General features: G+C 49.8%; 2 protein-coding genes and 1 long non-coding RNA gene across 9 annotated transcripts; 1 reads left to right on the top strand and 2 right to left on the bottom strand.

The window, feature by feature from the left end:
* Positions 1 to 46993: 46993 nt before the first annotated feature.
* On the bottom strand, positions 46994 to 252066 carry LOC140429126 (probable ATP-dependent RNA helicase DDX60). The gene is made up of 37 exons (XM_072515726.1): positions 251409 to 252066; positions 217082 to 217151; positions 209539 to 209728; positions 205953 to 206306; positions 200509 to 200625; positions 195762 to 195926; positions 183256 to 183408; positions 181338 to 181479; positions 174652 to 174807; positions 173776 to 173881; positions 173568 to 173695; positions 162323 to 162501; positions 144365 to 144620; positions 141988 to 142166; positions 138635 to 138793; positions 137106 to 137255; positions 135573 to 135692; positions 133208 to 133303; positions 130020 to 130135; positions 120888 to 121030; positions 118742 to 118851; positions 113156 to 113260; positions 111872 to 112000; positions 107491 to 107618; positions 99076 to 99234; positions 80601 to 80739; positions 75349 to 75501; positions 73020 to 73124; positions 71050 to 71250; positions 69091 to 69195; positions 67036 to 67177; positions 62983 to 63104; positions 57259 to 57406; positions 53911 to 54059; positions 51744 to 51895; positions 49275 to 49337; positions 46994 to 47922 (listed from the first exon to the last, which is right to left on the bottom strand). The coding sequence occupies exons 1-37, from the start codon at positions 251668 to 251670 to the stop codon at positions 47817 to 47819; spliced, it is 5457 nt and encodes a 1818-aa protein (XP_072371827.1). The 5' UTR covers positions 251671 to 252066; the 3' UTR covers positions 46994 to 47816.
* A 6697-nt stretch (positions 252067 to 258763) lies between these two features.
* On the bottom strand, positions 258764 to 273288 carry LOC140429129 (uncharacterized). The gene is made up of 2 exons (XR_011948988.1): positions 273175 to 273288; positions 258764 to 259037 (listed from the first exon to the last, which is right to left on the bottom strand). It is a non-coding gene; the product is annotated as an uncharacterized lncRNA (long non-coding RNA).
* Positions 273189 to 887896, top strand: palld (palladin, cytoskeletal associated protein). 7 transcript variants are annotated; one of them, XM_072515728.1, is made up of 21 exons: positions 273189 to 273321; positions 313462 to 314508; positions 559495 to 559670; positions 579152 to 579218; positions 588165 to 588294; positions 591439 to 591501; positions 598238 to 598379; positions 599516 to 599539; positions 603119 to 603241; positions 609161 to 609467; positions 828516 to 829187; positions 829882 to 830020; positions 833697 to 833798; positions 840147 to 840365; positions 842335 to 842484; positions 847049 to 847143; positions 855671 to 855803; positions 870445 to 870652; positions 873086 to 873251; positions 882527 to 882660; positions 884421 to 887896. In XM_072515728.1, exons 2-21 carry the CDS (start codon positions 313463 to 313465, stop codon positions 884591 to 884593), a joined length of 4269 nt encoding a protein of 1422 aa, XP_072371829.1. In that variant the 5' UTR covers positions 273189 to 273321; position 313462; the 3' UTR covers positions 884594 to 887896. The 7 variants fall into 7 exon arrangements, with proteins under 7 accessions (XP_072371829.1, XP_072371828.1, XP_072371832.1 ...); XM_072515727.1 differs by lacking the exon at positions 273189 to 273321 and adding an exon at positions 285295 to 285460; XM_072515731.1 differs by lacking the exons at positions 273189 to 273321; positions 313462 to 314508 and adding an exon at positions 488764 to 488996.
* Positions 887897 to 945667: the final 57771 nt, after the last annotated feature.

The following is a 945667-nucleotide window of genomic DNA, read 5'->3' on the forward strand; positions in this document are numbered from 1 at the left end:
TTTCCACAAGCCCCTCCCCCCCCCCACCACCCCAATGATGGAAAAGTCTATTGTGAGCTCATCAACTCAGAAGTTGACACACTGGGAACGGGTTTAGTTGATTCAGGCCGGGACATTTGGAAGAAGGCTCCACCCTAGGGAGATGGGGTTAGAATGGTTAGGTGGTTATTTTTTGACCGGCGCAGACGCGAAGGGCTTTTTCTGTGCTGTGTGACTCTACGCCGGCCAATGTATGAGTATATGAACGTACGAATTAGGAGCAGAGGTGGGCCAACCGGCCCCTGGAGCCTCCTCCACCATTCAATAAGATCACGGCTGAACTGATTGGCCAACAGCAGCTCCAGGATTGACCGGTGACCAATCCGCGAGGAGGAAGAGTTGCAGAGCCTGGACTCAGAGGTAACTCTGATAATTTAGACAGGCCTGGTCACTGGTAAGTTGCAAAACATAGTTTTCTCAGAACCTGTCCCACATGCACTCTATTAGCCTGTCCTCCAGGCTACCTTCACTAATTCGATTTGCCCAATCGATATCAAGATTAAAGTCACCCAATATTTTTGCAGTACTTTTCATGTCACTCCCATTATTTCTTGAGGCCCACTCTGTCCTAATGCACAGATGCTTCTGTGGGGGGGGGGGGGGGGGGGGGAGCTGTACACTCTGCCCACAAGTGACTTCTTTGCTTTATTATTTCTTATCTCCACCAAAACTAATTCCGCTTCTTGATTTTCTGAACCAGGATCATTTCTCACGACTGCATTTACCTCATCTTTTATTAACAGAGCTCCAACACCTCCTTTTCCTTTCCTCCAGTCCTGAAATGTCAAACGCCCTTAAATATCCATGTCCAAGCTTTGGTCACCTTGTAACCATGTCTCTGCAATAGCTGTGGTACAATCTATTTGTGCTTTAATTTCATTCACCATGTTGCAAATGCTCCGTGCATTTGAAGAGCCTTGAACTCTGTCTTTTTACCACTATTACACTCTGTCCTTTCCTGCATCCCTCTGGTTATCATTTACCCTGTGCTATTGTCCTTTCTCTTTAACCTTTCAACTCTCCCTTCAGGTGAACCCTCCCCTCCACTCTGTACAGCGGTAGTCATTCGATTCACCCGCACACGGTCCAGGTGAAGGCCATCCCCAATGGTACGGCTCCCTCTTTTCCCAGTCCTGGAACGGGTGCTCCACAAATCCAAACCCATTGCTCCCACACCAGTTTTTAGGCCACACATTCGACTGTCTGCTCAGCGCGAGCGAGTCTCTGAATTAAACTAGCAAAAATCTCAGAATGCGCCCACCGAGAGTTTCTGAACTCAACGACGGACAGTCTCCGAACCTGCGTAACGAGAATCACTACCCTTCCAAAGTGCTTCAACGGCTGTGAAGCGCTTTGCAATGTCTTGAAAGACGCTATATAAATGCAGACGCTGTCTTGTCACGTTGCGATGATTTGACTGCAAATGAATATAATCCCACACTTTTCTTTTCACAATTGCAACAATACTGAAGGAACTAGTCATGGATTTCACTGAAGACAGTTCTGCAAAGCCCCATCATTCCACACTTGTGCTGCTGTCAGTCTGGTGAAAATTAGCAGAAACTAAAATTAGGCCATCTTTAAGGAGAATCTTTAAAATTGGAAATTGATTCAAGTTCCATTTCTCCCGTGTGAGCACGCATGCACACGCATGCACACACACAATCAAACACACACATAAACACACAATCACAATCATAAACAGACATTGCTCATCCAGGTGCGTTTTAAAGGATGTGAGGCAACCCGCCGCTACCCCCCTCGCAGGCAGCGCATTCCAGGCTGTTACAGCCCTCTGGGTAAAAAAGATTTTCCTCAAATCCCCCCTAAACCTCCGGCCCTTCACCGTGAACTTGTGTCCCCTTGTAACTGACCCTTCAGCTAAGGGGAACAGCTCCTTATCCATCCTCTCGTCGCCCCTCATAATCTTGTAGGCCTCCAGCAGTTCGCCCCTCAGTCTTCTCTGCTCCAGCGAAAACAACCCAAGCCCATCCAACCTCATAACCTAAATGTTCCATCCCAGGCAACATCCTGGTGAAGCGCCTCTGCACCCCCTCCAGTGCAATCACGTCCTTCCTACAATGGGCCGACCAGAATTGCACACAGTACTCCAGCTGTGGCCTCACCAAAGTTGTTTACAACTCCCAACATGACCTCCCTGCTTTGTAATCTATGCCCCAATTGATAAAGGCAAATATCCCATTTGTCTTTTTCACCACCCTATTAACCTGCCCTTCTGCCTTCAGAGATCTATGGACAAACACACCGCGGGTTTTTTGTTCCTTGGAACCTCCCAGTGTGGTGCCTTTCATTGAATACTTCCTTGTCACATTACTCCTTCCAAAGTGTTTCATCTCACACTTTTCAGGGTTAAATTCTATCTGCCACTTTACGGCCCAGTGGACCATCCCGTCTACATCTTCCTGTAACCCAAGACACTCAACCTCACTGTTAACCACCCAGCCATTCTTTGTGTTGTCCGCAAACTTACTGTTCCTACCCCACAAATAGTCATCCATGTCATTTATATAAATGACAAATATAAGGGACCCAGCACAGATCCCTGTGGTACGCCACTGGACACTGGCTTCCAGTCACTAAAGCAGCCGTCTGTCATTATCCTAAGCCAATTTTGAATCCACCTTATCAAGTTCCCCTGTATCCGTGTGCATTTGCCTTCTTTAGAAGTCTCCCGTGTGGGACATTGCCATGCACACACATAAACACACAATCACACACATAAACACACAATCACACAGTAAACACACGTAACCTCACACACCACAAACATAAACACACATAAACGCAGACACATAAATACACATAAAAACATATAAACACACACGTCTCCCGGCGAATACGGGCCAGCCTGGAGTCGTCAGCTGGCAGATTTGCCGATGTGAAGGCCACCTGCGCTTCGACTTGACAGACGAACCCCTCCGAATCTGGCGGTGTGCTCACTGCTCTAGATAGGGCATCCGCAATGATAAGGTCCTTTCCCGGGGTGAAGACCAATTGGAAGTCATACCTCCTGAGTTTAAGTAGGATGCGCTGGAGGCGAGGGGTCAACTCGTTCAGGTCCTTATGTATGATGCTGACAAGGGGGCGATGGTCAGTCTCAACGGTAAACTGGGGGAGACCATACACGTAGTCATGGAACTTGTCTATTCCGGTTAGCAAATCCAGGCACTCCTTTTCGATCTGCGCATAGCGCTGTTCTGTGGGGGTCATGGCCCGCGAGGCATAGGCGACCGGCGCCCATGACGCAGCGTCATCCCGCTGTAGGAGTACCGCCCCAATGCCGGACTGGCTGGCATCAGTCAAAATTTTAGTGTCACGAGACGTGTCGGAAAACTCCAATCCCGGGGCTGTGGTGAGCTTAATTTTGAGCTCCTCCCATTCCTTCTGGTGTGTGGGCAGCCACTGGAACTCCGTAGTCTTCTTCACTAGGTGTCGCAGAGCCGTCGTGTGGGAGGCAAGGTTGGGAATGAACTTCCCCAGGAAGTTGACCATGCTTAGGAAGCATAGCACTGCTTTCTTGTCTGCCGGCTGCGGCATGGCTGCAATGGCGCTCACCTTATCTGCATCCGGACGGACCCCTGACCGGGATATGTGGTCCCTCAGAAATTTCAGCTCGGTTTGGCCGAAAGAAAACTTGGCTCAAACCGGATGCCACCCCGGTCATTCACGCACCTCGCAGGGTCCCAGCGCCACTCAAAGACTGCCTCAAGCAGCAGCTGCAGGATCTACAGGACCAAGGTCTGCTATCCCGGGTCATGGAGCCCACGCCATGGGTCAGCTCCATGGTGTGTGTTAAGAAGTCCTCCGGCGAGCTCCGGATCTGCATTGATCCAAAAGACCTCAACAACAACATAATGAGGGAACACTACCCCACACCCAAACTGGAAGAGATCACGAGCGAAATGGCCCGGGCTAAAATCTTCACAAAACTGGATGCCTGGAAGGGTTTTTGGCAGATCCAACTGGATCAGTCCAGCCGAAAGCTGTGCACCTTCAACACCCCTTTCGGCAGGTTCTGCTATAACAGAATGCCATTTGGCATCATCTCGGCATCCGAGGTCTTTCGGATCATGGGACAGATGATGAAGGGCATCGAAGGGGTGCGCGTCTACGTTGACGACGTCATCATCTGGTCCACCTCACCACAGGAGCACATCAATCGTCTCCAGCGCGTCTTTGCGCGCATACGGGAAAACGGCCCGCGCCTCACCTTCCGCAAACACCAGGGAGTTGTAGACATGGATGGCGTGTTGACCTGCCGTGGAGAGGAGGATGGCGATCTTTCTGGTGTCCGAAGCGCTCTCCTTTTCGTTGGCTTCCAGGAAGAGCTGGAAACGCTGTTTGAACAGCTTCCAATTGACGCCGAGGTTTCCAGCGACTTGTAGCGGCTGCGGCGTGCTGACGGTATCCATGGCGCAGGATGGCAGATTCCTGAAGATTCGTAGGTAGGTCCCACAGTTACCGGGTTCCAATCCTGGTACTATGATGTGTTGGGTACTCTGCTACACAGACGAACCAACACGGTTGCGAGTGGTACAACTCAGTTTTATTACTAACAGTTATTTACAGTGGTAAACTGGGTACTGAGGTTTGATCATAACCCTAGAATCTGTGGACCTATTCCTAATACTATATTGGAGTGGCACTCAGCACATGGTGGATGTCTGAGTGGCTTGCTGTGAGCTCTGTGCCCTGAGCTGTCTCCTGCTGGAATGCACGGGAAGTGTCGTGTTCCCTGTTTTGTAGTGTGTATGCTCTTGCCTGTGATTGGCTGTGGTGTTGTGTGTGTTGATTGGTCTGTTGACCTGTCCATCAGTATGTATGTCTGTTTGCACCATGATGTTTACCTGAATATCATGACAATTCCCACTGGCAGGATCTACCGGTCCTGCCAACAATGGCCGCCTGCTGTGCGTCCCCCAGAGGTGGAGGGTGTGAACGATGGGAAATCCCGTTGACAGCAGTGGGACTGGAAGATCCTGCCACTGACCAATGGTGGTATGATTAAATCGATGCGACCATCAATTCACTCGAGACGGGAGTAGAAGTAAACTGTGGCTTTAATCAACAGTGCCTGCCTGTGACTGATCCAATACTGAGAACCACCTACAGGTCGACTGCTCTTTATACCTCCCTTCAAGGGGAGGAGCCATGGGCGGAGCCCATATAGGCCCCAACATGTTCCCCTATGGATAATGCCATACAATGGCCCATAGGAGGAGCCCACAAGAGCAACAGCATAGCACAGATACAAATACAAGGGCAAAGCATGGTACAGATACAATGGCGGATTATTGGCATAATACATTCACTACATTCACCCCCTGTTAAAAAAATGAAGTCTGGCGGAGGTGACGGGTTCATAAATTCAGACGGTCCGGCGCACGGATTGTGCGCTGTGATCGCTGAAGCTCTGGCGTTGTTGCTGGCCCGGGTGTTGAGCTTGTCCGTGCTGGCATCGGGAGTAAGGGCGCCGGTGCGGGTACAGACGTGGACTCCGGGAGCGTCTCTTCTGGAGCTTCATTCCTGTGGATCGGTGAAGGGGGAATGACGGGCGGGAGGGAGCGCGGGAGCCATATAGGGGCGGGGGCACTGGTTATGGTAGGTTGGGCTGGATATGGTGGGGGGGGGGGGTGCGGTGGTGGTGGAATCGGCGGTCGCCAAGTCCCGGAGGGAGACCGTATCCTGTCGGCCATCGGGGTGTTCGATATAAGCGTACTGGGGGTTGGAGTGTAGGAGCTGGACCTTCTCTACCAGAGGATCGGTCTTATGGCTCCTGACGTGTTTTCTGAGCAGGACAGGCCCCGGTGTCTTCAGCCAGGACGGAAGCGAGGCCCCTGAGGTGGATCTCCTAGAGAAAACAAATAGGCGGTCATGAGGGGTCTCGTTTGTGGCCGTGCAAAGTAGGACCTGATAGAGTGGAGCGCACCGGGGAGGAGCTCCTGCTATGCGGTGAATGTATTATGCCAATAATCCACCATTGTATTTGTATCTGTGCTGTTGCCCTTGTATTTGTATATGTGCTGTGCTGTCGCCCTTGTGGGCCCCTCCTATGGGCCACTGTATGGCATTATCCATAGGGGAACATGTTGGGGCCTATATGGGCTCCGCCCATGGCTCCTCCCCTTGAAGGGAGGTATAAAGAGCGGTCAACCTGTAGGTGGTTCTCAGTGTTGGATCAGTCACAGGCAGGCACTGTTCTGAGTTGATTGAAGCCACAGTTTACTTCTACTCCCGTCTCGAGCGAATCGATGGTCGCATCAATTTAATCAACTTAAACGCAACTATGGAATCGGCCCTCAAACCTGACCGACTGGAACTCGATCCGCAGGCCGCGGAAGCGAAATAAATTTTTTCGCACTGGCTCCGCTGTTTCAAGGCCTATCTCGCAGCCTCCTCCACGCCTTCCGTCACCGACGAACAGAAGCTGAGCCTCCTCCACGCACGGGTGAGCCATCGAATCTCTGTTCAACTCGACGAGGCATCCTCCTACGCAGACGCCCTCGCGATGCTCAAACGCCTCTATGTACGGCCCGTGGACGAGGTCTACGCGCGACACATCCTCACCACTCACCGCCAGCGCCCCGGGGAATCGCTAGAAGACTACCTACGCGACCTCAAACCCCTCGCACGCAGCTGCAACTACCATGCCGTTACGGCCACTCAGCATATGGAACTCGCCGTCCGAGATGTCTACGTGGCGGGAGTCCGGTCCAACTACGTGAAACAGCGCCTACTCGAAAAGGGGGCCCTGGACCTGGATCAGATGGTAAAGTTAGCCTCCTCTCTGGAAGTAGCGTTCCAGAGCCTTAACGTGTTGTCGGCTGACCACACGACCCCCCTTGTGGACCGCCGACCAAAGACTACCCCAGGCCTGTGCCGCGCGGCCACCCGCCCAACATGGGGGGCTACCCTGCTATTTCTGCGGCCAGTCCCAACACCCCCGGCAGCACTGCCCGGCCCGTAACGCGAACTGCAGCAGCTGCGGGAGAAACATTTCACAAAAGTTTGCCTGGCCAGGTCCAAGAACTCTAACTCACAGGCCCGATCTTCGGACTCACAGGCCCGCAGACCCCGCAGTGTGGCAGCGTGTCTGCCGACTCTGCCCCCTGTAGACGCGTCATCAGCCTTGTGCTATCCGTGGGGGCAGCCATCTTCCAGCCCACACAGCACGTGTGACTCACGGGGGCCGCCATCTTGGCCATCCTCCCCCACGCGGGCGGCCATGTGCGATCCGTGGGGGCCGCCATCTTGGCCGCCATCTACTACGCCACTCGACGCATACGATCAACAAGGGCAGCCATCGCGGAACCGCCCCAGCACCTCCGACCACGCCGGCTACCCGCAACTCAGCGCGGTCACCCTGGACCAGTCGCGACCCAAGCACCTCCGGAGTTCCATGGTGACCGTCCGGGTTAACGGGCACGAGGCGCCTTGCCTTTTCGACTCTGGGATCACAGAGAGCTTCATTCACCCAGACATGGGAAGACGCTGCTCGCTCCCAATTTTCCCGGCGCACCAAACCATCTCCCTCGCCTCTGGGTCGCACTCGGTGCAAATCCGAGGGTGCACTACCGCAACCCTAGCAATACAGGGCGCTGAGTACGCCAATTTTAAATTATATGTACTCCCAGACCTCTGCGCTCCTCTCCTATTGGGACTAAATTTCCAATGCAACCTCAGGAGCCTAACTCTGAAGTTCGGGAGGCCCCTACCCCCACTCACCATATGCAGCCCTGCGACCCTAAAAGTCGACCCTCCCCCACTCTTTGCAAATCTCACTGCGGACTGCAAACCAGTCGCTACCAGAAGCAGGTGGTATAGCATACAGGACAGGACTTTTATCAGGTCCGAGATCCAGCGACTCTTGCGGGAGGGAGTCATCGAGGCCAGCAATAGCCCCTGGAGAGCTCAGGTGGTGGTCGTCAAGACCAGTGAAAAGAACCGGATGGTTGTAGATTACAGCCAAACCATAAACCGGTACACGCAACTCGATGCATACCCCCTTCCCCGGATTGCAGACGTGGTAAATCAGATCTCGCACTACCAGGTGTTCTCCACGGTGGATCTGAAGTCTGCATACCACCAGCTCCCAATCCGCCCGGAGGATCGCCACTACACGGCTTTTGAGGCAGACGGCCGCCTTTTCCACTTCCTCTGGGTCCTCTTTGATGTCACGAAAGGGTTTTGGTGTTCCAACAAGCAATGGACCAAATGGTGGACCAGTACGGACTGCGGGCCACATTCCCGTACTTAGACAATGTCACCATCTGCGGACCACGACACCAACCCCTAAACCTCACGTACAACAAGGAGAAATGTGTTTTCCGCACAACCAGACTAACCATCCTCGGCTACGTCGTGGAAAACAGGGTTCTAGGACCCGACCCTGACCGTATGCGCCCCCTCCTGCAACTCCCCTTCCCCCACTGCCCCAAGGCCCTGAAGAGGTGCCTCGGGTTCTTTTTATATTATGCCCAGTGGGCCCCCAACTATTCGGACAAAGCCGCCCACTAATCAAGGCCACCATCTTCCCACTGACGACTGAGGCCCGCCAGGCCTTCAGCTGCATTAAGGTGGACATCGCCAAAGCCGCGATGCACGCGGTGGATGAGTCCGTCCCCTTCCAGGTGGAGAGCGACGCATCAGAGGTCGCTCTCGCCGCTACCCTCAATCAAGCAGGCAGACCGGTAGTGTTTTTTCCGCGCACCCTCACCACCTCCAAAATTTGGCACTCCTCAGTCGAAAAAGAGGCCCAAGCCATCGTGGAAGCCGGACGGCACTGGAGGCACTACCCGCTGGTAGGAGGTTTACTCTCATCACCGACCAACGATCGGTATGTTGCTAACTTTTGGTTGGTTCTTAATTTGGCTCAGACACAGCAGTAAATGTTGCTCGTTGTGTCTTGACTTAATTTGCTCTGTTTTATAACCTTTGCTCTAGAGTCGCCAGGTATCTTTATGATACCACCACGAGGTTCAAGTTCAAGTGCTGATCAATAACTCAATACACCAGTTAGTAAGTTTCAAATCAAAACACATTTATTATACACAGTCAATCACTACTCATGTATAAAACTCTACTTACTAGACGATCTCTAACACTAAGAGGCCAATACTTAGCTTTGGAACTGGCCCACCAGGTCAGGGGAACAAATGGCTTTTCATTCAGGTTCTGAGTCTGCAGGTTTCAAAGCTGGTATAGACTGGTAGCTAGGAGCGCCCATCTTATAGCGTGCGTTGATTGGAGACTTACTTGGTTGATGCAGCTACTAGGCAGGTCACGTTCAAGGATTGTTCCGAGCTGCTGAGAGACCCTGCCAAGAAGGATGAATTGAACTTGGGGACTCTATTTTATAGTCCCCAGGGGCTTTGCGCCCTTTTTTGTGGACCCCGTACCTGGTTCCAAGTGATTGGACTAAGTTCTGATCACTTGGATCGATTTCTCCAATACTGGAGCTGTTCCCTGATCGCTGGACGGTTCCTAAGTGTCCGTTGGCCTTCCTTTGTCTTGGCTCCTGCTGGCGCCGAGGAGTCTGGCTTGGCCTTGTTTATTTTAACTGTTTCCAATTGTTCCCGGGGATCGCTCATTAATATGTAGATGGTTGTTAGTTTCAGTGCTGTCTGGGTACCTGCAAGTTCTGATACACATTTTCTCATGCGGATAGTCTGCACGATGCTGCAGAATATCGCCGATGCTAAAAGGGATTCAATTACGTATGAAAGAGAGTACCACGTTATAAACCTATCACACCATGATGGTGTGTTGTTACTTGTCACTGGGCTCTGGGTGCTATGGGGAAGTGAATCATTGACGGCCGGGGTGGTTGGGGTCAGGGGGTTCGCGTTCGCGCGTAACCGAATACAAATTATAATGATAACAAAAAACACGTATGATGTCTTCATTGTTCTCTTCTTTCTTCTCTTCTCTTCCTTTTCATCTCCTCTCTCTTCCTGGAGCTTCTGGAATTCTGTGGATGAAGCATAGTTTCTGTTACTATCTTGTTTAATATCTTTTACATTAGCATGTCTGTCTTTTAGTGCCAATTTCCCTTTATAATTGGTCACCATGTGTGACCCCCTCATTTTTTTTAAAAACCTAATATTTAGACTAGACATCTAAGAGAATACTGCCGTACTGCGAGCTGTCTCGCAGCCTGTGTGATTTACCATCCCAGTGTTTGAGGATGTAAATAGCATAGGGAAGCAACCTAGGGGTTGCCAAAACCAAGCAAAAGAATTTTGAACGTAACGAGCCAAAATGGGCCGCGGTGGGTAAGATTTGGATGGAATCCCCGGGTAGGACGGCGATCAATGCTGTATGTGCTCCACCCGAGCGCAGCTGACCAGAGGGGGGTCTTCAGGCAGGGCGGGGACCAATGCCGTTTCTCCACTGCCCGAGCAACCAACAAGAACGGGCAAGAATGTGGTCGTCGTGGGGGGCTGCCTCTCGAATTAGGAGAGCAACTATGAGTCGGGTTCTGTCGACAGACTAGTTCCTCTGAACTATTGTCTGGGACAAACTTGTACCTTTAATAATTTTCTGGGGACAAACTAGTTCCTCTAACAGCCATTGGGCGTCAAAGGGGGTGGTGACGTGGGGCCGTGAAAAACTTTCCGAGTTTACACACAACACTGAATGATAACACTAATCGAACAAACATTCAACAAACGTGCAGGTTCCATCAGAAAGGACACCGTTTCTCCCAAGCGGTTCCTTTTAAACCATCATCTGGACACCTCAATTATCAGTTGCGAACAGGGTCGCAAAGGGGTTCTCGTTTTGGGAGTCAGGCTCAATGTCATCATCTTCTCCCGGATGCCATATTCTTGAATGGAGGAGGGTTGCTAAAGCTGCATGGTGTGACTTAGGGTCCATCTCGTCGTTTCGGACGAGCCTGTACGAATTGTCACGGTGCCAAATAGTTGTGTCTAATTCTGTGGAGATGGAGTTGGGGTCGTCATCGTAGGGCGGTGGTCTTTGGTGAGGTTTGTCAGGGAATGTGATGAGGAAGGGATCACTCGAATCGTGTTCAGATTCACTGGGTGTGGGGCCTGTTGCATGGGGATAATAGGGAGGTGTGCTGTGGCTATTGTCTGAGTCACAGTCGCTGTCGCTGCTGCTGCTGTCTGTGGGCGTTCCGGGGCGGAAACTAGAGTTCGGGGGTGGAGTCGAGGTTGAGTCCGTGGATGGGGTGGACGTGTTGGGGGAGGGTAGGGATACGTTGGCTGTGGGTGGGGTGTGGTCTGCTGCATCGAGCGTGACGTGGTGTGTGTGGTTAGACTGCAAGCCATATGCCTTGAGCTGGTTAATATGAAACCACGCGGTCTTCCCGTGGGGTACTTAATCTTATAAACGGAGGGGCTTACTTTGTCCGCAATGGAGTACGGACCCGAATACTTAGGTGACAGGAATGTGCTGGGGTTGTAAATGGAGAGCATGACCTGCTGTCCTACATCAAACTCAGTCGCATGCACAGTCTTGTCGAAACAGGCCTTGCTCTGTTTCTTCCTGGTGCCTAATTTTACTGCGGCTGCTAGCTGAGCCGTTTTTACATTCTCAACTAATTGTTTCACTGCGCTCTCATGTGTGAGGGCCGTCACTTCGGGGCTGGTCAAGTCAAGTCCTAATAAAAATTCTGTGCCTTTCATGGGGCGTCCGGTCATGAGAGTGTGTGGGGTGTATCCTGTGGATATCGAAACAGTGTTACGCAAAAACATCAGTGCAAAAGAGAGGACTGAATCTCAAGTGGTGCTGTTTTGTTGGACCATTTTCCTGAGGGTTGCTTTTAGGGTCCGATTCATTCGCTCCACGATACCACTTGACTGCGGGTGGTATGCGATGTGGAATTTTTGGGTAATGCCAAATATCGTGAGGACGTTCTTCATGACACGTCCCGTAAAATGTGAACCTTGGTCGGACTCAATGCTGTGGGGGAGTCCCCATCTCGTAAAGATGTGGTGGGTTAAAATCTCAGCGGTAGTCTTTGCCGTGTTTGTTTTGGATGGGAATGCTTCTACCCATTTCGTAAACGTGTCTATAACAACTAACACATACTTGTGACCATTCCTGGAAGGGGGCAATGGTCCTATAAAATCAATCTGGGGGTTAGTCCAGGGGCCATTAACGGAGCGGGTGTGGCTAAGCTGAGCTTTCTTCGCATATCTGTCCGGATTGTTTTGGGCACAGATAAGGCAATTTTCCACATAGTGCGTGACGTCTTCCTTTACATTCGGCCACCAACAGAGCTGCCTGAGGTGGGCTGTAGTGGGGTCAATTCCCTGATGCCCATGACTATCATGGAACAAATAAATAAGCTGATTCCTGTCCTGTTCAGGAACCACATAAAGGGTGTCTTTTAGGACCACACCGTCATGTGTGGTCAGTGCATTTTTAAACCTATCGTATGGGGCTGGAAATTTTCCTTTTAAAATCTCGTGGGGGGTGCCTGGGTACTGAAGGTTGTCGGCTAGGAAAGTGTGGTTCTTGGTCCTTTTAACAGTGATGTACCGTCCCTGCAAAAGAAGGGTCCATCTGGCTGCTCTGATCTGGCTTACTGTACCGTCCTTAAGTGGTCCGTCGAGTAAAAGTTGGGTGGGGGTGTGTTCCATGAGGATTGTGATGGGGTTCAGTCCGGTGATATATGAAAAGTATTGAACTGCGCAGAAAACTGCGAGCAGGTGCCTTTCACAGGCCGAAAATCCCTGCTCCACAGCATCTAAACCTGTGGAGGCGTAAGCCACGGGTCTTAACTGTTCGTGCCATTCCTGGAGGAGCACGGCCGAAAGGGTACGATCTGTGCTAGCTATCTCTATAGCGTAGGGGGAAAGCGGGTCTGGAACCTATAGTGCGGGGGCTACAATGAGTGCGCGCTTTGAAGCATCCACAGCATCCGTGTGCCATGGAAGCCATTCCCAAGGGGCTCCTTTCTTTAGGAGGTTTGAGAGGGGTGCTGCCTTGCTGGCGAAACCGTCAATGTGGTTTCGGCAGTAGCCAACCAGTCCTAAAAACGACTGGAGGGTGGAAACATTCTGGGGAAGGGGCAGTTTGGCAATCGAGTCAATTCTTTTATGCTCGATCTCGCGTTTACCATTCTCACCTGTGTCGGGGGCTAGGTGGACGTCGGAGGGGTTGGCGCCGCTCCAGCCGGCGCCGAAGGGACGGTGCGAGTTCGCGCATGCGCCAAAGGGCCGGCGTGATCTCGTGCATGCACGGAACCGCCGGTGTGACTCTGCACATGCACAGACCGGCCGGCGTATTTTGGCGCACCCCCAAAAGGGGGTTCTCTTCTCCGCAATGGCCATGGCGGAGTCCTACAGGGGCCAGCACGGAAGGAAGAAGTGCCCCCAGGGAACAGGCCCCACCCCGGGGTCGGACACCCCGCGCCCCCCGAGGACCACCCCCGCTGCCTTACCTGCCAGGTTCCGCCGGTGTCAGAGGTGAATGATTCACGCCGGCGGCACTGGCCAAAAAGGGACGGTCGCTCGGCCCATCGGGGCCCGGAGAATTACAAGCGGGGGGGTCGGAGAATCCCGCCAATAAACACATACACAAACACATACGCAAACACACACATAAACACACACATAAACACACAAATAAACACATACACAAACACATACGCAAACACACACATAAACACACATACAAACACACACACAAACACACATACAAACACACATACAAACACACACATAAACACACATACAAACACACATACAAACACACATACAAACGCACATACAAACACACACACAAACACACATACAAACAAGCATACAAACACGCATACAAACACACATAAACACACATACAAACACACATACAAACACACATACAAACACACACACAAACACCCACACAGACACACATACAAACCCACATACAAACACACATACAAACACACATACAAACACACATACAAACACACATACAAACACACACACATAAACACACATACAAACACACACACATAGAACACATAAACACACATACAAACACACACATACAAACACACATACAAACACACACACAAACACACATACAAACACACACAAACGCACATACAAACACACATACAAACACACACAAACACACATATAAACACACATACAAACACACATACAAACACACACACAAACACACATACAAACACACACACAAACACACATACAAACACACATACAAACACACACAGAAACACACATACAAACACACACAAACACACATACAAACACACATACAAACACACACACAAACACACACACATACAAACACACACATAAACACACATACAAACACACATACAAACACACATACAAACACACATACAACCACACCCATAACACACATACAACCACACACATAAACACACATACAAACACACATACAAACGCACATACAGACACATACAAACACACATACAAACATACACATAAACACACATACAAACAGACACATAAACACACATACAAACACACATGCAAACACAAATACAAACACACACACAAACAAACACACATACAAACACACACACAAACACACACAAACACACATACAAACACACATACAAACACACACACAAACACACAAACACACATGCAAACACACATACAAACACACATACAAACACACATACAAACACACACACAAACACACATACAAACACACACATAAACACACATACAAACACACACAAACACACATATAAACACACATACAAACACACATACAAACACACACATAAACACACATACAAACACACATACAAACACACACACAAACACACATACAAACACACATACAAACACACACACAAACACACATACAAACACACATACAAACACACATACAAACACACATACAAACACACACACAAACACACACACACACACACACACATAAACACACGTACAAACACACATAAAACACACATGCAAACACACATACAACCACACCCATAAACACACATACAACCACACACATAAACACACATATAAACGCACATACAGACACATACAAACACACATACAAACATACACATAAACACACATACAAACACACACATAAACACACATACAAACACACATGCAAACACACATACAAACACACACACAAACAAACACACATACAAACACACATACAAACACACACACAAACACACATACAAACACACATACAAACACACACACAAAAACACAAACACACATGCAAACACACATACAAACACACATACAAACACACACATAAACCATAAACACACATACAAATACAGACATAAACACACATATAAACACACATACAAACACACACATAACCACATACACATGGACATACACATACACATAAACACATAAACACACACACACAAACACACAGACATGCACATAAATACAAGCAAAATAAAAGCAAAATACTGCGGATGCTGTAAATCTGAAATAAAAACAGAAAATGCTGGAAAATCCCAGCAGGTCTGGCAGTGTCTGTGGGGAGAGAAACAGAGGTAACGGTTCAAGACTGGGACTGTACTCGTTGGAATTTAGAAGGATAAGGGGGGGATCTTATAGAAACATATAAAATTATGAAGGGAATAGATAGGATAGATGCGGGCAGGTTGTTTCCACTGGCAGGTGAAAGCAGAACTAGGGGGCATAGCCTCAAAATAAGGGGAAGTAGATTTAGGACTGAGTTAAGTCAGAACTTCTTCACCCAAAGGGTTGTGAATCTATGGAATTCCTTGCCCAGTGAAGCAGTAGAGGCTCCTTCATTAAATGTTTTTCAGATAAAGATAGATAGTTTTTTGAAGAATAAAGGGATTAAGGGTTATGGTGTTCGGGCGGGAAAATGGAGCTGAGTCCACAAAAGATCAGCCATGATCTCACTGAATGGCGGAGCAGGCTCGAGGGGCCAGATGGCCTACTCCTGCTCCCAGTTCTTATGTTTATATGTTCTTAAGTCCGTGTAACCGTTCTTCAGAGCTCAGATCAACACACACACATGCACACAAATGCACAGACACACATACAAACACACACACACCTACATGTAAAATCACACACACAAACATAAGCCCACACCCATGCACAGACATGTACACACAAGCACAAAAACAGACACAGTCACACTTACACAGATCGCGATGGGTTAATGGGCAATGAGACTTTGTTGAGCGTCACATTTACTCCATCACAGATTGGACATAGATTATACAGCAGTGAAGGACATGGTTTATATGCCGCTCATCAACATAAACTACAAAGAAAACAGTGAGCCTTTTGATGTTCACCCTGTCAGCATCTTGCTTAAACTTGTTCATCAATGGGTTTCCACCTTTAATGTTCTGCATGACACAGATTCATTTAATTTAATTAAACATGCAGTCCTGTTTGCGTAATTAGGAAGATAATTAGATGTATGATAAGGCAAAAACGACTAAGGCCTGGGTTTCTCCTTCTCATACTCAATCCACCCTGCTGCAATGGAGGCTATTCGCCCCATCATACCCTGTACTGGCTCTTTGGTAAAGCTATGCAATTAGTGGCACTCGCCCTGGCTTCTTTCCCCATAGCCGCGCAATATTTTCCCCTTTAATTACTTGTCCAGTCCCCGTTTGAAAGTTACAATTGAACCTACTTCTCCTGCCCTTTCAGGCAGTGTATTCCAGACCATCCTGATTTGCTGCGTTAAGGAAAGTATTTCCTCTTGTTTGCTGACCATCTCCTGAAATCTCCGCCGGCTGATTGCTCCCGCGCATGCATCGCCCGGCAAAGTCCTTTCACGCCAGCTGGCGTGGCGCCAAAGGCCTTTCTCGCCAGCCGGCTGGGCGGAAATCACTCCGCCGCGGGCCTAGCCCCTCAGGGTGAGCGCTTGGCCCCTAAATGTGCGGAGAATTCCGCACCTTTGGGGCGGCCCGACGCCGGAGTGGTTCCCGTCACTCCATTACGCCGGATTCCCCCGCCCCGCCGGGTAGGGGGGATTCCCGGCCTTTAATTTTACTGTAACTGTGTAAAGAGGGGCTCCACGATTTTTGGACAAAGACAGCAAAAGTGACAGCAGTCAGCAATGGTTGACAAATACTATTAGGGCCATTGTTACTGGATAGACACAGTGCACAATCTGAAACGGATCGGACCTCATGTGGTTCCTCATTGTCACGACTATAAATTCAACTGCAAGTTCCCTCCAGTAATGGATGCTGTAATTGTGTCTGAGAGAAACTTTAAATAATGCAATTATACCGTTCCAACACGGTAATCAATCAAAATGTAAGAATGAGGCAACATCTATTGTGAAGTGTGAGGATCTGGAATGATATTATTTGTCATCTTCGTGGGCAAACATCTGGGTGCTTTCTTACAAGTTTTGAATAACACAGTAAACAAAGGGGAATTATATTTCTGATATTAAAAGGGGGCGATCAGAACAAAATATTCTTTCGCACAGAAGAGTGTTGAAGAAGGCATAAGCATTTACCTGCATCTTATTAAAACATGTAGGGTGCTGGGAGGACTTGACAAGGTGGATGCTGAATGGATGTTTCCCTTTGAGAAGGAACCTAGAACGAGGGGGACATAGTTTAAAACGAGGGGCAGCATGGTAGCCTAGTGGTTAGCACAATTGCTTCGCAGCTCCTGGGTCCCAGGTTCGATTCCCGGCTTGGGTCACTGTCTGTCCGGAGTCTGCACGTTCTCCCCATGTGTGCGTGGGTTTCCTCCAGGTGCTCCGGTTTCTTCCCCCAGTCCAAAGATGTGCAGGTTAGGTGGATTGGCCAGGATAAATTGCCCTTAGTGTCCAAAATTGCCCTCAGTGTTGGGTGGGCTAATGGGTTATGGGGATAGGGTGGGGGTGTGGGCTTGGGTAGGGTGCTCTTTCCAAGAGCTGGTGCAGACTCGATGGGCTGAATGGCCTCCTGCTGCACTGTAAATTCTATGATTCAATGAAAAATAAGGGGGTCACCCATTTAAGATGAGGGAGGTTCTGATGGTGCTGTGGTTAGCGTCCCTGCCTCTGAGCAAGAAGTCCTGGGTTCAAGACCCACTTGATGGCCAAAGGAAGGTGTGTTCGTAACATTCATGGAAACATACATAGAAAATAGAAGCAGGAGGAGGCCATTCAGGCCCTTTGGGCCTGCTCTACCATTCATTGCAATCATGGCTGATCATCAAATTCAGTACCCTGATCCTACCTTTGGGCAGCATGGTAGCAGAAGTAGATAGCACTGTGGCTTCACAGCGCCAGGGTCCCAGGTTCGATTCCCCACTGGGACACTGTCTGTGCGGGGTCTGCACGTTCTCCCCGTGTGTGCATGGGTTTCCTCCGGGTGCTCCGGTTTCCTCCCCAGTCCAAAGACGTGCAGGTTAGGTGGATTAGCCATGATAAATTGCCCGTAGTGTCCAAAATGGTTAGGAGGAGTTATTGGGTTACAGGGATAGGGTGAAAGTGAGGGTTTAATGTGGGTCGGTGCAGACTCGATGGGCCGAATGGCCTCCTTCTGCACTGTATGTTCTATGTTCCATGTACCTTCCCCCCCATATCCCTTGATCCCATCAGCCCCAAGAGCTATATCTAATTCCTTCTTGAAATTACGCAACGTTTTGGCCTCAACTATTTTCTGTGGTCGTGAATTCCACAGTCACCACTCTCTGGGTGAAGAAATTTCTCCTCACCTCAGTCCTAAAAGGTTTACCCCTTATCCTCAAACGATTGACCCCTGGTTCTGGACTCCCCCATCATTGGGAACCCTCTTTCTGAATCTACACTGTCTAATCCTGTTAGAATTTTGTAAGTTTCTGTGATACCCCCTCTCACTCTTCTAAACTCCTGATGCAGTATCAATTACGACGAGACGAGAGTAGAGAGTAATCGAGGCTTTATTAAGCAGAGATGTGTTGCCTCCTGCAGCTGCTACCGAAATGGCAGCAGCTCGGTGAGCACACACATTTATACTCCGCCTACTGGGCGGAGCCAGCAGGCAGGGATCTACCCCCGTACCTGTAGTACAGGAGCCTTACCGTATTACCTCTAATACAAGTATCATACAAACAGTGGTGACTACCACAACTCCGCTAAATATAATCCTAACCGATTTAGTCTTTCCTCATATGACAGTCCCGCCATCCCAGGAATCAGCCTGGTAAACCTTCGCGTCATTCCCTCCATAGCAAGAACATCTTTCCTCAGATAAGGACACCAAAACAGCACACAACTCAAACAGGTTGATTACCAACATGCAACATCCTTGCAGCACCCAGCAATGGCTGGCGATAAGCGTGCGAGAGACTGGTCAGCCACGCGGCCCTCAAACCGTAAGCCCCTGGCGACAGACTGGCGAACAATTCTAGGAAAGACTTTGCTGGGCAAACAGATCAGAGACTGCCTTGTGCACCACTAGACGAGGGAAGAGGTACAAACAAACATTTAAGATGGAGACGAGGAGAATATTCCTCTCCCAGGAACTTGTGAATCTTTGGAATTCTCTTCCCCAGGGAGCAGGGAGGCAGGGTCAATGAAATAGTTTAAGGCAGAGGTGTATAACGACTTGACTGACAAGGGAATTAAATATCATCGGGGTAGGCAGGAAAGTGGAGTTAAGGTCACAATCAGATCGCCCACGATCTTATTAAATGGAGGAGCAGGCTTGAGGGTCCTAATGACTTATTCCAGCTCCTAGTTTGTACGTTCGTATGTTGGTGTTTATGTAGCCTCATAATATCCCAAAGTGCTTTACAGAAGAATAAAGAACATTACAGCAGCCCCTTCGACCCATCAAGCCAGCGCTGATCCAGATTCCTTATTTAGACCTATTACTTATTGCCCATACGATCTGTCCCCCTCCATTCCCCACCCAATCAGGCATCTATCAAGATACATCTTAAACGTTGTATCGTTCCTGCCTTCACCACCTCCACAGGCAACACGTTCCAGGCACCCACTCCCCTCTGCGTGAAAACCTTTCCCCGCACAGCTCCCCTAAACTTTACCCCTCTCACATTGAACCTGTGCCCTCTTGTAATTGAGTCTACCACCCTGGGAAAAAGCTGCTGACTATTCACTATGTCTAAACCTCTCGTAATTTTGTAGATGTCAATCAGGCCTCCCCCTCAGCCTCCGTCTTTCCAACGAAAACAATCCAAGTTTATTCAACCTCTCCTCATAGCTAACACCCTTCAGACCAGGCAACATACTGGTGAACTTTCTTTGCGCTCTCTCCAAAGCATCCATGGCCTTCTGGCAGTGTGATGCCCAGACTGCACGCAATATTCCAAATGCAGCCTAACTGAAGTTTTATACAACCGTAACGTGACCTGCCAACTCTTGTACTCAATGCCCCAGCTGATGAAGGTAACCATGCCGTTTGTTTTCTTGACTACCTTATCCACCTGCATTGCCATTTTCTTATGGAATACTTTTGAACTGCAATCACTGTTGTAATGTAGGAAACACAAGAGCCAATTTGTGCACAGCAAGCTCCCACAAACAGCATTGTGATGAATGACAAGGTAATCTGCTCTGTAGTGATGTAGCTCGAGGTATAAACGGCCAGGAGATTGTGCAGAACACTCTCGCTCTTATTTGGAATGGTTCAAGCGATCGTTTAGTCATGCAGAGCCTCCATTTCACATCTCTCCTGACAGACAGGACCTCTGACACCGCAGCACTACCACAGTACTGTATTGAGGTGTCAGCTTGGATTGTGGTCTGAAGTAACAGCCTCCACGCTCAGATTGCTACCGTTGACTGACGGCTGCCACTGGGCTACCTAACAGATCACGGCGGGGGGGGGGGGGGGGGCGCGGTGGCACAGTGGCTAGCACTGCTGACTCACGGCGCCAGGGGCCCGGGTTCAATCCCAGGCTTGGGTGACTGTCTGTGTGGAGTTTGTACATTCTCCCGTGTCTGCATGAGTTCCCTCTGGATGCTCCGGTTTCCTCCCACAGTCCAAAGACGTGCATGTCAGGACTGGCCATGCTAAATTGTCCCTTAGTGTCCAGGGATGTGCAGCTCAGGTTATGGGGGTTGGGCTGGTTGGGTAGGGGAGTGGGCCTTAGGTAAGGTGCTCTTTAAGAGGGCTGGTGCAGATCTGAAGGGCTGAATGGCCTCCATCTGCACTGTAGGGATTCTAAATCAAATAAATGTGAAGTATCCCTATGTGTGGAGCCAGAAGAAATGGGTGCGGTACTAAATGAATACTACCATCAGTATTCATCAAAGAGAAGGAATTGGGGGATGTTGAGTCTGGAGAAGGGTGTGTAGATAGCCTGGGTCACATTGAGATCCAAAAAGACGAGGTGTTGGGCGTCTTGAAAAATATTAAGGTAGAAAAATCCCCAGGGCCTGATGGGATCTACCCCAGAATACTGAAGGATGCTAGAGAGGAAATTGCTGAGGCCTTGACAGAAATCTTTGGATCCTCACTGTCTTCAGATAATGTCCCGGAGGACTGGAGAATAGCCAATGTTGTTCCTTTGTTTAAGAAGGGTAGCAAGGATAATCCAGGGAACTACAGGCTGGTGAGCCTTACGTCAGTGGTAGGGAAATTACTGGAGAGAATTCTTCAAGTGGGCAGTGGATGTTGTCTATATGGACTTCAGTATGGCCTTTGACAAGATTTCTCACGGCAGACTGGTACAAAACGAGATGTCACACGGGATCAGGGGTGAGCTGGCAAGATGGATACAGAACTGGATAGGTCATAGAAGGCAGAGAGTAGCAATGGAAGGATGCTTTTCTAATTGGAGGGCTGTGACTAGTGGCGTTCCGCAGGGATCAGTGCTGGGACCTTTGCTGTTCGTAGTATATATCAATGATTTGGAGGAAAATGTAACCGGTCTGATTAGTAAGTTTGCAGACGACACAAAGGTTGGTGGAATTGCGGATAGCGATGAGGACTGTCAGAGGATACAGCAGGATTTAGATTGTTTGGAGACTTGGGCGGAGAGATGGCAGATGGAGTTTAATCCGGACAAATGTGAGGTAATGCATTTTGGAAGGTCTAATGCAGGTAGGGAATATACAGTGAATGGTAGAACCCTCAAGAGTATTGACAATCAGAGAGATCTAGGTGTACAGGTCCACAGGTCACTGAAAGGGGCAACACAGGTGGAGAAGGTAGTCAAGAAGGCATCCGGCATGCTTGCCTTCATTGGCCGGGGCATTTAGTATAAAAATTGGCAAGTCATGTTGCAGCTGTACAGAACCTTAGTTCGGCCACACTTGGAGTATAGTGTTCAATTCTGGTCGCCACACTACCAGAAGGATGTGGAGGCTTTAGAGAGGGTGCAGAAGAGATTTACCAGGATGTTGCCTGGTATGGAGGTCATTAGCTATGAGGAGAGGTTGAATAAATTTGGTTTGTTCTCTCTGAAACGACGGAGGTTGAGAGGCGACCTGACAGAGGTCTACAAAATTATGAGGGGCATAGAAAGACTGGATAGTCAGAGGCTTTTTCCCAGGGTAGAGGGGTCAATTACTAGGGGGCATAGGTTTAAGGTGAGAGGTGCAAGGTATAGAGGAGATGTACGAGACAAGTTTTTTACACAGAGGGTAGTGGGTGCCTGGAACTCGATACCGAGGAGGTGGTGGAAGCAGGGACGATAGTGACATTTAAGGGGCATCTTGACAAATACATGAATAGGATGGAAATAGAGGGATACGGACCCCGGAAGTGCAGAAGATTTTAGTTTAGAATTGCAGCATGGTCGGCTCAGGCTAGGAGGGCCGAAGGGCTTGTTCCTGTGCTGTACTTTCCTTTGTTGTTGTTCTTATTACACTAACGACCAATTTGAGATTATCAGTTGGACTCACAGAGTGGCCCACTGATGCCCGCTTGAAGCTAAATACATTCACAGACAGGGCCCTGTCTTTAGCAAACAAGCCGAAAGTTGTAACCTATGACAGGCCGAACCTCCTTGCAGCTCTCCTGGCAATGTGGTGCCATGACCTAGATGTCCAGTCCAGGTGTTAACCATTTCTTGGTTTCCTGGATCACGACACCCCAGCAAATGTACGACCCGCGGACGAAATCATTCTCGTCGGGGGGTTTTCAGAAAACACTTCTCTCTTCACAGGTCTTAGGGTGAGGAATAGAAGCATGATGGACATCCCTTCTCAGTACGTTCTACCGGTCTGGGATGGTAACTGGCCGAAAACCATCGCTATTGGTATGACTCTCTCCGAGTCATCGGATCCAGCAGAGGGCAGTAGAGCTGAGCTGCTGATTGGCTGTTGAGGGGGAAATTTGCAAACGTCCGTTGTGCTCACCCTAACTTGAAGATGTACCTGAGCAAGAGACCCTAGCTGTTCAAGTGAAGACAAGCATCCAGCAGAGGGCAGTAGAGCGGAGCTGCTGATTGGCTGTTGTGGGGGAAATTTGCATACATCCATTGTGCTCACCCTAACGTGAAGGTGGTTTGTGGAGGAACTGATGTCAAGTGACACTTAAACCCAAAACACTTCTTCAGTGTTTCCCTTCCTACCCCCTCCTCTAACCAAAAAAAACAACCGCTGTAAAGTTCAAGAGGAAGGCTCCAGGGCAGGTAGAAGTAGAAAGAAGTTGAACCGTGATGTCACAGCCTGCAGGTAAGGGATTGGCTGGTGACTGGTAAGTAGTTTTTCTTTTATTTTCCCTCAGGTGTTATTGTGCGGGGCGCAGTGGTTGCTGGGTGAGTGCTTGCTGAGAAGGAGAGTGAATAACAGGTTAGCTCTTTCTTTCTTTTTCATTTTTTTATCTAGAGTGGATGGCAGGGAAGGTAGTGCAATGTTCCTCCTGCAGAATGTTTGAGGTGAGGGACGCCGTCAGTGTCCCTGCTGATTTCATCTGTGGGAAGTGCACCCATCTCCAGCTCCTCAGAAACTGCGTTAGGGAACTGGAGCTGGAGCTGGATGAACTTCGGATCATTCGGGAGACAGAGGTGGTCATAGGTAGAAGCTTCAGGGATGTAGTTACTCCGAAGAATAAAGATAGATGGGTGATGGTGAGAGGGGCTGGGAGGAAGCAGTCAGTACAGGGATCCCCTGTGGTCGTTCCCCTTAGTAACAAGTATATCGCTTTGGATACTGTTGGAGGGGGGCTTACCAGGGGTAAGCCATGGAGTACAGGTCTCTGGCACAGAGTCTGTCCCTGTTGCTCAGAAGAGAAGTGGGGAGAGGAGTAGAGCATTAGCCATTGGAGACTCCATAGTTAGGGGATAGATAGGAGATTCTGTGGGAATGAGAGAGACTGGAGGTTGGTGTGTTGCCTCCCAGGTGCCAGGGTGCGTGATGTCTCGGATCGTGTTTTCGGGATCCTTAAGGGGGAGGGGGAGCATCCCCCAGTCATGGTCCACATAGGTACCAACAACATAGGTAGGAAAATGGATAGTGATGTAAGGCAGGAATTCAGGGAGCTAGGGTGGAAACTTAGATCTAGGACAAACAGAGTTATTATCTCTGGGTTGTTACCCGTGCCACGTGATAGCAAGATGAGGAATAGGTAGAGAGAGAAGTTGAACACGTGGCTACAGAGATGGTGCAGGAGGGAGGGTTTAATATTTCTGGATAATTGGGGCTCATTCTGGGGTCAGTGGGATGTCTACAAACGGGATGGTCTACACCTGGACCAGAGGGGTACCAATATCTTGGGGGAGGGTTTAAACTAGTTTAGCAGGGGCTTGGGAACCTGAATTGTAGCTCCAGTATACAGGAGGTTGAGAGTACTGAGGTCATGAGTAAGGTTTCAAAGTTGCAGGAGTGTACTGGCAGGCAGGAAGGTGATTTAAAGTGTGTCTACTTCAATGCCAGGAGCATCCGGAATAAGGTGGTTGAACTTGCGGCATGGGTTGGTACCTGGGACTTCGATGTTGTGGCCATTTTGGAGACATGGATAGAGCAGGGACAGGAATGGTTGTTGCAGGTGCCGGGGTTTAGATATTTCAGTAAGTTCAGGGAAGGTGATAAAAGAGGAGGAGGGGTGGCATTGTTAGTCAAGGACAGTATTACGATGGCAGAAAGGACGTTTGATGAGGACTCGTCTGCTGAGGTAGTATAGAAACAGGAAAGGAGAGGTCACCCCGTTAGGGGTTTTCTATAGGCCTCCGAAAAGTTCCAGAGATGTAGAGGAAAGGATTGCAAAGATGATTTTGGATAGGAGCGAAAGCAATAGGGTAGTTATTATGGGGGACTTTAACTTTGCAAATATTGACTGGAAACGCTATAGTTCGAGTACTTTAGATGGGTCCGGTTTTGTCCAATGTGTGCAGGAGTGTTTCCTGACACAGTATGTAGATAGGCCAATGAGAGGTGAGGCCATATTGGATTTGGTACTGGGTAATGAACCAGGACAGGTGTTAGATTTGGAGGTAGGTGAGCACTTTGGTGATAGTGACCACAATTCGATTACGTTTACTTTAGTGATGGAAAGGGATAGGTATATACCGCAGGGCAAGAGTTTTATCTGGGGGAAAGGCAATTATGATGCGAAGAGGCAAGACTTAGGATGCATCGGATGGAGAGGAAAACTGCAGGGGATGGGCACAATGGAAATGTGGAGTTTGTTCAAGGAACAGCTACTGCGTGTCCTTGATAAGTATGTACCTGTCAGGCAGGGAGGAAGTGGTCGAGCAAGGGAACTTCGGTTTACTAAAGCAGTCGAAACACTTGTCAAGAGGAAGAAGGAGGCTTATGTAAAGATGAGACATGAAGGTTCAGTTAGGGCGCTCAAGAGTTACAAGTTAGCTAGGAAGGACCTAAAGAGACAGCTGAGAAGAGCCAGGAGGGGACATGAGAAGTCTTTGGCAGGTAGGATCAAGGATAACCCTAAAGCTTTCTATAGATATGTCTGGAAGAAACGAATGACTAGGGTAAGAGTAGGGTCAGTCAAGGACAATAGTGGGAAGTTGTGCTTGGAGTCTGAGGAGATAGGAGAGGTGCTAAATGAATATTTTTCGTCAGTATTCACAGAGGAAAAAGACAATGTTGTCGAGGAGAATACTGAGATTCAGGCTACTAGACTAGAAGGGCTTGAGGTTCATAAGGAGGAGGTGTTAGTAATTCTGGAAAGTGTGGAAACAGATAAGTCCCCTGGGCCGGATGTGATTTATCCTAGGATTCTCTGGGAAGCTAGGGAGGAGATTGCTGAGCCTTTGGCTTTGATCTTTAAGTCATTTTTGTCTATAGGAATAGTGCCAGAAGACTGGAGGATAGCAAATGTTGTCCCCTTGTTCAAGAAGGGGAGTAGAGACAACCCCAGTAACTATAGACCAGTAAGCCTTACTTCTGTTGTGGGCAAAATCTTGGAAAGGTTTATGAGATAGGATGTATAATCATCTGGAAAGGAATAATTTGATTTGAGATAGTCAACATGGTTTTGTGAAGGGTAGGTCATGCCTCACAAATCTTATTGAGTTCTTTGAGAAGGTGACCAAACAGGTGGATGAGGGTAAAGCAGTTGATGTGGTGTATATGGATTTCAGTAAAGCGTTTGATAAGGTTCCCCACGGTAGGCTACTGCAGAAAATATGGAGGCATGGGATTCATGGTGATTTAGCAGTTTGGATCAGAAATTGGCTAGCTGGAAGCAGACAAAGGGTGGTGCTTGATGGGAAATGTTCAGACTGGAGTCCAGTTACTAGTGGTGTACCACAAGGATCTGTTTTGGGGCCACTGCTGTTTGTCATTTTTATAAATGACCTGGAGGAGGGCGTAGAAGGGTGGGTGAGTAAATTTGCAGATGACACTAAAGTCGGTGGAGTTGTGGACAGTGCGGAAGGATGTTACAAGTTACAGAGGGACATAGATAAGCTGCAGCATTGGGCTGAGAGGTAGCAAATGGAGTTTAATGCAGAAAAGTATGAGGTGATTCATTTTGGAAGGAATAACTGGAAAACAAAGTACTGGGCTAATGATAAGATTCTTGGCAGTGTGGATGAGCAGAGAGATCTCGGTGTCCATGTATATAGATCCCTGAAAGTTGCCACTCAGGTTGAGAGGATTGTTAGGTGTGTTAGCTTTTATTGGTAGAGGGATTGAGTTTCGGAGCCATGAGGTCATGTTGCAGCTGTACAAAACTCTGGTGCGGCCACATTTGGAGTATTGCGTGCAATTCTGGTCGCCGCATTATAGGAAGGATGTGGAAGCATTGGAAAGGGTGCAGAGGAGATTTACCAGAATGTTGCCTGGTATGGAGGGAAGATCTTATGAGGAAAGGCTGAGGGACTTGAGACTGTTTTCGTTAGAGAGAAGAAGGTTAAGAGGTGACTTAATTGAGGCATACAAGGTGATCAGAGGATTAGATAGGGTGGACAGTGAGAGCCTTTTTCCTCAGATGGTGATGTCTAGCACGAGGGGACATAGCTTTAAATTGAGGGGAGATAGATATAAGACAGATGTCAGAGGTAGGTTCTTTACTCAGAGAGTAGTAAGGGCGTGGAATGCCCTGCCTGCAACAGTAGTGGACTCGCCAACACTAAGGGCATTCAAATGGTCATTGGATAGACATATGGACGATAAGGGAATAGTGTAGATGGGCTTTAGAGTGGTTTCACAGGTCGGCGCAACATCGAGGGCCGAAGGGCCTGTACTGCGCTGTAATGTTCTATGTTCTATGAGTACCGAGAATGCCTTTTTCAACAAAACAAAAACCTGGTGGGGTAAGGGGGTGGGCAATTGGTGCTTGGTATAATCTCCACGACAACGCCACGGCCAATCAGAGTCCATTTTCCATCCAATCAGCACCTTTTTCTCATTCAGCAGAAATTGTTGCTCCCGTCGCGATTTTGGTAGTCGTGCGAATCGCGAGTCTGCATGTTTCTCCCCGTGTCTGCGTGGGGTTTCCTCCAGGCGCTCCGGTTTCCTACCGCAGTCCAACAAACACGTGCAGGTTAGGCGGATTGGCCATAAACAATGTGCGGGGTAACGAGGACAGGGCCGGGGGTCTGGGCCTAGGTGGAGAGCCCTTTCGGAGGGTCGGTGCCGACCCAATGGGCCGAATGGCCTCCTTCCGCACTGGCCGGATCCCATGGTGGCCCTGATGGGTGCAAGACGGAAAACTTTGACAACATGTCTTGTTTTTCAGCAATGCCTGTTCTACCAAGAGACCATTTTCAAAAGAATTCTTGGCGTGGAATCATTAGTTGTTGCAGATATTGTAACATTATATCATTTCAATGATAAAAGACCGGTTAACATTACTGTACAATTAGAAGGTGAAGTTATTTTATGGTGGGCGGTTGGAGAATGAAACCTGTCCATATTCAGGATAATTAACTCCGTGTATGACGTACTAAAGTGGAACACAATTGAGTCATTTTTGTGCCAGGTGTTTTTTTAAACATTGTGGGTCAAAATAATCTAATTCATCAGCTTTCTCTAGTTAACCCAATAGCTTTTTGCTATTCTAGAATTGTACTGTCTTATCTGAAAGACCTCTGCTGCTCCAAGGAAAACAACCACAACCTTTCCAGTCTTTTCCCACAACTAAAATTCTCAAATCCTGGCAAAGCTCTGGGTGCCCTCCGAAGTGCAATTGCACCCTTCTTGCAATGTGAGGAAAAGATGCACCAAGGCTGCTTCGGCAGCACCTTCCAAACCCGCTACTACCCAGAAGGACAAGGGGCAGCATAAACCTGGGAGCCCCACCACCTGGAGGTTCCCCTCCAAGTCACTCACCACCCTGACTTGGAAATATATCGCCGTTCCTTCAGTGTGGCAGGGTCAAAATCCTGGAACCCCCTCCCTAACAGCACAGTGGGTGTACCTACACCACATAGACTGCAGCGGTTCAAGAAGGCAGCTCACCACCACCTTCTCAAGGGCAATTAGCCAGCGAAGCCCACCTCCCCATAAGAATGAATTTTAAAAAAGAACTGCACACAGCACTCTAGCTGTGCCCTAACTTGTGTTTTATACAGTTCCAGCATGAACTCCAATTGTACAGAACTCCATCAGTGTAATGCAAGCTGACCTGTAGTGCGACTTGAACATCCGACCTTCTGAATCAGAGGAGCCAGTGTTACTAAACAGCCGTGGCCGGCATTTACCGCGGGTAGCAAGGTTTCAAGTGCTTCTTCAGCCATGTCACCGGATCAGGAACCAATTCCCAACTATTTTCCTTTGTTCGTTAATTCACACTCCACTTTTCTTTCTGCTTTCAGTCAGATGGCAGGTAGAAAGAAAGACAAGGGAGAAAGGAATCGAAGGATGCACTGAGAGCTGTATTGGGTGAGAGGGGAGGGGGACGGTGGAGGTGGTGGGGGGGGGTGGGGGGAGCTCATGGGGAGCATAAGTACAGGCAGTGAACATGGTTCATGACCATGCTGTAGACGGGTGTGGCATGCCCTATTTTCTTTTTCCAATTGAAGACTGAAGACTGAAATCTGAGCCTCAGAACTCTGGGATATTCCCCATGGCAACGCTTCAACCAATCTGCATGAATTATTCAATGGTTCTTCCATTCGTAAAAATCTTGAATTCGAGAAAATTATGGCACAGACAGAGGCCATTCTGCCCATCATGTTCCTGACTGAAAAGATGCTTCACAGCCGATTCTCATTCCCCAGCTCTTGGCTCACCGCCTTATAGGTTGTGGCACTTTATCCAAGCGTTTCTTTGATAAAGGTGATGGGGGTTTTGCCTGCATTCCAGCTTTCAGGCAGAGATCCCTCTGGGCAAAAACGTTTCTCCTCAACTCTCCTCTAATCCTTTACCAATTACTTTAAATCTACGCCCTCCAGTCATTGACCTCTCCGCTGATGAAAGTAACTCCTTCCTATCACTCAATCTAGAGCATAATTTCATCCACCTCAATTAAATCTCCCCTTTGTTCCAAGGAAATCAATGCCAACCGATCCAAGCTCTTCTCATGGCAAATATTCCCCAGTGCTGGGAGGGTGCCCATAAATCTCCCCTGTGCCCTCTCCGGTGAAGTCACTTCAAAGAGGTGGATAACGAGGCAGTAGGTGCATTGGAGTTAATTTTCTAAACTTGGCTAGGTTCTGGAATGGTGGTTTCAGACTGGAAAACAAATGTAATCCCTCTATTCAAGAAGAGAGAGAGGTACAGAAACAGGAGACTATGGCTGAGTTGGCTTGACATCTATCATGGGGAATGTGTCAGAGTCAATCATTAAAGAGGTTATAGTTGGGCATTTAGACAAGCTCAAGGTCATTAGGAAGATTCAACATGGTTTTGTGAAAGTGAGATCATGGGCGGGATTCTCCGACGCCCCCGCCAGGTCGGAGAATCGCCGGGAGGCGGCGTGAATCCCGCCCCCGCCGGCTGCCAAATTCTCCGGCGCCAGGGTTTTGGCGCGGGCGGGAATCGCGCGGCGCCGGTCGGGGGCCGTTGGAAGTGCCCCCCCCCCCCCAGCCCGCGATGGGTGTGTGGGGGGATCTGGCCCCGGGAGTTGTCCCCACGGTGGCCTGGCCCGCGATCGGGGCCGACCGATCCACGGGCGGGCCTGTGCCGTGGGGGCACTCTTTCCCTCCGCACCGGCCGCTGTCAACCTCTGCCATGGCCGGGGCGGAAAAGAACCCCCCCCTGCGCATGCGCTGGGATGACGCCAGCACACGCTGGCGCCCCTCGTGCATGCGCCAACTCGCGCCGGCCGGCGGAGGCCCTTCGGCGTCAGACTAGCCCCGGAGGATTCCGCAACTTCGGGGCGGCCCGATGCCGGAGTGGTTCACGCCACTCTTCAGTGCCAGAGTGGCCCACCCCGCCGGTCCCCGGAGAATCCCGCCCCATGTTTTACCAATTTATTGGAATTCTTTGAAGGAGTTACATGTGCTGTGGATAAAGGGGAACCGGTGGATGTACTATTCTTGGACTTCCAGAAGGCATTTGATAAAGTGTTACGTCAAAAGCTGTTGTGGAAAATAAAAGCTCAAGGTGTAGAGGGTAACATATTAACATAGATAGATGTTCAGGACCTGAGGGTATTGTGTTATTTCACTGAATGAGTAATCCAGAGACCCAGGGTATTGCTCTGGGGACCTGGGTGTGAATCCCACCATGGCAGATGGTGAAATTTGAATACAGTAAAAATCTGGAATAAAAAATCTAATGGTGACCAATAATTGTTGATTGTTGTAAAAAATTATTTGGTTCACTTATGCCCTTTAGGGAAGGAAATCTGTCATCCTGCCCTACTCTGGTCTACATGTGACACTGTGCAGTGACAATATCGCTACACCCTGCCGCCCCCCCCGCCCCCCCTTCTTTCATTAGGACGTTGCGGGTGGATATAGACAGGATGAGTGAGTGGGGAAAAAACCTGGCAGATGGATTACAATGTGTGAAAATGTGAAGTTGTTCACTTTGGCAGGCAGAATACAAAGCTGCGTGTTAACTGAATGGAGAATGGTTGCTGAATTCCGAGGTGCAGAGAGATCGAGGTGTTCTCACGCATGAATCACAGAAGGTTAGTGTTGTCGACGGAGGCAAAGACTCCACGAGAGGCCAGGCTGACAGGGGGCAACTCATTTTACTCCACAATAATCACTGTTTTCCCCTCTCCCCTCTGCCCTCTCCCCTCCCCCCTCTTCGCAGGGTCTCCTTCCCCGAATTGCTTCCAGGTCGGGGTTTATTGTCTGTGGGGAGCTCCTCCAATTCGGAGCAGTGCTCCGAAAGCTAGTGATTCAAAACAAACCTGTTGAACAGAATCCCTACACTGCAGAAGGAGGCCATTCAGCCCATCAAGTCTGCACCGGCCCTCCAAAGGAGCGCCCTAACCTCGGCCCATTTCCCTTCCCCTTCACCGCAACCCCTCCTAACCTGCACATCTTTGGACACTAAGGGGCAACTTTAGCAATTTTAGCGTGGCCAATCCACCTGACATGCCCATGTAAGGACTGTGTGAGGAAACCGGAGCACCCGGAGGAAACCCCCACGCAGACAGGGGGAGAACGTGCAAACTCCACGCACACAGTCACCCGAGGCCGGAATTGAACCCGGGTCCCTGGCGCTGTGAGCCAGCAGTGCCAACCACTGTGCCACCGCGCCACCCATTGATAAATCCCCGTGGTTTCAAGCTCTCTCCACCACTATCAACCACGCGGACTTTTTTTGTAGCAAGAGCAAACTTTTGGACGACGCCTCCTACATTTAAATCTCACTCACTAATATAAACAATGAACAACAAAAGGCGGGGGTGACAACCCAGCCCTGCGGAAATCCACTGGAAACATTTTCCTGGTCATATAAACATAAAGAGCAAGCTGCCTTTTCCATCCGCCAAGTGTTAAATAATTTCAGAGCTAATAGTACAGAACAGTTTCAATATTTCATGGCTCCGTGGAGACCGAGTAAGACCAATAAGCTTCACTCTTTATACCCTTGATCGCACAAACTCCTCCGCACTTAAGCCTCGTAAATGCTCGATTAGTTCACAAGGACGATCATCCAGAATCGCTGCTCTGTGTGTTGGAGTGGCCGATGCAAACTTGCTGCCAGTCGCTTTTGAAGTGCAGCTTCCATTTTGAGGGAAAAGGCTGCTGTGACCACAAATTAAATTCTCCCTTATCCCATCAAAGGCCTCTTAACTTACAGGAGGCGCCCGGGGGAATTGGCTCAACTTCCAGCGGGGGAAAGCTTGATGCCGACATTGATCATGAGCCGAACGGCTTTTCCACTTTGGACAATAGATTAAGCTCCAATCTCCAGATCGTCTCCCGCATTACTAATGGCCGAGTTGCTTTTGGCTAAAGGAGATCAGAGGCCTCTCCGTGGAATCATTGTTTTAAGATGTGTGATGCACGATCAATTGCACAGAGACGAGAGTTGAATACAACTGAGGCTTTATTACTCTAAGATGTGCAGCACGGTAGCATGGTGGTTAGCACAATTGCTTCACAGCTCCAGGGTCCCAGGTTCGATTCCTGGCTTTGTTCACTGTCTGTGCGGAGTCTGCACGTTCTCCCCGTGTGTGCGTGGGTTTCCTCCGGGTGCTCCGGTTTCCTCCCACAGTCCAAAGATGTGCAGGTTAGGCGGATTGGCCATGATAAATTGCCCTTAGTGTTCAAAATTACCCTTAGTGTTGGGTGGGGTTACTGGGTTATGGAGATGTGGGCTTGGGTCGGGTGCTCTTTCAAAGAGCCGGTGCAGACTCGATGGGCCGAATGGCCTCCTTCTGCACTGTAAATTCTATGAAAAATGCGTGGCCTCCTACAGCAGCTGGCGAAATGGCTGCTGTATGGGGAGCACACATATTTATACTCCGCCTGCTGGGCGGAGTCAGCAGGCAGGGACTACCCCTGTACCTGTAGTACAGGGCCTTACCACACATCTCCTAATATATACAACAGTGGTGATTACCACAATGTGTAATTTGCTTTCCCATTCGCAGCTGAGGAAGTGAGCAGCCATTTGGTGGAGCAGAAATATTCAACACCACGGTTTCGAATCGTAAAGCTTCCCCCCTACGTTCCAACAGTGACAAAACCACTAGAGAGACACCTGCGGCTGCAAGGAAATCCCGGGCCTAGATTTTAAGGCCCCTCCCAGCTTAAGGGATATCACAGTCCTGCCAAACCAGTTTAATCGGCCTGCTGCATCCGCCGGGGGGGGGGGGGGGGTGACAGGCCGTGGTGGAGGGGCTGTAAAATTCTGGCTCTGAAGCTGTGACAGGCGCTATAGAAATGCAAAAGCAGAATACTGCGGACGCTGGAACTCCGAAATCAAAACAGAAAAAAGTTGGAAATACTCGGCAGGTTGAGGCAGCGTCCGTGGAGAACGGAGTAGAGGTAACGGCCTGGATTTCTGTTCCAGGTAGTGGAAGTTCGGCCATTTTTTGGCTCCCTGTACCTGTCTCAGGGGAAAAAAAGTGCCTGGATGCTGGTGGGGAGGTATCGCGTCTGCTGCCCCCGGACCCGAATCGGAGGGCGCCACATGGACTGGCAAGTCCAAGGTGGGCTGTTTTAAAGGCCCGCCTCAGCTCTCTTGGACTTTCTCGCAGTTCTCTTCGTCTACGTTAAGCCCTCTGGCCTTCACCGCTCACAGCCCCCTCACCCTAAGCCATTCCTCAGGCCCTAGTCATGCCAATCAATGTCCACCCTCCACTCCCAATTGACCCTCACACCCTAAAAGCCAAGTCATGACTGCCGCCCACCTCATTATTTTTATAGCCATCATGCAACTCACATCAACTCATGTACCCCACCTACCATCCTTTGTCTTTATTCCCTCTGAACCAGCTCATCCAATATCCACAGGAGATGGGCCTCAGGAGCCATATTGAGGTTAAATAAAGTAAAGTTCTAAATATCTATTACAGACTTCACAATATAAAATGCTCCCACATTAATGAAAGCCAATTCAATACAATCAAATCCCCTCAAATAGTTAACCCCTTAGTTAGAAGAAACTAACATTTTTATTCATAACCCAATACAAAAGACAGCTAATCCTTTAATAATCTCTTTGAGATGCCTTCTTTGTGATAATAACAGGTTGTTGAAAGCAGCCAAACCTTTTTTTAAAAATAAATTTAGTAGAAAGCCTTATTGTCCCTGCTGTTTTGGGGTAGATCCGGGCAGGGGCTTGTCTGACATTCCACAAAGGAATGCAGATTCTCACACGGACTTTTAGACGATTCCAGAAGCATAGACAGCTTAAAATGTCCAAATGTCAGGTGAAATAATAACAACCGCTTATTGTCACAAGCAGGCTTCAGTGAAGTTACTGTGAAAAGCCCCGAGTCGCCTGGTCGGGGAGGCCGGAACGGGAATTGAACCCGCGCTGTTGCCTTGTTCTGCATTACAAGCCAGCTGTTTCGCCCACTGTGCTAAACCAACCCATGGTAGTATGGCAGCCATATTAAGGTGGTGTCTTTGTTGTGACAATAGAAACCGCCTTTTAAAAAATAGTTTCTGCATGTGAGTCCAATAGATGAAATTGAAATTTATATTTGACAACAAATCATCTCTGTAACAGATCTGAAATATTAATTCTGTCCATTGGCACTACCTGAAGTATTTCCAGTATTTTCTGTTTTTATTTCCGATTTCCAGCATTTGCAGGATTTTGTTTTCATGCTGAAATAACAAGTTCATCATGTGTTGCTTGATGAACAAGCCGTGCTGTGGATCGATGATGAGAAAAGCTTTGATGGTCTTCAAGCTTGTGACCTTTTCAGTTGTCTATTAGGTGATTTATTTATCCTCAGTTTGTAACTCTGATGCCAGCACAGTATCCTTAAATATTACACAATGTTAACAGGGGCTGGATTAGCTCACTGGGCTAAATCGCTGGCTTTTAAAGCAGACCAAGGCAGCAGCATGGTTCAATTCCCGTACCAGCCTCCCTGAACAAGTGCCGGAATGTGGCGACTAGGGGCTTTTGACAGTAACTTCATTGAAGCCTACTTGTGACAATAATCGATTTTCATTTCATTTCATTTCAGGGGTGCAGCTTAGTGCCCTGAATATCAGGTGACTGATGGCAGCCATCTAAGCCAGTTGGAGCAATGTTGTTACCTTTCACGGCACAGAAGAGTTTCCTCAACTTTATAGGGTCAAAGAATGGGTCCAGGACAGAAAGAGGCCATTTGGCCTCGGTACCCTTGCTGGTTATACCTGTAAGAGCTACTCAGCTATGGTCCCACTCCCCTTTCCTTTCCCAGAAGACCCGTGTTTTTTTTTTCTTTGGATAATTATCCAATTCCCTATTTAAAGGCATAATTGAATCTGCCTCCACCACACTCTGGGGCAGTGAATTCCAATCTGAGCCACTCACTGATTAAAAACCACTTTCCTCATGATGTCCCTGGTTCTTTTAGAACATAGAACATAGAACAATACAGCGCAGTACAGGCCCTTCGGCCCACGATGTTGCACCGAAACAAAAGCCATCTAACCTACACTATGCCATTATCATCCATATGTTTATCCAATAAACTTTTAAATGCCCTCAATGTTGGCGAGTTCACTACTGTAGCAGGTAGGGCATTCCACGGCCTCACTACTCCTTTGCAAATTATTTTATGTTAGTGCTCTATGGCCTTCTTCCGACAGGAAGGTGTTCTCCCTATCTACTCTGTCTGGAAAGTTCAACATTTTTGAATGCCCCTGTCAAATCTTATCATGCCATTTTGCAAATGTACTCTACTTAAAGCCCTCGCAAGGACGGTTGGAGATTTAACATCAAACCCTTCACTTGAGATTGTTAGACAACTGGCATCTAAGTCGTACTTCACAGTGGAGCCAGAGTGAACAGAAGACTGTAGCAAAATAGGAGCAGGAGTAGGCCATTCAGCCCCTCAAGCCGGCTCTGCCACTCAGTAAGAGCCAATGGCTGATCTGATTAGGGCGTTAACTCCACTTTCCTGGGCGGCATGCGGCGCAGTGGTTAGCACTGGGACTGTGGCGCTGAGGACCCGGGTCCGAATCCCGGCCCTGGGTCACTGCCCGTGTGGAGTTTGCACATTCTCCCCGTGTCTGCGTGGGTTTCACCCCCACAACCCAAAGATGTGCAGGTTAGGTGGATTGGCCACGCTAAATTGCCCCTTAATTGGAAATAAAAATAATAATTGGGTACTGTAAATTTATTTTTAAAAATTAAAATTGAAAAAAACTCCACTTTTCTGCCTCTCCTGTACATCTCTTCACTCCCCTGTCGATCAAGAGACACTGAAACGTGAGTCAGATGTTTACTTTGAATAACGCAGCTCAGAAGGAGGCCATTCGGCCCATTGCATCTGTGCCAGCTCAATGAAAGAGCTATCCAATTAGCCCCAGTCCCTGGACATTCCCTGTGGCCTTGCATTTCTTCCTTTTAAGAATGGATCGACGTGAGGACGATTTCTGCTCTTTGAGTAAACCTTCCAGTTTCAGCAATGAACCCAAGGATTAACCCCGGAACGTCCTCAAAATGAGGGCTAAACCCACTGACAGCTGGATGTCAGTGTTGCCAAGCCTCTGCATCCACTCTCTGTAAAGAGGAGCAGTGTCAACATGGAGCAGAGATTCATCCATCTGTTTCCCTGGAGGAACATAGGAAGTGATAGCCGATCCAGCTTACCTTCTACCATCTTGATATTCACAGGGTACAATGATTAGCAAACTATTGACTAACGACGGTGGCCAATTAGTCCTGAACATGAGGGCCTAAATTTTAACCTAAAATAAAAGGAGGATCGGTTGGGAGGGTTCAAGTCTGTTTACTCACTTAAACCCGCTTCCAACTTGCACGTTTGTAACTTACCTAAGGCTGGATGTTAGGCACGCGGCCAGGCAATACAGGTTTGGAGCTTTAGCCATGAAGCTGTGAGCCTCATTGTCTTTGCAAATGTTCAACTGGATGTAAGAGCACCTTACTTGGGTCCACTCCCCCACACTATCCCCGTGACCCCACCTAATCGGCGCATCTTTGGACTGTGGGAAGAAACCGGGGGAAACCCAGCCTGACTCGGGGAGGATGTGCAAACTCCACACAGACAGTGCCCCGAAGCCAGAATTGAACTCGGGTTCCTGGTGCTCTGAGGCAGCAGTGCTAACCACTGTGCCACCGTGCTGCCTCCTAACAGCACTGAGGGAGTGCTGCACCATTGAAAGTGCCATATTTCAGATGAGACATTAAACCAAGCTCCCACCTGCCCGCTATGATGGATGCAAAAGAGCCCGTAGCATTATATTGAAGAATAGCATGGGGAGTTATCCTTGGTACCCGTGCCAATATTTCCCCCTCAATCAACATCAAAGGGATGATCTTCTCATTACATTGCTAACCACATCCAGAAATGCTGTTGGAATGTAGATGTTAGTCTGTGATTCTGACAGCACTGAAGCAGAAACAGATCAGATTGAAGGGGAGAGAGAAGAGTGGGAAGGATCGATTTGAATGGAGTCAGAGAAATGGGAGGAATGTCAATGGGGGAAGGTGGGGAGGAGGGGGTGATCATGGGGTGTGGGCAGGTGTTAATCCGGGCGGGGAAACAAGGAGGTTGAGTAGGGGGGTGGGGCATGTGGACTGATTAGAGAGGAGGGGGGTACATCATTAGTGAGTTATGAATATTGCTCTGGGAGTGGGGGATGGGGGAGTGATTGCCTGGGCAGCAGATGCCAGGATGCGGAAGGTGGGTGGCATGGGGGTGTTCGGCGGCCTAACAATGGGGAGGGAGGGAGGAGAGTCGGAATTGGAGGGGTTCAGGGAAATCACGGTTTGCCGGTAGTGATGAATGGAGAATTTGCAATGAAATGAGATGTCTCAAGGAGAAGGTAAGGGTGGTGGGGTACAATCACAGAGCCTTCTGAGGTAGGCCTCTGGATCCAGGGAGGAGGTGTGAAGGCCTTTACCTCATGAATCCGTAAGGCTGTCACCTGGTAAACCTCCTCTCGGAAACATGGCGGGAATCCCCGTCGGCCCACGCCTTAATCGGGAAATGCGATTGGGCGGAGAATCGGTTCCAATGCCGAAATCGCGGCAGGCGCCGATTTCACGCCAAATCGCAATTCTCCATCGCCACTCCAGCGGCGCCAATGCATTCCAGAACGCACACACGGTAAACACCACATCATTGGCGGGCCCGACCAGGTATGCTCCGGGGCTTCCGCGATTCTCCGCCCACGATGGGCTGGATTCCCGCCGGCGAGGTCACTTGTGCTTTTACAAATCGTGAAACTGTCGCCGTTGCTGATGAGGGAGAGAGAGAGAGGAGGTCGGACAAGGAGATTGTCGGCTGCCGGGCTGGACACTGGCCCGGCTGGCTGGGGTGTGGGGGGCCCTGCCAGGGCCTGGGGTGGGGAGGGGGGGGGGGGGGGGGCGCGGGTGACTGGGTAATGGGCCTGGTGGCCGGGGTGACCCCCCCCCCCCGCGGGACTGGGGCGGTGTCCGGACATGAACCGCCATTGCCACAGCCGGCAAGGTGATGGTCGCCCTGAACCTATGCGCCATGGGGTCCTTTCAGGCGCCGAGTCGGGACCTGTCTGGGATCTCACACAGCTCGGTGCCGTCATGGAGGCCCGAGAAGCCCAGGTGGCTCAATACATCCACTTCAATACGGACCGAGTCTAGCAGGGTTCCCGGTCAGCGGGGTCCGTCGCCATCGACTGGATGCCCTAGGTCCAGGGGGTGATTGACGGGATGCATGTCACCCTACGAGCACCTGCAGATTTCAGGCTGATCTTCACAAACCGAAAGGAGTTCCACTCGATCAATGGGCAGCTGATATGTGACCATCAGCTGCGCATCATAGACAGGTATGGGACGCACTGTCCCCCCCCCCCCCCCATTCTCTGGTTAGCCCGCACCAGCCCACCCCTTACACCCATCCGACAGAGTACTGAGGCATGTTGTAACAGTGTGAGCAGGTGTTTAATGTGACAACGTATATACAGATTTGTGCCCTAGCCCCTATAACTACACCCGTGCCAACTTAACTGCTGTTAACTAACTTCCTGGCCTTGTGGGCACAAACGCAACATCAAAAGGATCCCCAGATGGTACAGCAGGAGTGGAGGCAGCCTGTTGTGATTCCCATCCTACGATCTGGGTCCCTGTTGGCGGGCATATTCTGAGGCGACCGGGGTCTGGATGAGCCCGGCTGCTGCTCGGGTGTCCCAGGTGGCGTGATGCCACCTTGTTCCACCCGCTGCCTATCAGATGCCCCAGGGACAGGAGAGGGGGAGCCGAGTCTGAGGTTCTGTGGTGTTGCGCCACCTCCCTTGCTGGAGTCTAGGCACGGGCCCCAGCACCTCCTCCTCCCTCGGGGTATTCTATGGCACCTGGGCTACTCCATGGGATGGAGGTGCGGGGAGAGCTAGCCCCTGAGACTTCCTCGCCATCTGGCGCCACCAGCCCTGGCGACCTGCCCTGATCTCGACCAGGGTCTGCATGCTCACGGCCATGGAGCACAGGGAGTCAATGGATGGGACGCAGGTTTGTGTGATGGACTGAGCGGTGTTCACGTCTCTCTATAGTTTCTTACGGTCTTGGGCCGAGCAGTTGCCATACCAGGCTGTGATGCAGCCAGATTGGATGCTGTATATGGTACATCTGTGAATATTGGTAAGAGTCAATGTGGATGTGCTGAATTTCCTTAGTTTTCCGAGAATGTATAGGCGCTGTTGTGCTTTCTTGATCGTAGCACCCACGTGGGTGGACCAGGACAGATTGCTGCCCACTCCGCTGCTGCAGCTTCCTCCTCCTCGAGTAGCGCCAGCTCATATAGCCGCAGGGCATTCCCCAGGGCTATGGCGACCAGCAGGGAGGCCACCATCGCTGGTTGAATTCCAATTCCATTGTCTGCAGGTGGTGATAAGCCGGCATGTTAGCACAGTGCGTACCCCCGTACCCAACCAGGTCCAACGGGCTACAAGGTGGCCCTGGTTGGCACTGCGTGCTCCGCCCCTCATGAACCCCCCACACCCCCATTCCCACTCCCCTGACACCATGGGTACTCCGATTCTGGGACCTGTCCCTAACGTCAGGGGTACCGTCACCCCGGCCACATGGCCCGTTCCCCGGTCACCCCCCTTCCCCAGCCCTGGCAAGGTCCTCCCACCCCACCCTAGCCAGTGTCCGACCCGGTCAGGAATTCGGCCCATCGGAGGCGGAGAATCACGGAGGCCCCGGAGAATACCGGGTCGGGCCCGCTAACGACATGTAAATGGTGTTTACTGTACATGCGCTCCGGACCACATTGACGTCGCTGTCGAGGTGCCAGAGAATTGATATTTGGCGTCAAATCAGAACACTGGGCGAAATTCTCCGAAATCGGCGCGATGTCCACCGACTGGCGCCAAAAACGGCGCAAATCAGTCCCGCATCGCGCTGCCCCAAAGGTGAGGAATCCTCCGCATCTTGAGCGGCCGAGCCCTAACCTTCAGGGGCTAGGCCCGCGCCAGACTGATTTCCGCCCCGCCAACAGGCGGGAAAGGCCTTTGGTGCCCCGCCAGCACCAAATGACATTGCCGGGCGGCGCATGCGCGGGAGCATCAGCGGCCGCGCACGGCATCCCCGCGCATGCGCAGTCGAGGGGGTCTCTTCCGCCTTCGCCATGGTGGAGACCATGGCGAAGGCGGAAGGAAAAGAGTGCCCCCACGGCACAGGCCCGCCCGCGGATCGGTGGGCCCCAATGGCGGGCCAGCCCACCGTGGGGGCATCCCTGGGGGCAGATCGCCCCGCGCCCCCCCCCCCCCCCAGGACCCCGGAGCCCACCCGCGCCGCCTTGTCCCGCCGGTAAGAGAGGTGGTTTAATCCACGCCGGCGGGACAGGCATTCCAGCAACGGGACTTCGGCCCATCCGGGCCGGAGGTCCGCCCGCCAACCGGCGCGGCGAGATTCCCGCCCCCGCCGAATCTCCGGTGCCGGAGAATTCGCCAACCAGCGGGGGCGGGATTCACGCCAGTCCCCGCCGAGTCTCCGACCCAGCAGGGGGTCGAAGAATCCCGCCCCCAATCTCCACCCAATCACGTTTCACGATTTTGTCGTTGGAAATCGGAGAATCCTGCCCTTAGGCTCAGGAATGGACAATGCCGCTGCCTGTCTCAAATCACTTGTATACTGCGTCCTAAAGTGTTATTTTCTGGCAGAAGTCTGTGCAATTTACATTCGAAAGGATCAATAATAACTGCATTGAGGTCTCCCGTGGGCGCATGTTTCACTGACTGACCACTCGCTCACGGGAATACTCTTCCTGCAGATTGATATTGGATTCAGGCCCTCCGTCAATCACAGGCTATGTGTTTCCTGTGGAGATGTTCCAGGTGTTAACCACCCGTCATTTGATAAAATGAACAGCACGATTCATTGTAAGCGAGCAGTTCTGAAGGGTTTCCGGATGGTGTGTGATCAATGGCAACACCGCCCCCTACTGTTGGAACTGAATTAACAACCGGTCTCTCAGTCAGGAGGGGGAAGAGCTATTTATTCACAGTTATTTTGCTTTGCTTTGTGAGGTGGACACCAATGATCATTTCATTATCTGAAATACTGAGCACAGCAAGTCCCTGTTTAACATTGTCCTGCTTTATGTCGTTTTGTTGTAAACTCGTTTTGCAGTGTGAGCCAATCTGCGTCATTTTGGACGTCACCGCCCCTCTCCTAAACCCACCCTCTCAGTGCTGACACTTCGGGATTCTGACTTCTGGTGCTTCCTGACTCATTCTCCGTCCGACCCTTCCTCTTGCTAAACTTCTTTAAAATTGATTTACGTAAGTGGGCGTCGCTGGTTAGGCCGGCATTTGCTGCCCGTCCCTAGTTGCCCTTCAGAAGTTGGTGGTGAGCTGCAGCCCCTGAGGCCTAGACACACCGACTGTGCTGTTAGGGAGGGAGTTCCAGGATGTTGCCCCAGCGACAGTGAAGGAGCGGCGATATATTTCCAAGTCAGGGTGGTGAGTGACCTGGAGGGGAACCTCCAGGTGGTGGTGTGCCCAGGTATCTGCTGCCTTCCTAGATAGTAGCGGTTGTGAGTTTGATGGTGCTGTCGAATGAGCCTTGGTGAGTTACTGCAGTGCATCTTGTAGATGGTGCACACACTACTGTGCTTCGTGGTGGAGGGAGTGAATTTTTGTGAAAGGGGTGCCAATCAAGCGGGGATGCTTTGTCCTAGATGGTGTCGAGCTTCTTGAGTGTTGTTGGAGCTGCACTCACCCAAGAAAGTGGAGAGTATTCCTATGCCTTGTAGATGGTGGACAGGCTTTTTTGTGGGGGGGGGGGGGGGGGGTCAGGAGGTGAGTTACTTGCCGCAGGATTCCTAGCCTCTCTGACCTGCTCTGGTAGCCACAGTATTAATATGGCTAGTCCAGTTCAGTTTCTGGTCAATAGTAACCCCCAGGATGTTGATGGTGGGGAATTCCGTGATGGTAATGCCGTTGAATGTCAAGGGGCTCCCGTTTCCCGTTTCTCTCCTGTTCAGCCCATCCCTCTCCCGAACCCTCACAGTGAGCGTGGACCGTGGAGATCAGCAGCGTGAGGACGAGGGGAGCAGCTTCAACTTGATCCACTCGTAGGGTCGGCAGCGAGACGGTGGGTCACGGAACGGGAAAGGCCGCGAAGCGGATGGTCAGCTCATGGCCTGGTAGCCAGGATGGACTGAGAGCAGAATGTGTGGGAGGTTTGAGCAGCAGGTTCAGTAGTGAACAGGAGGTAATTACAAAGTTAGCATATTCCTTTCATATTTTTAATTTATTTTATTTTAAGAGTTACTTAATTTATCGATATCGGAATTTCGCAAAGTTCCTCAGCCTCCAGGCGTTTTTTTTTTAAAGATACAGGCCACGATTTAACAAAAACATTTCAGAGTCCGGTTTCGGGAGTGTTTAGTGGGATGCTTCTCGACACCTTCAGCGCTGAGGAAATCTCTGCTATTCAACAGCACTTTGCTGGGGTTTTGGGGCCTCAGCAAGGAACGCCCCGTCGAGGTCTCACTTCAGCATATTCCTGCGCTGACGACCTCAGCTCTCCAATGACGGAAGACTACGCGCGGATCAGGGCACCATTTTGAACTGCAGACCCCCCCCCCCCCCCATCTTTCAACCTTCCGCAGTGACCTCACCGCAGCCTTTGCCACCTCAACCAACTCACTCTTGTGGGTTTCTCGAGCCCACCACTCCCTTTATGGCTGAGGCACCTCGTACGGGTCCAACCCCTGGTACGGGCAACCTGGCATCTGGGCACCGTGACACTGCCACTGACAGCCTGGCAGTGTCACCCGGGAGCCCAGGCAGCACCATGGTGGCAATGCCATGGGGCCTGGGTGTCTGCGGGAGTACCAGGGTGCCACCCTGCCCTGTCCCCGACCACACAGGAGTCTCTAATGGCCTCCCTAGGTGCCGTTACGACTGATCCTCGTTTGTGGAAACCAGCGGTAAGCGAGTTATCCCAGACTCGGCCGTTATATCCCGGGTGGCGGGAGATTCCGGCAAACGCATAATTAAATGAGCCTAATAGTTCATTTGCATATGCTGATCCGGGTTATGCCCAGTGAGGGTGAGACTTGATCCAGATCGCGACGTCTCGTGAGGTTCAGTCGAAAATTTGGTTTGATCGAAGGTTTGGGCGCAAATCTCGCGAGATCAATGGCCTCGTACCAACACCAGGTCGGGCGCGACGCGGCTGGTAAGTTGCTCCCATAGTTTCTCATTTTTAATTTTCAGTCTGGATTTCTAATAATTAAACTGAAATCCTTTAAGACAATGCCCATCCTCCTTCCTCCCTCCTCCTTACCCTCAGTGGCAGAGCCTTCAACTCTCTAATCAACCCTTCCGACTTGCCATCTACTCCCCGCGCCTTCACGTTCTCCGAAAAGCCTGTAACCACGCCGACACTTACCGATAATGCTGGTGTATTTCCAGATTTTGAAAAGCAAATTGAAATTTGCAATCTGCTGTTTAGGGATTTGTATCTGAGCTAAAAATCTTCACTGCCATTGGTCCAAGGGCCAGGGAGAGAAATCATGGATCCCGGTGCTTCTCCTGTTCCCGCTTGTAATTCCCTCAGCCTCTGAACGCTCCCTCACCATGATAATTCCAATCAAATCTGCCTCATATGCACTTCAAAGAGCGGTAATTTAATTTTCAATGCAGAATTCTGCACAATACTTTATTCTCAGCAAAGACCTTGGGCGGGGTTCTCCGCACCCCGACGCAGAAATCGCTTCCGGCGCTGGGGCGGAGAATCTATTTCCACGCATGGAATCAGGACCGGCGCCGGTTCCCCGCTTCACCGGCCCCCGAAAAGCGGCGCACTCGCCGCGTATCCCCTACCTGTGGGCATTGCGGCCCGACCCGCTATTCTTCGCACCGACGGCGTATTTCTAATGCGGTCCTCCATTCGGGATACTCGCACGGCGGCTGCAGCAGGGGGCGGGGGGGGGGGCATCATACGGGACCGGGCTATTTCTGGGCGGGCGGTCCGGGTCGGGTGCGTGGCCGATCAGGGGCACTATGTAGGAAGACCAGCTCCGCGGTCTGAGTCCGCCATGGAGCACGACGCGTCCGCTGGAGGCTGCCGCCGTGCGTGCCTGACCCGGCAGTGCGGGGGTTCGTATCTGCAGCAAAAGCTACTAGATTCACGACGGGTCACTGCTAGCCCCCTGCGGGGCTAGGAATATGTGGTCTTTTGATGCCAGTTTCACTGCCGTGAAAGGCCACAGTTTTTATGAGGGCGTGGGGACATAGTCCCCAAAACGGCGAATCCAGCCCCTAATTTCCCCAAAACTCAGGCAGTTATTCTGATCAAATTCTGAAATGCTGTCTTTCACCCTATTTATCTCTCTCAGGCCTTGACCAAGTCGAAATCCCTCACTAACAGCACTGTGGGTGTACCTACACTTCAAGCACAGCAGCGGTTCAACATGGCACTTTCTTAAAGCCAATTCGGGATGAGCAATGTTGGTCCAACCAGTGACACCCTCCAGCCTGTGCCACCCTTCACCCTGTGTCATCGTTCAACATGAGGATACTCTTCACCCTCTGCCAATCTTCACTCTGTGACACCCTTCAACTTTTGCACACTCTTCACTCTGTATCACTCCTCATCCTGTACAACTCTTCATTCTGTGCCACCCTTCACTCTCTGCCACTCTTCTCCCTGTGTCACTCTTCAATCTGTACCACCTTTCACCCAGTGCCACCCTTCGCCCTGTACCCTGTGTCACTCTTCACACTTTGCCACTCTTCACCCTGCCCACACTCTTCATTCTCTGCCACTCTTTACTCTCTGCCACTCTTTACTCTCTCCCACTTTTCACTCTCTGCCACTCTTCACTCTCTGCACTCTGTGCATTCTTCACCCTGTGTCACCCTTGACCTTGTGCAACTCTTCACCCTGTGCCATCCTTCACCCTGTGCAACTCTTAATCCTGTGCCACTCTTCACTGAGTGCCACACTTCAAACTGTGTCACTCTTCACTCTCTGCAATTCTTCACCCTGTGTCACTCAGTGTCACTCTTCACCCTCTACCTCTCTTCGCCCTGTGCCAAACTTCACTTGACATCTCTACAACGGAGCTGAGTCCGCATCAACAGGAAGACATTGATATTTTTATATAACCACACTCTTCCCTTGGAGCGAATGAAGTGAAATAGTGAAAAGATTTACAGGGGCTATTTAACTGTCCGACAGACCGTGACAGGAACACTTCCTCCCTAGCTGTAATAATCGGTCACTATTGGTGTTTGCCCCGATATTTTGGGAGCATTTTAGCGTTACTTGAAATTGACGCATTGCGGGGAAGGGATTACAAACCAGAGACAACTTTATGCTGGCTGTCAGCCCCAAACTAAATGCGGGTGTTCCTGTTTTTCTTGTTAGGACTCCCTGGGCCTGGGATTTGACATCAGCACCTTCTGTCATAGAGGCAGCAATAGTGCTGCGATACGAAAGGTGGATTCCCTGGAAAACAGAAAAAGGAATTTCGCCCCTCATAGGCACCAATACTTGATCTAGGTCGACTGCATGTGTTGGTTCAACGTACTGGAGAATCTTCAGTGGTTATGTCACTGCCTTAATAATCTAGAGGCCCAGGCTAATGTTCTGGAGATTACAGTCAGAATCCCACCACAGCAGCTGGAGGAATTCCAGTTAATTTAATAAAACAAGGGATATAAAGCTAGTCTCCGAAATGGTGACCATGACAGCTACCATTGATTGTCATGAAAACCCATCTGGTTCACTAAAGTCCTTCAGGGAAGGAAGTCTGCCGTCCTTACCTGGTCTGGCCGACATGTGGCTCCAGTCCCACAGCAATGTGATTGGCTCTTAACATCCCTTTGAAATGGCCCAGCAAGCCACTCAGCTCAAGGGCAATTAGGGATGGGCAACAAATGCTGGCCCCGCCCAGCGACGCCCACATCCCATGTAAAGGAAAATGACATTCTAAATGGTGCAGTGACTTTGAAAAATGTGTCTCCACACCTCATTCCCGACTTCTGTCTATAGCGTTGCTCAGGAACGGAAGTCAGAAAAGTTGTCCTGATGAAATTCCGAGTACAACCGTAAACAAATTATTATTCACTTCAGAAAGAAAGTGATTAAACTTGTGCTTTATTTAAATGATCTGATGAAAGCTCTTCAGCAGGATGAAAAGTTTGGATGAAGTAGACATTTCCACTTGCAAGCGAGACCGGAACTTTAATTTGTTTCGCAGCGTCACGCACGCCTTTTGTCCCTCTGGGGGAACATAGGACAAAGATAGAGGGGACTAGCCCTGCTATCAATTTGTTGAGCCGGATGATGGACACTCCAGCCGTGGCCAACGTGTCCTCGATCGCAGCTTGAATCCAGAACCGCTGGCTGAGAAGCAGAGCTGCTGAAAAAAGTATCAAATGGACTGTTTCCATTCTTCAATATTTCCACAAGATTTATTGATATGAAAGCTGAACACTATATCTGAATGCAGGTTTTTTTCATGCGGATCCTCCTTCCCAGAATGATGGTACAATCATCCCAGGAGTCTCCCTTGATTTATACCCCAGCGCTAACAGGTTAATTGGTAAAGTATACAAACAGAGCGAAAGGGGTTTAATAGTGGCTACATTACTGGAGTAGCAATCCAAAGATTAATGGTCTGGAGACTTGAGTTCAAATCCTACCACGACGACTAACTTAAATTACATAAATCTGGAATTAAAATACTGGTCTCAGTAACACGTCAAGCACACATTAGAAATATTCCTGAGAGGACCAATGTTCAATTTTTATGCGTCGTAAATGTATCAATAAAAGAAATTCACAGCGTCTTATCGCTTCTCATCAGAACATCACAAAGAGCTTGGCAAGCATTATCCTTCAGCGCAGTGGAGGAGTTTGGCAGGAAAATGCTGTCCCCCGAACTTCTTATATCAGTGACCTTAGTTACAAACCCCCTGGAACTTCTTCTGGTAGCTTTCTTTCAGTTGCTGAAACGCTAACACAACGGGGTCATCTTCATTTTCGCAGAGGAGTGTGAGAGAGTTGCTGCCAAAACAGAACAGAACAGGACAGGACAGTGAGTATTACGCAGTGATCTCCAACTCAGCTCACCTCTAGGCCTGGGGATCCAGTGGAGGGTTTTATGAACATCATCGATTGGAACAGGATTGAGGGCGGCACGGTAGCATAGTGGTTAGCACTGTTGCTTCACAGTTCCAGGGTCCTAGGTTCGATTCCCGGCTTGGGTCACTGTCTGTGTGGAGTCTGCACGTTCTCCCCGTGTCTGCGTGGGTTTCCTCCGGGTGCTCCGGTTTCCTCCCACATGTCCCGAAAGACGTGCTGTTAGGTGATTTGGACATTCTGAATTCTCCCTCCGTGTACCCGAACAGGCGCCGGAATGTGGCGACTAGGGGATTTTCACAGTAACCTCATTGCAGTGTTAATGTAAGCCTACTTGTGACAATAAAGATTATTATTATGAGTAGGCCACGGGGCCACTCGAGGCTACCTTTTCTTTCATGGCATGTGGGCATCGCCAGCCAGGCCAGCAATTTTGCTTGCGAAGGTGATGGCATCTTTATGAACTGCTGCAGTCCATATGGTGCATGCAGCTCGGGAGGGAGTTCCAAGATTTTGACACAACGGCAGTGAAGGAACGGCGATACATTTCCAAGTCAGGACTGTGTGCGGGTTGGAGGGGAACTTACTGGTGGTGGCACTCCCATGTATATACCACCCTCGTCCTTCTAGATGCTACCGGTGTATGTCAGTGGTGGAGGGAATTAATGTTTAAGATCACGGATTGAGCGCCAATCAAGAGGGCTGCTTTGTCCTGGATGATGTTGAGCTTCTTGAGTGTTGTTGGAGCTGCACTCATCCAGGCAAGAGGGGAGTATTCCATTACACTCCTGACTTGTGCCTTGTAGGTGGTGGACAGGCTCTCGGGAGTGAGGTGGTGAGTTACTTTCCGCAGAAAACTAGCCACTGACTAGCTCTTGTAGCCAGAGGGTTTGATACAATTATGGCTGATTTGCGACCTGAACATTTTACTGCTCCCTCCCCATATTCCTTGATTCCCTTCAGTTCGAAAAATCTATCTACCTCAGTCTTGACTATACTCAAAGAGCATTCAATAAATGGAACCAAGGGCAGTAAATGGAGTGCAGATACAATTCAACCATGATCTAATTGAATGGGAGAAAAGGCTTGATGGACTAAATGGCTTCCTCCTCTTCTATGTTTCGATGTTTTACAGTCTTGCAGCTACCCAAGATACTATGTAAGATTTGGTAAATCATCCAGTGAATAAAATTAATTAAAATAAAATAACATATATTGAAATAAAATTATATTGAACAATAGAATCTCCCTTGATTGAAGGGCAAAAGCAGTTTTACCTGATTGCAGCAATTACTAACATGAAATCTTTGACCAGGTGGAAGGCATCTCCTCTGTGTAACCTAATAAATGAAAGGGGGAATCAAATTCAGCGCTCATGAACAAAAGATGATGCAACTTATATTTGTATAGCGCTTGTGAGGTCGTCGGAGTGATGATCAAACAAACTATTACACCAAGCTGCAGGCAGTGATGTTAGGTTCCATGGCCAAAGGTTTGGAGAAAGAGGTAGGTTTTAAGGAGTGTCTTAGAGGAGGAGAGTGAGAGAGAGAGCCGGGGATGTGTTGGGAGGGAACTCCACAGCTTGAGACCCAGGCAACTGAAGGCCTGGCTACCAATCGTGGAGCGACCAAGGTCGGGGGGTGTGCAAGGTGTGAAAATGAGCTGTGTAGATGTTTCACAGGGTTCTGGGGTTGGTGAGGATTGGAGAGAGAGAGAGGGAGGTAGGGAACATGGAAGGATTTTATAATAAAGGTGAGGGGCTGAATTCTCCGCTTCGAGACGGCAGAAGCACGAATTGTGATTCGGTCGAGAAGCGTTCGCAAGTGAAAATTCGAGGTTTGCGACCCGCGTCAATTCCAACCCCATGCTCAGGTCCCTTGTCGGTTACAATATCGATGTTTGCGCCCCACGCCAGTGGATCCATGTAAAACCATTATTCACTTGGATTTTAATAGCATTAACGGCTTGTACACTTTCATGTTTCACCCTTCCGGAAAGCTCCACGCTCTTAGGAAGTCTCACGGCACGAATTAGTGCAAGTGTTGACAATCCGGGCCTGGGTGGCATGCCTGCGGAGGGGCAGCGGGAGACTAAAAAACACTGAAAATCCCTCAAATTGCCGGGCTTGCTGGGGGATAGCTGCCAGGGCCGGGGGCAGCAGTGGGAGCGCCATGGTGCCAAGTCCGTGGACTCTGGGTGTCCCCCTCGGGATCGGGGTGGCCTGGCTCAGATCACCATTGCTGCAGTATGTGTTTTAAATGCACCCCTTTGGTGCTACTTAGAAGCCACGGGGGCGGGGGGGGGGGGGGTGGTAGCGCTGGCTGCCTGTGCCACCACATCGCAGGCGGTGTTCAGGAGGGCAGACTAGAGTCTGTGGCCCACCCTGGGGAAGAGAGTGTCCCTCTGCTCCTCACTGACATGGAGCTGTGGGACCACCTCGGACTCCCGGACCCGGGGCGGGGGGGGGGGGGGGGGGGGGGCAGGTCTTCCGATGAGCCATTGTGGTGGCTGCAGTGAGTGTGTGGTAAGTGGAGCGCTTAAAAACAACTCGAGCTGCCAGGCTCTTTGGTGCTAACTCCAGCCCCAGTGGTTAGAACACCCGCTGGGCCGGGAATTGCTCCGAATTCGTGCCAGCAGGGTTCTGGCCCGTCTTCATGTCCTGGCTCGCTTACTGAGCAGCACGCCCAATGTTAATATGATTGGCACGCTTTTCAATCCCAGCGGAAACACTGAGGGGTGATTTGTCCACTTGGGAGACTGTGGGCTGGATTCTCTGATTTTGAGGCTATGTCCGGAGGAAGTGTCTGGGGCGTCATTCTCCGCCGGCGGGATTCTCCGTTTTGCCGGCGCCCGGGGGTTTCCCGACGGCGTGGGGCTGCCCCACAATGGGAAACCCCATTGACCGGCCGGTGTTACGGAGACTCCCGCCGGCCGGTCGGGGCAGAAATGTGGCGGGGCGGGTAGGAGAATTTCGCCCCACGTTTTACAATGAAAAAGTCGGCGGCGCCCCCGCACCGATGCTCTGCCCGGTGGGGAGCTAGCAGCTGCTCCGGGTAAAACCCCCGGTGTTCCCGACATAAACGGCCGGAGAATTGCCAGATCCGCGGCCGTGCATGCCCTAGACGCCCCCAGCCCTCGCCGAAGCACCCCCCTGCCAGCAGCACGGCTCCTGCCCAACTGTTGCGACGCTGGACACAGTCCGCAGCCGCCACGCCTGGTTTACAAAAACTCAGACCACACGCGGCCCGCGCGGTCGGGAACTCAGCCCATCGGGGTCGGAGCATCGGGGGAGGGCCCCAAAGCGACATGCTGACGCCGTCGCATCTGAAAAACAGCACTGGCCCCGATTGGGTCGCAAACGAGGATTCTCCGCCCGATCGCCAAATACGATTTTAGCGTCGGGGAGGGGAGAACCCCGCCCTTAGTCTCCAAAATGGAGAATTGCGGCAGAGAATTTCACATTCATGGCATTGCCAGATTGGGAGCCAGTGTGGATGAAGGAGCGCGTGGTGCCCGAGGACGGGGACATGGTGCGAGTGGAGAGCGGGGTGCAGAGTTCTGGGTGGCTCAGGTTTGCGGAATGTGGGATGCTCCAGAGTGCACCGGCAAAGTCGAGTCTGGAGTTAAGAAAAGCATGGATTACGGATTTGATAAGGACGTAAACTGAGACCTGGATGGAGAGAGAAATGGGCAGTCTGCAGCAATTAAGCGATTAATAAATGCACGATTAGACACTCATTCCTCACCCGTTATCGGTGTGCAAAGCACCTAAACAGCCATGCTTGTAGAAGTCAAGTGCATAGGCATTAATAGGCATCTCCCTGCCTTGTTTGTCGTAATACTTCAAGTGCAGGACAGGGATGTTGTTTGTGTGAATTCCAAGTGTGCGGAAAACAATCTGAAAGGGGAAAAAAGCACATCCACATTGTTATTGTACAAGTGCAGTTCCTGTGGTAACCACCGTACGTGGGAGGCCTGGAGTGTACAGGCAGTCCCTCTGTGGGTTCTTTCTCCCGGGATACCCATTTACCACTGCTGACATCCAGAGAGGGAAAGCGATGAGAGGGGAGGGGAATGGAATTTAGAGTGGATCAGAGGGAATTGAAGAGGAGGAGTGTGGTGATATGCCTGAGCAGTTTGTATCTAATTGTCTATCAATGTATAAGGTTGCCAATGCAACCTCCAACCAGCTGGTGGCGATAGAGATCTACCCAAGTGACTCCAGATATCCGGCAGTTGGCAGTAGGTCGTACAGGAGCATAGTCGCACTAGAAGTAGCTCCAGGAGAATTCATTGAATTCATTTATTCGTTACTGTTTGTATCACAATTCGTTAGTTATCTTTCCAAGTGCTCATCTTGTTAATAAATCATCTTTCTAATCAAAGAACTAGATTTTCTGTGTGCATCTGTACTACGGGAATAACACAGAACATAACACTCCCCTCATGACAGGTGAGGTGAGTGGAACCAAAGGGAGTGAAGGGATTGGAAGGGGTGAGGACAGAGCTGGAAAATTGCGGCTATGAGGAGAGATTGGATAGGCTCGGTTTGTTTTCCTCAGAACAGGGGAAGCTAAGGGGTGGCCAAATTGAGATGCACAAAATTATCTGTGGCTTAGAGAGGGTGAGAATGGAAGGAGAGGGGGAGGGGAGAGGTGAGGGAAGAAGGAGAGGGGGAGGGGGAAAGGGGTAGAGGGGGTGAAATATCAATTCACACTAATGTTCTGCTAATTTTCAATGACGTGCCTTTTGAAGTGTAGTCACTGTTACAATGTGGGAAACATGACAGCCAATCCGCACACAGCAGGATCCCATAAGGACCGAATGAGCTGCCTTGCTGGCGGTAGTGTTTGAAATAATTCCAGGAGGATCATTCCGAGCAGGTAGACTGTCCTCGGATCAATAGCTCACAGACTCCTCAATTATGCAGCCTTTGAACATAAGGACTTAAGAACTAGGAGCAGGAGTAGGCCATCTGGCCCCTCGAGCCTGCTCCGCCATTCAATGATATCATGGCTGATCTTTTGTGGACTCAACTCCACTTTCCGGCCTGAACACCATAACCCTTAATCCCTTTATTCTTCAAAAAACTATCTATCTTTATCTTAAAAACATTTAATGAAGGAGCCTCTACTGCTTCACTGGGCAAGGAATTCCATAGCTTCACAACCCTTTGGGTGAAGAAGTTCCTCCTAAGCTCAGTCCTAAATCTACTTCCCCTTATTTTGAGGCTATGCCCCCTAGTTCTGCTTTCACCCGCCAGTGGAAACAACCTGCCCACATCTATCCTATCTATTCCCTTCATAATTTTATATGTTTCTATAAGATGTCCCCGCATCCTTCTAAATTCCACGAGTACAGTCCCAGCCTACTCAATCTCTCCTGGTAATCCAACCCCCTCAACTCTGGGATCAACCTAGTGAATCTCCTCTGCACACCCTCCAGTGCCAGTACGTCCTTTCTCGGGTAAGGTGACCAAAACTGAACACAACACTCCAGGTGTGGCCTCACTAACACCTTATACAATTGCAGCATAACCTCCCTAGTCTTAAATTCCATCCCTCTAGCAATGAAGGACACAACTCCATTTGCCTTCTTAATCACCTGTTGCACGTGTGAACCAACTTTGTGCGACCTTGAAGCCACAACTTTCTGACTCAGGCAAGATGCTGAATACTAAAATAAGATGACATCTGATTAAGCTTTCGGATGTCATAGATGCACCTTTGACTCTTGTCCAAGCTATTGGCCGAGACTTTCCATTGGAGATACGCCACCTCACAGAATCTCGCTGTACAGAAGAGGTTGGGGGTGTGGGCTGCACCAGCTCATTGGAATGGTTGGCCAATCTAATCTCTGGTGTCTTTCACTGCCCCCTGGTGACGTTAGTATTAGGTGAGGAAAGGAACTTACTGGATCCACAACGCCCATTTTAAATAGGTCCAAATCAGTGTGTCCAGATAAGCAGGCAAATGGTGATACCGCTGTTGTCGGACTCTTCAAGGACTTGGCCAGCTCCGAGGCGAAGTCAATGGCTTCAGGTAACTGGAGACCCTTAAACGCTGGACAAAAAAACATGGATACCATTGTCAGATATTCACCATCAATTGTCATCAAATGCACAAGCAGATTACTCAACCAGCCAGGGGCAACCCAGACGTTCCTTCTATTCCCTGCGTGCAGAGCACGGAAGGACACCATTCAGCCCATCATCTCTGTGCTGGTTCTTTGAAAGATATCTCCAATTACTCCCCGTTCCCCCTGTTCTCTCCAATAAGCCTGTAATTTTGCACCTTCAAGTGTTTATCCACTTCTCTTTTGAATGCTGCAATTGAAACCCCATCCTCCACTTGTCAGGCAGAGAATTTCAGATCGCAACAACGCACTGGGCGGAACCTCGCCAGAATTTGGCAAAAGTGTCCGGCTCACACGGGAAGCTGGCGTCGAACCCTCCAGTGGAACTGACCAGTTTTCGCACAGTATCTTGTGCATCTTTGCCAAAGGTTAAATCAGTGGGCGCGGTTGGTTTCGGCCGTCACTCTGCCCGGGCGGGGTCCCTTTGAGGTGGGAACCGGCTCCAGATTAGGTTGCCGCCTTTAAAGGGCGCCCCAACCCACAGAACGAAAGTCTTGGGGGCTCTCCCCCCCCCCCACATTCATTGCCGGCACCATCCCCCTGAGTGACCACTCCCCACTGCCGTTCCCCATGCAGCTCCCAACACTGCCTCTTGTCACAGGTTGACAGTGCCAGTCTGGAAGTGCTAACCTGTGCCAGTACCCATGTCCCTTGACCGACCTCCCCCTCAAGGGCTATATTGACCTCTGGGCCCCTGGAAGGATCCCGTTGACAGCCTCACACCTGTCCCAACCTGTTATAAACCTTGCATGGTCACAGTTTTGGTCTCCTTACATGAGAAAGGATGTACTGGCACTGGAGGGGGTGCAGAGGAGATTCACTGGGCTGTTTCCGCAGTTGAGAGGTTTGGCTTATGAGGAGAGACTGAGTCGACTGGGGCTATACTCATTGGAATTTAGAAAAATGAGGGGGGATCTTACAGAAACATATAAAATTATGAATGGAATCTATAAAGTAGAAGTAGGGAGGGTGTCCACTGGTGGGTGAAACTAGAATTAGGGGGCATACCTCAAAATAAGGGGGAGCAGATTTAGGACTGAGTTGAGGAGGGACTTGTTCAGCCAAAGGGTCGTGAATCTGTGGAATTCCCTGCCCAGTGAAGCAGTTGAGGCTAGCTCATTGAATATTTTTAAGGCAAAGGTAGATAGATTTTTGAACAGTAAAGGAATTAAGGGTTACGGTGAGCGGGCGGGAAAGTGGAGCTGAGTCCACAAAAAGATCAGCCATGGTCTTATTGAATGGCGGAGCAGGCTCGAGGGGCCAGATGGCCGACTCCTGCTTCTATGGGCGTCACGGGTAGCACAGTGGGCAGCACTGTTCCTACACAGTGCCTGGGACCCGGGTTCAAATCCCGGCTAGGGTCACTGTCTGTGAGGAGTCTGCACGTTCTCCCCGTGTCTGCGCGGGTTTCCTCCGGCCGCTCCGGTTTCCTCCCACAAGTCCCAAAAGACGTGCTTGTTAGGTGAATTGGACATTCTTAATTCTCCCTCTGTGTACCCGAACAGGCGCCGGAGAGTGGCGACTAGGGGATGGAATACAGCTGACCGGTTTTGTCTTTCCAGGGATTGACAGGCCGTGAGCCAGCAGGTGTATTGCCCAAGTGAGTGTTAAAGCAATTATTTTTTTTCACTGAGATGGACACATTTTTAATCAGTAAGGAAATCAAGGGGATTCGGTGGGAAAGTGGAATTGAGGATATCAGATCAGTCATGATCTCATTGAATGGTGGAGCAGGCTCGATGGGCTGAGTGGCCACTTTTGCTCCTACATCATATGTTAAGATGGCTTTATGGTGTCAACTCCTGCTTCCATTTCTTAAAAAGCCATTTCTTTTTATTCACACAAGGGATGTGGGTGTTACTGGCGAGGCCAGCAAACATTTCTCATTCCCAATTGCCATTGTAAATAATGAGCTGCTTTCTCCAATAATGGCAGTCCCTGAGGTTTTAGCACATCATTGTGGTGTTAGGGAGGGAATTCCAGGATTCGGGCCCAGCAACAGTGAAGGAGCGGCGATATATTTCCAAGTCAAGGTGGTGAGTGACTTGGAGGGGAACCCCCAGGTGGTGATGTTCCCATGTGTCTGCTGCCCTTGTCCTTTTAGATGGCAGTGGTCATGGGTTTGGAAGGTGCTGTCAAAGGAACCTTGGTGAGTTCCTGCAGTGCATCTTGTAGATGGTACACACGGCTGCCACTGTGCGTCGGTGGTGGAGGGTTTGAATGTTTGTGGAAGGAGGAGCAATCAAGCGGGCTGCTTTGTCCTGGATGGCGTTGAGCTTCTTGAGTGTTGTTGGAGCTGCACTCATCCAGGCAAGTGGGCAGTATTCCATAACACTCCTGACTTGTGCCTTGTAGATGGTGGACAGGCTTTAGCGAGTGAGCTGGTGAGTTACTTTCCGCAGAATACCAGCCACTCACCAGCTCTTGTGGCCAAAGGATTGGATACGATTATGGTTGTCCTTTCACCCAAACTCCACTTTCCTGCTCCCTCCCCATATTCCTTGATTCCCTTAATTTCCAAAAATCTATCTACATCAGCCTTGACTAAACTCAAATAGTTTTCAATATGTGGAGTGACGGGAAATAAATGGAGTTTGTGCCTTGTTGGTGGTGGACAGGCTTTGGGGAGTCAGGAGGTGAGTTACACTCTCTAAAAGTACCTCAGACCTGCTCTTGTAGCCACATGTGGCTAGTGCAGTTCAGTTTCTGGTCAATGGTAGCCCCCAGGATGTTGATGGTGGGGGATTCAGTGATGATAATGCCATTGACTGTCAAGGCGCAATGGTTAGATTCTCCCCTATTGGAGATGGTCATTGTCTGGCACTTGTGTGGCACGAATGTAACTTGCCGCTTGTCAGCCCAAGCCTGGATATTGTCCAGGTCTTGCTGCATTTGGACACAGGCTGCTTCTACCAACTGATCTGGTGCTCAACACTCCTGAAACGTAGCACAGAAATAGCAATGAGATATCAGTGAAGTCAGATGGCTAACTAGTGAATGAATCAAACACGGATCTCAATATTCACGGCCCCAGCTTAAAAGATCAGTTTGAACTGCTTCTGACCCTGAACTCGACAGAGTGGGGATGAATATCAAGCTGGTTTGTCAATGCACAGAAGCTCTTACATGTGCCCGAGAGAGGAAGCTCATATTCTTCTTCCAGATTGGCCTGACTGGAGATGGAGAGAAAGAAGTTCCCAAAGATCTGGAGCGCGGTCCTGTTGTATTCCTGAACGGAGGCTGCAAACTCATCGGGGAGATCATCGAGAAATACCTAAAAAGAAAATCCAATGGTCAGATGCCGAGTGTGAGTGGAATCTAAGAAAGTCGTCCATTTATCCCGTGTCGAAACAATGGGGTTTAAGGTGCGTCAGTGAGCTAAACCAAGATCTTCACACTCCAGAAACTGCCAGCAACAAAGAAGGTCTAAAATAAGTCACTGTGCAAGGGGAATTTGGAAGCAAAAACAGGAAGGCAGATTACTACCTCAATGGTTGTAAATTGGGAGAGGGGAGTGTGCAATGGGATCTGGGTGTCCTTGTGCACGAGTCATTGAAGGTAAGCATGCAGGTGCAGCAGGCGGTAAAGAAGGCTAATGGTATGTTGGCCTTCATTGCGAGAGGTTTTGAGTATAGAAGCAGGGATGTGTTGCTGCAATTATACAGGGCCTTGGTGACACCACACGTGGAGTATTTTGTGCAGGTTTGGTCTCCTTCTCTGAGGAAGGATGTTCTTGCTCTCGAGGGAGTGCAGCGAAGGTTTACCGGACTGATTCCAGGGATGGTGGGACTGTCGTATGAGGAGAGATTGACTAGGTTGGGATTGTTCTCGCTGGAATTCAGAAGAATGAGGGGGGATCTCATAGAGACTTACAAAATTCTAACGGGACTAGACAGGATAGATACAGGGAAGATGTTACCAATGATGGGTGTGTCTAGAACCAGGGGTCACAGTCTGAGGATTCAGGGTAGACCATTTCGGACAGAGATAAGGAGACATTTCTTCACACAAAGAGTGGTGAGCCTGTGGAATTCATTACCACAGGAAGTAGTTGATGCTAAAACATTGAATATATTCAAGAGGCGGCTGGATTTAGCACTTGGAGAGAATGGGATCAAAGGCTATGGGGAGAAAGCAGGATTAGGCTATTGAGTTGGATGATCAGCCATGATCGTGATGAATGGCGGAGCAGGCTCGAAGGGCTACAAGGTCTCCTCCTCCTCCTATCTTCTATATATCTATGTATCTATGAATGTTAAGGACCCCCTGTCTGTTTTAATGACACCTTGATAGAGGAATTTAATCAAAAGGAACTTTAATTGTCATTGCATCCACGTTGGAAAACACCGATGAAATTTAGAGTACTCAATTCATTCTTTCCAATTAAAGGGCAATTTGCGTGGCCAATCCATCTACCTTGCACATCTTTGGGTTGTGGGGGTGAAACGCACACAGATACGGGGAGAATGTGCAAACACCACACGGACAGTGACCCAGGGCGGGGATTCGAACCTGGGACCTCGGCGCCGTAAGGCAGCAGTGCTAACCACTGCGCCACCATGCCGCCCTCGATTACAGTTTCAAAGAGATTGTCTCCCATAAAAAAACACAGCTTTTATTCTTATTCATTCTCAAGGTGTGGATATGACTGGCAAGGGCAACATTTGTTACTTAAATGGAGAATGACAAAGGAATTCTGAGGTACAGAAGGGTCTAGGTGAGCTTTTAACAATGAAACCAGTTCCTCACTGATTAAGTGAAGAGTTCTGGCTGGCTTCATTGTTCAAATAGCTTTACATATGGTCAAGAACATACTGAGCTGTGAAATGCTGGGATGTTGGGGCGTGTTCCTCGTCTCCCCGGGCGAGTTCGCCGTCTCCCCGGGCGCGTGTTCCTCGGCAGCGGACCGCCGCTGACAGCGGGATTCTCCCTTCCTGCAGCCAGCCAATGGGATTTCCCATTGCGGCCACCCCACACCACCAAGAAACCCACGGGCTGCCAGCGGAACGGAGAATCCTTTCTCTGGCTGGGGGGTATCGAGAGCAAAGGGCTCACAGTCTCAGGATACGGGATAGGCCATTTAGGACTGAGATGAGGAGAAACCGCTTGACTCAGAGGGTGGCGAACCTGTGGAATTCTCCACCACAGAAAGCTGTGGAGGCCAAATCACTGAATATGTTTGAGAAGGAAATGGATAGATATCTAGAGTCTAAAGGTGTCAAGGGTATGGGAAGAGCGCTGGAGTGTGGGTATTGAATGGTGGAGCAGGTGCGAAGGGCAGAATGGTCTCCTCCTGATCCTACTTCCGATGCTTCCATAACCAACCTCAGGAGTGGAAAAGAGAGGAATTTATTCAGCCATCCGGACTCAGTCATAATATAGGGTCGGGAGAACAGATACGATTCTCTGCAGCTGGGAGCATGAGTCCCGAAGGCTGTTGTCTGCCCAGTGCCACCGTGCCATCAATATGTCTTAGGTTCTGCTGTTGAAATAATTGACCCCTGTCCTGAGACCTTACCATTGTATTCCAGATTCCCCAGCCCAGGGCAGACAATCTCTCAGTATCTACCCTGTCAAGCCCCTTCATAATCTTGAACGTTTCAATGAGACCACCATTCATTTGGCACGGTGGCGCAGTGTTTAGCACTGCTGCCTCGCAGTGCCAGGGACCCAGGTTCGATTCCGGCCTTGGGTGACTGTCCGTGTGGAGTCTGCACGTTCTCCCCGTGTGTGCGTGGGTTTCCTCCGGGTGCTCCGGTTTCCTCCCACAGTCCAAAGATGCGCAGGTTAGGTGGATTGGCCACACTGAATTGCCCTTAAGTGCCCAGCGATGGGCCGGGTAGGTGACAGAGTTACGGGAAGAGGGCAGGGTGGGTGATGGAGTGGGCCTCTGTAGAGTTCTCTTTCGGAGGGTCCATGCAGACTGGATGGGCCAATTGGATTCTATGATTCTTCCAAACGCCGGAGAAAATAGACCCAATTTAATCAGTGTATCAGAGGACAATATGCTGAACAGTCACCATCCCACTCCAATGAAATGAACATAAGAACATCAGAACTAGGAGCAGGAGTGGGCCATCTTCCTCGAGCCTGCTCCGCCGTTCAATAAGATCATGGCTGATCTTTGGTGGACTCAGCTCCACTTTCCCGCCCGAACACCATAACCCTTAATCCCTTTATTCTTCAAAAACGATCTATATTTATCTTGAAAACATTTAATGAAGGAGCCTCTACTGCTTCACTGGGCAAAGAATTCCATAGATTCACAACCCTTTGGGTGAAGAAGTTCCTCCTAAGCTCAGTCCTAAATCTACTTCCCCTTATTTTGAGGATATGCCCCCTTGTTCTGCTTTCACCTGCCAGTGGAAACAACCTGCCCGCATCGATCCTATCTATTCCTTTCTGTGGTGAATGTATTCACCTAAATATGAACTGTCTGTATGGTGCTGTGACCTATGACCTGGAAATGATAATACGGTCTACTTCCAGGTACTGTGCTGGAACCCCGGTGGGCTCCGCCTCTGGCTCCGCCCTCACCGGGGGATATATAGACCGGTCACCTGTGGGTGGCACTCATTTGTACAACAGATACTGGCAGGCGTGTTCCTGGATAATAAAGCCTTGTATTCACTCGTTCTCACGGTCTCACAGTGAATTGACGGTATAACACCTTCATAATTTTATATGTTTCTGTAAGTACCCCCCGCATCCTTCTAAGATCCAACAAATACAGTCCCAGTCTACTCAACCTCTCCTCGTAATCCAACCCCCTCAGTTCTGGGATTAACCTAGTAAATCTCCTCTGCACGCCCTCCAGCGCCAGTACATCCTTCCTCAGGTAAGACCAAAACTGAACACAATACTCCAGGTGTGGCCTCACTAACACCTTATACAGTTGCAGTCTTAAACTCCATCCCTCTAGCAATGAAGGGCAAAACTCCATTTGCCTTCTTAATCACCTGTTGCACCTGTAAACCAACTTTCTGAGACTCATGCACTAGGACACCCAGGTCCCTCTGCACAGCAGCATGTTTTAATATTTTATCATTTAAATAATAATCCCTTTTGCAGTTATTCCTACCAAAATGGATAACCTCACATTTGTCAACAGTGTATTCCATCTGCCAGACCCTAGCCCATTCATTTAACCTATCCAAATCCCTCTGCAGACTTCCGGTATCCTCTGCACTTTTTGCTTTACCACTCATCTTAGTGTCGTTTGCAAACTTGGACACATTGCACTTGGGCCCCAACTCCAAATCATCTATGTAAATTGTGAACAATTGTGTGCCCAACACTGATCCCTGAGGGACACCACTAGTTACAGGTTGCCAACCAGAGAAACACCCATTTATCCCCACTCTTTGCTTTCTATTATTTAACCAATCCTCTATCCATGCTACGACTTTCCCCTTAATGCCATGCATCTTTATCTTATGCAGCAACCTTTTGTGTGGCACCTTGTCAAAAGGTTTCTGGAAATCCAGATATACCACATCCATTGGCTCTCCATTATCTACCACACTGATAATGTCCTCAAAAAATTCCACTAAATTAGTTAGGCACAACCTGGACTTTATGAACCCCTGCTGCGTCTGTCCAATGGGACAATTTCCATCCAGATGCCTCACTATTTCTTCCTTGATGAAAGATTCCAGCATCTTCCCTACTACCGAAGTTAAGCGAACTGGCCTATAATTACCCGCTTTCTGCCTACCTCCTTTTGTAAACAGTGGTGTCACGTTTGCTACTTTCCAATCCGCCAGGACTACCCCAGAGTCAGTGAATTTTGTCCAGTGAAAATGAAATGCGGAGACCAAAACTGCACACTGCATTCCAGATGTGGTCTTACCAAAGTCCCATACAACTGTCGCAAGACTTCTTTATTCTTTTATTCCAATTCCTTTGCAGTAAATACCAGCATGCCATTTCCTTCCTGACTGCTGCCGTGCCGATATGCAAACTTCCTGTGTTCTTCTCTGAGCACAAGTCTCTCTGGAGGCCAGCATTTACAAGTCCCACGCCTTCGAAAAAACATTCTGCTCTTCTGTCATTACTATTGAAATGAATATCTTCACATTGCACCCCATTTTAATTTTTCTTTTTTTCTTTAAAAAAAAAATTTTAGAGTCCTCAATTAAATATTTTTTCAATTAACGGGCAATTTAGCATAGCCAATACATCTAACCTGCACACCTTTGGGTTATGGGGGTGAAACCCACGCAGACGTGGGGAGAATGTTCAAACTCCACACAGACAGTGAGCCAGGGCCAGAATCGAACCCGGGCCCTCAGTGCCGTAGGCAGCAGTGTTAACCATTGTGCCACCGTGCAGCCATATCCCCCATTTTACTCCGTCTGCCGTCTCATTGCCCATTCCCTTCGCCTGTGCATGTCTCTTTGTAACCTCTTGAGCCAAGATGGGTGAGTGAAGTTCAGGGGCAGATCAGCCATAACCTTACTGAATGGTCACAGTGAGAAGTCTTGCACCAGGTTAAAGTCCAACAGATTTGTTTGGAGTCACGAGCTTTCGGAGTGCAGCTCCTTCCTCAGGTGAGTGGACATGGCATCTCCATATCATTACTGAATGGTGGAACAGATTGGAGAGTGTGGAATGACCTCCTACTGTTGCTATGTTCCCCCTCAGCCCACGTGACACTGGGCCATCAGCAAGTTGCCAAGCGGGGGCCAGGAACCCTCCGGTTTGAAGATTCCCAGGCTCCCTGATACAGTGACCTATGGCGCGCACAACCAGGTCTTGGCTTAATTTCTGACCCATCTCTGGAGGTATTAGCTTGCGGGAATGACAGGTGCATGGACATGTGGCCACATTATCTCTTCCGTCACTCACCTTGGACTGTTCGAATGTGAGCTCCTCTTCGTTCAGGCATGGTGGGAGGTAGTTCCTTCCAAAAAGGTTTGCCAGAATAAGAACCAATTTCTCCATCACTTCTTCTGAGAACACCTTTGAAGCTGTGGAAAAGATTAAGCACCAAACTGATGAAAGTGCAGGTCACGGGCTGACATCCCTCAATATAGAATCATAGATTTTACTGTGCAGAAGGAGGTCATTCGGCCCATCGAGTCTGCATATAGCGGGGCTGGTTTAGCACAGGGTTAAATCGCAGGCTTTTAAAGCAGACCAAGGCAGGCCAGCAGCACAGTTCAATTCCCGTTCCAGCCTCCCTGAACAGGCGCCGGAATGTGGCAACTAGGGGCTTCTCACAGAAACTTCATTTGAAGCCTACTTGTGACAATGAGCGATTTTCATTTTTCATTTCACCGGCTCTCGGAAAGAGCACCCTACCCAAGCCCACACCTGCACCCTATCCCCACAGCCCAGTAACCCCACCCAACACTAAGGGCAATTTTGGACACTAAGGGCAATTTAGCATGGCCAATCCACCTAACCTACACAACTTTGGACTGTGGGAGGAAACCGGAGCACCCGGAGGAAACCCACGCACACACGGGGAGGACGTGCAGACTCCGCACAGACAGTGACCCAAGTCGGGAATCGAACCGGGGACCCTGGAGCTGTGAAGCAATTGTGCTGACCACAATGCTACCGTCCTGCACTGATGATATCACATGACATCATCAGTGAGAATGGTGTTAAAAACCTCTCCCTACCTATAACTCAAACTGAAGAAATGCCAGGAACATCTTGAACCTATTCTGAGTAGCTCCGGTGAATTTATGTCAATCCAGTTTCTAATCCATAAATCCTTTGTGGCATGGGAGTGTCCCTTTAAGAAAGGTTTTTAGCTTATCACATGGCTTCAGATAATGTCATTGTGTGGGTGGAGCTGGGCTGTGGCTCTGAGAGCTGTTTTTGGTTTTGCTTTCACATTTGGCTGCTGTGGGCTCAGACAGAGAACAGAAGTGTTTTGGCCTGTCTCTCTCTAGTTTCATTTTAAATATTTGTTCCAATAAGGGCAGCACGGTAGCATGGTGGTTAGCACAATTGCTTCACAGCTCCAGGGTCCCAGGTTCGATTCCCGGCTTGGGTCACTGTCTGTGGGTTTCCTCCGGGTGCTCCGGTTTCCTCCCACAGTCCAAAGATGTGCAGGTTAGGTGGATTGGCCATGATAAATTGTCCTTCGTGTCCAAAATTGCCCTTAATGTTGGGTGGGGTTACTGGGTTATGGGGATAGGGTGGAGGTGTGGGCTTGGGTAGGGTGCCCTTTCAAAGAGCCAGTGCAGACTCGATGGGCCGAATGGCCTCCTTCTGCACTGTAAGTTCTATGATCTATAAAATCACCTTGGTGGGGGCTTTTAAGATATAGTTTCCTTTCCGGAAGGGTTTAAACCTGCTGGTGAGACAGGGTCAGAATCTCAGGAAGAGCCAGTCTTATTCAAGTGAGAATGCAGAGTGCTGGGCCATGCCCTTGAAAAGGGGTTTTTGGTTTATGGGATTTTGTTTTTGAATTGGAACAGTTAAGGGGGAATTCATTAAGTGTTATACATAAATTACTGTAGCTGTGGGGTGTCTTTATGTTTGTAACTGATCAAAATTCTTGCTGTGTTTACATAAATGTTAACTAAGTTCTTAGAATAAAGCTTATTTTGATTAACGCATTTAGCAAGACTGTTGAATCACACCTCAAGTGAAGGCTCTTATGCTCATCCGAGCAAAATTCAACAAAAAGTTATCGATCAGATGAACTCCATAATACACTTTGGAGTTTTTAAACCCTAGCCCATAACAATATTGTTGAATTTGGCTTGAATTAGCTCAAGAGCCTTCACTTGAAGCATGAGATTCAACAGAGCAGGTTCAAAAGGCTCCTAATCCATATCTTTGCATGTATTAGGCAGGGATCACATCTTTTTTTAATAATCTTTATTAGTGTCACAAGGAGGCTTACATTAACACTGCAGTGAAGTGACTGTGAAAATCCCCCAGTCGCCTCATTCCGGTGCCTGCTCGGATACACGGAGGGAGAATTCAGAGTGTCCAATTCACCTAACAGCACGTCTTTCGGGACTTGTGGGAGGAAACCGGAGCACCCGGAGGAAACCCACGCAGCCACGGGGAGAACATGCAGACTCCACACAGACAGTGACCCAGCGGGGAATCGAACCTGGGACCCTGGCGCAGTGAAGCAACAGTGCTAACCACCGTGCTAGTGTGCCGCCCACCTGATAGGGGCTTTGTACATGAATGGAGAATGCATGGTCTGTGTGAGCTCCTGCTCTTGGTTTGATTGCCTGGGGGAAGTTGGGGTTCAGAAATAAAATTGACCAAAATATTTTATTTCTGTTTTTTTGCCTTTCACCCAGCAGATTACACGGCTGGTCAGTCTGGACACTCTGACCATCTGTGACTGTGGAGCCGATTCGATGCGCCAAAAGTTTGATCTTTTCCTGCGAGTCATCACTGCTTGTGCACGTGCAGCACTGTGCTACACAGCTGTCTTCCCATAACAAGCAATCTTTCTTTCTGCTATGTGGAGTCTTGCTTGACTCTTGGGGCTCTTGCCTTGTTTGGGAACACCACCTCCCGCAGGTTCCCCTCCAAGTCACTCGCCAACCGAGCTTGGGAATGTATCGCTGTTTCTTCACTGTCGCTGGGTCAAAATGCTGGGACTCCCTCGCTGACAGCACGGTGGGTGTACCTACACCACGTGGCCTGCAGAGGCTCAAGAGGCAACTCACCACCACCTTCTCAAGGGCAACTAGGGATGGGCAATAAATTCTGGGCCTAACCAGCGACGTCAACATCCCGTAAATGAATTTTTATAAACTCAATTAGTGGCGAACGTGTCTCAGACTCAGCCAGTTGTGAGTTTGAGCTTTGCTCTGCCTCAACAGGTATTACGATCCCGGACCAGGCCATAACAGTGGCTAGGATACTAGACAGAAGCCCCAATATTTATATTTTAATTTTGTACAACTGTGAGGGAAGGTTACCTCGCTTCAGGAGTGACTTCACGGGATATGGTATATTAAAACAAATTTTATTACTAACACAGTATTAAAATATCTTTAATGTCGCGCAAGAAAATTACCCCTTAAACAATGCTAATCAATACAGGGACACAATAACCCTTAACTGCTATCTTTACTTCCACTCAAACAACAGAACCATCTCAGATCACAATCCACTTTTAAATACAGTTAGCACCAGGAATACTTGCCATCTAGAGATGTCTTGAAATTCCACTTTGAACAAGAGAGATCTTTTGACTGTTTTAAAGAAAGAGTCCTGACCCTTTGAGAACAATGTAGAATCTCCAGCTGGCATCTTCAGGAACTACCTTCATAGCTTGACTTCCAGCTCCGCACTTAAAACTCTGAGCTGCTTGGAAAGAAACTGCTAGTCTGTCTGCAGACATATCTTTAACTGAACTGCATCAAAATTGGATGCTTGCCTTCTGTTCACATCTCAATCTATACCCTAAACTGAACCCTCAACATCTGACTGCTTCAGCCCCTGGTTCCTCCCATTAACTGCATCATCTTACTAAGCTAAATGTCTTTAATTAACTACTCCACAGGGAACCCTCTTAATATAAACAACAATCCATTAGCCCAACCTTTTACGGTGCTTTAATTGCACCTCCGGCTCCCAAAACCCCTAGCTGTCTTGCATACCAAGATTTATAAAAACACCACTGCAGCAGTCATTAATCCAGGTTTACCGTTTCTCCGTTCAGATATCCTAGGCATGCCGTAAACACTTTCTTTCCTTCCCGCCATGGCGGGGGTGGGGCTGTCACAGAGACACAGAAGGAGGCCATTCGGCCCATCAGGATTGATGGAAGCCTCGTTTCGACGGTACATCCAGGACTTCCACTGATGTGCCAGCAAAGTAGTGGGGGGCTGATTGCGAGTGCTCCCTGCCCTACCCCACCCACCCCTGGGGAACTTTCTCACCTGACAAAAGTTTTACACTCACGTGCTTTGGGCGGCTGACAGATTTTGTGCAGCAGTCCATCGACCAAGAACTGGATGAAAACAAAGTTGGCTGGCTCGTGATGATGGATGTGGATCACCAGGCCTGCGAATCCCTGTGGCTGGCCCTCTTGATCCAGATAGCCCTAAAGTGATCAATCATTGCCGTCAAATATCCAGTTTCTTTCCCTTTTTACAAACCAACTTTGGCACAAATCAGAAAATTTGCTTGAGATGTATGTTTCGACAGGACATCCCAGAACATTTGTATTTTTAAAGTGTTGCCACTGTTGTAAGGCAGTAGCCAATTTGCGCACAGCGAGATCCCACAAACAAGATACAAACATACAAAGAAACGAATTGGGAATGGCAGCAGGCCACTTGGCCCGTCGAGCCTGCTCCGCCATTCAATGGGATCAAGACTGATCTGATTGTGGCCTCAACTCCACATTCCCGCTGATCCCCGATAACCGGGGGGGGGGGGGGCGAACCCCCACCCTGCACCACAGTCCGGCACCCATACCGGCCGACATGGCCGGGTGCCCTCCGGGTTGGGGGGAGGGGGTAAGGTTACGGGTGTGTGGGACGGGGCCTGGTGCCAGGGGCACAGTGCTGCCTACTCACCCTGGCCGCCCTGAGTCGGCTGTGCAGTTTCTTCCGGCAGTGCTGGCCGGTCAGGACGGTGTTACCCACGGCCTCTGCCACCTGCGCCCAGGCACGATTGATTGTGTTCGCAACGACCATCAAACACCTATTGAGTTTAATCCCATTTTCCAGCACTTGTCCCCTAGTCGTGTCAGCTATTTCAAGTGCCCATCTAAATACTTCTTAAATGTTGTGAGGGTCTCTGCCTCCACCTCCCATTCAGGCAGCGAGTTCCAGACTCCCACCACCCTCTGGGTGAACAGGTTTTTCCCTCACATCCCCTCTAAACCTCCTGCCCCTTACCTTAAATCTGTTCCCCTGGTCATTGACCCTTCCGCTAAAGGGAAACGTTTCTTCCTATCTACCCTGTCTAAGCTCCTGATAATTTTGTACACCTCAATCAGGTGCACAGTGGTTAGCACTGTTACTTCACTGTCTGTGCGGAGTCTGCACTTTCTCCCCGTGTCTGCGTGGGTTTCCTCCGGGTGCCCCGGTTTCCTCCCACAAGTCCAAAGATGTGCCGGTTAGCTAGATTGGCCATGCTAAATTGCCCTTAGTGTCCAAAAGGTTCGGTGGGGTTACTGGGTTGCGGAGATAGGGTGGAGGTGTGGGCTAGAGGAGGGTGCTCTTTCCAAGGGCCGATGCAGACTTGATGGGCTGAATGGCCTCCTTCTACACTGTCAATTCTATGATCTCTGACCACCCCCCCCCCCCCCCCCCCCCCACAGCCTTCTCTGCTCCAAGGAAAACAACCCCAGCCTAACCAGCCTCTCTTCATAGCTGAAACACTCCAGCCCAGGCAACATCCTGGTGAGTCTCCTCTTCCTTCCTATAGTGTGGCGACCAGCACTGCACACAGTGCTCTAGCTGTGACCTAACCAGTGTTTTATACAGCACCACCATAACCTCCCTGCTCTTACATTCTAGGCCTTGATTAATAAAGGCAAGTATCCCATATGCCTCCCATGTGGGAGAGCAGCCTGTAGACCCCTGGGACTGTGGTGACATTTCCTTCAATATGTCGATTTACAGCTGGGAATTCCTTGGAGCCGATCCCTCTCCCTGCACTGTAACCTCGCAGGAAACTAAGTAAATGGGGCTGGTTTAGCACACTGGGCTAAATTGCTGGCTTTTAAAGCAGACCAAGGCAGGCCAGCAGCACGGTTCAATTCTCGTATCAGCCTCCCCGAACAGGCGCCGGAATGTGGCGACTAGGGGCTTTTCACAGTAACTTCATTGAAGCCTACTTGTGACAATAAGCGATTTTCATTTCATTTTCAAATGAGATTTCCAATTTGCTTCCAACTCTGTAAACCCGGAGGAAATTCCTGACTAATTATTTCAAGCCGGAAGGTTCCGAAGCCCGGGGAATTTTGACGGCACAATTGATTTAATGAACGGTTCATCTGCTCACCTGGCGTAGCAGAAACTGCAGCGAGAACAGGAAGTAGAGTTTGACAATGTTCTGCTTTTTGGGTTGGTTGAAGGTCATTAAGGAGTGCTGTAGGACTGACAATGCCTGTTGTAAAGAGTATTAAACATTAATACGGTGAGGTAAACACAACATCCGTGAAGAAGCCTTCAGGTTACTGGTTCACCGCCCGAATGGACTTTTCCCATTCATCATCCCAGCTGCTTGGTTGCCCCCTCCTCTTGTTTTCCCTCTTTTCTCCCTTACCCTCTCCTCAGACCACCCGCCTCCCCGCTCTCTCCCCTCCCCTGTCCTCTGTCCACCCACCTCCTCCCTCTCTCCCCTACGCTCTCCTCAGTCTACCCAGCTCCCCCCTCTCTACCTGTGGTGAACGTATTATGGTAACCATTCACCACTGTATTGCATTGTACTATGTTGTGCCCTTGTGGGCTCCACCTATGGACCAGTGTACTGTATTACACCGCTTGTATCATGTTGGTGCCCCTGGCTCCGCCCCCTTGAGGGGAGGTATATAGAGCAGCTGCCCTGTAGGCAGAGCAGTCACAGGGAGGCACTGTTCTAGTTGATTAAAGCCACTGTTCACTTCAACTCTCTTGTCTCGCGTGAATTGATGGTCGCATCTCTACCCTCCCTGTCCTCTGTCCACCCACCTCCTCGTTCTCTCCCCTCCACTTTCCTCTGTCCACCCATCCTCTCCCCCTCTCCCCTCCCTCATCCTCCGTCCACCAGCTTCCTCCCTCTCTCCCCTCTTGCCTCACCCCCCTTCGTCACTCATTTGTTCTTGGAGCTCCGCTCACCTCCAGACAATAACTCCCAGCTAGCATTCCCTCCCTGGTCCTCACCAATATTAATTTTGGAAAATCATTTGTCCAAACGGAAGAATGATATGTATAAATATTGAGAGAGGGCAAAAGACAGACAGCGAGAGATAGAGAGAGAGAGAGACAGTGCGAGAGGGGTTAAAAGAGAGAGAAAGAAAAGGGAGAAAGTGAGAGGCAGAATGAGAGAGGGAATGAAAGACAGAGAGTGAAGGAGAGTGAGTGGTAAAGAGAGACAGAGAGAGAGAAAGAGAGGTGGAGAGAGAGAGACAGAATGAGTCAGAGAGAGAGCAGGGGACAGAAAGAGCGAGAAAGAGAAAAAAAACAATAAAACGGGCAAAATAAGAATAGTAGTCCGTTCATCTTCTGAGCCTGTTCCACCACTCAATTATTTCATGGTTGACCTATACCATCTCCATCTACCTGCCTTGGTCCTTTCCATCCGTGCCCAACAAAAATCATTCAATTTCACTGTTGTAATCACATAGAAATGGCCAAACAGCTTTTTCTTCCAACCAATCCCGTTTTAGTCTTTATCCTCCACCTGAGCTGTAATCCTAAAGCCATCCTGACCCCAGGCCACCTTCACACTCATTCTCTCATCAACAACAGAATTTGCACTTAGAGAGATCCTTAACATAGGGAATCAGAAAGTGCTTCACAGGGATGCAATGCAATCAAGTTTGGCACAGGGGCCACAATGAAGCATTAGGTTTGAAGGAATATCTCAGAGGAGGAGAGAAAGATGGAGAGGTTTAGGGAGGGGATTCCAGAGCTTAGGGCCAAGGCAACTAAATGCAGAGCTGCATGTGATGGAGCAGTTGAAACGGGGAGCACTGGAATTTGGAAGAAAGCAGAGATCACGGGTGTTGGGCTGGAGGAAGGGGGAGCCGGGGGTGGGGGTGGGGGTGGGGGGGTGGGGGGGGGGGGTGGGGGGGGGGGGATATGAGGCCAGGGAGGGATTCTAAAACAAGGGTGGGAAATATAAAATTGAGGTGTTGCTTAATGGGAGCCAGTGTCGCTGAGTGAGCGCTGGGGTGATAGAGGAATGCGATGTGGGGACAGCAACGCAGAAAAGGAACAAGGAGGAGAAATTGATAGAGTGACAAAAATGTCAAAGTACCTTGGCCTTGGCATCGGCCTTGTCGTCTGCTCTAGCTGCTAGCAGCATGAGGCGGAGAACCAAGGTTATACTCAAGGGGAACTGGCCCTTCAGTTGAGGGACGTTGGCTTTGATCAGTCTCTGTATCTTTGGCAAAGGCACGTTCAGGAAAATCACCTTGCCGATATTATCCATACCCCGACGGCCAGCTCTCCCAGACATCTGTAAAGTGAAGGGAGACAGTGACATGTGAATCTCCGGTCAGCAGTTCGATATAAAAGGGTTGCGACGTCTGGTTGCAATGTACATTTTTGCACGAGTAGAGGGACTGTTTCTCCTGACTGTGGGGAGCGGAGGGATCCAGACGAGGGGGTGACAGTCTCAGGGTCAGAGGTCACCCATTTAGGACGGGGATGAGGAGAAATCTCTTCACTCACTGGGTTGTGACTCTTTGGAATTCCCATCCCAGAAGCGTTGGGTGCTGAGTCGTTGACTGTATTTAAGACAGATGTTTGGACTCTGAGGGAATCAAGCGATATGGAGCTAGTGCAGGCAAGTGTAGGTGAGGCAGGAGATAAGTCACGATCGTATTGGACCGTTGAGGATGGTCATCTCCCGCTCCTATTTCTTATGTTTCTGTTTTCACAGGCCTGCAATTTCCTGCCCTGCCTAATATTGGCAGAAATGTCTTTCTTCTGAAGTTAACGACAGTGAAACAATGGAAGCTTGACCCTTTCTAATCACAAGGCCCAATTTTTAAAGGGAGGCGTGATTCTAGGGGGCTCAATGCATGGGAGCCCTGAAGTGGGTGGAGAAAATGAAAAATGAAATGAAAATTGCTTATTGTCACAAGTAGGCTTCAAATGAAGTTCCTGTGAAAAGCCCCTAGTCGCCACATTCCGGCACCTGTTTGGGGAGGCTGGTACAGGAATTGAACCGTGCTGCTGGCCTGCCTTGGTCTGCTTTCAAAGCCCAATTTAGCCCAGTGTGCTAAACCCTCTGAGCAGTCTGACGGGAATCGGACGTGGAACCACCCCCCCCCCCACCCCCCACCAACCCCACCCCCCCTGCCCAACCCCGCCGCCGACACCATCCCAATCTCAACAGCTGTGGATCATGGCCATGACATTCGTCAGAGTTTAGTCTGAACCTGAACAGATGCGCCTCCTACTGGCCTGCCAGGAGACTGCAGGATTGGGTCTCAGACATTCGGTTAAGGGGGCGTCAGGTTGGAGGCAGCGGTGTCAGGGCCGAAAAGTGATCAAGAGATTTGGGAGTTGGGGGCGCCGAGGGTACGGGAGGTCCAACATGATTTGTTAAAGCCAGAGAACTCCTGCCACATGCTTTTGCTACATGCCGAATTCATCCCAGAGGCTTCTTTCCGGTTGTATCACAGCTTGATATGGAGCCTGCTCTGCCCAAGACCGCAGGAAACTACAAAAAGGTCGTGAATGTAGCCCAGTCCATCACGCAAACCAGCCTCCCATCCTTTGACTCTGTCTACAATTCCCGCTGCCTCGGAAAGGCAGCCAGCATAATTAAGGACCCCCGCACACCCCGGACATACTCTCTTCCACCTTCTTCCGTCAGGAAAAAGATACAAAAGTTTGAGGTTACGTACCAACCAACTCAAGAACAGCTTCTTCCCTACTGCCATCAGGCTTTTGAATGGACCTACCTGGTATTAAGTTGATCTCTTCTCTACACCCTAGTTATGACGGTAACATTACTTTCTGCAGTCTCTCCTACCTTCCCCATGTACGGTATGCGTTGTCTGTATAGCGTGCAAGAAACAATACTTTTCACTGTCTACTAATACATGTGACAGTAATAAATCAAATCAAATCATATTTTCACCCCGGGCCTTGGTGAGGCCTCATATTGGGCTTGAGCCCCAGAGCACAGGGCCCCAGAGGCCTGTTTGCTAAACAGATTGTATGATCTTGCCATGAACTAACTATCATTACGTGATAACATTCTGCTCCTTCTACCTGTCTGTAACTGAGAGAATCCAAGTGCACTGAATCGTGAAGAAAGACAGCAGTCTTGCATGGCATGTTGATTCCCAAAGCAAGGGTAGATGTAGCACTAACAACCTGAATAGAAAAAGAGAGAGGCTTAGCGATTTACACTGAGAACTATCTCCGACTGTGTCCTTGTGCCTGGGTATTTCCACTTCTCGAGTGATATCATTTCACACGATAAAAGGGTTCAAAAGGCATTATTTGCTTTCGTAGGAAATAATTATACAAAGATCACCATCATTACTAATAATAATGCACAGACAATTATAGCCATTACTAAAATAACTACCCACATACTCAGGCCATTATGCACAATACAAGATACTAGTGAATCTACCACTAAACCACTTTCAATCTTAAAGAGCTGGGTGTAGGAGCTCTGTTGAGTTCTGAACAATCTATTCTAGCCATCACCATTTTATACCTTTGTGTATGCTGCCTTCATGAGTATTTGACCTGTTTCAAGGTATTACCTCATCCAATTAGCTCAACTTCGATTTTCACAATGTCTCCCCAAGCTGCTACTCTGACTGAATGGCCAATCACATTGTTCAACTGGAGACAGTTGCAAGAGCACAAGGCTAACATCAATTGCCTTTGACTCCCTTGTCAAGCAATAATCTATCTACCACGGCCTTAAAAATATTCAATGGCCTAACCTTCACATCTCTCTGGGAGCTTTCAGACAAAGCCAGCATGGATTTATGAAAGGAAAATCCTGCTTGACAAATCTACAAGAATTCTTTGAAGAAGTAACTAGTAGAGTTGACCAGGGAGAACCGGTGGATGTGGTTCATTTAGACTTTCAGAAGGCGTTCAACAAGGTCTCACATAGCAGATTAATATGTAAAGTTAAAGTGTATGGGATTGCGGGTAGTGTCTTGAGATTGATAGAAAGCTGGTTAGCAGACAGAAAGCAAAAAGTTGGAATAAAGATTGGCAGGCAGTGACTAGTGGGGTAACGCAAGGATCTGTGCTAGGACCCCAACTGCTCACATTATCTATTAATGATTTGGATGAGGGAACTAAATGTATTATCTCCAAATTTGCAGGTGATACAAAGTTGGGTGGGAGGGTGAGTTGCGAGGAGGATGCAGAGATGCTTCAGTGTGATTTGGACAGGCTGAGTGAGTGGGCACCTGCATGGCAGATGCAGTATAATGTGGATGAATGTGAGGTTATCCGCTTCGGTAGAAAAAATAGGAAGGCAGATTATTAATTGAATGGGTGTAAATTGAGAGAGATGGATACTCAGCGAGACCTTGGTGTCCTCGTGCGTCAGTCGCTGAAAGTAAGCACGCAGGTACAGCAGGCAGTAGAGGAGGCAAATGGTCTGTTGGCCTTCATAGTGAGAGGATTTGAGAATAGGGATAGGGATAGATTTACTGCAATTGGATAGGGCATTGGTTAGGCCACACCAGCGAAGGTTCACCAGGCTGATTCCTGGGATGGCAGGACTGTCATATGAGGAGAGACTAAGTGGTTAGGATTATATTCATTGGAGTTCAGAAGAGTGAGAGGGGATTTCATAGAAACTTATAACATTCTAACAGGATTAGACAGGGTAGATTCAGAAAGAATATTCCCGATAGTGGGGGGAGTCCAGAACTAGGGGTCATAGTTTGAGGATATGGGGTAAACCTTTTAGGACTGAGGTGAGGAGAAATCTCTTCACCCAGAGAGTGGTGAATCTGTGGAACTCACTACCACAAAAAGTAGTTGAGGTCAAAACGTTGTGTAATTTCAAGAAGGAGTCAGATATAGCTCTTGGGGCTAAAGGGATCAAGGGATATAGGGGCGGGGGATCAGGATCCACCCTGTCAAGCCTTCTCATGATCTTATGTTACAATCGAATCGTCCCTCAATCTTCTAAACTATCTATGCTAAATATACAAGATTGATAGGCATGGAAAAATGTCGTGGTGGTGGTACCATCAGTACTAAACTGTTCTTCCCTCCACTCCCCTCCATCTTCTCCAGCTCCCATCCCAATCTCCGCAACTGCCTCCCTTTCCCATCCCAAAAAGACACTGGCCAAAAACTCTCCTTCCACCCAGTCAAGTGATCAAAACCAATCCTGGAGATCACCTGGACAGAGACATTTATCCTTCTGCACCTCGGTTCTGGTAAGGGAGCAGTTCAGCTCCCTCTTGAAGGGAGACATACGTTCCCCTCCCACTCCGTACTCTGACACCATTTAAGCTCATATCCTCTGGCTTGTCACCAATCTGTCAATTTATTAATAGACAGGCCCTCAAAGCAACCTCAAACATTGCAACATAAAATGATTACTGACCTTGACAAACCCACGTCTGAATAGCATTTCCACAGCTTGTCTTATTCGGCTGTTCATGGACCCATGATGGCAGCCAATGCCCAGGCGTAGCATTGACCGAAAATGGTTAGAATGGTGTACTCTGTTCATGCGGAAGAAAATCTTGTCCATGAACTGCAGGAGCAAAAAGTGGAAACTGTTGAGCTGTCTAATTAAACCCTGTTCTTCAATTCATTATTTGTTCTCTCGTTGACCGTTTGCTCCGCTGTGTTCAGCTACCATTGGTAATTAGGCAGTGTGTACTTACGTGTCAGGTGTTGTAATATGCCTTTAAGGGATTGCAGCATGGCATCACCAGCAAGGAAATGTGTCATGTGATCCAGCTTTACCATAAGAAATAGGAACAGGAGAAGGCAGTTCGGTCCCTCGAGCCTGCTCCGCTATTCAATAAGATCATGGTGGCCCGACTTTCCTCACATCCACTTTCCTGCCCTTTCTCCGCAACCCTTGATTCCCTTACTGATCAAGGATCTATCTATCTCAGCCTTAAATATAACACAGTTTCACTTTTGCCTTCACACACGCATACCTCCAAAGGAAGACTTGTGGCTCAGTGGCTTGCATCCCTACCTGCCAGCCAGGAGCTGTGGGTTCAAGTCCTGCTTCAGGATTCGATGGCGAGGAAAGTTGTGTTCATAATGTGAACAAACAGGTTAGTAATCTTCCTGTAAACACTTCCAAAATAGCTGATGACAGGTGCTATGAGTGGGAGAGTTTCCTAGTCAGCCATATTGCAGAAAGCAACGACAAATCATTGCAGTACTTGGCTCATCCTAGATCAACCCAATGGGTGCACATGGTAATTAAAGCTCTCTTAGGTCCTGGTATGAGGAGGAGGGTGTTGGAAAGATAAGTACACAAGTAGCTTCTGCAGCTCTGGTGACTTGCAGATTTATATCCACTTTCATGTGTGCCGAGCCTAAATAAATGAATCCACAACGGGCTCGCCCAGTGCCTTGTGAGTGACTGGTGCCTTCATGCCATTATAAAAACATGACATGGTGCCCAGCATTGCTCCCCTTCTAAATGGCATAGCGCTCAGCCTGTCAGCAAGACACAGTATAGGTGGGACATGGGGAACAGTCTTAGATTGTATTACAGGGCGTGAGACAACCCTTAACATTCTGGTCAGTCATGATGTGCAGATGCTGGCGTTGGACTGGGGTGGGCACAGTAAGAAGTCTGGCAACACCAGGTTAAAGTCAAACAGGTTTGTTTCAAATCGCTAGCTTTCGGAGCGCAGCTCCTTCCTCAGGTGTTGAGTTGATGATTGCATTCACTCCCCTGGAAGTATTCTCGAAAGGTATGCTGGACAAGCCAACAACATATACACCATCGAAGAGCCACGTAAGGATGGATGTATGAAGTGATCCTCATAATTCGGCAAAGCTTGCAAGTCCTAAGTGCAACCCAATTGTTGACTAGAACACCCAAACCTAGCAAGAAATGTGGGAGGTGTGGCCTTCTACACACACCAAGGAGATGCCGTTCATCAATTCTGCAAAGCATGTGGTAAGAACGACCATCCAGGGAATACAGAGAAAATGACACTCTGAAGCTCTCCAAGGAGAGGGTGCCAGCATTGACATTGATGGCGAGGAGGATTCCGCTATCAATTGTTCAGAATGGCAACACCTTGTCTATCAAGCTGGATCACGCTTTATGCCACAAAGGCTTCATGTTGAGGCAGGGAAGAAAAGAAAAGGAAGCAAATCCGGTATTTCGCATCCCACTATCTTCTGGGATGTCCTGCTGCGTGTGCCCAAAGATCTCTGGGTCGAGAATCAGCCTGTTCAGTCACATGAAGACCCACAGCAAAAACCCATCATCCTAAATAGACATCATCCTCAAATTGAAGGTCAGACAATGACAATGAATTTGCTCTCTTTCTACATTCTTCCTCTTTTCTTCCTATGTTCTATGTTCTATATATGTTCTATGTAACACTCAATTGTTTAAGGAGATATGGCAAGTTAAGTGTCTAATAGGCACTTAATTCAGTGGGCCTTCCAAAGGTTATGTCAAGGGATGGGTCAACAGAGATGCAGTGGCAGGCATTTAAGGATAGAGAATTCCATTGGTTCACCACTCTCTGGGTGAAGACATTTCTCCTCAGTTCAATCCTAAATAGATAAACCCGGATCCTTGGACAGTTATCCCTGGTTCTGGACTCCCCCGCCATTAGGAATATCCTTCCTGCATCTAACCTGTCCAGTCCTGTTAGAATTTTAGAGGTTTCAGTGAGATGCCACCTACACCCGCCTCCTCCCATTCTTCGAAACTCCAGGCAGTATAATCTTAACCAATTCAATCTCAAATGAGACATGAATGGGTCATTTCTGGTTGGCAAGATGTAACAAGTTGTTTAAGGAACAAAGAACAATACAGCACAGGAACAGGCCTTTCGGCCCTCCAAGCCTGCACCGGCCACAATGTTTGGCACAGCGATCGGTGCTATGGCCACAGCTGTTTACAATTTATATTGATGACTTGGATCAAAGGGTTGAAGGGATGGTCGCTAAATTTTCAGATGGTACAGAGACAACAGGAAAGTAAGTTGTGGAGAAGACACAAGGAGGCTACTGAAAGATATAAGCAAAATACTGCGGATGCTGGATACTGGAACAGAACAGGGGATGCTGGGAAAACCCAGCAGGTCTGGCAACTTCTGTAGAAGAGAGAACCAGAGTTAACGTTTCGAATCCGTCCGACTCTTCATCAGAACTGAAGAGAGGGAGAATGTGTTGGATAATAAACTAATATAGGTAGATTGGGTGAGTGGGAATAGATCTGGAAAATGGAGTATAAATGTAAGGAAATGTGAAATTGTCCATTTTGGCAGGAAGAATAAAACAGGCGAGGTGCATATCCACTGGAGTACAGAGGAGTAAGAGGCAAGGTGGTTGAAATGTGTAAGATCCTGAGGGGTCTCGACAGGATCAATGCGAAGAGGATGTTTCCTTGTGTGGGAGAAGCTAGGATTAGGAGTTGCTATTTAAAAATAAGGGGTTACTCATTCAAAATGGAGATGACGGCAAATTCTTTCCCTCAGAGGGTCTTGAGTCTCTGGAACTCGCTTCCTGAAAAGGCAGGATTTTTGAATATTTTTAAACCAGAGCGCGATAGATTCTGGATTAATAGGGAGGTGGGGTGAAAGGTTATCGGGGCTACGGAGCATACCAGGTGACAATCAGATCAGCGACAATCTTATCCAATGGCGGAGGCAGGCTCGAGGAGCAGAGTGGCCTGCTCCTCATTCATATGCAAGAAGAGATGAGCACTATTGCCAGCCCTGTAGCCAGCGCGGGGGGTGGGGGGGGGCTTGTCACCTGGGACTCAAGTGAGTGGCTTATTGTTCACTAATATCTTTTTGGGAAGGAAACTTGGTGAATGATGACACAGTGGCAATGACATTCAACTGACATCATTGGCAGTTGGTGCAATTTCGTGTGGGCAGCACGGTAGCATTGGGGATAGCACAATTGCTTCACAGCTCCAGGGTCCCAGGTTCGATTCCAGCTTGGGCCACTGTCTGTGCGGAGTCTGCACATCCTCCCCGTGTGTGCGTGGGTTTCCTCCGGGTGCTCCGGTTTCCTCCCACAGTCCAAAGATATGCAGGTTAGGTGGGTTGGCCATGATAAATTGCCCTTAGTGTCCAAAATTGCCCTTAGTGTTGGGTGGGGTTACTGGGTTATGGGGATAGGGTAGAGGTGTTGACCTTGGGTAGGGTGCTCTTTCCAAGAGCCGGTGCAGACTCGATGGGCCGAATGGCCTCCTTCTGCACTGTAAATTCTATGATAATCTATGACAATAAATATGGAATATAAAGCTAGTCTCAGGAATGGTGGCAATGAAAACTATCGTCAGTTGCTGTAAAAACCTAGTAATATCCTTTCGAGAAGGAAATCTGCCATCCTTATCTGGTCTGGCCTGCATGCGACTCCAGACTCACAGCAATGATGTTGACTCTTCACTGGCCTCTAAAAAGTTATAGCAAGCCACTCAGTTTAAGGGCAATTAGGGATGGATCACAAATCCTGGCCTTGCCAGCAAAACCCACATCCCAATGGAAGAAGGGAAACCCCAGCGCAGCAAAAGGTAGTTGGTTCATTACTGCGCTCTGAAATCGCTCAGAAAGTTATGCTAAGGCCACCACCTTTCTTTACAGACGCACCATAGAAGGCATCCTATCGGGCTGCATCACAGCCTGGTTTGGCAACTGCTCGGCCCAGGACCGCAAGAAACTTCAGAGAGTCGTGAACACGGCCCAGTCCATCCCGCGAACCTGCCTCCCGTCCATTGACTCGGTCCAAACCTCCCGCTGCCTTGGGAAAGCGGGCAGCATAATCTAAGACCCCTCTCACCCGGCTTAATCACTCTTCCAACTTCTTCCATTGGGCAGGAGATACAAAAGTCTGAGAACACGGACGGCCAGACTCAAAAACAGCTTCTTCCCCGCTGTTACCAGACTCCTGAATGACCCTCTTATGGACTGAACTGATCTCCCCACACATCTTCTCTACTGAGCAGTACAACACTCTGTATGCTTCCCCCGATGTCTCTGTCTGTGTATTTACGCTGTGTATTTATCATATGGCCTATGTTATTTCATGTATGGGTGGCACGGTAGCACAGTGGTAGCGCCAGGGACCCGGGTTTGATTCCCGGCTTGGGTCACTGTGCGGAGTCTGCACGTTCTCCCCGTGTCTGCGTGGGTTTCCTCCGGGTGCTCCGTTTGCTCCCACAAGCCCCGAAAGACGTGCTGTTAGGTGAATCGGACATTCTGAATTCTCCCTCTGTGTACCCGAACAGACACCGGAGTGTGGCGACTAGGGGCTTTTCACAGTAACTTCATCGCAGTGTTAATGTAAGCCTACCGGTGACAGAAATAAAGATTATAATAAAGATTATTGATGTTTTTTCATGCCTGGACTGTACGCAGAACAATACTTTGCACTGTACCTCGGTACACGTGACAATAAATCTGAATCCAAAATTCAAATCTTTCGCGAGGCGGATTGCAGGCCTTTCCAACGATAATGACAACCAACGGATGAATAACAAAAAGGATGCAATGCCTGACTTTCCATTCAGATGCCTTGTTGCTTTCTCTACTATCAGCTTGCTCTTCCAGCGAGTTATGGAAGGCTGGCGGAAGGGGTATAATGCCGTACATTGTGAGATAACCCGATCGTGCAAGAACCGCCCTTTACCTCTTTATCTGCTGCTGAAATCGATGCAAAAGTGCAGTCTGACGGGGTCTCATGAAATCTTTGGTATTCCTGGTAAAACGTGTCATATCGGGCCTGGAATTGCATTAGTTTTTCTTCTTGCTTTTTGGTTGGGTTCGTCCTTTCAAAATTGAAATTAACAAAGAACGCAATGAGCAAATATCAATGATATTGACGGTGAGATATCTGCATACCACTGCCACACAGAGATGCCCACGCTTCAATGTGACATTAAACTAGGGCCCATCGACCCACTTTAGTGTCCATTAAAATGATCCTGTGACACTATTTTGAAGACCAATAGAGCAATTCCCCCCAATATCAGGAGCTGGTACAGCACAGGGCTAAACAGCTGGCTTTGAAAGCAGACCACGGCAGGCCAGCAGCACGGTTCGATTCCCGTACCAGCCTCCCCGAACAGGCGCCGGAATGTGGCGACTAGGGGCTTTTCACAGAAACTTCATTTGAAGCCTACTTGTGACAATAAGCGATTTTCATTTCATTTCAATATCTTGTCCACTGTTTGAACTTGTGCATGGTGAGATTAGAAAATTCAAGTTCATTTAACATTTCATCCAAAAGACAGCACATCTGAGAGTGTGGCACTCCCTCAGTACTGAACACCCTCAGTACCGCACACCCTCAGTACCGCACTCCCTCAGTACCACACTCCCTCAGTACTGCACACCCTCAGTACCGCACACCTTCAGTACCATACTCCCTCAGTACCGCACTCATTCAGTGCCGCACACCCTCAGTGCCGCACTCCCTCAGTACCGCACTCACTCAGTGCCGCACACCCTCAGTACCACACTCCCTCAGTGCCGCACTCCCTCAGTACCGCACTGCCTCAGTACCGCACTCCCTCAGTACCGCACTACCTCAGTGCCGCACTCCCTCAGTACCGCACACCCTCAGTACCGCACTCCCTCAGTGCCGCACTCCCTCAATACCGCACTCACTCAGTGCCGCACACCCTCAGTGCCGCACTCCCTCAGTACCGCACTCCATAAGTACCGCACTCCCTCAGTACCGCAGTCCCTCAGTGCCGCACTCCCTCAGTGCCACACTCCCTCAGTACCGCACTCCCTCAGTACCGCACACCCTCAGTACCGCAGGCCCTCAGTACCGCACTCCCTCAGTACCGGACTCCCTCAGTACCGCACACCCTCAGTACCACACTCCCTCAGTACGCAGTCCCTCAGTGCCGCACTCCCTCAGTACCACACTCCCTCAGTACCGCACACCCTCAGTACTGCACTCCCTCAGTGCCGCACTCCCTCAGTACCGCACTCCCTCAGTACCGCACTCCCTCAGTACCGCACACCTCAGTACCGCACTCCCTCAGTACCGCACACCCTCAGGACTGCACTCCCTCAGTGCCGCACTCCCTCAGTACCGCACTCCCTCAGTACCGCACACCCTCAGTACCATACACCCTCAGTACCGAAGTCCCTCACTGCTGCACTCACTCAGTACCACACTCCCTCAGTACCGCACTCCCTCAGAACCACACTCCCTCAGTACCACACTCCCTCAGTACCGAAGTCCCTCACTGCTGCACTCCCTCAGTCCCACACTCCCTCAGTACCACACTCCCTCAGTACCACACTCCCTCAGTACCACACTCCCTCAGTACCGAAGTCCCTCACTGCTGCACTCCTTCAGTACCGCACTCCCTCAGTACCGCACACCCTCAGTAACGCACTCCCTCAGTACCGCACACCCTCAGTGCCGCACTCCCTCAGTACCACACTCCCTCAGTACCGCACTCCCTCAGTACCGCACACCCCCAGTACCACACTCCCTCAGTACCGCACACCCTCAGTGCCGCACTCCCTCAGTTTAACACTCCCTCAGTACCGCACACCCCCAGTACCACACTCCCTCAGTACCGCACACCCCCAGTACCACACTCCCTCAGTACCGCACACCCTCAGTACCGCACTCCCTCAGTACCACACTCCCTCAGTACCACACTCCCTCAGTACCGAAGTCCCACACTGCTGCACTCCCTCAGTACCACACTCCCTCAGTACCGCACTCCCTCAGTACCGCACTCCCTCAGTACCGCACACCCTCAGTGCCACACTCCCTCAGTGCCGGACTCCCTCAGTACCGCACACCCTCAGTACCATACTCCCTCAGTTCCGAAGTACCTAACTCCTGCACTCCCTCAGTGCCGGACTCCCTCAGTGCCGCACACCCTCAGTACCGCACACCCTCAGTACCGCAGTCTCTCAGTACCACACTCCCTCAGTACCGCACACCCTCAGTGCCACACTCCCTCAGTGCCGGACTCCCTCAGTGCCGGACTCCCTCAGTACCACACTCTCTCAGTGCCACACTCCGTCAGTGCCGCACACCCTCAGTACTGCACTCCCTCAGTACCACACTCCCTGAGTGCCACACAACCTCAGTACCGCACACCCTCAGTGCCGCACTCCCTCAGTACCGCACTCCCTCAGTACCGCACTCCCTCAGTATCACATTCCCTCAGTACCGCACACCCTCAGGACCACACTCCCTCAGTACAGCACTTCCTCAGTGCCGCACTCCCTCAGTACCGCACACCCTCAGTACCGCACACCCTCAGTACCGCACTCCCTCAGTACCACACTCCCTCAGTAGCACAATCCCTCAGTGCCGCACTCCCTCGGTACCGCACTCCTTCAGTACCACACTCCCTCAGTACCACACTCCCTCAGTGCCGCACTCCCTCAGTACCACACTCCCTCAGTACCATACTCCCTCAGTACCGCACACCCTCAGTACCGCACACCCTCAGTACCGCAGTCGCTCAGTGCCGCACTCCCTCAGTACCGCACTCCCTCAGGACCGCACTCCCTCAGTACCGCACTCCCTCAGTACCGCACACCCTCAGTACCATACTCCCTCAGTACCGAAGTCCCTCACTGCTGCACTCCCTCAGTACCGCACACCCTCAGTACCACACTCCCTCAGTACCGCACACCCTCAGTAAAGCGCACCCTCAGTACTGCACACCCTCAGTACCGCACACCCTCAGTACCGCACTCCCTCAGTACCGCACTCCCTCAGTGCCGCACTCCCTCAGTACCGCACTCCCTCAGTACCGCACACCCTCAGTACCGCACTCACTCAGTACTGCACACCCTCAGTACCACACTCCCTCAGTGCCTTACTCCCACAGTGCCGCACTCCCACAGTGCCGCACTCCCTCAGTACCGCAATCCCACAGTGCCGCACTCCCACAGTGCCGCACTCCCACAGTACCGCACTCCCACAGTACCGCACTCACACAGTGCCGCACTCACACAGTGCCGCACTCCCTCAGTACCGCACTCCCACAGGGCCGCACTCACACAGTGCCGCACTCCCTCAGTCCCACACTCCCTCAGTGCCGCACACCCTCAGTACCGCACTCCCTCAGTACCGCAGACCCTCAGTGCCGCACTCCCTCAGTACCGCACACCCTCAGTACCGCACACCCTCAGTACCGTACTCACTCAGTACCGCACACCCTCAGTGCCGCACTCCCTCAGTACCGCAGTCCCTCAGTACCGCACTCCCTCAGTACCGCACACCCTCAGTACCGCACTCCCTCAGTACCGCACTCCCTCAGTACCGCACACCCTCAGTACCATACTCCCTCAGTACCGAAGTCCCTCACTGCTGCACTCCCTCAGTACCGCACACACTCAGTACCACACTCCCTCAGTACCGCACACCCTCAGTAAAGCGCACCCTCAGTACTGCACACCCTCAGTACCGCACACCCTCAGTACCGCACTCCCTCAGTACCGCACACCCTCAGTACCGCACTCCCTCAGTGCCGCACTACCTCAGTGCCGCACTCCCTCAGTACCGCACTCACTCAGTACTGCACACCCTCAGTTCCGCACTCCCTCAGTACCGCACACCCTCAGTACCGCACACCCTCAGTACCGCACTCCCTCAGTTCCGCACTCCCACATGCCGTACTCCCACAGTGCCGCACTCCCACAGTGCCGCACTCCCACAGTGCTGCACTCCCACAGTGCCGTACTCCCACAGTGCCGCACTCCCACAGTACCGCACTCCCTCATTACCACACTCCCACAGTGCCGCACTCCCACAGTGTCGCAGTCCCACAGTGCCGCACTCCCTCAGTACTGCACTCCCACAGTGCCGCACACCCTCAGTACCGCACACCCTCAGTACCGCACTCCCTCAGTTCCGCACTCCCACAGTGCCGTACTCCCACAGTGCCGCACTCCCACAGTGCCGCACTCCCTCAGTACTGCACTCCCACAGTGCCGCACTCCCACAGTGCCGCACTCCCACAGTGCTGCACTCCCACAGTACCGCACTCCCTCAGTACCGGACTCCCTCAGTACCACACTCCCTCAGTTCCGCACTACTTCAGTGCCGCACTCCCTCAGTACCACACTCCCTGAGTACGCAGTCCCTCAGTGCCGCACTCCCTCAGTACCGCACACCCTCAGTACCACACTCCCTCAGTACCGCACACCCTCAGTACCACACTCCCTCAGTTCCGCACTACTTCAGTGCCGCACTCCCTCAGTACCGCACTCCCTCAGTATCACATTCCCTCAGTACCGCACACCCTCAGGACCACACTCCCTCAGTACAGCACTTCCTCAGTGCCGCACTCCCTCAGTACCGCACACCCTCAGTACCGCACACCCTCAGTACCGCACTCCCTCAGTACCACACTCCCTCAGTAGCACAATCCCTCAGTGCCGCACTCCCTCGGTACCGCACTCCTTCAGTACCACACTCCCTCAGTACCACACTCCCTCAGTGCCGCACTCCCTCAGTACCACACTCCCTCAGTACCATACTCCCTCAGTACCGCACACCCTCAGTACCGCACACCCTCAGTACCGCAGTCGCTCAGTGCCGCACTCCCTCAGTACCGCACACCCTCAGGACCGCACTCCCTCAGTACCGCACTCCCTCAGTACCGCACACCCTCAGTACCATACTCCCTCAGTACCGAAGTCCCTCACTGCTGCACTCCCTCAGTACCGCACACCCTCAGTACCACACTCCCTCAGTACCGCACACCCTCAGTAAAGCGCACCCTCAGTACTGCACACCCTCAGTACCGCACACCCTCAGTACCGCACTCCCTCAGTACCGCACTCCCTCAGTGCCGCACTCCCTCAGTACCGCACTCCCTCAGTACCGCACACCCTCAGTACCGCACTCACTCAGTACTGCACACCCTCAGTACCACACTCCCTCAGTGCCTTACTCCCACAGTGCCGCACTCCCACAGTGCCGCACTCCCTCAGTACCGCAATCCCACAGTGCCGCACTCCCACAGTACCGCACTCCCACAGTACCGCAATCACACAGTGCCGCACTCACACAGTGCCGCACTCCCTCAGTACCGCACTCCCACAGGGCCGCACTCACACAGTGCCGCACTCCCTCAGTCCCACACTCCCTCAGTGCCGCACACCCTCAGTACCGCACTCCCTCAGTACCGCAGACCCTCAGTGCCGCACTCCCTCAGTACCGCACACCCTCAGTACCGCACACCCTCAGTACCGTACTCACTCAGTACCGCACACCCTCAGTGCCGCACTCCCTCAGTACCGCAGTCCCTCAGTACCGCACTCCCTCAGTACCGCACACCCTCAGTACCGCACTCCCTCAGTACCGCACTCCCTCAGTACCGCACACCCTCAGTACCATACTCCCTCAGTACCGAAGTCCCTCACTGCTGCACTCCCTCAGTACCGCACACACTCAGTACCACACTCCCTCAGTACCGCACACCCTCAGTAAAGCGCACCCTCAGTACTGCACACCCTCAGTACCGCACACCCTCAGTACCGCACTCCCTCAGTACCGCACACCCTCAGTACCGCACTCCCTCAGTGCCGCACTACCTCAGTGCCGCACTCCCTCAGTACCGCACTCACTCAGTACTGCACACCCTCAGTTCCGCACTCCCTCAGTACCGCACACCCTCAGTACCGCACACCCTCAGTACCGCACTCCCTCAGTTCCGCACTCCCACATGCCGTACTCCCACAGTGCCGCACTCCCACAGTGCCGCACTCCCACAGTGCTGCACTCCCACAGTGCCGTACTCCCACAGTGCCGCACTCCCACAGTACCGCACTCCCTCATTACCACACTCCCACAGTGCCGCACTCCCACGGTGTCGCAGTCCCACAGTGCCGCACTCCCTCAGTACTGCACTCCCACAGTGCCGCACACCCTCAGTACCGCACACCCTCAGTACCGCACTCCCTCAGTTCCGCACTCCCACAGTGCCGCACTCCCACAGTGCCGCACTCCCACAGTGCCGCACTCCCTCAGTACTGCACTCCCACAGTGCCGCACTCCCACAGTGCCGCACTCCCACAGTGCTGCACTCCCACAGTACCGCACTCCCTCAGTACCGGACTCCCTCAGTACCACACTCCCTCAGTTCCGCACTACTTCAGTGCCGCACTCCCTCAGTACCACACTCCCTGAGTACGCAGTCCCTCAGTGCCGCACTCCCTCAGTACCGCACACCCTCAGTACCACACTCCCTCAGTACCGCACACCCTCAGTACCACACTCCCTCAGTTCCGCACTACTTCAGTGCCGCACTCCCTCAGTACCGCACTCCCTCACTACCGCACACCCTCAGTACCGCACTCCCTCAGTGCCGCACACCCTCAGTACCGCACTCACTCAGTACTGCACACCCCCAGTACCACACTCCCTCAGTGCCGAACTCCCTCAGTACTGCACTCCCTCAGTACCGCACACCCTCAGTACCATACTCCCTCAGTACCGAAGTCCCTCACTGCTGCACTCCCTCAGTACCACAGTCCCTCAGTACCACACTCCCTCAGTACCGAAGTCCCTCACTGCTGCACTCCCTCAGTACCGCACTCCCTCAGTACCGAACACCCCCAGTTCCGCACTCCCTCAGTACCGCACACCCTCAGTGCCACACTCCCTCAGTGCCGGACTCCCTCAGTACCGTACACCCTCAGTGCCACACTCCCTCAGTGCCGGACTCCCTCATTAGCGCACACCCTCAGTACCATACTCCCTCAGTACCGAAGTCCCTCACTGCTGCACTCCCTCAGTACCACACTCCCTCAGTACCGCACTCCCTCAGTGCCGTACACCCTTAGTACCGTACTCCCTCAGTACAACACTCCCTCAGTACCGCACTCCCTCAGTACCACACTCCCTCAGTACCGCACTCCCTCAGTACCGCACTCCCTCAGTACCACACTCCCTCAGTGCCGGACTCCCTCAGTGCCGCACACCCTCAGTGCCGCACACCCTCAGTGCCGCACTCTCTCAGTACCACACTCCCTCAGTGCCGCACACCCTCAGTACTGCACTCCCTCAGTACCACACTCCCTGAGTGCCACACACCCTCAGTACCGCACACCCTTAGTGCCGCACTCCCTCAGTACCGCACTCACTCAGTGCCGCACACCCTCAGTGCCGCACTCCCTCAGTACCGCACTCCCTCAGTATCACACTCCCTCAGTACCGCACACCCTCAGTACCGCACACCCTCAGTACCGCACTCCCTCAGTACCGCACACCCTCATTACCGCACTCCCTCAGTGCCGCACTCCCTCAGTACCGCACTCCCTCAGTGCCGCACTCCCTCAGTACCGCACACCCTCAGTACCGCACTCCCCCAGTACCGCACTCACTCAGTGCCGCACTCCCTCAGTACCGCACTCACTCAGTGCCGCACACCCTCAGTGCCGCACTCCCTCAGTACCGCACTCCCTCAGTACCGCAGTCCCTCAGTACCGCACACCCTCAGTGCCACACTCCCTCAGTGCCGGACTCCCTCAGTACCGCACACCCTCAGTACCATACTCCCTCAGTACCGAAGTACCTAACTGCTGCACTCCCTCAGTGCCGGACTCCCTCCGTGCCGCACACCCTCAGTACCGCACACCCACAGTACCGCAGTCTCTCAGTACCACACTCCCTCAGTACCGCACACCCTCAGTACCGCACTCCCTCAGTACCGCACTCCCTCAGTACCGCACTCCCTCAGTGCCACACTCCCTCAGTGCCGGACTCCCTCAGTGCCGGACTCCTTCAGTACCACACTCTCTCAGTGCCACACTCCCTCAGTGCCGCACACCCTCAGTACTGCACTCCCTCAGTACCACACTCCCTGAGTGCCACACAACCTCAGTACCGCACACCCTCAGTGCCGCACTCCCTCAGTACCGCACTGACTCAGTGCCGCACACCCTCAGTGCCGCACTCCCTCACTACCGCACTCCCTCAGTACCGCACTCCCTCAGTATCACACTCCTTCAGTACCGCACACCCTCAGGACCACACTCCCTCAGTACCGCACTTCCTCAGTGCCGCACTCCCTCAGTACCGCACACCCTCAGTACCGCACACCCTCAGTACCGCACTCCCTCAGTACCACTCTCCCTCAGTACCACACTCCCTCAGTGCCGCAATCCCTCAGTACCGCACACCCTCAGTACCACACTCCCTCAGTGCCGCACTCCCTCAGTACCACACTCCCTCAGTACCACACTCCCTCAGTACCGCACACCCTCAGTACCGCACACCCTCAGTACCGCAGTCCCTCAGTGCCGCACTCCCTCAGTACCGCACACCCTCAGGACCGCACTCCCTCAGTACCGCACTCCCTCAGTACCGCACTCCCTCAGTACCGCACACCCTCAGTACCATACTCCCTCAGTACCGAAGTCCCTCACTGCTGCACTCCCTCAGTACCGCACACCCTCAGAACCACACTCCCTCAGTACCGCACACCCTCAGTAAAGTGCACCCTCAGTACTGCACACCCTCAGTACCGCACACCCTCAGTACCGCACTCCCTCAGTGCCGCACTCCCTCAGTACCGCACTCCCTCAGTACCGCACACCCTCAGTACCGCACTCACTCAGTACTGCACACCCTCAGTACCACATTCCCTCAGTACCGCACACCCTCAGTACCGCACTCCCTCAGTACTGCACTCCCTCAGTACCGCGCTCCCACAGTGCCTTACTCCCACAGTGCCGCACTCCCACAGTGCCGCACTCCCTCAGTACCGCACTCCCACAGTGCCGCACTCCCACAGTGCCGCACTCCCACAGTGCCGCACTCCCACAGTACCGCACTCCCACAGTACCGCACTCACACAGTGCCGCACTCCCTCAGTACCACACTCCCTCAGTACCGCACTCCCACAGGGCCGCACTCCCACAGTGCCGCACTCCATCAGTACCACACTCCCTCAGTGCCGCACACCCTCAGTACCGCACTCCCTCAGTACCGCAGTCCCTCAGTGCCGCACTCCCTCAGTACCGCACACCCTCAGTACCGCACGCCCTCAGTACCGCACTCCCTCAATACCGGACTTCCACTGTACCGCACACCCTCAGTACCGTACTCACTCAGTACTGCACACCCTCAGTGCCGCACTCCCTCAGTACCGCACACCCTCAGTACCGCACTCCCTCAGTACCGCACACCCTCAGTGCCGCACTCCCTCAGTACCGCAGTCCCTCAGTACCGCACTCCCTCAGTACCGCACACCCTCAGTACCGCACTCCCTCAGTACCGCACTCCCTCAGTACCGCACACCCTCAGTAACATACTCCCTCAGTACCGAAGTCCCTCACTGCTGCACTCCCTCAGTACCGCACACACTCAGTACCACACACCCTCAGTACCGCACACCCTCAGTAAAGCACACCCTCAGTACTGCACACCCTCAGTACCGCACACCCTCAGTACCGCACTCCCTCAGTACCGCCCTCCCTCAGTACCGCACTCCAACAGTGCCGCACTCCCACAGTGCCTCACTCCCACAGTGCCGCACTCCCTCAGTACCGCACTCCCACAGTGCCGCACTCCCACAGTGCCTCACTCCCACAGTGCCGCACTCCCACAGTACCGCACTCCCTCAATACCGGACTCCCACTGTACCGCACACCCTCAGTACCGTACTCACTCAGTACCGCACACCCTCAGTGCCACACTCCCTCAGTACCGCATACCCTCAGTACCGCACTCCCTCAGTACAGCACACCCTCAGTGCCGCACTCCCTCAGTACCGCAGTCCCTCAGTACCGCACTCCCCCAGTACCGCACACCCTCAGTACCGCACTCACTCAGTACCGCACTCCCTCAGTACCGCACGCCGTCAGTACCGCACTCCCTCAATACCGGACTCCCACTGTACCGCACACCCTCAGTACCGTACTCACTCAGTACCGCACACCCTCAGTGCCACACTCCCTCAGTACCGCATACCCTCAGTACCGCACTCCCTCAGTACCGCACACCCTCAGTGCCGCACTCCCTCAGTACCGCAGTCCTTCAGTACCGCACTCCCTCAGTACCGCACACCCTCAGTACCGCACTCCCTCAGTACGGCACTCCCTCAGTACCGCACTCCCTCAGTACCGCACTCCCTCAGTACCGAAGTCCCTCACTGCTGCACTCCCTCAGTACCGCACACGCTCAGTACCACACTCCCTCAGTACCGCACACCCTCAGTAAAGCACACCCTCAGTACTGCACACCCTCAGTACCGCACACCCTCAGTTCCGCACTCCCTCAGTACCGCACTCCCTCAGTTCCGCACTCCCACAGTGCCGTACTCCCACAGTGCCGCACTCCCACAGTGCCGCACTCCCTCAGTACTGCACTCCCACAGTGCCGCACACCCACAGTGCCGCACTGCCACAGTGCCGCAATCCAACAGTGCCGCACTCCCACAGTGCCGCACTCCCACAGTGCCGCACTCACACAGTGCCGCACTCCCTCAGTACCGCACTCCCACAGTGCCGCACTCCCACAGTGCCGCACTCACACAGTGCCGCACTCCCTCAGTACCACACTCCCTCTGTACCGCACTCCCTCAGTACTGCACTCCCTCAGTACCACACTCCCACAGTGCCGCACACCCTCAGTACCACACTCCCTCAGTGCCGCACACCCTCAGTGCCGCACTCCCTCAGTGCCACACTCCTTCAGTGCCGGACTCCCTCAGTACCGTACACCCTCAGTGCCACACTCCCTCAGTGCCGGACTCCCTCATTACCGCATACCCTCAGTACCATACTCCCTCAGTACCGAAGTCCCTCACTGCTGCACGCCCTCAGTACCACACTCCCTCAGTACCGCACTCCCTCAGTGCCGTACACCCTGAGTACCGCACTCCCTCAGTACCACACTCCCTCAGTACCGCACTCCCTCAGTACCACACTCCCTCAGTACCGCACTCCCTCAGTACCGCACTCCCTCAGTACCACACTCCCTCAGTGCCGGACTCCCTCAGTGCCGCACACCCTCAGTACCGCACACCCTCAGTGCCGCACTCTCTCAGTACCACACTCCCTCAGTGCCGCACACCCTCAGTACTGCACTCCCTCAGTACCACATTCCCTGTGTGCCACACACCCTCAGTACCGCACACCCTTAGTGCCGCACCCCCTCAGTACCGCACTCACTCAGTGCCGCACACCCTCAGTGCCGCACTCCCTCAGTACCGCACTCCCTCAGTATCACACTCCCTCAGTACCGCACACCCTCAGTACCGCACACCCTCAGTACCGCACTCCCTCAGTACCGCACACCCTCATTACCGCACTCCCTCAGTGTCGCACTCCCTCAGTACCGCACTCCCTCAGTGCCGCACTCCCTCAGTACCGCACACCCTCAGTACCGCACTCCCTCAGTACCGCACTCACTCAGTGCCGCACTCCCTCAGTACCGCACATACTCAGTGCCGCACACCCTCAGTGCCGCACTCCCTCAGTACCGCACTCCCTCAGTACCGCACTCCCTCAGTACCGCACACCCTCAGTGCCACACTCCCTCAGTGCCGGACTCCCTCAGTACCGCACACCCTCAGTACCATACTCCCTCAGTACCGAAGTACCTAACTGCTGCCCTCCCTCAGTGCCGGACTCCCTCCGTGCCGCACACCCTCAGTACCGCACACCCTCAGTACCGCACTCTCTCAGTACCACACTCCCTCAATACCGCACACCCTCAGTACCGCAGTCTCTCAGTACCACACTCCCTCATTACCGCACACCCTCAGTACCGCACTCCCTCAGTACCGCACTCCCTCAGTACCGCACTCCCTCAGTGCCGGACTCCCTCAGTACCGCCAGCCTCAGTACCATACTCCCTCAGTACCGAAGTACCTAACTGCTGCACTCCCTCAGTGCCAGACTCCCTCCGTGCCGCACACCCTCAGTACCGCACACCCTCAGTACCGCAGTCTCTCAGTACCACACTCCCTCAATACCGCACACCCTCAGTACCGCAGTCTCTCAGTACCACACTCCCTGAGTGCCACACAACTTCAGTACCACACACCCTCAGTGCCGCACTCCCTCAGTACCGCACTCACTCAGTGCCGCACACCCTCAGTGCCGCAATCCCTCAGTACCGCACTCCCTCAGTACCGCACTCCCTCAGTATCACACTCCCTCAGTACCGCACACCCTCAGGACCACACTCCCTCAGTACCGCACTACCTCAGTGCCGCACTCCCTCAGTACCGCACACCCTCAGTACCGCACACCCTCAGTACTGCACTCCCTCAGTACCACACTCCCTGTGTGCCACACACCCTCAGTACCGCACACCCTTAGTGCCGCACTCCCTCAGTACCGCACTCACTCAGTGCCGCACACCCTCAGTGCCGCACTCCCTCAGTACCGCACTCCCTCAGTATCACACTCCCTCAGTACCGCACACCCTCAGTACCGCACACCCTCAGTACCGCACTCCCTCAGTACCACACACCCTCATTACCGCACTCCCTCAATGCCGCACTCCCTCAGTACCGCACTCCCTCAGTGCCGCACTCCCTCAGTACCGCACACCCTCAGTACCGCACTCCCTCAGTACCGCACTCACTCAGTGCCGCACTCCCTCAGTACCGCACATACTCAGTGCCGCACACCCTCAGTGCCGCACTCCCTCAGTACCGCACTCCCTCAGTACCGCACTCCCTCAGTACCGCACACCCTCAGTGCCACACTCCCTCAGTGCCGGACTCCCTCAGTACCGCACACCCTCAGTACCATACTCCCTCAGTACCGAAGTACCTAACTGCTGCCCTCCCTCAGTGCCGGACTCCCTCCGTGCCGCACACCCTCAGTACCGCACACCCTCAGTACCGCACTCTCTCAGTACCACACTCCCTCAATACCGCACACCCTCAGTACCGCAGTCTCTCAGTACCACACTCCCTCAGTTCCGCACACCCTCAGTACCGCACTCCCTCAGTACCGCACTCCCTCAGTACCGCACTCCCTCAGTGCCGGACTCCCTCAGTACCGCCACCCTCAGTACCATACTCCCTCAGTACCGAAGTACCTAACTGCTGCACTCCCTCAGTGCCAGACTCCCTCCGTGCCGCACACCCTCAGTGCCGCACACCCTCAGTGCCGCACTCCCTCAGTACCGCACACCCTCAGTACCATACTCCCTCAGTACCGAAGTACCTAACTGCTGCCCTCCCTCAGTGCCGGACTCCCTCCGTGCCGCACACCCTCAGTACCGCACACCCTCAGTACCGCACTCTCTCAGTACCACACTCCATCAATACCGCACACCCTCAGTACCGCAGTCTCTCAGTACCACACTCCCTCAGTACCGCACACCCTCAGTACCGCACTCCCTCAGTACCGCACTCCCTCAGTACCGCACTCCCTCAGTGCCGGACTCCCTCAGTACCGCCACCCTCAGTACCATACTCCCTCAGTACCGAAGTACCTAACTGCTGCACTCCCTCAGTGCCAGACTCCCTCCGTGCCGCACACCCTCAGTACCGCACACCCTCAGTACCGCAGTCTCTCAGTACCACACTCCCTCAATACCGCACACCCTCAGTACCGCAGTCTCTCAGTACCACACTCCCTGAGTGCCACACAACTTCAGTACCGCACACCCTCAGTGCCGCACTCCCTCAGTACCGCACTCACTCAGTGCCGCACACCCTCAGTACCGCACTCCCTCAGTACCGCACTCCCTCAGTACCGCACTCCCTCAGTATCGCACTCCCTCAGTACCGCACACCCTCAGGACCACACTCCCTCAGTACCGCACTTCCTCAGTGCCGCACTCCCTCAGTACCGCACACCCTCAGTACCGCACACCCTCAGTACCGCACTCCCTCAGTACCACACTCCCTCAGTACCACACTCCCTCAGTGCCGCAATCCCTCAGTACTGCACACCCTCAGTACCACACACCCTCAGTGCCGCACTCCCTCAGTACCACACTCCCTCAGTACCACACTCCCTCAGTACCGCACACCCTCAGTACCGCACACCCTCAGTACCGCAGTCCCTCAGTGCCGCACTCCCTCAGTACCGCACACCCTCAGGACCGCACTCCCTCAGTACCACACTCCCTCAGTACTGCACTCCCTCAGTACCGCACACCCTCAGTACCATACTCCCTCAGTACCGAAGTCCCTCACTGCTGCACTCCCTCAGTACCGCACACCCTCAGTACCACACTCCCTCAGTACCGCACACCCTCAGTAAAGTGCACCCTCAGTACTGCACACCCTCAGTACCGCACTCCCTCAGGACCGCACACCCTCAGTACCGCACTCCCTCAGTACCGCACACCCTCAGTACCGCACTCCCTCAGTACCGCACTCCCTCAGTACCGCACACCCTCAGTACCGCACACCCTCAATACCATACTCCCTCAGTACCGAAGTCCCTCACTGCTGCACTCCCTCAGTACCACACTTCCTCAGTACCGCACTCCCTCAGTACCACACTCCCTCAGTACCGCACTCCCTCAGTACCGCACACCCTCAGTAAAGCGCACCCTCAGTACTGCACACCCTCAGTACCGCACACCCTCAGTACCGCACTCCCTCAGTACCGCACACCCTCAGTACCGCACTCCCTCAGTACCGCACACCCTCAGTTCCGCACACCCTCAGTACCGCACTACCTCAGTGCCGCACACCCTCAGTACTGTACTCACTCAGTACCGCACACCCTCAGTACCACACTCCCTCAGTACCGCACACCCTCAGTACCACAGTCCCACAGTGCCGCAATCCCACAGTGCCGCACACCCTCAGTTCCTCACTCCCTCAGTACCGCACTCCCTCAGTTTCGCACTCCCACAGTGCCGCACTCCCACAGTGCCGCACTCCCACAGTGCCGCACTCCCACAGTGCCGCACTCCCACAGTCCCGCACTCCCTCAGTACCACACTCCCACAGTGCCACACTCACACAGTGCCGCACTCCCTCAGTACCACACTCCCTCAGTGCCGCACTCCCACAGTACCACACTCCCTCAGTGCCGCACTCCCACAGTGCCGCACTCCCACAGTACCGCACTCCCTCAGTGCCGCACTCCCTTAGTGCCGCACTCCCTCAGTACCGCACTCCCTTAGTGCCGCACTCCCTCAGTACCACACTCCCTCAGTGCCGCACTCCCTTAGTGCCGCACTCCCTCAGTACCACACTCCCTCAGTGCCGCACTCCCACAGTACCGCACTCCTTCAGTGCCGCACTCCCACAGTGCCGCACTCCCACAGAACCGCACTCCCTCAGTGCCGCACTCCCTCAGTGCCGCACTCCCTCAGTACAGCACTCCCTCAGTGCCGCACTCCCACAGTGCCGCACTCCCACAGTACCGCACTCCCTCAGTGCCGCACTCCCTCAGTGCCGCACTCCCACAGTACCGCACTCCCTCAGTGCCGCACTCCCACAGTACCGCACTCCCTCAGTACCACACTCCCACAGTGCCGCACTCACACAGTGCCGCACTCCCTCAGTACCACACTCCCTCAGTGCCGCACTCCCACAGTACCACACTCCCTCAGTGCCGCACTCCCACAGTGCCGCACTCCCACAGTACCGCACTCCCTCAGTGCCGCACTCCCACAGCACCACACTCCCTCAATGCCGCACTCCCACAATGCCGCACTCCCTCAGTACCGCACTCCCTCAGTACCGCACTCCCTCAGTACCGCACTCCTTCAGTGCCGCACTGCCACAGTGCCGCACTCCCTCAGTACCGCACTCCCTCAGTACCGCACTCCCTCAGTGCCGCACTCCCTCAGTGCCGCACTACCTCAGTACCGCACTCCCTCAGTACCGCACTCCCTCAGTGCCGCACTCCCTCAGTACCGCACTCCCTCAGTATCGCACTCCCTCAGTACCGCACTCCCTCAGTGCCGCACTCCCTCAGTGCCGCACTCCCTCAGTACCACACTCCCTCAGTACCGCACTCCCTCAGTATCGCACTCCCTCAGTGTCCATCAGTTGGTAGAGACATGGGGAGTCACACGGAAATCAAGAGTTAGGGGAGAAGAAATTTGACTGAAGATACCATTTGTGGGGTGAGAGATTGGACGTTCTTTTAATAAAAAGGATTGTGGGTTGTGGATCCAGAACACGCACACACACACGCACACACACTGTCAGGCCCCGGGGCATGGCATTGAGCTGTTGGCCCAGACACTCCGCCTGCAACAACACCTCAAAGGCAATGACTCCCCGAGGAAGATATAAATGGGTTTCTTCCTGCCTTAGCTGAGTTAAGGCATCTGTAACAAAGGCCTCCCCTCATTGGTCTGCATCTGTCAGCCCCAATTGACAAGCTGCATCTTAAACCAGTGAGGAATGGCCCTATGTTAGGTGGTCGTGCAGGGGGTCGGTGGCAGGTCACAGATGACTCACCAAGGTACAGGAGTCTGATCAGGTGACCCGCTGTGGGGTTTTGCCATAGGCACTGCATTAGTGCGGAGTGAGCTGGGTGACTTGCCGAGATCATCTGATGGGCCGATCACCTGGAGGGCGCCCCGTGTACGTGGGGGTCACCAAGCAACCGTCACCGTGAGTACGCATTCACTTAGTGACTAAATAAAGTTTCTCCACCTGAAGTGGGTATTGCATCCAAGACTGGTTTGTGTCGTTGATACCCAAAGTTCAGTTCGTGGCGAGACTCCCCCTTCAAGAATCTTAACCCAGAGGGACGTTAGAATGCTGACTTTTGTGACTAGAGGTAAGTGGCTTGCATCGGTTGAGGTCGACTTTGAGGCGAGTGCGCACTGCCTTGGCCTTCTTGGGAAATCGTTCACAACACGATGCATGTGTGTTGGTGATAGTACCAGTTGTGCGAAGGCTGGGAGTGGGGGAAATGATAAATGGTTTGGAAGGGTGGATCAGAGGCTGGACCCAGCAGGTGCTGGTCTCGCACGGTGGGCTAAACAGCTGGCTTGTAATGCAGAACAAGACAGCAGCGCGGGTTCAATTCCCATACCAGCCTCCCCGAACAGGTGCCAGAAAGTGGCGACTAGGGCCTTTTCACAATAACTTCATTGAAGCCTACTTGTGACTATAAGTGATCATTATTATTATCATTATTATTATGCCCAGGTGCCCTTTAAATATGGCACCTAGTCTTTCGACCCATGAGGCAACAGTGGAGAGGGTGACTTCCTGCCTGCCTCCTATCATGAGATTTGCCATGCTCCGCAGGGACGCAGCAGTCATGCGCTGACTCGCGCAAGATTACGGGTGGTCAGCTGTTCCCCCGCTTCCAGCGGAAAACATTCTGACTTCCTTCCCCGCCACTGAGCTACTGAAATTAGGCGAGAGCAGGAGGTTCTGCCCCATGCCTCTGGATTGGGGCTTGAACCCATACCCTTCTGTTTTTGAGGCACTGAGTCATAAGAACATAACATAAGAACTAGGAGCAGGAGTAGGCCATCTGGCCCCTCAAGCCTGCTCCGCTATTCAATGAGATCCTGGCTGATCTTTTGTGGACACAGCTCCACTTTCCGGCCCGAACACCATAACCCTTAATCCCTTTATTCATCAAAAAACTATCTATCTTTATCTTAAAAACATTTAATGAAGGAGCCTCAGCAGCTTCACTGGGCAGGGAATTCCATAGATTCACAACCCTTTGGGTGAAGAGGTTCCTCCTAATCTCAGTCCTAAATCTACTTTCCCTTATTTTGAGGCTATGCCCCCTAGTTCTGCTTTCACCCGCCAGTGGAAACAATCTGCCCGCATCTATCCTATCTATTCCCTTCATAATTTTATTTGTTTCTATAAGATTGCCCCGCATCCTTCTAAATTCCAACGAGTACAGTCCCAGTCTACTCAACCTCTCCTCGTAATCCAATCCCTTCAGCTCTGGGATTAACTAGTGAATCTCCTCTGCACACCCTCCAGTGCCAGTACGTCCTTTCTCAGGTAAGGAGACCAAAACTGAACACAATACTCCAGGTGTGGCCTCACTAACACCTTATATAGTTGCATTGCTTACATTTACCACACCAACATCCTTAAACTGCAACCTAACCAGGCATAATTCCACTCTATTATTCTTTTATCCTAATCTTTTATGGGATGTGGACATCCTGGCAAGGGAGCATTCGAGAAGGGGGAACCCCGCATGGATTGAAACGGAAATTATAACAAAATGCTGACCAAGTTTCTTCTTTTTTCAGGTATTTGGATAGTTTTCGGAGCTTGTTTTCTATCCGGATCTTTTGTTTTTCGGAGTCTGGCAATTTTGTCCTCTTCGATTTTCTCAGAAGATGTTGCACCAGACCAGTAGCAAAGGTTTCAACCATCGATATGTCAAACCTGAAACAGTGATGAAGGTAAATTAGCATTGAAATCGCGAGCGAATTGTGTCAGTGAAGGTGAGGAATAACTGAGCCGAAGAAGGGATCCATTTCCACTTGCAATGAAATAAAACACTCACATTTATATAACGTCTTTGCAGCTTCAGAATGTCCCAAAGTTGTTTTTTAAACCAATGAACCACTTTTAAAGTGTATTTACTTTTCTAATGCAGAAAATACATTGTGGTAATGTCCCTTTAATGGATAGCAGCACATATCACCAGAAGGGAAGTGTGTCATGCGATCCAGTTTTTCGCTTTTTCTTTTGAGCAGAGCACACACACACACACACAACTCTGCTACTACTGTCTTCAAGCTTTTGGCCTCGATATACCTCTCTGTCCTCATGAGCTTCGTCTTAATAAATGACTCAGATTCCACTGCACTGTGGGGCAGCGAGTTCCACAAATTCACCGCCCTCAGCGAGAAGTAGTGCCTCCTCGTCTCACTTTTAAATCTACCGCCTTTCAACCTCCATATGTGATCTCTTGTTTTAGATTGCCATATGGTCTAAATTTACTTTATCAATCCCTTTTAGTATTTTATATACCTTGATCAGATCCCCTCTTCCAGCGAGTCTGAGCCCACACTGTTTAATCTCTCCTCATATGCCAACCCCTTCATCCCCAGAATCAATCTGGTGAACCTCCTCTGGACTGTTATTGAACATAGAACATAGAACATACAGTGCAGAAAGAGGCCATTCGGCCCATCGAGTCTGCACTGACCCACTTAAGCCCTCACCTCCACCCTATCCCCGTAACCCAATAACCCCTCCTGACGTTTTTGGTCACTAAGGGCAATTTATCATGGCCAATCCACCTAACCTGCACATCTTTGGACTGTGGGAGGAAACCGGAGCACCCGGAGGAAAGCCACGCAGACACGGGGAGAACGTGCAAACTCCGCACAGACAGTGACCCAAGCCGGGAATCGAACCCGGGACCCTGGCGCTGTGAAGCCACAGTGTTATCCACTTGTGCTACCATGCTGCCCTATTACTGCCCTTACTATCCAGCCCTTACTGCTCCCCCCCCACCCCCCAACAACAGTCTAAATCTCATCCGACTTCCAGTTCATCTCTGGCGAAGGGTCATCCAGAATCGAGACGTTAGTCTGTTCTCTCTCCACAGATGCCAAGAGGCCTGCTGAGATTTTCCAGTGTTTGCTGGCTTTGTTACAGTTTCAGTCTGTTCCTAAGCACAGGAGGACAGCTAATACCCATCACCAGAACCTAATTTAAACAACTAATATACAATTAACAGGGCGTCAAAAGCTCGAGGATAATATAATTCTCACATTGCCACTAATGAACCCAGTGAGCCATTGTCCTGGCTAATATTTATCCTTCAGGTAAGAAACTGTTTACCTGGTCATTATTGAATTGATGTTTCTGGGATCCTGCTGTGCATCAATTGGTTGTTGCGTTTCTGACACTAGAGCGGTGACGGCACTTCAAAATCATAGATTCAATTTACAGTGCAGAAGGAGGCCATTTGGCCCATCGAGTTTGCACCGGCCCTTGCAAAGAGCACCCTACCCAAGGCCACACTATCCCCGTAACCCAGTAACCCCACCCAACCTTTCTGGACACTAAGGGGCAATTTAGCATGGCCAATCCACCCAACCTGTACATCTTTGGACTGTGGGAGGAAACCGGAGCACCCGGAGGAAACCCGCGCACACACGGGGAGAACGTGCAGACTCCGCACGGACAGTGACCCAAGCCGGGAATCGAACCTGGGACCCTGGAGCTGTGAAGCAACTGTGCTAATCACTGTGCTCCCGTGCTGCCCCGATATTGCACGCCTTTAATGTACTACAATAGCCCAAGAGGGTTTGCAAGAATATAGGTGAGACAAAAATTGGCAATGAGAAATAGAAAATGACATTAATGAGCTAGATTTTACAGCCAAAGCAGCTATACTCGATATTTGATTTGAAGAAAGCTTCCCACAGACATCATGTGATCTCTTATGTCATAGAGTATCCTTTCCCTGGCAACAATTTCAATCAGGCTCAAAGGTCAAGGAGATCGCCATGCATACAGGGGAAGCAGCCAATCACATGCAAGATTTCTCACAGACAGAAAAGCAGTGATCCTCATTCTCTTTAAGTTCAAATCCCACTACAGCAGCTGCAAAATTTAAATTTAGGTAATTAATAAATCTTGAATTTAACGCCAGCTGGAAGTACGATCAGGACATTCAGCGATGACACGAGAATTGATGGTGCGGTAAATAGCAAGGAGGAAAGCCTTAGATTACAGGACGATATAGACGGGCTGGTCAGATGGGTAGAACGGTGACAAATAGAATTTAACCCTGAAAAGTGCGAGGTGATGCATTTTGGGAGCACTAACAAGGCAAGGGAATATACAATGTGCGGTAGGATGCTAGGAGGTACAGAGGCCCAGGGAGATCTTGGTGTGTGTGTCCATAGATCACTGAAGGCAGTAGGACAGGTAGATAAGGTGGTGAAGAAGGCAGATGGGAACCTTGCCTTTATTTGCCGAAGCATAGAATATAGGAACAGGGAGGTTATGGTGGAGCTGTATAAAACACAGGTTATGCCACACTATAAGAAGGAAGTGATTGCACTGGAGAGGGTGCAGAGGAAATTCACCAGGATGTTGCCTGGGCTGGAGGGTTTCAGCTATGAAGAGAGGCTGGTTAGGGTGGGATTGTTTTCCATGGAGCACAGAAGGCTGAGGGGGGTCCTGATTTAGGTGTATAAAATTATGAGGGACATAGATAGGGTAGCTAGGAAGAAACTTTTCCCCTTAGTTGAGGGGTCAACAACCAGGGGGCATAGATTTAAGGTCAGGGTCAGGGGATTTGAGGAAAAACCTTTTCACCCAGAGGGGGGTGGGAATCTGGAACTCGCTGCCTGAAAGGCTGGTAGAGGCGGGAACCCTCACAACTTTTAAGAAGCATTTACCTGAGCGCTTGAAATGCTACAACATACAAGGCTACGGATCAAGTGCAAGAAAATGGGATTAAAATAGTTAGGTGCTTGATGGCCGGCAGAGACGCGATGGGCCGAAAGGCTTCTTTTTGTGCTGTTGAACTCTATGACCATGAAACCATCACTCGATTGTTGTAAAAACCCATCTGGTTCACTAATGTCCTTTAGGGAAGGGGATCTGCCCTCCTTACCGGGTCTGGCCGAGATGTGACTCCAGACACACAGCAATGTCCACTGAAATGACGTAGCAAGCTACTCAGCAGTCAAGAAGGTGGCTCCTGACGGCATTCGGGATAGGCATTCGGGATAGGCATTCGGGATGGGCATTCCAGATGGGCATTCGGAATGGGCATTTGGGATGGGCATTGGGGATAGGCATTCGGGATGGGCATTCGGGATAGGCAGTCGGGATGGGCATTCGGAATGGGCATTAGGGATGGGCATTAGGAATGGGCATTCGGGATGGGCGTTCGGGATGGGTGTTCGGGATGGGCATTCGGGATGGGCATTCGGGATGGGCGTTCGGGATAGGTGTTCAGGATGGGTGTTCGGGATAGGCAGTCGGGATGGGCATTCGGAATGGGCATTCGGAATGGGCATTAGGAATGGGCATTCGGGATGGGCATTCGGGATGGGTGTTCGGGATGGGCATTCGGGATGGGCATTCGGGATAGGTGTTCAGGATGGGTGTTCGGGATAGGCAGTCGAGGTGGGCATTCGGAATGGGCATTAGGGATGGGCATTCGGAATGGGAATTAGGGATAGGCGTTCAGGATGGGTGTTCGGGATAGGCAGGCGGGATGGGCATTAGGGATGGGTGTTCGGGATGGGCATTCGGGATGGGCATTCGGGATGGGCATTCGGAATGGGCATTCAGGTTGGGCGTTTGGAATGGGCATTCGGAATGGGCATTCGGGATGGGCATTTGGAATGGGCATTCAGGTTGGGCGTTCGGAATGGGCATCCGGCATGGGCATTCGGAATGGGCATGCGGAATGGGCATTCAGGTTGGACGTTTGGAATGGGCATTCGGGATGGGCATTCGTGATAGGCAGTCAGGATGGGCATTCAGAATGGACATTTGGGATGGGCGTTCGGAATGGGCATTCCGGTTGGGCTTTTGGATGGGCATTCGGAATGGGCATTCCGGTTGGGCGTTTAAAATGGGCATTCGGAATGGGCATTCGGAATGGGCATTCGGAATGGGCATTCGGGATAGGCAGTCGGGATAGGCAGTCGGGATAGGCAGTCGGGATGGCGTTCGGAATGGACATTCAGGATGGGCATTTGCTGCTGATTTTGCCAGTAAGACCCACATCGTGTGAATTAATTAATAAAACATACATAGGTTAATAAAATGCCAGTGGACAGGTAGAAAAAGTAGTCAAAAAGGCTAAAGAAGTATGTTGGCCTTTATCATAAGGGGACTGGAAAGCAAAATGAAGGAAATTATGCTTCATTTGATCCTTGATCAGATCCCATTCAAAATAATGGCCCGAATTCTCTGGCCATTCACATCGGCAGGATGCTGTGGACCGTCCGCACGGCACTCCCGCACATGATTTTCCGGGCAGCGTGGGGCGGCTTCATTGGGAAATCACATTGACAGTGGCGGAAATGGAGAACACCGCCAACAGTGGCATTCGCCTCCCGCCACTGAGGTATACATGGCTGGGAGGCCAGAGAATCCCGTCCAATGTGTCCAGTTCTCTGGAAGAATACCTTAACCTTAGAGGGCAAAGTTTCACCAGAGCGATACTGTGGTTTAACATGCCAAGCTATGAGCTAAGGTTATGTCATTTTGGCTGCTTCTCGCCTGAGTATTGATGATTGGGAGGTCGTCAACATGAGGCATTTAATCGTGATATAATACTGATATATAAGTATTCAGTAATATTGATAAAGATGGCAGAATAGGTTTGAAGGGCTAAATGGCCCTCTCCTTCTCTTAATCTTTATGTGCTGCTTCTGCTGTAGTTACTGTGGAAAAGTGGGAGAACACCCATGGAAATTCATCCCACCCGCTGTAATGACTAAGCAACTCTTTCAAAGAACAAAGAACAAAGAAAAGTACAGCACAGGAACAGACCCTTCGGCCCTCCAAGCCTGTGCCGACCATGATGTCCGAACTAAAACAAACCTCCCAAAAAAACTTCTGCCCTTTCTCGGTCCATATGCTTCCATTTCCTCACCGCCCAGGTATCCATCCAGGTGCCTCTCAAATGTTGCTAATGCGCCTGCCTCCACCACGACCCCCGACAGCGCATTCCAGGAACCCTCCACTCCTCAGGGGGGGGTACGATAGCACAATGGTTAGCACAGTTGCACCACAGCTCCAGGGTCCCAGGTTCGATTCCCGGCTTGGGTCACTGTCTGTGCGGAGTCTGCACGTTCTCCCCGTGTGTGCGTGGGTTTCCTCCAGGTGCTCTGGTTTCCTCCCACAGTCCAAAGATGTGCAGGTTAGGTAGATTGGCCATGCTAAAATTGCCCTTAGTGTCCAAAAAGGTTGGATGGGGTTACTGAGTTATGGGGATAGGGTGGGGGGGTGGGCTTAGGTAGGGTGCTCTTTGCAAGGGCCGGTGCAGACTTGATGGGCCGAATGGCCTCTTTCTGCACTGTAAATTCTATGACGCCCTGCGTGAAAACCCTACCCTACACAGCTCCCCGAACTTTCCTAAGTGTTTTAATTTTCCTAAGGGTTCGGCCATTTTCAGTATTAATTCATACCTAGATTTGATCCTCCACAATGCATCACCTCGCATCTGTCCGGAATAAACTCCATCTGACATTTCTGTGCCCAAGGCTCCAATCTATCTATACCCTGTTGTATCCTCTGACAATCCTTAGCATTATCAGCAACTCCGCCAATCTTCGTGTCGTCTGCAAACTTACGAATCAGACCACCCACATTTTCCTCCAGATCATTTATATATACTACAAACAACAGACGTCCCAGCACTGATCCCTGCGGATCATCACTAGCTACAGATCTCGAGTCTGAAAAATACCCTTCCACTGCTACTCTCTGTCTTCTATAACCAAGCCAGTTCTGCATCTGTCTCGCCAGCCCACCACGAATCCCATGAGATTTGAGTTTTTGTACCAGTCTGCCACGTGGGACCTTAACGCCTTACTAAAGTCCATATAAACTACTCTGTAGTATATACTTTTGTAGTAGACATAAATGACATGGAGGAAAATGTAGCTGGTCCGATTAATAAGTTTGCGGATGACACCAAGGTTGATGGAGTGGCAGACAGTGTTGAGGATTGTCAGAGGATACAGCAGGACATAGATAGGTTGGAGACTTGGGCAGAGAAATGGCAAATGGAGTTTAATCCCGACAAATGTGAGGTAATGCATTTTGGTAGATCTAACATAGAGGAGAAATGTACCGTAAATGGCAAAACTCTTAGGAATATCGAAAGTCAGAGAGATCTGGGCGTGCAGATCCAGAGATCTTTGAAAGTGGCAACACAAGTGGACAAGGTAGTCAAGAAAGCATACGGCATGCTTGCCTTCATTGGATGGGACATTGAGTATAAAAACTGGTAAGTCATGCTACAGTTGTATAGATTCTTGGTATTCTTGGTATGGCCGCACTTGGAATATTCTGGTCGCCACACTACCAGAGGATGTGGAAGCTTTGGAGAGGGTGCAGAGGAGGTTTACCAGGATGTTGCCTGGTCTGGAGGGTGTTAGCTATGTGGAGAGGCTGAATAGACTCGAACTGTTTTCATTAGAACGACGGAGATTGAGGGGTGACCTGATAGACGTCTACAAGATTATGAGGGGCATTAAGAGTGGATGGGCAGGCACTCTTTCCCAGGGTGGAGGGGGTCAGTCACCAGGGGGCAGAGGTTTAAGGTCCGTGTGGCAAAGTTTAGAGGAGATGTGCGAGGCAGGTTTTTTACACAGAGGGTGGTGAGTCCCTGGAACGTGTTGCCAGGGGCGGTTGTGGAAGCAGATATTTTAACGGTGTTCAAAAGGCATCTTGACAAATACATGGATAAGATGGATATAGAGGGATACGGCACAAGAAAGTGCTGAAAGGTTTGGCCAAGGGTGATAGCATGACCGGTACAGGCTTGGAGGGCTGAAGGGCCTGTCCTGTGCTGTATTGTTTTTTGTTCTCTTTGTTCTTTGTACATCCACAGCCCTTCCCTCATCAATTTCCTTTGTCACCCCTTCAAAAAACACAAACTTTTGTGGCATATTATACTAAACCTTGAAATATTTTTGTGTGGGCTTTTACATTGTAATTATTCTGACTGAACGGATAATATAATAAGAATAATAATCTTTATTGGTGTCACAAGTAGGCTTACATTAACACTGCAATGAAGTTACTGTGAAAAGCCCCTAGTCGCCACACTCCGCCACCTGTCCGGGTACACTGAGGGAGAATTCAGAATGTCCAATTCACCTATAATTTTGCATTGTATATCTTGGAACTCCTTCCCCGACAGCATTTATTGCCCAGTCTTAACTGCCCTTCGAGAAGGCGGTGGTGTTATGGGCCAGGGTTTAGAGAACCCCAAAGTGTATCATGGAGTTCACCTGACCCACAACTTTTAATAGATTGTGGTATGGGGAGCACACGGCCCACTCTACAGGTGTGGTACAGCAGAAATGGAAAAGCATTTTTTAAAGCAAAACAATGTTTATTCTATGAACTCAAGTTAACCTTTTTAAAACATACAGTGAACATCTCAGCAACCATTAATTCAAATACAACCCCCAAAGAATACAACACTAAGTAATCCTTTAAGCTTTCCTTTTAACATCCATAAGACTTAAACCACCTTTCACCAGAAGCACAACAGGTTAATGTGTTATTAGTTTTAAATCACCAGGATCGATTTACAGTCTTTAGATTACAGAGAGAGATTCATACACCTTCTGGCTCTGACTGCAGCTATCCAGCTCTGAAAATGAAACTAAAACACACCCTGCAGCAAACAGCTTAAAACGAAAGTAAAAAGCTGACAGACAGCCCAGCTCCACCCACTCTCTGACATCACTGCAGTAATAAACACCCATTTCTTAAAGGTGCTCTCACATGATAGTGGTGAGCTGCTTTCTTGTACTGCGGCAGCTCACGTAGTGTAGGTACACCCACAGTGCTCTCGGGGAGGGAGTTGCAAGATGTACAATGCAAAATTACACTTGTGCGTTTTTAAACAGATTTGTCATCTCGTGACAGCCCCAATTCCATCTCCCCCAGTGATGGCCCATCGATACTCACGCAAAAAATAAAGCAGGTAACAAATTCATGTTTTGAAGAGTTTCAACAAGAAGAGGGAAGTTTGTCTTCTTTTCTTGCCCAAATGTCCCTTCAGTTTCCGGGTCCAACGAAAGCAGCACGTCCTCAACCTGAGAAAAACCAACGTTAACCTTACGTCACTAATGGTAACATGGCTCATTCAGCTATTCTGAAAGGTTGGGTCTTGTCTTTGCTGGAGTAGTGGAGATCTGAAGTGCCAAGGTCCATCTACCTTCCACCATTTCAGCAGTCACATGTTACAATCCCCCCAGAGGTTTCATCAGATAGAATCATACTATAGCTACAGCAGAGAATGAGGCCATGCCTGTGCTGGCTCTCTGTAAGAGCAACTCAGCTGGTCTCATTGCCCAGTCCTTTCACTGTAGCCCTGCAATTTTTTTTTCTCTTCAGATAATTAGCCAATTCCGTCTTGAAGGCTTTGATTGAATCTGCCCCTATGACCAATCACTGGCACAATATAGGGATATGGTATATTAAATGAAACTTAATTATTAACACAGTATTAAACTATCTTTGACAGCGCAGAAATACAGCTTAAATTACCAGTTAAACAATGTCCAACAATAAAATGAAACACTTTAACTCTTAACTGCGACCTTCTTTATCTGCAATCAAGCAAAACCCATCACAGGTCAAAACACACTTTTAAATAAAACTAGTAAATTCAGGATTACTTGCCAGCCTCTGAATAAAGAATTCCTTTTGAAAGACTGCTTGGGGAGAGAGGGGGAGAGTGTGTGTGTGAGAGAGAGAGAGAGAGAGAGAGAGACTGTCAGGAAACAGCCTGCAGATTCTTGCCCAAGTCAGACTACTGCTCAACCTGGCAGCCTTTTGCAGAAGCTGGTGTTCAGCTCACAATTTCCAGGGAACTCCCTCCAAATTGACAGTTTCAGCCCTGCTACAGATTTCTACAGACCTAGCTCCTCCCAATAATTACATCACTTTCATCCCACTCAAATTCCATGACCTCATTACGTAAGTATAAACACAATGGACTGGATTCTCTGGCCGCCGACGCCGAAATCGCTTTTGGCGACTGGCCAGAGAATCAACATTGTTGCTGAAATCGAGGGCAGCACCGCTTTTGCGATGCTCCGCCCCCTCCAATATCGTATCCCCCCCGGTATCGACAGACTCAGAACGTTATCTGAGGCCCACTCCCCGATACTCCGCCCCCGACCGGCCGTGTTCCCGACAGCGTCGGTCGTGTGTGGTATTTTTTGTCGGGAACCCGGTGTGGCGGCTGCGGACTGAGTCCATGCGCTGCCACAGTCGGGGGCGAGCCGATGCACGGGCATGAGGGACTTTGGTAGGGGCTGGGGGCACTGTTGGGGGGCGGTCTGGGGGTCGCGAGCCTGGCCGAATGAGGGGCACTATTTGGCAGGCCAGGTCCGCGCGTGGCCAGCGTCATTTGCACGCCGCAGCCACTGCAGTCCGGTGCCGTGCGCATGCGTGGCCACGGACCCAGCCATCCTCTGGCCGTATCGGCAGCTAGAGCCGGGTGCTTTACCCTGCCTGTCTGCTAGCCCCCCCACCAAACGGAGGATCGGTGGCCGTTCTGCGTCAATTCCTCAGTCATAAAATGCCACTGTTGCCATGCCAGCGTCAGGATATAGCCTGACAATCGGAGTGTCCAGCCCACTGTCTCTAATTATCTACTCTGCAGAAATCATAAAGAAAACACATTAGGCTTTTCTTTGTAACCATAGGCGTGACCTTAAATAACGATGATCTCACTTTTATGACATCTTCATTGCACCTTCTGCAGCCACAGTGTCTGTCTTTCTTTTAAACTACGATTTATTTTTAGATATTACTCCAGCAGATATAAACACACCCTAACTCAGGCTTTTAAAACCATCACTGCACCAGATCCATATAATACAATGTATGTACCAATTTCTTACATTTATCTGAATTGAAGAGACTAAAACCAGGACTCATAAATAGAAGGTTGTCTTCTTTCTCTTCCTGCACCAAATGATGCACTAAGGCAGAGTTTTGTCTGTTTCCTTAGCTAGTTATTCCTGGAAGAGGTCACTCGGGGCCGTTAGGACAGGGGCTTATAGCTTGAGGGGTGTCACTCCACAGCAAGCCTGGCTGACCAGTAGTCTCTCCCACTCTTACCACCAGCCATTGGCGTGTTCTGGAAGGATTTTGCAGGTTGACATACAACTTGTCTTCGCCACGTTATGAACTCACCTCCCTTGACCATCAAGTCCTGGGTGAGACTTGTACCCGGAGTTTCTATCTCAGAGGCAGGACTGCTACCACTGCGCCACACGACCGCCCCATAAATATAAGGTAGGCACGAAGAAATTCAGTATGGCACTCCGGAGAAACTAGAGAGTGTAATTCAGTACTGCTGTTATGGGCCAGGGTTTAGAGAACCCCAAAGTGTATCATGGAGTTCACCTAACCCACAACTTTTAATAGATTGTGGTATGGGGAGCACATGGCCCACTCTACAGGTGTGGTAGAGCAGAAATGGAAAAGTATTTTTGAAAGCAAAACAATGTTTATTCTATGAACTCAAGTTAACCTTTTTAAAACATACAGTGAACATCTTAGCAACCATCAATTCAAATATAACATTCAAAGAATACAACATTAAGTAATCCTTTAAACTTTCCTTATAACATCCATAAGACTTAAAACTCCTTTTACCAGAAGCCCATCAGGTTAAAGTCACTACGGTTATTGGTTTGAAATCACCAGGATCGATTTACAGTCTTCAGATTACAGAGAGAGACTCTAATACACCTTTCCTGCTGTGACTGCAGCTATCTAGCTCTGAAAACTAAACTAAAATGCACCCTGCAGCAAACAGCCTAAAACAAAAGTAAAAAGCTGACAGACAGCCCAGCTCCACCCACTCTCTGACATCACTGCAGTAATAAACACCCATTTCTTAAAGGTACTCTCACTACAGATATTTATATACACACCCATTTATAAACACCCATTTCTTAAAGGTACTCTCACATAACACTGCAAGGAGCAGCTGAGGTGAATAGTATAGATGCACAAAAGGAGAAGTTAGATGAACACGTGAGGGGGGAAACATGGTACATTGAAGGTTCACTAGGTGGGTTCCTGGAATGAGAGGCTGAATAATTTAGGTTGGTATTCTCTGGAATTTAGTAGAATGGGAGGTGATCACATTGATACCTACAAGATGCTGAAGGTGCTTGACAGTGAACGGTCATCTCCCCCAAGTCATAGAATCTAAAACACCGGGCACCAAGCATAGCATCGAGGTAAGGGGCGATCATTTAGTGCTGTGATGAAGAGATGTGACTTTACTCAGAGACTTGTGAATCTTTGGAATTCTCCACCCCAGAGTGTAATGGATGCCCCATCACTGAATACATTTCAGGCTGGGGTGGGAGATTTATTGGGCTGGATTCTCCTTTTCTGAGGCTAGGTGCTGACACCAACGGAGGACCCGTAGTGGTTCACGACGAGACAATCGGTGTGAACCCCTCACCAATTCCGGTAACAGTGAGAGGCGCGCCACGTGAAACACCCGCAGAATGCGCGGGGAACGGCCGGAAAATCGCCGGGTCCCGGGCCCCGCATACACAGGGCTGACAAGCTGCAGCCGCACAGTCCTACACCCCCACCGGTTGCGGCAGAAAACACGGCGTCGGCCATGCTGGACCACGTACCCCCCACTCCGACCCCACAGCCCACTCTCTGGCCAGCCCCCCCACCATTCCTACCAGACCTAGTAGAAGCTCCCTGGGCAGCGGCATGGATCTCGGCCAGGTGTGGCGGCGCTGGACACTGTCCGCACGTCAGGCTCACGACCGCTGGGACCTCGCGTGGCCCGTGCCATCGGGAACTCGGCCCAGTGGAGGCGGAGCATCGCAGATGGGCTGGCTGATGACGCGCCAATGGTATTGTGACTGCACAGGGCGCGCATCCCGATGACGCCGATTTGGAGGGAGCACAGCCTTACGAACCAGCGTCAAACCGGCGCCTGACCCGAATCCGGCGCCGGCCGCCATTCTCCGCCCAATCGGCGTTCTCGATTTCGGCATCGAGCTACGGAGAATTCTGCCCTTGGTCTCTCAGGGTGATTTGGGAGCAGGCAATGAAAATGAAGTTCGAACCCAAGATCCGACACTATCATATTGGAAGGCGGAGCAGCCTTGATGGGCTGAATGGTGTTCTCTTTCTCCTATTTTTATTGTTCTCGTGAATTGAAAGGAATGCTGGTAAGGGTTCAATGAAGGGTGGTGTGAGGAGACGTGTGTGGAGCACAAACACAGTCATGGACCAGCTCTGCTTTACTTTGATGGAACCCTGTGTGTTTTTGCAGTGAGGACACACTCACCTTGTTCTTCCACCCTGCTTTAACCCATCCAACAAGTTCTTTCTTCAGCTCAGCTTCATATTCTCTCACATCGCGCTTCCTGATGATGACTTTATTTTTGAAGCACTTGTATTCCTCAGGCTCCAGTTCCTGCGAGAACACCGAACCAGAAGCGACAGGTGAGAGAATATTTATCGCGAAGAACAGCTTTACCATTAAATAATGAGCAGAAAGAGGCCTTGGCAATCATGTCAGTAATAAGATCTTGCTGGCATATAGAATTGATAATAATTAATTATACTGTAATAATTTGGGGCAAGGAACATCAGATCTGAACTCACCTCGAATCTTGGCATTGAACATGGTTTTAATAAATAAAGGACACAAACTCTCCAACCAGAGCTTAGCCTTAAACGTAGCACGGTAGCATTGTGGATCGCACAATTGCTTCACAGCTCCAGAGTCCCAGGTTCGATTACGGCTTGGGTCACTGTCTGTGCGGAGTCTGCACGCTCTCCCCGTGTCTGCGTGGGTTTCCTCCGGGTGCTCCGGTTTCCTCCCACAGTCCAAGGATGTGCAGGTTAGGTGGATTGGCCATGATATATTCCCCTTAGTGTCCAAAATTGCCCTTAGTGGTGGGTGGGGTTACTGGGTTATGGGGGTAGGGGTGAGGTGTTGACCTTGGGTAGGGTGCTCGTTCCAAGAGCCGGTTCAAACTCGATGGGCCAAATGGCCTCCTTCTGCACTATAAATTCTATGATCTATGAAAATCAGTATTTCTAAGGAACCAGGATCATTTTTTTCAATTCATTCTTGGGCTGTGGGTTTGATAAAGGTTTGGGGAGTTCAAAGCACAGTGGTTAGCAGCTTCACAGCGCCAGGGTCCCAGGTTCGATTCCCGGCTTGGGTCACTGGCTGTGTGGAGTCCGCGCGTTCTCGCCGTGTCTGCGTGGGTTTCCTCCGGGTGCTCTGGTTTCCTCCCACAAGCCCCGAAAGTCAGGCGGTTAGGTAATTTCGACAATCTGAATTCTCCCTCTGTGTACCTGAACAGGCGCCGGAATGTGGCGACTCGGGGCTTTTCACAGTAACTTCATTGAAGCCTACTTGTGACAATAAGCGAGTATTATTATTATTTGTGACAATAAAGATTATTCTTATTATTATTAATGTAGGAACTCGGGAACATTTCCACACACAGCAAGCCCCCACGAGCAACAATGTGACCAGATCACCTGCTATGATCCTTCAATTTGCTAGGCTTTTTATGTTTTCGACATTTCTTCTGCATTGCGTAGTTTTCCGTACCTTTGCTCTGGACCATTGGGGGAACACATATTCCATCGTGTCATACAGTCTGAGGCATTCAGGTGGCGAAAGAGCAAGGTCTGAAGGGATCCCATATTCCTCAATCTGAAAGATAAAGATACATTTGGTTTAGAATCAGACATGGCAGAATGAATAATGTCCTTCAGTGACATCACAGACCCCATTGAGTAAAGAACTGCAAAATTCGCAAATCCTTCACTGACACTAATGTCTGGAAAGATTACAATTCACGTTATTTGTTTAAACAACCCAGCGTTTATATCGTAGTGGTGATCTGCTTAAGGGTAAATCCCTTGCTAATTTCTCTACATTTTGCAGTCTCGTCAGCTGTTCATATAAATGTCCCGTTTTCAACCTCAATGAGAAATTAGCAATATTGGATGAAGGACACATGGAGTAGTTTCCCGTGGTCTTCCTCATGACTGTTTTCAAGGAAACACAAAACCTCTTCTCAAAGGATCCCTTGCCTCCACTTTTTTTTGATAAGAAGTGAAGCCAGGTGGATCACATGGCATCGACCTCAGCATAACAGTGGCAAATCACAAGTCTTCTAGACTCTGCAATGTCCTTGCTAACATCTTTGTGTTTGTAGCAAAATTGACTGCTCAGTCAACTACTCAAACAACAGTCTTACATTGACTCTTACTCATCCAGTCACACCTGCCAATCAATATCCCAGATACCACCATCACCATTCCTGGGTATGTCCTGCCCCATGGGCAGTTGCCCCCTTTGGCCCACCGCGACGTCCACCATATTTTATTTTATTATATTATTATTATTTTTTATAAAAAATTTAATTTAGTTGTTAGCCAGATCTTGGTAGAAAGATAGCGGAATGGCAGGGAAGGGAGTGCAATGTTCCTCCTGCAGGATGTTTGAGGTGAGGGATGCAGTTAGTGTCCCTGCTGATTTTACCTGCAGGAAGTGCTGCCATCTCCAGCTCCTCCAAGACCGAGTTAGGGAACTGGAGCTGGAGTTGGAAGAACTTCGGATCATTCGGGAGGCAGAGGGGGTCATAAATAGCAGCTTCAGGGAATTAGTTACACCAAAGATTGGAGATAGGTGGGTAACTGTAAGAGGGACTGGGAAAAAGCAGTCAGTGCAGGGATCCCCTGCGGTCGTTCCCCTGAGAAACAAGTATACCGCTTTGGATACTTGTGGGGGGGACGACTTACCAGGGGTAAGCCATGGGGTACGGGCCTCTGGCACGGAGTCTGTCCCTGTTGCTCAGAAGGGAAGGGGGGAGAGGAGCAGAGCATTAGTAATTGGGGACTCTATAGTCAGGGGCACAGATAGGAGATTTTGTGGGAGCGTGAGAGACTCACGTTTGGTATGTTGCCTCCCAGGTGCAAGGGTACGTGATGTCTCGGATCGTGTTTTCCGGGTCCTTAGGGGGGAGGGGGAGCAGCCCCAAGTCGTGGTCCACATTGGCACTAACGACATAGGTAAGAAAGGGGACAAGGATGTCAGGCAGGCTTTCAGGGAGCTAGGATGGAAGCTCAGAACTAGAACAAACAGAGTTGTTATCTCTGGGTTGTTGCCCGTGCCACGTGATAGTGAGATGAGGAATAGGGAGAGAGAGCATTTAAACACGTGGCTACAGGGATGGTGCAGGCGGGAGGGATTCAGATTTCTGGATAACTGGGGCTCTTTCTGGGGAAGGTGGGACCTCTACAGACAGGATGGTCTACATCTGAACCTGAGGGGCACAAATATCCTGGGGGGGAGATTTGTTAGTGCTCTTTGGGGGGGTTTAAACTAATGCAGCAGGGGCATGGGAACCTGGATTGTAGTTTTAGGGTAAGGGAGAATGAGAGTATAGAGGTCAGGAGCACAGATTTGACGTCGCAGGAGGGAGCCAGTGTTCAGGTAGTTGGTTTGAAGTGTGTCTACTTCAATGCCAGGAGTATACGAAACAAGGTAGGGGAACTGGCAGCATGGGTTGGTACCTGGGACTTCGATGTTGTGGCCATTTCGGAGACATGGATAGAGCAGGGACAGGAATGGATGTTGCAGGTTCCGGGGTTTAGGTGTTTTGGTAAGCTCAGAGAAGGAGGCAAAAGAGGGGGAGGTGTGGCGCTGCTAGTCAAGAGCAGTATTACGGTGGCGGAGAGGATGCTTGATGGGGACTCATCTTCCGAGGTAGTATGGGCTGAAGTTAGAAACAGGAAAGGAGAGGTCAACCTGTTGGGAGTTTTTTATAGGCCTCCTAATAGTTCTAGGGATGTAGAGGAAAGGATGGCGAAGATGATTCTGGATAAGAGCGAAAGTAACAGGGTAGTTATTATGGGAGACTTTAACTTTCCAAATATTGACTGGAAAAGATATAGTTCGAGTACAATAGATCGGTCGTTTTTTGTACAGCGTGTGCAGGAGGGTTTCCTGAAACAATATGTTGACAGGCCAACAAGAGGCGAGGCCACGTTGGATTTGGTTTTGGGTAATGAACCAGGCCAGGTGTTGGATTTGGAGGTAGGAGAGCACTTTGGGGACAGTGACCACAATTCGATGACGTTTACGTTAATGATGGAAAGGGATAAGTATACACCGCAGGGCAAGAGTTATAGCTGGGGGAAGGGCAATTATGATGCCATTAGACGTGACTTGGGGGGGATAAGGTAGAGAAGTAGGCTGCAAGTGTTGGGCACACTGGATAAGTGGGGCTTGTTCAAGGATCAGCTACTGCGAGTTCTTGATAAGTATGTACCGGTCAGGCAGGGAGGAAGGCGTCGAGCGAGGGAACCGTGGTTTATCAAGGAAGTGGAATCTCTTGTTAAGAGGAAGAAAGAGGCCTATGTGAAGATGAGGTGTGAAGTTTCAGTTGGGGCGATGGATAGTTACAAGGTAGCGAGGAAGGATCTAAAGAGAGAGCTAAGACGAGCAAGGAGGGGACATGAGAAGTATTTGGCAGGAAGGATCAAGGAAAACCCAAAAGCTTTCTATAGGTATGTCAGGAATAAGCAAATGACTAGGGCAAGAGTAGGACCAGTCAAGGACAGGGATGGGAAATTGTGTGTGGAGTCTGAAGAGATAGGCGAGATACTAAATGAATATTTTTCGTCAGTATTCACTCAGGAAAAAGATAATGTTGTGGAGGAGAATGCTGAGCCCCAGGCTAATAGAATAGATGGCATTGAGGTACGTAGGGAAGAGGTGTTGGCAATTCTGGACAGGCTGAAAATAGATAAGTCCCCGGGAGCTGATGGGATTTATCCTAGGATTCTCTGGGAGGCCAGGGAAGAGATTGCTGGACCTTTGGCTTTGATTTTTATGTCATCATTGGCTACAGGAATAGTGCCAGAGGACTGGAGGACAGCAAATGTGGTCCCTTTGTTCAAAAAGGGGAGCAGAGACAACCCCGGCAACAATAGACCGGTGAGCCTCACGTCTGTAGTGGGTAAAGTCTTGGAGGGGATTATAAGAGACAAGATTTATAATCATCTAGATAGGAATAATATGATCAGGGATAGTCAGCATGGCTTTGTGAAGGGTAGGCCATGCCTCACAAACCTTATTGAGTTCTTTGAGAAGGTGACTGAACAGGTAGATGAGGGTAGAGCAGTTGATGTGGTGTATATGGATTTCAGCAAAGCGTTTGATAAGGTTCCCCACGGTAGGCTATTGCAGAAAATACGGAGGCTGGGGATTGAGGGTGATTTAGAGATGTGGATCAGAAATTGGCTAGCTGAAAGAAGACAGAGGGTGGTGGTTGATGGGAAATGTTCAGAATGGAGTACAGTCACAAGTGGAGTACCACAAGGATCTGTTCTGGGGCCGTTGCTGTTTGTCATTTTTATCAATGACGTAGAGGAAGGCGCAGAAGGGTGGGTGAGTAAATTTGCAGACGATACTAAAGTCGGTGGTGTTGTCAATAGTGTGGAAGGATGTAGCAGGTTACAGAGGGATATAGATAAGCTGCAGAGCTGGGCTGAGCGGTGGCAAATGGAGTTTAATGTAGAGAAGTGTGAGGTGATTCACTTTGGAAGGAATAACAGGAATGTGGAATATTTGGCTAATGGTAAAGTTCTTGAAAGTGTGGATGAGCAGAGGGATCTAAGTGTCCATGTACATAGATCCCTGAAAGTTGCCACCCAGGTTGATAGTGTTGTGAAGAAGGCCTATGGAGTGTTGGCCTTTATTGGTAGAGGGATTGAGTTCCGGAGTCGGGAGGTCATGTTGCAGCTGTACAGAACTTTGGTACGGCCGCATTTGGAGTATTGCGTACAGTTCTGGTCACCGCATTATAGGAAGGACGTGGAGGCTTTGGAGCGGGTGCAGAGGAGATTTACCAGGATGTTGCCTGGTATGGCGGGAAAATCTTATGAGGAAAGGCTGATGGACTTGAGGTTGTTTTCGTTGGAGAGAAGAAGGTTAAGAGGAGACTTAATAGAGGCATACAAAATGATCAGGGGGTTGGATAGGGTGGACAGTGAGAGCCTTCTCTCGCGGATGGAAATGGCTGGCACGAGGGGACATAACTTTAAACTGAGGGGTAATAGATATAGGACAGAGGTCAGAGGTAGGTTCTTTACGCAAAGAGTAGTGAGGCCGTGGAATGCCCTACCTGCTACAGTAGTGAACTCGCCAACATTGAGGGCATTTAAAAGTTTATTGGATAAACATATGGATGATAATGGCATAGTGTAGGTTAGATGGCTTTTGTTTCGGTGCAACATCGTGGGCCGAAGGGCCTGTACTGCGCTGTATTGTTCTATGTTCTATGTTCTATGACAGGACCACACCGCTAGACACCACAAACGATCCGCACCCACGTGGTTCCCGGCCCTGGGAACAGCAGATTCACGGAGGGCTGGAGCACAGGGTTCCGGACCCATTAACTGAATGCAAATGGGTCATTTGCACTCATTTACATGCCCCCACTGGCGTGCGGTTGTGGACCTCGATTCCAGGGGGCCGGAGCATCGCGCTCAGATCGGCGCCCACCCATGCCCGGTGCCGATCCCAATTTCTCAATTCTCTCCAACATCGTCGGCCCCCATACCAGCATCGACTGACGGAGAATCCAGCCCATTGTATTTATTTCCTCCCCTCTTTTGCCCCTTGATTATTTACTATTTTTGGAATACCATTAGTGTCTTCCACCATGAAGACTGACGCAAAGTATCTATTTAACGTCTCTGCCTTTTCCTGGTTCCCCATTATTATTGCCCCAGTCTCATTCTTTCAGGGGCTTATGTTCACTTTGGGCTCTCTTCTATATTTAAATAAACTCTTCCTGTCCATGTTATGGTTACTTGCTAGTTTACCCTCAGTTTATCGTCTCCCTCTTCATTATTTTTGGTCACCTTTTGTTAGTTTATAAAATGTGGTCCTTGGTCCTGCCGACCACGAACGCAGGGTTGCACCTCCGGCCTTGTAGCGCGGGACCCCACTCAATACTAAATTCGGCGCCAGATATTTTATTTCCAATCTCCTTTCAGCCACAATTAAAATATTCAAACTGCATCAGTGGGTTGGATATTCCCATTCCACTGAGATTCTTAGTTCGGGCCTTGCATTACCAGTATAGTGTTATAACTTTACCGATAAGTTAGAACTTACATGGTTCACAGTTAACGCAGAACAGGGATGGTAGGGAACAAACTTGTATTCATTATCTTCAAAGTCGCACACAAATTTTTCAAGGTCATTGTATCGTTCCTTGTAGATCACTGCAAAAAGAAAAATAGGTAAAGAGACGCTGGCAAAACCCCGAATTCAGACAATAATACCTCTACTCGGTGTGTGTGTTGTTTTATTAGAGTGGACGTGGAGAGGGTGTTTCCACTAGCAGGAGAAACTAGAACCCGAGGGCACAGCCTCAGACTGAAGGGACGATCCTTTAAAACAGAGATGAGGAGGAATTTCTTCAGCCAGAGGGTGGTGAATCTGTGGAACGCCTTGCCGCAGAAGGCTGTGGAGGCCCAATCACTAAGTGTCTTTAAGACCGAGATAGATAGGCTATTGATTAATAAGGGGATCAGGGGTTATGGCGAGAAGGTAGGAGAATGGGGATGAGAAAATATCAGCCATGATTGAATGGCGGAGAAGACTTGAATATGTCGAAGGACGATCCATAGAAACACAGAACCTTCGAATCCCTACAGTGCATAAGGAGGCCATTTGGCCCATTGAGTCTGCACTGACCCTCTGAAAGAGCATTCTACCTAGGCTCACTCCCCCGCTCTATCCCCATAACCCCACCTAACCTGCACATGTTTGGGCTACGGGAGGAAACCCATGCAGACACGAGGAAAAATGTGCAAATTCAATGCCACACAGACAGTCACCCAAAGCTGGAATCGAACCCGGGCCCCTCGTGCTTCGAGGCAACAGTGCTAACCACTGTGCCACCATGCCACCCATCAGATAGATTGTGAAAATCCTTTAAGCACAATACAAAGCACAATGTTCTCCCATTGCCTTGGCCAACATTCCTCCCTTAGCTGACACCACGAAAGAGAGATTAACTGACAACTCATCCAATTACTGCTTCTAAACTGGCTACGTGGCATTTCAAAATGACTAACTGTATGTCAAAGATAGGACGGAGTGCCAGATCAATGTAAGTCTTCTTATTTCTATTAATCAGAATTTACAGTGCAGAAGGAGGCAATTCAGCCCATCGAGTCTGCACTGGCCCTTGGAAAGAGCACCCGACTTAAGCCCCACCCGATCCCCTTTATCGCCGTAACCCAGTAACCCCACCTAACCTTTTTGGACACTAATGGCAATTTAGCACGGCCAATCCACTTAACCTACACATCTTTGGACTGTGGGAGGAAACCCGCGCACACACGGGGAGGACGTGCAAACGAGTCAGAGAAAGAGACTATTCCATTTCAAGACATTTTGGGATTTTTGCAGTTAGGAAGACTTTTTATTATTCTTTCTTGGGATGTAGATGTTGGCGGCTCGGCCAGCATTTATTGCCCCTTCTTAATTGCTCTTGAGAAGGTGGTGGGGAGCTACACTCTTGAGATATGGCCACAGTGCTGGAAATAAACAGGTGGGAAATATACAGCACAGGTAGTAACCCAAGACACTCAACCTCACTGTTAACCATCCGACTAATCTTTGTGTCATCCGCAAACTTACTGATCCTTCCCCCAACACAATCATCTATGTTGTTTATATGAATGACAAACAATAGGGGACTCAGCACAGATCCCTGTGGTACGCCACTGGACAATTGCTTCCAGTCACTAAAGTTGTTGTCTGTCTTCACTCTGTCTCCTACAGCCAAACCAATTTTGAATCCACCTTATCAAATGACCCTGTCTCCCACGTGGGACCTTGTCAGAGGCTTTGCTGAAATCCATGTAAACTACATCAACTGCACTACCCTCATCTACCCACTTGAATACATGCTCAAAGATTGCAATCAAATTTGTTAGGCATGACCTCTGACAAAGCCATGCTGACTATTCTTGATCAAACCTTACCTCTCCAAGTGGAGGTAGATTCTATCCTTCAGAATTTCCTCCAATTGTTTCCCTGCCACTGACATGAGACACACAGGGTCTGTAGTTCCCTGACTTGTCTCTACACCTTTCTTAAATAGTGGGACCATATTCGCTGTTCTCCAGTCCTCTGGCATCTCCCCCGTGGCCAGAGATTAAATTAAAAATTTGGGTCAGAGCCCAAATAGATGCTGGAAATTGTTGTGATGTAATACGATGCATGATCTCGTTATGGGTGTCAGTACCTAGTCTCACTTTGAAGGTCTGGCTTCCTTTGCCAGCCTCAGTCTGTTGCCTTCTTTTGCTTTTTGGTTTCATTTTTGTTGAAGAAAGCTCCTCTGAACTGTTCTCCACTCTTTCCCAGTAGCTCTTCACCAATTGTAGCCATCTGTCAACAACATAACACGGTTAGAGGTCTTAATTAAAAAGTTCACTCAATTGTTCTCTCTCCGCAGAATAAGGAGCACAGGGTCAGGCCGTTTGGTATGTCGGTATTTATGCTCCACATGAACCGTTCCCCCACCTGATGTCATCCAACCCTATCAGCATAACACTTCCCCCGATGGGTGTTTGTTGGGTCTGTCCTTCACCAGTTCACTACACCTCCTCCTTGTGGTAGCAAGTTCCACATTTGAACCACACTCTGATAAACAAGTCGCTCTTACATTCTCTGTGGGATTTGTGAGTGACTACTATGCAATGGAAGACCCTAGTTTAGGACTCTGCTACAAGTGGTAAAGACTTCTCTGCATCCACCCCATCAAAGTCCTCGGTGTGAATGCATATACCTCTATTAAGACACTCCTCTGCTTTCTCGTTTCTGCAGAAAAGAGCCTGCTCAGTCTTTCTTGGTAGTTCTAACGTTTAGTTCTGGCATCATTCTGGTGAGCCTTTTAGAATAATGAATAGAATGATAGAATGGCTGCAGCGTAGGCGCAGGCCATTCGGTCCATCGCGTCTATGCTGCCTCTCTGCAAGAGCAATACAGTTAGTCCAACTCTCCCTGCCTTTTCCCCACAGTCCTGCATTTTTTCCTTTTCCCTTATGAAAGTCTCAATTTACTCTGCCTCCGCCACATTCTTACACAGCGAATCCCGCATCTGAGCCACTCGCTGTACATAAGAACATAAGAACTAGGAGCAGGAGCAGGCCATCTGGCCCCTCGAGCCTGCTCCGCCATTCAATGAGATCATGGCTGATCTTTTGTGGACTCAGCTCCACTTTCCCGCCCGAACACCATAACCCTTAATCCCTTTATTCTTCAAAAAATTATCTATCTTTATCTTAAAAACATTTACTGAAGGAGCCTCAACTGCTTCACTGGGCAAGGAATTCCATAGATTCACAACCCTTTGGGTGAAGAAGTTCCTCCTAAACTCAATCCTAAATCTACTTCCCCTTATTTTGAGGCAATGCCCCCTAGTTCTGCTTTCACCTGCCAGTGGAAACAACCTGCCCTCATCTATCCTATCTATTCCCTTCATAATGTTATATGTTTCTATAAGATCCCACCCGCATCCTTCTAAATTACAACGCATACAGTACCAGTCTACTCAACCTCTCCTCATAATCCAACCCCTTCAGCTCTGGGATTAACCTAGTGAATCTCCTCTGCACACCCTCCAGCGCCAGTACGTCCTTTCTCAGGAAAGGAGATCAAAACTGAACACAATATTCCAGGTGTGGCCTCCCTAACAGCTTATTCAGTTGCAGCATAACCTCCCTAGTCTGAAACTCCATCTCTCTAGCAATGAAGGACAAAACTCCATTTGCCTTCTTAATCAGCTGTTGCACCTGTAAACCAACTTTTTGCGACTCATGCACTAGCACACCCAGGTCTCTCTGCACAGCAGCATGTTTTAATATTTTATCATTTAAATAATAATCCCTTTTGCTGTTATTCCTACCTCACATTTGTCAACATTGTATTCCATCTGCCAGACCTTAGCCCATTCACTTAAACTATCCAAATCCCTCTACAGACGTCCAGTATCCTCTGCACTTTTTGCTTTACCACTCATCTTAGTGTCGTCTGCAAACTTGGACACATTGCCCTTGGTCCCCAACTCCAAATCATCTATGTAAATTGTGAACAATTGTGGGCCCAACACTGATCCCAGAGGGACACCACTAGCTACTGATTGCCAACCAGAGAAACACCCATTAAACCTCATTCTTTGCTTTCTATTAATTAACCTATCCTCTATCCATGCTACTACTTTCCCCTTAATGCCACTCATCTTTATCATATACAGTAACCTTTTGTGTGGCATCTTGTTAAAAGCTTTCTGGAAATCCAGATATACCACATCAATTGGCTCCTTGTGGTCTACCACAGTGGTAATGTCCTCAAAAAATTCCATTCAATTAGTTAGGCATGACCTGCCTTTTATGAACCCATGCTTCATCTGTCTGTCCGATGGGACAATTTCCAGCCAGATGCCTCGCTATTTGCTCCTTGATGATAGATTCCACCATCATCCCTACTACCGAAGTTATGCTAACTGGCCTATAATTACCCGCTTTCTGCCTACCTCCCTTTTTAAACAGTGGTGTCATGTTTGCTAATTTCCAATCCGCCGGGACCACCCCAGAGTCTAGTGAATTTTGGTAAATTATCATAAGTGCATTTGCAATTTCCCTAGCCATCTCTTTTAGCACTCTGGAATGCATTCCATCAGGTCCAGGAGACTTGTCTACCATTAGCCCCATTAGCTTGCCCATTACTACCTCCTTTGTGACAACAATCTTCTCAAGGTCCTCACCTGTCATAGCCTCATTTCCATCAGTCACTGGCATGTTATTTGTGTCTTCCACTGTGAAGACCGACCCAAAAAACCTGTTCAGTTCCTCAGCCATTTCCTCATCTCCCATTATTAAATCTCCCTTCTTACCCTCTAAAGGACCAATATTTACCTTCGACACTCTTTTTTTTGTTTTATATATTTGTAGAAACTTTTACTATCTGTTTTTATATTCTGAGCAAGTTTACTCTCATAATCTATTTTACTCTTCTTTGTAGCTTTTTTAGTAGCTTTCTGTTGCCCCCTAAAGATTTCCCAATCCTCTAGTCTCCCACTAAAATTTGCCACTTTGTATGCTTTTTCCTTCAATTTGACACTCTCCCTTATTTCCTTAGATATCCATGGTCGATTTTCCCTCTTTCTACCGTCCTTCCTTTTTGTTGGTATAAATCTTTGCTGAGCACTGTGAAAAATCGCTCGGAAGGTTCTCCACTGTTCCTCAACTGTTTCACCATAAAACCTTTGCTCCCAGTCTACCTTAGCTAGCTCTTCTCTCATCCCATTGTAATCGCCTTTGTTTAAGCACAAAACAGTAGTGTTTGATTTTACCTTCTCAACCTCCACCTGTAATTTAAATTCCACCATTGGCATTGAACAAACAAAGAACAAAGAAATGTACAGCACAGGAACAGGCCCTTCGGCCCTCCAAGCCCGTGCCGACCATGCTGCCCGACTAAACTACAATCTTGCTGCCTTCAGCGCTGAGGACCCGGGCTCGAATCCCGGTCCTGGGTCACTCTCCATGTGGAGTTTGCACATTCTCCCCGTGTCTGCGTGGGTTTCGCCCCACAACCCAAAAGATGTGCAGGATAGGGGGATTGGCCATGCTAAATTGCCCCTTAATTGGAAAAAAAAATAATTGGGTGCTCTAAATTTATTTTTAAAATTAAAAATTAAAAAATTCCACCGCATTGTGACCGCTCCTTTCGAGAGGATCCCTAACTCTGAGATCTTTAATCAATCCTGTCTTATTACACAGGACCAGATCTAGCATCGCTTGTTCCCTCGTAGGTTCCATTACATACTGTTCTTGGAAACTATCGCGGATACATTCTATGAACTTCTCCTCAAGGCTGCCTTGGCCGACCTGGCTAAAGCAATCGACGTGTAGATTAAAATCCCCCATGATAACTGCTGTACCATTTCTACATGCATCAGTTATTTCTTTGTTTACTGCCTGCCCCACCATAATGTTACTATTTGGTGGCCTGGAGACTACTCCTACCAATGACTTTTTTGCCTTACTGTTCCTGATTTCCACCCAAATGGATTCAACCTTATCCCCCATGGCACCGATGTCATCCTTAAATAACAGAAAGAAGTCTTACGACACCAGGTTAAATTCCAACAGGTTTGTTTCAAATCATTAGCTTTCGGATCACTGCTCCTTCCTCAGGTGCATGAAGAGGTATGGTCCAGAAACATATATATAGACAAAGTCAAAGATGCGAGATGATACTTTGAATGTGAGCATTTGCAGGTGATTAAGGCTTTACAGATCCAGAGATGGGGTAATCCCAGGTTAAAGAGGTGTGAATTGACTCAAACCAGGACAGTTGGTAGGATTTCGCAAGCCCAGGCAAGTTCCGCGCACATGAGTAAGGCCTCAACCGGGACCTTGGATGTCGCATTACATTCACCTCCCACCATCTGGCCTGGGCTTGCAAAATCCTACCAACTGTCCTGGCTTGAGACAATTCACACCGCTATAACCTGGGGTTACCCCATCTCTGGATCTCTAAAGACTTAATTACCTGAAAATGCTCGCATTCAAAGCATTGTCTGGCATCTTTGAATCTGTCTACATAAATGTTTCTGGAACCTACCTCTCCATTCATCTGAGGAAGGAGCAGTGCTCTGAAAGCTAGTGATTTGAAACAAACCTGTTGAATTTTAACCTGGTGTCGGAAGACCTCTTACTGTGCTCACCCCAGTCCAACGCCGGCATCTCTATTTGGTGGCGTATAGGCTACTCCTATCAGTGACTTTTTTGCCTTACTAGTCCTGATTTCCACCCAAATGGCTTCAAACGTATCCTCCATAGCACCCTCACTACTGCCCGGATGTCATCCTTAAATAACAGAGCTACACCACCTTCCTTACCATCCACTCTGTCCTTCCGAATAGTTTGATGCCCTTGGTTATTTAACTCCCAGTCGTGACCATCCTTTCACCATGTTTCAGTAATGGCCACTAAATCATAGTCATTCACGATGAATTGCGCCATCAACTCATTTACCTTATTCCGAATACTACGAGCATTCAGGTAAAGTACACTTATGTTGGCTTTTTTACCTCTGTTTTGAAACTTAACACCTCGATCAGTAACCTTTCCTAAGTTATATTTCCTTTTAACTTTTCTCCTAATTTTCCTTGTCGTTGAATGGATATCTTCATGTAACAACCTGCTGCTTCGCTTTCCATTTATGTTTTTACTTCCTGTTTTATTCCTTTAGTATTACTGGGCCTATTCACTGAGCTCTCCTCAGTCACTGTACCCTGTACTGTGGACCATTTTGATTTTTGACTCTGGCTTCTCTGCCTTACACTTTCCCCTTTACTGCCTTTTGTTTCTGTCCCCGTTTTACATCCCTTCAACTTTCTGCATCTGTTCCCATCCCCCTGCCACATTAGCTTAAACCCTCCCCAACAGTTCTAGCAAACACCGCCCCTAGGACATCAGTTCCAGTCCTGCCCAAGTGCAAACCGTCCTGTTTGTACTGATCACACCTCCATCAGAACCGGTTCCAATGCCCCAGGAATTTGAATCCCTCCCTCTTGCACCATCTCTCGAGCCACGCATTCAGTCTATCTATCCTGCCATTCCTCCTCTGAGTAGCTCGTGGCACTGGTAGCAATCCTGAGGTGACTACCTTTGAGGTCCTACTTTTTAGTTTAACTCCTAACCCCCTGAATTCAGCTTGTAGGACCTCATCCCATTTTTTACCTTTATCGTTGGTGCCTTTATGTACAGCTGGCTGTTCATCCTCACCCCCCAGAATGTCCTGCAGCCGCTCTGACACATCGTTGACCTTCACCAGGGAGGCAACATCCCATCCTGGAGGCTCGATTGCGTCGCAGAATCGCCTGATTATTCCCCTTACGATTGAGTCCCCTATCACTATAGCCCTGCCATTTTTCTTCCTGCCCAGCTGCGCAGCAGAGCCAGCCACGGTGCAAAGAAACTGGTTGCTGCTGCTTTTCCCTGGTGAGCCATCTCCCTCAACAGTATCCAAAGCGGTATATCTGTTTTGCAGGGAGATGACTGCAGGGGACACCTGCACTGCCTTCCTACTCTTGCTCTGTCTTTTGGTCACCCATTTTCTATCTCCCTCAGTAACTTTCACTGCGCTGAGACCAACTCAGCGAACGTGCTATCCACGACCTCCTCAGCATCGCAGATGCTCCAAAGTGAGTCCATCCGCAGCTCCAGAGCCGTCAAGCGGTCCAACAGGAGCTGCAACTGGACACACTTCTTGCACGTGAAGGAGCCAGGGTCAGTGGACGTGTCGCTGTGCTCCCACGTCGCACACGAGGAGCGTGACACGGGGCTGGGATCTCCTGCCATGTCTTAAACCTTAGGTTAAGTTATACAACTACAATGCCAAAAAACAGAAGAACCTGCCATTGCATCTTTTGCCAATTATTGTAGATTCATGAGGAGGGATTCCGGCCAGTTGGCGCTTCCGCGATTCTTCACGGACCCGCGAGTCCCGCGCACGAGGTCGACGTGGCGCCAGTCGGGGGCCCCTGAAATAGGTCCCCGCGGCGATTCTCCATGGTCAACCGGCCGAACTCCCGCTGGCGTGGTTCACGTGTGGTACCACCCGGCGGGAGCTCGGACCCGCGGCAGCGGTGGCGGTCCTGATGGGGGGGCGGGGAGTATCTGACTCTGGTGGTGGGCCTCAGCGGTTGAAAGGCCCGCGATCGGCGGGCACCAATCGGTAGGCCATTGCAATCTGGGAGGGAGCTACCTTCCTCTGCGCGGGCTCGCTGTGTGGCTTCGCCATGTCGGCGGCGCCCGCGCCGAGGTGCGCCACCATGCACATGCCCGGACCCGCTTGTGGCCACCGTGCGTGTGCGCGGCCGTGCGGTCTGGCTAGCAGTTCCCCGCCAGCAGCCAGAGCTGCGGGGCGCATGCTGGGGCTCTGCTAGCCCCCTGGATAACGGAGAAGCACCCTGGATCTTCGAGAAAGAATCCAGAGTGATTCTCACCCATTTTCCAGCAGGAATGGGCATTTAGTCCCCAGAAGGAAGAATCCCATCCCCGGTCTCTGGTTCTCTATCTTTGCACCAACAGGAACAGCTTGTTTTTTAATTATTTCACAAGATGTGGGCTCCGCTGGATAGAAAAGCATCTATTGCCGAACACCAATTGTCTTTGGGTTGATGGCCGTCCTGAACCTCTGCAGTCCCTGTGGTGTAGGTGCACCCACTGTGCTTTCAGGATTTTGACGCAGCGCCAGTGAAGGAACAGCGATCCATTTCCCAGTCAGGATGGGGTGTGATTGGGAGGGGAATTTCCAGCGGGTGGGGTTTCCAGGTGTCTGCTGTTCTTGCTCTTTCTAGGTGGTAGAGGCCACCGATTTTGAAGGTGTCGAAGTAGGCCCGACGAGTTTCTGCAGTGCAACTTGTAGGTGGTACACACAGCTGTCACTGTGCATCAATGGTGGAGGGAGTGAATGTTTGTGGATGGGGTGCCAATCGAGTGGGCTGCTTTGTCCTGGGTGGTGTCGAGATTCCTCGAGCTGCACTCATCCAGGCAAGTGGAGGGTTGATGCGCGATCAATTACATTCAAGGCGAAGTGATTTCATAACTGAAGGCTATATCTACTTGAACCTTTTCCCCAGCAGCTTCGATACAGAAAGTGAAGGCTGCTGGGACGGCACCGTCCCGTATATCCCGCCTTCAGGGCGGAGCTATGTCATACAGCCAATGGTAGACTCCTGGGTCTAACCAATGGTCATCAGTCTCTCAGGTACCGCAATACCTGGTACTACCACAAGGGTATTTCATCAAATTCCTGACTTTAGGGAGTCAGGAGATGAGTTACTGGCTGCAGGATTTCTAGCCTTTGACCTGCTCTGGTAGCCACAGAGAGCACGATTTAACTAAATGGGAACATGGTCCCATAGCGAGGGTGTTTAGATTCGTGTTTCCCGGCACTCACAGAGCCAAGAAACAATGTTATCTAACGTCGCTCAGGGCAAATAGGGGCCTTCAGCGGGGAATGTGCGGATACAATCGCACACAGCCCTGTTTTCTGCATTGAGGATTTCCGCTCTTTGGAATTCCTAGATATTGCGAGACATTGGGCTGGATTCGCTGGCCCCGACGCCAAAATCGCGTTCGGCGCATGTCCGGAGAATCCAATTTCCCGACAAAATTGGCGACGCTTTTGGGGAGCCCCCTCCAGGTATCGACGACCTCGGGCCATTGCCTGAGGCCCGCCCCCCCCGATGCTCCGCCCCCGACTAGCTGAGTTCCCGATGGCCCAGGACACGTGTGGTTGCGTCCGGGACTATTTCGTGGGCCGGGTCCGCGAGCGGCCTCCACCATGAAGCACAGCGCGACCACAGACCCGGCAATTCTCCAGGCCGTATCGGCAGCTCGGGCCGGGTGCTCTCCGCTGCCTCCCTGCTAGCCCCTGGCAAAATGGGGAATCGGTGGCCATTTTGTGCCAGTTTTCCTGGCGTAAAAGACCACGGTTCCCACGGCGGCGTGCAGACATAGCCCCAAAATTGGAGAATCCAGCCTATGTTGTCCTGATCTCTGACCCGATCCCTGACAACCCCCCAAGCTCCAACTCACTACGGCAGAGTCCCCGGGCCCCCCCACCCGCTGCGCTTCCCCCAACACCCGCACAGGGTCCCAGGATCGAATCCCACCATGGCAGGTGTTCAAATTTGAATTTCATAATAATCTGGAATTAAAAGTCTAACGATGACCATGAAACCATTGCCGATTGTCGGAAAAATCCATCTGGTTCACAAATGTCCTTTAGGGAAGGAAATCTGCTGCCCTTAGATGGTCTGGCCTACATATAACTCCAGAGCCACAGCAATGGGGTTGATTCTCAAATGCCCTCTCCCACCCCCACTGAAATGGCCGAGCAAGCCACTCAGTTCAAGGGCAATTCGGATGGGTGAGCGATGCCCACATCCCAAGAACGAATAAAAAAGATCATAATTACGATGAAGTAGGGATTTCTTTCCACTGGCAGCAGCAAAATATTGCAACTTGTGTTAGTCCCATCAGAGTCATAGAGTGATTCAGCAATTATTGTGCCAGTGCTCGATGTTTGCAAGAACTGTCCAAAGAATCCCACTTATGATAGCCCAGCAAATGTATCTTTTTTCCAATTCCCTTTTGAAAGTTTTGAACCGTTTGCCGCCGCCCATCCTGGATTCTAGACCATAACAACTCTGCCTTTCTTTTTGACTGCTGAACAAAATGCCCTCCTGATTAAATGAGACCCGAATCTATATCGAGTAGAAATTAAATATGACACGAAATGGCATGCTTAGCTATTGGAGAGAATAGAGATGTGAAACGAGTTAATGCCGAATTACTGGGTCAGGTCTTCTGGGTTGCTGATAGTTGCAGACAAGGCCAGGAAAGGGCACCGGATTAACGCCAAGAGATGTTCCCAGACTTCTGCACCAATTTCTCCACCCAAGCAATGAACCTGTAACACAAAGACAACACGTTCACACTTTCACATCACACTGCCCTCTGAGTCAATGATGAGGAGGGAAACAAATGATTAAAGGACATTTTGGGTCATGGTATTGACGGATGCCGAACCAAATTTGGTTTTAGTTATTGGATAGCTCTTTCAGAGAGCCAGAACCAGCAAGAGGGGCTGGTGGCCTGGTTCTGCGATGTTTGGATAGAATAAGACTCCGCCAATCTACCCAGGGTTACTTGAAGTGCGCACAGTGGGAGGAGGCTCTTGTGAATCCTGAACACCAGCACAGGGCTGAATGGCCTGTCGCACATTCTGTGTGGTTCCAGCAGTTGTGGCTTCCAGAGTGCAGGGCTAAAAGATTACACGTCGGATTCCTATTGACACAGAGAGTTGCAAAGATGCGGGAATCATTTCCAGGATCAGTGGCCGAGGCAGAAAAGGATGAAGATTTGATTGGAGAGGTTGAACGAAGACGAGTGAGGGCAGCATGGTGGCGCAGTGGGTTAGCCCTGCAGCCTCACGGCGCCGAGGTCCCAGGTTCGATCCCGGCTCTGGGTGACTGTCCGTGTGGAGTTTGCACATTCTCCCCGTGTTTGCGTGGGTTTCGCCCCCACAAACCAAAGATGTGCAGGGTAGGTGGATTGGCCACGCTACATTGCCCCTTAATTGGAAAAAATTAATTGGGTACTCTAAACTTATTTTTAAAAAACAAAGATGAGTGTTTGAAGGCATTTGGGAACATAGGAACAGGAGTAGGCCATTCAGCCCCACGAGCCTGTCCCGCCATTTAATGAGATTGCGGCTGATCTGTGGCCTAACTACCTGCACCCATGGAGGATAGACATCAGAACAGACTGGGAGGACTAACTGACCTGTTTCCATATCATAACGTCTATGTACAGATGTCCCACATATTCCAGCGGGGTTTCAGCTGTGTGGTTATCAGGGGCGATGGGGGGGGGGCAAACTCGAGTGTGCTTCACCCGATGCCAGGGTTATGTAGCTACATTGTGTACCTTGTGTTGCCCTATTATGTATTTTCTTTTATTCCCTTTTCTTCCCATGTACTTAATGATCTGTTGAGCTGCTCGCAGAAAAATACTTTTCGCTGTACCTCGGTACACGTGACAATAAACGAAAATCCAAAATCCAAAATCAAGTGACTTTGAGCCCAATTAGTCCAACGAGCAGGGCTGAGACGTGTTATTAAAGTGCAGATTAGGAATCCTCTACAAAAACTATCATCACACAAATAAGTCAGGCAAGAACTGGAGTGACACCAGAACCAGCTGCTACATTGGTCAGGAAAGATTTAACAAACTGGTATTCTTTTCTCCAGAGAGGGGTGAACAATAGAATTTACCATGATGATAATAGGGTTTGATAGGATAGACCTGGAGAAGGTGTTTCCATTGTGGGGGAGATCGGAACAAGGAGGTATCGCTGTAAGCCTGTCACTCATAAATCTCAGAGGGACTTCAGGAAAAACCTCCTGATCCAGAGAGTGCCTGGAATGTGGAATTCCTGACCACAGGGAATAGTTGAGGTCAAATACATCGATTAATTTCGTGGGAGGCTGAATAAACCCATAAGAGGAAAAGGAATAGAAGGATACGCTGATGAGGTAAGATGGAGGGGAGTGGAAGGAAGCTCCTGTGGAGTATAAATGCCACCATGGACCACTTGGGATGAATAGTTTGTCCTGTGCTCTAAATACTTTGCAACTATCTCTAGCTTCAAGTGATCCACACAGCAGTGATTATTCTTCAACTTGTTGGACAATTTACATTGGGATTTGTCATGTGAGAGCACCTTTAAGAAATGGATGTTTAAGCAATGTACCTTTAAGAAGTGGAGCTGATCATATTACTGAAGTGATGTCAGAGGATGGGGGGAGCTGAGCTCTACTTCTGCTTTTTAGTTTCAGTTTGAGAAAAGCTTGGGTGTGTCTGTGTTTTTCAGTGAGCTGCATCTGAAGTTTAAACAAAGAGCTGTACTGTTGACCTCTGCCATCCAAGGACTATCTATGGATCATGTCTGCGTGTTCCCACTGGGCTGCATGAAGAAAACAAAGAGGCTGTAGCTGAAGTAACCAAAAGCAGCAGCACGGTTGAACCCTTTCTCACGATATATATTGAATGTAACCTAATGTGCTCCTTTGAAGGTTGGTTAAGTCTTTTGGATGTTAAAAGGACAGCTGAAACGATTACTTAGTGTTTGGGGGTTATCTTTGAATTAATGGGTGTTAAGATATTCTATGGTTGTTTTAAGAAGGTTAATTTGAGTTGATACAAGAAACATTGTTTTGTTTTAAAAAACACTTATCCATTTATGCTGTATCACACCTGTAGAGTGCGCCGTGTGCTCCCCACACCACAATCTATTAAAAGTTGTGGGTCAGTTGAACGCCATGCTACACTTTGGAGTTCTCTAAATTCTGACCCATAACAGATTCTACCAAAGGGCACCACGTCCCACTGTGGCTACTGGAAGCGGGTGGGAAGAGGATCTGGCTGCGGCCAGAAGCTGCCCTTGGGATCTAAGCCCAATTGAGCATCAGGGTGGCCCGCACCTCCCAGAGCTGCCGGCCTAATCACAGGTTGTGCTTCATTAACCACTGGAAGAGGAGGCCACGGTGGAGCCTGCGGGGAGAAGGTAATGGCATCTCCACATTGAGGCACGCTGGAAGGCCGGGTAAGTTCTATAATTTACTGTGCCGACATCAAGGCTCGCAGAATCGGAAGGGTGAACCCCTCTGTGCCCCAGCACTGCCGAGGGCCTCGCCGTCTGCCGGTAACACTGGTGTGGAGGGAAGGAGGGAAGGAGAGGAGGCCTTTCCATATCAAACTAGTGGAGTAGCCATAAAGGTGTGCACCCGCCTATCCCCCACCCCTCACTCCCTTCCCTTCACAAACATGCTGGGGGGGGGGGGGGTCACCATGGTTTCTTGTTGGTCTCGCCATTTTGTGTTGGGTACCGATAAAATGCCAAGAAAATGCTGGTGGGGGGACAGAACGCAGCATTTAATTAGCCTCCCACCTCAGAAAAGTCCAGCCCTCAGTTTCTTACCTCGTCGAAAATCACATATTGAATCTTGTTGGCCCAATCCTGTAGGTGAGGAGACAGTAGGAGAATTTCTAAACACTGTGGGACCGTGACAAGGACCTGGAGATACAGGATGTACTGTCATCACAAGCAGAATTCACCAGTGTACACCCTCCATAAACCTATGTCCATTCAAGCTATGCGGCCCATATTCCATCATGGACTAAGTCTCATTCTCCATCACTCCATGCCCACCGACCTAATGTGGCTCCCGGTCCTTGGAAACCCCCATTTTCAAATTCTAACAGTCATGGAGTTGAGACCACAATCGGATCAACCATGATCAGAGCAGGTTCAAAGGCCCAGTAGTCTACTCCTGCCCCTACTTGTGTTTTGATGCTCAAGACCCTTTATAGCCTCGCACCCCTCCCTCCCAAATCTCTGTAATCTCCTCCAATCTGACAAACCTTGAAAGATTCTGTGCTGATGTGTCTGACCACAGCTCTGTATATAGTTAGCCATGTGACCTCCAACCAGCTGGTGGCGATAGAGATCTATCATGTGACTCGAGATACCTGCCAGTTGGTAGTAAGTCCTTCAAGAGGATAGTCGCACTAAGATTAGCTCCAGGATAATTCACTGAAATCATTTCGTAGCCATCATCTGTATCACAGTGTGATGAATGGTTACTACACCTTTAATGTAATGATCCCTTTAAGACCGGGTTTGGAACCCTGGGGGACTCCGCCTCCGGCTCCACCCCCCAGGGAGCCATATATAAGGTAATGTCCAGTGGGCAGTGTGCAGTGAGCACACCTCTCGGTAGCTGACTGGTTCTCTGCTAATTAAAGCCTTTGTATTACCAACCATCTCTCTCGAGTTGTAATTGAGGGTATCTCACATAGTTTGTTAGTTATATTTCCACACGTTTGTTAATAAATCATTCTTCTAATTAAAGAATGGCTGGGACCATGTGTCCCCCGCGCCGTCGTGAACTCGGCACATCGGGGGCGGAGCATCGGGGGACGGCCTTCAGGTGACATGTTGAGGCTGCCCCAATGGCGTGCGGCGCGATGACGCCGTTTTGGAGGGGGTGGAGCTTGCAAACAGGCGCCGCCCCCGATTTAGTCGTATAAAGGGACTCTCCGCCCGACCTCCGATTACGAAATCGGCCTCTAATGAAATGAAAAATGAAAATGAAATGAAGTGAAAATCGCTTATTGTCACAAGTAGGCTTCAAATGAAGTTTCTGTGAAAAGCCCCTAGTCGCCACATTCCGGCGCCTGTTCGGGGAGGCTGGTACGAGAATTGAACCGTGCTGCTGGCCTGCCTTGGTCTGCTTTAAAAGCCAGCGATTTAGCCCAGTGTGCTAAACCAGAGTTTAAATAAATAAGAGTATTTATACAGCACCTTCGATACATTAAAATGTTGTGAGCAGCACGGTTCAATTCCCGTACCAGCCTCCCCGGACAGCGCCGACTAGGGGCTTTTCACAGGAACTTCATTTGAAGCCTACTTGTGACAATAAGCGATTTTCATTTCATTATTATTGATGCCCGATCAATTACACAAAGACGAGAGTCGGATGTAATCGAGGCTTTATTACACTGAGATGTGTGGCCTCCTACAGCAGCTGACGAAATGGCTGCTGTACTGGGAGCACACATATTTATACTCCACCTACTGGGCGGAGCCAGCAGACAGGGATCTACCCCCGTACCTGTAGTACAGGGGCCTTACCGTAAAGCACCGATATCAACATCCTATATATACAATATATACATCAGTGGTGACTACCACAATTATTGTTGATGATTTGTTATTAATACTGCACTTATTAAGGAGGCCATTTGGCAATCCCGAGACCCAGAGCTTCCAGGTTGCTGTATAAACCCAATGTAAAGTCACCCCTGTCTAATCTGGGTCTGTTTGCGACTATATTCCCATAAGACAAACCCAAAACACCATCAGAATTTTTTTTTTTTTTTGTTCATGTGGGCATCGCTGGCCGTGCCAGCATTTATTACCCATCCCTAATTGCCCTTGAGGGGGCAGTTAAGTGTCAGCCACATTGCTGTGGATCTGGTGTCACGTGTAGGCCAGACCGGGTAAGGCCGGCAGATTTCCTTCCCTAAAGGGCCAGATGGGTTTTTACAACAATCGACAAAGGTTTCATGGCCATCACTGGACTTCTCATTCCAGATTTTTATTGAATTCAAATGTCACCATCTGCAGTGGGGCGGATTCGAACCAGGGTCCCCAGAGCATTACTCTGGGTCTCTGGTTAACTAGTCCAGTGAAAATACCACTATGCCACCACCTTTTGCCTTCTTGGCTTGTGTAAGCATCTTACTGACTATTAGATTATGTAATAGCACCAGGATTATACCTGACAATTATGCACGTTGTGCCTGTAGTCTCTTGTGAAGCATCCACACACCACCATTCCTTCGGGTAAGGACTTGGTAAACCTTCCATAGACGGTTGCCACCACCTGATTGACGAGGGCCTAATAGAAGGAGCAGATGATAAAAATGTATTTAAGGCTCGAGGTTCGGCTGAGTGCAACTTAACACAACTAGTAAGCCACCCTCTTTCAATCCTGCCTAGTCACAGCAGAGAGAGGGATTGATACACACATACACACTTCCTGTCCATTTCATATTGTATCGCATCTATTGAAATTAAATGAGAGGTTGGTTGCTATGTGGAATTCTCTGCTGAAAACCATTGTTGAAGCTAAATCCTGAAATGCTCTTTAAAGAATATCAGATGGCCTCTTGAAAAATACAATAGAGACGATGAATGATCAGAGGGAGGCTGGAACAAGATGAGGTGGGTCATGTGGACAAAGACTGCCAGATCTTGGTGACCCAAATGACATCTTCCTTTACGCAAACATCAGATTCAACTTCCCAACAAATCAGCACCTTTTTCGCCTGTAGTGTAAATTATTGCGATTATTTGAAATTTGATGTTCTTGCATTTGTCCTGATGAATGTAAGTTCCAAGAATATGGGAATCTTTATCCACAATTTAAAGCACAAACTGGTTAGTTTCTGAGAGCTGTCTGGCCCCTAAGGTGAAAAAGAGGGAGGGGGCGATTCTGTTTTTCATTGCTGTACCTCAATCAATCATTATCTGATAATCATCATCATACTGCTGTTTGTGGGAGCTTGCTGCGCTCAAATTGACTACTGCATTTCCTACATTACAACAGTGACTACACTTCTAAATGTACATCATTGGCTGTAAAGGGCTTTGAATCATCCGATAGTCATGAATGACATTTCATGACTGTCAGTCTTTTTTTCATTGTAGCTGAACCATGGGCGGGATTCTCCGATCATGGGGCTAAGTGTTGACAGCGTCGTTTTATGGGTCATCTGGCCCCTAGGATCAGGGATCCTGCACCGCACAGGGGGCCAGCACGGCACTGAAGAACCTCACGCTGCTCCAGCAGCCGATACCGGCGTCGGCACGGCCGCCGCGAGTCCGCGCATGCGCGTGGGTTGCCGTCTCCGCGCCGGCCCCGATGCAACATGGCGGAGACCTATAGGGGCCCGGCGCGGAGGAATATAGGCCCCCACCGGGATAAGCCCGCCCGCCGATCGGTCGGCCCCGATCGCGGGCCAGGCCACCGTGGCAGCCCGCCAAGAGTCGGATCCCCCCTTCCCCCAACCAGGCCGCCCCCCGCAGCATGAACGCCGAGATCCCGACGGGTCGGACCACACGAGAACGACGCCGGTGGGACGCGGCCGAATCGCGCGGGGAGAATCGCCGGGGGACCGTGTTGAGAATCAGCGGACCGGCATCGGAGCAGCGTCGCATGATTCGCCCCCCCCTCGGCGATTCTCCGACCCGACGCGGGGTCGGAGAATCCCGCCCCATGTTTCTGAGCTAACCAAATGTTGTTCCTTACCTTGGTGGGCGAAACATACACCACCACGCCAGTATCGCTGCTCCTCAACACCTTCTCCATACAGTAGTATGATGCGTAGGTCTTCCCTGATGAGGTTGGAGCCACAATCACTGCAGATTCATTGTTATCCACTGCATCTAACAGCTCTCTCTGAAATCCGATCGTAAAGATGTCTCAGACTTATTGCAACACTCTGACATAAAACAGTCTTTACAGCTTCCAGGTTGGTTGTCAAAAGTAGAGAAGCAGGTTACTTTTTAATACATGTTTCATTTCCATTGTGTCAAATTATTATGGGCAAGAGTGCAGAGAGTCATTATTTAGTGGACTAGGGGGAAGTACAGAGTCTGATTTTGAACAGTTCGACCAAATCTCCAATTAACCTTCTCGACCCGAAGAGGAACAATCCCGATTTCTCTGATATCTCCACATAATTCCAAACATTCTAGCAAATCTATTCTGCACCTGTTCCAAGGTCTGGACATCATTCTTAAAATGTGGTGCCCAGAATTGGACTCTCTTCTCCAGCCGTGACCAAGGCAGCGTTTTATGAAGGTTTCACACTATTTCTGATGAAAAATCATTCAGCTGTCTCAAAATCCTGGAACTCCCTCCCTAACAGCACTGTGGGTGTACCTACACCACATGGACTGCAGCAGTTCAAGAAGGCAGCTGACCACCACCTTCTCGTTGGCAATTAGGGATTGTCAATGAACGTTGGCCTGGCTAGAAACCTCCACACCCTACAAATGAATATATCGAGGAAAGATAGTTTAAAAGGCTGGTGTTTCGAAAGATCAACTGACGCTCACCAACCTCCAAGGTTTTTGTGTCGCTCCAGTTCTGTTCTCTTGAGCATCAGCCAATTTTAATCGCCCACGCCATTGATGGATGGACTTTCCGTCTCCTGGATCCTAAGCTCTGGAACTTCCTTCCTGTACCTCCCTCCACCTCTCAAACTCCTTAAGATGCTCTTCAACAGGCAGCACGGTGGCACAGTGAGCAGCACTGCTGCCTCATGACGCCAAGGTCCCAGGTTCGATCCCGGCTCTGGGTCACTGTCCGTGTGGAGTTTGAACATTCTCCCCGTGTTTGCGTGGGTTTCACCCCCACAACCCAAAGATGTGCAGGGTAGCTGCATTGACCACGCTAAATTGCCCCTTAATTGGAAAAAAATTAAACTTTTTTTTTAAAGATGCTCCTCAAAATCCACCTCATTGACCAAGTTTTTAATCACCTGGCTAAATATCGCCTTATGCAGCTTGGTGCCAAACTATGGGTCTCAGATTCAAACTCATGAAACACGAAAACAGGCCTTTTTCTTCAACAAAGCGTGCCGATTCTCAGAGTAAGCCGCTTAGCAAGGTAGCGAAGGCAAACATCTCAGGCTATCAAGCAGTTGGGTGGGCCAGCATCCATTTTGTTAACTCACCTCTGGTAGGGTTGATATCCTGTTCAGCTCCCTGTGCTGTGCGATGACAAGGAATTCTTACCCCCTCCCCCAAAATGGTCAAAATGAAATAAGCTACCTGCCAAGTATCCGGTATGAAATGTTGAACCCTCGGATCCGGATCTTTCCTTTCCTCCCGGAATAGGTAAGGGCCCATATATTGCAGCTGGAACCGAGATGCTCCCAAACCGACCGGAAACTTTGGAGCTCTCGCGAGTACTTTTTTTATTCTTTGTCCCTGTGGTGGAAAATTGTGAGGCAGGAGTGAATGTAAATCTAGAAAAGTTCCAGTTTCTTTCATTCTTTCATGAGCTGTGGGCCTGCATTTGCTGCCCCTCCCTAATTGCCCCTTGAACGGGGACCTTGCTGGGCCATTTCAGAGGGCAGCTAAGAGTCAACCACATCGCTGTGTGTCTGGAGTCACGTGTTGGTCGGATCAGGACCAATCCCGCGCCGGGTCGGAGAATCGGCGGGGGGGGGGGTGGGGGGGGGGGGTCACGGGAATCCCGCCATGCCGCCCCGACGGCAGACCGCTGATTCTCCGGTCACTGGAGAATCGCCGCCAATCGTGCCCGGGCGGTCGCCGTGGCGCAGGTCGGGGGCCGTTGAAAGCGCCCCCCCCCCCCCGGCGATTCTCCACGCTCGACGGGCCGAGCGCCTGCGGAGTTCCGCCTGGTCCCGCCAGCGTGGCTTACATATGGTCCCACCCGGCGGGGCCTCGGTGTTCTGGCTGCGGGGGGCAGGGGGATCCGACTCCGGGGGGGGGGGGGGGCCTCCACGGTGGCCAGGCCCGCGATCTGGGGCTACCGACCGGCGGGCGCACTCATTCCGGGGGAGGGGGGGCTATGTTTACTCCGCGCTGGGACCCTGCAGGGCTCCGCCATGTTGTGCGGGCGCTGGCGCGGAGATGGCCGGCGCGCGCATGCGCGGACCCACTCCGACCGTGCGGGGCTGACTTTCGGCGCCGGAGCAGCGCACAGCACTCCGGCGCCATTCTAGCCCCTGAAGAACAGGAGAATTACTGGGCCTGGAGGCCCGTTGATGCCGGTGTCGCTCACGCCGGTTTTGACGCCGGCGTCAACACATATAGGAGAATCCCGGCCCAGGTAAGAACGCCGGCTTTCCCGCCTCAAAGGGCATTCGTGAACCAAATGGCAATCCGGAAGTTTCATGGTCATCATTACTTTTTAAAATTGCAGGGAGGTATTGGTATCATGATAATGTCACATTGCTGAAAGGAGAGACATATTGCTGAAGCTTTTCATCTAGGACTCATCAGGACAAACACAAGAATGCTAAATTTCAAACCACTGCAAGAATTTATACTGCAGGAGATTGATTGGCAAGTTGGCTCTGATTGGCTGTGCCGTTGCCGTGGAGAAATCAACGGGGAACTATAAGCTCTATGGGCTCCCAAGTAATTCACAACAGGCTTGAACATATTCTTTTTGTTTGCAGACAACATTTGTGTGAATGTATGTTGCTTCCAGCAAGTGTAAATGAGCCACAAATGAGCTTCACTGCTTATCTTAAATTAATAGTTAGTGTAGCTCCACTGCCTGTGGTAAAATTGTTGAGTCAACCTCACTGCTGGCAAACATGGCTCAGGACCTGCGTTCTGCGACAACATCGCCACCCGCGTTAAAATTCCGGCCTATTTTCCTGGAACATTAGTCCAGGCCTCTGGGACATGACCACTGTTTTCACATACCCAGACTTTAAAGAGCAGACACAGAGAAAGTGTTTCCATCTATGGGGAAGAGCAAAACTAGAAGTTATATATAAGAGAAGGTCACTAAGAAATCGAACGCAGATTCAGAAGAAACTCCTTTACCCAAACAAGGGTTAGAATGTGGAACTCGCTACTACAGGGGATAGTTAAGGGGCGCGATTCTCCGAAATGGAGCTTAAGTGTTCGCGCCATCGTGAACGCCGTCGCGTTTCACGACGGCGCGAAACGTGCGTGGGGACAACCGATTCTGGCCCCCACAGGGGGCCAGCACGCTACTGGAGTGGTTCACGTCGCTCCAGCCTCCCTTCCCGGCGCCAAATGGGCACCGCGCCAACCCGCGCATGCTTGGGGGACTTCTTCAGCGCGCTGACCCCGACGCAATATGGCGTGGGGGTTCAGGAGCCAGTTGCACAACAAAGTAGGCCCGGGGGGCGAGAGGCCACTGATTGGTGGGCCCCGATCGCGGGCCGAACCCCATCGGAGGCCCCCCCCCCCCCGATGAAGGAGCGCTTTTCCCCGCCCCATAGGCCGTCCCCTGACCCTACGCGCAGAGTTCCCGCCGGTTGCGAACAGGGGTGAACGGCGCTGGCGGGACTCTGCTGTTTCCGCGTGGCCGCTCAGCCCATCCGGGCCGGAGAATCGGTGGCCCGGCCGCGGACAGCACCCCGCAACCGTCGCCACGCCAAACGCGCCGGCGCAAACGGCACCGCTTCTCCGAACGCTGGCGTCGGGGCGGCGTGGCGCGGTTGCGGCGATTCTCCGGCCCAGCGCGGGGCTGGGAGAATCACGCCCAAGGTGAATCAAGAGATCATTCTGACTCAATCGGTCACCATATAGAACATTGGTGAAGGCTGGTGCGTAGATTGAGGACAAGGTTTACGAGGAGGTCAGAAATGTTGGAAGATTTTGCATAGCTTGAAGTTAGAGACATCCTCCGAGTGTAACCCTCCCAGCAAGATAGTGCTGGGATTAAACATTATCCATCCAGGAAGATAAAAAAGAAGCAACGCATTGGAAGTTGAGAGTAACTGTGAACTGTTTATGATAATAACAAATTTAGTGGAAGGTGTGATGTGTGATAAGTGAGAAGGAACTGTCTGCTTCGATAGTTTGCAGTATGAGTTATCGACAAAAGCAAATAGTGTTTGGTCAATACAATTTTGGGGTAATTTGTTACAGTAAAAGTATTAAACATTTTGACACTTTGTTCTTTCAGCTGTTAACTGGAAGTTAAAATTTTTCTTTAAACATTAATGGTCTCTACGCAGATCGTGACATCTGGAATGCGGAGCGGGATTCTCTGTCCCGCCACACCCATTTTCTGGTGCGGCACGCACCCGCCGACAGCAGGATCCTCCATCCTGGTATCCAGCCAATTGGGTTTCCCATTGTGGGCACCTTGACACCATTGGGAAATCCGTGGACGTGAGTGCGCTGCCATCGAAACGGAGGATCCCACCGATGGAGAATCCAGCGTGTGATGTTTGACAGGTTGGGGAAAACAGATTCAGTCAGCAGTAACTGCTCAAAAAGGAATTGGATAAATACTTGAAGGAGCCAAAGTTTGCAGTGCTCGGGGAGGGGGAACACGACTAATCGGACAGCTCTTTCAAAGAGCCAGCAGTGATGGATTGAATGGTTTCCTCCTGTGCTCTTTCACTCTACAATTCCAATCCAAGTTTAAGGTACCTGGGTTTTACCTGTTTTGCATCTATCATCCCCAACACGGTGTCTTTTAGGTTGAGGAATCCCAGATAGTTGAGGTATCGCGCCAATTTCTTTAGCATTGTAGGACTCAGCTGATCCTCATGTTTATCCAGAACATTGTGAATTCTTTGCATCAAAAACACTGCGAAGTTCATCTCTGGCGAGTGTCCCTCTGCTCAGATAATTGGAAGAAGAAATGCAGAGCGTCAACTTAATATGCAGTCTCTCACAGAATGCCTAAAGTGCACAAGGAGGCCATTTGGCCCTCCGAGTATGCACTAACCCTCTGGAAAAGAACTCCACCCAAGCCCACCTTACCACCCTATCCCAATAACCCCTTAACCTAACCTATACATCCCTGGACACCAAGGGACAATTTATCATGGCCAATCCACCTAACCTGCACAGCTTTGGACTGTGGGAGGAAACCGGAGCACCCGGAGGAAACCCACCCAGACACGGGGGAGAAAGTGCAAACTCCACACAACCCAAGGCCGGAATTGAACCCGGGTCCCTGACGCCGTGAGGCAGCAGTGCTAACCACTATGCCACCATGAGGGAGGGGTAGCGATGGCATAATAATATTGTCACTACACTAGTAATCCGGAGATGCTGGGGAATGCGCTGGGGATCGGGTTTGAATCCCACCATGGCAGATGGTGACATTTGAAATTTAAATGCCCATGACGCCATTGTCAATTGTTGTTAAAAACCCATCTGGCTTACTAATGTCCGTTTAGGGAAGGAAATAGAAACATAACAAATAGGATCAGGAGTAGGCCATCTGGCCCTTCGAGCCTGCTCCGTCCTTCAACATGATTATGGTTGATCCTCTATCTCAACACCACACTCCTGAGGTCTCCCCATACTCCTTGGCACCTTCAGAGTTTAGTAATCTATCTAATTCCTTAGAACATAGAACATTACAGCGCAGTACAGGCCCTTCGGCCCTCGATGTTGTGCCGACCTGTGAAACCACTCTAAAGCCCATCTACACTATTCCCTTATCATCCATATGTCTATCCAACGACCATTTGAATGCCCTCAATGTTGGCGAGTCCACAACTGTTGCAGGCAGGGCATTCCATGCCCTTACTATTCTCTGAGTAAGGAACCTAGCTCTGACATTTGTCCTATTTCTATCTCCCCCTCAATTTAAAGCTATGTCCCCTCATGCTAGCCATCACCATCCGAGGAAAAAGGCTCTCATTGTCCACCCTATCCAATCCTCTGATCATCTTGTATGCCTCAATTAAGTCACTTCTTAACCTTCTTCTCTCTAACGAAAACAGCCTCAAGTCCCTCAGCCTTTCCTCATAAGATCTTCCCTCCATACCAGGCAACATTCTGGTAAATCTCCTCTGCACCCTTTCCAATGCTTCCACATCCTTCCTATAATGCGGCGACCAGAACTGCACGCAATACTCCAAATGCGGCCGCACCAGAGTTTTGTACAGCTGCAACATGACCTCATGGCTCCGAAACTCAATCCCTCTACCAATAAAAGCTAACACACCGTACGCCTTCTTAACAACCCTCTCAACCTGGGTGGCAACTTTCAGGGATCTATGTACATGGACACCAAGATCTCTCTGCTCATCCACACTGCCAAGAATGTTACCATCAGCCCAGCACTCTGTCTTCCTGTTACTCCTTCCAAAATGAATCACCTCACACTTTTCTGCATTAAACTCCATTTGCCACCTTAAACATATTCAGTGATTTGGCCTCCACAGCTTTCTGTGGTGGAGAATTCCATCGGTTCACCACCCTCTGAGTGAAGACGTTTCTTCTCGTCTCAACCCTAAATGGCCTACCCTGTATCCTGAGACGGTGACTCCTTGTTCTAGACCACCCCCCCCACCCCCAGCCAGAGGAAACAACATCTCAGCCAGTCTGTCCAGCGTAGACATTTCCTAAAGGTCCTCTCACTACAGACATTTATATACACACCCATTTATAAACACCCATTTCTTAAAGGTCCTCTCACATGACACAAGGTTTGTTTTCATTGCTTAGTTTGTCCTATCTGCATAAACACTCATTTTGCTCTGATTAATTTGCATTCGGAACTCCCTTGTCTTCACCCTGTCCACCCCCTTTGCTTCACCATCGGCTGTCGTGCCTTCGGATTCCCCCTTTACCTCCTTTCCATCTTCAAAACGTTCCTCATAGCCCCCTTCTTTACCGAGCTTCAGACCCGCTGCTCTAACATCTGCTCGGTGAGGCGCAGTTTTAACACCACTGCTGTGGTCATTCCAGTACATGAGAGGGGTTACATAAATGTAAGTTGTTGTTGTATTGCCAGATCTGACTTGGGGGGGGCGGAGGTAAAAGCTATAAAATCCAGAGTGGCTGCACCATTTCTACCTTTGGGTTGGCAGTGTTCACCCCAGGCTTTACAGCAATATTCAATCCCTTCCAGCTCAGCGGTAACTTTCACAACGTCACTTTTACAATGCTGCAGAAACGTCTCCAGACATTTTGTTCCTTTGTCAAAGTCCTGGCTGATTTCTTTCTGAATTGATTCCTTCTGTGTGTGCCATGCTTCCCAGGCCTTCTTCTCCACTTCCGCCTCCTTCCTCTTCACCTGTGCTTCAATGATGAGCTCTGCACTCTTCTTCTTCTGAATTTGAGAGAGTTCGAGAGAGTTAGATAAACTCTAAGCTTGGGCAAACCCTAACTCAAGGCTAATGTTTAATATATGTTCAGCACGGTGGATCAGGCGCAAAATAAGTGAGCAGCAAGCATGGGTTTGCGTGTGTGTGTGTGAATGAATGGAAGTGTGCATGTGGGTGTCTGAGTGAGTGTGAGTGTGTGTCTGTGTGTGGGTGAGTGTGTGTGTATGTGTCTGTATGTGAGCGAGATTAAGTGTGTCTGTGTGTGCGTGAGCCAGAGTAAGGTTGTGTGTCTGTGTGTAAGTGAGTGTGTGTAAATGTGTGTCTGTGTGTGAGTGAGAGGGCACATAAATGTGTCTACATGAGAGTGAGTGCGTGTGTGCATGTGTGTGAGTGAGAGTGAGTGTGTGTGGCTGTATGTGAGCGAGATTAAGTGTGTCTGTGTGTGCGTGAGCCAGAGTAAGGTTGTGTGTCTGTGTGTAAGTGAGAGTGAGTGTGTGTGAGCCAGTGTGTTTGTGTGTCTATGTGTGAGTGAGAGTGCACATAATTGTAAATGTGTGTCTGTGTGTGAGTGAGAGGGCACGTAAATGTGTCTACGGGAGTGAGAGTGAGTCCGTGTGGTCTGTGTGTAAGTGAGAGTGAGCGTGTGTGAGCCAGTGCATTTGTGTGTCTGTGTGTGAATGAGAGTGCACTTAAGTGTAAATGTGTGTGAGTGAGAGGGCACGTAAATGTGTCTACGTGAGTGAGAGTGAGTGCATGTGTGTCTGTGTGTGAGTGAGAGTGAGTGTGTGTGAGCCAGTGAGTTGTGTGTCTGTGTGTGAGTGAGAGTGCACATAAGTGTGCCCGGGTGAGTGTGGGTGAGTGTGTGTGTGAGCCAGTGAGTTGTGTGTCGGTGTGTGTGAGTGAGTGTGAGTGTATTTAAACGTGTGTCTGTGAGTGAGCAAGTGTGCCTGTGTGAGTGAGATTGAGTCTGTGTTTGTGTGTGTCTGTGTGCGACAGTGAGATTGTGTGAGTGGTTCTGTGTGTGAATGCGTGTGTATGTGAGTGAGTGTGAGTATGTGTGTGTTGTGCGAATAGATGTTACTTTTAAAAATATCTTTCGGGAATATTGAGTTATTCTGTGAAGGAGGCAGTTTGTGTGTGCATGAGGGGCTGGTTTAGCTCACTGGGCTAAATCGCTGGCTTTTAAAGCAGACCAAGGCAGGCCAGCAGCACGGTTCAATTCCCGTACCAGCCTCCCCGAACAGGCGCCGGAATGTGGCGACTAGAGGCTTTTCACAGTAACTTCATTGAAGCCTACTCGTGACAATAAGCCATTTTCATTTCATGTGAGTGTATGTGTGTGCATGTGGCTGTGTAAATGATTCAATTAAGCTGGGAAAAGGTTACTAAGGGAAGATTGTTTGGGAGGTTTAAGTTATGAAAGAGTAAAGGTGTAATGAAACTTTCCTGGCAGAGCGTTGTGTAAGTAAATACCGTAAAATTTCAATGGGGTGTAAGGAATGTTTCCAACTTGTAAAGGTTTCATAAGTAACCAAAGAAAGGTTACTAAATTTTATTCGACCTGAAAGTAAAGCACAAAAGATGTTTCTAGTTTGGAAAGTTGAGTTCAAAGAAGTGTGGAGGACAATAATATTGTAGATGAAAAGGTAAACAAATATTTAAAGAGAGATGTTAAGTTGATTTGGTGTTGGCTGTGTGAAGGAGATTGCCCAGACACAGCTCTGGGCTGGGAGAAGATCAATTTAAATCAGTCATCCAGTTAAACCAGAAAAGGCTGGGGCATCAAAAAACAGTCTTATTCTGATGTTTTGGATTTCCACAGCAGAGTAAGGGGGGGAGGGGGGGGGGGGGGGGGTCGAGAGGTGATGTGGCATACTTCTATTAAAGCTACAGCAGTTTTCCCTTGGACAATATTACTTGATTTTTATGGTTAAACATATGTAAGGGTACTACTGCCTATGAGTCTGATCAGGTAGGGAGTCTTTTGGGGGAATATTTTGGAAGACTAATTTTAACTGTGTAACTGTAATCTTGTGTGTTAAAGTTTTATGTTCTTCTTGTTAATAAACCTTGGGCTGGATTCTGCGCCGGCGGGATACTCGGTTAGGCCTGCAGCCCGGGGGTTTCCCGACGGCGTCGGGTTGCCCCACAATGGGAAACCCCATTGACTAGCCAGTGTGACAGAGCATCCCGTTGAAACAGATATGCGGTGCGGCAGGGCAGAGAATCCAGCCCCTTGTATTTTGCTTAGCGCTGCATTCCATGGCAAGGTTTGCTTTATGGCACATTGTCCACCGTAATATCCAGGCATTATATATACAAGGCTCCAACATCACTGTCCCAGCACAGAAGAAACAACATGGTACTCCTGAAGAATGAATATGGACTTCCAGGAACACCTTGGAGCTTGAAAGTGGACCTCGTCGATGACACTGAAGATGGAAGATCCACATGAAAGATGGTCCCCCAACTGACTGTGGTGGTGTTCCAGGGTCCAGGGGCGAACTCAAGGGGCAGCTGCAGGCATTGTGCGGGAGCTGAGAGTCAGAGCGGACATTTAAAAAGAGCGGGAGCTGAGAGTCAGAGCGGACATTTAAAAAGAGCGGGAGCTGAGAGTCAGAGCGGAGATTTATAAAGAGAGGGAGCTGAGAGTCAGAGCGGACATTTAAAAAGAGCGGGAGCGAGAGTCAGTGCGGAGATTTAAAAAGAGTGGGAGCTGAGAGTCAGAGCGGAGATTTATAAAGAGCGGGAGCTGAGAGTCAGAGCGGAGATTTAAAACGAGCGAGAGCTGAGAGTCAGAGCGGAGAGCGGAGATTTATAAAGAGCGGGTGCTGAGAGTCAGAGCGGAGATTTTAAAAGAGCGGGAGCTGAGAGTCGGAGCAGAGATTTAAAAAGAGCGAGAGCTGAGAGTCAGAGTGGAGATTTAAAAAGAGTGGGAGCTGAGAGTCAGAGCGGAGATTTAAAAAGAGCGGGAGCTGAGAGTCGGAGCGGAGATTTATAAAGAGCGGGAGCTGGGTGTTAAAGCGGAGATTTAATGAGAGCGGGAGCTGAGAGTCAGAGCGGAGATTTAAAAAGCGCAGGAGCTGAGAGTCAGAGCGGTGATTTAAAAAGAGCGGGAGCTGAGAGTCAGAGTGGAGATTTAAAAAGAGTGGGAGCTGTGGGTCAGAGCGGAGATTTAAAAAGAGCGGGAGCTGAGAGTCAGAGCGGAGATTTTAAAAGAGCGGGAGCTGAGAGTCAGAGCGGAGATTTAGAAAGAGCGGGAGCTGAGAGTCAGAGCGGAGATTTAAAAAGAGCGGGAGCTGAGAGTCAGAGCGGAGATTTAAAAAGAGCGGGAGGTGAGGGTCAGAGCGGAGATTTATAAAGAGTGAGAGCTGAGAGTCAGAGCGGAGATTTATAAAGAGCAGGAGCTGCGAGTCGGAGCGGAGATTCAAAAAGAGCGGGAACTGAGTGTCAGAACGGAGATTAAAAAAGAGTGGAAGCTGAGAGTCAGGGCGGAGATTTAAACAGAGCGGGAGCTGAGTGACAGAACGGAGATTAAAAAAGAGCAGGAGCTGAGTGTCAAAGCGGAGATTTATAAAGAGCGGGAGCTGAGAGTCAGAGCGGACATTTAAAAAGAGCGGGAGCTGAGAGTCAGTGCGGAGATTTTAAAAGAGCGGGAGCTGAGAGTCAGAGCGGAGATTTATAAAGAGAGGGAGCTGAGAGTCAGAGCGGAGATTTAAAAAGAGCGGGAGCTGAGAGTCAGAGCGGACATTTAAAAATAGCGGGAGCTGAGAGTCAGAGCGGAGATTTATAAAGAGCGGGAGCTGAGAGTTAAAGCGGAGATTTAAAAAGAGCGGGAGCTGAGAGTCAGAGCGGAGATTTAAAAAGCGCAGGAGCTGAGAGTCAGAGCGGTGATTTAAAAAGAGCGTGAGCTGAGAGTCAGAGTGGAAATTTAAAAAGAGTGGGAGCTGTGGGTCAGAGCGGAGATTTAAAAAGAGCGGGAGCTGAGAGTCAGAGCGGAGATTTTAAAAGAGCGGGAGCTGAGAGTCAGAGCGGAGATTTAAAAAGAGCGGGAGCTGAGAGTCAGAGCGGAGATTTATAAAGAGAGGGAGCTGAGAGTCAGAGCGGAGATTTAAAAAGAGTGGGAGCTGTGGGTCAGAGCGGTGATTTAAAAAGAGAGGGAGCTGAGAGTCAGGGCGGAGATTTAAAAAGAGCGGGAGATGAGAGTCAGAGTGGAGATTTAAAAAGAGCGGGAGCTGAGAGTCAGAGCGGACATTGAAAAAGAGCGGGAGCTGAGAGTCAGAGCGGACATTTAAAAAGAGCGGGAGCTGAGAGTCAGAGCGGAGATTTATAAAGAGAGGGAGCTGAGTGTCAGAGCGGAGATGTAAAAAGAGCAGGAGCTGAGAGTCAGAGCGGACATTTAAAAAGAGCAGGAGCTGAGAGACAGAGCGGAGATTTAAAACGAGCGGGAGCTGAGAGTCAGACGGAGAGCGGAGATTTATAAAGAGCGGGTGCTGAGAGTCAGAGCGGAGATTTTAAAAGAGCGGGAGCTGAGAGTCAGAGCAGAGATTTAAAAAGAGCGAGAGCTGAGAGTCAGAGTGGAGATTTAAAAAGAGTGCGAGCTGAGAGTCAGAGTGGAGATTTAAAAAGAGCGGGAGCTGAGAGTCGGAGCGGAGATTTATAAAGAGCGGGAGCTGGGAGTTAAAGCGGAGATTTAAAAAGAGAGGGAGCTGAGAGTCAGAGCGGAGATTTAAAAAGCACAGGATCTGAGAGTCAGAGCGGTGATTTAAAAAGAGCGGGAGCTGAGAGTCAGAGAGGAGATTTAAAAAGAGTGGGAGCTGTGGGTCAGAGCGGAGATTTAAAAAGAGCGGGAGCTGAGAGTCAGAGCGGAGATTTTAAAAGAGCGGGAACTGAGAGTTAGAGCGGAGATTTAAAAAGAGCGGGAGCTGAGAGTCAGAGCGGAGATTTAAAAAGAGCGGGAGCTGAGGGTCAGAGCGGAGATTTATAAAGAGTGAGAGCTGAGAGTCAGAGCGGAGATTTATAAAGAGCAGGAGCTGCGAGTCGGAGCGGAGATTCAAAAAGAGCGGGAATTGAGTGTGAGAACGGAGATTAAAAAAGAGTGGAAGCTGAGAGTCAGGGCGGAGATTTAAACAGAGCGGGAGCTGAGTGTCAGAGCGGAGATTTATAAAGAGAGGGAGCTGAGAGTCAGAGCGGAGATTTATAAAGAGAGGGAGCTGAGAGTCAGAGCGGACATTTAAAAAGAGAGGGAGCTGAGAGTCAGAGCGGAGATTTATAAAGAGAGGGAGCTGAGAGTCAGAGCAGACATTTAAAAAGAGCGGGAGCTGAGAGTCAGTGCGGAGATTTAAAAAGAGTGGGAGCTGAGAGTCAGAGCGGAGATTTATAAAGAGAGGGAGCTGAGAGTCAGAGCGGACATTTAAAAAGAGCGGGAGCTGAGAGTCAGAGTGGACATTTAAAAAGAGCGGGAGCTGAGAGTCAGAGCGGAGATTTATAAAGAGAGGGAGCTGAGAGTCAGAGCGGACATTTAAAAAGAGCGGGAGCTGAGAGTCAGTGCGGAGATTTAAAAAGAGTGGGAGCTGAGTGTCAGAGCGCAGATTTAAAAAGAGCAGGAGCTGAGAGTCAGAGCGGACATTTAAAAAGAGCAGGAGCTGAGAGTCAGAGCGGAGATTTAAAATGAGCGGGAGCTGAGAGTCAGAGCGGAGAGCGGAGATTTATAAAGAGCGGGTGCTGAGAGTCAGAGCGGAGATTTTAAAAGAGCGGGAGCTGAGAGTCAGAGCGGAGATTTTAAAAGAGCGGGAGCTGAGAGTCAGAGCGGAGATTTAAAAAGAACGGGAGCTGAGAGTCAGAGTGGAGATTTAAAAAGAGTGGGAGCTGTGGGTCAGAGCGGAGATTTAAAAAGAGCGGGAGCTGAGAGTCAGAGCGGAGATTTTAAAAGAGCGGGAGCTGAGAGTCAGAGCGGAGATTTAAAAAGAGCGGGAGCTGAGAGTCAGAGCGGAGATTTATAAAGAGAGGGAGCTGAGAGTCAGAGCGGAGATTTAAAAAGAGTGGGAGCTGAGAGTCAGAGTGGGGATTTATAAAGAGCAGGAGCTGCGTTTCGGAGCGGAGATTTATAAAGAGCGGGAACTGAGTGTCAGAACGGAGATTAAAAAAGAGTGGAAGCTGAGAGTCAGGGCGGAGATTTAAACAGAGCGGGAGCTGAGTGTCAGAACGGAGATTAAAAAAGAGCGGGAGCTGAGTGTCAAAGCGGAGATTTATAAAGAGCGGGAGCTGAGAGTTAGGGCGGAGATTTAAACAGAACGGGACCTGAGAGTCAGAGCGGACATTTATAAAGAGTGGGAGCTGAGAGTCAGAGCGGAGATTTAAAAAGAGCGGGAGCTGAGAGTCAGAGTGGAGATTTAAAAAGAGCGGGAGCTGAGTGTCAGAACGGAGATTAAAAAAGAGCGGGAGCTGAGTGTCAAAGCGGAGATTTATAAAGAGCGGGAGCTGAGTGTCAGAGCGGAGATTTAAACAGAGCGGGAGCTGAGAGTCAGAGCGGAGATTTAAAAAGAGCGGGAGCTGAGATTCAGAGCGGAGATTTAGAAAGAGCGAGAGCTGAGAGTCAGAGTGGAGATTTAAAAAGAGTGGGAGCTGTGGGTCAGAGCGGAGATTTAAAAAGAGCGGGAGCTGAGAGTCAGAGCGGAGATTTAAAAAGAGCGGGAGCTGAGAGTCAGAGCGGAGATTTAAAAAGAGCGGGACCTGAGAGTCAGAGCGGACATTTATAAAGAGTGGGAGCTGAGAGTCAGAGCGGAGATTTAAAAAGAGCGGGAGCTGAGAGTCAGAGTGGAGATTTAAAAAGAGCGGGAGCTGAGAGTCGGAGCGGAGATTTAAAAAGAGCGGGAGCTGAGAGTCAGAGCGGAGATTTATCAAGAGCAGAAGCTACGAGTCGGAGTGGAGATTTAAAAAGAGCGGGAACTGAGTGTCAGAACAGAGATTAAAAAAGAGTGGAAGCTGAGAGTCAGGGCGGAGATTTAAACAGAGCGGGAGCTGAGTGTCAGAACGGAGATTAAAAAAGAGCTGAGTGTCAAAGCGGAGATTTATAAAGAGCGGGAGCTGAGAGTCAGGGTGGAGATTTATAAAGAGCAGGAGCTGCGTGTCGGAGCGAAGATTTATAAAGAGCGGGAACTGAGTGTCAGAACGGAGATTGAAAAAGAGTGGAAGCTGAGTGTCAAAGCGGAGATTTATAAAGAGCGGGAGCTGAGAGTCAGGGCGGAGATTTAAACAGAGCGGGAGCTGAGTGTCAGAACAGAGATTAAAAAAGAGCGGGACATGAGTGTCAAAGCGGAGATTTATAAAGAGCGGGAGCTGAGTGTCAGAGCGGAGATTTAAACAGAGCGGGAGCTGAGAGTCGGAGCGGAGATTTATAAAGAGCGGGAGCTGGGAGTTAAAGCGGAGATTTAAAAAGAGCGGGAGCTGAGAGTCAGAACGGAGATTTAAAAAGCGCAGGAGCTGAGAGTCAGAGCGGTGATTTAAAAAGAGCGGGAGCTGAGAGTCAGAGTGGAGATTTAAAAAGAGTGGGAGCTGTGGGTCAGAGCGTAGATTTAAAAAGAGCGGGAGCTGAGAGTCAGAGCGGAGATTTTAAAAGAGTGGGAGCTGAGAGTCAGCAGAGATTTAAAAAGAGCGGGAGCTGAGAGTCAGAGCGGAGATTTAAAAAGAGCGGGAGCTGAGAGTCAGAGTGGAGATTTAAAAAGAGTGGGAGCTGTGGGTCAGAGCGGAGATTTAAAAAGAGCGGGAGCTGAGAGTCAGTGCGGAGATTATAAAAGAGCGGGAGCTGAGTGTCAGAGCGGAGATTTTAAAAGAGCGGGAGCTGAGAGTCAGAGCGGATATTTAAAAAGAGCGGGAGCTGAGAGTCAGAGTGGAGATTTAAAAAGAGCGGGAGCTGAGAGTCAGAGTGGAGATTTAAAAAGAGTGGGAGCTGTGGGTCAGAGCGCAGATTTAAAAAGAGCGGGAGCTGAGAGTCAGAGCGGAGATTTAAAAAGAGCGGGAGCTGAGAGTTAGAGCGGAGATTTAAAAAGAGCGGTAGCTGAGAGTCAGAGCGGAAATTTATAAAGAGTGGGAGCTGAGAGTCAGAGCGGAGATTTAAAAAGAGCGGGAGCTGAGAGTCAGAGCGGAGATTTAAAAAGAGTGGGAGCTGAGAGTCAGAGTGGAGATTTATAAAGAGCAGAAGCTGCGAGTCGGAGTGGAGATTTAAAAAGAGCGGGAACTGAGTGTCAGAACGGAGATTAAAAAAGAGTGGAAGCTGAGAGTCAGGGCGGAGATTTAAACAGAGCGGGAGCTGAGTGTCAGAACGGAGATTAAAAAAGAGCGGGAGCTGAGTGTCAAAGCGGGGATTTATAAAGAGCGGGAGCTGAGAGTCAGGGTGGAGATTTATAAAGAGCAGGAGCTGCGTGTCGGAGCGGAGATTTATAAAGAGCGGGAACTGAGTTTCAGAACGGAGATTGAAAAAGAGTGGAAGCTGAGAGTCAGGGCGGAGATTTAAACAGAGCGGGAGCTGAGTGTCAGAACGGAGATTAAAAAAGAGCGGGAGCTGAGTGTCAAAGCGGAGATTTATAAAGAGCGGGAGCTGAGAGTCAGGGCGGAGATTTAAACAGAGCGGGAGCTGAGTGTCAGAACAGAGATTAAGAAACAGCGGGACATGAGTGTCAAAGCGGAGATTTATAAAGAGCGGGAGCTGAGTGTCAGAGCGGAGATTTAAACAGAGCGGGAGCTGAGAGTCGGAGCGGAGATTTGTAAAGAGCGGGAGCTGGGAGTTAAAGCGGAGATTTAAAAAGAGCGGGAGCTGAGAGTCAGAGTGGAGATTTAAAAAGAGTGGGAGCTGTGGGTCAGAGCGGAGATTTAAAAAGAGCGGGAGCTGAGAGTCAGAGCGGAGATTTTAAAAGAGCGGGAGCTGAGAGTCAGCGGAGATTTAAAAAGAGCGGGAGCTGAGAGTCAGAGCGGAGATTTTAAAAGAGCGGGAGCTGAGAGTCAGAGCGGAGATTTAAAAAGAGCGGGAGCTGAGAGTCAGAGTGGAGATTTTAAAAGAGCGGGAGCTGAGAGTCAGAGCGGAGATTTAAAAAGAACGGGAGCTGAGAGTCAGAGTGGAGATTTAAAAAGAGTGGGAGCTGTGGGTCAGAGCGGAGATTTAAAAAGAGCGGGAGCTGAGAGTCAGAGCGGAGATTTTAAAAGAGCGGGAGCTGAGAGTCAGAGCGGAGATTTAAAAAGAGCGGGAGCTGAGAGTCAGAGCGGAGATTTATAAAGAGAGGGAGCTGAGAGTCAGAGCGGAGATTTAAAAAGAGTGGGAGCTGAGAGTCAGAGTGGGGATTTATAAAGAGCAGGAGCTGCGTTTCGGAGCGGAGATTTATAAAGAGCGGGAACTGAGTGTCAGAACGGAGATTAAAAAAGAGTGGAAGCTGAGAGTCAGGGCGGAGATTTAAACAGAGCGGGAGCTGAGTGTCAGAACGGAGATTAAAAAAGAGCGGGAGCTGAGTGTCAAAGCGGAGATTTATAAAGAGCGGGAGCTGAGAGTTAGGGCGGAGATTTAAACAGAACGGGACCTGAGAGTCAGAGCGGACATTTATAAAGAGTGGGAGCTGAGAGTCAGAGCGGAGATTTAAAAAGAGCGGGAGCTGAGAGTCAGAGTGGAGATTTAAAAAGAGCGGGAGCTGAGTGTCAGAACGGAGATTAAAAAAGAGCGGGAGCTGAGTGTCAAAGCGGAGATTTATAAAGAGCGGGAGCTGAGTGTCAGAGCGGAGATTTAAACAGAGCGGGAGCTGAGAGTCAGAGCGGAGATTTAAAAAGAGCGGGAGCTGAGATTCAGAGCGGAGATTTAGAAAGAGCGAGAGCTGAGAGTCAGAGTGGAGATTTAAAAAGAGTGGGAGCTGTGGGTCAGAGCGGAGATTTAAAAAGAGCGGGAGCTGAGAGTCAGAGCGGAGATTTAAAAAGAGCGGGAGCTGAGAGTCAGAGCGGAGATTTAAAAAGAGCGGGACCTGAGAGTCAGAGCGGACATTTATAAAGAGTGGGAGCTGAGAGTCAGAGCGGAGATTTAAAAAGAGCGGGAGCTGAGAGTCAGAGTGGAGATTTAAAAAGAGCGGGAGCTGAGAGTCGGAGCGGAGATTTAAAAAGAGCGGGAGCTGAGAGTCAGAGCGGAGATTTATCAAGAGCAGAAGCTACGAGTCGGAGTGGAGATTTAAAAAGAGCGGGAACTGAGTGTCAGAACAGAGATTAAAAAAGAGTGGAAGCTGAGAGTCAGGGCGGAGATTTAAACAGAGCGGGAGCTGAGTGTCAGAACGGAGATTAAAAAAGAGCTGAGTGTCAAAGCGGAGATTTATAAAGAGCGGGAGCTGAGAGTCAGGGTGGAGATTTATAAAGAGCAGGAGCTGCGTGTCGGAGCGAAGATTTATAAAGAGCGGGAACTGAGTGTCAGAACGGAGATTGAAAAAGAGTGGAAGCTGAGTGTCAAAGCGGAGATTTATAAAGAGCGGGAGCTGAGAGTCAGGGCGGAGATTTAAACAGAGCGGGAGCTGAGTGTCAGAACAGAGATTAAAAAAGAGCGGGACATGAGTGTCAAAGCGGAGATTTATAAAGAGCGGGAGCTGAGTGTCAGAGCGGAGATTTAAACAGAGCGGGAGCTGAGAGTCGGAGCGGAGATTTATAAAGAGCGGGAGCTGGGAGTTAAAGCGGAGATTTAAAAAGAGCGGGAGCTGAGAGTCAGAACGGAGATTTAAAAAGCGCAGGAGCTGAGAGTCAGAGTGGAGATTTAAAAAGAGTGGGAGCTGTGGGTCAGAGCGTAGATTTAAAAAGAGCGGGAGCTGAGAGTCAGAGCGGAGATTTTAAAAGAGTGGGAGCTGAGAGTCAGCAGAGATTTAAAAAGAGCGGGAGCTGAGAGTCAGAGCGGAGATTTAAAAAGAGCGGGAGCTGAGAGTCAGAGTGGAGATTTAAAAAGAGTGGGAGCTGTGGGTCAGAGCGGAGATTTAAAAAGAGCGGGAGCTGAGAGTCAGTGCGGAGATTATAAAAGAGCGGGAGCTGAAAGTCAGAGCGGAGATTTTAAAAGAGCGGGAGCTGAGAGTCAGAGCGGATATTTAAAAAGAGCGGGAGCTGAGAGTCAGAGTGGAGATTTAAAAAGAGCGGGAGCTGAGAGTCAGAGTGGAGATTTAAAAAGAGTGGGAGCTGTGGGTCAGAGCGCAGATTTAAAAAGAGCGGGAGCTGAGAGTCAGAGCGGAGATTTAAAAAGAGCGGGAGCTGAGAGTTAGAGCGGAGATTTAAAAAGAGCGGTAGCTGAGAGTCAGAGCGGAAATTTATAAAGAGTGGGAGCTGAGAGTCAGAGCGGAGATTTAAAAAGAGCGGGAGCTGAGAGTCAGAGCGGAGATTTAAAAAGAGTGGGAGCTGAGAGTCAGAGTGGAGATTTATAAAGAGCAGAAGCTGCGAGTCGGAGTGGAGATTTAAAAAGAGCGGGAACTGAGTGTCAGAACGGAGATTAAAAAAGAGTGGAAGCTGAGAGTCAGGGCGGAGATTTAAACAGAGCGGGAGCTGAGTGTCAGAACGGAGATTAAAAAAGAGCGGGAGCTGAGTGTCAAAGCGGGGATTTATAAAGAGCGGGAGCTGAGAGTCAGGGTGGAGATTTATAAAGAGCAGGAGCTGCGTGTCGGAGCGGAGATTTATAAAGAGCGGGAACTGAGTGTCAGAACGGAGATTGAAAAAGAGTGGAAGCTGAGAGTCAGGGCGGAGATTTAAACAGAGCGGGAGCTGAGTGTCAGAACGGAGATTAAAAAAGAGCGGGAGCTGAGTGTCAAAGCGGAGATTTATAAAGAGCGGGAGCTGAGAGTCAGGGCGGAGATTTAAACAGAGCGGGAGCTGAGTGTCAGAACAGAGATTAAGAAACAGCGGGACATGAGTGTCAAAGCGGAGATTTATAAAGAGCGGGAGCTGAGTGTCAGAGCGGAGATTTAAACAGAGCGGGAGCTGAGAGTCGGAGCGGAGATTTGTAAAGAGCGGGAGCTGGGAGTTAAAGCGGAGATTTAAAAAGAGCGGGAGCTGAGAGTCAGAGTGGAGATTTAAAAAGAGTGGGAGCTGTGGGTCAGAGCGGAGATTTAAAAAGAGCGGGAGCTGAGAGTCAGAGCGGAGATTTTAAAAGAGCGGGAGCTGAGAGTCAGCGGAGATTTAAAAAGAGCGGGAGCTGAGAGTCAGAGCGGAGATTTAAAAAGAGCGGGAGCTGAGAGTCAGAGTGGAGATTTAAAAAGAGTGGGAGCTGTGGGTCAGAGCGGAGATTTAAAAAGAGCGGGAGCTGAGAGTCAGTGCGGAGATTATAAAAGAGCGGGAGCTGAGAGTCAGAGCGGAGATTTATAAAGAGCAGGAGCTGCGTGTCGGAGCGGAGATTTATAAAGAGCGGGAACTGAGTGTCAGAACGGAGATTGAAAAAGAGTGGAAGCTGAGAGTCAGGGCGGAGATTTATAAAGAGCGGGAGCTGAGTGTCAGAGCGGTGATTTAAAAAGAGCGGGAGCTGAGAGTCAGAGTGGAGATTTAAAAAGAGTGGGAGCTGTGGGTCAGAGCGGAGATTTAAAAAGAGCGGGAGCTGAGAGTCAGAGCGGAGATTTTAAAAGAGCGGGAGCTGAGAGTCAGCGGAGATTTAAAAAGAGCGGGAGCTGAGAGTCAGAGCGGAGATTTAAAAAGAGCGGGAGCTGAGAGTCAGAGTGGAGATTTAAAAAGAGTGGGAGCTGTGGGTCAGAGCGGAGATTTAAAAAGAGCGGGAGCTGAGAGTCAGTGCGGAGATTATAAAAGAGCGGGAGCTGAGAGTCAGAGCGGAGATTTAAAAAGAGCGGGAGCTGAGAGTCAGAGCGGAGATTTAGAAAGAGCGAGAGCTGAGAGTCAGAGTGGAGATTTAAAAAGAGTGGGAGCTGTGGGTCAGAGCGGAGATTTAAAAAGAGCGGGAGCTGAGAGTCAGAGCGGAGATTTTAAAAGAGCGGGAGCTGAGAGTCAGAGCGGAGATTTAAAAAGAGCGGGAGCTGAGAGTCAGAGCGGACATTTATAAAGAGTGGGAGCTGAGAGTCAGAGCGGAGATTTAAAAAGAGCGGGAGCTGAGAGTCAGAGTGGAGATTTAAAAAGAGCAGGAGCTGAGAATCGGTGCGGAGATTTAAAAAGAGCGGCAGCTGAGAGTCAGAGCGGAGATTTAGAAAGAGCGGGAGCTGAGGGTCAGAGCGGAGATTTATAAAGAGTGAGAGCTGAGAGTCAGAGCGGAGATTTAAAAAGAGCGGGAGCTGAGAGTCAGAGCGGAGATTTAAAAAGAGCGGGAGCTGAGAGTCAGAGCGGAAATTTATAAAGAGTGGGAGCTGAGAGTCAGAGCGGACATTTAAAAAGAGCGGGAGCTGAGAGTCAGAGCGGAGATTTAAAAAGAGCGGGAGCTGAGGGTCAGAGCGGAGATTTATAAAGAGTGAGAGCTGAGAGTCAGAGCGGAGATTTAAAAAGAGTGGGAGCTGAGCGTCAGAGTGGAGATTTATAAAGAGCAGGAGCTGCGAGTCGGAGCGGAGATTTAAAAAGAGCGGGAACTGAGTGTCAGAACGGAGATTAAAAAAGAGTGGAAGCTGAGAGTCAGGGCGGAGATTTAAACAGAGCGGGAACTGAGTGTCAGAATGGAGATTAAAAAAGAGCGGGAGCTGAGTGTCAAAGCGGAGATTTATAAAAGAGTGGGAGCTGAGAGTCAGGGCGGAGATTTAAACAGAGCGGGAGCTGAGTGTCAGAACGGAGATTAAAAAAGAGAGGGAGCTGAGTGTCAAAGCGGAGATTTATAAAGAGCGGGAGCTGAGTGTCAGAGCGCAGATTTAAACAGAGCGGGAGCTGAGAGTCAGAGCGGAGATTTAAAAAGAGCGGGAGCTGAGAGTCAGAGCGGAGATTTAGAAAGAGCGAGAGCTGAGAGTCAGAGTGGAGATTTAAAAAGAGTGGGAGCTGTGGGTCAGAGCGGAGAATTAAAAAGAGCGGGAGCTGAGAGTCAGAGCGGAGATTTAAAAAGAGCGGGAGCTGAGAGTCAGAGCGGAGATTTAAAAAGAGCGGGACCTGAGAGTCAGAGCGGACATTTATAAAGAGTGGGAGCTGAGAGTCAGAGCGGAGATTTAAAAAGAGCGGGAGCTGAGAGTCAGAGTGGAGATTTAAAAAGAGCGGGAGCCGAGAGTCAGAGCGGAGATTTTTAAAAGAGCGGGAGCTGAGAGTCAGAGCGGAGATTTAGAAAGAGCGGGAGCTGAGGGTCAGAGCGGAGATTTATAAAGAGTGAGAGCTGAGAGTCAGAGCGGAGATTTAAAAAGAGCGGGAGCTGAGAGTCAGAGCGGAGATTTAAAAAGAGCGGGAGCTGAGAGTCAGAGCGGAAATTTATAAAGAGTGGGAGCTGAGAGTCAGAGCGGAGATTTAAAAAGAGCGGGAGCTGAGGGTCAGAGCGGAGATTTATCAAGAGTGAGAGCTGAGAGTCAGAGCGGAGATTTAAAAAGAGTGGGAGCTGAGAGTCAGAGTGGAGATTTATAAAGAGCAGAAGCTGCGAGTCGGAGTGGAGATTTAAAAAGAGCGGGAACTGAGTGTCAGAACGGAGATTAAAAAAGAGTGGAAGCTGAGAGTCAGGGCGGAGATTTAAACAGAGCGGGAGCTGAGTGTCAGAACGGAGATTAAAAAAGAGCGGGAGCTGAGTGTCAAAGCGGAGATTTATAAAGAGCGGGAGCTGAGAGTCAGGGCGGAGATTTAAACAGAGCGGGAGCAGAGTGTCAGAACGGAGATTAAAAAAGAGCGGGAGCTGAGTGTCAAAGCGGAGATTTATAAAGAGCGGGAGCTGAGTGTCAGAGCGGAGATTTAAACAGAGCGGGAGCTGAGAGTCAGAGTGGAGATTTAAACAGAGCGGGAGCTGAGAGTCAGAGCGGAGATTTAAACAAAGCGGGAGCTGAGAGTCAGAGCGGAGATTTAAACAGAGCGGGAGCTGAGAGTCAGAGCGGAGATTTAAAAAGAGCGAGAGCTGAGAGTCAGAGTGGAGATTTAAAAAGAGTGGGAGCTGTGGGTCAGAGCGGAGATTTAAAAAGAGCGGGAGCTGAGAGTCAGAGCCGAGATTTAAAAAGAGCGGGAGCTGAGAGTCAGAGCGGAGATTTTAAAAGAGCGGGACCTGAGAGTCAGAGCGGACATTTATAATGAGTGGGAGCTGAGAGTCAGAGCGGAGATTTATAAAGAGCGGGAGCTGAGAGTCGGAGCGGAGATTTAGAAAGAGCGAGAGCTGAGAGTCAGAGTGGAGGTTTAAAAAGAGTGGGAGCTGAGAGTCGGAGCGGAGATTTAAAAAGAGCGGGAGCTGACAGTCAGAGTGGAGATTTATAAAGAGCGGGAGCTGAGAGTCGGAGCGGAGATTTAAAAAGAGCGGGAGCTGAGTGTCAGAACGGAGATTAAAAAAGAGTGGAAGCTGAGAGTCAGGGCGGAGATTTAAACAGAGCGGGAGCTGAGAGTCAGAGCGGAGATTTAAAAAGAGCGGGAGCTGAGAGTCAGAGCGGAAATTTATAAAGAGTGGGAGCTGAGAGTCAGAGCGGAGATTTAAAAAGAGCGGGAGCTGAGGGTCAGAGCGGAGATTTATCAAGAGTGAGAGCTGAGAGTCAGAGCGGAGATTTAAAAAGAGTGGGAGCTGAGAGTCAGAGTGGAGATTTATAAAGAGCAGAAGCTGCGAGTCGGAGTGGAGATTTAAAAAGAGCGGGAACTGAGTGTCAGAACGGAGATTAAAAAAGAGTGGAAGCTGAGAGTCAGGGCGGAGATTTAAACAGAGCGGGAGCTGAGTGTCAGAACGGAGATTAAAAAAGAGCGGGAGCTGAGTGTCAAAGCGGAGATTTATAAAGAGCGGGAGCTGAGAGTCAGGGCGGAGATTTAAACAGAGCGGGAGCAGAGTGTCAGAACGGAGATTAAAAAAGAGCGGGAGCTGAGTGTCAAAGCGGAGATTTATAAAGAGCGGGAGCTGAGTGTCAGAGCGGAGATTTAAACAGAGCGGGAGCTGAGAGTCAGAGTGGAGATTTAAACAGAGCGGGAGCTGAGAGTCAGAGCGGAGATTTAAACAAAGCGGGAGCTGAGAGTCAGAGCGGAGATTTAAACAGAGCGGGAGCTGAGAGTCAGAGCGGAGATTTAAAAAGAGCGAGAGCTGAGAGTCAGAGTGGAGATTTAAAAAGAGTGGGAGCTGTGGGTCAGAGCGGAGATTTAAAAAGAGCGGGAGCTGAGAGTCAGAGCCGAGATTTAAAAAGAGCGGGAGCTGAGAGTCAGAGCGGAGATTTTAAAAGAGCGGGACCTGAGAGTCAGAGCGGACATTTATAATGAGTGGGAGCTGAGAGTCAGAGCGGAGATTTATAAAGAGCGGGAGCTGAGAGTCGGAGCGGAGATTTAGAAAGAGCGAGAGCTGAGAGTCAGAGTGGAGGTTTAAAAAGAGTGGGAGCTGAGAGTCGGAGCGGAGATTTAAAAAGAGCGGGAGCTGACAGTCAGAGTGGAGATTTATAAAGAGCGGGAGCTGAGAGTCGGAGCGGAGATTTAAAAAGAGCGGGAGCTGAGTGTCAGAACGGAGATTAAAAAAGAGTGGAAGCTGAGAGTCAGGGCGGAGATTTAAACAGAGCGGGAGCTGAGTGTCAGAACGGAGATTAAAAAAGAGCGTGAGCTGAGTGTCAAAGCGGAGATTTATAAAGAGCGGGAGCTGAGAGTCAGGGCGGAGATTTAAACAGAGCGGGAGCTGAGTGTCAGAACGGAGATTAAAAAAGAGCGGGAGCTGAGTGTCAAAGCGGAGATTTATAAAGAGCGGGAGCTGAGTGTCAGAGCGGAGATTTAAACAGAGCGGGAGCTGAGAGTCAGAGCGGAGATTTAAAAAGAGCGGGAGCTGAGAGTGTATGACGTACCCCTGGGTGTATGACGTACCCCTGGGTGTATGACGTCCCCCGGGTGTATGACTTACCCCTGGGTGTATGACTTACCCCCGGGTGTATGACGTACCCCTGGGTGTATGACGTACCCCTGGGTGTATGACGTCCCCCGGGTGTATGACTTACCCCTGGGTGTTTGATGTACCCCTGGGTGTATGACGTACCCCTGGGTGTATGACGTCCCCCGGGTGTATGACTTACCCCTGGGTGTATGACGTACCTCTGGGTGTATGACGTCCCCCGGGTGTATGACGTACCCCTGGGTGTATGACGTCCCCCGGGTGTATGACGTACCCCGGGTGTGTGACGTACCCCCGGTTGTGTGACGTACCCCCGGTTGTGTGACGTACCCCCGGTTGTGTGACGTACCCCCGGTTGTGTGACGTACCCCCGGGTGTGTGACGTACCCCCGGGTGTGTGACGTCCCCCCGGGTGTGTGACGTCCCCCCGGGTGTGTGACGTCCCCCCGGGTGTGTGACGTCCCCCCTGGGTGTATGACGTCCCCCCTGGGTGTATGACGTCCCCCCTGGGTGTATGACGTCCCCCCTGGGTGTATGTCGTCCCCCCTGGGTGTATGACGTCCCCCCTGGGTGTATGACGTCCCCCCTGGGTGTATGACGTCCCCCCCTGGGTGTATGACGTCCCCCCTGGGTGTATGACGTCCCCCCTGGGTGTATGACGTCCCCCCTGGGTGTATGACGTCCCCCCTGGGTGTATGACGTCCCCCCTGGGTGTATGACGTCCCCCTGGGTGTATGACGTCCCCCTGGGTGTATGACGCCCCCCGGGTGTATGACTTACCACTGCTTTCTTGCTGTTGCCACATTTGGTATCTGGTTGCTGCTTTGGTTGGCACTTGGTAACCTCACTCTGATTGACAATTGTCACTGCTGCCTTTTCATCCAAGGATTCTGCATAAAGTCTCTCAAACACAACATACTTTTGCTGCTGGCGTAACATTTTCTTCCTTTCCCATGGATCTTTGAAAAATATCAAAGCAGATAACAAGTGATTGAATTAAAAAGTGAGTCAATCGAAATACATTTCTTGATTTCTCAATTAGCAGAGTGCAGCAGACACACATCCAGGCTGGTTTAGCACACTGGGCTAAATCGCTGGCTTATAAAGCAAACCAAGGCAGGCCAGCAGCACGGTTCAATTCCCGTACCAGCCTCCCCGAACAGGCGCCGGAATGTGGCAACTAGGGGCTTTTCACAGTAACTTCATTTGAAGCCTACTTGTGACAATAAGCGATTTTCATTTCATTCATTTCGTTTCACATGTTTATTTGCTGAACGTGCATATGTTGATTAATGTCAGGGACACTCACTGTGGGAATCTTGCACCTTTGGGCACCATAGCTCAAACCACCTGAGAACACTGTGTGGTGGTCACCATGTTATAAAAAGGATTTAGATGCAATAGAGAGGATGCAGAGACTACCAGGGGTGATACCACAAATGTGCAGCTGCACACAGCAGGAAAGGACTGACAGGCGGAATCTGCCCTTCTTCACAGGAGAAGGCCAAGGGCTGGCCAAGTGGAGGTATTGACAATTCTGAAAGGTTTTGACAGAGTGGATGACGAGAGAATGTTTCCTCTTGTGGGGAACATAGAACATACAGTGCAGAAGGAGGCCATTCGGCCCATCGAGTCTGCACAGACGCACTTAAGCCCTCACTTCCACCCGATCCCCGTAACCCCTCCTAACCTTTTTGGTCACTAAGGGCAATTTATCCTGGCCAATCCACCCAACCTGCACGCCTCTGGACTGTGGGAGGAAACCGGAGCCCCCGGAGGAAACCCACGCAGACACGGGGAGAGCGTGCAGACTCCGCACAGACAGTGACCCAGCAGGGAATCGAACCTGGAACCCTGGCGCTGTGAAGCCACAGTGCTATCCAGTTTAGCAACCACAGAAGGTTTTGGAGGCCAAGTCACTCAATACATTTATGTGAGAAATAGATAGATTTCCAGACTCTTTACGGTGTCAGGGGTGTGGGGAGAGAACAGGAGTATGGTTTTGAGTTAAAGGGTCAGCCATGATCGTACTGAATGGCGGAGCAGGCCCAAAAGGCTGAATGGCCTACTCTGTCACTACTTTCTATTTGTCGATGGGTGCGATCGTACAGCCTCGCCGCGCACGATTTGGTGACACGGCGAGGTCTGCACGTTCTCTCCGTGTGCTCCAGTTTCCTCTGTCATGTGAGGGTACCTTTAAGCCATGGATGTGTAAGCAGTGTACCTTTAAGAAAACAGTGATGTCAGAGAGTGGGTGGGGCTGAGCTCAGGTCAGCCATTTTGAGGTTTCAGTTTGGTTTTGCAACTGAATTTTTGCCATTTCCAATGAGTCAGACTGTATCTCAGGCAACTTTAAATGCTTAACCACCGCCATAATTACCTCATCTTTTCGCATTCTGTCAGGTAATGTTAACTGCAATGTTCTTGCCAAATCTAACAGTCTGCTTTTCGTTTCTGTCCGTAAGGTACTGTGTGTGACATTCTCCACCCCCAAAAACATCTGAGCCTCTGAAAGAGCCATTGTTCACAACACTCTCCCCACTTAAACTAAAATACCATACCGGAAAAGCAACAATCCTTCACTATCTTTAGGTTCACAAAAGCCAATCCAATAGATAGAATTTTATCCCCGAAAAGCAGACTATTAGATTTGGCAAAAACATTGTAGTTAACATTACCTGACAAAATGCGGTAATTATGGCGGTGGTTAAGCATTTAAAGTTGCCTGAGATACAGTCTGACTCATTGGAAATGGCAAAAATTCAGATGCAAAACCAAACTGAAACCTCAAAATGGCTGACCTGAGCTCAGCCCCACCCACTCTCTGACATCACTGTTTTCTTAAAGGTACACTGCTTATACATCCATGTCTTAAAGGTACCCTCACATGACACCTGCCACAAGTCCCAAAAGACGTGCTGTTAGGTGAATTGAACATTCTGAATTCTCCCTCTGTGTACCCAAACAGGCGCCGGAGTGTGGCGACTAGGGGCTTTTCACAGAAACTTCATTGCTGTGTTAATGTAAGCCTACTTGTGACACTAATAAACATTATTATTCTAAACCTTGTGAGAGGCCTCTCGTGATATTTACGATGCTCAGGAGCCTTTGAGATTTCATTAGATCTCGCGAGACATCGCAATCTGGATTTCATCCTCAATTGGCAGAATCCAGATTGCATAGTTACGTGAGCAGTTAGCCTCACTGAAGAAAGTTCACGCCGGAGTCTGCCATGGTCCAGGATCAACTGCCCGCACCCGGGAGACCTCGCCGTGGTGTGGCTTAGCACTGGTCCACACAAACGTGAGCCAGGCATATCGGCACCTGGGCAGGTCTCCTGGGAGATTGGAGGCCCGCAGGTGGTCGGACTCTGGACAGGATGGTAGCCTGATGCCAACTGGGCACCCTGGCACTGCCAGCATGGGACCCTTGCAAAGCCACGTGGCACCCAATGGGTCTCCTCCGCCATTCGATCATGGCTTTAGTGTTTCTCATGCCCATTCTCCTGCCTTCTCCCCGTAACACCTGATCCCCTTATTAATCAAGAACCTATCTACCTCTGTCTTAAAGACACTGAGCCATTTGGCCTCCACAGCCTTCTGCGGCAAAGAGTTCCACAGATTCACCACCCTCTGGCTGAAGAAATTCCTCCTCATCTCTGTTTTAAAGGTTCATCCCTTCAATCTGAGGCTGTGCCCTCGGGTTCTAGTTTCTCCTGCTAATGGAAACATCTTCTCCACCTCCACTCTATCCAGGCCTTTCAGTATTCTATAAGTTTCAATAAGATCCACAAGCTCTTCATTCCAGGGATCATTCTTGTGAATCTCCTCTGGACCCTTTCCATGGCCGGCACATCCTTCCTTAGCTATGGGGCCCAAAACTGCTCACAATGCTCCAAATGGGGTCTGACCAGAGCCTTATACAGCCTCAGAAGTACATCCCTGGTCTTATATTTTAGCCCTCTTGACATGAATGCTAACATTGCATTTGCCTTCTTAACTGCTGACTGAACCTGCACGTTAATCTTAAGAGAATCACAAACCAAGACTCCTATGTCCCTTTGTCCTTCAGACTTTCAAAATCTTGTCCCATTTAGAAAATAGTCTTTAACTCTATTGTTCCTACCAATGTGCATAATCTCACACTCTTCCACATGATATTCCGTCTGCCACTTCTTTGCCCACTCTTCCAGCCTGTCCAAATCTTTCTGCAGCCACCCTGCTTCTTCGATACTACCTGTTCCTTCTTCGTGAAACATTGTGGTCATAGCACAGACCCCTGAGGTACACCACTAGTCACCATCAAGAAAAAGACCCCTTTATCCCACTGTCTGCCTTCTGCCAGTCAGTCAATCTCTGGGGAAGATCTTCTGAGGAAAGGCTGAGGGACTTGAGACTGTTTTCGTTAGAGAGAAGAAGGTTAAGAGGTGACTTAATTGAGGCATACAAGATGATCAGAGGATTGGATAGGGTGGACAGTGAGAGCCTTTTTCCTCGGATGGTGATGTCTAGTACGAGGGGACATACCTTTAAATTGAGGGGAGATAGATATAAGACAGACGTCAGAGGTAGGTTCTTTACTCAGAGAGTAGTAAGGGCGTGGAATGCCCTGCCTGCAACAGTAGTGGACTCGCCAACACTAAGGACATTCAAATGGTCATTGGATAGACATATGGACGATAAGGGAATAGTGTAGATGGGCTTTCGAGTGGTTTCACAGGTCGGCGCAACATCGAGGGCCGAAGGGCCTGTACTGCGCTGTAATGTTCTATGTTCTATACCAGTACCTTGCCCCAAACACCATGGGCTCTTACCTTATTGAGCAGCCTCCTGTACAGCACCTTGTCAAAAGTCTCCTCGAAATCCAAATAGATCACGCCCACTGGCTTTCCTTTGCCTAACTTCCTCGTTACCACCTCAAGGAATGCCAGCAGATTTGTCAGGCATGACCTCCCCTTGATGAAGCCGTGCTGACTCAGCACTAATCTACAATGAAATTCCAAGTATTCCGCAATCTCATCCTTTTTTTTAAATAAATATATTTTATTAAAGTTTTTCGATCAAACAAAAATTTCCCATTTTACAACTTTGTAATAATATATACATTGATCGTTTTTTAAATAAATAATATGCTGACTAACGCAACTGCCAACAACAAAATAAGAAACAACAAAAATAGTAACTAAAATAGTAACTTCGGAACATCTAATATAAATAACTAATATAAAAGCCCTGAGGACCCAAATGAGCCCTCCCCCCCCCCCCCCTCCCCCGCCCCCCCCCCCCCCCCTCCCCCCTGGGCTGCTGCTGCTACCTTTCCTATTTTCCCTTATCGCTCTGCGAGATAGTCGAGGAACGGTTGCCACCGCCTGGTGAACCCTTGAACCTCTTAGTGCGTATTTTATCCGCTCCAATTTTATGAACCCTGCCATGTCATTGATCCAGGCCTCCACACCCGGGGGCTTAGCTTCTTTCCACATAAGTAGAATCCTTCGCCGGGCTACTAAGGACGCAAAGGCCAAAACATCGGCCTCTCTCGCCTCCTGCACTCCCGGCTCATCTGCAACCCCAAATATAGCCAACCCCCAGCCTGGTTCGACCCGGACCCCCACCACCTTTGAAATCACTTTTGCCACACCCACCCAGAACCCATGCAATACCGGACATGACCAAAACATGTGGGTGTGGTTCGCCGGGCTTCCCGCGCATCTCCCGCACCTATCCTCAACCCCAAAAAATCTGCTCAGCCTTGCTCCAGTCATATGCGCCCTGTGTAGAACCTTGAATTGTATCAGGCTGAGCCTGGCACACGAGGACGAAGAGTTTACCCTACTTAGGGCATCTGCCCACAGCCCCTCCTCAATCTCTTCCCCCAGCTCCTCCTCCCATTTTCCCTTCAGCTCCTCTACCATCGTCTCCCCCTCGTCTCTCATTTCCCTATATATATCTGACCCTACCATCACCCACCCATGCCCCCAAAATCACTCTGTCCTGGATCTCTTGTGCCGGGAAATTCCCTCACCTGTTGCCTCTCAAATGCCCTCACTTGCATATAGCGAAATGCATTCCCAGGTGGCAACCCATATTTTTCTGCCAGTGCTCCCAGACTCGCGAAGGTCCCGTCTAAGAACAAGTCCTTCAATTTCGCAATTCCTACTCGCTGCCAAGATTTAAATCCCCCATCTATCCTTCCCGGGACGAACCTATGGTTGTTCCTTATCGGGGACCACACTGAGGCACCTGTCACTCCCTTATGTCATCTCCACTGCCCCCAAATTTTCAGAGTTGCCACCACCACTGGGTTTGTGGTGTATTTTTTCGGGGAGAACGGTAACGGCGCCGTCGCCAGTGCTTTCAGACTAGTTCCCCTACAGGACGCCATCTCCAATCTTTTCCACGCCGCTTCTTCCCCTTCCCTCATCCACTTACATATCATTGATACGTTGGCGGCCCAATAATAATCACTTCGACTCGGCAGTGCCAGTCCCCCTCTGTCCCTACTGCGCTGCAGGAACCCGCTCTTTACTCTTGGGGTCTTTCCAGCCCACACAAAGCTCATAATACTCTTGTCCACCTACTTAAAAAAGGTCTTTGTAATCAGTACAGGGAGGCACTGGAACACAAAAAGAAACCTCGGAAGGACCACCATTTTAACCGCCTGCACCCTGCCCGCCAATGACAGGGGCGCCATGTCCCACCTCCTAAAGTCCTCTTCCATCTGCTCTACCAGTCGTGCCAAGTTAAGCTTATGCAAGGTTCCCCAGTTCCTGGCCACCTGGATCCCTAAATACCGGAAATCCCTTGTTACCCTCCTCAACGGTAAATTGTCTATTCCCCTGCCCTGTTCCCCAGGGTGCATCACAAACAGTTCACTCTTCCCCATATTCAATTTATATCCTGAAAATTCTCCAAAACTCCCTGAGTGTCTGCATTATCTCAGGCATCCCCTCCACTGGGTCCGCGACATACAACAACAAATCATCCGCGTATAATGACACCCGATGCTCTTCTCCTCCTCTAAGTACCCCCCTCCACTTCCTAGAGCCCCTCAGTGCTATGGCCAGTGGCTCAATTGCCAACGCAAACAGTAACGGGGACAGGGGACATCCCTGTCTTGTACCCCTATATAGTCGGAAGTGGTCAGAACGTTGCCTATTTGTAATCACACTTGCCACCGGGGCCCTGTACGGGAGCTGAACCTATCTAATGAACCCCTCTCCAAATCCAAATCTCCTCAGTACTTCCCACAGGTAGTCCCACTCCACTCTATCAAATGCTTTCTCTGCATCCATCGCCACCACTATCTCCGCCTCCCCCTCCGGTGGGGGCATCATCATCACCCCCAGCAGCCTCCATATATTAGCATTCAATTGCCTCCCTTTAACAAACCCCGTTTGATCATCATGCACCACCCCAGGGACACAGTCCTCTATCCTCGTCGCCATCACCTTGGCCAAAAGCTTGGCATCTACGTTCAAGAGGGAAAGAGGCCTGTATGACCCATACTGCAGCGGGTCCTTGTCTCTTTTCAGGATCAGCGATATCGTCACCTCCGACATCGTCGGGGGTAGTGTCCCCCTTTCCCTAGCCTCATTAAAGGTTCTCATCAGAAGTGGGGCCAGCAGGTCCACGTATTTCCTATAGAACTCCACCGGGAACCCATCCAGTCCCGGGGCCTTCCCTGCCTGCATGTTCCCAATTCCTTTTACCACCTCCTCCAACTCAATCTGCGCTCCCAGTCCTGTCATCTCCTGTTCCTCAACCTTCGGGAACTCCAGCTGGTCTAGGAAACGCATCATTCCCTCTTTCCCTTCCGGGGGTTGAGCCTTATATAGCCTCTCGTAAAATACCTTAAACACCCCGTTCACCCTCTCCGCTCCCCGTTCCATCTTTCCCTCCTCGTCTCTAACCCCTCCGATCTCTCTCGCCGCCCCCCTCTTCCTAAGTTGTTGGGCCAGCAGCCGGCTCGCCTTCGCTCCATATTCATACTGCGCTCCCTGTGCCTTCCTCCATTGTGCCTCCGCCTTACCCATAGTCAACAAGTCAAAGTCCGTGTGCAATCTCCGTCTTTCCCTGTATAGCCCTTCATCTGGAGCCTCCGCATATTGCCTATCCACCCTCAAAATCTCCCTCAACAATCTCTCCCTTTCTTTACCCTCTTGTTTCCCCTTATGGGCCCTTATGGAGATCAGCTCCCCTCTAACCACCGCCTTCAGCGCCTCCCAGACCACTCCCACCTGGACCTCTCCGTCATCATTAATCTCTAGGTACCTTTCAATACATCCCCTCACCCTTACACATACCCCCTCGTCCGCCAACAGTTCCATATCTAATCTCCAGAGTGGGCGCTGTTCCTTTTCCTCTCCTACTTCCAGATCTACCCAATGTGGGGCATGATCTGAAATGACTATAGCCGAATACTACGTTCCTGCCACCTTCGGGATCAGCGCCCTTCCCACGGCAAAGAAGTCGATCCGGGAGTACACTTTGTGGACATGGGAGAAGAAGGAAAACTCTTTACTCCTTGGCCTAGTAAATCTCCAGGGATCCACTCCTCCCATCTGCTCCATAAAGCCCTTAAGCACCTTGGCCGCTGCCGGCCTCCTCCCGGTCCTAGATCTGGACCGGTCCAGCCTTGGGTCCAGCACCGTATTGAAGTACCCCCCCCCCCATTACCAACTTTCCCACCTCCAGGTCCGGGATGCACCCCAACATACGCTTCATAAAGTTCACGTCATCCCAGTTCGGGGCATATGCATTCACCAGCACCACCGCTTCACCTTGCAATCTGCCACTCACCATCACGTATCTACCCCCACTATCCGCCACTATGGTCTTCGCCTCAAACGATACCCGTTTCCCCACCAGTATTGCCACCCCTCTATTTTTCGCATCCAAGCCCGAGTGGAATACCTGTCCCACCCATCCTTTTCTTAATCTGACCTGATCCGCCAGTTTCAGGTGCGTCTCCTGAAGCATAACCACGTCTGCCTTTAGCTTCTTTAGGTGCGCAAGTACCCTTGCCCTCTTAATCGGCCCATTCAACCCTCTCACGTTCCACGTGATCAACCGGGTTGGGGGGCTCCCCTTTTTTAGACCAGCTCCTCACCCGGTTCCCACGCACCCGCTTATCCCCCCGACGGCGCCCTCCCATCCCGACCATCCTATCCCGTAACAGCTCCCCCTTCCCCTGCGCAGCAGCAACCCAGTTACCCCCCACCCCCCCCCACCCCCACCCCGCTAGATCCCTCTCTAGCTTAGTTGCTACCCCATATTGCTTCCGGAAGTCAGCAAACTCTGGCTGACCTCGGCTTCCCCCGTTTATCCTTAGCCTCCCATTATGTGAGACCCCCTCCTTCCTGCGCCCCCTTTTCCCGCCACAATTTCCATAGCGCGGGAACAAACCCCGCGCTTCCCTCTCGGCCCCACCCCTGATGGCGCAGCTCCCTCTCTCCTTCCCCCTCCCTTCCCCACCGGCGCCCACATTTCTTTGTGTTCCCCACCTTCGAGGGGAAAGAAAATTTTCCCCCCTCTGATTCACAGTCCCTTACCACCACCTCACTACTTCATTTCAAACACTCTTTCTCCAATCTAGTCCAACTTCTCCTCTTCAATAAATGTCCACGCCTCTTCTGCCGTCTCGAAGTAGTGGTGTTTACCCTGGTGTGTAACCCACAGTCTTGCCGGCTGCAACATTCCGAACTTCACTTTCCTCTTGTGGAGCACCGCCTTGGCCCGATTAAAACTCGCCCTCCTTCTCGCCACCTCCGCACTCCAATCCTGATACACGCGGATCACCGCGTTCTCCCACCTGCTGCTCCGTGTCTTTTTCGCCCATCTCAGGACCATCTCCCTGTCCTTGTAGCGGTGGAACCTCACCACTATTGCTCGAGGTATTTCTCCTGCCTTTGGTCTTCTCACGAGGACTCGATACGCTCCCTCCACTTCCAGGGGGCCCGTCGGGGCCTTAGCTCCCATTAAGGTATGAAGCATCGTGCTCACATACGCCCCAACGTCGGCTCCCTCTGCCCCTTCGGGAATACCCAAGATTCTTAAGTTCTTCCTCCTCGAGCTATTTTCCAGGGCTTCCAGTCTCTCCATACACCTCTTATGTAGCGCCTCGTGCGTCTCCGTCTTCACCACCTAGCCCTGTATCTCGTCCTCATTCTCGGCAGCTTTTGCCTTCACTCCACGGAGCTCCATCTCTTGGGTCTTCTGCGCCCCCTTTAACCCCTCAATCGCCTGCAGCATCGGTGCTGGCACCTCCTTCTTGAGCTCCTCCACACATCGCCGGAGGAACTCCTGCTGTTCCAGGCCCCATACCAACTGGCCTCCCTCCACCGCCATCTTGCTTCTCCCTTCCCTTCTCTGTCGCTGCTCCAGAGGATCCTCCGCAATCTGGCCACTATTATCTCTTCTGTCCATTCACATCCGGGGGGACTCCCTTCTATGTCGCCTCACAGTGGGTTAAGCCTTCGAAAATTGCCGTTGGGGCTCCCAATAAGAGCCCAAAAGTCTGTTAAAACGAGAGGTGCCGAAACGTGTGACTTAGCTGGTCATCGCCGCACCCGGAAGTCCCCTCGCAATCTCATCCTTAATAATAGACTCTAAAATCTTCCCGATGACCGAAGTCAGGAAAACCGGCCTATAATTTCCCGTCTTCTGACTCCCTCCCTTCTTAAACAGGGGTGTTACATCTGCCACTTTCCAGTCTTCTGGGACCCTTCCTGCCTCCAGTGATTCCTGAAAGATCACCACCAATGCCTCCACAATCTCCTCAGCTATCTCTTTTAGAACCCTGGGGTGTAGTCCATCCGGTCCAGGTGATTTGTCCACCTTCAGACCTTTCAGTTTCCCCAGAACCTTCTCCTTAATAATGATAATAATCTTGATTGTCACAAGTAGGCTTACATTAACACTGCAATGAAGTTACTGTGAAAAGCCCCTAGTCGCCACACTCCGGCGCCAGTTCGGGTACATTGAGGGAGAATTCAGAATGTCCAATTCACCTAACAAGAACACCTTTCGGGAATTGTGGGAGGAAACCGGAGCACCCGGAGGAAACCCACGCAGACACGGGGAGAACGTGCAGACTCCACACAGACAGTGACCTCAGCCGGGAATCGAACCCGGAACCCTGCCGCTGTGAAGCAACAGTGCTAACCACTGTGCTACCATGCCGACCCTTAGTGATGGTCATTATGCTCACCACAGCCCCCTGACCTTCTTGAAGTTCTGGTATCCCACTGGTGTCCTCCACTGTGAAGACTGATGCAAAGTATCTATTCAGTTCCTCTGCCTTTGTTCCCCATTACTACTCCTCCAGCCTCATTTTCCAATGACTGGTTGGGCTGAATGACTTTCCTCGGTATTGTGAAGCCTAATTAATTGTATTCCCTCCATGTGGAGTCACTGTGGGCAGTTCTGGGCACCACACGTTGGGAAGGATATTTTGGCCTTGGAGGGAGTGCAACGTAGGTTTACAAAAATGATACCTGGAGTGCAGGGGTTAAATTACGAGGAAAGATTATACAAATTGGACTTGTTTTCTCTTGAATTTAGAAGGGTAAGGAGTGATCTATTCGAAGTATTCAATATATTAACAGGGAAAGACAGGGTAGATAAAGATAAACTATTTCCACTGGTTGGAGATTCTAAAACTAGGGGGCATAGTCTAAAAATTAGAGCCAGACCAGTCAGGAGAGATGTTCAGAAGAACTTCTTCACTCAAAGGGTGGTAGAGGTTTGGAACTCTCTCCCACAAACAGCAGTCGAAACTGGAACAGTTGTTAAATTCAAATCTGAGATAGATCTTTGTTAAGGAAAGGTATTAAGAGATACAGACCAAAGGTATATGGAGTTAGGCCAGAGATCAACCATGATCTCATTGAATGGTGGGATAGGCTCGAGGGGCTGAATGGCCGACTCCTGTTCCTATGTCCCCGTGAACTGTATTAAATGTATAGTTTCCTATATATTATACAAATGCCTACAGAAACATATAGAATTTAAGTAGTCTCTTTTACCTTTTGGAATTATTCTCATTTCCTTCACTCGCGCATCCTGGGTTTCTACAAGAGGTCTTCTGGAATGCCAGTGGAAGGCCTCATCAAACACTTTCAGCTTGCATAGTGATTCAAGTGCAGGGTCCTCCCTGAGCACAAAGAAACAAGATTGGTTACTTAGGGTCAAAAGACGAGGTACAATGTCATCAGCTTGTGGTGTTTTCTATACCTGTCAAGATGTTGCAATTGTCCGAGAAAATCCCCAACAAACTCTTCAGCTAAGGCCGACGTCATTGGTATCAAGCCAATGGTTGGAGTTTTCTGCACAGTTGTACCTGTATGAAAGAAATCCAGAGTTGGAGCTCAGTTTTGTGACCTGGTCCCCATAATCCAGAGTTCTAAGCTTTAAAGTCATTCTGATCTCAGTGTACCCCAATCTATCAATGCCAACTGGGATGTGGGGCTCCATGGGTTATAGCCTAAATGTGTCTCTTACCAGGGTTTCAATAGTCTGTATCCCCTTGTTTCGAACAAATCGCAATCTCTGCCATAGGAGCAGGAGCAGGCCTTCTTCTTTCTTTTTTTAAAAAAATAATCTTTATTGCCACAAGTAGGCTATCATTAACACTGCAATGAAGTTACTGTGAAAAACCCCTAGTCGCCACATTCTGGCACCTGTTCGGGTACACAGAGGGGGAGTTCAGAATGTACAGTTCACCTAACAAGCACGTCTTTGGGGGCTTGTGCGAGGAAACCGGAGCACCCGGAGGAAACCCACGCAGACACGGGGAGAACGTGTAGACTCCGCACGGACAGTGACCCAAGCCGGGAATCGAACCTGGGACGCTGGCGCTGTGATGCAACAGTGCTAACCACTGTGCTACCGTGCCGCCCCTAATACAGGACCAGTTACTGGGTAAATTGTCATTCGTTTCATCTACCTTAACCTTCTTCAAACATGCATTCAAAACTCTATGAGATTATTTCTGAATGGGGTGGGGGGGAAGCGGCGGCAGGGGGGGGGGGGGGGGGGGGGGGGTGCTCTCTTCACGTGAAAGTAAGCAAAAATTGAAAGTAAGAAATGCTGCAGTTTTTTTCACTGTACCTGACTCTGCTTTGTTGGCTGGTGGTACAACTATTCCTGAGGTACAGGTCACAGGGAAAGTAGGTCCCACATCAAGTTCAGGAGAAAGCTTTGCGACTGTTTCCCAGATGTGTCTGTATTCACCTCCGATCTTGCTGCCTAACTTGTGCTCCGATTCTGTCAAAGAAATGTACACGTTCTTGGCATCATCAGAATTGTGCTGTGGCCCCACCTCTGTTCGCCCCACTTCAATTATCCAGTCTCCTGATCGTCTGCCAGACATTTTCTTCCAGGATTGGAAAACTCACTTCATGGAATGGCCCATTACACTGACCTCGTAAACCAACACCCCTGGCAGAGAAATATTATAGCTGCCTTTCACCTCCCCGGGACCCGTCCCAAAGCACTTTTCACAGCCCACGGGCGGGATTCTCCGACTCCGCGCCGGGTCGGAAAATCGCCGGTGGGCCGCGCGAATCGCGCCGCGCTGCCCCGACGCCGACACGCGATTCTCCGCAGAGCGGAGAATCGGCGCCATTGGTGCCGGCGTAGTTGGCATGGCGCCGGTCGCGGTCCGCTCTATGCGGCTGGCCCGCCGTGCAGTCCCAGCCTACTCAACCTCTCCTCGTAATCCAACCCCCTCAACTCTGGGATTAACCGAGTGAATCTCCTCTGCGGCCGTAAGAAAAGAGCCGAGTCCCGCCGGCGCCGTTCTAACCTGCTCTGGGTAAGGGTCTGGTGGCAGCCTTTGGGGGGGAAGGGGGGGGGTGGGGTCAGGACTCGGGGTGGCCTCCGAAGTGGCCTGGCCCGCGATCGGGACCCACCGATCGGCGGGCCGGCCTCTGTGGCTGGCGGCCTCCTTTCCTACGCGCCGGCCCTTGTAGTCCTGCGCCATGTTGTGTCGGGGCCGGCGCGTTGAAAGAGGCCACTGCGCATGTCCTCGTTGGCCCCGGCACAACTGCGCATGCGCGGATCCCGTGGCGCACAGTTCATAAGAACATAAGAACTAGGAGCAGGAGTAGGCCATCTGGCCCCTCGAGCCTGCTCCGCCATTCAATGAGATTATGGCTGATCTTTTGTGGACTCAGCTCCACTTTCCGGCCCGAACATCAGAACCCTTAATCCCTTTATTCTTCAAAAAACTATCTATCTTTATCTTAAAAACATTTAATGAAGGAGCCTCTACTGCTTCACTGGGCAAGGAATACCATAGATTCACAACCCTTTGGGTGAAGAAGTTCCTCCTAAGATCAGTCCTAAATCTACTTCCCCTTATTTTGAGGCTATGCCCCCTAGTTCTGCTTTCACCCGCCAGTGGAAACAACCTGCCCGCATCTATCCTATCTATTCCATTCATAATTTTATATGTTTCCATAAGATCCCCCCGCATCCTTCTAAATTCCAACGAGTACAGTCCCAGTCTACTCAACCCCCCTCTTAATCCAACCCCCTCAACTCTGGGATTAACTGAGTGAATCTCCTCTGCACACCCTCCAGCGCCAGTACGTCCTTTCTTAGGTAAGGAGACCAAAACTGAACACAATACTCCAGGTGTGGCCTCACTAACACCTTATACAATTGCAGCATAACCTCCCTCGTCTTAAACTCCACCCCTCTAGCAATGGAGGACAAAACTCCATTTGCCTTCTTAATCACCTGTTGCACTTGTAAACCAACTTTTTGCGACTCATGCACTAGCACACCCAGGTCTCTCTGCACAGCAGCATGTTTTAACATTTTATCATTTAAATAATAATCCCTTTTGCTGTATTCCTACCAAAATGGATAACCTCACATTTGTCAACATTGTATTCCATCTGCCAGACCCTGGCCCATTCACTTAACCTATCCAAATCCCTCTGCAGACTTCCGGTATCCTCTGCACTTTTTGCTTTACCACTCATCTTTGTGTCGTCTGCAAACTTGGACACATTGCACTTGGTCCCCAACTCCAAATCATCTATGTAAATTGTGAACAATTGTGGGCCCAACACTGATCCCTGAGGGACACCGCTAGCTACTGATTGCCAACCAGAGAAACACCCATTAATCCCCACTCTTTGCTTTCTATTAATTAACCAATCCTCTATCCATGCTACTACTTTACCCTTAATGCCATGCATCTTTATCTTATACAACAACCTTTTGTGTGGCACCTTGTCAAAAGCTTTCTGGAAATCCAGATATACCACATCCATTGGCTCCCCCTTATCTACCACACTGATAATGTCCTCAAATAATTCCTCTAAATTAGTTAGGCACGACCTGCCCTTTATGAATCCATGCCTTGTCTGCCCAATGGGACAATTTCTATCCAGATACCGCGCTATTTCTTCCTTGATGATAGATTCCAACATCTTCCCTACTACCGAAGTTAAGCTCACTGGCCTATGATTACCCGCTTTCTGCCTGCCTCCTTTTTTAAACAGTGGTGTCACGTTTGCTAATTTCCAATCCGCCGGGACCACCCCAGAGTCTAGTGAATTTTGGTAAATTATCACTAGTGCAGTTGCAATTTCCCTAGCCATCTCTTTTAGCACTCTGGGATGCATCCCATCAGGGCCAGGAGACTTGTCTACCTTTAGTCCCATTAGCGGCACCAGCATGGTGCTGGAGCGGTTCGCGCTGGGATCTGGAGCTGGAGCTGCGCGAACCGCTCCAGCGCCGTGCTGGCCCCCTGTAGGGGACAGAATTAGTCATGGGAGCGGCCCGTTCACACCGTTGTAAAACTCGACGGCGTTTACGACAGCGTGGACATTCTGCCGCAGGATGGGAGAATCCGAAATTTTTGTCGCGTAGTCACTGATATAATGAAGGGGGCGTATCAGCCAAGCTGTGCACAGCAAGCTCCCAGACAATGTGATAATAGAACATAGAACATTGAACATACAGTGCAGAAGGAGGCCGTTCGGCCCATTGAGTCTGCACCGACCCACTTAGGCCGTCACTTCCACCCTATCCCCGTAACCCAATAACCCCTCCTGACCTTTTCTTGGTCACTAAGGGCAATTTATCATGGCCAATCCACCTAACCTGCACGTCTTTGGACTGTGGGAGGAAACCGGAGCACCCGGAGGAAACCCACGCAGACAAGGGGAGAACGTGCAGACTCCGCACAGACAGGGACCCTGACGCTGTGAAGCCACAGTGTTAACCACTTGTGACCAGATACCTTTGGGTTCTTTAGGTGTTGGTTGAGAGATGAGGCTCTTGAGTAGAGATTTAAACCCACAACCTTCTGATTCAGACACGGGGGGCGGGATTCTCCCCTACCCGGCGGGGCGGGGGGTCCCGGCGGGATGGAGTGGCGGGAACCACTCCGACGTCGGGCCCCCCCAAAGGTACGGAAGTCTCCGCACCTTTAGGGGCCAAGCCCTCAGCTTGAGGGGCTAGGCCCGCGCCGGAGTGGTTTGCGCTCCACCGGCTGGTAGGAAAGGCCTTTGGCGCCACGCCAGCCAGGGCTGAAAGGTCTTCGCCGGGCGACACATGCGCGGGAGCGTCAGCGGCTGCTGACGTCATCCCCTCGCATGCGCAGGGGAGGGGTTCTCTTCCGCCTCTGCAATAGTAAAGACCATGGCGAAGGTGGAAGAAAAAGTATGTCCCCATGGCACAGGCTCGCCCACGGATCGGTGGGCCCCGATCGCGGGCCAACCCACCGTGGGGGGGCACCCCCCCCCCCCCCCCTGGGGCCAGATCGCACCCCCCCCCCCCACCCAGGACCCCGGAGCCTGCCCGCGCCGCCTTGTCCCGCCGTTCAAAAGGTGGTTTAATCCACGCTGGCGGGACAGGCATTCCAGCAGCGGGACTTCGGCCCATCGCGGGCCGGAGAATCAGCGCGGGTGGGCCCGCCGACCGGCGCGGGGTGATTCCTGCCCCCGCGAATGGCGCGGCGCGATTCCCGCCCCTGCCGAATCTCTGGTGGCGGAGACTTCGGGACACAGCGGGGGTGGGATTCACACCGGCCCCCGGCGATTCTCCGACCCGGCGTGGGGTCGGAGAATCCCGCCCATGATTTCCAATATCCACTATGGAAGGCCCCTTCATTTTGGATAGATAATGAAAAGGAGGTGGGTATCTGGAAACTCACTGCCTGAAAGGGTGGCAGATACGCAAACATGGTTAGCACTGCTGCCTCAGGGCGGCGAGGACCTGGGTTCGATCCCGGCCCCGGGTCACTGTCCATGTGGAGTTTGCTCATTCTCCCCGTGCCTGCGTGGGCCTCACCCCCACAACCCAAAGATGTGCATGCTGGGTAGATTGGCCACACTACATTGCCTCTTAACTTAAAAAAAAGAACAAGAACATTCACATCACTTTAAGAAGCATTTAGATGAGCACTTGAAACTCCATGGCATACAAGGCTTCGGACCAAGTGGATTGCATTGGATTAGTTTACTGTCACGTGTGCCAAGATACAGTGAAAAGTATTTGTTCTGTGTTCAGCTCAAACAGATCATTCCGTACATGATAGGACAAACATAAAATACATAATAGAAATACATAAACACAGGAGTGAATCGGGTGAATCATACAGGAGTGCAGTACTACACAGTAGAGATCAGATCAGTTCATGAGAGGGTTGTTTAGGAGTCTGGGGGGGAAGAAGCTGTTTTTGAGTCTGTTCGTGTGTGTTCTCAGACTTTTGTATCTCCTGCCCGATGGAGGAAGTTGGAAGAGAGAATAACCCGGGTGGGAGGGGGTCTTCGATTATGCCGCCATGCTTTCCCCAGGCAGCGGGAGATGCTGGAAAACGGGATTAGAGTAGACAAGTTCTTGATGGCCAGCTCAGACACGATGGGTTAAGGGCCTCTTTCTGTGCTGTAATGTTCAATGACTCAATGCTTTTGAGGCCCAGAGAGGTTTTCTGGTAAGCAACGGAATATAGCAGAGAGGGTACAGCGGGTGTGGAGGGTATACCTGCACAACAGTGATGTGATGCCACCAGAATCCCTGGACCTCATTTCAATTCCCCCTTCTCCTGTGTCTAAGGTTTGTATAAAATTGTTTTTCTTTGATCAGCTCACTCAGTTGGAATATCATTTTCTCCCCCTTCATTCTTTCATGGCGGGGCCAGCATTCGTTGCCCATCTCTAATTGCCCTTGAACTGAGTGGCTGGCTCGGCCATTTCAGAGGGCACAGTGCTGACCATCTTTGAAGAGGTGGTTGCTTCGTGAGGAAGAGCATGGTGAACTTTGCCTCGGGCTACAGAGAAGACGCAGAAGAAGGAGACAGGACAGTAAATCGAGGCACGAGCTCAGCTTCAGGAGGGGAAATATTAATCTCCCATTTTCTACAGCAAGACCGGAGAATCCGTGAATAGTCGGAGAATCCCGCTGCCGTGAACAGCCGGAGAATCCCGCCCAAGATATTCAAATCGCGTTTGCCTCTCCATCTCTGCCTTTTATCTCTCCGCTGTGCTAAACCATAAGGCCTTCAGTCTCACTGAACATAGTGGCTTCGGAAAATGTCCAGAGGACAGCGAGCAGAATGAATCAGATAGGTTTCCAGAGCTGGGTCTCCTTGCTTTTGAGCGGCAGGGGCACGATCTTAAGGGGGGAGGGGATTCTCTGGCCTCCCAGCTGCGTGTTTCTCGACAGCGGGAGGCGGCGCCCCGTTCGTTGGCAGCCCGATTCTCTGTTCGCGCCGGGAATTCCCATTGAAACCATCCCAAGCTGCCGGATGAGCTGTGGGCGGGGTTGCACGGCTGGCGGTACCAGAGAATTTCAACCCCCCCCCCCAAACCAGCGGACAGCCAGAGAATTCCGACCTTGGCCCAACAAAATGATGAAAAAGGTGGATTGTAAAACCAAGGATAGATATTTCTCATTTAACAGATTGGGAAAAGACCAGGGAATGCAAGCTAAATGACTTAAAAGCGGGAATAGAGAAGGGGGGCGATCCTCCGAGCCCCGCGCCGGGCCGGAGAACCGCCGCAACCGCGCCACGATGCCCCGACGCCGGCGCGCGATTCTCCGAGGCGCGGAGAATCGCCGCCATTTGTGCCTTTGCGTTTGACGCGCCGCCGGCCGCGGGCAGCTGGAATCAACGCGGCCGCCGATTCTCCGGCCCAGACGGGCGGAGCAGCCAGGCGGATACGACAGATTCCCGCCGGCGCCGTTCACCGCCGGTCGTTGCTGGCGGGAAGGGCCTGTGGGGCGGGGAAACGCAATCCTTCACCGGGGGGGGGGGGGGCCTCAGATGGGGTCTGGCCCGCGATCGGGGCCCACCGATTGGTAGGCCGGCCTCTCCCCCCTGCTCCTACTTTCCTGCGCGGCCGGCCCCTGAACACCGACGCCATGTTGAGTCAGGGCTGCCGCGCGGACATGTCCCCCGCCCATGCGCGGGGGGGCCCGGCGCCCATTTGGCGCTGGGAAGGGAGGCTGGAGTGGCGTGAACCGCTCCAGTGCCATGCTGGCCCCCTGTGTGGGCCAGAATCGGTCGTCCCCGTGCCCGTTTCGTGCCGTCGTGAAACGCGACGGCGCGAACACTTGGGCTCCATTTGGGAGAATCGCCCCCTAGATGTTGGGTAGTTTGTCTGCTCCCCTCGGAGCAGGGAGCTTCAGCAATGAGGCATCTCTTTTCATTTCAGACTTCCAGCATCTGCGGCACCAACAGAACAAAGGTACACCATGATAAACCTGTCGTTCGCTTCGACCCGACTGTGTGTCCCTGTTGTCTCCCGTACGGGTTCTACACCGAGATTTACCTGCGCAGCCGGGCACTTCGGTGCACACCTTCGCTACGGTTCTCAGCAGATGGCCGTCACTCAGGTCAGTCAGGTACGTCAGGTCAACTTTCCAGACAGTGACAGCCAGATGCCTCAGAAGGAAATATTCCGTCATTCTTCTCTGAAAAGAAAAAAAAATGTGATTTGCTATTAATTGCTGGGATCTGGAATGCATTGCCTGGGAGAGCGTTGGGTCAGGATTCATTCGTAAAATTGCAAAGGAAATTCAATTAATACTTGGATTAGAAATACATTCAGGGGTATGGGCAAAGAGCGAGAGAATGTGGTTAGTGGGAATAATCAAACAGCTCTGAAAGGGCGGAATCTTGTCCCCTTCAAACATGTCACGGGCCGGGATAATTTGAAGTTCACAACATCATACTTCCAGCAACGTGCCCTCCGAATTGTCAACTCCTAATTGGCTGAACACCAATGAGTTCCTCAGGCTACAGGCCCAATCAGAGAGAGCCTGCCGCCTTGGAAGGGCAGGGACCCCACTGGCAGTGGCGGGCGCTGCCATGGCAAAAAGAGGACCCTAGAGGGCGCCGTCATCTTGAGCCACGCTCCAAAGAGGTTTGAATATTTTTTAAATAAGCTCTGGCCACAGGTGCCAGGCCATGCCCCCCCCCCCCCCCCCCCCCCCACCCCCCGGGAAGCACCCCACCGCACGATGGCTGCCACTGGTGGCTGACCCCGCTGATCAATGCTGCTCCAATGAGGGGTACCAATGAGGGGGTAGAGGCATAAGGGGGGGGGACCTGGTGGCCTCCTCTTCCAGCTCCCAAGGGGAGCCACCGCAAGCCACCTCCAGGCACTTTCTGGGCTTGGTCCTCAGTGGGGTGATCCTTGTGGGTGGTTGTGAGTGGGTTACGACTAGTGACTGTGGGATGAGTCCCTTAAGTGGTCACTATTCGGCCAATTAATGGCTCAATTTAAAGCTACATGTTCTTCCCACCTCCAAGCTCACCATAAGATTCTACCCAACGCATGGGAACACCACCTCCTGCCCAGGTTGCACTGCCATGCTGGCAATTGGGGAGGTCAGCAGATTGGGACATCATTTAAAAATGGTGCCCCAGTCTCTCCCTGCACTGACGAGTAAAGCCCCTCGGTGTGGCTGTTGTGTTGGGCGCTCTGGATCCGTGGAACACATACAGGTCACCAACACTTGAAATAGTGCAACACTATTTTATTGAATCATGAACTGTTTCACATACTCTGACTGTGGGTTAACACGATACTAGCTTTAACTAAAGACCTTTGCCTTGTCCTAACCAGTCGATGCACTCAGCACATGATGAATGTCTGTGTTGCAGGCTGTGAGCTCTGTCCTCATAGCTAGCTGCAGCTCGAGTGAGCAGGAACTCTGATGCCCCCTGTCTTTATAGTGCGTGTGCTCTAACTGGTGATTGGCTGCGGTGTTGTGTGTGTTGATTGGTCCCACTGTGTGTCCATCAGTGTGTGTCTGCACCATGATGTACTGGTGTATATTATGACAGTGGCCTCAGCGGGAGTTTCCCATTGAGGCCCGAAAAACCCCCAGAGTGCTGTTAGGTTGCAGGGTCGATCCCGGTGCTACAAGTGCCAGGAATTACCCCTCTAATCCCACCCAGAACGGACTGACCATTCCTTCACTGTCACTGGATCAAAGCCCTGGAAACCTCCTCTCTAACACTGCTCCCTAACTCACCTCCTCCAGGACAATTGGGGGTGGACAACAATGCCTGCATTACCAACAATGTCCATATCCTGTAAAAAAGCAACACATTTTAAAAAGCGGGCAAAATTATTAGAGTTCAGAGCCAGGGTGTGTGGAGCATGAACATTGGCGTGGAGCAGTTGGGCTGTTGCGAATTCTGTAAAATCCTCTCCGTTGAATACTGGTGTCAGTACTCACCAGAACCAAGAAATTCTGAGCTGGGCCTGTCCATTGAGTGTCGCTTTTGAGTGCTCTCTGGGACAAAGGTAAGTGACGTAGAAGGGCCACATGGAGACAATATATCCTGCAGATGTCTGCTGCCTCTTGAATAGCCAATCGGTCAGGTCCATCCTGTTTTCAACACAAAAGCAAAACCAAAAGTTTTGAGTTAAATATAAACCTCGCCCTTTGAAGGAAATGGATTCAATGTAAATATATTTCTCAATCCACAGTAAACAATGAAAAGCACATTGTAATGCCCTGGTTCCCAAGTGTCGCATTTAGGGGATGCCCCTACGATGCATTGGGAATCCCTCCAAGACGTTCCCACGCAAGGGTTTATCCGGCAAATTGCTCTGGATAATTATGCTGGACTGCCTATCATCTAACAGAAGCAATTTAAATTGTTATCTTTGGATGGTTCTGCCAGTTTTACCCTGAGTGTTAGAGGGAAAAAAAGCACTTCTAATTCCAAATCGACTATTGAAAAAACCCAGGCTCAGCCTCGTACGGGTCACACGTGACCCCCCCCCCCCCCCCCAACCTAGGGCATCCACCACACCACCCCCAGATCTGACTCGACCTTCCTCCTGAACCAATCTCCCCCAGCCCGTAAGCAGGGTGTGTTTCTTAGTTACTCCAGGCTGATGCAGCCTATCCTGTCTCACCCTACCTGAGTGAGGAAGGTTGGGCGAGACAGGGGCTTTGGAATCCCAGCGACGAGATGGCTGTCGCGAGTGGCAATTCACCGGAGATTGCCGCTCTGAGGAAGTTACGGATCAATATCCCCTCACTCAGCTGACTCGCCGGAGGGGAGCAGCCTCAAGGGTAGCAATGAGTTGAGTAACACGTTAATGGGACAATTTCGTACCTTAGCAATACTTGGCTGTAATGAGGAAGTCTGGTTTTGCGTGCTAGACACAACTACAAAAACTCTGCAACCACTAGTTTGAAATTTGGCCACCTGTCTGTGACATTATCATAAATGTTAGAACTGCAAGGGTTAATGAAATGTCTAAATCAACCAAGAGAGGGAGCTAGATTTGCACGTATATAAGACATAGATGCTAAGCCTTATGGGTGAGAGGTTGAGGAAAAAGCTAGAGAACAGTTTGAAGAAAAGATAGCATGAGTGAGAGCAGGGGCGGGATTCTCCGAACCCCCGCCGGGTCGGAGATTCGCCGAGGGGGGCGGCGTGAATCCCGCCCCCGCCGGCTGCCGAATTCTCCGGCGCCGGCGATTTGGTGGGGGCGTGTATCGCGCCGCGCCGGTCGGCAGGCTCCCCCCCGGTGATTCTCCAGGCAGCGATGGGCCGAAGTCCCACCCGTTCTGTGCAGGTCCCGCCGGCGTAAATTGGAGTTGGTCCTTTAACGGCGGGACCTGGCGGCGCGGGCGGGCTCCGGGGTCCTGGGGCGATCTGGCCCCGGGGAGTGCCCTACGGTTGCCTGGCCCGCAATCATGGCCCACCGATCCGCGGGCAGGCCTGTGCCCTGGGGGCACTCTATTCCTACGCGCCGGCTGTGTAAGCCTCCGCGATGGCCGGCGCAAAGGTGAACCCTGCCCTGCACATGCGCGGGGATGACGCAGCAGCCGCTGACGCTCTCACGCATGCGCGGACCCGCGTCGGCCGGCGGAATCCCTTCGGCCCCAGCTAGCACGGCGCCAAAGGCCTTCCACGCCGGCCGGCAGGGCGCAAACCACTCCTGCGCCGGCCTAGCCCCTGAAGGTGCGGAGGATTCCGCACCTTTGGGGCGGCCCACTGCGCCGATTCTGCCCGCCCCGCCGATTCCCGGAGAATCCCGCTCTAGATCATAGTTAATGTAATCGTGTAGAGATTATTAGTAGATGAGTGTCGATTATATATTTATGATCAACTGTGTATTATCTCGGAGTAAGTGTCAAATCCAAATTAGTAGTGTTAGTAAGTTTATAGATTTGTTCAATTTAAAGTTATTTGTGGTCTTTGTGAACACAACACCAACCATCCTAAAACACAAAGAACCCCACACTGCCCACACATGGCGGTTCTGAGTAAGGTCACATGGTGCAGCTCATTTGACCCTGCAGCGAGGTCAAATGGGAGAAACTCTGAAATAAGAGGCAAAATACCGCAGGCGCTGAAAATCTGAAACGAAATCAGAAAATGCTGGATAAACTCAGCAGGTCCAGCAGCATCTGCAGAGAGGTCGAGTTAATCTTTCGAGTCCAGTCGGACTCTTCTACAGAGCAAAAAATCTAGTATCTGTGGGAGAGTCGCTGGCTGGGAGTGATTGAATTCAATGGAGATCTTATCGAGCCAGTATGGTGCAGCAGGAGGCCAATCAGCCCATCGAATTCCTGCCGACCCCATTTTAGAAGCGACTGCATTCATTAAATTTTGGATGTGGGGACCATTGGAAAGGTCAACACCCATTTCCCAACACTGGTCACCCTTGAGAAGGGTAAGTGGCGGTAGAACCTCTTCTTCGGAACAGAGGAATCGCTTGGTGAAACAAGGCCATGGTCCATTTAGTTCACATTTAACAATCCCATGAAGGTGAGGAAAGTAACATAGTGGTCACGTCACTGGACTATTATCCAAAGTCCTGGGTTGGGTGTCCTTTGTGTTGTTTATTTCAGGATAGTTGGCGTAGTGTTCACAAAGACCACAAAATAGCTTTAACTTAAACAAAGCTATGATTTTATTTACACTACTAAACCGGGATTCTACACGTCGTCCTTAAGAATACACAACTGATCTATAACATCTAACTACACTGACCTACTGCTAATCTCACTATTGGTATAAACTATAATCTAACATTTGTTGCATTATCTGCTCTTCTGACCTTCACTAGCTATCTCCTGCATACACTCCTCCCCTAAGGTCTAGCATCACTGCCTTATATAGTTGTAACGGTAGCTCCCTCTAGTGGCTACTCTCGATACTACATTAACCCTTGCAATGCTGATAGTTATGATAATACCACACTGGGGGAATATCCTGTGACCATAAGTTCAAACCCCACCATGGCAGCTTGTGGAATTTCAATTCAGTTAATTAATAAGTCTGAAATGAAATGCCAGTCTCGTTAATGATGATCATGAAACTAACGGGTGGTGCCACAAAAAAAATCAACTGGTTCGCCAATGCCTTTCTGGGAAGGCAATCGGCCATCCTTACCTGGTCTGGCCTACTCGTGACTCGAGACGCACAGTCAAATACTGTGGCCGGGACTTCCCAGCCCCGCCCGTGATGGGAGTCGGAGCAGGCGGGACTGAAATATTTGGAGATCAGCCAAAGGTTCATTGACGGTGGGTCTGGAATATCCAACCCTGGGAATGGGACGACACACCACCACATTCCCAAGGCCAATCCAGGGATGGGCGATAAATGCTGGCATTGCCAGCAATATTCGCATTCCAAGAATCTATTTTTCAAATCCTGTATGGTAATGAAAGTGGGATTGTTGTCGGATCATAGGGCAGGATTCTCCGGAACGCCAGCTGTGTCTTTCTTGCCGACGCTCCGTTCGTTGACGGAGGGATCCTCTCTTCCCGTTTGTCAATGAGATTTCCCATTGAAGCCACCCCACGCCACCTGGAAAACCGCAGGTGGGGGTGCGCTTCCGGCGGGAAAAGAGAATCCCGACTACCGGAGAATTCCTGCCATGACGACCGATTTCCTATCCATTCGGCGACAGTCGAAGACATTCGGCGTTGGTATCAAAAAGCAACTCTCCACACAAAGCAGAGTGGAATTCTAGAACTTTCTCCCCGCCGCCAACCCCCCTTCAAAAAAACGCCACGGGCCAAAAGGGGGTCTCTGATGGGGGTTGTAATGGGGTTATCTGGCGGGGGGATCTGATGGGGGATCTCTGGTGGGGAGATCTGAAAGGGGGGGGGCTAATGGAGGGTCTCTGGTGGTGAGGTCTAAGGGGGTTCTGGTAGGGGTCATTTGGGGGGTCACTGATACGGGGGTCTCTGAAGGGGAGTGGGTGGGGGGGGGTCATGTCAGGTCACCCTCAGGCGTGTGTGCTGTGGGGTGGGATGACTCATCAATTCCTGTGGTGGGGGATTTTGTCCTCACTTGTCAGGGGAAGGGGGGCGCAGGATTCACATTGTCGGCAGAGGGGGGGGGGGGGGCAGTCACCTGAACTCGCTCTCAGGCTGCCTGCTCATAATGACGGCTCAACAGCAGCATTCAGAACAAAAACCCTTGCCCTGCCCCCCCCAGGCATAAATGTGGGCAAGGGAATCGGTCCTTGGTGCCACTCCCAGCAGCAGCATAGATCAGAGGTGAATCATCTTGAACAGGAGAACATTGTCTCTCAATCGGAGAATCCAGCCCTGGATTACATAGAACAAAGAACAAAGAAATGTACAGCACAGGAACAGGCCCTTCGGCCCTCCAAGCCCGTGCCGACCATACTGCCCGACTAAACTACAATCTTCTACCCTTCCTGGGTCCGTATCCTTCTATTCCCATCCTATTCATATATTTGTCAAGATGCCCCTTAAATGTCCCTATCGTCCCTGCTTCCACTACCTCCTCCGGTAGCGAGTTCCAGGTACCCACTACCCTCTGCGTAAAAAACTTGCCTCGTACATCTACTCTAAACCTTGCCCCTCTCACCTTAAACCTATGCCCCCTAGTAATTGACCCCTCTACCCTGGGGAAAAGCCTCTGACTATCCACTCTGTCTATGCCCCTCATAATTTTGTATACCTCTATCAGGTCGCCCCTCAACCTCCTTCGTTCCAGTGAGAACAAACCGAGTTTATTCAACCGCTCCTCATAGCTTATGCCCTCCATACCAGGCAACATTCTGGTAAATCTCTTCTGCACCCTCTCTAAAGCCTCCACATCCTTCTGGTAGTGTGGCGACCAGAATTGAACACTATACTCCAAGTGTGGCCTAACTAAGGTTCTATACAGCTGCAACATGACTTGCCAATTCTTATACTCAATGCCCCAGCCAATGAAGGCCAGCATGCCGTATGCCTTCTTGACTACCTTCTCCACCTGTGTTGCCGCTTTCAATGACCTGTGGACCTGTACTCCTAGATCTCTTTGACTTTCAATACTCTTGAGGGTTCTACCATTTACTGTATATTCCCTACCTGCATTAGACCTTCCAAAATGCATTACCTCACATTTGTCCGGATTAAACTCCATCTGCCATCTCTCCGCCCAAGTCTCCAGACAATCTAAATCCTGCTGTATCCTCAGACAGTCCTCATCGCTATCCGCAATTCCACCAACCTTTGTGTCGTCTGCAAACTTACTAATCAGACCAGTTACATTTTCCTCCAAATCATTTATATATACTACAAAGAGGAAAGGTCCCAGCACTGATCCCTGTGGAACACCACTGGTCACAGCCCTCCAATTAGAAAAGCATCCCTCCATTGCTACCCTCTGCCTTCTATGGCCTAGCCAGTTCTGTATCCACCTTGCCAGTTCACCCCTGATCCCGTGTGACTTCACCTTTTGTACTAGTCTACCATGAGGGACCTTGTCAAAGGCCTTACTGAAGTCCATATAGACAACATCTACTGCCCTACCTGCATCAATCATCTTAGTGGCCTCCTCGAAAAACTCTATCAAGTTAGTGAGACACGACCTCCCCTTCACAAAACCGTGCTGCCTCTCACTAATACGTCCATTTGCTTCCAAATGGGAGTAGATCGTGTCTCTAAGAATTCTCTCCAGTAATTTCCCTACCACTGACGTAAGGCTCACCGGCCTGTAGTTCCCGGGATTATCCTTGCTACCCTTCTTAAACAGAGGAACAACATTGGCTATTCTCCAGTCCTCCGGGACATCCCCTGAAGACAGCGAGGATCCAAAGATTTCTGTCAAGGCCTCAGCAATTTCCTCTCCAGCCTCCTTCAGTATTCTGGGGTAGATCTCATCAGGCCCTGGGGACTTATCTACCTTAATATTTTTTAAGACACCCAACACCTCGTCTTTTTGGATCACAATGTGACCCAGGCTATCTACACCCCCTTCTCCAGACTCAACATCTACCAATTCCTTCTCTTTGGTGAATACTGATGCAAAGTATTCATTTAGTACCTCGCCCATTTCCTCTGGCTCCACACATAGATTCCCTTGCCTATCCTTCAGTGGGCCAACCCTTTCCCTGGCTACCCTCTTGCTTTTTATGTACGTGTAAAAAGCCTTGGGATTTTCCTTAACCCTATTTGATAATGACTTTTCGTGACCCCTTCTAGCCCTCCTGACTCCTTGCTTAAGTTCCTTCCTACTTTCCTTATATGCCACACAGGCTTCGTCTGTTCCCAGCCTTTTAGCCCTGACAAATGCCTCCTTTTTCTTTTTGACGAGGCCTACAATATCACTCGTCATCCAAGGTTCCCGAAAATTGCCGTATTTATCTTTCTTCCTCACAGGAACATGCCGGTCCTGTATTCCTTTCAACTGACACTTGAAAGCCTCCCACATGTCAGATGTTGATTTGCCCTCAAACATCCGCCCCCAATCTATGTTCTTCAGTTCCCGCCTAATATTGTTATAATTAGCCTTCCCCCAATTTAGCACATTCATCCTCGGACCACTCTTATCCTTGTCCACCAGTACTTTAAAACTTACTGAATTGTGGTCACTGTTACCGAAATGCTCCCCTACTGAAACATCTACCACCTGGCCGGGCTCATTCCCCAATACCAGGTCCAGTACCGCCCCTTCCCTAGTTGGACTGTTTACATATTGTTTTAAGAAGCCCTCCTGGATGCTCCTTACAAACTCCGCCCCGTCTAAGCCCCTGGCACTAAGTGAGTCCCAGTCAATATTGGGGAAGTTGAAGTCTCCCATCACCACAACCCTGTTGTTTTTACTCTTTTCCAAAATCTGTCTACCTATCTGCTCCTCTATCTCCCGCTGGCTGTTGGGAGGCCTGTAGTATACCCCCAACATTGTGACTGCACCCTTCTTATTCCTGATCTCTACCCATACAGCCTCACTGCCCTCTGAGGTGTCCTCTCGCAGTATAGCTGTGATATTCTCCCGAACAAGTAGCGCAACTCCACCTCCCCTTTTACATCCCCCTCTATCCCGCCTGAAACATCTAAATCCTGGAACGTTTAGCTGCCAATCCTGCCCTTCCCTCAACCAGGTCTCTGTAATGGCAACAACATCATAGTTCCAAGTAGTAATCCAAGCTCTAAGTTCATCTGCCTTACCCGTAATGCTCCTTGCATTAAAACATATGCACTTCAGGCCACCAGACCCGCTGTGTTCAGCAACTTCTCCCCGTCTGCTCTGCCTCAGAGCCACACTGTCCCTATTCCCTAGTTCACCCTCAATGCTCTCACCTTCTGACCTATTGCTCCCGTGCCCACCCCCCTGCCATACTAGTTTAAACGCTCCCGTGTGACACTAGCAAACCTCGCGGCCAGGATATTTATGCCTCTCCGGTTTAGATGCAACCCGTCCTTCTTATACAGGTCACACCTGCCCCGGAAGAGCTCCCAGTGGTCCAGATAATGGAAACCCTCCCTCCTACACCAGCTGTTTATCCACGTGTTTATCTGCTCTATCTTCCTATTTCTAGCCTCACTGGCACGTGGCACAGGGAGTAATCCCGAGATTACAACCCTCGAGGTCCTGTCTTTTAACTTTCTGCCTAGCTCCCTGAACTCCTGCTGCAGGACCTCATGCCCCTTCCTGCCTATGTCGTTAGTACCAATATGTACAACGATCTCTGCCTGTTTGCCCTCCCCCTTGAGGATTCCCTCTACCCGTTCGGAGACATCCTGGACCCTGGCACCAGGGAGGCAACATACCATCCTGGAGTCTCTTTCATGTCCACAGAAGCGCCTATCTGTGCCCCTGACTATAGAGTCCCCTATTACTATTACTCTTCTGCGCTTTGACCCTCCCTTCTGAACATCAGAGCCAGCCGTGGTGCCACTGCTCTGGCTGCTGCTGTTTTCCCCTGATAGGCTATCCCCCCGACAGTATCCAAAGGGGTATATCTGTTCGAGAGGGGGACAACCACAGGGGATTCCTGCACTGACTGCCTGCCCTTTCTGGTGGTCACCCATTTCTCTGCCTGCACCTTGGGTGTGACCACATTTACATACGATCTATGACGCTTTCCGCCACCTGCATGCTCCTAAGTGCATCCAATTGCTGCTCCAACCGAACCATGCGGTCTGTGAGGAGCTCCAGTTGGGTGCACTTTCTGCAGATGAAGCCATCTGGGACACTGGAAGCCTCCCGGACCTGCCACATCTCACAGTCAGAGCACAGCACCCCTCTAACTGACATTGCGTCAATTAATTAAAATTTGTCTTTTTTTTTTTTAAATACTTTTTTTTTTTAATTTCAAAGTTACTGTCAACTATCTGTTTCCTAGCACTAGATTTCTAATAGAAATGCGATAGCTAACTATAATACTCTCCGATCTCTGGCTTAGATATCCTCTAAATTATAATTAAGTTATTATGTTTAATTAGTTCCCAAATACTCAAATTTTTTTTAAATTTAGGTTAGAATCCCAACCAGCCACTCTGGCCACAGCTTTTCTGTGATGTCACTTTAGTTTCCCCCGACACACACAATTTGAAAAAAGGTATAAAAGTAAAAATCACTTACTTACCTTCTTAGTGTCTGAGATGTTCTCAGGTTCTCTCGCTGACAGAGACTGCTCCTCCACCTCCGATCCTTGACCTGCACAATGCTAATAATATAATAATATAATATGGCACTTACCTTACACCAATGGGTCTTATTATTAGGTTAGAGGAGGAGGGCGGGTGGGAGACACTACACTACACGATTAATGAGGTGGGAGGGGGCCTTGCTCGGTTGGTTGGGGAAGTGAGCAGTAAGCTCAGGACAGGGTCAGCGGGTGTGGCAGGTCTGCTGGGATAATGGGCTGAATAACAGGAATATGGAGCAGGGGTGAATAAATAAAATCGAATTGTGGACCAACCGTGATGTCATTAAACAGTGGAACAGGCTCGAGGGTCTGAATGGACTAATCCTTTTCCTGCTTTCCGACATTCCTGATTGGAATCATGCTTAAGAGGGTGGGAAAATAAGACATTCCGTTACGACCCCTCCGGCCTTTGTTCTGGGTCTCGCTGCAGCTTCAGCCCGTGCTCGGTTCCCATTCCAAATTGTGAGTGTTTTGGATAGTATCATTCACGCTTCCGCTGGTTTCCTGCGTTGGCTTCCTTCACGCGATGAACTCAGAAAACGAGGAAAAGAAAACTTACGTTTAGCGTAGGATTTGGAGTTTCCGCCTGACCTGAGCTTAATCGGGACAGAATCAAACAAAGGCATGTTGACTTGTGTGGAAATTTAAATGTAAGCAATTTTCACCCATAACCACATTTGTGCCTGGGTTTCCACGAGCATGCTGGTTGAAAATTCCATTGCGGTTCTGGAGGGGAGTGGCGGGAACAGTATCTAAGGTGGTGAAAGCCCGGGTCAGGCCAAGCTGGGGGCTAGCACTATTTGGAGTAGTGGACAAGCCGGGAGTGCAGGAGGCGAAAGAGGCCGGAATTCTGGCCTTTGCATCCCTAGTAGCCCGGCGAAGGATCTTGCTAATGTGGAAGGAGGCGAAGCCCCCCAGCGTGGAGGCCTGGATAAATGATATGGCTGGGTTAATCAAGTTGGAAAGGATAAAGTTTGCTTTGAGAGGGTCTGCGCAGGGGTTCTACAGGCGGTGGCAACCGTTCCTAGACCATCTCGCGGAGCGTTAGAGGAAGGTCGGACAGCAGCAACAGCAACCCGGGGGGGGGGGGGGGGGCGACAGCGGTTGAGGGGGGGGGGAGGGGAGGGGGAGGGGGGGGAAGGGGGGGTTTTCTGGGGGGCATTTGAGCAAGAAAACACATGGTAGGATCCGGAAACTGACATGCACGGGGAGAATCCACTGTACAAAGTTTTGTATCTTATTGACTTGCCATGTTCATGTCTTGCCACGCGAGTTCTTTTTTCTTTTTTTCGTTACGGGGGGGGGTTTGTTTGTAAGGTAGAAAATATTGTTATTGAAAAATTCTTAATAAAAACATATTTAAAGAAAAAAGAAGAAACTTCCATTGCTCTATCCCCCAACCGGCTTGCAATGTGCCAATATGTTGACTGAGTCCATTCAGTGGCGGGGTGGTGTGGGGGTGAGGGGGGGAAGGTGTTTCATGTGCGTACATGTTGCCTTCTGGTTCTGAGATGCTGCCAATGATCACACTTTAGGAAGATAACAAAGAACAAAGAAAAGTACAGCACAGGAACAGGCCCTTCAGCCCTCCAAGCCCGTGCCGACCATGCTGCCCGTCTAAACTAAAATCTTCCGGGGTCCGTATCCCTCTATTCCCATCCTATTCATGTATTTGTCAAGATGCCCCTTAAATGTCACTATCGTCTCTGCTTCCACCACCTCCTCCGGCAGCACGATCCAGGCACCCACTACCCTCTGTGTAAAAAACTTGCCTCGTACATCTCCTCTAAACCTTGCCTCTTGCACCTTAAACCTATACCCCCTAGTAATTGATCTCTCTACCCTGGGGAAAAGCCTCTGACTATCCACTCTGTCTATGCCCCTCATAATTTTGTAGACCTCTATCAGGTAGCCCCTCAACCTCCGTCGTTCCAGTGAGAAGAAACCGAGTTTATTCAACCGCTCCTTATAGCTAATGTCCTCCATACCAGGCAAGATCTGAGCTCTTTCTGCTTAATATTGTTATGCTGCCTTGTACAAATGGAAGGTCCAGACTGACTTGGTCCTGCTGGACGTCACATGAGTCTCGAGTGTAGCCGTGAAATGTGGCCCCCTGGAACACTTACACGACACACATAATTCCTAGCCTGAACAGTTCCTTGCTATTTACAGATATTTACAGGCAATACTTGCATTGTGCCCAACGTCCAGAAGGCAGAGAGTGGGGATAAAGGGGTCTTTTACAGGATGGCAGTCGGTGACTAGTGGTGTGCCTCAGGGATCTGTGCTGGGAACACAACTTTTTACAATATACATTAATGATCTGGAAGAAGGTACTGAAGGCACTGTTGCTAAGTTTGCAGATGATACAAATATCTGTAGAGGGACAGGTAATATTGAGGAAGCAAGGGGGCTGCAGAAGGATTTGGACAAGCTAGGAGAATGGGCAGTGAAGTGGCAAATGAAATACAATGTGGAAAAGTGTGAGGTTATGCACTTTGGAAGGAGGAATTTAGGCATAGACTATTTTCTAAATGGGAACATGCTTAGGAAATCAGAAGTACAAAGGGACTTAGGAGTCCTTGTTCACGATTTTCTTAAGGTTAATGTGCAGGTTCAGTCGGCAGTTAAGAAGGCAAATGCAATGTTAGCATTCATGTCAAGAGGGCTAGAATACAAGACCAGGGATGTACTTTTGAGGCTGTATGAGGCTCTGGTCAGACCCCATTTGGAGTATTGTGAGCAGTTTTGGGCCCCATATCTAAGGGAGGATGTGCTGGCCTTGGAAAGGGTCCAGAGGAGGTTCACAAGAATGATCCCTGGAATGAAGAGCTTGTCGTATGAGGAACGATTGAGGACTCTGGGTCTGTACTCGTTGGGAGTTTAGAAGGATGGGAGAGGATCTTATTGAAACTTACAGGATACTGCATAGCCTGGATAGAGGGGCCGTGGAGAGGATGTTTCCACTTGTGGGAAAAACTAGAACCAGAGGACACCACCTCAGACTAAAGGGACGATCCTTTAAAACAGAGATGAGGAGGAGTTTCTTCAGCCAGAGGGTGGTGAATATGTGGAATTCTTTGCCGCAGAAGGCTGTGGAGGCCAGTCACTGAGTGTCTTTAAGACAGAGATAGATATGTTCTTGATTAATAAGGGGATCGGGGTTATGGGGAGAAGGCAGGAGGATGGGAATGAGAAAAATATCAGCCATGATTGAATGGCGGAGCAGACTCGATGGGCCGAGTGGCCTAATTCTGCTCCTATGTCTTATGGTCTTATGGTCCCGGGTGCACAGGCACCTGAGGTCACATGATTCCAGTGTTCGCCACCTGATCAGCAGGCAATTGATTCCATTGACCAGAGTCTTTCACTACTGCTGCTACAAGGATTGCTTTAAATTCAGTCAATTGATCTGCCCTGGGTATACGACTTGTGACCAGCGGGCAAACAAAGGTTCTGTCTGCTATGTTTGTTCATGGAAGAGCGCAATGATCAGCAATCAATTGAAGCCAATTAAAAATGTAAAAGGTGAGCATTAAAACTAATAATCGGTTTGCCCTGTTGAAAGCATTGAAAAATGGCTAATTTCTGGGAGATTCTATTCCAGTCACAACCGTTGCCTGATTCTGCTGACACATGGTAGATTTGACATCCCCGTGTACGCTGATACATTAACATGGCAGCTTCAGCGTGCCTTGCCAATACAGCCGGTACGTCCAGCGTTCCTAGACTCAGTTTGCTGAATGAGATCCCAAGTGGGACCTCCACACCTGGGGCACACATCCCTTAGCCAGGGGGAGGGAAAGGGAAAGTTACCTCTTTGTTTTCTGTCTTTTCTCCTCTTTCAGCTGCAGTTTGCGCCATTGTCATCTCGTAGGCGTAAACGTTCAGAGCCGCAGAGCAGGTCACAACGCACACAATGCTGCTGACGTCTGATCCCTTGGGCCACAAATCCTTCAGTTTTGAGTAGCTGCGGTTAATCTGAAAGAATTAGAGCACCGCTGTCTGTGTAAGAGAGAACGGTCTATTGCTTAATTAATAGATCAGCGAATGTGGCCGCAGGGAAACAGAGCAGACACCTCGTTAAGCCCGCTTTTTACAACACGAGCTGCCCAGTCCACAGCCATTTATATTCCGGGTTTTTGGGCAATAATCTAGAAACAAAGGGCTGGATTCTACCGGATTGTGGGATTGTCCTGCGAGGGAAGATTGCGGAGGCTGAGCCTGTGTGGTGAACGTATTATGGGAACCATTCACCACTGTACTACATTGTATCACGCTGTTGCCCGTGTGGGCTCCACCTATGGACCATTGTACTGTACTACACTGATTGTATCATGTTGGTGCCCTTATGGGCTCCACCCCCTTGAGGGGAGGTATAAAGAGCAGCTGCCCTGTAGGCATCTCTCATTGCCGAGCAGTCACAGGCAGGCACTGTTCTAGTTGATTAAAGCCACTGTTCACGTCGATGCTCTGTCTCGTGTGAACTGATGGTCGCATCAGTCTGTATTCCCTAGAAAGGGTTAGAAGAATGAGAGGTGATCTCGCTGAAGGGTAGAACACTCTTCCAGGGCTCGATTGGGTAGAGATGCAGAAAGAATATTTACCTTGGCTGCACACAGCGTCAGAATGAGGGGCAGTCCATTGAGATCTGAGATGAGGAGGAATTTCTTCACTCAGCGAATCTTTGGAATTCTCAGCCCCGGAGGGCTGTGGAAGCACAGTCATTGAGCATGTTCAAAGCAAAGAGGGCTTGATTTCTAGATAATAAAGATATCACGGGAGATGGGGATGATGTGGAAAGATGGCATTGAGGTAGAAGGTTAGCCATGATCTAGTTGAATGGGAGAGCAGGCTCGAGGGGCAGAAAGGCCTACTCCTTCTCCTATTTCCCACATTCCCATATTCTTTCTATAAATCACAAAGAAAAATCATCTGCTCATTCTTGATTGCTGTTTGTGGGATCTTGCTGTGTGCAAATTAGTTGCCACATTTCCTCATTACAGCAGTGACCACGCATCAAAAAGGCGTTTCATAGACTCATAGAATTCCTCCAGTGCAGAAGGAGGCCATTCGGCCCTTTGAGTCTGCACCGACCGTCTGAAGGAGCACCCTACCTAAGCTCACTTCCCCGCCCCATCCCCGTAACCTAACTTGTACATTCCTGGACACTAAGGGCAGTTTAGCATGGCCAATCCACCGAACCTGCACATCTTTAGGCCGTGGGAGGAAACCGGAGCACCCGGAGGAAACCCACACAGACATGGGGAGAGAGTGCAAACTCCACACAGACGCAGTCACTCGAGTCCGGAATCGAACCGGGGTCCCTGGCGCTGTGAAGCAGCAGTGCTAACCAACGTGCCGCCCGATGAAGCAGCAGTGTTAGCCACTGTTTCATTGTCCCCAAATCATTTTGGGGAAGCATGCCACACGAAATGAGGCCACTCAGCCCCTTGTGTCTGTGCTTGCTCTTTGAAGAGCTTCCCAATTAGTCCCAACTGCTTGCTCAATTCCACACGGCCCTGCTAATTTTAACCCTGTTGGAATGTTTGTCCAATTCACTTGTGAAAGTAACTTTTGGATTTGCCCCTGATAGAAATCTACTTTATTATAGGAAATAAAGGTTTAAGGGAAGAAATGATTTAGTGACAATTTACTATTAAAAATCATATATTAAGCCATGACAGCAGAAAATGCTGAGAGCATGGGAAAGATCTGATAAGGAAATCAGTTCTCAAACTGACTATCCACGTTGCAGAATAGACCCATTGTCATCATTACTGGGCAAACATCCCAGGTCTGGAGAATATGGTGGGAAACAGGTGGTCCAATCACACCAAATTATAGAAACATAGGGAAGTTTTCCCATGCCATATTATCTCTTAAAACGTGATAGACAGACATTTCAGTCAATTAGATGAAGAATCATTATTTTAACCCAATCACAGTCAGAAAGGGGACAGAGCCTAAAAAAGATTATGATTTCTTTAAGAGACTGGGAGAAAACTTTTGCGCTCTCTCTGAATTCATCTTTAACCTAACCTTTGAAACCTATTTCTACTTTGTTTTGCAAACAGCTATTTATTTTTGTTTCGTTTTTGTATTGTGCATTTTGATCTGAAGAAATTACCTCAAACTGAATTGTATCTTGAATTCAACTTAACCATCTGTATTTGTGTTGGACAAACAACTTTTTAGATTCTGTATTTGTATAAAATTTGACTTGATCAATAGACTTTGAAACTGACATAAATAAAGATATACTTGACTTCACCCAAGAAGCTCAGTCTCATAAGAACTAGGAGCAGGAGTAGGCCATCTGGCCCCTCGAGCCTGCTCCGCCATTCAATGAGATCATGGCTGATCTTTTGTGGACTCAGCTCCACTTTCCGGCCCGAACACCATCACCCTTAATCTCTCTATTCTTCAAAAAACTATCTATCGTTATCTTAAAAACATTTAATGAAGGAGCCTCAACTGCTTCACTGGGCAAGGAATTACATAGATTCACAACCCTTTGGGTGAAGAAGTTCCTCCTAAATTCAGTCCTCAGTCTCGAGTTCTGTAAGATTGATATATAGTGCGGCGACACATAAATATATTAACAAAATACAGACCCATCAGCCCTCCTGCCTGCCTCTCAGGTAGCGTATCCCAGACTGCAGCAACCCAATGCTTAAAAATATTCTAAGCTCTGGTACTTTTTTGTCTGTTGTCTTCAATCTGCGTCCTCTGGATACTCTTGTCAATGACACAACAAACGGAGAAGGTGGGTTCACCAGTATGACTGTGAGGATCATTTCCCTCTGGGAGGTCCAGGTCATCTTTTCCATAGTATTCCATTGAATTCTTTTTGCAATTAATTTTACAGCGGATTTCAAATGCAATCATTTCATTGATAGATGTCAATATTCTTCATCCTCTTGAAACCTTGATTAGCATTCCGCTTAACTTCTCAGCTCCAGTGAACACATCCCCAACCTTCTCAAGTCGCTGTCTACAAGTGATGTAACCAGCCTGGCAGGTAAAGGGAAACCAGTAGTTGAAGCATAGTTAGATTTGAACGTTTGTGGATGGGGTGCCAATCAAGTGGGGCTGCTCTGTCCTAGATGGCGTTGAGCTTCTTGAGTGTCGTTGGAGCTGCACTCATCCAGGCAAGTGGGGAGTATTCCATTACTGCCCTGACTTGTGCATTGTGGACAGGCATGGGGGTGTGAGTTGGGGGTGGTGGCGAGGGTCAGGATGTGAGTTACTCAGCACAGGATTTCTAGCTTTTGGGCCGTTCTTGTAGCTACGGTCTGGTCCAGTTTAGTTTCCAGTCCATGGTAACCACCAGGATGTTGATTCAGTGATGATAATCCCATTGAATGTCAAGGGGCAATGCGGAGAAATTCATTCATTCCATCGGGACCAGGCTGCTTAGATGGCAAACTGATTCGTGCCCGGCATGAATCTGGGGTTTGATTCTCCGATTGGCGACGACGAAATCTCGTTCGGCGATCGACCGGAGAATCCCCATTTACGTCGGGATTACCGGCAGAACAATCGCCAAAACGGCATTATCGGGGAGTACACCGCCGTAGTTGGGGGGAGCCGTTCCGCTGGCAGGGAGGGCTTCGGCGGGGACTGGGGGGACTAGTGCTCTGGGGTGGCGAGGCTGGTTACAGGGGGGCAGGCCGGGGCCCCGCACGGCCGGCGCATGCTGCTCGGCACGACCGCCGCCTTGCGCATGCGCAGCTACGGACCCAACCATTCTCTGGGTGTATCCGCAGGTTAAGCCGGGGGCTTTACGCAACGCGGCTGCTAGCCCCCCCCCCCACCAGACGGAGCATCGGCATGGGGGCGGCGCTGACCATCTGGCCAGAAGACCAGACAGATCCTGCAGATATAGCCGCAGAATCGGAGAATCCAGCCCCTCGACTTGGGCTTTTTCCGCTATTTAGCCAGCGCGCCCAGTGTAAAAAGGAGGCCATTCGGCCCATTTAGTCTGCACTGACCCTTTGAATGAGGACCCTACCCATGTCCACAACGTCCTACCCCATAACCATGTAACCTAACCTGCACATCCCTGGACACTGAGGGGCAATTTAGCATGGCCAATCCACCTAACCTGCACATCTTTGGACTGTGGGAGGAAACCCACACAGATACGGGGAGAACCTGCAGACTCCGCATAGACAATGACCCAAGGCCCACTGTGAGACAGCAGTGCTAACCACTGAGTCACCGTGCCGCTCTTTGGGGTCCTGAGCTCAGGCGGTTTTGCGCAGTACCTCTTCTGGCCACTGCAGTGATGTTGCTGGAGGGACTGGAGACCTACCAGTCAATTAGCTCTCCGAAGCGAGATTTCCTCCTGAATGAGGGGTGGATATCCCGCCCCATGCCAATCAATGCTTGTTGGAGCGTAAAATGGCAGCGGGGCAGAGTTGGTGGGAATGTGCTCCCTGCCATTCCTCAGGGGCCAAGCCAACCGAAGAATCCAGGCACATGCAAACAATATTTATAAAGAGATCTAATTTTCCGGTTTCATTGACTTCCACAGCCGACTAGAACGTGATCTTACCTCACTTTGCATTCTCTTCACCAGTTCTTCCTTGTGTCCTGTATAAAACACGTGATCGTAAATCTTGGGTGCCAGGTTCACCAGATGTTCGTGGATGCATTTTAAATCTGCTTTATTCTTCATTGTTTGGGAGGAAAGCAGAAAATTCAGAGATGGTTATGAGATGGAAAAAAAAAACACTTTCATTCACTCTAAGAAAATTTAGTCAATGGAGTGACTGACAAGTTGACGGCGGAGGAGGAAGAGCTCAGTTAGCCCTTTGAGCCTGTTCCACCATCCGGTTAAGTCATGATTAATCCATATTTTAACTCAAACTCCCTGCCTTGGTTCTGTAGCCCTTGACCTGAACAGAAAATATTGAGTCACCCTGGCCAACATTTATTGCACATTTATCAGCATCAGCGAGGGATTTGTTAAAACCCACGTTCAGGTCACACAACCAAATAACCATGTACCTCAGCCAAAACCTAGAACATAGAACATAGAACGTTACAGCACAGAACAGGCCCTTCGGCCCTCGATGTTGTGCTGAACATTGTCCGAAACCAAGATCAAGCTACCCCACTCCCTGTCATTTTGGTGTGCTCCACGTGCCCATCCAATAACCGCTTGAAAGTTCCTAAAGTGTCCGACTCCACTATCACAGCAGGCAGTCCATTCCACACCCTAACCACTCTCTGTGTAAAGAACCTACCTCGGACATCCCTCCTATATCTCCCATCCCGAACCTTATAGTTATGCCCCCCTTGTAACAGCTACATCCACCCGATGAAATCGTCTCTAACCGTCCACTCTATCTATCCCCCTCATCATCTTATAAACCTCTATTAAGTTGCCTCTCATCCTCCTCCGCTCCAAGGAGAAAAGTCCTAGCTCCCTCAACCTTTCCTCATAAGACCTATCCTCCAAACCAGGCAGCACCTTGGTAAATCTCCTTTGCACCCTTTCCAATGCTTCCACATCCTTCCTATAGTGAGGTGACCAGAACTGCATACAATGCTCCAAATGTGGTCTCACCAGTGTCATGTATAGTTGTAGCATAACCCTGCGGCTCTTAAACTCAAGCCCCCTGTTAATAAACGCTTTGTTTCATCCCAACCAATCTGACAGCCCCGGTGCCATTTTACACTCTAACAAGCATTGATTGACATGAGGCGGAATTTCCACCCCTCATTCGGGAGGAAATCTCGCTTCGGAGAGCTAATTGACCGGTAGGTCTCCAGTCCCTCCGGCAACAGCACTGCGGTAGCCAGAAGAGGTGCTGCACAAGACCCTCTGAGCTCAGTTCCCGGGATACGGAGATAAAGGTCATTGTCAGGGGTCTGGGCAGGGAGGCTTGTGAGGGTGATGATCGGGTGCTCTTGGGTTAGGTGCAGTTTGCTCAATACCATCGCATCAGTTTGTAGTTGCGACCCTCAGGCGAGCCCCAGAAAGTTTGATGGGGGGGGAGGGGGTGGAAGGAGGGGCATGGAAAAAGAGAATGAAATTGGGGATGTGTTGGTGGAGGTGAGGATGTGAGTGATTGTGGGGTGGGGGAGGGGGGTGAGACGTGATCTTGTGCTGCAGCAGCAACCCTCAGCCGTCCTCTTCCTGATTCCATAGCAAACCTCTTTGCTGGTGCTCGTTTGCATGGCTGCCTACCCACTGAGACAGCCTAGCTACACAGGCATTAGTCCCCCCTCCACAACTTCTCCAAGGGGCTTAGTGCCAATTTTCAAAACTTGAGTTCAATTTTTAAGAAGCTGGAAGTTAAAAGATGATGTCCTGAAAAAAGATAATTGCCGTGAAGATGTGCGATCATCATAAAACCCAACTGGATTTTTAATCAGTATGGGAATCAAGGATTATAGCACTGATTCCTTCCTTTACCAGTAAAGCTACATCACCTTCTTTACCTCTCTGTCTATCCTCCCAAAATGCTGCGTACTCTTGTATATTCAATTCCCAGACTTGGTCTCCTTGTAACCATGTCTCAGTAATCGCCACCAAATCATACCCCCTTGTCTCTATTTGCACTGTTAGATCATTAATTTTGTACCGAATTCTTTGTGAATTCAGACACAAAGACTTTAAGTTTCTTCTATTATCAAATTTTCCTCCCCTTGTCTGATTCCTTGGTGCAATATGACGTCCACACGTTCTGCCCCTTCCTTTTATTTTCTGGTAACAATGCACCTCATCATTAACCTGCACCCCTACCTTCTCCTTTAACTTTCCATTACAAGTGAGCCCTCCCCTGCCCCACCACTTAATTTAATCAGTATTGATTAAAGATGGCACGACAGTACTGGAGAGAGAGGATGTTTCAGAAGTGTCAAGGACAGAATCTCTCTGGCTAGAAATAAGGAATGAAAAAGAGGCAGTAACACTGATCGGTGTAGTGAAACTAATGGGAGGGATGTAGAGAAACAAATTTGCAAGTTAATTAATTAATCAATTTGGGTGAAGCCAACTTTGATGGGATGAGACTGCACCTGAATTGAGTGAGTTGGTATCAAAAGTTGGCAGAAATGATGGCGGCTGAACAACGGGTCACCTTCAAAGAGATAGCATTGCCGGCAATGTCATAGAAACATAGAAAATAGGAGCAGAAGGAGGTCCTTCGGCCCTTCGAGCCTGCTTCACCATTCATTATGATCATGGCTGATCATCCAACTAAATAGCCGAAACCCATCTTCCCCCATATCCTTTGATCCACTTAGCCCCAAGTGCGATATCTAACTGCTTCTTGAAAACATACAATGTTTTTGGCCTCAACTCTTCCTGTGGTAACAAATTCCACAGGCTCGCCACTCTCGGGGAGCAGAAATTTCCACTCATCTCTGTCCCAAATGGTCGATCCCGTATCCTCAGACTGTGGCCCCAAGGTTGACCAGGGCAATGCTGTTGATGCAGTGTACATGGATGTTCAGAAGGCATTTAATACAGTGCCACACAACAGACTGGTGAACAGAATTCTCACTCATGGAATTAAAGGGAAAGTAGGCACTTTGAAAAGTTGTCTGAGGGACTGGAAACAGAGGGTAGCACTGGAGGTTTGTCCTGGAGTTTGCCGGGGTCAGTGTTGGGTCCCTGCTCTTTCTGATATATATTTCTGACCTAGACTGTGGTGTTTAGGACATGGGGCGGGAATCTCCGACCCCCTGCCGGGTCGGAGAATTGCCGGGGGGCGGTGTGAATCCCGCTCCCGCCGGCCGCCGAATTCTCCGGCGTCGGAAATTCAGCGGGGGCGGGAATCGCACCACGCCGGTCGGCGGCCCCCCCCCCCCCCCCCCGGCGATTCTCCGGCCCGCGATGGGCCGATGTCCCGCTGCTGCCATGCCAGTCCCGCCGGCGTGAATCAAACCACCTACCTTACCGACGGGACTGGCGGCGCGGGCAGGCTCCGGGGTCCTGGGGGGGGCGCGGTGCGATCTGGCCCCGTGGGGTGCCCCCACGGTGGCCTGGCCTGCGATCAGGGCCCACCGATCCGTGGGGGGCCTGTGCTGTGGGGGCACTCTTTCCCCTCCGCCTCGGCCATAGCCTCCGCGATGGCCGATGCAGAAGTGACCCCCCCCCCCCCTGCGCATGCGCGGGGATGACGTCAGCAGCCGCTGACGCTCCCGCACATGCGCGAACTTCCGATGGCCGGCGGAGACCCTTCGGCCCCGGCTGGTGTGGTGCCAAAGGCCTTTCCCGCCGGCCGGCGCCGCGCCAACCACTCCGGCGCGGGCCTAGCCCCTCAAGGTGAGGACTTGGCCCCTAAAGGTGCGGAGAAATCCGCACCTTTGGGGCGGCCCGACGCCGGAGTGGTTCCCGCCACTCCAACCCGCCGGGACCCCCCGCCCCGCAAGGTAGGGGAGAATCCCGGCCATGGTTTCACATTTACAGATGATATGAAGATTGGAAATGTTGTCAGCTATGATAAGGATAGTTGAACTTCAAAGTGACATAGGCATGTTGGTGGATTGGGCAGACAAGTGGCAGATGAAGTTCAATGCAGGGAAGTGAGAGGTGATTAATTTTGGCAGGACGAATCTGGAGAGACAGAATAAAATAAAGGGAGAACTTTAAAGGAGGTGCAGGAGCCTCGGTGTACATGTACATAAGTTAATGAAGATGGCAGGGGGCATTCAGAGAGCAATTAATAAAACATATAGTATCTCAGGATTTATTAATAGGGCACTGGGTACAAGAGTAAGCAGGTCATATTGAACTTGTATTAGACACTAGTGAGGTCTCACGTGGAGTATTGTGTCCAATTCTGGGTGCTGTATTTGAGGAAGGATGTGAAGACATTGGAGAGAGTATGGAGGAGATTCACAAGAATGATTCCAGGGATAAACAACTGTAGCTGTGAGGATAGACTGGAGAGGTTGGGTCTTGGAGGAAAGAAGGCTGAGAGGAGACTTGACAGAGGTGTTCAAGATCCTGAGGGGTATGGACAGGGGAAATTGTGAGAATGTGCTCCCTCTCAGGAGAGCATCAAGAATTGAAGGTAGAGGTTTAATATAGTTGGGAAAAAGAGTCAAAGTGATATGAGGAGAACTATTTTCACCCAGAGGGTGGTTGGAGTCTAGAACAAACATCCTGAGAAGGTGGTGGAGGAAGGTTCAATCAAGGTAGTCAAAAGGGAACTGGATTGCTATCTGAAAGGAGAGAATGTGCAAGGTTACAGGGACAAGGCAGGGAAGTGGGATTAGGTAGAATACTCTTTCAGAGTGTCAGTGCAGTCTTGATGGGCTGAATGGCCTCCTTCTGCACTGTAAAGATTCTGTGAGTGCTTCACGGAAGCATTTTCCGACAAAATGCGTCACCAAGCCACATGAAGCGATATTAAGGTCAGATGGTCCACTGTTTCGTCAAAGAGGTGGGTTTTAGCAAGTGTCTTAAAGGAGGAAAGAGGGAGATAGGGAGGGAGGGAGGACATTTCAGAGCTTTGGAGGCAACTGAAGACTCAGCCAACGAAAGTTGAGCAATTAACATCAGGGATGGACAATAATAATAATTGCTTATTGTGACAAGTGAGCTTCAATGAAGTCACTGTGAAAAGTCCCTAGTCGCCACATTCTGACGCCTGTTCGGGGAGGCCGGCACGGGAATTGAACCCGCGCTGCTGGCCTCGTTCTGCATTACAAGCCAGCTGTTTAGCCCACGATGCTAAACCAGCCCCCGATGAGGCCGGAATTAGATGAGTTTACGGAGATTACGGAAATAGGGCAGGGAGAGGGTGGGGGTGTGGGGGACAAGGCCTTGGAGGGATTTGAATACCAGGATTTGAGTTTTAAAAGTGAGCTAAATAACATACTGATCAACAGATATTAGATAGCTCAACAAAAGATAAAGTTATGACAAATAGGCAGACAAACAGATGGATATCAGATTTGACTAGTTATTTATCCAAGAACTCTACCATGACTGACAGAAAGAAAGATAAAAATATTTTTGCAGCAATTCTCTTTTACCTTCTGAAATGTTGAAACAATGGAAGGCTTGCTGCAGGTGTGATACCCATATACTCGGAGAATATCCTGGGTCATTCCGGATGCCAGGACAACGTTTATTCTGTGTCCCAGTGTGTGAAGCATCAAGATGTGGAATATTCCGGTGGCACGATGCCTTCTACGTGTGGGAAAAGCTTTGTCGGAGATCACTAGAAAATAGGGGTGGTTCTCATCTAAGAAGTCCTTCCATTTTGGATCAAAGCAGTTGGAGAACTCTGTGTGGACTGGGACCTTTGTGTTGTGCTGAAGGTGGACAATCAGTGCGGTCCGCATTGAGAGGTGAAGGCAACTTTGGTTCCATATGCATTCAGCGTCCTGTGAAGAAAACATGGACAAATCAAGATTAAATTAAGAGAATGTTAGTTCGCAGGTTGTCCGTGAGACCCCTATCATCCACCATTCCACAGAGGACTTCCCTCTTCAGGGGCTGGTTTAGCACAGGGCTAAATCGCCGGCTCCGAAAGTAGACCAAAGCAGGCCAGCAGCACGGTTCAATTCCCGTACCAGCCTCCCCGAACAGGCGCCGGAATGTGGCGACTAGGGGCTTTTCACAGTAACTTCACTTGAAGCCTACTTGTGACAATAAGCGATTTTCATTTCATTTTCATTTCAATTCTGAAGGAAATTGGTGGATTATAGAGACTTGAGTATTGCTGGGGGGAAAAAAGAGACATGCTGTCAAAGATTTCCGTCTCATACTCAACAGGACACACGCAAGAATGCCAAATTTCAAAGGGAGCAACAATCTATACTGCATGAGAAAAGGGTGCTGATTGGTTGGTGGGTCAGCTCTGATTGGTCAAGATGTTTGCATAGAGATTGCTCGAGGGAATTATAGTCCAGCCCCACTTTGCTTAATTCATGAAAGGTGAAAGGGCAGCACGGTAGCACAGTGGTTAGCACAGTTGCTTCACAGCTCCAGGGTCCCAGGTTCGATTCCTGGCTCAGGTCACTGTCTGTGCGGAGTCTGCACGTTATCCCCGTGTCTGCGTGAGTTTCCCCCAGGTGCTCTGGTTTCCTCCCACAGCCCAAAGACATACAGGTTAGGTGGATTGGCCATGCTAAATTGCCCTTAGTGCCCAAAAAGGTTACTGGGTTACGGGGATAGGTTGGAAGTGTGGGCTTAAGTGGGTCGGTGCAGACTCGATGGGCTAAATGGGCTGCCCACTTAACCAGCCCCTGAAGAGGGAAGTCCTAAGTGGAATGGTGGATGATAGGGGTCGGTGCAGACTCGATGGGCTGCACTGTAAATTCTATGATTCTATGCCTGGACATGTTCCTTTTGCCTGCAGAGGACAGGTTCCTGCATATGGCTATATGTAGTTTAAAGCAATTATTGGTGAACCACATTGCAAGCTCGTACTCTTAAATTGGTTGTTGGTGTCATTTCTAGCACACTGGGCATTGTTATAATGGAGACATATAAGGTGTGATATATCGAGAGGATATAAAAGGATCAAAAGAACCACGCTTTTATTTTGACAACTCAAACAGCACATAGTTGCGTTAAATCTCAGGAAGATAATTGGAATGAGGAGAACTGAGATCTATAGAACCATTAGAAACTGGAGAAGGTAATTCAGACCCTCTGACTTGCTTCATCAATCATATCGATCATGACTCCATTTACCCATCTTTCTTCCGTATCCTTTGATCTGCTTCTACAATAATTATTTATCAATCTCAGTATTGGAAGGTCCCTCTGCCCCTCAGCATTCACAGCCTTTTTGAACGAGATAGTTCCAAATTACCACTGCCATTTGTGTGAAAAGGTGCCCCCTGATTTCCCTCCGAAATGTCCCAGCTCTAATTTTAAGACTGTGCCTTCGTGTTCATGATTCCCCTACTAGAGGTAATAGTTTCTCTCTATCAACTCTATCACATCTTTTTAACATGCTAAACACCTCAATCAGGTCAGCCCCTCATTCTCCTAAACTCAAAAGAGTAAAAGCCATGATGATGCAACGTGTCTTCGAAACTGTCTCAGCCTAAGTGAAGCCAGGATAAGATCTGGAACGCACTCCCTGATCGTGTGGTGGGAGCCAGTTCATTCAAGGCATTTACGGGGGAATCAGATGGACATCTGAAAAAGTAGAATGTGCAGGGTTATGAGGAGAAGGTGGGGGGAAGGCACGAGGTGCATGGCTCAGTCAGAGAGCCGGCGCAGACATGATGGGCCGAATGGCCTCCTTCAGTGCTGCAACAGCTAAGAACAAAGAACAAGACCAAAGAACAACAAAGTACAACAAAAAAAAGAACAAAGAACAAATAACAAAGAACAAGGAACAATAAAGGACAAAGAACAAGGAACAACAAAGAACAAGAGCAAGAAGGACAAAGAAGAACAAAAAACAGGAGCAACTAAGAACTAAGATCAACAAAGAACAAAAACAAAGAACAAAGGACAAAGAAGAACAAAAAAGAACAAAGGCCAAAGAACAACTGAGAACAAAGAAGAGCAAAGAACAAAGAACAATAAAGCACAGGATCAGACCCTTCGGCGCTCCAAGCCTATACCAGTCATGATACCACCCTTGGCCAAAACCCTCAGCACTTCCTAGTGCCATATTCCTCTATACCCATCCTATCCATGTATTTGTTGAGATTGCTTTTGAACGCCATTTGAACGTTGTGTCATTCTGTGCTGCCCTTCAAAGACAAATACATTCTTCTGAGGTGAGGTGGCTGAAACCTTTATAAGCTGCAATTTTGAAGAAAGTTTGCAGGGCCATCAGGAGAGAGCAAGCAATGTGGGTCTAATTGGCCAGTTCTATCAAAAGCTGGCACAGGCATGATAGACAGAATGGCCTTCTGTTTTATGTGACTATCATTCTGTGCTTCGAAGTGCATTTTCTTCACATGGTTCTCCAAGCTTTCCCCATCCTTATATGTACCCTTCAGGTACCATGTTCTAATAATCAGAATAATAATAATCTTTATTATTGTCACAAGTAGGCTTACATTAACACTGCAATGAAGTTACTGTGAAAATCCCCTAGTCGCCACATTCCGGCACCTGTTCGGGTACACTGAGGGAGAATTCAGAATGTCCAATTCACCTAACAAGCACGTCTTTCGGGACTTGTGGGAGGAAACCGGAGCACCCGGAGGAAACCCACGCAGACATGGGGAGAACGTGCAGACTCCGCACAGACAGTGACCCAAGCTAGGAAGCGAACCCGGGACCCTGTCGCTGTGAAGCAACAGTATTAACCACTGTGCTATCACGCCGCCCTGTAAAGAGGGCTTTGGTGACCATCGAATGGTCCATAATCATCCTCGGAAAAGTGCTGCAATACAGTTGAGTAGGAAGCTCTCCCTGTCCCACCTGCCACCAGGATTGGAATAATTCCAGGTTGATATTCAACCTGTTTAAGCTACAATATGAACACACCTTCCTAGTTACCAAGTCTGGGAGCGGGACTTAAAACCAGAACTTCTGGCCGAGAGATAGGATATCACCACTGCACCACCAACCGCTCTGCTTTTTGTACCTATATATGTTTATACAACTATTAAAGTGATGGAAGGTGAGGTTCATCCTTACCGTAAAGAATGCAATGACGTACTTTGCCTTTTTTTGCGTCAAGTCGAACAAAAAACTCTCCACCAGATAAAAAAAGTGGAGCTGCTGCCCGGGGTCGAGGGACGCCTCGTGAATGTACGTCATCATTAAAGAGTCACCGTCAATAACAAAGAACTCAGATTCCACAAAGTCACGGAGTAAGCTCACCTTCCTGTTCACCAGAAAGAAAGCGGATCGTTAAACCGATTGAGTCAGTTCAAAACATGGAGGGAAAACGATCTGCACCACCCCCGTCTATAAACACCCGTAGCCCATCCTCACATTGCCCCAGCCATAGAAACACAGCACCATACACGTCAGAAGGAGGCCATTTGGCCCGTTAAGCCTATGATGACTCTTTCCAGGAGCGACGCACGCTCCCCATGTTCCACGCTATTGCATTCCTTCACCAGGACACATTCCGCATCGACTCGCTGTGGAGGAAAATATTTATTTTTTCAGATCTTCAGCATGTGTTCAGAAGAAGGACAAACCTGTGGCTGAGCATTACCTGGGTCTCTGGATTACTAGTCCAGTGAGAACACCACTGCAGCGGCCCATTAGTTCTAGATTCTCCCACAGGAAGAAACCTCATCTCCACAACCACCCTGTCAAGACCCCAAAGCATCTTATATGCTTTTATCAAGTCACCTCTTACTCTTCTAAACTCCGGTAGATACATGCCTAGCCTGTCTAACCTTTCTTCACAAAACAACCCTCCCATTCCAGGTATTCTAGTAAACCTTCTCTGAACTCCATCTAACGCATTTACATCTTTCCTTAAATAAGGAGACCAATATTGTACACTCTACTCCAGATGTGGCATCACCAATGTCCTGTACAACTGAAACCTCCCGACGTTTTTAATCACTTCCCCTCGCAATAAATGATAACATCCTATTAGCTTTCCGAATTATTGCTATAATTGTACACTAGCTTTCCAATGTATACTAGCTTTCCAATGTATACTAGCTTTCCAATGTATACTAGCTTTCCAATGTATACTCGCCTCCCAATGCCAGAGGGTTTGGCGACCCTCCAGTTGTATCTGGGAGTCCGCTCCAAGTGTTGATGGTTATGAGTGTAAGGCAAAGTTTCCTAATGTCGGTCGCAATTTAAGTTTGTTTTCTATTTTCAATCTAAAACCCTTTGATCAAAAGTGTAGTTTGAACAAATTTTCCAGATTTACTCGTTGCATCAGGTTACAGTTTAATATATTGCTGCGAGACCACCTCGCGAGCATTCTCCTCTACACCGGAAAAGCCAAGGTCCTCAAGGTTTTCCTTACAACTTAAACACCAGGAAGTTGAGGATCCAGCTCCGTGGCTTTCCTCTGCTCCGCCTCCAAGGCAGAGCATTTCCGTCGTTGGTGACCAGAGGTGGACTCAGTGTTTACTGCGCGATCTTGTGCAGTGTGACGTCTTCTGGATTGTGTTCCACTGTGACTTAGTATTCTTCGGCATTCCAATGGCATCACTGATTGTGGGTCTTCCTGGGTTCCACAGGTTGAGCGCAGAGTCTGCTAAGGTGGCTAAGTATTTCATAACTGTAGCAGCAGCGGTATCATTCCTGGTGTTGCTCCTTTTTTCATTCACTGCCCTTGATTTTTTCCTTTGCATGTCTTAAACTTCATCATCATTATTCAGTCAAGTTAGGTATTTTCTTCATCTTAAACATAGAAACAAAGAGAATAAGAGCAGGAGTAGGCCACCTGGTTCTTGCTGCCTGCTCCGCCATTCAATATGGTCATGGCCGATCCTCTATCTCAACACCACACTCCCGCGCTCTCCCCGTAATCCTTGACACCTTTAGAATCTACAAATCGTGTGCCAGGCTCAGCCTGATACAATTTAAGGTGGTCCACAGAGCGCACTTGACGGGGGCGAGGTTGAGTAGGTTTTTTGGGGTAGAGGACAGATGTGGAAGGTGCTCAGGGAGCCCGGCGAACCATGTCCATATGTTTTGGTCATGCCCGGCACTGGAGGGGTTCTGGAGAGGAGTGGCGGGAGCAATATCTCAGGTGGTGAAAGTCCGGGTCAAGCCAAGCTGGGGGCTAGCTATATTTGGAGTAGTGGACGAACCGGGAGTGCAGGGGGCGAAAGAGGCCGGCATTCTGGCCTTTGCGTCCCTAGTAGCCCGGCGAAGGATCTTGCTAATGTGGAAGAAGACGAAGCCCACCAGCCTGGAGGCCTGGATAAATGATATGGCTGGGTTCATAAAGTTGGAGAGGATTGAGTTCGCCTTGAGAGGGTCTGCGCAGGGGTTCTACAGGCGGTGGCAACCGTTCCTAGACTATCTCGCGGAGCGTTAGAGGAAGGTCGGTCAGCAGCAGCAGCAACCTTGGGGAGGGGGGGGAGGGGCGGAGGGGAAAGGGGGGACTGCCTGGAAGGGTGGATGAGCAAGAGATAACATGAAGGGTTGGGGAAACTGGCACGTACCGGTGAGGGCCAGTGTACAAAGCTGTGTAAATATATCATTTTGCCATGTATATATCTTGCTCTGCGCGATTTCTCGGTTTTTTTTGTTACGAGGGGGGGGGGGGTTATTGTTTGTAAGGGAGAAAAATTGTGTTAAAAAACTTTAATAAATATATTTTCTTTTAAAAGAATCTACAAATCTATTTCCTTATTTTTGTGAGGGCCACGAAGAATCCAGCATGAGTTTTAAGGATACAAAGAAATAACATTTATTTACAATAACATATATATACAACAGCAGCAGCAACCTCGCTTGCTGCTTACTCCTTCCTGCTGGTTCCAAACTGGCCAGCTTTATTTAACAGGGAGTCTGCTAATGATTTCTTCGCCCCCCTCATTGGGGAAGCTCATACTCCCGCAGGATTGTGGGATTGTCATTAGTCCCCAGCCAATGGTCAGCAGGCAGGTTATAACACTTCTTAAATATATTCAGTGATTTGGTTCTTGTACAACAATCATGCCATCCCGGGAATCAGTCTGGTGAACATTACCTGCACTCCCTTTATGGCAAATTTATCTTTTCTTCCCAACACCTCACCCTCTTCTCATGGCACCTTCTCATCCAAGCGTAGAAGGTCTAACAATCTCTTCCTTTCTCACCATCTCAGGCCCTAAACACTCTTCACAAGTGAGGCAGCGCTTCACGTGCACCTCCTTCAATCTAGTCTATTGCATTTGATGCTCCCAGTGCGGTCTACTATACATTGGAGAGCCTAAACGCAGACTGGGTGATTGCTTTGCAGAACACCTTGATCCGTCCGCAAGCAGGACCCAGACCTTCCTATCGCCATTTCAACTCAACGTCCTACTCTCACGTCCACATGTCCGCCCTTGGCCTGTTGCAATGTTCCAGTGAAGCCCAGTGCAAACTGGACGAACAGCATCTCATCTCCCAATTAGGCACATCACAGTCTTCTGGACTAAACACTGATCTCAACAACTTCAGACTGTGAACTCTCTCTCCTCCACCTTCACCCTATTTTTATTTCTATCAATTTATTTTAGTTCCTTCCATTGATCTGTTTTTCCAATGTTCCCCCCCTCCCCCTACTCTACTTGGGCCAATTGTTCCTAGTTGCCCTTTGACACACTGCTCAACTTTGTTCTGCCGTTCACACATTCTAATCTCTTTATGTGCCACTATCAGCTCCCTTTTCAGTCTTAATCACCTCCATTTACATTCCTTTTATCTTGCCCTCGACATCGTTGTCCATCTCCACATTACACTGGCTCCCTATCCAGCCCCACCACTCCACCCCCCACCCCCACTGCAGTATAAACCTTACCCCTTTTCCAGTTCACTCCAGCTTTGACAGAGTCACCCAGACTCAAAACGTCAGCTCCCTTCTCTCTCCACAGATGCTGTCAGACCTGCTGAGATTGTCCAGCGTTTTCTATTTTTGTTTCCGATTCCAGCATCCGCATTAATTTGCTTCTATCTTTTCTCAGGTCAGGAGAACACATCTGCACACAGTGCTCCATGTATGGTTTCACCAGGGCCCTGTACAGCTGCAGTAAGACATCCTTGCTCCTGCACTCAAATCCTCTTGCAATGAAGGCCAACGTAGCATTTTCCTTCCTAACTGATTGCTGTCCATGCAGGCTTGCTTTCCATGACTGGTGTACCAGGACACGCAGGTCACTTTGCATGTCAACGTTTCTCAAACTATCACCATTTATATATCACCTTGCCTTTGTTTCTCTGTCCGTAGGTGATGACTTCATATTTATCCACGTTATACTGCATCAGCCACGTACTTGTTCACTCTCTCAACTTGTCTAAATCATCTTGAAACATCTTAACATCCTCCTCACCTTTCCACCAAATCTCATGTCATCATAAAACTTGGAAATATTACTTTTGGTTCCCTCATCCAAACCATTGACTCATATTGTGAATAGCTGGGGCCCAACAATTGATCCCCTGCAGGACCCCAATAGTCACTGCCTGCCACTTCAAAAATGGCCCATTTATTACTGCTTTCTGTTTCCTGTATGCTCAGCAATCCATGTCAATATATTGCTGCCACTACCATGCTCTTTCATTTTGCACACTAACTTCTTATGAGGGACTTAACAAATTTTGAAAATCCAAATACCCCACATCGACTTGTTCACCCTCATCTAATCTACTGGTTACATCTTCAAAAAATTCCAGTAGTTTTGTCCAACAGGATTTTCCTTTCATATATCCAAGTTGGCTTTGTCTTATCCCGTTGATATTTTCTAAGTGTCCTGTTATCACATCCTTTACAATAAACTCCAGCATTTTCCCTACTCCTGAAGCTAGGCTAACCGGTCTGTAATTCCATGTTTGCTCCCACCCTTCTTTTTCAAATACCAGGGTTCCATTTGCCACCATCCAATCTGCCGGGAGTGTCCCAGAATCTGCAGAATTTTGGAAGAGGACAACCATCATTTCCATTGTTACCCTGACGACCTGTACCCTGGGATGTAAATTATGGGTTAATTCAGTCCCATTAATATCTCCGGCAATCATTTGTCGTAATACTAATTTCCCTCAATTCCTGCTTCTCACGTGACCCTGATTCCTCAGCATTTGTAGGAAGTCATTTGTGTTTTCCTCTGTGAAGGCGGAACTAAAGTAGTTAGAACAAAGAACAAAGAAAAGTACAGCACAGGAACATGCCCTTCGGCCCTCCAAGCCTGTGCCGACCATGTTACCCATCTAAACTAAAATCTTCTACTCTTCCTGGGTCCGTATCCCAGTTGTTTCATTGTTCTGTCTTCCCCTGTTCCCCTCTTTAATTTATCCTGTTTTGGACTGTAAGGGGCCTACATTTGTCTTCACTAATCTTGTTCTTTTTATATCCGTCGTCATTAATCCTCACACTGCCATTATCGCACTCCAACCTTGTGGCACATCGAAAATCACTAGTTTTAGTGTGACTACCATTTCGTAGTTTAAATTAATCTACTTTTAACCATTTTCCGCTGAAATTAATGATAAACCAGTGATATTGAAAGCCAGCCAGATGAGTTAAATACGCAGCCTTAATTGTGAGACAATAAAGAATAAGTGATTCATTAATAGGTAAGTTAGAAAAGCTGGAAATGTAATTTAAAAGGTTTACACCTTTTTATAATTATAAACATATAGCACTTGAATATTAATGCAGACTTTTATCTGGTTTAGCTCAGTGGGCTAGATAGCTGGTATGTGATGCAGAACATGGCCAACAGCACGGGTTCAATTCCCGTACCAGCTGACCTGAACAGGTGCTGGAATGTGGTGACGAGGGGCTTTTCACAGTAACTTCATACTTGTGACAATAAAAAAAAGTTATTATTATTCTTGATTAATCAGGGGATCAGGGGTTATGGGGAGAAGGCAGGAGAATAGGGATGAGAAAATATCAGCCATGATTGAATGGCGGAGCAGATTCGATGGGCCGAGTGGCCTAATTCTGCTCGTATGTTTTATGGCCTTATGGTCTAAAGTGCTAAGCGAATTGCATGTATCTCAGGCCACGGAATGAGGAGATCATTTTAAACTTGGCATGGAGGACTGAGTAGGCCTTTGACTAAGAGACCTAGCCGACCTCAAGATAAGAGACATAGCTTTAGAAAAAGAATCTTCATAATTTTGGGACAAGATCTAAAATTAGCTAAAAACCATTATTATTTCATTATTGGCAAGTTAAAGACCAATTGGCTATTTTTCCAACAATTGTCGAAGTGGGCTTTCAAATTGTAAGGTTAAGAAAGAGGTCTGAAGAAGACATTTAGGGTGCAAGCAGGCAGGCAAAGGCAGTGAGACAGAGAAAGGCAGAAAGAGATGCTCATAGAGATACGAACAGATGTAAAGAGAAACATGTGGGGAGCGAGGGGGAGAGAGAGATGTTTATGGAGCAGCGTTGAGAACTGTTTCCGATGTTTTTCGAAGTTGTCAATTTAGGACTTGCTCTGAGAACGGTGGTGAGAAATCTATTCAATTGCTAAAGTTAAACTTTCTCCTCTTACTGTTAATTACTGCTAATTGCTGTGTATCGTTGCTGTTTTTAATCTTTTGGATATGTTGTGTGGGATTCTCCGTTTCCCAACGGCGATGTCGCAATCGGCCGGTAAATCCACCCCAACGCCCAAATTGGGGCCGCCGCCGGTTTGATACCAGTCGGCCATGCTCCGCCACCTCAGAAGTGGCGTAATCACGTTACGCGCCGCACACTGTTGCAACGGCGTTTGCGCATCATCGGCAGGCCCTCCCATGATGCTCCGCCCCCAATGGGCCGAGTTCCTGAGCGCGCGGGCAACGTGTGGTTTGAGCGATCGGAAACCTGGCCTGGTGGCTGTGGACTGTGTCCAGCATCGCCACATTCGGCCGTGATCTGTGCCGCTGCCCGGGAGGGCTTCCGCGAGAACTGGGGTGTCTGGTGGGGGGTGGCCAGGGGTGGTCCTGTAGGGTCACGGATGGCGGGTCGGGTCCGCGCACGGCCGATGCCATGTTGTATGGTCCGACCGCTACAGGTCGTCGCCATGCACATGTGCGGCCAAGGACCCGGCCACTCTCCGGCCGTTTTCAGCGCGGAAGCCGGGAATTTCACCCGGCACCCCTGCTAGCCCCTCACTGGTCCCGGAGTCGGTGAGGGATCACCGCCAATTTGCAGGTCGTAAAACGGCCGCAAATTCTCCGTTTGAGCCGTCACTTAGCCGCTGAAGCGGAGAATCTAGCCCCTTATATTTTAACGGTTAATATACTTTGCGAATTCAATGAAAGTGTTCTTTCTTGTCATATGGTTAAGTCTCGAACACCATTTAGGCTTTACAATTGGGGAAGTTATTGCAAACAGCGAACCCCATAAATCTTAGTTCATACAAATAAATACAACATATAAACCCCACACTGCCATCAACACACACTCCAACCACACACTGCCATTAACAAGCAAAAGCACACACTTTCCAATCTTACCCTGCTCTGGAGTGCTATTGGTCCTCAGGACTCCCACTGCTGTGAAATCAACTTGCTTAACTGATCTTTAAGAAAGAATTGTGCGATCCAATTGGTTTAAATGATGTATACTTACTGGCTATGTGCACAGATGGAAGTCAAATACCACGACCACCAATACAAACTCCTCTGATGTTTTCTTGATCCTGCAAAACAATGTTAGAACAATGATACTTCTGTCTTCTGCACAATAGCGATGAGAAATAAGAGCCAACATTACTTCACAAATAAACACATAGAAAACTACACAATTTCCCCAGGTTGAAGTTTCCTGATCGCCTTTTCTGCATGTCCCTGATCGAAACAAATATGACACTGAGTCAGATGTGGAGGTATTAGAACAGATGTCTCAAATCTTTTTTTTTTAATAAACAATTTTAATGAGGTATTTTTGGCATTGCAAACAACAACAATATAAAAACAATGTACAAAGAACAAGAAACATAGTGCAATCACCGACTCCCATCCCGCCAAGACCCGCCTAATTGATCCCCTATTCTACACTATCCTAACCCTAGTGACCCTCTCAAGGCGAACTTAATCTTCTCGAGGCCGAGAAAGCTCGCCATGTCAGTCAGCCAGGTCTCCGACTTTGGGGGCTTTGAGTCCCTCCAAGCTAATAATATCCGTCTCCGGGATACCAGGGAAGCAAAGGCCAGAACATCTGCCTCTTTCTCCTCCTGGATTCCCGGGACTTCCGACACCCCAAAAATCGCCACCTGAAATGAAATGAAAATGAAAATCTCTTATTGTCACAAGTAGGCTTCGAATGAAGTTACTGTGAAAAGCCCCTAGTCGCCACATTCCGGCGCCTGTTCGGGGAGGCTGATACGGGAATTGAACCCGTGCTGCTGGCCTGCCCTGGTCTGCTTTAAAAGCCAGCTATTTAGCCCTGTGCTAAACAGCCCCTGGACTCATTGCCACCCTTGTTTTCAATTCTCTGGACATGACGTCCACAAACCCCGGCCAATATCCCCGAAGTTTTGGACACGTCCAGAACATGTGGACATGGTTCGCTGGTCCTCCCGCACATTTTGCACACCTGTCCTCCACCCCAAAGAATCTACGCATCCGGGCCACTGTCATGTGAGCCCTGTGGACCACCTTGAATTGGATCAAGCTGAGCCTGGCGCATGTAGCGGTTGAGTTGACTCTGCTCATCATGTCCGCCCATAAGCCGTCCTCCACCTCCCCCAAGCTCCTCCTCCCACTTACGTTTCAGCTCCTTCTCCTCCGCCCCCATTAGTTCTTTGTACATGTCCGAGACCCTCCCCTCTCCCACCCATCCCCGAGACACTACCCTACCCTGGATCCCCCTAGTGGCAGGAGTGGGAAGGATGATACCTGCCTGCGCTAAAAGTCCCGCACCTGTAAATATCTAAATTTGTTCCCCCTTGCCAGCCCAAACATCCCCTCCAGCGCCCTCATGCTAGGGAAACTCCCCTTGAAGAACAGGTCCCCCATCCTCTCAATTCCCACCCTTCACCATACTCGAAACACCCCCATCCAAGTTCCCCGGGGCAAACCGGTGATTGTCACATATTGGGGACCAAACCGATGCTCCCACTGCTCCAACGTACCTCATTGATGCGACCACCAATTCACACGAAACCAGGAGTAGAAGTAAACTGTGGCTTTAATCAACTAGAAGAGTGCATGCCTGCAACTGGTCTGCTAGTGAGAGCCGCCTACAGGGCTCTTTATACCTCCCCTCAAGGGGTGGAGCCAGGGGCGGAGCCCACAAGGCACCAATATGATACATTACAGGTATTACCTTACAATGGTCCATAGGTGGAGCCCACATGGGCAATAGCGTGATACAGATATGCACATGGTGAATGGTTACTGCAAAACATTCACCACATTAACCCCCTGTTAAAAAATAAAGTCCGGCGGGGGAAGGGTTCATACGTTCAGCCTGTCCGGCGCACGGATCATGCGTTGTGATCGCCGAAGCTCTGGGATCGCAGCTGGCCCGGGTGTCGAACCCATCCATGCTGGCGTGGGTAGTGAAGTCGCCGGTGCGGGCACAGACGTGGACTCTGGGAGCGTGTCTTCTGGGGCTTCATTCCTGTGGGGCGGTGAAGGGGGACTGGAGGGCGGGAGGGGGTGCGGGTGCCATATAGGGGCAGGGGCATTGGTCAGCGTAGGTCGGGCGGGGTAAGTTGGGGTGGCGGGGGTAGTGGAACCCATGGGTGCCAGGTCCCAGAGGGAGACCGTATCCTGTCGGCCATTGGAGTGTTCAATGTATGCATACTGGGAGTTGGTGTGAAGGAGCTGGACCCTCTCGACCAGGGGGTAGGACTTACGGCTCCTGACGTGTTTGCCGAGCAGGACGGGCTTCAGCCAGGACGGAAGCGAGGCCCCGGAAGTGGATTTCCTGGGGAAAACAAATAGGCGGTCATGAGGGGTCTCATTTGTGGCCCAAAAGGACCTAATAGAGTGGAGCGCATCGGGGAGGACCTCCTGCCAGTGAGAAACTGGGAGATTCCCAGACCGTAGGGCCAGGAGGACGGCCTTCCAGACCGTCGCGTTCTCCCTCTCCACCTGCCCGTATCCCCTGGGGTTATAACTGGTAGTCCTGCTTGAGGCGATGCCCTTACCGAGCAGGTACTGACGCAGTTCGTCGCTCATGAACGACGAGCCCCAGTCACTGTGAACATAAGTGGGGAAACCAAACAGGGTGAAGACACTATGTAGGGCTTTAATGACGGTGGCTGCGGTCATGTCGGGACAGGGGATTGCAAAGGGGAAGCGGAAGAACTCGTCGATGATGTTGAGGAAATATGTGTTGCGGTTGGTGGAGGGGAGGGGCCATTTGAAATCGATACTGAGGTGCTCAAAGGGCCGGGATGCCTTTACCAGGTGGGCTTTATCCGGTCGATAGAAGTGCAGCTTACACTCTGCACAGAATGTGCAGTCCCTGGTCATGGCTCTGACCTCCTCAGTGGAGTAGGGCAGGTTGCGGGCCTTGATGTCGTGGAGAAGCCGGGTGACCCCCGGGCGGCAGAGGTCAACGTGGATAGCACGTAGTCGGTCATCTTGCGTGCTGGCGCATGTGCCGCGGGACAGGGCATCTGGGGGCTCATTGAGCTTCCCAGGACGATATACTATATTGTAATTATAGGTGGAGAGTTCGATCCTCCACCTAAAGATCTTATCATTCTTGACGTTGCCCCGCAGCGTATTATTGAACATGAAGGCTACCGATCGTTGGTCAGTGACGAGGGTAAACCTCCTACCACCGAGGTAGTGCCTCCAGTGCCGCACGGCTTCCACAATGGCTTGGGCTTCCTTTTCAACCGAGGAGTGTCGAATTTGGGAGGTGATGAGAGTTCGTGAAAAAAATGCTCCTGGCCTGACTGCCTGATTGAGGGTAGCGGCGTGGGCGACCTCTAATGCATTTTTTTCCACCTGGAAGGGGGCGGACTCGTCCACCACACGCATTGCCGCTTTGGCGATATCCGCCTTGATGCAGCTGAAGGCCTGGCGAGCCTCAGCCGCCAGTGGGAAGATGGTGGCCTTGATTAGTGGGCGGGCTTTATCCGCATAGTTGGGGACGAATAAGAAAAGAACCCGAGGCATCTTTTCAGGGCCTTGAGGCAGTGGGGAAGAGGGAGTTGCAGGAGGGGGTGCATACCATCAGGGTCGGTTCCTAGAACCCCGTTTTCCACGACATAGCCGAGGATGTCTAGTCTGGTTGTGTGGCAAACACATTTCTCTTTGTTGTAAGTGAGGTTAAGGGTTCGGGCGGTTTGGAGAAATCTCTGGAGGTTGGCATCATGGTCCTGCTGATCATGGCCGCAGATGGTGACATTGTCCAAGTACGGAAATGTGGCCCGCAGCCCGTACTGGTCCACCATTCAGTCCATCGTTCTTTGGAAGACTGAGACCCCGTTCGTGACGCCAAAGGGGACTCGGAGGAAGTGGAAGAGGCGGCCGTCTGCCTCAAAAGCCGTGTAGTGGAGGTCCCCCAGGCGGATTGGGAGCTGGTGGTACGCAGACTTCAGATCCACCGTGGAGAACACCCGGTAGTGCGCGATCTGATTAACCATGTCTACGATCCGAGAAAGGGGGTACGCATCGAGGTGCGTATACCCGTTTATGGTTTGGCTGTAATCTACAACCATCTGGTTCTTTTCCCCGGTCCTGAAGACCACCACCTGGGCTCTCCAGGGGCTATTGCTGGCCCCGATGGTTCCCTCCCGCAAGAGTCGCTGGACCTCGGACCTGATAAAAGTCCTGTCCTGGATGCTGTACCGCCTGCTTCTGGTGGCGACTGGTTTGCAGTCGGCGGTGAGATTTGCGAAGAGCAGGGGAGGGTCGACCTTTATGATCGTGAGGCCACATACGGTGAGTGGGGGTAGGGGCCCCCCGAACTTCAGTGTTAGGCTCCTTGGGTTACACTGGAAATCCAGTCCCAAAAGAAGAGGAGCGCAGAGGTCGGGGAGCACATATAATTTAAAGTTGGCTTACTCGGTGCCCTGTATTGCGAGGGTTGCGGTACTGCACCCCCGGACCTGCACCGGGTGCGACCCGGAAGCGAGGGAGATAGTTTGATGTGCCGGGAAGATTGGGAGCGAGCAGCGTCTTACCATGTCTGGATGAATGAAGCTCTCCGTGCTCCCGAAGTCGAAGAGGCAGGGTGTTTCGATGAGGAGATGCCACGCGTATACCTCATTCACTGGCCTTACGTAGAGGCGCTGTCGCATCGCGAGGGCGTCTGCGTAAGTGGAGGCTTCCTCGGGTTGTACAGAGATTCGATGGCTCACCCGGGCATGGAGGAGGCTCAGCTTCTGATCGTCGGTGACGGAAGGCGAGGAGGAGGCGGCGAGGTAGACCTTGAAACAGTGGAGCCAGTGGAAAAAAAATCCCTTTCGCCTCTGCGGCCTGCGGATCGAGTTCCAGTCGGTCAGGTTTGAGGGCTGATTCCATAATGGGGTAATAGTTGATTAAATTGATGCGACCATCAATTCACACGAAACCAGGAGTAGAAGTAAACTGTGGCTTTAATCAACTAGAAGAGTGCCTGCCTGCAACTGATCTGTTAGTGGGAGCCGCCTACAGGGCGACTGCTCTTTATACCTCCCCTCAAGGGGTGGAGCCAGGGGCGGAGCCCACAAGGCACAACATGATACATTACAGGTAATACCTTAGAATGGTGTGGTAGTATGTATTAGGGGTCATGTGGGACTGGAAGCCCTAATGTCATTGGCTGACAGATCCTGGGTCCTGGTTGGCCGTTGACCTCTAGCTCCGCCCTGAAGGCGGAGTATAAGAAGCCGGAGTTCTCCCCCGCAGGCCATTCTACTATCGAGCTGCGGGGGAACAGACACGCTTAATAAAGCCTCATCGACTTCACTCTATTCGTCTCACGGAGTCTTTGTGCGCTACAATTTATTAAGCGTGCCTAAAAAGGACTATGGAGCTCAGGATCATCCCGGAATGCCTGAGGATCAGCCCCCACGCAGTGAACGCGGCAGCAGCCTTCAAGCACTGGCAGACTTGTTTCGAGGCCTACCTCAGAACGGCCACCGGCCGGGTCACAGAAGACCAAAAACTACAGGTACTGCACTCGAGGTTAAGCACGGAGATTTTCTCCCTCATCGAAGACGCGGAGGATTTCCAGACGGCGTTCGCAGCACTGAAAAGTCTCTATGTCCGCCCAGTTAACCAAATCTACGCTCGCTACCAGCTCGCGACGAGACGGCAAGGTCCCGGAGAATCGATGGACGAATTCTACGCCGCGCTGCTGATTTTGGGACGAGCCTGCAGCTGCCCTTCGGTGAACGCAAATGAACACACGGACATGTTAATGCGCGATGCTTTTGTTGCAGGTATGAATTCCTCCCAAATCCGCCAAAGATTTCGAGAAAGAGAGTCGCTAGGACTCTCAGAGGCACTGGCCCTAGCAGCCTCCCTAGACGTGGCCACGCGTAATACCCGCGCCTACGGCCCCGACCGTGCGGCAGCCCATTGGGCTCCATACGCACCCGCCGCGACAAACCCACCCCCCCCCCCGGACACCCCACAGGCTTGCGCGGTCCAAACGCCAAGTCGCACCAGGGGCGCCCGCTGCTATTTCTGCGGCCAGGCGAAACAACCCCGGCAGCGCTGCCCGGCCTGCGCAGCAATCTGCAAAAGCTGCGGGAAAAAGGGCCATTTCGCGGTTGTGTGCCGGTCCCGCGAGGTCGCCGCTGTCCCGGGAGAACAGGGAGCCCTGCAAGCCGTTTACGCTCCCCAACCCCCCCCAGCGCCCCATGTACCACCCGCAGGCGCAGCCGCTCTGGGTCCCGACCACCGCGGTCCCGGGAGAACAGGGAGCCCTGCACACCGCTTACGCTCCCCAACCCCCCCCGTCCCCCCCGTCCCCATGTATGACCCGCCGGCGCTTCCAATTTGGGTCCCGACCACCGCTGTCCACAGAGATGAGGGAGCCCCGCGCGGTCCTAATGCTCCCCAACCCCCCCAGCGCCCCATGTGCAACCCGCAGACGCCGCTATTTTGGGTCCCGGCCACCACGAGGGGAGGAAGGGTGCCGCCATCTTGGACCACCCCAGACCTGTACGACGCGTGGGGGTGGCCATTTTGTCCACCCCCGCCGCCATCTTGCGACCCCCCCCAGCCATGTGCGATGTATGGGGGCAGCCATTTTGTTCATCCCCGACGCCATCTTGGACGGCAACAACGGACCCCAGTGTCGACGGCTCCACGGGGTTCGAGGAAGACGCTCCACTACTACAACCACGTCTCGCTTCAATTACGCTCGATCAAGCTCGGCCCCGGACACTCCAGACGACGACGACAACGGTGCTAATAAACGGCCACGAGACACCATGCCTAGTCGACTCCGGGAGCACGGAGAGCTTTATCCACCCCGACACGGTAAGACGCTGTTCCTTGACCACCTATCCAAGCGCACAAAAGATTTCCCTAGCTGCAGGATCCCACTCCGTACAGATCCAAGGTTTCTGCATAGTTATCCTAGCGGTGCAGGGGAGGGAGTTCAAAAACTACAAACTACACGTCCTTCCCCAACTCTGCGCCCCCACATTACTGGGATTAGATTTCCAGTGCAATCTACAGAGCCTTACGTTCAAATTCGGCGGCCCAATACCCCCACTCACTATCTGCGGCCTCGCAACCCTCAAGGTGCAACCCCCGTCCTTGTTTGCGAACCTCACCCCGGATTGCAAACCCGTCGCCACTAGGAGCAGACGGTACAGCCCCCAGGACCGGACCTTCATTCGGTCCGAAGTCCAGCGGCTACTAAAGGAAGGCATAATCCAGGCCAGCAATAGTCCCTGGAGGGCGCAGGTGGTAGTAGTGAAGACAGGGGAGAAACAAAGGATGGTCATTGACTATAGCCAGACCATCAACAGGTACACACAACTAGACGCGTACCCTCTCCCCCGCATATCCGACATGGTCAATCGGATTGCCCAATATAAAGTCTTCTCCACCGTGGACCTCCAGTCCGCCTACCATCAGCTCCCCATCCGCCCAAGTGACCGCAAGTACACAGCCTTCGAGGCAGACGGGCGATTATACCATTTCCTAAGGGTCCCATTTGGCGTCACAAACGGGGTCTCAGTCTTCCAACGGGAGATGGACCGAATGGTTGATCAACATGGGTTGCGGGCCACGTTCCCGTATCTCGACAATGTAACCATCTGCGGCCACGACCAGCAGGACCACGACGCCAACCTCCAAAATTTCCTCCACACCGCCAAAGCCTTGAACCTCACGTACAACGAGGACAAGTGCGTTTTTAGCACCAACCGGCAAGCCATTCTGGGCTACGTAGTGCGCAATGGGATAATAGGCCCCGACCCCGAACGTATGAGCGCCCTCATGGAATTTCCCCTCCCGCACTGCTCAAAAGCCCTGAAACGCTGCCTGGGGTTTTTTTCATACTACGCCCAGTGGGTCCCCCAGTACGCAGACAGGGCCCGCCCCCTAATACAGACCACGACCTTCCCTCTGTCGACAGAGGCTTGCCAGGCCTTCAGCCGCATCAAAGCGGATATCGCAAAGGCCACGATGCGCGCCATCGACGAGTCCCTCCCCTTCCAGGTCGAGAGCGACGCCTCCGACGTAGCTCTAGTGGCCACCCTTAACCAAGCGGGCAGACCCGTGGCCTTTTTCTCTCGAACCCTCCACGCTTCAGAAATCCGCCTCTCCTCAGTGGAAAAGGAAGCCCAAGCCATAGTGGAAGCTGTGCGACATTGGAGGCATTACCTGGCCGGCAGGAGATTCACTATCCTCACCGACCAACGGTCGGTAGCCTTCATGTTCGATAATGCACTGCGGGGCAAAATCAAAAACGACAAGATCTTAAGGTGGAGGATCGAGCTCTCCACCTTCAACTACGAGATCTTGTATAGTCCCGGAAAGCTGAACGAGCCGTCCAATGCCCTATCCCGCGGCACATGTGCCAACGCACAAATTAACCGCCTCCAAACCCTCCACGAGGATCTCTGCCACCCGGGGGTCACTCGGTTTTTCCACTTTATCAAGTCCCGCAATCTCCCATACTCTTTAGAGGAGGTCCATACAGTCACAAGGGACTGCCACATCTGCGCGGAATGCAAACCGCATTTTTTCAGGCCGGATGGTGCGCACCTGATTAAGGCTTCCCGCCCCTTTGAACGCCTTAGTCTGGATTTCAAAGGGCCCCTCCCCTCCACCGACCGCAACACATACTTCCTTAATGTGGTGGACGAATACTCCTGCTTCCCATTCGCCATTCCCTGCTCTGACATGACCGCGGCCACAGTCATTAAAGCCCTGAACACCATCTTCACACTGTTCGGTTGCCCCGCATACGTCCACAGCGACAGGGGGTCCTCTTTCATGAGTGACGAGCTGCGCCAGTTCCTGCTCAGCAAGGGCATAGCCTCAAGCAGGACGACCAGCTACAACCCCCGGGGGAACGGGCAAGTTGAGAGGGAGAACGGCACGGTCTGGAAGACCGTCCCACTGGCCCTACGGTCCAGGGACCTCCCAGTTTCACGGTGGCAGGAGGTCCTCCCGGACGCTCTCCACTCCATCCGGTCGCTATTATGTACGAGCACTAATCAAACGCCACATGAGCGTCTCCTTGCCTTCCCTAGGAGGCCCTCCTCTGGAACGTCGCTGCCGACCTGGCTGGCGGCCCCAGGACCCATCTTGCTCCGAAAGCATGTGCGGGCACACAAGGCGGACCCGTTGGTCGAAAGGGTTCACCTCCTCTACGCGAACCCGCAGTATGCTTACGTGGAGTACCCCGACGGCCAACAGGACACGGTCTCCCTGCGGGATCTGGCGCCCGCCGGCAACACACACACACCCCCGACACCATTCACCCAACCCCCCCCTTCCTGCCACCACCGCACCCCGCGACCGCCCCCTTCCCAGGAGGATCGGTTCCCCTCCCCTCAGGCCCGACCAAGAATAAAGCCCAAGCTGAAACCGTAAGGCTCCTGGAGACGACAACACCGGTACAAGCACCACCACCACCACCGGGGCCGAGGCGATCAACACGGACGACCAGACCGCCCGACCGACTCGTGGCGTCGATCTAAATCAATATATGGACTTTTCACAAGAACATTTTGCTTTTCTCCCGATACCTTCTGTAAATAGTTGAAACAGGACAAAATTGTACATACTGTATTGCCATATGAATGTTTTCCTCCCAGGACCAGCCCTGTAAACCCTTACCACCATGCGAAGCATCACCCCGCCGGGTTCATTTTTGACAAGGGGTGAATGTGGTAGTATGTATTAGGGGTCATGTGGGACTGGAAGCCCTAATGTCATTGGCTGACAGATCCCGGGTCCTGGTTGGCCGTTGACCTCTAGCTCCACCCTGAAGATGGAGTATAAGAAGCCGGAGTCCTCCCCCGCAGGCCATTCTACTATCGAGCTGCGGGAGAACAGACACGCTTAATAAAGCCTCATCGACTTCACTCTATTCGTCTCACGGAGTCTTTGTGCGCTACAAATGGTCCATAGGTGGAGCCCACATGGGCAACAGCGTGATACAGTTATATACATGGTGAATGGTTACTGCAAAACGTTCACCGCACTCCTCCACTGACCCCAGATCCTCAAGGCCACCACCACCACGGGGCTGGTGGAGTACCTCGCCGGCGGGAACGGCAGAGGTGCCGTTTTCAACGCCCCCAGACTGGTGCCCCTACATGAAGCTGTTTCCATCCGCTCCCAAACCGACCCCGCCCCCACCACCCACTGCCTTATCATAGCTATTGTGAAAGTGTACAAACTCAGCAATAGCATGATGGGAAAAATAGCCAACTTATGTAACCAAGTGTAAGACAGCTGTGTCAGCTAGTGCCAAGATCAGACCCTGACAAACTAGACAAAGCTAAGAATCCACATAATTGTATCATACAAGGCCAGAAGAGGGAAGATAGTGCCTGACCTTATTAAAACCTGATAACAAAGCCACAATCTAGGAATGTCCTAATAACACAACTTCCTCATGACCTAGGTCCATCTGCGTCAAGGCATCATGAGGGCAGAGGTGAAAAACAAAATAGGACCACGTCTTATTTCCTCTAAAAACAAACTACTGCAAATAAGCCGAGTCAGGGTCTTTCCATGACAACATGTTTGATCAGAAGTTATGACTGTATTGACATTTTTGAACAAGGTCTGTTTTTGTAAAATGATACAGCTTGTGTATAAATATTGAACGTTTTCTCCATGTCTTTGCGAGCTTGAGAAAGAATGAGCAGGTTTACCTTAACAGCTCTCTCTCTCTCTAACCTGTAGCCATCTGCATGCAGACTTTGGTCAATAAAGACAAAGTTATTTATTTCGAAACAGAGTTGTAAAGTTGTTTTCTTCACAGTCTTGAAGTAGGAAAGATTTTAAAAGACGACACTATGTTAGCCGCCCAGTAATAATTACTGAACTTCGGTAGGGCAAGCCCCCCTCCCCCGATTCCACTCTAGCATCACCTACTTCACTCGCGGGGACTTACCCGACCACACAAAGACCAGGATGATTTTGTTAAGCCTCTTAAAAAAGGATCGCGGGATGAAAATTGGGAGACACTGAAATACAAATAAAAATCTCGGTAGGACCGTCATTTTGACCGTCTGCACTCTCCCAGCCTCCTACAGCGGGAGCGCATCCCATCTCCGAAACTCACCCTTCACCTGTTCAACCAACCGGGACAAGTTCAACTTGTGTAACCGGCCCCAGTCGCGCGCCACTTGTATCCCTAAGTACCTGAAACTGTTCCCTACTAGCCTAAACGGCAGCTCCCTCAACCGACCCTCCTGACCCCTCGCCTGGACTACAAACATCTCACTCTTTATCATATTCAGTTTAGACCCTGAAAACTGGCCAAATTCCCCCAAAATCGCCATAATTTCACCCAGCCCTGCCCCTGGGTCTGATACGTATAAGAGCAGGTCGTCCACGTACAGCGAGACCCTATGTTCCACCCCCTTGGCTTGGCGTCCACATTAAGCAGGGAGATCGGCCTTTAAGACCAACATAGCTCCGGGTTCTTGTCCCGCTTCAGTATCAATGAAATAGTGGCCTGTGACATCGTTGGGGGCAGCACCCCTCTATCCCTTGTCTCATTGAAAACCTTGACCAGCAACGACCCTAAAGTCCCTGAGAACTTCTTACAGAATTCCACCAAATACCCGTCCGGCCCTGGACCTTTACCCGACTGCATTGCCTTCAAGCCCTCAACTATTTCTTCGGCCCTAATCGGTGCCCCCAGCCCATCTACCAGCTCCCTACTCAGTCTTGGGAAGGTCAGTCCGTCCAAAAAGCGTCTCATCCCCTCAGGCCCGTGGGGGGTTCCGAGCGATAGAGTCCGCTGTAAAAGTCCCTGAACACCCTGTTTAGCCCAGCCGAGTCCGCTACCAAGTTCCCATCCCCATCAACCACCCTCTCTATCTCCCTGCCCACCTCCCTCTTCCTAAGCTGCTGTGCCAGCATTCTGCTGGCCTTCTCCCCATGTTCGTAAAACGCCCCACTCGCCTTCCTAAGCTGCTCCACTGCCTTACCTGTGGACAGCACCCCGAACTCCGCCTGCAGCCTCTGATGTTCCCTTAAGAGCTCCACCCCCGGGATCACCGCATACCTCCTGTCTATCTGTAAGATCTCCCTAACCAGTCGGTCCGTTTCTGCCCTATCCGTCCTGTCCCTATGAGCCCGGATCGAAATCAGCTCCCCTCTCACCACTGCCTTCAGCGCCTCCCAGACCACCGCTGCTGAGACTTCCCCCGTGCCATTAACCTGCAGGTAGTTCTGCATGCACTTCCTCACCTTCTCGCACACCGCCTCGTCCGCCAACAAGCCCACGTCCAACCTCCATTGCGGGCGCTGGAAGTTCTCCTCACTAACCTGCAGTTCCACACAGTGTGGGGCATGATCCAAAATAGTGATGGCCGAATACCCCGTGTCCACCACCCCCGCCAGTATATCCCTGCTCAAAAAGTCAATCCTGGAATAAACCTTGTGAACCTGCGAATAGAAAGAAAACTCCTTCCCCGTCGGCTGCTTAACCCTCCATGGGTCGACCCCCCCCCCCCATCTGCTCCATGAACCCTATCAGTACCTTTGCCATTGCTGGCACCCTCCCCGTTTTCGAACACGACCGGTCCAGGCCAGGGTCGATGACCGTATTAAAATGCCCTCCCATAACCAACTTGTGCGAGTCCAGGTCAGGTATCTTCCCCAGCAACCTCTTTATAAATTGAAAATGAAAAATGAAAATTGCTTATTGTCACAAATAGGCTTCAAATGAAGTTACTGTGAAAAGCCCCTAGTCGCCACATTCCGGCGCTGTACGGTACGGGAATTGAACCGTGCTGCTGGCCTGCCTTGGTCTGCTTTCAAAGCCGGTGATTTAGCCCTGTGCCCTTCATTAGCCCTTCCACATTCCATATCGTCCCAGTTTGCCGCGTACAAGTAAAAAAGACCACCTTCCTCCCTCCAGCTTACTGCTAACCATGACATAACGACCCCACCTCTGTCCGAGATTATACTGCCACCTGAAATTGCACCCGCTTGTTGATCAAAATCGCCACCCCTCTAGTCTTGGTGTCCAGCCCCGAATGAAAGACTTGACTGACCCAACCCTTCCTTAGCCTGACTTGATCCGCCACTTTCAGGTGTGTCTCCTGTAACATCACCAAGTCCGCCTTCAGAGTCCTCAGATGCGCAAACACACGTGCCTTCTTGACCGGCCCATTCAACCCTCTAACATTCCAGGTGATCAGCCTAGTTAGGGGGCACCGTGCTCCCCCCCTCCGCTGATCAGCCATCCCCTTTCCTGGGCCTGCCTCCAGCCCATGCGCCGCGCCTCCATCGGCCCGCCTCTTGGCAGCCCCCACCCCCGACCTCCCCTCTGTCCTGAAACCTAAGTCCCTCCCTCATCAGAAGATTAACTCCCCCTCTCCCCCCCCCCCCCCCCCTCCACAACACCACTTTGTAACCTAACCCCTGCCATATATTAATCATATGCACATCCCCACTGTGCTTCCGTAGACTAGCTCACCCAGCTAACCTGGTGGCCCTCGCCTCCGGCGCCAAGAAGTCTCCCACCTATTGTTCCCCACTCTCCTCCCCCCCGCCCATCGAAACCACTTCCCTGAGTGCTGAATTTGGTGCATTTGAGTGCTATAGTGAGAGTTTGGTGACCGAGGGAGTTAGGTGAGGAGGGAGTAAGGTGCTCCTTTAATTTTGTTTCCTACATTTCCGCAAAGAGTGAGAAGAGAGCCAGGAGTTTACAGAGAGTGCAGCTGACTGGGAGCAGAGTCGGAGGGTGGAGATCCAGTTGGTCCACAGGGCAGCTATATTCTGTAAGGTAAGAGGGGATGGAGGCTAGGCCAGTTACATGCTCCTCCTGTAGGATGTGGGTGGTGAGGGATACCACCGGCGTCCCCGCTGACTATACCTGCAGGAAGTGCACCCAACTCCAGCTCCTCAAAGACCGTGTTAGGGAACTGGAGCTGAAGCTGGATGAACTTCGGATCATCCGGGAGGCAGAGGGGGTGATAAAGAAGAGTTACAGGGAGGTAACCACACCCAAGGTACAGGACAAGAATAGCTGGGTTACAGTCAGGGGAAAAAAAAACAGGCAGACAGTGCAGGGATCCCTCGTGGCCGTTCCCCTTCAAAACAAGTATACCGTTTTGGATGCTGTTGGCGGGGGTGACCTACCGGGGGAAGGCCCTAGCGGCCAGGTCTCTGGCACTGAGCCTGGCTCTGGGGCTCAGAAGGGAAGGGGGGAGAATAGAAAAGCAATAGTTATAGGAGATTCAATGGTTAGGGGAATAGATAGGAGATATTGTGGTCGCGAGCGAGACTCCCGGAAGGTATGTTGCCTCCCGGGTGCCAGGGCCAGGGATGTCTCGGATCGTGACTTCAGGATCCTTAAGGGGGAGGGGGAGCAGCCAGAAGTCATGGTGCATATTGGTACCAACGACGTAGGTAGGAAAAGGGGTGTGGAGGTAATAAACGAGTTTAGGGAGTTAGGCTGGAAGTTAAAAGCCAGGACAGACAGAGTTGTCATCTCTGGTTTGTTGCCGGTGCCTCGTGATAGCGAGGCTAGGAATAGGGAGAGAGTGCAGCTGAACACGTGGCTGCAGGAATGGTGTAGGAGGGAGGGCTTCAGGTATTTGGATAATTGGAGCGCATTCTGGGGAAGGTGGGACCTGTACAAGCAGGACGGGTTGCATCTGAACCAGAGGGGCACCAATATCCTGGGAGGGAGGTTTTCTAGTACTCTTCGGGAGGGTTTAAACTAATTTGGCAGGGGAATGGGAACCGGATTTGTAGTCCAGCAACTAAGGTAGCCGGTATTCAGGACGCCAAAGTGGGTAATGAGGCAGTGGGGAAGGGAACACTGCCATGTTTAATCAGCCATGATTGAATGGTGTAGTGGACTCGATGGGCCGAATGGCCTTACTTCCACTCCTATGTCTTATGGTCTTAAAGGAGAGTACTTGCAGGCACGGAGATGGGTTGAAGTGTGTATACTTCAACGCAAGAAGCATCAGGAATAAGGTGGGTGAACTTAAGGCATGGATCGGTACTTGGGACTACGATGTGGTGACCATCACGGAAACGTGGATAGAAGAGGGGCAGAAATGGTTGTTGGAGGTCTGTAGAAGCCAGGTATTTCAAATACAACTAGTATAGGTAAAAGATAGCTGTTTTTAGTACTCATTTTTAAAAATGAGAATTTCAGCACACATAAATTCAGGACTTCAATATGATACATGAAACAGCATAAAATTCCATTATAAGATTATAGCAGCACAGTTGCAAGACAATTTGACACTGCTTGTGCTAATTGTCAAGGCCAAGGACTGAGATCCATGGCAACTAGGTGGCAAGAGTCCAATGCAGTTTGTAAGAGCATTGAATCATATATATATTCTCGATATGAAGTCTCAATTGTTACATTAGCCAAGCCAGCTAAAAGATTAGCAAAATATCACATTCCATAACATGTAGACATGAAACAATTAAAAAGCTGATGTTGCACATTGAAGATGGACGGCTTGCCATCAAATCAAATGTGTTTGAGTCTAACCCAAACCAATTAGGATTATATTGGGGTGTAATTAGATGACTTAAGACAGATATGAAAGTGTATAACTAAAAGGTTTCCGCCCACCATTTTAGTATTTAGTACAGGGGGTGTGTTGAGGAGATGTCTTTGTGTTGTCTTTCTGTTAGTTTAGTCAGTTTTGTCCTTTATAGTCTCCATTTTTGAGATGTCTTTTGGGGGTTCTGTCAGTCTACCAGTCTGTGTCAGTGATGTTAGTCCACTTTTGACTTTGAGTTTGAGTTTAGCTGAAGATTAGCTTTCTCTCTCTCTTCATGTTCCATTGCCAGGCTTTGACCTTTTAAAAGTTACTTTCGAGCTGTCTGCCTAAGCAAAGAAAGATAATGTCTGTAATTCTCTGAAAGCTTCGAATTGTCTACGAATTGCCTTTTAAATGACTTTCAAATTGTAATCAAGCGACTACAAATAAAACAATTCTTTTTGGCACCTGAGAAGTTTATACTGCAAATTTCTGCTGAGTTCCAGTATTCGCAAAGTGCTACTGATAACCGGATAGCAGAGATGATATAAATTCCTTCAACTATACACAGTCGAATAATACAAGGAATCGAACAACTTGGCAAAGTCCAGAAATAGTACAAATCTTACAACGTGTCGTATTGCGCCAGGACTTGATTCATCAACTAAGCTTCCCCCAAACTTGGCGTAGTTCGACAGGTTAAGATCCCATAAATTAAAGATTCCTATAAGGTCCCTGGTTATAGATGTTTCAATAAGATTAGGGAGGGTGGTAAAAGAGGTGGGGGGTTGGCATTGTTAATTAGAGATAGTATAACAGCTACAGAAAGGCAGTTCGAGGAGTATCAGCCTACTGAGGTAGTATGGGTTGAAGTCAGAAATAGGAAAGGAGCAGTCACCTTGTTCGGAGTTTTCTATAGGCCCCCCAATAGTTGCAGAGATGTGGAGGAACAGATTGGAAAACAGATTTTGGAAAGGTGCAGAAGTCACAGGGTAGTAGTCATGGGTGACTTTAACTTCCCAAACATTGAGTGGAAACTCTTTAGATCAAATAGTTTGGATGGGGTGGTGTTTGTGCAGTGTGTCCAGGAAGCTTTTCTAACACAGTATGTAGATTGTCCGACCAGAGGAGGGGTAATATTGGATTTAGTACTTGGTAATGAACCAGGACAAGTGATAGATTTGTTAGTGGGGGAGCATTTTGGAGATAGTGACCACAATTCTGTGACTTTCACTTTAGTAATGGAGAGGGATAGGTGCGTGCAACAGGGCAAGGTTTACAATAGGGGAAAGGGTAAATACGATGTTGTCAGACAAGAATTGAAGTGCATAAGTTGGGAACATAGGCTGTCAGGGAAGGACACAAGTGAAATGAGGAACTTGTTCAAGGAACAGGTACTACTTGTCCTTGATATGTATGTTCCTGTCAGGCAGGGAAGAGATGGTCGAGTGAGGGAACCATGGTTGACAAGAGAGGTTGAATGTCTTGTTAAGAGGAAAAAGGAGACTTATGTAAGGCTGAGGAAGCAAGGTTCAGACAGGGCGTTGGAGGGATACAAGATAGCCAGGAGGGAACTGAAGAAAGGGATTAGGAGAGCTAAGAAAGGGCATGAACAATATTTGGCGGGTAGGATCAAGGAAAACCCCAAGGCCTTTTACACATATGTGAGAAATATGAGAATGACTAGAGCGAGGGTAGGTCCGATCAAGGACAGTAGCGGGAGATTGTGTATTGAGTCTGAAAAGATAGGAGAGGTCTTGAACGAGTACTTTTCTTCTGTATTTACAAATGAGAGGGGCCATATTGTTGGAGAGGACAGTGTGAAACAGACTGGTAAGCTCGAGGAAATACTTGTTAGAAAGGAAGATGTGTTGGGCATTTTGAAAAACTTCAGGATAGACAAGTCCCCCGGACCTGACGGGATATATCCAAGGATTCTATGGGAAGCAAGAGATGAAATTGTACAGCCGTTGGCAATTATCTTTTCGTCCTCACCGTCAACAGGGGTGGTACCAGGGGATTGGAGAGTGGCGAATGTCGTGCCCCTGTTCAAAAAAGGGAATAGGGATAACCCTGGGAATTACAGGCCAGTTAGTCTTACTTCGGTGGTAGGCAAAGTCATGGAAAGGGTACTGAGGGATAGGATTTCTGAGCATCTGGAAAGACACTGCTTGATTAGGGATAGTCAGCACGGATTTGTGAGGGGTAGGTCTTGCCTTACAAGTCTTATTGAATTCTTTGAGGAGGTGACCAAGCATGTGGATGAAGGTAAAGCAATGGATGTAGTGTACATGGATTTTAGTAAGGCATTTGATAAGGTTCCCCATGGTAGGCTTCTGCAGAAAGTAAGGAGGCATGGGATAGTGGGAAACTTGGTCAGTTGGATAACAAACTGGCTAACCGATAGAAGTCAGAGAGTGGTGGTGGATGGCAAATATTCAGCCTGGATCCCAGTTACCTGTGGCATACCACAGGGATCAGTTCTGGGTCCTCTGCTGTTTGTGATTTTCATTAATGACTTGGATGAGGGAGTTGAAGGGTGGGTCAGCAAATTTGCAGACGATACGAAGATTGGTGGAGTTGTAGATAGTGAGGAGGGCTGTTGTCGGCTGCAAAAAGACATAGATAGGATGCAGAGCTGGGCTGAGAAGTGGCAGATGGAGTTTAACCCTGAAAAGTGTGAGGTTGTCCATTTTGGAAGGACAAATATGAATGCGGAACACAGGGTTAACGGTAGAATTCTTGGCAATGTGGAGGAACAGAGAGATCTTGGGGTCTATGTTCATACATCTTTGAAAGTTGCCACTCAAGTGGCTAGAGCTGTGATGAAGGCCTATGGTGTGCGAGCGTTCATTAACAGAGGGATTAAATTCAAGAGCCGTGAGGTGATTATGCAGCTGTACAAAACCTTGGTAAGGCCACATTTGGAGTACTGTGTACAGTTCTGGTCGCCTCATTTTAGGAAGGATGTGGAAGCTTTGGAAAAGGTGCAAAGGAGATTTACCAGGATGTTGCCTGGAATGGAAAGTAGGTCTTACGAGGAAAGGTTGAGGGTGCTAGGCCTTTTCTCATTAGAACGGAGAAGGATGAGGGGCGACTTGATAGAGGTTTATAAGATGATCAGGGGAATAGATAGAGTAGACAGTCAGAAACGTTTTCCCCGGGTGGAACAAACCATTACAAGGGGACATAAATTTAAGGTGAATGGTGGAAGATATAGGGGGGATGTCAGAGGTAGGTTATTTACCCAGAGAGTAGTGGGGGCATGGAATGCACTGCCTGTAGAAGTAGTTGAGTCTGAAACATTAGGGACCTTCAAGCAGCTATTGGATAGGTATATGGATTACGGTAAAATGATATAGTGTAGATTTATTTGTTCTTAAGGGCAGCACAGTAGCATTGTGGGTAGCACAATTGCTTTACAGCTCCAGGGTCCCAGGTTCGATTCCGGCTTGGGTCACTGTCTGTGCGGAGTCTGCACATCCTCCCCGTGTCTGCGTGGGTTTCCTCCGGGTGCTCCGGTTTCCTCCCACAGTCCAAAGATGTGCCGGTTAGGTGGATTGGCCATGATAAATTGCCCTTAGTGTCCAAAATTGCCCTTAGTGTTGGGTGGCGGTGTTGACTTTGGGTAGGGTGCTCTTTCCAAGAGCCGGTGCAGACTCAATGGGCCGAATGGCCTCCTTCTGCACTGTAAATTCAATGATAACCTTTGATTAATCTAGGACAAATGTTCGGCACAACATCGTGGGCCGAAGGGCCTGTTCTGTGCTGTATTTTTCTATGTTCTATGTTCTAAACCGACCTCAAACAATCGGCCAATTGCCATAAGAGACAACCCAAAACGAAAAACCCACAATGAACCCCCCCAATAGTGCAAATCAAAGTAATAAAAAGTAAAAAGCCCCCACCAGACACCCCCACCAAAACACCGAAAATCCATAGAAACCGAATAACTTTTACTTCCCCCATCTCCACCTGAACTCAAAAGCAGAAGAGAAACGACAATCAAAACGTGCAAACATCGCTCAAAAAAGTTACAACTTAAAACAAAACGTTCTCAGTTCAGCACCAGCCCTTTCTTCTTGGCAAAGTCCATCGCGTCTTCGGGCGACTCAGAATAATGGTGCTGGTCCTCGTGCGTAACCCAAAGGCGCGCCAGGTATAGCAGCCCAAATTTCACCTTCTTCTTTAACAGGATCGCCTTAACTTGATTGAAGCCGGCCCTCCTTCTGGCCATCTCCACGCTCAGATCCTGATAAACACGCAAAATGCTATTGTCCCATTTGCAGCTCCACGTATGCTTGGTCCACTGGAGAACACACTCCTTGTCCAAAAACCTGTGGAACCGGACCACCATCGCCTTTGGGAGATCCCCGGCGGCGGCTTCCTCGCCATCTCTCTGTATGCCCTGTCCACCTCCAACGGCTGGGGAAAAGTCCCCTCCCCCAGAAGCTTCTGAAACATACTCGCCACAAACGCACCAGCATCAGCCCTCTCAGCCCCCTCCGAGCAAAACCATCAGTGCGGTTTAGTGAGGGCATTAATGTGTTTAGGGTCGAGGCAACAGCAGGTCATGCGAGCAGAATTGGGGATGTCCAAGAAGGCAGAGCTGGAAGAAAACAGCTGTGCGATTGTCGGGCTGGAGGAGATTACATAGATAGGGAGGAGCAAGACCATAGAAAGATTTGAGAAGAAGGAGGAGAATTTTAGAATTGAGGCATTGTTTAACCAAAAACCAATATTCACGATGGATATCAATGATTCGAATGAGGGAACCAGATGTAATATTTCCAAGTTTGCTGACAATATAAAACTAGGTGACAACGTGAGGATGGCCTACAACTGATTCTAGACACAAAGTAATGTATTTGACTCTTAAGTGCGCTCTTAATTGGGCGAGCAAGCCACTCAGTTCAAGAGCAATTAGGAACGAGCAACAAATGCTGGCCCGGCCCAGCGACACTCACACACAGAGAACATAGACCATACAGTGCAGAAGAAGGCCATTCAGCCCATCGAGTCTGCACTGACCCACTTAAGCCCTCACTTCCACCCTATCCCCGTAACCCAATAACCCCTCCTAACCTTTTTGGTCACTAAGGGCAATTTAGCATGGCTAATCCACCTAACCCGCACATCTCTGGACTGTGGGAGGAAACCGGAGCACCCGGAGGAAACCCACGCAGGCACGGGGAGAGCGTGCAGACTCCGCACAGACAGTGCAGACAGACAGGGATATTGTTTTTAAAAGGTGCAATTTAACACCGAGAAATTTGTGAAGTAATATTGTAGGAAGAATGAGGAGAGTCAATATAAAATAAATGTTGCTTTTTTTATTGAGAGAATAAAGTACAAAAGCAAGGAAGCAATGTTAAACCTTTATAAATGGTCCGTCTGGCCTTATTTGGAGTATCCAATTTCGGGCATCACGCTGGAGGAAAAATATCACAGCCATGAAGAGAATTCAGAGGAGATTGTCTCGCATGGTATCAGAGACACTTGTATGGTCAAACTACAGAAGGGGGGGTGTTCACCTGACCTGAGTGACCACCAGGACTCAGAGTGAGGAATCGTCTCAGGGGGAGGAGTGCACCTGGGCGGGGGTATTTTATAGCGAACTGCAAACACGCAGCTGCTCTTGTCGATCACTGTAAATAAATCCCTTTATGTTCACTACTGACGTCTCTGAAAGTGCATCATTACAATCTCATAACGGACAATTCCAGAGAAGGCACAACACAGAAAATTACTATTTTAATCAATAGGTTCAGGCTTAAGCTCTACATTAGCAGGGCGGCAGGGTGGTGCAGTGGTTAGCACTGCTGCCTCACGGCGCCGAGGACCCGGGTTCCGATCCTGACTCTGGATCACTGTCCGTGTGGAGTTTGCACATTCTCCCCGTGTCTGCGTGGGTTTCATCCCCACAACCCAAAGATGTGCAGGGGAGGTGGATTGGCCACGTTAAATTTCCCCTTAATTGGAACAAAATAATTGGGCAATCTGACTTGTAGACAGTCAGAGGAGAAAGACCAGAATAATGCCTATAATTTTGTGAAAAACGTCTCAGAGGTCATGCTGAGGACAAGATTAGGATCTGTGAACAAATAGGAATTGGTAATATTCAACGAGGTGCTGATATGGTGGGGGGTAAAGGTTCTGTGCGATCGTGTTGGTTTCTGCTGCCACATTCACCTAAAATTGAACAAAGCAGTACCAAAGGGCAATCGAGGAGTTTGAAGTGCGAATTCAATCCAACGCAGATTGATTTTTCATAAGATATTGCTCGAGTTTTAAAAATGTCCGCACGCTCTCATGGAATTAACCTCAGCCCCAAGATGAACTGATCAGATTTCCACTCAATTATGTCATTTGTAGGCTTCGCGGAGACTCTGAAATGTACACAATTCTTTATCCACAGGTTGATGAAGAGGCACATTTTATAAGCTTTCAAATAGCTGTTTTTAAACTTGTTAAGAATCTGACGATTATACACCAATACAGACCATAAGACCATAAGACACAGGAGCGGAAGTAAGGCCATTCGGCCCATCGAGTCCACTCCACCTTTCAATCATAGCTGATTTCAACTCCATTTACCCGCTCTCTCTCCATAGCCCTTAATTCCTCGAGAAATCAAGAATTTATCAACTTCTGTCTTAAAGACACTCAACGTCCCGGCCTCCACCGCCCTCTGTGGCAATGAATTCCACAGACCCACCACTCTCTGGCTGAAGAAATTTCTCCTCATCTCTGTTCTAAAGTGACTCCCTTTTATTCTAAGGTTGTGCCCCCGGGTCCTAGTCTCCCCTTCTAATGGAAACAACTTCCCTACGTCCACCCTATCTAAGCCATTCATTATCTTGTAAGTTTCTGTTAGATCTCCCCTCAACCTCCTAAACTCCAATGAATATAATCCCAGGATCCTCAGACGTTCATCGTATGTTAGGCCTACCATTCCTGGGATCATCCGTGTGAATTTCCGCTGGATCCGCTCCAGTGCCAGTATGTCCTTCCTGAGGTGTGGGGCCCAAAATTGCTCACAGTATTCTAAATGGGGCCTAACTAGTGCTTTATAAAGCTTCAGAAGTACAATTAGCAGTTAAATGTTATTATTTTGTGGGGCGTGGGCCTCGCTGGCTAGGCCGACATTTATTGCCCATCCTTACTTGCCCTTGAGAAGGTGGTGGTGATGAGCCGCCTTGTTGAATCTATGCAGTCCCTGTGGTGTACGTACACCCACAGTGCTGTTAGGGAGGGAGTTCCAGGATTTTGACCCAGCGACAGCAAAGGAACGGTGATATCTTTCCAAGTCAGGATGGTGAGTGACTTGAAGGTGAACTTGCAGGTGGTGGTTTTCTCATGTGTTTGCTGCCCTTGTTCTTCAAGATGGTAGAGGTTGTGGGTGTAGAAGGTGCTGTCGAAGAAGGTTTGACAAATTACTGCAGTGCAACTTGTTGATGGTACACACTGCTGCCGCTGTGTTTTTCTAATTCATTTACGGGATGTGGGCGTCGTTGGTTAGGCCAGCATTTATTGCCCATCCCTAGTTGCCCTTCAGAAGGTGGCGGTGAGCTGCCTTCTTGAACCGCTGCAGTCCTTGAGATGTTGGTACACCCACTGTGCTGTTAGGGAGGGAGTTCCAGGATGTTGCCTCAGCGACAGTGAAGGAACGCCGATATATTTCCAAATCAGGGTGGTGAGTGACTTGGAGTGAATGATTTTGGGTGGGGTACCAAACAAGTGTGGCTGCTTTTTTTCCTGGCTGGTGTTGAACTTCGTGAGCGTCATTGGAGCTGCATTCATCCAGGCAGCATTCAATCAGGCTCCTGACTTTTGCCCTGTAGGTGGTGGAAAGACTTTGGGGAGTCAAGAGGTGAGTTACTTATTGCAGGATTCCTAGTCTCTAACCTGCTCTTGTAGCCACAAGAATTCTGTTTCTGCATAGTTTTATTTTAATGTTACTTGTAATGTTCTCTATGTTCACGGATGGCGATGTTTTCATTGGATTGGATTGGATTGGATTGGATTTGTTTATTGTCACGTGTACCGAGGTACAGTGAAAAGTATTTTTCTGCGAGCAGCTCAACAGATCATTAAGTACATGAGAAGAAAAGGGAATAAAAGAAAACACATAATAGGGCAACACAACATATACAATGTAACTACATAAGCACTGGCATCGGATGAAGCATACAGGGTGTAGTGTTAATGAGGTCAGTCCATAAGAGGGTCATTTAGGAGTCTGGTGACAGTGGGGAAGAAGCTGTTTTTGAGTCTGTTCGAGCGTGTTCTCAGACTTCTGTATCTCCTGCCCGATGGAAGAAGTTGGAAGAGTGAGTAAGCCGGGTGGGAGGGATCTTTGATTATACTGCCCGCTTTCCCGAGGCAGCGGGAGGTGTAGATGGAGTCAATGGATGGGAGGCAGGTTCGTGTGATGGACTGGGCGGTGTTCACGACTCTCTGAAGTTTCTTGCGGTCCTGGGCCGAGCGGTTACCATACCAGGCTGTGATGCAGCCAGATAGGATGCTTTCTATGGTGCATCTGTAAAAGTTGGTAAGAGTCAATGTGGACATGCCGAATTTCCTTAGTTTCCTGAGGAAGTATAGGCGCTGTTGTGTTTTCTTGGTGGTAGCGTCGACGTGGGTGGACCAGGACAAATTTTTGGCGATGTGCACCCCTAGGAATTTGAAACTGCTAACCATCTCCACCTCGGCCCCGTTGATGCTGACAGGGGTGTGTACAGTACTTTGCTCCCTGAAGTCAATGACCAGCTCTTTAGTTTTGCTGGCATTGAGGGAGAGATTGTTGTTGCTACACCACTCCACTAGATTCTCTATCTCCCTCCTGTATTCGGACTCGTCGTTATTCGAGATCCGGCCCACTTTGGTCGTATCGTCAGCAAACTTGTAGATGGAGTTGGAACCAAGTTTTGCCACGCAGTCGTGTGTGTACAGGGAGTAGAGTAGGGGGCTAAGTACGCAGCCTTGCGGGACGCCGGTGTTGAGGACTATTGTGGAGGAGGTGTTGTTGTTCATTCTTACTGATTGTGGTCTGTTGGTCAGAAAATCGAGGATCCAGTTGCAGAGTGGGGAGCCAAGTCCTAGGTTTTGGAGCTTCGATATGAGCTTGGCTGGGATTATGGTGTTGAAGGTGGAGCTGTAGTCAATAAATAGGAGTCTAATGTAGGAGTCCTTGTTTTCGCGATGCTCTAGGGATGAGTGTAGGGCCAGGGAAATGGTGTCTGATGTGGACCGGTTGCAGCGGTATGCGAATTGCAGTGGATCAAGGCGTTCTGGGAGTATGGAGGTGATGCGCTTCATGATCAACTTCTCGAAGCACTTCATTATGACTGAAGTCAGGACCACTGGTCGGTAGTCATTGAGGCACGTTGCCTGGCTCTTCTTTGGTACCGGTATGATGGTGGTCTTCTTGAAGCAGGTGGGGACCTTGGAGTGGATTAGGGACAGGTTAAAGATGTCCGTGAACACCTCTGCCAGCTGGTCCGCGCAGGCTCTGAGTGCACGACCAGGGATCCCGTCTGGACCCGTTGCCTTCCGAGGGTTCACTTTCAGGAAGGCCAATCTGACTTCGGAAGCTGTGATGGTGGGTATGGGTGTGTTATGGGCTGCTGGGGCACTCGACAGCGGATTGTTGGTTACCTGCTCGAACTGCGCACAGAATGCATTGAGTTCATCGGGGAGGGGTGCGCTGCTGCCAGAGATACTGTTCGGCTTCGCTTTGTAGCCCGTTATGTTGTTTAGTCCTTGCCACAACCGCCGAGAGTCTGTCTGTGACTCTAGCTTGGTTTGATATTCTCTCTTGGCATCTCGGATGGCTTTGCGGAGGTCGTACCTGGATTTCTTGTATAGGTCAGGGTCGTCTGCTTTGAACGCCTCAGATCTCATGGTTGAATCAATTAGAGAACTTTGTTAAAGAACAAAATTATTTATTAACTAACTAAACACTATGAAGGTTTCTACGATATGAACGATAAGTACAGTTGGATACTATGGCTAAATACAAATAAGTATGATTAACTGGTATTAATTACTATTGACTCAGCAGCTACTCGCTATGCGACTGGATTCTACGCCTGCTATCCACGTCCTGTTGCACACCTCGTGTGTTCCAGTAACGTCCTCCTGTCGTCACGCCATCTAGTGGTTGGATGCTAGAATCTCAGTCTATGTATATGGCACTTATCTTGACTTCCAGCTCGGTTCGTAAATTACACACAAATGATATTCTACATATCATTACATTACTTTGCTATTTAAAATCAGGTTATTCACAGGTAATGGATGGGGCACTGATTAAAATGCTTTTATCATACGCCCATTATAATCTGTATTGGATAAACTGCATCAAGTTCCCATTACAAAAGGAATGTTTTCCACTGTCACATTCCTGACTAATATCGTGGCAGATTTTAGGTTCAGCATTGAGCAAGGACTTTTGAGTGACAACCCAAGGAAAATAATGGGAATGATGGATTGCTCTGTGGGAGTTGACACGGACTCAATGGCCTCTTTCTGTGCCATACTCGATTACTTCATAAGCAATGATAATGATGCACAGTCATTCCAAAGAGCAATACATCATTTCCAATATGGAATCATGGGTTTACGACCACAAAGAAAATATAATCAGAATGTATTGAGCTGTTCTCATCCTGTTAACAAAGCGTTAGCGACACTATCGATGGTTATAGACCCAGATGCTCAGAGGGACATAGATTCCTCCTTTCAACCAGCGAATGAAGATTAGAAATCTGTGCTTTCGGACTTCTGGTGATGGGGATGTGCTGAGAAGCCTGGGCAGCACGGTAGCACAGTGGTTAGCACAATTGCTTCACAGCTCCAGGGTCCCAGGTTCGATTCCGGCTTGGGTCACTGTCTGTGCGGAGTCTGCACGTTCTCCCCGTGTGTGCGTGGGTTTCCTCCGGGTGCTCCGGTTTCCTCCCACAGTCCAAAGATGTGCAGGTTAGGTGGATTGGCCATGATAAATCGCCCTTAGCGTCCAAAATTGCCCTTAGTGTTGGGTGGGGTTACTGGGTTATGGGGATAGGGTGGATGTGTTGACCTTGGGTAGGGTGCTCTTTCCAAGAGCCGGTGCAGACTTGATGGGCCAAATGGCCTCCTTCTGCACTGTAAATTCTATGAAATGCCTATCAGGTGGCTCTCCTCCCACGAACTCGAAATGGGCTCTTCCACCCGAAATAGCCCGCTAATACGAAGGATTAAACATCCCCACACCTCAACCATCAGCAGCGCGAAGGCAGACATCAGCAACAGGGGGATGACTAGGGGAAGAAACAGAGGGAAGGAAGCGGGGGGGATGGCTACAGGGAGGTGTAGGGGGGAGGAAGACGAGCGGGGGAGAAAATACCAGAAGGGGAACACAGGAAGAAAGAGAGCAAAGGCTCCAGGCTGGCTGCAACAGGCCACATGTGGCGACTTGGAACAAGATGGCACCCATGCAGCCACTTTGGAAGGTCCCTGAACGAAGGGAAACCCCGGAGCGCAGGGGGTCACCCACATGGTGTACACACAGTTGGCGGCCGTGTTGGGTGGCCCCTGGACAAAGGGAAACCCCGGAGCGCAGTGACCTGACCTCATGGGGGGGAACGGTGACCGCAGCCATTTTGGACGCCCCCCTAACAAAGGGAAACCCCGGAATACAGGGGTGCATCCACCAGGTAAATATGGTTGGAGGGGGGGAGGGGGGGGGGGGAGCAAAAAAACCTCGTCAGGATAGTCTTCTGGATCGTCAGGGTACTTAATGGCCCAGTGAAAAGTTTGAAAGCTGACATAGTCTTCCTTCAAGATTCGTACCTGAGATAGAAGGACCGAGTGGGTAAGGAAGGGCTGGGTGGGACAGACCTATCAATCCTGTTACGGGATGAGGGCCAGGGGAAGAGCCATACTGCTAAATAAGAGGACGGTGTTTACTGCGACAAGGACGGTTACGGACCCAGGGGGTCCTGAAGGCCGCCTGGGAGAACGCTTACCCGGAGGTCAGAGGCTGAATGCCCTTGACTGCTGAAGTGTTCCCCGACTGGAAGGGAACACTCCTGCCTGGTGATTGGCGCGCGATGTCCGTTCATTCGTTGGTGGCCTTCAGGACGTGCGACAACGCAGAATCGCCGAGCAGACGAGACCATGCAGACGCTGCGACAACGAATGAACGGATATCGCGCGACAATCACCGGGCAGGAATGGTCCCTTCCAGACGGGGAACACGTCAGCAGTCAAGGGCATTCAGCCTCTGACCTCCGGGTAAGCGTTCTCCCAGGCGGCCTTCAGGACGCGCGACAACGCAGAATCGCCGAGCAGAAACTTATAGCCAAGTTCCGCACACATGAGTGCGGCCTCAACCGGGACCTGGGATTCATGTCGCATTACATTCATCCCCCACCATCTGGCCTGCGAAATTCTACCAACTGTCCTGGCTTGACACAATTCACACCTCTTTAACCTGGGGTTACCCCATCTCTGGATCTGTAAAGATTTAATCACCTGCTAATGCTCGTATTCCAAGCATTGTTTGGCATCTTTGAATCTGTCAATATGTATGTTTCAGGAATATACCTCTTCATTCACCTAAGGAAGGAGCAGTGCTCCAAAAGCTAGTGATATCGAAACAAACCTGTTGGACTTTAACCTGGTGTTGTCAGTCTTCTTACCTGACAGAAAGGTAGTGAATTCCTGGAGTGGGTCAGAGACAATTTTCTACAGCAATAATAATAATCATTATTATTGTCACAAGTAGGTTTACATTAAGACTGCAATGAAGTTACTGTGAAAAGCCCCTAGTCGCCACATTCCGGTGCCTGTTCGGGTACACAGAGGGAGAATTCAGAATGTCCAATTCACCTAACAAGCACGTCTTTCGGGACTTGTGGGAAGAAATCAGAGCACCCGGAGGAAACCCACGCAGACACAGGGAGAATGTGCAGACTCCACACAGACAGTGACCCAAGCTGGGAATCAAACCCAGGTCCCTGGCGCTGTGAAGCCACTGTGTCACCTGAGGACAAACAATATTGGATTTAGTAATGAGTGATGAGTCAGATTTAATTAGTAACCTAATTGAGAATGAACATTTATTAAATAGCGATCATAACATGCTCGAGTTCAATGTAATGTTTGAATATTGGAATTTTAGATTTAGGTAAGGCCGACTTGAATGAGCTGAGACAGAGACTATCCACAGTAAACTGGGAAAATCTGCTGATGGGTAAAACAACGGAAGAACAGTGGAAGATGTTGAAAGAAACATTTAGCACAACATAGAACCAGGCTGAGAGGGAAAAGCAACACTGCACAGAAAATACAGCCATGGACAACTAAAGAGATAAGGGACATCATAAAACTAAAAGGGCTGACAAAAATGCAAAACACAGCACAGATCCTACTGAAAGATACAAAGACCAGCAAAGGGTTACAAAGCAGCTTATAAGAGCTACTAAAAAGAATGATGAAAGGAAACATCAACCTCAATAAGAGGTTTTATCATTATATAAGGGGGAAGTGGATGGTCAGGAGCAATGTTGGCCCGCTAAAGACTAAAAGTGGGTATTTTTCAGTGACTATGAGGAAATGGTAGACATGCTGAACAATTACTTTGTCACAGTAGTTAGAGTAGTAAAAGAGGATAGTTTGCCGGAGGTCCCAAGAACACTAATAGTAGATTGGGGACAGGGACTAAATAAAATTAACGTAAGTAAAACATCGATAATGAGGAACTAAACAGTGACAAGCTCCCAGGGCCTGACTGTTTCCATCCAAAGGTGTTAAAGGAAGTCGGGGGAGGCCATTGTAGATGCCCTAACTATAATGTTCCAGAGTTCCCTAGATTCAGGAATCGTCCCTCTGAATTGGAAAATTGCTCATGTCACTCTGCTTTTTAAGAAAGGTGAAAGAGTTGTTGCTGTTTTTACCTGCTATAAATATGGCAACCAATCAGGTTGTCCTTTTTTCTTTGGATCTCAATATTATATTGCTCAGAGTCGCCAGGTATCAAATGATACCACCACAAGGTTCAACCAGATATCGATCAAAGAGCCAAACACCAGTTAGCCAGTTCAAGATCAAGGGCACTTTATTTACACACAATTAATCATGCAACATAGGCACTACTAGTTAAACTACACCTATCAACTATGACAACCTGTACTTAACTTCAGGCACCCGGCTTAGGTCAGAGGAACAGTGGCCTTTGTTCGGATCTGGATCTATCGGGCCTGGAGAAGTAACTACTGCTCAGCTGGGCTCACCCGTCTGGTAGCAGGCGTTGAACTTGAACTTGCTTCTGGTGGTGCTGCGACTGGAAGTAGACGTTGCCGGAACGCAGGGTCCAAGAGAGATCAAAAACATGGTGGTTTCTCTCTTTATCCTTGGGCAGTTTTGCCCTCTTTTGGGCGGTCCTTCGGTTTGGACCCCATTAATTGGGTAATTCTTGATCACTGGATTTGATTTGAGTCAATAAAGGGGCGGGTGGCTCAATGGCCGGGCATGTCCAAAGGGGTCATTGACCCTGTTGTTGATGCTTCCTGGGTACAGGGAGTGGTGCCGAAATGTCTGGGATTGTATTGGTTGCTCAAGTATCAGTCCTTTGTCTTACGGAGATGGGCCATCAAAATGCTAATCGGTTGGGGGTTTCGATGCTGTCTGTGTTCTTCGCTCACAAATATACATTCAGCTCTGAGCCTCCCTGAACCTTGCATTGTCCATTTTTCCCATTATGCTTTGCGACCGTCCATGTTTCTTATTATAAGTGGCCATCCCAGATGGCTACAGAGTAAAAACAGGGAATTACAGGTGAGTTAGCCTAACACCTGTGGTGTCTATTATCAGGGATAGGGTGACTGAACACCTCAAACATTTTTAGTTAATCACGCAGAGCCAGCATGGATTCATGACGGATAGTTAATGCCTGACAAACCTCATTGAATTTTTTGAAGAGGTGACTAATGTAATGGACAGGAGAATGTCTATAGATGCTGTTTATATGGACTTCCAGAAGGCATTTGATAAAGTCCCGCTTGGGAGGTTAACAAGGTAGAAATGCACGGAATTGAGGGCAAATTACTGACATGGCTGGGTAATTGGTTGAGAGGCAGGCGACAGAAACTAATGATAACAGGGAGGTACCCTGCTGGGTCACTGTCTGTGCGGAGTCTGCACGTTGTCCCCGAGTCTGCGTGGGTTTCCTCCAGGTGCGGTTTCCTCCCACAGTCCAAAGACGTTGGGTTAGATGGATTGGCCATGCTAAATTGCCCTTAGTGTCCAAAAAGGTTCGGAGGGGTTATTGGGTTTTGGGGATAGGGTGGAAGTGAGGACTAAGTGGGTTGGTGCAGACTCGATGGGCTGAATGGCCTCCTTCTGCACTGAATGTTCTATGTCTTCTCAAATTGACAGGGTATGACTAGTGGTGTCCCACAGGGATTTGTGTTAGGGTCTCAATTCATTAACGACATGGATGATGGCATAGAAAGTCACAGATCCTAATTTGCTGATGACACAAAGTTGGGTGGCATCGTAGGTAGTGCAGGGGCAGCATAAAGTTACAAATTACAGAGGGATATTGATAGACTAGGTGAATGGGCAAAATGATGGCAGATGGATTTCAATGTCAGCAAATGCGAGGTTATCCATTTTGGACCAAAAAAGGATAGAGCAGAGTACTTTCCAAATGGAAAGAGGGTAGGTGTAGTGACTGTCCAAAGAGACTTGGAGGCTCAGGTGCTTATATTTGTAAAACGTCACAAACAAGTTCTGAAAGTAATCAAGAAGGCTAATGGAATTCTGGCCTTTGCATCCAGAGGGCTGGAGTGTAAGGATGCAGACGTTATATGCTGCAGTTTTACAAAACCCTGGTTAGACCCCACTCAGAGTCACTGTGAGCAGATCTGGGCACCACACCATAGGAAGGATATTTTGGATATTTTGGCCTTGCAGGGAATGCAATATAGGTTTACCTGGATGATACCTGGACTTCAGGGGTTAAGTTATAAAGGGTGATTATACAAATTAGACCTGTTTTCTCTGGAATTGAGAAGGCTAAGGGGTGATCTGATCAAAGTCTTCAAGATATTAACAGGGAAAGACAGGATAGATCCAGATAAACTATTTCCACTGGTTGGGGATTCTAAAACTAGGGGGCATAGTCTAGAAATTAGTGCCAGGTTGTTCAGGAGAGATGTTAGGAAGAACTTCTTCACTCAAAGGGTGGTAGATGTTTGGAACTCACTCCCACAAACAGCAGCCGTAGCTAGAACAGTTGTTAATTTTATACCTGAGGTAGAGATTTTTGTTAACCAAAGATGTTAAGGGATATGGGCTAAAGGTATATGGAGTTAGGCCACAGGTCAGCCATGATCTCATTGAATAGCAGAGAAGGTTAGAGGGGCTGAATGGTCTACTCCTATGTTCCTAAGAGGACATGACTGCAGCTGTAAAAGAAAAACCTCCGGTGCTGAATCTATTATAGAATCATAGAGTGGTTCCACCACAGGAGGGCGCCACGTGGCCCCTGAACATATTTGCTTTCTGCGTGACCAGATCAACCGCTGCAGCTCCCCTGCCTTTCCACCCGAGTGCTGCACATTACTGTTCTCTTCCGATTACCATCCTATTATTTGGCAGCCTCAATTGAATTACAGGCAGTGCACTCTAGATGCTCAGTAAGAAGTCTTACAACACCAGGTTAAAGTCCAACAGGTTTGTTTCGATATCACTAGCTTTCGGAGCGCTGCTCCTTCCTCAGGTGAATCTCTAGATGCTGACCACTCGCTGTGTGGCAATGTTTCCCCCCTGGGGGTTTCAGCAGCACCTTCCAAACCTGTGGGGCCAGATTCTCCGATTCTGAGGCTGAGTGCGGAGGAGCTGTGGCGTTTTAGGCGGAAAAAAACTGATCCTGCGACCGATGAGGGGCCAGCAGCCGGGCCACGTAAAACCCCCCGGCCTCCACGGAGTAAACAGCCGGAGAATGGCCGGGTCTGCGGCCGTGCATGCGCACGGCGGCGACCTGCAGCGGCCGCGGCGTAAAACATGGCGCCGGCCGCGGACCAGCCCTGCCTGATAGTGGCCCCCCCCCCCCCCCCGGCCACCCCTCGTCTGCACCGCGATGACGCCGTTTTGGAGGGGGGGGGGAGCATACAAAACCTGCGTCAAACAGGTGCCGCCCCCGATTTCAGCGTCAAAAGTTCCCAGGTTCGATTCCCGGCTGGGTCACTGTCTGTGCTGTAGCCATCTGGGTTGGCCACTTCCCGACTTTAAAATGGAGATCCGCTAAGGATGCAGGGAAATTCAGTCAAACGCAGGAAAAACAAGCAGGTGCAAAGTTTCCTGGAATCAGAACTTGCAGGAACCCAGACAGCACTGAAACTAACAACCATCTACATATTGATGAGCGAACCCCGGGAACAATTGGAAACAGTTAAGATAAACAAGGCCAAGCCAGACTCCTCGGCGCCAGCAGGAGCCAAGACAAAGGAAGGCCAACGGACACTTAGGGACAGCCCAGCGATCAGGGAACCGCTCCAGTATTGGAGAAATCGATCCAAGTGATCAGAACTTAGTCCAATCACTTGGAACCAGGTACGGGGTCCACCCAAAAGGGCGCAAAGCCCCTGGGGACTATAAAATAGAGTCCCCAAGTTCAATTCGTCCTTTTTGGCAGGGTCTCTCAGCAGCTCGGAACAACCCTTGACCGTGACCTGCCTAGTAGCTGCACCAACCAAGTAAGTCTCCAATCAACGCACGCTACGAGATAGGCACTCCTAGCTACCAGTCCATACCAGCTTTTGAATCCTGCAGACTCAGAATCGAACGAAAGGCCATTTGTTCCCCTGACCTGGTGGGCCAGTTCCAAAGCTAAGTATTGGCCTCTTAGTGTTAGAGATCGTCTAGTAAGTAGAGTTTTATACATGAGTAGTGATTGACTGTGTATAATAAATGTGTTTTGATTTGAAACTTACTAACTGGTGTATTGAGTTATTGATCAGCACTTGAACTTGAACCTCGTGGTGGTATCATAAAGATACCTGGCGACTCTAGAGCAAAGGTTATAAAACAGAGCAAATTAAGTAAAGACACAACGAGCAACAGTGCGGAGTCTGCACGTTCTCCCCGTGTCTGCGTGGGTTTACTCTGGGTGCTCAGGTTTCCTCCCAGTCCAAAGATGTGCAGGCTAGGTGGATTGGCCATGCTAAATTGCCCTTAGTGTCCACAAAATGTTAAGTTGGGGTTACTGGGTTAGGGGGAGAGGGTAGATACGTGGGCTTCAGTAGGATGCTCTTTGTAAGGGCCGGTGCAGACTCGATGGGCCGAATGGCCTCCTTCTGCACTGTAAATTCTATGAAAAGGGATTCTCCGCCCGATCACCGATTACGAAGTCAGCATTGGGGAACGGAGAATGCAGCCGGTGTTCTCTACAGTAAGGAGAACGGCAGCAGGTACAAGAGAAGGCCAACATCTAAAAGTTCCCTCCCAAGTCACTCACCGTCCTGACTTGGAAATATGTGGCTGTTCCTTCAGTCTGGCCAAAGATTTGGTCACCTGACCTAACATCTCATTCAGCAGAGATATCAAACTTTGTTTTAAAATGCTCCTGTGAAACATTTGGGACATTCCACCATATAAATATCTGGTTGTTATTGAGATAACTCTAGCCCCTCCAGGATATACTTTGGACTTTGCAATGCGCTCACTCCCATCCCTCACAACAGGCCTTAAGACTGAGGAGGAGCCAGCATTACCCATCGCCTGCGTGTTTGCTCCGGGACATTCTACGAGGAGCAGCTTTACTTGCCAATCAACACTTACCACCGTTCTCTGCAGAAATACTCTTGCTCATTCCTGAACCCTCAGCTCCAGCCTCCGAGGTTGAGGACTCGGGTAACAGTTCATCCAGCCTCAACTTCCCCATGGTGTCGCTCAGCCGATCGATGTAATTCAACTTCCTTTCCATCATGGCTTCCTCGTCCAGACTCTCTGCGTCCCCCTCATCCAGAGTGCCTGACTCTTCCTCACCCGAGTCAGTTTCAACGTCCTCGTCCAGATAGTCCGAGAGGATTCCTTCCGCCATACTGCTCCTGCCTGCCTGGTCCTTACTCCTGGATTCAGCTGCGTGCCGGCAGGGTGGGTGTTTGCCCAGATTTTGGATGCTTCAGCTGACCCTCAGTTCCCGCTCTGTCCGAACATTCACTTGGCCCAGGACTGATCCTGTCCGAGGCTCAGTTAGGTTGCCCAGTCTGACTGCTCCACATTCTGTTCATTCCAAACCGGACCTGCTTGCCCCGGTGCTGCCAGAGACACTTAGCAATCACACCAGCCTCGACTCCCTGCTTTGGTGAATCTACCCAACCCTGGGCATCCGAGATTACTGTGGATCAGTGAAGTTTGTGCAAGATATTATGCTGGCTCTTATTTATACTCCGGGAAACACTGCTTCTCAGCTCTTGCACAATGTGTGACTCATTCAGTTTCGTTTCACTTTGCCAGCTAGCACATGTCAGGAAGCAGAAACTAAACAGACAGGGATCTTTCAATTAAATAACGAAATCAACACATCATTTTCCTCTTGTTGGAACGATCAGCAGACTGATTATCAAGCTGCTGAACGCCTTTATGATCACTCCACCCATGGCCAACAAACGCTGAAGTGAGGCTTGAACCGGGAACTTGATAGCTGAGTTGGTAGATCTTCTATTCCACCCAGATTGTGAATCATTGAGTGACTTGTTTCTCACTGAAACTGTGACGTGCTTCTCCAGCTGTGACAATAATGCAAAGTAATAATAAAAATAATCTTTATTATTGTCACAAGCAGACTGACATTAACACTGCAAATCAGGAAGTGAATGTAAAAATGAGCTTTTTTGTTTATTTTTTCACTAGATTTGGGCGTCGATTGCCCTGGAACTGAGTGGCTTGCTAGGCCATTTCGCAGGCCATTTTCAGGCTGGCACAGCGGTTAGCACTGCTGTCTCACAGCTCCAGGGTCCCAGGTTCAATTCCCGTCGTGGGTGACTGTCTGTGCGGCATCTGCACGTTCTCCCCGTGTCTGCGTGGAGTTTCCTCCGGGTGCTCCGGTTTCCCCCCACAGTCCAAAGGTGTGCAGGTTAGGTGGGTTAGCCATGATAAATTGCCCTCAGTGACCAAAAAGGTTAGATGGGGTTACGGGGATAGGGTGGAGGTGTGGGGCTTATGTAGGGTGCTCTTTCCAAGGGCCGGTACAGACCCTGTGGGCTGATTGGCCTCCGTCTGTACTGTAAATTCTATGATTAAGAGTTCACCACAATAATGTGGGTCTGGGGTCACATGTAGGCCAGACCAGGTAAGGGTGGCAGATTTTCTCCCCTGAATCAGGGTTCTTCAAAGTGTGGGTTGTGAGCAGGTGTCGGGAGAGCTGCGGAGCAATCGATCGTGGAGAAATCGGTCGCAGCATCCCTGAGGTGGTCCCGATCGCGGAAGAAATGCCCTACGGCTGCTACCGGCACTTTTATTGACAATGCCGGCCACTGCCATCTTTTAAATAAGCAGTACAGTCTTCCGACCATTAGCGGCAGCAGTGAGCAGATCACCGTACCCTGCATGTACACCTGACATCAAGCGCTCTGTACATGCGTGCTTTTAGCGCCAAATCACGGAGGAAAGCTTTTTCCATTTCCGCTGCTAGAAAGCGAGGCAAGAGGACTGTAAAGATGGATCGTTTTCTTCCAAGAGACATGGAGAGGCACAAGTACGCAGTGTATCTACTGGACAGGGTCTCACAACAGAATCTGCTGGAGAGAGCTTCTCAGGAGAGTCCAGGCCAGGACAGCACAGTGCTAGCGTCAGCTCTACACAGAGCTCCAGGGCCTCTGTTAACAGTCTACAAAGAAGAAACTTAACTTGGGAACAAAGCAGTGTGACGATGATTTCTTGAGGTATAGTTTTGTCAATTGTGCCAATGCAAATAAGGATGCAAAGCTCATGTGTGTTATATGCAGGGAAGCATAGAATAATAGAATCCCTACAGTGCAGAAGGAGGCCGCCCAGCCCATCAAGTCTGCACCAATCCTCTGAAAGAGCACCCTAGGCCCACTCCCCCACCCTATCCCCGTAACCCCATCTAGGGGCAATTTCGCATAGCCAATCCACCTAACCTGCACATCTTTGGATTCTGGGAGGAAACCGGAGCACCCGGAGGAAACCCAGGCAGACACACGGAGTAAGTGCAGACTCCACACAGACAGTCACCCAAGGGTGGAATTGAATCGGGATCCCTGATGCTGTGATGCAGCAGTGCTAACCACTGTGCCACCTTGTCGCCCTCTCATGGCAGCATCGAGAAGTGCCCAGTTTCAAAATAAGGTTGGCGGGGGGAGTTGCAGGGGTGGATCTTGCCAGCGGCACGCACAGGAGACACATGTGATCATGTGGCGGGGAAGGTTATCAACAGTGAATCCCGCCATCGGTGTGGGTGGGTTATAAAAGAGCCTCCAGGGCAAACAAGAAGGCCCTACATTATGGGCAAAACCTTTGTGCCCAACTCCATTTCCATAAGTCTTTTGAAAGCAAAAATGTGGCACAAGTCTTTTTTTTTCAAATTTAAACTTCACTTGCAAATAATTTGCATTAATTTGCAGGGGCTGGTTTAGCACAGTGGGCTAAACAGCTGGCTTGCAAAGCAGAACAAGGCCAGCAGCGCGGGTTCAATTACTGGCCTTCCCGAACAGGCGCCGGAATGTGGCGACTGGGGCTTTTCACAGTAACTTCGCTGAAGCCTACTTGTGACAATAAGCGATTATTATTATTACTTAGGCGTCACTGTTATTTGTTGAACCTTAGTCAGAGGATCGGCATGCCTTATGGTTGACATACATTGATGGTTACAGGAAGCTTGAGGCATTTCCTTTATTGTGGAAGAAGTCTTGTACTTTTTTTTTTGTTCACTCCTTATTGAATGCTCATGTTCGTATCCAGTGTGTACTCGCCTCTCTGTGGGACAGGCTTGACTCTTCTATGCGTCATAAAGAGAGTTATCAGAGGGATTCTGGTAAGGATTCTGCCAGCCATCAAGATTAGGTGAACCCACACGTACATAGCACCGACACTGCCCTTTAGGCCCCTGGTTTTCTCACCTCGGCTAACCGTTCCCATCGACACCACCCCCCCTCCCCCCCCCCCACCCCCACCACGCCCAGAATGCCAGCCTCTCCCATTCCTCCATGCCCACCACGAATCCCGAACACTAAGCACACCTTCACTAACTCACTCAGAAAGCAATAGAAGAGAATGTTGACAGGGTGATGGAAGGAAGCTCCTGTGAGGTCAAATGCCAACCACACCATGGATAAATGGTCTGGGCCTTAATCTGTGCAGTATGTTCATTTCTACTTCTAAAGAACTTTGTGGGCAGCACGGTAGCACAAGTGGATGGCACTGTGGCTTCTCAGCGCCAGGGTCCTAGGTTCGATTCCCCGCTGGGTCACTGTCTGTGCGGCATCTGCACGTTCTCCCCGTGTCTGCGTGGAGTTTCCTCCGGGTGCTCCGGTTTCCCCCCACAGTCCAAAGGTGAGCAGGTTAGGTGGGTTAGCCATGATAAATTGCCTCAGTGACCAAAAAGGTTAGATGGGGTTACGGGGATAGGGTGGAGGTGTGGGGCTTAGGTAGGGTGCTCTTTCCAAGAGCCGGTACAGACCCTGTGGGCTGAATGGCCTCCGTCTGTACTGTAAATTCTATGATTAAGAGTCCACCACAATAATGTGGGTCTGGGGTCACATGTAGGCCAGACCAGGTAAGGGTGGCAGATTTCCTCCCCTGAATCAGGGTTCTTCAAAGTGTGGGTTGTGAGCAGGTGTCGGGAGAGCTGCGGAGCAATCGATCGTGGAGAAATCGGTCGCAGCATCCCTGAGGTGGTCCCGATCGCGGAAGAAATGCCCTACGGCTGCTACCGGCACTTTTATTGACAATGCCGGCCACTGCCATCTTTTAAATAAGCAGTACAGTCTTCCGACCATTAGCGGCAGCAGTGAGCAGATCACCGTACCCTGCATGTACACCTGACATCAAGCGCTCTGTACATGCGTGCTTTTAGCGCCAAATCACGGAGGAAAGCTTTTTCCATTTCCGCTGCTAGAAAGCGAGGCAAGAGGACTGTAAAGATGGATCGTTTTCTTCCAAGAGACATGGAGAGGCACAAGTACGCAGTGTATCTACTGGACAGGGTCTCACAACAGAATCTGCTGGAGAGAGCTTCTCAGGAGAGTCCAGGCCAGGACAGCACAGTGCTAGCGTCAGCTCTACACAGAGCTCCAGGGCCTCTGTTAACAGTCTACAAAGAAGAAACTTAACTTGGGAACAAAGCAGTGTGACGATGATTTCTTGAGGTATAGTTTTGTCAATTGTGCCAATGCAAATAAGGATGCAAAGCTCATGTGTGTTATATGCAGGGAAGCATAGAATAATAGAATCCCTACAGTGCAGAAGGAGGCCGCCCAGCCCATCAAGTCTGCACCAATCCTCTGAAAGAGCACCCTAGGCCCACTCCCCCACCCTATCCCCGTAACCCCATCTAGGGGCAATTTTGCATAGCCAATCCACCTAACCTGCACATCTTTGGATTCTGGGAGGAAACCGGAGCACCCGGAGGAAACCCAGGCAGACACACGGAGTGAGTGCAGACTCCACACAGACAGTCACCCAAGGGTGGAATTGAATCGGGATCCCTGATGCTGTGATGCAGCAGTGCTAACCACTGTGCCACCTTGTCGCCCTCTCATGGCAGCATCGAGAAGTGCCCAGTTTCAAAATAAGGTTGGCGGGGGGAGTTGCAGGGGTGGATCTTGTCAGCGGCACGCACAGGAGACACATGTGATCATGTGGCGGGGAAGGTTATCAACAGTGAATCCCGCCATCGGTGTGGGTGGGTTATAAAAGAGCCTCCAGGGCAAACAAGGAGGCCCTACATTATGGGCAAAACCTTTGTGCCCAACTCCATTTCCATAAGTCTTTTGAAAGCAAAAATGTGGCACAAGTCTTTTTTTTTTCAAATTTAAACTTCACTTGCAAATAATTTGCATTAATTTGCAGGGGCTGGTTTAGCACAGTGGGCTAAACAGCTGGCTTGCAAAGCAGAACAAGGCCAGCAGCACGGGTTCAATCACTGGCCTTCCCGAACAGGCGCCGGAATGTGGCGACTGGGGCTTTTCACAGTAACTTCGTTGAAGCCTACTTGTGACAATAAGCGATTATTATTATTACTTAGGCGTCACTGTTATTTGTTGAACCTTAGTCAGAGGATCGGCATGCCTTATGGTTGACATACATTGATGGTTACAGGAAGCTTGAGGCATTTCCTTTATTGTGGAAGAAGTCTTGTACTTTTTTCTTTGTTCACTCCTTATTGAATGCTCATGTTCGTATCCAGTGTGTACTTGCCTCTCTGTGGGACAGGCTTGACTCTTCTATGCGTCATAAAGAGAGTTATCAGAGGGATTCTGGTAAGGATTCTGCCAGCCATCAAGATGAGGTGAACCCACACGTACACAGCACCGACACTGCCCTTTAGGCCCCTGGTTTTCTCACCTCGGCTAACCGTTCCCATCGACACCACCCCCCCTCCCCCCACCCCCCCCCCACCCCCACCACGCCCAGAATGCCAGCCACCCCCATTCCTCCATGCCCACCACGAATCCCGAACACCAAGCACACCTTCACTAACTCACTCTGAAAGCAATCGAAGAGAATGTTGACAGGGTGATGGAAGGAAGCTCCTGTGAGGTCAAATGCCAACCACACCATGGATAAATGGTCTGGGCCTTAATCTGTGCAGTATGTTCATTTCTACTTCTAAAGAACTTTGTGGGCAGCACGGTAGCACAAGTGGATGGCACTGTGGCTTCTCAGCGCCAGGGTCCTAGGTTTGATTCCCCGCTGGGTCACTGTCTGTGCGGCATCTGCACGTTCTCCCCGTGTGTGCGTGGGTTTCCTCCGGGTGCTCCGGTTTCCTCCCACAGCCCAAAGATGTTCAGGTTAGGTGGATTGGCCGTGATAAATTGCCCATTGTGACCATAAAAGGTTAGGAGGGGTTATTGGGTTACTGGGATTGGGTAGAAGTGAGGGCTTAAGTGGGTCGGTGCAGACTCGATGGGCTGAATGGCCTCCTTCTGCACTGTATATTCAGTGTTCTTGTTCTGTGTAAAGTTTTCAGAGAATCCAAACTAATTGCAGGCTTCGCTAAGGGCATCAAAATATATTTAATTCAGATCTTTAACGGATACGGGGAAAGGTTATGCAAACTGTTTGCCTATGCATCATTTAAATTGTAATTAATCACTTTTAATTATGTAACTGTGTTTTTATTTCTTTCCTATTAATGAATGGAAGCTCGTTGCCGTGGAGTCCTGCAGGCCGAGTTTCTCTCACAGTGGTACGAAGATGGAGCTACGGGGAAGAGGTTTTGCCAGAAGACACCGCTGAGCCTCATATTGAAGCTTCGTAAAAATGGGCGACATGGTGGCGCATTGGTTAGCACTGCTGCCTCAAATACACACACAGACGTATCAGGGCTGTCCCCCCCCCCCACCCCGAGGTGGTGGTTTGCAACAGACACTTTTACTTCAGAAGCTGAACCGAACTATGGCCACTCAGGAATGTGTTAATGGCCTTCTTCCTGCCCCAAGACTCTGTGACCACCCCCATGTTCGTAGTCTTACAACATCAGGTTAAAGTCCAACAGGTTTGTTTCAAATCACCAGCTTCCGGCGCGCTGCTCCTTCCTCAGGTGAATTCCTCAGGTGTTGGACTTTAACCTGGTGTTAGGAGACTTCTTACTGTGCTCACCCCAGTCCAACGCCGGCATCTCCACGTCATGACCCCCATTGTTGGCGTGCGCCTGCAGAGGTGGCCCTGGATGGCCAGGGTGAAGTTAATTCTTTTTGTCCAGAAATATACATTCTTCATAAAATACCTGAAGGAACATTACAAACATTTCAAAGTAGCCATCACACAATGTGCAATGATATTCAGGTTCTCCGCACACGTCATGTTGCGCTCTAAGGCACTTCAATACAGTCAAAGAAACATTACAGACGTTTCAAAATGGTCGTTACCAATGGTGCAAAGATATTTAAGTTGTCTACAAACCTCAAGTTGCAGTCTGGAGTTCAGCCAAACAATTGTAACACATGTAAAACATTCAGATTGGATTTGTTTATTGTCACGTGTACCGAGGTACAGTGAAAAGCATTGTTCTGCGTACAGTTCAGAAAGATCACTCCGTACATGAAAAGAAAATACATAATAGGGCAAACATAAAATAGTCAATGTAAATACATAGACACAGTCATCGGCTAAAGCAGACAGGAGTGTAGTACTACTCAGCAGAGAAGATGTGTGAAGAGATCAGTGTTGGAGGAGTCCTGTTGGGTCGGGTCACCTGACCCAGTCTTCTGAGGATCTTCAAACCTGCAGGAGAACATAAAAGAGAGAGGTTAGTGATAGTGTTAGTGTTAGAATTAAGTTTGAAGAGATTAGTACGGTTATAGGAGATGTTCGGAAGAGGATCTGTGTGAGAGAGCTCACAGAAAGTCAGCACGCTCCGCCGCCATCATGCTTATCAGATCAACAGCCCGAGGGGTTCTATACAATTCCCCTCCCCGCAGTTCGCTATGGCTTAAGGCTGAAAAATCTTAAGACAGCGACTTTCCCCCATTACGCCTCTGTGGAGGCTGACCCAAGCGTTAGTGCAGCCCTCAGCACATAGTCCTGGGCGTTCGGATGTGGCAGTCTGCAACACTCGGTCTGGAACAGCTCTTTGCACTGGACAACCAACAAGTTTCGGGCAAACCAAAGAGGTCTTTCACTGAGCTGACAATCCTCCAGCTCTTTGCCTCCGTGGGCGTCCCTGGGAGTCCCTTGCAGTACGTTGACCTCTGTCACGGGGCTGCTCGGGGTGAACCTGGACAAAAAAACCATCTAATCTCTCTCCACACCTTCTTTGCAAAGGCTCATTCGAAAAGGAGGTGGACAGCGGTCACTTCCTCAACGCAGTCAGCTCGAGGGCAATGTGCAGATGGGGTGAGACTCTGGGCATGCAGGAAGGATTTGACAGGGAGGGTCTTTCTCACCTGCTAGGTCTTGGTGTGTGTTTGAAAGTTCAGGGGATGAGGCATTCTGCCAAAATGACCTCGGCAGTCTGCCCAGGGAAACATACGACAGGATCCACCATCTCCTTTCCCTAAAAGGCCTCTAGGACGTTACGTGCCGACCACTGCCCGATGGACTTGTGGTCGAAGGTGTTTCTCTGCATAGGTTCGTCCACGAGGGACAGGTGGTACCACACGGTTCAACTACTTGGAGTGTTCTGTGACAGTGTGGCCAAACCCACCCTTCACAACACCGGGGACAGGTACAACCTCAACACAGTGTGTCACTTTGTGTTTACGCATACGCACAGTTTGATACAGCCACACACAAAGGTGGCCATCAGGGGCAGGGCGATATTGGGCACGTTTTGTCCCTCTTTATCGAAAGGGACATCACGTCCCTGTGAACGTGGTCCATTTTTGACCTCGAGATGAAACAGAAAGCAGCTCAGGTGATCGCCACCATGCAGGGGTGGGGAACGGGCGATGTGCGTGCCACGCGCAGTTTTGCCGAGAGTGCCCGACACCTGATGACCACGTTCTTAGTTGCCGTGGTGAGGGATCGTCGCTCCCACAAACTCAGTTTTTGGTTCATTGCACCTACTCGCTCCTTCCAGGTTCTAACACCCACCTTGGTCTCTCCGAACTATAAAGCCAGCACCTTCAGGCCGTCTGACTTGACGGTGAAGGGGACAAGGGATCGGTCGGCCCAGTTCTCGAAGAACATAGCCTCGCTCTTGCCACGATTTACCTTGGCACCTGAGTCATGTTCGGACTGGCCGCAGATATTGATCAGCCAAGGTGAGGTTAATACTCCAAGCGGATGATCCAATTTAAGGTATTGCCTATATGCCAAGGCCCAGGGTCAGGAAGGTCGATAAATACAAAACCATTACGGAGACATGGTTCGAACAGGGACAGGAATGGTTGTTGGAAGTTCCGGGGTATAGATGTTTCAGTAAGAGTCGGGAAGGTGGTAAAAGAGGTGGAGGAGTAGCATTGTTAATCAAGGATAGTTCAACGGATGCAGAAAGGCAGTTCGAAGGGGATCTGCCTACTGAGGAAATATGGGTCGAAGTTAGAAATAGGAAAGGAGCGGTCACGTTGTTAGGAGTTTTCTACAGGCCCCCAAATAGTAATAGCGATGTGGAGGGAGAAATTGCAAAACAGATTATGGATAGATGTGGAGGTCTCAGGGTAGTTGTCATGGGTGACTTTAACTTTCCAAATATTGATTGGAACCTCTATAGGTCGAACAGTTTGGATGGGGCAGTTTTTGTACACTATGTGCAGGAGGGTTTCCTGACACAATATGTGGATAGGCCGACAAGAGGGGGGGGCCACATTGGATTTAGTACTGGGTAATGAGCCGGGCTAAGTGTTAGATTTGTTTGTGGGAGAGCACTTTGGAGATAGTGACCACAATTCGGTGCCTTTCACTCTTGCAACGGAGAGGGATAGGGCCATACGGCAGGGCAAGGTTTATAATTGGGGGAGAGGTAATTATGATGTGATTAGGCAAGAATTAGGGAGCATAAGAATGGAACAGAAACTGTCAGGGAAAGGCACAAATGAAAAGTGGAGCTTGTTCAAGGAACAAATACTGCGTGTCCTTGATAGGTATGTCCCTGTCAGGAAGGGAGGAAATGGCCGTGTGAGGGAACCATGGTTCACAAAAGAGGTTGAATGTCTTGTCAAGAGGAAAAAGGAAGAGTATGTAAGGATGAGAAAACAAGGTTCAGTTGGGTCACTTGAGGGTTACAAGGTAGCAAGGAATGAGCTGAAAAAAGGGCTTAGGAGAGCTAGGAGGGGGCATGAGAAGTCCTTGGCGGGTCAGATCAAGGAAAACCTCAAGGATTTTTACTCTTATGTGAGAAATAAAAGAATGACCAGGGTGAGGGTAGGGCCAGTCAAGGACAGTAGTGGGAGCTTGTGCATGGAGTCAGAAGAAATAGGAGAGGCGTTGAATGAATACTTTTCTTCAGTGTTCACAAAGGAGAGGGGCCATGTTTTTGAGGATGAAAGTGTGATACAGGTGGGTAGGCTGGAGGAGGTAGATGTTCTGAGGAAGGATGTATTAGCAATTTTGAAAAACCTGAGGGTCGACAAGTCCCCTGGGCCAGATGGGATATATCCAATGATTCTTTGGGAGGCAAGGGATGAGATTGCAGAGTCTTTGGCTTTGATCTTTGGGTCCTCACTGTCCACGGGATAATGCCAGAGGACTGGAGAGTGGTGAATGTTGTTCCTCTGTTCAAGAAAGGGAATAGGAATGACCCTGGTAATTATAGGCCACATACTCTTATTTTGGTGGTTGGTAAGTTAATGGAAAATGTCCTGAAGAATAGGATTTATGACCATTTGGAAAGATGCAGCTTAATCCGGGATAGTCAACATGGATTTGTGAAGGGTAAGTCTTGCCTCACAAATTTGATTGAATTCTTTGAGGAGGTAATTAAATGTGTAGATGAAGGTAGAGCAGTTGATGTCGTATACATGGATTTTAGTAAGCCGTTTGATAAGGTTCCCCATGGTCGGCTCATGAAGAAAGTAAGGAGGTGTGGGAGAGAGGGAAATCTGGCCAATTGGATAAGTAACTGGCATTCAACTAGAAGACAGAGGGTGATGGTAGATGGAAAATTTTCAGACTGGAGACCAGTTACCAGCGGTGTACCACAGGGATCAGTGCTGGGTCCTCTGCTATTTGTGATTTTTATAAATGACTTGGAGGGGGGGGCTGAAGGGTGGGTCAGTAAATTTGCTGATGACACCAAGATTGGTGGAGTAGTGGATGAGGTGGAGGTCTGTTGTAGGCTGCAAAGAGACATTGATAGGATGTAGAGCTGGGCCGAAAAATGGCAGATGGAGTTTAACCCTGATAAATGCGAGGTGATTCATTTTGGTAGAAAAAATTTGAATGCAGATTACAGGGTCAACAGCAGGGTTCTGAGGAATGTGGAGGAACAGAGAGATCTTGGGGTTCATGTCCACAGATCTCTGAAGGTTGCCACTCAAGTGGATAGAGCCATGAAGAAGGCTTATAGTGTGTTAGCGTTTATTAACAGGGGGCTTGTGTTTAAGAGCCGCGATGCTGCAACTATACATGACCCTGGTGAGACCACATTTGGAGTAGTGTGTGCAGTTCTGGTCACCTCACTATAGGAAGGATGTGGAAGCATTGGAAACGGTGCAAAGGAGATTTACCAGGATGCTGCCTGGTTTGCAGGATAGGTCTTATGAGGAAAGGTTGAGGGAGCTAGGGCTTTTCTCTTTGGAGCAGAGGAGAATGAGAGGCGACTTAATAGAGGTTTATAAGATAATGAGGGGGATAGATAGAGTGGATATTCAGAAATTATTTCCTCGGGTGGATGTAGCTGTTACAGGGGGGCATAACTATAAGGTTCAGGGTGGGGGATATAGGAGCGATGTCCGAGGTAGGTTCTTTACTCAGAGAGTGGTTCGGGTGTGGAATGGACTGCCTGCTATGATAGTGGAGTCGGACACTTTAGGAACTTTCAAGCGGTTATTGGATAGGCACATGGAGCACACCAGAATGACAGGAAGTGGGATAGCTTGGGGCGATTCTCCACTCCCGCGACTAAGTGCCCACGCCATCGTGAACGCCGTCGAGGATCACGACGGCACGAAACGGACCTGATCTCGACCGATTCAGGCCCCGACAATGGGCTAGGATCGGGGCCGCGAGAAACTCGGGGGGGCGTGTCGCTAAAGCAGCGTCGTCAGCATGCACCGGGCATTGGTGCCGCATAAAAGCGGCGCCGCGTCATCCGACGCCTAACTGGCGTCACCCGCGCATGCACGGTTGCCGTTCTCCCCGAGGCCGCCCCGCAAGAAGATGTCGGATGGATCTTGCGGGGTGCGGAGGAAAGGAGGTCCTCCTTCAGAGAGGCCGGTCCACCGATCGGTGGCCACCAATCACGGGCCAGACCCCTTTTGCGTCCCCGGTGAAAGAACCCCCCTCGCCCCCCCACAGGCCCCCCCCCCCCCCCCCCAGCGTTCCCATGCTGTTCCCGCCGGAAGCGACCAGGCGTGAATGGCGCCGGCGGGAAGCCGTCGTTTTGGGCAGGCCACTCGGCCCATACAGGCCTGAGAATAGCGGGGGTGGCGGAGAATCGCCATTTTGTGTGTCTCGGGCGATTCACCGGACTGTGCCGCGTAGAACTAGATAGTGGCGATCTCGCCGCTTGGGTGCATCGCGGGAGGGCGTCGGACCGGCGTCGCGTGAAAAAATGGTGCCCCAGGCGATTCTCCCGAACGGCGCGGCATCGGAGAATCGCGCGCCTTGATCTTGGTTTCGGACAATGCTCGACACAACATCGAGGGCCGAAGGGCCTATTCTTTGCTGTACTGTTCTATGTTCTATGTTTAAAGCCCTGAAGGGCATGGTTACTGCGGTCGGTAGGGTGACCTGGTCAGCCATTCTGAAGTTGTGGTGGGACATCTATCGAAGGACTGACCAGCCGAGACCCTAACTCATGGGATTCGGAAGCAACCGGTATCATTGCGAGTAGGTACTATCGAATTAATAAAAGTGTTTCACATTTTGTGAAACGCAATCCACAATGTTGAGTTCTAAGAAGACAATTTCCTGTACGTCAAGCTGAAGTTTGCAGTTAGAACCACTAGATGGTGATGTGGCTCAAATATTTGTCACCATAGAATCCCAGCAGTACAGAATGAGGCCATTTGGCCCATCGAGTCTGCACCGACCCGCTGAAAGAGCATCCTACCCGGGCCCACGCCTCTGCCCTATCTCTGTAACCCCAACTAACGTGCACATTTTTGGACTGTGGGAGGAAACCGGGACACCCACGGTAGCACAGCGGTTAGCACAGTGGCTTCACAGCGCCAGGGTCCCAGGTTCGATCTCCCACTGGGTCACTGTCTGAGCGGAGTCTGCACGTTCTCCCCGTGTCTGCGTGGGTTTCCTCCGGGTGCTCCGGTTTCCTCCCACAGTCCAAAGACATGCGGGTTAGGTGGATTGGCCATGATAATTGCCCTCAGTGACCAAAAAGGTTAGAAGGGGTTATTGGGTTACGGGGATAGGGTGGAAGTGAGGGCTTAAGTGGGTCGGTGCAGACTCGATGGGCCGAATGGCCTCCTTCAGCACTGTATGTTCTATGTTCTACGAAACCCACGCAGACACAGGAAGAACGTGCAAACTCCACACAGACAGTGACCTGAGGCCGGAATCGAACCTGGGACCCTGCCGATGCTAACCGCCGTGCCGCCCTAGTAACGTGTAAATCATTGCGGGCTCTCCCAGTGATGACTGTGCCAGTATTTGCCAATCCGGGGTAAAGTCAACTTTTGCTCAGATTGGCCCAAAATGCACGTGACTGCCACCCGCTCGGCTGTATAATGAAGTAATTGGAACTCCAAAATCCAGCACGCAATTCAGGAAAAACGTCCTTACACAGAAAAATAGGGGCAGGAGCAGGCCGCTCGGCCCTTCACGCATGCTCCGCCACTCATTGAGATCACGGATGATCATCCAACTCAGTAACCTGACCCCATTGCCCCCAATATCCTTTGATCCCTTTAGCCCCAAGAGCTACCCAGTGAGTGGGTGAAAATGTTGAAATCGCTACCACAAGGAGGCAACCGGCACAGACGCAATTAAGAGGAAGCTCATTAAGAGAAGGGTACCGATTAGCTGAGTGGGCTAGACAGCGAGCACGTGGATTTAGTTGATGGCAACAGTGCAGGGGTCTGCCCTCTCGCCCGACCGACTGGGGAAAAGAATTGCAGCACCTTGCGGTGGTTCAGCAAGTAACCCCTGTGGTGATATGCATCACTGTAAATACACAAGGGGTTAATGTAGATACACTAGAACTAAATAAACACTAGAGGGAGCACCAGAGACATCATGACATGCAGACATTCAACCAATAGGTCAGTAAGGTAGGACACGACCAATGAGCAGTCAAGACACACCCAGAGGTGACACTACCACAAGGGGGCTACCCATATAAAAGGACAGGGCACACATGCTCTTCCTCTTTCCATAGGCGACACTCAAAGAGACAGGGGCAGATCAGGAAGCATCACACCCACCGCATGGATTGGAGCAGACTGGTTAGTTAGACTGAGTTACAATAGCAAGATTAGCAGGAGAGTCGAACTCAAGTCGGAGAATTGTAAACTATTCAATAAATGTGTTTCAACCTATCTCCAAGTCTGAACCTTCCTTTGTCAGAGTGCACATCAAGGAAGCAGCTTATGCTACATGAAGAAGCCTAACATAACAGCCCCCTTCAAGTAAAGGCGAAAGGAACAGGCGGCTATGCTCATGGAGTACAATGCAGCGCTGGGTGAAGTGAAATGACATGTAAACGCATCACAACATTCACACGGGCCTGCTGTAAATATAGAACACGCCAGTAAAGTTTGCAGTTAACAATCACTTTGTTCAAGCGAGCCTGTTGAAATGTCAGTGAATCTTTAATGGTTCTCAACCCAGCATGATGCTATGCAACCGGGTTTACAATGACTCACAGCAGTTTCATGAGCGAGCCTTCAATAGTTAATAATTGGGTAATTCAAACATTGGATTGCTGCCTCTGTGAGATGCCTACCTTTTCTTTGACACTGGGTTTGTGTTACGTTGAAGGTGAGGAACTGTAATGACAAGAATGGTACACTTTAATTCTGGCATTTTGAGGAGAAATGAGGAGAAACCTCTGCACTCAGATGGTAATAATAATAATCTTTATTATTGTCACAAGTAGGCTTACATTAATTCTGCAATGAAGTTACTGTGAAAATCCTCGAGTCGCCACATTCCGGCGCCTGTTCGGGTACACAGAGGGAGAATTCAGATTGGAACATAGAACAGTACAGCACAGAACAGGCCCTTCAGCCCTCGATGTTGTGCCGAGATTTGTCGGAAACCAAGAGCAAGCTATCCCACTCCCTGTTATTCTGGTGTGCTCCATGTGCCTATCCAATAACCGCTTGAAAGTTCCTAAAATGTCCGACTCCACTGTCACAGCAGGCAGTCCATTCCACACCCTAACCACTCTCTGAGTAAAGAACCTACCTCGGACATCCCTCCGATATCTCCCCCCCTGAATCTTATAGTTATGCCCCCTTGTCCAATTCACCTAACAAGCACGTCTTTCGAGACTTGTGGGAGGAAACCGGAGCGCCCGGAGGAAACCCACGCAGACGCGGGGAGAACGTGCAGACTCCGCACAGACAGTGACCCAAGCCGGGAATCAGACCCGGGTCCCTGTGAAGCAACAATGCTAACCCCGTGCCGCCCATGGTGAACCCTGTGAAATTCTCGACCACAGAAAGCCGTGCAGGCCAAGTCCCTGAATATATTTAGGAAGGAAATCGACAGATTTCTCGAGTCTAAAGGCGATAAGGGGTAGGGAGAGAGCACGGGACATGGCCTCGAGAGAGAGGGTCAGCCATGATCATACTGAATGGCGAAGCAGGCTCGAGGGGCCGAATGGCCTACTCCTGTTCCTATCTTTTATGTTTCTGTGCGACTGCTCCAGCAGAAGAGCGGGGATGGCCCTTGGGCTGGAGCGAGAGAGGTTGTGATGGACCGAGGCAGATGGCCAAGTCTTGCTGCCCATTGTCCTGCACAGGACCAGAGGAACTAAAGTCTATGTAACGAGAAAGGCAAATCACGCACTGTGCTTCATTTCTGAAGGAATACAACTGAAAAGCAGACAGCTTAGAAGGAGCTTGATATGAATGTTGGTTAGACCACACCTAGAGGTCTAGTGAAGAGCTCTGGTCTGCATATTGCAACATGGAGGCAATGGAGAAGGTGCAAAACAAGATTCAGAAGGAGGATGCCGTAAATGGGCAGCAACAACTGCCGGAAAGGCTAAACAGGCTGAGGTCCTTTTGACTGGAGAAAAGCTAAAGGGATGACCCTTTCGAGGTTTGAGAGATTAGGAAGGATTTTGACAGGGTTGACGCGGAGAGGGTGTTCCAAGTTGTGAGGGAGACACAAAGTAAAGAGCACAAATACATCACTCATCAATCAGGTGGGGAATTCACTCCTACCAGGAGTGTTGAGGTGAATAGCATCGACATACTTCGGTGGAAGTGGGAATAACACAGGAGGAAGAAAGGAATGGAAGGATAGGCCAATAGGGTGAGAGGAAGAGTGGGAGGAGACTCACAAATTTGAGCATGGATCCGTTGGGCCGAATGGCCTGTGTCTGTGTTGTACATTCTATGTAACCTTCTGTAACTTGACACATAGTAACATAGAATATAGAACATAGAAAAATGCAGCACAGAACAGGCCCTTCGGCCCACGATGTGGTGCCGAACTTATGTCCTCGATTAAGAACAAATTAATCTACACCCCATTTTCCTACCGTAATCCATGTACCTATCCAATAGCCGCTTGAAGGTCCCCAATGTTTCTGACTCAACTACTTCCACAGGCAGTGCATTCCATGCCCCCACTACTCTCTGGGTAAAGAACCTACCTCTGACATCCCCCCTATATCTTCCACCATTCACCTTAAATTTATGTCCCCTTGTAACATAGAAAATAGGAGCAGGAGGAAGCCATTCGGCCCTTCAATGATGTACCGCCATTCATTATGATCATGGCTGATCATCCAACTCAGAAATCTGTTCCCACTTTCCCCCCCATATCCTTTGATCCCCTTTGTCCCAGGTGCTATATCTAACTGCTTCTTGAAAACATACAATGTTTTGTCCTCAACTGCTTCCTGTTGTAGCGAATTTCACAAGCTCACCACTCTCTGGGAGAAGAGATTTCTCCTCATCTCAGTCCTAAATGGTTTAACGCCCATCCTTAGACCGTGGCCCCTGGTTCTGGACTGACTTGCCATTGGAAACATCCTTCTCCTATCTACCCTGTCCAATCCTGTTCGAATTTTATAGGTTTCGTTGAGATTCCCCTTCATTCTTCTGAGCGCAAGTAAATATAATCCTCACCGACTCAATCTCTTCTCATACGTCAGCCTCGCCATCCCAGGAATCAGTCTGGTAAATCTTCGCTGCACTCTGCACAACATCATTCTTCAGATAAGAAGACCAAAATGACATATAATATTCCAGGTGTGGTCTTTGGCTCCCGGGAGTTGTGTTCGACAGAACAGGGTCAGTCTCCTACACAGTTATAGTCCATGGGAAAGTCTAACGAAAACATGTGGACCACCTCAAGAGGTGGGAACCCGCTCTACATGATGCCCGACCAGAAACGTCAATGCCTCCACCATGCCACAAACCGCCCCTCAGCCCAGAGGACCCAAGTGGCCACGGCCCATCGACCGGATCAGCAGGAGGAAGGTGGCTCCGGCTCCGATATGGGCACAGAAGCAGACGGACAATGTTGTGTCCAGGGCCACGATTCCGGTGATAGCCCTCCGGAGGACGGCCAGAAAAATGCGGTCAGCAAACCGTAATACAGCGCCTGACCCAAAACCGCCACAGGCAGAAGCTCAGCCTCGGGCGAAGTGGCGCAGGAGGCCCCCGCTGATGGCGGCACAGGGGGGACATTCGGACTTTGGGAGGGGGAGGGGTTTCGTAACCCACCTGAAGCCCACGGGGAAACCATTATTTTTTTTTAAACTAGAGTACCCAATTTTTTTTTTCTAATTAAGGGGCAATTTAGCGTGGCCAATCCACCTAACCTGCACATTTTTAGGTTGCGGGGGTGAGACCCTTGTCCCAATGGGGCTCCGGCTGCCTCGCACTCAGTGACCCACTCTGACCTTCACTGCTCCTCCGGCTGCATCGCCTGGGCCCCTCAATGCTGCTCCTGTTGCCTCCCGTGGGAAAAGCACCACCGCTGCAGCTAGGCCAAGATTTACTGCCCATCCCGAGTTGTCCTTCAGAAGGTGGTGGTGAGCTGCCATATTGAACCCGCTGCAGCCTATAAGGTGTAGACACACCCACTGTGCTGTTAGAGAGGGAGTTCCAGGATGTTGCCTCAACGACAGTGAAGGAACGGCGATATATTTCCAAGTCAGGGTGGTGAGTGACTTGGAGGGGAACCTCCAGGTGGTGGGGCTCCCAGATATCTGCTGCTCATGTCCTTCTAGATGGTGGTGGTCGTGGGTTTGGAAGGTGTTGTATAAGGAACCTTGGTGAGTTCCTGCCGTGCATCTTGTAGATGGTACACACGGCTGCTACTGTGCGTCGGTGGTGGAGGGTGTGGACCTTTTTGGACAGGGTACCAATCAAGCGGGGCCGCTTTGTCCTGGATGGTGTCGAGCTTCTTGAGTTTTCTTGGAGCTACACTCATCCAGACAAATGGTGAGTATTCCATCGCACTCTTAACTTGTGCCTTCTAGATGGTGGAAAGGTTTTGGGGAGTCAGGAGGTGAGTTACTCGCCGCAGGATTCCTGTCCTTTGACCTTCTCTTATAGCCACAGTCTTAACAGAGTTAGTCAAGCTTTGACGTTTGTTTCAGGGATGAGAACACCTTGGGCCACAGCTGATGAGACAGACAGGAGGTCCTGTGGTGGAACAGGGCATGGATCCACCTGACCACTAAACCTTTTGGACAGGGAGGAAACCGGGGCGCCCAGAGGAAACCCACGCACACACAGGGAGAAAGCGCACACTCCACACAATGGTTACCCAAGGCCGGATTCTCCCTGGTGCTGAGAGGCAGCAGTGCTAATCACTGTGCCACCGTACCGCCCCGCACTTTATGCATTGATATGTGGTGCGGGCGGGGGTTTATAGATAAAAATTGGGGGGGATTTCAATTCTGCCGATGGATGTGCGGAGGGCGGGAATGGTATGTCGACGAGGGGGGGAGGCGGGGGTGTACCCAATACCCCTGTAATGGGGGCAGCGTCTGTCAGGCAGCCACGCTGATCAGGGTGCCATCTTAAAGATTGTACCCTGATCTCCTTGGGGGCGGTACCAGCTCTCTGAGGCCCTGCCTCACCAGAGTGATGGCATAAACCCGCCCATTCGGCTTGTTTTGCCCAAGAGGCTCAAGATTTTGCGAGAGAATTGGTCTGGTGCGACTGGAGAGTCACATGCTGGTTTTCTGCCTGGGCCTGGCTCTTGGCCAAATTCTGGGACAATTCCACCCTTATCCTCAACGGAATGCCAGCTTCATCTAAGCGACTATCTGCACAACTTTACTCTTGGTGTTACTTGGGATTAACTCTGGATTAAAGATTTACATATGTGTGTGGCAATGTAAGGGCCGTGCGCGGCAATGCAAGGCCCGTGCGCGGCAATGCAAGGCCCGTGCGCAGCAATGCAAGGGCTGTCTTTATTGAGGTCATGAGAACATTCTGCCCAAAAGACTCCGGATGAGGAAACCCTGGAGTGTAATGGCTACATTATGCGCACACCCCAGTCAGGAGGTCACCTTTTGGCCAGTGAGGTGAGAGATTTGGGGGTGGCTGCTCTCATGCCCCACGTGGATGTGGTTTTCTTGTATTGGTTCATGGGAGGTGGGCGTCGCAGGCTGTGCCAGCATTTATGGACCATCCCTAATTGCCCTTAATAATAATAATCTTTATTAGTGTCACAAGTAGGCTTACATTAACAGTTACAAGGAGCAGTTAAGAGTCACATGTAGGCCAGACCAGGTAAGGACGGCAGATTTCCTTCACTAAAGGACATTAGTGAACCAGATGGGTTTTTACAACAATCGACCATGGTTTCATGGTCACGTTAGACTTTTTTAATTCGTTTTTTTTAATTGACTTCACATTTGATCATCTGCAGTGGCAGGATTTGAACCAGGGTCCTCTGGGTCTCTGCTTTACTAGTCCAGTGACAATACCACTATGCCACCCAATTGGGACAGAAGGGAAGAGAAGAAGTGAGATTTGTGCTTTTTCATGGAATGTGTGCATCACTGGAAAGCCCAACGTTTGCTCCCCTGCCTAATTGCCATTGAAATGAGTGGCTTGCAAGGCAACTTCGGAGGCCATTGTGTCAACCACATTGCTGGCAGTCAGGAGCCACATGTAGGCCAGGCCAAGTGAGGACAGAAGATTTATTTTTTTTCCCCTGAAGGGGCATTCTAGAATACCTACAGTGCAGGAGGAGGCTGTTCGATCCATCAAGTCTGCACAGACCCTCCGAAAGAGCACCCTACCCAGGCCCACTTCCCCCACCCCGATCCCCGGAACCAAACCTTGGAGACTAAGTGGCAATTTAGCACGGCCAATCTACCTAACCCGCGCATCTTTGGATTGTGGGAGGAAACCGGAGGAAACCCACACAGACACGGGGAGAAGGTGCAAACTCCACACAGTCACTTGAAGTCAGAATCAAACCCAGGTCCCTGGTGCTGTGAGGCAGCAGTGCTAACCACTGTGCCACCATGCTGCCCTCAGTGAACCAAATTATAACAATAATGGTAGTTGCCGTCACTGAGAGATTTATTCTTTGAATTTAAATTTCACCAGCCGCTGGGGTGGGATTGGAACCCTTGTCACCAGAGCACTAGCCTGGGCCTCTAGATTTGAAATCCAGTGGCATTATCACTGTGCTCATTATTGCCCCTTTGAGCGTTTGGTAGAGAAGGGATGGCAGAGACGATAAGGTTCATCAGGTTGGGTTTAATTTGGAAAACACGGATCATTACTGTAAATGTCAAGGAGGATTCTGCAAAAATTACACAAGCTTCAATGAGGACAAAATGGGAAAATAAACACCAGGGGCGGGATTCTCCGTCGCCGACGCCGAAACCGCGTTCGCCGATCGGCCGGGGAATCAAGGTTCGCTCCGGAATCGGGGGCGACGCCGCTTTCGCGATGCTCTGCCCCTTCCAAAGACGTTGCCTGAAGTCCTCCCCCCCGATGCTCCGCCCCCGATCGGCCGAATTCCCGACGGTGAGGGTCTCTCGTGGTATTACTTGTCGGGAACTCGACAAGTAATACCATGGAGCCCGCCGCCATGCGCAGCCACACACCCGGCAATTCTCCAACCGTATCGGCAGCTAAAGCCTGGTGCCCTACGCTGCCGGCATGCTAGCGCCCAGCTACATGGAGGATCGGTGGCCCGTTTTGCGCCAAATCTTCGGTCGTAAAACGCCACCGTTCCCAGGCTGGCGTCAGGGCATAGCCTGAAAATCGGGGAATCCAGCCCCAGATCTCAGACTTGGATTAATCCTTCAGCCTATTGTATCATTCTACCCTCGAGCTTTGACTGATGAGTGCCTCCTTAATAATTGAAGACGCGAAAAAGCCCTTAATGCCAGTTTTAAACCATCCGAGTGACTTAGGCATCGCCTCCCCCCCCCCCCCCCCCCCCCCAACACCTGTCGCCTGCTCAGCGGCAATGAGCCACAGCTTTTAATAGCAGCTATGTTCGATGGGACAATGCTCCTAAAATAGAATCCATGAGATGATATCCCCGGAACTCTTGCTGAGTAACCTTTCCACCACCCCGGCCAGCAACAGAGCTGGTTTTTAATCCCTCCTCTGTTTCGGCAGCTGAACACACTTACTCGGTGCCCCAAGGAGTGTGGTTTGCGTCTCTTGGAGCCGTCTCCCCACGCCGACGCTGTTTGCGACCGGTCCTTTGGGGAAGTGGCACACAGCTGCCCTCGTCCTTCCCGGGGAACCCGTTCAGCTCCAGGGAAAAATTACAGAAGGTAGTGAGTTAATTTTACACCGCCGTGCCCGACTCCTGCACTGGAGTTGGAATTATTTTTAAGTGTCTTCTCTGAAGCATGACAAGGAACAGGGGCTTTGACGCTGCTTTGCTGTCGATGTGCATGGTGCTTGTGGCTACGAGCGACGCGTTTTCAGTAGTTTTGGCAGCTGTGAAAGGACTTCCAAGTATTAATTCCAGGTTTGGCAGGAATTCTGGGCTGCAATCAAATATCTTTCCTGTGTCCAATTCGACTGCAGTTCACTGCTTCTTGTTCTGATCTGTGTTTTCCATTTGAGAAATCATAGAATAACCATAAAATCAAAGAATCCCTACAGTGCAGAAGGAGGCCATTCTGCCCATCGATTCTGCACCGGCCCCTGGAAAGAGCACCCTACCCAGGCCCAGTCCCCCATCCCATCCCCGTAACCCCACCTAACCTTTTGGACACTAAGGGCAATTTATCATAGCCAACCTACCTAATCTGCTCATCTTTGGACTGTGGGAAGAAACCGGAGCACCCGGAGGAAACCCACGCAGATGCAGGGAGAACGTGCAGACTCCGCACAGACAGTGACCCAAGGCCAGGATCGAACTCAGTTCCCTGACGCCGTGGGGTAGCTGTGACAACCATTGTGTCACCGTGCCCTCATTCCAGTATTTTCACCGCATCCAGTAAATCCCCCGGCACAGTAGCACAGTGGTTCGCACTAATGCTTCACAGCTCCAGGGTCTCAGGTTTGTTTCCCGGCTTGGGTCACTGTCTGTGCGGAGTCTGCACGTTCTCCCCCTGTCTCCGGGTGCTCCGGTTTCCTCCCACAAGTCCCGAAAGACATGCTGTTAGGTGAATTGGACATTCTGAATTCTCCCTCAGTGTACCCGAACAGGCGCCGGAGTGTGGCGACTAGGGGCTTTTCACAGTAACTTCATTGCAGTGTCAATGTAAGCCTACTTGTGACAATAATAAGGATTATTATTAAATCCCTCGGTCTGCTGACCCGAATTTTCCAGCTGGTTAAAGTCGATTAGAAGTTCTAAACTCTTGCGTTGGATTAGGTTTTGACATTCAACCTGCCCAAAATGCGGTAAGAATCGGATATAGAACATAGAACATAGAAAAATACAGCACAGAACAGGCCCTTCGGCCCACGATGTTGTGCCGAACCTTTGTCCTAGATTAATCAAAGGTTATCATTGAATTTACAGTGCAGAAGGAGGCCATTTGGCCCATTGAGTCTGCACTGGCTCTTGAAAAGAGCATCCTACACAAGGTCAACACCTCCACCCAACACTAAGGGCAATTTTGGACACTAAGGGCAATTTATCATGGCCAATCCACCTAACCTGCACATCTTTGGACTGTGGGAGGAAACCGGAGCGCCCGGAGGAAACCCACGCAGACACGGGGAGGATGTGCAGACTCCGCACAGACAGTGACCCAAGCCGGAATCGAACCTGGGACCCTGGAGCTGTGAAGCAATTGTGCTATCCACAATGCTATCGTGCTGCCCTTAAGAACAAATAAATCCACACTATATCATTTTATCGTAATCCATGTACCTATCCAATAGCTGCTTGTAGGTCCCTAATGTTTCCGATTCAACTACTTCCACAGGCAGTGCATTCCATGCCCCCACTACTCTCTGGGTAAAGAACCTACCTCTGACATCCCCCCTATATCTTCCACCATTCACCTTAAATTTATGTCCCCTTGTAATGGTTTGTTCCACCTGGGGAAGAAGTCTCTGACTGTCTACTCTATCTATTCCCCTGATCATCTTATAAACCTCTATCAAGTCACCCCTCATCCTTCTCCGTTCTAATGAGAAAAGGCCTAGCACCCTCAACCTTTCCTCGTAAGACCTACTCTCCATTTGCACCTTTTCCAAAGCTTCCACATCCTTCCTAAAATGAGGTGATCAGTACACAGTACTCCAAATGTGGCCTTACCAAAGTTTTGTACAGCTGCATCATCACCTCACGACTCTTGAATTCAATCCCTCTGTTAATGAACGCTAGCACACCATTTGCCTTCTTCACAGCTCTATCCACTTGAGTGGCAACTTTCAAAGATGTATGAACATAGACCCCAAGATCTCTCTGCTCCTCCACATTGCCAAGAATTCTACCGTTAACCCTGTATTCCGCATTCATATTTGTCCTTCCAAAATAGACAACCTCACACTTTTCAGGGTTAAACTCCATCTGCCACTTCTCAGCCCAGCTCTGCATCCTATCTATGTCTCTTTGCAGCCGACAACAGCCCTCCTCACTATCCACAACTCCACCAATCTTCGTATTGTCTGCAAATTTACTGACCCACCCTTCAACTCCCTCATCCAAGTCATTAATGAAAATCACAAACAGCAGAGGACCCAGAACTGATCCCTGCGGTACACCACTGGTAACTGGGATCCAGGCTGAATATTTGCCATCCACCACCACTCTCTGACTTCTATCGGTTAGCCAGTTCGTTATCCAACTGGCCAAATTTCCCACTATCCCATGCCTCCTTACTTTCTGCAGAAGCCTACCATAGGGTACCTTATCAAATGCCTTACTAAAATCCATGTACACTACATCCACTGCTTTACCTTCATCCACATGCTTGGTCACCTCCTCAAAGAATTCAATAAGACTTGTAAGGCAAGACCTACCCCTCACAAATCCGTGCTGACTATCCCTAATCAAGCAGTGTCTTTCCAGATGCTCAGAAATCCTATCCTTCAGTACCCTTTCCATGACTTTGCCTACCACCGAAGTAAGACTAACTGGCCTGTAATTCCCAGGGTTATCCCTATTCCCTTTTTTGAACAGGGGCACGACATTCGGCACTCTCCAATCCCCTAGTACCACCCCTGTTGACAGTGAGGACGAAAAGATCATTGCCAACGGCTCTGCAATTTAATCTCTTGCTTCCCATAGAATCCTTGGATATATCCCGTCAGGCCCGGGGGACTTGTCTATCCTCAAGTTTTTCAAAATGCCCAACGCATCTTCCTTCCCAACAAGTATTTCCTCGAGCTTACCAGTCTGTTTCACACTGTCCTCTCCAACAATATGGCCCCTCTCATTTGTAAATACAGAAGAAAAGTACTCGTTCAAGACCTCTCCTATCTCTTCAGGCTCAATACACAATCTCCCGCTGCTGTCCTTGATCGGACCTACCCTCACTCTAGTCATTCCCATATTTCTCACATATACTAACATTTAAAATATAGTTAGCACCTTGGTAGCTTCAGAAGGTTATCTGAACCTGGCTTATATTCCCCTGTGTATAGAAAATTGTAGGGCTAAGTGAATTAAAGTGATGAGATGAGAGATTTGATAAAGTAGCTCCTGAGAAAGTATTTGTTCTGATGAATGGACCAAGATCTAAGGAATCCACCATGTTGTATTTGTCACTTAGCCGTCCAGAATTTGATTATTGTTGAAAAGTAGGACATGCTGTTTAAGTTTTCTGTCTTACACTCATCAGGACAAATGCAAGAATTGCCAATTTCAAAAGATCAAGCAATTTATACTATAGGAGAAATGGCCGATGATTGGTTGGTAAGTCCACTCTGATTGGATTAGGCGTTGCCATGGAGAAGACACAAATAGGCTCCCCAAGCTCCCAGGTAATTAAAATTTGTCCAGCGATCTGGCTTCCCCAGACTCTAAGCCCATCTCTTTAGCCAATTAGAGATATTCAGTTTAGAAATTCCCATTCGCTGATATCTTCACCTCTGACGTCAATGTTATTCCTGAGTTGATGTGTCTGAATGTCCACATAAACCATGCAGAAATAGACCTTCATCAGTCTCTCTTTCCCCCCTCCGTTTACCATTTGTGCTCATTCAGCCAACACTGTCACTGGGAAATGTGTTCTTTACTCTCCCCCTAAATCAGCTCCAAGAAAGCCTTGATTTTAAAATTGGCGTCCTTGTTTTCAAATCCTTCCATGACCTGCCGCTTCCCGATCCCCTCCAGCCCCACAAACCTCCCGTGATCTCTATGTTCCTCCATTGCTCGCCTCTTGAATCTCAATTTTAATAGTTCCACTCTTGGCTGCCAGTTACTTCAGCCCCATGCTATGAACATCCAGTGGTATTCAGCATTTCGGAGGGATAGACGCAAAGGAAAAGGCGGCGGGCGGGTTTGCATTGCTGGTTACAGACACAATTATGGGTCACTATCTGTGTGGAGTTTGCACATTCTCCCCGTGTCTGCGTGGGTTTCACCCCCCCCAACCCAAAAGATGTGCGGGTTAGGTGGATTGGCCACACTAAATTGCCCCTCAATTGGAAAAAAATAATTGGGTACTCGACATTTTTTTTAAAAAATAAATAAAATAAAAAGGAAATTAGCACAACAGTGAGGAAGGATAGCAGCTCCGACAATGTGGAATCCGTATGGGGAGAGCTGAGATGCACCAATGGGCAAAAACATTAGTGGAGGTTACATATAGATCCCCAAACTGTAGTGGTGATTTGGGGGATGGCATTAAACAGAAAACAGATGCAAGCGATAAAGAAACACCTGTAATTATGGGTGATTTTAATCTGCATATAGATTGGACAAATCAAATTAGTAGCAATACTAATTCCTTGAGTGTGTACAGGATGGGTTCCATGACTGATACATTGAGGAACCAACGAGTGAACAAGGCAAGCTAGGCTGGCTATTGGGCGATGAGAAAGGAATAATTGGCAATCTAGTTGTGCGAGGCCCCTGAGGGATAAGTGACCAGAATATGATAGAATTCACCATCAAAGCGAAGAGATTAGGGTCCTGAATTTAAATAAGGAAAACTACGATGGTATGAGACGCGCATTGGCTATGATGGATTGGGGAATGTTACTTGAAAGGATGACGGTGGATTGGCAATGGCAAACATTCAAAGAGAGCGCATGTGTGAACTGCAACAGTTGTCCATTCGTGTCTGGTGTCACACCATCATCGTTTTCCTTATTTAAATTCAGAACCCTAATCGCAGAGTCAACCAGAGCAACAGTGCTCACCACTGTGCTACCGTGCTGCCATTAAGGGGCTAGCACTGGCACGACATGGAATACGACCGATTCCAATGAAAAACCGTGTCTGTTTCGCCGGATTCGGGATTGGGTCTCGAGAGGTTGACAAGCTACAGCCGCAGAGACACACTGCACTCCCCACACACGCTCATCCCAGCCAACAAGATGGCAGCAAGGAAGAGCAGCTCCCCGATTCACTGATGCTGAAGTGGAGACGCCGTGGAGGAGAGGCGGGTCTCCCTGTACCTGGGGTGGAAAGGAGGCGGCCAGCTGCCGCCGTTTGCCGTGCCTGGAAGCAGGTGGCAGAGGTCGTCAGTGCCATCGGCAACAACGCGGGGAGCGGCCAGCAGTGTTGAAAAAGGCTGCACGACCTCCTCCGGGTGACCAGGGTGAGTCGGCAACTACTCACGGACTCCTAGCACCAACCCCCGTCCGACACACCCTTAACCTTACCCAGAGCAGACTCGATGGGCCGAGTGGCCTAATTCTGCCCCTATGTCTCATGATCTACCCCCTCCCCCCCCACCCAGAGGGCGGCCGACCCCAACCTGCACCACATGCCAGCACCCATGCCGGCTGCCATGGCCGGGTGCCCTGGCCACTGAAGACATCAGCTGCCCACCCCCGGGCTGCATGCGTCAGATTGTCTGCCGCTGTGCGCTTTGTGTTTCCTCTCCCTCCCCCCCAACCCCCCACCCCGCCAGGAAAAGTCCGCACACAATCGCCGAGAGAGGGAGGAGACTGGAGGGGCAACGCCAGACCTGCTGCCCCTCACCGCAGTGGAATAGAGGGCACTGGATGTGGTTGGTGGGCCCGAAGAAAGGGCAGTCCACCGGGGCGGAGGTGGGCTTCGGCCGAGGAAGTGAGACCCCGCTGAGTTGCGGTTTTCCATGGCACATGTGTCAAGCCCCCACCCGCAGAGGGAGGTGGCACAGTCACTGTCTGATGTGGGAGGTGGCCCATACAGGCTGCTCCATTGCTGCGAGCATGCAGACCCTCGTCGAGACAAGGGCAATCATCCAGGACTGGCAGCGCCAGGTGACAGGGTGTTAGCTCTGCTCGCACCCCCATCCCATGGAGTAGCCCGGGGGCCATCGGGCACCCCCAGGGAGGAGGAGGACCAATGCCGGCGACTCCCGCAGGGGAGGTGCCAGCACACCGCAGCACCTCGGACCCCTCCCTCCTCTCCCTGGCGCATCAAATGGGCAGCAGACAGAACAGGGCGGCACCACGCCACCTGGACACCTGAGCAGCAGCCGGGCCCATCCAGGCCCGGTGACCCCAGACGACGCCCACCACGGGGGCCCAGGTCACAGGTTGGGAAACACAGAAGGCCGCTTCCATTCCTGATGTACCATCTGGGATCCACCTCGAAATAGCGTTAGGGCCCGTATGGCCAGAAAGATAGTTACCGATTAGGATGGCACAGGTGTGATATATAACAGCGATAGGGGCCAGGGCACAAACCATTGAATGTGCCAGGACGAAGGCATCATGCATACTGCCCGGGTACCGGCGCAGATGTGCATGTTGTGCATCTCATGGTCACACACCAGCTGCACGTTCATCGAGTGGTACCCCTTTCGGTTTGTGAAGACCGGCCTGTCATCTGCCGGTACTCGTAGGGGACACGCATCCCATCAATCACCGCTGGGACCCGGCGCATCTCAGCAATGGCAGTGAACCCTGCTGCCCGGACATCCTGGTGGGCTCGGTCTACATTAAAATGGATGTATTGCGCTGACCGGACGTGAAGGGCCAATGTGCGCCGAGCTCTGTTAGATCCCGGACAGGTCCCCACTCGATGCCTGGAAGAACTCCATGGTGTAGAAGTTATGTTGCACTGTCTCCCTGCTCAGTCGAAGTCTTCAACATCATGCCCGGTCTGGCAGGTCCTCGAATGACAGGCGCTGCCGGTACCCATGAGGCCTCACGCGGTGCCTCCTTGGCACCTCCTCGGCCTGTTGGGCAGCCGGCTCTCCAACTTGGGTGGCTGTCATCTGCCCCTCTGTTGTCCGCTCCACTGTTGCAGCTTCCTCCTCGAGCAGCGCCCGCGCGTACAGCTGCAGTGCATCCCCCAGGGCTGTGGCGACTCGGAGGGAGGCCACCATTGCTGGTTGTATTCCAATATCCATTGTCTACAGGGGGTGAAAGGCTGACATGTTAGCACGGTGCGTACCCCTGAACCCAACCAGGTCCAATGGGCTACATGGTGGCACCGGCTGGTACTGCGGACCCTGCCCTGCACGTCCCTCTCCACCACCCCCAGTCCTCCTCCATCTCCACACCCCTGGTCTCGTCGGTACCCGGCACCGTGGGGTCCTCTGGCCCCGGGCATGACCCTGCTGCTAGGGTACTGTCGGCTGGCACTGCCCATGTCAGCAGTACACTCTGCAGATCCCGTCCAGCCCACCCTTGCTGCCCTTGGGTGCTGCCCTGTCGGCAGGTGGCGGCCGGTTTGCCAGGAGGGGGTGGTTGTATGGTGGAGGGTTGGAGCTGGGGTGGGGGTTGGAATGTGGGGGTGGTGGGGTGTAGAGTGGGGGCTGCGCACCCATACGGCCGATGTCACTCTGTAGAATCACAGGCCATGGAGGGCACTCAGCAAGATGGCTGCCTTGCAGGCCGCGGCAACGGTGCTCCATGCCGGGACACCCTGGTCCCTTGCGTGGCCGTCCCGGCTCCACGGCCCGTCCCCAGGTTCCACACCCCTCCAGCTCTGGCAGAGCTCCCTGCCCCCCTACACCGCCCACCAGCCTGGCCACTGTCAAGACCAGCAGTCCACGGTTGCGCCTCTCCGTGTCCCACCTCCTCTCTCTCCCTCAACAGCCACGGCACCCGTTTCCCAAATTTTATAACCGCAAGTGAACCTCACCGTGGGGAATACCCCCCGGAGGAGGCGGAACAGCGCGGAGACCCTGGATCACACTGCATCAGGTCCGCTGATGATATGCGAACGGCATTTACTGTACGTGCGGAGTGGAGCACAGTGGTTAGCACTGTTGCTTCACAGCACCAGGGTCCAGGTGGGATTCCCGGCTCGGGTCACTGTCTGTGTGGAGTCTGCACGTTCTCCCCGTGTCTGCGTGGGTTTCCTCCGGGTGCTCCGGGTTCCTGCCACATCTCCCGAAAGACGTGCTTGTTAGGTGAATTGGACATTCTGAATTCTCCCTCCGTGTACCCGGACAGGCGCCGGAGTGTGGCGACGAGGGGCTTTTCACAGTAACTTCATTGCAGTGTTAATGGCAGCCTACTTGTGACAATAAAGATTATTGAAAAGAATTTGGCGTGAACCCGGCACCCGCCACAATTTCAGCGTCAAGTCTGATTCTCCACCTCATCGTGTTTCCCGATTTCGGCTTTGGCCGAATCCCGCCCATTATCTTTTCAAGGATGAGCTGGATAGCACAGGGGCTGTTTAGCACAGGGCTAAATCGCTGGCTTTGAAAGCAGACCAAGGCAGGTCAGCAGCACGATTCAATTCCCGTTACAGCCTCCCCGAACAGGTGCCGGAATGCGGCAACTAGGGGCTTTTCACAGTAACTTCATTGAAGCCTACTTGTGACAATGAGCGATTTTCATTTCATTTCATTTTCATATAGTACTTGGGCAAAAGGGATCAAAGGATATGGGGGGAAAGTGGGAACAGGTTACTAAATTGGATGATCAGCCACGATGATATTGAATATTGGAGCAGGTCAAAGGGTCGAATGGCCTTCTCCTCCTCCTATTTTCTATGTATAGAATTCCCTCCCTAAATCTCTTGGCATCTGGACCTCACTTTCTTCCCTCAAGAAACTTTGTAAAACCTACCTGTCTGGACATCTGTCCTGATATCCCTTTGTGTGACTCAAGGCCTCCTTTTTGTCTGGTGTGTTCTTTTTTTTAAATTTAGAGGACCCGATTTTCTTTCCCCCAATTAAGGGGCAATTTAGCGTGGCCATTCCACCTACCCTGCACCTCTTTTTGGGTTTGGGGGGGTGGGGGGGGGGGGGGGGGTGAGAACCACACAGACACGGGGAGAATGTGCAAACTCCACACGGACAGTGATCCGGGGCCGGGATCGAATCCGGGTCCCCCGCACCGTGAGGCAGCAGCGCTAATACTGCATCACCGTGTCGCCCTGCCTGGCACATTCTTGAGATGTTTTTCATGGGCGGCACAGTGGCTAGCACTGCCGCCTCATAGTGCCAGGGACACGGGTTCAATTCCAGCCTTGGGTGAATGTCTGTGTGGAATTTGCACGTTCTCCCCGTGTGTGCGTGGGCTTCCTCCGGGTGCTCCGGTTTCCTCCCACAGTCCAAAGATGTGCAGGTTAGGCGGATTGGCCATGGTAAAATTGACCCTCGGTGTCCAACGATTAGGTGGGGTTACTGGAATAGGGCGGGGGCGTGGGCCTGTGTGGGGTGCCCCTTTGGAGGTTCGGTGCAGACTCAGTGGGCCGAATGGCCTCCTTCTGCACAGTAGGGATTCTATGATTCTCTGATAGAAGGAAAACAAAATAGAAACTCAAGCTAAACCTAGTATCAGCAGAGTCTCAAGGTACTGCTGTGAATAGACTAGATGAGATGCCCTTAAACCTCTAGTCTGTGTTCACTAATAGGGAAGGTCTGTCTACATGTGACTCCAGATCCACAGCAGTGGCCTCTGTCCGCACTGTAGGGATTCAACTCTTAACTGCCCTCTGAAACGACCTAGAAAACCACTCAGTTCAAGGGCAATTAGGGATGGGCAACAAATGCTGTCCGTGCCAGTGACACTCACATCTCTCTTTTTTTTTATTCGTTCACGGGACATGGGCATCGCAGGCTGTGCCAGCATTTATTGCCCATCTCTAATTGCCCATTGTGGTAGGCTATATTGGGGGTATTGCGGTACCTAGGTGGGATGTACCTTACACTGTAGTATGAGTGGTGGAACCTGCCTGCTGGTTCCGCCCAGCAGGCGGAGCATAAGAGCCTGTGTTTCACCCACAGCAGTCATTCTGTACCGGAGCTGCTGGGGTTACTACTTGTTCATTAAAGCCTTCAATTGGACTACAATCTCGCTTCAGTAGAGATTGATCGTGCATCACCCATTGCTGTGGGTCTGGAGTCGCATGTGGGTCAGACCAAGGAAGGACGACAGATTTCCTTCCCTAAAGGACATTAGTGAACCCAGATGGGTTTTTACGACCATCGGCAACGGTTTCATGGTCATCATCACGGGGCAGCACGGTAGCATTGTGGATAGCACAATTGCTTCACAGCTCCAGGGTCCCAGGTTCGATTCCGGCTTGGGTCACTGTCTGTGCGGAGTCTGCATGTCCTCCCCGTGTGTGCGTGGGTTTCCTCCGGGTGCTCCGGTTTCCTCCCACAGTCCAAAGATGTGCAGGTTAGGTGGATTGGCCATGATGGATTGGCCATGATGGATTGGCCATGATGGATTGCCATTGGTCTCCAAAATTGCCCTTAGTGTTGGGTGGGGTTACTGGGTTATGGGGATAGGGTGGAGGTGTTGACCTTGGGTAGGGTGCTCTTTCCAAGAGCCGTTGCTGACTCGATGGGCCGAATGGCCTCCTTCTGCACTGTAAATTCTATGATAATCAGATTTTTACGGAATTCAAATTTCACCATCTGCAGTGGGGGGGATTTGAACCTGGGCCTCTGGGTTACTAGTCCAGTGACAATACCACTACGCCACCGCCTCCCCTCATGAAAGAATAAAGGAAAGGAGCCTGACCTCTCCCTGCTCAAGGCCACTGAAGCACTTGTATGCTCAGTCAGGAAGCACAATTGGATGTTTTTGACATCCGCCCTTGTTGCCATTCTCAGGCTGCTCATGGTTGACGCCCTGGTGTGTACGCACGCGAGCTAACACATATTGATGACAGCTTCATACAATTATCGAATCACACAGCACAGAGCGATGCCATTCGGTCCAGCACTCCCATGCTGGCTCATTGGCCAACATATCTGATTCGTCCCAGTACCCCATGCTGGAGACCTATAAGTGTTTCCAATTTTATGTCCATTTTCCTCATCTCCGTCTGACAGGTAAGTTCAACCTGGTTCACGACCTTGCTGCCAGTGAAACCAGTTTGTCCTTATTGGCTCTATCGAAACCTGCAATTTTGAATGCTTCTATCAAACCTCCCCTGACCTTTGTCATGATATGCAGACATGCAGATAATGATATACAGACAGGCACAGACAGGCAGCTAATGAACACAGAGAACAGGACATGACCAATGAGCAGGCAGGACACTCAGGGGTGGGATCTCACTATAAAAGACACGAGGCACTCACACTCCGCCTCGTTCCACTGATGAACATCTACAGAGTGAGTCGGGGTGTATGTACAGTATCACACCTCCAGCACGTGGCTAAGATCTAGTCTGGTCCAGTCAGACAGAGTAACCACATTTAGGTTAGCAGAGAGTCAAACTCATAGAGAACTGTGCTAACTGTGCTCCTGGTTCAATAAATCAGACTGAACTAACTTCAAGGTCTGGAGTATCTTTTGGTCAAAGCTGCATCAAGTTGCAGCCTGTGTTATCCCAGAATACATAACACATCAACCTTCTCTCCCTTCAGGAGTAGAGCAACCCCAGCTCCTCTCTCCCATTTCTCCACATGACTGAAGACACCCAGCCCTGTTTTCACAGGCCTGCACCTGGGATTGCTTCGCACATCACCCATCCCTCTGGTTCTCCTGCCGTCCCTTTTCAACTACGCCGCCCTGTAATTTCCTACCCTTTTCCACCCCAGTTTCTCCTTTGGAAAAGTCCCTGCGGTTTGGCCAGGGCCTCGAACCTCTGAGCTCCCTCCTTGTGAGCTGCTTGCTGCAGCCCACGCACGGCCTGTGTGAGATCTCCTGATGCAGGCATTCCAGTGAAACCCGATCACAGTCGCCAAATATAGATGACTTCAGAAAGGGGCTCCACAAGCCAGAGACAGATGATAGCTGTGGCAGGCCAGGACTGGGAGCTGACTGCTATCGGTTCGGAAGCTCAGTTAGTCACCCAGGCAGCAATCGAGAGTCGGGGAGAGAACCACTCCGTGCCCCGATTTCACCCGATTTCGACCAATCCTGTTCTTTACTGGCTTTGGCATTTTGTCACTCATTATTCTGGAGCGACAGGGAGAGGTAATGTCTTTTTAAATCTGACTCATCTTCGATGTGTTTTACTTCAGAGTCTTATGTCTGTGTAAGCAGCCATGCAGAGCTCTGTGACTAAAGGTAACTGGTAGCTGCTCGGTTCTGGGATATGGGAGCGAACCCCGTCCTCAAAGGTTAACTGTGGCGGAAATGCATGACAAGGGTGCTTAAAAATAAACTTGATTCAAGGGGTAAGCGACCAAAGCGAACGTTTTGACCCCTCTGGTTAACCTCTCTGACACTTACTTTCCATTTTCTCTATTTCAAGCAGAAACTTTGGAATTAATGCCCAACATGACAGCAACGGGGCGGCACGGTGGCATAGTGGTTAGCACTGCTGCCTCAGCGCCAGGGACCCGGGGTCGATTCCGGCCTCGGGTGGCTGTCTGTGTGGAGTTTGCGCTTTCTCCCCGTGTCTGCGTGGGTTTCCTCCGGGTGCTCCGGTTTCCTCCCACAGTCCAAAGATGTACAGGTTAGGTGGATTGGCCACGCTAATTTGGCCTTCTGTGTCCAGGGATCTGTAGGTTAGGTTGAGGGGTTATTGGGATAGGGCAGGGAGGGGTGGAGCGGTGGCACAGTGGTCAGCACTGCTGCCTCGCGGCGCCGAGGACCCGGGTTCGATCCCGGCCCCGGGGGGGGTGGTCACTGTCCATGTGGAGTTTGCACATTCTCCCCGTCTCTGCGTGGGCTTTGCCCCCACAACCCAAAGATGTGCAGGGTAGGTGGATTGGCCGCGCTAAATTGCCCCTTAATTGGAAAAAAAAATATTGGATTCTCTAAATTAATTTTTTTAAATGGTTAGGCAGGGAAGTGGACTTGGGTGGGGTGTTCTTTCAGAGGGTAATGGCAGACTAGATGGGCCAAATCGCCTCCTTCTGTACTGTAGGGATTCTATGATACTATGAACAGCAGGCTCAAGAGTATGTTTAAGCAAATCAGGTAAACACTTGAAAATGAAAAACTTTACAGGGCTACAGGATAGTAATAGAGGACCGCGACCAATTGGATGGCTCCCTCGGAGAGCTGGCAGAGCCAGGATGGGCCGAACGGTCTCTTGTGTTCACTGATTCACTATTATTTCACCATCGTTCTTCCTGATTGTGGAGTGAAATTGTGACTCCGCTGGCTCTGAGAGGGCGGTGGGCGACTGACCCGTGATAATCCCGCAAGATCCCAGAATCCTGATATCCCAGCTTGAGCGGAAACAATGGGAAATCAGGGGCCAGCAGGAAAAGCAGCCCCCACCAGCCTTGCCACACTGCTCAGGTTAGAATGGGTGGGAGGGGGAAGTGGGGGACCCATGTCCAGTTCCGGGCGCTGTACCTTGGAAGAGCCGTGAAGGCGTCAGCGAGAGCGTGGGAAAGATTCACCAGAACGGGTCCAAGGATTTTCCAGTCGGCGATGCCAAAATCACGTTCAGCGACTGGCTGGAGAATCCAACTTCCCGATGCGCCACCCCCTCCAAAGTGGCGTTCTTGGGAGAGTACGCCGAGCGCCGTGTCCACGGCCTCAGGTCATTGCCTGATACCCGCCCCTCTGATGCTCAGCCCCCAACCGGCAGAGTTCCCGACGACGTGGGTCTCTCGTGGTCTCACCCGTCAGGAACCCAGCGTGGCGGCTGCGGGTTCAGTCCAGCGCCGCCACAGTTGGGGCAGGGCCGATCCGCGGGTAGGGGGCTGGTTTAGCACAGTGGGCTAAACAGCTGGCCTACTAATGCAGAACAATGCCAGCAGCGCGGGTTCAATTCCCGTGCCGGCCTCCCAGAACAGGTGCCGGAATGTGGCGACTAGGGGCTTTTCACAGTAACTTCATTGAAGCCTACTTGTGACAATAAGCGATTATTATTATTCGGGGCTGGGGGCACTGTGGTGGGGCGGTCCGGAGCGCGTGAGCCGGCTGAAGGTGGGGGTACTATTTTGCGGGTCGGGTCCGCGAGCGGCCTCCGCCATGAAGCACGGCACGGCCGCTGCAGGCTGCCGCCACGCGCATGCGCGGCCACGGACCATGCAATTCTCCAGGCCGTATTGGCAGCTCGGGCCGGGTGCTCTACGCTGCCTTCCTGCTAACCCCCAGCAAAACGGGGAGTCGTGGCCGTTTTGCGGCAGTTTCTCTGACGTAAAACACCACCGTTCCCACTCCGGCCTGGGGACATAGTCTCCAAATCGGTGAATCCAGCCCCAGGATCGGTGGATAGATTGAAGAAGCTCGCATTGTTTTCCTTGGCAGAGGAAGGTTGAGAGGGGGTTTCTTATCGAGGTATTCAGAGTCATGAGAGATCGGGGTAGAGTAGCGAGGGGAGAAAGAGTTCCCCTTAGTGGAAGGACCGAGTACGAGAGGACACAGCTTTGTGGTCATTGACAAATGAAGCAGTGGTAGCTCGGGGAGGAACTGGTTCCCACAGTGAGTGACGTGAAGAACGCTGCCTGAGAGGGTGCTAGAGGCAGGGTCGATCGAGGCATTGGGTTATTATCTGGAAAGGAAGAATATGTGGCGCTGAGGGGAGATGGTGGAAGAACAGCACGAGGTACATTGCTCATTCAGAGGGCCAGCACAGGCACGATGGGCTGACTGGTCTCGTCCTGTGCAGTAACAATTCTGTGCTTCCCACATTTACTGCTATTTGGTAACTCGTCCACCCCCCCCCCCCACCCCACCCCCCCACCCCACCAAACCCCACCCCCGCCAGCTCCCATCCACCCAATCCCCCTGTCAGCTGCAAAGTAAAAGCACCCAGACATCAAGTGAGGACAAGATTCTACTCAGTGGTGAAGGCCCCTGCAGCCTAATAGCCCACTGACCCAAAATTGGTTAAAGTGACAGAGGGCGGCAAGCACTTCTGGTTCAGCAAGCTTATCAAAGAGGGAAGCGGAATTAGCTTCAGTGACCATGGGTTGGGAAGGAGGAAAATTGACTCCGTTTTCTGTTCCTGACTGATCGCCAATGGTCCCCTCTGAAATTGAAGCATTTGGATGGTCACGGAGGCTAGGAGTAGGACACATCGGAGTTGGAAAGGAGGGAAACCCAAGAGTTTGAGCTTAGGCAGTTGAAACCAATGACAGCGCGGAGAGAGGGAGCGATGTGCAAGAGGAATGGAGAGTTGGAGGTATGAGTGGGAGATGGTAAGGGGACTGAAAGAATTGACAGAGATGGGAAGAAAGGCAAAAGAACTGGAGCCAATGTAGCTCAATGCATTTGAAGCTGATGGGTGAACAGGCTCTTAATTTGAGATGATTACTGCTATAACCTTGCATGGGACTTATCCAGCTCGGGATGATTGTTCCGTGGTGCTGTCTGGGCTGTGAGTTAACCAGCACGAGTATAACAGCTACTGTGGCTGCTGGCAGGAAGGAGTGAGGACCCTGAGATGTGTAACTGGGTCCGTGTAGTTCCTTTACTTCATTTACGGGATGTGGGCGTCGCTGGTTAGGTCAGCGTTTATTGCCCATCCATACTTGCCCTTCAGAAGGTGGTGGTAAGTTGCCTTTTTTGAACCGCTGCAGTCCTTCAGGTATAGGTACACCCACTGTGCTGTTAGGGAGGGAGTTCCAGGATGTTGCCCCAGCGACAGTGAAGGAGCGACGATATATTTCCAAGTCCGGGTGGTGAGTGACTTGGAGGGGAATCTCCAGGTGGTGGGGTTCCCAGGTATCTGCTGCTCTTGTTCTTCTACATGGTAGTGGTCTTGGGTTTGGGAGGTGTTGTCTAAGGAGCCTTGGTGAGTTACTGCAGTGCATCTTGTAGGTGGTGCACACGGCTGCCACTGTTCGTCTGTGGTGGAGGGTTTGAATGTTTGTGGAAGGAGGAGCAATCAAGAGGGCTGCTTTATCCTGGATGGTGTCGAGCTTCTTAAGTGTTGTTGGAGCTGCACTTATCCAGGCAAGTGGAGAGTATTCCATCACACTCCTGACTTGTGCCTTGAAGATGGTTGACAGACTTTGGGGGGGGTCAGGAGGTGAGTTACTCGCAACAGGATTCCACGTCTTTGACCTGCCCTGGTAGCCACAGTATTAATATGGCTAGTCCAGTTCAGTTTCTGATCAATGGTAACCCCCAAGATGTTTATTGTGGGGGATTCAGCGATGGTAATGCCATTGAATGTCAAGGGGCGATAGTTAGATCCTCTCCTGTAGGAGATGGTCATTGCCTGGCACTTGTGTGGCACAAATGTAACTTGCCACTTGTCAGCCCAAGCCTGGATATTGTCCAGGTCTTGCTGCATTTGGACTGCTTCATTATCTGAGGAGTCGTGAATGGTGCTGAACATTGTGCAGTCATCCGCAAACATCCTCACTTCTGACCTTATGATGGAAGGCAGGTCAAATATTGCTGTTCTGCTGAGCTGGATAAATGTCTTTTTATGAACCCTTCGGACACTCTTTGCCGTTTACACCATTGGCGACAAGGATGAATTGGAGCTGTCAGCTGCTTTACCCGAAATTATTTTTAAGAGCTTGATTGAGGTACGGACTTCTCGTTGCTGGGAGACCCTCTTTGGGAACCTATATTGAACGGGCAAGTGAGCGCCGGGCCTGTGGAGCGCCTTTGCTGGGAGGGTTCCGGGGTCCGATGTATCCGGCAGTACCAGGGGCAATGTCATCAGGGCGACTTCTAGTGCTGGTCGCACAACATCTTCGACCGTTTCTATTCGTGGCCCTTTCTGCGATGCCAGCTTGCTGTGACAGAATGGCTTACTGGGGAGTCCTGATTCGAGTTGGCCACCATCCTTTTGGAATGTTGTTGGGGTTTGCGAGCGCCGCCCGGATTTTGAAAGATCGTTCCGCGATGGTTGGGACTGCGAGATGGACGGTATTTTACACGAGTACAGATGTTGCCACATGGTTGCACGATTTGTGCTGCAGACACTGTTGGGGTGTGTGGACCCTGAGTTTGTGTGATGTGCCTGATTGAATTCTGGGGCAAAAGCTCCCTGGGCTTTCAGTGGGCATGGTAAATTCCCCGTTTTGTTTGTACGCTGATACTGTGGCGAGCATTTGTTTGGGTATGTGGGGCGTAGTGTTGGGCGTTGTCTGATGATCCCACCCCCCCCCCCCCCCCCCCCCCCCACCCAGTTCCTTTGTGGCTGAAAGTTACACAGTGCTGGTAAGGCCTTGGGTCGATGGGTCAGACCCAATGATGCGCGCCCTCCCCAGGTTCGGCTGTAAGCAGCTCCGCCCTTTGTGTGGTTGGTGGGGGTGTTGGACCGAACGCAATGTTCAGCGGGATGAACACTGGTCCATCCAGTTCCCCCCATTTTGTGGCGCCTTGTTGGGCCCGAACGGTGTTTTTTTTGGTGTTGATGGGCCGTTGTGTTTCTGTTGTACTGGTTTGTTGTCCTCTTCGTTCTCCTCCTGTTTTTTCTTTGTACTCTCCTCCATGATTGCTTCTGAGCGTGTTTTCGGGGGGGGTGGGGAAGGGTGTTATAACCCTTCCTGGGGACTCATCCAGCTAGGGATGATTGTTCCCTGGTACAGATCGGGTTGTGAGTTAACCAGCACGAGTATAACAGGTCAGCTGCTGTAGCAGCCCTAGTTCCTCGTTGCCGTTTACTTGAATGGCCCCCACCCCCTCCCAGATGTGTCAGCTCAGCCTTCGTTTGAAGAAGAGTATTTGAGAACCGGGGTCGCAAACCAGAGAGGAAGGCCCTGTTTTACTGGGCAGCAGTGACCCCCATGGTCCTGGATGCTTCAGAGATTCGGTCGTCCAACAGCACGATCCTCCCTCAACATTGCGGCGCTAATCAGCTCCATTGGACAGGACCCAACGCTCATATACCTGACGTCAGACTCCCAAAACAACTCCTCTACCGGGAACTCGGTCATGGCAGCAGCCTTCCAGGAGGACAATGGAAGCACTTTCGGGACGTCCGCAAAACATTTGTGAAGATAAAACATCTGCGCCGACTCACGGGAGACGCTAGCTTGTGACTGAGCAAAATGGAGAACGTTCATTTGGGAAAGCAGGGAACACATCGAGAGACCATATCAGGAAGATGCAGTGGCACAGTTGGGGGGGGAGGGAGGAATAGAACCTCTAAATGCCTCATTTAACTAACACTACCCCAAACCACATGTGCCACACATTAAACAAAGGTCAGCCACCTCAGAACCCAACCAACTGGCGTGGAAGTAACTCATCTGTCAAAGAAGAAGAGATAGAAAATGGACAGTAGAGCATTGGGCGAGCTTAAGTTTTGGGAATGGGGATAAGAATTGAGAGACCAACCAGATGATCAAAGGAATAGTCAAGCTTGGGAGGTAATAGAGGCACAAATAACTGTTTCTGCAGCAAATAGACCAAAGGAAAGTCGGAGGTGGAAGCAAGTGGCCTTTGTGATGGAGACGACTTGAGGTTGTATCCAAAAAGGGTGGATGGGATTACTGGGTTACGCAATAGGGTGGAGACGTGGGTTTAACAAAGGTGCTCTTTCCAAGGGTCAGTGTTGACTTGATGGGCCAAATGGCCTCATTCTTCACTGCAGGGGTTCTATGATTCTATGATCTTGGGATTCAACAGGGCTCCAAGGGTTATCCAGATTGGATATTGAGCGTTGCTGAATCACAGTCTGGAAAGAGTTGTAATGGATACAGGCCTCTTGTTCATTGGCAAGAAGCTCAAGGTGATAACCTCTCATACAGTCAGGTTATTTCCTCGGTTTATGTGTTCCTACTGTATGTAATCATGAATATAACCATCCGGTGACCTTGCCAAGTGTGCACGTTAATGCTGACTGACAGTGTGAAGGCTGTCCTATTTTCCATTCGCGAGTAGCTCACCAATGTAAAAGAAAATCCAAAGTTCATACTGGCTGACCAGCTAATACCCTCTCACACCCGATGCCCTACACATGGAGGGGGCTGACTTTGGGTTCGAAGTTGATCTCAATATTCTAAGCATCACATGGTCCCAATCCAACTCCTAACTAAGAGCTCTTGCCAAGCCTGCAATGGAATATGAGAAGGCAAGCTCTTAGCCATTGTTGAAAGATGTACTTAACATCCCATCTCTTCTTCCAGCCTGCTTGTTCCTGCACTGCGCAGTATGAGCAATTTTGAATATCACCTTCTCGTTCTTCGTGGATAGTGTAATGATGCACGTTGCGGTTTTCTTTCGAAACACAACAGGGGTATTTATTAATCAGAAAAACTGTACAGAGGCCAGCAGCCCCCTGTCTGTCCAGGAGACTCACACCGGCTGCTCCAGTCCCCACATGTATTCTGCCTAAGAGAGGACTCCACCCCCTGGGGTGATCACCCACTCTCATCCTAATTGCGCCCCCAAGCCAGATGACCCTGTTTCCCTTAAAGGGACACTCACCACTGACTGCAGGAGCATCTCTCTGATCATCAAGTGATCCATACATTGGGTACGGCAGGAATTATGGGCTGGATTCATGGCGGGCTCAGCCCGCGGACCAGGCCCACGCAAAGGTGCTCTTCCCCCCCCCCCTTCGGCTGGCTCGCGCACCCCGGACCACCACCCCCCCTCCCCCCACAGTGCCCCCACCCCCGAATAATGCCCCTGGACTGTGTCCGTAGCCGCCACGCTGAGTTCCCGACGGGTGAGACCGCACGTGTCCCATGCCGTTGGGAGGTGGGCCGGTCGGGGACGGAACATCACGGGGCAGGCGTCAGGCCTGAGGCCGTGAATACAGTGTGCGGCGGGCGTACTGCTAGAGTACGGCGCTTTTCTGGGGGCGAAGCATCGCGAAAATGGCACTGCCCCCGATTCTGCCATCATCTCCGATTCTCCGCCCCGTCGCCAAACGCGATTTCACCGTCGGGGATTGGAAAATCCAGCCCCTGGTCTCAGAGACAAAAATTCCATGGATCAAACTTGCTCCACTACCATAGTTTCACATTATGGCACCGTGTCATATTATGTATTTAATATGGTTTTTTTATTGTTGCGGTGGTGAAGGCTCATTGATGAGGTCTTGAGGCTTGTGTATAGAACATAGAACATAGAACAGTACAGTACAGAACAGGCCCTTCGGCCCTCGATGTTGTGCGGAGCATTGTCCGAAACCAAGATCAAGCTATCCCACTCCCTGTCATTCTGGTGTGCTCCATGTGCCTATCCAACAACCGCTTGAAAGTTCCTAAAGTGTCCGACTCCACTATCACAGCAGGCAGTCCATTCCACACCCTAACCACTCTCTGAGTAAAGAACCTACCTCGGACATCCCTCCGATATCTCCCACCCTGAATCTTATAGCTTTGCCCCCTTGTAACAGCTACATCCACCCGAGGAAATAGTCTCTGAACCTCCACTCTATCCCCCTCATTATCTTATAAACGTCTGTTAAGTTGCCTCTCATCCTCCTCTGCTCCAAAGAGAAAAGCCCTAGCTCCCTCAACCTTTCCTCATAAGGCTTATCCTGCAAACCAGGCAGCATCCTGGTAAATCTCCTTTGCACCCTTTCCAATGCTTCCACATCCTTCCTATAATGAGGTGACCAGAACTGCACACATTACTCCAAATGTGGTCTCACCAGGGTCATATATAGTTGCAGCATAACCCCGCAGCTCTTAAACTCAAGCCCCCTGTTAATAAAAGCTAACACACTATAAGCCTTCTTCACGGTTATATCCACTTGAGTGGCAACCTTCAGAGATCTGTGGACATGAACCCCAAGATCTCTCTGTTCCTCCACATTCCTCAGAACCCTGCCGTTGACCCTGTAATCCACATTCAAATTTTTCCTACCAAAATGAATCACCTCGCACTTATCAGGGTTAAACTCCATCTGCCATTTTTCGGCCCAGCTCTGCATCCTATCAATGGCTCTTTGCAGCCTACAACAGCCCTCCACCTCATCCACTACTCCACCAATCTTGGTGTCATCAGCAAATTTACTGACCCACCCTTCTGCCCCGTCCTCCAAGTCATTGATAAAAATCACAAATAGCAGAGGACCCAGCACTGATCCCTGTAGTACACCGCTGGTAACTGGTCTCCAGTCTGAACATTTTCCATCCACCACCACCCTCTGTCTTCTATGTGATAGCCAGTTACTTATCCAATTGGCCAAATTTCCCTCTATCCCACACCTCTTTACTTTCTTCATGAGCCGACCATGGGGAACCTTATCAAACGCCTTACTAAAATCTATGTATACGACATCAACTGCTCTACCTTCATCTACACACTTAGTTACCTCCTCAAAGAATGCAATCAAATTTGTGAGGCAAGACCTATCCTTCACAAATCCGTGTTGACTATCCCGGATTAAGCTGCATCTTTCCAAATGGTCATAAATCCTATCCTTCAGGACCTTTTCCATTATCTTCCCGACCATTGAAGTAAGGCTAACTGGCCTATAATTACCAGGGTCATTCCTATTCCCTTTCTTGAACAGAGGAACAACATTCACCACTCTCCAGTCCTCTGGCATTATCCCCGTGGACAGTGAGGACCCAAAGATCAAAGCCAAAGGCTCTGCAATCTCATCCCTTGCCTCCCAAAGAATCCTTGGGTATATCCCATCTGGCCCAGGGGACTTGTCGACCCTCAGGTTTTTCAAAATTGCTAATACATCCTTCCTCAGAACATTTACTTCCTCACCCTACCCGCCTGAATCACACTCTTATCCTCAAAAACATGGCCCCTCTCCTTGGTGAACACTAAAGAAAAGTATTCATTCAACGCCTCTCCTATTTCTTCTGACTCCATGCACAAGTTCCCACTACTGTCCTTGACCGGCCCTAACCTCACCCTGGTCATTCTTTTATTTCTCACATGAGAGTAAAAAGCCTTGGGATTTTCCTTGATCCGACCCGCCAAGGACTTCTCATGCCCCCTCCTAGCTCTCCTAAGCCCTTTTTTCAGCTCATTCCTTGTTCCCTTGTAACCCTCAAGCGATCCTACTGAACCTTGTTTTCTCATCCTTACATACTCTTCCTTTTTCCTCAGGTTGGTCAGGTACAGGTTGGTCAGAACGGGCCTTTGGATTGAAGAACAGAATTTAAACCTTTAACGCAGATCGTTTTTCAGAAAATACATTTGACTGAGGGCATCTAGGGATGGGCAATAAGTTCTGGCTTTGCCAGTGATACACACATCACATGAAAGAATAAAAAAAATACAAGGCCTAACTAGAAATCTGTGAGCATCAAAACAGTGGTGAGACGCTCTGAAAACAGGAGGCGAATGACAGTGCTGGCTTTTTGTACTAAATTCAAAGTGAATCCCATTGCACTGAATTTGTCCAATAACTATTTAAACATAAACATTTTTGTAGGCAGGCGTTAAGTATGTACTTCCGAATATGGTCTTGCATGGAGCGCGTCCATCCCGGCTTGCTGGTCCTGGAAGCCCCGGTTTTGGAGCTGGGTTGGCGGCTGCGGACACTGTGGAGCATCCGTGAGGCGGAGAGTACTGTGGATAGCACGTTCAGAGAGGTGGTCACACCGCAGTCTCAGGCTCCGCAGGCAGGAAGGGAATGGGTGACCACCAGGCAGAGCAAGAGGGCTAGGCGGGCCGTGCAGGAATCTCCTGTGGCCATTCCCCTGCCAAACAGATGTACCGCTTTGGATACTGTTGAGGGGAATGGCCTCTCAGGGGAAAGCAGCAGCAGCCAAATTTGTTGCATCGTGATTGGCTATGCTGCAGAGGGGAGGAGTAAAAAGTGCAGGAATGTAATGGTTATAGGGGATTCTATTGTAAGGGGAATAGAGAGGTGTTTCTCCGGCAGCAAACAAGACTTCAGATGGTATGTTGCCTCCCCTGTACAAGGATATCTCGGCTACAGGACATTCTAGAAGGGGAGAGTAAACACCCAGCGGCCGTGGTACACAACAGTGCTAACGTCATAGATTTAAAAAAGGTATGATGTCCTAAAAGCCAAATATTTTTTTTAAATAATTCATTTTTTTCCAATTAAGGGGCAACTTAGCGTGACCAACCCAATCCACCTACATTGCACAGTTTTGGGTTGTGGGGGTGAAACCCACGCAAACACGTGGAGAATGTGCAAACTCCACACGGACAGTGGCCCAGCTAAAAGCCAAATACAGGGAGTTCGGAAGTAAGTTGAAAAGTAGGACCTCAAAGGTAATGATCTCAAGATTACTACCAGTGCCACGTGCTAATCAGAGTACAAATAGCAGGATGTATCGGACAAATACGTGGCTGGAAAGATGGTGCAAAGGGGAAGGTTTCAGATTCCTGGGACATTGGGACTGGTTCTGGGGGAGGCGGGAGTAGTAAAAACCCAATGGTTACACTCGGGCAGGACCAGGACTGATGTCTTAAGGGCAGGTTTTCGGGAGCGGGAGAGAGAGTGAGAGAGCCGGGGAGCAGCTTGGGAACAGGTAAGTGATATAAACTTACCTCGAGGTTCCAGCGGTCTTCATTCCCGGGAGAGGGAGAGAGTGAGAGAGTCGGGGATATTCTGGTATTCTGAGTGATCCGACTGGGCGGGGGGGGGGGTGTGGGGGGGGAACCTGAAAAGTGACATCACAGGAAAGCTGTGACCTGATTAGCTGGTAGGGAATCTGCACTAAATTTAAAAATTAAACATTGTTAAACTAATTAAACATAATTAATTAATTGCTTAATCATAATTTAGAGGGGTATCTAAGCCAGAGATCGGAGAGTACTGTATTTGGCATTTACATTTATAGTTGAAATCTAGTGCTAGGAAACATATAGTTAAGAGTAACTTTTTTAAAAAATTATTTTTAAATTTAATTTACTAATTAATAAACGCAATGTCAATTAGAGGGGTGCAGCGCTCTGACTGTGAGATGTGGCAGGTCCGGGAGGCGTCCAGCGTCCCGGATCGCTTCATCTGCAGAAAGTGCACCCAACTGGAGCTCCTCACAGACCGCATGGTTCGGTTGGAGCAGCAGTTGGATGCACTTAGGAGCATGCAGGTGGCGGAAAGTGTCATAGATAGCAGTTATATAAATGTGGTCACACCCAAGGTGCAGGCAGAGAGATGGGTAACCACCAGAAGGGACAGGCAGTCAGTGCAGGAATCCTCTGTGGTTGTCCCCCTCTCGATCAGGTATACCCCTTTGGATACGGTTGGGGGGGGATAGCCTATCAGATGAAAACAGCAGCAGCCAGAACAGTGGCACCACGGCTGGCTCTGATGTTCAGCAGGGAGGGTCAAAGTGCAGAAGAGCAATAGTCATAGGGGACTCTATAGTCAGGGGCACAAATAGGCGCTTCTGTGGACATGAAAGAGACTCCAGGATGGTATGTTGCCTCCCTTGTGCCAGGGTCCAGGATGTCTCAGAACGGGTAGCGGGCATCCTGAAGGGGGAGGGCAAACAGGCAGGTCTTTGTACATATTGGTACTAACGACATAGGCAGGAAGGGGCATGCGGTCCTGCAGCAGGAGTTCAGGGAGCTGGGCAGAAAATTAAAAGATAGGACCTCAAGGGTTGTAATCTCGGGATTACTCCCTGTGCCACGTGCCAGTGAGGCTAGAAATAGGAAGATAGAACAGTTAAACACGTGGTTAAACAGCTGGTTTAGGAGGGAGAGTTTCAGATATCTGGACCACTAGGAGCTCATCCCGGGGCAGGTGTGACCTGTATAAGAAAGACGGGTTGCATCTAAACTGGAGAGGCATAAATATCCTGGCCGTGAGGTTTGCTGATGTCACACAGGAGGGTTTAAACTAGTATGGAAGGGGGCTGGGTGCGGAGCAATAGGTCAGAAGGTGAAAAACTTGAGGGAGAACTAGGAAATAGGGCCACTATGGCTCTGAGGAAGAGCAGACAGGGAGATGTTGCTGAAAACAGCAGGACTGGTGGCCTGAAGTGCATATGTTTTAATGCAATAAGTATAACAGGTAAGGCAGATGAACTTAGAGCTTGGATTAGTACTTGGAACTATGATGTTGTTGCCATTACAGAGACCTGGTTGAGGGAAGGACAGGATTGGCAGCTAAACATTCCAGGATTTAGATGATTCAGGTGGGATAGAGCAGGATGTAAAAGGGGTGGCGGAGTTGCACTACTGGTTAGGGAGAATATCACAGCTGTACTGTGGGAGGACACCTCAGAGGGCAGCGAGGCTACATGGGCAGAGATCAGGAATAAGAAGGGTGCAGTCACAATGTTGGGGGTTTACTACAGGCCTCCCAACAGCCAGCGGGAGATAGAGGAGCAGATCAATAGGCAGATTTTGGAAAGGAGTAAAAGCAACAGGGTTGTTGTGATGGGAGACTTTAACCTCCCCAATAAGTGGGACTCACTTAGTGCTAGAGGCTTGGACGGGGCAGAGTTTGTAAGGAGCATCCAGGAGGGCTTCTTAAAACAATATGTAGATAGTCCAACTAGGGAAGGGGCTGTACTGGACCTGGTTTTGAGGGATGAGCCCGGCCAGGTGATTAAAGTTTCAGTAGGGGAGCATTTCGGGGACAGTGACCACAATTCAGTAAGTTTTAAAGTGCTGGTGGACAAGGATAAGAGTGGTCCTAGGGTGAATGTGCTAAATTGGGGGAAGGCTAATTGTAAAAATATTAGGCGGGAACTGAAGAACATAGATTGGGGGCGGATGTTTGAGGGTAAATCAACATCTGACATGTGGGAGGCTTTCAAATGTCAGTTGAAAGGAATTCAGGGCCACCATGTTCCTGTGAGGAAGAAACATAAATATGACAAATTTCGAGATCCTTGGATAACGAGAGATATTGTAGGCCTCGTCAAAAAGAAAAAGGAGGCATTTGTCAGGGCTAGAAGGCTGGGAACAGACGAAGCCTGTGTGGAATATAAGGAAAGTAGGAAGGAACTTAAGCAAGGAGTCAGGAGGGCTAAAAGGGGTCACGAAAAGTCATTGGCAAATAGGTTTAAGGAAAATCCCAAGGCGTTTTACAAGAACATAAAAAGCAAGAGGGTAACCAGGGAAAGTGTTGGCCCACTGAAGGACAGGGGAGGGAATCTATGTGTGGAGCCAGAGGAAATGGGTGAGGTACTAAATAAATACTTTGCATCAGTATTCACCAAAGTGAAGGAATTGGTGGATGTTGAGTCTGGAGAAGGGTGTGTAGATAGCCTTGGTCACATTGAGATCCAAAAAGACGAGGTGTTGGACGTCTTGAAAAATATTAATGTGGATAAGTCCCCAGGGCCTGATGGAATCTACCCCAGAATACTGAAGGAGGTAAGAGAGGAAATTGTTGAGGCCTTGACAGAAATCTTTGGATCCTCACTATCTTCAGGTAATGTCCTGGAGGACTGGACAACAATGTTGTTCCTTTGTTTAATAATGGTAGCAAGGATGATCCAGGGAACTTACAGACCGCTGAGCCTTACGTCAGTGGTAGGGACATAACTGGAGAGAATTCTTCTCCCATTGAATGGAGTAGAATAGATCAACTCCCATTTGGAAGCAAGTGGTCGTATTAGCGAGAGGCAGCACGGTTTTGTGAAAGGGTTGTCGTGGCTCACTAACTTGATAGAGTTTTTCGAGGAGGTCACAAAGATGATTGATGCAGGTAGGGCAGTGGATGTTGTCTATGTGGACTTCAGTAAGGCCTTTGACAAGGTCCCTCATAGCAGACTGGTACAAATGGTGAAGTCACACGGGATCAGAGGTGAGCTGGCAAGATGGTTACAGAACTGGCTAGGTCATAGAAGGCAGAGAGTAGCAATGGAAGGGTGTTTTTCTGATTGGAGGGCTGTGCCTAGTGGTATTCCGCAACAACTTTGCTGTTTGTAATATATATAAATGATTTGGAGGAAAATGTAACTGGTCTGATTAGTAAGTTTGCAGACGACACAAAGGTTGGTGGAATTGCGGATAACGATGAGGACTGGCAGAGGATACAGCAGGAATTAGATCGTTTGGAGACTTGGGCGGAGAGATGGCAGATGGAATTTAATCCGGACAAATGTGAGGTAATGCATTTTGGAAGGTCTAATATAGGTAGGGAATATACAGTGAATGGTAGAACCCTCAAGAGTATTGACAGTCAGAGAGATCTAGGTGTACAGGTCCACAGGTCATTGAAAGGGGCATCACAGGTGGAGAAGGTAGTCAAGAAGGCATCCGGCATGCTTGCCTTCATTGGCCGTGGCCTTCTTGACTACCTTCTCTACTGTAGGGATTCTATGATTCTATGAATAACGTTGGAAAGGTTAGTTATGACAACAAATTCAGAGTTTAGGAATAGTTTCCTGGAGCAATATCTCATGGAGCCAATGAGGGACCAGGCTACCTTGGATCTGATAATGGGTAATGAGACAGGTTTGACAAACGACCTCAGAGTAAAGGATCCTCTCGGAAGCAGTGATCATAACCTGATGGATTTCAGCATTCAGTTTGAGAGTGAGAAATGTGGGTCAGAAAAATTTTATTTAACTTAAATAAAGGGAATTACAATGAAATGAGGGTAGAGTTAGCTATAGTGGACTGGACGGATAGATTAGCAGGAAATACTGTGAACAAGCAGCGGCAGACAGTTAAGGAAGTCATTCGTGACTCTCAGCAAAAATATATCCCAGTAAGGAGGAAAGATTCTCAGAGAGAGATCAACCAACCATTGCTAACCAAGGATTGATTAATAAGGAGATCAGCGGCTATGCAGAGAAAGCAGGAGAATGGGGATGAGAAAACTATCAGCCATGATTGAATGGCGGAGCAAACCCGATGGGCCGAGTGGCCTAATTCTGCTCCTGTGTCTTATGGTCTTATGGAAGCTAAGGAGAGTATTAAGCTAAAAGAAAAAAGCATATAAGAAGGCAAAATCAGTGATAGACCTGAAGACTGGGATAAATTCAGAATCCAGAAAAGGAGGATTAAAAAGTTAATAAAGGGAGAGAAAATAAATTACGAGGGCGAGGAATATAAAAAATAACAATAAGAACCTCTTTAAATAAATGAAAAGTTAGAGAGCGGTCAAAGGGAAAATAGGCCACATCGAAGATGAATCATGGGAGACAGTTATGGGGAAAGGGCAGGAAAGTGGATTCTGAGGAATGTTGGATTGGCCATGATCCTATTAAATGGCAGAGCAAGTTCGAAGGGCCAAACAGCCTACTATGTTCCTATTCCTTATGGTCTTCCCGAATTCAGTCCTAGACTGTTCTCTGACCAGGTGACTACATACTTCACTCTGTGGGTGGTGCCACTCGCCAGTCCCACGTTGACCATTGTTCTGCCTTACATTACAATGCACGCAGGTACGTATGATCACGATACAACAAAGTCTTATGACGTGACAGTTCTTTCACAATCTTGGTCTGTTTCAGGTACTTAGGTCATGCAATAACGTTTCTTCCCTTTCCAGCATTTCAAATTCAGTATCTTTTTCATCGATTACTTTATCATATTGATTTAGATATTTTTCCAATCACAGTGATTCAGTAATCCTGGGCGGGATTCTCTGCCCCCGGGCCAGCTCGGAGAATCATCGAGGGGGGGGGGGAGGGCGGGCGTGATTCACGCGACACTGCTCCGACGGCGGAGAATCGGCACCGTTGGTGCCGGCGCAGCGCCGGTCAAGCGACCCCCCCACTGCCCCACCCCCGCCGATTCTCCACACGCGTTCGACCGAGTGGCCGCCGGTATAGACCGAGTCCCGCCGGCGCCGTTCACATGTGGTCCTACCCAGTGGGACCTCGGCGTTCATCCTGTGGCAGGCGGCCTGGTGGGAGGATCCGACTCCGAGGGGGGGGCCTCCACTGTGGCCTGGCCCGCGATCTGGGCCCACCTATCGGCGGGCCGGCCTCTCCTGGTGGTGGCCTGTTTTACTCCGTGCCGAGCCCCTGTAGCTGTCCGACATGTTGCGTTGCAGCCGGCGCGGAGAAGGAAACAAGCACCCATGTGCGTTACGACCGGCGCGAACGTGCGTTTGCGCACTTGTGTCCTTCTCCGCGCCGGCCCCGACACAACAAGGTGGACAGCGCCGGCTGTAGTGCGCATGCGCAGACCCGCGGCGTCCGTTTGATGCTGGTGTCGGTCCAGTGTCGTGCTGGCCCCCTGTAGGGCGGAGGATCGCTGATCCTGGGGGCCTGTTGACGTTGTCGTAAAACGCGACGGCGTTTGCGACGGCATCAACACTTAGCATCAGGATCAGAAAATCCCTCCCCCTATTCTGGTACACAATGGGTTTAGCACTGGGCTAAATAGCTGGCTTTTAAAGCAGACCAATGGAGGCTGGCAGCGCGGGTTCAATTCCCGGACCCACCTACCCGAACAGGCGTCGAAATGTGGCAAAGGGGCTTTTCATAGTAACTTCATTTGAAGCCTCCTTGTGACACTAAGCAATTTTCAATTTCAATAATTTCAGTTTCCTTCGCTATCTGAATTGCTGATTCTGTCGTCAATTTTAATGTTTTTACCTCTTCAGTTAATTTATCATTGCCAACCTTCCCTTCTTCAATCTCTTATTACCCCGATTCAATTCTTCACTGGAATTGTTCTTATTTTCAACTTGCTTTTTCATGGACTTTAGCTTATTCTACCTTGTCTCACTAATTTCTGCTTCTTCTTGACTTCATTTTGTACATTTTTGCAACATTTGTTTTCCAAGTTTGCTGTCAGGCATTTCATCTTGTTATTTTGATGTCTTCTCCAGAGCTTTAATTTTTTTTGCCGATTCCTCTTTACGTTCAATAGTTCCCAGTTTCTTTTGAAGTCTTTAATTTCTGCGTTTCTTCTGAGGGGAACCCATCATGTTCTTACTGGACAGACACATTTCACAAGTGGAACCTACATTTCTACTTGTCTTAACTTCAGCTGAACCCTTCTTGTCTTCGCTGTTGGTCAGGGTTTGAAGTGTTGACATCTTTCCATTCTGCAATTTTCTCATTGCCCTTCATTTGGTCATTTATTGTCTTTCGTTGACCTTCTTCTAGCATCTTTGGTTACCCTCCTTCTAGGGTCCTTCGTTACCCTCCTTCTGGGATCTTTCTTTGCTCTCTATTCTGGGGTCTTTCAGTGTCCTCCTTCTAGGGTCTGCCGTTGCCTCTTCCCTGGGGTCTTCCGTTGACTCTTCCTCGGACGTCTTTGTTACTTATGGAACATTTTGTTGAGAGCTTCCTTAATTTTCCTGTCCATTGCCACTCATTTCTCCTTGTAGTTTCTGCTTTAAGTGCATTGTCGATTGAAATGCCTTACCGCTTTAAGACTGTCAGCTTTTCTTTAAACTGTTAGCAGCTGCTGGTTCTTCCCCTCTGCTTTTCCCGTGCTTTTGAAGTTTTGGCGTGAAGCTGCTGCTCCTCTTTCTTTAACTTATAAAACTTCTTTTTACGACTGGGCGGCTGTCTCAGCGATCTCTGCAGGCTTGTTTTTCTCCTGGCCGTTTGGAGAGCCCAATTGTAGTTTGGAGCGTTACAAGAGAAGCTCAACACCATCCAGGGTAAAGCAGCCCATTTGATTTCCACCCCTTCCATCACCCGCTCCCTCCACGGCTGACACAGTGGCGGCCTTGTGTACCATCTACAAGATGCACTGCAGTAACCGGCCAAGGCTCCTTAGACAGCACCTTCCAAAACCACAACCATTAGCACCTAGAAGGACAAGGACAGAAAACACACAGGAACACCACCACCTAGATGTTCCCCTCCGAGCATCATCCTGACGTAGAACAATATCACTGTGCCTTCATTGTCATTGGATCAAAGTCTTGAAATTTTCTTGCTGTGTTCTGCATCATTTGGGAAGATTCTTCATATTGCTTCTGTTCCTTCATTGGGTCAATATCCTGCAATTGACTGTCTAGTACCACACAGTTGCAAAGCTGGTGCAGAAGAGGCCTATGCCATCTGCTGAGGCCAAGTCGGAATAAATGTGCCATTGCAAATATTGCCAGTACCTTGAAATTCCAAACTTTTGAATTTGTTTGAAATTCCAAAATTCATAAAGCGCTGAAATCTGCAATTTGTTTTGAGCGCCGGAATTGTAAAAAAAATAACATGGTGTTCACCCAAGATCCGCTGGCTATGCGCCATTTCAAAACCGATGGGCCGAACGGCCTTTTCTGCACTGCATTACCTTCTGTGATTGTGTGAGATAGTAGATGGCAATGTCAATCGACGTTGGAGGCCCGGGGCGAGGTCTGGGACTACAGGCTTCTATAATGGCCGTTGACAAGTGCACAACACACTACTGGAGAAAAAAGACAAGTGCATGGTGTATATGTGAAACATATTTTTAGCGCAAGAAATGTCATAAGATATTTAGCTGGGAGGCTTTGGGAATGTGTTCCTGCAGAGGCTGGTTTAGCACACTGGGCTAAATCGCTGGCTTTTAAAGCAGACCAAGCGGGCCAGCAGCATGGTTCAATCCCCATACCAGCCACTCCGAACAGGTGCCAGAATGTGTCGACTAGGGGCTTTTCACAGTAACTTCATTGAAGCCTACTCATGACAAAAAGCGATTTTCATTTCATTTCATTTTCCTCCACTCTCTCTGGCGGAAAGTTCAGCAGGTGGTAGATAGAGCATTTAAGTACTGAATTGTTTGCTGTTTTATTTATTCATAAACAAGTTCATTAGGAGAGATGATTCAACACACAGGAGACATGTCAACACGCCAGGGGCTCTTTCCATATTTTCAACCATCACATTGTTCACAGGGATGCCTCGACTTGTTTGCACTACGTGGAGCAATATGGCCCCAAGCCATCTAAGTGTGCGATTCCTCTCAATTTAATTTTAGAGACTTTCATTTGGAGTATTGTGTGCAATTCTGGTCGCCGCATTAGAGGAAGGATGTGGAAGCATTGGAAAGGGTACAGAGGAGATTTACCAGAATGTTGCCTGGTATGGAGGGAAGATCTTAAGAGGAAAGGCTGAGGGACTTGAGGCTGTTTTCGTTAGAGCGAAGAAGGTTAAGAGGTGACTTAATTGAGGCATACAAGATGATCAGAGGATTGGATAGGATGGACAGTGAGAGCCTTTTTCCTCAGATGGTGATGTCTAGCACGAGGGGACATAGCTTTAAATTGAGGGGAGATAGATATAGTACAGATGTCAGAGGTAGGTTCTTTACTCAGAGAGTAGTAAGGGCGTGGAATGCCCTGCCTGCAACAGTAGTGGACTCGCCAACACTAAGGGCATTCAAATGGTCATTGGGTAGACATATGGACGATAAGGGAATAGTGTAGATGGGCTTTAGAGTGGTTTCACAGGTCGGTGCAACATCGAGGGCCGAAGGGCCTGTACTGCGCTGTAATGTTATATGTTCCTCTCAGTCATTTTTAATCATAGTGACAAATATTCTCTTGCAACAGCTTTGTTGCAATTTTTATTTCTTTATTATTTCATGGGTTGTGGGCATTATTGGGAGGACCAACCGTTTGTTGCCCATCCCTAATTGTCCTTGAACGGAGTGTCTCGCTCGGCCATTTCAGTGGGCAGTTAGGAGTGAACCATGTTGCTGTGGGGTCTGGAGTCATGTGGAGACCAGACCGGGCAAGGATGGCAGATTTCCTTCCCTAAAGGGCATTAATGAGCAAGGATGTTTTTTTTTAATGAAAACCCACAATGGTTCTGTGGTCACCGTTAGACTAGCTTTTCAATTCCAGCTTTTGTTAATTGCATCGAAATTGCACCAGCTGACATGGTGGGATTTTAACCCATCTCCCAGTTCATTAGCCTGGGCCTCTGGAATTACTAGCCCAGTGGCACTGCCACGATGCTACCATTTCCCTAAAATTCCGACAATGAAAGGAAGAGTCATCCTAATCCGACCACCTCCATTCCCTTAAAACACCACAACCAAATCGGATTGATGGATATCGGTTGGATAATTTCATAGAATTTACAGTGCAGAAGGAGGCCATTCGGCCCATCGGGTCTGCGCCGGCTCTTGGAAAGAGCACCCTACCCAAGGTCAACACCTCCACCCTATCCCCATAACCCAGTAACCCCACCCAACATTAAGGGCAATTTTGGACACTAAGGGCAATTTAGCATGGCCAATCCACCTAACCTGCACATCTTTGGACTGTGGGAGGAAACCGGAGCACCCGGAGGAAACCCACGCACACACGGGGAGGAGGTGCAGACTCCGCACAGACAGTGACCCAAGCCGGAATCGAACCTGGGACCCTGGAGCTGTGAAGCAATTGTGCTATCCACAATGCTACCGTGCTGCCCACTAAGGGAGGTGGAATCGTAGATCAATCATAATCTAATCAAATTATTGGAATTCTTTGATGCAGTAAAGACACAAAGCCTTTAAGCTTATCTTTTTAACATTACTTGTCTTACTCCCGATATTTTTCCCTGTGCCCCTGTTTGAACCTGGTCCTTGGTTTCTCTTCCTATCACTTTTCTTATTCCCCTTTCTGTCTTTTGTTTTTGTCCTTGTGTCCTCCTCCTCTGACTCCTTGCATAGGTACCCACACCCCTGCCATTTTAGGTTAAATTCTCTCCCAACCATTCAGTCCCGGTCCTGCCCAGGTGTCACACATCCAGTTTGTACAGGTCCCACCTCCCCCAGAACCGGTCCCAATGTCCCAGGAATCTGAAACTCTCCCCCACACACCATCTTTTCAGCCATGTATTTATCCGATAGATCCTACTATTTCTACTCTGACCCGCACATAATAATAATAATCGCTTACTGTCACAAGTATGCTTCAATGAAGTTACTGTGAAAAGCCCCAAGTCGCCACATTCCGGCGCCTGTTCGGGGAGGCCAGTACGGGAATTGAACCCATGCTGCTGGCCTTGTTCTGCATCACAAGCCAGCTGTTTAGCCATTGTGTATAGTGATCCTGAGATCACTACCTTAGAGATCCAACTTCTCAACTTTCTTCCTATCTCTATATTCCACGTCAAGGACCACATCCCTTTTTTTAACCTATGTCGTTGGTACCGATGTGTATCACGACCACTGTCTGTTCACCCTCCACCTCCAGAATGCCCTGTAACCGCTCTGAGATATCCTTGACCCTAGCACCAGGGAGGCAACATACCATCCTGGAGTCTCGTTTGCGGCCAGAGAAACGCATATCTGTTCCCCTTATAATTGAATCCCCTGTAACTGTTGCATTCCCACACTTTTTACTCCTCCCCTCTGCAGCAGAACCAACCGTGTTACGGTTTGGCTGTTATGGCTTCCCCCGAGAGGTTATTCCCCTCAACAGTATCTAAAACGGTATATCTGTTTGGCAGGGTGAGGTACCCTCAATAATGATGCTTAGAGATTAAACTGTAAAGAAGGCTTTATTAGGCTAATAACTATGCTACAGATTTGGACGAGAGCTGACTGCTATACAGACCATGAGGCAGGCCTTTATGTATGGCTCCCAGATGGGCGGAGCCAGAGGCGGAGTCCCCAGTGTTCCAAGTCTGGTCTTAAAGGGGACATCACCTTACATGATGATAAGGCAGTAACCGTTCATCACATTCACCCCCTGTTTAAAAAGGAGTCCGGCGGGGGTGAAGTGCCATCATAGGTCCATCCGTCTCGGCGGCCGGATCGTCCTCCTCGATCTCCTCAGTTCGGGCGGTGGTGCGGCGGGCACGGACGTCCCGGTTGAGGGCACATCCGGGAGCACAGCGGTCGGAGCTTCGGTCCGGGTCGGGGCAGAGGAACTAGGCAGGGCCGGGGGTAGTGGAGCCGGGGCAGAGGAACTAGGCATGGCCGGGGGTAGCGGAGCCGGCGCCGGCGGGGTGTGTAAAGGGGGGGCGCAAGGGGGGGGCGCACGGTAGGAGCTCACCAACGGGTGGTAGGGCCGGAAGGGGGTGTGTTGTAGGGGGCGACGGGTCCTGCAGGGGAGCGGCGCGGGAAGGGGCGTCGGTGTTGGAGGATCCAGCGGGCGCCAGATCCCGGAGGGAAACCGTATCTTGCCTGCCGTCGGAGTACTCCACGTAGGCGTAACTATGGTTGGCGTGGAGCAGTCGGACCTTTTCAACTAGGGGGTCCGTTTTATGGCTCCTCGCGTGCCTCCGGAGAAAAACAGGTCCCGGAGCCGTCAGCCAAGGTGGAAGCAAGACCCCGGAGGTAGACTTCATGGGGAAGCGAAAAAATCGCTCATGAGGGGTCTCATTTGTGGCCGTGCAGAGGAGTGACCTAATGGAGTGTAGGGCATCGGGTAGGACCTCCTGCCAGCGGGTGGTTGGGAGATTTCTCGACCGCAGGGCCAGAAGGACAGCCTTCCACACGGTCGCGTTCTCCCTCTCCACCTGCCCGTTTCCCCGTGGGTTATAGCTGGTCGTTCTGCTCGAGGCGATGCCTTTGCTGAGCAGATACTGACGCAGTTCATCGCTCATGAACGATGTACCCCGGTCGCTGTGGATATAAGCAGGGAAACCGAACAGGGTGAAGATGCTGTGCAGTGCCTTAATCACCGTGGCTGAGGTCATGTCGGTGCAGGGAATGGCGAATGGGAAACGGGAGAACTCATCGATCACGGTGAGGAAATAGACATAACGGTTGGTGGACGGGAGGGGCCCCTTGAAGTCCACGCTCAGTCGCTCAAAGGGGCCCGAGGCCTTCACGAGCCGAACCTTGTCTGGCCGATAGAAGTGCGGTTTGCACTCCGCACAGACCTGGCAGGCCCTGGCCATGGCCTTGACCTCCTTGGTTGAGTAAGGTAGGTTGCGGGACTTGATGAAATGGACGAGCCGGGTAACCCCCGGGTGGCAGAGGTCATTGTGGATGGCTTGCAGGCGGTCCTCCTGCGCGTTGGCGCATGTGCCGCGGGACAGGGCATCTGGGGGCTCGTTGAGCTCCCCTGGACGATACTTGATATCGTACGGGTAGGTGGAGAGTTCGATCCTCCACCTCAAAATTTTATCGTTCTTTATTTTGCCCCATTGCGTGTTATCGAACATATAGGCGACCGACCGTTGGTCGGTGACGAGGGTAAACCTCCTACCGGCTAGGTAGTGTCTCCAGCGCCGCACAGCCTCCACAATGGCTTGTGCCTCCTTTTCGACTGCAGAGTGTCGAATCTCGGAGGCGGTGAGGGTTCGGGAGAAGAACGCTACTGGTCTGCCTCCTTGATTGAGGGTAGCAGCCAGGGCAATGTCTGATGCATCGCTCTCTACCTGGAAAGGGATGGTTTCGTCCACCGCGTGCATGGCGGCCTTGATGGTGTCGGCCTTGATGCGGTTGAAGGCCAATTGGGCCTCAGCCGAGAGGGGAAAAGTGGTGGTCTTTAGGAGTGGGCGGGCTTTGTCCGCATACTTGGGGACCCACTGGGCGTAATAGGAGAAAAGCCCCAAGCACCGTTTGAGGGCCTTGAGGCTGCGGGGGAGAGGGAGTTCCTTAAGGGGGCGCATGCGGTCGGGGTCGGGACCTAGGACCCTGTCTTCCACGACATAGCCGAGGATGGCCAGCTGGGTGGTGTGGAAAGCGCATTTGCCCTCGTTATAGGTCAGGTTAAGGGCTCGGGCGGTCTGGAGGAACTTTTTGAGGTTAGCGTCATGGTCCTGCTGATCATGGCCGCAGATGGTGACATTGTCCAAGTACGGGTATGTAGCCCGCAAACCGTACTGGTCCACCATTTGGTCCATCGCCCTTTGAAAGACGGAGACCCCATTTGTGACACCAAAGGGGACCCTGAGGAAGTGGAAGAGCCGGCCGGCTGCTTCAAAGGCAGTATAGGGGCGGTCTTTTGGTCGGATGGGGAGCTGGTGGTAGGCAGATTTGAGGTCGACCATGGAAAAGACTCGGTATTGGGCGATCCGATTTACCATTTCCGCGATGCAAGGAAGGGGGTACGCATCAAGCTACGTGAATCGGTTTATGGTCTGGCTATAATCCACGACCATCCGTTTCTTCTCCCCGGACCGGACTACCACCACTTGCGCTCTCCAAGGGCTGTTGCTAGCCTCGATGACCCCCTCGCCCAGTAAACGCTGGACCTCTGACTTGATAAAAGCCATATCTTGGGCACTGTAGCGCCGGCTCCTGGTGGCGACGGGCTTACAGTCAGGAGTGAGGTTAGCGAATAGCGAGGGGGGTGCGACTTTCAGTGTCGCAAGGCAGCACACCGTAAGGGGGGGCAAGGGTCCGCCGAACTTCAGTGTCAGGCTTCGGTGGCTGCACTGGAAATCCAGTCCGAGCAGCAGGGGGGCACAGAGGTGAGGGAGGATATAAAATTTGAAACGGGTGTATTTGGCACCCTGGATCGAGAGATCCGCAATACAGTACCCCATGATTTGTACCGAGTGGGACCCAGATGCGAGGGCTATGGTTTGGGATGTGGGATGGGTGCGTAGGGAGCAGCGCCTTACCGTTTCAGGGTGGATAAAGCTCTCCGTGCTCCCGGAGTCGAAGAGGCATGCAGTGTCGTGCCCGTTGACCTGGACCTGCATCATGGAATCCTGCAGGTGTTTTGGCCGAGTTTGATCGAGGGTGATCGCACCCAGTCGCGGGTAGTCGGAGTCGTAAAATGGCCGCTGCCGTTGGTCGCACGTGTCGGGTCGAGAAGATGGCCGCTCCCATGATTCGCACGAGGCTGATGACGCGTCAGAAGAGGACGTGTCGGGTCGGTGCGCAGCAGCATTGCGAGGCCTGCGGGCCTGGGAGCCCGATTTTCGGGCCGGCTGTTCTTTGTTTTTCTGGCCCCTGGGTCTGGCCAGGCAGACCCTCGCAAAGTGCCCTTTCTTCCCGCAGTCGCTGCAGATCGCGGAGCGGGCTGGGCAGCGTGGGCGTGGGTGCTGGCCCTGCCCGCAGAAGTAGCAAGGTGTGCCCCCATGGTGAGCGGGTCGCCGCGTGGCGCAGGCCTGTAATACGGGCGAGTCTGAGGAAGTCCGGGGGGGGCTGGCAGAGTCTGCGGGGTACGTACCCAAGTTGTGTCGGGCCACCTCCAGCGAGGAGGCGAGCGTTAGCGTCTCCTGGAGGTCTTTTGCCCCGTTTTCGAGCAGTCGCTGCCGGATGTAGGCCGAGCGGATGCCGGACACGAAAGAATCTCTGATGTGCAGGTTCATATGGACGTCCCCTGTCACATCCTGATGGTCACAGTCCCTGGCCAGCGCGGTGAGTTTCTCAACAAACTCGTCGAGCGATTCCCCCGAGCGCTGCCGGCAGGTAGAGAGCAGATGCCGGTTTGACAAACCGCTTGCGGAGCAACTCAATCGCTTCCTCATAACTCGTCGCCTTTTCGAGTGTGGCGGAGATTCTGTGACTCACCCGGGCGTGGAGTAGACGCAGCTTGCGTGGCCCCAGAATGGGAGTCTCTGCGGAGTCCAGGTAGGCCTCGAAGCACCGCAGCCAGTATTTAAAAATTTCCTTTGCCTCCGGCGTTCGTGCTTCCAGATTGAGCTTCTCTGGTTTTAGGCCTGCGTCCATCCTGAATCTAGTTTAGCCTAATAAATTGAGGTACCCTCAATAATGATGCTTAGAGATTAAACTGTAAAGAAGGCTTTATTAGGCTAATAACTATGCTACAGATTTGGACGAGAGCTGACTGCTATACAGACCATGAGGCAGGCCTTTATGTATGGCTCCCAGATGGGCGGAGCCAGAGGTGGAGTCCCCAGTGTTCCAAGCCTGGTCTTAAAGGGGACATCACCTTACATGATGATAAGGCAGTAACCGTTCATCACACAGGGCAATGGCCACATGAGATTCCTGCAGTGCCTGCCTAAATCTCTTGCTCTGCCTGGTGGTCACCCATTCCCTTCCTGCCTGTGGAGTCTGAGCCTACTGTGTGACCACCTCTCTATACGTGCAATCCATGACACTCTCCGCCCTTGCTGATGTTCCACAGTGTCCCCACCCACTGTTCCAGCTCTGAAACTTCAGTGTAGCTGAAGAGCTGTTTTGTAAGCAAAAGCAGGAAGGCAGATTCCTACCTGAATGGTTGTAAATTGGGAGAGGGGAGTGTGCAGCGGGACCTGGGTGTCCTTGTGCACCAGTCGCTGAAGGTAAGCATGCAGGTGCAGCAGGCGGTAAAGAAGGCTAATGGTATGTTGACCTTCATTGCGAGAGGTTTCGAGTATAGAAGCAGGGATGTGTTGCTGCAATTATATAGGGCCTTGGTGAGGCCACCCTTGGAGTATTGTGTGCAGTTTTGGTCTCCTTCTCTGAGGAAGGATGTTCGTGCTCTCGAGGGAGTGCAGCAAAGGTTTACCAGACTGATTCCAGGGATGGCGGGACTGTCATATGAGAAGAGATTGACTAGGTTGGGATTGTTCTCGCTGGAGTTCAGAAGAATGAGGGGGGATCTCATAGAGATTTATAACATTCTAACAAGACTAGACAGGGTAGATGCAGGGAAGATGTTACCAATGATGGGTGTGTCCAGAAACAGGGGTCACAGTCTGAGGATTCAGGGTAAACCATTTCGGACAGAGATGAGGAGACATTTCTTCACGCAAAGAGTGGTGAGCCTGTGGAATTCATTGCCACAGGAAGTAGTTGATGCTAAAACTTTGAATATATTCAAGGGGCGGCTGGATTTAGCACTTGGGGAGAATGGGATCAAAGGCTCTGGGGAGAAAGCAGGATTAGGCTATTGAGTTGGATGATCAGCCATGATCGTGATAAATGGCAAAGCAGGCTTGAAGGGCCAAAAGGCCTCCTCCTGCTCCTATCTTCAGTGTATCTATATATCAATTGAACTCATCTCATGCACACGTGTTAGTTCCGGGCACTGGAAATGTTCCTGGCCTCCCACAGGGAGCAAGAGGCGCAAACCACGATTTTGAGTTCTCCTGCCACGACTTACCCCTTAAAATTAAACCTTCGGAAGCTGCTTGATATTTGATCAAATCCAATTCTCCGTGACCCTTCTGTCCTTGTCACTACATATTTCAGGAAACATAACAACAGTTAGAGGTTAATTGAACCCAGCATTTTAATTCCTGGATTCGCCTCACTGAGTCTAAAAAACAAAATGCAGTCAGTGTTTAAAAAAAGTCTCCAGATGATAGTTGTTTGTAGCCAAAACTCTGATTGCATAAACTTTTTCCTCTAATAGAAGATTGGAGCTTAGACATAATTTCTTGTTAAGGTTGTGGTGTCTTTTAAGCATAATCTATGTCAAGCCAAGGAATATTCAAAGGAAATGGTTGTTTTTGATTTTTCTTTTAATTATTACTCTTTTAATCTTCACTTGTCAGCATGCAAGAAGGGTCCCATGAGCATGGAATGCCCCTCTCTCAGATGTTGAAGGAAGCCTATTCAGCCGGGACAGTGGATGGTTACTGCGACAGCATGATGTCTGAGGCATCCTCGCACGACTTGTACTTTGACTCTCTGTCTGACCTCCAGGAGGATAGGATGGATGGCAGCCCTTCATTCGAGCTCTCTGCATTCCTCAGCCAAGAGGAGATGTGCAAGAGCCTCGATCTTGCCCGGGTGGCCATTGCCGAAAGTTCGTCGGAAGAGACGGAGCCCGAGCCCGAGTCAGAGCTGGGGGATATCTCCCAATGTTTTCACCATCGCCCCTTGGCTGTCACGCTGGAGGACCCATCTGTGGCTGGGACCCAAGCTGCTCATCGCTTGGACATCCCAGCAGTGTCCACCAGCCAGAACACTGAATCGGGCAGCTCTGCCATTGCGACCGACAGCAGCCCTGCCCGTCTGGTGGCCAGCCCCGAGCTCAGGACCAGCCAGCCAAGCCTTCCAAGCACAGGCCCGTCCTCTGAAGAGCTTGACGTGCAGGCACCGACCAACTCCAACGATGCAAATCCTGCCCACAACTCCAAAAGAAAGGAGAACCCTTATTGCCAGAGGGAGAGCTCGGCGAAGAATGAAATTTGTACCAAAACTGTGTCGTTCATCGAGGAGCTGTCATCTATATTCAGGACAGCCAGGCCAAGGAACTATGGCCAACTGAAGAATAAGACTAATGAAGAAGAGGGTTCATCGACCGACAGTGGATATCTCTCTCCAAAGAACCACATTAAAGTTAACACCACTTCATCTGGGAAAAGTAAGCCACTGGAATCCAAATTGACAGCAGTAGCTGACTTGGAACCGAGCACTGAGGCTGAGCAGGGCCAGGGAAGAGAGCCACTCTGTGACGCTGCATCAAAGACAAGGCAGCAAGTCCTCACCGGCTCGGCTCCCCGGTTTATTCAAAAGCTAAAAAGTCAAGAGGTCGCAGAAGGAAGCACTGTTCGACTCGAGTGCAGGGTGTTGGGGGATCCATCGCCCCTGGTCAGGTAAGAGTGAGTCAGTCGTTGCTCTGAGCAACATTGTGCGCAGGGACTATTGGGCTTGCTGGAAATGACGTTAACGAAGCACCATCATTATTAATGAGCAAGTTGGGCAGCCAATTCAGCAGATGAAGTGAATTCCTGAACTTGTTGGCTGATTTACAACTTGAAAAAACGTCCCACCCCCAACCTTCCCAATATGTTTAAGCATTTGCTGGACCTGCACATTTTACCTCTCATTAAACTTAAGACAATTATGATAATTAAGTGCGCAAATACTTTTTCAATTATAAATTATGACGGCATAGTGTTTATTACTGGACTAGTGATCCAGAGACAGAGGTCAGATCCTACTGTGGCAACTGGGGAATTTTAAATTCAGTATCCATAAAATGTGGGATAAAATGCTCGTACCAGTGACTGAGAAACTACCATTTCATCAGAAAACCCCATCTGATCCATTAATAATAATAATAAGAAGAAGAATCTTTATTGCCACAAGTAGGCTTACATTAACACTGCAATGAAGTTACTGTGAAAATCCCCTAGTCGCCACATTCCAGCACCTGTTCGGGTACACAGCGGGAGAATCAGCATGTCCAAATTATCTAACAGCACGTCTTTCGGGGCTGGTGGGAGGAAACCGGAGCATCCGGAGGAAACCCACACAGACACAGGGAGAACGTGTAAACTCAGCACACACAGTGACCCAAGCCGGGAATTGAACCTGGGACCGTGGCGCTGTGAAGCAACAGTGTTAACCACTGTGCTACCGTGCCGCCCAGTGTCCTTTAGGGAAGGAAATCTGCCGTCCTTACCTGGTCTGGCCTACGTGTGACTCCAGACCCACAGCAATGCGGTTGACTGTGATTTGCTCCATTAAGTCACTCCATGAGCAATGGTGGTGAATGCAGGCCTTGTCAGAGCTGCCAACCTCCCAGCAACAAATAAAAACAATGTGATAATTGTCATTAAAATGCCAGTCAACCTCTCTGGCCTTGAAAGGTAGTAATTTTAACTGTTCAAACTCACTTATAAACATGTCTCACTTCTCACTGTCTCTTTTTCTATCACATTTAACCCTTTAATCTTTCTTTCTGTCTCTTCTCTTGACATGCCTGATTTGACTCTATTTCACTGCCCTTCCCCATTGGACGGTACGGTAGCAGTGGTTCGCACTGTTGCTTCACAGGACCAGGGTCTCAGGTTCTATTCCTGCTTGGGTCACTGTCTGTGCAGAGTCTGCACGTTCTCCCAGTGTCTGCGTGGGTTTCCTCCGGGTGCTCCGGTTTCCTCCCACTAATCCCGAAAGACGTGTTTGTTAGGTGAATTGGACTTTCTGAATTCCCCCTCGGTGTACCCGAACAGGCGTTGGAATATGGCGACTAGGGGCTTTTCACAGTAACTTCTTTGAAGCCTGCTTGTGACAATAAGCGATTATTATTTCAGTGTTAATGTAAGCCTACTTGTGACAATAATAAAGATTATTATTATTGTTTCTTTCCCAAGCCTTAAAAGTTATTTTTGTTCATGGGGTGTGGGCACCGTTGGCAAGACCAGCGTTTGTTGTCCATCCTGAATTTCCCTAGACAGCAGCAAAGAATCAACCACATTGCCATGGGTCTGAAGTCACATGTAGGCCAGACCAGGTCAGGGTGGCAGATTTCCATCCTGAAAGGACATCAATGAACCTTATGGGTTTTGAATGACAATTGATGAGAGTTTCATGGGTTATCTTTAGTGCGACCAGCTATCACTTCCAGGTGTTTTGGGGGAAAATCCCATCCGCCAGCTTAGTCCTCTGGATTCCTAGGCCAGTGATATGACCGCCATACAATTGGTTAAAGCTTGTTGGTCCCACCATTTGGTAAAGTCCTTGACACTCCGGTGCCCGCACTTTTCAGTTATCAGCTTGCACTGCCAGCTATTTATGATGCAAAACATTCCAGAAGCTGCAGGGTGCTAAACTAAAAACCCATTCTAACTAAAGGCGCAGGCTGTGAGGGGCTTTATTCCAGCAAAATCTGGGCCGAAAACCAACAGAACGAGCGGAACGGCGTTTGAGATTTGCAAACTTGGCCATTTCCAATTCTGCGCAAATATTGAAATATTCTCACTGCCCCCATCAAAGACCACAAGCCAGATGGTGCACAATAAAAAACAGACAGCCGACCACAGGTTGTGTGGTCCGAAGCAGATGTGCGCTAGACCAGTGGTTTTTAGAATGTCAAATATAATTTACGTTATACATTTTTTGAAAGAATTATGACCTGATAAACTTTGATGAAACTTTAAATACCGTGAATTGGAATAACCACATTGTAAATTGGGAACTTGACTGAAGGGTACCCTTGTCTGATGTTTTGTTTAATGCGGGGAGGGCAGGGGGGAGGGGGTTGCAGATTCTCACCATAAAGATTGAAAAGGATAAAAAGAATGAGGTAAATAGTGGTGAAGTGACACCACATATATGCTCTTGTCTCCATGTCTAAGGGTGAAATCTGGGCTGCTGACTAGACTGGTGTAGAATTTCCATTGGGTCTTCTCCCAGAACGTATCATAACTTTGGGGTTCCAGTGGATCTTCCACTCCATTTATGGGCGGCCAGTGGGAGAGCCCTGGGGAGGCTCAACCGCAGGTATTGAAATCTGAAGAGCTTGTCATGCGCTGTAATCATGGATGCTATAAACTTAGCAACTTTCAATAATCTTCCTACTTGCATATTACTGAAAAAGAGACAGGCTGTTAAAGCTTTTCAACTTGCACTCACAAGGACAGATGCACAAATTCCAAATTTCAAAGGAAGCATGTGAATGGGTGCTGATTGGCTGACAAATGGGCTCTGATTGGTCGAGCCATTGCCATGGAGAGTGCACCAGGGAACTATTGTCCCCAATCTGGATGGGATTTATCCTAGGATTCTCTGGGAAGCTAGGGAGGAGATTGCTAAGCCTTTGTCTTTGACATTTAAGTCATCTGTCTACAGGAATAGTACCAGAAGACTGGAGGATAGCAAATGTTGTCCCCTTGTTCAAGAAGGGGAGTAGAGACAACCCTGGTAACTATAGACCAGTGAGCCTTACTTCTGTTGTGGGCAAAATCTTGGAAAGGTTTATAAGAGATAGGATGTATAATCATCTGGAAAGGAATAATTTGATTAGAGATAGTCAACACGGTTTTGTGAAGGGTAGGTCGTGCCTCACAAACCTTATTGAGTTCTTTGAGAAGGTGACCAAACAGGTGGATGAGGGTAAAGCAGTTGCTGTGGTGTCTATGGATTTCAGTAAAGCGTTTGATAAGGTTTCCCATGGTAGGCTGCTGCAGAAAATACGGAGGCATGGGATTCAGGGTGATTTAGCAGTTTGGATCAGAAATTGGCTAGCTGGAAGAAGACAAAGGGTGGTGGTTGATGGGAAATGTTCAGACTGGAGTCCAGTTACTCGTGGTGTACCACAAGGATCTGTTTTGGGACCACTGCTGTTTGTCATTTTTATAAATGACCTGGAGGAGGGCGTAGAAGGATGGGTGAGTAAATTTGCAGATGACACTAAAGTCGGTGGAGTTGTGGACAGTGCGGAAGGATGTTACAAGCTACAGAGGGACATAGATAAGCTGCCGCGCTGGGCTGAGAGGTGGCAAATGGAGTTTAATGCAGAAAAGTGTGAGGTGATTCATTTTGGAAGGAATAACAGGAAGACAGAGTACTGGGCTAATGGTAAGATTCTTGGCAGTGTGGATGAGCAGAGAGATCTCGGTGTCCATGTACATAGAACATAGAACAATACAGCGCAGTACAGGCCCTTCGGCCCACGATGTTGCACCGAAACAAAAGCCATCTAACCTACACTATGCCATTATCATCCATATGTTTATCCAATAAACTTTTAAATGCCCTCAATGTTGGCGAGTTCACTACTGTAGCAGGTAGGGCATTCCACGGCCTCACTACTCTTTGCGTAATGAACCTACCTCTGACCTCTGTCCTATATCTATTACCCCTCAGTTTAAAGTTATGTCCCCTCGTGCCAGCCATTTCCAACCGCGGGAGAAGGCTCTCACTGTCCACCCTATCCAACCCCCTGATCATTTTGTATGCCTCTATTAAGTCTCCTCTTAACCTTCTTCTCTCCAATGAAAACAACCTCAAGTCCATCAGCCTTTCCTCATAAAATTTTCCCTCCATACCAGGCAACATCCTGGTAAATCTCTTCTGCACCCGCTCCAAAGCCTCCACGTCCTTCCTATAATGCGGTGACCAGAACTGTACGCAATACTCCAAATGCGGCCGTACCAGAGTTCTGTACAGCTGCAACATGACCTCCCGACTCTGGAACTCAATCCCTCTACCAATAAAGGCCAACACTCCATAGGCCTTCTTCACAACCCTATCAATCTGGGTGGCAACTTTCAGGGATCTATGTACATGGACACCTAGATCCCTCTGCTCATCCACACTTTCAAGAACTTTACCATTAGCCAAATATTCCACATTCCTGTTATTCCTTCCAAAGTGAATCACCTCACACTTCTCTACATTAAACTCCATTTGCCACCTCTCAGCCCAGCTCTGCAGCTTATCTATATCCCTCTGTAACCTGCTACATCCTTCCACACTATCGACAACAGCACCGACTTTAGTATCGTCTGCAAATTTACTCACCCACCCTTCTGCGCCTTCCTCTAGGTCATTGATAAAAATGACAAACAGCAACGGCCCCAGAACAGATCCTTGTGGTACTCCACTTGTGACTGTACTCCATTCTGAACATTTCCCATCAACCACCACCCTCTGTCTTCTTTCAGCTGGCCAATTTCTGATCCACATCTCTAAATCACCCTCAATCCCCAGCCTCCGTATTTTTTTTTTTTTTTTTTAACAATACAGCGCAGTACAGGCCCTTCGGCCCACGATGTTGCACCGAAACAAAAGCCATCTAACCTACACTATGCCATTATCATCCATATGTTTATCCAATAAACTTTTAAATGCCCTCAATGTTGGATTTTTCTGCAATAGCCTACCGTGGGGAACCTTATCAAACGCTTTGCTGAAATCCATATACACCACATCAACTGCTCTACCCTCATCTACCTGTTCAGTCACCTTCTCAAAGAACTCAATAAGGTTTGTGAGGCATGACCTACCCTTCACAAAGCCATGCTGACTATCCCTGATCATATTATTCCTATCTAGATGATTATAAATCTTGTCTCTTATAATCCCCTCCAAGACTTTACCCACTACAGACGTGAGGCTCACCTGTCTATAGTTGCCGGGGTTGTCTCTGTTCCCCTTTTTGAACAAAGGGACCACATTTGCTGTCCTCCAGTCCTCTGGCACTATTCCTGTAGCCAATGATGACATAAAAATCAAAGCCAAAGGTCCAGCAATCTCTTCCCTGGCCTCTCAGAGAATCCTAGGATAAATCCCATCAGGTCCCGGGGACTTATCTATTTTCAGCCTGTCCAGAATTGCCAACACCTCTTCCCTACTTACCTCAATGCCATCTATTCTATTAGCCTGGGGCTCAGCATTCTCCTCCACAGCATTATCTTTTTCCTGAGTAAATACTGACGAAAAATATTCATTTAGTATCTCGCCTATCTCTTCAGACTCCACACACAATTTCCCATCCCTGTCCTTGACTGGTCCTACTCTTTCCCTAGTCATTCGCTTATTCCTGACATACCTATAGAAAGCTTTTGGGTTTTCCTTGATCCTTCCTGCCAAATATTTCTCATGTCCCCTCCTTGCTCGTCTTAGCTCTCTCTTTAGATCCTTCCTCGCTACCTTGCAACTATCCATCGCCCCAACTGAAACTTCACACCTCATCTTCACATAGGCCTCCTTCTTCCTCTTAACAAGAGATTCCACTTCCTTGGTAAACCACGGTTCCCTCGCTCGACGTCTTCCTCCCTGCCTGACCGGTACATACTTATCAAGAACACGCAGTAGTTGATCCTTGAACAAGCCCCACTTATCCAGTGTGCCCAACACTTGCAGCCTACTTCTCCACCTTATCCCCCCCAAGTCACGTCTAATGGCATCATAATTGCCCTTCCCCCAGCTATAACTCTTGCCCTGCGGTGTATACTTTCCATCATTAACGTAAACATCACCGAATTGTGGTCACTGTCCCCAAAGTGCTCTCCTACCTCCAAATCCAACACCTGGCCTGGTTCATTACCCAAAACCAAATCCAACGTGGCCTCGCCTCTTGTTGGCCTGTCAACATATTGTTTCAGGAAACCCTCCTGCACACCCTGTACAAAAAATGACCCATCTATTGTACTCGAACTATATCTTTTCCAGTCAATATTTGGAAAGTTAAAGTCTCCCATAATAACTACCCTGTTACTTTCGCTCTTATCCAGAATCATCTTCGCCATCCTTTCCTCTACATCCCTAGAACTATTAGGAGGCCTATAAAAAACTCCCAACAGGGTGACCTCTCCTTTCCTGTTTCTAACTTCAGCCCATACTACCTCGGAGGAAGAGTCCCCATCTAGCATCCTCTCCGCCACCGTAATACTGCTCTTGACTAGCAGCGCCACACCTCCCCCTCTTTTGCCTCCTTCTCTGAGCTTACTTAAACACCTAAACCCCGGAACCTGCAACATCCATTCCTGTCCCTGCTCTATCCATGTCTCCGAAATGGCCACAACATCGAAGTCCCAGGTACCAACCCATGCTGCCAGTTCCCCTACCTTGTTTCGTATACTCCTGGCATTGAAGTAGACACACTTCAAACCACCTACCTGAACACTGGCCCCCTCCTGCGACGTCAAATCTGTGCTCCTGACCTCTATACTCTCATTCTCCCTTACCCTAAAACTACAATCCAGGTTCCCATGCCCCTGCTGCATTAGTTTAAACCCCCCCAAAGAGCACTAACAAATCTCCCCCCCAGGATATTTGTGCCCCTCAGGTTCAGATGTAGACCATCCTGTCTGTAGAGGTCCCACCTTCCCCAGAAAGAGCCCCAGTTATCCAGAAATCTGAATCCCTCCCGCCTGCACCATCCCTGTAGCCACGTGTTTAAATGCTCTCTCTCCCTATTCCTCATCTCACTATCACGTGGCACGGGCAACAACCCAGAGATAACAACTCTGTTTGTTCTAGTTCTGAGCTTCCATCCTAGCTCCCTGAAAGCCTGCTTGACATCCTTGTCCCCTTTCCTACCTATGTCGTTAGTGCCAATGTGGACCACGACTTGGGGCTGCTCCCCCTCCCCCCTAAGGACCCGGAAAACACGATCCGAGACATCACGTACCCTTGTACCTGGGAGGCAACATACCAAATGTGAGTCTCTCACGCTCCCACAAAATCTCCTATCTGTGCCCCTGACTATAGAGTCCCCAATTACTAATGCTCTGCTCCTCTCCCCGCTTCCCTTCTGAGCAACAGGGACAGACTCTGTGCCAGAGGCCCGTACCCCATGGCTTACCCCTGGTAAGCCCCCCCCCCCACAAGTATCCAAAGCGGTATACTTGTTTCTCAGGGGAACGACCGCAGGGGATCCCTGCACTGACTGCTTTTTCCCAGTCACTCTTACAGTTACCCACCTATCTCCAATCTTTGGTGTAACTAATTCCCTGAAGCTGCTATCTATGACCCCTTCTGCCTCCCGAATGATCCGAAGTTCTTCCAACTCCAGCTCCAGTTCCCTAACTCGGTCTTGGAGGAGCTGGAGATGGCAGCACTTCCTGCAGGTAAAATCAGCAGGGACACTAACTGCATCCCTCACCTCAAACATCCTGCAGGAGGAACATTGCACTCCCGTCCCTGCCATTCCTCTAACTTTCTACCAAGATCTGGCTAACAACTAAATTAAATTTTTTATAAAAATAATAATAATATAATAAAATATGGTACTTACCTCAGACCAATGGGTTTTATTATTAGGTTAGAGGAGGAGGGCGGGTGGGAGACACTACACGTGTAGTGTCTCGGGTTTCCTCTCCACCAGAATTTATTGGTGAGGGTCTTCCCAGACGTCCGCGGGTCGACTTCCTGTTCCCGCCTAAAACACTAATTTTTTTTTTTTAAATTCTCAGCTCCTGCTGGAATTGACTAACCAGCCATCTCCACTCCCGCCGAAATCGACTGGCCTGCCCCTGCAAAGACAAGTGCTTTTAAAGGACAGACTTACCTCCCAGCAGCCACTTCCGCACTGCTCCCGCTGAAACTGACTCACCAGCTGTTCTCCCGCCGAAATCGACTGGCCTGCCCCTGCAAAGACAAGTGCTTTTAAAGGACAGACTTACCTCCCAGCAGCCACTTCCGCACTGCTCCCGCTGAAACTGACTCACCAGCTGTTCTCCCGCCGAAATCGACTGGCCTGCCCCTGCAAAGACAAGTGCTTTTAAAGGACAGACTTACCTCCCAGCAGCCACTTCCGCACTGCTCCCGCTGAAACTGACTCACCAGCTGTTCTCCCGACGAAATCGACTGGCCTGCCCCTGCAAAGACAAGTTTTTAAAGGACAGACTTACCTCCCAGCAGCCACTTCCGCACTGCTCCCGCTGAAACTGACTCACCAGCTGTTCTCCCGCCGAAATCGACTGGCCTGCCCCTGCAAAGACAAGTGCTTTTAAAGGACAGACTTACCTCCCAGCAGCCACTTCCGCACTGCTCCCGCTGAAACTGACTCACCAGCTGTTCTCCCGCCGAAATGACTGGCCTGCCCCTGCAAAGACAAGTGCTTTTGAAGGACAGACTTACCTCCCAGCAGCCACTTCCGCACTGCTCCCGCTGAAACTGACTCACCAGCTGTTCTCCCGCCGAAATCGACTGGCCTGCCCCTGCAAAGACAAGTGCTTTTAAAGGACAGACTTACCTCCCAGCAGCCACTTCCACACTGCTCCCGCTGAAACTGACTCACCAGCTGTTCTCCCGCCGAAATCGACTCCTGAAAGTTGCCACCCAGGTTGAGAGGGTTGTTAAGAAGGCATACGGTGTGTTAGCATTTATTGGTAGAGGGATTGAGTTTCGGAGCCATGAGGTCATGTTGCAGCTGTACAAAACTCTGGTGCGGCCGCATTTGGAGTATTGCGTGCAATTCTGGTCGTCGCATTATTGGAAGGATGTGGAGGCATTGGAAAGGGTGCAGAGGAGATTTACCAGAATGTTGCCTGATATGGAGGGAAGATCTTATGAGGAAAGGCTGAGGGACTTGAGGCTGTTTTCGTTAGAGAGAAGAAGGTTAAGAGGTGACTTAATTGAGGCATACAAGATGATCAGAGGATTGGATAGGGTGGACAGTGAGAGCCTTTTTCCTCGGATGGTGATGTCTAGCACGAAGTGACATAGCTTTAAATTGAGGGGAGATAGATATAAGACAGATGTCAGAGGTAGGTTCTTTACTCAGAGAGTAGTAAGGGCGTGGAATGCCCTGCCTGCAACAGTAGTGGACTCGCCAACACTAAGGGCATTCAAATGGTCATTGTATAGACATATGGACGATAAGGGAATAGTGTAGATGGGCTCTAGAGTGGTTTCACAGGTCGGCGCAACATCAAGGGCTGAAGGGCCTGTACTGCGCTGTAATGTTCTGTGTTCTATGTTCTATGTTCTATCCTTTTGTTTAATACAAAAAAGGCGCAATGCCTGGACATAATCCTGCATATGGATACATGTGTAGCTTCTCGCATGGGTAAGTGAGCAACATTGCAAGCCCAACTGATAATCATAAATTGGTGGTTAATATATTTCTTGACATACTCGGAATTGTACGGCAACTGTGGTCCAACTGCAGAATCACATCTAAGGTTAGGCATCATGTTGTGAGTTTTGCAAGCACTGGCTGGTTTTTGCTATGACAAATACATTGGGAAAGTTGAATTAAATTATTTGGATACGGATCCTGGTTCTGCTACTTTATCCCAAGTGTTAGACTGTGTCTAATATATTTCTGGTTTAAAAATTCTTATCCTTGTTTTTAAATCCCCCTCAGCATCATGGCCCCTCTGTTACTCCAACTCTGTGACCTCTTCCGGCCTTACAACATTTCGCGATCTCTGCCCTCCACCAATTCTGGCATCTTGCGCATCTCTCGATTTTAATTGCTTCACCATTGGCAGCCATACCTTCAGCTTGTGCCTCATGCAATAGGATTCCTTCCCTAAACTTTTCTACCTCTCCTTATTTGCTTCTTAAAAACCTATCCCTTCACCTAAGGAGGGGTAGATCATAGAATCAGAGAATGTACAGTGCAGAAGGAGGCCATTCGGCCATTGGAGTCAGGACCGGCCCTTGGAAAGAGCACCCTACCCACGCCCATACCTCCACGTTATCCCGTAACCCCACCCAACCTTGTTGGACACGAAGGGCAATTTAGCATGGCCAATCTACCTAACTTGCACATATTTGGACTGTGGGAGGAAACCGGAGCACCGGAGGAAACCCACCCGGACACGGGGAGAACGTGCAGACTCCGAACATCTTGCTCACACCAAACAAAAACGTTATTCTGAACTGTGGAGCACAAAACAATGGTCTGTTCTGAGTTCCAACTTCAACAACAGATACTGTGCCCAACCACCGTCTCTCCTGCTCTGCTCTGGCCTTGGGTAACGGCCCTATCTAATTAACTGTGTTGACCATTCACTCTAATACTGGAGGTGCAGACAGTATTAACCCACCTCAAAGGGCTTATCCATTTCCAGGCTGGGTCACTGCCTGTGCGGAGTCTGCACATTCTCCCCGTGTCTGCGTGGGTTTCCTCCCACAGTCCAAAGATGTGCGGGTTAGGTGGATTGGCCATGATAAACTGCCCTTAGTGTCCAAAAAATGTTAAGTGGGGGTTACTGGGTTACGGGGATAGGGTAGATACGTGGGCTTCAGTAGGGTGCTCTTTGTAAGGGCTGGTATAGACTTGATGGGCCGAATGGCCTCCTTCTGCACTGCAAATTCTATGATTAATTTGCCTCATTAAATTGACATTAATGGTTGACTTGATGTGCGGCCCTCAAAGTAGACCATCAGACCATAAGACATAGCAGCATAAGTAGGCCATTCGGCCCATCGAGTCTGTTCCGCCATTCAATGAGATCACGACTGATCTGATGTGATAATCCTCAACTCCACTTTCCCGCCTTACTCCCATAAGCCTGGATTCCCTGACTGATAGAATCTTCCAGCACAGAAGGAGACTATTCAGCCCATCATTCCAGTGAAAAAAGCTACCGAATTGACGCCAACCTGCTCGCTCTTTCCCCAGAGAACTGCGAGTGTTTCCTTTTTGCGCAGAACATATGCGTGTGACTAGCCAGCCCAAGCGATCACACCTATCCTCCACATTTGGAAAAAACATGCTCACCCTTGCCCTAGTCAAATGCGTTCTGTGTGGGGTCTTGAACTGAATCAAGCTCAGCCGGGCACATGAGGAAGTGACGTTGACCCTGTGAAGGGCCTTGCCCCAAACCCCATCATTAAGAATGGGGCTCAAGTCACTTCCCCATTTCGCCCTCACAGCGCCTAACAGAGCAGAATCCGATGAGAAAATATGGCCATATCGATCCGAAATAGAGCCCACGCCAGGCCAAGCCAGGAACAGAATCCTCCTCGTCAAGGAAGAAGGTGGCGCCCAGAGGAAAGGAAGGAAAAGCCTCACGCGGTTAAATCGCGAACTTCAAAATACCGAAACAGGCTGGAGTTGGGCAAGTGGGATTTTATCAGACAGTCCCTGAAACTGGCCAATCCCCCCTCCATGAACCAGTCCCCAAACTGCACCTTTACCGTTCACTTCCCAAGATTGAAATGTTACGGCCAAGCCAGACGGCAGGAAAAGCCGATTGTTGGAAATCGGAGAAAGGGAAAGGAGCTTAAAAAGCTGCCGAAACTGTTTCCAAATCCTGAGAGAGGTTCCACCTCTGGGTTTGAGGAAAATCTGGCAGAGGAAAAGAACAATAGTGCAGTGACTATGGTAAGAAGAGTAGAGGAAGAGCAGGAACGAGCCTCCATTTGTCCCCAAATAAATTCAGGATCCCTGATCCATATTAGTATTTTTTGAATGTTTGCAACGCAGTAATAGAACAACAAATTGGGGAGGGCCAAGCCCCCCAATTGTCTCTCCCTTTGTAGCAGAACGCTGTGGATTCTAAGATTATTACCCATCCAAATAAAAGAGGATATCAAGTTCTGACCTTCATAAAAGTGGACTTGGGGAGAAAAATGGGAAGACACTGAAAGAAGAAGAAAACTTTGGGAGCACGTTCATTTTAATAGTCTGATCCCTTCCTGCCAAGGACACAGAAAGGCTATTTCATCTTTGCAAATCTGTTTTGATAATATTAACCAGGCTTGAGTAGTTCAACTTACAAAGTGAGGTCCAGGTAGCGAAAACCTGCCTTAGAAAGGCGAAAAGGTAAACTGCCCAATTGGGCTCACCTTAAGGGCGGCATGGTGGCACAGTGGTTAGCACCACTGCCTCACAACGCCAGGGACCCGGGTTCAATTCCGGCCTCGGGTGACTGTGTGTGTGGAGTTTGTACATTCTCCCGTGTCTGCGTGGGTTTTCTCTTGCAGTCCAAAGATGTGCAGGTTGGGTGGATTGGCCATGCTAAATTGGCCCTTAATGTCTAAAAGGTGAGACGGGGTTACATTGGTAAGGAGGGGAGGGGCATGGTTCTCGGTAGGGTGCCCATCGAATTAACTTTTTTTTTTAAAGTATACATCCAATTCACTTTCGCAAGTTGCTATTGAATTGCTTCCTCCACCCTTTCGGGCAGCGCATTCCAGATCACAACAACTGCACAAAAAATAGATTTGGTACATCTTCCCGCTGGTTATTTTGCCAATTATCTTAAATTTGCGCCCTTTGGTAATCAACTGTCACGTCAGTGGAAATGCTAATTTCTCCCCATCTACTTGATCAAACGGTTAGCACTGCTGCCTCACTGCACCAGGGACCCGGGTTCAATTACGGCCTTGGGTGACTGTCTGTGTGGAGTTTGCACGTTCTCCCCGTGTCTGCGTGGGTTTCCTCCGGGTGCTCCGGTTTCCTCCCACAGTCCAAAGATGTGCAGGTTGGGTGGATTGGCCATGTTAAATTGCCCCTTAGTGTCCAAAGCTGCCTTAGTTAGGTGGGGTTATGGGGTTACGCCGATATGGCGGAGGAGTGGGCCTGGGCAGGGTGCTATTTCAGAGGGGCGGTACAGACTCGATGGGCCGAATGACCTCATTTTGCGCAGCATGAAAACAACATGAAATAGTTTCCATTTATTTATGTCCTGTGACACTAGCAAAGTGGAAGTATTTTGAACCATACTGGCTGGATGCCGTAGGCTGCATGTAACTGGAACTTTCCACCTGAAGTCGCAATACTGTCCATCGACTCATATCACTGCAAGTCTCTCCAGCACCTTGTGTGTTTGCTAGCAATGGCAGTGAAACGATAACAACCCACTGGTTATTAAATTCAATTTGTGAGTTAGGCATTTCACGAAAAACAGATTTGGTGCTCAACCTCCAAAGATAGCAATACTTGCCATTCATTCCGTTGACTGAGTTTTCATGGGTTTATGAGCCACAATTTACTGCCATTGGGTGTCCGAAACAGTGTTATTGGGTGTCTGAAGGGGATCTGTGGCGTGTGTGAGCAGGAGGAACAATGGGTATCTCTGCAACCCATCAGATTGAAGAACCCTCACTGAGCCAGACAGAGTCTGAAGCAGGAGTGCAAATTCTGTTACAATTTGGAAATACAGAAGCCAATTTGCATACAGGAAGCTCTCGCAAACAGCAATGTAGAAATGACTGGATAATTTGCTCGAGTGATGTTGATTGTGCGAGAAATATTGGCCAGGACACTGTGGAGAACGCAGATGCTCTCCATTGAAATAGCGCCATGGGTCCAAAGGTCCAATTGTAAGCCCTCCACCAGTGTAGCACGCCCTCACTACTGTATTACATAGAACATAGAACATACAGTGCAGAAGGAGGCCATTCGACCCATCGAGTCTTCACCGACCCACTTAAGCCCTCACTTCCACCCTATCCCTGTAACCCAATAACCCCTCCTAACCTTTTTGGTCACTAAGGGCAATTTATCATGGCCAATCCACCTAACCTGCACGTCTTTAGACTGTGGGAGGGAACCGGAGCACCCGGAGGAAACCCACACAGACACGGGGAGAATGTGCAGACTCCGCACAGACAGTGACCCAGCGGGGAATCGAACCTGGGACCCTGGCACTGTGAAGCCACAGTGCTATTCACTTGTGCTACCGTGCTGCCCCTAAATTAGCCAAGATTATGTGTTAAGTCTCTGGAGTCAGGATTGAACCCACAAGAGTGTTACAACAGAGCAAAGTCTGAAAGAACTTCAGTCGAGTTTTGAAGCCAGTCAGTTACCTCATCTGTGTTTTATTGATAGAAAAGATCTAGAGTAATTGCGTCCATCTGTAAAACCGACATTTTAACTTGTGCCACGTGTCCTAGGCAGAGGGAGGGGACAGAAAGTAGGAGGACGGACATCACTGTTCCTCATTCTAATTATTTCTAAATGAACCTGGAGCACAAACCAAGCCCTTTCAAGGAAAGCCGATAGGAAAAAAGGGGACGAGGAAGAGGAAAACTGGTTGAGGGCGAGGAGGCTCTGACCTCTTTGCACTGATCCTTGAAGCAGGCAATGGGGAATGGGGGGAGGAGTGGTTGAAGGCTTAGGGTGGGTAAGTTCCAGCGATGCTGAGGAAAAGGTAGACGGTTGGAATAAGCAGCTCAATGTGGGTGTGATGGCAGTGGGGATATGGTTGGAAGAGGGGGCGGGATGTAATGGAAAGAATATGTCTCAGGAGGAAGAAGATGTGTTGGGAGTGAGGGGAAGGGGGTTAGCACAATCGATCTCCGCAACCCTTACCCCAAGTAAATTTAGCGTTGACTCCATACCCCATCAAGATGATGGCATATCACCCATTACCCCTCCTTTCGTCACCAAGATGATCGATATCTCCCATTACCCCTGCTTTCGCCACCAAGATGATCGATATCTCCCATTACCCCTCCATTCCCCTCCAAGTTGATGACATATCACGTATTACCCCTCCATTCCCCTCCAAGTTGATCGATATCACCCATCCCCCCTCCAAGTTGATCGATATCACCCATCCCCCCTCCAAGTTGATCGATATCTCCCATTACCCTTCTCAAAAAGGTAGAGAAGGGCATACCAGATGATGTAAAATAAGCAACAGAGAAGATACAATTGTCTTTATTCTTAAAAGTAATTCAATCCTGAATATTAATGGCTTGTTAATCCACCAAAAACAAGTTGTAGGAAAAGTGTTTATGTTTACACACAGGAGTTAATATGCAATGTCTAATTTAGTCCGCTCTGAATCATCCCACATGGATTAATTTAAGTCACCCACTGATACACTAATCTGAAGGCAGCGCGGCACTCCTCCTTCTGCAGAGCACTTTATCTTCTCTGATTCAAGTGTATATCTGATTTCCTTTCTCTTTTCATAAATTTAGAGCACCCAGTTCATTTTTTCCAATTAAGGGGCAATTTAGCGTGGCCAACTCACCTACCCTGCACATCGTTTGGGTTGTGGGGGCGAAACCCACGCAAACATGATGAGAACGTGCAAACTCCGCACGGACAGTGACCCAGAGCCGGGATCGAACCTGGGACCTCGGCGCCATGAGGCAGGAAGGCTAACCCACTGTGCCACCGTGCTGCCCCCGATTTCCTTTTTGAAGGTTACTCTCGACTCTCTTTCTGCCGCCATGTCAGACCTTACGTTCCAGGTCGCAGCAACCCTTCAGTCAAAAGAATTTCTCCTCATCTCCAGTCATGAATATGCTCCTTAAATTAGCTCCACTTTGGAGTAAAAGTAAGTAAAGTCGCCATAGTCACAGGTGACCATAGGCTGCGTTCCCCTTGGGGCGGGGGCGGCGTGGGGGGAGAGCTGACTGGTGGCGGTTTAACCTGAGGATCACCACACCTCAGGCGAGGGACAAGGTTGAGAAGGTGGGGATCTCATGGGCCTTTGGAGTGAAGCAGCATGGAGTCGGGGAGACTGCTTTCGGAACAAGCCTCGAGGGGACCGCTTTCGGTCAAGCCTCGGAAAACCTTCCCTCAAAGGGTTGTGAGTCTTTGTGATTCACCACCCCAGACCTGGATGTTTAGTCAGAGTATATCCGAGGCTGGGATTAATGGAAATTTGCACCCCAGGAGAATCAGGGAAAGTGAAGGTCAGAGATCGTACTGAAGGGCAGAGCACTTTCGAGGGAGCTGCTCCTATTTCTTATGTAATATTCTCCCCTGTCAAACAATCTGAGACATTTCCGTCCCAGGTGAAGCATGGGTGACAAGTCACACTGCTGCTGCTGTGGCCATGGCGCTGTGCTCCTTCGTTGAATACACTCAAGGCTGAGATCGACAGTATTTTGGACTTGCCAAGGATCAAGGAGTTATGGGGAATTTGGGGAGAGGGCTGTGAAGTTGAGGCTGAAGATCAAGAAAGAAAGGTTTGCATTTGCATCGGGTTTTTCATGACTCCCGGATAGTCCAAAGCACTTCCCGTACCAGCCTCCCTGAACAGGCGCCGAAATGTGGCGACTAGGGGCTTTTCACAGTAACTTCATTTGAAGCCTACTCGAGACAATAAGCGATTTACATTTTCATTTACAACTAATCTGGTACCTTCTGAAATGTCGTCACTGTTGTCGGAAATAGAACAGCTGATTTGTCCTCCCACAATTTGATAATGGCCAATTTGTTTTCTTCGTTGCTGATCGAGGGATGAATATTGGTTAAGACATGACAGAGAACTCCCTTGCTCTCCTTTGAAGTCCAAAGATGCGCAGGTGGGATGGATTGACCGTGTTAAATTTCCCCTTCGTGTGCAAAAGGGGAGGTGGGGGTCGTTGGGATAGGTCGAGTGCTTTTTCAGAGAGCCGGTGCAGAGCCGATGGGCCGAATGGCCTCTTTTTGCACTGTACTGTAGAGATTCTATGAAGTGGTGCCTCGGGGTCCTTTATCCAAACAGGCAGATGGTGTTTAACGTCTCACCCAGATGTACAGCACGCCCCCTGTACTGCAATGGAGTGCCAGCCTGGAGTTTCCTCCTTCAGCCCTGGGGTGGGACTTGAACCCAGAACTTTGTGGCTCCAATTAGGCTACCAACTGCACACAGTGGCTAGTCAGTGATGACACTTCTAAAAAATGAATTCCTGGGATGTGCATGTCACTGGCAGCGCCAACATTTGTTGTCCTTTAATTGAGTGGTTTGCTGCACCATTTTAGAGGTCAGTTAAGAGTCAACGGTCAGGATGGAGGAGAGTTTGTGCAGGGGGTCGGGACTGAAAGCACTAGCAACAGCGCCGCTCCCGATAGCTCCGGGGAAATACTCTGGGGGTCCGGTAATAATAGCTTCATTGAGAATTTGGAGGCAGTTTCGCCAACACTTCGGGTTGGGGGCAGGGTCAAGGGAAGTGCCGATTCGGGGGAATCACAGATTTGTAAGGGCCATGAAGAATCCAGCACGAGTTTTAAGGATACAAAGTAATGACATTTATTTACTATAATAATATATACACAACAGTAGCAGTAACTTCCCTTGCTACCTTCTCCTTCCTGCTGGTTCCTGGACTGGCCAGCTTATTTATACTAGGAGTTTCTCCGCCCCCCTCATTGGGGAAGTTCATACTCCCATAGGATTGTGGGATAGTCATTAGTCCCCAGCCAATCGTAAGTAGGCGGGTTATAACATCCCTCCCCCCCAAAGTCCAAGGAATCCACCGAAGACCCTGGCGAAGGAAGGCGTCGAACTCGTTTGGCCGCAGGCCGGACGCCATTTGCACGCGGCGCTGGATCAGGCGGCGTGTAACGAGACGGAGACCGGCGCTTCCGTGATGAACGGCGCGGTTGTACATCCACGGCCTGTGGACCCGAGGATTCCCCCTCTGATGCATCCTGTGTCTCCATCTCGGAGTCAGAGTCTGCTGCCTCCATCATGTCAGCGTCTCTATCTCCATTCGGTCCCGTAACGACCTACGCAGGCTTCGAGTGAGGCACCAGTGGAAGATTTTGAGGACTACCTTCCCTTGTCTCTGGTCTTTGCGGCTGTTCAAATGAGCTCCGGGGACGGGGAATCTTTTGAGGGGATGATCTTCTGGACCGGACGTGGTCTACGTGTTTTCGCTGGAGACGACCCTGGGCTTGCACTTGGTAAGATATAGGGCCCGTTTGGCGAAAGATTACACCAGGAACCCATTGGGCACCACCAGCAAAATTCCGCACGAATACTGGGTCACCGGGCGCAAACTGCTGAATAGGACGATGCCGAGACAATCCCTGTCCCTGCCGTTCTTGTGTGCGGCGTACTTTTGCGCCAATGTCCGGGAAGACCATACTAAGGCGGGTGCGAAGTCTTCGGCCCATTAGGAGTTCTGCGGGAGCTACCCCAGTCACTGCATGGGGGGTGGTCCTGTACGTAAACAAAAACCGAGCCAGTCTCGTGTCCATTGATCCGGAAGACTGCTTCTTTAGGCCTCTTTTGAATGTTTGCACTGCACGCTCTGCCAACCCATTTGAAGCCGGGTGGTAAGGGGCAGTGCGGATATGGCGGATGCCGTTCATCTTTGTAAACCTAGCAAACTCCTCACTCGTGAATGGAGTGCCATTATCCGTGACCAGCACCTCGGGGAGGCCATGCGTACTAAATGATGAACGCATCTTTTCAATTGTTGCGCAGGACGTTGTCCCCTGCATCTTATGCACCTCCAGCCACTTGGACTGGGCGTCAATTAGTAGAAGGAACATGGATCCCTGAAAAAGGGCCTGCGAAATCTGCATGTAAGCGTGCCCAAGGCCGCCTTAGCCATTCCCAGTGATGTACGGGCGCGGCCGGCGGAAGCTTCTGATGTTCCTGGCAAATGGAGCAGTTTTGGGCCACCTTCTCAATGTCGGTGTCGAGGCCTGGCCACCAGACATAACTCCGGGCCAACATTTTCATTTTGGTCACGCCCGGATGCCCATTGTGCAAGTCTGATAATATCAGCTCCTGGCCTTTTTCCGGGACAATCACACGCGCCCCCCACAAGAGGATGCCGTCCTCCACGCTGAACTCTGACAGCTTGGAGGAAAATGCCCGCAACTCGCCTGGGAGCTGTCTATGCTGCCCACCATACAGGACTATGTGCCGAACCTTTGACAAGACTGGCTCCGTCTGGGTCCACCCACGGATCTGTGATGCCATGACAGGCAAGGTGTCCATAAAATTTAGGGTTGCAACCACCTCACCGGTCGTGGGGGTCGACATGGGGCCGGTCGATGAAGGCAATCGGCTCAGTGTGTCGGCATTTGCTATCTGCGTACCTGGTTTGTGCTCCAGAGAATACTCATATGCAGCAAGCAACAAAGCCCAGCGCTGGATCCGTGCAGAAGCAATGGGCGGTATTGGCTTATCCTCTCTGAAGAGTCCCAGCAGGGGCTTATGATCAGTCACGATAGTGAAATGGCGGCCGTACACATACTGGTGGAAGCGTTTCACCGCGAAAACCACTGCCAGGCCCTCCTTCTCGATCTGCGCGTACTTTTTCTCCGCTGCAGTCAATGTGCGGGAGGCGAAAGCTATCGGTCGCTCGACCCCGTTCTCCATCTTGTGGGACAGGACGGCCCCAATACCATACGGGGATGCATCACATGTGACAAGCAAAGGCTTTCCCGGATCATAGTGGGTTAGTAACCCAGACGACGACAATTGTTGCTTTACCCGCCGGAAAGCGGTTTCTTGCGGCTGACCCCAAACCCAGGTGTGATTTTTCTTTAGCAGCAGGGGCAAGGGGGCCAGCGTAGTTGCCAGATTGGGGAGGAACTTCCCGTAATAGTTTACGAGACCGAGAAAAGAACGAAGATGCGAAGTGTCAGTCAGGGTGGGGGCATGTTGAATTGCACGCACCTTCTCTGCGACGGGGTGCAGACGCTCGCGGTCCACCCGATAACCTAGGTAGACTACTTCTTTTGCCTGAAATACGCACTTTGTGTGACGTAAACGGACTCCAGCCTCCGAAAGGCGTCTAAGGACAGCCTCCAGATTTTCCAAATGCTCTTGCTCCGACGTCCCTGTAATCAACACGTCATCTAGGTAGACAGCCACACGTGGTAAACCTCTCAAAATTCCCTCACACATTGAAAAATTGCGCAGGCAGAGGATACTCCAAAGGGCAACCGTGTATATTCATACAGGCCCCGGTGTGTGTTAATTGTTACATATGGTCGGGAGGCAGGGTCCAGCTCCAACTGCAGGTAGGCGTGACTCATATCTAATTTTGTGACTGAGAGTCCACCTGCAAGTTTCGCGTAGAGATCCTCTATGCGTGGCATTGGGTATCGGTCGAGTCGGGAAACTGTATTCACTGTAAGTTTATAGTCGCCACATAAGCGAACTGTGGCATCTGGCTTCATTACTGGTACAATTGGTGCTGCCCAGTCAGCAAAACGGACGGGCCTGATAATACCCAAACTCTCCAAACGAATGAGCTCCCCTTCTACCTTCTCGAGCAAAGCGTAAGGCACTGGGCGCGCCCGGAAATAGCGCGGCGTGGCTCCTGGTTCAACTTGGATATGGGCTACGGCCCCTTTTATTTTCCCCAAACCAGGCTGGAATACCTCTGGGTATCGTCCTAGCACCTCAGTCAACCCTCCAGAAACTGTTTGGAGGATGTGCTGCCATTGCAACCGCAAATGGCGCAACCAGTCCCGACCCAACAGGCTGGGCCCATGGCCACGCACTACGATAAGTGGGAAACGCCCCTCCTGGCGTCCATAGACAACAGGGGTCATTGTAGTTCCTGCAATGTCCAGTGGTTCCCCCGTGTAGGTGGCCAACCTGGCCTGTGAGTCAGTTAATGTAAGGGTCTGTATACCCTGCTTGATGCGGTCGAATGTCCTCTGGGCAATCACGGAGACCGCTGCGCCAGTATCCAACTCCATCTCCAGCGGGTGGCCATTGACCCGTACTGTCACCTTAATGGGGGCCACACGGGGAGCTGCCACACAATGCAGCTGCAGGCAGTCGTCCTCCGTCTCCACGTCCTCAGGAGTGGTCGCTACAGGTTCATCCACATGGAAGGTACAGCCTCTGGGCTGGTCCCAGTTACGGCCCCTGGGCTGGTCCCAGTTTCGGTCGGAACGACGGCGCCTCTGGCGTCCCCAGGACCGCCGTCCGCGACGGGGTCGGCGCCTACAAATCTGACACGGACATGGCTCCTCATCCATTGGCTCTGGAGAAGGCTCCCTTCGGGGAGGAATGTCCGATGGCCACTGGCGTCGGTCCGGTTGTTGCCTCGCCCAAGGTACCGCAGGAGTGCGGGGGGACGTTTTTGGGCGGAAAGGGTTGCGCCCCAAGGCATGCACTTCCATTCCCTGTAGCTCCTGTACTCCTCGCTCTGCGCTCTCTCGGGACAAGACTATTTGTATTGCCTGTTGAAAAGTCAATGTTGGCTCCGCTAACAACTTTCTCTGGGTTGCTGCATTGTTAATACCGCAAACCAAACGGTCGCGTAACATTTCTGACAAGGTCTCACCATAGTCACAGTACTCTGCAATCCCACATAGCCTGGATAAAAAAATCGGCAAGGGATTCTCCAGGGGTCCTCTCAGTGGTATTAAACCGGTAACGGTGGACTATCGTGGACGGGGTTGGGTTAAAGTGTTGCCCCACTATATTCACAAGTTCGTCAAACGTTTTGGTGTCCGGCGCAGCTGGGTACGTAAGGCTCCTAATCACCCCAAACGTATGCGGGCCGCAGGCAGTGAGCAATATGACCACCTGGCGCTCGTTTTCAGTGATATTGTTTGCCCGGAAATAGTAACGCATCTGTTGTGTGTACTGGTTCCAGCTTTCCAGCGCAGCATCAAAAACATCCAAACGTCCGTACAGAGGCATGGTATAATAGAAAACAACTTCCAACCTGTATCCAACAAAAATCCAGGGAGGTGGCTTCAGCAGTGTAGACAGCTATTCACTTTTACCTTTGTCGCCAGTTTTGTAAGGGCCACGAAGAATCCAGCACGAGTTTTAAGGATACAAAGTAATGACATTTATTTACTATAATAATATATACACAACAGTAGCAGTAACTTCCCTTGCTACCTTCTCCTTCCTGCTGGTTCCTGAACTGGCCAGCTTACTTATACTAGGGGTTTCTCCGCCCCCCTCATTGGGGAAGTTCATACTCCCATAGGATTGTGGGATAGTCATTAGTCCCCAGCCAATCGTAAGTAGGCAGGTTATAACACACAGATTTGAGCCAGGGAGGTGGGATGGAAATTTTCGGAAGTGGGAGGAGAAGGGGATTAAGACACTGAAAGATTTGTTTCTTAGGGGTCGGTTTGCAGGATTGAGGGAGCTGGAAGCGAAGCATGGGTTGGAGCAGGGGGAAATGTTCAGATACATACAGGTTCGAGATTTTGCCAGGAAGGAGATACAGAGCTTCCCGGTGGAGCCGGCCTCCACATTGCTGGAGGAGGTGCTGACGACAGGGGGACTGGAGAAGGGGGCAGTGTCAGCGGTTTACGGAGCTATTTTGGAAGAGGACAAGGCACCACTGGAAGGGATCAAAGCAAAGTGGGAGGAAGAGTTGGGAGAGGATATGGAGGAGGGGTTCTGGTGTGAGGTGCTCCGGAGAGTGAATGCCTCCACCTTGTGCACGAGGTTGGGGCTGATACAGTTGAAGGTGGTATACAGAGCACACCTCAAGAGGGCGAGGGTGAGCCGATTCTTTGAAGGAGTGGAAGGTGTGTGTGAGCGTCGCGGGGGTCTATTGTTGGTGGGTGAAAATTTGGGAGAAAATGTGAAATAGGAGCAGAATAAAAAATATTTAAAAAGAAATAGAGTCAACCACATTGCTGTAGGGTCTGGAGTCACATGTAGGCCTGACCGGGTAGGTTTGGTAAATTTGCTTCGCGAACGGGCATGAGTGAACCAGATGTTTTTTTTTACAGCCACCGGGAATATGTGATTGCCATTACTGAGATTCGCTTTATATTAACATAGAATTCACCGTCTGCCCTGAAGGGATTTGAACCAACAGCATTAGCCTTATTCTCTGGATTGCACGCCTTGAGACATTAGCACTACACCACTATCTTCCCATTGAATAGTGGAGTAGTATTGAGGGGGGCAAATGGCCTCCTCCTGTTAAGATTTCTTGGGCTGGATTCTCCGTTTCGGAGACTCCTGCCTGAGATGAACCCTCTCTGATTTGCCCTCGTGCTGGGAGTGAGAATCCAGTGGCGATTCACTATCCCTTCCCATGTAAATTTATGCATGGCGGGGATTGCAAGGGATTCCCTCACTAATCCCACTATCAGGCTGCCATTTTGAGCGAGTGGTCCAATGGTGAGGTCCTGTGGCTGGCCCCCCTCCACACCCACAATGGAATTCTTCCACCTCCCCTCATGGGATTTGCTGGTTCACTTCCACCCCAGAGTACGAGGTTGACCTGACCCTTCCTCACCAACCCCCCCACCACCATATCCAGGCCCCCATAACAGAACCCACACCACAGAGCCCCACAACAGAGATGTCTGCCTGGAAGCTAGACAGCAGCCCAGACAGACACAGTGAAAACAAATCACTGCTTTAAAACTCACCTGTCCCCTATTCCTGCTGCCTCAGGCAGAGAAAGCAGCAGCTGTACAAAGGACAAAGAAAAATGCAGCACAGGAACAGGTCCTTCGGCCCTCCAAGCCTGCACCGACCATGCTGCTCGTCTAAACTAAAATCCTCTACACTTCCGGGGTCCGTATCCCTCTATTCCCATCCTATTCATGTATTTGTCAAGATGCCCCATGAACGTCACTATCGTCCCTGCTTCCACCACCTCCTCCAGCAGCGAGTTCCAGGCACCCACTACCCTCTGTGTAAAAAACTTGCCTCGTACATCTCCTCGAAACCTTGCCCCTTGCACTTTAAACCTATGCCCCCTAGTAATTGACCACTCTACCCTGGGAAAAAGTCTCCGATTAACCACTCTGTCTATGCCCCTCATATAATTTTGTAGACCTCTATCAGGTCGCCCTTCAACCTACGTCGTTCCACTGAGAACAAACCAAGTTTATTCAACATATCCTCATAGCTAATGCCCTCCATACCAGGCAACATCCTGGTAAATCTCTTCTGCACCCTCTCTAAAGCCTCCACATCCTTCTGGTAGTGTGGCGACCAGAATTGAACACTATACTCCAAGTGTGGCCTAACTAAGGTTCTATACAGCTGCAACATGCCTTGCCAATTCTTATACTCAATGCCCCGGCCATTGAAGGCAAGCATGCCGGATGCCTTCTTGAGTACCTTCTCCATCTGTGTTGCCCCTTTCAGTGACCTGTGGACCTGTACACCGAGATCTCTCTGACTGTCAATACTCTTGAGGGTTCTACCATTCACTGTATATTCCCTACCTGTATTAGACCTTCCAAAATGCATTACCTCACATTTGTCTGGATTAAACTCCATCTGCCATCTCTCCGCCCAAGTCTCCAAACAATCTAAATCCTGATGTATCCTCTGTCGGTCCTCATCGCTATCTGCAATTCCACCAATCTTTGTGTCGTCCGCAAACTTACTAATCAGACCAGTTACATTTTCCTCCAAATCATTTATATGTACTACGAACAGCAAAGTTGTTGCAGAACACCACTAGTCACAGCCCTCCAATCAGAAAAACACCCTTCCATTGCTACTCTCTGCCTTCTATGACCTAGCAAGTTCTGTAACCATCTTGCCAGCTCACCTCTGATCCTGTGTGACTTCACCTTTTGTACCAGTCTGCCATGAGGGACCTTGTCAAAGGCCTTACTGGAGTCCATATTGACAACATCCAGTGCCCTACCTGCATCAATCATCTTTGTGACCTCCTCGAAAAACTCTATCAAGTTAGAGAGACACGACCTCCCTTTCACAAAACCGTGCTGCCTCTCGCTAATACGACCACGTGCTTCCAAATGGGAGTTGATCTATTCTACTCCATTCAATGGGAGAAGAATTCTCTTCAGTTATTTCCCTACCACTGACATAAGGCTCATCGGCCTGTAGTTCCCTGGATTATCCTTGCCACCCTTCTGAAACAAAGGAACAACATTGGCTATTCTCCAGTCCTCCGGGACATTACCTGAAGACAGTAGGATCCAAAGATTTCTGTCAAGGCCTCAACAATTTCCTTTCTTGCCTCCTTCAGTATTCTGCGGTAGATCCCATCAGGCCCTCGGGTCTTATCCACCTTAATATTTTTCAAGACGCCCAACATCTCGTCTTTTTGGATCTCAATGTGACCAAGGTTATCTACACATCCTTCTCCAGACTCAACATCCACCAATTCCTTCTCTTTGGTCAATACTGATGCAAAGTATTCATTTCGTACCTCGCCCATCTCCTCTGGCTCCACACATAGAATCCCTCTTCTGTCCTTCAGCGGGCCAACCCTTTCCCTAGCTACCCTCTTGCTTTTTATGTACGTGTAAAAAGCATTGGAATTTTCCTTAACCCTATTTGCCAATGACTTTTCGTGACCCCTTTTAGCCCTCCTGACTCCTTGCTTAAGTTCCTTCTTACTTTCCTTATATTCCACACAGTCTTTGTCTGTTCCCAGCCTTCTAGCCCTGACAAATGCCTCCTTTTTCTTTTTGACGTGGCCTACATTATCTCTCATTATCCAAGGTTCCCGAAATTTGCCATATTTATCCTTCTTCCTCACAGGAACATGCCGGTCCTGAATTCCTTTCAACTGACATTTGAAAGCCTCCCACATGTCAGATGTTGATTTATGCTCAAACATCCACCCCCAATCTATGTTCGTCAGTTCCCACCTAATGTTGTTATAATTAGCCTTCCCCCAAGTTATCACATTCACTCTAGGACCACTCTTATCCTTATCCACCAGCACTTTAAAACTTACTGAATTGTGGTCACTGTTCCCGAAATGCTCCCCTACTGAAACTTCTACCACCTTGCCAGGCTCATTCCCCAATACCAGGTCCAGTACAGCCCCTTCCCTAGTTGGACTATCTACATATTGTTTTAAGAAGCCCTCCTGGATACTCCTTACAAACTCTGCCCCATCCAAGCCCCTAGCACTAAGTGAGTCCCAGTCAATATTGGGGAAGTTAAAGTCTCCCATCACAACAGCCCTGTTGCTTTTACTCCTTTCCAAAATCTGTCTACCTATCTGCTCCTCTATCTCCTGCTGACTGTTGGGAGGCATGTAGTAAACCCCCAACATTGTGACTGCACCCTTCTTATTCCCCTGATCTCTACCCATATAGCCTCGCTGCCCTCTGAGGTGTCCGCCCGCAGTACAACTGTGATATTCTCCCTTACCAGTAGCGCAACTGCTCCACCCCTTTTACATCCCCCTCTATCCTGCCTTAAACATCTAAATCCTGGAATGTTTAGCTTCCAATCCTGTCGTTCCCTCAACCAGGTCTCTGTAATGGCAACAACATAGTTCCAAGTACTAATCTAAGCTCTAAGTTCATCTGCCTTACCTGTTATACTTCTTGCATTAAAACATATGCACTTCAGGCCACCAGTCCCACTGTTTTCAGCAACATCTCCCTGTCTGCTCTCCCTCAAAGCCATAGTGTCCCTATTTCCTAGTTCTCCCTCAATTTTTTCACCTTCTGACCTATTGCTCCAGTATCCATCCCCCTGTACATTCCTAGAAAGTGAAAACCACATCTCCAGTGTTTAAAGCGCTTCCAATCTTTGATCTGCAAGGTTTTCTTTCACATCAAAAGATAAATTGCTTCCACTATTCAGATCTTTGTAGGTGGCAACATAAGTGGACAAGGTAGTCAAGAAAGATCTTGGAAAGGTTTATAAGAGATAGGATGTATAATCATCTGGAAAGGAATAATTTGATTAGAGATAGTCAACACGGTTTTGTGAAGAGTAGGTCGTGCCTCACAAACCTTATTGAGTTCTTTGAGAAGGTGACCAAACAGGTGGATGAGGGTAAAGCAGTTGGTGTGGTGTATATGGATTTCAGTAAAGCGTTTGATAAGGTTCCCCACGGTAGGCTACTACAGAAAATACGGAGGCATGGGATTCAGGGTGATTTAGCAGTTTGGATCAGAAATTGGCTAGCTGGAAAAAGACAAAGGGTGGTGGTTGATGGGAAATGTTCAGACTGGAGTCCAGTTACTAGTGCTGTACCATAAGGATCTGTTTTGGGGCCACTGCTGTTTGTCATTTTTATAAATGACCTGGAGGAGGGCGTAGAAGGATGGGTGAGTAAATTGGCAGATGACACTAAATTTGGTGGAGTTGTGGACAGTGCGGAAGGATGTTACAAGTTACAGAGGGACATAGATAAGCTGCAGTGCTGGGCTGAGAGGTGGCAAATGGAGTTTAATGCAGAAAAGTGTGAGGTGATTCATTTTGGAAGGAATAACAGGAAGACAGAGTACTGGGCGAATGGTAATTCTTGGTAGTGTGGATGAGCAGAGAGATCTCGGTGTCCATGTACATAGATCCCTGAAAGTTGCCACCCAGGTTGAGAGGGTTGTTAAGAAGGCATACAGTGTGTTAGCTTTTATTGGTAGAGGGATTGAGTTTCGGAGCCATGAGGTCATGTTGCAGCTGTACAAAACTCTAGCGCGGCCGCATTTGGAGTATTGCGTGCAATTCTGGTCGCCGCATTATAGGAAGGACGTGGAAGCATTGGAAAGGGTGCAGAGGAGATTTACCAGAATGTTGCCTGGTATGGAGGGAAGATCTTGTGAGGAAAGGCTGAGGGGCTTGAGGCTGTTTTCGTTAGAGAGAAGAAGGTTTAGAGGTGACTTAATTGAGGCATACAAGATGATCAGAGGATTGGATAGGGTGGACAGTGAGAGCCTTTTTCCTCGGATGGAGATATCTAGCACGAGGGGACATAGCTTTAAATTGAGGGGAGATAGATACTCAGAGAGTAGTAAGGGCGTGGAATGCCCTGTCTGCAACAGTAGTGGACTCGCCAACACTAAGGGCATTCAAATGGTCATTGGATAGACATATGGACGATAAGGGAATAGTGTAGATGGGCTTTAGAGTGGTTTCACAGGTTGGCGCAACATCGAGGGCCGAAGGGCCTGTACTGCGCTGTAATGTTCTATGTTCTATGACTACGGAATGCTTGCTTGCCTTCATTGGATGGGGCATAGAGTATAAAAACTGGCAAGTCATGTTACAGTTGTATAGAACCTTGGTAAGGCCGCACTTGGAATATTACGCAATATTCTGGTCGCCACACTACCAGAAGGATGTGGAGGCTTTGGAGAGGATGCTGAGGAGGTTTACCAGGATGTTGCCTGGTGTGGAGGGTGTTAACTATGTGGAGAAGCTGAATAGACTCGGATTGTTTTCAGTAGAAAGACGGAGATTTAGGGATGACCTGATAAAAGTCTACAAGATTATGAGGGGCATGAATAGTATGGATGGGTCGGCACTCTTTCCCAGGTGGAAGGGTCAAGTACCAGGGTGCAGAGGTTTAAGGACCATGGGGCAATGTTTAGAGGAAATGTGAGAGGCAGTTTTTTTACGCAGAGGGTGGTGAGCGCCTGGAACGCGTTGCCAGGGGAGGTTGTGGAAGCAGATACATTAACGGCCTTCAAAAGGCACCTTGACAAATACATACATAGGATGGGTGTAGAGGGATACAGCACAAGGATGTGCTGAGGGCTTTGGCCAAGGTTGGAATCCTGACCAGTGCAGGCTTGGAGGGCCGCATTTTCTCCTCTTGACTCAAACGTTGAAATGCCCTCTGACATTAACCTGAAATGACATGGTTTTATATACTGGGATTCCAGAAACTACGACACCTTGCTGTTTCAATTGCCAACTCCAGCGATGTGAGCACGAAGTGTAGCGTTGAAACTCTGAGTGCAGTACTGAGGGAGTGCTTCACTGTTGAAGGTACCACCTTTCGAGTGGGACTTTAAATTGTGGCACCGACTGTATTGTTTTCTGTAAAACAAATCTGATTTTGAAGGACAGCAAGGGAGACCTGGCCATTTTTCTTGCCTTATTTCGACCAACACCATTGATGGAGGTTATCTGATAATTATCTCATTGCGTGTGTGGGAGCTTCCTGCATGTAAATTGGATGCTGTGTCTCCTATGTGACAACAGGTAAGTGCATTTCAATGATTATTCATTCTCTGTAAAGCACTATGGGCCTACCTGAGGTCATGAAAGGCGTGATGAATTTGAGTCTCTAATCGTCCCTTACACCAGTATGAGGAGCAATGTTCTGTGGTGATGTATTTCCTTCCTTCCAGCCGTTGTACAAGAAAGGTACAGGGAATTCTGTAACAGCAGCTTTTACTTCCTCCCCATCTCCGCCGGATAAGCTGCTGAAGTGCGTCAAATCAGAAAGCGGCCCACCATGTGTCCTTCAGGAAACACAACCTCAGGATTTGACACCTCTCTCTTGTATCAATATCATCGTAAACATGGAGAGAGTGAGATTTCTGTTTACAGGCTTGGGAGGGTCTGTCTACACGGTTTGTCCATTTGGCTACCAACAGGGTTCCATTAGCTTCACAGGTTGGACACTTTGTAACTTTGTGTCATCAAGTTATAGTTTTTTTTAATGAATTTAGAGTACCCAATTAATTTTTTCCAATTAAGGGGCAATTTAGCATGGCCAATGCACCTCGCCTGCACATCTTTCGGGTTGTGGGGGCGAAACCCACGCCGACACGGGGAGAATGTGCAATCTCCAAACGGACAGTGACCCAGAGCCGCGATCGAACCTGGGACCTCGGCGCCGTGAGGCAGCAGGGCTAGCCCACTGCGCCACCGTGCTGCCCTATCATCAGGTTATAGTTAACTACAGTTACAAAGTTACAAAGTTAGATGGGATGGTAAGCTGTGAGGAGGATGCAAAGAAGCCGCATAGGGAGATAGATGGGTTGGGTGAGTGGCAAGAGCATGGCAGATGGAATATAATGGAGCAAAGTGTGAAGTTATCCGATTGGGGGGGGGCGGGGAGGGGGGCGGGGCGCTGGTGGAGGAAATAATGCAAAGTAATTTTAAATGTTGAAAGACTGGTGAATGTGAACCTTGGGTTCCCTCGTTCACGGATCACAGAGAGTTAATAGAAGGGTGCAGCAAACTATTAGGAAGGTAAATGATATGCCGGCCTTTATCACAAAGAGAATGGAGCATGGGAGTAAAGTTACTGGATTCCCCACTCTCCCAGCCGTGTGCTTCTCAGCGGGGCGCCATTCGCTAGCGGCGGAATTCTGTCTTCCCGCCGCTTGTCAATGGGATTTCCCATTGAAGCCACCTCACGCCACCGGCAAACCCACGGGCGGAGGTGAATTCCAGCCAAGGTGTCTTAATAGAATTATGGCGGCCCTCAGTGAGACCACACCTGGAGCAGTGTGATGGAGAGCAATGAAGGTTCACCACATGGGATTGTCCTATGAGGAGAGATCGCGGAGACAATGCCTGTATTCACTAGAGCTTCAAAGAATGAGAAAGGATCCCATTGAAATGTATAAAATTCTTAAGAGACTTGCTAGGGTGTATGCTGGGAGGGATGTCCCCCTGGGTCAGGAGTCTTGGTTGTACAAACATATGAACAGATTATCTTGGAGCAGGAATAGGCCATTCAGCCCCTCTAGCCTGGGCCACCATTCAATGAGATTACGACTGACCTAATTGAGGCCTCAACTCCAGATTCTGCCTAACCCTGGTAACTTTACTCCTTTGGTAGTCAAGAAGCAATACAAATGCTGACTAGGGGATGGTTTGCACCAATTTCAGGAATTCTCCATTCATTGCAAACATGCCTTCATCTACAAGAAATGTTTGTCTTTGCAAAGAGTCCTTTAGCAGCACAGAACTTGAGTACCGGTGAGAATACGATATGTAAAGGGCACAACAATTTACACTTCATGAGAAGAGGCTGCTAATTGGTGGCTAGTGCACTCTGATCATAGACAGGGGGCTGGATCCTCTAATAATGGGGCTATGTCCCCAAGCCAGCGTAAAAATGCAGGCGTTTCACTCCGGACTTTCCTTAAGCAAGTGCTGAGTGATTCTCCTACCTGCAGGAGGCTAGCAGGGCTCCGGAGTGCTTCTCGTAGCCCTGGCTGCGGATACGGTGCCCCGCACTTCCGGTCGGGAGTCTGTGCATGCGCACGGCGGCGCGCCTGCAGCGGCCGCCCCACGGGACATGGGGGACCCGGAGCGCGGAGCGGAACCAAAAATGTAGCGCCCCCCCCCGCCCCCCCGAGATCGCGCGCGCCCTTGATGGAAATGGTCGTTGCCTGCCACTTCTGTAGCGTGATTGTTTTTTTTTAACAAACAAATTTATTGAGGTATTTTAGGCATATAGAAAAAGTGACATTGTACAGAACCAAAAAAAAATCAAGACACAAACCACGGCTCTGTTCACGCAAGGACCTGCCTCAATACCCCCCTACTCGACTCTACTTTACCCGAGCCCCCCCACCCGCCGCTGACGCTTACTCCTCTGTGAAGAAGTCAATAAATGGCTGCTACCTTCGGGCGAACCCTAGTAGCGAACCTCTCAAGAGGAACTTGACTTTCTCTAGGCCAAGAAAGCGCGCCATGTCCGATAGCCATACCTCAGCCCTCAGGGGCTTTGAGTCCCTCCATGCTAACAGTATTCATCGCCGGGCTATCAGGGAAGCAAGGCCAGAACGTCGGCCTCTCTCTCTTCCTGGACTCCCGGGTCCTCCGAAACCCCAAAGGTTGCCACCTCAAGGCTCATTACCATCCCAGTTTTCAATACCTGGGACATAAGACCACAAGACATAGGAGCGGAAGTAAGGCCATTCGGCCCATCGAGTCCACTCCACCATTCAATCATGGCTGATTTCAACTCCATTTACACGCTCTCTCTCCATAGCCCTTAATTCCTCGAGAAATCAAGAATTTATCAACTTCTGTCTTAAAGACACTCAACGTCCGAGCCTCCACCGCCCTTTGTGGCAATGAATTCCACAGACCCACCACTCTCTGGCTGAAGAAATTTCTCCTCATCTCTGTTCTAAATTGACTCCCTTTTATTCTAAGGCTGTGCCCCCGGGTCCTAGTCTCCCCTGCTAATGGAAACAACTTCCCTACATCCACCCTATCTAAGCCATTCATTATCTTGTAAGTTTCTATTAGATCTCCCCTCAACCTCCTAAACTCCAATGAATATAATCCCAGGATCCTCAGACGTTCATCGTATGTTAGGCCTACCATTCCTGAGATCATCCGTGTGAATCTCCGCTGGACCCGCTCCAGTGCCAGTATTCCTTCCTGAGGTGTGGGGCCCAGAATTGCTCACAGTATTCTAAATGGGGCCTAACTAATGCTCTATAAAGCTCCAGAAGTACATCCCTGCTTTTATATTCCAAGCCTCTTGAGATAAATGACCACATTGCATTTGCTTTCTTAATTACGGACTCAACCTGCAAGTTTACCTTTAGAGAATCCTGGACTAGGACTCCCAAGTCCCTTTACACTTCAGCATTATGAATTTTGTCACCGTTTAGAAAATAGTCCATGCCTCTATTCTTTTTTCCAAAGTGCAAGACCTTGCACTTGCCCACGTTGAATTTCATCAGCCATTTCTTGGACCACTCTCCTAAACTGTCGAAATCTTTCTGCAGCCTCCCCACCTCCTCCATACTACCTGCCCCTCCACCTATCTTTGTATCATCGGCAAACTTAGCCAGAATGCCCCCAGTCCCAACATCTAGATCGTTAATATATAAAGAGAACAGCTGTGGCCCCAACACTGAACCCTGCGGGACACCACTCGTCACCGGTTGCCATTCTGAGAAATAACCTTTTATCCCAACTCTCTGCCTTCTGCCTGACAGCCAATCGTCAATCCATGTTTGTACCTTGCCTCAAATACCATGGGCCCTTATTTTACTCAGCAGTCCCCCGTGAGGCACCTTATCAAAGGCCTTTTGGAAGTCAAGATAGATAACATCCATTGGCTCTCCTTGGTCTAACCTATTTGTTATCTCTTCAAAGAACTCTAACAGGTTTGTCAGGCACAACCTCCCCTTACTAAATACATGCTGACTTGTCCTAATCCGACCCTGCACTTCCAAGAATTTAGAAATCTCATCCTTAACAATGGATTCTAGAATCTTGCCAACAACTGAGGTTAGGCTAATTGGCCTATAATTTTCCATCCTTTTCCTTGTTCCCTTCTTGAACAGGGGGGTTACAACAGCGATTTTCCAATCCTCTGGGACTTTCCCTGACTCCATGACTTTTGAAAGATTATAACTAACGCCTCCACTATTTCTTCAGCTATCTCCTTTAGAACTCTAGGATGTAGCCCATCTGGGCCTGGAGATTTATCCATTTTTAGACCTCTTAGTTTCTCTAGCACTTTCTCCTTTGTGATGGCTACCATATTCAACTCTGCCCCCTGACTCTCCGGAATTGTTGGGATATTACTCATGTCTTCTACTGTGAAGACTGACGCAAAGTACTTATTTAGTTCCTCAGCTATTTCCTTGTCTCCCATCACTAGATTACCAGCGTCATTTTGGAGCGGCCCAATGTCTACTTTTGCCTCCCGTTTGTTTTTAATGTATTTAAAGAAACTTTTACTATCATTCCTAATGTTACTGGCTAGCCTACCTTCATATTTGATCCTCTCTCTCCTTATTTCTCTCTTTGTTATCCTCTGTTTGTTTTTGTAGCCTTCCCAATCTTCTGACTTCCCACTACTCTTTGCCACATTATAGGCTTTCTCTTTTGCTTTGATGCATTCCCTAACTTCCTTTGTCAGCCATGGCTGCCTAATCCCCCCTCTGATAACCTTTCTTTTCTTTGGGATGAACCTCTGTACTGTGTCCTCAATTACTCCCAGAAACTCCTGCCATTGCTGTTCTACTGTCTTTCCCACTAGGCTCTGCTCCCAGTCGATTTTCATCAGTTCCTCCCTCATGTCCCTGTAGTTACCTTTATTTAACTGTAACACCTTTACATCTGATTCTACCTTCTTTCTTTCAAATTGGAGATTGAATTCTACCATATTATGATCACTGCCTCCTAAGTGTTCCCTTACTTTAAGATCTTTAATCAAGTCTGGCTCATTACATAACACTAAGTCCAGAATGGCCTGTTCCCTCGTGGGCTCCATCACAAGCTGTTTCAAAAAGCCCTGCTGTAAACATTCAATGAATTCCCTTTCCTTGGGTCCACTGGCAGCATTATTTACCCAGTCCACCTGCATATTGAAGTCCCCCATGATCACTGTGACCTTGCCTTTCTGACATGCACTTTCTATTTTGTGGTGCATTTTGTGCCCCCGGTCCTGACCACTGTTAGGAGGCCTGTACATAACTCCCATTATGGTTTTTTTGCCTTTGTGGTTCCTCAACTCTACCCACACAGAGTCCACATCATCTGACCCTATGTCATTTAGTGCTATTGATTTAATTTCATTCCTAATTAACAAGGCAACCCCACCCCCGCTGCCCACCTCTCTGTCTTTTCGATAGGTTGTGAATCCCTGGATGTTTAAATGCCAGTCCTGAACCCCCTGCAACCATGTCTCTGTGATGCCTACCACATCATACCTGCCAGTCACAACCTGGGCCACAAGCTCATCTACCTCGTTCCGTAAACTGCGCGCATTTAAATATAGCACCTTTAATTCTCTATTGACCGTCCCTTTTTGTTTTCTTAGTGTGGTGTACCTTGGTTTACTGAGCCTTTCCATACACTGTCATATTTTGTGGGATTGGGACTATCGTAACCTCTCCTGAGTTTTGTCTTTTCGTGCTTTTTTATATTCCTAAGCAGCTACGCTTCCCACTGATTACTACACCTCTTGGTTCCCTGACTTTCCCCCCCCCCAATCTCTAGTTTAAAGTCCTATTGACCACCCTATTTACTCATTTCGCCAGAACACTGGTCCCAGCTCGGTTCAGGTGGAGACCATCCCAATGGTATAGGACCCCCCTGTCCCAAAACTGATGCCAGTGTCCCATGAAAAGGAACCCCTCTTTCCCACACCACTCTTTCAGCCACGTGTTAACTTCCCTTATTCTTGCCTCCCTATGCCAATTTGCACGTGGCTCGGGCAGTAATCCGGAGATTATGACCCTTGAGGACCTGTTTTTAAATTTGAATCCTAGCTCTTTATAAGCTCTGTACGAAGTCTTACAACACCAGGTTAAAGTCCAACAGGTTTGTTTCGATGTCACTAGCTTTCGGAGCGCTGCTCCTTCCTTCACCTGAGGAAGGAGCAGCGCTCCGAAAGCTAGTGACATCGAAACAAACCTGTTGGACTTTAACCTGGTGTTGTAAGACTTCGTACTGTGCTCACCCCAGTCCAACACCGGCATCTCCACATCATGTTTATAATCTCTAAACAGGTCCTCTTTTCTAGACTTGCCTATGTTGTTGGTACCGACATGGACCACAACAACTGGATCCTCCCCCTCCCTCTCCAGTATCCTTTCAAGCCGGTCAGAGATGTCCCGCACCCTAGCACCGGGCAGGCAACATACCATGCGGGACTCTTTATCCTGCTCACAAAGGATACTATCTATCCCCCTGATAATAGAATCCCCTACAACTACAACTTGCCTATTTACTCCCTCCCCTTGAATGGCCTGCTGAACCATGGTGCCTTGGTCAGCTGACTCATCCTTCCTGCAGCCCTGTTCGCCATCCACACAGGGAGCAAGTGCTTCATACCTGTTGGACAGGGTCAAGGGCTGAGGCTCCTGACTGCTGGTTCCCTTTACCTGCCTGACTTGCAGTCACACCCTGCTGTCCCTGGCCACTGGCAGGATTTAAACTACTTACTCTGACAGGTGTGACTGCCTCCTGAAACACCGTGTCCAGGTAAGTCTCCCCCTCCCAGTGTTTGAAGCTCAGACTCCAGCTCATCAACTCTGAGCCGGAGCTCTTTGAGCAGCCAACACTTACTGCAGATGTGGTCGCTGCAGCTCGTAATGGGATCTGCCAGCTCCCACATCAAGCAGCTCAAGCACATCACCTGACCAGCCATCACTAATTAATTAATTAGTTTAATTTAAGTTTACGAGTTTAGCTGTGTTTTTTTAAAATTTGGGGCAGATTTGCTATCAACCACTCAGATCACAGCTTCCCTCTGACGTCACTTCTGGGGGAAAAAACTGGAAAACGAAGTTACCGTTAGGTTTTTATACTCAGAGAGACTGCTCCTCCTCCTCCGAACGGCTCCCGAAATTAGGCCCGGAGAAAGAGAGAGAACAAAACAGTAGGGAAAAAGCACCTTCTCCCACTCTTCACCGAATTACCTCACTGCACCAAATTACCAAATTCTCACTCGGTCTGTGTCTCACTCACTCAGGCTGTGTCTCCTTGACCAGCACAATGCTTGACATGACATCTGCGAATCCCTGCCAATACTCCCTGAGTTTAGGGCACGACCAGAACATGTGTACATGGTTAGCCGGCCCTCCGCCGCATCCAGCATACTTGTCCTCCAGCCCGAAGAGTTTGCTCATCCGGGCCACGGTCATGTGGGCCCGGTGCACGACCTTAAACTGGATCAGGCTGAGCCTGGCGCACGTTGCGGTCGTGTTTACTCTGCTCAGGGCTTCTGCCCAAATACCGTCCTCCAGCTGCCCCCCGAGTTCCTCCTCCCACTTAAGCTTCAGGTCCTCGGTCTGCGTATCCTCAGCTCCCATTAGTTCCTTGTAGACGTCTGAGACTCTACCCTCTCCCACCTCTACCCTAGAAACTACCCTGTCCTGCCTCCCCTTCGGCGGGAGACATGGGAAGGACGGCACCAGCCTGCGTGCAAAATCCCGCACTTGTAAGTATCTAAAGTCGTTCCCTCTCGCAGCCCAAACTTCTCCTCTAGCGCCCTCATGCTTGGAAAGCTCCCTTCCAGGAACAAATCCCCCATCCTCACAATCCCCGCCCTCCTCCACAGTCGATACCCCTCCCATCCATGTTCCCCGGGGCAAATCGGTGGTTGCCGCAGATTGGGGTCTACACCGATGCTCTTACCTCCCCTACATGCCTCCTCCACTGGCCCCAGATCCGAAGAGCCGCCACCACTATCGGGCTGGTGGAGTACCGTGCCGGCGGAAGCGGCAGAGGCGCCGAGCCCAGGACTGCTAAGCTAGTGCCCCTGCACGAAGCAGCCTCCATCCGCTCCCAAACCGACCCCGCACCCACCATCCATTTCCTTATCATCGCTACGTTGGCCGCCCAGTAATACTTGCTGAAGTTCGGCAACGCCAGCCCCCCTTCTCCTCTGATTCCTTTCAAGCATCACCCACTTCACCCGCGGGGACTTCCCTGCCCATACAAATCCCAGAATAATTTTATTCAGCCTCTTAAAGAAGGACTGCGGGATAAAGATGGGGAGACATTGAAAAACAAATAGGAACCGCGGGAGAATCGTCATCTTAACAGTCTGCACCCTCCCCGCCAATAACAGCGGGAGCGCATTCCACCTCCGGACCTCCTCCCTCACTCGTTCCACCAGTCGGGACAGGTTGAGCTTGTGCAACTTGCCCCAGTCCCGTGCCACCTGAATCCCCAAATATCGGAAACTCTCCCCCACCAGCCTGAACAGCAACCCCTTTAGCCTATAGCTTTAAACTGAGGGGTAATAGATATAGGACAGAGGTCAGAGGTAGGTTCTTTACGCAAAGAGTAGTGAGACCGTGGAATGCCCTACCTGCTACAGTAGTGAACTCGCCAACATTGAGGGCATTTAAAAGTTTATTGGATAAGCATATGGATGATAATGGTATAGTGTAGGTTAGATGGCTTTTGTTTCGGTGCAACATCGTGGGCCGAAGGGCCTGTACTGCGCTGTATTGTTCTATGTTCTATATGTACTCTCCTGCCCCCTCGCCTGAATTACAAACAACTCGCTCTTAGCCATGTTCAGTTTGTATCCAGAGAACCGGCCAAATTCCCTCAGGGTTGCCATAATGCCGTCCATCCCCACTATTGGGTCCGATACATATAACAGCAGATCGTCTGCGTATAACGAGACTCTATGTTCCATTCCCCCCCGGACCAGCCCTTTCCAGCCCCTAGAAGCTCTCAGGCAATTGCCAGCTGCTCTATGGCCAGCGCGAACAGCAGTGGGGAGAGAGGGCAGCCCTGTCTTGTCCCACGGTTCAGTCTAAAGTAGTCTGATGTTGTACTGTTCATCCTTACCCTCGCCTCTGGTACCTGATATAATAGCCTAACCCAGTCGATGAACCCCGCCCCGAACCCGAACCGTCCTAGTACCTCCCACAGATAATCCCACTCGACCCGGTCAAAAGCCTTTTCAGCATCCATGGCTACCACTATCTCTACCTCCCTACTCTCCGGGGGCATCATAATCACGTTGAGCAGCCTTCTTAGGTTGGCCACCAGCTGCCTCCCCTTTACAAACCCGGTTTGGTCCTCCACAATTACATCCGGTGTACAGTCTGTCATAATATACACCAGTATATCATGGTGCAGATACACACACACTGATGGACACACAGCAAGACCAATCAACACACACAACACTGCAGCCAATCACCAGTTAGAGCACACTCACTATAAAGACAGAGGGCATCAGAGTTCCCGCTCATTCAGGATGCAGCCTCCTAGTAGGACAGAGCTTACAGCTTACAGCACAGATCCTCACCATGTGCTGAGTGCATAGACTGGTTAGGACAGGCATAGGTCTTCAGTTCAATCTAATATCGTGTCAACCCACAGTGAAAGTATGTTCAACAGTTTCTGACTTAATAAAATAGTGTTGCATTATTTTAAGTGTTGGTGGCCTGTATGTGTTCCACGGATCCAGAGCACCCAACACATCACAGTGCTCAATTCTAGTCTCCAAAATCTTGGCCAGTAACTTGGCGTCTACGTTGATCAAAGAGATCGGCCTGTATGACCCACAAGCCTCCGGGCCCTTATCCCGTTTCAGAATGAGCGAGATGGTGGCCTGCGACATCGTCGGGGGTAAACTCCCTCTGTCTCTTGCCTCGTTAAAGACCCTGACCAGCTCCTGCCTCACTATCCCGGCAAATTTTTTGTAAAACTCCACCGGATACCCATCCGGTCCCGGAGCTTTACCTTCAGGCCCCCCAATACCTCTTCGATCCTGACCAGGACCCCCAGTCCGTCCATCAACCTCTCCCCACTCTTGGGAAGGTCAGTCCATCCAGGAATCGCCTCATCCCCCCTCCGGTCCCCCGGGTGGTTCCGAAGTGTACAGCTTCCTATAAAAGTCCCTAAAGACCTTGTTCAGCCCTGCCGGGTCACCCACTAGATTACCTCCCCCATCCACTACCCTCCCTATTTCCCTAGCCCCTTCCCTTTTCCTTAGTTGTTGTGCAAGCATTCTACTGGCCTTCTCCCCATGCTCATAAATCGCGCCTTTTACCTTTCTAAGCTGCTCTACAGCCTTGCCTGTAGTCAGCACCCTGGACTCGGCCTGCAGCCTCTATCGTTTCCTGAGCAACTCTGGGCTCGGGGATTCCGCGTAACTCCTGTCCGTCCGTAGAATTTCCTTAATCAGTCGTTCCGTCTCTGCCCTATCTGTCCTGTCCCCGTACGCCCGGATTGAAATCAGCTCCCCTCTCACCACTGCCTTCAGTGCCTTCCAGAGCACCACTGCCGAGACTTCTCCAGTATCGTTCACCTGCAGGTAATTCTGCATACATTTCCTCAGCCTCTCGCACACCGCCTCGTCCGCGAGTAACCCAACTTCCAGCCTCCATGGTGGGTGCTGAAAGCTGTCTTTACAAAACTGCAGGTCTACCCAATGCGGAGCATGGTCCGATATGGCAATTGCCGAATATTCTGCCCCCACCATTCCGGCCAGCAAGTCCCTACTCACAACAAAGTAGTCAATTCGGGAATTCACCTTGTGGACGTGGGAGTAGTACGGGAACTCCCTCGCCGTCGGCCGGCTAAATCACCACGGATCTGCTCCCCCCGTTTGCTCCATGAACCCTCTCAGTTCCTTTGCCATCGCTGGCAACCTGCCTGTTCTTGAACATGACCGGTCCAGGCTCGGGTCCAGGACTGTATTAAAGTCCCCGCCCATGATCAGCTTACGCGAGTCCAAGTCAGGGATCTTCCCTACCATCCTCCTAATAAAATCTACATCGTCCCAATTAGGGGCATGCACACTGACCAGGACTACTCTCACCCCGTCAAGCTTACCCCTCACCATAACGAACCTGCCACCCCCATCCACGACTGTGCCCTCCGCCTCAAATTGTACCCTTTTATTAATCAGGATCGCAACCCCCCTCATCTTAGAATCCAGCCCCGAATGAAAGACCTGACTGACCCTGCCCTTCCTTAACTTAACCTGGTCTGCCACTTTCAAGTGCGTCTTCTGCAGCATGACTATGTCCGCCTTCAGAACCCGCAGATGCGCAAACACATGCGCCCTCTTCACCGGCCCGTTTAACCCTCTAACATTCCAGGTGATCAGACTGGTTGGGGGGCACTTCGCCCCCCCCCTCTTTGCCGACCAGCCATCCCCTTTCGTTGACCAGCCCCCCAGCCATGTGTCGCGCTTCATCTGGCCCGCCTCCTGACCGGCTCCACCCATGACCTCCTCACTGTTACCATGCCCAGTTTCCATCCCCGTCAGCCGAACGACACCCCCCCCCCCCCCCACCACCCCCCTCCTAGAACACCATCCTATCACCTAACCCCCACTCTAATCTAACTATATGCACACACCCCGCCTCGGCTACCGTTGACTAACCCCACTCAGCTAGCCTGGGGCTCCCAGCCTCGGCGCCAGAACGTCTCCCACCCATTGTTCCCAGTCACCCATCCCCCGACCCCTCCACACCACTTCCCCAGATCAGCCCTACCTAAGCAAACACTCTATCCAAATCATAAACAACCCCCACAATAGCACAATTCAATTCAAACAAGAAGAAAAAAAGAGATAAGAAATAACAGGCACTCTCAGTCCTTCCCATACAGACACAGAGAAAGATTGCACAACGTTCCCCTGAAGCATCCACCTTAACCCAACCCTTTCAACTGTTTTCTTTATTATTTTCCCCCCCAGCCAAACTCCAACTAATCGAAAGAGCCCAAACAGGAAACATTCAGGTGAACCGCGCAAAAACCCCCACATCCCGACCACCTTCCAACCCCCTAAAAATGTCGAAAAAAGAAACAACAAAAACGGACCCAAACATGCCGGAACTTTTCAAAACGGGAGAGACACCACATATACTTCAAAGTTCTAACATGAGTCCAAACGTCCTCAGCTCAGGGCCAGCCCTTGCTTCTTAACGAAGCCCATCGCCTCTTCGGGTTCCTCGAAATAGTGGTGCTGACCCTCATACATAACCCGCAGCCCGAATTTCACCTTGTTTTTTACAGTATCTCCTTCACCTGCCTGTAGCCTCCCCTCCTCCTGGCCACCTCAGCACTCAGATCTTGGTAAACGCGCAGGGTGGTATTGTCCCAAGTCCAGCTTTGTGTGCTCTTTGCCCATTGCAGCACCCGCACCTTGTCCAGGCACCTGTGAAAGCGTACCACCATCGCAGGTGGGCGACCCCCTCATCGTGGCTGCCTTACCTGCACCCTGTGTGCCCTGTCCACCACCGGCGGGAGCGGGAACACCTCGTTCCCCAGCAACTTCTGAAACATACCCTCCACATATGCAGCAGCGTCCAGCCCCTCTGCCCCCTCCGGGAGGCCCACGATTCTCAGGTTCTGCCGGCGAGATCTGTTGTCCAAGTTCTCCAGCCTTTCCAGAAGCACTTTTTGCTGGTCCCTCAACCTCCGAATCTGCACATCCGCCACCGTTTAAAAGTCAGCCTGCTCCTCCACTGACTTCTCCAACTGCTGGAGCTTCTCAGCCTGATCATTCAGCCTTTTTCCCATCCGGTCAATCGACTTCTGTAGCGGCTCCAAGTTGTCACGCTTCAGGGCCGAAAAGCCCTCCTGCATAGTCTGCAGCAGCTGTTCCATTGTGGGCTGGGCTGTCGGCGCCTTGCTCTGAACACCAGCCATGCTGGCCTCTCTCACAGTATCCACTGTGCCCTTACGCGACCACCTCTTCTGCTGTTTACGGTCCTCCCGGCTTCTTAGGTCCATACAATTCTGTATGGGTCCTGTGCCTAAGTGCTATTGCTTTCCAGTTCCGCGTTCAAAAGCGCAAAAAAGTCGGGGGAAAAGGTCCAAAAGTCCGACCGAAACGGGAGCCACCAAATGTGAGACCTACTCCCTCATAGCCACCACTGGAAGTCCCTGTGGCGTGATTGTTACTACCACTTGTCAGCCCAAGCCTGGATATTGTCCAGGTCTTGCTGCATTTAGACACCGACTGCTTCAGTGGCTGAGGGGTCACGAATGGTGCTGAACTTTATGCAATCATCAGAGAACATCCCCACGTCGGAATTTAAGATGGAAGGGAGGTCACATTTGAAGCAGCTGAAGATGATTGGGCCTGGAACTCTAACCTGAGGAACTCTTGCGGCTCCTTGATGCCGTACCCGATCAAATGCTACCTTGATGTCAGGGGCAGTCACTCTCACCTCACCTCTGGAGTTCAGCTCTTTTGTCCATGTTTGAACCAAGGCTGTAATGGCGATCAGGAGCTGAGTGACCCTGGCGGAACCCAAACTGAGCGTCCGTGAGCTGGGGCGTCATTCTCCGACCCCCCACCGGGTCGGAGAATGGCCGTTGGCCGCCGTGAATCCCGCCCCCGCCGAAGTCTCCGGTACCGGAGATTGGGCGGGGGCGGGAATCGGGCCGCGCCGGTTGGCGGGACCCCCCGCTCAATTCTCCGGCCCGAATGGGCCGAAGTCCCGCCCAGAAATTGCCTGTCCCGCCGGCGTAAATTAAACCTGGTATTTACCGGCGGGACCAGGCGGCGTGGGCGGGCTCCGGGGTCCTGGGGGGGGGTGCGGGCGATCTGACCCCGGGGGGTGCCCCCACGGTGGCCTGGCCCGCGATCGGGGCTCACCGATCCGCGGGCGGGCCTGTGCCGTGGGGGCACTCTTTCCCTTCCGCCTCCGCCACGGCCTCCACCATGGCGGAGGGGGAAGTGACTCTCCCCACTGCGCATGCGCGGGAAACTGTCGGCGCCCGCTGACGCTCCCACGCATGCGCCGGGAAATTGTCAGCGGCCGCTGACGCTCCCGCGCATGCGCCGCATTTCCGCGCCAGCTGGCGGGGCAACAAACGCCATTTCCGCCAGTTGCGGGGCGGAAATCCCTCCGGCGCCGGCCTAGCCCCTCAATGTTAGGGCTCGGCCCCCAAAGATGCGGAGTATTCCGCACCTTTGGGCCGGCGCGATGCCCGTCTGATTGGCGCTGTTTTTGGCGCCAGTCAGCGGACATCGCGCCGTTGGGGGAGAATTTCGCCCCAGGTTATTGCTGAGGAAGTGCGCTTTGATAACATCGTTGATGAATCCTTCCATCACGTTGCTGATGATGGAGGGTAGACTGATGGGGTGGCAAATGGCTGGGTTGGATTTGTCCTGTTTCTTGTGTGCAGCACACACCTGGGTAATTTTCCACATTGCATGTGGTTGCCAATGTTGTAGCTGTACTGGTGTTGGCAACTAATAAAAAAGATCGGAACATCAGGACATCCAAATTCATTTTCAAGCCAATGAACTATTTTATAAGTGCAGACACTGTTAAAATGTAGGAAACATGGCCTCTAATTTGTGGACAACATGGTTACACAAACAATGACGGGAACACCAGGTAATGGGTGTAATATTCCCAAAGTGGGACATAGTGTTGGACCAGGTGAGAAACTTACCAGCTTCACAAACATCTTTTCTCATCTGACATAGCAACCCTCTGTGTAATTTCAGAAACTCCGGATCACTCAGCTAGCTGGAGGGGTTGGTCCAACAGACCCCCGCCTCCCCGAGCACGCTCAGATTAGACCACCCGCTTGAAATGGCGGCCTGATGCCGGTCCCCCTATGGAATCCGGCGAGCTCTCCACCATACAAGAGTTGCACCTGGGCGCAGCTCCGAACACCAGCAGAAACCAGTCCCGATTCTCCACCGCTGGCAACATGTATAACATATGGAAATCAGAAAGGGCGTAATTATATCACTGGCAGGGGAGCGGGCCCGGTAGGGGGGAGATTTTGTCAACTGATATTTCACCGGCGCAAATCCTGTTTTTGGCCTCCGATTTAGCGGCCATTTCGGGATCTCCGCCCGGGGGTAACAGGGCCTCTAGGTTGTGGCCAATACGTTTTAGAGATATTGATAGAGAAATAAATATTGGCACAGGGCACCAGGGGGAGCTCTCCTCCCCTTCTTTACATTTGCCCCAGATTATTTTACATCCACTTGAGAGGGCAGATGAGGCCTTGTTTTAACATCTCAATCAAAAATTAGCGTAACTAACAGTTCAGCATCCCCTCCGTACTGCCCTGGAATGGTTAAGGCTGTTGAGGGCCACCTTGGCTATGTTACTAGTGATGTGCACAAACCCATCCCCAAGGCCGACATAACCATTAGTTTGGCCTTCCCACCATTCTGAGACCCAATCACATGTCCCTTAATGGCATGGCAGATGGCGGCAACCAACTCAATGTAGCCCCAGATTGGGGGGAGGGAAGGGTGTTGAGGGTTGAGGGGGCATGAGAGAGAGGAATGACGGTAGAAGCCGTGATCTTCATAAGCTGCATTGCCCTCATGGTTTAATGAAGCGACAGTGAAATCATCTCCAAGATTTAAGCTGGGATATGGGCCAGTGAGCTAATTAAAACCTGAGGCAAGAGCCCAAGTGCCACAATTAGCTTCGTTCCAAATCTGCTGTGTCACACACTGCGGCTATTAATACCTGTGTCAGAGTGAACCTGTCCGTACATCTTAGCTTTGCATTGTTCGCTCTTTCTTCACCCTCATCGTACTGAGTTTTGGGTGAATGGGGGTGGGGGTGGCTTCACAGAAGCAAGGTTGTCACATAATATCGCTTTGCTAACCTACTTTAGCTAAGGCACTGGAAATATCCATAGATTCCAGAGAACCTTTGCAGTGCTTAAGGTGGAAGTGTGGGCTTAGTGTTCTTTTCAAGGACTGGTACACACGATGGGCTGAATGGCCTCCTTCTGCACTGCAAATTCTATGATTCTATGAGTGCAGGAGGTCATTCTGCCAATCGAGTCTGCACCGACCCTCTGAAAGAGTATCCTATCTAGGCCCACTCTCCTGCCCTGTCCCCATAACCCAGCAGCCTCCCCGAACCTTTTGACACTGAGGGGCAACTACGCTTGGCCCATCCACCTAACCTGCACATCTGTGGATCCTATCGACGAAAGGGATCAAAATCCTATGAAAACAGGCAGACAAATGTAATCATTAATATTGCGGTGTGAGCTGAATTTTCTTTTTGTCCCAGTCAATATTTTCCCCTCAAGCACCTTCGCAGTGGCAGATTATTTCAGAAAAATTGCAAAGGAAAAAGGTGCAGGCAAAGGCCACACAGCTCCGTCGAGTGTGGTGCATTGAAACTTGCATTGTGCATTTTGTCCACTCGAGGCCACCATATACACATGTGTCAGCAGAGGGAGTCTGCCAGGAAGAAATAATAATGAAGGAGTCACAACTCGTGCATGTAAAATAAAGGGTCAAACGTTACGTCATTCAGGTAATGAAGCTAGTGCTGATGTAAGGGAGAGGCAGTGGTGTAGTGGTATGGTCACTGGACTAGTAATCCAGAGACCCAGGGTATTGCTCTGGGGACCTGGGTTCGAATCCCACCAGAGCCGATGGTGGAATTTGAATTCAATAAAAATCTGGAATGAAAAGTCTAATGATGAACATGAAACCATTGTCGGTTGTTGTAAAAACCCATCAGGTTCACTAATGTCCTTTAGGGAAGGAAATCTGCCGTCCTTACCTGGTCTGGCCTGCATATGACTCCAAATCCAACGCGATGTAGTTGACTCTTAAATGCCCACAGGGATGGGCAATAAATGCTGACCCAGCCAGCAACGCCCACATCCCATGAACGAATAAAAAATAAAAAAGCATGGCGCCAGGGTCAAATGACCAAGATGTTGCAAAGAGCAAGACAGGACAGTCTGCGACCAGAGAACAATTTACTTCCCATGAGTCTTAGATGTAACTAGTGTCAATAAATAGTTGAAAGAGAACTAAATACTGTCACTCGTGGAGTAAGAGTACACAGGGCAACAAGCCACACTATTTTGGTTCCAATTCTAAATGTCTAAATATTAGAAAAAATATTGGCGCCCAAAAACTTCACAGTGAACGTGCTCTGTCAGTGAATAACATAATGGCTGATCTTCCATCTCAATCTTCCGCCCTAAACCCAAGACGTTATTCAGCCCATTCTGTCTGTACTGGGCCTTTGAAGGAGGTGTCCCATTAACCCCACCCCCTGTCTTATCCCAGAGCCCTGAAAATAATTTCCAGTGTGTGTTTTGAGAAATTATCCTGCCCACGTGTGTTTCACATCGCATCAATTCCCTGCAGAAAAATAATTCCCCTCACCTTTGCGCTTTGGCCAATTATCTTAAATTTGTGCCCTGTGCTTCACAACATAGTTTCCCTTAATTTACTCTAACAAAGTACGGAGTGTGATGGAATATTCTCCACTTGCCTGGATGAGTGCAGTTCCAACAACACTCAAAGCTCAATACCATCCAGGACAAAGCTCCCCCTTCCACAAGCATTGAAGGGCGACTTGACAAGGATGAGGGGCGACTTGACAGAGGTTTATAAGATGATCAGGGGAATAGATAGAGTAGACAGTCAGAGACTTTTCCCCTGAGTGGAACAAACCATTACAAGGGGACATAAATTTAAGGTGAATGGTGGAAGATACAGGGGGGATGTCAGAGGTAGGTTCTTTACCCAGAGAGTAGTGGGGGCATGGAATGCACTGCCTGTGGAAGTAGTTGAGTCGGAAACATTAGGGACCTTCAAGTGGCTATTGGATAGGTACATGGATTACGGTAGAATGATATAGTGTAGATTAATTTGTTCTTAAGGGCAGCACGGCAGCATTGTGGATAGCACAATTGCTTCACGGCTCCTGGGTCCCGGGTTCGATTCCGGCTTGGGTCACTGCCTGTACGGATTCTGCACATCCTCCCTGTGTGTGCCTGCATTTCCTCTGGGTGCTCCGGTTTCCTCCCGCAGTCCGGAGTTGTGAAGGTTGGGTGGATTGGCCATGATAAATTGCCCTTAGTGTCCAAAATTACCCTTAGTGTTGGGTGGGGTTACTGGGTTATGGGGAAAGTGTGGAGGTGTTGACCTTGGGTAGGGTGCTCTTTCCAAGAGCCGGTGCAGGCTCGATGGGCCGAATGGCCTCCTTCTGCATTGTAAATTCTATGATAATCTATGATTAATCTAGGACAAAGGTTCGGCACAACATCGTGGGCTGAAGGGCCTGTTCTGTGCTGTATTTTTCTATGTTCTATGTTCTAAACCTTCGACCACTGACGAACAATGGCAGCCGTGTGTACCATCTACAAGATGCACTGCAGTAACTCACTAGGGTTCCTCAGAAAGCACCTTCCAAACGCACTACCATCTAGAAGGACAAGGGCAGCAGATACCTGGGAACTCCACCACCTGGAGGTTCCCCTCCTAGTAACTCACCACCCTGACTTGGAAATATGTCAGCCGTTCCTTTTCTGTCGCTGGGTCAAAATCCAGGAACTCCCTTGCGAACTGCATTGTGGGTGTACCGACACCTCGGGGACAGCATCGATTCAAGAAGGCAGCTCACCACCACCTTCTGTACGGCAACTAGCGATGGGCAGCAAATGCCGGCCTAACCAGCGATGCCACATCCCGAAAATGAAATTTTAAAACCCTTCATGGTTTGGGAGGCTTCAGTTCAATCTCCTCTAGATTCATTGTCCTAAGGAGGGGGAGCCCAGCTTGTCACTGCAGGGAAGGTGAAATCCTGCATTGTGAAAGAACGCAATTTCTAAATTTGCGGATGACACCATGGGCGAGATTCTCCACTCCCGCGCCGGTTGGGAGAATCGCCTGGGCCGCCAAAATTTCCCGCGACGCCGGTCAGACGCCCTCCCGCGATTCTCCCAAGCGTCGGGAACGGCCCCACCGAGATCCGAGATCCGCGGGCCACAGGCCGGAGAATCGCCCGAGACACCCAAAATGGCAATTCTCCGGCACCCCTGCTATTCTCAGGCCCGGATGGGCTGAGCGGCCAGCCCAAAACGGCGGGTTTCCCCCGGCGCCATCCACACCTCGTCGCTGCCGTCGGGAACAGCGCGGGAACGCTGGGGGGGGAGGGGGGGGCTGCGGGGGGGGGGGGGGAGGGGGATCCTGCACCGGAGGGTACCTCAAAAGTGGGATGGCCCGTGATCGGCGCCCTCCTTCTTTCCGCGGCCCCGCAAGATCCGTCCGCCATCTTCTTGCGGGGCGGACTCAGAGAGGACGGCAACCACGCATGCGCGGGTTGGCGCTGGGTGACGCCAGTTATGCGGCGCCGCCTTTACGCGGCGACAAGGCCTGGCGCATGTAGATGACGCGGCCCCGCTCCTAGCCCATTATCAGGCCTTGAATCGGTCGGGATAGGGGCCGTTTCGCGCCGTCGTGAACCTCGGCGGCATTCACGACGGCGTGGGCACTTCGGCGCGGGAGTGGAGAATCCCACCCCATGTTGGGGGAATAGTCAATACTGAGGGAGGAAATGCAGCAACTCAGAGGATCACAGAATTGTTATGCCACAGGAGGCCATTCGGCCCATCGTGTCTGCCCCATCGCTCCAAAAGAGCACGGTGACTTAGTGCCATACACTGGCCTTTTCCAAGTACACAAGAATCCATGAACCAACTTGCAGAGTGGGCCAGTAACGGGCAAATGTATTTCAAGATGGATAAATATTTGACACATTTGGCAAGAAGTTACCTTGAAAGTGTGCATGGGATAGAGGAGCAAAGGGATCTGCGAGTTAAAATACACCAATAGCTGAAAATAAGTTAACAAAGCTATTTGGAAGAAAAAAAACAAGCCCTTATTTCTAGAGCGATAGAATTCCAAATAGAAAAATTATGCTGAACTTGTATCAAACCTGGTTCTACCACGCTTGGGATGGTGCGGACTTTAATTCGGACCCCGACCGCAGAGGGGAGTTGATTTTAAATAAGAGTGAAACTGAATTCTGCAAAAATGTCTTCCTCCCCCAGCGAGAAGGAATGATGTGGAGATGCCGGCGTTGGACTGGGGTGAGCACAGTAAGAAGTCTTACAACACCAGGTTAAAGTCCAACAGGTTTGTTTCGATATCACTAGCTTTCGGAGGGCTGCTCCTTCCTCGGGTGAATGAAGAGGTATGTTCCAGAAACATATATATAGACAAATTCAAAGATGCAAGACAATGCTTTGAATGTGAGCATTTGCAGGTAATTAAGTCTTTACAGAGCCAGAGAGAGGGGTAACCTCAGGTTAAAGAGGTGTGAATTGTGTCAAGCCAGGACAGTTGGTAGGATTTTGCAGGCCAGATGGTGGGGGATGAATGTAATGCGACATGAATCCCAGGTCCCGGTTGATGCCGCACTCACGTGTGCGGAACTTGGCTTAATTACATCTTTGACTTTATCTCTATATATGTGTTTCTGGAACGTCCTCTTCATTCACCTGAGGAAGGAGCAGCGCTCCGAAAGCTAGTGACATCGAAACAAACCTGTTGGACTTTAACCTGGTGTTGTAAGACTTCTTACTAGAGAGAAGGAAGGTAAAGCTGTAGAAGTGGAGTTGGTAAAAGAGAATAAACACATGAAGCGGAAACTAGATAAGCATATGAAGGGAAAAAGAACAGAGGGTTCTATAGAAAAGTCATACGGACTCGAAAGGCTAACTCTATTTCCTTCCTGGGTTTATCTGGCATTTTCTGTTTTTACACTAGAGGGTTCCAAAGATAGGTTTGGATGGACAGAAGGAGACTCAAGTGCTCAAGTGAAGCATAAGGCTTAGAGTCATAGAGTTTGAAAGCACAAAACGAGGCCCTTCAGCCCATTATGGCTGTGCCGGTCACCTAGCACCTAGTCCAATCCCATTTTTCAGCACTTGATCCGTGGCCTTGTATACTGTGGCATTTCAAGTGCTCATCTCAATGCTTCTTAGAATGCTGTGAGGGTACCCACCTCTACCACTCTTTCAGGCATGATGTGCAGATGCTGGCGTTGGACTGGGGTGAGCACAGTAAGAAGTCTTACAACAACATGTTAAAGTCCAACAGGTTTGTTTCAAAGCACTAGCTTTCAGAGCACTGCTCCTTCCTCAGGCGAATGAAGAGGTATGTTCCAGAAACATATCTTTCGACAAAGTCAAAGATGCAAGACAATGCTTTGAAGATCCAGAGAGAGGGGTAACCTCAGGTTAAAGAGGTGTGAATTGTCTCAAAGAACAAAGAACAAAGAAATGTACAGCACAGGAACAGGCCCTTCGGCCCTCCAAGCCCGTGCCGACCATGCTGCCCGACTAAACTACAATCTTCTACACTTCCTGGGTCCGTATCCCTCTATTCCCATCCTATTCATGTCTCAAGCCAGGACAGTTGGTAGGATTTTGCAAGCCCAGGCCAGATGGTGGGGGATGAATGTGATGCGACATGAATCCCAGGTCCCGGTTGAGGCCGCACTCATGTGTGCGGAACTTGGCAATAAGTTTCTGCTCGGCGATAATGCGTTGTCGCGCGTCCTGAAGGCCGCCTTGGAGAACGCTTACCCGGAGATCAGAGGCTGAATGCCCTTGACTGCTGAAGTGTTCCCCGACTGGAAGGGAACATTCCTGCCTGGCGATTGTCGCGCGGTGTCCGTTCATCCGTTGTCCCAGCGTCCCTCTGCACACTGCACCCTTTCAGGCAGCGAGTTCCAGATTCCCCCCCCCCCCCCCCTGGATGAAAAGTATTTTTCTCAAATCCCCTCTAAGTCCCCTAATCTTAAATCTATGCCCCCTGGTTATTGACCCCTCTATCCAGGCAAAAAGACCAATCTACCCTAACTATATCCCGCCTAGTTATGTACACCTCGGCGGGGCCCCCGCAGCCTTCTCTGCTCGAAGGAAAACAACCCCAACCTAACCAGCCTCCCTTCATAGCTGAAACCCTCCATCCCAGGCAACATCCTGGTGAATCTCCTCTGCACTCTCTCCAGTGCAATCACATCCATCCTATGGTGTGCTGACCAGAACTGCACACAGTGCTCTAGCTGTGATCTAACTAGTGTTTTATGCAGCTCCATCATAACCTCCTTGCTCTTATATTCTATGCCTGGCTGGGCCAATGGCCTGTTTCTATGTTGGAAATTCTACATAATTCTGATTGTGCTACTCCAAACCAAACCGACGTTCCATTTGTTCTGGGTGTGTTACAGCTCCCACGGCGCCGTTATTGAAGGAAGAGAGCATGGAGATTTCTGGGGAGACAGTCTGCCTCAATCAAAGCTCCCAAGGATATTTATCTCTTTGCCTTTTGCTAAAAGTTCCTCTGTGAAAGATGGATGCTATCTTTGCTGATGTGTCAGCTGGTGTGTTAGTTGCGCCTTGCTGTCCACTAATTGGTGAAGGACCTTGACACTGTTCTAACCTCCAGGGGTGTAAGATGCTTTCACAGAGATTGAGGTTGTTTTTAACATTGGAACATGAAAAATGTCACAGTCATCGGGAGTTCCTGGCATCATGCCAAGAATGGCTTTGCAAACCAGCTGCACACAACACATTATCTCCCATCTATCTATAGTAGCATTAGGAACAGGAGTAAACCATTCAGCCCCTTTAACAAAGAACAAAGAGAACAAAGAAAAATGACAGCACAGGAACAGGCCCTTCGGCCCTCCAAGCCTGCGCCGATCCAGATCCTCTATCTAAAACTGTCGCCTATTTTCTAAGGATCTGTATCCCTCTGTTCCCCGCTCATTCATGTATCTGTCGAGATACATCTTAAATGACACTATCGTGCCCGCCTCTACCACCTCCGCCGGCAATGCGTTCCAGGCACCCGCCATCCTCTGCGTAAAGAACTTTCCACGCATATCTCCCTTAGACTTTTCCCCTCTCACCTTGAACTCGTGACCCCCTAGTAATTGAGTCCCCCACTCTGGGAAAAAGCTTCTTGCTATCCACCCTGTCTATACCTCTCATGATTTTGAGACCTCAATGAGGTCCCCCCTCAACCCCCGTCTTTGTAATGAAAATAATCCTAATCTACTCAACCTCTCTTCATAGCTAGCGCCCTCCATACCAGGCAACATCCTGGTGAACCTCCTCTGCACCTTCTCCAAAGCATCCACATCCTTTTGATAATGTGGCGACCAGAACGCAGTATTCAAATGTGGCCGAACCAAAGTCTTATACAACTGTAACCTGACCTGCCGACTCTTGTACTCAATACCCCTTCCGATGAAGGAAAGCATGCTGTATGCCTTCTTGACCACTCTATTGACCTGCGCAGCCACCTTCAGGGTACAATGGACCTGAACACCCAGATCTCTCTGTACATCAATTTTCCCCAGGGCTTTTTCATTGACCGAATAGTCCGCTCTTGAATTGGACCTTCCAAAATGCATCACCTCGCATTTGCCCGGATTGAACTCCATCTGCCATTTCTCCGCCCAACTCTCCAATCTATCTATGTTCTGCCGTATTCTCTGACCTGATTAATTAAGTCATGCCTCATACACACCTTAATTCCGTTTTCCCACTTCGGCCCTGAAAAACTTAAAACGTTTAACTAACAGGAATCCATCGATCTTACTCGGGTAACCCCAACTTTCTTCCAGTATTTACAGACTTTTGATGGAGCGAGAGAGTTCCAAATTTCGAACACCCTCTAGAACTTTCCAAATAATTGAAAAAAAATAATTGAATCATTTCTTATCCTTTTAGAAATTCTCTCTCCGCTGGCGGGGCCGGCATTTATTGCCCATCCCTAACTGACCTCGAGAAGGTGGTGGTGAGCTGCCTTCTTGAACGGCTGCAGTCCCTGTGGTGTAGGTACACCCACTGTGCTGTTAGAGAGGGAGTTCCAGGATTTTGACCAGCAAGAATGAAGGAACGGCGATATCTTTCCAAGTCAGGATGGTGAGTGACTTGGAGGGAAACTTGCAGACGGAGGTTTTCCCATGTATCTGCTGCCCTTGTCCTTCTAGATGGTAGTGGTCGTGGGTTTGGTCGGTGCTGTTGAAGGAAACCTGATGAGTCCCTGTAGTGCATCTTGTAGATGGTACACACGGCTGCCACTGTGTGTCGGTGGTGGAGGGAGTGAATGTTTGTGGAAGGGGTGCCAACCAAGCGGGGCTGCTTTATCCTGGATGGTGTTGAGCTTCTTGAGTGTTGTTGGAGCTGCGCTCATCCAGGCAAGTGGGGAGTATTCCATCACACTCCTGACTTGTAGATGGTGGAAAGGTTTTGGTGACTCAGGAGGTGGGTTCCTCTCTGCAGAAATCCCAAGCCTGTAACCTGCTCCTGTAGCCACAGTACTTAAATGGCTCGTCCAGTTCAGATGAGGAGGCAGGCCCCCAGATCCCACCTGGCTGGAACGGGGAGCACGTTCCCTGCTGTTGCCTTTACTCTGAACAACAAAGTTGACCTCCAGGCAACTTAAATAGCGCCCCCCCCCCTCCTTCTTTACATTGCTGCACTTCAAAAAAGTACATCCTTGGCTTTATTCTCCTTTGGGGCCCTGTGGGGTCGTGAAAGGCACTTTCCCTGTGGAAGACTGAAGGGAAGAAATAGTCAGGAAGGTCATGGCAAGAGCAGCACGGTGGCCTAGTGGTTAGCACAGCTGCCTCACGGCGCTGAGGTCCCAGGTTCGATCCCGGCTCTGGGTCACTGTCCGTGTGGAGTTTGCACATTCTCCCCGTGTCTGCGTGGGTTTCGCCCCCACAACCCAAAAACGTGCAGGAAAGGTGGATTGGCCACGATAAATTGCCCCTTAATTGGAAAAAATAATTGGGTCCTCTAAATTTAAAATAAATAAATAAATAAAATAAAGGAAGGTCATGGCAGAGGGCTTGTACCCTCAAGACCTATGGCCCTCGTTCCTGCCTCCTTCGAAGCCAGTGTCCAACCACTTTGCCCTTGGTTTTGGTCTCCCCCTTTGGAAATTCTTTGACATTCTCAGTTTATGTCCAAACCCCCAATTGCTCCAAAGTCCAGCCCGCATAACCCAATCATTTGTCCCCAGTTCATTCTCTTTTTTTAAATATAAATTTAGAGTATCCAATTGTTTTTCTTTCCAATTAAGGGGCAACTTAGCGTGGCCAATCCACCCACCCTGCACATCTTTTGGGTTGTGGGGCTGAGACCCTCGCAGACACGGGGAGAATGTGCAAACTCCGCACGGACAGTGACCCGGGGCCGGGATCGAACCTGGGACCTGGGCGCTGTGAGGCAGCAGTGCTAACCACTGTGCCACCCCCCCCCCCCAATTCCACTGTGTCACCCCCCTCAGTTTATTCTCGACATTTCACACCAAACTCCCTCGAGCCTTGAGTTCACTTCCACGTGAAGACTATCCATCTGACTCGCTATTTATGTAGTACCAATTCGTATAACACACTCCGCATAAAGGTTGAATTTTGTTGTTAGGAACCATATAGACAGGCTGGAATTTAAATTATTTAGGTTGCGTCAACTCTGGGAGCAGAAAGAAAACTCCCTTTATCAGAAGGCGATAAGACCTGTACATGGCTTAAAGATTAGTTCAGTGCTTACACTCCATGTAAGGCCAGCATTGTCAGCCGTTACTTTGAGTGCTTGTGGATATTTTACAGCCCGGGGCCAAGGAGAAGACATTGGCTTTTAACACCCAGCTTTTCACACCAGGATTTCTCCCTGTAATTGGAGCTGTGCTCGGATGCATCTCTGGCCGTGAAGTGTACGATTGTGAGATGGGGCGGGAGTGAGAAGGCATCTCAATAGTCAGCGTTCATGTGCCGTGACATAAAGATGGCCATCCTGATAACATTGTAAAGATGGTTGTAACAGGAATAGGAGAGATGGTGGCATTGTGGTAATGTCACAGGCCCAGTAACTCCAAAGCCCTAACTAATGCCACTGGGACCATGGGTTCAAATTCCACTGCAGCAACTATTGGCTGTGAAAACTCCCCTGGTTCACTAATGTCTCCTGGGGAAGGAAATCTGCCGTCCTTACCCGGTCTGGCCTACATGTGACTCCAGAACCATAGCGACGTGATTGACTATTGACTGCCCTCTGAAACGGCGGAGCAAGCCACAGTTCAAGGGCAATTAGGGATGGGTAATGAATGGTTGGCCTTCCCAGTGATGCTCACATCCCATGAAAGCAAAATTTACTTTTGGTTATGATTCCCTAGCCGGCAGCCCTAGTCTCCTCTGCCCAGGAACCACAGCAATCAACATGGCCTAGTTGACCTCAAGGTGAGCTGAGCTTCCAACCCATAACCTCTCCATCGCCGAGACCACCTATTTCTACCTCCGTAAGAGTGCGCATCTCCGCCCCTCACTCACCTGCTGCTGAAGCTCTCACCCCTCCTTCCAGGTGATGCGCGATCAATTACACTCAAGACAAAGTGATTTCATAACTGAAGGCTTTAATCTACTAGAACTTGTTCCCCAGCAGCTTCGGTACAGAAAGTGAAGGCTGCTGGGACAGCACCGGTTCTTATACTCCGCCTGAGAGGGCGGAGCTACGTAACAACAGCTAATGGTAAACTCCTGGGTCTAACCAATGGTCATCAGCCTCCTAGGTACCGCAATACCTGGTACTACCACATTCACCCCATGTTAAAAAAGAGTCCGGCGGGGGTGGTGGCCAGTGGTAACAGTCGCCTTTAACATGGTATGATCAGGTATGGAGGTACCGTGCTGTCGAGGATATTTACAAAGTGTTCGTTCACAGTTAAAGTCACAGCGAAGCAATCAGTCGATCGGGTGGCCTGGTCGTCCTTCTGGAGCCTCTGGGCTTCGGCGGTGATTCTGGTGGGGGTCCCGGTGGTTGCGACTCCGGGAGCGTGGTTTTGGCCTCCCTGGCAGCTTCGTCACCCCTAGGCGGCGCTGTTGGGGCCTCCTCATCTGAACTGGACGAGCCATTTTAAGTACTGTGGCTACAGGAGCAGATTTGCTGGATCACCTTGTGAAGCATGCCGGGGCAGTTTAATATGTTAAAGGAGTTTTTAAATACAAGTTGTTGTTGATCTAGCTGAGCAGGAATCTGAAATGGAAATGAAAAATGGCAGTATCGATCTTTCCGCGAAATATGAATGTCACCAGTCAGGCTTCTTAACGACCCTTGAAGAGAGCCACCTAAGAATACAGAGCAACTGCCTGTGTCAAGATAGAAAGTCTCTGGTTCTACCATGCTGCTTTTAAATAGGCCCGTAACAATTTCTGTTTCAAATCCTTCAGCCAGCTGTCGTCACTGCTCACTCGGTCGCAGCGAGCTGTCAATCAGGCTGTTTCAACCAACATTGATTAGATTTACTTGCGACTCTTACAGACTTTGGCTTGTCTCACAGGACCCTCCCATTTTATTTCCATTGTGCTGTATTTCGTTACACCGTAATTGGCATCAAACCTCAACGCAACCCAGCTTTTTCACAGGATCGCAGAATTGTTAGGGTGCTGAAGGAGGCCATTCGGCCCATTGTGTGTGCACCGGCTCTCCAAAGGAGCATCGTGACTTAGCGCCCTTCCCTTGCCTTTTTCCTGTACCCCTCGCATTGTTTCTGTTGGAAGAATCATCTAACGCCCTCTTGACTGCCTTGATTGAATCTGCCTCCACCACACTTCCAGCCCCCCACCGTTCGCCGTGTGAAAACGTTTTTTCTCACATCACATTTGCTTCTTTTGCAAATCGGTTTAAATCTGCGCTCTCTCTCGTTCTCGAGCCTTTTACGAGCGGGAAAAGTTTCTCCCCGTCTACTCTGTCCAGCCCCCTTCATGATTTTGAACCATCTCTATCAAATCTCCTCTCCGCCTTCTCCTCTCCAAGGAGAACAGTCCCAACCTCCCCGATCTATCCTCAGAGCTGAAGTTGCCCAGTTGATGTTATAACTGGAGGGGAGGGGCAGCACGGTGGCACAGTGGTTAGCACTGCAGTCTCACGGTGCCGAGGTCCCAGGTTCGATCCCGGCTCTGGGTCACTGTCTGTGTGGAGTTTGCACATTCTCCCCGTGTTTGCGTGGGTTTCGCCCCCACAACCCAAAGATGTGCAGGGTAGGTGGATTGGCCACGCTAAATTGCCGCTGAATTGGAAAAAAAAATAATTGGGTACTCTAAATTTTTTTTTAAAAATAACTGGAGGGGAAGATTCCAGAATGGAATCCTAGCTCAAAAGAACGCAACTCAGTCAGCAAAGGAGAGTAGCTGGGATGTGGGCCGGCTCGATCGTGCGCAAGGGAGAACCGAGAAACGTCAGAGGTCGGGCGGAGTAAGGTTGCGAAAGCGGTGGGCATAAATCGAGAGCGGATGGAAATTGGATGGTTGGTTTATCTACTTGGAAAGCACGAGAGGATTCAAAACACCACAGGGGCAGCCCACCTGACGGCAGCCAATCAAATGGCGAGATACGGTCCCGCCGGCCGCTGAAACTGGTCAGCCCCGTTTTTTTGGGGGGGGACGTCACCTGCAGCACGAAATCCAGCCCAACCTCTGTCCCGTCAGGTAGATTTTTCCTGTGGCCACTGGAGGGCGGTGTTGGCTGCGGAGAACAAGACTGAGCAGGATCAAGACTGAACTGTTGAATAAATGGGGAATGTTTCAAAGAAGATCTTATTCACTGATTGCTGTTGTTTAATGAATGTATTCCCTTGTTTCTAACCATGATGTGGAGATGCCACCGTTGGACTGGGGTCAGCACAATAAGAAGTCTGGCAACACCAAGTTAAAGTCCAACAGGTTTGTTTCGAATCACCAGCTTTCGGAGCACCATTCACCTGAGGAAGGAGCAGTGCTCCGAAAGCTAGTGATTCGAAACAAACCTGTTGGACTTTAACCTGGTGTTGCCAGACTTCTTACTTGTTTCTAACAATAGTGAAGAGGGAGGGGGTCAGCGCATATCAGCATTTCTCATTCCGTACTCATGTACTTGTAACCAAATCTCGCAACATTGGGGTTAACATAAATTCAGTGTCCTTATCTCAATTTTCACAAAATATCAAAAATGCTGCATTTTTAAAAGTATAATAGTTCATGGAATAGGTGCTGGCAGCTGTGGCACGGTACAGGATGGCATAGATGGGGGACTGAATATGAAAAAAATGAAATGAAAATCGCTTATTGTCACAAGTAGGCTTCAAATGAAGTTACTGTGAAAAGCCCCTAGTCGCCACATTCCGGCGCCTGTTCGGGGAGGCTGGTACGGGAATTGAACCGCGCTGCTGGCCTGCCTTGGTCCGCTTTCAAAGCCAGCGATTTAGCCCTGTGTGCTAAGGTTGAAGGGCATCTGAGATTTAGGAAGGCAGGAAATGGTGGAGTGACGGCTCTGTTAACTAACGATGGTGTCAGCATGATGGAGGCAGGAAAGTTCAGGAAGCTACCACATGGAAGCAGTTTGGACAGAGATGGGAAACGACAAAGGTCGCTTGTGCAAATGGTAGACAAAGTGTATCCGCGGGGTCGGACAGAGTATAAAGGAAGAGATAATAGGAGCTAGCCAGAAAGGCATGCCGATAATCATGGGGCATTTGAATCTAGATATAGAACCATTGAATTTACACTGCTGAAAGAGGCCATTCGGCCCATCAGGTCTGTACCAGCCCTTGGAAAGAGCGCCCTTCTTAAACCCACACTTCTTCCACCTTATCCCTGTAACCCAGTAACCCCAGCTAACCTTTTTGGACACTAAGGGCAATTTATCATGGCCAATCCACGTAACCCGCATATCTTTGGACTGTGGGAGGAAACCGGAGCACCCGGAGGAAACCCACGCAGACACGGGGAGAACGTGCAGACACCGCACAGACAGTGACCGAATGGGGAATCGAACCTGGGACCCTAGCGCTGCGAAGCAACTGTGCTAACCACTGTGCTGCAGACTGGACAAATCAGATGGGCATGAGGAGCATAGATAAGGCACCCATAGCATGTGAGGGGGGCAGAGATCTGGAGCATAATGGGGGAAAGAGTGAAATTGTCGAGTTTGGAAGGAAGGATAAAACCGAAGCACATTGGCTAGATGGTGGGAGCTCTGAATTGCAGAGGGATCTGGGTGTCCTAGTGTGTGAATCACAAAAGGCCAGTGTACAGGTGCAGCAATATATTAGGAAAGCTAATGGAATGTTGTTACTTATTGTGAGGGGAATTGAATACAAAAGTAGGGAGGTTATGCTTCAGTTATACAGAGCACTGGTGAAACCACATCTGAAGCATTGTCTACATTTTTGGACACTCAGGGCAATTTAACGTGGCCAACCCACCTAACCTGCACATCTTTGGACTGTGGGAGGAAACCCACGCAGACACGGAGAGAGCGTGCAGACTCCGTGCAGACAGTGACCCAGCAGGGAATCGAACCTGGGACCCTGGCGCTGTGAAGCCACAGTGCTAACCACTGTGCTACCGCGCTGCCCAGTTACTAGCCTGTATACTCTGTGGAAGAAAATATTTAGATCTGAGACGTTATGATGCATGATCAACGACCACTAAAGCGAGGTTGCAGTCCAACTGAAGGCTTTAATAAGCTCGATGTTTCCCCCAGCAGCTCAGGTACAGAATGAAAGCTGCTGGGGCGGCACGGGCTCTTATACTCCGCCTTGCAGGGTGGAGCTACCATACAGCTTGACCAATAGGAAGCATACAATTTCTACCAATGGTGTTCCAGCATTACCAGGTACCGTAATACCTCTGCTACCACACGTTAACGCTGTGTCGCTCCACAGATACTGCCAGACCTTCTGAGTTTATCCAGCTTTTTCTGTTTTTAGTTCAGATTTTCAGCATCCCCAGTATTTTGTTTTTACTTGACGAATATCTGGATTGGGCGAGGGTTGCCTTATGAGGAAAGGTTGGACAGACTGGGCTTGTATCTACTAGAGTTCAGAAGGGTAAGAGGCGACTTTATTGAAACATATAAGATGCTGAGGGGTGTTCACAGGGTGGATGTGGAGAGGATGTTTCCTCTCCTATGAGAACCAAATCAGGATTCTCCCCTACCCGGCGGGGCGGAGGGTCCCGGTGGGATGGAGTGACGGGAACCACTCCGGCGTCGGGCCGCCTCAAAGGTGCGGATTTCTCCTCACCTTGAGGGGCTAGGACCACGCCGGAGTGGTTTCCACTCCGCCGGCTGGCGTGGAAGGCCTTTGGCGCCAGGCCAGCCGGGGCCGAAAGGACTTCGCCGGGCGGCAGAAGTCCGCACGTGCGCGGGAGCATCAGCGTCTGCTGACGCCATCCCCGCGCATGCGCAGGGAGGGGGTGTTTCTTCCGCGTTGGCCATGGTGAAGGCTGTGGCCGAGGCGGAGGGAAAAGAGTGCCCCCACGGCACAGGCCCGCCCGCGGATCGGTGGGCCCCGATCGCGGGCCAGGCCACCGTGGGGGCACCCCCCGGGGCCAGATCGCCCCACGCCCCCCCCCCCCAGGACCCCGGAGCCCGCCCGCGCCGCCGGTAAGAAAGGTGGTTTGATTCTCGCCGGCGGGACAGGCATTCCAGCAGCGGGACTTCGGCCCATCGCGGGCCGGAGAATCGCCGGAGGGGGGGGGGCCCGCCGACCGGCGCGGCGCGATTCCCACCCCCACCGAATATCCGGTGCCGGAGAATTCGGCAACCGGCAAGGGCGGGATTCAATCCAGCCCCCTGCGATTCTCCGCCCCGGCGGGGGGGTGGGGGGGGGGGAATCCCGCCCCCAGAGTCATAGAGTCATAGATGTTTACAGCATGGACCAGGGGGGGTCACTGTTTAAAAATAAGGGGTCGCCCATTTAAGACGGAGAGCAAATTATTTTCCCTCAGAGGGTCGTGAGACTTTAGAACTCTCTTCCTCAAAGGGTTGTAGGTACAGGAGGGAGCTCCAGGAGTTTGACACAGTGACAGTGAAGGAACTCTGGTATATTTCCAAGTCAGGACAGTTTGCAGGGGAACCTCCAGGTGGTGCTGTTGCACCTGCTGCCCTTGTCAGAGAAACACAGAAACATAGAAAATAGAAGCAGGAGGACTCCATTCGGCCCTTCGAGCCCGCTCCACCATTCATTATGATCATGGCTGATCATCCAACTCAATAGCCTAATCCTGCCACCCCCGCCTTGAACCTTTGAACCCTTTCGCCCATGAGCTACCCTCAAATCAAAGATTTTGCAGCAGAACACTTAGAAAACAATGGCAGGCTCGGACAGAGTCAGCATGGATTTATGAAGGGGAAACCATGCTTTACAAATCTGCTAGAATTCTGCGAAGATGTAACTACTGGAGTTGACGAGGGGGAGCCAGTGGATGTGATATATTTGGACTTTCAGAAGGCTTTCGACAAAGTCCCATATAAGAGATTAACATGTAAAATTAAAGCAAATGGGATTAGGGGTATTGCGGTAGATAGAGAACTGGTTGACAGACAAGAAACAAAGGGCGAGATTCTCCACTCCCGCGCCGGTTGGGAGAATCGCCTGGGCTGCCAAAATTTCCCGGGACGCCGGTCCGACGCCCTCCCGCGATTCTCCCAAGCGGCAGGAACGGCCCGGTCGAGTTCCGCGGGCCGCAGGCCGGAGAATTGCTATTCTCCGGCAACCCCGCTATTCTCAGGCCCGGATGGGCCGAGCGGCCAGGCCAAAGCAGCGGGTTCCCGCCAGGCGCCGTCCACATCTGGTCGCTGCCGTCGGGAACAGCGCGGGGACGCTGGGGGGGGCGGCCAGCGGGGGGGGGGGGGGGGAATCCTGCACTGGGGGGCACCTCAAATGTGGCATGGCCCGCGATCGGTGCCCACCGATCGTCGGGCCGTCCTCTCTGAAGGAGGACCTCCTTCCTTCCACGGCCCAGCAAGATCCGTCTGCCATCTTCTTGCGGGGCGAACTCGGAGAGGACGGCAACCACGCAGTTGTGCGGCGCCGGCCGCGTCATATATGCGGCGCCGCCCCGATACTGGTCCATTGTCGGGGCCTGAATCGATCGGGATCGGGGCCGTTTCGCTCCGTCGTGAACCTCGACGGCGTTCACGCCGGCGTGGGCACTTCGGCGCGGGAGTGGAGAATCCCGCCCAAAGAGTAGGAACAAAAAGGTCTTTTACCAAATGACAGGCAGTGACTAATGGGGTACCACAGGGATCGGTCCTAGGACCCCAGCTATTCATAATATACATTCATGATTTAGATGAGGGAATTAAATGTAAATTTGCAGATGACACAAAGTTGGGTGGGAGGGTGAGCTGTGAGGAGGATGCAGAGATGCTTCAGTGTGACTTGGACAAGTTGAGCGAGTGGGCAAATGAATGGCTGATGCAGTAGAATGTGGATAAATGTGAAGGTATGGTTGCCAAAACAAGAAGGCGGATTATTATCTGAATGATTGTAGGTTGAGCGAGAATGTGCAATGAGACCTGGTATCCTCGTACACCATTCACTGAAGGTAAGTGTGCAGGTGCAGCAGGCGGTAAACAAGGCAAATGGTATGTTGGCCTCCATGGTGAGTAGATTCGAGTACAGGAGCGGGGATGTCTTGCTGCAATTATACAGGGTCTTGGTGAGGCCACACCTGGAATATCGTGTGCAGTTTTGGCCTCCTTATCTCAGGAAGGATGTTCTTGCAATGGAGGGAGTGCAGCAATTCCTGGGATGGGCGGCACAATGGTTAGCACTGCTGCCTCATAGTACCAGGGACCTGGGTTCAATTCCGGCCTCCGGTGACTGTCTGTGTGGAGTTCGTACTCCCGTGTATGCGTTGGATTGGATTGGATTTGTTTATTGTCACGTGTACCGAGGTACAGTGAAAAGTATTTTTCTGCGAGCAGCTCAACAGATCATTAAGTACATGAAAAGAAAAGGAAATAAAAGAAAACACATAATAGGGCAACACAACATATACAATGTAACTACATAAGCACTGGCATCGGGTGAAGCATACAGGGTGTAGTGCTGATAAGGTCAGTCCATAAGAGGGTCATTCAGGAGTCTGGTAACAGCGGGGAAGAAACTGTTTTTGAGTCTGTTCGTGCGTGTTCTCAGACTTCTGTATCTCCTGCCCGATGGAAGAAGTTGGAAGAGTGAGTAAGCCGGGTGGGAGGGGTCTTTGATTATGCTGCCCGCTTTCCCCAGGCAGCGGGAGATATAGATGGAGTCAATGGATGGGAGGCAGGTTTGTGTGATGGACTGGGCGGTGCTCACGACTCTCTGAAGTTTCTTGCGGTCCTGGGCTGAGCAGTTGCCAGACCAGGCTGTGATGCAGCCCGATAGGATGCTTTCTATGGTGCATCTGTAAAAGTTGGTGAGAGTCAGTATGGACATGCCGAACTTCCTTAGTTTCCTGAGGAAGTATAGGCGCTGTTGTGCTTTCTTGGTGGTAGAGTCGACGTGGGTGGACCAGGACAGATTTTTGGAGATGTGCACCCCTAGGAATTTGAAACTGCTAACCATCTCCACCTCGGCCCCGTTGATGCTGACTGGGGTGTGTACAGTACTTTGCTTCCTGAAGTCAATGGCCAGGGTTTCCTCTGGGTGATATGGGTTTCTCCCACAGTCCAAAAAAGTGCAGGTTAGCTATATTGAATTTATAATGGCCCATCCTCCACTGCTCTCTATGGAAGAGAGTCCTACAGACTAATGACACTCAGAAAAATAAAACCTCCTCAGCCCTGTCTTAACGGGGAGAGCTCTTTATTTTTAAACCATGACCCTCGTTGCAGATTTCGCCAGAAGGGCAAACCTCCTCTCATGGCCCAGCCCTCTGGGTCTTACACGTTTCAATAAGATCATCTCCCATTCGTCTAAACTCTGACGGAAATGGCTGAGATAGATTCTTGACCAGTGAGGGAGTCAAGGGGAATGGAGAAAGAGCAGAAGGGTGGACGTGAGGAATGTCGGATTGGCCATGATCCTATTGAATGGTGGAGCAGGCTCGAGGGGCGGAAAGCCCAACACCTGTTCACATTTCTTGTGGCCTTATGGTATGAAGTGCCCTGGGATGCTTCATCATACGAAAGCTGTTATCTAAATGCAATCCGTTCCCTTCTCCTTGTTATGGCACAATGTATAATTCTAAAGTTCCTGCCAGGCATCGCCTGATCATGAAGACGTGTCAATCCTGAAGCCTACAGGCCAGCCCAGGAAGGCTGGCAAACCTGCATTTCAGCCGTAGACAGAAGGACAGAACCCAAGAGGAATGGGTCCATTGTTAATATGGAGACAGACTGTGAGCACAACTGGACTGCAACCCTGCTGGATTCCACCAGTACCAAGTGTTGCTCATATCTTACACATAAATCAGAAAAGCTACGCGATTTTATCGGAGAATTTCATCTTAAAAGGTCTCAAGTGGCTGGGGATTGTTTTCTGTCTCCAGCCCGCCGCTCCCACCATAAATGTTTAAACAGAACTTGCCGTGGATCTGATAGCTTCGCAAAATAAACAGCAAAGTCCGAACAGTGCTCTTGCTAAGTGCAGAATATCAGTCTGTGTTTTCATCCTTACAGTCAGGAGAACAGCGAGTCACTCCAGGGAACAGCGAGCCACTCCAGGGAACCGCGAGCCACTCTCGAGAACAGCGAGCCACTCCAGGGAACCGCGAGCCACTCTCGAGAACAGCGAGTCACTCCAGGGAACCGCGAGCCACTCTCGAGAACAGCGAGCCACTCCAGGGAACCGCGAGCCACTCACGAGAACAGCGAGCCACTCCAGGGAACCGCGAGCCACTCTCGAGAACAGCGAGCCACTCCAGGGAACCGCGAGCCACTCTCGAGAACAGCGAGTCACTCCAGGGAACAGCGAGCCACTCCAGGGAACAGCGAGCCACTCCAGGGAACAGCGAGCCACTCCAGGGAACAGTGAGCCACTCTCGAGAACAGCGAGCCACTCCCGAGAACAGCGAGTCACTCCAGGGAACGGCGAGCCACTCCAGGGAACAGCGAGCCACTCCAGGGGACAGCGAGCCACTCCCGAGAACAGCGAGCCACTCCCGAGAACAGCGAGCCACTCCAGGGAACAGCGAGCCACTCCCGAGAACAGCAAGCCACTCCAGGGAACAGCGAGCCACTCCAGGAAACGGTGAGCCACTCCAGGGAACAGCGAGCCGCTCCAGGGAACACCGAGTCACTCCAGGGAACAGCGAGTCACTCCAGGGAACAGCGAGCCACTCTCGAGAACAGCGAGTCACTCCAGGGAACAGCGAGCCACTCCAGGGAACAGCGAGCCACTCCCGAGAACAGCGAGCCACTCTCGAGAACAGCGAACCACTCTCGAGAACAGCGAGCCACTCTCGAGAACAGCGAGCCACTCCAGGGAACAGCGAGCCACTCTCGAGAACAGCGAGTCACTCCAGGGAACAGCGAGTCACTCCAGGCAACAGCGAGCCACTCTCGAGAACAGCGAGCCACTCTCGAGAACAGCGAGCCACTCCAGGGAACAGCGAGTCACTCGAGGGAACAGCGAGCCTTTCCAGGGAACAGCGAGCCACTCCCGAGAACAGCGAGCCACTCCCGAGAACAGCGAGCCACTCCAGGGAACAGCGAGCCACTCCCGAGAACAGCAAGCCACTCCAGGGAACAGCGAGCCACTCAAGGAAACAGTGAGCCACTCCAGGGAACAGCGAGCCACTCCCGAGAACAGCGAGCCACTCCAGGGAACAGCGAGTCACTCCCGAGAACAGCGAGTTACTCCAGGGAACAGCGAGCCACTCCAGGGAACAGCGAGTCACTCCAGGGAACAGCGAGTCACTCCAGGGAACAGCGAGCCACTCTCGAGAACAGCGAGCCACTCCAGGGAACAGCGAGCCACTCCAGGAAACAGTGAGCCACTCCAGGGAACAGCGAGCCACTCCCGAGAACAGCGAGCCACTCCAGGGAACTGCGAGCCACTCCCGAGAACAGCGAGTCACTCCAGGGAACAGCGAGCCACTCCAGGGAACAGCGAGTCACTCCAGGGAACAGCGAGTCACTCCAGGGAACAGCGAGCCACTCTCGAGAACAGCGAGTCACTCCAGGGAACAGTGAGTCACTCCAGGCAACAGCGAGCCACTCTCGAGAACAGCGAGCCACTCTCGAGAACAGCGAGCCACTCCAGGGAACAGCGAGTCACTCGAGGGAACAGCGAGCCTCTCCAGGGAACAGCGAGCCACTCCAGGGTACAGCAAGCCAGACCAGTGAACAGCGAGCCACTCCAGGGAACAGCGACCAATCCCGAGAACAGCGAACCACTCCCGAGAACAGCGAACCACTCCAGGGAACAGCGAGCCACTCCCGAGAACAGCGAGCCACTCCCGAGAACAGCGAGCCACTCCAGGGAACAGCGAGCCACTCCCGAGAACAGCAAGCCAGTCCAGGGAACAGCGAGCCACTCCAGGAAACAGTGAGCCACTCCAGGGAACAGCGAGCCACTCCCGAGAACAGCGAGCCACTCCAGGGAACAGCGAGCCACTCCCGAGAACAGCAAGTTACTCCAGGGAACAGCGAGCCACTCCAGGGAACAGCGAGTCACTCCAGGGAACAGCGAGTCACTCCAGGGAACAGCGAGCCACTCTCGAGAACAGCGAGCCACTCCAGGGAACAGCGAGCCACTCCAGGAAACAGTGAGCCACTCCAGGGAATATCGAGCCACTCTCGAGAACAGCGAGCCACTCCAGGGAACAGCGAGCCACTCCAGGGAACAGTGAGCCACTCCAGGGAACAGAGATCCACTCCAGGGAACAGCGAGCCACTCCAGGGAACAGCGAGCCACTCCCGAGAACAGCGAGCCACTCCAGGGAACAGCGAGCCACTCCCGAGAACAGCAAGCCACTCCAGGGAACAGCGAGCCACTCCAGGAAACAGTGAGCCACTCCAGGGAACAGCGAGCCGCTCCAGGGAACAGCGAGTCACTCCAGGGAACAGCGAGTCACTCCAGGGAACAGCGAGCCACTCCCGAGAACAGCGAGTCACTCCAGGGAACAGCGAGCCACTCCAGGGAATAGCGAGCCACTCCCGAGAACAGCGAGCCACTCTCGAGAACAGCGAGCCACTCTCGAGAACAGCGAGCCACTCCAGGGAACAGCGAGCCACTCCCGAGAACAGTGAGCCACTCTCGAGAACAGCGAGCCACTCTCGAGAACAGCGAGCCACTCCAGGGAACAGCGAGCCACTCCCGAGAACAGCGAGTCACTCCAGGGAACAGAGAACCACTCCAGGGAACAGTAGCAACTCCAGGGAACAGCGAGCCACTCCAGGGAACAGCGAGCCACTCCCGAGAACAGCGAGCCACTCCAAGAAACAGCGAGCCACTCCCGAGAACAGCGAGCCACACCAGGGAACAGCGCGCCACTCCCGAGAACAGCGAGCCACTCTCGAGAACAGCGAGCTACTCCAGGGAACAGCGAGCCACTCCCGAGAACAGCGAGCCACTCCCGAGAACAGCGAACCACTCCAGGGAACAGCGAGCCACTCCAGGGAACAGCGAGCCACTCCCGAGAACATCGAGCCACTCCCGAGAACAGCGAGCCACTCCCGAGAACAGCGAGCCACTCCAGGGAACAGCGAGCCACTCCCGAGAACAGCGAGCCACTCTAGGGAACAGCGAGCCACTCCAGGGAACAGCGAGCCACACCAGGGAACAGCGAGCCACTCCAGGGAACAGCGAACCACTCCCGAGAACAGCGAGCCACTCCAGAGAACAGCGAGCCACTCCAGGGAACAGCGAGCCACTCCAGGGAACAGCGAGCCACTCCAGGAAACAGCGAGCCACTCCAGGGAACACTAGCCACTCCAGGGAACAACGAGCAACTCCCGAGAACAGCGAGCCACTCCAGGGAACAGTAGCCACTCCAGGGAACAACGAGCCACTCCCGAGAACAGCGAGCCACTCCAGGGAACAGCGAGCCACTCTCGAGAACAGCGAGCCACTCCAGGAAACAGTGAGCCACTCCAGGGAACAGCGAGCCACTCCCGAGAACAGCGAGCCACTCCAGGGAACAGCGAGCCACTCCCGAGAACAGCGAGCCACTCCAGGGAACAGCGAGCCACTCCAGGGAACAGCGAGCCACTCCCGAGAACAGCGAGCCACTCCAGGGAACAGCGAGCCACTCCAGGGAACAGCGAGCCACTCCAGGGAACAGCAAGCCACTCCAGGGAACATCGAGCCACTCCCGAGAACAGCGAGCCACTCCCGAGAACAGCGAGCCACTCCAGGGAACAGCGAGCCACTCCCGAGAACAGCGAGCCACTCTAGGGAACAGCGAGCCACTCCAGGGAACAGCGAGCCACACCAGGGAACAGCGAGCCACTCCAGGGAACAGCGAACCACTCCCGAGAACAGCGAGCCACTCCAGAGAACAGCGAGCCACTCCAGGGAACAGCGAGCCACTCCAGGGAACAGCGAGCCACTCCAGGAAACAGCGAGCCACTCCAGGGAACAGTAGCCACTCCAGGGAACAACGAGCAACTCCCGAGAACAGCGAGCCACTCCAGGGAACAGCGAGCCACTCCCGAGAACAGTGAGCCACTCCAGGGAACAGCGAGCCACTCTAGGGAACAGCGAACCACTCCCGAGAACAGCGAACCACTCCCGAGAACAGCGAACCACTCCAGGGAACAGCGAGCCACTCCCGAGAACAGCGAGCCACTCTCGAGAACAGCGAGCCACTCCCGAGACCAGCGAGCCACTCTCGAGAACAGCGAGCCACTCTCGAGAACAGCGAGCCACTCCCGAGAACAGCGAGCCACTCCCGAGAACAGTGAGCCACTCTCGAGAACAGCGAGCCACTCTCGAGAACAACGAGCAACTCCAGGGAACAGCGAGCCACTCCCGAGAACAGCAGGTCACTCCAGGGAACAGAGAGCCACTCCAGGGAACAGTAGCAACTCCAGGGAACAGCGAACCACTCCCGAGAACAGCGAACCACTCCCGAGAACAGCGAACCACTCCAGGGAACAGCGAGCCACTCCCGAGAACAGCGAGCCACTCTCGAGAACAGCGAGCCACTCCCGAGACCAGCGAGCCACTCTCGAGAACAGCGAGCCACTCTCGAGAACAGCGAGCCACTCCCGAGAACAGCGAGCCACTCCCGAGAACAGTGAGCCACTCTCGAGAACAGCGAGCCACTCTCGAGAACAACGAGCAACTCCAGGGAACAGCGAGCCACTCCCGAGAACAGCGAGCCACTCCAGGGAACAGCGAGCCACTCCCGAGAACAGCGAGTTACTCCAGGGAACAGCGAGCCACTCCAGGGAACAGCGAGTCACTCCAGGGAACAGCGAGTCACTCCAGGGAACAGCGAGCCACTCTCGAGAACAGCGAGCCACTCCAGGGAACAGCGAGCCACTCCAGGAAACAGTGAGCCACTCCAGGGAATATCGAGCCACTCCCGAGAACAGCGAACCACTCCAGGGAACTGCGAGCCACTCCCGAGTACAGCGAGTCACTCCAGGGAACAGCGAGCCACTCCAGGGAACAGCGAGTCACTCCAGGGAACAGCGAGTCACTCCAGGGAACAGCGAGCCACTCTCGAGAACAGCGAGCCACTCCAGGGAACAGCGAGTCACTCCAGGGAACAGCGAGTCACTCCAGGGACCAGCGAGCCACTCTGGAGAACAGCGAGCCACTCCAGGGAACAGCGACCAATCCCGAGAACAGCGAACCACTCCCGAGAACAGCGAACCACTCCAGGGAACAGCGAGCCACTCCCGAGAACAGCGAGCCACTCTCGAGAACAGCGAGCCACTCCAGGGAACAGCGAGCCACTCCAGGGAACAGTGAGCCACTCCAGGGAACAGAGATCCACTCCAGGGAACAGCGAGCCACTCCAGGGAACAGCGAGCCACTCCCGAGAACAGCGAGCCACTCCAGGGAACAGCGAGCCACTCCCGAGAACAGCAAGCCACTCCAGGGAACAGTGAGCCACTCCAGGAAACAGTGAGCCACTCCAGGGAACAGCGAGCCGCTCCAGGGAACAGCGAGTCACTCCAGGGAACAGCGAGTCACTCCAGGGAACAGCGAGCCACTCCCGAGAACAGCGAGTCACTCCAGGGAACAGCGAGCCACTCCAGGGAATAGCGAGCCACTCCCGAGAACAGCGAGCCACTCTCGAGAACAGCGAGCCACTCTCGAGAACAGCGAGCCACTCCAGGGAACAGCGAGCCACTCCCGAGAACAGTGAGCCACTCTCGAGAACAGCGAGCCACTCTCGAGAACAGCGAGCCACTCCAGGGAACAGCGAGCCACTCCCGAGAACAGCGAGTCACTCCAGGGAACAGAGAACCACTCCAGGGAACAGTAGCAACTCCAGGGAACAGCGAGCCACTCCAGGGAACAGCGAGCCACTCCCGAGAACAGCGAGCCACTCCAAGAAACAGCGAGCCACTCCCGAGAACAGCGAGCCACACCAGGGAACAGCGCGCCACTCCCGAGAACAGCGAGCCACTCTCAAGAACAGCGAGCTACTCCAGGGAACAGCGAGCCACTCCCGAGAACAGCGAGCCACTCCCGAGAACAGCGAACCACTCCAGGGAACAGCGAGCCACTCCAGGGAACAGCGAGCCACTCCCGAGAACAGCGAGCCACTCCCGAGAACAGCGAGCCACTCCCGAGAACAGCGAGCCACTCCCGAGAACAGCGAGCCACTCTCGAGAACAGCGAGCCACTCCAGGGAACAGCGAGCCACTCCCGAGAACAGCGAGCCACTCCAGGGAACAGCGAGCCACTCCAGGGAACAGCGAGCCACTCCAGGGAACAGCAAGCCACTCCAGGGAACATCGAGCCACTCCAGGGAACACTAGCCACTCCAGGGAACAACGAGCAACTCCCGAGAACAGCGAGCCACTCCAGGGAACAGTAGCCACTCCAGGGAACAACGAGCCACTCCCGAGAACAGCGAGCCACTCCAGGGAACAGCGAGCCACTCTCGAGAACAGCGAGCCACTCCAGGAAACAGTGAGCCACTCCAGGGAACAGCGAGCCACTCCCGAGAACAGCGAGCCACTCCAGGGAACAGCGAGCCACTCCCGAGAACAGCGAGTCACTCCAGGGAACAGCGAGCCACTCCAGGGAACAGCGAGCCACTCCCGAGAACAGCGAGCCACTCCAGGGAACAGCGAGCCACTCCAGGGAACAGCGAGCCACTCCAGGGAACAGCAAGCCACTCCAGGGAACATCGAGCCACTCCCGAGAACAGCGAGCCACTCCCGAGAACAGCGAGCCACTCCAGGGAACAGCGAGCCACTCCCGAGAACAGCGAGCCACTCTAGGGAACAGCGAGCCACTCCAGGGAACAGCGAGCCACACCAGGGAACAGCGAGCCACTCCAGGGAACAGCGAACCACTCCCGAGAACAGCGAGCCACTCCAGAGAACAGCGAGCCACTCCAGGGAACAGCGAGCCACTCCAGGGAACAGCGAGCCACTCCAGGAAACAGCGAGCCACTCCAGGGAACAGTAGCCACTCCAGGGAACAACGAGCAACTCCCGAGAACAGCGAGCCACACCAGGGAACAGCGAGCCACTCCCGAGAACAGTGAGCCACTCCAGGGAACAGCGAGCCACTCTAGGGAACAGCGAGCCACTCCAGGGAACAGCGAGCCACACCAGGGAACAGCGAGCCACTCCAGGGAACAGCGAACCACTCCCGAGAACAGCGAGCCACTCCAGAGAACAGCGAGCCACTCCAGGGAACAGCGAGCCACTCCAGGGAACAGCGAGCCACTCCAGGAAACAGCGAGCCACTCCAGGGAACAGTAGCCACTCCAGGGAACAAGGAGCCACTCCCGAGAACAGCGAGCCACTCCAGGGAACAGCGAGCCACTCTCGAGAACAGCGAGCCACTCCAGGAAACAGTGAGCCACTCCAGGGAACAGCGAGCCACTCCCGAGAACAGCGAGCCACTCCAGGGAACAGCGAGCCACTCCCGAGAACAGCGAGTCACTCCAGGGAACAGCGAGCCACTCCAGGGAACAGCGAGTCACTCCAGGGAACAGCGAGTCACTCCAGGGAACAGCGAGCCACTCTCGAGAACAGCGAGCCACTCCAGGGAACAGCGAGCCACTCCAGGAAACAGTGAGCCACTCCAAGGAACAGCGAGCCACTCCCGAGAACAGCGAGCCACTCCAGGGAACAGCGAGCCACTCCAGGGAACAGCGAGTCACTCCAGGGAACAGCGAGCCACTCTCGAGAACAGCGAGCCACTCCAGGGAACAGCGAGCCACTCCAGGAAACAGTGAGCCACTCCAGGGAACAGCGAGTCACTCCAGGGAACAGCGAGCCACTCCAGGGAACAGCGAGTCACTCCAGGGAACAGCGAGTCACTCCAGGGAACAGCGAGCCACTCTCGAGAACAGCGAGCCACTCCAGGGAACAGCGAACCACTCCCGAGAACAGCGAACCACTCCCGAGAACAGCGAACCACTCCAGGGAACAGCGAGCCACTCCCGAGAACAGCGAGCCACTCTCGAGAACAGCGAGCCACTCCCGAGACCAGCGAGCCACTCTCGAGAACAGCGAGCCACTCTCGAGAACAGCGAGCCACTCCCGAGAACAGCGAGCCACTCCCGAGAACAGTGAGCCACTCTCGAGAACAGCGAGCCACTCTCGAGAACAACGAGCAACTCCAGGGAACAGCGAGCCACTCCCGAGAACAGCAGGTCACTCCAGGGAACAGAGAGCCACTCCAGGGAACAGTAGCAACTCCAGGGAACAGCGAGCCACTCCAGGGAACATCGAGCCACTCCCGAGAACAGCGAGCCACTCCATGAAACAGCGAGCCACTCCCGAGAACAGCGAGCCACACCAGGGAACAGCGCGCCACTCCCGAGAAAAGCGAGCCACTCTCGAGAACAGCGAGCCACTCTCGAGAACAGTGAGCCACTCCAGGGAACAGCGAGCCACTCCCGAGAACAGCGAGCCACTCCCGAGAACAGCGAGCCACTCCAGGGAACAGCGATCCACTCCAGGGAACAACGAGCCACTCCCGAGAACAGCGAGCCACTCCCGAGAACAGTGAGCCACTCTCGAGAACAGCGAGCCACTCCAGGGAACAGCGAGCCACTCCCGAGAACAGCGAGCCACTCCCGGGAACAGCGAGCCACTCCAGGGAACAGCGAGCCACTCCAGGGAACAGCGAGCCACTCCCGAGAACAGCGGGCCACTCCAGGGAACAGCGAGCCACTCCCGAGAACAGCGAGCCACTCCAGGGAACAGCGAGCCACTCCCGAGAACAGCGAGCCACTCCCGAGAACAGCGAGCCACTCCAGGGAACAGCGAGCCACTCCCGAGAACAGCGAGCCACTCTAGGGAACAGCGAGCCACTCCAGGGAACAGCGAGCCACACCAGGGAACAGCGAGCCACTCCAGGGAACAGCAAACCACTCCCGAGAACAGCGAGCCACTCCAGGGAACAGCGAGCCACTACAGGGAACAGCGAGCCACACCAGGGAACAGCGAGCCACACCAGGGAACAGCGAGCCACTCCAGGAAACAGTGAGCCACTCCAGGGAACAGCGAGTCACTCCCGAGAACAGCGAGCCACTCCCGAGAACAGCGAGCCACTCTCGAGAACAGCGAGCCACTCCAGGGAACAGTAGCCACTCCAGGGAACGACGAGCCACTCCCGAGAACAGCGAGCCACTCCCGAGAACAGCGAGCCAGTCTCGAGAACAGCGAGCCACTCCAGGGAACAGCGAGCCACTCCCGAGAACAGCGAGTCACTCCAGGGAACAGCGAGCCACTCCAGGGAACAGCGACCCACTCCCGAGAACAGCGAGCCACTCCAGGGAACAGCGAGCCACTTCCGAGAACAGCGAGCCACTCCCGAGAAGAGCGAGCCACTCCAGGGAACAGCGAGCCACTCCAGGGAACAGTGAGCCACTCCAGGGAACAGCGAGCCACTCCCGAGAACAGCGAGCCACTCGAGGGAACAGCGAGCCACTCCAGGGAACAACGAGCCACTCCCGAGAACAGCGAGCCACTCCAGGGAACAGCGAGCCACTCCAGGGAACAGCGAGCCACTCCAGGGAACAGCGAGACACTCCCGAGAACAGCGAGCCACTCCCGAGAACAGCGAGCCACTCCCGAGAACAGCGAGCCACTCCCGAGAACAGCGAGCCACTCCAGGGAACAGCGAGCCACTCCAGGGAACAGCGAGCCACTCCAGGGAACAGCGAGCCACTCCCGAGGACAGCGAGCCACTCCCGAGAAGAGCGAGCCACTCCAGGGAACAACGAGCCACTCTCGAGAACAGCGAGCCACTCCCGAGAACAGCGAGTCACTCCAGGGAACAGCGAGCCACTCCAGGGAACAGCGACCCACTCCCGAGAACAGCGAGCCACTCCAGGGAACAGCGAGCCACTTCCGAGAACAGCGAGCCACTCCCGAGAAGAGCGAGCCACTCCAGGGAACAGCGAGCCACTCCAGGGAACAGCGAGCCACTCCAGGGAACAGTGAGCCACTCCAGGGAACAGCGAGCCACTCCCGAGAACAGCGAGCCACTCGAGGGAACAGCGAGCCACTCCAGGGAACAACGAGCCACTCCCGAGAACAGCGAGCCACTCCAGGGAACAGCGAGCCACTCCAGGGAACAGCGAGCCACTCCAGGGAACAGCGAGACACTCCCGAGAACAGCGAGCCACTCCCGAGAACAGCGAGCCACTCCCGAGAACAGCGAGCCACTCCAGGGAACAGCGAGCCACTCCAGGGAACAGCGAGCCACTCCAGGGAACAGCGAGCCACTCCCGAGGACAGCGAGCCACTCCCGAGAAGAGCGAGCCACTCCAGGGAACAACGAGCCACTCTCGAGAACAGCGAGCCACTCCAGGGAACAGCGAGCCACTCCAGGGAACAGCGACCCACTCCAGGGAACAGCGAGCCACTCCCGAGAACAGCGAGCCACTCCCGAGAACAGCGAGCCACTCCCGAGAACAGCGAGCCACTCCAGGGAACAGCGAGCCACTCCCGAGAACAGCGAGGCACTCTAGGAAACAGCGATTGTAAGGGATGGAGCTGGGTTTTACTTTCTCTACGACTTCTATCTCCTCTCTTACAAGTCATCAGTAAAGTGATGGAAGGTGTTGTTCACAGAGATATCAGGCGGCACTTGCTCAGCAATAATCTGCTCGCTCACTCAGGGCTGGATTCTCCGATTCTGCGGCTTGGTCCACAGGGTCCGTCCGGTCTTACAACCAGAAAGTCGGCGCCGCCCCCGCACCGATCCTCCGCCCAGTGAAGGGCTCGCAGCCGCGCACCGCCTGCGGATACGGACGGAGAATAACCAGGTCCGTGACCGCGCATGAGCCCGGACAACGGACTGTGTCGGCCGCCCTGTGCAACAGGGAGCCAGCCGCGCGCGTACCCGGCCTGCCAAACACTGCCCCCCTGTGACCCCCCTGGACCACCCCCTACCAGTCCCCCCCCCAGCCCCTGGCGAAGCCACCCCCTGCCAACCGGAATCAAAGCTGGGTCTCTGGCGCTATGAGACAGCAGTGCCACCCACCTTAAATATAACCTTAGTTTCAGGTATTTTTCATTAAGGTGCAACCTGAAACTGAGAGCCAGGCCATTCACATAGACGGCAATGGAAATCTGGAACTCTCTCCCCCGAAAACCTGTTCAAGCTGTGGATCAGTTCCAAGCTGAGAGTGAAATATTTTTTCTCGGCAGGGGTTTTAAGGATTAATCAACCAAGGCGGGTGAGATAAAGTTAAGATATCCATCAGCCTGTGGTTAATTGAATGACGGAACACGCCCGAGGGGCTGAATGACATTCCTCATGTTCCTAATGTTGCTCTCAGTCCAGGAAGCCATTCCAGAACAGGCCTCAGCTCTGCATTTGGCCAGGGGTCCCTTCACATGGTGCGCACACCACCTCCCAGTCCCATCTGAAACTCATTCCTAACCGCAGCTTCAGAATTAACGCCGGCCCCCTTCCAGGCCACAGTCCAGGGGGACAGGCGCTTTTTGTTAATGAGCAACATTCAATAACCCGAGCATCTGCTCAACTGAAAAACCTTCGACAGGAAGTAAAAGAAAGGAAAACAATAGCACGGGGATGAGGGGTAGGATCGACGAAGGCTGACAAGACACAGTGAGGAATCCTGATTAGCTGTGAAAATGTCTGAATTGCGCGTGTGTTTTTTATTAAGCCAGGGAAGTATTTACTAACCAGACACCAAGGGGTTGAGGATATGGGGGGAATCCAGCAACACTTTGCTTTGGCATCAGGAGCATTTTCATTCAGCGACTGGATTGCAAAGGATCATTTATATACAGGGTGTCTTGTTAACTATCAGAAGTCGGAACCTGGGGGCTGCAGTTCTGTTCTACCAATGGGCCGCCAACCAAACAAAAACGCCCTATCAAGCTATCCTAGCGGAGTGTTGTGTTTTGCTTCTTCACGTAGCATAAGCTGCTTCCTTGATGTATACTCTGACAAAGGAAGGTTCAGACTTGGAGATAGGTTTAACACATTTATTGAACAGTTTACAATTCTCCTACTTGGGTTCGACTCTCCTGCTAATCTAACTATAGATCTAACTTGATCTAACTAACCAGTCTGCTCTAATCCATGCGGTGGGTGTGATGCTTCCTGATCTGCCCCTGTCTCGCTGAGTGTCGCCTATGGAAAGAGGAAGAGCATGTGTGCCCTGTCCTTTTATATGGGTAGCCCCCTTGTGGTAGTGTCACCTCTGGATGTGTCTTGACTGCCCATTGGTCGTGTCCTATCTTACTGGCCTATTGGTTGAATGTCTGTGTGTCATGATGTCTCTGGTGCTCCCTCTAGTGTTTATTTAGTCCCAGTGTATTTACATTATCCCCCCGGTGGATTTACAGTGTCCTAGTGTATCTACATTAACCCCTTGTGTATTTACAATCACCACAGGGAGGGGTGCTGGGGGGCAAGGGGGGTGGGGGCCGGTGTTGAAGAAGTTGGAGGGATTTCACGGCCTGTCTCAATTGTACAGCCCTGGGCTTCGCACAGCATCCGTGCCGCACAGCGAGGATGGGGAGTCAGCAGGCTTCAGGCCTCCGCTGCAGAGTGGCTCTCTCTGAAAATGGCGGCTGTGCTTCTGATGAGTGGTGACGAGACAATTTGTGAGTGAACGGGGGGGGCGGGGGGGTGGGGGGCGGGGGGGGGGGGGGGGGTTGAGCTTCCAACAGCCGTCAAATGAATTAATCCTCAGGTTAAAGAGCCAATTCCACTCTTGGGATTGGCGCCTGTAATCGCCCAGCCTCAGTGGGCCTATAAGGATGTCTTTCGCCTCTTTGCCGGCTTCGGCCAGACTCTAGTTAAGTTAAAGCCTCAGAGAATGCAGAAATAAGTGAGAGAAAAAAAATTAGCTCTTGGATATCAGGAAGGGTTGGTGGAGGCGATGGGGGGGGGGGTTGCGGGGGGGGTTGGTGGGGAATGGTAATTGTGAAATCCCAGCATCGTGCCTGACTAAATGACTCGGAAGTATAAAGGTTGATTGTAAATCAAATCTGTTAACCGCACTCCTGTCTCCTGTACGGTGCGACTCGAGACTGGGAGCAGGGTCTCGTCAAATTACCTTAGCAACTGCTGGAAGTACACAGTGTGTGAGAGAGAAGAGAGGTTAACGTCCTGGGGACAGATTCTGCAGTCAGAACCAGCTCCTGGAGCATGGTGAGCAAGGGTCCACTGAATAGAACTCAACAAAAACGAAGAGTGCTTCTAATGGAGAGGAGCTGCTGAGGGTTTTCATCACCCCATCCACTTCCTGCTTCTGATGTGGGATCAGACCTGATAAAGTTAACCCTTTGCAGATTCTCGCATACCAGCTGGGTATTTCCAACACTTTTCTCCTCGATTCCTCAGAGCTTCGTTCGGGCAATTTTGGGAAAAATCATTCCAAGTTTCTGGCATTTTGAAATCTCTATCGCTTTCCCAGGTTTGCTCATTTGTGTTTCTAGTTATATTATTGTTTGTGCGCAGTTGACGCCTGATATACTACCTGTATCAGCACAGCACCAGGTTTCACTTAATGTTGATGTAAAATATGTTGAGTGGAAATAGTGAAATGGGGAAAAGCGAGATTTATATCAAATGTATTTTATTTCTGTTCAATTATATACAGGTAATGGGTATAAGTTGTCCACTTATAAGGAGACACTTATTGAGACGGTGGCATAGTTGAGTTAGGAGGTATATGCTTGTAATGTTTCGCTCTGCAAATAAATGTAGCACTGAGTAAAGATTGGCTCCACTATCATCCTTCACTGGTTTTCTGAATTATAACGTTGATGGGGTTTTAGTCGGAAGCATTGCCCAATGTTCCTCAGGCAAATCAGCCTCAGCAATTATTTACAGTCAAATCACAATCTGCCTTAGAATGGGGTCAGCAGAATCTTCTTTATATTGTTCGTTATGGAATGTGGATGAATTTGTTGTCCATCCCTGAGAGCAGATAAGAGTCAACAACATTGCTGTGGGTCTGGAGTCACATGTAGGCCAGACCAGGTAAGGATGGAGGATTTCCTACCCGAATGGACATTCGTGAACCAGGTGGGTTTGACAACATTGATGGCAAATGGTATTGGTCAGTGAGATGAGCTTTCAATTCCAGATTTCGAATTAACTGAATGGAAACTCCACAGGGTGGGATGGGAACCCATGTCATAGAATTGTCATAGAATTTACAGTGCAGAAGGACGCCATTCGGCCCATCGAGTCAGCACTAGGTCCTGGAAAGAGCACCCTACCCAACCCCCACCCCACCCTTCCCATAACCCAGTAACCCCACCCAACCGTTTTGAACACTAAGGGCAATTTATAATGGCCAATCCACCTAACCTGCACGTCTTTGGGATGTGAGAGGAAACCGGAGCACCCGGACGAAACCCACGCAGACAACGTGCAGACTCCGCACAGACAGTGACCCAAGCCGGGAATCGAACCTGGGACCCTGGAGCTGTGAAGCAGCTGTTCTAACCACTGTGCTACCGTGTTGTCCCTCAGACAATTAGCCTGGGCCTCTGGATTGCGAGCTCTATGTCACCATCTTCCCCAAGCCTCCTTCCCTTGAAATCCTGTTTGAGGAGAATTCAATCTCCCCCGCGTCATAACAAATCCAACTATAGATTTTAATGTTGCTGTCTGGATCTGTAAGGATGCTCATTTCCTTCAGTTGCAGCTTTGTAGCCAAGGGGGGAACCGCGAATGGTAGGAGAACCACACATCAGATATGCTAATCCCAAGTGCAATTATCTTAGGAGACCAGATAGTTCTAACATCCATGTTGCATCGGTTTGCTTGTCAGCTCTGGCTCAGTGGGGCAACACGGTGGCACAGTCCTGCTGCCTCACGGCGCCGAGGTCCCAGGTTCGATCCCGGCTCTGGGTCACTGTTCATGTGGAGTTTACACATTCTCCCCGTGTATGCGTGGGTTTCACCCCCACAGCACAAAGATGTGCAGGATAGGTGGATTGAACGTGCTAAATTGCCCCTTAATTGGGAAAAAATTAATTGGGTACATTAAATTTATTTTTAAAGTAGAAAAAAAAAGCTCTGGCTCAGTGAGTAGCAGCACTTCTTGCACACTTGCCTCTGAGTCAGGAGGTTGTGGGTTTGAGACCCAGCCCAGAGTCTTGAGTATAGGGCCTGGTTTAGCACAGTGGGCTAAATAGCTAGCTTGCAATGCAGAACAATGCCAGCAGAGCGGGTTCAATTCCTGTACCGGCCTCCCCGAACAGGTGCCGGAATGTGGCCACTAGGGGCTTTTCACAATAACTTCATTGAAGCCTACTTGTGACAATAAGCGATTATTATAATGATTATTTTGATAAAATATAGGCGGATACTGCAGCGCAGTGCTGGGGCAGTGCTGTAAACCGAGGTCTTCCCTTACAAGTAGATACAGGGACCTCTACCTTCATGAAGAGCCATGATGTGGGCATACCTCGATTCACCTGAGCAAGGAGCAGTGCTCCGAAAGCTAGTGATTCGAAAAAAACCTGTTGGACTTTCACCTGGTGTTGTAAGACTTCTCACTGTCCATGAAGAGCAGGGGCGTTTTCCTTGGCGTCTTGGTCACTATTTATCATTCAAACAGCACCACTAGAACAGATTAGCTGCTCATTGTCATAGTTCTGTTTGCAAGAACGTGCTCTGAGCAAATTGGCTGCGGTGTTTCCCACAATACAAACACAGCAACAACAAAGTACTTTGGGGATGCTTTGAGGTTGTGAAAGGTGCTATATAAATGCACGTTTTTCCTTTGTACACGGGTTTTGCGCAGTATAACTACCCACGAACCTGAAGAGCATCAAAACCGGCCCACTTAAGATTAATTTTTAACCTTTTTTTTCAATGTTGGCACAGATTCCACTGCCCCACTGGGAGTTAGAGGTATGTGCACTGAATTGCTTAGAGAAACACGTAATGAGGCACAGACAGTATAAACTAACATGTCAGAGTAAACAGTAAGAGAGTGCGAATTACCAAGGGTCAGCTGGAATCTGGTGCAAAGATTTGTTGCTTGTACCCCAGCCCAGGACTGGACAGTACATTCCAGCGGATGCGTCCATGCAGTATTGAGGATTTACAGCATGGCCTCTGGTTGTTTAAGATGTTTAACTGAGGTTTCATCTCCTTGTGTATATGGACATGATCATGAGAGAGCATTCCCATGGTATCCCAGGCAACAATTCTCTCTTAACCAATGTCAGCTTGAGAAGTCTGGTCATGGGATGGTGAATGTCTTCTTTAACAATGGTAAGGGCATTTGAAAAGTGACTGGTCGAGTGGAAAATGTTTTGAGAGGCAGAAAGAGGCCATTTGGCCCATCAAGTCTCTACCGAACCATCACCCTACCTAGGCCCTCCCCCGCCCTATTTATTTCTGTAAACCCACCTGACCTGCACATCTTTGGACACTGAGGGACAATTTATCATGGCCAATCGATCTCACCTGCACATCTTTGGGCTGTGGGCTTTCTGTAAAGTCCAGGTCTCACATTCACGCAAAGCAACTCTCCATGTCAAGCACTTTTTAAAGTCATTTCCTGAGTTGTTTATTCAGCTTTCTAATTCGCGACCATCTCTTCTCTTCACCAAAGTAGTCTTTCCTTGTTATTACTTCTCTGTTGTGTGTTCCATGTGCTGATAGATCACCATATAAATACTGTGGCTACAAGACTGAGAATTCTGCAGCAAGTAACTCACCCCCTGACCTCCCAAAGTTTGTCCCCCATCTACAAGGCACAAGTCAGGAGTGTGATGGAATACTCTCCACTTGCCTGGATGAGTGCAGCTCCAACAACACTCAAGAAGCTCACCACCACCCAGGACTAAGCAACCTTTTGATTCACGTCGCATCCACCACCTCCACCATTCGCTCCCTCCACCACTGACGAGCAGCCGTGTGTACCATCTACAAGATGCACTGCAGTAACTCACCTTCCAAACCCACACCCACCACCATCTCGAAGGACAAGGGCAGCAGATACCTGGGAGCCCCACCACCTGGAGGTTCCCCTCCAAGTCACTCAACCCCCTGACTTGGAAATATATCGCCGCTCCTTCAGTGTGGCAGGGTCAAAATCCTGGGACGTCCTTCCTAACAGCACAGTACTTCTACCACATGGACTGCGGCGGTATCAGAAGGCAGCTCACCATCACCTTCTCAAGGGTAATTAGGGATGGACACTAGATGCTGGCCTTGCTGGCGACACCAACATCCCATGACTGAATAAAAGAATGTTATGCATCCTAAATATCTGAATTCTTGCACCTGTTCTAGTTATTTCCTTCTCTGAGCGTATGACTGTTCCGTGTCGATTTTGATATATGCATCATTTTGATTTGGCCAAAGTTCACTTTTATTCCAATGCTCATGCCTGCTGTTACTGGTCTATCTCTGCAAGGAAATTCTTGGAATCCATCTGCTCTGCCCGCCCCAAGCACTTTGTCATCTAAAAATCTCCCTGTTGTTGTCATTCACCCCCAATCTTAACACCAGATCTTTCCCCACAGACCTCCACATACCATCCCAATTCCCTTTGAAAATTGAATCAGATTCCACTACCCATCGCAGCAGGATATATCAGACCATAGTAACTCACACCAGAAAATTATTTCTCCTCAAGGCACCTCTGGTTCTTTTGCCAATGATCTGACCTGAAATCTATGTATCTCAGGTTTTTGATCCTCCAGCTACAGAAACAATCTCTCCTTGTATAGTCTAACAGAGGCCTTTGTGATTTTGCATGTATGGTAGAGACGCTTCGAATCTTCTGACCATTATTCATTTCCAATCCTTCAGGTCTGTGTTGTGTTTGGTTCTTTCAATACCTTGCAAAGGAATCCACCAAACACCTTGACTTGTCCAAACCAGGATCTTTATTGAATCACACGTGGTAAGACAATGATCTGTTACAGAGCAAGTTATCATGGAGTTTCTTTGTACTCCTGTGGAACTACCCCTAGCACGATTGTTCACCTGTATGTCTTACTACCATCTCCAACAACCATCTGGTGATGGTTGGATGTGCCCCCACTTATATTGGAGTCACTGGTCACTTGACCACTGTCTTGAGACCGCTTGGTGTGTCTGCGCTGACACCTTCTGGTTGGAGGTCATACACCATCCATCTATGATATTGCTTACAGGCATATCACCACACTCTGCAATCAGACTGCAGTGCATTGAAAAGCACAATGCTCATTTTGTCCATTTGAGACAACCAAACGCAAATGCTGCAGAATAGTGGCTGGAATTTTCCGGCCATTTTCTCTGGTCGGCTGTTCTGAACCCGCAGGGGGAGACCTCCCACCACGGGCTTCCCAGCGGTGGAGGGTGCGTAGAACGGGAAACATCCATTGACAGAAGATCCTGCTGGTGGCCAATGATGGGCCGCCTCCGCCATCATGAAACACGCCCTGGGAACATCCCGCCCACAGAGTCTGCTCGGAAGAAATAATAAAGAATCCATGTTTGACAACTCGTGCAGTTCAGTGGATGAATATAGAGGAGGTGCAGTGGTATTGTCACTGGACTAGTAACCCAGAGACCCCGGGTAATGCTTTGGGAACCAGAACACCTCCTCTATACCCTCTGCCAACACTTCCCCCCACTTTGCTTTGATCGCTTCCAGCGGTGCCTTCTCCTCTTCCAAAATAAAATAGCCCCGTAAACTGCCGACACTACCCCCTTCTCCAGGCCCCCTGTCGTCAGCACCTTCTCCAGCAATGTGGAAGACGACTATACTGGGAAGCTCCGTATCTCCTTTCTGGCAAAGTCTCGAACCTGCATATATCGAAATATTTCCCCCTGCTCCAGCCCATACTTCACTTCCAGCTCCTTCAATCCTGCAAACCGACCCTCAAGAAACAAATCTTTTGGTGTCCTAATTCTTTTCTCCTCCCATCTCCGAAAATTTCCATCCCACTTCCCTGGCTCAAATCTATGGTTCCCCCGAATCGGCATTTCCCTTGACCCTGCCCCCAACCCGAAGTGCTGGCAAAGCTACCTCCAAATTCTGAACGAAGCTATTACTACCGGACTCCCTGAGTATTTCCACGGAGCCATCGGGAGCGGTGCTGTTGCTAGCGCCTCCAATCCCGACCCTCGACACAAACTCTCCTCCATTCTGACCCACTGGGAGTCAACCCTTCTGACCCAGCTCCGCACCTTCTCCACATTCGCCGCCCAGCAATAATACATCAGGTTCGGAAGACCCAAACTGCCTGCCTGCCTTCCCCTCTGTAGTAGCACCTTTCTAATTCTGGCCACATTCCCTCCCCATATGAACAAGGTAATCCTTCTTTCAATCTCTCTAAAAAATGCCTTTGGCAGGAATATCGGCAGTCATTGGAAAATAAACAGAAATCGCAGCAACACGTTCATTTTAACCGCCTGTACCCGACCCACCAGTGACAGAGGGAGACCATCCCATCTTGCCAAATCAGCTTTCACCCTCCCCACCAAACTAGAAATGTTGTACCTACGGAGCCCCCCCCCCCCCCCGCCAATCCCAAGCAACCTGCATCCCCAGGTATCTAAAGTGAGTCCCTGCCCTACGGAATGGCAGCCCCCGCCACCCCACCCCCATTTACATTCCATTTGTCCACAACATCTTTGTCGATCTCCACCTATTGCTGGCCGCCTATCCAGCCCCACCTCTCCACGACCCTCCCCCACTATAGTATAAATCTGACCCCATTTCCAGTCCTCTCCAGCTTTGATAGAGTCTTCCAGAGTTGAAACGTTAGCTCCCTCCTCTCTCCACAGACGCTGTCAGACCTGCTGAGATTGTCCAGCATTTTCTGTTTTTTATTAACAGCAACGTGGTGGCTAGTGTGGTGAGTTTAGGACTATATTTAAGTAATTACTAGATGCTGCAATGAGAAGGCTTGGCATCCTGGAAGGATGAGGTCAACTGTGCCCAAATTGACCCAGTTGGCAGTGTTCCGCTGCTCTGTGTGCAGGAAGGATTGTAGGTTCATGTAACTACTTCAGGATTTATCGCAATTAACATTGCCTAAAATTCCAGGACTGAGAGGGAGCTGCAATGTCAGGAGGTGAGTGTCTTCAGAAGGTTTTGACACAACGATCCAGGTCGATGTTCGTGGCACCCCTGAGCCTGGAATTCCCCTGGTGTGCTGGCCAACATTCTTCCCTCAGCTTCACTTGAAAAGTGAAAGGTTTGCGGGGCTAAACGGTAAGAGCAGGGGGGTGGGACTAATTGGACAGTTCTTTTGGAGAGCTCGCAAAGGCAGAAAGGGCAGAATGGCCTCCGCTTGTGCTCTCACGACTGTAAGATTTTTACATCTGTGGGAGTAAAGGCAGCACGGTAGCACAGTGGTTAGCACGATTGCTTCACAGCTCCAGGGTCACGGGTTCGATTCCCGGCTTGGGTCACTGTCTGTGTGGAGTCTGCACGTCCTCCCCGTGTGTGCGTGGGTTTCCTCCGGGTGCTCCGGTTTCCTCCCACAGTCCAAAGATGTGCAGGTTAGGTGGATTGGTCATGCTAAATTGCCCTTAGTATCCAATATTGCCCTTAGTGTTGGGTGGGGTTACTGGGTTATGGGGATGGTGTGGACCTTGGGTAGGGTGCTCTTTCCAAGAGCCGGTGCAGACTCAATGGGCCGAATGGCCTCCTTCTGCACTGTAAATTCTATGATAATCTATGAAATAGATCCAGTAATCATTCATCTGAAGATTGTTTCTGGAATTCTGCAGTGGGTCAAGAGTTAAACTCTTGAGGACTGGTTTCATAGGCCAGGCTCGTACTTCCTTGAGTATGAAGATTACGAGATGATATGGTCGGGTTGTTTAAGACGATTACAATTTTTAATAGGGTAGATAAAGATAAAGAACTTCCTCTGAGAGAGTCCAGGACAAGGGAGCATTATCAAAGCCAGGCCAGTCGGGGGTGACATCAGGCAGCACCTCTTCACACACCAGCTAGTGGAAATCTGGAACCCTCTCCTCAAGAAAGCAGTGAAGGCTGTCGGTCAATAATTGCAAAGCTGAGATTGATAGATTTTCATTTAGCCAAAGATATTTACCATGACGGAACCACAGTGGGTAGATAGACTTAAGAATCAGATCGGCCATGGCTAAATTGAACGGTGGAAGTCAGGCTCAAAGGCCTCTTCCTGCCATGGCATCCACGTTGAGCTATTTAACAACAGTCACTGCATTTCAATACCCTTGAAGCGCTTTGGGATATTTCAGATAACATAAGGAAGGTTCTCGATTCATGTACAGGGCTGGATTTCCGTCGGCGGAATTCTCCATTTCGCCGGCAGCGCACGCGTGCCCGCGGATGGGAAACCCGATTGGCTGGCTGCCTGGACGGATGATCCCGTTGCCGGCGGGGGGGCGCGCCACACCACAAAGCGGGTGCGGCGGGACGGAGAAACCCGCCCACAGTCTTTTTCCTTCTTTCTTTCGGATGAGGCAAACCGCCTCCTTCATTCAAGCCCACCCGACTAACATAAGCCCCCTGAAACTGACCAGCAAGCCACACCGTTCAGGGCACTTAGGGATGGGCAATACATGATGGGCCACATCCCACTTTTTTTTTAAAATATGAAGATGACAGACGGGGAGACAGACTGGTCCATTCAGCCTTGTTGTGACCTTAGAATCCTTGTAGTGCAGGAGGCGGCCATTCAGCCCATTGAGTCTGCACTGCCCCTCTGAAAGAGCACCCTTACCTCGGCCCACTCCCCCGCAACCCCACCTAACCTGCATATCTTTGGGCACCTCGGGACAATTTAGCGTGGCCAATCCACCTAACCCGCACATCTTTGGACTGTGGGTGGAAACCGGAGCACCCGGAGGAAACCCACACAGACATGGGAGGGCGTGCAGACTCCGCACAGACATTTACCCAAGATGGGAATGGAACCCGGGTCCCCCGGCGCTGTGAAGCAACAGTGCTAACCCCCTGGCTTTGTGCAGGAAATGTAGAGCAGGCTGGATGGCTCAGTGTAGTTCCGCAGAATGATGTGATTGAAACATAAGGGATTCTGAGGGGGCTTGCCAGGGTGGGTGCTATGGGATCCGCCAGGATTAATTTAGGAAAACTAGAACCAGGGGGCACAGTGTCAAAATAAGAGGTCTCCCTTTTGTGACGGAGGCGAGGACAATTTTCTTCTCTCAGGGGTCGTCCGTACTTGCAATTCTCATACCCCAGAGAGCAGTCGCGGCAGGGTCACCGACTATTCTCGGCTGGGAGAGGCAGATTGTTGATCTACAAGGGTCGGCAGGAAAGTAGAGTTGAGGCCAACAATCAGATCAGCCACGACCTTATTGAATGGCGTAGCAGGCTTGATGGGCCGAATAGTCTACTCCTTCCTTCCTGTTCCCCGATCGTAGGTTAAAAAAAATGAGTGGTAAGATAAGTGGGAGGTTTATGTACCTTCAATCCACAGAGAGGCAGCGAGAGCGCGTGAACATGAGGCTTTATTAGTTATGAACTTGCCTAGCCAGAGTCAGTAGTACAGATGAATGCCGCCCACAAGAGGCCGGCCTATATATGCCCCGGTGTGGGCGGAGCCAGGGGCGGAGCCATACCGGGGTTACAGTACAGTACCTGGAAGCAGTTCATATCACCACTTCCAGGTCATAGGTCACAGGTTATGGTATCATGCATGTATTATGGTGAATACATTCACCACAGAGGTAAACACTTCCGGCAGAGGGATCCCAGCTGGTCGGCTAAGGAGAGAGCAGTCTTGAGCCAGCGATTTTGTGAATTTTGCCTGGAAGCAGAGTGATGGACATACTTCAATCCGTCTAATTCCCTGACCATGTTGGCAATCCGGCCCTGTCTCCAGAGGCTATGAATTGGTAGATTGTTTTCCAAGAGGATATTTACTCACTCGAGGTTAAGTTCATTAACTTCAGCAAAGTGTGCTGTTCCATACAAATTATGTGCACAGCTGTGTTATATTTCCTGACCTTAATCATTCAATTACTTCCACATACATATAAAAAAAGATCCTCATTACATTGGACTTCTGGTGGGCACAATAAATGCCCAGAGTAAACAGGGAGTACTTATTTAATTGTTCCCCATCCAGGATTAATTTAGGGAAAAGGCTTCCATCTGGTCATACTCAAAACCTAAGCATTTAACTTTAGTTGATGCAGTTGCGCTTCTAACTGAGTTAATGTGGGGAAGGAGTTGGGTTACCACTAAACTCACTCGACCTGAGCTGTGCGAGATCCCAGAGGTTTGATACTCAGGCTCCATTCTGGGTAGGCCCAGCCAGGACCTGGGGCCGCTCCATTCTGGGTAGGCCCAACCAGGACCTGGGGCCGCTCCATTCTGGGTAGGCCTAGCCACGACCTGGGGCCGCTCCATTCTGGGTAGGCCTAGCCACGACCTGGGGCCGCTCCATTCTGGGTAGGCCCAGCCAGGACCTGGGGCCGCTCCATTCTGGGTTGGCCCAGCCAGGACCTGGGGCCGCTCCATTCTGGGTAGGTTCAGCCAGGACCTGGGGCCGCTCCATTCTGGGTAGGCCCAGCCAGGACCTGGGGCCGCTCCATTCTGGATAGGTCCAGCCAGGACCTGGGGCCGCTCCATTCTGGGTAGGCCCAGCCAGGACCTGAGGCCGCTCCATTCTGGGTAGGCCCAGCCAGGACCTGGGGCCGCTCCATTCTGGGTTGGCCCAGCCAGGACCTGGGGCCGTTCCATTCTGGGTAGGTTCAGCCAGGACCTGGGGCCGCTCCATTCTGGGTAGGCCCAGCCAGGACCATGGGCTGCTCCATTCTGGGTAGGCCCAGCCAGGACATGGGGCCGCTCCATTCTGGGTAGGCCCATCCAGGACCTGGGGCCGCTCCATTCTGGGTAGGCCCAGCCAGGACCTGGGGCCGCTCCATTCTGGGTAGGCCCAGCCAGGACCTGGGGCCGCTCCATTCTGGATAGGTCCAGCCAGGACCTGGGGCCGCTCCATTCTGGGTAGGCCCAGCCAGGACCTGGGGCCGCTCCATTCTGGGTAGGCCCAGCCAGGACCTGGGGCCGCTCCATTCTGGGTAGGCCCAGCCAGGACCTGGGGCCGCTCCATTCTGGGTAGGCCCAGCCAGGACCTGGGGCCGCTCCATTCTGGGTAGGCCCAGCCAGGACCTGGGGCCGCTCCATTCTGGGTAGGCCCAGCCAGGACATGGGGCCGCTCCATTCTGGGTAGGCCCATCCAGGACCTGGGGCCGCTCCATTCTGGGTAGGCCCAGCCAGGACCTGAGGCCGCTCCATTCTGGGTAGGCCCAGCCAGGACCTGGGGCCGCTCCATTCTGGGTAGGCCCAGCCAGGACCTGGGGCCGCTCCATTCTGGATAGGTCCAGCCAGGACCTGGGGCCGCTCCATTCTGGGTAGGCCCAGCCAGGACCTGGGGCCGCTCCATTCTGGGTAGGCCCAGCCAGGACCTGGGGCCGCTCCATTCTGTGTTGGCCCAGCCAGGACCTGGGGCCGCTCCATTCTGGGTAGGCCCAGCCAGGACCTGGGGCCGCTCCATTCTGGGTAGGCCCAGCCAGGACCTGGGGCCGCTCCATTCTGGGTAGGCCCAGCCAGGACCTGGGGCCTAGGCAGGATGTGGTGGGGAGGGGGTTGTACAGGGTAGCTGGCACTCGGGTAAGTGACACAGAGGGGCCGTGAGGACTCCACAGTAAGGGAAAGAAGGGAAGAAATAATTGGATTTCCACAGCGCCATTTCACAACCCTCAGATGTTGGAAAACGCTTTGCGTCCAATGAAGCGGGTTTGAAGTGGAGACACTGGCTGCAGTTTTCCGGCCCCGCCACGGCCCGTTTCCCCGCACCGGATTCGGTGAGCCACCCAAAGGTCCATTGACTCTTCTGCGGGTCAGGAAGATCCCACTAGAGGGTGGGGCTGGAAGATTCCAGCCACTGTCGCAATTTGGGAAACACTGCAGCCAATTTGCGCACAGCAAGATCCCACAAGCAGCAACGCAATAATGACTGCATAACCATGTTACCAGGGGAGGCGGTGGGCATAGTAGTATTGTCACTGGTACTTGTAAACCAGAGACCTAGAGTCATTCTCTGGGAACCTGGGTTCAAATCCCGCCACTGCAGGTGGTGACATTTGAGTCCAATAAAATCTGGAATTAAATGTCTAATGATGTCCATGAAACCATTGTCGACTGTGGTAAAAACCTATCTGGTTCACTAATGTCCTTAAAGGAAGGAAATCTGCTATCCTTACCTGGTCTGGCCTACACGTGACTCCAGGCCCAAAGCAATGTGGACTCCTGCAAAGAAGTGTACCGACAACTCAACAACCAGGAACACTACACTACAGACAGATACCCGCAGATCCGACCAAGGAACACACCCACCAACTCAACAGACTGATCAAGACCTTGGATCCAGACCTTCAGAGCACCCAATGTGTCCTCATCTCAAGTACCCCCACTCCCCCCCAGCGTTGGAGATCTCTACTGCCTCCCAAAAATCCACAAGGCCATCCTATCGTATCAGGCAATGGGACCCTGTGTGAGAACGTCTCTGGCTACATCGAGGGCATCTTGAAACCCATTGTACAAGGAACGCCCAGCTTCTGTCGCGATACGACGGACTTCTTATAGAAACTCAGCACCCATGGACCAGTTGAACCAGGAACATTCCTCGTCACGATGGACGTTTCAGCACTCTACATCAGCATCCCCCATGAGGACGGCATTGCTGCAACAGCCTCAGCACTCAACACCGACAACTGCCAATCTCCAGACACAATTCTGCAACTCATCCGCTTCATTCTGGATCACAACGTCTTCACCTTCAACAACAACTTCTTCATCCAGACACATGGAACAGCCATGGGGACCAAATTCGCACTTCACAATGCCAACATCTTCATGCACAAGTTTGAACAAGACCTCCTCACCGCACAGGACGTTCAACCGACGTTATACACCAGATACATGGATGACATCTTTTTCCTTTGGACCCACAGCGAAGAATCACTGAAACGACTACACGATGACATCAATAAGTTCCATCCCACCATCAGACTCACCATGGACTACTCTCCAGAATTGGCTGCATCCTTGGATACACTCATCTCTATCTAGGATGGTCACTTCAGCACTTTGCTTTACCGCAAGCCCACGGATAACCTCACGATGCTCCACTTCTCCAGCTTCCATCCTAAACACATTAAAGAAGCCATCCTCTACGGACAAGCCCTCCGTATACACAGGATCTGCTCAGATGAGGAGGAGCGTAACAGACATCTACAGACGCTGAAAGATGCCCTCATAAGAACGGGATATGGCGCCCAATTCATCGAACGACAGTTCCAACACGCCACAGTAAAAAAACGCACCGACTGATGTGTTGGGTGTCTGGATCCGTGGAACACATACAGGTCACCAACACTTGAAATAGTGCAACACTATTTTATTGAATCATTTACTGTTTAACATACTCTCACTGTGGGTTAACACGATACTAGCTTTAGCTAAAGACCTTTGCCTTGTCCTAACCAGTCGATGCACTCAGCACAGAGTGAATGTCAGTGTTGCAGGCTGTGAACTCTGTCCTCCTAGCTAGCTGCAACTCGAATGAGTGGGAACTCTGATGCCCCCTGTCTTTATAGTGTGTGTGCTCTAACTGGTGATTGGCTGCGGTGTTGTGTATGTTGATTGGTCCCACTGTGTGTCCATCAGTGTGTGTCTGCACCATGATATACTGGTGTATATTATGACATTCGACCTCCTCAGAAGACAAACATGGGACACAACTGACAGACTACCCTTCGTCGTCCAGTACTTCCCCAGAGAGGAGAAACTACAACATCTTCTTCGCAGCCTTCAACACGGCATCGATGAAGACAAACAAGAGCCGGTGCAGACTCGATGGGCCGAATGGCCTCCTTCTGCACTGTAAATTCTATGATAATCTATGAAACATCTTGCCAACGTCATCCCCACACCCCCACTACTTACCTTCAAACAATCGCGCAACCTCAAACAGACCATTGTTTGCAGCAAATTACCCAGCCGTCAGAACAGCGACCACAATACCACAACCCTGCCATGGCAATCTCTGCAAGGCGTGCCAGATCATCGACATGGATACCACCATTACACGTGAGAACACCACCCACCAAGTATGTGGTACATACTTGTGCGACTCGAGCAATGTTGTCTACCCCATACACTGCAGGGAAGGATGTCCCGAAGCGTGGTACATTGGCGTGACCATGCAGACGCTGGGACAACGGCGCGCGACAAGTGCCAGCAGGAATGCTCCCTTCCAGTCGGGGAAGACTTCAGCAGTCAAGGGCATTCAGCCTCTGATCTTCAGGTAAGCGTTCTCCAGGCGGCCTTCAGGACTGGCGACAACGCAGAATCGCCGAGCAGAAGCTTATAGCCAGGTTTCGCACACGAGTACGGCCTCAACCGGGACCTTGGATTCATGTCGCATTACATTCATCCCCCACCATCTGGCCTGGGCTTGTGAAATCCTACCATCTGTCCTGACTTGTGACAATTCACACCTCTTTAACCTGTGATTTAACCCTCTCTCCAGTTGGTCCATCTGGACCTGTAAAGACTTAATTACCTGCAAAGACTCACATTCAAAGTACCGTCTTGCATCATTGATTTTGTCTATATATGTGTTTCTGGGACCCACCTCTTCATTCACCAGAGGAAGGAGCTGTGCTCCGAAAGCTACTGATTCAAAACAAACCTGTTGGATTTTAACCTTGTGTTGTAAGACTTTTTACTGTGCTCACCCCAATCCAACACCTGCATGTCCACATCATATTTATGGCAGGGCAGCATTGTTTTGCCCATCCCTAATTGCCCTTGGACTGGGTCACTTGCTGGGCCAATTCAGAGCGCAGTGTGGAGTCAACCACATCGCTGCGGGTCTGGAGTCACGTGTAGGCCAGACCAGGTGAGGGCAGCAGATTTCCTTCCCTAAAGGACATTCGTGAGCCAGATGGGTCGGCACGACAATCGGTGATGGTTTCCCAGTCACCACGGCTGAGACCAACGTTTGAATCCTCTGGCCATGATTTTCCTCCAGTCCGTCTGATGGCGCGACAAGCGATGGTGGTGGGGGGGTGGGTGAATGTAATGCCCGGTGACATTCCCACTACACAGCCATCCCTGACTTTCAGGAGTTTTGTTATTTATAAGCAGAGAATCTTAAGACTCAGTTAGGTTTCATTGTACTTTTCTGTATAGAGGCCAAAGCATTGTCGAAATCATGTTGCACTTAGCTGGGTTTGAGTATCTATTTGAAATGTATCCTTTCACAACATTGTTGCCAAGGCCAGCATCTATTGCCCACCCCTAATTGCCCATCGGAAGATGATGCTCAGTTTCCTTCTTGAACCACTGCAGTCCATGTAATGTAGGCACATCCACAGTGCTGTAGGAAGGTACCTTCCAGAATTTTGACCCAGTGAAGATGAAGGAACGGCGATACATTTGCAAGTCAGGATGGTGTATAGCTTGGAGAGGAACATCCAGGTGATGGTATCTGCTGCCCTTGTCCTTATAGGTGGCAGAGGTTGCAGGTTTGGAAGGTGCTGCCTCAGGAGTATTCCATCACGCTCCTGACTTGTGCCCTGTAGATGGCGGACAGGCTTTGGGGAGTCAGGAGGTGAGTTACTCGCCGCAGAATTCCCAACCTTTGACCCGCTCTTGTAGCTACAGTATTTAAATGGCTAGTCCAATTCAGTTTCTGGTCAATGATAACCCCCAGTATGTTGGTAGTGAAGGACTCAGTGATTGTAATGTCATTAACTGTTAAGGGAAGATGGTTAGATTCTCCCTTCTTACAGATGGTCATTGCCTGGCATTTGTGTGGCGCGAATGTTACCTGCCACTTATCAGCTCTAGCCTAAATGTTGTCCATACCTTGCTGCATACGGACATGGACTGCTTCAGTGAGGGGTCACGAATGGTGCTGAACATTGTGCAGTCATCAGCAAACAGCCCCACTTTTAAACTTGGAAGGGAGGTCATTGATGAAGCAGCTGAAGATGGTTGGGCCTCGGACACTGCCCTGAGGAACCCCTGCAGTGATGTCCTGGAGCTGAGATGATTGACCTCCAACCACCTCAACCATCTTCCTTTGTGCCAGGTACTGCTCCAACCAGCAGAAAATTATCCCCCTGATCCCCATTGACCCCATTTTATTTGAACTCCTTGATGCCACACCCAATGCTGCCTTGATGTTAAGAGCAGTCACTCACCTCCGGTATTCAGCTCTTTTGTCCATGTTTGAACCAAGGTTGTAATGAGGTCTGGAGCTGAGTGACCCTGCTGGAGCGCAATTTGAGCCTAAGTGAGCAGATTATTGCTGAGTCAATGCCGTTTAATTGCGCTGTTGACAACACCTTCCATGACTTTGGTTATGAACAAAGAACAAAGAAAAGTACAGCATGGGAACAGGCCCTTCGGCCCTCCAAGCCTGTGCCGACCATGATGTCCTAGCTAAAAAAAAAACTTCTGCCCTTACAAGGTACATGCCCTTACATTGTTGATAATACACTGATGGGGTGATAATTGGCCACGTTGGATTGTCCTGCTTCTTCTATGTAGACCCACCTAGGCAAATTTCTACATTGCCGGGTAGGTGCCAGTGTTGCAGCTGTGCTGGAACAGCTTGGCTAGGGGAGCAACAAGCTCTGGAGCGCAAGTCTGCAGCCTCTCTAATGTCCAGACCTCCCTGTACACCTGTACTCCTTCAGAGTATGGGGAACAAGGGTCTAAATGTTCCAGCCTGCCGACAGGATCTTCCAGTCACCCAATAGCGACTCCCTCCACCCCACAACTGTGGTGTCCTCCCCAGAGGCAGAGCGTGAGGGGTATGCAAAATCCGGTGGACATTGCCAGGCCCGGAAGATCCCGTCTCCGGCGGGCCCCTCTGGGCCGGACAACCTCACCCAAGATGTCAGAAGGTTCGATATGATACCATCTTGAGTCAATGTATCTTCTTCTGTAACTTTGCAGCATGTCATTTATTGCCCAATCCCAGTTGCTTTTGGGAAGATGGTGGTGATGTACCTTCTTAAATACAGCTGTGCGGCTTGCTAGCTTTCAGAAGCTAGTCAAGAGTCAACCAGGTTGCTGCAAAGTTGTGGTCACCCATCGGCCAGACTGGGGAAGGAGGCCAGATTTCCAATCCGAGAGAATATTAGGATGGCTTTTTATTGTGGGTGTTCTTTGTGATGCTGTTATCAGGTTGAAAGTTGTAGTGTCACAAAGACCACAGAAGCTAAGTTCATTAACAAAGCCAACTTTTATTTACACTACTTATTAAAGTTCGACCACTTACTACTTATAGTAAACAATAATCTAGTAATCTACAATGTACACTCTACTATAGAATCTTTTTATAATCTCTGTTGTCACAAGTAGGCTGACATTAACACTGCAATGAAGATATTGTGAAAATCCCCTAGTCGTCACATTCCAGCGCCTGTTCGGGTACACAGAGGGAGAATTCAGAATGTCCAACTCACCTAACAACACATCTTTTGGGACTTGTGGGAGGAATCCGGAGCACCCGGAGGAAACCCCCGCAGACACAAGGAGAATGTGCAGACTCTGCACAGACAGTGACCCAAGCCGGGAATTGAACCTGAGACCCTGGCGCTGTGGAGCAACAGTGCTCACCACTGTGCTAACACTAGTCTTTACACTCTATCTATAACTGTGCTCTACCCTCTCTCACTGCTCCTCTCCAGCCTTCTCCCAGAAGTCTGCGAGTCAGTGCTTTATGTAGTTCTAGCTCCATCTAGTGGTTAATTATGATATGACATTAACCCTTTGTAGTTTGAACATTTCATATAATGTCACATTTATGGCAATACAATAGTTTCCATGGACACTCTTACCGAGACTAGCTTTTTATTCCAGGCATGTCCGATTCAATGAATTTAAACTGCCCAGCTGCCTCTGTAGAATTTGAACTCATGTCTTGATCCAGATCATCAGTCTAGACCTCTGGATTACTGGCCCTGTCGGATAACCGCTCGCCGACAGTGACCTCGTTGCTTTAGATTTTTGTCTGAATACTTCATGGAGACAGATTATACATTTCTGAGCAGTGACCGTCCAGCGAATGATTTTTATGACTGTTGAGAAATTGCTTCAGCAAAAAAGGTTGCCAGAAACGCAGTCACATTTTGTACTGCTCCTCAAAACCTAACAAGATTAATCTCTGCTGTAGATTTTTATTGTAGTCTGTGGGCCAAATTCCGATGGCTGAAATGTGGAAGGGTCTAAAATTAGATTTCCAAATCATAGCTAAATAGTGAAGTCAAGTCCCAGAACAGTAAGACTGTTCCGGCAGAAAAGAATTTCAGTCCGACAGCTGGGTGACATCAGGCTCCACATAAGCTGACGTTGGAAATGTGGGGCGTCATTCTCCGACCCCCCGCCGGGTCGGAGAATGGCCGTTGGCCGCCGTGAATCCCACCCCCGCCCCCGCCGAAGTCTCCGGTACCGGAGATTGGGCGGGGGCGGGAATCGGGCCGCGCCGGTTGCCGGGACCCCCCGCTCAATTCTCCGGCCCGGATGGGCCGAAGTCCCGCCGAGAAATTGCCTGTCCCGCCGGCGTAAATCAAAGCTGGTATTTACCGGCGGGACCAGGTGGCGTGGGCGGGCTCCGGGGTCCTCGGGGGGGCGCGGGGCGATCTGATCCCGGGGGGGTGCCCCCACGGTGGCCTGGCCCGCGATCGGGGCCCACCGATCCGCGGGCAGGCCTGTGCTGTGGGGGCACTCTTTCCCTTCCGCCTCCGCCACGGTCTCCACCATGGCGGAGGAGGAAGTGACTCTTCCCACTGCGCATGCGCGGGAAACTGTCGGCCGCCGCTGACGCTCCCGCGCATGCGCCGCATTTCCGCGCCGGCTGGCGGGGCAACAAACACCATTTCCGCCAGTTGGTGGGGCGGAAATCCCTCCGGCGCCGGCCTAGCCCCTCAATGTTGGGGCTCAGCCCCCAAAGATGCGGAGCATTCTGCACCTTTGGGGCGGGGCGATGCCCGTCTGATTGGCGCCGATTTGGGCGCCAGTCGGCGGACATCGCGCCGTTGGGGGAGAATTTCGCCCATGAACTTTATTGTTATGTTTTTTTCGGTATTTTCTTCTAGTTTGGGATAAGCGAAGATGTATTGGATGTATTGAAAGTCACACTAAGTCACATTTATTGCCCATTCCTGAAGGCATTTAAGAGTCAACCACATTGCTGTGGGTCTGGAGTCACATGTAGGCCAGACCGGGTAAGGATGGCAGATTTCCTTCTGTCAGGGACATTAGTGAGCTCGATGGGATTTTACGACAATCGTCTCATGGTCACCATTAGACTTTTAGTTCCAGATTTTTTTTAAATAGAATTCATATTTCACCATTTCCCCTGGCGGGATTCAAATCCGGGTCCCCAGAGCACTACCCTGGGTCTCTGGATTGCTAGTCCAGTGACAGTACCACTTCTCCACTGCCTCCCCTGTCCAAACCCGGTGGCACGGTAGCACAGTGGTTAGCAATGTTGCTTCACACCACCAGGGTCCTAGATTCGAATCCCGGCTTAGGTCACTGTCTATGCGGAGTCTGCACGTTCTCCCCGTGTCTGCGTGGGTTTCCTCCGGGTGCTCCGGTTTCCTCCCACAGTCCCGAAAGATGTGCTTGTTCGGTGAAAAGGACATTCTGAATTCTCTCTTAGTGTACCCGAACAGGCGCCGGAATGTGGGGACTAGGGGATTTTCACAGTAACTTCATTGCGATGTTAATGTAAGCCTACTTGTAACAAAAATTATTATTATTATAACAGTCATGGACAGCTGATCAGATAAATTGGGATTTGGGATTATTGTCACATGTACCGAGGTACAGTGAAAAGTATTGTTCTGCGTACAGTCCAGACAGATCATTCCAAAAATGATAAACATAGGACATACGACAGGTACACAATGTAAATACATAGACACAGGCATCGGATGAAGCATCCAGGAGTGTAGTACTGCTCAGTAGAGAAGATGTTTTGAGAGATCAGTTCAGTCCACAAGAGAGTCTTTCAGGAGTCTGGTAACAGCGGGGAAGAAGCTGTTTTTGATTGGTGCTTGTTCTCAGACTTTTGTATCTCCTGCCCGATGGAAGAGGTTGGAAGAGAGAATAACGCAGGTGGGAGGGGTCTTTGATTATGCTGCCTCGCTTTCCCAAGGCAGCGGGAGGTGTAGACAGAGTTAAGGGATGGGAGGCGGGTCCGCGTGATGGACTGGGCTATGTTCACGTTTCTGTAGTTTCTTACGGGCTTGGGCCGAGCAGTTGCCATACCAGGCTGTGATGCAGCCTGACAGGATGCTTTTATGGTGCATCTGTAAAAATTGGTAAGAGTCAATGTGGACATGCTGAATTTCTTTAGTTTCTTGAGGAAGTATAGGTGCTGTTGTGCTTTCTTGGTCATAGCGTTGACGTGGGTGGACCAGGACAGATTTTTGGAGATGTGCACACCTAGGAATTAGAAGCTGTCAACCATCTCCACCTTGGCCCCGTTGATGCAGACAGGGATGTGCATGATACTTTGCTTCCTGAAGTCAATGAGCAGCTCCTTAGTTTTGCTGTCATTGAGGAATAGATTGTTGTCGCTGCACCACTCCACCAGTTTCTCTATCTCCCTCCTGTATTCTACTCATCGTTGTTCGAGGTCCGGCTCACTACGGTCATGTCAGCAACAAACATGTCGATGAAGTTGGAGCCAGAGTTTGGCACATAGTCGTGTGTGTATAGGGAATATAGTAGGGGCTAAGTACGTAATTGACATTAGCTGTATTAATTAAACAGTCACTTGGTAGTACAGCTGAAAAAAAGACACTTTGTCGAAGCTTCGCGTCCTGCACTCAACAGGCCAATTCACAAGAATGACAATGCCAGGGGAAACAACAATCATTGGTGTTCCTGTGATTTAATTAATGGGTATCACTCTCTCCTCTGTGTCAGAGGCTGTGGGGTCCCACACAAGAGGCTTGAGTGAAAAAGGTCATCATCCCAACATTCCTTGGCATGTTACTGAACTCCGCCAACACCCCCACCTCCAACCACCCTTCTAGTCCAACACCCATTGGCTAATGAAATCTCACCCTGGTGAGACATCAAACAGCAATTCCCAATCACGTGAAGAATAAGAATGTTTAAAAAAGAACAAAAAACACCCTGCTGAGTTGCCAATTCATCCCTTCAGCGGTTTCCCCGTTACTTTTCGATGACTTTTACTGAATTGGGGGTGAAGGCGAGGCGCAGTCAGGCGGGCAATAGGCTAATGGTGGGGATAGAGTTCGCTTTCGTGCTATTGCAGGAAGAGAAACAGAAGCTGTGGGTCCTTCTGCATTCCTGTGGAGCAATTGTGGGCAATCCCATGAGTGCATGAACACCATTCGCGTGCAACATTCCCGCCCCAGTCGAGGAAGCCAAACACTGGTCAGGAAGTTGTTGGAAGGTCGCATGTTGCCAACTTAGGATCAGAGAATCATACACAGAAGGTGGGGCTGTTTAGCACAGGGCTGAATCGCTGGCTTTGAAAGCAGACCGAGGCAGGCCAGCAGCACGGTTCGATTCCCGTAACAGCCTCCCCGAACAGGCGCCGGAATGTGGCGACTAGGGGCTTTTCACAGTAACTTCATTTGAAGCCTACTTGTGACAATAAGCGATTTTCATTTCATTTAATTTCATTAGTTCAGCTTCGCTAGTGCTGACTCTTTGTAAGACCAGCCGTCTGTGGCCTTGTTAAGTTGCTCCCACTGCCCCCCCCCCCCCCCCGACCCCCCCACAATTACCCACCCAACACATTTTTAACGTTATATTAAAATGGTAACGTTACCAGCTTTCACCTTCAGGTAGGCTGTCCAGATCATGACCCCTCCTCAATAAGTTGAAGTACTCAGTTGCTTTTCTTTAACCACCTTATTAACTTGCCCGGCCATCTTAAGCATTTGCGTATTTGGACACCAAGTTCTCTCAGCGTCAACACACTTGTAGGTCATGCTATGTGTATTCCCATATTACTCTTCCCAAGCTCAAGGGTACACGGGTTCAAATCCCACCCCGGCAGCTGGTGGAATTTAAATTCAATTAATAAATCTGGAATATAAAGCTCGACTCAGTAACGATGACCATTGTGGATTGTTGTAAAAATCCACCTGGTTCACAGGAAATCTGCTGTCCTTACCCGGTCTGGCCTACATGCGGCTCCAGACCCCCAGCAATGTGGTTGACTTTTAACTTCCCTCTGAAATGGCCTAGCAAGCCAGTCAGTTCAAGGACAGCTAGGGATGGGCAACAAATGCTGGACTTGCCAGAGATGCCGACATGTTAGCACAGTGGTTAGCACTGTTGCTTCACAGCGCCAGGGTCCCGGGTTCGATTCCCAGCTTGGGTCACTGTCTGTGCGGAGTCTGCACTTTCTCCCCGTGTCTGCGTGGGTTTCCTCCGGGCGCTCCTGTTTCCTGCCACAAGTCACGAAAGACGTGCTGTTAGGTGAATTGGACATTCTGAATTCTCCCTCCGTGTACCCGAACAGGCGCCGGAATGTGGCGACGAGGGGCTTTTAACAGTAACTTCATTGTAGTGTTAATGTAAGCCTACTTGTGACAATAATAAAGATTATAATTATAGAATAAAGAGAAGAATATGCATCCCTTCACACCATCTGCATTGAACTCAATTGGCCAACGCTTCTACACATGAAACCATCCTGCCCTTGTTGCCCAGTAAGAACAAATGTGGTAATCACGATGGCACCCTCTCCATGATTAATGGATCAACGCAGAGAGTCAAACCCACAGCCAGTTCAGAGGAAGCCACAGCTATTTCGAAAGCCATGCCTGTGGTTATTAGGCATCCAAGGCTGACCGAACCCAGCAGGCCACATGTATGGGGCCAAGGCAACAGCAGTTGTGTCCATCTTCTGTCATTTTCACAAAGCTGCCTCTCATTTATTCCCATTTTCTTTCCAAATTCGTACTTGGCAGGGCGATGGGTGCATTATTCCAGGAACGGCTAGTATTTGATTATGTGTGCAGAGGGAAGTTCCTACCCACAGTCGTTGTGTCAGAAATGCTACTCCATTAGTGAGGCAGCTTTCCATTCCTCCACACCAGCTGTCATGTGACATCTCGGATCAGAATTCAACTTGACACATATTAAAGCCAAATTGGGGACAATTTTGTGCGGTGGGTCATGAGTCGGATTGAGTTGGGCCTTCCATTGTCAGAGACAAAAGGAAGACAGATCACCGCCATCTTCTCAAGGGTAATTAGGGATGGGCAATAAATGCTGGCCTAGTCAGCAACACCCACATCCGCGGGGGGGCGGGGGGGTGGGTGGCCGGGGGGGGGGGGACTTGGGCGGGGGCTGGGGGTACTGTTCTGGGGGTGGCGAGGGGGGTTACAGGGGGGCACGATCTGGCATGCGCGGCCACAGACCTGGCCATTCTCCGTCCATATCAGCAGGTAAAGCCAGGGGGCTTTACGTGGCGTGGCTGCTAGCCCCCCACTGGGCGGAGCATCGGTGCAGATGCAGCGCCGACGTTTTGGTCGTGAGAAGACACATGCTCCGGACATAGCCTCAAAATCAGAGAATCCAGCCCCATGTCTTTATAATCTCACCAGTAAGAAGTCTTACAACACCAGGTTAAAGTCCAACAGGTTTGTTTCAAATCACTAGCTTTTGGAGCACCGCTCCGAAGGAACCTCAGGTGAAGGAACCTCAGGTGAAGGAACCTCAGGTGAAGGAACATCAGGTGAAGAAACCTCAGTTGAAGGAAGGAGCAGTGCTCCGAAAGCTGTTTCCTTCACCTGAGGTTCCTTCGCCCGGAAGCGGAATCCTCAGCACTTCCGGGGGCTAGGCCGGCGCAGGGGGGTTTGGTGCCAACTGGCGCCAAAGGGCCGGCGTGAGTTAGCACATACGCAGAACCGGCGGCGTGGACCCACGCATGCGCAGACCGGCCGGCGTGTTCTGGCGCATGCGCAAGGGGTTGTCTTCTCTGTGCCGGCCATGGCGGTGCCCTGCAGAGGCCAGCACAGAAGGAAGGAGTGCCCCCATAGCACAAGCCCCACCCAGGCCCCATGCAGGCCCCACGCAGATCGGTGGGCCACAATCGCGGGCCAGGCCTACGTGGGGACCCCTCCCTGAGCCGGATCCCACCCCCCCCCTTCCCCCCCCCCCCTCCCCCCCCCCGAGGAGCGCACCAGCTGGCCTACCAGCCAAGTCCCGCCATGTGGGACCATGTCCAATTCACGCCGGCGGGACTGGCCAGTAACCATCGGCCCCGGAGAATTGCCGGGGGGGGGGGGGGCGCTGCCAATGACTCCCGACCGGCGCGTCGTCATCCCCGCCTGAAAACCGTCGCCGGAGAATACGGCAGCCAGCGTCGGAGCGGCGGGGTGGGATTCATGCCGCCCCCCCGGGGATTCTCCGACCCGGCGGGGGGGGTCGGAGAATCCTGCCCATGTGCGGGTTTGCTGCGTGGATTAGCCACAGCTTTCCCAACATTGAAAGTCTTGAGGCGCAGTGGGTAGCGTCCCTGCCTCTGATCCAGAAGCGCTGAGTTCAAGCCCCACCCCAGGAGTTAACTGCCAAGCAAGGTGCGTTCATAACGCGGCCAAACTGGTTGAGTGAGTCAACCTGTAAATGCTTCCAAACTACGCCAATGGCTGGCGGTAAGAGCGAGAGAGGCTCCTGCTCAGCTATGCCTGATGTGGAGTGGCAGCCCTCTATAAACTATAAACCTCTGGCGACACACTAGTGACCTGTTCAGGGAACCACCAGCTTCGGAAAAGGACGGAAGACCGCTTTAGTAAACCACCAGGCGCGGGGAGAAAATTGAAAATGGAATTTTCCTACATTAGCCGTGACTACATTTCAGAAAGCGTTTCATTGGCCGTAAAGCTCTTTGAGACGTAACGTGGTTGTAAGAGAAGCTGGGCGGGATTCCCCGGTTTCCCGGCCGGGTATTTCTCGGCGGCACAGCCTATGCTGGCGGGGGATTCTATATTCCCGCCGTTTGTCAATGGGATTTCCCACCGAGGCCACCGCACACCGCAGCGAAGCCGGCTGGCGAGGGAAAAGTGAATCCCACTGACTGGAGAATTCCGGCCGCTGTATAAATGCAAGTCCCATCTTGCTGAAGCATCATATTTCCTTATAACCATAGAGTGTAATACTTTTACATCGCACCATAAAAAACTTGCTTCAAACGTGCGATGAAAAATAGCTTTATAATGAAGAACAAACTGCACTGATGTCTCTCTCATGACAGCAGCTTAGACTCCATTGCCTGCCATGTAATGCACTGCTTCAGGAATACAAGGCAATCCATTAGGCTACATCTGACAAGACTTCCCCATTTGGTTGACACAGTAGATATGCCTGTCAGCGAACTAATGGCTGCAAAAATGATCACAAATTACGAAAAAAATAAACTAAAAATAGACAACTTGCTCCCAAGTGGCTCATTGACTTCAGGCAGTGAGCAGCTGAGGCAACGCAACCAGAATGTCTGCGGTTGGATTCTGTCAGCCTGTGCTGAGCTGACAGCTATCCTCATATTATCTTAATCTTACAGAGTCCGCCGTGGCTCAGTGGGAGCCCTGGGTTAAAGCCTCACATCGGGAACCTGAGCACAAATTCTAGCCCGTATTCACAATACCACACTGAGGGGAGTGCTCCGCTGCTGGAGAATCCCGTTGCCGTGAACGGACGGCGAATCCCGCCCAATGTGACCCAGAAACCCCGTTGAATTCTCCCCAGTGTCCTGGCCAAGGGTTATCCCTCAACCAACATCACCAAATCCTATTCTGGTCATTGTCACATTGCTGGGAGCTTGCTGCGGGCAAATTGACTGCTCTATCTCCAGGAAAGCAGCGACTAGGTTTCAAAGGCATTTCACTGGGCTGTAAAGTGTTTTGGGATGTTTTGAAGCGAGGACTAATGAAATATAAAGCCTTAAGTCTTTCTTTGATATCCTTTCTGAAGCAAAGATAGGTAAATGTTCAGGCTTGGGCCGAAAGTGTCAAAGTTACATTTGTGCCACACAAGTGCCAGGCAATGTCCATCTCCAACAAGAGAGGATCTGATCATCACCGCTTGACATTCAATGGCACGATTGTAGCTGAATCCTGCACTCTGAACATCCTGGCCGATTATCATTGACCAGAAACTGAACGGGACCAGCCATTGAAATACTGTGGCTGCATGGGGGACACAGAGTTTAGTAAGAGGGAGGAGCTGAAGGAAATTTGTACGAGTAGGGAAACAGTATTGGGGAAATTGATAGGATCGAAGGCCGATATATCCCCAGAGCCTGATAATCTACATCCCAGGGTACTAACGGAGGTGGCTCCAGAAATAGTGGATGCGTTGGTGGTCACCTTCCAAGATTCTACAGACTCTGGAACAGTTCCTACAGATTGAAAGTGCGGAATCCTCCGCTGGCGCTGCGCCAACCGACGGCAAAGGGCCTCCGCCGGCCGGCGCGAGTTGGCTCATGCGCGGGAGCGCCAGCGTGTGCTGGCATCATCCCAGCGCATGCGCATGGGGGTTGGTCTCCGCGCCAGCCATGGCGGAGGTCCACAGCAGCTGGTGCGGAGGGAAAGAGTGCCCCCACGGCACAGGCCTGCCCGCAGATCGGTGTGCCCCGATTGCGGGCCAGGCCACCGTGGGGGCACCCCCCGGGGCCAGATAACCCCCCCCCCGAGGACCCCGGAGGCCGCCTGCAGAACCAGGTCCCGCCAGTAAGTACCAGGTCTAATTTACGCCGGCGGGACCGGCCTAAAACGGGCGGCCGCTCAGCCCATCGCGGGCCGGAGAATCGTCGGGGGGTGCCGCTGCCAGCGGCCGCCGACCGGCGCGCCGTGATTCCCGCTCCCGCCAAAACCCCGGCGCCGTAGAATGCGGCAGCCGGCAGGGGCAGAATTCACGCCGCCCCCCCCGCGATTCTCCGGCCCGGTGGGGGGGTCGGAGAATCCCGCCCCAGGTGTGCCACTGGTGTCTTTCACCGTGAAGACTGTTGCAAAGTACATATTCATTTCCTCTGTCATTTCTTTGCTCACTGTGGGCGGCACGGTAGCACGGTGGTCAGCACTGTTGCTTCACAACGCCAGGGACCCGGGTTCAATTCCCGACTTGGGTCACTGTCTGTGCGGAGTCTGCACGTTCTCCCCGTGTCTGCGTGGGTTTCCTCCGGGTGCTCTGGTTTCCGCCCACTAGGCCCAAAAGACATGCTTGTTAGGTGAATTGGACATTCTGAATTCTCCCTCAGTGTACCCGAACAGGCGCCAGAATGTGACGACTAGGGACTTTTCACAGTAACTTCATTGCTGTGTTAATGTAAGCCTACTTGTGACAATAAAGATTATTGTCATTATTACTACTTCTCCAGCCTCATTTTCCAGTGGTCCAATGAGTATGGCAGGGTTCAGTGCTGGGACCCCAACTATTCACAATGCTGTCATAATACACACCAGTACATCATGGTGCAGATACACACACACTGATGGACACACAGCAAGACCAATCAACACACACAATACTGCAGCCAATCACCAGTTAGAGCACACTCACTATAAACACAGGGGGCATCAGAGTTCCCGCTCATTCGGGATGCAGCCTCCTAGAAGGACAGAGCTTACAGCTTACAGCACAGATCCTCACCATGTGCTGAGTGCATAGACTGGTTAGGACAGGCATAGGTCTTTAGTTTAATCTGACATTGTGTCAACCCACAGTGAAAGTATGTTCAACAGTTTCTAACTTAATAAAATAGTGTTGCATTATTTTAAGTGTTGGTGGCCTGTATGTGTTCCACGGATCCAGAGCACCCAACATATCAAATGCATTGAGGATTTAGATGAGGAGACCAACTGACATATCTCTAAATTTAAGATGACACAAAGTTGGGTGGGAGGGTGAACTGTGAGGAGGATTCAGAGATGCTTCAGTGTGATTTGGACAAGTTGAGTGAGTGGGTAAATGCAGAGAATATGCAGCATAATTTGGAGAAATATAAGGTTATCCAGTTTGGTAGCAAAAACGAGAAGGTAAGACTATTATCTGAATGGTTGTAGATTGATAGAGAGGAATGGGCAATTTGACCTGGGTGCCCTCGGACACCAATCACTGAAGGTAAGCATGCAGGTACAGCAGGCGGTAAAGAAGGCAAATGGTTTGTTGGCCTTCATTGCGAGAGGATTCGAGTACAGGAGCAGGGATATCTTGCTGTAATTATACAGGGTCCTGGTGAGACCGTACCTGCAGTCTTGTGTGCAGTGTTGGATTCCTTACCTGAGGAAAGATGTTCTTGCTGTGGAGAGAATGCAGTGAAGGTTTACCAGACTGATTCCTGGGATTGTGGGCCTGACGTATAAGAACATAAGAACATAAGAATTAGGAGCAGGAGTAGGCCATCTGGCCCCTCGAGCCTACTCCACCATTCAATTAGATCATGACTGATCTTTTGTGGACTTAGCTCCACTTTCCGGCCCGAACACCATTTATTCTTCAAAAAACTATCTATCTTTATCTTAAAAACATTTAATGAAGGAGCCTTTACTTCTTCACTGGGCAAGGAATTCCATAGATTCACAACCCTTTGGGTGAAGAAGTTCCTCCTAAACTCAGTCCTAAATCTACTTCCCCTTATTTTGAGGTTATGCCCCCTAGTTCTGCTTTCACCCGCCAGTGGGAACAACCTGCCCGCATCTATCCTATCTATTCCCTTCATAATTTTATATGTTTCCATAAGATCCCCCCTCATCCTTCTAAATTCCAATGAGTACAGTCCCAGTCTGCTCAACCTCTCCTCGTAATGCAACCCCTTCAGCTCTGGGATTAACCTAGTGAATCTCCTCTGCACACCCTCCAGTGCCAGTACGTCGTTTCTCAAGTAAGGAGACCAAAACTGATACTCCAGGTGTGGCCTCACTAACACCTTATACAATTGCAGCATAACCTCCCTAGTCTTAAACTCCATCCCTCTCGCAATGAAGGACAAAATTCCATTTGCCTTCTTAATCACCTGTTGCACCTGTAAACCAACTTTTTGCATCTCGTGCACTAGCACACCCAGGTCTCTATGCACAGCAGCATGTTTTAATATTTTATCATTTAAATAATAATCCCTTTTGCTGTTATTCCTACCAAAATGGATAATCTCACATTTGTCAACATTGCATTCCATCTGCCAGACCCTAGCCCATTCACTTAGCCTATCCAAATCCCTCTGCAGACTTCCCGTATCCTCTGCAGGATAGAGTGTGTCAGTTAGGATTGTATTCGCTGGAGTTCAGGAGAATGAGGGGAGGATCTCATAGAAACCTATAAAATTCTAACAGGACTGGACAGGGTAGATGCAGGGATTACTTTCCTGATGGTGGGAGAGTCCAGTACCAGAGGCCACAGTCTGAGGATACAAAATTGAGATAAGAAGAAACGTCTTCACCCAGAGTGCGGTGAGTCTGTGGAATTCACTACCACAGGAAGCAGTTGAGGCTAAAACATTAGAAGGAGTCAGGTATAAATAACACACGGGGGCTAAAGGGATCAAAGGATTATAGGGGAAATCAGGAACATGTCACTGAGTTGGATGATCAATCACGATCATAATGAATGGCAGAGCAGGCTCGAAGGGCCGAATGGCCTCCTCCTGCTCCTATTTTCTATGTTTTTATGTCTCTCAGAGTTGGTCAGAGGCTGGGAATCCTGCGGACAGTAACTCACCTCCTGACTCCCCAAGGCCTGTCCACCACCTACAAGGCACAAGTCAGGAGTGTGATGGAATACTCTCCACTTGCCTGGATGAGTGCAGCTCCAACAACACGAAAGAAGCTCAACACCAACCTGTACAAAGCAGCCCATGTGATTGGCACATAATAATCTTTATTGTCACAAGCAGGCTTACATTAATACTGCAATGAAGTGACTGTGAAAAGCCCCTCGTCGCCACATTCCGGCGCCTGTTCGGGTACACGGAGGGAGAATTCAGAATTTCCAATTCACCTAAACAAGCACGTCTTTCAGGGCTTGTGGGAGGAAACCGGAGCACCCGGAGGAAACCCACGCAGACACGGGGGGGAATAAACAGCCACGCAAGCCGGGAATCGAACCCGGGTCCCTGCCGCTGTGAAGCAACAGTGCTAACCACTGTGCTATTGTGCCGCCCACGCTCACTCCCTTCAGCGTTGATTCACAGTGGCAGCTGTGTGTACCATCTAAATCTCCTGTCCACTACGCTCTGTAGCCTGATCCATTGGGGACACTTGTTTTCGTAACAACTCATTTCGTCACTGGAGCAAGCATTCCTCCCAAAAACGACTAGTTCTCAGGTATCTGAACACACATAGTCCAGGGAATTTTAAAGAAAAATAAATTCTCCAAGATTAAATATTGTTCAAATAAACACAGAATGAGGTGAAGGACATTGCGTGTCCTCCATGCGCTGGGGTTGATGTTCATGACATCTTGCTGCAAATTTATTTTGTCTATTTGAGCCTGACATGTCAGTCCATAATTTATCAGATTTGATTTTCAGTTCCACAAGTCAGCGTGGTGAAATTTAAACTCTTGACCTCTGATCCAATCCCCAAACCATCAACATCCCCACAGTTAGACCGAGAATAACTATGTTGATGTATCAGATAAACATACAATGTGCTTGCGTCGCATTCCTCAGTTCACTATGTCAGTGCTGCTGTCAATTGTTTCAGTTTGGAGAGCTGATGAGAAACGGCTTCAGCAACATTGGAGGAGGTTGCCATTCAGCCCTCCAACCATGTTCCACCATTGGGTTAAACAACGGATAATCGCTGCTTTAACGCCCCCCCCCCCCCCCCCCCTCCATATCCTTTGATGCCCTTACCCAGCAGAAACCTATCGATTTTCAGTCCTCAAGGCTTCAATTGTCCCGACATCCACAATCCTTTTGGGGGAGAGTTTGTTCTGGATATCTACTACCCTTTATGGGAAATAGTGCCTCCTGACTTGCCCGCTATCCAACAGGGAATTCAGCAGGACCTTTGGCCAGAATGTGGTGAGAATGTGGAACTCGGTACCACAAGGGTCAATGGAGGTGAACAGTATAGATAGAAGCATAGAAAAAAATAGGAGCAGGAGGAGTCCATTCGACCCTTCAAGCCTGCTCCGCCATTCATTATGATCATGGCTGATAACCCAACTCAATAGCCTAATCCCGCTTTCACCTCATATCCTTTGATCCCCTTCGCCCAAAGTGCTGTATCTAACTGCTTCTTGAAACCATACCATGTTTTGGACTCAAATCCTTCCTGTGATAATAAATTCCACAGGCCGACCACTCTGTGGGTGAAGACATTTCTCCTCATCTCTGTCCTAAATGGTCTACCCCGTATCCCCAGACTGTGACCCCTGGTTCTGGACACACCCACCACCAGGAACATCCTCCTTGCATCTACTCTGTCCAGTCCTGTTAGAATTCTATAGGTTTCTATGAGATCCCCCCTCATTCTTCTGAATTCCAGTGAATACAATCCTAACCGATTCAATCTCTCCTCATACGTCAGTCCTGCCATCCCAGGAATCAGCGTGGTAAACCTTCGCTGCGCTCCCTCCATAGCAAGAATATCCGTCCTCAGATAAGGAGACCAAAACTGCACACAATATTCCAAGTGTGGCCTCACCAAGGCCCTGCATAATTGCAGCAAGACATCCCTGCTCCTGTACTCGAATCCTCTCGCAATGAAGGCCAGCATACCATTAGCCTTCTTTAGCACCTGCTGCACCTGCCTGCTTACCTTCAGTGAGTGGTGTACGCGGACACCCAGGTCTCATTGAACATTCCCCTCTCCTAATTTATGGACATTAATAGTCTGCCTTCTTGTTTTTGCTAGCAAAGTTGACAACCTCACATTTATCCAAATTATACTGCATCTGCCATTCACTTGCCCACTCACTCAACTTGTCCAAATCACATTGAAGCATCTCTGCATCGTCCTCACAGCTCACCCTCCCACCCAACTTGGTGTCATCTGCAAATTTGGAGATATGACATTTTGTTCCCTCATCTAAATCATGAATATATATTGTGAATAGCTGGGGCCCTAGGTCAGATCCCTGTGGCACCCCACTAGTCACTGCCTGCCAATTTGAAAAAGACCCATTAATTCCTATTCTTTGTTTCCTGTCTGCCAACCAGTTTTCTATCCATCTCAATACACTTCCCCCAGTCACATGCGCTTTAATTTTACACACTCATCTTTCGTACGTGACTTTGTCAAAAGCCTTCTGAAAGTCCAAATACACCACATCCACTGGCTCCCCTTCATCAATTCCACTAGTTTCATCCTCAAAGAATTTCAGTAGATTTGTCAAGCATGATTTCCCCTTCATAACACCATGCTGACTCTGTCCGATCCTGCCACTGTTTTCTAAGTGCTCTGCTACAAAACCTTTGATGATGGATTCTAGAATTTTCCCCACTACCAACGTCAGGCTGACTGGTCTATAATTCCCTGCTTTCTCGTGACCTCTCTTTTTAAATAGTGGAGTTACATTCGCCACCCTCCAATCTGCAGGGACTGTTTTGCAGTCTATAGGATCCTGGAAAGTGACCACCAATGCATCCACTATTTCTAGAGCCACCCTGGGATGTAGATTATCAGGCCGTGGGGATTTATCAGCCTTCAATCCTATCAATTTCCCAACACCATTTGTCTACTGATATTGATCACCTTCAGTTCCTGCCTCTCACTAAACTCTGCATTCCCCAACATTTCTGGTATTTTATTTGTGTCCTCATTTGTGAAGTATGTATTCAGTTGCTCAGCCATTTCGTTGTCCCCTATTATACATTCACTGTTTCTGTCTGTAAGGGACTTACATTTGTCCTCACCAATCTTTTTCTCTTCACCTATCTACAGAAACCTTTGCAGTCAGTTTTTATGTTGCCTGCAAGCTTACGGGGGCGATTCTCTGAGCCCCGCGCCGGGCCGGAGAATCGCCGCAACTGCGCCACGACGCCCGACGCCGGCGCGCGATTCTCTGAGGTGCGGAGAATCGGCAGCATTTGCGCCGGCGCGTTTGGCGCGGCGCTGACCGCGGGCCGCTGGAATCGGCAGGGCCGCCGATTCTCCGGCCCGGGTGGCCGCGCTGATATGACAGAGTCCCGCCGGTGCCGTTCACCCCTGGTCGCTGCCGGCGGGAACTCTTCGCGGACGGTCGGGGGCGGCCTGTGGGGGGGAGGTGAGGGGGGCTCCTTCACCAGGGGGGCCTCCGATTGGGTCTGGCCCGCGATCGGGCCCACCGATGGGTGGGCCGGCCTCTCCCCCACCGGGCCTACTTTCTGGCGCGGCTGACCCCTGAACACCGGCGCCATGTTGGTCGGGGCCGGCGCGCTAAAGAAGTCCCCCGCGCATGCGCAGGTTGGCGCGGCTCAACTGCGCATGTGCGGGTTGGCGCAGCGCCAATTTGGCACCACGAAAGGAGACTGGAGCAGCGTGAACCGCTCCAGTGCCGTGCTGGCCCCCTAGGCCCAGTTCGCGCCGTCGTAAAATGCGACGGCATTCACGCCGGCGCGAACACTTGGCCTCCATATCGGAGAATCGCCCCCTACATTTATACTCTATTTTCCCCTTCTTAATCAATCCATTGGTCCTTCTTTGATGAATTCTAACAAGCTCCCAATTCTCAGACCCGTTATGTTTCTTGGCCTATTTGTACGCTACTTCCTTGGATCAAATACTATTCCTAATTTCCCTTGTGGGCCATGGATTGACCACCTTTCCCATTATACTTTTGTGCCAGACAGGAATAAACAATTGTTGCAGTCCTTCCATTCGCTCTATGAACGTTTGCATATCGACTCACATACCTTCAAGTAACATTCCTCAATCGACCATAGCAAACTCACGCCTCATTTCATCGTAGTTTGCTTTGTTAAGATTCAGGACCCTAGTCTCAGAATCAACTATCTCACTCTCCATCTTGATGGAAAATTCTGTCATGTTATGGTCGCTCATCCCCAAGGAGTCTCGCACAGCCAGATTGGCAATGATTCCGTTCTCATTACCCAGTCGAGGACGGCCTGCACTCTAGTTGGCTCCTCAACATATTGATCCAGAAAACCATCCCCCATACACTCCAGGAATTCCTCCTCTATGGCATTGCGACTAATTGGTTTTTCCCAATCTATATGTAGATTAAAGTCACCCATAATTACAGTTGTTCCTTTATCACCTGTGTCTCTAATTTCCTGTTTAATGCCATTCCCAACAATATCACTGTAGTTTGGGCGTCTATATATGACGGCCACTAACGTTTTTTGCCCCTTGCTGTTTCTCAGCTCTGCCCATATAGATTCCGCATTGTCGGAGCTAATATCCTCCCTCTTTAACCAGCAATGAACTCCACCACCTTTTCCTTAAGCAGACCAAGGCAGGCCAGCAGCACGGTTCAATTCCCGTACCAGCCTCCCCGAACAGGCGCCGGAATGTGGCGACGAGGGGCTTTTCACAGTAACTTCATTTGAAGCCTACTTGTGACAATAAGCAATTTTCATTTCATTTCATTTCAAACACTGAATACCTCTGTAAATTCAGGTCCCACCCCTGGACACCGTGTCTTCGTAATCTCGACTACATCATACCTGTTCACGTCTATTTGCGTGATTAGTTCAAACATTTTATTGCAAATGCTCCGCGCGTTAAGGCACAAAGTCTTGAAGCTTGTCTTTTCAACATAACTAGTCCCGCTCCCAATATTTTTCATTGTGGCCCTGTTTGAATCTGGCTCTTGATTTATCTGCCGATAATTTTTTCTTATTCCCCTTTCTGTCTTTTGTTTTTGTCCTTATTTCCTCCTACTCTGATTCCTTGCACAGATTCCCATCCCCCTGCCATATTAGTTTAAACCCTCCCCAACCATTCTAGCAAATACTCCCCCTAGGACCTGCCCAGGTGTAACCCGTCCAGTTTGGACAGGTCCCACCTCCCCCAGAACCGGACCCAATGCCCCAAGAATCCGAAACCTTCCTCCTCACACCATCTCTTTAGCCACGTATTTATCCGATATATCCTGCTATTTCTCCTCTGACTAGCACGTGGCACTGGTACTAATCCTCAATCACTACCTTAGAGGTCCGAATTCTCCCAATATTCTGCTTTTAGGATCTCATCCCTTTCTTTACCTATGTCATTGGTACCGATATGTACCATGACCACTGTCTGTTCACCCACTCCCTCCAGAATGTCCTGCACCCGCTCCGAGACATCCTTGACCCGAGCACTAGGGCGGCAACATACCATCCTCGAGTCTCGTTTGTGTCTACAAAAATGCCTGTCTATTCCCCTTACAATTGAATCCCCTATAACTATTGCGTTCCTGCACTTTTCACTCCTCTCCTCTGCAGCGGAACCAACCACAGCGAAACAAATTTGGTTGCTGCTGCTTTCCCTTGAGAGGTCATTCCCCTCAACAGTATCCAAAGCAATATATCTGTTCTGCAGGGCAATGGCCACAGGAGATTCCTGCACTGCCAGCCTCGCTCTCTTGTTCTGCCTGGTGGTCACCCATTCCCTTCCTGCCTGCGGAGTCTGAGCCTGCGGTGTGACCACCTCTCTATACGTGCTATCCACAGCACTCTCCGCCTCACGGCTTCGCCACGATGTCCACAAATGTATTTAAGCGGAAGATAGATGAACCCACGAAGGAGGGAGAGGTAGAAGGATTTGCCGATCGGGTCAGAAAAGGTAGGGTGGGAGGAGGTTAGTGAGAAACACAAACCTCAGCGTTGGGGTGAGGGGGTGGAGGGGAGGGGGGGGGGGGGGGCCTGTTTGTGCACCATGTATTCTATCTAAATGGGAGCTGCGACTGGAGTCACTGTCGAGCGTCTGCAGGGCTGAGATCTTCGTGGATAGCAAGTGCAGTGAGGTGGTCGCACCGCAGGTAATAAGCGTAGGGGCAGAAAAGGTGTGGCCGACCGCCAGACAGAGTGAAAGCCCTGGGCAGGCAATGCAGGAGACCCAGGGGTCTGCCTGCCTCTCTAACAGGATGTGATAACGGGGCACTTAAGGCAGGATTCTCCAGCCTCCCAACCACGTGATTCTTGGAGGCAGGGAGGCAAAGAGCCGTTCGCTGGCGGCGGAATTCTGTGGTCCCGCCGCTGTCGATGAGAATTCCCGTTGAGGCCATCCCACGCGGCTGGGAAACCCGTGGCAGGGAGTGCACTGCCAGAGTAACCAGAGACTCCCGCTGGCGTGAACGGTCGTCGAATTCCAACCTTCGGAAATAACAACGGGCGCAGACAGAGTCAACAGGGATTAAACCTGCTGCATGCTGGTGACAAGATATTCTGCTCTCTGTGACGGGCCATCGTCTTCACATACGGCTGACCATTCCGCATACTCATCTTACATATTTTTTTTGGAAAAGAAAAATGTACCGAAAGACCCAGCTGTCCCATTAAACCACTTTCTGGAACCTTCCTGCCACGTTTCCAGCTGGCTGCTGTCGACAGCTATTTATCAAATGCTTTGCAGACTTCACTGTGCTGAAGTGCGCCTGTTTCTCCTGGTTGCCTCGAGTCCAATGCTTACAAGAGTTAGTCCCTGTGACGAGAGAGCAGACAAAGTGAAAGAAGAGCAAGAAAGGGGTCCGGGAGAAAAGGCCAAAAGACAAAGGAGCAGAAGTAGGCCATTCGGCCCATTGAGGCTGTACTGGCATTCAGTGAGATCATGACTACTCTGATAATCGTCAACTTCACTTTCCAGCCTTATCCCCGTGATCCTTGAATCCCTTGCTGCTAAAATATTTCAGCCTTGAACTACTTAATGACAGAGCCTCTACAGCTCTCTGAGGTAAAGAATTCCACAGATTCACGACATTCTGGGAGAAGAAATTCCTCCTCATCTCTGTCTTAAATGGATGACCTCTTACTCGGAGATTATGGGCAGGATTCTCTCAGCCCACGCTGGGCCGGGTGCGAATCACGCAACGCGGGTCCACCGATTCTCCGGTGAGCGGAGAATCGCCGCCATTGGCGCCGGCACAGTCGGCGTGGCGCCGGTCGGGAGCAGCTCTACGTGGCTCCCCCCCCTCCCCCTGCTGATTCTCCCAGGATGGGCCGAGTGGCCGCAAAATAAATCCGAGTCCGGCTGACGCCGTCCACGTTTGGTCTTACCCGGTGGGACCTCGTCGTACATCCTTTCGGGGGCGGCCTAGTAGGGGGGGAGGGGGGATCCGACCCCGGGTGGGGGGGGCCTCCGCTGTGGCCTGGCCCGCGATCGGGGCCGACACTGCCCCATTCTCTCTCTCCTCTCACATTGTCCCATTCTCTCTCTCTCTCCTCTCACATTGTCCCATTCTCTCTCTCTCCTCTCACATTGTCCCATTCTCTCTCTCTCCTCTCACATTGTCCCATTCTCTCTCTCTCCTCTCACATTGTCCCATTCTCTCTCTCTCCTCTCACATTGTCCCATTCTCTCTCTCTCCTCTCACATTGTCCCATTCTCTCTCTCTCCTCTCACATTGTCCCATTCTCTCTCTCTCCTCTCACATTGTCCCATTCTCTCTCTCTCCTCTCACATTGTCCCATTCTCTCTCTCTCCTCTCACATTGTCCCATTCTCTCTCTCTCCTCTCACATTGTCCCATTCTCTCTCTCTCCTCTCACATTGTCCCATTCTCTCTCTCTCCTCTCACACTTTCCCATTCTCTCTCTCCTCTCTCACACTGCCCCATTCTCTCTCTCCTCTCTCGCACTGTCCCATTCTCTCTCTCCTCTCTCACTGTACCATTTTCTCTCTCTCCTCTCACACTATCCCATTCTCTCTCTCCTCTCTCACTGTCCCATTCTCTCTCTCTTCTCTCTCACTGTCCCATTCTTCCTCTCCTCTCTCTCACTGTCCCATTCTCTCTCTCTCCTCTCATACTGTCCCATTCACCCTCTCCTCTCTCACTGTCCCATTCACTCTCTCTCCTCTCACACTTTCCCATTTTCTCTCTCCTCTCACACTGCCCCATTCTCTCTCTCTCCTCTCACATTGTCCCATTCTCTCTCTCTCCCCTCACTCTGCCCCATTCTCTCTCTCTTCCCTCACACTGCCCCATTTTCTCTCTCGACCCTCACACTGCCCCATTCTCTCTCTCCTCTTTCACACTGTCCCATTGAAGGGATATGCCTGACAAGATTCGATGTTTATAAGTTTATACTGCATTAAATGACCAAACAAAAATAACACTAAAGGTATTTTTTTTTCATAGGTAACTTACACTCTCATCTACTGAACAGAATTGTCTTCTTTCTACTTTTACTGAAAATTGATGAGGCCAATTTTTTTACGTCACTTGCTCTCTTGGGTAAACATTCGCTTTGCCTGGAACCGATCCAAAATGCTTTATAGCTTCCAAAGCTTACTTTTGTTCTGTTTTCCTTTTCCAATACTAACTTCCACAGTGAGGGTTTTCCTGGAGATTATCCTCCAGCTTCAGCTTGGAGAAAACCTAGCTCTCAAACTAGGCTTTCAAATGGGGCTTGAGCCCCCAACAGTATTCCACGTGGTGAAGGACGATGTCAGAATTTTCTGTGCTCAAGGTGCAGACCTGGCCAACATCAAACTTTTTATTCTTCCCCTTCCCAGTCAGCTGCAGATCACGCAAGACCAAACTGCACTGACCCACACTCTGTGCTATTTCTGGATTTATAAGAAAGCCTGCAACCTGATCTCAAAATGGTTTCCTCTAGCTCCTTCTTGGTGGCAATAAGAAACACATTGGGTGGGATTCTCCGTCCCGCCAGTCACGATTTCTAGTGCAGAGTGTCCCCGCTGGCAGCGGGATCCTCCGTTCCGACAGCTGGTCAGTGGGGTTTCTCATTGTGGCCATCCCGCGCCTTCGGGAAACCCACGGACGTGGGTGCACTGCGGGCAAAGCGGAGGATCCCGCCAATGGAGAATCCTGCAGATTAGCTCTGTATTTGATCACTATGGGCCATTCATTTTCGAAACTGAAGGACAGCACACAGCACAGCTGTTTAGAACTTGATACCAATGACACCTTTCTGGGCTTTAGGAGACTTCTCATTGTGGATTAAGAAACAGCTGTCATTGTCCTGATGTGTAATCATCCACTGGCTCCATCTCAGTCAAACAAATCTGACTCTCCCCTTGATCTTTAACAGTGAAACAAGTTTTCTGTCAGATGCCACCATAGGTCACCTGACACCTTTCATTTCACTGACAGTCTCAAACTCTAACACCCCTACAAACCAAAACTAAAACATACCAACCCTATAAATCTCACACTTGAAAGATCAGAGCCATGGGTTTAAAGTCCATCCCAGGAAGTCAGGGACACAATTTCAACCGACACGTCAGTGCAACATTGAAATAGTGCCACCTTACCAGCCTTCGTCTTACTCTATGTCCCTTCCCATCAGCTTCTCAATAACATGTACAGTTCTGGGAGCCTTTGTGATGAAAATGCCTCTGATTAAACCTCGGAACATTTCTGCTAACCTAGCATAACCTGGAATTCAAATCTCAAGCCAAAAACAAATTCACATTACGCGATCTCATCAAAAGTCAATTTAGCCACAATCCGTAACTCCCAAAATAATAGTTTTCACATATTTGTCCTTTATGAATTGAATGTCCATATAACAGAATGTATCATAAACCATCCTCAAAACCTTGTCATCCCTTTCCTTGTATTTGTCTGGATCAGGATTACGGCCTTCACTCCCATCAACGTATTCTCTATTCCTTTCTCCCTCACCTACTTATTTATCTTCCGCTTTTGTGTGTCTATGCTAATCCCTTGCACCACGATCGGGAATTCGACGTTCTCGCCAATGACTGGGTACAGAAGTTCGTCCTGATTTCCCTAATGGATTTATTAATGGCCAGTTTATATTCATGCCCTCTGGTTTTGGACTCCCCCACAAGTGGAAACATCCTCTCCACATCTACCCTGTCAAGTCTTTCATTATCCTGCCGTTAAGGTATCTACTCTGCTGGATCCCACATACCAAAACTTGAAGAACGATAGGTGGACATTGACTATTCACTGCCCCCAATACATGTGATCGTGAGGAGGCCATTCAGCCCCTTTAATTGATTCCATAATTGAGAGTTTGGCCGTTCCCTGTAACCTTTCTTTATACTGGTCCATGTCTATTCCATGCAAAGCTCATGGTGGAAAGGACATTGAGCTTCCACGAAGCTGCGAACAGCCTGTTTATTTCAATGCTTGGCACATTCTGCAGTGCCCGGCGCACACAGGCCTTAGCGAGAACATTTCACTCCCCGTCCCACCCTAAACCGCCTCAAAGCTGCTATTCAACCTCCACCTTTCAGCAGCCCTAACACACTCTCACAGCTCACATTATGCTCTGAATTCCACGTGTCCTAATCCACCTTTCTGCTCACTGACCACTTTCCTTCTCTCCCCACATGCTGTCCCATTCTCCCCCTCGTCTCTCACATTGTCCCATTCTCCCTCACTCCTCGCTCACATTGTTCCATTCTCCCTCTCCTCTCTCTCTCATTGTCCCATTCTCCCTCTCCTCTCTCACACTGCCCCATTCCCCCTCTCCTCTCTCACATTGTCCCATTCCCCCTCTCCTATCTCACACTGTCCCATTCTCCCTCTCCTCTCTCTCTCATTGTCCCATTCTCCCTCTCCTCTCTCACACTGCCCTATTCCCCCTCTCCTCTCTCACATTGTCCCATTCTCCCTCTCCTCTCTCACACTGTCCCATTCTCCCCCTCCTCTCTCACATTGTCCCATTCTCCCTCTCCTCTCTCTCATTGTCCCATTCTCCCTCTCCTCTCTCACACTGCCCCATTCCCCCTCTCCTCTCTCACACTGCCCCATTCCCCCTCTCCTCTCTCACACTGTCCCATTCTCCCTCACTCCTTGCTCACATTGTTCCATTCTCCCTCTCCTCTCTCTCTCATTGTCCCATTCTCCCTCTCCTCTCTCACATTGTTCCATTCTCCCTCTCCTCTCTCACACTGCCCCATTCCCCCTCTCCTCTCTCACATTGTCCCATTCCCCCTCTCCTCTCTCACATTGTCCCATTCCCCCTCTCCTCTCTCACACTGTTCCATTTCCCCCCGCTCCTCTCTCACCCACACGCTGGTTCCTCTCTCCCCTCATGCTGTTCTATGCTCCACCTCTTCTCTGGGTCTTACGGGCGGGATTCTCTGATCCTGAGGCTAAGTGTTGATGCCATCGTAAACGCCATCACATTTTACGGCTGCGTCAACAGGCCCCCAGAAGCAGCGATCCTGCGCCCTACAGGGGGCCAGCGCGGCACTGGAGCGACTCGCGCAGCTCCAGCTGCCGATACTGGTGTCAAATGTGCGCCACAGGTCTCCGCACGAACCCGCGCATGGGCGCTTGCGCGCTAGTTGCCTTCTCCGCACCGGCCCCGACACAACATGATTTAGAGCTACAGGGGCCCGGCACGGAGTAAAAGAGGCCTCCGCCAGGAGAAGCAGGCCCGCCGATCGGTAGGCCCCGATCGCGGGCCAGGCCATGGTGGAGGCCCCCCCCCCAGGATCGGACCCCCCCCCCCTCCCACCACCAGGCCGCCCCCGCAGGATGGACGCCGAGGTCCCGCCGGGTAGGACCACCTGTGAACGCCGCAGGCGGGACTCGGCCTATCTCGCCAGCCACTCGGCCCATCCCGCGCAGTGAATCGCCGGGGCGGGCCGCGTAGAGCCGACCGCGCCGGCGCCAATGGCCGGAGAATCGGCGGACCGGTGTCGTGTGAATCGCGCCCCCACCCCCCGACGATTCGCCGACCCGGCCCGGGGTCAGGGAATCCCGCCCTATATGCTTTCTGTCCTCTCGTGCGTCCCACTCCTATCTTCACATGCAACTTATTTGGCCTCCTCTCACTAGTTCCGTTCTCCTCTCCTCGTCCATCTCAATTTAGCTCACCGTTCCCTCTCTCCCCTCACACACTCTCTCATTCTCCCTTTCCTCGCACTCTGTCCAATTCTGCCGCTCACACCTTCCATTCAAATTCTCCGCTCAGTGGCTGAATTCGCCCTCGCCTCACAGATCCCAATCTAACTCCTCACATCCTCCTCGACCTCTGCCCCCCCCCCACATCCCACACCACAGTTGGCTGCTCCCATTTCCCGATACCAGAGTTTGACCTTGCAGCAGAGTAAGTGAAAGGCCGGAGGAGAAGGAAAAATGCTCACCGCCTGGAATCCAGGCTTTAGATTAAATCATAAAAAATCCTTGGGCGGGATTTTCCGATGGCTGATGCCAAAATTGGGAAACGTGATTGGGCAGAGAATAGGTTCCGATGCCAAAATTGCCGCGGGTGCAGATTTGACACCAAATCGCAATGCTCCGTCACCTTGACAGTGGTGTCAATGTGTTCCGGAACGCACGTACAGTAAACACCGTTTGCCTGTCATTAGCGGGCCCGTCCCAGTATTCTCCGGGGCCTCCTCGATTCTTCACCTCCGATGGGCCGATTTCCTGACGGCGCGATTCAATTTCTACTTTTAAAATCGGGAAACCGGCGTGGCGGCTGCAGAGGGGCAGAGAGGGGGTGCGGAAAGTGTCCAACATCGTCAAAGTGTGCTGGCAGTTGTGCCGCTGGCCGGGAGGTTCTGCCATTATCGGGGGGGTGGGGAGGTGGTATCGGGGGTTGACCAAGAGGTGGGCTGTGGGGTGAGGGTTGGCAGGCACTGAACACCAATGCCACAGGCGTCAGGGCAGCCATGCAGCTGCCCGCCCACTGTGAATTTAGTGCCACGGGTCATATGGGCGGCCCCCAGGCCACCCCACTAGGTGCCCTCTGGCCTCAGCCAACCCATCAGCTGTTTGGGAACGCCCCAGCACAACCAGTGCCATCTTGTTGTCTGGGATGAGTGTGTGTGTGGGGAGTGTAATGTGTGTGTGTGGCTGGGATGAGTGTGTGTGGGGAGTGTAATGTGTGTGTGTGTCTGGGATGAGTGTATGTGGGGAGTGTAATGTGTGTGTGTGGCTGGGATGAGTGTGTGTGGGGAGTGTAATGTGTGTGTGTGGCTGGGATGAGTGTGTGTGGGGAGTGTAATGTGTGTGTGTGTCTGGGATGAGTGTGTGTGGGGAGTGTAATGTGTATGTGTGGCTGGGATGAGTGTGTGTGGGGAGTGTAATGTGTGTGTGTGGCTGGGATGAGTGTGTGTGGGGAGTGTAATGTGTGTGTGTGTCTGGGATGAGTGTGTGTGGGGAGTGTAATGTGTGCGTGTGGCTGGGATGAGTGTGTGTGGGGAGTGTAATGTGTGTGTGTGTCTGGGATGAGTGTGTGTGGGGAGTGTAATGTGTGTGTGTGTCTGGGATGAGTGTGTGTGGGGAGTGTAATGTGTGTGTGTGGCTGGGATGAGTGTGTGTGGGGAGTGTAATGTGTATGTGTGGCTGGGATGAGTGTGTGTGGGGAGTGTAATGTGTGTGTGTGGCTGGGATGAGTGTGTGTGGGGAGTGTAATGTGTATGTGTGGCTGGGATGAGTGTGTGTGGGGAGTGTAATGTGTGTGTGTGTCTGGGATGAGTGTGTGTGTGGGAGTGAAGATGTGCATATGCGGCTGCAGCTTGTCAGCCTCTTGAGTGTCAATCACGGACCCGGCGAATCCCGCACCGTATTTCATTGGAATCGATTGTGTTCCATGCATTGCCTGTGCTAGCCCCTCCGCAGTCGCTGAATCGGTCCAGGTTTGAACCAGTTTTGCTGTCGTGAAAGCCCACAAATCCTGTGTCGGTGTCAACACTTAAGTCTCAGAAACGGAGAACCCCGCCCCTTGAGTCCACTCACTTTGCCGAGCATTGGTAAATCTCATATAATTTGGCCTCTCATCCAATGTCCATTACCCTAGACAGCGTCAATTAACCGGCCAGTGGCCAAAGAAATGAAAGAACCTCAAATGGACACAATCAACTTTACTGGGGTCAGTTTCAGAACCATTTTATACAGAAAGGAAAAGATTCATGCTACAACTCGGCTGGAGTATTGTGTCAAATTGGGGCAATAGGTTTTGGAAAGGATGTCAAGGTTTTGGAGAGATTTTAAAAATATTCTTTCATAGGCTGTGGGCATGGTTGGCTCGTCCAGCATTCATTACCAGACCCAAATTACCCTTGAGAAGGTTGTGGTGAGCTGCCTTCTTGAAAGGCTGCAGCCCACGTGGTGTAGGTACACCCACTGTGCTGTCAGGGAGGGGGCTCCAGGATTTTGACCCAGCGATATTGAAGGAACGGCGATATATTTCCAAGTCAGGATGGTGAGTGACTTGGAGGGGAACTTGCAGATGGTGGTGTTCCCGTGTGTCTGCTGCTCTTGTCCTTCTAGATCAGTGTTCTTCAAACTTTTTTTCCGGGGACCCATTTTTATCAACCGGCCAGCCTTCGCGACCCACGCCGGCTGACCTTCGCGACCCACGCCGGCCGACCTGAGCGACTCATCTTTCTCTTACCTTGTTTGCTGCTGACAAAAATGGAGGAAATGGTTTTGGGTCCCTTTGGCCCTCGTACACGCTCCTCCAATGGAACCTGTTGGATGAAGGTGAAGCCTTCCGGTGTCGGAAAGTATGGAGTCTCCTCTGTCCAAAGTTCTGCATTCTTTTCCTGGAAATTTGTTTCAAATAAACCCCCCCCCCGCGAACTTGTTAAAAAAAAATAAAACAAAATGAATGAAATAAATGAAAAAAGTAAAAATTAAATGAATAAAATAAATGAATAAAATGAATAAACCCCCCCCCAAACTTGTAAAACAAAAAGCTGTGACTGTTTAAAAAAAGAAATGGCCGCACTGCGCATGCGTGCCCGATCATCGGCGCACATGCACATAGCTTTGCGCATGCGCGCCGATGATGTGGCACGCATGCGAATTGCAGCCGCAAATTTTTTACATGTTCGTGGCCATTTTGAAGGCTGCTTGCAGCCGGCGCGCAGTTTTGCTCGATCGGGAGCGCCACAACGGACAGCTCCGTGACCCTCCCGACACCCACCCGCGGGTCTCGCCCCCCAGTTTGACAATGCCTGTTCTAGATGGCAGTGGTCGTGGGTTTCGAAGGTGCTGGCGAAGGATCTTTGATGAGTTGCTGTAGTGCATCTTGCAGATGGTACACACGCCTGCCGTTCTGCATTGGTGGCGGGTGGAGTGAATATTTAAGGCAGTGAATGGGGTGACAAGCAACCGGGAGCTGCTTCTTCCTGGGTGGTGTCGAGCTTCTTTAGTGCTGTTGGAGCTGCATTCACCCAGGCAAGTGGAGAGTATTCCATCACACTCCTGACTTGTGCCTTGTGGACGGTGGGCAAGCTTTGGGGAGTCAGGAGGTGAGTTGCTCGCCACAGAATTTCCATCCTCTGCCCCACTGGGTAAGGTTTAGTTGAGCGATACCCTGTGATGATGGATGTTGGTTATGTGGAGAGACCAGAGAAGCTGGAATTGAATTTCGTAGGAGTGAAAAGCTGAATCGATGCATCCAAAATTATAAAAGATAAACAGGGAGAAACTGTTTCCAGTGACAGAAGGGTCAATAAACGATTAATACATATTTAAAATCATCGGCAAAATAAGCAGAGGGAAAATGAGGAGAAATTCTATTTACTCAGTGATCTGGAATGCGCTGAACGGGCGGGATTCTCCGACCCCCGCCGTGTCAGAGAATCGCCGGAGGTCAGTGTGGATCGCGCCCCTGCCGGCTGCCGGATTTTCCGGCGCCAGAGATTTGGCGGGGGCAGGAATCGCGCCGCACCGGTCGGTGGCCACAGGCAGCGCCCCCCCCCCCCCCCCCCCCCCCCGACGATTCTCCGGCCCGCGATAGGCCGAGTGGCTGCCCATTTTTTTTTTGCCGGTCCCGCCGGCGTAAACTAGATTAGGTCCTTACCGGCGGGACCTAGCGGCGCGGGCGGCCTCCAGGGTTCTCGGGGGGCGTGGGGGTATCTGGCCCCGGGAGGTGCCCCCGCGGTGGCTGCGGGCAGGCCTGTGCTGTGCACTCTATTCCTCCGCATTGGCCGCTGTGGTCCTCCGCCATGGCCGATGCGGAGACGAACCCTCCCGCGCATGTGCTGGAATGACGCCAGCACACGCTGGTGCTCCCGCGCATGTGCCAACTCGCGCAGGCTGGCGGAGGCCCTTCGCCGGCGGTTGGCGTAGCGCCAAGCCCCTTCCCCGCCGACCGGCGGGGCGCAAACCACTCCGGGGCCAGCCTAGCCCCTGAAGGTGTGGAGGATTCCGCACCTTTGGGGCAGCTCGACGCCGGAGTGGTTCACGCCACTCCTTCCCGCCCGAGTTGCCTGCCCCGCCGATTACGGCAGAATCCCGCCCAACATATATACATATATATATAAACACAGCAAGATATTTTTATCAATTACAAACATAAAGACGACACCTCGGTAATCTATGTATATAACACTTAATGAATTCCCCCTTAGCTGTTCCAATTCAATAACAAAATCCAATAAACCAAAACCCCTTTCAAGGGAGTGGCCCGCACACTGTAATCTCACTTGAATGGGACTGGTCCTTGCCCTGAGATTCTGGTCCAGTTTTGTCCAGCAGATTCAAACTCCTTGCAGAAAGCAACTCTGTCTACCAAGGCAGTTTGGCACACCCAATGTTCTTTTTTTACTGGAACAGCTTTTAAAATGAAAACAGGGAAAACACTCCCTTTTCCTTCAGCAGTCCAAAGCAAGCAACAAAATGAAGCCTGAAACCCAAACGCTAAACCCCCTCTCACCTGACAGCCACAGCCCAGCTCCACCCACAAATGACATCACTGAAGCCGTGCTACCAAGCCATGTGATAAGACAAAACCTTTCTTAAAGGGACACTCACATGACAATGTCTTAAAGCAATCTTTTAACGGTCTCCTCCTTTGCCAGACCGTTCCTGCAGTTCGATAATGCTCCTTTTTCGATTCAGGCCTTTTTGCCACCTTTTGATGTTGTGACAATGGATCGGACTGAGAGAGGCTGGAGCGACGGCCCATGTCTTGGCTATTTGCGACATGATTTTCAACACTGCGAACAGGAGGATTTGCAATGCAGGCCGAGGTTCACGTAGTGCCACTAAAACCACAACCTGAGGTGGCATTAGCATCTGCCAACGTTACAAACCCGCATTGTTCTGTAATTGCAAAGGAAACAGCCAATTTGATAATCCCCCAGTGCCACTGAAACAAAATAATGTTTTCCTTGCCAGACGGTTTCTTAATACGTGTGAGAACCACACCGCCTCTGAATGAACTACTGAAAAGCTAAGCTTCAACTCTTCATTAAAAGCCTGAACCTCTTATTATCGGCAGTAAAACCCAGGAATATTTTCCCATCCAGAAGTATCTATCAGCCTTTACCCTTGCCCAGTCCTCCATTCCGCCCCACCTTTATACGGTCATGCCTGCCTCCTGAGTCAAGGGTCGTGGGTTCAAATCCTCTTCCAGAGACCAGAGCTCATGATCTAGGCCTTCACTCTCCCAGTGCCGTGCTGAGAGAGTGCCACACTGTCAGAGTATTGTCTCTCGGTTCAGACTTCAAACCGAAACCCTCTCCTTGGGAAACCTCTATTCCAGGGCGTGCAAGGGATTTCGCCCAATGTTTACCTCTCAACCAACAGCCATTTTAAAAAGTTTCTTTCGGAATATGAGCTCTTGCGATGACTCAGTGATGAGATATTGAGGCTTGCAAATTTAAAAATGAACCATTTATTGGGAGCCTTTAATTATTTACAGCTCCCACGTTATCGTCGTGCATGAAGCTGCTCCTCCAGCCGAGTAGGCTTACTGACTGGTTTCTCTTACCATGTGACTCCATACGTCATACCACAGCCAGCTCCATCCTCCAGGCCCACGTTAGCCCTTCCTCTGCTGAGCACTTTTACATCACAATGGCTCGCACACAACATCACAACAATCTGTCGCGATTTTGGCGCGGAACTCAGAGAATCCAGCCCAGGCTGTCAATGAGAGGTGGGAGCTCAGGAGAGAATAGACGGAATACAAAAGGAGTGTGAATGGTAGTGTTACAGAAGGTGCTGATGGTGGCATAAAGGTGAATTAGCAGAATGTGTTACCAACAGAACAAAGATTCGTGCCCTGTCACAACAAAACTTAAGAACAAGCCAACAGATGGCCCTGTGTAAGTGAGGGGTTCTAGGACAACAGGAAATGTATTTCAAAAGGGGTCAGGGTGGAGGAGAGAGTTCACGGTCTGAAGTTGTTGAACTCAATGTTAAGTGCAGAAGGCTGTCAAAGTGTCTAATCGGAAGATGAGATGCTGATCCTCGAGTTTGGGTCGGGTTTAACTGGGCCACTGCAGCAGGCCAAGGACGGGCATGTATGTGGCCCTGAGAGAAAGGTGCTGAGTTGAAATGTCCAGCGACAGGAAGGTTGGGCTCGTGCCTGTGGGCTGAGAGAAGGGTTTGGATTCTCCGGTCCAAATTACGTTCGTCGATCGGCTGGGGAATCAAAGTTCCCGACCAAATCGGGGGGGGGGGGGGGGGGGGGGTTGCCGCCGCTTTTGCGATGCTCCGCCCCCTCCAAAGTGGCATACCCTGTGAGTACACCGCGCCACGTATCGACATTGCCTGAGGCAACCCCCCCCCCCCCCCCCCACCCACCCCCCCCCCCCCCCATGCTCCGATCTCGACCGGCCGAGTTCCCAAGCAGCGTTGCTCGCGTGTGGACTCATCCGTCGGGAGCTCAGTGTAGCGGCTGCGGACGCAGTCTCGCGGCGCCACAGTGGGGGGAAGGCCGATCCGTGGATAGGGGTGGACCTCATCAGGGGCTGGGAGCACTGCGGGGGGGGGGGGGGGGGGGGGTTGGTCCGGGGCGTGCGAACCGGCCGAACTGGGAGGACTATTTTGCGGGCCGGGTCGGCGAGCGGCGGCCGCCATGTTGCACGGCGCGGCCACTGCAGGCCTCCGCCGTGCGCATGCGCGGCCTCAGACCCGGCATTTCTCTGGGGCATATCAGCTGCCTTCCTGCTAACCCCCAGCAAAACGGGGAATCGGTGGCTGTTTTCTGCCATTTACTCTGGCGTAAAACGCCACCGTTCCCACGCCAGCGTGGGGACATAGCCCCATAATGGGAGAATCCAGCAAAGTGGTCACCCAGTCCGCGTTATCACCCAATGTAGAGGAGACCGCATTGGGAGCAGCGAATACAAAGGGCCAAATTGAAGGCGGTGCGAGTGAAATGTTGCTTTATCTGAAAGGAGTGTTTGGAGCCTTGAATAGCGAGGGGGGGAAAGGTAAAGGGGCAGGTGATATACCGCCAGCGATTTCAGGGGCTGGTGCCGTGGGAAGGGGATGAACGGTCCGGGGTGATGGAAGAGTGGTCGCGTGTGGTCTCATCCGTTGGGAACTCGGCGTAGCGACTGCGGACTCAGTGCAGCCGCCACAGTCACGGAGGGAATGGTCCCTATGGAATGCTGACAGGGCTGGGTGAGGGGAGAAGTGTTTGGTGATCGCATCATGGTGGAGTTGGCAGAAATGGCGGAGGATGACCCTTTGAATGTGGCACGCTAGTGGGGTGAAAAGTGAAGAGTGAACAGGGTTCTGGGAGGAAGGGGTGCGGGCAGAGGCTTGGGGGATGGGTCGGTTGAGCGCCCCATCAATCACAGTGGGGGAGGCGGGCACCCCTCAATTCAATAAAAAAGGAAGACATATCAGAAGTGCTATTTTGGAAGGGAGCATTATCAGAACAGATGCCAGAAACTAGGAGAATGGGAGCTGAACCCGGAGTAGTTGTGAGAGTCGGTGGGCTTATAATGACTATTGTTGGTCAGTCTGTCATCAGAAATGGAGGCAGAGGGGTCCAGGAAGGGAAGTGAAGTGCCGAAGATGGACCATGTGAAGGTGAGAGAGAGGGGTGGAAATGGGAAGCAAAATTGACAATATTTCCAGGTCCAGGCAGGAGCTGGAAGCAGCACAGTTTCATAGGCAGTAAATAAAGTGTTGGATTTTTATAACAATGCACAGTCATACCCTGGAGCCAGCCCACCCATTGACAGACTCCTTCACAATTTGGTTTTGCAATTTCCCCAAATGAAATTCACTCACCACTTCTGAATGGTCGGTTCGTTACAATGACACGATTGCCGTTCCACCGCTCTCCTGAGAGTGTGCTGCACTGTCGAAGGTGCCGTCTTTCGGATGATCAATGTTAAACCAAGGTCCTGTCTGGCCTCTCCGGTGCCTCGGTAGTTCTCAAGGTGCCTGATGTCCATTCACCAAAGTCTGGTTGCCATCGCAATGCTGTTTGTGAGGTTGTGAGCTCATTGACCAGCGTCTTTTCTACCGTGCAGCAGTGACTGCACTTCAAAGATACTTTATTGGCTGCGAAGGGCTTTGGGACATCCTGAGATTATGAAAGGGGCTCTCCTCTTTACTTACAACCGTTTCCTCGGAAAAACAAGAAGCGTGAAAAGGTCATTCAGCCATTCAAAGTCTCTCGTGGATTCGCTTTTTCCAACAATAATATTTACTTTCATTCTGTATGACCCCAGTATATTCCTCTCCAGCAATGGCTTGGTACCGAGAACATCAACAGAAAGGGGACATGGGGGGGTGTGGGGGGGGGGGGGGGCAGGGGGACATGGGGGGGGGGTCCAGCAGAGTGGGGGAGTCGATGGTCATAAATGGTCCCGAAAATTCCTGGAATTCTCCCCTGACCGTGAAATTTGTAAATTTTGATATGTTATTAAAACAGCAGTCTGTTCTTTTGAATGAAGACATTCCCCCAGTGCATTCACTCTCGGAGAGTCTGGGGCCTTGGTTATTGATATAATCCGTGACTGTGAGTCCACACTCAATACACCAGTCACATTAACTCCCATTGCCACTCAGCACTCAGCAACGCTGGCCACGAAACAATGGCACCGTCTAATAAAGCTGGCCAACATCCCAGCCAAGACACGTACTTAAAAACTCTCGAAATTGGAAAGCGCTAGAATAAAGACAATAACATCTTGCCTTTTGATTGCACCTTTTAACATGCAAAACACCTCCAAAGGAGTAAGAAAGGAAATAATAGCAAGCCAGCGAACACAGTTTTGGAGAGATCAGTGAATATTTGGATGGGAGGATGGGTGTTAAGTGGATTGTTAAAGGAGAAGGGATAATGAGAGGGGAGAAGGTTTCGACAGAGGATGCTTCAGACACCAACTGGCTTCACAGCACCAGGGTCCCGGGTTCGATTCCCCGCTTGGGTCACTGTCTGTGCGGAGTCTGCACGTTCTCCCGTGTCTGCGTGGGTTTCCTCCGGGTGCTCCGGTTTCCTCCCACAGTCCAAAGCCGTGCAGGTTAGGTGGATTAGCCATGCTAAATTGCCCTCAGTGTCCAAAAAGGGTTAGGTGGGGTTACTGGGTTACAGGGATAGATTGGAAGTGTGGGCATAAATGGGGTGCTCTTTCCAAGGGCCGGTGCAGACTCGATGGGCCGAATGGCCTTCTTCTGCCGTGTAAATTCTATGATTCCAATGTTTTGAAAACTGTGGGGAAAAAGGGACTGGGAGAAATGCACAGATCAAAGACAGAAGATCAAAGGGCAAAGGAGGGAAATAAATTTGGAGAAGGTTGTGGTGGAGCAAGACCATTGGCAATCTAGGTCAATGTTCACTCTATAAAGAGGATTGGAGGTCTATTTGATTAATAGGGGTTTTATTTTTACTAACCTACGGCCTCACTCGCTTATTCTCACTGAATCATTCTCTCCCACTAACCATTCTCACTCTCTCTCTCTCTTTATCTCTCTCACATTCTCTCTCTCTCTCCCTGTTCTCTCTCTCTCACTCTCTCCTATTCTTCCACTCATTCTCATGAAAATATCTTCAGGAGTCCCGAGAAGGTTACACGAAGAAAATCATTTTGGCAAACAAAAGTAAAGGCTGCAACAGCACATAGGTCCCGGCAGGGATTACCGATCTTGCCGGCCCCAATCTGGGCCGGCTTTTAAGTACAGGATTCACGAGCCCCATCTGCCAGGCCTCCACCGCTTAGCGGGGGAGCTCGTGGTCCATGAGTCCCACGGGGAGATCAATTGGGTCAATCCTGTTGGTCTCGTCAGGGTTGTTACACTCTTTTTCGCAACCATCCTTTCTCTCCTGTTTTCTATCTCTCTCTCTCCCTCTCACTCTCTTCTACTGTGCGACTCATTCTTTCTCTTCCTAACCATTCTGACTCCTTCCTACCTGTGGTAGTCACCACTAACTGTATTAGATGTATATTGGATGTAGTACGGTAAGACTCCTGTACTAGAGGTACATGGGTAAATCCCTGCCTGCTGGCTCCGCCCAGTAGGTGGTGTATAAATGTGTGTGCTTGCCGGTGCTGCAGCCATTCTGGCAGCAGCTACAGGAGGCACAACATCTTTGCTCAATAAAGCCTCGATTATTCCACTACTCTCGTCTTTGTAGAAATTGATAGTGCATCACTACCACTTCTCTCTCAAACATTCTCTCTCTTTCCCAAACATTCTCTCTCTCACTCTCACTGTTTTACTCATTTTCTGTCTCTCTCCCCTAACCATTCTCTCTCCCTCTTTAATCCATTCTCTCTCATTCCTAATGACTCTCTCTCGCTTTCACGCTCTCTCTTTCATAACCATCTTTGCCTCTGTGTTTTATTGGAAATAATGCTCTCTGAATATTCTACCTTTGCTATCCCTGAGGTTCAGATACACAGTCCTGCTCACGTTTTCGCTCTGCCCGACAATCTTCAGCCCGTTGAAATTGAGTTCAGTTGGGCTGTCGCCTACATCAGCCCATTCTTTTGCAGGATCTCCTAACTCTCTTTCCATGAACCAAGGGTTATTAAAATCCAGGACGGGCAACTCCGGCAGGAAGGAGTGGCGTGACGCTGGAGTGGGAATCCTCCGCACCTTCAGGGGCTAGGCCGGCCCTGGAGTGGTTTGTGCCGCGCTGGCCGACGGGGAAGGGGCTTGGCGCCATGCCAACTGGCGCCGAAGGGCCTCCGCCGGCCGGCACGTGTTGGTGCATGCGCGGGAGCGCCAGCATGTGCTGGCATCATCCCAGTGCATGCGCAGAGGGCTTTGTTTCCACACTGGCCATGGCGAAACGCTACAGCCGCCGGTGCGGAAGAATAGAGTGCCCTCATGGCACAGGCCCGCCTGCAGATCGGTGGGCCCCGATCGCGGACCAGGCCACCGTGGGGGCACCTCCCGGGGCCAGATCCCCGAGAACCCGGAGGCGGCCAGCGCCGCCAGGTCCCGCCGGCGGGACCGGCAAAAAATGGGCGGCCACTCAGCCCATCGCGGGCCGGAGAATCGCCGGGGGGGCCGCTGCCAGCAGCCGCCGACCGGCGTGGCGCGATTCCCGCCCCTGCCAAATCTCCGGCGCTGGAGAATTCGGCAGTCGGGATTCACGCCGAGCCCCAGCGATTCTCCCACCCGGTGGGGGGGTCGGAGAATCCCGCCCATCTCCATTAACCGCACACAGCTTGGAACTTAGCCTCATTTATTTCACTCTTTGCAACTAAGCTGTTGTCTTGTATGGTGGGCCACAACCCTGTATCCACAGCTGTCTCATAGATTTCATAGAATTTACAGTGCAGAAGGAGGCCATTCGGCCCATCGAGTCTGCACCTTCTCTTAGAAAGATCACCCCACCCAAGGTCCACACCTCCACCCTATCCCCATAACCCAGGAACCCCACCCAACACTAAGGGCAATTTTGGAAACTATGGGCAATTTAGCATGGCCAATCCACCTAGCCTGCACATCTTTGGACTGTGGGAGGAAACCGGAGCACCCGGAGGAAACCCACGCACACACGGGGAGAACGTGCAGACTCCGCACAGACAGTGATCCAAGCCGGGAATCAAACCTGGGACCCTGGAGCTGTGAAGCAATTGTGCTAGCCACAGAATCTCCTGTCCACAGATGTTCCCTGAGCTGTGCACTTCCAAAATTTTCTGTTTTGCTTATAGATCTCGGGCATTTAAAGGTATTTTTTGTTTGATCTTTTCCTCAAATTTAAAAACATGCAACCCCGGTTTAGATATGGCATCTCGAAGGGGAGCGAATTTCAGTGGAGTCTTTCCAGTGATTACAGAATGTAAGATTCTTCACTATGAGCAGCAATTGAAGTTGAGTTTATTACAACCTTGGAAAATTACGTGGCAGAAAGAGGCCCTTCAGCCCATCGAGTCTGCGCCAGCCAAAAAGGAGAAAAAAGAAAAGGGTCGCTCATTTAAATCCCATTATCCAGCACCTGATCTCGAACCTTGCAGGTTACAGCACTTTAGATGCAGATCAAGGTACCTTCTGAAATTCGGCCCATCCAGTCTGATTGATTGATTAATTGATATTTATTGTCACATGTACCCGAAGTACAGTGAAAAGTATTTTTCTGCGGCCGAGGGAACGTACACAGTACATACATCGTAGACAAAAGAATAATCAACAGAGAACATTGACAAATGGCACATCGACAAACAGTGATTGGTTACAGTGCGGAACAAGGGGCCAAACAAAGCAAATACATGAGCAAGAGCAGCATCGGGCGTCGTGAATAGTGTTCTTACAGGGAACAGATCAGTCCGAGGGGGAGTCGTTGAGGAGTCTGGTAGCTGTGGGGAAGAAGCTGTTCCTGTGTCTGGATGTGCGGGTCTTCAGACTTCTGTACCTTCTGCCTGGTGGAAGGGTCTGGAAGAGGGCAAAGCCTGGGTGGGAGGGGTCTCTGATAATGCTGTCTGTCTGAGGCAGCGGGAGGTGTATATAGAATCAATGTGGGGGTGGCAAGCTTGTGTGATGCGTTGGGCTGAGTTCACCACACTCTGCAGTTTCTTGCGATCTTGGACCGAGCAGTTGCCATACCAAGCTGTGATACAGCCAGATAGGAGGCTCTCTATGGCACATCTATAGAAGTTTGTGAGAGTCGATGCAGACATGCCGAATTTCTTTAGCTTCCGCAGGAAGTAGAGACGTTGTTGGGCTTTCTTGATTGCTGCACCAACCCTTTGACAGACCACCCTACTTAGGCCCAATCCCCTGCGTGGTAATCCTAAGGGCCAACTTAGCATGGCCAATCCAGTTACTACGACAATCAACAATGGCGTCAAGGTCATCATTAGACTTTTATATCCAGATTTTTGTTGAATTCAATTTTCACCATCTGCAGTGGTGGGATTTGAACCTGGGTCCCCAGAGCATTACTCTGGGTCTCTGGTTAACTAGTCCAGTGACAATACCACTATGCCACCGCCTTCCCCAAAAAGTTATTATTTTTTAAAAATATATTTTATTAAAGTTTTCAAGCACAATTTTTCCACCTTACAAATCAACAAAAAAGATAACACAATAAAAAAAATAGTGCTCCCCCCCACCCCCCGCACCCCAACCAGAACAAAACAGGTTCCCCCCCCCCCCCCCCCTTCCCTCTGGGCTGCTGCTGTTGACGATCTATTTTCCCTTAACGTTCTGCGAGATAGTCAAGGAACGGTTGCCACCGCCTGGAGAACCCCTGAACCCATCCTCTCAACGCAAACTTCATCCGTTCCAGTTTTATGAACCCTGCCATATCGTTTGTCCAGGCCTCCACGCCGGGGGGGGTTTTGCTTCCTTCCACATGAGTAAGATCCTTCGCCGGGCTATCAGGGACGCAAAGGCCAGAATATCGGCCTCTTTCGCCTCCTGCACTCCCGGCTCATCCGCTACCCCAAATATAGTTAACCCCCAGCCTGGCTTGACCCGGACCTTCACCACCTTTGAAATCACTCTTGCCACTCCCCTCCAGTACTCATCCAGTGCCGGACACGACCAAGGACACGATGTGTGTGGTTCGCCGGGCTTCCCAAGCAGCTCCCGCACCTGTCCTCCACCCCGAAGAACCTGCTCAGCCTTGCTCCCGTCATGTGTGCTCTGTGTAGAACATTGAATTGTATCAGGCTAAGCCTGGCACACGAGGAAGAGGAATTTACCCTACTTAGGACATCAGCCCACAGACCCTCCTCAATCCCCTCCCCCAGCTCTTCTTCCCATTTTCCCTTCAGCTCCTCTACCATCGCCTCCCCCTCCTCTCTCATCTCCTGATATATTTCGGACACTTTGCCCTCCCCGACCCATACCCCCGAAATCACTCTATCCTGGATCCCCTGTGTCGGGAGCAGCGGAAATTCCCTCACCTGTTGCCTCGTAAATGCCCTCACTTGCATGTATCTAAAGATATTCCCCGGGGGCAACTCATACTTTTCCTCCAGCGCTCCCAGGCTCGCAAACGTCCCGTCAATAAACAAATCTCTCAGTCTCCTAATTCCTGCCCGATGCCAGCTCTGGAACCCTCCGTCCATCCTTCCTGGGACAAACCTATGGTTGTTCCTGATCGGGGACCACACCGAGGCACCCGTCACACCCCTATGTCACCTCCATTGCCCCCAGATCCTTAAGGTTGCCGCCACCACTGGGTTTGTGGTATACCTTTTCGGGGAGAGCGGTAGCAGCGCCGTAACCAGCGGCTTTAGGCTCATTCCTTTACAGGACGCCATCTCCAACCTCTTCCACGCCGCCCCCTCTCCCTCCCTCATCCACTTGCGAACCATCAAAGAACAAGAACAAAGAACAAAGAAATGTACAGCACAGGAACAGGCCCTTCGGCCCTCCAAGCCCGTGCCGACCATACTGCCCGACTAAACTACAATCTTCTACACTTCCTGGGTCCGTATCCTTCTATTCCCATCCTATTCATATATTTGTCAAGATGTCACATTGGCGGCCCTGTAACAATAGTCCAGATTCGGCAACGCCAGTCCCCCTCTGTCCCTGCTGTGCTGCAGGAACCCCCTCCTTACCCTCGGGGTCTTCCCTGCCCACACAAAACTCATAACTCTCCTATCTATTTTCTTAAAATTGGCCTTAGTGATCAAAATGGGGAGACATTGAAACACAAAAAGAAACCTTGGGAGGACCATCATCTTGACCGCCTGCACTCTGCCCGCCAGTCAGAGCGGCAGCATATCCCACCTCTTGAAATCCTCCTCCATCTGCTCCACCAGCCGCGTCAGATTGAGTTTGTGTAAAGTTCCCCAGCTCCTGGCTACCTGAATCCCCAAATATCGGAAGCTCCTTTCCGCTCTCCTTAACGGCAGGGCGTCTATCCCTCTTCCCTGATCCCCGGGGTATACTACGAAAAGCTCACTCTTCCCCATATTAAGCCTATATCCCAAAAAATCTCCAAACTCCCTCAATATCTGCATAACCTCTGTCATCCCCTCCACAGGATCCGCCACATACAGCAGTAGGTCATCTGCGTAGAGTGACACTCGGTGTTCCTCTCCCCCTCTAACCACCCCCCTCCATTTCCTAGAGTCTCTCAACGCTATGGCCAGTGGTTCAATTGCCAACGTGAACAGTAATGGGGACAGAGGGCACCCTCGCCTCATTCCCCTGTGTAACCAAAAATACTCCAATCTCTGCCGATTTGTGACTACACTTGCCACTTGGGCCCCATAGAGGAGTTTAACCCAACTGACAAACCCCTCCCCGAACCCAAACCTCCTCAGCACCTCCCATAAATACTCCCACTCTACCCTATCAAATGCCTTCTCTGCATCCATCGCTGCCACTATCTCTGCCTCCCCCTCCACTGGGGACATCATTATCACCCCCAACAACCTTCGCACGCTAGCATTCAGTTGTCTCCCCTTTACAAACCCTGTCTGGTCTTCATGCACCACCCCTGGGACACAATCCTCGATCCTCATCGCCAGCAGTTTTGCCAGCAACTTGGCATCTACATTCAGGAGCGAGATAGGCCTATATGACCCGCTTCAGGATTAATGATATCATCGCCTCCGACATTGTCGGGGGTAGAGTCCCCCCTTCTCTGGCCTCGTTAAAGGTTCTTGTCAACAGCGGGGCCAACAAGTCCACGTACTTCCTATAAAATTCCACCGGGAACCCGTCTGGTCCCGGGGCCTTCCCTGCATGCATGTTCCCCAGCCCTTTAGTCACCTTGTCCACCCCGATTGGTGCCCCCAGACCTGCCACCTCCTGCTCCTCCACCTTCGGGAACCTTAGTTGGTCCAAAAACTGTTGCACCCCCTCTTTTCCCTCCGGGGGTTGGGACCTATATAGCCTCTCGTAAAAGGTCTTAAACACCTCACTTACCTTCCCTGCACTCCGCACCGTAGTTCCCGTTCCATCCCTAACTCCCCCTATTTCCCTCGCCGCTATCCTCTTACGAAGCTGGTGGGCCAACAGCTGACTCGCCTTTTCCCCATATTCGTATCTCATCCCCTGTGCCTTCCTCCACTGTGCCTCTGCCTTCCCTGTGGTCAGCAGGTCAAACTCCGTCTGAAGTCTTCGCCTCTCCCTGTATAGTCCTTCGTCCGGGGCCTCCGTATTCCTTTTATCCACTCTCAAAATCTCCCCCACTAATCTATCCCTTTCTTTGCCCTCTTTTTTCTCCTTGTAAGCCCTAATGGGGATCAACTCTCCCCTAACCACCGCCTTCAGCGCTTCCCATACTACCCCCACCTGGACCTCACCATCATCATTGGCCTCCAGGTACCTTTCAATACATCCCTGCGCCCTTCCACAGACTCCCTCATCCGCCAATAGTCCCACATCCAGTCGCCACAGTGGGCGCTGTTCCCTCTCCTCTCCTAGTTCCAGATCCACCCAGTGCAGGGCATGATCTGAAACGGCTATGGCCGAGTACTCCGTTCCTTCCACCCTCGGAATCAGTGCCCTACTCAGAACAAAGAAATCTGTCTGGGAGTAAGCCTTATGAACATGGGAGAAAAAAGAAAACTCTTTGGCCAACGGCCTAGCAAATCTCCACGGATCCACTCCCCCCATTTGCTCCATAAACCCCCTGAGCATCTTAGCCGCTGCCGGCCTTCTTCCGGTCCTGGATCTAGACCAATCTAACCCTGGATCCAGCACAGTATTGAAGTCCCCCCCCCCCATTACCAGGCTTCCTACCTCCAGGTCCGGGATACGTCCCAGCATCCGCTTCATAAATCCCAGTTCGGGGCATATACGTTGACCAGCACGACCTCCATTCCCTGCAATCTACCACTCACCATCACATACCTGCCCCCGTTGTCCACTACTATATTCCTAGCCTCGAACGACACTCGTTTCCCCACCAATATAGCCACCCCTCTATTTTTCGCGTCCAGCCCTGAGTGGAACACCTGTCCCACCCATCCTTTCCTTAACCTAACCTGATCTGCCACCTTCAGATGCGTCTCCTGAAGCATGACCACATCTGCCTTCAGTTCTTTTAAGTGCGCGAACACTCGGGCCCTCTTAATCGGCCCAGTTAGGCCTCTCACATTCCACATGATCAGCCGGATTGGGGGACTGCCCCCCCCGCCCCCCGCCCCCGCCAACTAGCCATCACCTACTCTAAGCCAGTCCCACGTCCAGGTCCCGCGCACCCACCAGTCCCCCAGGCAGCGCACTCCCGTCCCGACCACCTCTTCCCTTGCCAGGTCCCTCTCGATCCCAGCAGCAGCAACCCAGTTATCCCCCCCTCCCACCTCCCGCTAGATCCCCATCTAGCATGGTTACTCCCCCCATAATGCTTCCGAAAGTCAGCTGACTCCAGCTGACCCCGGCTTCCCCCGCTCTCCCCTTGATCCCCCCCCGTGTGTGGAACTCTCCTCCTTCTTGCACCTATCTTCCCGCCATCATCTCCCTAGCGCGGGAAAAACCCCGCGCTTTCCTAGATCAGCTCCGCCCCCTATGGCGCAGCTCCCACGACAGCCCCATTCCCATTCCTCATCCCCCACCTATGTCCCTTTTTCCACCGGCGCCCACATTTCTCAGTGTCCCCCCGTCAAAGAAAAAAGGAATTCTCTTCCCTTTCCCCTCCCCATCTATCATCCCGATACGGTGAACCTCCCATTCCCCAATTTACATTTCTGTACATCAACATCGTCATCTCCCCCACAGCATCAGTCCCTCAGTTCTAGTCCAACTTTTCTTTTTGGATTAAGGTCCATGCCTCTTCCGACGTTTCAAAATAATAGTGTCTATCTTGGTACGTGACCCACAATCGCGCCGGCTGCAGCATCCCAAACTTTACTTTCTTCTTGTGAAGCGCCGCCTTGGCCCGATTAAAACTCGCTCTCCTTCTCGCCACCTCCGCGCTCCAGTCCTGATACACTCATATCACCGCATTCTCCCACCTGCTACTCCGTACCTTCTTGGCCCAGCTCAAAACAGCCTCTCTGTCCGTGAAGCGGTGAAATCTCACCACTATCGCCCTTGGTGGTTCTCCAGCCTTGGGTCTCCTCGCAAGGACCCGGTGAGCCCCTTCCACCTCCAGTGGGCCCGAGGGGGCCTCTGCTCCCATTAGCGAATGGAGCATCGTGCTCACATAAGCCCCAACGTCAGCTCCCTCCACTCCCTCGGGGAGACCCAGAATCCGGAGGTTCTTTCTCCTCGATCTGTTCTCCAGGACTTTGAGTCTTTCGATACACCTCTTGTGTAGCGCCTCGTGCGTCTCCATTTTTACCGCTAGGCCCAGAATCTCATCCTCGTTCTCAGCTGCCTTCTCCTTCACCCCATGGAGCTCTATCGCCTGGGCCTTTTGCGTTTCTTTTAGCCCTTCGATTGCCAACAACATCGGCGCCAGCACCTCCTTCTTTAATTCCTCCACACACCGTCTAAGGAATTCCTGCTGATCCGGCCCCCATGTCGTCTGGTCTCCACCCGTCGCCAGCTTGCTTCTTCCTTCTCTTCTCTGCCGCTGCTCCTCCGGGATTGTAATACATCCGACTGCAAGTGGAGGCCCGGAAAAGGAGCCTGAGTCAGGAATACCAGTGATCGAGAGTCCAAGGACTGATCCCACCTCCCGGAAACACCTGCCAAGTGTGCGGGCGATGATACGGCCCTGGGATAGGGCCCATCGGGCACGCAGGAACCCACGGAACCCATGATCGATGACGTGGAGTTTCTGAGGTGGACAATCTAACTCGACAGCGAGTGATCGCTGAAGAAGAAGAAAAATGCAGAGGTCTCGTTTAATGGTCTGTGGACACGGGTTGAAATCCAAGTGGGGCAGCTGGTTAAATTTAAAACTCAATTGACAACATCTGGAATTGGAAGCGAGTCACAGTAATGAGTGACATGGCAACTGTCATCGACTGTCGTAAAATCCCATCTGGTTCGGGGAAGGAAATCTGCCGTCCTTACCCCGGTCTGGCCTACACGTGACTCCAGATCCACTGCAACGGGGCTGACTCTTAACTGCCCTCTGAAACTGCCGAGCCAGCCGCTCAGTTCAAGGACAATTAGGGATGGACAACAAATGCTGGCCCAGCCCAGCGACGCCCACACCCCATGAATGAATTTAAAAAAGACATGACTGACAACGTAATAAATTAATTTAAAAAAAAGAAAGGAACAAGAAAACATTAAAGGTTACAAGGAAAGGGGCGGAACGGTAGCACAGTGGTTAGCACAGATGCTTCACAGCTCCAGGGTCCCAGGTTCGGTTCCGGCTTGGGTCACTGTCTGTGCGGAGTCTGCACATTCTCCCCGTGCCTGCGTGGGTTTCCTCCGGGTGCTCCGGTTTCCTCCCACAGTCCAAACATGTGCAGGTTGGGTGGATTGGCCATGTTGAATTGCCCTTAGTGTCCAAAAAAGGTTAGGTGGGGTTGCTGGGTTGCGGGGATGGGGGTGGAGGTCTGTACTTAGTTAGGGTGCCCTTTCCAGGGGCCGGTGCAGACTCGATGGGCCGAATGGCCTCCTTCTGCCCTGTAACTTTTCTGATTCTGTGAGGAAGGAGCAGCGCTCCGAAAGCTAGTGACATCAAAACAAACCTGTTGGACTTTAACCTGGTGTTGTAAGACTCCTTTCTGTGAAAGAATGCAGAGGAATAAAAGGGAAGATTTGCATCTTTGCAGCAACTATCTCTACATAGGTGTCCCAAAGTACTTTAGAGCAAATGAAGTTACTTTGGAGTGTAGTCATTGCTGCAATGTGAAAAAAGTGCAACAGAAAAAGAGCGGAGCAGATGAAATATTAACGGTGTGGGTAGAGATTCAGCTGTCAAGTGGAGCAGGCACAGGCACAGACAATGGCACAAATAGCCCCTCCTGGCTGAAATTTCAATGATATGTTCGCCCATTGTGTTCTGAAGGCTGACCCATTCCAGCTGACTCGTTGCTCCCTTTTCTCCTTCCAAATGCATTGTACAGTCAGGTTTCAGTCTCCTTTGTGACGACGGGCTGGAATTTTCCATTCCCGCTTCAGCACTGCAGGGCCAGGAAGGGCTTTGGACTGCCGTTCACAACCGAGAACAACAACTGCTTGAGCTCACCGGTGACAAATGTGATACAGCACCGTTGAAACGACGGCTTAGAGCAACATTTGTCCGCCTCGAGGGAGAGGGTGAGTGGGGCTGCGCGGTATCATGAGCTGCGATGCAGTCAGGGGGGGGGCACTTTGCTTTCGATGAGAAGGCTGGTGCCCGGCACAGACCATCCCTGCTTGAGCTAACCTGAGGGTGCAAATGAATGAAGCCTCCGCAGACAGCTCCGATATCGCATCCCATTCGGAGGGCGGGTTCCGCTAACAGACCGCCCATGTGGGAGCGTCTAACTCAGGCGTGTGTTGCGAAACTGCAATATAACTAACTTTTTTCCCCTCAGCTTTCTGCATTTGAATCGTAGAATCATAGACTCCCTACAGTGCAGAATGAGGCCATTCAGCCCATTGAGTAGAACCAACCCCCTGAAAGAGCATCCTGCCTAGGCCCACTCCCCACCCTGTCCCCGTAACCCCACCTAACCTGCACATCTTGGGACACTAAGGGGCAATTTAGCATGGTCAGTCCACCTAACCTGCACATCTTTGGACTGTGAGAGGAAACCGGAGCACCCGAAGGAAACCCACGCAGACACGGGGGGGAATGTGCAAACTCAGCACAGACAGTGACCCGAGGCCGGAATTGAATGTGTGGCTCTTGGTAACCTAGTTTGAACTGATGAGGAGTAGGAAGCAGGAAAATTGTGGGGTGGCATTGAATAGTCTCCAGAATTTTCTCATTCGGTAACCATAGCCACAGTGGGGAAAGTGACGGGACCCTCTAAAATTGGCAGTAGCATTTTACCTCCCACTGCCTGGCGCCACTCCGTCTCAATGACCCCACCGTCTTCAGCAGGGGAATCCAATTTTTGAATTTGACATGTTCTTTCAGGGCATGCTGTTGTCGCTGGCAAGGAAAGCATTTGTTACCCATTTCTAATTGCCCTTCAACTGAATGGCTTGCTAGGCCATTTCAGAGGGCAGTTAAGAGTCATAGAAAGACCACATTGCTGGGGGTCTGGGCTCACTTGTAGGCCAGACCAGGTAAGGACGAGAAACTTCCTTCCCTAAAGAACATTAGTGAACCAGATGGGTTTTAACGACAATCAACAATGGTTCCTTGCCCATCATTAGGTTTTTATTTCGAGGTTTATTCTTATTGAATTCAAACATCTCCATCTCCCGGGGGGGGGATTCGAACCCTGTTCCCCAGATCGAACCCTGGTCCCCAGATCATTACCCTAGGTCTCTGGATTGCTAGTCCAGTGACAATACCACCTCCCCCTGGAGTTTGGAATCACATATAAGCCAGACCAAGTAAGGATAGCAGATTTCCTCCCTTAAAGGATCTTTTAATTTAAATTCAACTAATAAATCTGCAATAGTCTGGTCTCCGTAATGGGGACCATGACAACCATCGTCTATTACTGCAACATCGGACTCTGGTTCCCCTAATAACCACGATGTTTGTGTGGTTGATTCGGTTCAGCTTCTGGTCAATAATTCCCCAGGATGCCGATGGTTGGGGCATCAGTGACGGTAATGTTATTGAATGTCAAGTGGCGATGATTAGATTCTCTTTTGTGAGAAATGCCCATTGCCAGGCACTTGTGTGGCACAAATAGTTCTTGCCACTTTTCAGCCCAAGCCTGGATATTGTCCAGGTCTTGATTCATGCGGGCATGGTCTGCTTCAGTATCTGAGGAGCTGTGAATGGCGTTACACACTGTTCCTGATCTGGAATACAGTGTGGTGATCAGACGACCCGATCAGTAGTCTAAAACCTCAGCCCCAGTCCCTACACAGCAGCTTGAGAATCTGGGCAAGCTGTAAATTGAAAAGAAACCTGTATTGATAAGAGTGAGCACGAAGCAGACGGATTGCCCGAAAAATCCAACTGGTTCCCTGATGTACTTCGAGAAAGGAACCCGTCACCCTCAAGAACTATAATGTGACCCCAGTGCCTGCTGGCCCCTGTCACTGTCCTCTGATGTTACTGAGCAAGAATCAAAACTCCCTACCCAAATGGACTATAATCACATAGCCAGTGTCAGCCTTATCTCACTCGGTGACATTTCGCACCTCAGAGTCAGAGGATTGTGGGTTCAAGCCCCACAGGGGCCTGAGCATAGAAAATCTGGGCTCATGTTCCCAGTGCCAGCACTGAGGGAGTGCAGCAGTCGTGGAGGTGCTGCTGTCTCTCAGATGAACTTTCCCCCCTCACCTTTTCAGGTGGATGTATAAGATCCCACGGCACTATTTCACAATCGAGCAAGGGAGTTCTCCCTGGTGTCCGGGCACATTTATATTCGTAATCAACATCACAAGAACAGAGGGCGGGATTTTCTGATCCTGAGGCTAAGTGTTGACACCGTCGCAAACGCTGTCTCGTTTCTGAACGGCGTCAACATGCCCTCAGGAGGAGCCATTCTGGCCCCTACAGGGGGCCAGCACGGTGCCGCAGCGACGCACGGCGCTCCAGCTGCCGATCCCCGGCGTCGCGGGTCTGCGCATGCGCAGTGGGGCCTCTACTTTGGGCTTGAGTTAGTGGCGTAAATCAGACATGATTCACCAACTCTTGTCCTGCAAATTTATGCATGGCGGGGATTGTGAGGGGTTCCCTCGTGAATCCTGCTATGGGCCGCCATTTTGAGCAGAAAGCTCGATAGCGAGGTCCGGCAGCTGGACCCCCTCTCCCCCTCACAACAGAATTCTGCTCCCCCACCACGGGATTTTCTGAGTAGCACCTCTCCCACATTTGAGGGTGACCCGAACAACCATCGACACCCCCCCCCCCCCCCCCACCAGAGGCCCGCATGACGGAGACACCCACCGGAGACCCCCCATAAGAAAGTCCCTCAGCAGAGACCCTCGCATAAGAGAGACCCACACCAGCAGCATGGCAGCACAGTGGTTAGCACAGTTGCTTCGCAGCTCCAGGGTTCCAGGTTTGATTCCCGGCTTGGGTGACTGTCTGTGCGGAGTCTGCATGTTCTCCCCGTGTCTGCGTGGGTTTCCTCCGGGTGCTCTGGTTTCCTCCCACAGTCCAAAGACGTGCAGGTTAGGTGGATTAGCCATGATAAATTGCCCAAAGCGTTCAAAAAGGTTAGGTGGGGTTATTGAGTTGTGGGGATAGGGTGGAGGTGTGGGCTTAGGTGGGTTGGTCTTTCAGGTGCTGACTCGATGGGCCAAATGGCCTCCTTCTGTACTGTAAATTCTATGTCTATGTCAGAGACCCCCCATTACAGCGATCCCTGTACGGAAGCTAGAGAACAGTCCAGCCAGAGACAATGAAAAAAATGTCTGCTTTAAAACTCACCTGTGCCCTACACCTGCTGGTTCAGGCAGAGGAAGTAGCAACTGTAAATTTCGACAATGTGAAAACAACATCGGCTGGGTTTAAATACCCTCAGATCTTTGATGTGACCTTCATTCATGCCAATGTGTAACTGATTTCACGAGGCTGTGATCGACAGCTTTCACACACATTGTTTAATTGTTTAATTTAATTTCCTTTCATGCTTATGTTGATTTCAAGTAGCCAGCTGTGAAACCAATCACAATATTTATAAGCATCTAGCTATGACGAACCACTCTTGGGCCACATCAAAGACAGTTAAGTGCTCTCACTCCTCCTTTTACCCACAATCCAGACAGCTGATCCCGATTTTTGCCCAACACTATATTCTCTGCCACATCGGTAACTTCTCTACCGGTGGCGGGCAGCAGAGAACACACCCCATTGAGTTTACAGCAAATAAATAGGTCATTAGGGTGTGGGTGGATGAAGAGACAGCTGCTAATAGGTGGGGTTGAAGATAGTTCACAAGAGAGGTGATTCACAAGGCTCGGGCTGGAGGGGTGTAGAGATCAGATGGGGACTTCGGACCAGATGAGCCAAACAGGGATAGTAAGGAATGTGACCTCGAAGGGATTTAAATAGGAAGATGTGAATTTTAAAGGAGAGGGTTGGGGGATTTGGGATCAGTGTAGGCTGGTGAGGAGAGAGACTGTAATGACCTCCAATTGGCATTATTGGTTGGCCAATTGGAGTATGAGCTCCCTCAATGAAAGCTCATTGAGGGGGCCCATATAAGCACCTGTGTAGGCTTTGTGAACCAGTCTTAAGTTGACTGGAATGCTAGCAGCACTGTTTGGAGCTGCTCTTGGATATAGTTATTGCAAATAAATACTGGTATAGTGCCTCCTGTGGATCACTACAGTGGCGACGAGGTAAACAAAGAACCTTGCGGAGACCAGCTGCCGCACTCGGAGGGTAAGCCTTGCTCTTTCAAAAATGCCGTTTTTTGGGAAGTTAGATGCATTCGACCCGACTATTGAGGACTGGTCCCAGTAAGTGGAGAGAATGTGTTACTTTTTCCAGGCCAATGAGATAATGAAGGACGAAAGGAAACGGGTTATCCTGCTGTCGGCGTGCGGACCCTCAGCCTTCGCCATTATACGTAGTCTAACTTATCCTGATACGCCGGACACGATACCTTTCCAAGAATTGACGGAATTGGTGGAAGAGCACTATGACCCAAAACCACCCCTCATTTTGTGTAGGTACAGATTCTACACAACGAAGCGGGAAGACAGAGAGTCAGTCACAAATTTCTTGACCCGCCTGAGAAGGCTGGCGGAAAAATGTGAGTTCGGCCCGACGCTAAATGAAATGCTTCGGGACCGGTTAGTGTGTGGCATAAATGACCTCACAATACAGAAGCGCCTGTTGGCGGAAACGCAGCTAGACTGCAGGCGGGCGTTACAGCTCGCACTGTCCCTAGAAAAGGCAGCAAGTGGGGCGCAGGAACTACAGGGCACGCCAATGAAGGTAAATACCTGCGAGAGGGACTACCACAACGGGTCCAGCTACCAGATAGCCGCCCTCAGGAAAAGCCTGAGGAATAGAGGGCCAAAGGAAAACCCCAGAACTGCCCCCAAGTCTGCTAGGACTAACTGGAGACAGAGGGAACTACCGGCTGAGGCTCCCCCAACAGAGAAGGACCGTTTCTGGCACCAGACAGAGTGGGATAACAGCGACAGAAACCCTAGAAGGAGGTGGCAAAAGAGGAATAGCAGGTGGGGACGCAGGGAAGTACACAACCTAGATGCCCCAACTTCCTCCGAAGGGGAACAGTTATATATTGCGACGAAGAAAGCTGAACCTATTAAGATTACCCCACGGGTGAACGACCGGCCGACAATAATGGAAATAGACATGGGTGCGGCCGTATCAGTAATGGGAGTGGCAGCATTTTTAAAAAATCAAAGATGGACTCCAGCCACTAACCCTAACAAAAACATCGACGAAACTTAAAACCTACACGGGGGAACCCCTGGAAATTCTAGGCATGACTCAGGTACCCGTGGAATATGACAAACAATTGCTCAGATTACCGTTGACGATAGTAGAGGGCTCCGGACTGAACTTAATAGGACGGAATTGGCTGGAAGACCTAAAATTAGATTGGATGAAAATTTTCCAGAGTGGAAGCGGGCAGTTGAGTGGAGTACTCCAAAAATACCCGGAGGTCTTCCAAGAAGGTTTGGGGGAAATTATAGGCGGCAAAGCAACTTTGCGCGTGGACACAGAAGCCCTTCCGAAATTTTGTAAGGCCAGGCCGGTACCTTTTCCATTAAGGAAGAAAGTAGATGTCGAAATAGAAAGGTTACGGCGCGACGGCATTATCAGACCAGTACAGTTCTCGGAACGGGCAGCGCCGGTGGTACCAATTTTGAAGCCAGACGGCTCGATACATCTCTGTGGAGATTTCAAACAGACGGTAAACAAATACGCACTGCTGGACAAATACCCGATCCCGAAAATAGACGACCTATATGCCAAATTGGTTGGGGGGCTTTTGTTCACAAAACTGGACATGAGCCATGCCTACCTGCAGTTAAAACTGGACAAGGACTCCCAGAAGTTCACTATGATCAACACCCTGAAGCGACTTTTTCGTTTAATTCGGCTACCTTTCGGAGTGTCATCAGCCTGCGCTATATTCTAGCGTACGATGGAAAATATTCTGCAGGGACTACCGCTGGTGGCGATTTATTTGGACGATGTCTTAATCACGGGTAGGACAAACAGGGAACACTTAAGGCACCTGGAGGAAGTGCTCAGGCGTTTCGCAAAGGCAGGCGTATGACTGAAAAGAGAAAAATGTGTTTTTCTGGCCCCACAAGTGATGTACCTGGGATATAAAGTGGACGAGTTGGACTTACACCCATTGGAAGACAGAGTAAGGGCAATAAAAGAAGCCCCAGCTCCCACCACAGTCCAGGAGCTACGATCATTTCTAGGGTTGGTAACCTATTATGGCAAATTTATTGAAAATATGGCATCCATCCTAGAACCCCTCCACCAGCTACTAAAAAAGGGATAAGAATGGAAATGGTCCGCCCGCCAAAACCGAGCATTTAGGGACATTAAGGAACAGCTGTCATCCGAAAATGTCCTAGAGCATTATGACCCAAGGAAGGAGTTGGTGGTCACGTGTGACGCATCACCTTCCGGAGCCGTCTTAGCCCATAGAGGAAGGAATGGGGAAGAACGCCCAATAGCCTATGCTTCGAGGGCTTTGCCGATGGCTGAGAGAAAGTACGCCCAAATCGAGAAGGAAGGACTGGCGGTGATATTTGCAGTAAAAAAATTTCACCAGTATCTGTACGGGCGGAAATTCACCATCGTGACGGACCATAAGCCGTTATTAGGGTTATTAAATGAAGACAAGTCAAAACCCCCGATTGCATCAGCTAGAATCCAACGCTGGGCGTTGCTACTGGCGGCGTATAGATACGTTCTGGAGCACAGACCGGGTACGCGAGTAGCAAATGCAGATGCTTTGAGCAGACTTCCCCTCCCAGACACACCGCCGCTAATGCCGAAAGTAGAGGAGACAGTAATGACTCTAAATGTTTTGGACACCCTACCAGTGGACGCACACCACATTCGGTTGTGGACGCAAAAAGACCCAGTTTTAACCAAGATGAAGCATTTACTGCTAACAGGGGAACTGGAGAGACCAGTGGAGCCCAGAAGCACCCATACTGGAGCAGAAGGGACCAAATAACCATAGAAGGCGGTATCCTATTATGGGGAGCCCGGGTAATAGTCCCAGCTCAGGGCCGTCGGGCAATCTTAACCGAGTTACATCACAGACACCCAGGGGTGTCTAAAATGAAGATGCTAGCTCGAAGCTACGTTTGGTGGCCAGGATTGGACACAGACATAGCAGCCTTGGTACGTCGGTGCCAGGAGTGCCAACAGGGATAAAGAGTGCCACCAGCTGCGCCATTGCACCCGTGGGAATGGCCAGGCAGACCGTGGACCCGCCTGCATATTGACCACGCCGGCCCTTTCATGGGCTCAATGTTTTTGGTGATAGTGGACGCCCACTCCAAATGGTTGGACATCCACCGGGTAAACGCGGCAAGCACATCATCGACAATTGAAAAGCTCAGGGCCTCGTTTGCAACACACGGACATCCGGAGGTATTGGTGTCGGACAACGGAACGGCATTCACAAGTGGGGAATTTGGAAAATCCTTAAAGGGAAACGGAGTCCGCCACATCAAAACGGCCCCTTACCATCCAGCGTCCAACGGCCCGGCAGAGAGAGCGGTCCAGACACTAAAAGCGGGACTCAAGAAGCAGCCGGCAGCGTCAATGGACACAAAGCTCTCCCGCTGGCTGTTTGATTACAGGACCACACCGCATTCCACAACAGGCATACCGTCAGCTGAACACTTAATGGGAAGGCGGCTGCGAACGAGGCTGAGTCTCCTTTTCCCAAATTTAAGGGGGAAAGTGGAGAAACAACAGGAGGCCCAATGCAGGGGGCATGATAATAGTCGGCAGCAGAGGCATTTCCAGGTGGGGGCACCGGTTTGGGTCGAGAATTATGGGAATGGACTGTTAAGACGTTTTAGTTGCTGTGAAATGAAGAGTCTAAAGTTCTTGTTCCTTTTCACCAAACACCATTCATTTCACTTCCACAGCCTCTGCACAAAACTCTTAACAACACACCACCTCCCAGAGGCCACCTGAAGCCCCTTTACAGATCAGTGTCAATTAATGGATACTTAACATAAATGAGACAACTAATTGCAATGTCTCTTAACCCATTACTTAACAGTCTCCCCTTCCTTGGAGAAAAAAAATAATTAAGTGAAAACAAAATTTCAAGAAACTCAAAAACACACACATGATGTCCCGCCCTTTTTTTTTGTTTGGACGAGAAAGAAAAAAAAAACAGTCACAGAAATAAGCGCCCTTCATTTTTTTTTAAAAATATGTTTTATTGAAACTTTTTTCCCAAACAACAATTTTTCCCCTCTTACAAAGCAAACGCAACAATAATACAGACATTTTTAACAATACACAAGTAAAAAAAACCCTTTATCTTTGACCTAAACTAAACTAAACCACCCCCCCTCCCCCCCCCCCCCCCCCCCCCCCGCTTCCCCCTGGGTTGCTGCTGCTGGTCATCTGCCTTCCCTCTAACGTTCCCCTAGGTATTCGAGAAATGGCTGCCACCGCCTGGTGAACCCTTGAGCCGATCCTCTCAGGGCAAACTTTATCTGCTCCAGTTTAATGAACCCCGCCATATCATTTACCCAGGCCTCCAGTCCGGGGGGTTTCGCCTCCTTCCACATGAGTAGGATCCTGCGCCGGGCTACTAGGGACGCAAAGGCCACAACGTCGGCCTCTTTCGCCTCCTGCACTCCCGGCTCTTCCGCAACTCCAAATAGAGCTAACCCCCAGCCTGGTTTGACCCGGGCCTTCACCACCCGCGAAATCACTCCCGTCACTCCCTTCCAATACCCTTCCAGTGCCGGACACGCCCAAAACATATGTGGGTGGTTTGCCGGGCTCCCGCCACACCTCCCACATTTGTCCTCCACTCCAAAGAACCTGCTCAATCTTGCTCCCGTTATGTGTGCTCTATTTGTACCTTAAATTGAATCAGGCTAAGCCTGGCGCATGAGGAAGAGGAATTTACCCTGCTTAGGGCATCAGCCCACATACCCTCCTCTATCTCCTCCCCTAGTTCTTCTTCCCACTTTCCTTTTAGTTCGCCCACCGACTCCTCCCCCTCTTCCCTCATCTCTCGGTAAATCTCTGACACCTTGCCCTCTCCGACCCACACCCCTGAAAGCACCCTGTCCTGAATCCCCTGTGTCGGGAGCAGCGGAAATTCCCTCACCTGTTGTCTAGTAAACGCCCTCACCTGCATATATCTCAAGAAATTTCCCCGGGGCAACTAATACTTTTCCTCCAATGCTCCCAAGCTCGCAAAAGTCCCATCTATAAATACATCTCCCACCCTCCTAATTCCCAACTGGTACCAGCTCTGAAATCCTCCATCATTCTTCCTGGGGCGAACCTATGGTTGTTCCTGATTGGGGACCCCACCAGGGCTCCCCGCACCCCTCTCTGTCGCCTCCACTGTCCCCAGATATTCAATGTTGCCGCCACCACCGGGTTTGTGGTAAACTTTTTAGGTGAGATCGGTAGCGGCGCCGTCACCAGCGCCTCTAAACTCGTCCCTTTACAGGACTTTCTCTCCAGTCTTTTCCATGCCGCTCCCTCACCCTCCATCATCCATTTACGTATCATTGCCACATTGGCAGCCCAATAGTAATCGCCCAAGTTCGGTAGTGCCAATCCTCCTCTGTCCCTACTACGCTGAAGGAACCCCCTCCTTACTCTCGGAACTTTCCCTGCCCACACGAAGCTCGTGATGCTCCTGTCTATTTTATTAAAAAAGGTCTTGGTGATTAGTATAGGGAGACATTGAAATACAAATAAGAACCTCGGGAGGACCATCATCTTAATTGCTTGCACCCTGCCCGCCAGCGATAGAGGCTGCATGTCCCACCTCTTGAAGTCCTCCTCCATTTGTTCTACCAACCGTGTCAGATTAAGTCTGTGCAAGGTTCCCCAGCTCCTAGCGATCTGAATCCCCAGGTATCGGAAGTTTCTTTCCACTTTCCTTAGAGGCAAGCCTTCTATCTCTCTACTCTGGTCCCCTGGATGTATCACAAATAATTCACTCTTCCCCATGTTTAGCCTATACCCCGAGAAATCCCCGAACCCCCTCAAAATTCGCATAACCTCTATCATCCCCCCCGCTGGGTCCGACACGTATAACAATAGGTCATCCGCGTATAACGAGACTCGGTGTTCTTCTCCCCCTCTAATCACCCCTCTCCATTTCCTGGAGTCTCTCAACGCCATGGCCAGAGGTTCAATTGCCAACGCGAACAACAATGGAGACAGCGGGCATCCCTGTCTTGTTCCCCTATATAGTCGGAAATACTCCGATCTATGTCGACCTGTAACTACGCTTGCCGTTGGAGCCCCATAAAGAAGTCTAACCCAGCTAATAAACCCGTTCCCAAACCCAAACCTCCTTAACACTTCCCATAAATACTCCCACTCCACCCTATCAAATGCCTTCTCTGCGTCCATTGCCGCCACTATCTCTGCCTCCCCCTCCACTGGGGGCATCATTATCACCCCTAATAGTCGTCGCACGTTAACATTCAGTTGTCTCCCTTTTACGAACCCTGTCTGGTCTTCGTGCATCACCCCCGGGACACAGTCCTCTATCCTCGATGCCAGTACCTTTGCCAACAATTTGGCGTCCACGTTCAATAATGAAATGGGTCTATAGGATCCGCACTGCAACGGATCTTTATCCCTCTTCAAAATTAACGATATCGTCGCCTCCGACATCGTCGGGGGTAGAGTCCCCCCTTCCCTGGCCTCATTGAACGTCCTCACCATCAACGGGGCCAACAAGTCCACATATTTTCTGTAATACTCCACCGGGAACCCGTCTGGTCCTGGGGCCTTCCCTGCTTGCATGCTTCCCAGTCCCTTAATAACCTCGTCCACCCCAATCGGTGCCCCCAGGCCTACCACCCCCCGCTCCTCCACTTTCGGGAACCTCAATTGGTCCAGGAACTGCCGCATCCCCTCCTCTCCCTCTGGGGGTTGAGACCTATACAGTTCCTCATAGAAGGTCTTGAACACCTCATTTATCTTTCCTGCCCTTCGCACCGTGTCTCCCATTTCGTCTCTAATTCCTCCTATCTCCCTCGCTGCTGCCCTCTTTCGCAATTGATGAGCCAACAGGCGACTAGCCTTTTCCCCATATTCATACCTCCTCCCCTGTGCCTTCCTCCACAGTACCTCCGCCTTTCTGGTGGTCAGAAGGTCAAATTCCGTCTGGAGTCGCCTCCTCTCCCTGTACAATTCCTCCTCCGGGGTCTCTGCAAATTCCCTATCCACCCTTAAAATCTCCCCCAGTAATCTTTCCCTTTCCTTGGCCTCTGTTTTCCTTTTGTGGGCCCCAATGGAGATCAGCTCTCCTCTGACCACCGCTTTTAGTGCTTCCCATACCACTCCCACAGGGACCTCGCCGTCGTCATTGACCTCCAGGTATCTCTCAATACACCCCCGCACTCTTGCACACACTCCCTCATCCGCCATCAGTCCCACATCTAATCGCCAGAGTGTTCTCTGCTCCCTTTCCTCTCCTAATTCCAGGTCCACCCAATGTGGGGCATGATCCGAAGCCGCTATGGCTGAGTACTTAGCTTCTTCCACCCTAGAGATCAACGACCTTCCCAAAACAAAAAAATCTATCCGGGAGTACACTTTATGGACATGGGAGAAGAAGGAAAACTCCCTAGCCCTCGGTCTAAGAAATCGCCATGGATCCACTCCCCCCATTTGGTCCATAAACCCCTTAAGTACCTTGGCCGCTGCCGGCCTTCTTCCGGTCCTTGAGCTGGATCTATCTAGCCCCGGGTCCAGCACCGTATTAAAGTCCCCTCCTAAAATCAAGTTTCCTACCTCCAGGTCCGGTATACGCCCCAGCATCCGTCTCATAAATCCCGCATCGTCCCAGTTTGGGGCATACACATTAACCAACACGACCTCCATTCCCTCCAGCCTGCCACTCACCATTACATATCTACCCCCGCTATCTGCTACGATGTTCTTTGCTTCAAATGCTACCCGTTTCCCCACCAAAATGGCCACCCCTCTATTCTTTGCGTCCAGTCCTGAGTGGAACACCTGTCCCACCCATCCTTTCCTTAGCCTAACTTGGTCCGCCACCTTTAGGTGCGTCTCTTGGAGCATAACCACGTCTGCCCTTAGTCCTTTCAAATGCGCGAGCACTTGGGCCCTTTTTATCGGTCCGTTCAGGCCTCTCACGTTCCACGTGATCAGCCTCACTAGGGGGCTACCTGCCCTCCTCCCGTGTCGACTAGCCATTACCTTCTCTAGGCCAGTCCATTATCCCGCCTCCGCGCTCCCGCTCGCTCTCCCAGCGTCGCACACCATCCCCGCCCACCCAGTCTTTAGCCATTTCCTTTTGGATTTCCGCAGCAGCAACCCAGTTGTCCCCCCACCCCCTCCCCCTCCCTCCCCCCCTCCCCGCTAGATCTCTTTCTAGCATGATTGCTCCCCCATATTACTTCCGTAAGTCAGCTGACTTCAACTGACCCCGGCTACTCCTGCTCACTCCTCGACCCCCCCCCCCGTGTGGGGAACTCCCATCCGCCTTGCGCCTGTCTTCCCGCCTTATTCTTTCTGGCGCGGGAACATCCCTTTACCTGACCCGCCTCTTATGGCGCAGTTCCCTTTCCCCTCCCCATTCTCCAACTATGTCCCGTCTTTCCCCCCTCACCGGCGCCCACATTTCCCCAATGTCTCCCCCCTTCCCAATTTACTTCTCAATTAACTTCAACCATAACATTAACAATAACATTTCCTGCAGCATCAGTCCCTCAGTTCCGATCCAATTTCTCTTCTTTGATGAAGGTCCATGCTTCCTCCGCCATCTCGAAATAATGGTGTCTCTCCTGATACGTGACCCATAGCCTTGCCGGCTGCAGCATCCCGAACTTCACCTTCCTTTTATTCAACACCTCTTTGGCTCGGTTGAAGCTCGCCCTCCTTCTCGCCACCTCCGCACTCCAATCCTGGTATACCCGTACCACTGCATTCTCCCATCTGCTACTCCGCACCTTTTTAGCCCATCTCAGGACCTCGTCTCTATCCTTAAGACGGTAAAATCGCACGATTATCGCCCTGGGTGGTTCTCCCGCTTTCGGTCTTCTCGCCGGAATCCGATTTGCCCACTCCACCTCCAAGGGGCCCGTAGGGGCCTCAGCACCCATCAGTGAGCTCAGCATCGTACTTGCGTACGCTCCACAGTCCACTCCTTCCACACCCTCAGGGAGACCCAGTATCCGAAGGTTCTTCCTTCGCGCTCCATTTTCTAGGGCTTCGATCCTTTCAGTACACTTTTTATGAAGTGCCTCGTGCGTCTGTGTCTTAACCGCCAGGCCCAGGATCTCGTCCTCAATATCTGTCACCTTCTGCTCCACCACGCGGAGCTCTGTCTCCTGGGTCTTTAATGTCTCCTTGAGCCCCTCAATTGCCTGTAGCAACGGGGTCAGCACCTCCTTCTTCAGCAGCTCCACGCACCTTCTCACAATTTCATCCTGCTCAGGCCCCCATGTCGCCTGCGCTTTCTCCGCCGCCATCTTGTACTTCTCTCTTTCTGACCCTTTGGTCGACGATTCCTCGCGCTGCAGCCGCCGCCGCCGGTTTTTTTCCTCCTTCGTTGGGGGTGGACTCCCTTCTCACACACCCCACACCGGGTTGCGTCGTCGAAAAATTCTCCGTTGGGGCTCTTAAAAGAGCCCGAAGGTCCGTCGGAGCTGGAGCCGCCGAAGCGTGCGGCTAGCTCATCCTCACCGCAACCGGAAGTCCCTTCAGTGGCCTTGATGAGGTCTTTTCACAGTTGTTCCCTCTGCTGCTAGAATTCACCTTTGATACAGGCCCTCAGGTCAGCTTGCAGCTTTAAGCTTGCCCTTCCCCCACCTGCATGCTGGAAGAGGCCCTGTTTATCCTGCAGTTGCAGCCAAATCTTTTACTGTTTCTGACGTGTCTGGCAACGCAGAGACATACCCTTCCTGGGGGACACTGTCGGGGGAATATTGCAGCCTTCTTCCCACACCGGGAAATGTCAAACAAATGCCGTGGGGGCCCTGTAAAAGAGCCCAAAAGTCCGTTCCAAGCAGGAGCTGCCGAATATGCGACCTAGCTCTGCATAGCCGCACCCGGAAGTCATAAGCGCCCTTCATTAACAATATCCAAAAGTTTCTGTGAACTCGCCCCTCTTTTCGTAAAATAGTCTGATAGTTGATAGCTCCCATCGACCCATTTAATTTTTGTTATTTCCCCTCTGTCCAACATCTGCTTCAAACTTGCGATGTCTATCCGTAACCTCTTTTCATTGACACTTTTTGTAGAGTGCACATTTTCCACAGGGATTTATTGTCAATGTGACAGTCAATAGGTATATTACCCAAATCCCCTAAACCCAAAATTTCTGTCAATATCATACTTATTTAAAAAGCCATATCCACTACCTCTACAAGGCTTAATGTCTCAGCAGCCAAAGTGCTTTTTACCACTCTCCTTATTTTCTTTGTTTCCCACACAAGTGGGCAACATTTACCATTGTTCCCCAAAAGGAAAATTATAAAACCTCCTGTGCTTGAAACCCCATCACATAAATTTGCGTAGGATGCATCACTATAAACTATGAGTTTCAAGTGCTTAAGGTCACCTAAAACCGGGAACTTCAAAACACACTCCTGCATTTTTAGTTTGGCCAACGCTTTATTTGCTCTTATTATGTCTTCCACTTTGGGATCATTCATTTTTGTACTCAACTCTAAGACATCAAAACTCACGTCCGGTCTAGTCTGTCTATCTAACCAGATCAGTTACCCAATTAAACTTCGCAGTTCCTCTTTTTCTATCTTTGAAACCTTTTGTGAAAGGTTTTTGCGTCTTTTTGTGAAACTCGGCCATGACTAATTGCTATTGGGGTGATGCTTTCCAAATAAGATTGCTGACGTAAAGTTGCCCCTAACTTAGTCTGTCCAATTTCCAGTCCAATATATTTAAATGCACCGGAAGCCTGACTTCCAACCCTGAATTCTTTCCTCAAACCAGAGATTACAATAGCTTCAAAATCACTAATCCAACCCCTCAAAAAATCATCGACATGCATCATAAAAATGCCAGAAAGATTTCCTTTCAGAAAATAAGGGAGGATAGTCATATCCAGCCATCTTTATCCTGGGTTCAGCCATGTATCTTTTTTTTTCCCTTCTCACTCACTCCTTGGTTTGATCAGGAAAAGTTGTATCTTTCAAACCTTCACATTTGCACAGCAACCATCCTCAGCTACCATTGTTAGACGTTTTAGTTGCTGTGAAATGAAGAGTCTAAAGTTCTTGTTCCTTTTCACCAAACACCATTTATTTCACTTCCACAGCCTCTGCACAAAACTCTTAACAACACACCACCTCCCAGAGGCCACCTGAAGCCCCTTTACATATCAGTGTCAATTAATGGATGCTTGACATAAATGAGACATCGAATTGCAATGTCTCTTAACCCATTACTTAACATGGACCAACGTGGGTCAAAGGCACGGTAGAGTCCCGAACAGGGCCCATATCCTATGAAGTTTCAATAGGAAGTAAGGTGCTGAAGAAACACCTAGACCAAATAAGGGCAGCGGAACCACACCTGGAGGCAGGCGAAGCAGGACCGCCTCAAGCTGGGATAGCTCAGACGGAAAAGGTACCCACAACCCAGCCCCGAGCAACTTCTCCAGACCCCGTCATCCAGTCATCAGAGTCGGAGATGGACACGTTCGACGAGGCCGCCGCGACATCTCTCCCCGAGGAGGAGGAGGAAGAACAACTTCCAAGGAGGTCGTCAAGGAAAAGACGGGCACCTATAAGGTACACCCCACCCACGTCGGAGAACGACCCAGCGGACGAAACAGAGGTGACAGACCCAGACAGGAGGAGCAGGAAGAAGCTCAGAGGAATGCCAGCTGGCAGGAATTCCTCGGACCTTGGGGGGGGGGGGGGGGTGTAATGACCTCCAATTGGCATTATTGGTTGGCCAATTGGAGTATGAGCTCTCTCAATGATAGCTCATTGAGGGGGCCCATATAAGCACCTGTGTAGGCTTTGTGAACCAGTCTTAAGTTGACTGGAATGCTAGCAGCACTGTTTGGAGCTGCTCTTGTATATAAGTTATTGCAAATAAATACTGGTGTAGTGACGGTACCCCTGCCTCCTGTGGATTATTACAGAGGCATTGGGCGAATGGCAATTGAGAAGAACATAGGGAGCAGAGGAGGCCATTCAGCCCCTCAAGCACAATTCAGCCAGATCATAGATCATTCCGACCTCAACTCCACTTACCCACCTTAGCTCCGCATCCTTTGGTAACAGAAATTAGGTGGAAAAGGGTACAGACCTCAGAATTTTAGATGAGGTGAAGTGCACAATGGAGGGGGGAGGTGGCAGGATGAATGGAAGGTAATTGGAATCATAATGGTAATAATAATCTTTATTAGTGTCACAAGTAGGTTTACATTAACACTGCAATGAAGTTACTGTGAAAAGCCACTCGTCGCCACATTCCGGCGCCTGTTCGGGTACACCGAGGGAGAATGCAGAATGCCCAATTCACCTAACAAGCACGTCTTTCGCGACTTGTGGGAGGAAACCGGAGCACCCGGAGAAAACCCACGCAGACACGGGGAAAACGTGCAGACTCCGCACAGACAGTGACCCAAGCCGGGAATCGCAACCCGGGTCCCTGGAGCTGTGAAGCAACAGTGCTAACCAATCATCGGGTTTGGAGGGAGGGAGAAAAATGGCAGTTCAGGATTTTAGCAGGTGAGGCCCAGGTTGAGTCAGAAGTGCTTGGCTCACATCAATCGAAGGAATATGCTGCCTTACCCTGAGGGGCAAATATTAGCCGGAGTGTGTGGTAAATCCTACCCTACCTGAACAATGGCCTCACAATGCTGAACTGTAAATTGGAATGATTTGTGATCAGGGCCTGAAGAGCCCAATAGATAACTAAACAAAAGACAAACTTCACTTTTGTCATGACTTGGTAACCAGACACTGTCAAGCCTTTGCTACTGAACCAGCCCGCCAGGGTTATTGATGGCACTTGCTCCGCAAACTAATGCCCCGACAGATCAGGTGATCCCAGCTGGACACAGCTGGGCAATCTGTGTTTGTAAAGCACTCCTTCTGCTCCTGTGTTTATGATTCCTACTGGGAATGTCGCGGCGGCTGGTTTTCCGTTAAACCCATTCCCAGCGAGGTGACCATCTTAATAACTTTGTAACCTTCCCTGTGGAGATGCAACAGATTCCCCACTCCACCAGCCCTCTGATAGAGACCCAGCAAGGCCCAGATGTTACAGTACTGAAGAAGGCCATTCAGCCCACTGTGTCTGCATCGGCTACACTCATTTCAGCTCGTCGTACTCCCCTCGCCCATTCCCTGCTGCCCAGTAAATGCATAACGCACTTAATATAATAAAATGTCACTTGACTTTGTAGAACTCGAATCGTGCTAAAATGATTGTCGACGAAGCTTTTCATCTTGCACACACAGATTTCATAGAATTTACAGTACAGAAGGAGGCCATTCGGCCCATCGAGTCTGCATCGGCTGTTGGAAAGAGCACCCTACCGAAGCCCACACCTCCACTCTATCCCCATAACCCAGTAACCACACCCAACACTAAGGGCAATTTTGGACACTAAGGACAATTTAACATGGCCAATCCACCTAACCTGCACATCTTTGGACTGTGGGAGGAAACCGGAGCACCCGGAGGAAACCCATGCACACACGGGGAGGACGTGCAGACTCCGCACAGACAGTGACCCAAGCCGGGAATCGAACCTGGGACACTGGAGCTGTGAAGCAATTGCGCTATCCACTATGCTACCGTGCTGTCACATCAAGACAAATGCAAGAATACAAAATTTCCGACGATCGCAACAATTTATTCTACAGGAGAAAAGGTTGTTGATTGGTTGGCAAGTGAGCTCTGATGGGTCGAGGCATTTCCATGGTGAAATCAATGGGGATTATAGGCTCTCCATGTTTCCACGTAATTCAAAAAATGAGCAAGGCTTGACCATATTCCATTTGTTTTCAGAGTGGGCCTCCGCATATTAATTTCTGTTGACTCTGGCAAGTGTAAATGAGTCACGTTACAAGCTTGACCAATTATCTTAAATTGGTTGTTGGTGTAGCAATTGGCGCACTCGGGATTACTCAGCCAGTTCTGCTCAATTGCAGAATCACATCTAACAACATGGGCTGGTGGAGTTATTGATGGCACTCGCTCTGCAAACTCCGGTGGAGTACAGTCGGTCCTCTGCCTATTACAAACAGCCGGAGGAACATGATACTTGTTTCAATGGGCCAATTGTTGGGATGTATGTACCTGCATTGCACAAGCACTGAAATAGAATGCCCAAAGGCACTTCACAGGAGTTCTTTGAGGAAGCACCAGCCAGCGTGGATAAAGGGGAACCTCTGGATGTGGAGTCCTTTCCTCACAGGTGTTGAGGGAACAACAGTCAATGAGACTCACCCCATCTGACAGGTTTTTCTTTTGCCCCATTCAAACCTTTTGAGTAGAAATGGAGGCCTCCATGATCTAGTTGAGCCTGGGCAGACTTTGCAGAGCAGTCTGGGAACTCTGAGCTCCATTCCCAGACACCCAGTCTCCAGGAATTGCAAAGGGAGTGCTCCCACCCAGGTCCAAAAACCTCCGACTTGCCCTTGGAAAACTTGGAGGAATATATCGCATATCAAATAGCCGGATGTGAGTTCAGTACATTGAAGTCTATTCAGTGAAAACATGGGGGCTGTGGTCACTGGGTTTTTTCCGGTGGATGTTGATTCTTTTAATTGTGTGTGTTCAGCAGATGTCAGGAGATAGCCGAATTCCAGAGTTATTTAGAAATTTGATGTTAACACGAAGCACCATGTTTTTTGTAAATAACTGAGTGACGGCTTTTCCTGTTCAGCGGTTAGATTTGATTATAGCCAATCATGAACTTAGTTCAGATAAACAGGAGACAGAGCTCTAATTTCAACTGTCAGTCTTCATTATCAAAGGACCGCCAAGTGCTGTGTGTCTGAGTGTCTGAATGTGTGCATCTGCGTCTGTCTATATCTGTGGCCACGTGTGCGTCCGAATGTGTGTATATCTGTATGATGCGTGTATCAGTGTTTGTCTGTGTACCTCAGTGTGACCATCTGTGTGTGTGTATCTCAGTGTGTCCACCTGTGTGTCTGTATCTCAGTGTGTCCTCCTGTGTGTGTATCTCAGCGTGTCCACCTCTGCATGTGTATCTGTGTGTCCACCTATGCATGTGCATCTCAGTGTGTCCACCTGTGTGTGTATCTCAGTGTGTCCACCTCTGCATGTGTATCTCAGTGTGTCCACCTGTGTGTGTGTATCTCAGCGTGTCCACCTGTGTGTGTGTATCTCAGCGTGTCCACCTGTGTGTGTGTATCTCAGTGTGTCCATGTGTGTGTATCTCAATGTGTCCACCTGTGTGTGTGTATCTCAGTGTGTCCTCCTGTGTGTGTATCTCAGCGTGTCCACCTCTGCATGTGTATCTCAGTGTGTCCACCTGTGTGTGTGTATCTCAGTGTGTCCACCTGTGTGTGTGTATCTCAGCGTGTCCACCTGTGTGTGTGTATCTCAGCGTGTCCACCTGTGTGTCTGTATCTCAGTGTGTCCTCCTGTGTGTGTATCTCAGCGTGTCCACCTCTGCATGTGTATCTGTGTGTCCACCTATGCATGTGCATCTCAGTGTGTCCACCTGTGTGTGTATCTCAGTGTGTCCACCTCTGCATGTGTATCTCAGTGTGTCCACCTGTGTGTGTGTATCTCAGCGTGTCCACCTGTGTGTGTGTATCTCAGCGTGTCCACCTGTGTGTGTGTATCTCAGTGTGTCCATGTGTGTGTATCTCAATGTGTCCACCTGTGTGTGTGTATCTCAGTGTGTCCTCCTGTGTGTGTATCTCAGCATGTCCACCTCTGCATGTGTATCTCAGTGTGTACACCTGTGTGTGTGTATCTCAGTGTGTCCACCTGTGTGTGTGTATCTCAGCGTGTCCACCTGTGTGTGTGTATCTCAGCGTGTCCACCTGTGTGTGTGTATGTCAGTGTGTCTACCTGTGTGTGTATCTCAGTGTGTCCACCTGTGTGTGTGTATCTCAGCGTGTCCACCTGTGTGTGTGTATCTCAGCGTGTCCACCTGTGTGTGTGTATCTCAGCGTGTCCACCTGTGTGTGTATCTCAGTGTGTCCACCTGTGTGTGTGTATCTCAATGTGTCCACCTGTGTGTGTATCTCAGCGTGTCCACCTGTGTGTGTATCTCAGTGTGTCCATGTGTGTGTATCTCAGTGTGTCCACCTGTGTGTGTATCTCAGTGTGTCCATGTGTGTGTATCTCAGTGTGTCCACCTATGCATGTGCATCTCAGTGTGTCCACCTGTGTGTGTATCTCAGTGTGTCCACCTCTGCATGTGTATCTCAGTGTGTCCACCTGTCTGTGTGTATCTCAGCGTGTCCACCTGTGTGTGTGTATCTCAGCGTGTCCACCTGTGTGTGTGTATCTCAGTGTGTCCATGTGTGTGTATCTCAATGTGTCCACCTGTGTGTGTGTATCTCAGTGTGTCCTCCTGTGTGTGTATCTCAGCGTGTCCACCTCTGCATGTGTATCTCAGTGTGTCCACCTGTGTGTGTGTATCTCAGTGTGTCCACCTGTGTGTGTGTATCTCAGCGTGTCCACCTGTGTGTGTGTATCTCAGTGTGTCCATGTGTGTGTATCTCAGTCTGTCCACCTGTGTGTGTGTATCTCAGTGTGTCCATGTGTGTGTATCTCAGTCTGTCCACCTGTGTGTGTGCATCTCAGTGTGTCTACCTGTGTGTGTGTATCTCAGTGTGTCCATGTGTGTGTATCTCAGTGTGTCCACCTGTGTGTGTGTATCTCAGTGTGTCCACCTGTGTGTGTATCTCAGCGTATCCACATGTTTGTGTGTATCTCTGTGTGTCCTCCTGTGCGTGTATCTCAGTGTGTCCACCTCTGCATGTGCATCTCAGTGTGTCCACCTGTGTGTGTACCTCAGTGTGTCCATGTGTGTGTATCACAGTGTGTCCACCTGTGTGTGTATCTCAGCGTGTCCACCTGTGTGTGTGTATCTCAGTGTGTCCTCCTGTGTGTGTATCTCAGCGTGTCCACCTCTGCATATGTATCTCAGTGTGTCCACCTCTGCATGTGCATCTCAGTGTGTCCACCTGTGTGTGTATCTCAGAGTGTCCACCTGTGTGTGTGTATCTCAGTGTGTCCACCTGTGTGTGTATCTCAGTGTGTCCATGTGTGTGTATCACAGTGTGTCCAGCTGTGTGTGTATCTCAGCGTGTCCACCTGTTTGTGTGTATCTCAGTGTGTCCTCCTGTGTGTGTATCTCAGTGTGTCCACCTCTGCATGTGCATCTCAGTGTGTCCACCTGTGTGTGTATCTCAGTGTGTCCATGTGTGTGTATCTCAGTGTGTCCACCTGTGTGTGTATCTCAGTCTGTCCACCTGTGTGTGTGTATCTCAGTGTGTCCTCCTGTGTGTGTGTATCTCAGTATGTCCACCTGTGTGTGTGTATCTCAGTGTGTCCACCTCTGTGTGTGTATCTGTGTGTCCACCTGTGTGTGTGTGTATCTCAGTGTGTCCACCTGTGTGTGTATCTCAGTGTGTCCATGTGTGTGTATCTCAGTGTGTCCATGTGTGTGTATCTCAGTATCTCTACCTGTGTGAGTGTATCTCAGTGTCTCAACCTGTGTGTGTATCTCAGCGCGTCCACCTGTGTGTGTGTATCTCAGTGTGTCCACCTGTGTGTTTGTATCTCAGTGTGTACATGTGTGTGTATCTCAGTGTGTCCATGTGTGTGTCTCTCAGTATCTCTACCTGTGTGAGTGTATCTCAGTGTGTCCACCTGTGTGTGTATCTCAGCGCGTCCACCTGTGTGTGTATCTCAGTGTGTCCACCTGTGTGTGTGCATCTCAGTGTGTCCACCTATGTGTGTGTATCTCAGTGTGTCCACCTATGTGTGTGTATCTCAGTGTGTCCACCTGGGTGTGTGTATCTCAGTGTGTCCACCTGGGTGTGTATCTCAGTGTGTCCACCTGTGTGTGTGCATCTCAGTGTGTCCACCTATGTGTGTGTATCTCAGTGTGTCCATGTGTGTGTATCTCAGTGTGTCCACCTGGGTGTGTGTATCTCAGTATGTCCACCTCTGTGTGTGCATCTCAGTGTGTCCACCTATGTGTGTGTATCTCAGTGTGTCCACCTGTGTGTGTGTATCTCAGTGTGTCCACCTGTGTGTATGTGTATCTCAGTGTGTCCATGTGTGTGTATCTCCGTGTGTCCACCTGTGTGAGTGTATCTCAGTGTGTACACATGGGTGTGTGTATCTCAGTGTGTCCATGTGTGTGTATCTCAGTCTGTCCACCTGGGTGTGTGTATCTCAGTGTGTCCATCTGTGTGTGTGTATCTCAGTGTGTCTATCTGTGTGTGTGTATCTCAGTGTGTCCATGTGTGTGTATCTCAGTGTGTCCATGTGTGTGTATCTCAGTGTGTCCACTTGTGTGAGTGTATCTCAGTGTGTCCATGTGTGTGTATCTCAGTGTGTCCACCTGTGTGAGTGTATCTCAGTGTGTCCACCTGTGTGTGTGTATCTCAGTGTGTCCACCTGGGTGTATCTCAGTGTGTCCACCTGTGTGTGTGTGTATTTCAGTGTGTCCACGTGTGTGTATCTCAGTGTGTCCATGTGTGTGTATCTCAGTGTGTCCACCTGTGTGTGTGTATCTCAGTGTGTCCACCTGGGTGTGTGTATCTCAGTGTGTCCACCTGGGTGTGTATATCTCAGTGTGTCCACCTGGGTGTATCTCAGTGTGTCCACCTGTGTGTGTATCTCAGTGTGTCCATGTGTGTGTATCTCAGTGTGTCCACCTGTGTGAGTGTATCTCAGTGTGTCCACCTGGGTGTGTGTATCTCAGTGTGTCCATGTGTGTGTATCTCAGTATCTCCACCTGTGTGAGTGTATCTCAGTGTGTCCATGTGTGTGTATCTCAGTGTGTCCATGTGTGTGCATCTCAGTATCTCCACCTGTGTGAGTGTATCACAGTGTGTCCATGTGTGTGTGTGTATCTCAGTGTGTCCATCTGTGTGTGTGTATCTCAGTGTGTCCATGTGTGTGTATCTCAGTGTGTCCATGTGTGTGTATCTCAGTGTGTCCACTTGTGTGAGTGTATCTCAGTGTGTCCATGTGTGTGTATCTCAGTGTGTCCACCTGTGTGAGTGTATCTCAGTGTGTCCACCTGTGTGTGTGAATCTCAGTGTGTCCAACTGGATGTATCTCAGTGTGTCCACCTGTGTGTGTGTATCTCAGTGTGTCCACCTGGGTGTGTGTATCTCAGTGTGTCCATGTGTGTGTATCTCAGTGTGTCCACCTGGGTGTGTGTATCTCAGTGTGTCCACCTGGGTGTATCTCAGTGTGTCCACCTGTGTGTGTATCTCAGTGTGTCCACCTGTGTGTGTATCTCAGTGTGTCCATGTGTGTGTATCTCAGTGTGTCCACCTGTGTGAGTGTATCTCAGTGTGTCCACCTGGGTGTGTGTATCTCAGTGTGTCTACCTGTGTGTGTATCTCAGTGTGTCCACCTGTGTGTGTGTATATCAGTGTGTCCATGTGTGTGTATCTCAGTATCTCCACCTGTGTGAGTGTATCTCAGTGTGTCCATGTGTGTGTATCTCAGTGTGTCCATGTGTGTGTATCTCAGTGTGTCCACCTGTGTGTGTGTATCTCAGTGTGTCCATGTGTGTGTATCTCAGTGTGTCCATGTGTGTGCATCTCAGTATCTCCACCTGTGTGAGTGTATCTCAGTGTGTCCATGTGTGTGTATCTCAGTGTGTCCATGTGTGTGTATCTCAGTGTGTCCACCTGTGTGTGTGTATCTCAGTGTGTCCACCTGTGTGTGTGTATCTCAGTGTGTCCATGTGTGTGTATCTCAGTATCTCCACCTGTGTGAGTGTATCTCAGTGTGTCCATGTGTGTGTTTCTCGGTGTGTCCATGTGTGTGTATCTCAGTGTGTCCACCTGTGTGTGTGTATCTCAGTGAGTCCACCTGGGTGTATCTCAGTGTGTCCACCTGTGTGTGTATCTCAGTGTGTCCATGTGTGTGTATCTCAGTGTGTCCACCTGTGTGAGTGTATCTCAGTGTGTCCACCTGGGTGTGTGTATCTCAGTGTGTCTAGCTGTGTGTGTATCTCAGTGTGTCCACCTGTGTGTGTGTATCTCAGTGTGTCCACCTATGTGTGTGTATCTCAGTGTGTCCACCTGGGTGTGTGTATCTCAGTGTGTCCACCTGTGTGTGTGTATCTCAGTGTGTCCACCTGGGTGTGTGTATCTCAGTGTGTCCACCTGTGTGAGTGTATCTCACTGTGTCCACCTGTGTGTGTATCTCAGTGTGTCCATGTGTGTGTGTATCTCAGTGAGTCCATGTGTGTGTGTATCTCAGTGTGTCCACCAGTGTGTGTGTATCTCAGTGTGTCCACGTATGTGTGTCTCTCAGTGTGTCCACCTGTGTGTGTGTATGTCAGTGTGTCCACCTGGGTGTGTGTATCTCAGTGTGTCCATCTGTGTGTGTGTATCTCAGTGTGTCCACCTGTGTGTGTGTATCTCAGTGTGTCCATGTGTGAGTATCTCAGTGTGTCCATGTATGCGCATCTGAGTGTGTCCACCTGTGTGTGTGTGTATCTCAGTGTGTCCATGTGTGTGTATCTCAGTGTGTCCACCTGTGTGAGTGTATCTCACTGTGTCCACCTGTGTGTGTGTATCTCAGTGTGCCCACCTGTGTGTGTGTATCTCAGTGTGTCCACTTCTGTGTGTGTATCGCAGTGCATGTGTGTCTAAGTGTGTGGGATCTATGTATGTATGTTCGGGTGTTGAGAGATTACTCATTCAAAACCCACCCACTTATATACGGGCTGGTTTAGCACACTGGGCTAAATCGCTGGCTTTTAAAGCAGACCGAAGCAGGCCAGCAGCATAGTTCGAAATTCCGTACCAGCCTCCCCGAACAGGTGCCAGAATGTGGCGACTAGGGGCTTTTCACAGTAACATCATTGAAGCCTACTTGTGACAAAAAGCGATTTTCATTTCATTCACTTTCAAAGAGAAAAAAATGGGCCCAAGTGTGTGTGTCTGTTTTATTTCTGAATGTTTTTATGTTTGTGTCTGTGTCATTGACTATATATCTGTCTGTGCTTGCCTGTGTGTCTGCACTTGTCTGTGCGTGTGTGTGTCCCAGTGTCACTGACTGTATATGTGCCTGTATGTGTGTGTCACTGAGTGCTTTTATGCTTGTGTTTTGGGGGGGGTTTGGTGTGTGTGCGTGCATGTGTGAGTGTTTGTGCGTGACTGACTGTATATAAGTGTGTACTTGTCTGTGTCTATGTGTTATATATGTGTTTTGGGTATCTGTCTGTGGCCTGATTATATATGTGTCTGTAATCAGTGTGTCCATGTGTACATGTGCCTGATTGTATATTTGCCTGTGTGTGCATGTCTGTGTGTGTATGTGTATGTCTATCAGTCTGTGTCTTTTTGCGTGTCTATGTGCGAATGTTTGATCATAAATGTGTCTGTGTGAGTGAGTGTGAATGAGTGTGAATGAGTGTGAGTGAGTGTGAGAGTGTGTCATTGGCATAACTGACAGTATGTGGCAGGATGTATGACAATTGGTGCAGCCATATATAAACCATTGTGCGTTAACCGGTGTCACCGACCCGCCCTTCACCATGTGCAATGACAGCTGGTTAAGAAAGGTGCTCCGAGCCCCTGTCTGAAACAGGACGAGAAGCAGCTGCAGAAGTGGCCCACCCCACCCATCGCCACCTCCCCCCTTCCACACCCAACCCCCACTGCTCCTTGCAGGAGGTGACACAAAGTCATTCATTGCTAGCGTGCAAGAGGAAAGCGAGAGGCCCCGGAACAGGTGACACACACGCGATGCCCCAGCCCATCTATTGCTGAAACCCTCATGGATTTGACAATTCCAACATACCAACACATTCCTGGCTACCACATTCTACCGTCTGTAAACTTCAGCTCATTCGAAACCACTCCTGCATCTTCTCCCACTCCATGATTTGCACTCCTCGAATTCTGCCCTCTTTTGCATCCATTGCGCCATCCTTGGCAGCTGCTCCTTCAGGATTCTCCGGAATCCTCTCCCTACACCTCTGTGCCTCACTACCTCACTCTCTCTCTTTATGACCCTCCCTAAAGTTTGTCTCTTGGACCAAGCTTTTTGCCACTTGCCCTAATATCTCCTCAGGTGGCTCGGTGTCAAATGTTCTTTGATAACACTCCTTTTAGTTTATTATTTTGTAGGGTGTGGGTGTCGTTGGCAAGGCCAGGATTTGTTGCCGATCCCTAATTACCCGCGGAGGTGGCGGTGGGGCACCTTCCAGAAGAACTGCAAGTCCATCTCGGCTTAACTCGCCTTGTAGTAGTTTGGGTCTGACATGCTTGCTGGGCCGTTTCCGAGGGAAGCTAAGAGTCAATCACACCTGCTCTCAGCCGGCGGGACCTTGGCGTGGAAGGGTCTGGGGGGGCTTTTGGGGGGGGGGGGGGCGGGGAGGGAGGGTTCCGAGGGAGGGAGGGTTCCGACCCCAGTGGGGGGCCTCCGTTGTGGCCTGGCCCGCGATCGGGGCCCACCGATCGGCGGGCTGGCCTCTCAGGCTGGGGCCTCCTGTCTTCCGCGCCGGCCCCAAGTGATACATCTCCCTTCTGTTTTCTGATTCATCGTTGTTTGAGATACAACCCAGCACAGTCGTATCATCCGCAAACTTCGTAGATTGAATTGGAGTTAAATCCCGATAAGTGGGCCGAGAGCAAATCCTGGCAGCGATTTTGTGCTCCAAGTGATAATTGGCTGCAGGCAGGACTTACTCACTCGGGAAGAGGTCCCGCCTCAAAGACCTGCCGGCCAATCTGATTGTTCGCTGCAGCACCAGACGCTGAGTGGTCAGGACTGGGACTGCAAGCAGTGTGTACGTAAGGACCAGGTACGAGTGGGGGTATCAGGGTGGGGAGCTAAAACTCAGGTGCGGGTTCAGCAGGGTGTTGGAGTTTGGGTAGAGGTGACAGAGGTGGGGCAGGAAGCAAACCCCCGCAGGAGCCAGAGCTTTTGAGAGTGTGTTAAATGTTAAATGGTGGATGCCGATGGAGGTTCAATCGCTCCCAAACTTCCTGCCCATGGCCTGAAGAGGGTTCATTTTCAGGCTCCCCCCAACCCCAACAGCCCTTGAATTCTTCTCGCCAACCTGAAAATTGAGGCTGGGTGGGAAACAGATCTTCATTGACCACTCTGGGGCCTTAATGGATGCAAGGGCTGGACGGCCTAAACCTCACCCGTCCATGTGTAAAATGGCAGAGAGGTCAGATGAAAGGTTGGAGCGGTGGTGAAAGGTTGGAGCGGGGGCGGAGGGGGGTACAGGGAGGGAAAGATAATCACGTGACTTCTAACAAACTCACATTCATGTAAAAAACATCGATACAGTCAGGGTTTGAACATCGATGGTTTATTCCCTCCCCAACTTTAAACTTTACGACATCCATTGAACGAGGGGCAAGAATGTGATCCCATTCGCAGGAAAATAGGAATCCCAATGGATTCAACTCGAGGATGAGAACACATTCCATTTTCATTCCCTCCACCACCAACGCACAGTGGCAGCCGTGTGTACCATCTACAAGATGCGCTGTAGGAACTCACCAAGGCTCCTCACACTGCGCCTTCCAAACCCACGACCGCTACCATCTAGAAGGACAAGAGCAGTAGATACCTGGGAACCCCAGCACCTGGAGGTTCCCTTCCAAGTCACTCCAGGGAATTCCCCCCCCCCTAACAGCACAGTGGGTGTACCTACACATGTAAATATACAAACATAGCCAGGTCCCAGGTTCGATTCCCGGCTTGGGTCACTGTCTGTGCGGAGTCTGCACGTTCTCCCCGTGTCTGCGTGGGTTTCCTCCGGGTGCTCCGGTTTCCTCCCACAAGTCCCGAAAGACGTGCTTGTTAGGTGAATTGGACATTCTGAGTTCTCCCTCCGTGTACCCAAACAGGCGCCGGAGTGTGGCGACTAGGGGATTTTCACTGTAACTTCATTGCGGTGTTAGTGTGAGCCTACTTGTGACACTAATAAAGATTATTATTATATGAATTAGGAGCATGAGTCGGCCAATCAGCCCCTCATGTCTGCTTCATCACTCAAATAGGCCATGCCTGATCTGATTGTAACCTCAACACTGCATTCCTGACTACCTTCGATAACCGATCGCCCCCTTGTTAATCAAGAATCTATCCACCTTTGCATTATAAATATTCAAAGACTCTGCTTCCACCACCTTTTGCGGAAAAGAGTTCCAGAGATACCCGACCTTCTGAGAGAAAGAAATTCTCCTCACCTTCGTCTTTTTTTTGTTATAAATTTCGAGTACCCAATTTGTTTTTTCCAATTAAGGGGCAATATAGCAAGGCCAATCCACCTACCCTGCACATCTTTGGGTTGTAGGGGTTGTCATGTTGGGTGTTCTGGCCTACAAACAAGTCAACACGGCTGGAGATGGTGTAACTTTATTTTATTAACAACTCAACTGTAACAACATACTGTAAGCTTGGGTACGTGCATTACCAGCTTATCTGTGGACCCTGTCCTATCACTATCTAGGTGAGGCACTCAGCACATGGTGAATGTCTGTGTTTCAGGCTGTGAGCTCTGTGCTCTGAGCTGGCTGCTGCTAGAATGAGCGGGAACTCTGGTGTCCCCTGTCTTTATAGTGCGTGTGCTCTCACTGGTGATTGGCTGAGATGTTGTGTATGCTGGTTGGTCCTACTGTATGTCCATCAGTGTGTCAGTGTGTGTGTGATTGCACCATGATATGCTGATGTATATCATTACAGGGGTGAGACCTACACAGACATGGGGAAAATGTGCAAACTCCATTTGGACAGTGACCCGGGGTCAGGATCGAACCCGGGTCCACGGCACCGTGAGGCAGCAATGCTAACCACTGCGCCACCGTGCTGCCCTCATCTCCGTCTTAAATCAGTTTGAAACAGATTTTGATTTGAGTTGATTTATTGTCACATGTACTCTGTGGAAGATTTTAGTTTGTGCAGAAGATTTTAGTTTAGTGTAGACGATTTTAGTTTAGACGGGCAGCATGGTCGGCGCAGGCTTGGAGGGCCGAAGGGCCCATTCCTGTGCTGTACTGTTGTTTGTTCTTTGTACAGTGAAAAGTATTTTTCTGCAGCCAAGGGAATGTACACAGTACGTACATAGTAGACAAAAAAGAATAATCGGCTCCTAGCTCTAGATTCCTAGTTCTAGATTCTGCCGCATCCTTTCCACATCCACACGCTCAGTAGCCCTCAGGATCTTAGACGTTTCAATCAAGTCACCTCTTACTCTTCTAAACTCCAGTGAAAACAATCCTAGTCTGTACAACCTTTCCTCAAAAGGCAAGCTGCCCATTCTTGGTATCAGTCTGATCAACCTTCTCTGAACTGCTCCTGACACATTTACATCTTTCCTTAAATAAGGAGATCAATACTGTACACATTCCTCCAGACGTGGCCTCGCCAATGCCCTGTAAAACTGAAGCATAACCTCCCGACTTTTGGAATCAATTCTCCTCCCAATAAATGATGACTTTCTGGGCTGGATTCTGGGCTGGATTCTCTGCCGGAACGGACTAGCGTGGGATTTGGGGGTGCTATTTATTTCACCGGTCAGGACATGCGAATGGCTCAGCACTCTTCCGGGGTGAATTGAAAGCACTTCCCAGCCCAGCGGGCGGTGTAACTGTTGGGGGCGGAATTTGCGCTAAAGCGTCTGGCAAGCTGGAGCTGCTTTTCAGCGCTCCACTCACCACACACTCACTACAGCCATGCCGATGGCTCAGAAAAGACCCACTGCTCGATGCCAATGAGCAGAGGAGGGGCACCCTCTTCCCCAGGGTGGGCCACAAACAGCACCTGGGAGGTGGTGGCAGAGGCAGTCAGTGCTGCCAGCCTCACCAGGAGGAGGCAGCTGGTGACCCTGAGGGGTGGGCGTGACTGAGAGGGGCTGTGTGCCAGGGAGGGTTCCAAAGGCCATGGTGCAGGTGTCTGGTTGGGGTGAGCTCTGCCAATCCCCTGTTTACTCTGCAGTGGGGCAGTGCTTCTAAGGAGTGCCAACACCTGGTGGGCCCCTGATTGAGCTTGGCCACGCCCATCCCCTTGACGACACTGCTGGGCTGTGAGGTTGTACAGAGGGGCCGCCTGGGTGGGCTCCCAAATGACCAGAGGCTCTCTGAACATTTATTGGACACAGTGACTGGTCAGCAGAGCGAACAGTCAGGAGCCTGTAAGTGACACCAGAGGGATGTGTTTCAATCACACACTGCTTCAATGGCAGTCTGAGCCAGGCCACCCCAATCTCGAGGGGGACACCCCGAGAACATGGACTTGGCACCACACCGTTTCTCGCTTCTTCCCCGGCCCAGGCAGCAAGATCGACAACTTTTGAGAGTTTCTTTTTCCCCGCTCGCTCCCCCTCAACAGCCATGGTGCCCAGGTCACGCGTGTAAATACGTGCACCAATTCATGCCCGTGCCTGTCCCGCCTGAGAGGGGCGGAGCATCGCAGAGGAGTGGAGCATGAAGTATCCAATCCACTAAAGAGATTTAAATCCATGTAAATGACGGTTTTGCATGGGCCTGCCAGCATACTTCACTAAAGCCGCCAAGGGGGACAGGAGCATGTTGTCGGAATCGATAGTGGGCACGTTTCACGATTTTTTTATTGTGCGCTATTCTCCGCCGGATCGCAACTCTCACTGCCAGCGGCGGGAACTGGAGAACTTCGCCCGCTATTAGCTTTCCAAATTACTTGTTGTACCTGTACTCGAGCCTTTTGTCATTCATGCACCAGGCCACCCAGATCCCTCTGTACCTCAGAGTTCTGCAATCTCCCACCATTTAGGTAATATGCTTACTTTTTATTCCTCCTTCCAAAATAGATAATTTCACATTTTAGAACATATAGAACATACAGCCCAGAAAGAGGCCATTTGGCCCATCGAGTCTGCACCGACCCACTTAAGCCTTCACTTCAATCCTATCCCCGTAACCCAATAACCCCTCCTAACCTTTTTGGTCACTGAGGGCATTTTAGCATGGCCAATCCACCTAACCTGCATGTCTTTGGACTGTGGGAGGAAACCAGAGCACTCGGAGGAAATCCACACAGACATGGGGAGAATGTGCAGACTCCGCACTGACATGGACCCAGCGGGGAATTGAACCTGGGACCCTGGCACTGTGAAACCGCAGTGCTATCCACTTGTGCTACCGTGCTGCCCCACATTATACTCCATTTTCCAGATCATACCCACTCATTTAACCTATCTATGTCCCTTTGTAGCCTCCTTCCATCCTCTTCACAATTTACTTTCCTACCTTTGCCTCATCAGCAAATTTAGCAAGCGTACTTTCAGTTCCTTCATCTAAGTCATTGACTTAAATTGGTTGAGGCCCCAGCACTGATCCCTGTGGCACACCAGTCGTCGCATCCTGCCAACCAGAAAAAGACCCATTTGTGCCAACTTGCTGTTCCTTGTTAACCAGCCTAATAATCTACACCACATGGACTGCAGCAAGCTAAAGGCAGCAGCTCAGCACTGGCTCCTCAAAGGTAGGCAGTAAGCGGCAGCCCAGCCAGTTATGGTCCAAATCTCCCAAAAACTAATTCCTGCCTTCTTCACCGGGCAAACCAATTAGAAACTGGCAGCCTCCAGTCAAGTATCCCTTTGTTTGCCCCACCTCTAGTAATTTTATGTTTAACAAATAAAAGAGTTCGGATAAGCCTCTAAACATAATGATTGTAAGAAAGCTGTGTCTGTGCGGAGTCTGCACGTTCTCCCCGTATCTGCGTGGGTTTCCTCCGGGTGCTCCGGTTTCCTCCCACAAGTCCCGAAAGACTTGCTCATACCGTGGGGCAGCACGGTAGCATTGTGGATAGCACAATTGCTTCACAGCTCCAGGGTCCCAGGTTCGATTCCGGCTTGGGTCACTGTCTGTGCGGAGTCTGCACATCCTCCCTGTGTGTGCGTGGGTTTCCTCCGGGTGCTCCGGTTTCCTCCCACAGTCCAAAGATGTGCAGGTTAGGTGGATTGGCCATGATAAATTGCCCTTAGTGTCCAGAATTGCCCTTAGTGTTGGGTGGGGTTACTGGGTTATGGGGATAGGGTGGAGGTGTTGATCTTGGGTAGGATGCTCTTTCCAAGAGCCGGTGCAGACTCGATGGGCCGAATGGCCTCCTTCTGCACTGTAAATTCTAAAAATTCTATGAGGTGAAATGAAATGAAAATCGCTTATTGTCACAACTAGGCTTCAAATGAAGTTACTGTGAAAAGCCCCTAGTCGCCACATTCCGGCGCCTGTTCGGGGAGGCTGTTACGGGAAGTGAACCGTGCTGCTGGCCTGCCTTGGTCTGCTTTCAAACCCAGCGATTTAGCCCTGTGCTAAACAGCCCCTTGGGCATGCTGAAAGATGTGGGGCAGCACGGTAGCACAAGTGGATAGCACTGTGGCTTCACAGCGCCAGGGTCCCAGGTTCGATTCCCCGCTGGGTCACTGTGCGGAGTCTACACGTTCTCTCCGTGTCTGCGTGTGTTTCCTCCGGGTGCTCCGGTTTCCTCCCACAGTCCAAAGACGTGCAGGTTAGGTGGACTGGCCATGATAAATTGCCCTTAGTGACCAAAAAGGTTAGGAGGGATTGTAAGAAAAATATCAGACTGTTTCTTAAAGGCCAAAGTAAAATGCTCCAACGTTCCTGCGCAGAGTGTAAATTGGTTAAAGGTGATAATTGGTATACAACCAGTTAAGAGTTTGAGCACATCTGTTTCCCATCCAGTTTGTGTGTGTCTCAGTGCTTAATGCCTATATGTCACAAGCTGGATGGAACAATTCCCGGTACAGAGTGAGAGTCGGACAGGCTGTTGTGATGATGGATGAGCTGATGGTGATGAGCAAAAACCCCAGATTCTAAACTTCAATTACCCAGATTGGGCCAATTTAGGGTAATTTGCTGAACTGGGCCTAGTTGGTAATTCTGAGTTTGCTGGGCCTGAGCTTTCTTAAAGCAGAACTGTTCCCATAAATAAATACTTGACAGACCTTTCTTTTTCTGTTTGTTTGCCGATCCGCCGCCCATAATTAAAGGCCAGAGGGAAGAACCGGGATTGTTCTACTCAGAGTGGAGAGGTTTATGGGGAGATTTAATGATGGTGTTCAACGTTATGACGGTCTCTGTTAGAGTAAATGACTACTTCCAGTGGCTGGGGGTTCAATAAGCAAAAGGCACTTAAGGTAATGAGACCAGAAGACTTGATGAGGCAATTTGTTTTCACACAAGTTGGTGTTGTTGTATCTTGTATGTTGAGTAGGTCTTGTGGAGAGTTGCTGAGTCCTGTCTGGTTGAGTAAGTGTTTATCGATAATACACAACAATGTACATATATAATAATTTTTATTATTGTCACAAGGGACTAGGCAGAGACCGGTGCAGAGGCAAGCATGGAGCTAGATCACTGTTTGGGCATGGTAGCACAGTGGCTAGCACTGTTGCTTCACAGCTCCAGGGTCCCAGGTTCGATTCCCGGCTTGGGTCACTGTCTGTGCGGAGTCTGCACGTTCTCCCCGTGGGTTTCCTCCCACAAGTCCCGAAAGACATGCTCGTTAGGTGAATTGGGCATTCTGATTTCTCCCTCAGTTTACCCGAACAGGCGCCGGAGAGTGGCGACTAGGGAATTTTCACAGTAGCTTCATCGCAGTGTCAATAATGTAAGCCGACTTGTGACGCAGATAAGGATTATTATTAACCATTGTGCCACCGTAGGGCTTGCTGTATTTCTTGTGAAACAACGATGACCGCACATCACAGAAAACGTACATGATTAGCCGTAAAGTGCTTCGGTAATGTTGTGCTTAAATTCAATTTATTTTCTGGACACGAGTGATGGGACTCTGTCTGGATATGCACCGATTGACTCAAATCTATGGTCATTCGTCAACACCTCTGCTGTCTCCACTGACAGAGAGTAGCTGGGAGTAAGTGACAACGAGTGGCAGTAAAGGTATTTGGAAATCAGGTAAGAGGTGTTTTTGGGGCAGTGCTCTGTGTTGCCAAGGAGTGGAGAGGTGGCGACTATTAATCTGAATTCTCGGCAAAGGTCCTCCAGCAATGACAAAAGCCTCTGAACCCTCCTGCAATCCCAGCAAAATCAAGGACCTTATCATTCAGTCATTTTGCTAATATTATTTTTAGATACAGGCTATCCCCTCCCTCTCTCCTTCTCCCCCACCCAGGATTGACTCAGTGAATAATGACAGCTGGTTTGCAGTCAGGACATTTAAACCCCGTCCTTCCTCTCTCTCTCTCTCTCTCTCTCTTTCAGAAAGCTTTGTTCTTTGGAAGAAGTTGCAAGTCTCTGGAGCTTTTAGCGTCAATTAAACTCCCTCGCTCTTGAGGCTGGCTTTTTTTTCTTTTTTTTTAATCAAACCGCATATCCCTGCCTTGGTTAGCAAACTTGTGAATAGTTAAATCGAGGAGAGAGCCTGGCTGCTGTTTGCCTAGATTCCGGACACCTGGAGCTGTGGGTGAGTGAATGTATTAGAAAACCAAGCAGTCTTTTCCCTATTTAGCTGCAAGGGATTCTTGCTGTTCCTGCTCGTTCTGGCTTGACGATATATCTATTTGCTGTTGCCAGTCACTTTCTACTTCAATCGGCATGCTGCGGATTCGAGTGTCTTAATCGCTTGGGTAAATGTAACTTCAACAAAGGGCTTTGGAATTGTAGTTTTGAAAGGAACTTATAGTTGGATAACTCTTTGAGAGAAATAGCCAGCATGATGGACCGAGTGGCCTCCTTATTTGTGTCATCCTATGGTTTTAAGCTCAGTAATGTTTGAATTCTCTTCAGTAAAGCTGACAGCCTCCAAATCGCCTGGATATTTTCGCAGGCAGCTGAGTGAGTTCACACTGCCTGCGTCATTGCCTGTTTAAATAGTTTATTGATATTATGTGCTGGTCGTTCTCGAAGAAAGCCGATGGCTCTGTTCGGAAGGAAAGTGGTTAGCACTGTTGCTCCACAGCGCCAGGGGCCCGGGTTCGATTCCCGGCTTGGGTCACTGCCTGTTCGGAGTCTGCACGTTCTCCCCGTGTCTGCGTGGGTTTCCTCCGGGCGCTCCGGTTTCCTCCCACAAGTCCCGAAAGACGTGCTGTTAGGTGAATTTGACATTCTGAATTCTCCCTCCATGTACCCGAACAGGCGCCGGAATGTGGCGACTAGGAGCTTTTCACAGTAACTTCATTGCAGTGTTAATGTAAACCTACTTGTGACAAGAATAAAGATTAATATTATGAATTGGACCGGTGGGGAAGGTAATTGCCGTGGTTCACATCTGAGAATTAGAAGAAGGATGTGTGTTCAAAAGTCCTGGGCTTGGTGACGGAGTTTTAGCATAACAATCGCTGAGGAGGCCAAGGTGTTCCTTTTTTAAACAGCAAGTGAATTGTGAGGTTTACAAAAGAGTTTGGTGAATGGGGCATAACTTTCAGGTTTAATGATGAAAATTACTCCTGAGTCTCTGACTGGTTTCCCCCACCGCAGAAGAGGAGGTTTAATAAAACAAACTTTTGAAAAGTGATGGGAAGGTTTAGATCAGGAAAGGGAGAAACATTGTTCGCTCTGGAGGTTGGTTGTGGCCTCTCATTTTAAAATGACCACTAAGAGAACAATTCAGGTGGTTAGGAGAGAGTTTGTTACTCCAAGAGTTGTCGGTGTATGGAATGCTTTACCACAGGGAGCAATAAGGCAGAGACCAGAGCGCTTATTAAGGAAAGCACGGGATAAAGGTTCAGAGCAGAGCTGGAGAGGGAGAGAGAAAGGGAGAGAAAGCTACAAGATCAGCTTTGAATCGCTTGAGCAGTGAGCTAGTTTCGTACATGATGGGTCGAATGGCTGTAAATTTATGGAGCGAGATTTTCCGGCCCTGATACTGAAGTGCGAGTGGGACGGGGATGTTCTCGTCCTGCCCGTGCCAATGCCCATCCGGACCAGAAAATCCTGGCCATGGTTTCTACACCCTTTTTCATTTAACATTAATTTCTCGAGTGCAAACCGGTTAATTTGAAAACTGTTGAAATCCCAAATGGGTAATAATTAGTCATCTCTAAATGAACAGTTCTGTTTATGTGAAGGACGCTAAGGCACTTGAATGATAACGAAACTGAAAGGCTATGGCCAGATTGACTGGACTGGAGCTCTAATAAAGAGAAGATCCAGGGAGATCTGACTGAGCTCCTATAGTGATGAATGGGTTTGTGAGGGTCGGTATAGAGAAGATGACATTTGAATGGTGGAGCTGCATTGAGGGTCATAAATATCCAATAGGGAATTCGGAAGAAATACTTTTACCGGGGAGTGGTTAGAACATTAAACTTGGGAAGTAAGCAGCAAGGTTCGAGGAAACGAGATGAACACATGAAGGAGAAGGACGTACGAAGGACGTACAGAGTGGCTGATGTGAAATAGGTAGTGAGAGGCGAGGCATGTAGTGTAGTTACAACCACTGTGCTGTTAGGGAGCGAGCTCCAGGATTTTGACCCAGTGACAGTGAAGGAATGGCGACATATTTCCAAGTCAGGGTGGTGAGTGACTGAGAGGGGAACCTCCAGGCGGTAGGGTTACCATGTCTCTGCTGCTCTTATTCTTCCAAATAGTAGTGGTCGTGAGTTTGAAAGTTGATGTTGAAAACGATTGGCGAGTTGTTACAGTGCATCTTGTAGATGGTACACACGGCTGCTACTGTGAGTCGGTGGTGGAGGGAGTGAATGTTTGTGGAAGGGGTGCCAATCAAGCGGGCTGCTTTGCCCTGGATGGTGTGGAGCTTCTTTGAGTGTTATTGGAGCTACACTCATCCAGGCAAGTGGAGAGTGTTCCATCACACTCCTGACTTGTGCCTTGTAGATGGTTGACAGGCTTTGGGAGTCAGGAGGTGAGTTACTCGCAACAGGATTCCTAGCCTCTGACCTGCCCTGGTAGCCACAGTATTAATGTGGCTAGTCCATTCAGTTTCTGATCAATGGTGACCCCCAGGATGTTGATCAGCGATGGTAACGCCATTGAACGTCAAGGGGCAGTGGTTAGATCTTCTCCTGTTGGAGATGGTCATTGCCTGGCACTTGTGTGGTGCAAATATTACTTGCCACTTGTCAGTCTTATCTGGAAATTGTCCAGGTCTTCCTGCATTTTGACGTGGACGATTTCAGTGTCTGAGGAGATGCGAATGGTGCTGAACATTGTGCAATTTTATAATGGAAGGAAGGTCATTGAAGCAGCTGAAGCTAGTTGGGCCTAGGGCATCACCCTCTAGGAACTCCTATATAGATGTCCTGGAGCTGAGATGATTGACCTCCAACCACCACAACCATCTTCCTTTGAGCCACATATGAGTCCAACCAGCAGAGGGTCTTCCCTCTGATTCCCATTGACTCCAGTTTAGCTAGGGTTCCTTGATGCCACACTCGATCAAATGCTGCCTTGATGTCAAGGGCAGTCACGCTCTCAGTCACTGGCATTCAGCTCTTTTTTGTCCATGTTTGAACCAAGGCTGTAATGAGATCAGAAGCTGATTGACCCAGGCAGAACCCAAACTGAGCATCATTGGCAGGTTATTGCTGATGAAGTGCCATCTGATAGCACTGCTAATGACCACATCGCTTTACTGATGATCGAGAGTAGTCTGATGGGGCAATAACTGACCGGGTTGGATTTGTCCAGTTACATGTGTTGCGACACCCTGGGCTATGGTGCGGTCAATTCCAGCCCCACTTGACCCAAAGTTGCAACACAATTGAAATTAATAAATATTTCTTAGAAAAGCACCCCAAGTCTTTAACCGTTAGCTACCCATTAACTGCAATCAATAGACTTGTAAATTTAAACACAATTAAGTTTATTAATGACAATAACTATAATTAAATATGCAGCAAATACAACTGGTTGACTATCATTTAATTCCTAAATCCCCTACACTTAAAGACAGACAAACACAGAGGGGAGAAGAAGGGTATAAATAAAATTCTTTGTTTCAGATGGTTGATTCCAGCACCTTTTTTCAATGTAGGCTTTCCGTTTGAGGTTTTCTGTTTCCAGTCTGTTATGGTTTTCACTGTAGATTCATTCAGGTCTCTGCAGTTGCAGAAATACAGCATAGTGCCCTTTCCTCAAAGCATCCAGGACTCCAACTGCTTCCCCTGGCTCTCTGACAATCGTTCCACTCAGGCAGGACCTGATTACTGCCTGTTGCCGGGCAGAGCACGGCCTTTTGGGCAATTCATTGGCTATCAGGCAGCCAATCGAACTGAGTACCACCGTTTTCTCGGGTGCCAGAAAGTCTGAGTTCTGCTGTCCGAAGGCTAGCACTGTGTTCTGTTTTGTAACTTTGAATTCCTCACTTCCCCTGCTCAACTTAAAAGCTGTATGTCCATTAAGCACCGATGGTTCAAAGTGACAACAGCAAAAATAAAGAACGGGGAAGTAAGGGAATCAACAGGAAGGATCCTTATGTTTGTATCCAGGATGTACCTGGATAATGTTCCACATTGCCAGGTAGATGCCAGTGATGTATTTGTACTGGAACAGCTTGGCTAGGAGCGCGGCAAGTTCAGGAGCTCATGTTCTCAGTACTATTGTCAGGCTCCATAGTTTTGCAGTATCCAGTGCCTACAGCCATTTCTTGATATCAGTGAATATGGTCTGACATGGTCCGCATCGTAACAAGAGTGTTACCCATTCAAACGGAATTCTTTTGATCTCTATATTTAAACGAATTTGAGTTAGAATTTCCTGCAAGCACCTGAATATCTTCATCCCACTTATCAAAGGACCCCGAGCATTTTGGACGTGTTGTCATTGTATTTACTGCGGTCACACCACAACCCCTCTCGCCTTCGAGCACAGGAAGCTGACTTCCACCCCGTTGCTTTGCTCTGAACGTCAAAACTCTCTGCAGGAATGGAACCTTGCCGGGGGGTCGCACTGTGAGCCTGGCTGATTGGAAATTCAATCGTCTGCTCTGTAGCATTTTCTGGCCGTTACAAAGATAGGGCGTCACTTCATAAGATGGTCACCAAGAAATCAAATGGGGAATTCAAAAGGAACTTGGTGTGGCGAGAACATGGAACCCCAGCACCATAGGGATGCGAGTAGCGTAGAGGCATTTCAGAAAAAGCCTGACCGAGTGGTTACTGCTCAGAAAGAGGCCAGTTAGCCCATCAGATCTGTTTTAGCCCTCTGCAAGAACAATGCCATAAGACCATACGACATAGGGGCAGAATCAGGCCACTCGGCCCATCGAGTCTGCTCCGCCATTCAATCATGGCTGATATTTTTCTCATCCCCATTCTCCTGCCTTCTCCCCATAGTCCCTGATTATTAATCAAGAACCTATCTATCTCTGTCTTCAAAGACACTCAGTGATTTGGCCTCCGTAGTTCTCCGGCAAAGAGTTCCACAGATTCACCACCTCCTGGGTGAACAATTTCCTCCTCATCTCTGTTTTAAAAGATTGTCCCTTTAGTCTGAGATTGTGTCCTCCTGGTTCTAGTTTTTCCTACAAGTGGAAACCCCCTCTCCACGTCCACTCTATCCAGGCCTTGCAGTATCCTGTAAGTTTCAATAAGATCCCCTCTCATCCTTCTAAACTCCAACGAGTACAGACCCAGAGTCCTCAACCGTTCCTCACACGACAAGCTCTTTATTCCAGGGATCATCCTTGTGACCCTCCTCTGGACCCTTTTCAAGGCCAGGACGTCCTTCCTTCGATCCGGGGCCCAAAACTGTTCCCAATACTCCAAATGGGGTCTGACCCGAGCCTTGTACAGCCTCAGAAGTACATCCCTGGTCTTGTATTGTAGCCCTCTCTACATGAATGCTTACATTGCATTTGCCTTCTTAACTGCTGACTGAACCTGCAAGTTAACCTTAAGAGAATTGTGAACAAGGGGTGGGATTCTCCGACCCCCCGCTGGATCGGAGAATTGCCGGGGGTCGGCGTGAATCCAGCCCGCGCCGGCCTCCAAGTCTCCGGCCCCCAAAAACCGCCCCGGCATGAATCGCGCTGCCCGCCTTGGAGAATGGTGGGGACCAGCGTGACTCAATGGGCCCCGGGGCCGCCCGAATTCTCCTGGCCGCAATGGGCCGAAGACCCGCCCGTTTAATGAGGGTCACGCCGGCATAAATCAAGGTTGGTCCCTACCGGCGGGACCCAGCCCCGTGGGCAGCCTCTGGGGTTTTCGGGGGGGCGCGGCGGGATCTGGCCCCGAGAGGTGCCCAAACGGTGGCCTGGTCCACGATCGGGGTCCACCAATCTGCGGGCGGGCCTGTGCCGTGGGGGCATTCTATTGCTCCGCATCGGCTGCTGTGGTCCTCCGCGATGGCCGAAGCAGAGACAAACCCTCCCGCGCATGCGCCGGGATGATGCCAGCATGCTGGTGCTCCTGCGCATGTGTCAACTCGCGCCAGCCGACGGAAGCCCTTCGGCGCCGGTTGGCGTGGCGCCAAGCCCCTTCCCCGCCGGCCGGTGGGGTGCAAACCACTCCGGGGCCGGCCAAGCCCCTGAAGGTGCGGAGGATTCCGCACGTTTGGGGAGGCCCGACGCCGGAGTGGTTCACGCCCGCCCGCCGATTATGACAGAATCCCTCCCAAGGACTCCCAAGTCCATTTGTGCTAATCCTTTCCCCACAGCTGAATGTTACCCCTTAGGATGTTTATCTCCTTCCCTTTTGAAAGCTGTGATTGAATCCGTCAAAGGTAAATACATGGGAGGGAAGAGAATAGCGGGTAATGAAATGAAAGGACACTAATGGAGATAGCTGGCACTGACTGGTTGGGCCAAATGGTCTAAACCTATGATGTAAATACTGTACCATATAAATCAGTGGAAAATGGAAGAGCCAATGTATCTAAATTTCAATTGTGCGAATCTGCGTGATTACCTTGTGTTACGTATGAGCATGTGGAATGAAATGAAAATCGCTTATTGTCACAAGTAGGCTTCAAATGAAGTTACTGTGAAAAGCCCCTAGTCGCCACATTCCGGTGCCTGTTCGGGGAGGCTGGCACGGGAATTGAACCGTGCTGCTGGTCTGCTTTAAAAGCCAGCTATTTAGCCCAGTGTGCTAAACCAGCCCTGTGTGATCGGTCGCAGTGGAGTTGGAAACTTGCAAGATGGTCCCCCCCCCGGATAAACAAAAGTCCGGCTCACCATGTGAATGACACAAAACAATTGTACCACTGATTATACTTGTGAATTTTTTATCGGATGCTTTCAGAAAGGAAACTGAAGCACTTTCCATTATTAAAAACTGTCAATCGTTAACCTGAGCTAAGGTAGGAGTTGTGAGTCCCCACCTGTGTTTGAGGTAACTCTCAGGCTGGTTAGAATTCTTCCTCATTTTCCTCAAACAAAGTTTCAGTCCCTCTTTTCTGGTGCTTAAAACCACAAAGAAACAGCTTGCATTTATATCGAGCCTCTCACGTCAGAAGCCATCCAAGATGGCGGGAGCGTAAGTCAGACCTAAGTAGAGACCGAACCAAAGAAGGAGCCATTAGGACGGGTGATCAAAATTTATGTTTGAGTGTGTTCTAGCAGAGAGAGGGGCGGCACAATGTCACAGTGGTTAGCACTGCTGTCTCGCGGCGCCGAGCACATGGGTTTGATCACGGCCTCGGGTCACTGTCTGTGCGGAGTTTGCACATTTTCCCCATGTCTGTGTGGTTCTCACCCCACAACCCAAAAGATGTGCAGGGTAGGTGGTTGGCCATGCTAAATTGCCCCTTTAATTTGGAAAAAAAAAATTATTGAAAAAGTTATAGCAGAGAGAATGATCTCTGAGGATGGTAATGTTACAGCTTAAGGCCGAGATGGCAGAACACACCGCAGCCAATGTTAGGGCAATGAGGAACCAGGGTTGTACAAGAGGCCAGAGCGCCAAACAATACAGCACTCACACCAGCAGAATTGCAGGAATAAATTACCCCAACATCCCATGGATGTCTCCATCACACTGGCATTTCGCAGCCAATCACTTCAGTCACGCAACAGGTTTCGGCTAGAATTCTATCTTGGGTGCCTGGCTGCGTCCAATCGCACAGTCTCTGATGTAGGTCAGGGTGTTTGGGCCCGCAGCGACCTAACAGGCCCTGTGTTGGCTTAACCTGGGATTTTCTATTGATTTTGATTATTGATCAGTGATCACAAAAGCAAAAAAGTCTCACTTGTGTCAAAGTTTTCAATCCACGGCCCTTGTTCCTCGTAATCTGTTCCTTGAAATTCTGTCATGTTTCGCGGCTTTTTTAAAAATTAATTTACGGGATGTGCGCTTTGCTGGCCAGGCCAGCATTTATTGCCCATCACACCAGGTATATGTCAGCGTTAATGCATGTCAGGATCTTGCATGTTTCAACCAAATCATCTCTTATTCTTCTGTAGCCACCTAAATTGGCCAACTCCCGATTTAAAATGGCGAACGGCAAAGGCTGATGGGAAAGTCAGCCACCATAGACAGAACCCAGCAGCTGTAGGTTTGCTGTGTATTTACTTCTGCAAAGGCCAGACAACATCGATACCAGCGACCATCAGCATAACAAAGTAGCAGCCATCTGCATACTGATGAGCAATCCGCGGGAACAATAAGTAACATTTTGGACACACAAAGCAAAGCCAGACTCCTCGGCGCCAGCAGGAGCCAACACAAATGAGGTGAACGAGCACCTCAAGACCACCCATCGATCAGGGAACCGCTCCAGTATTGGAGAAAATCAAACCAAGCGATTGGGCCAAAGTCCAATCACTTGGGACCAGGTACAGGGTCCGCCCCGAAAGGCGGGAAGCCCCTGGGGACTATAAGAATTGAGCCCCAAGTTCAAATCGCTCTCTTCCTGCTCTCTCTTCACCTCTGCATCCTGCCCGGGTCACCCAGCAACACGGACCAACATTGACCGTGACCGGTGCAGTGACTCCCGACAGAAGTAAGTCTTAATTCAACGCTCGCTACGAGATAGGCGCTCCTCGCTACCAATCCGTACCAACTTCGAATCCCGCAGACTCAGAACCTGAACGAAAGGCCATTTGTTCCCCTGACCTGGTGGGCCAGTTCAGAGTTAAGTATTGGCCTGTTAGTCGTAGAAGTAGCTTAGACGTAGAATTTGTGCATGAATAGCGATTACTGTGTTATAATAAATGTGCTTTGATTTGAATCTTACTAATTGGGATATTGATCATTACTCGGACTTGAACCTCGTGGCGGTATCATAAAGATACCTGGCGACTCGAGAGCAAAGGTAATAAAACAGAGCAATTGAACCAAGGAGCAAATCAGCAACACTTCAAAACACCAGCAGATACAAGTTTAGCTTGTCCAATTTTTCCTCATAAGACAACCTGCCCGCAGAAGTGTTACAGGACAGAAGGAGACCATTCAGCCCATCTTCGCACATTGTTTCATGTTCAAGTAACCATTCCAGATATTAGTCCAGTAAACCTTCTCTGAACTGCGCCCAACACATTTGCATCCTTCCTTAAATAAGGTGGTACAATACTGTACATGGCTGCCATGTTTCCTACATGATAACAGTGGCCACAAGACAAGGGTGCACATTTCCTTCGGTGATAGATGAGATCCTGTTTTAAGGCGGTGGCAATCGGCCACATTCTGGGAAGGGAAAATGTTTGTGGGACTCTGGGGAAAGAGCAGGGGGGAGTGCGACTAACTGGACAGCTCTTAAAAAGAGCAAGGAGAGCCATAATGGGCCCATATTGCCTCCTCCTTTACTATAACATTGTGCAATCGGCTGTGATGCACTTAAGGATGTGCAGAGGTTGTGAAAGGTGGCATATATTGATGCAAACTCTTTTCTAATTTTCCAAATGATGTGCATCGAAAGTGTCCTGTGAGATAATAATTATTGGGTACTCCTGAATTATGATGTCAGTTAAGGGATAAATATTGGCCAGGTCATCAGAGAGAACCCCCCTGAAAGTAGCATAGGATGCATACAGTGCAAAAGCAGGCCGTTCAGCACCCACCCTCCAAAAGAGCACCAGTTACACACTCCCCACTTATCCCTGTAACCCCAGAACATCAGGGTATTTTTATGATCCACTCAAGGGGGCATTCTGGAGAAGGTTCACAAGGTTAATCCTGGGTATGGAGGAGGTTGGGCCTGTAAACATTGGAGTTTAGAAGAATGAGAGGTGACATTATTGGGTCGTATAGGGTTCTCGAGGGGCTTGACAGGGGAGATGCTGAGAGGATGTTGCCCCTTACGGGAGATTCTAGGACTAGAGGTCAGAATCTGCGAGCAAGGGGTCGTCCATTTAAGACCGATGAGGAGAAATTTCTTCTCTCTGAAGGTAGTGAATTTGTGGAATTCTTTACCACATAGGGCTGCAGAGGCTGGGTCATGGGTATGTTAAAGGCTGAGATAGACAGATTTTTAATCAGTAAGAGAATCCAGGATTATGGGGGTGAGGTGTGATAGTGGAGTTGACGATTATCACCGAATGGCCTACTTCAGCTCTTGGGCCTTGTGGTCCTATGGTCTTATGAATTAAATTAATTTGCACAATCAGTTTTGTTGCTGCCCGCTACAGAACAGGAAGAGCTCTCCGCGAATTGTATCAAGTATTATTAAGTGGTACCAATGAGGGAAAATTAGATCACAGTTCAAAGTCGGTCAAGAACATGCGATCAACGGAGATTATAAAGAAATGATTGAACAAATAATTTTGGAAAAGGCAGCACGGGGGCAAGTTGGGGAAATCTCCTTCTGGAAGTGAGAAGTGACTGCAATAATCTACCAGCAACGGAAAGAGAGGAAAAAACAAACCATAATGGGGGAGTTAAAGCCTGAGATGAATGGTTTCAATCGACCTCCGCCCAGCACTAACCTTTCCTGTCTTAGTCTTAAAAATCCAAATAATGTTGCCTCAGCTGAGTGTTCAAGTGATTCGTTTTTTTTTAATAAAAGGCTTCAGGAACTGTAACAGTGACAGCTGTAAGTGGCACAGACTGGGGTCGGGGACCTGGGATCTGAAAACGGGTGGCACCCACTGCTTTTAACGCACTCCACTCTTCCAGTGGTTTGCAGGCCCGTATCCCGCTCTCCGTGAAGCTGTGCTCCTCCACATCTCCACTGCCCGTACCCTAACTCTCACCGTGGCCCCATTCAGCCGTAACCCCTGTGCTCACTGCCCTACAGCAGCTCCCCCTCCAACAATGCCGCAAAATGTTCCCTTTCTTGTGTTCAAATCCCTGTACCATCTCGCTGCTCCCTCACTCTGTAATCTCTTCCCCACAGGCAACGTTCCAATATCTCTATATCCCTCGAGTTCCGGCCTCTTGCATCCCTTATTTTAATCGCACCATCACTGGCAGCCCCACATTCTCTCTCTCTCTCTACCTCGTCTCTCTACCTCATCTCTCTACCTCGTCTCTCTCTCTACCTCGTCTCTCTCTCTACCTCGTCTCTCTCTCTACCTCGTCTCTCTCTCTCTACCTCGTCTCTCTCTCTCTACCTCGTCTCTCTCTCTCTACCTCGTCTCTCTCTCTCTACCTCGTCTCTCTCTCTCTACCTCGTCTCTCTCTCTCTCTACCTCGTCTCTCTCTCTCTCTACCTCGTCTCTCTCTCTCTCTACCTCGTCTCTCTCTCTCTACCTCGTCTCTCTCTCTCTACCTCGTCTCTCTCTCTCTACCTCGTCTCTCTCTCTCTACCTCGTCTCTCTCTCTCTCTACCTCGTCTCTCTCTCTCTCTACCTCGTCTCTCTCTCTCTCTACCTCGTCTCTCTCTCTCTACCTCGTCTCTCTCTCTCTACCTCGTCTCTCTCTCTCTACCTCGTCTCTCTCTCTCTACCTCGTCTCTCTCTCTCTACCTCGTCTCTCTCTCTCTACCTCGTCTCTCTCTCTCTACCTCGTCTCTCTCTCTCTACCTCGTCTCTCTCTCTCTACCTCGTCTCTCTCTCTCTACCTCGTCTCTCTCTCTCTACCTCGTCTCTCTCTCTCTACCTCGTCTCTCTCTCTCTACCTCGTCTCTCTCTCTCTACCTCGTCTCTCTCTCTCTACCTCGTCTCTCTCTCTCTACCTCGTCTCTCTCTCTCTCTCTACCTCGTCTCTCTCTCTCTCTCTACCTCGTCTCTCTCTCTCTCTCTACCTCGTCTCTCTCTCTCTTCTACCTCGTCTCTCTCTCTCTCTCTACCTCGTCTCTCTCTCTCTCTCTACCTCGTCTCTCTCTCTCTCTCTACCTCGTCTCTCTCTCTCTCTCTACCTCGTCTCTCTCTCTCTCTCTACCTCGTCTCTCTCTCTCTCTCTACCTCGTCTCTCTCTCTCTCTCTACCTCGTCTCTCTCTCTCTCTCTCTACCTCGTCTCTCTCTCTCTCTCTCTACCTCGTGTCTCTCTCTCTCTCTCTACCTCGTGTCTCTCTCTCTCTCTCTACCTCGTCTCTCTCTCTCTCTCTACCTCGTCTCTCTCTCTCTCTCTACCTCGTCTCTCTCTCTCTCTCTACCTCGTCTCTCTCTCTCTCTACCTCGTCTCTCTCTCTCTCTACCTCGTCTCTCTCTCTCTCTACCTCGTCTCTCTCTCTCTCTACCTCGTCTCTCTCTCTCTCTACCTCGTCTCTCTCTCTCTCTACCTCGTCTCTCTCTCTCTCTACCTCGTCTCTCTCTCTCTCTACCTCGTCTCTCTCTCTCTCTACCTCGTCTCTCTCTCTCTCTACCTCGTCTCTCTCTCTCTCTACCTCGTCTCTCTCTCTCTCTACCTCGTCTCTCTCTCTCTCTACCTCGTCTCTCTCTCTCTCTACCTCGTCTCTCTCTCTCTCTACCTCGTCTCTCTCTCTCTCTACCTCGTCTCTCTCTCTCTCTACCTCGTCTCTCTCTCTCTCTACCTCGTCTCTCTCTCTCTCTACCTCGTCTCTCTCTCTCTCTACCTCGTCTCTCTCTCTCTCTCTCTCTCTCTCTCTCTCTCTCTCTCTCTCTACCTCGTGTCTCTCTCTCTCTCTCTCTCTACCTCGTGTCTCTCTCTCTCTCTCTCTCTCTACCTCGTGTCTCTCTCTCTCTCTCTCTCTACCTCGTGTCTCTCTCTCTCTCTCTCTCTACCTCGTGTCTCTCTCTCGTCTCTCTCGCTCTCTCTTTCTCTACCTCGTCTCTCTCGCTCTCTCTCTCTCTACCTCGTCTCTCTCGCTCTCTCTCTCTCTCTCTCTACCTCGTCTCTCTCGCTCTCTCTCTCTCTCTCTACCTCGTCTCTCTCGCTCTCTCTCTACCTCGTCTCTCTCTCTCTCTACCTCGTCTCTCTCTCTCTCTCTCTCTACCTCGTCTCTCTCTCTCTCTCTCTCTCTCTACCTCGTCTCTCTCTCTCTCTCTCTCTACCTCGTCTCTCTCTCTCTCTCTCTCTCTACCTCGTCTCTCTCTCTCTCTCTCTCTCTACCTCGTCTCTCTCTCTCTCTCTCTCTCTACCTCGTCTCTCTCTCTCTCTCTCTCTCTCTACCTCGTCTCTCTCTCTCTCTCTCTCTCTCTCTCTCTACCTCGTCTCTCATCCCTCAAAACCCATCTCTTTGTTCCAGCTTTAGAGCGTCTGCCCCACCTCCGCATTCAGTTCAATGTCAAGTTTGAAATTTTTTTTTTTTTAAAGAGTACCCAATTAAGGGTCAATTTAGCGTGACCAATCCACCTAGCCTGCACATCTTTGGATTGTGGGGGCGAAGCCCGCGCAAGCACGGGGAGAATGTGCAAACTCCACATGGACAGTGACCCAGAGCCGGGATCGAACTTGGGACCTTGGCGCCGTCAGATAGCAGTGCTACTCACTGTGAGCTCAATGTCAAGTTATCAGACCGTAAGACCATATGACACGGGAGCAGAAGCAAACCATTCGGCCCAATAAACCTGTTCCGCCATTCAATGGGATCATGACTGATCTGATGTGATAATCCCCAACTCCACTTTCTCGCCTTATAACCCTTTGTCATAATATGTGGATATTGTGAAGCACATAAAGGGTTCATGTAATGTTACTACTCTAGTCACTAGATGGTGCTATAGAGCAACCATATAAATATCACACGCCTCCTTGACTTCTGGGAGAAAGGTGGAGATAAATGGAGAGAGTGGAAGAGAGCAAGACAGTAGTTGTGAGATCGTTGAACTAATAGTATTGTTACTAGTGTAGATGTGTCATGTAATCTTTACTTAACTAATTCCTTAGTAATATGTTTGAATCTAATTCAGTGTGGTGTAATAAATTAACTTTGTTTATTAGCACTTTGTTAGCACTACGCCTTCACCATCCTGAAAGAACTAAAACAAGGAACACAACACTCTTGCCTATCTCAGCCTTGAATAGACTTAATGACCCAGCCTCTACAGCTCTCTGCGGTGAACGATTCCACAGATTCACCAACCTCTTGAGAGAAGAAATTCCTCCCCATCTCTTGTCTTCAATGGGAGACGCCTTACTCTGAGATTATGGCCTCTCATCACAGAGTTATACAGCACAGAAGAGTCCCTTCGGTCCAGCAAGCCTGCACCAACAAAGGCCAGCATTCCAATTTGCCTTCCCTATTACTAACTGAGTTGGCTGACTCTCATCCGATGGTGCTTGGGGCATTTTACTGCATTGAAGACGCTATACAAGTGCAGATTGTTGAGTGCAAGGAGGTGAGTTGTTATTGGGACAGCCCAATAGGATGTGGTTGAATGTGACCAGTGATGCGGCAATGGAAGTGCCAACATTCCATTGGTTTCCTGAAAAAATGAGCTTCAAACCTCCCACGGGGTCAGGCCGTTTAAAAATTATTTTATTCAGATTACTCCGAACAATATTTAATTTGGTGAGGTAGGAAGATGGGTGTCTCCAGCGAAGGAACTGAGCCCGGCAGACTGAGGAATGCGCTGTCAGCCTCTGCAGTGTACTGAGCATCTCCGCCTAGGTGACTGTAAGGGGACTTTCATATTGTGTTCAATGGGTCGAAAAGAGTAAAGAAACACCCATGAGGTGGTCCCCGTTCTCTCTTTTCCCCCCCCCCCCCCCCCCCCGCCCCAATACAATCTTCAAGGCTGATCAAGAAGCGAGAGAGGTCTAGTGAGGATGGGATCTGGTATTTTCTATATGGTCAGTCACCATCTGTGAAATGAAGGATGGGTTAACATTTCACCAACAACGATGACTACATTTCATAACGTATATTTAAAAAAAAATTAAATCCCAAGACAGTTCACAGGCAAAAATGCCAACAGGCCATTCCAGATAATATTGGGAAAAGTGACTTGCTGGGTCTTGGTCAAAGGTGGGGGGAGGTGGGAAGTCTGAAAGGAGAGGGAGGTGGAAAGGTTTAACCTTTTGAACCTTTATTACAGGGCTGGGTTCAATTCACCAGGCAGGGGTCGCACCCAAGGTTGGAGGACCGACGGGAACCCCCCTCCCCACCTCCCACACCAGTTCTATGGTGGAGGTCTGGCGAGGCCTTCTCCTGGATCCAGGACTCCGGGTTGCAGACGTCCTGCCTGCAGGGAGCTTCCGGCCAATCAGAGGCTGATGGTTCCTCACTATCGTCAGCATAATCGGATGTGGTGGCTTTAGTTGGTGAAAGGCACTCGCCAGAGGGCTCCAGGATCACCAGGGCACCCCCAGATCATAAATCAATGAGGGCGGGAAGGGCATCGTGGAATGGGGATCATGGGAGAAAGAGGAGGCAGGTGGCTCAGAGATAAAGCTTGGAGGGTGGCATTCAGATGCCCCTTCCTTCCCAAGGCCAGATCCCTCGATCGGGACGGTGAGGAAGACCCCCACGGGTGGATTTCCTTGGCGGTCTTTGGGAGACGTGGGAAGGTGACGTGCCTCCCATTCAATCCTGAGCCACCACTAGTCTGCAATGGACTGGGGGATGATGGGTGTCAATTGGCTCATTATTGATACGATTCTCCACTATGGCCGAGAGTCCCATGTCGGCCCTTTTCGGCCTCTGACATGATCAGGGGAGATTTTATCACCACCAGGGCCTCGCCTGTGATTAAGGGACTCTGCCGCCATGTTTCATGCTGCACCAGAACCTTAATGTGCCATTTCTTATCTATTTTAATTCCAGTGTTCCAACACTTGTAGCTTCCCTTTCGTAAACCTCAGATGGGGTCCGTTGCTGAGTGAGCCCCGCCCTCTGCCAGTAACCTCTCCCTAAAGAAATCCCCTCGGCAGCTGGTCACTCCTCAGCATTCACGGCATCCCGAAAAGACACTTGGCCAGTTCTCAGTTGTTTAATGCCTGTCTTCGGGGTGACAGCTGTGACTCTGGATCGGAAAGTTGAAGACTCGCTCCAGAGACGTGAGCGCAAATAAATATCCAGGCTGGAGCTCTCGGGCTGAGTGGGCCACACTGTCAGAGGTGCTGTTTTTTCTGGTGAAACTTTAAACCAAGGCACCATGTGTCCTCTCTGTCAGTAGAATAGCTGCGGAGTTATCCCTGGTGTTTTCAATATTTATCCCTCAATCAACTTGAATTAAAATGATTACCTGGTCGTTATCACATTGTTGTTTGTCGGAGCTTTCTCTTTTCCCCCGTTTTTTATATTGCTTCATGGGATGTAAGCTTCACCGCCTGGGTCAGCATTACAACAATAACTGCAGAAACACGGGAGCCGGTTTAGCTCAGTTGGCTGTGCAGCTGGTTCGCGATGCAGCGAGAGGCCAGCAGCGCGGGTTCAATCCCCGTACCGGCTGAGGTTATTCGGGAAGGCCCCACCTTCTCAACCGTGGTGATCCTCGGGCTAAATCGCCACCAGTCGGCCCTCCCCCCTCAAAGAGCAAAGCAGCCTTTGGTCATCTGGGACTATGGCAACTTTACTTTGGGGTGGCATTGGTGCCTCACAACGCCAGGGACAATTCCAGCCTGGGTGATTGTCAGTGTGGAACAAAGAACAAAGAAAAGTACAGCACAGGAACAGGCCCTTCGGCCCACCAAGCCCGTGCCGACCATGCTGCCCGTCTAAACCAAAATCTTCTGCACTTCCTGGGTCCGTGTCCTTCTATTGATACTATTTGTCAAGATGCCCCTTAAATGTCACTATCGTCCCTGCTTCCACCACCTCCTCCGGCAGCGGGTTCCAGGCGCCCACTACCCTCTGTGTAAAAAAAAAAAAAAACTTGCCTCGTACCTCTCCCCTAAACCTTGCCCCTCGCACCTTTAACCTATGCCCCCGAGTAATTGACCCCTCTACCCTGGGGAAAAAGTCTCTGACTATCCACTCTGTCTATGCCCCTCATAATTTTGAGCAGAGTTCCCACCGGCAGCAGCCGGGGTGAACGGCGCCGGTGGGACTTTGCCATATCCGCTCGACCCATCTGGGCCGGAGAATCTGAGGCCCCACAGATTGCAGTGGCCCGCGGCCACGCCGCGTGCGCCGGCGCAAATGGCGCCGATTCTCCGTACCTCGGCGGGGCGCAGTTGCGGCGATTCTCCGGCCCGATGGAGGGGCTCCGAGAATCTCCCCCCTAGTGTCTGAGTTCCCTTCTCTTTCACCATGGCAGCATCATCTTCCTTGTTAAAGACAGATGCAAAGTATTCATTTACTGCTTCAGCTATGCCCTCTCCCTCCATGTAGAAATTTTCTTTTTGGGCCCTCGTCATTCATACTTTTCCTTCACCATTGTTTTATCATTTATATGCCTATTGAAGATTTGGGGATTCCCTTTTACGGTACCTTCCAGTCTCTCTTCACATCCCCTCTTTGCTTTTCTTATTTGGCTCTTCACCTCCTCTCTGAACATTCTTCATTCAGTTGTATTATTTACCTGACACCTGTTTAGCACAGGGCTAAATTGCTGGCTTTTAAAGCCGACCAAGGCTGGCCAGCAGCACGGTTCAATTCCCGTACCAGCCTCCCCGAACAGGCGCCGGAATGTGGTGACTAGGGGCTTTTCACAGTAACTTCATTGAAGCCTACTTGTGACAATTTCTGGCACAGCCGGCCCCTGAACATTTGGTGCCGGGAAAGGAGGCTGGAGCGGCTTGAACCGCTCCAGCGCCGTGCTGGCCCCCTGTGGGGGACACAATCGGTCGTCCCCATGCCCATTTCGCGCCGTCGTGAAACGTGACGGCGTTCACGACGGCGTGAACACTTGGGCTCCATTTGGGAGAATCGCCCCCTAGAAGGGTTCAAAAATCATAAGGAAGGGAAAAGACTTTCTGTACTTGCAGCTGATCAGGCATCGGGACCGGATGAAGTGCATCCAAGGTTAATGTGAGAGTGGAAATTGCAGAGACACTGGCCATATTTTTTCAGTCTTTCCTGGTGTTAGAGGCCTGGAGAATTGCAAATGTTACACCCTTTTTCAAAGAAGGATGTAAGGATGAGCCCAGAGACTACAAGCCGGTCAGTTTAACTTCAGTGCTGGGGAAACAATTGGTGAGATTTCCCAGCCCCGCCCACTGCAGGAATTATCTGGTCCCATCGAAAGTCAATGGACTTTGGGCTGGGCCGCCAAACCTCCCGCTGCGGTTCCCACCACAATGGGACCAGAAAATCCCGACCAAGTGCTTCGGGACAAAGGTAATAGTCACACGGACGAATGTGCGTTGATTAGGAAGGCAAGCCAGCCTGGGATTCTTCAGGGAAGGTCGTGCTTAACTAACGTGCTGGCGTTTTTTGAAGAGGCAACAGAGAGAGTTGGTGAAGGAAATATTGTTGAGGTGATGTAATTGGACTGCTAGTTGATACAATTAACAGACCCGTGAGAAAGTTATAGCTCCTGGAATAAAAGGGACAATAACCATGTGGATGCAACATTGACGGGGTGACAGGAAATGGTTAATGGATGTTTTTTTGGGCTAGAGGAAGATTTGTAGTGGAGTTCTCCAGGGGTCTAATGTTCGGACTCTTGCTTTTCCTGACTTATTAATGACCTAGATCTTGGGGTGCGGGGCACAATTTCAATTTCAAAATTTATGGACGATACAAAACTTTGAAGTATTGTGAACTGTGAGGTGGATCGTGGCGAACTTCAAAAGGGCAAGTTGGTGGAACGGGTGGACGGTTGAGATGAAGGTCAATGCAAAGAAATGTGAAGTGCTTCATTTTGATAGGAAGAATATGGAAAGACAATATAAAATAAAGGGTACAAGGGGTGGTGATGGTGCAGTGGCATTGTCACTGGACGAGTAATCCAGAGACCCAGAGTAAGGCTGTGGGGGTCCCAGGCTCAAATCCCACCACGGCAGATGATGAGATTTGCAAGGTCCCATGATGACATGAAATGAAATGAAAAATCGCTTTATTGTCACAAGTAGGCTTCAAATGAACTTACTGTGAAAAGCCCCTAGTTGCCACATTCTGGTGCCTGTTCGGGGAGGCTGGTACAGGAATTGAACCGTGCTGCTGGCCTGCCTTGATTGCTTTAAAAGCCAGCGATTTAGCCCAGTGTGCTAAACCAGCCCCATTGTTGTTAAAAACCCATCTGGTTCACTAATTTATTTTAGGGAAGGAAATCTGCCGTCCTTACCCGGTCTGGCCTACATGTGACTCTTGACCCACAGCAATGTGGTTGACTCTTAACTGCCCACTGAACTGAGATAGCAAACTACTCCATTCAAGGGCAATTAGAGTTGGGCAATAAAACAATTTTTTTTTAAAGTAGCAGAGGGGACCGGTGTGTGTATGTGCATAGGTCATTGAGGCAGGACAAGTTGAGAGAGCAGTCAATAAAATGTACAGTATCCTGGTCCAGTGTTTTTCAAACTTTTTTTTTCCCGGGACCCATGTTTACCAACCAGCCGACCTATGCCGGCCGCCCATCGCGGCCCACGCCGGCCGCCCATCGCGGCAAATGTCACGTTAACTTATCTGTGATGCGAAAGGGGAGCTTGCTTGGTCCTCCCGTTCTCAATCCAATCATGTTCACAGGAGGAGAGGACAATGCTCATATCAGCTGCAGATTTCAGCCAGTTCCTTTGTGCCGTCCTCTTGTTTAGCAGAATGAAAACTCCAACCTTGCACATGTAGGTCTACATGAAGGACAAAACCATATCTCAAGGAATTATCTTTTTTTTTAAATTCCTTTTTATAAATTTAGAGTACCTAATTCATTTTTTCCAATTAACGGGCAATTTAGCGTGGCCAATCCACCTACCCTGCACATCTTTTGGTTGTGTGGGGGCGAAACCCACGCAAAAACAGGGAGAATGTGCAAACTCCACACGGCCAGTGAACCGGAGCCGGGATCGAACCTGGGACCTTGGTGCTGTGAGGCAGCTGTGCTAACCACTGTGCCACCATGCTGCCCTCCAGGAATCGTCTTTACAGTGCTTTGTTCCCGAGTTATGTTTCTTATTTGTAAGCTGTTGACCAGAGACTCTGGAGATCTGTACAGAGTGAACACCAGCACTGCTCTGTCCTGCCCTGGACTCTCCTGGGCAGCTCTCTCCAGCAGATTCTGTTGTGAGATCCTGCCCAATGGTTAAACTGCCTATCTGAGTATCTGGCCATTTCTTACTTTTAAGGAAATCATTCATCTTCACAGTTCACTTGCTTTGCTTGCCAGCATCTGGAAAATGGAAGCAACGCTGCTCCGTGATTTGGCGGCAAAAGCATGAACTTGGAGGGTGCTGAATATCGAGTGTACACACCGGGTGTGTGATCTTTCTGGAAAACTTCACACAAGCCTCGTTTATTTTCATTTAAAAAGGTGGCAGCAGCTGCCATTCTTTTTGTTTTGTTTGCAATAAATATTTAATTTTGGACAGGCAGGCACCAGAGAAGACAACATAACCAAGAGTAAAGAGCATTATTTCAGCTAGTTCGCAATCTAGCTTCAAAAAACCATTATTTTTCCAGGATGCAATTTCATTCTAATTCACGTCAAAATGCGAAAATGGTACATTTCTTCGAGATAGCATTTTCGATTGTGACACAAAAGTTTAATGCTCGAGATGGTACAACACTGGTGCCTGCATTCTCCCAAGTGTTCTACTCTCCTGCGTGAAAAACAAAATAAGCTGTACACTTTTCAGGGTCCATGTCATTTTACACTTTGGTTTCTATCACCAGATAGGAGTTCTTCTCAGGAGAGACAGGGACTTGGGTATAAAGGTATAAGGCCGTGGACACAACTCTGTTGTTTCCGAGCCCAGCACTCAGTGGGGGGGGGGAGCAAACTGAGCGTCGGACGCAGGTGTACCAAAAATCGGGTCAAAATACTCACAAGGGGGGGGATTTTCCTCCCGACCGTGGGGATGGAGTAGCCTCAACTCCCCCTCAATCCATGGTAGCACAGTGGTTAGCACTGCTGCTTCACAGTGCCAGGGTCCCAGGTTTGAGTCCCAGCTTAGGTCACTGTCTGTGCGGAGTCTGCACGTTATCCCCGTGTCTGCGTGGGTTTCCTCCGGGTGATCCAGTTTCTTCCCACAAGTCCCGAAAGACGTGCTTGTTAGGTAATTTGGACATTCTGAATTCTCCCTCTGTGTACCCGAACAGGCGCCGGTGTGAGACGACTAGGGGCTTTTCACAGTAACTTCATAGCAGTGTCAATGTTGGCCTCCTTTCGGAGACCCCTGTGTCCTTCGGAGACGCCTCTCCTTTAAGATCATGCCCCGCTTTAACCTCTTCCCCCTTTGCCCCTGCCCCCACCACTGTCACCACCATCTTTGCAACCCAGCTCCCTAACTCCCTCACTGGGGTCTGCCAAACAGGCCCCACTGACAGCCCACACTTATCTTGACATTCGACGCCATAACCTCCTCGTTGAGGAATGGCCTGCCGCCCCAGCAATGGCTGCCGCTCCAGCCTGACGCCGCTGGGACGACGGAGATTGGCAGCTCTGGAAGACAGGATTTCCTCCCCACATGGGACGGAGGTCTCAAACCTCAGGCTGCTTCCAACATTAAAATGTCTGCGGGGAAGCCTGATTCTGGTGGGAAGGCTGCCTACTGACTTTACAATTGGGTAGGCGGGGGTGGGTGGGTGGGGGGGTTATTGTGCATCAGGAAAAGCTGACACACTGAATCACAGAGACATTAGTGCCTCAAAGGAGAAATTCGAAATGGAGAGATGTAGGGAGGTGATTCCAGTGCTTTGGGCCCAGGCAGCCGAAGGCAAGGCCACCAATGGTGGAGCGATTAGGGATCACACAAGTGGGCAGAATTAGAGGAGCTGAGGTACCTTGGAGGGTTGTGGGGCTGGAGGAGGTTACAGAGATAGGGAGGGTTGTAAAGAACAATACAGCACAGGAACAGGCCCTTCGGCCCTCCAAGCCTGTACTGGTCATGATACCACCCTTGGCCAAAACCCTCAGCACTTCCTTGTGCCGTATCCCTCTGTACCCATCCTATCCATGTGTTTGTCAAGATGCTTTTTGAGCACCGTTAATGTATCTGCTTCCACAACCTCCCCTGGCAACGCGTTCCAGGCACTCCCCACCCCCTGCATAAAAAAACCTGCCCCTCACATCTACTCCTCTAAACTTTGCCCTACGGACCTTATGAGCCCTGGTGACTGACCCCTCCACCCTGGGAAAGAGTGCCTGCCCATCCACTCTATCCATGCCCCTCATAATCTTGTAGACCTCTATCAGGTCACCTTTCAACCTCCATCTTTCTAATGAGTCCAGAGGAGGTTACAGAGATTGGGAAGGTTGTGGGGCTAGGAGAGGTTACAGAGATAGGGAGGGAGGGTTGTGTTGACTGGGGGAGGTTACAGAGATAGGGAGAATTGTGGGGCTGCAGGAGATTATAGCGATAGGGAGGGTTGTGGGGCTGGAGGAGGTTACAGAGATAGGGTGGGTTGTGGGGCTAGGAGAGGTTACAGAGATAGGGAGGGAGGGTTGTGTTGACTGGGGGAGGTTACAGAGATAGGGAGAATTGTGGGGCTGCAGGAGATTATAGCGATAGGGAGGGTTGTGGGGCTGGAGGAGGTTACAGAGATGGGGAGGGTTGTGTAGGCTGCAGGAGGTTACAGAGGTAGGGAGGGTTGTGAGGATAGAGGAGGTTACAGAGATAAGGAGGCTGGAGAAGGTTACAGAGTGGGGGCGGCATGGTAGCACAGTGGTTAGCACTGTTCAGGGACCCGGGTTCGATTATCGGCTTAGGTCACTGCCTGTTCGGAGTCTGCACGTTCTCCCCGTGCCTGCATGGGTTTCCTCCGGGCGCTCCGGTTTCCTTGCACAATTCCCGAAAGACATGCAGTTAGGTTAATTGGACATTCTGAATTCTCCCTGTGGGTAGCTGAACAGGTGCCGGAGTGTGGCGACTAGGGGCTTTTCACAGTAATTTCATTGCAGTGTTAATGTAAACCTACTTATGGCATTAATAAAGATTATTATAGAGAGGGAGGGAGGGAGTGGAGGCTGGAGGAGGTTTCCGAGACAGGGAGGGGTGTGGGGCAGGAGGAGGTTACAGAGACTGGGAGGGTTGTGGAGGCTGGAGGAAGTTCCAGAGATAAGGAGGGTAGTGGAGGCTGGAGGAGGTTACAGAGATAGGGAGGGTTGTAGGTGCTGGAGGAAGTTACAGAGATGGGGAGGGTGGAAGGGGCTGGAGGATGTTATCGAGATAGGGAGGATGTGGAGGTGGAGGAGGTTACAGAGATGGGGAGAGTCGTGGTGGCTGGTGGAGGTTGCAGAGATAGGGAGGGGTGTGGGGCTGGAGGAGGGTACAGAGATAGGGAGGGGTGTGGGGCTGGAGGAGGGTACAGATATAGGGAGGGTTGTGGAGGCTGGAGGAGGTTACAGAGATAGGGAGGGTTGTGGTGGCTGGAGGAGGTTACAGAGATGGGGAGGGTTGTGGAGGCTGGAGGAGGTGACAGAGATGGGGAAGATTGTGTAGGCTGGAGGAGGTTACAAAGATGGAGGGCTGTGGAGGCTGGAGGAATTACACAGATAAGGAGGATTGTGGAGGCTGGAGGAGGTTACAGAGATAAGGAGGGTGTAAGACCATGGAGGAATCTGAAAATAGATGAAAGTTTTAAAATCAGGAAGGGTCAATTTTATTCCGAGAGCACTGGGTGATAAGGGAATGGGATTGCTGCAAGTTACGACAAAGTATTCTTTTTACACTTGACACATTTTTTAAACCCCCTCCAAATGCCTCAATTCCTATACTGGAGCCAATGTCCATAAGAGCTAGGAGCAGGAGTAGGCCATCTGGCCCCTCGAGCCTGCTCCGCCATTCAATGAGATCATGACTGATCTTTTGTGGACTCAGCTCCACTTTCCTGCCCGAACACAATATCTCTTTATTCCTTTATTCTTCAAAAAACTATCTATCTTTATCTTGAAAACATTTAATGAAGGAGCCTCAGCAGCTTCACTGGGCAGGGAATTCCATAGATTCACAACCCTTTGGGTGAAGAAGTTCCTCCTAAGCTCAGTCCTAAATCTACTTCCCCTTATTTTGAGGCTATGCCCCCTAGTTCTGCTTTCACCCGCCAGTGGAAACAACCTGCCCGCATCTATCCTATCTATTCCCTTCATAATCTTATATGTTTCTATAAGATCCCCCCCCGCATCCTTCTAAATTCCGACAAGTACAGTCCCAGTCTACTCGACCTCTCCTCGTAATCCAACCCCTTCAGCTCTGGGATTAACCTAGTGAATCTCCTCTGCACACCCTCCAGTGCCAGTACATCCTTTCTCAGGTAAGGAGACCAAAACTGAACACAATACTCCAGGTGTGGCCTCACTAAAACCTTATACAATTGCAGCATAACCTCCCTAGTCTTAAACTCCATCCCTCTCGCAATGAAGGACAAAACTCCATTCACTTCATAATCACCTGTTGCACCTGTAAACCAACTTTTTGTGACTCATGCACTAGGACACCTAGGTCCCTCTGCACAGTAGCATTTTTTTTTCATATTTTATCATTTAAATAATCCCTTTTTTGCTGTTCCCACATAACTGGGAGGAATTGTAAAGCTCCAACCTGTTCTCCGAATGCTGGTATGGATAATGAGTACCAGCAGACTAACCATAAAAATAAAAATCAGCCATTCAGCCTCTCAGTCCTGTGGCACCATTACAACTGGACTGATCTGCATCTCCCCTCCATTCGGGGAGGTGGTGGCATAGTGGTATTGTCACTAGTAAACCAGAGACCCAGAGTAATGCTCTGGGGACCCAGGTTTAAATCCCCACACTGCGGATGGTGAAATTTGAATTCAATAATAAAAAACAAACATTGGCTGAGGCCCTAAACATCCCCACCTCACTCTGCTCCTCGACGAGCCTCCTTACAATCTGCCTCTGTTCACCAACCTGTCTTAAGTCGCCGCATGTAGGCTTAACGCCACATTTTGTTTTTGATGATCCTGTGAAGCTCCACATCAAAGGTTTATCACACCAGAGGGACAGTTTTTTCTTCTTCTTTTATTCATAGAATAAAAGAGGCAGGAGGCCATTTGGCCCATCAAGTCTGCATCGAACCTCTGAAAGATTGCCCTAACCAGGCTCCCGCCCTATCCCAGCGGCCCCACCTAAACCCGCACACCCCTGGACACCAAGGGCAATTTAGCAGGGCCAATCCACCTAACTTGCACATCTTTGGACTGCGGGAGGTAACCGGAGCACCCGGAGGAAACCCACGCGGACGCAAGGAGAACGTGGAAAGGCCGGAATTGAACCTGGGTCCCTGCCGCTGTTGAGGCAGCAGTGCTAGCCACTGCCACCATGCTGCCCCTTTCCTGGGATGGTGGCATTGCGGGTAAGGCCAGAATTTGTTGCCCATCCTTAATTGCCCTTGAATTGAGTGTCTTTCTCGGCCATTTCAGGGGTCAGTTAAGAGTTGAACCCATTGCTGTCGATCTGGAGTCACATGTAGGCCAGACCAGGTAAGGAAGGCAGATTTCCTTCCTTAAAGGACACTAGTGAACCAGGTGGGTTTGTGCACAAATCGTTGTTAGTTGTCATGGATACCATTAGACCACAGTTCTTAACTTTTATTTTATTGTATTTAAATTGCACTAGCTGTCAGGATGAACCCCTGTCCCCAGAGCATTAGCCCGGGCCTCTGGAGTGCCAATCCAGTGATGTTACCACGACACCACTATCAGCCCTCAAAATGGCGTGACCGACTTTGATATTGGTTAAAAAATGAAAGGGGGAATGGGGTCCCTGCCAGTCACGCGGGCTGCTTTGCCCTGGGTGGTGTCGAGCTCCTTGTGTTGTGGGAGCTGCACTCATCCAGGCAAGTGGAGAGTATTTATTGCGCCACACTCCTAACTTGTGCCTTGCAGATGGTGGACAGGCATTTGGGAAGTCAGGAGGTGGTTTACTCACTGCAGACTTCCCAGCCGTTGATCTGCTCTTGCGGCCACAGTATAATGTAAGCCTACTTGCGACAATAAAGATTATTTTTTTTAAAGATTCTATATGGCTGTGTGCGCAGGGGGTGCAGTGTGTAAATGGTTACCTGCTGAGTTTAGCTGGTTCAAACTCCAACACACAACTTATTGAACTGTGCAATTCCAATCCAGCCCTAAAAACAACAAGCGATTCGCTATTGACTGAGAATTTCCTCTGGTCTGTTCCACATCCATTCCGTGTTGGAATGGCAGAAATCCCATTTTACACACGCGTGCAATCTGGTCAAGAATATCAACCCAGGGAATCTTTGACAGCACATTGACAATGAAGCCTTGGCCCAGTCACCTCAGAGTCAGTAAGTCGTAAGTTCACTCCCCACCCCAGACACATCAGAACATAGTCATAGAACATAGAAAATACAGCACAGAACAGGCCCTTTGTCCTAGATTAATCATAGATTATCATTGAATTTACAGTGCAGAAGGAGGCCATTCGGCCCTTTGAGTCTGCACCGGCTCTTGGAAAGAGCACCCTACCCAAACTCAACACCTCCACCCAACACCAAGGGCAATTTTGGACATTAAGGGCAATTTATCATTGGCCAATTCACCTAACCCGCACATCTTTGGATTGTGGGAGGAAACCGGAGGCTCACGCCGGCAGTTGTGAGGCAGTGCTAACCACTGTGCCACCGTTCTGCCCCCATATAAATGAAAATCCTTTCTTTGTAACGCATAAAGAAAAAGATGGAACCACCATTTCTTGCCTTCTGCATTGTCCTAAAATCACATTACGGCCAATGAAGTTTTTTTTGCAGTGTAGGCTCTGGTATAAATTAGGGAACCGGGACGCAATTCTCCGATTGCAGGACAGGGTGTCTACGCCGTCGTGAACGCCGTTGCGTTTCACAAAGGCGCGAAACGGGCGCGGGCACTAGCGATACTGTCCCTCACATGGGGCCAGCACGGGGGGGGGGGGGGAAGAGGCCGGCCCGCCGATTGGTGGGCCCCGATCGCGGGCCAGACCCCATCGGAGGCCGCCCCTTTCCACCCCCCCCCCCCCCCCCCAAACAGGCTGCCCCCCCCGACCCTTCGCGCAGAGCTCCCGCCGGCAGCGACCAGGTGTGGACGGCGCCGGCGGGATTCTGCTTTTTCCGCGCGGCCGCAAATGGCGCCGATTCTCCGCACCTCGGAGAATCTCGGGGCGGCGTGCCGCGGTTGCAGCGATTCTCCGGCCCGGCGTGGGGCTGGGAGAATCGCGCCCCTGGTGTAGCGTCCTTATTGTGAAGTATTTAGCAGGTGCTCTGTAGGTATTGTCCATCTGACTTCACAATGCACAAACTCTTTATTTTTATATATAATGAGCCGTTACTTTGCAATCCATTGAGGAGTTGGTGCAAGTGTTTGATTCAAAGATCAGGATGAAGGTTAAATCCCAGCACCTACCTTCTATTGCAAAGCGTAATGATGGTGCAATGGGCACATTTCACTCAGCCTCATTTCCTTTACTCCATCAATCTTTTCACTTCAAAGGTCCTGTTGACACAAAGACTCAACCCTTTGTCTACTCGGGTGGCTACCTTTTGCTTGAGTTTCCCACAGGGACAATATTTGTCTTTCCTGCAGTAATGTTACCCAGTTTAGCTCCAGATCACAAGTCTGGGTGTGAGTAAATCTGTTCAATGTTTAACCCGCCTTCAAATAGAAGGGGCCCCTGCCTGGGCTCTGCTCGCTGCTGTGGGATCTGCCTTTGCTTACAATGCGAGGTCATGGTTCAAGACACCGGGGGAGTGCCTGCGGGATGTGCATTGATAGAGTTGTTCAGAGTTTTTAATCGCCAACATTGTTGATACAGCTGAAGGCTTTGCTGATGTCAGACACCAATATTTACACCCGTTATCCCTTCATCCTGCTCCCAACATGTTACAATTATCCCAGCATCTTGAACTTCCAGTTCGGCACTTGTGACGGACAAAGAAAGAGCGAGTTTTTACATGGACCCTACCGTGACCTCAGGACATCCCCAAGCACTTTACAGCCAATTAAATGCTTTTGAAATGTGTGGAGCATACACAGACTAGTTGTTGCACCACTACAGGCCCTGTCCAGGTGGATAGATTCCCTGGCATTATTTTGAGGAAGAGCCGGTGTCCTGGCCAATATTTATTCCTCAAAATCAGCTTCCCAAAAACTGATTATCTGGTCATTATTACACTGCTGTCTGTGGGATCTTGCTGTGGGCAAATTGGCTGCCGCATTTCCTACGTGACAACAGTGACTGTACTTCAGTGGCTGTGCAAAGCGCTAGATAAATGCAAGTCTTTCCTTCCTTTTGTTGGCTCCTGGTAAAGCCTCAATTTTAAAATTCTCACCCTTGCTTTCCAATCTCTGGCCCATCTCTCTCTCTCTCTCTCTCTCTCTCTCTTTCTCTTTCTCCAGTCCCCGAACCCTCCCAAGATCTCTCTGCTGCTCTAATTCTGGCCTCTTGCAAATCCCTTATTTGATTCAATCCACCATTGGCAAACATACAAGCATAGGAGCGGGATTAGGCCACTCGGCCCGTCGAGCTTGCCACGCCATTCAATGAGATCATGGCTGACCTGATTGTGACCTCAACCCCATATTCCTGCCTACCCCCGATAACCTTTCAACCCCTTGCTCATCAAGAATCTATCTACCCCTGACTTGAAAGGCAGTGAAAGCAAGTTCTAAAGAATCGCAACCTTCTGAAACAAAAACCATCTCCTCTTCCTGGTCCTAAATGCGTGACTCCTTATTTTTGAACAGTAACGTCTGCTTCTAGATTCTCCCACCAGAGTAAACATCCTCTTCACATCCACCCTGTCGTGACCCCTCAGGATCTTAAAAGTTGTGATAAAGTCATCTCTTTGTCTTCTAAACTATTGCCTATTGCCGGTATTAGCCCAGGAAACATTCTCTGAACTGTTTTTAACATATTTACATTATTCCTTAAATAAGGAGACCAATACTGTACACCAGTGTTTTTCAAACCTTTTTTCCCAATTTTAGAAACCCGCCAACCTTCGGGACCAACACCACCTTCACAACCCCGGCTGGCTAAACTCCGCGACCCACGCCTGCCGACCTTCATGACCCACCATTTTCTCCTACCTTTAATGTGGGAGGTGAGCCTGCTTGGTCCTCACAATCTCACTCCAATCAGGTACACCGGAGGAGAGGACTATGCGCATATCAGGTGCAGGATTCGCCCAGTTTCATGCTGTCTTCATCTTTGTGAGGGCGGAAAATCCTACCTCGCAGATGTAGGTCGTTGTGAAGGACAAAAGCACCAAAATGCTTGTTTTACTCAGCTCCGGAAGCTACTCTGAGACGCTCCAGAATGCTGATAGTTTCATTGACTTGTGCCGTGTTTTTAATGTGCTGTCAATGCTGAGGGGCAGACGTTCGGTCGGCTTCATTTGGTGACAGACTTGCCAGTCCATTTACAGTTTCCTTGCTAATGCTGTTTTCTTCAATGCGCGCAGCAATGTGGGGAACATGTAGTAATTTTGGCTTTGCACTCGCAATTGCCAAACTGTCAATGGCTTTTGGAAAGCTGTGATTTCTTCACAGTGCCGAAAGCAGTCATCATCCGTGCTTTGCAATTTGAGGTTCAGTTCATTTAGAATTGAAAAGGTGTCTGCAAGGTAAGACATAGTTAGCATCCAAGTTTCGTCCGCAAACGGTTCAGCCAGAGAGGACAATTTCTCGAGGAGGAAAGTGTGGATTTCGTACCTCAGTTCGTAAACTCTGAGTAGCTCCCCTGTTGACTGATCATTACAATAACTCTTCCAAGCGGATGAAGTCCACCGTCATCAGGATTAACTGGTCACTGTTTCGATTCTATGCTTTAATGTAGTCTATTAGGTCAGCAAAAAACTTCTAGCCACCCTTCAGTGCACACAGGGCGACGGTGTGATGAATCCCCATGGCTTTCAATATCTCCTTGGACTCTGTCCATGATTAAACCATGAGGAATATATGTTCTTTCCAGATCATTTGAGTAATGTTTAGGAATGCAAAACAGATCGAGGTAATAGCCTTGCTCATCATCGGTGATCACCACCCAGTCCGACGTCGCGCAGTCATGCTGCGATCACACTTTGACCCAGGGTTCAGATCCCAACGCTCCCGGTCCGCATGCGCACTGATGAGCAGGCGTGCACGAGCAGTGCACCGGCATTTTTTTTAGCTGGTCGCGGCTGCCATTTTTAAAGCCGTTCGCAGCCAGAATTGACAAAAGCCGGCTGCTGCCGCTGTTGCGCATGAATTCCCTCGATCGGGAACGCCTCAATGGCTGGCTCCACGACCCTCCCGACACCCGCCCGTGACCCACCTGGGGGTCGCGACCCCCACTTTGAAAATGCTTGCTGTACACAATACTCCAGGTGTGGTCTCACCCAATGTCCAGTACAGTTGTCTCCTGCTGGAATGAGCGGGAAGTGCCGTGTTCCCCGTTTCATAGTGTGTATGCTCTTGCCTGTGATGTTGTGTGTGTATTGATTGGTTCATTGATCTGTCCATCAGTGTGTATCCACTTTTGTAACCAATTCCACTTGGCAATAAGCAACGACATTCTATTAGCTTTCCTTTTTATTTGCTGGACCTGCACACTAACCCGCACCTGTACCTAACTGTAGGTGTCCCAAAGATGCGCTGGGGAATCCCCTTCAGAAGTTCCCAGGTACGGGTTGGCATATCAATTGCCCAGAAGTGCAAAGTTCCCCCGGACAGTTGGTCTGCGTTGTGAATCATCCGAAAATGCAATTTAAATCTCAAACTTCAAATGGCCTCGCGGCTCTCCAGGGATCTCACCCCAGCCCCCAGACTACTCCACCCAGGCAAATAGCAACACATTCCGACTCTCCCTGCCCCCCCCCCCCCCCCCCACCCCACACACACACACACACACACAACATCACTCGCCAACATCCCTCCCCATCCCCAGCAGTAGTCCGGATGTGGGGCAGAAAATAAAACAGAAGATAGAAAAAGGCATATAAGAAATGGGGGACATCAATATGCAGGTGGACTGGGAAAATCAGGTTGGTAGTGTCGTGTTGGGTGCTCTGCTACATAGACTAACCAACATGGTTGTGGATGGTACAACTCAGTTTTATTACTTACAGTAACAACATCTGTAAACTGGTTACTGTGGTTCGTTCATTACCCTCTGACCTGTGGACCTAGCCCTAACACTATCTTGGAGAAGCACTCAGCACATGGTGAATGTCTGAGTGGCTTGCTGTGAGCTCTGTGCCCTGAGCTGTCTCCTGCTGGAATGAGCGGGAAGTGCCGTGTTCCCCGTTTCATAGTGTGTATGCTCTTGCCTGTGATGTTGTGTGTGTATTGATTGGTTCATTGATCTGTCCATCAGTGTGTATGTATGTTTGCACCATGATGTTTATCTGAATATCATGACAGGTAGTGGATCCCAAGAAAAGGCATGTCTGAGAGATGGGTTTTTTGGAGCAGCTTGTGACAGAGCTCACTAGGGAACAGGCAATTCTGGATTTGGTGATGTGTAATGAGGCAGACTTGATTAGGGAACATAAGCTGAAGGAACCCTTAGGGAGCAGTAACCAGAATATGATAGAATTTACCCTGCAGTTTGAGAGGGAGAAGCTGCAATTAGATGTAACAGTTTTCCAATTGAATAAAGATATCGACAAAGCCAAAAGGGAGAAGCTGGCCAGAGTTGATTGGAAGGGGAGCCTGGAAGGGAAGACAGTTGAACAGCTATGGCAGGGGTTTTGGGGGGTTATTTGGGAGGTCCAACAGAAATTAAGAAATAATAATCTTTCTTATTGTCACAAATAGGCTTACATTAACACTGCGATGAAGTTACTGTCAAAATCCCCGAGCCACACTCCAGCGCCTATTCGGGGACATTGAGGGAGAATTCAGAATGTCCAATTCACCCAACAGCACGTCCTTCGGGACCAGTGGGAGGAGACCGGAGCACCCGGAGGAAACCCACGCAGGTTATTCAGGAGGCACAACAGAAATTCATCCCAAGGAAGAGGAAACATGCTAATGGGAGAGCAAGGCAGCCATGGCTGACGAGGGAAGTCAAGGACAGCATTAAAGCAAAAGAAAAAACTGGAACCCGAGGGCACAGCCTCAGACTGAAGGATCTTTCAGTCCTTTAACAATGAGATGAGGGATTTCTTCAGCCAGAGGGTGGTGAATCTGTGGAACTCATTGCCGCAGAAGATTGTGGAGGCCAAATCAGTGAGTGTCTTTAAGACCAAATAGATAGGGGGCGGGATTCTCCGAAATGGAGGCAGAGTGTTCGCGCTGTCGTGAATGCCGTCGAGGTTCACGACGGCGCGAAACGGCCCCTATCCCGACCGATTCGGGGCCCGATAATGGGCTCGGAGCGGCGCCGAGTCATTTACACGCGCCAGGCCTTGGAGCCGCATAAAGGTGGCGCCGCATACATGACGCAACCGGCACCGCATAACTTGCGTCACCCGCGCATGCGTGGTTGCCGTCCTCTCCGAGTCCGCCCCGCAAGAAGATGCCAGACGGATCTTGTGGGGCGGCGGAAGAAAGGAGGTCCTCCTTCAGAGAGGACGGCCCGACGATCGGTGGGCACCGATCGCGGGCCAGACCCCATTTGAGGCCCCCCCCCCCCCCGCAGGCCGCCCCCCCCAGCATTCCCGTGCTGTTCCCGCCGGCAGCGACCAGGTGTGGACGGCGCCGGGGGGAACCCGCACTTTTGGGCTGGCTGCTCGGCCCATCCGTGCCGGAGAAAAGCAGGGGTGCCGGAGAATCGCCATTTTGGGTGTCTCGGGCGATTCTCCGGCCTGCGCCGCGCGGAACTCGACGGGGCCATTCTCGCTGCTTGGGAGAATCGCGGGAGGGCGTCGGACCGGCGTCGCAGGAAAATCTGGCCACCCAGGCGATTCTCCCAACCGGCGCGGGAGCAGAGAATCGTGCCCTGGGTCTTCGTTAATAAGGGGATCAGGGATTATGGGGAGAAGGCCGGAGAATGGGGATGAGAAACATACCAGCCAAGATTGAATGAGCAGACTTGATGGGCCGAATGGCCTAATTTAGCTCCTGTGTCTTCTGGTCTCATGATCTTAAGGGTCAACCACATTTTTGTGGGTCTGGAGTCGCATGTAAGCCAGACCAGGTGAGGAAGGCAGATTTTCTTTCCTCAACGGGCTTTAGTGAGCCAGATGGGTTTTTACAACAATCGATGATAGTTTTATGGTCACCGTCACTGAGATTCGCTTTCAATTCCAGATTTATAGGAACTGAATTTTAACACCACCAGCTGCCATGGTGGGAATCATAACCTTGCCCTAGAGTATTAACCAGGGCCTCTGGATTACTGACCCCCTTGATATTACCACTGTCTTGATATGCAAACATGCAACCAATGAACACTCAGAATAGGACACAACCAATGGGCAGTGAGGACACTCTGAGGTGGCATCACCACAAGGGGGCATGACATAAACACTATAAAAGGGGTGAGGCACTCACACCCGGCCTCTTTCCACAGACAGACATCTAGAGAGTTAGACAGGGTTGACCAGCAGCATCACACCCCAGAATGTGGCTTAGAGCAAGCTGGTACAGTCAGACTGAGTTACTGCAGTTAGATTAGCAGAGAGTCGAACTCATTTGAGAACCGTGTTAATAGTTCAATAAACACGTTGAACTCATTTCAGAGTCTGGAGCATCCTTTAGTTAAGACTGCATCAAGGTAGCAGCCTGTGTTATCCGAAGCAGCATCACACAACAAGCACCATGCCAGCATCATCACCCAGTGGGCATGCCAGAAAAGTTTTCAATCCCTTAAATAGTGCCACGATGTTGAATATTAATACTCCTCAAGGCGAAATGAAAAGCTGTTGAAAATGTTGTGTTGCAGTTCGCTACAACCTGTAGCAGTCCCGCTCCTCTTCCAGAGTGAAATGTCCTGAGGGCGTTTAGCAAAATACATGCCTGTTGGCTCGGGTGTGGGGAGGCAATGAAGCAACAATCCAAGAGAGCGGGTGGTCTCGAGGCGGCTTCTCCAGGTAGGCCGAGATGCTCGGAGATGGTTTCATCTGGCTGCTGTGTCACTGGTGAGAGGCCAACAACTTAAACCTGTCACTAATGGTGAGGAGAGAGATTTCTGAGGCAACAAGTTATTAAGGCGTGGAATCCAAAATGTACGTGAAGTAAACACCACTGCATACTCGCATCTTTGAAGTTGCATTCGCGCCACACAAGTGCCAGGCAATGACCATCCCCTACAAGAGAGGATTGTGACATTCAATGGCATTACCATCACTGAATCCCCCTCGATCAACATCCTGGGGGTTACCATTGACCGTGGCGGCATGTGGTTAGCACTGTTACTTCACAGCGCCAGGCACCCGGGTTTGCTTCCCGGTTTGGTTCACTTGGTCTGTGCGGAGTCTGCACGTTCTTCCCGTGTCTGCGTGGGTTTCCTCCGGATGCTCCAGTTTTCTCCCACAAAGACGTGCTGTTAGGTGAATTGGACATTCTGAATTCTCCCTCAGTGTACCCGAACAGGCGCCGGAGTGTGGTGACTAGGGGATTTTCACAGTAACTTCATTGCAGTGTTAATGTAAGCCTACTTGTGATACTAATAAAGATTATTATAATAGGAACTGGACTAGCCATCAAATACTGTGGCTACCAAAGCAGGTCAGAGACTGAGAATCCTACGCTGAGTAACTCACCTCCTGACCCTCCAAAACCTGTCCACCATCCACAAGGCACAAGTCAGGAGTGTGATGGAATACTCTCCACTTGCCTGGGTGAGTGCAGCTCCAACAACACTCTCAAAGTTTGACACCATCCAGGACAAAGCAGCCCACTTGATTGCTCCCCCTTCCACAAACATTCCAATCTCTCCACCACTGACGAACAGTGGCAGCCGTGTGTACCATCTACAAGATGCACTGCTCCTTAGGCAGCATCTTCCAAACCCACGACCACTACCATCTAGAAGGACGAGCAGCAGATACCTTGGAACCCCACCACTTGGGAGGTTCCCCTCCAAGTTACTCACCATCCTGACTTGGAAATATATCGCCGCTCCTTCACTGTTGGGTCGAAATACTGGAACTCCCTCCCTAACAGCACAGTGGGTGTACCTACACCTCAGGAACTGGCGTCGTTGAAGAAGGCGGTTCACCACCACCTTCTAAAAGGGCAGTTAAGGATGGGCAATGAACGATGATCTAGCCAGTGAATAAAGAAAAAAACATGTGCCATATTAGTTAAGCGTACTGTCCATCTGAAATTAGATAGATAAGTCCTTCCAGTTTTGTTTGTAGCCTGGAGAGCTTAAATGGATTTCCCTAGAATTCCCAGCACAGAAACAAGCCATTATGCCCAAACTATCCCTGCTGGTGTTTCTGTTCCTCATGAGCCTCCTCTAGTCCTTTGTCATCTGACCCTACCAGCATATCTTTCTGTCTTTCTCCCTCATGTACTCACTTCTCTTTGTGCGCACCCATGGCTTTTGCCGCAATTGCCCCTGGTGGTAATGAGTTCTACATTCTAACCATTCTCTAAATAAAACTGTTCCTCCTGAATTCTCGGAATTTGATCCATTGGTGACCATCTTATTTTTTGTCTTCCCCAGAAGTGGAAGCAGCCATTGAACCATTTAGGGGGAGGCAGTGAAGTAGTCGTATTGTCACTGGGCTAATAATCCAGAGACCCAAGATAATGGGTAGCATGGTGGTTAGCACACTTGCTTCATAGCTCCAGGGTCCCAGGTTCGATTCCCGGCGTGGGTCATTGTCTGTTCCCCCCCGTGGCCTCCTTCTGCACTGTAAATTCTATGATTCTATAATGCTGCCTGGTTCGAATCCCACCATGGCAGATGGTGAAATTTGAATTCAACTTAAAAAGAAATTTAGAGTTTGAAATATAACGGTGACCATGAAACCATTGGCAATTGTGGAAAAACCTTTAATGACCAGGAAGCCAGCAGTAGGAATAACAAAGGATTATTTACCTTCACATAAAGTCTGCCCACGGCAGTCACTATTTACAATCACAGTCCCCGTTGGGACAGCCAACAGTCCGGTCCCTGCTCAGGCTGGCTGTTACGCTCGATCTTACGAGCCCCCGCTGAGTGGGCCTCCGCCCACTACCGGGGAAGCTCGCATTCCACAAACCCCACTGGGAGATCAATTACAGTTTCCCCGTGGGCCTCGTGAGGGCTGTTACAGACCCATCTGGTTCACTAATGTCCTTTTAGGGAAGGAAATCTGCCGTCCTTACCCTGTCTGGCCTACATGTTTTGTTATGCTCTTGATGTAGCATAAGCTGCTTCTTTGATGTGCACTCTGACAAAGGAAGGTTCAGACTTGTTAACGATTCTCCTACTTGGATTCAACTCTCCTGTTAATCCTTCTATAGCTACTCAGACTGACGAACCAGTCTGCTACAATCCACGTGGTGGGTGTGATGTTCAATCAACCCTGTGTCTGTACTCACTGATTGTCTCCACTGGAAAGAGACTGAGCATGTGTGCTGTGTCCTTTTATATGGGTTGGTGTAATGCCCTCCTGTGGTAGTGTCACCTCTGTGTGTATCGTGAATGCCCATTGGTCGTGTACTATCTTACTGACCTATTGGTTGAGTGTCTGTGTCATGTCTCTGGTGCTCCCGCTCGTGTCTATCTATACATGTATTTACATTAACCCCTTGTGTACTTACAGTGATGCAATCACCACACACGTGACTCCAGACCCACTGCAACATGGTTGACTCTTAAATGCCCTCGGGGTTGGGCAATAAATGCTGGCCCAGCCAGAGACGGCCACATCCCAGGAAGGAATTTTTAAAATTTTTTAAAACCCTCCATGAATGTAAAGCCCCCTTTTGGGTCAGCACACCCCCTTCTCTTTCTTCCTCTAGAAGAAAGGACTGCAGCCTGTTCCGACTTCCCTGAATGGCTAAAACATTTGCAAAATGGGGCAGCATGGTAGCACAGTGGTTAGCACAGTTGCTTCACAGCCCCAGGGTCCCAGATTCGATTCCCGGCTTGGGTTACTGACTGTGCGGAGTCTGCACGTTCTCCCCTTGTCTGCGTGAGTTTGCTCCGGGTGCTCCGGTTTCCTCCCACAGTCCAAAGATGTGCAGGTTAGGTTGATTGGCCATGATAAATTGCCCCTTAGTGTCCAAAAGGTTGGGTGGGGTTACTCGATTACGGGGATAAAGGGGATAGTGTGGAGGCATGGGGCTTAAGTGGGGTGCTCTTTTCAAGGGCCGGTGCAGACTCGATGGGCTGAATGGCCTCCTTCTGCACTGTAAATTCTGTGATTCTACGATTTACCTGCCACGGGTGCTCGGCAAGACTTGTTATATTTACGCAGGCCGCTCCCAGTGCTTACATTATGTCTCCAGTTTCCATGTTCCCCCTCATTGAGGAAAAATGTTGCTGATTTGAACGATCCAAATGATTGGCAATAGTAGCTGTGGGGAGACCTGAAATGGCGGCGTGATGACGGACGAGTTGAAGCAATTTGTTAATGAGGCCAAGCACAGTAGCTTGACTGAAAGGATAAAACTGCCTGGCGGTGGAGTCTTGTCAATTAAACTGCACGCTCTGCATTCCAGTACTGCCGTAACATGTCTGCCAAAAAAAAATAATGGGAGGATGAAGGGAGTAAAATACATTTCTGTACAGCCTTTCACAACCCTATGCAAGCCAATGAAGTACAGTCATGTTGTGACGTAGGAAATTCAGCAGCCAATATGTGCACAGACAGCCGACATCTGGTTTTTTTTGTGAGGGTTAATACTTTGCCAGGAGATTCTGCAGCCATGGGATCTTTTACCTGGATGGCACAGTAGCACAGTGGGTAGCACAGTTGCTTCACAGCTCCAGGGTCCCAGGTTCGATTGCCAGCTTGGGTCACTGTCTGTGCGGAGTCTGCATGTCCTCCCCGTGTGTGTGTGGGTTTCCTCCCGGGTGCTCCGGTTTCCACCCACAGTCACAAAGATGTGCAGGTTAGGTGGATTGGCCGTGATAAATTGCCCTTAGTGAACAAAAAGGTTGTGTGGGGTTACTGGGTTACGGGGATAGGGTGGTGGCGTGAGCTTGGGTAGGGTGCTCTTTCCAAGAGCCAGTGCAGACTCGATGGGCCGAATGGCCTCCTTCTGCACTGTAAATTCTTGTGATTCTATGATTCACCTGAGAGGGGTAGGCGGGGATTTGCTTCACCATCTGCACAGGAAGGCAGCACCTCTGACAGCGCAGCTCTCCCCTCGCTGGGCCATTGGCCTGGATCTTGCCAGTGTGACTACACAGAATTACCCTCGTTAAGATCCGTGGAGAAGCAGAGCTAACCTAATTCATGCTTCCATAAGTGTCATCTCACAGGTGCCAGTGTAAGTCTCCCTCTCGCAAGTGAGCCTCCTTCAGGTTGGATTCAATAGTAACTTTCAAAAGGATGTTGGATGGGCCTACCATGGATCTGACGCAATGGGCTATTGTTGGGCCTAGACTCGAGGCTGCGCAAGATGAGCAGCTGGTCCACCCACAGCCAGCAAGCCCGGGCCCAGCTCAATTTTGGGCCCTCTGCAAACTTCGCCAGCAAGCCGCCAATGTCTGGTCACCCATCCTTGGGCCGATCATCCAATTGACCCTGAACCGATACTGTGCCCCTCCCTTCCCTAGTCATGTCCTGCGAACAAGTCCTGGTGCTCCTCCGTTGATGAATCAGTACACCTCCCATGTTGAACACCACTTGGAGGAAGCACTGAGAACGGCAAGACACCGGGTGGGGTGGGGGGGGGGGGGGGGGGGGGTGACTTCAATGTCCATCACCACGAGTGGCTTGGTAATACCGCCCAAGACCGAGCTGACCGGGTCCGAAAAGATATAGCTGCTAGACTGGGACTGCAGGTGAGCGCACCAACAAGAGAGAAAAACATACTTGATGAAGTCCTCACAATCCGCCCATGAGAGATTAATCTGTCCATTTCCAGGGGGTCAACCCTGGTTCAATGAAGAGTGCAGGAGAGCGTGGCAGGAGCAACACCAGGCATACTGAAATTGAGGCATCAACCTGGTGAGGCTACAACACAGGACTACTTGTGTGCCAAACAGCATAAGCATCAAGTGAAAGACCGAGCTAAGCAATTCCACAACCATCGGATCAGGTCTAACCTCTTTCGATCTGCCATGTCCAATCATTACTGATACTCAGCAATTAAGCATAACTGGAGGAGGCGGTTCCACAAACATTCCAATCCTCAACGAAGAGGGTGCAAAAGATAAGACTGAAGCATCTTGAGCCATACGTGCTGAGTGGATGATCCAACTCGGTCTCCTCCAGAGGTCCCCAGCATCACACCAGCCAGGCTTCAGCTAATACGACACACTCCACCTGTTGGCAAGAAACAGCTGAAGGCACTGGATACCGTAAAGGCTAGGGGCCCTGACAATATCCCGGCAATAGTACTGAAGACCTGTGCTCCAGAACTTGCCGCACCCCTGGCCAAGCTGTTCCAGTACAGCTACAACACTGGCGATGTGGAAAATTGCCCAAATATTTCCCAGTCTCACATTTCTCAATCAAGTGGCACCCCATCCACCAACTTAAACATTCACTCCCTCCACCACAGTGACAGCATCTACAGGGTGCAGGACTTCGTAGCAGCACCTTCCAAACCCTTGACCTCTACCACCCAGAAGGACAAGGGCAGCAGGTACACGGCAACACCACCATCTGCAAGTTCCTCTCTGACTTGGAAATATATCGGCCGTTCCTTCGCTGTCACTGGGGCAAAACCCTGGAACTCCCTCCCTAACAGCACTGTGGGTGTACCTACACCCACATGGACTGCAGCGGTTCAAGAAGGCAGCTCGCCGCCACCTTCTGAAGGGTAATTAGATATGGACACTAAATGTTGGCCCAATCAGCGATGCCCACATCCCAGGAGAAAATTTTAAAAAAAAAGGAGGGAGGCCGGTGTTGGAGCATGCAATAGGATTGTGTGGAGATCATGGGAGGGTGGGAGGCTTATAGCCTCCACCGTCAGGATTTTGTTCTTCAGTATCTAATTGAAAATGCGTACCTCTCATTGACAGGCGCTGGGGCTGCTGAACAATGCTGACTTGTGTTAGGCCCGACACTCGCCATGCCAATCATTGCTGCCCAATTTCTGTGTGGGGTCTAAAACAGGCCTTTGGCTCTTTATTTGCATATTTGAAGGTCTAAACACCAGATATACCTGTGCGCCATGAAAATGTTTGAGGAGGCTGCCAGCAACACCCAATTTTAGCAAGGCTCCTGAGAAATGGCTGGACCCGGTTTCAGGCTGATTAACATCCTGGTTAATGTTGGGTGAGTCGAGGTAAAGCGCGAGTTCAGACTCCGTTCAATGAAGGATCCACTCCAGAAACATGAGTCGGGATTCACCCTTTGTCGTAATCCGCGATCAGGCGGAGAATCCCTTTTGACGCTGAAATCCCGGGGCGGTGCCTGTTTGATGCAGGGTTTGCACGCTCATCCCCCTCCAAAATGGCACCATCGTGCCGCGTGCCGTTGAGACGGCCTTGGCGCGTCACCTGAAGGCCCTCCCCCTCTTCCCCCCCCCCCCCCCCCCCAATGGGCCGGGTTCCAAACCACGCGGTTGACGTGGGGTCTCAGCGGTCGGGTACCCGACGTGGCGGCTGTGGACTGTGTCCAGCGCCGTCACAGTCGGGCGGGAGCCGTGCTGCTGGCCGGGGAGGGGGGGGGGGGGCCTTTCGCGAGGGCTGGGGGGACTGGTGGGGGGGTTGCAGTATTTGGCGGGTTGGGGCCGCGCACGGCCGGCACCATGTTTTACGGCGTGACCGCTGCAGGTAATCACCATGCACACGCGCGGCCACGGGCCCAGCCTTTCTCCAGCCCTTTTTATCGTGGGAGCCGTGGGTTTTACGCGGCACGGCTGCGAGCCCCTCACCAGTCGCAGGATCAGTGATCTCGGCCCACTCTCCAACATGCACCAGGGGACGGAGCAATGGGCAGATAAACCACAAGGTGTCGCCTCACACCGCAGAGCAATCCCTCCACTTTGCACTGTTAATTAGCATAGTGTTCAATATCGGAGAGAAAGAACTGGTGCTGATATAATGTTCTTGGGGTTGCCAACTGCGATTAAATGTATTCCTGGGGTTTTTGTCACATGACTCCCCCTCCCGCTGGCCCAGCCCTTATTTAGCTAACACACCCACCCTCGTGAAGCCCTGCCCTATACAATTCTGACCATACTGGACAAACTGAATACCAACAAACAGTTGCTTCCTCTGGCTGGGGAGGGGGGTCTAGAACCAGGAGGTCACAGTCTCGGGATGATGGGTAGACCGTTTCGGACTCCGCTGAGGAGAAACATCTTCCCACAAGAGGGTGGTTAACCGGTGGCATTCTCCACCACAGAAAGCTGAGGAGGTCAAATCACCGAATGGGTTTAAGAAGGAAATAGATAGGTTTCTAGACTCTAAAGGTGTCAAGGGGTACGGGGAGGGCGCGGGAATCTGACAGTGACATAGAACATCAGCCACGATCATGTTGAATGGTGGAGCAGGCTCGATGGGCTGAATGGCCTTCTCCCGATCCTATTTACTCAATTTTTTTTCTCTGCTTTCCGACACTCAATTTTTTTTCTCTGCTTTTCGACAGCAAGTGGACAGTATCCGGGTGCATGATGCTTGACTATCAGACAAACAGCCACCCATCCCCCATTTTCAGTATTTTAATAGCCGGGACAGAGACATGGTCAAAGAAAGTGACAAAAAAAACTTTTTTTAATTAACCGATGATTTTTCTCCACGGCGGCACACAACACGACGGCACAGTGGTTAGCACTGCTGCCTCACAGCTCCAGGGACCCAGGTTCGATTCCAGCCTCGACTGGCTGAGCAGAGTCTGCATGTTCTCCCCGTCTCTCCGTGGGTTTCCTCTGGGTGCTCCGGTTTCCTCCCACAGTCCAAAGATGTGGCGGTTGGGTGGGGTTACGGGAACAGGGCGCGGGAGTGGGCCTGGATAGGGTGCTCTTTCAGAGAGTCGGTGTGGACTTGATGGACCGAATGGCCTCCTGCACTGTAGGGATGCTACAGACAGCAGTGACCTGGACATTGAACTTCAATTTCCAGAGACCCCGGGCCAATCCTGGTGGATTGACAACCCGAAGCACCTTCCCTGACCCCGGGACGTCCCGAAGCACCTTCCCTGACCCCGGGACGTCCCGAAGCACCTTCCCTGACCCCGGGACGTCCAGAAGCACCTTCCCTGACCCTGGGACGTCCCGAAGCACCTTCCCTGACCCTGGGACGTCCCGAAGCACCTTCCCTGACCTCGGGACGTCCAGAAGCACCTTCCCTGACCCCGGGACGTCCCGAAGCACCTTCCCTGGCCCCGGGACGTCCCGAAGCACCTTCCCTGGCCCCGGGACGTCCCGAAGCACCTTCCCTGACCCCGGGACGTCCCGAAGCACCTTCCCTGACCCCGGGACGTCCCGAAGCACCTTCCCTGACCCCGGGACGTCCCGAAGCACCTTCCCTGACCTCGGGACGTCCAGAAGCACCTTCCCTGACCTCGGGACGTCCAGAAGCACTTACCAGAAAATTAATTACATTCTTGAGCTGACGTCTCTCTCTTTCATTTGCTGTGAAACCTGAGGTTGTGAAAGGTGCTATAAAAATGCATGACTTTCATGTGGTCTTAAATCAAATTATTAAATCTAAACTCCACCCAGCTCTGCCAGCGGACCATAACGTCATTTGTTTTCGATGATTTTGAGTCAACATTGGCTCTCTGTCCATTTTAACAGTCTCACCTGTTGGAGGGTGTTGGATACTGTTCAGTCGATCTTCATGAAGTTTGTGTAGTCTTAGGAAGGTTAACAGTATGTATTTATTAACTACTAGAACGGTGTACATTTCTACAGTAGAGGGTTCAAGCTCGGAGCTGTCTCCATGCTTGCTCGTGCACACAGCTCTGTCCAATACTAGACTGACCCCTGGATGTGTTCTCTTTCATCACAGTTTGGACAGTACTGTATTCAGTCCCGTGTTAACCCTATATGTGCCAGATCCTTACACTACACCTCCGCCCCCCAAAAAAACTTTATCCAATGTTATTCTAGTTTACCTCTGTTATGGGCCAGGGTTTAGAGAACCCAAAGTGTATCATGGACTTCACCTGACCCACAACTTTTAATAGATTGTGGTATGGGGAGCACATGGCCCACTCTACAGGTGTGGTACAGCAGAAATGGAAAAGTATTTTTTAAAGCAAAACAATGTTTATCCTATGAACTCGAGTTAACCTTTTTAAAACATACAGTGAACATCTTAGCAACCATCAATTCAAATATAACCCCCAAAGAATACAACACTAAATAATCCTTAATAACCTCCCAAACAAGATCCCGAAGACAAAAGACACACCTTTTAACAGAAGCACATGAGGTTTACATTTACTAATGAGAACATTTATAATTCTGAATTCACCAAATGATCAAGAGATGGTCTTTTGATGGCAGTGAGATCAACAGTACCCCTGCTCTGTCTGGCTTCAGCTCCAACACTGAAAACGAAACCCAAAACACACCTGCAGCAAACAGCCTAAAACAAAAGTAAAAAGCTGACACAGCCCAGCTCCACCCACACTCTGACATCACTGATAAACCCCCATTTCTTAAAGGTACATTCCTTAAACACCCATTTCTTAAAAGGTACTCTCGCATGACACCTCTTTTATTTACATTATTATTACTCCCCCATCCGCCTACTTCAAGTCTCAGAGTTCATAGGTTCAGGTGGTCTGAAGGCTTTATAACCTTTCCATATCTCGCTCGCACTAGTGTCGGAGGAGTGGTAGACTCTGTTACTCCAGGGAAACTCTGCTGATTTGGAGGTTGTTTTGGTATCTGGGTGTCTTTTTATCCACTTCTTCCATTCCTTGGTATTGAACCGCCCTTTGTCGATTTGGCAGTTGTGGTGATAGGTGCTTGCTATTCCATTGAGTTTCTTTCAGGATGGACGAACCTTGTGCTCAGCTCCATCTCACCTTTTTTTCCCCCTCTTCTTTTTTTTTCATTGTGCGGGTCATTGCGAATTCCCCTGTGACAGAGGCTGACCATTCCTGTTCTGAGGATGTGGTTTTTCAGTCAGCTCACCTTTGCGTTTGGCTGTGGGGCGCGCTGTCAGCAATGTTTGGCTGTGCCTTGGTTCCAGCATCGTCCGTCACACTGGCGGTGAGTTACAGCTTTCCCTCTGTGGTCGCGTTGTTGACAGTCGACCGGTGCTGGAGGTTGAGGCACTTCTGGCTGTTGGTTGCTCTGCTGACTATCCTCTGCTGGAGGCCTCATGGTAACAATCTGAGTGGGGGGCTGGTCTGACCAATGGGGACTTACCTGCACCTGGAACAAAAATGGACAAACCTTCTCTGCAAAGAGAGAAGGCAATTCAGAGCTGATGTCCCAGTCAGGATACTCTTTCTTGTCTGAGGTCTCGGGCGCATGCAGGTCGGTATAGTTTACGACAGTGGCTGTCTTGACGTCTCCTGCTGTTCTGTGAGTATCACGGTTGGACAGGCATCTCTATTAAAGAGATAACTAGGCTGGTTACAAATGACATACATCAGCTCAAAGAGTTGCTTGCTGCCATACCTTAATAATTTCAGAAGCATGCCTGTGGCCAGGAGTCAGAGTCCGCCAGGCCCATGAATCATCTTTGGATCTTCTGTGGGTTTAGATGTTCCGGCCTTGCACACTGTCAACGTGTCCAATTCTGTTCCAGTAAAAGATTTGAGCTGAACTTGCAGGACATTGATGTCACCTGTTGGGGCTCTTTGCTCCACAGCGCCTGCAAGGTCGCTCTGCTGGTCAGTTAGGGTATTGCTTCTCAAACACTGGAGTGCCTGTTTCTTTGCTGTTTCACGCACTGGACCTTGGGGGTTTCCTTTGTACCACAGTTTACTTTCTCCTCATAAATCGGGGGTTTTCAAACTCAGGATCACAGGTTTCGGGAGGGTCGCGGTGCTCGGTCGCGGCGTTCCCAATCGGGGGAGGAATGCCTACAGCCGCCTGCAGACTGGATTTTAAAAATGTCGGCCTGGACGGACTGTTGAGATTGCCGGTCGTCCCACCAATATGTGCCGGATCAAGCAGTGCGCAGGCCCGGAGCCCAGTGGGGTGGACCGCCTCTTTGTGACGTCAACTTGCTGTCCAAGGCCATTTTTTTCCGAATACGAGGGAGTCCTCCCACATAGAGCGGCGGCAGAGAGCAGGTCATGCGCCCCGTGTTCTGGGCGCGCAAGAGAATCCTCAATTTTGCAGCTGCCAGAACTCCTGGATCTTTGGTGAACAACCCACGAAGTAGAAGCTGGAAACAGGAACATAGCAGCATAAAGATGATTACTTCAGGTATGTGTTATTAATTGTTCCATTGAACAATGAACAATACTGCACAGGAACAGGCCCTTCTGCCCTCCAAGCCTGTACCGACCATGATACCACCCTTTGACAAAACTCTAAAGAACCAAGAACACTGCAAATCAGGATTCAATGTGTGTTAAATGTTCATTGTGTATTCCCTTGCCTTGCTAGTCCCCCCACAATGTATCACCCGTACCAGCCTCCCCTAGTCGCCGGAATGTGGCGACTAGGGGCTTTTCACAGTAACTTCATTTGAAGCCTACTTGTGACAATAAGCGATTTTCATTTCATTTCACCTCGCACTTTTCAGGGTTAAATTCCATTTGCCATTGTCCCCATCCCCACACCAACCCCCCTCTTGAAGACATCTTTGTGGTTGTAGGTTAACAGTATGTATTTAATAACCAAAAGAACTATATGCATATGTACAGTAAAGGGTTTGCTTTTGTGAACTTCTCCAACCAACACCAGACTGGCCCCTCTATGTGGGTCATGTGTTCTCTTACATCACTGTCTGGACGGCACTGTGCCCAATTCCTCGTTAACCCTGCATGTGCCAGACCCTTGTACTACGTTATCCTTCCTTTCAAACCCCGCCATAGCCTTGGCCCCGCCTTATCTCTGTAATCTTCCGCAGTTCCACAATCCTCCAAGATATCTGCGCTCCCCTAAATCTGGCCCCCTTGCACGCCCGCTAATTTAATCGCTCCATCGTTGGGGGCCGTACTTTCGGCTGCATTAACCCTCCGCTTCGGGTTTCCTCCACCTCGCCACCTGCCTGCCTCTCTGACTTCTGGGATCTTCCATAAAGCCTACCCGCTGGGGTCATTGAACAGCAAATATCTCCAGAGACCGCTCGGTGTCAAATATTTGTTTGGTCATTGCTCCCCTGAAGCACCTAGGAACGCTTTACGGTGGTGTGGAGGCTATTATTGCTGCTCAGTTTCTTGACGTGTTGGGTGTTCCGATACACAAATGATCCAACACGGTTGTAGATGGTACAACTCTGTTTTATTGTCTTAAACAATGACAACTAATAACTGTTGGCTGAGGTTCGTGCTTCACCAGCTAACCTGTGGACCCAGCCCTTTCACTATCTTGGTGAGGCACTCAGCGCGTGGTCTGAGTGGCACACTGTGAGCTCTGTGCTCTGAGCTATCTCCTGGTAGAATGAGCGGGAACTGTGGTGTTCCCTGTTTTATAGTGCGTGTGCTCTCACTGGTGATTGGCTGCGATGTTGGTTGGTCCAACTACCTGTCCATCAGTGTGTGTGTGATTGCACCATGATATGCTAATGTGTATATCATGACATTTTTGAGTACATGCTGTTGTCGAGGAGCATTGCCTGTTCATTGCACTTCTGGGGTGATTGTGTGCAGCAATTTCTTCTTTTTTTCCATTTCCCAGTCGGCGCAGCCTATAGGTGGGACATGTCCCCCTATTGGTGTAAACCCGGAAAGTCTAGAGGCAAGGGACTGTCAATGAAATAAATTAAATTGCTAAGGAGGGGAAACATTGTTCATACTTTTAATTTAGAGAATGTAGCACAAGGGAGAGGATTAAACTACTTTCACTTTATTACCTATTCATGTGACAAAGTTCCAAACCTGCACATCGGTCAGAAATGATGATACTTTTATAATCATTAATGGGGACGTGGGCGTCGCTGGGCTGGGCCAGCATTGGTTGTCCTTCCCTAACTGCCCTTGAACTGAGGGGCTTGCTGTGGGCCTGGAGTCACGTGTAGGCCAGACCAGGCAAGGATGGGCAGATGTCCTTGCCGAAAGGACATGAGCGAACCAGATGGTTTTTTTCAACAATCGATGATAGACATCATGGTCGCCATGACTGAGACTCGCTTTATAATTCCAGGTTAAAGTCCAACAGGTTTGTTTCGCATCACTAGCTTTCGGAACATTGTACCTTCCTCGGGTGAATGGCCCATTCACCTGAGGAAGGAGCAGCGCTCCGAAAGCTAGTGATTCAAAACAAACCTGTTGGACTTCAACCTGGTGTTGTAAGACTTCTTACTGTGCTCACCCCCAGTCCAACGCCGACATCATTTATAATTCCAGATTTATTAATTGAATTGAAATGCCGTACGGGATGTGAGTTTCTTACCCCAGAGCATTCGCCTGTCTCTGGATTGCTAGCTCAGTGATATTACCTGCCCACCTCAATTTCTCCCTATATTTTGTTAACTCACTCTTCAGGGATCGTTCCAGGAGACCTTGCCTAATTCTGGTAAGATATTCACGTTGAACAGCTCTGCTCCCTGTGTGGGACGATGAAAGAGTGAAGGGGAAGGCAGTGGCTTGGTGGCATTGTCACCGGACTAATAATCCTGAGATCCAGAGTAATGCTCTGGGGACCCTGGTTCGAATCCCACCAGGGCCGATGGTGAAATTCGAATGCAACACAAAATCTGGAATTAAAAGTCAAATGACGACCATGAAACCATTGCCGATTGTCGTAAAAACCCATGTGGGTCACTGATATCCTTTTTAGGGAAGGAAAATTGTCACCCTTACCTGGTTTGACTCCAGACCCACAGCAATGTGGTTGACTCTTAAATGATGTCAGGGATGGGCAATAAATGCAGACCAGCAACACCCGATCCCCATGAACAGATAAAGAAAAAATTCCAGACATTGCAATGATCACATCTGGGCTTTTCCTGCACCGGTGGATCTGCTCAGGTGGTGCTCATGTTTAAGTCTGACTGTACGCTGTTTTGTAAGGGTAGACGTCTCACTCCATGCAGCACCCATTGAGTCATTTGGATTCGCACAGACAGCTGTATGTTTGACCTGCCCTTTAAAACTACAAGGCAACTGCTACAAAGTTGAACTTTTTAAAGTTCTCTTTGTGCAGACTGACTGCTCTATAAGGTCAGGAAACACAACCAATTGTCGGAGTATAATTTTCCTCCGTCTGGTCATTTGATACAATTTTAGTTCTGGGGTTGGGGCCCTAGTGTCACGTATCGAGTCCCAACATCGCATCTCACTACTGCCTGAGGCCCGATGCAATTTCTGGTGGGCTGGCTAATTAGTAGTCCAGGAGCACAGTCATCGTCCAATTAATGTTTGTCTCTGAGGTTAGCGTGGAGTTACAGGAATAGGGCGGCAGATTGGGCCTAGGTAGGGTGGTTTTTCGAAGGGTCGGTGTAGACTCGATGGGCCAAATGGCCTCCTTCTGCACTGTAAGGATTCTATGATTCTATCCTGAAGCTGGAGGGCCAAGAGGAAGCCTTTCCACCTTGGGTGATTAACGGCCCCACGTTCAGGAAGGGGGGGAGGATGTCAACTTTGATAGGAGAGAGGGAGAGGATGAAGAGGCACGTCAAAGAACAAAGAAAAGTACAGCACAGGAACAGGCCCTTCGGCCCTCGAAGCCTGCGCCGACCATGCTGCCTGTCTAAGCTAAAATCTTCTACACTTCTGGAGTCTGTATCACTCTATTCCCATCCTATTCATGTATTTGTCAAGATGCCTCTTAAAGTCACTATCGCCCTTGCTTCCACCACCTCCTCCAGCAGCGAGTTCCAGGCACCCACTACCCTCTGTGTAAAAAAATAAAATAAAAAAAAAAAAATAAAAACTTGCTTCGTACATCTCCTCTAAACCTTGCCCCTCGCACCTTAAACCTATGCCCCCTAGTAATTGACCCCTCTACCCTGGGAAAAACTCTCTGACTATCCACTCGGTCTATGCCCCTCATAATTTTGTAGACCTCTATCAGGTCGCCCCTCAACCTCCATCATTCCAGTGAGAACAAACCGAGTTTATTCAACCTCTCATCATAGCTAATGCCCTCCATACCAGACAACATCCTGGTAAATCTCTTCTGCACCCTCTCTAAAGCCTCCACATCCTTCTGGTAGTGTGACAACCAGAATTGAACACTATACTCCAAGTGTGGCCTAACTAAGGTTCTATACAGCTGCAACATGACTTGCCAATTCTTATACTCAATGCCCCGGCCAATGAAGGCAAACATGCCGTATGCCTTCTTGACTACCTTCTCCACCTGTGTTGCCCCTTTCAGTGACCTGTGGACCTGTACACCTAGATCTCTCTGACTGTAAATAAAGACCTTTTGTAAAGATGAGGGTAAAACTGGCCACGGGCCATGGGGAACATGATCACGGCCACAAGAGGTATCAGAAACGGAACAGTGGACCGCCCCTCTATTTCTGCCCCAGACTACAGCCAGCAATTATCATTTGGGGTATGGCTTTAGTTCGGCGGCCTTACCTGTCAACTGGGAAAACTCCAATCATCAGCCACTACTCCATACGTCTCATCAGGCGTGTAAATGTTTGATTCAGTCACCCAAATGGTCAGTTGTTTACTTTCATTACTGTTAGAGTTAGAAGAAAAGGGACTTGAACTCGGCTTCTTTCAATAAACTCAGAATAATCCATTCGTCATGAAACAAAACTTATTTTTTTTAAAGCGCGTTGCAAAACTGGTTAACAAATACAATTTTGAATCTGGAAGGGCAACACTTTATCGCTTTCAAAATCCCAGCGCGCACGTGCACATACGCAAACGTAACAAAGGACAAGACAAATAAGGTCTCTGCGTAACATTGGCATCGGAAAATTTATAAAGTTCAAAAAGATCTTGACTCAGTTGGTTTGGTGTTCCTGCACGCAGAGACAAAGCACAGGTCACATTGGTGGTATGGAAGTCCTTTCCAAATCAACACTGTCTCAGAGAGAGAGGGGGGAAGAGGGAGAGAGAGAGAGAGAGAGAGAGGCAGTATTTTCTTTCACAGTTTGCTCCCAAGAGAAACACTGGGCGGGATTATCCGACCCCCGGCCAGGTCAGAGAATCCGCAGGGGGAGGCGCGAATCCTGCCCCGCCGCCCCACCGACTGACAAATTTTCTGGCGCCATTTTTTGGGCGGGGGCGGGATTCCCGCCACGCCAGTCGGGTGCCATTTGTAATGGCCCCCTCGGCGATTCCCTGGGCCCCGATGGGCCAAGCGGCCGTCTATTTTTGGCCAATCCCGCCGGGGTGGGTTATTCAGGTCCCACACGGCGGGATCTGGCAGGTGAGTATGCGTAGGCAGTCCTCGGTGAGGGGGGACGTGGGGCGATCCAACCCCTGGGGGGCCCCCACGGTGGCCTGGCCCGCGATCGGGGCCCACCGATCTGCGGGCGGGCTTGTTCCGTGGGGGCACTTCTTCCTTCCGCGCCAGGCCCCTGTAGGACCCCGCCATAGTGCCCGGGGTCCGTCGAGAAGAGAACCCCCCCGCACATGCGCGAAAATACGCCGGCCGGTCTGCACGTGCGTGGAATCAAGCTGGCCGTTCCGTTCATGCGCGAACTCGCGCCGGCCCTTTGCTGCCGGCAGGAGGACCGCCAACCGCTCCGGCGTCCACCTAGCCCCCTAGACAAGTGAGAATTCCTCACCTTGGGGGGCCGTTGACGCCGGAGTGGTTGGTGCCAGTTTTCCCGCCGACGTGGGGACTTAGTCCCCAGAAGGGAGAATTCCAGCCACTTGATTTTTAAAAACATATTCAGCCAGAACTTCTTATATCCCAAGAGGTCTTGCTGGTCATTTAGCTCAAGTCACGTGATCATTTTGGAAAAAAGCAGCTTGCTCACAGACCAAAGTGAACTTGTCAAATTTTTATTCATAAAATATAGATTCCTATCAACCCCCACAACAAATATGTTCCAAGATAGTCCAAAAGCATGAAAACATAGTGACAGAAAATCACGGGCCCTACCACCAACAGCCATGTAGCTATTTCTAGATTCAACCCGAGATACCAGAGGCTCGGGGAGAGTATCCTTGCCTCGGAGTGAGCACATCACGTTCAGGACCTCACTCCAGATCGTCCCCGTGCGTGGCGACTGACTCGAGGTGGGGACACGCATCTGTGGAGTGTGGGCCACCCCGCCCCCATTCCTCCACCGTCATGGTAACGGGTTGGTGAGGTTCCAAAGCTTTGGTTGCAACCAAGCAGCGAAAGAAAGGGGGAGTTGCGTTTCTATCGCACTTCTCACTGCTTCAGGCCAATGTAGCTCCTGAGGTAGTGAAGGGCTCTAAATAAATGCAAAACTTTTGAGTGGGGGGGAGACTGGAATTTTGGGTCCTTATGTGGGGGCTTTGAGCTCTCGTGAGATTTTGGGCATGGACCGGTTCACTCTGGATAGCGCACCAACATGGACGTTTCTGGGGTACCCCCCCCCCCCCCCCACACCATTGTGAATGCCGGCAAGGCAATTCTGTGGGGCTTGGGATTGAATTGGGCAGCTCTCTGAAGCCGAATGGACTCCTCCTGGCCTGTCAGCTTCTACGAGCAGCTATAAATATCGGCGTTGTGTCCGAAAGGTTGGTGTTTAGCCTGCCTTGCAGTGTGTTCATTGTGCAGTGATTCACCGGCGGAGCGATGAAGCTGTCATTCTGGCAGTTAATGTGTGAAAACAGGAAAATCCTGGAGCAGCTCAATTCCCTTTTCCCATGTGGAGAAGGGCAATATCATCAGCTCCGGCGGCCAAAAGATTATTGTTTGCAGTACAAATGTTTGTGAAAGGGGAAAGAGAAAGAACAAGAAAACCGAGACAACAATGGAGTGTTCGACACAGTGGGGAGTGGAGCAATAAATCCCAGGCAGGCAGCGCAGCCAAGATAGTTTCGCAACTGGCTTTCTGAGCCAGTTTCACAAACGTCCTGCTGTGTCGGTCGGGGCTTCTAGCCTTTCGGTCTACCTCCTGCCAGGGGTGGACTGCAGTGAAATCCAGGCCCCCCTCACTTCCTTTACGGGAATCGTTCCGAATGCCCGGAGTCAGATCTTCAGGGAGAACTCGCTGTGTGTGGTGTGTCTGAAGTTTTAAGCTGCTGCTGCTTTGAGTGCTTTTTCCCTGCCTTCCGTTCACACTGAGGCAGGTGGCGGGGCCGCGTTTCTCGGCCGCGGGCAGCTCATTGCAAGACCATGACAGGTGGTTTCCTCCCAAGGAAAGTGAATACCTGGACCTCTTGTACTATTATAAGATAGACCTCGCCGTGTCTTTGCAGAGGGAGGAGGAGTCTGTGATGCATTCAGTCCAAGGTGAGAGCTGGATGTGTTGCCGGGGCCCGCGACCGTACGTTTATGAATGCTTCACTATATTGAGTAGAAAGGGGCCAAAATAGACCGACACCTGGAGTTATATTTATAGGGCACCTTTCGCAACCACAGGACGTTTTTAAAAATAGTTTCAGGGAATGTGGGTGTCGCGGGCTGGTCAATATTTGCTCCCCATCCATATAGTTGCCTTGAGAAGGCAGTGTTTGCGGGAATCATCAATCATAGAATTTACAGTGCAGAAGGAGGCCATTCAGCCCATCGAGTCTGCACTAGCCCTTGGAAAAAACGGCCTACTTAAGCCGACACCGCCACCCTATCCATGTAACCCAGTAACTCTGCCTAACCTTTTTTGGACACTTAAGGGGCAATTTATCATGGCCAATCCACCTAACCTGCACAACTTTGGACTGTGGGAGGAAACCGGAGCACCCGGAGGAAACCCACGCAGACACTGGGAGAACGTGCAGACTCCGCACAGACAGCGATCCATGCCGGGAATCAAACCTGGGACCCTGGAGCTGTGAAGCAACAGTGCTAACCACTGTGCTACCGTGCCGCACAACATACGGGAATGAAGTGCACAGCAAGCTCCCACGAAAAGCAATGCGATTATGACCAGCTATTCTGTTTATGTTATGTTGATTGAAGGGAATATACCGGCCAATACAGTGGGGACAACCTCCGTGATTGTTCAGGGAGCCGGGGGGACATTGAAAAATGACGGGCAGGATCCTGATGTGATGGTCCCGCCCACGTCCCCTACAGATCCAATATTTTCCAGCAGTGGGTAGGGGATGGGTCAAGATTTACGCAGGAAGCCCAAACTCAACATGACTCTTTGAACTTAGGATGGAGTTAAATTAGACCCCTGTTTGACTGGTCCAAGGGTCTTAACCGCAGTACAGGAGTTATAAATTGCTGAAGTATACATAATTGTTCTTGAAGGTTGGTAAGGTCCTGATTAAGTGTCATGATCTGAAGTTTTTAAAACCCCCGCTGTTAAAAATAATTTAAAAAAACAAGCTGAGCCTGTCAGTGAGAGATATTACAAAAACATCAGCAAGACTGCTTTGATTGACAGGCCATCTGGTTTTAAGTTATAAAAAGGCATTATCATCTATTCATGCAGTTTCAGTAGAGGTCACAGGATTGCTACAGACTAGAAGACCATTCAGCCCATCATGTCTGCACCGGCTGTCCAAATGAGTAATTCACTTTGTGACATTTTCCCACCTTTTCCCCATGTCGAATCTCTTCTCGACCTTCCCCTCACCAAATGGTCCCAACGTCTCCAATATATCCTCATATCTGTAGTTCTTCATCCCTCGAACTATTCTCGTGACTCTTTTCTGCACTCTCTCCAATTCCTTCACATTCATCCTATAATACGGAACCCAGAGCTGGCCGCAATACTCCAGCTGAGGTCAAACTAGTAGCTGAGGCCAAACTAGCACTTGATACAAGTTAATCGCTACCTCATAGAATTTACAGTGCAGAAGGAGGCCATTCAGCCCATCGAGTCTGCACCGGCTCTCGGAAAGAGCACCCTACCCAAGACCACACCTCCACCCTATCCCCATAACCCAGTAACCCCACCCAACACGAAGGGAAAATTTTGGACACTAAGGGCAATTTACCATGGCTAATCCACCTAACCTGCACATCTTTGGACTGTGGGAGGAAACCGGAGAACCCGGAGGAAACCCACGCACACACGGGGAGAACGTGCAGACTCCGCACAGACAGTGACCCAAGCCGGGAATCGAACCTCGGACCCTGGAGCTGTGAAGCAATTGTGCTATCCACAATGCTATCGTGCTGCCTCTTTACTTTGGTGCTCTATGCCCCATGGATCAAGCCCAAGATACTGCATTTTATTACCTGCTTTAAGAGCTGCACTTTCAACCTGTCCTGTCTCCTTCAATGAGCACCTAGGTCCCTCTGCTCCTGCACGCTCTTTAACAATGTAGCCCAATTGTATCTCCATTTCCTTCCTGCCAAAATGAATTGTACATACAGAGTTGATGTTGGGCTGTACACAGTCCCACCCACACAGTGATGTAAGAGAGCACATGACCCAGACCAAGTTTTAGTGTGGTGTTGAACAGAGACATGTAAAGGCCGAGACATGGAGATAGGCCCTTTGCCTCTACTGTCTCTACGCATAGAGTTATACGAGCAGTGAATCAAGACTTTCGGCTAACCTTCTGAAGACCTCATCAAGTGACATTCTTCTGTAACCAACATCCTCCGAACCTGAATCACTTCACATTTCTCCACGTTAAACCTCATCTGCCACCTATCCAACTAACCCACCAACTTCTCTGGGTCCTTTTGAAGTAGAACACTGTCCTGCTCGTAGTTAATATCAAAGAACAAAGAAAATTACAGCACAGGAACAGGCCCTTCGGCCCTCCAAGCCCGTATCGACCATGCTGCCCATCTAAACTAAAATCTTCTACACTTCCGGGGTCCGTATCCCTCTATTCCCGTCCTATTCATGTATTTGTCAAGATGTCCCTTAAACGTCACTATCGTCCATGCTTCCACCACCTCCTCCGGCAGCGGGTTCCAGGCACCCACAACCCTCTGTGTAAAAAAACTTGCCTCGTACATCTCCTCTAAACCTTGCCCCTTGCACCTATGCCCCCTAGTAATTGACCCCTCTACCCTGGGGAAAAGTCTTTGACTATCCACTCTGTCTATGCCCCTCATAATTTTGTAGACCTCTATCAGGTCGCCCCTCAACCTCCTTCGTTCAAGTTTATTCAACATATCATTTCAAGTTTCATATCATCCTCAAATGTTGTAATTAGAACTTCTGCATCACATTTACCACCTTCTGCTGTCATTTCTCCCAAATTGAAAAACTTATCTACTTGTTCCAGTGTGACACCATCCACTTTAATCTTCCCTCTAATTTCTTCCGATGTATTCCTTCTGACTATCATTGCTTTTGACTTTTGTGTGTTCATTCCATAAGCCTCTATTCCCACCCTCGGGGCTGTTTAGCACAGGGCTAAATCGCTGGCTTTGAAAGCAGACCAAGGCAGGCCAGCAGCATGGTTCAATTCCCGTACCAGCCTCCCCTAACAGGTGCCGGAATGTGGCAACTAGGGGCTTTTCACAGTAACTTCATTGAAGCCTACTTGTGACAATAAGCGATTTTCATTTCATTTTTCATTTCATTCCCAATCCCTATTCTAAACTTCTAGATTCCACCCGATCTATGAGCTTTTTAGGTCCTCTTCTGATTCAGCGAGCAGCGTCGCGTTGTCACTATGCCACCTGTTTTTTATGTACGTGCCTATTCTATGTGCAGATTGTGTAATTTTAGCAACAGTACCTTGTCACTTGAAACATGTCTGATTGTCCGTTTCGTGTTCCATCTTGGCCGTGGCTGCATTCCCCAGATGCAGCATCACTCATCAGTATTCCCTGCACTCGGGACTCCTGCATTGTCTGCCTGGTCCTATTTGACTGTCTGGTGGGTGAAGCGATTCCCCTTTCCTTGCGTTGTCTTCAGTTGTGGGTTGGCCATATGTATAAACATGCCATCCATGAAGCTCGACACAGTGACACCAGCTACTTACTCGGGTTCTGAACTCCAGAGCTCAACTGCTGATGACACTCACTGAAAAAATGGTTATCCAGGAGACGGGAAGCAACCTGGAATTCCCTAGGTCTTCATTAACATAGATATACAGATACATAGAAGATAGGAGGAGGCCTTTTGGCCCTTCGAGCCTGCTCCGCCATTCATCACAATCATGGCTGATAATCCAACTCAACAGCCTAATCATGCTTTCTCCCCGTAGCCTTTGATCCCATTCTCCCCAAGTGCTGTATAGTAATAATCGCTTATTGTTACAAGTAGGCTTCAATTAAGTTACTGTGAAAAGCCCCTAGTCACCACATTCCGGCACCTGTTCGGGGAGGCCGTTACAGGAATTGAACCTGCGCTGCTGGCATTGTTCTGCATTACAAGCCAGCTGTTTAGCCCACTGTGCCAAACCAGCCCTCGAGCCTCTTGAATATATTCAAAGTTTTAGCGTCAACTACTTCCTGTGGGAATGAATTCCACAGGCTCACCACTCTTTGTGTGAAGAAATGTCTCCTCATCTCTGTCTGAAATGGTTTACCCTGAATCCTCAGATTGTGACCCCTGGTTCTGGACACACCCATCATTGGGAACACCTTCCCTGCATCTACCCTGTCTAGACCCGTTAAAATTTTATAAGTCTCTATGAGACCCCCTCTCATTCTTCTGAACTCCAGCGAGAACAATCCCAACATAGTCAATCTCTCCTCGTATGACAGTCCCGCCATCCCTGGAATCAGTCTGGTAAACCTATTTCCCAAAGGTTATTATTATGTCATTATGAATGTCTGGTTGAGTTTCAGAAGCTGCAATTATCTCTTCAGGGGATTCCGGGTTCACAGTTTGATTGACAGTTCAAAGGTGCTATTAAGGATGAACTGTCTTTGATGTGGGTTCTGAATAGAAGTTTGTTTTTGTTATAAGCGATTAACCACTTGTGACAATTGAAATGGGTTTCGTGAATGGGAGCCTATTTCACCATCCAAGTGCATATGAGTGAGAGCTGTATTAGATAGTTACAAGTTCACCTTCTTTCATCTTCACCTGGCCCCTGAGGTCTGCCCATGATGGATATTGGGTGAGTGACTTTGGAGGTAACAAAAGGGGAATGAGGGGCGTGAGGAGTGGGTTGGGGGCATCAGTGGGCATGGAAGGGCCCTAGGAGGGTGTGCGGGTGGATGAGGACTCAGAGGTGATGGCTGGAGAGCCTAACAGCTTCTAAAACAACTGGGACAAAGTCCAGAGAATCTAGGCCAGCCGTCTACACTGCCCGGCAGGTCACACACTCGCCCCTGTCGCCTCCTCGGATCTGCTTCGGGGTGGGCAGGCCTGACTATCCCACCTCCCTGGAGCAGATTCGCAGGATTGGAAGAGTAGATGGGGATGGGGAAGGAGTATGACCCAGCCCCTGTACTTTATGTTAAGAAATCACAATTTCTGTATGAACGCATCTGCAATTTCCCCTGAATGTAGCTGCACAATCGATTCTCGTCTCATGTTTGTTGACTTAAGTTTGTGCTGTTCTGTCTGACCTTTGACGCTGAGTGTCGAAATTATGGTTATTCTGCTTCGAAGTCATCAAACGCTAACATGAAAAATGTTAAGTGAGCATTGGCGGGGAAACGGCCATAACCCTAGAGAGTGTTCAGGCAGCTCTGTCACAGTGTTCAGCTTGAGTAAAGTCTCCCTCGTCAGCCACCTTATATTTTATACCTTAAAGCGACATGATTGGACAGAATGACTACATTCTATTATAAATAAAAACACATAACACTGGAAATTCTCAGCGGGTCTGGCAGAACCTGTGGAGAGGGAAACGGAGGACGGAATCTTCCCGAATATCGGTAAAGGTCGTTGGTGCCATTGATGAGATGTTGAAGCCATTGGCAACAATGGCTGCTTTCCCTGCTGTATCGTTTGGGACATGGTGCAATAGGTTTAAAAGGGGCACACTGTCAATCATAAGCCCACCCTGCCAGCAAATCCGTTTTCTTAAGAGCGGGTAATATTTTCGGAAGGCTGCCCCAGTGCACAAAAGTACCAGACGGCAGTGCCAGGGGGCAATGTCCAGGAAGCGCCCAAGCATGGCCCTCACCCCCTCACACCCCCCAAAAAATAATGTACTCACTTGGGCTTCTCTGGGAGGCCTGGCCTGCCTGCGAGGTACATGCCGTGGGAGCCCAGCTGTAATTAACGCTGGTCTGCCCTCTAGCCTCTGCTGTGAATAGACTTTCTTGGGGTGGGGGGGGTGATGATTCAGGTGTAGAGGCCTGATAGTGAGGTGCAAATATATGGAAACGATGTCCGTCGGGAATCCTGTTATGTCATTGGCAGGGGGCGGGGACAATTGCTCTGATTTCCTCCCACAAGTCCCGAAAGACGCGCTGTTAGGTGATTTGGACATTCTGAATTCTCCCTCTGTGTACCCGGCGCTGGAATGTGGCGACTAGGAGCTTTTCACAGTAACTTCATTGCGACGTTAATGTAAGCCTACTTGTGACAATAATAAAGGATATTATTTACGCCGGTGTGAAGCACAATTTGGATATCTCATGAGATTTTCTACTCCCATCACAGACCCCGCTCGACGAAATTGGGAGTGGAAAATCTGCTTCCCCACCCACCCCACCCACACCATGGTAGCATTTTGAGTCCCTATATCTTCAGATTATAATTTATTTTTGAGTATATTCCATGCTGAAGCTGATCGATTTTTCTGCTCAAAGGGAATTGAGGAATAGAGAGATCAGGCAGGAAGATGGAATTGAGTCGGAAGATTAACCAATGAAATGCGAAAGCAGGTCCGAGGTGTAAAGCCGACTCCTGTTCCTGTTTCTTTGTTCAAATACCCCGCAGCCGCCTATGGGGGACCCTGGCTTGTGACTGGCCCAAATGGAGAAGGCTCACTTGTGGGGAAGGCAATGAACGCATTGAGAGACTTTGTCAGGAATACGCAGAGGTGATGTTGAGGTGATGGAGGGAGCACGCAAACGTTCAAATAATCCATCTACCCAAAACCTCCAAAGGCCACGTCCCCCGCTGGTGGCAGAGTCTGCGGATCACGCATTGTCAGCCATATCCCAACCCATTGAACTGATGGAGAAACAGGTCATCCTGAATCCCGAGAGACTGGCAGAAGAAGAGCAAAGGAAGCTTTGGAATGAACCCCCTCAACTCCTCCGCCTTTCTATCCTTTAACACATTCAGTAAAACCTTCCTCTATGAACGAGCTTTTAGTTACCTATTGGGATCGGTGTCCAATTTTGTTTGATAAACTGCCTGAGACTGTTTTACTGCATTGAAGCTGGTACATAAATACAAGATGTTGGTGCTGGGAGGATGCCCATAGCCTGTTTAACTCTGCCTGCTCGGGGAAGCAGCAGATCCAGGGGTTTAAACACAACTTGCCAGGGCAGGCTCTGGATTGACATCCCTGTATAGGTGTGATGTGACCATCAATTCACTCGGAGACACGTGGAGAAGTAAATCGTGGTTTTAATCAGCTTAGAACTGAGCCTGCCTGTGACCTGTACAACACTGAAGGCGGCCCCGCAGGTCAGCAGCTCTTGTACTTCCTGTAAAGGGGGTGGAGCCGTGGGCGGAGCCCGTACATGCCCCAACATATCCCCTGTGGGTGAAGCCACACAATGGCCCATAGGTAGAGCCGACAGGGTTAATAACATAACACAGCGCACTGGTGAATTATCAGTAATTATACATTCACCACGAGGTGACTGATAAATTACCCTGCCTTATTCTCTACCACTTCAACCAGTCGTCTGTTTGCCATATCGGCACCAAGACGTCCACTATGAATGGCAGCAGGCAGTGCCCGTACCTCGCTGGCACTGGCTCTTTGCAACATTAGTCCTGGGGCTGTCTCTCCGTGCCTTTCGGGGAGGTGGGATGGGACTAGCCTACTCTCTAGACTAGGGGAATGTGGTCGACGTTCTCAGTGAGTCAATCTCACAACGCGACAGTCTACAAATCAGAACACCTGTTGGAATTTACAGGTCCTTAAAACGCCTCCTTTGTACAAAACCTTTTTGCGTGCTCTCTCTTCTATTACAATTTTAAATCTGTAATCTCTTTATCGCCTGCAGGCTGAAGAGAAAGGGATTAGTCAGTCAAACAGGTGGTGTGGGGGAATGCAGAACAATAGGATTTCTTTCAGCACTGTTGCTGACTTTTTCTTTTGAACGGTGGAGCCGCACGTTCTTTTGAAAGTATTTCCTCTTCTGAAAAGAATTTGCCCCTCCCTGATTTATAATGAAGGGATTAAAACCCTCAACCTCTCTCCTCCACCACCTTGGTTGAGAATTGGTTTGATGCCTGAACTGCACGAGCACGGTGTTTCACCAATGCTGGAAAATACCAATGCTGGAATCTAGAGAGCCTTTGATCATGAGAAATGATACACGGTGATAACGAGCTGACGCGTGGATCAGCCAAGGTGAGCTGCATGGACGCAACTTGCCATCATCCTTGGCCTGCTTCCACACCTGGAATAGCGTGAGTGGTTTTGATCCCCTTATCTAAGTAAAAATATACCGGCATTGGAGACAGTCCAGAGAAGGTTCATCGGTTGACCCCGGGTATGGAGGAATTTTCTTGGAGTGGTTGAGAAGGTTGGGTCTGTACTCATTGGAGTTTAGAAGAATGAGAGGTGCCCTTATAGAGACATATACGATTCTCAGGGGGTTTGACAGGGGAGATGCTGAGAGGTTGCTTCCTCTTGTGGGAGAGTCTAGGAGCAGAGGGCACAATCTCAGAGGAAGGAGTGCCCCAATTAAGACAGAGGTGAGGAGGAATTTCTTCTCTCAGAGGGTAGTGAACCTGTGGAATTCTTTACCTGAAAGGGCCTTAGAGGCTGGGTGGTTAAGTATGTCCAAGGCTTAGATAGACGAGAGTTTTAATCAATAAAGAAATCAAGGGTTATGAGGAAAGTATAGTTGAGGATTAGCACATATCAGTCATTGTCTCGTTGAATGGTGGAGCAGACTAGATGGACTGAATGGCCTGCTTCTGTTCCTGTATCTTGAGGCTTATGGCTGCCCAACAATTCGAGGATGGTTTACTCAGGGCTGTGAGCTTCTGCCATGGGATGTCATGTAACTGACCTGGCCAATTCTCTACCTGCATACCTTTGGGCATATTTTGGGCGTATTAAACATGACGTCCCATGAGGTAGCGGGATTCGCTTCTTTTTCTCCCCTTCTCTGCCGCTGTCCTGTGTCATCATTAAGGCGGGGCTCGGAGCATGATGCAGGTTGATGGACAAGTTTTTTTTTTTTTAAATATAAATTTGGAGTACCCAATTTTTTTTTTTTCAATTAAGGGGCAATTTAGCGTGGCCAATCCACCTACCCTGCACATCTTTGGGTTGTGGGGGTGAGGCCCACACAGACACAGGGAGAATGTGCAAACTCCACATGGACGGTGACCCGGGGCTGGGATCGAACCCGGGTCCTCAGCGCCGTAGGCAGCAGTGCCAACCACTGCGCCACCGTGCCGCCCCAGGTTGATGGACAAGTTGACGCCATTGAATGATTGGTAGCAAGCTCCTCCCAGTCAGTAATGTCAATGCTGTTGTGCTTCAAGGAGAACTTCAAAGTGTCTCGTCCCCTCCTGGAATGTTAGTCGTTCGAGAGTTGAGAACGCAGCACCTTGCAGGGGCTTTTCGACCATCCGGACCACAGTGTACAGTCCATCATAGTTCATTTTGCAGCAGTTTTGCCAGAATGCTAACTTCTAGAAGAAGGTTTATCTTCCTCTTATTGAATCCAGAGGATACGGTGGAGACATTGGGTCATCGGGGTCCACAGCTCAGAAAAGGCCCTTTGGACAATCGCGGCTGCACGGGTCCAAAAACAACCACCTAACTATTCTAATCCCATTTCCCAGCACTTGGCCCATAGCCTGTGTGCCTTGGGATCACAAGTGTACATCTAAATACTTCTTAAATGTTATGAGGGTCTCGGCCTCCACCACGCTTTCAGGCGGCGAATTCCAAACTCCCACCACCCTCTGGGGGGAAATGGATTTCCCTCACATCCCCTCTAAACCTCCTGCCCCTTACCTTAAATCTGTGCCCCCTGGTCATTAAGCCCTCCACCAAGGGGAAAGGTTTCTTCCTGTCTACTCTATCTGTGCCCCTCATAATTTTATACATCTCAATCATGTCCCCCCCTCAGTCTCCTCTGCTCCAAGGAAAACAACCCCAGTCTATCCAGTTTCTCTTCATAACTAACACTCTCCAGCCCAGGCAACATCCTGGTAAATCTCCTCTGCCCCCTTTCCAGTGCTATCACATCCCTCCTATAATGTGGATTCCAGAACCGCACACAATACTCTCGCTGTCGCCTAACCAACATTTCATACTGTTCCAGCATAACCTCCCTGCTCTTAAACTCCCCGCCACAGCTCATAAAGGTAATTATACCTTATGCCTTTTTAATCACAGTATCTATCTGCCCTGCTACCTCAGGGCCCGGCTCACATGCACACCAAGATCCCTCTGATACTTGGTGCTTCCCAGGGTCCTGCCGTTTATCATGTATTCCCTTGCCTTGTTTCTCCTGCCCAAATACGTCACCTCACACTTATCCGGATTGAATTCCATTCGTCACTGATCAGCCCATCTGATCAGCCTGTCTATATCCCCCTGTATCCTCGGCACTATTTACCACCCCACCAATTTTCATATCACCCGTGAACTTACTGATAAACCGTCCTACATTCATGTCTAAATCATTTATATAAACCACAATCAGCACTGATCCCTGCGGGACCCCACCAGACACAGGCTTCCCGTTAGAAAAACACCCCTCGACCACCACCCTCTGCTTCCTGCAATGCAGTCAATTCTGGATCTAATTTGCCAATTTTCCTTGGATCCCACGGGCCCTTGCCTTCGCAATCAGTCTCCCATCAACACACCTGGTCTCCTCTTCGAAAAATTCAATCAAGTTGGTCAGACATGACCTCCCCTTAGCAACACCATGCTGACTGTTCTTGATTAACCCCTGCCTCTCCAAATGCAGATTAATTCTGTCTCTCAGAATTGCTTCCAATAGTTTCCCCACCACTGAGGTTAGACTGACTGGTCTGTCGTTTCCTGGTTTATCCCTTCCTCCCTTCTTGAATAATGCTCCCACATTGGCTATCCTCCAGTCCTCCGGTACCTCTCCTGTGCCCAGAGAGGAATTGAAAATTATTGTCAGCACTCCTGATATTTCCTCCCTTGCCTCACTCAACAGCCTGTGATGCATTTCATCTGGCCCTGGAGATTTGTCTACTTTTAAATCTGCGAGACCACCGAGGAGCTTCTCTCTGCCTATGTTAATCTTTTAATTTTATCAGTCTTTCTCCCTGATTTGTATACCCAAACCTTCCCTCTCACTGTGAACACTGACACAAAGTATTCATTCAGAACTCTACCTATATCCTCCGGCTCCACACACAAATTACCACTGTGGTCCTTAATGGGCCCCACGTTTTACGAGTTATCCTTTTACCCTGAGCATTGCTGTTAGAATTTCTCCAGCATTTATGTTTGATACATTGTCCCGCTCTCACTACGGTACAGGAGAGTGGTGACAACCAACTGCTGTGTACACTGGGACATATATTGACCTCAGGCTGAGGACGGCATTAGAACATTACAGCGCAGTACAGGCCCTTCGGCCCTCGATGTTGCGTCGACCTGTGAAACCACTCGAAAGCCCATCTACACTATATTCCATTATCATCCATATGATTATCTAATGACCATTTAATTGCCCTTCATGTTGAAATGAAAATGAAATGAAATTGCTTATTGTCACAAGTAGGCTTCAAATGAAGTTACTGTGAAAAGCCCCTAGTCGCCACATTCCGGCGCCTGTTCGGGGAGGCTGTTACGGGAATTGAACCGTGCTGCTGGCCTGCCTTGGTCTGCATTAAAAGCCAGCGATTTAGCCAAGTGCGCTAAACCAGCCCCTAATGTTGGCGAGTCCACTACTGTTGCAGGCAGGGCATTCCACGCCCTTACTACCCTCTGAGTAAAGAACCTACCTCTGACATCTGTCCTATATCTATCGCCCCTCAATTTAAATCTATGTCCCTTCACCATCACCATCCGAGGAAAAAGGCTCTCACTGTCCACCCTATCTAATCCTCTGTTGAGGGGGGGGGGGAGGTGTAGCATAGTCGGGCAATCCCAAGGGGGGAGTCTGAGAGTTCAGTTAGGGGGGTCTAGGAGGTGAACGGGCTGTGGGGGGAGGGCAGTCCGGGGAGTGGGGTAGTCGGGAGGTGGGGTGGGGGGAGGTGATCAGCAGGGTTGGGTGTGTAGCTGTGGTTGGGGAGGGGTGGGTAATCGTGGGTTGGGGAAAGCAGTCGGGAGTGAGGAGGGCAGTCGGGGGAGGGGAGAGGGGGGGGGGTGTGAGGATAGTCAGGAGAACCTGTGGGATTCGGAGTGTTGTCAGGTCAATATTTTGGGGCGACCGGGGGGGGGCTCGGTGGTGGGCTCAAGATGCACGAGTACAATAGATACCCAGAAGTTTGAAGTGGTTTTAATTCTTCCAACCTTTTCAGGAAAACAATTGCAGTAAGACAGTCAAAGTTTTCATAAGGGCACGGGGATTCCACACCAGCCCGAGTAAAGCAAAGAGCTTGATTTATTTACAGTACCGTACATACACAACCAGATAGACCCAACCGGGTTCCTCTCTCCAGATCGGTGCTTTGCAGGCCATCCTTGTATACATTGGGAAGTAGGGTTCCCCTGCCCTTAAAAGGGGGAAGCTCATAGTCTGCTAGCACCACGGGGAAGATAATCATCCCCACCCTGTAGGCCCCGAGCGGGATGTTGCAGACACCATCCAAAGTTTGTGATATAAATTGCAGTTAAGGTGGTTCCCGTTGCAGAGTAATTGCTCAACAGAAGGTTGAACGTTTTGGGAATTGGGCATGCAATCCTTACTTGGGGCCGAGGGTCCCCAGCACATCTTGGGGGTACACGCCTGTTACCCAGGGGGAATGGATGTAGTCGTTTTCTTTGTATTTCAAAGCCTGTCAACAAAAGAGTTCCAGGAACTGACTACTGCCTTACCTGTTTCCCAACGAGGCCAGGGGGTCACCCAACCCATGGTTCATGCCTCCTCTGGAAGGCTGTGAAGGAGCCAGACTTGACCAAAACTGCGAGGGTGGGGGGGGGGGGGGGGGGGGTAACATCTTTCAACCCTTGCTGAGTGCTGCGTGACTGTCCGCACTGGCAAGAATATTTGGAAACAGCTGGAATCCTGAAAGGGTGCAGAGGAGATTTACCAGAATGTTGCCTGGTATGGAGGGAAAATCTTATGAGGAAAGGCTGAGGGACTTGAGGCTGTTTTCGGTAGAGAGAAGAAGGTTAAGAGGTGATTTAATTGAGGCATACAAGGTGATCAGAGGATTGGATAGGGTGGACAGTGAGTCTTTTTCCTCGGATGGTGATGTCTAGCATGAGGGGACATAGCTTTAAATTGAGGGGAGATAGCTTTAAATTGAGGGGAGATAGATATAAGACAGATGTCAGAGGTAGGTTCTTTACTCAGAGAGTAGTAAGGGCGTGGAATGCCCTGCCTGCAACAGTAGTGGACTCGCCAACACTAAGGGCATTCAAATGGTCATTGTATAGACATATGGACGATAAGGGAATAGTGTAGATGGGCTCTAGAGTGGTTTCACAGGTCGGCGCAACATCGAGGGCTGAAGGGCCTGTACTGCGCTGTAATGTTCTGTGTTCTAATTCCCACCTGCTATTTTTAAAGGGCTCCCAAATCGCCCTGTCTCAGCAAAGAATCTGGACCATCATGTCTGAAAACCAGCAGGAAGTCGTCCGGTCACTTGGTAACTTTGGACTGAGTTTTTCTGGAACAAGGAGGCAGGTGGGCAGAAGTTTACTTTGAAAAAATGAGTGTTCAAAGCAGGCCGGTGCCCTGAATCCTCCAATTAGGAATAATGGAATAGGACCCCGCTTCTATTTTGTTGGTTTTCGGAGCCGAGGCCATAATTAAGAGGGACGGCCGGGGGGCATTCGTATCATGCCGCTTAGAGGTGAGATTCTTGGACCGGCGCAAGGCGAACCGAAGCGAAAGGGTTTGCCAAGAATGTTTTCATTCATCAAGAACGAAAGTCGGTGGTTCGAAGACGATCAGATACCGCCGTGGTTCCGACCATAAACGATGCCAACTTGCGATCCAGCGCCGTTATTCCCTTGACCCGCCGAGCAGCTTCCGGAAAATCAAAGTCATGGGCGGCACAGTGGTTAGCACTGGTGCCCTACCTGAAAAACCGACTCTGCCACACTTGCTGCAGAGGAAGACGGCGGGCTGAGAAGGTGCAGGATTCGCTTGCCTCTTTTTTTTTTTTTTTTCTGTACCCTCTCCTCGACCAGTTGAAGTTTTCCTTTCTGCATGTCCCGACCAGTACCCTGCCAAACAGCCAACCTCCAGCTGTCGTCAAGCTCTCTACCAGTTGTCAACGATGTCCGCTATTTCCATACCTCACTTGCAGGTGTCCTTGTAGCGGGAGTATCATCCTATCGATGTATTCGGGCAGCACGGTAGCATAGTGGTTAGCACAGTTGCTTCGCAGCTCCAGGGTCCCAAGTTCGATTCCCGTCTGGGTCACTGTCTGCGTAGTCTGCACGTTCTCCCTGTGTCTGCGTGGGTTTCCTCCGGTGCTCCGGTTTCCTCCCACAGTCCAAAGATGTGCGGGTTAGCTGGATTGGCCATGATAAATTACCCTTAGTGTCCAAAAAATGTTAAGTGGGGGTTACTGGGTTATGGGGATAGGGTAATAATGTCGGCTTCAGTAGGGTGCTCTTTGTAAGGGCTGGTGCAGACTCGATGGGCCAAATGGCCTCCTTCTGCACTGTAAACTCTATGATTCTATCAGCGCCCAGCAGGTGATGACACCATGACCGTACAGAAGGTCTTTGAATATACGGCTGTCATTCTTCCAGTGAATGTAGCCAAGCCAGCGCAGGCGTCGTTGAGTTAGCAATGAAGGTGTGCTGGCGGAATTAGCATGCCCCTGGATCTGAGTTAACGCATAACTCACAATAAAAACTAATGCAACCAAGGCTGACATATTATACGACTCCTTCCTTGGGAACTGTTTTGCATACTACTGGTGGAAAAACCTCAAGAATATTCAATTGGGGTAAAAGGCATCCAAAGGAGTGCATTCACAGAATCCCTGCAGTGCAGCAGGAGGCCATTCGGCCCATCAGCTCTGCACAGATCCTCCAAAAAAAGCACTCTACCTCGGTCCATTCCTCCGCCCACCCCACCCTATCCCCAGAACCTCGCAACCTAACCCGCACACTCCCGGAGACTGTGGGAGGAAGCCGGTGCACCCCGAGGAAACCCACGCAGATAAGGGGAGAACGTGCAAACTCTTGGGTGGCACAGTGGCTAGCACTGCTGCCTCACAGCTCCAGGGTCCCAGGTTCAACTCCGGCCTTGGGTGACTGTGTGGAGTTTGCACTTTCTCCCCATGTCTGCGTGGGTTTCCTCCGGGTGCTCCGGTTCCCTTCCACAGTCCAAAGTTGGGTGGATTGGCCATGTTAGATTGCCCTTTAGTATCCAAAAGGTTAGCTGGGGTTACTGGGTTACGGGGATAGGGTGGTGTTGTGGGCTTAAGTAGGGTGCTCTTTCCAAGGGCTGTTGCAGACTCGATGGGCCGAATGGCCTCCTTCTGCCCTGTAAATTCTATGATTCCACACAGTCTGCATTGTTGTAGGTGCGATGCTCTGAGCCTGAAATATATTTACTTATCAACAAGGTAGCTCTCAGAAACTTTATTGACAATCTTTATGTGAGCCGTGTGAGAATCCCAGTGAGGATACGGGATTGTCGAATGAGACAGTTACCTCACACAGGAAGAATATCACAGCTGGAATAGTGCGTAACCTTTGCTCTCTTTAAAAGGAATGCAAAGGCGCAGATGGATTTTCAATCGGGTTAGTTTGCTATTCAGCGCTTCCTGGAGACCATGGAACTAAGGAGAAACAAAACGTGCCTGTGTTGAAATCTGAAACACAAACAGAAAATACTGGGAAAACGCAGCAGGTCTGGCAGCATCTGAGGAGAGAGGGACAGAGTTAATATTTCCAGTCCCTATGGCTCTTCTTCAGAGCTAAAGAGAGGGAGAAATATGATGGATAAGAGGGGGTGGAGCAGAGTGGAAGGTCGGTGATTGGTGGGAGCTAGGTGAGATTGCAACAAGGGGCTGGTTTAGCACAGGGCTAAATCGCTGACTTTGAAAGCAGACCAAGGCAGGCCAGCAGCACGGTTCAATTCCCGTACCAGCCTCCCCGAACAGGCGCCGGAATGTGGCGACTAGGGGCTTTTCACAGTAACTTCATTTGAAGCCGACTTGTGACAATAAGCGATTTTCATTTCAACAAAGTTACGCGACAGAGGAAATGTTAATGGAAGGAGACGGCGCTGGTATTTGTAGGGAGGTAAGATATCAGAATGTGTTAATGAGAGATCAAAGGTCAATGCTCAGTGAAAGCAAAACTGAAGAACAAGTGACAGATGGCCCAGTGGGGGGGAGGGGAGGATGGGTCTTGCACTGGGACAAAAATGTTTTGGATGCTCAAAAATAGGGTCAGGGTGGAGGAGAAGGATCACGGTCCAAAGTTGTTGATTTCACTGGTGAGGCCTGAGGGCATCAGGAGATGAGGTGCTGGTCCTCCAGTTTGCGCTGGGCTTCACTGCGGCGTTGCAGCAGACCAAGGACGGACGTGGAGGCACGAGAACAAGATACTGAGTTGAAATGACAAGCAGCAGGAAGGCTGGGGTCTCTGTCGCTGAGCAAGTCGGTCACTTGTCTGGAAGAAGCAGCGCCTGAGGAATAGCACTTTTCGCCCATCCCAAATTGAAGTGTCACCCGCATTGCTGTGGGTCAGGAATCAAAGAACCGAGAACAAAGAAAAGTACAGCACAGGAACAGGCCCTTCGGCCCTCCAAGCCCGTGCCGACCATGCTGCCTGTCTAAACTAAAATCTTCTACACTTCCTGGGTCCGTATCCCTCTATTCCCATCCTATTCATGTATTTGTCAAGATGCCCCTTAAACGTCACTATCGTCCCTGCTTCCACCACCTCCTCCGGCAGCGAGTTCCAGGCACCCACTGCCCTCTGTGTATAAAAAAAAACTTGCCTCGTACATCTCCTCTAAACCTTGCCCCTCGCACCTTAAACCTATGCCCCCTAGTAATTGACCCCTCTACCCTGGGGAAAAACCTCTCCACTCTGTCTATGCCCCTCATAATTTTGTAGACCTCTATCAGGTCGCCCCTCAACCTCCGTCATTCCAGTGAGAACAAACCGAGTTTATTCAACTGCTCCTCATAGCTAATGCCCTCCATACCAGGCAACATCCTGGCAAATCTCTTCTGCACCCTCTCTAAAGCCTCCACATCCTTCTGGTAGTGTGGCGACCAGAATTGAACACTATACTCCAAGTGTGGCCTAACTAAGGTTCTATACAGCTGCAAAATGACTTGCCAATTCTTAATGCCCCGGCCAATGAAGGCAAGCATGCCGTATGCCTTCTTGACTACCTTCTCCACCTGTGTTGCCCCTTTCAGTGACCTGTGGACCTGTACACCTAGATCTCTCTGACTCATGTAGTCCAGACCACATAATGATGGCAGGATTCCTCTCCTAATGGATTACTGAACCAGATGCGTTTTTGTGACAATTTAATTCCAGATTTTTTTTATTGAATGCAAATTTCATCATCTACCATCTGGATTCGAAAACGGGTCCCCAGATCTTGTCCCGGGTCTCTGGATTACTAATTTAGTGGCCATTACATCAACACCTCCTCACACTGGCCCTCCAGCAATAACTCTGCGCACGCTGGCAGCATCCTGAACCTTTTCCCTCGCTAAGGGTCTAGCTGCTCTTAATTTAGACCCGTGGGCTGAGAGCTCAGAATCTACATCGGGCGGATGTCCGTGGAGTCCTCCCTAATTCAGTGTTGGGTTTCAGAATGCTCTCCGAGAACGCGCAAGTAATCCCCAGCCCAGAGAAAACTGTGGAATAGTGACGCGGAACCCTGGCACTAACTCCCAGTCCGTACCCATTAAGGCTCATTGTCGACTAATAGCATTGCTCTATGCTGTACTTTGCTTCATCTATTATCTAAACACCTCTTTCATCCTGTACTGTAACTGCAATAGGAGTCCACCACATTCCTTTTAATTACTATCCAGATCTTTTGAAGAAACCGCCCAGATTAAGTTGCCTTTAGTTCCTGTTCAACCCCCATTATCATAAGGAAAATGTGTGCATTGTTAACATTCAGAAGGGTGTGGCTGATGGTGGAATATAATATAGACCTCTGTCAAATGTAGAGGGGCAGGCAGTCAGCTTGGTTTCTTTTTTAAAATTGGAATTTGCACCTTGTAGATTGTGGACTTGATTTGCCCTGAGCTGTCGAGGCTGCATAACGCGCTGTCTAAACTCAAGCAGGGTATAGGTTTTGCTAAAGGTTGCTCATTGAAGTTTTCCTTTGGCTGCTGGTGTCCAAAGTTTGATTATAAGAGGTAAATAAAATTCTCCATTCCTATTGGACTAATTTTCCACAGGTGGTTCTGTGAGGGGAAAGAGCTGGGAAATTCCCCGGACGTCCAGATATTCCAGCATGGTGACCTCTACGCTTTAGCCATCGCCGAGGCTTTCGAGGACGACACCGGTCGCTACACCTGCACGGCGGCCAACTGCTTTGGATCAGACACGACATCCGCTGAGGTCTATATTGAAGGTAGGTGCTATGGCACACATTCCGCTATCTACTGCTCGATTGCGGTCAGGAACCTGATGGACTCTTGCCCTGGTGGTGGGATGCCTAAGTTGGCTTACCTCTTTAAGGCCACCACTCGTGCCCCCCCCCCCCCCCCACCCCCCACCCCCCACCCCGCCCCAACCCACACAGTGTTCAATGATGGCCACCATCTCCGTGAGGCCACTTGTTGACTGGTTTATCTCGGTGGGTTTTGGTCGCTCGTTGCAAACCCCTGGTTGCTGGAAAGGTCAGGGATGCAGACAGCAAAGCCATGCAGAAGGCGCAAGGATAAGCAGCAACAGCCTACATTTATAAAGCCTCTTGAACATCGTAAAACTTCCCTCGATATTTGACAATGAGCCACATAAGGAGGTATTAGGACCAATGATCACAAGCTGGGTCAAAGGGGTAGGTGGTGTTTAAGGAGAAGTGTCCTTGTGCAATGTGGCTTGCCATAATCATGTGACTTCCAATGTCTTCCTTGGTATATTTGAGGAAAAACCCAGAGGGTGATGGGAATCTCTAACTCACTTCCTGAAAGGGTGGGAGAGGCGGGAAATGTCGCAACATTTAAGAAGCATTTGGCTGCGCACTTGAAATGCCACAACATACAAGGCCATGGACCAAATACTGGAAAATGGGATTAGAATAGATATGTGCTTGATGGTTGGCACAGGCACAATGGGCCAAAGGGCCTCTTTCAGTGCTGTAAAACTCTACAACCGGTGGAGAAAGAGTGAGAGAGAGAGAGCGAGACAGCGAGCGAGGAAGAAAGAGAGTGAGCAGGGGGGGGGGGGGGGGGGGGGGGGAGGCAGGCGAGACAGCAGAAGACATGGCTGCCAATGGAGGGGTGAAAGAATTGGGGAATTCACAAGATACCAAAATTGGAGCAATGCAGGGTCTCGGAGGAATGTAGATAAAATCACCGCGCGGTTAAAAAAAGGGCTGCCCTTACTCTCCTGCATGTGACTGAAGGCCTTGGGAACGTGCTGCACTGCGCTTTTCTCACCCAGCCCGAGTCAGAAGGTCAGGCGAGAAAGGGCTGGTGCGGTTAGGCTGGTGCGGTTCTGGGGATCGGGTGGAAGGGCGGGCTTGAGGGGGTCGGTGCATACTCGATGGGCTGAATGGCCTTCTTCTGCACTGTATGTTCTATGTATCTATGAGTAACTAGGAGCAGAGGGGCAATTCAAGTGTAATTGCTGTTGTATTTTGCCACAGACGTGTAGGTGTGTATACCTTTAAGGCTAAAAAGTAACTGCTGAGAAGTGAAGCAAAACGTGATACAGCAGCTCGATTGTGGTGGACACGATGTGTGTGCGCGGAATACTGTTCGTGGTACGCGGATCGTTAATGACTGTTGGTATCTTACGGAGAAAAACATTACAGCATTTGGCACAATGGTCTGTTCTGCTGCTAATGTACAGCAATGTTTATTCTGCTCTGTCACTTTGAATCCACAAAGCAAAAATCAGCACATTCTGGGAGTATTAAGAGATTAAGTGCTATTGATGATGCAGACCCTACCCCCTCCTAATACTCTCTTTGGGATGTGTGTGTTGCTGGCTTGGCCTGTATTTGTTGCCCATCTCTAATTGCCCTTGAGACGGTGGTGGTGAGCTTCCTTCTTGAACCGCTGCAGACCCGGAGGTGTAGGTACACCCACAGCGCTGTTAGGGACGGAGTTCCAGGATTTTTACCCAGCGGCAGTGAAGGAACGGCGCTATGTTTCCAAGTCAGGGTGGTGAGTGGTTTGGAGGGGAAATTGCAGATGGAGGCTGCCCAGGTGCCTGCTCCCCATGTCCTTTTGGGTGATGCCGTCGCAGGAGCCTTAGCGAGCTGTCGCAGCTTGTGGGCGGCACGGTAGCACAGTGGCTAGCACTGTTGCTTCACAGCGCCTGGGTCCCAGGTTCGATTCCCGGCTTGGGGTCACTGTCTGGACGGAGTCTGCACGTTCTCCCCGTGTCTGCGTATGTTTCCTCCGGCTGCTCCGGTTTCCGAAAACAAGTCCTGAAAGATGTGCTGACCCGAACAGGCGCCGGAATGTCGTGACTAGGGGCTTTTCACAGTAACTTCATTGCAGTGTGAATGTAAGCCTACTTGTGACAATAATAAAGATCATTATTATTATTAATACACATGCTGCTGCCACTGTGTGCCTCTGGTGGAGGGAGCAGTTGAGGTGTTGATCAAATGGAATGCTTTCCCTTGGAGGCATTGAAGTCCTCCAATGGTATTGGAGCTGTGCTCACCTCCAATTCAATGACATGCTTGACTCTAGCTGGCGGACGGCAGTCAGGAAGTGAGCTACTGATAGTATTTCACAGAGATGAGCAGTTGGGGGGATGGGTGCTTAGTGGATGGGTGTGTGGGGGCGGGTGTTGGCAAGGACGGTAGGACTAGGCTGAAACCAAATGAGTGGAGTCATAGAATTCATAGAGTTTGCAGTGCAGAAGGAGGCCATTCGCCCCATCAAGTCTGCACCGACCCTTGGAAAGAGCACCCTACCCAAGCCCATAGCTCCAACCTATCCCCTCGCCTCCACCCTATCCCCATAACATCACCTAACTATTTTATTGGGACACCTAAGGGGTAATTTAACATGGCCAATCCACCTAACCTGCACATCGTTGGACTGTGGAAGGAAACCGGAGCGCCCGGGGGAAACCCACGCACACACGGGGAGGACGTGCAGACTCTGCACAGACAGTGACCCAAGCCGGGAATCGAACCTGGGACCCTGGCGCTGTGAAGCAACAGTGCTAGCCACCGTGCCAGCGTCCATAGTGCCTCAAACGTTTTCCTGGTTGATGGACCCCTTTTCAAAAGGATGAATCAACCCGGACCCCTAAACATCTGGATTGTAATACTGTGGAATGCCTATACGGCGCTAATGTTTTAATAACACTGCAAGAAAGGTGATTCACTTCCAGCTCTGAGATGGACAGCCTATCCCGGATGGTGGCTGCACTGCATTCCCATTCCACAATTCATATTTACAGTGCAGAAGGAGGTCATTCGGCCCATTTAGCCCGGCTCTTGGAAAGCACAGTTGGCTAAACAGCTGGCTTGTAATGCTGAACAATGCATCCCCGAACAGGCGCCGGAATGTGGCGACTAGGGGTTTTTCACAGTAACTTCATTGAAGCCTACTTGTGACAATAAATGATTGTTATTGGAAGGAGCACCCTATCCCCACCTCCACCCTATCCCCATAGCCCCATCTAACCTCAGGGCAATTTAACATGGCCAATCCACCTAACCTGCACATCTTTGGACTGTGGGAGGAAACCAGAGCACCCGGAGGAAACCCGCGCAGCCACAGGGAGAAAGTGCAGACTCCACACAGACAGTCACCCAAGCCGGGAATAGAACCTGGGACTCTGGAGTTGTGAAGAAACTGGGCTGACCACTGTGCTACCATGCCGCCCATAGCCTGCTGTGCTCTTTGAGGGGGAGACCTGACTGGTGGTGATTTAATCTGGGGGTCACCACACCTCAGGCGAGGTTGAGAAGGCGGGGCCTTCGTGAATAACCTCAGCCGGTACGGGGATTGAACCCGCGCTGCTGGCCCCTCTCTCCGCATCACGAACCAGCTGCCCAGCCAACTGAGCTAAACTGGCTCTCAAATTCTGTGCTCAGTAAGCACTTTCGTGCTATTTTGGAGACTGCGCCTCCCCCTCCCTACTCCCCCCACCCCGCGCCCACCACCCTCAAAAGTCTCAGCAGACCCCAAGATTTCTGCGGAACCCAGTTTGAGAATCTCTGATCTGCGGGAGTTTCCATCGCACGAGACCCGGGTGTAAAACAATCCTCCTTGAACCCCCCCCCCCCCCCTGGTCCTTACACTCAATCTGTTCAAAGAGTGGCATCTGCCTTAATGTGTACAGTAACACTATTAAAGGATTGTCTGCAGACGTTGTGTTTACACAGTCATCGAACACCATTAGTCATCGTGCCACCCTCAACTATACAGACAGGTCTGCACTGAATCATAAACATTCGTGTTGTGCAACCCTGAACTCATGATGTGATTCCCATAATCTCGGCTTTACCTCAGGTCCTCGCTTGACGCGTTTGACAGGTTGAATTGTAATGTCGAGGTGACAAGCCCCCCTCTCCTCCTCACGCGATGATGTAGTTCCATTGCTTTTTTGGCATTGCCTCCAGCGCCTCTCCCGACTGATCAAAGGATGACTTTTGTGTGTGTGTGTTTCTCATGTCGTCATCTTTGTTTTGCATACACCATGGATTTCTACAGCCAGGTTCCAGGGGAGGGCTGGGGGCTGAGGCAAACTGGGTGGGGAGGAGGAATGCAATATATTCAGATTTCTGTATTTCTCTTTCTCGGCCTCCCACTACAACCTGCATTTACATCGTGCCTCTCATGGATGTAGGCCATCCCAAGGTTCTTCGCCAGAGTGTTATCAAAAATAAATTTGCCGGGAACGATAACCGACTGTCATTTTGCATTTCTGTACAAATGTGGGTCGAGGCAGAGGCCATTCAGCCCTTGAAACCTGCACCGCCATTCGATTACACCATGGTTTATGCTATGTTCTGTCCAGCGGGCACTGACTGGCGCCCTGTCCTTGATGGGCTCCCTTGTGGTGAATGTATTGTATTAACCATTCACCATGTATGTTACTGTATCACGCTGTTGCCCATGTGGGCTCCACCTATGGACCATTGTACGATATTACATAGAATGTATCATGTTGGTGCCCTTGTGGGCTCCGCCCCTGGCTCCGCCCCTTGAGGGGAGGTATAAAGAGCAGCAGCCCTGTAGGCGGCTCTCACTGGCAGACCAGTTGCATGCAGGCACTGTTCTAGTCGATTAAAGCCACAGTTTACATCTACTCTTTGTTTTGCGTGAATTGATGGTCGCATCATCCCCTTCAGGCTTGGCTCCAAGAAAGGTGGGCCCTTGAACCAATGCTTGGATCAGCGATCGTCTTTACGGCGCTGACGAAACCCCACATGTCATTGGTGTCTGCGGGTTCTTACTCTCTGTGCCTCCTTCTAACTACCATTAGTTCTTTATGCCACAGGTTTTACGCAGTCCTAATGCTTTCAGGCACCTGTCGGACTGCTACTTTTTCCCTTGAGGTGTGTTGAGGTTTTCAGCCTGAAAGGCCTGTCTTCAATTAGGCCCTCAATCCCTTGGTTAGTTTTGTCAAACCGCTCGTGGTGTTTCCTGGTGGAGGTGCCCGGGATCTCTTTGTAGGTGCTTATTACGATGGACTTTGGCATTGACCAGGCACTACGGGCACACTGCAGCCCCTGCTGGCTGGAAGTGAGGTTATGGCATCAGACCGCGTGCACAGACCCCCCAACAACCCATCCTGTAATAATAATAATCTTTATTAGTGTCACAGGTAGGCCCACATGAACACTGCAATGAAGTTACTGTGAAAATCCCCTAGTCACCACATTACGTCGCCTGTTCGGGTACACTGAAAGAGAATTCAGAATGTCCAATTCACCTAACGAGCACGTCTTTCGGGACTAGTGGGAAGAAGCCGGAGCGCCCGGAGGAAACCCACGCAGGCACGGGGAGAACGTGCAGATTCCGCACAGACAGTGAACCCAGCGGGGAATCGAACCTGGGACCCTGGCGCTGTGAAGCAACAGTGCTAACCACTGTGCCACCGTGCTGCCCAAGTCTTTGAGCATCACCTGCCTCACATGAGGCAGAGCCTGCAGAATTGGACCTATCAATCATCTCCGAACCCATTGAGCTGAGGTGGAAGCAAGTCCTCCTCGATTCTGAGGGGCATTCTTTAGTCGGGGTGGTAGGATGGGGGCCTGAGGTGCATGGCATCAGCAGCGATCCCAATAGTATTCTGATTCTCAATTTCGACCGGTTTGTAGAAAGCATGCCAGTACATGCAGGGCATATCACAGGCGTGTGGCGTGTCATGGGACCGACTGTGTCTGACCTACAAAGGCATCATGACCTGGGACATGACTTGCACATTCAGTAACCTTTATTGCAGTTATTGAAACGTAGAAAATAGGATCAGGAGTAGGGAAGTCAGTCCCTCGAACCTGCTCTGCCGTTCAATATGAGCGTGGTCGATCCTCAATCACAATGTCACATTCCCACCTTCTCCCCAAACCCCTTGATGCCATACAGGGCGGCACAGTGGCTAGCACTGTTGCTTCACAGCGCCAGAGACCTGAGATCGATTCCCACTTGGGTCACTGTCTGTGCGGAGTCTGCACGTTCTCCCCGTGTCTGTGCGAGTTTCCTCCGGGTGCTCCGGTTTCCTCCCACAAGTCCCGAAAGACGTGCTGTTAGGTGAATTGGACATTCTGAATTCTCCCTCCAATGTACCCGAACAGACGCCGGAACGTGGCGACTAAGGGCTTTCACAGTAACTTCATTGCCGTGTTTATGTAAGCCTACTGGTGACGATAATAAAATAAAAATTCAAAATATTTGAAAACCAAATGGAAATCGAAACATTATCTTAAAAAATATGATACGTCCGTCACTCCCCTTTCACCATTTAGACGTGTTGCCAAAACTCAATGCGTGGAAACATTAAGCTGTCTGCGCCAAAATGGGTTGCCAGCTTTGTGTGAAAACAGGAAGACCTGTAATTAGCAGAAGTGTTTTAATGGGTTCCAGCATCCTAAACCTAAACGTGCAACTTTCCCTGCTCGCACCATTCCCTGACAACCGAATACTCCAGGTACAGGGAAAGTATTACCCCCTGGGTAGTAACAACAGTCCCTACCAACAGTGTTTCCATCATTGTTATATGTTGGGCCGGAACTTGCTAGAAAAATAAAACAACTTAACCACACAGGCACTCTTACTAATGTGGAATTTGGCCAGCAAACCCAGGGTGTGAAGAGATAGCGATGAGTGACAGTAATCAAGAGAGTGGTGAGCTATGAATCTCCAGAATCTCTTGTTCCATTTACAATGCCACGCCCTTGCGCAAATTGAATCTTTCCCTCAGCTTCCCTGTCCTTTTTCAGCACCTGCACATAAAACTCACTGCAAACAGCTCGATCGAGTAAATTAACGCAAGTGCCTTTTTAGACTATGGGCTAATCGTTAACAATTTCCGATTCCCTTAACATCCCCATGGCAAAACCACAAACCAAAATAGCCAAATTTACAAACTGACCCCCAAAGAAGAAATTGCCGTCAAAGACTTCACTTCTTAAACTTTGATTTTAACACTGATTAGAATCGATGTAAATTAAACACTAATTAATTGCCGAGTGGTGCTTCAAGTAACAAAGTGAATTTGATTTTTAAACCGTCAATACAGCGTGGATGTGTCTTACATGAACACAAGAATGATCCCCGGAATGAAAGACTTGTCATGAGGAACGGTTGAGGACTCTGGGTCTGTACTCGTTGGAGTTTAGAAGGATGAGAGGGGACCTTATTGAAACTTACAGGATACTGCGAGGCCTGGATAGAGTGGACGTGGAGGGGATGTTTCCACTTATAACTAGAACCTGAGGGCACAGCCTCCGACTGAAGGGACGATCCTTTAAAACCGAGATGAGGAGGAATTTCTTCAGCCACGAGTGGTGAATCTGTGGAACTCCACTGCAGAAGGCTGCGGAGGCCAAATCACTGACTGTCTTTAAGACAGAGGTAGATAGGTTCTTGATTGGTAAGGAGATCAGGGGTTATGAGGAGAAGGCAGGAGAATGGGGATGAGAAACATATCGGCACTGTAAATTCTATGAAATTCTATCTATCTATGATTGAATGACGGAGCCGGTGACCTCGATGGGCCGAATGGCATAATTCTGCTCCGTCGTCGGCATGGTGGCACAGCCAACATCGGGTCACTGTCTGTGCGGAGTCTGCACGGGCTCCGCCGTGGCTGCGTGGGGTTCCTCCGGGTGATCCGTTTTTTTTCCACAGGCCAAAGCTGTGAAGGTTAGGTGGATTGGCCATGATAAATTGCCAATTAGTGTCCAAAAAGATTGGGTAGAGTTACTGGGTTACGGGGATAGGGTGGAGGCTTGGGTGCTCTTTCCAAGGTCCAGTGCAGACTCGATGGGCCAAATGACGTCCTTCTGCATGGTAGGGATTCTATGTCTTATGGTCTGAGCAGTTGCATCGCTCCTTACACAGAATTGGCACCACATAGCTGCATATTTCCACACTATGGTCTTCTTTATTGGCGCAGGGCAGATGTCTGACAACAGCTTTCACCTTTGAGTTTCAAGGGTATAGTTATCATCAGGAGGGCACACTTCATAAACCCTCTCTTCCTCTCATCATAACAGGACTGATCGTAGTGCAGCTTTCCAGAGTTCATTTTCAACTGTGGGATTACTGGGTTGCGGGGGTGGGTGGAGGTGTGGGCTTAAATAGGGTGCTCTGGCCAAAGTGCCGGTGCAGTCTCGATGGGCCAAATGGCCTCTTTCTGCACTGTAAATTCTATGATTCTATGAACTGGCCAATCAATGACAATGTTTATGCTTTGGCCGCTTATCTTTTTTGTTAATTCATTCATGGAATGGGGGCTTCCCTGACTCATCCCTAATTGCCCTTGAGAGGGTAGTGGTGAGGTGCTGCCTTGCACCTCCGCTGTCCAGGAGTTACAGGAACACACACGGTGCTGGCAGTGAAGGGGCAATGATGTATTTCCAATTCAGGATGGTGAGTGACCTGAGGGGAGCCTCCAGATGGTGTTCCCATGCATCCGCTGCTCTTGTCCTTCTAGCTGGTAGCCCTTTACTGTGCCTAACCTATTCACAAAGCTCGTCAGGTTTTAGACCTTTTTAACCAGCACCTCAAAGATCTCCTGTCTCATAAGACCATAAGGAATAGGAACTGGAGTGGGCCATTCGGCCCTTCAAGCCTGCTCCACCATTCAATAGGATCATGGCTGATTCGACAAACTGCCCCCCCCCCATCCCATCAGATACCTCCATCAGAACCCCCCCTTCCACCCCACTCAGAGACCCTTGCCTGAAAGCTGAAGAACTGTCCAGTGTCAGTCAGAGGCTTCCTCAAAAGCCAAGTACACTTCAAAGGGTTTGAAATCCCTTGACAGCCTTTGAAATGTGAATCCTCCATTCAATTTCACACATTGCATTAGCCAGTGATTGACAGCAAAATGCTTTCTGTTATGAAAAAGAGGAAGTGAAAGCACTCAGACGCTTTGGATGTGGTGAGGAACTGTCAATAATAGCAAGATTATTTATAAACATTGTGGTAAGCATCACAGCAGGGTAATGGAGATACATTCAAGCGTGATGGGAAAGATAAATCAACAATCTACCAAGCAACTGCCTCTGGAGTAATTAAACTGTCAATCACTGCTTCTGACACTTGTAACAGCTGCTGCTTTGAACATTTTTGACTGAGGCAGCAGATGATAGGAAAGGGGAAGTGACGATGCATTGGTTTGTAACACTGCTGCCTGGACTGCCCTGATGGGGTCTCTGACGGGGGAGGTCTCTGATGGGGGAGGTCTCTGTCCCTTGTCTCGGATGGGGGCTGTCTGATGGGGGTGTCTTTTGGGAGGGTCTGATGGTGGATTCTGATGGGGAAGCTGGGGTGGGTGACCAGGTGGAGGGTCAAGACTTGCATTGTGAGGGAGAGGCGGGCCTTCCAATGGACTTTGAGGAGCACCTCGATTATGCACTGACCCTCTTGACCCACCATGGGATCCACCACATCAGGGCCACTCTTGGGAAAACGGGCACCAATTCACGTCCACGTGAATCCTGAATGAGAGGGCTGAGCATCACGGGGGCTGGAGATTTGGGCCTCCAGGCCATTAACCGTAAATGGGTGCAACTGACCCATTTGCATCAGCGGGGGGCATGTAGCCCATTGGCACCGCCAGTTGGGGACCTGGGCATCGAAACGGTATTGGCGCCCGGCGCTGATCGTGTTTTTCAGCTGACACTCCATTCTCCGCCAGATCGGGAAACTCCCAATATCTTTCCTTAAATGAGGGGGTCAAAACCACTCTCAGTATTCCAGATGTGGAGTACCCAGTACCTTGTATCTTGTAGCAAGACTTCCCGTCTCTTATACGCCAACCCCCTTGAAACAACGACCAATATTCCATTCTCCTTCCTGATGACCTACTGCACCAGTGTGCTAGCTTTCTGTGTTTTCTGTACCCCCAAGTCAATTTGTGTTGTAGCCTTCTGCAGTTTTCCCCATTTTAATAATACTCTGTTCTTTTGTTCTCTTTTCCAAAATGAACAATTTCACATTTTCTCACATTATCCTCAATTTGCCAACTTTCTGCCCACTTACCTAACCTATCAACGTCTCTTTGCAAACTGTTAGTATCCCTCTTGCAACCCTCTATTAGCTTCCTACCTCCCAAGTCATTGATATATATTGTGATGGCAATGGTATTTAATTACGCTCCCGTATTATTTAGTATTGATGGGATATTTGAAGTATCTTCCACCATGAAGACTGATCCTTTCTGTCAACCAGAAAAACGGAGAAAGATTTGATAAGAATTTCCTATGCTCCTCTTTCTGTCTCTTTTTCTTTGCGTAGGTGGCCAATCGCTGGTCACCTTCAACCATCTGCTCCTCTGGTCGTAGCTCTCCTTTGTGTCTGGCCACACGACCTCTGTCTTGTCGGTACAGCTTCCGGGTTAAGGGTTGTCGGGTCAGATGGACTGGCATTTCCTGTTATCCAAGAAAATTGCGATCAAACCCTTTACCCTCGTCGCAAATTCTGATAAGTCCTTTTTCAAACATTCTTAAAAACAATTCCAGGTTCCACTGAGCTGTGAAAGAAGTTACAAACTATGCTGCTTCCGAGTCAAAGGTCAGCACACTTTCTAATCCAGAAAGTGAACAATTTAAAAGGATGGTATCTTATTCCTTCAGGTTGCAAATTGTTAGAATTAAATCATGGGACCATAGAAGGTTTACAGCGCAAAAAGAGGCCATTTGTCCGACTGTGTCTTCACGGATTGGAAAAGAGCCACCCAGCCTAATTGTTATCGGAGATTTTTGAAGAATCAGCTGATGACTTTTTTTTTCATAACTCTCCTTATTGTTTCTCTTTTTCCCCCTCTTTAGGGAATGCTTCCTGCATTCTTCTCAGCGCTTTCTCTGTTTATTTCACAATCCTTTAATCATAGAATCATAGAATTTACAGTGCGGAAGGAAGCCATTTGGCCCATCGAGCCTGCGCCAACCCTTGGAGAGAGCACCCTGCTTAAGGGCACACCGCCACCCTATTCCTGTAATCCAGTAATCCCATCTAAACATTTTGGACACTTAAGGGCAATTTAGCATGGCCAATCCACCTAACCTGCACATCTTTGGAATGCGGAAGGAGACCCGGAGCACCCGGAGGAAACCCACACCAACACGGGGAGAAAGTGCAAACTCCACACAGACTACAACCCAAGGTCAGAATTGAACCCGGGCCCCTGGCACTGTGAGGCAGCATTGCCAACCACTGTGCCACCCTGATGCCCATGTGCTGCTGGTGTGGCGTTGAAAGAAAATATAAACATTTCTGGGGACAGTCCAAACATATGCAAGTGAGGTAGATTGGCCATGATCAATGCATGGGGTTATGGGGATAGGGCGGGGGAATTTGGGCCTAGATAGGGTTCTCTTTTGGAGGGTTAGTGCAGGAGACTCGATGGGCTGAATGGCCACCTTCTGCACTGTAGCCATTCTATGGATTTTATGTTGTTTAAGCTTGTCATAAAGTTCTCAAACAAAGGGTCACAAACTCAAGTCCTCCTCCAGAGATTGAGCGCAGAAACCAGATTCTCAAGGGATTTCACAGGATCAACACTGAAAGGTTGTTTCCCACTGGCTGAGGAATGTCGAACGTGGGTGCTCTGACTCCGGGTAAAAGGAGGACAATCATTGAGGGCTGAGGCGAGGAGAAATTCCTTCACTCAAAGGGCTGTGAATCTTCAGAGTTCTCCACCCCAGAGGGTTGTGTAAGCTCCACCCTTGAACATGTTGAAGTTTGGGGCAGATGGAGTTGGTTTCTTGGTGAATTACGGGAATTGGGGAATGGGCGGGAAAGTGCAAATGAAGCCGAAGAGCTGCCGTGATCGTATTGAATGGCGTAGCAGGCTCATCGCGACCCATGGCGCCCCTACTCCTCATCTTCCTCCTGTACCTAAACCGGGCTGATAGTCCAGTGTAGTGCTGAGGGAATGTTGCACTGTTGGAGGTGCTGTCTTTAAAACAAGGCCCTGAATGTCCCCTCAAGTGGATGAAAAGGTCTCCTTGGCATTAACATAGAACATACAGTGCAGAAGGAGGCCATTCGGCCCATCGAGTCTGCACCGACCCACTAAAGCCCTCACTTCCACCCTATCCCCGTAACACAATAACCCCTCCTAACCTTTTTGGTCACTGAGGGCAATTTATCATGGCCAATCCACCTAACCTGCACGTCTTTGGACTGTGGGAGGAAACCGGAGCACCCGGAAGAAACCCATGTAGACAAGGGGAGAACGTGCAGACTCCGCACAGACAGTGACCCAAGCCGGGAATCGAACCTGGGACCCTGGCACTGAGAAGCCACTTGTGCCACCGTGCTGCCCACAAAGAGCTTCTCCCCGGTGACCTGGCGAACATTTTAGACTTCAACCAGTGTCGCAAAAAACTAATGATCTGTTCATTATTTCATTGCTGATTGTGGGATCTGGCTGAACACTGACAAGTCATGCTACAGTTGCATAGAACCTTCGTAAGGCCGCATTTGGAACATTGCGCACAATTCTGGTCGCCACACTACCAGAAGGATGTGGAGGCTTTGGAGATGGTGCAGAGGAGGTTTACCAGGATGTTGCCTGGTCTGGAGGGTGTTAGCTATGTGGAGAGGCTGAATAGACTCGGACTGTTTTCATTAGAATGACGGAGGTTGAGGGGTGACCTGATAAAGGTCTCTAAGTTTACGCATGGATAGAGTGGATGGGCAGGCACTCTTTCCCAGGGTGGAGGGGTCAGTCACCAGGGGGCATAGGTTTAGGTCCGTGGGGCAAAATTTAGAGGAGACGTGCGAGGCAGTTTTTTTACGCAGAGGGTGGTGAGTGCCTGGAACACGTTGCCAGGAGAGGTTGTGGAAGCAGATACATTAACGGCGTTTAAAAGGCATCTTGACTAACACATGGATAGGATGGATATAGAGGGCTACAGGACTAGGAAGTGCTGAGGGTTTTGGCCAAGGGTGGTATCATGACCGGTACAGGCTTGGAGGGCTGAAGGGCCAGTTCCTGTGCTGTATTGTTCTTTGTTCTTTTTGTTTGTTTGCCATGTTTCCGACATTACAACAGTGACTACAAACATTGGCTATAATTCATTGTGATTTATTGGCTCTAAACGCAAGACTTTTATTTTCCTACTACTGTACTCGCGACCAGGCCTGCCAGCCCTTCAACTCTAGGCAATGAATCAGCAAGCTGATTCTCTTACTCCGAGAGATGACTACTCCTCCACTCCTCGATTATCTTCTTGCGCATCCTGCTGATCCTACTACCTCCACTGCTTCAATCGGCTCGGAGAATAAACAAGTGGAAGGAATTCCTTGTCAGGAGCTAGATCAGGAATTCTGAGTCCCAGCACAGAACCAGCTAGCAGAATTGTTAAGTGTGGGCTTGGAGGCAGAACTGTCCGGGATATAACATCAGGAAGAGTATTTGTCATTGAATCCCTACAGCGCAGTAGGAGGCCATTCGGCCCATCGAGTCTGCACGGACATTCCGAAAGAGCACTCGACCTAGGCTCAATCCGCCACCGTATCCCCGTAACCCCACCTAGGGGCAATTTAGCATGGCCAATCTACCTAACCTGCACACCTTTGGACTGTGGGAGGAAACCGGAGCACCCGGAGGGTGGGGAGGATGTGCAAACGCCACACAGGTAGTCGGAATGGAAGCCGGATCTCTGGTGCTGTGAGGCAGCAGTGTTAACCACTGTGCCACCGTGCCTCCCTGTATGTGTCTCTGGAAAGAGGTAGGGACAAAACGCAAAACTAACCCTGATCACCACAATATAAGAAGCTTTTAGATGAGCACTTGAAATGCTATAGCATAAAAGGCTGCGGAATAAGTGCTGGAAATTGAACTAGAATAGATCGGTGCCTGGCGGCCAGCAATGACGAGATGGGCCGAAGGGCCTCTTGAAATTAAATGAAATAAATTGTTTATTGTCACAAGTAGGCTTCAAATGAAGTGACAGTGAAAAGCCACTAGTCGCCACATTCCGGCGCCTGTTCGGGGAGGCTGGTACGGGTTTTGTGCTGTAAAACCCTGAGGGATTTCTGTTGCATAAGATTGTCAAGGGATATAAATTGAAGGTGGGTAAATGGGAGATAAGGTACAGATCTAAATGAAAGAAATTGGATTTTTATATAGACCCATTCACAAGCTCAGCCCTGAAACTCTTCACAGCCTATTGAGCAAATTGGAAATGTAGCCACTGCTATGATATGCAAAATCTAATTGAATGGATGGTGCGAATAAAGTTCTGGGGCTGAATGGCCAGCTCGTGTTCCTGGATTAGTAAGAGGTGCTGAGACCCTTGTGATCATTGATCTCTGCATGTGTGTTTGTGTATGAGCTGGTGACACTGAATGTCATAGAGCGGCATGCTCTCTGAAACACTCAAACAGATGCCATGATATTTATAGTCAACTGAAAGTGTTCAAGGCCAAAGATTTATTTTCCCTGTGGGTTAATTGCTGCCCTAAGGGATTGGGCTTTGTTTTTTTATTGTTTTGCTTGTTGGCAGAACTGGACGCCGATGCCATCCGCTCGACACGCATTTCATGAAATCTACAAACCCAGAGTACAGAGCAAGTCAAGACCTGTCACACGTAACCGGTGCAGGCTTGGTTGAGTCATGTTTTTCTCCCTCCCCGAATATCTCAACAACTGCATTTTTTCTTCAAAGGCGACTTAGTGGGATAGTATGGAATGTCAGGGTTGTTTCCGCACATTAAAATAAACCTCATTTGCAGTAAATAATCACATGTTTCAAGCTGCAGGTGTCTGAGTCGTTTACAACACAAGTGGGGTGGTCTTTCGTACGGTCGGTGCAGACTCGATAGGCCGAGTGGCCTCCTTCTGTACTGTAGGGATTCTCTGAAATATATTCTTCCTGTTGGGTGTTCTGCTACACAAATGAACCAACACGGTTGTAGATGGTACAACTCTGTTTTATTACTCTTGATGACAACATCTGTAAACTTATGACTGTGGTTCGTACTTTACCCTTTAACCTGTGGACCCAGCCCTAACACTATCTTAGAGAGGCACTCAGCACATGGTGTATGTCTGAGTGGCACGCTGTGAGCTCTGTGCCCTGCGCTGTCTCCTGCTGGAATGAGTGGGAACTGTGGTGTTCCCCGTTTTATAGTGCATGTGCTCTCACTGGTGATTGGCTGTGATGTTGCGTGTGTGTTGATTGGTCCGTTGATCTGTCCATCAGTGTGTATGTGTGTTTGCACCATGATATATTTATCTGAATATCATGACATCCCCCCCCTTTTTACAAGAATATGTGCCTATGTGGTAATAAATATTGGTGTGTACTGAGTGCAGCTGAATATGTGTGTGCAATATCTACAACATGTACATGAGGCTAAACTATATACATGGGAAGGTGTCAGGTGCAACATAGCAACGAGGTTGTACCATAAACAAAACAAGTGCAATCATCAAACATCGAAAGCGAACTCCTGTAACGACAAAAAGAGAAACACATTAACATTGGACTCACTGAAGTGTTATGCCACAATGTTCAAACAGGCTCATAAGTCCAGTCTTTTAGGTGGGCGATGAATTTGGGTTGACCGCCTCAAGGGTGGGTCAGGATCCACCGGCTGAGGAATGGGCCTGGCCACGGGCAATAGAGGAATAGGCATAGTGGCAGGAAGCTCCACGAAGTCGACATCAGGGACAACAGGAGGACGTGGCACCAGTGCATGATCACGTAGCGAGCGCGGAAGCAGCCGAAGAGCCCGACGGTTACGCCGGCAAATGGAGCCATCAGGCAGGCGAACCAGGAACGAGCAGGGAGCCACGCGGCGGAGAACTTCGGCAGTTGCCGACCAGCCGCCCTCTGGTAGGTGTATGCGGACGTTGTCTCCAGGCACCAAGGCAGGAAGATCAGTTGCCTGAGTGTCATGTGCCACCTTTTGCTGAGCACACTGCTGTCGCATCCTTTGCAGTACTGGAGCATGGGCGGGTTTAGGAACATTAATGGACGGTACAGTGGTCCTGAGGGTGTGACCCACCAACAGCTGGGCTGGTGAGAGGCCCGTGGACAGTGGGGCCGAGTGATAGGCCAGCAGGGCTAAACAGAAATCCGATCCAGCATCAGCAGCCTTGCAGAGGAGCCGCTTGACGATATGGATGCCCTTTTCCGCCTTGCCATTTGAATGGGGATGCAGAGGGCTGGACGTCACGTGTGTGTGAAGCCATACGAAGCGGCAAAAGAAGACCATTCTTGGCTCGCAAAACCGGGCCCATTGTCCGACATGACGGTAAGCAGAATGCCATGGTGAGCGAAGGTTTCTTTGCTTGCTCTGATTACAGCTGATGATGTCAAGTCGTGCAGGCGTATGACCTCTGGATAATTTGAAAAATAATCAATTGTGATGACGTAGTCCCTGCCGAGCGCATGAAAAAAGTCCACACCCACCTTTGCCCAGGGACCCGTTACCAACTCATGGGGCTGAAGTGTCTCAGGGGGTTGCGCCGGCTGAAACCTTTGGCAGGTGGGGCAGTTGAGCACCATGTTGGCGATGTCGTCGCTGATGCCCGGCCAGGATACAGCTTCTCGGGCCCTCCGCCTGCACTTCGCAACCCCGAGATGGCCTTCGTGTAATTGTTCGAGGACCAGCCTGTGCATGCTGTGTGGAATCACAATCCGGTCCAAATTTAGGAGGACACCGTCAATGACGGCCAAGTCGTCCCGGACATTGTAGAATTGTGGGCACTGTCCTTTTGAGTCACCCTTCCATCATGTGGCGCATGTAGAAGGGGGTCAGCCACAGTCTCCCGGCGAATACGGGCCAGACTTGTATCATTAGCTGGCAGATTGGCCGATGTGAAGGCCACATGTGCTTCGACCTGACAGACGAACCCCCCCCGATTCGGGCGGAGTGCTCACTGCTCTGGACAGGGCATCCGTGATGATGAGGTCCTTTCCCGGGGTGTAGACCAGTTGGAAGTCTTACCTCCGGAGCTTGAGCGGAATGCGCTGGAGGCGAGGGGGTCATCTCATTCAGGTCCTTTTGTATGATGCCGACCAGGGGGCGATGGTCGGTTTCCATGGTGAACTGAGGGAGACCATACACGTAGTCATGGAACTTATCTATGCTGGTTAACAAACCCAGGCACTCCTTCTCAATCTGCGCATAGCGCTGTTCTGTGGGGGTCATGGCCCGCGAGGCATAGGCGACCGGGGTCCATGGTGCAGTGTCGTCCCGTTGCAGGAGTACTGCCCCAATGCCGGACGGGCTGGCATCAGTCGAGACCTTCGTATCTCGATAGTGTCGAAGAACACCAAGACCAGGGCTGTGGTGAGCTTAATCTTGAGCTCCACCCTTCCTTCTGGTGTGAGGGCAGTCAGTGGAACTCCGTAGTCTTCTTCACTAGGTGTCGCAGAGCCATTGTGTGGGAGGCAAGGTTGGGAATAAACTTCCCCAGGAAGTTGACCATCCCGAGAAAGCATAGCACTGCCTTCTTGTCTGCCGGCTGCGGCATGGCTGCAATAGCTGCCACTTTGTCTGCATCCGGACGCACTCCTGACGGGATATGTGGTCCCCCAGAAACTTTAGCTCAGTTTGGCCAAAAGAACACTTGGCTCGGTTGAGGCGCAGGCCGTGTTCTCGTATCCGAGCAAAGACGCGCTGGAGACGGCTGATGTGCTCCTGTGGTGTAGTGGACCAGATGATGACGTCGTCAACATAGACGTGCACCCCTTTGATGCCCTCCATCATCTGTTCCATGATTCTATGAAACACCTCGGATGCCGAGATGATGCCAAACGGCATTCTATTTTAGCAGTACCTGCCAAAGGGAGCGTTGAAGGTGCACAGCTTCCTGCTGCACTGATCCAGTTGAATCTGCCAAAAACCCTTTGATGCATCAAGCTTTGTAAAAATTTTAGCCCGGGCCATTTTGCTTGTGATCTCTTCCCGTTTGGGTACGGGGTAGTGTTCCCTCATGTTGTTGTTCAGGTCTTTCGGGTCGATGCAGATCCGGAGTTCACCAGAGGGCTTTTTTAGGCACACCATGGAGCTGACCCATGGCGTTGGCTCCGTGACTCGGGAAAGCACTCCTTGGTCCTGGAGATCCTGCAGCTGCTGCTTGAGGCGGTCTTTGAGTGGTGCCGGGACTGACCGGGGTGGTGTCCGGTTTGAGCCGTATTCTGTAAGTGTAGAGCAGTGTGCCCATGCCATCTAAAGCCTCCTGGTTGTGGGCGAGGAGCGAGTGGAGCTGTGCCCTAAAGTCTGCATCCGGGAAGTCGGACGTGCCTTCTGGAGACAGTGTGTACCCGCTGACCAAGGTGGACAACCTTGCATGCCCCTGCGCCTATCAGGGAGTCCTTCGATGATCCAACTATCTCAAAGGACAGTGTGGCTGTGTATGCATTGTGTGTAACCTTGAGCTGGCAGGATCCCATGGCCGGGAAAACATTTCCGTTGTAATCGACCATCTGACAGCGGGATGGCCGAATCGGTGGTTTGCCCTTCAAGGCATAGAAGGCTGACCATGCAATAAGGTTAGCGGAGGCACCAGTGTCTAACCGGAATGTGATTGGTGATCGGTTGACCATTAGGGTGGCACACCATTCATCACCCGGATTAATGCTGTTCACTGGCATCGGCTGGTGGGTCCTACTTGGGGACATCCGATTCCTGTCAATGAGCGCAACATTTCTAGCAAAACGCACCCTCGACCATTGCCAAGGGCTCAGGGAATAGATTCCGTTTAGACGTCAAAGGTCACCGCTGTTGACTTGACCAGTTACGTTCAGCCTCAAGTCCAATTGTGGCATAGGACAAATAGGTTGCATTAATAAACTAATCATGGCGTGCAGTCAAAGAGCTGTTTCTCGTTAGTTAGCATTTGCCCAGCTTTGCGCAGGAGAATGAATCTGGAAGCATTAGGAAGAAAGGGTTCTTTACTGCTTTTCCCCCATTGCTCATCCCAGCAGCAGGCAAACCTTCCTCCTTTAATGTGACAGCTGGAAAAGCCCAGAGGCTGTGTGTGTGCCAACGATGTTCGGGGTGTGCCACGCTATTATACGTCTGTACAACAGCTCTGTAATTGGATTGAATTTCTCACACGCATAGACTGGTTATTACAAGCAATGCTTCACTTTGATGGCTGGATGCCAAGGCTGAGGCTAGGGCAAAATCAAAGGCGCAACCTCGCATCCTTATTCATACTTCCAGAAAGGTTGAACGCCCTCTAACTCTGCTCTTCTTCCCTATTCCCTAGGGGCTTCTTCCACCGACTCGGAGGGCGAGAGAGATATGTTCAAGTCACATGCCGGAATCATGCCTCAGTAAGTGTGCAGTACTCTAACAGTAAATGTGCATGAGTCCAATATTAAATGTGTATGAGTCTCACAGTAAGTGTACATGCTTAAGAGATCAAGAGTGCAATTGGGCTTCTGCCGTTGGAGTTCAGATCTTAAAGCATTTCCGGATGGTGGAACGTGCAACTTTGTACAAGAGCTTTTTGTGGCGATATTCCACTTAGCGCAGACAAAGGGTGCTTGGTGCCAGATACTGACTTGCAAGGTATTGAAGCCGGTTGAGGTAACGATACTCACCACTGTAATCATGAGTTAACTGTTGAGCTGTCGTGCTATGCGACTGATCCTACTTGACTTTGGCAGCGTACGTTTGTCCTATTTTGAAATAAAGCTGCCACGTGTTGCCCGGCTGCTTTGAATTTCACATGTCAGGCAAACGCTTGTCTGAGGTTCTGCACCTTGTATGCCTGTGTTTGGCGGAGTTCATTGTGGATAACCAATGAAGGCAATCCCAGCAACGGATCAAATTGTCTACAATATGTCTGTCTGTCTCTCTGGACGTATGGACCCATTCGGGTTGAGCAACAACCACTGGGCCTTGCGAGACACACATCACATGAAAAAAATAAACATTACAATTTATGTGCACAGTCTATCTGACCTGTGTTAGGAGAATGCATTCTTAATTGGCAGGCTGATGTTGTTGTTGTCCATGCAATGTCCTAATGTGAGGAGAGGGAGGTGAGGGTCATAGCAATACTACCCCTACACAAACATCTTTAGCTTTGCATTTATCAGTCCACACAGGGATTGTCTTCAACAGTTGCGAGAGGGCACTTCACCAGTTTGAGATGTTTATTGTGATCTGTATTGCAGATATACATTTTTTTTAAATATAAATTTAGAGTACCCAATTCTTTTTTTCCCCAATTAAGGGGAAATTCCACCTCCCCTGCACATCTTTGGGTTGTGGGGGTGAGGCCCATGCAGAGACTGTGAGACTGTGCAAACTCCACACCGACAGTGACCCGGGGCCAGGATCGAGCCCGGGTCCTCGGCGCCGTGAGGCAGCAGTGCTAACCACTGCACCACCATGCCACCCTTACTGCAGAGGAACGTAACCAACACCTTGGCAAAGGGACAAAGGAGGCTCAGCAGGCCAATCCTAAGGGTGAAGGACTTGAGTTATTTGGATAAACGAGAGAAGCTCGGATCGTCCCCCTTCCAGCAGGGATTTGATAAAGGTTTTCAAAATCCACAGCGGGTTCCAATGGAGTAGAAAGGGAGAAACTATGTTCACCAGCAGAAGCGTGGTAACCAGAGGACACTGATTTAAGATAACTGGCAAAAAACTAATCGGAGGGCGATGAGGAGAATGCAGTTATGTCTGGACTCTGCTGTCTGAAGAGCAGTGGAAGCAGATTCAAAATTAAATTTCAATAAATACTTGAAAATGGAAGCACTTGAGAGCAGTGAGAAAAGAACAGGGGGAGTGGGGCTAACTGAATCGTTCCTTTTAAGTGACAGCACAAACAAGATGGGTCGAATGGCCTCCTAGTGTGCTATTCTATCAAGCAATATCCTTAGCAGTTATTTATTTTATTTTTTTTAATGTATTTTTATTACAAACATGTATCAAAACAGGTTACAGCAAATAAACTCCCTGGAAACCTACTTACCAGCAATCAACTCTACAGTCTGTACATATTTTTATCCCTTTTTCACCCACCCATCCCGTGACCAGCAGCTCCTCAAACAAAGTCACAAACATCCCCCACTTCTCAAACCCCCACCCCCCCCTGCATAGCCCATTAACTCGTACTTCATCTTCTCTAACCGCAGGAAGTCGTACAGGTCACCCAACCAAGCCGCTGCCCCCGGTGGCGATGCCAACCGCCACTCCAGCAAATTCCGCCGCCGTGCAATCAGAGAGGCGAAGGACACGACATCGGCCTTCCTCCTCGCCATGAGCTCCGGCTTCTCTGAGACCCCAAATATCGCCACCAAAGGGTCCGGGTCCACTCCCTCTTCCACTATCCTGGGTAAGACCGCGAACATTTCCGCCCAGATTCTTCCCGATTTTTGCAACCCCACCAAAACATGTGCCTGTGATTCACTGGCCCCCGCCCACACCTCTCACACTCATCTGCTACCCCCTGAAAGAACCCACTCATTCTCGCCCGAGTCATACGCACCCTGTGCACCACCTTAAACTGTATCAGGTTCATCCTTGCACAAGAGGAGGTCCCATTTACCCTTCGCAGTGCCTCACTCCATACTCCCCAATTGATCTCCATTCCCAACTCCGCTTCCCATTTCTCTTGAATCTTCACCACCCGCTCGCCTCCCTGCTCCCCCAGCCACTTGTATATATCCCCAATTCTTCCCTCCCCTTCCACATCTGGGAGCAGCAGTCGCTCCAGCAGGGTGTATCCAGGCAACCTAGGGAACCCCCTCCAGACCTTTCGCGCAAAGTTCCTAACCTGCAGGTACCTGAACTCCCTCCCCCTTGGCAGCTCGATCCTCTCCCTTAGCTCCTCCATAATTCTCACACAGCGGCGTTAACACCGACATCTCTTCCACCCTAAAAGCTTCCTCAACTGATTCCATATCTTCACCACGGACTGCACCACTGGACTTCCTGAATACCTACCTCAGAACCGTTGGCAACACTGCCGTCACCATAGCCCTCAAACTAGACCCCAGACAAGATTCCTCCTCCACCCTAACCCACTTTACCCTTCTCCTTCCCACCACCGCCGCACCTTGTCCACATTCGCCGCCCAATAATAATGAAGCAAGTTCGGCAACGCCAACGCCCCCTGCTGCCTCTGCCTCTGTGGCAGGGTCCTCCCCACCCTCGGCAGCAGAAATTTATTTTTTATTTATGTTTTTATAAATTTAGAGTATCCAATTATTATTTTTCTCCAATTAAGGGGCAATTTAGCGTGGCCATTCCACCTACCCTGCATATCTTTGGGTTGTGGGGGTGAAACCCACGCAGACACGAGGAGAATGTGCAAACTCCACACAGACAGCGATCTAGGGCCAGGATCGAACCCGGGTCCTCAGCGCTGTGAGGCAGCAGTGCTAACCACTGCGCCACCTTGCCGCCCATTCTTAGCAGTTATGTCAGCATCTGCTTAACTGCTAAGACTGATTCCAGGGATGGCGGGACTGTCATATGAGGAGAGATTGACTAGGCTAGGATTGTTCTCGCTGGAGTTCAGAGGAGTGAGGGGGATCTCATAAAGACTTATAAAATTCTAACGGGACTAGACAGGGTAGATGCAGCAAAGATGTTCCCAATAGTGGGTGTGTAACCAGGGGTCACAGTCTGAGGATTCAGGGTAAACAATTTCAGACAGAGATAAGGAGACATTTCTTCACCCAAAGAGTGGTGAGCCTGTGGAATTCATTACCACAGGAAGTAGTTGATGCTAAAACTTTAAATATATTCAAGAGGCGGCTGGATATAGCACTTGGGGAGAATGGGATCAAAGGCTATGGGGAGAAAGCCAGGATTAGGCTATTGAGTTGGATGATCAGCCATGATCGTGATGAATGGCGGAGCAGGCTCGAAGGGCTAAAAGGCCTCCTCCTGCTCCTATCTTCTATGTATCTAACCATAGATTTGCGCTGAACTGGAATTGGGATGCATCAGAAGTGCTGAAATGCTACTCCACTGGCGCATTGCATCCAAGTACCGAACAACGGAGGGAGCCTCGCTTTCTCTAGGGCCCTCGTAAAATGGTAAAATAGCTGCGGGACAGCTCCCTCTGTTGCATTTGTGGAGATCACTTTACTGAGTTGTTCATCAGTCTGGGGGGTCTTAACAACTGGCTACAGAATTTGTCAGTGGCCCACCAACTTCAGTATGAGGTTTGCCGGCTGTTGTACATGCATCCTGTGTGGCACCTCACTGCTGAAGGTGTGAAATGGAGGTGAGCGACCTCTTTCCATGTAGCTGAACGCAGAATGTGTCTCTCTTGGCATCACCGGCCGTGTCGTTGCCTTTTTCACAGATGAGCTGTGAATTTGGAGAACCGGCGAGGAATGTGGTGTTTGCCCTCAATCCTGTTTCAATTTAAAGAATATCAAAATCAGTACTTCCCCTCAAAACCTCGGCAGTCCCTGTGGCCATTTGCAAACTGTTCTGTCACAGACTCTCAATTGTTACTCGTGTATCGCCTTCAATAAACGTAATGCATTTGAAAGCAATTTGCCTATTTGAGAGCAATCGGAGGCAACTGAAACATCCAGGAGGCCTTCTGCCACAGTGGTTGGCATCCCTGCCGCAGGCCCAGAGGCTTCCGGTTCCAGTACAACGCCAGGAATTGTGAGCCACAGAAGGAGAGTTCATAACCCGGCCCTACGGGCTGATAACCAACTCGGGAACCACTTCCTTCACTATTCCACGAAGGGTAAACAACAGCGGGGGTATGAGGATGCGCTTCATAAGAAATCGAAACAGGTAAAATAGGATTGAAGAGCACCCGAAGAGGAATTGAAAGGAGATGGGGAACGTGCAGAGAAACGGGATTTAAATTAATAGCTCAATTGAGAATAAGCATGGTGGGCCATGGGTGTTCCTTTTGCAAGAGTTTGATTTAAGTCCTGAGTGCTTTACTCATTCCTCAAAAGGTAACACTTGGAAATAACTACTTACCTCTCGAGACATGGGGCTGGATTTTACGTAGCGTGGGGCAAACAGTGTTGTGTGGGTAGAACATAGGAATTAGGAGCAGATGTAGGCAATTCAGTCCTTTGAACCTGCTCCACCATTCAATCAGATCATGGCTGATCTCTTCCTGGTCTCAATTCCACCTCCCCACCTGTTCTCCATATCCCTTTGACCCATTTTTGTCCTCCGAAATATATCCATCGCATTCTTGAAACCATTTAATGACTCCGATGCCACCGCACTATGGGGCAGCGAGTTCCACAAATTCACCACCCTCTGCGAGAAGTAGTTCCTCCTCATCTCGGTTCTGGTGGATATGGAGTCATGTGGGTCCCTCATACGGGGCACCGTTCCCATTCCCAACCCTTTTCATCGGGGACGGAGAGGCAACAGTTTTCGACCCTACACACAGCACTGCCAATCTTGCGGGCTCCACTGTTGAGGTGGATGTTGTAGGAACGCAGCACTTTCCATGGAGTCGGGTCAGCCTCTGAAGGTGACTTGGTTCACTACAGCTCGGAGGTGTCATAAATCATGAGGGAACCCTAGTCTGGAGTTGGTAAATTTAAAACTGTTGACAACTTCATATGTCATAATGTGATAGTTTAAATATGTTTTAGTGCAGTGATTAATACTGGGGCTTTCTTTTTTTAAAAGGTAAGTTACTATTAAATTGACCAACATTGTGAAAGTTCAAAAGCGTTCAGAGAACATTATCCAGTCCTCGCAACATCGGAACAGGCGTAGGACATTCAACCCCTCGAGCCTGTCCTGCTATTCAATGAGATCATGGCTGATCTGTGACCTACCTCCATGTACCTGCCTTTGGCCCACATCCCTTAGATGTTTGTTAAGCAAAATTCTGTTTCAGATTTAAAATTAACAACTGTTCCAGCTTCGACTGCTCTTTGTGGGGGAGAGTTCCCAACCTCTACCACCCTTTGAGTGAAGAGGTTCTTCCTACCATCTTTCCTGAATGATCTAGCTCTAATTTTTAGACTATGCCTCCTAGTTTTAGAATCTCCAACTAGTGGAAATAGTTTATCTCTATCGACCCTGGGCGTGATTCTCCGAAATGGAGACAGAGTGTTCGAGCCGTTGTGAACGCCGTCGCAATTCACGACGGGGCGCAATGTACACTGGGACTACTGATTCTGGAACCCACAGGGGGCCAGCACGGCGCTGGAGCGGTCCACGCCGCTCCAGCCTCCCTTCCCGGTGCCAAATGGGTGCCGCGCTTGCGCAGTTGGGCCGCGCCAGCCCGCGCATGCGTGGGGGACATCTTCAGCGTCCCGGCCCCAACGCCCCCCCCCCCCCCCCACAGGCCGCCCTCTGTCCCTTCGCGCAGAGTTCCCGCCGGCAGCGACCAGGTGTGGATGGCGCCGGCGGGACTCTGCTTTTTTCCACGCGGCCGCTCGGCCCATCCGGGCCGGCGAATCGCGGCCCTGCCGCGTACAGCGGCCCGCGACTGGCGGCGCGTCAAACCCGCCGCCACAAATGGCGCCAATTCTCCGCACCTCGGAGAATCGCGCTCCGGCGTCAGGACGGCATGGCGCGGTTGCGGCGATTCTCCGGCCCGGCACGGGGCTCGGAGAGTCGCGACCCCCGTCTTTCCCTGTTAATATCTTGAATACTTCGATCAGATCGCCCCTTAGCCATCTAAATTCTAGAGAAAACGGGTCTAATTTGTATAATTTCTCCTCGTAACTCAACCCCTGTAAGTCCAGGTATCATTTTTGTAAACCTACGTTGCACTCCCTCCAAGGCCAAAATATTCTTCCTAAGGTGTGATGCCGAGAACTGATCACAGTGACACTGAGTGGGGTCTAACCATGGTTTTGGACAGCTGCACCCTGTGTCCTTATACTCCAATCCTCTAGATATAAAGGCTCCTCTAGATATAAAGGATAGCATTCGATTAGCCTTTTTGATTATTTTCTGCACTTGATCCTGACTGAACCCCCAAGTCTCTTTGGACATCCACTATATCTAACCTCTTTCTATTTAGAAAAGACTCTGCTCTATCCTTTTTTGGTCCAAAATGGATAAACTCAGACTTTCCTCCTCTGGATTTAACAGTTGCTGATTTTCAGATTTGACTTTCATTTATCACCCAATCTTTTAATTGAATGACAGCTCAAACATCTATTCCACTGTGTTTCTGTTTGAACAGGTGGCTGAGTTCTTTCAAAGACTCCAAAGGTTTTACTGTCTTCAGCTCGGGAGGTTTTGTTTATTATAGCTGTACAATGGAATGGCATTATGAATCCTTGGCTGAGCTCCAAACCCCACTAATGGATTCAGTTCAGCAGGGGTTTTTGACCCAGCTGTCAAGGGGACTGTGGGCTTATTTATTTTGACAGTTTAATAACCACTTAATGGGATTACGATTTTTGAATTGGATTCTGCATGAGTGTTCATTTGTCATGACCGCTTTGGCCACTTAACAGGATAATGGTTTATGAAGTGGTTTTTAATATCATGGAATCATGGTCAGGATAATTCAGATGGCCAGTGGTGATGCCCTTGCCTCTGGATCATTAGCTCCAGGTTCAGGTCAAAAGCCAGAAAGTGTTGGCCTTGGAAGGAGTGTTCGTAACATCGTTCAGCAGGCTGACAATCCGCTCAGGGATCCTTCCACCACTTCCCCAAGAAGAACAAAACTGTGCATGTAAGATATACTAAAATAAAAATGACTTTGCCTCCATTGCTCTCTGAAGTAGAGAATTTCAAAGATTCACCACCCTCTGAATGAAGAAATTCCTTCTCCTCTCAGTCCTAAATGTACCTCTTATTCTGAGATTGTGTCCCCCCCCCCCCCCCCCCCCGGCTCTAGATCCCCCAACCAGGGGAACAACCCTTCCTATTGAGCCCTCTAAGGATTTTACATGTTTGAATGAGATCACCTCTCATTTGTCTAAACTCGAGCGAATATAGTAAATGGAAAGCAAAATACAGGGCATGCTGGAAATCTGAAAGGAAAGCCGCAAATGCTGGAAAAGCCCCAACAGGTCTGGCAGTATTTGTGGAAAGAGAAACGGTGTTTAACGTTTCAAGTCCGTATCACTCTCCTTCAGAGCTTGGCCAAGTCTCCTCGATCTCTCCTCGCCTGACCGAAGGGTCTCTTTCTGTGTTGTGTATGACAATCCCGCTATCCCTGAAATCACTCTGGTGAATCTTCACTGCACTCCCTCTAAGTATACCCTTCCTTAGATAATGGGAGTCCTTCATCCTACACAATGTATTTTCTGGCTGTTCCAGTGTGGCTAACCTTCGAGATCTCCACTTGGACCCAAAACAAGGTTATCAGAGCTGTGGCGATATGCATCACTGTAAATGCACAAGGGGTTAACGTAAATGCACTACAACGAAGTAAACACTAGAGGGAGCACCGGAGATGTCATGACATGCAGACATACAGCTAATGAACACATACAATTGGACACGACCAATAGGCAGTCAAGACACTCAGAGGTGACACTACCACAAGGGGGCAACCCATATAAAAGGACAGGGCACCCATGCTCTGTCTCTTTCCACAAGCGACACTTAGAGAGAAGGACAGGGGCAGATCAGAAGCATCACACCCACCATGTGGCTTAGAGCAGACTGGTTAGTTTGACTGAGTTACTGTAGCAAGATTAGCAGGCGAGTCGAACTCATAGAGAACTGTGCTAATGGTACAATAAATCACATTGAACTTACTTCAAAGTCTGGAGTTGCAGCCTGTCTTATCCCAGAGTACATAACACATTAGGAGCTTTCCCTATAAAGAACCAACTTGTGCTTGGTACCGATGAGTCAACCTATTCCATTCATCGACATTAAAATCCATCTGCCACCATTTATTAGTTCATCTGCTCAGTTGATCTCTCTCAATTATTATTACCACATCACAAAGCTTGGTGTTAAAAATAGACAGTACCTCCGAATATAGAAAACACTACCTCATGGAGCTAAAGAGACGACTAGCATGAATGTATTTAAGGAGAAGTCCGGTAAATACATGAGGGTGGAAGATTGAGAAGGATTTGTTGATGGTGTGCGATGAAAATGGACGGAAGAAGTTGCGTGTGGAACATAAACACTGGCTTTTGGTTGTGGGCTCCGTGTCATTCCATGTAATTGTTCATAGAAACAGAAGTAGGCCAATCAGCCCCTTCTGCCATTTACTTAGATCACGGCAGAGCTGTTTCTCACTTCCATCTAGCTCTCCATCCACCTGACGTGTTATATCTGTTAATGAAATCGGTGTTAAAAGCTGATCTCTTCTCTTACTCCTCCTGAAGGCCCCAAAAGAAGACCACTTCAGTGTCCCTGACGATCGGAGCCCATCACTCAAAGGGGGCAGCAGGTGCCAATGAAGTGCAGCAGGTTCGCTCGACGTTGGTTCAATCCCTCTCCATCCCAGCCCCACAGGTACAGTCAGTAATATAGCAAACAGCAGCCAATGATAACAGTCTTTGCAAGTGTCTGCCTGATGACTAGTGATTGCTGTGAGTTTTCACCAGCCTGCAAAAATATATATATATTACGCACACCCTCTTGGGCACTTGCGAAAGGTCCCAAGTCAATATTTCAAAGAAGAGCTGAGGAGGTCTCCCCAGTGTGCTGACCAACATTCAACCCTCAATCAACATCACAAGAAGAAAGATTCTGTGGTCATTGATCATGCTCATTGCTGTTTATGGAATTGCTGTGTGCAGATTGGCTACACTTCAACCATTGGTTACAATGCACTTTGAGGCTGCCTGAGGTTGCGGATGATACAATGAAAATCCCGCCCATAGTTATGGCTGCATTTATCCATGAGGCAATGGCGCAGTGGTATTGTCACTAGACTAGTAATCCAGAGACCCAGAGTGATGCTCTGGAGACCTGGGTTCAAATCCCACTGGGGCAGATGGTGGAATTTGAATTCAGTAAAAAGAAATGAAATGAAAAATGAAAATCGCTTATTGTCACAAGTAGGCTTCAAATGAAGAGACTGTGAAAAGCCCCTAGTCACCACATTCCGGCGCCTGTTCAGTGAGGCTGGTACGGGAATTGAACCGTACTGCTGGCCTGCCTTGGTCTGCTTTAAAAGCCAGCGATTTAGCCCTGTGCTAAACCAGACCCTGGAATTAATCTGGAATTAAAAGCCTAATGATGACCACAAAACCATTGTTAATTGTCATAAAAAAACATCTGATTCACAAATGTCCTTCAGGGAAGGAAATCTGCCGTCCTTACCCGGTCTGGCAAACAAGTGACTCCAGATCCACAGCAATGTGGTTGACTCTTAAAAATGCCAGGTAGCACGGTGGCGCAGTGCTACCTCACGGTGCCGAGGTCCCAGGTTCGATCCCGGCTCTGGGTCACTATCCGTGTGGGGTTTGCACATCCTTCCTGTATTTGCGTGGGTTTCACCCCCACAACCCAAACATGTGCAGGGTAGGTGGATTGGCCACGCTAAATTGGAAAAAATGAATTGGGTACTCAAATTTTTTTTTTTTTTAAATGCCCTCCGGGATGGGCAATAAATACTAAATGTCTCCCCGCGGAGCCCATATCCAATGAACAAAAAAAAAATCTCAACAGGTGGCTCAAAATGCGATGCAGTCGCCCAAATCCAATATTTGTTTTTAGAACATTACAGCGCAGTAGAGGCCCTTCGGCCCTTCGCCGGCCTGTGAAACCACTCTAAAGCCCATCTACACTATGTTTATGTTTGTCTTCTTCCCTTGAACTTCATCCACTGTCATCGTGTACAGCAAGGTCCTGCAAGCCGCAAATGAGATCCATGACCATCAATCTGAATTTTGATGGGACTGGTTCAGGGAGGGATCTTTTTTCATCCATCTGAACCAGCGTGGGTTCAGGGCAATATCCAAAGGAGGTGGCACTTTTGATAGTACAACACCATCAATGCCACACTTCAGTGTTAGTCTAGACTTGGGAGTCTTTAAAGATATCAATGAATCTGCTTTCACCGCCCTCTCAGGCTGTGAATTCCAGATCAGTGCAACTCACTCCGTCAAAAAAACATTCTCCTAACTTCCTCCCTGGTTACTTTGCAAAGTAGCTCAAATGTTGTGCCCTCTGGTCACTGTCTCCTGTGGCAGTGGAAACAGATCCTGTTATTTATCCTATCAACGCCCCCCCCCCCCCCCACCCCCTCCCCTCCTCCATACATGTTGCTAAATCTTCCCGCGACCTTCTCTACTCTGAGAGAACAACCGCAGCTTCGCCCCAGGTAATCTAAGCCCCTCGCGCCATTCTGGGCGACGCACTTTCAGAAAGATGTGAAGGCCTTTGAGAGCGTTCAGAAAAGATTTACGAGGACATTTCCAGAGACGGGGAACTTCGGTTACGTGGATCGAGAGGGGGAGCTGGGATTATTCTCCATTGGGAGGAGAAGGTTCGGGAGGAGATTTGATCGGGGTGTTCAAAATCACAAGGGGATTGGGCAGGGTCGGGAGAAACTCTTCCCATTGGTGGAAGGATTGAGAACGAGAGGACGCAGATTTAAAGTAGTTGGTAAAAGAAGGAGCGGTGACTTTCGTCACGGAAAAATGTATAGAGGCAGTGATTATTGCTGGCCTCTCCCCTCATCCTTGGAGTACTGAAGAGATAAAATTACAATATAAAGGGCCTCTTCAAATCATGTGTTTCTGTTTTGTCATCAACTACAAAACTAAGGTCAACAAAATTATGAGGGGCATAGACAGAGTGGATAGTCAGAGATTTTTTCCCAGGGTAGAGGGGTCAATTACTCGGGGGCATAGGTTTAAGGTGCGAGGGGCAAGGTTTAGAGGAGGTGTGCGAAGCAATTTTTTTTTTTTTTTTTTTTTTTTTTACACAGGGTAGTGGGTGCCTGGAACCCGCTGCCGGAGGAGGTGGTGGAAGCAGGGACGATAGTGACGTTTAAGGGGCGTCTTGACAAATACGTGAATAGGATGGGAATAGAGGGATACGCACCCCAGAAGGGTCGAAGCTTTTAGTTTAGTTGGGCACAGGCTTGGAGGGTCGAAGGGCCTGTTTGCGTGCTGTAGCTTTCTTTGTTCTTTGTTCTAACTAGGATTACTGACATTAGACTCTGTCATAGGTTAAACCATAGGCTGAAAATGAGGGGCCCAGTGATGTCATAGCCTTTGTCTGTCAAGCATTACATGCAAAAGAAATTCCGACAGATGTTGGGGTTGCTACAGATTCCTGGTCGGGAAAGATGCAGTTTGTAACCCCCTGGCCCCTTTGCCACAGAACCTGTTCAGTTGGGTGACCTTTAAGTGAGCTGCTTTGCCGTGTAACATGACTATCTGTATACGACCCATCATTAAGTTGTTTACAGTGAAGCCATGTCTTGCTCTTAAGTGGCTTGCATCCTAACATGTAGTTAGCAAACTGAGGGAGTACCACTGCCTAACCAGACATTATTCTTGCTTCCAGGTTTATATGTAAATAATGATCGCAAGTGGCTGCTATCAGAACGTTGAGAGTTATTTCTAGTCGAGTCGTTCAACAGCCTGAAATTGGCAAACGCTAAGTTTTAATTCCTGTCTGTCTTTCTTTTTTAAATTTAAGATCCAGAGTCCAACTCCTTGCTTTCCGGTCGAGGATGGAGTCTCGCCACCTGTGTTTACAAAGGTCAGCCTTTTGCCATCCATTTCGGTCAGATTAAAGCAAACCCCTGTAAAGTTATCTGATTTTTGTCTCAGTCGTTCAAGGGGAAACCATTTTAAGCCAATGGGGGGTTGTTTTTAACCAGGGTGACACGGGGGTCAGGAAGGAGGGCCCTCGACAGGCCGCTTGCTCAACTGCAGTTAATTGTAGGAGGGTGCAACAAAATGGTGCGGTGAACTCCACACCCACCCATACGTCGCCCTACTTTGGAGCGTTTGATCAGACAGTGTGACCTGATCAAGAGAGTGGGCAAAAATATGGCAGGTGGAGCACAACGTAGGAAGATGCAAACTTGTCCTCCTTGGCAGGAAGAATAAAAACAGCAGTAAATTATTCAAATGGAGAAAGATTTCAGAACTCGGTGGTACAGAGGGACCTGGGTGTCCTGGTACGAGAATCACAAAAGATTTAGAGTTCAGGTACAGCAAGTCATTAGGAAGACAAATGAAATATTGTCGTTCATTGAAAGGGGAATAGAATATGAAAGTCGGGATAGTTTTCCTGCAGCTGGACAGAGTGTTGGTGAGACCACACCTGGAGTACTGTGTGAAGGTTTGGTCTTCGTATTGAGGCAAGGACAAAATTGATTTAGAATTAAAGGTTCATGTGACTGATACCCGGGATGGGTGTTGCTAACTTTTGATTGGTTCAATTGGCTCTGTTTTATAACCTTTGCTCTCGAGTCACCAGGTATCTTTATGATACCGCCATGAGGTTCAAGTTCAAGTAATGATCAGTGACTCAATACACCAATTAGTAAGATTCAAATCAAAGCACATTTATTATACACAGTAATCGCTACTCATGCATAAATTCTACTTCTAAGCTACTTCTACAACTAACAGGCCTATACTTAGCTTCAGACTGGCCCACTTGGTCAGGGGAACAAATGGCCTTTCGTTCGGGTTCTGAGTCTGCGGGATTCAAAGTTGGTACAGACTGGTCGCTAGGAGTGCCTATCTCGTAGCGAGCGCTGACTTAAGACTTACTGGCTCTTGGCGGCAGCTGAACCGGTCACTGTCGAGGGTTGGTTCGCGTTGCTGAGTGACCCGGTCAAGAAGGACGATTTGAACTTGGAGGCTTAACTTTATAGTCCCCAAGGGCTTCCCGCCTTTTTGGGAGGACCCTGTACCTGGTTCCAAGTGATTGGACTTCGTTCCAATTGCTTGGTTCGATTTCTCCAATACTGGAGCGGTTCCCTGATCGATGGGCGGTCTTGAGGTGTCCGTTAACCTCTTTTGTGTTGGCTCCTGCTGGCACCGAGGAGTCTGGCTTGGCTTTGTTTATCCCAAATGTTTCGATTGTTCCCGGGGATCGTTCATTAGTATGTAGATGGCTGCTACATTATTATGCAGCTGGCTGCTTGTATCGATGCTGTCTGGGCTTTTGCAGAGTTTAATACACAGTAAACTTGCACCTGCTAGTTTCTGCCTGTGTTGGCTGAATTTCCCTTCAGCCTTTGCTGTTCTCCATTTTACGTCAGGAGTTGGCCAACCCAGGTGGCTACAGGGGGTAGGGTTATCTTATGAGGAGAGGTTGGACAGACTGGGCCTGCACCCATTGGAGTTTAGAAGATTGAGAGGTGATCTTATTGAGGCATATAAGACCCTGAGAGATTGGACAGACTGGGGTTGTTTACCTTGGAGCAGAGGAGACTGAGGGAGGCCTGAAAGGGTGGTGGAGGCAGAGACCATCATAGTATTTCAATGTGCACTTGGCGAGGAAATGTGGCATGTCAGCTACAACCCTCACCAACTTCTACAGATGCACCATAGAAAGCATTCTTTCTGGTTGGATCACAGCTTGGTATGGAGCCTGCTCTACCCAAGACCGCAGGAAACTACAAAAGGTCGTGAATGTAGCCCAGTCCATCACGCAAAACAGCCTCCCATCCATTGCCTCTGTCTATAATTCCAGCTGCCTCAGAAAGGCACACACCCCGGACCCACCTCCTTCCGTCAGGAAAAAGATACCAAAGTTTGAGGCCATGTACCAACCGACTCAAGAACAGCTTCTTCCCTACTACCATCAGACTTTTGAATGGACCTACCTCGTATTAAGTAGATCTTTTCTCTACACCTTCTATGACTGTAACATTATATTCTGCAGTCTCCTTCCTTCCCTATGTACGGTATGCATTGTTCGTACAGCAGGCAAGAAACAATACTTTTCACTGTATACTAATACATGTGACAATAATAAATCAAATCAAATCAAGGCATACAATGGGCCAAGTGCTGGAAATTGGAAATCGAATAGTTAGGTTGCTGTTTTTGACTGGCCCAGACGCGATGGGCCGAAGGGTCTTTTCTGTGCTGTAGACCTCTATGAGGGGACTTGCAGGGTGGGTTTCTCCCCCCCCCCCCCCCCCCCACCCCTCCTGTGTGAGAGGGGCCAGGGTTGAGGGACGCAGCCTGAAAAATGAGCGTTATCCAATTATGGAGGGAAGTTAATTTCCTCTCAGAGGGTCGTGAGGCTTTGGAGCCCCGTAGAACAGCAAAGGCAGGGCGGTTGGATATTTTAAAGGCAGAGTTCGATGTCACAAGGGTGTCAAAAGTTATCGGGGGTCAGCGGGAATGTGGAGTTGGGGGGGGGGGGGTGTGGGGGGCTGCAATCAGGTCAGCCATGGTCTTGTTGAATGGTGTAGCAGGCTCGCGGGATTGAGCGGCCTACCTCTGCCCCTGACTGCTACGTTCATTTGTATGATCTAATGTAATAGCATCTGAGCAGAAGGAAGGGAAACAAACATTTAAAAATGAAAATAGAGATGATGATAAATTAAACAAAATGAATATCGGGCTGTTTAGCACAGGGCTAAATCGCTGGCTTTGAAAGCAGACCAAGGCAGGCCAGCAGCACGGTTCGATTCCCGTAACATCCTCCCCGAGCAGGCGCCGGAATGTGGCAACTAGGGACTTTTCACAGTAACTTCATTTGAAGACTACTTGTGACAATAAGCGATTTTCGTTTCATTTCAACAACGTGCAAGGAAAAATATCAGGAGAGATCATTCAAAGGATAAGGGTGTCACTGGTATGGCCGACATTTATTGCCCACCCCTAATTTCCCTTGAGAAGAGCGGATACAACCAATTGGTTTGCAAGCCCATTTCAAAGCCACATGCGCACCAGGCTGGGTAAGGATGCCAGATTTCCTTCCCTAAACGGCATTGGCGAACCAGATGAGTGTTTACGACAATTCAGATTTTAGTCGAATTCAAATTTCACCACCTGCCAAGGTGGGATTCGAACCCAGGCCCCCAGAGCATGAATCTGGATTCTCATCCAGCGACAATGCCACTAACCCACTGCCTCCCTGTGTGGGACTAGAACTCAGTTCTCTGGAAAGATGGAAGGAGTGCGAGAAAGGATACTAAAGGTCAAAATAATAATAAATAATCACTTATTGTCACAAGTAGGCTTCAATGAAGTTACTGTGAAAAGCCCCTAGTCGCCACATTCCGGCGCCTGTTCGGGGAGGTCGAAAAGTGCAGTCGCTGGCGTGAAGTAAGATTTAGGCGAAATCAGGCCTTGGGGGGTGATGAGCGCAAGCTAGGTACCAAAGGGGGGAAAGATACTGGATATAATATTGGCATCATCAGTGTCCCAGAGGCTATTTTCAGGGAACACTAAGGTGACTTTAAATTTCTAGCTTCTACAAGAGTTGCAGATGTTTTTTTATAAACACTGGGGCATCTGTTAATGACTGTTCCAACAGGAAGCCAGTCTCTGCAGGTCAATGTTTTGAAGTCACAGGCATTTCGGAAACCTAAGCGAAATCGAGCTGGAGAAGACAGACTACACAAAACCCACATGCTTCTCCTGCAGAATTGGTCTGGTAACACTAACAATGCCACCATTGTTTTCAGGTTGAATTCCACGGTGGGGTGTTAGTTCCTGCCTTGGCACGCTGCCCTGTACCTTTCACTGTCACAATGTGGTTCCTTTCTTTGTTACTTCACTCAGCCCCGCTCTCATTTCATCATCCTGGGACCATCCCACATACTTGGGTCTGAAACGCTTATTTTGCCTGGGCCTTTCCCCAGTTTCTAATCCTGTCAAATTGACTGCCTGTTTCACACACAGATCATTGCCAATTCCCATCAATTCTCCATTATTTTTAGAAGCTTGGATCAGCAATTAATTTTGATTCCCTGCCACAACCACCTCCCCACCCACCCCAACTCCCTCTCTCTCCACTCACCTCTTTAAGTACGGGTCTAGCTCCCTCCAATGAATAGGATATGAAGGGAGATGAAGAGCGTTCCAGTTTTTTAATCCTATTTATTGGAGGGACCTGTTTACTCTGTAACCGCACTGGCCAAAGCAATGGGGAGCAAAGTTGGACATTATCACAACTGTTTCCGGGCAGAATACTGGGGCACAGAGACGATACCCTCTCAATCCCAAACAAGGGGCAGCACGGTAGCATTGTGGATAGCGCAATTGCTTCACAGCTCCAGGGTCCCAGGTTCGATTCCGGCTTGGGTCACTGTCTGTGCGGAGTCTGCACATCCTCCCCGTGTGTGCGTGGGTTTCCTCCGGGCGCTCCGGTTTCCTCCCACAGTCCAAAGATGTGCAGGTTAGGTGGATTGGCCATGATAAATTGCCCTTAGTATCCAAAATTGCCTTGGGTGGGGTTACTGGGTTATGGGGATAGGGTGGAGGTGTTGACCTTGGGTAGGGTGCTCTTTCCAAGAGCCGGTGCAGACTCGATGGGCCAAATAGCCTCCTTCTGCACTGTGAATTCTAGGAATTCTAAGTCAGAAGTGCATCTGCTGCTATTTTGGTTGATAGGTTCTGGAGGTGCCCGTGACATCAAGATGGAAAACCAGATGAATAGCCAATAAAACCAGCATAGCCCCCTGGACTCCTGGCTCGATCCCCATTGGCCCCTCGCTGACCACTACCCCTTCCTTGCATCTGCAATCTCCTCCAGCTCTTTAGCCCTCCGAGATCTCCGCACTCCTCCAAATCCACTCTCTTCTGCAACCTCCATTTTAATCGCCCCACCCCCAGTCAGCTACACGGGCACTAAACTCTGGAAATCCTTCCCGGAATATCGCGCCTTCTCTAGTTTTCTCTGCTGATTTAAGACCACCCTATCGAGCCGACCTCTGTGACTAAGCTTCTGGCTATCCACCTCCTTATGTGGTTTTCTGCCAAATTTTGTTTGTTGCAGCCCCTGTGAGGCACCTTGGGACATTTTGCTACATTCTAGGCGCCATATAAATGCAAGTGAGGATAACTATGTCGGATATTTCACCTGAGTTTTTCAGGCCAGCAGTCCATTCTCGCTTTGCCTAGAATAGTGAAGCCGAAAATGATTTTCCCCATCATGGGTGCAGGAGCAGGGATGTCTTTCCGCAGGGCCTTGGTGAGACCACATCAACATCCTGGGTGTTATCCGTGATCAGAAACTGAACTGGAGTAGCCATATTAATACTGTGGCTACCAGGGCAGGCCAAAGACTCGGAATCTTGCAGAGAGTAATTCGCCTCCTGATTCCCCCAAAGCCTGTCCTCCAACTGCAAAACACAAGTCAGGAGTGTGCTGGAATACTCTCCACTTGCCTGGATGAGTGCAGCTCCAACAACACTCAAGAAGCTCGACACCATCCAGGACAAAGCAGCCCCCTTGATTAGCACCCCTTCCACAAACATTCAAACCCTCCACCACTGACGCACAGTGGCAGCCGTGTGTACCATCTACAAGATGCACTGCAGTAACTCATCAAGGCTCCTTCGACAGCTCCTTCCAAACCCACGACCAATTTCATCTAGAAGGGCAAGAGCAGCAGATACCTAGGGACCCACCACCTGGAGGCTCCCCTCCAAGTCACTCACTACCCTGACTTGGAAATATATCGGCGTCCTTCACTATCACTGGGGCCAAATCCTGGAACTCCCTCCCTAACTGCACAGCGGGAGTACCTACACCTCAGGGTATCTGGGGATTGGCACTATGCTGACCTACCCACCGATGCACACATCCCTGAAGCACTGTCAATATTACGCGAGGCAGGTTGAGGTAATGTCAATTGAAGGCTTTATTAAGCAGAACTTTATCCCCAGCAGCGTGGTTACAGAATGCAGCTGCTGAGGGAAATGGAGGGAAAAGCTGGGTTCTTATACCGGCATTTCTGGGTGGAGTCCAGTAGGTGGCAGATCCTATCAGGACCTGGCATCCCTCCACCAATAGCCTGTGGACACGTGGTGTACCGTATTACCCCTAATACATACCACCACAATCCCGTAAATGGATTTTTTTTTTTTTTTTTTTTAAACACCCGGAGTATTTTGTGCCGTTTTGGTCTCCTTATCGAAAAATATATATACTTGCCATAGAGGGAGGGCAGTGAAAGTTCCTGGGATGGCCGGTTTGTTGTATGAGGAGAAATTAGGTCGCATAGGCCTCTATTCACAGCAATCTAGAATAATGAGAGGGGACATCATTGAAATGGCTAAAACTCTGATAGGTCTGATCAAACTGGAAGCAGCGACCTTATTTCCTCGGGGTGGGGGGTATGGGGGGGTGGGGGGGGGGGCGGGGGGGGGGGGTGGGGGGGTCTAGAACAAGTGGTCATGTTCTCAGGATGTGGGTAAGCCATTTTCATATTTCATATGGAGATGAGAAATTTCTAATAAGTTGTAATAGGAGCAGTAACGTGGACGATAAAGGTAACACCTGTCTCACTTTAGGTCTTACAAGACATCACTGCGTCCGAGGGTCAGGTGGGGGTGCTGGAATGTCGAGTAAAGGGGACCCCTCCAGTTAAAATCCACTGGCTCAGACAAGGAACAGAGATTGAAGACTCTCCAGACTTCCGAATCCTTCAGAAAAGTAATGCGCATCATTAAACGTCTCTCAGCCTGCGGCTTCCACTCTGTTAAGTTGGTTTCCTCAGCAGTATCCTCCCAACGCGGCACAGCAGATCGTGGAATTTTAAACGCAAATCACGGGCTGGATTCTCCAGTCGGTGACGCCAAAATCGCGTTCGGCGAATGGCAGAAGAATCCAAGTTCCCGACAGAAACGAGGGCGGCGCCGCTTTCGCGATGTTCAGCCCCCTCCAAAGCGGCATGTATCAACGGCCTCAGGACTTTGCCTGAGGCCCGCCCCCCCCCCCCCCGATTCTCCTCACCCCCCCCCCTCCCCCCCTGACTGGACGCAGTCCAGCGCCGCCACAGTCAGGAGAGGGTTGATCTGCGGGCAGGGGGGTACTTTTTCGAGGCTGGGAGGACTGTGGGGGGAGGGTGGTCCTGGGCGCATGACCCAGCCGAAGTGGGGGGGCGGGGGGAGGGGGGGGACTATTTTGCAGGCCGGGTCCGCGAGCGGCCTCCGCCACGTAGCACGGCACGGCCGCTGTAGGCCGCCGCCGTATGCATGCGCGGCCACAGATCCGGCAATTCTCCAGGCCGTATCAATAGCTAGAGTCAGGTGCTCTATGCTACCGGCATGCTAGCCCCCAGCAAAATGGGGAATCGGTGGACGTTTTGCACCGGTTTTCCTGGCATAAAACGCCACCGTTCCCACGCCGGCTTGGGGACATAGCCCCAGAATTGGAGAACACAGCCCCGTGTTTCCACGAGCTTTCATGCTCGCTTTTTAAAAAAATCACTGCCCAAAGCTGGCACCACTCGCTTTTCCGATCGCCGCCCCAAATCAAGGGCATCACTGTGGCAAGTTTCTGCCTCGGTTTGCGGGCCACTGGAGAAAACTCTAAAAATGAAACTTTTTTTAGTCACGAGGACACCAGCAGGAACATTTTAAATGCTTCTGAATGTAATTATTTTAAAAATACTAAGAAACCGACTACTGTGTGCCAATAGACCTAACAATGATTCTGCATCTTTTGTCAAAGTCATCTCCAAAGTAGAAATCCTGCACTCGAGTATTGAGCAATTGTCTTTGAGCAAGTATATGAGCTAACCTTGTGATTTTCTGTTCCATGTGACCTGGTCCTGGTTTGTCGCTCAGAGCCTCGATCAGCCTTGGAGCCTGGTAAGATTCTTCAGCAGTGCTAATCCTTAATGGAGCAGAATGCGTGCGCCTTGACGTTGTCTGCCTATTCGTTTCAGGTGGCAAATCGCCTCTCCCAGTTTCTTCTCTCTGATAAATAACTGCCAAAGTTGAGCAAAGTTGGGATGCTTTAGTTGGACGTTTGCGTACATAAAACAAATTTCAAATCGCATTAAACCCGCCAGATTCTGCTCCTGGGTGTTGTTGGAAAGCGTGAATGTGTCATGGACAAAATATGTCTTACTTGTGATTGTCTCCCTCTCGTCAGTGGAATATAATAATAATAATAGCATTTTTTTAAAAAAAATTAAAGAGTACCCAATTAATTTTCTCCAATTAAGGGGTAATTTAGCGCGGCCAATCCACCTACCCTGCACATCTTTGGGTTGTGGGGGTGAAACCCACGCAAACACGGGGAGAATGTGCAAACTCCACACGGACAGTGACCCAGAGCCGGGATTGAACCTGGGACCTCAGTGCCGTGAGGCAACAGGGCTAACCCACTGCACCACCGTGCTGCCCCTAATAATAATAATAATAATACAGCTGGTATCGGTATAACAAATAGGGAGAAGTTGGAGTATGAGAGAAAGCTAGCTAACAATATAAAAACTGATAAAGTCAGTTTCTTCAAGTATTTAGCAGGAAGTGTATGTAAGGCAAGTGCTGATCCTCGAGAAAGTGAGTTTGGGAAATTGTTAATGGAAAACAAGGAGATGAAGGAAACATTACACTGTAGAAGGATTAAAGAATTCCCATTGTTACTTGAAACTCAAGAAGTGAAAGGGAAGGAGGAGTGTAAAACAATCATCGTCACTAGGGAAAAGGCGCTGGGAAAACTATTAGACCTAAAACAGCGACAAGTCCCCAGGACCGGATGGCCTGCATCCTAGGGCCTTAAAATGAATGACTGCAGAGACGGTAAAGATCTTCTAAAGTTCCTTTGATGCTAGAAAAGTGTCAGCGGATTGGAAAATAGAAAATGTAACACTTTTATTCAAGAATCGAGGGACACAGAATGCAGGAAGCCTGTAGGTCAGTAAGCCTAACATCTGTATCGGGAAAGTTCAGAGAATCCATTATTAAGATGGTTTTCGGAGGATACTTGGAAAATCGTAGAGGGAAAGTGCTGGTAAAACTCAATAGGTCTGGCAGCTTATGTGGAAAGAGGAACAGAATTAATGATATGAATCCCAAATGGACTCCTTTTCAGAATGTCAGTGCAGCTGTCCAAGGCCTTGGTGAGACCACATCTGGATTTCTGTGTACAGTTTTGGTCTCCCTATTTGAAAAATAATATTGTTTTAGAAACAGTTCCGCAGGCCACTGGACTCAATCCTAGTTTAAAAGGCTTACCTTGTGAAGAAAGACTGAACTGATTGGGCGTAAACCCATTTTTGTAAGGGCCCCGAAGAATCCAGCACGAGTTTTAAGGATACAAAATAATAACGTTTATTTACTATAACAATATATACATAACAGTAGCAGTAACTTCCCTTGCTACCTTCTCCTTCCTGCTGGTTCCTGGACTGGCCAGCTTATTTATAGTAGGAGTTTCTCCGCCCCCCTCATTGGGGAAGTTCATACTCCCATAGGATTGTGGGATAGTCATTAGTCCCCAGCCAATCGTCAGTAGGCAGGTTATAACACCCATAGAATCAGAGAATTTACAGTGCAGAAGGAGGCCACTTGGCCCATCGAGTCTACACTGGCTCTTGGAAAGAGCACCCTACCCAAGCCCACACCTCCACCCTATCCCCATAACCCAGTAACCCAACACAACACTAAGGGCAATTAGGACACAAAGGGCAATTTAGCGTGGCCAATCCACCTAACCTGCACATCTTTGGACTGTGGGAGGAAACCGGAGCACCCGGAGGAAACCCACGCAGACACGGGGAGAACATGCAGACTCTACACAGGCAGTGACCCAAGCTGGGAGTTGAACCTGGCACCCTGGAGCTGTGAAGCAATTGTGCTAACCACTATGCTACTGAGCTGTTTAGAAAAATTAAAGGTGATCTTATTGAAACGTACAGGGTCGTGAGCGCACTTGAAAGGGTGGATACCAGGAGGAAGTTTCCACTTGTGGATGGGGCTAGAACTGAGGGACACAGTTTGAAACTTAGCGGCCTCCCTTTTGAGGTGGTGATGAGGGGTCTTTTTTCCTCTGAGTGTCGTTAGTCTGGAGAATTCTCCACCCCAGAGATCAGTGAAGGCTGGGTTATTGAATATATTCAAAGCTGAGTTGGACAGTCATTTGATAGACAAAGGTAGTCAATATGAAATTGTTATGGGGGTGGGGTGGGGGGGAAACAGGAAAGTGGAGTTGAGACTGCAGTCAGATAGGCCAAGATCTTATGGAATGGCGAGACAGGCTCGGAGGGCCAAATGATCTACTCTGCTCCTAGGTTTTATGTCTCCATGTTCCAGTGGGTGATGTATTTTCTTTATCCGTTCCTGGAATGTAGGCTTTTCTGGCAAGGCCAGTGTTTGTTTCCTATCCTTAACTGCCCTTGAGAAGTTGTTTTTGAGCCGCCTTCTTGAGCCACTGCAGATCGTGCGGTGTAGATACGCCAACAGCGCTGTTAGGGAGAGGGGTTCAGGTCTTTGACCCAGTGAGGGTGAAGGAACTGTATCGCCGTGACACTTCCAAGTGAGGGTGATGTGCTACTTGGAGGTAAAGTTGCCGGTGATGGCGTTCCCACGTATCCCCTGTCCTCTCGTTTCTTTGTCATACCCGGTGCTGAGGTCAATGCCGGATGGTCCGGACGGTTTTAGGTTTGTTGTCTCTTGCTGCAGTTCAGTGCAATGGAGTGATTTGCTAGGCCATTTCCAAGGGATGTTTTGAGACCACTGGATTGCTGTGGGTCTGGAGGCACGTAAAGGCCATCTGGGTTCTGGCTGACTTAAAAAGGAGAGGAAATCTGAGCAGAAGGAGACCATTTGGCTTCTCCAGCCTGCTTCATCATTCAATAAGATCATGACTCCTACTTTAACCCCACCTTCCCACGATAGCTCATGATTCCAGCAACGTGGGTGTACTCACACCAGTGATTCAAGGAGGAAACTCACCACCGCCTTCTCATCACCGAACCCAAATGCATTCAGAGCCCTCTGAAGAAGAGAATTTCAAAGATTCACACCTCCCTGAGAGAAGACATGCCTCGTCATCCCAGTCCAAAATGGCCACCCCCTTATCCTGAATCTATGACCCTTGATTCTTGCCATTCCAGCCAGAAGAAACATTTTCTCAGAAATTACCCTGCCTCTCCTAAAAATGTCTATCATTGACAGTTCCCCACATTCTCCTGGGCTCCAGAGAACATTCGCCACGCGAGGCTATAAACGCACCGTTTGCCTACGAATGACCTGGCATTCGAAATAATTTATTATTTATGCATCAGGTGATATTCAGGTTTATTTTGTAAAACCCGGTGAGCTCCCTTGTTGAATGCGGCGGTAAAATGTCCAGCGAGCTGGAAGCCCACCTGTGAGCAGAACGTCGTGTCAGAGTTATGAGGAAGTCGTTCAGAAATGCAATTGTCTTGATTCTTTCAGAGGAAGAAATCTGCAGTCTGGTGATCGCTGAAACCTTTGCGGAAGATGCCGGAAGGTTTACTTGCACGGCTACCAATCTCGCAGGCACCATATCGTGCAGTGCCCAGCTTACCCTCTGCCCAGGTAGGCGACGACGTTCGGGATTTGGGGTGAAGGGGCAGAGGGAGAATGCCACACCTTCTTTAATGTAATGGAAATCTGTTCTTGCCGAATCCCAGGATTCGGCCTGGGATTTCTTGTGAATGAAAATTGAGGGGTGGCTCAATTGAGGTGTTTAAAATGATAAAACAGGTGTTCACAAACAGAATCTATTACCTTGGATGAAAGAAACCAGAAGAAGGGTTGGAATCAAGCCATCAATCTAAATAATTTCTACATATCTGTCCAAACGTCTGTCTGCATCTATCTACTGCTGGTTTAGCTCAGTGGGCTCGACAGCTGGTGTGTGATGCAGAACAAGGCCAGCAGCGCGGGTTCAATTCCTGTACCAGCTGAGAATTCTGAATCCTCCCTCTGTGTACTGTGGCGACCAGGGGCTTTTCACAGTAATGTTATTGCACTGTTAATGTAAGCAGACTTGTGGCAATAAAGGTTATTTGTTATTTATTTTTATTTGTTAGATCATGTGTCTATCAGAGAGAATCAGAGAATTTACAGTGCAGAAGGAGGCCGTTCGGCCCATCGAGTCTGCACCGGCCCTTGGAAAGAGCTCCCCACTTAAGCCTCCACCATACCCCATAACCCCTTTTTGGACACTAAGGAAAATTTAGCAAGATATATTGAGCCAAGAGGAATTCAATTCAGCCGACAGACTCTCCTAATGCACCGTCCACCAAAACTGACAGACCCCCTTTCTCGCAGATGCTCCTATTGCCACTGGACTAGTAATCCAGAGACCCAGGGTAATCGTCTGGGGACCTGGGTTTGAATCCCGCCGCGTCAGATGGTGAAATTTGAATTCAATAAAAAGTAACAATAATCCTTATTATTGTCACAAGTAGGCTTACATTACCACTGCAATGAAATTACTGTGAAAATCCCCCAGTCACCACACTCCGGCACCTGTTCGGGTACACAGAGGGAGAATTCAGAATGTCCGCCTCATCTAACAAGCACGTCTTTCGGGACATGTGGGAGGAAACCGGAGCACCCGGAGGAAACCCACGCAGATACTGGGAGAATGTGCAGAGTCTGCATAGACCGTGACCCAAGCCGGGAATCGAACCCGGTCCCTGGAGCTGTGAAGCAGCAGTGCTAACCACTGTGTTACCATGCCGCCCCGGAATTCTGGAAATCGGGAATTCAAAGTCTAATGATGACCATGGGCAGCACGGTAGCACAAGTGGATAGCACTGTGGCTTCACAGCGCCAGGGTCCCAGGTTCGATTCCCTGCTGGGTCACTGTCTGTGCGGAGTCTGCACGTTCTCCCCCTGTCTGCGTGGGTTTCCTCCGGGTGCTCCGGTTTCCTCCCACAGTCCAAAGACGTGCAGGTTAGGTGGATTGGCCATGATAAATTGCCCTCCGTAACCAAAAAAGGTTGAGAGGGGTTACGGGGATAGGGGGAAGTGAGGGCTTAAGTGGGTCGGTGCAGACTCGATGGGCCGAATGGCCTCCTGCACTGTCTGTTCTATGAAACCGTTGTTGATTGATGTAAACACCCATCTGGTTGACTAATGCCCTTCAGGGAATGAAATCTGCTGTCCTTACCTGGTCTGGCCGACACGTGACTCCAGATCCACCGCAACGTGGTTGAATCTTAAAATGCCGCGCAGTTTACGAGTAATTAGGGATGGGCAACAAATGCTGGCCTTGCCTGCAATGTCCACATCCCACGAAAGAATAAAGGAAAAAAACAAAATAGTTTGGTTCATTCTTTCTGCATACAATGGACCTACAACCAAATGTGTGCGTATTTAGCTGATATAGCCCCCCATTTCAGTCCTGGTCCAATATAACACAATGTAGATAGGAGCTATCTCGGGCATAATCCTGATTTTTGAGCCAGGTTCTTAGAGGATTCACTGGGTCCTTCCAAGTATAGCAGCATCAGCATCTTATCTTGGGGGAAACAGTTGGGATAAGAGCATTCCTTCACTCAGGATTATAATTCTCAAAACTGTGCTGATCCGAGGTACCTGCAGGTCAGGCATTCCCAGAATTCCCTCCTCATCCTTTCTTTGCCACTTCCCCCAAACAAAATAGTTTGGAAGAATATTGGGCAACTTGTCATGGCTCCCTTGGCAACACGGTAGCACAGTGGTTAGCACTGCTGCCTCACAGCGGCAGGGGCCCGGGTTCGATTCCGGCCTCGGGTGACTGTCTGTGTGGACTATGCACGTTCTTCCCATGGCTGCGTAGGCTTCCTCCGGGTGCTCCGGTTTCCTCTCGCAGTCCAAAGATGTGCAGATTGGGTGGAAAGCCATGCTAAATTACCCCTTCATGTCTAAAGATGTGAAGGTTTACTGGGGTTATGGAGGCAGGCCGGGGGAGTGGGCCTAGACGGGGTGCTCTCTCAGAGCAGAGGGTGGGGGAAGACTCGATGGGACGAATGGCCTCCTCCTGCACTCGCGGGTTTCTATGACTTTAAGAGTTAATGCTCACTATGGAAATCCTGTTTACGTGGCCTGGAGTGGCCGCCTCTGGTTGCCCATTGCTGCTGATCGCAAAAGAGTTAAGGAGAGACTTTCGTTCCATCATATTCCGGGGGGCAAAAAAGAGCTTGGGCAATCGGACAAACAAAGCAAAATATTGTATTCTTGAGACACCCTCTCTATGAGAAATAGATGTGCACAGAGCAGGATTGATGGGCCGAATGGTCACCTTCTCATCCTCTATTCCCCTCATTCGGTGCAGACATTCCCACTGTGAGACAGCAGACAGTTGCAGACCTCGTGTTGCTGCAGTGTTGACTCAGGGGCTCTGCAAGACACCCTGTGGTGTAGATTCCAGCAGAATGTCAGGATTACCTGTGGAATGCTGAAGCAAACTCTTTGAACTATCATTCTGGTGCAAACTACCTTCAATTATTTTGTTAATACATGCAAGTGGGAGTAACTTGCACTGAAAGTATTTCCCGTAGACTTGCTGCACTCCCTTTTAATGGGCGACTACCAGGGGAATATCTCTACGGAACAGGTTTCTTTGTTGTAGCAAGGAGCACCTGCAATGTTCAGCTGAAATATTGTTCCTGGCTGCAGGCCCACGCAACATGCCTGTGTGGAAATCCAGGTGTCCTTATGACGAAGGAATGTGGTAAATATCTTAGTATTATCGAGCAACAAGTGATATCAGACCATATGACAAATGGCCCATCACGTCTGCTCCGCCACTCAATCATGGCTGATATTTTTCCCATCCCCATTCTCCTGCCTTCTCCCCATAACCCCTGATCCTCTTATTAATCAAGAACCTTTCTATCTCTGTTTTAAAGACACTCAGTGATTTGGCCTCCACAGCCTTCTGCGGCAAAGAGTCCCGCAGATTCACCACCCTCTGGCTGAAGAAATTCCTCCTCATCTCTGTTTTAAAGAATCGTCCTTTCAGTCTGGGGTTGTGCCCTCGGGTTCTAGTTTTTCCCACGAGTGGAAACATCCTCTCCATGTCCACTCTATCGAGGCCTCTCGGTATCCTGTAAGTTCCAATAAGATCCCCCCTTCATCCTTCTAAACCCCAATGAGTACAGACCCAGAGTCCTCAACCGTTCCTCATATGACAAGCTCTTCATTCCAGGGGTCATTCTTGTGAGCCTTCTCTGGACTCTTTCCAAGGCCAGCACATCCTTCCTTAGATACGGGGCCCAAAACTGCTCACAATACTCCAAATGGGGTCTGACCAGAGCCTGATACAGCCTCAGAAGTACATCCCTGGTCTTGTATTCCACTCCTCTCGGCATGAATGCTAACATTGCAATTGCCTTCCTAACTGCCGGCTGAACCTTCACGTTAACCTGAAGAGAATCTTGAACTAAGACTCCTGAGACCCTTTGTGCTTCTGATTTCCTAAGACTTTAGAAAATGATTTATGCCTCCATTCTTCCTACCAGACTGCATAACCTTACACTTTGCCTCATAATTTTCCACCTGCCACTTCTTTGCCCACTCTCCTAGCCCGTCCAAGTCCTTCTGCAGCCCCCCTGCTTCCTCAATACTATCTGTCCCTCTACAGATCTTTGCATCATCTGCAAACTTAGCAACAGTGCCTTCAGTTCCTTCTTCTAGATCATTAATGTATATTGTGAAATGTTGTGGTCCCAGCACCGACCCCTGAGACGCACCACTAGTCATCGGCTGCCATCCTGAAATAGAATCCTTTATTCCCACTCTCTGTCTTCTGCCAATCAGCCAATCCTATATCCATGCCAGTATCTTACCCTTAACACCATGGGCTCTTATAACCTGAAAGGCAGCAAAGAATGACTAAAAGAGCAGTAAGGAGGGAGAAATTAGAGCACGAGAGAAAGCTAGCTGGAGGTAGAGGCCGGGATTCTCCATTGCGAGTCCGCCCCACTACCGCTGCTAGCGAGACAGAGAATCGGGCGCCCGGCCAAATCTCCCGTTCACCGCAGTGGGACTGGAGAAACCCGCTGCTGTGAACGGTCGGCGAATCCCGCTCATAAACCAATAGCAAGAGTTTCTACAGCTATTTAAAAAGGAAACCAGTAAGTAGGGGGCTTCAGTCGACCAGAGAGAGAGAGAGAGAGTCTGGGGAATTAATGGAAAATAAGCAAATGGCAGATGAATTGGACAGATACTTTCCACCTTCCTGTTGTGTTGGGTGTTCTGGTCTACAGACAGGAGACAGGTCAACACGGCTGGAGATGGTGTAACTCTATTTTAGTAACAACTCAACTGTAACAAACTGTAAGCTTGGGTACGTGCATTACCAGCTTATCTGTGGACCCTGTCCTATCACTATCTAGGTGAGGCACTCAGCACATGGTGAATGTCTGAGAGGCAGGCAGTGAGCTCTGTACTCTGAGCTGGCTGCTGCTAGAATGAGCGGGAACTCTGGTGTCCCCTGTCTTTATAGTGCTTGTGCTCTCACTGGTGATTGGCTGCGATGTTGTGTGTGTATTGGTTGGTCCATCTACCTGTCCATCAGTGTGTCAGTGTGTGTGTGATTGCACCATGATATGCTGATGTATATCATGACACTGCCTTTACTGCAGAGGATAGGGAGGACAACGCAGAAATAATAGTGAATCAGGAGGTGAAAGGGAGGAATTGAAAACAATTACAATCACCAGGGAAAGGATGCTGCGAAAATCATTCAAACGAAAATCTGCAAATTCCCCAGGTCCTGATGGGCTTCATCCTGGGGCCTTCAAAGAAGTGGCTGCTGAGAAAGTTGATGCATTGGTTTTAATTTTCCCAAATCCCCTTGATTCTGGAAAGGTCCCATCAGATCGAAAAATGGCAACTGTGACTATTTTCTTCAAGAAAGGAGGAAGACAGAAAGCAGGAAACTGCGGAAAAAGTCGGTTAATATCTGTCAGATGGAAAGTGCTGGAATCTATTATTAAGGAGGTTATGATAGGGCACTGAGAACATCTCAATGCAGTAAAGCAGTTAACATGGTTTTAGAAAAGGGAAATCATGTTTTACTAATTGATTAAAGTTTGTGGATAAAGGGGAACCTGTAGATGTGGTGTACTTAAATTTCCAGAAGGCATTTGACAAGGCACCACATCAAATCAGAGCTCATCGGGTCATGTGTTCTCATAAATAGAGGATTAGTTAGGTAACGGGAAGCTAAGAGTCTGCATAAATGGGTCAATGCAATGAGTGAAGTGCCGCAGGGATCAGTGCTAGGGCCTCAGCTATTTACAACTTATTTAATGACTTGCATGAAGGGACCAAATGTATAGTCGCTAAATTGGTTGACGGCATAAAGTTAGATAGGCAAGTAACTTGTGAGGAAGACGTAAGGGATCTGCAGAGAGACATAAACAAGTTATGCGAGTGGGCAAAAATCTGGCAGACGGTGTATAATGAGGCAAATCCATCTAACTCCACTCTCTGTCTATCTCTCTCTCTCTGCAGGAAAGCAAGTTACTTCAAACAATGGGATTGGTTCAGTAGATAATCTTAGCCCGCTGCCTCAGACTGAAAGTAGTTTGTTAGAATTGCCTGCGAAGACGATAATTGATCCTGTTCAGGTGAACAGTTTTGAGATCAAACCCAATGTAGCCGCCTTCCAGCTGCAACTCAATGCCGTAGAGAAGATACCCAATGGTAACTCCCCCACCCATGAAATGAATGGACCAAGCCGAGGGCAACTCGCGCAGTCTGCGGCCACACTACCCTCCCCAGCAAAGGAGCCACCACCACTGGCCACGAAGCCCAAACTGTAAGTACTCGAGTTTCTTCATTCAGATTTCATTCTTCCTGTGTTTTGAGTAGAAGATCATTGGCTTGTGGACTCTGGTCTGGTGATCTCGCTTCACTCGTACTTCAATATAAAAGTCCTCTCGGAGTCCTGTACACAGTTCTATTTTCCATGCAATCAAAAGCATATCGAGGCGTTGGGGCAGATGCAGAGCAGTTTCAAAAGGATGATAGCAGAACTGAGAACTGATACTTCACCATGACAGACTCTTACCTCCTGAAAGAAAAAAGGCTACGGGGTGACCTGATCGAGTTCCTTAAGACTGAAAACTTTGAAAGGGCGCATTTGGGGGGTTGGCCCCCCTGTTTCGGTGGGCGGGAATGGCGGAAGGGGTAGACAAAAGACGGGGGGCGGGGGCAGGATTCTCCGACCCCCCTCCGGGTCGGAGAATCCCCTGGGGGTGGCTTGAATCCCGCCCCGCCGCCCTGACGCCGGCGGCCGTATTCTCAGGCACCTGTTTGTGGGCGGGGGCAGGATTCACGCCACGCCGGTCGGGGGCCTTTGGCAGCGGCTCCCCCGGCAATTCTCTGGGCCCCGATTGGCCGAGCAGCCGACCGTTTTTGGCCACTCCCGCTGGCGTGGATTGGACATGGTCCCACACGGCGGGACCTGGTAGATAAGTTGGCTGGTGCGGTCCTCGGGGAGGGGGGGTGGGGGGGGGATCCGACCCCAGGGGGGCCCCCACAGTGGCCTGGCCTGCGATCGGGGCCTGTGCCGTGGGGGAACTTCTTCCTTCCGCGCTGGCCCCTGTAGGGCTCCGCCATGGCCGGCACGCAGAAGGCAACCCCCCCCCCCCCCCCCGCACATGCGCCAGAATACGCCGGCCGGTCTGCGCATGCGCGGAACCACGTCGACGGTTCTGCGCATGCGCTAACTCACGCAGACCCCTCGGTGCCGGCTAGCGTGACGCAAACCCCTCCGGTGCCAGCCTAGCCCCCGGAAGTGCGGAGAATTCCGCTACTTCCGGTTGGCCCGATGCCGGAGTGGTTCGCGTTAATTTAGACGCTGGAGTCGGACCACTGCGCTGATCGGGAGAATCCCGCCCAGGGAGTCCCAAAATGGCTTTCACACAGTGGTATTTCCTCGCTCGATTGTTACGGTGAGCTAATGGAGCTCACGCCTGCAATTACAAGAACCCCATTATAACACGTTCACATATTTAGTGAGTCTCCTCGCTGTATCATCCTCCCACGTGGGGAATTCACGGTGGGGTGATCTTGGCGGTGTTTGCAACAGGTTATGAAAAGCAGCAAACTCGTGAACAGATCGCGCTGGAGTTGCACAGGGAAGTATAGCCCCTGGGGGTGGGGGTTGGGGCTCATGCCCAGGGAGTACATTGGTACTGCCCCCTGGCATTGCCCCAGACACATGCTGCCGCCTCTGATTTCCCCCTTGTACTGCCCTGTGGCACTGATCCCTGGCACTGCCCCGGCACTGACCAGGGCACTGCCCCCGGCACTGACCAGGGCACTGCCCCCTGGCACTGACCAGGGCACTGCCTCCTGGCACTACCCTTCACTTTTCCCGCCAGAGACAACACTTTGGAGAAAAAAAAAGCGACCAATTCTGTTTCGATATTTCCACTAGTTGTGGAGATCAAATCAAAAGGCCAAAATATCAGCTCATCAGTAATAAATCCGATAAGAATTCAGGTGGAACATCTTGACCCAGAGACTGGTGAGAATGCGGAACTGACTCCAACAAGGAACAGCTGAGGCGAAGAGCGGAGATGCATTTAAGGGGAGGCTGGAGAAACACTTGGGGCTAGATTTTATACTCCCCCGCACCCAGCCCCCAACTAGCATTTCTGAAGACAGAGGGGAGGGCTGGAAGATCCAGATCGCCGGCAGCCGAGCTGTATAAGTTGAGATTAGTGGACGTGTTGCGTGATCAATTAGGCTGATTGAGGGTGAAAGTCATGGCCAGGAATTAGTCGAAGGAGCCTGGCCGTAAGCGTTTTAAGATATAGATGATGACCAAATCAAAGTTGTGGCTAACATCAAAACGCCATAAGACCCTTTCACAAGCCAAAAGATGCTGCAATCAGCTAAAAGCCAAGATTCGTTGAAGCCCATTCAATTGGCGTCTGTTTGGGGTGACCTTTCAAAGATAATGGTTTGCGCTGTGGTGGTCAACTTTGTTCAATTGAGCACGATGGAGAGTGTTTGCAGATTCCATCGGGGAGGTGGGGTGAAAGGTCTACAGCAGCGAGATGGCCAAGACTTGTCCTTTCCGTTGTTGTTTTATTTAATTCGGCCACATCAACATGATCTGGCTCGTTAATTGTTCCATGTGACTTGCCTACATGTCAGCTACCAATTTAACTCCTCCTCCACTCTGAAATAGTTGCAATGTATGGCATTTATTCAAAGTGAGGTGATCAGTAGCAAGGTATGTTCATTTGGCAATGGTGCAATAAACTCCATTGAATGATCCATCTCTGTGTGTGTGTGTGATTCTGGTGTTTGTGTGTGTGTGTGATTCTGGTGTGTGTGTGTGATTCTGGTGTGTGTGTGTGTGATTCTGGTGTGTGTGTGTGATTCTGGTGCGTGTGTGTGATTCTGGTGCGTGTGTGTGATTCTGGTGCGTGTGTGTGATTCTGGTGCGTGTGTGTGATTCTGGTGCGTGTGTGTGTGATTCTGGTGTGTGTGTGTGTGATTCTGGTGTGTGTGTGTGTGATTCTGGTGTGTGTGTGTGTGATTCTGGTGTGTGTGTGTGTGATTCTGGTGTGTGTGTGTGTGATTCTGGTGTGTGTGTGTGTGTGATTCTGGTGTGTGTGTGTGTGATTCTGGTGTGTGTGTGTGTGATTCTGGTGTGTGTGTGTGTGATTCTGGTGTGTGTGTGTGTGTGTGTGATTCTGGTGTGTGTGTGTGTGTGATTCTGGTGTGTGTGTGTGTGATTCTGGTGTGTGTGTGTGTGATTCTGGTGTGTGTGTGTGTGATTCTGGTGTGTGTGTGTGTGATTCTGGTGTGTGTGTGTGTGTGATTCTGGTGTGTGTGTGTGTGTGATTCTGGTGTGTGTGTGTGTGTGATTCTGGTGTGTGTGTGTGTGTGTGATTCTGGTGTGTGTGTGTGTGTGATTCTGGTGTGTGTGTGTGATTCTGGTGTGTGTGTGTGATTCTGGTGTGTGTGTGTGTGTGTGTGATTCTGGTGTGTGTGTGTGTGTGTGTGATTCTGGTGTGTGTGTGTGTGTGTGATTCTGGTGTGTGTGTGTGTGTGATTCTGGTGTGTGTGTGTGTGTTTCTGGTGTGTGTGTGTGTGTTTCTGGTGTGTGTGTGTGTTTCTGGTGTGTGTGTGTGTGATTCTGGTGTGATTCTGGTGTGTGTGTGTGTGTGTGATTCTGGTGTGTGTGTGTGTGTGTGTGTGATTCTGGTGTGTGTGTGTGTGTGCACGTATGTTTGAGCTTTCAGCATGTGTGTGGGCATGTATGTGTTCCTGCTCACATGTTAATGTGTGAGTGTGCAAATCTGAGTGCAAGTGTGCAAATGTGTGTGTGCTTTCATGTGAACATGTGTGGGCATGTATATGTAAGCGTGTGTGTGTTCCTGCTCACATGCTAGTGTGTGTAAGCGTGTGTGTGCTTACCTCTACTTCTCAATCCCACATACTGGAAACCTGTGAGGAGGGAAACTCAGTAAAAAAAAAAAAAAAAAAATTGCTTTGACATTTTGAACAACATTGATTTCATCCCTCGGGACTATTTATGCTGGACATCTATGAGCCTCGTGATCAAACAACCATTCTCTGTCTCACTGCTTATCGCCCGACTGCAGGGTAAATGGAAACAGGCCAGTACACTGATGTTATCAGATATTTTGTTAAGTCCTGGCATGGCCGGATATTCAAGAGCAGTTTAAGCAATGTGAGCATAAATCAAAGTCACAAACCTCAAACAAGACATCAGTAATACATTTATATTGCACCTTACATAATCTCCGGACATCTCTAAATCTCCTTATGGCCATGGGAGTACATTTGAAATGCTTTCACTTTTGTCAACTTTTTGAACATAGGGTAGCAGCCGATTTGTGCACAGCAAGATCCCCCAAATGGCAATGAAATAAATGGACAGGTAATCTGTTTTTTTGTTACATCAGGTGAGGGATCAATTTTAGCCATGATGTTGCTCAGAACTCCACTGGTTTTGAGAGTGCAGACAGTGCCTCAGTTTAACAACTCATACAGTCCAGCATTCCCTCAGTAATGCCCGCCGCGATAATGTGTCCAAATCTCTCAAACGGGGAGTGGAGCCCACAGCCGTCTGACTCGGGATCGATATTGTCGCTCCAGGAGCCACAGCTGACACATCAGCCAATCCCTTGGATTAAGCTGCCAAAAAAAAGAGGACCCCAATTTTAGTCAGCAACTCCCAAACCCCCCGCTTTTTTTCTTCAGTCAAGACGTTGTTACAATACGGTTGATGGCTGGTTGCTGCGAAGGATGAGGCCTCGCTGCACTCCCTCAAGAGTTCATCCATCTTGACGCCTCACAATTACTACAAAGCTGGTCAGAGTGGACGAGATAATGTGGGAATGGGCTGCGGATTGCTGAAAGTCCTTTCTGGGAACCTTGACAAAGGCCCAACCTTGCCTATGTTTTAATTTGCGGAATCCGAATTATTTTAAATAAAAATATTAGGTTTCCACGAAGGAACCGCGCAGGTGTGCCAATTACGTATTTGCGGCCTGCCACGCCTCTGGGTTTTTCTTCGGGCCTTATTGTTGTGTAGCCTGGATGGAATGAGCCTCCGCTGTGCTTGACCCTCACTCCAGCTGAGGTGTTTTGGCAATGTTGTCCACTGCATTAGACATTAGCCACATTTGGCTAATTGGGAATCCAATGCATTTCTGATTGTTAAAAGAGTGATGGGCATAATCATTTGGGCGTGTAATCTCAATGCCCAGGTTGGTATGGCGATCAATGTGAACTTACACCTCTCCCAGCGTTTGTTGGTAAAACGGTGGGACAAAAAGCAGAGTGTGCAAGGGTTTCTGTTTTTTAGCTGGTTGTGAGCGATTTACAACCTCCGTTACCGAATTCCTGGATCTGAAGAATTTGCTCTAACCAGGGGCAGTGGTTGCCTTGCGAGGGCTCCCTCCAAAGACGACCCTTCATTTTACTATCCAACAATATTAAACACCCCCTCCTGAATCGAGTATGTTTTTGTGCAGTGAGTAGTGTCCAGGCTTCGACGCCAGAAACTCTGGCTTCAAGTCCCACCTGAGGGAACTTGTTGTTCATGTTGTGGCCACACAGGGTTGAGCCTGCAAATCCTTCCAGGTCAGAGTGAGGGAGATCCCTGGTTTTGGCCATGATGATGAACAAAACCTGGTGCAGAAAGGGAAAACTAGTGTCATCTCTGCATGGTTCCGATATGTAAAATATGCAGCAGACTTTGTCTGTGGAAAGCATTCTAAAACTTTGGGCCAAATTGCCTCGCTCTGTGCCAAATCATTCTATCATTTCATTTAAACAACATTGAACGATTGTGAAGGATTTATTAATGCTGATGGCCTATCAGATATTAGATTGGTCAGCATTCGGGCAGGAGCCATGTGATAAACTCCCGGGGTAACGTTTCAGGTTGATGACTGTTCATCAGAGTCTATGTTGAAACAATGCTTGAATTGACCCTTGTATAATGTCTGAGCAGTCAGGCAGTACTAAAGATATGAATTTTATCCTGTCATTCTTCTACCTTACAGCAGCTTGGGAGGGGAAGAAAGGGGCAGCACGGTGCCACAGTGGTTAGTAGTGGAGCCTCACAGCTCCAGGGACCCGGGTTCGATTCCGGCCTTGGGTGACTGTCTGTGTGGAGTCTGCACTTTCTCCCCGTGTCTGCGTGGGTTTGCTCCGGTTTCCTCCCGCAGTCCAAAGATGGGCAGGTTAGGTGGGGCTATGGGGATGGGGCGGGGGAGTGGGCCAAGGTAGGCTCGGTGAAGACTTGATGGGCCGTATGACTTCCTTCTGCACTGTAGGGAATCTATGGAGTGGGCAAGATGGAGAGAGGAGTGGGGAAGATGAGAAGGTAGGGAGGTGCTGGGGGAGGGATTCACAAAGGGGGAAGAGGAGTGGAAAAGTGCAAAGGTTGGGGGAGAGACGCAGGGAGTGAAGCGAGGGAAGTGGGGTGGGGGAGGGGCGCAGAAGAGTAGGCGAGGTGGAGGGGGGAGAGCAGAGTGGGCAAGAGGCAGAGAGGGAGGTGAGGGAGGGGAGTTGAAGTGAGGAATATGGAGTGGGCAAAGTGGGAAGGGGCATGTGGAGTGCGGGAGAGGGGGATGGGTAAGGGGATCACAGAGTACAGAGAGGCGAGGAGTGGGCATACATTGAAGGAAGGTGCAAGAGGAGAATGCGGGGGTGGGGCGGGAGGTGGGGGAGGGGTGTAGGGAATGTGAGGGTTGGTAAGTCTTGAGAACTAGGTCAGTTCGGATTGGACAGTCACTTTTGGCAGTTAATAAACGTGCAAATTCCAAAAGACTTTGTGAGTGTGAAGTCAGTAATATAGAAAAGCAGACTTGGGTGGGATTAGACTCAGTTGCAGCAGGCAGCCAGCAGAGTGAAAGACTATCCCCAGAATCTGTACCTAAAATGTGTTCAAAGACTGGAGGAGTGATCGAACGGCCTCGCCGTGCCTGATGCGACGAGGCCATTGAATCTCGCGAGGTTTGCGACGCACAGAACTGGTATGAGCCAGGGTTTAGAGAACCCCAAAGTGTATCATGGAGTTCACCTGACCCACAACTTTTAATAGATTGAGATATGGGGAGCACATGGCCCACTCTACAGGTGTGGTACAGCAGAAATGGAAAAGTATTTTTTAAAGCAAAACAGTGTTTATTCAATGAACTCAAGTTAACCTTTTTAAAACATACAGTGAACATATTAGCAACCATCAATTCAAATACAACCCCCAAAGACTACAACACTAAGTAATCCTTAATAACTTCCCAAACAACATCCAGAAGACAAAAGAAACACCTTTTAACAGAAGCACATTAGGTTTACATTCACTAACGAGAACATTTATAATTCTGAATTCACCAAATGATCAAGAGATAGTCTTTTCATGGCAGAGAGATCAACAGTACACCTGCTCCATCTGGCTTCAGCTCCAACACTGAAAATGAAACTAAAACACACCCTGCAGCAAACAGCCTAAAACGAAAGTAAAAAGCTGACAGACAGCCCAGCTCCACCCACTCTCTGACATCACTGCCGTAGTAAACACCCATTTCTTAAATGTACTCTCACTACAGATATTTATATACACACCCATTTATAAATACCCATTTCTTAAAGGTACTCTCATATGTCAGAACGCATCGCGAGATCTAACGCTGGGCGAGATCCGGATTAATAAAGCATTGGGCCCATTTAAACATGTCTATGCCCGATTATCCTGAGGCCCAGGATCGAACGCCCGCACCTGGGAAACCTCGCCATGCGCCGTTTAGCAATAGTTCACACAAATGTGGACCAGGCGTAGTGGCACCTGGGTGGGGGGGGGGAGGGAGGTCTCGCAGGCTATCGGATGCCCTAGGTGTTCAGACTCTGGATAGGGTGGTACCCTGGCACTCTCGCTTCCATCCGGGCACCGTGGCACCATCGGCCTGGCACCTTGGCACTGCCATCTGGGCACCCTGACAGTTCCAGGTTGCCCGTGCCAGGGATCGGGCCTGGGGTTGCCCTGCCATTAAGAGCTGGAGTGAGGGGGGGGGGCTCGAGGAGCCACTAAGTGGTAAGTTGGGGGTCCAGAGACTGCGGTGGAGTGGCTGAGTGGGGTTGAAAGTTGGGGGCGGTATTTAAACATGACGCCCCGATCTCTTCCTGCACTGATGAGCCGAGCTTTTTATTCCCCGTTAAATCACGCACCTGAGCTCTCGCCCAGGATGGATTCCCACTAACACCTGCTGGTGGGATTGAGTGCCTGTCATTTCTTTTAACGAAGGAAGATAATGCTTTTATTTAAGCAATACGAACAATACTATGTAATATAACTTGACAACAAACTGGCAGAAATACTAAATAACCTGTCTGCCCACAATCGGTGCTACAATGGTTGGCACAGTTGCTTCACAGCGCCAGGTTCGATTCCCGGCTTGGGTCACTGTCTGTGCGGAGTCTGCACGTTCTCCCCGTGTCTGCGTGGATTTCCTCCGGGTGCTCCAATTTCCTCCCACAAGTCCCGAAAGACGTGCTATTAGGTCGTTTGGACATTCTGAATTCTCCCTCCGTGTACCCAAACAGGCGCCGGAATGTGGTGACTTGGGGCTTTTCACAGTAACTCCATTGCAGTGTTAATGTAAACCTACTTGTGACACTAATAAAGATTATTATTATCATTATATTCATGCAGAAGGAGACCATCGAGCTCATCAGGTCTGTGTGCTCTCTCTATGGAAGGGTAATCCAGTGTCCCATTCCCCTGCTCTTTCCCCATATCCATGCAACTTTTTGTTCTTCAAATACTAAATTCCCTCTCGAAGGGCTCTTGAGTCTGTTTCCACCACCCGGGGATTCCAAACGCTGACCGTTGTGTAAAGAAGTCTTTCCTCCTGTCGTCTCTGGTGCTTGTGCCAGTGTGCTTCAGGCAGTGGGGGCAATTTCTTCTCCGTTACACTATCTCGACCTGAATGATTATGAGACACCAGTAGTGAATCTCCTCTGGGCATCGCCGGCCGTGAGGAGAACAACACCAACTGATCTGTATGGCTTTGATAAAGGGTCGCATGGACTCGAAACGTTAGCTCTTTTCTCCCCCTACAGATGCTGCCAGACCTGCTGAGATTCTCCAGCATTTTCTCTTTTGGTACCAACTTATCCTGTCCGGCCCCAATTCCTCATCCCTGCTAAGCAGTGGGGAAACGGCGGGACAGTGTCCGGGTGCACGAGAGTCCCGAGGCCCAGGCTAGTGCTGGCCGGGGGTGGGTGCGGGGGGAACAAGAATTTAAATCCCACAACCGCAGCTGGTGAAATTAAAATTGAGTTAATAAAATCTGAAATGGAAAGCCAATCTCATTGGTTCTGCGTGAGCCTTTTCTATTCAACCCCCGACTTGATAGAGGTTTATAAGATGATATGGGGAATAGGTAGAGTAGACGGTCAGAGACTTTTTCCTCGGGTGGAACAAACCATTACAAGAGGACATAAATTTAAGGTGAATGGTGGAAGATATAGGGGGGATGTCAGAGGTAGGTTCTTTACCCAGAGAGTAGTGGGGGCATGGAATGCACTGCCTGTGGAAGTAGTTGAGTTGGAAACATTAGGGACCTTCAAGCGGCTATAGGATAGGTACGTGGATTACGGTAGAATGATGGGGCGTAGATTAATTTGTTCTTAATCTACGACAAAAGTTTGGCTCAACATCGTGGGCCGAAGGGCCTGTTCTGTGCTGTATTTTTCTATGTTTTATATTTACTCGTCCCTCCTCCAGGGCTCCCAATCCCCAAAAGAAAGGTCAGCTGGGGTCATTCTGTTTGGAAACGCTTTACGAATACATTTAAGCGGCCCTAGCAGAGCGAGATCCAAGATTTGATTTTGATTGATGTTGTACTCGTGGATGTTGGAAGATTTATGGCCCCATGCCAAAGGATCCATTTACAAACATAGAAAACAAACTCCAGCCGCAGTAAATGTTCTTATTATGTTCTAAATGGACAACAGAGGCCTGAAAGCTAGACCCGTGTAGTACCTTAAAACTAAACCCGTGTACACGTACCTTAAAACTAGGGCTGTGTACAAATTACTGCCATGTACAAGGACTTAAAACAGCAGCTGTGTGTAAATAACATAAAATAGATTGGATTTGTTTATTGTCATGCATACCAAGGTAGTGTGAAAAGTATTTTTCTGCAAACAGCTCAACAGATCATTCAATGCATGAAAAGAAAAGAAAATACATAATAGGGCAACACAAGGTACACAATGTGATGCGACCATCAATTCACTCAAGTACTCGTGTCGGAGTAAATTAGTGTTTTTTATTAACTATCAACTTTGCCTGCCTGCGACTGGTACACACTGAGGACAGTCCCACAGGCCAGCTACTCTTGTACTCCTTCAAAAGGGCGGAGCCATGGGCTGAGCCCGTACATGCTCCAACATCTCCCCCTGTGGGTGAAGCCGTACAATGGCCCACAGATAAAACCCACAGGGTTAATAACAGAGAACATAACTGGTGAATTAACTGTATTTACATTCACCACACAATGTAGCGACATAAACACCGGCATTGGGTGAAGCATACAGGGGTGTAGTGTTAATGAGGTCAGTCCATAAGAGGGTCGTTTAGGAGTCTGGTAACAGTGGGGAAGAAACTGTTTTTGAATCTGTTTGTGCGTGTTCCCAGACTTTTGTATCTCCTGCCCGATGGAAGAAGTTGGAAGAGTGAGTAAGCCGGGTGGGAGGGGTCTTTGATTATGCTGCCCGCTTTCCCCAGGCAGCGGGAGGTGTAGATGGAGTCAATGGATGGGAGGCAGGTTCGTGTGATGGACTGGGCTGTGTTCACGACTCTCTGAAGTTTCTGGTGGTCCTTATTGTCGAGATGCTCTAGGGATGAGTGTAGGGCCAGGGAGATGACCAATCTCTAGAAGCACTTCATTATGACTGAAGTCAGGGCCACTGGTCGGTAGTCATTGAGGCACGTTGCCTGGCTCTTCTTTGGTACCGGTATGATGGTGGTCTTCTTGAAGCAGGTGGGGACCTCAGAACGGAGTAGGGACAGGTTGAAGATGTCCGTGAACACCTCTGCCAGCTGGTCCGCGCAGGCTCTGAGTGCACGACCAGGGATCCCGTCCGGGCCCGTCGCCTTCCGAGGATTCACTTTCAGGAAGGCCGATCTGACTTCGGAAGCTGTGATGGTGGGTATGGGTGAATTATGGGCTGCTGGGGCACTCGACAGCGGATCGTTGGTTTCCTGCTGGAACCGGGCATAGAATGCATTGAGTTTATCGGGGAGGGGTGCGCTGCTGCTGGAGATACTGCTCGGCTTCGCTTTGTAGCCCATTATGTTGTTTAGGTCTTGCGACAACCGCCGAGAGTCAGTCTGTGACTCTAGCTTGGTTTGATATTCTCTCTTGACATCTCGGATGGCTTTGCGGAGGCTTTGTGATGCAACAGGCCCGCTCCCGTAGGCGGAATCGGGATCTCGCCGTCGCGTGGTGAGAAACCAATTATCACCACTTGAGCCTTATTTCCATACAATTAATGAGAGCCACCACGTATCCAGCAGCCTCCCATGATTCAGCGGCCTTCCCAGAAAGTGGTCACATTGGCACAGATTAGTGCACCTTTTGAAAAACATGAAACTGGCGGCAGGGCCGAAGAGGTGAGTAGCCATCTTTGCTCACAGGCAAAGAGACTCTGGGGAGCTGGTGGCCACTGTCGCCATTCCATGGGACAGGTCCAGGTTGGCACTCAGCGCCCCCTCCTCGCGTTTGGTGCCCAGAGGGCCCTGGGGTTCACCTCGGGACGGAGGGCACCTGATTCGAGCCCCTGCTGCCCCTGCATCATCTGGCTCTGCCAGCCCTGGCGGCTCCCCAATATCTACACTAAGGTGTCGACGCCCTCGGAGGTGCTCCTCCGTGATTGGGACATGCTCTGCAGCGCCTCGGCAATGCCCACCTGCGACTGGGACAAGCTCTGCCGTGCCTCAGCCATTCCCAACCCAACTGAGACCGGGACATGTCCCAGAGAACCACACCAAGGTCAACCTGGTACTGGGTCACGACCCTCAGTGAGTCGGACATTCTGCCAAGATCCTCAGCCATGGCCGTCACCGACTGCACCACACCTTGGACACCTTCACTCATGCAGCCCACATCGTGCACCAGGCTCTTCACTGCGGTCGCCACCCTAGCAGTGTTGGCCTCAGTGCCCCGCATTGCCGGCGACATCTCCTGTGCCTGTAGCCTCTGGGTCTCCTCTAAGCGGCTATGGACCTGCTGGAGTGAAGCTGACATCTCCTCCTGAATGTCCCAGCCGCAACCTTAACAGCTCCATCAGTCCCGGGTAACACACTCCCAGAGGCTCGGCATCAGGCTGGTACCCAGCTGCATCCTGGGATCCAGCAGCCCTCTGACTGCTATCTCACCTGGGGGTTCCTGCCTGCACCTGATGTGCATCATCATCACCAGATTGTGCCCCAGATGCCTGACCACTAACATTTCCCACTGAGGTGTGTGGCTCTATGCGAGTGGAGGGCGGGGATGGCAGCTGTGACGCATTGACTGTGGCGTCCTTGGCGCTCTCCTCCGAGGTGTTCCCCTGGGAGGCAGGGGAGGGGGTAATCCTGGATGAACCAGTGCCGTTGGCTGGAGGACCTGAGGGAGAACGGACATGTGGTCAGTCTATACTGGCAATAAGAACTCACGTGACAGGTCCTCCACGTGGGGCCCGGTGGATCCTCACCTCTGTGGCAGCCGCCAGCCTCCACATTGGTGACTCTCTGTCCTCGGCCATCCCTGTCACCTCCAGGGCCCGTTCCTCGAAGGAGGTAAGGATTCCTCTGTCTAGCACCCCTCCGGCAGTCTGGACCCTCTCCCGCTGATTTTGGGAGAGCTTTGCCTGTGGAGACACAGAGAAGGCATCATTAGCCACACGCGTGGCTCACAGTTGTGGAGGTGGATGTGAAGGAAAGGTTGGATGGGGCGGGGGGAAGGGTTGAAGGGAGAGGGAGGTGAAGGGAGGGTTGGGGCAGCATGGAGGGTTGGGGGTGTGGATGCTCGCGTGGAGGCAGAGAGGTCTTATAATAGGGGTGGGGTGGCATTGGTTTCAATTCACCCATGTGCCTGATGTAGATCATTGACCTTCTTATGACACTGGAGGCTATTGTCCTGGACACACTGCTCTAGCTCATGGCCTCACCACCTCGTCCCTGGGGCTCACCCTTCGGGACCCTCGGGGGAACAGGGCATCCCTCCTGGCCTCCACCTCATCAAGGAGCCTCCCAGGAGTGGGGCTGGCTGTGTAAGTGCCGTTTAAACTGCTCGACATTGTTAGTGAGTGCAGGGGGGAGATGCTGGCGAGCGCGACCCCTCTGCGAATCGGCTGGCGAGCCTTCATTTACGGCCTGTGGGACCTCGTTAAGTGGACCAATTAAAGTTGAATAGCGTTGCCGACCTCGCTGGGCCGAGCAACGGGAAACGCGCGGCAGAAGTAACAGAGTTGTTGCCATGGGTGACTTCAGCTTCCCTAATATTGACTGGAACCTCTTTAGTGCAGATGGGGCAGATTTTGTCAGGTGTGTACAGGTAGGATTCATGACTCAATATGTAGATAGGCCGACTAGGGGGGAGGCCATATTGGACTTGGTGCTCGGCAACGAACCAGGCCAGGTGTCAGATGTCTCGGCGGGAGAGCATTTCGGTGACAGTGACCACAACTCCTTGACCTTTACCATAGTCATGGAGAGGGATAGGAACAGACAGTATGGGAAGATATTTAATTGGGGGAGGGGAAATTATACTGCTATTAGACAGGAGTTGAGGAGCATAACTTAGGAACAGTTGTTCTCAGGGAAATGAGCAACAGTAATGTGGGGGTTGTTTAAGGAGCACTTGCTGCGAGTGCTGAATAGTTTTGGCCCACTGAGAGGAGGAGGGAATGGTAAGGTGAAGGAGCCCTGGATGACAAGAGAAGTGGAGATTCTAGTCAAGAGGAAGAAGGATGCTTAAGTAAGGTTGAGGAAGCAAGAATCTGACTCGGCTCTAGAGGGTTACAAGGTAGCCAGGAAGGAACTCAAAAATGGACTGAGGAGAGCTAGAAGGGGGCATGAAAAAGCCCTGGCGGGAAGGATTAGAGAGAGGCCCAAGGCGTTCTACACTTATGTGAGAAATAAGAGGATGATAAGAGTGAGAGTAGGGCCGATCAGGGATAGTGGAGGGAGCTTGTGCCTAGAGTCTGAGGAGATGGGGGAGGCCCTAAATGAATATTTTGCTTCAGTATTCACTGAAGAGAGGGACCTTTTTTGCCCATGAGAAAAATGTGAACCAGGTTAATAGACTCAAACAGGTTGATATTAAGAAGGAGGATGTGCTGGAAATTTTGAAAAGCATCATAGAACATAGAAAAATACAGCACAGAACAGGCCCTTCAGCCCACGATGTTGTGCCAAACTTTTGTCGTAGATTAAGAACAAATTAATCTACACGCCATCATTCTACCGTAATCCATGTACCTATCCAATAGCCGCTTGAAGGTCCAGGATAGATAAGTCCCCTGGGCCTGACGGGATATACCCAAGGTTACTACAGGAAGCGAGGGAGGAGATTGCTGCGCCATTGGCGATGATCTTTGCGTCCTCACTCTCCACTGGAGTAGTACCGGATGATTGGAGGGAGGCGAATGTTGTTCCCCTGTTCAAGAAAGGGAATAGGGCAATCCCTGGGAATTACAGACCCATCAGTCTTACGTCTGTGGTGAGCAAAATATTGGAAAGGATTCTGTGAGCTAGGGGGCGGTATTCTCTCTCCCCCCCCCCCCCCCCCCCACCCCCACCCCCACCCCCCACCCGCCGGGTGGGAGAATCGGTGGGGCGGGGCACGAATCGCGCCACGCCGCCCCGACCCCCACACGTGATTCTCTCACACCCCAACCCCCCCCCCCCCCCCACCCCCCGCACCGGGCCACGCGGAGAATCGTGGCGAGCGCCGATTCTCCGGCCTGGATTGGCCGAGCGGGCGCGCGTAAATGGCCTATTCCCGCCGGCGCCGGCCACACCTGGTCGCTGCCAGCGGGTCCTCATCACGAAGGCTTGGGGGTCAGCCTGTGGGGGGGGAGGGGGGCTCCGTTCCTGGGGGGGGGGGGGCCTCCGGAGTGGCCTGGTACGCGATCGGGACCAACCGATCGGCGGGCCGGCCTCTCTGTCGGCGTGCCTCCTTTCTTTCGCCGGCGAGCCTGGATCCATCCGCCATGTTTGTGCGGGACGGCCTGGGGGAGGACGGCCACCACGCATGCGCTAGTTGGCGCCGGCACAACTGCGCTGTCCCCCCCCCCCCCCCCCGTAAATCGCGTGAAGCCCCTGCTAGCCCCACGGAGGGGGGAGAATAGGGGTCTGGGAACGGGTGTCGAAGCCGGAGTAAAACACTTCGGTTTTTACTCCAGCGTCGGCACTTAGGCTCCCGTTGGGAGAATCCCGCCCAGGATTTATGATTATTTAGAAAAACATAGTTTGATTAAAGATAGTCAGCCTCACAAGCCTCATTGAATTCTTTGAGGATGTGGGGAGACACATTGATGAAGGGCGGGCAGTGGATGTGGTGTATATGGATATCAGTAAGGCATCTGATAAGGTTCCCCATGGTAGGCTCATTCAGAAAGTTAGGGGGCATGGGATACAGGGAAATTTGGCTGTCTGGATACAGAATTGGCTGGCCAAAGGAAGACAGCGAGTGGTAGTGGATGGAATGTATTCCACCTGGAGGTCGGTGACCAGTGGTGTCCCGCAAGGATCTGTTCTGGGACCTCTGCTCTTTGGGGTTTTTATAAATGACTTGGATGAGGAAGTGGAAGGGTGGGTTAGTAAGTTTGCCGATGACACAAAGGTTGGGGGAGTTGTAGATAGTGTTGAGGGTTGTTGCAGGTTACAACAGGGCATTGACAGGATGCAGAGCTGGGCTGAGAAGTGGCAGATGGAGTTCAACCTTGATAAATGTGAAGTGATTCATTTTGGAAGGTCGAATTTGAATGCTGAATACAGGGTTAAAGGCAGGATTCTTGGAAGTGTGGAGGAACAGAGGGACCTTGGGGTCCACGTACATAGATCCCTCAAAGTTGCCACCCAGGTTGATAGGGTTGTTAAGAAGGCGTATGGTGTGTTGGCTTTCATTAACAGGGAGATTGAGTTTAAGAGCCGCGAGGTTTTGCTGCAGCTTTATAAAACCCTAGTTAGACCACACTTGGAATATTGTGTCCAGTTCTGGTCGCCTCATTACAGGAAGGATGTGGATGCTTTGGAGAGGGTACAGAGGAGATTTACCAGGATGCTGCCTGGACTGGAGGGTATGCCTTATGAAGAAAGGTTAAGAGAGCTTTTCTCACTGGAGCGAAGAAGACAGAGAGGTGACTTGATAGAGGTGTACAAGGTGATGAGAGGCATGGATAGAGTGGATAGCCAGAGATATTTCCCCAGGGTGGAAATGGCTGTCACAAGGGGACATAATTTGAAGGTGAATGGAGGAAGGTATAGGGGAGATGTCAGAGGTAGTTTCTTTACACAGAGAGTGGTGGGTGTGAGGAATGCACTGCCAGCGGAGGTGGTGGAGTCAGAGTCATTAGGACATTTAAGCGACTCTTAGACAGGCACATGGACAGCAGTAAATTGAAGGGGTGTAGGTTAGGTTGATCTTAGATTAGGATAAATGGCCTGCACAATATCGTGGCTGAAGGGCCTGTACTGTGCTGTACTGTTCTAATTCCCGCTCGCTATCAACTTAGGAATATTTCCGGATAATCGTGCCCATGCTATCCAGGTTGGTTGTAAATAGCTGCCTGATGTTTGTAATCCAGGATTTCTGTTTCACATTCTGCTGGTCGTCTCGATTTCCCCCTAACCTCCCTCTCCCGCTTTCCATGCAAAGTTTACGTTGACCTTTCCAAACACTTCTGTTTAATTTATGGCCTGTGTGTATGATGGGAGATGTATACAACCCATCAGCACACACACACACTCCAGCGTACCCACGCTCACACACTGTCGCCCAGGGCTTTTTGTTCAGGCACTTAACTCTGGTTGTAAATGTACTCTTGTCAACTCTCGAATGAGTTGTGTCTTTGGACGGAGACCACGATTATTTTAAACAAAAGCAAAGCTCCAAATGGTGTGGGTTTCCAGCAGTGGGATTGCTTTGAGCGCTGGCCATGAGTATTTGCCATGAGTATTTGCTGCAAAGCTGGAGTCCATGAACAAAGATGTGTCCGTTAGGTGTATTGGCCTTGCTAAATTGCCCCTTAGTGTCCAGGAATCTGCAGGTTAGGTTATGGGGATGGGGGGGGGGGGGTGCAGCATCTGGGTAGGTTGCTCTTTCGGAGGGTCGATGCAGACCCGATGTCTGGATGGCCTCCATCTGCACTGTAGTGATTCCATGATTCTGAGCAAGGCCCTCCCAGGTTTTGACGTCTATGCTGCATTTCTTGAGGTGAGCCTTCAGGGTGTCTTTGAAGCACGTCCTTTGTCCTCCTCTTGTTCGGCCGCCTTCCTTGAGCTGGGTGAAGAAGATTTGCTTCGGCGGTTGGTTCTCTGACATCCTAAGCACATGGCCGGCCTAGTGGAGTTGGTTTTGGATTATCGTGGCCTCAATGCTGGTTCCCTTGGCTCCTTCAAGGACACTGCACTGATGTTAGTACGCCTGTCCTCCTAGATGATGTGAAGAACCCACCTTGGACAGCATTGATGGTACCTCTCCAGGACCTTGAGGTAGCGCCTGTATGTAGTCCTAGTTTCTGAGCTGCAGAGAAGAGTTGGAAATATGACTGCCTTGTGCATGAGGATCTGTAATACCCTCTTGATTGCCTCGACTTAACCTGCCTCCACCACACTTCCAAGCAGTGGATTCCGACCTGAACCACTTGTGTGAAAAAGTTTTTTCTCCCATCACATTTCATCACCAGTTTCCGCTTATTCCTTGGAGCTACCTTCTATAATTCAGTGTCCTTCAATTACAACTGATTATACTGTGGATAGAAAGACTTCTAGTGCAGTAGGACATCCAAAATCACTTTACAGCCATTTTATAAAATTCTTTCACGGGATTCCTGCAATGTGCCTTTAAGGGATAGCAGCATGACATCGCCAGATGGGAAGTGTGTCATGTGAGCCAGCCTTTGTTTCACTTTTGCTTTTGAGCAGAGCGTGCACACACAGCTCTGCTGCTGGTGTCTTTAAGCACTCGACCTATGTAAAAAAACTGTTGCCATGGGCCAAGTCAAAGTATATGACCCCACAAGGTGTTCACCTAATCTCTGATGAGTGATTGGTACTAATATCGTTGTAACAACATAACATGGTGCTCGGCAATGGTCAGCAGCCTGGCAGCAAGATTGAGTACAGGTACGACATGATGAACAACCTTGGATCGTGCTAATGCGATGAGATAATCCTTAAGGTGCTGGTCACACTGTGTTGCTGGCTGGGTCAGCATTTACTGCCCATCCCTAATTACCCCTGCGAAGGTCTTGAACCCCTGCAGTCCCAGAGGTGCAGGTGCACCCACAGTGGTGTTAAGGAGGGAGTTCCAGGGGTTTGACCCAGCGACAGCAAAGGAACGGCCAATATATTTCCATGTCAGGGTGTTGAGTGATCGTAGCACGGTAGCATTGTGGATAGCACAATTGCTTCACAGCTCTAGGGTCCCAGGTTCGATTCCGGCTTGGGCCACTGTCTGTGCGGAGTCTGCACATCCTCCCCGTGTGTGCGTGGGTTTCCTCCGGGTGCTCTGGTTTCCTCCCACAGTCCAAAGATGTGCAGGTTAGGTGGATTGGCAGTGATAAATTGCCCGTAGTGTCCAAAATTGCCCTTGGTGTTGGGTGGGGTTTCTGGGTTATGGGGATAGGGTGGATGTGTCGACCTTGGGTAGGGTGCTCTTTGTAAGGGCCGGTGCAGACTCGATGGGCGAAATGGCCTCCTTCTGCACTGTAAATTCTATGATTCTATGATTAAGGGGAACCTCCAGGTGCTGAGGTTCCCAGGTATCTGCTGCTCTTGCCCTTCTAGATTTGGAAGGATTTCAACCAGGAGGAATGCAGCAGCCAGCTTACTCAGAGCAAGCTCCCACAAATAGAGTTTGATAATGAATATATTTTGATGATGTTGTTTGAGGGATGAACACTGCTCCTCCCACTCATCTTCAAAATAGTGACATACGACCTTTTGCTTCTGTTTAATGTCACATAGGACGGGCTTACAAAACATTTTTTCAAATTTTGTGATCCATCTGAAAGCTGTGTTACAATAACTTGTATTTATTTAGCGCCTCTGACATAGTAAAAGATCCCAAGGCGTTACCTTGGAGTGTTAGCAAACAAAACATGGCACCAAGCTAAGCGACGCAGTATTCGGACAGGTGATCAGAAACCTGGTCAAAGAGGTGTTTTTTAAGGAGGTAAGAGAGTTATAGAGATGGAGAGGTTTAGGGACTGAATTCCAGGGCCTCCACAGTTGCAGGCACAGCCGGTTGGACACCAACCAGGAGATCGGGCGAATAGTTGGGAGAAAGTGATCAAAAGCTATGGCCAAAAGGGTCAATTCTGAGTGGAAAATTGCATAATTTCTTTGTTCGATCATGGGATGTGGGCGTCGCTGGCAAGGCCTTTATTTTTTTGCCCATCCCTAATTGCCCTTGAACTGAGTGGCTCACTTGGCAATTTCATTAAAAGTCAACCACATTGTGTGTGTCTGGAGTCACATGCGGGCCAGACCCGGTAAGGATGGCAGACTTCCCTCCCTGATGGACAATAGTGAACCAGATTGTTCATTTTTAAGCAAATGGCTATGATGTCTGGCATGGTTCCCATTACTGAGAGGAGCTTTATTTTTTTATAGTCCAGATTTATTAATTGAATTTGAATTCCACCAGCTGCCTTTGAGGGATTTGAACCCCTGTCCCGAGAGCAATTAGCCTGGGCCTCCGAATTACGAGTCCTGTGATATTATTTTTAAAAAATATATATATATGTTTTCCAATTAAGGGGCAATGTAGCGTGGCCAGTCCACCTACCCTGCATATTTTTGGGTTGTGGGGATGAGACCCACACAGACACTGGGAGAATGTGCAAACTCCACACAGGCAGTGACCCAGGGCCGGGATCGAATCCGGGTCCTCAGCGCCATGAGGCAGCAGTGCTAACCACTGAGCCATCATGCCACCCCGACTCCTGTGATATGACTACTACACTACTGAGGTTGAAGTGGTTTAGGACGAGAATCCTGTGGTTATCGTCTGTGATGATCAAAGAATACCTACAGTGCAGAAGGTGGCCTTTCGGCCCATCATGGCACCCCAACCAGGCTCACTCCCCCACCCTTATCCCTGTAACTCCACCTAATTCTGGATGTTAAGGGGCAATTTAGCATGACCAATCCACCTAACCTGCACATCTTTGGATTGTGGGAGGAAACCGGAGCACCCGGAGGAAACAGCTGTGCAAACTGCACACAGACGGTCACCTGAGCCCGGAATTGAACCCAGGTCCTTGGAGCTGTGAGGCAGCAGTGCTAACCATTGTACCACCGTGCCGTCCTTTAGGCCTGGAATCAGTGAGGGGATGAGTGGGGTTAGAGAGAAATGAACAGGAAGCCAAAGTCAGAAGAGCAGACAATAATTGAGCTTGAACGTTAGGACTGGAGAGGGTTAGGAACATAGGGTCAGGAATGGACCATTCCGCCCATTAAGCCTGCTCCCCCATTCAATACGATCATGGCTGATCATCCACTTCCGATGCCATGGAAACAGCAACATGCCCTCCGCCGACTCGTTTCTGCTCGGGTCCTACCAGAGGTGGGAGAGGCCTTAGACAGCCTGCCCACCCTTGGCCAAACTGAGGCCCTTGAAGTGGAAAGTTGTCAATGTAGTGACTGTTTTTAAAAGCTTTTAGTTACTCTTTCTATTGCCACTATAGAGCATGCAGGTGTACGGCGGGTGAATGGGCATGGAAGCACCATAGCTTGGCTTGGGGACCATGAGAAGCCGTAGGGATAGATGGAGGGCATGCCTTGGGATGAGGTCATATAAGGTGGGTGGGGTCATGAAGAAAGGGCACCTTTTGAACTTGCCTTCCAAAGGTTTGGACTGTGGGAGGAAACCGGAGCACCCGGAGGAAACCCACGCAGACACAGGGAGAACGTGCAGACTCCGCACAGACAGTGATCCAAGCCAGGAATCGAACCTGGGACCCTGGAGCGGGGAACAACTGTTAACCACTGTGCTGCCGTGCTGCCCATTGTTATGAAAACTTGCAGGACTGAAAAATGGAGAGAGGCTCAAGAACGTCGTATTGTCATGTGTTTTGTGTTTTCAAGCAAATTTGTGACCATCTGCAGAGTGACACAACGATACAAAAGAACAAAGAAAATTAGAGCACAGGAACAGGCCCTTCGGCCCTCCCAGCCTGCGCCGATCCAGATACTTTATCTAAACCTGTCTTCTATTTTCCAAGGATCTACTTCCCTCTGTTCCCCGCCCGTTCATATATCTGCCTAGATGCATCTTAAATGATGCTATTGTGCCCGCCTCTACCACCTCCGCTGGCAAAGCATTCCAGGCACCCACCACCCTCTGCGTAAAAAAACTTTCCACGCACATCTCCCTTAAACTTTCCCCCCTCTCATCTTGAAATCATGACCCCTTGAAATTGACACCCCCACTCTTGGAAAAAGCTTGTTGCTATCCACCCTGTCCATACATAGAACATAGAACGATACAGCGCAGTACAGGCCCTTCAGCCCACGATGTTGCACCGAAACAAAAGCCATCTAACCTACACTATGCCATTATCATCCATATGTTTATCCAATAAACTTTTAAATGCCCTCAATGTTGGCGAGTTCACTACTGTAGCAGGTAGGGCATTCCACGGCCTCACTACTCTTTGCGTAAAGAACCTACCTCTGACCTCTGTCCTATATCTATTACCCTTCAGTTTACCTCTCATAATTTTGCAGACCTCAATCAGGTCCCCCCTCAACCTCCGTCTTTCCAACGAAACAATCGTAATCTACTCAACCTTTCTTCAAAGCTAGCACCCTCCATACCAGGCAACATCCTGGTGAACCTCCTCTGCACCCTCTCTAAAGCATCCACATTCTTCTGGTAATGTGGCGACCAGGACCGCACGCAGTATTCCAAATGTGGCCTAACCAAAGTCCTATACAACTGTAACGTGACCTGCCGACTCTTGTACTCAATACCCCGTCCGATGAAGGCAAGCATGCTGTATGCCTTCTTGACCACTCTATCGACCTGCGTTTCCACCTTCAGGGTACAATGGACCTGAACTCCCAGATCTCTCTGTACATCAATTTTCCCCAGGACTCTTCCATTGACTGTGTGTCTCAGTAACTTGCCTTTATTGCGCCTTTAATGCAGTTAAAAAAGTCCCAAAGGCAGTCCAGGTTCAAAAAAAATACTGTTCTTCATTCAATGTTTGAGATTTTCTCCCAAGCTGGATGCAATGTAGCCGGCTTTCCAAGCAGAAACAAACCATCCGAAAGCCAGCCACAGAAGGTCAGAGCTGTATTCTGCAATCAGCGAAAAATGCAAATAGCAAAATGAGCTTCCTGCTGTCTCTGGGTGTGAATAACTTTCACCTCACTGTGACACCATCAGGATGCTGGGCCAGCCCGCTCCTCCCAGGCAAGGTTAGTGAACACGCACTCACCCCTGACGTGTCATAGCGATTATCATTCCCGACAAGATTATTCCCGTCACTTCTGTGTGGAGGCCAGTAAGGAGGGTGGGGGAGGTCAGGGATGGGATGGACACTTCACCACATCCTTAAAAGCAAAGAAAAATGATGCCCTTCAGGTCAGTATTGAGCTGAGCTTTCGAACGGAAGCCTTAACTGGGGAGGCCCTTCGGCCCATCCCATCTGCGCCGGTCAAAAACAACCACCTTACTACTCTAATCCCATTTCCCAGCACTTGGCCCCATAGCCTTGTGTGCCTTGGGATCGCAAGTGCCCATCTAAATACTCCTCAAATGTTATGAGGGTCTCGTGTGCATACAGCAATCAACAGTCCAATTCCATATACTCCTAAACTAAACTTTGTTAAACAGCCCTGGAACGAGAAATGAATTGGAGATCAAGTCATACAAAACCGATTAATGACGATGACGTTTACGAATGTTTTAATAACCAATGATTGTTTGCAAACACTTCCATCAGAAAATTTAACCATCTGAATTCCAAAAGCTTTTGACCCTTCCAACACGTTCTCCACTGACCTCGTGCTTTGTACCCTCTGTAAACGTGAGGTCATCCAAAGATCGGCTGTCCATATTCCTGCCTTACTCCGAGTCCCAGTTATCCATCCCCCTCTGCCCGCTGATCTAAGCTTGTTCCTGGTCCAGCAAAGCCCTCGATTATAAATCCATCACCGTGGACTCACCCCTCCTTATCTCTGCAATTTCTTTTTGCCCTACATCCCTCCGAAATATCTGTACACTGTGTCTCCATGTCGAACACTAATGCGAGGTGTCTTGGACCACATTAAACATGCTGTTTTTTTTTTTTAAAAAGCAAGGTTATCATCTACTATTTAGTCTCCTCACTTTTAAAAAATTAATTTCATAAAGGTCCAAGCCCAGGACTATCGGTCCTGGATCTGGGAGATGCATTTAAAAGTCCCACTAATGAGCCTTTCGTTCCCTTGGCCGCAGAAAAATGTTTCACTGTACTTCGATACATGTGACAATCAATCAATCAATCAATCAATCAATCAATCAATGAGCCGCAGTTGGGCAAGTGTCCGCTCTCTCACCTTGAGAATCCGTATTCCAAGAAGTACACTGGGAGATCAGTAAGCAATCCTGGTGGTCTAGTGGTTAGGATTGGACGCTTTCATCACGGCGGATCGGGGTCGACTACCGGTCAGGGAATGACTCTTCCATTTTGGTAGGACTAACAGAGAGGAGAAATATACCGTAAATGGTAAAACTCTTCAGAATATAGAACGTCAGAGAGATCTAGACGTGCAGGTCCACAGATCTTTGCAAGTGGCAACACAAGTGGACAAGGTAGTCAAGAAATCATACGGAATGCTTGCCTTCATTGGACGGGGCACCGAGTATAAAAACTGGCAAGTTATGCTACAGTTGTATAGAACCTTGGTAAGGCCGCATTTGGAATATTGTGCACAATTCTGGTTGCCACACTACCAGAAGGATGTGGAGGCTTTGGAGAGGGTGCAGAGGAGGCTAACCAGGATGTTGCCTGGTCTGGAGGGTGTTAGCTATGCGGAGAGGCTGAATAGACTCGGACTGTTTTCATTAGAACGACGGAGGTTGAGGGGTGACCTGATAGAGGTCTACAAGATTATATGGGGCAAGGACAGAGTGGATGGTGTAGCACACAAAGACTCCGTGAGACGATTAGAGTGAAGTCGATGAGGCTTTATTAAGCGTGTCTGTTCCCCCGCAGCTCAATAGTAGACCAGAATGGCTAGCCGATTGGTGCTAAAAACGCACTTGTCCTCGTTGTACGTGAGGTTCAAGGCTTTGGCGGTCTGGAGGAATTTTTGGAGGTTGGCGTCGTGGTCCTGCTGGTCGTGGCCGCAGATGGTTACATTATCGAGATACGGGAACGTGGCCCGCAACCCATGTTGATCAACCATTCGGTCCATCTCCCTTTGGAAGACCGAGACCCCGTTTGTGACGCCAAAAGGGACCCTTAGGAAATGGTATAATCGCCCGTCTGCCTCGAAGGCTGTGTACTTGCGGTCACTTGGGCGGATGGGGAGCTGATGGTAGGCGGACTTGAGGTCCATGGTGGAGAAGACTCTACTATTGAGCTGCGGGGGAACAGACACGCTTAATAAATTGTAGCGCACAAAGACTCCGTGAGACAAATAGAGTGAAGTCGATGAGGCTTTATTAAGCGTGTCTGTTCCCCCGCAGCTCAATAGTAGACTGGCCTGCGGGGGAGGACTCCGGCTTCTTATACTCCGCCTTCAGGGCGGAGCTAGAGGTCAACAGCCAACCAGGACCCGGGATCTGTCAGCCAATGACATTAGGGCTTCCAGTCCCACATGACCCCCAATACATACTACCACAGATGGGCAGGCACTCTTTCCCAGGGTGGAGGGGTCAGTCACCAGGGGGCATAGGTTTAAGGTCCATGGGGCAAGGTTTAGAGGAGACGTGTGAGGCAGGTTTTTTACACAGAGGGTGGTGAGTGCCTGGAACACGTTGCCAGGAGAGGTTGTGGGAGCAGATACATTAACGGCGTTCAAAGGCATCTTGACAAACACATGGATAGGATGGGTACAGAGGGATACAGCACAAGGAAGTGCTGAGGGTTTTGGAAAAGGTTGGTATCATGACCGGTACAGGCTTGGAGGGCCGAAGGGTCTGTTCCTGTGCTGTATTGTTCTTTGTTCTTTGATCCCATGTGGTTGTCATGAGGGTTATCACTGTCTGAACGGGTGGTAGTGAAAGAACACCTCAACTTATTTAAAAGGTGTCTGGATTGGCACCTGAAGTGCGGTAACCCGCCAGGCCACGGAACAAATGTGGGGGTCCGGGGTTGGGTGACTCGTTTTCCGACCGGCGCAGACACGACGGGCCGAGTGGCATCTCTCTCTCTCTCTCTCTCGCTATGCTGTAAACTTTATCTGATTCTCTGATTTACCCCACACGCTGTGTGGAAGAAATGCTTCCAGATTTGACTGCGAAAATGCTTGCTTCTAATTTTGTGGGCATTTCCCATCATTCTGGACTTCCTTTCTTTGTGGCCGCCCAAGTAAATCGCTTTACGAGTTTGAGCATCTCGATCTTTCACACATCCAGGGAAAACGGCAACCTGCATTTCTTGACATAGTTAAATATTATGAGACACTTCACAGCAGTGTTATCAAACTTTGACACTGAGCCGCAAGAAGAGATAAGTGGTGATTGTCCCTTTAAGGGCAACACAGCAGAGTAAGGGTCACCTGGTTTGGGGGACCAATTGGGACTGAGAGTGGGTGATCACCCCAGGAAGTGGAGTCCTCTCTTAGGCAGGGGACATGGAGGAGACTAGGTTGCTGTATTGCTGTACAGTTATGCTTATTAATAAATCTATTTGTGTTATTAATGAAGTCTGCAAAAGCGCATTGTTACAACATGTTTGGGCAGGTGACCAAACGTTTATACAAAGCGACAGGAATTAAGGAGTCTGGGCAAAGAGGAGCGAGCATTGAAGAGGTTTATGGAGGGAATTCTATACCTCCGGACTCAGGCACAGCTAAAAGCATGACTAAAGGATGCCAACCCCACCAGAATTGGCCCAGAGTCTACAGATATTGAAGATCCATCTCCAGATCCTGCTGTTTGCAACTCTGAAGAAAAATCATCAGGACATAAAAGAAAAACTGGGGGCGCGATTCTCCAAAATGGTGACTACGTGTTTGCGCTGTCGTGAACGCCGTCGTGTTTCACGGCGGCGCGAATCGGGCGCAGGGACTACCGATTCTGTCCCCCACAGGGGGCCAGCACGGCGCTGGAGTGGTTCACGCGCTCCAGCCTCCCTACCCAGCGCCAAATGGGCGCCGTGCCAACCCCACATGCGCGGGGGACTTCTTCAATGCTCCAGCCCCGACGCAACATGGCGCGGGGGTTCTATGGCTGGAAGCGGAACAAAGTAGGCCCGGCGGGGGGGGGGGGGTGGCCCACCGATCGGTAAGCCCCGATCGTGGGCCAGACCCCATCGGAGGCCCCAACCCCCCCCCCCCCCCCCCCCCCCCTGTGAAGGAGCGCTTTCCCCGCCCCAAAGGCCACCCCTCTCCGACCCTTCGCGCAGAGATCCCGTCGCCAGCGACCAGGGGTGAACGGCGGCGGCAGGACTTTGCCGATTCCGCGGGGCCGCTCGGCCCATCCGGGCCGGTGAATCGGCAGCCTGGCCTCGTACAGCGGCCTGCGACTGGTGCCGTGCCAAACGCACCGGCGCAAATGCCGTCGATTCTCCGCACCTTGGCGTGGTTGCGGCGATTCTCTGGCGCGGGGCTCGGAGAATCGCGCCCTGGGTTTTTTAATTTGTAATTTTCTTTGACACTTCTCTTTACTTCTGTATACAAAATATTGAAAATGGGAGGGGATGGAAAGGCTACTTTTTTTGTTATTAGTTCATGGGCATCGCTGGCTGGGTCAGCATAGCTGAGGGCAATTAAGAGTTATCCACGTTGCTGTGGAGTCACATGTAGGCCAGACCAGAAGGACATTAGTGAACCAGATGCGTTTTTAACGATGATGGTTTCATGGTCATCATTGGACTTTTAATTCCAGATTTGTATTGAACTCGAATTTCGCCATCTGCTGCGGTGGGATTCGAACCTGGGTCTCCAGAGCATTACTCCTGGGTTTCTGGATTACTAGCCTAGCGACAATACCACTACACCACTGTCTCCCCGGCTGACTGTTAAGCATCATCTAATTGGGTCATGAGTCTTTTTGCTTTCCAATTGGCTTGGGAAGGCAGTGCGTCATGAGAATGGATGTATTGGCCAGGTAGGTAATGGCTGGAGGTGAGCAGCTAAAGAGTTCGGTTTTGCGTGTTGCAAAGGAGGAGAGAGAAATACAGAGGCAAAGAACTATAGGGAGTGAACTCAAGGGATTGGGGCCTAGGTAGCTGAAGGCAGGATTGGCAGTGATGGAATGATGAAAATCAGGGATGTGCTCGAGGCCAGAATTTGCTGACCGTCTAGATCCTGGAGGGCTATTGGTCCTTGCATCGATCGTGCGGTGTTACAATTTACGCAAAGCCACCTCCGAAATGAAGTTCACAGCAAGATGTCACAATATCCAGCTCATGAAGTGAAGCACCATTAATTGAGCTTTCTCTCAATGGCCAAGTGTTTGTTTATCTATCTGACATACAGGGACTGCATGACTCAATGACTCAGTAAAGAAGCACTGAGACTGATAGAAAGCGTCTCCTTGTGCAATGCGTTAATCTATCACTCTGTTTACACAGAGGCCAGAAACTGACCACAGCTGTCTCCCCTCTGTCGTCTGGCTCGAGTGCTGTCGTTTGCTGGGACTATCAGACCTGAAATATTGGTTCAACTTCAGGAGGATTGGTTTCCACAATGGCGTGATACTGATAGAGTTAGACCAATGGTGGGAAATGCGGCCCAGGGGCCACATGCGGCCCACCCGCGTTCCGAGTGCAGCCCACGAGACATTTTGTTGAACATTGCCCACACGCAGATTTGCCAAATCCCGCTGATATCCGTCCGTGTAGTTATTTTCACAGTAATGTCATTGCCCTGTTAATGTAAGCCTACTTGTGACAATAAGGATGATTATTTTATCATTATTTTATTATTATTATTTTATCCTGCTTGAAGGACTGAAACGATAAATAAAGTAAGGGCGAGTGAAGTGAGGTGCATTCTGATTGTTTACAACACTGACTGTGACGGCCGTGCGCTCCCTCTGCGTCCAAAGTCTAAATATTTATTCTCTTTTTAACATTCGAAGCTGATGACCGTTCTATTAATATATAAATGATGAAGCATTTTCTATAACTAGTTATGAAACAGTGGGCGTGTATTACATGCATTTAACTTTATTCATGGGGCATGGTTAGTGATCTTGCGTTTCAATCTTGCGGCTCATTGAGATAAAGGAGGGTCGCTCTTGCGGCCCACTCGCCAGCCTAGGTTGTCCATCAGTGAGTCACGAGTTAGATAGAGTCGGCTGGGAGACGGCTGGTGTGACACATGGGCCGGGATTCTCCGGCCCCGTGCCGGGTTGGAGAATCCCTGGGAGGGAACGAGAATCGCGCCATGCCGGCTCGCCGATCCTCCGACGTCGATTCTCGGGCGCCCGCGGGATCGCCGTCGCATCAGTCGGGGGCCGTTGAACGTGCCCCCCCCCCGGCGATTCTCCGGGCCTCGACGGGCAGAGTGCCCATGGGTCATGTATGGTCCCACACGGCAGGACCTCAAGAGTTCTGTGTGCTCCGAGGCCCCTTCCTGGTGGAGGGGGGCGGGGGGGATCTGACCCCAGGGGGAGTGAGGGCCTCTACAGTGGCTTGGCCCGCGATCGGGGCCTCCCAATCGGCGAGCGGGCTGGTTCCGTGGGGGCCTATGTTCCTCCGCGCCGGGCCCCTGTAGGGCTCCATCATATTGCCCGGGGGCCGGCGCGGAGACGGGAACCGATACGCGCGAGCTCGCGCTGGCTGGCGTGAGCACTCTGGCGGCGACCAAGCCCCCTAGAAAGGGGCGAATACCTGACAATCGAGGACCGTTGACGCCAGAGTGGTTTGCACCGCTTTTCACGCCGGGGTCAGAACTTCGCCGCGGGATTGGAGAATCCCGGCCGTGAACCCTAGGATAGAACTATTGGCTGAACGGCCTGTTTCTATGCTGTAGAATTGATGTAACAATATTTGTGGAGTTCCATCAGCACCAGCTTTCTGAACTTTTCACAACTCGGTCTCAGATATATATCTGAGTATTACTGTGATCTGTCTTTCACAAACTCTGGAACAGACACAACTGCTTGGCTGTATTTACGAAATGTATAATAATCCATTTGGTTTGGGCAATAAATCATTTGTCCTTTTGTCCACATTCTGAGTTATGACTCACTGTTTTCCTCTTGCTAAGAAGCCACAGTGAATTCATTAGTGGGTGAGTTCAGGAAAAGGAATATTGATACAGGGGAACATGCCATGTAATCTTTAATTATAGTGACAACTTCAGTCACTCCCAGGTAGAAAGGCGGAGAGAGGCTTGCATTTATGTAGCGTCTTTCAGAACCTCGGTGTTGCATTATGTACTCTGGGATAAGACAGGCTGCAACTCGATGCAGCTTTGCCCAAAAGATACTCCAGACGTTGAAGTAAGTTCAATGTGCTTTATTGAACCACAGTTCTCTCTGAATTTGACTCTCCTGCTAATCTTGCTGTAGTAACTCAGTCTAACTAACCAGTCTGCTCTGAGCCACGTGGCGGGTGTGATGCTTCTGATCTGCCCCTGTCCTTCTCTCCAAGTGTCGCCTATGGAAAGAGACAGAGCATGTGTGCCCTGTCCTTTTATATAGGTTACCCCCTTGTGGTAATGTCACCTCTGGGTGTCTTGACTGCCCATTGGTCGTGTCCTATTCTATGTGTTATTAGCTGCATGTCTGCATGTCACGACATCTCCGGTGCTCCCTCTAGTGTTTACTTAGTTGTATTTACATTAACACCTTGTGTATTTACAGTGATGCATATGACCACACTCCGGGTTTTCCAAAGGATTCCATTGCCAGTGAAGAACTTTTGAAGTGTAGTCACTGTTCTGGAGGAAACTTGGCAGCCGTGTTTGCGCACAGCAAGCTGTAGTTTAAGTGGTTCGACAATTGAAAACCAGTGGACTGAATTGGTGATGAGGTAGAACTGGGGGGGGGCCGCCATCAGCATACATGCGGAAACTGATGTTTGTTTTCTTATGATATCACTAAAGGGAGACATGTAGATGAGAAACATAGAAAGCGATGCAGGAGAAGGCCATTCGGCCCTTCGAGCCTGCACCACCATTCAATATGATCATGGCTGATGATGCAAATTCAGTATCCCACTCCCGCTCTCTCTCCATACCCCTTGATCCCTTGAGCCGCAAGCGCCATGTCCAGCTCCCTCTTGAATATATCCAACGAACTGGCCCCAACAGCTTTCTGTGGTAGAGAATTCCACACGTTCACAACTCTCTGAGGGAAGAAGCTCTTCCTCATCTCAGTCCTGAATGGCTTACCCCTTATTCTTAGGCTATGACCCCTAGTTTTGGACGTCCCCAACATCGCGAATATTCTTCCCGCATCTAACCTGTCCAGTCCCATCAGATTTTTTTGATCTCCTCTTAGATAGATCTCCTCTCATTCTTCTGAACTCCAGTGAGTACAAGCCCAGTCAATCCAGTCTTTCATCATATGTCAGTCCTGCCATCCCGGGAATTAGTCTGGTGAACCTTCGCTGGACACCCTCAATAGCAAGAATGTCCTTCCTTAAACTCGGAGACCATAACAACACACAATACTCAAGGTGTGGCCTCACCAAGGCCCTGTATAACTGCAGCAAGACATCCCTGCTCCTATACTCGAATCCTCTCGCTATGAAGGCCAGCATGCTATTAGCTTTCCTCACCGCCTGCTGTACCTGCATCCCAACCTTCAGCGACTGTTCCACCACGGCACCCAGGTCACTTTGCATTTCCCCTTTTCCTAAACTGCCACCATTCAGATAATCTGCCTTTCTGTTTTTGCCACCAAAGTGGATAACCTCACATTTACCCACATTATATTGCATCTGGCAAGTATTTGCCCACTCAGCCAGCCTGTCCAAGTCACCCTGCGACCTCTTTGCATCCTCCTCACCGCACACACTACCACCCAGCTTAATGTCATCTGCAAATTTGGCGATATTGCATGCAATTCCTTCGTCCAAATCATTAATATTGTGAACATCTGGGGTCCCAGCGCTGAACTCTGCGGTATCCCACTAGCCACGCCTGCCACTCTGAAAAGGGCCTGTTTATTCCCACTCTCTGCTTCCTGTCTGCCGACCAGTTCTCTATCCACGTCAATCCATTTAATAATAGTCTTTATTGTCACAAATAAACTTACTTTTGCACTGCAATGAAATTACTGCGAAAAGCCCCTAGTCACCACTGTTCGGGTACACAGAGGGTGAATTCAAAATGTCCAATTCACCCGAGTTACCCCAATATCATGAACTTTAATTTTGCTCACTAATCTCGTGTGAGGCCTTGTCAAAAGCCTTTTGAAAGTCCAGATACACAACATCCACTGGTTCACCCTTGTCCACACTACTGGTCACATCCTCAAAAAATTCCAGAAGATTTGTCAAGCATGATTTCCCTTTCGTGAATCCATGCTGACTTGGACCGATCCTGTCCCCGCTTTCCAAATGCTCAGTTATTTCATCCTTAATAATTGACTCCAGCATTTTCCCCAACACCGATGTCAGGCCAACCGGTCTATAATTCCCCGTTTTCTCTCTCCCTCCTTTTTTAAAAAGTAGGGTTACATTAGCTACCCTCCAATCCATTGGAACTCTTCCAGAGTCTATAGGATGCTGGAAAATGATGACCAATGCATCCACTATTTCTAGGGCCACTTCCCTAAGTACTCTGGGATGCAGAGCATCAGGCCCTGGGGACTTATCGGGTTTTAACCCCATCAAGTTCCCCAATACGATTTCCTGACTAATAAGGATTTCCTTCAGTTCCTCCTTCATGCTCGATCCTCTGCCCCCTAATATTTCCGGAAGGTTATTTGTGTCCTCCTGAGTGAAGATGCAGGAAAGTAATTGTTCGAGTGGTCTGCCATCTCTTTGTTGCCCATTATGAATTCAACTGATTCGAACTGTAAGGGACCTACATTTGTCTTCACCAGTCTTTTTCTCTTCACATATCCAGAGGGGCTTTTGCAGTCGGTTTTTATGTTTTCTGTAAGCTTATTCTTATATTCTATTTCCCCTTCCAAATTAAACCCTTTGTTCTCCACTGCTGAATTTTACATTTCTCCCAGTCCTCAGGCTTACTGCTTTTTCTGGCCAATTTACATGCCTCCTCTTTGGCTTTAACATTATCCCTGATTTCCCTTGTTAGCTATGGTTGAGCCACCTTCCCCGTCTTACTCTTATAATAATAATAATCTTTATTATTGTCACAAGTAGGCTTACATTAACACTCGAATGAAGTTACTGTGAAAGTCCCCTAGTCGCCACATTGCGGCGCCTGTTCGGGTGCACAGAGGGAGAATTCAGAATGTCCAATTCACCGAACAAGCACGTCTTTCAGGACTTGTGGGAGGAAACCGGAGCGCCTGGAGGAAACCCACGCAGACACGGGGAGAACTTGCAGACTCCACACAGACAGTGACCCAAGCCGGGAATCGAACCTGGGACCTTGGCACGAGTCACTTGGTGCTGACCACAGTGCTACCGTTACAGGAAGGCAGGCAGCCCACAGTCTCTCTGCAAAGGCCGAGAACATCCTTGGGGATACCAGAGGTAAAGGCATGGGAGCGGGATAGGAAGCAATGGTTCTGGCTACCATTAGATAGGCCTGATGTGGAGATGCCGGCGTTGGACTGGGGTGAGCACAGTACGAAGTCTTACAACACCAGGTTAAAGTCCAACAGGTTTGTTTCGATGTCACTAGCTTTCGGAGCGCTGCTCCTTCCTCAGGTGAATGAAGAGGTCTGTTCCAGAAACACATATATAGACAAATTCAAAGATGCCAAACAATGCTTGGAATGCGAGCATTAGCAGGTGATTAAATCTTTACAGATCCAGAGATGGGGTAACCCCAGGTTAAAGAGGTGTGAATTGTACCAAGCCAGGACAGTTGGTAGGATTTTGCAGGCCAGATGGTGGGGGATGAATGTAATGCGACATGAATCCCAGGTCCCGGTTGAGGCCGCACTCATGTGTGCGGAACTTGGCTATAAGTTTCTGCTCGGCGATTCTGCGTTGTCGCGGGTCCTGAAGGCCGCCTTGGAGAACGCTTACCCGGAAATCAGAGGCTGAATGCCCTTGACTGCTGAAGTGTTCCCCGACTGGAAGGGAACATTCCTGCCTGGTGATTGTTGCGCGATGTCCGTTCATTCGTTGTCGCAGCGTCTGCATGGTCTCGCCAATGTACCACGCTTCGGGACATCCTTTCCTGTTCTAGATCTCCGGGTAAGCGTTCTCCAAGGCGGCCTTCAGGACCCGCGACAACGCAGAATCGCCGAGCAGAAACTTATAGCCAGGTTCCGCACACATGAGTGCGGCCTCAACCGGGACCTGGGATTCATGTCGCATTACATTCATCCCCCACCATCTGGCCTGCGAAATCCTACCAACTGTCCTGGCTTGGTACAATTCACACCCCTTTAACCTGGGGTTAACCTGGAATGGCGTACAGCACGGAGAGAGGCAATTCAGCCTGTCCTTTCAGTGCTGGCTCTCTAAGTGAACAATGCACCAGGTGCCAGGCCCCACTGTAACCCTGCACATCCTTCACTTTCAGATCATAATCCAATACCCTCTTGAGGGCCTCGATTGGCCTTCACCAGATTCTCAGGCAGCGCATCCCACTCGCTGCGTTAAAAGGTTTCTCCCCAAAGAACAAAGAACAGCACAGGAACAGGCCCTTCGGCCCTCCAAGCCTGCGTCGATCACGTGTCCTATCTAGACCAACCACCTGTATCCTTGTATACCCCGTCTGTTCATGCACCTATCCTGATAAGTCTTAAAGGTCGCTAACGTATCTGCCTCATCCACCTCACTTGGCAGTGCCTTCCAGGCCACCACCGCCCTCTGTGTAAAAAAAACTTCATCTGTGCGTCTCCACTGAACCTTTCCCCCCTCACCTTGAACCTGTGCCCCCTTGTAACTGTAATTTCCACCCTGGGAAAAAGCCTCCAACTGTCCATCCTATCTATACCCCTAATAATTTTATAAACTTCTATCAGGTGAAGGCAAGCATGCCATATGCGTTCTTTACCACCATTTCCACCTGTGCTGCCACTTTTAAGAATCTGTGGACCTGCACACCCAGATCTCTGTGTGTGTCTATGCTCCTGATGGTTCTTCCATTTATTTTATAGCTCCCACCTGAATTGGATCTACCAAAATGCATCACCTCGCATTTGTTCGGGTTAAATTCCATCTGCCATTTCTCTGCCCAATTTTGCAGCCTACCTCTCCACCCAAATCGCTCCATTGCTCCACTTGCCAATTCCATCAAACCTTCAGATCTATAATGGGAATGATCAGCAACTGAGATAGGAAACCAAACATGGGCAATGGGGCCCTGTTTTTGGTCAGCCCCTGAACAGCTTTGCCAAGTGTGTTCAAGTTATTAAAAGATTCGCAGCACTCATTTGAATTAGTGCCACCTTTATAATAACCACTCAAAAGCAGTTTCAGTGCATGGGCAGTTCATGTTTGATATCAAAACAGAAGCAGCTGTGGCTTGTGGTGAGGATTGTTGTCTGAGGGTGGGATGTCGCCCAATTGAGCTACAGCAAAAGTGAGGAGAGAAAAGTGCGGGAAAATGATCCTCCCTTCCCAATCCCATCTTTTCTTGTTCCCAACATGAATATCTGGCGGCACAGTGGTTAGCACTGCTGCCTCACAGCGCCGGGGGCTCGGGTTCGATTCCAGCCTTGGGTGACTGTCTCTGTGGAGTCTGCACGTTCTCTCCGTGTCTGCGTGGGTTTCCTCCGGGTGCTCCGGTTTCCTCCCACAGTCAAAAGATGTGCAGGTTAGGTGGATTGGCCAGGCAAAATTGGTCCTAGGTGGAATTACGGGGATGGTGTAGGGTTTGGGCCTAGGTAGGGTCCTCTTTCAGAGGGTCGGTGTAGACTTGATGGGCCGAATGGCCTTCTTCTGCACTATAAGGATTCCATGATTCAATGAAGTGGTCATGGGGAGTGTTAGATCAGTCATAATCTTATTAAATGGCAGAGTAGGCTTGAAGGGCTGAATGGGCCTACTCCTGTTCCTACGTCTTGTGGTCTAATAGAATGTTATTGCTGCTTGCCAGGGGAATTGAATGCAAAAGTAGGGAGCTTCGATTATACAGGGCACTGGTGAGATCACATCTGGAGTGCTGTGAACAGTATTGGCCTCCTGAGCATTGGAAGCAGTGCCAAGAAAGTTTACTGGGCTAATAACCTGGAATGAACAGGTTGCCTCCTGACGGAAGGTTGGACAGGTTAGGCTTCTGTTTTGTTATGCTCTTGATGTAGCATAAGCTGCTTCTTTGATGTGCACTCTGACAAAGGAAGGTTCAGACTTGTTAACGATTCTCCTACTTGGATTCGACTCTTCTGTTAATCCTGCTATAGCTACTCAGACTGACAAACCTGTCTGCTACAATCCACGTGGTGGGTGTGATTTTCAATCAACCCTGTGTCTGTACTCACTGAGTGTCTCCACTAGAAAGAGACTGAGCATGTGTGCTGTGTCTTTTTATATGGGTTGGTTAATGCCCTCCTGTGGTAGTGTCACCTGTGTGTGTGTCTTGAATGCCCTTTGGTCGTGTCCTATCTTACTGACCTATTGGTTGACTGTCTGTGTGTCATGTCTCTGGAGCTCCCTCTAGTGTCTAGCTAGGTGTAGTGTATGTACATTAACCCTTTGTGTGCTTACAGTGATGTATATCACCACAGCTTCTATCCGCTGGAGTTTGGAAGAGTAAGAGGCAACTTGATTGAAGCACGCAAGATCCTGAGGGTGGATGTGCAGAGGATGTTTCCTCTTGTGGGAGAATTAGAATGAGAGGGGGGGGGGGGGGGGGGGCGTGGTCACTGTTTAAAATTGAAGCATTTTCCATTTGAAAAGGAGGTGAAGAGAAATGTTTTCTCTGAGGGTCTTCATTCTCTGGAACTCTCTTCCTCAAAAGGCGCTGGAAGAAAGTCTTTGAATATTTTTAAGACTGAGCTCGATAGATTCTTGATTAACAAGGGGGGGGTGGCAGGGTGAAAGGTGATGGGCAGAAATTGGAGTTGAGGCCAGGGTCAGATCTGCCATGATCTTACGGAATGAAGGGACAGGTTCGAGGGGCTGAGTGGCCTACTCGTGTATGTTAATAAGGAGGTGTTGAGGAGATTTTACTGCCTGGGTCATCCAGTACTGCCGAAGTCAAATGCAACTTGAACAGCTCCCTGGGTTTTACAGCCCCGCCCCCACCTCGGCTGGGCCGGAAAACCCTGCCCCGGAAGGTGGAAGAGATTTGGTTTCAAAATTTGGAATGCACTTTGCGAAGTGGTGAAAATTCAATAACATCTTTCCAAAGGAAATTGTATGAATACTTGAAGGGTGTTGGTGAATACTGCCGAGGACAGGAAGAGCACGGGGCTGGGACTGATTGTGTAGTTCTTTCAGGGAGTCAGTACAGGACGAATGGCCTTCTTCTGTGCTGCCTTTACTCCGGTGAAGATTCTCCTCGGCTGATACCAGGCGCATAATCCTACATCCCATCGACTGGCAGATCGTATCAAACGGCACGTCCCGCTGCCTGTTCACAACAGACAAACTACCTATTGTACCCAATCAGCCCATGCTTGCAAAACTCAAAACAAAGGGTGAAAATCTTCCAGTGCCGCCTGCCGCAGGATTCGTCACGAGTGGGACAAACGATTTGACGGACTATCTAAAGTTCCTTTGACCTCAGGTGGGAATTTCTGGAGTCAGGGTGGGCGTGACTGGAAAATCCCTCCCACAGTCTCCAACATTAGATGTGATTCCACGATTGGCCAGCACTTGCTAAACAATCCTGAGTGCGCTCACAACCAAATACACGAACAACCAACTTCACATTATCTGTCAGGCTCACAGTGTGGCTCATTTACCTGTTTCAGAAGCTACATATCTTCACGCACAGGGCCTTTTCCTTTGCTGACAGAAGGAGTATGACCACACATTTTACCTGTTTGAGCTAAAGAAAAGCTTGGGGACAGCCATTCCCTGGTTCATTCCCCAGGGCAATGATTTGGCCAATCTGAGTTGACCTGCCTGGTTTGAATTTAAACAAAGCTTGGTAGTAAATTGTTCCTTCGGGCATTCTCCCTGGCAGCACCTCTGCCAGAGTCTACATGCCAACCAAACAGCACTCTCTTCTCATACAGTAGAAATTGTTGTTCCTTTTCCAATTAGTATTCTTGTGAATCTGTTCTTGATGCGTGCAAAACTATATGATTCTTTGCTTCTTCCCAGATGGATTCCAAATAGGTTTCTGCAAAAGCAAAACGCGGCTCGGTAGCACAGTGGTTAGCACTGTGGTTAGCACTGTTGCTTCACAGCCCCAGGGTCCCAGGTTCGGTCCCCGGCTTGGGTCACAGTCTGTGCGGAGTCTGCACGTTCTCCCTGTGTCTGCATGGGTTTCCTCCTGGCGCTCCGGTTTCCTCACACAAGTCCTGAAAGACGTGCTGTTAGGTGAATTGGACATTCTGAATTCTCCCTCCGTGTACCCGAACAGGCGCCGGAGTGCGGCGACTCGGGGCTTTTCACAGTAACTTCATTGCAGTGTTAATGTAAGCCCACTTGTGACAATAAAGATTATTATTATCAAAGAGAAAATGCTGGAAAATCTCAGCAGCTCTGGCAGCATCTGTAGGGAGAGAAAAGAGCTAACATTTCGAGTCCAGACGACCCCGGCAGGGCTGAACAAGGTCTTTAGGGACTTTTATAGGAAGCTGTACACTTCGGAACCGACCGGGGGAGCGGGGAAGATGAGGTGATTCCTGGACGGACTGACCTTCCCAAGAGTGGGGAGGGGGTTGGTGGACGGACAGGGGGCCCTGGTCAGGATCGAAGAGGTATTGGGAGGCCTGAAGGTCATGCAGTCGGGTGAAGCCCCGGGGCGGACAAGTATCCGGTGAAGTTTTACAAAAAATTTGCCGGGATAGTGGGGCCGGTGCTGGTCAGGGTCTTTAACGAGGCAAGAGACAGAGGGAGTTTACCCCCGACGATGTCGCAGGCCACCATCTCGCTCATTCTGAAACGGGATAAGGGCCCGGAGGCTTGTGGGTCACACAGGCCGATCTCTTTGATCAACGTAGACGCCAAGTTACTGGCCAAGATTTTGGAGACTAGAATTGAGGACTGTGACCAAACCGGGTTTGTAAAGGGGAGGCAGCTGGTGGCCAACCTAAGAAGGCTGCTCAACGTGATTATGATGCCCCCGGAGAGTAGGGAGGTAGAGATAGTGGTAGCCATGGATGCTGAAAAGGCTTTTGACCGGGTCGAGTGGGATTATCGGTGGGAGGTACTAGGACGGTTCGGGTTCGGGGCGGGGTTCATCGACTGGGTTAGGCTATTTGGCTGTCATTGGCGGGGAGGGTGCAGACTGTTAAGATGACGATTCTCCCGCGGTTCCTATTTGTTTTTCAATGTCTCCCCATCTTTATCCCGCGGTCCTTCTTTAAGAGGCTGAATAAAATTATTCTGGGATTTCTATGGGCAGGGAAGTCCCCGCGGGTGAAGTGGGTGATGCTTGAAAGGAATCAGAGGAGAAGGAGGGCTGGCGTTGCCGAACTTCAGCAAGTATTACTGGGCGGCCAACGTAGCGATGATAAGGAAATGGATGGTGAGTGCGGGGTCAGTTTGGGAGCGGATGGAGGCTGCTTCGTGCAGGGGCACTAGCTTAGCAGCCCTGGGCACGGCGCCTCTGCCGCTTCCGCCGGCACGGTACTCCACCAGCCCGATAGTGGTGGCGGCTCTTCGGATCTGGGGCCAGTAGAGGAGGCATGTAGGGGAGGTAAGAGCATCGGTGTGGACCCCAATCTGCGGCAACCACCGATTTGCCCCGGGGAACATGGATGGGAGGGGTATCGACTGTGGAGGAGGGCGGGGATTGTGGGGATGGGGGATCTGTTCCTGGAAGGGAGCTTTCTGAGCCTGAGGGCGCTGGAGGAGAAGTTTGGGCTGCGAGAGGGAACGACTTTAGATACTTACAGGTGCGGGATTTTGTACGCAGACTGGTGCCGTCCTTCCCACGTCTCCCGCCGTAGGGGAGGCAGGACAGGGTAGTTTCTAGGGGAGAGGTGGGAGAGGGTAGAGTCTCCGACATCTACAAGGCACTAATGGGAGCTGAGGATACGCAGCCCGAGGACCTGAAGCTTAAGTGGGAAGAGCAGCTTGGGTGGGGGGGGGGGGGGGGGGGGGGGGGGGGGGTAGGGGGGGGGGGGGGGGGGGGGGGGGGGGTGGGGGGGGGGGGGGGGCTAGGGGTAGAGAGTAGAGTCTTGGCTTTTTTTTTTGTACTGTACAATGTCACTCTTTCTATATGCCTAAAATACCTCAAAATTGTTTGTTTTTAAAAAAGCGATACTGGGCTGGATTCTTCGTCGGCGGGATCCACCGTTTCGCTGGCAGCGCATTCATGCCCGCAGATCTCCCGACGGCATGGGGGTGCCACAATGGGAAACCCCATTGGCTGACTGCTGGGACAGGGGATCCCACTGCCGGCGGGGGTGCTCCGCACCGGAGAACGGGTGCGGCTGGACGGAGAATCCCACTGCCGGCAGGGGGTGCACCGCACCGGAGAACGGGTGCGGCTGGACGGAGAATCCCACTGCCGGCAGGGGGTGCACCGCACCGGAGAACAGGTGCGGCTGGACGGAGAATCCCGCCCGCCATCTTTCAGCTCCGGGCTGGGCCGGAGAATCGCCACAACCGGCGCGAATCGTGCCACACCACCCCGACGCCGGGGAGAGATATTCCGCCGAGCGGAGAATCCGCGCCATTGGCGCCAGCCAGGTTGGTGCGGCGCCAGCCGGGGGCCGCTCTACGAGGCTCCCCCCGGCGATTCTCGGCCCCGGGTGGGCCGAGCGGCCGTCCCACAAAACCCGAGGTCCCGCCGGCGCCATTCTAACCTCTTAGCCGACGGGACCTCGGCGTGGAAGGGTCCGGGGGTGGCCTGTGAGGGGGGTCCGACCCCGGGGGGGGGGGCCTCCGCTGTGGCGGATCGGGGCCCACCAATCGGCGGCCGGCCTCTCGGGCTGGGAGCCTCCTTCCTTCCGCGCCGTGCATTGTAGCCCCACGCCATGTTGCGTCGGGGCCAGCGCGGAGAAGGGAGCCACTGCGCACACGCATGTGTTGGTGCAGGTGCCACTGCGTATGCACGCGTTAGCACGGACCCTGCGGCACCCAGTTGAAGCTGGGATCAGCAGCTGAAGCGACATGGGTCGCTCCAGTGCCGTGCTGGCCCCCTGTAGGGGCCAGAATTGCTGATTCTGATGCCATGTTGACACTGTCGGGAAACGCAACGGCGTTTATGACGGCGTCAACACTTAGCCTCAGGATCAGAGAATCCTGCCCTCTGGCTGCCCTCTTGGGTGGAAATAAAAGATCCCGCGGCACTGTTTTATATATTAATGACCGAAACCTTGGTGTACAGATCACAATTGCAAAATCTGAGGGTGATCGGAAACTTGGAAGTCTTGTGGAGTGAGAAGTGGGTACAGTGGCACAGTGGTTAGCACTGCTGCCTCACAGTGCCGGGTTCAATTCCGGCCTCGGGTGACTGTGTGGAGTTTGCACGTTCTTCCCGTGTCTGCGTGGGTTTCCTCCGGGTGCTCTGGTTTCCACCCAGTCCAAAGATGTGCAAGTTAGGTGGATTGGCCGTGATAAAATTTCCCCTTAGTGTCCAAACAATTAAGTGGGGTTAGGGGGATGTATGGGAATGGGGTGAGGTCAGGGGCTCTTTCGGAGAGGCGGTGCAGACATGATGGGCCGAATGGCCTCCTCCTGCACTTTGGGAATTCTATGATTCTATGCTCGTGTAGAACTTCAAAAGCGTATGGACAGGCTGATAGAATGGTTGGGTGAGTGGCAGATGAGGAAGAGTGAAGTGATTCATTTCAGTGGGAAGAATCCAGGCAGACAGATTAATACACAGGGTACAATTATAAAGGCGCAGATTTAAGGTAATTGGCAAAAGAAGCCCTGGTCACATAAGCAAAAGCTTTTTCACACAGTGTATGGTTTGGATCTGGAATGCACTGCCTGAGAGAGTGGTGGAGGCTGTTTCAATCGAGGCGGTGGATTATTGTCTGAGAAGGAAGATGACGCAGGGCGAGGGAGAGAAGGAGGATATTGGCCTTGGGTGAACTGATCCTTCAGAGAGCTGGCACAAACATGTGGGCTGAATGGCCTCCTTCTGCATTCTAACCATTTGTCATGTGAGAGTACCTTTAAGAAATGGGTGTTTATAAATGGGTGTGTATATAAATATCTGTAGTGAGAGTACCTTTAAGAATTGGATGTTTACTACTGCAGAGAGTGGGTGGAGCTGGGCTGTCTGTCAGCTTTTTACTTTCGTTTTTGAGCAGACTGCAGGGTGTGTCTTAGTTTTGTTTTCAGAGCTGGATAGCTGCAGTCACAGCCAGAAGGTGTGTGAATCTCTCTCTGTAATCTAAAGACTGTAAATCGATCCTGGTGATTTTAAACTAATAACAGTAATGACTTTAACCTGATGTGCTTCTGGTAAAAGGTGTTTTAAGTCTTCTGGATGTTAAAAGGAAAGCTTAAAGGATTACTTAGTGTTGTATTCTTTGGGGGTTGTATTTGAATTGATGGTTGCTTGTGAGTTCTGGGAAATATCAATCTTTTAACCAGCATCATTTAAAACAAGAAGCAGACTGGCTGACCATTGTTGTTTGTGGAAATTTGCTGTGCGCAAATTTGACGGCTGTGATTCTTAAATCGAAATGATGACTAAGCTTTTATTGGTTTGAAAGTGCTTTGGGAGGCACGGAGGTTAGGGAATACACACAGCAAATGTAAGTCTATCTTTTCTCGGGGAACGTTCTTTCTAGCTTTTGGTCATTCAGTCACAGGATGTTTGGGGACACTTGCAAGGTCAACATTTATTGCAATTTTCCCATTTTCATTTTGAAGAGTGAGGTTTATTTCTATCAATGGAGGTATCGCAGACACACGGGTTTGATTTTTTGTGGGGGGGGGAGGAGGGGAGTGGTGGTAATAAGGCTGTCAAGGAGGCATTCTCTCACACATGATGGTAACTGTCACGTACTACACCTCAGTCCCAGAGGTGGCAAATTTGAAATTGGGCCACCAATCAACTCCATGTTCCTTCAGTCCTGCGGTGATATGTACTGTCAGTTCTGAGGCACTGATTAAGCTGACAGGTTAACGGGAGGTCTGTCTGTGTTGTGTATTGACCAGGCCTGTGTAGATCATTACAATATGGCATTTTCAGTACTTGGCTAATATTATAACAGGCTTCACCTTTGTTATTAATTCCCAATAACATTCTAGTGAAATCTGGAATTTGTTTGCACTCTCCCAAAGTCTGTCTTTCATTTGGAGAGTGACGAGATTTTTTTATTTTCTTCCTCTGGGTCGCGGTCTGAGGGGAATCACAAAAGTTCACTTTCTACTGTTGTCTTGCGATGTTCAAAGACTTCTAAATGATAGTGTTTCTAAATCATAATGTTTCAGAATGACCATAGGACCATGGGCGGGATTCTGCGAAAACCGGCGGGGCGGGCAGCTCCGGCGGGGAGTGGCGGGAACCACTCCGGCATCAGGCCGCCCCGAAGGTGCGGAATCTTCCACACCTTCAGGGGCTAGGCCGGCGGCGGAGTGGTTTGTGCCGCACCGGCCGGCGGGGAAGGAGCTTGGCGCAACTCCAACCGGCGGCGAAGGGCCTCCGCCGGCCAGGGCGCGGGAGCGTCAACGTGTGCTGGCGTCATCCCAGCGCATGCGAAGGGGGGTTCATCTCTGCGTCGGCCATCACGGACTGTTACAGCGGCTAGCGTGGAAGAACAGAGTGTGCCCCCACAGCACAAGCCCGCCCGCGGATCGGTGGGCCCTGATCGCGGGCCAGGCCACCGTGGGGGCACCTACCGGCGCCCGATCCCCGCCCCCCCCCCCCCCGAGAACCCCGGAGGCCGCCCGCACAGCCAGGCCCCCCCGGCAAATACCTGGTGTAATTTACACCGGTGGGACTGGCCGAAAACAGGCGGCCACTCGGGCCATCGCGGACCGGAGAATCGGTGGGGGGGGGGGGGCTGCCAGAGGCCGCCGACCGGCGTGGCACGATTCCCGCCCCCGCCAAAACCCCGGCGCCGGAGAATTCTGCAGCCGGCGGGGGCGGGATTCACGCCGCCCCCCCCCAGCGATTCTGCGGGGGGGGGGGGGTCAGAGAATCCCGCCCCATAAGTCTCGGGAGTAGAAGGAGGCCATTTGGTCCATCGAGTCTGCTCCGCCTTTCGATGAGATCATGACTGGCCTGATCTGATAATCCTCAACTCCATTTTCCTGCCTTATCTCAATAACCCTGGACCTTCTGAGTGAAGAAATTCCTCCTCGTCTCTGCCTTAAATTGGGAAATCCCATCCTCTGGGATTGTGCTCTCTGGTGCTAGACTCTGCCGCAAGTGAAAAAAACTCTCAGCATCTACTTTGCCAAGCCCCCTGAGAATCCTATGTGCCTCGATAAGGTCACCCCTCATTCTTCTAAACTGCAATGAGTACTGGTCCAACCTACTCTTCCTCTCCTTATGAGAAAGTCCCTCCAGACCTTGGATCAACCTAGTGGTTTCAGCACAGAAGGAGGATATTCAGCCTATCATATTTGGCCTGACTCTCTGCAAGACCTTCCTGCACACCCCCACTCTTATATCCTGTAGCGCTGCAGAATAAAAGGATTAAGGGTTATGGTGTTCGGGCTGGAAAGTGGAGCTGAGTCCACAAAAGATCAGCCATGATCTCATTGAATGGTGGAGCAGGCTCGAGGGGCCAGATGGCCTACTCCTGCTCCTAGTTCTTATTGTTTATCTTTAGGTGCTTATCCAATTCCCCTTCAAAAGCACCGATTGAGTTTGCCTCCACCACTCGGAGGGAGAGGATTGCAGATCCAAACAGCTCACTGTGGAAAGGCGTTATTCCTCACATTGCTGTTGATTATTTTGCCAATCACCTTGTCGCCCGGTTACCAACCATTCTGCAGCTTCCCCCTTTTCTACTCTGTCCAGACCCCTCCTGATTCTGACCACCTCTATCAAATCTCCACTCAATCTTCTCTCTTATAAGGAGAACAACCCCTGCGTCCCAATCGTTTTTGTTTTTCATTCATGGGATGTGGGCATCGCAGGCTGTGCCAGCATTTATTGCCCATCCCTAATTGCCCTTGAGGTGGCAGTTAAGTGTCAACTATTCACTATTCACCAGAGAGCGGGACCTTGTTGCTCATGAGAACAGCATGAACCAGGTTAATAGGCTCGAACAGGTTGATATTAAGAAGGAGGATGTGCTGGAAATTTTGAAAAGCATCAGGATAGATAAGTCCCCTGGGCCAGAAGGGATATACCCAAGGTTACTACAGGAAGCGAGGGAGGAGATTGCTGCGCCATTGGCGATGATCTTTGCGTCCTCACTCTCCACTGAAGTAGCACCGGATGATTGGATGGAGGCGAATGTTGTTGCCCTGTTCAAGAAAGGGAATAGGGAAATCCCTGGGAATTACAGACCAGTCAGTCCTACGTCTGTGGTGAGCAAAATACTGGAAAGGATTCTGAGAGATAGGATTTATGATTATTTAGAAAAACATAGTTTGAATCAAGATAGTCAGCATGGCTTTGTGAGGGGCACGTCATGCCTCACAAGCCTCATTGAATTCTTTGAGGATGTGACGAGGCACATTGATGAAGGTTGGGCAGTAGATGTGGTGTATATGGATTTCAGGAAGGCATTTGATAAGGTTCCCTATGATAGGCTCATTCAGAAAGTCAGGGGGCATGGGATGCAGGGAAATTGGTTGTCTGGATACAGAATTGGCTGGCTGAAAGAAGACAGTGAGTGGTAGTGTATGGAAAGTATTCCGCCCGGAGGTCGGTGACCAGTGGTGTCCTGCAGGGATCTGTCCTGGGACCTCTTGCTCTTTGTGGTTTTTATAAATGACTTGGATGAGGAAGTGGAAGGGTGGGTTAGTAAGTTTGCCGATGACACAAAGGTTGGGGGAGTTGTAGATAGTGTTGAGGGTTGTTGCAGGTTACAACAGGGCATTGACAGGATGCAGAGCTGGGCTGAGAAGTGGCAGATGGAGTTCAACCTAGATAAATGTGAAGTGATTCATTTTGGAAGGTCGAATTTGAATGCTGAATACAGGTTTAAAGGCAGGATTCTTGGAAGTCTGGAGGAACAGAGGGATCTTGGGGTCCGTCCACGTACATAGATCCCTCAAAGTTGCCACCCAGGTTGATAGGGTTGTTAAGAAGGCGTATGGTGTGTTGGCTTTCATTAGCAGGGGAATTGAGTTTAAAAGCCGTGAGGTTTTGCTGCAGCTTTATAAAACCCTGGTTAGACCACACTTGGAATATTTTGTCCAGTTCTGGTCGCCTCATTAGTGAACCAGGTGGGTTTTTACGACAATCATCAATGGTTTCATGGTCATCATTGGACATTTCATTCCAGATTATTATTGAATTCAAATTACACCATCTGCAGTGGTGGGATTTGAACCCGCATTTGACCATTATGCTGGGGCTGTGGTTAACTAGTACACTGACAATACCATTACACCACTGCCTCCCCTATCCACGTAACTGAAGTTCCCCATCCCTGGAAGCCTTCTCGTGAATCTCGTGAATGCCCTCACATCCTTCCTATAGTGTGTGATGTGTTATGTACTCTAGGATAACACAGGCTGCAACTGGATGCAGCTTTAACCAAAAGATACTCCAGACCTTGAAGTTAGTTCAATCTGATTTATTGAACCAGTAGCACAGTTCTCTTTGCGTTCGACCTCTCCTCATTCCTAACAAAATGAATCACTTCACTGTGTTAAATTTGATCTGCCTTCTGTCCACCTATTCCCGCAGCCACCGGTGGCAATTCTTCCAGATTCTGAGTCCACTGCAACCTTTGAAACTGTCCCATGTACACCCATGGTCCGACGTCATTACCATGCACAAGAAGAGCAGAGCGTAGGGATTTTGTTAAGAGTGGAGCCCTCCAAGTCGAACCAGGCCTAGCTTTTCCCCCCTCGGCCTACACTGATTCTGTGGGCGGGATTCTCCGGCGCCACCTGCTGGCGGGAGCTTCCGGTCCCACCGAAGGCGCCCCAGCAATGGGGCAAGCGGGCCACGTGAAACAACGTAGACATCGGCGAGACCGGAAGGTCCCGCCGGCGATCAATGGCGAGCTGCCTCCGCTGCCGAAAATCTCACCGCGGCGGGTGCGGGGTGGGGGGGGGGGGGGGGGGGGGGGGGGGGGGGGAAGGGTGCGATGGGGGCAGAAAATCCCACCCTGTGGGATTTAACTCAGGCCACAGGCGGCAAAGGAAGCTTCCCTGCAAAAGAATTGATAAGAGAACCAGGAGGGGGACGTCGCGAGCGGCTGGTGAAGAGAATTCTTTTATGCAGCGAGTTACGATGATCTGGAATGAGCTGACTGGAAGACAGATTCAAACATTCAAAGGGGATGAACAACAACTTGCCTTTCTCCTGGTTAAAAATGACCCCCAGGTAAACTTGCCCAAACAAAAGCAAGGCTGCCAACCCTCCAGGCTTGGCCCGAAGTCTCCCGGAAATGACAATCGATCTCCAGGGCAGTGTTGTGTGCAACCCCGGAGGAAATACAAAAAAGATTACTTTGGTTTGACATTTTCTTTGAACGCTTCTCTTTGCCAGGTATAAAAATAACGAAAACGTGGGGAGGACAAGGCTGCATGGCTGTCCGTCTTTTTGCTTCCCAATGGGAAGGCCGTGCGTCACAAGGGTGGATGTGTTGGCCGACTAATGGCTGGAGGATGGGAGCAAGTCATGTGATCAAACCTCTAGGAATACATTTAATCTCAGTTGGCAAAGCTGGAGTCTTAGCATTGGCTGAGGTACTTGTTCTAATAACATTTTTTTTCAGCTGAAGGTTTATCTGGGGTTAGATGAGTGGTGTGGGATATGGGGTAAGGATTCTTTTTTATGTGAAATTCATTAATTCCCAGGATGTGAAAGTCCCCAGCTGGCAATCCGCAGTCATCCTCGAGAAGGCAGTGATGGGCGTTCGAACCATAGAATGATGTACAGTAGCATGGAAGGGGGCCATTGGGCCCACCATCTCTACATTGGCTCTGTGGTAGACTTGTCCAATTATTCTTCAGAGCGCTTTGATGTGTCTCAGAGGCTTGTTAGGCTGCACCAGAGGGCATTTCAGAGTCAACCACATCTGTGTTGGACTGGACCCACATCCCAGGGTGAAGACAGTGATGTGTTAGGCAGGTAGGTTTGATGTGGACAACACTCGATGCAGGGAAACTAGAAACAGATGTCTAACACTGGAGAAGATCCAACACTGTTTTATTCAACGATAGAACTGATATACATATTCAGCTGTGGGTCGACACTATACTGAACTGACTGGAGACCTTGTATTAGCCTGACCAGACCTACTAGCTACCGCATGGTGTTTGCACTGTGCTAGCTCGTGGACTCTGACTGTCTCAGTGGCTGGGTCCCGAGAGAGCGGGAAACCTAGTGCCCTCTGGCTTTATAGTGGTAGTGTCCTGTCTGGTGATTGGCTGCACTGTGTTGTGTGCTTACTGGTCATCCTGTGTGTCAATCACTGCCTGTCTGCATCTCATTATATACATGAGTGGATATTATGACAGACAGTAGGCAATCCTTCACCAGAAGGCACAGTGAACCTGTTGGAATTTTTACAAAAATCTGACAGCTTCATGGTCACTTCTTTTTTTTTTTCCAAAATCAGTGTTTGATCTCCAGATATTTTTTTTCGCTGCAATCTGGAAAAGCAATTAAACTTGAGTGACAACCATTTAAGAGGTGTGTTGCATATTGGATAGTTTGACACTGGAGGAAATTGAGTGTCAAAATGGACTCCGCGCCAGCCCCGCGGCAAATACACACCAGTTGCCAACGGTTACCTCATGTAAATGCTGCTTCAGTTTATCACCCATAATGAGATTTGAAATGGTAAATATACAAATGGTGGGGATGCAAATGGCATCATCGTGAAGTGCTGCACAAGAGCTAGTTTCTTGTTCAATAGATCTAGGCTTCTGCATTGATTTATAAGGTGGGCCGGTGGAGGCGAGAGCTTGCCATCCGTTTGGAGAGGTGTTGCAAAGCTTCCACTGAGCCGTGCCCACTTGAGGGGCAGTAGTTTGCACCCCTGCAAATGTTTTCACTTGAGGGCCGGTTGTCAGCTCAGAATGCTTTATGGCCTCTGTTTCTCACACTGACTGCCAAGGAACACACATGGAAAATCCTCCTGCAGATGTTTCGGCATGTCTGTATTTCATAAGAGTTCGCAGGGCGTTCCTGTCAAAAAAAAGAATAAAGGAAAAAAAGTAGTGGATGTGATTGCAAAGGCAGTGATGGGCGTTCAAACCATAGAATGATGGACAGTAGCATGAAAGGAGGCCATTTGGCCCACCATCTCTATGTTGGCTCTGTGGTAGACTTGTCCAATTATTCCAGACAGGTTTCCTGTTCCCGAATAGTGATGCACTATCAATTACCACAAAGACGAGAGTAGTGGAATAATCGAGGCTTTATTGAGCAAAGATGTTGTGCCTCCTGTAGCTGCTACCAGAATGGCTGCAGCACCGGCAAGCACACACATTTATACACCACCTACTGGGGTGGAGACAGCAGGCAGGGATTTACCCATGTACCTCTAGTATACGTGTCTTACCGTAATATATATAATACTGGTAGTGGTGACTACCACAAATAGCTTAGTGCCCCTGCAAAGACGCGAAGTGACTGCTATCCCGTCTGTAGATTGGTGACAGGAATCAGACCATTCAATCAGCCAAGCTCAAGTAAAAGCTGCCATTAGAGTGAGTGACAATACCTTTCGAGCTAATTCAGGATGACTGGGGGAGGTGGTGACGTAGTGGTATTGCTCACGGGCCAGAGACCCAGGGTTCAAATCCCGCCAAGGGAAATGGCGACGCTTGAATTCAATAAAGAAAAATCTGGTATGAAGGCCGATTGTTGGAAAGACTCATCGGCTTCACGAATGCCCTTCAGAGATGGAAATCTGTCGTCCTTAACTGGTCTGGCCACATGCGACTCCCGACCCTCAGCAATATGGCTGGCTCTGAAGTAGCTGAGCAAGGCTCTCAGTCCAAGGGTAATTAGGGATGGGCAATAAATGCTGGCCCAGCCCAGCGACGCCCACATCCCGTAAATGAATTTTTAAAAGCTTAATATCCGAGAAAGAGAAGCCATGTTGATGGAGTGTTCATTCAGATGGTTAGTTAGTGTTTGCCATTTGGTTTTAACCACCTGACCTCGAGAGTCTGTCTTAACTGTTACCTGGAGTTTGGGATTTTTAATTTATTCTTGGAGTGTGGCATCCCTGCTAATGCCGGCATTTATTGTCCCTCCTTGCCCTTGCGAAGCCGCCTTGCAAACCATGTGGTGTAGGTAGACCCACAGTGCTGTTAGGGAGGGAGTTCCAGGATTTTGACCCACCGACAGTGAAGGAACGGTGAAATATTTCCAAATCAGGATGCTGATGATTAAGGGGCACTGCCATGTGATGCGCCCATGTGTGTCCTTCTAGGTGGTACAGGCTGCAGGTCTGGAAGGTGCTGAGGAAGGAGCCTTGGCGAGTTGCTGCGGTGCATCTTGTCGATGGTGCACGCTGCTGCGCGGTATGCATCGGTGCTGGAGGGGGTGGATGTTGGGGGTGGTGTATGCGGCATCAGTCAAACGTCTGCTTTGCCCTGGATGGTGTTGAGCTTCCCGAGTGTTGTTGGAGCTGTGCTAAATCCAGGCAAATGGAGAGCATTCCAATACACTCCTGGCTTGTGACCAGAGTGGTTCAGTTTGACGTGGGATTATTGGATTGTAACATAAAATCCTCATTCTGGTGGCAGGAGACGTATTCCTGCTGCCTGGCACCATCGTCAAGCAAGTATGTTTTTTAAATCGTGGCTTATTAGTTGCAAGCTGAAATACCAATGTGAATGACTGCCTGTTATAGGCCTGGTATTCCTGGGAACTGCCTCCTCCCTCCGGGCCCCACAATCTTGCAGTAACTGCTGCAGGCAAAGGCGTTGGGCCCGTCAGTGTGACGGGAACTCATTGCCGGAATGGTAAAGGCCAGAAACGCTCGTCCCAATTTTTGAAAAGTACTTGGATATGGACTTGGAGGCGCTACAAGACAAGGGCTGGAAAGCGGGATTAGACTGGATAGTTCTTCTTTGGCTGTCAGAGGTACAATGGGCTGAATGGCCGATTGCGGCGCGTGTGTTTACCATTACCAATATGGTGGGAGGCATGTCACTTCGAGGCCATAAAATGGGTGTCATGGGGCCTGGTTCCGAAGGTTGTCAGGGTTGTCAGATAGAACCACTGCCATGCTAAGGTCTAACATTCTCCTGTCGTGCGCTTCAGATTGAGCAGCGCGACACTTTGAACACCCACACCCTCACTTTTGGCTTCCCCGACTGGCTGGTGCCGCCATTTCTTTCACACACAAGTGCTGAAAATATGTGGGGGCGGGGCGGTGGGGAACAGTGTTTTTTAATGATCTGATTGTGACGGATATGTGCATGAAGCAGCCCCCCCAACCCGCTACTGATTTACAGTTGCTCTGTGCTGTGGAGGACTGGGGCCAGCTGCTTTTGATTAGAGTTGCTCGTTTTCATTCATCATCCATCAAATTATCCTGTTTTCCACAGAATGTTGAAGTTATTTTTGAGGCAGGTTTTTGACTGGCTTGCCCTGCTCTCTGGATGAGTAACGTGACGAGGCGTTTTATTGCATAAGCGGAACTCTGATCCCTTCCTATCGCTTGCACCAGGATAAAGAAAAGAATGAGTTTTATTTTTGAGGGATTCTTGCAGTTCTCCCTCAAAAGCGTCTTGTTTCTTTCCCAGGCACCCGTTCCTCACAGTATCTTGGTCACGTGACAATGATTATATAGGTCAGTGAAAAAGGGGATACGAAAGGGGGAGTGGATAACACTTGGGGTGGGGGGGGGGGGGGAATAACACTTGGGGGGGGGGGGGGCGGTGGTGACTTTGGAAAGGGTTATATTTATTTCATTGGATGTACGTGTCGTTGGCAAGGCCAGCATTTGTTGCCCATCCCTAGTTACCCTTGAACTGAGGAGCTTGCCAGGCCATTTCAACCTGGGGTCATGTAGGCCCCAGATCAGGTGAGGACGGCAGATGTAGGGCATTTAGTGAACCGGATGAGTTTTTACAGCAATCGGTGATGGTCACTGTGGTGATATGCATCACTGTAAATACACAAGGGGTTAATTTAAATACACGTATACTAGATAGAGACTAGAGGGAGCACCAGAGACATGACACACAGACAGTCAACCAATAGGTCAGTAAGATAGGACACGACCAATGGGCATTCAAGACACACACACAGGTGACACTACCACAGGAGGGCATTAACCAACCCATATAAAAGGACACAGCACACATGCTCAGTCTCTTTCCAGTGGAGACTCTCAGTGAGTACAGACACAGGGTTGATTGAACATCACACCCACCACGTGGATTGTAGCAGACTGGTTCGTCAGTCTGAGTAGCTATAGCAGGATTAACAGGAGAGTTGAATCCAAGTAGGAGAATCATTAACAGTAATAAATGTGTTAAAGCTATCTCCAAGTCTGAACCTTCCTTTGTCAGAGTGCACATCAAGGAAGCAGCTTATGCCACGACAAGAGCGCAACAAAACAGTCACCATTATTGGGACTGATTTTCAATTCCAAATGTATTCATTGAATTTCAATTTCACCAGCTGCCGTGGTGGAATTTGAACCAGCGTCCCCAGACCTTTAGCCTGGGCCTCTGGATTAGTAGTCCGGTCTACTCTGCCACCATCTACCCTATGCAACCTTGGGAGGGGGCATGTGACCATGGGAGATAGTACATGACTGACGGAGGTGGGATGTGACCTTGACAGGAGATAGGTGACTGTGGGGGAGGTATATTAGAACATAAGGCAATCAGACACAGGAGCAGAATTAGGCCACTCGGCCCATCAAGTCTTCTCCGCCAATCATGGCTGATATGTTCTCATCCTTATTCTCCTGCCTTCTCCCCATAACCCTTGATCTCCTTATTGATCGAGAATCTATCTATCTCTGTCTTAAAGACAAGAGTTGTTTTGGGAAAGCATATGTGGGTTTTGGGTGGAGGAGGTAGCAGCGATTCCCTTTCAGTCCTGATCCAGTCCTTCCCCCAGTTTTCTTTCTCCGTCATTGTGTCAGATGTGCGGCACTCCCACCTCTGTGTTGCTGGAAGATTGTGGGCGGGATTCCCCATCGGCGGGATCCTCTGCTTCGCCGGCAGAGCCCCCCCCCCCCCCCCGGATTTCCCGAAGGTGCGGGGGTGGCCACAATGGGAAACCCAGTTGGCCGGCTGCCAGGACAGAGAATCCCGCTGCCAGTGGGGGCGGGCCATGCCAGAAAACGGGTCTGGCGGGACGGAGAATCCCGCCCTGTGTTTTTCAAATTCCACCCCGATGACTAGGTTGGGGTCGGTGCAGTGCTGAGCGAGCGCTGCGCGGTCCGAGATGCTGTGATTCAGATGAGACGTTGAAGCGAGGCCTCCATCCACCCTTTGGGGTGAAAGTAAAAGATTCCAAGCAATGGTTGAAAGAGATGCAAGGGAGCCCTGGACAATGTTAATCCATCAATCAAAGGCAACAACGACTTGCATTCATATAGCACCTTTAATTTGATAAAACATCCCGAGATGCTTCGCAGGAGAGTCAGCAACTACGGTTAGGCGCTGAGCCACGTAAGGCGACCTGGTCACCAAGATTGGCTTTGAGGAGAGAGAGCCAAGAGGACCGAATGGGAATTCCGGAACGCCGAGATTAACCAGCTGAATGCACAACCACCGATAATGGAACGGTTAAAATCAGGGGTGCCCAAGAGGCCAGAGTTAGTGGAGCACAGATACCTCGGAGGGTGGGCTGGAGGAGGTGACCGAGATGGGGAGGGGCGAGTGCATGGAACGAGTTGAAAACAAAGTCAAGATGTTGCTCAGCCAGGAGTCAGCAAGCACGGCGGCGATGGGTGAAAAAGGCCTGGGCCGGAATTCTCCAGCCATCGGGATTCATTTTCCCGCTGGCAGGTCACCCCCACCCACGGGATTCCCGGCGGGGCTGTTGCAATGGGGAACCCATTGACAAGCGATGGGAAGATAGAATCCCGCGAACGGCGCGCGTTGATAAACACGCGATTGTGGGACCGGGGAATCCCCCCCCCCCTCCCGGTCTGAGTAAGGAAATGGGCAGCAGAACATTGGATGACATCGCGTTTAAAAGCGAGGCACTGGTTATTTATTTCTTTTAGCTTCACCGGGCTTGCTATGCTGACGTGTTTCAAAGTTTGCGGGTGACACAAAACTTGGAAGTATTGTGAACTGCCGAGAGGACAGCGGAGAATTTCCAAAGGATTTGAACAAGTTGGTGGAGTGGGCAGATAGGTCGGTGCAGTTCAAGGTGGAGAAGTGGGAAGTGATGATGCAGTTTGGCAGCACCACCAGGGAGTGACAAAATAAGGGGTAAGGTTCTGAAAGGGGTTCAGGGGCAGAGGGAGCTGGGTGTATATGTGTATGAGTCATTTGAAGGTGCAGGACAGGGTGGAGAGAACAGTTAATAAAGCAGATAGTGTCCTGGCTTTTATCAGCAGGGGCATAGGGTAAAAGAGCAAGGAGGTTATAGTGAACTTGTACAAGACGCAAGTTAGACCTCAGCTGGAATATTGGGTGAAATCCTTCGCCTCGTGCCGCCGGAGTTCACAGTGAGGCGGAGAGTCCAGCATCGGGGAGAAAACGGGTGCCAATCCGTTTCCAATGCTCCGGCCCCTCGCTGGCATCGGGATCAAGGTTCGCCCCCGTGTGCCAGCAGGATAGAAATGGGTCTTAATTGAAATTTGCATCCACTTAACAGGCTGGGCACCATATTCAATAGGGCAATAGAGGATTATTTGGATAGAAGCAATGTGCAGGGGTATGGGGAAAAGGCACTAAGCCATTGTGCTCATTTGGAGAGCCGGTACAGATACGATGGGCCGAATGGCCTCCTTGTGCGCCGTAACAATTCTGTGATCCTGTCTCTCGGTATTCAGAAGGACTTTATTATCTGTGAAGCATTTTCGGGCGATCTGAGTGTGAATGGTAATAAGTGCAAGTATAAATGTACAACTACAAGCCGATCCTTCTCACATACCTTCCATCAAATCGTCTTAACCACTGACTCCAATCACACTGCACCCCCCTGCCGACCCACATCTACCACTCCATCTCCCCCCACCCCACCCCCCCCCCCCCCCCCCCTTCCTCTGACTCATCATGGAACCCAACGATACACATCAATGTTGGCAAACATTGCTTAGAAAGTTGATCTAATCTCTGACCTTCAGTTTTGGCATGCCGCCATTAGTATATTTAAGGATCTGATTGTAACTGGATAATGCTTCTTCCACCTGTGTGTAATGCTGCCCTCCTGTTTATTTGTGGTTGCATAGTGCAGCTGAAGGTCCTGTACTGGGCAGCACCAGCCGCCTTGCTCGGCTCTTGGAGGGCAGAAGGAGGCCATTCGGCCCATCGTGTCAGCACCGGCTCTCTGAATGAGCAATTCACTTAGTGCCATTCTCCCGCCTTTTCCCCGTGACTTTGCACATCCTTCCTATTCAGATAACAGTCTGATTCCGCCCTTGAATGACTCTGTTTAACCTGCCGTTCAGACCGTGCATTCCAGGCCTGTGCCACAAGCTGCCTGGAAAAGATGTTTCTCGAATCGCTTTTGCTTCTTTTGCCAATTACTTCAAATCTGTGCCCTCTCGTTCTCGATCCTTCCACAAACAGGAACAGTTTCTCTCTACCTACTCTGCCGAGTCCCCCCTGACGATTTTGAATATCTCTTTGAAATCTCCTCTCAGCCTCCTTTTTTCCAAGGGAAACAGTCATATCTTCTCCTATCTATCTTCATAACTGAAGTTCCTTATCCCGGGAACCATTTCATTAATTTTTTCCACGCTCTCTATAATGCTTTCACATCTTACCTAAAGTGTGGTGCCTGGAACTGGGCGCAATACTGGCGATGAGGCCGAATAGTGTCTTCAACAAATTCAATATAACTTCCCTAATCTTCCCCACAACCCAAAGATGTGCAGGCGAGGTGGATTGGACACGCTAAATGGCCCCTTAATTAGAAAAAGAAAATTGGGTACTCTAAAGTTATTCTTTAAAAATAACCTCCCTAATCTTGTACTCCACGCCCTATTAATTAAGCCTTGGAGAGTGAATGCTTTACGAACCGTTCTCTCAACTTGTCCCGTCACCATCAGTAGATACTCCAGTCCCGCCTGTTCCCCCTGCTCTTGCGCGCCGATAAACAGGCACCTGGGGGGCCGGAGAATCCCGCCTACCGCCTCTCCAAGTTCTTCCCGTCAAAATGAATCACTCCACCTGTTTCCACATTGACCTTCAAGTGCCACCTGTCCAATGTGTTTACAAATGGTATCTAAAAGTGCTTTGTGTACCACGATTGACTTTAACACTATGTGCTTTGGTGCACACGTCCCTATTTACAGAGCAAGATGCCATGCTGCACTCGTGTTGAGACCCTGCTGGAGGGGGTGTTGACCGCGCCATTGTGAGAACTCCTTACTCTTCTTTTATTAGTGTCATGAGAGGCTTACCATTCACATCAAAAAAAGCGCGAGCTTGAACTTACAAATTGTCCTTTGCGACCTCGGGATGTCCCAAATTATTTGGCACCACCGCTGTATTGTGGGAGCCAAATTGCGCACAGACAACTCGCACAAAGAGCGATGTAACAATGGCCAGGGAATGTGTTGTTGTCATGGTGCTTGTAGGAGAAATATTGACCAGCCCTGTGGCCAAAAGCCCATTTCTAGTCTTCAAAATGTCACCATGGAGACCTTTTGTGTCCAGCTGAGATGTCTTCATGTCTCCCCTGGCAGATGGCAATGCCCCCTCTGTCAGACGGCAACGCAGCACTCGCCCTGCCTGCGCTGACACTGGATTCCGCGCTCGTGTGCCCTGGAGCGATATTTGAACCCACAACCTCCGAGGCAACAGTGCTTCCCGCTGAGCCACAATGACGCAGGGCTTCAGGTTAACACATCAACCAAAGTTGGCACATCCAAACAGTGCAGCACCACAGTGCTGCCCTGTGTTATAGGAAGCTACATGGGCTGTCGATGGACATAAGCATTTAGGTAGGGCTAGCCTGTGCCACCCTTTGGAAGGGGTACCAGATCGCCGCCAGGAAAGCTCAATGTCCAGCACATTAGACAAAGAGAAATTTCTTGACCCAGACAGCGGTGAACCTGTGGAAAGCAGTTGGGTCCGAAACATTGTGGCCGGTGTTCTCCGGCCATTGAGATTCCCTGTACCCACCGCATGTGGGCTTCACGGCGGCGTGGGGTGGCTTCAATGGCAAATCCCATTGTTAAGCAGCGGGAAGAGAGAGTCCTGCCCGCACTGAATGGTGGGAACACGCTGCTAGGGAACCAAAGATTCCAGCACCGTATGTTTTCAAGAAGCAGTTAGATATAGGTCTTGGAGAGAATGGGATTAAAGGATAAAGGGGGAGGTGGGGGGTGGGAACAGGCTATTGAGTTGGATGATCAGCCATGACCACAATGAATGGCAGAGGTGGCTCGAAGGGCCGAATGGCCTCCTCCAGCTCCTATTTTCTACGTTTCCATTAGCAACTGATCTTGTGCCTGACTGAATCAGCTGACTGTCATGCTTCCCGACCTCCTATCCGGCGTGTCCGTCACCTTGCCAGCGATGTAATCAAAACTGCAACTGAGATTAAGCTGCGTATAAAAGATTAACCCAGCCTGTTGATGTTTGAGGATCATTGATGAAGTATTTCAAGTATTATGGGTGGAATGTTACTAAAATGGTTCAGCATTGTCAAACTAATTTATTGGGAATACACAAGGCTGATGCTGGAACCAAGAATAGTCCTGTGAATAAACCGTCCGAGCCAGCCAAATTCCTTCACCATTGTTTTCTGCAGTTGGTTGCTAAAACAAGTTCAGTGCGCTGCATGTTTTTCGACAGACTTTTAAGAGATGCACTGGCCTGTTCCAAATGTGGATGTTTTAGGTTCATTTCTTTTCAAGTCCGTGTCTTGTTTGCTTGAATAATTGCATTTGGGAGAAAGCAGTGCTAATTCCTTACTGATTGGGGTTTTTTATTGGTGTGAGGTCGAGAACAACATGAATTATATTTATGGCATCATATCCTTTCTCTTCACTCTTGGCTACAGAGACCAGCAACCCCCCCCCCCCGTCCCCCCAGCCTCCATCCAACCCACTACCACCTCGTACCGTGAACCAATTTAATCAACCTGAATAATCGGCATTGGTGTTAGGTCAAGTATAAATTGAGTCGGATACACAGTAAAGCTCCCTTTGCTCTGTTCCATCTGTGTGTATTCCCTCAAAGAGCAAAAAACATCACAGCACAGGAACAGGCCCTTCGGCCCACCAGGTCTGCGCTGATCCAGATTCCTTATTTAGACATATTACTTATTCCGCAAACGATCTGTATTCCTCCATTCCCCGCCTGGTCATGTGTCTATTAAGATACATCTTAAACGTTGCTATTGTGACTGCCTCCACCACCTCCCCTGGCAACACGTCCCAGGCACCCACCAACCTCTACCTGAAAACTTTACTCGGACAGCTCCCTGAAACTTTCCCCCTCTCACTTTTAACCTATGCACCCTTGTAATTGAGTCTTTCCCCTGGGAAAACTTCTGACTATTCACCCTCGTCTCATCCTCTTATAATTTTGTAGACCTCAATCAGGTCTCCCCTCAGCCTCCGTCTTTCCAATGGAAACAATCCGAGTTTATTCAACCTCTCCTCATCGCTAACATCCTCCAGACCAGGCAACATCCTGATAAACCTTCTTTTCACTCTCTCCAAAGCATCCACGTCCCTCTGGTAGTGCGGCGACCAGAACTGCACGCAATATTCTAAATGTGGCCCAATTCAAATTCAGAAAGGGTCCTCTTCTGTTACACCAGTGTGCCTCTTCCATTTTGCGCGCTAGCTTTCCCTGTGATCCCTCAGAGATTTTCCAGACTCTGGGTAGGTAGGTTTGTACCTCCGGCAGTGCAGCACGCCCTCGGTACTGCACTGTTACGTCAGCCTCGGGTGAATGCGCACAAGTCTGTGCAGGAAAGAGCATTAGTCTTTGACATTGTGGCTTTGAGATAAGTGTGCCCACTGAGCCAACATTGCCAGGTGATTATCAGAAACCACGTGCTCTACCAGAGAAATGTCGTGAGCACAAGAAAGTCCAATTATAGCAATTATACATCTAGCTCCTGTGTACCTTTGCTCAATCGGCAGCGATCGCACCACTGAAGTAGAAGGCCATGTGATCAAATCCCACTTCAGAGATGGCGGACGGGATTCTCCCAGCCCTGGGCCGGGCCGGAGAATCCCCGCGACCGGGCCACGCCGCCCTGATGCTGGCACGTGATTATCCTCTGTGGCTGGGGGCGTTCTTTCCTACGCGCCGGCCCCTGTAATCCTGCGCCATGTTGCGTCGGGGCCGGCGCGTTGAAGGAGGCCACTGCGCAGGCGCGCATTGGTGCCGGTGCCACTGCGCATGCCCTCATTGGCGCCGGCGCAACTGTGCATGCGCGGATCCCGCGGCGCACTGTTCGCGCCGGGACCTGCAGCTCGAGCGGCCGACGGAGAATCCCTGGAGGGGCCAGAATTAGTTGTGGGAGCGGCCCGTTCACCCCATCCTAAAACGCGAGGGCGTTTACGATGGCGTGGACACTCTGTCGCGGGATTGGAGAATCCCCCCCTTCAGTTTTATGCTTAACTGAATCACTCTCAAACTCAATATAAAATGTTAGCATATTATTCCACAGAGGCTCCTTTCATGCAAGGTCGTTCAGAATCACAGAGTTGTTACTGTGCAGAAAGAGGTCACTCGGGCTGCCGTCTCGCCAAATGAGCATTATGACTTAGTGCCATTCTCCTGCCTTTTCTTCATAACCCTGCACATTGCTTCTATTTAAATAATCATCCAACCCCCTCTCGAATGCCTCAATTGAACCTGCCTCCGTCACACCTCCAGGCCGTGCATTCCAGACCCCAACCACTCGCCGTGTGAAAAAGCTTTTTCTCACATCGCATTTGCTTTTTTTTTGCAAATTGCTTCAAATCTGTGCCCGCTCGTTCTTGCGCCTTTTACGAGCGGGAACAGTTTCTCCCGGTCTATCCTGTCCAGCCCCCTCATGATTTTGAACCATCTCTATCAAATCTCCTCTCCGCCTTCTCCTCTCCAAGGAGAACAGTGCCAACCTCTCCAATCTCTCCTCATCACTGAAGTTTCTCATCCCTGGAACCATTCCCGTGAACCTCGTCTGCGCTCTCTCTCCAATGCGTTCACACCTCCCTACAATGTGGCGCTCAGAACTGTACACAATATTCCAGCTGAGGTCTAACTAGTGTCCTGTTTAAGTTCAGCATAATCCCCTTGCTCTTGTATTCTTTGCCCCTATTAATAAAGCCCAGGACACTATCTGCTTTATGAACTGCTCTCTCTCCCCCCTGTCCTGCCACCTTCAATGACCTATGCTCATAGACACCCAGGTCCCTCTGCTGCTGAATCCCTTTTAGAGTTTTAGCAGTATTCTATAGCGTCACTTGTTAATGTAAGCATACTTGTGATAATAATGAAGATTATTATTATTATGTTCTTCTTGCCAAAATGAATCCTCTCTCACTATTCTGCATTGAATGCCATCTTATCCATTTACACTGTTCCACAGGACAATACTAGATCCAAAATAGTCTGTTGTTTAGTTTGTTGCCTTACATATTGATCAAGAAAACTACCTTGAATGCACTCCATGAACTCATCCTCCACACTATTAATGCAAATTTGGTTTGCTTTGTCCGTATGAAGGTTAAAATCCCTCATAATTGCTCTCTTCCTCTTGTTACATCCCGGGCGGGATTCTCCAATCCCGCGGCAGAGTGTCCATGTCGTCATAAACGCCATCGCGTTTTACGATGGCATGAACGGGCCGCTGCCAGGACTAATTCTGGCCCCCACAGGGGGCCAGTACGGCGCTGGAGCGGTTTGCGCCGCTCCAGCTGCCAATCCTGGCGGGAACTGTACGCTGCGGGATCAGCACATGCGCAGAGGCGCCGGCGCCAACGCGCACATGCGCAGTGGCCTCCTTCAATGTGCCGGCCCCAACGCAACATGGCACATGGATACAGGGGCTGGCGCGTAGGAAAGGAGGCCCCCAGCCAGAGAAGCCGGCCCACCGATCGGTGGGCCCCGATCGCGGGCCAGGCCACATCAGAGGGCCCCCCCCCCACACAGGCCGACCCGCGACCCTTCCACGCTGAGTTCCCGCCGGCTGAGAGCCGGTTGGAACGGCGCCGGCGGGACTCGGCTCTTTTCTTACGACCGCTCGTCTCATCCAGGCCGGAGAATCGACGGGCCGGCCCCGTAGAGCGGCTTGCGACCGGCGCCGCGCCAAGCACGGCGGCGGCAATGGCGCCGATTCTCCACTCTGCAGGAATCGCGTGCCGGCGTCGGGGCGGCGTGGCACGCCCGTGGGTATTCTCCGGCCCGTCACAGGGCTGGGAGAATCCCGCCCAAGGTCTTTAATCTGAGCAAAGTAGATAATGGGGGTAAATCGACGAAGGTAGATTGGGAAACAAGGTGGGGGTGCACAGCTAGCAAACCGGAGGATCCGGTCGTCGGAGAATCCCGCAGCAGAACTGTGGGTCACAGACTCCGGATAGGAGCCATTGAGGACTCGGAGGGTGGTGAGTCTTTAGATGTCCGCCTGAGGGCGTGGATGTTCAGTCACCGAGTATATTCCGGGCTGGGATGGACTCTGGAACTGAACGGTGGAACAGAATTGAAGAACCAGATGACCTACTACTGGTTCCATTTCTCACCTTGTTCTGACTTGAGCTGATAATCGAGGCTGGCATCTCCCAGTGCAGTAATGAGGGAGTGCCAGCTTCCTGATGGGATGTTAAACTGAGGCCCCGCCTGGCCTCTCCGTGAAAGTCCCAATACCCATTATTTCGAAGAAGAGAAGTTCTCCACAATGTGCTGGTCAACATTTAATGTGAGATCAATATCTAAAAACAGATAAAAACAGAAAATGCTGGATAAACTCATTTTTAAAAACAAGATTTTAAAACAGATGGCATCTGTGGAGAGAAACAGAGTTAACTGGCGGAATTCTCCCAAAAAATGACTGAAGTGTAATTCCGGACAGGAAAACCGTTGCGGGCTGCATCAGCTGTCCCGATGTGATTCTGATCGCGATTGTCCCACATTTAGCCATTTCTTTGGATGGATGGGGGGGGGGGGGGGTGTTTTGCAATGGCATTGCCAGGGTTCATGGGCTGAGCCTCAACACACCAGCGAGCCGGGCATCACTGAGATCACAGTGTCCCAATTTCAAAGTTAAGTGGCGAGTTCCCTTAGCCCCCCACCCCCCGGCACGGACATCGCTACCCCACCCCCACCCCGCGCCGAAAAGAGGAACACTCCCATCCTTTGATCACAGAGGAGCAAACCCATCCCCTCCCACCACCATTAAAATGTTCGGGTCACCAAACCCCCTCCCCTCGCCCCAATCCTTGCCGGTGTGATTTGCGCCAGCTTCGCGTTGCACCGGCAGGTTGGGGAATTGAAGAATTTGGGGTCATACATCTTGAAAGTCAAATCTGCATAGGCGCAGTTGTTAGCACTGCTGCCTCACGGCGCCGAGGACCCAGGTTCGATCCCGGACCCGGGTCACTGTGCGTGTGGACTTTGCACATTCTCCCCGTGTCTACGTGGGTTTCACTCCCACAAACCCAAAAATATGTGGAAGGTCGCGGGGGGGGAAATTGGCCACGCTAAATTGTCCATTAATTTTTTTAAAATAATGTTTATCAGTGTCACAAGGAGGTTTACATTAACACTACAATGAAGTTATTGTGAAAAGCCCCTAGACGCCACACTCTGGTGCCTGTTTGGGTACACAGAGGGAGAATTCAGAATATCCAGTTCACCTAACAGCACGTTTTTGGACTGTGGGAGGAAACCGGAGCACCCGGAGGAAACCCACGCAGACACGAGGAGAACGTGCAAACTCCGCACAGGCAGTGACCCAAGCTGGGAATCGAACCTGGGACCCTGGAGCTGTAAAGCTAATGGGAAACTGAAAAATAAATTGGGGACTAAATTTCTTTTTTTTTTTTTTAAAAGCCAAACCTACATATTTAACTGAGAATTTTAATCTGTTAAACTGGTTCATGCCCAGGGAGATTACGTCTGCTGGAAGGGCTGGGAACATCAGAAACTGTTTGGCACTCGCTGCAAATCCTATTTTTACCTCTCGCCTGAATTCGCCCGGCATAGCGGGATTTGCCCCGGGAGCAATGCGGCCGGGGAGTCGACCCCAGTGTTTCAGGTCGGTGACCTTGCGGCCAGACCGGTTGAGATTTCTTCCAGCTTCTTTCCTTGTTCCTACTTCGGATTTCCCACATCGGCTGTGCCCTTGTTACTGTCCTGAAGGAGGTGACCTGGTTATTAATCTCATTGCTGCTCGTGGGAGCTTGCTGTGTGTAATAATTTGGTTGCCAGGTTTCCGACATTACAACAGTGACTGCACTTCAAAAGAACTCTCATCAGCTGTAAAGAGTCCCGGGGCTTTGAAGGTCACTATTAAACACGGGGGAGGTTCTTTTATCTTAATAACGATCATAACTGAGTCCAGTCCTGTCCTTACACTATCCATATTCATATACTTTCCATGTCGTCGTCCCCCATGACGACGGCATTGCTGCAACAGCCTCAGTACTCAACACCGACAACTGCCAATCTCCAGACGCAATTCTGCAACTCATCCGCTTCATTCTGGATCACAACGTCTTCACCTTCGACAACAAGTTCTTCATCCAGACGCACGGAACAGCCATGGGGACCAAATTCGCACCCCAATACGCCAACATCTTCATGCACAAGTTTGAACAGGACCTACTCACCGCACAGGACCTTCAACCGATGTTATACACCAGATACATCGATGACATTTTTTTCCTTTGGACCCACGGCGAAGAATCACTGAAACGACTACATAATGACATTAATAAGTTCCATCCAACCATCAGACTTACCATGGACTACTCTCCAAAATCAGTTGCATTCTTGGACACACTCGTCTCCATCAAGGACGGTCACCTCAGCACTTCGCTTTACCGCAAACCTACGGATAACCTCATGATGCTCCACTTCTCCAGCTTCCACCCTAAACACATTAAAGAAGCCATCCCCTATGGACAAGCGCTCCGTATACACAGGATCTGCTCAGACGAGGAGGAGCGTAACAGACGTTGAAAGATGCCCTCGTACGAACGGGATATGGCACTCGACTCATCGATCGACAGTTCCAACGCGCCACAGCGAAAAACCGGACCGACCTCCTCAGAAGACAAACATGGGACACAACCGACAGAATACCCTTCGTCGTCCAGTACTTCCCCGGAGCGGAGAAACTACGTCATCTTCTTCACAGCCTTCAACACGTCATTGATGACGATGAACATCTTGCCAAGGTCATCCCCACACCCCCACTACTTGCCTTCAAACAACCGTGCAACCTCAAACAAACCATTGTTTGCAGCAAACTACCCAGTCTTCAGAACAGTGACCACGACACCACACAACCCTGTCATAGCAATCTCTGCAAGACGTGCCAGATCATCGACATGGATACCACTATAACACGTGAGAACACCACCCACCAGTTATGCGGTACATACTCGTGCGACTCGGCCAACGTTGTCTACCTCATACGCTGCAGGAAAGGATGTCCCGAAGCGTGGTACATTGGCGAGACCATGCAGACGCTGCGACAACGAATGAACGGACATCGCGCAACAATCACCAGGCAGGAATGTTCCCTTCCAGTCGGGGAACGCTTCAGCAGTCAAGGGCATTCAGCCTCTGATCTCCGGGTAAGCGTTCTCCAAGGCGGCCTTCAGGACCCGCGACAACGCAGAATCGCCGAGCAGAAACTTATAGCCAAGTTCCGCACACATGAGTGCGGCCTCAACCGGGACCTGGGATTCATGTCGCATTACATTCATCCCCCACCATCTGGCCTGCGAAATCCTACCAACTGTCCTGGCTTGAGACAATTCACACCTCTTTAACCTGGGGTTACCCCATCTCTGGATCTGTAAAGATTTAATCACCTGCTAATGCTCGCATTCCTAGCATTGTTTGGCATCTTTGAATTTGTCTATATGTATGTTTCTGGAACAGACCTCTTCATTCACCTGAGGAAGGAGCAGCGCTCCGAAAGCTAGTGACATCGAAACAAACCTGTTGGACTTTAACCTGGTGTTGTAAGACTTCGTACTATACTTTCCAGTCAGCGTTACCAGCGAGTGAATCAGTTTTCCTCGGTTGTGCACACCAATCGCTTTCCAGCTGAGATCGGATAATTTAACACAGATTGGAGTTCGGTAACGGACACATTTGATCTTTTAGGCCACCGGGGCAGCCTTGATTTTTGACATTTACATCTGTTTTCCATCCCCTCCAGACTTTTTCCCTCCTCTATCTCTGCAGCCACCCCCAGTCCCCCAACTCTCTGAGATCTCTGTGATCCGATGCCTTTTACGTGTCCCGAATGTTCGTTGCTGGACCATTGGCAGGAACGCCTTTGTCTACCTCAGCCCTAAGCTCTGGGCTTCCCTCTCTAAATATCTCGATCTTTCTCTCCTCGGAAACATGTTCCTTATCACCTGGCTCGGTGTAACGTTTTGTCTGCCAGTGCTCCTGTGACGCAGCTTGGGATGCTTTACCACAGGTGCTATATAAATGCAAGTTACTGTTGTTGAATCAAAAGAATATCTTCCCCTTGGCCCCTCCAGTTGCACCTTTGGCCATCTCCTAAGCTACATTCAAGCCAAGGGCTGAGACTAAGTGAAAAATAATCACGAGGTGGGACAATTTAGGGCCCCTCCCACAGTGGGTGACAACCTCTTGACAGCAGCCTCCTGATTGGCTCCTTTTGTGTCCACCATCCAACTAAGGAAGATGGATGGGTTCAAGAGATTGCAGAGTCCATTCAGATGGTCTGCAGCCTTGGGAGGATGGTTGCGCCATTGGCAGAGGTGGGCATTGCCAAGGTGGGGACCGTGAGACCACCTCTGCCTGATAAGCAAACATATGGGCCGGGATTCTCCCTTCTGGCGACTAAATCCCCATGGCGTCGGGGAAACCGGCGCCAACCATTCCAGCGTCAACAGCCCCCGAAAGTAAGGAATTCTCCGAACCTTCGGGGGCTAGTTGGACGGTGGAGGGTTTGGCGCCGCTCCAGCCGGTGCCGAAGGGACAGCGTGAGTTTGCGCATGCGCAGAACGGGCGGCATGATCCCACGCATGCGTGGACCGGCTGCTGTATTTCCGCACATGCGTGGGGTTTTCCTTCTCCGCGCCAGCCCCCGGGCAATATGGCGGAGCCCTACAGGGGCCCGGCGTGGAGGAAAGAAGTGCCCCCATGGAACAAGCCCGCCCGCGGATCGGTGGGCCCCGATTGCGGGCCAGGCCGCCGAGGAGGCCCCGCCCCCCCCGGTGTCAGAACCCCCCCCCCCCACCCCCACCCCTCTCTTCCCCCCCCCCCCCCAATCCCCGCCCCGAGGACCGCCCCCGCCTACTCACCTGCCAGGTCCCACCATGCGTGAGATAAGTAATTCACACCGCCGGGACTGGCCAAAACTGAACGGCCGCTCGGCCCATCGGGGCCCGGAGCATGGCGGAGGGGGCTGCTGTCAACGGCCCCCGACCGGCGTGGCAGGAATCCCGCCGGCGCCAGAGAATAGGGCAGCCGCCGTCCGGGCAGCGGAGCAGAACTCGCGCCTTTCCCCCCCCCCCGGGGATTCTCCAACCCGGCGGAAGATCGGAGAATCCCGGCCATGATATAGGGGCGGAATTAGGCCCCTCGAGCCTGCTACGCCATTCGATTGGATCATGAATGATCTGTTTGTGTTTCAAGTTCCATATTCCCTCTACCCCCGATAGACCTTTGATTTCTTTGCCTGACAAGAATCTGTCTACTTCCATTTCGAGGTGCCCTCATAATGGGCAAACCCACTCCGCCCCAACCACAGACGATGGTCTGTGGCCGCAGACGTAACCCTTTGAATCCAATGGATATTGGGGGATGGGTGCTGAAAAAGACTTTGGGGGCCGCCTCGAGGCCCCTGCCAGACTCTGACCCTCACGTCGAGCCCAGCTGACAGCTCCCCAACTTTCATGATACAAAATGGCTACCCGCTGCTGCTGGGCGGGTGACGGCTGCCTTTGAGAAACATCCCCCACTTCTGACCTCACAATGGAGGGGAGGTCACTGACGAAGCAACTGAAGATGGTTGGGCCTACGGCACTAGGCTGAGGAACTCCTGAAGAGATGTCCCGGAGCTGAGGTCACTGACCTCCAACCGCCACAACCATCTTCCTTTGTGCCAGGTATGACTCCAACCAGCGGATAACCTCCCACCCCTGATTCCCATTGACTCCAGTTTAACTGGGGCTCCTTGATGCCAAGGGCAGTCACTCTCCCCTTAATTCTTGAGTTCCATGTTCAATAGACTCTTTTTCAATAGACCAGGGGCCTCCCCACATCCATTTTTTAAAATTTCTCCATCAATACAGCTGCTCAATTATTTCTATTCTTTCACGGGATCAGGCCATCAGTGGCGGGATCGGCGTTTGTTCCCCATCCCTACTTGCCCTCCAACTGGGCTCCTTGCGTGACCATTTCAGAGGGCAGTTAAAAGTCAACCACATTGCTCTGGGTCTGGAGTCACGTGACGGCCGGATCGGGCAGATTTCCTTCCCGAAAATGGCATGGAGTGAACCACATGGGTTTTTACAGCAATCTGTGATGATTGCCTTGGCCCCCGTCACTGAGGCTCGCTGTCCGTTCCAGAATTATTCATTGAACTTAAACTCGTGTCCGCCGACCATTAACTGGGCCTCTGGATTGCTCGGCCAGTGACGTCACCACTACGTCACCGTGTCCCCGTATGTTAGCCCAAAGTGGGGGAATCTGATTTAATCTGATTTTAGTAGTGATGCGCAATCAATTACTCTCGAGACCAGGTGAGTCGTAACTAAGAGGCTTTAATCAGCTAGAACTGTACCCAGCAGCTTTGATACAGAAAGTGAAGGCTGCTGGGATGGCATTGGTTCTTATACTCTGCCTCTCAGGGCGGAGCTATATACATTAGCCAGTGGTAGACTCCTGGGTCTAGCCAATGGTCATCCACCTCTCGGGTACTGCAATACCTGGTATTACCACAAGTAGTAATGGAATCGAGGGTTCTGGGGATAAGGCAGGAAGGTGGAGTTGCGGGTGATTATATCAGATCGGTCATGATCTCATTGAATGGTGGTGCAGATTAGATGGGCTGAATAGCCTACCTCTGCTCCATTGGGCACATTTTAATGGAAAAGAAACAGAGTCCCGTTTTGGGCGCCGGAATGTCCCCGCTATTAAACGGAGCGCTGCTTCATTTTGGGTCTCGGCACGGAAAGACCCGCCAAGGCTGCACTTAGGTCCATTTCCAGCCAGTGCAGGAGGAGATCGAATGGCGCCCCAGTCGCTGGACCCTCCATTGCAGCCTCCACAACACCCCCCCCCCCCCTCCCCAACTCCCTAACTTACCAATTAGGGTGGTCCCTGTGGCCACCCACCCCCCGCAACCCACTTAATAAGGGCAGGGCGCCACCAGTCCCAAACCCCGGCATGGGCAAGAGGCCACCTGAGCACCTGCCCGGAGCCCGACCACCCGGGGGCCCCAGATAGCCTGGGAAACCGGAGCACCCGGAGGAAACTCACGCAGACACGGGGAGAACGTGCAGACTCCGCACAGACAGTGACCCAAGCCGTGAATCGAACTTGGGACCCTGGCGCTGTGAAGCGACTGTGCTAGCCACTGTGCTACCATGCTGCCCCAGTGGGAACAAGTACTCGAATATACAAATCTGGATCAGGCCATTGTAGGGGCGATCCCGATCACGATGCCTCGCGAGAACTCACGAGGCGTAACGAGCGCCGTAAATGTTGTGAGAGGCCTCTCGAGTGGAGGCTGTTCGATCGCGCCCTACGTCCAATGGCCTGATGGGCTTAAGTCTAATTGTGCTGTCTCTCACAATGGCAGCTGAGCGTGGGATAATGCTTTTGTTTGGCGGGTCAACGAGCAGGGCTCATCATAGTAAAACGGTCACTTGAGAATTGAAGAATGGAAGGAATAGCTTCTCTGAGGGCTTGTTGGAGACTGCAATGCTTTCTCACAGGCAGTGATGGGCAGAGAAAAGTGGATAAAGAGTTGAAGATGCAACGCTATGGAGAGGCCTGAGGCAGCAGAGTTAACTTTGCAATACTCTGGTAAATAAACTGACACGCAGTGCTGGAAGGGATACGATTGTTTCCAAGGCAATAAAATGATACAAAGGCAAGTGGAGCGCTATTCCGGTCCAGCATTTGGGAGTCAGTGGCCAGTGGTGACAGCGGGATTGTTCACAAGAGGGGTGACCAACCTTTTGGGGAAAGGGATGGGGGGGGGCATATGCACACAGACCTGGATGTAAAAGGAGAGGGAAGAAAAGCTTTGCTTCTTGTGTGTAATTTTTAACAAGGAGGAGGGGAGGGAAGTAACTGTACAGACAGATGGTTCTGAGACGGATGGCCCCATGCCAAATGGGCACTGATTTGACTGCTGTTTGCTTGAAGCCAGTCATTAGTGAGCTCACACATACTTGGGGGTTAGCAATGTCCTGTAAATATACATCAGTGGGGATGATAAATCGTCAAAGCTTCTGCTGACAACAGGAAAAAAAGACCCTTTCCTTAAACTTCCACAGCCTTTGTTCTTCACCGTCCGAACTTAAAACGTCTTGCCGACAAGATTAATACAGATTACGTGTGATTAAGAAAGACGTGGAGTGGGGGGAGGGGGGCGGAGGCTCTAATTTGCGGTTTAGATCCAAACCCAACTCAGTCACGCGAAGAAGACTAGACGGCCAGGCAAGACTTTGCTGCTGAAGTACTTGCGAGAGCTCGTCAACCTGATTTATTTTCCTGAACGAATAAGCAGACTTCCTACCGTCTCTTGAGGGCCCACGAGTAGAATGAGGAAACCCTTCCCTTTCAGGAGGAATAGGAGGGGACCATTCGGCCTCTTGTACCTGTTCCACCATTCAGTTAGATCATAGTTGATCGGTATCTTCATCCAGCTCCTCGCCATGCTTCTGTAACCCTTCAAACCCTTAAAATATCTACCAACCTCAGTTTTCAATTTTATTTCACCTAGCAACTTTTTTTTTAAACAGAGTCACTATCCTTTCAAGGGGGAAGGGCCCGATTTCGTTAGAGTTCTGCCAATTCAGGAAATCTTTTAAAACGGCAGGCAGGACACGGATGTGGAAGTATTGCCCCATTTCCAGCAGGAGGCGAGGGAGGGAGGGCGAGGACATGATTCACACAGGCAGGAAAGCCCAATTCAGCAGGACCATTTTAAGTTAGTGCTGATTTTAAACTTTCCAAGGGAGTGTGGGAGCCACAAATTTAGGGAGGAGGTTTAAACGCTCACGAAGGGCAGATAAGGTTGATTGACATGATCTTAAATCCACAGCCCTTTAAAAATGAACCAAAAAACAGGTTGCAGCTTGTAAAAAAAGCAGGGGCGGGATTTGGGCGGGATTTCCCCCCCCACACCCCACCCCCCCCCCCGGGCCGGGTTGGAGAATCACCCGAGGGCGGCGTGAATCCTGCCCCGCCGCTCCAACACCGGCTGCCGAATTTTCCGGCAGCAATTTTTGGCCGGGGGCGGGGATCACTCTGCACCGGTCGGGGGCCATTGGCAGCGCCCCCCCCCACCCCCCCCCCCCCCCCCGGTGATTCTCCGGGGCCCGATGGGCCGAGCAGCCGCCTGTTTTTGTCCGGTCCAACCAGCGTGGATTAGACAAGGTTCATACCGGCGGGACCTGGCTTTGAGGGCGGCTTGCGGAGTCCTCGGGGGGGGGGGGGGGGTATCCGGTACCGGGGGGGTGCCACGGGGGTATCCGGTCCCTTGGGGGGGCCCCCACGGTGGCCTGGCCCGCTATCGGGACCCACCGATCTGCAGGTGGGCCTGTGTCGTGGGGGCACTCTTTCCCTCCGCACCGGACTGTGGAAGGCTCCACCATGGCTGGCGCGGGGAAGAAACCCCCTGCGTATGTGCAGGAATTATGCCAGCAGTTCTGCGCATGCACCAGAACACGCTGGCGCTCCTGCGCATGCGCCAACTCGCGCCGGCCGGCGGAGGCCCTTCAACGCTGGTTGGCGCGGCGCCAACTACTGCAGCGCCGGCCTAGCCCCCGGAAGAGCGGAGGATTCCGCACCTTCCGGGCAGCCCGATGCCGGAGTGGTTCACGTCACTCTTTGGCGCCGGTACGGCCCATTCCGCCGGTTGCGGGAGAATCCCGCCCCAGATATCTGCTGCAGGTGCATATTGATTAACTGACCATCTGGTGTTGCTTAGACAATATCATTGCCTATCTGTCCCTGCAGTTTCCATAGATCTCATTGTTGTGATTTCCCAATGGTTGGATTACAGTTGAACCCATTAAGAATGCTTTGCTGAGGTTCAAAGTTCCAAAACTATTTATTTTAACAAAGGGTGGAGTTCACATTTTGATTGACAGTTTTAAAAGGTTATTGAAGGATTAGCTGTCCTCAATGGAGTTAGTGAATCGACGTTTGTTTGCTTTTACAACGGATTGACCACTTGAGAAGATTTAAATCTTTTGAATGGGTTCATGAATGAGAGTTTTTCTCAGCATCAGTTGTGGACGAGTGGGCGCTCTCTCAGCTTGTTACAAGTTTTATATTTTTCATGTCTACATTGTTCCTGAGGTCTGTTCGGAGTGGATACTGTGTGAATGACTAGAGGTGATGTGGGAGCATGTGTGGGCATGGAGGAAGTATTTTGGTTTATTTTTTCATGGGACGCGGGCATCACTGGCAAGACCAAAATTTGTTTCCCATCCTTAATACCCTATGAGACGGTGGTGTTGAGCCATCTTCCTGAACTGCTGCAGTCCAGTGGTGTAGGTACATCCGCAGTGCTGTTAGAGAGGGTGTTCCAGGGTTTTGACCCAGAGACAGGGGCGGAGCGGCGATATGTTTCCAAATCAGGATGGTGTGTTGCTTGGAGGGGAACTTCCAGATAGTGGTGTTTCCATGCATTTCCTTCTAGTCCTCCGAGCTGGTAGAGTTATGGAAGTAGCAGGGGCGGATATGGGGTGCGTGAAGGTGGCATGGAGGCATGAGGGGGCGTGACGGGTGGTTGGGAGGAGGGGTGAGAGCTAATGGGCCTAACAGCCTTTTATAAAACGGAGCCTAAATCTCAGAGATTTGAAGCAGACCTTCCAAACAGCCTGCCTTGGCACTCCCCTGTGGTTGCCTCTGAACTGCCTCCAGAGGTAGCAGACCTGACTCCATCCCACCCCCACCTCCGTGAGATGGAATATAGCAGATGTGGACCCCTTCAAAGTGAGCCTTACCTGCCTCAATGGCAAGAATCCAGCCCGACGTGCTTCTTGGCATCACCCCTGAATAGCCGAGCTCAAACTTTAGGCCCTCTTGTTCGGCACATTCCCATCGAAACAAATGGTTTTCCTCTCTCTACCCTATCAAATTCTTTCATCGTCTTAACAAATTCAACTGGATCATTCCTTAATTTCCTACACTAAAGCCTAGTCTGAAACACCTCCACCTACCCTCATTAATTAGTCCTTTTTTAACCCCTGTATACTTGACTAATCTTCTATCCCTTCAAATTCCAGCCCAGCCTGAGACAATGGCCAACATTCCACTGGTCTCATTAATAAGCAACAAATGCTCTCACCTGAGAATCTCAGTCACCTGTGGGCCATCTGACCAAAGCGCCTCTTCCTCCTGTGTGGGTCTGGTGCGAGGTGGTAGACTGGACACCAGGGCTGAGATTGACCCTGCCCATATATGGTTTAATATTCACATGCACAAAATATTTAAAGATGGCAGGACCAGATGAAACTGATTTCAAAGAAAGCATAATGGGTCCTGGGATCCAGCAGATCTCCGACTGCTGCCTCGCCTGGGTCTTCCTGCCTCCACCTGATGTGCATCAGCGACTTTGCGGTGCTCCCCAGATTGTGCCCCAGACGCCTGTCTACTAACGATGCCCACCGAGGTGTGTATCTGTGCTGGTGGAGGGTGGGGATGACAGCTGTGACACATTGACTGTGGCGTCCTCGGAGCTCACCTCCGAGGTGTTCCCATAGGAGGCAGGGGGAGGGACCGCCCAGCATGGGCCGGCGCTGTCGGCTGGAGGACCTGCAGGAGAATGGACACGTGGTCAGTGGGAGGGATGGGTTAGTCTCCATGGCAATAACAACTCACGTTTGACAGGTCCTCTTGGTGAGGCCCGGTGGATCCTCACCTCTGCGGCGTGCGCCGATCTCCACATTGGAGACTGCTCTGTCCTTGGCCATCGCCGGGGTGAAGGCTGGGGTGAAGGGAGGGGGATGGAGGGAGGGGGGTGAAGGATGGATTGGAGGGGCAAATAGAGGGTTGGGGGGGCTGGTTGCATTAGGGGGGGTGTCAACTCACCCGTGCTGCCACCAACGGTGCAGGTCGTTGACCTTGCGACACTGGAGGTCAGTCCACCCGTTCACGCTTCCCGAGCTGACGGCCGCTGCCACTTCATCCCAGGCAGCACTGGCTGCCCTGTGGCTCTCCCTCCGGGGCCCTTGGGGGAACAGGGCATTGCTCCTGGCCTTGACCACATCTCGGAGCCTCCCCAGATCCGCATATCCAAACCTTGGGGCCGGTGATCGTGGTGCCATGGCTGAATGCTGATAGGCTTGGTTGTGCAATTGCAGTTTAAGTGCTGCTCGACCTTGTTAGCGGGGGGCTGGCAAGCGCAGTCCCGGCGAATTGGCTGGCGAGCCTTCATTTGCGGCGTGAAACCCGTGGACCAATTAACATTGAAGTGCATTGCCGGCCTCACTGGGCTGAGCACTGAGTTCCCGCTCACTACCACACTTCGAAATCCTTCCGGACAATCGTGCCCAGTATTTGTTTGTCAATACCACTTTTAAGCAATTTGGAAAGTTTTACAATGTTAAAGGTGCTGTATAAATGCAGGGGTTTGTTTTTTTGTTGCTGTCCTCCGAAGGAAACAAACTATAACAGAGGAACAAAGAACGCTTCGAAAATTAAATCATGTGTGTCCACTGTGGACCCCAGCCTCTCCCAGTCGCGGATGGTCTCAAGTGTACCAGGAGACGTCGTGTTCGCCGCCCTCCTCCCAGGGCCACCCAGGCCTGCCTGCGAGTGACAGAACGCCAATGTAACCACCTACCCACAGGCCACCTCCAGCCGGAGCCTGTAGGTGGCCATCTTTGCCAAGCTCAGGGACAGACCCAGGAGGAGTGGTGCTCGGTCTAAACCGCGTCTTTCAGGTTTCTGTCAGCCATGCTGTCTAACAGCGAACGAAGGAAGACCACACACACACACACCACACAGTGCATATGTACACCGCAGAATTCACCAGTTCAGGCACCACTGTGTTCGTTCATACTCCCCCGGAGGAAGGTTTTACAGACACTGTTTAAATGGCAACAGTGATATCTGTTTCTGTAGAATGCAGCCCCGGGCAGCTGTCACTGTGATTCATTCCTTCGAATGCTCTCCCTGAGCTGTCTCAATTTGTGGAAGTTTTTCAACATTATGTCTGCAGTCTGCCGGTCCTCCAACATCACATTGACCCAATTGCCAGACAGCACAACAAGGGGAGAAGAAGAGAAAGGATTTGCATTTCTGTCACACCTTTCACAAAGTCTGGACCATAGTTTCTTTGTGGTTATTGAAGTGTAACCACTTAGCACAGGGCTAAATCACTGGCTTTGAAAGCAGACCAAGGCAGGCCAGCAGCACGGTTCAATTCCCGTATCAGCCACCCCGAACAGGCGCCGGAATGTGGCGACTAGGGGCTTTTCACAGTAACTTCATTTGAAGCCTACTTGTGACAATAAGCGAGTTTCATTTCATTTCATTTCAGTAGGAAACGCAGCAGCCTAATGTGTGCACAGCAAGCTCCCACACACGGCATTGTGAGAATGACCAGATGATTTGGTCTTGGCGATGTTGGCTGAGAAATAAATACTGGCCAGGGAAGAGGGGTTAACGCTAAGCTCTTCTTCAACATCGTGCCTTGGAGGGCGGCAGGGTGGCGCAATGGTTAGCACTGCTGCCTCACGGCGCTGAGGACCCGGGTTCGATCCCGGCCCCGGGTCACTGTCCGTGTGGAGTTTACACATTCTCCCCATGTCTGCGTGGGTCTCACTCCTTCAACCCAAAAAGATGTGCAGATGGGTGGATTGGCCACGCTAAATTGCCCCTTAATTGGAAACATTTTTTTAAAAAGAAAAAGGCAAATTATGTCTTGGAATCATTTGTGTCCACCTGACCGGGCCGACGAGGACTGGGTTTAATGTTTCCATCGATGCAGCACTCCCTCCACTCAATACTTCACTGGGAGAGCCTTGAGTGAGACTTGAACCCACATCCTCAACAGAGCAGGACGATTTCTGATTTTGTCCAGTTGTCGCTTGGAGTAGACTTGTGTCACCCTCACTGGATTAGAAAGGGGAAAAACTAACTTGCCACTGAGGACTACTAGAAAAGTGAGGCCTACGTACGCATTGGCACTTGTCTGTGTGTTGTGTGCAGTTGCACTTGCTTGTGTCTCTGTTTAATATGTTTGTGTGTGAATCTCTCTGTGTGCGTGAGAGAAGTTGTGAATTTGAGGTTCATCGAATCCCCACAGTGCAGAAAGTAGCCATTCGGCCCATCGATCCTGCACCGACCCTCCGAAAGAATTACCCTCCCTAGGCCCATTCCCCCGCCCTATCTCTGTAACCCCACCTAACCTGAACATATCCGAACACTAAGGGCCAATTTAGCTTGGCCAATCCACCTAACCCGCACACCTTTGGACTGAGGGAGGAAACCGGAGCACCCGGAGGAAATTCACACCAGACCGAGGAAGAACATGCAAACTCCACACCGACAGTCACCCAAGGTAGGAATTGAACCCGGGTCCCGGCCGCTGTGAGGCAGCTGTGCTCACCACTGTGCCAGCGAGCCAGCGTGTTTTGATTTGAAAAGACACTACACACGTGCAAGTACATCTGTTTGAAATTATTTCTGCACGCGCTCTTTCCCATGTCTATGAGGCAACTCATTTCTTCCACTGACAGAGAAAAATGTATGGTCAGCAAATAACACGTTGGGCTGCAGCATATGAGTAATTTGGGACATGGCAGTGGTTGAGTGTAGCGTGCTTGGCAGGAATAGCTGACTTTGGGCTTATGGTTCCTCAGGCTGTCCACTGTTCGGGTTTTCCTCATCAGAGGGCACCAGGTCTGAAGGAAGCAACGGCGAAGGGAGGCAAAACCTTTCCATGGAGCGATTGGTCAGGACCTGGAATGCGCTGCCTGAGAGTGTGGTGGAGACGGGTTCAATCGAGGCACTCGAGGGAATTGGATCATTATCTGGAAGGGGTGTATGTGCATGGTTACGGGGAGAAGGCAGTGAATTGGCACTGGTGGCATTCTCCATCAGATGAGCCAGCACAGAAACGATGGCTCAAATGGCCTCCTCCTGTGCTGTAACCATTCTATGAACCCACGTCTGGGTCTCTTGTAGACAATTTGATGGAGGTCTGTTGCTGTGACGAGTCAACAACATGGTGCTGGTGGCATCACATGGCTACAAGGATGTGAACTGGATGGATCTTGGCCATTTTGACTAGCGATTCCCGATCTCCTCTTTGTTGTTTGCTTAACAAATGTAACTTCTGATGTGGACTGGGCGTTAGCCTGACTCAGGAAATGGATGGGGGTTGCTGTTCCACCCCACTTGCCCCTCTGGATGTTAGCCCTTGTATTCAGAGGCCACGGGGCTTCCACTCTGTGACTCACCAGGGGTATCAAGAGTGGGGTTCAAACCTGCTGACTGAACCAAATCTCTCTCCAATCTTCTTAAGAATTGGGATCTGGATATTGAATTCATGTTTTAAAATTGAAGCGTTTATGTTTATCGTTTTCTTCAATGGGAAGAACTTGCATTAATTACCTTGCCCCTTATCCGTTGCCTTGGAATTAGCAGATTCAGGTGTAATATGATAAACCTTCAGACATAGCAATGTACAGCCTAATTTTTCCCACTTGCACTGGAAAACAATCTAAATAGATGTGTGATTAAGTAAAACATTCTGAAGGCTGCTTAAGGTCCTTAATTCCAATTCTCCCCACACCTAGATGTGAGATGGTTTAGTTAAGGAAAACAAATCTGTTCCCTGAAATGGTCACCTTTCTCTGGACCGGCAAAATAGTGCCAGCATTGACTGCTCGTGCGCCCCGGACCGCCCAAACACATTGCCCGCAGTCCCGGGTTATGCCCCCCCCCCCCGCCCGCCCGCCGATCGGACCTCCCCCGACTGTGGAGGCCCGGACTGAGTCCGCAGGCGCCTCGCAAGGATCCAGGATTGTGGGACCATGTTAGAACCACGCCGTCGGGAATTCGGCCGGTCGGGGACGGAGCATCGCGGGGTGGGCCTCAGGCAATGGCCTGAGGCGGTGGATACTCGGCTCAGCGTACTCCACAAGTACGGCAATTTTCGGGGGGGGGGGGGGGGTGGAGAATTTGTAAACCGGCATCGCTTCCGATTTCCCCGCCAAAACGGATTCTCCGCCCTGTCGCCGAACGCGATAGTGGGTGGGATTCTCCGGCCGTTCCCACACAGCGACCGGAAATTCCCGCCCGAGGTCATGGTCCGCGACCTGCCTGTGGCGATCTTGCAGCGGGTGGGACGGAAGAACCCAGCACAGAGACTTGTCACACGTGATCAGCGCAGTGAATGTGTTCAAGTTGAAACTGGGCCTGTGGTCCACCCAGTTGATGTGTTTGGTACTCTGCTACACAGACAAACCAACACGGTTGCGAATGGTACAACCCAGTTTTATTACTAACATTTATTTACAGTGGTAAACTGGTTACTGAGGTTTGATCATAACCCGAGAATCTGTGGACCTATTCCTAATACTATCTTGTAGTGGCACTCAGCACATGGATGTCTGAGTGGCTTGCTAGGAGCTCTGTGCCCTGAGCTGTCTCCTGCTGGAATGCCCAAGAAGTGTTGTGTTCCCTGTTTTGTACTGTGTATGCTCTTGCCTGTGATTGGCTGTGGTGTTGTGTGTGTGTGTTGATTGGTCCGTTGATCTGCCCATCAGTATGTATGTTTGTGCTATGATGTTTACCTGAATATCATGACATCCCCTTTTTTTTTTACAAGAACATGTGCCTATGTGGTTATAAATAGAGATGTGTACTGAGTGCAGCTGAATGTGTGTGTGTGCAATATCTACAGCATGTACATGGGGCTAAACTATATACAAGGGGCGATGTCGGGTGCAACATAACAACGAGGTTGTACCATAAACAAAGAACGGGGAAATGTTGAACGACAAAACGAACTCCTGTAACGACAAGGAAGAACAGAAACATATTAACACAGTGGTATTATGAGTTCAATGTACAAACAGGCTCATAAGTCCAGTCTAGTAGGTGGGTGACGAATTCAGGTTGACCGTTAGGGTGGCACACCATTCATCACCCGGATTGACAGTGTTCACTTGCAACAGCTGGTGGGTCCTGGCTGGAGACATCTGGTTCCCATCAATGACCACAACACTGAGGGCGTCCCGGTCGTCTGTGTCACTGGTCTGGATATCGTCTGGGCACGACTCTTAGTAAGGAGGCTGAATGGTCCGCACGTCCTGCTAGGTTGTCGGAATTGGGGAACATTGGCAAGTTGAGCTGCTCGACAGCAGGCAGCGTAGTGGCCCATCTTGCCACAGTGGAGGCATTGACGGTTTCTTGCGGGACATTGCCACTTTAAATGTGTGGCTCCGCAGTTGCCGCACGTCGTGATGTCATGGTGTTCGTTGCGCCACCGCGCATGCGCAGTTCGGTCTTGCTTTGAGCGCGCCTGCGCATCACGTCCCTCAGTGTCGATGTCGTTTTTGGCGCGCACAAATGCGGGAGGCCTCGAAAAGCACGCAAAATGACCGCCCTCGTTCGGGGGCCGGGAGGAACTCGATCGCCTGGACCCGTTCGGCCTCTTAGGACGCCTGCCTCGCCGATCCGGCCGCGTAGGACCCCTGCCGCGCCAATTCGGCTGCCTGAAATTGGGAGTAGCGGCTAGTCGCGTTTTCATGCAGGACACGGGCTTCGATTGCGGAGGCTAGGGTGAGGCCTTTAATTTTTAAGAGCTGCTGGCGTAGGGTGCCCGAGGTGACCCCAAAAACGATCTGGTCCCGAATCATGGAATCGGAGCTGGTGTCGTAACCGCAGGACTGCGCGAGGATACGGAGATGCGTAAGGAAGGATTGAAAGGGCTCATCCTTACCCTGCAGGTGCTGCAGGAGGAGATACCTCGCGAAACTCTCGTTGACCTCGACGCTGAAGTGTTGGTCGAGTTTGAGAAGGACCGTCTTGTACTTGGTCTTGTCCTCACCTTCCGCGAACACCAGGGAGTTGTAGACATGGATGGCATGTTGACCTGCCGTGGAGAGGAGGATGGCGATCTTTCTGGTGTCCGAAGCGCGCTCCTTTTCGTTGGCTTCCAGGAAGAGCTGGAAGCGCTGTTTGAACAGCTTCCAATTAACGCCGAGGTTTCCAGCGAATTGTAGCGGCTGCGGTGTGCTGACGGTGTCCATGGCGCAGGATGGCAGATTCCTGAGGATTTGTAGGTAGGTCCCACAGTTACTCATGGTACTATGATGTGTTGGGTGCTCTGCTACACAGACAAACCAACACGGTTGCGAATGGTACAACTCAGTTTTATTACTAACATTTATTTACAGTGGTAAACTGGGTTCTGAGGTTTGATCATAACCCTAGAATCTGTGGACCTATTCCTAATTCTATCTTGTAGTGGCACTCAGCACATGGTGGATGTCTGAGTGGCTTGCTATGAACTCTGTGCCCTGAGCTGTCTCCTGCTCGAGTGCCCTGGAAGTGTCGTGTTCCCTGTTTTGTACTGTCTATGCTCTTGCCTGTGATTGGCTGTGGTGTTGTGTGTGTGTTGATTGGTCCGTGGATCTGTCCATCAGTATGTATGTATGTTTGTGCTATGATGTTTACCTGAATATCATGACACATTTTAAAGAACAAAATTACTGAGCACTTCGCAAATCTGGAGAAAATCCAACAACAGATCAAATGGAAAGTGTTCCCTCCAAGCAAATGCTGTGACCACAAGAACAATTTGGAAAAGGAAATTCAACAGACGATTTAAGGAGTTAGACAAGATGGAAGACGTTACTGGGGTGACGTCTCCGCTTCCCCGGCCGATGTGTTCCTCGCCGGCAGCGGGATTCTCCGTTCCCGCCACTGGCCAATGGGATTTCACCATTTCAGCCACCCCTCGCTGCCGGGAAATCCGCGAGGGGGTGCACTGCCGTCAGGACGGAGAATCCCACCGACGGAGAATACAACCACGTATGTTTGTCTCAAATCCTTTCCTTAAAAATGGACATCAGAGAACTGACAGCACAATTTCAGCAGGTGTTTGAACAAAGCAGTAGTCGTGACCTGGACATCATCACCATGCAAAATAACATAGAGCTGAAAGCTAGGTCAAGGGACAAAGACTTTTGGGGGCTTGTAAACAGAAAGGAGCACCCCCTTCTGACACCCTGTGCACTCGAGGTGAAGGCCTACTTTGGTTCCACATATTTCTGTGAGATGACCTTTTCTCAGATGAAAATCCAAAGTACCATAGAATAGAACTGAAGGATCACAACAATGCAGAAGGAGGCCATTCAGCCCATCGAGTCTGCACCGACCCTCTGAAAGAGCACCCTACCGAGGCCCACTCCCCCACCCTATCCCTGTAACCCACCTAACCTGCAAATCCCTATACACTAAAGGGCAAATTAGAATGGCCAATCCACCTAACCTGCACATTTTTAGACTGTGGGAGGAAAGCAAAGCACCCGGAGGAAACTCAGGCAGACACGGGGAGAAAGTGCACACTCCACACAGACAGCCACCCAGGGCCAGGATTGAACTTGGATCCCTGGCCCTGTGAGGCAGCGGTGCCAACCACTGTCATCAAGTCCAAGTATTGCACTCGTCTCACAGGTGCCCATCTGATGGACTGCATGAGACTGGCCGTCTCAGACTACGACCCAGACGTCACAGCAGTCACAGATAGTGTGCAAGCACAGGTGTCACACTAAGAATAGTGAACATTATGCATCGCGTACGTTTCGGGGATTTTAGTAAAGCCGAACATTTAAGAGCAGATCTCCTGCTGCATTTAGATTCTAAAAGTGATCTTGTGCTTAAAAAGCTTGGAGATCACTGATCAAACCCTATTCTTCTATTTCTTTCTCCCTCATGTAAGTAACTAACTTCCTCTTAAATGCATCAATGCTATCCACCTCAACAAATGTGGAAGCATGTTCCACATTCTGACCTCTCTCTGGCTGAAGCAGTTTCTCCTGAATTCTCTATTGTATTTATTACTGACTACTTTATATTCATGGCCTCAGGTTTTGACCTCTGCCACACAAGTGGAAACATCTTCTCCATTTCTGCACCATAAAACCGCTTCATAGTTTTAAGCACCTCTATTAGGCCGCCCCTCAATCTTTACTTTCCTAGTTCAGTCTTTCCTAATAGTCCGAACCTTTCAGTTCTGGTATCATCATCGTAAATCTCTTTTGCCCTTTTTTTCAGTGCCTCCGTATCCTTTTTGTATTATTCACTTGAGGATTGAACCCACGCTGTGTAAAGACGGATAACTAAAAGCACTATATCATTCATATAAAATTCCTGCGTCTGCTGCTTCAATGAAGTTTTTAACCCTCCCTTACTGTGGATGTTAAATAGCAGCCAATGTAAAATTTGTTCTTCTCAAAACAAAATACTTCTCTTAAAAAATGTGATTAATTTCCATCTGCAACAGTTTCACATCAAAATCACAGAGCTTGGGGCTTTTCTGGGTACTTTAAAGTCAGCAATGAACCAGGATTGCAACCAGTGTTAAAATAGTATCATTAGCAAAAATATAAGCCGTTCAATCAACTCAACAAATATGTGTGTGTCTTTGTGCATTTGTGTGTGTGTGTTAGTGTGTGTGTCTATTCATGTGTCTGTGTGCATTTGTTTGTGTGCGTGTGTGCATTTGTGTGTGCGTTAGTGTGTCTGTTCATGTGTCTGTGTGAATTTGTGTGTGCCTGTTCGTGTGTGTGTGTGAATTTGTGTGTGTTTGCATTTGTGTGTGTGTGTGCATTAGTGTGTGTCTGTTCATGTGTGTGTGTGTGCATTTGTGTGTGTATTAGTGCGTTTGTTCATGTGTGTGCACTTGTGTGTGTGCGTTAGTGTGTGTCTGTTCGTGTGTGTGTGTGTGTTTGTGAGTGCGCATTAGAGTGTGTCTGTTCATGTGTTTGTGTTTGTGTATGTTTGTGTGTGTGTAAACTGTACTTTTCAAAGGAACCACTTTTGTAATAGAAGTGGGACCTGCGGGCATTTTATTGCACCTCCAGATCCTACAGATTGCAATGACATGAATGGTCTGTTTTTTGCTGGATCTAGTAGAGGGGAATGTTGGCCAAGATATCGAGTGGGGTGCATGGTCCTCAATTCAAATAAAAGAAAGATGTTGCTATTACGTATATAGGCAAGGCCGTGTCTGTCCTCTCAGGTATACATAAACAATCGCATGGTTTAGTGGAGTACGGGAGCTCTTCCCGGTGTCCTGAGCAATATTTATCCCTCAGTCGCTGACACCAAAGCAGATTAGCTGGCCCACCATCACATTGCTGTTTGTGGGAGCTTGCTGTGAGCAAATTGACTGCTGTGTTTCCTACATCACAACATTGACTACACTTCAAAAAGTACTTTTGAACGGGGCAGCACGGTAGCATTGTGGATAGCACAATTGCTTCACAGCTCCAGGGTCCCAGGTTCGGTTCCGGCTTGGGTCACTGTCTGTGCGGAGTCTGCACATCCTCCCCGTGTCTGCGTGGGTTTCCTCCGGGTGCTCCGGTTTCCTCCCACAGTCCAAAGATGTGCAGGTTAGGTGGATTGGCCATGATAAATTGCCCTTAGTGTCCAAAATTGCCCTTAGTGTTGGGTGGGGTTGCTGGGTTATGGGGATAGGGTGGAGGTGTTGACCTTGGGTAGGGTGCTCTTTCCAAGAGCCGGTGCGGACTCGATGGGCCGAATGGCCTCCTTCTGCACTGTAAATTCTATGATAATCTGTTCTATGATAATTGGCTTTAAAGTGGCCTGGGACAAGCTGAGGTTGTGAAGGGCGTTATATAAATGCGCATCTATTTTTGTATTTCACAGCCAGGGGCACTTGAAAGCCAACAATTTTCGATTGTAGTCAGTGTTGTAATATAGGGAAACAGTTTTCCAAATTGACAGCAATTACTATTACACATTGCTCATTTTTCATGATAAACTTCACTTATTCGACCTGGACCTCCTGTCAAAGACCTTGTGAGAAAGATGAATCCAACTCCATCTCGTCCCCCATTGGATACTTTCTCCCCTCCAGGAAATTGGATTGAAATATCACTGTTTGCGCTCTTGAACTGTCCGCTGCAGCCTTTAGGCAAAGCAGCCCAGTTTACTGATGCTCGTTTTGGATGGGAGAGGTTTGCTCTTGTTATGCACACAGCCTGCAGCCCATTCCTGCCGTCTGATGGACGGTGCTGTGAGTTCGCCAATTCGAGCGAATGAGTGTCTTCATCCTCGTTCAGAGAAGATGTTAAAGCGAGGGCCCCTTCTCTTCTCCCCCCCCCCCCCCCCCCCCCCCCCCCCCCCAACCACCCCCGGCAAAAGAAAGAAAGACTTAAATTTATATTCACGACCACCTGCAATCTCAAGGCACTTCACAGAATCGCAGAATTGTTACGGTGCAGAAGGAGGCCATTTGGCCCGTTGTGTATGTACTAGCTTTCCAAATGAGCATCATGGCGTAGCGCCATTCCCCTAGCTCTTCCCTGTACCTCTCCGCTTTGTTCCTATTGGAAGAATCATCCTGAATGCCTCGATTGAACCTGCCCCCGCCGCACTTCAAGGCCGTGCAATCCAGACCCCAGCCGTTCGCTGTGTGAAAGAAAGTTTTTATTTTCTCACGGCACATTTGCTTCCTTTCTTCAAATCACTTTAAATCTGCGACCTCTCTTTCTTGATCCTTTCACGAGTGGGAACAGTTTCCCCCTCTCTCGTGTGTCCAGCCCCCCTCATGATTTTGATCATCTCTCTCCAAGGAGAACAGTGCCAACCTCTCCAATCTATCCTCATAACTGAAGTTTCTCACCCCTGGAACCATTCTGTAAACCTCATCTGCGCTCTCTCTCCAATGTGTTCACATCCTCCCTTTAGTGTGGATCCCAGAACTGTACACAATACTCCAGATGACTGTCACAAAAATGCATCACCTCACACTTCCCGGCTTTGAACTTTATCTGCCATGTATCTGCCCACTCCACCAACTTGTCCATCTCCTTTTCAAGCTCTGCACTGTCCTCTTCACAGTTTTCAATACTTCCAAGTTTCATATCTTTAAACCTAATCAGATGTAGTCAATTCATTGTGAGACCGTGAGAGTGAGTGAACATTAGGCTTTATTAACCATGAGCTCGCCTGCCAAAGTCGGCTGTGCAAATGAGTGCCACCCACAGGTGGCCGGTCTATATATGGCCCCGGTGAACATCGAACATCGCAGTACAGGCCCTTCAGCGCTCGATGTTGCGCCGACCTGTGAAACCACTCTAAAGCCCATCCACACTATTCCCTTATCGTCCATATGTCTATCCAATGACCATTTGAATGACCTTAGTGTTGGCGAGTCCACTACTGTTGCAGGCAGGGCATTCCACGCCCTTACTACTCTCTGACATCTGTCCTATAATGAAATGAAATGAATGAAATGAAAATGAAATGAAATGAAATGAAATGAATGAAAATCGCTTATTGTCACAAGTAGGCTTCAAATGAAGTTACTGTGAAAAGCCCCTCGTCGCCACATTCCGGCGCCTGTTCAGGGAGGCTGTTACGGGAATCGAACCGTGCTGCTGGCCTGCCTTGGTCTGCTTTCAAAGCCAGCGATTTAGCCCTGTGCTAAACAGCCCCAAGGGGGAGGGGAGATATATCTATCTCCCCTCAAATTAAAGCTATGTCCCCTCGTGCTAGACATCACCATCCGAGGAAAAAGGCTCTCACTGTCCACCCTGTCCAATCCTCTGATCATCTTGTATGCCTCAATTAAGTCGCCTCTTAACCTTCTTCTCTCTAACGAAAACAGTCTCAAGTCCCTCAGCCTTTCCTCATAAGATCTTCCCTCCATACCAGGCAACATTCTGGTAAATCTCCTCTGCACCCTTTCCAATGCTTCCCCATCCTTCCTATAATGCGGCGACCAGAATTGCACGCAATACTCCAAATGCGGCCGTACCAGAGTTTTGTACAGCTGCAACATGACCTCATGGCTCCGAAACTCAATCCCTCTACCAATAAAAGCTAACGCACCGTACGCCTTCTTCTCAACCCTCTCAACCTGGGTGGCAACTTTCAGGGATTTATGTACATGAACACCGAGATCTCCCTGCTCATCCACACTGCCAAGAATCTTACCATTAGCCCAGTACTCTGTCTTCCTGTTATTCCTTCCAAAATTAATCACCTCACACTTTTCTGCATTAAACTCCATTTGCCACCTCTCAGCCCAGCGCTGCAGCTTATCTATGTCCCTCTATAACTTGTAACATCCTTCCGCACTGTCCGCAACTCCACCGACTTTACTGTCATCTGCAAATTTACTCCCCCATCCTTCTACGCCCTCCTCCAGGTCATTTATAAAAATGACAAACAGCAGTGGCCCTAAAGCAGATCCTTGTGGTACACCACTAGTAACTGGACTCCAGTCTGAACATTTCCAATCAACCACCACCCTTTGTCTTCTTCCAGCTAGCCAATTTCTGATCCAAATTGCTAAATCACCCTGAATCCCATGCCTCCGTATTTTCTGCAGTAGCCTCCCGTGGGGAACATTATCAAACGCTTTACTGAAATCCATATACACCATATCAACTGCTTTACCCTCATCCACCTGTTTGGTCACCTTCTCAAAGAACTCAGTAAGGATTGTGAGGCACGACCTACCCTTCACAAAACCGTGTTGACTATCTCTAATCAAATTATTCCTTTTCAGATGATTATACATCCTATCTCTTATAAACCATTCCAAGACTTTGCTCACAACAGAAGTAAGGCTCACTGGTCTATAGTTACCAGGGTTGTCTCTACCTTCTTGAACAAGGGGACAACATTTGCTATCCTCCAGTCTTCTGCCACTAATCCTGTAGACAAAGATGACTTAAAGATCAAAGCCAAAGGCTCAGCAATCTCCTCCCTAGCTTCCCAGAGAATCCTAGAATAAATCCCATCCGGCCCAGGGGACTTATCTAATTTCACACTTTCCAGAATTGCTAACACCTCCTCCTTATGAACCTCAAACCCTTCTAGTCTAGTAGCCTGAATCTCAGTATTCTCCTCGACAACATTGTCTTTTTCCTGTGTGAATACTGACGAAAAATATTCATTTAGCACCTCTCCTATCTCGTCGGACTCCACGCACAACTTCCCACTACTGTCCTTGACTGGCCCTACTCTTAGCCTAGCCATTCTTTTATTCCTGACATATCTATAGAAAGCTTTCGGGTTATCCTTGATCTTACCTGCCAAAGACTTCTCATGTCCCCTCCTGGCTCTTCTTAGCTCTCTCTTTAAGTCCTTCCTAGCTAACTTGTAACTCTCGAGCGCCCTAACTGAACCTTCATGTCTCATCTTTACATAAGCCTCCTTCTTCCTCTTGACAAGTGTTTTGACTGCTTTAGTAAACCACGGTTCCCTCGCTCGACCCTTCCTCCCTGCCTGACAGGTACATACTTATTAAGGACACGCAGTTCATTACCCAGTACTGGGTTCATTACCCAGTACCAAATCCAATATGGCCTCACCTCTCGTTGGCCTATCTACATACTGTGTCAGGAAACCCTCCTGCACACATTGGACAAAAACAGACCCATCTAAAGTACTCTAACTATAGCGTTTCCAGTCAATATTTGGAAAGTTAAAGTCCCCCATAACAATTACCCTGTTGCTTTCGCTCCTATCCAGAATCAGCTTTGCAATCCTTTCCTCTACATCTCTGGAACTTTTCGGAGGCCTATAGAAAACCCCTAACAGGGTGACCTCTCCTTTCCTGTTTCTAACCTCAGCCCATACTACCTCAGTAGACGAGTCCTCATCAAACATCCTTTCTGCCACCATAATACTGTGCTTGACTAACAATGCCACCCCTCCCCCTCTTTTACCACCTTCCCTGAGCTTACTGAAATATCTAAACCCTGGCACCTGCAACAACCATTCTTGTCCCTGCTCTATCCATGTCTCCGAAATGGCCACAACATCGAAGTCCCAGGTACCAGCCCATGCCGCAAGTTCACCCACCTTATTCCAGATGCTCCTGGCATTGAAGAAGACACATTTTAAACCACCTTCCTGCCTGCCGGTACACTCCTGCAACTTTGAAACCTTACTCATGACCTCACTACTCTCAACCTCCTGTGTACTGGAGCTACAATTCAGGTTCCCAATCCCCTGCTGAACTAGTTAAAACCCTCCCGAAGAGCATTAGCAAATTTCCCCCCCAGGATATTGGTACCCCTCTGGTCCAGGTGAAGACCATTCCATTTGTAGAGGTCCCACCGACCCCAGAATGAGCCCCAATTATCCAGAAATCTGAAACCCTCCCTCCTGCACCATCCCTGTAGCCATGTGTTCAACTCCTCTCTCTCCCTATTCCTCGTCTCACTAGCACGTGGCACGGGTAACAGCCCAGAGATAATAACTCTGTTTGTCCTAGATCTAAGTTTCCACCCTAGCTCCCTGAATTCCTGCCTTACATCCCTATCCCTTTTCCTACCTATGCCGTTGTACCTATGTGGACCACAACTTGGGGCTGCTCCCCCTCCCCCTTAAGGATCCCGAAAACACGATCCGAGACATCACGGACCCTGGCACCTGGGAGGCAACGCACCAACCGCGAGTCTCTCTCGTTCCCACAGAATCTCCATCTATTCCCCTAACTATGGAGTCTCCAATGACTAATGCTCTACTCCTCTCCCCCTTCCCTTCTGAGCAACAGGGACAGACTCTGTGCCAGAGACCTGTACCCCATGGCTTACCCCTGGTAAGTCCCCCCCCCCCCAACAGTATCCAAAGCGGTATACTTGTTACAAAGGGGAACGACCACAGGGGTCCCTGTACTGACTGCTTCCTCCCAGCCCCTCTCACTGTCAGCCATCTATCTTTATTCTTTGGAGTAACTACATCCCTGAAGCTTCTACCTGTAACCACCTCTGCGTCCCGAATGATCCGAAGTTCATCCAGCTCCAGTTCCAGTTCCCTAACATGGTTTCTGAGGAGCTGGAGATGGGTGCACTTCCCACAGATGAAATCAGCAGGGACACTGATGGCGTCCCTCACCTCAAACATTCTGCAGGAGGAACATTGCACTACCTTCCCTGCCATCCCCTCTAGATAAAAAAAGAAAAAGAAAGAAAGAGCTTACCTGTTATTCACTCTACCCCTTAGGTTAAAGGAGGTGGAAGGGTGGGGGACACTACAAGTGCAGTGTCTCGGGTTTAGAAACTGCCCAACTTAAATACAGGTAAAAAAAATAAAACACTTAACCAGCAACCACTGAGGGCGGAGATCACCGGGATTCCAGTACAATACCTGGAACTAGCCCGTATCATCACTTCCAGGTCATAGGTCACAATAGGTCACATCATTATACAGGCAGCTCATGCATTAGGTGAATACATTCACCACACACAGCAAACTAAATGTGGCATTGACCAGCCTGCACCCCATCCACCACCTTTAACATTCACTCCCTCCAAGATGCACTGCAGGAACTCCGCAATGCGCCATCCTAACCCACGGCCTCCACCACCTAGAAGGACAAGGACAGCAGGAACACGGGAAGACCACCTTCTGTAAGTTTCCCCCTTCACGCCACTCACCATCCTGACTTGAAAATAGATCGCTGTTGCTTCACTGATGCTGGGTCAAACCCCAAGTTGGAAAATCTCCCCCGTTTTGATTCCGGGCACTGCTGTTGGTCAACACAACATAACCTTTCCACCCTTCTCCCACCCATTCATTGGCATGGATGGGCAACTGGTTGGCAGACCTAAACAAAGAGTAGGAATAAATGGATCTTCTCCTGAATGGCTGATAGAGACTTGTACTGCACCACGGGGTTGGATATTGGGACCTCGGCGAGTCACAGTATGTATTAATGATTTTGATGAGGGAACTAAATGTAATATGATATATATGACTAAATGAAGATGATACAAAGCTGGGTGGGAGGGTGAGCTGTGAGGAGGATGCAGAGGTGCTTCAGTTTGATTTGGCCAATTGAGTGAGTGGGCAAATGCATGGCAGTATAATGTTGATAATTGTGAGATTATCCACTTTGGAAGCACAAAAAGAAAGGTAGATTATTATCTGAGTGGCTGTAGATTAAGAGAGGGCGATGTGCAATGAGGCCTGGGTGTCCTGGTGCACCAGTTACTGAAGGTAAGTGTGCAGGTACAGCAGGCGGTAAAGAAGGCAAATGGTATGTTGGCCTTCATAGCGAGAGGATTCGAGTACAGGAGCAGGGATGTCTTGCTGCATTATACAGGGCCTTGGCGAGGCCACACCTGGAGTATTGTTTGCAGTTTTGGTCTCCTTGTCTGAGGAAGGACGTTCTTGCTCTCGAGGGAGTGCAGAGAAGGTTTACCAGACTGATTTCTGGGATGGCGGGACTGACGTATGAGGGAGTTTGCGTTGGTTAGGATTGTATTCGCTGGAGTTCAGAAGAATGAGGGGGGATCTCACGGAATTCTAACCGGACTGGACAGGATAGATGCAGGAAGGATGTTCCCGATGGTGGGTGTGTCCAGAACCAGGAAACAATCTGAGGATACAGGGTAGACCATTTAGGACTGAGATTTTAAAAATCATTTCTTCACCTAGAGAGTGGTGAGCCTGTGGAATTCTCTAGCACAGAAAGCAGTTGAGACCTAAATAATAATCCTTATTGTCACAAGTCGGCTTACATTTACACTGCAATGAAGTTACTGTGAAAAGCCCCTAGTCGCCACATTCCAGCGCCTGTTCGGGTACACCGAGGGAGAATTCAGAATGTCCAATTCACCTAACCTGCACATCTTTCGGGACTTGTGGGAGGAAACCGGAGCGCCCGGAGGAAACCCACGCAGACACGGGGAGAACGTGCAGACTCCGCACAGACAGTGACCCAAGCCGGGAATCGAACCTGTGAAACATTTTACGCTTTCGAGAAGCAGTTAGATATAGCACTTGGGGCGAAGGGGGTCAAGGGAGAGGGGAGGAAGGCAGGAACAGGCTATTGAGTTGGATGATCAGCCATGATCGTGAGGAAAGGCAGTGCCGAATGGGCCCCCTCCTGCTGCTGTTTTCTATTGTCCATGACATTTGATGATGCTGCATGCATGCACACCTGGAAGCCATGTAACCACAACAGCATTTTGAAGCCTAACAGATCGCCCGTGTGAGGATGGTTAAATTATCGTTCTGGTGGAATAGGAGGATCTGGGGAAGAATTAGAAGCTTTTTTAACTGCTTTCAGTTGAAGAGGTCATGTCATCAGAACCTCTCCCTGGTATTACAGCGCTATTCAAGACCCATTATCCATTTTTTTTAATTGAGTGGTTTAGATGGAGGAAACCGATTAATCAAATCCTGTCATGTTTCTGCTTAGGCAGCCCTTCAAAACCTAACCTTTCGGCTTTCAACCACTGCCTCAGTCTCCCTTGCACCATCTGTACATTACGTTATTGAGAGGTGGTTAGGGAACTCAGGGGCTATACCGATACAGAGGATGCAGGAGATGCTGTAACTTCCATCTATCTTCTCACTTTTACTATTTCACAAAATATGGGCCGAGTGGCCTAATTCTGCTCCTGTGTCTTATGGTCTCTCGATTACCAGTTCAGCGGCAATACCTCTAGGCCACCACCTCCCCTGAATTTGGAATAGTCAAGTTTAGGCTTAAAAATACATGCATGAAGCTTTTAATAGCTGATGAGCTGTGACAGGGGTGGAGTCGGACAATGTTATGGAGATGGAAATAGGTGGGCCGGGGCCGGGGCGGTAAATCCAGTTTCTCGCATGGAATCGGGTCCGGTGCCGGTTTCCCGATTCTGCGGGGCCCCGAAAAGCGGCGTACCCACGTATCACCTACCTGCGGCCATTGCTGGTGGCCCGCTCCGTCATTCCCGCCGCCGACAGGCCGAAGTCTCGACAGCAAAGATCTAACATGGTCCTACCGGTCGGGATAATAGCGTGGCGGCTGCGGACTCAGTCCGCGGCCGCCATGGCCGGGGGTGGGCCATTGGAGGGCAGGGGGGTGGGGGGGGGGGGGCCTCATACGGCACCAGGCTAATTCTGGGTCGGGTGCGCGGCCGATCGGGACACTATTTGGAGAGTCCAGTTCATGGAGTCTGCCATGGAGCACGGTGCGGCTGCTGGAAGCAGACACCATGCGCAGCCTCTGACCCTGAAGTGCGGGGGCCCGTACCTGCAGCAAACGCTGCTGGCTTCACGATGGTTCACTGCTAGCTCTCTGCAGGGCTATGAATATGTGGCCCGTTCACGCCAGTTTTTCTGGCGTGAAAGGCCACGGTTTTTACGACGGCGTGGGGACATAGTCCCTAAAACAGAAATCCAGCCCGTGGTCTTTGTGGTGGCACAGATAAGATGACTGGGCTCAGAAGGAGTCCATTTGGCCCATTGCATTCTTTGAAATGACCATCCGATTAGTCCCACATCCCTCCACTAAGTGTTTAGCAAATTCCTTTTTTAGGTTGACAGTTGAATTTGTTTCCACCACCCTTTCAAGCAACGCGTTAAATATCATAACAACTCAGATTCAAATAAGAAAAATTTCTCCTCATCATCCCGCTGGCTTCGATCCGAGACTTCTGGCCGCCTGCCAGTGGGATCAGTTTGAAAAGGGAGATCACTAGCTATCGGGAAAGTGCAAGGGAAGTGGAACTAATTGAATAGGTTTTGCAATGAGGCGCAAACAGATCAAATAGCCTCCTTCTCTGCCGCGTGGTTCAATATTGATGCAAAGTGAAAAAGATTTGCAGCTTCCCTCCACTTTCCCCATTTGTTTTACAGCTGAGCAGATTGCAACGCAGCGCATTTCTTCCCAAGCTGCAAACATGACCTTTGCCACACTCAAGGCAATTGAGCATGTTAAACGGCGTGACACGCCGATTGGGATTAAAACATTGCAATTTACGGAACGGCAGCTGATTGGGGATTTTACGTCCCTCTTTGTTTTTCAAACGTTGCACCGTCCAGTCAGGGCTTGGCGTAGGAGGGGAGAGAAAGGCAGAAAAAAGGAAAAACAACTCGCGGTCTGCAAAAAGGAAAGGCGCTCCTTAAATGGGCAGGAGTGTTGTTTCAAATCGGATTATGATTGGGGGAAAAAAAACCAACAAAGGAGGCTGAGTCAGGCTGACCTGCCGGAGCCAGACTTTGGGGGATTGTCCAGAATGTTTGAACAAGACTGTTTCAGCCGGCTACCAAATAAGGAGTTGATCCAGAGCCTTTCAGAATAGTAGTAATTCCACACAAACCATTCTGCATTAAACACAGATCCAACTGTTCCCAGCAATGTTGGGAGTCTTAACATTGTGTGACTTGTTGATGGATTAGTGTCCCTCACGTTGGTGTGGGGGGGGGGGGGGGGGCTTGACCTTATTTCCTTCCCTCACCTTTCGCCGGGTTTTCTCTGATTTCTCCCCAGGGAATTAAGGAACTTTTTTTGAGTCATTTAATTGCTTTATTACATCGAAGGTACAACACAGAAACAAGCCATTGGGCATTGCTGGTCCAGATTCCAGTCGAGTTTGACTCCTTCCACTTTGCTTCATCTAAATCAGTCAACACATCCATCTGTTCCTTTCTCCTTGGTGTCTTCATCCAGCGTCCCCTTAAATGCACGTGGGGGCCGGTTCAGCTCTGTTGGCTGGATGGCTGGTTCGTGATACAGAGCGAGCTCAGCAGCGTGGGTTCAATTCCCGTACTGGCTGAGGTTATTCATGAAGGCCCCGCCTTCTCAACCTTGCCCCTCGCCCGAGGTGTGGCGATCGTCAGGTTAAATCACCACCAGTCAGCTCTCTCCCCCTCAAAGGGGAAAGCAGCCTATGGTCATTTGGGACTATCGTGACTTTTATTTACTTACCTTAAATGCATCTATGCTTCCCCTTCAATTTGGGCAGCACGGTAGCACACGTGGCTAGAACTGTGGCTTCACAGCGCCAGGGTCCCAGGTTCGAATCCCGGCTTGGGTCACTGTCTGTGTGGAGTCTGCACGTCCTCCCCGGGTCTGCGTGGGTTTCCTCCGGGTGCTCCGGTTTCCTCCCACAGTCCAACAATGTGCAGGTTAGGTGGATTGGCCATGCCAAATTGCCAAAAGGTTTAGGAGGGGTTATTGGGTTAAGGGGATAGGGTGGAAGTGAGAGCTTAAGTGGGTCGGTGCAGCCTCGATGGGCCGAATGGCCTCCTTCTGCACTGTATGTTCCATGTTCTAATTTATGCCTCTGATATGCAAGTTCCACTTTCCCACCAATCTCCTCCGTTCGTACAGGTTCAACATTCCCTGGATAAGGGGTCAGCCAGTTATGAGTGAGGGGAGGAGAACTACATTCACTCAGAGTTGTGATCCTTTGGAATTTCCCACAGAGCCTGTGGATGGTCAGTCACAAGGCAGACGTTGATGGGCTACATTCTGTACCTGGCAGGCACAGTGGTTTTGGCCATGTTACTGCATTCACTGCGAACAAACTGGGTGCCCAGGCTTCACCTGGGCCGCAGGGAGGAAAGGAAGAAAGGCCTTGCGCTTCCAGACGAGCCTTTCACTCCCCTAACGCAAAGCAAAACCTTTAACATCCATAAGGCCATAAGACAGAGGAGCAGAATTAGGCCACTCGGCCCATCCAGTGATGTATTTCTGAAGCCGAGATGCTGTTGTCATGTCCAGAAACACAGCGGGCAACTTTGGACACAGCAAGATCCCACAACATAGTGGTCATCTGTTTTGCAATGATGTTGATGAGGGGTGCATATTGGCCAATGCCCAAATGTTTCTGACAGCCTACCAGTGAAGGTACTACACATGATTGGCAACATTGCACCCTGAGCGAATTACTGATAACGCTGTCACGATGTATGACATCTGATCCAGCCAAACTGCAACTGCGACATCAGAATTATAAGGCTATTTAAATATATTTGCTTGAACCTGTGACAAATACTGGCTAATTCAGGATCTAATCGTATTTATTATTGGCCCATTAGCCCCATAAGCTCAGCTGCCTGCGTTCTAACTCACACCGAGTCCCCCTCACCTATCACCCCTGTGCTCACTGACCTACACGGCATCCCCTCCAATGACCCCTCCATTTTACAATTCTCACCCTAGTTTTCCAATCTCATCCACTGCTTCGCCGCCCCCTGCGCCTGCCCCGTAACCAACGCCAGCCCAACAGGCCTCCCAGGTTTTCTGCGCTTCCCTACTCCCGATCTCGTCCACATCCCCAACTTTCATCGCGCTGCCGGCCTTGGCCGTGCTTTCTGCTGTCTGGATCCTTAAAATCCTGAGTTCCCTGCCTAAAACTCTCCACCTCTCCACCCCTCCCTCTCTCTCTCTTCCCCCCCCCCCCCTCCCCCTCATCCTATAGGACACTCTGACCTCTTATGTCACTTGTGCGACACATTGGTTAGCACTGTTGCTTCACAGCGCCAGGGTCCCAGGTTCGATTCCCGGCTCGGGTCGCTGTCTGTGTGGAGTCTGCACGTTCTCCCAGTGTCTGCGTGGGTTTCCTCCGGGTGCTCCGGTTTCCTCCCACAAGTCCCGAAAGACTTGTTAGGTGAATTGGACATTCTGAATTCTCCCTCCGTGTACCCGAACAGGCGCCAGATTGTGGCGACTGGGAGATTTTCACAGTAACTTCATTGCAGCGTTAATGCAAGCCTGCTTGTGACAATAAAATATTATTTTTATTATTTTATTATTATTCTTGTTTGATCGAGCTCCTGTTTCACTCCAATGTGCTGCCCGAATGCAAGTTGGTGTTGCATTTTGGTGGCTTTCTGGCGCTTGCTTTGGCCTCTTTTCAGCCCCGTGGATCAGACATTTCTCTCCGATGTCGGTGTATCACTCAAGGGGCACTTGTTGCATTGGTTCACGCTTGTCGACCCGAGGGGTCACCCAGCAGCACCCTCAGTGGTCCACAAGGTAAACCTGAAAGTGAGCTCACTGCCCAAAGTAACGAAAGATTTGCTTCCGTTATCAAGCGGACGGTTATCAACCAGCGTTGAAATGATTTCACGCCGGGGAGAGCAGGGGGGGGGGGGGGGGGGGGGGGGTGGTGCGGGGGCGGGGCGGGGGGGGGGTTGATTGAAAGGCAATTGTGTTAACCTGTCACTTGTCATTAGCTGCGAGGTTACAGGCTGAATGATCCTTTATTGTCGGTAATTAGATGTGGTGAAGGAGCAGGACTTTGTGCAGAGCTGAGGCACTTTTATTTTGAAGTGATTGGCTGGGCTGCGGCTGCAGAATCACTGAGTCATGAAGTGGAATTCTGTCATTCTCTGACTAGTCTGTATATATTGTTGGATAACTGCTGGACTTGCTGCATTTGGCTTAAATGTCTCAGTACTGCTGTGGCTTTATTCTTACAACATCCTTTTGTGTGTGTGTCTGTGAGGGCATATAAGAGTCCTATTGAAGAGGAGGTGGAGGTAAGGAGCTGCATTCTATTGAGAACATTTCTCTTTCAGCCTTTATATATTTCTCTGGCAGCTGTAATACTCCATAGAGATGGGAGGTTTCTGGTTAAGGTCCCCGGGTGTAATGGTGATGGGATTTTCCACATGCTCATCATAGTGTTGGCTCCTGCAGAGTGGTGGCGATCCGATAGCTGTGATTAGAAAATACTGGAGGCACTCATGTGGGTCACTCTGTTCCATAGGCTGGTGAGAATAGATAAGTTGCTGTTAAAGGTGCCGCTCCCATAGGCATGGCTGTTGAGGGCTACACCTGGACACGTCAAGATGTGAGGCATCCCGTCCGGAAGTCAATTCACCCCGTCCAAGATCGGTCTCAAGCTTAGTGTCCTCTGAAGACTTGAGATGCCCTCCGAAGACTTGAGATGCCCTTCGAAGACATGAGGTGCCCTCTGAAGACTTACCTGGTGAAGTGGGTTGTGTGCATTTGTACAGTGTGTGTGTAAATGTGACCCTCTTGATCTTCTGCGCAGGGACGCACTTCCGTAATTAGCTGAAGAGACATGGCTACCAAATGTTTACACTTCCAACCCTGCATAGTTGTCCTGCAGTCTCCAGGAACTAAATAATTAATCTGGACACTGCTGTAAGTAATTCTGGGACTAGAATCATATGGGGCGAAGAAAACAAACTTGAATTTCTATGGTGCCTGTCACGACCACCGAGTATCTCAAAGCACTTCACAACTTACCCTAAATCTGTCATATCAATCAAGCTGGCGTATAAGGCGACCCCATTTTTCCAGCCCGATAAATCATGCTGGTCGGGATTCTCCGATGCCGGACGCCGAAATTGGGAGCGCCGATCGGGCGGAGAATAGCTACCGCCGCGGAAATTGGGGCAGGCGCCGGTTTGACACGGGTTGCGATGCTCCAACCCTTCCATTGCGCTGTCCGGGCCGCGTAGTTGCGACCGCGTTCGCATCTCATTATCGGGCCCACCCGCGATGCTCCGCCTCCGATGGGCCGAGTTCCCGACAGCGTGGGCCACGTGCGGTCTCAACAACCGTGAACCTGGCGCGGTGGCTGCAGAGAGAGAGAGGGCGTATGGAGAGTGCCCAGCACCGCCATACTTCGCCGACAGTCATGCCGCTGGCCAAGGGGGCTTCTGCCAGGGCTGGGGGGGGGGGGGAGTAGTGGGGGGTGGCCGGGAGGTGGGCTGTGGGGTCGGGGTGGGATGGGTACGCGGTCCAGCACAACCGGCGCCATTTGTTCTGGTGCGACAGGTGCGTGTGTGGGGGGGTGTAGGCGTGCGCGGCTGCAGCTTGTCATCAGCCCTGCGTGTGTCCAGCGTGGACTTGGCGATTCACCCACCGTTTTTCGTGTGTTCCGCGGGTGTTTCACGCGGCGCCGGTGCTAGCCCCTCACCGGTAACGGAATCAGTGCGGGTGTGACGCCGATTTTTGCATCGTGAATCCTCCGTTGGTGTCAGCCCTTAGACCCCGGAACGGAGAACCCTGCCCGTTGTTTTTACACATACTCACCGCATATGTTCGACATCTGCCCCACAACCCCCAACCCTTTTCGCCATGACGTGCTACATTCGCATTTCTCCCCCCACGAGTGCATGTTTTCCTTATCTGTACCTTATAACCTGGCACAAGGGATCAAACCGGTGATTCAGGCTGTGTTGTGAAGGAGCGTGGGAGTTCAAGACTGTAATAAAGCCTCGATTACATTCTATCTCTGTGTAATAAATTGATGTGCTATCAATTACGACGAGACGAGAGTAGAATGTAATCGAGGCTTTATTACACAGAGATGTGTGGCCTCCTGCAGCAGCCTACAAAATGGCTGCTGTTCGGAGAGCACACACATTTATACTCCGCCTACTGGGCGGAGCCAGCAGGCCGGGATCTACCCCCGTACCTGTAGGACAAGGGCCTTGCCGTAAAACCCATATATATATACAGTATAATACATCAGTGGTGACCACCATATTGACACACCCACTCTTCGCTTCAGAAGCAGATGGCATTTCAACATGGTGACCACCCTTACCCAGGCGAGCAGTTCACTTTTACACTCTGTGTATAAGTCGACTCCAGTTTATGGAGGGATTTTTTTCGAGGGTACAAAGGTCGACTTATATGTCGACATCTATGGTAAGTTCAAGCACCTATTGAAGTGTGGTAGCTGCTGTGACGTAGGAACACTCCTAAGTAGTGTAATGGAGAGCATGTGTACAAAAAGCATTTTCTTCCCATTTTCTTTCACCTTGAGCTGACCACTTGCTTGGTGAGAGGATCGAACGTGACGCAACCTGCAGGAATACGCCTAACCTGAGCTGGCAACCTTATCTCCCCCTGTGCCTCCAACAGCTCAAACAGCCCAGGTTTGTGAAGCAGAGAAACGGACCCAATTCAACCCAACTTAGCTGCAGCAGAAATAAAAACAGAAAACGCTGGGGGGAAAGAGGTGATGCTGGAGGGAAACTTCTTCACCCAGAGTGTGGTCGGCTGGTGGGATTCACCACCAGAGAAAGCAGTTGAGGCCAAAACATGGTTTGCAAGAAGCAGTTAGATATGGCACTTGTGCTGAAGGTGTTCAAAGGATATGGGGGGGGGGGGGGGGAGGCGGGATCAGGCTATTAAGTTGGATGGTCAGCCGTGATCATCATGAATGGCGGGGAAGGCTCGAAGGGCCCCTTGCTCCTATTTTCTATGTTTCTACGTAACACGGCAGGTCTGGCAGTGGGCGGGATTCACCAACCAGCCCACCGCATGTTTTTTGGCAGCGGAGGTGGCCCCCCCAGCGGGATTTAGTGGTCCCGCCCTTGTCAGCGGGATTTCCCGTTGACCGCAGCCCCCCCGCCCCATCGGCGGGAAACCGGCTTGGGACCGGAATATCCCGTTGACCTGAACAGCTGGCAAATCCTGTCCATTAACTCTGTTTCTGTCTCCATAGATGCTGCCCGACCTGCTGAGTATTTCCCGCACTTCCAGTTTTTGTTTGAGGTTTCCAGCGCCTGCAATATTTTCTTCTTGTATTTGTGGTCTCTCTGACTTGTCGGATATGTACCCCCACGAGCTGCCCCCCAGCTCTCTTTTTACTTAACCCCGATAGATGAAGGATGTCCAAAGATGTGCAGGTTAGGTGGACAGACCATGCGAAAGTGCCCCTTCGTCTCCAGGGATGTGGGGTTTGGGTGGGATTATGCAGTTGCAAGGATAGGGTGGGGGTGGGGGGGGGGGGCTAGTTTGGGTGTTCTTTCGGAGGGTCGATGGGCCGAATGGCCTCCTTCTGCACTGCAGGCATTCTGTGACAATTGATCTACGAAAGGGCATTCTGGAGCACTGCAGTTTCAGATCTCAACGAGGGTGACGTCAGTGGTGCAGGGTGATCTGCGCGATCCCAGTACGGGAGTAAAGGCACGTCTCCAAAAGAGGGGAGATGGAGCTGGAAGCCCGGGCTCCTCGGTGCGCGAGTGAACAAGTCTCTGGCCTATGTGTCGAGGCCAACCCTCCACAGTAGTCCTTTGTGTCCTCGGACAGTTCTCCTTTTGTGGGATCTGTTCGGTCATGTTTTGGTTCTGTTTTGCTTTCCTTTTCAAAAGCTCCTTTCCCTGAATGAAGTGCACCAAACATCATCACTTAGTCTTGAGAGAGGAAATGAGCCCCAGACCCTTTACTATGGAGGTTATAGAATTGTGGTGCAGTAAAGATTGGCAACCGTACAAGACAAGCAACATGCCTCTTTCCCAGAAGACTGCTGGCATTGTCATGGCAACAGACAAGGTAGAATTCTCTCTCTTTTAACAGAAGTAATGAGGATGGGGGGAAGAGGGGGGAGGGGTGTGGGGGGGGGGACGCGACCATCCTTGATGCACATTCGCAGTTTTGGTCCAGTATAAATTCTGGTAGAGAAGCAATGAAAGTACGAAAGTAGAGCGGGGGGGGGGTTGTGAACTGTACAGAGTTAACATAAATTTGAGGCGCTTTGTTTAAACTCCTGCCATTCCTTTGAGTACACCTTTACACAGTGATTTTTTTTTAAAGAGGAAGGCTGAAGTTATTTTGCTTGTCGTTCGGTGTTTCATTTTTGGCCGATCCTCCACGTAGTTCGCAGTTCTATCACTGAACCAAGTCCCAGTTGTTACTCCGACATTCAGCTGGGAATCAATTCTGTAATACAAGCGGCTGCATTCTCCGTTTCAGCGGCTAAGTGCCAGGTTGAACGGAGAATTTGCGGGAGGTTTACGACGGAAAGATCGTCGCCAACCCCTCACCAATTCCGGGACTGGTGAGGGGTTAGCAGCAGCGCCAGATTAAACTCCCGGCTGCCGTGCCGAAAACGGCCGGAGAACGGCCGGATCCCTGGCTGCGCATTAGCACAGGTGACGACCTGCAGCCGTCGCGCCGTAAAACATGGCGTCGGCCATGCGCGGACCCGACCCGTCACCCGCAACCCTGCAGGACACCACCTGGCCACCCCCCCCCCCCACCAGTCCCCCCAGCCCTCGCGGGACCCTCCACCCCCCCCCCCCCCCCACCGCTGGCCAGTGGCACGGATCCCGGCTGAGTGTGGCGGCGCTGGATACAGTCCGCAGCCGCCACACCGGATTCCCAACGGCTGAGACCACACGTGTCCCACGCGGTCGGGAACCCATTGGCATGAGGGCCGGCCGATGACACGCTAACAGCGTTGCAGCGGCGCGTGACGTGATGATGCCATTTCAGAGGGGGCGGAGCATGGCTGACTGGCGTCAAACCGGCGCCGGCTCCGATTCGGGCATCAGAGTCGATTCTCCGCCCGATCGCCGATTAGGATATCGGCATCGGGCAACGGAAAATCCCGCCCAAGATTCTTTTTCTCATCCTTTTCCATCCCAACCCCGCGCCCCCTCCCCGCAGGACTGAATATGCTTGCCAGCGAATATCTCTTGACACACAATGGTTAATAACGTGAGCAGTGAATTTGTATGAAGGACATGGGAAGAATTTTGGCACCATCACTGTGCTCCCCTCCCCCATCCCAACTTCCAAAACACAACAGGATTGATGCGCAATCAATTACTCCCGAGACGGTGAGTCATAACGAATAGGCTTTAATCTGCTAGAACTGTTCCCCAGCAGCTTCGTTACAGAAGGTGAAGGCTGCTGGGACGGCATCGGTTCTTATACCCCGCCTCTCAGGGCGGAGCTATGTACATCAGCCAATGGTAGACTCCTGGGTCTAGCCAATGGTCATCCACCTCTCAGGTACCGCAATACCTGGTATTACCACAAAGAGTCAATTCCCCAAACATTTTCATGGCGCGAAGAAAAGGTTTATTTGTTACTGCATGGAATTCAAAAGGAAAAAGAGAGACTTGCATTTTTATAGCACCTTTCGTGACCACTGGATGTCCCAAAGGGCTTTGCAGCCGGCTAAGTACTTTAGAAGTGCAAACATGGGGTGGGATTTACCGACCAGTCCGCCGCATGTTTTTCAGTGGGGGAGGGGGGGGGCGTCAGCGGGATCTACCGGGCCTGCCGTTGCCTGCGCCCGGAATTTCCCACCGGCCTGAACTAATCACACCCATGGTTGTAAAGGGAGAAGCACACCAGCCAATTTGCGCACAGCAAGCTCCCACAAACAGCAATGTGACAATGATCAGGTCATTTGTTTTTAGTGATGTTGGTTAAAGAATAAGGCACGGTGTCGGGTTCAATTCTCGGTTGACTGAGCGGAGTCTGCACGCTCTACCCGTGTCTGCGTGGGTTTCCTCCGGGTGCTCCGGTTTCCTCCCACAGTCCAAAGATGTGCAGGATAGATGGGGTTACTGGGAAAGGACGGGGGAGTGTGCCTAGGTAGGGTGCTCTTTCGGAGGGTCGGTGCAAACTTGATGGGCCGAATGGCCTCCTTCTGCACTATAGTGATTCTATGATTCTTGATATGTGGGTCAGGATTCCGAGGATAGTTCCCCTGTCCTCCTTGAAAAGAGTGCGTGGGATTTTCCAGCCCCACCCACCCCGGGGTCACCCAAATCCCGCCGAAGGTCAATGGACTTGTGGCTGGGGTCACAGAATATCTCACAGCAGGTCCCACCATGACGGGTACTGGAAAACCCTGGCCAGTCACCTAGATCTTCTCCAAGCGCCGATGAGAATCTTAGAGTGTCTACAGTGCAGAAGGAGACTATTTGGCCCATCGAGTCTGCACCGACCCTGGGAAAGAGCACCCCACCCAGTCCCACTCCCTGCCCCTTCCCGGTAACCCCACCCAACTGTTGGAGACTACAGGGGTGAGGGCGGAGGGGAACTCTGTTTAATGCCTCACGTGAAAGGCAGCACTCCCTCAGTAACTCACTGGGATGTCAGAGTGGGATTTAAACCCATAACCTTCTGAGTAACAGGCGAGAGAGCTACCCACTGAGCCGCAATTGAAACCTACAATAACAAGGAATGTTAGCCCTCACTTGAAAGTCATGTATAGTATTGACGTTGAATCAATATATACAGAAACTGCAAAGCCCCTCCCCCCCCCCCCCCCACACACCCGCTTGTTTCCCTCCGCTGCTATCATTTACTGACTGCACTGTGTTCCGGGATCCCTCTGAAGAATGTTCTGGAATCCCTCTCAAGAATGAAGAGTGCAGACAGTAACTGGACCACAGAACAGGTGACAGTGCACCACTGAGATTCTTTTGTTCCAAAGTCGAGCATCCAGGGCTCACTCCAGGGACCTGAGAGCACGGTCCAGACTTGAGTGCAGTGCTGAGCGGGTGCTGCACAGTCTGAGGGTGCTGTCTTTTGGCTGAGTCATTAAAATTGACGCCCTCTCTGCCTTCTCGGGTGAAAAACGAAAGATCCCGTGGCAGCTCTGTTTTTATTTTTTTTTTAAATGAGCAAGCAGGATCTTCCCAACATCCTTCCCAATACTTCGCCCACAACCGACATCACTAAAACACTGATGATCTGATCATTGTCGCATCGCTGCCTGTGGGAGCTTGCTATGCGCAAATTGGCTGCCGTGTTTCCTGCATAATAATAATAATCTTTATTGTCACAAGTAGGCTTACATTAACACTGCAGTGAAGTTCCTGTGAAAATCCCCTAGTCGCCACACTACGGCGCCTGTTCGGGTACACGGAGGGAGAATTCAGAATGTCCGATTCACCTAACAAGCACGTCTTTCGGGACTTGTGGGAGGAAACCGGAGCTCCCGGAGGAAACCCACGCCGACGCGGGGAGAACGTGCAGACTCCGCACAGACAGTGACCCAAGCCGGGAATCGAACCTGGGACCCTGGCGCTGTGAAGCAACAGTGCTAGCCACGGTGCTACCATGCTGCCCATTACAGCAATGCTGCCCATTACATTACAACAGTGATGGTGTATCGAAAGCTGCAAGACGCCTTGGGACATTCTGAGTCCGTGCGAGACATTCCATAAATGCTAGATTTCTTTTCAAAACAATAACATTGAAATGTAAACTTTGTCCCACAAACAGCAGTGTGATGGCTGGCTGGCTGATCCATTTATGGTGATGGTGATGGTTAAATATTGGACAGGGCACCAATAGCCATTCTTAACTAAGGTGGACAGAGGAAGTGAGAAACAGGGACTCATTGAGAAATTGAATCACTTCTGTCCAGGGTGGCACAGTGGTTGGCACTGCTGCCTCGCAGCGCCAGGGACTCCGGTTCGATTCCGGCCTTGTCTCTGTGCGGAGTCTGCACGTTCTCCCCGTGTCTGCGTGGGTTTCCTCCGGGTGCTCCGGTTTCCTCCCACAGTCCAAAGATGTGAAGGTTAGGTGGGTTGGCCACGCTAACTTGCTCCCCGATGAGCAGGTTAGGTTACGGGGATTGGGCGGGGTGGAAGGGGGCGTTGGCCTAGCTTGGGTGCTCTTGCAGAGAGTCTGTGCAGACACGATGGGCCAAATGGCCTCCTTCTGCACTGTAGGTATTCTATGTCCTGGCTTGCTCAGTGTTACAATCCACACCATTCCCCCTCAAGCCAGGTGAAACAATATGTATTTAGTAGTGAATTTAAGCATTTAAAAAATTTTCCCAGCTCTTCTATGTCTTTTTTTCCATCCCTCCCATTCTCTTTCTCTCCTTTCTCCTCCCGTGTCCTCCCCCCCCACTCCCACCACCTCACTCTCTTTTCCTCCCCTCCTTTACTGCCTCTTCTTTGTCTCGTCGTGTCCTCTGAACATACATACCGACACACCAATTAGGAGCAGGATTAGGCCCGTAGCAGGATTAGGCCCGTACTATGTCCTCCAGGCAGCTTTTTGGACGTCACTTACTTTGAAGTGTTTATGGAAATTTGGAGAGTTTGTGAGGAGGTGGCAAATAAAGTGAACAAGCAGCTACATTCATGTACTGGTCTCTGTGCAACTTCTGAAGAACCAGCTCCATTCACACGGGGGGCCGTGCAGCAGGTTTTTAAAAAAACGTATTCTTTCATGGGCCGAGGCTGTCGCTGGGCTGGGCCGGCATTTGTTGCCAATCCCTAATTACCCTTGAACTGAGTGACTTGTGAGGCCATTTCGGGGTGGGGGGGCGCAGTAAGAGTCAACCACATCCCTGTGGGTGTGGAGTCACGCGTAGGCCAGACCGGGTAAGGACGGCAGATTTCCTTCCCATTAGTGAACCAGATGGGTTTTTGCAACAATTGATGATGGTTTCATGATTGTCATTACCGAACCTAGCTTTATATTCCAAGATGATTAACTGAATTTTAAGTTTCGTCGACTGCCGAGGTGGGATTTGAACCCGGTTTCCCCAGAGTATTAACCCGGGTCCCAGGATTACTAGCCCAGTGACAATACCACAATGCCACCATTCCCCCTTACCTACTATTTAATTGCCTTCAAAAGACTACTGGATGACCTTGCATTTGATCCTGGTATTAATTGACATGATGTTCCTGATGGCAAGGCAGCACTACCTAAGCTGTCATTCAGTGAACCGCATTCTTGCCTCTAAACCACAAGCTCAAGTCCCATTCCATTGACTTGACGACGCAACCTTGAGCTGTACTCCGGGACTGCTGCACTGTCAGAGGTACCGTCTATCGTGTGAGATCTTAAACAGAATTTGCGCCGCACCCCACACTCCCCCGGGCTCTCTCAGATTCCCACAGCTGCACTATCGCATGGGGGGCTGTCCTCGGTGCCGTGGCCAATCAGCATCATGATTATCCGTCCTCTGATATTTATGTGAGCTTGCTGTGCACGGATTGACTGCTGCACTCGCCGCACTGTAACATGGACTGCACTGCGAAATTGCTTTGTTGCCTGTCATGTGCTTTGAGACGTCCTACGCTTATGAAAGGTTCTTGATTAATCGGGGGGGATGTCAGGGGTTATGGGGAGAAGGCAGGGGAAGGGGGATGAGAAACGTAATAGCCATGATCGAATGGGGGAGCAGACTCGATGGGCCGAATGGCCTATTTCTGTTCCTATGTCTTATGGTTCATATGATGCAAGTCTTTCCTTAGCTTTACTGGGAGGCCTCCAATCTGTGTTCCGATGTTGATCTTGTTCTGGCAGTAGTCGAGATGATATGAGCGGTCTCGCTTTCCTTTGGGTTAGGGAGAAGGCCTAAAAAATAAATCAGCCAAGAATTTCCCACCCTGATTGCTATCAGCCTCTGGAAATGCAGGAAATCCTGATAACATCAGGATCGAGCAGTGCTTTGTGTGGTTAAATAGTCTTCTCTGGATGATGATACAGAGACTGGCGACTTGAGCGAGCATCAGTCTGCTCGAGGTCATGCCGTCAAATCCCAGCCTACAGGGGAGGGCGGGGAGGAGTTGGGAGGGTATAGAATAGAAGCTTACAGGATACGAGGAGGCTATGCAGCCCATCATCCCTGTGCCAGCTCTTTTGAAAACGTTAGCCAATTTATCCCACGCCCACTGCTCTTTCTCCATAGCTCCGCAATTTTTTTTCTTTCGGGAATATTTATCCAATTATATTTTGGGAGTTATGATTGCATCTGCTTCCACCATCCTTCCGCCCAGTGCATTCCACGTCATCGTCACTTCATAGATTATCATAGAATTTACAGTGCAGAAGGAGGCCATTCGGCCCATCGAGTCTGCACCGGCTCTTGGAAAGAGCACCCTACCCAAGTCCACACCTCCACCCTATCCCCATAATCCCACCTAACACTAAGGGCAATTTTGGACACTATGGGCAATTTATTGGCCAATCCACCTAACCTGCACATCTTTGGACTGTGGGAGGAAACCAGAGCACTCGGAGGAAACCCACGCACACACGGGGAGGATGTGCAGACTCCGCACAGACAGTGACCCAAGCCGGAATCGAACCTGGGACCCTGGAGCTGTGAAGCAATTGTGCTATCCACAATGCTACCGTGCTGCCCACTTGTTGGGCCTTTTTTAAGAAAAAAATCTCCTCATCTCCCCTCCTCTTCCTTTTGTAATCGCCTTGAGCCCGTGTTGGCTGGTCACCGGCACTCTTGCTGGACGGTGAGGTTTTTAGAAGAAAGCATTGCTTTGTAAGCTGCAAGTGGTTGATGTTAGCCCACAATCATTCAGCTGCTTCAAATGACTTTCCTTCAATCACTGATGTGTATAGATCATTCGCAACCTCATTGAATAGTGGAGCAGGCTCGAGGGGTCGAATGACCTACCCCTAGGTGGAATTGCAATCTGTCACTCCGACGCTCTGGGGATCCCAACCTTCCTCTTGGTTGTACAGATGGGTACTGATGGACTTTAATGGTTCTATTGTCTTGGAGAGAGCTGGTGTTCAGTAGAAGCCAGAAACTGCTTGGTGTGGGGAGGCGATGGGGTGCGGGATTTGTCCAGTCAGTTCAAGCAGTCATTGTCACATCAACAAAGCAACAAGGAGTTGGCCATTTTTACCCTCAAACCTATTCCACCATTCAGTGTGATCATGGCTGAACTGCGGCCTAAGCTCCCTAAACCCGCCTAGCCATTCATGCCTTTGGTTTAAGAAATCTATCCATCCCGGTTTGAAAGTTGACAATTGATCTAGTAACTGTTTCCATCTGAAGAAGAGAGTTTGACGACAGATTAATCAACACGGAGAGATGAATGTGGACAGAATAGTTTTCAGACTGTTTGGAGATCATGTCATAATCTTTATAATAATCTTCATTGTCACAAATAGGCTTACATTAACACTGCAATGAAGTTACTGTGAAAAGCCCCTAGTCACCACATTCCAGCGCCTGTTCGGGTACACGGAGAGAAATTCAGAATGTCCAATTCACCTAACAAGCACATCTTTCGGGACTTGTGGGAGGAAACCGGAGCGCCTGGAGGAAACCCACGCAGACACCCGGTGAAGGTGCAGACTCCGCACAGACAGTGACCCAAGCCGGGAATCGAACCTGGGACCCTGGGTCACAGTCTGTGTCGAGTCTGCACTGATCGAGTAATGGATTTGACCAGATGGCCAGTTGGGGACCACTCCTGGGTTCAAGGCCTCTGTGGGGCCTTTGAGTGGTAGGAGAAAATCTTGGGAAGAAATACAACAATGAGGGGGGATCCATTTGCGAACAACCTTCACAAGTTAGTCCTGTGAGATGAGATGTACTTGGTGAAGCAGCTGTTGCTGGATTAATAACCAATAAACTATGCTTTCTAAACTAGTGGTTTATGTGGCTGCACTAAAACCTTTAATCTTTTGAATATTTAGACAGTGATGCTGTTATGTTATTGTTTATATGGCATTCCCCAGTTCAGTGGTGGAACAGGCTTGGAATGTATAAAAGCAGTAAAGATCATTATGGTTCATTCAGCTGGTCCCCCACCAAAAAAAACATATTGCTCAATCACTTCAAAGACATCTCCAAAATATGCAAATGAGCTGATTGCTGTAGGGCCCCAGAGTCATTTTTGAAGTCTGATTCTGTCCTGGGAAGTGGGCGTCACTGGGCTGGGCCTGCGTTTGATCCCCATCCCTATTTGCCCTTGAACTGAGTGCTTTGCTGGGCCATTTCAGAGGAGCAGTTCAGCGTCAACCACATTGCTGTGGGCCTGGAGTCACGTGTAGGCCAGACCGGATAAGGACGGCAGATTTCCTTCCCTGAAGAACATTAGTGAACCCAGATGGGTGTTTCACGTCTCATCGTTTCACGGGCACCGTTGCTGAGACCAGCTTCTCAATTCCAGATTTTATGGATTGACTTTAAATCGCACCGGCTACCGTGGTGGGATTTGAACCGTGTACCCAGAGCATCAGCCTGGGCCTCTGGTATTGCTACTCCAGTCGCCTAGCCGCCATGCAACTATTTCCCCCTAATAGTCACGCAGTAATTAAAGAGGCCACTCAGCCCATCGTGGGTGCGTGTGCATTTGTGATTTCCCCCAGCTTCGGGAAGCAGGGAGGAGAAGAGTTTCTTTGCACTAAGCTGTTGTGACTTACACAATAGCATTCCTGCAAGGATGGCGGATGTCGATTCGATAATAGCATTCAAAGGGGAATTCGATAACTACTTGAGAATAAGCAAATTTGCGTGGTCCTGAAGAATGAGCACACTGTGTGATACCAGCTGAATAATTATTTCAAAAGAGCCCTGCATACGGTAGCACAGTGGTTAGCACTGTCGCTTCACAGCGCCAGGGTATCAGGTTCGATTCCCGGCTTGGGTCACTGTCTGTGCGGATCCACAAGCTTCTGCGCGTTTTCCCCGTGTCTGCGTGGGTTTCCTACGGGTGCTCTGGTTTCCTCCCACAAATCCCGAAAGACGTGCTTGTTAGGTAATTGAAATGAAATGAACTGAACCGTGCTGCTGGCCTGCCTGGGTTTGCTTTCAAAGCCAGCGATTTAGCCCTGTGCTAAACAGCCCCTTTTTGGACATTCTGAATTCTCCCTCTGTGTACCTGAACACGGGGCGGGTTTAGCACAGGGCTAAGTAGCTGGCTTTTAAAGCAGACCAAGGCAGGCCAGCAGCGCGGGTTCAATTCCCGTACCAGCCTCCCCGAACAGGCGCCGGAATGTGGCGACTAGAGGATTTTCACAGTAACTTCATTGCAGTGTTAATGTTAGCCTACTCGTGACACTGATAAAAGATTATTATTATTATTACACCACGGACCAGCCTCCTGCTGTATTGTATGATCGCATGTGCTGGACTTTCAGTTCCCACAGGGGATCCGAGGTGGGCGGGAGCTAAAAATACCCCATCAGCCGGCCCTGCTGATTTCCCAGCTCCACCCTGCCTCGGGGTTATTTCTGCACAGGCAGGATCAGGGTCAGCATGGCTGCCTGCCAGCAGGCAACAGTTCGCCACGGATCGTTAAGGACCTAATTCAGGCCAATTGCTGGTCATTGACTGGAATTTTTAGTCAGCCTTCAGGAGTGGAGAGCTTTCTGTGCTGGGAAGCGGGGGGGAGGGGCGGGGGCGGGGGGGGGGGCAGTGGGCAGCAAACCAGGCAGGCCTAGAAACCTTGCTTGACTGCCTGGGGTCATGAAAATTCACCAGCCACTCTGTAGAGGGCTCCCCCTTCCCCCATTCCCACCCCATGACAATCATTCTCTCGCCGTAAAAGCCATTTTTGAAACGCTTTAACGAAATTGGAGCGAGGGTGCCTCCATGTTGACGCACCCTCTCTTTTATTTACCCACCTTGCACCCTTGAGGCTGGAAGGCCTTTGAGTGGCCCCCAAGCTTCGGGTGCCTAGCTGCCAAACGGGTCTCCAGGCTAATTGAATAAGCAACCTCCTTGTCAATCACAATGGCTTCCTGTTTCGCCCATGAGGGCAGGTTCGGCGCCGCGAACCAGTCCCCATCTCTGTTTTCGGCCCCTGGAGGGAAGATCCTGCCCCACGAGTTGAGCGCAGGCAAGTCTTGCGTTCACACGAACTGGGACATGCTGCCAACGCACTTTTGGTAAGCAGGTGGAAATGTATTCTTGCCCTATGGAGTCATGTGGCTTGCCTGTGGAGAATATCCATTTGGGGAAATATATGACTGATGGGGTTCTCTCCCCGTCGAAGTGGGTTTCTTTCGGACAGGAGTAAGAGAGTTGTCAACTTGGATCCTCTCTCTCCAATCAGAAGCTTCTGGATCCAAGCAGCATTACAGATTGTGCATGATCTGGGCCGATACTTCACTGGAGCAGTGAGGATAACTGGGTTGCTGGGCTTTTTATTGATACTCATGGGCTATGGGTGTCATTGGCTAGGCCGGCATTTGTTGCCCATTCCTAGTTTCCCTTGAGAAGGTATTGGTGAGCTGCTTTCTTGAACCGCTGCTATGTGGTGTCGGTACACCACACGGGTATATAAGTAGGGGGCTGTTAGGGAGACGGTTCCAGGATTTAGACCCAGAGACAGAGAAGGAACGGCGATATATTTCCAAATCTGGGTTTGGAAGTTGCTGCCTAAGGAGCCTTGGTAATTTCCTGCAGTGCATCTTGTAGGACCCCTACAGGGCAGAAAGAGGCCATTCTGCTCATCGAGTCTGCACCAACTCTCTGAAAGAACACCCAACATAGAACCTTATAGAACCTTAGTTAGGCCACACTTGGAGTATAGTGTTCAATTCTGGTCGCCACACTACCAGAAGGATGTGGAGGCTTTAGAGAGGGTGCAGAAGAGATTTACCAGAATGTTGCCTGGTATGGAGGGCATAAGCTATGAGGAGCGGTTGAATAAACTCGGTTTGTTCTCACTGGAACGAAGGAGGTTGAGGGGCGACCTGATAGAGGTATACAAAATTATGAGGGGCATCGACAGAGTGGATAGTCAGAGACTTTTCCCCAGGGTAGAGGGGTCAATTACTAGGGGGCATAGGTTTAAGGTGAGAGGGGCAAGGTTTAGAGTAGATGTACGAGGCAAGTTTTTTACGCAGAGGGTAGTGGGTGCCTGGAACTCACTACCGGAGGAGGTAGTGGAAGCAGGGACGATAGGGACATTTAAGGGGCATCTTGACAAATATATGAATAGGATGGGAATAGAAGGATACGGACCCAGGAAGTGTAGTAGATTGTAGTTTAGTCGGGCAGTATGGTCGGCACGGGCTTGGAGGGCCGAAGGGCCTGTTCCTGTGCTGTACATTTCTTTGTTCTTTGTTCTTTGTTGTAGGCCCACTCCCCCACCCTATCCCCGCAACCCTACCTCAGCTGATGGACATGTGGTCAGTGGGAGGGATGGGTCAGTCAGTAAGGTAATAACAACTCCCGTTTGACAGGTCCTCTTGGTGGAGCTCGATGGCTCCTCACCTTTGCAGCGTGTGCCAACCTCTGAGTGGGTGACAGCCCTGTCCTCGGCCACCCCAATCACCTCCAGGGCCCATTCCTCGAAGGAGGTGAGGATTCTTAAGACCGGCACCATGTCGCCAGTCTGGGCCTCAACCTGGTGATTTTAGGAGAGATTTTCCTGAGGAGAGACACACAGGAGATCGTTGGCCACGTGCATTGTTTACAGTGTTGGGAGGAGGGCTGTGAAGGAAGGGTTCAGGGGGGTTGGAGGAAGAGGGGGAGTGAAGGACGAGTGAAGGACGGGGAGCTGGCGAGTGCCGTGCCGGCAAATGGGCTGGCAAGCCTTCAATAGCTGCGAGAAGCCCGCGGGGCCTCGCTAAATGGACCAATCAAAGTTGAATAGAGTTGTCGGCCTCACTGGGCCGCTCGCCAGGAAACTCGTGGGAATTCTCGCTCGCTACCACATTTAGAAGTCTTTCCAAGAATCGCGCCCCTTATCTTTTGCGCTGATCTGCTGGGTGCTTCCATCATTAAGGATCGGGATATTTGTGCAGCCTCCTCCTCCTCCTCCTTAATTATCCACCACCATTCTGGATATGTCAGGGCTGCAGGGCTACAGATCCGTTGGTTGTGGAATCGTTTAGCTCTGACCATCGCTCACTGCTTATGCTGTGTGGCATATGAGTAGTCCTGTGTTGTAGCTTCTCCAGGTCTACACCTCATTTTTCGGTATGCCTGATGTTGCTCCTGGAATGGCCTCTGTGCCCTCCATTGAACCTTGTTGATCCCCTGGGTTGGTGGTGACGGTAGAGTGGGGACTATGCAGAGTCACGAGGTTACAGATTGTGGTTGAATCCAATTCTGCTGCTGCTGATGGCCCACAGCGCCTCATGGATGCCCAGTCTTGAGTTGCTAGATCTGTTCAAAATCGATCCGGGTAGCACAGTGGTTAGCACAGTTGCTTCACAGCTCCAGGGTCCCAGGTTCGATTCCCGGCTTGGGTCACTGTCTGTGCGGAGTCTGCACGCTCTCCCCGTGTCTGCGTGGGTTTCCTCCGGGCGCTCCGGTTTCCTCCCACAGTCCAAAGATGTGCGGGTTAGGTGGATTGGCCAGGCTAAATTACCCTTGGTGTCCAAAAAAGGTTAGGTGGGGTGGGTTACGGGGATAGGGTGGAAATGTGGGCTGAAGTGGGTTGCTCTTTCCAAGGGCCGGTGCAGACTCGATGGGCCGAATGGTCTCCTTCTACACAGTAAATTCTATGATTCTATGATCCCATTTTGCATGTTGGTGGTGCCACCACACGATGGAGGGGTATCCTCAACGTGAGGACAATACGCCGTATCATAGAATATACAGTGCAGAAGGAGGCCATTGGCCCATCCAGTCTGCAAGGACTGGGCGGTGGTCACGCTTACACTTACTGTTGCACAGAGAGGCATCTGCAGCAGACAGGTTACTGGGTTTGAAGTCAAGTACGTTTTTCCTCTTGTTTGTTCCCCAGCCAGAATACATTCTGTGCCCTCGCCACCCTCAAGTGGTGTTCTGATTGATCAGCTGAGAGGTGTGAGGATGGTAATGAGCAAGATGTTTCCTTGTCCATGTTTGGCTTGATGCCATTTGACTTCGGCAGTTAATGTTGAGAACTCTCAGGGCAACACACTCGACCGTATACCGCTGTGCTACAACTGAGTGGTTTTTAAGAGCCAGCCACATTGCTGTCGGCCATTCCTGCATTTGTCGGTCAGACCGGGTCAGTACGGCAGATTCTCATCATTAGCCTGCTTTTAAGAGAATCGGCAGTGGTTTCATAGCCGCCATTACATTTTTTAATTCCAGATTTTATCGGGCCACCTGCTGTGGTGGGATTCGAACCCAGGTCCCGAGAGGATTACACAGGGTCTCTGGATTGCCAGTGCAGTGGCAATGCCACTGTGCCACCCCCTGCAAAGTGTCAAACCCAGGTCCTGTTTTGGCAGTTCCGTTTGATGCAAAAGGATTCCCGAACCCTGCCAAAAGGAAAGAACCCTTTCCTGGCCAACATTCCTCCCCTACCTGGCATCAACAGCAGCACAAATGAACTAAAGAACAAAGAACCAAGAAAAGTACAGCACAGGAACAGGCCCTTCGGCCCTCCAAGCCTGCGCCGACAATGCTGCCCGTCTGAACTAAAATCTTCTACACTTCCAGGGTCCGTATCCCTCTATTCCCATCCTATTCATGTATTTGTCAAGATGCCCCTTAAATGTCACTATCGTCCCTGCTTCCTCCACCACCTCCGGCAGCGAGTTCCAGGCACCCACTACCCTCTGTGTAAAAAACTTACCTCGTACATCTCCTCTAAACCTTGCCCCTTAAACCTATGCCCCCTAGTAATTGACCCCTCTACCCTGGGGAAAAGTCTCTGACTATCCACTCTATCTATGCCCCTCATAATTTTGTTGACCTCTATCAGGTCGCCCCAACCTCCGTCATTCCAGTGAGAACAAACCGAGTTTATCCAACTGCTCCTCATAGCTAATGCCCTCCATACCAGGCAACATCCTGGTAAATCCCTTCTGCACCCTCTCTAAAGCCTCCACATCCTTCTGGTGGTGTGGTGACCAGAATTCAGCACTATACTCCAAGTGTGGCCTAACTAAGGTTCTATACAGCTGCAACATGACTTGCCAATATACAGCTGCAACACGACTTACTAAATCAGTCATTCTCCACAGTTTCGCTTTGTGGAATCTTGCTGAGCACAGAATGAAAATAATCGGATGTTGTAGGTGCTTTGAGATATGTGATAAGGTGCTAAGCAACTGCATGGGTTTTGTTTTCTTGAAGAAAATCAGTGAGAAAATGGGTCCTGGAGATGTCCATAATTTGTACAGGTTTCCCAGTCTATTTATTTAGCTTTCCTATGCAGACTGGCAAACCGCTGCCTTGCCTTAATTCTGGGAATTCTGGCTGCACTCTGTTTTTCCTGGATCAAATTTCAGCAGATATCACAAGAATGACTATTCTGTTTTCGGCCCAACTAAATTTAGCAACACCAGGATTACTGAAAAAGAAGATTAACTGGCCTCAGAAGATGTTTTGCAACAAGGATATAATTCGGGGCTTACTGCTGTTTTCCTTTCATTTTTTTTTTAACTCAATGGATTCTTGTAAATAAGTTGCAAAATGGAAGTCTTTTCTTTTCTCCTTAATTCCTCTGCTTTCCGCTTTCCTGTCAACTTATGGGGCGCGATTTAGAGGAAATGAAAGAGAGTCCCGTGTCGAGCACGCTTAACCGGCGCTCGCAACGCTGAGGAAGACACCGCTATCTGACGACACGCTGTTTTATTATGAGGCCTCAGAAGGGAGCATCCCACCAAGGCTGCACTTAGTCCCGTTACCTGCACTGAGGAGCTCTGCTCATCAGGACAGGAAGAAATCGGGGAGCCAATTTTATCTCTGCAAAGCAACCTGGGCCTCCCCAACGCCTCAACTCACCTGGAAGGAGATAATTGAGATCTCCCCCCTCCCCAATACCACACCTAATAAGGGCAGGGCACCCCCAGGCCCGATCCACAGCACGGGCAAAATGCCACCCGGACACCTTGCCACTGCCAGCCAGGGTGGCACCCAGGTGGCACTGTCAGCATGCCCAGGGGGGAATCAGGGGTGCCAGGGTACCAACCTGCCTAGAGACCGGAACCCATGGACACCCGGCCGTTTGGGACCCTATTCCCACACCTCCACCCTACCCCCGTAACCCCACCTAAACATTTTTGGACACTAAGGACAATTTAGCATAGCCAATCCACCTAATCTGCACATCTTTGGACTCCAAGGACGTGTTGATGGGTTGACAAGAGGTTGGGAAGAGGTTCATGTGGAGCGCATTGTACAAACCCATTTGATCAAATAGCCAGTCTCTGTGTCGCACCTGTTATGTAACATTTCATCGGAAAGGTACCACCACTTTATCCTGTGCTGAGCTGGAGTCTCTGCCCAAGGAAATAAAGCGGGCCTGGTTTTACGGTGTTCTAGCAAAGAACATGGGTGATGCACAACGATCTCCTTCTGGTTCAAGGCAACATGGGAGCAATTCGTATATGGCTGATCGATGGGCCAGATTATTCACATGGCAGTCTTTCCTGGATGGCGGGGAACGCGGTCACAGTGGTCCCACAGCCCTTTTACACTCCAAGGTAGAAGTCCCACCTCAGAGAGCTGATTGGAAGGCAGTTTTGTGGCCCAGGCCAGCAGCAGTGGCCAATCAGTACCCGGCTTCTAAGTCCCTGTACCTGACATGTCGGAGGGGGGGGGGGGGAGGGGGGCTCATGGTGGAGACCAAACAATAGACCCAGGGGCAGTGAGGAGAGGGAGTTAGTGGTCTTAATAGAGGAGGAGAGGCCATGATCAAATAGATCCCCCGTAGGGGGCAGACCTCTATGTGGAAAGTAGGCCTTCCCCATCCTGCCTGAGGCTCGAGCAGAGTTTTCTCGCAGGATTTCCCCCCTCCCCACTCCAGCCCTGAGCCCCTCACAATTCAGGCCACCTGCGCATTTAAGGGGCCACTAATTGGCCATTTAAAGGACTTCAACTGGGACCGGGGCAGGCGAGCTCCCTCATTCTCTGTTCAGTTCCGGTGAGATGTGGAAGGACAATGGAAGGTTTATCCTGGGAATTTTATGCCAGATGCTACGCCCTCCAGCAGTGGTGTTGTTGGGGGGGGGGGGGGGGGGGGGTGAGGGGAGGGGTGTTGTAGAGGGGGAAGGGGGGTTGTAGAGCAGGACTTGGACCCCACATCTGACCCGGTTGAAAACGCGACCCGTTGAGACAGGTTGGTAAACCTGAACTTAAAAATGCATTTGACTGGGGTTCCAATAAAGTACAACGGGGCCCCGAGTGATAATACTACAACGCCAACTCTTTGTACTTATCCTGGGAGTGTGTTGACATTTTAAAAAGATGTTGAGCAACTTTTCATTGAAACCAGTTTTCAAATGGCAGATGTTGATTTAGTTATTGCTTATCCTGCCCACAGCTGGATGACGAATAAGATCCTCTGCTGTCACCCATAACTCTGACAGCTTCATCAGCAGATAAAGCACATTCGATCTTCTTGCTGACGGAAGGAGTGTCTTTATAAATGAGTGGAGTGCTGAGGGAAGGAGTTCCTTTATAAATGAGTGGAGTGCTGAGGGAAGGAGTCTCTTTATCAATGAGAGGAGTGCTGAGGGAAGGAGTCTCTTTATAAATGAGTGGAGTGCTGAGGGAAGGAGTTCCTTTATAAATGAGTGGAGTGATGAGGGAAGGACTGTCTTTATAAATGAGTGGAGTGCTGAGGGAAGGAGTCCCTTTATAAATGAGTGGAATGCTGAGGGAAGGTGTTCCTTTATAAATGAGAGGAGTGCTGAGGGAAGGAGTCTCTATATAAATGAGTGGATGGTGAGGGAAGGAGTCTCTTTATAATTGAGTGGAGTGCTGAGGGAAGGAGTCTATTTATAAATAAGTGGAGTGCTGAGGGAAGGAGTTCCTTTATAAATGAGTGGAGTGATGAGGGAAGGACTGTCTTTATAAATGAGTGGAGTGCTGAGGGAAGGAGTCCCTTTATAAATGAGTGGAGTGCTGAGGGAAGGAGTCTCTTTATAAATGAGTGGAGTGCTGAGGGAAGGAGTCTATTTATAAATGAGTGGAGTGCTGAGGGAAGGAGTCTCTTTATAAATGAGTGGAGTGCTGAGGGAAGGAGTATCTTTATAAATGAGTGGATGCTGAGGGAAGGAGTCTCTTTATAAATGAGAGGAGTGCTGAGGGAAGGAGTCTCTTTATAAATGAGTGGAGTGCTGAGGGAAGGAGTATCTTTATAAATGAGTGGATGCTGAGGGAAGGAGTCTCTTTATAAATGAGTGGAGTGCTGAGGGAAGGAGTCTATTTATAAATGAGTGGAGTGCTGAGGGAAGGGGTTCCTTTATAAATGAGTGGAGTGCTGAGGGAAGGTGTTCCTTTATAAATAAGAGGAGTGCTGAGGGAATGAGTCTCTTTATAAATGAGAGGAGAGCTGAGGGAAGGAGTCTCTTTATAAATGAGGAGTGCTGAGGGAAGGTGTTCCTTTATAAATGAGTGGAGTGCTGAGGGAAGGAGTCTCTTTATAAATGAGTGGAGGGCTGAGGGAAGGACTCGGTTTATAAATGAGTGGAGGGCAGAGGGAAGGAGTGTCTTTATAAATGAGAAGAGTGCTGAGGGAAGGAGTCTCTTTATAAATGAGGAGTGCTGAGGGAAGGTGTGTCTTTATAAATGAGTGGAGTGCTGAGGGTAGGAGTTCCTTTATAAATGAGTGGAGGGCTGAGGGAAGGAGTTAATTTATAAATGAGAGGAGTGCTGAGGGAAGGAGTGTCTTTATAAATGAGTGGATGCTGAGGGAAGGAGTCTCTTTATAAATGAGGAGTGCTGAGGGAAGATGTTCCTTTATAAATGAGTGGAGTGCTGAGGGAAGGAGTCTCTTTATAAATGAGAGGAGTGCTGAGGGAAGGAGTCTCTTTATAAATGAGTGGAGGGCTGAGGGAACGAGTTCCTTTATAAATGAGTGGAGTGCTGAGGGAAGGGGTTCCTTTATAAATGAGGGGTGCTGAGGGAAGGAGTTCCTTTATAAATGAGAGGAGTGCTGAGGGAACGAGTTCCTTTATAAATGAGTGGAGTGCTGAGGGAAGGAGTCTCTTTATAAATGAGTGGAGTGCTGAGGGAAGGAGTCTCTTTATAAATGAGAGGAGTGCTGAGGGAAGGGGTTCCTTTATGAATGAGAGGAGTGCTGAGGGAAGGAGTCTCTTTATAAATGAGTGGAGTGCTGAGGGAAGGAGTCTCTTTATAAATGTGAGGAGTGCTGAGGGAAGGAGTCTCTTTATAAATGAGTGGAGTGCTGAGGGAAGGAGTCTCTTTATAAATGAGAGGGGTGCTGAGGGAAGGAGTCTCATTATAAATGAGAGGAGTGCTGAGGGAAGGAGTCTCTTTATAAATGAGTGGAGTGCTGAGGGAAGGAGTCTCTTTATAAATGAGAGGGGTGCTGAGGGAAGGAGTCTCATTATAAATGAGAGGAGTGCTGAGGGAAGGAGTCTCTTTATAAATGAGAGGAGTGCTGAGGGAAGGAGTTAATTTATAAATGAGAGGATGGTGAGGGAAGGAGTCTCTTTATAAATGAGAGGAGTGCTGAGGGAAGGAGTGTCTTTATAAATGAGAGGAGTGCTGAGGGAAGGAGTTAATTTATAAATCAGAGGAGTGCTGAGGGAAGGAGTCTCTCTATAAATGAGTGGATTGCTGAGGGAAGGAGTGTCTTTATAAATCAGTGGAGTGCTGAGGGAAGGAGTCTCTCTATAAATGAGTGGATTGCTGAGGGAAGGAGTGTCTTTATAAACGAGTGGAGTGCTGAGGGAAGGAGTTAATTTATACATGAGAGGAGTGCTGAGGGAAGGAGTCTCTTTATAAATGAGTGGAGTGCTGAGGGAAGGAGTTAATTTATACATGAGAGGATTGCTGAGGGAAGTAGTCTCTTTATAAATGAGTGGAGTGCTGAGGGAAGGAATCTTTTTATAAATGAGAGGAGTGCTGAGGGAAGGAGTCTCTTTATAAATGAGAGGAGTGCTGAGGGAAGGAGTTAATTTATACATGAGAGGAGTGCTGAGGGAAGGAGTCTCTTTATAAATGAGTGGAGTGCTGAGGGAAGGAGTCTCTTTATAAATGAGTGGAGTGCTGAGGGAAGGAGTCTCTTTATAAATGAGAGGAGTGCTGAGGGAAGGAGTCTCTTTATAAATGAGTGGAGTGCTGAGGGAAGGAGTCTCTTTATAAATGAGTGGAGTGCTGAGGGAAGGTGTTCCTTTATAAATGAGTGGAGTGCTGAGGGAAGGAGCGTCTTTATAAATGAGTGGAGCGCTGAGGGAAGGAGTTCCTTTATAAATGAGTGGAGTGCTGAGGGAAGGAGTCTCTTTATAAATGAGTGGATGCTGAGGGAAGGAGTCTCTTTATAAATGAGAGGAGTGCTGAGGGAAGGAGTCTCTTTATAAATGAGTGGAGTGCTGAGGGAAGGTGTTCCTTTATGAATGTGTGGAGTGCTGAGGGAAGGAGTCTCTTTATAAATGAGTGGATGCTGAGGGAAGGAGTCTCTTTATAAATGAGAGGAGTGCTGAGGGAAGGAGTCTCTTTATAAATGAGAGGAGTGTTGAGGGAAGGCGTCTCTTTATAAATGAGTGGAGTGCTGAGGGAAGGAGTCTCTTTATAAATGAGAGGAGTGCTGAGGGAAGGAGTCTCTTTATAAATGAGTGGAGTGCTGAGGGAAGGAGTCTCTTTATAAATGAGAGGGGTGCTGAGGGAAGGAGTCTCTTTATAAATGAGAGGAGTGCTGAGGGAAGGAGTCTCTTTATAAATGAGTGGAGTGCTGAGGGAAGGTGTCTTTATAAATGAGTGGAGTGCTGAGGGAAGGAGTTAATTTATAAATGAGAGGATGGTGAGGGAAGGAGTCTCTTTATAAATGAGAGGAGTGCTGAGGGAATGAGTCTCTTTATAAATGAGAGGATTGCTGAGGGAAGGAGTCTCTTTATAAATGAGTGGATTGCTGAGGGAAGGAGTCTCTTTATAAATGTGAGGAGTGCTGAGGGAAGGAGTCACTTTATAAATGAGAGGAGTGCTGAGGGAAGGAGTCTCTTTATAAATGAGAGGAGTGCTGAGGGAAGGTGTGTCTTTATAAACGAGTGGAGTGCTGAGGGAAGGTGTCTTTATAAATGAGTGGAGTGCTGAGGGAAGGAGTTAATTTATAAATGAGAGGATGGTGAGGGAAGGAGTCTCTTTATAAATGAGAGGAGTGCTGAGGGAATGAGTCTCTTTATAAATGAGAGGATTGCTGAGGGAAGGAGTCTCTTTATAAATGAGTGGATTGCTGAGGGAAGGAGTCTTTTTATAAATGTGAGGAGTGCTGAGGGAAGGAGTCACTTTATAAATGAGAGGAGTGTTGAGGGAAGGAGTCTCTTTATAAATGGGTGGAGTGCTGAGGGAAGGAGTTAATTTATACATGAGAGGATTGCTGAGGGAAGTAGTCTCTTTATAAATGAGTGGAGTGCTGAGGGAAGGAATCTTTTTATAAATGAGTGGAGTGCTGAGGGAAGGAGTCTCTTTATAAATGAGTGGATGCTGAGGGAAGGAGTTAATTTATAAATGAGTGGAGTGCTGAGGGGAGGAGTCCCTTGATAAATGAGTGGAGTGCTGAGGGAAGGAGTCTCTTTATAAATGAGTGGAGTGCTGAGGGGAGGAGTCTCTTTATAAATGAGTGGAGGGCTGAGGGAAGGAGTCTCTTTATAAATGAGAGGAGTGCTGAGGGAAGGAGTTCCTTTATAAATGAGTGGAGTGCTGAGGGAAGGAGTCTCTTTATAAATGAGAGTGCTGAGGGAAGGTGTGACTTTATAAATGAGAGGAGTGCTGAGGGAAGGAGTTCCTTTATAAATGAGTGGAGTGCTGAGGGAAGGAGTCTCTTTATAAATGAGAGGAGTGCTGAGGGAAGGAGTCTCTTTATAAATGAGTGGAGTGCTGAGAGAAGGAGTCTCTTTATAAATGAGTGGAGTGCTGAGGGAAGGAGTCTCTTTATAAATGAGTGGAGGGCTGAGGGAAGGAGTGTCTTTATGAGGTACCCTCAATAATGATGCTTAGAGATTAAACTGTAAAGAAGGCTTTATTAGGCTAATGACTATGCTACAGATTTGGACGAGAGCTGACTGCTATACAGACCATGAGGCAGGCCTTTATGTATGGCTCCCAGATGGGCAGAGCCAGAGGCGGAGTCCCCAGGGTTCCAAGCCTGGTCTTAAAGGGGACATCACCTTACATGATGATAAGGCAGTAACCGTTCATCACACTTTATAAATGAGTGGAGTGCTGAGGGAAGGAGTCTCTTTATAAATGAGTGGAGGGCTGAGGGAAGGAGTTCCTTTATAAATGAGTGTAGTGCTGAGGGAAGGAGTCTCTTTATAAATGTGCGGAGTGCTGAGGGAAGGAGTGCTGAGGGAAGGAGTCTCTTTATAAATGAGTGGATTGCTGAGGGAAGGTGTGTCTTTATAAATGAGTGGAGTCCTGAGGGAAGGAGTGTCTTTATAAATGAGTGTAGTGCTGAGGGAAGGTGTTCCTTTATAAATGAGTGGAGTGCTGAGGGAAGGTGTTCCTTTATAAATGAGAGGAGTGCTGAGGGAAGGAGTCTCTTTATAAATGAGTGCAGTGCTGAGGGAAGGAGTTCCTTTATAAATGAGTGGAGTGCTGAGGGAAGGAGTCTCTTTATAAATGAGTGGAGTGCTGAGGGAATGAGTGCGTTTATAAATGAGTGGAGTGCTGAGGGAAGGAGTCTCTTTATAATTGAGTGGAGGGCTGAGGGAAGGAGTTCCTTTATAAATGAGTGGAGTGCTGAGGGAAGGAGTCTCTTTATCAATGAGGAGTGCTGAGGGAAGGAGTCTCGTTATCAATGAGGAGTGCTGAGGGAAGGAGTCTCTTTATAAATGAGAGGAGTTCTGAGGGAATGAGTCTCTTTATAAATGAGTGGAGTGCTGAGGGAAGGAGTCTCTTTATAAATGAGTGGAGTGCTGAGGGAAGGTGTGTCTTTATAAATGAGTGGATGCTGAGGGAAGGAGTCTCTTTAAAAATGAGTGGAGTGCTGAGGGAAGGAGTCTCTTTATAAATGAGTGGAGTGCTGAGGGAAGGAGTCTCTTTATAAATGAGAGGAGTGCTGAGGGAAGGAGTCTCTTTATAAATGAGAGGGGTGCTGAGGGAAGGAGGCTCTTTATAAATGAGTGGATTGCTGAGGGAAGGTGTGTCTTTATAAATGAGTGGAGTGCTGAGGGAAGGAGTCTCTTTATAAATGAGAGGGGTGCTGAGGGAAGGAGTCTCTTTATAAATGAGAGGGGTGCTGAGAGAAGGTGCGTCTTTATAAATGAGTGGAGTGCTGCGAGAAGGAGTCTCTTTATAAATGAGTGGAGTGCTGAGGGAAGGAGTTAATTTATAAATGAGAGGAGTGCTGAGGGAAGGAGTTCATTTATAAATGAGAGGAGTGCTGAGGGAAGGAGTCTCTTTATAAATGAGAGGAGTGCTGAGGGAAGGTGCGTCTTTATAAATGAGTGGAGTGCTGAGGGAAGGAGTTAATTTATAAATGAGAGGAGTGCTGAGGGAAGGAGTTAATTTATAAATGAGTGGAGTGCTGAGGGAAGGAGTTAATTTATAAATGTGTGGTGTGCTGAGGGAAGGAGTCTCTTTATAAATGAGTGGAGTGCTGAGGCAAGGAGTTCCTTTATAAATGAGTGGAGGGCTGAGGGATGGAGTTAATTTATAAATGAGTGGAGTGCTGAGGGAAGGAGTCTCTTTATAAATGAGAGGAGTGCTGAGGGAAGGAGTTCCTTTATAAATGAGTGGAGTGCTGAGGGAAGGAGTCTCTTTATAAATGACTGGAGGGCTGAGGGAAGGAGTGTCTTTATAAATGAGAGGAGTGCTGAGGGAAGGAGTCTCTTTATAAATGAGTGGAGTGCTGAGGGAAGGAGTCTCTTTATAAATGAGTGGAGTGCTGAGGGAAGGAGTCCCTTTATAAATGAGTGGAGTGCTGAGGGAAGGAGTCTCTTTATAAATGAGAGGAGTGCTGAGGGAAGGTGTGTCTTTCTAAATGAGTGGAGTGCTGAGGGAAGGAGTCTCTTTATAAATGAGTGGAGTGCTGAGGGAAGGAGTCTCTTTATAAATGAGAGGAGTGCTGAGGGAAGGAGTCTCTTTATAAATGAGAGGGGTGCTGAGGGAAGGAGTCTCTTTATAAATGAGAGGGGTGCTGAGAGAAGGTGCGTCTTTATAAATGAGTGGAGTGCTGAGAGAAGGAGTTCCTTTATAAATGACTGGAGTGCTGAGGGAAGGAGTCTCTTTATAAATGAGTGGAGTGCTGATGGAAGGGGTTCCTTTATAAATGAGTGGAGTGCTGAGGGAAGGAGTCTCTTTATAAATGAGAGGAGTGCTGAGGGAAGGTGTGTCTTTATAAATGAGTGGAGTGCTGAGGGAAGGAGTGTCTTTATAAATGAGTGTAGTGCTGAGGGAATGAGGGCGTTTATAAATGAGTGGAGGGCTGAGGGAAGGAGTCTCTTTATAAATGAGTGCAGTGCTGAGGGAAGGAGTTCCTTTATAAATGAGTGGAGTGCTGAGGGAAGGAGTCTCTTTATAAATGAGTGGAGTGCTGAGGGAATGAGTGCGTTTATAAATGAGTGGAGTGCTGAGGGAAGGAGTCTCTTTATAATTGAGTGGAGGGCTGAGGGAAGGAGTCTCTTTATAAATGAGAGGAGTGCTGAGGGAAGGTGCGTCTTTATAAATGAGTGGAGGGCTGAGGGAACGAGTTACTTTATAAATGAGAGGAGTGCTGAGGGAAGGAGTCTCTTTATAAATGAGAGCGGTGCTGAGGGAAGGAGTCTCTTTATAAATGAGAGGGGTGCTGAGAGAAGGTGCGTCTTTATAAATGAGTGGAGTGCTGCGAGAAGGAGTTCATTTATAAATGAGTGGAATGCTGAGGGAAGGAGTTCCTTTATAAATGAGAGGAGTGCTGAGGGAAGGTGTGTCTTTATAAATGAGAGTGCTGAGGGAAGGAGTCTCTTTATAAATGAGTGGAGGGCTGAGGGAAGGAGTCTCTTTATAAATGAGAGGAGTGCTGAGGGAAGGAGTCTCTTTATAAATGAGTGGAGTGCTGAGAGAAGGAGTCTCTTTATAAATGAGTGGAGTGCTGAGGGAAGGAGTCTCTTTATAAATGAGTGGAGGGCTGAGGGAAGGAGTGTCTTTATGAGGTACCCTCAATAATGATGCTTAGAGATTAAACTGTAAAGAAGGCTTTATTAGGCTAATGACTATGCTACAGATTTGGACGAGAGCTGACTGCTATACAGACCATGAGGCAGGCCTTTATGTATGGCTCCCAGATGGGCAGAGCCAGAGGCGGAGTCCCCAGGGTTCCAAGCCTGGTCTTAAAGGGGACATCACCTTACATGATGATAAGGCAGTAACCGTTCATCACACTTTATAAATGAGTGGAGTGCTGAGGGAAGGAGTCTCTTTATAAATGAGTGGAGGGCTGAGGGAAGGAGTTCCTTTATAAATGAGTGTAGTGCTGAGGGAAGGAGTCTCTTTATAAATGTGCGGAGTGCTGAGGGAAGGAGTGCTGAGGGAAGGAGTCTCTTTATAAATGAGTGGATTGCTGAGGGAAGGTGTGTCTTTATAAATGAGTGGAGTCCTGAGGGAAGGAGTGTCTTTATAAATGAGTGTAGTGCTGAGGGAAGGTGTTCCTTTATAAATGAGTGGAGTGCTGAGGGAAGGTGTTCCTTTATAAATGAGAGGAGTGCTGAGGGAAGGAGTCTCTTTATAAATGAGTGCAGTGCTGAGGGAAGGAGTTCCTTTATAAATGAGTGGAGTGCTGAGGGAAGGAGTCTCTTTATAAATGAGTGGAGTGCTGAGGGAATGAGTGCGTTTATAAATGAGTGGAGTGCTGAGGGAAGGAGTCTCTTTATAATTGAGTGGAGGGCTGAGGGAAGGAGTTCCTTTATAAATGAGTGGAGTGCTGAGGGAAGGAGTCTCTTTATCAATGAGGAGTGCTGAGGGAAGGAGTCTCGTTATCAATGAGGAGTGCTGAGGGAAGGAGTCTCTTTATAAATGAGAGGAGTTCTGAGGGAATGAGTCTCTTTATAAATGAGTGGAGTGCTGAGGGAAGGAGTCTCTTTATAAATGAGTGGAGTGCTGAGGGAAGGTGTGTCTTTATAAATGAGTGGATGCTGAGGGAAGGAGTCTCTTTAAAAATGAGTGGAGTGCTGAGGGAAGGAGTCTCTTTATAAATGAGTGGAGTGCTGAGGGAAGGAGTCTCTTTATAAATGAGAGGAGTGCTGAGGGAAGGAGTCTCTTTATAAATGAGAGGGGTGCTGAGGGAAGGAGGCTCTTTATAAATGAGTGGATTGCTGAGGGAAGGTGTGTCTTTATAAATGAGTGGAGTGCTGAGGGAAGGAGTCTCTTTATAAATGAGAGGGGTGCTGAGGGAAGGAGTCTCTTTATAAATGAGAGGGGTGCTGAGAGAAGGTGCGTCTTTATAAATGAGTGGAGTGCTGCGAGAAGGAGTCTCTTTATAAATGAGTGGAGTGCTGAGGGAAGGAGTTAATTTATAAATGAGAGGAGTGCTGAGGGAAGGAGTTCATTTATAAATGAGAGGAGTGCTGAGGGAAGGAGTCTCTTTATAAATGAGAGGAGTGCTGAGGGAAGGTGCGTCTTTATAAATGAGTGGAGTGCTGAGGGAAGGAGTTAATTTATAAATGAGAGGAGTGCTGAGGGAAGGAGTTAATTTATAAATGAGTGGAGTGCTGAGGGAAGGAGTTAATTTATAAATGTGTGGTGTGCTGAGGGAAGGAGTCTCTTTATAAATGAGTGGAGTGCTGAGGCAAGGAGTTCCTTTATAAATGAGTGGAGGGCTGAGGGATGGAGTTAATTTATAAATGAGTGGAGTGCTGAGGGAAGGAGTCTCTTTATAAATGAGAGGAGTGCTGAGGGAAGGAGTTCCTTTATAAATGAGTGGAGTGCTGAGGGAAGGAGTCTCTTTATAAATGACTGGAGGGCTGAGGGAAGGAGTGTCTTTATAAATGAGAGGAGTGCTGAGGGAAGGAGTCTCTTTATAAATGAGTGGAGTGCTGAGGGAAGGAGTCTCTTTATAAATGAGTGGAGTGCTGAGGGAAGGAGTCCCTTTATAAATGAGTGGAGTGCTGAGGGAAGGAGTCTCTTTATAAATGAGAGGAGTGCTGAGGGAAGGTGTGTCTTTCTAAATGAGTGGAGTGCTGAGGGAAGGAGTCTCTTTATAAATGAGTGGAGTGCTGAGGGAAGGAGTCTCTTTATAAATGAGAGGAGTGCTGAGGGAAGGAGTCTCTTTATAAATGAGAGGGGTGCTGAGGGAAGGAGTCTCTTTATAAATGAGAGGGGTGCTGAGAGAAGGTGCGTCTTTATAAATGAGTGGAGTGCTGAGAGAAGGAGTTCCTTTATAAATGACTGGAGTGCTGAGGGAAGGAGTCTCTTTATAAATGAGTGGAGTGCTGATGGAAGGGGTTCCTTTATAAATGAGTGGAGTGCTGAGGGAAGGAGTCTCTTTATAAATGAGAGGAGTGCTGAGGGAAGGTGTGTCTTTATAAATGAGTGGAGTGCTGAGGGAAGGAGTGTCTTTATAAATGAGTGTAGTGCTGAGGGAATGAGGGCGTTTATAAATGAGTGGAGGGCTGAGGGAAGGAGTCTCTTTATAAATGAGTGCAGTGCTGAGGGAAGGAGTTCCTTTATAAATGAGTGGAGTGCTGAGGGAAGGAGTCTCTTTATAAATGAGTGGAGTGCTGAGGGAATGAGTGCGTTTATAAATGAGTGGAGTGCTGAGGGAAGGAGTCTCTTTATAATTGAGTGGAGGGCTGAGGGAAGGAGTCTCTTTATAAATGAGAGGAGTGCTGAGGGAAGGTGCGTCTTTATAAATGAGTGGAGGGCTGAGGGAACGAGTTACTTTATAAATGAGAGGAGTGCTGAGGGAAGGAGTCTCTTTATAAATGAGAGCGGTGCTGAGGGAAGGAGTCTCTTTATAAATGAGAGGGGTGCTGAGAGAAGGTGCGTCTTTATAAATGAGTGGAGTGCTGCGAGAAGGAGTTCATTTATAAATGAGTGGAATGCTGAGGGAAGGAGTTCCTTTATAAATGAGAGGAGTGCTGAGGGAAGGTGTGTCTTTATAAATGAGAGTGCTGAGGGAAGGAGTCTCTTTATAAATGAGTGGAGGGCTGAGGGAAGGAGTCTCTTTATAAATGAGAGGAGTGCTGAGGGAAGGAGTCTCTTTATAAATGAGTGGAGTGCTGAGAGAAGGAGTCTCTTTATAAATGAGTGGAGTGCTGAGGGAAGGAGTCTCTTTATAAATGAGTGGAGGGCTGAGGGAAGGAGTGTCTTTATGAGGTACCCTCAATAATGATGCTTAGAGATTAAACTGTAAAGAAGGCTTTATTAGGCTAATGACTATGCTACAGATTTGGACGAGAGCTGACTGCTATACAGACCATGAGGCAGGCCTTTATGTATGGCTCCCAGATGGGCAGAGCCAGAGGCGGAGTCCCCAGGGTTCCAAGCCTGGTCTTAAAGGGGACATCACCTTACATGATGATAAGGCAGTAACCGTTCATCACACTTTATAAATGAGTGGAGTGCTGAGGGAAGGAGTCTCTTTATAAATGAGTGGAGGGCTGAGGGAAGGAGTTCCTTTATAAATGAGTGTAGTGCTGAGGGAAGGAGTCTCTTTATAAATGTGCGGAGTGCTGAGGGAAGGAGTGCTGAGGGAAGGAGTCTCTTTATAAATGAGTGGATTGCTGAGGGAAGGTGTGTCTTTATAAATGAGTGGAGTCCTGAGGGAAGGAGTGTCTTTATAAATGAGTGTAGTGCTGAGGGAAGGTGTTCCTTTATAAATGAGTGGAGTGCTGAGGGAAGGTGTTCCTTTATAAATGAGAGGAGTGCTGAGGGAAGGAGTCTCTTTATAAATGAGTGCAGTGCTGAGGGAAGGAGTTCCTTTATAAATGAGTGGAGTGCTGAGGGAAGGAGTCTCTTTATAAATGAGTGGAGTGCTGAGGGAATGAGTGCGTTTATAAATGAGTGGAGTGCTGAGGGAAGGAGTCTCTTTATAATTGAGTGGAGGGCTGAGGGAAGGAGTTCCTTTATAAATGAGTGGAGTGCTGAGGGAAGGAGTCTCTTTATCAATGAGGAGTGCTGAGGGAAGGAGTCTCTTTATCAATGAGGAGTGCTGAAGGAAGGAGTCTCTTTATAAATGAGAGGAGTTCTGAGGGAATGAGTCTCTTTATAAATGAGTGGAGTGCTGAGGGAAGGAGTCTCTTTATAAATGAGTGGAGTGCTGAGGGAAGGTGTGTCTTTATAAATGAGTGGATGCTGAGGGAAGGAGTCTCTTTAAAAATGAGTGGAGTGCTGAGGGAAGGAGTCTCTTTATAAATGAGTGGAGTGCTGAGGGAAGGAGTCTCTTTATAAATGAGAGGAGTGCTGAGGGAAGGAGTCTCTTTATAAATGAGAGGGGTGCTGAGGGAAGGAGTCTCTTTATAAATGAGTGGATTGCTGAGGGAAGGTGTGTCTTTATAAATGAGTGGAGTGCTGAGGGAAGGAGTCTCTTTATAAATGAGAGGGGTGCTGAGGGAAGGAGTCTCTTTATAAATGAGAGGGGTGCTGAGAGAAGGTGCGTCTTTATAAATGAGTGGAGTGCTGCGAGAAGGAGTCTCTTTATAAATGAGTGGAGTGCTGAGGGAAGGAGTTAATTTATAAATGAGAGGAGTGCTGAGGGAAGGAGTTCATTTATAAATGAGAGGAGTGCTGAGGGAAGGAGTCTCTTTATAAATGAGAGGAGTGCTGAGGGAAGGTGCGTCTTTATAAATGAGTGGAGTGCTGAGGGAAGGAGTTAATTTATAAATGAGAGGAGTGCTGAGGGAAGGAGTTAATTTATAAATGAGTGGAGTGCTGAGGGAAGGAGTTAATTTATAAATGTGTGGTGTGCTGAGGGAAGGAGTCTCTTTATAAATGAGTGGAGTGCTGAGGCAAGGAGTTCCTTTATAAATGAGTGGAGGGCTGAGGGATGGAGTTAATTTATAAATGAGTGGAGTGCTGAGGGAAGGAGTCTCTTTATAAATGAGAGGAGTGCTGAGGGAAGGAGTTCCTTTATAAATGAGTGGAGTGCTGAGGGAAGGAGTCTCTTTATAAATGACTGGAGGGCTGAGGGAAGGAGTGTCTTTATAAATGAGAGGAGTGCTGAGGGAAGGAGTCTCTTTATAAATGAGTGGAGTGCTGAGGGAAGGAGTCTCTTTATAAATGAGTGGAGTGCTGAGGGAAGGAGTCCCTTTATAAATGAGTGGAGTGCTGAGGGAAGGAGTCTCTTTATAAATGAGAGGAGTGCTGAGGGAAGGTGTGTCTTTCTAAATGAGTGGAGTGCTGAGGGAAGGAGTCTCTTTATAAATGAGTGGAGTGCTGAGGGAAGGAGTCTCTTTATAAATGAGAGGAGTGCTGAGGGAAGGAGTCTCTTTATAAATGAGAGGGGTGCTGAGGGAAGGAGTCTCTTTATAAATGAGAGGGGTGCTGAGAGAAGGTGCGTCTTTATAAATGAGTGGAGTGCTGAGAGAAGGAGTTCCTTTATAAATGACTGGAGTGCTGAGGGAAGGAGTCTCTTTATAAATGAGTGGAGTGCTGATGGAAGGGGTTCCTTTATAAATGAGTGGAGTGCTGAGGGAAGGAGTCTCTTTATAAATGAGAGGAGTGCTGAGGGAAGGTGTGTCTTTATAAATGAGTGGAGTGCTGAGGGAAGGAGTGTCTTTATAAATGAGTGTAGTGCTGAGGGAATGAGGGCGTTTATAAATGAGTGGAGGGCTGAGGGAAGGAGTCTCTTTATAAATGAGTGCAGTGCTGAGGGAAGGAGTTCCTTTATAAATGAGTGGAGTGCTGAGGGAAGGAGTCTCTTTATAAATGAGTGGAGTGCTGAGGGAATGAGTGCGTTTATAAATGAGTGGAGTGCTGAGGGAAGGAGTCTCTTTATAATTGAGTGGAGGGCTGAGGGAAGGAGTCTCTTTATAAATGAGAGGAGTGCTGAGGGAAGGTGCGTCTTTATAAATGAGTGGAGGGCTGAGGGAACGAGTTACTTTATAAATGAGAGGAGTGCTGAGGGAAGGAGTCTCTTTATAAATGAGAGCGGTGCTGAGGGAAGGAGTCTCTTTATAAATGAGAGGGGTGCTGAGAGAAGGTGCGTCTTTATAAATGAGTGGAGTGCTGCGAGAAGGAGTTCATTTATAAATGAGTGGAATGCTGAGGGAAGGAGTTCCTTTATAAATGAGAGGAGTGCTGAGGGAAGGTGTGTCTTTATAAATGAGAGTGCTGAGGGAAGGAGTCTCTTTATAAATGAGTGGAGGGCTGAGGGAAGGAGTTCCTTTATAAATGAGTGGAGGGCTGAGGGAAGGAGTCTCTTTATAAATGAGTGGATTGCTGAGGGAAGGTGTGTCTTTATAAATGAGTGGAGTGCTGAGGGAAGGAGTTCCTTTATAAATGAGTGGAGGGCTGAGGGAAGGAGTCTCTTTATAAATGAGTGGATTGCTGAGGGAAGGTGTGTCTTTATAAATGAGAGGAGTGCTGAGGGAAGGAGTCTCTTTATAAATGAGTGGAGTGCTGAGGGAAGGAGTTCCTTTATACATGAGTGGAGGGCTGAGGGAAGGAGTCTCTTTATAAATGAGTGGATTGCTGAGGGAAGGTGTGTCTTTATAAATGAGTGGAGTGCTGAGGGAAGGTGTTCCTTTATAAATGAGTGGAGTGCTGAGGGAAGGTGTTCCTTTATAAATGAGAGGAGTGCTGAGGGAAGGAGTCTCTTTATAAATGAGTGCAGTGCTGAGGGAAGGAGTTCCTTTATAAATGAGTGGAGTGCTGAGGGAAGGAGTCTCTTTATAAATGAGTGGAGTGCTGAGGGAATGAGTGCGTTTATAAATGAGTGGAGTGCTGAGGGAAGGAGTCTCTTTATAATTGAGTGGAGGGCTGAGGGAAGGAGTTCCTTTATAAATGAGTGGAGTGCTGAGGGAAGGAGTCTCTTTATCAATGAGGAGTGCTGAGGGAAGGAGTCTCTTTATCAATGAGGAGTGCTGAGGGAAGGAGTCTCTTTATAAATGAGAGGAGTTCTGAGGGAATGAGTCTCTTTATAAATGAGTGGAGTGCTGAGGGAAGGAGTCTCTTTATAAATGAGTGGAGTGCTGAGGGAAGGTGTGTCTTTATTAATGAGTGGATGCTGAGGGAAGGAGTCTCTTTAAAAATGAGTGGAGTGCTGAGGGAAGGAGTCTCTTTATAAATGAGTGGAGTGCTGAGGGAAGGAGTCTCTTTATAAATGAGAGGAGTGCTGAGGGAAGGAGTCTCTTTATAAATGAGAGGGGTGCTGAGGGAAGGAGTCTCTTTATAAATGAGTGGATTGCTGAGGGAAGGTGTGTCTTTATAAATGAGTGGAGTGCTGAGGGAAGGAGTCTCTTTATAAATGAGAGGGGTGCTGAGGGAAGGAGTCTCTTTATAAATGAGAGGGGTGCTGAGAGAAGGTGCGTCTTTAAAAATGAGTGGAGTGCTGCGAGAAGGAGTCTCTTTATAAATGAGTGGAGTGCTGAGGGAAGGAGTTAATTTATAAATGAGAGGAGTGCTGAGGGAAGGAGTTCATTTATAAATGAGAGGAGTGCTGAGGGAAGGAGTCTCTTTATAAATGAGAGGAGTGCTGAGGGAAGGTGCGTCTTTATAAATGAGTGGAGTGCTGAGGGAAGGAGTTAATTTATAAATGAGAGGAGTGCTGAGGGAAGGAGTTAATTTATAAATGTGTGGTGTGCTGAGGGAAGGAGTCTCTTTATAAATGAGTGGAGTGCTGAGGGAAGGTGTGTCTTTATAAATGAGTGGAGGGCTGAGGGATGGAGTTAATTTATAAATTAGAGGAGTGCTGAGGGAAGGAGTCCCTTGATAAATGAGTGGAGTGCTGAGGGAAGGAGTCTCTTTATAAATGAGAGGAGTGCTGAGGGAAGGAGTTCCTTTATAAATGAGTGGAGTGCTGAGGGGAGGAGTCTCTTTATAAATGAGTGGAGGGCTGAGGGAAGGAGTCTCTTTATAAATGAGAGGAGTGCTGAGGGAAGGAGTCTCTTTATAAATGAGTGGAGGGCTGAGGGAAGGAGTCTCTTTATGAGGTACCCTCAATAATGATGCTTAGAGATTAAACTGTAAAGAAGGCTTTATTAGGCTGATAACTATGCTACAGATTTGGACGAGAGCTGACTGCTATACAGACCATGAGGCAGGCCTTTATGTATGGCTCCCAGATGGGCGGAGCCAGAGGCGGAGTCCCCAGGGTTCCAAGCCTGGTCTTAAAGGGGACATCACCTTACATGATGATAAGGCAGTAACCGTTCATCACACTTTATAAATGAGTGGAGTGCTGGGGGAAGGAGTCTCTTTATCAATGAGGAGTGCTGAGGGAAGGAGTCTCTTTATAAATGAGTGGAGTGCTGAGGGAAGGAGTGTCTTTATAAATGAGTGGAGTGCTGAGGGAAGGAGTCTCTTTATAAATGGGTGGAGGGCTGAGGGAAGGAGTTCCTTTATAAATGAGTGGAGTGCTGAGGGAAGGAGTCTCTTTATAAATGACTGGAGGGCTGAGGGAAGGAGTGTCTTTATAAATGAGAGGAGTGCTGAGGGAAGGAGTCTCTTTATAAATGAGTGGAGTGCTGAGGGAAGGAGTCTCTTTATAAATGAGTGGAGTGCTGAGGGAAGGAGTCTCTTTATAAATGAGAGGAGTGCTGAGGGAAGGCGTGTCTTTATAAATGAGTGGAGTGCTGAGGGAAGGAGTCTCTTTATAAATGAGAGGAGTGCTGAGGGAAGGTGTGTCTTTATAAATGAGTGGAGTGCTGAGGGAAGGAGTGTCTTTATAAATGAGTGTAGTGCTGAGGGAATGAGGGCGTTTATAAATGAGTGGAGGGCTGAGGGAAGGAGTCTCTTTATAAATGAGTGCAGTGCTGAGGGAAGGAGTCTCTTTATAAATGAGAGGAGTGCTGAGGGAAGGTGCATCTTTATAAATGAGTGGAGGGCTGAGGGAACGAGTTACTTTATAAATGAGAGGAGTGCTGAGGGAAGGAGTCTCTTCATAAATGAGAGCGGTGCTGAGGGAAGGAGTCTCTTTATAAATGAGAGGGGTGCTGAGAGAAGGTGCGTCTTTATAAATGAGTGGAGTGCTGCGAGAAGGAGTTCATTTATAAATGAGTGGAATGCTGAGGGAAGGAGTTCCTTTATAAATGAGAGGAGTGCTGAGGGAAGGAGTCTCTTTATAAATGAGAGTGCTGAGGGAAGGAGTCTCTTTATAAATGAGTGGATTGCTGAGGGAAGGTGTGTCTTTATAAATGAGAGGAGTGCTGAGGGAAGGAGTCTCTTTATAAATGAGTGGAGTGCTGAGGGAAGGAGTTCCTTTATACATGAGTGGAGGGCTGAGGGAAGGAGTCTCTTTATAAATGAGTGGATTGCTGAGGGAAGGTGTGTCTTTATAAATGAGTGGAGTGCTGAGGGAAGGAGTTCCTTTATAAATGAGTGGAGTGCTGAGGGAAGGAGTCTCTTTATAAATGAGAGGAGTGCTGAGGGAAGGAGTCTCTTTATAAATGAGAGGGGTGCTGAGGGAAGGAGTTAATTTATAAATGAGAGGAGTGCTGAGGGAAGGAGTCTCTTTATAAATGAGTGGTGTGCTGAGAGAAGGAGTTCATTTATTAATGAGAGGAGTGCTGAGGGAAGGAGTTCCTTTATAAATGAGTGGAGTGCTGAGGGAAGGAGTCTCTTTATAAATGAGTGGAGTGCTGAGGGAAGGAGTATCTTTATAAATGAGAGGAGTGCTGAGGGAAGGAGTCTCTTTATAATTGAGTGGAGGGCTGACGGAAGGAGTTCCTTTATAAATGAGTGGAGTGCTGCGGGAAGGAGTGTCTTTATAAATGAGTGGATGCTGAGGGAAGGAGTCTCTTTATAAATGAGTTGAGTGCTGAGGGAAGGAGTGTCTTTATAAATGAGTGTAGTGCTGAGGGAAGGTGTTCCTTTATAAATGAGTGGAGGGCTGAGGGAAGGAGTGTCTTTATGAGGTACCCTCAATAATGATGCTTAGAGATTAAACTGTAAAGAAGGCTTTATTAGGCTAATAACTATGCTACAGATTTGGACGAGAGCTGACTGCTATACAGACCATGAGGCAGGCCTTCATGTCTGGCTCCCAGATGGGCGGAGCCAGAGGCGGAGTCCCCAGGGTTCCAAGCCTGGTCTTAAAGGGGACATCACCTTACATGATGATAAGGCAGTAACCGTTCATCACACTTTATAAATGAGTGGAGTGCTGAGGGAAGGAGTCTCTTTATAAATGAGTGGAGGGCTGAGGGAAGGAGTTCCTTTATAAATGAGTGTAGTGCTGAGGGAAGGAGTCTCTTTATAAATGTGCGGAGTGCTGAGGGAAGGAGTCTCTTTATAAATGAGAGGAGTGCTGAGGGAAGGAGTCTCTTTATAAATGAGTGGATTGCTGAGGGAAGGTGTGTCTTTATAAATGAGTGTAGTGCTGAGGGAAGGTGTTCCTTTATAAATGAGTGGAGTGCTGAGGGAAGGTGTTCCTTTATAAATGAGAGGAGTGCTGAGGGAAGGAGTCTCTTTATAAATGAGTGCAGTGCTGAGGGAAGGAGTTCCTTTATAAATGAGTGGAGTGCTGAGGGAAGGAGTCTCTTTATAAATGAGTGGAGTGCTGAGGGAATGAGTGCGTTTATAAATGAGTGGAGTGCTGAGGGAAGGAGTCTCTTTATAATTGAGTGGAGGGCTGAGGGAAGGAGTTCCTTTATAAATGAGTGGAGTGCTGAGGGAAGGAGTCTCTTGATCAATGAGGAGTGCTGAGGGAAGGAGTCTCTTTATAAATGAGAGGAGTGCTGAGGGAAGGAGTCTCTTTATAAATGAGTGGAGTGCTGAGGGAAGGTGTGTCTTTATAAATGAGTGGATGCTGAGGGAAGGAGTCTCTTTAAAAATGAGTGGAGTGCTGAGGGAAGGAGTCTCTTTATAAATGAGTGGAGTGCTGAGGGAAGGAGTCTCTTTATAAATGAGAGGAGTGCTGAGGGAAGGAGTCTCTTTATAAATGAGAGGGGTGCTGAGGGAAGGAGTCTCTTTCTAAATGAGAGGGGTGCTGAGAGAAGGTGCGTCTTTATAAATGAGTGGAGTGCTGCGAGAAGGAGTTCATTTATAAATGAGTGGAATGCTGAGGGAAGGAGTTCCTTTATAAATGAGAGGAGTGCTGAGGGAAGGAGTCTCTTTATAAATGAGAGTGCTGAGTGAAGGAGTCTCTTTATAAATGAGTGGAGTGCTGAGGGAAGGAGTCTCTTTATAAATGAGTGGAGGGCTGAGGGAAGGAGTTCCTTTATAAATGAGTGGAGTGCTGAGGGAAGGAGTCTCTTTATAAATGAGTGGATTGCTGAGGGAAGGTGTGTCTTTATAAATGAGTGGAGTGCTGAGGGAAGGAGTCTCTTTATAAATGAGAGGGGTGCTGAGGGAAGGAGTGCGTTTATAAATGTGTGGAGTGCTGAGGGAAGGTGTTCCTTTATAAATGAGTGGAGTGCTGAGGGAAGGAGTCCCTTTATAAATGAGTGGAGTGCTGAGGGAAGGAGTTAATTTATAAATGAGAGGAGTGCTGAGGGAAGGAGTTCATTTATAAATGAGAGGAGTGCTGAGGGAAGGAGTCTCTTTATAAATGAGAGGAGTGCTGAGGGAAGGTGCGTCTTTATAAATGAGTGGAGTGCTGAGGGAAGGTGTGACTTTATAAATGAGAGGAGTGCTGAGGGAAGGAGTTCCTTTATAAATGAGTGGAGTGCTGAGGGAAGGAGTCTCTTTATAAATGAGAGGAGTGCTGAGGGAAGGAGTCTCTTTATAAATGAGTGGAGGGCTGAGGGAAGGAGTCTCTTTATGAGGTACCCTCAATAATGATGCTTAGAGATTAAACTGTAAAGAAGGCTTTATTAGGCTGATAACTATGCTACAGATTTGGACGAGAGCTGACTGCTATACAGACCATGAGGCAGGCCTTTATGTATGGCTCCCAGATGGGCGGAGCCAGAGGCGGAGTCCCCAGGGTTCCAAGCCTGGTCTTAAAGGGGACATCACCTTACATGATGATAAGGCAGTAACCGTTCATCACACTTTATAAATGAGTGGAGTGCTGGGGGAAGGAGTCTCTTTATCAATGAGGAGTGCTGAGGGAAGGAGTCTCTTTATAAATGAGTGGAGTGCTGAGGGAAGGAGTGTCTTCATAAATGAGTGGAGTGCTGAGGGAAGGAGTCTCTTTATAAATGAGTGGAGGGCTGAGGGAAGGAGTTCCTTTATAAATGAGTGGAGTGCTGAGGGAAGGAGTCTCTTTATAAATGAGTGGAGGGCTGAGGGAAGGTGTCTCTTTATAAATGAGAGGAGTGCTGAGGGAAGGAGTGTCTTTATAAATGAGTGGAGTGCTGAGGGAAGGAGTCTCTTTATAAATGGGTGGAGGGCTGAGGGAAGGAGTTCCTTTATAAATGAGTGGAGTGCTGAGGGAAGGAGTCTCTTTATAAATGACTGGAGGGCTGAGGGAAGGAGTGTCTTTATAAATGAGAGGAGTGCTGAGGGAAGGAGTCTCTTTATAAATGAGTGGAGTGCTGAGGGAAGGAGTCTCTTTATAAATGAGTGGAGTGCTGAGGGAAGGAGTCCCTTTATAAATGAGTGGAGTGCTGAGGGAAGGAGTCTCTTTATAAATGAGAGGAGTGCTGAGGGAAGGAGTCTCTTTATAAATGAGTGGAGTGCTGAGGGAAGGAGTCTCTTTATAAATGAGAGGAGTGCTGAGGGAAGGAGTCTCTTTATAAATGAGAGGGGTGCTGAGGGAAGGAGTCTCTTTATAAATGAGAGGGGTGCTGAGAGAAGGTGCGTCTTTATAAATGAGTGGAGTGCTGAGAGAAGGAGTTCCTTTATAAATGACTGGAGTGCTGAGGGAAGGAGTCTCTTTATAAATGAGTGGAGTGCTGATGGAAGGGGTTCCTTTATAAATGAGTGGAGTGCTGAGGGAAGGAGTCTCTTTATAAATGAGAGGAGTGCTGAGGGAAGGAGTTCCTTTATAAATGAGAGGAGTGCTGAGGGAAGGAGTCTCTTTATAAATGAGAGTGCTGAGGGAAGGAGTCTCATTATAAATGAGTGGAGGGCTGAGGGAAGGAGTGTCTTTATAAATGAGTGTAGTGCTGAGGGAAGGAGTTCCTTTATAAATGAGTGGAGTGCTGAGGGAAGGAGTCTCTTTATAAATGAGTGGAGTGCTGAGGGAAGGAGTCTCTTTATAAATGAGTGGAGTGCTGAGGGAAGGTGTTCCTTTATAAATGAGTGGATTGCTGAGGGAAGGTGTGTCTTTATAAATGAGTGGAGTGCTGAGGGAAGGAGTGTCTTTATAAATGAGTGTAGTGCTGAGGGAATGAGGGCGTTTATAAATGAGTGGAGGGCTGAGGGAAGGAGTCTCTTTATAAATGAGTGCAGTGCTGAGGGAAGGAGTTCCTTTATAAATGAGTGGAGTGCTGAGGGAAGGAGTCTCTTTATAAATGAGTGGAGTGCTGAGGGAATGAGTGCGTTTATAAATGAGTGGAGTGCTGAGGGAAGGAGTCTCTTTATAATTGAGTGGAGGGCTGAGGGAAGGAGTTCCTTTATAAATGAGTGGAGTGCTGAGGGAAGGAGTCTCTTTATCAATGAGGAGTGCTGAGGGAAGGAGTCTCTTTATAAATGAGTGGAGTGCTGAGGGAAGGAGTGTCTTTATAAATGAGTGGATGCTGAGGGAAGGAGTCTCTTTATAAATGAGAGCGGTGCTGAGGGAAGGAGTCTCTTTATAAATGAGAGGGGTGCTGAGAGAAGGTGCGTCTTTATAAATGAGTGGAGTGCTGCGAGAAGGAGTTCATTTATAAATGAGTGGAATGCTGAGGGAAGGAGTTCCTTTATAAATGAGAGGAGTGCTGAGGGAAGGAGTCTCTTTATAAATGAGTGGAGTGCTGAGGGAAGGAGTCTCTTTATAAATGAGTGGAGGGCTGAGGGAAGGAGTTCCTTTATAAATGAGTGGATTGCTGAGGGAAGGTGTGTCTTTATAAATGAGTGGAGTGCTGAGGGAAGGAGTCTCTTTATAAATGAGTGGAGTGCTGAGGGAAGGAGTTCCTTTATAAATGAGTGGAGGGCTGAGGGAAGGAGTCTCTTTATAAATGAGTGGATTGCTGAGGGAAGGTGTGTCTTTATAAATGAGTGGAGTGCTGAGGGAAGGAGTTCCTTTATAAATGAGTGGAGGGCTGAGGGAAGGAGTCTCTTTATAAATGAGTGGATTGCTGAGGGAAGGTGTGTCTTTATAAATGAGAGGAGTGCTGAGGGAAGGAGTCTCTTTATAAATGAGTGGAGTGCTGAGGGAAGGAGTTCCTTTATAAATGAGTGGAGGGCTGAGGGAAGGAGTCTCTTTATAAATGAGTGGATTGCTGAGGGAAGGTGTGTCTTTATAAATGAGTGGAGTGCTGAGGGAAGGAGTTCCTTTATAAATGAGTGGAGTGCTGAGGGAAGGAGTCTCTTTATAAATGAGAGGAGTGCTGAGGGAAGGAGTCTCTTTATAAATGAGAGGGGTGCTGAGGGAAGGAGTTAATTTATAAATGAGAGGAGTGCTGAGGGAAGGAGTCTCTTTATAAATGAGTGGTGTGCTGAGAGAAGGAGTTCATTTATTAATGAGAGGAGTGCTGAGGGAAGGAGTCTCTTTATAAATGAGTGGAGTGCTGAGGGAAGGAGTATCTTTATAAATGAGAGGAGTGCTGAGGGAAGGAGTGTCTTTATAAATGAGTGGAGGGCTGACGGAAGGAGTTCCTTTATAAATGAGTGGAGTGCTGAGGGAAGGAGTGTCTTTATAAATGAGTGGATGCTGAGGGAAGGAGTCTCTTTATAAATGAGTTGAGTGCTGAGGGAAGGTGTTCCTTTATAAATGAGTGGAGTGCTGAGGGAAGGTGTTCCTTTATAAATGAGAGGAGTGCTGAGGGAAGGAGTCTCTTTATAAATGAGTGCAGTGCTGAGGGAAGGAGTTAATTTATAAATGAGTGGAGTGCTGAGGGAATGAGTGCGTTTATAAATGAGTGGAGTGCTGAGGGAAGGAGTGTCTTTATAAATGAGTGGATGCTGAGGGAAGAAGTCTCTTTATAAATGAGAGGAGTGCTGAGGGAAGGAGTTCCTTTATAAATGAGTGGATTGCTGAGGGTAGGAGTTAATTTATAAATGAGTGGAGTGCTGAGGGAAGAAGTCTCTTTATAAATGAGTGGAGTGCTAAGGGAAGGAGTCTCTTTATAAATGAGTGGATTGCTGAGGGTAGGAGTTAATTTATAAATGAGTGGAGGGCTGAGGGAAGGAGTTAATTTATAAATGAGTGGAGGGCTGAGGGAAGGAGTTAATTTATAAATGAGAGGTGTGCTGATGGAAGGAGTCTCTTTATAAATGAGTGTAGGGCTGAGGGAAGGAGTGTCTTTATAAATGAGTGGAGTGCTGAGGGAAGGAGTCCCTTGATAAATGAGAGGAGTGCTGAGGGAAGGAGTCCCTTTATAAATGAGTGGAGTGCTGAGGGAAGGAGTCTCTTTATAAATGAGAGGAGTGCTGAGGGAAGGAGTCTCTTTATAAATGAGTGGAGGGCTGAGGGAAGGAGTGTCTTTATAAATGAGAGGAGTGCTGAGGGAAGGAGTCTCTTTATAAATGAGTGCAATGCTGAGGGAAGGAGTTCCTTTATAAATGAGTGGAGTGCTGAGGGAAGGAGTCTCTTTATAAATGAGTGGAGTGCTGAGGGAATGAGTGCGTTTATAAATGAGTGGAGTGCTGAGGGAAGGTGTTCCTTTATAAATGAGTGGAGTGCTGAGGGAAGGAATCCCTTTATAAATGAGTGGAGTGCTGAGGGAAGGAGTGTCTTTATAAATGAGAGGAGTGCTGAGGGAAGGAGTCTCTTTATAAATGAGTGGAGTGCTGAGGGAAGGAGTCTCTTTATAAATGAAAGGAGGGCTGAGGGAAGGAGTTCCTTTATAAATGAGTGGAGTGCTGAGGGAAGGAGTTCCTTTATAAATGAGTGGAGTGCTGAGGGAAGGAGTCTCTTTATAAATGAGTGGAGTGCTGAGGGAAGGAGTCTCTTTATAAATGAGAGGAGTGCTGAGGGAAGGAGTCTCTTTATAAATGAGTGGAGGGCTGAGGGAAGGAGTGTCTTTATAAATGAGAGGAGTGCTGAGGGAAGGAGTCTCTTTATAAATGAGTGCAATGCTGAGGGAAGGAGTTCCTTTATAAATGAGTGGAGTGCTGAGGGAAGGAGTCTCTTTATAAATGAGTGGAGTGCTGAGGGAATGAGTGCGTTTATAAATGAGTGGAGTGCTGAGGGAAGGTGTTTCTTTATAAATGAGTGGAGTGCTGAGGGAAGGAGTCCCTTTATAAATGAGTGGAGTGCTGAGGGAAGGAGTGTCTTTATAAATGAGAGGAGTGCTGAGGGAAGGAGTCTCTTTATAAATGAGTGGAGTGCTGAGGGAAGGAGTCTCTTTATAAATGAAAGGAGGGCTGAGGGAAGGAGTTCCTTTATAAATGAGTGGAGTGCTGAGGGAAGGAGTTCCTTTATAAATGTGTGGAGTGCTGAGGGAAGGAGTCTCTTTATAAATGAGTGGAGTGCTGAGGGAAGGAGTCTCTTTATAAATGAGTGGAGTGCTGAGGGAATGAGTGCGTTTATAAATGAGTGGAGTGCTGAGGGAAGGTGTTCCTTTATAAATGAGTGGAGTGCTGAGGGAAGGAGTCCCTTTATAAATGAGTGGTGTGCTGAGGGAAGGAGTCTCTTTATAAATGAGTGGAGTGCTGAGGGAAGGAGTCTCTTTATAAATGAAAGGAGGGCTGAGGGAAGGAGTTCCTTTATAAATAAGAGGAGTGCTGAGGGAAGGAGTCTCTTTATAAATGAGAGCGGTGCTGAGGGAAAAGTCTCTTTATAAATGAGAGGGGTGCTGAGAGAAGGTGCGTCTTTATAAATGAGTGGAGTGCTGCGAGAAGGAGTTCATTTATAAATGAGTGGAATGCTGAGGGAAGGAGTTCCTTTATAAATGAGAGGAGTGCTGAGGGAAGGAGTCTCTTTATAAATGAGTGGAGTGCTGAGGGAAGGAGTCTCTTTATAAATGAGTGGAGGGCTGAGGGAAGGAGTTCCTTTATAAATGAGTGGATTGCTGAGGGAAGGTGTGTCTTTATAAATGAGTGGAGTGCTGAGGGAAGGAGTTCCTTTATAAATGAGTGGAGGGCTGAGGGAAGGAGTCTCTTTATAAATGAGTGGATTGCTGAGGGAAGGTGTGTCTTTATAAATGAGAGGAGTGCTGAGGGAAGGAGTCTCTTTATAAAGGAGTGGAGTGCTGAGGGAAGGAGTTCCTTTATAAATGAGTGGAGGGCTGAGGGAAGGAGTCTCTTTATAAATGAGTGGATTGCTGAGGGAAGGTGTGTCTTTATAAATGAGTGGAGTGCTGAGGGAAGGAGTTCCTTTATAAATGAGTGGAGTGCTGAGGGAAGGAGTCTCTTTATAAATGAGAGGAGTGCTGAGGGAAGGAGTCTCTTTATAAATGAGAGGGGTGCTGAGGGAAGGAGTTAATTTATAAATGAGAGGAGTGCTGAGGGAAGGAGTCTCTTTATAAATGAGTGGTGTGCTGAGAGAAGGAGTTCATTTATTAATGAGAGGAGTGCTGAGGGAAGGAGTCTCTTTATAATTGAGTGGAGGGCTGACGGAAGGAGTTCCTTTATAAATGAGTGGAGTGCTGAGGGAAGGAGTGTCTTTATAAATGAGTGGATGCTGAGGGAAGGAGTCTCTTTATAAATGAGTTGAGTGCTGAGGGAAGGAGTGTCTTTATAAATGAGTGTAGTGCTGAGGGAAGGTGTTCCTTTATAAATGAGTGGAGTGCTGAGGGAAGGTGTTCCTTTATAAATGAGAGGGGTGCTGAGGGAATGAGTGCGTTTATAAATGAGTGGAGTGCTGAGGGAAGGAGTGTCTTTATAAATGAGTGGATGCTGAGGGAAGAAGTCTCTTTATAAATGAGTGGATGCTGAGGGAAGAAGTCTCTTTATAAATGAGAGGAGTGCTGAGGGAAGGAGTTCCTTTATAAATGAGTGGATTGCTGAGGGTAGGAGTTAATTTATAAATGAGTGGAGTGCTGAGGGAAGAAGTCTCTTTATAAATGAGTGGAGTGCTAAGGGAAGGAGTCTCTTTATAAATGAGTGGATTGCTGAGGGTAGGAGTTAATTTATAAATGAGTGGAGGGCTGAGGGAAGGAGTTAATTTATAAATGAGTGGAGGGCTGAAGGAAGGAGTTAATTTATAAATGAGAGGAGTGCTGAGGGAAGGAGTACATTTATAAATGAGTGGAGTGCTGAGGGAAGGAGTCTCTTTATAAATGAGAGGAGTGCTGAGGGAAGGAGTCTCTTTATAAATGAGTGGAGGGCTGAGGGAAGGAGTGTCTTTATAAATGAGAGGAGTGCTGATGGAAGGAGTCTCTTTATAAATGAGTGGAGGGCTGAGGGAAGGAGTGTCTTTATAAATGAGAGGAGTGCTGAGGGAAGGAGTCCCTTGATAAATGAGAGGAGTGCTGAGGGAAGGAGTCCCTTTATAAATGAGTGGAGTGCTGAGGGAAGGAGTCTCTTTATAAATGAGAGGAATGCTGAGGGAAGGAGTCTCTTTATAAATGAGTGGAGGGCTGAGGGAAGGAGTGTCTTTATAAATGAGAGGAGTGCTGAGGGAAGGAGTCTCTTTATAAATGAGTGCAATGCTGAGGGAAGGAGTTCCTTTATAAATGAGTGGAGTGCTGAGGGAAGGAGTCTCTTTATAAATGAGTGGAGTGCTGAGGGAATGAGTGCGTTTATAAATGAGTGGAGTGCTGAGGGAAGGAGTCTCTTTATAAATGAGTGGAGTGCTGAGGGAATGAGTGCGTTTATAAATGAGTGGAGTGCTGAGGGAAGGTGTTTCTTTATAAATGAGTGGAGTGCTGAGGGAAGGAGTCCCTTTATAAATGAGTGGAGTGCTGAGGGAAGGAGTGTCTTTATAAATGAGAGGAGTGCTGAGGGAAGGAGTCTCTTTATAAATGAGTGGAGTGCTGAGGGAAGGAGTCTCTTTATAAATGAAAGGAGGGCTGAGGGAAGGAGTTCCTTTATAAATGAGTGGAGTGCTGAGGGAAGGAGTTCCTTTATAAATGAGTGGAGTGCTGAGGGAAGGAGTCTCTTTATAAATGAGTGGAGTGCTGAGGGAAGGAGTCTCTTTATAAATGAGTGGAGTGCTGAGGGAATGAGTGTGTTTATAAATGAGTGGAGTGCTGAGGGAAGGTGTTCCTTTATAAATGAGTGGAGTGCTGAGGGAAGGAGTCCCTTTATAAATGAGTGGTGTGCTGAGGGAAGGAGTGTTTTTATAAATGAGAGGAGTGCTGAGGGAAGGAGTCTCTTTATAAATGAGTGGAGTGCTGAGGGAAGGAGTCTCTTTATAAATGAAAGGAGGGCTGAGGGAAGGAGTTCCTTTATAAATGAGTGGAGTGCTGAGGGAAGGAGTACCTTTATAAATGAGTGGAGTGCTGAGGGAAGGAGTCTCTTTATAAATGAGTGGAGGGCTGAGGGAAGGAGTCTCTTTATAAATGAGAGGATTGCTGAGGGAAGGAGTTCCTTTATAAATGAGTGGAGTGATGAGGGAAGGAGTGTCTTTATAAATGATTGGAGTGCTGAGGGAAGGAGTCGCTTTATAAATGAGTGGAGTGCTGAGGGAAGGAGTCCTGTTATAAATGAGTGGAGTGCTGAGGGAAGGTGTTCCTTTATAAATGAGTGGAGTACTGAGGGAAGGAGTGTCTTTATAAATGAGTGGATGGTGAGGGAAGGAGTCTCTTTATAAATGAGAGGAGTGCTGAGGGAAGGAGTCTCTTTATGAATGAGTGGAGTGCTAAGGGAAGGTGTTCCTTTATAAATGAGTGGAGTGATGAGGGAAGGAGTGTCTTTATAAATGATTGGAGTGCTGAGGGAAGGAGTCGCTTTATAAATGAGTGGAGTGCTGAGGGAAGGAGTCATGTTATAAATGAGTGGAGTGCTGAGGGAAGGAGTTCCTTTATAAATGAGCGATGTGCTGAGGGAAGGAGTCTCTTTATAAATGAGTGGAGTACTGAGGGAAGGAGTGTCTTTATAAATGAGTGGAGTGCTGAGGGAAGGAGTTCCTTTATAAATGAGTGGAGTGCTGAGGGAAGAAGTGCTGTTATAAATGAGTGGAGTGCTGAGGGAAGGAGTCTCTTTATAAATGAGTGGAGTGCTGAGGGAAGGAGTTCCTTTATAAATGAGTGGAGTACTGAGGGAAGGAGTGTCTTTATAAATGAGTGGATGGTGAGGGAAGGAGTCTCTTTACAAATGAGTGGAGTGCTGAGGGAAGGAGTCTCTTTACAAATGAGTGGAGTGCTGAGGGAAGGAGTCTATTTATAAATGAGTGGAGTGCTGAGGGAAGGAGTTCCTTTATAAATGAGTGGAGTGCTGAGGGAAGGAATTCCTTTATAAATGAGAGATGTGCTGAGGGAAGGAGTCTATTTATAAATGAGTGGAGTGCTAAGGGAAGGTGTTCCTTTATAGATGAGTGGAGTGATGAGGGAAGGAGTGTCTTTATAAATGATTGGAGTGCTGAGGGAAGGAGTCGCTTTATAAATGAGTGGAGTGCTGAGGGAAGGTGTCCTGTTATAAATGAGTGGAGTGCTAAGGGAAGGTGTTCCTTTATAAATGAGTGGAGTGATGAGGGAAGGAGTGTCTTTATAAATGACTGGAGTGCTGAGGGAAGGAGTCGCTTTATAAATGAGTGGAGTGCTGAGGGAAGGAGTCTCTTTATAAATGAGAGGAGTGCTGAGGGAAGGAGTCTCTTTATAAATGAGAGGAGTGCTGAGGGAAGGAGTCTCTTTCTAAATGAGTGGAGTGCTGAGGGAAGGAGTGTCTTTATAAATGAGTGGATGGTGAGGGAAGGAGTCTCTTTATAAATGAGTGGAGTGCTGAGGGAAGGAGTCTCTTTATAAATGAGTGGAGTGCTGAGGGAAGGAGTCTCTTTATAAATGAGAGGAGTGCTGAGGGAAGGAGTGTCTTTATAAATGAGTGGAGTGCTGAGGGAAGGAGTCTCTTTATAAATGAGAGGAGTGCTGAGGGAAGGAGTCTCTTTATAAATGAGTGGAGTGCTGAGGGAAGGAGTCTATTTATAAATGAGTGGAGTGCTAAGGGAAGGGGTTCCTTTATAAATGAGTGGAGTGCTGAGGGAAGGAGTTCCTTTATAAATGAGAGGAGTGCTGAGGGAAGGAGTCTCTTTATAAATGAGTGGAGTGCTAAGGGAAGGAGTCTATTTGTAAATGAGTGGAGTGCTCAGGGAAGGGGTTCCTTTATAAATGAGTGGAGTGCTGAGGGAAGGAGTTCCTTTATAAATGAGAGTGCTGAGGGAAGGAGTTCCTTTATAAATGAGAGGAGTGCTGAGGGAAGGAGTTAATTTATAAATGAGAGGAGTGCTGAGGGAAGGAGTCTCTTTATAAATGAGAGGAGTGCTGAGGGAAGGAGTTCCTTTATAAATGAGTGGAGCGCTGAGGGAAGGAGTTCCTTTATAAATGAGTGGAGTGCTGAGGGAAGGAGTTCCTTTATAAATGAGTGGAGTGCTGAGGGAAGGAGTTCCTTTATAAATGAGTGGAGGGCTGAAGGAAGGAGTTAATTTATACATGAGAGGAGTGCTGAGGGAAGGAGTCTCTTTATAAATGAGTGGAGTGCTGAGGGAAGGAGTCTCTTTTTTAATGAGTGGAGGGCTGAGGGAAGGACTTCCTTTATAAATGAGAGGAGTGCTGAGGGAAGGAGTCTCTTTATAAATGAGTGGATGGTGAGGGAAGGAGTCTCTTTATAAATGAGTGGAGTGCTGAGGGAAGTAGTCTATTTATAAATGAGTGGAGTGCTAAGGGAAGGGGTTCCTTTATAAATGAGTGGAGTGCTGAGGGAAGGAGTTCCTTTATAAATGAGAGGAGTGCTGAGGGAAGGAGTCTCTTTATAAATGAGAGGAGTGCTGAGGGAAGGAGTCTCTTTATAAATGAGTGGAGTACTGAGGGAAGGAGTGTCTTTATAAATGAGTGGAGTGCTGAGGGAAGGAGTTCCTTTATAAATGAGTGGAGTACTGAGGGAAGGAGTGTCTTTATAAATGAGAGATGTGCTGAGGGAAGGAGTCTCTTTATAAATGAGGAGTGCTGAGGGAAGGAGTTCCTTTATAAATGAGTGGAGTGCTGAGGGAAGGAATTCCTTTATAAATGAGAGATGTGCTGAGGGAAGGAGTCTCTTTATAAATGAGGAGTGCTGAGGGAAGGAGTTCCTTTATAAATGAGTGGAGTGCTGAGGGAAGGAGTCTCTTTATAAATGAGTGGATGGTGAGGGAAGGAGTCTCTTTATAAATGAGTGGAGTGCTGAGGGAAGGAGTCTATTTATAAATGAGTGGAGTGCTAAGGGAAGGTGTTCCTTTATAAATGAGTGGAGTGATGAGGGAAGGAGTGTCTTTATAAATGATTGGAGTGCTGAGGGAAGGAGTCGCTTTATAAATGAGTGGAGTGCTGAGGGAAGGAGTCCTGTTATAAATGAGTGGAGTGCTGAGGGAAGGTGTTCCTTTATAAATGAGTGGAGTACTGAGGGAAGGAGTGTCTTTATAAATGAGTGGATGCTGAGGGAAGGAGTCTCTTTATAAATGAGAGGAGTGCTGAGGGAAGGAGTCTCTTTATGAATGAGTGGAGTGCTAAGGGAAGGTGTTCCTTTATAAATGAGTGGAGTGATGAGGGAAGGAGTGTCTTTATAAATGACTGGAGTGCTGAGGGAAGGAGTCGCTTTATAAATGAGTGGAGTGCTGAGAGAAGGAGTCTCTTTATAAATGAGTGGAGTGCTGAGGGAAGGAGTCTCTTTATAAATGAGAGAAGTGCTGAGGGAAGGAGTGTCTTTATACATGAGTGGATGCTGAGGAAAGGAGTCTCTTTATAAATGAGTGGAGTGCTGAGGGAAGGAGTCTCTTTATAAATGAGAGGAGTGCTGAGGGAAGGAGTCTCTTTATAAATGAGAGGAGTGCTGAGGGAAGGAGTCCCTTTATAAATGAGTGGAGTGCTGAGGGAAGGAGTACATTTATAAATGAGTGGTGTGCTGAGGGAAGGAGTCTCTTTATAAATGAGTGGAGTGCTGAGGGAAGGAGTCTCTTTATAAATGAGAGGAGTGCTGAGGGAAGGAGTCTCTTTATAAATGAGTGGACTGCTGAGGGAAGGAGTACATTTATAAATGAGTGGTGTGCTGAGGGAAGGAGTCTCTTTATAAATGAGTGGAGTGCTGAGGGAAGGAGTCTCTTTATAAATGAGAGGAGTGCTGAGGGAAGAAGTCTCTTTATAAATGAGAGGAGTGCTGAGGGAAGGAGTCTCTTTATAAATGAGTGGAGTGCTGAGGGAAGGAGTCTCTTTATAAATGAGAGGAGTGCTGAGGGAAGGAGTCTCTTTATAAATGAGTGGAGTGCTGAGGGAAGGAGTCTATTTATAAATGAGTGGAGTGCTAAGGGAAGGGGTTCCTTTATAAATGAGTGGAGTGCTGAGGGAAGGAGTTCCTTTATAAATGAGAGGAGTGCTGAGGGAAGGAGTCTCTTTATAAATGAGTGGAGTGCTAAGGGAAGGAGTCTATTTGTAAATGAGTGGAGTGCTCAGGGAAGGGGTTCCTTTATAAATGAGTGGAGTGCTGAGGGAAGGAGTTCCTTTATAAATGAGAGTGCTGAGGGAAGGAGTTCCTTTATAAATGAGAGGAGTGCTGAGGGAAGGAGTTAATTTATAAATGAGAGGAGTGCTGAGGGAAGGAGTCTCTTTATAAATGAGAGGAGTGCTGAGGGAAGGAGTTCCTTTATAAATGAGTGGAGCGCTGAGGGAAGGAGTTCCTTTATAAATGAGTGGAGTGCTGAGGGAAGGAGTTCCTTTATAAATGAGTGGAGTGCTGAGGGAAGGAGTTCCTTTATAAATGAGTGGAGGGCTGAGGGAAGGAGTTAATTTATACATGAGAGGAGTGCTGAGGGAAGGAGTCTCTTTATAAATGAGTGGAGTGCTGAGGGAATGAGTCTCTTTTTTAATGAGTGGAGGGCTGAGGGAAGGAGTTCCTTTATAAATGAGAGGAGTGCTGAGGGAAGGAGTCTCTTTATAAATGAGTGGATGGTGAGGGAAGGAGTCTCTTTATAAATGAGTGGAGTGCTGAGGGAAGTAGTCTATTTATAAATGAGTGGAGTGCTAAGGGAAGGTGTTCCTTTATAAATGAGTGGAGTCCTGAGGGAAGGAGTTCCTTTATAAATGAGAGATGTGCTGAGGGAAGGAGTTCCTTTATAAATGAGTGGAGTGCTGAGGGAAGGAGTCTCTTTATAAATGAGGAGTGCTGAGGGAAGGAGTTCCTTTATAAATGAGTGGAGTGCTGAGGGAAGGAGTTCCTTTATAAATGAGAGATGTGCTGAGGGAAGGAGTTCCTTTATAAATGAGAGATGTGCTGAGGGAAGGAGTCTCTTTATAAATGAGTGGAGTGCTGAGGGAAGGAGTTCCTTTATAAATGAGAGATGTGCTGAGGGAAGGAGTCTCTTTATAAATGAGGAGTGCTGAGGGAAGGAGTTCCTTTATAAATGAGTGGAGTACTGAGGGAAGGAGTGTCTTTATAAATGAGTGGATGGTGAGGGAATGAGTCTCTTTATAAATGAGTGGAGTGCTGAGGGAAGGAGTCTATTTATAAATGAGTGGAGTGCTAAGGGAAGGTGTTCCTTTATAAATGAGTGGAGTGCTGAGGGAAGGAGTCTCTTTATAAATGAGTGGAGTGCTGAGGGAAGGAGTCTCTTTATAAATGAGTGGAGTGCTGAGGGAAGGAGTCTCTTTATAAATGAGTGGAGCGCTGAGGGAAGGAGTCTCTTTATAAATGAGTGGAGTGCTGAGGGAAGGAGTGTCTTTATAAATGAGTGGATGGTGAGGGAATGAGTCTCTTTATAAATGAGTGGAGTGCTGAGGGAAGGAGTCTATTTATAAATGAGTGGAGTGCTAAGGGAAGGTGTTCCTTTATAAATGAGAGGAGTGCTGAGGGAAGGAGTCTCTTTATAAATGAGTGGAGCGCTGAGGGAAGGAGTCTCTTTATAAATGAGTGGAGTGCTGAGGGAAGTAGTCTATTTATAAATGAGTGGAGTGCTAAGGGAAGGTGTTCCTTTATAAAAGAGTGGAGTGCTGAGGGAAGGAGTTCCTTTATGAATGAGAGATGTGCTGAGGGAAGGAGTTCCTTTATAAATGAGAGATGTGCTGAGGGAAGGAGTTCCTTTATAAATGAGTGGAGTGCTGAGGGAAGGAGTCTCTTTATAAATGAGGAGTGCTGAGGGAAGGAGTTCCTTTATAAATGAGTGGAGTGCTGAGGGAAGGAGTTCCTTTATAAATGAGAGATGTGCTGAGGGAAGGAGTCTCTTTATAAATGAGGAGTGCTGAGGGAAGGAGTTCCTTTATAAATGAGTGGAGTGCTGAGGGAAGGAGTTCCTTTATAAATGAGAGATGTGCTGAGGGAAGGAGTCTCTTTATAAATGAGGAGTGCTGAGGGAAGGAGTTCCTTTATAAATGAGAGGAGTGCTGAGGGAAGGAGTTAATTTATAAATGAGAGGAGTGCTGAGGGAAGGAGTCTCTTTATAAATGAGAGGAGTGCTGAGGGAAGGAGTTCCTTTATAAATGAGTGGAGCGCTGAGGGAAGGAGTTCCTTTATAAATGAGTGGAGTGCTGAGGGAAGGAGTTCCTTTATAAATGAGTGGAGTGCTGAGGGAAGGAGTTCCTTTATAAATGAGTGGAGGGCTGAGGGAAGGAGTTAATTTATACATGAGAGGAGTGCTGAGGGAAGGAGTCTCTTTATAAATGAGTGGAGTGCTGAGGGAAGGAGTCTCTTTTTTAATGAGTGGAGGGCTGAGGGAAGGAGTTCCTTTATAAATGAGAGGAGTGCTGAGGGAAGGAGTCTCTTTATAAATGAGTGGAGTGCTGAGGGAAGTAGTCTATTTATAAATGAGTGGAGTGCTAAGGGAAGGTGTTCCTTTATAAATGAGTGGAGTGCTGAGGGAAGGAGTCTCTTTATAAATGAGAGGAGTGCTGAGGGAAGGAGTTCCTTTATAAATGAGTGGAGCGCTGAGGGAAGGAGTTCCTTTATAAATGAGTGGAGTGCTGAGGGAAGGAGTTCCTTTATAAATGAGTGGAGTGCTGAGGGAAGGAGTTCCTTTATAAATGAGCGATGTGCTGAGGGAAGGAGTTCCTTTATAAATGAGAGATGTGCTGAGGGAAGGAGTCTCTTTATAAATGAGAGATGTGCTGAGGGAAGGAGTCTCTTTATAAATGAGTGGAGTGCTGAGGGAAGGAGTTCCTTTATAAATGAGAAATGTGCTGAGGGAAGGAGTCTCTTTATAAATGAGGAGTGCTGAGGGAAGGAGTTCCTTTATAAATGAGTGGAGTGCTGAGGGAAGGAGTGCTGTTATAAATGAGTGGAGTGCTGAGGGAAGGTGTTCCTTTATAAATGAGTGGATGGTGAGGGAAGGAGTCTCTTTATAAATGAGTGGATGGTGAGGGAAGGAGTCTCTTTATAAATGAGTGGAGTGCTGAGGGAAGGAGTCTATTTATAAATGAGTGGAGTGCTAAGGGAAGGTGTTCCTTTATAAATGAGAGGAGTGCTGAGGGAAGGAGTCTCTTTATAAATGAGTGGAGCGCTGAGGGAAGGAGTCTCTTTATAAATGAGTGGAGTGCTGAGGGAAGGAGTTCCTTTATAAATGAGTGGAGTGCTGAGGGAAGGTGTGTCTTTATAAATGAGTGGAGTGCTGAGGGAAGGAGTTCCTTTATAAATGAGTGGAGTGCTGAGGGAAGGAGTTCCTTTATAAATGAGTGGAGGGCTGAGGGAAGGAGTCTCTTTATAAATGAGTGGAGGGCTGAGGGAAGGAGTTACTTTATAAATGAGAGGAGTGCTGAGGGAAAGAGTCTCTTTATAAATGAGTGGATGGTGAGGGAAGGAGTCTCTTTATAAATGAGTGGAGTGCTGAGGGAAGTAGTCTATTTATAAATGAGTGGAGTGCTATGGGAAGGTGTTCCTTTATAAAAGAGTGGAGTGCTGAGGGAAGGAGTTCCTTTATAAATGAGAGATGTGCTGAGGGAAGGAGTCTCTTTATAAATGAGTGGAGTGCTGAGGGAAGGAGTTCCTTTATAAATGAGAGATGTGCTGAGGGAAGGAGTCTCTTTATAAATGAGGAGTGCTGAGGGAAGGAGTTCCTTTTTTAAATGAGTGGAGTGCTGAGGGAAGGAGTGCTGTTATAAATGAGTGGAGTGCTGAGGGAAGGTGTTCCTTTATAAATGAGTGGAGTACTGAGGGAAGGAGTGTCTTTATAAATGAGTGGATGGTGAGGGAATGAGTCTCTTTATAAATGAGTGGAGTGCTGAGGGAAGGAGTCTATTTATAAATGAGTGGAGTGCTAAGGGAAGGTGTTCCTTTATAAATGAGAGGAGTGCTGAGGGAAGGAGTCTCTTTATAAATGAGTGGAGCGCTGAGGGAAGGAATCTCTTTATAAATGAGTGGAGTGCTGAGGGAAGGAGTTCCTTTATAAATGAGTGGAGTGCTGAGGGAAGGTGTGTCTTTATAAATGAGTGGAGTGCTGAGGGAAGGAGTTCCTTTATAAATGAGTGGAGTGCTGAGGGAAGGAGTTCCTTTATAAATGAGTGGAGGGCTGAGGGAAGGAGTCTCTTTATAAATGAGAGGAGTGCTGAGGGAAGGAGTCTCTTTATAAATGAGTGGATGGTGAGGGAAGGAGTCTCTTTATAAATGAGAGGAGTGCTGAGGGAAGGAGTCTCTTTATAAATGAGGAGTGCTGAGGGAAGGAGTTCCTTTATAAATGAGTGGAGTGCTGAGGGAAGGAGTTCCTTTATAAATGAGAGATGTGCTGAGGGAAGGAGTCTCTTTATAAATGAGGAGTGCTGAGGGAAGGAGTTCCTTTATAAATGAGTGGAGTGCTGAGGGAAGGAGTTCCTTTATAAATGAGAGATGTGCTGAGGGAAGGAGTCTCTTTATAAATGAGGAGTGCTGAGGGAAGGAGTTCCTTTATAAATGAGTGGAGTGCTGAGGGAAGGAGTGTCTTTATAAATGAGTGGATGGTGAGGGAAGGAGTCTCTTTATAAATGAGTGGAGTGCTGGGGGAAGGAGTCTATTTATAAATGAGTGGAGTGCTAAGGGAAGGTGTTCCTTTATAAATGAGTGGAGTGATGAGGGAAGGAGTGTCTTTATAAATGAGTGGTGCGCTGAGGGAAGGAGTCTCTTTATAAATGAGTGGAGTGCTGAGGGAAGGAGTTCCTTTATAAATGAGAGGAGTGCTGAGGGAAGGAGTTAATTTATAAATGAGAGGAGTGCTGAGGGAAGGAGTCTCTTTATAAATGAGAGGAGTGCTGAGGGAAGGAGTTCCTTTATAAATGAGTGGAGCGCTGAGGGAAGGAGTTCCTTTATAAATGAGTGGAGTGCTGAGGGAAGGAGTTCCTTTATAAATGAGTGGAGGGCTGAGGGAATGAGTTAATTTATACATGAGAGGAGTGCTGAGGGAAGGAGTCTCTTTATAAATGAGTGGAGTGCTGAGGGAAGGAGTCTCTTTTTTAATGAGTGGAGGGCTGAGGGAAGGAGTTCCTTTATAAATGAGAGGAGTGCTGAGGGAAGGAGTCTCTTTATAAATGAGTGGATGGTGAGGGAAGGAGTCTCTTTATAAATGAGTGGAGTGCTGAGGGAAGTAGTCTATTTATAAATGAGTGGAGTCCTGAGGGAAGGAGTTCCTTTATAAATGAGTGGAGTCCTGAGGGAAGGAGTTCCTTTATAAATGAGTGGAGTCCTGAGGGAAGGAGTTTCTTTATAAATGAGAGATGTGCTGAGGGAAGGAGTTCCTTTATAAATGAGTGGAGGCCTGAGGGAAGGAGTCTCTTTATAAATGAGGAGTGCTGAGGGAAGGAGTTCCTTTATAAATGAGTGGAGTGCTGAGGGAAGGAGTTCCTTTATAAATGAGAGATGTGCTGAGGGAAGGAGTTCCTTTATAAATGAGAGATGTGCTGAGGGAAGGAGTCTCTTTATAAATGAGTGGAGTGCTGAGGGAAGGAGTTCCTTTATAAATGAGAGATGTGCTGAGGGAAGGAGTCTCTTTATAAATGAGGAGTGCTGAGGGAAGGAGTTCCTTTATAAATGAGTGGAGTGCTGAGGGAAGGAGTCTCTTTATAAATGAGGAGTGCTGAGGGAAGGAGTTCCTTTATAAATGAGTGGAGTGCTGAGGGAAGGAATTCCTTTATAAATGAGAGATGTGCTGAGGGAAGGAGTCTCTTTATAAATGAGGAGTGCTGAGGGAAGGAGTTCCTTTATAAATGAGAGATGTGCTGAGGGAAGGAGTCTCTTTATAAATGAGGAGTGCTGAGGGAAGGAGTTCCTTTATAAATGAGTGGAGTGCTGAGGGAAGGAGTGCTGTTATAAATGAGTGGAGTGCTGAGGGAAGGTGTTCCTTTATAAATGAGTGGAGTACTGAGGGAAGGAGTGTCTTTATAAATGAGTGGATGGTGAGGGAAGGAGTCTCTTTATAAATGAGTGGAGTGCTGGGGGAAGGAGTCTATTTATAAATGAGTGGAGTGCTAAGGGAAGGTGTTCCTTTATAAATGAGTGGAGTGATGAGGGAAGGAGTGTCTTTATAAATGATTGGAGTGCTGAGGGAAGGAGTCGCTTTATAAATGAGTGGAGCGCTGAGGGAAGGAGTCTCTTTATAAATGAGTGGAGTGCTGAGGGAAGGAGTCTCTTTATAAATGAGAGGAGTGCTGAGGGAAGGAGTCTCTTTATAAATGAGAGGAGTGCTGAGGGAAGGATTCTCTTTATAAATGAGTGGAGTGCTGAGGGAATGAGTGTCTTTATAAATGAGTGGATGGTGAGGGAAGGAGTCTCTTTATAAATGAGTGGAGTGCTGAGGGAAGGAGTCTCTTTTTTAATGAGTGGAGGGCTGAGGGAAGGACTTCCTTTATAAATGAGAGGAGTGCTGAGGGAAGGAGTCTCTTTATAAATGAGTGGATGGTGAGGGAAGGAGTCTCTTTATAAATGAGTGGAGTGCTGAGGGAAGTAGTCTATTTATAAATGAGTGGAGTGCTAAGGGAAGGGGTTCCTTTATAAATGAGTGGAGTGCTGAGGGAAGGAGTTCCTTTATAAATGAGAGGAGTGCTGAGGGAAGGAGTCTCTTTATAAATGAGAGGAGTGCTGAGGGAAGGAGTCTCTTTATAAATGAGTGGAGCGCTGAGGGAAGGAGTCTCTTTATAAATGAGTGGAGTGCTGAGGGAAGGAGTTCCTTTATAAGTGAGTGGAGTGCTGAGGGAAGGAGTTCCTTTATAAATGAGAGATGTGCTGAGGGAAGGAGTCTCTTTATAAATGAGTGGAGTACTGAGGGAAGGAGTGTCTTTATAAATGAGTGGAGTGCTGAGGGAAGGAGTTCCTTTATAAATGAGTGGAGTACTGAGGGAAGGAGTGTCTTTATAAATGAGAGATGTGCTGAGGGAAGGAGTCTCTTTATAAATGAGGAGTGCTGAGGGAAGGAGTTCCTTTATAAATGAGTGGAGTGCTGAGGGAAGGAATTCCTTTATAAATGAGAGATGTGCTGAGGGAAGGAGTCTCTTTATAAATGAGGAGTGCTGAGGGAAAGAGTTCCTTTATAAATGAGTGGAGTGCTGAGGGAAGGAGTCTCTTTATAAATGAGTGGATGGTGAGGGAAGGAGTCTCTTTATAAATGAGTGGAGTGCTGAGGGAAGGAGTCTATTTATAAATGAGTGGAGTGCTAAGGGAAGGTGTTCCTTTATAAATGAGTGGAGTGATGAGGGAAGGAGTGTCTTTATAAATGATTGGAGTGCTGAGGGAAGGAGTCGCTTTATAAATGAGTGGAGTGCTGAGGGAAGGAGTCCTGTTATAAATGAGTGGAGTGCTGAGGGAAGGTGTTCCTTTATAAATGAGTGGAGTACTGAGGGAAGGAGTGTCTTTATAAATGAGTGGATGCTGAGGGAAGGAGTCTCTTTATAAATGAGAGGAGTGCTGAGGGAAGGAGTCTCTTTATGAATGAGTGGAGTGCTAAGGGAAGGTGTTCCTTTATAAATGAGTGGAGTGATGAGGGAAGGAGTGTCTTTATAAATGACTGGAGTGCTGAGGGAAGGAGTCGCTTTATAAATGAGTGGAGTGCTGAGGGAAGGAGTCTCTTTATAAATGAGAGGAGTGCTGAGGGAAGGAGTCTCTTTATAAATGAGAGGAGTGCTGAGGGAAGGAGTCTCTTTCTAAATGAGTGGAGTGCTGAGGGAAGGAGTGTCTTTATAAATGAGTGGATGGTGAGGGAAGGAGTCTCTTTATAATTGAGTGGAGTGCTGAGGGAAGGAGTCTCTTTATAAATGAGTGGAGTGCTGAGGGAAGGAGTCTCTTTATAAATGAGAGGAGTGCTGAGGGAAGGAGTGTCTTTATACATGAGTGGATGCTGAGGAAAGGAGTCTCTTTATAAATGAGTGGAGTGCTGAGGGAAGGAGTCTCTTTATAAATGAGAGGAGTGCTGAGGGAAGGAGTCTCTTTATAAATGAGAGGAGTGCTGAGGGAAGGAGTCCCTTTATAAATGAGTGGAGTGCTGAGGGAAGGAGTACATTTATAAATGAGTGGTGTGCTGAGGGAAGGAGTCTCTTTATAAATGAGAGGAGTGCTGAGGGAAGGAGTCTCTTTATAAATGAGTGGACTGCTGAGGGAAGGAGTACATTTATAAATGAGTGGTGTGCTGAGGGAAGGAGTCTCTTTATAAATGAGTGGAGTGCTGAGGGAAGGAGTCTCTTTATAAATGAGAGGAGTGCTGAGGGAAGAAGTCTCTTTATAAATGAGAGGAGTGCTGAGGGAAGGAGTCTCTTTATAAATGAGTGGAGTGCTGAGGGAAGGAGTGTCTTTATAAATGAGTGGAGTGCTGAGGGAAGGAGTCTCTTTATAAATGAGAGGAGTGCTGAGGGAAGGAGTCTCTTTATAAATGAGTGGAGTGCTGAGGGAAGGAGTCTATTTATAAATGAGTGGAGTGCTAAGGGAAGGGGTTCCTTTATAAATGAGTGGAGTGCTGAGGGAAGGAGTTCCTTTATAAATGAGAGGAGTGCTGAGGGAAGGAGTCTCTTTATAAATGAGTGGAGTGCTAAGGGAAGGAGTCTATTTGTAAATGAGTGGAGTGCTCAGGGAAGGGGTTCCTTTATAAATGAGTGGAGTGCTGAGGGAAGGAGTTCCTTTATAAATGAGAGTGCTGAGGGAAGGAGTTCCTTTATAAATGAGAGGAGTGCTGAGGGAAGGAGTTAATTTATAAATGAGAGGAGTGCTGAGGGAAGGAGTCTCTTTATAAATGAGAGGAGTGCTGAGGGAAGGAGTTCCTTTATAAATGAGTGGAGCGCTGAGGGAAGGAGTTCCTTTATAAATGAGTGGAGTGCTGAGGGAAGGAGTTCCTTTATAAATGAGTGGAGTGCTGAGGGAAGGAGTTCCTTTATAAATGAGTGGAGGGCTGAGGGAAGGAGTTAATTTATACATGAGAGGAGTGCTGAGGGAAGGAGTCTCTTTATAAATGAGTGGAGTGCTGAGGGAATGAGTCTCTTTTTTAATGAGTGGAGGGCTGAGGGAAGGAGTTCCTTTATAAATGAGAGGAGTGCTGAGGGAAGGAGTCTCTTTATAAATGAGTGGATGGTGAGGGAAGGAGTCTCTTTATAAATGAGTGGAGTGCTGAGGGAAGTAGTCTATTTATAAATGAGTGGAGTGCTAAGGGAAGGTGTTCCTTTATAAATGAGTGGAGTCCTGAGGGAAGGAGTTCCTTTATAAATGAGAGATGTGCTGAGGGAAGGAGTTCCTTTATAAATGAGTGGAGTGCTGAGGGAAGGAGTCTCTTTATAAATGAGGAGTGCTGAGGGAAGGAGTTCCTTTATAAATGAGTGGAGTGCTGAGGGAAGGAGTTCCTTTATAAATGAGAGATGTGCTGAGGGAAGGAGTTCCTTTATAAATGAGAGATGTGCTGAGGGAAGGAGTCTCTTTATAAATGAGTGGAGTGCTGAGGGAAGGAGTTCCTTTATAAATGAGAGATGTGCTGAGGGAAGGAGTCTCTTTATAAATGAGGAGTGCTGAGGGAAGGAGTTCCTTTATAAATGAGTGGAGTACTGAGGGAAGGAGTGTCTTTATAAATGAGTGGATGGTGAGGGAATGAGTCTCTTTATAAATGAGTGGAGTGCTGAGGGAAGGAGTCTATTTATAAATGAGTGGAGTGCTAAGGGAAGGTGTTCCTTTATAAATGAGTGGAGTGCTGAGGGAAGGAGTCTCTTTATAAATGAGTGGAGTGCTGAGGGAAGGAGTCTCTTTATAAATGAGTGGAGTGCTGAGGGAAGGAGTCTCTTTATAAATGAGTGGAGCGCTGAGGGAAGGAGTCTCTTTATAAATGAGTGGAGTGCTGAGGGAAGGAGTGTCTTTATAAATGAGTGGATGGTGAGGGAATGAGTCTCTTTATAAATGAGTGGAGTGCTGAGGGAAGGAGTCTATTTATAAATGAGTGGAGTGCTAAGGGAAGGTGTTCCTTTATAAATGAGAGGAGTGCTGAGGGAAGGAGTCTCTTTATAAATGAGTGGAGCGCTGAGGGAAGGAGTCTCTTTATAAATGAGTGGAGTGCTGAGGGAAGTAGTCTATTTATAAATGAGTGGAGTGCTAAGGGAAGGTGTTCCTTTATAAAAGAGTGGAGTGCTGAGGGAAGGAGTTCCTTTATGAATGAGAGATGTGCTGAGGGAAGGAGTTCCTTTATAAATGAGAGATGTGCTGAGGGAAGGAGTTCCTTTATAAATGAGTGGAGTGCTGAGGGAAGGAGTCTCTTTATAAATGAGGAGTGCTGAGGGAAGGAGTTCCTTTATAAATGAGTGGAGTGCTGAGGGAAGGAGTTCCTTTATAAATGAGAGATGTGCTGAGGGAAGGAGTCTCTTTATAAATGAGGAGTGCTGAGGGAAGGAGTTCCTTTATAAATGAGTGGAGTGCTGAGGGAAGGAGTTCCTTTATAAATGAGAGATGTGCTGAGGGAAGGAGTCTCTTTATAAATGAGGAGTGCTGAGGGAAGGAGTTCCTTTATAAATGAGAGGAGTGCTGAGGGAAGGAGTTAATTTATAAATGAGAGGAGTGCTGAGGGAAGGAGTCTCTTTATAAATGAGAGGAGTGCTGAGGGAAGGAGTTCCTTTATAAATGAGTGGAGCGCTGAGGGAAGGAGTTCCTTTATAAATGAGTGGAGTGCTGAGGGAAGGAGTTCCTTTATAAATGAGTGGAGTGCTGAGGGAAGGAGTTCCTTTATAAATGAGTGGAGGGCTGAGGGAAGGAGTTAATTTATACATGAGAGGAGTGCTGAGGGAAGGAGTCTCTTTATAAATGAGTGGAGTGCTGAGGGAAGGAGTCTCTTTTTTAATGAGTGGAGGGCTGAGGGAAGGAGTTCCTTTATAAATGAGAGGAGTGCTGAGGGAAGGAGTCTCTTTATAAATGAGTGGAGTGCTGAGGGAAGTAGTCTATTTATAAATGAGTGGAGTGCTAAGGGAAGGTGTTCCTTTATAAATGAGTGGAGTGCTGAGGGAAGGAATCTCTGTATAAATGAGAGGAGTGCTGAGGGAAGGAGTTCCTTTATAAATGAGTGGAGCGCTGAGGGAAGGAGTTCCTTTATAAATGAGTGGAGTGCTGAGGGAAGGAGTTCCTTTATAAATGAGTGGAGTGCTGAGGGAAGGAGTTCCTTTATAAATGAGCGATGTGCTGAGGGAAGGAGTTCCTTTATAAATGAGAGATGTGCTGAGGGAAGGAGTCTCTTTATAAATGAGAGATGTGCTGAGGGAAGGAGTCTCTTTATAAATGAGTGGAGTGCTGAGGGAAGGAGTTCCTTTATAAATGAGAAATGTGCTGAGGGAAGGAGTCTCTTTATAAATGAGGAGTGCTGAGGGAAGGAGTTCCTTTATAAATGAGTGGAGTGCTGAGGGAAGGAGTGCTGTTATAAATGAGTGGAGTGCTGAGGGAAGGTGTTCCTTTATAAATGAGTGGATGGTGAGGGAAGGAGTCTCTTTATAAATGAGTGGATGGTGAGGGAAGGAGTCTCTTTATAAATGAGTGGAGTGCTGAGGGAAGGAGTCTATTTATAAATGAGTGGAGTGCTAAGGGAAGGTGTTCCTTTATAAATGAGAGGAGTGCTGAGGGAAGGAGTCTCTTTATAAATGAGTGGAGCGCTGAGGGAAGGAGTCTCTTTATAAATGAGTGGAGTGCTGAGGGAAGGAGTTCCTTTATAAATGAGTGGAGTGCTGAGGGAAGGTGTGTCTTTATAAATGAGTGGAGTGCTGAGGGAAGGAGTTCCTTTATAAATGAGTGGAGTGCTGAGGGAAGGAGTTCCTTTATAAATGAGTGGAGGGCTGAGGGAAGGAGTCTCTTTATAAATGAGTGGAGGGCTGAGGGAAGGAGTTACTTTATAAATGAGAGGAGTGCTGAGGGAAAGAGTCTCTTTATAAATGAGTGGATGGTGAGGGAAGGAGTCTCTTTATAAATGAGTGGAGTGCTGAGGGAAGTAGTCTATTTATAAATGAGTGGAGTGCTATGGGAAGGTGTTCCTTTATAAAAGAGTGGAGTGCTGAGGGAAGGAGTTCCTTTATAAATGAGAGATGTGCTGAGGGAAGGAGTTCCTTTATAAATGAGAGATGTGCTGAGGGAAGGAGTCTCTTTATAAATGAGTGGAGTGCTGAGGGAAGGAGTTCCTTTATAAATGAGAGATGTGCTGAGGGAAGGAGTCTCTTTATAAATGAGGAGTGCTGAGGGAAGGAGTTCCTTTTTTAAATGAGTGGAGTGCTGAGGGAAGGAGTGCTGTTATAAATGAGTGGAGTGCTGAGGGAAGGTGTTCCTTTATAAATGAGTGGAGTACTGAGGGAAGGTGTGTCTTTATAAATGAGTGGATGGTGAGGGAATGAGTCTCTTTATAAATGAGTGGAGTGCTGAGGGAAGGAGTCTATTTATAAATGAGTGGAGTGCTAAGGGAAGGTGTTCCTTTATAAATGAGAGGAGTGCTGAGGGAAGGAGTCTCTTTATAAATGAGTGGAGCGCTGAGGGAAGGAGTCTCTTTATAAATGAGTGGAGTGCTGAGGGAAGGAGTTCCTTTATAAATGAGTGGAGTGCTGAGGGAAGGTGTGTCTTTATAAATGAGTGGAGTGCTGAGGGAAGGAGTTCCTTTATAAATGAGTGGAGTGCTGAGGGAAGGAGTTCCTTTATAAATGAGTGGAGGGCTGAGGGAAGGAGTCTCTTTATAAATGAGAGGAGTGCTGAGGGAAGGAGTCTCTTTATAAATGAGTGGATGGTGAGGGAAGGAGTCTCTTTATAAATGAGAGGAGTGCTGAGGGAAGGAGTTCCTTTATGAATGAGAGATGTGCTGAGGGAAGGAGTTCCTTTATAAATGAGTGGAGTGCTGAGGGAAGGAGTCTCTTTATAAATGAGGAGTGCTGAGGGAAGGAGTTCCTTTATAAATGAGTGGAGTGCTGAGGGAAGGAGTTCCTTTATAAATGAGAGATGTGCTGAGGGAAGGAGTCTCTTTATAAATGAGGAGTGCTGAGGGAAGGAGTTCCTTTATAAATGAGTGGAGTGCTGAGGGAAGGAGTTCCTTTATAAATGAGAGATGTGCTGAGGGAAGGAGTCTCTTTATAAATGAGGAGTGCTGAGGGAAGGAGTTCCTTTATAAATGAGTGGAGTGCTGAGGGAAGGAGTGTCTTTATAAATGAGTGGATGGTGAGGGAAGGAGTCTCTTTATAAATGAGTGGAGTGCTGGGGGAAGGAGTCTATTTATAAATGAGTGGAGTGCTAAGGGAAGGTGTTCCTTTATAAATGAGTGGAGTGATGAGGGAAGGAGTGTCTTTATAAATGATTGGAGTGCTGAGGGAAGAAGTCGCTTTATAAATGAGTGGTGCGCTGAGGGAAGGAGTCTCTTTATAAATGAGTGGAGTGCTGAGGGAAGGAGTTCCTTTATAAATGAGAGGAGTGCTGAGGGAAGGAGTTAATTTATAAATGAGAGGAGTGCTGAGGGAAGGAGTCTCTTTATAAATGAGAGGAGTGCTGAGGGAAGGAGTTCCTTTATAAATGAGTGGAGCGCTGAGGGAAGGAGTTCCTTTATAAATGAGTGGAGTGCTGAGGGAAGGAGTTCCTTTATAAATGAGTGGAGGGCTGAGGGAATGAGTTAATTTATACATGAGAGGAGTGCTGAGGGAAGGAGTCTCTTTATAAATGAGTGGAGTGCTGAGGGAAGGAGTCTCTTTTTTAATGAGTGGAGGGCTGAGGGAAGGAGTTCCTTTATAAATGAGAGGAGTGCTGAGGGAAGGAGTCTCTTTATAAATGAGTGGATGGTGAGGGAAGGAGTCTCTTTATAAATGAGTGGAGTGCTGAGGGAAGTAGTCTATTTATAAATGAGTGGAGTCCTGAGGGAAGGAGTTCCTTTATAAATGAGTGGAGTCCTGAGGGAAGGAGTTCCTTTATAAATGAGTGGAGTCCTGAGGGAAGGAGTTTCTTTATAAATGAGAGATGTGCTGAGGGAAGGAGTTCCTTTATAAATGAGTGGAGGCCTGAGGGAAGGAGTCTCTTTATAAATGAGGAGTGCTGAGGGAAGGAGTTCCTTTATAAATGAGTGGAGTGCTGAGGGAAGGAGTTCCTTTATAAATGAGAGATGTGCTGAGGGAAGGAGTTCCTTTATAAATGAGAGATGTGCTGAGGGAAGGAGTCTCTTTATAAATGAGTGGAGTGCTGAGGGAAGGAGTTCCTTTATAAATGAGAGATGTGCTGAGGGAAGGAGTCTCTTTATAAATGAGGAGTGCTGAGGGAAGGAGTTCCTTTATAAATGAGTGGAGTACTGAGGGAAGGAGTGTCTTTATAAATGAGTGGATGGTGAGGGAAGGGGTCTCTTTATAAATGAGTGGAGTGCTGAGGGAAGGAGTCTATTTATAAATGAGTGGAGTGCTAAGGGAAGGTGTTCCTTTATAAATGAGAGGAGTGCTGAGGGAAGGAGTTCCTTTATAAATGAGTGGAGTGCTGAGGGAAGGAGTTCCTTTATAAATGAGTGGAGGGCTGAGGGAAGGAGTCTCTTTATAAATGAGTGGAGGGCTGAGGGAAGGAGTTCCTTTATAAATGAGAGGAGTGCTGAGGGAAGGAGTCTCTTTATAAATGAGTGGATGGTGAGGGAAGGAGTCTCTTTATAAATGAGTGGAGTGCTGAGGGAAGTAGTCTATTTATAAATGAGTGGAGGGCTGAGGGAAGGAGTTCCTTTATGAATGAGAGATGTGCTGAGGGAAGGAGTTCCTTTATAAATGAGAGATGTGCTGAGGGAAGGAGTTCCTTTATAAATGAGTGGAGTGCTGCGGGAAGGAGTCTCTTTATAAATGAGGAGTGCTGAGGGAAGGAGTTCCTTTATAAATGAGTGGAGTGCTGAGGGAAGGAGTTCCTTTATAAATGAGAGATGTGCTGAGGGAAGGAGTCTCTTTATAAATGAGGAGTGCTGAGGGAAGGAGTTCCTTTATAAATGAGAGATGTGCTGAGGGAAGGAGTCTCTTTATAAATGAGGAGTGCTGAGGGAAGGAGTTCCTTTATAAATGAGTGGAGTGCTGAGGGAAGGAGTGCTGTTATAAATGAGTGGAGTGCTGAGGGAAGGTGTTCCTTTATAAATGAGTGGAGTACTGAGGGAAGGAGTGTCTTTATAAATGAGTGGATGGTGAGGGAAGGAGTCTCTTTATAAATGAGTGGAGTGCTGGGGGAAGGAGTCTATTTATAAATGAGTGGAGTGCTAAGGGAAGGTGTTCCTTTATAAATGAGTGGAGTGATGAGGGAAGGAGTGTCTTTATAAATGATTGGAGTGCTGAGGGAAGGAGTCGCTTTATAAATGAGTGGAGCGCTGAGGGAAGGAGTCTCTTTATAAATGAGTGGAGTGCTGAGGGAAGGAGTCTCTTTATAAATGAGAGGAGTGCTGAGGGAAGGAGTCTCTTTATAAATGAGAGGAGTGCTGAGGGAAGGATTCTCTTTATAAATGAGTGGAGTGCTGAGGGAATGAGTGTCTTTATAAATGAGTGGATGGTGAGGGAAGGAGTCTCTTTATAAATGAGTGGAGTGCTGAGGGAAGGAGTCTCTTTATAAATGAGTGGAGTGCTGAGGGAAGGAGTCTCTTTATAAATGAGAGGAGTGCTGAGGGAAGGAGTGTCTTTATAAATGAGTGGATGCTGAGGAAAGGAGTCTCTTTATAAATGAGTGGAGTGCTGAGGGAAGGTGTTCCTTTATAAATGAGAGGAGTGCTGAGGGAAGGAGTTCCTTTATAAATGAGAGGAGTGCTGAGGGAAGGAGTCTCTTTATAAATGAGTGGAGTGCTGAGGGAAGGAGTTCCTTTATAAATGAGAGGAGTGCTGAGGGAAGGAGTCTCTTTATAAATGAGTGGAGTGCTGTGGGAAGGGGTCTCTTTATAAATGAGTGGTGTGCTGAGGGAAGGAGTACATTTATAAATGAGTGGTGTGCTGAGGGAAGGAGTCTCTTTCTAAATGAGTGGAGTGCTGAGGGAAGGAGTCTCTTTATAAATGAGAGGAGTGCTGAGGGAAGGAGTCTCTTTATAAATGAGTGGAGTGCTGAGGGAAGGAGTTAATTTATAAATGAGTGGAGTGCTGAGGGAAGGAGTCTCTTTATAAATGAGTGGAGTGCTGAGGGATGGAGTTCCTTTATAAATGAGTGGACTGCTGAGGGAAGGAGTTCCTTTATAAATGAGTGGAGTGCTGAGGGAAGGAGTGTCTTTATAAATGAGTGGATGGTTCGGGAAGGAGTCTCTTTATAAATGAGTGGAGTGCTGAGGGAAGGAGTCTGTTTATAAATGAGTGGAGTACTGAGGGAAGGAGTTCCTTTATAAATGAGAGGAGTGCTGAGGGAAGGAGTTCATTTATAAATGAGTGGAGTGCTGAGGGAAGGAGTCCATTTATAAATGAGTGGAGTGCTGAGGGAAGGAGTCTCTTTATAAATGAGTGGAGTGCTGAGGGAAGGAGTTCCTTTATAAATGAGTGGACTGCTGAGGGAAGGAGTTCCTTTATAAATGAGTGGAGTGCTGAGGGAAGGAGTGTCTTTATAAATGAGTGGATGGTTCGGGAAGGAGTCTCTTTATAAATGAGTGGAGTGCTGAGGGAAGGAGTCTGTTTATAAATGAGTGGAGTACTGAGGGAAGGAGTTCCTTTATAAATGAGTGGAGTGATGAGGGAAGGAGTGTCTTTATAAATGAGTGGAGTGCTGAGGGAAGGAGTCTCTTTATAAAACAGAGGATTTCTGAGGGAATGTGACCTATTATAAATGAGTGGAGTGCTGAGCGAAGGTGTCTCTTTATAAATGAGAGGAGTGCTGAGGGAAGGAGTCTCTTTATAAATGATTGGAGTGCTGAGGGAAGGTGATGCACTAAGCATCAAGAACCACAAAGACATGTGAGGCTTTTACCAAGGCTTTAATACACTACATAGGAAGCTTCCCCGACACAGACGGCCCCAGACAAAATTGGTCAGGTCTCAGAAGCTGGGTCTTATACCTAACGCCCGGGGGAGTGGCCAAGGCGGAGCTCTCCGTGGCCAGGTCAGGTTACATACAGGTGACCGAACCTCTACAGAACTACAGTACAATACACAGTACAATACACAGGATTACAGGGCCACGTTACACACAACTATTATATAACTATGTACAATGCTAGGGAAGTACAGTGGTGTATCACCACAGAAGGTGTGTCTTTATAAATGAAGAGTGCTGAGGGAAGGAGTGTCTTTATAAATGAGTGGAGTGCTGAGGGAAGGAGTGTCTTTATAAATGAGTGGAGTGCTGAGGGAAGGTGTGTCTTTATAAATGAGTGGAGTGCTGAGGGAAGGTGTGTCTTTTTAAATGACTAGTGCCACGTTATTATGATGTAGAGTGATAGAAGCAGGTGAGGCAGGTGGGAGAGCGAGAGGGAACCTCAAAATGGAGGTGATCTCCTCAGGATTGTAAATAACGGTTCCAGCTGTCCAACTGTTGGTGGGGAGAGTAGGTCCCTCAGCAGGGTGGGCCTCTTTGGCTTTCATGTTGCTGCCCGCCTGTGCTGTGGTGGGGGATGTCGATGACTGCACCATCCTGCTGCCAGGAGGCCAATGCCAATCCAATTCTGGGTTGTGGGCACAGGGAGCAGTTGACCCAATAACGAGCGTCGTTGGCAGCCTCTGCTGCCGTCAAGACCGCTCGGAGGTGGGAACGCATTCGGTCGCTGCGCTGGAAACTAATTTGCCGATTTTGCCCCTGCCTCCCACCCTACCTCCACTGTGTTAGCATCTGGTAGGTTCTGTGATGGACGTTAAATAGTTTAAGGTAATATGGTGATGGGTACTGATTAGTTAATTCCACTCGGATGTGTACATAAAGAGTCAGCCAGCACTGCGGGGGGTTGGCGCTGGAGTGGAGACGTTAGCTCTGCGGCAAGCGACAAACACTCTTCCCCCAAGTCACTGTGTCTTATTGACCAACCACGTTTAAAATTTTACTGACGTCTGAGACCGGGAAAATCTAGCCCTCTTAAATCTCTTGGAATAACTTAAAATAAAGACTGATAATTATACAGCGTCCAAAATTGTGCAGGTTCGGTGGATTGGCCATGCAAAATTGCCCCTTGTTGTCCAGGGATGTGCAGGTTAGATGGTTTGGCCATGCTAAATTGCCCCTTAGTGTCCAGGGATGTGAAGGTTAGGTGGGGATATGGGGTTACGGGATAGGGCAGGGGAGTGGGCCTAGGTAGAGTGCCCTTTCAGAGGGTCAGTGCAGACTCGATGGACCGAATGGCCACGTTCTACACTGTAGGGATTCTCTGATTCACAACCCCCCACCCCCGGACCTCTCGAAGCACCTTCCAGGCAAGGAAGTGCTTTCTGAGATGTAGCCACTGCTGTAACCGAGGAAGGCAGTGCAGCCTGTTTCCGTGCACGGTAAGCTCCCACAAACAGCTATCTGCGATGACTGGACCATTGTTATTGGCGATCATGGAAGAGGAGTAGGTATTGGCCCAGGATGATGAGGAGAATCCGACTTCTCTTCTTCGAAATGGTGGCCCTGGGATCTGCTGCATGCACGGATCGGACATAGACCTAAGGCCTAAGGCCTCGCCCCCAAAGATACCTCCAGCCGTGCACTTTTACTTTAAAAAAGCTTAAATTCTAATGTTCCCTCTTCTGATGAGCAAAACAGAACGGTGGGCAGGGCTGACGACTGCTGGTGTCGATGTTGAGACTATTTATCCATTCCTCAGTGACACTCCCATCTACGGCTCCTTACAGGGTCAATGCTGGTGCCTGGCGGTCTGCTTCTTACAGTTATGTTTCATGTTCTTGCTCTGTAACCCATCAACTGCCGCCTTTCAAATGAAATATACGCCTACGGTCCCCACATAACAAAGAGGAAACCTTCACCCGCGGCTTTAGGAAGAAGTGGAAAGCGCTGTGTGCGTTTTGAGACGGTTCCACGACTCAAATGAAGATTTATTTCCCTCCGAACTGTTCCATTTCAATGGGCCCGCTCAAATGCGCATTGAAACTCCAGCCTTCACAATGTCCCTTTCAGTGTTCAGATGATTGATGCGGGGAGAGAAGGAAATACTTGACTGAGCGAGTTGTTTTTTTTCCCTCCCAAGTTATACCAGAACAATAATGAAAGGAACGAGCTCCATTCGCCTCCTCCAAGCCACCCTGTCGACTCTCCCCTCGAGCTCCCTCTCACACGTTTCCTCTCTCCTCCTGTCTCAGTCAGTCGGGTTCTTGTTCGGGGATTTAGCTTCAAGCTCGTAAAATTCACCTACGAATTAGGAGCAGGAGTGGGCCATTCGGCCCCTCAGGCCTGCTCTGCCAGTCGATAAGATCTTGCCTGAGCTGATTGTGACCCCCCAACTCTTCATTCCACCGACCCAGCATGAGGTTCCGGGTCTGAGGTGGTAAGAGTGACGAGGAGGGGGAGGGTGTTGGTGGTGAGTTGGGGAAGGTTGGGGGAGCGGAATCCACTTGGGGCAAAGAAGACAAAGGCCTGCATGTCACGATGCTCCGCTGGCAGGTCTGAAAGCCGGGGGCGGCACGGTGGTACAGTGGTTAGCACTGCTGCCTCACAACGTCAAGGGCCCGCGTTCAATTCTGGCCTCGGGTGACTGTCTGTGTGGAGTTTGCACTTGCTCCCTGTGTCTGCGTGGGTTTCCTCCGGGTGCTCCGGTTTCCTCCCACAGTCCAAAGATGTGTAGGTTAGGTGGATTGGCCACGCTACCATTGCCCCTCCTTATGAGGATGCTCTTTAAGAGGGTTGGTGCGGTCTCGATGGGCCGAATGGCGTCTTTCAGGGATTCTATGAGTGCTCATAAAATGCAGGCATGAGCTTCTCATTGCCTACCAGGCCTCCTGACCTGCCTCCCATTTTACTCGGGCTGGTGGAGCTGTTAACCAGCCTGCCCACAGGAAAGTCAAGGTCCATAAGTGGCCAATTAGAGGCGGATGCGGCGATCCATTTAAATCCCCGTAGACGTCGGCTTGATTGGGAGATTCGGCAGCAGGAGAGGCCGGAAAATCCCTCCTTATCTGAGCAGGAAGAATATGCAGGGCTACTGGAAGAAGGCCAAGGAGTGGGCACGGGGTTAATTGATCCATCAGGGAGACAGTGGCGATGTGACGGGCCGAATGGCCCCCTTCGGTGCTGTAACCCTCTGTGATTCTCCGAGGTGGTGACCGTGAAGCGACGGGATTGTCATTACTCTGCCCCAATCCTCTATCCAGAGAAGGAGATCTGTCATCCTCGCCCACTGTGGTTGGCATTTTCCACGGCAATGTGGTTGGCACTTTGCAGCACGTTAGTTCAATCTCGGCTGGGGAATGGCAATGATTGCTGCTTGTTCCAGTGATGCCCTCGACCCAGGAATGAATTATACACCAGGAAGTCGCAAACTGCCACACCCCAATGAAGTGAGGTCATTGTTGTAATGCACCAATGGTCGCTCAAAAGTCCCGCAAGTCTTTTTGAGTGAATTCTTTGCAAAGGAAATGGTATTTTATGAGACCAGGGGCCAATCCTTCTCCTGGGTGCAGAAGTGCGTTTCGCTGGGCGCAAGACCGCACCGCCATTAATTTTGGCGACACGTTTTCCTCCGCATTCCCGAGCCCGCACCATTTCCCACTGGGCTTTCTTTGCGGATCAGGAATGCCCTGGTGCGCTGAGTTTGAGATACCCGTTTTAAAAGGTGGGGGAAATTCCGATTCGGTCCCACACACCAGTGGGCAGGATTCACCGCAATCGGCGAATTGGCCTGACGCCGGCGATGAGCATGGCGCGAACCACTCCGGCATCGGGACAAACGGAAGTCGCGGAATTCTCCGCACTTCCGGTTGCTAGGCCAGCGGCGGAGGGGTTGGCGCCGCGCCAACTGGCGCCGAAGGGACTGCCCGAGTTAACGCATGCGCAAAACCACCGGCATGGTTTAGCGCACGCGCAGACCAGCCGGCGTATTCTGGCGCATGCACAGGGGGGTGTCTTCTCCGTGCCAGCCATGGCAGAGCCGTACAGGGGCCGGCGCGGAAGGAAGGTGTGCCCCCACGGCACAGGCCCACCCGCAAATCGGTGGGCCCCCAATCGCGGGCCAGGCCACCGTGCCCCCCCCACCCCCCGGGGCCAGATCCCCCCGCACCCCCCCAAGGACCGCACCAGCCGGTCTACCAGCCGGCGGGACTGGCCAGAAACCGACGGCTGCTCGGCCCATCAGGGCCTGGTGAATTGCCGGGGGGGCCGCTGCCAACGGCCCCCGACCGGTGAGGTGTGATCCCTGCCCCCGCCCGAAAACCGGCACCGGAGAATCCGGAGGCGGAGTGGCGGGGCGGGATTCAATAAAAACATCTGGAATTAAAAGTCTAATGATGGCCATGAAACCATTGTCGAATGTCGTAAAAACCTATCTGGTTCACTAATGTCATTTAGTGAAGGGCCTTGCAGAAAACCTACCTGCTGCCCTTGCCTGACCTGACGTGTATGTGACTCCGGACCCACAGCAATATGGTTGATTCCTAAATGGCCTTGCAGGCCACTCAGTTCTTTTCAAAGAGAACAAGTCATGAATCTGAGGACAATAGCAAACCCTATCGACTCTGCAAAACCCTCCTTGTTAGGGCGGCATGGTAGCACAGTGTTTAGCACTGCTGCCTCACAGCTCCAGGGTCCCGGGTTCAGTTCCGGCCTCGGGTGACTGTGTGGAGTTTGCACTTTCTCTCCGTGTCTGCGTGGGTTTCCTCCGGGTGCTCCGGTTTACTCCCACAGTCTAAAGATGTGCAGGTTAGGTGGATTGGCCACGCTAAATTGCCCCTTGGTGTCCAAAAAAGGTTAAGTGGGGTTACTGGGTTACGTGGATAGGGTGGAAGCGGGGCTTAAGTCTTTCCGGTGCAGACTCGATGGGCCGAATGGCCTCCTTCTGCACTGTAAATTCTATGTAAATGCTCCGTGTCTGCGTGGGTCTCACCCCCACAACCCGAAGATGTGCCTGGTCGGCGGATTGGCCACGCTAAATTGCCCCTTAATGGGGGGAAAAAAATGAAATCTCCTTGCTAACATCTGGGCTTTGTGCCAAAGTTGGGAGAGTTTTCCCACAGACTAGTTGAGCAACAGCCTGACACAGTTATACTCTCAGATTCATGCTTTACAGACAATGTCCCAGACACCACCATCACAATTCCAGTGTGTCCATCGGTAAGAGTGACCACAGTCCTTGTGGAGACAAAGTCCCATCTTCATATTGTGGATATCCTCCATGATGTGGTGCGGCACTACCATCGTGCTAAATGGGATAGACTTCGAACAGATCTCGCAACTCCAGACTGGGCATCCATGAGGCGCTGTGGCCCATCAGCAGCAGCAGAAGTGTATTGAACCACAATCTGCAACCTCATGGCCCGGCATATCCCCCACCCTACCATTACCACCAAGCCAGGGGATCAACCCTGGTTCAATGAAGAATGCAGGAGGACATGCCAGGAGAAAATTCAGGCATACCTAAAAATGAGGCGTCAACCTGGTGAAGCTACAACACAGGACTACTTGTGTGCCAAACAACATAAGCAGCAAGTAATAGACCGAGCTAAGCGATTGCACAACAAACGCATCAGATCTAAGCTCTGCAGTCCTGCCACATCCAGCCGTGAATGGTGGCGGACAATTAAACAACTCACTGGAGGAAAAGTTCCACAAATATCCCCATCTTCAATGATGGAGGAGCCCAGCACATCGGTGCAAAAGACAAGGCTGAAGCATTGGCAATAATCTTCAGCCAGAAGTACCGAGTGGATGATCCATCTCGGTCTCCTCCGGAGGTCCCCAGCATCACATGTCAGTCTTCAGCCAATACGATTCACTCCACGCGATATCAAGAAATGATCGAGGGCACTGGATTCCACAAAGGCTATGGGCCCTGGCAATATTCCGGCAATAGTACTGAAGACTTGTGCTCCAGAGCTTGCTGCCTCCCTAGCCAAGCTGTTCCACTACAGTTACAGCACTGGCATCTACCCGGCAATGTGGAAAATTGCCCAGGTGTGTCCTGTACACAGGAAACAAAATCCAACCCAGCCAAATACCGCCGTCGGCCTACTCTCCATCGTCAGCAAAGTGATGGAAGAAGTCATCAACAGTGCTACCAAGCGGCACTTACTCAGCAATAACCTGCTCACGGAGGCTCAATTTGGATTCTGCCAGGGTCACTCCACTCCTGACCTCAGTACAGCCTTGATTCAGACATGGTCAAAAGAGCTGAACTCCAGAGGTGAGATGTGAGTTACTACCTTTGATATCAAGGCAGCATTTGACTGAGTATGGCATCAAGGAGCCCTAGCAAAGTGGGGGAAATCTTTCTGCAGGTTGGAGTCATACCTGGCTGAAAGGAAGATGGTTGTGATGGTTGGAGGTCAATCATCTCAGCTCCAGGACATCACTGCAGGAGTACCTCAGGGTAGTGTCTCAGGCACAATCACCTTCAGCTGCTTCATCAATGACCTTCCTTCCATCATAAGGTCAGAAGTGAGGATGTTTGCGGACGACTGCACAATGTTCAGCACCATTCGCTACTCCTCAGATAATGAAGCAGTCCATGTCCAAATGCAGCAAGACCTGGGCAATATCCAGGGCTTGGGCTGACAAGTGGCAAGTTACATTCACGTCACACAAATGCTATCTCCTACAAGAGAGGATCTAACCATTATCACTTGACATTCAATCATAGAATCATAAGATTTACAGTGCAGAAGGAGGTCACTTGGCCCATCGAGTCCGCACTGGCCCCTGGAAAGAGAAACCTGCTCACGCCCACGCCTCCACCCTGTCCTCGCAACCCAGCAACCCCACCCAACCTTTTGGACACTTAAGAGGCAATTTAGCACGGCCAATCCACCTAACCTGGACACCTTTGGACTGTGGGCGGAAACCGGAGCACCCGGAGGAAACCCACGCAGACACGGGGAGAAAGTGCAGACACCGCACAGACAGTGACCCAAGCCGGGAATAGAACCTGGAACTCTGGAGCTGTGAAGCATCAGTGCTAACCACTGTGCTACTGGGCCGCCGTAGCCATTTAGCAATAGCACAACCATTGCTAAATTACCCGCTATCAACATCCTGGAGGGTACAATCGACCAGAAACTGAACTGGACTAGCCACATAAATACTGTGGCAACCAGGTCAGGTCAAGGCTAGGAATCCTGCAGTGGGTATCTCACCTGACCCCCCAAAGCCTGTCCACCATCTGCAAGGCACAAGTCAGGAGTGTAATGAAATACTCTGCATTTGCCTGGATGAGTGCAGCTCCAACAACACTCGAGGAACTCGCTGCCATCGAGGACAAAGCAGTCCACTTGATTGCTCCCCCTTCCACAAACATTTAATCTCTCCACCCCCGATGAACAGTGGCAGCCGTGTGTACCATCTGCAAGATGCACTGCAGCAACTCACCAAGGTTCCTGAGGCAGCACCTTCCAAACCCATGACCATTACCATCTAGAAGGACAAGAGCAGCAGATACCTGGAAACCTTGGAGGTTCCCCACCAAGTCACTCGCCACCCTGACTTGGAAATGTATCGCTGTTCCTTCACTGTCGTTGGTCAAGATCCAGGAAATTCCCCCCAACCGCAAAGTGTGTGTGTACCTACACCTCGGGGACTGCAGCGGTTCAAGAAGACCGTGAACGTGGACCGTTTGGGTTTCTCAAGCCTGGATGAAAATTCAGCCCGAGGAGTGTTTACCCCAATTTCCAGTATGGCAGCAGTGCCTGAGAATCTGGATCTAAATCCTCCTTCAGTGGATGCTGCACTGTGGGTTGTGAAAAATGCACGATGATGGTTTATTTTGTACTTGGTCGGAAAATCGCATTCCATTACCCAGTACAGCACAATGGCCTTGTGAATGCTTTATCTTGCCAAATTTAAATTGAGGATAGTGACCTGCTTTGGTAATGAGCATGTTATCCTATTCATGTTGGAAGTGCTTTTACATTCCTACTTAATCTGCACAAAAAAGTATTTAATTTGTGCAACGTTCACCCATCACCCCTGTGCTTAGTGACTCACATTGTCTCCCGGTTAGGCAATGCCTTGACTGTTGAAGTTCTCATCCTCATTTTGAACTCCCTCCCAGTGTCTCGTCCCTCCACAGCCCTCTAAACCTCTCCAGCCCTACCACCCTCAAGTTATCTGTACTCATTTTATTCTGGCCGGAATTCTCCGGCCGTTGGGATTATTCTGCGGGATTCCCGGTGGCATGGGGCGGCTTCAATGGGGAATCTCATTGACAAGTGGCAGGAGTAGAGAATCCCGTCGCCAGCAAACGGCGCGCCGGGAATCACCCGGCTGCGGAACCGGAGAATCCATCACTCCGACGCCTTTTTCATTCCAGATTTTAATTCATCCACTGTGGATGGCCATGTCTTCAGCTCCCTCGGTCCTAAACTCTGGAATTCCCTCCTCTCCACGTCTCTTTCATCTTTCAAGATGCTCATTAAAGCTTACCGAGCTTTAACCGGGATTTTCGTCACCTGACCTAATGTCCCAATGTGATTTGGTGGCGTCAAACTTTATTTAAAGTCTTATGAAATATCTTGGGATGTATCAGGGTAGCCGGGATAATCCAGGAAACTACAGGCCGGTGAGCCTCACGTCGGTAGTTGGTAAATTATAGGAGAGAATTCTCAGGGACAGGGCGGGATTCCCTAATCCCGTGGCAGAGTGTCCACACCGTCGTAAACACCAACGCGCGCATGTGCAGTGCCTGCGCTGGCCCCGACGCACATGGCGCAGGGCTACAGGGGCCGGCACGGAAGAAACGAGGCTCCCAGCCAGAGAGGCTGGCCCGCCGATTGGTGGGCCCCCGATCGCGGGCCAGGCCACATCGGAGGCCCTCCCTGGGATCGGACCCCACAGGCTGCCTCACGACCCTTCCACGCCGGGTTCCCGCCGGCTGAGAGCAGGTGTGGATGGCGCCAGCGGGACTCGGCGTTTTCATGATGGATGTTTCGAGAATCGGCAGGCCGGCTGCGTAGAGCGGCCCCCCGACCGGCGGCGGGCCAACCATGCTGGCGCCAATGGCGCCGATTCTCTGCTCTGCGGAGAATTCTGTGCCGGCGTCGGGGCGGCGTGGTGCGATTCACGCCAGTCGCGGGGATTCTCCGGCCCGCCCCCGGGCTGAGAGAATCCCGCCCACGGTTTATACCCATTTGATCCACCTACCCTGCACATCTTTGGGTTGTGGGGGCGAAACCCACGCAAACACGGGGAGAGTGTGCGAACTCCAAACGGACAGTGACCCAGAGCCGGGATTGAATCTGGGACCTCGGCGCCATGAGGCAGCAGGGCTAACCCACTGCGCCACCGTGCTGCCCCTGATCGGGGTTTTTGAGGAGGTGACAAAGATGATTGATGAGGGGAGGGTGGTGGATGTTGTTTACATGGACTTCAGTAAAGCGTTTGACAAGGTGCCTCATGGCAGACTAGTACAAAAGGTGAAGTCACACGGGATCAGAGGTGAGGTGGTAAGATAGATACAGAACTGGCTCGGTCACAGAAGGCAAAGGGCAGCAGGAGAAGTGTGCTTTTCTGAATGGAAGGTTGTGACTGGTGATGTTCCACAGGGATCTGTGCTGGGGCCTCTGTTTATCATAGAATTTACAGTGCAGAAGGAGGCCATTCAGCCCATCGAGTCTGCACCAGCTCTTGGAAAGAGCACCCTACCCAAGGTCAACACCTCCACCCTATCCCCATAACCCAGTAACCGCACCCAACACTAATGGCAATTTTGGACACTAAGGGCAATTTATCATGGCCAATCCACCTAACCTGCACATCTTTGGACTGTGGGAGGAAACCGGAGCACCCGGAGGAAACCCACGCACACACGGGGAGGATGTGCAGACTCCGCACAGACAGTGACCCAAGCCGGAATTGAACCTGGGACCCTGGAGCTGTGAAGCAATTGTGCTATCCACAATGCTACCGTGCTGCCCCAAACCGTGTTGTTTGCAGTGTACAGAAACGATTTGAAGGAAAATGTAGCTGGTCTGATTAGTAAGTTCGCGGATGACACCAAGGTTGGTGGAGTGGCAGATAGTGTTGAGGATTGTCAGAAGATACAGCAGGACATAGATAGGTTGGGGACTTGGGCAGAGAAATGGTAAATGGAGTTTAATCCCGACAAATGTGGGGTAATGCATTTTGGTAGGTCTAACATAGAGGAGGAATATACAGTAAATGGCAAAACTCTTAGGAATATAGAAAGTCAGAGCGATCTGGGCGTGCAGATCCAGAGATCTTTGAAAGTGGCAACACAAGTGGACAAGGTAGTCAAGAAAGCATGCGGAATGCTTCCCTTCATTGGACGGGGCATTGAGTATAAAAACTGGCAAGCAATGCTACAGTTGCATAGAACCTTGGTAAGGCCGCACTTGGAATATTGCGCACAATTCTGGTTGCCACGCTACCAGAAGGATGTGGAGGCTTTGGAGAGGGTGCAGAGGAGGTTTACCAGGATGTTGCCTGGTCTGGAGGGTGTTAGCTATGTGGAGAGGCTGAATAGACTCGGACTGTTTTCATTAGAAAGACGGAGGTTGATGGGGTGACCTGATAGAGGTCTACAAGATTATGAGGGGGCATGGATAGAATGGATGGGCAGGCACTCTTTCCCAGGGTGGAGGGGTCAGTCGCTAGGCGGCATAGGTTTAAGGTCCGTGGGGCTTGTAACAATTGCTTGTACATGGTCGGCACGGGCTTGGAGGGCCGAGGGGCCTGTTCCTGTGCTGTACTTTTCTTTGTTCTTTGATGTAATGTAGTAAAAGCAGCAACCAATTTGTGCACATCAAGTTCCCACGTACAGCAATCTGATAGTGACCTAATAATCAGTTTTGTTCCAAAACTGATGTTGGCTGAGGGTTAAATATTGACCAGGTGACCAGGGAGAACTCCGCATACTCTTCATCAAAACATTACTGTGCATCTTTTTTCACTTATATTCATCTGAGAGTGCACACAGGGCCTCAGTTTCATGTTTCACCCAGAAGTCAGCACTTGCGACAGTGCAGCACTCCCTCAGCATTGGCACTGCGGGCTCAACCTAGATATTAATGTACGACCCTATGGAGTGTCAGCATGTAGCAAAACTGACTTTACAGAACCAATAATGTTGGAAATACTCAGCAGGTCACAGACGGCGACTATGAAGAGAACTTGTAACAATTGCTGTATCCATCCTGTGGTCAGTTCTACATCCCGCCTCCATCGCTATGTGCGAAAGACATCTGACAATGACCCAATTTCCAACTGTGCCATCAATTCAGAGTTAGTTCATCTGTCCTGTGAAGAGCTCTGGCATGTTCTACTACCTTAAAGGTGCGATATAAATGCAATCTTTTCCCACTCTTTTTAAACTCTGCCATGGGATGTGGGCTGCACTGACAAGGCCAGCATTCATTACCCATCCCTAACTGCCCTTGAACGGAGTGGTTTGCTCGGCCATTGCAGTTAAAAGTCAACCACTTTGCTGTGGGTCTGCAGTCACATGGAGGCCAGACCGGGTAAGGCCGGACGATTTCCTTCCCTAAAGGGCGTCAATGAACCCAATGAGGTTTTAACAACAACTGATAGTTTCTGGTCAAGAATAGCTTTTCATTCCAGATTTATTCATTGAATTTGAATTCCACCAGCTGCCATGGTAGGATTTGAACCCATGTCCCCAGAGCATTAACCTTGGCCTCTGCGTTACTAACCCTGCGACATTAATATTGCACCCGCACAGCATTTTGTGATATACATGTCATATTAAAACGCACCAGCAAGAGACCAAAAGTTAATGGGAGATGTGTGGACCATGATCATAACCCTAAAAGGACAGGCAATGTATTGAAGCTTAATTTGTCCTTTTTGAAGCTCTGTTAAAGTATCTAAAGCTCTCTACACTTTCTCTGGATGGTGTCGAGCTTCTTGAGTGGTGTTGGAGCTGCACTCATCCTGGCAAGTGGAGAGTTTTCCACCGCACGCCTGGCACGCCTGGTGGTGGACAGGCTTCGGGGAGTCTGGAGGTGAATTATTCACCGCAGAATTCCCAACCTTTGACCTGCCCTTGTCACCACAGTATTGATAAGGCTGGTGCAGTTCAGTTTCTGGTCAATGGGAATCTCCAGGATGTTGATGGTGGGGGATTCAGCGATGGCAGTGACAATGGATGGCGTTTTCAGTCTCGCTAACGCGGATATTTGTGAAAGTCTAAATCTCAATTGATGGTATTTTCCAAGACTTCCCCCTGAATTTAATTAAAGCAGGTATTATTTGAAAATAATCCTAATCCATTTGCACAAGAAGTTCACCAATCATAATTCCTACCTTTGTGTTTTGGATAGAACAATATTCTCCTGGTCTGATTTCATGCAATTTTGCAGATTTATTATTAGATTATACTTGGATGTTTTGCAATTTCTACATCTGTTCCCTCCACATAACTCAGCAATTGTTGCTGATTTTGTTATGAATATATATTCATCAATTCAAAACGAAGGGATCCTTGTCACGATTGGCAAATCTTGATTGTGATTGTGGTGTTTCCCTGAGCACGGATTCCATCTCTCTCTCTCTCTCTCTCTCTCCCTGGCCACTGTCAGAGGCCGGACCAGACCATTCCTCAACCTCCCTTCGCCAAACGTCCAACTCTCACCAAGATGACCTCCATTTCTGCCTCAGTCCATCTGCCTTAGTAACCCTTACCCATGCCTTTGTTACTCGACCACTCCAACGCTCTCATGTTCAAGCCTCCCACAGTCCGCTCTCCAGAAATTTTGGCCCACCCTCCAAAACAAAACAGCTTCCCATGCCCTAAGAAACAGACCAGCATCGTTTGCCCCTCACCCGCTGACCAAGACCATAAGACAGGGGAGCAAAATTAGGCCACTCGGCCCATCGAGTCTGCTCCACCATTCAATCATGGCTGCTATTTTTCTCATCCCCATTCTCCTGCCTTCTCCCCATAACCCCTGATCCCCTTATTGATCAAGACCCTATCTATCTCTGTCTTAAAGACACTCAGTGATTTGGCCTCCACAGCCTTCTGCGGCAAAGAGTTCCACATATTCACCACCCTCTGGCTAAAGAAATTCCTCCTCATCTCTGTTTTAAAGGATCGTCCCTTTCGGCTGAGATTGTGTCCTCTGGTTTTAGTTTTCCCCACTAGTGGGGCAGCAAGGTAGCACAAGTGATTAGCACTCTGGCTTCACAGCGCCAGGGTCCCAGGTTCGATTCCCTGCTGGGTCACTGTCTGTGCAGTTTCTGCACGTTCTCCCCGTGTCTGCGTGGGTCTCCTCAGGGTACTCCGGTTTCCTCCCACAGTCCAAAGACGTGCAGGTTAGGTGGATTGTACATGATAAATTGCCCTTCGTGACCAAAAAAGGTTAGGAGGAGTTATTGGGTTACGGGGTTAGGGTGGAATCGAGGTCTTAAGTGGGTCGGTGCAGACTCGATGGGCCGAATGGCCTCCTTCGGCACTGTATGTTCTATGTATCTATGTATCCCCTCCACGTCCACTCAATCGATGCCTCGCAGTATCCTGTAAGTTTCAATAAGATGCCCCCCCCTTATGCTTCTAAACTCCAATGAGTATAGACCCGGAGTCCTCAACCTACATTGATTCCCGCTCCAGAAACACCATAGAATTCTCCTTCTTGTGGTCAAACGCCTCCATGGCTTCAGCAACGATGAAGGAAGGGTGATCCATCTCAAGACCTCTTCCTAAAGCACGATGGGGCGAATGGCCTCTATTGAATGATCCTCTCGCAATCCAATAACATAACCACGACATTCCCATTCTTCCAAATGTGCAAATCCCTTGCTGAAATGTGCTGCCTTGTATACATCATTCTTGTTTTAAATATAACCACTTACACTGGTAGCAATCTTTCCACCATAGCTCATTTTGGCTGAAGTAGTCTCTGGTGGCGCCTTGCCAGCATCAGCCCCATAAAGAGCTTCACTGGGAACTGCCATCCTGGTCAAGCAACTAAACAAATTAAAAATATAATGATGGGATTTTCCATCCGTGCTGTGACTCCCTCATTTTTTTCACCCTTTCCGATCAACTCTTTAAGTTTCCAGGATACATTAGTGTGGGAAATTCAGTCTGGAAGAGTGAGATTACATTTCTTTCATTTTTAAAACTTCATTTGTGGGATATGGGCGTCGCTGGCTGGGTAAGGATTTATTGCCCCATCCCAAATTGCCCCTGAGAAGGTGGCGGTGAGCTGCCTTCTTCAACCGCTGTGGTCCCGGAGGTGTAGGTACACCCACAGTGCTGTTAGGCAGGGTGTTCAAGGATTTTGACCCAGCGACAGTGAAGGAACGGTGAGGTATTCCCAAGTCAGGGTGGTGAGTGGCTTGCAGGGGAACTTCCAGGCTGTGGTGTTCCCAGGTATCTGCTGCTCTTGCCCTTCTAGAGTGTAGCGGTTGTAGGTTTGGAGGGTGCTGCCTAAGGAGCCCTGATGAGTTTCTGCAGTGCATCTTGTGGATGGTACACATTGATGTCACTGTGCATCGGTGGAGCAAATAACTGTTTGTGGAAGGGGTGCCAATCTAACAAGCTGTTTTGACCTAGATGGTGTCAAATTCCTTGAGTGTTGTTGGAGCTGCGCTCATCCAGTAAAATGGGGAGTATTCCATCACACTGCTACTTGTGCCTTGTAGATGGTGAGCAGGCTTTGGGGGAGTCAGGTGGTGAGTTACTCACCCACTGCAGGATTCATAGCCTCTAATCTGCTCTTGTAGCCACAGTATTTAGGCTGGCCAGTTTGGTTTCCGTTCAATGGTAGCCTCCAGGATGTTGGAAATGGGGGAATCAGCAACGGTAAACCCATTGAATGTCATAAGTGGCGAAGGTTAGATCCTCTCTTGTTGGAGATTTGTGATGAAGGGAAGGTGCCAGATGAAGCAGCTGAGGATGGTTGCGCCTCGGACACTCCCCTGACGAGCTTCTGCAGTGATGTTCTGGAGCTGAGATGATTGACCTACAACCAGCGGAGTGTTTTCCCCCTGATTCGCACTGATTCCAGTTTTGCTTGGGCTCCTTGATGCCACATGCGGTCAAATGTTACCTCAATGTCACGGGTAGTCCCGGGTTCCCGTTCATCAACCCTGCTTGTTACAACTTCAGGGAACTCCAATAAATTTAACCTACATAAGGGGCTGGTTTAGCACACTGGGCTAAATCGCTGGCTTTGAAAGCAGACCAAGGCAGGCCAGCAGCACGGTTCAATTCCCGTACCAGCCTCCCTGAACAGGCGCCAGAATGTGGCGACTAGGGGCGTTTCACAGTAACTTCATTTGAAGCCTACTTGTGACAATAAGCGGTTTTCATAATTCCCCTTTCATAAAGCCATGTTGACTCTCCCTGATTGTCTTTTTATTTTCTAAACGCCCTGCTACTTGATAACGGATTATAGCATTTTCCCAGTGACAGATGTTAGGATAACTAGCCTATCTGACTTGAGTTTCGTTCTCAAGTCCTGAGGCAGGATTCTGAGCTCCCTTCACCCACCATAACTGGAAACCGAGGTGTGTGCGAGCGAAAAGTAGCCTCTCTGGCTGGCATTCCAATTCTCAGGCTCCATCCCGACTCTGGGCCATTTTCTGCAGAGGTGGGGAGGACACAGCCAGGATAGTGGCCTGAACATGGCAGGTGGGCGACTTGGTTCCTTTCAGTACCTATTGAGGCCAATCAAAAGAGGCCAATTGGAATTTTCCAGCTTCGCGCCTCTGAGACGAGGGGATGCCAGAATACCGTGGTGGCCCAGCTGGCCACATGATCCATTTGTTAAATTCATGTTTCGAAGAGCTGGAGAGGGGGGGCCTCCATCTTGAATCGCCTTCTCTATCACTTACCCTCTGTAACATCCAGCACCTCCTTGCAAGCTGAAAGGCCTTCGATTCCCCACCCCTATCTTCAAGAGCCCACTCTCGGGCATCAGACCACCCTGTGGAAATCACAATGGGCGACTGTTCCCCTCTCCCCATGGTTCACCTTGGTACGGTAGCACAGTGGTTAGCACTGTTGCTTCACAGCGCCAGGATCCCAGGTTCGATTCCCGGCTTGGGTCACTGTCACGTGCGGAGTCTGCACGTTCTCCCCGTGTCTGCGTGGGTGCCCTCCTGGGTGCTCGGGTTTCCTCCCACAAGTCCCGAAAGACGTGCTGTTAGGTGAATTCTGAATTCTCCCTCAGTGTACCCGAACAGGTGCCAGAATGTGACGACTAGGGGATTTTCACAGTATCCTCATTGCAGTGTTAATGTAAGCCTACTTGTGACACTAATAAAGATTATATTATACCTCAGTCCTGAACACTGTTTCCCACCCCTGAGAGAGAATTTAATGTTGGTGATGGGCGTCTTGCCCAGCAATTGTATAACCAGCAGGGATAACCAACCTCCGATATGGAAGGCCCACTGGGATTAAATGTCCATGAGGCACTGACTAGCATCAGGTCTTCCCCTGGACTTAGGATCCCAAGGACAGAAATCCCCCCCCCCCCCCCCCCCCCCCCTGCAACCGCCCTGAGCCTCTGGCCAAATTGAGGCCAGCAGCTCTCCATTGCCCATAAACACTATGGGAACTGGCGGCTGTTGCCGATACTGCATCTGCCAGAGGTTTAGGATTGATAAGGAATCCAGGCCACGGGTATTGAAGGTGGGATGGGAATTAGGGGATGCCGGCTTGGTGGGGAAAGGGGTCAGAAGCAAGAGCAAGGGGGAAAATGGCTCACAGCGGGCTCGTTCTCTTTCGTGATAATGAAGTCCAGCATGGGCTCCCCACATGGTGGCTCCCCCACCATTAATTCTCCAACTTCAGGGCCTCAATTAACATCAGGGCTGCAAGGACATCCAGACCCTGCAAAGGGGGGGGGTGGAAGAGTTCCCAACCCATAATCTCCCATCTGACTAAACGTCCACCTGAAGAGGAAGATGAGGGCTTGCTTTAATGGATCATCCGATTGGGAGTGGGAAAGAAAATAACATGGCTGACTTGATTGGCTGATGGGGCTCATCTCATTCCAAGCAACAGCACAAATAGAATGGGCTGTATTGTCGTTCTGGGGTCAGGACCCTGTCGTCAGGAGAACCTCCGGTTCCGAACCCGGCAACGGATGTCCAAAGCGAATGGATGACCAGGGTCTGCACTTTTTGCCCAGTTTTAGGATGGTGGGTACGCTTTTGTAGCTGCACAAGGAGCCAGGAGGAGGCCCTCCAGTACTGGGAGCGCAGCAGCCCCACTGTTGCAGATGGCTGCCGTCCACGCAGGTCATGGAGGGTGAGGGAGGGAGAGAGCACCTCACGGTGGGGGTGCCATCTCTCGATGCTTGTAAAATTCCACCAATAAAAACACAGACCACAGGGGCCAGAGCACCCCTTTGGAGAGGAAATCACAATCGTAGATCAGCCTGCAGCAGCTGCTGACGACATTTGTAAATCAGGGCAGCACGGTAGCATTGTGGTTAGCACAGTTGCTTCACAGCTCCAGGGTCCCAGGTTCGATTCCCGGCTTGGGTCACTGTCTGTGCGGAGTCAGCACGTTAGAACATAGAACATTACAGCGCAGTACAGGCCCTTTGGCCCTCGATGTTGCGCCGACCTGTGAAACCACTCTAAAGCCCATCTACACTATTCCCTTATCGTCCAATGACCATTTGAATGCCCTTAGTGTTGGCGCGTCCACTACTGTTGCAGGCCCGTGTGTGCGTGGGTTTCCTCCCACAGTCCAAAGATGTGCAGGTTAGGTGGATTGGCCAAGCTAAATTGCCCTTAGTGTCCAAAATTGCCCTTAGTGTTGGGTTATGGGGATAGTGTGGAAGTGTGGACCTTGGGTAGGGTGCTCTTTCCAAGAGCCAGTGCAGACTCGATGGGCCAAATGGCCTCCTTCTGCACTGTAAATTCTATGATATCTAGGTGGAGTTTACAAGGCCAAATGGAAACTGGCGAATCAGTGTGGGTTTGCTGTGCTATTCAGCACCGACTGAAAGTCTACCTCCAATAGGTTGTCTCTTTGAGAAACATAGGGCTTGAGTAATGGTCACCTCTGTCGAGGGGCTCTCCTTTTAAGGAGGGGGTGATGTCAAACTGAATGGACTTTTGCCAATCTTGCCTCTGGTGTTGTTTACATTAACTACAAGGCAGTTCAGGAGAAGAATGAGCTCAGTTATATTTACCACAGCGGGGTCAAGTCTTTAAGGGCTGTGGTGCTGTCAGAATGCTATTTATCATTTCAGTGGAAATGTTTTGAGAGGGAAAAGGAACGGGTATTTCCAAAAATGGTGGCGATTTATTTTTAGAAAGTGTGTGTGTGTGTGTTTCTCTTCCTGCCTCTTACCCCTCTGTCCATTCCCCGCCCCCCTCAGCCCCCAGATCCTTGAGATTAAAGTGGGAGTGTTCCACAGCGCTCGGGAATGTTCTGGGGAGGGAGGGAGGGGGGGAGAATAAGGTTGGAGGGATGAACGACACAAATTTAGTTTGTTTTGAAGCTGCTCTTCAAGCGGATTGAAAACCTCCTTCGTGCAATTGTGTTTGGAGACCGGCAATGTCAAATGTGTGCATGGTATGTGAGTAACCTCGAGGAATGCATGTTCCTACATCTGCAGATGCAGGCACACAAACTGGGAGTCGTTGGAGAGACATATGTTGGCAATTTTAAAATGGCAAATATCAGTAAAGGTTACGTGGTTTGCAAGGACCCGCGAGGGTATCCATTCAACTCGCTCCCAACATATGGAAACTATTCAGAATATTTCTCCCCCCCCCCCCTAACTAGAGGAGGAGGTGAATTGGATGGTTTTCAATTGCATTTAATAAAATTGGAAAAAAAATCCTGTTTATAAAAAAAAAAAATCAGCTCTTCATTTCTTCAAAGAACCAAATCCGCAAGAAAACGACGACTGCTACATTTCCAGAGCAGCACGACTGAAGTTGGAGACGGAGAGATTTATTTTTGTGTTTCCCATGGGTTGAGGGTCCTTCTGCTGCTATCCACTTGGTTGTAGAAACTCAATTCTGCCCGTCCCACCAGCCACCCGAGCCCAGCTCCCCCCGCCCCCCCCGCCCCATCCCACCCCCACCGACCCCGAGCCATAACTCAACCTCTCTCTCCCCAAATTGGAGCTCCCAAAAAGTTACATTTCCAACGTTGCATGAGTCTGAAATTGCAGCACAGTTTTTCGCAACAAAGAGCCCGTGTGGAGTACGATGGTGATGCGTACAGTGGGCTGGGTTCTCCGCTGGCGGCGACCTGCAGCGGTTGCGTCGTACAACATGGTACCGGCTGCGCGCAGACCTGGCCTGCCAGACAGTGCCCCCAGTAAACCCCCTTGCCGCCCATCACCAATAGCCCTTGAACTGAGCGGCTTGCTGGGCCGTCTCAGTGGCCAGTTAGGAGTCAACCATTGCTGTGGGTCTGGAGTCACATGTAGGCCAGACCGGGTAAGGACGGCAGGTTTCTTTCCCCACGGGACATTAGTGAACCAGATGGGTTTTTACAAGTAGCTTTGTGGTCATCATCTCTGGCACTATCTTTATGTTCCAGATTTAGTAATTGAATCTGAATTTCACTGGCTGCTCATAGAATTTGCAGTGCAGAAGGAGGCCATTCGGCCCATCAAGTCCGCACCAGCTCTTAGAAAGAGCACGCTACTTAAGCTCAAGCCTCCATCCTATCCCCGTAACCCAGTCACCCCAACTCACCTTTTGCTTTGGACATTAAGGGCAATTTATCATGGCCAATCCACGTAACCTGCACATCTTTGGACTGTGGGAGGAAACCGGAGCACCCGGAGGAAACCCACACACACACGGGGAGAATGTGCAAACTCCACACAGACAGTGACCCAAGCCGGGAATCGAACCTGGGACCCTGGAGCTGTGAAGCAACTGTGCTACCCACTGTGCTACCGTGCTACAATGGGATTTGAACCCACCTCCCCAGAGTATTAATCTCTGCTTCTGGATTATGGATTGGGAAGCACGGTAGCATAGGGAGAAAGGAATACAAGATTAGGATAAGATGGAGAAGGGTTCGAAGAGGCTCCTGTGGAGGATAAAACACTTCTATGTAAAATGTAATGGAGTCTCCCAGCAAGGCTTTAGCAGTATTGGAGAACATGAGGGGGGACAGGGACAGGGAACTAAATTGGGTGCTCAGAGCGAGGGACGCTCTCAAATATTCCAACAGTGAGCTGCACCCATCAGAAAACAGCTCTGTAGAAGTCATACAGACTCAAAATCTTTTTCTCTTTTTTATAAATTTAAAGTACCCAATTCTTTTTTTTTTTTTTAATTTCCAATTAGGGGACAATTGAGCGCGGCCAGTCCACCTATCCTGCACATCTTTTGGGTTGGAAGGGTGAGGCCCACGCAGACACGGCGCGAATGTGCAAATTCCACACGGACAGCCGGGATCGAACCCGAGTCCTAGGTGCTGTGAGGCAGCAGTGCTAACCACTGTGCCACCGTGCCGCCCGTTAACTCGGTTTCTTCCTCCACAGATGCTGCCAGACTCGCAGAGTTTTCCCAGCATTCTCTGTTTTCATCCGACTTCTTCAAACTGTGTCCCACATGAACACGGCCTGGCTTGTACAATTGGTTTGCCAGGGTAATATATTTCCTGCAATGAGGCTGAGGCATTGCTGATATGTTAGCTATGATGGGAAGTGAGATGAACTCGGTCTGTTCTCACTGGAACGACGGAGGTTGAGAGGCGACCTGATCGAGGTCAACAAGATTATGAGTGGCATGGACAGATGCTCTTTCCTAGGGTCGGAGAGTCAAGTATTAGAGAACATAGGTTTAAAGTGTGTGGGGAAAAGTTTAGAACAGAAGTGCAAGGCATGTTTTTTAGACAGAGGGTGGTAAATATATGGAACGCGCTGCCAGGGGAGGTGGTGGGAGCAGGTACGATAGCGACATTTAAGGGGCATCTAGACAAATATATGAATAGGGTGGGAATAGAAGGATACGGACTCCGTAAGTTTTTAGTTTAGGCAGGTACCATGCAGGCTTGGGGGGCCAGAGGGCCTGTTCCTGTGCTGTATTGTTCTTTGTTCTTTGTATGCTATGAGAACCACATAAATAGTTAAGACTTCACCAAAAGCCCTCCACTTAGTGTTTGACAACAACTTGCTCTTACATAGCTCCTTTATTTCATGTCAGACTGTCACAGCTAGGTAATATGGCAAATCGATACTGAGCTAAAGGAGATGTTAGGATTGGTGACCAGGCGCTTGGTCAAAATGGTAGGTCTCAAGGAGCATCTGGAAGAGGGAGAGAGAGGCAGAGCGGTTAAGGGTGGGGATTCCAGAGCTTTTGGTCAGTGATGGGGCAAAGAGAGTGAGGGGTGGAGCGAGAGACGAGGGTGGGGGACGACGACGCTGAGTTGTGAGAGGTTGTAGGGCTGGATGAGAGGGAGTCCGAACACTCGGATGAAATCCATTTATGGCCACACCCTTGCAAAGCAACCCTGCTCCTCATGAGAGAGTCTGCAATTGCTAGTGTGAAGAAGCACTTGGTGACATCACCCCACAAGCAACCAAGCTCGCATTTTAAGGTTATTCCTGCTTGTTCCAAACTCCCAGCACCAGAGACACATTTTGCCCTATATTTAACTCTTAAGTGTTATCCGAATTCAGGCTCCCTGAAGTGGCCCTTGTGGGAAACACCACTGATAACATACTACGCGTATTACGGTACTGCCACTGTACTACAGGTAGCCATGATGTGGAGATGCCGGCGTTGGACTGGGGTGAGCACAGTACGAAGTCTTACAACACCAGGTTAAAGTCCAACAGGTTTGTTTCGATGTCACTAGCTTTCGGAGCGCTGCTCCTTCCTCAGGTGAATGAAATGGACATTCACCTGAGGAAGGAGCAGCGCTCCGAAAGCTAGTGACATCGAAACAAACCTGTTGGACTTTAACCTGGTGTTGTAAGACTTCGTACTGTACTACAGGTAATACAGTAAATCCCAGCCTGCTGGCTCCTCCCAGCAGGCGATGTATAAAAGTGTATGCTCTCCTGCGCTGCTCCCATTCTGGTTCTAGCTGCAAGAGGCTCAACATCTTGTGCAATAAAGCCTCAATTGTTTCACCATTTTCGTCTCATGGTCATTGATAGTGCATCAGCCCTGTAGAGCTGTATGTGTTCTGATAACACTGCAATCCCATACGGACTGAAGCCTGTGACATTACACAAATGTACAGCATTTAGAGAGTTAATGTTATGTCAAACCTAGCCACTAGAGGGAGTTAAGGGACAGTGCTGTATATTGCACAGGCTCTTAGACTTCTGGGTCAGATCTCGAGGTGCAGAGTTAGTTAAAATATAATTGTTCTAGTTAATAGATATAGATAGTGTCAGTGAGTGTAGTTTAATTCTTATATGTATGTTCACTATTTGGAATAAGTGTCGAACTCACATTTAGTAGTATTAAAATAAACTTAGTTTAGTTCTTTAAAAAGAGCTTTGTGTATCTTTGTGATCAATACATCTACCATCCTGGGAACCCCTCATAAAGATCACCACAAAGCCTATTCAGAACTGAAGTATATCTCATGGATGTAATTATGAATGATCGAATACCATTTAAATTGCAGAAGGATTTGGAAGGACCATATGTTGAGTTCAGCTGTGAGACATGTGGTTGGGGGAAGAGGATCTATTACAGCTTAATGCAGGGGGGCAGAAGCAGCAGATATGTATAGGCCTGTCACTTCCCAGTGGAGTGCCTTTTACAATGTGTTTCTTTACAATGTCGGACCGTTAAATAATTGTTGACCTGGGCTGGAGGAAATTAGGGCATTACAATTACTGAAAGCAATAGTACATGAAGGATCACCCATTTGTGCCTCCTTTCCTATCCCCTCTTTCCCCAACATGTTAACTAATTTAGGCTATAGAAAGCGCCTCAATTTCTTTTAAAGGAATGGTCATATATCAGAATTTATATTCTGCAAACTCCTAATGTTTATTTAAAAAGGATTCTTCATGGATGGCACGGTAGCACAGTGGTTAGCACTTTTGCTTCACAGCTCCAGGGTCCCAGGTTCGATTCCCAGCTTGGGTCACTGTCCGTGAGGAGTCTGCATGTTCTCCTCGCATCTGAGTGGGTTTCCACCGGGTGCTCCGGTTTCCTCCCACAAGTCCCGAAAGACGTGTTTGTTAGATAAAATGGACATTCTGAATTCTACCTCTGTGTACCCGAACAGGTGCCGGAGTGTGGCGACTAGGGGCTTTTCACAATAACTTCATTTGCGGCGTTAATGTGAGCCTCCTTGTGACAATAATAAAGGTTATTATTTTTATTCCATATTTCTATTGTTTGTAACTATGATGGGTAAATTTGAGCTCAGTTGGCTAGCTGGCGCTAGTGTGTGTTTCAGAATAATGACTGCAGCTTGGCTTCGATTCCCGTTCCTGCTGAAGTCGTCTTGGGAGCTGCCTCCTGGCCCTGCTCCTGAGGGTGGAAGGTAATGGCAAACCACCACTGATCAAAATAAAGCTACAAAGGGAACAGCTCGGGGTGAAGCGTCAGCAGACAATGAAGCCAAAAACCTACCTTTGGTCACGGAGTGAATGAATGTAAATTTGAATTTCTTGTTGGACGGAGATAGCGAGGGTTTATCTTTCAGATGAGATGTTAAACCGAGGTCCCCTTCTGCACTCTGGGGGCGGCAATGTCGGGAAGGAGAACAGGAGCGTTCTCCCCGTGTCTCGGCTAACGTTTATCCCCCACCCAGGGCCACTAAAACAGATGCTCTGTTCATGATCTCATTGCTGTTCTGTGGGAGCTTGCTGTGCACAAATTGTCTGCCAGATTTCCCCACACGACCTCTGTGATTACACTTCAAAATGATTTCATTGGTTGTAGGTTTGCTACGCCTTGAGATTGTGAGAGACACTGCACAAAAGAAAGTTGTTTTCTTATTTTGTGGCTGGTCTGTTAAGTGAATAATGTCCTGTTTCTCAAAAGCTTGCTCAAGGCACTTGAGGTATTACACACAGGCTGGCATTTTGCAGAGACATGGCCAGTTGGCATGGGGGGGAAATGGAAGTATTTGTTGGGATGGTGTGGTTGGAAGAATGTGTTTATTAAGGAGGTCTTCGTTGTCTTCAGTATGTCAACAGCAAGTTTTTATTAACTACATGTGGCTATATGCAAAGGGCGCGATAGGTGCCACGGTAGCACAGTGGTTGGCACTGTTGCTTCACAGTGCCAGGGACACTGGTTCGATTCCCGGCTTGGGTCACTGTCCGTGTGGAGTCTGCACGTTCTCCTCGTGTCTGCGTGGGTTTCCACCGGGTGCTCCGGTTTCCTCCCACAAGTCCCAAAAGACGCACTGTTAGGTAAAATGGACATTCTGAATCCAACCTCTGTGTATCCGAACAGGCGCCGGAATGTGGTGACTAGGGGCTTTTCACAGTAACTTCATTACAGTGTTAATGTAAGCCTACTTGTGACACTAAAGATTGTTATTATTCTTGTTGAACGTGAAAAAAACAGAGTCCCGTTTTGGGCGTGTTTAGCGGGGTGAATGACCCCGCTATCGAACAAGACTCTTGTTTTTGGCCACGGGGAGGAACACACCACTGAGGCCGCACACACCTTCATTTCCTGCACTGATGTGCAGGGTGGCAGTGCCAAGGTGCCTGGGCAGCGGCGGGAGTTCCTGCGTACCGCCCTGCCCAGCGTTTGACCACCTGCTGGCCTCCGATGACTTGAGAGACCCTCCCCCCAGGTTCCATTACGCTTGGTCCTCGTTTGTGTGGACCAGCGCTAAACGTTGCCGTGTCGAGGTCTCCCTGGCGGGGACGTTCCATCACGGGCCTTGGGAAATCCAACGCATCACAGCATGGGCGGTCCTATACTCAATCTCCCATTAACCCTATATATGCCAGACCCTTGCACTACAATATTGATCCTCTTCTAAGGCGGAAGTACAGGAGAGAACACGTTTAATGGGGGCGATTCTCCCAAATGGAGCCCAAGTATTCACGCCGTCGTGAACGGCGTCACGTTTCACGACGGTGCGAAACGGACACGGGGTCGACCGATTCTGTCCCCCACATGGGGGCCAGCACGGCGCTGGAGCGGTTCACGCCGTTCCAGCCTGCCTCCCCGGCGCCAAATGGGTGCCGCGCCAACCTGCGCATGGGCGGGGGACTTCAGCGTGCCGGCCCCGACTCAACATGGCGTAGGTGTCAGGGGCCGGCCGCGCAGGAAAGTAGGCTCGCGGGGGGGGGGGGGGGGGGGGGGGGGGGGGGGGAGAGGCCGGCCCGCCGATCGGTGGGCCCGAATCGCGGGCCAGACCCCATCGGAGGCCCCCCTCCCTGGGGACGGAGCGCCCCTCCCCCCCCCCCCCCCCCCCCCAAAAGGCCGCCCCCCGACCCTTCGCGCAGAGTTCCCGCCGGCAGCGACCAGAGGTGAACGGCGCCGGTGGGACTCTGTCGTATCCGCTCGGCCCATTCGGAGAATCGGCGGCCCCGCCGATTCCAGCGGCCCGTGGCCGGCGCCGCGCCAACCGCGCCGGCGCAAATGGCGGCGATTCTCCGCACCTCGGGGAATCGCACGCCGGCGCAGGGGCGTTGTGGCGCGGTTGCGCCAATTCTCCGGCCCCGCGCGGGGCTCAGAGAATCGCCCCCAAAGTGCGTGAAAACTGGGATCAATTGAATTAATAACGAGGGAGAAGTCTTTTCACCTCCCCCTAAAACTAACATTCCTTTGTTTAGTGGAAAAATCTCGACCAAACAACCCTTAAGTTTTCATTTCCAATACTTGGGAACTTGCAAAAAAGGTCTACAGTCTGGTGAGATTAACAAATAACATTCCAAATGCTGGCGGTTTGAAATAGAAAGCTTCGGAAAAGAGAAAATGTGAGTTTTAGCACTCAATTATGTTACTAGATTACATAAACTAGCTTTGTATTTCCCTGAATATCGGAAGTGGACAGCATGGTAGCACAGTGGTTAGCACTGTGGCTTCACAGCTCCAGGGTCCCAGGTTCGATTCCCGGCTTGGGTCACTGTCTGTGTGGAGTCTGCACGTTCTCCCCGTGTCTGCGTGGGTTTCCTCCGGGTGCTCCGGTTTCCTACCACAACTCCCGAAAGACGTGCTTGTTGGGTAATTCGGACATTCTGAATTCTCCCTCCGTGTACCCGAACAGGTGGCGGAATGTGATGACTAGGGGCTTTTCACAGTCAGTTCTTTGCATTGTTAATGTAAGCCTACTTGTGACAATAAAGATTATCATTATTAGTTAAGGGGTAGCTTGATTGATATTTGCTGAATCCTGAAAGGGATCGTGAGGATAGATAGCGAGAAGCATTTTGTTGTGGGTGTCCAGGAGAAGGGGCCATGACCTTAAAATACAAGTCGAAACATTCCGGAGAGAAGTTATTAAACATTTTGTCATGAGAATGTCGCTTTAAGAAATGTTTGGCTGCTCATGTTACTGCAGTGATGTCAGAGTGTGGGTGGAGCTGAGCTCTAGCTCTGCTTTTTAGTTTCACTTTGGAAAAGCTTGGGTGCGTCTGTGCTTTTTTGGTTTCGTTTTCAGTGTTGGAGCTGAAGCCAGACAAAGCAGGTGTACTGTTGTTCTCTCTGCCATGAAAAGACTATCTCTTGATCATTTGGTGAATTCAGAATTATAAATGTTTTCAGGAGTAAATGTAAACCTGATGTGCTTCTGTTAAAAGGTGCTTCTTTTGTCTTCTGGATGTTGTTTGGGAAGTTATTAAGGATTACTTAGTGTTGTATTCTTCGGGGGTTGTATTTGAATTGATGGTTGCTAAGATGTTCACTGTATGTTTTAAAGAGGCTAACTTGATTTCATAGAATAAACATTGTTTTGCTTTAAAAAATACTTTTCCATTTCTGCTGTACCACACCTGTAGAGTGGGCCGTGTGCTCCCCATACCACAATCTATTAAAAGTTGTGGGTCAGGTGAACTCCATGATACACTTTGGGGTTCTCTAAACCCTGGCCCATAACACATTCTTCACGCAAAAGATGGCAGAAATATATTTATTCATACATGGGCTCTGGGCGTCATTGGCTAGTCCAGCATTTGTTGCCCATCCCTAATTGCCCTTGAACTGCCCTTAGCTTGCTGGGCCATTTCAGAGGGCAGTTAAAAATTAAGCAGATTGGGCAACACGGTGGTGCAGTGGTTAGCATTGCTGCCTCACGGCGCCGAGGTCCCAGGTTTGATCCCGGCTCTGGGTCACTGTCTGTGTGGAGTTTGCACATTACAAAGAACGAACAAAGAAAAGTACAGAACAGGAACAGGCCCTTCAGCCCTCCAGGCCTGCGGTGACCATGCTGCCCGTCTAAAGTAAACTCTTCTACACTTCCGGGGTCCGTATCCCTCTATTCCCATCCTATTCATGTATTTGTCAAGACGCCCCTTCAACGTCACTATCGTCCCTGCTTCCACCACCTCCTCTGGCAGCGAGTTCCAGGCTCCCACTAACCCTGTGTGTAAAAAAACACTTGCCTCGTACATCTCCTCTAAACCTTGCCCTCGCCCCTTGAACCTATGCCCCCTAGTAATTGACCCCTCTACCCTGGAAAATAGTCTCTGACTAACCACTGTCGACGCCCCTCATAATTCTGTAGACCTCTATCAGGTCGCCCCTCAATCTCCGTCGTTCCAGTGAGAACAAATCGAGTTTATTCAACCTCTCCTCGTAGCTAATGCCCTCCATACCAGGCAACATCCTGGTAAATCTCTTCTGCACCCCCTCTAAAGCCTCCACATTCTCCCTGTGTTTGCGTGGGCTTCACCTCCACAACCCAAAGATGTGCAGGGTAGGTGGATTGGCCACGCTAAATTGCCCCTTAATTGGAAAAATTGACTTGAGTACTCTAAATTTATTTTTTAAAAGTTAACCAGACTGCTGTGGGTTTGGAGTTACATGTGTACATGTGGGCCAGACCAGGTAAGGATGGCAGATTTCCTTCCCTAAAGGATTTATATGGCAATCAATGATGATTCTTATGGTCATCATTACTGAGGCTGGCTTTATATTCCAGATTTATTAATTTAGCTTAAATTACACCAGCTGTCATGGTGGGATTTGAACTCGTATCCCAAGAATCAAAGAGTCATTGAACTTGATGCTCTATCAATTACGACGAGACGAGAGTAGAGAATAATCGAGGCTTTATTAAGCAGAGATGTGTTGCCTCCTGCAGCTGCCGCCGAAATGGCTGCAGCTTGGTGAGCACACACATTTATACTCCGCCTACTGGGCGGAGCCAGCAGGCAGGGATCTACCCCCCGTACCTGTAGTACAGGAGCCTTACCGTATTACCTCTCATATACTCATCATACAAACAGTGGTGACTACCACAGAACTCTACAGCACAGAAAAGGACCTTCAGTCCCTCGTGTCTGTGACGGTAAAAAACAACCACCCAATTTGGGTGGATTGGCCATGCAAAATTGCCCCATAGTGTCTAAGGATGTGGGGTTACGGGGATGGGGCGGGGGATTTGCCTTAGGTAGGATTCTCTTTTGAGAGGGCTGGTTCTGACTTAATGGGCTGAATGGCCTCCTTCTGCACTGTAGGGATTCTAGTCTAATCCCATTTTCCAACACTTGGCACATAGCATTGTATACCTTGGCATGTATTAGCCTGGACCTCTGGGATACTAGTCCAGTCACAGTTCCTCTGTCTCCCCAAACTTTGGAACATTCTCCTACAAAGAAGCTGTCAATGCTCACTCACGTTAACTTTCATTGAACATACAGTGCAGAAGGAGGCCATTCGGCCCATCGAGTCTGCACCGACCCACTTAAGCCCTCACTTCCACCCGATCCCCGTAACCCAATAACCCCTCCTAATCTTTTTGGACACTAAGGGCAATTTAGCACAGCCAATCCACCTAACCTGCACATCTGTGGACTGTGGGAGGAAACCAGAGCACCCGGAGGAAACCCACGCACACACGGGGAGAAGTGCAGACTCCGCACAGACAGTGACCCAAGCCGGGAATCGAACCTGGGAACCTGGCACTGTGAAGCCACAATGCTATCCACTTGCGCTACCGTGCTGCCTCATCCAAAACTCACCCCTGTCTTTACAGGTCTGCATTTGCTTCCAGTCAGTCAAAGCCACAATTTTAAGAGTCGCATTGTTGTTTTCCGATCACTCCTTAACCTCGCCCCTCCTGTCATAATATACACCAGTATAACATGGTGCAGACACACACTGATGGACACACAGTGGGACCAATCAACATATACAACACCGCAGCCAATCACCAGTGAGAGCACACGCACTATAAAGACGGGGGGCATCAGAGTTCCCGCTCATTCGAGTAGCAGCCAGCTAGGAGGACAGAGCTCACAGCCTGCAACACAGACATTCACCATGTGCTGAGTGCATCGACTGGTTAGGACAAGGCAAAGGTCTTTAGTTAAAGCTAGTATCGCATTGACCCACAGTCTGAGTATGCTTAAGCAGTTAATAATTCAATAAAATAGTGTTGCACTATTTCAAGTGTTGGTGACCTGTATGTGATCCAGAACACCCAACACATCACCTCCGAACTCATTTCATTCTTGGCAGTCTTGTCTTCAGCTGCCAAGGCCCTAATCTATTGCCTCCCTAAAAATCCCCACATCTCTCTGTCTGTCTGTCTGTCTCTCTCTCTGTCTGTCTCTGTCTCGCTCCCTGCCTTTAAGACACTCTCTAACCTAACTTCTGTCATCTGTCCCAATCCCTCTTTAAGTGGCTTAACGTATAAGGTTTTGTGCTCCTGTGGAATTCAACTATATTCTGGGCACTAAATAATTACTTGTTATTTTAAATCGGAGATCAGTGGCGTTTTGCAAACCAATTGCTGATGAAGGATCGTCGGCTTAAAAGGTGGTTGGAGGTGAGGGATAAATCACAAAGATCTCATTGAATGGGCGGAACTTGCTTGAGGGGCTGAATGGCCTATTGCTTGTTCCGGTGATTAAGAGCAGGCACGAGATGTTTAGCAGTTCTGATGAAGGACCTGTAACCCAAAACGTTGACATGCCTTTCCTCCTTCTGCTGCTGACTTAACCTGTTTGGAGCACTTTGTTTCTCATTGTCTGTCCAGCGCGTGCATTGCTGAGGGAGGAGCTGTCATGCTGTTATTTTCATTTGTACCTATGTAATTGGGGAGGAATGGTGAATTTGAGACTGGATTATGTGTTGGAATGTGCAACTGTCAAGAGAAAAACAGGTGTATTTATAATACGGGCCCTGACCTAAACTCATTAAAGGAACTATCCTGTTTTTATGGGCAGTTTTTACATGGATGGACTGCCACCCGCCCCGGACACGTGGGGAATTCTGCCCCCGGAGGCCTTTGTCATAGAAATATAGGCCCCGTAAATTGAGAATGTGGGTAGAATTTCCTTGAGCCTAATCTGGTGGGAGGAGAGGCGGGACATCAAGGAGAGAGGCACCTCTGGCCTGCGTGTGCTGGTCTGACGCATCTGTTCCAAACCAAGGTGATTTTCATGAGGGAACGAGGAGACCAGGGTGGGGGAGGGCAGGCGAGTGAACCTGCCCGCAGCAATGATCAGGCAAAGTTAAGATACTGATTTTGGGAGCTGTCTGAATGCAGATCAGCGCTAGGGTGGCAGGAACAAGGTGGGATGCACGTTTAGTGCAGAAGACCAACTTATAAGTGGCAATAAGGGAGCAGCGGGGCCCTATATCCCATTACGGATACATCCCAAAGCACTTTACAAATTCCCAAGTTGAAATCCAATTCCAGGTTCCATCTGCACTCTATCCCCACTCCCTGTTATAACCCCCACGAAGACCACGGGGGGAATCGCTGATTGATTTCCCCGTAGGCTTCGTGGAGTACGGGTTGAGCAGATGGAGGCCCGTCCAATAGGGACTTGCGAGCCGGGCTTTAAATACTGACCCAGACCCGGAGAGGGGAGTTCCCGGTGGTCCCGGCTGAGAACGCCTTTACATTCCTCACCCACAAGGCACATTATTCTCTCAGGCCTTCTCCAAGATCCAGCCTCCTTGGTCTTCTGTTCCAAATGAGCTGACCTACTTCTGAGACTGAGTCACATTTGTGTTGACCAGGCCACATCTCAGTGTCCACAAAACAAGCACTGTCGCAGCTCCTCGGCCACGCTGCTACCGACAATGGCCACCTTCACAGAGCAGACCGCTTCACCTTGGTTAGGCTGATGGATAACTGCTCGAGGGCTTTTCTGAGCCCCAACTCCACACAGGCCTCTCTGAGCCCCAACTCCACACAGGCCACTCTGAGCCCCAACTCCGCACAGGCCTCTCTGAGCTCCAACTCCACACAGGCCGCTCTGAACCCCAACTCCACACAGGCCTCTCTGAGCCCCAAATCCACTCCGGCCTCTCTGAGCCCCAACTCTGCACAGGCCGCTCTGAGCCCCAACTCCACACAGGCCTCTCTGAGCCCCAACTCCGCACAGGCCTCTCTGAGCTCCAACTTCACACAGGCTTCTCTGTACCGCAACTCCGCACAGGCCTCTCTGAGCCCCAAATCCACACAGGCCTCTCTGAGCCCCAACTCCACACAGGTTTCTCTGTACCGCAACTCTGCACAGGCCTCTCTGAGCCCCAAATCCACACAGGCCTCTCCAGGCCCCAACTCCACAGAGGTCTCTCTGAGCCCCAATTCAGCACAGGCCTCTCTGAGCCCCAACTCCGCACAGGCTTGTCTGAGCTCCAACTCCACACAGGCTTCTCTGAGCTCCAACTCAACACAGGCTTCTCTGAGCCCCAACTCCACACAGGCCTCTCTGAGCTCCAACTCCACACAGGCCTCTCTGAGCCCCAACTCCACACAGGCCTCTCTGAGCTCCAACTCCACACAGGCTTCTCTGAGCTACAACTCCACACAGGCTTCTCTGAGCTACAACTCCACACAGCCTTCTCTGAGCCCCAACTCCACACAGGCCTCTCTGAGCCCCAACTCCGCACAGGCCTCTATGAGCCCCAACTCCACACAGGCTTCTCTGAGCCCCAACTCCACACAGGCCTCTCTGAGCTCCAACTCTGTACAGGCTTCTCTGAGCCCCAACTCCACACAGGCCTCTCCAAGCCCCAACTCCACACAGGCCTCTCTGAGCCCAACTCGACACAGGCCTCTCCAAGCCCCAACTCCACACAGGCCTCTCCAAGCCCCAACTCCACACATGCCTCTCTGAGCCCCAACTCCACACAGGCCTTTCTGCGCCCCAGCTACCTGCTCTGCAGCTGCACAGAGCTATAGACTACCGGCATCTCCTGTCCAAGCTGCCAACAACTGCTCTGTGGACTAAATCTTACTAGCGGAGTCAGACCGTGTTCTGAGTCAGAGTCTATTGTGTCAACCCTTGGTAAACATAGAAAATAGGAGCAGGAGGAGACCATTCGGCCCTTCGAACCTGCTTGATGGCTGATCATTGAATTCACTAGCATAATCCCATCTCCCCCCACCCCCATATCCTTTGATCCCACTCGCCCCAAGTGCATTCTATAGCAGAAATGTTACCATCTCCAGTCACTCCCACAGGTGCTAACTCACAATGGCTCCACACCAGAAACACACAAACAAAAATCAAAAAAATACAGATTCCCTCATAGCCTGGAGACTCCGGGCAATCCCCGAGGATTAGCCACCAGGGAAGTTATCGTAAAATGGGATGGGGTGGAATAAGGGTGCCCTTCCTCTCTTCATGCTCCCGATAATACACATTGGGAGATTTTAATCTGTACAAATGCAAGTTGTTGAATCAAGCACAGGCTTATAGTGTGTCTTAAAAAAAACGAGAGGAGAAGGAGGAAGTAGTCCACTTTTATTTAAGAAGGCTTTGAATTAATTGAGAAATATGAGATGTGATGGGTTCTTTCCCCCTGCGGAAAAGGGAAATTTGATCACATTTCTCTGGAAAGTACTGGCTGGAAATCTGTTGTCATTGCCCCAGCATTTCCTGCCTCTTTGACATTGAAATGAAGTGATTCTGGGGACGTCGCATTGGTGAAAAGACGGCAGCACAGGGGGGACACTGCTCGTCGATCTGACGGGCAGTCCGTTGATTGCCCAGCATCTGGACTGAAACCTCCGCTCCGTCTCGAATGTCCTCGGGTTCATTGTCCAAGTGTTTTCTTTCACTTCCTTCTGCGCACCAGATGAGGGTCGGTTTGAAGGGTGAGGAATTCCGTTCACCAAGTCTCTCTCTCTCTCTTTCAGATTCAGCTGGTTGTTCAATGCTCTGCGTAGTCCGTGCTTGACAATGTTTATTTGACCTGACTTATCACATCGTGCACGGCTCAACTTGTGTAAATCGTGGCGGGAGTTAACTGAGAGGAGGCTTTGTCAAATAAGATTGTAATATTTATCCGTTTAGTGTTTCTGGGCACCTTCTCACAGCCAAAGGGCTCCACATCAAATTTCCCCCCCCCTCCATTTAAATAATCAGTCACCAGGGACGAGGGTACAACTCCAGGGCTGTGTACGGAGCCTGGTGATGCCCAATTAGTTCCTGTGATTTTAAAATGTTCTTCACCTTTCGCAATCAAGACACAAAAAGGTGAGTGATGCGACCATCAATTCACACGAAACCAGGAGTAGAAGGAAACTGTGGCTTTAATCAACTAGAACAGTGCCTGCCTGCGACTGATCTGTTAGTGGGAGCCGCCTACAGGTTGACTGCTCTTTATACCTCCCCTCAAGGGGCGGAGCCAGGGGCGGAGCCCACACAGGCCCCAACATGCTACATCATAGGCAATACCTTACAATGGTCCATAGAACAAAGAAAAGTACAGCATAGGAACAGGCTCTTCGGCCTTCCAAGCCCGTGCCGCCCATGCTGCCCGACTAAACTACAATCTTCTACACTTCGAAGGCTTCCAGTGACAGCGGGTGGGAGGCGGCTGCAAAATTGGAGGGCTCCCCGTTCAGGAATGGCATTTTCGGGGCTTTAAGCCCGGTCCCAGGGTCCAGGGAGGCGGCAAAAGCAGGAAGAAACAGTGAAGGCACAGTGAAGAAAAATGTCGAGGGTAAGCAAAAAAATCGTCCGTAAAGAAAACAGCTGAAGGTCCGTAGGGGAGTGGAGGGGTCACCAAGGAAAATGGAAGCTGGAGCACCGGGGAGGCCGCATTGTTTACGGCTGAAGAAATAACAAAGGTGATGGCTGCGGAATTCGAAAGGCAGTTTACAAAATGCATGGAGACAGTGAGGAAGGAGATGAGGGAGGTTTTGAGTATGCTGGTGGAGGAGGTGATTTCCCCGGTGAGGACGGAGGTGGTGAGCGCAGTGGCGGAGGTGCGAGAGCAAGGGGAGGCGCTGAAGGAAGTGGAGGAGACGTTATTGCAGCACGGTGATCAACTTACCTCGATGGGGAAGGAGATGCGGAAGGTGATGGACATTAACAAGGATCTGCGAGGAAAAATGAAAGACCTGGAAAACAGATCCAGGCGACAGAATTTGAGGATTGTGGGGCTGCCCGAAGGAGTTGAAGAACTGAGGCCGATTGAGTATTTTGCCGCGATGCTGGCAAAACTATTGGGGGAGGGGGAGGATCCCTCCCGATATGAACTGGATCGGGCTCATCGGTCGTGGAGGCCTGTACCAAAGGCGAGTGAGCCGCCAAGGGTAGTGACTCTGTGCTTCCGTAGGTACAGTGTGAAGGAGAAGGTCCTGAGCTGGGCCAAGCAGAAGCGGGTGGTGCAGTGGTCCGGAGCTGGAATATGTGTATACCAGGACTTTACGGTGGAGCTGGCAAGGAGGCGGGCTGCCTTCAACCGGGTGAAGAGGGCACTGTACATTAGCAAGGTGCAGTGCGGCATTGTATATCCAGTGAAGCCGAGGGTGACTTACAAGCTCAGGGACTTGTATTTTGGAACAGCGGAAGCAGCGGAGGAGTTTGCGAAGGCAGAAGGACTGTGGCAGAACTGAGAAATTGAGAAATGGCCATGTGCCGATGTGACCTCATGACTGACTGTATTTCCTTTTTTTTGTTTCACTGCGTGTGGGTGTATGGGCTAAAGGAGCCAATATTGTATATATTTGGACATGGGAAGTGATGGCACTTTCACTCGAAATGAGGGCTCTTTGGGGTGTAGGTGGATATGCAGGGTTTGTGTGCTAAAAGGGGATTTCTGGGCTTTCCTCGGGCCAGGCAAGGGGGAAAGGGACCCGGGCGGGGGCCTCTACGCTGGCCGGTTTAAGCCGGCCAGTGAACGGGAGTGAGGTGGGGGAGGGGCTGCGGCCATCGAAGCCTGGCAGAACAGTGTCCGAGTGGTCTAGCCGGGGTGGAAAGTTGGGGGGAAGAAACTGAGGTTGAGGGGAGGAGTTTGACAAGAGGCAGTGGACGGGAGGAGTTGGAGAACGGAGGGGGCGGGGGTGGGTACAACTCTTGGGTATGATGTACGGTACTCTTTCAGAGGTTGGATGGCGTGGAGTGTAGGGTTGGGGGGGGGGGGGTGAGTGGACTCTATAGGTCAATGGTGACCATGGGCGGTCCCGGACTCCTTTTTCTTTTTCTCTTTTGTTTTTTGTTTCCACCGTGGGAGGGTTTGTTTTATGGGATGCATATAGTGACAGGTGGGCCGTTGTTTGGGGGGGTGGGAGGTTGGGATCGTTGGTATTGTTAAGGGGATTGATTTTGTATTTGTTACCGTTTACTGTTTGTGGGTGGGATGTAAATCTTGAAGGAAAATGTGAAAATGGAGAATAAAAACATTTATATAAAAAAAAAACTTCTGCACTCCCTGGGTCCGTATCCCTCTATTCCCATCCAAGTCATGTATTTGTCAAGATGCCCCTTAAATGTCACTATCGTCCCTGCTTCCACCACCTCCTCCGGCAGCGAGTTCCAGGCACCCACTACCCTCTGTGTAATAAAAACTTGCCTCGTACATCTCCTCTAAACATTGCCCCTCGCACCTTAAACCTATGCCCCCTAGTAATTGACCCCTCTACCCTGGGGAAAAGCCACTGACTATCCACTCTGTCTATTCCCCTCATAATTTTGTAGACCTCTATCAGGTCGCCCCTCAACTTCCATCGTTCCAGTGAGAACAAACCGAGTTTATTCAACCGCTCCTCATAGCTAATGCCCTCTAATGCCCTCCATACCAGGCAACATCCTGATAAATTCTCCTTCTGCACCCTCTCTAAAGCCTCCACATCCTTCTGGTAGTGTGGCGACCAGAATTGAACACTATACTCCAAGTGTGGGCCTGACTCAGGTTCCATACAGCTGCAACATGACTTGCCAATTCTCATACTCAATGCCCCGGCCAATGAAGGCAAACATGCCGTATGCCTTCTTGACTACCTTCTCCACCTCTGTTGTCCCTTTCAGTGACCCTGTGGACCTGTACATCTAGATCTCTCTGACTTTCAATACTCTTGAGGGTTCTACCATTCACTGTATATTCCCTACCTGCAGTAGACCTTCCAAAATGCATTACCTCACATTTGTCCAGATTAAACTCCATCTGCCATCTCTCCGCCCAAGTCTCCAAACGATCTAAATCCTGCTATATCCTCTGACAGTCCCTCATTCGCTATCCGCAATTCCACCAACCTTTGTGTCGTCTGCAAACTTACTAATCAGGCCAGTTACATTTTCCTCCAAATCATTTATATATACTACGAACATCAAAGGTCCCAGCACTGATCCCTGCGGAACACCACTAGTCACAGCCCTCCAATTAGAAAAGCACCCTTCCATTGCTACTCTCTGCCTTCTATGACCTAGCCAGTTCTGTATCCACCTTGCCAGCTCACCCCTGATCCCGTGTGACTTCACCTTTTGTACTAGTCTACCCATGAGGGACCTTGTCAAAGGCCCTTACTGAAGTCCATATAGACAGCATCCACTGCCCTACCCTGCATCAATCATCTTTGTGACCTCCTCAAAAAACTCTATCAAGTTAGTGAGACACGACCTCCCCTTCACAAAACCATGCTGCCCTCTCACTAATATGTCCATTTGCTTCCAAATGGGAGTAGATCCTGTCTCGAAGAATTCTCTCCAGTAATAGGTGGAGCCCTCATGGGCAACAGCGTAATACAGATATGTACATGGTGAATTGTTACAGCAATACATTCACCACAGTGAGCCCACCTCTCCTCGTCAGCCCAGCTTGCTTTTGTTGTTGAGACAGAGGGTAGGGGGTTCAAATCCCACCTCTGGAGTTGAGAGCAATGATCTAGGCTGACACAATGCTGAGATTAGAAACAGAAAATGCTGGATAAACTCAGCAGGTCCGGCAGCGTCTGTGGAGAGAGATTCAGAGTTAACGTTTCAAGTCCACATGGCCCCACGACCGAACTTCTACAATGCTGGGGGGTGCACTGCGCCACAGGGAGTAATCACAGCTCAATTGGGGTATTTTAAACCGGGGCTCAACACTGTCGCTGATATTAAAGAAGGGGGGGGGGACTTCGAATCCTAGGCAGAAGCATGAATGAAAATCGCTTATTGTCACAAGTCGGCTTCAAATGAAGTTACTGTGAAAAGCCCCTAGTCACCATATTCCGGCCCCTGTTCGGGGAGGCTGTTACGGGAATTGAACCGTGCTGCTGGCCTGCCTTGGTCTGCTTTCAAAGTTAGCGATTTAGCCCTGTGCATTTATCACAGAATCACGGAACTGTTGTGGTGCAGAAGGAAGCCATTCGGCCCCCTGTATCTGCGTCGGCTCGCCAAACGATCACTTCACCAAGGCTCATTTAACACCCCACCCCCCCCGCCGCCGCCTTCTCCCCATAGCCCTGCACATTCTTCCTTTTCAGATAATAACCCAATCCCCTCTTAAATGCCCAGATCGAAACTGCTTCCGCCTCACTCTCAAGCAATGCATTCCCGATCCTAATCGCCTCTCTGTGATTAAAGTTCCTCCATAAGTCACCATTGCTTGATTTGCCAATTGCTTTAAATCTGTGCCCTCTGGCTTTCCATCCTTCGCCTCAATGGAAACAGTTTTCTCCCTTCCCTACTCTGACCAGACCCCCTCATGATTTTGAACGCCTTCATCAAATCTTCCCGCCCTCCCTTCTCCGAGGAAAACAGCCCCAGCGTTTCCAATCCATCTAGGTAACTGAATTTGCTCATCCCTGGAACCGTTCTCGTGAATCTTTCCTGCGCGCTCTCTAAAGCCGTCACGTCCTTCCTCATGAGCGGTGCCCAGGATTGGATGCAATATTCCAGCATCTTGTTTTCCACAAGTTTAACATAATCTCCTTGTTCTTGTACTCTGTGTCCCCTCTTCATTTATAACAGCTCTCTGGGGGCGATTCTCCGAGCCCCGCGCCAGAGAATCGGAGCAACCACTCCCCGACGCCGGCGCGCGATTCTCCGAGGTGCGTAGACTCGCCGCCATTTGCACCGGCGCGTTTGGTGCGGCGCCAGCCGCGGGCCGCTGGAATCGGCGGGGCCGCCGATTCTCCGGTCTGAATGGGCCGAGCGGCCGCTCCGACACGACAGAGTCCCGCCGGCGCCGTTCCACCCCCTGGTCGCTGCCGGCGGGAACTCTGCGGGAACGCTCGGAGGGCAGCCTGTGGGGGGGATAGGGGGGCTCCTTCACCGGGGGGGGGGGGGCTCCGAAGGGGTCTGGCCCGCGATCGGGGCCCACCGATCGGCGAGCCGGCCTCTTTCCCCCCCCCCCCCCCCCGGGCCTACGTTGCGCCGCAGCCAGCCCCTGAACACCGACCCCATGTTGGGTCGGGGCCGGCGTGCCCAGCTGCGCATGCGCAGGATTGAGCTGGACCAACTGCGTGGGTTGGTGTGGCGCCCATTTGTGGGGGCCAGAATAAGTCGTGCCCGGGGCCCTGTTCGCGCCGTCGTGAAACGCGAAGGCGTTCACGACGGCGCGAACACTTGGCCGCCATATCGGAGAATCGCCCCCATAATTTATACATCCACCTTTAATAGAGTTGGTGGTTCCAAGGCATTTCACAAGAGTGTAATCAAAACAAGGTTTGACACCGAGGATCTGATTGTCAAAGGGGCGCGGGGTCCGTTATCGCTGCGTGCCATCATCTCAGGGTCCCAACATCTTTTGGGGCAGTTTTGAGTTTTCAAAGGGCTGACAGGGGGAGAGAGCCAACAACCTGGTCGTCGCCAATTAATGGCCTCTTAAGCTCTTTTAGGAACTCACTAACAGGCCAAGGCATTTGACGTCCATGGTCACTTTAAGCTGTCTTTATCCTTTTGGTCCTTCCATGAGCTGCCTGCTCTCCTCAACAATATAGCGGCAGCCCCCCAATATGGCTGCCGCTTGCCTTTGTTGCTCCTACCAGTCTGGCAGCTCCTGCTCACTGGAGGCGCTGACCCGGTGCTTCTGATTGGACGCCCAAGTTTTCTTCCTGCCTGATGAGGGCATTCATCGCGGGAGTGAACCCGAAAGTCACCCAGGTGGCAGGTTCCGAACCGCACATGGAAACCGCACAAATTCGAGAGAAAAAGGTTTCGATGAATACCTTGAGAGAAAGCTGGAGGCTTTTATGGAGGGGACTTCAGGGCTCAGGACCTAAAGGCGGGCCCGCCCATGGACTGGAGCGAAGGACACTGGGGTTCCCACAAGGCCAGAACGTGAGCACTGTAAGGCTGGAGGAGGTTGCAGAGATGGGGAGTGGCAAAACCCTTGGAGCCATTCCTCCCTCAGTTAATGGGTGAATTGACCATTTGTCCCGTGGCCGTGGGAGGTTGTTTGTGTTCCGCTGTCACATTTTGCTACCTCGGCGCTGAAGAAGCAATCCATTATGTAGGCCAGCAGTGCAGAGGCAGAGCTCGGAGTCCATAACACTTCATTATTCGCTGACCCACATCTCTGCTCTTTTATTAAGCAAACAAAACGGGGCTGATTTTTAAATGCTTCACACGGTTACACCGCACTTTTCACTATTTATTTTGGCTTGAGGGATAAAGGTTCAATCCTTTGTACCCAGTGAAAGAAATTAGAGGAACAACGCATTGACGAGGTTGTTATAAAACAGTCTTTAAAAAAAGAGGGAATTCCAGCTCCGTCCAAGGGAAAGGATCGAATTGTTTGTTTTGCCCACCTATCAGCGTGTGCACAATAGGGAGATGCTGCTTCCATCAGCAGAGGGTCAGGAATCAGATTTAAGGTGATTGACAAATGAACCAAATGAGACAGGAGGTGATTTTTCTCGTGTGGGTCGCGAGCTCTGAGATGTGGAATGTGGCTGCCTGAAAGGACGTCGAAAACAGACTTGTCAGTAACATTCAAAAGCAAGTTGGACTCTGCAGTACCAAAGGAAAGAATTCATAGAATCATAGAATTTACAGTGCAGAAGGAGGCCATTTGGCCCAGCGAGTCTGCACCGGCCCTTGGAAAGAGCACCCTATTTAAGCCCACGCCTTCACCCTATCCCCAGTAACCCAGTCTAACCTTTATTGGACACTAAGGGGCAATTTAGCATGGCCAATCCACCTAACCTGTACATCTTTGGACTGTGGGAGGAAACCGGAGCACCCGCAGGAAACCCCACGCACACACTGGGAGAACGTGCAGACTCCGCACAGACAGTGACCCAAGCCGGGAATCGAACCTGGGACCCTGGAGCTGTGAAGCAACTGTGCTAGCCACTGTGCTACCGTACAGGGCTATGGTGAAAGATCAGGGGTGGAGAGATTTAGGTAGCGCCAGCCATGGGTCACCTGATGTCAGCCATGGTTCGCTGGGTAACTTGATTACCTCTGAATTCCACGGCAGTGGGCTCAAGTGCTGCTCCTGCCAGTGCAATAAGCAAGGCTGTACTGAGGGGGGCGCTGCACTTCAGAGGGGGTGGGCGAGACCCGCGTTGCCGAAGGGCGGGATTCACATTGCGACGTCTCACGAGACCGCATGAGATCTCGCGAGTCATGGCGAGCCCGTGTTGATCCCGGGAGCTAAAATCACACGCAGACATCGAAGCGACTCCCAGTGAGGCAGGTGTAGCAGGAAAGGAGGCGATTCACAGCTGGAATGAACAAAGGGAAAATCCAAGCCAGGCGTTCTGAAATTGGAAAGCACTTTTTGTTTTTAACATTCTCAGTAACTGATTTCATAAGTTAGCTTCTTCTGAGTATTGTGTTGTCTGGGCCCACCCAAGAAATCCTTTTGATGGACAGCGCACAAAAAGGCTTACTTATCACAGGGAAACATGTCATGTGGTGTCAGTGCGTCAGCTATAATGTTGCACCCATGCCCTCAAGTCTTTAGTCACCGCAGCAATGCAGGGAAATGTGCCAGTTAATTAGTTCCTTCAGGAGATCACACAAACAGCAATGCGTTAATGACCAGATAATCTCTATTCAGGTGTTGGTTGGGGAATAATTATTGGCCAGGTCTGCCCTGCCCTTCTTTGGAATGGTGCCTTGGGATCCTTTATATCCACCAGTGAGGGCGGACGAGGTTTCATTTGAAAGACTCGCCCAAAAGACGACGCTTCTGACGCGGCAGCGCTCCCTCAGTGCTGAACTCCGCGGAGCATTGGCCCTGATCCCGTGCCCTGGGGTGGGCCTTGAACCCCTGACGTGGAATGGAGAGTGCAACCCATGAAGCCATTACCTTTTGTCGCACCAGACCACTCCCCACACAATGAGCTGAATGGGATCCTTCTGTGCCGTAGCTTTCCGAACATTTCAATGGTTTGTGTACCACTGTTTCTTTTTTGCGTTTCTCCTGTGACTGAGGGTGGGGTTTTTCGTCCCGGACCGCCCCTCCAGGAACCGGCCCGCCCCAAACTCAGACAAAATGTCACACTTGGGTTGTCAGGGTCTCGGGCGCGAAACCCATTCATTCACCTGGAAAGTCCCTTAAGTGACCACTTAATGTGCACTAATGGCCTTATCGCAAATGGCCTCAATTTATTAGGCTGGCAGGGATGGGTGCGGGGAGGGTGTGAAAGTGACCACATAATAATAATAATCGCTTATTGTCACAAGTAGGCTTCAATGAAGTTACTGTGAAAAACCCCTAGTCGCCACATTCCAGCTCCTGTTCGGGGAGGCGGGCACTTTCCCCTCCAGGACATTTGATCTGCGGGACCCCCCACCCCCCCCCCGACGCCGCTGATTCTTTTTCCTTAAAGAATTCTCCAAAATTAGTCAATCTTCCTCAAAGGATCCCACCACCCAGCCTGCTGCAGTCATGTGAAACATGCTCCGTTGAATGAAATAAAACCTCAATCACTAGTTTTCTGACACTCATTTGGCTTCGATGAAAGCTTTAATGGTTTTGCGTGAAAGTACTTGCTGCTTTTCGTTTGGATGCACATGATAGTCACCAACTTTTTTTAAACTAATATTTCAAGTTACTGAAAAGATTTTTGCCTTGCACTCATCGGGACACACACAAGAATGCCAAATTTCAAAGCATCACAACAATTTATACTGCAAGAAAAAACAGTACTGATAGCTTGGCCAATCGACCCTGATTGGCCGAGGCGTTGCAATATGCTTCTATAGGCTCCCAAGCTTCTGTTAATTCAAGTAAGGTGCAAGGCTTGACCATATTCCGTTTGTTTGCAGAGATCAGGGACCGGATTCTTCGGTCGCCGACAGCGAAATCGTGTTCGCCGATCGGCCTGAGAATCCCCGATTGCGCTGAAATCAGGGGCAGCATACTCAAGAATACCTCGCAAGCCGGCGGGGCAGCCTCAGGACGTCACCTGAGGCCATCCCCCGATGCTCCGCCCACGATGGGCCGGGTCCATGCGCGGCCAACACCATGTTGCACGGCGCGGCCGCCGTGCGCAGCCACGGACCTGGCAATTCTCCAGCCGTATCCGCAGGTAAAGCCGGGGGCTTTATGCTGCGCGGCTGCTAGCCCCCCACCAGACGAAGGATCGGTACAGTTTTTGCGCCGTTTCTTCTGGCATAAAAGGCGAGCACGGTAGCATACTGGTTAGCACAATTGCTTCACAGCTCCAGGATCCCAGGTTCGATTCCCGGCTGGGTCACTGTCTGTGCGGAGTCTGCACGTTCACCCCGTGTCTGCGTGGGTTTCCTCCGGGTGCTCCGGTTTCCTCCCACAGTCCAGAGATGTGCGGGTTAGTTGGATTGGCCATGCTAAATTGCCTTTAGTGTCCTAAAAGGTTAAGTGGGGGCTGCTGGGCTACGGGGATAGGGTAGATACGTGGGCTTGAGTCGGGTGATCTTTGTAAGGGCTGGTGCAGACTTGATGGGCCGAATGGCCTCCTTCTGCACTGTAAATTCTATGATAAAACGCCACTGTTCCCATGCCGGTGTCAGCACTTAGTCTGCAAATCGGAGAATCCAGCCCCAGGCCCCTATGCATGAATGTAGTCACTTCTAACAAGTATAAGTTTTCAAGATAAAGATAGATAGTTTTTTTGAAGAATAAAGGGATTAAGGGTTATGGTGTTCGGGCCGGAAAGTGGAGCTGAGTCCACAAAAGATCAGCCATGATCTCATTGAATGGCGGGGCAGGCCCGAGGGGCCAGATGCCCCGCTCCTCGTTCTTATATTCTTATGTAAATGAGCCCCGTTCTGAGCTCGACTGATTATCTTAAATTGGTCATTCGTGTAGCTATCAGTGCACTCAGGATTGCTCAGCAAGTGCTGCCCAATCCCAGAATCCCATCGAACAGTAGAAACTTTTGTTTTAGCTTTTGTAAGCATTGGTTGAGTGCGGTCCGCACTCTGCCTTTCACGAACAACTGAAGGAACTTGATTTAATCAGCCAATCGGTGGGACATGCAGCCTATTTTCCTGGCATCACACCAGCACTGAAATTCAAGATTTAATGATCACACTGGGAGATACCTACTGTTTTATTGTTTGTTGTGTGTGATGCAATTTTTACCTTTTGTACCTGGTATTTAATGGCACGGTAATTCCATGGACCCCAAATCGTTTCCCTGTTACCTTTCTTCAAAAGGATGCTCATTATACATTCTTGGGGGATCACCAAAGACCATGGGGGGGAGGCAGTGAGTGAGAGGAGGGCTCGGCAGGAATCATACCCTGTGCTGCCAAATATTGGTTTCAACAGAGAGTAAAATCAGACAGGGGGTGGAACGGAACATTATTTTCGCAAAGAATAGGTTTGGTTAACAATTGCACCAGTGCAGTTGAGAAAAGACTACACAATCCTACATTAAAGCAGAAATGCCTATCGATTATCTGTACCAAATGCAGAATCACAGGATTTTTATAGCACAGGAGGAGGTCTTGCCTTAGCTCTATCTTCACAGAGGAAGACACAAATAACTTCCCAGAAATGCTAAAGAATCAAGAACTTAGTGAGAAGGAGGAATCAAAGGAAATTATTAATAAAATAATAATAATCGCTTATTGTCACAAGTAGGCTTCAATAAAGTTACTGTGAAATGCCCTTGTCGCCACATTCCGGCACCTGTTCGGAGAGGCTGGTACAGGAATTGAACCCGCGCTGCTGGCATTGTTCTGCATTGCAAGCCAGCTATTTAGCCCACTGTGCCAAACCAGCCCCATAGAAACGTAGTGCTGCAAAAATCACTGGGACTGAAGGCTGATGAATCCCCAGGGTCTGATAATCTACATTCCGGGGTATTAAAGGAGGTGGCCAGGGAAATAGTGGATGCATTGGTTGTCATTTTCCCCAAATTCTGTAGACTCTGCAACAGTCCCAGCAGATTGGAGGGTGGCAAATATAACCCAGCTATTTATAAAAAGGAGGGCGGGAGAAAACAGGGTGTTACAGACTGGTTAGCCTAGCATCAGTAATAGAGAAAATGCTGGAGTTTGTTATAAAAGATGCAATAACAGGAAACTTCAAAAATATGAAGAGGAGTAGACAAAGTCAACATGGACTTATAAAAGGGAAATCCTGGGCGGAATTCTCCCAACGGGAGTCTAAGTGCCGACGCTGGAGTAAAAACCTGAGTGTTTTACTTAGGCGTCGGCGCCCGTTCCCAGTCCCCTATTCTCCGCCCTCCATGGGGCTAGCAGGGGCGTCGCGTGCTTTACAGGGGCGGGGCCTCGGCATGGCGTCAGAGACCCGGCGCCGCGTAAAAGACACAGCGTCTTGGGTCCCGCGCATGCGCAGTTGGGCCGGTGCCAACTAGCGCATGCAGGGTGGCCGTCCTCCCCCAGGCCACCCCGCACAAAAATGGCCTATCGATACAGGTTTGCCCGCGGAAGAAAGGAGGCCCGCCGACAGAGAGGCCAGCCTGCCAATCGGTGGGTCCCGATCGCGGGCCAGGCCACTCCGGAGGGTCTCCCCGGGGTTGGAACCCCCCTCCCCTCCCACAGGCCACTCCCGGCCCTTGAAGCCCCAGGTCCCGCCGGCCCGAGAGCAGGTTAGAACGGCGCCAGCGGGACTGTCACTTTTTTCGCCGGCCGCTCGGCCCGTCCGGTCCGGAGAATCGCGGCTTGCCGTTTGCGCGATTCACGCGGCGCTGGTTTCAGGGGGGGTGGGAGAATTGTGTGCGGGGGTCGGGGCGGCGTGGCGCGATTCGCGCGACGCCCCAGCGATTCTCCCAGCCGGCGGGGGGGGGGGGTGAATACCGCCCCATGTTTGACAAACCTACTGGAGTTTTTTGAAGATGTAACTAGAATAGATAAGGGGGAACCAGTGGATGTGGTTTATTTGGATTTTCAGAATGCATTTGATAAAGTCCCACATAAGAGGTTAGTGTGCAAAATTTAAGAGCATGGAAATGCGGATAATACATTGGCATGGATTGAGAATGGGTTAGCAGATAGGAAATAGAGATTTGGAATAAATGGACAGACGCAGCATGGGTTCACTGTACTCGTTGGAATTTAGAAGGATGAGGGGGGATCTTATAGAAACATAAGATTATGAAGGGAATAGATTGGATAGATGCGGGCAGGTTGTTTCCACTGGCGGGTGAAAGCAGAACTGGGGGCATAGCCTCAAAATAAGGGGAAGTAGATTTAGGACTGAATTTAGGAGAAACTTCTTCACCCAAAGGGTTGTGAATCTATGGAATTCCTTGCCCAGTGAAGCAGTAGAGGCTCCTTCATTAAATGTTTTTAAGATAAAGATAAATAGTTTTTTGAAGAATAAAGGGATTAAGGGTTATGGTGTTCGGGCCGGAAAGTGGAGCTGAGTCCACAAAAGATCAGCCATGATCTCATTGAATGGTGGAGCAGGCTCGAGGGGCCAGATGGCCTACTCCTGCTCCTAGTTCTTATGTTCTTATATCTGGTGCACTCCATTCATTTCCCATGTTCTAATTTTACTGGATAAAATGATTATTACTTTTACATTCACCTTTCAACACTAAATATAGTGCTCAGAGCAATTTTATACTATTACTTCCTTTTAATACCATCTCTCAACAAATTACATTTCAACATAAATGGAAGCACTATGCGGAGAAACTGGAGAAGCTGTGGTTGTACTTGTTGACGGAGGAGAAGGCGAAGGGAAGATCTGAAAGAGATGTTCAGGATGATGAGGAGTTTTGATGCAGTGGATAGGGAGAAACTATCTCCACTGGCAGAAGAATCGTAATGGCTACTCCGAGGATGCTCCCCACATGGGGAGAGTCTAGAACCAAGGGGTCACCGTTTAAAATTAGGGGTCTCCCTTTTTTTTCTCCCAAAGCTCATTCGGGGAGACATTGGCATTGTGATAATATATGCTGAAATAGCAATGTCCAAGCTAATGTTCTGTCAGACATCGGTTTGAATCCCACCACAGTGGCACGGTAGCACATTGAGGGCAGCACAGTGGTTAGCACAGTTGCTTCACAGCTCCAGGGTCCCAGGTTCGATTCCCGGCTTGGGTCACTGTCTGCGCGGAGTCTGCACGTCCTCCCCGTGTCGGCGTGGGTTTCCTCCGGGTGCTCCGGTTTCCTCCCACAGTCCAAAGACGTGCAGGTTAGGTGGATTGGCCACGCTAAATTGCCCTTAGTGTCCCAAAACGGTTGGGTGGGGTTACTGGGTTACGGGGACAGGGTGGAGGTGTGGGCTTGAGTAGGGCACTCATTCCAAGGGCCGGTACAGACTTGATGGGCCGAATGACCTCCTTCTGCACTGTAAATTCTATGATTCTAGTAGCTGGTGTGATTTGAGTTCAACTAATTTGTTTTTTAAATCTGGAATTGGGAACTAGTTTCAGTAATGGTGACAATGAAACTTTTATTTATTGTCGTTTGATTTTAAAAATAAATCATCTGGTTCACTAATGTCCTTTAGGGAAGGAAATCTTCCATCCTTACCTGGTCTGGCCGACATGTGACTCCAGACCCACAGCAATGTGGCTGCCTCTCAATGGTCCTAAACCTCTCTGTCCAGAGCAATTTGGAATGGGCAAAAATTTGGAATGTGAGCCTTGCCATGCAAGAGTAAATCAACAAAACAAAAAGAAATCTGTGCAATTCTCTTTCTCAGTGAACAGTAGGGGCCGGGTCATTGAATACATTCAAATCTGAGCTCGGTAGGTTGCCAATTGGTGAGGAAGTCAAGGGATATGGTGGGGTGGGGTGGGCAGGAAAATGGAGTTCAGATTAGCCATGATCTTCTCGACTGGCGGGGCAGGCTCTAGGGGCCGAATGGAGCTATTCCCGCACATGATCCTTATGTTAAACCAGAGGGCACGGATAGAAGATTATTTTGGGTGGCATGGCAGCACAGTGGCTAGCACAGGTTGCTTCACAACTCCAGGGTCCCAGGTTCGATTCCCGGCTTTGGTCACTGCCTGCGCGGAGTCTGCACGTTCTCCCCGTGTCTGCGTGGGTTTCCTCCGGGTGCTCCGGTTTCCACCCACAAGTCCCGAAGGAAGTGCAGGTTAGGTGGATTGGCCAGGCTAAATTGCCCCTTAGTGTCCAAAAAAGGTGAGGTGGGGTTACTGGGTTACGGGGATAGGGTGGAGGTGTGGCCTTGAGTAGGGTGCTCTTTCCAAGGGTCAGTGAAGACTCAATGGGTGAAATGGCCTCCTTCAGCCCTGTAAATTCTATGATTCTATGAAAAGGTCCAGAGGGGAGATGATTAATGTTTTTTTTACACAGCAGACTGGGGGTCAAAGGACAGTGAAAGCAGCTTTAGTCACAGCTTTCAAAAGGGAAATCGGATCCTTGGAAAGGAAACAAAAAGTAATGCAGGGTTCTGTTAAAAGAGCGAGGGAGTATGGGACCAATCGTGGCGCTCTTTAAGCGCAGTGAAACAAACGGCCTCTTCCTGTGCAGTGTGCGATCCCGTCCTGCCATGTCACTCCAGCTTGGTTGCTACCTGCGAGCTAGTATGGTGCCCGTCGGCGCCGTGTCTCACAAGTGCCGTGTCTGAACAGGCAACCTGCAGTTTTGAAATCTTACACCCTCTTTGGCAAGAGGAGCGACATAGGTTGTCTGATGGATCCCAGCTGATGCTTGCCGACAGGAAGATCAGTCAGTCAATGATAGCTCGTAATTGCAGAGTGCCCTGTCACTGTGGTCGGAAAAGATGTACGAACAGGGAGGAGTATTGTAACCTAATGAGGATGCTGGCTGGCGAAGTCAGCACGGCAGCTAGTCATAATTTTACAGTTATCTTCTGAAATTGTTTTCTGGTAAATAGTCTGTTCTGTTTCGTACAATGCAGCAGCTCTCAAATTTCAGCCCAGCTGACTGGCAACTGAGCAAATAATTCTAATTGAGTCCCACCTTCTGGCAAGAAGTAACTGTCCAATGAATTGCTCTAAATTGTGCTGTATAAATATAGCTGGTTGTATTCTCCCCTCTTATTTTCATGCTCGCTGGAAGCTTAAAACGGCAAAAAAAAAGATAAACTCATCTGTGCCAGAATTGTACCTGAGCCCTGATCCTTGCATAGAATAGGAAGAGCAAAGCAGTCCCTCGGGCCTACTCTTCGCTCAGAGCTGACGTCTACCTCAACTCCCTGATTTTCTCCCTGCCCGAATTATTTCGTGATGATGGCCCAGCGGTAAAGTCACTCGACCAGCAATCATCATAGATTATCATAGAATTTACAGTGCAGAAGGAGGCCATTCGGCCCATCGAGTCTGCACCGGCTCTTGGAAAGAGCACCCTACCCAAGGTCAACACCTGCACCCAATCCCCATAACCCAGTAACCCCACCCAACACTAAGGGCAACTTTTGGACACTAAGGGCAATTTAGCACGGCCAATCCACCTAACCTGCACATCTTTGGACTGTGGGAGGAAACCGGAGCATCCGGAGGAAACCCACGCACACACGGGGAGGATGTGCAGACTCCGCACAGACAGTGACCCAAGCCGGAATCGAACCTGGGACCCTGGAGCTGTGAAGCAATTGTGCTATCCAGAATGCTACCGTGCTGCCCCTAATCCAGAGACCCAGGCCAATGCTCTGGTGGTGCATGTTCGAATCCCACCACAGCAGCTGGCAGAGTGCAAATTCAGTTCATAACGATCACAAAACTCTCTTCCTCTTGTTTACAAACCCATTATCCGGTTCACCAGTGTCCTTTAGGGAAGGAAATCTGCCAATCTTACCTGGTCCATCCTACATCTGACTCCAGATCCACGGCACAATGGTTGACTCTCAACTGCCCCTGAGCGGCTGAGCAAGCCAGGCAGCTCAAGGGGCAATTAGGGATGGGCAACCAATGCTGGCCCTGCCAGCGACGTCCACATCCCATGAAAGACTAAAACACCCCCATGTGATTACTTCTCATTTGTTTGTCCTCCATTTTCCATCCGCTGAAGTATTTCGCTGTAGTTTTACCCTCTCTGCCTCTTAACCATTCAGCATTGTTTTGTTTTCCATTGCACGCTAGCATCGGCAGCACGGTAGCACAAGTGGCTAGCACTGTGGCTTCACAGCGGCAGGGTCCCAGGTTCGATTCCCCTCTGGGTCACTGTCTGTGCGGAGTCTGCACGTTCTCCCCGTGTCTGCGTGGGTTTCCTCCGGGTGCTCCGGTTTCCTCCCACAGTCCAAAGACGTGCAGGTTAGGTGGGTTGGCCATGATAAATTGCCCTGAGTGACTAAAAAGGTTAGGAGGGGTTATTGGGTTATGGGGATAGGGTGGAAGTGAAGGCATAAGTGGGTCGCTGCAGACTCGATGGGCTGAATTGCCTCCTTCTGCACTGCATGTTCTATGTATCTGAGCTGTCAATGTTGAAATTGTGTGGCAATAGAGAACAGGGCCGGGATTCTCCCCTACCCGGCGGGGCGGGGGAATCCGGCGTAATGGAGTGGCGGGAACCACTCCGGCGTCGGGCCACCCCAAAGGTGCGGAATTCTCCGCACCTTTAGGGGCCAAGCCCTCACCTTGAGAGGCTAGGCCCGCGCCGGAGTGATTCCCGCCCCGCCGGCTGGCGGGAAAGGCCTCTGGCGCCACGCCAGCCGGCGCCAAAAGGACTTCGCCGGGCGACGCATGCGCGGAAGCGTCAGCGGCACTCACGGCATCCCCGCGCATGCGCAGTGGAGGGGGTCTCATCCGCCTCCGCCATAGTGAAGACCATGGCAAAGGCGGAAGAAAAAGAGTGCCCCCACGGCACAGGCCCGCCCGCCGATCGGTGGGCCCCGATCGCGGGCCAGGCCACCGTGGGGGCACCCCCAAGGGCCAGATCGCCCCGCGACCCCCCCCCCTCCCCTCGGAGCCCGCCCGCGCCGTCTGCCCCCGCCGGTAAGGTAGGTGGTTCAATCCACGCCGGCTGGCGAGGGTTGACAGCGGCGGGACTTCGGCCCATCGTGGGGCGGAGAATCGCTGGGGGGGAGCCCGCCGACCGGCGCGGCGCGTATTCCCGCCCCCGCCGATTCTCTGGTGGCGGAGAATTCGGGACACGGCGGGGGCGAGATTCACGGCAGCCCCCGGCGATTCTCCGACCGGGCGGAGGGTCGGAGAATCGCGCCCCATGCTTTAAGGCGGAAATTAATTGCCCTGGGAACTGGCCTAGAAAACCATAACAGCGGCTCACCACCTTCTCAGGGACAATTAATAGCTATCTCCAATTGGAGAAGTTTGATTGAAGGGAGGCGGCACAGTGGTTAGCGCTGCTACCTCACAGCGCCAGGGACCCGGGTTCAATCCCGGCCTCAGGTGATTGTCTGTGTGGAGTTTGTACTTTCTCCCTGTGTCTGCGTGGGTTTCCTCCGGGTGCTCTGGTTTCCTCCCACAGTCCAAACATGTGCAGGTTGCGTGGATTGGCCATGATAAATTGACCCTTAGTGTACAAATATGTACAGGTTATGTGGGGTTATTGGGACAAGATGGGGGAGTGGGCCTAGGTTGAGCGTTCTTTCGGAGGGTTGGTGCGGATCCGATGGACAGAATGGCCTCTCTCTGCGCTGTAGGGGTTCTATGGATCGATGGAAATATTAGGGCTTCATTGCAAGAGTATAAAAATGTGTTCATGTTGGGTCTGGAGGAGGAGCTGGAAAGTTCTGTATCTTTACTCTGCAGTCCTAGAAATAAACCTGTCTTCAGGTACAGGCTGGCTGCAGACTCATTCCTTCCTCAACATACGATTATTGGAGTTAACTTTCGCCATCCTCCTCTTTTTGCTGCACCCTCATTTTCTAATTTTCTTTCGAGTTTCCAATGTTTTTTTCTTTCCATGAATTGTCTCCATGGCTTCTTGTGATTAGAGTTACCTCGGCAATGTTTTTCTTTCTCACGTGTGGATAGCACATTGTTGACACAGCATAAATCACAAGCCACTGTAACTAGTTAGCTGTGGGTATGGTAACATAATGCATATGTTACTGGACTAATAAACCAGAGGACAGCGCTAATAATTTTGGATATGGGTTCAAGTTCTACCACGGCAATTTGTGAATTGAATTCAGTTAATTAAATAAATTTGGAGTAAAAATTGCTGGTGTCACTTTTGCGTGACAGATCACTATAAAACCCCACCTGGTTCGCCAATGTCCCCTTTAGGGAAGGAAATCTGCTGTCCTTACCTGGTCTGGCCTACATGTGACTCCAGACCCACAGCAATGTGGTTGACTCTTAATTGCCCTGGGAACTGGCTAGCAAACTATAACAGCGGCTCACCACCTTCTCCGGGGCAATTAGAGATGGGAAATTAATGCTGGCCTTCCCATTCTGTGAGTGGATATCGGAAAGGAAATTGGGAATCCAGATGGGGCTAATTGCAATTCTAAAAAACATGAGTACATGAGCTCGATACCCATTCTCACAGGTCCGATGAGTATTTTAAACTTTTAGTTGAGAAATACATTTAGTTCCCTCATTATTATATAATGTGAACAGTTGGGGTCCTAGCACAGATCCCTGCGGTACCCCACTAGTCACTGCCTGCCAATCAGAAAAAGACCCATTTATTCCAACATTCCTGTCTGCTAACTAGCTTTCTATTCATCTCAAGACACTACCATGCACTTTAACGTTACATAGTAATCTGCTATGTGAGACCTTGTCGAAAGTCTTCTGGAAGTCTAAATAAACCACATCCACCAGTTCTCCCTGGTCAACGCTATTAGTCACAGAGGGAGTGCTGGGAGCAGTGCATGATTGAAATTTTACAGGGGGGGGGGGGCGAATGTGCATGATGGGGGTGGGGTGGGGGGTGGTTCCCGGTGTCCGTGGGGGATAGGATTTGGGGGTGAGGGTTCCCGTGTCCGTGGGGAGGGAACCTCTTTCTTATTTTTATTATTAGATCGGGGTGCCCTTTGAGGTCCACGGTTTGTGGTCCAGGTGGGCTCATTCAGAGCTCGTCCCTCTGCCTCCATGTGGTGGGACCCGCCTGCAGGATCTTTGTGATCAAGTGTCAATAAATAGAGCAGGAAAATCCCGCATGGGAGCAGGCAGACTGCGATCCGCTTTTCCCGCCTGAGTTGACACTTCGAAACAAGTCCAGGAGACCACTCTGGCTCTGGTCACTCTATACAGTAACCACCTGTTGTATATAGTGAGCTCCATCTCACACAGAAACCCGCCCATCTCTCTTGTTTGAAGGAATTCAGCAAATCTGTGTTCACTGCTCGAGCCAGCATCCTGTTGCACAGATAGTCAAACTATTATAATAATAATCTTTATTAGTGTCACAAATAGGCTTACATTAACACTGTTACTGTGAAAATCCCCTAGTCGCCACACTCCGGCGCCTGTACGGGTACACAGAGGGAGAATTCAGAATGTCCAAATTCACCTGACAATCACGTCTTTCGGGACTTGTGGGAGGAAACCGGAGCATCCGGAGGAAACCCACGCAGACACAGGGAGAATGTGCAGACTCCGCACAGGCAATGACCCAACCCGGGAATCGATCCCGGGTCCCTGACGCTGTGAAGCGATAATGCTAACCTCTATGCTACTGTGACGCCCACAAAAAGTAGGTAAAATGTATGAAAACAAAGTACTTCGGATGCTGGAAATCTGAAATAAAACCTGAAAATGCTGGGAATACGCAGCAGAACTGGAGGCATCTGTGGGGAGAGGAACACGTTTTGAGTCTGTACGGCTCTTCTTCAGAGCTAAAGAGAGGGAGAAATGTGCTGGATTTTATACTGTTTAAGAGGGGGTGGAGCAGGTGGAGCAAAGAAGAAGGTCAGTGTTAGGAGGGAGCCAGGAGAGATTGAACAGAGATATGTGGGGCATGAGACAAAGGCAGTGTTAATGGCACAGTGAAGGACGATGGAAGGTGCTGATATTGGCATAAAGGTAAGATGTAGGGCGCGATTCCCCCCCCACACCGGGGGGGAGAATCGCCGGGGCACCGCGAGAAGCGCGCCATGCCGCCCCGATCCCTGCAGGCGATTCTCCCACCACCCCGAAACCAGCACCGCGCGATTCGCGTCGGGCCGCTCGGAGAATCTCCGCAAATGGCAAGTGGCGATTCTCCGTCCCGGATGGGCCGAGCGGCCGCTATGACACGACAGGTTCCCTGGTCGCTGCCGGCAGTAACTCTGCAGGAATGCTGGGGGGGGGGGGGGGGCGGCCTGTGGGGGGAGGGAGGGGGCCTCCTTAACTAGGGGAGGCCTCCGATGGGGTCTGGCCCGCGATCGGGGCACACAATCGGCGGGCCGGCCTCTTTTCTCCCCCCCCCCCACCCCGGGCCTACCACCTTCGCGCGCGGCCCCAGAACACCGGCGCCATGTTGGTGAGGGGTCGGCGTGCTTAAGAAGTTCCCCACACATGCGCAGGATGGCACGGCCCAACTGTGCATAAGCAGGATTGGGCTGCCCCCAACTGCGCATGCGTGGGTTGTCATGGCGCCCATCTGGTGCCGCGTAAGGACGCTGGAGCGGCGTGAACAGCTCCCACGCCGTGCTGGCCCCCTGTGTGGGCCAGAATAGGTCGTGACCGGGCCCTGTTCGCGCCACCGTGAAATGCGACGGCGTTCACGACGGCGCGGGCACTTGGTCCGCGCCGTGGAGAATCGCCCCCAGAATGTGTGTTAATAGGTTAATTAATGTTAGTTCTCAGTGAAAGCAAAGCTATCAGCACCTTCCATAGTTCACAGTCTCAGTGAAAACAACACTATGGAAGGTGCTGATAGTTTCACTGAGCACTGATCCTTGTTCTCCGATTAACACATTGTCTTACCGTGATGCCACTATCAATACCTTCCATAGCATTGGCTCCGAAGTGTTCCATCACACTTTACTTATTGATTTCATAGAATTTACAGTGCAGAAGTAGGCCATTCGGCCCATCAAGCCTGCACCGGCCCTTGGAAAGAGCACACTACTTCAGCCCACACCTCCGCCCTAGCCCCGTAACCCCACCCAACATTTCTAGACACTTGAGGGCAATTTAGCATGGCCAACACGCCTAACCTGCACGTCTTTGGACTGTGGGAGTAAATCGGAGCACCCGGAGGAAACCCACGCGCACACGGGGAGAACGTACAGACTCCCCACGACAGTGATCCAGCCGGGAATCGAACCCGAGTCCCTGGAGCTATGTTACCTGCCCACAAAGTGCTTAATTGGAAAATGCCCATGTATCCTAACAATATAATTAACGTCACATTGACACACTGCACCATTTTGACGAAGGGTTGAGTTGGAATCCTCGACAACATTTATCCCTCAATCAGCCTCACAGAAACAGATTATTATCTGCTTCTAGCTACATTTGCGTGTGTGTGGGATCTTGCTGTGTGTAAATTTTTCACACAACAAAAAGTAACCACACTTCAAAAGTACTTAGATGACAGTAAAGTGCTGTGCGATGTCCTGAGATTGTGAAAGGTGCTCAATAACTACAAGTTCTTTCATTGCTAATTTGTCAGACATTATGGAAGAAATCTTTTACCGCCGCAACAGTCATTTGTTGAATGAAACACTTGGATATTGATATGGATAACTCTGTGCAGCGGGATATTAATTAATAATGAGCTTAATCTTTGTCTCCTTCTGTTCCAGCGACCCATTGAGACTGCAGCAGCTACAGAGTCAGATTCTTCTGGAGCAGCAAGGAGAAAGCAGTTGTCCAAATCAGCAAACGTTTCACCTCCCGCAGTGCTCGCCACCCTCGAACCAGCTATCCCCCGCCCCAATGAGCGTGCTGAACCCCCACACTCCGCCAACCATGCAGCAAACGACAACTTTCAATTATGCTCGGCCCAAGCAGTTCATTGCCGCTCAAAGCCTGCCGTCTTCTGCCGGGTACCTGTCTCCTTCCTCTGGCTCTTCGGGTTCCAGCCTGTCCTCTCCCCTCTCTCCCCCCACCTCGCACAAACCCTTTAACCGAGTCGCTTCACCTCCCTTTGCGCAGCCTTACCCGGGCGACAGTGAGCAGTGGCGCCTCGCCTCCCCTTCAACCCTGAGCCCTCGCTCGTCTTCTCCTCCTCTTCCTCCTCCGCCACCGGTCTTCAGTCCCCCCATTATCTTCGCCCAAGATCCTTTCCCTCTGCCTCCTCCGCCCCCGCCTCTTCTGCCCTCCCCAGTCCAGCCGGTTTACTTCTCCCCCTCGGCTGTAAGAGCCTCTCCTCACTCCACCCAATCGCCTAGTGCTTTCCTCAGCTCCGTGTTGCCATCACAGTCCATTGTGTCACCAGTCAACGCTCTGGGCCTTCCAAAAGGAGCCATCCCAATGTAAGTAAGCCTTGAGGCACTCTATTGACAACCTACAGTGTCTTGTCTGAAGTCTTGACATTTCAGCAGGAATTGATTGCACCTTATTGAAATCATTTGAAAGCATCGTCAAACACATTGAAAATTCCTTTTCTAAAATATAACTTGGCCAACTTCCACCTTAAAAGGCAAAATGCAACCTTAACAACATAGAGCAGAAATACTGCTTCTATTGAGGTCAGAGCAGTTTCAGATATTACAACCTGGGTAATACTGATGGTGTATTTTGTTGTTCTTTTCAAATTATGATGGAATCAGGAAGCACAGAATGGAGCATTCAGCCCATCTATAAAAGACTAATCCAATCAGCCCCACGTCCATGTTGTGTCCCCATAGTCCTGCAAATATTTTTGCCCTTTAAATTGTTGTAGAGATAAATTCAAAACTCCACGGCTTAACTGAACATTAATAAATTAGAAATTGGGCTTTTAGAATTCATTTTGGTAATTTAAAGGATTTATTTTGATAGCGGGCTAGCCGTGGGATCTGTCAGAAATGGGGTCAGGACTTCTGCATCTGGGTCCCACCTGCCATCTTTTTAAAAGGCCACGGGAGCCAGCATGACTCCTTGTAAAGCTGGCCCGAAGTTTTCCAAGACGCAAAGCTATGTCTGGCCATCTACACTTAAAAAATCTAACCTGCTTGTGCCTTGCAGAACCCCTCAGAGTCTGAAGAGAAACAGCCGGACTCCTCGCTTGGCGACGGACGAAGAAATTCAGGGAACCAAGGATGCGGTCATTCAGGACCTGGAGAGGAAGCTCCGCTTTAAGGATGACCGTTTAAGCAATGGCCAGGTAAACCCTGGGCAGAGAACAAAATGCTTCTCCTGTTGAATTTTCCAAATGGCATTGTGTTGGTGTTAACCCAATAACTCCACCTTCAAATTTAAAGCCTTCAAGGGACTTGGGTGTCAAGTTGACGCTCTCAGTCGCGCACCTTCCATTGGGTCCAAATGTTGTGGATAAGCATATGATGGACACTGATTCTCCAGTGCAATGTTGAGTAGGTACAGTGTTGCCGAGAAGTGCCATAATTGTGATGGGATCCTATCTGCCTCCAAACATTGCACAACCTCGTCTAGAGGTTGAGTTCCACCTCTAGATTCAACTCTGCCAACACATTACTGGCTGGTCTCCCACATTCTATCCCACATAAACATGAGATCCTCCAAAGCACAGTAGTCCGTGTCTTAACTCGCAGCCAGTCCCATTCCCTATAAGCCCTGCGCGTTGATCTACTTTGAGTCCTGATCAAGCAACATCTTGATTTTAAAATGCTCATCTTTGATTTCAAATCCCTCCATTGCCTCACCCCTCCCTATCTCTGTAACCCCATCCAACGCTCCAGCCCTCTGAGGGCCGTGACACTGTGGAATTCCCTGCCCAGTGAAGCAGTTGAGACTACCCCGTTGAATGTCTTAAAGATAAAAGGTAGATGGATTGTTGAAGAATAAAGGAATTAAGGGTTATGGTGAACGGGCGGGAAAGTGGAGTCACAAAAAGATCAGCCATGATCTCATTGAGTGGCGGAGCAGGCTCGAGGGGCCAGGTGGCCTATTCCTGTTCCTAGTTCTTATGTTCTTATATTTGCGCTCCTCATTCTAGTCTCTGGTTCATTGGCCATTCTCACCACTCCCCCACTGGGGGCCCTCAGCTCTGAGACCTCTCCTTACACCTCTCCATCTCACACATCAAAAGCCAAATACTTTGGCGATCTGAAACAAATGCAGAAGATGCTGGAAAAACTCAGCACGTTTTGCAGCATCTGTGGACAGCGAAGCGGAGTTAACGTTATAACACCAGTGTAACTCTTCTTCGGTTCCATATTGGGCTGGATTCTCCGAAAATGAGACTATGTCCCCCAGGCTGACGTCAAAACGGTGGGGTTTTAGCCCTGAAATTCCTGGAAAAAAGTTAGACGAATTCATAGCCCTGCAGGGGTCTAGCAGGGAACTGGAGTGAATCCCGCAGCTTTTGTTGCAGAGACGGGACCTCGCACCTCTGGGTCAGAGGCCGCACAGGCGCACGGCGGCGACCTCCAGCGGCCACACCTTGCTCCATGGCTGACTCGGACCGCGGAGCCAGACCGACGAAAGAGACCCCCCCCCCCCCGATTGGCCACGCGCCCGACCCTCAGACCCCGCACATTTAATCCCTGGCCACCTATAAGGCCCCCCCCCCCCCCCCCCCCCCCACCCTGGTCTCCGATGTGCCCGCCCCTGACTCAATCCACAGCCGCCACCGAGCATCCCGACCGGCAATAGGTGGTTAGTTCCACGCCGTCGGGAACTCGGCCGGTCGGGAGCGAAGGTTTGCTGAGCGGGCCTCTGGCAATGGGCCCCCCGGCGGCGGGGCGTACTCCACGGGGATGCCGATTTTCGGTGCCCGGAGAATCGCCGGAGCGGCGCCGGTACCAATTTCTGCGTCAAACTGGATTCACCGCCCCAGAGGCTGGCCGCGATTACGCCATCGGGCTGCGGAGAATCCAACCCATTAACTCTGATCGCGCCTGCCCCGCCTGCAACCGAGTCACTCGAGGTTGACCCGCCGTTTTTAGAGGCCGTCTCAGTGCATAAGAGTTTACTAGGACCTCCCCCGCCCCCACCCCAAGCAATGCCCGGCAGTTCCAGGGGACGCACTTTCTTCCCATGACTGCGTGCTCCGGTTTCCTCCCACTCTCCGGAGATGCGCAGATTGGGTGGATTGGCCAGGCTAAATTGTCCCTTAGTGTCCAAAACGTTAGGTGGGGTTACTGGGTTGTGGGGAAAGGGTGGGGTTGTGGGCCTAGGCAGGGCGCTCTTTCAGAGGGTCGGGGCAGACTCGATCGGCACCCTCCCGGCAATGGGGCACTCCCCCACCTCACAGGCATTGGGGAGGCCACCCCCTCCTCATCACTGGCGCCACCCACGCCTGTCTTAGCAGGATCGGTCCCGCCCCGCCCCCTACAAGCCCATCTGTTTCCTCGGATCGGGGTGCACCCCCCACAACCCCCTCCACTCTTCCTCCCTACCAACCCATCCCCTCCCCTCACAGGCACCGAGTCCACCCTCCACCTTCCTCCACCCCCTCCCCCACCCTCCCTCACAGGCACCAGCCTGGTCACCTGCCCCAAAGCAGGCACTCCCCGCTCCCCCTTCACAGGCACCGGGTGGGCCACGAGTCTGCCCTCGGCTCTGCCCCTGGAAACACCACCCTCTGACTTCCAGGTTGGCACTGCCAGGGGAAGCCCACATCCTGCACCACTGAGGGCTATCCCTCACCGTGCACACCTGGCGTGTTCATCCCGACTGGTTTTCACTGGAGGGAGGGGTACTGTGTCAAGGGAGGTAAGTAAATATTAATTTATGCCAATGAATGGAAATCAGGCTCACTGGCGGGGGGGGGGGGGGGGGCGAGATCTCAAACTGAGATCTCACCGCCGCAAATCCTGTTTTTGGCCGCTCGCGAGATTTAGCAGCCATTATGGGATTTGCCCCCATGATCAACAGGGCTTCTAAATCGTGGCCGTTAACTCTGTTTCTCTCTCCACAGATTTTGTCAAATCTTCTGTTTTTGTTATAGCCTTTAGATTTATTCCGAGAGAAACAATACAAATATGCAGCTCTGAATCTTACAGTTCACCAGCCGCGTCAACGGGTATCTCAAGTAATCCTCTAATAAAGGCCCACCCCCACCTGAACAATTAACACTCCTGTCCCTTGGCCTAACGTTTCATTTGAAAGACAGTGTAGCTCTCCCGTTAGTACTGAGTTGGGGATTTTAAGCTTTCCCTGTCCACCCGGTATAGTGGGGAACCTGTGGCCCACGCCAATGTGCCTGCTATAAATGGAGGCACTCCTACGTAGGAAGTGTGAACCAGTTCATGATGCTCATTGTGATGGAGCTTGGGTAAGCACTCATGCCATTTCTGACCGACTGCTCTCACGTTAATGGGTTCAACTGGGCACCCCCGCTGTTCGCTGCTCAAAGTCAGCCCCAAACCTCATGCCTAACCTGTTGCTCCAGTCCGAATTGAACTACAAGGCCGTGCGCTTGTACTTAAACAAACTAAATACTGAGCTTGTCAATGTTGGCAGGGTGCGTAAATATGCCTGCCCATTGATAACTGAGGAACGTTTGCTAATCTGGTCATTTCTATATTTGTCTTTCGTGGGATCTTGCTGTGCACACAGCGACTGCTCCATTTACAACAGAGACTGTACTTCACAAAGTATTCCATTGACTGTGAAGTGCCTTCGGGGGGTAAGTTCCTGGGTTCCTGGAAAGGACTGTCTAAAGAGATGTCCAACTCTTACTGCCTTCCAAATGGATGCATTGTGGTTTGCTCACGGTGGCAGGTTTCCAGCCTCCAACCGTTTGGGCTGATTTTTACTTATTTGCTTATCATACACGGTCTACATCTGTGACTTATTTCCCTCGACGTTTTCCTTTCCTCCTCATCTTTCCCCCCCCCCCCTCCTCCCCATTTCAGAGATTGACCTATGAGGAAAAGATGGCCCGGAGGCTTCTGGGAGCGGACAATGCCGCCACTGTCTTCAACTTTCAGGAGGCTGAGGATGAGCCTGCAAACCAGGTGCGTTCGTGGCGAACGGTTCAAGTCATTCTCTGAAATTCCATTGTCGCGGGAGAAAGTGTTTCGGTTGGGAGAGAGAAAACGATTCTGAACCTCAATTAGTTTTTCAAATAAGACAGCAAGGACTCCCCATCTAATATCACGTCCCTCCAATTCTGACGGGAATGGAGCGAAGCAGAACAAAAACGTATTCTTCAGGGTAATGACTTGATCCTCAATTTGAAGGAAGGCACCATTTTCTTCCCCGTCCGGTTCTTGCTTTATTTCAGTGGGAAATTGAGCAGAGGGAACAGTTACCTCACATTATTCGGAACATGATCATTTTTATTTGGGGTTTGAGTCAGGGTATTTTTAATTCAATGTGGAGTGGAGTTCACAAACTAATTCTGTACTTGGAATAGGTGAAAAGATTTGACGCTGATGGGATTAATTTTAGTGTCCAGTTTAACTCTTTCCAGACCGGGATCGAGGGAGTTATTCTGTCGTTGTTTTCAACTTACTTGAGGGAAATGGCTCAGCAATCTTGCTCACCAGCGATCAGTGCCATTTGTCAGTGCAGTTAAAAATACATTGTGTTTGTATTTTGGGCCGAAGCTTGAGCACTCAAACTGCTGAGGTAGGTGGTGGCCTGCCGCTGATCGTTGCGTTTTTTAAAATCCAGTCTTTACGCCGTGAAATAGAAACTTGGAATATTGCGCGCAATTCTGGTCGCCACACTACCAGAAGGATGTGGAGGCTTTGGAGAGAGTGCAGAGGAGGTTTACCAGGATGAAATGAAATGAAATGAAATGAAAATGAAATGAGGATGTTGCCTGGTCTGGAGGGTGTTAGCTGTGCGGAGAGGCTGAATAGACTCGGACTGTTTTCATTAGAACGACGGAGGTTGAGGGGTGACCTGATAGAGGTCTACAAGATTATGAGGGGCATGGATAGAGTGGATGGGCAGGCACTCTTTCCCAGGGTGGAGGGGTCAATCACCAGGGGGCATAGCTTTAAGGTCCATGGGGCAAGGTTTAGAGGAGATGTGCGAGGCAGGTTTTTTACACAGAGGGTGGTGAGTGCCTGGAACGCATTGCCAGGGGAGGTTGTGGAAGCAGATACATTAACGGTGTTCAAAAGGCATCTTGACAAACACATGGACACGATGGATATAGAGGGATACGGCACAAGGAAGTGCTGAGGGTTTTGGCCAAGGGTTGTATCATGACCGGTACAGGCTTGGAGGGCCGAAGGGCCTGTTCCTGTGCTGTATTGTTCTTTGTAAATTGCTGAAATGACCTCACCCTCCAGCCCCACCACCGACAGCACCTCCTCCAGCAACAAGGAGGGCAGTGCCACCAGGAAGATCTTTCTCGTTAAGTTCCGCACCCGCATAGACCTGAAGCCCTCCTCACACTGGAGTCCAAACTTCCAACTCCTCCAAGCTTGCGAAACGCCCCTTCAAAAACAGGGGCGGGATTCTCTGCCCCGCTGCACCAGTTTTCTGATGCGGTGTTCCCCCACTGGCAGCGGATTCTCCCTCCCCCCCCGCCCCCACCCCCCCTCCCAGCCGGCCAATGGGGTTTCCCAATGTGGGAAGCTCCATGCCGTCGGGAAACCCCAGGGGTAGGTGCACTGCCGGCGCAACGGAGAATCCCGCCAGTGAAGAGTCCAGCCCCCGATCCTTCATCTCCTTCACCCCGCTCTCATCCCATGCCCGGAACCTCACATCCATCCACCCTGGCTCAAACCCATGGTTCCCTCTTATCGCCAACACCCTTGATGCCCTCAACTTAAAGTGTTGTCGGAATTGCCTCCAAATCTTCAACGTGGCTACCACCACAGGACTATCCGAGTACTCCCCTGGGGCGAATGGGTGCGGCGCCATTGCCTGCGCCTGGACCCTTTACAAAGACCCGCCTTCTTTGTGCCAGGTATCAGTGCAACCAGGGGAGGGTTCCCCCCGATTCCATTAATTCCCGTTTTGCCACACTCCATCAAATCCTGCCTTGATGTCAAGGGCAGTCACTCCCACCTCACTGCTGGAATTCAACTCTTTTGTCCATGTCTGACCCAAGGCAGTGATGAATTTAAGAGCTGAGTGACCCTGGCGGACCCTGAACTGAGCGTCATTGGGCAGGTTATTGCTAAATAAGTGTTACTTGATAGCACTGTTGATGACCCCCTTCCATCACTATACTGATGATCAAGAGTAGACTCTGAGCTTTGATAAGGAGTCATGCACACTCATAATGTTAGCTCCCTTCTCTCTCCACAGATGCTGTCAGACCTGCTGAGATTGTCCAGCGTTTTCTGTTCTGTTTCAGATTCCAGCATCCGCAGTCATTTGCTTTTATCAAGAGTAGACGAATGGGGGCGGTAATTGACCGAGTTGGATTCCTCCTGCTTTTTGTGTACAGGACATATCTGGGCAATGCTAAGCCGGGTAGATGCCAATGTTGGAAAAGCTTGGCTAGTGGTTCAGCGAGTTTCTGGAGCACAAGCCCTCACTACTATTGCCAGAATATTGTCCAGGGCCCCTAGCGTTTGCAGTATCTAGTCTCTTCAGCTGTTTCTCGATGTTTCAAAGAGGCCTTGAACTGAGTGGTTCGCTCAGTCATTTCAGAGGGCCATTGCTGTGGGTCTGGAGTCGCGTATCGGCCAGACCAGGTAAGGAAGGCAGATTTCCTTCCCTAAAGGGCATTAGTGAACCAGATGAATTTTTACAGCAATGGATGGCAGCCGTCATGGTTAACTTTAGTGAAACTAGCTTTGTATTCCAGATTTTTAAAATTTTAATAATTGTATATAAATTCCACCAATTACCATGGTGAGATTTGAGCCCATGCTCCGAAGCTAATGTCCGGGATTTCTGGATTACTAGTCCAGTGAATTAACCATTTCCTCCTACATAGAACATAGAACATAGAACAATACAGCGCAGTACAGGCCCTTCGGCCCACGATGTTGCACCGAAACAAAAGCCATCTAACCTACACTATGCCATTATCATCCATATGTTTATCCAATAAACTTTTAAATGCCCTCAATGAGTTCACTACTGTAGCAGGTCGGGCATTCCACGGCCTCACTACTCTTTGCGTAAAGAACCTACCTCTGACCTCTGTCCTATATCTATTACCCCTCGGTTTAAAGTTATGTCCCCTCGTGCCAGCCATTTCCATCCGCGGGAGAAGGCTCTCACTGTCCACCCTATCCAACCCCCTGATCATTTTGTATGCCTCTATTAAGTCTTCTCTTAACCTTCTTCTCTCCAACGAAAACAACCTCAAGTCCATCAGCCTTTCCTCATAAGATTTTCCCTCCATACCAGGCAACATCCTGGTAAATCTCCTCTGCACCCGCTCCAAAGCCTCCACGTCCTTCCTATAATGCGGTGACCAGAACTGTACGCAATACTCCAAATGCGGCCGTACCAGAGTTCGGTACAGCTGCAACATGACCTCCCGACTCCGGAACTCAATCCCTCTACCAATAAAGGCCAACACTCCATAGGCCTTCTTCACAACCCTATCAACCTGGGTGGCAACTTTCAGGGATCTATGTACATGGACACCTAGATCCCTCTGCTCATCCACACTTTCAAGAACTTTACCATTAGCCAAATATTCCGCATTCCTGTTATTCCTTCCAAAGTGAATCACCTCACACTTCTCTACATTAAACTCCATTTGCCACCTCTCAGCCCAGCTCTGCAGCTTATCTATATCCCTCTGTAACCTGCTACATCCTTCCACACTATCGACAACACCACCGACTTTAGCATCGTCTGCAAATTTACTCACCCACCCTTCTGCGCCTTCCTCGAGGTCATTGATAAAAATGACAAACAGCAACGGCCCCAGAACAGATCCTTGTGGTACTCCACTTGTGACTGTACTCCATTCTGAACATTTCCTATCAACCACCACCCTCTGTCTTCTTTCAGCTAGCCAATTTCTGATCCACATCTCTAAATCACCCTCAATTCCCAGCCTCCGTATTTTCTGCAATAGCCTACCGTGGGGAACCTTATCAAATGCTTTGCTGAAATCCATATACACCACATCAACTGCTCTACCCTCATCGACCTGTTCAGTCACCTTCTCAAAGAACTCAATAAGGTTTGTGAGGCATGACCTACCCTTCACAAAGCCATGCTGACTATCCCTGATCATATTATTCCCATCTAGATGATTATAAATCTTGTCTCTTATAATCCCCTCCAAGACTTTACCCACTACAGACGTGAGGCTCACCGGTCTATAGTTGCCGGGGTTGTCTCTGCTCCCCTTTTTGAACAAAGGGACCACATTTGCTGTCCTCCAGTCCTCTGGCACTATTCCTGTAGCCAATGATGACATAAAAATCAAAGCCAAAGGTCCAGCAATCTCTTCCCTGGCCTCCCATAGAATCCTAGGATAAATCCCATCAGGTCCCGGGGACTTATCTATTTTCAGCCTGTCCAGAATTGCCAACACCTCTTCCCTACGTACCTCAATGCCATCTATTCTATTAGCCTGGGGCTCAGCATTCTCCTCCACAACATTATCTTTTTCCTGAGTGAATACTGACGAAAAATATTCATTTAGTATCTCGCCTATCTCTTCAGACTCCACACATAATTTCCCATCCCTGTCCTTGACTGGTCCTACTCTTTCCCTAGTCATTCGCTTATTCCTGACATACCTATAGAAAGCTTTTGGGTTTTCCTTGATCCTTCCTGCCAAATACTTCTCATGTCCCCTCCTTGCTCGTCTTAGCTCTCGCTTTAGATCCTTCCTCGCTACCTTGTAACTATCCATCGCCCCAACTGAAACTTCACACCTCATCTTCACATAGGCCTCCTTCTTCCTCTTAACAAGAGATTCCACTTCCTTGGTAAACCACGGTTCCCTCGCTCGACGCCTTCCTCCCTGCCTGACCAGTACATACTTATCAAGAACACGCAGTAGCTGATCCTTGAACAAGCCCCACTTATCCAGTGTGCCCAACACTTGCAGCCTACTTCTCCACCTTATCCCCCCCAAGTCACGTCTAATGGCATCATAATTGCCCTTCCCCCAGCTATAACTCTTGCCCTGCGGTGTATACTTATCCCTTTCCATCATTAACGTAAACGTCACTGAATTGTGGTCACTGTCCCCAAAGTGCTCTCCTACCTCCAAATCCAACACCTGGCCTGGTTCATTACCCAAAACCAAATCCAACGTGGCCTCGCCTCTTGTTGGCCTGTCAACATATTGTTTCAGGAAACCCTCCTGCACACACTGTACAAAAAACGACCCATCTATTGTACTCAAACTATATCTTTTCCAGTCAATATTTGGAAAGTTAAAGTCTCCCATAATAACTACCCTGTTACTTTCGCTCTTATCCAGGATCATCTTTGCCATCCTTTCCTCTACATCCCTAGAACTATTAGGAGGCCTATAAAAAACTCCCAACAGGGTGACCTCTCCTTTCCTGTTTCTAACTTCAGCCCATACTACCTCGGAAGAAGAGTCCCCATCTAGCATCCTCTCCGCCACCGTAATACTGCTCTTGACTAGCAGCGCCACACCTCCCCCTCTTTTGCCTCCTTCTCTGAGCTTACTAAAACACCTAAACATCCTCATATCGTTGTCTTTCTGTTCTTCACAGAGTTGTTGGCTGCTGTGGAACATCTTGAGTGGTGTTTGCCCATCACTCTGAAGGTTAATCTAAGGGTCATTGGTTATTTTTTCCCACCCCCTCCCTTTCTCTCAGCTTTGCTTTAGAAATCATTGAACCTTATCGACCCGCAGATCCTCCCGTGACCTCTCATTTGATTCGCTCCAGCGCTGCTGTGTGTTAAGCGCCACTATCCATTTTGCTGCTCGAAAGCGTTGCCGCCCCCTCTGTGATTTTGAAGTGGCGGAGCCCCCCACTACATTGACCTCTCCTCTTTGCATGGCCCTGACCTTCTCTTCGCTGCAAAGCGCCTTTGAAAAGAAGACATTGTATGGTTGACCATAGAATGTTTCCCTCCCAGCTGGGCCCCAATGGAGTATTGTTTGCATTTTTGTGCAGCGTGCTTTAGCAAGGGGAGACTTGCTGGGATGATACGGGAGGGATTAGGGGCTTTAGAGACTGCAACACCTGGGGTTTTTCAACTCCTTGCAGGTGTTTAAGGCAAGGTTTGCGAGAGGTCTTCAAATCAAGGAGAGTTTTGGTAGAGTATAGAGAAAGAGAAACTATTTGCATAGATTCATGGATGTTTACAGCTCAGAAGGAGGCCATTCGGCCTGCCGTGTCCACGCCAGTCAACAACGATCTGACTTCATGAATCCATCTACGGTGTTAACTTAGCCTACGTTTGATGCTGACGTTTTGGGTCTTTTCTTTCAGGAATACAAGGTCTCCAGCTTTGAGCAGAGGTTGATCAGCGAGATTGAATTTCGCCTGGAGCGTTCGCCTGTAGATGAGTCTGACGAGGAGGTCCAGCACGACGAGCTGCTCCAGGACGGCACCGCGCCCGTCTTCGAGAGGAAGCTAAAACACGTCAAACTCTTCGAGGGGACGTCGGTAACATTCACTTGCAAAGTGATCGGCGATCCTGTGCCGAAGGTACAAGCTGCAATGGCAAGAACACAAGCCGTAGGATCAGGAAATTGAATCTTTTGACAGAGAGGGAGACCATTCAGCCCACGCTGCCCCTGCCAGCTCCTTGAGAGAGCTATCCAATCAGTTCCCCTCATGTCCCACCACCCCTGAAAAGTATTCTCCAAATGTGAATCAATTTCCTTTTGAAAATTACTATTGTTTCCTTCCCCCCCGGCTGGAGGACATGGAGCCGGCGATGGGGGGATGGGGTGGATGGCAGGGGAGGGGGGCACATCCTCTCAGGATGAGGGGTTGATTGATTAGGACTGAGCTGAGGTGTAATTTATTCACACAGAGGGTTGTGAGCCTTTGGAATTCTCTACCCCAGAGAGTTGTAGAAGGTCCATCGCTGAACACACGTAAGGCTGGGATCGACAGACATTTGATTTCTTGGGAAGCGGCGGAAACGGGGAGTGAAAGTAGAGCCGTGATTGTATTGAATGGCGCATCCAAATGGTCTACTCTTGATCGTATTTCTGATGATCTTATGGAATCTACTTCCACTGCCCTTTCAGGCGGTGCAATAACCTCCGAGAATTTTGTACAGAAAATAATTATTCTCCTTACTGTGGTGATATACATCACTAAGTGCACAAAGGGTTAATGTACATACACTACACCTAGCTAGACACTAGAGGGAGCACCAGAGACATGACACACAGGCAGTCAACCAATAGGTCAGTAAGATAGGACACGACCAATGGGCATTCACGATACACACAGAGGTGACACTACCACAGGGGGGCATTACACCAACCCATATAAAAGGACACAGCACACATGCTCAGTCTCTTTCCAGTGGAGACACTCAGTGAGTACAGACACAGGGTTGATTGAACATCACACCCACCACGTGGATTGTCTGAGTAGCTATAGCAGGATTAACAGTAGCGTTGAATCCAAGTAGGAGAATCGTTAACCGTAATAAATGTGTTAAAGCTATATCCAAGTCTGAACCTTCCTTTGTCAGAGTGCACATCAAGGAAGCAGCTTATGCCACGACAAGAGCACAACAAAACACTTACCTCCTTTTTCTTCCCTTTTGCCAATAATTTTAAATGTGTCTTCTGATTACCAACCCGCCTAGAACCATCTAGAAAGTTTGTGGCACGGGAAGAGGCCACACTGCATCGGCGGTGAAGGGATTAAGTGTTTAACGTAGTGGACAGGCTTCAGTCAAGGTCAAAATCTGTGATATGTATAAAATATAATGACCAGTATCTTGCCCAGCATCAGATTTGGGGGTGGGGGTGGAGTGTGGGGAGGGGGGAGTACCCTAAAGATGCTCTGCAGAATACCTCTAGGAAAATTCCAGGTGATGGTTTATCCGGCAATTGTCCGGAACGGCGAACGTCCTCTGGAGAATTGCGCCGGGCTGGGTGCCATCTGACAGAAGCGCTTTGAATCGCTCACCTCCGATGGTTCTGCCAGTGATACGCTAATAGTTACTCCGAAAGAGTTAGAAGGAATAAAACCACTTCTAACTTCACTGTAACTGTTTTAAACACCCAGACCGCTCCCCGTACAGGAGTCCCCCACACTCCCAACTGACCAGGGAACACCTCCACCCCACCCTCTCGGCACTGCTTGCCACTCCGTGGAGGTTGTAGCCCATATATTCATGGACTGTGGGCGTCGTTGGTAAGGGTTCCCCAATTGCCTTTGAGAAGGCGGTAATGTGCCATAAACCGCCGCCTTGAGCCATTGCAGCCCACGTCGTTTGATTAATTTGTATTGTTGTGTTTTCTCTTCAGAATCTCACTGTTAATGAGAGGCTCTTGTGTAACTTAATCCAATGTGGCCTTTGTAACACTGGAAAACATACAGATGCCCCCCTCCTCCCCTTATTGTCTTGGATGCATCACAGATGTTGTGAGAATGGGGGCCTTTTAGTACCAGTTAGTTACTCTTCTTTCCTCCACTCCCTTGGTAGGTCTACTGGTTCAAAGATGGTAAACAAATCTCCAAACGCAGCGAGCACTACCAGATCCAGCGAGAGGCAGATGGAACATGTTCCCTCCACACTGAAGCTGCCACACTCGATGACGATGGGAATTACACCATCATGGTGGCCAATCCACTGGTAAGTGGAGTCTATTCACAGTTTTCTACATGAGGGAGCAGAGGGTAAGAAAATACTGAATGTTGGGCGTGGCACAACTGGATGTGAGAATGTAACTTGGTTCTGGAATAGATGTATTGGTGTGTGACCTTTTCTCTTTGGTCCATGTTCATGCTCAGTCACCCTTCCAAGGCAATATACTTCAATGCGCAGACATTCGCTGCTAGGATTGATTAGTTGGTGAGGTGACCCTGACTAGTTCAGCCAATCAGCAGTGTTTCCACCTGGGGTGGTATTTCACGGCCCCTCCCACCGGCGGGATCTTCCAATCCTGCCAAAGCAAAATGGTCTTTTGAATGGCTCGCTGCATTTCATGCATCCACTGAAACGGGGCTGTAAGATTCCGTCCATGCAGTACAAATTGTTGTGATCGTTTGAAATTGGCACATTTGTCCCGAGGTGAGCAAGAGGAAAAGATTGGCAAAACGCCAGTCTCTTCAGCAATAATCAGGTTCTGTCCGACAGGTACACTGCCTCGAAACTGGCAACCTCGGCACCCAGTTTACGTGGGACTCCTGATCTTGCCGCATACGAGTCGGTGTGGGGGGGGGGGGATGAATCACGCACAAGGAGACCCCCGGATGGTCGGGGGCAGGGCAGGGTGGCACCCTGGCACTCCCCCAGCAAACGGGCACGATGGCACTGGTAGCCTGACAGTGTCACCTTCGGAGCCTGGTTGGCACAGCCAGGGGCCGGGGTCAGGCCCGGGGGGTGGGGCCTTGCCAGGTGGAGGGGGATGGGGTGAGGGGGTGTTCCCAGGGACCTCCCCAACATTGGGGGGTGGTGAACAGGAAAAGATCAGGGCTGCCGGACAAAATGGGGCATTTATTTTCTGTGTGTGCGCAAAATTTATGCGCAGAAACTCTGGTTAAATTTCATCTGCACAGAATTCTCCAGGTTTGCAATGACTGGATTTGTGGATTTTTTTCAAGATAATCTTCTTGAAAGAACAAGAAAGGTCACTTCAAAACCCAGGGAAATGGCCTGTGTTGTGTCATGCTGCTTCGGATAACACTGCTACCTGATGCAGTCTCAACTCAAGGATGCTCCAGACTCTGAAATAAGTTCAACGTGTTTATTGAACTATTAACACAGTTCTCAAATGAGTTCGACTCTCTGCTAATCTAACTGTAGTAACTCAGTCTAACTGTATCAGCTTGCTCTAAGCCACATGCTGGGGTGTGATGCTGCTGATCAATCCTGTCTAACTCTCTAGATGTCTGTCTGTGGAAAGAGGCAGGGTGTGAGTGCCTCATCCCTTTTATAGTGTTTATGTCATGCCCCCTTGTGGTGATGCCACCTCTGATGTCCTCACTGCCCATTGGTTGTGTCCTATTCTGAGTGTTCATTGGTTGCATGTTTGCATATCATGACAGTCTGTTTACATAGTTTTGGCAAGTTTGCGGTCATGTTCTACGACCCCACTTTAGTTCCTGGTTGGTCTACCAAATGTAATGCAGAACAAGTAAAAAGGTCCCGGCCGACATGGCAGCATTTGAGAAAAACCTTTGAGAAAAAAGCCTTTGCAGTGTAAAGACTGAGTCAATGCCAGGTGAGACCTAGCAAAGTCTGATTCATGGATGTATTGAGGCCTTCGATCCGCTCGCTTTCTGCACCCAGATTCCTCGCACGAGCACAGATTCGGCTAGCCGATAACACCCATACCCTTCCCCCTGTCATAACACAAGATAAAAAATATGATACCAACGTCTTGTTATATATTTATTCGTTCGTGGGATGAGGGCGTCGCGGGCACAAGGCCAGCATTTGTTGCCCATCCCTAATTGCCCTTGAACTGAGTAGCTTGCCAGGGCATTTCAAAGGGAAGTTAAGAGTCAACCACATTGCTGGGGTCTAGAGTCACATGTCGGCCAGACCGGGTAAGGATGGCAGATTTCCTTCTCTCAAGGACATTAGTGAACCAGATGGGTTTTTATTCAACGAACCATTCTGCTCACTGACCTACTGAATCATAAGAACAGAAGAACATAAGAACTATGAGCAGGAGTAGGCCATCTGGCCCCTCGAGCCTGCCCCGCCATTCAATGAGATCATGGCTGATCTTTTGTGGACTCAGCTCCACTTTCCGGCCCGAACACCATAACCCTTAATCCCTTTATTCTTCAAAAAACTATCTACCTTTATCTTAAAAATATTTAATGAAGGAGCCTCAACTGCTTCACTGGGCAAGGAATTCCAGATTCACAACCCTTTGGGTGAAGAAGTTCCTCCTAAACTCAGTCCTAAATCTACTTCCCCTTATTTTGAGGCTATGCCCCCTAGTTCTGCTTTCACCCTCCAGTGGAAACAACCTGCCCGCATCTATCCTATCTATTCCCTTCATAATCTTATATGTTTCTAAAGATCCCCCCCTCATCCTTCTAAATTCCAACGAGTACAGTCGCAGTCTACTCAACCTCTCCTCGTAATCCAACCCCTTCAGCTCTGGGATTAACCTAGTGAATCTCCTCTGCACACCCTCCAGTGCCAGTACGTCCTTTCTCAAGTAAGGAGACCAAAACTGAACACAATATTCCAGGTGTGGCCTCACTAACACCTTATACAGTTGCAGCATAACCTCCCTAGTCTGAAACTCCATCTCTCTAGCAATGAAGGACAAAACTCCATTTGCCTTCTTAATCACCTGTTGCACCTGTAAACCAACTTTTTGCGACTCATGCACTAGCACACCCAGGTCTCTCTGCACAGCAGCATGTTTTAATATTTTATCATTTAAATAATAATCCCTTTTGCTGTTGTTCCTACCAAAATGGATAACCTCACATTTGTCAACAGTGTATTCCATCTGCCAGACCCTAGCCCATTCACTTAGCCTATCCAAATCCCTCTGCAGACTTCCAGTATCCTCTGCACTTTTTGCTTTACCACTTATCTTGGTGTCGTCTGCAAACTTGGACACATTGCCCTTGGTCCCCAACTCCAAATCATCTATGTAAATTGTGAACAGTTGTGGGCCCAACACTGATCCCGAGGGACACCACTAGCTACTGATTGCCAACCAGAGAAACACCCATTAATCCCCACTCTTTGCTTTCTATTAATTAACCAATCCTCTATCCATACTACTACTTTCCCCTTAATGCCATGCATCTTTATCTTATGCAGCAACCTTTTGTGTGGCACCTTATCAAAGGCTTTCTGGAAATCCAGATATACCACATCCATTGGCTCCCCGTTATCTACCGCACTGGTAATGTCCTCAAAATTCCACTAAATTAGTTAGGCACGACCTGCCCTTTATGAACCCATGCTGCGTCTGCCCAATGGGACAATTTCCATCCAGATGCCTTGCTATTTCTTCCTTGATGATAGATTCCAGCATCTCCCCTACTACCGAAGTTAATCCCACCGTTTATCAAACAACGCTGGCCACGGGCACGCCACTAAACCCTACGAACCCGCTCACCCCTCCTCACCATGTACCAGACTTCCGCCCTCACTGTATCAAATTCAAAATCGTCTCACCGCAACCACCCTCACCCCCCCCCCCCCCCGCCCCCCCCCACCCTCCACGGGCGCCAAGCCCACCCCTCCCTTTTGCGAGTATATCAGGTACCGCATTATTAATCCAGAAGCATAGATGGCAGGACCAATAATCGGTGGCACAGTGGTTAGCACTGCTGCCTCACAGCACCAGGGACCCTGGTTCGTTTCCGGCCTTAAGTGTTTGTGTGGAATTTGCACCGTTCTCCCCGTGCCTGCGTGGCTTCCCTCCCGGTGATCCGGTTTCACCCCACAGTCCAAAGATGTGCGGGTTAAGGAGCAATGCGCAGGGTTATGGGGGCAGGGAGGGGGAGTGGGCCTAGTAGGGTGCTTTTTTACAGGGTCGGTGAAAACTCAATGGGCCAAATGGCCTCCTTCTGCACCGTGTCGCTTCTATCCAACTGTCCATTCATCTTCAGGGATCTTTGGACGCACGCACTAAGATCCCTCTGTTCCTCTACATTGCTCAGTATCCAAAGGAGGCAGGGCGAGGTGGAGAGGGACGGCTATAATAATATTTATTATTGTCACAAGTAGGCTTACATTAACACTGCAATAACATTACTGTGAAAAGCCCTAGTCACCACACTCCGGCACCTGTTCGGGTACACTGAGGGAGAATTCAGAATGTCAAATTCAAGTAACAGCACGTCTTTCGGAACTTGTGGGAGGAACCGGAGCACCGGGAGGAAACCCACGCAGACACGGGGAGAAAGTGCAGACTCCGCACAGACAGTGACCCAAGCCGGGAATCGAACCTGGGACCCTGGAGCTGTGAAGCAACAGTGCTAACCACTGCGCCACCGTGCCACTAGGAGGGAGAGGGGTAAGTGGGCTGGTTCAGGGACGACATTGTAACGTTTTAGGGCCTAGGCAGCTGAAAGCATAACCACCAATGGCGTGAGAGGAAAATCAAGGGTGTTAAAGAGGCTGGGATTGGAGGAGCAGAGAGATCTCAGCAGTTAACTGGCTTATTTGACCTGCCATGGATATTTTGATTGTTTTCTGCCTCTTTTCGCAGGGTAGGACCAGCTGCACGAGCCGGTTAATGGTTCAAACTGTAAGCCAGAGAGGACGTTCTCCCCGCTCCCCGGCTGGGCAGTCACCTGGACGAAGGTAATTCCCTTACATGGGATGATCCAGGGCTCTTAACAAAACCCTCTAATAACAATCTCAGGCGTACATACACATTTACATAAAAGGTACAGCACCAAAACAGGCCATTCGGCCCAAATGATGTACGCCCATGTTTATGCTGCACAAAGATCTCCTTCCACCACCCTCCATCTCACCCCACCTTCTATTCCCCCCCTCATGTGTTTTCCTTCTCCTTAAATACTCCAGTGTTACTCACCTCAACTACCTCTTGTGGGAGTCAAGTTCCACATTCTAACCATTCACTGGGTAACTTCCATTTTGGATTTTTAAATAACTACCTTGTCTACGGGGCCCCTAACCTTTGATCTGCCCAACCAGTGCAAACGCCAGTCCGTCCATCGAACCCTTCCATAACCTTAAAGAGGTTAAACGGATCAGCTCTTAGCCTCCTATTTTCTCAAAGCAAGAGCCTCAGCCTGTTCCATGTTGTCTGGTGCCTTAGTTCGCGCAAACTTGATGGGCCACTGGGAACCTGCTGCCAGTGAATGGCGCGTTGCTTCCCGCCTCTGGGGAAACCTGCGGCTGGGAGGTCGGGGAATCAAGCCCTCAAAAAAACAAAAGAGACTGCCGGGGGGGAAAAAGGTAGCAAGCAAGCCAGGGATCCGACCCCGGGCGGGGGGGGGGGGGGGGGGGGGGGGGGGCCTACGGTGGCCTGGCCCGCGATCGGGCCCCGCCGATCTGCGGGCGGGCTTGTTCCGTGGGGGCACTCCTTTCTTCCGCGCCGGCCCCTGTAGGGCTCCGCCATATTGCCCGGGGGGGCGGCGCGAAGAAGAGAACCCCCCCCCCGCGCATGCGCCAAAATATGCCGGCCGGTCTGCGCATGCGCGGAACCACGGTGGCGGTTCCACGCATGCGCGAGATCACGCCGGCCCTTTGGCGCATGCGCGAACCCGTGCAGTCCCTTCGTCGCCGGCTGGAACGGCGCCAACCCCTCCGCCGTCCATCTAACCCCCGAACGTTCAGAGAACTTTGCACTTTCGGGGGCTGTTGACACCAGAGTGGTTGGCGCCGGTTCTCCCGCCGGCGTGGGGACTTATTCCCCTGAAGGGAGAATCCCGGCCGATGCCTTTATATTACCATGGTAACTCCATTGGAAGTGGCCCTGTGAGACACTACTGGGTTTAAGCATGTCTGACGATGGGCTTCTCCCGAAGTCCCTCTCTCTCTCTCTCTCTCTCAGTAGTGGGGAAGAGATTCAGTGGAGGCTAGAAATTTAAGATGGTCACAAAAAAAGCCAATCGGGAATTCAGAAGGAAATTCTTCACCCAAAGAGTGGTAGGAATGTGGAATTTGGCAGCACAACGAATTAATATAGATGAATTTAAGGGGAATCTAAACAGACATACGGTGGAGGAGGGAATGGTCACAATGGTGGATTTCGATGAGAAAAGATGGAAAGAGACTCGAGTGGAGTACAAGACCAGCACGGACTGGTTGGGCTGAATGGCCTATATCTGCCTATATCCGATGTATCAACTTCATTATTTCATTCCATCTGTTAACAAATGCATTGTTGAAGATTTCGAAGGAGTAACTGTCCATTTCCAGGTTGGGAGGTTTAAGGGATGGCTGAGATGCTGGGCTCATAGGAGTGGAAATACATCTTTTGCAGACGGAATTCCTTTAATTTTTTTCAGGTTTTTAAAAAAGTTAGACCTTTTGTAACAAAATTGCCACTGGCACTTGGGAACAAAATGGTCGGGGTAATTACATGGCAATGATGCAATTATTGAACGAAGGGAATTTGTAAACTAGTCGAGCAGGTGAACCATCTGGTTCACTGATGTCCTTTAGGGAAGGAAATCTGCCGTCTTTACCTGGTCTGGCCTACATGTGACTCCAGGCCCACAACCGTGTCGTTGACTCTTAAATGCCCTCCGAAATGGCCCAGCAAGCCACTCAACCGCATTGAAAACACAAAAAAAGGAATTAAACTGGTCGAACCACCCGGCATCTGCTCAGGCACCAGAAACGACAATGGCGAACCCAGCTCTGCCGACCCTGCAAAGTCCTCCTTACTCACATCTGGGGACTTGTGCCAAAGTTGGGAGAGCTGCCGCACAGACTAGTTGAACGACAGCCTGGCATAGTCATACTCACAGAATCATACCTCACAGATCTAACGAGATCTCGCGAGACGTCGTGATGTGAATCCCAGCCATTGTGGGGGGGGATCACTCTTTAGCAAATCTGCAGGTTAGAGTGAGATAGCTAGACTCACTCTAATATGTGCTCCCACGATCTACCCAAGGCACGGGATCTAACTCCCTTGCCTTGGAGATCTTAGGCGAGCGCTGTTCAGTGCTGCTCTCCACAAATGGGGACTAGATGCTTACCCTCTGGGCAGGGTGGCACCCTGGCACTGCAGATGCTGCCTGGGCACCCTGGCATTGCCTATCTGATATATTGCCTACCTGTGACGGGGTCCGGGGTCGGCGATGCCCTGTGTGGGTTTTGGGGGTAATGAGGACCCCCTCTAATAGGTACGTTGGGTCTTGGGGGCATTCAGGGGTCACATCGGGGAGTCGAGGGATCAGGCCACCATTTATCCTACACTGCGGAGTTCAAGCGAGTGGAGTTCCTCGGCGCAGGAAATGGGGCAAGTGCAGCCTCGACCGCATACCCTGCTGAGGCCCCGTATCTACCCAAATGGCAGGTCGATAGGGTGGTGTGTTTCTCGCCGTTCTGTGCGCTGGGAAACACCCGACTAATCGCGTGCGTTACGGGACTCTGTTCCCATTCGGGTAGATCGTGCCCGTGGTCAGGTAAAGTTTGACATCGAACCATGTCAAGAGTCATTGAGATGACCAAATGTGTCGTCAAAGACAACAGCAAAATACTGCAGATGCTGGAAACCAGAAATGAAAACAGAAGGTGCTGGGATAACCCAGCATGTGTGGAGAGAGGAGCCCTGTCGATGATGAAGAGTCCAATATGACATCTTCGGAACTGTGTCGAGGCAGGAACGTGGGTTTTATGCTCATGGAACAAAAAGGTTGGTAATGCTGGTAGTGAAGAAACAGACAATAGGCCCAGAGTAAGTGTTAATGGCAGAAAAATTGCGACTGTGTCTGAAAGCAAAACATAAAAAGATGCAGACTGGCACGAACAAATCGGAGGACAGGATTCACGGTGTGAAATTGTTGAACTCCATGTGGAGTCCAGAAGGCTGTAAAACTGCCCGGTTGGAGCATGAGATGCTGTCCATCCAGCTCGTTGGGCTTCACTGGGACATTGCCGCAGGCCAAGGACGCCAAGGAGAGCATGAAAGTCAAGTGGTGAAATGAGACGGCAAACAACAGGAAGATCAGGGTGACTGCTGGCGGACTGAGCGGAGGTGTGCAGCAAAGAGACGGGTTTTAGATCATAGAATTTACAGTGCAGAAGGAGGCCATTCAGCCCATCGAGTCTGCACCGGTCCTTGGAAGGAGCACCCTACTGAAGCCCACGTCTCCACTCTATCCCTGTACCCAACCCAACCTTTTTGTTCTTTGAGGGTGGTGGGTGCCTGGACCGCATTGCTGGCGGAGGTGGTAGAGGCGGGCACGATAGTGTCATTTAAGATGTATCTAGACAGATAAATGAATGGGCAGGGAGCAGAGGGATACAAATCCTTAGAAAATAGGCGACAGTTTTAGATAGAGGATCTGGATTGGCGCAGGCTTGGAGGGCCGAAGGGCCTGTTCCTGTGCTGTCATTTTTCTTTGTTCTTTGTTCTTTGTTAATAAGGGCAATTTAGCGTGGCCAATCCACCTAACCTGCACATCTTTGGACTGTGGGAGGAAACCGGAGCACCCGTAGGAAACCCACGCACGCACGGGGAGAACGTGCAGACTCCGCACAGACAGTGACCCAAGTCGGGAATCGAACCTGGGACCCTGGAGCTGTGAAACAACTGTGCTAACCACTGTGCTGCCGTGCTGCCCACACGTTTTAAGCTGGGTCTCACAGGGAGGTAGGGAAAGGGAGAGAGGAAATCCCGGGGCTTTGAGCCTTGGCAGCCGAAGGCATCCCCACTCACGCTGGTGAAGGAAACCGGCTTTGTGGCTGTGCCGGAGTTGGAGGAGTGTAGGGTTTGTGGGGCTTGGGGGGTGGTTGACAGAGGGCTGGGGGGACGTTCCGGTGTCGGGGAGATGCCTGAGGATGGATTTAAAGCTTTACCCTTCTTCAAATTTGTGAAGCGGAACCATTCCCACTTTTCCATTCCAGGCACTAAAGAGGTTGTAATGGGAACCCGTCCAAGTATTGTAAGCACAGGAAAATGAAGCACTTCCCACACTAAATTGAAAAATCATGATCCTTTCCTGCGGGATTTGTCTGTGTAAAATTGACTAAATTGAGCTTGAGTGATATGCATTTTTATTGTATTTGGATTTGCTCGTGCTTTCTTTGATGTCACACCAGTTCGGGGTCCTACCTGCCCATTGCTCGTTTGAGTCAGGATATCTTCTGGTGTCGAGTGTTGGTGTCAGTCACGGCTGAGTATGTAGAATTCTCACCCCCTTAGTCAAAAGGTTGTGAGTTCAAGTCTCACTCCAGAAGCTTGAGCAGGTAATCTAGGCGCACGCTTCAGAGCAGCACTGAGGGAGTGCTACACTATCTGAGGGGCCGTCTTTCGGCTCAGAAGTTAATCCAAGATCCCCGTCTGCCCTCTCGAGTGGACAAAAGATCCGTTATTTTGCAGAGGGAGCAGGGAGGAGTTCTCCCCGTTGCCCTGGCCAATACAGCCCCTCTTTCAGCTTCACTAGAACAGATGATCTGGTCATTATTGTGTTGCTTTTTATGGAAGCTTGCTGTGCACAGATAGGCTGCTGCACGTCCTTCATTACAACAGGGACTATGCTTCAAAAATACTTCACTGGCTGTAAAGAAACTTGGGGGGGGGGCTCCTGAGGTTGTGAAAGGTGCCCTGTAAATGCAAACCTTGATCCTGGTTACAAAGGATATTGTCCTTTTATTACCTGCCCCGTGGTGTCCAGACGCAAGTGCCTTTGTTTTTGCTTTTGGAATCGTGAAATCATGCAGCACAGAAGGAGGCCATTCGGCCCATCTTGCCCCTGCTGACTCATTGGAAAAAACTCTCTTAATTAGTCTCATCCCCTCACCCCTTCACCAAGCCCTGTAAGAGCTTCCTGACACACCCGGGGCCGCTAGCAGACACAATCAGATTGGGTGGACCTTATCGCCAGGTCAAGGAGGGACATTCGCTGGAATGCGACAGGCAATTTTTATCCAGTTCCCTGAAGGCAAGATAAACGGCAGGACCCTGGGCAGCACCGAGGATCAGAGAGACCTTGGTGTGCATGTACACCGGTCCCTTAAGGCAGCGGAGCAATGGTTAAAGAAAGCATACGGAAACGTGCTTTTATTAGCCGAGTCTTAGAGTTTAAGAGCAGGGAGGTTGTGCTGGAACTGTATAAAATGTTGGTTAGGCCACAGCTCGAGTATTGTGTGCAGTTCTGGAATCCACATTATAGGAGGGATGTGATAGCACTGGAAAGGCGGCAGAGGAGATTTACCAGGATGAGTTTTAGCTGTGAGGAGAGATTGGATAGGCTGGGGTTGTTTTCCTTGGAGCAGAGGAGACTGAGAGGGGACATGATTGAGATGCATAAAATTATGAGGGGCACAGATAGTGTAGACAGGAAGAAGCTATTCCCCTTGGTGGAAGGCTCAATGACCAGGGGGAACAGATTTAAGGTAAAGGGCAGGAGGTTTAGAGGGGATGTGAGGAAAATCCTTTTCACCCAAAGGGTGGTGGGAGTCTGGAACTCACTGGCTGAAAGGGTGGTGGAGGCCGAGACCCTCATAACATTTAAGAAGTATTTAGATATGCACTTGTACTGCCAGGGCACACAGGCTATGGGCCAACTGCTGGAAAGTGGGATTAGAATAGTTAGGCGCTTGTTTTTGACCGGCACAGACTCGATTGAAGGTCCTTTTCTTTGCTGTATGACTCTACGACAACTCGCGCCTTCTTGCGCAGTCACATGTCGCCGCATTGAAAGCGAAATCCCTCTCCTCTCACGGACCCCGACTCTTCTGCCATTTAGCTTCAATCTGCGTCCTCTGGCCACCCATCCCTAAACCGGGGACTCCCAAGAAATCCCCACTTCATTTTTAAGCCGCAGCTGAGGTTGCCGTGGAAACCAAACAGGGAGGATATTTTATTACAGCGTGCCGAAGCATCTGGTCCTTCAAACAAATTTAGAGCGTGCTTTTAATCCAAACCTGGATAAGTACTGCGATATATAGTATCGAAATGTCTCCAAGCACTTTGGGCAATGGGTTTCTGTTCAAGACATAAGTGGTGCTAATCAGGGAATTGGTAAAAGAAGCAGCGAAAAGTCCCAGGATTTCAGATCAAATAACGCGCTCCTTCTTTGTGTTTTATTGGGTCATTCCATCCTTAAGTAACCCCAACCCTAAAAGCTCGTAGTAAAACTCCCCAGACAGGTTCAAGGGGTATGTTATTTTGTGCAGTCGGAGATTCGAGGCGACGCGAGGGAGGGATGTGCGTGTGGCTGACCCTGTCCTCGTGCTGTTCCAATAGCAGTCGCGGCTGTGGGGGCTGAGTGCAGGGAAGAGGCAGGGTGGGGGGGGGTTTATGTTCAAACAAGCAATTCTTTCAGACAAGCATTTCTGGAACGTTTAAGTATAAGTTGACTGGGGACGGCTCATTTACTGCACTCCATAATTGAGGCCTGTTTCTCTTGGGCGCCCCAGCTGCAGCCTATAAGTAAACGTCTTGTCAAAAAGATCCAGTTTGTGTTTCGCTGGCTCTAGGCATGTACTTGGGCACCTTTGGGACTGAAGGTTTGAGATTTTTTTTTGGAAGAAAGCAGTTTGACTTGGAAGTGTGATTAACCAGCTCCACTTGTGGGATTTACGCTGTAACCCGACCGTGAAATTTTAACTTGGGCTGTGACGCTGACTGGCACTCTTTAACCTCCAAGACGGAAGATGTGAAGAAAGATTTTCATTTGTGCGGCACCTTTCGTGACCACTGGATGCCCCAAAGCCCTTCAAAGCCAAGGAAATAATTTTGAAGGTGGTGGGTCCAGAATCCCACTCTGGGGCCTCGAGCACGGAATCTAAGCTGACACTCACGGTGCAACACCGGGGGGGGGTGTGCCGCACTGTCAGAGGTGCCACCTTTCAGATGAAACATTAAAACCAAGGCTCGACCTACCCTCCAGGGGGTTACATTTTAGAGCACCGAAACAGGCCATTCGGCCCAGCTGGTCCATTCTGGTGGTTAATGTTTGACAACAGACTCTGTGCTCCATGATGGCAATATTCACATTTCTAACTGCCTTCTGGGTAAAGGTGTTTCGTCTGAATTCCCTGCCAGATTTATTAGTGGCTATCGTACAATCATAATAATCTTGATTATTGTCACAAGTAGGCTTACAATAACACTGCAATGCAGTGACTGTGAAAATCCCCTAGTCGCCACACTCCGGCGCCTGTTCGGTACACAGAGGGAGAATTCAGAATGTCCAAATTACCAAACAGCACATCTTTTGGGACTTGTGGGAGGAAACCGGAGCACCCGGAGGAAACCCACGCAGACAGAGGGAGAACGTGCAGACTCCACACAGACAGTGACCCAAGCCGGGAATCGAACCTGGGACCCTGGAGCTGTGAAGCAACAGTGCTAACCACTGTGCTACCGGGCTGCACTAGTTCTGGTTTCACTTATAAGTGGAAATCTCTTCTCCATGTAGATCCCCATCAAATCCCTCTCGTCATCCTTAAAAGACTTCTATTCAGGTCCTCTTCATCCACCTGTTTTGTAGTGAAAAGTGCCCCAGCTTGTTAAATCTTTCCTGATGGGCGTGGGGTATTGGGAGATGGTGACAGTAATGTCATTGCATTGGTCATCCAGAAACCCAAGCTAAAGATCTGGGCAGAGGCGGATTTACACTTTAGGGAGGACCTGCGCTCACCTTCATGCCTGTCCCCCACCCCCCGCACCGCACCTCTCCCCCTCCCAATGATCGGCGCTTTAGTATCCATCGATGAATGTTTCTTTCCCTTTACTAGGGTCAGGGAATAATTTGCAAACGGAACAGTAGACTGCTTCAGATGTTTGCGAAATAAACCTATCTCTCTCAGCCTTGAACATCCTTAACGACCCGGCACCTGCCGCTCTCTGCGGTAAAGAATTCCACAGATTCACTCCCCTCTGAGGGAAGAGATCCCTCCTCATCGCTGACCTAACTGGGATACCCTCTTACCCTGAGATTATGTCCTCTGGTCTTAGACTGTCCCACAAGGGGAAACAACCTCTCAGCATCTCCCCTGTCACACCCCCTCAGAGAGTACCTTTTCGATCAGTTTGAAGTGGGGAAAATGGATGAACATTAGCTAAAGTAAGTGTAAGCCTTGTTATATTCTTCCCAGTAGGTGACAATATTCTCCGAATGGTGGGATTATTAGGAATCTGCTCCGGCTAACATGGTTTTGGTACTGTCCACAGGCCTCGGTCCCGTTCCAGAGATAGTGGAGAGGAAACTGAAGCCATCCAGGAACGTTTCTTCCGACCTCACTTCCTGCAAGCCCCGGGAGACATGGTCATTCAGGAGGGGAAGCTCTGCCGGATGGACTGCAAGGTAAGCAGAAATGTAACAATGGGGCTGGAAATCGGAAATCGATACGGAAAGTTCTGGAAAGGCTCAGCGGAGAGAGAAGCGGGGAAAACGGTTCATGTCCGATGTGACTCTTTCTCGGAACCAGGGTTATGAACTGGAAACTCGTGTCGAGTCGGAGAATCCCGGGGGGGGGGGGGGGCAGTGCGAATCCCTCCCCGCCGCCCCGGCACCGTATTCTCCGGCGCCGGTGGGGTTCACGCCACGCCGGTCGGGGGTCGTTGACAGCGCCCCCCCAGCCCCCCCGCAATTCTCCGGGCCCCGATGGGTCGAGCGGCCGTCCGTTTTTGACCAGTCCCGCCGGCGTGGGTTTGACATGGTCCCATACAGCGGGACCTGGCAGGTACGTCGGCTAGGGCAGTCCTTGGGCGGGGGGGGGGGGGGCGTGGGGAAATCCAACCCCGGGGTGGGGGGGGGGAAGCACCCACGGTGGCCTGGCCCGCATTCGGGGCCCACCGATCTACGGGCGGGCCTGTGCCGCGGTGGCACTCCTTCCTTCAGCGCCGGCCCGTGCAGGGCTCCGCCATGGCCGGCGCGGAGAAGACAACCCCCTGCGCAAGCGCCAGAATACGCCAGCCGGTCTGCGCATGCGCGGGATCACACCGGCCTTTTGGCGCATGCGCGGACTCATGCAGTCCCTTCGGCACCGGCTGGGGCGGCGACACCTCCTCCGCCTTCCACCTAGCCCTCGAAAGTACGGAGAATTCCGCACTTTCGGGGTTGTTGACGCTGGAGTGGTTCACGTCGGGTTTCCCGCTGGCTTGGGGACTTAATCCTGCGAAAGGCGAATCCCGCCCCTTGTCTTTGTGAAACAATGCAGGAAGCTGGTTTTGCTGTCCTGCTTATCACAGGCAATGAATGCACAGCAAATTACTAGTAAGCACAGCTGTCAGGATGAGGATCAATCATGCGCTGCTAGCAATTCCATTGGGTGAAGTTTAAACATTGCTTGCAATTCTATTGAATAAGTTTAAACGTTGCAGCTTCAGGGATTGGATCGCGTCCAACTGGGGTGGGCTATTGATTTTTTAAATTGTGTAAGTACTATGTTCTGGTCTATGTTCAGCAGAACAGATCTTGGCACCGATCCAGGTCTGTTCTCCATGTACACAGAACAAGCTTTATTAAATAGCCATCTTGTCCAGGTTGTGAATGTGATTTTTTTTTCCTCTCCGTACTGGGTTGAGCCACAGGGAATTACCCCACATGGAAGCTGACTCAATACACAGGTCTTGAAGGGCTGATTTAGCGCAGGGCTAAATCGCTGGCTTTGAAAGCAGACCAAGGCAGGCCAGCAGCATGGTTCAATTCCTGTACCAGCCTCCCCGAACAGACGCCAGAATGTGGCGACTAGGGGCTTTTCACAGTAATTTCATTTGAAGCCTACTTGTGACAATAAGCGATTTTCATTTCATTTTTCATTTTGAAACCGCTCCTGCAAAGGTAAAAGGAAACTGGCTGATGTGGTGTTCTCCAGTCGGAGCCCACTGGGTGGGGCACCCTCGCCTCTGGGTCTGAAGGACGCGGGTTCGAGTACCATTCCGGAAGCTTGACAATATCTAGGCCGGCGCTCCCAGCGCAGAATCGAAGGAGCGCTGCAATGCTGGGGGCGCCATGTCTTTCAGATGAGACATTGCACCAAGGCTCCAGTCTTGACATTGAACAGAAAAATGGGGATGAGTAGACAGCTCTGATGTTAATTAACACTGGCATTGGCGTGGAGAACTGAATGGATGCTTTGAGCTGGAATTTCTGATTATCTCACCTTTGACCCTGGAGGGGAAGGGGTCCCATAACTCAGGCATCATGGAGTAAGTAAATTGTGCATCTGGTTGAAGCTTAGTTTACATGTGAGTCTGTGGAGTTTGTTGATGTTCTCTGTAACAGCGATGACCTCGGGTCAGCCAACAAAACTTAAAGACTTCCAGATAAAAGTCTCGGCCCTTGTTTGCTTGACGATCCTTCATTCACAAGCTTTTTTTTGTTCTCTATTTTAGTGGTTGAGGTCCGTTCTTGAACTGGGAAGGAAATCTTGCTGGTATAAGATAAACCTCACAGCAGGCTATGGCTGCTGCTTACATCTAGAGGATCTACAGGAGTCATGCAACTAAAGTGGCTTAACCCGTCTTGTCGAACTAATGTGCACTTGTTGTATTGCACTTTGACATTACGCTTCCCAATCATTAACTCAGTGCAGTATCCACCACACTCACTGTCCATATTTATTCCAGACAGCTGCCTATAGTGGGTCAATACTGGTGACATCACTCATAGGCTCCATTATTGAGGCTTGATCAATTTGGCTGGAGACGAAGTTGAATTCAAACTGAGGTTTTATTAATGTGGCCTCCTACAGCAGCTGACAAAATGGCTGCTAGCTGAAGGCCATGCATATTTATAACCCGGCTCCTGGGTGGAGCTAGCATGCAGGGGCCCAGGTGCGCCTGTAGTGCAGGTTCTACCGTACAACCCTTAATATAGGAACACAGTGGTTTACCACATTCACCCCCTGTTAAAATTGAGTCTGGAGGGGGTGGTGGATAACTATATACAATTCGCAATCTTTAATATTTACAGAACAGTGAAAAAAAAATGTCTCTGGTCATCCGGTGGGCCGGTCAGAGGTTCAGCCGGTCCGGCGCCTTGATCGTCCTCTGGGATCGACGAAGTGGAGCCGGCGTGTTGGTGCTATCGTGGTCGAAGTTGACTCCGGGAGCGTGCCAAAATCCTCTTCATCCACGGGGGTGGGCAGGGGGAGGACGGACGGTCCTGGGGGGGGTGATTTGTGCCTTAATGAAATGGTACAACCGAGTGACCCCTGGGTCACAAAGGCTGTCGTGCAGGGTCCGGAGTCGGTCTACTTGTGCGCTGGCACATGTACCTCAGGATAGGGTGTCTGGGGGCTCGTTGAGTTTGCCAGGGCGATACTTAATCTCGTAGTTATAGGTGGAGAGCTCGATTCTCCACCGCAAGATTTTGTCATTTTTGATCTTACCCCGCTGCGTGTTGTTGAACATGAAGGCTACCGACCGTTGGTCAGTGAGGAGACTGAATCTCCTGCCGGCCATGTAATGCCTCCAATGTCGCACAGCCTCAACGATAGCCTGGGCCTCCTTTTTGACGGATGAGTGCCGAATTTCGGAGGCATGGAGGGTGCGGGAAAAGAATGCAACGGGCCTGCCTGCCTGGATGAGGGTGGCGGCAAGGGCGACATCCAATGCGTCGCTTTCTACTTGGAAAGGAAGTGTTTCGTCTACAGCGTGCATTGTGGTCTTGGCAATATCAGCTCTGATCCGGGCGAAGGCCGGTTGGGCCTCTGCCGTCAGGGGGAAATGAGTGGACTGTATGAGTGGGCGGACCTTGTCCGCATAGTTTGGGACCCATTATGCGTAATACGAGAAGAACCCCAGGCAGCGTTTGAGGGCCTTGGGGCAGTGGGGGAGGGGAAGCTCCATGAGGGGGCGCATGCGGTCGGGATCGGGCCCCAGAACTCCGTTCTGGACCATGTAGCCGAGGATGGCTGAGCGATTTATACGGAACACAAACTTCTCCTTGTTGTACGTGAGGTTGAGGAGAGTGGCGGTGCGGAGAAATTTAACGAGATTGGCGTCGTGGTCCTGCTGATCATGGCCGCAGATGGTCACATTGTCTGGGTACGGAAACATGGCCCGCAAGCCGTACCGGTCGACCATTCGGTACATCTCCCTTTGGAAGACCGAACCCCCATTGGTGACGCCGAAGGGGACCCTAAGGAAGTGATATAGCCGGCCGTCTGCCTCGAAGGCGGTGTATGGCCGGTCCGATTTACGAATGGGCAGCTGGTGGTAAGCGGATTTCAGGTCCACCGTTGAGAAGACCCGGTACTGTGCAATCTGGTTAACCATGTCAGATATGCGTGGGAGGGGTTACGCGTCAAACTGCGTGTACCTGTTGATGGTCTGGCTGTAGTCCATGACCATTCGGTTTTTCTCCCCAGACTTAACCACTACCACTTGATCTCTCCAGGGGCTGTTGTTGGCCTCGATGACTCCCTCCTGAAGCAACCGCTGGACCTCGGACCTGATGAAGGCCTTATCCTGGGTGCTGTACCGTCTGCTCCTGGTGGCGACGGGTTTGCAATCTGGAGTTAGATTGGCAAAGAGGGAAGGGGGATCGACCTTTAGGGTCGCGAGGCCGCGCACAGTGAGAGGTGGTAAGGGTCCGTCAAATTTAAGGGTCAGACTCTGGAGGTTGCACTGAAAATCCAGGCCAAGGATAAGTGCAGCGCAGAGGTTAGGGAGGACGTAGAGGCGAAAACCGTGGAACTCCACGCCTTGGACTGTGAGCGTGACTGTGCAGTACACCTGGATCGCTACGCGATGGTATCCGGAGGCCAGGGAGATACTTTGATTGGTAGGGTGTACCTTAAGGGAGCTGCGCCTTACCGTATTTGGATGTACAAAGCTCTCGGTGCTCCCGGAGTCCAGTAGGCAGGAGGTCACGTGGTCGTTGACTTTCACGCTGGTAGATGCGTTGTTCAGAGTGTGTGGTCTGAACGGGTCGATTACCATGGACGCGAGTCGTGGTTGATCGTCGGGTAGTGAGGCGGCCGCTGCGTCGTGGTCCTGAAACGCCGTTGGTCTCCGTGTGCTGCGGGGTGGACAAGATGGCGGCGCCCGGAGGTCCTGGGGGTCACAAGATGGCGGCTCCCATGAAACGCACGTGTTGTGCGGGGGAGAAGATGGCAGCGCCCATTGCTCGCACATGACCTGGGGAGGAGAGCAGCACCCATTGTCCGTGACCGGGGGCGACCGCTGCCGCTGAGCGGGCCTGGCACACCGCTGCGTAGTGGCCCTTCTTCCCGCAGGCCTTACAAAGGCCAGCGCAGGCTAGGCAGCGTTGGCGAGGGTGTCTTTGTTGGCTGCAAAAATAGCATTGGGGCCCCCCGGAGATCACCGGCTGGCGCGTAGCGCAGGCGTACTGGGTGGGTAGCGCCCCCACTGGGGCGGCTGCCTGTGGGGCCCATGAAGCGTAGGAGGAGTGGGCCGCGCGGTTGGGGGCGTAGGACTGTACATTGCACAGGGCGACCGTCATGGAAAGCGCTAGTGTTTTAGTTTCTGCGAGGTCGCGCGTGGCCCCTTCTAGGAGCCGCTGCCTGATAACATCAGACCCAATCCCAGTTACAAAAGCATCCCTCATAAGGAGATCTGAGTGCTCCTTAGCTGTAGCGTCCTGGCAGTCACAGTCCCGAACTAGTGGGATCAGGGCCCTCCAGAAGTCCTCGATTGACTCACCAGGTAGTTGAGTACGCGTTGTGAGTGCATGTCTGGCGAAGAGCGTGTTCGTCTTCTGCTCATACCTCTCTTTGAGTCAAGTCATAGCGTCAGCGTAATTGGGCGCATCCTGGATCAGCGGGAAGATTTTAGAGTTGAGTCTGGAGTACAGGATTTGAATCTTCTGAGCCTCTGGAACAGGGGTCGGCGCCGCGTTGATATACGCTTCAAAACAAGCTAGCCAGTGCTGGAAGTCCTTTCTGGCGTCGCTTGTGTGTGAGTCCAGCTGCAGTCGATCTGGTTTAATACGGAGGTCCATCTTCTGAATCAGATACTAATAAATTGAGGTACGATCAATTTGGCTGGAGACAAAGTTGAATTCAAACTGAGGCTTTATTAGTATCTGAAGTGTACCTCCTACAGCAGCTGACAAAATGGCTGCTAGCTGGAGGCCACGCATATTTATAACCCGTCTCCTGGGCGGAGCGAGCATGCAGGGGCCCAGGTGAACCTGTAGTGCAGGTTCTACCGTACAACCCTTAATATAGGACCACAGTGGTTTACCACAATTATAAAGGTGGCTGATGCACAATCAATTACTCGTGAGACAAGGAGAGTCATACTAATCGGCTTTAATCAGCTAGAACTGTACCCAGCAGCTCCGATAGAGAAAGTGAAGGCTGCTGGGACGGCATGGGTTCTTATACCCTGCCTCTCAGGGCGGAGCTACATACGTTGGCCAATGGTAGACTCCTAGGTCTGGCCAATGGGCATCCACCTCTCAGGTACTGCAATACCTGGTATTTCCACAGTGCCTCTAAAACTGTATTAAGCAGACTGGGGCCATCGGGATTCTATTTTCCCACTGTACGGCTGTGGGTTTCCCAGCGGCGTGGGGTGGCTTCAATGGGAAATTCCAATTGACAAGCGGCGGGAAGAGAAAATCCTGACGCCAGCGAACGGCGCAATGCCGAGTAACACATGGCTGGGGAGCGGAGAATTTACTTTAACAAAACCGGCCTGCCCACTTCCCACCCAACGTCCCACACCAACCGTGTTATTGCACGGGGAATATATTGTCAGGGCCAATTGGCTTGTGAGCAAGATGCTTGATTGTTTATTTCACTATGGCGGGCAGGATGCTGATTTACGCGCCCGCCCACCCACCATGTTAGGGGGGTGAGGATGGGAGTGGATGGGAAGGCGGTGGGGTGGGCACCCGTCCTAGTTTATGCGCCACTCTGCGGAAGAAATGCCCATTATCTTCACGCCGGTCGTTATTCAACAGGATCTCAATGTTTGGATTTAATGCATTCGGCAAATTGGAGAAGATTTATTCGCTTCTGGTTGAACACTCACTGCTGACAGGAGCTGAGAAATCTTTTTTTTGTTTTCCCATCCTCCTGTTGACCATAGACTATCTTTAACGTGATTGCAGTATCAGCCGTGGTTCATAGAAACATAGAAAATAGGAGCAGGCGAAGGCCCTTTGAGCCTGCTCCGCCATTCAATATGATGGGGCGGCGTGGTGGCACAGTGGTTAGCACTGCTGCCACAGCACGTCAGAGACCTGCGTCCAATTCTGGCCTTGGGTCACTGTCTGTGTGGAGTCTGCACGTTCTCCCTGTGTCTGCGTGGGTTTCTTCCGGGTGCTCCGGTTTCCTCCCACAATCCAAAGATGTGCAGGTTAGGTGGAGTTATTGAAAGTCAGATAGATCTAGGTGTACAGGTCCACAGGTCACTGAAAGGGGCAACACAGGTGGAGAAGGTAGTCAAGAAGGCATACGGCATGCTTGCCTTCATTGGCTTGGGCATTGAGTATAAGAATTGGCAAGTCATGTTGCAGCTGAATAGAACATTAGTTCGGCCACACTTGGAGTATAGTGCTCAATTCTGGTCGCCACACTACTAGAAGGATGTGGAGGCTTTAGAGAGGGTGCAGAAGAGATTTACCAGGATGTTACCTGGTATGGAGGGCATTAGCTATGAGGAGCGGTTGAAAAAACTCGGTTTGTTCTCACTGGAACGACGGAGGTTGAGAGGCGACCTGACAGAGATCTACAAAATTATGAGGGGCATAGACAGAGTGGATAGTCAGAGGCTTATTCCCAGGGTAGAGAGGTCAATTACTAGGGGGCATAGGTTTAAGGTGCGAGGGGCAAGGTTTAGAGGAGATGTACGAGGCAAGTTTTTTTACACAGAGGGTAGTGGGTGCCTGGAACTCGCTGCTGGAGGAGGTGGTGGAAACAGAGCCGATAGTGATGTTTCAGGGGCATCTTGACAAATACATGAATAGGATGGGAATTGAGGGATACGGAGCCCGGAAGTGTAGAAGATCGTAGTTTAGTCGGGCAGCATGGTCGGCACGGGCTTGGACGGCCGAAGGGCCTGTTCCTGTGCTGTACTTTTCTTTATTCTTTGTTATTACGGGGATAAAGGGGGGGGGCCTGGGTGGGGGGCTCTTTCAGAGGGTCAGTTCAGACTCGATGGGCTGAATTGCCTCCCCCAGCACAGTAGGGATTCTATGGTTCTGTAGATCATTGCTGATCATTCAACTCAGTAACCTGTTCCCGCTTTTCCCCCATATCCTTTGATCCCTTTCGACTCAAAAACTGTATCTAATTCCTTCTTGAAAACATGCAATGTTTTGGCATCAACCACTTTCTGTGGTAAAGAATTCCGCAGGCCGCCCACTCTGTGGGTGAAGACATTTCTCCTCATCTCTGTCCTAAATGGTCTACCCCGTCTCCTCAGACTGTGACCCCTGGTTCTGGACACACCCACCATCAGGAACATCCTTCCTGCATCTACCCTGTCTAGCCCTGTTAGAATTTTATAGGTTTCTATGAGATACCCCCTCATTCTTCTAAACTCCAGCGAATACAATCCTAACCCGATTCAATCTCTCCTCATATGACAGTCCTGCCATCCCAGGAATCAGCCTGGTATACCTTTGCTTCACTCCCTCCATAGCTAGAACATCCTTCCTCAGATAAGGAGTCCAAAACTGCACACAATGCTCCAGGTGTGGCCTCACCAAGGCCCTGCATAATTGCAGCAACACATCCCTGCTCCTGTACTTGAATCCTCTCGCAATGAAGGCCAACATACCATTTGCCTTCTTTACCGCCTGCTGTACCTGCGCACTTACCTTCAGTGACTGGTGTATGAGGACACCCAGGTCTCATTGCACATTCCCCTCGCTCAATTTATAACCATTCAGATAATAACATGTCTTCCTGCTTTTGCTGCCAAAGTGAATAACCTCACGTTTATCCATATTATACTGCCATGCATTTGCCCATCTCACTCAGCCTGTCCAAATCACACTGAAGCATCTCAGCATCCTCCTCACAGCTCACCCTCCCACCCAGCTTTGTGTCAGATGCAAATCTGGAGATATTACATTTAGTTCCCTCATCTAAATCATTAATATATATTGTGAATATCTGGGTTCCTAGCACCAATCCCTGTTGTATCCCATGAGTCATCCCTACCAATCGGAAAAATAATTTTTTATTGTGATTGATGAAGATCACCAGTGAGGGGCGCAGTGTTTTGGATGAAATATTAAACGAGGCCCTGTCTGCCCCTCTCAGCTGCACATAAAAGATCCCATGGCATTGTTTTGAAATAGAACTGGGGATTTATTCCTGCTGTCCCGGCCAATATTTTACCCCTCAATCAGCACCACTAAAACAGGTAATTCTGGACACGACGGGCTGAATGGTTTCATTCAGTGTGGCAATTATTCAACCATTATCTCAGTACTCTTCATGGGAGCTTGGCGGGTGCAAATTCGCTGCTGCGTTTCCTGCATTCTCAGTCAAAATCCTGGAGCTCCCTTGCTAGCAGCACTGTGGGTGCACCTACACAACTTGGACTGCAGCGGTTCAAGAGGGCAGCTCACCACCAACTTCTCGAGGGCGATTGGGGATGGGCAATAAATGCTGGCCTAGCCAGCGACGCCCACCTCCCGTGAAAGAGTTTTTAAAGTTACAACAGTGACTACACTTCAAAAGTACTTCATTGGCAGTCGAGCACTTTGTCCGAGAAGCAGTAACGTAGTGGTTTTGCCGCTAGACTAGTAATCCAGGGACCCAGAGTATCGCTCTGGGGACCCAGCTTTGAATCCCGCCACAGCAGATGGTGAAATTTGAGTTCAATACAAATGTGGAATTAAAAGTTTAATGATGACCATGAAACCATTGTCAATCGTCGTAAAAACCCATCTGGTTCACAAATATCCTTTTGGGAAGGAAATCTGCTGTCCTTACCTGGTCCGGCCTACATGTGAGGGGCAGCACGCTAGCACGGTGGTTGCTTCACAGCTCCAGGGTCCCAGGTTCGATTCCCGGCTTGGGTCACTGTCTGTGCGGAATCTGCACGTTCTCCCCGTGTGTGCGTGGGTTTCCTCCGGGTGCTCCAGTTTCCTCCCACAGTCCAAAGATGTGCAGGTTAGGTGGATTGGCCATGATAAATTATCGTAAGTCTCCAAAGGTTAGGCGGGGTTACTGGGTTATGGGGATAGGGTGCAGGTGTGGGATTGAGTAGGGTGCTCTTTCCAAGGGCCTCCTGCACTGTAAATACTGTGATTCTATGATTGTCCTGAACTTGTGAAATACGTTATATAAATGCGAGTCCAACTTTTTCTTGTGACAATGAAGTTTGGGGGGAGGTTGAAGGTCAGGTCACCACAGACTGGATTTCCCTCATATTTTGAACAATAAATTATCTCAGTTGAAAGACAGGCAGAATGTCAACATAGTAACCCCAAGGCATTTCTGACAACAGCTCATAATAGACATTATGCACGTACTTTTAATTTCCAATGCGATAACAGGAGTTAAGAAGCAGAACGTCAGATGCTTGAGGCCAAACCCATTCTGGGCTGAGTCAGAGTGACTGAGTTGGGTACTCTGAGCTGAGCTAAAGATATGGAAAGCAGCAGTCTGCTCCCGAGCAAGTGGTGCGCGCTAACTCTGTGCTGGGATGTGACACGCTGCCCCAAGCCCGTGGTAAGAATTTGCAACATGAGGGGCAATGTATTAACATTGTCTCACTGGTGATCGTCATCAAATCGCAAATAAACAATTGTCACCGTCAGCACACAACCTCCTCTTCTAAGCCATATGATAGCTCATCAAGGTTTAGACAGCGAAGCCAATTTGTAACTGGGTTGGTTCCTGCACCTTGTTAGTTGAGCGTCGACAATGGCTTTGGGATGGGCTAGCGTCGGAAGTGTTGCACAGTGCACAGGTGCTGGTCTAACATCTACCTGGAACCTGTTTACTTTTCTGCAACAAAGCCTCACAAAGAGGACCCTTATCTCCACATCACCTCTGGGCAGGCGTGTCCCTTATCTCCACGTCTCCTCCCTGTGTGAATGTTTTCCCACGGGAAACTTTACCATTCTTTTATGTCCTCTTCAAATCACCTCTTGCTGCTAAAGTATACGCACATTGAATGTAAAGATACAAACATTACAAAACTGACGGTCAGGGAAAGGCCAGTTGGCCTTGCGAGTGTAGCCTACTTCAGAATGGTCGGAGAATCGGGACTAAGCACATGCCCCCCCCCCCCCCCCCCCCCCCAACACACACACACACACTATCAATAATCCCTTGGGTCAATAAGGAAGCAAGATACTCTGGAAAATTCCTTTCTCTCCAACTTCTTCCAAATGAATGGAACTAATCCAGGAGATCCACAGACCAAGTGTTACCTACCTTCTACACGGTGCCCTCGCTCGCCCTTTCAGTAACTGGACCAGTTCCCTCGTAGGGGCAGAGATTCAGAGCCCGTTGCAGCAGTCATTACTCCAGTATTCCAGAGGCTCAATATTCCCACAGGGAGGGAAAGAACTGCCCGTCATCCAAACTATTTGAAGGGGGGGGGGGGGGTATTCAGCGATGATATCTCTTAAAACTGAATTGTTAGCATGAGTAGTTTTACATAAGTTGATTTATTAAGGATTGAGATGAATTATAGGACTGAGTAATCATTATTAACCATTAAACATGTATTTTTAGGACATAGCAGTAATAAGTACTCAAATGGGATTTAGGATAGCTCGCTTGACCAAAGATTCACTGGATTGATCCCTGGGATGAAGATACGTGATTGAACAGACTAGGCCTATATTCCCTGGAATTTAAACAAGGAGGGGATGATCTATATGAAATATATGAAATTTTCAAGAGACTTGACAGTGTAGATGCTGGGAAGGTGTTTTCCCTGGCTGGGAATTCCAAAAGTAAGGGTCACGGGCTCGGAATAAGGCATCAGCCATTTAGGACTGCAGTGAAGGGAAATTTCTTCACTCAAAGCACTGTGCATCTTTGGAATTCTCTAACCCTCAAGAACTGTCAAATATATTGAAAACCAAATCCACTTGCTTTTTGGATACAAAGGGAATTAAGGGATATGGGAATTGTGTGGGAAGGTGGCGACGACACAGAAAGAAGGCCAACCATTATTGAAAGGTGAAGTAGAATCGAAGGACCAAATGACTCCAGCTCCTAATTCTTTTGTTCTCCATATGTTTCTATCTTGTGTTGAAAGGAAAAGTTAAAAGGCTTTGCATATGTTATGGGCCAGGGTTTTGAGAACCCCAAAGTGTATCATGGAGTTCACCTGACCCACAACTTTTAATAGATTGTGGTATGGGGAGCACACGGCCCACTCTGCAGGTGTGGGACAGCAGAAATGGAAAAGTATTTTTTAAAGCAAAACAATGTTTATACTATGAACTCAAGTTAACCTTTTTAAAACATACAGTGAACATCTTAGCAACCATCAATTCAAATACAACCCCCAAAGACTACAGCACTAAGTAATCCTTTAAGCTTTCCTTTTTAACATCCATACAACTTAAAACACCTTTTACCAGAAGCCCATCAGGTTAAAGGCACTACTGTTATTAGTTTTAAATCACCAGGATCGATTTACAGTCTTTAGATTACAGAGAGAGATTCACACACCTTCTGGCTGTGACTGCAGCTATCCAGCTCTGAAAACTAAACTAAAACACACCCTGCAGCAAACAGCCTAAAACGAAAGTAAAAAGCTGACAGGACAGCCCAGCTCCACCCACACTCTGACATCACTGCAGTAGTAAACACTCATTTCTTAAAGGTACTCTCACGACAGATATTTATTTGCACACCCATTTATAAACACCCATTTCTTAAAGGTACTCTCACATGACACATAACTCGAAACAGTGTACCGCGTGACAGAACAGATCTCGGCAGGAGATCCCAAAGAGAAAGAGAATTTTCAGCACAGGAAGAAGTCAGTATCCCAACAGCTCAGTGTCGCTGTTTATGTCCCGCACTCTTATTTAATTCATTTCACCCTGTCAATTTATCCTCTGGATCCTTTTTCACCCATGGACTTATCTCGTTTCCTCCTCAGCAAGAACAACATGTTCATGGATGATGAGTTATATTTGGAATAATTAGTGTTACAGTACGGTTGTGGTTTCTATTGAGTGAGTTCCTGACCTCGGCCCACCCACACTTGGTAGAGGACGAGGTATACAAAGAACAAAGAACAAAGAAATGTACAGCACAGGAACAGGCCCTTCGGCCCTCCAAGCCCGTGCCGACCATACTGCCCGACTAAACTACAATCTTCTACACTTCCTGGGTCCGTATCCTTCTATTCCCATCCTATTCATATATTTGTCATATATATGTATCTTCCCGAGGGAGGGACGTCACGCACCCTGGAACAGATTGTCTGTCTGGTCTTTGTTTCCTTGCTGTTTGTGGGGGCTCACTGCTTATAAATTGTACTGCCAATTTTCCTCATATCACTCCTGTGACTGCACCTCTAAGCACCTCGGTAAATTGGTTTAGGGTACCCTGAGGATGTGGATGGTACTGTATAAATGCACCTTGTTCTTCTCCCGGGGAACTAAGCACCTAGTTATGGGTTTGATTTGATACCTTGCACACAGCATACACATATACATACACTCACACACTGAGGAATGTCTGCAATGTAAAATAAATTAGATGAAAGGAGAAAACATTTTTTCTTTGCCTTTATGTAGAAACTTTCAGAACCTCCCAAATTACTGTACGCCCAATGTGGCACATTTGAAGTGTAGTAACTTGTGAAATGTAAGAAATGTGCAGCCATTTGTGCACAGCAATCTCCCACCAATAACCATGGAAGAAATGACCAGGTAATCTGGTTTGTTTTGGGATCAATAATTGCCAGAACATGGGAGAACTCGCCTGCTCTCAGATGCTGAAGCAGTCTGTCTCTAAATGCAACAATGCCTGGACAATATCCAGACTTGGGATGACAATTCGCAAGTAACATTTGCGCCACACAAGTGCCAGGCAATGACCATCTCCAACAAGAGAGGATCTAACCATCACTCCTTGACATTCAATGGCATTACCATCGCTGAATCCCTCACTATCAATATCCTGGGGGATCACCATTGACCAGGAACTGAACTGGACTAGCCACATTAATGCTGTGTTGACAAGAGCAGGTCCGAGGCTGGGAATTCTGCAGAGGGTAACCCATCTCCTAACTCCCCAAAGCCTGTCCACCGCTTACAAGGCTCAAATCAGGAGTGTGAAGGAATACTCACCTTGCCTGGATGAGTGCAGCTCCAACAACAGTAAAGAGGTTCATCACCATCCAAGATAAAACAGCCCGCTTGTCTGACATCCACAATAAACATTCACCCACTCTTGGAGGTTCCCCTCCAAGTCCTCACCAACCTGGCTTGGAAACATATCGCCGTTCCTTCCCTGTCGCTGGGTCAAAATCCTGGAACTCCCTCCCTCACTGCACTGTGGGTGTACCTACCACAAGGACGGCAGTGATTCAAGAAGATAGCTCGCCACCACTTCCTGAAGGACATTATTGTGGGAAGTGAATGCTGGTTCAGCCAGAAACGCATACATCCCGTAAATTAATTATTTAAACATGTTATTTTTTTTAAAACAACCATCTGAGGGGGAAGATACGGCCTCAGTTTAATGTCTCACCTGAGGCACATCACCTCTGACAGTTCAGCACACCCTAAGTATTGCAGTGGGAGTGTCAGCTTAGAGTCTTGTCTACAGGCCCCTGGGGACCTGAATCAAACAAAACCCTGACTCAGAGGTGCGAGTGCGAGCAAGTAAGTTCAGACTGACACTCAAAGCTGACGCATAAATAAAAACCTTGTCTTACAGAGTAATAAAGCACTTCAGAAGAATGTTACCATTCCGCGGGATGATCAATCTGTTATCTGGTTCACAACTGTCTGAATGATAGGTACCAGAGAGGGAAACTGTTGTGTTTTTACCTCCCAAGTTCTCATTTGTGTGTTTTTGCAGGTCAGTGGCCTACCTACACCAGACCTAATCTGGCAATTGAATGGGATGCAGATCCGTTCCGACAACAGCCACAAGATGCTCGTACGTGAGAATGGCGTGCACTCCCTGGTCATTGAACCAGCCACTGCCAGAGACGCTGGGATGTACACCTGCATAGCCACCAACCGAGCTGGCCAGAACTCTTTCAGTCTCGAGCTAATCGTTGCAGGTACTAAATTTGCTCCTTCGTTTCCCTTCCCCCCCCCCCCAAATAACTTAGAAGAGAAAGTTGGAGTGCTGCAGATTTCAGATTGAAGTTGGACCCAATGCCCAGTTTGAACTCAACCGAGTTGGGACCATGTGAGAAGGTGGTGGTGTGCTGGTATTGTCAGTGGATTAATAAACCAAGGACCCAAGATGGTGGTGAGGTGCGCGCGCCTGGGTTCAAATCCCACCTTGGCAGATGGTGAAATTTGAATCCAAATTCAATATTTTAAATCTGAATTAATTAAAAAGTCCAGCGATCGAAACCATTGCCAAGTGTCCTAAAGGCCCACCTGGCTCGCTGAAACCTGCCGTCCTTAACTGCTCTGGCCTACATGTGACTCCAGACCCACGTTACACTGCAATTTGAGCAAGGACAATTAGGGGTGGGCCTAGCCAGCGAGGCCCACAACCCATGAATTAATTTTTTTTAAATCGCTGATGCAGTGTGCAGGGAACGCGGCAGTTAATTTACGCACATGAAGCTCTCGCGGACTGCAATGGCCATGTCATCTCTTTTAGGTGTTAATTGACGGATAAAGTTTGGCCAGGACACAAGGGAGAATATCCATGACCTTCTTCAAAATGTCGCCATGGTATATTTGAGGTCCACCTGAGAGAGCAGGCAGGCCTCGGGCTTTTGACAGTGCGGCACTCCCTCAGTACCGTCCTGGGAGTGTCCTCTGGACGATATATTGAAGTTCCAGAAATGGGGTTGAATTCATGGCATTCCAAGTTCGGGGCAGTGTTAATGAATATTTAACACACCTGCATTGATTTCCCCTTGCCCCAATCAAAGAACAAAGAACAAAGAAATGTACAGCACAGGAACAGGCCCTTCGGCCCTCCAAGCCCGTGCCGACCATGCTGCCCGACTAAACTACAATCTTCTACACTTCCTGGGTCCGTATACTTCTATTCCCATCCTATTCATATATTTGTCAAGGTGCCCCTTAAATGTCCCTATCGTCCCTGCTTCCACTACCTCCTCCGGTAGCGAGTTCCAGGTACCCACTACCCTCTGCGTAAAAAACTTACCTCGTACATCTACTCTAAACCTTGCCCCTCTCACCTTAAACCTATGCCCCCTAGTAATTGACATTTATTGACATGGGCATTTATTTTCTGTGGTTTAATCCCCAGGTTGTGGCGAACAAAACAAGCAGAAAGCTTGTCTCATTGTAATTTTCTTAATATACTGAGGTGCTCAGAATCGTGCAGTCCTCGTTATTTGATGCTCTATTTTTATTTGAATGATTGTCTTGAACAATGTAATGAATTATGATTGCTTGTTTTATTTGAATCACCGTCACAATACATGCTGCCATGATGATTTTTCAATTATCTGCCTTTCGATCTATTAAACATTCTGAAAATTATTAAACAGTCAGAAAATATGCTCCCACGTAGCCCCAGTGGAGAAAAATAGATTTGTCAAAATCGCCTGTTTTTATGGCAACTTGCCAACTGAAGGCAGCTTTTTGATGAACATCGTGTTACTGAAGCAGGATATAATGCTTTGGCAATTTGCCAATGTAACCTTCCTGAGGAAATAATTGAGAAATGAAGGTAAGATTCAAAGATGTAGTCAAGTACATTAAGGCGTGCTCTGCTGTCAAGTCTATTCCTGTTGAGTGTGCTGCAGTACAGAGTTTAACGATGAGGTAAAATTGAATTAAACCCCTTTATGGACCACAGTTGTTCTCTCAGAGGTGTATTCAGGGGTGCGCCTGCTCCCCATGGGTCTCCGAATATCTTGTCCAAACATAGATAACAAATCACTGGATGTTCTCACTCTCGGTGAATTGCTTAGAGGAAGAAATTCTCATTCTTTGTAGGGAATCCTAGCTGTTGGGATGCTAAACTGAGCAGAAGTTCACACTGGGCTGAGAGTGGGGCATTGATTGTCCCGCTCAATCGGGTTTTCCCTCAGGAAGATGAGCAGAATCTTGAGCCTGAATTCGCCCCCACCGTCTGAAGAGTCGGCGGAGAACACATCACTGCCAGCCCCAGCGGCACTCGTGCCAATTTATGCTCCAATGAGCATTGTTTGGCATTAGGCGGGACGTCCGCCCCTCACGGGGGAGGAAGCCCCGTGGGCAGCTCTCCGGTCACTCCGCGCACGGTGCCGTAGTGGCCGGAAGAGGAACTGCAGGGAGCTTCTTGGCATTAAGTGGAGAGGGTAAGGGACAGGGGGGTCACAGGGCGGGGAGGGTGCTGAATGTCTGGAGGGTCGCAGTGTCCGTTCCATGTAATGTCGTGCCGGGTTTTGGGGGGGGGGGGTGCGTTAGACTGGGGGAACGTGAAATTCTGGCCTTGGAATTCAATCCTTATGGCAACATAAGAAGCCGTGTTTTTTTGTTTCTCTCGCTGATTTAATTGTGTTCTTTCCCTGCAGCTAAAGAGATGGTCAGGGCCCCGGTGTTTATCGAGAAGCTGCAGAACACCGGGGTGGCCGAGGGATACCCGATACGGTTAGAGTGCCGCGTCTTTGGCGTGCCATACCCTCAGATCTTCTGGAAGAAGGATAACGAGTCCCTCACTCAGAACACGGAGAGAGTAAGGTGAGCGGGTTTGTGATTCCTGCCCAGGCTGCACAGCCGGGAGCTGACCGTTGTGATGTGCATGTACCTTATGTACCTTTTAAGGGTACATTTATATATAACCCAATGTGCTCTGTAGACAGAGCACAGGTCGGACATGTCTGCAGAGTCTCCTAGTTACCATTGCTTGTACATTAGTCTTATCTTCAAGTAAGGAACCAATATTATTGTTTTACCAATTCTTGCCATATGATTGGTATATTTACTGCAAAACAGAAAAACGCAACGTAGACATTTTGAATCAAGACTAATTTTTATTCATTCATAAGGTGGCACGGTCTGTCTTTGATGCCCATCTCTGATTGCCCTTGGGCAGATTAGGCTCAGCTGCCTTCCTGAGTGGCTCTCTCTGCCACTACAGAGGGCGGTTAAGGGCCAATCGCATTGCTGTGGTTCGGAGTCACGTGTCGTCCAGACCTGTAAGGAGGCCGCTAAGGTTTTTTTCAACAATCCAGCTAGTTTCATGGTCATCATTAGCCGAGACAGCTTTTTATTCCAGGCCTATTTAATGAGTTGTACCGAATCTCCCAGCTGGAGTCCTGGGATATGAACTTGCGTCTCTTCATTACTGGTCAGTAGCATAACCACTGTGTCATAACTCGAAAACTTCCTTTTCGTAAAAGGAACTCCGCCCCCCCCTCCCAACAGCACTGTGGGTGTACCTACACCACAGGGACTGCAGCGGTTCAACAAGGCAGCTCGCCACCACCTTCTCAATCATAGATTATCATAGAATTTACAGTGCAGAAGGAGGCCATTCGGCCCATCGAGTCTGCACCGGCTCTTGGAAAGAGCACCCTACTCAAGGTCAACACCTCCACCCTATCCCCATAACCCAGTAACCCCACCCAACACCAAGGGCAATTTTGGACACGAAGGGCAATTTATCATGGCCAATCCACCTAACCTGCACATCTTTGGACTGTGGGAGGAAACCGGAGCACCCGGAGAAAACCCACGCGCACACAGGGAGGATGTGCAGACTCCGCACAGACAGTGACCCAAGCTGGAATCGAACCTGGGACCCTGGAGCTGTGAGGCAATTGTGCTATCCACAATGCTACCGTGCTGCCCACAAAGGGTCAAGGGACAATTAGGGATGGGCAACAAATGCCAGCCGAGCCAGCGACGCCCACATCCTCACGAAAGAATAGAAAAGAGACAAGTTGTAAAACCAAATCAACTAGAATCCACAAGTGGCCATTTATTATCTGATGACTGGATAAATCTGTCATCTGATCCTTCTAAGAATGTCTGATCAAAGACACGGGTTCCTCTGTGGTGGTGACTTGGCAATTATTTGCATTCAGTACATAAATAGCTATTAGTCTGTCCAGGGAGAACAATGACTCCTTCTTTGGCATCGACAGAAGCCGGTTCCTCTTTTTAAAAAAAAAATTCCCCCAACTATTTTGTAATAAGCTGAAATGCTAGGTTTGTATCTTCTGTAAACAATCAAATTCCACAAATTCCATCCACCTCGAAACTCAATTATAACCCTCGCAACTCTCTCCTCAATTATAACCCTTGCAACTCTCTCCTCAATTATAACCCTCACAACTCTCTCCTCAATTATAACCCTCGCAACTCTCTCCTCAATTATAACCCTCACAACTCTCTCCTCAATTATAACCCTCGCAACTCTCTCCTCAATTATAACCTTTGGCTAAGGTAGTCCTTCATCGGATTAGAAGGGAATAATTACAGTTTATTCAAATCTCTTCAATTTTGAACCCATTTAAAGGTAAGCCTGATAACCAAAGCTTTTTTAAACATGCGTATGTGGATATAATGTATATTTCTATTGTCAAAGCATAGCCATTTTCTACATCATTCTATATCTTCTGATGTAGATGCATTCATTATCAACTTTAACTTGTACTTATTTAGCACCTTTAAGGTCGAGGAACAGTAAAGATAGGATTGGTGAACCAATGGTATTGGTTCCATTACAGCTGCAACACTGGCATTTTGCTGGCAATGTGAAAATTGCCCAGGTGTGTCATGCACACAAGAAACGGGACAAATCCAACACCGCCAGTTACCGCCCTATCAGTCTACTTTCCATCATCAACAAAGTGATGGAAGGAGACCGCAGCTACCTGGGCACACCACCAGCTGCAAGGTCCCCGCCGAGCCCCCCATCGTCCTGACTTGGAAATATATCACCGTTACTTCACTGTCGCTGGATCAAAATCCTAGACCTCCCTCCCTAACAGCACTGTGGGTGTACCTACACCACATGGACTGCAGCGGGTCAAGAAAGCAACTCACCATCACCTTTCCGAGGGTAATTAGAGATGGGTAACGGAGACGGCCCACATCCTAATGAACAGATATTATTTTAACACCCCTTGGAAACATTGGACGGGATTCTCCAGTATCCCAGCCAGGAGTTTCCTCGCGGCCAGTTCCCATCAGTGTCAGTGGGAATTAATATTGAAGCCACCCCACGTTGGCAGGAAACCCACAGGCGGAGGTGCACCGCCGACAGGACCAGAGAATACCCCCTGCCAGCGAACGGCCGGAGAATTCCGGCTCTTGCCCGTATGTATGTGGAGGCCACCCTACAATGGGATTGGGTCTGAAATGCCTGAGATCAGGCCTGAGGCTCCATGATCTTTTCAATGATGCTCTCCAGAAACCAGAGGCAGGTTCTATCCTCAAACTGTGACTCACAAAATTGCCATCTGGCTACCAATGGGTTGGCGAGTATGCAAAAACGGCCAGGATGTTCCATTCATGGTACTTTGCGAGAAACGTCGAGCACAACCCCCAGAGCTTGCACCTCCCTGCTCCCCTTCACATGCTGGCCGCGGGATATTTTACGTCCATCTGGGATGGAGCTTCAATCTAATGTCTCGAGTGAGAGTTGGCACCTTCCGACAGTGCAGCACTCCCTCCATACGGCACTGACAGCCTTGATTGCATGCTCAAGTCTCTGAAGTGGGGAATGAGCCCTTGAGCTCTGGGCTCTGAGGACAGAGAGAGGATTATCCCCCCCCTCTTGGAGCATTGGCTGACTGACCCCTGACTGGAACTCAAATGAAATGGTTTGGGGGAAACTCCAGTCACACCAGCTTCCAAGTTCCGAGCTTTACGTAAAATAAAGGTAGGCAGTGTGAGGCATGTTGTTGTTGCACGGGCAATGGTCAAATTGGGGCAGGAAGCACTTTTACAATTAGGCTATGCTTGATACAATAGAAACAAAAATAGAAAATAGAAGCAGGAGGAGGCCATTCAGCCCTTCGAGCCTGCTCTGCCATTCATTATGATCATGGCTGGACGGTAATACTGTCCTGGACCCAGCGGGGGTGAACGAGGTGTTTAAGGACTTTTATAGTAAATTATATGAGCCAGAACCCCCGGCTGGGGTGGAGGGGATGAGGCAATTTCTGGATCGGTTGAGGTTCCCGAGGGTGGAGGAGGGCCTGGTGGAGGGGCTGGGAGCCCCAATTGAGATTGAGGAAATAATCAAGGGGCTGGAGGGCCTGCAGTCGGGCAAGGCCCCGGGGTCTGACAGCTACCCGGTGGAATTCTAGAAGAAGTTTTCCGAGATATTGAGCCCACTGCTGGTGAGGACATTTAACGAAGCAAGAGAGAAGGGAGTCCTCCCCTCAACAATGTCGCAGGCCTCGATTTCATTGATCTTGAAACGGGAGAAGGATCAGGAGCAATGCGGGTCATACAGGCCGATTTCTCGACTGAATGTGGATGCCAAACCGCTGGCTAAGATACTGCCCATAAGGATAGAGGACTGTGTCCTGGGGGTAATAGGGGAAGACCAGAAGGGATTTGTAAAGGGCAGGCAACTCAAGGCCAATGTTCGAAGGCTTCTAAATGTTATTATGATGCCCTCAGAAGGAGAGGAGGCGGAGGTGGTGGTAGCGATGGATGCGGAGAAGGCTTTTGATCGGGTGGAGTGGAATTACCTGTGGGAGGTGCTGGGAAGGTTTGGGTTTGGTGAGGGCTTTATTGACTGGGTGCGGTTGCTCTATCAGGCACCAGTAGTGACTGTGCGTACGAACCGGCTGAGGTCGGGGTATTTTGAATTACACCGAGGGACGAGGCAAGGGTGCTTCCTCTCCCCGTTACGGTTTGCTTTGGCCATGGCGTTAAGAGCCTCTAGGAACTGGAAAGGGCTGGTTCGGGGAGGGGCATGGTGCACCGGGTCTCGCTCTACGCAGATTACTTGCTCTTGTACATTTCGGACCCGTTGGAGGGGATGGGGGAAGTAATGCGAATCTTGGGGGAATTTGGCAATTTTCCGGGGTATAAATTGAACACTGGGGAAAAGCGAGATGTTTGTGATCCAGGCAAGAGGGCAGGAGAAGAGACTGGGAGAGCTGCCGCTTAGAATGGTAGGGAAGAGCTTTCGATATCTGGGAATCCAGGTGGCCCGGAAATGGGAGGCACTGCACAAGTTAAACCTATCCCCGCTGGTAGAACAAATGGAAGGGGACTTTAAGAAATAGGACATGCTCCTGCTATCACTGGCAGGGAGGGGACAGACCGTGGAAATGACGGTCCTCCCCAGATTTCTGTTTGTCTTTCAGTGCCTCCCCATCTTTTCCAAGCGGGTGAATAAGATTACTTCGGGCTTTATCCCCATGGCTTTTTCCAAGCGGGTGAATAAGATTATTTTGGGCTTTGTGTGGGTGGGTAAAACCCCGCGAGTGAAGAAAGTGTTGCTGGAGCGCAGTCGGGGGAGGGTGGGTTGGCGCTGCCGAACTTCTGCAATTACTACCGCCCAGTAGGGCGGATGGAGGCGGCGTCATGTTAAGACACCAGTCTGGGAGCGCTGGTAGCGGCACATCTGCTGTTCTCGCCGGCCCGATACTCCACAAGTCCGGTGATGGTGGCAGCTCTGAGGATCTGGGGAGCAATGGAGGAGATATAAGAGAGTGGAGGGAGCATCGATTTGGACCCCGATTTATAGCAACTACAGGTTTGTACTGGGTAGGCCAAATGGCGAGTTCTGGAGTTGGCAGAGGGCAGGAATTGGAAGGATGGGGGATCTATTTATAGACTGGAGCTTCCCCAGCTTGAAAGCCTGGGAGGATAAATTTAAATTGCCAGCAGGGAATGGTTTTAGGTATTTGCAGGTGCGCAACTTCCTGAGAAAACAGGTGCCGGCCTTTCCGCTGCTGCTGCCACGGGTGATACAGGATAGAGTAGTTTCCAGCACCTGGGTGGGAGAGGGGAAGGTATCAGATATTTACCAGAAGCTTTCGGAGACGGAGGAAACTCCGGTGGAGGAGCTTACAGGCAAGTGGGAGGACGAGCCAGGAGGAAAGATAGAGGCGGGTCTTTGGGCGGATGCCCTAAGCAAGGTTAATACATCCTCATCGCGCGCCAGGCTTGGTCTGATACAATTCAAGGTAGTCCACCGGGCACACATGACGGTGACCCAGATGAGCACGTTTTTCGGGGTAGAGGACAGGTGTGCGAGGTGCGCGGGAAGCCCAGCAAATCATGTCCACATGTTTTGGGCATGCCCGAAGCTTGGAGGGTTTTGGCAGGGTTTTGCTAAGGCAATGTCCACGGTTCTAAAAACATGGGTGGTGCTGAGTCCGGAGGTAGCGATCTTTGGAGTGTCGGAAGATCTGGGAGTTCAGGGGGTGAAAGAGGCCAACGTCCTGGCCTTTGCCTCCCTGGTAGCCCCGAGTATAAAGACCTGGGTTACTGACATGGCTGGGTGTTTCTCAGTCTCGAGAAAATAAAGTTCGCCTTAAGAGGGTCACTGTTAGGATTCTCCCGGAGGTGGCAGCCGTTCCTCGACTTTCTCAGGGAAAATTAAAAATGTCAGCAGGTGCAGTATTCCAAGGGGGGTGGGGGCGGATTGTTGCTGTAAGGTTGAGGCGTGTGAATATTGTTTATTTTACCATGTTGATGTCATTGTTTTTGTTACTGTTATAAAAAAATTCAAATACCTTAATAAAATATTATTTTTTTAAAAATTATGATCATGGCTGATCAGGTTCAATACCCTGATCCAGCCTTCTCCCCCATATCCCTTGATTCCTTCAGCCCCAAGAGCTATATTTAATTCCTTCTTCCAATTGCACAATGTTTTAGCCTCAGCTCCTTTCTGTGGTGGTCAATCCACAGATTCACCACTTTGTGTGACTAAATTTCTCCTCACCTCAGTCCTAAAAGGTTTACCCCCTTATTATCCACAAACTATGACCCCCCCTAGTTCTGGACTCCCCCACCATCGGGAACATTCTTTCTGAATCTACCCGGTCTAATCCTGTTAGAATCCTGATACTAGGGTGGCGCGGTGGTTAGCACTGCTGCCTCGTGGCGCCCTGGTCCCAGGTTCGATCCCGGCTCTGGGTCACAGTCGGTGTGGAGTTTGCACATTCTCCCCGTGTCTGCGTGGGTTTCGCCCCCACAACCTAAAGATGTGCAAGGGTAGGTGGATTGGCCATGCTAAATTGCCCCTTAATTGGAAGAAATTAATTGGATACTCTAAATTTATATTTAAAAAATAATCCTAATGCTGGCCTAGCAACCAACAAGAACAACTTGCATTCATATAGCACCTTCAACATGGTAAAGTCTCCCAACACCATTCACAGGAACATTATCCAGCAAAATTTCACACCGGGCTATATGAGGAGATGTTAACGCAGGTGACCTAAAAGCTTGGTCAAAGAGAGAGATTTTAAGAAAGCTTTAAAGGTTGCCATTTTAAGCTTTAGTTTTGAAATGGGAGCAGACATTTTAAACAATACTTTTAATGCCGAGATGTTGCAGGAAGACCAGCATTTATATTGCGCCATTCATGTCTTTGGGACATCACAACGTGCTTTTCAGTTAACTAATTACTTCTGAACTGTGGTCAGTGTTGTAATGCAGGAATGGTGGCAATCAGTTTGACCACAGCAAGCTCCAATGTGAACAGCAAGGTGATAAAGACTGGACAATCTGGCCTGTACCTGTTGGCTGTGGGATAAACTTTAAGCGGGATAACATAAATATTGTCCAGGACACCATGAGAACTCTCTGCTCTTTTTCCTGGCCATGGGGTCTCTTGCACACACATGGGAGCTCAGACACTGCCTCGTTCATTGTCTCAGAAGAGAGGTGGCACCTCCAACACTCCCTCCATACTGTACTGTCCTGGGAGTGTCAACTGAGAAGGTGGGCTCACGCCTCTACACTTCTGCACATCTTTAAAATGCCGGTGACACTTTTAATGTTTTTAAGTGACAATAAATGATATTAAGATCTGTTTAGACTCTTCCAGAGATTGGTATGTTTTAGTCTTAATCCCTTACTCTATTATTTAATTTGGAAGCTACATACTCCAATACCTGGAATAAGTCATAATTTAGACACCAGTTAAGAGCTCCTTTATCCTAATTAACATTCCGAAAATGTTCAGTGGGCTGTCCGCCCTGTGAGGAAAAGGATACAGATGCACCGGAAAAGGGAGGGCGATATGGTAACACAGTGGTTAGCACTGTTGCTTCACAGCGCCAGAGACCCGGGTTCGAATCCCGTCTTGGGTCACTGTCTGTGCGGAGTCTGCACGTTCTCCCGGTGTCTCCGTGAGTTTCCTCCGGGTGCTCCGGTTTCCTCCCACAAGTCCCGAAAGACGTGCAGCTAGGTGAATTGGACATTCTGAATTCTCCCTCCGTGTACCCGAACAGGCGCCGGAATGTGGCGACCAGGGGCTTTTCACAGTAACTTCATTGCAGTGTTAATGTCAGCCTACTTGGAAATGGAATGGAAATTGCTTATTGTCACAAGTAGGCTTCAAATGAAGTTACTGTGAAAAGCCCCTAGTCGCCACATTCCAGCGCCTGTTCGGGGAGACTGGTACGGGAATTGAACCATGCTGCTGGCCTGCCTTGGTCTGCTTTAAAAGCCAGCTATTTAGCCCTGTGCTAAACCAGCTCCTGTGACACTTGTGACACTAATGAAGATTATTATTATGACACTGATGATGCAAGATTTGGAAATGGGGGCATGATGATGTAGGTGTCGCTCAGTAATCCAGAGGCCCAGGTTAACACTCCGGGATCAGATCCCATCACGGCAGCTGGTGGAATTTAATAAACCTGGAATTGAAAGCTAGTCTCATTAATGATGACCATGAAAATATCACTGATTGTCATAAAAACCCACCTGGTTCACTAGCGTTCTTTAGGGAAGGAAATCCGACCTCCACGTGACTCCAGGCCCACAGCAATGTGGTTGACTCTCAACTGTCCTCTGAAATGGTCTAGCAAACCACTCAGTTCAAGGGCAATTTGGAATGGACAAAATATGGGAAAATAATAGAAGTTATAACAACCAAAAAGGACTGAAATAGGCTGAAGCCTGTTTCCTCTTTAAAATAGTGGGCTGAGTGGTGGCCTGATGGAGATAATCCAGACAGTGCAGAAGGAGGCCATACAGCCCATCATGTCTGCATCCACCCTCTGAAAGAGCACCTTACCTAGGCCCACTCCCCCGCCCTCAGTCCGTAACCCCACCTAACCTACACACCTCTGGACACTTTGGTCTTTAAGATAATGACAGGGTTTTTGGTAGAGTAGATGACGCTGACAATTTGAGCGAGAGACCAAAACTGTCGCCGTTGATTGGAAGATAAGCGGCAATAAATTGAATAACCCGGGATTGGGCGGAACCTCTTTATCCAGAGAGTGTTTAGAATGTGGAGCAGATGAGATGAATAACACAGGTGCAATTTGTGGTGATATGCATGTGCACATCAACGTATGTAGTTATCTATCAGCGTCTCTGGTTATCGGTACGACCTCTGACCAGCAGGTGGCGATAGAGATTCACCATGCGACTTGAGAGATTCGGCAGTTGGTAGTGAGTCGTGCTCGAGGACAGTCGCATCAGAAGTAGCTCCAGGAGAATTCGCTGAATTCATTTATTATTTACTGTTTGCATTATAGTTTGTCAGCCTTGTTGATAAACTATCTTACTCGTCAAAGAATTAGATGTTCTGTGTGCATCTGTACTAGGGCCACAACACAGAACATAACACAGTTAAGGAGAAGCTGAAAAAATCAGAAGGATATGGTGATAGCATGAGATGAAGAGGGTTAGAAGGAAGCTTGTGTGGAGGGTACACGCCAGCATTGACTAGTTGGGCCGAACGGCCTGTTCCTGCACTGTAATCTCCTGGTGCAATGGTGGAATTTCACTGAACATTTCCTTATTGTAGTTCCATTCTGCTTGGGTAACGGTGATACATTTTCATTTTTCAGCATGCACCATGACAACAAGGGTTACATCTGCCTGCTAATCCAGCCAACCGCAAAGGAGGATGCTGCATGGTACACCGTGTCTGCTAAAAACGAAGCTGGGATAATATCCTGCACAGCCAAGCTGGACGTTTACAGTGAGTCCAACTCTTCCCTTTGACAACTCAATCCCCAAAAGAGTAGTGTGTTCACTGATTTGACAGAAAAGAGGTAAAGAAGGGTTTGCATTTATGTAGCGGCACAGGGCCTCGGTCTAATGTCTCTTCTGAAAGATGGCACCTCCAACAGTGAAGCACTCCCTTAGTACGACAGTGGAGATTTTGCACTCGAGCCCTGGACCCGTAACCTCCTTAATTTGTGTAGCACCTGTCACATCCTGGGGCTGTCCCAAAGCCTTCATACAGTCAATGATGTACAAAGAATGAAAAGTAGAGGGGCCTTATTCTTAAGCTTAAAGGTTAGGAATTGGTTAGGAAGTAGATTCTGAATGTTTGAAATTTAAACCAGGCAGTTTGACCCTGATTGGTCAAGGCGTTCCCCTGAGGAATGAACCAGCAACTGGCTATCACTTATTTTGTTCAGCTGAAACAGGCGCAATGTGTGTACATGTTCTGTCTGTCTGCAAAGACCAGGTATGTGGTAATACATGTAGCTTCCAGTGCACATAAATCCGCCACACTGCGAGCCTGGCTGACAATCTTAAATTGGTTGACGACGTCATTCTTGGCACACTGAAGATTATTTAACAAATGTTGTCCAATCACAGAATCACAGCTAATGTTGGACACTGTGTTTTGAATTTTGCAGGTGTGGGCTGGCTGGGTATAGTCTGTAACTTGCCCATTGCACCCAGCAGCTGAGACACGCTGTTCGATACGATTCGGCAGTTGTTGGGGCGTACGGCCTACATACCAAGCATCACGCTGGCACTGAAATTCTTATACCACATTACTCGTTTGTGTGATAGGCTGGACGTCTTTTTGGCTTGATGGCAACATCCTGTTAGTGGTGAATGCCATTTATGTTGCCGCTGCATAGTAGCAGCGTGAAGCAGCTAGCTTCATCTGTTGCTTGAATTCTTGAGATAACTGTCCTTCCAGGATAATCTGAGGAATACGGGACACTTTTCAGAGCCAAACGTGATGGCCTTCTTCAGTTTGTGCAATATTTCACGTGTGAAATGACCTGATCAGCATTGCCATTATTTCGCAGGATGTCTTTGATGCCCCCTATTTCAGCATCAAGCTTGCACGGTGGGCAAATGGCTCATGCCCCATTTGTGAGGTTGCCAATAAGGCCTATATTCACAGGGCCCTGTACTTTGCAGACAGAAAGAACATGTATACACATTACGCCTAAATCAAAATAAACAAAAGGCATTTGCTGACTCGTTCCTCAGGGCAATGTCTTGACCAATCGGGTTCAAACTGCCTGGTTTACATTTCAAACAATGCTTGGCAGTTAACTGTCAGTCACCATCAACTGGTGCATTCTCCATGGTAATGCCTCTGCCAATCAGAGTCTGCTCGCCTACGAATCAGTACTCCCTTATTTTACAGTATAAATTGTTGTTCTCCATTATCAGTATTCTTGCAAATGGTCCTGATGAATGATAGACAAAAATCTTCAGCATGCCTCTTTTTTCAGCAACACTCAAGCTCTGTGCTGGTGAACAACTTTAATGTTTTGTCTCGTCAGTTTGAGTGTTATCCCCAACAATGATCTGAACTCACAGACACTCTTGCTCTATTTGTAATGCTCTCTGATGAAAAGAATGTCTTGCATTTTTAAAGCACCCTTCGCGACCTCCAGGCTCAGGGACCCAAAGTGTGTTATACCCAACGGGAGAGGTCGCTTTCCTTTTTCAATTGCTGAAATCCTTTCTTTTAACCTTCAGCCCCTCAGTGGCACCAGAATCCCAGCTCCAAGCCAAAGAAAGTGCGGCCCTCCACCAGTCGCTACGCAGCGCTCACCGACCAAGGACTCGACATCAAGGCGGCATTCCTGCCCGAGGCTAACTCCATCCACCTCGGCCCTCAATCCAACCTCGTGGAAAGCGACGACCTGTAGCTGAACTCTTGGAGAGTGGGAGCGCGAAAGAGAGAGAGAGAGAGAGAGCGGGAGAAAGAGGAAGAGGAGGTATCAGGATTACAAGCAGAGGGAGAGAAACTGCCTCTTGTTGGGGGGAGTGGGGGGTGACTGCATCCGGACCATCATTTCGTCAAGTCCGTACACACTGAATGCCTTTGTTTTTTTTAAAAATATGCATCAATACAAAAAAACTTAAGTATGGGATAAGGTGAAGACGTTTCGTAACTGCGATCGGGGAGACGGCATTGGTGGCCAGGCGAGCTGGCATTGGTGGCCAGGCGAGCTGGCATTGGTGGCCAGGCGAGCTGGCATTGGTGGCCAGGCGAGCTGGCATTGGATAGAACAGGATTTTACCACATTCATACATTTTGTTACCCATGTCTCACCTTGCATGGTTCGATTATTAAGTAGGTATTTTGCTACACAGTGGCTTCAATTTATTATAAACCATTATATACACATTGTTAAAAGGATATATCTCAGATAATCAGTGTCACCAAGTGCCTGAGCTCAAAAACTATATTATGCAGGTAAGTGTGTGATGTATTCTGTGAGTGATAACTCTCTGAGCAGGGGTTGTGTTTTTTTTTATTTGGACATGGGTTATGGTAAAGGGTGAGCGAGGTGTGGTTATTTGTGCGCGCTGGGAGTCCTCATTCAGATCCAGCTTTCAGCACACCTGGGGTTTTAAACAGGGTATTCCTATGAAGCAGCCAAAGGCCCGATCAACTCATGGGGCGCAGGTATCTGCTGGGTCTGTCAGCTCTGTATTTCACATGGACAGCGCTGCCTTTCTCAGGCGGGAGTGTCTTGCCTCCCTCTGGGCGAATGGCAGCAGATCTGCCTGCAATACTGGGTCGAGCAATCCGCGCACACACGTACGGATGCATGTCAGGCAGGTGGTGTGGCAAGTTCGGTAACGGTGCTCATTCTCCAGCCCGTGACTAAGTCGCCCCCCCCCCCCCCCCCCCCCCCCCCCACTCCCCCACCCACCACCCCCTCAGATTCAGTTCTGCCTCCATCCTTGGTGATTTCTCACACGAGCAGCAATGGATTGATATCCGTGACTGCACTCTCTGGTCACGGAACCACATTGGTAATCCTGGAGGAGCCAATGTTCAAACCGGCCTTGCCTCCAGGTCAGAGAGACAGTAGGTGCCGCTGTGGTTGGAATGGGAAGCGGGGTAGAGGGGAGTAGGGAGAGGTAAATGCTCCCATTGCTGTACATCTCTCTGGTAGCTGGACGTCAGTGTGTTATTCCTTTTTTCCCCCCCCCAAGTACCTCCTTAGTCAATAATCTTAATCCCTGGATGAGTTTTCTTTCCGAGTGCACTCGATGGTGCGTTTAGGTCATTTACTGTGAAGTGGGCTCACCTCAGACTTTTAATGCAACAGTTGTTTTAGGGGCGGGGATGGATGTTAATTCCTTTTATCCGCATTTGCGATTTGGGGAATGTTGATGGCTGAGAGAAGGTGTTGTTGGTTTGAGTTAGCCAGCTGGGCCAGTTGACAACTAGGAGGTTGCGTTGATGTGGTAGGATCTTAAATGAGTTTGCCAAGCGGGTTATAGCTCACTTGCCTGGGAGTATTTTCCTCCTCGCGATTCAATGGACGCAGATTTGGAGTCAGGCTTTGGAGAGGGGTGACAGGGGGGGGGGGCGTGATTCTCCCATGCTGCGCCGTATGGGAGAATCGCCGTTCGCTTCATTTTTTCCCGTGGCGTCGGTCCGATGCCGGCAGGCGATTCTCCGAGGAGCGGGGAATCGGCGCCATTTGGCGCGGCGCCGGTCGCAGGCCGCTGTCCGCGGCCAGTCCGCCGATTCTCCGGCCTTGCGGAAACTGCAGCGACCCGCCGCCGCCGCCGTTCACACCTGCTCGCAGCCGGTGGGAACTCTGCGCGTAGGGTCGGGGGCGGCCTGTGGGGGGGGGGGGGGAGGGTGCTCCTTCACCGGGGGGGGGCCTTCGATGGGGTCTGGCCCGCGATCGGGGCCCACCGATCGGCGGGCCGGCCTCTCCAGCCCCGGCCCTATTTTATTACGCGGCCGGCCCCTGAACCCCCACGCCATGTTGCGTCGGGGCCGGTGCGCTGAGGAAGTCCCCCCCCCACCCACCCCCGCGCATGCGCGGGTTGGCGCGGCACCCAGCTGTCACCGGGAAGGGAGGCTGGAGCGGCGTGGACTGCTCCAGCGCCGTGCTGGCCCCCTGTGGGGGCCAGAATCGCTACTGCCCACGCCCGTTTTGTGCCGTCGTGAAACGCGATGGCGTTCATGATGGCGCGAACACTCTCTCTACATTTCGGAGAATCGCGCCTGGGAGGTCCACTGTCCTGGAAGCAAGCGGTTACAATTAAAATGAATACAGGAGTTAGCCAAGGTGACACACACACACATACACAAATACCTTCCGGAATGCATTCCAGATCTCAATTCTTAAAAGGAAATGTGCTAAACCGCCTTTTTAAGCGTGTCCCCTTAACCCTTGTTGCGGATTGTTTTCCACTTGTCGACCCCAATTACCCCTCCTCGCCGGTGGCGGTGGGTAAAACCCAAAATGTCCCTCTCTAAACCCGGGAGGGGCATTTGATCCGGACAACAACAATCAGTTGGACTGATCCGGCCCGGGAAAGGAACACGCAGAAGCACTTTGGGAAACACGCATTCACTAGATGAGGATACAAGGATGCCTTGCCTTACATCGAAAATGACTGTACTCGAAAGCAAAAAAAAACAATGCACACATTCATTATTTAAAATATGCAAGTGCATGTGTCTAATTTCAGCTCGGACCTTGCGATTAATCTGCCTTTTTTTGTTTTGTTGTTTGAGGTATTACGTTGAAAGAATTGTTCTATTGCTATCTGGTATTGTATATCACAGCATTTTAACTTTCAATACTTTATGAAGACGATCTGCACACAGTGCGACTGGTATCACCGGTTTAGCGAGCGTTTTAAGTAAATATTCAGGTTGACGCTGATGCATGATGGTTGAGAACGGGAAAAATGTGATTGGCGATTTTGCGGGTGGGATTGCTGCCTTCAGTAAGGCCTTTGCCTGAGGTTCTTTGCATTGCGACCCTCGTATCAGCAGCCATTGGAATGGAGCCTGCTGATGTATTCTGCAGACTTAATTTGCCTTGGGCTGGCAGCTGGCTTTTCTTCGATATTGCGGCGGACCTTAACGAAAACGCTTCTTTTTCTGTGACAGTGTAAAGTTTTTAAAATGCTGCATTTGCTACTCCTGGCATGTGACGATTATAAATTTAATAAAAATGCTGGAATAATTTATGTGTCTATGTTTATTTTTGATGGCCTGGCTCACGGGTACCAGGTTGGACATATGCTGCTCCCCTCGATTAAGTTCATAAAATACTTCAAAAGATATAGGAGCAGAAGTAGGCCATTCGGCCCATCGGGTCTGCTCCGCCATTCCATCATGGCGGATATGTTCCTCATCTGCTACCTACAATGTGACAGGCCAAGAGCTGGATTGCGAAATCAGCCAGAGCATCGCCTCCCTTGAACACATGACCTAGGAGCGGGAATAGGCAATTTAGCCTCCCGAGCCTAACACCCTCAATGTGATCATGGCTGATCCCATCCCGGCCTCAATTCCACCGTCCTGCCCGTTCTCCATAACCCTTCAACACATTACCAATTAAAAATCTAACTCCTGGGCAGCACGGTGGCGCAGTGGGTTAGCCCTGCAGCCTCACGGCGCCGAGGTCCCAGGTTCGATCCCGGCTCTGGGTCACTGTCCGTGTGGAGTTTGCGCATTCTCCCCGTGTCTGCGTGGGTTTCACCCCCACAACCCAAAAGATGTGCGGGGTAGGTGGACTGGCCACGCTAAATTACCCCTTAATTGGAAAAAATGAATTGGGTAAAAAAAAAAATCTAACTCCTCCTTAATTTTACTCACTGTCCCAGTATCCACCGCATTCTGTAGCGAATTCCACAGATTCACAACCCTTTGGGAGAAGTAGTTCCTCCTCAAACCTGTTTTAACCTGTACCATCATCGTTTGATTGTGAGCCTGAATCGGTGCTGGACCTTTATACACCTTCCCTCCCCCAGGGAGAAAGGTCATGAATTTGGGTGGGGTGACAGGGGCATATCCGACCTCCCTCTGCTCGAGTTTTACCAGCAGCGGGATAGGTGTGGATGGCTCACTCTTGGTCACTTGAAGCCTTCAGTGTCACCAATTAATGAGCACTTGTGGGCCTCCTCCGGCTGTCCCAGACCTACGGGCTCCAGGAGTGGTTCAGGGGGAAGCCCGGCAGTTCACTCTGCTTGGGACTTAGGCAGGAAGGGATGGGAGGTGGGGCCGTCAGGCTTTAAGGGCCCCCTGTCCACCTCTCATGACCTCTTCTCTGCGGTCTGATCTCACGTCCCCCCCCCCCCCCCCCCACCTCACCAGACTCACAGCAATGAACTGCCCTCTGAAATGGCCGAACAAGCCTCAAGGTTCAAGAGCATTTGAGATGGGCAACAAATGGAGCTGCCAGTCACACCCATCAAAGAATTAAAAAATCTTATTTCACCTGACTATTACTTTTTAAAATTCACTTGCAGGGTGTGAGCGTCACTGACCTAGACCCTGCGTTTATTGCCCATCCCTAATTGCCCTTTGGAGGGCATTTGAGAGTCCATAAGACATAGGAGTGGAAGTAAGGCCATTCGGCCCATCAAGTCCACTCCACCATTCAATCATGGCTGATTTCAACTCCATTTACCCGCTCTCTCTCCATAGCCCTTAATTCCTCAAGAAATCAAGAATTTATCAACTTCTGTCTTCAATACACTCAACGTCCCGGCCTCCACCGCCCTCTGTGGCAATGAATTCCACAGACCCACCACTCTCTGGCTGAAGAAATTTCTCCTCATCTCTGTTCTAAAGTGACTCTCTTTTATTCTAAGGCTGTGCCCCCGGGTCCTAGTCTCCCCTGCCAGTGGAAACAACTTCCCTACGTCCACCCTATCTAAGCCATTCATTATCTTGTAAGTTTCTATTAGATCTCCCCTCAACCTCCTAAACCCCAATGAATATAATCCCAGGATCCTCAGATGTTCATTGTATATTAGGCCTACCATTCCTGGGATCATCCGTGTGAATCTCCGCTGGACCCGCTCCAGTGCCAGTATGTCCTTCCTGAGGTGTGGGGCCCATCTTGCTGTGGGTCTGGAGTCACATGTAGGCCAGACCAGGTAAGGACAGGCAGATTTCCTCCCCTAAAGGGATATTAGAGAAATAGATCTGTTTTTAAGATAATTGTTTCATCATCATCATTAGACTTTTCCTGAAACATTTTTTAAATTGAATTTAAATTGCACCATCTGCCATTGCGACATTCCAGAATCACAGAGTTCGGCCCACCGGGTCTGCACTGCCACATGAAAAACACCTGGCCTGCCTACCCGATCCCGTTTGCCAGCACCTGGCCCACAGCCTTGAATGTTATGGCGTAACCAGGTGCTGATCCAGAATACTGAAGGAGGCTGGAGCGGAAATTGCTGAGGCCTTGACAGACACCTTTGGATCCTCACTGTCTTCAGGTGATGTCCCGGAGGACTGGAGAATAGCCAATGTTGTTCCTCTGTTTAAGAAGAGTAGCAAGGACAATCCAGGGAACTACAGGCCGGTGAGCCTTACTTCAGTGGTAGGGAAATTACTGGAGAGAATTCTTCGAGGCAGGATCTACTCCCATTTGGAAGCAAATGGACGTATTAGTGAGAGGCGGCATGGTTTTGTGAAGGGGAGGTCGTGTCTCACTAACTTGATAGAGTTTTTCGAGGAGGTCACAAAGATGATTGATGCAGGTAGGGCAGTGGATGCTGTCTATATGGACTTCAGTAAGGCCTTTGACAAGGTCCTTCATGGTAGACTAGTACAAAAGGTGAAGTCACACGGGATTAGGGGTGAGCTGGCAAGGTGGATACAGAACTGGCTAGGTCATAGAAGGCAGAGAGTAGCAATGGTAGGATGCTTTTCTAATTGGAGGGCTGTGACCAGTGGTGTTCCACAGGGATCAGTGCTGGGACCTTTGTTGTTTGTAGTATATATAAATGATTTGGAGGAAAATGTAACTGGTCTGATTAGTAAGTTTCCAGACGACACAAAGGTTAGCGGAATTGCGGATAGCGATGAGGACTGTCAGAGGATACAGCAGGATTTAGATTGTTTGGAGAGTTGGGTGGAGAGATGGCAGATGGAGTTTAATCCGGACAAATGTGAGGTAATGCATTTTGGAAGGGCTAATGCAGGTAGGGAATATACAGTGAATGGTAGAACCCTCAAGAGTATTGAAAGTCAGAAAGATCTAGGAGTACAGGTCCACAGGTCACTGAAAGGGGCAACACAGATGGAGAAGGTAGTCAAGAAGGCATACGGCATGCTTGCCTTCATTGGCCGGGGCACTGAGCATAAGAATTGGCAAGTCATGTTGCAGCTGTATAGAACCTTAGTTAGGCCACACTTGGAGTATAGTGTTCAATTCTGGTCGCCACACTACCAGAAGGATGTGGAGGCTTTAGAGAGGGTGCAGAAGAGATTTACCAGAATGTTGCCTGGTATGGAGGGCATTAGCTATGAGGAGCGGTTGAATAAACTCGGTTTGTTCTCACTGCTGGAACGACGGAGGTTGAGGGGCGACCTGATAGAAGTCTACAAAATTATGAGGGGCATAGACAGAGTGGATAGTCAGAGGCTTTTCCCCAGGGTAGAGGGGTCAATTACTAGGGGGCATAGGTTTAAGGTGAGAGGGGCAAGGTTTAGAGTAGATGTACGAGGCAAGTTTTTTTACGCAGAGGGTAGTGGGTGCCTGGAACTCGCTACCGGAGGAGGTGGTGGAAGCAGGGACGATAGTGACATTTAAGGGGCATCTTGACAAATACATGAATAGGATGGGAATAGAGGGATACGGACCCAGGAAGTGTAGAAGATTGTAGTTTAGTCGGGCAGCATGGTCGGCACGGGCTTGGAGGGCCGAAGGGCCTGTTCTTGTGCTGTACATTTCTTTGTTCTTTGTTGTCAGGCAACCCACCTCTACCACCCTCCCAGTCAGTGCATTCCAGACCGTCACCACCCTCTGGGTTTTCCTCAAATCCACCCCCCCCCCCCCCCTCCCAAAAAACCTTCAGCCTCTCACCTTGAACTTGTGTCCCTTCCTAACTGACCCTTCAATTAAGGAGAACAGCTGCTCCCTATCCACCCTGTCCATGTCCCTCATAATCTTGTCCACCTCGATCAGGTCGCCCCTCAGTCTTCTCTGCTCCAACAAAAACAACCCAAGCCTATCCAATCTCTCTTCATAACTTAAATGTTCCATCCCAGGCAACATCCTGGTGAAGCGCCTCTGCACCCCCTCCAGTGCAATCACATCCTTCCTATAATGTGGCGACCAGAATTGCACACACTGCTCCAGCTGTGGCCTCACCAATGTTCTATACAACTCCAACATGACTTCCCTGCTTTGTAATCTATGCCCCGATTGAGAAAGGCAAGTGTCTCATATGCCTTTTTCACCACCCTATTAACCTGCCCTTCTGCCTTCAGAGATCTCTGGACAAACACGGCAAGATCTTCCAAGATGGCAGCGGATTATGGCATCTCTCTGCAAGTTCTCTCAACCAGTCCCTTTTCTTTTATCTTTTATCACTGTTCTGACTTACTAAAACTCTTTTCCACTTCATATATAATTTATGTATTGCTTGTTTGGCCCTTGTTCTGCACTATAACCAATCACTATTTGTTGATGTACCATTTGTCAATGTTCTCTGTCTTTCTGTAGTCTTTCTGTCTACTATGTACGTTCCCTCGGCCGCAGAAAAATACTTTTCGATATCAATCAATTGTTCCTCAGGATTTCCCAGTGTGGTGCCATTTGTTGAATATTTCCTTGTCAAATTACTCCTTCCAAAGTGTATCACATCACATTTTGCAAGGTTAAATTCCATCTGCCACTTGTCTGCCCATTTGACCAGCCCGTCTACGTGCCCTGGACACTCCACCTCACTGTTAACCATCCGGTCAATCTTTGCGTCATCCGCAAACCCCCACCCCCCCCACACACACACACACACACACACAGAGTCATCTATGTTGTTTATATAAATGACGAATATTAGGGGACCCAGCACAGATCCCTGTGGTACGCCACTGGACACTGTCTTCCAGTCACTAAAGCAGCCGCCTCTCATCAACCTCTGTTTCCTGCAACTGAACCAATTTTAAATCCATCTTATCATGTTCCCCTGTATGAATTTGCCTTCCTTACAAATCTCCCATGTGGGATCTTGTGGGATCTTTGCTGAAATCCATGTAAACTACATCAACTGCACTACCCTCATCTACACACTTGGTCATCTCCTCAAAAAATTCATCAGATTTGGTAGGCATGTCCTCCCTCTGACAAAGCCAGCTGACTATTCCTGATCAAGCCTCTCCAAGTGGAGATGGGGGTCTCTCCTTATTTAATGAATTTCCACATTGAAACAAGTGAACTACTTCTGAAGGCAGTGACTTTTCTAAGAGAAAGACTTGCATTTATATAGCCCTTTTCAAGACCTCCATGTTTGCTTGATGTCAATTAAGTACTTTGAAGTCTAATGAAGGAAACGGGTTGCCAAGTTGTGCACAGCAAGATCCCACAAATGTCAATGTGATGAACGACCCGATAATCTGTTGGTTGTGGCTTCAATCTTGGCCAGGAAACTGGGAAGAACATCTTTGAATAGGTCCTCGCTTTTACCCAACAAGGCCTCAGTGCTGTCTCATCTACAAGATATCACAGGACCATAGACTGGGACCATTCGGCCCCATCACATCTGTGCTGGCTCTCTGAAGGAGCAATTAACCTGGTGTCACTCCCCAGCCTTCTCCCCGTAACCCTTCAGCTAATATTCAAGTTCCATCTTAAATGCCTCGATTGAAGCTGCCTCCGCCACACTCTCGGACAGTGCATTCCAGATTCTAACCGCTCGCCGTGTGAAAGAATCCCTCCTCATGTCGCAATTGCTTCTTTTTCCTGTCACCTTAGATCTGTGCCCTCTCACTCTCGATCCTTCCACCAATGGGAGCCCACAGCGGCGCCAGCCAGGGGCCGCTCTACAGAGCCCCCCCCCCCCCCCCCCCAGCGATTCTCCGCCCGGGATGGGCCGAGCGGCTGTACCAAAAAAAAACAAGTCCCGTTGGCACCGTTCTAACGTGGTCTTACCCGGCAGGACATCGGCGTGGAAGAGTCGTGGGGCGGCCTGTGGGGGGGGGGGGGGGGGGGGAAGAGGGGGGTCCGACCCTGGGGGGTGGCCTCCGCTGTGGCCTAGCCCGCGATCGGGGCCCACTGATCGGCGGGTCGGCCTCTCGGGCCGGGGGCCTCCTTTGTTCCCCCCCCCCCCCCCCGGCCCCTGTAGCCCTACGCCATGTTGCGTTGGGGCCGGCGCGGAGAAGGGAGCCACCGCACATGCTCGGAAATCACGCCAGTCCCACCAAGCATGCGCGGACCCGCGGCGCCCATCTGACGCCGGGATCGGCGAGGGTCGCTCCAGTGCCGTGCTCACCCCCTGTAGGGGCCAGAATTGCTGATCCTGAGGCAATGTTGACACCGTCGGGAAAGGCAACGGCGTTTACGACGGCGTCAACACCCAGCCTCAGGATCAGAGAATCCCAGTCCCTATCTCTGGCCAGACCCCTCTCCCCTCAACCTTCTCTTCTCCAAGGTAAACAGTCGCAACCTCTTCAGCTATCCACGCAACTAAACTTCCTCATTCCTGGAACCATGCTTGTGAATCTTCCTGCACGCTTTCTAATCCTTCCTAAAGTCTGCTGGCCAGACCTGGACACGCTACTCCAGTTGTGGCCAAACCAGTGTGTTATGTATCCGAGAATACATCCCCGCTGGCGAGGAGTCATGTGATGAGCAGTGATGTCATCACTGACATCAGTTTGCGTGGGTTCGCAGTTCTCCCTCTTAGATTGTGTGAGCAACACCTCTTAATAAAACCTCTCACCGTGCTTGTAAGAATCCAGAACCTGGGCACATCCAGACCTTTACTCTCTGGGGCAAACTCGGAGATGTAACACGGTGTTTGATACAAGTTTAACATAACCATTAACCACACTCTCATCTATCCTGCCACCTTTAATTGATCTTATTCACGTAGACAGCCAGACCCTGGGCCCCTCTAGTATTTTATATTGTCTTTCCATGTTCATCCTACCTATATCAATCACCTCACATTTCTCTGCCTTAAATTTCACTTGCCACATATCTGCCCACCTCTACCAACCTGCACACGTCCTTCTGAAATTCTCCACAGTCCTCCTGTTGTTGCCTTTTTTTACCTACTATAAATATGGCAATCAATAAGATTGCCCTTCTTTCTTTAGATATCACGATTATATTGCTCAGAGTCGCCAGGTATCGAATGATACCACCACAAGGTTCAACCGGATATCGATCAAAGAGCCAAACACCGGTTAGTTAGTTTAAGGTCAAGGGTACTTTATTTACACAATTAATCATGCAGCATAAACACTACTAGTTAACTACACCTATCGACTATGACAACCTGTACTTAACTTCAGGCACACGGCTTGGGTCAAAGGAACAGTGGCCTTTGTTCTTGAACTTGCTTCTGGTGGTGCTGCGACTGGAAGTAGACGTTGCCGGAGCGCCAGGTCCAAGAGAGGCCGAACACATGGTGGTTTCTCTCTTTATATCCTTGTGGATTTTCGCCCTCTTTTGGGCGGTCCTTCAGTTTGGACCCCACTAATTGGGTAATTCTTGATCACTGTGTTTGATTCGAACCAATAAAGGGGCGGGTGGCTCGATGGCAGGGCCTGTCGTAAGCGGTCATTGACCCTGTTGTTGATGCTTCCTGGGTACAGGGAGTGGCGCCGAAATGTCTGGGACTGTATCGGTCGCTCAAGTATCAGTCCTTTGTCTGGCGGAGATGGGCCATCAAAATGCTAATCAGTTCGATACCGTCTGGATTCCTCGCTCACAAATATACATTCAGGCTCTGAGCCTGCCTGAACCTTGCATTATCCATTTTTCCCGTTATGCTTTGCAACCGTCCCTGTTCCTTATTGGAAGTGGCCATCCCAGATGGCTACACTGCTTACAGTGCTTCCTGGTTTTGTGTCATCTACAAATTTTGATATTGTGGCCCTGTACACCATGGTTTCCCTCTTTAATATACATCAAGAAGCGGGGGGTACTAACACACCGATACCTTGGTGATCTCCACTACAAACCTTCCCCCAGTACGGAAATGATGGTGCTGCTGGCAATAGAGACCTGTGATTGGTCGGGCAGCTCTCTGTAATGGGACTTTCTGTCACTCAGGCGTTGAAATCCCGCCTCAAGGCAATTGACAACTAATCGGCTTAAATGGTGGCCCTTGGGAGTCTGGGGAGTTTCCGCCTCACCCCTTGACCTTTTTTCAATTGGGAAGGGCGGATGGGGGAGCGGTTGGGGGGGGTGCGGTGTGGAGTGAGGACAATGGAAACTTATCCAACTGATAGAATCACAGAGTGTAGAAAGAGGCCATGTGCCCCATTTGTAAGGGCTATCGAATTAGCCCCACTATGGGGAAAAGGTGGTGTGGTGATATGCATCACTGTAAATACACAAGGGGTTAATGTAAATACAACTAAGTAAACACTAGAGGGAGCACCGGAGATGTCGTGACATGCAGACATGCAGCTAATGAACACATAGAATAGGACACGACCAATGGGCAGTCAAGACACACAGAGGTGACATTACCACAAGGGGTTAACCCATATAAAAGGACAGGGTACACATGCTCTGTCTCTTTCCACAGGCGACACTTGGAGAGAAGGACAGGGGCAGATCAGAAGCATCACACCCACCACGTGGCTCAGAGCAGACTGGTTAGTTAGACTGAGTTACTACAGCAAGATTAGCAGGAGAGTCAAATTCAGAGAGAACTGTGGTTCATCAAAAGAACATTGAACTTACTTCAACGTCTGGAGTATCTTTTAGGCAAAGCTGCATCGAGTTGCAGCCTGTGTTATCCCAGAGTACAAAACCCATCAGGTGGGAGAACGGCACTAAGTCAAGATGCTCGTTTGGAGAGTCGGTGCAGACACGATAGGCCAAATGGCCTCTTTCTGTGCCGTAACGACACTGTGATTATGGGATACCCTGCTCATTCCCTGAAGTCCTCTTTACCTCTGTGGGAAATTACTGACCCAAAATGGCCTTTTATGACATTATAATATATTAAGGTGCTGTGTAAATATTATGGGCGGGATTCTCCATTCCTGCAGCAGGAATCTCCCCCAGGGTTTCAAGGGCCACCATTTAAGTCGATTAGTTGTCAATTGCCTTGAGGCGGGGTTTCAACCCGAGTGGCAGGAAGCCGGGAAACCCGTGGGCGTGGGTGCGCTGCCGGCGAAGCGGGATGATCCCGCCGACGGAGAATCCCGTATTTCAAATCATGAGAAACCTTGTGTAGTGGGAAGCGGGGTGGAGTTGCGGGATTAGAGGAGAGATATATTTGCATTTAAATTACCCGCCCAATTAATTTGAGGTAGTGTACCTGCCAGTGATTACTCCCTGTGATGATGCGTTGTTAATGAACAATGTAAGTCTCTTCCTTTCCATATGAGGTCTGTCTACCTTTACAGTGTCAAAGTTAACAAACCGGCCTCTCTCAGTTGATGTGCAATGGAGACTCTCCTCACAAAACTATACTTAACTCCAAGAATATTAATCAGGAGCAGGTAAGGGTGAGGTAATGTTTGAGAACAGGACAATAGAATTGCTTAATTTTGGGAAAGGATTATGCTCTATTATTTCAGGGTGGATATCGAGGCTGTTAATCCATTAATGCCCTGCTAAGCGTTCACTGTCAGATTGAAGGTGTGCCGCTAACACTGGGGATACTGAACTCATGACAGAGAACTGGGACTCTCAAAACTCCAGAGCAAGAACCATGATTCCGCAATCTTGAGACCCAGATGTTGGGAAGCCGAATGGGCTGTCACCATGTTTTCCTCTTCCCCTTTAGACACTGCAGCTGGATGGAATTCTAGCAAAAATATCTTTGTCCTCAGCCCGTGAGCAACGTTGGCAAGGTCAGCACCCATTGCTATTTCCCTGAGACAATGAGGAGCTTCCTCCTCAAGAGTGTTAGAGTCCTTTTCACCATGGAGCACCCGCCGCCGTCATAGTTAGGGAATTCCAGGATATGGAAGGATGGCGTGAAAGTTGGAAGGAGGTATGGGGCAAATGATGCTCCCAACACATTGCTGTTCTCGCTGATGAAGCTATACTTCAATAATAAAGCGGAAAGCCCATTTGGGAATCCTGGGGTCATGAATGGCAGCATATAGATGCAAGTCTTTCCTTTTTTCATGGCGGAAGTGGCATAGTGATTTGTTACTGAACTAGTAATCGAGAGACCTGGGGTATTACTTGTCTCAAAGCAATGTCCCAATAACCTCCCTCCCTTTGCAAGCTTGAGGTCCACTTATTCTAGTGTCCGAGGACACAAACCGTATCAGGGCCCTCTGGCCCTGGTTGGCAAGTGTATTGAATCAAATTCACACCCTCAATCTCTTGTCTCTCTCCGCCACCACCACCCACCCCCCCAACCACCCAGTCCACCTGTATGCAAATAAATTGGAAAGGTGGGTAAAAGGGGGGGGGGGGGGCGGGAAATGGGAAGGGGGAAATAAAGGGTAATACCGAATATACCTTTAGTCCTATCTTGCTAATCATGTCCGATTAGCCTCCCCGAACAGGCGCCGGAATGTGGCGGCTAGGGGCTTTTCACAATAACTTCATTTGAAACCTACTTGTGACAATATGCGATTTTCATTTCAGATATTGACCACAATATGCATCAGATCCTCAATTCTACAAGAAACTAATGTCACTGTCACTTTGCTACCTGGCTCGGGAAACATTTTTTTTCGTCATTCGTTTATGGGGTGTGGGCTGGGCCAGCATTTATTGTCCATCCCTGAGGGAATTTAAGAGTCAACCACATTGTTGTGGCTCTGGAGTCACATGTAGACCTGACCAGGTGAGGATGACAGATTTTGTTCCCTAAAGTGAGCCAGATGTTTTTTTTGACGACAATTACAATGCTTTCATGGGCCGGACGGGTACCGAGTGGAGTTCCATAAAACGTTCTCTGGGATATTGGGGCCGGTGTTGATGAGGATGTTCAATGAGGCAAGGGAGAGAGGGGTGCTGCCCCCGACGATGTCACAGGCAATGATTTCGCTGATTCTTAAGCGGGACAAGAACCCGGAGCTGTGTGGGTCCTACAGGCCGATATCCCTGTTATCCCAAGTTGCGGGCCAAAACCTTGTCCTCCAGGATTGAGGATTGTGTTCCGGACGTTATTGGGGAGGACCGGACGGGGTTTGTCAAGGGCAGGCAGTTGGTGGCCAATGTAAGAAGGTTGTTAAATGTGATCATGATGCCCCCGGAAGGTAGGGAGGTGGAGGTAATGATCGCAATGGATGCAGAAAAGGCTTTTGATCGGGTAGAGTGGGATTATCTGTGGTAGGTACTGGGACAGTTCGGATTTGGGCGGGGCTATATTGACTGGGTCAGGTTGATGTATCGGGTTCCTGTGGCAAGTGTACGGATGAATAGGACAACATCGGACTATTTTAGACTGCACTGGGGGACGAGACAGGGATGCCCCCTCTCCCCACTGTTGTTCGCGCTAGCTGTAGAGCCGTTGGCAATTGCTCTGAGAGCCTCAAGTGGCTGGATGGAGGGACTCAAAGCCCCCAAAGTCGGAGACCTGGCTATCGGACATGGCTAGCTTTCTCTGTTTGGAGAAAATCAAGTTCGCCTTGAGAGGGTCACTGTTAGGGTTCACCCGGGGGTGGCAACCATTCGTCGACTTCTTTGCGGGAAATTCATCGTCAGCAGATGGGGCGGGGGGGGGATTAGTTTAGATTAGAGTAGTGAGTCAATAAGAGTGAGACCTGCACTATGTTTAGGGTCGCCTCAGGGGGCTCAAGATATATACCATATTACTATACTGAGGAATTCTGGCGAGCGGAGATCCTCAGTGCAGGAAATGGGGCTGGTTTAGCACAGAGCTAAATCGCTGGCTTTTAAAGCAGACCAAGGCAGGCCAGCAGCACGGTTCAATTCTCGTACCAGCCTCCCTGAACAGGCGCCGGAATGTGGCGACTAGGGGCTTTTCACTAGTAACTTAATTTGAAGCCTACTTGTGACAATAAGCGTTTTTCATTTTAATTTATGGTTTCATGTATATTGTTTATTTTGTTGTTGTCACTATACCAAAAATACCTCAATAAAATGTTTGTTTTTAAAAACAATGCTTTCATGGTCATCATTAGACTTTTAATTAGACTTTCAAATTCCACCATCTGCCCTGGCGGGGTTCGAACCCTTGTCCTCAGAGCGTTACCCTAGATCCCTGGATTACTAGTCCAGTGACAGTACCACAGCACCACTGCCTCCACATAATCCAATGTAAACATAAAGCAAAGTCAGCAGGGGAGGGAGAGTTAGATACAAAGACATCTGCCAACACAAGTGAAACAAGGATTAGGGAAGTGCACTGTTTTGAGTATCCTGTTTAACAAGGCGCATAGCTGCCTGTGGCTCATGTGAAGTCTGTTTTCACTAACCCTTGTAACCTTCCTTACATTAGGGAGATTTACTGGAGCAGCACATTTCACACCAACTGGGGGCCAGGCAATTGTCTGGCTTCTCATAAAATATCCTGAAAACACTGTCATCCCCCCCAAATACCGCTTTCGACGAGGGATGTTTTCAATGGTACGCTGTAAGTTGCCAACTACCGCCCTGCATAAATCCATCGCAGATTTCCCTGGCCTTGCAACCCAACAAGTACTCTTTCTAAAACAGAGAAGATTTAAAACACAGATGGGATGCATCCTAGGCTGGAGGGGATTGCAGAGGCCCTGGGACTAATTTTCAAATCCTCTCTGGGCACAGGAGAGGTGCCTACGGAGGACTGGAGGATAACCAATGTGGTACCATTATTCAAGAAGGGAGGAAGGGATAAACCAGGAGACGACAGGCCAGTCAGTCTAACCTTAGTGGTGGGGAAAACTATTGGAAAAAATTCTGAGAGACAGAATTGATCTTCACCTGGGGAGGCAAGGATTAATTAAGGATCATCAGCCTGGTTTTGTCAAAGGGAGATCATGGGGGGGTCGGAGAATCGCCGGGGGGGGGGGGGGGGGGGGGGGGGGCGTGAATCCCGCCCCCGCCGGCTGCCGAAAGCTAGTGATTCAAAACAAACCGGTTGGACTGTAACCTGGTGTTGTAAGACACAAAGTGCTTTTTAAATGCGATGGGGGTTTTTTGCCCCTCCCACACTTTCCCAGACCCTCAACGCCCTCAAGGTGAAGAAAATTCTCAAGTCCTCTCTAATCCTTCAACCAACTACTCTAAGCCTCTGCTGCTTTTTTTAATCCTTTCATGAGAGGTTCGCATTGCTGCAAGGGGAGGTGGTGGTCTTGTGGTATTGTCACTGGACTACTAATGCAGTGACCCTCCATAATCCTCTGGGGACCAGGGTTCGAATCTCGCTTTGGCAGATGGTGAAATCTGAATTCAACGAAAATCTGGAATTAAAAGTCCAGTGTTACTCAAGACCCACTGTGATGTGGTTGATTCTTAACTGTCCTCTGAAATGTCAGTTCAAGGGCAATTATGGATGAGTAATAAATGCTGGCCCAGCCCAGCAATGCCCACATCCTGCAAATTAATCTTTAAAAAGTTGCCCTGCTGTGGATCAGGAGTCACATCGCGACCAGATCAGGTAAGGATGGCAGCTTTATGAACCCAGTGGATTTGTACAAGAATCTACAATGGTCCCTGCCATTAATTGAATTAATTTAGAACTGCTGCTCACAGTGACAGGGACCCGGGTTCAATTCCAGACTTGAGTCACTGTGCGGAGTTTGCACGTTCTCCCCGTGTGTGCGTGCGTTTTCCCCGTGCGCTCCAGTTTCCTCCCGCAGTCCAAAGATGTGCAGGTTAGGTGGATTGGCCATGCTAAATTGTCCTTAGTGTCCCAGGATGTGTAGGTAAGGTGGGATACAGGAATGGGGCGGGGGGCGTGGGACTCGGTAGGGTGCCCTTTCAGAGGGTCGGGGTAGACCTGAAGGGCCGATTGTCCTCTTTCTGCTCTGTAGGAGCTCTATGGTGCAGTGGGTACAGGGAAATTCCCTGATCTAAACAGCGTTAACAAAATTTACACTCTCAGGGCAATAAATGGTAGCCTGGAGTCTGCGCCCTCCACATCCCCCAAGAGGTTACGAGTGAAGGCAGGCTCCATTCAAGAGTGTCTCAAGCCAGGTTCCTGGCCGAGCAAGGGGAAATGAACTCCACCCTCCCACCACTCTGCTGCTGCTCACCTATTCTCTGTACGCATCAGAGAATCCTTGCTGCACCCTGTAATTATCATTCAAAAATGAAAGACTTGCATTTGTACGATCAGACAAACAAGGAGCAGGATTTGGTCATTCGGCCCCTCAAGCCCACTCCGCCATTTAATAAGATCAAGGCTGATCTGCTAGCAACCTCGAATCTGCATCCCTCCTACCCCGCCCCCCCCCCCCCCCCCCCCCCCCCCCCCGTTTACCTATCACCCGCTAGTTTACCAACAACCTATCCACCTCGGCCCTCTGCAATGGCAGGAGATCCCAAAAATAGGGCGGGATTATCCGACCCGCCAGTTCTGTTTTCCGGCGTTGCACTGGCAGCGGGACCCTCCGTCTCGGCAGCCGGCCAATGGGGTTTCCCATTGTGGACAACTCCACGCCGTCGGGAAATCTGTGGGCGTGAGTGCGCTGCCGGCGAAGCGGAAGATTCCGCCGACTGAGAATCCCGCTCTAATTCTGTTGATTAAAAAAATTGTGAAATTAGATTCATTGCAGTTCAAAATGGACATTACCAAAAGTTCAATACAGTTCAAGTTCTTTTTCCAATGCAGCATGTGGCACTGTGAGGTGCCTCAGTACGATTGCAATTGCACGTAATATTTCCAATATACATTCTCGAGGAATTTACACAGTTTCTTGCTTCTTGGTATACTACAGCCTGTGGACCTTAGACTATGGCCCCCCTCCCCAAAGAGCCTTTGTGGTAGGTGCCCCAAACCTTAGTGCGTCCCTCAACACATAGTGCTGGTCCTTTGACAGTGACAGCCTGCAACACTCGGCCCTGGATCTCTCCTCGTGAACATAGAACATACAGTGCTGAAGGAGGCCATTCAGCCCATCGAGTCTGCACCGACCCACTTAAGCCCTCACTTCCACCCTATCCCCGTAACCCAATAACCCCTCCTAAACTTTTTGGTCACTAAGGGCAATTTAGCACGGCCAATCCACCTAACCTGCGCGTCTTTGGACTGTGGGAGGAAACCGTTGCACCCGGAGGAAACCCACGCGGACACAGGGAGAACGTGCAGACTCCGCACAGACAGCGTCCCAGCGGGGAATCGGACCTGGGACCCTGGCGCTGTGAAGTCACAGTGCTAATCACTTGAGCTACCGTGCTGGAAGACCAGGAAATCCCAGAGAGCCTCACAGCCAATGAAGTATGGTCACTTGTTACAATGTCAGAGACGCAGCAGTCAATTTGCACACAGCAAGATCCCACACGTAGCAGCCTGGTGGTGACCAATTAACCTGTTTTTATAAAGGAATTGGTTACGTGGGTCAGGTCTCCACCACTCTTCTTTGCAATGGTGGCAAGAAGTGTTTTTGGAATCAACCGAGGACCGACACAGCCTTGTGGTTTAAGCATGCCATCCAAAAGGTTGTAGCCCAGGCACTGCAGTCCTGGCAGTCCAGATTACGTGCTCAAGTCTCTGGTTTCGGGATTGAACACTCAACATTCTGACTTAGAGGGAAGGGTGCTAATCTGCGCCACACTTACCAATCATTAAAGGAATAGCAAAATCCCAGGAAATAACACTGCACTCTCAGCGATCTGATTCTCATGAGAGAAATTTATTGGTTCTAATTAATCTTGTTGTTGCCTTGTTTCATAAGAACATAAGAACTAGGAGCAGGAGTAGGTCATCTGGCCCCTCGAGCCTGCTCCGCCATTCAATGAGATCATGGCTGATCTTTTGTGGACTCAGCTCCACTTTCCGGCCCGAACACCATAACCCTTAATCCCTTTATTCTTCAAAAAAAATCTATCTTTATCTTAAAAACATTTAATGAAGGAGCCTCTACTGCTTCACTGGGCAAGGAATACCATAGATTCACAACCCTTTGGGTGAAGAAGTTCCTCCTAAACTCAGTCCTAAATCTACTTCCCCTTATTTTGAGACTATGCCCCCTAGTTCTGCTTTCACCTGCCAGTGGAAACAACCTGCCCGCATCTATCCTATCTATTCCCTTCATAATCTTATATGTTTCTATAAGATCCCCCCACATCCTTCTAAATCCCAACGAGTACAGTCCCAGTCTACTCAGCCTCTCCTCGTAATCCAACCCCTTCAGCTCTGGGATTAACCTAGTGAATCTCCTCGCACACCCTCCAGTGCCAGTACGTCCTTTCTCAAGTAAGGAGACCAAAACTGAACACAATCATCCAGGTGTGGCCTCACTAACACCTTATACAATTGCAGCATAACCTCCCTAGTCTTAAACTCCATCCCTCTAGCAATGAAGGACAACATTCCATTTGCCTTCTTAATCACCTGCTGCACCTGTAAACCAACGTTTTGCGACTCATGCACTAGCACATCCAGGTCTCTCTGCACAGCAGCATGTTTTAATATTTTATCATTTAAATAATAATCCCTTTTGCTGTTATTCCTACCAAAATGGATAATCTCACATTTGTCAACATTGTATTCCATCTGCCAGACCCTAGCCCATTCACTTAGCCTATCCAAATCCCTCTGCAGACTTCCAGTATCCTCTGCACTTTTTGCTTTACCACTTATCTTAGTGTTGTCTGCAAACTTGGACACATTGCCCTTGGTCCCCAACTCCAAATCATCTATGTAAATTGTGAACAGTTGTGGGCCCAACACTGATCCCTGAGGGACACCACTAGCTACTGATTGCCAACCAGAGAAACACCCATTAATCCCCACTCTTTGCTTTCTATTCATTAACCAATCCTCTATCTATGCTACTACTTTCCCCTTAATGCCATGCATCTTTATCTTATGCAGTAACCTTTTGTGTGGCACATTGTCAAAGGCTTTCTGGAAATCCAGATATACCACATCCATTGGCTCCCCGTTATCTACCGCACTGTTAATGTCCTCAAAAAATTCCACTAAATTAGTTAGGCACGATCTGCCCTTTATGAACCCATGCTGCGTCTGCCCAATGGGACAATTTCCATCCAGATGCCTCGCTATTTCTTCCTTGATGATAGATTCCAGCATCTTCCCTACTACCGAAGTTAAGCTCACTGGCCTATAATTACCCGCTTTCTGCCTACCTCCTTTGTTAAACAGTGGTGTCATGTTTGCTAATTTCCAATCCGCCGGGACCACCCCAGAGTCTAGTGAATGTTGGTAAATTATCACTAGTGCATTTGCAATTTCCCTAGCCATCTCTTTTAGCACTCTGGGATGCATTCCATCAGGGCCAGGAGACTTGTCTACCTTTAGCCCCACTAGCTTGCCCATCACTACCTCCTTGGTGACAACAATCGTCTCAAGGTCCTCACCTGTCATAGCGTCATTTCCATCAGTCACTGGCATGTTATTTGTGTCTTCCACTGTGAAGACCGACCCAGAAAACCTGTTCAGTTCCTCAGCCATTTCCTCATCTCCCATTATTAAATCTCCCTTCTCATCCTCTAAAGGACCAATATTTACCTTAGCCACTCTTTTTTGTTTTATATATTTGTAGAAACTTTTACTGTCTATTTTTATGTTCTGAGCAAGTTTACTCTCATAATCTATCTTACTCTTTTTATAGCTTTTTTAGTAGCTTTCTGTTGCCCCCTAAAGATTTCCCAGTCCTCTAGTCTCCCACTGATCTTTGCTACTTTATATGTTTTTTCCTTCAATTTGATACTCTCCCTTATTTCCTTAGATATCCACGGTCGATTTTCCCTCTTTTTACCGTCCTTCCTTTTTGTTGGTATAAACCTTTGCTGAGCACTGTGAAAAATCGCTTGGAAAGTTCTCCACTGTTCCTCAACTGTTTCACCATAAAGTCTTTGCTCCCAGTCTACCTTAGCTAGTTCTTCTCTCATCCCATTGTAATCTCCTTTGTTTAAGCACAAAACACTAGTGCTTGACTTTACCTTCTCACTATCCATCTGTATTTTAAATTCCACCATATTGTGATCGCTCCTTCCGAGAGGATCCCTAACTATGAGATCCTGAATCAATCCGTCTCATTACACAGGACCAGATCTAGGACCGCTTGTTCCCTCGTAGGTTCCATTACATACTGTTCTAGGAAACTATCGCGGATACATTCTATAAACTCCTCCTCAAGGCTGCCTTGACCAACCTGGTTAAACCAATCGACATGTAGATTAAAATCCCCCATGATAACTGCTGTACCATTTCTACATGCATCAGTTATTTCTTTGTTTATTGCCTGCCCCACCATAATGTTACTATTTGGTGGCCTATAGCCTACTCCTATCAGTGACTTTTTCGCCTTACTATTCCTGATTTCCACCCAAATGGATTCAACCTTATCCTCCATAGCACCGATGTCATCCCTTACTGTTGCCCGGATGTCATACTTAAATAACAGAGCTACACTACATCCCTTACCATCCACTCTGTCCTTCCGAATAGTTTGATACCCTCGGATATTTAACTCCCAGTCGTGACCATCCTTTAACCATGTTTCAGTAATGGCCACTAAATCATAGTCATTCACAATGATTTGCACCATCAACTCATTTACCTTATTCCGAATACTACGAGCATTCAGGTAAAGTACACTTATGCTGGCTTTTTTACTTCTATTCTGAATCTTAACACCTCGATCAGTAACCTCTCCTAAGTTATATTTCCTCTTAACCTTTCTCCTAATTTTCCTTGTCGTTGAACCCATATCTTCATGTAACAACCTGCCGCGTCGCTTACTATTAATGTTTTCACTTCCCGTTTTATTCCTTTTAGTATTCTTGGTCCTATTCACTGAGCTCCCCTCAGTCACTGTACCTTGTACTGTCGCCCTTTTTGATTTTTGACGATGGCTTCTCTGCCTTACACTTTCCCCCTTACTGCCTTTTGCTTCTGTCCCCGTTTTACTACCTTCCAACTTCCTGCATCGGTTCCCATCCCCCTGCCACATTAGTTTAAACTCTCCCCAACAGCTCTAGCAAATACCCCCCCTAGGTTCCAGTTCTGCCCAGGTGCAGACCGTCCGGTTTGTACTGGTCCCGCCTCCCCCAGAACTGGTTCCAATGTCCCAGGAATTTGAATCCCTCCCTCTTGCACCATCTCTCGAGCCACGCATTCATCCTATCTATCCTGACATTCATACTCTGACTAGCTCGTGGCACTGGTAGCAATCCTGAGATTACTACCTTTGAGGTCCTACTTTTTAGTTGAACTCCTAACTCTCTAAATTCAGATTGTAGGACCTCGTCCCGTTTTTTACCTATATCGTTGGTGCCTATGTGCACCACGACAGCTGGCTGTTCACCCTGCCCCCCCAGAATGTCCTGCAACTGCTCCGAGACATCCTTGCCCCTTGCACCAGGGAGGCAACAGACCATCCTGGAGTCTCAATTGCATCCGCAGAACCGCCTGTCTATTCCCCTTACAATCGAGTCCCCTATCACTATAGCCCTGCCATTCTTCTTCCTGCCCAGCTGCGCAGCAGAGCCAGCCACGGTACCATGAACCTGGCTGCTGCTGCCTTCCCCTGGTGAGCCATCTCCCTCAATAATATCCAAAGCGGTATATCTGTTTTGTAGGGAGATGACCGCAGAGGACACCTGCACTGCCTTCCTACTCTTGTTCTGTCTTTTGGTCACCCATTTTCTATCTCCCTCAGTACCTTTCACCTGCGGTGTGACCAACTCGCTAAACATGCTATCCACGACGTCCTCAGCTCCAAAGTGAGTCCATCCGCAGCTCCAGAGCCGTCAAGCGGTCTAACAGGAGCTGCAACTGGACACACTTCTTGCACGTGAAGGAGCCAGGGACAGTGGACATGTCCCTGAGCTCCCACATCGCACACGAGGAGCATGACACGGGTCTGAGATCTCCTGCCATGTCTTAAACCTTCGGTTAACTTCAACAATTACAATTTACCCCCAAAAATTAAATAAATAAATAAACGAAGAAAAAAATATATCAATATACCAATGAAAAGAAAACAGAAACACTACTTACCAGTCACTGACCTCGAGCCTTCCTCTTGATCTTCACAGCGGTTTTTTGTTGGAGAGAGTAGGGGGTAGGGAGGGAAACACTGAAGAAGTGTTTCGGGTTTAAGTGTCACTTGACAACAGCTCCTCCACAAACTCCCTTCAAATTAGGGTGACCACGACGGAGGTATTTCCCTTGCAACACTAATCAGCAGCTCCGCTCTACTGCCCTCTGCTGGATGCTTGTCTTCACTCGAACAGCTAGGGTCTTTAGCTCAGGTACACCTGCAATTTAGGGTGGCCACGACGGAGGTATGCAAATTTCCCTTGCAACACCAATCAGCAGCTCCGCTCTACTGCCCTCTGCTGGATGCTTGTCTTCACTCGAACAGCTAGGGTCTTTAGCTCAGGTACACCTGCAATTTAGGGTGACCACGACGGAGGTATGCAAATTTCCCTTGCAACACCAATCAGCAGCTCCGCTCTACTGCCCTCTGCTGGATGCTTGTCTTCACTCGAACATGATGTGGAGATGCCGGCGTTGGACTGGGGTGAGCACAGTACGAAGTCTTACAACAACAGGTTAAAGTCCAACAGGTTTGTTTCAATGTCACTAGCTTTTGGAGCGCTGCTCCTTCCTCAGGTGAATGAAGAGGTCTGTTCCAGAAACACATATATAGACAAATTCAAAGATGCCAAACAATGCTAGGAATGCGAGCATTAGCAGGTGATTAAATCTTTACAGATCCAGAGATGGGTTAACCCCAGGTTAAAGAGGTGTGAATTGTCTCAAGCCAGGACAGTTGGTAGGATTTCGCAGGCCAGATGGTGGGGGATGAATGTAATGTGACATGAATCCCAGGTCCCGGTTGAGGCCGCACTCATGTGTGCGGAACTTGGCTATAGGTTTCTGCTCAGCGATTCTGCGTTGTCGCGGGTCCTGAAGGCCGCCTTGGAGAACGCTTACCCGGAGATCAGAGGCTGAATGCCCTTGACTGCTGAAGTGTTCCCCGACTGGAAGGGAACATTCCTGCCTGGTGATTGTTGCGCGATGTCCGTTCATTCGTTGTCGCAGCGTCTGCATGGTCTCGCCAATGTACCACGCTTCGGGACCTCCTTTCCTGCAGCGTATGAGTAGACAACGTTGGCCGAGTCGCACGAGTATGTACCGCGTACCTGGTGGGTGGTGTTCTCACGTGTAATAGTGGTATCCATGTCGATGATCTGGCACGTCTTGCAGAGATTGCCATGACAGGGTTGTGTGGTGTCGTGGTCACTGTTCTGAAGACTGGGTAGTTTGCTGCACACAATGGTTCGTTTGAGGTTGCGCGGTTGTTTGAAGGCAAGTAGTGGGGGTGTGGGGATGACCTTGGCAAGATGTTCATCGTCATCAATGACGTGTTGAAGGCTGTGAAGAAGATGACGTAGTTTCTCCGCTCCGGGGAAGTACTGGACGGTTTTTCGCTGTGGCGTGTTGGAACACGCACACATGAGTGCGGCCTCAACCGGGACCTGGGATTCATGTCACATTACATTCATCCCCCACCATCTGGCCTGCGAAATCCTACCAACTGTCCTGGCTTGAGACAATTCACACCTCTTTAACCTGGGGTCACCCCATCTCTGGATCTGTAAAGATTTAATCACCTGCTAATGCTCGCATTCCTAGCATTGTTTGGCATCTTTGAATTTGTCTATATATGTGTTTCTGGAACAGACCTCTTCATTCACCTGAGGAAGGAGCAGCGCTCCGAAAGCTAGTGACATCGAAACAAACCTGTTGGACTTTAACCTGGTGTTGTAAGACGTCGTACTTCACTCGAACAGCTAGGGTCTTTAGCTCAGGTACACCTGCAATTTAGGGTGACCACGACGGAGGTATGCAAATTTCCCTTGCAACACCAATCAGCAGCTCCGCTCTACTGCCCTCTGTTTCCTCCAGTTACCTTCCAAAGATGGGCTTCTAAAGCTGGAAAGGCTAAAATTGTTTCTAGCATATGAGAGGGAGTTACTAATCCTTCAGGTGAAGGGCAGAATTCCAAGAGGCGGGTGTCCTGGGTATGGTTGTAAGGAATAAAAACATGAGTGATAATCACAGAAGAGGCATTTAACAAGGTGAAGGAGTTTCTGCAATATGAAGGACAGTGATCATTAAACCTGCGGCAAAGAATTAGTGCCGGGATCATTTACCTCCACCTGAGAAACCAGACAAGGTCCTGGTTTAATATGTAATTGGAAACAGGTCAAGTCTGAAAATGCAGCGTTCCCCCAGTACTGAGACGAACTGTCAGCCAAAGTTAAATTCTCAAGTCCAGATGCACACCGCTACAAGCCTCTGACTCAGAGACCAAGTGTCATCGCCAGGTTGCAGCTGACACCTGTCTGTCTGTACATTTAATACCTTTGTAACTTAGCCGACTGGAACGGGAGGCTTTCCCCTTTCACGTTTGCAAACAGTTTGAACTCCATTATACAATGACATGTGTACACGCAACATCAGCACAAAGAGTCATCGGACTCGAAGCGTTCGCTCTTTTCTCTCCCTGCAGATGCTGCCAGACCTGCTGAGATTTTCCAGCATTTTCTCTTTCGTTTCCGATTCCAGCCTCCGCAGTAATTTGCTTTTATCAGGACAGATTGGTTGGAGGCGAGGATCTCTTTCACTTTCTCTGTGTTAACGTGCTCGCTAACGACATCAAGTTCTTGACCAATCCACACCAGTCGATATCCATCAATGGCCCAATTCTTCCGAGGATTGGCAACACCGTCGTGTTATCGCTCTGCTCCTACTTTGCACCTTTTTAAAAAAATAATATTTATTGATGTTTTCATAAAATATCAGTAACAAAATGAAAAAGGAACCAAACAGGGTTAAGTACAAAACACAGTCCAAAAAAGCAACCCTCCCTGTACATAAATAATAAATTAACATTAACACCCCGACTTAACCCAACAAATATATACACCCCCTCAGACCCCCCAGTGTAAATAACAAACCCCCCCCCCGAGCTGCTGCTGCCATTGACCAATGTCTATCGCTCTGTCAGGAAATCTAAGAACGGTTGTCACCGCCTAAAGAACCCTTGTACCGACCCTCTCAAGGCGAATTTCACCCTCTCCAGTTTAATGAACCCTGCCATATCGCTGATCCAGGAGTCCACGCTTGGGGACCTCGCATCCGTCCACTGAAGGAGAATCCACCGTCGGGCTACTAGGGACGCAAAGGCCAGAATACCGGCCTCTTTCGCCTCCTGCACTCCCGGCTCCCCTGCAACCCCAAATATTGCAAGCCCCCAGCCCGGTTTGACCCTGGAACCTACCACCCTCGACACCGTCCTCGCTACACCCCTCCAAAATTCCTCCAGCGCTCGGCATGCCCAGAACATATGGATGTGATTTGCTGGGCTCCCTGAGCACCTAACACACCTGTCCTCACCCCCAAAATAATGGCTCATCCTTGTCCCGGTCATGTGTGCCCTGTGCAGCACCTTAAACTGTATGAGGCTGAGCCTCGCGCACGATGAGGAAGAGTTCACCCTCCCTAGGGCGTCTGCCTACGTCCCTTCCTCGATCTCCTCGCCCAACTCCTCCTCCCACTTACCTTTCACCTCCACCACCGAGGCCTCCTCCTCCTCCTGCATCACCTGGTAAGTTTCCGAGATCTTCCCCACTCCCACCCACCCCCCCGAGAGCACCCTGTCCTGTACTGTGTGTGGCAGCAGCCGCGGGAATTCCACCACCTGCCGACTGGCAAACCTGTAAATATCTGAAGGTGTTTCCCGGGGGGAGCCCGTACTTCTCCACCAGCTCACCCAGGCTCGCGAGCATCCCGTCCACAAACAGGTCTCCCAACCTTCGTATCCCTGCCCTGTGCCACCCCGGAAACCCTCCATCTGTTCTCCCTGGGACAAACCGGTGGTTTCCCCACTATTGGGGTCCACACCGAGGCCCCAACTTCCCCCCTGTGCCGCCTCCACTGCCCCCAGATTATGAGGGCAGCCGCCACTACCGGGCTCGTGGTATACCTCCTTGGAGGGAACGGCAGCGGCGCCGTTGCAAGTGCCCCCAGACTCGTATCCACATAAGACGCCGTCTCCAGCCTCTTCCATGCAGCCCCTCCCCCTCCATTACCCACTTGCGCACCATTGTCGCATTGGCGGCCCAGTAGTACCCACAGAGGTTGGGCAGCGCCAGCCCCCCCTATCTCTACTCTGCTCCAGGAACACCCTTCTCACCCTCGGAGTCCCTCGCGCCCACACAAACCCCATTATACTCCTGTTGACCTGCCTAAAAAAGGCCTTCGGGATAAACACGGAGAGGCACTGGAACAGGAACAAAAACCTTGGGAGCACCGTCATTTTGACTGACTGCACCCTGCCCGCCAAGGACAGCGGCAAGCGTCCCATCTCTTGAACTCCTCCTCCATTTGCTCCACCAGCCTTGCGAAATTAAGCCTATGCAGAGCCCCCCAGCTCCTGGCCACCTGGGCCCCCAAATACCTGAAGATCCTCTCCGCCCTTTTTAGTGGGAGCTCGCCAATCCCCCTCTCCTGGTCCCCTGGGTGAACCACGAACAGCTCGCTCTTCTCCATGTTGAGCTTCGTATCCCTGCCCTGAGAAATCCCCAAATTCGTATCCCTGCCGTATCGTACCCCGAGAAATCCCCAAATTCCCTGAGGATCCTCATTACCTCCGGCATTCTCCCCACCAGGTCCGCCATATATAGCAGCAAGTCGTCCGCATAGAGCGACACCCTATGCTCCTCCCCACCCCGCACCAACCCCCCCAGTTCCTCGACTCCCTCAGTGCCATAGCCAGGGGTTCAATCGCCAGTGCGAAGAGCAGGGGGGACAGGGGACACCCCTGCCTCGTCCCTCGGTGCAACCGAAAGTACTCAGACCTCCTCCTGTTCATGGCCACACTCGCCATCGGGACCTCATACAACAGCCTAACCTACCTGACAAACCCCTCCCCAAACCCGAACCTCTTCAGCACCTCCCACAGGTACCCTCACTCTACCCCATCAAAGGCTTTCTCAGCGTCCATCGCCACCACTATCTCCGCCTCCCCCTCCCTCGCCGGCATCATGATAACGTTCAGAAGCCTCCGCACATTTGCGTTCAACTGCCTCCCCTTCACGAACCCCGTCTGGTCTTCGTGGATGACCTGCGGCACACAATCCTCAATCCTCGTGGCTAAGACCTTCGCCAGCACCTTGGCATCTACATTTAGCAACGAAATCGCCCTGTAAGACCCACACTGCAGGGGATCCTTGTCCCACTTCAGGATCAAGGAGATCAGTGCCCGGAACATCGTCGGGGGCAAAGCCCCCCCCCTCCCTTGCCTCATTGAAGGTCCTAACTAGCAACGGGCCCAACAGATCCATATATTTCTTATAGAATTTGAACGGGAAACCATCCGGCCCCGGTGCCTTCCCCGCCTGCATGCTCCCTATCCCTTTGATCAGCTCCTCCAGCCCAATCGGGGCCCCCAATCCCGTCACCAGTCCCTCCTCCACCTTCGGAAACCTCAATTGGTCCAGAAAGCGGCCCATCCCTCCCTCCTTCAGTAGGGGCTCGGATCGGTACAATTCCTCGTAGAAGTCCCTGAAGACCCCATTGATGCCAATCCCACTCTGCACCACACTCCCTCCCCTGTCCTACCCCGATCTCCCTAGCTGCATCCCGCTTCCGAAGCTGATGCGCCAGCATCCGGCTTGCCTTTTCCCCATGCTCGCAGACCGCCCCCTGGGCCTTCCTCCACTGCACCTCCGCCTTCCTGGTGGTCACCAGGTCGCATTCGGCCTGGAGGCTGCGCCTCTTCCTCAATAGTCCTTCTTCAGGCACCTCCGCATACCTCCTGTCTACCCTCCCCCACCAGCCTCTCCCTCTCCCTCTGCTCCCTCCTCTCCTTGTGGGCCCTAATGGAGATCAACTCTCACCTAACCACCGCCTTCAGCGCCTCCCATACCATCCCCACTCGGACCTCCCCGTTATCGTTGGCCTCCAGATACCTCTCTATGCTTCCTCGGAACCGCTCACTCACCTCCTCGTCCGCCAACAGCCCCACCTCCAAGCGCCACAACGGGCGCTGGTCCCTCTCCTCCCCCAGCTCTAAGTCCACCCAATGCAGGGCGTGATCCGACATGGCTATCGCCAAGTACTCGGTGTCCTCTACTCTCGCTATCAGCGCCCTACTCAAAATAAAAAAGTGGATCCGGGAATAAGCCTTATGGACATGTGAGAAGAATGAAAATTCCCTAGCCCCCGGCCTTGCAAATCTCCAAGGGTCCACTCCTCCCATCTGGTCCATAAACCCCCTCAGCACCTTAGCCGCCGCCGGCTTCCTACCCGTCCTAGACCTGGAGCGAACCAGTTTGCCGGATCCAACATCGTGTTAAAGTCTCACCCCATCTCCAAGAGCCCCCCCGACCAACCCAACCCAAACAGTGTCCAACCCGCCCTAACCACCCTCACCGAACCAGAAAGAAAGAAAAACAAGAGCAAAGGACCCCGCCTCAAAAAGTAACATATCAACCGCAATCCCCAAACGCCCATCCCGACCCTCAATCTGTGTCCAACTTCTCGGCCTGAACAAAGGCCCACGCCTCCTCCGGAGACTCAAAATAATGGTGCCGGTCCTTGTAGGTGACCCACAGTCGCGCCGGCTGCAACATGCCAAACTTCACCCCCTTCCTGTGCAGCACCACCTTCGCTCGATTGTACCCGGCCCTCCTCTTCGCCACCTCCGCACTCCAGTCCTGATATATCCGAACCTCCGCGTTCTCCCACCTGCTGCTCCTCTCCTTCTTGGCCCACCTGAGCACACACTCATGATCAGCGAACCGATGAAACCGCACCAGCACCGCCCGCGGAGGCTCGTTAGCCTTGGGCCTCCTCGCCAGCATTCTATGGGCCCCTTCCAGCTCCAGGGGACCCTGGAAGGACCCCACTCCCATCAACGAGTTCAACATGGTGACCACATAGACCCCCACGTCCGGCCCCTCCAGACACTCTGGGAGGCCCAGAATCCACAAATTCTTCCGCCTCGACCGATTCTCCATCTCCTCGAACCGCTCCTGCCATTTCTTGTGGAGCGCCTTGTGCGCCTCCACTTTACCGCGAGGCCTAAGATCTCGTCCTCGTCGGAGATCTTTTGTCGGGCCTCGCGGATCGCCACCCCCTTGGCCGTCTGTGTATCCAGCAGCTTATCGATAGAAGCCTTCATCGGCTCAAGCAGGTCCGCCTTAATCTCCCTGAAGCAGCGCTGGATACCCACCTGTTGCTCTTGCGCCCACTGCCTCCACGCTGCCTGGTCCCCGCCCGCCGCCATTTTGTTCCTCTTCCCTCGCACCTTCTTCGGGTCTACCGCCACTTTTTTAGTCTCCCCACTGCTGGTAAAAGCCATATACTGTCGGGGAACTATTGTACTCTCCTTCCCACAGCAGGAAACGTTGAAAAGATTCCGTTGGGGGCCCTGAAAAGAGCCCAAAAGTCAGTTTTTGCAGGAACTAATTTGCACCTACACGCTGAAGCTCCACACATCTGGCTGGGATTCCGTGGTGGGAGCGACAGGAGCAAGTTAGATGCTGTCGTGAGTGTCATGAGAATGTCGCTTTAAGAAATGTTTGGCTGCTCATATTACTGCAGTGATGCCATAGTGTGGGTGGAGCTGGTCTGCCTGTCAGCTTTTTACTTTCGTTTTAGGCTGCTTGCTGCAGGTGTGTTTTAGTTTCGATTTCAGAGCTGGATAGCTGCAGTCACAGCCAGAAGGTGTGTGAATCTCTCTCTGTAATCTAAAGACTGTAAATCGATCCTGGTGATTTAAAACTAATAACAGTAGTGACTTTAACCTGATGTGCTTCTGGTAAAAGGAGTTTTAAGTCGTACGGATGTTAAAAGGAAAGCTTAAAGGATTACTTAGTGTTGTAGTCTTTGGGGGTTGTATTTGAATTAATGGTTGCTAAGATGTTCGCTGTATGTTTTAAAAAGGTTAACTTGAGTTCATAGAATAAACATTGTTTTGCTTTAAAAAATACTTTTCCATTTCTGCTGTCCCACACCTGTAGAGTGGGCCGTGTGCTCCCCATACCACAATCTATTAAAAGTTGTGGGTCAGGTGAACTCCATGATACACTTTGGGATTGCCTAAACCCTGGCCCATAACATGAGTAACTCACCTCCTGACCCCCCCCTGATCCCCCAAAGCCTCTACACCACCTACAAGGCTCAAGTCAGGAGTGTGATGGAATACTCCCCACTTGCCTGGATGAGTGCAGCTTCAACAACACTCAAGAAGGGCGGCACGGTGGCGCAGTGGTTAGCACTGCTGCCTCACGGCGCCGAGGACCCAGGTTCAATCCCGGCTCTGGGTCACTGTCCATGTGGAGTTTGCACATTCTCCCCGTGTCTGCGTGGGTCTCACCCCCACAACCTAAAGATATGCAGTGTAAGTAGATTGGCCGCGTTAATCTGCTCATTAACTGGGGGGAAAAAAGAATTGGGTACTCTAAATTTTTTTTAAAACACTCAAGAGGCTCGACACCACCCAAGACAAGCACCTTCCAAACCCACGACCACCACCATCTAGAAGGACAAGAGCAGCAGATACCTGGAAACCCCACCACCTGGAGATTCCCCTCCAAGTCACTCACCACACTGACTTGGAAATATATCGCCGCTCCTTCACTGTCGCTGGGTTAAAATCCTGGAACTCCCTCCCGAACAGCATAGTGGGTGTACCTACACCACTTGGACTGCAGCGGTTCAAGAAAGCGGCTCACCACCAACTTCTCAAGGGCGATTAAGTATGGGCAATAAATGCTGGACTAGCAAGCGACGCACACATCCCTTAAGTAACAATAAAAAGTGTTCAAATATTTGTTTAAATATAACACACCAATTTTCTTTTTAGTAAACATTTTATTGAGGTATTTTTGGTATTGTAACAACAACAAAATAAACAATGTACATGAAACTATAAACATAGTGCAAAAGCCGTCTCCCTTCCTTACAGGTCCCACCTTTATTAACCCCCTACTCTAAGCTAAAGTTAACCCCCGATTAATTAAAAGATTAATTTTCCGCAAAGAAGTCGACGAACGATTGCCACCTCCGGGCGAACCCTAACAGTGATTTTCACCAAACAGAGAAAGCTAGCCATGTCCGATAGCCAGGTCTCCGACTCCGGGGCTTTGAGTCCCTCCAAGCTAATAGTATCTGTCTCCGGGCTACCAGGGAAGAAAAGGCCAGAACGTCTGCCTCTTTCTCCTCCTGGATTCCCGGATCCTGCAACACCCTGAAAATCGCCACCTCTGGACTCAGCGCCACCCTTGTTTTTAACACCGTGGACATGACATCTGCAAACCCCTGCCAAAATCCCCAAAGCTTCGGACATGTCCAGAACATGTGGACATGGTTCGCTGGTCCTCCCGCACATTTTGCACACCTGACTTCCACCCCAAAGAATCTGCTCATCCGGGCCACTGTCATGGGAGCCTGATGAACGATCTTGAATTGTGTCAGGCTGAGCCTGGCGCATGTTGCGGACGCATTGACTCTACTCAACGCGTCCACCCATAGACCATCCTCTATCTCACCTCCCAGCTCCTCCTCCCACTTGCGCTTCAGCTCCTCGGTCTGCATCTCCTATGACCCCCATAAGTTCCTTGTAAATGTCAGAGACGCTCCCTTCTCCTATTCACCCTCTGGAAACTACCCTGTCCTGAATCCCCCTTAGCGGTAGGAGTGGGAAGGTTGACACCTGTTTACGTAGGAAGTCCCGCACCTGCAGATACCTGAATTTGTTTCCCCTCGCCAACCCAAACTTCTCCTCCAGCGCCTTCATACTCGGAAAGCTCCCCTCTATAAACATATCCCCCATCCTCTCAATCCCCGCTCTCCGCCATATCCGGAAGCCCCCATCCATACTTCCCGCGGCAAACCGGTGATTATTACAGATTGGGGACCAGACAGATGCTCCCTCTGCTCCCACATGTCTCCTCCATTGCCCCCAGACTCTCAGGGCCGCCACCACCACGGGGCTGGTGGAGTACCGTGCCGGCAGGAACGGCAGAGGCGCAGTTACCAACGCTCCCAGACTGGTGCCCTTGCATGAAGCCGCCTCCATACGCACCCATGCCGACCCCTCCCCCACCACCCACTTCCTGATCATGGCTATATTCACTGCCCAGTAACAGTTACTAAAATTTGGCAGCGCCAGCCCACCCTCTCCCCGACTCCGCTCAAGCATTACCTTCCTTACTCGCGGGGTCTTGCCCGCCCAAACAAAGCCAGAGATCCCTTTCTTGGCCCGTTTAAAAAAGGACCGCGGAATAAAGATGGGGAGACACTGAAACACAAACAGGAATCTCGGAAGGACCGAAATCTTCACCGTCTGCACCCTCCCAGCCAGTGACAACGGGAGCTCTGAAAATTGTCCTTCATTTGGTCTACTAGTCGGGCCAGGTTTAATTTATGCAGCCGGTCCCATTCCCGCGCCACTTGAATGCCTAAGTACCTAAAGCTTCCCCCTACTAATCTAAACGGCAGCTCCCCCAATCGCGTCTCCTGTCCCCTCGCCTGGACCGCAAACATCTCACTTTTCCCCATATTGAGCTTATACCCCGAAAACCGGCCAAATTCCCCATGAATCCTCATGATTTCTTCCATCCCCTCTATTGGGTCCGATACATACAGAAGCAGGCCGTCTGCACAGAGCGAGACGCTGGGCCACACCAATTTTTTTAACGTCGCGATGGATTTTCTTTCGGATTGTTCTGAGCAGTGGATTGATTTTCAGTTCTCGTAGACCCCAGGGTCAAGCCTGAGGCCCGCCCCCCCGATGCTCCGCTCCTGACCAGCCGAGTTCCCGACGGTGTGCGTCGCTCATGGTCTCGCCCATCGGGAACTCGGCGAGGCGGCTGCGGACTCAGTCCAGCGGCACCACAGTCGGGGGAGGGCCGATCCGCGGGCAGGGGGTGGGGGGGCGTTATTCGGGCCTGGGGGCACTCGGGCCGGCCGAAGGGGGAGAGTATTTCGCAGGTCGGGCCCGCGAGCGGCCACCGCCATGCAGCACGGCCGTGCGCACGCGCGGCCACGGACCCGGCAATTCCCCGGAGCGTATCGGCAACTAGAGCCGGGCGCTCTACCCTGCTAGCCCCCAGCCAAACGGGGAACCGGTGGCCGTTTTGCGAAATCCTTTCTGGCGTTCAACGTCACCGTTCCCACGCCGGCGTGGGGGACATAGCCTCACAATCGGAGAATCCAGCCCATGATATTTAATGTAAAGATCAAAAAAAACTATCCACAGAGCACATCTCATGAAGAATGATACGTTTGATCCCCACCAATATGTGGAACAAGGCTGCCACCTCCTGTTAGGATGCGGAAATTCCAATGAAGACTAAATAAAACTGACGACCGTTCAGATTTCAATAATAGTACCCCGTACTTATATAGCACATTTAAATTACCAATACCTGTTATAATCTAGAAAGCCAGTTAGTGAAGGATCATATCAGAACTAATCTCTACTGGACAATATTCGGTTTGGGCTGATAATCTTAAGTAAAATTCATATCGTACAATAGTCAGGCGATAACCATTGACATTCAATGGCATTATCATCACTGAAACCCCCACTATCAACATCCTGGGGGTTACCATTGATCAGAAACAAAACTGGACGAGCCAAATGTGGCGACAAGAACAGGTCAGAGGATGGGAATTCTGCAGCGAGTAACTCACCTCCTGAATCCCCAAAGCCTGTCCACCACCTACAAGGCACAAGTCAGGAGCGTGATGGAATACTGTCCACTTGCCTGGATGAGTGCAGCTCCCACAACACTCAATAAGCTCGACACCATCCAGGACAAAGCAACACACTTCATTGGCACCCTTTCCACCAACCTAAGCATTCACTCCCTCCACCATGGACGCACAGTGGCAGCCGTGTGCACCATCTCCAAGATGCACTGCAAGAACTCATCAAGGTTCCTTTGACAGCAGCTTCAAGACCTGCAACCTCTACCACCTAGAACCCTGGGTGTCAAGAGACATAAAGGTCAGGATCAAGAAAAAACGTGAAGCTGATGGCAGATACCAAGGACTCAATCCGACAGAGTCCCTCAAGGAGCACAAAAAGTGCAGGGGGGGGGAACTTAAAAAGGAAATTAGGAAAGTTAAGAGAGTACATGAAAAAGCTTTGGAGAGTAGAATAAAGGAAAACACAAAGGTTTTCTTTTTAAAGAGATAAACAGCAACAGAATAACTGGGGAAAGGGTAGGGCCAATTGGGGACCATATGGGTAAACTGTGTATGGACCTGGAAGATGTGGGCATGATCCTCAATGAATACTTTGCGTCGGTCTTCACAATGGAAAAAGATGATGCAGGTGCAGACACCAGGGTGGAGGGCTGCGAAACATTAGAGGAAATTAATATAGAGAGAGGAGGTATTAGCAGGTTTAGCAGTCATAACAGTGGATACGCCCACAGGCCCGGATGAGATGTATCCCAGGGGTGTTGAGGGAGGCAAGGGGAGAGATACCAGGGGCACTGGCGATAATTGTCAGATCCTCTCTGGCCACAGGTGAGGTGCTAGAGGACTGGACGACAGCTGACATTGTTCCATGATGAAAAAAATGGAGGTCGGGATAGACCAGGTAATTATAGGCCAGTCAGTCTAACCTCGGTGATGAGGGAAGTTACTAAAGAATTCTGAGGTCCAGAATATACCTGCATTTGGATAGACACGGATTAATCAGAGATAATCCACATGGATTTGTTAATGGAAGGTCATGTTTGACAAATCTATTCAAATGTTTTGAGGAGGTAACCATGAGTGTTGATCCATAGGGCATTGATCAGGGGACCAAAACTGTTCACAGTATTTCAGGTGTGGCCTAACTAGTGCCTTGTACAGTTTTCGCAGGACCTCCTTATTTCTATATTCTATCGCCCTTTGAAATAAAGGCCAACATTTCATTTGCCTTCCATTTGAATAATATTCAGCTCCGTTATTCTTCCTTCCAAAGTGCCCAACTTCACATTTTCCTCCGTTATATTTCATCCGCCACGTTCTTGCCGAATGTCACACCTAACCTGTGTATATCCCTCAGTAAACTCTTTGTGTCATCCTCAATAGTTGCCTTCCCACCTATCTTTGGCAAGATAGCGTATTTACTTCCCTTGTCTATGTCATTCAGACATATTGTAAATGATAGTCCAAAGATGGGCAGGTTGGGTGGATTGGCCATGCTAAATTGCCCTTAGTGTCCAAAAAGGTGAGGGGGGGGGGTTACTGGGTTACGGGGATAGGGTGGAGGTGCGGGCTTGGGTAAGGTGCTCTTTCCAAGAGCCGGTGCAGACCCGATGGGCCGAATGGCCTCCTTCTGCACTGTAAATTCTATGATTCTATGATTGTGGCCCCAGATTGTGGCACTGCGCTAATTACAGGTTGTCACCCTGAAAATACCCCTTATCCAAACTCTCTGTCTTCTATCAGTGAGCCAATCCTCTATCCATGTTCCTATACCACCCCCAACACCGTGGGCTCTTATCTCATTAAGTATCATTTTGTGTGGTACCTGATTGAGCCCTTTTTAGAAATCCAAGTATATTGGCGCGATTCTCTGTTGGCTGAGCCGAAATCGCGAAACGCAATGGGGCGGAGTACAGGACGCGGCACCAAAATCATGGCGGGTGCCGATTTGACGCCAAATCGCAATTCTCCGACACCTCGACAGTAGCATCAATGTGGTCCGGAACGCGTGTACAGTAAACACCGTCTGCATGTCATTAGCAGGCTCGACCCGGTATTCGCCGGGGCCTCCGTGATTCTCCGTTTCCGATGGGCCAAATTGCCGACGGCAATTTAAAAACCGTGAAACTGGCGTTGTGGCTGCTGAGGGGGTTATGGAAAGTGTCCAACGCCGCCAGAGAGTGCTGACAGTTGTGCCGCTGGCCGGGGGGGCTGCTGCCAGGGGCCAGGGGGGGGGTAGCTGGGGGTGGCCAGGAGGTGGGCTGTGGGGTCGGTGTGGGCGGGCACGGAACTCCATTGCCGCAGCCGGAAAGGCTGCCATGCAGCTCCAGCCAACCCATCAGCTGCATGGGTGCACTCCAGCACAACCAGTGCCACCTTGTTGGCTGGGATGAGTGTGTGTGGGGAGTGTATTGTGTATGTGCGGCTGCAGCTTGTCAGCCTCCTGTTGCTAACTTTTGGTTGGTTCAATTGGCTGTTTTATAACCTTTGCTCTAGAGTCGCCAGGTATCTTTATGATGCCGCCACGAGGTTCAAGTTCAAGTAATGATCAATAACTCAACACACCAATTAGTAAGATTCAAATTAATACACATTTATTATACACGGTAAATCGCTACTCATGCATAAACTCTATTTCTATTTCTATCACTAACAGGCCTATACTTAGCTTCAGACTGGCCCACCAGGTCAGGGGAACAAATGGCCTTTCGTTCAGGTCTTGAGTCTGCAGGATTCAAAAGCTGGTATGGACTGGTAGCTAGGAGCGCCTATCTTGTAGCGAGCATTGACTTGAGACTTACTTGTTTGGAGGCCGCTGGACAGTTCACTCTCAGGGGTTGCTTCGCGTTGCTGAGTGACCCTGTCAAGAAAGACGATTTGAACTTGGGAGCTTTACTTTATAGTCCCCAGGGGCTTCCCGCCCTTCGGGGCGGACCCCGTACCCGGTTTCAAGTGATTGGACTTCGTTCCAATCACTTGGTTCGATTTCTCCAATACTGGAGCTGTTCCCTGATCGTTGGGCGGTCTTTAAGTGTCCGTTAACCTCTTTTGTGTTGGCTCCTGCTGGCGCCGAGGAGTCTGGCTTGGCCTTGTTTACCTTAAAATGTTCCGATTGTTCCCGGGGAACGCTCATTACTATGTAGATGGCTGCGCGCATCGATGCTGTCTGGGTTTCTGCAGAGTCTAATACACAGTAACTTTGCACCTGCTAGTTTTTGCCTGTGTTGGCTGAATTTCCCTTCAGCATTTGCGGTTCTCCATTTTAAGTCGGGAAGTGGCCAACCCAGGTGGCTACACTCCCGAGTGTCAATCATGGACCCGGCGAATCCCGTACCGTTTTTCATTGGAATCGATTGTATTTCACGTGGCACCAGTAAAAGCCCCGCAACGGTTGCTGAATCGATCCAGGTGCAGCGCCGGTTTTACTGTTGTGAAAGTCTACAGATGCTGCGTCGGCATCAACACTTCGGGCTGGATTCTCCGATTTGAAGGCTATAGTGTTAACGCCGGCGTGTGATCATGGCGCATAAGCTGCACCGATCCTCCGTCTGGTTGGGGGGTTAGCAGCCACGCAGCGTAAAGCCCCCGGCTTTACCTGCGGATACGGCCGGAGAATTGCCGGGCCCGTGGCCAGGCGTGCGCACGGTCGGAGGCCTGGAGGCAGCTGAAGGCATGGTCACCAATGACGGAGCGATGAAAACCAGGAAGTGCCCTTGTGATTCGCAGTGAAGGACCAGCAGAGGAAGATTGCCCTCTCCTGTTCCGAAACCAGCACTGCAGCTGCAGCAGAGACCATGAGGGCAGAAACTGCGATTATTTAACATCCTGACGTAAAATTCCTTCCTGCCAATTTCAACGTGCTCCTCATACATAAGAACATAAGAACAAGGAGCAGGAGTAGGCCATCTGGCCCCTCGAGCCTGCTCCGCCATTCAATGAGATCATGGCTGATCTTTTGTGGACTCAGCTCCACTTTCCGGTCCGTACACCATAACCCTTAATCCCTTTATTCTTCAAAAAACGATCTATCTTTATCTTAAAAACATTTAATGAAGGAGCCTCAACTGCTTCACTGGGCAAGGAATTCCATAGATTCACAACCCTTTGGGTGAAGAAGTTCCTCCTAAACTCAGTCCTAAATCTACTTCCTCTTATTTTGAGGCTATGCCCCCTAGTTCTGCTTTCACCCGCCAGTGGAAACAACCTGCCCGCATCTATCCTATCTATTCCCTTCATAATCTTATATGTTTCTATAAGATCCCCCCTCATCCTTCTAAATTCCAACAAGTACAGTCCCAGTCTACTCAGCCTCTCCTCGTAATCCAACCCCTTCAGATTTGGGATTAACCTAGTGAATCTCCTCTGCACATCCTCCAGTGCCAGTACGTCCTTTCTCAGGTAAGGAATTCAAAACTGAATACAATACTCCAGGTGTGGCCTCACTAACACTTTATACAATTGCAGCATAACCTCCCTAGTCTTAAACTCCATCCCTCTAGCAATGAAGCACTAAACTCCATTCACCTTCTTCATCACCTGTTGCACCTGTAAACCAACTTTTTGCGACTCATGCACTAGCACACCCAGGTCTCTCTGCACAGCAGCATGTTTGAATATTTTATCATTTAAATAATAATCCCTTTTGCTGTTATTCCTACCAAAATGGATAATCTCACATTTGTCAACATTGTATTCCATCTGCCAGACCCTAGCCCATTCACTTAACCTATCCAAATCCCTCTGCAGACTTCCAGTATCCTCTGCACTTTTTGCTTTACCACTCATCTTAGTGTCGTCTGCAAACTTGGACGCATTGCCCTTGGTCCCCAACTCCAAATCATCTATGTAAATTGTGAACAATTGTGGGCCCAACACTGATCCCTGAGGGACACCACTAGCTACTGATTGCCAACCAGAGAAACACCCATTAATCCCCACTCTTTGCTTTCTATTAATTAATCCTCTATCCATGCTACTACTTTACCCTTAATGCCATGCATCTTTATCTTATGCAACAAACTTTTGTGTGGCACCTTGTCAAAAGCTTTCTGGAAATCCAGATATACCACATCCATTGTCTCCCCGTTATCTACCGCACTGGAAATGTCCTAAAACAATTCCACTAAATTAGTTAGGCACGACCTGCCCTTTATGAACCCATGCCGCGTCTGCCCAATGGGACAATTTCCATCCAGATGCCTTGCTATTTCTTCCTTGATGATAGATTCCAGCATCTTCCCTCCTACCGAAGTTAAGCTAACTGGCCTATAATTATCCACTATCTCCTTTTTCAAACAGTGGTGGCACGTTTGCTAATTTCCAATCCGCCGGATTAAGCAGAGATCAGCCGAAGCCTGCTCTCCTTCTTGGGCCATTCTCTGAGGGCGCTGGAGGATAAAGTGGCCATACAGTACCACCTGGTGGCCACAGCCTGCAATTACCCGTCTCTCCTATTTCCCACACTTCTGCTCTCACCCCATTCCCTTCCCTCCCAGAACCATGATACGGCCCCCCTCCTCCTCACCTTCCACCCCATCAGCCACCGTGTTCAGCATTTAGTCTCAGTCATTTCTGTCACCTTCCTTGTAAAGCCACACCCTCCCCTCCCCCTGTCAGAATTCTGACCAGATCATTCCCTCCACACCGCCCTGGCCCAATCCTCAATCACTCCTCTGGCAGCTTTCTTTGCCAACGCAGGATATGTAACGCCTGTCCTTTTACCTCCTCACATTTCGTTGTCCGAGGCCCCGGGCACCATTTCCAGGTGAAATAGCAATTTATTTATTCCATTTCAGCCTGGTGCAGCCTCCTCTGCGCAGTCCGAACACAGGCTGGGTGATCTCTTTGTGCAACGTCTCCACTCACTCCGCAAACACGACAATGAGTTTCCTGTCCCCTGTCATTTCAGTTCTCCACCTCGCTCCCACACTGACCTCTCTGTCCTTGGCTTTTATTCTCTGGCTCCTTTCTTAACCTCTTTACTTTGCATTTCGACGGTTGCTCCCCTGCCATTCACACCTCCTTCAGTCTCACCTTTTGTTTCTTTCCCTGCCCCGTTACCACTCCTTTTGATTTTTGTACTGTGATACCTTTCGGCAATTAATTTCTCTTGCCCTCCAACGTATGACCTTTGTACATCTTCTCAACCCTCCCCCGTCCCCCCCTCCCCCTTCCACTCGCTCAACACCAATTACGTTTCTAGTTCTTCTCAGTTCTGATTAAGGGTCACAGATCTGAAATGCTTACTGTCAGTCTCGCTCTGCCAGAAACTATAGACCGGTTAGCTGGACCTCTGTGGTGTAGAAGTTGCTGGAATCAGTCATTAAGGAGGAGATGACTGAACATTTGGAAAGACAGAGCTCAATCCACCATTGTCAGCATGGTTTTACGAAGGGTAAGTCATGCTTGACAAACTTGCGTGAGTCCTTTAAGGGTGTAACCAGCAAGGTGGATAATGGGGAACCTGTGGATGTGGTATATCTAGACTCCCAGAAGGCGTTTGACAAGGTGCCGCATAAAGGACTGATCCAGAAGGTGAGATCACAGGGGACTGGGGGTAGAGTACTAGGTTGGATTGAGGATTGTCTTGACGACAGAAAGTAAAGGGTTGGAATAAATGTGTTCTTCTCTGGTTGGCGCACTGTAACTAGCGGGATGCCGCAGGGGTCAATCCTCGGACCTCAACTGTTTACAACCTATATAAATGATCTGCCAGCAGGGACGGAGTGTAACATAGCAAGATTTGCGGATGATACTAAAATAAGGAAAGCAGACAGTGAAGAGAAGATAAAGGGTGTGATTCTCCAGAAAGGTTTCGAGTGTGGTAGCGATCAGGAATTGCCGCGAGCTTCCCGCCGCTCGGCCCAGCGAGGCCGGCAATGCTATGCAACGTTAACTGGTCCACTTAACAAGGCCCCACAGGCTTCTTGTCGCAAATGAAGGCTCGTCCGCCGGTTCACCGGGACCGCGCTCGCCAGCCCCCCGCTAAATAGGCCGAACAGCACTTAAGCCGCACTTGCTCAACCAACCCCAGTCAGCTCGGAACAACAAGGAGGCCAGCTCCAAGATTCGGGGGCACTGACATGGGCAGGCTCCTAGACACAGGGGAGTTGTCCTGTTCCCCCGAGGGTCCCGGAGGGTGAGCCATAGGGCAGCCAGTGCTGCCTGGGACGAGGTGGTGCCAGGTGTAAGCTCGGGGAGCGTGGCCAGGAGGACTGACCTCCATTGCAGAAAAAAGGCCAACAACGTACACTGGGCTGCACGAGTGTAACGAGACCAACGCCCACCCCCTCCTCCTCACTTCAGAAACCTTTCTGCCCCCATGTGTGCATCCACCTCCCCAACTCTCCAGGCGGCCCCCAACAATCCCTTCACTCCCACCCCCGCTCTCCCTTCAACCCCCTCCTTCACATCCCACCCTCACGCCACTGTGAAATATACTAATGTGTGACTAATGATGCCCTCTCTGTGTCTCCTCAGGAAAGCGAGATCCAGATTTCACCGAGGGGGGTGGGCCGGTTGCATCGCAAACAGTTTGGCGCCTGCGCGGTTCTCGTTTTCGGCCTCTCCCATTATTCACCGGCTGTGTATCGCCCAAGAGAGAGCGTAACCTGGCCTGGGAATCGCGCCCAAAGATTTTGCTGATGGATATAGATAGGCTCGGAGATTGGGCCAAAATTTGGCAGATGGAGTTTAATGTGGATAAGTGTGAGGTTATCCAAGTTGGCCGAAAAAAATAGTCAGGCAAATTATCTAAATGGAAATCAGATTCAAAATGTTTCTCCGCAGAGGGATCTGGGTGTCTTTGTTCATGAATCACAGGAAGTCTGCATGCATGTGCAACATGTAATAGGAAAGGCAAATGGAAATTTAGCGTTTATGGCAAAACGACTGGAGAATAAAAGTAGCGAAGTATTGTTGCAATTGTTTCGGGTATTGGTGGGACCACATCGGGAGTACTGTGTCCCGTTTTGGTCTCCTTATTTGAGGAAGGATGTGGTGGCATTGGAGGCAGTTCAGAGGAGGTTCACCAGATTGATTCCGGGGTTGAAATGGTTGACGTATGAGGGGAGATTAAACTGTCTGGGCTTATCCTCGCTGGAGTTTCAAAGGATGAGAAGGGATCTCATCAATGTATACAAGATACTAAAAGGTATTGTTAAAGTAAACGTAGACCAAATGTTCCCCCTTATGGGCAATCTAGAACAAGATGCCACAGATATAGGTCAAGAGACGGAAGATTTAGAACTGAGATGAGGAGGAACTACTTCTTGTAGAGGGTGGTGAATTTGTGGAACTTGCTGCCCCATAGTGCAGTGGAATCAGAGTCATTAAATGGTTTCATGAAGGAGATAGATATATTTCTGATGAAAAAACGGGTTAACGGTATATGGATTAAAGGGTTAAAGGGAGGTGTATTTGAGATCAGGAAGAGATCAGCCATGATCTGATTGAATGGCGGAGCGGACTCGAAGGGTTGTATTGCCTATTCTGCTCCTAATTCCTATGAAAGGTACATCATAAGATATACACCACAGAAACAGACCATTCAGCCCAGCCAGTCCATGCCAGTGTTTATGCTCCACTCCTCCCATCTTTCCTCATCTAAATCTGCCATCATAACTCTCCACCCCCTTCTCCCTCAAATGCTTGCACAGTTTCCCCTTAAAACACATCTCTACTCTTCACTTCAAGCAGTTCCTGTGGAAGTGAGTCCCACATTCTCTCCGCTCCTTGAGTGATATTGCTTCTCAATTGTTTTTTTTCTTATTCAATCACAGGATGTGGGCTTCGCTGGCTGGGCCGGCATTTATTTCCCATCCCTAATTGCCCTTGAGAAGATGGTGGTGAGCTGCCTTCTTGAACCGCTGCAGTCCATGTGGGTGTAGGTACACAGTGCTGTTAGGGAGGGAGTTTCAGGATTTTCACCCGGTGACAGCGAAGGAACGGCCGATATATTTCCAAGTCCCGTATTGTTTTTTTTTAAATTTCTGGGTGAGTTGCTGCGTTACATTCATCAGATACTTAGGCGGTGTGCTGCTGCTTCTGGCTTGCAACCTCTTCAACCACTGACGAACGTTAATGTCGCAGTAAAGGAGCATTCTAACATTGGGCCGTGCCAAACCAGCGGCCAAAGGCATTGTATCTGGTGCGGTTGCTAAAGCAGCGACGGCTGGGCATTGCGATATTGCTTCACGGCGCACGCAGCATCCTGGCAGAAGCGTGGCCTTCAATGAGCAGGTTTGGGGAGAATTCTGGGTGCTGTCGGCGCCAGCCTCGACTCAGCCAGCAGAGGGAGCTCCAAGGGCACTGAGCGTCCATTGTAAATGCTGGATGACAGATTTTCACACTGTACACTAAACGTACCATTCCTGGGAAGCTAAAATTCCCTCTACCACTAAATAAAGAGTTGTAAATGCACCTGGGATCTCTGCTCCCTTTGTATTCAAAACATGGGCTGATACTTTCGCAAGACCTCTAAACTGTTGTTTTCCTTCCTCCCACATTCTTTACACCTTTCGAACTCACGGCTCGTGTTCCTCGCTGACAGATTCCTGATTTATACAATCCTCTGGTTTAAGTTTTGTGTCTTGCTGGAGTTCTGCACCGTAGGCCCCGAACTAAGAAACAACTTTTTTTTGACGACTTATCACAAAATCTCTTTTAAATTGGAAGCGTTCGCTGCCTGTATAAATAATATTCAAGAACAAAAATCATCCCATGGAGGCTGGAAGGTCCCGGAGGGCTTACAGAAGTAGGTCCTGCAGTCTCGCAAAACCGTTCCTTCATTCAACTGGTCAACACCTGAACTGCGTCACAGCTCCACTTACCCGCCTCCGTTCCACATCTCTTGGTGCCTTCACCCAACAATAATCTATCCGCGTTTGGAAAATTTGCAGTTAACCCAGAGCCTTCTGGGCGCGCGAGTTTCCTAACTCCAACCACCTCTTTAGACTCGGATTTTAGATTCGGGACTGTTTTCATTAGAGCGCCGGAGGTTGAGGGGCGACCTGATCGAGAGGCCTACAAGATTATGAGGGGCATGGATAGAGTGGATGGGCAGGCACTCTTTCCCAGGGTGGAGGGGGTCAGTCACCAGGGGGGCATAGATTTAAGGTCGGTGGGGCAAGGTTTAGAGATGTGCGAGGCAGTTTTTTTTACACAGAGGGAGGTAAGTGTGGTGATATACATCACTGTAGGTACACAAAGGGTTAATGTACATACACTACACCTAGCTAGGCACTAGAGGGAACACCAGAAACATGACACACAGTCAACCAATAGGTCAGTAAGATAGGACACGACCAATGGGCATTCACGATACACACAGAGGTGACACTAACACAGGGGGGCATTACACCAACCCATATATAAGGACACTGCACACATGGTCTTCCTCTTTCCAGTGGAGACTCTCAATGAGTACAGACACTGGGTTGATTGAACATCACTCCCAGGGGAGGTTGTAGAAGCAGATACATTAACGGCATTCAAAATGCATTTTGACAAATACAAGGATAGGATGGGTATAGAAGGATACGACACAAGGAAGTGCTGAGGGTTTTGGCCGAGGTTGGTGTCATGTGAGAGTACCTTTCAGAAATGTGGGTTTATAAAATAGCTGTAGTAGATGTACCTTTAATAAATTGGTGTTTATTACTGCAGTGAGGTCAGAGTGTGGGTGGAGCGGGGCTGTCTGTCTGCTTTTACTTTCACTTTGGGCACGCAGCTACAGGGTGTGTTTAGTTTCGTTTTAGATTTGGAGAAGCTGCAATCACAGCAAGATGTGTAGGAATCTCTGTAAGCTTATGAATGTTCATTTGATGATTTCAAAGTGGTAACTGTTCTCAGTAGTGAAGTTAAACCTGATGTCTTTCTGTAAAAAGGGTTCTTTTTGTCTTATGGATGTTGCAAGGAAAGATTAAGAGTTACTTAGAGAGTACTGTATTCTTTGGGGGACTTATTAGTGTTTTTTTTAATATAAATTTATAGTACCCAATTATTCTTTTTTTCCAATTAAGGGGCAATTTAGCGTGGCCAATCCACCTAACCTGCACATCTTTGGGTTGTGGGAGGTGAAACCCACACAGACGTGGGGAGAATGTGCAAACTCCACACAGACAGTGACCCAGGGCTGGGATTCGAACCCAGGTCCTCAGGCCGCAGTCCCAGTGCTATCCACTGCGCCACATGCCGCCGACTTATTGGTGTTGATAGTTGTTAAGATGTTTACTGTGGGTTTATAAACTGTTAACTGGTTTCATAAATAAACATTGCTTTAAATTAAAAGCACTGTAGATTTCTGTTGCATCACACCTGTAGAGTGGGCCCGTGTGTTCCCCATAACCACAATCTATTAAAAGTTGTGGGTCAGGTGAACTACATGATACACTTTGGGGTTCTCTAAACCCTGCCCCATAACATTGGTATCATGGCCGGTACAGGCTTGGAGGGCCGAAGGGCCTGTTCCTGTGCTGTATTGTTCTTTGGCAGGAGGGAGAAACAAGAGCTCAGCGGGTAGCACTCCTGCCGTAAGGTGTGCAACGAGGGTATGGGTTCACATGTCACCCTGGGGATTTGGGCACCTAATCCAGGCTGACGCTTCACAGCGCAGTCCTGGGGGTTGGTGCTGCACTGTCGGAGGTGCTCATGGCATTGTGAGGATGGACAGGCTGAGCCTCTTTTCTCTATCGGAAATGGATGAGAGATAACCTGATAAGGCAGATGTAGGGAAAACATTTCCACTTGTGAGGGAGGGGGTGTCGGTGTTTAAAAGTAGCGGTCCTAAAGATAAGATAGTCACTTAAGGCATTTAAGCAAAATCTAGATAAACCACAAGGTAGAAAGAAAGAGAAGGATATGCTAATAGTGTGAGATGAAGTATTGGTGCGAGGAGTCTCTGAGTGTAAACACCAGCAAAGGCGGGTTCGTCTGAATGGCCTGTTTCTGTGATGTACATTCCATGTACTCAACAGGGCTACGTGCGATTTTCAAGTTTTCCAAAAGGTAAACCTAACCAAAGTCTCCCAGGTACTCAATGCCCACGTCTCCGCAATCATTCATTAACTTTTGTGACCACAGGAGTGGTTTGCTAATGAATTTGCATGCAGCTTGTTTGCATAAATGTTGAGTAAATGATCCTTCAGTCGAATCAGTGATACGCTAACAAAGCTTTGCTAATTACTGTGATTACCCTCCGTCACACAATACTGCGGATTGTTTTTCACCTGTGTTATCTGTTCTCAGATCCTTGGACACGGCACCCACTGTCTGTAGATGATATCTCTCAAGTTTCTTCAACTTTGCAAAGTTAATTCCATACCTTGGGAATCAGTGCATGTGGGGTGTGCGAGAAACTTCCTGGCAATATCAAATCGGCAGTAGTTACCGACCTTTTAAAATAGGTAATCATTTACGGGATGTGGGCGTCATTGGTAGGCCAGCGTTTATTGCCCATCCCTAGTTGCCCTTCACCTCTGGGTGGAGAAAGCAGGGAGGCAGGTTTGCTGACGCACTGGGCAACAACACTCCACTAAAAATCACTGGAACAGATCGTTTGTTCTTTATCCTATTGCTCTGTGGAGTGTCAACTGGTGTGTCACTTCCAGGGTGCCCGGGTGGCATTGCCAGAGTGCCAGGCTGGCAGTGCCAAGGTGCCAGAGGGAGTGCAAGGACTCGACCCAGACCTGCAGACCTTCATTCGGGGGTCTCTAATAGCCTGGGAGATTCCTCCAGGTGCCATTACGACTGGTTCATATTTGTAGAAACCAGGGACTGGATTCTCCGCTGGCGGGGGATGCTCTGTCTTTGCCGGCAGCCCGGGGATTTCCCGACGGCGTGGGGCTGCCCCACGATGGGGAACCCCATTGACCAGCCGGCGAAACGGAGAATCTCGCCGGCGCACTGCGCCAGAAATTTGACACGGCGGGACGGAGAATCCAGGGGTGAGGTTCTCCGAGGCGCGACAATTAGGTCCCAGGCGCGGGGAGAATATTTAAATAAGCAGATCTGGATCACGCTCGGTGAGGGCGAGATCCAGATCGCGACGCCTCGCGAGACTCCGTTAAATCTGGCGAGGCGTTTTGAGTGTCACAAATCACACAAGAGGCCTCTCGCGAGATTCAACGACCTCGTCGCGACACCAAGTTGGTCACGAGGAGGCTATTAAATCACGCCCCAGATGGTCAGGGAGCCCGGCGAACCATGTCCATATGTTTTGGTCATGCCCGGCATTGGAGGGGTTCTGGAGAGGTGTGGTGGGAGTAATATCCCAGGTGGTGAAAGTCCGGGTCAAGCCAAGCTGGGGGCTAGCAATATTTGGATGAGCCGGGAGTGCAGGAGGCGAAAGAGGCCGGAATTCTGGCCTTTGCGTCCCTAGTAGCCCGGCGAAGGGTCTTGCTATTGTGGAAGGAGGCGAAGCCCCCTAGCCCGGAGGCCTGGATTGACATGGCGGGGTTCATAAAATTGGAGAGAATTAAGTTTGCTTTGAGAGGGTCTGCACAGGGGTTTTACAGGCGGTGGCAACCGTTCCTAGAATATCTCGCGGAGCGTTAGAAGAAGATCGATCAGCAGCAGCACCCCTGGGGGGGGGGGGGGGGAAACAAGAGATTGTTTGAGCGGGAGATAGCATGGAGGGTGGGGGGAAACGGTACGTGCGGCCAAGAGCCAGTGTATAAAGCTATGTAAGTATACCATCTTGCCATGTATATATCTTGCTCAGGGAGATTTTGCGTTATTTTGTTACGGGGGGGGGGGTTACTGTTTGTAAGGGGAAAAATTGTGTTGCTAAAAAACCTTAATAAAAAATATTTTTTAAAAAATAATAATAAATCACGCCCCATATCACTATCGCAGAATCGCTTCCCTTCAACAACTACCGAGCATTTTACTCGTGCTGTTCTGAGTTCCAATCTCACTGCTTATGGCACTGTTCCGACACTGGCATCTGAAGGTCGGAACTAGGAGCATGACTGGGCCATTCGCTCCAGGGTCCTAGGTTCGATTCCCGGCTTGGGTCACTGTCTGTGCAGAATCTGCACATCCTCCCCGTGTGTGCGTGGGTTTCCTCCGGGTGCTCCGGTTTCCTCCCACAGTCCAAAGATGTGCCGGTTGGGTGGATTGGCCATGTTAAATTGCCCTTAGTGTCCAAAAAAGGTTAAGTGGGGGTTACTGGGATAGGGTAGAGACGTGGGCTTGAGTAGGGTGCTCTTTGTAAGACTCGATGGGCTGAATGGCCTCTTTGTGCACTGTAAATTCTATATCCTCTGGTACCTTTAATATCGAGAAATATCTGGCAGCTGCCAGAAGTCGTGACACATTTTTAAGGCTTGTTGCAGTTCATGCATCAAATCAATTTTACTAAAGAAAAGCAGCTTTAAAAGAAGACTCTAAAAGCAGTTAATTAAAATAAACTGCCCAGGCCCCATGTGGTTTGTTTCTCTGTCGATTGACAGCTGAATGTATTGGAGGAACCTTACTGGATCACGACACCTAGAATATGGCTGTCTGGATAATAAATCCTTTCTCAGTTAATTTCCATCTGTGACAGTGCGGCACTCCTTCCAAATAATATCAGACTGCCGTCTTGATTGGGCAATTAAGTACGTGCGATATGGCACGAACTGACACTGACAACCTTCTGAGTCAGAGACCTGAGTCTGAATCAGAGACGAGTGTTTGTGTCTGAGGCAAGCAAACAGGTGATAAGTCTGGTCACTTGAACAAGTACATAAAAAGCAGATTACAGCAGAGATTCAAAACCGGAGGTAAAACGCGGCAAAACACATAAAAAGCAAGTCAGCATTTATGGAGAGAATCACACAACTCATCACACAAGCTTGCCACCTGCACATTGATTCTGTCTACACCTCCCGCTGCCTCAAGAAGGCAGGCAGCATTATCAGAGACCCCTCCCACCCAGGAATTGCCTTCTTTCAGACCCTTCCATCAGGCAGAAGATACAGAGGTCTGAAGACCCGCACATCCAGACATAGGAACAGCTACCAGACTCCTCAACGACTCTCCCTCGGACTGACCTGTTCCCTGTAAGAACACTATTCACGACGCCCTATGCTGCTCTTGCTCATGTATTTGCTTTGTTTGGCCCCTTGTCCGCACTGTAACCAATCACTGTTTGTCGATGTACCATTTGTCAACGTACTCTGTCGATTATTCTTTTCTTGTCTACTATGTACGTACTGTGTACATTCCCTTGGCTGCAAAAAAATACTTTTCACTGTATATGTGACAATAAATTAAATCAAATCAAATCAAAGTTGAAGTTTTAAGTCAACCTTGCAACTTGTTCGGGATTTAACCATTTTTAAATGGATCCGGAGACAGGATAAAGAACAAAAAGGAGGGATCTGTGATAGGGTGAGCAGGAGACATTCAATGGCAAAAGGGATGATGGGAAAAGGGAAGAGATGTGTGGCTGTGCAAGCAGGCTTTGGCAATTAAATGTGTTCCAACTTACTTTATGCTCCAGGAATGTTTTAATTACGTTATGTCAGCATCTCCAACTTTAAATTATCAAGTGCAACTATAAATATCACCCCTTCCTTTGCTTCGAGCAAGCTTCCAGGTTGAATAATCATTTGGATTTAGCCGTGTATGGTGGGATGTGCCACCCGTTGCACATTGAAGTCAATAACTGCGCTTTAATATAGGGTGGCACAGCGGCGCAATGGACGGCGCCGAGGACCCGGGTTCGATCCCGGCCCTGGGTCACTATCTGTGGGGAGTTTGCATATTCTCCCCATGGGTCTCACAACCCAAAAGATGTGCAGGGTAGGTAGATTGACCACGCTAAATTGCCCCTTAATTGGGAAAGAAACTGGAGATATTTATTTTTAAAAACTGCGCCTTAATATAAATTAATCCAGGGATTCAGGCGGGTTTAGCACAGTGGGCTAAATAGCTAGCTTGTAAAGCAGACCAAGGCAGGCCAGCAGCGCGGATCCAATTCCCGTACCAACCTCCCCGAACAGGCGCCGGAATGTGGCGACTAGGGGCTTTTCACAGTAACTTCATTTGAAGCCTACTTGTGATGATAAGCGATTTTCATTTCATTTCATTTTCATAAATAAGCAAAGTTTTTCAGACGCGACCACTTGCAGGCAAAGTTAGACCGGGCCATTCTAGTGAAGAGGAAACGCTGACCACCAAGCTTGGTCCAATGGACTCAGTCGGCTCCCACGGTCGGCTTGGTACAGAGCAAGAACGCCAGAATCACATTCCCTTAGAATCCCTTGGAAAAGATCATGTGAGTGTACAGCACTAGGATGACCTCCTGATCCAAAGGGTGCAACAAAGCACTTTTAATGGGGGCATATCAATCATTTCCAACACCGAGCAACACGACAGATTTATTACATGAGGAGTCTGGTGCATTCAAGGGTTTTCAAGAATAAATAACCTCTTTGTCTCACTGTCATTAATTAAGCGGCGCATGGCAAACAATTGCGGACAGAACTGGTGCCAACAACGAATCGTGAACTTCATTCCTCAGATGTAAGAATTATTCGTTCCAGTACTGTTGCCACAAGACAGGCAAAACTAGAACTCCCCACATTGAGAACGACATCTCAATCTGTCTTTTGGGTGGACATAAAGATTCCTTGGCATCATTCGGCGAAGAGCCGAGGGCCTGGTGTCCTCACCTGTTAAAAGTGATTATCTGAGGGCAGCACGGTGGCGCAGTGGTTAGCATTGGTGCCTCACGGCGCTGAGGACCCGGGTTCGAATCCCAGCCCTGGCTCACTGTCCGTGTGGAGTTTGCACGTTCTCCCCATGTTTGCGTGGGTTTCGTCCCCACAACCCAAAGATGTGCAGGGTAGGTGGACTGGCCACGCTAAATTGTCCCTTAATTGGAAAAAATAATTGGGCACTCTAAATTTATTTTTAAAAAGTGATTATCTGGCCATTTATCACGTTGCCGCTTCTGGGCACACACAGTGCACAAATTAGTTGCCACATTCCTACAACACGGACTACGTTTCAAAAGTACTTCACTGGTTTTACAGTGCAGAAGGAGGCCATTCGGCCCATCGAGTCTGCACCGGCTCTTGGAAAGAGCACCCTACCCAAGGTCAACACATCCACTCTATCCCCATACCCCAGTAACCCCACCCAACACTAAGGGCAATTTTGGATACTAAGGGCAATTTATCACGGCCAATCCACCTAACCTGCACATCTTTGGACTGTGGGAGGAAACCGGAGCACCCGGAGGAAACCCACGCACACACAGGGAGGATGTACAGACTCCGCACAGACAGTGACCCAAGCCGGAATCGAACCTGGGACCCTGGAGCTGTGAAGCAATTGTGCTATCCACAATGCTACCATGCTGCATGGTTGTAAAGGGCTTTGGGGCGCCTAAAGATTGTGAAAGGTGCCTCATAAATGCAAAATTTATTTACTTCAAACTGGATCACAAACTATTTTTCCAGCACAATCAGGGTGAGGCCCCTGACTTCAGGAGCAGCATGCTTCCTCGGGCATTCTAGAAGTGTAGAATGGGTGGGATATTCTGTGAACCTCCCTTTGCTCTTTTCCACCAATCTGCATGTCCTCAAGTTTGGAGGGGCATTCCTGTGCTACTCCAGTGGGCCCTTTCCGTTACTCCTAACAGCTACCCTTGCGATCCCTCGGGCATGCTGCCAACTCAGCTAAATTATGAGGTTGGCGCTCTGGCCTCATGTCCATGTGGAACAATTCAGTAAGTTTTAAAGTGCTGGTGGACAAGGATAAGAGTGGTCCTAGGATGAATGTGCTAAATTGGGGGAAGGCTAATTATAACAATATTAGGCGGGAACTGAAGAACATAGATTGGGGGCAGATGTTTGAGGGCAAATCAACATCTGACATGTGGGAGGCTTTCAAGTGTCAGTTGAAAGTAATTCAGGACCGGCATGTTCCTGTGAGGAAGAAGGATAAATACGGCAATTTTCGGGAACCTTGGATGACGAGAGATATTGTAGGCCTCGTCAAAAAGAAAAAGGAGGCATTTGTCAGGGCTAAAAGGCTGGGAACAGACGAAGCCTGCGTGGAATATAAGGAAAGTAGGAAGGAACTTAAGCAAGGAGTCAGGAGGGCTAGAAGGGGTCAAGAAAAGTCATTGGCAAATAGGGTTAAGGAAAATCCCAAGGCTTTTTACACGTACATAAAAAGCAAGAGGGTAGCCAGGGAAAGGGTTGGCCCACTGAAGGATAGGCAAGGGAATCTATGTGTGGAGCCAGAGGAAATGGGCGAGGTACTAAATGAATACTTTGCATCAGTATTCACCAAAGAGAAGAAATTGGTAGATGTTGAGTCTGGAGAAGGGGGTGTAGATAGCCTGGTCACATTGTGATCCAAAAGGACGAGGTGTTGGGTGTCTTAAAAAATATTAAGGTAGATAAGTCCCCAGGGCCTGATGGGATCTACCCCAGAATACTGAAGGAGGCTGGAGAGGAAATTGCTGAGGCCTTGACAGAAATATTTGGATCCTCGCTGTCTTCAGGGGATGTCCCGGAGGACTGGAGAATAGCCAATGTTGTTCCTCTGTTTAAGAAGGGTAGCAAGGATAATCTCGGGAACTACAGGCCGGTGAGCCTTACTTCAGTGGTAGGGAAATTACTGGAGAGAATTCTTCGAGACAGGATCTACTCCCATTTGGAAGCAAATGGACGTATTAGTGAGAGGCAGGGTTTTGTGAAGGGAAGGTCGTGTCTCACTAACTTGATAGAGTTTTTCGAGGAGGTCACTAAGATGATTGATGCAGGTAGGGCAGTGGATGTTGTCTATATGGACTTCAGTAAGGCCTTTGACAAGGTCCCTCATGGTAGACTAGTACAAAAGGTGAAGTCACACGGGATCAGGGGTGAGCTGGCAAGGTGGATACAGAACTGGCTAGGCCATAGAAGGCAGAGAGTAGCAATGGAAGGATGCTTTTCTAATTGGAGGGCTGTGACCAGTGGTGTTCCACAGGGATCAGTGCTGGGACCTTTGCTCTTTGTAGTATATATAAATGATTTGGAGGAAAATGTAACTGGTCTGATTAGTAAGTTTGCAGACGACACAAAGGTTGGTGGAAGTGCGGATAGCGATGAGGACTGTCGGAGGATACAGCAGGATTTAGATTGTTTGGAGACTTGGGCGGAGAGATGGCAGATGGAGTTTAATCCGGACAAATGTGAGGTAATGCATTTTGGAAGGTCTAATGCAGGTAGGGAATATACAGTGAATGGTAGAACCCTCAAGAGTATTGAAAGTCAAAGAGATCTAGGAGTACAGGTCCACAGGTCATTGAAAGGGGCAACACAGGTGGAGAAGGTAGTCAAGAAGGCATACGGCATGCTTGCCTTCATTGGCCGGGGCATTGAGTATAAGAATTGGCAAGTCATGTTGCAGCTGTATAGAACCTTAGTTAGGCCACACTTGGAGTATAGTGTTCAATTCTGGTCGCCACACTACCAGAAGGATGTGGAGGCTTTAGAGAGGGTGCAGAAGAGATTTACCAGAATGTGGTCTGGTATGGAGGGCATTAGCTATGAGGAGCGGTTGAATAAACTCGGTTTGTTCTCACTGGAACGAAGGAGGTTGAGGGGCGACCTGATAGAGGTCAACAAAGTTATGAGGGGCACAGACAGAGTGGATAGTCAGAGGCTTTTCCCTGGGGTAGAGGGGTCAATTACTAGAGGGCATAGGTTTAAGGTGAGAGGGGCAAGGTTTAGAGTAGATGTACGAGGCAAGTTTTTTACGCAGAGGGTAGTGGGTGCCTGGAACTCGCTACCGGAGGAGGTGGTGGAAACAGGGACGATAGTGACATTTAAGGGGCATCTTGACAAATACATGAATAGGATGGGAATAGAGGGATATGGACCCAGGAAGTGTAGAAGATTGTAGTTTAGTCGGGCAGCATGGTCGGCACGGGCTTGGAGGGCCGAAGGGCCTGTTCCTGTGCTGTACATTTTGTTCTTTGTTATGACAACCTGAAAAGTACTGGGCCAGGATTGACAACTGACCATCAGCAGGCACCTGGGGCGAAATTCTCCCGAAACGGCGCGATGTCCGCCGACTGGCGCCCAAAACGGCGCCAATCAGACGGGCATCGCGCCGCCCCAAAGGTGCGGAATGCTCCGCATCTTTGGGGGCCGAGCCCCAACATTGAGGGGCTAGGCCGACGTCGGAGGAATTTCCGCCCCGCCAGCTGGCGGAAACGACCTTTGTTGCCCCGCCAGCTGGCGCGGAAATGACATCTCCGGGCGGCGCATGCGCGGGAGCGTCAGCGGCCGCTGACAGTTCCCCACGCATGCGCAGTGGAGGGAGACTCTTCCGCCTCCGCCATGGTGGAGACCATGGCGAAGGCGGAAGGAAAAGAGTGCCCCCACGGCACAGGCCCGCCCGCCCACGGATCGGTGGGCCCCGATCGCGGGCCAGGCCACCGTGGGGGCACCCCCCCGGGCCAAATCGCCCCGCGCCCCCCCCAGGACCCCGGAGCCCGCCCACGCCGCCTTGTCCCGCCGTTCAAAAGGTGGTTTAATCCACGCCGGCGGGACAGGCAATTTATCAGCGGGACTTCGGCCCATCCGGGCCGGAGAATCGAGCGGGGGGGCCCGCCAACCGGCGCGATTCCCGCCCCCGCCGAATCTCCGGTGCCGGAGACTTCGGCAACCGGCAGGGGCGGGATTCACGCCAGCCCCGGGCGATTCTCCGCCCCGGCGGGGGGGTCGGAGAATGACGCCCCAGGTGTACCAATGAAAGGTTGGAAGCACAAGGAAATGACAAGCGTCATGCTCACTGATTTAGCAATGCCAATTAATCTCCCCAGTTTGTAATCAGATCACCCCAATTATGTGTGCATCTCCTATTTGCCTTTACTAACTCAGTTGCACTCCGAGGATCAGAAGGCCGGGGGTTCAACTTCCACTTCTGAGGCTTGGGCCCCATGATCCAGACTCTCACTCCACTGTGGCAGTGCTGTGCCGTCAGTCAGAAGTGTATCCTTTTTGGAGCGGACATCAGGCGGGACATGAATGATCCCAACGCCGCTATTTCAAATCAAGGAACGTCGAGAGCCGAATAGAGGGTCTGCAGAAACTATACATCTTCATCCACCCAGTTCCGAAGTTTTAAAAATACTAAGCACTAGCTCGAACCCCACTCCCAGCCATTGGAACATAAACAGAAATAAATAGACTTTCTTTGCTGAAAACATTTGATTAAATGTCACAGAGAACAAGAAATCAGCATTAGGACAGTGACAGTAGCAGTAAACAGTAATAGTTACAGTACAAGGTGGCCATTGGCCCGTTGTGCCAATGCTAGCTCTCTGCTAGAACAACTCAGCAAGTCCCATCCTTCCACCCTTTTCCCATGGCTCTGCAAATCTTTTGTCTTCAGATAGTTTTCCAATTCCCCTTTGCAAGCCAGTCAATCAGCCTCTACCACACTCTCTGGCAGCGTATTCCAGATCCAAGGAATAGGAGTAGGCCATTCAGCCCCTCGAGCCTGCTCCGCCATTTAATAAGATCATGGTTGATCTGATGGTAACCTCAAATCTGCATCCCACTTACCCCTCCCCCCACCCCCCGATAACTTATCACCCCCTTGCTTATATTGAATCTATCTCTGCCTTAAAAATATTCAAAGTGGGCAGCGCAGCGGCACAGTGGTTAGCACTGCAGCCTCACGGTGCCGAGGTCCCAGGTCCGATCCCGGCTCTGGGTCACTGTCCGTGTGGAGTTTGCACATTCTCCCCTTGTTTGCGTGGGTTTCGCCCCCACAACCCAAAAAGGTGCAAGGTAGGTGGATTGGCCAAGCTAAATTGCCCCTTAATTGGAAAAAATGAATTGGGTACTGTAAATTTCGGGGGGGGGGGGGGGGAATATTCAAAGACGCTGCTTCCACCGCCTTTTCAGGAAGAGTTGCAAAGACTCCCGATCCTCTGAGAGAAAACATTTCTCTTCATCTCCGTTTTACATGGCCAGCCCCTTATTTTTAGACAGCGGCCTCCTCGTTCCAGATTCTACCACAAGAGGAAACATCCTCTCCACATCCACCCTGTCAAATCACCCTAAATCTCTGAGCTCTTGATTCTCAACCCTTCTGCTGATGGGAACAGTTTCTCTAGATCTACTCTGCCTAGGCCCCTCATGATTTTGAACACCTCCATCAAATATCCTCTCAACGTTTTCCTCTCTGAGGAGGACCCAGTTTCATGTAAGGTCCCTCATCCCCAGAGTAATTCTAGCAAATCTTTTCTGTGTTCTCGCTAAATCTTTCCTGAAGTGTATTGCCAAGAACTGGACATCAAACTCCAACTGAAACCCAACCTGCCTGTTATGCAGTTCTTCACTCCCTTGTTTTTGTACTCTGTGCCTGTATTTACAAAACCCCCAAGGTCCTGTCTGCCTTTTTTTTAACCACTTTGATGAGGTAAACGATGCAAATTGCGGATAAATCCTTTCGACGACTTTGGGAGCGAAGGAGTTGTAGCCACAGAGGACCAAGGAAAGCAGCTGTGAAATGCAAATCCGGCAGCAGAAAGGAATTTGGAATAAAAGGTATCTGGAAGGCCCTGCCAACCGAAGTGCTCCTGGTCACGTACGACAAGGTCTGCACGTACAAGTTCAATCACAAGAACAATACCTTCCAGAATCCAAAGGTCTCTTGTCACGCGGAGAACAAGGAGTTTCTGAGCTCTGGTGAGCCTGCACCTAACCAATTCTGTCACACCCTTTGGAGCTCTGCCCTCTCCCTATCTGGTTAGTTTGTTTACACAGCTTGATGAACTAACTGATACAGTTATAGTATCCCATTTACTGCCAATTTACTGTGTTTCTGCCCCACTGGTCCAGTCAACGACAGGAACCGGTTTCAATGCTTTTTTGAAATTACGTTTATATTGCCTATATTGACCTGTCAGAGGATAAAAGCTTCCTCGAGTTAATCTCTCCTTTCACGCCGAGTATATTGGCCCGTGGAACATGATAATGTCGTGGGGAATTTGAATCTAACGCACCCCGTCGGGAAACCTGTCGGGCTCATTAAAATGTTGAGATTTGAGGGCAGCAAGGTGGCCTAGTGGTTAGCACAGCTGCCTCACGGCGCTGAGGTCCCAGGTTCGATCCCGCCTCTGGGTCACTGTCCGTGTGGAGTTTGCACATTCTCCCCGTGTCTGTGTGGGTTTCGCCCCCACAACCCAAAAATGTGCAGAGTAGGTGGATTGGCCACGCTAAATTGCCCCTTAATTGGAAAAAAATAATTGGGTAATCTAAATTTTTTCTTTTTTCTTAAAATTTTTTAAATGTTGAGATTTGCACTGTGCCCAATTTTTACTCTTTGTTGAAGTCAATGTTGGATTGGATTGGATTTGTTTATTGTCACGTGTACCAAGGTACAGTGAAAAGTATATTTCTGCGAGCAGCTCAACAGATCATTAAGTACATGAAAAGAAAAAGAAATAAAAGAAAATACATAATAGGACAACACAAGGTACACAATGTAACTACATAAGCACTGGATGAAGCATACAGGTGTGAAGTGTTAATCAGGTCAGTCCATAAGAGGGCCATTTAGGAGTCTGGTAACAGCGGGAAAGAAGCTGTTTTTGAGTCTGTTTGTGCGTGTTCTCAGACTTTTGTATCTCCTGCCCGTTGGGAGAAGATGGTGTAGCCATCTGGGATGGCCACGTCCCGATTACAAAATGGACACCTGCAAAGAATGCAGAGAAAATTGGACAATGCTAAGAAACAAGCAGGTGCAAGCTCGGTCTGTTGATTAGAACCTTCAACTCTCAGACAGGGCAGAAGCCACCAAACAATCTACATACTAATGAGCCATCTCCAGGGACAAAAGGGAAACATTTAGATACACAATGTTAGGACAGACTCCCCGGCGCCAGAAGAAGCTAAGACAAAGCAGACTGACAGTCACCAGGACACACCCAGCGATCAGGGAACCACCCCTCTATTGGAGGAAAATCGATACAGATGATTGGGAAAGACCCAATTAGTTGAGGCCAAGTTCAAGGCCCGCCCAAAAGCATGCAAAGTCCTTTGCAGTATAAGAGGTATCACCCAAGGGAGAACACTCTCCTTTGGCTTTGGCTCTCACCGAAGAGAGAGACCTGCCTAGCAGCTGCATCTGACCAAGTAAGTCCCAAGTCAACGCACGCTACGAGATAGACGCTCCTAGTTGCTACCCTGTAAACAGCTCAACCCAGCAGCCTCAGAACCGAGCAACGGCCATTGTTCCTCTGACTGAGTGGGCACCCGAAGCTAAGTATAGGCTTTAGTAATAGTGGTAGTTTAGTTTGTAGAGTTTATGCATGAGTAGATTTGACTGTGTGTAGATAAATGAGCATTGCTTTCGAACTTACTATCTGGTGTATCGAGTCATTGATCAGTATTCGGTTCTGAACCTTGTGGCGGTGTCGAAAGATACCTGGCGACTCTTGAGCAAAGGTAATTAAACAGAGCCAAATTATGAGCCAACCAAAAGTTAGCAACAATGGAAGAGTGAGTAAGCCAGGTGGGAGGGGGTCTTTGATTATACTGCCCGCTTTCCCCAGGCAGCGGGAGGTGTAGATGGAGTCAGTGGATGGGAGGCAGGTTCGTGTTATGGACTGGGCTGTGTTCTCGACTCTCTGAAGTTTCTTGTGGTTTTGGGCCGAGCAGTTGCCATACCAGGCTGTGATGCAGCCCGATAGGATGCTTTCTATGGTGCATCTGTAAAAGTTGGTAAGAGTTAATGTGGACATGCCGAATTTCCTTAGTTTCCTGAGGAAGTATTGGCGCTGTTGTGCTTTCTTGGTGGTAGCGTCGACGTGGGTGGACCAGGACAGATTTTTAGAGATATGTACACCTCGGAATTTGGAACTGCTAACCATCTCCACCACGGCCCTGTAGATGCTGACAGGGGTGTGTACAGTACTTTGCTTTCTGAAGTCAATGGCCAGCTCTTTAGTTTTGCTGGCACTGTGGGATAGATTGTTGTCGCTGCACCACTCCACTAGATTCTCTATCTCCCTCCTGTATTCTGACTCGTCATTATTCGAGATCTACCCTGGTCATATCGTCAGCAAACTTGTAGATGGAGTTGGAACCAAATTTTGCCACACAGTCATGTGTGTATACAGTGTGGGTTAGTATAAATACACCATTTCACACAATTCAATGGGTTTCCCAGTTGGTGGGAAATGCATAAATGTCCCACATGTTCAACTTACGCAAACTACTAATACAGCCTCTTGCATTTACACAGGGCTTTCTGTGTGGCAAAACAGGTCCCAAAGCTCTCAAGAGGATCGTGATTGTATAAAAATGAACACTGTGCCACAAAGGAGATATCAAAGCTTGGTCAAAGAGGTGAGATTTAAGAAGCGTTTTAAGGGAAGAATGAGTAACTTGATTAAGAAACAAGATCCTGAATGATCTCGGCAAGGTGGATGTAGAAAGGATCTTGTGGGTGAGCCCAGAACTAGGGGGGCACTTGGGGGTCGCCCTTTTAGGACAGAGGTGAGGAGAAACCTTTTCTCTTGGAGGGTTGTGCGACTTTGGAACTCAGAAGGCAGTGGAGGTGGGGTCCCGGAACATTTTTAAGTTGGAGGTAGATTCTTGTTAGGTGAGGGAATCAAAGGTTAAGCCATAAGCCGCAGGTATGGGAACAGAATTAGGCGTTTCTAATTAAAATGTCTAATTAGGGGCTGGTTTAGCTCAGTGGGCTAGACAGCTGGTTTGTAATGCAGAACAAGGCCAGCAGCGTGGGTTCAATTCCCGAACCAGCTTACCCGAACAGGCGCCAGATTGTGGCGACTAGGGGCTTTCATACTTGTGACAATAAAAGGTTATTATTATTAAAAATCTGTCTAAATCGTCCTTAACTTTACTCACTGTCCCAGCATCCACTGTACTCTGGGGTAGCGAATTCCACAGATTCACCACCCTTTGGGAGAAGTAGTGTCTCCTCCACTCCGTTTTAAA

Source organism: Scyliorhinus torazame, chromosome 9 (assembly GCF_047496885.1).
Source record: "Scyliorhinus torazame isolate Kashiwa2021f chromosome 9, sScyTor2.1, whole genome shotgun sequence".
Classification (NCBI taxonomy): Eukaryota; Metazoa; Chordata; class Chondrichthyes; order Carcharhiniformes; family Scyliorhinidae; genus Scyliorhinus; species Scyliorhinus torazame.

Coding starts and splice junctions, on each gene's coding strand:
- LOC140429126 (XM_072515726.1), bottom strand. CDS start 251,670: ATGGCGGAAGGAATCCTCTCGGACTATCTGGACGAGGACGTTGAAACT. Junction 206,307..209,538: donor ACGTCATTGCATTCTTTACG/GTAAGGATGAAC, acceptor TTTTCTTCACAG/GACGCTGAATGCATATGGAA. Junction 71,251..73,019: donor ATTCTCTCAGTTACAGACAG/GTAGAAGGAGCA, acceptor TTCACTTTACAG/ATGTCTGGGAGAGCTGGCCG.
- palld (XM_072515728.1), top strand. CDS start 313,463: ATGCAAGAAGGGTCCCATGAGCATGGAATGCCCCTCTCTCAGATGTTG. Junction 829,188..829,881: donor CCAAAAGGAGCCATCCCAAT/GTAAGTAAGCCT, acceptor TGTGCCTTGCAG/AACCCCTCAGAGTCTGAAGA. Junction 870,653..873,085: donor TCTCGAGCTAATCGTTGCAG/GTACTAAATTTG, acceptor CTTTCCCTGCAG/CTAAAGAGATGGTCAGGGCC.